This window comes from Malaya genurostris, chromosome 3 (assembly GCF_030247185.1).
Source record: "Malaya genurostris strain Urasoe2022 chromosome 3, Malgen_1.1, whole genome shotgun sequence".
Taxonomy (NCBI): Eukaryota; Metazoa; Arthropoda; class Insecta; order Diptera; family Culicidae; genus Malaya; species Malaya genurostris.
The window spans coordinates 232,577,528-233,483,016 of NC_080572.1; the positions used below are offsets into that span (position 1 = coordinate 232,577,528).

Here is a 905,489-nt window from a genome sequence, read left to right on the forward strand (position 1 = left end):
AGCTCATCCGTAGCTTGAGGAACTTGCTGCTGTTGGCCTTGTTGCTGCAGAAAGGCATGCTGCTGTCCATTCGGGATACTCATCCTTTTGTCTTGTTGCACGTGGGTGATGTGAAAGTGAGGTTAGCTTTTATCACTTTTCCACTGGACTCGTCGCCACTGTTGTATCTTGTGTGTGTGGTTGGACAGCAGAGAACTGTATTTGCGTGTCCTTACAGACAAGTAATAAATAGACACATTTTAAAACTGAACTACTATACTTTAATACTTAATAAAGACATGTTACACAAGACACAATAAAAGAAGTTGTCTGTACTGTAGACAACTGTTCTGAATCTCTCTCTAGCCGAACTGGCGGTAATCTAATGACAGCAACATATGCGTCAACGCAGTGGCAGCATAACTGTCACTCGAGAGCATAATGGCAGTGTAGCCAGTATTGCCGTTTGGTTGGCTGCAACACAGAGAAACCAGTACTTCATTACGTTATTTACGGTCACTGTGTATGCGTCCAGAAATATATTTAAAAGGAGCGTAATTTTCATGTTGTGACACACGCAAGAACTTCTGAATGAAATCAAAATATTGCGAATTTTTCTAACAGCGCTGCATAGCAACAAACTTATCTATAACACACGTCATAAATCTCCAAACATGCGTATCTTTTAATTGACTCTGCCCAACGTCTTCTCTTTGGTCTGAAAAGATAACTATTGATAGTAATTGATAGAGTTACAAATGAAGTGTTTTTTGAAATGTGGTGTGTGACTAAAGAGTACCTAACGTATTTAGTCGTATCAATGAAAACGCAAGGAATTAGTAGCATTTGTAGGAGTATTTGGTATCATTGGATGATCTTCTAACGACTCGGATAAAGATAAGATAACCATCTTGATTTGCAAATTGCTAGTATTGTTCTTCAAGATTCAGTAGAATACCTTACTTCACGTTCATTGTTCATTGAAATGTGATGAACAACTTTTAAACCTTCTATTGATGAAAAGAGAAAAATTATACTTATACTAAACCATAGTAACTAATCATCATAATTATTTTAAAAATGTCAAGGAAGGCTAATAAAATTTATTTTACTTAGATGCTCGGATGCACCACTAAGTTTCCTAAAAATTTCTTGAACTTTTTATCCAGATCCGACTTCCGGTTCCGGAACTAAAGCGTGATAAGTGGAAAATTACCAATTTCTTTTGTATTTTATCACGAACTATGGTCAAAAGTCGGTACGAATCCTATAAAACTGTCTGAAAAATTCTTCTAGTTGGCAGAGCTTGTTAGTTTGTGGGTATAAAAGAATAATTCGGCACTAGTGGGCCCCCCTTTTCCTGTTTCGGAAGCACCGAAAGTGGTGCAGAAAAACTTAGAAAATAGAACTTACTTCGATTTCTCTGCGATGCTTGAACCGATTTTCACATATCTCGATGAGTGTCAAAGTTTTCAAATCGCCATATAGAACGACATTACATACGTACCACACCGAAAGAAGAAAAAAACACAAAAAAAACGATGCGTGCTTTGTTCTATTTCGTACACGCTATGAAGAAAACGAAACGGTTACGGATGTCTGCTGCTAGTGTGTAATATTGGTGAAAGACGGTGCTGCGATTGATAAAAATTATAGCTATTTTATGATCAGTGCGCTTCGTTTGCTAGATTTCGTTTAATTGATTTAATCCAAATAGAGCATGAGATAGTAAGTCTAGGTTTAACTAGGTTCAAAACTGTTTCAATTTTTAGGTCATATTTGTTGCTGGCAAACAAACCAACTTCGGTTATACCGGTCATCTGAATCCGGTTTCGGAAGAATTGGAAATGGTGATTAAAAACTGCAAAAGGGTTTCACTCACTTTCCTTCCAGATGGCCAAACCGATTTCCACAAACTAATAGGTTCAAAGGAATAGTCTTACAGTTTCATACGGAATTCCTATGTTTGTTGTGGATACTACTTCCGGTTCCGAAACTACAGGGTAAACAGGGTTTGCAGAGATTGTCCGAAGTCCGAAGTCCTATTTCTATTCAATGAACAGTTGTTTTTTCGAATTCCACAGTAATATTTTTGCTGTTGTGAGTAATATGAGAAAGGCATGGGTGGGTTAAAACAGGTTTTTCTAAATGGAAACGAGTGAATAGGATTTAGACAAAATAGTTGATTCATTTTTTATAAAATCATTTTAAATCACCAAACAAAGGTCAACAGATTTCACGCCCGTCTTGATTGTGTATTGTTTTCGCTTTATTATTTTAATTATATATTAAAATTATTAATTGGTTATTTTGGTTGATCAGGGCAGCCGACTACCGAGAAGAAATTATTGATTTATCAAACAAACAAGTATATTTTTACTATTTATTCAATATACTGATTTATGTTATCTCTGTTATTAACTTTGTAATATTACCGGATTTGTGCAATAGTTGATTTTTGTCGTTCAATTTATAAGCAGAGCAATTCCAGACATGCTTAGCAGATCATCAGACTCGACCTTCTCCGATTTGGATGAAACTTTGCACATGGCTTCTGCATGGCAAACTATAAGTTTTGAGCCGATGTAGAGATAAATCCGACTCACGACTGATTTTTAAAAAGGGCGTATGTATTTTTGAATTTCACCAAAATTGGAAACCGTTAATTGTACAAAAATGGCGTCCAGGAAGAAGTTGTAGGGAATCGATTGGGCACTCTAAAAAAATATACACTGAAAAAAATTTTTTCTCAATAATTACAAAATAATCCGAAAAAGTTAAATAAAAAAAAGCATGATTTTAATATTTTTTTGATAATTTTTATTTTAAAGCTGTTATTAAAACCTACAGATAATGGCCTTTTGAAAAATGAAGTGCCTTTTGAAAAATGAAGAAGTTACAGCTAAAACAGTTAGTTCTTCTCGTTGTAATTAGGAAACCGTTCTTCGTATAAAAATGGCGTCCAGAAAGAAGTTGTAGGAAATCAATTGGGTACTCTAAAAAAATATACACTGAAAAAAATGTATTTTTATTCTCAATAATTTCAAAATGAACCAAAAAAATAAATTAAAATAGAAAAAATCAGGGTTTCGATTTTTTTTAATAATTTTTATTTTAAAGCTCTTACATTTAGAAGAAAGGATATCATGAACAAATTTATTGCCTTCAACCTGTAGAATAATATTCTACTGTTTAAATGATTATCTTTCAACGAGAACTTGAAATTTCGAATATATCTGTGAATGGTTTTAGCTGTAATTTCTTCATTTTTCAAAAGGCACGGATGGGGTAGCCATCAATCTGTAGGTTTTAATAACAGCTTTAAAATAAAAATTATCAAAAAAATATTAGAACCATGCTTTTTTTTTTTATTTAACTTTTTCGGATTATTTTGTAATTATTGAGAAAAAAAAATCAAAATCTTTTTTCAGTGTATATTTTTTTTAGAGTGTCCGATCGATTCCCTACAACTTCTTGCTGAACGCCATTTTTGTACAATTAACGGTTTCCGAGTTACAACGATTTGAAAAAGGCAGTTTTGGTGAAATGCAAAAATACATACGCCTTTTTTAAAAATCAGTCGTGAGCCGGATTGATCTCTCCATCGGATCAAAACTTAGGGTTTTCCATACTGAAGTCCTGTGCAAAGTTTCATCCAAATCGGAGAAGGTCAAGTCTGATGATCTGCTAAGCATGTCTGGAATTGCTCAGCAATAACACGAAAGGAGGAAACATACCAAATAAAACTTTTCTACAAAGCTATCCGCAAATTGATAAGTTGAATGAAATGATAATTTAGTAGAAAAGGGTAATCAGAAGAGAAACGTTGAAAATATCTGATAACTGAAAGGAAGAAGAAACTCCTGCAATTGTATTCTTGTCTCCTTTTTGCTACCGGATTTCGCACGGCATCTAGGCTGGTACTGTCCGGACAAAGATAATAAGCACTATCAATCTCCTGGTGGACCCCAGCCCCTAACGCCGGCGAGGACATCGTTTGCTTACAGAAACTACTCATTTTGTATTCGTCACATTGTTCCTGACACTATATTTTTTGTAAATGAGTTCAGTACTATAGACAGAGTTAACCGAAAATGTTAGATCCTTCATATATATAGGCGCTAGAATGTTGACTTCTAAAGAAATTTAAATATATCATAGGATAGGATCAGTTTGCTAATGGAATGAAAAAAAAAGGATAGGAAATTTGCGCGTTTCGAACGAGAAAGAGAATTAAATAAAGAAAACTTTTCCAACGCAACATTTTTCTATTTGGCAGTGTCAAAGCAACATAAAGTGTATGCTTTTATGTCTGTTTTTTTCGAAAAGACCTTCAGTCCTGTAAAGAGTGTACCACTCCTGGCTGTGTTTTGAAACACATCTCGTCAGATAAAATCATCATTTTTATCATCAGAGAAAACCGGACCCTCGTCGATACCCATGGTGACGTGACACTGGATTGCTTTTGCCAACAACGCAATCACCAACTGACCTTCGCGTTGCCTTTAGAACTACTTTCCGATACGTGTTCTCGATGAGCCATCCTCATCACAGGATCACCCTGGCGGGCGGTAGGAAGTCAACGCTTCAAGTGTGCTTGTTCTAGAGCCTTTCGCAGTCTGCAGTTTCTCTCCGAATGTTTCTCAATTTTTCCACTTTTCCGAATCACGAAAGGTCTCGCAGTCAATGGTGGGGTGTTTTGGGGAGTGAAGTTTAGCTCGGAGCTTTTCGCACAGTTTTCATTCAATCGACAGTTTGGCACGTTGTTTTGTTGTTGCTGGAGGGGAGTCGTCCGACCACATGGTCTTGAACTTTACGACAATGATGGAAACACCGCTCGTGAGAAGGAAAATACATTCCGGTGCCTCAGAAGAGCCTCTCCGAGCGCATCGCGTGTGTACACACACAGGATCGAGAGCGAGAGAGCCCATCTAACATTCTGGAAGGATAAAAGTGTAATATGAGATTTGGCGTCGTCGTCGAGATGAATTGAATGTTATCTGGTGTGGTCGGTGCCAAGGATTCTGCTGACTGCTACTGGTACGGTTTCCGTAGTATTCTGTGAGCGATTGTCGTTACTAGATGTCTTCCGAAGATGCTACTACGGTCTAGCAATTCGTTTTGCTTGCACTTGGAACGGGAATCTCCCTATTGCTAATCTGCAGAGACGCGTGTGAATGTTACAATTTAATAGCCTGTCTATCAGATAATGTGCTGGGTGGAGTGAGCCTGAGAGAAAGTGAACGCACGAAGTGGTAAAACATTGCCGCAGAACGATCCGAGGGCTATCGGATTTGTAAATCTCCGCCCCTCCAGAAGTACGGCGGCATAACCATGGGGGTGTTGTCCCCAGGGTGGTTTTTGTTTGTGCGCGAGCGACATCAATCAAGATGAATGTGAGAATGAAGGAATTGTTTGTATGAAACGCCGAAAGTTACCGGGACGTCAGCGTCTGGTAGATTAACGGCGTTCTTTGATGTTATGTAATTAGGATTTCGAGAGGTTTGTCTCGTAATCATCCAGTAATAACCAACATATTGCGAAATAGTAATTTTTATGGAAATCAACAAAACAAAAAAAGAGATTTCAATTAAAACACGATTAGTCAGAAGAAATATCGATTTGATCGCAATCCGGCTTCGCCAAACTGCCCAGAAAGCGGTTTCTCGTTACGGCTTGCTAATCCTTTTCATCGATAAAAGTTTTTTTTCTGTTCGTGAATGCGGATACCAACGGTGCAGATGAAATAGCATCCGTTTTTGAAAGGCTCTCCGCAGATATGGCAGCATCCGAAAGCGGCATGAAGAAGAGTCAATTTTGCTCACCGGAATCAACAACAACCGCTGGTTGTGTCACCGTTTGTTTGTGTTAGTGCGAAGGGAAATACTCTCCTGAAATATATAGTAATTTTGCTCATGTGATCAGAAAATTGCATTCGACAGCCAGGCTGGATCTAGCCACTGTCTTGTTCGAGTTGTTTTTTTTTATTGTATACAAGAACTAGTCGTGCTAAATCAAGTGTAAAGGCTTATACGGTATTTGTGTTGTTTGAATGAAAACCCACACACGGGCTGTGGAAAGTACATCAGTGAAAATTTTTCAGGCGAAACACGGATTTTCAAATACGAGAGGGAGAGAGGATTAACCATTGTGGCTATTTAGCATTAACGAAGGTTCGTATTATCATTTATCCGATAGAATTAGGTCAATGACACGCTATTTCACAGACAAAAGGGGAGTTTTTAGTGCTCTCGAGAATAATTTTAGTTCACTGTCTCAAATTGGTACAAAGGTTGTCTGTCGGATGAAGTAACTACATGTGGTTTAGCCTTTAACCAGCCAATGATCAATGATTTTGTGTTCATTGATCGCAAAAAAATAAAGACTCTATGAATATTGTTGTCTATTATTAAACTAATAAAATAAATAAATAAAGAATATTTTATAATGAATGGGTCGTGAAACAAAACACAGCCCCAAGTCGTATAAACCGGAACCAGTAAGAAGAAAGGACTAAGGCGTCATACACAAATTATGTCACACTTCTAGGAGGTTTTATCAATATTGAGACCAAATTATGACAAGGAGGTAAAATTGCATAAATTATAAAGTTCACAGCTTTTTTAAATTTAAAGGATGTAGTCGGGTATGTATATAAAAACTGCCCCCAAACAGAAACTAAATTTATATAAGCTGTTCGAAAAGGTTTAAATTGAAGATGATTTTCTCAAAACTGCCATATTTGTAAAGTTAGGGTGGTTGTTCTGGTTTTCATTTAATTAAAATTTCTCCAAAATCTCTTCAGCAAAAAAAAATGAAAGAACCAGGAATATTTAATGTATTTCATGTAAAAAAATATTCAAAACTTTCGATTTTTTTATTCGCACTTACAATTTTGGTACCGCTCTAGATCTTACATCAAAACTAAAACATTTATTAGAACATTACGCTGTATTATTTTCAGATTTAAAAGAAGCGGACGGGTATAATATCAGACTTTTAAAGAAATAAATCGATCGAAAAACCATGCGTCTCAATTAAATTATCATCAGATGGAGACGTATGGTATTTAGCTATAAAATCACACATGCCCTTAGAACTAAATACCGTGTATCTTCAACAAAGTTGCTCAGAATGATGGGCGCCATTTTTTGAAAATTTTATTTACGTGATTAATCCCCCTAGAAGTGAGAAAAAAATATTATTTTAGCTCAGATCAACGTAGGGGCTAAGTAACTTCCACAAAGTTATGCAGAAAGTCATTTCAAATAATTTTGTAAAAGGTACTATTCGTAACTCAAGCATAATTCATGATATGATGTGTTTTCTGAAAAAAATCTCCTGAAACTAATTTTTGTGAGAAAATTTTTATATTGTCCACCATGTACACAGGGATTTTATATTTAACATTGTCATGATCAACACTATGCACCTCGTTGTAAACCGAAGCGAATACAATTGCATCTCTTTCACGTTTGAACATAATGTACACACAGTTAGACGCCTTGTTCAATTGAATTTCACTTACATTATTAGCATCTAGATGCATTCGTTCTTTAAGTAAGATTTCAATTTCATTTGCTGCAGGTCTAACTTTGCAGCGCTTGAAATCAATACAAATTGAATTTGGTCTTGTAGGCCAAGTTTCAGGCTTTGTTAAATCGTATTTGCTCATTTCGTACGCTCTATTGTTCACTACACTGTATTGTCTTTGTTTTTTGTTGTCTCGACCGTAAACGATTTGCGACTTTGTCGGATGAGATGCGAGCACGAACTGATATTTTCAATTTTTATGAGTTTTATATATTATACACCGTTAGTTATAATTAAAAACTACACAACTTTCTTGAACATGCTATGCCCCTATCATTTGAGTTTAATTAAAGAGAGTCATTTTTCATGTTTTTTTTCTCACAAAATTCTGATATACAATGAACCTTCTCATTGCGAATGTCAAAAACAAGGATAGTTGAAAAGGACGTATCTCTCTTGCAAATGAATAAATCAACCACGGTATGAACGCACTTTTGAAGTAGTTTTATATGTAGGTGGTCTCATCTGCACCTTGCTGCGCCTTTTGATGATAAACAAATTAGGATAATGTGGAAAAAACATGAAAAATTGCTCTCTTTCGTTAAACTGAAATGATTGAGACTTAGTATATTTGAGAGAGCTGTGTAGTTTTTAACGATTAATAACTCTGTATGAAATGAAAAACTTATAGAAGTTAAAAATATATAAGTTTTTTTTTTATATAAAATGGATTTAGGAGACTCTTCACAGAAAACACGTTATACCATGAGTTCTGCTTAAGTTATGGTAATAATAACTTTTGCAAAATTGTCTGAAATGACATTATGCATAATTTTGTCGAAGTTACTTAGTCATTACGTTGACCCCGAGCTAAACAAATATTTTTATATCATTTTTAGGAGGATTAGTCACACAAACAAAATTTTCTAAAGATATCGCCTATCATAAGGATCAATTTTGCTGAAGATACTGCACCTCGAAAACCACGTTCTCAACATGTTATCAATAAAGTGCGTAAAATCGGGCTTTTGGACAACTGTGCGATGTCGCGCAAAGGGATAAATCCAGTGAACTTGGTCTTGCTGGTGGTGCAGAAGTCCGTGTTATTTCTCCCGTATTCAAGATTGTCATATTGAATTTGTCGCAAATATCATCGATCATAGCTGATCTGTTATCATCGTGAAGAAAACCCGACCCCGTCCCATGAGAGTTAACGTCTCCTAAAACTAATGTTGGCTCGATTTTCCGGAGAAAAAGCGTAAAAAATACTCCTCCACAGTAGAATAATGTTAAAATCGAGAAAATTTAAACATATTTCAAAAGTTTGCCAAGTTTCGCATAATGCAAATTCGTTACATCTCAGATTAATGACTAGAAACTTGAAAGGGTCTATTTTTGGGATGATACCTCAACAGTTGCACTGTAAAACAGTGATTGTACCCGTGACCTCGGTGGATAACTTATACCGTTTTCGTTTATTGATCATAGCAGCCCGAAAACTGACCCAGAGTCGCCCAAACAACGTTTGTTATGTTTGTTTTAGCAACCTGAGGTCGCTCTAGATCGGACTCCAATCGCTCTGAAAATTTTCTCGGGTCGCACCACGCATCCAACCGAGTTTGTTTATTTTTTCTTTTTTTCATGAGTTGTTGTTTAGGGCGCGTACCACGTGTTCGTTTTGTTCGGAGTCAGAGTAGCCCGCGTCTAGGTTCAAAAACGAAAACGGTATTATCCATCAAGGGATACGATCGCTGAAAGAAGGGGCCATTGTACAGTCAACTGTTTCAAAATGTTTTGAATGTAGGTATGATAGCCATCAATAGGTTTTTAAGAGGATCAGAAATATTAAAGGTGAACATTAGGGTGGGACAAGGTTGTGTGGGAAAAAGATGAAAAGATTTATTTTCTCGCTCCACCAAATATTTTGTGTTCCTTTTAGATCCCATAAGAACTATGCAAAATTTTAGCTCGATCGGAGAAACTATGTTTTCGCGCCCGAGGTTTAAAGTTTGTATGGAATTTAGTATGGGGAAATCGACTTCACAAAAGTTACTCAGTTCAGTATGGAGATTTTTTAAAGTGATAAGCCATGTTCCAAATCTCACTGTAAATACACAAAAAAGTTTTTCATTTGAAGAAATAGGTTTTTGGAACCTTCTACAGTGGTGCTAGATGTATTGACGAATGAGCCATTGTGTGGACCTTGTGTAGGTTTTCCTTTAATATTTTTTTCTAAAAATGTCAAATTGTTTTGAAGTCTTCAAAGATTTTCCTCCTCGATAAATTTCCTATCAAAATCACGCATGAACTGAGTTTTAGAGTTCATAGGTTGATCTCCAGCCGATTTTTTCTGTAACAAGTGAATTTCTTCATACTAAATTCCATACAAACTTTAAACCTCGGGCGTGAAAATATAGTTTCTCCAATCGAGATAAAACTTTTCTTGGTGCTTATGGGACCCAAAAGGAACACGAAAAGTTTGGTGGAGCTGAAATCAATATTTTGTCCCACCCTAGTGGACATAATCCAGTCTACAATATCAGAGAATCTGGCAAATTTCATGATTAATCTTTAGGGGCTTTCGGGCTGCTCAGAATTTAATAATAATTAATTTAATAAGACCTGGAGCTTTTCTCTCCGGTTTTTTGCCACCACTTCCAGTTGTAAGTTTTTGATACCAACCAGAAGATACCTGCGAAAGATTCAAATAAGAGGTATTATAGTCCCATAGCTAGCTAATGAATTTTATTTGAATCCGAATTCCGGTTCCGGAGTTACACAGTAATATGTAAAAATTAATGAAAACATGTGATAATCGTGTAAAAAAAGGTTTCGTGTAATGAAGGAAACATTAATATATAAATCAATCTAACATACTTCAGTAAACAAAATATTGTGGAATGTATGTTATAGAATCTAATTAGAGAAAGAAAAATTTGGTTTGCCGCCCTCATCATTGATTGAGCTTGAAAGAAAAGTTTCCTCAACTCCATCTCTGGAGAGATCGATTTGCAGCCCTTTAAAAAAAACATTGCTCCTGGGGCGAATTCCAAATAGAGAAAATAAAATCCAAATTGAGTTCTACACTAAAGAAAATCGATTTTAGAAATCTAAAGTCAATTTACATAAAAACACCAATTTTAATTTTGATGAAATTCAGTCCCTATATAGAAAATTATATTTTCTACTAACCGTTCATACATTGCTAGATGAGCACTTTTGAAGAAAGAAGTTTTTTCAAACAGAAAAATTTCTTGTTCAAGCTGATTTTTTCCAGTGCCTTTCTATCGAAAACTAAACAAAATTGAAAGTCTCAATCACCCTAGAATCCAATGAAACTCAATTTGTGAGGAAATTTTACAGAATACCTTTCTACTTGTTGCCCGATATTAGCAAAAAGTATTAGACAGGACGAGAAAAATTTTAGTTTTTCTTATAAGTTTCTAGCTTATAAATGAACGATTGATGGGGAACATAATTTCTTATCTTGGGATAAAGTTTCTTCAAAAATCGTGAAATTTGTTTATTTTTTCTCGATAATTAGACTATTTTTTAATCATAACTAGTACAATAATTTTTAAAGATCCATAATTTTTCGACAATATTCATTTAGGGAAAAATGTTGTTTTTGTTTTTCTCTATAGAAAGGTAATAGAACTGCTGGAAAAACCGACTTTCGAACGGCTCCGAGGCTCCGTTCGAAAGTCGGTTTTCCATATACTATTTGTTTAAGCTCGACGAGATCGGAAAATGTGTGTGTGTATGTGCGTGCATCATTGAACGATTTTTATGAATAAGCACGGGCTGGTTTGGAAGCTACTCAAGTTCGAAGATCAAATGGCTGTGACTCATCGTTCCGGAGATATGATGATTTAAGTGACATAACCGACAAAACGCGTTTGTTCACTGCTCATTCAGATGGCTGAACCGATTTCAACAATCTTAGGCTTGTTTTAAAGCTTATATTGAGCCATTGATTAAATTTGAACATCAAATGACTGTTACTTTCGGTTCCGGAAATATAATGGCATAAGTGACGTAATCGACTAGCTGCACTTTTATCATTGGCTCAAATATCTTGAAGATAATAAACGAATTTCGATAAACTTAGGTTTATTATTTAAAAAGTGCAATGTGATCTCAGATCATGTTTGGAAAATTATGTTAAACATTCCCGGCGCAGAGTACTATTGACTGCGGGTATAATCTCATGTATATAATATCATGCAAAGCAAAGTCTTGGCATTACATTCACTAATACAGTACATTTAGGGGTTTGTACAAAAAGTACATATTTTATTTTGATTTCTTCGCGTGTCGCCTTCGGCTAATCAGTGCTTAAAGTAGTTCAAATTTAACCACCATCTCCGCCTAAGAGTTCAATTTGAATCGCTAAGCAGACGCAAAGTTCACACAAATTGTGATTGTCTATCTGATGACTCGGGGGAAAACGTGTGACGACCGACTACTGGTCGCCACAGAATTTGAACATTAACGGCGGTTTGAGATGGCGATACAATTTAAACTGTTATAAGTACTGCTATAAGGCGAAACGCGAAGAAATCGAAACTAATACTATACATTTTTGTATGATTTGTCATTTTTAGACAATAATTATTTGAAAAAAAAACGTGGTAAAAAATGTTTCACCTTTTTTCAGAGATAATCTAGATCAATTTTTTGGACTTTTCAGTTAGAAGTATTAAAACCTAACACGACACAATTTGAATGAAGTAGAATTAAAACGTAACACGATAAAATTCAAAAGCACTCTCGGTAGCCGGCCACCCAGAGCCATAAACACATGATAATTCTACTAACAAACTGCCCTTGCCTGTGTTGCATGTGTAGATGCAGGAGATTCTTCGGTTACTAGTAAATAAATCTTTATTGTCTTCGATTATAGGTAATTTATCGCATAGGCTATTACTATATAACTTTACAGTCATATGAACCTGAAAAAAAATTAAATTCGAGTATTGATGATATATGCTATTGAAACGGTGACAATAAACTTGTGCCGGAATGTGTGCGATAAAGTAAGCGTCGAAGAAATTCAATTTTTCGGAAAATTTGGTCGGATTTGGGGTATTCGAACCAGAACACCCATATTTTTCTGGGTTAGGGTCGGGTACCAGTAAAGATTTTGATTTTTTATCGAGAACTAGTTGGGTCGGGTTCGGGATTAAGAAATTACTTACCCGACTATCTCTAGTGCATACTTGTTTAACCGTGTTGCCTGGTTTGTCTACATCCACAGATCGCTTGCTGGACAAAACACGTTCTTTGACGAATTAAGTCAGGTTATTTTATATAAACAATTCGATATTTCGATTTGTTCAAAATGTAACCAATTTGGCAGTGTTTTTTAGTAGGATTATTTATCTTACTTACATTTCCGCGGTACAGTCAACACGGACACGAAAGACACGTTCAACTGGAACGTGCTTCGTTCGAATCAATCTTTGCGCTGTGTTGAAACAAATAAACATAAATAAATAGAATTCTTTTCCACTGATGCTGCTAACGTCATGGCGGTTGATGTGGGTTTACCAAACGAGAAGATTCTATCGTAATTTCCAACTTGCGCGTGGTTGTTCTTATTTTTTCTTTTGTTTTTTGGAAACGCAATGAAAAATTGTTTTTCGTATTTTTTTTCATCTCCTCAAGGCCACGAAAGATTGCTAATGTTAATGCCGGCCTTTTGTTGTAGACACTTCAGAAGGTTGCGTAACGATGTTTTCTTTCTCGTTCTCTCAGGAAACAACCAGCAGCACAGCCACGGCCGAGGAAATGCGATGACGTGTTTGATGAGGAAAATGATATGTGCGTTGGGTTTGAAATGAAATGCTCGGCCTTGGGATATCGTGTTCCATAAAGAATTTACGACGGTATGGGTATTACAGTGTGCCCGTCAAGTATGTTGCAAGTGATTTGGCAAGATGATATTTTTATTGTTAGTTCAGATTGCATTAAATAATACAAGTTTTGGAACAGAACCGGAACTTCACAAGAATAGCCGAAATGGCCATAGCACCCAGAATTGGAATTATTTACGCAAACGTTCGTATATTTTTTCGGGTCAATATGTTCATGAACTGTTGGCATTGTTTTGACGATCGCGATGCATTTACTGAATAAATGAAAATCTGTTTTATTTCCGCTTGAAGAAAGGCTTTTGTGTAGCCTTCAATGAATGCCTACCCTTCAACAAATACTGACAAGCTGTCTGTATCGAAATTTTTATTAGCCACCCGCACTGTGAGTAGCATTTTCATTCGCTTATTCGATGTTTCGAAGAATCCAAACGGTCTGGACCCAAAATATAGGGCGCCGAAACCATTGTCATCGCATTTCTAATAACACAAATTTTTGTTCTATAGATTTGACTGATTTAGATCCCAATGATGTTTGACTGCGTGCGTTAATGTGTGCTTCATTCACTCGTATATAAACTGATGAACATGTGGACACAGAAAAGCACAGCAAAGCCAAGTCAGAGGACTAACTATTTTCCGGAGCGGAATTTGAACTTCTGTCTCAACAGACTTTGCAGCCGACTCATGAGTGTCAACTTATCTTCTTAATAATACCATATGGAGGATAGAAGTTGGGTCTCTTCGATAAACTTTTCCTTGAGGATGGGAATTTTTTCACCATCCAACGAGATCTGGGGGCTATTGGTTCACTAATCGCGTATTCGTCCATTGTCGCGTCGCCGCTGTTTTTGTTGATGATGATGTTGTTGTTGGTAGCATCGTATTCCGGCACGATCGTAAACTAACATTATGCAATGAAAAAATCTGGAGGTGGCGTCTTCATATCAATAAATACCGACTTTACTTCACGAAACTAAAACAAATAAACACTAAAAATTTAAACATGTTTGAACCAAAGCAATTATATCTGAAGAAAGTCACACTTTCCACCAAGAAAAGCCAACAAAAACCACTTACGTTCTTTTAAAACGTAGAAAATATTATGTCGAATATTGAACCCGATGATAAGTTTTGACTTTAACCAACGAAACTCTCGCTTCATCGTGGACGAACAAAATGAATTCATTCTGTTCCCAATTGCAGGAGGAAATGAAGCACTGCTAGAGCTTTTTGGCATTTTTTTTTAATCGGCTCAAATGGAATAACAAAAGCAGTGAAAGACAAACAAAATTTATATCTTGATCTTCTTTTTACAAACTGTACCGAAGACTTCTGTGTGAATGCCTCATTAGTCAAAACTTTTTTTCGTTCGGCACGTCAGGAAGGACTCAGAACTTCGGTGCTAATTTTTAGTGTATTGCAAATAGCAGTAAATTTACGTCTGCCTAGCAGTTTATGTTGAACTGCAGGTAGTAATCTAAAAGTACTTATTTGTTTATGCAGACGACATGAACCTAAGTATGAAAATAGGATATGATGAAAATGCTGAAGCAGTCTAACCTCGAATGAACGTTATTCAATATTTGATGCAACACAAGATAAACCGTTAAGGGGCAGGTAGGGTGTAACACTTTTTTATATTTTCTTATAGTAAAACATTTCAACATTTTTTATTCTGTGAAATTTTCAAGCCTATTGGAACGAGACTCTGGAAGTTATGGACCTTCATCTATGGCTATCTCATTCTGCGAAAAAGCAAAAGCTCGGCGCACAGGCCCAAGATTTCTACTTCGATTGACTTCAAAACTTGACAAAACATTTTTGAAATGTTTCATTATAAAAGAAAAAATATGATTTTAAGAAAAGACCCTACGGGCGCCCTGGAGTAATAAATTGTTTCCATTGATTTTATAGACAAAAAATTTAAAACGCGTTTTTCTCGAACGCAGGTTGTGAAAGTGTCCATCATCATTCAAAAACTACTGCACCATTTTTTTTATAAATTTTGCACACACTTCCTACATAAAAAAACAAGACCCCGACGTTTTCCTTTTTATTGTTTGTTACTTTGGGGAGGTTTCACAGCTACAAAATGGCGGATCGTTGTTTTCACTTTGAACAAGCACCAAAAATTAAAAAAAAAATTAAAAGAAAATTTAAAAAAATCAAACAGAATCGTTGGGGCCTAGAAAAACTTCTACTCTAACTATGCTGCGTTCATTTGTTCACTTCTGATTAGTCTGCGCTGAGATACAATGGACACCGCAAATCATGATTTTTAAGAAGCGTCTTCAAAAATACCACCTCACCGACTTATTTCTCAATATCTTTCAACGAAAACATAACAAAATGTTGTTCGAATGGTGCTTTTCAACATGCAAACCATTGGAATTTATTTTGTTGAACGATTCTGGAAAAAATTAGCAAAAATGATAATTTTTTTCATCGTTTAGACCCTACCACTGTAATTTAGTATCATTTAGTAGAAAAATCATGTCTCTTTCTATTGACTAATATTTCGAAAACCAACTAGTAGAAACATGTAAAAAAAGGAAGGGAGAAACATGAATCTATATGTTGATGGTATATAAACAGAAATTCAAAGTAGAAAAATACAAAAAAAACAGTTTTAATCCACCCAGTGGTGTAAAGATGCTTTCTCATCTTCATTTCCTCCTGTATATTACAGCAGAAATTCCACAAAATACAACAATTTAAAAAAAGTTTAGAAAATAGTTGTAAAGATTTCTGTTGCAAAATACTCTGCTACATTGATATACTACATTTGAATTAAAGTTAGCGAAAATCTATTCAATCATGTGTGAGAAAGTGAAGTGAGCTACATTTTATTAAATTTAATTACTATTGTTGGTACTTCCGCAATCAAAAGTGGAAGGATATTGACATTCGGTTCATTCAACCATACACTAATATGACCTACAAATTTATTTACGATTCTCTATGAAGATTCGAATTTGGAAAAAAATGTTCCGGTAGTCGGTTGAGTTGAGTAAAATTCAGCAGATCTTTTATGGGATTATCAATAGATGGTTTATTCTAAGTTTGTGAAAATCGGTTCAGCCATCTCTGAGAAAAGTGAGTGACAGTTTTTCACATTTCTAATGCATTATTTCCACAATTTTGGTGTATATCACCCTGTAGTTCCGGAACCGGAAGTTGGATCCAAATGAAATTAAGAAACTTTGTATGGGATCATAAGATCTTGAATTTGAATCTAAGTTCGTGAAAATCGTTTCGGGAACAAGCGGGCTAATTCGAATCATTAGAATTCAAAAATTGTAGTGAAACAGATCATAAAAATATGGGAGATTTAAGATATGAGTTATAGGGATATGTATTCATATTGCCGAAATATGGAAGGGCATGGCCTCTCCAGTTCAATTTTAGTGGCGAGAGGTTGGAGGTTTAAAGGAACCTTGCGTCCCCCATAGTTGCTGCACCTGGTCTTAGATGAAATTTTAAACAAAAACTTGAGGTTTTTTAAGACCTTGCTGATTTGAAATTTCTCGGGCGTATGGCCGAAATGATTATTTTTCACAAAAATTATTTTTGAGGTCCAATTTTCAACCACTTTTTCAAGCATTTGAGGGCGTGTCTTAACAATGAATCGTTGAATATTTGTATACAAATCATCAATTGTTGCTGGTTTATCCGCATAAACCAATCACTTCAAGTATCCCCACGAACATAATTGAGTCAAATTACACGAAATAATGTTGTCGTTGAAAAGTTCTTTCCATAAGTCGATTGTTTCGTCCGCAGTATGACAAGTGGTACCATCCTGTTGAAACCATATATCGTCCGCATCCATATGTTGAAGATTTGGCAACAAAAATTCATTGATCATGGTTCTGTATCGATTTCCATTCACGGTAACGCGTCTTCCTTCTCATTTTTAAAGAAATAAGGACGGATGACAGACTCATAGACCGCTATTTTTCCTTCTGGACGCACTCTTCTCATTCTTGTCGATGGTTTTACATCTAAAAGAGTGAATGTAGACCGAAATTTGGTATTACGGACGATTATGTGCTCCAGAAAATTCACGAACTGTTGTATAAACAGTTTAAATTGAACACTAATTTGGAAGCGTTGTTCTGGAGTTAACCTACTTTACACTGTCAACACAACTTTTAGAAAATAGAGTAATCCCTATTGAAGAAAAAAATCTTTATTATCTTATTTCATTAAACGCTTAAGGTATTATTTCCAGGATTCTTATATATACTGCAGCATAGTACACTGGGGTCTCTTTTTACGTTGTTTTTTATCCGGTTTCTTTTTACGCGGATTTTCGATTTTGGAAGTCTCAAAATTTCTATGTCCCGAAGACGATTTTCATTACATTACACCAGATCTGGACGTTTCATGCATTTCTAAGATATTTGGAACAAAATATTTTTTTCTTCTTTACTTTGGAAGTTACGCGGTATTTTTTTACGCGGATTTCCGAAGTTACACGGTTTTTTTTACGCGGATTTCCGAAGTTACGCGTTTTTTTGCGCGGTATTTTTTTACGCGGTACGTAACCCCCGCGTAAAAAGAGACCTCAGTGTATGGACATGCCCTATACATCAAATCAGTTCAAAATTAATAAAAAATAAACTGTTTCTGTCGATTTTAAACTTTAAACGCGTTTTGCTCTAAATCATGTTTTAGAAGTCCTTGTCCATCGTCGTTTAAAAACTACTTCACCAATTATGTTTAGTTTTGCAATGACTGAGTGTAAACATATACTGGAGAAGCCAAATGTGTGAGAAACTCACAGAAAAGATGATTTTTTGACACGCTCAGAGGCAGGACATGAACCTGCGTTCTTATGCAATCTGTGGTAGACATGCAATTCTTATGCAATGCTGTGGTAGACAACACAGCTCTACAACAGCATTGAGTTGGTAAACGTACATCTAACAATGATCTAAATCCTAGCCGCCTCACGACCGGCAGCCCATATCCAATCATCCTCTCTGTTCATCCGACAACAAGTACTAGTTCTCTCGCTCTATACCTGTTTTCCCGTGATGCGCTGGGTAGAAGAGTGTTATAAATCAATCGACTATAAATATGATTTAATAAATCGTTAAAAACAACTGGTGTCATCTCGGAAATTTTTTTTTGAAAAAAAAACGACTTTTGAACCAAGAAAAATTTGTGAAATTTTCGAAATAAATTTGTTTTTATGCCAAATATTTTCAAAATCCAGAGAGTCAACCGAAAAAATTTTTTTTCGAAAGTATACATCGCGACAGATCTCGACGTTTCGTGCATTCTAAGACGAAACAAGAAAATCGCATAGCTTTGAAAATTTGCGTTATAAAATTTTTTTCCTAGATGACACTAAATCTGGACATTTCATGTAATTCTAAGACAATCAGCACAAAATGTTCAATTTGGGGAATTTCATGTACTCCTCAGATGGTAATTTTTGGAGATCGAAAATTGTCAAACCTTAACCATCGACCGACATTTTCCGATCTTGTCGAACTGAGTCGAATGGTATATAACACTATATGTCTTCGAGGCTCCGTTCGAAAGTCGGTTTCTAATACCTTTTTATAGAGAAAGGCACAAACCTTCTTAGTCCCTCTAGTGGTGTGATAATGCCTTTCTCTTCCGAATTAAATAGTCATTAAAGCATGTATAAGATTCAGTCCTTGAACCATTAGTATTGTGATCCTATCAAATATTCTAATAGTAGCTTCGAGTCTAGTTTTTTTTCGAAACCGATTCTTTTATCTCCGAGAATTTCCGAGAAAATCCATCCGATGAAAAATGAACGGTTAGTCGGTTGCGTCACTTATGCCATCATTTCTTCGGAATCAGAAGTAAAAACCATTTGATTTTCGAACTGGATCTTCATTTCAATAGTAGCTTCCAAACGAGCGTAGACTTGTTGAAATCGGCTCAGCCAGCATTAAGCATATAATACGGTAAAAATACAACGCGTTTTATTGGTTATGTCACTTATACCATTATATTTCCGAAACTGGAAATGACAGTCATTTGATTTGCCAAAAAACTTGATCAATAATCCAATAGTAACTTTCAAACGAGTCTTAGCTTGTTGAAATCAGGCACCTTCGAGAAAAATGAGCGGGTTAAAATTATCGGAAAGATAAAATAAAACAGAGCTTCCCGAAAAAGTACGCCAATTGTGGACAGACTCAAGCTGCTGCAAACAGGAATCCCGCATTTCAATTGTAATCTAATCAAAGTATAAGTTTCTACGATTCAAACCACTGTTAGTCTCAATATATCATCGTTTCGAGGCAAACGATTCCAGATTGATTTTTAGTTTGGCAGAGTGGCAAAGTTCTACAAGTCCCATAAAAAGTTGGCGCTAGCTAACGGAGAATTTAGATCAAAAGCACCAAAGTTATCGAGTTGCGTAAAATTTTCGCCAAGTTGAAAACTTTTAGCGTAACTGCTGTTATCGAGCAAAAAAGATAGCTGTGAGGAACAGCCATTGTTCAGATTCAGCGGTCAACAATCGATAGAACCATGAATAAATCATTGCCTTCTTTTATCCTCGTCCTCGACTAGTCGGACCGAAGTTGACTATGCACATACACACATATTTTAATATAAATTCCAGATCTACCCGACGAAAAAAAAAGGAATGTGTTTATTTACGCTAGAGAACACCAAAAATTATCCTTTCCAAACACAAAAGGGACGCTCAACCATCCTGTATGAATCTATTCAATCACAGAATTGGAACGGTTGGATTCATAAAGAGATCGAACATTGACACCCTTCTCGTCGGTGCGGTTAGAGTACCAGTTCGTATTTTCAGTCGAAATCCACTCGGAAGTTTGGAAAAAATAGGGAAGTCTGTGCAACATCTATTTACACTGAAAACATTGAATATTGACCCTCACTATTATCGGGGATACCAACATTGTCGAATATGTTTTTTGTCCCGATCGTTCGTATCCAGCATCAGTTGACGTCAATACGTACCGAATTAGGCAAAACATCCGGAATCAATCTGCTTCAAAAATCGCGTTATTGCAGCCATCAAATGGTGCGGAAATTTAATCGACTTTAACCTTTTGATTTCTCGCTTGTGGTGAACACTTTTGAAACCACAAAAGTTCTCTGCGTCAGGATGAGTTGATGTTATTCTCTTTCAATGAATGCGCCTGAAGCGATTTGCGCGATTCTGTTTGAGGAGTGTACACATGATGCCCCTCACCGCTAGTTCCACTGGAAAAAGTGAAGTGTCAGAATTTTTATTCTATAGATGGAATAAACCAGAGCAGCTCCTCCGTGTTTTCTTCTCGTTGAGCTATGATTAAATAATCCGAACGGACACCTCGGGCGCTGCAGATTGAACTGCAAAAATGCACGAATGAACTTTTGTGCTGAGCGTATAAACGTCAGCGTAGATATGAGTGCAAACCGCACAACATACGGATGGAAAAGGATGGATGCTCGGCAGAGGGAAGCAAATTGCATTTTGCTCGGTAAAACTATCGCACGTGATACCAATGATAAACGGCAGGAAAAGTGAAAACGCTGAGGTGATGTATTTGCCGAATGTTAGAAACTCGTTTGTGTAATTTTATTTTGCAGATTTTTGTATCTAGTTTTTAGCTTTGAACCTAGATCAAATGAAATTCCCAGTGGGTTGTCACGTGCTGATTTCATCTCTTTTTCTGCTTAAAGAATGATAGTTTGGATTCAATTCAAATTTCACTTCAAATTAAACATACCAACACCCTTGGCAATCAATTCATCTCTACGCATCGCACAAAACACAAAAGAAAGAAAGCTTGTATACTTCACATGTATAGCTCAATATTCACAAAGCTCGGAACTGATCCACGGTTCTTGAGTGACAGCTTGATAAATTGCCTTCGACTCATCAGAGCATTTATGTTGAACCGTCCGTGCCACCTAGTGCCTCAATATAAACCGCTAAGCAGTTATAATGCTAATTGCAAAATATTTCCTGTGCCGTAAAAAAAGGCTGAGTTAAGGACATTTAGGATGCTGAATCGGATGAGTTAAATTCTTGCGACCTTTGGTTAAAATAACACATGGATCAATAAGTCCCGAGATTAACAATGGAAACAACATTTTTTTTTTATTTCTTCGCGTTTCGCCTTCGGCTCGTCAGTGCTTAAAGCAGTTCAAATTGAACTACCATCTCGTGCCTAGCAGTTCAACTTAAACCGCTAAGCAGACGCAAAGTTTGCACTACTTATGCAACCCTCAAACAGTTTCAGTTCAACTTAAACCGCTAAGCTCAACTCAAACCGACGTCAGAAATAATATAGCACTTGTGCAATATTGTTTGAGGGTTGCATAAGTAGTGCAAACTTTGCGTCTGCTTAGCGGTTTAAGTTGAACTGCTAGGCACGAGATGGCAGTTCATTTTGAACTGCTTTAAGCACTGACGAGCTGAAGGCGAAACGCAAAGAAATAGAAACAAAATATGTGCTTTTTGCACAAACCAACAAAACTTCTAAATGTTAACATTTTTTTTGCAAAATTTTTTTTTATTCATCAACATAATCACCTTTCAGGGTGATACAATGGTTCCAACGATTTTCCAATTTTTCAATACCATGTTTATAAAAAAAATTATCTTTCGCTTCAAAATAAGGTTCAGTTTCAGCGATGACCTTTCTCATTTGAGCCAAATCTTTTTCCCTGGAGCATTTTTTTAAGATCAGCAAAGAGCCAGTAGTCACTGGGGGCTAAATCTGGCGAGTATGGGGGGTGGGGAAGCAGAACAAAGCCCAATTCGAAATCACGCCATGCGTATCCCAAAAAACTGACGCCATGACTTTGCCAGCTGACTGCTGCGTTTTCGGACGCTTCGGACGGCTTTCGCCAGTTTTCGTTTTTGAACCTACACGCGGGCTACTCTGACTCCGAGTAAAACGAACACGTTGTACGCGCCCTAAACAACAACTCATGAAAAAAAGATAAAATAAACAAACTCGGCTGGATGCGTAGTGCGACCCGAGAAAATTTTCAGAGCGAAAATACGCGATTGGAGTCCGATCTAGAGCGACCTCAGGTTGCTAAAACAAACATATAAAACGTTGTTTGGGCGACTCTGGGTCAGCTCTCGGGCTGCTCTGATCAATAAACGAAAACGGTATTAGAATAGCGTGCGAGGTTGCCCCAGACAGAATCTTCTAGTGATGTTTTTGAAAATATGAATATGAAAAAGCTATCATTACATCACTAGGTGGATTGAAAAAGGTTCTTATATGTCATTGTTAAGCCTCAATCATCCTGTTTGTTATTTTACAAAAGGAATTAGTCAAAATGGTTTACCAAAGGCTATAGCAGGATAAGCATGTAAAATCTGCCCCCAAAGGGAATTCATATCGTTATACCACATTCGAAAGGTCATAGACTGTAAACAATTTTCTCAAAGTTTCAACCCTTTAACTGCCATATTGATGGAGCTAGGGTGGTTCTATTGATTTTTATTTTATTTGATTTTTGAAGAAACTACTCCTCCGAAAAATTTGAAAAAAACAGGTATATTTAAGGCATTATGGGGATGCTTTACATTTTTTTTCAAAATTTTTGAAGATGTATTTCTTTCATTAAAAAATACTAGAAAATTTTGAAACATATTTTTTCGCTCTTCCAATTTTTGCACCACCCTGGATTTTTTAGTGATAAATAAAGAATTGTTGAACGTGTTAAAATGGTATGTTTTCATATTTTTTAAAAATGTGGACGACCAAAATATTTAATTTTTTCTAAAAAATAAATAACAGTCGACCATGCGTTCCCATCAAATTCTGAGATAAGGAAACGCATGGTGCTTCATCTTAGCAGTTTCTAGTAGTAGTCGACCATGCGTTCCCATAAAGTTCTCTTAAAAGGGAAACGCATGGTGCTTTGTTCTAGTAGTTTATGATGCAACTCAAGCGCAGGGCTTAGAAATCAAAGTAACGAAAAGAAGGAAATGAGTATCAACCTTTGCATAATACATACACGATCATACTTCGGGTACAACCTAGAAAACTACAAAGCAAGAACTTACTGGTATGTGGTTTATATATGAATGGTAGTAATATATGAACGTTGCGAGTATCACACATATTCAGTTCGGTTACGGCAGTCAAGAACTAGAGCGGGTGACTGTATATAATTCGATGATTCGATAATGTTTCATGAAATGGTCAAATCGTTTTGCACTGTTGGGTCTCGTACAACGCGGTTTTCTTTTTGCCAGCTCTGTACATTTCACTAAATACATAGCGAGTTGAAACAGCTGTGAATTTAATTTTTTCTTTTTTATATTGGTGTCAAACAAAAGTGGCCACTGATGAAGGTTGGAATCGATTTCTTATAATTGTTTTTCCATAAATACGTTTATTTCTTAAGCAATTTACATAAGTTGTTCTTCGCCGTAGCATCACTTTTACATAGAATTCTTATCCTAATATAATACTAATATAGTCACAACAATTTGAGTTTAATAAAGCATATTCCTCTCATTTTTTAAATATCATATTATTTGAACCAAACGATGAACTGCTATAAATTATAAAATAAGCTGAAATGTTTATACATTTTGTTGTTGATTGTTGTTGGAGTTTTTTATCAGCACATCATTTTTAATAAAATTTTGCTATTGGATGAACTAATGGACGCAGTAGGAGTCAGAACTAAGACTCAAAAGGGTCAATTATTAAATTGAAACTTCAATTGTCTTTATGAAATGATTAAGAAGTTCCATGTAAGAAAGGTCACGAAAAAATTTCTGGAAATTATTGACTGTATTATTCATTTAAATAGGAAATGGGATAAAAATGTTATAAAAATACATTGCTGTTTCAATGCACACATTTTCTCTCTGATTCTTTTCGTTTATTCTATAGAATTATCATCGTCACTTGGTAGCTGTTCTGATTTAAGCATTTCTGACAATATTTTCGCCGGTCTCACAATTCTGGATAAAAACCGAGCATAAGGAAAGGTAGTGAATAATGGCGGCCTCATGTGAACAGCAACCAACAGTTCTATTGCCAATAACGCATTCACAGCAACGGCGCTGGATTCCCAAATATCCAGTCGAATTTGTAGTGTACTCGATATAGTACTTGCAAGCTTTTAAAAATGAGACTTATTACCGGCCCGAATAGCTTTTTTGTGATCTGTGTGTCTCAATTGGGTCATCTCGTGATAAAGCTTTAAATCCAAAATTTCTTGGCAGAACATCCTTTTCAAAAGCTTCTATTCCAGAGCTACGATATTCCGATACTTGTTGCTCTCGTTCCAATCCAAGGATTGATAATATTATCTTATTAGAACTTCCCGTTCGCAATTTGAACAGAATTATTAAACCTGTAAAAACCTGGAAGCGTTCCTCTGAGAGTGAAAATCACTTACTGAGTTAATTATGTATTTTCAGATATTTTCTGGAAAATATGGAGCTTTCTACACAATATACCCAAAAATTAAAGAGATCGATTCAGCGAATCAAGTTTTTTAATAGACATGGTCGATAAATGCTTGACTTGAAATTATGCAAAGGTTATAACAAAAACGAAAAATAACGCATCAATATTTTTTATATCTGTTGTTGTTTCAAATTTTAGAATAAATATAAAAATATATAGCGCTATCAGTCTACAAACCATGAAAACCATCATGAAGATATTCGATTGACGTTTTCAAACACAAAATTCCAACTTTATCTTTATCATACATTTTTCCAGAAAACTATAGACATCCCTCGATAACATACCTTTATGATAACTTTTAACACTGTAATGAAATTTTCATTCTTTCTTTCATTATTCTTTCTTTACATACATCAGCAACACGTAAAAAACTGACACCCGCTGTAGTTCTTGACTGCCATAACCGAATTTCATATGTGTAATACTCGCGACGTTCATGTATTACTACCATTCATATATGAATCACATAACAGTAAGTTCTTGCTTTGTAGCTTTCTAGGTTGTACCCGGAGTATGATCGTTTATGTATTATGCAAAGGTTCATACTCATTTCCTCCTTTTCGTTACTTTGATTTCTAAGCCCTGCACTTGAGTTGCATCATAAACTACTAGAACAAAGCACCATGCGTTTCCCTTTTAAGAGAACTTTATGGGAACGCATGGTCGACTACTACTAGAAACTAGATGACTGCCGCTTCGGCTCTGGAGTGTAGTGATGTATCCATGTTTCGTCCATGGTCACGTAACGACGCAAGAAATCTTTTTTGTTGCGAGTAAATAGCGATAAACTGCTTTCTGAATCATCGACTCGTTGCTGTTTTTGTTCCATCGAAAGCAATCGCGGCACCCACTTGGAAAAAACCTTTTTCATGCTCAATTTTTCATGAAGGATAGTAAATACACTTCCATATGATATCTGTGTCATCTCAGCAATCTCACGGAGCTTTACTTTACGATTTTTCATTATAATTTTTGTCACTTCACTCACATTTTCCGGTGTAACGGCTTCCGAGCGTTCCGCGTCATTTCTGTCGGTACGACCACGTTTAAACTCGGCGAACCACCGACAAATCGTTGCTTTTGATGGACAAGAGTCCGGATAACATTTTTCAATCCATTGTTTCGCTTGCACGGTGTTTTTACCCATTAAAAAACAATGTTTTATCAAAACACGAAACTCGTTTTTTTCTTCATTTTTTAAACAAACTACAAAACGACTTTACTCCAACCTCGATAACTCAGCTGTTTCTGGTCGGATCGACTTAAAATTTTGACCCATTTCAAGCAAAGGTTAGTACTCTAGAAAGACGTGGTTACTGGTTTACTACGAGCGCCATCTCTGCTTTAGTCTCGGGACTTATTGATCCATGTGTTATACTGTCATTAATTTTGTTCGAAATTGAAGTACGCCAAACTGTCGATTCATTGATTAATCAATAGATTCAACACAAGCGATCCTTAAATGGAAAAACTCCCGTCCGAACTTCCACAATATGTATGTTTCGAATGCATGCAACCTAAAGCGAAGAATTCCAATAAACAATATAAGTATTTACATCGGAATGAAATCAAATCCGTCCTTATTCCATCACAGAATGTATCGTTGTCTAATACAATTTTATAAGATCTTCCGGATGAGCACCCCACCAAACTTCTGTTATTGTTTCAAGGAAAATGTATTCTTTGTTGGCGTTTCATTATCAGCTACCTAATGTGAATCAAACCAGAGATATTTGAAAGTCAGAATGATCTCCCGATCATTTATTTCATTATCTGAAGCCTAAGTTGTGAGGGATCTTGTTTCCTTGAAAAGAAGATCAGCTTTAAATTCGGTACTTAGTCAGCTCATACTGATAAACCATTTGAATGTATCGTGCAACGGTGATTGGCAAACTGACAGCTGTTACATGGGTAACAAAACAACTGTCAATGTCATTCACGTAAAAAATAGAAAGAAAAGAATAAAGGTATGAGTCTTGCGGAAAACTCGTGTAATTAACACATCACTCAATAAGTCGTGTGAATGCCGCACAGATGGCACTTTCAAAATACTATGTGTGATATATCATGACATTTCGGTAAGTCAGAAAAAAGTGGCAGCCATTCAAGTGATGCTACTTTTGTCATTTTCAAAACGAAAGATTCAAAACAATTTCGAGTGTTAATTTATCATTGCTACTTGATGGAAGAAAAAACTGTTCAAGCTCAGTTATGGCTTCAAAAGTGTTATCTGGACTCTACTTCTCTGGACTCGAATTCTATTTGCTGTTGGTTTACTGAATTTAAACAGGATCGTATAGGTACCGGTTATGGTGAACATTCTGGTCGTCGAATTGCGGTAGCTACTTCAGAAAACATCAAAAAAGCTCACAAGTTGGTTATAACACAATAGTAATTTTTTGCTTTAGTGATTTTTTTGTTTTTTTTCTGGTATTCCACAAGGCAGTCATCTCGGACCACTAATTTTTCTCCTGTATTTCGACGACGTGATTTTTTTACTGAGTGTCTCACGATTATCATTTCCGACGACCTTAAGCTATTTAAAATTATTAAGACAACATAGGATGCCATTTCCCTCCAGAGTCAACTCGAAATTTTTTCGGAGTGGTGCGAGATTAACCGAATGACGTTGAATATCAGTAAATGCTCGATTATTACGTTCACACGGAAAAAAACACCTAACACATGGATCAATAAGTCCCGAGACTAAATCAGAGATGGCGCTCGTAGTAAACCAGTAACCACGTCTTTCTAGAGTACTAACCTTTGCTTGAAACGGGTCAAAATTTTAAGTCGATCCGACCAGAAACAGCTGAGTTATCGAGGTTGGAGTAAAGTCGTTTTGTAGTTTGTTTAAAAAATGGAAAAAAAACCGAGTTTCGTGTTATGATAAAACATTGTTTTTTGATGAGTAAAAACACCGTGCAAGCTAAATAATGGATTGAAAAATGTTATCCGGACTCTTGTCCATCCAACGATTTGTCGGTGGTTCGCCGAGTTTAAACGTGGTCGTACCGACACAAATGACGCGGAACGCTCGGGTAGACCTGTGGAAGCCGTTACACCGGAAAATGTGAGTGAAGTGACAAAAATTATAATGAAAGATCGTAAAGTGAAACTCCGTGTGATTGCTGAGATGACACAGATATCATATGGAAGTGTATTTACTATCCTTCATGAAAAATTGAGCATGAAAAAAGTTTTTTCCAAGTGGGTGCCGCGATTGCTTTCGATGGAACAAAATGCACCCTGCCACAAGTCGATGAAAACAATGGCGAAATTGAACGAATTGGGCTTTGATCTGCTTCCCCACCCCTCATACTCGTCAGATTTAGCCCCCAGTGACTACTGGCTATTTGCTGATCTTAAAAAAATGCTCCAGGGAAAAAGATTTGGCTCAAATGAGGAGGTTATCGCTGAAACTGAAGCTTATTTTGAAGCGAAAGATAAATTTTTTTATAAACATGGTATTGAAAAATTGGAAAAACGTTGGAACCATTGTATCACCCAAAAAGGTGATTATGTTGATGAATAAAAAAAAATTTTGCAAAAAAAATGTTGTTTCCATTGTTAGTCTCGGGACTTATTGATCCATGTGTTATACGTTTCGACTATTGTCTCCGAGGATCTACGATAGATAAAGTCACATGTGCCAAGGAGCTTGGGGTTTTTCTTGACGAACAACTGAACTACAAGCAACATATTGCGTACATTGTTGCAAAGGCTTCACGTTGCCTGGGATTTGTAATTAGAACTGCTAAGCACTTCACAGATATCTACTGTTTGAAGTCTCTCTACTGCTCCCTTGTACGTTCAATGCTCGAATATTGTTCGGCGGTACCCGCTTTACCATAATGGCAATCTCAGAATCGAATCAATACAGCGCAGATTTGTTCGTTCCGCTCTTCACCAGTTACCGTGGAATAACCCTCATCAGTTCCCGAGTTATGAAAACCGCGGACTTCTTGTTGGACTCGATACACTGAAAGTGCGACGTGATCTGTCCCGTGCATTGCTATTCGCCGAATTTTGTTAAACAATGTCGATTGTTCAGCACTTCTTAGTCAAATAAACATAAATGTTCGGGCACGAGCTCTTCGCAACAACAACCTCCTCAGAATGCCTCTACGCCGCACTAATTATGGAATCAACGGCGCCATTATTGGATTGCAACGTTCTTTCAATGCTGTTTCGATGGGATACGATTTCCATGTCCCACGCAGTCGAATTAAAACTAGTTTTTTAAATATACTTAGAAATGATCATTAGAAGCATATTTTGTCTGTTGATTAAGTATATTAGTTAAATAAATAAATAAGTAATAAATCATACTTTTGCACCGATATGTCACAATGGATAAAACATGGATCCATTATTTCACTCCGGAATCAAAACAATTATCTTTTGAATTGACTCATGCCAATGAACCACATCAGTGGGGAAGGTTATGGCAACAGTATTTTTGAATGCACATGGTATTATCTTCATCGACAATCGTGAGAAAGAGAAACCTTTTTTAATCCTCCTAGTGGTGTAACTACCCAGAATTTTACCCTTATTTTGCATCGTAGCATTAAATGACGGTGTGAAATTCAATAGCAACCTATGGGACTACGAGATTTTTTATTTTATGAGTGACATTATTTGACACATACACACACATACATTGCTCAGCTCGATGAATTGTGTCGAATGATATAGAACACTTAGTTCTCTGGGCCAATTTTCACTAGTCAATTTTTCAAGTGAAAAAAGTATCGTTATTATTCAGGGGTAACGGATTTATTTTGTAAATTTGTACATGTTTTATTGTAATTCCGGAACCGGAAGTAGGATCCAAATGAAATTCAAGAAAATTGTATGAGGTCACGAGACCTTTTGTTTGAATTTAAGTTTGTGGAAATCGGTTCGGTCATCTCTGAGAAACGTGTGTGACTATTTTTACCTGTTTTTGGATCATATCACCCTGTAATTCCGGAACCGGAAGTCTGATCCTAATGAAACTCAGGAACTTTGTATGGGGCCTCGAGACCATTTGAATCTAAGTTTGTGAAAATCGGTTCAGCCATCTTTGAGAAAATTGAGTGACATTATTTGTCACACACACACACACACACACACACAATGGTATATGAAACTCGGCCCTCCGGGCCTCGGTTGTGAAGTCAGTTTTCACAGCGACTGTATAACCTTCCTATATGAGAAAGGCAAAAACAATCTGTCCTACATAGCGTTGTTAGATTATTTGAATGCAAAAATCAAGGAAAGACGTATAAGCAAGTGACAGTTTCTCTTTAATCACTCTCTTATTCGATTATTGTGATGTGATTAAAAAGATTTTGTTTAATATCACTATTCTGTTTGAAAGTCGAAAGTTTTGGGTTTCGTTTCATTCAAAGACTTGAGTGATAAACGTGGAAAACGCTTGGTAATTAATAGAAGAGAAAGTAAACAAAGAGAAACTGTCACTTGCTTATACGCCCTTTTGAAAAATTAACCGAGATATGTCGAAGAAAAAACACTGTTTCATCAAGACAATGCACCGATTCATAAGTCGATGCCAACCAGAGCTAAAAAAAGTCATTTTCATTGACTCAAAATATACGAAAATGACGAAAAATAAATGTCACTCTCAGCTGCGCTTGCAAATTATGAGAACGAGATACATGCCTTATCAATGTCAAAAGCGGAACAGTAGTTTCAAAATTATGCTATTTCTTTCATTTACCTTTTCAGTCATTTTCGGTATTCAGTGAAAATCCCATAGTATGCAGTGTCGACATTCAACCGAAGCTTTGAGAATCGATACTGACAGAAAACTATTCACAATGACTTTTACCTGTTGATGTTCGAATTTGTAGTAGTTTTGGTCTCGCACGGCATCACATTCGACACATCATTTCAATTGTGTGGGTGCGCAGTGACGCACGAATTTGACATTTCTGTCCCCTACTTCTATGTACGAGATTCGATGCAGACTCGCCTGAGAGCGCCATGCTTGCAAAAAAGGATGTTGCCAATGATTTGTTCCGGCAATGTGAGAGCCGGGTATCATGTTAATATGATGTCTTGACTTAAATAGTAAAAGTGGAAATGTTTTTCAGTAGTACATTATTAGAAATCAGTTTGAAAGGACCCATACTTTCTCGAACCAATCCACGTTACCAGGACAACCAGAAAACTGCGTGGATATGAAAGCAAAATGTTGAAACGACGGGTAGTGCGACACACTTTACGCACTTCAACTGTAATGAGTGGTGCTAGAGATATTTCACGTTACTAACGCGCAACGCGAAGAAGAAATCGAGAAATAATATGAGAAGAATATTATTCCTAGTATTTAGAACCTAGAATCGTGACCTCTACTATTAATATGATTTCGTTAATGTTTGAATTAATGCATTTCTAGTGTCATCGCAATCGGTCGTGTCTTGTACACAACCCTGTATTTTTTTATTATTTGAAAGCAATTCCAATACGATATTGGGACAATTAAATGATTCGGCGAAATTATCCTTTACACTTTCGGAAACGGTTTTCTGTTACATGATATTTGGTGAAACTTCACTAACCTTGGATTTGCCAAAAATAAAAATCTTCAAACTTTGAAAACTGAATCATATCCAATATGAATTGCATAGAGCCTTTTGTTTAGGTGTTTTTAGGAGAATTTGTGTTTTACCGCTTTAGATATTTGGATATGATACTGATTGGATATTGGATTACAGTAACATATTTATTCTGCACCATCAGTTTATATTTTATTGCAGTTACAGGTGGTCTACATCAGCTCAGCACAATTTAAACACTACAAACTATTACAGGAGTGCTTTTCCATAACGGAACATCACATCACTATACATCACTATTGTGGATTTCAATTCTGCTCTTCATGAGATCATCTAACATTTATGAATATTATATTCAATGCAATGCAGAACATGCACTACAAAACTCATTCTTGAGCTAAACGGAATGCATTTGTCTTATTTCCATGCAGGCCCGTACCCAGGATTTCGTTTCGGGAGGGGCCCACAAATAAGAAATAACGCATCTAACTAAAGATTCTATATGTGTCTAGTTCTAGGTGTGCCTTTAGTATCTTTTAATTTTTTTTGAGAGTAAGTGCAAGTAATTAGCAATTAAAATTAATACTCACATATTTTTGATTGAACAATGAGACTTTGAAGCAAGAGGCTCTATGTGTCAAAGGGAAGGGTTCGATTTTTTATATATCCTTTATCATAACATATAACCCCATAGTTCGGATTCGACTTCTGTTTTTGGAAAAACTGAGTGAAGAGTGTTAAAACCTTCAACTTCAAGGGTGTGCTCTTATAAGTGCGACGCAAAAAGGAACAAATATTTCGGAACTATTTAGCAAGCTCTTCTAGTTTTTTTGTTTAAATTTGTTGATTATTTGTCGAACAGAGGAACAAGCCGATTTTCACAAATTTATATGAAGTGCCTTATAATCTCACATGATCCTATTTAATTTCAGACGTGCAGATTTCTTTGTAAATCAGAAGATTTTTAAAATAAGCTGTAGACATGTTTTAGTTGCCAACTTTTCTGTAGATTTTTGATAATCACTTTTTTCGTAGATGTTCGTAAAAACTTACAGACTTTTGAAATTGCCACGGACTTTTATTTTTGTTTGCTAAACAAATTCCGTGCATCATTCTTTATAGAAAACCTAAAGTTTGCAGACATTTTTTCGAGTTTACAGACTTTTTCAACCCTTCGAGAATATATATGAAATTTTTACCTTACATCTCTGGTTTTGATATACAGGGTGATGAGTATTAAAAATTGAAATTCGTCATTGGGAGTAACGATGCAACAACAGAAAAATCTTCTTAGTAGCGGTCAAAAACTCCAAAACGAAATTCACATAAATTTCTCAGAGACGACTAGGATGATGTGCACAAATGTAGGAATGGATTCAAATGAAAGGTTTTATGGTTTCATAGCCTTCTATACTGTTTTAACCGAATCCGGCTTCCGGTTTCGGAACAGGTTCCGGACGTAGCGCTGATGTTTTTCTTTTTTCGAGGTAGTCCATGAAAATTATACTGTGACAGACCCAAAGAACCGACTTCATAACCGTTCCGCCCAATTTCAGTCTATTGTCGGTTAATCACTCTGTTCTCTGGTGTATAATAATGGGTCCAGGCTTCGGCAACAGTAACCAATTTGAATCAGCATAAGCGAACACGCCTCTGCAGTGTGCTCGCGTTCATCTTTTCAATCTTGAGTATGCAAGTGCGGTGTCCAGCGGCAGAACATCTTTATCATTCGCGGATTCTTGCTGAAACTTATGGAACTTTCTGGTCATCCAGTACCATTTCCTTTAATTTTGACATTGATTTTTGTAATCACAATGCAAGGCCTGCCACTACTGGTTTCTGTCGAAACCTCTATTTCACGGTGTAGTCCTGCAATAGCTCCGAGTTATTTATTCAACTTGTACCTCCCAAAAAAAATTGAATAACGAAAATCGTTTTGCTTTTCTTATGTAGACATAGTATGTAATCACTGTGAAAACCGACTTTTGAACCGAGACTCACTAGCAATTCGAATAAGTTCGTCGAGATAATCCAAACTAAAACTTTTAAAAAACTTAAATTTAGTTAAAGGGTCTTGTGGCCAGCTATGACGTTCCAGAATTTTATCTGGCTCCGACTTCCGGTTCCGAAATTACAAGGTTATTAGCGTTCAAAAAAAAGAATATGTGAACTAACTTTTCTCGGAGATGGCGAAACCGATGTTCACAAACTTATTATCAAACGAAAGGGCTTAAGATCAAACAGAAAAATTCTGAATTTCATTTAGATCTGACCTCCGGGTCTGAAAATACAGAGTGATAAGCACAAAAAATTCGATTGCAAAACTAAGCTGGCTATTTAAAATTATTCTAATTAGCAGATCTTGTTAGTTAATGGCCAAAAAACTCATTTCTGTTCCCGATTCTGGAAATAGTGATTAAAATCCCAAAGAGGAAATTACTTCCGACTTCCGATTTTGGAATTATACAACTTTTCCAATATGTAGGTCTTCTAAGTTGATGGCCGAACTAAGTGGTTTTTACTATACCGGTTCTCAGATTCCGGTTCAAGAAGAACCGGAAGTAGTGGTCAAATGAATGTATAAATAGTATGTATCAAAACAACCGATGAAGGTGTCAGATTTCGGGAGGGGCCAGGGCCCCTTGGGCCCCCCCCTCTGGGTACGTGCCTGTTTCCATGTCCCTCCTTCCAACTAGGAATTGCTGATAACAATATCCACTCAATCGTTTCCTTGTCGATAGCCGGGAAGCACATTAAAATCAATCACAATCATATTGCTTCCGTAGTGCGTTCCAATTATGTTCTACAAAACCAAATTAATTCATGGTAACACAAATGCTCACTAACCAATGAATGGCGTCGAAGCAGGTGTTATTCTGTGTAAGCATACCGTACATGATGCTAATGATGGGAGAATCCATGATCTTGATTCTGATTTCAGGGAATGCTTCTGCAGCCGGTATCAATTTCCCTGCAGCCAGCTATTTTCATAGAAGATTTCACCAAAACTCTTTAATTGGTACATGAGGGGGAGGAGGAAGCGAAAGAAAAGTCTAGCTTTTCACAAAGGACGATTTTTTGCTCAGTCATGTTTTTCACGTCTCACGCTTAATCAAATGATGATCGATTTTTTAATGAAGCTTCGATTTAATTGGAAAGAAAAATAGTTTTCATGATGTTCATATAAGTAACGTTCGTAAGAATAGAAAGGTAAACCGTTACATTGAACTATCTTGTACGGGTTTTCCTAGTCCTTCACCAGAGCCGTTCACTTGAATTCGCCTTTGTACTGTTTTAGGTAATCATCGGAAAGGTGTTAGATACCCTGGTGTTTATTCAAATCAACTTGAAAGCGCTCATATTGCTTGTGGGTGTATTTTAAGAGGAAGATTATGCATATTAGAGCTGGCGTGATCAGAAGTAAAGCGAAGCGGACAAAGGGTGTACCTGAGAATGAATTACACGCTCGAGGACACGATTGCAATGTACTTGTACCCGAAACATGTTAGACTGAGAATGCAAAATATGGGGTTTTCAATAACGTTTACATCCTTTTACATCATCGGATTATCTATGCATAATTTAATTATTTTAAGGTTTCGGGTTTTCGCTATTCTCATATAGAAATGCCATACAATTACTGTGAAAACCGACTTTTGAATCGGGGTTTGGAGGGGCGACTGTCATATATCATTCGATGCTCAACGATTGCTCAACGAACTGAGCAAATGTCTGTGTGGATGTGTAAGTTTTCGAATTTCATATGAATCCGACTTCCGGATCTGGAATTGTCACCCTGTAATTTGCACCAAAAATGTTAAAATAATGTCTCTCAATTTTCTCGAAGATGGCTGAACTTCACTAACTAAATACTACTGAAAAGTAGTATATCTATATAGTAGTATTATGCAACAGAAATCTTCGAAACTCTTCTTAATTTATATTAAATTGTAATATTTGGATGAATTTCTGCTGTAATATATAGGGGAAAACGAATCATATGAGAAAGGCATCATTACACCACTAGATGGATTAAAACAGGTTTTTGTTTTAGAAAAAAAAACATATTTTATATTATTCAATAGAAAGACAGTTAGTTTTGCAGTGCTGTTTTTGACAGTGTGCATAAGAGTGATGGCATTCCTACGGTAATGATCAAATGAATTCAAAAAGATTTTATAAGCCAACAAAGCAAAGTCAGGATACTGCATTCCGTTGCGGCACTTGACCTTCTGTTTCAAAAGACTTCACCGTAGACTGAGAAGTGTAGAGGACTATTGCATGACCGTTTATCCGGATCGGTGTTTTTTGCATGAATATTCTTCGGTGTTTGAGTTCTCATGACATTATTTTAATGACCGTCGTTTTAAGCAGTAGTTAGAGAATTTAATCACTCATTACCCTGTAATGTTGAAACTGCAATTGGTTCGAATTTGAATCTAAGCGTGTGACGATCGGTTGAACTTTCCATGAGATGTCGAAGTAAGCTCCACTTTAGAGTTTTTCGTTATTATTTACGATACTTCCAGAGCCGGTATTTAGGAACCAGCATAATCCAAAACGGTTCGTATGGCCATAAATTAATACGTCGAATAAATTGCAATAGTTTTGAGTCCAACATTGAAGCTTTTTGGTATTGTCATCTTCCATATCGGTTTAAATCTTAAAAACTCATCAACCTGTAATTCCAGAATCGGTAGTCATAATGGGTTAAAATTCACAAATTCTATATGGGACCAATTTTTTAAATTTGAACTTTTATTTATGAAATTTGATTTGGCCTTTTTTTAAGAAAACGATTGAGTTTCGATTCGATACCGGAACCGGAATTCGAAAATCGGTGTAGCCGAAGTCAATTGAGTTCACCTGAGGAGCTGTACAGTTTACATTTGATTCAATATGATTGAAAATCAGTGTAGACATCTTTGAGAAACCGTAGTGCGATTTTAAGCTTTGGGTCAGAATCGAACACCGCTAAAACTGAAATAAGTTTATTTGGTTATTGACTATCAAAATCTGCAAACCCTATAAACCTGATTAATTTATGTGAAATGATCATTTTTATACTCAGCACCCTGTTTGTCCTAAGCCAGAAGACGAATCTGACTAAAAACACGATGTTTTATAGGATCTTAAGACCTTCCGGTTGAATCTTAGATGGTTCTTAGAATTCATTTGAATTTTAGATTGTTTTAGCCATCTACGAGAAAAATGAGTTACATTATTTTAATTTCGTTTCACATATTATCCTGTAGTTCCGAAATCAGAAGTCGGATCCGATCGTAATTCAGGAACCTTGTTTGGGAGCACACGACTTTTCATATGAATCTGAGTTTGTAGAAAACGGTTTAGCCAACTCTTAGAAATTAGAGTGAAATTATTTGTCACACACGCATTTGCTGATCTTGACGTTCTGATTCGAATGGTATATGGCTGTTATGTTTTTTTTTTAAATAACTATTTATTGGAATATGAGTTAAAATTAAATTATTAAGATTTAAATTGGGTGTACAGCCACAAGTGATGACTTTTCAGCCCTATTATATATATGATTTGGTTATTACCATGAGGACATTATTTGCTTCCGCAATTCTGAGATTTTTGTGTAGGGAAAATTCTAAACCTACTTGTATTGTGTAATGGGGAAATGGCTGTTATGTTCTTCCAGCATTTATTGCTGTAAGTAGTTTAAATCAATATAATCATAGAATTGCATTCAACTCGAAAATGCTGCCATCATCTGGTTTACATATGTCATATTCGAACAATTATGTTGCCAAAAACGAACCGTGCTAAAATCTGTGTGCTGCTGTACACAGTCTTCCGAACTAATTGGCTCAAGTGGCACGTTCCCCTAGTTATTTGAAGATTTGTGTCTAAGATTTCTTTTTTTTAAGTTTGAGCGAATTCTATACCTATTTTTTTATATTTCTAAAAAAGGTAAAAGCATTCTTTATCCACCACCATTTATAGCGACGATGAACAAAACGAAAGAAATTTTTCTAAATTTGGTTATTCAAAACTGTTTCAATTTGTAGATTGTGAACAAACTTTTTTGTTTTGACGTAGGACTGCGTCTATCTGCATTTTCCAAATTTCACAACACGAAAGTGTAACGAAATTAGTAAGGTTTGATTTCTTAATTACTTATTCCGTGTTTGAGTATTTTTTCCAATTCTTTCTCGAAACGAATAGAAGAAGGTGTAAGATTGTTGGTAATGCCATGTTACGATAAAATAGATTAAATAGTGAAAAAATAGATCCAAACACGAATCAACCGAATCTATGAATAGACCCTGTTGCACGTTTGCTAGCTTCAGTATATGATAATCCATGAACGGAGACACATCAACTGCGCTTCATCTACGTCAAGACAATGGAACTACACCCGGCATTATTCAACTGGTGTTTTAATCAATGGCGTGTATGAGGTTCCGTTCAAGCCTAAACGCAGAAAAACAACAATTTGATCGATTGCGCCGAAGAAAAATAAAACAAAAAGTGCACAACGATGGGAAACATTATACAAAATCCGCCGTTCTAATTGCTCTAAATGTTATCTAAAGAACTGTTAAGATTACTTTGATTGCAAATCGAAGGTAAAGATCATCTTTAGTGCAAATGTGGAATGATTTGATTCGCACTAAACGAACGCAAATATAGCTTAGCTAGCATTTGGCCTCATCGCGTTCCGAACAGTGTTTAGTATCGTAGAGAATTCCACAATTTGGTCCTTCTTAAAGCCAGAAATCAATCGCGTACAGCATCTTGATAGTTTCCTTAGCTGAAATATGCGTTAGGAAACACTGCCGACCAACTACAGCGAGCCACGAGTACACGCCGTTAGAATCGCATAGTTAGCAGTTTTTACATTATAAAAGGTAGCTGAGCCACGCGCTCATCCTCTTTCTCTGTCGAGTGTTCGTAATAGCTAGTTAGTATCCGCTACTCCGGATTCATTAATAAAGTGTTTAATTTTAGTTTTTAAAAAGTTAACATTGCTGATCCGAACTCTAACTGGCGCAGCCGGTAGGATCTGTGTGATAGTGGTTTAAAACATATAACAGTGTTGTGCAAGTGATCATTTATTAGAAGAACTAACCGGTCACGCTAAGCAACGGTTGATTATCTACAAAAGCAGCGACACCGATTAGGACACAACTGTAAAAAAGATCCACCACGGAAACACGACCTACTCATTACTACGGATGCTAACACCAGTTTTCATATTGTAAGTACTTTATATCTATTTTATCGCACTCACAGTTTAAAATGGTAGAAACTCGGCAAACAACAGAGTTAGAGCAGCTCCGCCAACAAGTGGCCGAGCTTACAAAATTGGTGACCAATAGCACTAGTGTATACCACGTGCCGGATCCCATAAAACAATTATCGGAATTCTCCGGTAATAGAAGAGAACTTCTCATTTGGATCGACGAAATTGATCAAATTTATGAAACATTCGCGATCAAAGGCAGAAATGGTAGCCCAGACACCATGAATGCATATTACATTCAAGCCATTAAAAACAAAGTTAAAGGTGAAGCTCGAATCACCCTTAGCACCAACGGGAATCCAAATACGATTCCAGAAATAAAAAAAGTGTTGATGGAGCACTATGGCGACAAGCGCGATATCGCCACGAATTTGAATCACCTGTTCACGACAAAGAAGGGTGAGCGGTCCCACCAAAAATTCTACAATGACATGAAAGAGCTAGAGTCGAGAATAAAATCAAATTTATTACTTAATCCTATTTCCACCACAGAGCTTCTCGAAAAGATTACCGTGACTAAGTATCTGGATAATATCCAAGAACCACTGGCAAGCATAATCCGAAGTTCTAACCCCAAAAGTGTAGAAGACGTGTATCAGTCCGTTCTATTAAATCAAAACGCTGAAACACGCAAACCAACGACAAAACCGAAATCTTCTTTCCATTATAATAATAGCAATCAAAATGCAAACGGAGCAAAACTCACTTTCAAACCTCCACAGTACGATTCCAGTAAATCCTTTCATAAAAAACCATTCAAACCTAAAGCCACGCGAACAGAACAAAATAATAATGAAGCGCAAAAGGTGCAATAGACGAAAAGAATGACAATGACGATGACGATAACGATGATTACGACAACGACGATGACGACGACGTCGAGGAGTCTAATTGCGCTCATGAAGAATGTGACGTAAATTTTCAACTGGTCAGACTAGACACAAGACCAGTCTAAACTTTATCCCGTACTTGCGGTTCCCGACTACGAAAGGCTATCTCAACTATCTGGTCGACACGGGAGCCAACAAATCATACATTAATCCCGAACACGTGGCTAAAGCGAAAAAAACCACCAACCCTGCAATAGTAACTAATAAGAACGGTAGATTCGTGCTAGACAGCGTAGTAAGTATAAATCTTTTCCACGATTCATTTGAAGAGAAATTGCCGTACCACGTATTTCAGTTCCACAAATTTTTTGACGGCCTCATAGGTTACGAAAACCTAGCAAAAATGAAGGCAGTTATAGACACATCAAATCACTTTGTACAAATTGGCCATAAGAAATACCATTTCTCCAAATATTACCCATCCAATTTCAATTTCCACGAATGTAAAGAAAATTTTTTTGAGATCTCAACCACATCGAACGGTTCATTTTTGATCGAACAGGAGGTTAATCTTAGCTCTCAGGTTACTATAAACCCCGGCTTATACGGGCTTCAGACAACAAAGCGACGGTTTTTCTGTCTAGGAATGGCAAAAAAGAAAACTTCAGCTTTGAGCCATTTAAAAACGATTCTTATTTACTAGAAAGCGAAAGCAATATAAGCAAACTAAATTTTCCAGCCAGTCATTTAAATAATGAGGAGATTCGCCTTCTAGCGAAAACCCTTAAGCCGTATAAAAAGGTATTTTTTAATGATAGGGAGAAGTTATCTTTCACACACGAAGTCAAGCACTCTATCAACACAACCAACAATAAACCTATTCATCAAAGAACGTACAAATATCCTTACCATCTCCGCGAAATCGTATCAGAACAAGTTCAGAAAATGTTGAACACAGGAATAATTCGGGAATCCTCATCCCAGTGGACTTCTCCAATTTGGGTCGTACCCAAAAAAGTCGACAATTCTGGTTTGAAAAAATACCGTATAGTCGTAGACTATCGGAAGTTAAATGAAGTTACACCCGCTGATAGGTATCCGATCCCGGAGATCAGCGAGATTTTAGATCGGCTTGGAAAAGCACAATATTTCACGGTGCTAGACCTTGCCAGTGGCTTCCACCAGATTGAGGTGGAACCAGACGATATCCCTAAGACCGCTTTTAACGTGGACAACGGGAAATATGAATTTATTCGTATGCCGTTCGGGCTGAAAAATGCGCCCGCAACTTTTCAAAGGTTAATGGACTCTGTACTGAGAAAACATCTCGGTATAAGATGCTTCGTTTATATGGATGATATAATCATCTTCTCATCTTCATTAGAACAGCACCTACAAGACATTTCAAAAGTTCTTCAAACCCTTCAAGACGCAAACTTAAAAATCCAATGCGACAAATCCGAATTTTTAAGAAAAGAGGTGGAATTTCTCGGTCACGTTGTAACAACCGAAGGAGTTAAACCCAATCCACGAAAGGTAGAGGCTGTGAAGAATTGGCCTCTTCCCAAAAACCCAAAAGAACTAAAATCATTCTTAGGTACGATAAGCTACTATAGACGATTTATACCACGGTTTGCCCATGTAGCCAAACCTCTCACTTCAAAATTAAGAGGAAACCCAAAATCGTTCGAGATAACGCCCGACTTCGAAGAGGCATTTGAAAAATTGAAAGAAATCATGTCTTCCGATCTCCTTCTAGCATACCCTGATTTCGACTTACCATTTATTTTAACGACCGATGCCTCAAACGTGGCAATCGGTGCCGTTCTAGCCCAAGCTGTCGATGGAAAAGAAAGACCAATCGCCTTCCTCTCCCGCACATTATCAAAAGCCGAGGAAAAATATTCAGCTACTGCAAAGGAGCTCTTAAGCATTTATTTTGCGGCAAAGTCTTTTCGACCATATTTATACGGAAGAGAATTCAAGATCTACACCGATCATGAACCTCTTACGAAGGAGTTGAAATTGACCGACTCCACAGGAAGAGTTACCAGACAGAGACTCTACTTGGAACAATTTGATTTCAAAATAATTTATAAAAAAGGGAAACAAAACGTCGTTGCCGACGGTCTTTCTAGAATTCCTTCCTCAGAATTGAACTTAAACGAGGAACTGTGTAACGAATTGTTCGAAAATGATCCTGTGTATCACTCAGGAATTATTAACAAATATCCAGTTCAAATCATTATACGCAAATTTCATAGCCCTTCCAAAAGTCCGTACTTAAATTGTATGATATTTCCCAATCACTTTAGACATATATTTCACAGACATGACTACACGAAAGACGACCTGACAGACCTACTTAAAAAATGTCTCGATCCAACAAAATCTAATGGAATCTTCGCCGAACCTGGAATTGCAAAAATGTGTGAAGACATAATTCGATCTCATTTTAAAAGAATAAAAATACAATTCTCAAATATTAAACTACCGGATCTAGTTTCATTTCAGGACCAACAGGATTTCATCAAGAGATGCCATAACTTCAACCACCGAAATTACAAGCTAACCTACGAGGAAACTCGCAAATCAGTATACTTTCCTGGAATGCTTGGAAAAATTAAATCCTTCATAAAAAACTGTGAAGATTGTAAATTTTCCAAGTATGAAAGAAAACCATTCAAAATTCCGATCACTCGAAGAGTTTACGAGAAACCTTTCGAAAATGTATTCATAGATGTTTACGTCAAAGAAACTGAAAAAATCCTTACTCTCGTGGACTCTTTTTCAAAATTCGCCCAAATATATAAAATCCGTAACGAAACGGCAGATGAGTTAATTGAAACCCTAGTCGAATATTTCAAAATTTTTGGAATCCCTAAAATGATCACCTGTGATCAAGCCAAAGGTTTTCATAACGCAAAATTTAAAGACTTCTTGGAAAAACAAAATATTTTTCTACATTTTGCCAGCTGCAGCAACAGCAATGGGATTATAGAACGCTTCCATAACACATTGCTCGAAATGTACTTGGCAAATAGAAGAAAGGTCGAAACCATGACATTGTACGAGGGCCTCTCTCTCGTTACAGCATTATATAACGAATCAAAGCACTCCGCTACAAATCTCTCACCACGAGAAATTATATATGGAACATCCACTTCATTAAACATTGACGAGATAAATCTGGCAAAGCAAAAAACAATCCAAACTGCCAAAGATAATATAAAAGTTTCGGCCGATAGTCACAACGCAAAGTTGGAAACTATGCGTTCTGATGAATTCAGAAAAAATCAATAAGCCAACGATCCTCGTTAAAGGCAGAGCGAAGCCCTCTCCTTACGGACATCGCTACAGACTTGTAAAGATTGAGAGTCAGACAGACAAAACTATTACTGACGAAAAACAAATCAAGACTCATAAGAGAAACACAAAAACTCAAGACAGGTCCTTCTTCTAAATTTTCAGACTTTTCGCATGGATAAAGACGGGGACCACCGACATACAAATACACGACTTGACCAAAAACCCTCTGGCAATAATACCCCTAGGACCAGCACGACTTAGCAATAATTTTATAAGAATAATGCACCGGATTGATTTAGGTCTCATTCAGGACGCTATAGAGCGACTAAATTATCAGGTTCAAAAACAGACAGAAACAGAACAGTTAATGAGCTCACTATTAAACTCTAAAATAGAAACGTTAAACTCTTGTTTCCAGAAGTTGCAACCCCAGTCTAGAACTAAAGATGGGAAACATTAGGTAAAATTTGGAAGTATGTGTCCGGCAGCCCGGACGCAGAAGATCTACGAATAATTAATAGAACTTCAAATTTACTAATAGATCAGAACAATAAACAAATCACTACCAATCACATCTTCGAAAATAGAATCAATAATATATCAAACAATATTGTAATGACACTTAGAAATTTTGATGTAACAGCTAAAGAAACACGCACTTATTTCGATTCATTGAACCTTCTGTTCAACATTGACGAGCTCATTAAACATTTAGAATACATAGAAGAAGCTATAGATTTGGCCAGGCAAAGTATTCCTAGCAGTCGGCTCATTAGCTACCAAGAGATGAAGACAGCAAAGCAGATCCTTCTTCGAAGCGGACTAGAAACAACAATCGTAGAAAATGTTCTGGACATCTCGAGCGCCTACGTCATGTACAGTAAAGAAACCATCATATACATACTGAAAATACCCAAAATAAAAAACGCGGAGTACACTATGAACTTCGTGGAGTCAATAATTTCCAACCAAACAAGAATTCATCTAACATCAACCTATTACCTGAACGGTCCAATAGTATATAGTACAAAATCACAATGCCCCAAATACAAACACATTTATATCTGTCCAAGCTCACAACTGGAGCCAGTGGTAGAATGTGTGCAACAAATAATTAAAGGTGAAAACGCACAATGTCCTACAGAACGAGTGTACAACAGTAAAACCATCAGAAAAATCAACGAAGGAAATATACTGGTAAACGATGCGAATGTAGTGTTAACATCCAACTGCTCCAATCATCAACGAGAACTGAAAGGCACATTCCTCATACAATTTTCCAGTTGTATGCTAAAACTAGACGGGGAAGAGTTCTCCAACAGTAATCTAGAAATTTCGGCAAAGTCATTCATACCGACCACTGGAGTGAAGGTAAATTCCACCTTCGTTATAAATCGCATTCCATTAGAATACTTACAGGAACTTCATTTGGAACAACGAAAACATATCAATATTTTAAACCTGACCACAGAAAATCTCCACTGGAACCTCAAAACTTTTGGATGGTTATCATTTGGCGGCATATCATCTATATCTATAAGCCTAATCATATTCATTGCAGTATGGGCCCTCAAAGTAATCATCGCTCGCAGGTCAGCACTAGTAATTCTACAAGATGGGAACAGAGAAGATACGAGTTCAGCACATGCAACAACAGGCGGACATCCCGAGGTGCCATTCATACCACAGGAATAACACAGATTTGGAAACAGAACGCTGAGGACAGCTTTTCTTCAAAAAGGGGAGCCGTTAGGAAACACTGCCGACCAACTACAGCGAGCCACGAGTACACGCCGTTAGAATCGCATAGTTAGCAGTTTTTACATTATAAAAGGTAGCTGAGCCACGCGCTCATCCTCTTTCTCTGCCGAGTGTTCGTAATAGCTAGTTAGTATCCGCTACTCCGGATTCATTAATAAAGTGTTTAATTTTAGTTTTTAAAAAGTTAACATTGCTGATCCGAACTCTAACTATGTAAATCCGAAATGAAATTATCGACACCAAAATTCTATATGTTGCTATTTTTGTGGACGTTGGGACCGTACGTGAAAAAGCTACAAACGAGAACAGGTAAAAAAAATTTCTTAACAAAAATTGATTCAGTTTGGAGTCAACCGGCACTGTGAGCAGTTCGACCGATTGTGTCATACTGCTGGTAGTCGTTTGCATTGGAGAAAAAAAAACGAAAAGTGGACAACGATGGGGAACATTATAACAAATCAGCCGTTCTAATGGCTCTAAATGTTATCTAAAGACCTATTAAAATTAGTTCTTTGCAAATCGAAGGTAAAAATCATCAGTTTAGAGCAAATCTAGAATAATTTGATTAGCTTTGTGCACAAACGAGTGTAAATAAATCCAGCATTTGGCTGCTTCGCATTTGAGAAAAAGGCTCTGAACAGCGTTCAATATCGTAGAAAATAGTGCGAGTAACATTTGAATTGAATTGTAATTTGAAATGAAGTAATCAATCTTGAAATTCAATACATTGTTATTTTTGTAGCTGTTAGAACCGCTTTTTAATATTTTTGTCTACAATGTTCATCGTTCGCTCCGTTAGCATTGTGGATTTCGCTTTAAAAGAGTGTGGAAAGTTCATCAAAGTAAGAACACAACGGAGAGAATATATATACAAATCGACAAAAAACGAGCAAGGGGTGCTTTGTTCTATTTCGTACACGTTGTGTAGTGATGTCAATAATAATAATAATAATAATAAAAATAATAATAATAATAAAAATAATAAAAATAATAAAAATAATAAAAATAATAATAATAATAATAATAATAATAATAATAATAATAATAATAATAATAATAATAATAATAATAATAATAATAATAAAAATAATAAAAATAATAAAAATAATAAAAATAATAAAAATAATAATAATAATAATAATAATAATAATAATAATAATAATAATAATAATAATAATAATAATAATAATAATAATAATAATAATAATAATAATAATAATCATAATAATAATAATAATAATAATGATAATAATAATAATAATACTAATAATAATAATAATAATAATAATAATAATAATAATAATAATAATAATAATAATAATAATAATAATGATAATAATAATAATAATAATAATAATAATAATAATAATAATAATAATAATAATAATAATAATAATAATAATAATAATAATAATAATAATGATAATAATAATAATAATAATAATAATAATAATAATAATAATAATAATAATAATAATAATAATAATAATAATAATACTACTACTACTACTACTACTACTACTACTACTACTACTACTACTACTACTACTACTACTACTACTACTACTACTACTACTACTACTACTACTACTACTACTACTACTACTACTACTACTACTACTACTACTACTACTACTACTACTACTACTACTACTACTACTACTACTACTACTACTACTACTACTACTACTACTACTACTACTACTACTACTACTACTACTACTACTACTACTACTACTACTACTACTACTACTACTACTACTACTACTACTACTACTACTACTACTACTACTACTACTACTACTACTACTACTACTACTACTACTACTACTACTACTACTACTACTACTACTACTACTACTACTACTACTACTACTACTACTACTACTACTACTACTACTACTACTACTACTACTACTACTACTACTACTACTACTACTACTACTACTACTACTACTACTACTACTACTACTACTACTACTACTACTACTACTACTACTACTACTACTACTACTACTACTACTACTACTACTACTACTACTACTACTACTACTACTACTACTACTACTACTACTACTACTACTTACTTATCTGAATCCGGTTTCGGAAGAATTGGAAGTAGAGATTAAAAACTGCAAAAACTCACTTTTTTTTGGAGATGGTCAAATCGATTGTCACAAACTTGTAGGTTCAAAAGAAAAGTCTTACAGTTTCATACGGAATTCCTTAATTTGTTGTGGATACTACTTTTGGTTCCGGAACTACAGGTTAAACAGGATTTATAGAGTTCGTGAGACCAGGTCCGAACAAATTTTCCTATTTCTATTGAATAAACAGTTGTTTTTGCGAATTTCACGGTTATATTTATGATGTAATGAGTAATATGAGAAAGGCATCATTACACCACTATGTGGATTAAAATAGGTTTTTATATGTAGGAAATATGTGTAAAATTTGAAAAAAAATGGTTCAGTAGTTTTTGAATGACGATGGATACGGACTTTCGAAACCTGCTTTAGAGAAAAACGCGTTTAAAATTTTTTGTCTATAAAATCAATGGAAACAATTTACTACTCAAGGAAGACCGTAAGGTATAATATTTAAAAAAAATCATATTTTTCTTTTATAATTTGTTATAATGAAACATTTCAAGAATGTTTTATCGAGTCAATCAAAGCAAAAGTCTTGGACGTATGCGCCGAGTTCTTGTTTCTTCACGAAGATAAAGGCCCATAACTTGCTGAGTTTTGTTCCGATGAGCTTGTAAATTTTACCGAATATTCTTGAAATGTTTTACTATAAGAAAATACAACGAAAAAAAAAGATTTTTCAAAAGTGTTAGACCCTACCCGCTTTTTAGGATTTATTTAAAATTGTTTGCGTGGTCATATATAAAAACTATTTGAATATTTAGGGGTTAGCCAAATTTTGTGCTAGGGCACATAACCGTTTTTATTAGTTTTACGTTTCGTCTTTGACTCATCAGTGCAGAGCAGTTCAAATTGAACTGCTTAGTGCTAAACTCGGCAGTTCAATTTGAACCGCTAAGCAGACGTAAAGTTTCTGCTACTTACAGAACACTTTTTGTTTTGCAACGGAGTGCAATGTCTTTTCTGACGTGCCGAACGAAAACGTGTTTTCGACTATTTCTGGCCGATGCAGGTATGGTCATTTAGGGGTTAGCCAAATTTTGTGCTAGGGCACATAACCGTTTACACATAACTATTTGAATAGTTTTTATATATGACGATCTAGAATTAAATATAGTAATCTCGTTAGTAATTTCAATTATATTAAACTACTTTTCGAATCTGATAATATCAATGATTGGTGTAATTTTTTACACTGTAATGAATTTTGATTCCGAAAAATATTTTTATAGACATATACCATCGAACCTAATTCGTCCAGATAAAAATATTTAATGTTTAATATATATTTATATCATTCTATACAATTAGATTAAAATTAATGGTTCGTCATTCAAAAATCTTTTAGATCTCAAACAACTTGTAGGTTCAATAGTGGGTTGTAGGTTCAATCGCATATGTTTAATTATTACAGCAAACGATTTTGAATCTGTTAAATAAAATACATAACATTCAAAATGTGGAATGAATCCCGCAGTCGAGGGAAACACGCAAAAAGTTTCCATTAAAAAATCAACACATTTGCTCTGAAAGTACCGGCTAAGATTTTATCCGGTAATCCCATTCAAAGTTTTTTCCCCGATTGATGCACCAAAAATCATTTTAAACGTTTTCTGCTCTGGAAAGTTCTAGTACGGTTTTGGCATATAAAGTATTAATTCGGTTTTCGTATTCAAAACTACGTAAAGGGGACGACCCGGCGAACGACCATAATTAGGTTGAATCCGGGTATAAATAAACGAAATAATAAAAACTTGAAGGGTTTCGACGATAAGTTGCACTTATTAGCTATTCATATAACGCTCGATCACTTTTTGAATTATGCTATGTTTCAAACAGTATCACACACAGGGATTTTTGTTAAAAAGCTTTGAGAGTAAATGTTTCATTCATGTTAACTTGAATATGTGTTTTATACCGCAGAAAACTTGTCGCTCATTTGAATCAATGTAAAATTTTAAAGTTATAGTGGCCTACACCTCTAAAATGGAAATGGATTCAAAGTTTAAATGGTACGTTTGAGTTGGCGTAGCAAAATCCTGCACTCCTGTTACTTCTGTGTATGATATTTAAGCTAAATAGGGTAATATTAATCAGCTGCATAGCACGCTCAAAGATTGGACATGTTTTTCTTATTATTATAATTATTATTCATCACAGCATGTGTGTCAATATTATTAGCTGTTTTTATTGATCACGACGGCATTGCTGACCGACGAAAAAAAACTGTCGGATAATCCATATCCGATAAAGTTGAGTGATAATCAGCTTTGACGTTTACGTCACTTATACCATTATATCACCAGAGTGACAGCCATTTGAACTTCAAACCTGTTCAATGAACACAGAGTAGCATTAAAACGAGCCTAACTTTGTTGAAATGTTGATTCCGTATCAGACAGTGATACTGATAACGATGAAGATATTTTTTAATTCTAAGTAAAACCAAAATTTATCTTATCAAAAATAATTTGTTACAAAATTCATTATAATATCTACAATGAATATGTGATATGGAAAGATAATACTGACTATTTTTATTTACTGTGAAAAAGAAGATTTGCTTATTTCCACCCCTTGGTATGAGTAATATGAGCAAGACACCATCACCATCACTAGGTGGATCAGAACAGGTTATTTGAAGAGTAACAGAAACGGGTGAAGTCCGTCGGATCTTTTGTATGTGCAGATAATTCCCATTCGCATACTGACTAAATCACCATCAATAAGTACGGCAACATGTAAATATAGCAGTATGTAAGAATATACGTTACAGCTGGCAAAATTGTTCGACATTTTCCTTTCCCCAACTTTAGCATTTCTCAATCATAACCGTGTTAGACCCGAGAAGTTTGAGGGTGGCTTCTGTTCGCCTTGTAGCACAGTCTTATGCTTTCGCGTTCTCTTGTTCCCAGACGGATCCGTAACGTTACAAAAGACAACGGAAATTAACATTTTTTTCCGTTTCTTTGCATACCCGGTATCCGAGTCAGGTGTATCCATCCAGTGCTTTGTGCACCGAACACACTGCCACGGAAGATTGAATAATTCAATCTCCTGACAGATGGCGCTAGTTCGAGCTTCCACCTAATCGCCCTTTCGGGATGTCATATAACATATAAATGTGTTCGAGCGCTCTCTTCTAATACCAACGGCACCGATAATGGTGCCCTATATAAAAGTCGATTCAGCAAGGGATCGAAACGAAGTGTTTGCCTTGGCATCATATGCAGCGGAAAAGCTCACGTTCGACACTGACGGGAGCCCGTTGCTGGGTGTTAGGAACATTCTTGTTACCCTTGAATGGGACCGCTATTTACTGTCACTCGGAGCCTTCTCTGGGGAGATAATAGTTAGAAATCTGCTGTTCATGGAGCACGAAAAAGGATTGGTTGACTTTTTGAGGAAATGTAGTCAGTTGTCTGGGAAACCGTCTTAGTCCTTTTTCAAGATGAAACTGAACGTTTGGGTAAACAGTTGGTAATAGATTCCGTTGCAAAAAGAAACAAAGCATAATTCAACAGAGAACCGAAGTCAAAGGGTCTGATGATTGCCGATTGTTCAAATTTTTTTTTCACACATTGAGAACACATACTCTCACGTTTATTCCTAGTAATATGTTTTTTTTTTCATTTCGAATAATTTGGCGAATGTAACCAGTCGCGAACTGAGATTCTCCGGTCTTCCAAAATGCTTAGCGCCCCCGGAATCGACTTACATTGTTTCACCGCTAACCGGATCGTATCCGGTTGAGTTTCTTCGAAAAACAGTGTGAATGGGACTCGTTCGGAAGAGTATTGTCCTCCGTGTACTCGCTGCTGAATGGGGTTCCAAACGACGCGAAAACCCTCCAGCTGTCCTTGATTTTTTTTCTCACTTCTTTTCTACAATTTCATGTTTTGTCGAACAGTGGTGTATGAGACTGAAATATTTAGTCTAACAAGCTTAGGGTGGAAACGAAACGAATAAAACATTGCTGTTGTGTAGGTGATTCCGTGTGACAGGAGTGCTTTAGCATCGTTTACGGCAACGTGAAGCGACAACGTTTTTTTTCCTCAAGAAATTTCACTTCTTTTGTGTTTCGAATTGTAAAATAGGATCTTTGGTTTGTATCTGATTTTGGCGATTGTTTTACGCTGGGATTCGACATTGATAAAATTAAGCATTCGCAGCTAAATCGTTTTTGCGACAAGCATTTCACAATTGTGATCTTCATTTCATTTTAAATGCATGCGATTTTCCTAATGAAAATGAATGAGTTTTCATTCCTCGAAGCTCATCTTCACTGGCATCACCACAACATTGTTCCATTCGTTTCTAGGACAATCTGTTATACGTTCGTTGATCATAAACGATCTTAAGAAAGGGGCAATTTAGTAGTTTAGTTTAAGCTCCACAAGCGGCGAGATTTTTATCGACATTCCGGAATATTTAAATCTGCTGGGTCCACTCCCACTCCCTTACTACCAGAGAATGCTTCCTGTCGCGTTGATCTCATTAGCACCGAACGCAAAAGGAGTCCTTGTTTGAAACTGATTTATACCGTGGCACAAAAGCACTTCTTTGACTTCGTAAGAAAATGGGACGAGAACAAGGCGTGCCGCGGAGTGCCTTTTAAATGAGAACAGTTGGGGGGGTGCGGGTAGAGACTGAACATTGTGCTGTATTTATTTGCTCGGATTTATTAAACGACGAAAACGAATGCATTACCCCACTGTGAAGGGGATCCGTAACCCGAGACGGTTGGAATGTTGTTGACGTCTACAGGCAATTTCGGAAAAAAAATGCGGTGATTTTGGTGTCGCTATTTGACTTTTCCTGCTATGCAACGGTTTAGATAGTGGAATGTGAGAAATTTCGGGTCTTTGTTCAGTTGGAATAAAGTGTTTTTTTTTTGCTGGAGATTTTGTTTGATTCGGAAATAATAGAGTCGTTGAGCGAAATGCGAAATTCTTTGTATTCTTTGTAGTTTTGTCTTGATTATGCAGCGGGAACATGATTTTTTTTTTAAATAATTATCCAAATATCACAAGATCATGAATAAGCTATATCTCTTTTAAGTATAACAATTTCAGAATAGGAATAGCCATGTTGGCGTAATGCCTAGCGACAGGAACCCATAAAATGATAGCTATATTCACATTTGGATTTCTTCTCGAATCTCGGAATATCTTTGCCAAAATTTGAACAGCTGAGTGCTCGGTTGTAAACATCAAAACTATAGAAATTCTCGGTGTTCAGTTTTTCACATTAGCATATAATTCACATTCACCAAGAATTTCGATAAGAAACCGATAATAGTTTGTTACACGGAAAAAAAATCCGTTTCTGCTGTCATGATTAGAAAATCACGAAACCAATCATTTCAACTTCTCATGAAACCATGAGCAATAAGTCTTCTCCCATGAATTTTTTTTTTTTTTTTTTTTTGTTTCGATTATAGAGGTTTTAACCTTAAGGTCATTCGCCTCTTCGGATCAGAAAAACTTTCTGACCCTATGTGCGGGGTTGGGAATCGAACCCAGGCGGGCTGCGTGAAAGGCATGGACTTACCCATCACACTATACCCGTCCCCACCCATGAAAATTAATCATGATCCGGAAATGCATTACTTGAAGAATGTATTTCTTTCAAAACTCGTAACTTCAATTTTCTACCCGGATATCACTTTGAACCCTCTATCTCAAGTGATAATCAATAGATTAATGGTAAGGCAAAAGTAGTAATTGAAAAGCAAGAACTACTGAGAATGTTTACTTGATCCTGAGGCATATTCATTTCATAATTGTGTTGTTTTACCCAACGGCTGACAGAGAATTGACAACATAAAGATAATTAAGCGAAAGCTGACATTAGGGTAACAGAGGTATTTTGGCCCACTTTAGGATTGATTTTATTTTGGCCCACTTTGTAAAAATATCCATCAAATGTTGTAATATCTATGAAAAACCCTTCCGCAATAGGTTATTTAATGTGATTAGCTTCAAATGGATGCAACATGGGTTACTTAATATCGATTAAATCCATAAAGTTTGTTAGGTGGGCCAAAATATATGAAGTGGCCAAAATATCTCTGTTACCCTATATGAGACGGTTACGGTTTTTTATTTTGGCAAACATAAATGTTACATTTTGAATGAATATATCTGAATGTATTCCCACAAATTCAATGTGACTATTGTTGTTAGAATAATATTACAAGAGCTAGTGTAAACCGAAAAATAAATTGGACTGTTAATTTGGAACACCATCTAACGAAAATCAGAAAACTTTTTGTTCGACCACTTTGATTATATCTATGAAACAATCATAGATATAACAACATAAGCTGTATTGATTCACCTAAATATTTTAAATAAGACGTTTTTGCAAACGATGTTTTGAAAAGGTACAAGGCAATATCAATCCGCGGCATTTGCAAGAGTTTCGTTTTAGAAGGTTTGATTTACACATGTTTTTCATGTAATTCGTTTAAGTGTTTAAATTCTGAAACAGAAAATTCAAAACTGAAGCATGAAACAAGTAAACACGTTATTTTAGGCGCCGTCGTTTGTCATAAACATAATATTTTAATTGTTAATGATTAGTTAAAATCGCGTTCAAGATACGTTCATCGCACCATTCCATTTAATTCATATTTGAAATCTTCATATTTTAAAACATAACGCCTGAATTTATGCTGCAAAGATTACCTTCGTTGCAGAAACACGCCTAAAGTTATACCCGACAACGTCAAGTGCGTTACGTTTCAATTTCAGCGAAATCAGTCCGAATGGATCATGATCCGAGAACTTTTAATCATGGTGTATTATCATAACATGAAAATACTCGCTTTTCCCCAAATCATGACTCGTTTTGCAAATTTCTAGAATCGGAATTTTGCCCGTGTAAGATTTGCGTCGTTTTTGGAAGAGGAAATGATTAATTTAATCGATCTTCATGCTTAGTTTACGTGCATTTATTTATTAATATCACTTTCAAAATATAACTTTATAAAATTCATTGGTTTTACTAATTTGAATAAAACATTTATTAGGGATAACAGGTTTATACCTGAGCCCAATTAATGCGAATCGCTAACATATCCAATAACCAGAGCTAATAAAAGTCATTTTCATTGACACGAAATAGACGAAAATGCTCCGCTTGTAAATTGTGAAAACTAGATGTCCACTCAACGACATAAGCGGAACAGTAGTTTCTGAATTGTGTGCTTCCTTTTATTTACGCTCTCAGTCATTTTCGGTTGTGAGCGAGAGTCGTATACTGTGCAGTGTCGATATTCAACCGAAACTTCGAGAATCGATAGTGAATTCGGTGGGAAATTTTGTCGTAAACTACTTAATAATCTGTATTTGTATACTACGTCCGTTGGTAGAATCATTTGGTGACTAAGGAAAATACCATAGTAGCTTCCGGGAAGGATGATCGATTACGAACCCAACCTGTGGTTGATTATGCTAGAATATGGCTTTTCGTCAAGCGTCAAAACAGTTGGTGCGACTTTCGATACATTTGTGAGGTTAGGTGGACTGAAACAGAGTGCTTTGAATGAACTTTGAAAATATCAATTCAATACCAATTTTCTTGACAAGATTTTATCTTATTATTTTTTCGATATGTTGTAATTAACAACTGATATTTGTTCTAACGGCGTTTCAGCATTTCTTCACCAATTCTATACCACGATTTCTGCTTAGCCTTGAAAAATGCTTCAGGCAAATCTCTTCCCAGAAAGCTTCTTTTTCAAATCCACGAACAGAAAATAATCACCGAGAGCATAATCTGGCGAATGTGGTGGGTGCGGTAGTAATTCGCATTTACCCTTCGTTACGACCGACTAGTGACATGGTAAGCGGTGAAGAAACGCGGCTCCAACTTTGCAAACAATTTTTGCCTTTCTCTATAGAAAGGTAATAAAATTGATGGAGAAATCGACTTTCGATCGAAGCTTGTGTTATATACCATTCGACTCAGCTCGACTGAATCGGAAAATGCCTGAGTATGTATGCGTGTGTGTCTGGTATTAAGTATGGGGAAATTGATTTTTACAAAAAAAAAAAACAATCGGCTGGAGATCAACCTATAAACCCTAAAAATTAGTACTACTGCTAGTGAAAGTACTATGATGCGACTTCATTTTAATGTACTTTAATGGTTGATCTGAGTTATTCAATGTTTTCACGACAGTTACTCAGCTTAGTATGAAAATTATTTTTAAAGAAACCCGGTGAAAGACCGTAACTAGGTTAAAGCTGGGTATAAATGTACCAATATTAAAAATAATAATAATATTAAGGAATGAGTCATTGTTCGGTTTTCCTTAAATAACATATTCTACAAATATCGAATTGTTTAGCGATCTTCGAAGGTTTTCTTCTTCGTGGAATTTCCTACGAAAATAACACATGTATACTGAAGTCTTTTTTTATGCGACTTTACGTACCGCATAAAAAACTACATAAAAAACCGCATAACACTGAAAATTCGCATAAAAAAACTGCATAACTCTGAAAATTCGCATAAAAAAGTCGCATAAAAAACCGCATAAAAAGACCTTAGCAAGTATTTTTTTATGCGAGATTACGTACCACATTAAAAAAGCCGCATAACTCTGAAAATTCGCATAAAAAAGTCGCTTAAAAAAGCCGCATAAAGGAAGACCGCATGAAAAGACCTTAGCAAGTCTTTTTTATGCGAGTTTACGTACCGCATAAAAAAACCGTATAAATAAAATGCATAATTCTGAAAATTCGCATAAAAAACCGCATAGCTTCGAAAATGCGCATAAAAAAGTAGCATAAAATAAACCGCATAAAAAAAGACTTGCTAAGTTTACGTACCGCTTAAAAAAACCGCTTAAAAAACCGCCTAACTCTGAAAATTCGCATAAAAAATACCGCATGACTCTGAAAATTCGTTTAAAAAAAACCGCATAACTCTGAAGCTTCGCATAAAAAAGTCGCATAAAATAAACCGCATAAAAAAGGCTTTAGCAAATCTTTTTTTATGCGAGTTTACGTACCGCTTAAAAAAACCGCATAACTCTGAAAATTCGCATAAAGAAACCCGCATAGCTCTGAAAATTCGCATAAAAGAAATCGCATAACTCTGAAAATTCGCATAAAATAGTCGCATAAAAAGACCGCATAAAAAAAATACATTAGAAAGTTTTTTTTATGCGAGTTTACGTACCGCATAGAAAACCGCATAACTCTGAAAATTCGCATAAAAAAAACCGCATGACTTTGAAAATTCGTATAAAAAAACCGCATAGCTCTGAAGCTTCGCATAAAAAAGTCGCATAAAATAAACCGCATAAAAAGGCTTTAGCAAGTCTTTTTTATGCGAGTTTGCGTACCGCTTAAAAAACCGCATAACTCTGAAAATTCGCATAAAGAATCTCGCATAGCTCTGAAAATTCGCATAAAAAAACCGCATAACTCTAAAAATTCGTATAAAACAGTCGAATAAAAAACCGCATAAAAAGACCTTAGCAAGTATTTTTTATGCGAGTTTACGTACCGCATAAAAAAAAACCGCATAAAAAACGCATAACTCTGAAAATTTGCATAAAAAAGAAAACCGCATAGCTTCGAAAATGCGCTTAAAAACCGCATAATTGACAGATCTCAACTAATAAATACTTTGCGTACCCAAGGTAGACTATCCAATGTCCCAGTTCGAGACATTCTTGCTTGTCGTGACCTTTCATACATGAAACTTATTTATCATTTCATAAAGAAAATTGGAGTTTCAATTTAATAAAGGCCCCTTTTAAGACTTAGTTCTGATTCCAGCTGCGTCCATGAGTTCAACCAATAGCTAAATTAGAATAGAAATTATGTAATGATACAAACAAACTCGAAACAGTTTATGAAATTACCAACAAAATGTCTGAAAATAACAGCTTATATATAATTTATAGAAGTTAATCGTTTGGTTCAAATAATATTTCCGAGTAGATTTCATAATTAATGACGAGTTTTTTTGATCACGGTAACCCCTATGCCAGGTAAGTATTAATGACGAGTTACCTAATATGATATTTAAGTAATAAGAGGAATATGTTTTAATAAATTCAAATCGTTGTGACTATGTTAGAATTAAATTAGGATAAGAATTTTATGTAAAAGTGATGCTACGGCGAAGAAAAACTTATGTAAACTGCCTTAAGAAATAAACGTATTTATGAAAAAAAAACCGCATAATTCTAAAAATTCGTATAAAAACCACATAGCTCTGAAAATTCGCATAAAAAAGTCGCATAAAATAAACCGCATAAAAAAGACCTTAGCAAGTCTTTTTTATGCGAGTTTACGCACCGCCTAAAAAACCGCTTAAAAAACCGCATAACTTTGAAAATTCGCATAGAGAAACCCGCATAGCTCTGAAAATTCACATAAAAAAATCGCATAACTCTGAATATTCGCATGAAATAGTCGCATAAAAAACCGCATAAAAAAACACATTAGTAAGTCTTTTTTATGCGAGTTTACGTACCGCATAAAAAACCGCATAACTCTGAAAATTCGCATAAAAACAACCGCATAGCTCTAAAAAATTCGAATAATAAAAACCACATGACTCTTAAAATTCGCATAAAAAAACCGCATAACTCTGAAGCTTCGCATAAAATAATCCGCATAAAAAAAACCCTAGCAAGTCTTTTTTTATGCGAGTTTACGTACCACATAAAAAAACCGCATAACTCTGAAAATTCGCATAAAAAAACCGCATAGCTCTGTAAATTCGCATAAAAAAACCGCATAACTCTGAAAATTCGCATAAACAAAACCGCATAACTCTGAAACTTCGCCTAAAAAAAGTCGCATAATATAAACCGCATAAAAAAAGACCTTAGTGTACTGATTTTTTAAATCTAAAGGGTGATCTACGGCCGATTTTTTTTTTTGGTAAAAAGTCAGTTTTCCCATACTAAACCTAGGGTGGGAAAATATAGACTCTCCGATTCAGATAAAATTTTGCATAGTTCTTTGGTGACCTAAAGGAAACATGAAAAGTTTGGTGGAGTTGAATTAAAATTTTGTCCTTCTCTAGTTTGCATCTATCGTAGATTTAACATATAAGCTTAGTTTTCTGGGAGATGGCAGAACCAATTTCTACAAACTTAGGCTTGTTTGAATGTTACTATTAGGTTGTGAATCAAGTTCAAAGCAGGGGTGGAAATAAGCACATTTTTTGATTCACAGTAAATGAAAATAGTCAGTATTATCGTTTCATATCACATATTTATTGTAGATATTATAATGAATTTTGAAACGAATGATTTTTGATAAGATAAATTTTGGTTTTACTCAGAATTCAAAAAACTCTTCAATTTAATTTCCCACAATTTAAAACATAATTGCAGTTTTAGTTTTGTTGCCCAATTTTTTAATTCACGGTGTTCGGTTTTTTGATTCACAATCGGAAATCTTGATACACATTTTCATGCGCAAAATTGGCTTATTTTTACCTCTGGTTCAAAGCTCAAATGGCTGACGCTTCCGGTTCCGGAGATATGATCGTAGAAGTGACGTAATCGAAAAACCGCATTTTTCTTAATACTTTCTCTTTCTCGTGAACCAAGTTCGAAGATCAAGCGGTCTGTTACTTCCGGTTCCGGAGACATAAAGGTATAAGTGATATATTGAGTTGTGGATCAGGTTAGTTCAGGATTAATTGGCATTCACTTTCGGTTGCGAAGATATAATCGTATAAGTGACGTAACTGACAGACCGCATTTTTTCTCTGCTAAATTTCTTCGGAATGGCCAATTCGACTACAAGAAGTTTAGACTCGTTTGAATGCTACTTTTGGGTTGTAAATCATATTCGAAGATCAAGTGTCAGTCACTTTCGGATCGGGAGATATAACAGTATAAGTGACGTAACCGACAAGACGCATTTTTTTCTCTCTGCGAAATTTTTATTCGATATGGGTTAACCGATTATAACAAACTTAGGCTCGTTACTATTAAGTTGTAGATCAGGTTTGAAGATTAATTGACATTCACTTTCGGTTCCAGAGATATAATCGTATGAGTGACCTAACTGACAGACCGCATTTTTTCTCTGCCAAATTTCTCCGGAAAGGCCAATCCGATTACAAGAAGCTTAGGCTCGTTTGGATGCTACTTTTGGGTTGTAAATCATGTTCGAAGATCTAGTAGCTGTCGGAGATGTAAAAATATAAGTGACGTAACTACCAAACGTATTTTTTCTCTTTGCTAAATTTTCTCCGAGATAACTAAACCAATTTCTAGAAGCTCAGGCTCGTTTGGAAGCTACTTTTGGGTTGTGAATTAAGTTCGAAGATCAATCGACTGTTATTGTTCGCTTCCAGAGTTTTAATGGTATAAGTGTCATATTCGACAGAACGTATTTTTTTTTCTCTCCGTTCATTTTTCTCGAAAATAGCTGAACCGATTTCTATAAATGTTTGAAACGTTTGATCGAAGCACTAGCCATGCAGTGGTTCTGTACACTGTACATCAGCTGCGAAGTCTGTCGAAAAAGAAGGTCAAATCCCACAAAAGGAATGTAATGCCAGGACTGTGGTTTCTGGTTGTGGAGATATAATGGCATAAGTGACGAACCGACAAAACTCGTTTTTTTTTTCTATCCGCACTTTTTTTTCAGAAAGTAACCAATGACAAGTTCAAATGAAACTTTTTAAATGACAAGAGAAATGAATGATAACATCATTTTTCTCCATTGTTCCTTATTTCCAAAAGTAGTGTCACACTAATGAGCCGAATGTCATAAAAACTTGACAGATGTCACCTGAAGGATGTCTTTGTTGAGCACGAGAGGGATTTTTAATTAGTGACGCCATCTGTCTCCTAGACCGGGGACCTATTGACCGATTTGGTACAGGTCAACTACATGGCAATGAGTGCAACGATCCTATTGAAACTAACAATCCTTTCTGGACGAGATTCGAACATAAGTTAACTGACTTGCGAGGCTAGGGTGTTATACTCGGAACCATCGACCCGGCAATTTAATTTGAATTTGACATGTATTTATTTATTTCAATTAAATTACGCAAAGATTTCAGAAGCAACCATCAAAGGAACACGTTGTCATGTTTTCGCACAAGCGCCAAATATGTATTTACCAATTTATTTCATCCACTCGATGGAAACACAAAGCATTGGGATCATTACTGATATTATTCGCTGAACGAAAACACTCTTGCACTTTGTTACCCTAATGATCGTATCAAAATGAAAGCATTCGGCTCGCGGAGGAAAAAAATCATATCTTGGTAAGAAGGGCTGAAAACCCGTTTCCTGGCTGCTCAACTGTTTGCTGTGAAGTGCTTGAAAATATTTTCTACTTATTTTCCGAGGCCATCCTTCTACGTTCCACCAGGCAGAGGACGGTTCGTACGCTCGGTGCTCGACGACTTTCCTGATGTCTTTCGAAACAAAGTTGGTAGATTGGTAGGTTGTGCTTCCTCCTAGGTTCTCATCTCTTCGGAAGACTGCAGTTGACATTGGTGGTGCGCGTGAAGAAATGTGCTTTTCCTGGGCATAAACGTGACTATAATTCCTGACGAAGCGGTTGCTTAGAGCCAAGCTTGTACACCTAGGACACGGGAAACGCACCATTACCACACTCGCTATAAATTACAATTTCCCGGATACTGCTTTGAGTGCCAGTTAATTAACTTTCTGCGGGCAGAATTCATTTGCGATATTACGAGAATGTTGATTTGTTGACAAAATTTTATTAATTAAGTTGAATCTACCGAATTAATGTGTTGTGCTTTGTTGTCGGTTAAATAATTGGGTTCGGTTGAGTACAAAATTATGTCTTCACTTCTCGGATGTGTTCGTAGTTTCAGTAATCTGCGATTTCTTAAATCATAATAGAAAGCATTGGGTACTTTTTTTAGTATTACTGTTTTTTTGCTGAATCCTTCTTTAAAACCGTTTCGCTGATCAAACAGAAAGGCATGCGCTCAACCGTGGAACTAGGTTAAGCAACCGGACTAATTTTAATACAACTCATTTTTCACAGACCTCGTTAGCACTATTTGACGAGAACATTTTTTACCGCCACTTCCCGGGTTTTCTACCTATTTTCACTGGAAAGAGAAACGACTAGTTTTGAATAATAGGCGTTTTTTTATCTGCTCTGGATGCATCATCCTTTCAGATGGAATGTGTTCTATCTTGCCGAGATGAATGGCGGCCCAGTGACAGTGAATTTTTTCTCGTGCTTTTGGTTGCTTCGTGAGAAGATTAAATTTTTTTCGGTCATCTTTCAAATAATTTCCATTAGAAACAGTTCCCGGCACACTAACCTCGAACCCATTCAAGCCAATTTTCCTCTGACTGGCGAATCCGTGTTCAGGAAGGTTTGTAGAACCGGTCATAAAAATGTATTCCCATGAGCCTTCTCACTGGTGAAAAACTATGACACCAGGAATCCTGTTGTTTATACATATGACGGCTGCTTTGGATACTGCTGGGGAATAAGTTGAAAGGTCATTTGAGGTGGAAGACTCAGGAAGATGTTTACAGCATAAGCTACATGGGTCTAGGTCGTCTGGGATAAACCGACGCAATTGTTCATGCAAAAAGGTGCTATCTTCATTTCCTTTCTTGTGGCATTATTCAAAACGACCCCATTTCTGCTACGGTGAATTCCTGCCAACTTTCCCATTGTTTTGCCGGGCAGAATTGAGAATGGTTTGAAATTGTTTCGTCAAAGTTGAATATTTCTTTTTCAATAAGTGGAATGGAAGATTGACTAGCCGAGATAGGAAGTTTGTTGAGTGTTCTTTTTCTTTGTCGCTGCTTTTCAATAATGTCTGTACACAAGCGCAAGGAAAAAAGCATTGTTTGATTGTTTCGCACTTGGTGGGGCTTGGATTGTTTTGTCATTTCTTGAAATTGTCTTTGAACCACTAAATAGAGTATGCAAACGACGCTGGATATTTTATTCTAGAAGTTCGAAAATAATATCCTTTCAGATAATGTACGATGATAGAAAGAATTTTCCATTTTTGTGGAATTTTATTATAAATAAAACATCGTTTATTTATACTTGCTTAAAAAATTTCAGGGGTGCTAGGCACCATACAATCTATTTGCTATCTGTTTCATGAGAAAGGAATGATAATACAATACAAAAAAGTGGGTGAGTAATGTCAGAGATATAACTGGATGTCGTGAATACGAATAAAATTTCACACTTCAGAATACCTAAAATCATGCTCGAAGGTCGTGTAAATTGTGCACGGTCTCATTTCTTTACTTCCAGAATTGTAACGGTGCATCTATACTATAGTACAACGAGTCAAAGACACACTGTTTATAACACAAATTAATAATGGAAGAAATTGTTAAAAAGTTCTTCAATAATTAATTTACTGCTATTTAAAAATCAACTGCGCTGGGTAGAATGAATAAAACGATATTTCATACCACAGAAAATCATAAATTTATAAAACACGACAATTCGAATAACTCTACTTTGAACTAGGTTGAAGCAGCTTTTTGGAAGTGGGTTCGAGTAAAGCGTGTCTGTTTGGGAAACAGTATCAATTTCTTTTATGGCACAGCTAAGCAGGGGTGTTTAGGGGTACTTCACAGAGTGAGAATTTGATTGTTGTGGATTTTTTTTTGAATGGGCCCTTATATTTTCAGTGTGTAAATCCTATCGAAAATGTCAGGTCTGTCTTAGAAAAAACTTACACGAAAGCCAGTTCCATTTTGAAAGTGACATTTCGTGGAATTCGTTTTTTTAAATAACCATTTATTGGAATATGAGTTAGAATTAAATTATTAAGATTTAAATTGGGTGTTCAGCCACAAGTGGTGACTTTTCAGCCCTATTATATATATGATTTGGTTGTTACCATGAGGACATCATTTGCTTCCGCAATTCTTAGATTTTTGTGTAGGGAAAATTCCAAACCTACTTGTATTGTGTAATGGGGAAAAGGAACTTATATACTAACTTACTAACTAATACAGAGAGCGAATCGATTCAATTGAAGATTGCATCGATTTTTGTCGGAATTTGCTTATAATATTATGTGACATTACATCTAATGGTTCTATATTTGTGAGTCTGTGTAACTCATTTGTACTAAACCAGGGAGCACGCTTCAAAATCATTTTCAGAATTTTTTTCTGAATGCTTTGAAGCGTTTTCTTCCTGGTGGAACAACAACTTGACCAAATTGGTACTGCATAAAGCATGACTGGTCTGAAAATTTGTTTATAAATTAACAATTTGTTTTTTAGACAGAGCTTAGAATTTCTGTTCATAAGAAGATATAAACATTTAATATATTTATTACACTTTGCCTGGATTCCTTCAATGTGATCCTTGAAAGTGAGTTTTTTGTCAGACCATGTCAATTCCAAGCCAGAGAAAAGAAGCTCTTGGCTTATGAGGAAAGATAAATAATTGCGTTTTTGCTGCATTTGGTTTAATTTTCCATTTTGACAGATAATCACTGAAAATATTTAAACTTCTTTGTAGGCGACTGCAGATCTTGTGTCGTCACAGAATAGCGATTTCTGACAACCAACGGGTAGATTTGGAAGATCAGAAGTGAAAATATTATACAAGATTGGAGCTACGTTCGAACCCTGCGGTACACCTGCTCGTACGGGTAGCAATTCAGATTTACTATTCTGATAGCTAACCTGAAGAGTACGGTCAGTCAGAGATGTCTATCTCCTCTGTGTGACGAAGAGCAAGCAAAATTTCTCCCCTCGCACTGACAACTTCAACGAGAGCTCTTCTCTTTCACATTTATACACCACTGTTGTGTAAAGTGTGCACGCATCATGCGTGCGTTTGTTTATTTCCTTTTACCTCTTCCACTGAATCGCACCAAAGTGCTAGAGCATTAGCTAATAAATTCTCTGAGGTGGATGCAGATACTTTCACAGAGGTGTACACGCTGGTGAGCACTCTGCTGTATGGTTTTCGTAGATGAAGCGTGGACACGCAAAATCAGCAAAATAAAACAATTTATCGTAAAATTTTCGTTTTTCCTTCAAATTTTTCATAGCAAGGCCAGATCTACTCTCTATTAATTGAAGTTCACAGAAGTGTTCGCTCACCATCACCAGTGGTCACTTGGGTGTATTTAGACGAGAGCGCGTGTGAGCGATTCATGCGAAGAGAATGTGTTTCACTCGCGCCAGCTGCTTTAACCACAAGCACACACTCAAATGCTGTCTATTCGACACTGAGAAGAAGTGCGCTTTCCTCTTTGTGCGGTGCTTCGTTTTTTGCATCCTCGGTGTGGCAAAAATCTGACTCTAGCGTGTATCACTCTGGTGAAATGCCATCTCTGCGGTCAGTTAAATAATTTTGAATCATTTTGATCAAATAAATAGGAAACTGGAAATCAGACATTTTCGCTATTAAACCTTTGTGCCACACACTGTCGAATGCTTTTTCTATGTCTAGAAGAGCAACTCCAGTGGATAACCCAGAAGATTTATTTGCTTTTATCATGTTCGTAACTCTGACAAGTTGATGAGTAGTTGAATGTTCATGTCGAAACCCAAACTGCTCTGGGCAGAATTTTCTAAAATAGTTTCATGATCCACATGATTTTCAATGTGAGATCTGTAATCCAACCAATTAGCTCTATGGTAGTTGAATATAGAACTAATTGGATTAATTATAGATTCGTTGTAAAGTCTGAATGTTACTGGAAGATGATCTGAGTCAAAGTCAGCATGTGTAGTTGGTTCACTACAAATGTGACTTTGATCTGTTAGAACCAGATCAATTGTAGACGGGTTTTTCACGGAAGAGAACCAAGTCGGATTACTGGGTTGAAGAACCAACCAACTGTGAAGTAACCAGCTGAGAGTTGATTATGAAGTGTTTTACCATTACTGTTATTTTGCCTACAATTCCACTGGACATGCTTAGCATTTGAGTCCCCTATTACGAAAAATTTCGGTCGATATCTTGTGAGTTTTTGCAAATCGCCTTTAAAGAAATTTAATTGTTCGCCGGTGCATTGGAATGGCAAATATGCTCCAGCGATGAAATATATTCCATGAATGGTTTCAACTTCGATTCCCAAGCTTTCAATAACTTTAGTATTGAAAGAAGGTAAAATTCGATGTTTAATTTGCCGTTGGACAAAAATGGCAACTCCACCACCCATTCCAGTAAACCTGTCAAATCGATGAACCACATAATGTGGATTACTTTTCAATTTGACATTTGGTTTAAGAAAAGTTTCTGTCACAATGGCAATATGAATTTTGTGAACTTTGAGAAAATGATAAAATTCATCTTCACTCGATTTCAAAGATCGAGCATTCCAATTTAAAATATTCAAATGATTATTTAACATCACTGATAAATTTTAAATAAATATATAAATAAATAAATTATTTTCAAATTGCCATCCGATTTGAAATGCTTCAAAAAGTTATGAATTGGAATTCATTCGGATGATCATTTGAAAAAGTTAATCTTGTAGGTAGATCATTTTATTTTCAGTTATATCGCCTAAATCAACTTCATTTAAAGAAACGAATGGCATTGAAGGAATATTTGTAGATAGACTGCCATTAGAAGAAGATGATTTGGCCGATCTACCTATTAATAAATTGTTTTCGTTAGAAGATGAAGTGCAAGGCGGTCCTGTGTTTTGATTATTTACATTAGAAGAATTACGTGGTAGATTTCTACTTGTTACACTAGCGTAACTGGCATTAGAAGAAGATGATGACGAGGTCGATCTACCCGCCAATAAATAGTTTTCATTAGAAGACGAATTGAAAGGCGTACCTGTTTTTTGTTTTAAATTCGAAGAAATAAGTGCCTTAGAAGAATAAGGCGTTGCATTTGTAACGGTTTTTTGATTTTCAGGTATGTTCTGTAAATTTAAGGTCGTTGATTTGACTTGTTGTATAAGCAAACGAGCGTTTATAATTTTTTCCCTGACAGGAAATTTCAAATAATTGGATTTATGATTTCCATCACAATTTGAACATGAAAATTGATCAGTGGTTTCATTCATTGGACAAACGTCTTTCAAATGCGATTTTGCACAAATCAAACACCGTATATCCATATGACAATTTTTGGTTCCATGGCCGAAGCCTTGGCAACGACGACATTGCGTTAAGTTTGCAATACGATTATGCCGTTTATAATGTTCCCAATGAATTTTAATGTGGGAAATGAATCGTATTTTTTTCTAAATTTTTCAAATTGTTTACATCACTTCGATTGAAGTGTATTAGGTAAAGTTCATGGGAAATTCCAGAGCGTGCTTTAGAAGTACCATTCGCTCCTTTTTTTCATAAGTATTACTTGGGAAGGGGCAAAACCAAGCAATTCTTTTAATTCATTTTTAATTTCATCAATACTTTGATCATTTGATAATCCTTTCAAGACAGCCTTGAAGGGTCTGTCTGATTTTATATCATATGAATAAAATTTATGAAGTTTCTCGGACAAATATCGAATAAGACGTTCGTAATCTTCCAATCCATCCACCAAGACTCGACATTCTCCTCTTCGTCCGATTTTAAATGAGACTTTTACTTCCGGGAGAAAAGTAGAAAGCTCAGTACGGAATGCTTTGAAGTCGGAAACCATCACCGTCACTGGTGGCATAGATTGATGTTTCTTCCCAGAACGACAAGCGTCTATTTTGGGAATTTTTGAAGAATTTTCTTCTATGTCGCTTCAATCGGATTCAGGAAGAATCTCGTAAATATTGTTTGACGACATAGAATCAACGGAAGGGAAATCCGTCCGTTATCTTTCATTTTTACATTCAGATTCTATAAGATCGTGAATGTTATTAGAAAAAGGTTGAATAACGGATTGCGACTTATTCCGTATTGAATTATTTTTAGCCTTAGGCTTGTTGCCTTTCCGGTTGGACGCAGGCATTTTTGAAAATTTAAAATAAATTAACTAGGCTAAATTAGTCTTCGATTAGACTCCTAGTTTGGAAAAGTCTTGATAAAGACTGATTTTGTAGTAGTCTTAATAAAGACTGATTAGTTCGAAGAATAGTTCTTTGAATAGCTAGCCTTAAAAAGGCTGATAATTTCTTAGTCTTGAAAAAGACTGATTATTTTAGAATATCACTCTTTGTATAGCCTTGAGAAAGGCTGACTAATTGTTAGTCTTTAAAAAGACTGTTAGTGATTCAGGTAGCTTTAAAAAAGACTGAAGCCTTGAATCAATGAAACTCTAGGTAGCCAGAAAAGATTTCCAGGAGCCAAGAGCTATACGCGTGTGGTGCGAACGACTTTACAACACCGACTGACGTGGAATTCGTTCGTTTTAGCTACGTCTAAAACATGTATATAAGACGTATTCGAAAGGTTTTTCTCCGACTGGAAATGGTTGAAAAATATACGGGCATGTATACGGAGCGTACCAAGCCCAATGTGATATAAACAGGTGGTGCAGACCACATGGCTTGCTTGCGTTGGTAATCAAAACTTTGTAAATAGTTCGGTGTGATGACGTATATGAAAATAAACATGCTTTGATTCAATGACAACTAGACCGAACGGTGTGCCGAAAGCAAAATTAATTTTACTAACACAAAAAAGTTGTGTTTGCCTCACCTGTTTCTACCTCATTATACTAGGCCCACTAAACTTTAAGATGCGTTTTTTTTCTCAAAACAAGAGTTTTATTTTTTTGCATATATATATATTCCATCTTGAGGTTAGGTTCTAACGATTTCCTATTGGTGTGCTAACAATTATTCGATGAACCGATTGAAATAATGAACGGGTCATATCGATGACCACTGCAACTACATGAGTGACGACTGACTACTGGCCGCCGCAGAATGTTTAGAATTTAGAGGTTTTTTGGTTCGTACAAAAAGCACTCGTTTACGCCCGAGACGCCTGACAGATTTTCTCACCTTTTTTGCGGAAATGGCGGTAGCGATTTTAACAAACTTAAGCTCGTTTGAAAGCTACTATTGATTTATCGATTTTTTACTTCAAAGTGGATTGACGCCCATTTTTGGTGAAATGAGAGAAGGAAACTTTTGCACCGTAAATTTTGTGCCAAGATAAGAAGACGCTAAAATCAAACTAAAACAACGAGCAATTGCCCACTCCATCGTTCAGAAAATCTTTTTAATTTTTTCTAACCTTGCTACGACAACGACAAAACTTGTGTACATTATATTGAAGCAAAAAAAAAACGTTTATCGAATAAAACAGAAACGGCATAGCCATCCTAAACATACAGTGTATGTACATATAAATTTAGAGGTTCATTGGGGGACCATCAGATGAAGATGCTTCCTATTGACGGGTATTGTAGGATCGGTTCCATTGTGTTATGAAAATAGCTCTAGGGTAATAACATTTTAAATCACTACGGTAGTGGCTCATGGCTGCTTGGATTGCAAAATGATTTTTTTAGGAAAAAAAACATCGCAGGCCAAAACAAAAAAAAAACAGAACAAAAAACTGAGCTTGCCTTGCCCAGAGCATTCGTAACAATTTAGTTGCCGTCAAAATGTTATGAGATATATATTCAAATTGGCACTTTCCAATACGTTCTTTCTCAATGAAGACCGTTGCTTGGTGTTGAGCACAGTGTGTTTTGACGATTTTTACGAGCCAAAAATTCTTGTATCAATTGACAAAACGATTTATGTTCGATCGATTATGATTGAAATTTGAATTCGTAGCGAGCAACCTACTGTAAATTGAAGACGCAATACTGGCTTATGTGCTATCTTATGCAAAGGTGACGGTTTTGAAGAGGTAAACAATCAAGCACCGCTCTAAGCGGAACAAAGAAAGTATTTTATGTTAGCAATATAAGTAACCATAATATTTCTATTTATTTTATGAAAAATTAAACACTGTCTCAGAAAGTATGGACGCAACCAAAAACCGCTGCCTTTTCGCAATGGTTCAGAATCTGTCAATTTTTATGGATGCGTCCTGTTGTTCACACTCTTCTCTAACCACTTGTGCTGTTGTTTATTCGTTTTCACTAGTTTGTTTCGAAATGCGTGGACTTTCAGCAGAACAACGTCGAAGAAATTGTGTACAAATGGTGCACAGAATGCGGACTGTCACTGAGAAAGATAGCAAAAATGGAAGGAGTAAGTGAAAAAGCCGTGCGAAATGCAATCAGGAAGTTCGGTGAGGATAACACCTTTGAGGATAAACCGAAAACGGGTCGAAAAAAAGGTCCTGCTAACCTTCAGTTGGATAAACGTGTACTGAAGGCGTTCGAGCAAAAGAAGGAGGTTTCAGTTCGTGATGTGGCCAAAAAAGTGGGCACTTCGAAGTGAAATGTTCTTCGTGCTGAAGAACGTTTGAATCTTCGAACCTATAAGAAGCAGAAACAACCAAAACGTAGCCCGAACCAAAAAGCATCGATCAGGCCGAGGGTTCGAAAGCTGTACAATACGTTTCTTGCTGGAAATTAGAACTGCATAATTATGGATGACGAAACCTACGTGAAACTCGATTACAAATCCTTGCCGGGACCACAATATTATACGGTGCGAGACGGGCAAGCGTTAAACCAGTCCGAGACATCGATTGAAGTCGAAAAATTTGGTAAGAAAGCTATCGTCTTTCAAGCAATTTGTAGCTGCGGTAAGATTTCGAAACCCTTCATCACCACTGCTTCAATGAACAGCGAAATATACATCAAGGAAAGTTTACAAAAACGACATCTACCCATGATTCGAAGCCACAAGGATCCTGTTGTCTTCTGGCCAGAACTTGCTTCTTGCCACTACTCGAAATCAACGGTAGAATGGTATACTACCAAAAATGTCACTTTCGTCCCAAAAGACATGAATCCACCAAATTGCCCACAACTTCGACCAATTGAGGAATTTTGGGCATTAACGAAGGCATCTTAGGAAACATGTGTCGGCAGCCGAAACCATTCAACAGTTCGAAAAAGATTGGAAAAAGTGTCAAAACTTGTCGCCAAGAAGTCTGCACGGAATTTAATGTGGAACGTTTGCAAGAAGGTGCGCCAGCTAGTCTACAATGACTAAGTAGTAAATGTTGAGAAAAATGTTCTGTTGTTGTAGTCTAATATTATCAGTATATCGAATAAAATTTAAATATCTAACACTTGTTAATTATTTACAACGAAATCAAAGTGCGTCCATACTTTCTGGGACAGTCTTTATATTTACTCAAATGTACACGGATAAAAATCCATCGTCGGTACCATGATTAAGAAATTATGAAATGTGCCTTCTTATGTTTTTAGGATTTGCTCACAAAATCATCAGTAATTGGCATGATCTCATGAGAAGTAATGTTTCACGATTTTTATGATTTCTTAATCATGGTACCGGTATTGGATTTGTATCCGTGCAGATCAAATGGCAGTCATTTTCGGTTCCGGAGATATAATGGTATAAGTGATGTAACAGACCAAACGCGCCTTAGTTTTTACCATTTAGTTTTCTTGGAGATAGCTGAACCAATGTCAACAAACTTAGGCTTGTTTGCAGGCTATTGGGTCATGGATCAAGTTCAAAGATCAAATGGCTGTGATTTCTGGTTCTCTAGATATAATGGTATAAGTGACGTAACAAACTAAACGCGCTTTTCCTCTCCGCCCAATTTGGGTACCATTGGTTCATTAGACATGTTTGAAGTTCAAATGACGGTTACTTAAGGTTACGATGATATAATGGTATAAGTGACGTAAACGTCAAAATTCATTACCGCTTAATGCCCTTGTAAATGGATTTAACGAAATCAATAATTTTAGACTCGATCGAGACTAAAATTGGGCTGAGGATTGATTTGGAAGATCATATGGCTGACATCTATCTTTACTTGTTTATCTTTCATCTATTATCTTGCACCAATTCGAATATTTACATGAACCTCATTTGAAGGCCGCTCTCTCAAACAATTGGAACAGGTATTTTGTTATTTCATGAGATATACTGATGGTGGTTAAACTGAGCTTTGACTGCAAGAGAAACGAACGAAGAGCTGAATGCTGCCCGTTCGATACGTCAGCGAAGGTTGTGTGTTAGCGGTTGAAGTTTACTGCAGTAGAGAGATCGTCCGTGTGTTCTTAAAATACAACGAATTTAAGTTAACAATTACTGAAAATCTATTACTGTTGGTCGTCTTCGAATCTTTCTCGTTAACTTAGGAGCATTTTTTCTAAAAGAGTAGATAATCACTTACTTCTATGCTTGTAGTAATTCTGTAGTATAGTAATATTAAGTGCTATCTCATAAGTGAGGCTAGAGCTAATATAGAATTGTTCAATTAATTTTAATTAACTCATATGTATAATTCAGTTTGTGAAAATGTAATCCGCCATTTCCGAGAAAATTGGATGTAATTGTTCATCACATACACACACAAATGCATTTTGCGGTCCCGACGAATTGATTCGAATGGTATTCGTTCAAAAATTGGTTTTCACAGTAGCTGCATAGCCTTTACGAGTAAAGCAAAACTGTAGACGTTCTTTCCCTAGAGTCGGAAAAAGCAGATGCAGCATACTTCCAGGACCGATTAACTTTAATCCTGAGCCTTGACGATTAAAACAAAACTATGCGGTAGATGATCAGTTGAAACTTCTATTCGAAACATATAAATTGAAAAATGGGACAAACAGTAGATGGCATGATTGTGTCTGAGCACAACGATTCAGGCACTGCACGGGTAACCGAGGCGTTGCATACAAAACGATGATGCTTCGGGACGGACGTTTTTCTTTGCAACATACGTGGAAATGACAGACAGATGGTTTATCCCATCTTTTACCCACATCGAATCCTATAAATAGTGGATAGGATTTATATCTTTACCGTGCAGTAGTACACCTCTGCTAGGATGATTCTCGTTGGAGTCAAATAATCGCAACTAATCCTTTTAGGGTGATTGAAATTCAGATTCAGTGTATTTGGCGAATGGTTTTGGTATAGCTTGAATTGAAGCATGAATTGTGATTGTTCCTTTAATTTTTAAAAGGAAAAATAGATCAAATCCATTCAAAAATCTTTCTTCCGCATCGCATCTCATTCTAAAATAGTCACCCTATCGGGACAGCTCTGTGCCATTGTAATGTGAATACATCCCCAGCTTACGTGAGCTCCATCCCTTTTTCCCCTTAATTGATAGACGAGCAAAGGATCGACCGACTGGAAACTTCAGTTCGGTTCAGAACGACGGCATTGTTTTCAACTGATAGCCGCACTGTTTCTGAACTAGTTCCGCAGGAGACATATTCATAGTTTGTTGAATGCGGTTGCACATGCCGACAGCCATCCAGACACCCGTTTTCACTACGGAACCGGCATCGATCGGTTGATGGCTTATGGAAATTTCGATTCTTTTGCAGCTTTCTGATAGGTTGCTGATATCATAGAGTTCCGGTCTGAATTAATTCTGGCAAAGTAAGCCACAATTGATGAGGGTTTGGTTTTTTTTCCTGCTGCTACCTACCACCCACTGTGGCCGGAAAGTTTTTAAACCGTGGTTGTTATCGTAGGCATGTAGCATGATATATGTCATCTACCTGTAGTATGCTTCGCAGTCGACTTGTTCAGACTTTATCTTTCAACAGAGATTTAATTAGATTGTTTACAATTCGATTTAGTTAATGGATTACGTTTCGTATGGAATGTGGAGGTGCTGTTATTCGTGGAATCGGAAATTCGTGTGAATACAGAGCTGGAAACATGTGTAACTGGATTTACATGCATTAACATAAATCTGAAACAGTACCACTGCTTTGGTTCCGATGTAAGGTGATTGTATCACTAGTCATCTCATTAGTCCTGACACAATATTGGTTTGCTGATTAAACGGCCAACGAATAGTGATATAATCCGAGACAAACTATGCGGTCACAAGAAGCAATATAACAGGGAAAATGTGAAAAATGTGTAGTTATATTTACGTAAAACTTCAAATCGAGAGTACAAATTTTTATCCTATCCTTTAAACTAATGTATTGATCTGAAATATCTCACACTAGTTCGAGTTGTAATTGTTATCTATCTGGCTGCCCTCTTCCACAACTCATCGATCAACACAGGTAGTATTGATGTCTAATGTAAAGTTCAAAAACATTCTTCATTATGACTTTTATTCATTGTACGTCGAATTTTCATATCGCGTCGGTGACAGCTTGGTTTGATAATAAGTTAGCGAGCGCATCGTTTTGCTTCAATCCATAACTACCGATGCATTGGATGTCATACCTTGAACTGTGATATGAAGCTTCACGCACATTTGAACTAGGGAGAGTTTGAAAAAGCCTTATTGTTATGTGTCATACTGACATACAGTGGGGTCTCGTACAACGCGGATTCGGTTTTGCCGGTATTCATTGTTGCCGGATTCGTTATTGCCGGATAACCGCGATAAACGGGACCCAGAGCATATGGGATTTCGACTGATTGGGGCTGTGAACGATTATCTCGCTTCGGTCGACAGATAAAGCCACACAATATTCGGCAAACTTGTTGTAGATACTTAGACCAACAATTTAGTGTAGTTTGACAGACAATTAGTTAAGAACTGCTCCGCGAGGGGCGCTTTGAAAAATGCATGATATAAATCATTCGCTTAATACAGACAAAACGATTTGAGCTTCAAGTAACTCGCAAATTATAGTATTTTGAAGAATGCGGGAATTCGGGAGTTTGTCAAACAGCAAAAGTATTAACTCGGACTTACTCCATCAGATGTAGCTAGTGTGCTTGAATACAAATATAAATTATCAGAGTTATGTTCCTATGAAAAAAAACTAAAAGATATAGAGGGGTGTTGTTTGTTGGAAAGTTGTTAGAAATGTTATAGTTTACATTATAAAAACTATGTTAGTTGAGAACTTCCTCACGGACTGGCGCTAGTGTTATCACAATCTTACAATATGAAATTTATTATGTAATATCTCTGAACCCTGATGATATAGATTGGCGGTGTTTTCGGAAAGAAAGTAAAGGAGGTAAAAACAGATTATGCTTCTGGGTTGGGAATTCCTGTAATCTTGATTTATGTTGATTTATTAAGATCGTTTTTTCGAGGGTTTACAAACTGGTTAGAAGATTGATAAAAGCTTGTGTGTGAATTTAAGAGCAGTATACCTTCCTCAACATTGCTTGGTTTATCAAAAAATATTCCATAATGGGAACAGTAGTTTAGTATTCGGAAAAAAGGTTGCGCTATTGCGATCATGATGACTTAGAAAGCTATTTTTTGGAAAAATTATATTTGTTTGTTTAGTGATTTATACTAGTTGACGGTAGAGATTTCTTCTGCAATGCTTGTGTAGGAATTAATAGCTGTCTGGTCGTCAGTCGGTGTTGAACAGTCGTTCGCACCGCACGCGTATAGCTCTTGGCTCCTGGAATTTTTTTTTTCTGGCTACCTAGAGTTTCATTGATTCAAGGCTTCAGTCTTTTTCAAGGCTACCTGAATCACTAACTAAGTGACTAAGTGATACAAAGAGTGATATTAGAGTGACTAAGTGATACAAAGAGTGATATTAGAGTGACTAAGAAATTAATCAGCCTTTTTTAAGGCTAGCTAGGAGTCTAATCGAAGACTAATTTAGCCTAGTTAATTTAATTTAAAATTTCATTAATTTCAAAAATGCCTGCGTCCAACCGGAAAGGCAACAAGCCTAAGGCTAAAAATAATTCAATACGGAATAAATCACAATCCGTTATTCAACATTTTTCTAATAACATTCACGATCTTATAGAATCTGAATGTAAAAATAAAAGACAACGGACGGATTTCCCTTCCGTTGATCCTATGCCGTCTAACAATATTTACGAGATTCTTCCTGAATCCGATTGTAGCGACATAGAAGAAAATTCTTCAAAAATTCCCAAAATGGACGCTTGTCGTTCTGGGAAGAAACATCAATCTATGCCACCAGTGACGGTGATGATTTCCGACTTCAAAGCATTCCGTACTGAGCTTTCTACTTTTCTCCCGGAAGTAAAAGTCTCATTTCAAATCGGACGAAGAGGAGAATGTCGAGTCTTGGTGGATGGATTGGAAGATAACGAACGTCTCATTCGATATTTGTCCGAAAAACTTCATAAATTTTATTCATATGATATAAAATCAGACAGACCCTTCAAGGCTGTCTTGAAAGGATTATCAAATGATCAAAGTATTGATGAAATTAAAAATGAACTAAAAGAATTGCTTGGTTTTGCCCCTTCCCAAGTAATACTTATGAAAAAAAGAGCGAATGGTACTTCTAAACCACGCTCTGGAATTTCCCATGAACTTTACCTAATACACTTCAATCGAAGTGATGTAAACAATTTGAAAACTTTAGAAAAAGTACGTTTCATTTCCCACATTAAAATTCATTGGGAACATTATAAACGGCATAATCGTATTGCAAACTTAACGCAATGTCGTCGTTGCCAAGGCTTCGGTCATGGAACCAAAAATTGTCATATGGATATACGGTGTTTGAATTGTGGTAAATCGCATTCGAAAGACGCTTGTCCAATGAATGAAACCACTGATAAATTTTCATGTTCAAATTGCAATGGAAATCATAAATCCAATTATTTGAAATGTCCTGTCAGGGAAAAAATTTTAAACGCTCGTTCGCTTAGACAACAAGTCAAATCAACGACCTTAAATTTACAGAACATACCTGAAAATTCTTCTAAGGCACCTGCCAATTCGTCTTCTAACGAAAACAATTTATTGACAGGTAGATCGACCTCGTCATCATCTTCTTCTAATGTCAGTTATGCTGGTATATTAGGTAGAAATCTATCTCCTATTTCTTCTAATGTAAATAATCAAAACACAGGACCGCCTTGCAGTTCTTCTTCTAACGAAAACAATTTATTAATAGGTAGACCGGCCAAATCATCTTCTTCTAATGGCAGTCTACCTACAAATATTCCTTCAATGCCATTCGCTTCTTTAAATGAAGTCGATTTAGGCGATATAACTGAAAATAAAATGATCTACCTACAAGATCAACTTTTTCAAATGATCATCCAAATGAATTCGACTTCATCACTTTTTGAAGCATTTCAAATCGGATGGAAATTTGCAAATAATATTATAATGAATTTAAAATTTAACAGTGATGTTAAATAATTATTTGAATATTTTAAATTGGAATGCTCGATCTTTGAAATCGAGTGAAGATGAATTTTATAATTTTCTCAAAGTTCACAAAATTCATATTGCCATTGTGACAGAAACTTTTCTTAAACCAAATGTAAAATTGAAAAGTAATCCACATTATGTGGTTCATCGATTTGACAGGTTTACTGGAATTGGTGGTGGAGTTGCCATTTTTGTCCAACGGCAAATTAAACATCGAATTTTACCTTCTTTCAATACTAAAGTTATTGAAAGCTTGGGAATCGAAGTTGAAACCATTCATGGAATTTATTTCATCGCTGGAGCATATTTGCCATTCCAATGCACCGGCGAACAATTAAATTTCTTTAAAGGCGATTTGCAAAAACTTACAAGATATCGATCGAAATTTTTCGTAATAGGGGACTTAAATGCTAAGCATGTCCAGTGGAATTGTAGGCAAAATAACAGTAATGGTAAAATACTTCACAATCAACTCTCAGCTGGTTACTTTACAGTTCTTCATCCCAGTAATCCTACTTGTTTCTCTTCCGTGAAAAACCCGTCTACAATTGATCTGGTTCTAACAGATCAAAGTCACATTTGTAGTGAACCGATTACTCATGCTGATTTTGACTCAGATCATCTTCCTGTAACATTCAGACTTTCCAACGAAGCTATAATTAATCCAATTAGTTCTATTTTCAACTATCATAGAGCAAATTGGTTGGATTACAGATCTCACATTGAAAATCATGTGGATCATGAAACTATTTTAGAAAATTCTGCGGATATCGACACAGCAATTGATAATTTGAATCATTATATTATCGAAGCTAGAAATCTTTCAGTTCCCAAAGCTCAAACTAAATTAAATTCTCCTATCATCGATGACAATCTTCAACTGCTCATTCGGTTGAAGAATGTTCGTCGACGACAATATCAACGTTCTCGTGATCCTGCTATGAAAAACATAGTTAAGGATTTACAAAAAGAAATTAAACATAGATTTACTCTTTTGCGAAATGAAAATTTCGCTAAAGAAGTTGAACAAATTAAACCATATTCTAAACCTTTCTGGAAATTTTCTAAGGTTCTTAAGAAACCTCAGAAACCTATTCCTGCTCTCAAGGAAGGAAATCAAATACTTCTTTCAAATGGCGAAAAAGCTCAAAAACTTGCTCAGCAGTTCGAGAGTGTCCACAATTTTAATTTGAACGTTGTGAGTCCTATTGAAAATGAAGTCTCACTGAAATATGATCATATTTCAACTCAAGTGTTATCACACGATGACATTATTGAGACGAATTTTGATGAAATTAAATCAATTATTAGAAAACTTAAAAACATGAAGGCTCCTGGTAATGATGAAATTTTTAATATTCTTATTAAAAATCTTCCCGATGTTGCCTTGAGACTCCTGGTTAAAATTTTCAACAAGTGTTTTTCATTAGCTTACTTCCCAAAAAGATGGAAAAACGCTAAAGTAATTCCTATCCTAAAATCTGATAAAAACCCAGCAGAAACATCAAGTTATCGCCCAATTAGCTTACTTTCTTCTATCAGTAAACTTTTTGAAAAAATTATCTTGTTAAGAATGATGACTCATATAAATGAGAATTCAATTTTTTTACCAGAGCAGTTTGGATTTCGTCATGAACATTCAACTACTCATCAACTTGTCAGAGTAACGAACATGATAAAATCAAATAAATCTTCTGGGTTATCCACTGGAGTTGCTCTTCTAGACATAGAAAAAGCATTCGACAGTGTTTGGCACAAAGGTTTAATAGCAAAAATGTCTGATTTCCAGTTTCCTATTTATTTGATCAAAATGATTCAAAATTATTTAACTGATCGTACTCTTCAGGTTAGCTATCAGAATTGTAAATCTGAATTGCTACCCGTACGAGCCGGTGTTCCGCAGGGTTCGAGTGTAGCTCCAATCTTGTATAATATTTTCACTTCTGATCTTCCAAATCTACCCGTTGGTTGTCAGAAATCGCTATTCTGTGACGACACAAGTCTGTTAGCCACAGGTAGAAATCTAAGAGTGATCTGCAGTCGCCTACAAAGAAGTTTAAATATTTTCAGTGATTATCTGTCAAAATGGAAAATTAAACCAAATGCAGCAAAAACGCAATTAATTATCTTTCCTCACAAGCCAAGAGCTTCTTTTCTTAAACCAAACAATAATCACATTCTCAAATTGAATGGCTTGGAATTGACATGGTCTGATCAAGCTAAATACTTAGGTTTAACGTATGACAAAAAACTCACTTTCAAGGATCACATTGAAGGAATCCAGGCAAAGTGTAATAAATATATTAAATGTTTATATCCTCTTATAAACAGAAATTCTAAGCTCTGTCTAAAAAACAAATTGTTAATTTATAAACAAATTTTCAGACCAGCCATGCTTTATGCGGTACCAATTTGGTAAAGCTGTTGTTCCACCAGGAAGAAAACGCTTCAAAGGATTCAGAATAAAATTCTGAAAATGATTCTGAAGCGTCCTCCCTGGTTTAGTACAAATGAGTTACACAGACTCACAAATATAGAACCATTAGATGTAATGTCACATAATATTATAAGCAAATTCCGACAAAAATCGATGCAATCTTCAATTGAATCGATTCGCTCTCTGTATTAGTTAGTAAGTTAGTATATAAGTTCCTTTTCCCCATTACACAATACAAGTAGGTTTAGAATTTTCCCTACACAAAAATCTCAGAATTGCGGAAGCAAATGATGTCTTCATGGTAATAACCAAATCATATATATATATATATATATATATATATATATATATATATATATATATATATATATATATATATATATATATATATATATATATATATATATATATATATATATATATATATATATATATATATATATATATATATATATATATATATATATATATATATATAACAGGGCTGAAAAGTCACCACTTGTGGCTGAACACCCAATTTAAATCTTAATAATTTAATTTTAACTCATATTCCAATAAATAGTAATTTAAAAAAAAAAAAAAAAAAAAAAAAAAAAAAAAAAAAAAAAAAAAAAAAAAAAAAAAAAAAAAAAAAAAAAGCTGTCTGGTCGTGGACAAACTTGATAAGAAATATGATTACTTTTATGCAGTGCGGTAAAATTTCATTTTCAATCGAATAATATAAGATGAAAATAAAATTTATGGCCGCTGACCGTCAGCGTATTCCTACTTATTCATTTGACTTTTGCTGCCATTTTCAAGTGAAGCTCCCAGAAATCATCGTCAGTTGAATAATCGTACCTAGTCATTTGAAGTTTTGCTTGTTCAGTTTCAAGAGCCAAGTAGTATAGCTGCTTCATTGTCTTCGCTCTTAGTAGTAAGCAGATTCGAACGAATAGAATTATAAATGGAGTAAAGTAATAAAAATGAAAACTAAAGGAGGAAACAATTAATTTATGTGTATTCTGTGATTGATATTTCAGCTATCTGATTAGTCTTTCATCTATTATCTTGAACCAATTCAAATGTTTACATGAACCTCATTTGAAGGCCGCTCTAACACTATTGAAAGAGATATTTTGTTACTTCAAGAGATCAACTGACGATAATTAAACTGAGCCTCGATTGAAGAGAAACGAGAGATGAACTGAATGCTGCTCGTTCGGGCCGTCAGCAAACATTGTGTGTGTCAGAGAGTGAAGTTTACTGCAGTGGAGAGATCGTCAATTTGTTCCACATTCAGTTTCAATTGAATTGAACGAAGTTTTACTGCATTGATTTTATGGGATTTCTCAAGTTTCAAAATATGCGGTTTCTTTATAGTTTTCTGAATTTTTCGGTTTGCTGAAATTGCTGTTATTTCAGAGGATTCGCAAAATGATGCGAACTCATGTGCTTTCCTCCGTCATAAAATGATTTTGTGTCATGCGATTCTCTAACAAATCTACTAAGCATACATCCTACGCGACGCTATCGTAACTGTGTTAGTGTGTTTCTGAAGAATTACGTTCTCGCATACATACTACTATATATTAATTGAGTCGCGTTGAAAGCTAGAATATAAAAAAGACAACTGCAGTGCAACAGAGAGAACGATCATAGATTCTTTCTTTCGTTTCATTTGGTTGTGTTAGAGACGCGAATATGTAATTTTTTCCTATAAATACGTTGTAGCTAACTTTCTGATCATCCAATAGAAATTAAGCAGATAGGGCATTTTGGGCGCGTGAAAAAAACCTGGAACAGGAAAAATCAAATTTTCATTGGTTTTCCTTTACCAATCGTCTGCTACAAAGTTTTTGAATCAATTGAAGAACTCAACAAAATTCGTGGGTGTAAAATTTATTAAGATTCGTTCAAAAACAGATAAGCTATGACAGCTCGAAGTTACGATTCAAATTTTTTTAGGCTTGGTATTTGGAGTGTTAATAATGTACCAAATCACGTGCTTTAAAAAATTTGCAGCGTTCGAATCTCCCAGTACACTATTGGAGCAATAAAAAGGCTGGATGACTCGAGAAATTTCCCAAGATTGAATGCAAAACTGTTTCATTCCCGAGTTAGAACAATTTTGCTTAAATCGCAACATCGGAATTGTTTTTATTGCATTCAATCAGTTTTAGTTCAAATTAAGTCATCAACGTTGCAAAAGTGCTGGAAAAAACTACTTGCATCTTTTTTTTGAGCCACAAATCATACACAAATCGATGATATTGAGAACGAAAGAATAATTTCTGTAATTAAAGATTTCGGTGAAAAGATGGGTGCTGAACATCTTTCTAGTGAGGAAATTGATGACATCATTGCTGATAAATTGATTACGCAATGGTACTGTCTTTTTGGCTCTTTATTGTTAACTTGACATCCACCGCGTCGAAGCCGTTCAAAATAAACTTCTTCGGTTTGATTTTCGTAGTTTCCCTTGCAGTGATCCCTGATAACTTTTCGATTTTTGATTCTTATCAGTTCACCGGAATATGTCTTGGTCGTTTACGTAGCAGCTTTTGTTACAATCTCGAATTGGTTATCCGCACTTGTTACAAAACTGAATTTATAGATTGACTGCCTGATGAAGAGTGTGACTATGAAATTTTCCCTTCAATCCACTGTTCAATAAAAAAAGTTTAATTCAAATTATAATTGTATAAATAATCAAAACATTAAGTATGAAATTCAAGTTTTCACACTATCAAGTGCCTCAGATTTCAGATGTCGATAGCTTATTCATCTTAATACTTTAGTAACTTACTAACGCCTTCTAGAAAAGCAGTTCACCACCACCACCACCGAAAGTAAAATATTCGCGATATTTCATGTTCAAACTGTTTTTCTATTGTGTACACATGAATAATTTCATGCTTTTTTCAAAGCGCCCTTGGCGAGCAGTTCTCAACAAATTGTCGGTCAAACTATACTAAATTGTTGGTCTAAGTATCTACAACAAGTTTGCTGAAGATTGTATAGCTCTATCTGTCGACCGAAGCGAGATAATCGTTCACAGCCCCAATCAGTCGAAATCCCATATGCTCCGGGTTCCGTTTATCGCGGATTCGCTTTTCACGCCCCCGGTGTACCGCGTTATACGAGACCCCTCTGTACTAGCGTAGTGTGAAAGCATAGGACGCATTGAAAAGGATATTACTTTCTTTAAGAATGGTTAGAAGAGCTATGAGTGATTTGCTAGAGGAGATCGTGTTGCTTGCTGAGAAAAAGAAAATAATACTCTCCGACGAATCAAAATTAAATATGTAAAACAGTGTAGTTATTTATATGAATTTTGAAATTGCTTCCCTACAGTCTGTGTTAGAAGAAAGTGTACCCATTTTTTCATATCTGAGAGATATCTCAGTGTCTCTCTCGGCGTATCATTTGGTAGATCCAAGTGTAATTATTAATCCTGAATGAGTTTTAACATCGCGAAGCAAGCGACTCTTGGACTCTTGAACTCTTGAACTCTTAAACTCTTTAACACTTGAACTCTTGGACTCTTGGACTCTTGGACTCTTGGACTCTTGGACTCTTGGACTCTTGGACTCTTGGACTCTTGGACTCTTGGACTCTTGGACTCTTGGACTCTTGGACTCTTGGACTCTTGGACTCTTGGACTCTTGGACTCTTGGACTCTTGGACTCTTGGACTCTTGGACTCTTGGACTCTTGGACTCTTGGACTCTTGGACTCTTGGACTCTTGGACTCTTGGACTCTTGGACTCTTGGACTCTTGGACTCTTGGACTCTTGGACTCTTGGACTCTTGGACTCTTGGACTCTTGGACTCTTGGACTCTTGGACTCTTGGACTCTTGGACTCTTGGACTCTTGGACTCTTGGACTCTTGGACTCTTGGACTCTTGGACTCTTGGACTCTTGGACTCTTGGACTCTTGGACTCTTGGACTCTTGGACTCTTGGACTCTTGGACTCTTGGACTCTTGGACTCTTGGACTCTTGGACTCTTGGACTCTTGGACTCTTGGACTCTTGGACTCTTGGACTCTTGGACTCTTGGACTCTTGGACTCTTGGACTCTTGGACTCTTGGACTCTTGGACTCTTGGACTCTTGGATTCTTGGACTCTTGGACGCTTGGACTCTTGGACTTTTGGACTTTTGGACTCTTGAACGCGTCTATTTTTTAGAATAATTCCAGATACGAATTAGGGCTGATTTTTAACACATACGAAATCAGATTGTTTTGGTTAGATCAGAAAAGCCTCATTCTTGAAACCAAAAGTATCAGCAATAACACATTTGAACATGATAATTGGTTACTTTCTGAAAAAAGTGTGGATAGAGAAAACGCATTTTGTCGGTTACGTTACTTTTTCCATAATATTTCCGGAACCGGAAATTGTAGCAAATTGATCTTTGAACATGATTCACAACCCAATAGTTGCTTTCAAGCGTGCTTAAGTTTGTAGAAATCGGATCTATTACAGGGTGCTCTATCCTGTATGTCGGTATGTAAACGCTGAATAACTTTCATATTTACCAACCGAGCGATTGCATCGGATATGTTTTGGAAACGTCAATTCAGTACAATTTTAGCCATGGATCGCTTTACACCGAACCATCGCGCTGAAATAGTGACACTTTACGTCGAAAACAGTCGTTCCATTATGTTAATTCAACGTGCATATCGGAAACAATATCCCGGCGACAATGACTGGCCACCCAGATTATCTGATTTAACCCCGCCAGACTTATTTTGTGGGGTTATCTGAAAAACAAGGTTTACGCCAACCAGCCACAAACTATTGACGAGCTCAAGGCAAACATTCGTGCTGAAATCGACGCTGTAACACACGAGATGCTCGAAAAGGTAATGACAAACGTGGAAAAAAGAGTCATTTTGTAATTGCTGATAAAGGTTGCCACTTACTTGATATTGTTTTCTAAAACTGGTTTAAAAAATTGTATGAAACCAAACTGAATTAAATCATAGAAATCGGTTGTTTTTTTCTCAAAGTTTCAATGTTTACATACCGGCATAAAAGACGGAGCATCCTGTATTTCCGAGAGAAATGAGAGGAGAGGAAAATATGCGTTTTGTTGGTTACGCCACTTATACCACTATAGCGGACACACACACATTTTTCGATATCGTCGAGCTGTGTTAAATGGTATATAATACTAGTTGCCTCCAAGGATCCAATCGAAAATCGGGTTTTTTTCAGTAATTCTTTTACTTTTTATATAGTGTGTGTGTATGTACAAAAATATGCATTCAAATGAAAGGTCATATGGTCCCATATCCTATTGAATTTTATCCAGATCCAACTTCCGGTTCCGGAGATACAGGGTAATATGTGAAAATTAGAGGAGAAATGGGCACTCGCAAACGGACAAATCGATTTTCACAAACTAAGATTTAAATGAAAGGTGTTATAGTTTTCTACAAATTTCTAAAACATTTTATCCGGATGCGACTTCCGGTTCCGGAACTAAGACGTGATAATTGGAAAATTACCAATTTAATGAGCATTTTGTCACGAACGATGGTCAAAAATAGGTACAAATCCCGACAAAAACTCTCTGATAAATTATCCCAGTTTTCAGAACTTGTTATTTTGCGGACATATATACTTAATTCGGTACTACTGGTTAAGAAAAGCTTCAAAAACACGTCGATTTCTCAGCGATGCTTGACCGATTTTCACAAAACTCAGTTTAAATTAAAACTGACTTTCCAGATCCGACTTCCGGTTCTGCAGTTACAGGGCGATGAGTGTCAAAGTTTTTAAACCGCCATATAGAATGACAATACCTACAACACTGGTACGTGCAAAGTGGAAGAAGAAAATACGACACAAACGATGCGTGTTTTGTTCCATTTCGTTCACGCTATAAAGAAAACGAAACGGTTACGAATGTCTGCTACTGGTGTGTGATATTGGTAACAGACGTTGCTGCGGTTGATAAAATTTTTAGCAATTTTATGATAAGTGCGACCGAAAGAATAAACGAATGTCAATGAAGTTTCAAGCTTCGCGATGTAAATGCAATTTTCACAGCCGGCAGTGCATTAAAATCGTGTCAGAGGTGTAATGATGTCAATGAAAACAGCAAATAATATTAACATATCAGGTGTACAACTTTGCTTCCACCGTTTTCCGATAGGTGACTGTACCGGCTGAGGCTGGTTAAAATACATAGATGAAATTGCCTTTAAAGTGAGTGTGTACAGTGCCTAACGAATTGTCATCGCCGTTTCAGTGACAGTTGTTTTTGTTTTCGTATTATTCACACTCGAAAATGTTTGTTTATGTGCCCAATTCTCGCCATTTGCGGGAAGTTTTACTTTTCTGTTACAATTCTAAAAAAATGCAGCTGAAGCGCATCGAATGCTCTCAGAAACTTTCGGTGATGCTGCTCTGAGTAAAAGAACGTGTCGGGAGTGGAAGAGAAAAAACCTTCAAACATGAATAACAATTTACTACGAGCTCTTAAAACCGGGTGAAACCATCACAGAAGATCGCTACCGATCGCAACTGATGCGTCTTAGTCGCGCGCTAAAAGAAAAGCGGCCACAGTATCAAGAGCGACATGGCAAAGTCATCCTCCAACACGACAATTCTCGGCCTCACGTCGCAAAAGTGGTCAAAAAGTACCTGGAAACGCTGAAATGGGAAGTCTTGCCCCACCTGCCGTATTCCCCAGATGTCGCTCCTTCTGACTTCCACCTATTCCGTTCGATGGCACACGGCCTGGCAGATCAACATTTTCAATCCTTCGAATAGTTGGAAAAATGGATTGCTTCATGGATAGCGTCAAAAAAGGACTCCTCTTTTTGAGCCGGGATCCGAAAATTTCCGAAAAGATGGAAGAACGTTGTCGCTAGCGATGGACAATTCTTTGAATAATACATCTGTTAGCACTTTTTCGCAATAAAGCTTTAAATTTTGGAAAAAACGGCGGAAGCAAAGTCGTACACCTAATACATACTGTTATGAAAATTATTCTGAATGATAATGATTATAACAATAAAGATAATAATAAACCTGTTACTTGTTTTATGCTGCTGATTAATGCGGCTTAGCTTGACTTAAATATGCAGAAGAAACAGAAACGCAGGCTCGCTTCGTGTGTTAGGTTTCGTTTAATTGGATTAATCGAAATAGAGCATGTGATTGTAGGTCTAGGTTTAGCTAGGTTCCAAACTGTTCCAATTTGTAGGTCATATTTGTTGCTGGTAAACGAACTAACTTCGGCTATTCCGGTAATCTGAATCCGATTTCAGAAGTTTTGGAAATAGTGATCCAAAACTGTAAAAAGGATCTTATTCACTTTGCTTCAAGATGGCCGGTTCCGAAACTACAGGATAAACAGAATTTTTAGATTTTGTTAGATTAAATCCGAACTTACTTTCCTATTTTTATTCAATGAAGTGTTGTTTTTGCGAACTCCACGGTAATATTTTGGGTAAGGGCTCCCTATTTCATCTCATTTGTAAGGACGTTACCTTAAAATCCTGATTTAGCCATCAAAATCACTACGATTTTTTCATATTTCTGCTAAATTCGCCTTGCTACACATTGGTAATTGATTCACATTCCTTGGAAATTAAAATAATAATTGAAAAATCTGCTAAAAACACTTCTGATATGTTCACTACTGTGCTCCTAATTTCATCTCAAAGGTTTTGTATTCATCCTATCGTTGGTCCTTTATTCATCCCATAAATTAGCAATGGCGACAGCAATCAAAACCAAAATATTGCACTATTACACTCTCAGGTTCAAAATGTCAGAATTTTCCTTTAAAAGGGCCTTATGCCAACTATGACACAACACACGATATTAAAAAAAACAGTTTTAAATCATTTCGACGTTTAAAATTTTTTGGATCGTTTTTATTACCTTTCGTTTCAAATTTAAAATTTTACTCTGCAGTTAATTTGGAGAACTTAAAAAAAAAAACAAAAAAAAATTGTTACTATTTAGGCCTTCTAAAAACAAAGTGTAGAACCAGAGATGCCATTCATACAGATTTATCTGTATTGTATAGATTTTTGCGTTCGCGTTCGTTAAATCAGATTACAGATTTTCCAAATTTAATACAGATTTGTAAAGGTTCATAAAAATTGAGAAGTGAAACGTTAGACTTTTCTCTCTGAGTATCTATTAGTATTTGATTGCAGTACTTCTTAAAAAGTTTATTAATCAACGGACAAATCACATGTTAAAATGGAAATCTTTTGTGAAAATGTTTGATGATGAACACTGATAAACATTTCTATTAAAATTTAAAACCAATTTGAATTTGATTCATTTTATTAGTGAAAACAGATAGAGCAGATACATATTTTCTATGAAAACATCTGACATCTCTGTGCACAGCCGATGAAACACACACATTTAACAGTGTTATGGTGACGTATAGCGGAAAGAAACCAGTGCTACTAGATTTGCCACAATGGTTATTTGATTAGTGTTTAACACGCTCTATTTGGTAATATTAGAATCCGAAACAGTTTTATTTATATATTAATATCAATGATATAATTAAACTAATGTCACGGATACCAAAAAAATACTTGTTGATGATAATTTAAAGCAGAAAAAATATGTTTTTGTATTTAACATTATGAGAGGCAACCTTGCGATACGAAATGAGATGAAAACAAAGCGCAATCAAGTGAATTGAGTGCAAATTTTTATCTCATATTTTTCATTGCTTTTATTGCTTATCAGGTAATTTCAGAATACTTTATTCGTAGAATAAACAATTGGAAAATGAACATTACTAACTATAAAGTCATCCAACATTGTTGTAATTAAGTGAAATAGTGATCATGTTTTGAGACGAATCGATTAGTAAATATTCAGAAACATGATGAATTGTAAAACTTCAGACGAAAGTGGTTCCTAAATGAAAAACCTATTTTAATCCACCTAGTGGTGTAATGATGCCTTTCTCATGTACATATAATATTGTGGTATTCTATTCAAAAAAATTCTCTTCGAGTTTTGAAAGAAACCAAGAGATTGTTTATGCATAACATACAGAATAAAAGAGTGCTTTGATTGCGTAAGCCATCCTTAAGAAAACGAAATGGGATCACTGTCATATGCACTTTCCGGAATCCGGAACCGGATACCGGAAACCAGGATAGCCAGAAACAGTTTGTTTAGTTGCCTACTGATAATGACTATCGATTTGTGTAGTTTTGAGACCAGTTTAGAAAATTTTTTACGTTTTTTGTTTCGCCGGTTTAAGTGACGGTGTACAATATTGAACACACTTTACCCTATAACTCCGGAACCGGAAATCGAATCCGGATGAAATTCAGGAATTTCGTATGGGACCGGAAGACCTTTCATTTGAATCTAAGTTTGTGGAAGTCGGTCAAACCATCGCTGAGAAAAGTGAGTGAGATCCATTTTTATATATATGACCACTATTTCCAGTACTTCCGGAACCGGATACCAGGAACCAGGATAGCCGGAATCGGTTTGTTCAGTTGCCTACTGATAATGACTATCGATTTGTGTAGTTTTGAGACCAGTTTAGAAATTTTTTTACGTTTTTTGTTTCGCCGGTTTAAGTGACGGTGTACAATATTGATCACACTTTACCCTATAACTCCGGAACCGGAAGTCGGATCCGGATGAAATTCAGGAATTCCGTATGGGACCGGAAGACCTTTCATTTGAATCTAAGTTTGTGGAAGTCGGTCAAACCATCGCTGAGAAAAGTGAGTGAGATCCATTTTTATATATATGACCACTATTTCCAGTACTTCCGGAACCGGATACCGGGAACCAGGATAGCCGGAATCGGTTTGTTTAGTTGCCTACTGATAATGACTATTGATTTGTGTAGTTTTGAGACCAGTTTAGAAATTTTTTTACGTATTTTGTTTCGCCGGTTTAAGTGACGGTGTACAATATTGATCACACTTTACCCTATAACTCCGGAACCGGAAGTCGGATCCGGATGAAATTCAGGAATTTCGTATGGGACCGGAAGACCTTTCATTTGAATCTAAGTTTGTGGAAATCGGTCAAACCATCGCTGAGAAAAGGGAGTGAGATCCATTTTTATATATATGACCACTATTTCCAGTACTTCCGGAACCGGATACCGGGAACCAGGATAGCCGAAATCGGTTTGTTTAGTTGCCTACTGATAATGACTATTGATTTGTGTAGTTTTGAGACCAGTTTAGAAAATTTTTTACGTGTTTTGTTTCGCCGGTTTAAGTGACGGTGTACAATATTGAACACACTTTACCCTATAATTCCGGAACCGGAAGTCGGATCCGGATGAAATTCAGGAATTCCGTATGGGACCGGAAGACCTTTCATTTGAATCTAAGTTTGTGGAAATCGGTCAAACCATCGCTGAGAAAAGGGAGTGAGATCCATTTTTATATATATGACCACTATTTCCAGTACTTCCGGAACCGGATACCGGGAACCAGGATAGCCGGAATCGGTTTGTTTAGTTGCCTACTGATAATGACTATTGATTTGTGTAGTTTTGAGACCAGTTTAGAAAATTTTTTACGTTTTTTGTTTCGCCGGTTTAAGTGACGGTGTACAATATTGAACACACTTTACCCTATAATTCCGGAACCGGAAGTCGGATCCGGATGAAATTCAGGAATTTCGTATGGGACCGGAAGACCTTTCATTTGAATCTAAGTTTGTGGAAATCGGTCGAACCATCGCTGAGAAAAGTGAGTGAGATCCATTTTTATATATATGACCACTATTTCCAGTACTTCCGGAACCGGATACCGGGAACCAGGATAGCCGGAATTGGTTTGTTTAGTTGCCTACTGATAATGACTATTGATTTGTGTAGTTTTGAGACCAGTTTAGAAAATTTTTTACGTGTTTTGTTTCGCCGGTTTAAGTGACGGTGTACAATATTGAACACACTTTACCCTATAATTCCGGAACCGGAAGTCGGATCCGGATGAAATTCAGGAATTCCGTATGGGACCGGAAGACCTCTCATTTGAATCCTAGTTTGTCAAAATCGGTTCAGCCATCTCCGAGAAAACCTAGTGAGATTATTTGACACATACACACACACACACATATACATACACACACACAGACATTGCTCAGCTCGATGAACTGAGTCGAATGGTATATGACACTTGGCCCTCCGGGCCAATTTTCACTGGTCGGTTTTTCAAGTGATTGCATAACCTTTCTATATGAGAAAGACAAAAAGCGATCGTTGATGGTTTTTTAACTATTTTATTCAATTGGAAAGTGTGGCAAAACCTAGAATAAATGTTTTAAAACGTTCCACAGTTTTGTTCAGGTACGTTTAAAGACATGATTAATGTTCAAAGTTATGAGGTGAAGGAATGAGATGGAAATAGGAGCTGAGATGAAATAGGGAGCACTTACCCTAGAATATCTTTAGAAATCTGAGAAAGGCATCATTACACCACAAGGTGAATTAAAACAGGTTTTATTCGGGATGGCTGAACCGATTTTCACAAACTTAGATTCAAAAGAAAGGTCTTAAGGTTCCATACAAAGTTCCTGAGTATCATTTGGATCTCACTTCCGGTTCCGGTATTACAGGTTGATATGCACCATAAAAAGGAAAAAAAGTAGTCACACTCGAACTCAATTTTTTCGGAAATTTCCTAACCGATTTTCACATATTAGGAAGCAAATAAAAGGTTTTAAAATTCTCCAAAAAGTTCCCGGAAAGTTCAACCAGATCCGACTGCCGATTCCAGTATAACAGTGCGATTAGTGAAAATTTTCAATTTCATGAGTATTTTTTCACAAGCGACAGCGAAACGAGGTGCACATTTTTATTGAATTTACTGCTTAATTCATCCAGTTGGTAGATTTTGTTAGTTAGTGAATATATAAAATTACTTTGAGAATACTAGTTCCCGGTTTCCGCTTCCGGAAGCACCGATAATAGTGAAGAAAACCTCCAAAAACGGAACTCACTTCGATTTCTCAGCAACAGTTAAACCGATTTTCACGAATCATGATTCAAATCAGAGCTCTCATTGTCTTTAAATATGCAGTACAATTTCATCCACATCCGACTCCCAGTTCCGAAATTATAGGTTCATGTTTTCATAGAGTATTGCAAAGTTTTAGAAGAAATATCGTTGTGTTATTCTCCGAAATACGCATAAAAATAGCTCTGAAATTCTTCCTAATATAGAAGCAATTTGATGAGGCTTCTGATGACGTACTTTATACATCGCAGTTCTTTCTTATTACTTCGTTTGATACGCTGTTCAAAATTAAGTTATACACTATAAAAGTTTCGTAAACAGCTTAGAAGGCAACATCTACTGCACAGTGAATCCATTTCGTTTCAAACACGTCAAATACAGTAAATGTACAGTTCGCACCTAAAATTGAATGGTGAATCCTTTTGCAATCAGTAAGAATAAAAAAGTATATTAAATTTCATTATCAAATAATTTATCTTTGTAGAAAATTCCGACCTAATTTTTCGCTCCTCAGTAGCACTGTGTCGTGGCTTCTCCCGCCCCACCAATTCAATTCTGAAGTAGGTTTATCATCATCGTGAAACTTTTACCATATTCCCGGTGACACCCCAATCGGGGAAATAGTGTTGCTCTGCCGGCATCAAAAGTCTTATCAAAAGAGAAAAGTGGGCCTGGCTTTTCCATTCATTCCACGTCGCAAAAGAAGTACCGGTTTGTGTCGACGGGGAACGGTCGAAGGGGGGGGGGGGGGAGGGGTGGGTCAAACTTCACAGTACATAGGCATAAGTTGACAGTCGTCGCCGCCTTTGATAGTGAGGTTGCCGGCGCCACTGGCACTACCGTCGCCGGTACACTCGGTTTGTTGAACCGGCAGGCTCTTAATATTTAAAACATTTCCCAATGAATAGCTTGTTTCAGTGCGGAACATTCCGCGTGTACTGGTTATAGCAACTAATAATAGGAACCCGAACCGGTGCAGGATGGGAAGAGCGCTAGCAGTCGTAGACATCTGTCATTTCATTTACGGTTATTATGCCGATGATTGGGCTACTCTGGACAGAGATTGCGATGGCGGAATATATAATGAACACGGTACGGTGGTTTGTACATTTGATTGGACCTATCTCAGCCAGAAGCTTCTTCGTGTGTTTGCCAGCTTCTCGATAAATGGCTTTTCATTCCAGGTTAGTGTTTGTGGCTTGCGAATTCATCGATGACTTTCACAGTATCAAATACTATTGCCATAAGATCACAAACTTTGTCATTCCCGTCATTCGCTGTGTGTGCGTTTTGAAACCGCAAACTAAAAAATCATTTCGGCTCGGTTAATTCATGAGTATCATGTGAACTGTTACCATTGGTCACTTTTGATATGACTTTACGTGCACGAACATATGAACGGAGACCACATTTTATGGCAGTACTCAAGTGAGCTTAGAAATGATTCCAATTTATTACCTCCATTCTCCACAGGAAGTGTCGGTGCTGCCGTTTTCACCTGTAAAACCGTTCAAAAGCACATCCAAATTATGTTACCAACCGCGCCTTTTTACAGTTTCTCTGACTCGCAGCAGCACCCCCATGCTACCCCTAGCCGACCAAGTGAAACGCAAACAACAGCAAAAAAAAAGCTGGATCCTTGCTTGTCCACTCGAGTGTAGCCTTTTGTTTCTGCTGCTCTAGAAAATGGCTGGGCCATTCAAGCGCCATTCTGCCGTGTATCAGCAGACGAGGTGGAAAACATTTTATTACCAACACACAAATTTCGCCGCCCACTCCGTCCGCTCCGGTCCCGTTCGGTTCAGTCAAACAGCCTGGATTCCAAAGTAGATTGCTCCGGCGCTTTACCGACGTCTTTAAACTGGAATGGAACCGCTGACGGAGGGTCAAACATCATATTGCGGAAAATGAGATCCGTCGTCACCTGACTTCGGCACAAGTCCCCCCCCCCCCACGGAAATGGAGCGGAAAACCTAGAACTTTTCATCGGGACCCGTTTTGGTGCAGTGTCGAAGCAGGTACAAACATCAGACTGTGATTTGTGCCTTTTGAATGTCTGGCGTTTGAGAATTGTTCTGGTTTTAGTAGGTCGTTTTATATCCCAACCTGAACTAAGCCTACGTTTCAACGTAGTGACAGTAAAGATTCTGTCGTTTCCGGAACGTGAGGGAACGGACTGAGATTTCTCGTTCGAACCCGGAAAACAATTCTGTACAACATTGTCATCATTACCACCAACCGTATGAAAAATCTCATTTTCAACCGAATCATTATTTCCAACGACCAGTTTCCGGCATAGCCGTCCAATTTCGGACAGAACGGAACCTGATTCGACAGAAAACATTGTTGTGAACTGTAGGAAACATGATTGCGACGGACAAAGAGGGACTCACAGTGCACCGTAGGTGTTCCTAGCAAAAGCCATCACGGGGACGCATGGTGGTTTGATGTGAAACAATGTGAAACATATGAGCAAGTGTGTGCCACATACAGAGGTGCTGATCGTTTGTTCTGATTTTTGTAGTCGTGTGGGTTTGATCAGCTGGAAGATTGGTGGTAATTGAAGGGTAGTTTCTTCCACTTAAATGACCAAAATCGTATCGAGCGTTCCTTGAACTGAAATGGAAACAAACTGTGAAAAATTTTCTCGTTGCATTTATATTGTGGCACTCCTCGACCATTCTGTTTCAACAGACTTCGCAGTCGATTCGTAGCGTACAGAACCGTTACATTGAAAAAAAGAAAATTAGTTATCAAGCAGCTTTTCAGACTCTCATGTTGCGTGATTCGTTGTGTGAGGAAAAGGCGATGTTCTTACAAGTAGTACGAACGGTACCTTTCAGCTCAGACTGAACTCGAACTCGAAACCACCTGTAAATTTGTTTGACAGAAGAAAACTGATGTATCCTAGCCTATCTCTACTTGAGACACTTCAACTTGTACTGAAGCACAGTGCACAGTGGTCCGAAAAGGGAAATTAGCGTGACAAAAAGATTTTCACTATTAAATATTATTTTTTTTTGTAATTGATGTCTTCACAAAAGTTGTTTGTGATCAAATGGCGCTCCTTTTGATGAAAAATGTTACTAGTGTGGTCCTCATTTAGATTGAAATCTGAAATGTAATTTTCTTAATTGAACTCAAAAATGATTTTGATGTAAAATAAAGTTTTAGGAAATTTTATTTTGAATACTTTGCTGAAAAAAGCACCTCTCTAGCTTTTCATTTGATCGAGTTACATGCATTTTCCCTAGTAAAAGTAGGGTGCCACCTGAAAAATCACTTTTTTTGTTCTAACTTTTTTTGTGAAGCGTTCAGCCGAAAAATTGTCTTTAGAAAAGTTGTTGAACTAATCATTGCGCACAATTTTGCAAAACCAAGCTTTTAAATATGAGCTACCAGGAAAAAGTTATGATTGTTTTTGCATCAAAAACTAGTCAAGCTTGAAATATCAATATTCATTAGATGCCAGATCGATAAAAATGTATCCTATGTGGTTCCTGAAAGGTCATAATATAAATAAAAATTTAAGAGAAAATTGGAAGGGTGTTATTTTTTTAACTTATTTGAATTAGTTTTAAAAATACCTTTAAAAAACTCAAAAACATTGAATAACTCTTAAACGCCTTAACGTATCAACACACTTTCTTCAGCAAAATCATAGTATCAAATTAGTTCTACAAGTCTTCCATACATTGTCCTTTCGAGAAATGAGACACACAAAAACTACAGCCGAAAATAGATTTGTTGTAATTTAAAGCACTTCCTGAAACCCAAGAAAATCATTAGTTTGTTAAAATGAGTAGAATGTATTTATTCGAACCAAAACTCATTGTGCATCGTTTTCCGGTTTTTACAGGCTTTTCGGTACACAAGTGGATGACGTCTCGGTACGACGTGGATAAAAATATTTGCATTTTACTAACTTGCGCCAGCTTGTTGGAATGGTTGTCGAGATCATGAAAATTTCTGTTCATTGATTTTTCATTGCCAACTAGTTCGGAATAACCATATTACACAGTATCTCTAATCCTCAGTTGCTCAAACTCAATTCAAGTAGTTATTTTGGTAATCTATTTTCGGCTGTAGTTTTTGTGTATGTATGTATGTTGATACGTTAAGGCGTTTAAGAGTTATTCAATGTTTTTGAGTTTTTTTGAAGGTATTTTTAAAACTAATTTAAATAAGTTAAAAAAATAGCACTCTTCCAATTTTCTCTTAAATTTTTATTTATATTATGTCCTTTCAGGAACCACATAGGATACATTTTTATCGATCTGGCATCTAATGAATATTAATATTGCAAGCTTGACTAGGTTTTGATGCAAAAACAATCATAACTTTTTACTGGTAGCGCAATGATTAGTTCAACAACTTTTCTAAAGACAACTTTTCGGCAGAACGTTTCACAAAAAAGTTAGAACAAAAAAAGTGATTTTTCAGGTGCCACCCTACTTTTACTAGGGAAAATTGATGTAAATCGATCAAATGAAAAGCTAGAGAGGTGCTTTTTTCAACAAAGTTGTTCAAAATAAAATTTCCTACAACTTTATCTTACAACAAAATCATTTTTGAGTTCAATTAAGAAAGTTACGATTTCAGATTTCAATTTATATGAGGACCACCCTAGTAACATTTTTCATCAAAAGGAGCGCCATTTGATTACAAACAACTTTTGTGAAGACATCAACTACAAAAAACTAATATTTAATAATGAAAATATTTGTGTCACGCTAATTGCTCGTTTCTAACCATAGTGCAGTGTCTTTATTGACGATGTCCCGAAAGTAAGAAAAGTCACAACATAACACATCAGTCAATAAGTCGTGCGACTGACAAACAGATGGCGCTATCGTTGTCAAATCCATATGTCATTTATTTATTTATTTATATCATCAAGCAAATGTAGACTACATATAAATGGTTTGACATAGTAAAGTCTTTCTAAAAATAATTAACTGGAACGTAATTGACGGCATGGTACATAAAAATTTAATTGCGATTATAATGGCGCTGATTGAATGCGTTGAGAAATAATGTCAGTGATAAAATAAAGCATTGCAAAGTCGTGACGTTCTTTAAATGTTTGTATATTGATAAGCATGCAGCGTGCTTCATAGGATGGTAGAGGAAATGCTGTCCAGTTTAATATACAAAGTGTTTATATGAATTGTTTTTGGATCGATTCAATGCGTTCTTTGTGAATAATATTATATGGATTTCATACAGGCCTGCAATATGCCAAAAGGGGTTTAACATATGTACTATATAGCAATTTTATAGTTTATGTATGATGGTTTTAACGACTAGAAGATGAGTTTATATAAGTATTGACGGTTCTTTCAGTCCCAAATCACTAGACAAACGATTTAATTCTTAAATTGCTCTATATTTCCGCCCTTTTTGATGGCCTTTTTTCAAAGGAGACTGTAAAGTTGTGTTTTTATTATTGTTAAAAAGTAGGTACAAAAAGTTACATAAATACGAGAAATACAAACGTATTTTTTATACTATATGGATCTTGAAAACTATGCGTTTAACAAAGCCCAGCATACTATTAGCTTTACTGATTATTGTATTGTAATTTTCCACAAATGTTAGCTTGTAGTCCAAGATTATACCTGAATCTCGTACAATTTTACTTTTTTCCACTATTTGATTTCCTAAAAATATGTCTACAGAATGGGTTTCGTTTTTCCTACTGAAAGTTATTGAGTTACATGTTTGCCTTTCTCATATAGAAAGGTTATATAATGACTGTGAAATTCGACTTTTGAAACGAGTCCCGGAGGGTCGAGTGTCATATACCATTCGATTCAGTTCGTCGAGTACGCAAAATGTTTGTGTGTGTGTAACGTTTTTTTGCACTAATTTTTCTCGGAGTTAGCTGAACCGATTTTCACAATTTTTGATTCAAATGAATGCATAAGATTATTTGGATCCGACTTCCGCTTCCGGAGTTATGGGGTAAAATGTTAAAAGTTATGGGGTAAAATGTAAAAAAATGAAAATATGTGTTTTTTCTCATAGATGGCGCGACCGATTTTCACAAACTTAGGTTCATATGTGGTCCCATACGTAATTCCTGAATTTCATCCGGATCCATTCATTCTGGATCCGGAAATATAGGTTAAAGTGTGTTAAAAATTTTATACCATCACTGAAAAGGGCGAAAAACTGTGAAAAGTTTTTTAAATCGGCCTCAAATCATCTCCAATTTATAGTTTTTATCAGTAGACGGTCAAACAAACCGATTTTGGTTATTCTTTTAGGAATCGAAGAAAATTAGTTTGAAGAATACCACAGTATTTTAAGTGATAATATGATTGATATGAGAAAGGCATCATTACATCACTAGGTGGATTAAAACTGGTTTTTACAGTGCAGTAGACTTTTGCAGCTCCTGCATAAGCACTTTTAGCATTGCTTATATAAGCACATTTAGATTTTGGAGTATGAAGGAAACGTTGTTTATATGTAAAATGAAAAGAAGAGGTACGGTGGATGTTACATTATTTGGTTCAGAGTTTATGTTTTGGAAGCGAACCATTCTAGAAGGCTATGTTCCATGCCATTGGATTCCTTCAATGTTATCCTTGAGAGTGAGTTTTGTCATACGTTAAACCTGAGTATTACCTTTGATTGATCAGACCATATCAATTCCAAGCCATTAAATATGATAATGTAATTATTGTTTGGTGTAAGAAAAGAAGCTTGGCTTGGCTTATTGGGAAAAACGATAATGTTGATATTTCAGAGCAGTATTTGGTTATGGTTACAAGCTGTAAATCAGATTTCTTGCGTCGATATGTGACAATGGATGAACCATGGATCCGTCACTTCACTCCGGAATAAAAGAGATCATCATCTGAGTAAGCTTCATTCGAAACGTCCACCGGCACAACAGGCAGCTGAGAAGGTTATGGCTTCAGTATTTTGTGATGCACATGGTATAGTCTTTATCGACAATCTCGAGAAAGGAGTAACAAATAATAACGAATATTACTTAGCGTTGTTTGATCATTCGAATGCCAAAACCAAGGGACAACGAGCTGTCGAAGAAAAAAAACACTGTTTCATCAAGATTCACAAGTCGATTCATTCCTCTTCCACCGTATAGTTCAGATCTGGCACTTAGTGAGTACCGGATAATTAATGCTAGCCGGTATAAAATTCAACTCAAATTAAGAAGCAATTGCTAAATGTGAAACCGATTTTTAGACAAAATACAAATCCTTCTATAAGCACTGCATCGAGAAGTTGAAGAATCAATGGAATGATTGTATTGCTCTTGAATACTTTTTTTGCTCGATTCTTCCCAAAAAAAGTGCTTTTCTTAGTTAGTCACATGACTTATTGGGTGATGTATTACATTTCGTTTGTAAAATTTGACCTTCTGTTCAGCAGATTTCGTAGCCGATTCTTAGCGTTCAGAAATATTGCATGGCTATATTTTTACGATTCGTCTTCGACTCATCAGTGCATCAGCAGATGCAGGATAGACATCGGCGCAAACAAGTGTTTTGCAAAAAGCATGGACTTTACGTCTGCTGAGCGGATTATGTTGATCCGTGGGTTTGCATCAGCAGCTCAACATAATCTGTTTATGCACAGAAGAGTCGAATACGAAACGTAAAAAAAAATAAACAAAATTTAAAAAAATGGAACAAGTCATGTTCACTTTGCACAAACTGGAAACCCACAAGGACCAAAACCCCTGAATGATTGCATGGCTAGTCCTTCGACCCTACAGTAACCAATAATCACCAAGCTATGAATGTGCGTACCATAAATCAAAAGTAATGGGCCGATGTCATTTCGTTGAAAGCCGCTTCGTCGAAAGCCGTCTCGTCGAAAGCCGTTTCATCGAAAGCCGTTTCATCGAAAGCCGTTTCGTCGAAAGCCGTTTCGTTGCAAGCCGCTTCGTCTGAAGCCGTTTCGTCGAAAGCCGTTTCGTCGAAAGGATCATTTCCCCGAATCGTATAATTGTCTCAATTTCGAAAAGTAATTCACTTTAAATATAGAAATAGGAAAAATGTTATTGTTCACAGATAAAATTTATTTCCCCGTGTTCATGTCAGGAACAACACTCTATTGATAGATTTATGATTTTCAAAATTGAATTTCAAGGAAATCAGTTGAATTTATTACCTTCGAAGGATCAAGCCATTTACTTTGGTATTTTTTTTTGTAATTTTCCGTTTACTGAGCGAAAATGAATAAAATGTCTAATGCGGCTTCGCCGTGTCGATTAAGTTCGTGTGGTTATAATCTAGATTTATTGTTTTCGAGCAATAACCATCCAAAACTGCTCGGTGAAGCATAAGTTACGGTCGAGAATTGCATCTAAATCGTTAACATAAGAAACTTGTTTGACTGGATTCGCCATCATTGAGTATTCAAATAAAGTTAGAGACTGAGCTCGTTGAAATGTTATGGTATTAACATTACACTCGAACCGTTTCTATCATACCAATCTATGACACATTCAATGTCCATTTGTAGCGCACAACAATCTACAAGGCTTGTGATGTCCGGTAAATTTTTAGATCGTTGCCATACATTACTTTAAACGACGACAGTTCATTGCAAAGATCAGAAGTGGTCCGAGATGACTCCCTTGGGCAACACGTGATGTTATGGATCAGAATGTACAGTTCCGACTCGAACTGAGCTACTGCGATCTGTAAGATACGAAAGAATCAAGTTTGTTATCCGGTCAGGAAATCCATTTCGTCTGATGTTTTTAACACAATCGAGTAGAAACGTAGTTCATTAGTTCGTGTGCTGTTCGACTTAACTAAGGTAAAGAAACCCAGTTTTGAGTAGATATCCAATATATACCATTCGATTCAGCTCGGACAGGAAAATGTCTGCGTGTGTGCACTTTTTTTAAAAGATGTTTCTCTCCGCACAATTTTCTCGGAGATGGCTGAACCGATTTGAACAAACTTAGGCTTGTTTGAAAGCTACTATTGGGTTGTAAATCAGGTTCGAATATCAAGTGGCAGTCACTTTCGGTGCCGGAAATATAATAGTATGTTTGACGTAAACGACAAATAGCTTTCTTTTTTCCTTCTATCCGCACTTTTTTCCAGAAAGAATCAAATTATCAAGTTCAAATATATTATTGATGAAACTTTTGATTTTGAGAATGTTGTCGAATATGCGACAAAGCATTCAGCCATGCTTCTAACCGAAACAATCTGAATGGTTTTATGCTAAAAATTAGCCCGAATAGGTGTCAGTAATTATTCTAACGAAATATGTTTTAATGATACTATTTGAATGACAAGAGAAAGACATTCTCACACCGCTAGGTGGGTTAAGAAGAGTTTTTTTTAGATTAACAGTATGTTGTACTCAACTATAAAAATGTGTTTATTTATGCGTTCACATGAATAAACACATTTTTGTAGTCCGACGTTCTGATCACTACACTGCGAAAAATTATGAAATTTACAGGTGACGTAAATCTATATGACTTAATTCATAAAAGTGTAGTTCGTATAGTGACCAAAAATGGCTTCTATCGTATCAAAGAACGCTCATTGGCAACTCTTTTTTCTATTTAAGACATTTTTATTCAGGCCTATTTGCGTACCAGCTTTACGTGGCCGATTGAGCCGATTTTTTGAATAAACAATTTTTTGTATTCGATCTCGTTGTCACCCTTTTTCTAGAGGAAGAAGAGCTTCCATTTCCCTCCTGCAAGGATTGAGGGGCACTTTGTTCGTGGCTCGTCTCGTCACCCATTGACGCATGTGGTATTATTATTTCCGTCTTCTTTTCGTTTTCTTTGTTATTCGCTGTCTTGATCTCGTCGCTAGTTACTGTAGAAGCGCCTTGTTGTACATTGGTTTCAGTTGCTGGTTGGTTAGAGGGTGAAGGTGTTTTTGAAACAGGAGTACTGCATTCACTAGTTTCCGCTGTTGAGCGGTTGTCCTTGTTTTTGTTTGATTTCGCAGTTTCAGTGCAAGGTTTGTCGTAGTGTGCGGGTTGTTCACAAAACTTACATGTAACCAGTTGATTTTCATACGTAATCTGCGTTTTACACGGATGTATTTCATCTTGACCACAAACGATGTAAGATGGAATAGCTTTACGCATTTACATACGTACCACTCGTACGCCATTCCGGATACCGGGGAAAAAATTCTGCCATACTTCCCTTTCGATGGAAAGAACTTCACCGTATTGCGACTTGTTTTCCCGAACGAACCCATCGCTGGGCTGCGGAGGAAGGTCATGCACGCGTACTTCTGTTGCATTGTATCCTCCATGTACACAGGGATTTTATATTTAACATTGTCATGATCAACACTATGCACCTCGTTGTTAACCGAAGCGAATACAATTGCATCTCTTTCACGTTTGAACATAATGTACACACAGTTAGACGCCTTGTTCAATTGAATTTCACTTACATTATTAGCATCTAGATGCATTCGTTCTTTATGTAAGATTTCAATTTCATTTGCTGCTGGTCTAACTTTGCAGTGCTTGAAATCTATACAAATTGAATTTGGTCTCGTAGGTCAAGTTTCAGGCTTTGTTAAATCGTATTTGCCCATTTCGTGCACTCTATTGTTCAATACACTGTATTGTTTTTGTTTCTGTTGTCTCGACCGTAAACGATTTGCGACTGTGTCGGATGAGATACAAGCACGAACTGACTGGCAACTCTTGACACGATTCAATCAGTGCCATCAAAGAGAGACGGATATCATCGCAGCAACAAAAAAACGGGTATGGTTCATTTAACATAAAATAGATACCAGTGCGAGAGCGAAAAAACGTCAAACGTAAATTTCATTTTTCTAACAGTGTAGTTTTAATCGTTATTAATGTCGTTTTCGCTTGATGCCAAACCTAACCCAGTTCCAACCATAACCGCAGTCAAACCGTTTGTTTGAAGCAAGTTTTAAACCCTAGTTTCAACGTTGTTGAACTGAATATCGAGTCAGTTTCGAACCTGTTTTGCCTTTCTCATATAGAAAGGTTATGCAATCACTGTGAAAATCGACTTTTGAACCGAGGCCCGGAGGGCCGAGTGTCATATACCATTCGACTCAGTTCGTCGAGTACGCAAAATGTATGTGTGTGTATGTGTATGTGTATGTGTGTATGTAACGTTTTTTTGCACTAACTTTTCTCGGAGATGGCTGAACCGATTTACACAAATTTAGATTCAAATGAAAGGTCTTGTGGTCCCATATAAAATTCCTGAATATTATTTGAATCCGACTTCCGGAATTATGAGGTAATATGCGCAAAAAAATGTGAAAATAAGTGCACTAACTTTTCTTAGAGATGGTTGAACCGATTTTCACAAATTTGGGTTTAAATGAAAGGTCTTGAGGTCGCATAAAAAAATCCTGAATATTACTTGGATCCGACTTCCGGTTCAAGAGTTGAGGGGTAAAATGTGCAAAAATAAGAAAATATATGTTCTAACTTTTCTCATAGATGGCGTGACCGATTTTCACCAACTTAGGTTCAAATGAAAGGTCCTGTGGTCCCATACGTAATTCCTGAATTTCATCTGGATCCGACTTCCGGATCCGGAAATATAAGGTAAAGTGTGTTAAAATTTGTATACCATCACTGAAAAGGGCGAAAAACCGTAAAAAGTTTTCTAAATCGACCTCAAATCTTCTCCAATTATTATTTTTCATCAGTAGACGGTCAAACGAAACCGATTTCGGTTATTCTTTTTAGGAATCGAAGAAAATTGTTTTGAAGAATACCACAGTATTATATATGATAGTATAATTGACATGAGAAAGGCATCATTACACCAGTAGGTGGATTAAAACAGGTTTTTTAATATCAGGTTTGCTCAACCCCACCCTTGCTAAGTGCGAACACAACACAGTTTCGTGAAAAGTGTTTGTTTGATAAAACTACCCTGGATCAGTTTCAATTTTCTCAAGCAAAAACGACATAAAACGAAATATTTTAACGTTTCTCGTCCGAAAATTATCAAAACTTAAATTCAGTAGTCGACGCGTCGGGCAGTAAAACAGCCATTCATGTGCAAGAGACTACATGACTCGAATCGACCGTAAATTCATGTATCATAAAAAGAAAAAAAATTGGATTTATAGCCGGTACGATGCTTTCGGCGAAATGACTTTCGGCAAAATCACAGTCGGTAAACACGGCTTTCGATGAAATGGCTTTCTATGAAATGGCTTTAGGTGAAATTACCTATTCGGTGAAATGACTTTCAGTGAAATATCTTTCGGTGAAATGACGCGCAAAACCATTTTCGTTCTCATTTTGCTTTGGAAATCGCCTATAATCATATTCTAGGGCGTTGGTGTCAGCCACGACGCTTAAGCTCTAAGATGCCGAAGGCATTTTCTGATTTTAATTACCGAATTATTTAAAACAAGGATAATTTCATTAGATTGCTTGGTGTCGTTGAAATAGTTAGTTGATATTTAATGGTAGAACCTGATCTGCATAAGAGCACTCTTCTAATGCATTGTATTGATTGCAGCTTACAAGGAAAACAGTACGATAGAGTAACTAGAGTTGGAATCACCGAAGCAAGCATGGACAACATGGGCCCTGGTGCTTGAGATTGGACTTTGCTGTCATGCTCATGCCATGTCGGCTGATACTCGAATTCGTTTCGCACCAACACGCACTTGAGCCGCTTGTTTTTAAATGAACATTCGCTGGATGGTCCCGCACCATTGTTGACGTTTTCCCTGCAACTAGAAACGATTGTTGGACATCACCTGGCACAGTGATAAATTGGACGTTCTGAAAGCTTTCAGATTCACTCCTGCTGTCGTCAGTACAAATAGTAACAGTAACAGTCGCTGTCAATGCGAAGCCAAGCTGTACGCTCAGTTGATGATGCTTGCAAAGCCATTAGTGACAGGGGGGTGGCAAACGCCCATCGGGATTGTATGATTTCGTTGTACAGTTAGTGAAGTGCTATTTCGGGACTAATCGGTCTTTTCAAGTTGTAATAATAATTGAATCGATGGGTCGGATGTTGTGGTTAATTAATCAAGTAGAAACCGCAGCCGAAATGCGATTAATCATTGTTTAGTTTGTGTATAGAAATGTGAAGAAATATTATGTTTTCCTTACTCTCGTGACAGGTTGTGGCTTGGACCATTATTATGATTGACGGCTTGTATCGAAATTGTTCTTAAGAACAAAAATGAGCATCTGGATTTGAGCTTATTAGTTTTAGGACACTTTGTTGAATAAATCATTTTTAAAAAAAGCTCACAATTTTTAATCAACGATGTTTCAGAAAAATAATCAAGTCTTTTTAGCACACAGAAAATCGTTTCTAATAATTCCATACTGCGAAGCATAACGAACAGAGCAGCACATCTCCTCTTGAGTAGACCACTCAAGACCTTTTAGCTAAGCTGCCAATATGACCTTTTGGCGGAAGTTACCGGAGAACACGGAGAAAAGTAGTTAAGTGGTTCGCTTGCCCTTTTTTTCTGGCCAAAGATAAATATTAGCATTAATTTATTTCTCGGGCTGTGTTTTCTCAGATGAGTTTTGTTTTCTGTGCGATAAGCCTTGGTCCTGAATAATATTGTGCAGTTGTTCAATTGTGTGCGGGATCTTTGGTCGGTGTTTCGCCCTGGGCCGCACCCCATGCCTGACCTTCTACGGCGGGTGCTGGGTGGGTGTTTAATTATTATTCCAACATCGAATCCACCGCGATAAAACTGGTTCGTTTTAATTAGGATTCCACCCGTCCGATGTCACAAATGCTTTCGTTCGTGTACTTTGTGCTGGAATGTACTACACTCTAATCAAATTTGGGAGAACGACATGTCAGGAGTAAGCGCCGATATCATGTGTTGGAAATCGAGTACAAATTATCAGTAGTAGCTTGCATTTGAGTGTTTGCGAAGACTAAAACAAAAATAATGTTATAACAGGAAACATATTTCAATCAACAAATAACGGTTGCATTTAAAAAAGTAATTGCCAAATTTTCATGCGTTTACCTTCACCCGTCTTGACGAAACTATCAATGCAGCATCAATCATAGTCACCTATGAGTCAGCAGATAAAATTTGACAGTTGAACTCTAACAGTGATTGCAAAAACAGTGAAGCAACTCCGTTTAAATGTGTGCGTGTTCAAAAAAACGGCACCTCGCCGCGTTGAAAAAGGGTAACGTACGCAATTTGTGGACGCTGGATACCCCTGTTCCGGCATCTACAACATCATGGTACTATTAGACAACAATCAGAGCGCCGGAAGAAAGCTCGGTTCCGGACGGCCGTCGACTCTGATGGACAAGAAGCTCCAAAGGAAGCTGAAGAGGAAGATCGAGGGAAAAGTTGCTACATCGCTGCGTGCACTTAGCCGGCCAAACAGTGAAAAAGTATCTTGGGAACATGAACGTACATGTCAGGAAGCGGAAGTTGCATCCACTGGCTATGGAGCTGCAGGCAATGGCGCACTAGCAGCGGCTGAATAAAATGGTCAACTAGATTTTCCCGGCGAATCGTGGCGTGGCGGTGGTGATCGACGAGACCTATGGGATGGTAACGACTGCCAGGAAAGTTCCGTATTTTACTTCCCCCACGAAGGAAGTGAGCTCCGAGGTTAAGTTCATTTCAAACACCAAGTTCCCCAAGAATGTGCTTTATAGTAGGAAATGCCTGCCGGAAGTTGCGTCGTTCATCAAGAAATACCATAAACGGATAAGACGCAGTGTTTTGGCTGGATCTGTCATCGGCCCACTACTCGAAGCGATAGTTGGAGGAGATGGAGCGGCTGGACATCGATGTGGTACCCAACTCGTCAAACCCGTCCAATGTTCGCCAGCTGCGTCCCATCGAGAATTTTAATGAAATTTACTCCAACAATTTTGTCGCGAATACTGAGGAGGAATTGATGAATGAAACGAAGAAAGATCTCAAAAACATTCCTTCACGCATGTTTTCGTCCTCCATGGCGAATAGTCCGGTTAAAGGCCGCTCGCAAGGGCATTGGTCTCTCTCTTTCTATCTGTCCCATGATTTGAGTGTCCATACATTCATAGAAACAAACAAAATACTAATCCTGAACACCTTAGTTTCGGGTATTTCGGGATCTCGGGTATTTCTATCCGAAACTCGCCCCAAACACCGCTCTAGTGCATAACATTATATGTTGAACTGTTCTGTCACAAAACCCATTCTGAAGCTTAAATTTTGTGTGGATGATTCAGGTAATAGTCAATATTATACACACTAAGTTTACGCTATTAGTACCAGCTCTGATGAGAGTAAGAAATTCAATCTTTCATTCAACTCACGAAACTCTACGTTTGTCTACGAGGAGGTTTGTCTATGTTTTTAACTAAAGTCTAAGTAGTCTCACAATTATTTGTAAAATTTTTAAAGACATTTAGCTCAGCTTAGTTAACCGTTCGCGTGTTTCCTTCGGTTCTCAAGAAATTTTGTAGTTTTTTGTAAAATTTTTAAAGACATTTAGCTCAGCTTAGTTAACCGTTCGCGTGTTTCCTTCGGTAACACTCCGAATACCAAGGGGGTAAAAAAAGTGGGAACGCTAATTTTGATTGACTATATCTTAGCCATTTTTGCACCGATTCCGATTTTTACATTTAGAAAGATAAATTCATTCGGAATAAAATCCATTTGAAACGATGGGAAACCTAGTATTTTACTCAAAGTTATTATAAAAAGTTCCATCTAAAGTCTATTGAAAAAAAGTGTGAACGCTCTGTCTAGAGATAAACAAATTTTCAAAATCGGACTTCTAGCAGCTGAGATATGGCCAGCCAAACCATATCTCAGCTGCTAGAAGTCCGATTTTGAAAATTTGTTTATCTCTAGACAGAACCGTCTATCGCAACATGAATGGAACAGAAAATTTTTCAATTACGCGTTGGTCATGAAAGTTATGATCAAAACCGTAACCAAAAGTCCAAGTATAAATTATCGAAAATTTCGTATTTTTGACATATCTTTAAATTTAAAGCGACGACATATGCATTATTTTATACCAATAGATTGCATTTGATACCAGCCATATGTTTTAGAAGAAATCAATTTCAACGTTACTGAAAATGTCTCAAGAAATTCGATATTTTCACAGAAATTTTAGAACATTAGAAGTATTCGACGAATGCTAAATAAAACTAATCATTTTTGTACACCAATTGATTGAATTTGGTACCAGCTAAATCAACTAAAGAAAATCCAAAAATTAGATATATCACAGAAACTTTAAAATTAAAATAAATTAAACCAGGTATTGTTGATCACCAATCCATTGAATATAGCTTAAAATAAAATTTTTAACAGGAAATTCATATTTACTAAAAATCTCAAGAAATTTTGTAGTTTTACAAAACATTTTTAAATCTTAGAGTTTTTTTGTGACTAAGCTAAGCATGCATTCAAGGATGCTCGTGTACCAACCGACTAAATTTACTTTCAGCTAAAATTTCAAGAGTGAAATAGTTGATATATCAGGTGTACAACTTTGCTTCCGCCGTTTTCCGATAGGTGGCTGGTCAATATACATAAAAGATAATGCCTTTAAAGTGAGTGTGTACAGTGCCTAACAAATTGTCATCGCCGTTTCAGCGACAGTTGTTCTTGTTTTCGTATTATTCACGCTCGAAAATGTCTGTTTATGTGCCCAATCCTCGCCATTTGCGGGAAGTAGTACTTTTCTGTTACAATTCGAAAAAAATATCAAGAGCGACATGACAAAGTCATTCTCCAAAACGACAATGCTCGGCCTCACGTCGCAAAAGTGGTCAAAAAGTACCTGGAAACGCTGAAAGGGGAAGTCTTGCCCCACCCGCCGTATTCCCCAGATGTCGCCCCTTCTGACTTCCACCTATTCCGTTCGATTTCACACGGCCTGGCAGATCAACATTTTCAATCCTTCGAAGAGTTGGAAAAATGGATTGCTTCATGGATAGCGTCACAAGAGGACTCCTTTTTTCGAGCCGGGATTCGAAAATTTCCGGAATGATGGGAGAAAGTTATCGCTAGCGACGGACAATACTTTGAATAATACATCTGTAAGCATTTTTTCTCAATAAAGATTTTAATTTTGAAAAAAAAAAGAACGGTGGAAGCAAAGTTGTACACCTGATATTTTATACTAGCTGATTTAAACGACGTTGCTCGGAAATGTTTCGTAAAGGCAAGCCCGAGAAAAATTCTAGAAATTATCCAGCCTATTGCAATACTCTGATTGTAATGGAACACAACTTAAAGTCTATTCGCACTATGCCGAGACGGCCGATCCGGGACTATCCGGGACGTTTTTTTCCCTCATCGGCGATGACCAAGCTGCCGACGTGTGCATGTATTGGAATGCTGGACCCGGCATACAATCCATTTGGTTGCCACCGATATTATCCCGGGTTGGCGGTTTAATGCCTAGGACGCTGGTCTTACAAGCCAATTGTCGTATGTTCGAGCGCTGACCTGGAAGGATTCTTAGTGTCAGTAGGATCCATAGTACTAGCCATGCAATTATTCTGTACGCTAAGAATCGACTGCGAAGTTTGTTTGAAATAGAAAGGCCAAATTTCACAAAAGGAATGTAATGCCAGGACTTTGCTTTGCCACCGATATTCCTCGCCGAGTTTTTCGCACGGTCGGCATGGGAACTAAATTGCAACTGAATTCTGAGCCTATTCTAAGTTCTGAATTTAGTTCTTGAGCTCAGGTTCAGTTACTAAATCGGTTCTTTTTAGAACCACTACTATATTTCCAAATAACTATGCGAAAGTTTACTTCACTATAACATATACGACCATTTTTTCAACCAATTGTAGTTCGTAGTTGTTGTAGGAACTTTCTGTTGATTTGCTCTATATGTTTAGGTGTATCGTTTCAAATTTTCGTAGTGATGAAGGGGAAAGCTAGCACAATTTACACAATCGATCAACTAATTGTTATTCAAAAGTAAGAAAAAAGCGTTTCAATTTCATTCGTATTCACGACATCCAGTTATGTCTCTGAGATTACACACCTGTACTTTTTTTTACAAGAAAACGAAAATACTATACTGCGCGTGCGGGTCGTAGTTGAAAAATTCACTGCTCCGAAACTATTAATCTTTCCCCTCTAAAACTTTTCCAGGTTTGAATCAAACCCGTAAGGCTTCTTATTTAAAAAAAAAACCTTTTTTAATCCACCTAGTGGTGTAATGATGCCTTACGCATATTAATTATATTTTCAAAAATATCACTAGAAGATTCTGTGAAGGCTTTTTTTTAATCTTGAATAAAAAAGAAACTTTCTTTGGTCATAAATAAACATAACCTTTTCAATTTGTAAACAGTTGAGTCAAGTTAATAACAATTTTTCTTTATTTTGCATCGTCACACTAAATAATTAAACACACTTTACTCTATAGTTCTGGAACCGGAAGTCGGATCGGGATGAAATTTAACAGCAACCTATAAGACTATAGGAACTATTATTTGATCCTGTTTGTGGAAATCAATCGAACCATCTCTGAGAAAATTGAGTGAGTCTCGTTTAAATCTTTTTGACCAGTATTTCTGGTACTTCTGGAACCGGTAACTTGGAACTAGTATAGCCGAAGTCGGTTCGTTTAGTAAGTAACTTATATAGCCTACAAATTAAATCAGTTTGGAGCCAAATCTAGAAGAATCTTTTCCTTTTTTTGCATCGTCGCTCTAAATGACGGTATGCTATGGCTTCTTATTTCAACAAAAAATTAAACAAAATTAGGCCAAAGTTGAATTTTTTTCATATGTTTATAAAATTTTAGCTTTTTCCATTGAATAAACAATGAGGTTGTGTTTTTTTGGAATCGCTTATTTGACGCACATTTCATGTCATGGACGAAAATTTGTATCTTTATTAGATTTTCCAGTATAGGCTGTTAAAAAAAACTCTTTTTTTGTGATCGCGGACCTTCAAAAAACTATTTTTCGAAAATTACACGTATCATATTAAATTAAAAAAATACGTATCGAATATTTGTGAGCTCTTAATAGGAAAAAAAAATCATTCGGAAAAAAATTTTGGTGTCTGATTTTGTGTGGAAAGCCCCATATGAAGAATCGAAGCAACTGATCCATTTGAAAATCAATTGGTGATGTTTCAGGCTATGTCAGGAAGATTTGCTTATTTTTTTATATTTTGAAGATGTATTACTTGCATTGAAACATACTGAATCATACTTTCTCATACTTCTGATTTTTATACCACTTTGGATATTTTAGCTATAAATTAATGATTTTTGGCTTTGGTTTCACAGTTTTCCTTTAATTTGAAAAAGCTCAATATTCGAGTTTTTCTGGAAAAAGAAAAACAATCATTCATGTTTCTCCATTAAAGTTTTATTAGAAGGAAACGCATGGTGCATAACTACTAGAACTAATTACCATGCGTTTCCTTCAAATTGAGTTTCAATGGAAACACATGGTCGACTGAAATTTGTTTTAAGACCATTGGAGTTTCAGTTTATTTTTTAATGTACGCCTAGTTTAACCAATAGCTAGCTATTTTGCCCTTTTTAAAGGTGATGTAAGCAGCTAATTGTTTGACAAAAACAGTGTTTTTGAATTGATCAACAAATGAATACCGAAATGCTGATATGTATGATATTTAAGGAAAATAGTAAGTTCCGTCTGAATGAGTGGTCCACCGTATTTATCAAAGGGAACCATTTTTGGCAGAAACCTGGTTTTTTCTTGCAATAATAACAGCTAAAGCAAGACGAAACACATTTTCATACCCTTTGTGGCTGGTGAACCTATCTATCCATTTATCTAATGTGAAAATAATTCGATTTTGATAAGAACATAATCGAATACCTCCGACGGTCTTAAAAATTCAGTCGTAATGTTTCAGTAATTCGATAACCCACTGTCATGCCAGGTGATAAATGGCACCGAAATCGACATTTTCTACTTCGTGGCGCTATCTCCATCACCATCAAATTACTTTTACCACTTTGAAACAAATCGGGCGATCTGGAAATATTCGGTTCCGAGCCGGCCGGCGGTCGATTTTGGATATCCTTTCAGAGCAAAGCAAAGCAAAATAGCGACGTACCTTTGCAGCGAAGGTGGCCAAACGTTCGGGTTGTAGATGTGCTCGGCCTCAACCGTTACTTGGGTAACTTCTTGGGAGGCCTCGAGCGCTTTCTACGATACGACACAATTTGAAAACGGAAACCGTAAAATAGAAAGAAAATGCGACGAAAATTCAAGCAAAATATGATCTCACCCGGTGAATCTATGCTTTCCTCTGCTGGCTGGTTGATTCACCGGAAGGAACATCTTGGGGCGAGCTATAAAGCTCATTCCTCACTCCGTCGCATCATGTTCACGCCTACCGCCAAGGCGTTTTTCGTTTTGGGGAAAAAAGTGAAAAGCTATTTTCTCGGCTTATTTCTGCGCGTATGGCTTCCAGCTGAATTTGATTGACATTTTCATTATTCATACGATTATGTTTTCGTCCTACGTTCGAAAGAAAAAGGAAAATATTCTTCCTACGAAAATATACATACATACACTCTTCAACTATATCTATGCTAGATTCCGGTGATGGAATGGGTGGCTCAACGGATGTCCATCGCAATCCCTATCACCACAGGCAAAGGGTTTCCCAAGCGAACGTAATTGATTTAATCGTATTTTACGAAGCCGCACCGACCAGCAAACAGAATCTCTCTCTATCTCTCTTTCTCCTTCCCCGATTCATTTCGGATTGACGTTGATGTTGCCGTCCTTACCGTGGTTGGTCGGAAGGTGACTGGCGGTTCTGTCAAGCTTTGATTTAAATTCATTAATATCATTTTCTGGAAAGGATCTGATGAAAATATTACGTCGAGTAAATTTAAGTGACGAGCTGAAGAATCGCGCGTTGATTGTCATGACATTAATTTCTGACTGTTGTCTTTAAACATTTCGTGGTTTTGGGTGTTTTGGGAATGCTGACTGCATCGTTGGCCACGAGAAATTGTGTACACTTCGGAACACCCAAATCAACGCAAGATTTTCTTGTATATTAATTGTCTGTCTGTACATTCAAACCCGTAAAGCAGTTAGACTTTGCCCGGATTGAAATATGATGTTGTTTCTCAGGACTTTAGATTAGTGGTTTGTCTTCGGATGTGCACTTGAAGCAGACGAAGATTCGGAAACATCAACAGAAGATTATCACAAGCATTAAAATTGCATTGTGTTTGCTTTGACATAAAAGCTTTTTTTTTATGTATGACGGTGTCTTTGTTTTCGTGCGAATGGAAACCTACATCGGCCAGGAAAAGTCAGCACGTCAGTATAGACATTGCACTTAGATGCAAAACAAAAAAGTGTTCTGCAAATAGTCTGCTTAGCGGTTCAAATTGAACTGCCGAGCTTTGCATTAAGCAGTTCAATTTGAACTGCTATGCACTGATTAGTCAAAGACGAAACGTAAACATATTGAAAACGGTCATGTGTCCTAGCACAAAATTTGGTTAGCCCCTGTATGAAATTTAAGATGTCATTACGCCGAATGATTGAAAAAATTACTACGCATCGATTCGAGTATATAAAATTTTATGTATACTTTTTGATGTTTAATTTTACTGGTCGTTAAATGGTGAGATAACTAAGTCCTCACAAGTTCCTATCTCATGCCTCCCCGAGCGTCTATGATGCCATTTGGTCAATAGAACGGCGTCGACTGGATGCTATCGCCTTCTGCGTTAGTAGCAGAATGAGAGGGTGCGAAATGCCTTGTAGTTTGAAGCTCATCCTAAAGTGCAATATTTATGGTAGTATATTGCCACATGTGATTCTGTTGTTTGTTGCATTATTTGTTATATATTGAACTGAATTATATTACATTGTATTATATATTGTTGTTATTATTACTATTAATATTATTATTATTATTATCATTATTATTATTATTATTATTATTATTATTATTATTATTATTATTATTATTATTATTATTATTATTATTATTATTATTATTATTATTATTATTATTATTATTATTATTATTATTATTATTATTATTATTATTATTATTACTATTATTATAATTATTATTATTATTATTATTATTACTATTATTATAATTATTATTATGATTAACAAAGAAATATTATATTTCCTGCAGTACTGCGACGAAAGAAAAGCATAACTTACACTGCAACATCAATTGTTATACATTGTATCATAGCATATTATTTCATATAGTATCTTCTGTTATGTTATATTATGTATTATGGTATTATACTGCATTGCATTATATCATATTTTATTGTATTATATTATACTAGCGGACCCCTGCACACTTCGTAGCGCAATAATATTAGAACAGATTTAAATAAATCAAAACTACTTTCAATAAATTTTGATGGTTATTGTCAAGAAGCCGGAGCCACAGGTTGAGAATAACTGTTCTGCGATAAAAAAACATTTTTTGTTTCTCCATTTTCGGTATACAACAATTTTCTATGTAAAAACTCAAATTTCATGACACAAACTCCTTACGATTACCCTTGTGCTTTATTGACGGTAACATAAAAGCTAAACGAATTGGAAAATGACGTTTAAATTAAAATGACATATCAGTGGGAGTCATTGAAATTGTTCCCTCGATAACCTTTTAACTTTGAACTTTTTTTTCTTCATTTGCTTCTTACTTTCTGTATTTATTGTTATACTTTCTGAACCTGTTCCTGTACTTTCTGCTCTTCATTCTGAATTGTATGTATCAGTTTCTACATCTGTTTCAGTACTCTGTGTTTGTTCCTGTGCTTTCTCTACAACATGTTCCTGTCCTCTCTGCACTTGTTCTAGTATTTTCAATATTTGTTTCTCTCATGTTTGTACGCGTTCCTGTACTTTCTGCACCTGTTCCTTTACCCTACACATTTGTTTTTGTGCGTTTAGCAGTTGTTCCACTTATTTCTGCATCTACAGCTGTTTAGGAGAACTCACTAAACTCACAAAATCAAAATAATCAAACGACCTATGTGAAAGATGGTTTCAGAAGAATGTGGCCATGATTGTTCGCGATCAATGAAGTTGAATGGTAAAATGAACCAACAATTGGTCTTAATTCGACCGCAGAAACTTTTCAGCTTGTGAGAAAGTTGATGAATCGTTTCAAAGAGGAAAAAATGTCAACGTGATGATTCTCAAATCCCGTTCGATGATGTTCGTAAAAGCGACAGAAGTGTTGGTTAGAGTATGCTGTACGGAACTGTTTATAGCCACATAATAAAATTTCGAAGTTCTCTGCAAAAACCGATGTTTAGAGAAAAATAGACCCAAAGACGTCTCGAACGGGTTGATATAATTTGGATCGTATCTGGATCAAATGAAAACGTTTGGGCTCAAATGAATAGCCGTACTTGAAATTTGAAACAATTTGGAGGTCATTTTGAGAAAAATACGCACAAAACTCCAAAGGTATCAAGTATCTATTATTGATGCTGAATGGATTTGCAATAAATGTATTTGCCTGAAATTACTCGATCCTATGAAGCGATATTTGAAATGAGTTTCGCACACTTGTAACTGCGATTATGATCTTAAACCTTTTGTACAAATAGTCATCTCAATAGTAGAGCCGCCATATTATTTTACCGATTGCTCGATTTTCGTTGAATCAACGAATTGTGATAAAATCGGATACAACATCTTTGTTTCGATTCTAAGAAGCAATACCACAGACAGAATAGTTCGAAAATTGTTCAACACTACTATTATAGCGACGTGAAAACTCGAAGCGAATGCACATATTTTCAACTTACCCTTAAGGACTATTCACACATATCCGGTCCGGTTCAGTGCCGGCACGATACCGTGCACGGATACTGATATTATTTCATTCGTTTTCTATGCGCGCATTCACATCTATTCAGTGCAGCTCGCCGTCAGTGTAGCGTCCGTCCGGCAAATACAAATTCGTCGTCACCGATATTTTTTATTTTCACTGAAGTCGATATGTCATTGCATTGGCTGTGCCGGAACGGAAACAGCACGGAAACGGAACGGAAGGGTTCCGATAAAAAAAGAACACTGACGGCGCACTGAAGGCACTTTCACTGAACCGTCACGGAACTGAAATGTGTGAATAGTCCTTTAAAGTCCATCTATCGAACAGAGATATCGAATCTCACTCTGACAATTAGTTTTTGCATATTGAGATGAACAGGGTTGCCGTTACTCTACCAAATTATATTCGCATTTTACTCCAAATTTATTTCATTTATCAATTGAATGTACTTTTTGTAACAGTTGTGTTTGGGTTCATCTAATGAATTTCAAGAAGTATGACTATACCTGACCCCAACTTGTGATGCAAAATTTTACTTTTCGGGCAGTGGTAATGCTTATGTAAAATTTAGGCCAAAACTAACCAAAAAAACATCCTTCGAATTTAAACGGAATTACTCCATTGAACACTTCAATCTTTTTGTCTCTGGATGACAGTTCAGCGCATTGTGGTAGCAATAATTACATCCATCGTAAAGATAGAGATTCACATTTTTGAAAATTTAAAGAAAACAACGAATCATAAAATAACGTACTCTCGTCAATGACTTTATTTTCTTACAGTCGAAATAAAGAAACACGTGAATCGAGTAGGCTCAGTAAAATTTGAACATAAAACAGCTAGTTTGGCGCCAAACGATTTTACCAATAATCTAGTATTCATATTTTGCTCTCCAGCGGGCAGCAAGATTGCATAACTCGATACGCGCCAAACAATCATTGGAGATCTAGCATGCATTGAATGAAAAATTTCCAATTCTAAACGAACCAATTTTCTAGTTTTTCTCTGTTTTCCCGAAGGATGTTCCTAATAAACTATAGCCTAAAACCTCCGCATAAACGTCACCTTTCGAACAAAAAAAATCATTTGAAGATCGGCCCACGCATACCAGAGAACATTAGCAACACACACTTTTTTCGCTTATTTTATATATATAGAAGAAGAAGATTATAAGTATATGTATTGCGTTATGTTGTATTATGTTATAGTATATTGTTAGAATATATTGTGTAATGTTCTATTATATTGTGCTTTATTATATTATATTATACTGTGTTATATTATGTTATATTTTATTACATTACATTATATTATATTATGTTATATCACAGAGAACAGATATCCAACAGACATTCATACGTGCAAAGTCCTGCCCAACGGTGATTTTTAACGGTTTTCACTTGTATGCCTTACACACCTTTTTAAAAAAGTTTGTACTAACTTGGTAGTATACTGTATTGCATTAAATTATGTTATATTATATTATATTATGATATATTGTATTATGTTTAATGAATTATATCATATTACATTGTTTTGTATTGCATTAGGATGTGATATATTATATTGTATTGTATTCTATTATATTTTTTATATAAATTTATATTATATTATATTATACTAGCTGAATGACCCGGCGTTGCTCGGATATGTTTCGGCAAGAAAAGGCCGAAAAAAATTCCCGAAGTTGTCCTACTTAGTGTAATACTCTGAGCAGTTTTATGTTGCTATTCAATCAATTTTACCTTACACTTCCCATGTTTGGGGCACTTGCTGCACTACCTCTCCCTTAAAATAACCTTTTAATCTACATTGACATGAAAGTAGTAACTGTATTTGTCAAGATGCATCGTTTCTTGTAGAATAAATTTTATATTGAACTCCCCTTTTATTAGTGAACTTACTACAGCTTTCCTCCATGATAACCATTATGACCACCTCTTAGTGGTGTACGAAGTATCTGTGCTCTTCAAAATGTATCGATTAATTCTTTAAAATTAACAATAGCAGTACTATTTAATTCAAATTAACGATAGCAATACTATCTAGCACAATCTTGACATTCTTGCCCCTCTCTTATTTTATAAAAAATTCAAGATGGAAATTGATATTCAAGATCCCCTTTTCCTAGTCTGAATCCGCCCCCCTATTTTGTTTGACGACGAATAAGAAAATGTTACAATAAACTTTTGTCATGAATATATAAGCTTGTCGTGACCACCTCTGAATAGTAAAAAGTACCTGTGCCAAGTTTGGCGATAATTATCTGAGTTGTTATGAAACTCACGCGGGGGAAGCTTTGTGTTTCTCCCTAAAAGATCTGAAATGAGTAAGACGCACCCTTCTAACAAACAAACCATCAGGCGGGTTTAAGCTGGTACAGCGAGATTCTTTATTATATGGCCGGATGTTCTTGCTGGAAGGCGCCGGGTCCTCAAAACCCATTTTGGCCTTCTTAACAGCAATTATATGAAAGCTATCTGATAATCAATTTCGGATCTACTGTAAGTCTACCCGCATACATTGGTAATGCCTTGAACTGATGGTGGCTTCACACATACATATATACATACATACACAAATTTAAGGGTTTTTAAGACATATCGATAAACTGGAGGATGTTATATTGGAATGCGAGACAACTCCAACCATAGTTTTGCGGCATCTGTTTATTGAATACTTTCCAAAAATACTCATATTGTAAAGGTTTTCAAAGAATATCGATAAACCGGGAGTGGCCATCTTTAATTTCAGAACCACCTCAAAGATCGTTTTCCGACATCTACTCTTGAAACCCGTTTCAAAAATACCCATATTGTAGTAGTATCCATGGAATATACATGAGTCGGAAATCGCTTTCGATGTATGCCAAAAACTCTTTTTACAAAGTAGGTTCGTAAAAAAAGTTTACGTTATTTAGGATTTGGTTCGTAAAAAAAGATTACGTTATTTTGGATTTGGTTCGTACAAAGAGTTACGTAAAAAGAGGTAACGTATAAAAAGTGTTCGTAAACGGAGGTTTGGGTGTACTAAAGAGCGAATATTATAGGAAATCGTAAAGGTTATGTGTATTAGGGGTAAAACGAACCGTAACGCGATTCGAGCGGCAATTTTTAAACATTATGTTGAATTCCATGTTCATCTTCCATATGATACGCTCTTGTTTATTAATCTTTTCAAGGATTCTCGTATTTTTTTCTGGTTTTCATAGAGTTTTACTCATTATGCATCGCCTCGCCTTACGTGTCGTCACCGCTTTGACTTCGGTCTGACTTTACTTTAAAGCAAAGCCTTGGTATTACATTCCTGTAGTGAAATTTGACCTTCTGTTTCAACACACTTCGCAGCCGATTCAGAGTGTGCAGAACCATTGCATGGCTGGAGCTACGGTTCTACTGACACTACGAACTGACTGACTTTACTTTAACTGTGTGTATAAAATACAATCATATTAGTAAGCACTGTTAAAAAAATCACTACAAAGAACACACAGGACTTGTCCCAGTTCAACATTTCGAATTGTTGCGAACATTACAGATGAGATGGAGTCGTTCTGCTTGGTACATTCGCTGTGGTTGAATTACATGGATTACATCTCTTTAGAATGTAAGCTTCATGTCATCAAGTTTACGAGGTATCGAGTCGAAAACAGTCATTCACTATTTCTCTGGGACAGGGAGCTCAAACAAACACACTGAACTGAGCATTACAAGTTGAAACATTTTGTTAAAACATCGTAGTTTTAATGTGTCTATTTACGTTTCTCTGGTAAGGTTTTATTCAGACACTTTTATCTATTTTATTTTTCAGAACACTTCCGGCCTGAGAATAGCATTGATTTCACATTCATTGCTCTTCACGTGATTCGACTGGAAAAGTGAGTTCAGTTCAGTTCAGTTCAGTTGGAAGTGATCAACAAAATTCTGAAAAGGTTCAACTCTATCAGCGGAAATGTGAAGACGAAACCGGAAGGTGATTTCCGTGCTTTTACGAGTGTTGAGTGTCTGTGTGTTTGATCCGTTCTGTTATCACCTGTGAGTGCAGTTCATTGTGAAACTCTCCGCTTTTCGGAGGGTTGTGATAAAGTGCTGTTAAGAAGATTTTACAGAATACAGGATTAAAAACCGGTTTTCAGGGATGGCCAGCGGTAGGTGGTATGGCGGCGTGCCCAATCTGACGGTATGGTGCCCCATTCAGCAGTTGGTTTTCCCGTAGAGTTCAGGAGCTTTTCGGATAGTTTGAGCTAAGCTGGCGGCAAACGAAGATGAATCTGCATAAACTGAGTAAACGGCATTCCATACACTCAATGCAGCCGCAGCCGGCATCAAGGTGGCCTTCGGAAAATAAATCGGTTGCCAGGGCAGCGGTGGTGGCTGCGGCGGAAAGTGAATCCACTGCCGGGACCAAGCAGCGTAAAAAGGGAAAATTCAGGGTGAGTTGAATAGAGAGACGCCCGGGTTTCAGGTCGGGCGAGGTAATTCATTCGTACGGGTTCGGATTGGCACTGTGCATTGGATAATTGGTTGATCAAAAGTATTTAAGTTTAATTGGAATCTTGACTGGGTGGGGAAACTCTTTCAATAAATTTATCGTATTTGAGTTTGGTTGGGCAGTAAATTAACCGTAAAACGAATCAGTTTATTTCTTAACAACACTTGATAACGACTGGAGTCATTGAAGTTACTTTCCTAATTGCTATGATGTTATATTTTGGATGCAGGAAAAGCAATTAATTTTTGTGCAGGAGAATTTTCAAAACTCGACTATAAATCGTTATAGAAAAGTTTTTAGATTCAGAGCTCAGTCCATTGGATGAAAAATTGGATGAACTTCGGTTACGTCACATATACGAATACATCTATGGAACCAGAATTGTTAGCCATAACCCATCCAAATTCGATTGAAATTGTTAAATTTCAAATAAACCTAGGTTTATCGACATTCGCTGTCATCTTCGAGCCGATGAAAAAAGGTACGGTTAGTCGGTTACGTAACTTACGCTTTATATCTTCAGAATTGGAAGTGACAGCCATTTAGTTTTCGAACTTCATTCAAAATTCTTTAGTAGTTTTCAAACGAGACTAAGTGTGTTACAATCGGTTCAACCATCTCTGAGAAAATTGAGTGTTAAAAAACCTGTTTTAATCCACGTAGTGGTGTAATGATGCCTTTCTCATATCAATCATACTATCATATATAATACTATGGTATTCTTCAAAATTATTTTTCTTCGATTCTTAAAAGAATAACCGAAATAGATTTGTTTGACCGTCTACTGATAAAAACTATCAATTGGAAAAGATTTGAGGTCGATTTAGAAAATTAAGGTTTTTCCCCATTTTCAGTGATGGTATAAAATTTTTAACACACTTTACCCTGTATTTCCGGATCCGGAAGTCGGATCCTGATGAAATTCATGACTTACGTATGGGACCACAGGACCTTTCATTTGAACCTAAGTTTGTGAAAATCGGTCGCGCCATCTATGAGAAAAGTTAGAAAACATATTTTCTTTTTTTTGCACATTTTACCCCATAACTCCCGAACCGGAAGTCGGATCCAAATAATATTCAGTAATTTCTATGGGACCTCAAGACCTTTCATTTGAATCTAAGTTTGTGAAAATCGGTTCAGCCATCCTCGAGAAAAGTTAGAGCACTTATTTTCACAATATTTTGCGCATTTTGCTCCATAATTCCGGAACCGGATGTCGGATCCAAATAATATTCAAGAATTTTGTATGGGACCACGATACCTTTCATTTGAATCTAAGTTTGTGAAAATCGGTTCAGCCATCTCCGAGAAAAGTTAGTGCAAAAAAACGTTACATACACACATACGCACATACACACACACATACACACACACACACATACACACACAGACATTTTGCGTACTCGACGAACTGAGTCGAATGGTATATGACACTCGGCCCTCCGGGCCTCGGTTCAAAAGTCGGTTTTCACAGTGATTGCATAACCTTTCTATATGAGAAAGGCAAAAATGACGGTTACGTCACTAATACGATTATATCTCCGAAGGATTTGTATCGTTAATAATTACTGAAATACGCATTTAAATTTATATATTTCCAATTTTGTTGGTCGAACAGGAGTAATTTAGTATTTCGTCTATTTCATGGCCTAGCATCAACTGGGCTAAAAAAAATCATTTACATTTGATATCTGAACTCATCAGCTGGTTCACGAGCAGGCACTAACTGAACTAAAAAATTAGACCAAGAATATATTTATAGATTCAGTTTTGTGCGAAAGTTCGTACTGTGCAGAACAGTTCGGTTTTTTCATATATGACCCATAGCCTCCCTGTACCGACCGAAGCAGAACTGCTACTGAATGAAATACGAGATGTAAAGCAACGATCAAAACCGTCGGCCGTGTAAAAAGAATCAAAACGGGGCCAGGATCATTGCGGTATACTGTGACTAGCTCGTGAAACTGGATCAGGGTTATTTCGTCGAAAGTCATTTCGCCGAAAGCCGTTTCGCCGAAAGGGTCATTTCGCCGAATCCTGAAGTCGTCTTAAAATCGTAGTTATAATTGATTTAAAATGAAGACAAATGCAAAGGCGTTAATGACCGTTTTGTTGACCTACAATTGTACTTCTTGAATAAAGATTGATTCATGAACCTCAGAACGGAGTCCCCAAGAAAACTTAATGACTATTAGCTACTAAGCATCAAATCAATTGCATATGTGTATCTACCAGGTAAATGTATGTGGTATTTTTTGAAAATGAAAAAATAGCTTCCGACGGCGGGCCGATCATCTTGGCTTCGGTTATGTGGCTGCGCCACAGCAGTTATATAGGAGAAATAACATACAGGAGACATGACCCTTTCGGTGAAACGACTTTCTGCGAAATGGCATTCGGCGAAACGACTTTCGACGAAATGACCCGCTCCCGTGAAAATATGGGTCAATTCGAACAGGTTTTTCAATGGTGTACTATTGAAATAAAGGGTGTAAATTTAGAATTTGTCAATGCAATAATAAAATAACGGTTTGATAGATTTCAATAATTATACATTTATTAAAAAGGTTAATTTATGAAATTTATTTATGAAAATTGTTTGGTTTCAACAGGACACACAGCCAACTACAATCGATGTTCTGCGAACAATCTTTGAAAATCGAATAATCAGCAGAAATGGTGAATTGCCCTCCAAGATTCTGCGATTTGACGCTGCTGGATTATTGTTTTTAGAGAGCGGTAAAGATAAATATTACACCAACCATCCAGAAACAATTGAAGACCTCAAGCACGAAATTCAAGTAATTGGTCAAAAAACAATTGAAAATGTACTCAAAAATTATGTGGATCGGATTGGCTACTGCCATGGGGATCATTTCAAAGAAATTGTTTTTCATAAAAATTTCATGAATCAACATTTCAAACAAATGTATAACCATTGAAATTTATCAACCGTTTTTTTATAACTGCTTTTTTAAATTCGAATTCTTTCGTGTGGCACAATGTACTAAAACGACCTTGTAATACGTGTTTAAGATAAATGTTTTCGAACTGCTTAGTAGTACAATAAAATAAATCAATCAACACCTGAGTTGAACGTGCTCAAAATTATGAAAGAAAATTATGAAACACAGGCGTCCTGCATTTTCCTCTTTGATGCTCGTTCATATCAAACATTTTTGCAAACTTCAATTTAATGTTATTTGCGGTTATCTATTACTACTTATAATATTACCAGACATTGCTGATCATATTTCCGATGGTAAGAAGCAAAATAAAATAAAGTAAAAATGTTAAAATGATAAAAATGGTAAAGTAAATAGTAAAATAAAACGTATCCACGTTTAAAGTATCTATGATTATGTGCAAAACTCAACTTTAAACTGAAACCATTGGCAAGCCACCGTTTCGATCGTAAATGGAGATTCCACTGTGCACACGACCCCATTTTTAAGCGTACACTACTGAAGTAATGCTTTTGAATCAAGTTAAATGTGGCTAATGCATCAACAAGATACAAGCACTTCAAATATCGCCGACAGCTCTAAACTGGCTTGTTAGTTACAGGAGAATCAAAATCAACAGCTAATTGATGTGCAGCAATTGCGGAAAATTGCATAGAAACACCGCACACAGTGCAATGGATGTAACTTTCAGTTTAATCATCCACTAGCTAGTCGAATTACATGCCTCGCTCACAGGCAGGCGTTGATTGAGTAAAAAATATGAGTGTTTTATGCGGTAGTTCGTACTGTGTAGAACGGTCGATAGGATGAAATCATTAAGGTATGCTTTAATTGGCTCGTGAAAACATATGTCAAACCGAACTTTCAATGGTTTACTATTGAAATATTTAAATGACGTTGACTCCTATGTTTAAGTTGAATGTTTTTGATTGATAGTTAAAATTTATGAATCCATCAACAAATGACTGAGTTATAAGTGTTAAAAACTATGACAGGAAAAGATTACGCGGCTAGTTGTGTGTTTTGACACCTTGCCCCATATAGGGAAGAGTAAGGCATTTTTAATGCTAAAAACCTACTCTCAGGCCCCTTTATACCGTTCTCACTTCCACTTTCACGTTAACTTCACTTACATGTCACTTCACTTGATTTTTCCTATTACCAGTATCACGCTTAGTGAAGTGATCGTTGTGGTGGAAAAAACTATTTTTTTCAACAAAATGTTGGTGACGTGATGTTCATGATAAGGACCTACATTCACTTCACTTGATTTCCACCGTGAAGTGATACCCATAATAAGGGTCACAGTCACTTCACTTTGGTTTCACCGTGTAGTGACACCGGTAATAAGGGCCTTAATCCATCTAGCGGTGTGATAATACCTTTCTCTTTCATCAACACAGTCTCATTGAAATATTTTTTGCTGTTTTTATTGAGATAATTTCTGACACTAATTTGGGGTCATTTTTGGAAATTCAGATTGATTCGATAAGTTCTCAAGATCATGTTTTAGTGTTTATGTCACATACTCGGCAACATTTCTCAGACCAAGCGTATCAGCAATAAAACATTTGAACAAGATCATAGATGATAGTGATCTGAAAAAATTATACGGGTATGAAAAATTATTTTGTCGATTACGTCGCTTATACGATTATATGTCCGAAACTTGAGAATTCAGCCATATGATCTTTGAAATCCAATTTTAGTCTCAAACAAGCCTAAAATAATTAATATCGGTTAATCCAATGTAAGTGACTGAATTTCAACCTGTTTAATGAAGCAAGAGTAGTTCTCAAACGAGCCTAACATTGTTGAAATCTGCTCAGCTATCTCTGATGAAATTGAATTGTATGAAAACAATGCGTTTTGTCTCTAATTTCACTTATACCGTTATATCTCCAGAACTAAAACTCAAAGGCACCTGATCGTCGATCCATGGTCCAATTGTAACTTTCAAACGAGCCTAAGTTTGTTGAAATCCCTTAAGCCGTCGTCGAGAAAATTGAACGCGAAAAATTAACGCGTTTTGTCGGTTACGTCATTTATACCATTATATTTTCAGAACTAGTCACAGCCATTTAATATTGGAACTTGATAAATGGATTAATAGTAGTTTTCCAACGAGCCTAATTTTCAGCGATTTGTTTTAGTCTTGTTAAGACGCGGAGCCGTCTTGATCTAAATTTGATCCGTATCCAACGGAGAAAACATATTAAAAAAAATTAAAAACCGCAAACATGCTACCGCAGCTACGGGATTCGAATCCTTAGCTAGTTTCTAACCGGGGAAATTGTTTTGTCAATTGAACTACTCTGTATATGAGAACACATGAAGAGGAAGTCTCATTACTAGAAGAACCAAGCTTTTTTTTTTACAAAGTGAAATGCATTTACGCACAAAGTGTGGGACTCTCCACAGGACTACCACTGTATAATTGGAACTACCCACTAAAACACCTTGGATCTCCAACCCTACCTCCCCGGAACTACCGTTAGATGTTACTTCGGGGTGGAAGAATCAAGCATGCTTCGCTTTACTTGGCCACCACAGCACCCAATTGTAGTCCTATATCTATAGAAACATAGTCAACAGAAAACAAACACACACCGTGTCACAAATCTATCCTCGCTGTTCTGCTTTGCTGCCAGCCACTGAGCATAAGGTAGCGCGCTTCGCCGTGGTCAGGTGAAGTTCGCTGCCTATCCCGGGGTTTCACGCACTTTACCCAAAACGGAAATTCCAAGAACATACGATTCTAGATAATTAATTTTTCTATCGATTCGTATATAAAATGTGCCTGATTAACGTTTTTATCGAAAGATTTCGTGCGAGTTGTAAAAATAAATGATTTTTCCTTCTTCTTTCGCACGCACACAATGTCAACGCATGCATTGGGGTGTGCAAAATGCCACATGCGGTAGATGCTAACAACGTTTCTTTTGTTTTCGTTTTCCGTTCTCTCTGCGTAAACGTTGAATATAGATGAGTAGAAAATGTAAGTAATTATTACTACTTTGTAAAATAATTTCTATCCATGTTTTAGTAGAATTAGGAATTAGTAACGATTTTTATCGGTACAATTGATGTTTGCATACAATGTGTATCATGAGAAAATGAAGTATCTTTTTATTAGCCAATTCGTAAGTTCAACTCGATTCTATCAAACTGCCATGATGTGGTTATTGTTATGTGTGCTATGGTTGAAGTTTCATAGAAACTGAAAATATTGCTCTAACCAAGAGGTTTATTATGAGACCACATAATGAATCACCACATAATGTTTTTTTGGCGTCAATAAGCTTGTAGTACTAACCATTGTATGACTGTGGGGAAAGCAAGTAATCATAACTTTTATCATCCCCTTAGTTTCGCAGCGTAAAAACATTTCTCGTTATACGCTTTGACGCTTTGCTGAAAACGTAGCACATCCCTACACATGCGAGTTGTTTATAACGAGAAAAAGAAAAGAGAAAACAAAATTTTTAACAAAACTCGCACGAAATCTCGCGAAAGAAATGCTTTCTAACTGATATTTTTCGCCAAATGCATAGAAAAACAATCGTATGTTTTTGATTTTTCGTGAATCGGGTTAGTATCGGAGAAATTTGCAATTTAGGGTGAATTTTCTGCAACAAAGCAGGAGGAAGCATTGAGTTGTCTCGCTTCGACCTGACCACGGCAAAGCGCTACCCTAATACCGTTTTCGTTTTTAAACCCACACGCGGGCGACTCTGACTCCGAGTTAAACGAATACGTGGTACGCGTCCTAAACAACTACTTATAAAACCTGTTTTAATCCACCTAGTGGTGTAATGATGCCTTTCTTATATCTCCCACATATTCTCATATATAAATGTGTGGTATTCATAAAAATAATTTTCTTTTATTCTTCAAAAGCAAAAAGGTTTGTCCATAAACTAGTATAACCTACAGAGTGAAACAGTACTCAGGTCGGTTAGGCCATCTTTGAGGAAACGAAAAGAGGTACTTCCGAAACCGGAATCTGGGAACCGGTACGAGAAAAGTGACTGGGATCCATTTTTGAGTCTATGGCTACAATCTTCGGTCGTTCATCAAAAACCTAAGAACAAGAAAAGCCAAATTTACTGACAATTACTGCCGATTGGAATAGTTTAAAGGCAAATTTAGAAATTATTTTACTTCTTATTTCCGGTGCTTTCGGAATCAGAAAACGAGAGCCAGCATAGCCGGAATCGGGTTATTTGGTTGTCTATTGATAATGGCTACCGATTGGAATAGTTTCGAGGCAAGTTGAGAAATTTGTTTTAAGTGTTGTGTTTCGCCGCTTCAAGTGACAGTATCAAATTTTAAACACACTTCACCATATAATTCCGGAACTGGAAGTCGGATCCATATGAAATTTGGTGATTTTGTATGGACACGTGAGACCTTTCATTTGAATCTAAGTTTCTTGCAACCGGTCACGCCATCACTGAGAAAAGTGAGGAAGTTATTGGAAATTAGAATTTTCTCACTTATCATTCTGTTACTCTGGAACCGGAAGTCGGATCAAAATAAAATCCAGGAACTTTGTATAGGACAGGACATTTCATTTAAATCTAAGTTTGTTAGAATCGGTTCAGGTGTCTCTGAGAAAAGTAAGTGCACTTATTTTCATTTTTTTTGCCCATATCACCCTGTAATTCCGGAACCGGAAGTCGAATCCGAATAAAATTCAGGAACTTTATGTGAGGTTACAGGACCTTTCATATAAATCTAAGCTCATGTGATTCGATTCAGCCATCTCCGAGAAAAGTGAGTGCAAAAAATTGTAACATACACACACATACAGACATTTTGCGTACTCGACGAACTGAGTCGAATGGTATATGACACGCAGCCTTCCGGGCCTTGGTTCAAAAGTCGGTTTTCACAGTGATTGCATTACCTTTTTATATGAGAGAGGCAAAAAAGAAAAAAAATCTGTTTTAATCCACCTAGTGGTGTAATGATGCCTTTCTCATATCAATCATACTATCATATATAATAATGTCGTATTCTTCAAAATGGCGATTCTTGAAAGAATAACCGAAATCGGTTTGTTTGGCCGTATACTGATAAAAACTATCAATTGGAAAAGATTTGAGGTCGATTGAAAAATTTTTTTTAAGGTTTTTCCCCATTTTCAGTGATGGTATACAATTCTTAACACACTTTACCTTATATTTCTGGATCCGGAAGTCGGATCCGCATGAAATTCAGGAATTACGGATGGGACTACAGGACCTTTCATTTGAATTTAAGTTTGTGAAAATCGGTCGCGTCATTTATGAGAAAAGTTAGAACACATATTTTCTTTTTTTCGCACATTTTACCCCATAACTCCCGAACACGAAGTCAGATCCAAATAATATTCAGTAATTTTTTATGGGACCTCTAGACCTTTCATTTGAACCTAAGTTTGTGAAAATCGGTTCAGCCATCTCTGAGAAAAGTTAGTGCACTTATTTTCACAAATTTTTGCACATTTTACCCCATAATTCCGGGACCGGAAGTCGGATCCAAATAATATTCATGAATTTAGTATGGGACCACAAGACCTTTTATTTGGATCTAAGTTTGTGAAAATCGGTTCAGCCATCTCTGAGAAAAGTTAGTGCACTTATTTTCACAAATGTTTGCACATTTTACCCCATAATTCCGGAACCGGAAGTCGGATCCAAATAATATTCATGAATTTAGTATGGGACCACAAGACCTTTTATTTGGATCTAAGTTTGTGAAAATCGGTTCAGCCATCTCCGAGAAAAGGTAGTGCAAAACAACGTTACATACACACATACGCACATACACACACACAGACATTTTGCGTACTCGACGAACTGAGTCGAATGGTATATGACACTCGGCCCTCCGGGCCTCGGTTCAGAAGTCGTTTTCACAGTGATTGCATAACCTTTCTATATGAGAAAGGCGAAAAGTCGCATGGATGTTGTGGTGCGACCGAGAAAATTGTTCAGAGCGAAACTACGCGATTGGAGTCCGATCTAGAGCCACCCCAGGTTGCTGAAATAAACATCTCAAAAGTTGTTTGAGCTACTTGGGTCAGCCTTCGGGCTGCTCTGATCAATAAACGAAAACGGTATGAGTTTGTTGAAATCGGTTCAGCAATCTTAGGGTGAAACCAGAGTGAAACCGTCACGCGACGCGACGCGAAGCGATGCGAAACTTGTAAGATCGCACGGAGTCGCGCGGCAAAGCTTCGTCCGTTCAAGTTTAACAGAAAAATGATATGTATGTCAGAGTGAGTGCGATTGGATAGGTCAGTAGTCGCTTCGCAACGCATCAAGTTCACTCTGACACGCGACTCCGTTCGATCTGTCAAGTTTCGCTTTGCATCGCGTGTCGCTTTCTCTCTGGCTTCAGCCTTAGAGGAAATCGAGGGCGAAAAAATCATTGAAAGGTACTCACACATACACACATTGACATTTTACGATGTCAGGAAGCTGAGTCGAATGGTAAATAAAACTATAGAAACCGTGGCTCCGTTCGAAAGTCGGGTTTTCCAGAATTTTTATTACCTTTCTGTAGAGAAAGGCAAAAAAGAATGACAATAAGTCTTTTATTCTGATTCAAGCTTGCGAAAATCGGTTTGAGAAAATTGTGCGCACTTTTTTCTCGCACGTTTGTCCACGTTACTCTGAAACTGGAAGTTGGATCAGGATAAAATTCAACAGCAGACTATGAGACTATAAGGCTATTTTTTTGAAATTTATGAAAACCAATCCAGTCATTTCTGAGAGAACCGAGCGACAATTTGCGTTACATACACACATACATGCACGTACGTACAGATGTTTACTGATTGTGATAAACTAATGTCGTTTTCGTTTGAGAAAACTTATACTGACCCAGGGTAGTTTCATCAAACAAACACTTGCAACGAAACTGTGTTGATTTCGCACTTAACAACGGGGATCTGAGCAAACCTGATATAAAAACCAGGTTCAAAACTGACTTGATTTTCAGTTCAACAATGTCGAAACTAGTTTCAAACAAACGATTTAACAGCAGTTATGATGGAAACTGGGTTAGATTTGGCAATGAGCGAAAACGACATAAATCGAATCTCGAATGTATAAAAAAGGCAATGAAGGCAGCAAGCGTTATCGCTTGTCAGTTTACAGATGCAAATTGCCTGCCAAACCAAACACTCCTTCAGATTTAAAAATTTTGCCTAAATCGGTTTAAAAGAAATTAAATTTCAATGAATTCCACTGTATTTAAAATAAATTTCACTATTTTGTCACAAATGTCGCGAAATGTTGACAGACTTAGAGCTGAAACACTGCGAATAGTACACTGAAATACTAGTATCTGTGTCTGTTATTTTTTCATGCGCCATTAGTGGCGAAATAATAAAGATAAAATCATTCCCGAAAAAATGCAATTGGCCGTTTTTTCCAATTCCCATCCCATGTTGTCGAATTGAACGTTCTAAAATTGAGTCTCACTAGCAGAAAACCACGTAGAAAAGTTTGCAGTGAATCTGTTTTATTCTATCAAATGTTTGAAATACTTAACGTTGGAACCTTTTCTGCAAACTAATTTCTACTAACTAATTCATGAGCTAACATTCAGACAGATAAGTTTGTATGCGCTATACTAGTCGATTCTTTCATTTGCGAATGCAGTTTGAAATCCCTGAAAGGAGGTGAAAAACTACCAACTCACTTTAACAGCGGACTGAACTAACCTTGCTCCATCATTCAGCTAAAATTATGTAGAATAGCGAGCTAAAGCCCCAAGCATTGAACTACGAATGAATTCATCAGTTCAGCTTACCGAAGTTGCTTTGTCTGTAAACGTAACAATAGCATCACGAACGTACGTCATTATTTCTATCGCTGAGCGATTGAACCTTTTCAACAGCCACATTCAACCTTGTCTCATTAAATTATTATGCAGTTGAAATGTTGCAATTTTCCATTGCTTTCTACTGTGGTGCCTGGTCTGGCACACTGTTTCAGGGACTCCGCTCTCCAAGCAATCATTGTTCAACCCATTATGCACTGCAATAGTTCGAATCTCCCCCCTGGCCGGCTAGAATCTCATTAATTTCCATTTCATTTTTCTCCCATCTCCACACTTCAATTTCAGCTCAAAGAACGCTCATCATCCTCGGTGCGGGAACGGTTTGTCAACGATCCTGCCTACACGGAGGACGTGCGCCATTTGGCACTGCCTATGCGACGAAACAGCGGACCGGAAAATGCGGAATCGTCCCGAAAATTCTACACCATTCCGAAGAAAAAATCCAACTCGGTCGGAAGGGATTACCTACGTGGTGCGGCGGGTTGCGATGAGTTCCAGGCCAAGGCCGGTGGTGACTCATTTGGCAGTCGCGAATTTTACACCATCGATGCTAATGAAATGGCCCGTCAGGTTCGTGGGACGGTTGCAGCTGGAGCGGGACTATCGGGTGCAGTCACCGATCAGTCCTACATGCAGGTAAAAGTAAGAAGGAAAAAATATAACAACCACAATAGTTCGGAAATGCTACGGTTTAACGATGAATCGAGCAGTTCGGATAATTTGCGACAGAGCAAAAGTTCCTCACTCAGTCGGCGTGGTAGGAGTTTGGATCGGAAAACGGGTACCGGAGGAGCCGGAGAGGACGGTGGGGGGTACGAGAAAAAAAGATTCATCGGAGCGGAAGAGGCTCTCCAGACGGAACGAAGTCCTGCGAGAAATCGCAATCTGATGCGGAGGCAGAATGCTGCCGAGTACGGAGGAATGGGGGACGCTTCCGGCACGGCGACTCAACCGGATGAAGCCATTTATCGGCGGGAGGATATTGGGGACGATTCGAAGGAAAGTAAAAGTAGATTTCAGATTGGGAAACGATTTCTGAAAGGGGAGATTGGAATCAAGAGTTTTAATTATTATTTGTTGAAGGAAGGGTTGAAAAACTCCAAGAAAAATTTGTTGAAGCAAAGATCGGCTCCCGTTGAGGGTGGGATGGAAAGTGCACATTCCAAAAGCGAGGAAAATATATACGAGGAGATTTATTTCGACGAGAAATCGGATGATCCCAGCGATGAAAAGATTCAATTTGTTGATTGTGAATTATGTGTTCAGCAGTGCAACAACAGCAGCTGCGATGCCTGTCACAGTCATGTTTCGAAGCATAAACTACAGCAACATCATCACCATCAGCAGCAGCAGCAGCAGCAACAACAACAACAACAACAGCAAAAGCAACTGAATAAACATCAGAACGTATACGAACAACTTAAAATGATACCCCCGCAAGTACCGGACTTCGGACCGCAATACAAAGCCACCAAATCATTAGACCTTGACGAGCTGAACCTCTATCAGTCAGCGTCGTCGACGTACGGCACCGGAACGGGTAACGTGCTTCAGTATCAATCATACAATCCTAATAATCCAAATATTTTCAAAATTGAAACAACCCCAGTAGCGTTCGGTGGCGAGTACAACCCTGCCAAGGCGATCTACTACAAATCACAACACAGCAGCGCATCGCAGAGTGCGGCTCCGCGGCAGCGTTCGGCTTATCAACAGCCGCATAATCTAGCGTCAGGTAACTCGGACAGCTATCAGGAGACAAATAGAAATAAATCATCGTCGTCGTCCGATTCGCTGCAGGCTCGCATGCAGCGCGAACTGTACCAGCAGGCTAGTTTGTACTATTACCAACGGGAGCTAGCCACTGGCCACTCGGGACAAAATCCCGACCCGAACGATTCGTCGCAAATTTACAAAACCAGTTCGAATGCATCTATTTTGAGTGAAATGTCCGCCAAAAGTGAGAGTTCCTTGAAACAACCCCGCACCGGGAATATGTCGGATTCATCCCTGGGTGATTCGTTGTTCTCGTATCCGGCCAACCGCCGTTACTTCGGGAGTTCGGAAAGCTGTCGGTTTGCCTCGGAATGCCGCCGGTGCAGTCTTGACGTGGATAAGTATAGCTTTTCGGACACATGCCGGTACGATTGTCGAAATTGTGATTGCTCGTCCAGCTATTTCTCGTCGGACTTTGATGATACTGGAAACAGCAGGAAAAGTAGTTCCCGACTGTCCGCAAATAACATTGTTGTTCCGGATGGGGGTCCATCGGTGCCGGCCTATGCAGAGGATTTCATGAAACATGTTAGCAATGTCAAACGGAATCAGTTAGGGAATCCGTCCGGTCAGAAGCAGACAACGAGCGGTAAGATTTATGAAACACCCACCACCTATGTGGGCATAACGAAACAAACATCCACGCATCGGGAGCACACCTACGAAAAGCTGAAATCCGGCGGTCCGTATGGGATCGGCAGTCAACCGCAGAAAGCAATGTACAAATACGGTGAAAATGCACGGCTATCCGTTAGTCAAAGTCACGAACTGCTTTTGTCCCCGTCGCGGAACCGGCCTTCGTTCGAGGTACGTGGTAACTCGTACGGGCTAATGGGACGGTATGGGCCCCAATCCTCCAGCACTCTACCGGCATCCATTAGTTGCAAAGCAAGAAGCACCGAATTTGAAAAACTACCATCTTCTACTTTGCCGAAATCGTTTCTCGGTCCACCGAAAGCGACGCTATCTAACCTGAACCATGACTACGCCGAAATAATTCAACTGCCACCACCCCAAACTAATCAGGCGAAAGGTTCTCCAACCGGAAAGCAGACCACCCCTAATCAATCTACAACACGTCGCAAAGCTCCTCCAGTTCCATCGAATCCACCTCTACCGGCAGCAGGCAAATGCTTCGATCCAGATCCGAAAGCAATCGGCTCCGGAGGTCAAATTCAACCACCTCTTCCGACGGCGGCAACCCATCCGGCCGTCGTCAATCCGGGCGACAGAGATAAAATCCTGCCACGCAAGGATCGGGCTGACTTCGAGAAGTGTAAGCGGGGTGCGGCGGCTGCTGCCACTGCAACCATTAAGGAGGTGGCTCCGGCGTCTTCGTCCTCGGTACAGCATCATCATCATCTGGCTACCAGCAGAAAGAAGGACCCGGCACCGAAGAGGGACACCGGCAGGAAAAAACCTCCGACTGCAGCCCTGGAGGAAGGCAACTACACCGATGATGAGGATGATGAGGTGTTCCTCAGTGAGAAAGTGTACGAGCGTCCAAATATCAACAACCGAAAGCAGGTGAGTAATCATGGTGTGGAACTGTTTTTGTATTTAATTTTAGAATGGTTTTGGATCACGAAACAAACGCTGACCATCGCCACTACAAAAAGGTTACGCTGGGCAACTAACGAACCGAGATGAGCAATTTACACTGGCAGGATTCATTTTGATCGCTTGACCGGGTGAGGATAACATGGACGGGTGGGAACTCAGAATATCAAAGCGGATTTTAACGATTCAATTCATTTTTTATTGCTTGCTTAGTTTATAGGTATGGCAGCATCGCATGTATGCTTCGAAATAATCTCATATTATAAGACGGAGAAGGTCTGAAATTTACTCTAACTTTCACATGCATTTCGTTGCATTGAGTCTCATATACCAATCGAATCAACTCGTGAATTTACGGAAAATTTATCTGGGATGCTTGCTGGATAGTTATAAAAATCCCATTTTAATCCACCTAGTTGGGTAATGCTTTTCTCATATTACTCACATTTCCATAACTTTCAGGACTCTTCCAAATAAAAATAATCTGGAACTTGAACATCAACTAGAAAATATATTTGGAAATCAATTAATATAACCTTTTTAATTGATAAATTCAGATGAGATTATGCGTCGTCGCTCTAAGTGATGTTTTGAACACACTTTACTCTCTAGTTCCGGAACCGGAAGTCCGATCTAGACAACATTCAATAGCAGCGTATAAGACCAAAGGGCTTTACATTTCAGTCTCGGTTCAGCTGTCTCTGGAAGAATGAAGTGAGTTCCGTTTTCTGCTGTGTCGCTTTATATGACAGTTTCCAATTTTAAGCATACTTTACCTTATAGTTCCGGAACGGGATGTCGGATCCGGATGAAATTCAAAAGTAATCTATGGAACCAGAAGCTTTTCTTTCGAGATCCTTAGGTTTTCTCGTCTGCCAGAACGTTATTTTTTTTGCCCACCACACTCCCCCACACCAAAGAGCTTCAATTTGTGAAGCACCCTGGTAGTGGACGCAAACTAATCTCACCTAAAAAAAAAATAAATAATCTGGCAAAATATTACTAAAAGAAAGTCTTACGTTACAATACGCTGAGATGTTTGTATTTTCATTATGTGCAATTAAACTTTATTAATAAATATTGCGAAATCCCAGTGGAATTGATTTCCTTTTAAGGGATCCACAATGATACAGGCTAACTAAAAAAAAAATTTAAAGAATGAATTACTGTTGACAGTTTGTAAAACAAGGAATAAATTAAGGAACTACATTAATTAAATATCTCGTTCAGTCTATGCTTAAAATGATACTTCAGTCTAGCCCCGAATAAGGCACGGCTGGATGTTCTTTGAATGTCAAGTGAAAGTGCGTTATATTTTATTGGACCAACAAAAAGAATCCTTCTTTGACCAATGTTTGTGACTGGTCGAACGCGAAGCAGGTTGTTACTACGACGTGTAGTTCGAGAGTGAGTTAAAGTTGGAAACTGTAAATTATGGTGAGTTGAGGGGTTGTGTAGGATATCATGAACGAACAGTAATGTTTGAACATCACATAAGTATGCCAGAGGTAAGATGTTATGGGTATTATCGGAGTATATCAATAAGCTTGAAAACAGTAGGGGTTTATTGAAGATGATTTTGAGACACCTGTTTTGAAGAGTTTGAATTTTTTTAGATGAGAGCTAGCGGCGCGACCCCACACCGATACCAAATAAATGAGCTGTGAATGGATGTAAGCAAAATAAAAGTTTAAAAGAGCACGCTTAGGAACATATGACTTGACCCTCCACAAAATACCGCAGTAGGATGCCACATGTTTTTCAATAGATTTAATATGGTGAATCCAGGTTAACGTGGGGTCAAAATATACACCCAAATATTTGAAACAGTCCACTTTTTCAATAATAAAATGTCCCAATTTTGGATGACGATGGATTGGTATTATTTTCCTTATAGACCGGAAAATCATATATTTAGTTTTTATAAGATTTAAGGATAATAAATTTGTACTAAAATATTGATCTAAAATACTTAAATCGCTCTCCATTGAGTTTATAATAGCATTGATGTCATTGTTAGGATAAAATTGAGCTATGTCGTCGGCAAATAACCGCGCAGTCCCTGTGAGTTGCAGGTTACCTATATCATTAATATACAAAAGAAATAATAGTGGTCCTATATTGCTACCCTGTGGCACTCCAATGTTTATGGCAGCAAGATTGCTACAGTCGCCCTCGATGGGCACGAATTGTTTTCTGTTCGTCAAGTAGCTACTGATAATAGAGTTTGCGATGCCCCTGATGCCGTAGCACTGAAGTTTGTCCAAGAGAATACTGTGATCCAAAGTATCAAAGGCTTTTTTGAGATCTAAAAATAAGGCACCAATCATGGTTTTTTTGGTCAATCTCGCTCATTATATTGTCAACTAATTCTATGATAGCGGTATGTGTGCTAGAATCTTGTCTAAAGCCATACTGAAATTTATAAAGGACACTATGTTTGTTTAAAAATTCGAGGAGTCTATTTACCAATAGTTTTTCAAAGATTTTGTTGAAGACAGACAGAGTCGATATAGGACGATAATTATTACAATCATAACGATCACCAGACTTGTAAACAGGAATAACTTTAGCCACTGTGAGGCAGTCAGGGTAATAGCCAGTCTGAACAATTACATTGAAACATTGAGAGAGAATTCTAGAAAATATAACAGGGTTACTTTTTAGCACACTTGCGGTGATGTTGTCAGGGTCACTGCTCTTCCTATTGTCCAAATGTTGTATCAGTAGAATGACTTCGCTAGAAGATGACGGATGTAGAAATACAGAGTCACTAACACATTATCAGTGGGACAAACAGTTGGGTTTATACGAATATTATCAACTAATTCTTTGCCGACATTAGAGAAAAATTTGTTGAATATCTCACAAACTTCAGAGTTTACATTAATTTTGTTACCATTGTGAATCAAATTTATCTTGTCACTTTTTTTTGTTATTCCGAATGTATTTTTAAGATTTCTCCAGAATTTTGAATGAGGTGTCTTTGTAAGAAGGTTTTCATAATATGTTTTCTTGCTATTCCTTTTCATGATATCGACCTTTTTAGATATATGTAATAGCATTTGCTTAAGGTGTTGGTCCTGTGGGTTTGCTTTAACAGAGATAATTACGTTTTATTTTTACCAGTGTCCATAGACCCAAACTCATCCATGGACAATGAGAGCCTTTCATTTTAACTGTTTTTGAAAATATTCTCGTATGTTTTCAAGTAGGGAGTTATACACATGCACTATATTTTGTAGAACAGTTTCAACGTCGTCTATGACATCAATGCTATTAATGAAATTGAAGAACTCTTGATTCAATTGACGATTGTTAACAATTTTTTTCGTTAGGATCATTGGTTCCCTCTCTACAAATAATTTGAAGGTCGTTAAGATTAGAGAGTGGTCACTTAACTCATTATATATTGTGTCGTTACGAATCCGGTTAGTGTCATCAAGTTTGTATAGAATATGATCAAGTATGTTGTCGCTAATTGGTCTGGTTGTAAAACAATTTGTACACGAAAAGTCATAGGACTCTATCTCGTCACAATGTTGTTATTGACGAGATTTATTGGAACATTGTTTCCGTTTTTAGATCCAATACACAGTGGGGAAAAATAGAGCAAAATCGCGACGTTTTTTTGGAGGCATGATACAGCTGACGACAAACCCCTTTTTGGTGTAAAATAGTCAGTAAATAGAAGTACCGCACGAAATGTTATCATGTTCATTCCACTCCAAGTTCTCTTTTTTGTACTGTATTGCATTCAAGCTTAACTATATAACATAAAACCGAAGTACTTGCAGAAGAGCGAATAGTGTTTCTGATGTAAAAAAGTGTAACAAATCGATCGCAGATAGTTTTAATGACAGCAGCAAACTCGTTGTTCCGTTTTACACCATTTCGTTTCTAGTTATAATATTCAGTTGAAATTTGATCTACACTGCCGTTCAACGCATAATTGTCCCATATGTATAGGAAACCCCATAGAATATGCGACAATTATGTGTAGAACGGCAGTACAATCCAAAAGCAGATCCAATACGATCTATCAATGTTGGTTCATTTTAAATTTGTCAAAAACCTCTTCAGTAATAAAAATTGAAAAAAACCAGGAATATTTTAGGCGTTATGGGAAACCTTTCTGATGTTTTTCAGAATTTTTTAGAATGTATTTCATGTACAAAAAAAAGTTCAACATTTTCGAGTTTTTTTACTTACAATTTTTACCTCAAAAATACATCATTCATGAATACATTACGCTGGATTATTTTTAGATTTTCAGAAAAAGGTTGACGGGTATAATACCAGATTTTTGAAAAAATAATTAAATCAAAAAACCTTGCGTCTCCATCAAATTATCATCAGATGGAGACGCCTGGTATTTAGTTCTAAAATAAAAGAATTCCCAATGTTCTTCACACACGCCCGCACGCCTGGCACGATTTACATGACAATAATGTAGGGAATGCGCTAGTGAACATGTGTGCCAGCGGACGGTTGTAGTTTATATGGAAGGACCAGTGGGAAGACATGGATCACAATTAATAAATTGATAAATATTAAGTTTTTGGTTTACTGTTTATAGCCTTAAATTATGAACTTATAAGTCATTTTTCTTACATCTATTGTATTCAAATCAAAGTAAATACACTGTAGTTAAGTCATTCAGGTTTTGGTACCACATGAGTACCGGTTTGTTCTAGAGTGCACAGGACTGTTTTTAATTGTTTTACGTTTCGCATTCAGCTCATCAGTGCATTAGCAGATTATGTTGGATTGCTAATGTCACCTCGCGGATCAACATAATTCGCTATGCAGACGTAAAGTTATTGCTATTTGCAACGCAATTTTGCACCGAAGTACAATGTCTATCCTGATGTCTCAAACGATGATGAGCTGAATACAAAACGTAAAACAATTAAAAACAGTCATCTGCACTCTAGCACAAACCGGTACCCATGAGGCACCAAAACCTGAATGACTACAATATGTTTGCGACCATAAAGCCTTAAATTTGTTTTCGTTTGAGACGTCAGGATAGACATTGCAGTTTGTTGCAAAATAAGTGTGTTGAGAATACGTCTGCTTAGCGAATTATGTTGATCCGCGAGGTGGCATTAGCAGTCCAACATAATCTGCTAATGCACTGATGAGCTGAATGCGAAACGTAAAACACTGTAGTTAAGTTCAATCACTTAACACGATCCGTTTGACTGTAACTGTTCTGTTGAGCAATTTCAGGCAACTTGGCTATGCATACGATGTGATACAGAACGTCGACGAACAGTTTGCCCTAAAACTGCTAGCTGAAGAGATTTTTGGGTTTCACTTGGTTTCCCGATTTTTTTCTCGATTTTGCTTTTGACATCTTGGAATAATTTTTTTTCTGCAAAAGAACTTTTTTTCAATGTTCTTTAGAGCTTCTACTAAATATAGAAAAATAAGAGATTAAAATTGAATACCACGTATTTGTTGATTTATTGGATTTGAATACAATAAATGTAAAATGACTTTTCAGTTCATAAATGAAAACTCTAAAGCGTATTTCAAAAACTCAAGTTTCTCTCACTGATCCTTCTTTATGAAATACAACCGTCTGCTGGCAACATGTTCACTAATGCTGTCTCAGGCTGAGTTTGTAAATATCGGTCACGCCATCTATGAGAAAATTTAGTACACATGTTTTATTTTTTTCACATTCGATTCGGCGTTTGGAAAGAATATTAGAAATGACATTCTTCTATCATTAATAATTATGTCAATATTCAAGCTTTGAGCTCAAGTTGCAGATGGAAACACAAGGTGTTTAGTTTTAAAGGCATGTGATGTACAATTTCAGAACTAAATGCCATGCGTCTCCATCTGATGATAATTTGATGGAGACGCATGGTTTTTCAACTGATTAATATTTTTAAAAGTCTTAAGTTACCCATCCACATTTCTGAATATTATACAGCGTAATGTGTTCGTGAATGATTTATTTTTGATGTAAAATCTAGAGTGGTACCAAAACTGTAAGTGCGACTAAAATAAATGTTGAATATTTTTTTACATTAAATAAATTTTGAAAAACTCTGGAACAAAATTAGAAACGTTTATCATAATGCCTAAAGTATTCCTGATTTGCAATTGTTTTGTTAATGAGGTTTTTGAAAAAATTAAATAAAATGGAAAAAAATACGAACCACCCTAACTCAACAAATACCGTAGTAAAGGGGTTAAAATTCTGGGGAAATCATCTTTAACACAAACCCTTTCAAATAGCGCATATCAAATTAATTTATGTTTGGTGATAATTTTTGTATGCTTATCTGGTTACACGCTTTATGAATTGAAATTCAAATTCATAAATTCAAATGAAAGGTCTTATAGTATCATACAAAATTCCCTAGACGGGACCCGCCGAGCAAAAAAAAGGTCATTCAGTTAGTAAGGGGCACACAAATAAATCATGCCCCCGGGCCCGTAAACCCGGCTTAATATGTAAAAGCGGTAGCATAACACGGATCCAAGACCTCCTGCAGTAATACATATGGTTGAATACAATATTTTGACAGGACAGATGCTAAAGTAATTGTAATACTGAAGTATTAATAGTCCTAGGTATAAGATGTAAGAACTCCTTCCACTCGATGAATTTAACCTTCTTATTCGATGGGTTTTGGAGGCTCGAGAAGCTACTCAACCCAAAAGTTTTTCTTGTACTTATAACGATATGCCCCTTGGTGCGACAAAAAGTGCTTAAATTCTTAACATGCAAAACCCAATGCGAGTGATGGTATTTCAAACGTCAAAAGGGAATCCTGCAAAACTTCACAATTTTTGGGTATATTATGCCAAATACAAGAGTGTAGTGTAGCTGTGGCCTAGATTTGTCTATAGTAAATCAATTTGATTTTTTTTCATTTAATTAGACTTTTTTTCAGACCTATCAGCGTACAAACTTTAGATGGCTAAATCAGCCATTTCTCGTTTGTTAAAATTATTTTTTTGTTATTGCATCTCGTTGTCAACCTTTTTCTTGGGGGAGAAATGCTTCCATCCAGCGAGGATTGAGGGGCACTTTGTTCGCTGCTCGTCTCATCATCCATTGGTTTATGGTCGGTGTTGTTGTTGTTGTTAAAGTTATTGAGTAGTTTCTGTTTTCTTTTCGTTTTCATTATTGTCTTAATCAGTCTCGAAATCATTGCTAAAGACTGTCCCAGAAAGTGTGGACGCACTTTGATTTCGCTGTAAATAATTCACTAGTGTTAGATATTCAAATTTTATTCGATATACTAATTATATTAGAGTACAACAACAGAATATTATTCTCAACATTTGCTACTTAGCTATTGTAGACGCATCTTCTTCCGAACGTTTCTCATTAAATTCCGTACAGACTTCTTGGCGACAAGTTTTGACACTTTTTTCCAATTTTTTTTCGAACTGTTAAATGGTTTCGGCTGCCGAGACATGTTTCCTAAGATGTGCCTTCGTTAATGCCCAAAATTCCTCAATTGGTCGAAGTTGTGGGTAATTAGGTGGATTCATGTCTTTTGGGACGAAAGTGACATTTTTGCTAGTATACCATTCTACCATTGATTTCGAGTAGTGGCAAGAAGCAAGATCTCGCCAGAAGACAACAGGATCCTTGTGGCTTCGAATCATGGGTAGGAGTCGTTTTTGTAAACTTTCCTTGATGTATATTTCGCTGTTCATTGAAGCAGTGGTGATGAAGGGTTTCGAAATCTTACCGCAGCTACAAATTGCTTGCCAGACCATAGCCTTCTTACCAAAATTTTCGACTTCAATCGATGTCTTGGACTGGTTTAACACTTGCCCTTCTCGCACCGTATAATATTGTGGTCCAGGCAAGGATTTGTAATCGAGTTTCACGTAGGTTTCGTCGTCCAGAATTATGCAGTTCAAATTTCCAGCAAGAATCGTATTGTACAGCTATCGAACCCTCGGCCTGATCGATGCTTTTTGTTTCGGACTAAGTTTTGTTTGTTTCTGCTTCTTATAGGTTCGTTGCGTCCATAATTTCTGGGACAGTCTTTAGTTTCACAGTTTGTACCTTGTTGTACATTAAAGGCAGTTGCTATTTGGTTCGATGATGAAAGTAATTTTGGATCAGGAGTACTGAGATCACTAGCTACCGTTGCTGAACGAGTTCTCTGTGGTTTAAGTTGATGATTTCTCGCAGTTTTAGTGCATATTTTACCGTAATAAGCAGGTTGTTCACAAAACTGACGCAATGAGCGACACTCCAGTGCTCCGTGATGGAAAACTACTAGACGAAAATAAACATTCACTCTTCTACTCGCCGATGCCGTGTTCGATTTCTCCCTCCCTTATTTGGTTTCAGTGTAATCGGAGAACAAAATGTGTCTGGTTTCTTTGCGTGCCATTGTATTTCCATTAAAAAAAATTCGCATTATAAACTGGTAGTGTACCCTAACTTTATTTTTCTTTTACATTAAAATGCAAGTGTCCTTTTAAGAAACTGCCCTCATTTCTCGCTTTCAGGTACGATAAAATCTACCTCTCGGAACAAACATTTGTGGATGGCAAACAGGTTTATTTCGTATAACAGTAAAACTAGAGTGACTATAATCAGAGTGGCGACAGCTGTTCGTTTGGAATGACAGCTAACAGATCCAAACGAGCAAACGACCTGTCAATTCAATGTAAAGCTAATGGAATGTTTTGAATTGTTGCCAACATTACGGATGAGATGTCGTCACTCTGGTTATAGGCACTCTAATGTCGTTTTCGTTTTTAAATTGCACTACACCGGTGTAGCGAAAGCTGCACTGAAACCGTTCGTTTTTGCCAATTGCACTACACCAGTGCTACACTTTTTCTGCACCGATACCACTGGTGTAGCACTCATCAAAAGTTTGGTGTAGCTCTGTGCAATGGAATCGTTTATTGTAGTCAATGGTTACTGTTTATGTTTTCGTCAGTTTTGTTCGTTTATGCATGCCTCAGTGTAGCACTGCACCGGTGTAGTGCAAATTAAAAACGAAAACGCCATAAGTAAAACTATGCTGAGTGATGACGGAGGCCAGGTTCACTAGGGCTGCTTTGATTATTTGTACGATCCCGAAGACTACTGCTGAGTAGACGAGAATCAATCATCACAAAAAAATAAGAAAGGATAATTTTATTTCGATAGCTGACTGTGCCAAGGAGGAAATAGATACGGTATATTCCGTGTCGACAGTGAATGAATAAATAAATTGGAATCAGGAATCAACTTGTAGCTCGTATTGAATCAAAACAAAATAAAAAAACGTAGAGCTAATATATGAGCAACTCTTTGGCAGCCGGTATTTGATCATCACTTTGACTGGTATTACCATTTGAAGTAGAAACTTAATGCGTAAAGTTCATATAGAATTCTATATCTGTAGCAGCAACAAAGTAAGTTCTAAATTATCCCCTTATCGAACTCTACCGGATTATAAAGTTTTATTATAAATTGCATGAGTACATTGAAAAATAAAATGATTAACTAACTTGAATCAGATGATGTTGTGTCAGATTCAGAGTTTTGTTTGCGAGTTTGCCATTTATTCAGTTATTCGAATAGTTGGTCGCAAAAAAATGGTTCATAAACATTTGATATGAGTAAACTACGAGGTATGTTTGAGGTTTGCCTGTGACTACTCAAAGTCAATAATGATTCAGCGGGCACTGGTTATAAAAATCGAGCAGATCGTCGCATCCTTCTTCATCGTTTGGTGTCCAGTCCGGGCAGAACTGAAAATCGAAATGAATTGAAATTGAATACGGTCAAGCTTGAAGTCCAGCTTGAACACCCACCCGAATTGAGTACGCGTGCATGCATGACATCGCGAAGCCGGAAATCGGATGGCAGTTATCCAGTCCCGGTACAACTGGATCTCTTTGCTGAATTTCACCGAAAATCGCACTTCTTTTGTTGGCTTCGTTGACACAATATTCCAGTGATTCATACATGAACGGGTAGCGTTCCGGGTCACTGATTCCCTGAACATGCTGGTCCAATTCGACCTTATTAATTAGTGTACCACGGTGGTTCGTATGCAGTACTCCCAGATGGTTAAACAAACATTCGGCGACACACCCGGCCGGTCCGCCGGCATAACCGCCCCCCGGGATGGGGATTAAAGGATAGCTCAGGTAGTGCTCCCAGCACATTACGTAGATGGTATCGTTGTACGTGGTGCCACCGTCCATCCAGGGGCAGCAAATTTTCGGGCTCTGTGGTTAATACCATCAGTCAGGTTTTATTTATGGACTCCAAACCGCGAACGTTTATTGGTGCAGGATACTTACCGCCGTCGGTGGTGGCCCGGCACAGTCCCACTCGGCTTGGACCGGAACACACGCAAGTATAATGCCGACAAATCCGGTGAAAATGATGTGTGCAAACATTTTCGTGATTTATTTACCTACTGAACGAAATGAACTGAACATGTGAGATTCCGCCGCAAATAGAACTGCTTTTATAGTGTATAAAAGTTCAGATTATTCGGGTGAACTACTAGTGATATAACTTCTGCTGCATGATAAGAAACGGTGGTTCCGGCAACAAAAGCCTTGTCAGATTACGGTAGGACGCCAGCGTATTATCTCGATTGGTTTTCCTTCCACCAGGTTTGGTGGTTGATTAGAACAGCTAATCAACGGGGAATTAGCGATGAGTGCCTCATTGCCACCGTTGTAGCTCGATTGGGAATAACGTCAACTTTCGATCGCTAAGCCGAATCTTCTTATCCCTGATAAGATTTGCATGGCTAATTGAATTAAAAATCACAAAACTAATCCGTGCTGATTATAGATAATGTGTAAAAAAAACTGACAGAATTAGTACTGAAACATTGACGAAGGTATCAAATAGTACACCGAAATACTGGTATCTGTGTCTGTTACTATCTCGTGACATTAGTGGCGAAACAGTAAAGATACTTTTAAATACTACCTTGTTAAAATAGTTCCCGGAAAATACTAGATTATTCATTAACATCGATATTGTTCCCTCGAAAATAGTCCACATCGACTGCAACACACTTATGCCAGCACTTGATCCAATCCTCGAAATATTTTTTATATTCCGTTTTCGATCTGAAAATAAGAGTCATCTGCGATTTTTCCATAATCTTGGGTGCTTGAGTCGACCGAACAAGAAAAAGTCGCAGGGAGCAAAATCAAGTGAATTTGGTGGTTGCTGAATGGTATTAGTTTTGTTTTTAGCCCGTGTTTTTTCGGCGAATTGCTACACGCAAACGTCTCACAACGCCCAAATTGTACTCTTTTTTTTAAATTGTTTTAAATAACTGTTATTGGAATATGAGTTAAAATTAAATTATTAAGATTTAAATTGGGTGTTCAGCCACAAGTGGTGACTTTTCAGCCTTATATACTGAGATGAGACTTCATTTTCAATAGGGCTCACAACGTTCAAATTAAAATTGTGGACACTCTCGAACTGCTGAGCAAGTTTTTGAGCTTTTTCGCCATTTGTAAGAAGTATCTGATTTCCTTCCTTGAGAGCAGGAATTGGTTTATGAGGTTTCTTAAGAACCTTAGAAAGTTTCCAGAAAGGTTTAGAATATGGTTTAATTTGTTCAACTTCTTTAGCGAAATTTTCATTTCGCAAAAGAGTAAATCTATGTTTAATTTCTTTTTGTAAATCCTTAACTATGTTTTTCATAGTAGGATCACGAGAACGTTGATATTGTCGTCGACGAACATTTTTCAACCGAATAAGCAGTTGAAGATTGTCATCGATGATAGGAGAATTTAATTTAGTTTGAGCTTTGGGAACTGAAAGATTTCTAGCTTCGATAATGTAATGATTCAAATTATCAATTGCTGTGTCGATGCCCGCAGAATTTTCTAAAATAGTTTCATGATCCACATGATTTTCAATGTGAGATCTATAATCCAACCAATTAGCTCTATGATAGTTCAATATAGTACTAATTGGATTAATTATAGCTTTGTTGGAAAGTCTGAATGTTACAGGAAGATGATCTGAGTTAAAGTCAGCATGTGTAATCGGTTCACTACAAATGTGACTTTGATCTGTTAGAACCAGATCAATTGTAGACGGGTTTTTCACGGAAGAGAAACAAGTAGGATTACTGGGATGAAGAACTGTGAAGTAACCAGCTGAGAGTTGATTATGAAGTATTTTACCATTACTGTTATTTTGCCTACAATTCCACTGGACATGCTTAGCATTTAAGTCCCCTATTACGAAAAATTTCGATCGATATCTTGTGGGTTTTTTCAAATCGCCTTTAAAGAAATTTAACTGTTAGCCGGTGCATTGGAATGGCAAATATGCTCCAGCGATGAAATGAATTCCATGAATGGTTTCAACTTCGATTCTCAAGCTTTCAATAAAGGTAAAATTTCAAGGTAAAATTCGATGTTTAATTTGCCGTTGGACAAAAATGGCAACTCCATCACCCATTCCAGTAAACCTGTCAAATCGATGAACCACATAATGTGGATTACTTTTCAATTTGACATTTGGTTTAAGAAAAGTTAGGCACAAATCTCCAAATATCAAGGGGAACGTGCCATTTGAGCCAATTTGTTCTGATTCCTGATTCCTGATAGATCATTTTATTTTTTTTCAGTTATATCGCCCAAATCAACATCATTTAAAGGAGCGAATGGGATTGAAGGAATATTTGTAGGTAGATTGCCATTAGAAGAAGATGATATGGCCGATCTACCTATTAAAAAATTGTTATCGTTAGAAGATGAACTGCAAGGCGGTCCTGTGATTTGATTATTTACATTAGAAGAATTAAGTGGTAGATTTCTACCTGTTACACTAGCGTAACTGACACGAAAAGAAGATGATGACGAGGTCGATCTACCTGTCAATAAATTGTTTTCGTTAGAAGACGAATTTAAAGGCGTACCTGTTTTTTGTTTTGAATTCGAAGAAATAAGTGCCTTAGAAGAATTAGGCGTGGCATTTGTAACGGTTTTTTGATTTTCAGGTATGTTCTGTAAATTTAAGGTCGTTGATTTGACTTGTTGTCTAAGCGAACGAGCGTGTAAAATTTTTTCCCTGACAGGACATTTCAAATAATTGGACTTATGATTTCCATCGCAATTTGAACATGAAAATTCATCAGTGGTTATTCCGAATGCGATTTACCACAATTCAAACACCGTATATCCATATGACAATTTTTGGTTCCATGGCCGAAGCCTTGGCAACGACGACATTGCGTTAAGTTTGTAATACGATTATGCCGTTTATAATGTTCCCAATGAATTTTAATGTGGGAAATGAAACGTACTTTTTCTAAAGTTTTCAAATTGTTTACATCACTTCGATTGAAGTGTATTAGTTAAAGTTCATGGGAAATTCCAGAGCGTGGTTTAGGAGTACCATTCGCTCTTTTTTTTTCATAAGTATTACTTGGGAAGGGGCAAAACCAAGCAATTCTTTTAGTTCATTTTTAATTTCATCAGTACTTTGATCATTTGATAGGCCTTTTAAGACAGCCTTGAAGGGTCTGTTTGATTTTATATCATATGAATGAAATTTATGAAGTTTCTCGGACAAATATCGAATAAGACGTTCGTAATCTTCCAATTCATCAACCAAGACTCGACATTCTCCTCTTCGTCCGATTTGAAATGAGACTTTTACTTCCGGGAGAAAAGTAGAAAGCTCAGTACGGAATGCTTTGAAGTCGGAAATCATCACCGTCACTGGTGGCATAGATTGATGTTTCTTCCCAGAACGACAAGCGTCCATTTTGGGAATTTTTGAAGAATTTTCTTCTATGTCGCTAGAATCGGATTCAGGAAGAATCTCGTAAATATTGTTAGACGGCATAGAATCAACGGAAGGGAAATCCGTCCGTTGTGTTTTATTTTTACATTCAGATTCTATAAGATCGTGAATGTTATTAGAAAAATGTTGAATAACGGATTGTGATTTATTCCGTATTGAATTATTTTTAGCCTTAGGCTTGTTGCCTTTCCGGTTGGACGCCGGCATTTTTGAAATGAATGAAATTTTAAATTAAATTAACTAGACGAAATTAGCCTTCGAATAGACTCCTAGTTTTAAAAAGTCTTGATAAAGACTAATTTTGTGGTAGTCTTAATAAAGACTGATTAGTTCGAAGAATAGTTTTTTGAATAGCTAGCCTTAAAAAAGGCTGATTAATTTCTTAGTCACTCTAATATCACTCTTTGTATCACTTAGTCACACTAGTATCACTCTTTGTATAGCCTTGAGAAAGGCTGACTAATTGATAGTCTTTAAAAAGACTGTTAGTGATTCAGGTAGCCTTGAAAAAGACTGAAGTCTTGAATCAATGAAACTCTAGGTAGCCAGGAAAAATTTCCAGGAGCCAAGAGCTAAAGACGTGCGGTACGAGCGACTGCTCAACACCAACTGAAATTGTACTCCTTGTTGACGGTCTGGCCTTGTGGAAAGAATTCATCATACACAACACCCTTGTAATCAATGAAAACTGTGAGCATCGCCTATCGCTTCTCTCATCATCATTCACAGACTCACGGCCACTTCTGAAACGTTCTTGACACTGATAAACGACTATTTTCTTTAGAGTATCGTAGCCGAAACACTCGTCTAACATTTGTAATGTCGTCGCACCATTGAAACCTTTGTTAAAGAAAAATTTAATGTAAACTCGTTATTGCAAATTCAATTCCATTTTGAAAATTGTACAAAATCGAGGACACGCACAATCGTAGCTGTACTCAATACAGCGTAACATTTACACATGTCCAGTTATCAAGCTGAAAATTTGATAGAATATCAATGGCAGATGTAGCAACCTAAAAAAAAAATCTAATGATGTGACTGAGAGCACCGAACGGTGGTGATTCCGGGAACTTTTTGAACAAAGTTATATCGTTGAAATGCATGGAATAGTTTTTCTTTTTAAACCGATTTAGTTTATTCCACTAACCGCTCAAAAACGTAATTTATGACAAAGGCTACCAAGCCTAGCGAGCAGAATAAGTTCAAGTTCAAGCACGAGAAAGAAAATGGCGGAAATATCTGAAGACCGGAAGAAGTATCCACAACGAATTTAGTAATTCCGTGTGAAATTGTAAGACTTTCATTTTGAATCTATAAGTTTTTGAAAATCGATTTGGTCATCTTGAAAAAAAAAACGTAAAGTGCAGTTTTGTACCATTAAATACCAACAATTACCTTGTAATTCCGGGACCAGAAGTTATATGAATTAAAAAATTTCCTATGACATCCTACGACCTTTTATTTAAATCCAAGGTTGTGAAAATCGGTTCAGCCATTTCCGAGAAAAGTGAGTGCACAAAAGTACTACATGCACAGACATTTTGCGTATTCAATGAACTGATTCGAATGGTATTGCTCGGTCTCGGTGCGAAAATCGGGTGTCGTCGTGATTGTATAACCAAAAGAAAACCAAAATTCCGTGAAATAATATTTCATTCTGAATATTGATTATAGAGACAAAGGCTTTGCTTAAATTCCAATTGGTTGACTTATTATTTCATGCTCTATTTCGATTAAACTAATTAAAATAAATCTAAAGCTGCAATCAGACTAACCAGTTTATCTGTCACGGTTTATTTGCTACAGACAAGTAATTTTTTGGCAGTTTATATTTAGTCTGGCAATGTGATCACGCTATTCACAGTTAAATGACTGCAACAGTCAAGTTTGGCTGCCAACAGTCAATATTTTGACATTTGTTATGTTTGGCTGTGACAGACTATTTAAGTTACAGACTAAAATATAAGGAGTTGGAGTGGGCTGTTTATTACAGTTTTACTGCACACACTGGATGGCAGTTTGTGGGGCAGAGAACTTTTAACGGAATATCGCATTATGATAAAATATTGATCAAGGTCGCTTTTAGCGGTGAAGCAAAATATAAACAAAAAATTTGTAAACTAAGCTAAATACTATGTAAACCGATAGTCATTGTCAATAGATTGTTATTTTGTTATTGTTACTGTTATTTTCCAGTGGTCGGGAAACTTTTAAGTCGAAAGAGCCAAAAACGGTATTCACCAAATTGAACGACTTTTTGAACAGCAATAAATAGTACTTCAATGAATAATATTCAAAAAAAAAGTAATTATTCCAAATGGTTCGAAGTGAATGTCTATACTATTTAAATTAACAGGATTCACTATAAATTTAGATCGATTTTTTGAATTTGAATTACTGAAATCTGTTGTCAAATTTATCTTCAATTTTTTCTATGACAAAACTGAAGTAATTCGTTTCGATAAGATGCACTGGTTTTGTCGCAATATTGTCTTAGAAATTGTAAATTAAATAATTTATCTATCGCTCAACATTATTTTTCAGAATAATTGGTTATTTTTCGAAGAAAAGCTATTCTTATTTCAAAACATAGGCTAAGTTTCCTTTTCTTACAGTTTTATTGCGTTTTCTCTTGAAGTAAACCCCTTCCCAGTTTTGAATGCAATTGCTGTCAAATGTATGATACAAATCTACAAGTAACCATGGGAACGCGCTAAAGCAAAGTCTTGACAGTTTGTCTTTCTGTTTCAACAGACTTTGCATCCGTTCTTAATGTAGAGGATAATTGCATGGTTAGTATTACGGTCACTTCCGGTGAAACCCTCAACGAGTGAACACGTCGTATCGTGTTAGTGCGGTGAAAATTCGAGTATTTCGCGAGAAAGAAAGGATTTTCATCCGTACTTCGGTGACTCCACGTTGTCACATAGCGAGGGTTTCACTTGTAGTCCAGTGAAAAGAAAGTCCATTGGACTATAAACGAAAGCTAACTGGCAATATAGCTAAATCGCTGTGCCATCAATCGGCGTCATCTCAAGTGAGGTGACGCCACCAGAAGTGAAGAAGAAGAAGAAGAAGAAGAAGTATTACGGTCCTACTGACACTATGGATCCTTCCAGGTCGGGGTTCGAACATATGACAATTGACTTATAAGACCAGTGAACTATGAATTGAACCACCATCTGGCCGATCGTTCCACTTGAGCCAATTTGTTCCGATTCCACTTTTGGGTTGTAGCTGGGTTGGTTTCTGTTATCTTCAAGCGAAAACGACATTTGGTTCAAATCATTAAATTTCGTCTGACATTTCGCTGTTAGGTAAATTTTTGATGAAAACTTTCAGTAAATATAAGAAAAAAATCATTTTATTTCATAGAAACTGTGTGAGTTTTAGAAATTGATCTGAAGATCACACATTGTTTTGAAGTTTTTATTTAAAAAAATTTGAAGTTGTAAGGTAAATCTGAAGTGTATAATCGAGTTAAAGTAACTGAACTTCTGCAAATTTCGTTAACTTATCAGCGTTTGAGTGTTTGATCAGAATAATTTCACCAGGATACAATTTTTTATTACCATTTAATTCTGCTATATAGCAGAATTAAATGGTAATAATTAAATGGTAATAAATTTTTTTTATCCTTCTGCAAATTTGATATTCATTAAAAATTAACTGTCGAACCGCGACCACTTTGTACTATATTTGAAGTCGCTTGGGATGAAAGAAATTTTCCCAAAATTTTAATTCTTGAACTGTCATTTTGACGTAGCTATGGAGGCTCTATGCATTGTCGAGAAGGTTCACCAATTTTTAAATTTTTTTGAAGGTATAGGTTATCACACTTCCGAATTTGGTACAACGCTTGATTTTTTAGTGTTGAACAAATAAATTTTAAGCACATGAATGTGCTTCGGTTTTTTTATAAGTATAAAAAATAGGCATAGAGTTGATTTAGAAATTTATTTATATTTCAAATTTCCATTTTCCAAGGCCCGGAGGCGCATGGTGGATTGGTTATTGTTTTAGGAAAACTCAAATACTAAACTTTTTCACATTTAAAAATATGAATTATTCATTAACCAATTCAATTAATTATTCATTAACCAAGTATGAAGTGTGCGTGTTATTGTTAAAATGAAACGGTTATTTTGAATGAGAAAATTCTACACATCAGCATTTTTTAATTTAGAGTGGTTAATACTTTTCTCATTAAAATATATTTATTTCATCCGAACATTAAGCAAAACGTTCCCGAACCATACTCCTGGAAAGCCATTGCATTTTATTGGAGGAGCTCGGAAAATTCAGTAGCAATTTATTTTAAGAATTCCATGTGCTTCAAATAAGCTTCATTATTTCGACCCGAAATGACGACGCGGTTCGGTGAGAAGTGAATACACGTGGTTTTTCCCAAGTGGTATGGGTTCGCAATAAATTTTTTTTAATGTGTAGAAACTAATACCAGATAGTAATCAAAAACCTGTTTTAATGCACTTAGTGGTGTATTGATGGCTCTCTCATATTACTCATATTCTCACATTCTCATATATATGGTATTTTTCGTAATAACTTTTATTGCTCCTTGAAAGAAAATAAAAAAATTGTTTGCGCATTTTTTATTACAACCAACAATCAACAAAATGAAATAGTTTTGCTATTGCCCGTACAGTCATCAACTTTTTGTCTGTCGACTATGATCACACTGTAATTACTTTGTCACAGATAATCTGCACACTTTGACTGCATACAGATGGACAGTCAAACCGATTATGACTGTTTGCACAACTGCGAATAGATTACACTATATTACAGTCAGACTGCACAAGTTTGTGCAGATAAACTGGCTAGCTTAACAAACGGAGCAAACCTGTTACTTTTGTATAAGTAAATTAAGCTAAACAACATGAATCAGCAGCACAAAACATGCATTAGGACGATTATTATAATTGTTATATTTTTTTCGATTATAGAGGTTTCAACCTTTAAGTCATTTGTCACTCCGGGCCAGAAAAACTTTCTGACCCTATGTGCGGAGTTGGGAATCGAACCTAGGCGGGATGCGTGAAATGCATCGACTTACCCATCACGCTATACTCGTCCCCCGTCAAAATAATATTCATAACAGTATGTATTAGGGTTGGATAAGGTTGTAAGGAAGAAAAATGAAAAGGTTCTCGTTCCACCAAATTTTTCGTGTTACTTTTGGGTACCATAAAAACTATGCAGAGTTTTAGCTCGATTGGTGGAACTATATTTTCGCGCCCGAGGTTTAAAGTTTGTATGGGATTTAGTATGGGTAAACTGACTTTTTACAAGAAAAAAAAAATCGGTTGGAGATCAACCCATAAACTATAAAAATCAGTGCATGTTTTGTTTTTGTGGGATATTTATAAACGAAGAAAATCTTCGAAGACTGCAAAAGATCAGACATTTGTAGAAAAAGGTCCGAACAATGGCACATTCCTCAATATATCTGGCACCACTGCTGCTAGTGGTCGTAGTATGATTTGGCTTCCTTTTATTGTGTTCTGACGGTTCATCTGAGTTGCTTGATGTCTTCACGATAGTTACTCAGTATAGTATAAAGATTCTTTTGAGATGACAAGCCATCTTCCGAAAGTCATTGTAAAAACACAAAAAACTTTTTAATTTGAAGAAATAGGTTTTTGGGTTCTTGGACAATGTTTTAGATAAACTCAAATCCAATAGCTTTGCCGAAGATGTAAACTCTCTATCTCATATAGTTTAGAAGATGGGGACGATACTATTATGTTATGCAAACAAAAATATAATTTACTTCACTTTCTTGTGGTAATAGAAGTAGGATCGGGATAAGGTTTGTAAAAATTGGCTCAGCCATCTCCGAGAAAAGAGAGTGCATATTTTACTATAATCTTCAATTAAAATTAGCAAAACAATACTCACTCGGTTTTGCTACCTCCCTTAGTAAAGAAAGAGTGTGAGTCCGCTTGGAAACGACTTGAAGTTAATCTATTCATGATGATTTGCCAAACAATACTGAGTAGAGATGTCACTTTACACTGTCAACAAAACTTTCAGACAATACAGTAATCCATATTGAAAAAACAAACCTCCTAAAAAACACCCGTTTCAATCCCAAAATCTCTGCATAGCCATGTGCGGAAACGTTTGAGTTGGCTGGGAAAGTAGAAAGATCGCGATGAGTTGAAAACGATTTGTTCGAATCAGAGCTTAAAATTGTCACGCATTCTCAATGAAAGAATACAATCCAACAGCCTCATTTTCAATATTTTACTGTCTTAAAGTCAAACCGCATTCGGCTGACATTGCCATCGCGCGCATGTATAGGTACGCCGGACCCGACATAAAATTCATATCTTTGACAACGATATTCCGCACCGAGCTTTTCGCACCGTAGCAACTGTGTCGGGTCCGGCTTACCTATACATGCGCACGCCCGAAGCTCAGCCATAGCCGAAGCAGAGAAAAAGTCAACGCCGAAAAGCTCGGATCGGTCGGTTCGGCCGAATGCGGAGAGCCCTTTATTCGTAAATGACCGACAACAGAACAAACTAAGAGAAACGAAGCATTCTCGTTTCTCATTGCAACAAAGAGAGAGAATAATTGCCAACGTCACTCTTTGCTCTATTACAAGACGAATCCAAACTAACAGAATTTCAGTTCTCATTCTTTCATCGATGTATTGAAAATCTGTGACACTTGGCTATAAAAAGTAACTAACATATGACAAATCGAAGTAATTACATCCCAGAACCTCTTTGGAAACCAAAACTACTACAAATTCGAACACCATAAGGCAAACGTTATTGTGAAACCTTTTTCTGTAATTTTCGATTCTCACAGCTTCGGTTGAATATCGACATTGCATACTATGGGATTTTCACTGCAAATTGCAAATGACTGAAAGGGCAAATGAAAGAAAAAACGCTCCCGCTTATGTTATTGACTGGACATGGATTTCGTTCTCATAGTTTGCAAGCGAAGCTGAGAGTGACAGTAATTTCTTGTCATTTTCGTCTATTTTAAGTCAATGAAAATGACTTTTATTAGCTCTGGTTCGAATAGTTGCTTTATCTTAGGCATGGGTTCGAGTGAAGCGTGTCTTTTTGGGAAACAGAACCGATTTCATTCAGGGCCCTGCAAGTTGCTTTTGTCACGCATGAAACAAAGAAAATGGCTTCGCCAACTAGAATTTTTCATACTGATCTCTCGACGCATATGTCTAGGTCATCATGAGAAGCCAAAATAAAACCTAACCCGTATAGTATTAGAATCTTTTCCGGAAACATTGTGTTCTACATATCATTCATATGAACACTTATGCCCTATTATGCTCAGTAATAAGAGGTCATTATCCATTTCCATGCAATCCGAAGCATGCTTCGTCACTCACGATACAATCCGTAAATTCAATCAATGCTCTAGCTCCGATACAACAAACAATCTTCACATTATTCCCAACACGGTTATACAGGTTTTTGCCATAACAGTTGAACTTTTTGACCTGTTCTATGCATGATTTTGCAACTTTGTCGGTAGTTGGTTCCTTTAGGGGCCAGTGCCGGTCCAGTGTATGTTCCTCAAGCTGTATGATTTTCCGACTGTTGATTTGGTATGTTGTCGAACCTTAATAAAATGTAAATCGAAACTTTTTACAGCAGTAACGATTGTGGATTTGTTTCGCAAAAGTTGAACAAACTTTAAGAATCGTTGTTACTTGTTCCGTTTGTTGAAATGGTTGGTGGAAAAAAATTGATTTTTTTTCTCACAATCTGATCTGGTATAATTATTTTAGACTAAAATGGTAATCGATATGTGGACTGAAAATTCATTATCTTGTTTGAATTGCTGTCTAGCTCAATTTCATTGCTCCTAAAGCACCAGTCGATGAGAAACCCACATCAAATGGTCTCCTGTGAACAAGTATCAAATTGTCTTAACTGTGCTGGGGACACATAAAACTGGACCGAAACCAATAAATTTATCCTGTACCCTTTCCGTAGCTGGCAGACTAATATAAATAACGAGAGCCTTGATTTAGATCCTGTTTCGTTCGCATCCGGGCCGGTTTACCGGAGCGATGGAATCGATCGGTTGAAAGTTTATGTTTTATTTTGCTGGTCCGACTAGAGTGCTACTGTTTTACCGTTAAAGATGAGGAAATACCTTGGGGCACACGATAGAAGATTGTTATTGTTTTGTTTGAATCATGAAAAAAATTCCCTTGACAGAAGAAGTCTTCTGGTGCTTTCTCCCGCCCAACCATTTAATTCGGAACCTACGGACCGTAAATTATAAAGCATTTATTGAAATGGCGCACCCATTGAACCGTGTCAAAACTTTTACTTGTGCTTTTCCGATCGTTTCGGTGGGGCCCAAGATTCGATTGAAGCAGTTAGCAGGAGGGAGGTATTTGCTTTTCTCCCAAATGAACCGGGCGAACACCTTTTCACCGGGGTAAACTTTTCAGTTTGCTTTGGACAGTAAAGGGCAAACTTCTTGTGAAAGATTAATAAATTTATCGAAATATTGGTCACAGATTGCGGGTGAAAATCCATAACATCCGACCTCTAGCAATTAATTCTATAGTAGCTTTATTTGGTGCTTTGTTTTAATGCTATGCTCAGGGATGAGAATCGATATCGGAGGTGGGAAACTTTACCCGTTCATAATTGAAAAGACGATTGAGTTCATTTACAAACGCTTCAAGTTGGATAATGAAGATCGAATTTTTTGGACAATATGGAACAATTTGGGTTCATGACCGTTGGTTAATGTGACTTGAAGAATTAAAAAATAAGTTTCCCGAAGTGTCCAAGAACAACACAACAAAAACCGAGCTAAAATTTGAACCAACTTCCAGCACTCTGAAGGGCACTCGCTCCGTATCATAGTCACCGCCTTCTGCGCCCGCCCTTTTCATTCCCGCGGAAAAAGCACTAATCCATGACTAAGGAAACAGCAAGCAGCAAGTAAGAGCAGTAATAGCTTCGGGCCAACCGCACGTATGCCGGTGGTTTCCGCGAATCCTCGTCCGTAAGCTGCTGCTGCTTCCTGGGTGCTGGGCTTCTGGTGGTTTGGCAAATAAGAACCCACTCAACGGGCGCTGTATTTAATCTTCTTACGATGACGGCCAAACTGTCTGGGGACTGACGGCTGGCTTTATTAATTAAAAGTTCTGACAGAATGCGGGCTCTGCTTACCCATAAGTTATATTCCATTATGTACCGAACACGCAATTGTGTACAAACACGGCTTGGAATAGCTAACGACAAGCGAGACAGCATAAGTAGGTAGCGCTTTTCGTCGTTCGGTCCCTTCGGTTCGCCGCCGGCCTGATAATAATCTGATGTGAGTGGAAAAGGAATTTAATTTTGCAAGAAGGATTAACTATTACGATCCTCGGATTCCCAGCATCGGGAGCCGGTGGGTTCGCTGATGGGAACCCAACCGATATGTTTTTTTTTTCTCTCGAGGGATGACTAGATGCTGTGGGTGTGTGTGTGTGTTAATGTTACAACCGCACCGAAAACCTTTGGGATAGAACAAATTGCTGGTTTCGGACAAACTTGAAGTGAGTTTTTCTGATGTAGTACGTTCCATAAATATTAACCAGCTTTCGTCATTTCCTGTGAGCTTTTTTTCTGTTTGCTTCACAAGGCGAAAATGATGAAACGTTCCAGAAGCATTTAACATTCAAGCGATTGTATTGAGATAAAAGTTTTCAACGTTTTCCATCGAACTTTTTGGGCTGCTTTTTATGTTTTTTCTCACGCTCGGTTTGAGAACAAGTAATTTCAAGCTAATGTTTTTTCCATGAACTTTGCTTACCAAAATTAAGCCCGTTTCATAAATGCATGGAAATCGTTCCACATTGAATTTCTAACTCACTTCGAGCAAAGCGAACTTTGATTACCGTACCATAAACCTGGCATTAAATTTATTTCTGTAGCGATTACAAAATCATTAAAGAGAATGCTGTGTTTTGAAATTGCTCCAAAATAGCTAACCCGGGACCTGGTAGCAAGTTGTCAAACTTCATCTACTCGGATTCGGAAAAAAAACTTTGCAAACGTTTCCATACTAGACAAAAAAAAACGTTTAGCAAGGATAGTTCGAAAACTGTAAATTGTACAAAAATGGTGTTCAAGAACAAGTTGTAGAAAATCGATTGAGCACTTGAAAACTTTTTCAAGAATTAGAAAATCAACCGAAAAACTGTAATGAAAATAAACGTATTTTTAAAATAATTTTATTTTAAACCTCAACCTAAAGTCCACGTTCTATGCAAATTTTATTAGTGTAATTTGAAAAAAATGAGAAAGGTTCAGCTAAAACTATTTACAAAGATTTGCGATACTTCAAGTTTTTGATAAAAAAACAGTCATTTAAACCCTAGAATATAATTTTATAAACTAAAATAAATAAAATTGTCTTCTATTAGTAGCCGTTCTCAATTTATCTAGATATGGAAGTAAAATCGTGCTTAATCCACCTAGCAGTAAGATGATACCATTTTTTTATCAATCAGCATGTGTTTTTCGCGTGAATATTCTTCGTTGTATTTAGTTTTCATGAAATTATTGTAATGCCCGTCGATTAAGCATTCCATGAGATGTAGAAGTAAGTTCCTCTTAAATGTTTTTGTCACTATTTATGATACTTTCAAAAACAGTCTTCAGAACGAATTAGTATGATGAATAAATTGAAATAGTTTTGAGCTCAACTTTGAAGATTTTTTGGTATCGTCATCTTCTATGACAGTTTCATTTAGTAAAAAGCGTTCAAGCAGACAGGTTGTTTTACTGGCTTGTGAGTTAACGGGTCAAGACAACTTTAGCTGCAGGTAAACAAAACCCGCCTGCGCCAATTGCAAACGCAGCAAAGGCTGGTGTACAGTCAATAATATTAGTTTATTTTCGGCGTAAAATGAAGGTATTAAATTTATTTCATATATCTAAAGAATTGACATCACGATTTCCCGCTACCAAAGAGATAGTAAGAGTCCATAAAGACAAGATCCGCGTTGTAGTCGATCCCTTAAAGCAGGCTAACGAGATCGTTGTTTGTGAATTATTTACCCGCGAATATCGCCCATATATTCCTTCGAAAGACGTTGAAATAGACGGTGTTATCACCGAAGCGGGTCTTTCGGTTAAAGAGTTGCTTGAGCATGAAGTTGGACGTTTTAAAAACTCTATGCTTGAGAGAGTTAGGATACTCGAGTGCAAGCAATTGTACTCAGCATCTTTCAAAGAAGGAAACAAAACTTATCGACCTTCAGATTCGTATCGAGTAACATTCGCTGGATCTGCCTTGCCTAGCCATGTCCACCTCGATCGAGTTCGCCTTTCTGTTCGGCTTTTCATACCAAATGTTATGAATTGCACGAACTGCAAAAATTTTGGCCGCACAGCTACTTACTGTAGTAATAAGTCGAAATGTATAAAATGTCAAGGGCCTCATAAGGATAATGTTTGCGATAAAGATATTGAAAAATGTGTTTATTGTGGGGAGGGTCCTCATGATGATCTTTCAGTATGCGCTGCATTTAAGTTGCGTATGGACAAAATGAAGCTTTCTTTAAAAGCACGGTCTAAGCGCACATATGCAGAAATGCTCAAAACGATCATTTATGTCCCACCTTTGGAATCCGGAAACGGTTTTTCTAATTTTGCGGAACCAGAGGAATCTGACTCTGACGGAAATAGTGAAGATACCTCGTTTGTCACTCCTCAAGGGTCTGTTAAGAGGAGATTAACAAACCACAAAATACCAAAAAAGACACCTAAAATTACACCTTCAAAAAAGATCCCCGTGTTAAAGCTAAAAAGCCAAATTTAAAACTAGAAAATGTGCCTCCTGTTTTGTCAAATTCACAAACAAATCCAGGAATTAGCTCAAGAAAAGACAATAATCCAGTGGGCTCTTTTTCTCATTTACCAACAGGATTACTGAAGTTTTCAGAAATTGTAGAATGGATTTTCGCAGCATTCAATATTTCTGAACCTCTAAAGACCATCATAACGGCATTCCTTCCAATAGCTAGAACTTTTTTGAAACAGTTATCAGCTCAATGGCCAGTTCTCTCAGGTTTTGTATCATTTGATGGATAATTTATCATCCGCCGCAAATGATTCAATCACTGTCCTGCAGTGGAATTGTCGAAGCATCATGCCAAAACTTGATTCATTTAAAGTTTAGTTGCATAGTCAAAAATGTGATGTATTTGCTTTATGCGAAACATGGCTTACATCAAACATAGCCTTAAATTTTAATGACTTTTACATTATACGTATCGATAGAGACTCCCCGTATGGTGGAGTGCTTTTAGGAATTAAGAAATGTTATTCCTTTTATAGATTAAACATTCCTTCGACTTCTAGTATAGAAGTTGTTGCTTGTCAAATAAACATTAAAGGAAAGGACATTTGCATTGCTTCGGTATATATTCCTCCAAGAGCTCAAGTTGGACAACGACAGCTTAATGAAATTGTCGAAGCCCTTCCTGTTCCACTTTTGATTTTAGGAGATTTCAATTCGCACTGAATGATGTGGGGTTCCGTTTACAATGATAGCAGATCATCTCTAATATATAATATTTGCGACAATTTTAGCATGACGGTACTAAATATGGGTAGCATGACACGGATCCCAAGACCTCCTGCACGTCCAAGTGCATTAGATTTATCTCTTTGCTTGACTTCAATTCGACTAGATTGCATCTGGAAAGTATTTCCTGATTTACACGGTAGCGATCATTTACCGATCATCATCTCAATTAGCAGTAACAAAGGCATTGCTAATTCAGTTAATATTCCAAATGATTTGACAAAAAATATTCACTGGATTAAATACCAAACTTATTTCAAGTGTCTTAACTTCAATGGAAGAGCTCCCCCACTTGAAGAATATGACTTTCTCGTTTGTTTGATTCTGGAGGCCGCTGAACAAGCACAAACCAAACGATTTCTTGGTCCATCGTCTAACAGAAGGCCTCCAAACCCTTGGTGGGACAAAGAGTGCTCAGATGCTAAACACGCGAAACAAAATGCTTTCAAGACGTTTTTAAAACGAGCAGGAGGAACTCCTCAGAATTTTGAAAAATTCTTGACTTTAGAAACCAAGTACAAGAGCATATTTCGGGCCAAGAAATGTAGCTATTGGAGACATTTTGTCGAACGTTTGTCAAGAGAAACCTCAATGAGCACCCCTTTTAATACGGCCAGACGAATGAGGAATCGTAACGTAGGAAATGAGAGTGAGGAGTACTCGACTCGATGGATATTTGATTTTGCGAGGAAAGTTTGTCCAGATTCTGTTCCTACGCATAGCATTATTAGGGAGTCTTCTTCAAATGATGATTCCATTGATAGCCCCTTTTCAATGATGGAATTTTCCATAGCACTCATGTCTTGTAACAATAACGCTCCTGGGTTGGACAGAATTAAATTCAACTTGGTGAAGAATCTGCCCGACCTCGCAAAAAGACGTTTGTTGGAATTGTTCAACAAGTTTCTTGAGCAAAATATTGTTCCACCTGACTGGAGGCAAGTGAAAGTTATCGCCATTCAAAAGCCGGGGAAACCAGCTTCCAATCTCATATAGACCCATTGCGATGTTGTCCTGCATCAGAAAATTGTTCGAAAAAATTATTCTTCGACGTCTCGACACTTGAGTCGAGACGAAAGGTTTGTTGTCAGATACTCAATTTGGCTTCCGAAGAAATAAAGGGACGAATGATTGCCTTGCATTACTTTCGTCTGACATTAAAATTGCCTTCGCTCAAAAACAACAAATGGCCTCTATATTTTTAGACATTAAAATAGCATTTGATTCAGTTTCCATTGATGTTCTTTCAGACAAGCTCCACCAACATGGACTTCCAGCGGTTATAAATAATTATTTGCACAACCTTTTGTCAGAGAAGTGCATGTATTTTTCTCATGTCGATTTGGCAACATTCAGAAATAGCTACATGGGTCTACCACAAGGCTCATGTCTCAGTCCGCTCCTTTATAATATTTACGTGAATGACATTGACAGCTGTCTAGTAACCCCATGTACACTAAGACAATTGACAAATGATGGCGTGGTTTCAGTTACTGGACCCAAAGCTATTGATCTGCAAAAAGCATTGCAAGATACCTTAGATAACTTGTCCGTTTGGGCTGTTCATCTGGGTATCGAATTCTCTGCGGAGAAAACAGAGCTGGTCGTCTTTTCAAGAAAGCATGATCCCGCGCAGCTTCAGCTCCATGTGATGGGAAGAATGATCCAACAGGTTTTAACTTTGAAATACCTCGGGGTGTGGTTCGATTCCAAATGCACGTGGGGAGGACACATTAGGTATCTGATAACGAAATGCCAACAAAAAGTAAATTTTCTTCGAACAATAACAGGATCTTGGTGGGGTGCTCATCCTTGGTGGGGTGATGGAATATGGATGCGTTTGCTTTCGTTCCTCTGCAAACTCTCATATTATCAAATTGGAGCGAATTCAGTACCGTTGTTTGCGAATTGCTTAGGTTGCATGCATTCGACACATACAATGAGTCTTGAAGTTCTGGCGGGGGTTCTTCCATTGAACAATCGTTTTTGCTTTCATCGCGACTGCTAATAAGATGTGAGGTACTGAATCCCCTGGTTATTAATAACTTCGAAAGGCTAGTTGAGCTTCAATCTCAAACAAGATTCATGACAGTATATTTTAACCATATGTCACAGAAAATCAACCCTTCAAGATATATTCCTATCCGTGTCAGCCTTCTAAATGTCCCTGACTCAACTTTATTTTTCGACACATCCATGCAGAGCGAAGTGCGTGGAATCCCGGAGCACCTACGCTCGTTGGAAATCCCAAAAATATTTACATGTAAGTTCAGGCATATTTACATGTAAGTTCATGCATTTTTTTTTTTATTTTACACGGACGGATCACGAATTGAAGAGGTTACTGAGTTTGGTATATTCAACAATAATGTTTCGGTTTCCTTTAGGTTTCAAGAACCTGCATCTGTTTATATAGCAGAGTTGGCAGCAGTTCATTATAGTTTGAGTGTAATCGTCCTGGGTTGGCGGTTCAATGCATAGGACGCTGGTCTTAAAAGCCAGTTGTCGTATGTTCGAGCCCCGACCTGGAAGGATTCGTAGTGTCAGTTGGATCGTAGCACCAGCCATGCAATGGTTCTGTACACTCTGAATCGGCTGCTAAGTCTGTTGAAACAGAACGTCAAATTCCACTACAGGAATGTAATACCAAGTCTTTGTTGTTTTAATTTCATTCGGGTGCGACTTCCGGTTCCAGAACTATAGGGTAGTGTGTTAAATCATTTAGTGCGACTTTCTTTTCAACTTGACATAACTGTTTACAAATTGTTATGGCTATGTAAGTTCATACTCAAAGAAAGTTTCTTATTTTATTCAAGAATGAAAAAATATTCTATACAGCATCTTCTAGTGTAATTTTTGATAATATAAGTAATACAGGAAATGCATTATTCCACCACGAGGTGGATTAAAAAAGATTTTTTAGTATATTTGATTTCTGTGCATTGTATTGGCGGTTTTGTTAGTGCTTTCAAATGTTCATTTCGTGCTGAATCCAGTGATTGCTTTCGATTACGTGAAAATTATTATTGCGTCTCAAAAATGTAAATATAGTCTCATATTTGTAAGAAATCATGAAAGGGAGCACAATAACAGTTAAAGTTTTGATGTCTGCGAGACATACAAGAATTACTTGTTTTCAATCGCTTTCAAATTCAATGTTTTCTCCATCTCGTACAAAACAATCAACTTCAGTCTGTTGGCTCTAAGTTTATATTCGCTTAACTGAACTGTAATTTAATTACCTTGAATGTTCTGGTTTCGTTAGAAATAAAATAGATTTTCTGTGAAAAATGCACCACATCATGTTCATGTGAATCAGTAAATTAAATGCCTGGTACAGTAAGAGCGCAGAACAAAGGAAAATGTATCAAACATTGAAATATATACCACATTTGTTCACTTCTTTCCAAACCTCCTAGCGTCTTAGGAAACGATGTGCAGAAAAATCTCTTCGTCTAATAAGCCCACATTTGTTTTCCACCCAAACAGCATTACCACCCCTCAGAAGCGATAATGAAAAAGCTTTTTCAAGTTTCTCTCTCACGTGACCATAACCTTTCGTCTCACGACATCAGCTCTCGGCGATTTACTGACAAAAAAAAACAACATCGTAATTTCTCTCATCTCTTATTTCACTTCTTCTCTCCTCTACAGAATCCTACTCCGCAAGAGCGAGCTCAAATGACAAACAAAAACGCTGAAGCCGGGACAGCTCCGGAAACCGGTTCACATTCTACCAAACAACAAGCACCACTGCCACCACCACCAGCAGCACCAACGGCGACGGCATCATCATCGTCATTAACGTCATCACTATCGTCGTCGTCGCCTGCTGCCGTCACGGCGGTGGCAGCACCACCACCACCAACAACAGCAGCAGCAGCAGCAGCAACACGGATGACTACAAGCGCGCCGTCGTCGATGTTCGCAGCATCCAAACAACCTGTTCCAAAACACCACAAAGAGCAACAACCCGAACCGGAGCCGTCGCCGTCGTCGTCGTTGTTGTCTTCGGTGGCGGCAGTGAGTTCCTTATCGGTTTCATGCTCCACCGGTCCACGGAAAGGTTCCAACGAAAGCGAGAGTTTGCGCACGCTTCACCATCCAACGACGGCGGCGGCGACGACGACGGCCGCTGTTGGTTCTTCAGCTGCCGCCAATTCAAGTGCTGCCGAGAGCGTGAGTGATTTGCGGAGAAAGAGTGACGAACCTTCGATGGAGCACGTGGACCGACTGGCCAGCGGTGCTGCTGTGATGGCGGGAATGGTACCGCCAGCAAGGATCAAAACAAAATCATCCGTCGAAGAACTCAGTACCGATCTTGCCGTCTCAGGTGAAACAGCGCAGCAGCCAGCGTCGGGTCGTTTGTTGGCAGCTACGGTCGGCGTCCATTCGAACAGGTACGCGTGCAAGTAGTGTGTGTGTTTCGCGTTGGATTTGATTTTTGTTTTCTTTTTTCCTGTTGTTGCAATCTGCACATAATTCCGAATCTCTCGCTCTCATCCTCGAAGGATAACGGACTCTCCGGGTCTGAGCGAGGAAAATTGGGACGTCGTGCTGGTTGGTGGACCCCTCAGTTGCATTTTTCATGCATAATGAATAAGTTCAAGTGCGACGGGACTATATCATGATATTCCGAACGGATTCTAGTTTTTCTGTCTTCATAACGAAGTATATCTCGATGAACAACTGATTAAGTTGTGGTTAGGTTGCATTTATGAAGAAAACAGTGGCCGAATTTTCTGCTATACCTATCCAGTTCTATTGGTGATTGATGTGATAATTACATCGTTTGGAAAGGATTGAATTCATGTGCTTAAGGGTGGACCCGCATACGTTCGCTCAGAAGGAGTAGCCTTCGCCGAACGGTTCGCTGAAATTATTCACTGGCTGGTAAAAGGACTCGCACCCAGAGGGAAGTGATTGTTGCTCCATGTGTGTCTGTGCCTGGAAAATGTTTTGTTGTAGCGGTTTGGTTTTCATCCGCCGTGGGTGTTGTGCTTGAAAGTACTAGCAATAAAGCGGTGTGTTTTGAATGTGAGTACTTTGTGCGGGACCTGTTGAGTCGGTGTGTGGCAAAGGTGTGTTCCCCGGAGACATTTGAGCAAAATTAAACTTCCATACAGTACAGTGCCGCTAGCAGGATGAAGTGGGCTTGTTATGGATGCCTGCCTGACTTTCTCTGCTGGCTGGGAATTTAGGCAATTATGCGCGCTGCTGGATATATAACCTATTCATGGCCCCTGGGGGATACGTGTCGCGAGATAAATCAGGACTAAGTATAGTATTGCAGCGTTTGAACGAAGGTCAAACCGTCTCGTGGATTGTGTGCGGGTAGTTCGAAACGTAAGAATCACGATTTATTTTATTTTCAGCTTTATGCGAGATGAGAGTTCGTAAATTAGAGCAACAAAATCGTCGTACCACTTCTCGGCGTAACGTCGTCTGTAGAGTTTAAATTTTTCAATTTTGTGAGACGGCATGGGCGAAGTATATCTTCTCTCGAGAGCAAAAAAAATATCTTTTTCTTGTTTAACTTTTGGCGCCAAGAAAGAACCGAACTTTTACTTTCATAGTACAATATCAGGGCAGGCTAGAAAAACTGTTTCTTATTTTTCTATGTCAATTCCAAAAATTAGACTTCTAAGATCGGATGCTTAAAGTTAAAAACACACGGTCTTAAAATTCAGTTACCGTATTTTCTTGTCTCGACCAAGAAGACATTTAGTACTAGTTGGATCGCATGAAATTGGAACACAGATAGATATAAATTTAAGTTTATTCTTGGATATGGAAGCTTTGATACTTTACTGGAATAAAACTATTAACTTTTTTTCCACCTTGCTTTTCTCATAAAGAGAGCTCTACAATAACTGTGTCCTTTGAACCGTGTGCCATATGCCATGGCTGGGACGATTTCCACGGACTTTAGCACTTGTGGTCGCACATGAAATTCCTAAATTTTATATCGAGCCGATTTCTGGACACTTTTTGCGTAGATGGCATGGCTGATTTTTGCATACTTAATTTTGAATGAATCAATCAATTAAATTCGGGAATTTTTTTAAAATCTGACTATCGGTTCCAGAGTTGCGGTTGATTATTGTTAAAACTTCTATTTCCAGAGTACTTTCTGTTTTCCTATAAAGGAAGGCCATGCAATCGCTGTGAATCCAGACTTTTGAACCAATGCACAGTGGTTCGAATCAATACAATCGTGGACATAAATCAGTAGCTGCCAAACCGGTCTTTTAATGCAGATAGTGGCTTTTAAGAAATTATTTACAAATATATACCGCGTAATTTGATTCTATCCCTAATTTTTCATGGCCTACTTTACCAAGAAATATAACCATAACTTTTTTTTCTTCTACAAAGTTGAAAATAATTTACTTTGTCAAACATACCAAAAGTCTAGGTCGTACCGTTTCGGATATACAAAGCGTTTTTATTGCCGCCCCCTAAAATCAGTTTTTTATTCATAATTCGTTTCGAGTTATTTTACATGCATACTTTGTTTGGAATAATTGAAAAAAAAATCCCATATTTTTGTTGAAGGTAGTGCATAGGTTTGTTGTTTCCTGGCAAAGTTATACAACATTTTACCTTTTTTTACCTATCATAAAACCTTACACCGAAATGAAACATGCAACTTTATGCAGCTGATTTTTACAAAATTTATAGGAAAAGATATGCCTAATACTATAAAAAAAATCTAAGTGGAACTCGATGGAACAGTTTTTAGGCCTTTTCAAAGTCAGTTGTAGTTATTGAGTTATGACAACCCCCTTAAAACTAGTTTTCTAATCACAACTTGTTTCAAGTTAGTTTTTTATACTTACTTTATTTGGAATAATTGTAGAAAATATAAAATCCCATAATTTTGTAGAAGGTAATGTAAAGGGTTAATCTTTTCTGGAAAAGTTATACATCCTTTTACCTATTTGGACCTAGGAAACCTAGTACCGAAACGAAATATGCAACTTAATGCAGCAAACTTTTACAATACTTATAGGAAAATATTTTCCTAATTCAATTTATTTTCCAATGAGCATATCCTGAGTACTATTCGTGGCTTGATCACAGATTTTTGAAAAAATGACCTGGCATCCCTGCTGATAAGGTGGAAACAAGCTACGAGCTGAACGGATCTTCGGCTCTTGAAGAGCGAGTTATACACGAGAAGAAATCTGTGCATGAGCTTTTGTTCGTTCTTCCAAATGTGCATCTATCCTTCTCTAAGGGCTGAGGACAGTACCGTAAAGTGGTAGGTTTTTTGTTATTTTCCCGTTTCAAATTATATTTTCTTGGAAACGGTGCAGAATATAGAAAAACCCACCTGACAATGTCTTCGAAATTTAGTTGAGAATATTCTGTGAAATTTTGAGAACGATTCATTGAGTTTAGCGGTCGTGCTGTATTTTTTTTCTGACTGAAGAACTGCTGAAAATTGGAACGCTCGGAAATGCATACCTCTACTTGTTCATCGAATATCTCGGCTTTGAAGGCTTGTATCATAAATCTACCGTGACAAAGTCTAGATAATTTAGTTTAGATGCGATTAGTACATAAAAACATATATGCTATCGCGGTAAAAATAGAGTCTTGTATTTTTCTGTGAAACAAAGTCAGTTTCAATGCATCCACCATTTTTTTTCGCGTTGGTTTCCTGATAGCATTCTGAAAAAGGAATGAGAAATAAAATTGGCTCGACAAGCCTGCTAAAAACACAGACGTTTCATTGTATATAAACACATTTTTTGTTTCGCAATATTTTTTCATTGTTCATTGGAATCTATGTAATGTTCAACCCATACGATAAATTTATGTGATAAAATTTCTCATCAAAATTATAATATGTAACAATGCTGGCAACCCGGTAGAGTTTGCTCATATACGAGAGAGTACAAGAGAAATACGATGCGCAAAGAGAATTGAGCGAGCCACGTGGTCGATTTAAAACTCAACACGCGACCCTCTGTCCTCAGACTTTAACAGATTGAGTGAGCCATTGTCAATAAGAAATCTTACCTCTCACTCAGTAGGCTTAGGTACATTTAGGGATGCCACTTTTGCAGATATTCTCAAATATGACAAAATAATAATTCGCAGACAAGTTAGTTCGCATAGCATTGTTCTTTGTGCATCAATGATTTCGATCATGAATGTGAAAGAAAAACGGAGTAAGAAAAACGGCACAAAAAACGGCGCTCATAACAAACCTTCAGTTCAATCTAAATGACCTGATGAGCTGATACATTGAATCGGTTCCCTTCAGTGAGCTGATCGGTTCGGAGCTGCTCACCGGTATGAGCACATTTCTAAGTGAGCGTCGTACGATCAATATATCGTCTTAAACGTGTTACTTCGCGATAACTCAATTTATTTACACTTTAAAAATGGAATCTCTTCATAAAGGTTTGTACTTTTACAATATTCATCATCATATTTTTTTTAGAAAAGATTTTTCCATATTTTTAATATGTGTTGAACTTTTGATAATTTTTCGGATTTGCAATATTTAAAACTAATTTTAAAAATTGCATCGAGTTCCACTTAGTTTTTTTTCTAATACTGTTAATTGTCAAAAAAAAACCAAATAAAAATTCAACAACTTGCTTCCTATTCCTATTTGGCTCGAATTTTGCATATGGAGTTTACTGGAAGTGCTTAAGGTGAAATGTAGCGGAATGCGAAAATCGCGTTTTTGATCAATTATTCAAAAACTTATATTCGAAAAACCAAAAACACTTAAGTTTTCGAAATCAAATTTATCATAACTAAGTATTCTTAGAATTTTGAAATTTTGCTTTGCCGATCCGTAACTTGTTAACTTGTTATACAAACAATGTGATAAACATTGAGGGTCAGCTTCGAGCCAGTCAGCATGGAAAACTTATTGGAATTCATTGGTTTTTCAATTATTATGAATACAATGAATCAACGCTTGATTTTCCTTTCAAAATCGATTGAATAATAATGAACTACGAAATAACTTTATATTTAATTTTGTGTCCCAAATATGTGCTTGAGAAAAGATTCACTAAATAATTTTAACTGCATGGTAAGATGAACTATTAGTTATAATTGGAATGTATTCCAATAATGTAATCTATGAAATTATTAAACTATTGATGATTTCTGGCACCGGAGGCCAGAGGACATTTGATCTTCGGTTCGTTATCGTTGAAATAGACATTCTCAGCCGACTCATAGCAAAGCTTCGATTACATGGCTAGTGCTACGATCCTATTGACACAATAGAAATAATACTTTTTACTTATTCGAAGATGATAATGAAAGTCAATTGGAATGGAATATATTGGCATTGAATGTATTCGATGAGTAAATTCGACCGCGCTCTATCGTGCGAGTCAAGTAAATACTTTTACGTAAATTCTATCTCATCGGCGGGAAGGGCCTGGTTAACGACTGGCAAAAATTTCGAGAATAGTTAAATTTTATCTCGTCTTCAATCGTTCTTTTGAAGAAGAATCCATGCTTGCTACTAAACTCAGGCATATACATGGTTAGCAAGTTGGTCAATACATATACATATAGCCTCATGTTAGTCATTCATAATTACTCATGATTCATAGCTCTAGTGTAAGAGTAATCACTAACAATAACGATTGAATTAGCATATATTCAAAGTGTGAAGGATTCAAAAATCCATTACGCCCAGTCTTTTTTACAAGCCAATATAACGAGAGGTAAACTCACTGCGCTCAATCATTGAAAAAAGTTCTTGTTTCTATGTGTCCGTTTTTCTTGGTATGCTTTGTGCGACGATTCGTTCAACTGAAGCAGATAAAATTTTGCGCGCATTATATGACGCTACATTTCACCTTAAGGTGAAATGTAGCGGAAGGCGAAAATCGCGTTTTTGATCAATTATTCAAAAACTAGACCGATTTTCGAAAAACCAAAAACACTTAAGTTTTCGAAATCTAATTTATCATAACTAAGTATTCTTATAATTTTGAAATTTTGCTTTGCCGAGCCGTAATTGGTTTTTGAAATGTATAAACGGTTACTGTTCCGTCCCACGGGGATGATTTTAGAACTGAAAAGTAGTGTTTGTAGCAGAATTTCACAAAGAATCTGAAAATGCAACTCAAAATTATAAAATATTAGCTAAAACAACCGAAATTTGAAAAAGTTTACATAAACTTTTCCGCATTTTTTTTATTGCTTGCGCGCTGCTGTTTCGTATTGAGGTGGTGTGAGAAATGCACGGTGGGCACGGTGGCATTATATCGTGAGCAAAAATGACATATCAAATAATGACGCGAATTTATGCAGTATTGGGTTTTGTGTTGAAATAACAACGAGTTGAATACAATAAAATGGGTATTGGAAGAAATCGTTTATTTTCTAAGTAACTGTCATTTATAATGCTAATAATGTCCAATTCTGTTGAGTTCAATGCATTGATGTTGCTGAAGCAATAAAGCTTGGCTGTGTAATATCGTATAACAGGTATTTTAGATTGTAGCAATTTTTATAGCAAAACTATAACTTCATCATTGACAAGCTACTGTATGAAATACAAATCAAGTATTATAGTGATACAAAAACAATGTGATAAACATTGAAAAACAACAGGCATATACATGGTTAGCAAGTTGGTCAATACATATACATATAGCCTCATGTTAGTCATTCATAATTACTCATGATTTATAGCTCTAGTGTAAGAGTAATAACTAACAATAACGATTGAATTAGCATATATTCAAAGTGTGAAGGATTCGAAAATCAATTACGTCCAGTCTTTTTTACAAGCCAATATAACGAGAGGTAAGGCCACTGCGCTCAATCATTGAGAAAAGTTCTTGTTTCTACGTGTGCGTTTTTCGTGGTATGCTTTGTGCGACGGTTCGTTCAATTGAAGCGGATAAAATTTTGCGCGCATTTTATGACGCTACATTTCACCTTAAGCTTTCGAGCACTATCGGTTTGCGAGATTGAGATTGATTTCCACAAATCTAGATTCAAATGAAAGATCTTAAGGTACCATAGGCAGCTATTGAATTTTATCAAGCTCCAGTTTCGGAATCACGGAGTAAAATGTGTAATAAAATCAAAATGAAATGATTTATATTGAAATGGAAACGATCGTATTCCCATAGACTGCTGTTGATTTTTTTCTGTATTCGACTTTCGGTTCCGGAGTAACGAAGTGAAATGTGCTGAAATATGAAAATAATAGTGCACTGAGATCACTGGACCGGTTTCCATGAACTAGGTTTAAAATGAATGGTATTTCATCCTGGTTAGACTTTCGGCTCCGTAGTAACGGGGTTAAATGTGCAGAAAATGAGGTAAATACAGATAAATGCAGATTTTCTCATGGACCTCTGAATCGTCCCTCCAAAATTGAATTAATTGTTTTACCTTTGATTTATTCTTTTCGACAAACATTAACTGGGAGAGACGAAAGATATGAAATGAAAAGACGGATAGGTATTATAGATTGAATCAGTTAAAAATTTAGAACGGAAAAACTAGCCTAGGCAGGCTCACGTAAGCATGATCAGAAGAAAGAAATGAATTCTATTTTACCTTCTACTTGAGGGGGTTGAACACTAAATTCGAGTCCTCCAGTGTGGTCGGGTAACAAGTATAGTTCTTCACCACACTATGCAACTGATACATTTTCAAATTTATTTTTGAACGAAACGAATGTTGTTAAAGACAGTTGAAATCGATTTTGTTAGAAAAATGTAAGGAAAATGCCATATTTTCTAAACACTTTTAGAATTGCTGGAAAAACCGAGTTGCGAACAGAGCCTCGGAGACCCATAGTGTTATATACAGTTCGATTCGGCTTGACGAGATCGGAAAAGTCTCTGTGTGTAATTTTTCCAAAGATGGTTCAATTGATTTCAACAAGCTTGAACTCGTTTGAAAGTTTCTTTTGGGACATATATAAAGTTCGTAGATCAAATGACTGTGACTTCTGGTCCCAGAGATATGATGGTATAAGTGAAATAACCGACTAAATGCGATGTTTTTCACCGCTCGATTTCTAAGAGATGGTTAAACCGATTTCAACTTGCCCAGTTCGTTTGAAAGCTACCATTGAACCATTGATCAAGTTCAAAGATCAAATGGCTGGCACTTCCGGTTCTGAAGATATGATAGCATAAGTGACGTAAGCGACAAAACGTGTTGTTTTCTTTACCACTAAATTTTCATCACAGATGGCTGAGCCCGTTTTATTACGCTTAGACTCATTTGAAAGTTACTGTTGAATTTTGGATGACGTTCTAAAATCAAATGGTTGTCACTCCCGGCTCTGAAGATATAATAGTATAAGTGAAGTAACCGACTAACCGCACATTTTTATCGGCTGAATGCTCTCGAAAATGATTCAAAGAATTTCGATAAACTTAGGCTTATTTTGAAGAAAACAATGTCAATCAAATTTGCAAGGGTTCTGACGAACGTTTCCGGTTCGACAGATGTAATGCTACATATGATGTAACCGACAAATCCAGGTGATTTTCAATGTAATGAATTTCTCGGAAATGGAACAATCGATTACGAAAGACTTAGACTCGTTTGATAGCTACTGTTAGAGCAAATTCAGCAGCTGCATGATTCAAATGGGTGGTCTATAATATAACTGAAACAAACGTATCCCCAGCAAGCCGTTTTAGTTTTATTTATTAGTTTATTGGCAGTTCTATTGTCAAATTTAGAACTGGCATACATTGCCGTTCTATTTTGTATGTATTTGAAACAGAGATATAACGCTGCTGGGGCGACCAGTTTATTTTGTTATAATTTCTAGATTTAAATTTGAAAACTGACATAAATTATGCATCTAGAACTAGAACACTCCTGAATATGCCCTTAGGTTATTTGGTTAGCTCACAATACTATTGGCTGAGGATAGAATTTTACAAATGTTTTAATGAAACTATTTAAACGGTAAGAGAAATTCATTGTTACACCACTAGTTTTTTTGTAGATACACATACTCAGTGGAGGAAAAATTTGCATAGTTCTTGGGGAATATTTAAACAGTTCCAAAAAGAGTCAAAATACTGAGTTTATACGATATTTACTACTGTTTAGTTGTTTTTTTTACCATCACTTAAATAAGTCACCAGAACCTAAGTTCTTGACCAGGAAGCTGAGTTCAAGAACTAATTTCGAAACCTAGGTCTGGCTCAGACATTAGTTGCAAAATTCAGGTTCGGAATCAAGATTAAGAATTCAGTTCTAGAATTCCGAATTCCGAACCTGAATTGAGCAACTGCATTCAGTTCCAAAATCTAGTTTCAGAACCTAAGTTCCGAGTTCAATTCTAGCATGCAGGTTTTGAATTCTAAACTTCAAATTTGGAAATTAATTCTGCAACTGAATTCGAGGATCAAATTTTGGTTCAGAAGTCAGTTCCAAAATTCAAGTTCGGAACTCAGATTTAAAATTTTGATTCAGAATCCAGATCATAAATGCCTATCTCGAATTTTGTTCCAGAGTCCTGAAGTTAAATTCCTGAATCAGAACTCGCGATTAACACATGGGCTGAAAAGTTCTGGGCCTAACAAAGAGAACACGATTTTTTTGGCTCAAAATTAATTTTCTTCATCAACGTAATCTCCATAAGGAGCAACGCAATCATTCCAGCGCCGCTCTAACAATTCAGTACCACTTTTGTAAAACGATTTTTCTTTTGCCGCAAAATAGGACTCAGTTTAAGCGATAAACCCTTCATTCGTGTGAACGAAAAATAAATGTTTTGACGAGAAACAAATTGACCAAAAAGCCATCTCTTTATTTGAAACAATATTAACTGGTCGCACCCGCATCAAATAAATGTGAAAATTCTAACCGGCGAGCATTTATTTCAGGTCTGCGATCAGTTAATAGTCGCTGAGGGCCAAATCTGACAAATATGGTGGATGAGGGAGCAATTCGAAGTTCAATTCATGTAGTTTTGCCCTTGTTTTGATTGACTTGTGATAGGGTGCGTTGTCTTGATGAAACAAATAAATTTTTTCTTTGCCATATGCGGTTGTATCTTTGCAATTTCAGCCTTCAAACGCTCCAATAATGCTATAAAATATTCACTGTTAATGGTGTTTCCTTTCTCAACATAGTGGATAAATATTATAGCCGATTGTTGTACTTTCGGGGGCTTTGATTGAGGTTCATCAGTTGCTATCCACTCAGATGACGATCGTTTTGATTCCGGAGTGAAGTGATGAATTCATGTTGCATCCATTGTCACATATCAACGGAAAAATCTCGGTTTGTCACTTTTAAACTTGGCCAAACACTGCTCAGCATCACTCACTTTGAACAGAGCTTTCTCATAGTCAAATGCTCATGCAATATAAAGCCAGCACGTTCTTTTGATATCTTTACGATGTCACGCAACTTCACTTTTCGATTTTTCGTAACGATTTTGTGGATTTTTTTTAAATGTTTCCTGATGTTCCCGCTTCATTTGGACGTCCACTGCGTTCTGCATCGCCGGTGTCTCTACGACCAAGTTTGAAGTTAGCAAACCAACGTTTTATTGTTGTTTTTGATGGAGCGGAGTCTCCATAACACTTTTCAAGCCATTACTTCGTTTGAACGGTATTTTTTTCTTATCAAGAAGCAGTTTCAAATTAAAACACGAAATTGTTGTTGATCCATTGTTCTGAAAATAACAAAATTAGCGTCACTTTTGGCACAGTAATTCACAAACTAATGAATAGAATATCATGAAATTTTAACAGCTGTCGTATGAAAGTTAGTATTAACTGAAAAAAGGTGACTGCAATCGAACTAGCGCCATCTATGTGTTGGGCCCGGGACTTTTCGGCCCATGTGCATCACTTTTCAATTTTATTCTAGAACTGAATTCTGAACTTGAATTCCAAACCTGAATTATCAGAATCAGAACTAATTGGCTCAAGTGGCACGTTCCCCTAGTTATTCGGAGATTTGTGCCTGCATTCAGTTCCAGAACTTAAGTTTCGAATTCAATTCCAGCATGCAGGGTTTGAATTCTAAACGTCAAATCTGGAAATGAATTCTGAAACTGAATTTTTGAATGAAATTTTGTAACTGAATTCGGGAATTAAGTTCTGGTTCAGAAGCCGGTCTTAAAATTCAGGTTCGGAGCTCAGATTTAAAATCATGATCCAGAATCCAAATCTAAATTCCCTATTTTGAATTTTTTCAAAAATTCTAAAGTTGAAGACCTAATTCAGAACTTTGGATTTGAATTCCGACTTTAAATTAATGCACTTAACTCAGTTTCAAAATCTAGTCTAAGAATCAGTACCAAAAATCAAGTTCCAGAATTCAGATTTAGTTCCAGCATCTTTTTAATTTGGAACTAAATTCTGCAACTGAATTCGGAAGCTAAATTCTTAACCTTAAGTAAAGTTCATAACTAAGGTGGACCAGAGTTCAGGTTCTGAACGCAGTTTTAGAATTCAATCCAAATGTGGCTTTTCACCACACAGAAGGTCTGCTCTTGCCAGAGATGCCAGATCTGCAGATTTGTCTGTAAATCTACAGATTTCGTGTACAGTGCAGCAGACATTCGCAGACTTTTGAAAATCGAGTTTTTCGCGGATTTTCGTCCAAATTTGCAAACTTTTGAAATTTTGTTTATTTTGCTCGCCATGTCAGTTTTGCGTATCATACCTTATTGAGAAATTGCTGCCCGCAAGGCATGCTAGCTGACTGCGGATTTTTGTTTCGGATTTACAGACTTTTGCAACCCTGTTTGAAATATTTATCTGGCATCTCTGGCTCTTGCTGCTGTTGACTACATCAAAACCGTCGTCCGAGTGCGGAAAAGGTCTTCAAGCGTGATGAGTTTTTTCATTGTTCCCAAAGGTTTGAGAAAATCCAAAGATTGAGTTATTTATGGTTATCTCACTTTGTTGAAAATTTATTCATAAATTGCTGATCATATTTCTGATGGCATGGAGGAAGAAATATGTTGTTGAGTTCAGCACAACTCGAGATATTCATGATTAAGTTCTACCCATTTTTTCTTAATGCGAATTTTTAAAATATGCCCCGTTGAGTTATAAAGTGGATGATTTCCGGTGGAACCTCGCTGTCATGTAATTGAGTTGTACATTTTTATGCCACTGGTCACAACTGGAAAACAGTGAAAAAACAAAGAAAACGATGCTAGGAGCATTTAAGAGAATTTATTACTTGTTAGTGACACGATTCGAAAGCAGCTTACAGGTTTTTCTTACTAAAGCTAGTACCAGAAGAAGCGATAAATACCGTACTTTACCGCCACAATAAAGCTAATCATCATCAACATCAGCATAGTTTCGTACTTTCGCATTGATTGGTCCGACACTGAGACGCCACCGGGCGATAAGAAAGGCACATCTGCTCGTGTCATTCGAGCACCAGCAAAAATAAAGTATAGAAAAATGAAATATGTACTTGCATAAAGAAAGGTGACAGACTCTACCGTCAACATCCGGGGGCCGTCGGCGATTAAACTCCCCCCCCTACCTTTCGGAGCACTCGGCCGGCGGCATACCACAGTTGTACAATTCCTTCCGACCTGGGTTGCAAATCAACATCCCCCGGACAGTAACAGCAGCCACAGTGATGGCAATCAGTGTGACGGATCACGGTAATATCAAGAAGCGGTGGGTTGGTAGCATATTTGTGACCGCATAATTGAGTGGAAAACAGTTGGGGTCCGAATGTTTATCACAGAAAGATGAGTGACAACTTGTGACGAACTAAGGCGGCGGCAGCGGCTCAATGAAAGTCAACTTTTCCTCTTCGACCGACCCTCGGTCCGCCTCGAGGGGGGAAATGTGATACCCACTGCGTTGGCTGTGGTCCGGTCGAGGCCACTATAGACGGCTGATCTTCATTGTGCAGTTCAGTTCACCGGCCTTGCCCACTGAGATGATGAAGTAATAACGGGTGTGCAGTGCGCAGTAAAAGTGAAAATCATACTCAGCTGGGGCACCGGGCGGGCTGAAGTGGTTGTGCGTTTGTTGATTTTTTTTTTCTCCTCCCTATCCCATGTAGCGAAAACATCGATCGCAGATCGGAGGCTGGTTTCATGTTTTCGGTGATTTCGATGAAGTGTTTGGCTGTGCTCAAGTAGCGAAAACCTGAAAACGTACATCGAGTTACACGAGTGAATTGGTGTTTGTCTATGGTTGATGCTGTTAGGAAATTCGTTCGGACCGGTGGAAGAAATCGGGTGAGGTCTGTGATGTGGTGATGTGGTGAAGGCATAGGTGTATGATAAATACCTGATAATTGTTGGATTATAATGCATACCTGAGTTGGCCAGTAGTAGCAACAGCAAAAACAACAATAATAATAATTTAAAAAAAAGAGTGAAGTTAAGTTACCGAAAAAAGTTTTTTTGTTTTCGAACAACAAGTGCGCTTTCCTGGTGCGAAGTTATTTTAATGAAGTTTTGTGGATTTCGCCTCTCGTAGGAGAGAATAAGATAACAGAAGAAATACCACGGTGCACGACGGTTGAGCTGAGCTGAGCAGCGGGGGAATCGCTGCTGCGAATCTCGCCCGAAATCGATAAAAATCGGATACTGCCCCAAATCAGCCCCAAATCGCTCGGAACTGTGCGGAACCGTTTTCGAACCAGCGGAGTGTGAAGTTGGTTGATTGGAAAAGGTGCGTATGTGCGGGAAACCTTTGGGATGGGGCATAAATCAGTTGATCGGTGGAAGGGTTTTCGACAACGACGACGACGACGAACCGAAACCGTAAAACGTACATCAAGGTTTGATAATTACCCTTTTGCGGTTTTATTGTTAGGCAATGGTTTAGATTAATTTTACGGTGGGATGCGCCTTCCACCGTGTTCTTACGAGACTTTCCGTTGTTTATTACTTTATTTTTAAATTCAATCTGGGTTAAATTTTTAAGTGCCGGAATTAATTAAACCAGTTGATTGATTTTCTTCAAATGTTCACTGGTTTGCTTTGAACTCATTAAAAATCGTATTTTATTACATCTAATTAAATTTACTGTACTCGAACTGGGCCCTACTTTAAGCTGTTAAAACATTTAACTCTGCATTTGGGAATCAATTCGTGAAGCAGCGTTTGGCATGCAAGTATTGCAATTTTGAGAACAACGATTTTGTTTCTGATCTACCGTAAGCCCACGAATAACAAAATGAAAAGTTTTCATTTAATAAATCGAATCCATCGCTCCGGACAGGTCTCACTCGAGAAAGGAATTAAAATCGTTGCGTTTTCTTTCGCTCGTTCAAACTGTTAAGCTTTGTTGGTTTGTTCCGAAAACGTCGACTCTAAGCTTTCGAGACGTGTGTGATTACGACTAAAGTTTGTTTTATTCTGCTCAAGTTATGTGGGATCGTCTGCTTGCCAGAGAGAGAGAGAGAGAGAGAAAAATATGTGTGTTTAATAGTTACGAGTGAGTCCGTGCGAGCTTTCGCAACGTGAATGTAGATTTATCGGGTAGTACGGAAGTATTTGGGAGCACGAAGGTTTAAATATCGAAGAATTGTGCTTAGATCTTCTCAGGTCCGGCCTTCCTGCGATGAAGCGTTGGGAACGGATTCCTGCAGTCGGGTGCAGTCTTTAATGAATTGGGACCGCGGGAAACATCTCCGGTGAACCCACCGGCGTATGGTTGATACACGGAACGACCGAAATTAGCTCTGCGCCTAATTCGTATTACTGTTTTTGAATTAGTTGATTTTAACAACAAAATTTCCAAAATAACTATAAATTAGTTAAAATTGAGAATTTACTTTGCTAAAAAAAACTCTTATTTTTAGAGAATGTATTTAGTTGGCGAATATTTTTGACACAAACCAGCAATATTTCAATCCAACACGAAATTCTCATTGACAACTAATTTTGTTATTAAAATCAGAAAATTTGTTTCTATTTACCTATCACTATCATTACTGAAGGACAGCACAAAGAAGTGTCAAAGCAAAACGATCCATTAAAAAGCTAAAAGGGACAGTCTTGTTGGAACTGCTTGCAAATTATTTAGATGTTTTTCGCATGTGTTACGATATATCCATATACAAATTTCTAAACCGATATGTGAAAATGACGTAAACTGTTAGTGGAAAGTGTATTTATTCAGAATTTGTGCGCATTTGAAGCGATTGTGCGTAATAATGTTTTTACGCGGAACAGTGAAGTGAGTATCGAATGTTGCACTCTAATTGTACACGTCAAATGATGTTTTTTGTATCTTCCGGTGTACTACTTGTATTCGGTTTTTGTTTTTTCGAGTGCTCAAAGTTTTCAGTGAGAAAGTCGATTTCGCGAAGTCGAATGAAGAAAACAGTAAAATTTTCAAAAAGAAGTTTATGTTTCGCTTATGTCTTTTTCTCCAATACAACATCGTATTTATACCTGCCAATATAGAAAAGATAATCGCAACGGAAATTTTTTTCGGTAGTAGTGTGCCATCTAGTGGCTAGTAGTCATTACGGTGTTAAAGTTTTTTCGGTCACAGAGCGCCATATAGCTACAAATTGCAGAAACCAATTGAACCATTGATGTTGGTTGAAAACAACGTTTTATTTCTCTAATTCAACTAAAAAATTAGTTGAATGGATATGAAGTGTGCCTTAGCTAAGAAATGACAGCACGTTGATTTGGTGAATTCAACTAAAAAATAGCCATTGCAACAAATATTTTATTGTTTTTAAGGTAACTAGAATTAGAAAATCTAAATTAGCAAAAGTAAGATTTTTTTAGTTGTCTCAAAAAATAACTAACTAAAATCAGAAATAAACTAATTTTTTCGCCAAAATGCTGATTTCGGTCTTTCCGTGTAGTCTTCCCACACTCGGCCGAGGCTAGACTGGTTGACTGATGTATTGGGCCGCTGAAAAACATCCCCAACGGATTTAAGAAATGTGTCCATGTACATTTAAAGAAAACCAAAAATGACGTACACACAGAGAAAAATATTGAAAAAATAACTAAATTTGGGTTTTATACAACGATTTTTTTTATTGAAACATGATGATTAATTTTTCTCAGTGCACTAGTTTGTTTCAATCAATATTTTGATAGAAATAACAAATATTCTACTTGTGCGTTTCTGTCAATTTCTTGTTCAACAATTTCACAGTAAACTCAATTCGAAAAATTAGTTTTAAATGAACGAACTCTAGTTTAAGTTAATTATTTTCAGCGCTATAAATTTACAAACTTTTTAGTTGAAATAAATGAATTTAAATTTAGCTATTTCTACTAACGCTTTTGTTTGTTATAATCACATATTTTGGTTTTGTTTTTAGAATGAAATGATTTCTTTTAAACTATTTTGCAAGGTAATTTTTGATGTTACTTTATTTCGATTCATGCTCGTATTAAAATTCTTTAAAATTATTCACAGTGAAGTCCGGGTATTTTGATTAGTATCCAATGTTTTGGCGCTTCATCAGTCCGGTCATGATATCTGCATCAAATAATTATTTTTCAAAAAAATGTGTTATTTATTGTTATGCATTTTTGAAGAATATTACATACGCTTGGATTGTTTAAAACCCCCTATGGAATCAAAGAAGTTTATCAGAAATATAAAATAAGATCATAGATAGATTGAACCAATTTTTTTTTCTTGATATAAAGGTATAACAGGATTGAATCAACATAGACATTGCCGATAACATCAACTCAACTTTGGTTGACATGTAATAAATAGTTAGTTTATTTCAACAATAGAATCAGATAAATAACCGTTGATTCTCAGAAATGTCATCGAGAGAAATTCGCTCTCGCACTGGTGTCGATTCTATGTTAAATGAGCCATGCCAGGTTTCTGTTGTTGCGATGATTTCCGTTTCTCTTTGATGGCACGGATTCAATCGTTGAAGAGTTGCCAGTGAACGTTCTTTGATAAGATAAAAGCCATCCTTGTTTGAAATAATTTTTCCCATCAACATCACAGTGTTCTCTGTTTGATTTGAATCAAAATTTTTGTCTAGTCAAATGAAAAAAATATTTGTTTTATCTGATTCTATTGATGAAATAAACTAACTATTTATTACATGTCAACCAAAGTTGAGTTGATGTTATCGGCAATGTCTATGTTGATTCAATCCTGTTTTACACCTGTATATCAAGAAAAAAAAATTGGTTCAATCTATCTATGATCTTATTTGCTGCATTTTTTCTCTCGCAGATAAAGTTTGTGCGCGTTCTGATAAACTTCTTGATGGCACTATACAGGCAGTTAACAATTGCGATAGAATCATTTTACTATTGCCGCTTACTCTAACTATGTGCATATAACCTTTGTATAAGTTGTGTCTATGAAAATGTCTGCAACCTAGTATGAGAATCATCAAGTTAAATCATCGATTCGATTTTCTGCGATAATTGTCAACTTGCGATTCTCGCTTGGGAAATTCCACACAGCAACGATCATTATCAGACTGTAAATTTTTTTAAGGGCGTGAAATACTTTGAGTATGAAATGGAGCGAAGAAATATAGTAAAATTCTTTCACGGTTCATGCATTGAGAGACTCGAGTTCTTGTAGCATCTTCTACCGGATTGAAAATGTTGTATACAATATAGATAGCAATATAGCAGCTTCTGTCAAATTTTCGGCAATCACCAACACTGATTTCAAAGCAATCATATTTTAGTTTGAAATCATCATAATTCAAATTTAAAAATCTACTTACAGTTTTGTTAATTTAAACATGCTGCGAGAAACTGCGTGTAGAATTATAATGTTTCCGTATCACAGCACCTCTTTTTAACAATATTTGATGTTACAACGAATGTATCGATTAATACTTGCTCGGAAGTTTTTTCTACAGAAATTTTCACACTTATAAAGGATTTAAACCTAGAGAAAGTCCGTGTGAGAATACTGGAATTGGTAGGTAAATGCCAACTCTATCTAAAAATATTAGGTCGTTGTCTATTTAAACTTTGACCCGATCGTAAAAAAATAGGTAGCGAATATTGCCGAAGTTTCCATGACAACACTTGCGATCTTACATTTACCTTAATATTGAGGTCATCATTTGTTACCTAAAAATGCGGAGATGCACTTTGGTTGATTTTGGGTAGGTTTCGATCTAATATTAGATAGCGGCTGTTAAGAGTGTATATTGTAAGGGTCTTCAAGGAATATCAATTCACCGAAAATCGCCATTTATGGTTTCCAAAAATACTTTAAACATCATTTTCCGAAATCTACTCTTTAAACCCGTAAAATTGTAGTGGTTTCCACGAAATATAAATGAGCCGGAAATAGTTTCCATTGTATGCCAAAATCTCTTTTTACGAAGTAGGCTCGTAAAAAAAGTTTACGTTATTTGGGATTTGGTTCTTAAAAAGAGTAAAGTAAAAAGAGGTAACGTGAAAAAGTGTTCGTAAACGGAGGTCTGGGTGTAAATACGGCATGTTTTCGAAAAATTCTTTATTCTTTCGGAAAACTATTCTACTCTTGGTTTACATTTGATCCTTAACATATGTTCAGACACATGAGAAGTAAACATGCCAATGCAATGTAAGAATCTAACTTTTTTTTTTCATAAATACGTTTATTTCTTAAGGCAGTTTACATAAGTTTTTCTTCGCCGTAGCATCACTTTTACATAATATTCTTATCCTAATTTAATTCTAACATAGTCACAACGTTTTGCATTTATTAAAACATATTCTCTTATTACTTAAATATCATCTTAGGTAACTCGTCATTAATTATGAAATCTACTCGAAAATATTATTTGAACCAAACGATTAACTTCTATAAATTATAAAATAAGCTGTTATTTTCAGACATTTTGTTAATAATTTCATAAACTGTTTCGAGTTTGTTTGTATCATTACATTATTTTTATTCTAATTTAGCTATTGGTTGAACTCATGGACGCAGCTGGGATCAGAGCTAAGTCTTAAAAGGGGCCTTTATTAAATTGAAACTCCAATTTTCTTTATGAAATGATAAATAAGTTTCATGTATGAAAGGTCACGACAAGCAAGAATGTCTCGAACTGGGATATTGGATAGTCTACCTTGGGTACGCAAAGAATTTATTAGTTGAGATCTGACATCACGATACTCCACGCATGTCCAAACGACATGATCAATATCTCGATAACCTTCGCCACAAGCACAATGATTAGTCTCGGAGAGCCCAATTCGAAGGAGATGTGCATCTAACGTGTAGTGATTGGACATGAGTCTGGACATCACACGAATGAAATCTCTACTCACATCCAGTCCCCTGAACCATGCCTTTGTCGATATTTTCGGAATAATTGAGTGCATCCACCGACCCAGATCATCTTTATCCCAAGAAGCTTGCCAGCTGGCAAGTGTTCTTTGGCGAGACGAGCTATAGAATTCGTTGAAAGCAATTGGTCTCTCATAAATTTCACCCTCAATAGCACCACGTTTGGCTAAAATATCGGCTCTTTCATTGCCAGGAATGGAGCAATGAGCCGGGACCCAGACTATAGTGATTAGATAATTATTGTTCAATATGTCGTTCAGGCACTGTTTTATTTTGCCCAGGAAAAACGGTTCAGTCTTGCCAGTCATGTTAGAGCGAATGGCTTCAATTGCACTCAGACTATCTGTGAAGAGGAAATAATGGTTTGGAGATAATGTGACGATTACACTCAAACTATAATGAACTGCTGCTAGCTCTGCTATATAAACAGATGCAGGTTCTTGAAGCCTAAATGAGGCCGAAACAAAATTGTTGAACATACCAAACCCTGTCGCTTCTTCAATTCGCGATCCGTCCGTGTAAAACATTTTCTCAGAGTCAATATGCCTGAACTTACTTGAAAATATTTTTGGGATTTCCGTCGAACGTAGATGATCCGGGATTCCACGCACTTCGCGCTGCATGGATGTATCGAAAGATAAAGTTGAGTCAGGGACATTTAGGAGGCTGACACGGATAGGAATATATCTTGAAGGGTTGATTTCCTGTGACATATGGTTAAAATATACTGTCATGAATTTTGTTTGAGATCGAAGCTCGACTAGTCGTTCGAAATTATTAATTACCATGGGATTCAGCACCTCACATCTTATTAGCAGGCGTGATGAAAGCTCCCAAAATCGATCTTTTAATGGAAGAACTCCCGCCAGAACTTCAAGACTCATTGTATGTGTCGAATGCATGCACCCTAAAGCAATTCGCAAACAACGATACTGAATTCGCTCCAGTTTGATAATATGAGAGTTTGCAGCGGAACGAAAGCAAACGCATCCATATTCCATCACTGAAAGTATCGTTGTCTGATACAATTTTATTAGATCTTCCGGATGAGCACCCCACCAAGATCCTGTTATTGTTCGAAGAAAATTTACTCTTTGTTGGCATTTTGTTATCAGAAACCTAATGTGTCCTCCCCACGTGCATTTGGAATCGAACCACACCCCGAGGTATTTAAAAGTTAAAACCTGTTGGATCATTCTTCCCATCATATGGAGCTGAAGCTGCGCGGGATCATGCTTTCTTGAAAAGACGACTAACTCTGTTTTCTCCGCAGAGAATTCGATACCAAGATGAACAGCCCAATCGGACAAGTTATCTAAGGTATCTTGCAATGGTTTATGCAGATCAATAGCTTTGGGTCCAGTAACTGAAACCACGCCATCATCTGCCAATTGTCTTAGTGTACATGGGGTTACTAGACAGCTGTCAATGTCATTTACGTAAAAATTATAGAGGAGCGGACTGAGGCATGAGCCTTGCGGGAGACCCATGTAACTATTTCTGAGTGTTGCCAAATCGCCATGTGAAAAATGCATGTGTTTCTCTGACAAAAGGTTGTGCAAATAATTATTTATAACCGCTGGGAGTCCATTTTGGTGAAGCTTTTCTGAAAGAACATCAATGGAAACTGAATCAAATGCTCCTTTAATGTCTAAAAATACAGATGCCATTTGTTGCTTTTGAGCGAAGGCAATTTGGATGTCGGACGAAAGTAATGCAAGGCAATCATTCGTCCCTTTATTTCTACGGAAGCCAAACTGAGTATCTGACAACAAACCGTTCGTCTCGACCCAAGTGTCGAGACGTCGTAGAATAATTTTTTCAAACAATTTTCTGATGCAGGACAACATCGCAATGGGTCTATATGAGTTGTGATTGGAAGCTGGTTTCCCCGGTTTTTGAATGGCGATAACTTTCACTTGTCTCCAGTCAGGTGGAACAATATTTTGCTCAAGAAACTTGTTGAACAATTCCAACAAACGTCTTTTTGCGAGGTTGGGCAGATTCTTCACCAAGTTGAATTTAATTCTGTCCAACCCTGGAGCGTTATTGTTACAAGACAAGAGTGCTATAGAAAATTCCATCATTGAAAATGGGTTATTAATAAAACCATTATTTGGAGGAGATTCCCGTATAATGCTCTGCGTAGGAACAGAATCTGGGCAAACTTTCCTAGCAAAGTCAAATATCCATCGGTTCGAGTATTCATCACTCTCATTGCCCACGGTACGATTCCTCATTCGTCTGGCCGTGTTCCAAAGAGTGCTCATTGAGGTATCTCTTGACAAACCTTCGACAAAATGTCTCCAATAGCTACATTTTTTGGCTCGAAGTATGCTCTTGTACTTGGTTTCTAAAACCATAAGTTTTTCAAAATTCTGAGGAGTTCCTCCTCCCCGTTTTAGAAACGTCTTGCAAGCATTTTGTTTTGCGAGTTTAGCCTCTGAGCACTCTTTGTCCCACCAGGGGTTGGGAGGCCTTCTGTTAGTCGTTGGCCCAGGAAAGCGTTTAGTTTGGGATTGTTCTGCTGCCTCCAGAATCGAACAAATGAGGAAGTCATATTCTTCAAGTGGAGGGAGCTCTTCCATTGAATTCAAAATACTAGAGATACTACTTTGGTATTTAATCCAGTCGATATTTTTTGTCAAATCATATGGAATACTAGCGGAAGTAGCAATGCAATTGCTACTGCTAATTGAGATGATGATTGGTAAATGATCGCTACCGTGTAAATCAGGCAGTATTTTCCAGGTGCAATCTAGTCGAATTGATGTTGAGCAAAGAGATAGATCTAATGCACTTGGGCGTGCCGGAGGTCTTGGGATCCGTGTCATGCTACCCATATTTAATACCGTCATGCTAAAATTGTCACAAATGTTTTGTATTAAAGATGATCTGCTATCATTGTAAACGGAACCCCACATAATACCGTGCGAATTTAAATCCCCCAGAATCAATCGTGGTGCAGGAAGGGCTTCAACCATTTCATTAAGCTGTTGCTGTCCAACTTGTGCTTTTGGAGGAATATAAACCGAAGCTATGCAAATATATTTGCCTTTAATGTTTATTTGGCAAGCAACAACTTCTATACTAGAAGTTGAAGGGATGTTTAATCTATAAAAGGAATAGCATTTCTTAATTCCCAAAAGCACTCCACCATACGGAGAGTCTCTATCGAGACGTATAATGTTAAAATCATTAAAATTTAAAGCTATGTTTGAAGTAAGCCATGTTTCGCATAAAGCAAATACATCACATTTTTGACTATGCAATAATATTTTAAATGAATCAAGTTTTGGCATGATGCTTCGACAATTCCACTGCAGGACAGTGATTGTATCATTTGCGACGGGTGATAAATTATCCATCAAAAGATACAAAACCTGAGACAATTGGCCATTGAGCTGATAACTGCTTCAAAAAGGTTCTAGCTATTGGAAGGAATGCCATTATGAGGGTCTTTAAGGGTTCAGATATATTGAATGCTGAGAAAATCCATTCAACAATTTCCGAAAACTTCAGTAATCCTGTTGGTGGCTGTGAAATGGAGCCCACTGGATTATTATCTTTTTCTGTACTAGATCCTGGATTGGTTTGTGAATTTGACAAACCAGGAGGCACAGTCTTTGGTTTTGACTTTTTTTGTTTAACACGGGGATCTTTTTTTGAAGATGAAATTTTAGGTGTCTTTTTTGGTAATTTGGAAGAAGACTTCTTTCTCTTAACTGACCCTTGGGTAGTGATAAACGAATTACCTTCACTATTTTCGTCAGAGTCAGAGTCCTCTGGTTCCTCTAGATTTGAAAACCCGTTTTCGGTTTCCAAAGGGGGGGACATCAATGACCGTTTTAAGCATTTCTGCATATGTGCGCTTAGACCGTGCTTTTAAAGAAAGCTTAATTTTGTCTTTGTGTACTTTAAATGCAGTGCATACTGAAATATCCTCATGAGGACTTTCTCCACAATAAATACATTTTTCAATTTCCTTGTTGCAATCATTATCTTTATGAGGTCCTTCACACTTAATACATTTTGGTTTATTACTACAGTAAGTAGCTGTGTGGCCGAATTTTTTGCAGTTCGTACAATTCATTACATTTGGAACAAAAAGCCGAACAGGGAGGCGAATTTTATCGACATAGACATGGGACGGCAACGCAGACCCGGCAAATGTCACTCGAAACGAGTCTGATGGGCGATAAACTTTTTTTTCCTCTTCATGAACTACTGAGTACAGTTGTTTGCACTCCAGTATTTTCACACCCTCAAGCATAGAGTTCTTGAAACGACCAACACCATGCTTGAGTGAATCATCTACCGAAAGACTCGCTTCGGTAACAACACCGTCAATTTCGACATCTTTGGAGGGTATGTAAACTTTATACTCTTTATTGAAATGTTCCGAAGAGACAATATCATTCGCGTGTTTCAAATTATTTACCACAACACGAATTTTATCGTTATTTACTTTTATGATCTCTTTGATTGAAGAGTATCGTGATGTCAAACCTTTATTAATTTGAAAAATGTTTAATGGCTTTGATATACGTCTAAAAAAGACTATCCAAGGCCCAGAAGAGCTCTCCTGATATTTTTTCGTTCGTGGGGGTATAGGATTCATGCTAGGATTTACGTCCATGGATTCATCCATTACATTAAAATTTTTAACTAAACTTTAAAATAAAATTTGAAACCAACACTACACAGTACTCAATCAAAAGGAAAAGAAAAAACTTCTACCTTGAAATTGTTGTCTATCTCCGTTGCACTGCCGTGTAGATCCTCGTTGCTCTAGATGTTCTTGTTGGATGTATCTGGACGTTGATACAATGCTGAAGCTCACTGTAGCGATAGAATATGATGTGATGCTACTGCTACCTGACATCCAGCACCACTCGAATTCCGATTTGCTTTCGTCTTCGCCAGCTGTAACCAGCGCAGGTCACCGGTGTATACCTGCGTGTTGTATGGCAGTGGAAAGACCGAGTTGTCTTGTCTCCTTCTTCCTAGTGCTCCGCACCGATATGCTTCTGCACCGAAGTGCCTTCGCACCGGTGTGCCTTTGCACTCTCCTGCTTCTATGTGCCTTTGCACTCTTCTTCTTCAATGTGCCTTTGCACTCTCCTGCTCAGCACTTGTGGCTGTATATTGTGGCCTGGGTAGAGTTTGGGAAACGCCCTTTGTTGTTTCCTACACCAGCTTGGCCCAGCACTAGGGCTCTCTTATGCAGCACGACTATACGTTTTAACGGCTGCTGCCAACAGGTTTCTACCTGTAGTTCAACCGTTGTCGTATTTAACGCGTGTAAACCAACCAGCGTTGTTAAACTGTACGCTTCTATACACAACCTTCTCGGTTGAACGGCTATTACTGAATGAAGAATCTAACTTATCTATTTATTTATTATTATATTTAAAAATAAAATGGTCTTTATGAATATGTATTAGTCAAGTCATAATATTGTAGATCGCTGTACTTTTTGTGCGAATCTCCAAAGATCTCAAAAAAAAAGTTCAACAGCGCCAAATGTCGTTCCAATGAGTCGATTCCGATCAGTCGACAGCGATCGGGATACGATGTAAGCTCAAGCGGGTTCCGCCAGCAAATGTTTCTTAGAGCACGATGAACAAATCGTTTCTGAACGCGCTCAATCCGTAAGTTGGGATGAACCAAAGAGCAATATAACGCCTTCAAGCAATGCGGATCTTTGAAGTCCCGTCCGATCTTTGCAATAAAACCAATTTGCCGTGTCGCTTTTAAAATTATAGATGAACGATGTAGATTGTGAGTGAGCTTGGCATCTAACAAAACACCAAGGTCATTCTGGAGCATTTGTGCATCAATTGCATAGTCGAATCGAATTGGATTAAGTATTTGGTGAAACGTTATGACCTGGCATTTCGAAATGCTGACAATCAACCAGTTACTACGACACCAGGCAACGAATGTTTCAAAAAAGTTTTCAAAGCCAAATGCAGTCGTCGATAGAGCGAACTACAAGATATAATTTCAAATCAGCGGCATATACTAATCTGCAGCCCACTCCGAGCACCGAAACAGCATCGTTGAGGAACAGCAAGAATGAAAGTGGGCCCATATTGCTGCCTTGAGGAACTCTCGATAAATTTGAGAATGGAGATGATACACAGGAGCCGAGCTTAATTCGCAGGACTCTACCACATAAGTAAGAGCAGGTTAGTAAACTTTTGTGTTGCGACTAGGCGCAACATCTTGCACAAGAATATTCGGTGGTCAATTCGGTCGAAAGCTGCTTTTAGATCAGTATATACTGCAACAATTTGTACTCTATTCTCTAAACTCGAAAAACAAGTGTATGTGAAATATAAAACTGGTCCACTACAACCCTGTTTCATGATGTTGGGAGTTTTCCTAGATATTGAAGGTGCCTTTGATAACGTGTCTTTCAATTCAATTCTGGCAGAAAGGAGAAGTTGCGACGGATCAGTCAAAGCTAAATCATCTCCAAAGAATGATCCTACCCAGTGAAATTTGTCGACCCGTATAAGTCCGATCATCGGCCCGATTATCGGACCGATTAAACACGATATGGGGCCGATCGTAGCGCTTCAATCGGCCCGTCATCGGACAATTCTGCACCATTTGCATCAACCGCGTTGACCTAAAAAAGCTTTATGTTTACATTATGTATCGCTAGCGAAACAGAGCAAAGGAATATCAAACAAGGCATTTTCGAGCCGACGTCTTCCCGATAGGGTGTGAAAGAGTGTTAAACATTCTTTTGCTTCGATCATAGAGGCTTTAACCTTAAAGTCATTCGCCTCTTAGGGCCAGAAAGACTCTGGCCCTATGTTCGGGGTTGGAAATCCAACCCTGACATATCCCATCCCCTGAGTATCAGACATCCGCTCTCTGCTTTGGTATATCTTCACTCTTTTGTTCTACCGATACACTATGTAAGCTCGAAACGCAATCAAAAGCTTTCGTGCACGATGCGACCGATGTTCGGATTTACTGGGTAATGGCGATGACAGGAGCATTCACGGCAACTCCTACTGCTGCTCTAGAGGCGCTACTGCGTATTAAACTACTACATGTGTTCCTAAAACAAGAAGCATTATCTTGTGCATACCGTCTTAAGGTTACAGGGCTTTGGAACAGTACCCCTTTAGATTATGCTACTAGCCACACTCGCTTGTGGTCTCAAATGGTTACCTGGTCTCAAATGGTTACCTGGAGCAGTCTCATTCACTTGGTAGATACTGTACTGTGTTCCAAGCAGAAATCTATGCGATTCTGTGTGAAATACAATCGGCACTTCAGCGAAGGATCTGTGGTAGCCGAATTTATTTTTGTTCCGACAGTCAGGCAGCTTTAAAAGCACTCAGTTCGAATGAATGAACTCAAATTGAAGATCTTAGCATCTCAAATACTGTTTACTTCTTATGGGTACCCGGCCATTCTGGTATTACTGGAAATGAATGTGCTGATGAGTGGGCTAGAGCTGGTGCAACGAATGATTTCGTTGGTCCGGAACCAGCTTTACCACTTTCAACTAGTTGGATAAATTTAAAGATAAAGATTCGTTCTTGGGCTGCATCCAAACGTGCCAGCTACTGGTGCAGCTTGCAAACTTGTGCTCAGACAAAAGCATTTCTACCAGATTTAAATCTGCAAATGTCAAAGTGTCTACTGCATTTCTCCAAGCATCATTGCAGAATTCTGGTCAGAGCTCAATTATCACATGGCTACTATTCAACGTGCTGAGTATTATTCGTGCGATTTGAATTCGATTATTGTACTTCATATCATCTGATATGTAACTGTCCCGCATTGACGCAACTACGTATCCGGGTTTTTGGTTCTCCATACATGGTTGAGTCTGTGTATGCGGAGCTAAAATTAAACGATATTCTATCGTTTCTCACCCAATGTGGTAAGGAGCTATAGTCAGAAGGGTTCATCGTTCTTCCTGGAGTGAATGAATCCTTTTTGTATTCACCATAAATAGGTTTTTAGCAGATTGTTTGGCATCCTTAACGGGGTGCCGAATTTACTTCTGCTTATAGTTACTGCGAATCGTTCTGCATTCTTCCGGGAATGCAGAATGGTGTCGCTTTTGTAAAATCTATAAGTCCTCTCGGGGGTTGGAGGTTTTATTAATCGTGCATTTTGGCATGATCAGATCAGTATATACATACTGCAACAATTTGTACTCTACTCTCCAAACTCGAAAAACAAGTGTACGTGAAATCTAAGAGATTCATGCTGACTGAACGACGGAAAAGTACCTCAGTGCTCACAATTATTTCAAATGTCTTGAACGAGAGACTGGAAACACAGAAATCAAGAAAATCTAATGGATTGTTTTCGTTTTTTAATTGCACTACACCGGTGCCTAAGCTAGCAAAAGCGAACGAAATTCAGCTGTTTATCAATAAAGGACGAATCTTATTAAAGTAAACAAATCGATTTTCTCTTTTGCAACCAATGAATGCTTCAAAATCTTACAATTTTGCATAGAATTGGTAATCCTTGGTAATTCAAATTTCAATCTTAGTAATACAAATAACTATAAAGGGCAAAAATGTCTCTCGATTTGATTTCGGAAGTTTCGTCCTCCTTCGTAATGTAATGTAAACAAACAGAGCGACATTTAAATTGCCCGAAAGAAAGGGCAATTTTAGATGGTCTCCGAACTTTTCACTACTGGGCATAATAAATGAGACAATAAATTGTGTCTTAATCCAGAAAAAATCAGCCAATTTCACGAAAAATGCACAAGGCATTCACTTCATTCTTCACACAGTAGAAGAAACTAAATCGAAAAAGGTCGAAACTCTTTTTATTTTGATTAATTCAGTTGATATTGAAGAAAAGCGGAAAATGTCCATATCTTCAAAAATAAACCAACAATTAAAAATAGACTTATCAACAATTGATATGAGAATATACGATAATTTCTAAATAGGAATTGAAACATTCATCGATCATATTCTACATTTGCTGTCAATGTTTCGCCCTTCTTTGAAAAAAAGCTGAAGTGAAGTAATCATGAACAGTATCCCTTGATTCACGAAGGTAAATGAACAGGTGGTGCGATTGTTCTAATTGTGAGTGCGGTTGTCATTTTTTCCTGGAGAAATAGGAAGAAAAATGTGAACATCTGTAGTTGCAAGATCATTACGTTCGGTTGTAGTCACCGAGCACAAAGTTGTATTTTAAAATGCATGATAATACCTTTTTTGTCATTTACACGGTCTCATTAAAAGATTTTTAGTTTATCAAGATAATTCTTAACACGAATCTGGGCTCATTTTTGATACAAATTAATTAAGATTGATTGTGGTAGACAACAAAAATAACTCCTGGTTCCGGAGTCTGATAAAATTGTGCGAATAAAAAATAGTACTATTTGCCGGTTGCGTCACTTACACGACCATATCTCCGGAACCGGAAATGTCAGCCACTTGATCTTCGAATTTGACCCATAATTCATAATAGTGGCTTTCAAAGGAGCCTAAACTTGTTGAAATCGGTTAAGGTTAGAGGTAAAAAAGTAGGAGTCCAGAAAAACAATGACCACAACTATGTTACGTTGATTTTTTTTTACTTCGGACAATTCTGTGCTGAAATTCATAAGAAACCTGTTTGCTGGAGTTGGTCCAAAATTAATTGTATGGACCCGGAATGAAACTGAGATTGTTCAAAACTGATTTTCTATCTCTAAAAAATGTTTATTTTTTCAAGTTAGTAGCTGGTAATGGTTTTACTGAATTTTCTCTTGATTTGAAGATTGAAGGAATGAATTTTTATGAATGAGTTCGTGCTAGAAATTCATTATATCAACTCTAACAATTTTTGTTCAATATTTCACATTTCCTACAAATCGTTGAAAAAAAAAAATGTGACAGCTTCTTGAAATGCCAATTAATTCTGATACTCCCCAAGCAAGCCTCCTGCTCAATCTCGAGTTTGCCATTATCTATGAGAGCGCGGTACGCTTCATTCATTATCACGCGACTGCCGGAAGGTTAATTATTTGCTTCCTGTGAGTAGTGGATGGTAAAGAAAGTACCGCTATCAACTATGGGTACCATGATTAAAAGTGAAGTTTCATTGTTTGGTGCTTTGAAAATTAATTACTTTTATCATTCATCGTTTTATCATTTGGGGACCTAAATCAGCTAGATCAGCAGATCAGATGGAGTAGATTTTCGACATTCGACCATTCAACATAATTGAACTAGCTAACAGGTTAAGAGTGATGAACAGAAGTTTGCCAAAGAATTTTAATTCTGATTTCATACATTTTATACAAGCATTCAGATAAAGCACTCTTTTCGTTTTGGCTTTCAACTTTTCAGTAATTTAGCAGTCATAGTGGAACCACGAATAGAAATGGAGTCCTACTAAGTTTAAAAGCAAATTGTTCAATGCAATAACGTTTTATTTCACTCAAATGGAATCGAATTTACGCATAGCCGAACAGTTCTTCGTATCAAGTTCCGCACTCAACACTCACATCGATCGTCGACGCACCGAATGAACAGCGCCCGGTTCTTCAGGGGGGGTTTCCCGTTTCACTTTCAGCCTGTCATTTGATTTCTTGAATCGAGAAATATGTCTATCAATTGAATGAGACAGCTCCTTGCGGGGCTGGCAAATATTTGAATTGGTTCAAGATAATAGATAAGCGGTAAATACGTTCGGGTAACTGAAATGCCAGATTCACAGAATGTTGTTAAATTTGTTTTCTTCCTAACTTTTACTTTCTACACAATAGAAAATGCTTTTAATTCCCAAGAAGTTGAAAATTATTTCTTTGCTATTACCTTTTGCTTATTGCTTCGACTGAAAAGATCTTTTGTTGTCGAGTTAAAGTTAATATCTTAATGTAAGGAAACAACTCAATTATTTAAATTTGATGGAAAGAAATAGGCAGTTCTATTTTCTATTCTATTTTGTTGTCAATTAAATAATGAATTTCATCTCATTATCATCAATCTATTGACATTTCTTGTTTCGTCTCATTATGACACTATTTATCAATTTCGTCGGCCATTTTGTTCAACCATCTTATCATTTTTTATACATCCGAGTCACAATTCCAGTTGCATCTGCTTAAATTCAAACCAACCGAAGAGATAAGATCACTTTTGATAAAATTGTTGTTGCAGCTTGCCAATTCCGAGCTTTTGTTTTTTTTCTCGAAAACTTGAGTTTTTTCTTGTCCTCAGCAGCAAATTTCTTACGAATACAGAAATTTTATAGTAAAATTAAAATAATTTACATCTGCTGTGGATATCTCCTTCAATCCGGGAAGCTGTCCGAAGCCGAACTTAAAATTGTAATGTATTTTCAATGGAAGAATATAATCCAACTGCTTCATCTTTGTTTTTTTTACTGTCTCATTCGTGAATGATCGCATTTAGAACAAACCAAGAGAGAAAGAGAGGAACCTTTTCCGTCTCTGACTTCAACAAAAGAAAGTATCAATTCCAACGTCACTCGTTTCACTACGATAAGACGGACTAAAGTATCCAGTGCATGGAGATTAAGTCAAATTTTAACTCTCCAATAGATTGAAAATTTGTGAAGTTTGGCTGTGAAGAGAGTTTAAAATATACTGAAAATTCAATTCGTAATACAGATGTAAGTCAAGTAAACCAAAAGAAACAGTCATCTGCTGATACGTTTTTTTCAATTGACCGTATAAATATACTCACAACAATTTCTTAAATATTTAATTCAAAGCCAGATTAAATCAGTTGCAATTTTTTGAAGCCGTTTTGTTCAAAACTTTCCCATTCTAAAAGTGCAAATATATTACGAAAATATGAAACAAATATCGATATACCGGAAGTCGTCATTATGAATTTGAAAACGACGTTAAAATCGCTTTCTGACTTCTACTCATCAAACCTTTTCCGGAATGCTCATTTTTTCATAAATACTTTTATTTCATAGGCAATGTTACATAAGTTTTATTTCATAGGCAATATACATAAGTTTTAAACCTAATACATTTTGAATATCATATTAGTATGTCGGAATTCATTAGTTAATCTAAACACTGTTTTTATCAAGCGATTTGCTGTAATCAATTACATTAAATAAAATACATTTATTTTGTACATGATCTTATAACTATTTCAGGTTTGTTTGTATCAGTTCATCACTTTTATTCAATATAATATACCTAACTATTGGTTGAACTCATGGAAGAGAAAGGTGTCTAACATTAAATAAAATTTAAATTGGAACTCCAATGGACTTAATGAAATGGTAAAGAAGTTTCATGTGAGGAAGGGAAACTGTTGCGAAACTTTTGAGAAATTCATCAAACTTTCTTGCCTTTTCGCACTCGGATAACGGTTTTGAGATAGTCTCAGTCGCGATGTTCAACTGGACGAGTATAAAAGGTTAACTATGGTCGAAAACCGATCATTTCATTTCGTGCGTTAGACAGGACTTGATATCGTGATGAGAATCTTTCACCTTCAGTAGCAAAAAATTTTGCGAGGTGTAAAGCTTCATCTTAATTAGATTCTGAAACTAAAGAATATGGATTCTAAACCACCTAAATTCTGAAGGTTTAGAATTTAGTTTCAAAATTCAGTTTCAGAATTTAGTTCCAGAATACTGGTTCAAAAGTTAAAACTAAGACTCGGGAGGAATTAAATCCTAATTCTGCATTCTGGAACTAGATTTTTAATACTGGCTTCTTAATTAGATTTTGGAACTTTATTTAGTGCCTTAATTCAAGTGCGGAACTCGTTCAAAATAGGGTAACGGCTTCCTATTCCATCTGAGCTCCTATTTCCATCTCATTCCTTCATATCATAACTTTTAACATTAATCATATCTTTAACGTACCTGAACCAAATGCTTCAGCGATTGTTTTATCCATTCAAAAAATAAATTCACGTTCTAATTTAACATTTTACATAATTGCACTGCTATTCACTTGATTGCGCTTTGCTTTCATCTCATTTCGTTTCGCAAGGTTGCCAAGTTTTCTCATAACGTTACGAACAAAACTTTTTTTTCTTTTTTAAGTTACCATCAACAACTTTTTTTTTGGCATCGGTGACCTTAGTTATTGTTATTGATGTTAATATTTCAATAAAACTTTTTCGTCTTCTAATATTACTATAAATACTAAAGAAATAACCATTATGGGAAATCTAGCAGCACTGGTTTCATTCCCACATATGTCAATATAACGCTTTTAAGTGTGTGTGTTTCATCGGCTGTGCATCTGATATTTTCATAACCGCGGGAACGAGAACGACCCAATGATTTTCAAAAGTCGAGTTGATTCCAAACTGGTTCTAAAATATCGTATGTTGCCTCACAGTTAGCATTAGGCCCTTTTAAGAAGAATTCTGACATTTCTAACCTGAGAGTGCAATAGTGCAATATTTTGTTTTGTTTTGGTTACTATCGCAATCGCTAATTAATAGGATGAATATAGGGTCAACGATAGGATGAAAAAAAATTAGTTCTAGATCCTGGATTCTGAGGATTAACTGAGTTCTTGATCTGGATTCCGGACCTGAATTTTGCAACTGAATTCGGAGCCAGTCCCAGATTCCTAGTTCAGTTCTTTAATTCACTTTCAGATTCTGAATGTCTAGAATATCAGTTGTAGATAAACAAATGATGGCAAAAAGTACTCAAAAGTTTTAAGCATCGGATAAATTGCACAAATTGATTCATTTTAAAATCATTAAACAATTCCCAAGAAACTTTGCGAAGCTCTCCTGTGGTAGAATACGTTTGTTGTCAATAAGTCATAATTTAGTATAGATGCATCGTTACAATTCTAAAAGCAAAGCAGTAAAAGTTGTACAATTCATGCAATCAATCAACTAGTACGAACGATTATCTAGACTCGGCGGTGTGAAAAAAGCATGTCAATTTTATTCGTATTCACGTCCTCAAGTCGTGTCTCTGACATTATCAGCCCGCCTTTTTCTAGAAAGATAATGCCAACACTGCCCATATGTTGTGAGAGCATATGTTGAAAGTAACGTGTTGAACACACCGCACGGCTAGCTCACCTCTCATTTTGTCTCAGGGTCGGCCACGTACTCGAGAGGACTCAGAACACCATACTCACCCGGGGTTTTGTCTTTAAGAGATCACGCGCTGAACAATAGTAGACCATCCAAATCAAAGGAATTGACTCTCTTATAAGGAAAAGAAAACTAAATAAATTTTACAATTTTATTGAATGGCCAAATTTGCACGGTTGCGGCGCCGATCGTTGAACGTTGGGGCCCTTGGTGGTCTTCGTGATGGGTTGATCGAGAGAAGGAGAGATAAAGTGACATACCTCGTGGTTCAGCTATATAGGACCGCCGTGGGTCCACGGTTTCTGGCGGGGGGAGCAGCAACACTTAGCCTGGTCGAATACTCGTTGTCTCAGTGTCAGATGTCCAGGATTAACAACTGGTACTGGTAACGTCCTTCACGTGGTACTTCAATGGCTGATGGCGACTTTTTCCGGGACCAGTCTCGTGGGTCCAGAAACGTAGGGTGGAACGTAAAGCGTAACTTCGTCTAGATCGTCAAACGAAACGTCGACACGGGGTAGGAATCTTCGACGTCTCGAAGCTTCACCACCGCGTACTCCGGTTATTCCTCGCGGTCACACGGAATGTTTTTTTTGGATGGTACCCTGTATAGCCGGTTAACAGGTTAAGGTCTCGGTAATTTTTCGTGAAGATAAACTTGTCACTGGCTCTGACGCTCACCAACTGATCACGATCCCTCTAGCTTATCCTTCATATCACCTATCTCTCTCTCTTCTAGATCTCTCTCTCCCTCTCTCTATCCTTAATTCCGGAAACAGTGGTTCTGCTGATAATGTATCCTCTCCATCCTATCGTCGAATCGGTTAGTAGGCTTTATCGGTTGAAAACATTTAGGGTAACCACCTATAACAGTTGCGTATTTATTATCTACCTAGATTGTCACCATTCAGGAAGAAACGACTGCGTCGTTGGGATAGGCTACCGTTCCAGATGGGAACTGGTACTAGGCCCCAACGCCTGGTATGGACGTTCCGGGGTGGGTACTAAAGACCTCTTTTACCTCCAACGTATTCATCTAGCAGGATATTCGAAGCTCTCTGAATGCTGACAAACTAGGCAGATTTCAATAGAACTCATCGTAGTTTATCGGTTTTTGTTTTATGTTAGTTCGGGTTAGTATTGAACTTATTCTATGTTAAACAAAAAATACAAATATAATTGAAGAAAACTTTATAAGCTAACCACAATGAAAGAGAGTCAGAAGAAAAATAGCTAAACTTTACATTATCTTAAAATCTAAAGCTAAATCTTATTGTCTATTTTCATATATACAACTTTGGATGGAATTTTATTGTTACGAAAATTGTTCGGTAACAATGTCATAAATTTTAGTCTCACGATCAAAGCATTCGATGACAAAATGTCCTAGCTTATGATTTAAATGTGACGCCACTTAAATTGATGAATTTGATTGCTTTTCAGTGCAATGAAGCAATTTGATTGTTCCAGGAATGTCTGAAATAATTCTATCAAATTAACATTTTTTGTAATTACTTCGACGACGGTTAAAACTAAAAATAAAATCATTATTGCAATGCTTGTTCGGAATGTTTTCCAATTTCACAAGATTGTTTTGGTAGCCGCTGAAATTATTTGATTATGCTTTCCACGTGTTTCATCTTTTGTCCCACAAATAATCGAATGAAATCAATGTGCCTTTAAAAACAAACAGCTAAAGCGTCGAAAGAACGTTCAAGGCCAAACTGAATTTCGGAATTGACGAGACCTATTCACCACACCGTTATCGACTTACATTGGAAAGAAAAGCTTCTTAAAAAAAATGACAACCGTGAGCCCTGTTGAAAACCGCCATTCAGTTATAATCATTGAGGTGAATAGCAGGTTGATAAACGAAGTGGCACACGAGTGGAGAAGACGCTCAGGCAACCGCCGATTATGTCAATCAACTAACAAAAACAGTAGCGTTTTTAAAATGAAACTGAAGTTCTGGATAATTGACATGCTTTTAGCATTTCATCAGTCTGTGGAACATCCGCTTAGAAGATGCTTGATGGGTGAAATGTTTAGGTGAAGTGTTTGTCTACTTCTTCCGATGATTTATCGCAAAAGGAGCGGAAATTAGGGTAAATTTTAGAGCTGGAGAAATTAGGGTAAAACATTCGGTGAATTTTCATCACCTACTTGCGAATATTACTTTGCATTCAGGGTTTAACCTAATTTTGTGCTAAGGTCACATACCAAAAATACATTTTCTTTCCGTTTCGTCTTCGACACTTCAGTGCATATCAGTTTATGTTGGACTGTTATTCCACTCATCAGTTCAACATAAACCGCTTAACTGACGTAAAGCTTAAAGCTACCAAATATTCATATGATAGATATTACTACTTATTATTGATATAGGTTTTACAATATTCATTACCAGTCAGGTACCCAGAGGGGGGAGGCCCTTCCGAATTAAGAAACAGAAACGAAAAAAAAGTTTGAGAAATATTATGGGGCTGTTGATCCTGTACATAGATTACACCAGGAGCTTGAGATTTTGAGAGTTACGTGATGGTCAAAACTTCACTGCCGATAAAGCACGCAGAACAGAGTCAAAACCACATGAAATAGAGAATGAAACCGGAGTAAAATAAGTGACAATAATACATAAAATAGTAGTTTTGGTTTTGATGCTATATACGTTATGAAGTTTTTTGACGAAGCGTTTAAGTCAAAATTTTCGAGAGATTGGAAGCGTTACGTTAAGTTAAAGAAGCTAGAAAGTGTTGCATATGGTAATTTTCTTAAATGGAGTGTTACAGATCATGTGAGTCATGTTATTTTGTGGAAATTATGAATGTTAAAAACCATTATAAGGATTAGATTCTTACGGTAAACGAGTTACGATGCGTTACTTTTAAGGAAGATATAGGCATTACGAAGCGTTATATACGTCGCTCTTTTGTAAGTTATAGGTGCTACGAAGCGTTACTTTTTTGTAAGTTCTAGGCGTTAAGAAGCGTTATATGCGTTACTTTTTTGTAAGTTCTAGGCGTTACGATGCGTTACTTTTTTATGAGTTGTAAGCTTTACAAGCGTTACTCATTTGTAAGTTATAGGCGTTACGGAGCGTTACATGCGTTACATTTTTATAAGTTGAAGGCGTAACATGCGTAATTTTTTTAAGTTCTATTAAGGCATTACGAAGCCGTACAGGCGTTACTATTTTATGATTTTGAGGCGTTATATGCGATACATTTTTATGAGTTGAAGGTTTTACGAAACGTTACATGTGTTACTTTTTTGTAAGTTATAGGCGTTACGAAGCGTTACTTTTTTATGAGTTGTAAGCGTTACAAGCGTTACTCATTTGTAAGTTCTAGGCGTTACGGAGCATTACATGCGTTACATTTTTATAAGTTGAAGACGTAACATGCGTTTTTTTTTAAGTTCTATGAGTTACGAAGCGTTACTTTTTTGTAACTTATAGGCATTACGAAGGGTTACATGCGTTACGATTTCATGAGTTTTAAGTGTTATATGCGTTACATTTTTATAAGTTGAAGATGTTACAAAGCGTTACATGTGTTACTTTTTGGTAAGTCATAGGCGTTACGAAGCGTTAATTTTTTATGAGTTGTAAGCGTTACAAGCGTTACTCATTTGTAAGTTTTTGGCGTTACAAAGCGTTACATTTTTATACGTTATAGGTGTTACTAGGAGTTATATGCGTTATTTTTTTTTGTAAATGATAGGCGTTACGAAGCGTTACATGCGTTACTATTTCGTGAATTATATCAGTTATAGGCATTACGGAGCGTTACAAGTGTTATATTTTTATAAGTTTGATGCGTTATGAAGCGTTACATGCGTTACATTTTTTTAAGTTATAGGTGTTACGATTTCGTGAATCATACGCGTTACGAAGCGTTATATTTTTGTAAGTTATAGGCAGTACGGAACGTTGCATGCATTACTTTTTATAAATTAAAAGCATTACGAAGCGTTACAAGTGTTACTCATTTGTAAGTTACAAACGCTACATGCCAACTTTTTATAAATTTTGGGCGTTACATGCGTTACTATTTATGAGTTATATAGAGTACGAATCGTGTTAATGTTAATTACAAGCGGTACGATGCGTTACTTAAGCATTACATGCGTTGCCCTTTTGAACGCTATAGACGTTAGAAATCGTTCATGCGCAACTTTTTTTTATAAGTTTTAGGTGTTACATTTTGAAAGGTACAAGTGATACGAGACGTTACATTCGATACTATTTTGTAAGTTTTTAGTGTTACGAAGCGTTATATGTGTCACTTTTTGTAAGTTATAGATTCTAAAATACGTTAAGAAATTTTTGTATCCAATTTTTTTCATATTAAGGAGTCAGTCATTTGAAAAATCTACTGAAAATGTGAAATGAATACACTGATAGAAATTAACACAATGACATATCTTATCGAATCGAAAACTTGAACAAAACGAAATTCTGTAGGAAAATGAGCATTAATATTATTGCAAGAAGATCATTATTTAATAGAACTCCCTCGGCCAGAGTAGCCCATAAAGAGGGGGGGGGGGGAAAGAAGATCATTATTTAATAGATGTTTTCCGTTCTCCAAATGTAATACAATAAGCTCCTTTCGGACACAGTTTAAAGTATCTGTTAAAAACGTCGGTAAAAGACGAGAGCCCCTCTTGAAACCAAATCTTAGATACGGGCCTGTTCATTACACCAAACAGTTTTTGCGAAACGAACTCCTAGCAAAATGAGCTTTTTATACGAACTGATTCGATTTTCGAGCCCCCGCTGTAGTTCGTTAGTGAAGGTTTGGGAGTTGCAACCATAAAGATAAAGAAAACAACGAAGATGCGATTCGTAAGCCATTTTTTCAACTTCCGGGATGAAAAAAGGAGGGTAACGGAGATATTTTGATCACTCTAATATATTTTGGCTCGACGCCTATTTTTCTGGATGGAATCAAAATGAGGTATATCGTGTCAAATAATTTCAAAAATTATACTATTCCTTAACTTATTAGGTATGAGATGATGGAGCGATAGTGAGAACGAGTGTAAAGTGATACTCGATTTATGTCGCCATTCTAATCGCCGAATCTTATACCGAACATCGTAATATATTTTATTTTTTTTTATACAATTCCATTCAACCAACAATTCAAATTGTTGGAATATTGTTATAATCTCGCAATCATAAGTTCCTCACGGCAAGGTTTTTTTTTGCAATTTGCAATCGTTTTTATTAGAACTATCCTATTCCCGTCCTTCAACCAGAATTCTCGTTGACTGGCATTACAAAATATTTAAATCTCAAACCCAAAGGGACAAATTGATTGTTCTCGTTTTTTCTCGCCCTTACGCTTCACTCTTCTCGTTACCGACGAAAACCGACGGAAAATCCGGTTCGATAGTTTGACTACGTCTCGTATTCGGACCGGAGCACATGAATCCTGCTGTTGTTGAACGTGATGTTTACCATCTTGCTAATCGAATTGATTTTATTGATTTTTCCTCACTCTGCCAGTGGTGAAAAAGCGAAAGTTTAGGAAACCTGCCCACTAGAGCCCCAGTCTGGAGTCGAAACTGTTTATCCCTAGTGCTTTTGCCGCAGGGATTCTTTGGAGCAAAAAATATTTTTTATTTATGCTGCTACAGGAACTGGTTGTTTACTTTTGACTGAGCCTCGGATCCAAATAGGTTTGGAGAGAGAGAGGAAGATATAGTGGAAAAAAACCGAAAGGCAAAACAAAGTCTACGTTTCTATTTGGACAGAATACGCAGCCTTTAGGACTTGTGCTACGATTCTTCATGGTCAATCCCTGGCCACTAACGACGATTTTGATGGTTCTCGATTATTATTTCATACTTTTTCACGTTACAGGCAAACCATATCAAAAAGGTCACCAAGTTTTTCTCGTTTTGTTGATCGACCCACCAGAATTTGGTTTTCGTTCGTTCGTAGGATGAAACAAATATCAAATCCATCTACTGATATTGACGGCTATAAGTTACTGCTTTGATGTTTCGAAGCGGCTGAAATGCTAAACAATGAGAACGATGTTAACATTCCAAAGCTCAAGGATGCTCAGGAAAACGGTTTCCGAATCAGATTGATCACTGCAATCAGCCAACATACGCAATGTAAAAGACAAAAAAACTTCCTTTGAATTACTGATGTGTTTCCAGCGGCACCTTCTTAAATAAATCAGTGGACTAAGGATTTTCCGTTCTTCCTTGATGTCTCTATCGTTGAAGGTTCCCCATTTCGGATCCAATATTTCGACGGTGGGTTTTTTTTCTATGATGGGTGGAATCCGTGTAATTCAGCTAATTGCCATTTGATTGAGTCGATCGAACGGACGGTTTCCGAATCGCAAGCAAGCCGACTGGAAATTGTGTCTGATTGCGTAACCTTCAAGTGGGTCCAAATTGTGATTCAATCGTTCGACCGACCAGCGTGGGAAACCGCCTAGTTTCCTTTCAGTTCACGTTTACGTTGAATCCTATTGAAATTTGCCAATGAGCGGAACGGGACTTGTATCGCTGCCACACACCGAGACGAAATGGCTTCTAAGTACAATGTTTAACAGGGAAAATAATCCACGCTTTACTGAATTATTGTCCTTCGTGGTAACGAAAAAAGAGCCACGGGGGCGATGAGTTCTGATGGGTCAAAGGAAATGATTGATGCTACTTCACTCGAAACGAACAAAAAACTTTTTCAGCGTTGGCTTGAAAATTACACAATCGATAAGAAGATTTGCCATACTCTTGGTGGAAATTTGAATATGCTGAAGCTCTAGTAATCGGTTCATTTCTAGGCAGTTGATGAAATCATATACCGTTTTCGTTTATTGATCAGAGCAGCCCGAGAGCTGACCCAGAGTCGTCAAAACAACTTTTGATGAGTTTGTTTTAGCAACCGGGGGTCGCTCTAGATCGGACTCAAATCGCGTAGTTTCGCTCTGAAAATTTTCTCGGTCGCCACCACCGAGTACAATACTAATTTTAATTGTGTGAAGAGGCTCAGTTTAAATAGTCGCGTCCATAACGTGCGAAATGAAAAGAGATTTAATGTAAAGGAAATTGTCGTCTCTGTTAGGGGAAGTTATGAGAACGGCTTGGTAAACAGGAAAAAATGAACATTGTCCTTATTAATTGAAGTTTCGACCACTCACAATTACAAATATATCGTTTTATCTACTCGAATCGATGCGACCTGACCATGGTTTTGTTTTCTGTATTGTGAATTCGCACGCGCGTATAGAAAACAAATACGTAGTCCTACGTCAAAATGGTCGACATCATTTCATTGAATAGTAGTACGGTATTGAAGCGCGCCTTGAACCTTTTCAGATTCTTTGTGAAATTTTACTTCAAGCACTATTTTTCAGTGCTAAATTTATCCCCGTGGAAGAGAACCGTAACCATTTTACATTTCAAAAACAAATTCCGGCTCGGCAAAGTAATATTTCACAATTTTTTAAATATTTAGTTGTGATAAATTTAATTGCGAAAACTTAAGTGTTTTTGGTTTTTCGAAATTCTGTCTAGTTTTCGAATAATTGATCAAGAATGCAACGAACGCATTCCACTACTTTTCATCTTAATATTATTCAATTCATCTGAGCTGGTAGAGTTTGTGCAGCAAACTTTGGGGAAAGCTGGTAACATTAGTAAAATTCACCCTGTAATTTCGGAACGGGAAATCGGATCCAGATGGCATTCAGAAACCTTGTATGAAACCACAAAACCTTTCATTTAAATCAAGTTTTTGAAAATCGGTCAAGCCATCTGCGGTCACCGTTCAATCGTGCAGCCCCGCCTAAATGAAGTGTTTGCATCCAACGGATTCAAATATTAAGGAAAGTCTTTCGATTCCTTGCATTTGGCAAGCCATCGACGTGTATTTAATTTATGTTCTTCAGTTTTGTATGAATAGTTAACATTCTCTAATCTTACCACTACTCAAGTTTGCATTCAATATTTCATTTCTTACCGTATCGAAACTTTTCAAACCTCCAGTCTTCTGAACGAGCCATTTATACTCTAGGAACATAGTAGATTGTACACTTCGGAATATTTTTTCTTCGAACGCTCCTGCATAAAACACTTATTATAAGAATAGAATTATTATTTATATACAATAAGTAATTCTTACGTCTTATTTTGTTTCATGCGTCAAATTATATGAGAATGATATGCAAAATGCTCATTTATAAATTGCTTGATACGGTTTTCATGAGAGCAGGTTGACAATTTAAAGTCACATTAAGGGTTTAAATCCACTTCAGCACTAGGACGACAAGGCGAAACACTAGACCTATTTGAAGGATTTTCAATAATTTTTCGCACCCTCTCATTCTGCTACTAACGCATAAGGCGATCCCACTCGACGCCGTTCTATTGATCAAAAGTCACATAGATCATAGACACACGGGCATGAGGCATGAGATAGGAACTTGTGAGCACTTAGTTATCTCACATAATGACGACCATGAAGGTTCCAGGATCACATGATATACCAAAAATAATTGGATCACTCAGATGACTACTTGTGCGATTATTTGGTTTAGTCTGACATACTCCAAAAAAAAAAATCAGTGCACACATGAAACAATATTTAGCTGGTGACCAGGGCAAGTACATTTCCGATAATAAACCAATCATTTCGATGGTGAATTTGGTTCCACGTTTCCAAGTGTCTGATTATTTATCTGGTTTGGCTCAACCCTAACTCATCCCTAACTCCCTAACTCCTTAACCCTAACTCAATTCAGCCATTTGAAGAAAATTTGCATTTTATATCGCAACTGTGCATTGCGCTAGCTGGTACATAATTATTCACATTATTAATTGTTTCAAGCCAAGTTGGAAAGTGACCTCCACTAGCCAACTGTTGCTTTCCGGGCTCGTATTGCTTCGTGTTTTCCGAGCGTTCTCGTAAAACGTTGAAACGTTTATGTGCCATTTTCCAGAAAACAGAAAGCGAAAAGCCAAACATCAACAACCACTCTCCTTCCAGATGTTGTAGAAGAGGATAATTCACGTTGTTCCATTTTCTTACCGGTAGCGATTCTGAGTGCTCGCCAGGGTTCTACACTGCACTCAAGCAGCAGCGAAAACGAAGAAGGACTCTACATTTTGCTACAGTCACTAGAATAGTGCAATTCGGCCTCAGCGAGAGGTGAATTTACTTCTGAAAAGCGAAAACTTGTTCCACTGGTTCTTAACGGGGGCAATAAAGAAAAAAAAAAACAAGGAGAGAAGTAAATTTGCGGTCGCAATGCACCGCACTGCATGTGACTGTTGTGAGGGTGCTTTCGGTGCAATTCTGAGTCTGAGCCACGAGTGCAATCGGGGCAAAGGCGCAATGAATGCAGCAACCGAGTTGTTTGCTGCTGCGAAATGCACTTGCCGCACCAACTGCTACTGCTACTACTATGCATTACTTTACTAAACCGCCTCTGGCCACTCAGTGTGTTTGTGTGGTTGAATAAAGCGATAGCAGGGTGGAAATTGCATACTTCTCAAGGTAACGGGTAACGGGTAACGGGTTGTCTTGGATTTTTCTTGTGCAATTTGTTGCAACCGCGTCCTTGAAAGTTACCGGGCTCCGGCACCTGGAGCGTTTAACAAAATTTTGCACTGCAAATCTGCTTCCTACCGTTTCCTGCCGTCATTGCTGGTTTCCTGATTGGTTATCTGTTAAACAAAAACTTCCTCCTGGCACAGTTTGTTTTTTTTTAATCGCTAGTCGGTTTAGTCGGTTGAAAGAAGCTGCTGGTTTACTCTTTTTCGCTTAGTCAGTCGAAAATGCTTACCGCTTCCTTAATTACAACTATTTTCACCTTGTCAGGAGTAATGCCAGGGTTTGATTCATTTCCTACACTGTCTGTAATTAATGGATTGCGGATTGCATTCTGACAGTTGTCTTAGTGACTAAAGGATTACAGTCCGAACTCGGTTGAAATGTGAACAAATTTGAGAAGGACTGAAGGTCGAATGTAAAATTCAACTCGATAGAGGAGATATTGTACACTCAAATGATATCTGCATTGAAGTGACTAAATTCTGAAGGACAGTTAATTTCATTTTAAATAAAGAATCTTGTAGAAGCGACTGATTCAATATTGATTCAGTTACTGCTTTTGTGCTACTGAGTTTTCTTCACTGTCATGATTTTTAAGAAACTTCTGCTACCCTCAGAAAAAGAACCTCCCACTGGGAACTTGTATTGTAATCTTTTGATCGTTCGCTTCTTTTGGCGTTTTGTCTTTCTTACAAACCATCGCATTCGGTAATTCGAGCTTTTGACATAGATTTTCTGTGGAAATCCAATGCTCAAAGACAATTTGGCTACGGATTTCCTTTCACGATTGTCGTTCTGAATAAAAAAACGTTCCTTTTGTCTATTCCTAGCTGCATTCAAAGTCTGTTGCTTTGTTAGGTACCGAAATTACTGTGCCGCTTGGTTTGTCGTAAATGACCGATAAAAATTGGTCCAATTTTTTTAACTATTAGAACTACGACAAAGTTGTTCACATGTATTTGATTTAGTTCTGAAACTCTAATTGACAATTGTTTTAGTAAGGAAATTCCGGCATCCAAATCCTCGGGAAACTCTAATAACAACAAAAAAAGTTCCTATGCTACTGGATTAACGTACAGCACTGTATTGTACATTACTTTTTACATTCATGCAAATATGACACTGCTGGAAGTGTGCCATCGCTCAGTTGTAGCAATGACACCTCATTGAAGCGTTTCAATATCCGTTTGTGGTGTTCGTCATTACTCAATTGGTGTGAATATGCCATTACTAATAAAGTATGATGAATATAAAAAACCTGTTTTAATCCACCTAGTGGTGTAATGATGCCTTTCTCATGTACATATAATATTGTGGTATTCTATTCAAAAATTTTCTCTTCGATTTTTGAAAGAAACCAAGTGATTGTTTATGCATAACATACAGAATAAAACAGTGCTTTGATTGCGTAAGCCATCCTTAAGAGAACGAAATGGGTTCACTATTATATGCACTTCCGGCACCGAAACCCGAGAACCGGTATAATCGAAGTCGGTTCGTACGGCCACCAACTAACATGACACACAAACTCTTCTAATACGCACCCTATAACTCCGGATTCGGAATTCGGATCCGGATGAAATTCAGGAATTTCGTATGGGACCGGAAGACCTTTCATTTGAATATAAGTTTGTGGAAGTCGGTCAAACCATCGCTGAGAAAAGTGAGTGAGATCCATTTTGGTATATATGACCACTATTTCCGGTACTTCCGGAACCGGATACCGGGAACCAGGATAGCCGGAATCGGTTTGTTTAGTTGCCTACTGATAATGACTATTGATTTGTGTAGTTTTGAGACCAGTTAAGAAATATTTTCACGTTTTTTGCTTCGCCGGTTTAAGTGACGGTGTACAATATTGAACACACTTTACCCTATAATTCCGGAAACGGAAGTCGGATCTGGATGAAATTCAGGAATTCTGTATGGGACCGGAAGACCTTTCATTTGAATATAAGTTTGTGGAAGTCGGTCAAACCATCGCTGAGAAAAGTGAGTGAGGTCCATTTTGGTATATATGACCACTATTTCCGGTACTTCCGGAACCGGATACCGGGAACCAGGATAGCCGGAATCGGTTTGTTTAGTTGCCTACTGATAATGACTATTGATTTGTGTAGTTTTGAGACCAGTTTAGAAATATTTTCACGTTTTTTGCTTCGCCGGTTTAAGTGACGGTGTACAATATTGAACACACTTTACCCTATAATTCCGGAACCGGAAGTCGGATCCGGATGAAATTCAGGAATTCTGTATGGGACCGGAAGACCTTTCATTTGAATATAAGTTTGTGGAAGTCGGTCAAACCATCGCTGAGAAAAGTGAGTGAGGTCCATTTTGGTATATATGACCACTATTTCCGGTACTTCCGGAACCGGATACCGGGAACCAGGATAGCCGGAATCGGTTTGTTTAGTTGCCTACTGATAATGACTATTGATTTGTGTAGTTTTGAGACCAGTTTAGAAAAATTTTCACGTTTTTTGCTTCGCCGGTTTAAGTGACGGTGTACAATATTGAACACACTTTACCCTATAATTCCGGAACCGGAAGTCGGATCCGGATGAAATTCAGGAATTCTGTATGGGACCGGAAGACCTTTCATTTGAATATAAGTTTGTGGAAGTCGGTCAAACCATCGCTGAGAAAAGTGAGTGAGATCCATTTTGGTATATATGACCACTATTTCCGGTACTTCCGGAATCGGATACCTGGAACCAGGATAGCCGGAATCGGATTGTTTAGTTGCCTACTGATAATCACTATCGATTTGTGTAGTTTTGAGACCAGTTTAAATTTTCACGTTTTTTGCTTCGCCGGTTTAAGTGACGGTGCACAATATTGAACACACTTTACCCTATAATTCCGGAACCGGAAGTCGGATCCGTATGAAATTCAGGAATTCCGTATGGGACCGGAAGACCTTTCATTTGAATTTAAGTTTGTGGAAATCGGTCAAACCATCGCTGAGAAAAGTGAGTGAGATCCATTTTGGTATATATGACCACTATTTCCGGTACTTCCGGAATCGGATACCGGGAACCACGATAGCCGGAATCGGATTGTTTAGTTGCCTACTGATAATCACTATCGATTTGTGTAGTTTTGAGACCAGTTTAGAAAAATTTTCACGTTTTTTGCTTCGCCGGTTTAAGTGACGGTGTACAATATTGAACACACTTTACCCTATAATTCCGGAACCGGAAGTCGGATCCGGATGAAATTCAGGAATTCCGTATGGGACCGGAAGGCCTTTCATTTGAATCTAAGTTTGTGGAAATTGGTCAAACCATCGCTGAGAAAAGTGAGTGAGATTCATTTTGGTGTATATGACCACTATTTCCGGTACTTTCGGAACTGGATACCGGGAACTAGGATAGCCAAAATCGATTTGTTTAGTTGCCTACTGATAATGACTATCGATTTGTGTAGTTTTGAGACCAGTTTAGAAAAATTTTCACGTTTTTTGCTTCGCCGGTTTAAGTGACGGTGTACAATATTGAACACACTTTACCCTATAATTCCGGAACCGGAAGTCGGATCCGGATGAAATTCAGGAATTCCGTATGGGACCGGAAGACCTTTCATTTGAATTTAAGTTTGTGGAAATCGGTCAAACCACCGCTGAGAAAAGTGAGTGAGATTCACTTTGGTATATATGACCACTATTCTTGGTACTTCCGGAACCGGATACCGGGAACCAGGATAGCCGGAATCTGTTTGTTTAGTTGCCTACTGATAATGACTATTGATTTGTGTAGTTTTGAGACCAGTTTAGAAATATTTTCACGTTTTTTGCTTCGCCGGTTTAAGTGACGGTGTACAATATTGAACACACTTTACCCTATAATTCCGGAACCGGAAGATGGATCCGGATGAAATTCAGGAATTCTGTATGGGACCACGAGACCTTTCATTTGAATCTAAGTTTGTGGAAATCGGTCAAACCATCGCTGAGAAAAGTGAGTGAGATCCATTTTGATACATATGACCACTATTTCTGGTACTTCCGGAACCGGATACCGGGAACCAGGATAGCCGGAATCGGTTTGTTTAGTTGCCTACTGATAATGACTATTGATTTGTGTAGTTTTGAGACCAGTTTAGAAATATTTTCACGTTTTTTGCTTCGCCGGTTTAAGTGACGGTGTACAATATTGAACACACTTTACCCTATAATTCCGGAACCGGAAGTCGGATCCGGATGAAATTCAGGAATTCCGTATGGGACCGGAAGACCTTTCATTTGAATTTAAGTTTGTGGAAATCGGTCAAACCACCGCTGAGAAAAGTGAGTGAGATTCACTTTGGTATATATGACCACTATTCTTGGTACTTCCGGAACCGGATACCGGGAACCAGGATAGCCGGAATCTGTTTGTTTAGTTGCCTACTGATAATGACTATTGATTTGTGTAGTTTTGAGACCAGTTTAGAAATATTTTCACGTTTTTTGCTTCGCCGGTTTAAGTGACGGTGTACAATATTGAACACACTTTACCCTATAATTCCGGAACCGGAAGATGGATCCGGATGAAATTCAGGAATTCTGTATGGGACCACGAGACCTTTCATTTGAATCTAAGTTTGTGGAAATCGGTCAAACCATCGCTGAGAAAAGTGAGTGAGATCCATTTTGATACATATGACCACTATTTCTGGTACTTCCGGAACCGGATACCGGGAACCAGGATAGCCGGAATCGGTTTGTTTAGTTGCCTACTGATAATGACTATTGATTTGTGTAGTTTTGAGACCAGTTTAGAAATATTTTCACGTTTTTTGCTTCGCCGGTTTAAGTGACGGTGTACAATATTGAACACACTTTACCCTATAATTCCGGAACCGGAAGTCGGATCCGGATGAAATTCAGGAATTCCGTATGGGACCGGAAGACCTTTCATTTGAATTTAAGTTTGTGGAAATCGGTCAAACCACCGCTGAGAAAAGTGAGTGAGATTCACTTTGGTATATATGACCACTATTCCTGGTACTTCCGGAACCGGATACCGGGAACCAGGATAGCCGGAATCGGTTTGTTTAGTTGCCTACTGATAATGACTATCGATTTGTGTAGTTTTGAGACCAGTTTAGAAAAATTTTCACGTTTTTTGCTTCGCCGGTTTAAGTGACGGCGTACAATATTGAACACACTTTACCCTATAATTCCGGAACCGGAAGTCGGATCCGGATGAAATTCAGGAATTCCGTATGGGACCACGAGACCTTTCATTTGAATCCTAGTTTGTCAAAATCGGTTCAGCCATCTCCGAGAAAACCTAGTGAGATTATTTGACACATACACACACACACACATACACACACACACACACACAGACATTGCTCAGCTCGATGAAGTGAGTCGAATGGTATATGACACTTGGCCCTCCGAGCCAATTTTCACTAGTCGGTTTTTCAAGTGATTGCATAACCTTTCTATATGAGAAAGGCAAAAAATGACAGCTTAGAGAAAACATCAATCAATTAGTTGTACCATATTTCAGTCAATTAAAGGATGTAAAATAATCAATATATTATTTCAGTTTAGACTTATTGTACAAACCAAAACCCCCCTGGATGTTAAATCAATATATCAGTTGTTTTGCGATCGCGGGCTTTTCCATGTATGGAACATTGTAACATTTTTGTTCACTCACTTTTCTCCGAAATTCTTGGAAAATTTGTTTTGAGTATCATTGAGAGACTCATGAGTGCTGAAGGTGACGATGGTTAGAAACCAGGGAAAATTTATGAGAATGTATTGGTGAAGCTACACTTTTCCATATAGTAATAGTATTTGTAAGAAGATAGAAAAGCAGGCGCAAAAACAAAATGTAAGCATTATTCAAATCACTTATCATAACAGAGTCAATTTATCTCATCTCCTTTCCTTTTTTTCGAGCTCCCGATGTGCGATTATTATTCATTGTTCTTTTTTAATGAAATACAACCAACAATTGCTTTGGTGGAAATATAACCTCAACCAGAGAACAGTAAAGGGGCACTTCCGGTATTTGTGCTTGAATAATGTTAACGTCACATTCTATGAGAGGGCTTAAGGTGAAATGTAGCGTCATAGGATGCGCCCAAAATTTTATTCGCTTCAGTTGAACGAACCGTCGCACAAAGCATAACAAGAAAAACCGACTCATAGAAACCAAAACTTTTTTCAGTGATTGAGCGCAGTGGGCTTACCTCTCGTTATGTTGGCTTGTAAAAAAGACTGGACGTAATGGATTGAACTTTGAAATATGCTAATTCGATCGTTATTAACACTCCTAATACCAAGCCTAAAAAAGTTGGAACGGTAACTTTGAGCTAACATAGCTCATTTGTTACTTGACCAATTTCGATAAATTTCACACCCTCGAATTTTGTGAAATTTCTAGATTATTTCAAGTATATCATTATTGACGATCGTTTTAGAAAAAATAATGAAAATCTGGTTTTTACCGTTCCAAGTTTTTTTTTTCAAGCTCGAAATATGCCCTATCTGCATCGCGAATAGGATATTGAGAACTTCAACTTTACCGAGTCATAACTTTGTGGTTAGTCAACCAATTTTCGAAATTTGTTCACCATTGGAAAGGTACTACTTCCAGAAATAAAATGCACTGAAAAATAGGGTTGTCTACCCAAAGTAATAATGAAAACTGTAGATAGATGACCTACGGAAAAGTGAGAGTTTTTACAATGATTGTAAATATCTCGAATTCCAAAGCGCTGACCTATATATTTTTACACATTATTCGATTGCTAGTGATACCAGCTACAATGTTCGACCAACTACCATTCTTGCACTATCAAAAGAAAACCCTAAAAAATCGATAAATTTAAGAATATATATGAATTTTTCATTTTTCTTTCACATGTTTGTATATAACTCAAAAATTAAAGCGATGACATGTACTCCAAAATATTGAACAAAATTTTATACCCGTTCAATGAATCTCAAGAAATTTGGTACAAATACAGAGAATTTCTATTATTGGGAAAATTTTGCCAAACAAAATCAAAACAAAACTTTCAAATTATATGTCATAAATTTTTTTTATTTTAGTTGGAAATTTATTATGAACAAAATTTACAAAAAAACTGGAACTTGGATTTCACTGACAATCTTAAAAATTCTGGTGAATATACCTAAACTCTAAAAATAATTATATTTTTGTTTTGCACAAAAGATCTAAACAATTTTCATGCACAACCCAAACGCTATTGATAACTACTAAAATCCTGATTTTGTTTTGGGTTTGCCGTAGAATCTAAAAAAAATCGGTAGAAGATCGGAAATTTTAGATTTTAATTTTTCTAATAAAATAAAACTTGTGACAATACAAAAAATTTTAAATAAATTCTATGGCTTTATACAATAAGGACTAGAAGGTAAAAATATGAGAGTTTCATATACTAACCCATGGTAAAAAAAAAAACCAACTACAATTTAAAAATAATACATTGCTTGATTTTTGTTTTACAAGCAATTAAGAACAAAATCATATACCTTAAATTTTCCGCTAACCTAAACGACATCAATTATAACCGTAAGAATATTAAAATTTGTACTTCACAAACTTAGAATTATTGTAGAATGTACAGAATGCGAAATTTATTTGAATTTTCTATTAGTAAATTCCTCTCGATATTCTATTATATACATGTTTTACTATTCAGAAAATGTAGGATTACGAATTTAGCACAAAAAATCTTAAGAAATTAAGTAAAACCTGTTTTTTCCACCTAGTGGTGCAATGATGCCTTTCTCATATCTCTGTTTGTTTATGTTTCTGCATTTCTTGACAACGGTAGAAAGAGGAACAGAGCCGCGGAAAACTTAACTTGGAAACAATGTTTAACAGTTATGAAAATGTTTTCATTATTTAAAAAAAAAATATGAAGTTTTAAATTAAACAAAAGTTCCGAAAGTTTCAATAATACCGAAGCGTGTTGAATCGAAAATAAATCCATTTTGGGTACATTTAAAGGTTATGTTTTCTAATTAGCTATGGCACCACTGTCAATTTAAAAGGGTGGCTTCACCAATACTGAAGTAGGCCGCGAAATTTTAAAGAAGAGAAACATTCCAACGTTTTCACGCGGAAATTTTCATAGCAGAAAATAAGTTCATCGGTGAAGAAAAAAAGAATGTTGGAATTTTGAAGTGTATAAAAAATAAGAATATTCCAAGAATAAATTTCAAATAAACGTAAACAATACTCTTGCACGAATCTCTCATTAGAGATGATTTTTTTTACTCAATTGCAGTAGTGATTTCAGTGGAGTGATAATGCCTTTCTCTTGCCACTTGAATAGTCGTATTAAAACATTTGTAAGATTCTATATTCGGCCATTGGTATTGTGAGCTTACCGAATAACCTAATAGTAGCTTTCAAACGGGATCAAGATTTTAGAAATCGATTCTTCATCTCCGAGAAATTTTATTACATTGAAAAACATTGGGATTTGTCGGTTACATCACACATAACATTACATCTTTCGAACCAGAATTGTTTACCAAAACCCTCCCAAATTTGTTTGACATTGTTAGTTTTCAAATAGGGCTAAATTTATCGAAATTCATTGAATTATCTTCGTGTGGTTAGTCGGTTGTGCCACTTATACTATTATATCTTCAGAACCGGAAGTGACAACCGTTTGACTCACGAATTCATTCAAAATTCAATAGTAGCTTTCAAACTATCCTAGAAATCGGCTTAGCCATCTTTGAGAAAGCTGAGCGGTAAAAAATAAGGTTTTTTGTCGGTTACGTCATTTAAACCATTATATCTCCGGAATCGAAAGTACCAGCCATTAGATATACGAACTTCGATAATACGCGCAATTCAATAGTAGCTCTCAAACGTCGTGATAAAATTGGCTCACCCATCTCTGAATAAATTATTCGTTAAAAAAAATGCATTTTGTCGGTTACGTTACTTATATCATTATATCTCCAAAATCAAAAATACCAGCCTTTAGATTCTAAAACTTGATTCACAATTCAACGGTAGCTTTCAAATGAGTCTAAGTTTGCTTATTTTTCCTCAGCCATCGCTGAAAAAATTGGGCGGTAAAAAAACAATGTGTTTTGTCGTTTACGTCACTTATACTATCATATCTCCGGAGCCGGAAGTGATGGGCATTTGATCTTCAAACTTGATATCCAATTCAATAGTTGATTTCAAATGAGCCTAAGCTCATTGAAATTTGTTCAGCCAGCTCTGAGAAAATTGAGCGGTATCTTTGAAAACGCAATCACATACGCATTCAAACACATTTAAATTCGTCGACCTATCGATTCTCAGGCATTACAGTAAAATATTTTCATCCATTCAAGTAAACACTTCGAAAAAATTGTGTGATTCTACATCTTATAAAAAGTACATAAATTAAGTGTCTCAGTTCACACAAATTTACAAATTTAAAATTGATTTTAATAAATAAAAAAGCAAGCAAGCGGCGACTTGAACCGAGAATCATCGGATCACAAAGTAAGGCCGTTAACCGACTGGACCACAGAAGCACACATCTGCTTGGATGGTAGATGGTGCATATAAATTCGAACAGTCGCACTTGCCAGCCGAATACAGTCAGAGCCGGTAGAACTCATACTAATTCCAACATTTTCCGAGATTTGAAAAATTAAGTGCTTATAAAATTTCACGGAACACCGTGGTCGAGCAAAGCTGGACAAAGAAGGTGTCAAAATTCCCGAATAAGTGGTTGATTGGGCAGGCTATATGTAGAGGTGGCCGATAGTTGCCATCTTCTATCAGAAGTCACGACTCTCCGGTTTTGTTTTCGCTTCTCGTCATTATGCGAAATCCGTCCTGGAATGGTATAGAGTTCAAGAGGTCAAATACGTGCCAAAACTATTTAATCCTCAAAACTGTCCAGAACTAGAGAGCCCAATAGAGAAGTACGAAACTAAGAAGAAAGCAAATAACACCGTTAATTTCAAAAGAAGATGTAGAAACGTCACCGCGGGTGTATTTGAGAATAACGCACAGAACCTAATGGCTGGTATACCACAGAAAGTTCGAGAATTTTTCAAAAATGATGGATTGAAATCCTAATCAACTGTTTCTAATGTACATAAAACTCTATCATTACGAAATGAACAACCAGTTTTGTTGAATTATTTGTACATGTTTTCACTGCTCTAATTTTGTTGTCCGAAGTTTATCATGGACAGTCTTTAGGATTTAAGAGTACTTGATTGCATGGTTAATTAAATGGCAATTGTTATTTGTTTCAGTAGAAAGTGCATAGTTCTCAAGTAGCATCCGTTATTTTTGAGACCAGAAAAAAACTCGAAAACAGAAACAATTTCACAGTTCATCAAATTTAAATGATTTCAGAGGCGCCTAATTTCTTGTACAATCAATTGCTTCGCTATCGGACCGAAAAAAGTACCGATTTAGCACTCATTGGATCGAACCGCGGTTGAACATTCCGTGGGTTGCTCGGATTGTTTGGCAAACTGGGTAACACAACCAACCAACCAACTAACCAAGCAAGCAAGCAAACACAACCAACAGTCAGCCGGAGTCCGCGTCCCCGCGGGGCTATTTATTGGATACGCATTACGCATCTGGCGAAGGATGCAAACAACAATCCAATTCACCTTAATTGGCTTTTAATTTCTCCATCGGGAAAGGCGCCAAAACAGGGCAGGCCAAGCCGTACCGGTCCTACTAGAACTCGAACGAAGGTGGCAGTTTTTCAGCTTCCCAGCAGGACACACCCTACCACTTGACTTGAAGCTTGGAAGCAGGCTGGAGCCGGGTTGGAGCAATAATTTAATTTGATTTTTTTCCGTCTTGCTCTAGCTGCTGCTTTTCGTCATCGGATGCTTGTCGTTTCAAAAAATCGTAAAACAATTGTTATTTTATCGGAGGGAGGCTTAAACTCTTGCGGTGTGCTAGCATGTACAATTTTGATGGTCTGTTATTATTCCTGTCTGGTGGTTTTGAATTGATCGATTCAACTGGAATCGGCTGAACTCCGTTCGTATTCGAAGTTGATTTATTTTCCTGAATCTTGAGAAACAATATTGATTTTTGATTTTTAATTCAAGGAAATAATTTCTTATCCTCTTATCGGGTTTTCTACTAAAATCTTCATGCATTATTAAAGGCGAAAAGTTTGAAGGTCAATTATGTGCTAGGGAAGGGGTCCTGATAAAAAATGATACATTTGACCAACGATTCCTCTTGCATCTAATTCTTGATGTGCTTTTAGTACCTCTTGTTTCTAGAAAGCGTGAGTGCAGATTCAAACGTGGATGTCAATTAAAACGCATTATTGACTGCGTAAAAAAATCAATAAATAGTCATATGAAAGATTGACGACGAAGAAAAATTTACGCAAAAATTCTATGCGTTGGAATGGAAGAAATCGATTTTTAACTTTCTCACATCATATAGTTTTAAAATGCGGATTCTGCAAATACAGAGTGGTGAGTGTTAGAAAAAGAAAATGTTATTGGAATTCTGCCGAATTTTTGCATACATTTGTGTGGAGTCAACTTCATTTTGCCTTTCTCATATAGAAAGACTATGCAATTACTGTGAAAACCGACTTTTGAACGGAGGCTCGGAAGGCCGAGCTCAACTCAGTTCGTCGAGATCACAAAATGTCTGTGTGTGTATTTGTGTATGTGACAAATAATGTCACTCGATTCACTCAGAGATGGCTGAACCGATTTTCACAAACTCAGATTCAAATGAATCCAACAAATCCCTATTGAATTTGATTTCGATCCGACTTCCGGTTCCGGAATTACAAGGCAATATATGCAAATATATGAGAAAATGCGCACTCAATTTTCTCGGAAATTTCCTAACCGATTTGCACAAATTAAGATGCAAATAAAAGGTCTCGAAATTCTCTTAAAAGTCCTTGAGAAGTTGATCCAGATCCGACGTTCGGTTCTGGTATTACAGCACAATAAGAGAAAAATTTTCAATTTCATGAGTATTTTTTGAAAAGCGATGGCGAAATGAGGTGCACATTTTTATAAAACTTACTGCTAAATTCAACTAGTTGACAGATCTTAATAGTTAGTGAATATATAAAACAACTTTGGAACTACTAGTCCCCGGTTTCTGCTTTCGATCGCACCGGTAATAGTGAAAAAAAGTTCCAAAAACGGAACTCACTTCGATGTCTCAGCAACGGTTAAACCGATTTTCACGAATCATGATTCAAATTAAAGCTTTCAGTGTCTCAAAAGATACTGTGCAATTTCATACAGATCCTTTATTATAGGGCGATGCGTATCAAAACTTTCGAACTGTCATACAAAATGATGCAAAATCGGTACGCATCGGTATGTACTGGTACGGAAGAAGAAAACACCACCACCTAGCATACAGAGTGCTTTGTTCAATTTTGTATAGCGTGCAGGGTTGCCACATTTAAATCTATATTAACTTGATATAACTGTTTACGAATTAAAAATATTGTGGTAGTTCGTTGAAAATAGCTACAATTATGATTACAATCATGATTATATTTATGATTACATTATTATTGTTCACATTATTATTACATTACTGTTCATTGGGTTTGGTCAACTGTTTAACAATTGCGGTCTAATTTTCCGGAACGATCTGCTTCTGGTAGTGAAAGGGCAGACTATCAAACAGCCTTCACAGGATCTGCCACTAACGATAGCAAGGCAGCGATTAGCACAGTAGAGAAGGCAACAAGCGATTATAAATATACTCTCCTACCCAGTGCTTGAGCCAACGAATAGGTATTGATGCGAGAAATGTCAAATGACCACTGGTGCGTGCTAGTGAGCGAACAGTCCTCACCGGGGTGCACAATTCGGAGAAAATATCTTCATCCACCTCAGAGAATTTCAGAGATCTGCTCTAGCAATTTGGAAAATAAACACTCGCTCTCATGATGCGTGCACACTTTAAAAATAACATATGTGTGAAAGAGAAGAGCTCTCGTTGAAATTGTCAGTGCGAGGGGAGAAATTATACTTGCTCTTCGTCACACAGAAGAGATGGACATCTCTGTTCGTAAATCGAGTTAGTTCGTAAAACAATTTACGTAACGTGGAACTTTCGTGTAATAAATATGGAGAACCCCAATCCTATGGATATTTCCAAAACGGATGTGAAAAGTAGGTTCAAGAAGCTAATGTTTAGGGTCGTTTCACAATCCAAGATGGTCCCTTTCGGTTTATTGATATTCCTTAAAAACCTTAACAATATGAATATTTTCGGAACGTGTTTGATGAGTCGGTGTTGGGAAAGATGGTGTTTTGAGATCCAAGATGGCGACTGCCGGTTTATTGAAATTGTTTAAAAGTCATTACAATTTGGATATTTTAGGAACGGATTTGATAAGCAGATACCGGAAAACGATATTTGAGGTGGTTCTGAAATTCAAGCGTGCGACCTTTGGGTTTTTTTGAATTTCTTAAAAATCATTACAGTATTGATATTTTTGGAATCGATTCAAGCAAATGCTAAACAGCATTGTTTAAAGTGGTTCCGGAATCCAAGATGGCGTTTTCCAGTTTATTGATATTTATTGAAACCCCTTGCAATATGGGTATTTTGGATTTCACAACCATCTCAAACATCATTTTTTGACATCTACTCATCAAATCCAATCCGAAAACATCCATATTGTAAAGGGTTTTGAGAAATATCGATAAACCAGAAATCGCCATCTTGGATATCGAGACAACCTCAAATATTGTTTTCTTGCATCTGATCATCAAATCCGTTTCGAAAGTAACCCAATTTTAAGAGTTTTCAATGAATATTTATAAACCGCAAGTCGCCATCTTGGATTTTGGAACTAACCCAACCATAATTTTCCGACTTCTACTTTTCAAATCCGTTCTGAGAATGCACATATTATAAGGGTTTTCAAGGAATTTCAATAAATCGGAAGTCGTCACATTGGATTTCGGAAGAAACTCAAACATCGTAGTGGTTGTAGTGGTTTCCAAAAATATCACTGAGCATCGTTTTTATTTCATGCAAAACCTTCTTTTAACGAATGAAGTTCGTAAAAAAAGTTTACATTATCTGAGATTTGATTCGTAAATAAGATTAAGTTATTTGGGATTTGATTCGTAGAAAGAATTACATAAAACGAGGTAGCGTTAGAAAAGTGTACGTAGACGAAGGTTTGGGTGTACTATGGCTTCGACTTGTTTCGTGAATTTGTTTTATACAAGTTACTGTCATTGAAATGTAATAATGTGTGCTATTTTGGTAATATCGGTCAAAAACAACAAAACAGAGCTCACATAGATTTCTCGGAGATGACTAGAACGATTTCCACAAGAATGGATTCTCATGTTTTCATCGTTTAGTTCCATCCAGGACCGACTTCTGGAAAATAAAGATGGTTGGGTAAGCATTTTTTTTAAACCCGATCGGTACCCGATCGAAAACTGAAAACTATTGCCCGTACCCGACCAGAATCTGACGTACATTTTTCTCCCAAACCAGAACATGATCCGTACTCAATAAAAAAAAATAATCTTGACCCGTATCCTAGTCGAAATCCGACCAAATTCTTTAACCCGAATTCGACTCGTACCCGTTGAAATTAAAGAAAAAAATCGGCACCCGTAACCGACCCGATTCGAACAAACATATTTTTTTTCTATACCCGAACCCGACCATCACTACTGGAAATTAGGACTAATGACTGGTCATTTTAGAGTTAACCAATTTTTATGCTTAGGGCTCATAACCATTTCATAAACTTTATTATAATTATTTTCGAATACTTTAAGTATTATGAAAGTACCAGAAACTAATGCTTGCTAAGCGGTTTATGTTGAACTGCCAAGTGGTAAAACAATTCAACATAAGCTGTGTTGCACTGACAAGTCGGAGACAAAACATAAAGTATAGAAGGACAATCAATGCTCTAAATTTTAAACCGTCATACATGATAATGTTTCCTCATTGTCTTCGATTAGAGTTAGCCTATCGTACAGACAGTGTCTATGAAATTACACACAAGTGTTAACTTAATAATACTCTTCGTTTTAACGACGATGTATTACCGCACTGTATGCGTTAAATAAGGCTTCTTAGAATGTTTACTTTCCTCTAGGATCTACCCCGAACGTCAAAATTAATTATTTTTAATAGCAAGGGTGAATCGATGTTATCAGTCAATGAATCGAGAACAGTTAAAAACAAATTGCCACTGAAGCCATAATCATCCATTTTCTGCTTCCTGCGTGTGTTGGTTGTTAAGAGCTCAATGATTATCGCAACGTGGTAATTGAAGACCAAGGTAGCCTTCGAAGAGCAAACAGGACGAAGCACTTTCGATTCAATCGATGTGAACATTACCCAAATTGTAACTCCGTATTCCGCAAGTTACAACGTTTGATGAATCACAAAACTGCATTAGCTTACGCAGTCACAAAAGCAAACTGGCTGCCGTGCCTCGAAATCATTCCAATTTGTAGATTGTATTACTTGATGGCCATATAAACTAACTTTGACGGTTCCCGATTTTAGGTACCGAAGTAGCTGTTGAAAACTCTGAAATGAAATTAACGTCTATTTTTTCGAGATGGCTTATGGTTTTAGAACAGGTAAGCACAAAGAGATTGTGATAGTTCCGAATTGCCGAAGCCAAATCAGGTGAACAAGATAGTGGAGAAGCAGCTGAAACCCTAAATCGTCGATGTTAGCTTAAGTAGCGATACTCTTCTGTACCCGCGCAGTTTCTCGAGAAAACGTTTGTCTCGGAATTCAATCGCTCCAGTTTTTGTCAACCAGGTTACCAACCGATACCAAAAGTGCGTCCGAATCTACATCAGAAAAGCCAAACATGCTTGCGGAGTGCGCTCGCGTTCGTTTTTTAATCTCTAGTAAACATGCGTGGCACCCAGAAGCAGAATATCTTTTTTCATATGCAGAATTTTGCTTAAACTATGTTACAAGCACTGAGTACTAATTCTTGAGGCATTTGTTAGCTCGCGCACAGCAAGACTGCAAAATTCACAAAATTCACTCTAACATTGTGAACAATAATTTAGACGAAAAAGGTCAAAAACCATCACTATGATGGATTAAATAACATTAACCCTCAAATTTGCGATGTGTTGTTTAAAAACAACATACCGGAAATGCCTCAAATTTCGGACTTATGAGTTTCAGGCAAAATTTTATCGATACTAGTGTGTGCATAAGAGCCTTGTGTGTTGGTCGAATGTCTCGCTCTATATAAGATATAGGTTTCGTCAAACTGAAAAATCCAATTCCATTTTCAACTGTAAGAGATTATTATTAATCTTATTTATTTTACTCCGGTTCGTATCTTTTGGTCATCGACCGAGGAAGTAAGAAATTCCAATGTTTCGAAATATACTTGATTTCCATTCTCTGAAAACTGTTCTTTATAACACTCGAATTCCCATAGAACTGAACTGTCTTAGCTTGACCCACAGTCAGTGTGAAACAACAACATTCTGACAAGTGGAAGCAAAACCCACCCCATTTATCTGATCTCTGAACAAACTCACCCACAAATAAACAGAAAAATATTCGGCTTCATACCTTTTTCCACTCCACAAACTTGAAACCGCGCTACGCGAGCACAATCATCAGGATAAGGAGACAACTTAGCAAAATCCGGATACGATATTCCGGTGCGGAATTTGATCTTCTCTTTCGACAGACCTCGCCTTTGCTTCTTACCGCACAGGACAATTTCGTGATTTGTGTAAGTGAGTCCAACTGTTCTTCCTGCACAAATTGTGTGTTCAAACGAATAGAGCGCCATACGTCCTTAGCTGTCAACCAGCGCTTTCGAAGTTTTGAGTGATGTGAAAAGGAAGACAAACCATTCTTTGTTGCCCTTTGCTCGATTTGATATGGCAGTGAATATTCCAGTCTAGTGCGTTTCTACAGTTGATGACGAGGGTATCAGTCTCGTAGTTCGCTTACTTGACCTTTTCCTGAGGAGTGTATCACTTGACGCGTGAACTTTACCCCATTCCATCAGATCCTGTTTACATGTTTCAATAAAAATAAATCCGAGTATCGAAATCAGATAACAATTTCAGTATATCCTTACTTTGTGCAGTAAATTTAAATTTTCATTTTCTTCACGTTTCGTCTTCGACTGATCCGTGCATTACCATACTAAAAGAAAACAATATTTGCACGAGATGTAAATCAATAGCAATAGTCGACATCTTTTATGCAAAACTGAATTGAAATGTAGTTCTTCACTAATGAATTAGACTGTAGTTTTAAATTTATGTTTATTTGAGTCGTTCAGTTTCCGTTTAAAGGCCCCAATCACGCGTTTGTGATTGTTCTCATTGACCTGACCAGAGTCACGTGTTTTATAAGAAAGAATTGAATCCAACAGCCATATCTTTGTTTTATTTCACTGTCTCATTCGTAAACAAACGTATTTGCATCGGAAGCATTTTCGTCTCTCACTCCAACAAAAGAGATTATCAACGCCAACGTCATTCGTTCTCTTACGACAAGAAGAAACCAAAATATTATTTGCATGGAAATTTAGTCGAATTTTAATTCTCATTCATTTAATTCCACGAAGCGTGAGTTGAATATCGATACTGCACAGCATACGATTTTCACTGAGATCCGAAAATGTCGGAAAGGTTAAATGAATAAAAGAACTCAATTTGAAAACTTCTATTCCGCTTTTGTCGTTGACTGGACATGGATCTCGTTTTTTTACCAAATACCTTGAAATTCACAGATCTGATAATTTTCGGCGCGGCTGTTTTCTTCCTATTGAAATAATGAAGACTTTATTCGCCTCAAAACTAGAAATATTCATCGTGAAAAAAGTTGTTTACGCTTCTGCTAAATAACTCGTACTGATTCTTAAACTGTATGACGCATTGTAGAAAAGGTGAATCATTGGAATAAAAATCAAGTTATGCCCGCTGTTGGGAAACATCACGAACTTATTTATACAACTACTAGCTGACCCGTCGAGCTTCGTCTCGCCCAAAAATTATTTGTTCGAAATTATGTTTGGAGAGCAGAATTGTCAAACGACTAAGTGATTAACATTTCTTTCCAATATTTTTTGGATTACTTAACCTACAGTCAACGGAATTCGACACACATTCGCAGTCCAAAAAAAGAAACATCACCAAAAATTAATGTGAAAATGTGAAACACTTCTGTTAAGTAAAAATAGTGCAAATGTACAGGCTGTCATCTCATCCTTTGAATCAATGCACTGAACAGAGATCCCTCTCTAATGACTTCGACATAATAAGGATATAAGGTGCCACGTTTTCTCTTCCAGATGTGGTTCTTGCTTCCGGTAATCGATTAAAAAGTCCTCAATTGCCACTTATTATGTGCGCTTAGTGTAATCTAATTTATTCGAAAATGAAAGAAAAATCTCTTAGTTTGACTTTAGAGCTTCTACAGCTCAATCTTTTTATTGATTCATTAAAAAATTCTGTTTTGTTAAACTCACGCTCACAATGGCCAATATTAATCCTTTAACTGGTAAACGATATCAGAACTTTTTCTTTTGCCTATACTGCCCATACTCGCATATCAGTCCCATATCGATTTTCGCCAATTTTGAGTTAGCTTTAGGAATGCAATCTATCCTCAATATACTCTCAGAAATTGCAATAAAAGTTGAGGTTTTGTTCAGTAAAATGTGAAAAAATATCAACTCACATCAGTCCCGTTCAGTGCAAATTTCAATAATTTTATTTGTTGCAATATTGGAATAGCAAAGGTGTATTACCGATATTTCATGTAATAATACCATGATTTAGCATTAGGGAGCACAATGATCAAGAAAATTGAAAATAAAATTTTGATCGTCTTTTTTTCGACATGTCGATTTTTTAGATGATACTAATATGCAAGTATGGGCAGTACAGCGGTCATACAGCCGTATGCATTCCGCCATTAATTCATTTATGTCGTATCCACTTGATTCTAAACCTAACCCAGCTTCCACCCCAACTTTTGTCAAACCGTTTGTTTAAAGTCAGTTTCGAACCTAGTTTCAACGTTGTTGAACTGAAAATCTAGTCAGTTTCGAACCTGGTTTTTATATCAGGTTTGCTCAAACCCCTGTTGCTAAGTGTGGACCCAACACAGTTTCGTGAAAAGTGTCTGTTTGATGAAACTACTCAGGGTCAGTTGAAACAGTCATGTGCATTCCGCCATCCGGTAATTTTTCAAGCAATAATTTCGATACCTTATTAAACACGTGGCTCGAAATGACAAATCACATGGATCAAGTATGCATGTGAAATCTTCACACAAAACATCTCGTTGCGCGCCAATCAAAATTTTCAACGATCTAGTATTCTTTCCTTCGACGGCCAAGCACTTATGCCACTCGTTGCGCGCCAAACATCAATCGTAGATCTAGCAATCATTGACGACTTTTTCAACGGAAAATTCCATTGTCCATACAAAACAACTTTATAAATTTTTCCCACTTTTTCTAATTTTTTTTGATGTACCTAGTGGGAGTAAAAACTGATCAAATAAAAAAAAATATCATGTAAATCCATCCATCTGTTCTTACGTGATGCGATTACAAAAAATGACCTTTGCATTTTTATATATATAGATTAGAAATTTTGATCATGTTTACTTTTAGTTTCTTTTTCATACATTTTTGTAAAAAAGTGATGAAACCCTCTACAAACTTACAGGGTTATTACGAAAAATTTCAAAATCAGTAGCGAAACGAGCGATATTCGAGCCTTACATCACTATTTTTATACAGGTAATACTTACCACTGAACTTTAAAATCCACTTGAATATAATCTAAAAATTTGCAACACGTTACTCCTTATGCAACACGTCACTGCGAAACCACATGAAAATTAATTCGGGTTTAATCATCTTTTTCGATGGTCTTAGTTAAAATATAATCTCTGATGTACGGAAAATGTTAAAGTAAATATATAATTGCTTAGAATTTTTATTTTGAAAGAAGTTAAACAGATTTCAGCGAAGACATTTTTTTTTGCTTCAACATCTTTTTGCTCGACAAGCTTTACCTTCTCGGTATGAAGAATTTTAAGGTACACCACATCGGGATGATTTGATTTATTATTTTTAATTTCAGTTTCAGTTATTTATCGGCTCCAGTTTAGCTTTTGTTTTCTAAGACAGCGCCTCCTCTTGTTGTCGAATTTTACTCTGAATGTCTTTCTTTTCCTCCTCATCTCTTTTATTCTTTTATTTGGAGCAGGGAAAAGCCCACTGGATTTAATTTCTGTTAAACTTGCTCTCCAGCAGGCATAAAACTACCTCATCTTCTGCATCAACAGATTACAATCATCCAAATGATACATTTCCTTAAATCTAGTGCTTCTATAGTAACTAAATCTAGTGAGACAATAATATGAGAAACGATTTCTTGATAACATTACCTGATAAATGAATGCCGAAAGAACTGAAATATTTGTTAAATATGCAGCACATACTAGTAACGGGCACGCTATATTCATAATTATTTCTAGCTAAGAGATATCCGAAGAAAAAAGTAGGATCGAAGATTACGACGCCGAATGTCTAATTGTAACAATTGCAATAGCTCGGAGCAATCGATTCGCGACTGAAGTAGGTCTGCCACAAAACTAGTCTTTATTTATTTATTTATTTAACTAATATACATAATCAATAGACAAAATATGGTCTTAATGATTATTTCAAAGTATTTTTAAAAAGCTAGTTTTAATTCGACTGCGCGGGACATGGAAATCGAATTCCGTCGAAACAGCATTGAAAGAACGTTGCAATCCAATGATGGCGCCATTGATTCCATAATTAGTGCGGTGTAAAGGCATTCTGAGGAGGTTGTTGTTGCGAAGAGCTCGTGCGCGAACATTTATGTTTTTTTGACAAAGAAGTGCTGAACAATCGACATTGTTCAACAAAACGTCGGCGATTAGCAATGCACGGGACAGATCACGTCGCACCTTCAGTGTATCGAATCCGATAAGCAGTCCGCGACTTTCATAACTCGGCAACTGATGAGGGTTATTTCATGGTAACTGGCGAAGAGCGAAACGAACAAATCTGCGCTGTATTGATTCGATTCTGATATTTCCATTATGGTAAAGCGGGTTCCATACCGCCGAACAATATTCGAGCGTTGAACGTACAAGCGAGCAGTAGAGAGACTTCAAACAGTAGATATCTGTGAAGTGCTTAGCAATTCTCATTACAAATCCCAGGCAACGTGAAGCTTTTGCAACAATGTACGAAATATGTTGCTTGTAGTTCAGTTGTTTGTCAAGAAAAACCCCAAGATCCTTGGCACATGTGACTCGTTCTCGGTTGTCTTAATAATTTTGAATAACCTAAGGTCGTCGGCAAATGATAATCGTGGGACACTCAGTAAAAAGTACACGTCATTGAAGTACAGGAGGAAAATCAGTGGTCCGAGGTGACTGCCTTGTGGAATCCCAGAAAAAGCAAAAAAATCATTAGATACATTATCACCGATCTTAACCGCCAATCGTCGATTGCAGAGGTACGATTCAGTCCACTGAAGAATACAGGAACCGAAACCCAGTCGGTCCAGTTTGGCGATAGTAATAGCGTGATTTATTTTGTCAAAAGCAGCGGAGAGGTCCGTATATAAAACATCTGTTTGAAGACCGTTTGACATAGTATCTGTTATTCTTACAAACATCACGACGGACAGATAATAAATCGAGAGCAATATGTTGGCAGCGGTCATGGTAATTCGTTAGGTTTGAAAGATACCTCCATGGAAAACGTCGGAGAGTGAATTGGACAAATTTGCGTTGAATCACCTCAACGCGTTGGATATCGTTTTGGTAATAAGGTGATCAGATAACAGCAGAATCTTCGAGAGTTGAGCGAACTTAAGTGCAATACAGCGCCTTCAAGCAATGTACATCAGAATATTTTTTTGTAACACGAAAAATAAGCCCTAATAGCTTAGAGACTTTGGAGATAGTTAACTCTATGTGCTCCTTAAAATTATACTTGGAATCCGAAAGAACACCCAGGTCCTTAACAGACGATGCGCGTTTGAGAACAGTTTGTGAAATATTGTAGTCGAACTTGAATACAGACATTTTGCTACTAAAAGAAATGACGGAGCATTTAGTGACATTTAAAACCATTTTTTTGATGTTACACCAATTAGTTAAATTGTCCAACTGTTATTGTACGAACTCTGAGTCTGCTGTAGAACTGATTATATGAAATATTTTGAAGTCATCGGCGAACAATAGCTTCATACACTTGATCGAAAAAATGAGATCGTTGAGACACTGTTGGGGAGCGGCCAATTACCTCCTATCCGTTGATAGGTCAAGCAGTGGTAGCGTAGAGGTATTCCAATCCCCAGCATCGAAGGGGTACTGTAGCAGCCTAGCCACAGCACAACCAAAAATTGTTCTTCCCAGGTACAAATAGGGTAAATTGATTCGGTGCACACGACACTAATTATTAATTAAACACGAACTTATTAAGAGTACACACATCATGCAACAATTACTGTATTTTTCCTTAAACAATAAACGGTTTGACTTAAACTATTTTAATTATCATGCGGTCCACCGCACATGCCTTCCGGTGAGTTGGCTTAAAAACTACTAACTGCTACTCCGAAATCTGGTTATCATCATCCTTTGCCGCCTTGGTGCGATGTTTTTTATCGGCCAAAAGAGCAGGATGCTGCTAGACGTTCATCTCTTTTATATACGGAATCGATGATCATCCTTATCACACGTACGTTCGGATACAATAATCGATTTGCTACCTATAGTTGCTATGGTAAAGATGATCAGGTTATCTCTGTTGTAGTGATCTCACGGTGCTGCACTAGATGATGTCTTCATTTGTGGTTCCATCGACATTGATATGGAGCATAATCAGTAGACCTCAGGGTTGTAGTTGAAGGTGGTTGATCATGTTAGCAAACATCCTCACCCACCCAGAAATTGGTCAATTTCTGAAAAATAAAGCAGATCCTCTTCGACGGGATAGGATTGGGAAGGAGGGATTTTAGGTTGACGCTGACCTTTCGTTGATTTTCGTTTCTTCATTTGCGATCGGCAAGAAACAAATTTTTTCTACGGGTCGGGTAAGTAGTCCGGTGGCTGTCCTTAAGGTAACCACCCTTACAACTCCGTCTTTTCCGGGATGAGTATCACATATTCTTCCCATCTTCCACTTCAGAGGGGGCTGATTATCGTCCTTAATCACAACCAGCTTTCCCACTTCAATTTGAACCGCTGGTTTCCATCGTCTCGTCCTCGCTTGCAGCTGACAGAGATACTCCCTACGCCATCTGGTCCAAAAATCTTGCAACCTACGTTGAGTTAGTTGCCAGTGCTGAAGTCGATTAATAGGTATCGTAGTAAGATACGGTTCAGGTAAGGCATGTATTGATGAACCGATTAAGAAATGTGCTGGTGTTAATGGTTCCAGATCGTTAGGATCATCGGACATTGGTGTTAGGGGGCGAGAATTGAGGCAGCCTTCCACCTGTACTAACAGGGTGTTAAAGTCCTCTGACGACATCGGCGTTTCACCAACAACCTTGAGCAGATGATTTTTGGCGGATCGAACTGCTGCCTCCCAAAGGCCACCGAAATGTGGTGCGCTTGGTGGGTTAAAGTGCCATTGAATTCCTTCCTTGACGCATTCTCTTGACACTACCTCGTGGTGATTGCGATTCTTCAGCAGTCTAAGGAATTCTTCCATCTTGTTTCGAGCACCCACAAAATTAGTTCCGTTGTCGGAATACATATCCACACATCTGCCTCTTCTAGCTATAAATCGTCGAAGAGCTTGAAGAAATCGGTCCGTTGAAAGATCTGTAACAAGCTCTAAATGAACCGCCTTAGTACAGAGGCATATGAAAATCGATACATAGGCCTTGACAGCCACTCGCCGTGGCGCGGTTCTGACATAAACGGGGCCAAAATAGTCAACTCCTGAACGGGTAAACGGGCGAGATGCTGTAACTCTCGAAGGTGGCAAATCCCCCATGAACTGCTGAATCGGTGTTGGTTTTAAACGGTAGCATTTCAAGCATTTCCGCACAATGTGTCTCGCTACATTCCTTCCTCCTAGTGGCCAAAAGTGCAGTCGTACTGCAGCTAATAATAACTGCGGTCCAGCGTGCAGCAGTCGTTCGTGGTATTGTAGCAGAATCAAGTAAGTAAATTGATGCCGTGCGGGTAAAACAATTGGGTGTTTGATGCTTTTAGGCCAATCATCTTGCCCTTTTTCCAACCAGTCCGGTCCTTGCCACCAGAAAGCGTTTTGGATAATATCCTTGGGATTAATGCCTCTGGATATCAGGTCGGCAGGATTTTGAATTCCTGGTACATGCCGCCACTGACAACCCTCCGTAATCGTTTGAATTTTTGCTGTACTATTAGCAACGAATGGACTCCACGTGGTAGGGATGGCCTGAATCCAACGTAAAACACACGTCGAATCTGTCCAGAAGAAAGCCTCCGCGTTGATTCCAATAGAACCTTTCACCTTCCCGTAAAGCTGAGCTGCTAAAAGTGTCCCGCAGAGCTCCAGTCTTGGTATGGTTTGACACTTTAATGGAGCAACCTTGGATTTGGATGAAAGTAATCGCACCTTGAATTTTCCTTCCGCATTCTGACTTTGTAAGTACAAACATGCACCATATGCCTTCTCTGAAGCGTCCGAAAAGCAGTGAATCACAATCTTTACTGCTTTTGGCATTATCACACAACGATCAATCCTCAATTGGTTGAACACCGGAAGCTGTTCATGATACCGTATCCACGACTCACCCACCGTTGAGGGTAGTGGTTGATCCCAACCTACTCTGCTGTTCGATTCGTCTCGCAATGCCCATAATTGTTGCATAAAAATCTTCGCGGAAGTAATAGCTGCTCCCAGCAGCCCCAATGGGTCGAACAGTGTGGCAATAGTAGATAATATATAGCGTTTTGTGAGTGCCTTTCCAGTTTCTAACGCGGGAACCGTGAATTGGAACTTGAGCGTGTCTGTCACTGGCATCCATGTTAATCCTAAGGTTTTTATCGACGAGTCTGGATCTAAATCGATTCCTTCCGATATTCGAATCGCGCGATCTTCCTCGGGAACACCGTTTAAAATTAACGAACAGTTCGATGCCCACTTTCTTAATCGAAATCCTCCCTTGGCCATCATAGCTTCTAGCTGTGCTTGCAGTTTGATTGCAATGTCTATATCGTCTGCACCCGTGATCACATCATCCATATATGTATCATAGATTACCGCTCTTGCTGCGAGTGGATACCTTTCCTCTTCATCCAATGCTAACTGGTGAAGTATCCTGGTAGCTAGAAATGGCGCGGATTTGGTACCATATGTCACTGTGCCTAGTTCATACGTGTCAACCTTATCCGTAGGCCTCTCCCGCCAAAGAATGCATTGGAATGCACGATCTTCCTGGCAAACATTGATCTGACGAAACATTTTCTCCACGTCAGACACGAGCATAATCTGTTTGGTCCGACTCCGTAATATGATTGAGCGTAGGTCATCCTGTATCACTGGTCCCACCAGCAACACATCGTTGAGTGAGGTTCCCGAAGACGTTTTACAGGAGGCATCGAATACTACACGAACCTTAGTAGTCGTGCTGGACTCTTTGATCACTGGGTGATGTGGTAAATAGCACCGTTTAACCGAACCGGATGAAGCATCATCGACCTTGCGCATATGTCCCAATGATACATATTCCTCCATGAATGCCGAGTATTGATCACGTAGTCCTAAGTTCTTCGCCAGCCTACGTTCAGTTCCCTGTAAACGTCGATAAGATATATCTCTAGACTCGCCTAACCTAGAGAATATGTCTTCTCGCTTTGGCAAAGCCACAGTATATCGACCGTTAGCATTCCTATGAACAGATTGCAAAAATAGTTCCTCACAGCGTTTTTCCTCTGGTGAAAGTGGGTTGCTTAATTCGACCTCCTCACATGACCAAAATCGAGACAACATTTCGTCGAGACCTTCCAATGTGGACACATTGCAGCTAATATGTGAGGATTGGCTCGGATTCGCGATACCACCGCATATCACCCATCCGAATGCAGATTTGTTCAATGTTGGTAATCCTTCACCAATTGAAATTCTTCGACCGGTTTCGAAAATTTCGAAAAATGGTTCAATTCCAAGTACGAGGTCCACTACCTGCGACTCGAAAAACGCTGGGTCGGCCAGTTGAATTCCTGTCGGAATCGACCATCTATCCGTGTTGATGGTGGTGCTTGGAAGGTTTACCGTAACCTTAGGAAGAACCAAAAATCCTAGCTCTCGAGAAAATGCAGATGTTCGTGACCGTATCACCGCACGTATCCTGTGCTTTACCTTGGTCTTCGTTTGACCGATTCCTAGTATCGAAATATCTACACGATCGCGAGAAAATTGCATCCGCTGTGCTAGCCGCTCTGTTATAAAGTTGCTTTCTGAACCAGAATCCAGTAGAGCCCGAGCTGGTAATCTATTACCGGTGTTATCCTCTATTAAGACGACCGCTGTTGCTAGAATAACTTGCGTAGCATACTGGTGCGCCGCAACTGTTACCAACATATCACTGGCTGCCAAGTTAGCCACTTGAGTGGGAGAGGGATTTAATGGTGATTCGGCTGCAGGTGCTCCATTGTCCTCAGCAACTACTGCAGCCTTTGGATTCTTATTCCTTTCCGGCTTAAAGCAAACTAAGGTATGATGACGGCCTTTGCAATTGCGACAAGAATATTTGGATTGACATTCCCTTGCCTGATGTCCTGTCCTAAAGCAATTTCTGCAAAGTACATGAGTTTTCAAAAGTGCATCTCTATCCGTCACTACCATTCGTTGAAACGCGTTACACTGATGAAGAAGATGATCCGATGAACAGGCTACGCATCGTTCTCCTGACGATTGCGACGAGCTATGGCTAATCCTCATAATTTGTTTCTGCCTTAACAACTGAGATGACCTTTGTGAATCTTTATTAGCAACAGCTCTCAGCGGCAAACAATCCAAAACCTGCATTCGCCGTCGCAAGAAATCTGACATATCCGACAATGTATCATTCTCCTTCGTGGCTGAAACCTCCTCCCACCCCCTTCGCGTGACTGGATCCAGTCTAGTAGTCAGAATGTTAACTAGCAACAAATCCTTATAATCCGTCGGTTGAATAATCTGATCAAGAGTTTGTACGATTCTCTCGAAACCCTCCACTAGGGTATGCAAATCGGCTACTGATTCCTTGGGAAGCGTAGGTAAATTGAAGAGCGACTGGATCTGCCGCTTTTTCAATTGTTTGCTGTTGTTATATCGCCTCAACAGCATTTCCCATGCCACTTGATAATTTGCCTTCGTAATTTGAAGAGGGTCGATTAAGGATTTAGGTTCACCTTGGAGACAACCCTTTAAGTAATGGAATTTTTCCACCTCTGGCAAGTCTACCTTCCAGTGAATCAGGGAAGTGAATAGGTCTCGAAAACTCAACCATTCGTCCACATTCCCATTGAATGTTTGAAGCTTAATCTGTGGTAGGCGAACATGATCTGTGACCAACTGCATCGCTTCACCTGATCGCATAGACTGTTCTAACGCTTGTGGTTCTTGAAGCATTTTGACCTTTTCCATTAGGAATGCCTTGACCTCATAATAGTTGTCACTAAATTCCATACGCTCCTTCTCATAGGCCGATCCTTCCGGATTATAGTCGTCATGGGATAGGATTTCGACAAAGGTTTCACTAAAACTTTCCCATATTTCTTCCAACTTACCAAGGCGTACCTCCACCTCAGTAACCTTGCAGGATTCCTTGAATGACTGAACAAACCGCCAAATATCGCTGAAGGATAGCTGAATTTCCTTCAGTTTTGCCGCCAACGCCCGCATTGACGGTGGTTTCCTGGTTGTGGATGTTCCAGCAGCAGGCATTGTGTATGTTACGATGTAACGATGAACAGAGAGAGGGATAATCGGTGTAGTTAACTGAGAAGAGACCTAGCTTCGCTAGGCATATACTGCATGAAGTTACTGACCCGACAAAAATATATTGGCGCTGTAGATTAATTATCTTTACAGGTTCCGTGTTAACATAAATAACCGTCCGTGAGTAGTTAGACTCGATTACATACACATGAGTGAAGAGGAAAGTATGTGGTGTAGTATTTGAATAACTCCGGCTTCGGCCGAACATATACCATGGCAACTCACCACCAAAACAGTAAACGGCACCAGTTGCCAATAAATTCCAACTAAGCCAAATTAAAACTCCACCAACAAACCGCAGGCTTGTTTTTGCCCAAATGGCAACCAGGGCTCCAAAATAATGATAAAAAACGAAGAGGATCGATGCAAGATTAAAATTGTGTATTTCTGTACGCCTAGCTTCGGCAGTATACTAAATGTAAGTTTACCTTTGAAAAAATACTGCGATGCCACCTCTTCGTAACACGAATGTCCTCGTGATAGTGGTATGATGAGTGATAGCTCCTGTGATATTTCAGTTGTACCGATGCCTTCCGATTATTGTATGATCGAAACGCGAGGCAAATTGCCAACCTCAGACAATTCGTATTCAATCCAACGGTGAATACAACCACTCCAGTAAGCAGTTTAGATCACATTAGCAGATGAAAAAACATGTGTTAGCTTGTGGAATTATCGAAGCTTGGCTGGACATATAGCATGCAAGGGTTCACTAACCTGGACAAAAATCCACTCCACAAAGTCCAAGCTACGTGGAAATAACCAGAAAAAATGGCGTTCCAACCGAGGTAACGCCAACTCTGCAGCGCGGTGTTCAATAGACCAATTGTGAACAATGTTGAATATAACAATAGCGGTGTCCAATAGACCAATGGCGCGGATTCAATTATCCAATGGCGGTTTGAGCGTCGGTGTGGTACCAGCGTCGACCATGTGTCGAATCAAGTCCGTTTCCAAGGTTCCGATCCGGTTCGAAGGACCAAAATGTTGGGGAGCGGCCAATTACCTCCTATCCGTTGATAGGTCAAGCAGTGGTAGCGTAGAGGTATTCCAATCCCCAGCATCGAAGGGGTACTGTAGCAGCCTAGCCACAGCACAACCAAAAATTGTTCTTCCCAGGTACAAATAGGGTAAATTGATTCGGTGCACACGACACTAATTATTAATTAAACACGAACTTATTAAGAGTACACACATCATGCAACAATTACTGTATTTTTCCTTAAACAATAAACGGTTTGACTTAAACTATTTTAATTATCATGCGGTCCACCGCACATGCCTTCCGGTGAGTTGGCTTAAAAACTACTAACTGCTACTCCGAAATCTGGTTATCATCATCCTTCGCCGCCTTGGTGCGATGTTTTTTATCGGCCAAAAGAGCAGGATGCTGCTAGACGTTCATCTCTTTTATATACGGAATCGATGATCATCCTTATCACACGTACGTTCGGATACAATAATCGATTTGCTACCTATAGTTGCTATGGTAAAGATGATCAGGTTATCTCTGTTGTAGTGATCTCACGGTGCTGCACTAGATGATGTCTTCATTTGTGGTTCCATCGACATTGATATGGAGCATAATCAGTAGACCTCAGGGTTGTAGTTGAAGGTGGTTGATCATGTTAGCAAACAGACACAATAAAAATATAAACGGTCCAAGGTGATTTCTTTGAAGAACTCCAGAGGTAACAGTAAATGGTAATATTGTACAGTCTCCTATTTTCACTATCATTTCACGATTATATGATCGAAGCCGATTCAAAAATTATCCGTTAAATCTCAATCTACTTAACTTGGAGATCGTTATGTAATGATTGATTTTGTAGAACGCAGCAGAGAAATCGGTGTGTATAGAATCTACTTGTAGTCATGCTTGTGAAAAAGATATACGCCCTTATTCTGAATAACGGCGTATTGGATTTTCGATCGAATATGGTTCGGTCGAATCCTAGCTACCTTTGATTTTGCTTGCGTTATTGGGAATACGAATTAAATACGATCGAAAAAACGATACGTCGTTATTCAGAATAAGGGTGATAATGAAGGAAGGGTAGGTGACTAAATTTGTGGAAGTTGAATGCTTTGGTATGAATCCATGCTGAGTTTGAGATATGTAGTCAGAGCAACTATGTGTTATAAAAATGCTACAACTGGGATGCCAAAACTCTTGTAACGGCTTTAGCACCTATAACTTACAAAAATGACGCATATTACTCTTCACAACACACACACACACACAACTTACAAAAGAGTAACGGATGTAACGCCTCATAATGCTTGTACCATTAAAAAAATGTACAACAAGTAACGTTTTTTAACACCTAAAAAAAGCAAAGCCTTGGTATTACATTCCTGTAGTGGAATTTGACCTTCTGTTTCAACAGACTTCGCAGCCGATTCAGAGTGTACAGAACCATTGCATGACTAGTGCTACGATTCTACTGACACTACGAATCCTTCCAGGTCGGGGCTCGAACATACGACAACTGGTTTTGTTTTTTTGGTTTTTTAACACCTAGAATTTACAAAAAAGTTACGCATGTAACGGCTATAACTAACAAAAGGTAACGCTTCGTAACGCCTGAACCTTACTAAAAAGTAACGCATGTAATGCATCGTAGTGATTGTAGCTTATAAATGAGTAACGCTTGTAACGCTTTGTAACATCATAATTCACTTAAAAGTAACGCATGTAACGCTTCGTAATATTTATAACTTACAAAAAAGTAACACACATAACGCTTCGTAACGCCTTTAAATTTCCAAAAAGTAACATATGTAACGCTTCGTAACGCCTATAAATTACATAAAAGTAACGCATGTGACGCTTCGTAACGCCTATGTTTCACAAAAAAGTGATGCATGTAACGCTTCGCAACACTATAACTTATTAAAAAGTAATGCATGTAACACTTCGTAACGCCTACAACTTACAAAAAACTAACGCATATAACACTTCGTAGCAGCTATAACTTACAAAAATGCGACGTATATCACACTTCGTAACACCTATAACTTCCGCAAGAATCTAATCCTTATAACTGTATCTAACATTCTTAATTTCCACAAAATAAATCATATGATCATATTTTAAGAAAATTATCGTATGCAACGCTTTCTAGCTTCTTTAAATTAACGTAATGCTTCCCCTCTCACGATAATATCGAGTGAAACGCTTCGTCAAATGGAACATGGGTTCGATTCCCAACCCCGCACATAAGATCAGAAAGTTTTTCTAGCCAAAAGAGGCGAATGACATTGAGGTTACAACCTCTATAATTGGAACAAAAAACAAATTTTCATAATACCTTTACTCAGGTGTTGACTCAGATAGGTCTCAAAAAAACTTATCTATTTTATTATTATTGTCATTTTTGTTTACCACGATTTCATCCTTCATTTTATGTCAATTTGACTCTGTTCTACTTCGTAGGACTTGCCACTGCGTGCTTGATCGGCAGTAGAGTTTTAACCATCACGTAACTCTCGAAATCTCTATCTGACGATGTAATCTACATCTCGGGAGAGGCTAGGGCCCCTTTGTGTACGTGACTGTTGTTGTTTAATAGTACCAAGATGTTGTAGATGACGGAGCGAGCATATCCGGCGTCCACAAAGTGCCGCACGATGTCCGTTTTCGACACGGTGGGGTACCGTTCTTACAACGCGCACATTTTTGAACGGAGTTGCTCTATTGTACCATCACGATTAGAGTTCAACTGATAGAGCTGTCAAATTTTGTCTGCTGTCTCATGGGTTACTGTGATTGATGCTGCATCGGTGCGGATGAAGGTAAACTCATGAAAAATTGGTAATTTTTGTCCGTTTTGTTATAAGCTAGCGTTAACGATAATTCAATTCTCATACAGATAATAATACCAATTTTCTATTTTTGTGTTTGATGGCAAAGAGTTGAACCAACCGACCCGCCCGCAATAGATTTTTCATTATAGATGTTGAGCAGGATTGGATTTGGATATTTTCGATTTAAAAAAAAAAGTTGGCAGCTCTGGCTTGAACTTCCATCAAGTGTAAGTTTTATTTTTTCTTAGAGTGCATATACGTTATACTACCCACCTTTTAGCATTCAGAGTTTAGCTAGCGCCCAGTGGAGGACTGTAGGGACCAGTTTGGAATTCACTGCTTTAAATTTATCCTTCCTTTTCATAGAATCATGCATTATTTGTGTCATTACAAAACATTGTTATAAATAATGCAAACAAAAATGTCTTTCATCTTTACCGAGATTATCTTCGTCAAAGAACCATCCAATTGCATTTTTTTTTGCCTGGTAGCGCCTTCTAACTACTAGGAAAAGATAATCTCTTGGTAGTTGGTACGCAATCAACTTGGGTTCGATAGCACAACACATTCCGACTACAGCTTAGCTCTTCGTGATTTTCCAGCACATCGTTTCGTAGTCGCACTTCAAATGCTTCCAGTTCATTTTGTTTCGCAGTTCAATTCTGCATATTCAAATCACACTTTCTTTTCAACTCCCAGTGCGCCCTTTGTCCAAGAAAAACCGGCACGATCTTATTTCTGATTCCTTCCATCCTGCAAAACACTACAGGATTCATTCACCGATGGAAGCGAAAGTACATTGACCAGTAGGAGAACGCGCCCGAGTGGCATCGAGTGGGTGTTCTACATTTTCTTCCTTTTGACTGGAATATAGTAGTAGAGCAAACAAAATGTTCGCGGAATCTACCAAGCTCTTTAAAATGTAATCGGCACGGAAAGACCGAAATTAGCATTTTGGCGAAAAAATTAGTTGATTTTCTGATTTTGGTTAGTTATTTTTTGAGACAACTAAAAAAATCTTACTTTTGCTAATTTAGATTTTTTAATTCTAATTCTCTTAATAATAATAAAATATTTGTTGAAATGGCTATTTTTTTTAGTTGAATTCACCAATTAAACGTGCTGTCATTTCTTAGCTAAGGCACGCTTTATATCCATTCAACTAATTTTTTAGTTGAGTTAGAGAAATAAAACGTTGTTTTCAACCAACATAAATGGTTGAATTGGTTTTTGCAATTAGCAGCTATATGGCGCTCGTTAACACCGTAATGACTACTAGCCACTAGATGGCACACTACTAGCGAAAAAAATTTCAGTCGCGGTTATCTTTTCTATATTTGCAGGTATAAATACGATGTTGTATTGGAGAAAAAGACATAAGCGAAACATAAACTTCTTTTTGAAAAATTTTACTTCTAAATCGCTGTTTTCTTCATTCGACTTCGCGAAATCGACTCTCTCACTGAAAACTTTGAGCACTCGGAAAACAAAAACCGAATACAAGTAGTACACCGGACGGCGTAGCCCGGAATGAAAAGATACAAAAAAACATCATTTGACGTGTACAATTAGAGTGCAACATTCGAAACTCACTTCACTGTTTCGCGTAAAAACATTATTACCCACAATCGCTTCAACTGCGCACAAATTCTGAATAAATACACTTTCCACTAACAGTTTACGTAATTTTTACATATCGGTTTAGAAATTTATATAGGGATATATCGTAACACATGCGAAAAACTTCTAAACAATTTGCGAGCAGTTTCAACAAGACTGTCCCTTTTAGCTTTTTATTGGATTGTTTTGTTTTGACACTACTGCCCTTCAGTAATGACGGTGATAGATAAATAGAATCAAAGTTTCTGATTTTAATAACGAAATTAGTTGTCAATGAGAATTTCGTGTTGGATTGAAATATTGCTGGTTTGTGTCCAGAATATTCGCCAACTAAACACATTCTCTAAAAATAAGAGTTTTTTTCAGCACAGTAAATTCTAAATTTTAATAATTTTATAGTTATTTTGGAAATTTCGTTGTTAAAATCAACTAATTCAAAAACAGTAATACGAATTAGGCGTAGAGCTAATTTCGGTCGTTCCGTGGGTGAGCAACAGCCAGAAGCAAGGATCCAACCAGACGCGAAAAGTATCTGATAAAAATGTACACTTGGACGGTGGATTGGAAAACTTTCAGTTCATGAACGTTGTCGTAGGAAATCGCGAACGACGGACCGTCACGGAATGCGGAATGGATTCCTCGTCCTTGTGAAACTTAATGGTTAAATGGGCAGTAGAATACAGCCAACACACGACCTAGCCGACCAATACCATACCAAACGGAACCAAACAACCGGAAATGGCACATCACGCCGAAATACATCCTTTGCCATCACCAGACCGAACCGATGACTGGAATGGGAAAAAATAATTGTATTGGTGAAATAAACAACTCGAAATTTCCTACTCGCCGGAACTTGCACCAGTTTGCAGTGCTGCAAGCGGTAATTTTCAGTCATATTTCAGGAACAGCTGGGATTCTGCAGTTCCGGCCGCGTTCCGCTTGTGTGACCTGGAAAACTTTACATTTTGCTTGCTCATGTTCAATGTATAATGTGGATGAGGGGGGAGGGGTTGTATTGGAATGGGCTGCTAAGGAGGACATCATCGACAACAAGAAGGCAAGTAAACTTTCGAACACAACGGCAGCAAAGATGATGGCGATGATGATGATGAACATGGTTCTATGAAAGGAAAACTTGTAATTTTTGGTTTCACCGTTCGTTTGATGTGTTTGCTATAAAATTTGTTGTCTTTGTGGAGGTTTTGTACCGGAATTTGGAAGCTTATTTTCGAGTCTTGGGAATTGAATTGTTTTGAAGGAGAAGTTTGAGCAACGAAAATATTATTTAGAAAATATGTTTGAAAAATGATTTTGAACGATCTGGTAGAATTAAAGACAGTATGCAACGAAAATAGGAATCTGCCATTTCTTTGACTCTTTCGACAAACGGTGAAACACGAAACCTCCATATCTGCCATTATTTCCAACTAGTCATAGATTGAGGGGAACCATCAGAACACATCGGAGCTTAGCTCAATTGTGAAATAACACCTTAATGCGTAGAAAATTAACGGAAATTTAAGACACTGTAGTTGAAACTATCAATAAAAGTGATGCAAGACAATTCCAAATTTTACATCCTAACCAAACTTTTTAAATACCAAATACCTGTTCCTTGCCGATAAACGAAGAAAATATGCGAAACGACAGGAGAACGTCCAAATTCACGCCACTGCGCGGTATTGAGTTTCCTGTCTTTAATTCTCTCGGAATTTGTTATAAAGCAGAACATTATGCAAGCTTCTCACTCATTTAATTCATTCTTAGGTCCGTTTGGTTCTGACACACTCAGACTGAATAATGCGTATTTGCCCCTATTTATACAATATCCTACTGGGGCAGTTGTTAGGTCATATTCACGCTTAGTAAATCAACAATACAGTTTTTTTGGTAAGAATATAAAGTGATCGTTTTTATCACAAACAATACCAAATGTACAATTATTTCACACAATTTAAATTGACAAAAGGACAAAATGTAAAAAATAGGGTTGGTTTTTTGCCCTTAGCACAAAGTAAAGATTGACAAAAGAAGTTTACAACTTCTACAAAATTTCACACATTTCTCCTATGCAAGATTTTCAATCCTTCCACAGCAGAAAAATGGCTTTCGGGGACGCGGGCGAATAGAGCTCATCATTACTATAACAAGTTGACTCCATTAATGGAAATAAAAATGTGTACGCTAAGGTGTGAAGAAGAGACACAGTATAGTGATTATGTTGAGAAATGATTGTAACGTTGCAGTTCATCCCATGAATGATCGAAAAAAGAATTGAGTTTGAGCACAATTTAAGGCGACAATTTTGATGTGGAAGTTTTTGCATGTGCAATGTTTATAAAATGGAACGATTTCGATATTTTTCGGAACACTGCTAAGTCGTACTAGAAGACTGCTGATGCGTCGAAGAAAAACCCTTAATAAAATATTGTTGTGAATGCATTTTTGTTTTTTTTTAATCACTTTTACAGAATGTACGAGCAGCTTCTAGATGCTCGGGCGACCACAGATTTCGCATTTTACCAATATTTCTGTTCAATTTTATTTGATTTTGAATGCTGTGAATAGGATACAAAACATTCTTCGATCAATTTTTTGAGTTTTAGACGCATTTTACGATACGCGTTTCATATTAAAAAGGAGGAATCTCTCGCATAGTTTTAGTGCGGCGTCTGTATTGATTTGTAGGGATAGACATCGCTTAATTCGGCTTAATTCCAAATGATGATAAAAAAGTAACAGTGCATGTGATTGTAAAAATATCTTCGACAGCATTCCAACTGTCACGAAGATAGGTTATGTTATTGTTTTGGGATGAATTTCGAATAAAATTACAACTTTCAGCGACTCGAAATAGATATTTCGATGTCTGCAACGGAAATAGCAATATACTATCGGTTATAAATATTTAACAGATAAAATAAAGGGTGATTTTTTAGTCAGTATCTTTTTGGCAACACTGTTTCTGATAGATCGCGAGTGAATCGTGTCTTGTGTCATTGGCAAACTTGTTCAGTTTGGTCTATAATTTGATCATAAATCATTTGATCTATAATTTAATCATGAATGGCAAAGTTGGAGGAAGATCCACTTTTGTGTCGAAAAATTGTGTTCAGCTACGAAGCTCATTTCTGGTTGAATGGATACGTCAAGAAGCAAAAATGCCGCATCAGGAGTGAAGGTCAGCTAGGAGCATTGCAAGAGTTACCAGTGCATCCCAAAAAAGTCACTGTTTGGTGTGGATTATGGGCCGGTGGTATTATTCGTTAAATATCTGAAGATATCTATTGATTCCTATAATGATTTAATCAATTTTCTCTATTTTTTGTGTTGTTTTTGAAAATCAAATTCTATACCTTTTATAAAATCACTTTTTCTAATATCAGGTGTACAACTTTGCTTCCGTCGTTTTCCGATAGGTGACTGTACCGGCTGAGGCTGATCAAAATACATAGATGATAATGCCTTTAAATTGAGTGTGTACAGTGCCTAACGAATTGTTTTCGTATTATTCACGCTTGAAAATGTCTGTTTATGTGCCCATTTCTCGCCATTTGCGGGAAGTTTCACTTTTCTGTTACAATTCGAAAAAAATGCAGCTGAAGCGCATCGAATGCCTTCAGAAACTTACGGTGATGCTGCTCTGAGTAAAAGAACGTGTCGGGAGTAGTTTCAACATTTTAAAAATGGTGATTTCGATGTCGAAGACAAACACGGTGGTGGAAGAAAAAAAACCTCCAAAGATGAACAACTAGAAGCATTGCTTGATGAAGATTCGTGCCAAACCCAAGAAGAGCTTGCCGAATCGTTGGGAGTAAGTCAGCAAGCTATTTCAAAACGTCTCAAGGCCCTGGGCATGATTCAGAAAGAAAGAAACTGGGTGCCGTACGAGTTGAAACCGAGGGACATCGAGCGCCGTCTATTTGTATGTGAGCAACTGCTTTAAAGACAAAATCGTAAGGGGTTTTTACATCGAATCGTAACCGGTGATGAAACGAGGGTTCGATACGATAATCCCAAACGCAGAAAGACATGGGGAAAGCCCGGGCATGATACTTCGTCGAAGTCAAAACCGAATATTCACGGTACTTGGTGGGATCAGCTCGGTGTGATTTACTACGAGCTCTTAAAACCGGGTGAAACCATCACAGGAGATAGCTACCGAACGCAACTGATGCCCCTTAGTCGCGCGCTAAAAGAAAAGCGGCCACAATATCAAGAGCGACATGACAAAGTCATCCTTCAACACGACAATGCTCGGCCTCACGTCGCAAAAGTGGTCAAAAAGTACCTGGAAACGCTGAAATGGGAAGTCTTGCCCACCCGCCGTATTCCCCAGATGTTGCCCCTTCTGACTTCCACCTATTCTGTTCGATGGCACATGGCCTGGCAGATCAACATTTTCAATCCTTCGAAGAGTTGGAAAAATGGATTGCTTCATGGATAGCGTCAAAAGAGGACTCCTTTTTACGAGCCGGGATCCGAAAATTGCCGGAAAGATGGGAGAAAGTTTTCGCTAGCGACGGACAATACTTTGAATAATACAACTGTAAGCACTTTTTCGCAATAAAGTTTTTAATTTTGGAAAAAACGGCGGAAGCAAAGTTGTACACCTGATACACTAATTTTACTTACCTTTTTGGCCGTAGTCTCATGAGGAAAATTCACACTGACGTACTCAACTCTAGAATATTTCGGTACAGAGCGATAGAATTTCACTATCAAATGATATTCTTTTCACTGTCAGTATATTCCAATTCATTAAATTGAATTTAGTTTTCATACTCGAATGAAACCCACTTGATTGATCGTCAATTGAATAACCGTGCGTAATCATTTGAACAAGTTCGAGCGAAGAGTCAGGAACATCAGTTTGATGAAAGAACATTAAACAGTAATTAATTTAAGTACATTCTGTGTTTGACATTTCAGCTTTAAAGACTGATTTGTCACTTGAGACTGGTTTACTGTTCATCTATTATCTTGAACGTACTGAATGTTCTTTACACTGATAGAAATAGGCATGTTGGGCTAAAGTCTTTCACACTTAATTGATACTTCAATTGCAAGTGTTAATCACTGAATTCATTCAAAAGAAATCACTTGATTTATGTGTAAACAGTAAATTAATTCCAAATATATTATACATTGTTGAATCGACACTTGCAGTCTAATTGCCAGATAATTGCTTAAAACCTGATACAAATAAGTTATATTTCATCAGTTTCTACACTTCACTATCATTCTCAATATTTTTCCAGAATTAAATGCATGGAACTGCTGCTTGATATTACACCCCTGAACGAAATGAAACGATTTTGCTTTATGATTCACCATGCACTGATAAAAATCGACACATTGGACAGATGTGTTTTACACCTAATTTCGATACATTTGACTCGACACTTAAAATGCAAGTGTATACAACTTCAAATCTTATTTAAGTGGAATCATATCAAAACCTTTAGATATAAAACTTTTATTACATCTATCAAACAGTGGATATATTAAAAATGTAATACTTTTGTTATTCAATTGGCTTCACACTAGAAATTTAGTTTTTAGTAGAATGCATTGAAACTGCTGCAAACGCTTATATTTTAACAGGTTTTAGACTTAAGTATCATGTACAATATGATACATTTTCACATTGAATGCATGGTAATTTGTCATCAATTAGATATTATGTTCAAATAACATGATAAATACGCAATTAATTTATACAGATTAGTTTTGTTTTCGAGTACTGACAAAAAATCTTTGTCGTTCATGATCAGCATGAAGTTATTTGACGATCCACAATTTAACTGCCTGGAAACACAAACTTTACTTTCTTTTCCTATTGTTTTGACTCGATCACGAACATTTTCATTGTTTTTACAGTAATAACCAGTATTCGGTAATTTCAGGTTTCGTTCCATTTACAAAGAATTGTGAGGAAAACGTGGGTAATGTTTAGTAATTAATAGAAAAGAAAATAAACAACGAAACAGTCATTTGCTAATATGGGTTTTAGAAACATTCATCGAGAATTTATTTGAATATACTTTATGTCCACAACGTATAAAACATATACATAGTTCAAAATTAGATTAAATCAACAATCAGTTTAACGAAGATTCTTGCAATTATTTTGATCAATACTTTTTATTCAAATTTTTGACACATAATATTGCCGCAATTGTCAAATAATATCAATATTTGTGATAAAATATATGAACATCAATAAGGCGACACTTCCAACTGACATGTTACAACATTGATCTAAGTCTCTAAGGTTATGCAATCACTGTGACAACCGACTTATGAATCGAGTGTCATATACCATTCGACTGAACCGATTTTCATGAACTTAAATTTAAATGAAAGGTCTTGTAACCCCAAACAAAATTCCGATTCGGATTTTATTCGAATCCGACTTCCGGCTCCGGAATTACAGAGTGATATGTGCGAAAAAAGTGAAAATAAGTGCACTTGCTTTTCTTAGTGACGACTGAACCGATTCTCACAAACTTAGATTTAAATGAAAGATACAATTGTCCTATACAAAGTTCCTGAATTTAATTTAAATTTGTTTCCTCACTTTTCTCAGAGATGGCGTGACCGATTTCAAAAAAACTTAGATCCAAATGAAAGGTCTCATGGTCTCATACAAAACATCTGAATTTCTTCCGGTTCCGACTTCCGGTTATATGGTGAAGTGCGTTAAAAATTGGATACCTTGAAGTGGCGAAACTAAACAAGTAAAAAAAAATGTCACTTGCCTCAAAACTATTCTTATAGGTAGTCATTGTCAGTAGACGACCAAACATTAATTTGAAGATTCCGGTTTTGGAAGTACCTCTTTTTGTTTTTCAGAGATGGTTCAACCGAAATGAGTACTGCTTCACTCTGTAAGTTATACTAGTTTATGGATAAACATTTTTGTTTTTCAAGAATTGAAGAAAAATATTTTGAAGAATACCACACATTTATATATGAGAATATGTGAGATATGATAAAGGTATCATTACACCACTAGGTGGATTAAAACAGGTTTTAGCAGTGGACCTCTAAGAAAAAAATGTCCAGCAGAAGCTCTACGTTGGTCCGATGAATGCCCAATAAATCGTCCAACAGGAGGTCAATTCGGGACCTTCGTTTGTCGATTTTGTAACAGACCATTGAACCGAGCGTCATTTTTTTTAGTTCAACAAATCCGGCAGGCAGAGAGGTTCATTTGTTGAGCCATTTTCAATATAAGGAGTTGGAGCCCCGTTGGACTAGTTTTACTGGAGATTTTTGGAAGGTTCTAATTATCTTTATCTTTTTTAACAAACACTACATACCTGCAGAAAACTTCTACTTCGTGTAGAATAACAACACATTTTCTTTTTAAGTGAGGAAAACACCCGATTTTCACACTATTTATGTAGTGAAAAATACAACAAACTAAATGAGTATTTCGTTCAGTACGTTGTTCAACAAAAGCTGAACGTCCAACACGATCTAACCGCTTTCTTAGTGGGGATTCAAACATTTTATGTAACTTACAAATAAGAATAAATTATATCCTGGTGAATTTATCTAGGCAGGTTGCTTTTGTTTTTTTTAATTCGCCGAAATGAATATACTTGCTCAATTCAAAAGGTTTCACAAAGTTTGTTTGCAGCCGTTTTGATCAAAACTTTTGTATTATATGCTTGACAATTAGTATTGCCCCAATCGCCAGGAAACATAATGATTATCGAGAAAAGACATATAAAATTTAAAAGATTTAAAATATTGAGAAAATTCAGAAGGTTTAGAAGATTTAGAAGATTTAGAAGATTTAGAAGATTTAGAAGATTTAGAAGATTTAGAAGATTTAGAAGATTTAGAAGATTTAGAAGATTTAGAAGATTTAGAAGATTTAGAAGATTTAGAAGATTTAGAAGATTTAGAAGATTTAGAAGATTTAGAAGATTTAGAAGATTTAGAAGATTTAGAAGATTTAGAAGATTTAGAAGATTTAGAAGATTTAGAAGATTTAGAAGATTTAGAAGATTTAGAAAATTTAGAAGATTTAGAAGATTTAGAAGATTTAGAAGATTTAGAAGATTTAGAAGATTTAGAAGATTTAGAAGATTTAGAAGATTTAGAAGATTTAGAAGATTTAGAAGGTTTAGAAGATTTAGAAGATTTAGAAGATTTAGAAGATTTAGAAGATTTAGAAGATTTAGAAGATTTAGAAGATTTAGAAGATTTAGAAGATTTAGAAGATTTAGAAGATTTAGAAGATTTAGAAGATTTAGAAGATTTAGAAGATTTAGAAGATTTAGAAGATTTAGAAGATTTAGAAGATTTAGAAGATTTAGAAGATTTAGAAGATTTAGAATATGCAGAAGATTAGATTTTCAAGATTTTCAATATATTTTTCACAACTCATTGTCATCGGTGTAGTTTTCCGGTTGAGTTAGTGTAATTTTCCCAAAGAATCGGAATGTGTTGATCGATCCAATGTCTCAATCGGTCATAAATTTGTGACGATCATCATTATTTATAGCACCGTTCTGACAAACAGCTGTAAATTAAACATTTTTATTATCGCACTCGTTTAAATCAATCAAATTTGCCATGTTTTTCGTCACGGTTCAGTATGATGCGGATTTTTTTTTTTTTTTCATAAATACGTTTATTTCATAGGCAATATACATAAGTTTTTCTTCGCCGTGGCATCCACAATACATAGTAGTTTAAACCTAATACATTTCGAATATCATATTAGTATGTTGGTACTCATTAGTTAATCTAAACACTGTTTTTATCAAGCGAGTTGCTATTTTAAATTACATTAAATAAAATACATTTATTTTGTACATGATCTTATAACTATTTCAGGATTGTTTGTATCAGTTCACCACTTATATTCAATATCCTATAGTTGGCTATTGGTTGAACTCATGGAAGAGAAAACAGTTTAACATAAAATAAAATTTAAATTGGAACTCCAATGGATTTAATGAAATGATAAAGAAGTTTCATGTATGGAAGGTCACGACAAGCAAGAATGTCGCGAACTGGGACATTGGATAGTCTACCTTGGGTACGCAAGGAATTTATTAGTTGAGATCTGACATCACGAAACTCCACGCATGTCCAAACAACATGGTCAATATCGCGGTAACCTTCGCCGCAAGCACAATGATTAGTCTCGGAAAGTCCAATTCGAAGGAGATGTGCATCTAACGTGTAGTGATTGGACATGAGTCTGGACATCACACGAATGAAATCTCTACTCACATCCAGTCCCCTGAACCATGCCTTTGTCGATATTTTAGGAATAATTGAGTGCATCCACCGACCCAGATCATCTTTATCCCAAGAAGCTTGCCAGCTGGCAAGTGTTCTTTGGCGAGACGCGCTATAGAATTCGTTGAAAGCAATCGGTCTCTCATAAATTTCACCCTCAATAGCACCACGTTTGGCTAAAATATCGGCTCTTTCATTGCCTGGAATGGAGCAATGAGCCGGAACCCAAACTATTGTGATTAGATAATTATTATTCAATATGTCGTTCAGACACTGTTTTATTTTACCCAAGAAAAACGGTTCATTTTTGCCAGCAGCGTTTGAGCGAATGGCTTCAATTGCACTCAGACTATCTGTGAAGAGGAAATAATGGTTTGGAGATAACGTGACGATTACATTCAAGCTATAATGAACTGCTGCTAACTCTGCTATATAAACAGATGCAGGTTCTTGAAGCTTGAATGAGGCCGAAACATTATTGTTGAACATACCAAACCCTGTCGCTTCTTCCATTCGCGATCCGTCCGTGTAAAACATTTTCTCAGAGTTAATATGCCTGAACTTACTTGAAAATATTTTTGGGATTTCCATAGAGCGTAGGTGGTCCGGGATTCCACGCACTTCGCGCTGCATGGATGTGTCGAAAAATAAAGTTGAGTCAGGTACATTTAGGAGGCTGACACGGATAGGAATATATCTTGAAGGGTTGATTTCCTGTGACATATGGTTAAAATATACTGTCATGAATTTTGTTTGAGATCGAAGCTCGACTAGTCGTTCGAAATTATTAATTACCATGGGATTCAGCACATCACATCTTATTAGCAGGCGTGATGAAAGCTCCCAAAATCGATCTTTTAATGGAAGAACTCCCGCCAGAACTTCAAGACTCATTGTATGTGTCGAATGCATGCAGCCTAAAGCAATTCGCAAACAACGGTACTGAATTCGCTCAAGTTTGATAATATGAGAATTTGCAGCGGAACGAAAACAAACGCATCCATATTCCATCACTGAAAGTATCGTTGTCTGATACAATTTTATTAGATCTTGCGGATGAGCACCCCACCAAGACCCTGTTATTGTTCGAAGAAAATTTACTCTTTGTTGGCATTTCGTTATCAGATACCTAATGTGTCCTCCCCACGTGCATTTGGAATCAAACCACACCCCGAGGTATTTGAAAGTCAAAACCTGTTCGATTATTCTTCCCATCATATGAAGCTGAAGTTGCGCGGGATCATGCTTTTTTGAAAAGACGACCAGCTCTGTTTTCTCCGCAGAGAATTCGATACCAAGATGAACAGCCCAAACGGACAATTTATCTAAGGTATCTTGCAATGGTTTTTGCAGATCAATAGCTTTGGATCCAGTAACTGAAACCACGCCATCATCTGCCAATTGTCTTAGTGTACATGGGGTTACTAGACAGCTGTCAATGTCATTCACGTAAAAATTATAGAGGAGCGGACTGAGGCATGAGCCTTGCGGGAGACCCATGTAGCTAATTCTGATTGTTGCCAAATCGCCATGTGAAAAATGCATGCGTTTCTCTGACAAAAGGTTGTGCAAATAATTATTTATAACCGCTGGGAGTCCATGTTGGTGGAGCTTGTCTGAAAGAACATCAATGGAAACTGAATCAAATGCTCCTTTAATGTCTAAAAATACAGATGCCATTTGTTGCTTTTGAGCGAAGGCAATTTGGATGTCAGACGAAAGTAATGCAAGGCAATCATTCGTCCCTTTATTTCTACGGAAGCCAAACTGAGTATCTGACAACAAACCGTTCGTCTCGACCCAAGTGTCGAGACGTCGTAGAATAATTTTTTCGAACAATTTTCTGATGCAGGACAACATCGCAATGGGTCTATATGAGTTGTGATTGGAAGCTGGTTTCCCCGGCTTTTGAATGGCGATAACTTTCACTTGTCTCCAGTCAGGTGGAACAATATTTTGCTCAAGAAACTTGTTGAACAATTCCAACAAACGTCTTTTTGCGAGGTCGGGCAGATTCTTCACCAAGTTGAATTTAATTCTGTCCAATCCAGGAGCGTTATTGTTACAAGACATGAGTGCTATGGAAAATTCCATCATTGAAAAGGGGCTATCAATGGAATCATCATTTGAAGAAGACTCCCTAACAATGCTATGCGTAGGAACGGAATCTGGACAAACTTTCCTCGCAAAATCAAATATCCATCGATTCGAGTACTCCTCACTCTCATTTCCTACGTTACGATTCCTCATTCGTCTGGCCGTATTCCAAAGAGTGCTCATTGAGGTTTCTCTTGACAAACCTTCCACAAAATGTCTCCAATAGCTGCATTTCTTAACCCGAAGTATGTTCTTGTACTTGGTTTCTAAAACCAAGAATTTTTCAAAATTCTGAGGAGTTCCTCCTCCTCGTTTTAAAAACGTCTTGAAAGCATTTTGTTTCGCGTGTTTAGCATCTGAGCACTCTTTGTCCCACCAAGGATTTGGAGGTCTTCTGTTAGACGATGGACCAAGAAATCGTTTGGTTTGGGCTTGTTCTGCGGCCTCCAGAATCGAACAAACGAGGAAGTCATATTCTTCAAGTGGGGGAAGCTCTTCCATTGAAGTTAAGACACTTGAAATATTACTTTGGTATTTAATCCAGTCAATATTTTTTGTCAAATCATATGGAATATTAACTGAATTAGCAATGCCTTTGTTACTGCTAATTGAGATGATGATTGGTAAATGATCGCTACCATGTAAATCAGGAAATACTTTCCAGGTGCAATCTAGTCGAATTGAAGTCGAACAAAGAGATAAATCTAATGCACTTGGACGTGCAGGAGGTCTTGGGATCCGTGTCATGCTACCCATATTTAGTACCGTCATGCTAAAATTGTCGCAAATATTATATATTAGAGATGATCTGCTATCATTGTAAACGGAACCCCACATCATTCCGTGCGAATTGAAATCTCCTAAAATCAAACGTGGAGCAGGAAGGGCTTCGACAATTTCATTAAGCTGTCGTTGTCCAACTTGAGCTCTTGGAGGAATATATACCGAAGCAATGCAAATGTCCTTTCCTTTAATGTTTATTTGACAAGCAACAACTTCTATACTAGAAGTCGAAGGAATGTTTAATCTATAAAAGGAATAACATTTCTTAATTCCTAAAAGCACTCCACCATACGGGGAGTCTCTGTCGAGACGTATAATGTTAAAGTCATTAAAATTTAAGGCTATGTTTGATGTAAGCCATGTTTCGCACAAAGCAAATACATCACATTTTTGACTATGCAACAAAACTTTAAATGAATCAAGTTTTGGCATGATGCTTCGACAATTCCACTGCAGGACAGTGATTGAATCATTTGCGGCGGATGATAAATTATCCATCAAATGATACAAAACCTGAAAGAGCTGGCCATTGAGCTGATAACTGTTTCAAAAAAGTTCTAGCTATTGGAAGGAATGCTGTTATGATGGTCTTTAGAGGTTCAGAAATATTGAATGCAGCGAAAATCCATTCTACAATTTCCGAAAATTTCAGTAATCCTGTTGGTGAATGTGAAATGGAGCCCACTGGATTATTGTCTTTTCTTGAGCTAGTTCCTGGATTGGTTTGTGAATTTAACAAACCAGGAGGCACAGTTTTTGGTTTTAAATTTGGCTTTTTAGCTTTAACACGGGGATCTTTTTTTGAAGGTATAATTTTAGGTGTCTTTTTTGGTATTTTGTGGTTTGTTAATCTCCTCTTAACAGACCCTTGAGGAGTGACAAACGAGGTATCTTCACTATTTCCGTCAGAGTCAGATTCCTCTGGCTCCGCAAGATTTGAAAAACCGTTTTCGGTTTCCAAAGGGGAGACATGTATGACCGTTTTGAGCATTTCTGCATATGTGCGCTTAGACCGTGCTTTTAAAGAAAGCTTCATTTTGTCTTTACGCAGCTTAAATGCAGCGCACACTGAAAGATCATCATGAGGGCTTTCCCCACAATAAACACATTTTTCAACATCTTTATCGCAAAGATTATCCTTATGAGGCCCTTGACATTTGATACATTTGGACTTATTACTACAGTAAGTAGCTGTATGTCCGAATTTTTTACAGTTCGTGCAATTCATAACATGCGGTACGAAAAGCCGAACAGGAAGACGAATTTTATCGATATAGACATGGCTAGGCAATGCAGATCCGGCAAATGTTACGCGAAACGAATCTGAGGGACGATAAGACTTTTTTCCATCGACAATAGATGCTGAGTACAATTGTTTGCACTCGAGTATCTTAACTCCCTCAAGCATGGAGTTTTTAAAACGGCCAACTCCATTTTTAAGTAAATCATCTGCTGTCAGACTTGCTTCAGTCACAACACCGTCAATTTCTACCTCCTTCGATGGAATGTAAACTCGATATTCAATAGCAAATAATTTACAGGTTACAATATCGTTTGCCTGTTTCAAGTCGTTAACTACAACTCGAATTTTATCTCTATTAACCTTACAGATTTCTTTAACTTCAGAGAAATGTGATGTCAAATCCTTTGTAATTTGCATCAAGTTTAAAATCTTTTCTTTTTTTCGAAGATAGACTATCCATGGCCCAGTGGTACCCTGTGGATAATGTTTAGCCCTCGGAGTATTTAAACTTTTACTAGTATCCGGAATCGGATTCGGATGATCTTCCATGAGATCATCCATTACATTAAATTTTTTTTGTAAATTAATAATACCAAAATAAAAACTTATGTTTAGTAAAATTTCAGATATAAGAAATAAAAAATAAATTAAATTAAATCTACCTTGTAGCTGATGTCTCTGTTCCTTTATCGTGAAGAACGACGTGAAGCTCTTCCAACGATTTCCAATTGGCAGTCTTTTGCTGTTTCCAATTGGCAGTCTTCTGTCGTTTACTGCTATCTCAGTTGCTCTGCCGTCGTTGTGAACACCACTGCACTTGCTGTACCTGACCCCAGGTACAGTGCTTTTGCTCTTGGTGGCGATCAAATGCGATGCTTGCAGTGTAGCACCTCGCGATATATGCCGTCTCTTTTGATCCTACGCAGCGTACAAATTCTGGTACCTGGTAGATCAGCACTGGGTTGCTTTAGCACCTCTGTGCCTTTGCACCCCTTCGTCTTCGCACCTTTATGCGATGGCACCTCTGTGACTCGTCACTTCTATGCTCTCGCACCTCTGTGTCTCTACACCTCTGTGCGTATGAACGGGATGGCCTTCGTTGCTAGCTTTCCAGTCGGGAAACGCCCCGAATATTGCGTTTGCTATGGGCAGTTTAACTACCTGAAGCTTAGAATTGTCTCGGTAGCAGCCGTTAACTCACGAGCCAGTACAATCGAAACACAACCTCTTCGCTTGAATGGTTTTTACTGAGTATGATGCGGATGTTGATTGCGGAATGAAGATTGGTTCGACGCTGAAACGTTCCAATCTGACGGACCAAGGTCGTCGTCGTCGCCTGTCGGAGACGGTGCTTTGTTTTGGTTTGTTTATTTTTTTTTGAAGGTAAATCAAATGTCTTAGTGCCACCGGCTAAGGCTAAGGCATTTTCATTTCCATTCTACTGACCTCCTGACGGGTGGTGGAGATGGTGGAAATTACGAACCGATGCCGCGGACGAAAACTTATTTCCTCATTATTTCTGCTTCAATTCCGTCATTACAGATTCAGCAGCCGGCGGGCGGCCGCCAAGACTGAGAGCAGAGCACAGAAGTGTGCAAAATTACTGCACATCAAGGTTTGCAACTTTGTTTCGTCGGCAAATTTCCGTACATGCTGTGCTGAATGTTTTAGTTTCGACGGGTGGTTTTGCATTTCGCCGTAAAGTTTCAGGTACAGCGGCCGGTTTTGATTATTGAGCTCAGCTTTATTAGACGGATTTAAAATTTTACTCAAGGAAGTTGGTTGCTAGTGGGTGGAAAGTAGTTTCGTTTGCTTTCAGTTTTCGCCGGGTTCATTTCGTGACGAACAATTTTACTAGTTCATTTAGAGTGAAGCTGCCTGGTTTTACAAATTAAGCTTTAGAGGATTTTCTCTTCATCTAACTTTCTCGCATAGTAGTTTTGAAACTCTGCATCCTTGAGGCACCTGGTCTGCTGTTTCGGCACTGTTACGAGTGTACTGTCAATAAGAATCTCAGTTTTCTGAAGTCATTCCTTCGGTTCGAATTGACCTAGAAAAGCTGCCACTAAAAGACAGGAAAACACTTTCAGAGTGCGAATTCAAAACCATTCGCTCCTACGCAACCACTTAACAATCCGGTGCCGAGGCCGATCACCCGTGATCCATTCCTGATGGTTTCGGTTTACACCCACATGCAGTGTCCGAGAGTATCCAAGTTTCGCACTAGTGCCTCTACAGTGTATCTGAAAGAATAACAAAAAAAAAACAGTCCATCATTGGGTGGAAGTATTTGGCAACCATTTTCGACGGTCAGTTCTTTTGGTTCTTTTATCGATTAGTTAGTCAGATTTTGTTTTTCTACTGCATGGGCGTCGGATGATTCCCCAACTGGTTTTGATTTCAGGCCCCGGTGCGGTATGCAGTGGCGACGATTCATTCCACACTGTGGCACCGAAAATGGAAAGACCAGTTCGGTGTTCTTTGAGTGGTTCGAGTGTCTATACAAAAAAAAAGCAGAAACTGTTTGTCTGATTTGAATTTTATGACTTTCGAAGAGATTTGCTTGGTTCATGGCAAGTGTGGAAGTTGTAGAAAGGAGCGATGACCTGACAAAAAATTGTTAGTGAACAGTTGGACTAATTTTATTTTCGAACTAGATTGTTTTGAATAGAAAATCATTCGAAGCTACCGATGGAAAATGCTCTGCATGAGACACAATCCCACAAAACGAACAATTTCCATCCAATTGCAAATCAATTCCATTTCTCTTGTATGCTACCGGCAAATCTCGCCATCACCGCAGAAACCACAAACAAACATGCACTCTTCAAGCTTAAGCCGAGATTAACTTCGACCGGGGAAGGTTTCAAAGGAAAACGCTCCATACTATTGTTATTTTATTAGTACTGAAATATCGAATACATTTCTAGGCGAAATTGTATTCGTTGGAAGCCTTTTGAAATTGAATACTGCCGAATGAGAAAAAGTCGTTAAAGAAATGACTCTGGCAGCTGCCGTTTGCAGAAGTGGATAGCACAGCCGGTGCCTACGGAGACCATTCCGGGCTCTGGTGTTAATGGGATGTGAAAAGATTACCTTTTTCCCGTTGGTTCAGGTCACGTAATATTTACTCGGAGCTTTTATTGCTTGTTACGAGCTGTGCTAGCAAAGTGTCCAAATACTCGTTAAAATATAAAACTGTCAATGCGAAACAAGGACACATATACAATTCTTAGTGAACTGTTTTGTTCTAGCTGCGTTGAAGATTTTTGCAAGAAATTACCCGGTACACTACTGTTAGATCTTTTACTTTGAAAAGTTTATAAAAATGGAATGAAAACAGAATTAATCACTAGTTATTACACGTTTACTTTGCTTCGAATACAGAGCGGTTTTATCAGGAATCACTATTTTTAAAAAAAATGTATTTTTGACGTGAATTCGTCTTACTTTGTTATGATTAATATTCACCATGTGAAGGAATGTGGATATATGGAGTTGTACTTAACACTACACCATAATTTTTTCTCATGACATCAGCAATATGATCACCAATTTATGATAATATTTTCAACAGTGTGAGATAATCATAAATAACGTGTTTTTTGTTTTTGTGTTTTTGTTTTTGTGTTTGTACAGTTCATCCTTCCATCATCTACTCATTCATTCACTCATCCATTCATTCATTCATTCACTCGTTCATACACTGATTCACTCAATCATTACTTCCCTCACTCATAAACTCTTTTATTCATTCATTCATTCATTGATTAATTCATTTATTAATTCGTAACATCATGTACCCATTCATTCATACATTTATCAACTTATAGATTCGAGTAATTGTTCAAATGTTGCAATCTTAAAAGTAGAGGAGGTTTTTGTGCCCTTTTGAGCAAGTGCTGGTACCACAGTCTACTCTAGAGGGCTTTTTTCCTGCTCAAGTGTTGAAATGAATAGATTACTGTTAGTTAATTAGTTAATAAATAATTACTGTTAGTTTTTGTAAGCTTTGAAATATTAGTAAGAGCCCCTTAAAAGGAATCCTACATTCCACTGGGAGTTCTTGCATAGTGTAAATAGTTAAATGTCTCTTCGCTAGTATATAACGTTAGTAGTAATAACCTCAGCTTGTTATCATCGCGGTTTTGTTTCCTTTTTATTTTGCTATAGTTTTGCTTTTCTAAGCTGAGGTATGTATGTGTCCGTGGCCAGGGAGCTCCAGTTGTGAGCTTTTTGGTGCGGGGGAGTGCGGAGGGCTATTTAAAAAAAAAAAAAAAAAAACTCAAAATTATAGTTTCTTCTAATTCTTGGAAGTAATGAGGAAAACTCATAACGCTTGCTTACCTTTTTCGCACTCGGACGATGGTTTTTGGGTAGTCTCAGTTCCGATGTTCAATTGGATGTGTTTGGATGGTAAACAATGGGTGAAAATCGATCATTTCTTCTTGTGTGTTAGACGATACTGGGATCAGGCAGAGAATCTTCAAACAACATCAGCAGAACAAACCTTCTGCAGAGTGTAAAGCCTCATTTGGATTGTATTTTGGAACTGAATATGAAACTGAACTTAGAACTTGAATTCTCGACCACCTGATTTTTTAACTTAAGGTTTGAGGCCAGTGTATTTTAGGGTGATAGCCTTCTAACTATTTGCACTCTTCAAATCCGATTTTCTCAGAAACGGTGACGAATATAAAAAAAACCCAACTGACAATCTCTTAGAAAATTAGTTAAGATTATTCTGTGAAAATTTCAGAATGATTCATTGACTTTAGCGGTCGGGGAAGTCTTTTTTCTGAAGGAAGAATTGTACAGTGGAAAACGCCATCTTTTAACTTGTTCATTGAATATCTCGCCTTCAAAAGCATGGATAAAAAATCTATGCTGACAATGTCTAGATAATTTAATTTAGATACGATTAGTGCATAAAAACATATACAGGGTCCGGCACTCGAAGTGTAACCAAATAAAAAGGCCATAAATTCAGTTTGGAAAATTACTTTTACTTAATTCAAAGTACAAAATGTGTAAAAATAATACAAAATTCAGAATCAATTCACTTTTGCTCGATATGACCACCTTTTGCCTTGACTATGGCCTTGAGACGGTCAAAAAACGAATCGCAAGCTGCCCGAATGTGACTTGCAGGTGTATTTTGGCCCACTCGCGGACAATAACTTTTTTCAGCGCCTCGAGACTGGTGTATCTTTTAGTTCGGACTTTGCTCTCCAAAATGGCCCAAAGAGAATAATCCATTGGATTCGCATCTGGTGAATTCGAGAGCCATTGTGTGGACGTGATGAAGTTCGGAACGTTGTTTTTCAGCCATTCTTGGTTCACTCGAGCTTTGTGAGACGGTGCCGAGTCCTGCTGAAACGTCCATGGTCTACCACCGAAATGTTTGTCTGCCCACGTCTTCAAAGCAACCTCCAGAATACTTTCCCGATAATATGTCGCATTTACCTTGACGCCAGGCTCGAAGGTCTGAAGTTGGTTACACTTCTAGTGCCGGACCCTGTATGTTGTCGCGGTAAAAATGAAGTGAATATTATTTTTGTGAAGGTAAGTCGATTTCTATAGACGCGCTATTTTTTCTGCTCTTGTTTCCTGGTAACGTAACGAAATATGAAAGAGAAATAAAATCGGCTCAGAAAGGCTGCCAAACAAACGGTAGCTTTATTGGATTTTATGTGATGTAGTCAAACTTGTAACCGAAAATATCAAAACTTTCTTGGCCACCCGGGGTTCAATATTTGTCATATATACACAGAAAACTTTTAAACTCGGCCTAGTTTTCTGTAAACGTTGCAAAATTCACATAATCAATCGATTATCGAGGTTCGGAACTAACGAATAATTATTGATACTCGGTAGTGTGAAAGAAGCATGTCAGTTTTATTCGTATTCACGTCCTCCAGTAATATCTCTGACATTACCCACCCGCCTTTTTTATCTGATTCTTATTTTGAATCAGTTTTCTTCGTGACCAAAAAGGATAATTTGCATAATCCGTTCACCATTTTTACTCTAGCTTCACTATTGATATGAGCTTAAGTGAAAATTCTTTGGGAATTAAAAATAAACTGTTTTAATCCACCTAGTGGTGTAGTGATGCCTTTCTCATATCTATCATATTCTCATATATGAATGTGTGGTATTCTTCAAAATAAATTTCTTTTATTCTTGGAAAACAAGAAGGTTTGTCCATAAACTAGTATAACCTACAGAGTGAAACAGTACTCAAGTCGGTTAGGTCATCTCTGAGGACTTCCGAAATGAGAATCCCGGAATTGGTATAATCGAAGTCGGTTCGAGAAAAGTGACTGTGATCCATTTTTGAGTCTATGGCTACAATCTCCGGTCGTTAATCGAAAACCGGGAACAAGGAAAACCGAAATTAAGTTTTTGGCCGTCTACTGACAATGATTACCGATTGAAATAGTTTTGAGGCAAGTTTTTTACATGGTTTTTGTTTCGCCGCTTTAAGTGACGGTATCAAACTATGAGATCTTTTTGGTTTTTAACGACATCAAACTAACTAGAGATTATAAGAGGAGGAAGAACATGAAAATTTTAGAGCCATAGTACTGTATATAATGCTGTTAGATCTCAAAGCCTGAACTTCAGGCACTTATATACTTCGCTATTTGTCATAGGTTGCACTGGTGGATCTTTAGGCCTAAACTACAGGTAGTTTTTGGATAAACCAGCACTTCTTCAATATTCATCACAATGATGACACTAATTGAATGTGGACCACAAACAAGAAATTCGCTAATGTCATCGGTAGCCCTGAAGGCATATGCTCCAAAGATGTCTTGGATGAGTACTTCTACTGATCTTATCACAGTATGTTAATTTTCTGTATGTGGTACTACGAGTGCACACCGCACCCAAAAGTCATGCAAAAGTGACCAGTTACGCGTTTAAATACCGATTCCTTTTTTATTTTCTGGATACCCACGATCTTAACTATTGGGAGTACAAATTAGTTCGGTCCGTTTTCAAAGGATGGCTCTAGCTGTTATGAATATTGAACAGTAACTGCTGATGTCGATAATTTCAAGAGGTTAGGCATCTGTTATTAATAATCAGTTCATATTACTTCGAGTTGAAAAAAAAAGTTTTTCACTGTGTTAATTACTAGCAATTTTGTGTTAACTAAGCAGCATTTGTGGGAAGTTTTAGTTTTCTGTTTTAATTGGAACAAAAGTGCAGCTGAAGTGCATCAAATGCTTGTGGATGTTTATGGTCATAATGCTCTAACTGATCAATCATGAAGGGATTAGCTTCGACGTTTCAAGAACGGAGATTTCAGCGTTGAAGACAGGCATCGCTCTGGACAACCAAAAAAATCGAGGACAAACAGTTGGTGGCATTACTCGATGAAGATTCGAGTCAAATAGGGCCGCTTACATCGAATTGGTACTTGGGACGAAAAATGGATATTCTCAAGTAGGAATAATACTATGCATTACCTGGTCAATAGTTGCCATCGACTTCAAAATCAACACCAAAGCATTTGGTGGGACCAAAAGACCACCTAGAAGCTGCTACCACCAGGCAATGCTAAAACGACCGATAGGTATACACTGCAATTGATTCGTATGAGCCGTGCATTATGAGAAGAATGGCCGGAATACAAAAGAAAGGCCGGAATACATAAAAAAGTTATTCTCCTGCATGACAACGCTCGGCTTCGTATTGAAAAAATCGGAAAAAAACTGCGCACCCGCGGTATTCTCCTGACATTGATCCTTCTGATTGCTGGTTGTTCCGACGAATGCAATACGATCTCGCAGGTCATCGATTTACTTCTTTTGCAGAAATCGAAAATTGGCTTCAAATTTGGATCACCTCAAAAGACGATACTTTTTACCTTTCTCACCGACTTGGGAACCGAGGCACGGAGGGCCGAATGTCATATACCGTTCGACTCAGCTCGACGAACTGACCAAATGTCTGTGTGTGTGTGTTTGTATGTATGTATGTGACAAATAATGTCACTCGATTTTCTGAGAGATGACTGAACCGAGTTTCACCACGCTATTGAATTTTATCTCGATCCTACTTCCGGTTCCGGAATGCTCCAAAAAAATGAAAAAAATTGTCACTCACTTTGCTCAGAGATGGCTAAGCCGATTTTCACCAACTTAGATTCAAACAAAAGGTCTTATGGTTCCCTAGCTTGCTATTGAATTTTATCTTTATCCGACCTCCGGTTCCGGAATTACAAGGCAATATGTGCAAACTTATGAGATAATGCGCACTCAATTTACTTGTAAGTTTCTTTTCCGATTTGTACAAACTAAGATGCAAATGACTTGAGGTCTTGAAATTTTTCAAAAAATTTCCGAAAAATTGACCCAGATCCGACATTTGGTCCCAGTGTTACAGCACGATAAGTGAATAATTTTCAATTTCATGAGTATTTTTTCTAAAGTGGTGGCGAAACGAGGTGCAAATTTTTATAAAACTCACTGGTAAAATCATCTAGTTGGCAGACCTTTTTAGTTAGTGGATACATCAATCTACTTTGGGACTACTAGTCCGCGGTTTCCGCTTCCAAACGCATTGGTAATAGTTAGGAAAAGCTCCAAAAACGGAACTTCGATTTCTCAACAACGGTTGAACCAATTTTCACAAATTATGATTCAAACTAAAGCTCGCAGTATCTCAAAAGATACTGCGCAATTATATCCAGATCCGACTTTTGGATCCGAAATTATAGGGCAATGAGTGTCGAAAATTCCAAACCGTCATACAAAATGACGATGCAAAACCGGTGCGGCTGGTACGGAAGCAGAAAACACAACCGCGTAGCACACAGCATGCTTTGATAAATTTTGTATAGCGTGCATGGTTGCCACATTTAAATCTATATTAACTTGACATAACTGATTACAAATTGATGAGGCTATGCTAGTTTATACCCAATGAAAGTTTTTGATTTTATTCAAATTTGAAAGACAGAATCTTCTAGTGATGTTTCTGAAAGTATGAGTAATATGAGAAAGGCATCATTGCACCACTAGGTGGATTTAAAAAGGTTGTTATGAATTGCTTCATAAGTGGATTTGTCTCACTTGACAATTTTTGCAAAATTCAGAATCCTCACAAGTAAAATGATTACCCTTGAAGAAATCATGACCCGAATCCCGTTCCATGCATCGTTTGATGATTGTTTGGGAATAATTTAGTACATTCATCGTCCTAAAACATTTGTTCCAAAATGTTGCTGAATAAATCGCAGCTTTTAGTCAGTTTGATTGCATAATTAAGTAGCACGATAATTGTTCTGAATTGTGAACGATTGTAAATGAATTCGAAATTATTTTGACACTTCAGAGCTAAAGAGTATAGTATAAAAGAATGTGTTGAATAAAATATGGAAATGTCGCTCCATGATGCTTGTCGGACTGGCAAAGTATGTGCTTATTTGAAACTTGCGGATTTCGAATGAGTGTGACGGGCAGTGCGGATCGATTTTTATAATTTCCGTGAGGACATTCGACCAAGCTGTGGTTTTGATTTGATGATTTGAATGTGCAGCAAACAATACTCTAGGCGCTGCAACTACTTTGCGTGAATCTGTGCTTGTTATTAGCATCTCACCTTTGTTTCAAGTTTCGAGAAGAATATATCCTTGCTTTTACGTTTGTTTAAAATGAATTCGACCAGACTCAGTCATGTGAAGCATTTATTTGGTTCACTTATTAGTTCAAATATCATTTATGATAATGGGATAGCCGAAACCTATCCGGGGTAAACACGATGGTTGTCATTTTGATTTATGCAAAACAATGCAAATAGTATTTCTAACCAACCTGAGTTCTAAACAGGGTAATCACCCGACATAAAATGAATCAATTCGAAAGTGTCTTTCGAATCCTTCACCTTACACTTTCAAACGCCGTGTTAAACGTACGAATTCCGTTTCACTTTCATACCGGCTGCTGATCTTGAAGTGCGTCAAAACAAAAATGCGACTAATGAACACACAGCAGCACTTGGAGCATCTTCAGCCGCGCTTTCATTGACGAATGAGGCGATAAAACTGATCTATAATAAATGGCTTCAATGCCGCACGGTGCGGCCGCTCGTTTATTTCGGGAACGTCTCACTTACCGATTTTAATTGCTAATGGCGGTTGGCATTGATAAATGGCGCCATCTGTTTGGATGAAAATTACACCTCGTATCGGTAGCTTACTCGGAAAATTTTAAACGAAGTTCACAAAACAAATGTAGCTTTAATGTCTTAATTTCGTTGACTGGAACTGTCAAGTATCATTACTCTTCGGTGAGCTGTGATTGGGTGATTCGGGTCACTGCCGTGGGCTCAATTGGTGAAGGTTGGTTGTGGGGAAGATAATTGCTTCATACGTTTGACAACTACAACAACTTGTGTCTTACCCGAGCGGGCTCATCCCATTCATCATCGACGAAGATGTACCACGAATGGGTGTTACCTTGGTAACTTGGAAGATGGATTTCGATCCCGTTAGCTATTGTGTTACACTTATAACAACCAGTGCCGAAAAGTGGTTGTTTTGCTCGCTGGCAATGGCGACGAGAGGTGAGCCCTGCTTTGGGAAGGTTGACTTGACAGATTTTTTTAATGACTGTGCACATCCACAAGGTGCGTGTGAGTGCTACGAATTGCGCTAACAATTTGTTTGACACGATTTGTACATCAATCAGGTGTAGTAAATCAAACGATTTTGTGCGTCTACCGCAGCACGACGAATGACGAAAAGAAAGAAAATAATTGATGGTGAATAATGGACCTGTCGAACGATCGTTTCAGTACAGGTGTGTCATTATTTATTTAATTCTTCTTCCAAAATGAGAGGCTTTTATGCGCCGATATCAATTAATTTACTCATTTCAGTTCCACACTTACTGATGAAAAAAATTGAGAGTATGCGCCATGAAATCATTGTAATAATTTTTGCTTCAAGATAAATTAACAAAGATGGATTATGGATAATTATTTCATTTACTCTAAACTGTTCGTATTCAATCGATTCTTATAGCTCTACATAATTTGCTTGCACTTTTTTGCCTTTCTCTTTATGTAATCACTGCATCGAAAATTGTCCAGATCAAAAATTTAGGGGGACAAAATTTGTTGTGCCCTAACCTTATACTTTAGAGCTGTGATATCTTCAGGACAAATTATCAGTGACGAACAAGGGGAGAGTCGTTTAACACAAACTATGTTGTGCTTCTAAAAAACACGTGATATACTGTGAGTCTAAGTGTGCTACTCTGTGACCCATGAACCAACTACTTGTCAAAACTGAGCACATTGTGTGCCGCAACTGTGCAACTGTCTGAAAACAAAAGTTCCAATATTGATAAATGTACCAACGCTTTTTATTATTATGGTGATCTGAAAATTATCCGGATGTGTTGAGATAGAGGTTTGGTTTCTTATGAAAAATTGAAGAACATCTTATATCAAACAGCTTTGCTGAAGACGCCGTTTTGGTATGTCAAGTGGTTCTAGTAGTAAAGTAGTAGTAATCAAGCAATTTAGGGTGTTACTGACAAAATCAGTCTTTTCGCGCTATCATTTTTATTTTTCGCTTCTCGAGTTTGATGTATTTGAACATTTTTAGAGCTAATTAGAGTAATTGTTTTTCGTGACTGATGCATTCAGATAGCGCCTTTTGAACTGAAGTTATTGGAAAAATTGGTTCAGAAACAGGTCATTTTGAAACTGTTATATTTGAAGTTGAGCCAAAACGAAACATTTTTCTATTTGCTCCATTTTTTAGAAAATGCTTTCAAGAACGCACAGTCAGTTCGCTTTCACATCTGATCCAAGTCAGTCGATAAAATAAAACAGCTTACGTTGGGGACAGAAGAAACCAAGTACAGTATTGTGTAGTGAACAATAGACCTCGAAAAGGAGTGAACCAAACGAACAAAAGCTACCGCCGACACGAAAAAATACAATTCACGCGTTTTTTTTTTTGATAACGGCCAATAAGACATCCATCAACATTCACTTTGAAGAGTAATTTCGAATGACTTGGCACTCGCTGAGAGTAAGTCATAATAGTAAACGGCAGGAAAAAGTTTTGTCTTTCGTCTGGTCTTGAATTTAATGCTCTATCTTTCATAGCTCGCTTGCAATTTCTTTCGTAAGTGGAAGTTGACAGGTTGGTTATTGGCCGTTCTGAACAAAAACGCGTGAATTATTGTTGACTTCAAGCAGTGCAAAATTCGACCTTTGATACGAGAGTTTGAAGGATGGCTTAAGAAGCAAATGCATCTTGACATTAAACGTGTGCATTTACTTAATGCAATAAGACAAATAATGTTGTTTACATCCAGTTTTATAAAGAGTTGGATGCAATTCAATTCGCAAAAGACAATAACAATGTGCACTATGTGGAGCACGAGAACATCAAGTACAACATTCCAGTATATATGGAAGATAGTGCTATAGAAGTGCGTGTGCATGATCTTCCCTCAAGCGTAATCGATCCTTATATTCGTAAAACTATGTCCCAATACGGAGAGATTCTCTCTATCGAAAAAGAAAAGTGGAAGAATTTTTCCCCGGTATTCTAAATTCTTATGTAACTTTCGGTCAGGATACAGGAATCCCGTACAAATCACTTGTTACCTATGACAATCAGATGGCCACATGTCAATATTGCCAAAAAGCTGTTCACTATGGTAAGCCATGTGATAAACTGGACAAAGAGACAACTACACACAAAGACAACGGTGCTTCCTTCACACCAACCCCAAGCAACCCCAGTACACAGCCACCAACGACAATGAAGCATCCCCTTCAACGAAACAATCAGTATCCCCTATAGAACAAAGTACACCAGCTGCAGTTAACAACTTACCCTCCAACCAGCCGGCAACTGCAAACAATGTACAACAAGGTGCATCTACAGCAACTAGCAACGAAAAGAAGACGGAAATCGACAACAATACCATCGATGCGGAAATGGATAACGAGACGAACCACGAACGAAGTGCCCCTCAATCCTCGCAGGAGGAAAATGGAAGCTCCTCTCCCCCTAGAAAAAGGGTGACAACGAGATCCAACTCAAAAAAAAATATTTAAAAAATCGGCTCAATCGGGCACGTAAAGCTTGTACGCAAATTGGTCTGAATAAAAATATCTTTTAAATAAAAAAAAAGAACGCACAGTGGTCCAGGAAGCAATTGTTTCCTGCTAATTGTTTACGCTTTTATTATTGGCCTTAGAGATTTGAAGTCTTCGGCACATTAGTTGCACTTAATAAACTGCGTTTTTCGGTCACAGTGGTTTTAGGGTGATCCGAAAACAAACCATAAATTACAAAATTAGTTCCAAATCTGGATGAGATAGAACAATGCATCCTTCCACAATAATTTAGAATAATCAATTTTTAGCAACTTTGTCGAAGATATTGGATGTATATCTCTAACCGCTTTTATATTAGAACGTTTAAGGTTGCTTCTGGAAAAAAACAGTATTTTTACGATAACTTTTTCATTTGAATTTACTCAAAAAAGTAATGTTCAAAGAAATCCAGGAGCCTGAAAAGGCGCAGCTTTCAGTGAAACAAGATTTTTTATACTGCCTGGCTCAATAGCTAAGAAATATTTTAATAATAAAAAAAGCCTTTTTTTAAATAACGGTATATAAAAATGGGGCAATCCGAAAAAAAATATTTTGATTGCATTTAATAGCTTGTACTTTTTCATATAATATGAGAAAAAAATCTTGGGTGCTGCAGAAATAACAGAGGTAAAAACCTGTTTTAATCCACCTAGTGGTGTAATCATGCTTTTCTCATATCAATCATACTATCACATATAATACTGTGGTATTCTGCAAAATAATTTTCTTCGATTCTTAAAAGAATAACCGAAATCCGTTTGTTTGACCTTTTACTGATAAAAACTATCAATTGGAATACATTTGAGGTCAATTTAGAAGCTTTTTTTTAGGTTTTCCCCCTTTTTCAGTGATGGTATACAATTTTTAACCCACTTTACCCTATATTTCCGGATCCGGAAGTCGGATTCGCATGAAATTCGGGAATTACGTATGGGACCACAGTACCTTTCATTTGTTCATTTCATTTCAAAAGTTAGAACATATATTTTATCTTTTTTGCACATTTTACCCCATAACTCCTGAACTGGAAGTTGAATCCAAATAATATTCAGGATTTTTTTATGGGACCTCAAGACCTATCATTTGAATCTAAGTTTGTGAAGATCGGTTAAGCCATCTCTGAGAAAAGTTAGTGCCCTTATTTTCACAATTTTTTGCACATTTTACCCCATAATTCCGGAACCGGAAGTCGGATCCAAATGATATTCAGGAATTTTGTATGGGACCATAAGACCTTTCATTTGAATCTAAGTTTGAGAAAATCGGTTCAGCCATCTCCGAGAAAAGTTAGTGCAAAAAAACGTTACATCCACACATACGCACATACACACACACATGCACACACACATACACACACATACACACATACATACACACAGACATTTTGCGTACTCGACGAACTGAGTCGAATGGCCTCCCTCCGGGCCTCGGTTCAAAAGTCGGTTTTCACAGTGATTGCATAACCTTTCTATATGAGAAAGGCAAAAATAATTTTTCTCGCACGAAAAATAACGTTTCTCATAAGTAAATAACGTTGTAAATAATGTAAAAATGATTTTATAAGTGGAAATTTGTTTTCCCTTGCGTTTTGAAAGATAAACATCATAATCATCGCACACATACATTTCTAGTTCTGAAACACAACGTTAGATCGTCCACCAACGTTACCAGGTATACCGATTTCTTCGAGGGGGACGACACTCCTGAAGACACTTGTAAGAAACACTAGGAAATTGATTTGTTGGCGCTTTTCATCATTAAATTTAATTTCTTAAATTAAATTTAAGAGACGGGATCCCCTTTTATATTGAGTTTGAAAACATTGGTTAAACCATCTACAAAAAAAAAGTGCACAAAAATGTACACACACACTCTTTTTGATTGAAATATGATATTCAACTCTCCGGACCTCGGTTCAGTTCGGTTTTCACATTGATTGTATAACCTTTTGGAAGAAAAAAAGTTTAAAAGGTATATCTTACTATACGTAAAACAAACGACACTGACGTTCCGGTGATGAAAGGTGACGGACCCTTAAGGGCTGAGGCCAGTAGGTCGCGTATAACTACGTGGTTCGCTCTGCGTATTACATATCCCTCCATGCTCTCTCGCAAATGTGCAAAATGACTTTCGATGTGGCCGGGTGGCCAAGAAAGTTTTAATATTTTCGGTTACAAGTTTGACTACATTACATACAATCCAAGAAAGCTATCACTTGTTTGGCAGCCTTGCTAAGCCGATTTTATTTCTCTCTCATGTTTCGTTACGTTACCAGGAAACAGGAACAGAAAAAATGGGTCTATAGAAATCGACTTACCTTCACAAAAATAACATTCACTTCATTTTTTCGCGACAACATGTGGGGCATTCCATGCAAAATCTGCCGCCCAAAAAAAATTTTTTTTCATTCAACTATTTTCTTTCAGTAAAGAATTCGAAAATATTCGACAAGTATTTTTTATTTTGATATGGTACTAGGAATTTTCGAGATATGATTTTTTGAACTTTCGCGTTTACAAAAAAGAGCCTTTTTTCAACAGCCTATACTGTAAAGTCTAATAAAGATACGAAAATTCGTCCAAGGCATGAACATGTCTTTTCCTTAGCTTACAAATAAGCGATTCCATAAAATAACATTTGAAGTAAATTTATTGAAAAAAGATAAAAAGTAATAAACAAATAAAATAAATTCAAACTATTGCCTAATTTTTTTCTTTTTTTTTGTTGAAAAGTTTCATAGTGGACAGATTAATACTTTCGGAGCAGTGAATTTTTCTATTACGACCCGCACGCGCGAACCGTACCGCAGCGCAACTCGATCGAATATGGGCTTAACTTGTCGACACATGTCACGCCACTGATCCAATCCTAACTTGGACAGTTAATTGTTAGCAACGTTTCAGTTAAGATCGCGGTGTAAAAACGAGTTCAAGAATCAAAAACATTCGTTGCTTCCAATTTCTTCTTCTCTTCTTGAGAAACCAGATTGTTTGCAAGAAAATGATGTTTTGTGTGCACCGTGTAAAATTGTTTGACTTTAATTTTTATTTCAGGAGAAAATTTTTTTCTGTAAAATATGAGTATGAATCCTTTTTTTCCACGAGATTCCCTACTTTCGTAACATAATATTTCGATGTGTTCATCGTATGCGCTGTCTTACGAATACTCCAGTTTTTTGGCAAAACAGTTGATATTCTCATTCTCTCGGATGAATCTTTTGCATGAAACTTTTATTTCAATTTGGTAACATAACCATGCAGAATCTGTGATCATTTGCATCAGCAGAATTTTTCCTCATAGCTGAATAGTGAAAGTTACATCATTTCGCCATTTGTCCAAAACTGTATGTTATCACTATTTTAATAATCACGTAAATCCATTTTCCCAATTATACTCGCTTTCTGCCTACACAGTGAACACAAAACATGAAAATAGCCCTCTAGAAACCCTGAAACACACTGGCCTCACCCCTAATCGTACATAAAAAGCTAACCTGTTCGGAAAATCTGTACAGCCTACTTTTCCAAACTTTATTATTAAAAAACATCATCAATCTTTTAAGGAAAGGGCAGGCTCATATCATCGATTGATTGCCTTCAAGATGTCAATCAACGAACACGTATACAACCATAAGTTGATAGGTCTCGAGCGCATTGTTATTTGTTTATGTGCAAGTATAAAAAAAGTTTAATGGCATAATTTAAAACCTTTAGGAAGGTTGGAAGGATGTACTTCCGACTTTCTATCTTGGTGATACTAAAGTTGTCTTTCATTTTCCAGCGAAAAACATCTTAAGCAAGGGCAAAGAAAGAGAGGAGTTATTATTATTACATTATGAATTTTACCATGCAATAGCAAAACGTTTCAATAAGACCACATCATGAATGTGCTGAATAATCGGATCCAGTATACAACTTGGCGAGCTGCTTTAATTACTCTCCCCAACTACGCCGGAAGGTCATGCATGTAAAATCAATATTGCATTAGCTCCAGCTCAAAACTGTACCATGATTCATTATTAATCAACAGATGATGGCATCGAAACCGGTGAGATCAGCACCATGAACGACAGAAACACCGGTATGACTAGTAAATAATTGATTACGGCTGCTCCGATAAAGCAACGGATTTAGCCGTACTCCACTGTGTCATTAGAAAACCATTTAGCTTCCCACGTCCAATTCCGAGCGAAGTGGTGTGAGAAATGAGCACCTGTTCGGGAAAAACTTACTTTCCTTTCGCGTCGATGACTGATGATTCCACGCGGACGCTGTGAAGAGAATTTATGAAATTCAACTTGAAATTGCTGTCTTCGTTCGACTTCCGAGAAATTCAACTGAAATTGGCTGCTGGCTAGATATTTCCTGGACATGGAAAGGCATAGCTCCGGTAGTGGTGACAGAAATGGTGATGGTTTCTGCCAACTGTCGATATCTATATGGACAAGTTCGTAGCAAAATGTAGGCTCTCCGGGTCTACGTGATACTATGATAAAGAGCTCACTGTCGGATCCAGACATATGTACGAGTCACGGCCCTGTCGACAGGCTGACAGTTCAAACAACAAATTTAAAACTCGTGTTCCCGATTCAAATTGAAATGATCCGGTGGAGATTGATTGCGTAACTAAGAAACTCCTGCAGTGCGAAATAAAATTTATTGGCATCACTTCGTTTTCACTCTGTGTTCCGTTGATAATTTAAATCTAGAAAAACATATTTACTAATAACTGTGATGCTATTTTTAACTCTCAGTTATGGGATTTGAAGAGCCGCCTAAATTGAACAACTAGTTAAAACGTGAATAAAAGTCATATTACTTCATCTCACTAATCAGCAAACTGGACGTCTTCTTTTGAAGTACGAAAGCATGCAGATCGCATCGTAATAAATCATCCAGCACGCGCTCACATTTACCTGTTATGAAATCAAGTTGCATGTTTATGTAAGATTAGTTTACCGGCTAAAAAAGAGCAAGCATATTAAATCTAACTTACGAGCGCATATCATCTGCTTGATAGCCAACGATGGCAAGTGGCAGTAATTTAAGCATACCGCAAAAGGTAGGGTTGTCGTGACTCGAAACCGCCATTTTCCTCCAGTAGCAGAAACGGCAAGCATAGCTTTTAACGGTGACCCTAACGCATCGAGTTGGGGCTCCTCTCACACACACGAGGGGCAAAAGCATGCAACATTAAATCTCTAATCATTTCACGGGCGCAGCGCTCACAAAACATCATCAAAGCGCATCAGCAGAAAGAAGAGCAAAATATTAAACTTTCAACACCCGCTTTTTTGTTATGCGCGTACGATTGTGGTAATCAAAAAGTATGTCTGAACAACCTGAACCGTCGGGATTCTTTTCCCAGGAGATGAAGGTGCGGGTTTTCACATCGAGCTGTACTGTAGTCGAGAAGTGGTGGGTTTTATTTTTGCTCTACTTTTTGAAAAAAAGGCCCCGACCGTGTCATATTGCGATAATGACTGTTCGAATTAGAAAATTTACTCCGGTGAGAAGTTCTACGAGTTTGTTTGTTTCGTTACTGTTCGTATTATTTAACGTTGAAAAAGTTGAACCAAACATCCATCACTCCACCTTAGATCGCATCATTCGTACCAGAATTATTGTTACAAATGCTTACACGAAACGACCGAAATTAGCTGTACGCCTAATTCGTATTACTGTATTTGAATTAGATGATTTTAACAATAAATGCTAAATTCAGAATTTACTTGGCTGAAAAAACATTCTCTAAAAGTTTTTACTTGGACACAAACCAGGAAAATTTCAATCCGACACGAAATTCTCATTGGCAACTAGTTTTGTGATAAAAATCAGAAAATTTGACTCTATCTATCTGTCACCATCACTGCTGAAAAACAGCACAAAGAAAACAAAAATGGAATTGGTTTTATCAACAAGTTTATTACCCAAAAATTCATGAGAAGTGTTAAGGCAAAACAATTAATAAAAACCTGTTTTAATCCACCTAGTGGTGTAATGATGCCTTTCTCATATCTCACATATTCTCATATATAAATGTATGATATTCTTCAAAATATTTTTTTTATTGTTAACGTCGAGAAAAGTGACTACCATTTTTGAGTCCATGGCTACAATCTTCGGTCGTTCATCAAAAACAGAAAGAACCAGGAAAGCCAAATTAATGTTTGGCCGTCTACTGACAATGACTACCGATTGTAATAGTCTCGAGGCAAGTTAAGAAATCATTTTACTTTTTATTTCCGCTGCTTTTGGAATCAGAAAACGAGAACCAGCATAGCCAAAATTGGGTTGTTTGGTTGTCTATTGACAATGGCTACCAATTGTATCAGGTGTACAGCTTTGCTTCCGCCGTTTTCCGATAGGTGGCTGTACCGGCTGAGGCTGGTCAAAATACATAGATGATAATGCCTTTAAAGTGATTGTGTACTTGTTTTCGTATTATTCACGCTCGAAAATGTCTGTTTATGTGCCTCATTCTCGTCATTTGCGGGAAGTTTTACTTTTCTGTTACAATTCGAAAAAAATGCAGCTGAAGCGCATCAAACGCTCTCAGAAACTTACGGTGATGCTGCTCTGAGTGAAAGAACGTGTCGGGAGTGGTTTCAACGTTTTTAAAAAGGTGATTTCGATGTCGAAGACAAACATGGTGGTGAAAGAGAAAAAACCTTCAAAGATGAACAACTAGAAGCATTGCTTGATGAAGATTCGTGCCAAACCCAAGAATAGCTTGTCGAATCGTTGGGAGTGAGTCAGCAAGCCATTTCAGAACGTCTCAAGGCGCTGGGCATGATTCAGAAAGAAGGAAACTGGGTGCCGTACGAGTTGAAACCGAGGGACATCGAGCGCCGTCTATTTGTATGTGAGCAACTGCTTCAAAGACAAAATCGTAAGGGGTTTTTACATCGAATCGTAACCGGTGATTATAAGTGTGTTCGAAACGATAATCCTAAACGCAGAAAATCATGGGGAAAGCCCGGGCATGCTACTTCGTCAAAGACAAAACCGAATATTCACGGCGCCAAGGTTATGATTTGTATTTGGTGGGATCAGCTCGGTGTGATTTACTACGAGCTCTTAAAACCGAGTGAAACCATCACAGGTGATCGCTACCGAACGCAACTGATGCGCCTTATTCGCGCACTAAAAGAAAAGCGGCCACAATATCAAGAGCGACATGACAAAGTCATCCTCCAGTACGACAATGTTCGACCTCACGTCGCAAAAGTGATCAAAAAGTACCTGGAAACGCTGAAATCCAATTTTTAACACACTTCACCATATAATTTCAGAACCGGAAGGGACCATGAGACTTTTCACTTGAATCTACGTTAAGTAACTCCGGAACCGGAAGTCGGATCAAAATAAAATTCATTAACTTTGTATAGGACAATTGCACCTTTCATTTGAATCCAAGTTTGTGAAAATCGGTTCGGCCATCTCTAAGAAAAGTAAGTGCACTTATTTTCATATCACCCTGTAATTCCGGTACCGGAAGTCGGATTCGAATAAAATTCAGGAACTTTGTGTGGTGTTACAAGGTCTTTTATTTGAATCTACTGATTTGATACCGTTTGACCGTTTAAGATTTTGAAGTCCTGAAAAGGACCATTCGGTTTCGGAAACTTGCATTTTTATCCTAGGAAATAGAGCGGCAATTTAAGACAGCTTACTAAACTAGTTTTTTACGTGGCTTTGGAGTATTGGAAATTATTATTTGGATCCGTAACCGAATAATAATTTCCAAAACTCCAAAGCGATTGTATTCCCGGAAGTAGGGCACCATTCCAAGTCATGCGTAAGTTTGAGCCTTGACCTAGAAGAATTCATTACATAAACATAATCGTAACACAAGTCCTCCAATCGCTCATATATTTCAATATTTCATCTCAATATTTGAATCTGTCATAATGCCGTACGGAAATCATTCGCAGCTTTCTGAAGGGTCAAACTGTAGTAATCTATACGATATTAAACACTTTTCGAACATTTTTCTCGAACACAAAGCAGCCAAATTCTGGTTTAAGTTGCGCTTGTTTGGTGCGAATTTCGTACTGCGAAAAGTGCACAAATCTAATCAAATTGTTCTAGATTTGCACTAAACTGATGATTTCTACCGATTTGCAAAAAAGTAATCCTAATAGTTCGTTTTAATTTTCTCCAATGCAAACGACCAGCAGCTGGATGACGCAATCTCTCTTGTTTGAAGCGAAACTTACGCTGCGAACGTCCAACAGCAGATATGCTCATAGGAGACTGCGTGCTGGCTTGAGGCCCGGCTCATTTTTGCCACTGACTGAAGCACCACTCTTTAAATAATGGTTACGTAATAAACGTAATAACCTTCTTCCATTCGTTTCGTGAAATAATTAGAGAATATAGTGAAACAGGGGAAAAATTATTAAGAAATCAAATCTGGAGTAATTTCGTTACACGTTCGTGTAGTGAAATTTTGAAAATGCATCCAGGTGAGCATATTAAAGAAAGACGTAGTCCTACGTCAAAAAATTGTCTGTTGAACAAAGAAAAATATTTTCTTCTCTTGCAATAATGCATAGTCCGAAGGAGATTCTAAGCAAAAAATTTAAGTCTGCTGATCGATTTTGGACCGATCACATTCTGGTAAGTCCGCAGTTCTGCTAGGTTTTCTATTTGATGTAAGTCTTGCTTGCGACATCTTGGATGAAGAAGTTGCAGCTCGGGAAACTTTTTTCTCTGACCTTGCGAAATCCAGCGTTCAATTTCCGCGCCGATTCTTTTTATTCTCCAAACACTTTTATTACATTAGTAACAGCTAGTTTAGCCACATCAATTAATTTCGACCGCTGTGCATGCGAGTAGCTTGGATTTTTGAGATGCACGAGCAACATTTTGAAGGCGGCATGACGTCAATTCTAAATACGTAAGTGTGGCAGGTTTCTTTCATTAACGAAGAAGTCCAGTTCCCGTCTTGGTTACTGAATGAATGTCTCATTTATTTTCTGCATTTTGGTTTTTATAATATGTACAAATTTTCTCTGTGTACGTGTAAGTTTGACGAGAAGTCTTGAGACTTGACAATTACATATATCGAACAAGTTTTGGTAATGATTATATGGAGAAGGCTAGTGTTTAATAAACAATTGAAGTTATTTATTTTCCTTCGCGCGAGGCGGAAAATCCACGCCAGCGGCGCAATGGTTTAAAGTGTTTATATTCTTTGCTTTACTTTGCTTGTGCGCTGTAAGCAGTTCAAGTGTTTAAGATAGGAGGACCGTTTTTGGTACCGAGCATAATTTCGGCTGTATCGGTCCAACTCATAAAATATTTAAAGTTTATGATTTGTAAAGTGCCGATTCATCAAATCATAAAGCTGTATGTGCTACGATGTATGGCTGATTTCCGTACAAAGTATTCCCAAGAAGACGTTTACAATGTAACTACATTGTGTCGAAATGAAATGAAATGAAATGTACTATTGCAATTGTTCTGAGTGTTTAACGTGGAAAACGTGGTGGTTTTGTAATTCCGCCACACCTTCCCCGTAAAAAAATGATGAAGTTTACGGAGTCATTTTCGGTTGATAAAAATTAAGGTCTGGTCTCAAGAAATCTCTTACAATATTGTGTGAAGTGTAATGTGTTTTACAATGTTTTAATTTTTCTTCTGTGTTATAATTCCTGAATTTTGATATTATTATGTTATTGTATAATGTCAATAGTGTAATTTGTGTGATATAATGGTATGTAAAGAAATGACAATAAGGTAGTTTTGAATGTAACAGGGATATAGTAATAAAATAATGTTTTGGAATTAATAATTGTATAGTTGTATAATCGTATGTGTATAATTATATGGTATATAATATGATATAAAATATAATAGTTTTAAAAATTTGTTCTTGAGTGAAATTTCGTGTTTTCCATAGATTTGTAATTTATTTTTGTATAACATGTGGTAATATTATTGTATATGATTACAATTTAACAATTTGATTTTTGTGGACTGTATGAGTTGGCTTTGTTTCTAGGTTTTCTACTATTGCATTTGGGTGGTCTATATTTTTTACTATGTAAGGGCCTTTGTAAATTTTGTCTAATTTTGTTCTATTGTGATTTTCTAACATTACCTTATCGTTTATCTGAATGGAAGAGGGTTTCGATTTATTTTCTTGATTTGAGTTTCGTTTAGTTTTGATTTTGTCTATGAGTTGGTTTGCTTTCAAGGCTGCAGTTTTTAATTTGTATTTCAATTCCGAGTAGTATTCGTCATAATTATATGTCGGTTCTATGAATTCTGGATTTTTCAATTCGTTTGGTACTGATGCTGTTTTACCAAAGATCAGTTCAAAAGGTGTGTATGGGAAATCGGTGTGAGGAGTCGTATTGTAGCAAAATGCGTAGTAAGGCAGCCAGTCATCCCAATCAGTATGTGATTCGTTGACGAACTGTCTTACGTACTCATTCAGACATCGATGGTTTCTCTCTAGACTTCCAATAGTTTGAGGGTGATACGGTGTTGAAAATTTTTGAGTGAACTTGAGTAATTCGCTAATTTTGTGGAAGACTTCATTTTTATATTCGGTTCCTTGATCTGTTCGTATAATAGACGGGGTTCCGTATATTAGAATGCAGTGTTCGACAAAAGTTTTTGCTATTGTTTCTGCTTGCTTGTCTGGAATTGGTTGCACGATGATATATTTAGATAAGTCGCATTGAATTGTTAGCGCGTATCTATTTCCTGAATTTGATTTTGTAAATGGTCCTATTGTGTCCATAGCTATTGTAGAAAAGGCTTTTTGTGGTGTTGGTGTTTGAATAAAGTTTTCTGTTGTTCTAAAGGTGTGTTTATTTTCTTTGCATTTTATACAATTATGTATATAATTTGCAATGGATTTTTTCATATCTGGCCATATATAATGACACTTTAGTTTCCGATAGAGTCTGTTAATTCCGATGTGTCCACCAATTGCAGAGTCGTGGTTTTCTTGGATAATTCTGTTAGTTAGGTTTTTATCATCTATCTCGCGTTGCGGTTGATAGAGTATGATTTGGAGTGATTTCAGATGTTTATTACATGCTGACTTAAAATTATTAATACTAATAAAATTGAAAATTGTATTCGAAAGCGCTAGAGCAATTTTTCCAATATTCAATTTATTAGCTTTTTCTTCGATAATATTTAAAATTCTCTCGAGAGATTCATTCATATTTGTTATTATACATCGGGTAAATGACGCTTGAGTCAAGTCCTTTTTGTAATTTTTATTTTGAATTTTAATTTTTAGGCCATTTATATTATTTGTCGACGATTTTTCAATGCTTAATTTTTGCATGTTGTGTACTTCATTTATATTGATTGATTCAAATACTTTGAGTTGATCAGGCTCAGTATCTAACGAATCATTAGAGTTTTTCTCTTTCTGAATAATATTTTCGTCATTTTGTTTCCTTTTGTCGGCTCTAGTTTGAACCTTTAAAATAGACATATTACTTAACATGTCTGTGTTAATTTTAATCCTAGAGAGCGCGTCCGCTCCTACATTTAATTTACCTTGTACGTATTCTACTTCGAAGTCGAATTCTTCGAGGTCTAAACGCATTCTTGTTAATTTTGAAGAAGGATTTTTCATCGAAAACAGATAAACCAATGGTCTGTGGTCTGTTTTGACAAGAAATTTTCTTCCGTATAAATATGGTCTAAAATGCGTGATGGCCCAAAGGATTGTTCGCATTCGAGCGACCAGTCAAATTTTGTATTCTTTCTAAGTAATTTGTTTAATGGGTGTGCTATTTTGGCAAAATTTTCGATAAAACGACGATAGTAGTTACAAAAGGCTACAAATCGCCTAACTTCATCTGCATTTGTTGGGATGGGGTAGTTTTTTATTGTTGAGAATTTTGATGGATCTGGCAAAATTCCTTTTTCCGAAATGTGATGACCCAAGTATGTGACGTCATTTCCGAAGAAATTACATTTTGCTGGATTGAGTTTTAAATTATATTTCCTGAGTTGTTGGAAAACCATCTCTAGATTTTTCAAATGGTGGTTGATTGAACAACCCACCACGATGATGTCATCAATGTACAAGAACGCACACTCTGGTGGTAAACCACTCAGAGCGATTGTCATCATACGTTGGAAGCTATTGGGTGAAATGTTTAGTCCGAAAGGTAATCTATTAAATTCATAGTGGCCTGTTGAACTCGAGAATGCTGTGTATTTTTTTGAGTTTTCTTCTAATTCGATCTGATGAAATCCTGACATCAGGTCGAGTGTCGTAAAATACTTTGCTCGACCTAAATTATCAAGTATCTCATCGATTCTTGGTAATGGAAATTTATCCGCAATAATTTTTTTGTTTAATTGGCGAAAATCAATGACTAATCGCCATTTTTTATTTTCAGTAGTTGATTTTTTCGGTACTAGTAAAAGAGGTGAGTTATACGGGGATACGGAAGGTTGGATAATATTTTCATCAAGCATCTTATTAATTTGATTATTTATTTCTCCTTTGTGGATTTCGGGTGTTCGGTAATTTTTTATGTAAACTGGTGATTTATTTTCTAGATTAATTTCTTGTTTGTAGAAATTGTTTGCACTTAACGGATCATCCTTGAGTGCGAAAATGTCGTTATATCTATAGCATAGGTCTATTAATTTACCTTTAGCATTGATTGGTATATTTTTAATATTAATCTGATTTTGTAAATCTAGTATTCGTTGATTAATTTTTCGTTTAGAGTTTTTATTTTCGTTTCCGGCTGCTTCGTAGTTGCTAGCTGGGATTATTTTGATTTTTTCTATTAAATCATTAAAAGGAATCTGTACGAAACTATCGCTAGTATTCATAATATTTACATATTGGGCACCAGGAGTGATAAGCGCGTTTGAGTAGTTCACTCCTGGCTTTATTTCACCGGATAGGATAACACTATCCTCAGTGATATTTCTTAATTTTATTTCTTTAATTACTTGGCATCTAGGTGGTATAATAAATTTTTCCTTGAATTTATCTCTAATGGGTATTTCGAAGATTTCATTATTAATTTCGAAAGTAATTAGCCATGTTTTCAGGCATATGTTGCATTCGTAGTTTATTAGAAAGTCTCTACCGAGAATTCCGTCTGTAAAGATAGGTAGCTTATCGTTAACTATTTGGAATTTATGTGTTATTAAATTATTATTTAGTTTAATATTAGCATATGTGCTACCTTCGGTTTCCATTTTACCTTCGGTAACACCATTTATAATACAGTTCTCATTCATGTGAATAAGTATATTTGGCTTTAGTGCGCTTTCTTTTAATATAGAGATGTCTGCACCTGTGTCTACGATTAGTGTGACCGGTTTGTTACAGACATCTAATTTTAAAATTACAAAATTTGTATAACTTATCTCGCAATTGAATATTTTCATTGCTGACTTGCTTGATTCGTTAACCGAGCTTGAATGTGACCCACATTCTGGTTCACATCCATTCTCATGTTCTGATTTGTCTTGGTTGTCCCATTTGCACTTCGTTGCTGGCCGACGTCTTGGGGACCAGACGTCAGCTCCGATGTGTTTTCCGCAACCATCACATTTCTGTTTGGATGTGCGTTGCTGAGATTGGTGTTGGAATTATTTCTCCAGTTATTTTGGTATTGATATGGGTTTTGTTGATAAAACTGCTGATACGGAGTATAAGGAAACTGTCCGTAACTGAACATTTGTTTAGGCAGGTTATGCCACTGGTTAAAATTTGGTCTCATTTGGCGCCCTTGACTTTGATTTGCTTGGTTAGGCATTTGTTGGTTGTTTTGATTATTCCAGCCACGCTGTGCTTGGAACCGTGGCTGAAAAGGCATATTGAAGAATGGTATCGGTTGTTGTTTAAACTGACGACCTTCACCGTTACTTTTTTGCTGTATATTCGTTTTATTCGTTTGCATTTTTGCAAATAGTATCTTTTCTTCGCAGGCCGGGTTTACCTCTAGCACTTTATTTATCGCTGAAGGTAGGTCCGTGAATGTTCCTGCTCGAAGAATAATTTATTTTTTTTCATTTTTTCAACCTTCCGCCATGTGTTTAATTGCTTCTTGGGTAGCCATTTCTTTTGCTACCTCGGCATGAATTTTTTTCGCTACGTACGCAGCTTCAAGCTGTGTAGCGAGAGTTTCGATTTCATTTGTAAAGGTAATTATGTCAGACTTTTGTTTGCATAATTTTAGTTTAGATTGCACTGCTCCTACGGAGGCGGGTGCAATTGTTTTTAATTTGTCCACTATGGACTTGACGTTTTCGGGCTTGGCGGCAAATGCGTTTCGTGCTTTGCCTCTTAGTTTTGATAATATGATGCTGATAACTAATTGTTTGTTATCATTTGTGACTATTGTCTTTATAATATCTAGTGCATCAATGACACTGGTGAGGTTTGTTGGATTTCCATCAAATTCCGGCATCAAAGCCGTCACTGTTTTTATTGTATTTTCCTGATTAGTCATTTTGGTTTTTGCCTCACGATTTAGCTTAATTAATTTCTTTGTCGCCCGTTTAAATTTAGGCAATAACGACGGTTTGGCGTATGGGAGTTTAGTGTCTATGATATTGTAAATTTTTCCTGAGAGCAATTTTGCTTCTCGGTTGATTAAATTGAAAAGGTCTGAATCTAGATTGTTTTCTAGTTCGGCAAGTTTTTCGTTAATTACGTTTTGAGCGAAGCTGGCTTCACTTCTTTTCAATAGTAAAATTTGGCTCGAATAGGTTCTATTCGGAGCTTTCCTAAAATTACTTTCGATTGCCTTTAATGTATTCAGGCTTTCTTCAATTTCGTCCATTCATATTCAATGGTTTGTTTGTTGTTAGTAAAACTGTAGAATTTACATCATATAATATGGTTGTTTAAAATTTATTTTTTTTTTTTCAGAGGTTATATTGTGCAGGATCCAGGTAAATTCCTTTCCGTGCAAAATAAGCCTTGTTTTTTCGAGTTGCTTCTTTTTTGTCGAAGTACGGCCCCTGCGATACTTCTATTTTAACTATTTCTGTTTTCTCAGGCTGTTCAGGAAAAATTTTAATTTCTAAATTTAATGTGTGATTTTCTGCTTCGGCAAAGGCTTTTATGTTTTCTTTGGTTTTAAAAATTTTTGCCGCTTGCCGGTCGATTTCATTAAAATATTCGGCGGCTGCCTCTATTTATTCAAAAAATTCTTTGATATTTTCCATATTTAACTGTGTACTTTCAAATTTCTTTTTGAAGAAAAAAAAATTTTCTACTGTACTCTATAGATATATAAATGAATAAAAATCAAAATCAGTACTTAACTTAGACCTGATTGGCGATGATCCTTCTTGTTGTCCGCTCGGCTGTCCTCTCCGTGTATATGTGGTGTAGCTTGGTGATGAATCTTCCAGCTGTGTAAATCATCAGGCAGGCTGCTATGATGATTCCTGTCCAGGTTTGGGCGTCGTTTCCAAGTTGGACGTACGTGGTGTTGGTATCGGTCGAGTCGAACCAGCCCATGTTGTTTTTTTTTTTTTTTTATTTTTTGTATTTTATAACTGGTTTAGCACTTTTTAGTTTTGATTTGTTTAGTTTCATCTATTTCGATATTCTTTCAGTTCGTAAAGTAACACACATATTTGTTGCACTTGATTGTTTCTTCCGTTTCGGGGTTAAATCACTGTTTTGGTGTCATTTATTTCGATATTCTTTCAGTTCGGAAAGTAACACACATATTTGTTGCACTTGATTGTTTTTTCCAAGTTCACTATTTTTTAGCTAAGTCCCTTCTTAACTGGGACTTAGCTTGACGCGCGGTGAACAGTGTCACGGTCGCCATGTGGCAGGTTTCTTTCATTAACGAAGAAGTCCAGTTCCCGTCTTGGTTACTGAATGAATGTCTCATTTATTTTCTGCATTTTGGTTTTTATAATATGTACAAATTTTCTCTGTGTACGTGTAAGTTTGACGAGAAGTCTTGAGACTTGACAATTACATATATCGAACAAGTTTTGGTAATGATTATATGGAGAAGGCTAGTGTTTAATAAACAATTGAAGTTATTTATTTTCCTTCGCGCGAGGCGGAAAATCCACGCCAGCGGCGCAATGGTTTAAAGTGTTTATATTCATTGCGTTACTTTGCTTGTGCGCTGTTAGCAGTTCAAGTGTTTAAGATAGGAGGACCGTTTTTGGTACCGAGCATAATTTCGGTATGTATCGTATCGTCCAACTCATAAAATATTTAAAGTTTATGATTTGTAAAGTGCCGATGCATCAAATCATAAAGCTGTATGTGCTACGATGTATGGCTGATTTCCGTACAAAGTATTCCCAAGAAGACGTTTACAATGTAACTACATTGTGTCGAAATGAAATGAAATGAAATGTACTATTGCAATTGTTCTGAGTGTTTAACGTGGAAAACGTGATGGTTTTGTAATTCCGCCACATAAGTCAGCTTGCAATTGCGAAGCGACTAGCTTAAACATTGGAATTTCACATGCAAATTTTCAAAGTTGCAAACGTAATATAGATGTCAGAGGTTTTCAGAACCGTCTCGTACTTCGCTCAACGACAGGAGCTGCATGAATGCTGCGCACATTTAAAATTTGCTCTGGAGGAATTCAGGTTTTTTTTTTGTTTTTCGATGTGTGGAGATAATTATCAGTAAACATTTTCAGCTTTCCGTACATTTAAAAAGTCTAAGTTATTCAAAGTTTGCATCGATGAATATGCAAAAGTAGTAATTTAAATCTTCATCTAAATTACTGGCGGTTAGCTATTTTTGCGGATGATGTGGAATTAGATGCGAAAACTTATAAGTTATATGTAACTCTCCGCTAATTTTGTCTGGAGCTTCTGATATCCAGGGACAGAACTCAGATCCAAAATTAGATTTATTCCCAGAATTATAAAGTAAAGTTCTAAACTGCATTCCAGAGTCTAGGTTCAGAATTGTCGAGCAGAAGTCAGGTCTAAAATTTGATTCCAAAACTCAGTTCCACAACTCTAGAAGTGTAACTGAATTCACGAGCTAGCTTCTAAAGATTTTATACCAAATTAAGGATCTGAATTCTAGAACTGAATCTGTGAGCTAAATTCTGGAAATAGAACACAATATTGTGTCATTAAAATGACAAAAAAAATATGAAGACAGCCGACCGCCGTGACTTGAACCGAGAATCATTGGATCACAAAGTACGTCCGTTACTGAGCCACAGAAGCAGAAGAACGGTGCATTCAAATTTATTCAGTCACACCCGCTGACCGAATGCACATTACAATCGATACTAATCCAACATAAGGTCATTACAAATGACATTTTCCCGTCATTTGACAAATTGTGTCTTTATGAATTTTACATCGTATGAGAAAATCACCTGTAAAATGTAAAAAAAAATTGGTGTCAGAATTCAGAATCCTGGTCTCGTGTTCATCTCGAAAATACAGGTTCAGTGATCAGTTCAACAATCCAACAATTTCAGGTTTTAGTTTTAGAATTCAGTTTGACAACGCCTGGAGTTGCCGAGTTCAGAATCAGAATTCAATTTTATTCGTATTCACGTCATCCGGTTAAGTCTCTGGCATTACCTACCCGTACAGAATCCAGGTCCAAAACCGATGTTCAGGTCTAGTTCTGTAATCTCATTCCAGAATACAGGTCCGGAATTAAGGTTCAACATCAAGGTCCAGAATCCAGGTGACGAACTCAGGTCAGGACCAGAATCCAACTCTAAAAGTCAACAGTTTTCATATTTTAGTCTAGTTTTAAATTTAGCAGCAAAATAAACAAAAACAAAATCTCAAATCAGTGTCAGCGGCAAAGCAGAATAGGAAAACGCATAGACTTGAAATGCAGTTGTTTTCTGTTGAATTTGTTTCCATAGATACAGGTCTGCAAGTGAATGCTGTGGTGGCCAAATACAGCGAAGCATGCTTGGTTCTTCCAGTCAATTGGAAATTCTCTTCATGTGTTTTCGCATGCAGGGCAGTTTAATTAGCAAACCAATTTTCCCGGTAAGTAGTTAGCTACGGGTTCGAGTCCCAACTCTGCAGTAACATTTTCGCGGTTTTCATTACATAGTTGCATTTGCATGTCGTTTTTCCGATCTGTTTTCCGATCTGTTCGATACTGATCAAATTTAAATCTAGAAATCAGTTCGAAAATCGTGGTCCAAAATCGAGATACAGGACCAGAATCCAGCTCCTGAAACCAGGTTCAGAATGCTGTTCCAGAATCCGGTTCCAAAACCGAGGTCCATAGGCCAGAATCCGGAATTCTGATTAAACATCAAATTCCAGATTCCAGGTTCGAAATCCAGGTTCAGAAATCTGGCCTAAATCTAAAATCAAGATTCAGTTATACGTCGAAAATTAAGGCTCAGAACTAAAGTTCTGAACCCATGTTCTAAAACCAGGTTCAGGTCCAAAATCGAGAATCTATTCTAGGCCTAGAATCCAGTTTGGGGTCTAGGATCTTTTTCAATTGCAGAAATTCAGATTCAGAGTTCAGATCCAGAGATTCATTTCTGGATTCAAGTCCAGAATCCAAACCCAGAATTCAGTTCTAGAATTTTTGTCTGGAATCCAGGTTTAGGTCCAAAAGCTATAACCAGTGGTCCAGAATCAAGATCCAGAAATTAGAACCAGAATACATGTTCAGAATCTAGTCCTCGTTCAGGTGCTAGAAAGTAGCAATATTTGCTATATCAAATCAGATTTTCACTACTTCAATAAAAAAACCCCTATGAGAAAACCCAAATTTGGTTATGTTTTACAATTTTTTCTCTCTTATTCTGGACTGATTAATAAAAGAAAATAATAGAACTCACATAACGCTGTCATGTTTTCCCATGATTAACCAGATGACGGTAATCTAAACGATCTGAACTTGACAGAACCTCCAGTACACTCGAGATGCCAACCGATGTTTCTCCAGGAAGTCACTTACGACCGTTCATATTCGTTTTATTCATCAACGATCGTGGAACTCGCATGAAATCTCATGAAAATTACTGATATATAGCTAGTATTGGGAAATGGTGTTTTCTGAATGGTATGCTGTAAGAAGATAAGTTTCTGACGATCACTAACTCTGTGTTGTTTCGAAAGTTCAAAGGTGACGGCTGGTGTAGTACTAGAATGCTTCTTTCGGTCCCATTCCACTGTTAAGCCTCACTACCACATCAGTGGAGCATCAGAGCGGACAAGGATTTTCGAATGAAGCAAGCAGCAATCTTCAAAAGAAAAATTAACTTCGTTTTAGAACTGCCACCCTTTGCACACCAGAATGAGGTTAGTCCTTTAGTGCTCCGTAAGCAGTAGTTATTCCAAGCAAATTCAATGTTTATGTTCCCCACCTACCGGTGGTGGCGGTGGGTGTGGGAGTAAATTGAAACCAAGCTCTCTCTCGTTTTGCATCTCATCCTTTGGCGAATCGGATTTTTGGCTTCTTTCACTTGTCAGTCAGTCAGGCAGGCAGAGTATAATTGAGGTCACGGGGACAATAGACGGAGAATGCGCTCGTTCGTGGAGGGCAATATTCTTGCTGGTTGTTGGCTCTTTTGGTTGTTTGTCAAGTAGTTACAGACTGAAAACGACAGTAGTTTTATAGCTTAAGGTAAAAATTGAAACAAAATCTTGTTCGTTGGCTTTATATCGTATTTTGCTGGAGTTTTGAACTACTTATTTGATTTCTTTTTTTTTCTTATCAGTGCACGAAGTTGTACACGAGCTGATTCCTTCTGAAATATCACACAATATCACATCACCTTCTGCGTTTTGACACGAATGTTAAAAACCCTTCTTTATCCACCTAGTGGTGTGATAATGCCTTTCTCTTCTTTCATAACAGTCTCATGAAAATATGTTTCATACATTTATTAAATAATTTTAGACGCCAATTGATTCAGATTGATTCGAGTAGTTCACAAAAGCATGCTTCAGTGTTTATGTCACACAGTCAGCATCATTTTTCCAAACTAGTGCTTGACATTTGCGTTGTCTATTTGTAATCAGTGATGCTAATCTAAAAAAGCCTTCTTAGTCCACTTAGTGGAATTTTCATATATCTTTAAAATCACCATAGGGGGGAGTACATGAAATTTTCGAAATCGAAAAAAAAATTTTGATGCCAAAAGGCTTAGAATTGCATGAAACGTCGAGATTTAGTGTCATCTCTAAAAAAAATTTTTTTTGAAAAAATCGACTTTTTGGGACTTAGAAAAAATATGAAAATTTTCCCAGAAAGTCCCAGAAAGTCCCAGAAAGTTGATTTTTTCAAAAAAAAATTTTTTTGAGATGACACTAAATTTCGATGTTTTATGCAGTTTTAAGAGTTTTGGCATCAAAAAAAATTTTCGATTTTGGAAATTTCATGTACCATGTAATGGTGCTTTTTCAAGATCGAAAATTGTCAAACCTTTACCACCGGGCAGCACCCCTTAAGCATGTCCGATTTAGGTCAAATTTTGCATGAAGGCTTTTTTCGAGGTGCTTAAACTTTTGAGCACTAGAACTTTACGAAAATAGAGTTGATCCCAAAATTTTGGCACCCTTATATATATAAGAGCGGTAAAAATCAACGTGTTTTGTCGGTTACGTCACTTATACCATCATATATCTGGAACCAAAAGTCACAACCATTTGATCTTCGAACTTGATCAACGGCCCGACAGTAGCTTTCAAACGAGCCCAAGTTTGTTAAAATCGGATCAGCCATCTCTGAGAAAATTGAGCGCGTTCAAATACAACGCTTTTTGTCGGTTACGTCACGTATACGATCATATCTCCGGAACCAAAACTCACAACCATTTTATCTTCGAACTTGATCAATAGCCCGACAGTAGCTTTCAAACGAGCCCAAGTTTGTTAAAATCGGTTCAGCCATCTCTGAGAAAATTGAGCGCGTTCAAATAGCACGATTTTTGTCGGTTACGTCACTTATACAATCATATCTCCGGAACCAAAAGTCACAGCCATTTGATCTTCGAACTTGATCAATGGCTCGACAGTAGCTTTCAAACGAGCCCGAGTTTGTTCAAATCGGTTCAGCCATCTCTGAGAAAATTGAGCGCGTTCAAATATCTTCGAAAAGTGCACATACATACACACACACACACACACACACACATACACACACACACACACACACACACACACACACACACACACACACACACACACACACACACACACACACACACACACACAGACATTTTCCGATCTCGACGAACTGAGTCGAATGGTATATAACACTATGGGTCTCCGAGGCTCCGTTCGAAAGTCGGTTTTTCCAGCAATTCTAATACCTTTCTATAGAGAAAGGCAAAAAGCCTTCTTAGTCCACTTAGTGAAATTTTCATATATCTTGAAAAATCACCATAGGGGGGAGTACATGAAATTTTCGAAATCGAAAAAAAATTTTTGATGCCAAAAGACTTAGAATTGCATGAAACGTCGAGATTTAGTGTCATCTCGAAAAAAAAAATTTTTTGAAAAAATCGACTTTGGGACTTAGAAAAAATATGAAAATTTTTCTAAGTCCCAGAAAGTTGATTTTTTCAAAAAAAAATTTTTTTGAGATGACACTAAATTTCGATGTTTCATGCAGTTTTAAGAGTTTTGGCATCAAAAAAAATTTTCGATTTTGGAAATTTCATGTACTCCCCCCTATGGTGCTTTTTCAAGATCGAAAATTGTCAAACCTTTACCACCGGGCAGCACCCCTTAAGCATGTCCGATTTAGGTCAAATTTTGCATGAAGGCTTTTTTCGAGGTGCTTGAACTTTTGAGCACTAGAACTTAACGAAAATAGAGGTGATCCCAAAATTTTGGCACCCATATATATATATATATAAGAGCGGTAAAAATCAACGTGTTTTGTCGGTTACGTCACTTATACAATTATATATCTGGAACCAAAAGTCACAACCATTTGATCTTCGAACTTGATCAACGGCCCGACAGTAGCTTTCAAACGAGCCCAAGTTTGTTAAAATCGGATCAGCCATCTCTGAGAAAATTGAGCGCGTTCAAATACAACGCTTTTTGTCGGTTACGTCACTTATACAATCATATCTCCGGGACCAAAAGTCACAGCCATTTGATCTTCGAACTTGATCAATGGCCCGCCAGTAGCTTTCAAACGAGTCCAAGTTTGTTCAAATCGGTTCAGCCATCTCTGAGAAAATTGAGCGCGTTCAAATACAACGCTTTTTGTCGGTTACGTCACTTATACAATCATATCTCCGGAACCAAAAGTCACAGCCATTTTATCTTCGAACTTGATCAATGCCCCGATAGTAGCTTTCAAACGAGCCCAAGTTTGTTAAAATCGGTTGAGCCATCTCTGAGAAAATTGAGCGCGTTCAAATATCTTCGAAAAGTGCACACACATACACACACACATACACACACACACACATACACACACACACACACACACAGACATTTTCCGATCTCGTCGAACTGAGTCGAATGGTATATAACACTATGGGTCTCCGAGGCTCCGTTCGAAAGTCGGTTTTTCCAGCAATTCTAATACCTTTCTATAGAGAAAGGCAAAACCCTTCTTAGTCCACTTAGTGGAATTTTCATATATCTTGAAAAATCACCATAGGGGGGAGTACATGAAATTTTCGAAATCGAAAAAAAATTTTTGATGCCAAAAGGCTTAGAATTGCATGAAACGTCGAGATTTAGTGTCATCTCGAAAAAAAAATTTTTTGAAAAAGTCGACTTTTTGGGACTTAGAAAAAATATGAAGTCCCAGAAAGTTGATTTTTTCAAAAAAAAATTTTTTCGGGATAACACTAAATTTCGATGTTTTATGCAGTTTTAAGAGTTTTGGCATCAAAAAAAATTTTTTATTTTGGAAATTTCATGTACTCCCCCCTATGGTGCTTTTTCAAGATCGATAATTGTCAAACCTTTACCACCGGGCAGCACCCCTTAAGCATGTCCAATTTAGGTCAAATTTTGCATGAAGGCTTTTTTCGAGGTGCTTAAACTTTTGAGCACTAGAACTTTACGAAAATAGAGTTGATCCCAAAATTTTGGCACCCTTATATATACAAGAGCGGTAAAAATCAACGTGTTTTGTCGGTTACGTCACTTATACAATCATATTTCTGGAACCAAAAGTCACAACCATTTGATCTTCGAACTTGATCAATGGCACGACAGTAGCTTTCAAACGAGCCCAAGTTTGTTGAAATCGGATCAGCCATCTCTGAGAAAATTGAGCGCGTTCAAATACAACGCTTTTTGTCGGTTACGTCACTTATAGAATCATATCTCCGGAACCAAAAATCACAGCCATTTGATCTTCGAACTTGATCAATGGCCCGACAGTAGCTTTCAAACGAGCCCAAGTTTGTTCAAATCGGTTCAGCCATCTCTGAGAAAATTGAGCGCGTTCAAATACAACGCTTTTTGTCGGTTACGTCACTTATAGAATCATATCTCCTGAACCAAAAATCACAGCCATTTGATCTTCGAACTTGATCAATGGCCCGACAGTAGCTTTCAAACGAGCCCAAGTTTGTTCAAATCGGTTCAGCCATCTCTGAGAAAATTGAGCGCGTTCAAATATCTTCGAAAAGTGCACACACATACACACACACACACACACATACACACACACACACATACACACACACACACACACACACACAGACATTTTCCGATCTCGACGAACTGAGTCGAATGGTATATAACACTATGGGTCTCCGAGGCTCCGTTCGAAAGTCGGTTTTTCCAGCAATTCTAATACCTTTCTATAGAGAAAGGCAAAAAGCTAAACTATTTGTATTCGGTTTTTGCTGTCCGAGTGCTCAAAGTTTCCAGTGAGAGAGTCGATTTCGCTGAGTCGAATAAAGAAAACAGTGATTTAGAAGAAAATTTTTCAGAAAAAGAAGTTAGAGATTCGTTTATATCTTTTTCCGTGAATACAACACGGGAAGTCGCTATCGTATTTATGCCTGCCAATATAACAAATAACGCCATTAATGGCGAATAGGCGAAAAAACTCTACCATAGCTTGACACTGTTACCATATATGTTCACGCTGAATAAAATAGTCAAAAACCTGTTTTAATACAACAAAGTGGTGTAATGATCCTTCTCTGACATCATTCATATTCTCATATATAATACTGTGGTATAGTATTAAAAATATTTCTCTTCGATTCTTAAAATAAACCAAAGATATTGTTTGTGCATCAACTAGTATAACCTACAGAATGCAACAGTTCTCTAACATCGATGAGAAAACGAAGTGAGTTCCACTATTGTAGGTATTTCGGGCACTAGAACCCGAGAACGTATAATCGAAGTTGGTTCGTATGGCCATCAACTAACATGATTTTAATTGCATCCGAAAAATATGCTTTATTTTCGGTAGGAACATAAGATCTTTAATTTAAACCTAAGATTAGGAATACCGGACTAAGTGTAAAAGTAGGTGAGATCCTTTTTTGAGTGTATGACTATTATCTGCCGTCGTTATTCGAAAACCGGGAATACTTTCGAGACCAATTTAGAAAACTTAGCAAGATATTTTTCAGTGTTTCTAGTCAAGTCGATTAAAAAATCATTTAATGTGCTGAGAATATCGTTCGAGTGTTTGAGTTTGTGTGAATATGATAAATATTATACACAAATCCAAGAGCAATGACAGAAAATGACGTGGCCGTATTTAGATTCCGAATGAATATTTCGACTCGAAATTTAATAGTCAGTCGATGTTGAACAATCGTTCGCACAACACGTGAATAGTTTCTGGGTTCGGAAAAAAATCCGCAGAGAAAGTACGCTAGAAAGTATTTTCAAACTCAATTTACAAGTGTTGCTATGGTAGCATTATTTTTTCCACTCGCCGCCTCGTGCGCTGTCGTCACCGGGCCACTAAACAACGCCCTCGTACACGGTCCCTATAGCTGCAGATTGCAGATGCCTGATAAACCATTCATGGTCATCGGAAATAACATTTAATTTTTTACTTTTTTATTCACGACTTCTGGTCAGTCAGTAATTTTTTAAGTAAGCAGTACAAGTTTAGATACGAGAAGCCTTCTGCTTACTTAAATGAGCCTTGTCACGTCTCAATTTTCCGCACTTTATTCTTCACATCCTTGTTCTTCCTTGAGTACTATGGCTCTATAATTTCATATTCTTTCTCTTCTTATAATCTCTAGTTAGTTTGATATCGTTAAAAACCGAAAAAAAACGAAAAAAATAACGGGAACTTGGAACCAGTTAAACCAAATCTAGAAGAATTTTACCCTTCGTCACTCTAAATGACGGTGTGAAATTCAATAGCAACCTATGGGACTACGAGATATTTTATTTTATGAGTGACATTATTTGACACATACTCACACACATACACATACATTGCTCAGCTCGATGAACTGTGTCGAATGATATAGAACACTTAGCCCTTCGGGCCAATTTCCACTAGTCAATTTTCAAGTGATTGCATAAACTTTCTATATGAGAAAGGCAATAAGTGTACTTTTATAAAACATCGTTATCATGATCCTGTAATAACACTAGCAAGTTGGTACAAATTGAATAAAAGGATTAGAAATTTATATACTTTTCACCTGAAAAATATAAATTCTATCGTGGAAATCCTGTATGCTATACGAAATTGAAAACCCTTCTTAATCCACCTAGTGGTGTGATAATGCCTTTCTCTTCTTTCATAACAGTCTCATGAAAATATGTTTCATACTTTTATTAAATAATTTTGGACAATAATTTTGACAACAAGTGATGCAGATTGATTCGAGTAGTTCACAAAAGCATGCTTCAGTGTTTATGTCACATAGTCAGTATCATTTTTCCAAATTAGTGCTTGACATTTGCGTTGCCTATTTGTAATCAGTGATGCTAATCTAAAACAAACACACACACATACACACACACACACACACATACACACAGACATTCTCCGATCTCGTCGAACTGAGTCGAATGGTATATAACACTATGGGTCTCCGAGGCTCCGTTCGAAAGTCGGTTTTCCAGCAATTCTAATACCTTTCTATAGAGAAAGGCAAAAAGCCTTCTTAGTCCACTTAGTGGAATTTTCATATATCTTGAAAAATCATTACAGGGGGGAGTACATGAAATTTTCGAAATCGAAAAAAAATTTTTGATCCCAAAAGGCTTAGAATTGCATGAAACGTCGAGATTTAGTGTCATCTCGAAAAAAATTTTTTTTGAAAAAGTCGACTTTTTGGGACAGAAAAAATATGAAAATTGATTTTTTCAAAAAAATTTTTTTTTGAGATGACACTAAATTTCGATGTTTCATGCAGTTTTAAGAGTTTCGGCATCAAAAAAAATTTTCGATTTTGGAAATTTCATGTACTCCCCCCTATGGAGCTTTTTCAAGATCGAAAATTGTCAAACCTTTACCACCGGGCAGCACCCCTTAAGCATGTCTGATTTAAGTCAAATTTTGCATGAAGGCTTTTTTCGAGGTGCTTAAACTTTTGAGCACTAGAACTTAACGAAAATAGAGGTGATCCCAAAATTTTGGCACCCTTATATATATAAGAGCGGTAAAAATCATCGTGTTTTGTCGGTTACGTCACTTATGCCATCATATATCTGGAACCAAAAGTCACAACCATTTGATCTTCGAACTTGATCAATGGCCCGATAGTAGCTTTCAAACGAGCCCAAGTTTGTTAAAATCGGATCAACCATCTCTGAGAAAATTGAGCGCGTTCAAATACAACGCTTTTTGTCGGTTACGTCACTTATACAATCATATCTCCGGAACCAAAAATCACAGCCATTTGATCTTCGAACTTGATCAATGGTACAACAGTAGCTTTCAAACGAGCCCAAGTTTGTTAAAATCGGTTCAACCATCTCTGAGAAAATTGAGCGCGTTCAAATACAACGCTTTTTGTCGGTTACGTCACTTATACAATCATATCTCCGGAACCAAAAGTCACAGCCATTTGATCTTCGAACTTGATCAATGGCCCGACAGTCGCTTTCAAACGAGCCCAAGTTTGTTAAAATCGGTTCAGCCATCTCTGAGAAAATTGAGCGCGTTCAAATATCTTCGGAAAGTGCACACACACACACACACACACACACACACACACACACACACACACACACACACACACACACACACACACACACACACACACACACACACACACACACACACACACACATACACACACACACACAGACATTTTCCGATCTCGTCGAACTGAGTCGAATGGTATATAACACTATGGGTCTCCGAGGCTCCGTTCGAAAGTCGGTTTTTCCAGCAATTCTAATACCTTTCTATAGAGAAAGGCAAAAAGCACGCTGCTAACGGAGCAAAGCTGCACGTACCGACGCGTACTAGTTTTGCATCGTCATTTCGAATGACGATTTGAATGGTTTGACACTCATCGCTGTATAATTTCGGAACCGAAAGTCGGATCAGGATGAAATTGCACAAGTTAAAGACAATGAGAGCTTCAATTTGAATCATGAATCGTGAAAAACGGCTTAACCGTTGCTGAGAAATCGAAGGGAGTTCCGTTTTTTGGAGATTTTTTTCACTATTATCGGTGCTTTCGGAAGCGGAAACCGTGGACTAGTAGTCCCAATGTACACGGAACGACCGAAATTAGCTCTGCGCCTAATTCGTATTACTGTTTTTAAATTAGTTGATTTTAACAACAAAATTTCCAAAATAACTATAAAATTAGTTAAAATTGAGAATTTACTTTGCTGAAAAAACTCTTAGTTTTAGAGAATGTGTTTAGTTGGTGAATATCCTGGACTCAAACCAGCAATATTTCAATCCAACACGAAATTCTCATTGACAACTAATTTTGTTATTAAAATCAGAAAATTTGTTTTTATTTATCTATCACCATCATTACTGAAGGACAGCACAAAAAAACCAAAACTGAAATGGGTATTATTAACAAGTTTATTAGCCAAAAACTCATGAGAAGTGTCAAAGCAAAACAATCCATTAAAAAGCTAAAAAGGACAGTCTTATTGAAACTGCTTGAACATTGTTTTGATGTTTTTCGCATGTGTTCGATATATCTTTATTTAAATTTCTAAACCGATATGTAAAAATGTCGTAAACTGTTAGTGGAAATCGTATTTATTCAGAATTTGTGCGCACTTGAAGCGATTGTGCGTAATAATGTTTTTACGCGGAACAGTGAAGTGAATTTCGAATGTTTCACTCTAATTGTGATGAAGTTTTTTTGTATCTTCAAACCTTCCGAGCTGCGCCGTCCGGTGTACTATTTGTATTCGGTTTTTGTTTTCCGAGTGCTCAAAGTTTTCAGTGAGAATGAAGAAAACAGTGATTTAGAAGAAAAAAAAATTCAAAAAGATGTTTACGTTTCGTTTATGTCTTTTTCTCCAACACAACATCGTATTTATACCTGCCAATATAGAAAAGACAACCGCGTCTGAATTTTTTTCGGCAGTAGTGTGCCATCTAGTGGCTAGTAGTCATTAAGGTGTTACCGTTTCGGTGACAGGGCGCCATATAGCTGCAGATTGCAGAAGCCAATTCAACCATTCATATTGGTTGAAAACAACATTATATTTCTTTAATTCAACTAAAAAATTAGTTGACTGGATATGAAGTGTGCCTTAGCTAAGAAATGACAGTACGTTTAATTTGTGAATTCAACTAAAAAAACCCTTCTTAATCCACCTAGTGGTGTGATAATGCCTTTCTCTTCTTTCATAACAGTCTCATGAAAATATGTTTCATACTTTTATTAAATAAATTTGGATACTAATTTTGACACCAATTGATTCAGATAGATTCGTAGTTCACAAAAGCATGCTTATGTCACACAGTCAGCATCATTTTTCCAAACTAGTGCTTGACATTTGCGTTGCCTATTTGTAATCAGTGATGCTAATCTAAAAAAGCCTTCTTAGTCCACTTAATGGAATTTTCATATATCTTGAAAAATCACCATAGGGAAGAGTACATGAAATTTTCGAAATCGAAATAAAATTTTTGATGCCAAAAGGCTTAGAATTGCATGAAACGTCGAGATTTAGTGTCATCTCGAAAAAAAATTTTTTTGAAAAAGTCGACTTTTTGGGACTTAGAAAAAATATGAAAATTTTTCTAAGTCCCAGAAAGTTGATTTTTTCAAAATAAATTTTTTTTGAGGGGACACTAAATTTCGATGTTTTATGCAGTTTTAAAAGTTTCGGCATCAAAAAAAATTTTCGATTATGGAAATTTCATGTACTCCCCCCTATGGTGCTTTTTCAAGATCGATAATTGTCAAACCTTTACCACCGGGCAGCACCCCTTAAGCATGTCCGATTTAGGTCAAATTTTGCATGAAGGCTTTTTTCGAGGTGCTTAAACTTTTGAGCACTAGAACTTTACGAAAATAGAGTTGATCCCAAAATTTTGGCACCCTTATATGTATATACAAGAGCGGTAAAAATCAACGTGTTTTGTCGGTTACGTCACTTATACCATCATATATCTGGAACCAAAAGTCACAACCATTTGATCTTCGAACTTGATCAACGGCCCGACAGTAGCTTTCAAACGAGCCCAAGTTTGTTATAATCGGATCAGCCATCTCTGAGAAAATTGAGCGCGTTCAAATACAACGCTTTTTGTCGGTTACGTCACTTATACAATCATATCTCCGGAACCAAAAGTCACAGCCATTTGATCTTCGAACTTGATCAATGAACCGATAGTAGCTTTCAAACGAGCCCAAGTTTGTTGAAATCGGATCAGCCATCTCTGAGAAAATTGAGCGCGTTCAAATACAACGCTTTTTGTCGGTTACGTCACTTATACAATCATATCTCCGGAACCAAAAGTCACAGCCATTTGATCTTCGAACTTGATCAATGGCCCGCCAGTAGCTTTCAAACGAGTCCAAGTTTGTTCAAATCGGTTCAGCCATCTCTGAGAAAATTGAGCGCGTTCAAATACAACGCTTTTTGTCGGTTACGTCACTTATACAATCATATCTCCGGAACCAAAAGTCACAGCCATTTTATCTTCGAATTTGATCAATGCCCCGATAGTAGCTTTCAAACGAGCCCAAGTTTGTTAAAATCGGTTGAGCCATCTCTGAGAAAATTGAGCGCGTTCAAATATCTTCGAAAAGTGCACACACATACACACACACACACACATACACACACACACACACACAGACATTTTCCGATCTCGTCGAGCTGAGTCGAATGGTATATAACACTATGGGTCTCCGAGGCTCCGTTCGAAAGTCGGTTTTTTCCAGCAATTCTAATACCTTTCTATAGAGAAAGGCAAAAATAGTTATTTCAACAAATATTTTATTATTATTAAGGGAATGAGAATAAAAAATCTAAATCAGCAAAAGTAAGATTTTTTTAGTTGTCTCAAAAAATAACTAACTAAAATCAGCAAATCAACTAAATTTTTCGCGAAAATGCTGATTTCGGTCGTTCCGTGTATATATTCACTTACTAACAAGGTCTGTCAACTAGAGCAGCAGTGAGTTTTATAACAATGTGCTCCTCGTTTCGCCATCGTTTCGTTACGCACGAAATTGAAAATTTTCACTAATCGCACTGTAATACCGGAACCGGTAGACGGATCTGGATCAACTCTTCGTGGGATTTAAAAAAATTTTAGGACCTTTTATTTGCTTCTTAGTTCGTGAAAATCGGCTAAGAAATTTCCGAGAAAATTTATTGCGCATTTTTTCATAAATTTTCACATATATGTAGGTAATTCCGCAACCGGAAGTGGGATCCAAATAAAACTCAGGAAAATTGTAGTAGATCATAAAACCTCTCAGTTGAATCTAAGTTTGTGAAAATAGGTTCAGCCATCTCTGAGAAACGTGTGTGACTATTTTTTTCCTCTTTTTGGTGCATATCACCCTGTAATTCCGGAACCGAAAGTCGGATCCATATGAAACTCAGGAAGTTTGTATGGGACCTTAAGACCTTCCATTTATTTATGTATTCATACATACACACACAGACAGACATTTTGTGATCTCGACGAACTGAGTCGAATGGTATATGACACTCGGCCTCGGTTGTAAAGTCGGTTTTCACAGCGATTTCATAACCTTTCTATATGAGAAAGGCAAAACTAGGAATAAGAAATTTAAAAAAAATAGGAAATGTAAGATTTTCTTAGTTGTCTTAAAAATAATTAACTAAAGTCAGAAAATGAACAAAATTTTTCTCAATATGCTGATTTCGCTCTTTAAGTATCGGACTTTCCACCAAACCTGAACCCGAGACGCTTCTGTATGTAAATGAACAAGGTATAGGAACGAGTAATTCACAAAAGTTTAACATAAAAAATCAAGTTCGACTTGCTTCGATTTGAAAGAAACTTCGCACACATCTTCAAAATGACAAACCATCTGTATTTGCATGGATGAAGAGCGTGATTCCACTCAAAACCGATTTGAAAAAACGACGAATGTATTTTGCATGAAAATTACTTCAAATCCTTATAACTCAAAAATTGTGATAATATCGACGAATAAAATTCAGAATATCGATGGGAAACTTAAAAAAATTATACGCTGGAAAAAATGTTAGGAGTTTTTAAAAAATTAGAAAATAGTCGGCTAGTATAAGCGGAAACTCGTTTACGTTCGGCACGACAGGACGTCTGTTTTAGTGATGGGAGAACCGTTCATTTGAAAAAAACCGTCCGGCCACTGTAGCACTTCTTCTATACAGAGACAGCCTGCCAAACAGCCCAAAACCTGACAGGATCATTGTAAGGGTTAATGTAGTGATGAGCAAAACCGTTCATTTTGAAAGAACCGTTCAGAACTAGAAAGTTCAATCAAAAGAACTAGTTATTTCGTTCTTTGTATGTTTCTGCAAAGACTACACGAGAGCTTAGGTTTAGAGAGCAAAAACACAAAGGAAAAGGTCACTCGAATGAGGTTTCGTTATGTCGCACTTTAATTAGGGAAATACAGTTCTTCAACAAAGAACTATTGATCACTCATTTGAACCGTTCGCGAACGGAATGCCCATCTCTAGTTTGCTTAGCGGTTTATGTTGAACTGCTGGATGACATAGCAGATCAACATAAACTGTTATGTACTGACGAGTCGAAGACGAAACTTGAAGTATATTTAGAGAATTACATCAAATAAAATTGCATATCAATTTATAATTTGCAATTTATATTTTAACCAAAACTATTCACTAACCAGGTAATTTTTTTTTCAATTTCAGGTAACTTCAAGCCCAATCAGGTCATCTTTTTGTAAGTACATTTTGTTGTCTGATTCTACAAATAAACAAAATTACTCATTACGCACATTACTTTGGTAAATTCAAATTCAGGGCTATTTCTGTTATTGCAGTATGAATGAAAGCATTAAAAAAACACTCCATTATCCACCTAATGGTGTGAAAATGTCTTTCTCTTGTCATTCAAACATTCAAACAGGTTAATACATCAAAACAAAGGTACTGTACTTTAAGGATAGAAATATCAATTCAAAATAATTCTCTTCGTTAGTAATGAAAATTCGCTTTTTTTCTCGATTTCTCCGATCAAACGCCGCACATCTCCGGAGTCAACTTCTTTGGCACATTTGTTCCACTTTTTGATCATCAGAGTTGCGTTTCGAGCCATTTTTCCATCTCTCAAGCTTCCGCTTCCGCTATTGCTCAAAATCTCTCGGTAGACCGGAACTACGGGCAGTTGGGTGGATATATGTGTTTATCGAAAAAATCTACCTTTTTACCGCGGTACCACTGGACAACATCCCGGCTGTAGTGGCCACTCGCTGAATCTACCCAAAACTTCACGGGATCTTCATGGGCTTCAATAAAAGATAGTACGCATTCTTCCTTGGACAGCTTCAAGTCCATTGTCTTATTCGTCACGAACACTTTGGTCTTTGCTCCGCAGCTGCATATCTCATGCCAAATCTTCAGTTTTTTGGCATATTTGTCAATAAAAGCAAACCTAAATTTCACACGAACATCTCCTCGTGCCGTCGCCATCTAGAATTTTTGGTCAGGAAGCTTATCAAGTGGATGTGCAGAATGTTTAAGCTTTTCTCGGCTTCCCTCTGGAATAACTGTTGGCTCACTGCATGGAACCCCGTGAAATTTATACCACAGAAAGTCGGTGCTTAGGTAAACCAACCGCTGTAGAAGAATTCTTGCAGCGGTCACTTTCCGTACCGCTGCAACACAATAAGTGATTCCAGATTCTAATTGGACTGAGCCTTAAACATCGAATAAATTCCGCAAATCGGACCTTTTTTGACACATTAAAATATTTCCAAAGGATTATGCAAAGTTTTCCTCAACGGAGGATGTTAATCCTTAGAAAAACTGTTAGGGCATATTCAGTAGTGTTCTAGTTCTAGATTCATGATTTATGTCAGTTTTAAAATTAAAATCTGGATATTAAAGGGTGATTTTTTAAGAGCTTGAGAACTTTTTTAAACAATAAAACGCATAAAATTTGCAAAATCTCATCGGTTCTTTATTTTAAACGTTAGATTGGTACATGACATTTACTTTTTGAAGATAATTTCATTTAAATGTTGACCGCGGCTGCGTCTTAGGTGGTCCATTCGGAAAGTCCAATTTTGGGCAACTTTTTCGAGCATTTCGGCCGGAATAGCCCGAATTTCTTCGGAAATGTTGTCTTCCAAAGCTGGAATAGTTACTGGCTTATTTCTGTAGACTTTAGACTTGACGTAGCCCCACAAAAAATAGTCTAAAGGCGTCAAATCGCATGATCTTGGTGGCCAACTTACCGGTCCATTTCTTGAGATGAATTGTTCTCCGAAGTTTTCCCTCAAAATGGCCATAGAATCGCGAGCTGTGTGGCATGTAGCGCCATCTTGTTGAAACCACATGTCAACCAAGTTCAGTTCTTCCATTTTTGGCAACAAAAAGTTTGTTAGCATCGAACGATAGCGATCGCCATTCACTGTAACGTTGCGTCCAACAGCATCCTTGAAAAAATACGGTCCAATGATTCCACCAGCGTACAAACCACACCAAACAGTGCATTTTTCGGGATGCATGGGCAGTTCTTGAACGGCTTCTGGTTGCTCTTCACTCCAAATGCGGCAATTTTGCTTATTTACGTAGCCATTCAACCAGAAATGAGCCTCATCGCTGAACAAAATTTGTCGATAAAAAAGCGGATTTTCCGAATGGACCACCTAAGACGCAGCCGCGGTCAACATTTAAATGAAATTATCTTCAAAAAGTAAATGTCATGTACCAATCTAACGTTTAAAATAAAGAACCGATGAGATTTTGCAAATTTTATGCGTTTTATTGTTTAAAAAAGTTCTCAAGCTCTTAAAAAATCACCCTTTATAACAAAAAAAACTGGCAGCCCCAGCAGTCTTTTACTCGTGTTTCATATATAGAAAAAAAAAGAACGGCAGCGTATGCCAATTTTAAATTTGACAGGAGAGCTGTTCGAATACATTAAACTAAAAAGGCTTGCTGGGGATACGTTTGTTTCAGTTCCAGTTATATTAGAGACCACCCATACGAAACTGCTGAATTCGATCTTATTCGATTGTTTGTCGTATATTATTACTCTCATTTGTTTCGTATTAATTAATTATATGGTAGACTATGTTTATCGTCGATAAGTTAATGCACCGTTACAATTCTGAAAGTGAAATATTAAAAGTTGCAAAGGTCACACAATTATCTATATGCGGCAGTGTGGAACAAGCATGTCAATTTTATTCGTATTCACGTCCTTCAGTTATGTCCGTGACATTACCCACCCGCTTTTTTACGAACCAAATCCCAAATAATGTAATCTTCTTTCACGAGCCTAATTTGTAAAAAGAGGTTTTTGCGTAAAATGAAAACGATTTCCGGGAAATCGATATTCCATGGAAATAACAACAATATGGATATTTTTGGCATGGGTTTTAAGAAAAGATTCCGGAAAACGATGTTTGAGGTAGTTTGTAAATCCAAGATGGCAACTTTCGGTTTATTGATATACCTGGAAATACCTTACAACAGATTTTCGGAACGGATTTGATGTGTTGGTACCAAAAGACTATATTTAAAAGATATTTTTATTCAGGCCTATTTGCGTACAAGCTTTACGTGGCCGATCGAGCCGATTTTTTAAATAATTTTTTTTTGAGTTGGATCTCGTTGTCACCCTTTTTCTAGGGGTAGAGGAGCTTTCATTTCCCTCCTGCGAGAATTGAGGGGCACTTCGTTCGTGGTTCGTCTCGTCATCCATTTCCGCATCGATGGTATTGTTGTCGATTTCCGTCTTCTTTTCGTTGCTAGTTGCTGTAGATGCACTTTGTTGTACATTGGTTGCAGTTGCCGGTTGGTTGGAGGGTAAGTTGTTAACTGCAGCTGGTGTACTTTGTTCTATAAAGGATACGTTGGATGGTTTCGTTGAAGGGGATGCTTTACTGTTGTTGGTGGCTGTCACAGGTGTACTGGGGTTGCTTGGGGTTGGTGTGAAGGACGCACCGTTGTCTTTGGGTGTAGTTGTCTCCTTGTCCAGTTTATCACATGGCTTACCGTAGTGAACAGCTTTTTGGCAATGTTGACATGTGGCCATCTGATTGTCATAGGTAACAAGTGATTTGCACGGTATTCTTGTATCCTGACCGAATGTCACATAAGAAGGTATAGGCCTCCTCAAGCGCATGCGTAACAAACGTACGCCATTTAGAACACCGGGGAAAAAATTCATCCACTTTTCTTTTTCGGTAGAGAGAATCTCTTCGTATTGGGACATAGTTTTGCGAATATATGAATCGGTGACGCTTGAGGGAAGATCATGCACACGTACTTCTATAACATTCTTCCATATATACAGGAATGTTGTACTTAATGTTCTCAAGCTCCACATAGTGCATATTGTGATTGTCTTTTGCGAATTTAATTGCATCCAACTCTTTATTAAACTGGATGTAAACAACATTATTTGTCTTATTGCATTGAAGTAAATGCACACGTTTAATGTCAAGATGCATTTGCTCCTTCAGCAAACCATCAAGTTCTCGTATCGAAGGTCGAATTTTGCACTGCCTGAAGTCAACAACAATTGTATTCTTTCGTGTCGGCGGTAGTTTTTGTTCGTTTGGTTTCACTCATTTCGAGGTCGTTCTATTGTTCAATACACAATACTGTACTTGGTATCTTCTGTCCCGAACGTAAGCGGTTTTGTTTTATCGACTGACTTGGATGAGGTGTGAAAGCGAACTTGACCAAAAAACTATGCTTGAGGTCGTTTACAATTCTCGTAATGGATATGATGATAAGATATCAGAAAGCGATATTGGTGTTCTATCCGAAATCCAATATGGCGATTTCCGGTATATCGGAATCGAAAAAATTATGTTTGGAGTCATTTCGAATTCCAAGAAATCCATTCCGATAATATTCATACGATTAAGTTTTGAAAACCTTTCCGGTACAATATTTTTTCACGAAGTAAATTCCAATCAACGTAATCTTGTTTTTGTACGATTTACGAACCAGTTCAGTTAGTAAATGGAGGCTTCTGTGTAGTAATAATGTATGCAAGTAAGCATATTTTTCGGCCAGGGTTGGTGGTTCAATGCATAGGGCGCTGGTCTTACAAGCCAGTTGTCGTATGTTCGAGCCCCGACCTGGAAGGATTCTGAGTGTCAGTAGGATTCATAGTACTAGCCATGCAATGATTCTGTACGCTAAGAATCGGCTGCGAAGTCTGTTGAAACGGAAAGGCCAAATTCCACAATAGGAATGTAATGCCAGGACTTTGCTTTTTAGGTAAGCTGTCAACAACAAGTTGAGCGCACCTTGATAGCGATAGCACCGTGAAGAGAATGACAGTTTGATAAAATAGATTAAGAAGGAATAAAACAAAATGGTTTGAGAGTTAGGCAAACGCGCGTGAACTGAACGCCGCTTAGTTAATAAATACTTATTTACGTAATTACAGTTACATTCTGTTCCAAAAAGTTACTTTGATTGAACTTGAACTATAAGTAATAGTGTTTGTCACTGAATTGAATTAATATTTATCGCTTAACCTAACTTATTCTAGGATTGTACTGTTCGATAAATATCTACAGTTCTCTAAATCCATCTAACGTAACGAATCATTGAAGCAGCAGTAGATCCATGAGCTACATCTGAACTAAAACAGTAGCAATTTACTAAACGTGAGTTTTGTATGGAATAACAGCTAAATGAACTAATGTGAACTTATATTAAATTTACTACAGAGATTTAAAATCTTCCCTGTGGAAATAAAGGGACTATTACAAATCCGGAAAGGCTTCTTAATTGTCAGAGAAACAACATCTTTTAAATCTGTTTATGGCCATGTCTGAGGCTGCTGCTGCTGCCAACCTTGCCTATGGTAAAAACAATGCCGGTGCGGTTGACACTACTACTGGTGCTATTGTTAATTCCGAGAATCAAAACGTTACTGGTCACAGCTGTCGAACGTGTAAGCAAGCTGATAATAGCAGGATGGTGCAATGTGACGATTGTGATGGCTGGCACCATTTCACTTGTGTTGGTGTTTCTGACGAAGTGGAATATAACGATTGGTATTGCAACAAATGCGCATCCGTTAGACTACTGAAGGAAAAACAGAAGTACACTGGCACTAAATCGAAGAAATTCAGTGCCAAACCCGCGGAGGAAGAAGACAAGAAGAAGGTTATACCTAGGAAACTTAAAGAAAAGCCTAAGAAGCAGATTGAAAACGTTCAAACACGAAATGTCCAAGTTTCAGTATCGATGCCAGATGGAAGACTGAGTAAAGCCAGTTCTGTAAAATCAACAGCGTCTAGAAAATCCACAAAGGCCGTGTTAGAACTAAAACTTCGAAAACTCCAAGCCGAGCAAACGCTTCTGGATGAAAGGCGAAAATTGTTGGACAAACAGTATAGTGTCATGAAGGAACTGTCAGAGTTACAAATTGAGCAAGAAGATGAAAATAATGATGTTTACCATAACTCCAAAGTAAACGATTGGTTGAGTGAAAATCCTACACAGCAAGTTTCCGTGCATACCGATTCGGAAGAAAGCGGTGATAGTTTCTTGGAAGAAGACAGTGATAGAAATTCAGAAACATTCGAAAATAGCACAGATGATGCTGGATCCGATGAAGCTTCCGTCTCAAAACGAAGTTTCAAGCCAGAATTTCTTTCGACACCGAAAAAAGGGAAGTCCCGACACAAGAGTAATAAGCATTTTACAGTTACAGGCAGCAACCAGATTTCCTGTCGTCTGACTCGTAACCAACTAGCCGCTCGCCAGGTTATCTCTAAAGAGCTTCCGATTTTCGCTGGAAACCCAGAAGAATGGCCAATGTTTTTCTCTACATTTGAGAGTACAACGGAAATGTGTGGCTTCCGAAATGAAGAAAACATGATACGCCTGAGAAATTGCTTAAAAGGTAATGCACTCACAGCCGTAAGAAGTTTTCTTCTTCGTCCTTCAACAGTCCACAGAGCGATCGAAGCACTCAAACTTCGATTCGGTCAGCCACACACCATCATAAACTGTTTAAAGGAAAAAATCCTGTGTATGGCGCCCTTGAAATCAGATTCGATGGATAAATTAATAGATTTCGCGTTAGCTGTACAAAATTTGTATACCACTATTGAAGCATGCGGGCGCAAGGAATATAACTGTGACGTTTCATTATTGCATGAACTCGTGAAAAAACTCCCCCCGTCTCTTAGATTGGACTGGGCCAGGCAGACTAGATCACTTCGTAAAGTTAATTTGGCCAAATTCGCTCATTGGATTTATGACCTAGCCGAAGATGCTAGTCTCATTATCGAACCACAAGCATTATATGATAAACAAACACCGCGAGGAAGGGCCGCGTTGAATATGCACGCGGAAATGACATCAACAGAAGATGAATTATCGAACCATGAGCCATCAGCCGGGAAACATAATTTCAACGCTTGTATCGTATGTAAAGGAAACTGCAAGTCTCTAGAAAGCTGTAAAGGATTCGTTGCCTTACCTTATGACGCAAAATGGGCCGTTGTTCGGGAAAATAGGCTGTGCCGAAGGTGTTTACTACCTCATAAGGGTAATTGCGATTCTAAACCATGCGGCAGGGAGGGTTGTGTTTATAAACACAATTCACTGCTTCACAAAGTCTTAAATGGAGGAACCGCAAATGTTTATCCATCAGCAAATTCTCCATCATGTAATACACACAGAATCTCTGACAGCTCAACTCTTTTTCGTTACGTACCAGTTGTCTTATATGGTAAAAATAAAAATATCAAATGTTATGCGTTTTTAGATGACGGTTCTGAGCTTACACTCATAGACCAAGACATAGCAAATGAAATTGGTCTCGATGGAATTCGTCGTCCGCTTTGTTTGAAGTGGACCGGCGGCACCGAAAGATATGAAGCTAATTCTTGTAGTGTAAATCTTCAAATATCGGGTCAGAATGGGAGACGGTTTAATCTTGACGATGTACGCACTGTCCATGAGCTCCAGCTGCCACAGCAGTCATTGGATGTAGATCAACTACAAGTTAAGTATCCATATCTTCGAGGAATACCAATAGAATCGTACACAAATGTTCGTCCAAAGATTCTAATTGGGGTGAAACATGCTAGCGTGTCACTCGTGCGTAAGAGTCGAGAAGGAACTGCAACACAACCGATTGCTATTAAAACAAATATTGGTTGGATTGTTTATGGAGGCTCCCCCACACACACGTCGTTCAACATGGTGCACTATACTAATCATGTATGTGTATGCGATCATGAGTACGACGATAATTTAAACCAGACAGTCAAAGATTTTCTGTTTATAGACAATCTTGGAATTACGAATTCTGTAAATGATATTAGACCTAAAGATGATGAGCGGGCTCTTTCTCTTCTTCAAACACTTACGCAGTTTAATGGAGAACGATTTGAAACTGCCTTATTGTTTCGCGAAGGAAATATACGACTGCCAGATAGCAAACCAATGGCACTTCAACGGTTAGGGAATCTCGAAAAACGGATGAGCAGAGATCGAGAATTGGGAAAGACATTGAACGATAAGATTGCCGATTATCTCGCAAAGGGTTACATTCGTAAATTGACAGCTGCTGAAATTGAACAGAAGTTCGAACGCATCTGGTACCTCCCAGTATTTCCTGTCATGAATCCCAATAAACCAGGAAAAGTAAGGATTGTTTGGGATGCTGCTGCGTCTACTAGAGGTGTTTCATTGAACTCAGTACTTGTTCCCGGTCCCGATCAATTAGTCTCGCTTGCCTCTATTCTTTATAAGTTTCGAGAACGCAGATATGCCGTATGCGGTGATATTCGTGAGATGTTTCACCAAATACGTATTCGTTCAGTGGATCAACAGTGTCAAAGATTTCTTTGGAGAACAGACGAGAACGAACGGGAGCCAAGTGTATTCGTCATGCAAGTAATGACCTTTGGCGCGTGTTGTTCGCCTAGCACTGCTCATTTCATTAAAAACCTTAATGCCAATCGTTTTGTTCACGAATACCCAGCAGCTGTCGATGCAATCGTTAACAATACTTACGTAGACGATATGTTGTGCAGTGTCGACACAGAACAGGATGCGATCATGTTAGCAAAGGACGTTTCATACGTTTATGATCAAGGTGGTTTCGAAATTAGAAACTGGATATCTAACTCTGAACACGTATTGTCTGTTCTCAACAACAAACAGACCGCAGAAAAAAGCATGGATCTTATCTCAAAACTGGCTATAGAAAAGGTCCTTGGGATGTGGTGGTGCACAGCATCGGACTGTTTTACATTTAAAATAAATTGGTCACGGTTTGATAGAAAATTAATGAACGGATGTAGACACCCTACAAAACGCGAGGTATTACGAGTATTGATGACTATCTACGATCCTCTCGGACTCATCTCTCACTATTTGATGGTACTAAAGGTGCTATTGCAGGAAATTTGGCGTTCGGGTGTGGAATGGGATGAAGCAATTACGGCATCATGCTTCACTAAATGGCAAATGTGGTTGAAGCTTCTGCCACAAGTCGAGTACTTGAAAATTCCGAGATGTTACAAATCGCAGTGGGCTGATGAATCATCGGAGATGCAGTTGCATACTTTCGTCGATGCGAGTGAAAAGGGTATGGCAGCCGTAGTTTATCTTCGTTTCGATTCTAATGGAAGTATAGAATGTAGATTGGTGGGAGCAAAAACACGAGTAGCACCTATTAAGTATCTAACAATCCCAAGACTCGAACTTCAATCTGCAGTTATTGGTGCAAGACTAGCAGATGCAATCGTCCGTAGTCTGACTATCAAACCCTCACGTTGTGTATTCTGGTCTGATTCGCGGAATGTCCTTTCCTGGCTGAGATCTGATCATCGCAAATACAGTCAGTACGTGGCAGCACGAGTTAGCGAAATTTTGGATCTAACGGAGGTGAAAGATTGGCGATGGGTTGCCTCGAAATGTAATGTTGCCGATGAAGGAACCAAATGGGAACGCCTACCGGATTTGAGAAACAACAGCCGATGGAATAGGGCTCCAGAGTATATTCATTTGCCTGAAATGAATTGGCCAACGATGCCTTTCGAATCTGCTACAAATGAAGAACTTCGGGTCCCTGTTAACGTTCATGTTGAAGGATATACACCGTTGATTCTTGCAAACGACTATTCGAATTGGAAACGTTTGATTCGGGTTACAGCATATATATTTCGGTTTACAAATAATATTAGATGCGAGCAGTCAACGCGACAACTTGGAAATCTTTCGGGTATTGAAATGCAACGAGCCGAAGAATACCACTTCCGTCAGGCACAGCACGATACATACTCTAGGGAGATTTCTCTTATCAAAGGTCAACGAAATATGCCAGTTTCTGCAAAGAATATTCCAAAAAAAAGTTCACTCTACAAACTCAACGCATTTATAGATAAGAATGGACTTATAAGAATGAAAGGCAGAGCAACTGGTTGTCAGTACTTAAGCTGGGAAAATTTAAATCCAATAATACTACCGTGGACGCATCCGGTCACTCGACTGCTTGTTACGGATTTTCACGTAAAGTATCATCACCAAAATCACGAAACTGTGGTGAATGAAGTAAAGCAACTTTATTGCATTACTAGAGTAAGAAAATTGTATCGTAGCATTCGATCGAACTGTCCACAGTGCAAGCTACGTGACACCGTTCCTCGCCCCCCAGCAATGGCAGATCTTCCACCGTGTAGGCTCGCCGCATATACTAGACCGTTTACACACACCGGGGTAGATTATTTTGGTCCAATGGAGGTGTGCGTGGGTCGCAGAGTCGAAAAGCGTTGGGGTGTTCTTCTAACGTGCCTTACAATCAGAGCGGTACATTTAGAGGTTGTTAGTTCTCTCAATACAAGTTCATGTATAATGGCACTGAGAAATTTTGTCGCTCGACGGGGAACGCCAACAAATTTTTATAGCGATCGAGGAACAAATTTTATCGGAGCAGATCGTGAACTTAAAGAAGCATTGTGTGTCGTGAATCAAATGAGCTTAGCAGAAGAGTTTGTATCTTCACATACAAATTGGCACTTCAATCCGCCGGCGGCTCCCCATATGGGGGGGAGTTGGGAGCGTTTAATCCAATCTGTGAAACGTAATCTTTCATCTCTCAAAATATCTCGTCGACCAACAGATGAAGAGCTTCGAAATGCGCTGATAGAAATCGAAGGCACGTTGAACGCTCGTCCATTAACGTATGTACCAGTAGAAAATGAGTCAGCCCCAGCACTTACACCAAATCATTTTCTGCTTGGATCTTCCGACGGATCGAAACCACTGACGTTACTGAACGATAGCTCGATTGCTCTTCGTAGAGGTTGGAAGATTTCACAGGTAATAGCCAATCAGTTTTGGAAACGTTGGCTTCGTGACTATCTACCAGAAATCACAAGACGCTCGAAATGGTTTGAAAAGGTTAAACCGATTGAAGTTGGTGACATTGTTCTGATCGTGGATCCGTATCAACCGCGGAATTGTTGGCCAAAAGGTAGAGTCATAGAAACTGTGAATAAAGACGGGCAAGTGCGTAAAGCAACGGTACAAACTGCACGAGGCGTATACGAGAGACCAGCCGTTAAACTTGCGGTGCTGGACTTAAGGCGCGTTGAAGAGTAAGCTTGACCGATAGGATGTGCACAGCATACTCGGGGGGGAGTGTCAACAACAAGTTGAGCGCACCTTGATAGCGATAGCACCGTGAAGAGAATGACAGTTTGATAAAATAGATTAAGAAGGAATAAAACAAAATGGTTTGAGAGTTAGGCAAACGGGCGTGAACTGAACGCCGCTTAGTTAATAAATACTTATTTACGTAATTACAGTTACATTCTGTTCCAAAAAGTTACTTTGATTGAACTTGAACTATAAGTAATAGTGTTTGTCACTGAATTGAATTAATATTTATCGCTTAACCTAACTTATTCTAGGATTGTACTGTTCGATAAATATCTACAGTTCTCTAAATCCATCTAACGTAACGAATCATTGAAGCAGCAGTAGATCCATGAGCTACATCTGAACTAAAACAGTAGCAATTTACTAAACGTGAGTTTTGTATGGAATAACAGCTAAATGAACTAATGTGAACTTATATTAAATTTACTGCAGAGATTTAAAATCTTCCCTGTGGAAATAAAGGGACTATTACAAATCCGGAAAGGCTTCTTAATTGTCAGAGAAACAACATAAGCATATTTGGTTATCGTCGCAAATTAATAACGTTGCTTGAGTACATTTAACTAAGGCCGATTCGTGTTTTGACTAACTGAATTTTGTTTCAATAACAACGCCAGTTGTTCCAGCTAAAAAATTCGTTGGAAATGAAAGGTATGTGTCCTGACCAGAGATACCAGGTAAAAATTTCAAATATCTCATACAGGGTTGCTATTGATTAGAATTGATTAGTTTTACTAAAAATTGGTACCAACCGAATTCTGAAAAAAAAAAACTAAAATTCTGGTTGGATTGAGGTCGCGGGTGGTTTCATTTTCATGTGAATTTTTAACAGTATCATTCCAACCTGTATAACACTCATTACACTGCTCGGTAGATTAAATTTTAATCCCCTAAACTTCTAAAGGAAAAGAATAAAAATTTTGATGAACAATAAGAGTAAAGCTATCATATCTCCGGAAAGCCCCCAGCTGCGCCAATTCGTTGATCCGCCACTGTGCAATAGAATTAAATACGTAATCCCTTGCGCTAGACTGCGTGTTGTCACACCGATTCGGCAACCGGCGTGTTTATGACCGCAGCTGCCCGCGAAAGTGGCATCGTTGTTGTAAAATCTCCTCGATTCGTCACTTGTATGCCCAGTTGGCTGGACTGAACTGGAAGGTTATTCGTCCCGAGAGACATAAAAAACTTCCGCCGTGAATAAGCATTAAAATAATGGACCCAGACAGCAGTGGAGGCGGGTCACTTCTGGCTCTCTCTCTGTGAATGCGAGCTCCAGTTTCGGTCATTAGCTTTGACAAATTTGATGATAACAGCATCGTGTATCTAATCGTGGCGCTGATGGCATTTTGAATGTTTCGTCGCCCCGTCGCTGATCCTTGCCGAAACGAGAGCTAGATTTCCGAGCGAGTTTGTTGTTGTTATTGTTGTGTTTTTATTACAAATTGAAATAAAGGATCGTTTCTATACTTTTTGTTTGCAAATGACTTTTTTATTAGTTGTAGAACTTGATTGAATTACACGACAATTTGATTTCCCAAGTTGTGCCCGTTGAGTGCTGTTGTATGATGATACTCGCGTAACATTTCGATCATAAATGTCGCCCATGTAACATGTTCACCTCCAGCTGTGATGATTGTTCAACAACTCCATTCCATGTTGTCGAGTCATTTCATCATTCAGTGAGATTGAATGGCCGGTTTGGGGAATGGCCGGGTACGAAGGGCAACATAATTAAAGGGTGATCCGTACTGTTCGTAGTCGCTGGCAACAACATTTTATTTTCATGTTTTTATACCTCTCCTCAAGTACTCACGACACCGGACGGAATCGGAGCGGTAAATCATTAAGTGAGAAAAAGCTGACCCTGTTGAATGTCCCACTGCAGTTGTGGGACTAATTGCCGGCAATAATAAGCCCGCAGGGTGCTTTGATTTGATGGAGCATTCGTGTGAAATTTAAACTTTCAACTTGAAAAAAAAGAGGAATATCATGTGAGGAAGCTGAAGCTGTGAGAAAGCCGTATGAAAGAAATTCCTCAAAATCAATCTATTACTAATCAGAGCACATCTTTGGGTATGCAGTTTATTATGCCAATTTGTGTGGAAATAATCAACAACGATAATCAATTTCATATCACCGGTGAAAATCAAGGCTAGGCACCCCAAAAACCGGTCTCGCTTATGCATGGAAAGTATACCCGAAACCTTTTTATTTCGCTTTTACCGTCACGGAAATACCTGCGTTAGAGGCTCAGGTGCACAGCCTCACGTTATCAACATCAGCATCAGTCCTATCATCATCCTCATCCTCATCATCATCATCACCGTCGTCTAATCCGAACCACGGCAACATCTGTGACCGCTGCATGCCCATAACCATAAACCTGCTATTCGCATAGGTTAGGACCACTCTCCTTTTCGTATGACGCTTTCTGTCTCGCTACCTTTTCCTCAGGCACACAGGAAGAACCGAAGCATAACACGGGCCCCGGACATTGGCGGTGGCGGCGGCGACTAGCTTCGATTATAAAATACGTGAACTGCCTACGGCAAGGCTTCCTCCTGCGATGGACAACAACAGCACGTGATCAAATCATTTATTTTATAACCGCACATGCTCTGGCGCCGATTCGAGGTGACTATTGGAAGGGATCAGTAGGGCCAGAATGGTTTGCTAAGGCATTGTCCGCCGTGATTGTGGCCAAAACTGCACGTTGTTACGTCGTACGTTTTAGGGCTGTCGTTGTCCATAATAAACTGCTGAATTTATGGGAGTGTTTTACCTTTTCCGATAGATACAAACCGAAGTCGAACTTGACCTTATGTATCTATAGACGACGCTTTATTTGTGCTATGACCCTATTGATAGTTTCATGTTGGGTCTCGCTTCACACGAAATAAGTAGGCGAACATTTCTTGTTATAATTTGGTAAGGGGTAAGGAATTTTGGTGTGTATCTTCCAGATTTCTATTTTGGTGTTCGGGAATTATTTTTGCGGTTACGATCTTCCCAATAAAGATCACTTCTGATCTGATCTTTTCATGGTCAGTTGATCAGTGATCTTTAAATCACATCGATCAAAATCGGTACGGATTTTCCGTCACACAAAATCGGTAGTGATTTTGATCTAAAATGATTCTTGATTCATGTAAGTTGAATCATTGGATGATTCGATCAGCTTTGATATTGGTTGAGGAAAATCACATATGATCAAGATAAGACATGACATGATCTACGTCTGAAATCGTTGATCCCCCGCTGAGAGGTGTGAAAATTAGTAATAACAGCAATCCTACAGGAATTTATAACTAAGGTTCACGCGTGTCAATGCGACTTTTCCAAAATCATGGAACATTGTCAATTTTGTATCTTTGGGAAATGCTCTTTTAACAGAGTTGGGGAAAATACCGGTTTCGTTACGTTACGGTTTACGTAGTTTCAACATATGTTCTAGTTTGATGCATCCCGTGTTCGATTTCGGAACCGTTGTTTCATTCGCAATAAAATGTATACTAGATTAAGAGAAATAGATGCTTGATGAAAATTTCATGAAAACAATAAGTTTGGATCGTAATCACATTGATATTGTTAATTTGACAGCATTCTCTACGCAATAGCAATGCTCCATGAAAAATTAGTTTAGAAAAATATTTCTCACCACATAGTGATTAGAACGACAAAAGACTTTGTTTTACTTCCAGTTGGTTGATGATGTTTATGAAGATGCACTATTTTGATTAAACTCAATAAAACGCTTTTTGACACGACATTGACATTGACATTTATGGAAGTAACAGGAGCACAGGGTTTGAGCATACAGCAGGCGCTGCGTTTGAAAAGCACGTTTGAATTGCCGTAGCAAAACTTGCACTCCTCCCGGATAGATGTGAATAGTAAACAAAAATCAAAATAATAACAAATATTACCATCATATCTTGTCTTGATGTTCCTGTGCTGTCATAGCAATACCTCATATTTTCTTGATATTTAATCGAACGATAGAAGGATATGATTGATAGATTAGGCAAAACCTATTTAGCCTCAAGATTTGTTATTAAATCTTATTTCGTTATTGATGAGGCATACAAATTTCATTAGGAACAATTGATCCAGTGGTTCCATTTTCAAATGAAATACAATAAAATATACTGCATCATAATAAGATAAGAGAAATTCTTATGATATACTATTCTCAATGAACTTTCTAAACATTCCGTGCGAAAAACTAACTAAAAAGAATCAATATTGCAGCTATGTATATACTAGAGATCTGCAATTCGTCCCTGAGCTGTTCCAGTGAATCGAATCTTTAAAGTGAGCTAACAGCTCACAGCTCGTTTTTAAAGGAACCGCAGCTCACCAGTTCACCGCACTGGTAAGGTGGAAACAAGCTACCAGCAGAACGTATCTGCGGCTCTTGAAGAGTTCTAACTAAATGAGAAGAAATGTGTGCATGAACTTTCGTTCGTTCTTCCAAATGTGCATCTATCCTTTTTGAACAAATTCAATGAGCCATACGAAATCTTACCTCTCACTCAGTAGGCTAAGGTACATTCAGGGATGCCACTTTTGCAGATATTCTACAAATGTAACATAATAATGATTCGCAGACAAGTTAGTTCGCATAGCATGATTCTTTGTGTATCAATCATGCATATGAACGAAAAATGGAATAAGAAAAACGGCTCTCAAAACGAACCTTCAGTTCAATCTTAATGACCTGATGAGCTGATACATTTTTTTTTAAAGATATTTTTCATTCAGGCCATTTGCGAACAAGCTTTACGTGGCCGATTGAGCCGATTTTTTAAATAAATTATTTTTTGAGTTGGATTTCGTTGTCACCCTTTTTCTAACAGGAGAGGAGCTTCCATTTCCTTCCTGAGATGATTGAGGGGCACTTCGTTCGTGGTTCGTCTCGTCATCCATTGCCGCATCGATGGTATTGTTGTCGATTTCCGTCTTCTTTTCGTTGCTAGTTGCTGTAGATGCACCTTGTTGTACATTGGTTGCAGTTGCCGGTTGATTGGAGGGTAAGTTGTTAACTGTAGCTCGTGTACTTTGTTCTACAGGGGATACTGATGGTTTGGTTGAAGGGGATGCTTCATTGTTGTTGGCGGCTGTCACAGGTGTACTGGGGTTGCTTTGGGTTGGTGTGACGGAAGCACTGTTGTCCTTTGGTGTAGTTGTCTCCTTGTCCAGTTTATCACATGGCTTACCGTAGTGAACAGCTTTTTGACAATATTGACATGTGGCCATCTGATTATCATAGGTTACAAGTGATTTGTACGGAATTCTTGTATCTTGACCGAAAATCACATGAAAAGGTATAGGCTTCTTCAAGTGTATGCGTAATACACGTACGCCATTTAGAATACCGGGGAAAAAATTCTTCCACTTTTCTTTTTCGATAGAGAGAATCTCTCCGTTTATAAGAATCGGTGACGCTTGAGTGAAGATCATGCACACGCACTTCTATAGCACTATCACCCATATATACTGGAATGTTGTAGTTAATGTTCTCGTGCTCCACATAGTGCACTTTGTTATTGTCTTTTGCGAATTGAATTGCATCCAACTCTTTATAAAACTGGATGTAAACAACATTATTCGTCTTATTGCATTGAAGTAAATGCACACGTTTAATGTCCAGCTGCATTTGCTCCTTTAGCTAACCTTCAAGTTCTCGTATCGAAGGTCGAATTTTGCACTGCCTGAATTCAACAACAATTGTATTCTTTCGTGTTGGTGGTAGCTTTTTTTCGTTTGGTTCACTCATTTCGAGGTCTATTGTTCACTACACAATACTGTACTTGGTTTCTTCTGTTTCCAACGTAAGCGGTTTTGTTTATCGACTGACTTGGATGAGATATAAAACCGAACTGAGCTGATACATTGAATCGATTCTCTTTAGGTTCGAAGCTGCTCACCGGTTTGATTTCTTTCGCACATCTCTAGTATATACCACAAACCAATAATCGATTTCACGTACCTGAGAAGTCATTTTTTGAAACAACGTTGAGAAAAATGAATTGTTGGCCTTCAACATTGCTGAAAAAGTTGAATATATTATCAACATAATTCCATAATTTATTTCGACTATGAAAGTCTGAGGAAGCCTTGCAAGCAGCGGATAGTAAATAGTTCGCACAGTTCAATATAGGTGGTGCCCTACGAAAATTTATTTCTAGAATTATTTACTCTATGATATAAACTATGACTACACTGAGGTTTCTTTTTACGCGGGAGATACAATCGTGCAAAAAAACAGCGTAACTTCTAAAATCCGCTTCAAAAAACGTATAACTTCGGAAATCCGCGTATAAACCGTATTCCTTCGGAAATCCGCGTAAAAAACCGCAAAAGTAAAGAAATTATTTTTTCCATGCCAAACATCTTAAAAATGCATGAAATGTCGAAATCTGGTGTAATCTAAAAAAAGTCTAAATAATTTAGTACATAAAACCATATAGGGGTTGATGGGGTAAAACGTACCCCCTAAGGAAATGTTGCTATATCTTAACTATAGAGAATAACACGAAAGAGTTTCATGCATGACTATCTTCCGTAATCTTTATTTTTAAAATTACGCATAAATACTCGCTGAATGCATTGAAAAATACATGAAATATCTTATTTTGCAAAACCCTTAAAAATTTTCTATTGAAATATATGCGGGGCATGTCGCCCGATCGTGAAAAACATGAAAAATATACAATTTAAATTACGCGAAGTGCGATTATCTGAACATAGAGGCAGGATGATCTTAAACAACGGGTAAACATTCATCAAAACAACCGATTAAAGCTCATGACAACCACGGGACAATATGCACCCTCATAAAGCTTCTTCTTCTTCTTTGAAGAAAGCTTTAGACATTTCGTTGACGAAATATTTGCCAGGTGGATGATTGTTCACTATTATTCATTAAATTGATAACTTACGGAAAATTTTTGTAAGCGACTACTTGAGCATTTTTCCTCACACAATTCGGGCCATTTTACCCCCAGAAATATGAGACGATAAATTTGACGATTTTTCGATAAAATTGCGAATAAATCGTCTGTATTACAACTAATTTTAGAATCCCGAATGATTGGCAAAAAAGTTCACTGGTTACTATGGAATGAACATCAAAAATTACTTATAACAGAGACATAATTGGGTTTTTATATTTTTTCAGATATGATTGAACCATCGCTACCAAAGTTTTATAGTAATCTGTTGTTATGGCGGACTTTCAGTTTCATAAAAATTTCAGTGAAAAAAATTGGTAACTTTTGAGAAAAGGAAAAGGTGCATTATGATTTGGGGGTGCGTTTTACCCCATCTTCCCCTAAGTGGTCGCGATTATAATAAAGTTTTATATTTTTCTTTGAAACACAGTCAGTTTCGATGCGTGCGCCATTTTTTCTGTTTTAATTTCCTGGAAGCATTCGCAGAAAGGAGAGGAGAGAAATAAAATCTACTCAACAAGGTTTTAACAACAACTTTTAGGAAATTCTGAGAGATATGCATCATGATTTTCATGATTTTTAACCATGATACTGGCAACGGATTTTTATCTGTGTACAAATGATTTCAGTCTGTCATGAGAATAATCAATTCAATTCAAGAATTTGTCGCGAGCGATCATCGATAATACCATGACGGTGGTAATCGTCCTTACCACAACTTTATTTCATTCAGTAATAGCCGTTCAACCGAGAAGGTTGTGTATAGAAGCGTACAGTTTAATAACGCTGGTTAGTTTACACGCGTTAAATACGACAACGGTTGAACTACAGGTAGAGACCTGTTGGCAGCAGCCGTTAAAACGTAAAATCGTGCTGCATAAGAGAGCCCTAGTGCTGGGCCAAGCTGGTGAAGGAAACAACAAAGGGCGTTTCCCAAGCTCTACCCAGGCCACAATATACAGCCACAAGTGCTGAGCAGGAGAGTGCAAAGGCACATCGAAGAGGAAGAGTGCAAAGGCACATAGAAGCAGGAGAGTGCAAAGGCACACCGGTGCGAAGGCACTTCGGTGCAGAAGCATATCGGTGCGGAGCACAAGGAAGAAGGAGACAAGACAACTCGGTCTTTCCACTGCCATACAACACGCAGGTATACACCGGTGACCTGCGCTGGTTGCAGCTGGCGAAGACAAAAGTAAATCGGAAATCGAGTGGTGCTGGATGTCAGGTAGCAGTAGCATCACATCCAACAATCAGCATCCAACAAGAACATCTAGAGCAACGAGGATCTACACGGCAGTGCAACGGAGATAGACAACAATTTCAAGGTAGAAGTTTTTTCTTTTCCTTTTGATTGAGTACTGTGTAGTGTTGGTTTCATTTTTTATTTTAAAGTTTGATTAAAAATTTTAATGTGATGGATGAATCCATGGACGTAAATCCTAGCATGAATCCTATACCCCCACAAACGAAAAAATATCAGGAGAGCTCTTCTGGGCCTTAGATAGTCTTTTTTAGACGTATATCAAAGCCATTAAACATTTACCAAATTTCTAAAGGTTTGACATCACGATACTCTTCAATCAAAGAGATCATAAAAGTAAATAACGATAAAATTCGTGTTGTGGTAAATAATTTGAAACACGCGAATGATATTGTCTCTTCGGAACATTTCATTAAAGAGTATAAAGTTTACATACCCTCCAAAGATGTCGAAATTGACGGTGTTGTTACCGAAGCGAGTCTTTCGGTAGATGATTTACTCAAGCATGGTGTTGGTCGTTTCAAGAACTCTATGCTTGAGGGTGTGAAAATACTGGAGTGCAAACAACTGTACTCAGTAGTTTATGAAGAGGGAAAAAAAGTTTATCGCCCATCAGACTCGTTTCGAGTGACATTTGCCGGATCTGCGTTGCCGTCCCATGTCTATGTCGATAAAATTCGCCTCCCTGTTCGGCTTTTTGTTCCAAATGTAATGAATTGTACGAACTGCAAAAAATTCGGACACACAGCTACTTACTGTAGCAATAAACCAAAATGTATTAAGTGTGAAGGACCTCATAAAGATAATGATTGCAACAAGGAAATTGAAAAATGTATTTATTGTGGGGAAAGTCCTCATGAGGATATTTCAGTATGCACTGCATTTAAAGTGCACAAAGACAAAATTAAGCTTTCTTTAAAAGCACGGTCTAAGCGCACATATGCAGAAATGCTTAAAACGGTCATTGATGTCCCCCCTTTGGAAACCGAAAACGGGTTTTCAAATCTAGAGGAAACAGAGGACTCTGACTCTGACGAAAATAGTGAAGGTAATTCGTTTATCACTACCCAAGGGTCAGTTAAGAGAAAGAAGTCTTCTTCCAAATTACCAAAAAAGACACCTAAAGTTTCATCTTCAAAAAAAGATCCCCGTGTTAAACAAAAAAAGTCAAAACCAAAGACTGTGCCTCCTGGTTTGTCAAATTCACAAACCAATCCAGGATCTAGCACAGAAAAAGGTAATAATCCTGTGGGCTCCATTTCACAGCCACCAACAGGATTACTGAAGTTTTCGGAAATTGTTGAATGGATTTTCTCAGCATTCAATATATCTGAACCCTTAAAGACCCTCATAATGGCATTCCTTCCAATAGCTAGAAATTTTTTGAAGCAGTTATCAGCTCAATGGCCAATTGTCTCAGGTTTTGTATCTTTTGATGGATAATTTATCACCCGCCGCAAATGATACAATCACTGTCCTGCAGTGGAATTGTCGAAGCATCATGCCAAAACTTGATTCATTTAAAATTTTATTGCATAGTCAAAAATGTGATGTATTTGCTTTATGCGAAACATGGCTTACTTCAAACATAGCTTTAAATTTTAATGATTTTAACATTATACGTCTCGATAGAGACTCTCCGTATGGTGGAGTGCTTTTGGGAATTAAGAAATGCTATTCCTTTTATAGATTAAACATCCCTTCAACTTCTAGTATAGAAGTTGTTGCTTGCCAAATAAACATTAAAGGCAAAGATATTTGCATAGCTTCGGTTTATATTCCTCCAAAAGCACAAGTTGGACAGCGACAGCTTAATGAAATGGTTGAAGCCCTTCCTGCTCCACGATTGATTCTGGGGGATTTAAATTCGCACGGAATGATGTGGGGTTCCGTTTACAATGATAGCAGATCATCTTTAATACAAAACATTTGTGACAATTTTAGCATGACGGTATTAAATATGGGTAGCATGACACGGATCCCAAGACCTCCTGCACGCCCAAGTGCATTAGATCTATCTCTTTGCTCAACATCAATTCGACTAGATTGCACCTGGAAAATATTGCCTGATTTACACGGTAGCGATCATTTACCAATCATCATCTCAATTAGCTGTAACAAATGTATTGCTACTTCCGCTAGTATTCCATATGATTTGACAAAAAATATCGACTGGATTAAATACCAAAGTAGTTTCTCTAGTATTTTGAATTCAATGGAAGAGCTCCCTCCACTTGAAGAATATGACTTCCTCATTTGTTCGATTCTGGAGGCAGCAGAACAATCCCAAACTAAACGCTTTCCTGGGCCAACGACTAACAGAAGGCCTCCCAACCCCTGGTGGGACAAAGAGTGCTCAGAGGCTAAACTCGCAAAACAAAATGCTTGCAAGACGTTTCTAAAACGGGGAGGAGGAACTCCTCAGAATTTTGAAAAACTTATGGTTTTAGAAACCAAGTACAAGAGCATACTTCGAGCCAAAAAATGTAGCTATTGGAGACATTTTGTCGAAGGTTTGTCAAGAGAAACCTCAATGAGCACTCTTTGGAATACGGCCAGACGAATGAGGAATCGTAACGTGGGCAATGAGAGTGATGAATACTCGAACCGATGGATATTTGACTTTGCTAGGAAAGTTTGCCCAGATTCTGTTCCTACGCAGAGCATTATACGGGAATCTCCTCCAAATAATGGTTTTATTAATAACCCATTTTCAATGATGGAATTTTCTATAGCACTCTTGTCTTGTAACAATAACGCCCCTGGGTTGGACAGAATTAAATTCAACTTGGTGAAGAATCTGCCCGACCTCGCAAAAAGACGTTTGTTGGAATTGTTCAACAAGTTTCTTGAACAAAATATTGTTCCACCTGACTGGAGACAAGTGAAAGTTATCGCCGTTCAAAAACCGGGGAAACCAGCTTCCAATCACAACTCATATAGACCCATTGCGATGTTGTCCTGCATCAGAAAATTGTTCGAAAAAATTATTCTACGACGTCTCGACACTTGGGTCGAGACGAACGGTTTGTTGTCAGATACTCAGTTTGGCTTCCGTAGAAATAAAGGGACGAATGATTGCCTTGCATTACTTTCGTCTGACATCCAAATTGCCTTCGCTCAAAAGCAACAAATGGCATCTGTATTTTTAGACATTAAAGGAGCATTTGATTCAGTTTCCATTGATGTTCTTTCAGACAAGCTCCACCAACATGGACTTCCAGCGGTTATAAATAATTATTTGCACAACCTTTTGGCAGAGAAGTGCATGTATTTTTCACATGGCGATTTGGCAACATTCAGAATTAGCTACATGGGTCTCCCGCAAGGCTCATGCCTCAGTCCGCTCCTCTATAATTTTTACGTGAATGACATTGACAGCTGTCTAGTAACCCCATGTACACTAAGACAATTGGCAGATGATGGCGTGGTTTCAGTTACTGGGCCCAAAGCTATTGATCTGCATAAACCATTGCAAGATACCTTAGATAACTTGTCCGTTTGGGCTGTTCATCTTGGTATCGAATTCTCTGCGGAGAAAACAGAGTTAGTCGTCTTTTCAAGAAAGCATGATCTTGCGCAGCTTCAGCTCCATATGATGGGAAGAATGATCCAACAGGTTTTAACTTTTAAATACCTCGGGGTGTGGTTCGATTCCAAATGCACGTGGGGAGGACACATTAGGTATCTGATAACGAAATGCCAACAAAGAGTAAATTTTCTTCGAACAATAACAGGATCTTGGTGGGGTTCTCATCCACAAGATCTAATAAAATTGTATCAAACAACGATACTTTCAGTGATGGAATATGGATGCGTTTGTTTTCGTTCCGCTGCAAACTCTCATATTATCAAACTTGAGCGAATTCAGTACCGTTGTTTGCGAATTGCCTTAGGCTGCATGCACTCGACACATACAATGAGTCTTGAAGTTCTGGCGGGAGTTCTTCCATTAAAAGATCGATTTTGGGAGCTTTCATCACGCCTGCTAATAAGATGTGAGGTGCTGAATCCCATGGTAATTAATAATTTCGAACGACTAGTCGAGCTTCGATCTCAAACAAAATTTATGACAGTATATTTTAACCATATGTCACAGGAAATCAACCCTTCAAGATATATTCCTATCCGTGTCAGCATCCTAAGTGCCCCTGACTCAACTTTATTTTTCGATACATCCATGCAGCGTGAAGTGCGTGGAATCCCGGATCATCTACGCTCGACGGAAATCCCAAAAATATTTTCAAGTAAGTTCAGGCATATTGACTCTGAGAAAATGTTTTACACAGACGGATCGCGAATTGAAGAAGCGACAGGGTTTGGTATGTTCAACAATAATGTTTCGGCCTCATTTAGGCTTCAAGAACCTGCATCTGTTTATATAGCAGAGCTAGCAGCAGTTCATTATAGTTTGAGTGTAATCGTCACATTATCTCCAAACCATTATTTCCTCTTCACAGATAGTCTGAGTGCAATTGAAGCCATTCGCTCAATCGCTGCTGGCAAAAATGAACCGTTTTTCTTGGGTAAAATAAAACAGTGTCTGAACGACATATTGAATAATAATTATCTAATCACTATAGTCTGGGTCCCGGCTCATTGCTCCATTCCAGGCAATGAAAGAGCCGATAATTTAGCCAAACGTGGTGCTATTGAGGGTGAAATTTATGAGCGACCGATTGCTTTCAACGAATTCTATAGTTCGTCTCGCCAAAGAACACTTGCCAGCTGGCAAGCATCTTGGGATAGAGATGATCTGGGTCGGTGGATGCACTCAATTATTCCGAAAATATCGACAAAAGCATGGTTCAGGGGACTGGATGTGAGTAGGGATTTCATTCGTGTGATGTCCAGACTCATGTCCAATCACTACACGTTAGATGCACATCTCCTTCGAATTGGGCTCTCCGAGACTAATCATTGTTCTTGCGGAGAAGGTTATCGGGATATTGATCATGTCGTTTGGACATGCGTGGAGTATCGTGATGTCAGATCTCAACTAATAAATTCTTTGCGTACCCAAGGTAAACTATCCAATATCCCAGTTCGAGACATTCTTGCTTGTCGTGACCTTTCATACATGAAACTTATTTATCATTTCATAAAGAAAATTGGAGTTTCAATTTAATAAAGGCCCCTTTTAAGGCTTAGTTCTGATCCCAGCTGCGTCCATGAGTTCAACCAATAGCTAAATTAGAATAAAAATTATGTAATGATACAAACAAACTCGAAACAGTTTATGAAATTATCAACAAAATGTCTGAAAATAACAGCTTATTTTATAATTTATAGAAGTTAATCGTTTGGTTCAAATAATATTTCCGAGTAGATTTCATAATTAATGACGAGTTACCTAAGATGATATTTAAGCTATAAGAGAATATGTTTTAATAAATTCAAAACGTTGTGACTATGTTAGAATTAAATTAGGATAAGAATATTATGTAAAAGTGATGCTACGGCGAAGAAAAACTTATGTAAACTGCCTTAAGAAATAAACGTATTTATGGAAAAAAAAAAACAACTTTATTGCTCAAATTACCTTCCATGTCTTGCTCCAATCAGCAACCAAAGGAAAAAAAATGGAAACAAGAATAATAATAGCGTCTCAATTTTGTCGCTTTAGCACAAATCAGATCGTTTAATGGCTATTTCCGTTCGCTGCCAATCACATTCACACCGTCTGTCGGCTCATCGCTGGGGCTCCGATTTGTCGTCGGAATGTCGGTCTGATCCACTGGAATGAACAGCCTAGCCACAGTGAGAATATGTTTTGGGGTGGGGCAAAAATAACTAAATGGAATCATTCCGAGACTCCTCCCGTGACTGCCTACCTAAACGATCCAAAAACAGTGTCAATAAACGCGCCGGACGCCTCGAACCGTCCCCGTTTAGGCTCATTAGAGCTGACCCGGGGGCTGTCCCGATTTTGCTGACCATCGCCATTTCGCACCGAGCCGTCTGTTGGCTTTTATTTTTGGATCATCATAAACGCCGGGTAAGAATATCGCCACCCCCAGCCGATGTCTCCCCGCACAATAGCTTTAAAGCTGTACAGTGAAGCGAGACGGCGGACATGACTGCACTAGTGCATGAAATCTCTATTTTATTCTAGTGAATCGGTATCAGGACGAACGATTGATAATAATTGTTCTCTATGTTCATAGTTTTTTTTCCAGAACACAATATACAAATTCTATTTTATCCGGACAATTTAAAAACTCCTCTGAAGGTAAAACATTTCCATTGCATCTGCATAAAAGCTATCATTTGATCATACATGGATAACAATAGCGATAGTAAAATGATGGGGATTTACCAGACGAGTGTGTTCTATTGAAGGCACTCATGCACAAAATTGACCTTTTCACGGTTTTAAACCACTGTGCACTGGTAAAGCGAGGTCTTTTTGTTTGTGAGAAGATATAATAAAAAAAAGCATGACACGTTTGCTTTAATGGGATCCTGTACTCATCATTCACGTTTGGATCAGTGATTTAATAGAGGTCACTTAGTAAGCTGAAAGCAGGAAATGATACTTAAATTGTGCTATATCGTAATAACAGTAATTTATTTTGCAAACTGCCATAACACAATCATCTCGTTAATCGATTGTCTTTCTCTAACCACTAAGCAGCATAGATAAATTACTAGAACCAACCCACAATCAAGCTTAACACACAATTAAGCGAGAAAAACAAACAATCCCACTGAGATATGAGCAAGATCTAAATCTACTGGCTGGTCACGGTTGGCTGTAGAAAAAGTGAAATTAGTTGGTATTAGCGCAAATTAATTGCTGCCAATTATTTGTGCGTTATTGGGAAAATTTTTTCGGCGTTCTGTTTGGTTTTCGTGCGTCTGTAGAAAGTGTACTCTGGCTAATTTGCTCCATTTCGTTGTTGATAATGGAGTATTGAACTAAAAAAAAAGAATAAATCAACCAGGGCTGTTGTACTAACAATAGTCATCTCATTAGCACAGTCGAAATATTATTTTGCCTATTATAGCAGTTTACAGAGGAAAAAAAATGTAGCCATGAATTTTGTTTAACATGCAAATAACTTGATCGAATACTGATTACACATTTCATACACAGAGCAAATCGTGTTCCGAGGTCACCGTTTCATCGACCAGCCCCGCCTTAATGCAATGTTTGCATCAAATGGATTTTAACAGAAAAACTTTCTATCTCTTGCAAATGGCAAGCAATCGACGCGTGTTTATTTCTCTGATCTTACCAGATAGTCCAGTTTGCGTCCAGTGTCCAATTTCTTATCAATCGTATCCAAATATTCAGTCTTCGGAACCAACCAATTACATTGTTGGGACATAGTATGATATTGCACACATCTAAATATTTTTCCTATAGACGCTCCAACATAAAACACTAATAATAATGCTTGTGTCTGTATCGATGTAAACTACAGCTGAAGTAACTGTGAAGTTGCTAATACGACTTGTCTTTACATGCTTTGAATTGTAAATTGAAGGAACTACGACGCTTCTTTTAAGTGCATCTATGAAGTAATAAATTCAAACGATTTTTTCTAAGTGTGTACTCATAAAACATATTTTGCTTTATATGTCGCATTATTCAAGGATGAGATGAAAAATACTAATCTATGAATAATGAATGATACAAGTCTGGATAAATTAAAGACAATTTAAAATCACGAACACACTTCAGCAATAGGACTTTGAGTAGAAGTACTTGACCTATTTGAAGAGTTTTTAATATTTTTACGTATCAAATGAGTGATAACATTCAAAACAATTCTTACCCTCATATTCTGCTACTAACGCAGAATGCCATAGAACACAGTCGACGCCGTTGTGAGCACTTAGAGAGCTATCTCACCTTTTGACGACCGAATGCACCTGTTTTCATCTTACCTTAGAATAAATTCTTCAAACAGAGACAGCAGGTCTAACTCTGATGATGTTCGTATATGAGATGTCTACTAGAGTAGCTACCCTGCTTTATTTCTGGGAATTTGGACGTTGTTTTTGACGTCATGATATCTGAACCAATTGTTACTATTCTATCACAGATAGCAGTAGACATTTAAGTTCCACTTGTGTTAGCTTATTTTGATCAGAAAATTTATTTGGAATATTGACTAAAAAATGCCTAAAAGAAGAAAACCTTAACCGGCTTGTACCTTGGACCATTTCTTATAAATCGGGTTGTTGATGTTTTGCTACTTCGATAATGGTATTCTAATTTTTGGTAACCTTGTGCAAAGTGGAGCAGAAGCCTTTGAAAAATGACATCCAGTTTGCACAACTGTTTGGTATTTGCTGTCACTAACTTTTTTGCTTCTCCTCCCCCGTCTCTTCACCATGTCGATGTCAACTCATTAGATCTTTCTAATTAGTTCTTAGTCATTTCGTTTCCATACTCCCTTGTTCTACTCCGTTTCCACAACATTTATGTTTATATATTTCGTTAATTCTCTTCGGCAACATCACGATCATCGCCCACAGAAAGTCGCTCCAGTCGATGGCCAATATGCGGGCCACCCGCCGGATCTTCGGAGCCTGCACACCTAGAAAAAATCGTGTGAATTCACGTCTTCTGAGACCGACGTATATAAGCGTCAAAAATAACTCAATTTTACAGTAAATGTAACTTATATTTAATTCATCCTGACACGACTTCGCAGTCGATTCTTAGTGTACAGAATCATTGCATGGCTAGTACTATGGATCCTACTGACACTAAGAATCCTTCTAGGTCGGGGCTCAAACATACGACAACTGGCTTGTGAGACCAGCGTCCTATGCATTAAACCGCCAACCCGGGACAAAAAGACGTTGATGTAGAAAAACGTTTTTAATCAGCAAAGGGCCCGGAGGGGCGAGTAAATCAGCGAAATTATTAAATTTACCTTAAATGAGTATTGAAAGATGATGCCTTCAAACGGTTGAACTAAAGTTATGCACTGATAATTTTAGTCAATTTATATGAGCTTGGGTACATCAACCGCTGGGAATTGAAATTTTGCGACGGCAATTCAAACGCGCCATTCAATCCCAGCGCGTTCTGTGTGTTTGAAACCCTTCGCTCCTGTTACTTTTATAAATTAAATTCATGTCAAAGAGTGTTTTTTGTTAATGCATGAACATCATCATCGGTATCAAACAGCTGGGAGTAAAACAGTCTGCTGGAAGTAAATCAATGATCGAAATTGAAGTATAAAATTTTTGCGCATGTCTGAAAAATTACGATATGATCATTCATTAACATTTTCTAATTTGTCACCCAATCTTTTTCATCTTAAACAAGGTTAACTTTATCACAACACCGCTGTTAGATAAGCAATTGTTATGGAATCATAAATTTCTCAAATCAAATGAACACAATCTCACCAAACGCTTTAACCATCGATGTTTTTTTCATTGACATTTTGAAGCGACGCAAACAGATTTCAACTAAAACAGTTGTTGATTTTGCATTGAGATTATTATTTTTTTTTTTTATTTAAAAGATGTTTTTTATTCAGGCCTATTTGCGTACAAGCTTTACGTGGCCGAATTAGCCGATTTTTTAAATATACAATTTTTCGAAGTGGATCTCGTTGTCACTCTTTTTCTAGGAGGAGAAGAGCTTCCATTTCCCTCCTGCGAGGGTTGAGGGGCACTTTGTTCGTAGCTCGTCTCGTTCTCCATTGCCGCATCGGTGGTTTTGTTGTTGATTACCGTCTTCTTTTCGTTTTCCTTGTTGTTCACAGTCTTGAGCTCGTTGCTAGTTGCTGTAGGAGCGCCTTGTTGTACATTGGTTGCAGTTGTTGGTTAGTTTGATGGTGAAACAGGAGTACTACGTTCACTAGTTTTCGTTGTTGAACGGTTGACCTTGTCTTTTGTTGAAGATGTTCTTTTCGCAGTTTCAGTGCAAGGTTTACCGTAGTGTGCAGGTTATTCACAAAACTGACATGTTACCAGTTGATTTTCATACGTAATCAGCGTTTTACACGGATGTTTCCCGTCTTGATTACAAATGATGTAAGATGGAATTGCTTTACGTAGTTGCATACGTACCACTCGCACGCCATTCCGGATACCCGAAAAAAAATTCCGCCATACTTCCCTTTCGATGGAAAGAACTTCACCGTACTGCGACATACTTTCCCGAACATACTCATCGCTGGACTGCGGGGGAAGGTCATGCACGCGTACTTGTATGGCATTGTCCGCCATGTGCACAGGAATTTTGTATTTAATGTTGTCACACTCAATGCTGTGCACCTCGTTGTTAACCGAAGCGAATGCAATTGCATCGCTTTCACGTTTAAACATAATGTACACACAGTTAGACGCCTTGTTGAATTGAATCTCAGTTACATTATTAGCGTCTAGATGCATTCGTTCTTTATGTAAGATTTCAATTTCATTTGCTGCTGGTCTAACTTTGCAACGCTTGAAATCTATACAAATTGAATTTGGCCTTGTTGGCCAAGTTTCAGGCTTTGGTAAATCGTATTTGACCATTCCGTACACTCTATTGTTCACTGTACTGTATTGTCTTTGTTTCTTTTGCTTCGACCGCAAACGATTTTTGACTGTGTTGGCTGAGATGCGAGCTCGAACTGATTGAGATTATTGTTTTGCTTTCAACTGTCTCCGACATTTGACAGCATTCAAAACAACATATTTTTCAACTACTTGAATATATGCAAATTAAAAACCATATTGGTTGAATCAATAAGAAATTTTAGTTAAATCAACTATCGCAAAAATCAAAAACTGCGATATCGCAATTTTATGATCGAAGGGTTCTCCGTGAACAGAGATGTCCATCTCCTCTGTGTGACGAAGAGCAAGCAAAATTTCTCCCCTCGCACTGACAACTTCAACGAGAGCTCTTCTCTTTCACATACAATACACCATTGTTGTATAAAGTGTGCACGCATCATGAGTGCGTTTGTTTATTTCCTTTTACGTCTCCAACTGAATCGCACCAAAGTGCTAGAGCAGTAGCTAATAAATTTTCTGAGGTGGATGCAGATACTTTCACAGAGGTGTACACGCCGGTGAGCACTCTGGTGTATGGTTTGCGTAGAAGAAGCGTGGGGCACGCAAAATCAGCAAAATAGAACAATTTATCGTTAAATTTTCAGTTTTCATTGCAAATTTTTCATAGCAAGGTCAGATCTACTGTCTATCAATTGAAGTTCACAGAAGTGTTCGCTCACCATCACGCGCCAGTGGTCACTTGGGTGTATTTAGACGAGAGCGCGTGAGAGCGATTCATGCGAAGAGAAGGTGTTTCACTCACGCCAGCTGCTTTAACCACAAGCACACACTCAAATGCTGTCTATTCGACACTGAGAAGGAGTGCGCTTTCCTCTTTGTGCGATGCTTCGTTTTTTGCATCCTCGGTGTGGACAAGAATCTGACGCCAGCGTGTATCACTCTGGTGAAATGCCATCTCTGTCCGTGAATATAGTATAGTAGAGAAACCAGGTTTTCAGATTTGTCTGTAAATCTGGAGGTTTCTTATGGGTGCTGCAAATATTTTGTTCGTCCGCAGAGTTTTACAGATTCTCGTGTTTTTGCAAATCTTCTGCAGATTTACGGAATGTTTGACAGACATGTATCCCTCATAGTAATTTAATATAAACAAAAAAATCCTACAATAGAGAAGAGTATTTTTCCTCTACTTTTCTTGTTATACAACAAATGTCATGAAATCTACACATCACTACTAATGAGCAACAGACAAAGAGAAAAATTGAAACACTGAAAATTGATTTTTTGGCGATAAGTATCGCCCAGAGGAACGACTCAAACCTTCTTCGTTCTCCTTTCCGGGGAGAAGCTCTCACTTTTTGGCACTTTATCTTCACATCCTTGCTCTTAGTTACAATCTCTAGTTAGTTTGATATCGTTAAAAATAAATTAAATAGCACGAATAGTGTTACAATCTGCTTCGAAAATTTCATACTTTTTTGTATTGTCAACTGTATGAGATTAGACTTTTTTTTATCCTTCATTATTCTGGAAGTCGAACTTTGATTAGGTTTCAAAGTTATAAATTGTGCCATTTTAAATTTTAGAATGAGATTCCATTGAAATGTACCATTCTTTAGCGATCTTAACGAATTCTCATTTTCAGTTTTTCGAGTGTTCCAAGGAAATCCGGTATTTGTGTTTTTAATATCTTGATCCGGGAAAAATCACATGAATCAGTTGGTCTTACTGTAGCCCGGCAGCACTGCTCGATACTGCAAAGCTAAATCTTCAAAGTGGAACACTTTCTTAAGGTACGATCACATTAGCCAGTTTATCTGCACAAACTTGTGCAGTTTTACTGTATCAGAGTGTAATCGGTTCGCAGTTGTCTGCAAGCAGTCAAAATCGGCTTGACTGTCCATCTGTATGCAGTCAAAGTGTGCAAATTATCTGTGACAATGTAATCACAGTGTGATCATAGTCGACAGACAAACAGTTGATGACTGTACAGACAAATTTGACTGTTTCTGAAACTGTTGTGCAGAAGTTGTCTGCCACAGATTCTATGACAACCAAAAACTTGTTTATTTCATCCAAACACAAAGCAAAACGTTCCAGCACCAGTGTGAGAAGTGAGTACACGTGGTTTTCCCCAAGAGGGTTGGTTTCGTGATATATTTGTTTTCTGATGTGTAGAAACCAGATAGTAATAAAAATACCTGTTTTAATCCCCCTAGTGGTGTATTGATGGCTTTCTCGTATTACTCATATTCTCACATTCTCATATATGTGGTATTATCCGAAATAATTTTTATTGCTTCTTGAAAGAAAACAAAAAAAATCAATTAACACAACCAACAACCAACAAAATGAAACAGTTTTGCTATTGCAGGTACTTCTGCAACCGGTGTAAATGAAGTCGGTTCGAATGACCATCTGTTAACATGACTTACAAACTGTATTGATTTTAGTCAATTTTATAAATTTTTATATGATTCGGCCATCGTACTTTAAACAGTCAAGCGACCTCTACGAAACGTGAGTGAGTTTCATTTTTGAGTATATGACCACTATTTCAGAAACAGAAACCCGGGAATAGCCCAAGGCTTTTTATATATGATGCTGTGGCTCTTTAGTTCTATACACAAATATTGTTTATTTTACAAAAAAGTACTTAAAATCGAAATCGATTAACGAGTATTGGACCCCAATTCCTTCTATTAACCACGTGTACTAACTTCTCACCGAACCGCGTTGTCAATGTCGTCATTTCCGGTCGAAATAATGAAGCTTATCGCATATTTCGTAGAATTCTTAATAGATATTACTACTGAATTTTCCGAGCTCCTCCTTCACGATAAAGTGCAATGGATCTCCAGAAGCATAGTACTGGAACGTTTTGCTTTGTACTTGGATGAAATAATTATGAAAAATTAAATAATGCATTAATGAAAAAAAAGTATTAACTACTCCAAATTAAAAAATGCTGAACGGTAACAGGAAATGTACTTATTTGAAATTTTTTTCTAGATTTTGTAAATATTTACCGAATTTACAATAGCTTATCGTTCGTTCATTAGTTCGATAATTGAATTGATTACAAAGCTTTTGGTAATAAAATTGTGGATCTGTCAAAATCTGAACTCTGCCCCAAAGCGAATTCATACCGTTATACCATATTTGAAAGAGCTTGGACTGGAGACAACCTTCCCAAAATTTCAACTCTTTAATTGTCATATTTACGGAGGTAGGATGCTTCTATGGATTTTCATTGCATTTGATTTTTGAATCTACCACTCCATTTACAATTTATTGAAAATGTATTTGTTGCGTGAAAAATACTTATCAATTGCGAAACATATTTTTTCACGCTTTCGAGCTCGGTGCCACTCTGGATTTTTTAGTAATAGAAGATATACCCGTATGATGTGCGCGTTAAAACATAAACGTGTAGATAATGAACATATGATGTGAAAGAATCTCAATGTTCATGTTGTTATGACATCTGATAAACATATCAAATATACATCATAGTCATAGAACAAACAACATCGTATATTTTTATCATTTAAAAATTGTCGAATTTTGTATTAGAAAGAGATGATTTGGGGAAAGCATTGGAATTATGCTTGCATTTGAAAAAAAATACTGCAGAGTCAAATCAAAATCAGTTTCAAAGTTCAGGAAGGATACAATCAAAGCACTTGACTGGGAGCTTCTCCATCACCGTCGTATTCTTTAATTTCCGAATACTATTTGTATCAAATGACACTAAATCAGTGAACACCAAGATACAGATAGGAAATAAGAAACAGAACAACCAAAGTACTGTAACAAAGATGAAATATTTTATTAATGAATCACTTGAAATGTAAATCATTCAGAGGTAAAAAAAGTAAGGAAAACAAATATGAATTTAAATGAAATGACTACCATTTGTCTTCATCGAATAGCCACGCATTGACTTTGCACCATTTCAATTCCTACGAGGAAGTCGAAAATGGGATGTCTGATTCTCGAGGTATCCACAAATTGCCAGAAAGATGGTCACTATTTCGACTATTTTTTTTCTCATTCAAAATAAACGATTCATTTTAACAAAACCACGCTCACTAAATGATTTTAAGATACATCGAAGAGCTTCGGTTTCATATTTTTAAGAACTGTGGAAAAGTTCAGTATTTGAAATTGTCTAGAATAATAACCAATTTACCATGCGTCTCCTGGCCTCGGAAAAATTTAATGAAGTTTGAGCGATTTCTATACCTATTTTTGATATTTATAAATAAGGTAAAAAAAATGGATCACATTTATATTCCTTCTCTAATTGCTTCGAAACGCAACACACCAAGTAGCAACGCAACGAACCTCCGTTTGTGAGACCAGATCGATATTTTATCATAATGCAATATTCCGTGAAAAGTTCTCTGCCCACAAACTTTCTTCCAATGTGATCACATTGTGCAGAAAAACTGCAATAAACAGCCCACTCCCTATATTTAAGTCTGTAACCAGTTTGATTTGTCTGATCAATGTAATCACAATACAGACATGTTCAAAAACTCTGTCACAGTCAAACATAACAACTGTCAAAGTATTGACTGTCGGCAGTCAAATTTGACTGTTGCAGTCATTTAACTGTGAATAGTGTGATCACATTGCCAGACCAAATTTAAACTGCCGAAAAATTACTTGTCTGTGGCAGATAAACTGTGACAGATAAACTGGCTAGTCTGATCGTAGCTTTAGGAGCATTTTGAAGACATTTAATAATTTGACCTGAAATCTCAGGATTCTATCGAAAATCTATATACACACACACACACACATATATATATATATATATTAAGTATTGTTGCTAATGTTCTCTGGTATGCGTGGGCCAATCTTCAAATGTTTTTTTTTGTTCGAAAGGTACGTTTATGCGGAGGTTTTAGGCTATAGTACATAAGGAAAATCCTTCGGGAAAGTAGAGAAAAACTAGAAAATTGGTTCGTTTAGAATTGGAAATTTTCCATTCAATGCATGCTCCAATGATTGTTTGGCGCGTATCGAGTTATGCTGCTGCCCGCTGGAGAGCAAAATATGAATACTAGATTACTAATAAAACCGTTTGGCGCCAAACGAGCTGATTGGTGCAAAAATTTCGCTGAGCCTACTTGATTCACGTGTTTCTTTATTTCGAATCACATTTTCAATTAAGTAAGGGCGCCAAATGAACAGCATACAGGTTCCCATTTTCCGATATATAAATTTGGGTTCAATACCCCGCATAGGCTACCAAAATTGATGCAGTGACGGTTGTCAAACCCAATTTGACAAAACAAAGTCGCCTGTATCTAAGTTAGCCGAGCGTTTTCATCCTCTCACCTTCGCTGAAAATGTCAAAGATTTTAATGTGGAAAAATCCTGGTGGATACGGTTGTATCGTTTTAGTTGTATACCTGGCAGCGGTGAGGCAGTCGGTCACCAGAATGTCTGCCAGCCATGTTTTTCCAGCTGGCAGCGTTTATTCAGCCATCTGGCAGCCATGCGTATGCGGGACCGTGAAGTCAAATTATAAAACGACTCTAAGAAAAGAAAGTGATTAACGTGTTTCTATGATTCGTTGTTTTCCTAAAATTACAGAAATGTGAATTATATCTTCTTGATAGATATAATTATTGCTTTCACAATGCACTGAGACAACAGGATCAGCACACCTCAGCTGCCACTTCAAATTAAGACCGTTAACTCAAACACCAAAACTGTTCGGCTATCTACTTTTTGGAACGATTCCATAAGCATTTCCCGTGCTATACCTCTGAAGGATTTTTTGGACGGGATTTTGTGTAATTTTTTCTTGAAATGACCTCCAAATTTTGTCAATTGCTTCAAATTGCTAGTTCGGTTATTTATTTGAGTCCAAACGTCTTCAATTGGCCCAAACGCGATTCGAATTATATCAATCCAGAGTGTTCCGAAATTTCAAATTATTTGCATTTGTGTAACTATGAACAGTTTCGTCCAATGTACTCGAACCATCCCGTTTGCTTTCTGTTTATAAATTACATCGATTGAACCGAGATTTGGGAACTCATCGACATGTTTTACCTATTCGAATGATTCACTCTCTTGCTCATAAACCGTCAAACTGATTTTGTTGTATTTTGCTTGAATCATTTGGGACTTTTAAGAGCAGGTAAAAACTGCTGTGTACGTGTGTACCTGAATTTGGGAAAAATGTTGAGATCGAATCAAAAACAATTGTCAGATGATTCATTTTTACAGAACACTCTACCATTCTACTTCACTGATCTCGAGCAATCATGAGGGTCGTTCGATTATTCTAATTTAAGAGTATTCGAAATAATTTCCATCCAAAGATAATTTTTGAGCTGTGAGAATTTCACAAGGACAGCTACAGGTACAGAAATAAAAGGAACAAGTACAGAAGCTTAGTTCAGGAAAAAATAAAGAAGGTACAGGAACAAGTGCAGAATGTACAAGACCACACTCTAGAAAAATTTGAATTTTACAGGTGACTTAATTCCTCATACGATGTAATTCAAAAAGACCTAATTTAAATGACGGAAAATTTTATTTGTAATGACTTAATGTTACAATAGCTTGAATTTTACTGGTTTCGACTGTAACTTGCATTCTGCTAGCAGGTGCGACTGAATGAATTTAAATGCACCTTTTACCAGCCAAGCAGGAGCATGCTTCTGTGGCTCAGTCGATTAACAGACGTATGTGCGATCCAATGATTCTCGGTTCAAGTCGCGGCGGTTGCTATCAGTATTGTTTTTTTTATTTCAACAAATTTCATGCATGGAGTTTTAGACACAATATTAAATGTTCTTCGACGTAAATTTGCGTGAACTGCGACGCTCCATTTATGTGCATCTAATAAGATGTAAAATCACATGGTTTTTTTCAAGTGTGCAAGTACAGAAATGAGGGAAACAAGTAAAGGAAGTACTGGCACAATTGAGTGCAGGAAAAGGTACAGAATGAGCAGATGGTACAGATATAAGTACAAAAGTTACAGGACCAAATGCAGAAAATACTGGAGAAGGTCTAGAACGTACAGGAACAAATTCTGAAACAAGCACAGAAAGTACAGGAAAAAAACACACAAATTACAAATTAAAAGTTCAAAAGTTAATCGCAAATGTTGTCGAGACAACAATTTTGAATGGCAAATTAGAAGAAAAAAAAATTTCATTCCATACATTCCAATGATGCCCACTGCTATGCCATTTCAATTTGAACGTCATTTTCTCATCCGTTTAACTTTTCTATTACCGTCAATAATCGTTATGAGTCTGTAGCGTGAATTTAAAGGTTTTTTTTTCGGATGGTAAATTGTACGCTGCCTGTTTGCGTTTCGGTAAACCATCGGTTTTATATATTTTGTTCTGTTGTCCGCGATATAAAAAGGTTGGGCCACTATCATAGAGCATTATAATGATATTTTTCTTCAATAATCATTAAAATTGATAAGTAGTTTTGATTTTCTACATCTAATCTAATATTATTGCGTTACGAAGTGTGCAGGGGTCCGCTAGTTCATCATAAAAAATAACAAAAGTTATACCAAATTAAATTACGAATGAATTGATTAAATATGCTCTCACAGATTTAAACTTTTTCCTCAACCACCCGCCCATGAACAAATAAAAACAAGATTCTAAATGAATTTTAATATCTAACAACAAAGTAGCAAGTGTTTCTTCAGATCAGAACATTCTTCATAGAGTTTTGACAAAATGTAACTATCCATCAACATTCAGAAAATATTATGATTCGAACAGTTTCAGCTGTTGTTTAACCATTGAAATAATAGTGAACAATTATTACCTTGCCTTTATTGTTTTATTTTATCAAATTCAATTTTCCTGAACCGCAAGCTTATTAGCAACGGAACAAACTCAATTTCCTCCGCAATTTTGTGTGCCGTTACGTCAAGGCGTTTGTGAACGAACTTTTTGTTTGGTGTTTTTTTTTTGTTCATCTAAACAATTGATCGAAACAATTATCGACGTAACCAGCTGCGAACCCAAAAATTGCATACTCTCTGTTTAACTAACGAATGCAAGTAACAAACCAAATAATAGGTATCCAATTACGGCTGAAATAGTCCGAGCAATCCGATCGCGCTTGTTTCGCAGCATCCGTGGAGGCTACCCCGGATCGTTTCGAAGCTCCAGCTCGTGAAAGTTTTTCCCGCATTGATTATCAAGACACGGTGCCTGTGCTCATCGATTGCCGGTACGCCAAGTACGTGCATTGACTGAACGGAACTTATTTGTCGACTGGTCGGTAGCGGCAGGTTCATCTACCGGTTTCTTTGTGTGAAAACTTGCAGGCTAATTTTGTTACTTTAGTGTATAGATTTCAGTAAATCCGTAAATAATTCGTGAATATTTAGCTGATTTGCTGTTTAATTGAATTAGAAAAAATCTACTTGGACCGTTCTTCGATATGAAATGAATATGTTCGGAGATAAAAAAAATGGGTGGAAAGAGATGTGAGACTTAATATTTTTGATTTTGTCTTGTCAGTTTTAGTTCTTTAGCATTCTGGTGTTATCTAAGCTATTAAAATAAAGCACAATTAAATTCAATATTAATATTGTTGCACTGATTTAAATTCGCACGTCGATGTCATGTGCAAAGCCTATAATCTATCACCACATGTGAAACACATGGAATTCATGGAAATTTCACTTATATAATTAAATGAGTTCGAAAACTATGAATATTTAATGCAACTAATGCTGAAATGCATATCCAAACGATAAGGTTTATCGATGCTGCCAGAGTTTGTATGAATCATATATGAATGTCATAGTTTGCCATTTACCAAATCAAGTTTTTCTATGAGTTCGTGATGTACTCATTTTCACTTGAATATTATGTTTCTAACAACGGATGTTTTAATTGCATTTAATTGCAAGTTTACGTAAAATGCAAAAGCACCGAAGTGAATTTTCACATGAAATCTGGAAACAAATCCCTTTGGTTGTGGTTTGAATTGAAGTGCTGTTGGCACACGAATCGTTGGTTACGTCACTTATACCATTATATAATCGGAATCAGAAATGACTGCCATTTTATCTTTAAACTTGATCAATGGCCCAATAGTAGTCAATTTTTTTTAAAATGATAATTGTAACTGTTTTGACTTCTTTTCAATTGAAATTTGAAAAACATTATGTAGGGTAACAGAGTCCACTTTGTAAAAATTTCCACCAAATGTTGTTATATCTTTGAAAAACCCTTTCGCAATAGGTAATTTAATGTGATTAGTTTCAAATTGACGCAACATGGGTTACTTAACATCGGTTAAAACCATGAAATTTGTTAGGTGGGCCAAAATAAATGAAGTGGCCAAAATACCTCTGTTACCCTATACAACGACTCAATCTCTTTCAGTTTTGCGACTTTTTGTAAAACAGAACAAGTTATAACTGTCAATAGAACAGAAAGTACAAAAATTGTTCTTAAACAACCTTTCTTGCCCATTAGTTGTTCTTTCACACTTTTTGTCGTGAATACGTCTTACTTTTATAAGGGGCGCCTTTTCAAAATTTATTCTTCACAAGAATGGGTAGAACTTAATCGTAAATACCTCTTGTTGTATTTAACGCAGCAAACACATTTTTTTCTGCATATAATCGAAAATATGTTTAGCAGTTTATGATAAAATTTTCAGCATTAAAAGATAGCCAGAAATATCTCAAAATAGAAGTTTTCTAAAATGTTTGTTATGAACGTGTATCAAGGTGAAATTTAGTGCCAAAATAAAGCACGCAAAGTTTCAACCACATGAATTGATCGATTCATCGCACGAAGCGTATCGCGTAAACCCGACACATAGAAAAATGGAATATTTCCAGTGGTTGAGTGCAGTGGGCGTACGATATGTTTTGTTCACTAATAAAACAGACACTTACTATGGATGGTTATAAAGTATTTCTGTATTACTGTATTTCGAGACGGGTTTGTCGTATTAATTCTCAACTTAGGTTCAGAAATCCTAGATGGCCACAAACGATAAATTATGAATTTTTCAATTTAAGAATGAATTTAAGCATTGCATTTTGGATTTAATCGATCTTGTCCCCTATACAACCCTGACATTTTTTACTCTCGTACTTATGCAAGTAACGCATTGAAACTCTGCAAAATTCACACAATCAATCAACTGGTACTTGCGATAATCGATATTCAGGTGTGTGGAGAAAGCATGTCAATTATATTCGTATTCACGTCATCCGGTATGTCTCTGACATTGTCATCCCGCCTTTTTTTCAGTCATTTTGGCTGATTTTTTTGGGAATGCGTATATAAATAGAGTTTTAGTCTTTCTGATGTTGAAAAGTCAGTAATTATATGTACTTCGAATGTTGGTTTTCATATTTAGCATAAAATAAAAGTTCTAGGTGAGGAGTTTTATAATTTCATTTTTCGGTTAATCTCATGAAAAATCAATCAACTTTTTTTTCTGTGTATACTGTTTTAGAGTATCCATTATTTTTCCGCTACTTTTTTTTGGATACCATTTTAGCGGCATCTGATAGTTTTTAAATTATCACGATTAAACGAAGAATTATTTATCTTCTTCGTGAAAATTTTTGTACAAGTAACAATTTTCGTGTAACTGCGATTGAAAGAAAACCCATGCAAAAACATTCGGGTTGGTGGTTCAATGCATAAGGCACTGGTCTCACAAGCCAGTTGTCGTATGTTTGAGCCCCGATCTGGAAGGTGTTCTAGCCATGCAATGATTCTGTAGGCTATTAATCGGCTGCAAAGTCTGCTAAAAAAAAAACGGCCTTTGCATGCAGGAAAATGAAGTCGCTCTTTTTAAAAATTAGTCCTGAATCGAGTTGGTCTTTCTATTCGTAAAACGATTTTCTTTACTGAAGACGTATACAAATTTTTGTTCAAATCGGAGAAAGTTGGTACTGATTTCGACACCTTCTGTGCTGGATATTTATTAAATGGCTCATTGTGCAACTAAATAAATTGTTCCTCAAACACAAAATCAACCGTGTCCTCGATAACTCGTTATGTAGCACCAAATTTGTCATATTACATACTGGTCTGTTACATACCGAAATTGGAATGATTCCTAAACTTACACATTAGTCCTGAACAGGTTAGTGACGTTCAAAAAGGATGCTCAAAATTACCAGGAATAAGTGTAAATTGATATCCCAAGAACTCTAATTCATCTCTAACACAAGAACTAAAATTTTCAGAGTCCAAATAATCGAACACTGCACACCTAGTCAGGAATCAGAACAAATTGGCTCAAATGGCACGTTCCCCTTGATATTTGGAGATTTTTTTTTGTGCTTTGTGCCTTGCCATCAATATGTTTTTAGCATCATTTTCCCGATATATAGGAGGGAAGGATTGAAAGGAAATGGTAAGGGTTGGACTGGGAGGATGGGAAAAATTGACGACACAAAAACACATAAAAGCAGAAGTAAATTCTGCACCCCTAAGGGATGCTGAAAAATCTGCTGAGGATCACATTTAGTGGAAGCAGAAGTAAATTCTGAACCTCTACGAGGTCCCGAACAGTCTGCTATTAATAAAACCTCCAACCCCCGAGAGGATTTAGAGATCTTACAAAAGCGACACCATTCTGCACTCCCGGAAGAATGCAGAACGACTCGCAGTATGTACGAGCAGAACTAAATTCGGTACCCCTTAAAGGATGCCAAACAATCTGCTAAACCCTATTTAAGATGAATACAGAAGGGATTCATTCACTCCAGGAAGAACGATGAACCCTTCTGACTATAGCTCCTTACCACATGGGGTGGAAACGAGAAAATATCCTTCAATTTTAGCTCCGCATACACAGACTCAACCATGTATGGAGAACCAAAACCCCGGATACGAAGCTGCGTCAATGCGGGACAGTTACATATCAGATGATATGAAGTACCATAATCGCATTCACACAAATCACACGAATAATACTCAGCACGTTGAATAGTAGTCATGTGATAATTGAGTTTGCAATGTCCAGTCAGAGCTCTGACCAGAATACTGCAATGATGCTTGGAGAAATGCAGTAGACACTTTGACATTTTCAGATTTAAATCTGGTAGAAATGCTTTTGTCTGAGCGCAAGTTTGCAAGCTGCGCCAGTAGCTGGCACGTTTGGATGCAGCCCAAGAACGAATCTTGTGATTCATCCAACTAGTTGAAAGTGGTAAAGCTGGTTCAGGACCAACGAAATCATTCGTTGCACCAGCTCTAGCCAACTCATAAGCCCATTCATTTCCAGTAATACCAGAATGGCCGGGTACCCATAAGAAGTAAACAGCATTTGAAATGCTGAGGTCTTCAATTTGAGTTCGACATGCGATCACTAGATTCGACCGTGAGTCATTCGAACTGAGTGCTTTTAAGGCTGCCTGACTGTCGGAACAAAAAAAAATTCGTTTACCACAGATCCTCTGCTGAAGCGCCGATTGTACTCCATGCTCATTTTCCCGATATATAGGAGGGAAGGATTGAAAGGAAATGGTAAGGGTTGGACTGGGAGGATGGGAAAAATTGACGACACAAAAACACATAAAAGCAGAAGTAAATTCTGCACCCCTAAGGGATGCTGAAAAATCTGCTGAGGATCACATTTAGTGGAAGCAGAAGTAAATTCTGAACCTCTACGAGGTCCCGAACAGTCTGCTATTAATAAAACCTCCAACCCCCGAGAGGATTTAGAGATCTTACAAAAGCGACACCATTCTGCACTCCCGGAAGAATGCAGAACGACTCGCAGTATGTACGAGCAGAACTAAATTCGGTACCCCTTAAAGGATGCCAAACAATCTGCTAAACCCTATTTAAGATGAATACAGAAGGGATTTATTCACTCCAGGAAGAACGATGAACCCTTCTGACTATAGCTCCTTACCACATGGGGTGGAAACGAGAAAATATCCTTCAATTTTAGCTCCGCATACACAGACTCAACCATGTATGGAGAACCAAAAACCCGGATACGAAGCTGCGTCAATGCGGGACAGTTACATATCAGATGATAAGGTAGATTTCTGCTTGGAACACAGTACAGTATCTACCAAGTGAAAGAGACTGCTCCAGCCTCATTTCACGACAGTAGACACCAGCACGACCATTCAACAGAGAACCGTCCGTATAATAAACTATATGTTCATCAAGTTGTCGTTCCAGACAACCACACAACCATTCCTCACGAAGAGGATAGCTCACATTGAATGTTTTGAAAGGAAAAATGCATGTGAGAATTAGGTCACTAGGTGAGAGTAAATACTCATCCCATGAAACCATTTGAGACCACAAGCGAGTGTGGCTGGTAGCATTATCTAATGGGTTACTGTTCCAAAGCCCTGTAACCTTAAGACCTGAGTGAAAAGCACCATTGATGTTTTGCCCGGATTTACAGATAATCCAACCTGCCAACACCATTGTTCAACAGATCGCAGGGCTTGCTGCATTAAATCAAAGAGAGTGTTAATGCTTATACCGGTCATCAATATATGATAATCGTCGGCAAAACCATAAGTCGGAAATTCAAGGTTATTAAGTTTCCTTAACAAATAATCAGCGACTAGGTTCCATAAAAGTGGGGATAGTACACCACCTTGAGGACACCCACAGACACTCAGCTTTCTAATCTCTGCTTGCCGAAGCGATGAACAAAGAAGTCGATTGCTAAGCATTGCGTGTATCCAATTTGTGATACTTGAAGGTATGCCATGACCACGGGCTGCTTCCAGAATTGAATTGAAAGACACGTTATCAAAGGCACCTTCAATATCCAGGAAAACTCCCAAGCAAGATTGCTTTTGTGAGAAAGCTTTTTCAATGTTGTACACAACATCATGTAACAGGGTTGTAGTGGACTTTCCACGCTGGTAAGCATGTTGCATTCCATGTAGCGGATGCACGCCCAAACTAACATTCCTGATATAGTGATCTACTATGCGTTCCACTGTTTTAAGAAGAAATGAGCTAAGACTGATAGGCCTGAAACTCTTCGCTTCCTCATAAGTGTCGCGACCGCCTTTGGGAATAAATTTGACAATTATTTCCTGCCAGGCTCTTGGAATATATCCAGTCGCAAGACTAAAAGTAAGTATTTTCTTCAAAACATGTTTGAAATGTTCATACCCTTTCTGCAGTAACACTGGGAAAACTCCATCCTTTCCAGGAGACTTGTACGGAGCAAAACTCTCAACTGCCCATTTGACCGATTCAATCGTCCCAACGCTTCGAGCAAGGGCCCAAGAATCGTAACTACTTGAAAAAGTCTCGGGAAGAGCTGTCGGTGATGGATCCATACATCCTGGAAAGTGAGTGTTAAAAGGATAGTGAAGTACATCACCTTCTTCAGACAAGTGTTTACCATCTGAAGTTCTTAAGAAACTGACATTAAAGTTCTCAGACTTCGAAAGTAACTTATTTAATCTGCTAGCCTCGTTGAGACTAGAGACATTTGTGCAGAGGCTTTTCCAACCACTTCGCTCAGACGATCGAAGAGCATTTTTGTAAGCCCTTCGAGCCGACACGAATGCCTCCGATCCATCTCTGCGTCGGTGGTTCCAAGCTCTTCTGCATAGTTTCCTTAGTCTAGCAAGTTCAGCATTCCACCAGCTCTAGTAGCTCGCACAATCCGAAGTGGACAAGCCTCTTAATATGCTGCAACTATGAGTGAGTTTGTCTCGTCGACGAGCAGCCGAGCGAAGAACTAAAATTCCCAGAGTCCAAATAATCGAACACTGCACACCTAGTACTTTATGTGAATGATAAAACACGATTTCTGCATGATGAAAATAAAATCTTAAGCGGTATTCAAAGTGTCCGTTTTTACGTTATAGCCGACATCCAAAAGAGTAAACTGTTCTTGTCTTTTATTAGATATCACAACGGAAAATACACTTTATTCAGTTTTGGTCTAGATTGTGTAAATAAATTTTAGTTATGCTCTACTACTACGGTTTTATATTTTGTTCTAATGGTGTTTTTTTTATTTAAAAGATATTTTATTCAGGCCTATTTGCGTACAAGCTTTACGTGGCCGATTTAGCTGAGTTTTTAAAAAAAAGATTTTTTTTGTATTGGATCTCATTGTTACCCTTTTTCTAGGGGGAGAGGAGCTTCCATTTTCCTCCTGCGAGGATAGAGGGGCACTTCGTTCGTGGTTCGTCTCGTCATCCATTGCCGCATCGGTGGTATTGTTGTTGATTTCGTTGCTGGTTGCTGTAGATGCGCTTTGTTGTACATTGTTTGCAGTTGCTGGTTGGTTGGATGGTAAGCTGTTAACTGCAACTGGTGTACTTTGTTCTATAGGGGATACGTTGGATGGTTTCGTTGAAGAGGATGCTTCACTGTTGTTGGTGACTGTCACAGGTGTACTGGGGTTGCTTGGGGTTGATGTGAAGGAAGCACCGTTGTCCTTTGGTATAGTTGTCTTCTTGTCCGGTTTATCACATGGCTTACCGTAGTGAACAGCTTTTTGGCAATATTGACATGTGGCCATCTGATTGTCATAGGTAACAAGTGATTTGCACGGTATTCTTGTATCCTGACCGAATGTCACATAAGAAGGTATAGGCCTCCTCAAGCGCATGCGTAACAAACGTACGCCATTTAGAATACCGGGGAAAAAATTCCTCCACTTTTCATCTTCGATAGAGAGAATCTCTCCGTATTGGGACATAGTTTTGCGAATATAAGAACCGTTGACGCTTGAGGGAAGATCATGCACACGCACTTCTATAGCACTATCTTCCATATATACTGGAATGTTGTACTTGATATTTTCATGCTCCACATAGTGCACATTATTATTGTCTTTAGCGAATTGAATTGCATCCAACTCTTTATAGAACTGGATATAAACAACATTATTGGTCTTATTGCATTGGAGTAAATGCACACGTTTAATGTCAAGATTCATTTGCTCCTTAAGCAAACCTTCAAGTTCTCGTATCGAAGGTCGAATTTTGCACTGTCTGAAGTCAACAATAATTGTATTCTTTCGTACCGACGGTAGCTTCTGTTCGTTTGGTTCACTCATTTTCGAGGTCGTTCTATTGTTCACTACACAATACTGTACTTGGTTTCTTTCGTCCCCAACGTAAGCGGTTTTGTTTGCCGACTGACTTGGATGAGATGTAAACCCGAACTGTTCTAATGGTGTTACAAGATCTTGGTCGTGGGTTGATTCGAATTGAATTTTTTTATTCCATCAAAAAGTAATAGACTCGTGAGTCACATGTGGCTTTTTGGATGTGAGGCTATGACAAGAGACAGTTCCTGATGAAAATTTTAATGTGTTTCTTGCTGGTGTCAGTAGTATAGTGTGGTGAAGAACTACACTTGTTACACGACCATACTTGGGGACTCGAATTTAGTGTTCGACCCCCTCAAGTAGAAGGTAAAATAGAATTCATTTCTTTCTTCTGATCATGCCTATATGAGCCTGCCTGGTCTAGCTTTTCCGTTCTAAATTTATAACTTCATATCTTTCGTCTCTCTCAGTTAATGCTTGCCGAAAAGAACCAATTAAAATCGATATAGCAAATAAAATATCGCCTGGGAAAAATGATAAGAATAAAACCATGCCCATTGTGATTTGTTGCCTAACAATGGAATACTCACAACATAATCACGAAGCGATAATTTATCGCCACAATTCATTTTCAAATATGTTATGCAGCTTGATGGAAACAACGGCATCCTTGCTAACAGTTGTTGTGAGCTAACAGCCAGGAGGGGAAACAACTTGGAACAAATTTTACATGCTACAAGGGGTGCACTGATAGTGAACGAAAGGCACAGTGAACTATAGGTAGAGATAGAACTAGGAACGCTATAAAACTTCGGGAACGCTATAAAACTTCGGGAATTCGATTAAATAGTTATAGAAAAAACTAAATAAAACACTTCCGCACAATTGCTAATTGTGCTGCAGCTAAATTCTCGAAATACTTCCACAAAACGGGTGGAAAATTCCGAGTTTCATTAACCGCAAACTGTGACTACGCCATTCGCATTCCTAAAACAAAAAGAGATTAGCATAAATCAGAGTCCGTGTTCTGATTACGAACTAATTAACCGGAACCGTCGATGGTAGTGTTGCAGTCGAACCATAAATTTTAAATCCGTTTGTTTTGTTATCCAATTTCAGTTTTTGTTTTGTCAGATCGAATAAAATTAATGACACGTATTTAAATTGTCCGATTAGATTTTCGATAAATGCATGCGAGAGTAAAAATAGCATTTGATTATCATTTAGTGCGGTTTTCGTTAATATAAATCTACGATATGAATAGGATATCCGCTGGAAATGTGCTATCAATCGCATTAGTTTGACCCATCAATCTTACTCTTCGGATTTAATCTTACGCCAATATAGTAACTGTCAAGTGGCTAGGCAAAAACTATAATTATTTTTAGTCTCCTTTTCCTTCCCGGCATCTGCTGTCGGGAGCAAGAAAAATGCGAACAAAAAAGTTCCTTCATTTAAACTTTCCCATTAATCCCTTTCGCTTATCCGCTTGGTGGACGACTTGGAGCACGAGCGAAAAGAGCGGAAGGATTCAACTTTATGCTTTTCTTCATAACAATCCCTAATCCCTAAATTAACACAATCAGTCAATGATAGGAGCGTTTGTAGATGGCTTGTGGTTTCTGGCCATCGGATTTGCGCCTACTTTTGTGCGGTCCTTGCCCGAAGTTGATTTTCATAATCCAATTTACGACTTCAAGACATTGATCAACTTGCTAATTTACTTTGTGTTAAAATTTAAACTGATCCAACCGGTGAAGGCTCTAGCCGGGAAGTTTTGCCGCTGCGTTTCTTGGCACTGTACATGGTAGTAAATCTTAATCAAAAGTTACAGTTACACAATTCGGTTACTGAATTCATTTTACCACCGAAATCTTGTTTCCTTTCCAAGGATGCAAGTTTTTCACTTTATTGTAGATTCAAATATCACATAAATACTGCTCGACAGGTGGAGTATGTATTTTATTGCAAATCCTTTATGCTTGAAAACATCAGGTGAGCATCCACGTACAAAGTGGTAGAAATTTTCTCAGAATTTTACTTCTATATTATTCACGAACGCAGGTCAAAAGTAAGGAGAACGGAATCCATTCAACTGATTCAACCGAATGATTTCTATTCGAACCGGGACTTAGTTGTCATTTTCGATTGATTGATCACTTGCTTCTTTAATTCTGCGTGAGTATTTCATTGTTAGTTTGACACGATTGAAGATACGAGACTTACACAGACAATTTGGTTTTTCTTTGTATGTTAATAAAATCGATGAAACAACAGTGGCTTTGGTGTGGTGATATGAAGCTAAAAGACACAAAAATAAGAGAAAAAAGAGTAAACGAGCGAAAGTTTGAGATTTTCAGTGAATTTTATTTTTAAAATTGCTGTATCTCGAAAACGGTGACATTCTGCAAAATTATGCTGTGGATCTATTTTATTTAGAAATTTTACGTTCTTTTATAATATTTGAAACTACAATGGAGAGCCACATGAAGTTGTTCGAACTGTTCACAGAGCTATTATGAAAATCATTGTTAATTTTTGTTTTGAGTATTTGGGCAGCACTTCTTCCGTGTTCCCCATGTACTTGTATACATCATATACTTTGAAATATAGTGTACGAGAATTTTTGATACCCTGAAGTTTATTGGTGTTGGTGGTGAAAGTACTGATCACGATCATCCGGCACTTCATAATGGAGGTCATCCTGCGTTTTCCTCGAATGCGAATAAACAACGGAGTTGTGTGACTAATTAAAAAAAATACAGGCTTAAGGAAAAAAAACGAAGTCACGAAGTTCCTTCAAGAACGATACAATCATTCAAACACTTCTCTAACTTCTCGATGCCGTGTTTGTAGGAGAATTTATTATTTGCCTCAAAAATAGGCTTCACATTCAGTAATCGCTCTCTTCATTTGAGTTGAATTTTTTTTCCCCCGGAGAGAGCTTTCGTGAGATCAGTGAATAGCCAGTAGTCACTGGGGGTCAGATCTGAACTATACGGAGGATGAGGAAGCAATTCAAAGTGTAATTCGTTCAATTTATCCATCGTTGCCATCGACTTGTGAACCGGTGCTTTTTCTTGGAGAAACAGTGTTTTGACATTAATAATGCTTTACTTTTTACTATACGGGGCCCGGTGTCAATTAATAAATGCAAAACTAATTATTTTCTGTCATAATTTTAAACACTTATAACTAAGTAATTTATTAACGAATTTATATAATTTAACTACCAGTAGACTCAGGAACATTTTACTGAAACATATGGGCAACGTGTTCCAATAGTATACCATTGAAAAATTGGTTTGAATTGACCTATATTTTCATGAGCCAATCACAGCCATTTAACTTGATTCAAATGTATTACTTCAATATTGTACGCTTAAAAATGGATTGATTTGTCGATTTGAATGATTAAAAATTAATATAGTCTTATGAAGCATAATATTTTTTTCGTACCTTGCCTTTTAAGAATCAAATAGAAGGAATCCAGACTAAGTGTAACAAAAACAATGCAATGCGAATCGTTATGTAGTTGATACATAAGTAGTTTGATCAACTTTTGTCCCACCACGAGCAGGCCCGTGCGCAGGGGGGGGTTTTGGGAGTTTTAACCCCCCCCCCATGAAGAATTTTTTTTTAAATTAAGTTTCATGAACAATGGAGTACTTATTATATTAAAGTGCAAATAACTTGACAATTCATATTTTTTTATCAATTTTTTATCAATTTATAAACTGACATAATTTGAACCCCCCCAATGGAAGTAACAAAACATTGTAAGCGTTTCACATATTCTTTTCCATTTTTTGTTGCAATAGTATTTTCTGACACTTCCCAACGATTATCGACGCTTTTTTATGAAAAATCAATAAAATTAGACTTTTGTTGAGTTTGCTGGTTCACGGTTAATGATTCAATATTTTCGATAAAAATATATGAAATCTTTTCTTGAATCGATTCACTGTTTGTACATTCTCTTTCTTGAATCGTTTCATTTATATCTAAAATTGATCTTTTTAGTAACTTTGAAATCATCATAATTGATTTCTGGTTAACGGATATTTTTCAAAATCTATACAATGTAAAAATATGTGGGAAGAGATCAAAATACAATAGAATCAATTATCATGAAACAATCAGTGATGGATCCATAATTCGTCCATTGTCAGATATCGACACAAAACAATCTGATTCATTGTTTGTAAACATGGCCAAAAACTCAGTTCGGTTTTACATCTCATCCAAGTCAGTCGATAAAACAAAACCGCTTACGTTCGGGACGGAAGAAACCAAGTACAGTATTGTGTAGTGAACAATAGAACGATCTCGAAATGAGTGAACCAAACGAACAAAAGCTACCGCCGACAAGAATACAATTGTTGTTGACTCCAGGCAGTGCAAAATTCGACCTTCGATACGAGAACTTGAAGGTTTGCTTAAGGAGCAAATGCATCTTGACAATAAACGTGTGTATTTACTTCCATGCAATAAGACGAAAAATGTTGTTTACATCCTGTTTTATAAAGAGGTGGATGCAATTCAATTCGCAAAAGACAATAACAATGTGCACTATGTGGAGCACGAGAACATTAAGTACAACATTTTAGTATGTATGGATGATAGTGCTATAGAAGTGCGTGTGCATGATCTTCACTTAAGCGATTCTTATATTCGCAAAACTATGTGCCAATACGGAGAGATTCTCTCTATCGAAAAAGAAAAGTGGAAGATTTTTTTCCCCGATATTCTAAATGGCGTACGTTTATTACGCATACACTTGAAGAGGCCTATACCTTTTTATGTGATTTTCGGTCAAGATACAAGAATTCTGTGCAAATCACTTGTAACCTATGACAATCAGATGGCCACATGTCAATATTGCCAAAAAGCTGTTCACTACGGTAAGCCATGTGATAAACTAGACAAGGAGACAATTACACCAAAGGACAACGATGCTTCCTCTACACAAACCCCAAGCAACCCCAGTACACCTGTGACAACTGCCAACAACAATGAAGCATCCCCTTCAACGAAACCATCAGTATCCTGTATAGAACAAAGTACACCGGCTGCAGTGAACAACTTGACCTCCAACCAACCAGCAATTGCAACCAATATGCAACAAGGTGCATCTACACCCAAGTAGCAACTAGTTCTGATACAACAAAGTCCAAGCTTTGTTGCAACAAGAGCACGAATATGTTTTTTATGTTATACTGGTTAAAACATGGTGACAGCAATGTTTCATCATAACATAACTAGTTACGAAATAGTTATTTAGGTTTCCAATCATAACATCTTTGGGTCATATTGAATTAAATATAACTTATAAGCTATCGTTACTTAATCAAAACATATATTTAATCACAACAATGCTTCTAGCTACTAGTTGAAAATAAGTTTATTTGACTTCAATATTAGCAACTCGTAACTAGTTTTGATACCACTTAACCCAACTGTGTTGCAACAAGAGCACGAACATGTTTTTTTATGTTATACTGGTAAAAACAAGGTGACAGCAGTATTTCTTTATAACGTAAACATTGAACTAACTATCATTTGTAAGTTATCGTTACTTAATTCTAACATATCTTTAATCACAGCTATGCTTCTAGCTACTAGTTGAAAAAAGGTTTATTTTCCTTTGCGAAACCACTATAAATATGTTAACGTATATGGGAATCGTTACTGTGAATTGGTATAGCAATAACTTAGATATTATAAGATTATAACATATAATTTCTTCGTTGATTCAGATAGTTATCGGTAGGTTTTCCCAACGTTATGATAACGAAAATGCAAACAAAACAACCTTTGTTGGCTTGAATATGGCGAACACAATATGGAGTCTCAAGAAGTGTATGAAACATAAATAAAACCAGGAATTTACTTTATTCAAAACTACTTTTTGCCGAAAATGATGAAAGGCAGAATAGTCATTTTTGTTATAAGCACTATAATATTATAATTCTCATGATATATGAATTTAAAATGATGAGAAATCTACTTGGAATAATTTTGAGCATTCTGAACATAGGTTAATTTTTTTGTTTATTTTTTATATCTTTATAAACAGATTTTGATTGAAGGCGCATAAAAAACAGCTAAGTAAAATTGAATTCCGCTCGACAGTTTTAAAATCGTTGTGAAATTTGTACCTTGTATCAAGTTTGTGATTTAAAGTACTCTTCTGCTTTTTATTGGTGATAGAAAAGTATTCTGGATTCATTCAATGTTTATAATGTCGATGGTGACTAAGTTTCAACTAGTTCACTTGAAAATAAGTTATTTCTAAGTTATGAAAGGATGAGTTATTTCAGTATGGCCTTACAGCGTAACAACTTCTTTTTAGCCGACTTAACAACTAGTAGGAAATGCGCTTTTTGAGTCATGCAAGTGGTTAGATGTTAGTAACAATCACTCAAATATCTGGTTGCAAACTAGTCACAAACAAGCTAACGTAACAAAAATTGTTACTTGGGCAGCAACTAGCAACGGAAAAAGACGGAAATCGACAACAATACCATCGATGCGGCAATGGATGACGAGACGAACCACGAACGAAGTGTCCCTCAATCCTCTCAGGAGAGAAATGGAAGCTCCTTTTCTCCTAGAAAAAGGGTGACAACGAGATCCAACTCAAAAAAAAATTATTTAAAAAATCGGCTCAATAGATCTGAATAAAAAAGATCTTTTGAATAAAAAAAAATGGCCAAAAACTGTTCTTAATCATCAACACGTTGTTGTTTTTGATTGACTCTGAGTAAACGCTTTACCCACTTTGAAAAGAGCATTCTGATGGTCACGTATTTTTTACTAATCGAAATGACATGAAATTGTACACTCATTATTTTGCAAGTTGATACTTCATTAACGTCATATGGATTTGATAATGACAGCGCCATCTGTGTGTCAGTCGCACAACTTATTCAGTGATGTGTTATAGTTTCACTAATAGCAAACTGATAATTTTAAAGCTGTTTTGTTGTCGAGCTACATGATTTGCCACAACTTTAATTGAGAACCATTATTCATAAGAACAAAACTATAACCGCCATTATCATAACCTTCTGTATCTTTTGATGAAATATATTTCAAACTTTTTACTTAAAGCGAGGAAATGACTGAAATTCAAACTTGTTTCAGTATTCAAAATTCAATTTAACAAAGTTGATTCATACAAAAATAGTGATACATTTTTTTAGATTTTTGCTGAAATTTCGAACTTTTGATAGCGGTCACGCCAAATTCTGTTTTTTTTACTTTCACTAACGCTTTTTATTCTGTATGTTTGGTATTTTCACTATGACAGTTCCATTATTCTGGAATTTCAATAATATCCTGGAATATCCGAATCTGTTTATTGTTAATCTTAAACTTAAACTAAGCTCCCTGTCTAAAAACTTTCCTAGTATTTTTAAATTACTGTTTAAAAGATTTAATACAGACGTACACTTTGCTGAAACATGCAAAAACTGCTGACAAGTATTTTGATGTTTGCCTTCTTTCAGAATTACTCTGAGGTCTTTTTTAAGCGATTTTTATGCGGATTTTTACGCGGATTTCCGAAGTTACGCGGTTTTCTAGTTTTGTCTTCAAAATGCATGAAATGCCGATTATTCCGAAAAATTTTTTTAGTCAACTCTTTTCCACAAATTTTTTAAAAATATTTTTTTCAGATTACACCATATCTCGACGTTTCATGCATTGCTAAGACATTTGGCACCAGAACAAAACGTTTCGAATTCGGAAATCTCAATTTTTTTGTTCCAAAGTCGATTTAAAAACATTTTTTTTGGGATAACACCCGATCTGGACGTTTCATGCGTTTATAAGATACTTGACATCAGAAATCAAAAAATCTTTAGTTTTGCGGTTATTTTACGCGATTTTCTGAAGTTACGCGGTTTTTTACACGGACTCCCGTAGTTGCACAATTTTTTTTACCGCGTTATGTTTTCCCCGTGTAAAAGCAGGACTACAGTGTAATAATTATGTATACGTCAAATATGTACTTCTTAAAGCGAACGTTATAAAACATTCAAATACACATTATAACTATGTCGCTGGAACTAAATCCTGATTCCGGATTCTGGATCCGACTTTTTATTCATATCGGAATTTGAATCCGCCATTCTGAATGAGAATTTCAACCTCGTAATCCTGGAGAAAAAAAATCAGGATATAAATTTTAGATCTGAATTTTGGAACTAAAAGTTAGATTCGAACTACGAAGCTGAATTTTGGAACTGACTTCTGAACCTAAATTTAAGGTGAAATGTAGTGAAATGCGCTTTTCGCGTTTTCGATCAATTATTCAAAAACTAGACCGATTTTCGAAAAACTAAAAACACTTAAGTTTTCGCAATTAAATTTATCACAACTAAGTATTCTTAGAATTTTGAAATTTTGCTTTGCCGATCCGTAATTGGTTTTTGAAATGTATAAACGGTTACTGTTCCGTTCCACGGGGATGGTTTTAGAACTGAAAAGTAGTGTTTGTAGCAGATTTTCACAAAGAATCTGAAAATGCAATTAAAAATTATATAACTTTAGCCAAAACAACCGAGATTTGAAAAAGTTTATATAATTTTTTTTTATTGCTTGCGCGCTACTGTTTCGTATTGACATGGTGTGAGAAAAGCACGGTGGGCACGGTGGCATTTTATCGTAAGCGAAAATTATTACGATTACGCTAACATGGCTAGTGACACGAAGAAGAATAACAATATAACCACTTTCTACTTATTCGAAGATGACAATGAAAGTCAATTAGAATTGAATATATTGACAGTAATTCCAGTCCAGTAATTTATTTTAACAGTGTTTTATTCGATAAAGAAATTCGACCGCGCTCTATCATGCGCGTCAAGTGAATACTTTTACACAACTTTCCTCTCAACGGCGTGAAGAGTTAAGTGTACTACTGTCAAAAATACCGAAAATATTTGAATATTTTCTTGTCTTCAATCGTTCTTTTGAAGGGATTAAACTCAGGCATATACATGGAAAGCGAATTAGTCAATACATATGCATATAACCTCATGTTAGTCAATCATAATTACTCATGATTCATAGTTCTAGTGTAATAGTAATCACTAACAATAACGATTGAATTAGGATATATTTCAAGTATGAAAGATTCAAAAATCCATTACGAATCAATGAGTCATTTTTACAAGCCAACAAAGCGAGTGATAAGCCCGCTGCGCTCAATGACTGAAAATATTGCTGGTTCCTATGTGTAGGTTTTTCTTGTTATGCTTTGTGCGACGATTCGGTCAACTCAAGCGGTTAAAATTTTGCGCGCCTTTTTTTCAGACTACATTTCACCTTAATTAATGAATTCAGTTTCAGAATGTAACTCGAAAATTCAGTTTCAGATTTCATTTCCAGAATTCAGAACCTTTTTTTTAAATAACTTTTCAATGGAATATGAGTTAAAATTAAATTATTATGATTTAAATTGGGTGTTCAGCCACAAGTGGTGACTTTTCAGCCCTATTATATATATATATATATATATATATATATATATATATATATATATATATATATATATATATATATATATATATATATATATATATATATATATATATATATATATATATATATATATATATATATATATATATATATATATATATATATATATATATATATATATATATATATATATATATATATATATATATATATATATATATATATATATATATATATATATATATGATTTGGTTATTACCATGAGGACATCATTTGCTTCTGCAATTCTGAGATTTTTGTGTAGGGAAAATTCTCAACCTACTTGTATTGTGTAAAGAATTCAGAACCTGCATACTGGAACTAAATGCGTAACTTGGACTCTAGAACTAGAGTTTGGAACTCTAGTACTTTTAAATTACGAAAATGACTTCAGTTTCATAATTCTAGAACCAAATTCATGAACTGAATCCTTGATCTGGATACCGAACTAACATCCGCAACCAAATTCTGAGTCTGTTGCATATTTCGAATTTAGTTCTTGAATTTTGTTCCAATTCTTGAATTCTAGTCCAGAACCACACTCTTTACATCTACTTAGCGGCTAATTTTGAACCGTGTTTGATGGCGTCTGCAGTTCAACATAAACTGCTAATGTACTGATGAGTCGAAGACAAAACGTAAAACCAAAATAGCTATGCGTACTTATAGAGATAAAAATATATTGTGAGTTTTCATCATTTTTCATGCACAAACAAGTATTTAGAGCAGAACATAAAATTACTTCACAGTTCTTTATTTTTCAGTATACTTCAGAAGTGATATTAACACTCAAACGCTCGGGTAGGGATTTTTATCGAATTTATTTTTTCAAAAAATCATAACTCCTGATACCGTTGATCAACTTCGATGCGTCCAGTGTAAAAAAACAGATTTTCTTCTAGTCCATACTGACTCATACGGAACCGCAGCGGTCCAAAAACACCGGAGTTATTCCAGATCGCGTTGGGGTATGTCTGTTCTGCCGTTAGAATTATGTTATGAAGGTGGTAAAAAGTAGTTGATCAAACAGCTCTAAGTGGAAAGTACTTTGAATTTACATCAAAATTTCGAAAACATGCAGATCTAAACTTGAGGTCCCAAATTAGTTTTGAAAGTCTTTTAACAACTTGAAAAGTCCTGAGATGAAATGCCATGTCAAATTTCAAGGACAATTCTATGGGATCACAATCCGGATTTACCGGAATTGGACATTGCATTTTATGAGCTCTAGTAAGTCCTTCACATTTTATACACTTTCCGTATTATTCTCATACTTATATGAAATTTTATGTATCAAAAACTTCTAACGGCAGAACAGACATACCCCAACGCGATATGGAATAACTCCGGTGTTTTTGGACCGCTGCGGTTCCGTATGAGTTAGCATGGACTAGAAGAAAATTTGGTTTTTTTGACACTGGCCGCATGAAAATTGGTCAACGGTATCGAGCGTTATGATTTTTTGAAAAAATAAATTCGATGAAAATCCCTACCCGAGCGTTTGAGTGTTAGGCGTTAAATAAAAAATGCAGTCTTGTTCGTTGAAATATCAATGCGTTCCAATCGTATGTAATACGTAATACATAATTTTTGGTTTACATGTCGTGTTAATTTCATTCATTATTTTTTCTGTATAGCAGAAAAGCAAAACTCCTAAACAACTAAAGGGTGATTTTTTCCTGGGATCTTTTTGGCAACACTGTTCTAGACAGATCACGCGTGAATTGTGTATTGTGTCAAATTTGTTCAGTTTGGTGTTTAATTTAATCCTTTTGTATCGAAAAATTGTGTTAAGCGACGAAGCTCATTTCTGGTTGATTGGATACGTCAACAAGAAAAATTGCCGCATCTGGAATGAAGACCAGTCAGAAGCATTGCAAAACGCTACCAATGCATCCCAAAATAGCCACTGTTTGATGTGGTGTGGTGTTTGGTGTTACTATGAATGGTGAAAAATTTCCCGTGCGGTGATTGACGATTTTGTGTTGGTCCCATAATGGGAGAATTTGACATGCTTGGCATGTGGTTTCAACAAGACGGTGCCACATCCCACACGGCACGTGAAACATTGATCAAATTGAGAGCCGCCTAAATCATGTGTTTCAACACTTTTGGACTATTTCTTGTGGGAACAAGTAAAGCCTCACATCTACAAGGATGAACCAGCAACTTTCGACGCACTGGAAGCCAATATCGATGCATTTATTCGTGAAATACCGACCGATATGTTGGTGAGAGTGTGCCAAAATTAGACCTTGCTCAAGGGCCATCTAAAGCGGAGCCACGATCAACATTTGCATGAAATCATTTTTAAATATTAAACTATACTAGCTGACCCGTCGAACTTCGTTTCGCCCAAAAATTATTTGTTCGAATTTGTTTTCGGACAGCAAAGTTGTCAAACGACTAAATGGTTAACGTTTATCTCCATTATTTTTCTGATTACTTAACCTACAATCAATAGAATTCGATACACATTCGCTTTAGCCTAACAAAAAAATATCACCAAAAATTAATGTGAGAATGTGAAATACATCTGTTAAGCAGAAATTAAGTATATGCACAGATTGTCATCTCATCCTTTGACTCAATGCACTGAACAGAGATCTCTCTCTAACCGCGTCGACATAATGGATATAAAGTGAAAACGTGGCTCTCTTCCAAATATGATTCTTGCTACCAGTAATGGATAAAAAGGTTCACTAACCAAACTTTTGTATTGATAAATTTAACTCAATGTTGACGAGTTTTTCTTCTAGAGCTATTGGTTATTTACAAATTGTATTTAGCCCAACTGCCTTAGATCTGACGTAAGCACCATTCTGAACAATCCGTTTTTTTAGGAATAATGTTCACCCGACGCAACAGAAACAGTTCTTGTACAGCTTTTGAGCAAGGAAGTTTTCTCAGAACTTGTTCTGTACGTTCAAGTTGCCAAAAAGTGCCACGCGAACTTTAGAGCTCTAATAAAGTGGATATTTTTCAAGTAATGTGGAGCTTTTGGTTGCTTAGAGAGACGACGCTTAAATTTTAATTTGATATTGAACTAATCAATTTGAAAATTCTTCACAGAATAAGTAATATGGTAATCATTTTGAACACTGATATCTGATTGCCACTTATTATGTGCGCTTAGTATAATCCAAATCAGTAGAAAACAAAATGCGAGGGTTTGACCTTAGCGCTTCTACAGCACAATCTTTGCATTTTGATTCATTCAAAAATTTTCTGATTTGTTAAACTCGCGCCTTCGATGACCAATATTTTTCATTGAACACAATTCATCAACTGGTAAATGTAGAGTGCCTATAACCAGAGTGACGACTCCTCATCATTAATGTTGGCAACAATTCAAAACATTCAATCCGAAAAGTTGGCAGTTGTGTTATCTTTACATTGTGATTGACAGGTCGTTTGCTCGTTGGAACAAAACTGTCATTCCAAACAAACAGCTCTGGTTATAGGCACTCAAGGTAAATGATATCAGAACTTTTTTGCCTGCCTACAGCGGTTTTCTAGGAGAGTCATATCCGTCATTGATTCATTTGGTAAGCAATAATTTTAAAACCCAATTAAGCTCGTGGCTCGAAATGATGCATGTGAAATCTACACTACTAATCGCTGCGCGCCAAACTATTTTTTGAACGATCTAGTATTCTTTTCTTCGACGGCCAAACACTTATGCAACTCGTTTCGCTCCAAACACCTATCGATGATCTAGCAAGCATAGACGACTTTTTCAATGGAAAATTCCATTGTCCATAAAAAATAATATTATTGATTTTTCCCACTTTTCCGGCAAGTTTTCCAAATTTTTTTGATGTACGAACCCGGTGGGGGTAAAAACTAATCAAACAAAAAAAGAATCATGTAAACCCGTCCATCCGTTCTTACGTGATGCGATTACAAAGAATGATCTCTGCATTTTTATATATAGAGATTGGTCGTTCTATCGATTCCATAAAGATTTAATTAATTTTCCCAATATTTTTGTATTTTTTTGGAAAATCAAATCCTATACATCCTAAAAATTCACCATTTAGTAGCATTAGTTTTATAAAATACTGCAATCTTTCTTCTAATTGTGCGAAAAATTTACTTAGATCTTTTTCAAAAATGTGGTTTGGTTTTTATTTATTTTGCTCAAAAACGTTCCCCAGTAGAATGAAACATCTCACAGAAATGTTCAAATCAAAAGCAAATTCGAAGCTTGCAAACAAAAAAAATATCAGTTTCAGAAGCAATGAACGCCTTTCTTTCATTGAAGCACTGTTTAAATTCATCATCATATAGCGGCATCAGTTTATCATCCAGGGACCAAAATCAGAAATGCTCTTCAATTTCGGGTGTGAGGCAGCTGTGAGTTGTTTACACTTATCCTTTTATTGCTCGTAAGTTAAATTCAAGTACAGCATTCAAATTTTCCCCCAGTGTTTGAACGGCTGTCCAGCATCGCGTCGCCGTAGCAAGAGAGACAAACAAACCATTTCAGGACAATTTTGAAGCGACTGCCGGAGTCGCGAAACTGCGTTGAGATGTGTCGCTTTTTTTGCTAGTCAACTCGGGAAGGCTCAGCAGCCCTCAATGAACGTGATTAAATACTGGGTCAAATAATACGTGATAACTTCACGCAACTTCACTTTTGTTGGCCTAGATGACAAAGGAGGGAAAATAGTCAAGGATGCTAAGCTTTTGTTAGGGCAAGATGGTACTGGTTTGCATTTTTTTTTCTAGTTTGACTACACTTTATATCCGTAACCTTGCACTATCCCCAGCGCTTCACAATCTTCTTTGTCGAGTAATCCCTAGAATATTAAACGTTGTTGTGGAATAAAAAATGAGAATGGAAATTGATCTCATCCATGAAGGGAAGCAGCAATTCTTTTTAATAAAAGCGAAAGTGCTGGGAGTCAAGTCGCTTATAAAATTTTCAATCGAATAAATAAGCAGCTCGCATCACAGACTGAATCTTACGGAAACAACAAGAAAATTTTTATGCCTTACTCATCATAGTCATTTTAAAGATCACTTTGTGACTGATGATTTAAACCAAAAACGAAAGAAAAAATCAAACGACATAAGTTGATTTAACACTTTTTTAACTGTCGCTTTTTCCATCGCTAAGCACGCATTCAAGACGATGATAATGCTGAAAATAATTACACCGCAGTCATGAAGTAACGCTTCTCGGCGTTTAATACTTTAACCCCTGTCATCAAGAAAGCTGCTTTTTTCCCTCCGTTTTATTTATGTCCGTCCACCCGTCAAAAACGGAACCGGGGCGTGTTTTTTCAATGATAAAGCCTCTGATATGGTGTTGGGTGTTGTACATCCCCAAACGGGTGATGTTTAGTTTAGGATTATGTCGCTCAAAGTTGCCAAAAACCACGTTTGGTCAGTGACCAATCGGTTCTGCGGAAGGGAAACTTTTCACCGAGCACTGCCCGGGCATGAGAGTGCCAAAATATTCCAATCGGATAACGTAGTTTATTTGTCACCACGTTCAGGTGCCGGTGTTGTTTTTTCCCCCCCTCAACCCCCCAAAGATTAACACCATGATCACTACCAACGATGTCGGGCATGTGTAGTGGCATTCGATGTGGTGACCGTGAATCTCATTTTTGCTATCCTGCAGTATAACTGATTACTTAATCGGATCTCGCGAGCGCCGAGCACGATTTGGGAGGGAGTGAAAACCCCCTGACTCTGCTGGTGGCTTCGTGGTTGATAGCGATAACGAGACAGCGGATATTTTTTTTTTGCTTATTATTACACGTAGGTATATGGGTTTTGCTTCTATGGTGAATGGTTGAAAATCGAATTACGTACCCTCATCAAAGTTTACGATGCCCGAGGGAGATTCGATTTGCCTGTGTTCGCTGAGATGTGGATTTCATGAAATTTGAATCTAGCCTGCTGTCGATGGATACTGGCATTTGCCAGCTGTTTCTTACATGATCTATTACTAGAAGTCATGTCGTACCTTGATTTAGTCTTGAATTGATGGTTTGATAAAGGTATAGGATGTATTTATTATCTGATGATTAATTCATTCTTAGTTTATTTCGGATACGTCTGACGATTAATTAACAGTCTATGATTTGTGCATCTGAAGAATTTGTATGGTTGATTCTACGATAAACGACTACGACTGAAAACAAAATGACTTTATTTTCACCTGACTAAATTTGAGAACCATTGTTGAGGATGTAAACTGTAAATAGTATGAGTATTTCTTGACATTGAAAAACAATATGCTCCACTAGCCCTTGACGAAAGACCTACTGGTTAAAACCGAGATGAAACAAAGGTGCACTGAGGATACTTCACTTAAGAATATCATAAGTCAAATCTTATGATTGTGTCAATTTTTGACAACTTCATTGCTGTCGCATGGGATTCATTACAATGAAATAGATTTCATTTAACAGCTTTATGATCTGTATACGATACACGTGTACATTTCATACGTCAGTGCAATGAAATTCAAAGTTGCATCTTGTGTGGAAAAATTCATAGTTGGCGCGTATGATACACGATCAAATATAGTGCAAAGTGGCGTCCGCTGATGATTTACTTCAGGATCTTCCGATTTCGGCTAGTGCGTTGCCAGTATTCGAAGGTAATTTTAACTAATCCATTTAATGCGCTGTGCACTTGATTAATTTTTTTATGTTTAGAGTGCGGAGTGGATATACCCGTCCTAATTTGTTGAACGAGAACAGAAATTATTGATGCTATTTCTTCTACCCAAGTAATTTGAAATACCAGTTTAATTTGGGAATGGATTTCAAATTGGCGGAGCCGTAATGTAAACTTTTTTATTTTGTTTCGTACTAAGCTTTATTTTCTTGCGTTTTTATTTTGAAATCTCGATGGAGCTATTAGTCTTCAATCTACCGAACGATAAAAAGTGAAGAAAAACTTGAAGTTTACTCAGACTTTGGAGGAGCCATAATTTCTGATCATAATACAAGCGAGCATCCGGAAGAAGAAAAAAAAACAAAAAGAGGAGGAAGTAAATGCCCACATCGATCAAAAAACAGATTTTTTATTTACAAATGATCAAGAAATTCGGCCGCAAGACAACCCATATTCATTGACAGAAATATATATAGATAAACATAGTAACATGAATAGGTAAGAAAGCCATTACTACGAAAAATCTGCTGCTGAAATAGTACAAAAAAGTTTAAATTAAATATTGTAACTGGAACCAAGTTCCTTAAAACAGCAATTAAGCTTAGACCATACTGGGAAAACAATTAAACATGGCCTTTTTGTAACAAGATACCGTTAGTTTGGCATCTTCTTATAAAGGGTGTAGCCGGGTTTTCACATAAAAACTGCCCCCAAACAGAACAAAAATTGATATAGCTGTTTGAAAGGGTAACTCGTTAACTGCCATATTGGTGAAGTTAGGGTGGTTCTTCTGATTTTCATTTTATTTAATTTTTTCAAAAACCGCTTTAGCAAAAAAATTGAAAAAAAATCAGGAATATTTTAGGAACTATGGGGAGTTTTTCTGATTTTTTCAGAAATCGATTTTAACAGATTTCACACTTAATTGTCATATGAATTACATTAAAAAAACTTGTTTTCATGATGATGCCTTTCTAATAATACACATAACATCGAAAATATTACTGTTGAAATCGCTAAAACAACTGTTCATTGAATAGAAATAGGAAAGTTTGTTCGGACTTAATCTAACAAACTCTACAAATTCTGTTTACCCTGTAGTTCCGAAACCGGAAGTAGTATCCTCAACAAATTTAGGAATTCCATATGAAACTGTAAGACTTTCCCTTTGAACCTATTAGTTTGTGGAAATCAATTTGGCCATGAAAAGAGAGTGAGGTCCTTTTTACAGTTTTTGATCACTATTTTCAATACTTCCGAAACCGGATTCAGATGATCGGAATAGCAGAAGTTGGTTCGTTTGCCACCAACAAATATGATCTACAAATTAGAACAGTTATGACCCTAGTTAAACCTAGACTTACTATTTCATGCTATATTACGATTAAACCAATTAAACAAAATCTAACAAAAAAGGAGTGAACCTACGTTTCTGTTACTTCTGCATATGTAAGTTAAGCTAAACAGCATAAATCAGCAGCATAAAACATGTACAGTGGCGTACCGAGGAAACATGGCGTCCGGAGCAAAATAAGAATTGCCGCCCCTATCGTTGGTTTAGTGATCAGAGTTTAGTTGCGCCCGGGGCGAGTGCCCTTTTCGCCCCACTTCTAGATACGCTACTGAACATGTTGTAGGATTATTATTTTTATTATTATTACTTTTATTATCATTATTATTGACATCATTACACCAACGGCACGGTATTACTGCACTACCGGATGTGAAGATTTTATATTTTTTTCAAATAAATTTGAATTCATTGACATTCGTTTATTCTTTCGGTCGTACTGATTATAAAATAGCTATAATCTTTATAATTCGCAGCACCGTCTTTTATTAATATTACACACCAGTAGCAGACATTCGTAGCCGTTTCGTTTTCTTTATAGCGTGTTCGAATTATAACAAAGCACGCATAGTTTGTTTTATGTTTTCTTCTCCCACGTTGCGCGTACCAGTATTGTACATATTGTCATTCTATAAGGCGATTTGAAAACTTTGACACTCATCGCCCTGTAACTGCGGAACCGGATGTCGAATATGGATGAAGATTCACAGTAGCTTTAAAGATAATTAGAGCTTTAATTCAAATCAAGATATGTGAAAATCGGTTCAAGCATCGCAGAGAAATCGAAGTGAGTTCTATTTTTTAAGTTTTTCTGCACCACTTTCGGTGCTTCCGCAACAGGAAAAGGGGGGGACCAGTAGTTCCGAATTATTCTTTTATGCCCACAAACTAACAAGCTCTGCAAACTAGAAGAATTTGTCAGACAGTTTTATGGGATTTGTACCTGTTTTTAACCATCGTTCGTAAAAAAAGACTAATGAAATTGGTAATTTTCCACTTATCACGCTTTAGTTCCAGAACCGGAAGTCGGATTTGGATAAAACGTTCTAGAAATTTTTAGGAAACTATAAGACCTTTCATTTGAACCTCAGTTTCTGCAAATCGGTTGAACTGTTTCAGATAAAATTGAATGCACACTTTTCCTCTAATTTTCACATATTACTCCGTAACTCCGGAACTAGAAGTCAGATCCAAATGAAAAAAGTGAGTGCATATTTTGTTTCCATTTTTTGGTGCATATCATCCTATATCTCCGGAATCGGAAGTCGGATCGGGATGAAATTTAATAGCAGGCTATGGGACTATGAGACCTTTCATTTGAATCTTAGTTTGTGAAAATCGGTTCAGCCATTTCCGAGAAAAGTGACTGCATATTTTTGTTACATACATACAGACAAACATACACACACACACAAACGTTTGCTCAAACGTCGTCGAGCTGAGTTGAATGGTATATGACGGTTAAAAAGTCGGTTTTCACAGTGATTCCATAGCCTTTCTATGTGAGAAAGGCAGAACGGATGTTGTTTCTCTGACAATTAAGAAGCCTTTCCGGATTTGTAATAGTCCCTTTATTTCCACAGGGAAGATTTTAAATCTCTGTAGTAAATTCAATATAAGTTCACATTAGTTCATTTAGCTGTTATTCCATACAAAACTCACGTTTAGTAAATTGCTACTGTTTTAGTTCAGATGTAGCTCATGGATCTTCTGCTGCTTCAATGATTCGTTACGTTAGATGGATTTAGAGAACTGTAGATATTTATCGAACAGTACAATCCTAGAATAAGTTAGGTTAAGCGATAAGTATTAATTCAATTCAGTGACAAACACTATTACTTATAGTTCAAGTTCAATCAAAGTAACTTTTTGGAACAGAATGTAACTGTAATTACGTAAATAAGTATTTATTAACTAAGCGGCGTTCAGTTCACACACGTTTTCCTAACTCTCAAACCATTTTGTTTTATTCCTTCTTAATCTTTTTTATCAAACTGTCATTCTCTTCACGGTGCTATCGCTATCAAGGTGCGCTCTAAGACAAGACCTGACATCTGGGGGGGCTGCTTTTGTTCCAAAATGGACCAGTTTCTGATTGGCTGATTTTGATGTTGCTACCTGCACATTGTGAAAAGAAAAAACTTTTGCAGGGTACGCGAGCAATGATGTCAGGTATAAAGATAATCAGAAAACAAGTTTATTAAAATGTATAATTTTAGCTCACCAATGAAAATGAAAATTTTCGGAGAATGTTTCACTTTTTTTCAATCTCATTGGTAATAAATGTTTATAGTGGCAGCACTGTGTAATTAAAATAAGCATCAAGCCGTTCTTCTTTTTAGTGAATTAAATTGTAACCAAAAAAGATTGGTTAAATTAGTGTAAATTCGAAAGTGTGTTTACTTTTACGAGAAGAATGAACTGTTGTGTTCCACACTGTGGTCGCACTAAGCATTTCTATCCAAGCCTGACTTTTTCCGGTTTCCAAAAGATCCGGTAATACGTCAACAATGGATTCGATTTTGCGTTCAACATGAGATAGTTCGTGTTTTGTCATCAAAGCTTAATTAATTGTTTTTAAGCATTAATATATAATAGAGAAATGCATTCACCAAAACAATTTTCATGTTTATTTCAAATCAAAACCCGAGTCTATAAATAAATATTTTTTTCCTAGCAGAGTTGTTAAAAAATCTGTGAATATGGCTACACTGTAGCCGATACGTTGGTATTTATTCCACAGGGCGAAAATGACGAGAAGGATGATTCGGAAGGAAGAATAAGAAGCCAGTTGTCAGGTCTTGTCTTAGGGTGCGCTCAACTTGTTGTTGACTACGGATATGAATGTATTTTTGTTTTTCGTTAATCATTTTTACAGAGTTAGGAAAAGAATTGGGGAAAGAATTGGGAATAAAATTAAATATTTCTACTGTTTTTTTAGTCACATTTCATTGCGGTTTCTAATTTTCGGATGAATGCAAACTTTGCATTACATTAGCCTTCCTTTTATATTGGTTAGGCATTCTGCAAGCTGTAAAAAAGAAACAGAACAGTATTCGATAAATAATAAGCACATTTTCCGTCACACGTAAACAAAACATGATGGCTGCGAGATGACACACCACTACTGAAAAAATAAAATAGAATAAACACTATCGGATGGGTTTGCTCCAGATTAATGTCAGATTTCCACCCAGAATCACAGTATTGACTTATAAATTTTCATACTTTCTATACAAACTTTATATTAAATCTCCTTCAGATTTTACTATCTTGACACAACGACCACAGTCTATTTTCGTAGTGCTTCAATCTGATAACACCGACAATGATATGCAGATGGTGCTTCGATTGGTTAACACAATTTAATTTTGGGCGGTAAATTCTCAGTTTCCACCGCTTGAATATTTTTTAGTTTCGCGATTCAGCATTATTCAATAAATAATACTTTTCACTAATCAAAACATACAGTTTCCACAGCTGCAATATCACTCAAAATAACTGTTTCGACCAGTTACTATTCTATAAGTTTTTTTTTTCCCATAAATACGTTTATTTCTTAAGGCAGTTTACATAAGTTTTTCTTCGCCGTAGCATCACTTTTACATAATATTCTTATCCTAATTTAATTCTAACATAGTCACAACGTTTTGCATTTATTAAAACATATTCTCTTATTACTTAAATATCATCTTAGGTAACTCGTCATTAATTATGAAATCTACTCGGAAATATTATTTGAACCAAACGATTAACTTCTATAAATTATAAAATAAGCTGTTATTTTCAGACATTTTGTTAATAATTTCATAAACTGTTTCGAGTTTGTTTGTATCATTACATTATTTTTATTCTAATTTAGCTATTGGTTAAACTCATGGACGCAGCTGGGATCAGAACTAAGTCTTGAAAGGGGCCTTTATTAAATTGAAACTCCAGTTTTCTTTATGAAATGATAAATAAGTTTCATGTATGAAAGGTCACGACAAGCAAGAATGTCTCGAACTGGGATATTGGATAGTCTACCTTGGGTACGCAAAGAATTTATTAGTTGAGATCTGACATCACGATACTCCACGCATGTCCAAACGACATGATCAATATCTCGATAACCTTCGCCACAAGCACAATGATTAGTCTCGGAGAGCCCAATTCGAAGGAGATGTGCATCTAACGTGTAGTGATTGGACATGAGTCTAGACATCACACGAATGAAATCTCTACTCACATCCAGTCCCCTGAACCATGCCTTTGTCGATATTTTCGGAATAATTGAGTGCATCCACCGACCCAGATCATCTCTATCCCAAGAAGCTTGCCAGCTGGCAAGTGTTCTTTGGCGAGACGAGCTATAGAATTCGTTGAAAGCAATTGGTCTCTCATAAATTTCACCCTCAATAGCACCACGTTTGGCTAAAATATCGGCTCTTTCATTGCCAGGAATGGAGCAATGAGCCGGGACCCAGACTATAGTGATTAGATAATTATTGTTCAATATGTCGTTCAGGCACTGTTTTATTTTGCCCAGGAAAAACGGTTCAGTCTTGCCAGTCATGTTTGAGCGAATGGCTTCAATTGCACTCAGACTATCTGTGAAGAGGAAATAATGGTTTGGAATTAATGTGACGATTACACTCAAACTATATTGAACTGCTGCTAGCTCTGCTATATAAACAGATGCAGGTTCTTGAAGCCTAAATGAGGCCGAAACATTATTGTTGAACATACCAAACCCTGTCGCTTCTTCAATTCGCGATCCGTCCGTGTAAAACATTTTCTCAGAGTCAATATGCCTGAACTTACTTGAAAATATTTTTGGGATTTCCGTCGAACGTAGATGATCCGGGATTTGACGCACTTCGCGCTGCATGGATGTATCGAAAAATAAAGTTGAGTCAGGGACATTTAGGAGGCTGACACGGATAGGAATATATCTTGAAGGGTTGATTTCCTGTGACATATGGTTAAAATATACTGTCATGAATTTTGTTTGAGATCGAAGCTCGACTAGTCGTTCGAAATTATTAATTACCATGGGATTCAGCACCTCACATCTTATTAGCAGGCGTGATGAAAGCTCCCAAAATCGATCTTTTAATGGAAGAACTCCCGCCAGAACTTCAAGACTCATTGTATGTGTCGAATGCATGCACCCTAAAGCAATTCGCAAACAACGATACTGAATTCGCTCCAGTTTGATAATATGAGAGTTTGCAGCGGAACGAAAGCAAACGCATCCATATTCCATCACTGAAAGTATCGTTGTCTGATACAATTTTATTAGATCTTCCGGATGAGCACCCCACCAAGATCCTGTTATTGTTCGAAGAAAATTTACTCTTTGTTGGCATTTTGTTATCAGAAACCTAATGTGTCCTCCCCACGTGCATTTGGAATCGAACCACACCCCGAGGTATTTAAAAGTTAAAACCTGTTGGATCATTCTTCCCATCATATGGAGCTGAAGCTGCGCGGGATCATGCTTTCTTGAAAAGACGACTAACTCTGTTTTCTCCGCAGAGAATTCGATACCAAGATGAACAGCCCAAACGGACAAGTTATCTAAGGTATCTTGCAATGGTTTATGCAGATCAATAGCTTTGGGCCCAGTAACTGAAACCACGCCATCATCTGCCAATTGTCTTAGTGTACATGGGGTTACTAGACAGCTGTCAATGTCATTTACGTAAAAATTATAGAGGAGCGGACTGAGGCATGAGCCTTGCGGGAGACCCATGTAACTATTTCTGAGTGTTGCCAAATCGCCATGTGAAAAATGCATGTGTTTCTCTGACAAAAGGTTGTGCAAATAATTATTTATAACCGCTGGGAGTCCATTTTGGTGAAGCTTGTCTGAAAGAACATCAATGGAAACTGAATCAAATGCTCCTTTAATGTCTAAAAATACAGATGCCATTTGTTGCTTTTGAGCGAAGGCAATTTGGATGTCAGACGAAAGTAATGCAAGGCAATCATTCGTCCCTTTATTTCTACGGAAGCCAAACTGAGTATCTGACAACAAACCGTTCGTCTCGACCCAAGTGTCGAGACGTCGTAGAATAATTTTTTCGAACAATTTTCTGATGCAGGACAACATCGCAATGGGTCTATATGAGTTGTGATTGGAAGCTGGTTTCCCCGGTTTTTGAATGGCGATAACTTTCACTTGTCTCCAGTCAGGTGGAACAATATTTTGCTCAAGAAACTTGTTGAACAATTCCAACAAACGTCTTTTTGCGAGGTTGGGCAGATTCTTCACCAAGTTGAATTTAATTCTGTCCAACCCTGGAGCGTTATTGTTACAAGACAAGAGTGCTATAGAAAATTCCATCATTGAAAATGGGTTATTAATAAAACCATTATTTGGAGGAGATTCCCGTATAATGCTCTGCGTAGGAACAGAATCTGGGCAAACTTTCCTAGCAAAGTCAAATATCCATCGGTTCGAGTATTCATCACTCTCATTGCCCACGGTACGATTCCTCATTCGTCTGGCCGTGTTCCAAAGAGTGCTCATTGAGGTATCTCTTGACAAACCTTCCACAAAATGTCTCCAATAGCTACATTTTTTGGCTCGAAGTATGCTCTTGTACTTGGTTTCTAAAACCATAAGTTTTTCAAAATTCTGAGGAGTTCCTCCTCCCCGTTTTAGAAACGTCTTGCAAGCATTTTGTTTTGCGAGTTTAGCCTCTGAGCACTCTTTGTCCCACCAGGGGTTGAGAGGCCTTCTGTTAGTCGTTGGCCCAGGAAAGCGTTTAGTTTGGGATTGTTCTGCTGCCTCCAGAATCGAACAAATGAGGAAGTCATATTCTTCAAGTGGAGGGAGCTCTTCCATTGAATTCAAAATACTAGAGATACTACTTTGGTATTCAATCCAGTCGATATTTTTTGTCAAATCATATGGAATACTAGCGGAAGTAGCAATGCAATTGCTACTGCTAATTGAGATGATGATTGGTAAATGATCGCTACCGTGTAAATCAGGCAGTATTTTCCAGGTGCAATCTAGTCGAATTGATGTTGAGCAAAGAGATAGATCTAATGCACTTGGGCGTGCCGGAGGTCTTGGGATCCGTGTAATGCTACCCATATTTAATACCGTCATGCTAAAATTGTCACAAATGTTTTGTATTAAAGATGATCTGCTATCATTGTAAACGGAACCCCACATAATACCGTGCGAATTTAAATCCCCCAGAATCAATCGTGGTGCAGGAAGGGCTTCAACCATTTCATTAAGCTGTTGCTGTCCAACTTGTGCTTTTGGAGGAATATAAACCGAAGCTATGCAAATATCTTTGCCTTTAATGTTTATTTGGCAAGCAACAACTTCTATACTAGAAGTTGAAGGGATGTTTAATCTATAAAAGGAATAGCATTTCTTAATTCCCAAAAGCACTCCACCATACGGAGAGTCTCTATCGAGACGTATAATGTTAAAATCATTAAAATTTAAAGCTATGTTTGAAGTAAGCCATGTTTCGCATAAAGCAAATACATCACATTTTTGACTATGCAATAATATTTTAAATGAATCAAGTTTTGGCATGATGCTTCGACAATTCCACTGCAGGACATTGATTGTATCATTTGCGACGGGTGATAAATTATCCATCAAAAGATACAAAACCTGAGACAATTGGCCATTGAGCTAATAACTGCTTCAAAAAGGTTCTAGCTATTGGAAGGAATGCCATTATGAGGGTCTTTAAGGGTTCAGATATATTGAATGCTGAGAAAATCCATTCAACAATTTCCGAAAACTTCAGTAATCCTGTTGGTGGCTGTGAAATGGAGCCCACTGGATTATTATCTTTTTCTGTACTAGATCCTGGATTGGTTTGTGAATTTGACAAACCAGGAGGCACAGTCTTTGGTTTTGACTTTTTTTGTTTAACACGGGGATCTTTTTTTGAAGATGAAATTTTAGGTGTCTTTTTTGGTAATTTGGAGGAAGACTTCTTTCTCTTAACTGACCCTTGGGTAGTGATAAACGAATTACCTTCACTATTTTCGTCAGAGTCAGAGTCCTCTGGTTCCCCTAGATTTGAAAACCCGTTTTCGGTTTCCAAAGGGGGGACATCAATGACCGTTTTAAGCATTTCTGCATATGTGCGCTTAGACCGTGCTTTTAAAGAAAGCTTAATTTTGTCTTTGTGCACTTTAAATGCAGTGCATACTGAAATATCATCATGAGGACTATTCCCACAATAAATACATTTTTCAATTTCCTTGTTGCAATCATTATCTTTATGAGGCCCTTCACACTTAATACATTTTGGTTTATTACTACAGTAAGTAGCTGTGTGGCCGAATTTTTTGCAGTTCGTACAATTCATTACATTTGGAACAAAAAGCCGAACAGGGAGGCGAATTTTATCGACATAGACATGGGACGGCAACGCAGATCCGGCAAATGTCACTCGAAACGAGTCTGATGGGCGATAAACTTTTTTTCCCTCTTCATAAACTACTGAGTACAGTTGTTTGCACTCCAGTATTTTCACACCCTCAAGCATAGAGTTCTTGAAACGACCAACACCATGCTTGAGTAAATCATCTACCGAAAGACTCGCTTCGGTAACAACACCGTCAATTTCGACATCTTTGGAGGGTATGTAAACTTTATACTCTTTAATGAAATGTTCCGAAGAGACAATATCATTCGCGTGTTTCAAATTATTTATCACAACACGAATTTTATCGTTATTTACTTTTATGATCTCTTTGATTGAAGAGTATCGTGATGTCAAACCTTTAGAAATTTGGTAAATGTTTAATGGCTTTGATATACGTCTAAAAAAGACTATCCAAGGCCCAGAAGAGCTCTCCTGATATTTTTTCGTTCGTGGGGGTATAGGATTCATGCTAGGATTTACGTCCATGGATTCATCCATTACATTAAAATTTTTAACTAAACTTTAAAATAAAATTTGAAACCAACACTACACAGTACTCAATCAAAAGGAAAAGAAAAAACTTCTACCTTGAAATTGTTGTCTATCTCCGTTGCACTGCCGTGTAGATCCTCGTTGCTCTAGATGTTCTTGTTGGATGTATCTGGACGTTGATACAATGCTGAAGCTCACTGTAGCGATAGAATATGATGTGATGCTACTGCTACCTGACATCCAGCACCACTCGAATTCCGATTTGCTTTCGTCTTCGCCAGCTGTAACCAGCGCAGGTCACCGGTGTATACCTGCGTGTTGTATGGCAGTGGAAAGACCGAGTTGTCTTGTCTCCTTCTTCCTAGTGCTCCGCACCGATATGCTTCTGCACCGAAGTGCCTTCGCACCGGTGTGCTTTTGCACTCTCCTGCTTCTGTGTGCCTTTGCACTCTTCTTCTTCAATGTGCCTTTGCACTCTCCTGCTCAGCACTTGTGGCTGTATATTGCGGCCTGGGTAGAGTTTGGGAAACGCCCTTTGTTGTTTCCTTCACCAGCTTGGCCCAGCACTAGGGCTCTCTTATGCAGCACGACTATACGTTTTAACGGCTGCTGCCAACAGGTTTCTACCTGTAGTTCAACCGTTGTCGTATTTAACGCGTGTAAACCAACCAGCGTTATTAAACTGTACGCTTCTATACACAACCTTCTCGGTTGAACGGCTATTACTGATTCTATAAGTTGTTTGATACACATTGAGATTAGAGTTTTTTGAGAGCAACACTTGGGCATCGCATCGTACTCCCATTGATGCCAACTCTCCTGTTTCAAACAAAAACATTTTTTCATATTATCCAAAAACCACTAGATTTGAAGTAGGTTCGTAGAAAAAAGTTTTTGTTATTCTTGGAATTTGGAATTTACTTCGTGAAAAAGGTTACCAATTTTGTTAATTGGCTCGTGGAAAGAGTTACGTAAATTTATTACTGCGTAAAAAACTAAAATGTAAATTCGGGTGTATATCCGAAGTGAATTTGTATGGTCATCAGGCGCGTATACAGGGGGGTGTTTTAGGGGTTCAAACCCCCTCCGAAACTCAAAAAAGTATGATATAATGTAAACTCTTTTTTTCAAATAAGTAGAAAATAAAATGAATAATTTTCAACAAACGACTCCACAATAAAAAAATTTCAAATAATTATATAAAAAGTTCCATTTGTATGGAAATTGATCAACATGTTCTGAAACACCTCCCGAAATTTTTTTCTGGGTACGCGCCTGATGGTCATCAACTAACCAGAATAAAAGGAATGTGCTGAATATTTTTGAAAAATAAAATAATCCTCACATGTTCTTTAACAAAAGTAAACTCTTGAATTTACAGTTCTCTTACCAATTAATTCCGGAATCGAAAGTCAGGTTCAGTTGAAATTGAAATTTTTTTATTAAGGTGGAATTGAATGGTCAAAATCGGTTCAGCACTCTCGAAACAAAATAAGTAAAAATTCTGGTTGACAATCATTGAATGTCGAATCCAGATGAAATTTAGAATCATTTAAAAGAGCCATTTATTTGTACTGGAGTTGGTAAAAATCGGTTCTATTTTCTCGAAGAAAAGTGGGAGCATATTTTTCTTACACAAACACAGACATTCTGCGATCTCGCCAAATTGATTTCAATGGTATATGACAGTCGGACCTCGATCTAAAAGTCGGTTTTTCACAGTTATTGCTTAATCTTGCTTTATGGGAAAGGTAAAAACGACAAAAGAAATAACCGAAGAATCGAAGACTCTTGCGTCGCACCTGGAAGGAGGAAAATCCCAATCTCCCAACTTGAATCCTGTCGCAAATGTCTGGACCACCATGAAGAGTAGACTTGCTGGAAACTCTATTCACTATTTCATATTTGGCTTTCTATTCTAACAAGATACGTAGAAAACCATGTCAAAATCATGCCTCGGAGGTGTCAAGCCATTCTCGATTGTGGTGGTCGGGGTATAAGGAATTGAGGGTATAGTAAGAAACTGAAATAAAAATTTTCGGTACATTTTAGAGTGTAATCTTCATTGTTAAATTATGCATCTGGTACTAGAAGCCAACACGTTCGACAGTACACTCGTCATGCATCAACATTTATGTTGTACTTCGTGTGACATTTGTCCGACACTCACTTAACCTTCGTGCAAGCTAAATGAAGCTGTTACTTTGTAGGGAATAGTGCTGACTTACCTGACGTAAAGAAACACCACCACCACTACTCATTACGGTGGCTTCACCCCTAGCGTGCTTATGGTGTCAACAAAAAGTTCAAGATCACAAATAACACGCTTGTGAAAGTCGTAATGAGGTGCCGAGGGGGTTGTTTTGCTTCCGAGCGTCCCTCCACTCCTTCCCCATCTTGTACGTGAATGTAGAAGAAGACATTATCCTCATGTTGTCATTTGCTGCTAAGGCAAATGCTGCCAAATGCCGCCGCAATCACCCGGACACGACAATGATTATCACTTTGCGACCGGAAGTTGACAGGATGAACATGGGGTTACAAACAGGCCGTCTAAGCGGTACATTTGTGGAGTAGGTCGGTGTGTTGTCTGAGAAGGGTCGAGTTGGGTTGGTCTTGTGAAAATACAAAAAAAAACCGTCGAGTCGCTCATTTTAAAGTCGCAAATGATGACACTATCACTGTTTTGTTAGTGAAAGTGGTCCATTGATGCGAATGGAACTAAACGCGTATTCAGTTTTGTTTATACCCATTGAATATTGGTTGTTATCGGGCTTCATTTTTGATTTGAAAATCTTTCAATACAAACTTTAGCATCGATGCTAGCTTCTGTCGCCTGGTGGCTGTCTGCACGTTGGTATGGGTTAATAATTTTTCTAGCAACTAAACTATGATTTTCTGGTTATTAACGGTAAAGAGTTTCTCGTTGGTAAACACGATGTTCTCCCACCTTCCTTCGGTGGCTCTCTTCAGCAGAGTCTTCTCTTTTTACCTGTTGTTATTACAGCCTACAGGTTTAGAGATTTTGTGCTCTCATGGGACTTGGTCTGAAGTTTATTTTCCAGGATCCGACGGTGACATCGACCAAATACGTTGTAATTCTCAGCCTACTAAGTGGCACTACGTCAAAGATTTCTTTTAATGCGCCTCTCGACAATCTTCACCATGTCAAGTATCAACACAACAGCTTCATCAAATACAAATAATAATACGGAGTGCTTCGACAAATTATCGAGGACACTTTTTACGATACGTGGTACACTGTCTAGGTAAAATGCCAGAGTGACAGTGTACTTAATTTTTTTTTATTCAACTGGCAACGCCTAATAAAAAATACCTGAAAGCAGTACACTGTTGATTGTTTTGTGATAATGCCAAAAAAGATTCTGCGGTAGGTGTACATCATTGTATATTATGAATCAATAATCTGTTTTCAGGCATTCAGGAGCTGTGGACAAAAGACAGAAAAATGCGTTATTAGAATCCATGTTAAAAGTTTTGTGATGCCGCACGGGTTAACCCTAAACCGCATCTATAGTCTGCGTTAGCTCAAATTCCCCGTATAGGATTCGCTGAAGGGAGTAATGCCATTAGCATTTTCCAGGATCACTAGAACTGGCCAGTAAACAGGAAAATGTACTACAAGTTTTCAGAATGCTATCACTAAATATTGAACCGATCACAAATAATTAAGAGATTGGATATGCTTAAAACAGTTGAGGACTCGATTCAAAAGATGGTTTTCACAGCAATTGCATTGATCTATATCAGAAAGGGAAACATACATTCAATTATTGGGAACGAATTGTTGACATCCTATTATACAAAATTTGAGTGTTAACAGTATCTTCTATATAGAATTTGCAAAACGTGTAATAGATACTCTACGTCGACTTAAGGTCTATCAGGACTAGGCCGATCCGAGCTCTCCGGCATCACCTTCTTTCTTGCTTCGACTATGGTTGAACTGCACATACAGCTGTGTGAATGTGTTGCTCGGCTATAGCCGAGACAGAAAAAAGTCGGTACCGGAGAGCTTGGATCGGTTGAATCGGCCTAGTGCGAGTCGGCCTCAAGTCTCCGAAATCCGTGCGTAGCTTTATCATAAAAATGTTTCGTTGCAATAATTGTGGATATGGATTGCCAACACAAAGTATAAAACTTCTTTTATTGTGTGAAAAAAGTCTAAAAACGCTATTCCATCTGAAAACAAATTCAAATAGAAACGTTCATTCATATCAGCAATTTTAATTATTTATTCCTTACCAAAACCTATGTAGCAAATTTCATACGACAGTTGAAATTTTATACAGCAACAATACACATAAATAAACAAACTTGTTTTACTCCGTAGCAAGTAGTTAGCAGCGTTGCCAAAATTTTTCTATCGCAATGAAACGGAAATATGGGCTAGGCTTACTAGTTCATTCTATGAACCAAACATTGACGATTCGTTTATATGAGACCTAAGGGTATTATTATTTGTATTTGGCTTCATCGACGACACGGCCTGCCACTCGTCTATTAAAACTGTATCGTAAATTTGACTACCCCTCAGTAACTGGTAATGCCAAAACGTAATCCCTTAAAAAATGTTGAAACTGGCAACACATGTTGATAAATTATTGATTTTAATTAACAGTTACCGTAACCTTGGTTACTGCATTTTGAAGACATGAGAAATGTAAACAAAACAAACTGCAAATCGGATATTTTAAAACGAATAATTAAAATTGATTTTCCGAGTGGGAAAATCTTTTCCCGTGGAAACTGCTTCAACATCAGAGCAGTGGATCGACTAGTCATTCGGATTTGCTAAAGGAATTCTTCTGTTGTGAAAATCGAAAAGGATCCACTTGCAATTGAACAACGAAGTTTTCTACGGATTTAAAATCCTACATTCAAGTCGGAGTTATGGATTTTTTTCATGAATTGTATTGATATACTAACATTTACAGTCAGCCCATCGATAAAATAATTGGATTAAAAATAATATGAGCTGTGAGTGTACTTTCTATTTGCAAGCGATAATCAGTGATCGTAAGACGACGCAATACACTTTAGAAAGCTTGAAAGTCGAACAATTGCTGATGGAGAAGCGAAAAGAATTTCTTAATTATACTTATAAGAATTCTTCATTATTATTATAAAATCCGTGTATTGCACTTATTGTCAGAAGAAACCAAGTGAGGGAGAATCATTTTCTTCAAGTAATAATATACATAAAACAAAAAAATATCTGGTAACTTAACCGAACTACTTTTCGAATTTTATTAATTTTACTATTTTCTTGCATAACTCTTATCTTGTGATTGAAAGTGCTATCAAAAGTATTGGTTTTGTTTTTTAGCCATGCATCGATTGTGGCACAACGAATTAGATAATGATTAGTACAGTTGCTTTGAATACGAAAGATTTTTATAGAAAAAAAACGTAACGTGGAATTTAAAAGTTGCTTTTTCATAAAAATATTGATATTATAAATCCGTCTCCTGAGTCCTTGGACTCTTGGACTCTTGGACTCTTGGACTCTTGGACTCTTGGACTCTTGGACTCTTGGACTCTTGGACTCTTGGACTCTTGGACTCTTGGACTCTTGGACTCTTGGACTCTTGGACTCTTGGACTCTTGGACTCTTGGACTCTTGGACTCTTGGACTCTTGGACTCTTGGACTCTTGGACTCTTGGACTCTTGGACTCTTGGACTCTTGGACTCTTGGACTCTTGGACTCTTGGACTCTTGGACTCTTGGACTCTTGGACTCTTGGACTCTTGGACTCTTGGACTCTTGGACTCTTGGACTCTTGGACTCTTGGACTCTTGGACTCTTGGACTCTTGGACTCTTGGACTCTTGGACTCTTGGACTCTTGGACTCTTGGACTCTTGGACTCTTGGACTCTTGGACTCTTGGACTCTTGGACTCTTGGACTCTTGGACTCTTGGACTCTTGGACTCTTGGACTCTTGGACTCTTGGACTCTTGGGCTTCAGGACTATTTTTGGTCTCTAGGACTATTCTTGGAATCTTGGACGCATCTATTTTTAGGATAATTCCAGGCACGAAACACTTAACGCCTATCGCGCGAACCTGATCATTGGTTACGTCACTTATAAAGACTGCCCCAGAAAGTATGGATACACTTTGATTTTGCTGTAAATAATTCACAAGAGTTGGATATTCAAATTTTATTCGATATACTGATAATATTAGACTACAACAACAGAATATTATTCTCAACATTTGCTACTTAGCCATTGTAGACTAGCTGGCGCACCTTCTTGCGAACGTTCCTCATTAAATTCCATACAGACTTCTTAGCGACAAGTTTTAACACTTTTTTCCAATCTTTTTCGAACTGTTGAATGGTTTCGGCTGCCGAGACATGTTTCCTAAGATGTGACTTCGTTAATGCCCAAAACTCCTCAATTGTTCGAAGTTGTGAGTAATTTGGTGGATTCATGTCTTTTGGGACGAAAGTGACATTTTTGGTAGTATACCATTCTACCGTTGATTTCGAGTAGTGGCAAGAAGCAAGATCTGGCCTGAAGACAACAGGATCTTTGTGGATTTGTATCATGGGTAGAAGTCGTTCTTGTAAACGTTCTTTGATGTATATTTCGCTGTTCATTGAAGCAGTGGTGTTGAAGGGTTTCGAAATCTTACCTCAGCTACAAATTGCTTGTCGACTTCAATCGATGTCTCGGACTGGTTTAACACTTGCCCTTCTCGCACCGTTAAATATTGTGGTCCCGGCAAGGATTTGTAATCGAGTTTCACGTAGGTTCCGTCGTCCATGATTATGCAGTTTAAATTTCCAACAAGAATCGTATTGTACAGCTTTCGAACCCTCGGCCTGATCGATGCTTCTTGTTTCGGACTACGTTTTGATTGTTTCTGCTTCTTATAGGTTCGAAGATTCAAACGTTCTTTAGCACGAAGAACATTTGACTTCGAAGTGCCTACTTTTTTGGCCTCATCCCGAACTGAAACCTCCTTCTTTTGTTCGAACGCCTTCAGTATACGTTCATCCAACTGAGGGTTAGAAGGACCTTTCTTTCGACCCGTTTTCGGTTTATCCTCAAAGGTGTTATCCTCACCGAACTTCCTGATTGCATTTCGCACGACTTTTTCACGTACTCCTTCCATTTTTGCTATCTTTCTCAGTGACAGTCCGCGTTCTGTGTACCATTTGTACACAAATTTTCGACATTATTCTGCTGAAAGTCCACGCATTTCGAAACAAACTAATGAAAACGAATAAACAACTGCACAAGTGGTTAGAGAAGAGTGTGAACAACAGGACGCAGCCATAAAAATTGACAGATTCTGAACCATTGCGAAATGGCAACGGTTTTTGGTTGCGTCCATACTTTCTGGGACAGTCTTTATCGTTATATGTCCGGAACCGGAAGTTGCAGCAAATTGATCTTCGAACTGGATTCACATTCCAATAGAAGGGTTAAAACGAGCGTAAGTTTGTAGAAATCGGATCAACTACAGGGTGCTCCATCTTTTATGTCGGTATGTAAACGCTGAATAACTTTCACAGTTACCAACCGAGCGATTGGAAACGTTAATTCAGTACAATTTTTGCCATGAATCGCTTCACACCGAACCAACGCACCAAAATGGTGACACAATTTACATTGAAAACAGTCGTTCCATTGTGTTCGCTAAACGTACATATCGGAAAAAATATCGCGACGACATTGACAGGCCACCCAGATTAACTGATTTATCTCCCCCGGACTTTTTATGTGTTTTGTGGGGCTATCTGAAAAATAAGGTTTGCGCCAACCAGCCTCAAACTATTGACGAGCTCAAGGCAAACATTTGTGCTAAAAACGACGCCATAACACCCGAGATGCTCGAAAAGGTAATGGAAAACTCAGAAAAAAATTCATTTTGTAATTGCTAATCAAGTTGGCTACTTAATTGATATTGTTTTCAAATACTAATCCAGAAAATTGTAAGAAACCAAACTGAATAAAAATACATCACTTATAGAAATCGGTTGGTTTTACCTTTCTCGTATAGGTTTTTCCCAAAGTTATTTTGTGGTAACTACACATCGAGGTAATGTAGACAGACGCACAAGAAACACTAGACGCGACAACGACTCGAATACGACTGACTTTCTACGCTAGTGAGAGCGTAGCGTTAACCCCCTTAGAAAGTATACATACCTATACATAGCCACGGTATCACATCCCCTTTTCTTTCAAATGATTAATGCCTTGTATTTTCATTTCGTGATATATTTTACAGTAGGGACTTATCATTAGGGACTATACCTTTCCTTTGGTTTGTGTGTTCTCTGCGATCGTCGAGGCAATTCGGTAAATTCTGAACTTATCTCTGAAACTGAAACGACAATTCCGCGTTTTCATTTGAATCAGTCGACGTTACAGGTACTGAGTTGCTATCTGATTCCCGATTACTGTTCTCGGCATGTACCGGGTTGACACTAGCTATCAAGTGCGATGAGGTACGAATGTATGCCTTTTCTGCTTCCTGAGATTGAACAGTTATGTCTGAACCCCGTCTGTCCACCACAGTGAACCTCTCCCTATGGAAACCTGTAGATAGTCTGTCAATTGGATGGAGACTCCTAATGAGAATCGCGTCACCGATCGATATAGTACTGAGTGTTGCTCTACGCTTCGCATCTTCCCGCTGTTTTCCAAAAAAAACCCTCCTCTCATAGTCCCGATCTCCAAAATCGGTACTTGAATGGATCGTTTGGAGATCATCTATGCAAGCAACTTGGAACGTAGTTTTCGGTTTTGTAAAAGCTCGTTAGGTGCCTTGCCAGTGGTTGGATGTGGAGTGTTGCTATATAGATCTAGATAACTATCAAGTTCCGCTTTCCAATTGTCATACATAGCATTCGCAATTTAGAGCCTCTTCAGTAATGACCTATCTTGCCGTTTCACTTCCCCATTTGCTTGGGCCAGTAAGGTGACGTATGATGAAGGTGGATACCGTTCATTTTACAAAATTCTTCGAATTCGCATGATAGGAATAGTTTATCGTTGTCCAGCGTAATCGTTCTTGGTGGACTTCAGACTCAAAAAAATCGTTTTAAGCGTTTAATTGTCTCTTGAGCAGTTATATTGCCCATCACTTATAACTCCATGTATCGACTGTAATAGTTGACAACTACCAATACATATTCAGCGGTTGGCATCGGTCCAAAAAAATCTATTGGTACATCAATCCATGGACGATCAGGTAGTTGTCGTCGTATCATTGGGTCCGGAGGCTTAGGAATCTGTACAAGGCGGCACCCTTCGCAAGCTGCGCATGTATCTTCCGCCGTCCGATCTATACTAAGCCACCAACACCTCTCACGCAGATGTCGCTTCATTAAAGATTGGCCCGAATGACCCTCATGGGCTAATTGAAGCATTCTTGTCCATAAACTCCTTGGTATCACGAGTTTGAAGCCCCGCAGGATGAGCGATTTAACGTAAGTGTATTGATAACGAAACAGAATACATCCTCATCCTTCCAAATGTCGTTCACTATGCAAACTCTCAGTTTTTGCATTTCCCGGTCCGAAACGGTAGCTTGTATAACTTCCTCAATATCAATTGCAGCGGACTCTTGAATAGTTCTAATAACAATCTCGGTTTCAGGGTCGTAATCCTTCTGACAATTTTACTTGGTGAAAAGCGTTTTTGATGTCCAATGTCGTGAACATTTGAGCATTTCTAAACTTTGGTAGCATATCTACGAACACTGGAAGGGGATGATTGAGCCTTTGGATGGCCAGATTCGCACTACGCATCTCTATGCACAATCAAAGTTCGCCATTATCTCTCAAAATCGAAACTAATGGTGATACCCACGATGCGGGCTGAACCGGTGCGACGGACCGGTTGGATGACGGGCGGGACCGGTCGATCAATCGGCAAACTCAATGATATCCCTTTCATTTTTGGAAATGGACTCTTAATCGTATTGATCCTATTGACTGAATAATTCTGAGTACTAGGTAAACCGACCTGCAGTACTCCCATTTGCTGGGCGGTTATTTTTCCAAGCAAAGGCTACTGCCCTTTTTCGATCACATGAAACGAGGCGCTAGTTCTCAGAAGTTTTCCAGGATCGTTGATTTCCAGATCGCTGTCGAAAACCGTGATTTATTTCAGCGGGATACAACAATATGCTAGAAATCGTTTTTTTTTTTCATTAGATCAATGATTTCGAATCTTTACATCTTGAAGTTTCATAATCTCCCATGTCTTGTCGTCGATTAAATTATGCTTATGTCCTGAGTCGATTAGCTTATTAATGTCAACCCCACCAATGCAACATGTTATCAACTCATCTGACACATTGTACACTTGTTTTGCAAACCAATTGAAAATGACCAACGTTTTTTTTTTTGCAACGCAGAAGGTTCAAGACTGGACAATGGTCAGCCTCCCGGTGTCGGCTGTATCCACAGCGTAAACACCGAGGGTTCGGTTATTTTATCTATCACCACAATCTGTCTACTCTCTATCTGTGCCCTCTGTTGAATTCTAAGAGCAAATTTTTCCAATCGCTTCGCTATTATTAGGCGTCATAGACCAAAACAAGAATCTTTCGAAGCTGTCGTGTTGCTGTGTTAATTTGTTTCTCATGGTCATCTAACGGAACTTCTTCCTCATCACCCCCAGGGATTCCGTAGAACCATAGAATCCATGATCCCCACGCATTCCGTATTTCCGATTGTCGCAGATGCTTGTATTTGAAATGATGGAGATTGTACGACGCTGGACTGAATAAAGATACATGATGTTGGAATATTGGTGCCTCCCCTCTGTGGCACCATTCGGATTATCCATGCTGTTAATAGTTTATAATAAAATAGAAGCTACCGGAATATATTTAAAAACATATCCTCTTGCAATTTCGTGTCTCATGTCAGAATCTTATGTAATTGTTTCAAACACCACATCTAAATAAATAATATCTATTATGATTAAAATTCTTCCCTCTTCAGCTTAAGAATTACATCTCGTATTCATACGAACTTGCGCGATCAATTTTTCACCCTTCATGAACGGGTCACCATTTTTGTTTTTCTGATATTGCTATTCAGTTCAGTGTTATTCAAAATTTACCTTTAACGCATCATCCAAAAGCGTTTCCGATTTCTTTGTTCATACTGCTATTATACGCATCATCCAAGAGCGCACAACTTTTTTTTTTCTTTTGCCGCATCGCAACATCAAAGAGCGATGTCATTCACGATGTTTAAAATTTTATCTTACGTTTGGTCATTATACGCATCATCCAACAGAACACAATTTTTTTTTGCCGTATCGCAACATCCAAGAGCGATACACAACTTTTAATTTTCTCATTTTCGTTTTCATAGTCCTATTACATAACAATACTTAGCCGTTCTGTATTACTTCATGGAAAAACCTATCTATTCCGATCAATCGATATAGAATAAAAAATGTCACCTCTCTTCCTATCGTTATTCCGCTGAGTCAATGTAAATAAAACACGCTATTTTTTTTCTAAAACCTTTCCATCTCCACTCCAGCACTCGTTCTCTGTTTTCTCTTTTATTCGCTTTTAGTTACCAGTTTCTTTGCACTCACACCATATGTATAATAGTTTCCATAGAACATCAAACACAAATTTGTTTGTATTTGTTTGTCTGCAACCGGTATAATTTAACAAGCATTTAATCGTTGGTGTGAACGATTTCGTTATATATGTTTAAGCGTATTTTTTTTTCACGAAAATAATTGCTCTTATATGGAATACTGATTCTGACATGATCACACTTATCACTTTTGATTAATTTTTATTTGTTGATATCTTTTTCGAACTACGCCACGCACAAGAACATTACCGAAATTTGATGTTCAATAAAGCACTACGAAAGGTTCTCCATCCTCGTCGCCATTTTGTGGTAACTACACATCGAGGTAATGTAGACAGACGCACAAGAAACACTAGACGCGACAACGACTCGAATACGACTGACCTTCTACGCTAGTGAGAGCGTAGCGTTAACCCCCTTAGAAAGTATACATACCTATACATAGCCACGGTATCACATATTTAATGTTTACATACCGACATAAAAGATCGAGCATCCTGTGTATAAAGTGCTAACCAGTAGTCGTTTACTACCTCAAAACCATAATGAATTTTCCTCTTTGATATATGTTACAAAAACTTACTACACTTACTACTCTCACAGAAGGAAATTTTTAGAAGGCATTCCATAGTAAAGCAAGACGAATTCACGTCAAAACAGGCAGTCTCCCTGGCTGTCAAAAAAAATTTATCGCGTTAATTACAGTTTCGCCAGTTTGGAATGCGAGTAGTTCGAATTTTCGCGACGTGCGAGCAAAACTTTGCCGAGCACTTGTCGTGATTCGATGTCATTTTCACTATGTAAAGAGCAAATATCAAAAATAAACAGTAGGAATGATGCTACATATACACATCTTCAAATTGATGAGGTTATGTTTTTTCTTTAAATGCACGATGAACTAAAATGCGTCAAGTTGGAATCGTCACACCCATTATGATGAACCATCAAACCGAAGCAGCATATCTGCTTTTATTTTATTATCGGTACCATCTGGGTTAAGCTCATGAATTGATCCGTGTCAAATAAATGTGTTACCGAACAGAGCCAATGATTTATGTTCAACATTAAAAGGTCGCATATCTTTCCTCGAGCAAGCTTACCTCTTTCGGCCCGCATCGTTCCATCCGGCGTCGGAGTGATTCGTCCTTAATCAGGTCAGTTTTTCTTCCAACTGGTGCTCTTTACAATTCGCACCTGTCGAAATCTACAAACGGTAGTAATGTCGATCAATCTCTGTCACATTTTCTTTTGACACTGTATCTTCAGCCCCACACACACTAAATCAAGTGGCACAGCTTTTTCTGTGACGCCACAAGCTCTCAGAGTAACTCATTCAACTTTGTCATGTATTCCCCGTTCCACCGTTGGCTGCTTCGAATCGAAACAAGACAGTTTATTTAACCCATTTGCCCTCCCAATCGGTTCTAATTCCAGTCCCTGGATTTATTTATGAATCACAAGCTACCGTAGAAATTTGGAAAGTTAGCACTAAGTAAGAGAAACTTTGGTACTTTTCTTTTGTGGTTGGCAATGAAAATGCGCAATCTGACTGAATCGAGACTTTTTTTTTATATGACATAGAACATCACCCGGTTCCGGGATCAATCTTGTCTTCCGCGTAACAGTTTATCGATCGATCGGCCCGCGATGGCCCGGTTTCGGTCTGACGTTATCGAAACGAAACTACTGTGACTGCAGGCGGCAAGATTCGGTTTCGTCAATGTTATTCGGGGTGCATGTTTCGGTTTGTTGTACTATGTAGGTTGTGGGGGTGTATCGAGAGGAAGTCAAAAGTTTCGAATTTCCCATAAGATTGCGGGGTTGCCATTCTGTTTACTTCTTCGATGGTGAGTGAAACGTGATTCGATGAACCTGGAATAACTTCGAGGTGAAATGCTGCCATCGAAAAGGTGTTTGTTTGATATGATATAGGATTACGGTGTTCAAGATAATTACATAATTACGGCCTAATTGATGTTTTGATGTTCGGTCGGAGCAGCTGGGGACTGTCAGGTTGATGGAATTTTCGATTTTAGCTATTTTAGGGAATCTATCGATTATAGATTATTATCAAAATATCAAAATATATTAACTAATCGATTAGTATTTAATTACAAGGGAGTATTTATCTGGAAAACACTACGCTCAGGGGAAGACTCATCTGGAAAACCCTTTCGCGAATGAACTAAAATTAGTTTCCTCGCGTAGCCGCGGCAAGGGAAATGAGCTTCTCTAAATTAGACTGCAAGGGCTGCAAGGTCCGCATCGATTTGTACGTGTTAAAACCGGTTTTCATTGCACTGTGATACACCGATAATCTTTATCCTTACTTGACGAGCAACATTTTACTAACGCAATCAAACACCGTGTAGTAGCCGATAGTGCGATCATAACACAGGATGATTAATGACCACGGTTTCACTTACATTAGCTAAACCGGGATGTTGATGGCGGTGGTGGCGGTGGTGGTTGTGTTGGGTGTCGTGCCTTTCAGGCGTAAGCCTACTCTGATGCAACACCAAGTCCGGAATGACCGGACGGTAGTTACACTGCGGTCGACTGACGGAAAGCAGGCCACTGCCGCATGGTGATGGCCAGCACCGTTGATTGTGGTTTCGCGATTGGACGATCGGCCGTGATTCGACGTTGGCCGGTTTTCGAGCGGAACCACAATTATACTGCCTCGTTGGTAAAGCCGCGTTCAGGCGTTCCGTTCGCCTCAAGGTTCGCTCCCGAGCGTTGCTTTACCGGACTTAGTTCCATGCATGACGGGTGTTTAAGGAAGGATAACAGGGTTTGAAAATTTTCAAACGACTGTTAACAAGCGATAATGTAGAGTATTTAGGCTTCATACAAACTGGTGGGGAAATTAATAATACCGGAAGAGAATTTTTCACGTTACCTGGTTGAAAATGAAAGTTCCGAATAGTCTCTGAAAATTGAATCTCGAATTAGTTACCGTGTAATTCAAAATTTTAGACAATGGGATTGCTCTCTATTGTTTCAAAAGTTCTATTTTGTTTCTGAACTAATTAAATAGCCATTTGTTTATTTTTTAACTAGATGCCGAAATTAATTGCTTTTGGAATCCTCATTATGAATGATGAAACTAAATTTCCGGCAATTTGTTCCTGTCAAAAACAGTAATCAATAACTAATAACTAATAACTAATAACTAATAACTAATAACTAATAACTAATAACTAATAACTAATAACTAATAACTAATAACTAATAACTAATAACTAATAACTAATAACTAATAACTAATAACTAATAACTAATAACTAATAACTAATAACTAATAACTAATAACTAATAACTAATAACTAATAACTAATAACTAATAACTAATAACTAATAACTAATAACTAATAACTAATAACTAATAACTAATAACTAATAACTAATAACTAATAACTAATAACTAATAACTAATAACTAATAACTAATAACAAATAACTAATAACTAACAACTAATAACTAATAACTAATAACTAATAACTAATAACTAATAACTAATAACTAATAACTAATAACTAATAACTAATAACTAATAACTAATAACTAATAACTAATAACTAATAACTAATAACTAATAACTAATAACTAATAACTAATAACTAATAACTAATAACTAATAACTAATAACTAATAACTAATAACTAATAACTAATAACTAATAACTAATAACTAATAACTAATAACTAATAACTAATAACTAATAACTAATAACTAATAACTAATAACTAATAACTAATAACTAATAACTAATAACTAATAACTAATAACTAATAACTAATAACTAATAACTAATAACTAATAACTAATAACTAATAACTAATAACTAATAACTAATAACTAATAACTAATAACTAATAACTAATAACTAATAACTAATAACTAATAACTAATAACTAATAACTAATAACTAATAACTAATAACTAATAACTAATAACTAATAACTAATAACTAATAACTAATAACTAATAACTAATAACTAATAACTAATAACTAATAACTAATAACTAATAACTAATAACTAATAACTAATAACTAATAACTAATAACTAATAACTAATAACTAATAACTAATAACTAATAACTAATAACTAATAACTAATAACTAATAACTAATAACTAATAACTAATAACTAATAACTAATAACTAATAACTAATAACTAATAACTAATAACTAATAACTAATAACTAATAACTAATAACTAATAACTAATAACTAATAACTAATAACTAATAACTAATAACTAATAACTAATAACTAATAACTAATAACTAATAACTAATAACTAATAACTAATAACTAATAACTAATAACTAATAACTAATAACTAATAACTAATAACTAATAACTAATAACTAATAACTAATAACTAATAACTAATAACTAATAACTAATAACTAATAACTAATAACTAATAACTAATAACTAATAACTAATAACTAATAACTAATAACTAATAACTAATAACTAATAACTAATAACTAATAACTAATAACTAATAACTAATAACTAATAACTAATAACTAATAACTAATAACTAATAACTAATAACTAATAACTAATAACTAATAACTAATAACTAATAACTAATAACTAATAACTAATAACTAATAACTAATAACTAATAACTAATAACTAATAACTAATAACTAATAACTAATAACTAATAACTAATAACTAATAACTAATAACTAATAACTAATAACTAATAACTAATAACTAATAACTAATAACTAATAACTAATAACTAATAACTAATAACTAATAACTAATAACTAATAACTAATAACTAATAACTAATAACTAATAACTAATAACTAATAACTAATAACTAATAACTAATAACTAATAACTAATAACTAATAACTAATAACTAATAACTAATAACTAATAACTAATAACTAATAACTAATAACTAATAACTAATAACTAATAACTAATAACTAATAACTAATAACTAATAACTAATAACTAATAACTAATAACTAATAACTAATAACTAATAACTAATAACTAATAACTAATAACTAATAACTAATAACTAATAACTAATAACTAATAACTAATAACTAATAACTAATAACTAATAACTAATAACTAATAACTAATAACTAATAACTAATAACTAATAACTAATAACTAATAACTAATAACTAATAACTAATAACTAATAACTAATAACTAATAACTAATAACTAATAACTAATAACTAATAACTAATAACTAATAACTAATAACTAATAACTAATAACTAATAACTAATAACTAATAACTAATAACTAATAACTAATAACTAATAACTAATAACTAATAACTAATAACTAATAACTAATAACTAATAACTAATAACTAATAACTAATAACTAATAACTAATAACAAATTACTAATAACTAACAACTAATAACTAATAACTAATAACTAATAACTAATAACTAATAACTAATAACTAATAACTAATAACTAATAACTAATAACTAATAACTAATAACTAATAACTAATAACTAATAACTAATAACTAATAACTAATAACTAATAACTAATAACTAATAACTATTCTTCCCTCTTCAGCTTAAGAATTACATCTCGTATTCATACGAACTTGCGCGATCAATTTTTCACCCTTCATGAACGGGTCACCATTTTTGTTTTTCTGATATTGCTATTCAGTTCAGTGTTATTCAAAATTTACCTTTAACGCATCATCCAAAAGCGTTTCCGATTTCTTTGTTCATACTGCTATTATACGCATCATCCAAGAGCGCACAACTTTTTTTTTTCTTTTGCCGCATCGCAACATCAAAGAGCGATGTCATTCACGATGTTTAAAATTTTATCTTACGTTTGGTCATTATACGCATCATCCAACAGAACACAATTTTTTTTTGCCGTATCGCAACATCCAAGAGCGATACACAACTTTTAATTTTCTCATTTTCGTTTTCATAGTCCTATTACATAACAATACTTAGCCGTTCTGTATTACTTCATGGAAAAACCTATCTATTCCGATCAATCGATATAGAATAAAAAATGTCACCTCTCTTCCTATCGTTATTCCGCTGAGTCAATGTAAATAAAACACGCTATTTTTTTTCTAAAACCTTTCCATCTCCACTCCAGCACTCGTTCTCTGTTTTCTCTTTTATTCGCTTTTAGTTACCAGTTTCTTTGCACTCACACCATATGTATAATAGTTTCCATAGAACATCAAACACAAATTTGTTTGTATTTGTTTGTCTGCAACCGGTATAATTTAACAAGCATTTAATCGTTGGTGTGAACGATTTCGTTATATATGTTTAAGCGTATTTTTTTTTCACGAAAATAATTGCTCTTATATGGAATACTGATTCTGACATGATCACACTTATCACTTTTGATTAATTTTTATTTGTTGATATCTTTTTCGAACTACGCCACGCACAAGAACATTACCGAAATTTGATGTTCAATAAAGCACTACGAAAGGTTCTCCATCCTCGTCGCCATTTTGTGGTAACTACACATCGAGGTAATGTAGACAGACGCACAAGAAACACTAGACGCGACAACGACTCGAATACGACTGACCTTCTACGCTAGTGAGAGCGTAGCGTTAACCCCCTTAGAAAGTATACATACCTATACATAGCCACGGTATCACATATTTAATGTTTACATACCGACATAAAAGATCGAGCATCCTGTGTATAAAGTGCTAACCAGTAGTCGTTTACTACCTCAAAACCATAATGAATTTTCCTCTTTGATATATGTTACAAAAACTTACTACACTTACTACTCTCACAGAAGGAAATTTTTAGAAGGCATTCCATAGTAAAGCAAGACGAATTCACGTCAAAACAGGCAGTCTCCCTGGCTGTCAAAAAAAATTTATCGCGTTAATTACAGTTTCGCCAGTTTGGAATGCGAGTAGTTCGAATTTTCGCGACGTGCGAGCAAAACTTTGCCGAGCACTTGTCGTGATTCGATGTCATTTTCACTATGTAAAGAGCAAATATCAAAAATAAACAGTAGGAATGATGCTACATATACACATCTTCAAATTGATGAGGTTATGTTTTTTCTTTAAATGCACGATGAACTAAAATGCGTCAAGTTGGAATCGTCACACCCATTATGATGAACCATCAAACCGAAGCAGCATATCTGCTTTTATTTTATTATCGGTACCATCTGGGTTAAGCTCATGAATTGATCCGTGTCAAATAAATGTGTTACCGAACAGAGCCAATGATTTATGTTCAACATTAAAAGGTCGCATATCTTTCCTCGAGCAAGCTTACCTCTTTCGGCCCGCATCGTTCCATCCGGCGTCGGAGTGATTCGTCCTTAATCAGGTCAGTTTTTCTTCCAACTGGTGCTCTTTACAATTCGCACCTGTCGAAATCTACAAACGGTAGTAATGTCGATCAATCTCTGTCACATTTTCTTTTGACACTGTATCTTCAGCCCCACACACACTAAATCAAGTGGCACAGCTTTTTCTGTGACGCCACAAGCTCTCAGAGTAACTCATTCAACTTTGTCATGTATTCCCCGTTCCACCGTTGGCTGCTTCGAATCGAAACAAGACAGTTTATTTAACCCATTTGCCCTCCCAATCGGTTCTAATTCCAGTCCCTGGATTTATTTATGAATCACAAGCTACCGTAGAAATTTGGAAAGTTAGCACTAAGTAAGAGAAACTTTGGTACTTTTCTTTTGTGGTTGGCAATGAAAATGCGCAATCTGACTGAATCGAGACTTTTTTTTTATATGACATAGAACATCACCCGGTTCCGGGATCAATCTTGTCTTCCGCGTAACAGTTTATCGATCGATCGGCCCGCGATGGCCCGGTTTCGGTCTGACGTTATCGAAACGAAACTACTGTGACTGCAGGCGGCAAGATTCGGTTTCGTCAATGTTATTCGGGGTGCATGTTTCGGTTTGTTGTACTATGTAGGTTGTGGGGGTGTATCGAGAGGAAGTCAAAAGTTTCGAATTTCCCATAAGATTGCGGGGTTGCCATTCTGTTTACTTCTTCGATGGTGAGTGAAACGTGATTCGATGAACCTGGAATAACTTCGAGGTGAAATGCTGCCATCGAAAAGGTGTTTGTTTGATATGATATAGGATTACGGTGTTCAAGATAATTACATAATTACGGCCTAATTGATGTTTTGATGTTCGGTCGGAGCAGCTGGGGACTGTCAGGTTGATGGAATTTTCGATTTTAGCTATTTTAGGGAATCTATCGATTATAGATTATTATCAAAATATCAAAATATATTAACTAATCGATTAGTATTTAATTACAAGGGAGTATTTATCTGGAAAACACTACGCTCAGGGGAAGACTCATCTGGAAAACCCTTTCGCGAATGAACTAAAATTAGTTTCCTCGCGTAGCCGCGGCAAGGGAAATGAGCTTCTCTAAATTAGACTGCAAGGGCTGCAAGGTCCGCATCGATTTGTACGTGTTAAAACCGGTTTTCATTGCACTGTGATACACCGATAATCTTTATCCTTACTTGACGAGCAACATTTTACTAACGCAATCAAACACCGTGTAGTAGCCGATAGTGCGATCATAACACAGGATGATTAATGACCACGGTTTCACTTACATTAGCTAAACCGGGATGTTGATGGCGGTGGTGGCGGTGGTGGTTGTGTTGGGTGTCGTGCCTTTCAGGCGTAAGCCTACTCTGATGCAACACCAAGTCCGGAATGACCGGACGGTAGTTACACTGCGGTCGACTGACGGAAAGCAGGCCACTGCCGCATGGTGATGGCCAGCACCGTTGATTGTGGTTTCGCGATTGGACGATCGGCCGTGATTCGACGTTGGCCGGTTTTCGAGCGGAACCACAATTATACTGCCTCGTTGGTAAAGCCGCGTTCAGGCGTTCCGTTCGCCTCAAGGTTCGCTCCCGAGCGTTGCTTTACCGGACTTAGTTCCATGCATGACGGGTGTTTAAGGAAGGATAACAGGGTTTGAAAATTTTCAAACGACTGTTAACAAGCGATAATGTAGAGTATTTAGGCTTCATACAAACTGGTGGGGAAATTAATAATACCGGAAGAGAATTTTTCACGTTACCTGGTTGAAAATGAAAGTTCCGAATAGTCTCTGAAAATTGAATCTCGAATTAGTTACCGTGTAATTCAAAATTTTAGACAATGGGATTGCTCTCTATTGTTTCAAAAGTTCTATTTTGTTTCTGAACTAATTAAATAGCCATTTGTTTATTTTTTAACTAGATGCCGAAATTAATTGCTTTTGGAATCCTCATTATGAATGATGAAACTAAATTTCCGGCAATTTGTTCCTGTCAAAAACAGTAATCAATAACTAATAACTAATAACTAATAACTAATAACTAATAACTAATAACTAATAACTAATAACTAATAACTAATAACTAATAACTAATAACTAATAACTAATAACTAATAACTAATAACTAATAACTAATAACTAATAACTAATAACTAATAACTAATAACTAATAACTAATAACTAATAACTAATAACTAATAACTAATAACTAATAACTAATAACTAATAACTAATAACTAATAACTAATAACTAATAACTAATAACTAATAACTAATAACTAATAACTAATAACTAATAACTAATAACAAATAACTAATAACTAACAACTAATAACTAATAACTAATAACTAATAACTAATAACTAATAACTAATAACTAATAACTAATAACTAATAACTAATAACTAATAACTAATAACTAATAACTAATAACTAATAACTAATAACTAATAACTAATAACTAATAACTAATAACTAATAACTAATAACTAATAACTAATAACTAATAACTAATAACTAATAACTAATAACTAATAACTAATAACTAATAACTAATAACTAATAACTAATAACTAATAACTAATAACTAATAACTAATAACTAATAACTAATAACTAATAACTAATAACTAATAACTAATAACTAATAACTAATAACTAATAACTAATAACTAATAACTAATAACTAATAACTAATAACTAATAACTAATAACTAATAACTAATAACTAATAACTAATAACTAATAACTAATAACTAATAACTAATAACTAATAACTAATAACTAATAACTAATAACTAATAACTAATAACTAATAACTAATAACTAATAACTAATAACTAATAACTAATAACTAATAACTAATAACTAATAACTAATAACTAATAACTAATAACTAATAACTAATAACTAATAACTAATAACTAATAACTAATAACTAATAACTAATAACTAATAACTAATAACTAATAACTAATAACTAATAACTAATAACTAATAACTAATAACTAATAACTAATAACTAATAACTAATAACTAATAACTAATAACTAATAACTAATAACTAATAACTAATAACTAATAACTAATAACTAATAACTAATAACTAATAACTAATAACTAATAACTAATAACTAATAACTAATAACTAATAACTAATAACTAATAACTAATAACTAATAACTAATAACTAATAACTAATAACTAATAACTAATAACTAATAACTAATAACTAATAACTAATAACTAATAACTAATAACTAATAACTAATAACTAATAACTAATAACTAATAACTAATAACTAATAACTAATAACTAATAACTAATAACTAATAACTAATAACTAATAACTAATAACTAATAACTAATAACTAATAACTAATAACTAATAACTAATAACTAATAACTAATAACTAATAACTAATAACTAATAACTAATAACTAATAACTAATAACTAATAACTAATAACTAATAACTAAATAACTAATAACTAATAACTAATAACTAATAACTAATAACTAATAACTAATAACTAATAACTAATAACTAATAACTAATAACTAATAACTAATAACTAATAACTAATAACTAATAACTAATAACTAATAACTAATAACTAATAACTAATAACTAATAACTAATAACTAATAACTAATAACTAATAACTAATAACTAATAACTAATAACTAATAACTAATAACTAATAACTAATAACTAATAACTAATAACTAATAACTAATAACTAATAACTAATAACTAATAACTAATAACTAATAACTAATAACTAATAACTAATAACTAATAACTAATAACTAATAACTAATAACTAATAACTAATAACTAATAACTAATAACTAATAACTAATAACTAATAACTAATAACTAATAACTAATAACTAATAACTAATAACTAATAACTAATAACTAATAACTAATAACTAATAACTAATAACTAATAACTAATAACTAATAACTAATAACTAATAACTAATAACTAATAACTAATAACTAATAACTAATAACTAATAACTAATAACTAATAACTAATAACTAATAACTAATAACTAATAACTAATAACTAATAACTAATAACTAATAACTAATAACTAATAACTAATAACTAATAACTAATAACTAATAACTAATAACTAATAACTAATAACTAATAACTAATAACTAATAACTAATAACTAATAACTAATAACTAATAACTAATAACTAATAACTAATAACTAATAACTAATAACTAATAACTAATAACTAATAACTAATAACTAATAACTAATAACTAATAACTAATAACTAATAACTAATAACTAATAACTAATAACTAATAACTAATAACTAATAACTAATAACTAATAACTAATAACTAATAACTAATAACTAATAACTAATAACTAATAACTAATAACTAATAACTAATAACTAATAACTAATAACTAATAACTAATAACTAATAACTAATAACTAATAACTAATAACTAATAACTAATAACTAATAACTAATAACTAATAACTAATAACTAATAACTAATAACTAATAACTAATAACTAATAACTAATAACTAATAACTAATAACTAATAACTAATAACTAATAACTAATAACTAATAACTAATAACTAATAACTAATAACTAATAACTAATAACTAATAACTAATAACTAATAACTAATAACTAATAACTAATAACTAATAACTAATAACTAATAACTAATAACTAATAACTAATAACTAATAACTAATAACTAATAACTAATAACTAATAACTAATAACTAATAACTAATAACTAATAACTAATAACTAATAACTAATAACTAATAACTAATAACTAATAACTAATAACTAATAACTAATAACTAATAACTAATAACTAATAACTAATAACTAATAACTAATAACTAATAACTAATAACTAATAACTAATAACTAATAACTAATAACTAATAACTAATAACTAATAACTAATAACTAATAACTAATAACTAATAACTAATAACTAATAACTAATAACTAATAACTAATAACTAATAACTAATAACTAATAACTAATAACTAATAACTAATAACTAATAACTAATAACTAATAACTAATAACTAATAACTAATAACTAATAACTAATAACTAATAACTAATAACTAATAACTAATAACTAATAACTAATAACTAATAACTAATAACTAATAACTAATAACTAATAACTAATAACTAATAACTAATAACTAATAACTAATAACTAATAACTAATAACTAATAACAAATTACTAATAACTAACAACTAATAACTAATAACTAATAACTAATAACTAATAACTAATAACTAATAACTAATAACTAATAACTAATAACTAATAACTAATAACTAATAACTAATAACTAATAACTAATAACTAATAACTAATAACTAATAACTAATAACTAATAACTAATAACTAATAACTAATAACTAATAACTAATAACTAATAACTAATAACTAATAACTAATAACTAATAACTAATAACTAATAACTAATAACTAATAACTAATAACTAATAACTAATAACTAATAACTAATAACTAATAACTAATAACTAATAACTAATAACTAATAACTAATAACTAATAACTAATAACTAATAACTAATAACTAATAACTAATAACTAATAACTAATAACTAATAACTAATAACTAATAACTAATAACTAATAACTAATAACTAATAACTAATAACTAATAACTAATAACTAATAACTAATAACTAACAACTAATAACTAATAACTAATAACTAATAACTAATAACTAATAACTAATAACTAATAACTAATAACTAATAACTAATAACTAATAACTAATAACTAATAACTAATAACTAATAACTAATAACTAATAACTAATAACTAATAACTAATAACTAATAACTAATAACTAATAACTAATAACTAATAACTAATAACTAATAACTAATAACTAATAACTAATAACTAATAACTAATAACTAATAACTAATAACTAATAACTAATAACTAATAACTAATAACTAATAACTAATAACTAATAACTAATAACTAATAACTAATAACTAATAACTAATAACTAATAACTAATAACTAATAACTAATAACTAATAACTAATAACTAATAACTAATAACTAATAACTAATAACTAATAACTAATAACTAATAACTAATAACTAATAACTAATAACTAATAACTAATAACTAATAACTAATAACTAATAACTAATAACTAATAACTAATAACTAATAACTAATAACTAATAACTAATAACTAATAACTAATAACTAATAACTAATAACTAATAACTAATAACTAATAACTAATAACTAATAACTAATAACTAATAACTAATAACTAATAACTAATAACTAATAACTAATAACTAATAACTAATAACTAATAACTAATAACTAATAACTAATAACTAATAACTAATAACTAATAACTAATAACTAATAACTAATAACTAATAACTAATAACTAATAACTAATAACTAATAACTAATAACTAATAACTAATAACTAATAACTAATAACTAATAACTAATAACTAATAACTAATAACTAATAACTAATAACTAATAACTAATAACTAATAACTAATAACTAATAACTAATAACTAATAACTAATAACTAATAACTAACTAATAACACAAACCTGTTTCAATCCACCTAGTGGTCAGTGGTGATAATGTTCGCACCGAACGCCGGTGATTTTACATAACACTTGGGCTGAAAAATCCTGGGCCTAACATATACATGGCGCTAATTTTATTACAGTCACCTTTTTTCAGTTGCCGATGATGTAGAATGCAGTGAACGTCTAAATGAGGTGGTAACATCAGAAAAAAATACAAAATCGTTTTAAATGAGCAAAAAGTGAAGTTGCTGACATCGTAAAAATTTCATTAGAACGTGTTGGCTTTATATTGCATGAGCATTTGACTATGAGAAAGCTCTGTTCAAAGTGGGTGTCGCATTTGCTCACGGTTGACCAAAAACGAGAATGTGTAGATGATTCTGAGCAGCGTTTGGCCATGTTTGAACGTAACAAACCAGAATTTTTGCGTCAATATGTGATAATGGATGAAACATGGTTTCATCACTCCACTTCGGAATATAAACGATCGTCATCTGAGTTGACAGCAACTGGTGATCCTCTTCCAAAGCGCCTATTTTTAATCAAAAGATAATTCGCTATACAAAAGTGGTATTGAAATGTTAGAGCGGCGCTGAAATGATTGCGTTGCTCTTGATGGAGATTACATTGATGAATAAAGTTAATTTTGAACCAAAACAATCGTGTTCTCTTTGTTAGGCCCGGGACTTTTCAGCCCAGGTATGATTTGTTCGAAAACTGTTTCCTCGGTTCATGTGTACCCGATGTCCGGCGAAGGAATTTGTTCCGAACCATTCGGTTGTCGGACCATCGGCGTGGGTCGAGTAAACTCCATTCGATAATTCGCCTCTTCGGGTCAGAAAAACTTTCTGATCCCATGTGCGGGGCGGACAATTGAACTCAGGCAGGCTGCGTGAAAGGTTTCGACTTACCTATCACTCTATACCCGTCCCCTAAAAAACCTAATAATTTTAGACATTTTCAGCGACCGTAGGGTGGCTCTATATGGAAATTTGAACAATTTTTGTCTAATTGGTATTCGTAGCTTTACTGATTGGTGAATCAATAGCAGTTCGAATTAGATAATTTTGAACATTTTTAGTTGGCGTAGCTTTTAATGATGCCTTAATGTTGAATGATTCTCATGTTGGAGATTTTGATAATTCCCAAAGGCTGTCATAGTCGTAACATGCTTTGGAAGCCATCACGAAACCACAGACCTACAAGTTAAAATAATTTCAAAATCTGCTTTGAAAATTTCGAACTTATCTATGTCGTAAATTATATGATGGTTAAACATGTTTACCAACATATAATAAGTTCAGGGAAATATATATTCCATTTAAATGTTGATTATAGCGACAAAGACTTTGCTTGAATTAAAGCTGGTTGATTCGTCTCTCATGCACTCGATTGAGTTAATTAATCGAAAATGAAACCAAACGAAAACCTGTGCTCCTGTTGCTGCTGTATATGAAATTCTAATTATATCGTTAGTAACACTTTTCGAGCAGCACAATAAAACGTCCTGGGTGATTGGATTTTTATTTTTGATATTATTATCAATAAAATCATTTGTAATCACAGCATATACACCTCAATTGAACAAAACTCAAAATTTAGTTTCATTTCATAAAAAGTGCACCTAGACTAAATTGGAGTCAACTCCTATCTAGCTGTCCAAATATGAGTATATTTTTTCGAAATTCGAGTGATTTCATGTTTATATAGTACATGAAAGGTTTAATCAAAGTCATTCTTCTTTCATTACCCTTATGTTGTTGAGGCAAAATGGAAACAACAAAATTTCTATTGAAAACTCCTATGATTGTAGATGCATGATTTCAAAAACCGGATCTTGAAACGGCAATGTAAAACGATGTGTTCTTGCGTTCTTAAATTCGATAAACATATTCCGAAAATAAGAACGCACTGAGCTGCAAGAGGTTTTTTTTCACTCAAATGTTTGAAAATTCGTATGATTAAACGCGAGAGCTGTGATCGGTAACTGACGACGGTGCGATTGGAAACAGGTGCTCATATGTGCTCGGTGCCAATGGACTCGGTTGTGTCTTCATAACGCTGTAGACTTCTTAATGAAGTCTACGAAATCGGCCAAAACACGCTGTGTGCATCGTTCGTAAAGGGGGTGTTGTGTTTTCCTTTTCCGTACTAATAAGTACCGGTGCGTACAGCTTTTACATCGACATTTTATATGACGGTTTGAAAGTTGCGACACTCATCGCCCTAAAATTACGGAACCGGAAGTCGAATCTGGATGAAATTGCACAATAGCTTTTGAAAAAATGACAGCTTTTAATTTAATCAAGATTTGAGAAAATCGGTTAAACTATTGTTAAGACAACGAAGTGAGTTTTGTTTTTGTTCACAACTATCGGAGCTTTCGGAACCGAAATCCGGGGACTAGTAGTGATCAAGTAGGTTGATATATCAAGCAACTAACAAGAACTGCAAACTAGAAGAATTTATTGTTTAGTTTTTAAGAAATATTAATCTCTTTTCACCATTATTTGTGAAAAAGTGCTATTGAAATTTGAAATTTTCCACTTATCGCGCTATAATTCTGGAACCGGAAATCGGATTCGGATTGAATTTAGGAGCTTTTTGAAAAATTAAAACATTTTCATTAGCTTCATAATTTGTGAAAATTGTTTATAAAATATCCTAGATTATTGAGTGTGCAATTTCTTATATTACTCTGTATATCTGGAACTGAAAATCGGATCGGAATAATAGTCAATAGCAGCCTGTGAGACAAATAAAACTTTCATTTGAATCTAAGTTTGTGAAAAGCTGTTCAGCTATCTCTGATAATATTGATTGACTTTATTTATCGAATACGCCGTAAATCAAAATCTCTACCGATTTTGTGTGACGGAAGATCAGTGCCTGTGTTTCGTATATGCGAATTCGAACAGCTTAACAAAGTTTGAGTATGAATTACTTTCCGGAACCTGTCAATGGAATGAGGTGTGCTGTATAGTATACCTTTTTTTGTCGACAGCAAAGCCTATCTCTTCGTATTCACTCCAAAGCCACATTCCGTTGTCACCCGCTTCAGCATCCTTGTTCAGATTATCTCGGCCACTCGAATATCATCCACTAAATAAACCGAACAATAGGCCTCAATATATTATCGTTAATTACTTTATGAGTTCTATCACCGAGCACGATCTGTCGGCTTCTTCCTATTGCAAATAATGGACATACTTTTCTTGGCTTCTGGAACAAAATGTCGTATTCAACTGTTCAAGATCTGTCGTTTAGTAGCGTTATCTAAAATCGTGCTGCGTCCCCTACAAATCACACTCACTGGACTGTGGTAAACCCACGGAAAATTTATTGGTCCAGGACACTGTGAGTTTCGGGGAGACAACCACAAAACCGAACGCCTACACACTGCGGAACGGAAAAAAACCTCGCCTGTTGATGGAAAATTCGCCTTTTCTTGTGTTGGCTATTACATAATGATTATACTTCTGCTTTATCCGAGGTGAAATACGGCTGTGAATTACTCTTAAGTAAGAAACGAAGATGACAACGGGTGAAAGGTATAGAACGATAAAATAAATAAAGCATCGTTTGGTCGTTTAACCTGTTGCACTCGGGTGAAGGTGGTATGCCATGGTTTACCGGAATGGTTTTATAGACGTTCATTAACTATAAATCGGTAATAATGTTCGAATTTCGGCGCGAAAGACGCCCGCAAGTCGTAGACAAAATACGTATTCGGAACATGAACGAACGAATTGCAAATGTCGAGCTTGAACCGACGTCCATAGAAGAAAAAAATGAATTGAAGGTTTATGCGAACTTTTGGATAGTAGCTCGATATAACGAACAAGAAGATTAATCTTGCTTTACACAAAAAAAAAAATAAAATAAAAGCTGGAGAAGCTTATATATTACGATGATGTAAATTTAAAACGTCTTTGGCTTAACATTAATCCTGAGAAGAAAAAAAAATACCGAAGAGCAATTCCATGAAGAAACCGAAGAAAAAATTGTGAAATCAGAATCGATGTGCTCCCTTTTTTTGGAGATGATTCATGTATTTCTGAAACATTTGACATTAAAACATTTTCCGTATCTGTCATTTCGGTAATTTTATTTATTTATTTCTTGTTATGTCCATCGGACAAACGAATCTCAACAGACAGATAGGGTGGGAAAAAGCTCATTTGCTTTGAATCATTCTCATACGGGCGTAAAAACCACCATATTTTAAAACAGTTACAAGAACTAAGCAACTACAATAATTTGAATCTTAAAACGGCTAAATGCATACTAAATAAATAGCTATCTCTACGTTAATCAATTTTGCGACGAACAAAGCTTGCTGAATTATTCGGCGACGTTGCAAGGTATCGATCCGATCCAATTAGTTTCCATCTATAAGGATAAGGTTTCAGATTTGCTAGATCTCTCCACGGCGATCGAACGAAGCGTGTTTGAATACGTTCAATTTGCATGCACCACAAATTATGCTAAGGAAACCAAAAAAACTGACGCGGTCGCGGTCTCAAGGTTTAGCCGAACCAGTAAACAGTACAAACTCTTCAGACAGTGTGAGTCTTTGAATTCCTTAAAAATTTTAGAAATGAATCCCAATTGACGTAACGCTTTTGTGATTATTAATGAATGATTTGGGTCAAATTTGGCATAGAAGCACTTCTATTTTACGAAATTAGAGATGACCTTTTTTATTGGCGCCCTTATGGTAATGACAGAAGGTTGCCATGTAGATCATTGGTTACCTAGGAAAACTAGCGTGTCACGTGTCAATACCGTTCACTAAACGTAAGCCTTGCTTTAATATCGGTAAATAGGCACTTCGTCTCATGGACAATTGAACTTTTTTTTTATTTACGCCACGTACGTTGCCGATTGAGCCGATTTATTAAATAAAAAATTTTGTATTGTATCGCGTTGTCACCCTTTTTCTAGGGGGAGAGGAGCTTCCATTTCCCTCCTTCGAGGATAGAGGGGCACTTTGTTCGCGGCTCGTCTCGTCATCCGCATAGGTGGTATTGTTGTTGATTTCCGTCTTGAGTTCGTTGCTAGTTGCTGTAGATGCGCCTTGTTGTAAACACGGAACGACCGAAATTAGCTCTGCGCCTAATTCGTATTACTGTTTATGAATTAGTTGATTTTAACAACAAAATTTCCAAAATAACTATAAAATTAGTTAAAATTGAGATTTTAATTTGCTGAAAAAACTCTTATTTTTAGAGAATGTGTTTAGTTGGTGAATATCCTGGACACAAACCAGCAATATTTCAATCCAACACGAAATTCTCATTGACAACTAATTTTGTTATTAAAATCAGAAAACTTGTTTCTATTTATCTATCACCATCATTACTGAAGGACAGCACAAAGAATACAAAACTGAAATGGGTATTATTAACAAGTTTATTAACCAAAAACTCATGAGAAGTGTCAAAGCAAAACAATCCATTAAAAAGCTGAAAGGACAGTCTTATTGAAACTGCTTGAAAATTGTTTTGATGTTTTTCGCATGTGTTCGATATATCTTTATTTAAATTTCTAAACCGATATGTAAAAATGTCGTAAACTATTAGTGGAAATCGTATTTATTCAGAATTTGTGCACACTTGAAGCGATTGTGCGTAATAATGTTCTTACGCGGAACAGTAAAGTGAATTTCGAATGTTTCACTCTAATTGTGATGAAGTTTTTTTGTATCTTCAAACCTTCCGAGCTGCGCCGTCCAGTGTACTACTTGTATTCGGTTTTTGTTTTCCGAGTGCTCAAAGTTTTCAGTGAGAATGAAGAAAACAGCGATTTAGAAGAAAAAAATTCAAAAAGATGTTTATGTTTCGTTTATGTCTTTTTCTCTAATACAACATCGTATTTATACCTGCCAATATAGAAAAGACAACCGCGTCTGAAATTTTGTCGGCAGTAGTGTGCCATCTAGTGGCTAGTAGTCATTACGGTGTTACCGTTTCGGTAACAGGGCGCCATATAGCTGCAGATTGCCGAAGCCAATTCAACCATTCATATTGGTTGAAAATAACATTTTATTTCTTTAATTCAACTAAAAAATTAGTTGAATGGAAATGAAATGTGGCTTAGCTAAGAAATGACAGCACGTTTAATTTGTGAATTCAACTAAAAAAAATAGTCATTTCAACAAATATTTTATTATTATTAAGAGAATGAGAATAAAAAATCCAAATTAGCAAAAGTAAGATTTTTTTAGTTGTCTCAAAAAATAACTAACTAAAATCAGCAAATCAACTGATGCTGATTTCGGTCGTTCCGTGCATTGGTTGCAGTCAAGGATGGCTTTTATCATATCAAAGAACGCTCACTGGCAACTCTTTACACGATTGAATTAGTGCCATCAAAGAGAAACGGATATCATCGCAACAACAAAAACCCGGCATGGCTCATTTTACATAGAATCAACACCAGTGCGAGAGCGAATTTCTCTCGATGACATTTCTGAGAATCAAAGGTTAGCACGCTGCTGTGGGGATCCTCTCTGAAGCAACAAACGGTCGCTTATTCTCGTTTCGCGATCCGATAGATCCGATAGGCAGTGGATATTTGCGATAGAATCATTTAACTATTGCCGCTTATTCTAACTATGTGCCTATAACCTTTGTAAAAGTTGTGTCTATGAAAATGTCTGTGAATGCTCCACACAAGGGTTTTGAAATATTGCAACTTAGTATGGAAACCATCAAGTTGAATCATCGATTCGATTTTCTGTGATAATTGTCAACTTGTGATTCTCTCTTGGGAAATTCCACACAGCAACGATCATTATCAGACTGTAATTTTTTTTAAGAGCGTGAAATACTCAGAGTATGAAGTGGAGCAAAGAAATGAAGCAAAAATCTCTCACGGTTCATGCATTGAGAGACTCGAGTTCAAGTAGCATCTTCTACCGGATTGAAAATGTTGTATATAATATGGATACCAATATAGCAGCTTCTGTCAAATTTTCGGCAATCACCAACACAGGTTGCAGTTGCTGGTTGGTTGGAGAGTAAGTTGTTAACTGCAGCTGGTGTACTTTGTTCTATAGAGGACACTGATGGATTTGTTGAAGGAGATGCTTCATTGTTGTTGGTGACTGTCACTGTCACAGCTGTACTGGGGTTGTTTGGGGTTGGTGTGAAGGAAACACCGTTGTCCCTTGGTGTAGTTGTCTCCTTGTCCAGTTTATCACATGGCTTACCGTAGTGAACAGCTTTTTGGCAATATTGACATGTGGCCATCTGATAGTCATAGGTAACAAGTGATTTGCATGGGATTCTTGCATCCTGACCGAAAATCACATAAGAAGGTATAGGCCTCTTCAAGCGCATGCGTAATAAACGTACGCCATTTAGAATACCGGGGAAAAAGTTCTTCCACTCTTCTTTTTCGATGGAAAGAATCTCTCCATACTGGGACATAGTTTAGCGAATATAAGGATCACAGATGCGGGTAGATCATGCACTAGAACCGTCTTCCATATATACTGGTATGTCATACTTGATGTTTTCGTGCTCCACATAGTGCACATTGTTATTGTCTTTTGCGAATTGAATTGCATCAAACTCTTTATAAAACTGGATGTAAACAACATTATTTGTCTTATTGCATTGAGGTAAATTCACACGTTTAATGTCAAGATGCATTTGCTCCTTAAGCAAACAATCAACAATATGTAATTGTATTCTTTCGTATCGGCGGTGGTTTTTGTTCGTTTGGTTCACTCATTTCGAGGTCGTTCTATTGTTCACTACACAATAATGTACTTGGTTTCTCCTGTCCCGAACGTAAGCGGTTTTGTTTTATCGACTGACTTGGATGAGATGTGAAAGCGAACTGTTCAAAGATAATGATTTTGATGTAAAAAACAAAGAACCTGGATGTCCATCAGAAATGTTTGAAATCGGATTGCAAGTAATATTGGATGAGGGTGATTCTTCTTTTTTAAAGCGAATGACTGTTAAATATCATACAACAAAAAATCTATAGTCGTTCAGAAGCTATAGGAAAAAACTGAAAGTGTGGAAAATGGGTGCCACATGAATTGAATGAAAGACAGATGGAAAACCGAAAAATACTTGTGAAATTTTTCTTCAAAGACTCGAAAGAAAATCGCACTCTACCCGCCATATTCACACGACTTGGCCAGTTCAGATTGCCATTTATTTTCATTGCCGGGCCACGCATTGGCTGAGCAGCACTTTGACTCCTATTCCTCTCATTCCTCAATTAGTGTTTCATTTTAACAAAAAAAAATCGCTCGCTTCCTTGGTAGTTCGGCCTGGGTTGGCAGTTCAATACATAAGACGCTGATCTTACAAGCCATTTGACGTATGATCGAGCCCCGATCTGTCAGTAGGATCGTAGCCATGCAACGAAGTCTGTTGAAGCAGAAAGGCAAAATTCAACAGAAGGAATGTAATGCCAAGACTTTGGTAGTTCGAAAAATCAAGTTAAGCTGTCTCCAAGGTCCCGAGCCGTGTTAAAAAAAAAACGAAATAAAAATATATGACATAATCCAGAACTCTATCGCATGTTTGAAAGCTTTTCAACAACTTTGTTTAAACCGATTCAAATTAGCAAGTAGCATTTGTAAATATACAGTAAAATAGCCTCTTATGAGCACCAATTACGTTAGTTTTAAGTCAGTAATCTGAAGCTGAACGCACAGGTTAGCGATTAATTTTGCTAAATTATGCATTAAGGGCAACCGAAATGTCAATTAACGGTTTAATATACTGCCATGATGTGGCATTTAATCGTTAAGGTTGTACCTTCATTCTAAAATCGTGGTTTCGAAATAGTTTCAAATACCTTTACAATACTTTGCTGGCCAAATAGAGAACCTTAAAAACCAACAGCCGCCAACTAGCGGGACACAATCCGTGAATGAAGCTCCCAAATAACAAATGCGATTCTCGTATTATCCTGTGAGAGTTTTCCCGGTAAGGCAAAGTTCAACCAATTCAATTTCCTTTGGCAATAAAGCAATCATTAGCAGTTCACAGGGCGGTTGCTGTTTCCCAGGAAATCCAACGCATTTAACTGTCGACTGATTGTGTTTGTGAGGCTGTGTGAATGCCCATAGCAAGGACAAAAGCATCTAAGAACTTACCGAGAACCTTGAGCCCAGATGCCTTTAAACGATTAGAGCGCAGTAAACATTGTCGCTTCAGTTCACTTTCTTGATTCAGGAACCCTTGGCTGAGTGCTGCCCCGTGGGTAGAAAAAAGGATGGAAGGCCGGTTTCAGTCGTAACGAGCGAGCTCCGTCAAGCCATTACGCTCCCTTCGTCGCCATCCTGGCAAAGGTGTAGATTTCCAACCTTGAAATGGTTTTGCTTTTGGGTACGGGAGTTTAAGCCGGAGCGGGAATATTTTAGTAAGCGAAAGACGTATAGAAGGTGGTCGATTCTTCCACCATCGAGAGTTTTGATGAATGGGACAGAAAAGCGCAACCTACGTGAAGTGTCCAGTGGCTTCGGGGAAGGGACCATGAATTATGAATTGTCTTCAGATGAAGCGAGTAATACAAATAACCGAGCTTACTGATGGAATTCATTTGAATTTATTTTGAATATTTTTTTTCAATTTTATATGAAGGTGTTTTGTTTTATTATCAGCATCACTACATACTATCACCGAGAAGAGTTAATCTAACGTGAACAAAAATATAACATATCCAAAACATACTATTTATTGATTAATTGATTGTTTCACTAGTCATTTTTAATGTGAATGTCCGACTCGAACCTGCAGAAAGACCAAATTTCACAAAAAGAATGTAATGCCAAGACTTTGCTTGGTGGTTCGAGAAATCAAGATAAGCTGGCTCAAAGATCTGTTCCATTGTTGAGCTAGTCGAGAGCTTTGAAAAATCTTTTATCGAAGCTACCCGACAGTACTAACGGCATGGTTGCCAAATTTCCATTTTTTTTTCTATCACCGTCTTTTTTTATACCGTACACTCAAACTTTCAGTTTTTGGATGTTGTTTTTGGATAAAATTGTTCCAGGTAAATTAGGCAAAAAGAGTTTTACACTACTCACAAATCTATACTATTGTATTTTTGAAATATCATCCATTTATATCAATTTGCAATTATTCATATTATTTTGATATTTTATCCTACCGAATAAGTTTTAATTGAATTGTCCTTTTAACACCATCGAATTTAACTGATTACGATATTGCCTTCCATCAATATTCATAAATTGAAACAAAAATAACCGGAAATATCCAGTGAGTAGACCATTCCTTTCGAGAGACAAGGAGTCCTTTCGAGAGTCTGACTGGCGTTTTAGAGTGACTAAAACGCCAGTTCAGAGTGGCAAAATGGTAGCTCGTATGCACGGAATGCATAAGAACGCAGGTTCGATTCCTGTCTTTGAGCGTATCTTTTTCCAATAAATCATCTTTTCTGTTAGTTTTTCATTCATTTGGCTTCTCCAATATATGTTTCCGTTCAGTCATTACAAAACTGAACTTAGTTATGGCGGCTTTACGTCTAACCAACTAAAAAATAATATATCATATTTTTGATAGTACGCAGATTCTTTGCGTTCGAGCAAAATTCCATAAACATTTTAGTGAACGGAGAATACATTTAATTAATCGGCACTTTTCAAGGTTAATAGCTCAGTTCCAAAAACCTGTCTACGAAATTGAAATAAGTTCATGTACAATAAGAATCTGTTGTAATCCACCTAATGGTTCACTGATGTCTATTCATTATCGCTGAAAAGGAAAATGATTCACGTTCCATTTTTGGCTTTTGTTTCAGGTAATAGAGCTGTACTGAGTTAAGATCTAACAAGACGTTATTTTGCATCATCAGTTAAAATTCTCATTTGAATATAAATTTGAAGAAATCGAAGAATTTCGGAAATTTCGGAATTCGAGGTAAATTTGGTAAATTTGGTAAATTTGGTAAATTTGTTAAATTTGGTAAATTTGGTAAGTTTGGTAAATTTGGTAAATTTGGTAAATTTGGTAAATTTGGTAAATTTGGTAAAATTGGTAAAATTGGTAAAATTGGTAAATTTGGTAAATTTGGTAAATTTGGTAAATTTGGTAAATTTGGTAAATTTGGTAAATTTGGTAAATTTGGTAAATTTGGTAAATTTGGTAAATTTGGTAAATTTGGTAAATTTGGTAAATTTGGTAAATTTGGTAAATTTGGTAAATTTGGTAAATTTGGTAAATTTGGTAAATTTGGTAAATTTGGTAAATTTGGTAAATTTGGTAAATTTGGTAAATTTGGTAAATTTGGTAAATTTGGTAAATTTGGTAAATTTGGTAAATTTGGTAAAGTTGGTAAAGTTGGTAAATTTGGTAAATTTGGTAAAGTTGGTAAAGTTGGTAAATTTGGCAAATTTGGTAAATTTGGTAAATTTGGTAAATTTGGTAAATTTGGTAAATTTGGTAAATTTGGTAAATTTTGTCAACTTTGTCAATTTTGTCAATTTTGTCAATTTTGTCAATTTTGTCAATTTTGTCAATTTTGTCAATTTTGTCAATTTTGTCAATTTTGTCAATTTTGTCAATTTTGTCAATTTTGTCAATTTTGTCAATTTTGTCAATTTTGTCAATTTTGTCAATTTTGTCAATTTTGTCAATTTTGTCAATTTTGTCAATTTTGTCAATTTTGTCAATTTTGTCAATTTTGTCAATTTTGTCAATTTTGTCAATTTTGTCAATTTTGTCAATTTTGTCAATTTTGTCAATTTTGTCAATTTTGTCAATTTTGTCAATTTTGTCAATTTTGTCAATTTTGTCAATTTTGTCAATTTTGTCAATTTTGTCAATTTTGTCAATTTTGTCAATTTTGTCAATTTTGTCAATTTTGTCAATTTTGTCAATTTTGTCAATTTTGTCAATTTTGTCAATTTTGTCAATTTTGTCAATTTTGTCAATTTTGTCAATTTTGTCAATTTTGTCAATTTTGTCAATTTTGTCAATTTTGTCAATTTTGTCAATTTTGTCAATTTTGTCAATTTTGTCAATTTTGTCAATTTTGTCAATTTTGTCAATTTTGTCAATTTTGTCAATTTTGTCAATTTTGTCAATTTTGTCAATTTTGTCAATTTTGTCAATTTTGTCAATTTTGTCAATTTTGTCAATTTTGTCAATTTTGTCAATTTTGTCAATTTTGTCAATTTTGTCAATTTTGTCAATTTTGTCAATTTTGTCAATTTTGTCAATTTTGTCAATTTTGTCAATTTTGTCAATTTTGTCAATTTTGTCAATTTTGTCAATTTTGTCAATTTTGTCAATTTTGTCAATTTTGTCAATTTTGTCAATTTTGTCAATTTTGTCAATTTTGTCAATTTTGTCAATTTTGTCAATTTTGTCAATTTTGTCAATTTTGTCAATTTTGTCAATTTTGTCAATTTTGTCAATTTTGTCAATTTTGTCAATTTTGTCAATTTTGTCAATTTTGTCAATTTTGTCAATTTTGTCAATTTTGTCAATTTTGTCAATTTTGTGAATTTTATCAATTTTATCAATTTTGTCGTCGACAATCTTCACAATATTTTTTCTTCAAACTTCAAACTTCAAACTTCAAACTTCAAACTTCAAACTTCAAACTTCAAACTTCAAACTTCAAACTTCAAACTTCAAACTTCAAACTTCAAACTTCAAACTTCAAACTTCAAACTTCAAACTTCAAACTTCAAACTTCAAACTTCAAACTTCCAACTTCCAACTTCCAACTTCAAACTTCAAACTTCAAACTTCAAACTTCAAACTTCAAACTTCAAACTTCAAACTTCAAACTTCAAACTTCAAACTTCAAACTTCAAACTTCAAACTTCAAACTTCAAACTTCAAACTTCAAACTTCAAACTTCAAACTTCAAACTTCAAACTTCAAACTTCAAACTTCAAACTTCAAACTTCAAACTTCAAACTTCAAACTTCAAACTTCAAACTTCAAACTTCAAACTTCAAACTTCAAACTTCAAACTTCAAACTTCAAACTTCAAACTTCAAACTTCAAACTTCAAACTTCAAACTTCAAACTTCAAACTTCAAACTTCAAACTTCAAACTTCAAACTTCAAACTTCAAACTTCAAACTTCAAACTTCAAACTTCAAACTTCAAACTTCAAACTTCAAACTTCAAACTTCAAACTTCAAACTTCAAACTTCAAACTTCAAACTTCAAACTTCAAACTTCAAACTTCAAACTTCAAACTTCAAACTTCAAACTTCAAACTTCAAACTTCAAACTTCAAACTTCAAACTTCAAACTTCAAACTTCAAACTTCAAACTTCAAACTTCAAACTTCAAACTTCAAACTTCAAACTTCAAACTTCAACTTCAAACTTCAAACTTCAAACTTCAAACTTCAAACTTCAAACTTCAAACTTCAAACTTCAAACTTCAAACTTCAAACTTCAAACTTCAAACTTCAAACTTCAAACTTCAAACTTCAAACTTCAAACTTCAAACTTCAAACTTCAAACTTCAAACTTCAAACTTCAAACTTCAAACTTCAAACTTCAAACTTCAAACTTCAAACTTCAAACTTCAAACTTCAAACTTCAAACTTCAAACTTCAAACTTCAAACTTCAAACTTCAAACTTCAAACTTCAAACTTCAAACTTCAAACTTCAAACTTCAAACTTCAAACTTCAAACTTCAACAACTCAAACTTCAACTTCAAACTTCAAACTTCAAACTTCAAACTTCAACTTCAAACTTCAAACTTCAAACTTCAAACTTCAAACTCAACCAAACTTCAAACTCAAACTTCAAACTTCAAACTTCAACCACTCAAACTTCAAACTTCAAACTTCAAACTTCAAACTTCAAACTTCAAACTTCAAACTTCAAACTTCAAACTTCAACACTTCAAACTTCAAACTTCAAACTTCAAACCAACTCAACTTCAAACTTCAAACTTCAACTCAAACTTCAAACTTCAAACTTCAAACCTCAAACTTCAAACTTCAAACTTCAAACTTCAAACTTCAAACTTCAAACTTCAAACATCAAACTTCAAACTTCAAACTTCAAACTTCAAACTTCAACTTCAAACTTCAAACTCAAACTTCAACCACTTCAACTTCAAACTTCAAACTTCAAACTTCAAACTTCAAACTTCAAACTTCAAACTTCAACTTCAAACCAACTCAAACTTCAAACTCAACTTCAAACCAACTCAACCAAACTTCAAACTTCAAACTCAAACTTCAAACTTCAAACTTCAAACTTCAAACTTCAAACTTCAAACTTCAAACTTCAAACTTCAAACTTCAAACTTCAAACTTCAAACTTCAAACTTCAAACTTCAAACTTCAAACTCAAACTTCAAACTTCAAACTTCAAACTTCAAACTTCAAACATCAACTCAAACATCAAACTTCAAACTTCAAACTTCAAACTTCAACCTTCAACACTTCAAACTTCAAACTTCAAACTTCAAACTTCAAACTTTCAAACTTCAAACTTCAAACTTCAAACTACAACAACTTCAAACTTCAAACTTCAAACTTCAAACTTCAAACTTCAAACTTCAAACTTCAACCTCAACCAAACTTCAAACTTCAAACTTCAAACTTCAACCAAACTTCAAACTTCAAACTTCAAACTTCAAACTTCAAACTTCAAACTTCAAACTTCAAACTTCAAACTCAAACTTCAAACTTCAAACTTCAAACTTCAAACTTCAAACTTCAAACTTCAAACTTCAAACTTCAAACTTCAACAACTTCAAACTTCAAACTTCAAACTTCAAACTTCAAACTTCAAACTTCAAACTTCAAACTTCAAACTTCAAACTTCAAACAACTTCAACAACTTCAAACTTCAAACTTCAAACTTCAAACTTCAAACTTCAAACTTCAAACTTCAAACTTCAAACTCAACTTCAAACTTCAAACTTCAAACTTCAAACTTCAAACTTCAAACTTCAAACTTCAAACTTCAAACTTCAAACTTCAAACTTCAAACTTCAAACTTCAAACTTCAACTTCAAACTTCAAACTTCAAACTTCAAACTTCAAACTTCAAACTTCAAACTTCAAACTTCAAACTTCAAACTTCAAACTTCAACTTCAAACTTCAAACTTCAAACTTCAACTTCAAACTTCAAACTTCAAACTTCAAACTTCAAACTTCAAACTTTCAAACTTCAAACTTCAAACTTCAAACTTCAAACTTCAAACTTCAAACTTCAAACTTCAAACTTCAAACTTCAAACTTCAAACTTCAAACTTCAAACTTCAAACTTCAAACTTCAAACTTCAAACTTCAAACTTCAAACTTCAAACTTCAAACTTCAAACTTCAAACTTCAAACTTCAAACTTCAAACTTCAAACTTCAAACTTCAAACTTCAAACTTCAAACTTCAAACTTCAAACTTCAAACTTCAAACTTCAAACTTCAAACTTCAAACTTCAAACTTCAAACTTCAAACTTCAAACTTCAAACTTCAAACTTCAAACTTCAAACTTCAAACTTCAAACTTCAAACTTCAAACTTCAAACTTCAAACTTCAAACTTCAAACTTCAAACTTCAAACTTCAAACTTCAAACTTCAAACTTCAAACTTCAAACTTCAAACTTCAAACTTCAAACTTCAAACTTCAAACTTCAAACTTCAAACTTCAAACTTCAAACTTCAAACTTCAAACTTCAAACTTCAAACTTCAAACTTCAAACTTCAAACTTCAAACTTCAAACTTCAAACTTCAAACTTCAAACTTCAAACTTCAAACTTCAAACTTCAAACTTCAAACTTCAAACTTCAAACTTCAAACTTCAAACTTCAAACTTCAAACTTCAAACTTCAAACTTCAAACTTCAAACTTCAAACTTCAAACTTCAAACTTCAAACTTCAAACTTCAAACTTCAAACTTCAAACTTCAAACTTCAAACTTCAAACTTCAAACTTCAAACTTCAAACTTCAAACTTCAAACTTCAAACTTCAAACTTCAAACTTCAAACTTCAAACTTCAAACTTCAAACTTCAAACTTCAAACTTCAAACTCTAATCTGCAAATCTGCGTATTGCTCACGAAGAAAGGAATATATATTCTGATGGCGCACTCTTTCAAAAATTACTTCTAGGCCCTGGATATTAAACATGAGTTACTCAAGTGTGTACTTGTGTACTTGGATAGTTTGCACTAGTGAATTTCATTATCTTGCTAATGACTTTGTTATTGCATTTACAGCTTTGCTTTTCAACAAATTATTGCGTCGACTTCCAAGTGAAAATTCCAGTAATTGCAGAAGAAAGATAAATCGGTGAACTTTGCTTTGTGCGAGAAAACGATATCTTCTCTTCCGCCATTTAAATGCTTCCTTACGAATTCCGGAAAACAAATTCATAAATATTCCTGTTGACGACAATTCAATGATAACTGCCAATCCGGTAGAAATTAAATTTGCCTCACATACAGCCGTAATCGCAAGCTCATTTCCCTTTTGTCCACATCCAGCCATTTACTTTCCGCGGGCGCAGCGCACTTCCGAGAACCGTTCCAAACTCAATGACCTCCCTACCCATGAATGGTATTTTTCCACGGCGGCGGAAATATTTTTCTGTGGCGCTTTCGATTGAAGAAACTTTCCCACTTGGCAACCAGCTCAAATATGCGAATAAAAAATGATGTTTATTTATACGAGCGAATCTGGAGAAGACGGAAGCAATTTTCTTCTGCACTCGCAACGAGCAGTGATGTGACATCCAGCGTGGGAGAAAACAGGACAGTAGAGCTCAGTTGCAACATTGAACTATGCACCATCCATTCTTTATCAAAGCACTGCCGGGATCAGCCGGTTGGAACCAGTCAATTTGAAATGTACTTACAGTCTGTAATCCATCCGGCGTTGCTGTGATAAAAGGAAATATCTAGCAGTGTAGACTTCAAAACGATATCAGAATTGGAAAAACTGAACGGGGTTGGCATCCATGGAAAGTTTTGTCCGGATGTTCAACATGTATTTTAAATAAAGCTCGAAAACATCATATTCAAAAATCTGTATCGATTTCGTCTACTGCACAAATATGAAGTGCTTTTACTGAGATTTGGTAATTGAAAATACCAAAATTCTCTTGAATCACATCATTCTAAGCGTGCATTTGCTTCTGTATCGGAAACTACGTCAATCACTGCTAATTGCGGGGACGAGTTGAACGTCGTGTGAATGCCTCCTAGCAACAAGTTCGACACGCCACCCAGCCAACTGCGAGTGGTATTGTTATTGACAAACATCATCATACCAGATCCGCATACGTCGTTGCAAACGTTCAAACATCGGAACGTCAAAATGTTCGAATTGTAATTACCGCCCTTATTCTGAATAACGACGTATCGTTTTTTTGATCGTATTTCATTCGTATTCTTAATAACGCTAGCAAAATCAAAGGTAGCTAGGATTCGACCGAACCATATTCGATCGGAAAACCAATACGACGTTATTCAGAATAAGGGCGTACATTGCAGCCCGCCTTCATCGTTCCGCTCCATCAGGCAGCCAGACTTTCCAGTAAGCAAGTCTAGGATGTGTTTGCTTTAATTGTGCCGTTCATCAAGTGATGATGCTGCGGAACAGGAAGCTATCAACACATCTTCGGTTGGAATTAGGCTTCCGGAGGTTCGAGATGGTGTGGAAGGATGTGGTTTTCCTAAAGCAGATTGTAGCCGGTAAATCGTTTGCTTTGTTTAATCCGATTGTGTTTTCGGTTTGGATATCATTCACACATTCATTGGTGCAACGTTCATTGGTAGTTTATCAACATTAGGAAGTATACTACTGCACTTGCTGGATTTTTTGGAAATCTACATACAAACAAAACCAATCCATTTCCAACTCGAACTCGAAACACTGCTCATAATAAAACCATCCCAGTTTTCCCTTCCAAGAGACGACGATGTATTTGTTTGCAGAAAAAGCAACTAAACAACAAACAATCTCCGAATAGAAATGCCAGTTCTAGTGAATTTAATTCGAAACCAAAATGTGAAAATTTTCCTCAAGCACAATCCGTTGTTTGAAGGTTTTCGATACAACATGGTTTGTGGTTAGCCATAATACTGGAATATATATTTCACGGTAATTAAACTTGTTGAAATAACATTAAAATTTACAGGAATTTAAGTCCTAGTTTACATTTGATCCGTTTGGTTTTACCTTTTTGCCTTTCTCTATAGGAAGGTATTAGAATTGCTGGAAAAACCGACTTTTGAACGGAGCCTCGGAGACGCATAGTGTTATATACCATTCGACTCAGTTCGACGAGATCGGAAAATGTCTGTGTGTGTATGTGTGTGCACTTTTCGAAGATATTTGAACGCGCTCAATTTTCTCATAGATGGCTGAACCGATTTTAATAAACTTGGGCTCGTTTGAAAGCTACTGTCGGACCATTGATCAAATTCGAAGATCAAATGGTTGTGTCTTTTGGTTACAGATATATGATGGTATATGTGACGTAACCGACAAAGCACGTTGATTTTTACCGCTCTTACATATATAAGGGTGCCAATATTTTGGGATCATTTAATCATTTGGGAGTTTAAGCATCTCGAAAAATGTCCTCATGCAAAATTTGAGCTGAATCGGACATGCGTACGGGGTGCTGCCCGGCGTTTAAGGTTTGAAAATTTCCGATCTTGTGAAGCACCATAGGGGGGAGTACATGAAATTACCAAAATGATGCCGAAACTCTTAAAACTGCATGAAACATCTCAAAAAAATTTTCACAGAAATTTTAGAATATTAGAAGCATTTGAAGAATGCTAAATACAGTTAAGCATTTTTGTACACTAATTGATTGAATTTGATACCAGTTATAATGTACGGAAAGAAATAGTTTTGAATTTACTAAAGAAAATTAAAAAATCTGTTTTAATCCACCTAGTGGTGTAATGATGCCTTTCTCATATCAATCATACTATCACTTAAAATACTGCGGTATTCTTCAAAATAATTTTCTTCGATTCTTAAAAGAATAACCGAAATCGGTTTGTTTGCCCGTCTACTGATAAAAATTCTCAATTGGAAAAGATTTGAGGTCGATTTAGAAAACTTTTTAAGGTTTTTCCTTAATTTCAATGATGGTATACAATTTTTAACCCACTTTACCCTTATATTTCCGGATCCGAATTATATACTTGATATATTGGTGTTAAGTCTGATCCGCTCCTGTTTATGTTGTCAAGCTGCTACGCGTATAATTGAGCAACACCACCATCCCGAACCTTTTTTTGTGAATGTATACATACCTTATGATAAAAAAAGAACCGGAATTTTCATTTTAAAATTCCCGCGCTTGTCCAATCGGTAAACTTTTATTCTCTCAACGTTGGCAACACTTTTATACACATTCTGTCAAATTTTGACGCATATCGTACGATTAGTTTTTGTTTGGCGTCTATACAAAGAAGTTGAAAAATTTTCGTATGGCGATTTTTATAATGGATGAAAATTTAGAACAACGTGCGTGCATCAATGCTGAATTTCTTTCAAAACCAGCGTCGTGTTGATGTGGCCAAATAGATGATTTCCAACGCAGATAGTGACCCCACATTCATCGAATGCATCATAACTGGTGATGAGGTGTGGATCTATGAATATGACGTCGAAACCGCACAACAATCGACCGAATGGCGCTTCGAAGGTGAGCCGTTGTTCTAAATTTTCATCCATTATAAAAATCGCCACAAGAAAATTCTTCAACTTCTTTGTATAGACGCCAAACAAAAACTAATCGTACGATATGCGTCAAAATTTGACAGAATGTGTATAAAAGTGTTGTCAACGTTGAGAGAATAATTTTGAATTTTGATCATAAGGTATTGCAACCGAACTTCCCAAGTAGCAAACATTGTTTTAATACTGAATTTATTAACTCTTCTCGCAACGTTCATGCGATTGGAAAAGTGCTCTTTTCTCGTATGATGTGCAACAAGTTTCTTGTTTCATATGTTTCACAACCGTAATAACAAGCCAGTTGTCGTATGTTCGAGCCCCGACCTGGAAGAATTCTTAGTGTCAGTAGGATCCATAGTACTAGCCATGCAATGATTCTGTACACTAAGAATCGGCTGCGAAGTCTGTTGAAACAGAAAGTCCAAACTCCACAAAAGGAATGTAACGTCAAGACTTTGCGTTGCTTTGCTACAACAGTAATATTTGTTAAGTGGAAACCGGAATTGAAACTGCTCAAATAATCTTGTCGTACAGTCAGTTAAAAAACCGAATGTGGAACTTTATCCATTCAGGTTTTTGAGTTGATTTCACAGCAGTAATATAAATGAATTTTACAAAAAACGTGTTGAAGCAATTGTCTAACATATGATTTAATATAATTTAATACCTCATTCAGTAAAAACCATTCAAGCGAAGAGGTTGTGTTTCGATTGTACTGGCTCGTGAGTTAACGGCTGCTACCGAGACAATTCTAAGCTTCAGGTAGTTAAACTGCCCATAGCAAACGCAATATTCGGGGCGTTTCCCGACTGGAAAGCTAGCAACGAAGGCCATCCCGTTCATACGCACAGAGGTGTAGAGACACAGAGGTGCGAGAGCATAGAAGTGACGAGTCACAGAGGTGCCATCGCATAAAGGTGCGAAGACGAAGGGGTGCAAAGGCACAGAGGTGCTAAAGCAACCCAGTGCTGATCTACCAGGTACCAGAATTTGTACGCTGCGTAGGATCAAAAGAGACGGCATATATCGCGAGGTGCTACACTGCAAGCATCGCATTTGATCGCCACCAAGAGCAAAAGCACTGTACCTGGGGTCAGGTACAGCAAGTGCAGTGGTGTTCACAACGACGGCAGAGCAACTGAGATAGCAGTAAACGACAGAAGACTGCCAATTGGAAACAGCAAAAGACTGCCAATTGGAAATCGTTGGAAGAGCTTCACGTCGTTCTTCACGATAAAGGAACAGAGACATCAGCTACAAGGTAGATTTAATTTAATTTATTTTTTATTTCTTATATCTGAAATTTTACTAAACATAAGTTTTTATTTTGGTATTATTAATTTACAAAAAAAATTTAATGTAATGGATGATCTCATGGAAGATCATCCGAATCCGATTCCGGATACTAGTAAAAGTTTAAATACTCCGAGGGCTAAACATTATCCACAGGGTACCACTGGGCCATGGATAGTCTATCTTCGAAAAAAAGAAAAGATTTTAAACTTGATGCAAATTACAAAGGATTTGACATCACATTTCTCTGAAGTTAAAGAAATCTGTAAGGTTAATAGAGATAAAATTCGAGTTGTAGTTAACGACTTGAAACAGGCAAACGATATTGTAACCTGTAAATTATTTGCTATTGAATATCGAGTTTACATTCCATCGAAGGAGGTAGAAATTGACGGTGTTGTGACTGAAGCAAGTCTGACAGCAGATGATTTACTTAAAAATGGAGTTGGCCGTTTTAAAAACTCCATGCTTGAGGGAGTTAAGATACTCGAGTGCAAACAATTGTACTCAGCATCTATTGTCGATGGAAAAAAGTCTTATCGTCCCTCAGATTCGTTTCGCGTAACATTTGCCGGATCTGCATTGCCTAGCCATGTCTATATCGATAAAATTCGTCTTCCTGTTCGGCTTTTCGTACCGCATGTTATGAATTGCACGAACTGTAAAAAATTCGGACATACAGCTACTTACTGTAGTAATAAGTCCAAATGTATCAAATGTCAAGGGCCTCATAAGGATAATCTTTGCGATAAAGATGTTGAAAAATGTGTTTATTGTGGGGAAAGCCCTCATGATGATCTTTCAGTGTGCGCTGCATTTAAGCTGCGTAAAGACAAAATGAAGCTTTCTTTAAAAGCACGGTCTAAGCGCACATATGTAGAAATGCTCAAAACGGTCATGCATGTCTCCCCTTTGGAAACCGAAAACGGTTTTTCAAATCTTGCGGAGCCAGAGGAATCTGACTCTGACGGAAATAGTGAAGATACCTCGTTTGTCACTCCTCAAGGGTCTGTTAAGAGGAGATTAACAAACCACAAAATACCAAAAAAGACACCTAAAATTATACCTTCAAAAAAAGATCCCCGTGTTAAAGCTAAAAAGCCAAATTTAAAACCAAAAACTGTGCCTCCTGGTTTGTCAAATTCACAAACCAATCCAGAAACTAGCTCAAGAAAAGACAATAATCCAGTGGGCTCCGTTTCACATTCACCAACAGGATTACTTAAGTTTTCGGAAATTGTAGAATGGATTTTCGCTGCATTCAATATTTCTGAACCTCTAAAGACCATCATAACAGCATTCCTTCCAATAGCTAGAACTTTTTTGAAACAGTTATCAGCTCAATGGCCAGCTCTTTCAGGTTTTGTATCATTTGATGGATAATTTATCATCCGCCGCAAATGATTCAATCACTGTCCTGCAGTGGAATTGTCGAAGCATCATGCCAAAACTTGATTCATTTAAAGTTTTGTTGCATAGTCAAAAATGTGATGTATTTGCTTTGTGCGAAACATGGCTTACATCAAACATAGCCTTAAATTTTAATGACTTTAACATTATACGTCTCGACAGAGACTCCCCGTATGGTGGAGTGCTTTTAGGAATTAAGAAATGTTATTCCTTTTATAGATTAAACATTCCTTCGACTTCTAGTATAGAAGTTGTTGCTTGTCAAATAAACATTAAAGGAAAGGACATTTGCATTGCTTCGGTATATATTCCTCCAAGAGCTCAAGTTGGACAACGACAGCTTAATGAAATTGTAGAAGCCCTTCCTGCTCCACGTTTGATTTTAGGAGATTTCAATTCGCACGGAATGATGTGGGGTTCCGTTTACAATGATAGCAGATCATCTCTAATATATAATATTTGCGACAATTTTAGCATGACGGTACTAAATATGGGTAGCATGACACGGATCCCAAGACCTCCTGCACGTCCAAGTGCATTAGATTTATCTCTTTGTTCGACTTCAATTCGACTAGATTGCACCTGGAAAGTATTTCCTGATTTACATGGTAGCGATCATTTACCAATCATCATCTCAATTAGCAGTAACAAAGGCATTGCTAATTCAGTTAATATTCCATATGATTTGACAAAAAATATTGACTGGATTAAATACCAAAGTAATATTTCAAGTGTCTTAACTTCAATGGAAGAGCTTCCCCCACTTGAAGAATATGACTTCCTCGTTTGTTCGATTCTGGAGGCCGCAGAACAAGCCCAAACCAAACGATTTCTTGGTCCATCGTCTAACAGAAGACCTCCAAATCCTTGGTGGGACAAAGAGTGCTCAGATGCTAAACACGCGAAACAAAATGCTTTCAAGACGTTTTTAAAACGAGGAGGAGGAACTCCTCAGAATTTTGAAAAATTCTTGGTTTTAGAAACCAAGTACAAGAACATACTTCGGGTTAAGAAATGCAGCTATTGGAGACATTTTGTGGAAGGTTTGTCAAGAGAAACCTCAATGAGCACTCTTTGGAATACGGCCAGACGAATGAGGAATCGTAACGTAGGAAATGAGAGTGAGGAGTACTCGAATCGATGGATATTTGATTTTGCGAGGAAAGTTTGTCCAGATTCCGTTCCTACGCATAGCATTGTTAGGGAGTCTTCTTCAAATGATGATTCCATTGATAGCCCCTTTTCAATGATGGAATTTTCCATAGCACTCATGTCTTGTAACAATAACGCTCCTGGATTGGACAGAATTAAATTCAACTTGGTGAAGAATCTGCCCGACCTCGCAAAAAGACGTTTGTTGGAATTGTTCAACAAGTTTCTTGAGCAAAATATTGTTCCACCTGACTGGAGACAAGTGAAAGTTATCGCCATTCAAAAGCCGGGGAAACCAGCTTCCAATCACAACTCATATAGACCCATTGCGATGTTGTCCTGCATCAGAAAATTGTTCGAAAAAATTATTCTACGACGTCTCGACACTTGGGTCGAGACGAACGGTTTGTTGTTAGATACTCAGTTTGGCTTCCGTAGAAATAAAGGGACGAATGATTGCCTTGCATTACTTTCGTCTGACATCCAAATTGCCTTCGCTCAAAAGCAACAAATGGCATCTGTATTTTTAGACATTAAAGGAGCATTTGATTCAGTTTCCATTGATGTTCTTTCAGACAAGCTCCACCAACATGGACTCCCAGCGGTTATAAATAATTATTTGCACAACCTTTTGTCAGAGAAACGCATGCATTTTTCACATGGCGATTTGGCAACAATCAGAATTAGCTACATGGGTCTCCCGCAAGGCTCATGCCTCAGTCCGCTCCTCTATAATTTTTACGTGAATGACATTGACAGCTGTCTAGTAACTCCATGTACACTAAGACAATTGGCAGATGATGGCGTGGTTTCAGTTACTGGATCCAAAGCTATTGATCTGCAAAAACCATTGCAAGATACCTTAGATAAATTGTCCGTTTGGGCTGTTCATCTTGGTATCGAATTCTCTGCGGAGAAAACAGAGCTGGTCGTCTTTTCAAAAAAGCATGATCCCGCGCAACTTCAGCTTCATATGATGGGAAGAATAATCGAACAGGTTTTGACTTTCAAATACCTCGGGGTGTGGTTTGATTCCAAATGCACGTGGGGAGGACACATTAGGTATCTGATAACGAAATGCCAACAAAGAGTAAATTTTCTTCGAACAATAACAGGGTCTTGGTGGGGTGCTCATCCGCAAGATCTAATAAAATTGTATCAGACAACGATACTTTCAGTGATGGAATATGGATGCGTTTGTTTTCGTTCCGCTGCAAACTCTCATATTATCAAACTTGAGCGAATTCAGTACCGTTGTTTGCGAATTGCTTTAGGCTGCATGCATTCGACACATACAATGAGTCTTGAAGTTCTGGCGGGAGTTCTTCCATTAAAAGATCGATTTTGGGAGCTTTCATCACGCCTGCTAATAAGATGTGATGTGCTGAATCCCATGGTAATTAATAATTTCGAACGACTAGTCGAGCTTCGATCTCAAACAAAATTCATGACAGTATATTTTAACCATATGTCACAGGAAATCAACCCTTCAAGATATATTCCTATCCGTGTCAGCCTCCTAAATGTACCTGACTCAACTTTATTTTTCGACACATCCATGCAGCGCGAAGTGCGTGGAATCCCGGACCACCTACGCTCTATGGAAATCCCAAAAATATTTTCAAGTAAGTTCAGGCATATTAACTCTGAGAAAATGTTTTACACGGACGGATCGCGAATGGAAGAAGCGACAGGGTTTGGTATGTTCAACAATAATGTTTCGGCCTCATTCAAGCTTCAAGAACCTGCATCTGTTTATATAGCAGAGTTAGCAGCAGTTCATTATAGCTTGAATGTAATCGTCACATTATCTCCAAACCATTATTTCCTCTTCACAGATAGTCTGAGTGCAATTGAAGCCATTCGCTCAAACGCTGCTGGCAAAAATGAACCGTTTTTCTTGGGTAAAATAAAACAGTGTCTGAACGACATATTGAATAATAATTATCTAATCACAATAGTTTGGGTTCCGGCTCATTGCTCCATTCCAGGCAATGAAAGAGCCGATATTTTAGCCAAACGTGGTGCTATTGAGGGTGAAATTTATGAGAGACCGATTGCTTTCAACGAATTCTATAGCGCGTCTCGCCAAAGAACACTTGCCAGCTGGCAAGCTTCTTGGGATAAAGATGATCTGGGTCGGTGGATGCACTCAATTATTCCTAAAATATCGACAAAGGCATGGTTCAGGGGACTGGATGTGAGTAGAGATTTCATTCGTGTGATGTCCAGACTCATGTCCAATCACTACACGTTAGATGCACATCTCCTTCGAATTGGACTTTCCGAGACTAATCATTGTGCTTGCGGCGAAGGTTACCGCGATATTGACCATGTTGTTTGGACATGCGTGGAGTTTCGTGATGTCAGATCTCAACTAATAAATTCCTTGCGTACCCAAGGTAGACTATCCAATGTCCCAGTTCGCGACATTCTTGCTTGTCGTGACCTTCCATACATGAAACTTCTTTATCATTTCATTAAATCCATTGGAGTTCCAATTTAAATTTTATTTTATGTTAGACTGTTTTCTCTTCCATGAGTTCAACCAATAGCCAACTATAGGATATTGAATATAAGTGGTGAACTGATACAAACAATCCTGAAATAGTTATAAGATCATGTACAAAATAAATGTATTTTATTTAATGTAATCTAAAATAGCAACTCGCTTGATAAAAACAGTGTTTAGATTAACTAATGAGTACCAACATACTAATATGATATTCGAAATGTATTAGGTTTAAACTACTATGTATTGTGGATGCCACGGCGAAGAAAAACTTATGTATATTGCCTATGAAATAAACGTATTTATGAAAAAAAAAAAAAATAATTTAATACTTCTCGGGTTAATGCTTATGCTAATAGCGGTGAAAATATGGGGTTTTGTAATTTTATTTACAAGAAAACGAAATTATTTCACTCTACAGATTTTACCAGTTTCTGAGGTTAATGAAATTTCAGCTAATTTCCTGTTAAAAATTGTAATTGAAGCAATATTCAATCGATTGGTGATCAACAATGCCTAAATGTTCGATATGAATTTCATGCTAAGTGTCAAACAGGGTGAATTTTATTTTAATTTTAAAATATCTGTAGAATATCAAATTTTTGGATTTTCTTTAGTAAATTTGAAACTATTTCTTCCCGTACATTATCAAATTCAATGGATTGATGTACAAAAATGCTTAGTTTTATTTAGCATTCTTCGAATACTTCTAATATTCTAAAACTTTTGTGAAAATATCCAGTTTTTTGAGTAAAGTTGAAATTGATTTCTTCTAAAACATATAGCTGATGTTAAATGCAATCTACTGGTATATAACAATGCATATGTCGTCGCTTTGTATTTAATGATATGTCGAAAATAGGAAGTTTTCGATAATGTATGCTTGGACTTTTGGTTAGGTTTTTGATCATAACTTTCATTAACAAAGTGAAATTGAAACATTTGCTGTTCCATTTATGTTGTGATAGACTTTAGTTAGAACTTTTTATAATAACTTTGAATAGAATATTCGGTTTTCCATAGTTTAAAATGGATTTTATTCCGAATGAATTTATCTTTCCAATGGTAGAAAAAATTTGAAATCGGTCCAAAAATGGCTAAAATATAGTTAGTCAAAATTAGCGTTCCCACTTTTTTTACCCCCTTGGTATTCGGAGTGTTAAAGCGGATGGTAAAATACTTTAATTGCGTTCTACGATTGATGCATTAGAAGGAAATTAGTATTTTGAAGTGCTTCCAAATACTCATAATAGTTCAGTGTGTGCATTAATTTCAGTTTTGTGAATGACACCCCCACTCAGAGCATGTACGTTTGTTAGGATCCCGATCACGTGGTCGATAGCGATAGCCACAGATCAGTCGAGTCGATTTCAAAAACTCGATTCGAGTTGCATATTGTCAGCCCTGGATCTTTTGGTTCTCGAAATGTTGTATAATAAAGTACATTTTCGGTTTAGTTTAACGTTTTGTAACAGACTCAGTTTCCCTTTTTTAAATGCATTGAACTCGCATAAGAAATAATATGTGCATTTTCTTATTTTTACAGGTAATTTCAACTGAGCTAGTTGCTATCGATGTTTCAGGTAATTACTAGAAAAAAAGTATTTACTCATCCAATCATAAGCAACTGCTAAACTTGTGGCAACAACAGGCAGTTAACATCTCCAATTCTGTTCTCTCAAACCACAAACGTATTTCACACCAGTCAATCTTGACCCTTCTGTTCGTGTCTATTCCAAGCAGCATCAAATCAAGTTGACTGAACCCTATATATGAAAAAATGTCGACAAAACAATTCCCAGTAGCCCTCGCGGCACTGAAAGCGCAGCTTCTGCTATTGGAGGCCATCTGGTTGCCCAGCAGTAAATAGCAAATGGTTACTGCACTCGTAAGTACAAACGACCAAATCGGTACAAGATCGAGTTCGTGCGCTTCAAGTCAGTAATTGCCAGATGCCAGCCAGCCAGTTGCAAAGTTACGGTGCAAAATTTTTTCAACGTTGTTGGTCCTAAAGCGGAATTGCTAACTGTGAGTTCCGAAATGAGACGCACAGTTAGTAGAGGTTGTAAAACCGATTCCCTATACTGAAAGATTAGCTACTGCGTATCATTCGAGCTTCAGCCAGCAAAAAAAAAATTAAATCAAGTCGAGATATCGCACGATCCGACGCTGATGGTCGATGGAATTTCATTGCGGTGGCTCAAACTCAAATCAGGGGAGCTAAGCTGCGCCATATGCAGCCACTGAAAGCTGCCTCCAAACGCAATAGTCGTCATCTTACCATTTATGGGAGCTTGTTTGTAGTCCGTTTGCCATCAACCATTCCACTCGGTTCGGTTTTACTACCTTTGGCGAGAAACTTGAATGCTCATAGCCCACTTCATCAACCGATCCCGTCCGGATTGAATGAATGGATCTCGACTGCAGACAGTGGATGCCTTCGGATAAGAAGGTACAATTTTGCAATCATCAATGTTGCAGCCGGCCGAAATGATCACGTTCATTCATGGCAAAATGTGTAAACCAAACAATGGTTGGGCTGAAGAAAAACAATCATCCGCTGCTTAATTGCCTCGGGCTGCCGCCAATTGCTAGCGCCAAGCCGAGTGATATTTTTCTCAGCTCGCAATAGACCATCTTCAAAGTTGTAGGTTGGACTGTTGTAGGCCACAGTCGAAAATTGTTGCTTTTTAAAAAAATTCATTCGCGCCAGCACTGCTCAGCAGCGTGAGATTCGGTAGCTAGCCAATTAATTTGCATGAAATGTGCATAGATCCGTCAAGTCCATGGTCGGAATCGAATGCGGAATGGCCTTGGAAAATCATTAGCCCTATGGCTGAAATTGAAATACAACTCAGCTGCCAACGTGACGAACTTTCATCATCGTCTGACTCTTTGAGATAGATTTTTCTTCCATACGGCCATTGAGATCCGGACGCAGAAAGTGGACCATGGACGGTCCGAGTGTTATAATAGTTTCAATACATTGATCTTGCAATTTGAAGCGGGTGTAGATTCGGTTAGACCCTGCTAGACCAGACTTTGGCGGACTAGTGTTGTTCGTGCACGATTTCTGCGTGAAGAAAAATCCAGTGGATAGTTCAACGACAATCGAGACAAAAGGAATGTGTGTAATGCCAAGACTTTGACATTTTACAGCACTCGGATGAAATGCGACGGACAACAATGGTCACGAAAATCAAACGATTCGATAATTAAATTGATTACAAAGCGTTTGGTAATACACTTTTCGTCGATCTGTCAAAATCTTTCTAGCAGTTCTGTAAACGCTGTAAGCGCTAGCGGATCATTTGTTGAATTCAACGACCATTTCGGTTATTTGTTTGATCGAAAACTCAGAGTTTCCCGTTTTTGCCTTTCTAATGTAGAAAGATTATGCAATCACTATAAAAACCGAGTCCCGGAAGGCCGAATGTCAAATACTATTAGACTCAGCTTGACGAACTGAGCAAGTGTCTGTCCGTGTGTGTATGTACGTGTGTATGTATGTAACAAAAATATGCACTCATTTTTCTCAAAGGTAGCTGAACCGATTTTCACAAAGTAAGATTCAAATGAAAGGTCTCATAGTCCCATAGTCTGCTATTAAATTTTTCCCATTTTCTGCATAAATGTAAAAATGTAAAAAATAAACACATGTCTGCTATTGAATTTCATTTCAATCCGACTTCCGATTCCGGAGTTATATGGTAATATGTGAAAAATTGAGCAAAAGTTTGCATTCAATTATCTCTGAAACAGCTCAACCGATTTTCGCAAACTATGATTCAAGTGAAAGGTCTTATAGTTTCCTAAAAATTTGTAAAACATTTTATCTGGATCCGACTTCCGGTTCCGGAACTAAAGCATGATAAGTGGAAAATTACAAATTTCATTAGTATTTTTCCACGCCAGATGGTCAAAAAGAGGTCTAAATCCCATAAAAATTGTCTGATAATTTAATAATAGCTTGCTAGTTTGTGGGCATAAAAATCTAATCCGGCACTACTAGTCCTCCCTTTTCCAGTTCCGGAAGCACCGAAGGTGGTGATGAAAAACTCCAAAAATAGAATTCACTTAGATTTCTCTGCGATGCTTGCGCCAATTTTCACAAATATGGATTTTAATTAAAGCTCATATTATCTTTAAAGCTATTGTGAAATTTCATCCGGATCCTACTTCCGGTTCCGCAGTTACAGGGCGATGAGTGTCAAAGTTTTCAAACTGGGATATAGAACAACAAAACAATACCGTGTAACGTGGAAGAAGAAAACACAAAACGAACGATGCGTGCTTTGTTCTATTTTGTACACGCTATAAAGAAAACGAAACGGGTACGGATGTCTGCTACTAGTGAGTGATATTGGTGAAAGACGGTGCTGCGGTTGATACAAATTTTAATAATGCAAATTTTATGATAATAATAATAATAATAATAATAATAATAATAATAATAATAATAATAATAATAATAATAATAATAATAATAATAGTAATAATAATAATAATAATAATAATAATAATAATAATAATAATAATAATAATAATAATAATAATAATAATAATAATAATAATAATAATAATAATAATAATAATAATCCTACTACATGATTTATGCTTCTGATTCATGCTGTTTAGCTTGACTTACATATGCAGAAGTAACAGAAACGCAGGTTCGTTTCGTTTGTTAGATTTCGTTTAATTGGTTTAATCGAAATAGAGCATGAGATAGTAAGTCTAGGTTTAACGAGGTTCAAGACTGTTCCAATTTGGAGGTCATATTGGTTGCTAGCAAACGAATCTGAATCCGATTTCGAAAGAATTTGAAATGGTGATTGAAAACTGCAAATCACCAAACTTTCTTCAAGATGGCCAAACTTATATGAAAAATCTTACAGTTTCATACGGAATTTCTAAACTTTTTGGGGATACTATTTCCGGAACTACAGAGTAAACAGGATTCGTAGAGTTAGTGAGATTAGGTCCAAACAAATTTCTGTATTCCTATTCAATGAACGTTATTTTTGTGAATTTCACAGTAATATTTATGATGTAATGAGTAATATGAGAAAGGCATCATTACACCACAAGGTGGATTAAAATAGGTTTTTTTAAATACCATTTTACTAACAAAAAATTGCAATTAAAATATTTGAAATTATCAAGATACTACTGTGGGCAAAAAATAGTAGGACTTTGTTCCTAATTTCTGAATTCTTCATTTATTCTTCCAAATCTTGTCGTATTTTGTGCCAACGTTTTTCTTTCTCGATCCTCGAAACAGTTATTAAAGTCAGTTTCCGGAACAGCCTTCAATGCGAGTAGCGATTCACGTTTGATATCTTCAAGTGATTAAAAACGATTTCCCCGGAGCGGTCGTTTGAGTTTGCTGCATAGTCTCACGGGGCTAAATCTGGCGAATGCGGTGGTGTCGGAACGATATTGGTTGAATTTTTGGCGAAAACATCATGAACAATCAATGAGTGCTTTTGGAACCAATCGTGCTTTCACTTTTCTTAGGTACAAACGATCTTCCAAAACGATTTTTCTGATCCTTCCGATTATCCAACGATCCCAGTAAGGTCTCTGGAAGTTACCCGATCAGATGGTAATAACAGAATTATAACAACTTATTTATTTATTTCATAAATATTTTGTAACGAATTTTGAAATATTTTTGGCTGGTAAGCTGTTAAAATAACAAAAATCATAACAAAAAAGACTCTAGCGGGAACCAAATCGTAACAGATTTTGAAACGTTCGTATTACAAATATTATTGAATTTGATATAACTACAGAAGTCCTAAAGCAGAAATTTATATCAATAGTTGTAATAAATTAGATAGTAAATTTAAAACAGAAAAACTATATCACAGCCAACTTTTAGCATAGTTTCAATCCAAAATTGTTGAATGATTTTATTTTATTAAATGAATAATTTATTTAGTGATCTGGTTTTTTGTTTTAGTTTTTTGAATTTCTGATCATTACCTTATGATCAAAAGAGAACCGGAATTTTATTAAAAAACCTGTTTTAATCCACCTAGTGGTGTAATGATGCCTTTCTCATGTACATATAATATTGTGGTATTCTATTCAAAAAAATTCTCTTCGAGTTTTGAAAGAAACCAAGAGATTGTTTATGCATAACATACAGAATAAAAGAGTGCTTTGATTGCGTAAGCCATCCTTAAGAAAACGAAATGGGATCACTATTATATGCACTTTCCGGAATCCGGAACCGGATACCGGAAACCAGGATAGCCGGAAACAGTTTGTTTAGTTGCCTACTGATAATGACTATCGATTTGTGTAGTTTTGAGACCAGTTCAGAATTTTTTTTACGTTTTTTGTTTCGCCGGTTTGAGTGACGGTGTACAATATTGAACACACTTTACCTTATAACTCCGGAACCGGAAGTCGGATCCGGATGAAATGCAGGAATTCCGTAGACCAGTTTAGAAATTTTTTTACGTATTTTATTTCGCCGGTTTAAGTGACGGTGTACAATATTGAACACACTTTACCCTATAACTCCGGAACCGGAAGTCGGATCCGGATGAAATTCAGGAATCTCGTATGGGACCGGAAGACCTTTCATTTGAATCTAAGTTTGTGGAAATCGGTCAAACCATCGCTGAGAAAAGTGAGTGAGATCCATTTTTATATATATGACCACTATTTCCGGTACTTCCGGAACCGGATACCGGGAACCAGGATAGCCGGAATCGGTTTGTTTAGTTGCCTACTGATAATGACTATCGATTTGTGTAGTTTTGAGACCAGTGTAGAAATTTTTTTACGTATTTTGTTTCGTCGGTTTAAGTGACGGTGTACAATATTGAACACACTTTACCCTATAATTCCGGAACCGGAAGTCGGATCCGGATGAAATTCAGGAATTCCGTATGGGACCACGAGAACTTTCATTTGAATCTTAGTTTGTCAAAATCGGTTCAGCCATCTCCGAGAAAACCTAGTGAGATTATTTGACACATACACACACACACACACACACACACACACACACACACACACACACACACACACACACACACACACACACACACACACACACACATACATACACACACACAGACATTGCTCAGCTCGATGAACTGAGTCGAATGGTATATGACACTTGGCCCTCCGGGCCAATTTTCACTGGTCGGTTTTTCAAGTGATTGCATAACCTTTCTATATGAGAAAGGCAAAACGCGAAATTTCATTTTTAATAAATTTCTTTATTATCGCCTTCAAAGTACTCTCCTCCTGCGACAATACATGCATGCCAACGCTTGATCCAATTTTCCATACAAGTTTTATAGGCCGCCGAAGGTATGGCCTTTAGTTCACGCAGTGAATTCTCTTTTATGGTCTCTATGGTATCAGAACGCGTTCCCCGCAATGGCAATTTGAGTCTGGGGAAGAGGAAAAAGTCACACGGGGCCATATTTATAGAGTACGGCGCTTGCTCGTTAATATTTATTGAGTTTTTGGCCAAAAACTGCGACACAACCAACGCTGAAATTCAGCTTTTTTGGCACCAGCCGAGAAGCGACGCGTTTCAAACCCAAAACATCAGTTAAAATGTGTTCGGCTGATCCATAAGAGATGCCAAACAACACAGCAATCTCTCTAATCGGTACAGAACGATTTTGCAACACGATTTGCTTCACCGATTCAATGTTTTCTTCAGTAACAGATGTTTTTGGGCGGCCAGGGATCTCATCATGATCCAAGCTTGTACGACCACCTTTGAAGCGTTTATACCACTCGTATACCTGTGTTTTCCTAGACACGATTCACCAAAGGCCTTTTTTAACATTTTCAACGTTTCGGAACACTTAAATCCATTTGCAACACAAAATTTGATGCACGCATGTTGTTCTAAATTTTCATCCATTATAAAAATCGCCAAACGAAAATATTTCAACTTCTTTGTATAGACGCCAAACAGAAACTAATCTTACGATATGCGTCAAAATTTGACAGAATGTGTATAAAATGTTGCCAACGTTGAGAGAATAAAAGTTTACCAATTGGACAAGCGTGGGAATTTTAAAATGAAAATTCTGGTCCTTATTCGATCATAAGGTATATTTCGATACAAAGCAACAGAAGAACTCATTTTTTAATTAATGAACTTTAGTCTTGCAAATGAAAATAAAGCATCATAACTGATTTTGTTATTATAGTGTTATCATAAGTTTTAACTTTCAACTATTTTCATTTGTTTGTTTTCATAACACAAATTGTTTTTAGAACTCAACTGTTGATATACTTGTGTTATGATTTTGTTGTGTGCATCTGATCGGGTAATTGTCGATTCTCGAGCACCAATATCTTGATTTTATTGACGTGCTCATCATCAGTTGATGTTGATGGCCGTCCCGAACATGGTTTGTCGTCAATGCGTTCTCAACCCACTTTGAACAACTTGTACCAATCAAAAACACTTGCTCGCGACATACAATTATCATCAAAGGCCTTTTGCAACCTTTCGGCATCAGAAATTTGATTCCGCTCACGAAATTTAATGGAACTTCTTTGTTGAATAATTTCACTCATCGTTAAAATCGCCGATTGCACTTTGAATACTTCAGAAAGACAGACGTATACTAAACACTAATAAATATTTTGACGTGGCACTGATACCACTGACAGTCATTCCAACTTAGAAAAAAAAATGTTTCGAAGAATAAGGTTTCCGCGCGAAATAGAATTCAAAAGTCTTACCAATTTTTTGCCCCCAGTAGTATATACCAGGAATATGCTTCTGACATTGAATATTTTTCAACAAGCTTTCACCACGGAAAGACCGAAATCAGCATTTTGGTTAAAAAAATAGTTGATTTTCTGATTTTAGTTAGTTATTTTTTGAGACAAATATAAAATCTTTCTTTTGATAATTCTGATTTTCTAATTCTCATTCCATTTATAATGATAAAATATTAGCTGAAATGGCTATTTATTCACCAGTTCAACGGGCTGTCATTTCTTAGCTAAGGCACACTTCATTTCCATTCAACTCTGATTTTTTAGTTGAATTAGGAAAATGAAATGTTGTTTTCATCCAACATAAATGGTTGAATTGGCAATCTGCAGCTATCTGGCGAACTACCTTTCTTTTGGTTTCGATGTAACTTTCAGCTGAAAAAACTACAACCAGTAGCAACATTGGTTGGAAGATACACTGAACGTCGTTTGCCAGATACAATTCGAAACTCACTTCAATGTTTCACGAAAAAACATTCAATACTAAGAAATCCAGTGTGGTACAAAAACCGAAAGTGTGAGAAAGTATGTTTCAAAATTTCTTAAGTATTTTTAATGCAATTTTATACAATTTTGAAAACAATTTTAAACCTTCCCGACAATACGTAAAAAAAAGTTGAATCTGTTATAAATTTTTATATTTTTCGGCAAACGGTTGCTTCAAAAATCATATTAATTGAAAATTAATAAAATCACATTAGCACCACCTATAAGTGGTAGTTAAAATGTTGAAATTGTAGGATAATTGCCTCCAGCTTTTTTAAATGTGGCATACCGATATGAATTATCTTTGGAGGCAGATTTCACGTTGCTATAGCCCTTGAAAAATGGTCGAAGCTCGACAGTTAATTGTCATTGATTATTGAATTTGGTTCGGTAAATGTAATTTGATTATAGATTGTATGCTGTATTTTACCGTACTCGCTGATTGTCTAGATTTACAGTACCACTTGAATATTATTCGATAAATTCTTCGAAACAACGTGTGATCAACTGTAATCGATCTGTAAAACTCGTATAATAAAGCGGATCAGGGTCATTTCACCGAAAGCCATTTCGACGAAAGGGTAATTTCGCCGATTCCTGCAATTGTCTCAATATTATGATTGGAATTGATTTAAAATAAACACAAATGAATGATAATACGTTAACGCCCGTTTTGTTGATCTACACTTGTACTTCTTGAATAAAGATTGATTCATGAACCTCATAGCCACTTAGCATTAAAGCAATGTATGTGGTATTTTCCATTTACTAAGTCGGAAAATATCTAATGCGGCTTCGCCACATTGATTTGATTCGTGTGCTGTCCGACCTCGCTACCGCTCGTTCGGACCTAACTAAAGTAAAGAAACCTAGCTTTGAGTAGACCGGGCAAACGAGGCGGTTACAGGGTTGTATGCAAGAGGCCACCGATTCCGACGGCGGGTCGGTGGCCAACTCAGCCAGCGTTGCCTTGGTGGCTTTATGCCGCCGAGCCATCTTGGCTTCGGTTATGTGGCTGCGTCACATCTGTTATACAGGAGGCATAATAACACAATCATAATAATAATATGATGTATTCGAAATTACCCTTTCGACAAAACGACTTTCGGCGAAATGGCTTCTATGTACAAAAAGCTTTCGTCATAAGAAATTTCATTACAATTCGTCTTTGACTCGTCAGTGCAGAGCAGTTCAAACTGAATTTCGTAATGCAAAACTCGGCAGTTCAATTTGAACCGCTAAGCAGGCGTAAAGTTTCTGCTTTTTACAGAACACTCTGGATTATACCAATCAACTGTGTTTACAAACACAGCGTTTTAGTAACATGTCCTCCAATTAATCAATTCAATTATCGTTAGGAATATGCAGCCCGATTAGTGAAATTCCTCCCTGTTTGATTATAAACATTTCAAACAAATGGGAATGTTTTGATAGAATTTATTATGTACCTGAACGAATAACAAAAACACTTCTGAATCGAAACCACAAAATTGGCCATCTTTCCCATACATCAGTTTGATAAAATAAACCTAATTTGCAAATTCCAGTTCCAATGGTGATGAATTTTCGATCGAAACGCTTTGTTTGCAGTGCTGTTATCGATTGCCATATACAAATTATTATACAATTATCCCATGCTTGCCGGTGTTGTTAGCAAACCGATTCACTCTGACCCCTCGCACCCACACGGCCCGAAATAACTGGTCCGACAACCAGATGGAGAACTGTGATTACTGGACACCGCGGCAATCGCATCAGGAACAAAACCGCGTGGGCTTTCGTTTCAATGTTGCGTACTGCATATTATTTATGTGCATGTTTGTTTCGCTTGTCGTTCCACTCGAAGTATGTTGCTTCACGGTGTTTCTTCGAAGCCGTAACTGGTTGGACTGCCGTCTCTGTGTGTGGGCAGATTACGCTAAACGCGTGTACGAAAGATACTCACTACTATCATGCTCCCCCATAACTACCGAGCCCGTCTGGCGACCTTGATAACGCATCGGAATTCCACTGTATCGAACGGAGAAAATAAATGCAACTCGTCAACTCGTCTACTATTACTACTACTTATAACGTAGTCTATGTCTCGTGACATGTTTGGAGCTAGCGGCTTTTTATTCGAGGATTAAATATAAACCATTTGTTTTACAGATGTTGAATTGTGCAACATTACTTGGTATATTAGAAACAAAGACTAATTGAACCTTTTTGATTTCAAAATGCAAATATGATAATCCTGAAAACTATGCTCAAAATACATTGAATTTGATAATTAACCTTCAATACATAGAGACAATAATGTGATAGATGCTGGTCCGCATCAATCACAAACGACATCATGCTTGAAGGATGGAGGAGTGGTGGCGGTAGGTGGGTTTAAATATTGTGACAAAGGAGAAGAGAGGATTGGCCAAAACTTTGATTCGATTTTTTATTTGGTTTTACATGTGACAACCAGCTTTCGAGAAAAATGGGAACGCAACGCAACGTTGTCTCTCACAGAAATGAATTGAAAAAACATTCCTTTTGCTACTATTATCCAATAACAGTTTTGATTGAAATAACTGTTACTAATTCTCGGTGTGCCTTTTACCGGCGTTTTGAACAGACGCTTTAAACTTTTCCACTGGAACTGTCATTATGGAGTACTCCGAGACAGAGCCGTAGTGAACATTTCTGGCGCCCGAGGCAAACTCAAAAATAATTACTCCCTCCAAGTTTTTAACAAACACCATAAAGACGAACACACTGTGGAGGATGTAATATACGTAGAATAAAATATATAAATATTTGAATATAAATCTTAAGACAGCTTTATCAAAAAAAAAAGGCGGGTGGGTAATATCAGTGACATAACTAGATGTCGTGAATACGAAAACAACTGGCATGTTCCTTAACACTTCCGCATATCAATTAGTTGATCAATTGTATGAATTTAGGAAGCATTCCCTTTTTTCTCTACTAAAATTTGAAACGAGTCACCTAATCTAAAGTTCCGATTAGTTACATTCAAGGATGGCTTTTATCGTTTCAAAGAACGTTCTTTAGCAACTCTTCAACGATTGAATCAGTGCCATAAAAGAGAGTTCGAAATCATCGCAACAACAAAAACCCGGCATGGCTCATTTAACATAGAATCGACACCAGTGCGAGAGCGAATTTCTCTCGATGACATTTCTGAGAATCAAAGGTTTGCACGCCGCTGTGGGGATCTTCTCTGAAGCAACAAACGGTCACTTATTCTCGTTTCACGATCCGATTTTATACAGGCAGTAGATAATTGCGATAGAATCATTTTACTATTGCCGCTTATTCTAACTATGTGCATATAATCTTTGTATAAGTTGTGTCTATGAAAATGTATGTGAATGCTCCACACAAGGGTTTTGAAATATTGCAACCTAGTATGAGAATCATCAAGTTGAATCATAGATTCGATTTTCTGCGATAATTGTCAACTTGCGATTGTCTCTTGGGAAATTCCACACAGCAACGATCATTATCAGACTGTGATTTTTTTTAAGGGCCGAGAAATACTCAGAGTATGAAGTGGAGCGAAGGAATGTAGAAAAATTCTCTCGCGGTTCATGCATTGAGAGACTCGAGTTCTTGTAGCATCTTCTACCGGATTGAAAATGTTGTATACAATATAGATAGCAATATAGCAGCTTCTGTGAAATTTTCGGCAATCACCAACACTGGTTACATTAAACATTCTGAAACACAATTAAATATTATGAAATAACCAGTATAGTTCTTCACAATAAAAATACAGATTAATCTGTATACGTGGCAACCCTGTTTCGTACGGCAACCATACTAGTCCAAAGGACACCCATACAAGTATAAAGTTGTGTTCTACATCAATACTTTCAATTTCACATCACGTGAGCCGTAATTGAATGCGTTAGTGACGGTGCAAACTTTGTCTACACCCATTTTGATAAATCTGATGCTTCTGGTACGAAAGTGATAATTCAACTAATTCTTTATGATGATCTGTAGCATTGAAAAGTGCTTTGAATTGTCACGGATCACCTACAGGATCTGCATTTAGATCCGAGATGGTTCTTTGCATGTACACTGATGACTTCAACTGACAGGCTTCTGGTGTGGTTTTGCTGTGTGACCGCGGCCCGGATGCGACTACCATTCGCTGCATTTCAGCGTGAAGTCTTCGATGTTGCTCCCACAATCTAACATGACAGCTCTCCCTTGACGACTGATGACTTCAGCTGGCAGGCTTCTGGTGTAGTAACGCTGTGTGCTCGGCCCGATGTTACGCTCGTGTGTGTCTTGCTTTTACAATCGTAGCTCGCAAAATGATAGAAAAAGCATAAATATCTGTTTATTAATCCTATTTTTTGTGTATTACATCAACATTTTACAGTACAAGTGTTTTGACCCTTTGGCCTTTCATCTTTGTTGTTCATACGATTCGTTATTAATAATAGGTGTTTTACCCAAGTAACATTTTTAATTTTAATAAATACTTGTAACTGTCTTCAACGCTACATAATAAATCTTGCATTAAAACTTTAAACTCCACGAAAGCCTACTGAAAACCTCTATAAGAGCATGTTCCTGCCAAGTGGACCATTCTTCATAAGGTTTATAAAGCAAAGTGAAGAATCAGCAAAAACCTGCGTTAAAACTCCAAATTCAAGAAAATTTTGAAACCAGCTTTACGATAAACATTAAATTTATTCGCACGGAGAACCCTTCGATCACAAAATTGCGATATCGCAGTTTTTGGTTTTTGCGATAGCTGATTTAACTAATTTCTTTTTGATTCAACCAATATGGTTTTTGATTTGCATATATTCAAGTAGTTGAAAAATGTGTTGTTTAGAATGCTGTCAAATGCCGGAGACAGTTGAAAGCAAAACAATAATCGCAATGCAAAATCAACAACTTTTTTAGTTGAAATCTGTTCTCGTCGCTTCAAAATGTCAATGAAAACAACATCGATGATTAAAGCATTTGGTGAAATTGTGTTCCTTCGATTTGAGAAATTTATGATAACAAGTGTTTATCTAACAGCGGTGTTGTGATAAAGTTAACCTTGTTTAAGATGAAAAAGATTTGGTGACAAACTAGAAAATGTTAATGAATGATCATCTCGTAATCTTTCAGGTATGCGCAAAAATTTTATGCTTCAAATTCGATCATTGATTTACTTCCAGCAGACTGCGGTTTACTTCCAGCTGTTTGATACCGATGATGATGTTCATGCATTAGCAATAAAACGCTTTTTGACATGAATTTAAATTATAAAAGTAACAGGAGAGAAGGGTTTCAAACACACAGAACGCGCTGCGATTGAATGGCGCGGTTGAATTGCCGTCGCAAAATTCCAATTTCCACCAGTTGATGCACCCAAGCTCATATAAATTGACTAAAATTATCAGTGCATACTTTAGTTCAACCGTTTGAAGGCATCATCTTTCGATACTCATTTTAGGTAAATTTAATAATTTCGCTAATTTACTCGCCCCTTCGATCAGATCAGATCAGATCAGTTCTGATTTCGTAATGATAATTTATTCCTTGGTTAAGATCACTTGAAATCAGTAGTGATCGGTGGTTTACCCAGCCCTAATGATATTACATGTCAATATAAAATACTGTTTATATTTTAACAACGATATTTATTTCATTAATCTCAACATACCGAACTTTTTTTCAAATAGATTATGACGTATATCAGTAAGTATTATTTTCGCAAATCAATAACATTGTTCGAGTTGATTCAAATATTTGCAATAAAACAAATAAAATCGATCTATTTTTCAACTAACAGAATTTTGTTTCAATAACAACACCAGTCATTTCAACTAAAATATTTGTTGAAATTGAAAGGTATGTGTACTCACTAATTGACAGCATTTTTTTTTTCAAACAGTTAAATTAGTTGTTTCAACCATCGTTTCTGCTAATCGAAAAACAAAAATGACAGTTTAGTTAAAACAACAATCGATTAGTTGTACCAAATTTTAACCAATCGAATTCAGAAAATCAACTAAAATTTTGGTTGAAATGGGATCGCGGGTGGTTCCGTGCGGATGGAATGAATTCCGCTATGAATAAACTTTCGTTTTGATCATATTTGTCTTGATTATGTGTTTGTCATGTCTGCTTTGAATGCAATCAGTAAGAATTTATTAGATTTAATTTACGAGCTTGAGGCTTTTTCCGAACGTAGAAACGCTTTTATTTTTATCGTGAATGTATGAATAAAAATATGAATTATAACTAATCGCCTTGAAATAAATGCGGTTTTTTCGAAAGTTTCCATAATTTATGAACATTATTTTCTGTGATGCATCGTCATTTTTGTATAAATCTGGCGTTAAAACTTGTGCATACGTCCTGAAAATGAATCATGAAAGTCCATCATATTTCCTTCTTTTTTGCATTTCGAAGTTTATTTGATGTCAATAAAAGCTACGGCAAAAAACATCATAATGGCGGCCATGAAATTTCCTTTAAAGCAAATTACACTTAATGTAAGATGCAATAAATCAAATAGGCCACAACAAATATGTCATAAATGTACTTTAGAACCCTCAAAATTGCTCTGAGTGAAACTGTCACCCAATGAACACGCACACACAAGACTAGATTTATGAAAGAATTTAACTGATAATAATGTTTTAAAGAAAATGTTTGAAAGCAATATTAAGAGGGTTTGCATGGTTCTATTCTAGTGCAAATTGTTTTATTTTCAGCCAAGTTGTTAGTTTAGGTAAAGGGTTTTAAAGAAGCTTTAAAAACAATGATATTACTTCTCGAAAGAGACACTTACTATAGTTGTCATAAAACAGGTAGTGATTGAAAAAGCAATAACAAAACTCCTATAAATTATAATCAAAACCATAAGGCATTCGAATTGTTACTTGGGTTAGTTACTCTTGTTTTACATACTAATGTTTAATCATAATATTTATTTTAATTATTTATAAAATATCTACCTACTTATAACTATCCCTAACCTAATAAGTACAAATTTTGAATTATTTGTATTTCAGAGATTGATCACCTCTCTTCAAATTTCGTGCAGTATTGTTCCAAGTTTTGTTCTAGTATATCCAGGGAGGCCATCTCATGTACTTCACTAGTCCTTGTCCAAGGGGGTAGATTTAGAATCATCTTTAAGATCTTACTTTGAATGCGCTGAAGCCTAAGTTTGTGTGTTCGTGCACAGCCCCGCCAAACAGGGACTGCGTATTCAATTGCGGGGTATATGATTTGTTTATAGACAGCCATCTGATTTTTCAGGCATAGTTTAGATGTTCTACAAATCAGCGGATACAGAGACCTAATGAGTATGCTGCATTTTTGAATGATTTTGTCAACATGTGACCTGAATATCAGATGTCTGTCAAATGTGAGTCCTAGATAGATAACTTCATCGGACCATTGAATGACCTCATCACCGAATCGTATTCTGCATTCGTCTGATGGAACAAGTTTTGGAGATCTTGAATGTGGAAACAAGATGACCTGAGTTTTTGCTGCATTGATCACAATTTTCCAGCTTGTAAAATATTCCGTTAAAGCGTCCAGACCTGTCTGTAGTTTATTCTTCAGAGCATTGATGACACGACCTTTGTAAAGAATGGCAGTATCATCAGCAAATTGTGACAGAACACCACCATCTGGAAGAGGTGGGATGTCTGATGTGAAAATGTTGTATAGAATGGGACCTAGGATACTTCCCTGGGGTACACCAGCAGGAATAGTAAATCTTTCTGAAAGTGCATTATTCAGAGAAACCTGGAAGGCTCTATCTGCAAGATAATTTTTGATAATTTTAATAAGATACATGGGAAAATTATACCGATGCAGTTTGAACACCAGTCCATCGTGCCACACATTATCGAATGCCTTTTCAATATCCAATATTGCCATGGCAGTCGTTTTGGACACTGATTTGTTTTGCTGGATGACGTTGTTAACCCTTGTGAGCTGGATGGTGGATCTTCCTTTCCGGAACCCAAACTGTTCTTCCAGAAATATATCCTGTTCATCTGCGAAAGCAAGAATTCGCCTTTGTATTGACTTTTCAAACAGCTTGGATAGGGCAGAGAGTAAGCTGATGGGCCGATAGCTCTTGGAAAGGGAAGGATCTTTTCCCGGTTTCAAAACTGGGATAACTTTAGCTAACTTCCACTTTAACGGGAAGTAACCAAGCTCCCAGCACCTGTTAAAAAGTTTAGCTAAGAAGACAAATGAGCGAATACTCAAATGTTTCAGGTCAATGTTGAAAGTGTTGTCGGAACCGGGGGTCTTCATATTTTTGGATTTTTTCACAATAGCCATCAGTTCATTCGCAGTGACTACTTTCCTCAGGAACCAAGCTGTATGATTGGTCAACCTCAGCTACGCTATCAGCAACGGCTCTTTCATATGGACTAACAATGTTGAGTCCTAAATTGTGAGAACACACAAACTGCTGGCCTAGCGCATTTGCCTTCTCTACTGGTGTGATTAAAGGTATTCCTTCAGCTGCGTCCTGGGGTGACATCAGAGGAGGAATAGGCTTCGGTTTTTTCTTAAGCACCTTCGTTAAGGACCAGAAGGGCTTTGAATGTGAGAGAATTTCTCGAAGCTTTTGCTGGAAGTTCCTGTTGCGAAGCTCAGATAACCTTTCCTGGATTATCCTAGTTAAGTTGTTATAAGAAGTCTTCCTATCTAGGATGCCAGTTCGTTGATACTGCCTCCGGAAGATATTTCGAAGTCGGATGAGTTTCTTGGTGACACTGTCAATTTGAAGAGAGGAACTCGGCATAAATTGGTCGGCGATTTGTTGAAATTGGACCCAGTCGGTGCGATAATAGTTCCTCCGAGGTTGAATAGGCACTGTTTCTGGTGAAGATCCCAACGTCAATATTACTGGAAAGTGGTCAGAAGAGAGCTCGTAGAAGACAACCGGAGAGCTGTCTATGGCGATGTTGCTGATAAATATATCCAAAATGGAATGAACTCCCGATCTGGAAAGTCGTGTTGGTTGATCCGGAGCGAGGATGTTGTACTGTCCAGCTTCGTAATCTTCGGCAAGTACGAATCCGATTCGATTATGTCTCTTGTTTCCCCACAGCTCATGCCGTGCGTTCAGGTCCCCAGCAATGATGAATTTGTTCTGTCGTCGAGTGAGGATAGCCAGATCTCGCTTCAATGATGCACACGTACCATCTCGAAGATTGGTTTGTTTGGGGCAGTACGCTGGAATGATGATGATGGGTCTCAATTCCGATGGCTTCTATGAGTTGCAATTTAATGCTGACAGAAGCCTGTGCTGAATGGATCGTTTAATGGCAATGGCAACTCCCCCTCCTCTGGTAGATGTCCTGTCGAGCCTGTGAATCCTGTAATTAGAAATAAAAATAGAAATTTCAGGTTTAAGATGAGTTTCAGTTAAAATAGCAATATCGGCATTCTTCTCTTGAAGAAAGTCGGATAACTCAGCAGTTTTGCTCCTGAGTGAGCAAGCATTCCAATTTACTATAACCAACTCATTATATTGCATATTCGATGATGAATTTGCCTAAGGCGTTGATTTGATCTAACCGCGTTCTGCAGTTTCGTAGTTTTGTTGTCATTGTTTCAAAAATGACGATCAGTTGTTCAGCAGAAAATAAATCACCAGAGTCATCCTTTGCTTGTGGTTGATTATTGCCCCATCCAGGAGGGATTTTTGAGGAAGATTCTTTTTGTGATCCAGCGGCTGAATCTTTTGGATTGCTGCGAGGAAGTGGCGGCAAATTTGGAATATCCCTCTTCGGTGGGAGCCGTGGGAAATTAACTTCATCCTTCTGTGGAACATTCTTGCGCGTTGATTGTTTGCGGGACGCCTGTTGTCGAATTTTTGTGAACTCAGCACGTTTGGGACACGATTTGCTAGTAGATGGATGGTCGCCATCACAGTTCACACATTTTACAGCGATGTCATCTAGTAGGCAATCGTTGGTATTGTGTGGTTCGGCACATTTCCCGCACCGACTTTTCATGTGGCAATTCCTCGCTCCATGGCCGTAGTTCAAACAGTTCGTGCACTGTGTGACATCCCGATGTACCGGTTTATACTTTTGCCATTCGATGATTATGTGAAATAACGATTTAATCGTTTTTAGTTGACTCATGGTGATGGAGGCCTTCTTCAGATGAATCAGGTACAGTTGATCTCTAAACTTTTTGTCCGTATTATGTCGTTTCATTTTAAACACCATCACAGGCTTTAGTCCAGCCTCCGACAGTGCCTGCTTTAGTTCGGCTTCCAACATGTCAAGTAGTCCTCGAAGTACAACCTTCATAGGTTTGTTGGCGGCAATATCGTGTGTGAAGTATTCCGCTTTTATCTGCTTCAGATAACATTCCACTCCTTTGTAGTGGTTCAAAGCCGGAACAGTTATTTTGTAGCCTTCAGTACATAAACGGATTGTTGCCTGTAGTCCTTTGCTGATCAGTGTGTTGAAATCCGAGCGTAGAGTTGGTGGGAAGCCCTTCAGGTAGAAAGGCGGCATTTTTTCCTTCTTCTGCAGTTCCTCTTCGACATCAACTGGCAGATCAGCATATTGGTTTTTACTCAGCAAACGGTCGTTTACCTGTACATCACTTGGTTTCAGACGCTTAGCATCCTTTGGATCCTTCTCGGATCTATGGCGCGTTTTACCCATAGCTTGGGTAGGTAGACAATTGCGAATAAAAAATAAAACAAAATCGAAATTAGTCGTACTAGGTTATTCGTCTATCCACATCGAGTGATAGAAAAAGTGAAAAAGTCGGCTTTTATATCGCTGGAGAAGCACATATTTTGTTCTCTTCCTCAGGACGCATTCTGATTGGCTGGTGCTGAAATGAATCAACACAGACAAGTTTTTCAATAGTGTACTATTGAAAAACTTCAATGTTGTTGCAATATACGTTCAAGTTGAAAAATTTCGATTCTATTGATAGTTAGATTGTATAAATTCTTCCACAGATCAATGAGCTATGAGCTTTCAAAAACGTCATGTGTTTTTTCTTCTTTGATACTCGTTGATACCAAACATTTCAGAAAAGTTTAATTTTGATTTGTTTGAGATTACGTCACACAACTGAAAATTAAGTGTCGGAGGCTGGACTAAAGCCTGTGATGGTGTTTAAAATGAAACGACATAAGACGGACAAAAAGTTTAGAGATCAACTGTACCTGATTCATCTGAAGAAGGCCTCCATCACCATGAGTCAACTAAAAACGATTAAATCGTTATTTCACATAATCATCGAATGGCAAAAGTATAAACCGGTACATCGGGATGTCACACAGTGCACGAACTGTTTGAACTACGGCCATGGAGCGAGGAATTGCCACATGAAAAGTCGGTGCGGGAAATGTGCCGAACCACACAATACCAACGATTGCCTACTAGATGACATCGCTGTAAAATGTGTGAACTGTGATGGCGACCATCCATCTACTAGCAAATCGTGTCCCAAACGTGCTGAATTCACAAAAATTCGACAACAGGCGTCCCGTAAACAATCAACGCGCAAGAATGTTCCACAGAAGGATGAAATTAATTTCCCACGGCTCCCACCGAAGAGGGATATTCCGAATTTGCCGCCACTTCCTCGCAGCAATCCAAAAGATGCAGCCGCTGGATCACAAAAAGAATCTTCTTCAAAAATCCCTCCTGGATGGGGCAATAATCGACCACAAGCAAAGGATGACTCTGGTGACTTATTCTCTGCTGAACAACTGATCGTCATTTTTGAAACAATGACAACAAAACTACGAAACTGCAGAACGCGGTTAGAAGTTAGGAAGTGGCCAGGCCCCTCAGAAAACCCGACTGCTTGAAATATAGGGAATAGGGATTTCACTTACATTCTAATCGCATTTCTGTCTCTGCTATGCAATGCTGTAATAAAAAATTAGAGATTTGATACGAAGTATAGGGTGATTTTTTAAGAGCTTGAGAACTTTTTTAAACAATAAAACGCATAAAATTTGCAAAATCTCATCGGTTCTTTATTTTAAACGTTAGATTGGTACATGACATTTACTTTTTGAAGATAATTTCATTTAAATGTTGACCGCGGCTGCGTCTTAGGTGGTCCATTCGGAAAGTCCAATTTTGGGCAACTTTTTCGAGCATTTCGGCCGGAATAGCCCGAATTTCTTCGGAAATGTTGTCTTCCAAAGCTGGAATAGTTACTGGTTTATTTCTGTAGACTTTAGACTTGACGTAGCCCCACAAAAAATAGTCTAAAGGCGTCAAATCGCATGATCTTGGTGGCCAACTTACCGGTCCATTTCTTGAGATGAATTGTTCTCCGAAGTTTTCCCTCAAAATGGCCATAGAATCGCGAGCTGTGTGGCATGTAGCGCCATCTTGTTGAAACCACATGTCAACCAAGTTCAGTTCTTCCATTTTTGGCAACAAAAAGTTTGTTAGCATCGAACGATAGCGATCGCCATTCACTGTAACGTTGCGTCCAACAGCATCTTTGAAAAAATACGGTCCAATGATTCCACCAGCGTACAAACCACACCAAACAGTGCATTTTTCGGGATGCATGGGCAGTTCTTTAACGGCTTCTGGTTGCTCTTCACTCCAAATGCGGCAATTTTGCTTATTTACGTAGCCATTCAACCAGAAATGAGCCTCATCGCTGAACAAAATTTGTCGATAAAAAAGCGGATTTTCCGAATGGACCACCTAAGACGCAGCCGCGGTCAACATTTAAATGAAATTATCTTCAAAAAGTAAATGTCATGTACCAATCTAACGTTTAAAATAAAGAACCGATGAGATTTTGCAAATTTTATGCGTTTTATTGTTTAAAAAAGTTCTCAAGCTCTTAAAAAATCACCCTGTACTAAAATTTAATTTTCATTAACCAAATGCAAAGCATCAATTGTTTGTTTTTGTTTTTGTCTGAATAGGATTTTTTTTGAAATGCTGTTTTCACACACTCGAATACACTAACAATTATCTTTTCATAATTGTCACAGTTTTTGCAACTGCTGAAAATGCGCATCATTAGGAAATGTACGTTAGTTGGAATCTGAAATATTAAAATTCAATATTTATGCACAATTCGTAGAGGACACATACACAATATGCAAACTAGTTTAATTTCTGTAGGGCTAAAAACTTCGACAGACTGTGGATTGAAGGTTAGCACATTTTCTAAGCGAACAAGTTCAAGTGTGCTTACTGACACCCACTTTCGAGGCACATAAACTCAATTTTTCTGCCGTTGAGTGAATCTGAATGTAGCAGCAAACTGGAATTCATGTCGTTCGACGGGGGTGTACCGGTAAACCGCCCGTGACCATTTTCGGCAGTTGGCAGTTGAATGGCAAAGTTTTAAAATGACTGCCCATTGAATAACGGGAATTTGGCATCCAATCGGGCATGAGGAACGGTGCACTGCTGTAGTTCAATAATCAACCTACATGAAATTCTGGACGACAAATGTTGTTCTCGTTTCAGCTCAGGATTATTTCAAATAGAGTTTTTTGTTTGTCGTTTTGTAGCTTCGAATTACCTGCATCAAAGAAATATTTCTGGATGGCTGTGATATAAAATAATGCGTCATTTTTAAATCCAACAACTACAATTTATTCACTACTTCGTTGGTATTTAGTAAAGTAGAGAAATACTTGTTCCAGCGAGGTCTGTCCAAGTGCGTAGTCTTCGATTTGCAATCGCTCCCGGTTAGATTCCATCAAACCGAACATCCCGGACCACCGAAGGTCCGTTTGAGGTATGTGAAAACTAAGAGAGTCTTGGTATTCCTCCCTAGAAAACAAACATTTGTTAATTATTTCCGAACCTAAACAATCCGACAGGTAACACTTGCTTCAATACTGCTCCAGCGAATTGTTGCTCTACGAACAGTTTCAAATCCTTCACTACCCGTTGTAGTTCATCGGAAGCACTTCTTCTAACTTTGGTTGTCAGTAAGAATCCTTTCGAAAATTTGTTCTTCAAATGCTGCGTAGATCCCATGCATTTGAACTTCCCGTTCACCATAATGGCCAACCGCGAACACAGTGCTTCGCATTCTTCCATGCTGTGCGAAGTCAAAACGATTGCCTTTCCCGCTTCTCGGACCTTACAGATTACATTCCACAGCTGTCGTTTGGCCCCAGGATCCATCCCCGTCGTGGGTTCATCCAAATACACAACCGTTGGATTCCCTATCAGAGCTAACGCCGTACTTAGCTTACGTTTGTTGCCTCCACTGTAGGCCTTCGTCCTTTTGTCGATGTGTTTTAGAAAATTCAACTCTTCAGCCAGCGTTATCGATACGCTGTTCAATTCTACACTTTGTACACCACGCAGCATAGCAAAGATCTTCAACGTTTCTCGTCCGGTAAGATCGTCCAGCAGTGCATCGAATTGCGGGCAATAGCCAATCTGCTGATGGACACGATCCATTTCGGTTAGTAAACTGATCCCGCTAACCCATGCCTGACCCGAGGAAATGTTTTCATCGCCCGTCATCATCTTGAAGGTGGAAGTCTTCCCTGCTCCATTGATACCTAGCAGACCGAAACACTCCGAATGGCGTATTCCTACTGAAAGTTTGTCAACCGCCAAAAATTTCCGGTAGTACTTTGAAACATCCTTCAGAACCAAATTGTAACTATTCACTTCTGCTTGTGCCATACTAGAGATCTTTATCTTCTCAGCTAGCACATCTGAATCAATGTCATCTTCCGCTTCGGTGTATTCCTTTGGTGTCCTTATTCGCCAGTTGATGAAATGGTTGAACACTCTATACTCAATTAGCATTATAAAGCCAAAAGCTCCAATTCCAATTCCAGCAAAAAAAAGCAAATTTCTATTGATTCCGTCCGTTCCGAAAATGAATATCTCTTGCTGGCAACACTCCTCCCGAAGCGAACACATTAGCTGCTTCGTACAAAACGGTATCAATGCGCACATTCGATCGCAGATTGCCTCGGTACTAGCAACTCGATTTAAATTGTTCAAAGCATGACTCAGCACAAAGTTCGGGAAAAACATAAACACCCACTCCAGCGTATACGCGACATCCATCAAGTCAATTCCGTCGAACTTCAGTAGGGTCACAGCAGTGAAAAACACCGTTCCGGACAGTACATTCAGTAGCATCATCTTCACGAATCCCGTCGCCGGTACGTCAAATAGATAGGAAAATAGATAGGTCGTCGGAATCACAGCGAACCCGAACAACAGTAGCACTAGGAAGACCTTCACCAACTGTTGAAACGTAGACCAACCATCCTGCTGGATTGCTGCTACAGTTGCCAGATAAAACAAACTGACTACGACAAACACCAGATAATCCCAAATGAAGGACACAGCCCAGAATAAACAAACATTTACGCCACTGACGAACTGAAGCAATTTGGCACGGGTGGTCCTTTCACGAATGTAGAACATTATGAATAGTGCTGCTACGAAGGCCATGGCGAAACCCGTATTGAAGGCCAGCTGAAAGCCAGAGTTCGCACCGGTATTCAACTGTTCGAAACGCGTGTCCAACTGATACGGAAGCGGTTTGTTGGTAACACGAATCTCACAGTTTTCACAAAACGACTGAAGGAATGCGTTGTACAGAAGATTGATGGCTAGAGGCGCACTGTGATATGCTTTGTTGTTGAACCAGGCCGTGGAATTGGTTTCGGTGATACTGGCGGCAACCCAGTACCGGGTGTTTACCGTCGAAATCGATTCATGTGACTTTTGGAGAATGAAGCTGTTCATATCTTCACTGGTGGTTAGCAACTGATGCTCGGGGCCATGTTTGTTGAGCTGGTTCTGGTAAGCTTGAACTATCAGGCTGTTTGCTGTAGTGTGCTCCAACACGGTGACAGATGCTGTGTATGAGTCTAGTGCGATTTCCAGTGGTGGCAGGTCCCGTCCGGCAGTTGAATTTAGAATTATTATGTAGGTCATTAGGACGAACACCACCGGGATCAGGATCTGCATGGATAGTGTGATGAGACTACGCATGGTTACCAGCAGTTTTTTCATAAACTGCGCCTTGGTCTGGCTGAGAAGAAGGTTGACTCCCCGTAGCAGTTGAAGATTTTCAAGAGTATCTGAAACATTGTGAATTTGTTTAATGATAGTGGAAGGAGGAACCAGTATAAACTTACATTCACCGGAAGATGCGTTAATGGAAAAATCTTGGGTTGCTCCATTCTTGGAGTGGAATTTTCTTGCCGATCTGAAATGATTGGAAGTTATAGTGATTCAAAACATTAAATTGTACTCGGACGTAGACGTGGAGTTGGATTTGAACGTGGACGTGGACGTGGACGTGGACGTGGACGTGGACGTGGACGTGGACGTGGACGTGGACGTGGACGTGGACGTGGACGTGGACGTGGACGTGGACGTGGACGTGGACGTGGACGTGGACGTGGACGTGGACGTGGACGTGGACGTGGACGTGGACGTGGACGTGGACGTGGACGTGGACGTGGACGTGGACGTGGACGTGGACGTGGACGTGGACGTGGACGTGGACGTGGACGTGGACGTGGACGTGGACGTGGACGTGGACGTGGACGTGGACGTGGACGTGGACGTGGACGTGGACGTGGACGTGGACGTGGACGTGGACGTGGACGTGGACGTGGACGTGGACGTGGACGTGGACGTGGACGTGGACGTGGACGTGGACGTGGACGTGGACGTGGACGTGGACGTGGACGTGGACGTGGACGTGGACGTGGACGTGGACGTGGACGTGGACGTGGACGTGGACGTGGACGTGGACGTGGACGTGGACGTGGACGTGGACGTGGACGTGGACGTGGACGTGGACGTGGACCTAGATCTTGACGTTAAATAAAGCTTATAAAATGTTCACCTACCTCAAAAAGACTTCTTCCATTGTCGTGAGAGAGATCCCATAGCTTGATACACCACAAGATTCCATATCATTTTCCAAATCCTCCAACATGGATTGAAATTGTGCAATGTATTCCTCACGCAAAACAACCGACATCTCGGTTCCGATATCAGTTTCCAGTGCAACATCAGGCATATATCGTCGCAGTACACCCAACAGTCGATCCTTATCACAGTTGGCATCTTTCACACAAACCAATCGATAACCGGCGCCGAATGCTTTCTTCAGAAAAAATGGTGACCCAACTGCTCTCAGAGATCCATCAGCCATTATGGCAATTCTATCGCCTAAAACATCTGCTTCATCCATAAAATGCGTGGAAAGTAGTACTGTTCTTCCAGCCTTTTCTTTCTGTAACAATTCCCACAGGGATCTCCGAGCGGATGGATCCATTCCTGAGCTAGGCTCATCTAACAACACCACACTGGATCCTCCACAGAGAGCAACTCCAACCGCCAGTTTCCTTTTCATGCCACCCGAAAGGGTGTGCGACTGGGCGTTTCTTTTATCGGTCAGCTCCAGTAAGTTAACATATTTGTCTATCTCCGCAGACACTTGATCTTCAACCAGACCTTTAAGTTTAGCAAAAAACCGGATGTGCTCTGCTACTGTCAATTCATTGAACAGAACATTATGCTGTGGACAAAGCCCGAGCGATCGACGAACTCCTTCTATATCCGTTCGAATGTCATGATCGTTAACGAATGCTGTTCCGGAACTCGGTGAAAACATTCCCGTCAACATCGACATCGTAGTTGTCTTTCCGGCACCATTGTGTCCCAACAAAACGGTGATCTGATCTTCGTACAGATTCAAATCCAACCCTTCTACGGCCACTTTTCGATCGTAAACTTTTCGAAGATGCTTTATTCGGATCCCGGCATGTTTCATCGGTGGATCCGGTTCGATGTAGTCCGATTCAATAGATTTGCTAACACCATTTTGATACACATCACTCACTTTGTTGCGTACCCAAAACTCTCTTGAAAACAGAAAACTCCATGGCCTCGTTACACCGAATTCCCCTGGCATAATTTGCTCAAAGTACAAAGCTATCGCAAGATAAATCAGTGCATCCACCAGCAGCATGATGATAACAACACCCACGCTCAATCCGTCGTTCATCGTACTTGGTTGAAAAAGATTTTCCCATTGGAGTCCTGCTTGATTTCCTTCCAGTCGAACAATGTTCAACACTCCCATCGACATTGCCGTATTGGACAGTAAACAGAGAGCTATCTTCGATCCGGTTCCCATTTCATCATATTCCTGTACGGTGATATTGAACGGCATCATCAGCAGAAACCACATGAGACCAGCGATCCCGGCTGCTGTGTTGGCTGCAATTGGGAGTTGAAGCTTGGTTAGTTTAGACTTTACTAATGACATGAACTTGAGTTTAACCTGTGTTGAAGAATACACTCATCATGAAACAGAAACAGATGGTTGTTATCGCAAAAGCCAACAGAAATATCCACAAAACTATCCAATTGCTGTATTCCAGAACGGACAAGTCTGTGTTGGTCGTAAGGTTGACCTGTAAATGATACGGTTTAGAAAATCAAGTCAATGTTCGCAAATCAAACAAAACTAACCGTCATCAGGGCAGTAACCAACGAGATGGTTATCAACAGAAGAACCAAACACCGCACAAACCAAGCGGTCCAGTGAAGCCAATTCGACAGACCCATAATCTTCATGGATTCCTTCAGTTGGCGTTCTTTTTCGATTGTGATGTACTTTACTGTGTTGATACACGTGTAGAAAAACGAAATGAGGATGATCAGCGGCAGCAGTTGTTCCATTGCCGGAAGCAGTTTGTCTTCGTAGTAGGGAGGATAGGGAATGCGCTGAAATGTAATTTTGAGTGATATTGAGGAAATATAAATGTTTATAATTGTTTGAGATTTGGATCACTTGAAGGTCTGTATTTTTGAAACCAGATGCCGGATTCGGTTGAAACCTTTCATTTGAATCCATTCTACATTTGTGAAAATCGGCCTAATCACCTCAAGTTCCGCTATATCCGGAACCTAAAACCGGAAACTGGTGAAGCAAAGTTTGTATTAAAACCTCTAACAAGACCTTGAAATTGAAACAGTTTTGATGATTTTTCTGTTCCTGTTGCATAGTTACTTCTTATTATGATTTGAAACTTTCAAATAGGCCTCTTTTTCTGGTGCTTCTGGAACAGGTAAAGTCAAAGTAAATTTATTCGGCCAATAACTAACCAAATTTGCAAAGTAATGGTTTTCTGAATAGTTTTAAAGTATTTGTTTCTTTCTAGATCGTCACTTATAGAAAAGATTCTTGAAACTGATGGTTTTAACAAACAGCACTCTGCAATTCCGGAACCGACAACCGAACTCAAAAATTTGATAGCAATCTTTGGGCTATAAAGAAAAACGATCACTTAGAATATTTTCCATTCATTTTCTTCAGGTCCAGACGGCATTTCATCTTATCTTGAAGAAATGCTCAACCGGATTAATCGCCCCCCTATGCCGTTTACTTAGTATGTCACTAGCTACGGGAGTATTCCTATTCATTTATGTTTCCGGTCTACAGGAAGCGTGACAAACATTACTTGTATAAGCGCTATCTCCAAGGTGTTCGAAAAAGTGATACCAACTCCAATTTTCAACCGTTGCGAGCAGTCCCAAGTAACAAATTTTGTTACGCTAGCTTATTTCTGACTAGTTTGCAACCAGAAATTTAAGTTATTTTTACTAATATCTAACCACTTGCGTGACACAAAAAGCGCAGTTTCTACTAGTTGTTAAGTCGGTTAAAAATAAGTTGTCGTTACGTTGTTATGCCATACTGAAATAACTTATCATTCCATAACTTGAAAATAACTTAGTCACCATCGACATTATAAACAATGAATGGATCCAGAGAACTTTTATATCAACAATAAAAAGTTAGTTAAGTACTTGAAATCACAAATTTGATACAAGGTAAAAATTTCACAACGATTTTAAAACTGTCGAACGGAATTCAATTTTAATTTACTGTTTTTATGCGCCTTCAATATAAATTTGTTTATGAAGGTATGAACAATAAACAACGGAAGAATTTTTTGTTCAGATTGCTCAAAATTAATCCTAGTAAAGTGATTTCTCATTATTTCAAATTCATATATTGTAATATAACAATCGATGTTTAATCCATATATTGTCCTCTTCGAGTTTATGATAGTGCATAGAATAAAAATGACTATTCTGCCTTTCATTATTTTCCCCAAAAAGTAGTTTTGAAAAAAGTAATATCCTGGTTTTATTAATGTTTCATACACTTCCTGCGACTCCATAGTGGTTGGAATTACGTTGGAAAAACCTATCGATAGCTATCTGAATCTTACGTGTTTTTAATGGTTTCGCAACCTTTTTTCAACTAGTAGCTAAAACCATAGCTGTGATAGAAAATATGTTAGAAACAAGTAACGATAACTTACAAATGATAGTTAGTTCAATGTTCATTTTATAAAGAAATACTACCGTCACCTTGTTTTAACCAGTATACCATAAAACACATGTTCGTGCTCTTGTTGCAACATAGTTTGGGCTTAGTCGTATCAGAACTAGTTGCGCATTGCTACTTGGGGTATATCGATGATTTACAACACATGTTCCCCATGCCTAAGCGTTCCACAGCCACCAATCTCTTATCCTCTACATTTTGCGTGACCAACGTCGTGTCAAATGGTTTTCAGACGGATTGTATCGATTTGATTTTGGTACAAACGTCTTTCGATGGATGCAATCATATCTCAGGAATCGCCATCTTGTGGTTAAAATTGACGATTGTGTTTCGGAAGAATTTTTTTGCAACATCTGGAATTCCGCAGGGGAGCCATCTCGGCCCTTTGATTTGGCCCTGTACTTTAATGACGTAAATTTTTTATTCGCAGTTCAAAAGATGCGACACTCCTTCAGCGATCAAAGCGTATCTTTGCGGATTAGTGCAAATTGAATCACATGGCCAGACAAATGCTCGATCATTACGTTTACGAGAAAAAAAGTGCCTTGAAAATATAGTATTCGAATTGAGGGATTCATGATTGGCAGATCGACGTATATCAAAGATCCTGGCGTTTGGCTTAACGAACAGTTAATATTCAAGCAACACACCAACTACTACATGGAATGAAAAGTTCCGGGCCTCTCACAGAAATTATGTGAATAGTCTCGAACCTTGTATATTTTTGTGAGAACAAGCCTCTAGATGGTTCAATACCAAATTTTATGACAATCTATCCACTAGTGTTTGAATAACAGCTAATCCTGTCAGACGAGTTCTTGTTTCCATCAAGCAGCGCATTATTGCATAAGAGCAACGGTGAAATTGAATGATTAGCGGTACGGATTGCTGCACCATCCCCGTATTCTCCAGACCTGGCCCCCAGCGACTATTATCTGTTTCCAAACTAGAAAGGTTTCTCCAGGGAAAGAAATTTTCTTCGAATGCTGAGGTCATTGCAGAAACGGAAGCCTATTTTAAAAGCCTTGACAAATTTTTTTTATGGGGTACCAAATTGACGTGTGAAAAAAAGTTTTCACGGTAAAAAATCGACTTTTACTTTGTTAGGCCCGGGACTTCTCATTCTATATAGTACATTGTTGCTAAAGCTTCTCGCTGCCTTGGATTCGTGATGAGGATGCAAGCATTTTACGGATATTTACTCACTAATAGTACTGTTGTTGTACCGTTAAATTCTACTCTGTCACGTCATTGCACTCTAAAATAGTCACTATTTTCACAGTCACTATTTCCACAAAAGTGTATTTAAAGTTATAATACAGATTTATAATGTATTATGACTGTGAAAATAATGACTATTTTCAAAATAGTGACTTTTTCAGAGTGTAATGACGTGACATAGTAGAATTAAACGGCACAACAACTTCAATCTTCAATCTTTCACTTAATAAAACAAAGACCAACTTCTTACTTAGTATTCGAAATTATCATTCAGTGTACTGAATTTAGCGTGTCTTAGCGTGTTTTACAATAAACAAATAAATGAATAAATATAGCCCATTTCGCTTCAATCCTTCAAAGCCCCATCCAAAATATATGACTGTTTACTTCACTTATTTATTGTGTATGCGAGTTCAGAAATTCATATAAATTGGTATGTGCTTTAGAATCTGCTCATACGCATCCATGAAAAAGAAGATACAAAAGGCGAACCGAGAATTAGGCACATAAACATTTTTCAGTAACATGGTTTTCATTATCTGAGGGCCCCTCCCGAAATAAAAATCCTGGGTCGGGGGCTTGGCCAACATGGAATCTAAATCACAGATGGATATCGTTTACACGGGTCTAGAAACTGCTTTTGACGTATATTTTCCACCTGGATAAGCTCATATCTTACCGAATATGTTCCACAAGGCAATAATCTGGCACCTATGCTTTTCAGGTTGTTCTACAATAATGCATAATTTGCTTTGGGAAATGATTTCGAACTGTTCTTCGCTAAATTCAGTACACTTACTACGGTGATATGTAATATATAACGAGTTCTGGTTCAACATAATTTTTTAAACGGACCTGCGTCGTTTCCTACTAAATCGGTCTGAAAATTCGATTCGCAAAACATTACCTCGTGATCCAGTCTTAGTGAGGTTGAATGAAAGTGTACTTAGAACGAGTTACAGTATATCTCTTATTCTTTTTTATTAAATAACTATTTATTGGAATATGAGTTAAAATTAAATTATTAAGATTTAAATTGGGTGTTCAGCCACAAGTGGTGACTTTTCAGCCCTATTATATATATGATTTGGTTATTACCATGAGGATATTATTTGCTTCCGCAATTCTGAGATTTTTTGTGTAGGGAAAATTCTAAACCTACTTGTATTGTGTAATGGGGAAAAGGAACTTATATACTAATACAGAGAGCGAATCGATTCAATTGAAGATTGCATCGATTTTTGTCGGATTTTGCTTATAATATTATGTGACATTACATCTAATGGTTCTATATTTGTGAGTCTGTGTAACTCATTTGTACTAAACCAGGGAGGACGCTTCAAAATCATTTTCAGAATTTTATTCTGAATCCTTTGAAGCGTTTTCTTCCTCGTGGAACAACAACTTGACCAAATTGGTACTGCATAAAGCATGGCTGGTCTGAAAATTTGTTTATAAATTAACAATTTGTTTTTTAGACAGAGCTTAGAATTTCTGTTTATAAGAGGATATAAACATTTAATATATTTATTACACTTTGCCTGGATTCCTTCAATGTGATCCTTGAAAGTGAGTTTTTTGTCATACGTTAAACCTAAGTATTTAGCTTGATCAGACCATGTCAATTCCAAGCCATTCAATTTGAGAATGTGATTATTGTTTGGTTTAAGAAAAGAAGCTCTTGGCTTATGAGGAAAGATAATATCTCTTATTCTGATTCTGCAGTATACAACGTTATATTATTGCAATTTAGTTAATCTACATTTATCCACTCTGTGTCGTTTCTTATTATTCTTATTACCTTCCATCAGTGAGATTCACGAAAAAAATATATCATGCGAAAATAAGAGTTAAACTTCAGCAATTGTTTTCTAATGATTTATCGAAAATAAATTTTAGGAGTGGATGACGAAGCGAAATGAACAATTCACCGATTCAAAGTTGACTCTAGGAGAATCTTAAGAGCGAAGCTGTAGAAATAATCTTAAAACACCTTAGTAAATATTTGATCACTTCATTCTTATCATCTACTAGAAAATGAGATATCGATATCAAGTTCAATGGCTTGTTTAGATCATATCATTCCAAATAGAAGCGTCTACTTATTATTGCAAGTTTCATTATCAGCGCAAAATCGTGGTAAGATATTGGTTCCCTATTTCATCTCATTTGTAAGGACGTTTTGGAAATGAGTTTAGCTCCTCAATCTGTTTTCGGAATTCGATTTAGAATTTCAACTTCAGAATTCAAAACACAAAACGAAACAAAATTCAGGATCATTCGTAACCGAATGTTCGAAGTGAGCACACGCGTTTTTTAACAATCGACATCGGTAAGACGAAGGTGCCTATCACAGCAGAGGCTGTAGTATAGGCATTAAATAAAAGTGATAAAAAGTAGCATCCCCGCAAGTGAGTTCTGTCTGTGCACCGGTTTTGTATCGGTATCGACAGTAGACGCTATTGTGCTATCCTCGGGCAGCAGTTATTTCTATTGTTTGCTACCCGCATCGCAGCAGCTAAATCCTGAGTCAAGGTCACGCTGAAGCACAACGAAGGAGTGAAGGAGCAACTCACCTAACAGCTTACCGTGACATACTGTTAAGTATTTTCTCAAACTTTTTCTTTCAACTTTTACTATCCATACATTTTCTTTTCATTTTATTTCTTTCTTTCTCATTTCAAGTGCGGGAGACTTCTTTACTCCCGCACTTTAAATATGAATATTGATGACAGTGGGGGTGTCTCGGAGGAGGGCGAAGCTGAACGAATGAACGAAGAACATTTAGAGGCTGAGTTTGCTTCCGAGATGCCATCTACCCCTCCGATACCATCTCCCCCTCCGATACCATCTCCCCCTCCGATACCATCTCCCTCTCCGATGCCATCTCCCTCTCCGATGCCTCCATTTCCCTCTAAGATATTGCCTGCTCGCCAAAAAGTTTACCAAGACGATGGCTCGGGGGGTCCGTGGGTGGTATACTTCCGGCCCAAATTAAAGTCTCTCAGAGTTTTAAATATTGCTCGGGACCTGGAAAAACATTACTCGGCAATAAAAACAATAGATAAGGTTTCGCCAAACAAGTTACGCGTTGTTGTGTCCGACCTGAAGCAAGCAAACGGGATTGCTACCAACGAGTTGTTCACGAAGGAGTACCGCGTGTACGTCCCGTCTCATGTGGTGGAGATCGACGGTGTGGTCCGTGACGAAAGTCTGACAATCGAAGATCTGATGAAGGACGGGGTAGGCCGTTTCAAAAACCCCGACCTTCAACCAGTGAAAATTTTGGAGTGCAAGCTATTGCACTCCAAATCGATAGATGGTAAATTTTACCAATCGGACTCATTTCGCGTGACTTTTGCCGGATCTGCACTTCCAAATTATTTGGTAGTGAGTGGAGTTCGTCTACCTGTTCGGCTGTATGTACCGCGGGTAATGCATTGTACAAGCTGCAAACAGCTAGGTCATACGGCAACCTATTGTTGCAACAAACTGCGATGCGGCAAATGCGGAGAGGCCCATGAGGACGATCTCTGCAGAAGAGCAGTGGAAAAGTGTTGCTACTGCGGGGAGAATCCTCATGATCTCTCGGTGTGCCCTACGTACATACAGCGTGCGGAGAAATTGAAGCGATCCGTGAAAGAACGTTCCAAACGTTCTTATGCGGAAATCTTAAAAAGAACCACTCCATCGACCCCTGAGAACCCGTTTGCAATCTTGCCAGTTGAAGAGGATACCTCTGACGACCCAGGCGAAGGACCTTCCTACACACAGGTTGAAGGAAGCAGGAAAAGACAAAATCTGGCTTCTCCCAAGCTTCCTCGTAAAGGCCTCAGACTGTCCTCTTCGTCACAAAAGAACCAAACGGAAACAAAAAGTGCTGACTCAAAACCGAAGCAAACACCTCCTGGGTTCAAAAAACTTAGGGATGATAAGGAGTACCCAGCACTTCCTGGGGCATCAAAAACCCCGAATGACCCCAAAGCACAACCAGAAAATCCAACAAACGCTGGATTATTGAAATTTTCTGATATCGTGGACTGGATATTAACAGCCTTCAATATTACTGATCCTCTGAAAAGCTTCCTAACTGCTCTACTGCCAACAGTAAGGACATTTTTAAAACAGTTGACTGAACAATGGCCCCTCCTTGCAGCGATCGTATCTTTTGATGGATAATTTACCACTGAGAATCGAAGATATGATCATTGTGCTTCAGTGGAATTGCAGAAGTATCATCCCAAAACTTGATTCTTTCAAACACTTAATACATACTCATAATTGCGATGTATTCTCCTTGAGTGAAACTTGGCTTACTTCTAACATCAACCTCGACTTCCATAATTTTAACATAATCCGCCTGGACCGAGAAGACTCTTATGGAGGGGTACTTTTAGGGATTAAAAAGTGCTATTCATTTTATCGTATTAACCCTTATGCACTCGAATGGGTACCCGGGTACCTTTTCGAATTTCAAAATAAGAAATTTCTGAGTTAGGTTTAAACTAAGATTCTGCAATTCGGTCAATTCCAAGAACTAGTTGGACCATAACTTCTCATGCTTTGACTTTTCATTTTACAGTAAGGGGGGTCGAATGGGGGGGCTCAAATTTTTTTTATTACGTAAACACCCGAATGGGTACCCGGGTACCCACAAATAAAAATGCTTGTAACTAAGGCAAATTCCATCCGATTTGAATTTTTTCAGTACGGGTAAATTCAGAAATTTATCCACTTTTCGATGGCCGTGTATATTGCTGTAGTAGGTTCTTCTGGTTCCCGTTAATCCGGATTTCCGTAGAATGTTCCGACACTTGTGTTTTCCACCATAAATGTCATTTACTAATTTGAAACTTTTCCAAACCAGCTATTTGAGAAAGGCCGTACCAAAATGAACCTTTTGTAGAAAAATGACGTCATCTAAAGGGTAGTTGGCCTATTCTGGACTTACTCTCATAGAACGAAAAAAAGGAAATATAAATGAGAACGAAACTGTTTGGGAAGTAACTTCGTGATGTTTCGAAATGTTTGTTGCCAGAATTAAAAATTGTATTGCGTGCTCCTCGCAATAGGCCTGAAGTACATAATAATTTTCAAACTGAAGATAAGAAAGTGAAGTATATAAGGGAACATACATAAAGTACGTCACGCGTTTAGGGGGGAGAGGTTTCAAAAATACGTGACAATACATGGTGAAAAGATTGAGAAATGCTCGACAAAGGGGGAAAGGAGTGGTAGAAAAATTCAAAATTTTATGTTACGTACATAACGGATGCCCCCTGAAATATATAAACATAACAACTCAGCATAGCACTTGATTTCATATAGCAATTCTTAGATAAGATTACAAAAATACGTGAAATCCGTGTATAAATGCCTCGATGTCGGAACTCATTTAGGATATCCGGGTTCCTGGGAACCAGGAGCACCATGTCCATCTTTATGGGTACCAATCCCAAAGAGCTTAAGTTCCTGAATCCAACAGTGCTAAAATTACTTCAATCGGTTGAAAAATGCTCAACTTACAGCGATTTAAAAAAATGGGTACCCGGGTACCCATTCGGGTGGTTAAAGGTGTTTTTTTTTCGAGTGCACAACGGTTAACCTCCCCTCGACACCGGGAATTGAAGTTGTTGCTTGCCAAATTAATATTAAAGGCAAAGATCTATGTATAGCTTCTATCTACATTCCTCCCAGAGTCTCGATAGGACATCGTCGGCTTGCAGACATCATAGAACTTCTTCCTTCACCGCGGCTGGTTTTAGGGGACTTTAACTCGCATGGTACAGGATGGGGCTGCTTATATGATGATAATCGTTCTTCGTTAATTCAAGATCTGTGTGACAACTTCAATTTGACAATTCTGAACACGGGAGAAATGACACGGAACCCTAGACCACCAGCACAACCAAGTGCGCTGGATTTATCCCTTTGCTCGACTTCGCTACAGTTAGATTGCAAGTGGAAGGTAATCTGTGATCCTCACGGTAGCGATCACTTGCCGATCATAGTTTCTATCACCAACCGTGGAAGACCATCGGAAACAATCAATGTTTCGTACGATTTCACACGGAACATTGATTGGAAACGTTACGCGAGCTCGATGTCTGAGAAACTGGAAACATCACAGGAGCTTCCTCCGGAGGAAGAGTATACATTTTTGGCTGGCTTGATTCTTGACACCGCAATTCAAGCTCAGACGAAACGAGTACCTAGCGCGCAAACTAGTATGCGTTCTCCCAACCCATGGTGGGACAAAGAGTGCTCAGAGCTGAAAACGAAAAAAGCTTCAGCCTTCATCTCGTTTAGAAGGAACGGAACTCCAGATAATTATCGGAAATTAGCGGCGTTAGAATTTCAAATGAAAAGTCTGATTAAAGCTAAGAAACGCGGTTACTGGCGAAGGTTTGTTGACGGATTAACGAGAGAAACAGCAATGAGCACTCTTTGGAATACGGCCCGTCGCATGCGCAATCGAAATCACGCGAACGAAAGCGAGGAATATTCTAACCGCTGGATATTTGATTTCGCTAAGAAAGTATGTCCTGATTCTGTTCCGGAACAGAAGATATCCCGCGTCGCGACATTGAATACAAACGAAACACCGTTTTCGATGGTAGAGTTCTCACTTGCGCTCTTGTCGTGTAACAATAGAGCCCCGGGGTTAGACAGAATTAAATTCAACTTGTTGAAAAATCTGCCCGACTCTGCCAAAAGGCGCTTGTTGAATTTATTCAACAAGTTCCTCGAGGGTAATATTGTCCCACACGAATGGAGAGAAGTGAGAGTTATTACTATTCAAAAACCTGGAAAACCAGCCTCCGATCACAATTCGTATCGGCCGATTGCTATGCTTTCCTGTATTCGGAAATTGTTGGAGAAAATGATTCTCTTCCGTCTAGACAATTGGGTCGAAACAAATGGATTGCTTTCAGGTACACAATTTGGGTTCCGCAGGGGCAAAGGAACGAACGATTGTCTTGCGTTGCTCTCAACCGAAATTCAAATGGCATTTGCTCGTAAAGAACAAATGGCGTCAGTTTTCCTAGACATCAAGGGGGCTTTTGATTCAGTTTCCATAAACATCCTATCTGAGAAGCTGCATCAGCAAGGTCTTTCACCAATTTTGAATAACTTTTTGTATAATCTGTTGTCCGAGAAATACATGTATTTCGCGCATGGTGATTTGTCGACAATACGATTCAGTTACATGGGTCTTCCTCAGGGCTCATGCTTAAGCCCCCTTTTATACAATTTTTACGTGAACAACATTGATGAATGTATCAACACATCTTGCACGCTAAGACAACTTGCCGACGACAGTGTTGTGTCTATTATAGGACCCAAAGCTGCCGATCTCCAAGGACCATTGCAAGATACCCTCGACAACTTGTCGACATGGGCTTTTCAAATGGGTATCGAGTTCTCTACGGAGAAAACTGAGCTGGTTGTATTTTCAAGGAAGCGAGAACCTGCGCAATTACAGCTTCAACTAGGGGGTGAAACCATAGCTCAGGTTTTCACATTTAAATATCTCGGGGTCTGGTTCGATTCCAAAGGTACCTGGGGATGTCACATTAGGTATTTGAAACGAAAATGCCTACAGAGAATCAATTTCCTTCGTACAATAACCGGAACTTGGTGGGGCTCTCACCCAGGAGACCTGATCAGGTTGTACAAAACGACGATATTGTCAGTAATGGAATATGGATGTTTCTGTTTCCGCTCCGCTACGAATATTCATTTCATTAAACTGGAAAGAATTCAGTATCGTTGTTTACGTATTGCCTTGGGTTGCATGCAATCAACCCATACGATGAGTCTTGAAGTGCTGGCGGGCGTCTTACCGTTGAAAAACAGGTTCTGGGATCTCTCATATCGACTGCTAATCCGATGCGACATTTTGAATCCGATGGTGATAGAAAACTTTGAAAAGCTCGTCGAGCTTAATTCACAAACCCGTTTTATGTCCTTGTATTTTGACTACATGGCTCAGAATATAAATCCTTCTTCGTTTGTTCCCAATCGTGTTCATTTTGTGGATACTTCTAATTCTACTGTGTTTTTCGACACATCCATGAAAGAAGAAATTCGTGGAATCCCGGATCCTGTACGCCCTCAAGAGATCCCAAAAATTTTTAATAATAAATTTAAAGAAGTCGACTGTAATAAAATGTTTTACACTGACGGATCATATCTAGACGGGTCCACTGGCTTCGGTATATTCAATGTAAATTTCACCGCTTCCTATAAACTCAGTGATCCAGCTTCAGTTTACGTCGCAGAACTAGCTGCAATTCAGTATACCCTTGAGATCATTGACACTCTGCCCACAGATCACTACTTCATTGTATCGGACAGTCTCAGTTCCATTGAGGCTCTCCGTTCAGTGAAGCCTGGAAAGCACTCACCGTATTTCCTGGGGAAAATACGGGAACAATTGAGTGCTTTATCTGCAAAATCATACCAGATTACCTTGGTTTGGGTCCCCTCACATTGTTCCATACGGGGCAATGAGAAGGCGGACTCGTTAGCCAAGGTGGGCGCACTAGAAGGTGATATCTATGAAAGACCAATCTACTTCAATGAATTTTTCAGTTGCTGTCGTCAGAAAACTCTAGCTAGCTGGCAGAATACATGGAATAGTGGAACTCTGGGACGATGGTTACACTCAATAATCCCACAGGTATCGACGAAAGCTTGGTTCCGGGGGTTAGACGTGAGCCGAGACTTTATTCGTGTAATGTCAAGGCTCATGTCTAATCATTATATGTTCAGCGCGCATCTCCGTCGTGTGGGGCTCGCTGAGAGTGGTGTCTGCGTTTGCGGTGAAGGTTATCATGACATCGAACATGTTGTTTGGACATGTGTCGAGTATTGTGATGCCAGGTCCCAACTCATAGGTTCCCTTCGGGCCCGAGGTATACCACCCTTCGTACCAGTCCGCGACGTCTTGGCAACTCGAAATCTTCCTTATATGACTCTCATCTATAACTTCTTGAAAACTATCAATGCTCAAATTTAGTGCTCTCCCTATCTCTTTATCGTCTACAGCTCTACCGCACTCTTCTTTACGTTGCTGGAAGTATGGCCTGTGTAAACGATGCTTCGGAGCATGCACCTGCCTTGAACTGACTGAGTTGCTGGAAGCTACCCAAAAACGTCACATCAACGTCAGAACACACCAACGAAGCATCCCAATCCAGAATAATCTCTTCATTGCTACAAGCTGAAAAACATGAAGATTCATTGAACGCAAAATGTGTCTAAAAGATGTATGCCACAAACCAATGATGTATTCAAATTTCAATTCAATACTGTGTAGGTCCCACCCTCCCTATGTCCCCTTACTAACTGGGGAGTATGCCGCCCCGTAATACGGCATCCCTTTCTCTCTCCCTAACAACAAGAAAATCGGCCACGTTAAGCTAAAGCAAATGAGCCTAATAAAAATTTTATTTGAAGAAAAAAAAAAAAAATTCAGGATGGTAATTTAAGATCCGGATTTGGTAAATAGTTATTAATCTTAGATTGTAGAACTGACCTCTGGACAAGAATTTATTTCCTGAATTCAGTCTTCTAATTTAAGTCCAGAATTCAGTTTGTAAAACCAGAATTTATATCCAATTTTAGAATTTCGGAACCAGAATTTTGTAGCTAAACTTTGAGCCTGTTCCATATTTCGAATTTCCTGAATCCTGGTCCTGAATTTTGGTTCTGGTGAAGATAAATAAATGATTGTTTTTTAATACCCTAAAAATATTCGCTAAGGATTATGCGAAATTTTTCTCTACTGAGTATATAAATCCGCAAAAAAATCTATTATATCCATTGTATGTTGTATGTTTTCATTCTCATTTGTTCCGTATTATTTTATTTTGGTAAGTTTGTCGGAAACTAGTCCTACTTTAGTATTAATGTACCGTGACAATTCTAGAAGCGAAGCAGTAAAAGTAGTAAAATTGTCACAATCAACTAACCTACTGCGTCGAGACGAATTTTGAATTATCTCTCCTTCCATCCACTTTCGCAAAAACTAAACACGGCCACTGGTTTCATTGGGAGAGTGTTTCGGTTGTCAACGTGCAAATCTGTAGCTGAGAAAAAGAAAACAGTGCGTGATTATTTAATCCGTAACAACTATCCAAGTTCACTCATCAATAGACTCATAAATAGATTTGTGAACAAACTGAGCGATGACAACCGAAACAAAAGCGACAGTGAAAAAATGGTGTACCGGTCGCTTCATCATGTGGATGCACTTACCCCAGCTCTGGCTAAGATTATTCAGAGGAACCACAAGAATGTGCGTATGGGGTTTAAGTGCATAAAGACTAACGCATCACTTTTTTCGATGCTCAAGGATTCCACTTGGAAGTTTCTAAGGCGCAATGTAATCTATCGCATTCCGTGTACAGAGTGCGATAGCTCATACATTGGCTTAACCACACAGCAACTGAAACAGCGGTTGTCTGGACACCGTTCTTTGATACAGCGGTACCAAAAATTCGTCTCGTCGGGCACCGATCAGAGTGAGAGCAAAGCGGATGAATATAAAAAGACAGCGTTAATGGTTCATATGATTTAATCTGAACACAGTTTTGATTTGGACAGTGCAAAGATTCTAGATCAAGATAATAGGATCAATGCACTGCAAATTTTAGAATTGTGTCATATTTTCACAGATGGTTCCACCAATAACTTTAGAACCGATACACATAATTTAAACGCAGCATACTCTGGTTTGTTGTACTCTCTCACATTAACAACAGTCTCTTTCTTTTTCTACGTGTACATCTCCTCATTTTCGCTATCTATTGCTGCTCATCTATCTCTTTCTGATTTTTGCTCTATTATCAGCCATGACTGAGAAATATTTCAATGTTTAATCTGGTTTGATGTGCGGGGGAAGTGGCTGTGTAAGTTAAAACAAGCATACAATTTCAAATCGCAGTTCGTTCTAAATTAATGTTTTCACAGCGTTTGTGCTTTTAGTGTAGAGTAGCCGTTCCCGTTTTCGATCATTTTCAATGTTTCAATCCACTTGACGAAAAATATTTGTTGTCGTTTGTGAGTAAACAATTTGTTATGAAATTGTATAATGTGAAAACTGTAACTATGTAATCATGTATGTTAACCTGATAGTTGCCCTGAAGATGAAGGGATATTCCTTCGAAACGTCGGCTTTTAACGCAAAATAAATATTTTGTAAAGCAACACTTGAATAAAAAAGCCATCTTTCAATAAACTAATACGAACGATTATTTATATTCGAAAATGTGAAGCATGTCAGTTGTGTTTGTATTCACGTCCTCCCGCCTAGCGTTTTGGCTACCTGGGCAGCCATGGCCACCAGACGGCTACCAAAATTGATTCAGTGACTGTTGTCAAATCCAATTTGACAAAACAAAGTCTCCTGTATCTAATTTAGCCGAGCGTTTTCATCTTTCCACCTTCGCTGAAAATGTCAAAGATTTCAATGTGGAAAAATTTTCTAGTGGATACTAGTTGTATCGTTTGAGTTGTATATCTGGCAGCGGTGAGGCAGTCGGTCACCAGAATGTCTGCCAGCCATATTAATTCTTAGACTTAGGCAGCCGTCCGCGGGGAAATCTGCCCGTCCCGCACATATACATCAGAATGCTTGGATATATCATAATGGATGTATCAGAATGAAACCGGTGCTACTAGATTTGCCAATATGGGTATTTCATTAGTATTTAACATGCCCTTTCTAGTTACATTCACAACCAAAACAGTCTTTGAAACATAAATATCACTAATATAATTAAGCTAATGTCATGGATACAAAAAAAAACAAATTTGTTGATTGTAATTTAAACAAGTAGAATAAATTTTGAGAAAACTTGGCAACCTTGTGATACGACATGAGATGAAAATGAAGCGCAATCAAGTGAATTAAGTGCAAATTTTCATATCATATTTTTTTGTTTGGCGGGTAATTTTTGAAGATTTCAAACGTTCACATATTTACGTTTCGTCTTCGACTCATCAGTGCGTCAGCAGATTATGTTAAGGGCTGAGGCCAGTAGGTCGCATGTAACCACGTGTCTCGCTCTGCGTATTACATTTCTCTCCATGCTCTCTCGCATATGTACAAAATGACTTTCGATTGGCCGGGTGACCAGAAAAGTTTCGATATTTTCGGTTACAAGTTTGCATAAAATGTGTCTGCATCCAATAAAGCTACCGCTTGTTTGGCAGCCTTGCTGAGCCGATTTTATTTCTCTCTCATGCTTCGTTACGTTACCAGGAAACTGGAGCAGAAACAATGGCGCGTGTTTAGAACCCGTGTCTACTTACCTTCACAAAAATAACATTCACTTAATTTTTATCGCGACAACATAGGGTAAGGGCTCCCTATTTCATCTCATTTGTAAGGACGTCGCCTTCAAACCCCGATTTAGCCACTAAAATCACTGTAACTATTTCATATTACTGCTTCATTCGCCTTGCTCCACGTTGAAAATTGATTCACATTTCTTGAAAATTGAACTAATATTTATAAAACAGCTAAAAACGCTAATGATGTTTTCACTACTCTGCTCCTAATTTCATCTCAATGGATTTTTATCCATCCTATCGTTGATCTTTTATTCATCCTATAAATTAGCAATGGCGACAGCCATCAAAACAAAATATTCCACTATTACACTCTCACCCGCATTCGCATGGCTGCCAGATGGCTGACTAAACGCTGCCAGCTGGAAAAATATGGCTTGCAGACATTCTGGTGACCGACTGCCTTACCGCTGCCAGATATACAACTCAAACGATACAACCGTATGCACCAGGATTTTTCCACATTATTATTGGTAAAAAATTTACTCGTTGAATTATCTAATTAATAGGGCAATGACTTACGGAGATCTAAAAAACTATCTTTTAACATAATCTTATTAGTGAAAACAGATAGAACAGATATAGACTTTCTATGCAAAGTAATACATATTTTCTATGAAAATACCTGGCATCTCTGTGCACAGCCGATGAAACACACACACACTTCACAGCGTTATGTTGGCGTATAGCGGAATGAAACCAGTGCTACTAGATTTGCCACAATGGTTATTTCATTAGTATTTAACACGCTCTTTCTGGTTATATTCGAAGCCAAAACAGTTTTATTTAAATATTAATATCAATAATATGATTAAACTAATGTCACGGATACCAAAAACATACTTTTTGATAATAATTTGAAGAAGAAAAACAATTTATTTTTTGTAACAATATGAGATAACTTGGCAACTTTGCGAAACCAAATGAGATGAAAACAAAGCGCAATCAAGTGAACTAAGTGAAAAACTTTCATCTCATATTTTTAAAGACTTTTATTGTTTGTCGGGTAATTTTTGAAGTTTTACATCGTTAATTAAACAAGTGGCAAGTGAACATTACTAATTATGAAGTCATCCAGCATTAAATGGTAGTGTAATTGTGCGAAAAAGTGATCATGTTTTGAGACGAATCGGTTAGTAGATAATCAGAAACATGACGAACTGTAAATCTTGAGACGAAAATGTGTCCTAAATTCAACAGTGAGTTTATTTTAAATGAAAAAAACGATACACGAAGATCTTAAAACCATTTCTTTCAATAGGAAAGTGTGACAATAGCTTTTATAATCATTTTAAAACATTTCACAGTTTGGTTTAGGTAGGTTGTAGAATATTATTCATGTTCAAAGTAATGAGGTGAAGGGATGAGATGGAAATAGGAGCTCAGATGAAATAGGGAGCCGTTGCCCTATATGTTTTCATGCACTAATCACATCTAAATTAAATTATCAAGACATTGTCAGGATAGATTTTTTGATTCATGCTTTTGAAGGCGAGATATTCAATGAACAAGTTGAAAGACGGTGTTTTCAGCTATGTAACTCTTCCTTCAGAAAAAAGACTTTCCCAAACGCTAGAGTCAATGAATCATTCTGAAATTTTCACAGAATAATCTAAACTAATATTCTAAGAGATTGTCAGATTTGAAGCGTGAAAATAGCCCTCTAAAACACACTGCACTATGGTCCGAATCGGGAAATTAGCGTGACAAAAATATTTTCATACATTTTTTTAAAAAATTAGTTTTTTTTTGTAGTTGATGTCTTCACAAAAGTTGTTTGTAATCAAATGGCGCTCCTTTTCATGATAAAAGTTACTAGGGTGATCCTCATTTAGATTGAAATCTGAAATCTAACTTTCTTAATTGAACTCAAACATGATTTTGTTGTACAATAATGTACAGTAAAGTACAGAAAGAGTTGTTGAACTAATCATTGCGCACAATTTTGCTCAACCAAGCTTTTTCATATGAGATACCAGTAAAAAGTTATGATTGTTTTTCATCGAAAACTAGTCAAGCTTCAAATATCAATATTCATTAGATGCCAGATCGATAAAAATGTATCCTATGCGGTTCCTGAAAGGTCATAATATACGTAAAAATTTAAAAGAAAATTGGAAGGGGTTTTTTTTTACTTTTTGAAATTAGTTTTAAAAACACCTTCAAAAAAACTCATAAACATTGCATAACTGTGTGTTTTTGTGTGTCTCATTTCTCGAAAGGACAATGTATGGAACACTTGTAGAACTAATTTGATACTATTATTCTGCTGAAGGAAGTATGTTGATACGTTAAGGCGTTTAAGAGTTATGCAATGTTTTTGAGTTTTTTGAAGGTATTTTAGAGCTAGTTTTAAAAAAGTTAAAAAAAATAACACTCTTCCAATTTTCTTTCAAATTTTTACGTATATTATGACCTTTCAGGAACCGCATAGGATACATTTTTATCGATCTGGCATCTAATGAATATTGATATTTGAAGCTTGACTAGTTTTTGATTAAAAACCAACCATAACTTTTTACTGGTATCTCATATGAAAAAGCTTGGTTGAGCAAAATTATGCGCAATGATTAGTTCAACAACTCTTTTGTAGACAGCTTTTCCGTACAACGTTTCACAAAAAAGTTAGAACAAAAAAAAGTAAATTTTCAGGAGCCACCCTACTTTTACTCGGGAAAATTGATGTAACTCTATCAAATGAAGAGCTAGAGATGTGCTTAGTTCAACAAAGTTGCTCAAAATAAAATTTCCTACAACTTTATTGTACAACAAAATCATTTTTGAGTTCAATTAGGAAAGTTAGATTTCAGATTGCAATCTAAATGAGGATCACCCTAGTAGTTTTTTTCATCAAAAGGAGCGTCATTTGATTACAAACAACTTTTGTGAAGACAACAAACAACAAAAAACTAATATTTAATAGTGAAAATGATTTTGTCACGCTGATTTCCCGTTTCGGACCACTGTGCCTTGGCCTCAGCCATGTGAACATGGTTTTGTTCGCCTAGCATAAATTTGGGGGTAAAAGCTAACTTTTCCCCTTCAAATTATCTTTCAAACGTTGTTTAAACAAGTGAAAAGCCAGAGCACTTGAGACAAAAATGTTCCCTAAATCGGAGAATGAATTTATTTTTAAAATTTAAAATGGATTTAAAACCATTTTTTATTGGGAAAGTGTCACAAAAACATAAATGAACATTTTGAAACATTTCACAGTTTTGTTCAGGTTCGTTGAAAGATATGATTCACATTCAAAGTTATGCGATGAAAGGATGAGTTGGAAATAGGAGCTATGATGAAATAGGGAGCGTTATCCTATTACATTCCTATGAGGGAATTTAACTATTCAGATTTGACAGATGACAGATGCAACCGACTCTAAAAGCACAAATCCACTGCATGGCTAGTACTACGATCCAATTGACCCCGTATCGGGACTCAAACTCACGACAGCCCGGGACGCAAAATTCATTAACCATATAACTTTTTATAACCAAACAAATGTTTCACATACCCTCAACGCCACTTGCTGCGTTTTGAACTCAGGATTCTTTGCGACCGCAATGGCACTGGACAGAGCGGTCTGGATAGCCACAAAACCTTCGAAGTAATAGTTCGGTGATCCTCCATCCGATAGGTTCCGATTTCTGGCTCCGGGCGAAAAGGGCACAACCAGAAGATTGGATCTCCAGTTGGAAAATGTCCACCGTCCTATGCGGGTTTCGCCCGGATATCGAAGAGCGAAATGTATCCGATCCGGAAGGGCTGTTATGTTCTGAAATGCTATAACTATGAAATGCTACTTGTTGACGGCTGCAAAGCAACGTAATTTACCGCCAATGCATCATCGAATTCGACTCCAACTAAATAGTTTTTCTGTAGCAGCACACTTTCCAGACTTCGAGCATCCGGGTATCCTTCGTGATTGAATGTGGTAGTACTTCTGATATGGTTTTCGTAGGCATCTTGAACCAAACCGCCCAGAATGGTGTTATTTGGAGAGTAAGCGATTGTAGGAATAACCAGATTTGGAATTTGAAACGTGTCGACTTCAAGCGGGATGAAAATAGTTGGTTCGTTGACCATTTCCGGATCTACAAGTCCACGAACCAAAATCAGCATCGAGCAGCATAGCGCCGGTATGAGTATTTCGAATATCGTTTGTATGTAATGTCGCTTCTGTATAGTCCAATTTTTCCACAACAATAAACAAAACTTATCCCAGCTGTTGGCAGCCATTTTCGACGTTCTTGCGTCAAACACAGTCCTGTTTTCTGTGGATTCCCTGAAAAGACTCGGAGCACTGCATGCGTACGGAACATTCACTACAATACTGGTATAATTTTTGCTCTGAATTATTCATCGGCAACAACTGGAACGCCACTACTATTCTAGTGCCACTTGAAGCGTAAATTGAATGATAAGAGCAATCATTACTGAGTCGACGCAACAATTTTCCATACTCTAAGTAGGCTTTGCTGTTTGCTGAATCACTGACCTACGATGCTATCGCCAAAAAAAATGGTGCAACAATCGATGCCGAAACTTATCAATTTCCGCTCAAACCGATTATCGAAACGCTATCTGTCACGTCACTCATTTAGTAGAGTTGCCACACACAATTATCACAGCAAAACAAACACCATTGAACTGGCTAATGCGGATATCCTCGCATAACCTTTGTCCTCTTCGACTCTTCCGAGACGGGTAAAACACTTTTATCGATCGACGTCGGAAAAACGAACGTTCGGACGGCCCACCAGCTAACTAGTATGTAATTACCGTCGTCACCGCCGTCACGATGGGGAAGGTTGAGGTCAGTGTCGACCCGTTCGCCAACCGTGCCACCCACAACGACCAGAGCGCGTTGAGTTCTGCCGTCGGACTGAAACTAAACGGCTGGCCGCGCGTATCGACAGCCGCCATTTGTTATCACGCATGGAGGATCGCAGCAGCGGCGAGGCTCCTTCAAATACCTAATCGAGGTTTGGCTGCATTGGACACACTGAAACGAAACCGAGCGCCCCATCGTTCATTGTTTCCGATTAAACGTGATCCATTGAACAGTAGATTAGATTCTCCGGTATCAGCTAGTACCATCGACATATCAGTCATTCGTTGGCGAACCGACAACTACTGGTCGAATGTGGCATATTGCGTTCTCCGGCCGGTTTTTACATCCGATGCGATCTAGTTTAATTACTCACTGCTTTGTGATGCGGAAAATCTGTTCAAACATTTTAATGCACACTGCGTTTTACATGTCCGTTTATTTGCACTCAATGCTGTTACGATTTGAGTTTTTTTTTAATTGTTGAGATTTAAGCAGGGTAGTCATAAGTGGTGACTTCTCAGTCCTATTATGTAAATGATGTGGTTATTATCATTGAGACATCATTTGCTTCCGCAATTCTGTGATTTCTTGTAGAATAAATTGTAACTGTAATGTATAATGGAACTTACTAATTAATACAGAGAGCGAATCGATTCAATTGAAGATTGTATCGATTTTTGTCGGAATTTGCCTTTAATATTATGTGATATTACATCTAATGGTTCTATATTTGTGACTCTGTTTAACTCATTTGTACTAAACCAGGGAGGAGGCTTCAAAATCATGTTCAGAATTTTATTCTGAATCCTTTGAAGCGTTTTCTTTCTGGTGGAACACCCACTCGACCAAATTGGTACTGCATAAAGCATGGCTGGATGGAAAATTTGTTTATAAATTAATAATTTGTTTTTTAGAAAGAGCTTAGAATTTCTGTTTATGAAAGGATATAAACTTTTAATATATTTATTACACTTTCCCTGGATTCCTTCAATGTGATCCTTGAAGGTGAGTTTTTTGTCATACGTTAAACCTAAGTATTTAGATTGATCAGACCATGTCAATTCCAAGCCATTTAATTTGAGAATGTGATTAATGTTTGGTTTAAGAAAAGAAACTCTTGGCTTTTGAGGAAAAATAATTAATTGCGTTTTTGCTGCATTTGGTTTAATTTTCCATTTTGACAGATAATCACTGAAAATATTTAAACTTCTTTGTAGGCGACTGCAGATCACTCTTAGATTTCTACCTGTGGCTAACAGACTTGTGTCGTCACAGAATAGCGATTTCTGACAGCCAACGGGTAGATTTGGAAGATCAGAAGTGAAAATATTATACAAAATTGGAGCTACGTTTGAACCCTGCGGATCACCGGCTCGTACGGGTAGCAATTCAGATTTAGAATTCTGATAGCTAACCTGAAGAGTACGATCAGTTAAATAATTTTGAATCATTTTGATCAAATAAATAGGAAACTGGAAATCAGACATTTTTGCTATTAAACCTTTGTGCCAAACACTGTCGAATGCTTTTTCTATGTCTAGAAGAGCAACTTCAGTGGATAACCCAGATGATTTATTTGCTTTTATCATGTTCGTTACTCTGACAAGTTGATGAGTAGTTGAAAGTTCATGACGAAATCCAAACTGTTCTGGTAAAAAAATTGAATTCTCATTTATATGAGACATCATTCTCAACAAGATAATTTTTTCAAAAAGTTTACTGATAGAAGAAAGTAAGCTAATTGGTCGATAACTTGATGTTTCAGCTGGGTTTTTATCAGGTTTGAGGATAGGAATTACTTTAGCGTTTTTCCATCTTTTTTGGAAGTAAGCTAATGAAAAACACTAGCTGAAAATTTTAACCAGGAGTCTCAAGGCAACATCGGGATGATTTTTAATAAGAATATAAAAGATTCCATCATTACCAGGAGCCTTCATGTTTTTAAGTTTCCTAATAATTGATTTAATTTAATCAAAATTCGTTTCAATAATGTCATCTTGTAATAACACTTGAGTTGAAATATGATCATATTTCAGTGAGACTTCATTTTCAATAGGATTCACAACGTTCAAATTAAAATTGTGGACACTCTCGAACTGCTGAGCAAATTTTGGAGCTTTTTCGTTGTTTGCCTTCCTTGAGAACTGGAATTGATTTCTGAGGTTTGTTAAGAACTTTCGAAAGTTTTCAAGAACGGTTTAAAATGGTTAAACTCTTTAACTTCTTTAGCAAAATTTTCATTTCGCAAAAGAGTAAACCTTTGTTTAATTTATGTTTGTAAATCCTTCACTATGGTTTTCACAGCAGGATCACGGGAACGTTGATACGAGTAGTATTCCGTAGTTGAAATTTGGGAAGTACCAGAAGTTATGTCTCCTCTGAAAATCCCACAGGAATAAGGATTGGAAAGCATATAGTGTTGAATGCGAAACACACGGAAATTCGATGTGGCACAAAAGCGCACCTATTTTCATGGCTGGATTTAGTTTCGAGCCACTATTCTATAAGCATGCTGGAATAAGACTGATCCAGTATAGTTTTTCTTCAAAAATTCGTATCCACCGAACTGCTCTGAGCTACATTCGAAACCTATTCATCCATGATTACGTGGGAATTTTCGATAGCTAAGAGTAAAAAGTAGACGACACAAATAAAATGTTTGGCAAAGGTATAACTATCGTTAAGCAGCATTGTGCCAATCAATCTCTAGCAAGTGATCCATTGTTTTTAAACTTACTTCAATACCTGTGTAAAACTGTCTTACGATTTCGGGTCTTCTGCCGGTTTATTTCGATTTGGTAAGGTTCAAGCACTGATGTCGTTACAATCTTAGTAGAACAGCCATAGTTGAAAATCGCAATAGTAGATTTCTTCGCTACTGCTTGATGAATCGTCAATAAAAAAAAACATCAGTAAATTAAAAAAATGAACAGAACAAACGAATATTACTGTTTAAACTTTCGTTCATCGATAGCGAAGAAAACTACTTTTGTTTTGTGCAACAATGGCCGTTTTCCTAAAAATGCAAATTGCTCCTTGATTTTAGCACTCTATTCCAACTGCTTCATTACTTCCATTTCATAACTTTACTTAACGTGAGGCGACGATCTGCATACGAAGAATATAATACGATTTTTGAACAAGTAAATTTTTATTTACAATCCCAATCCTAGTGATCTACAAAAAATATTTGAATGCACCAGTTTAAGCTTCACTGACGAACATATTTTCAATTCACACTATTTTTTGGTATTTAGTGAAGAACAAAAACACCTGTTCTAGCGTAGTTTGTCCCAAAGCGTAATCTTCAATACCCAAACGCTGCTTCTGGGATTCCATCAAACCAAACATCTGCGACCATTTCAGATCCGTCTGTGGTACGTGGAAGCTTAAGGAATCCTGATATTGTTCCCTGCAAAAACAAAATAATTGTAACTTCTGATCAGACACAAATTCGAAACTTACTTCAACACCGCTCCATTAAAAGTCGTCATAACAAACGATTTTGTGGCTTCCACCTGCTGTGGTTGTAGCGTTCCGTCTACCGACTTCCCGATTTTAACTGTCAGCAGGAAGCCTTTGGAAAATTTATTCTTCAAATGTTGCGTTGATCCCAGACACTTGAACTCTCCGTTCACCATAATTGCCAAACGGGTGCACAAAGCCTCGCATTCTTCCATGCTGTGTGATGTCAGTACGATCGACTTTCCTGCGCTTCGAACCTTGCAGATCATATCCCAGAATTGCCGCTTGGCTCCGGGATCCATTCCCGTTGTCGGTTCATCCAAATAAATCACCGACGGATTACCCATCAATGCCAAAGCCGTACTTAACTTTCGTTTGTTACCGCCGCTGTATTCCTTGGCTTTTTTGTCGATGTGTTTCATAAAGTTCAAATCCTCTGCCAGTGTAACCGAGACTTTCGAAATGTCTACCTTGCGGACCCCTCGTAGCAAGGCATAGATTTTCAGAGTTTCTCTACCGGTAAGATTCTCAAGAAGTGCGTCGAACTGCGGACAGTAACCAATGTTTCGATAGACAGTACTCATGTTTGACTTTATACTAACTCCTTTAACCCAAGCCATTCCGGATGAGAAACTTTCATCGCCAGTCAACATTTTAAACGTGGTGGATTTTCCAGCTCCATTTATTCCGACTAGTCCAAAGCACTCGGCACGTTGAACTGCTAGCGATAGATTGTTGACTGCTAGAAATTTTTTGTAGTATTTGGTAAGATCCTTCATTACCAGATTGTAGTTACTGATATCTGCCATTGACATCATTTGAACTCGCTTCTTTTCCGCTAAAACGTCTGAGTCCTCTCCGGTATTCGAAGACGCCGATGTTTGTCTGTTAGGTCTCAGGAATGTCTGCATCAATCTCGCAACGAATCTACACTCGACTGCGAGAATCAAAACAAACGCAGAAATGCCAACGATAGTCAGCGTTAAGAGATGTCGAATAATGCCAAGTTCATCGAAGGAATACAGATCCGGTATGCAGCAATCTGGCCTTCTACCGCACATCTCTTCTATCCTGCATCCCAATGTCAAATCGCATAGTTTTTGACAGTTTAACTTTGCGTTTACAATTTGATTGATGTTGTACAATCCGTGTGTCAAGGTAAAATTCGGAAACAACATAAAGAACCACTCCAACTGACTTGCTACATCCTGCAGATTGATACCAGGGAACTTGAGTAACACAATTACCACAAAGAAAATCGATCCTGAGGCGATGTTCAGTAACATAACTATGACGAATCCAGTTGCAGGTGTTTTGAACAAAAACGAACTTAGATAGGTTGTAGGTAGGAAAGCAATTCCAAAAAAGATTAAAAGAAGGAAGATGTTGCCCAGCTCACTGAATGAAGACCATCCTTCTTCCTGGAATGCCGCCAGAGTTCCGATGTAGATAAGGCTTGTGACGATGAACATAGCGAAATCCCACACAAAGGCAACTCCCCAAAACAGCAAAATATTCGTTCCACTCACGTACTGGAGCAACTTTGCTCGTGAAGTCCGCTCTCGAATGTAGAACAGTATGTACATAGCAGCTACGAAGGCCATGGCAAATCCCGTATTGAAAACTAACTGGAAGCCTTTGTTCATTCCAGTGTTCACGGTTTCGAACTTATTTGAGATATTAAAGGGAAGCGGTTTGTTGACCACGGTGAGTTCGCAGGTCGGACAACTCGAACTCAAGACAGCGTTGTACAGCAGAGATAGTGCCAATGGGGCAGTATGATATCCTTTGTTGTTGAACCATGCAGTGTAGTTCTCCGCGAAGGTCGCTCCAACCATGTAACGGATGTTGACTTCCGAAATTGACTCTACAGACTAAGTTGATTGTGTGAGAAAGACGTTGTGGTTAAGAGATTCTTTCATTGCTACTTACCCGGTTGAGGATGTAATCAACCATCGGTTCCGTAATTGTGTCCAATCGATGTGAACCTCCAATGCTTCTAAACTGTTGTTGATAAGATTTAACGTTTGGATCTTCGGACTTGCCTTCCAATACGGTAACTGTTTGTTTGTAGGATGCCATCGTAATTGTCAGTGGAGGCAAATCCTTATCGACAGCACTAGATCGTGCCAGAACGAATGTCACAAAAAGTACCGGTATTAGGTTTCGAATGACCAGCTGAACCCAAGAACGAATCGTGGATAGGGCTTTCTTCAGAATTTGTGCTTTTACTTGATTCATCATAAGCTGTTTACCTCTCAGAAGCTGGATGTTGTTTAACGTGTCTAAAGATAGAGTAATGTTCAAAATTAATTACACGTGAATCGTAATTATGGCGCTTGCAGCTCTGACCGACAGTATCAATAGTTGTTCCATTGGGGTTAACAGTATCCTGTAAAGTATCACTTCCTGCTCTGTAAAGAAAAATGTTAATATTTTAAACAGTATCATCGTGTTGAAACCTACTTCAAAAACACTTCTTCCATGGTGGTCAACGAAATGCCATAGCTAGTGATTCCGCATTGCTCCATTTTGGTCTCCAGCTCTTCCAACATTGATTGATACAGTTTTATATAGTCTTCCTTCAAAATAAATGATATTTCCGAGCCAATATCTGTCTCAATTCGAACATCTGGGATATATCGTCTCAAAATATTGCAAATCAAATCTTTGTTGCAGTTTGGTCCTTTCACGCAGATAAGTCTGTAGCCAACGCCAAACGTTTTCTTGAGGAAGAAGGGCGATCCTACAGTTTTGAGAATCCCTTCTGCCATGATTGCAATGCGATCTCCTAGAACATCAGCTTCATCCATGAAATGTGTTGAAAGAAGCATCGTTCTGCCCTTCTTTTCACGCTGCAGTAAATCCCAAAGAGCCCGTCTCGCCGATGGATCCATTCCCGAAGTCGGTTCATCCAGTAAGACTACTTTCGATCCACCACAAAGAGCAATCCCAACTGCAAGTCTTCGTTTCATACCTCCGGACAATGTCTGCGACTGTGCGTTTCGTTTGACCACTAAATCTAATGATTCCAGGTACCTCTCGATTTCCATTCTTAGGTTTTTCTTAGCAATTCCTTTCAGTCTACCAAAAAAGTTCAAATGCTCTGCAACAGTCATCTCATTGAACAGTACATTGTGTTGCGGACATAATCCCAATGATTGTCGTACTCCCTCAATATCTGTTCGAATGTCATGCCCGTTCAGGTAGGCCGTTCCCGACGAAGGAGAAAACATACCGGTCAACATGGATATTGTCGTCGTCTTACCAGCTCCGTTGTGTCCAAGAATAACTGTTATTTGATCTTCATACAGCTTCAGATTCAGTCCTTCAACGGCAACCCTCCCACCGCTGAACACCTTCCTTAGATTCCTAATCTCAACACCAGCATGTGCCGAAGTTGGTTCCTCCTCGAAATACTTGGACACTTGTCGCCGGATTCTTCCGGAAGGTTGGTCAATTACTTTCTGTTTCCACCAGCATTCCCCTTTGAACAGGAAATACCAAGGCTTTGCTACACCAAACGCTCCAGGCATAACTTGCTCGACATACAGCGCAATCAAAAGGTAGATCAATGCATCGACCAGGAGCATAACCAGCACTAAACCGACGCTCAACCCATCGTCGACGGTGGCCGGTGTGAACAAGCTGGACCACCGCAGCCCCTGTTGATTCGCTTCCATACGCATCGTTTCCAAGAAACCGTACGACATCGCCGTGTTGTGGAGCAAGCACCAGCCGAGTTTGGAATCGGTGCTCATTACGTCGTAATTGCTCACAGTCATATTAAATGGCATCCGAACCACGAACCACATCAGACCGGCGATTCCGGCAGCCATGTTTGCTAGCCATCAAAATATTATAGTTAAAAGTTGCAGAATCAAGCATAGTGTTCGAATGTTGCTCACCTCTACTAAAGAAGACGCTCATCATGAAGCAGAAACAGATTGTGGCAGTGCTGTAAATAAACAGAAAGAACCAAACGGCCGTCCAATCGGAGTACTCCAAGATGGCAGCATTGTTTACGGAGACCTGGTGAAAGCGTGATGCGGAAAATATTTAGAACAATAACATTATTGTATTAGTCCTGGCTGCATTTAACACAGTGATAATTCTTATAGTTTGTTCCTAAGCTGAATGAATTCCATTTAACGAATCTTTCCCTATAGCTAGGCAATTGTAATCACGAATTAAATAACGCAAAAAAACTTTCTCAAAAGTTTCTTACAAGGAACCGGATACTCGGGCATTTGTTCAATCTAATTGCTTCCGAGATGTGGTTTCCACACATTCTCCTGAGTAGGTCAACGGAAAGTGCAAAAATTTTAGCGTAGGAATCTTGAAATTCACAATATATGTATATATAAGAGGTCATTCTTTGTAATCGTATCACTTAAGAACGGATGGACGGATTTACACGATTACTTTTTTGTTTGATCAGTTTTTACTCCCACCGGGTTCGTACAGCAAAAAAAAATAGGAATTTGCCGGAAAAGTGGAAAAAATCCATAAAATTGTTTTGCATGGCAATGGAATTTTCCGTTGAAAAAGTTGTCTATGCTTGCTAGATCATCGATAGGTGTTTGGCGCATAACGAGTTGCATAAGTGTTGGGCCGCTGAAGAGAAGAATACTAGATCGTTGAAAAAATTGTTTGGCGCGCTACGAGTTGTTCAAGTTCAATGACGGAATGCATATGACTGTACTAGAAAATGAATTGAGACTGCCATTTCATATTTCACATTCTGTGAAGAATGTTCAAACTGGTAAGATCAATATCAAATTAAAATTTAAGCATTGTCTCTTTAGGCAATTAAAAATTCTGAAGTTCCTGAAAATATCCGCTTTATTAGAACTCTGAAGTACGCGTGGTACTTTTTGGCAACTTGAACGTACAGAACAAGTTCTGAGAAAACTTTCTCGCTGCTTGAAAGCTGTATAAGTAACTGCTTCAAAGTTTGTTCAGTCGGATGAACATTCACGTATGAGTAATTCCTTAAAAACGGACTGTTCAGAATGCAAATCTTTTTTTTACGAACTTTTGGTTACTGGGGCTATATACAAATTGTAAATATATCCTACTCTATCAAATGAACAACTCTAGAAGAGAAACTCTTCAACATTGTTGATAAACTAACAAAAAAATCAGGTTATTGAGCTTTTTCATCGATTACCGAAAGCAAGAGTCACATCTGGAAGAGAAAACCTGGCACTTTATATCGAAGCCATTAGAGAGAAATCTCTGTTCAGTGTATCTACTCAAAGGATGAGATGACAATTTGTGCATTTGCTTAATTTTCGCTTAACAGAAGAATTTCACATTTTCACATAAATCTTTGGTGATATTTTTTTTAGGTAAAGCGAATATTGTCGAATTCCGTTGATTGTAGGTTAAGTAATCAGGAAAATAATGGAGAGAAACGTTAACCACTTAGTCGTTTGACAACCCTCTTAGCAAAAAACGTTCAACGGTGGTTTTTCGTTGGTCCAATATACGTCAAATTAATCGTTTAACACGAAACCTTCGTTTGCCGATTTTGAAACAGACCGTTGAACCGAGTGCCGTTTTTTTTCGTTCAACACACAGACAGAGGTCCATTGTTGAGCCATTTTTGATATGATGAGTTGGAGCCTCTTTAGATTACTTTTACTGGAAAATTTCCGAAGTTTTTTCCACCTATTGTTTTAAAACTAAAACCACATACCTCTACAATACTTCCACGTAGAATAACAACAAATTTTCTTTCTATATTAAGGTAACAAATAATTTTTCACACTTTTTTGTAGGAGTGAACACAACAACAAACCGTTTCAGCAAACTGAACGAATATTTCGTGCAGTATGCCGTTCAACACACGCTTATCGACCAACAAAATATAATTGCGTGTTGAGTGGGGATTCTTCTGTCTGAAAACATAAGTTCGAACAAAAAAATTTTTGGCGAGACGAAGTTCGACGGGTCAGCTAGCTCGCAATGTAATCGAAAATCAGATCGTTCAATCAAATAAAAGCATGATTCGAAAGCTACGCTTAACATGGTATATCAATACTTACGCAAAGTAGAAACGTTATTAGCGAAATGGAAATGATCAGCAGCAAAATGTTTTTCACGAACCACGCGCTCCAGTGCAGCCAACCGGACAGTCCCATAATCTTCATAGCTTCCTTCAGCTGCAGTTCCTTTTCGATTGTTATGTGCTTCACCATGACGATACATGAGTAGAAAAACGACAACAGCACGATAAGGGCTAGCATCCGTTCCAGTGCTTGCGGAATGGGATCATCGTAGTACGGAGGGTACGGAATTCGCTGACAGGATATTCGAAAGTTAAAAATATTTTTATTTAAGGTTTTTTTTTTAAATTCACGAAATAAGCCGGATGAACAACGTTCGACAGTTATCAGTGATTTGTTTAGATCAGGGGTTCCCAAACTATGTTGGTCATGGACCCCTTTACTAAAATTAACTTAGGCCTCAGACCCCCATTAAAAAATTTCTTTGAAAATTCAATTTCTTGCTTTTTTAATATTGATGCAAATACCAATTTCTGCGGATGGTCAAATAAACACAACTTTTTCAGCATGAATATTTCAAATAACAACATATTTCAAACAATAGGGAGCCGATTTCTATACCTCGTCGATCCCCATAGTCAGTTTTCGTTTACGTCGACCCCCGCAAAAAGGATATCGACCCCAAGGGGTCTATATCGACCACTTTGAGAACCCCTGGTCTAGATGTTTATTCCGATTTGAATGCGTGTGATTGAGTCTGTAAACATAAAACTGATAGTTGTCAAACTTGAACTTAATTCATCCCGAGCACATTTTGACCGGCATTTTGTGGAACCAAATAGCGCTTAAATGAAATTTTAGTGGCTCCTTCTGTTGCAATCAAATTATAAAACTGTCTCCGTAATCGTAAAAGAAACTCCAACATTATTGAGAATATGCAAAAACAGTCAGTATTTTCAGTGAAAATAATACACAAATTATTAATGTGTAATCCAAACGACGCAGCTGTTCAAATTTACATATTGCGCAAAAATTGGTTAACTTCAAATCGATGTATTTCTGTTAAAAATGAAGTAAAAACACCCTGAAATGCTGCATTTGAGTGTATATACAATAATGTGATAAATTTTCACCAATTGTTCTCCAATGTTTAAAATAGTGTCCAAGCAAGAGGAGCAGCGTGTCAAAATTTTGCTCGCGCAGCAAAAGAATTCGACGTTCACGCAAGGCAAGTTTGCTGGATGTGGCCAAATCGACTGTGACCAACGTTTTAAAAGTGTTTGGGGAGCGTCTGTCGACCGCCAGGAAGCTTGGAGGCGGCGACAATCGTAATCCGGACGTGGCAGCGACGACGAAGAAGGTAGCGGCGAAATATAAGCGGACTCCTAACCTGTCCATCCGGGACGTCGCTGGCAGCTTCAAAGCCTCCCATACTATTGTGCAGCAAGCCAAGAAACGAGCCGGGTTATTGATTTTTAAGAAGGTGGAGGTGCCAAACCGAGGTTATAAGCAAAACACATTAGCAAAGCAGCAGTCCCGACAGTTGTATACGACTATACTCACAAAGTTCGACTGTGTCGTCATGGACGACGAAACTTATGTGATTTCAAGCAGCTTCCAGAACAGGAGTTTTATACCCCATCAGGGAAACGGAAGGTGTCCGAAATTTTCAAAACCTTCAAACTATCGAAGTTCCCGAAAAAATACCTCGTCTGGCAAGCCATATGCACAACGGGAACCATCAACCAAGAGATATACGTCCAGGAGTACCTGAAAAGGCTGAAGGCTGCTACCAATCCTGAAGAAACATAATAGACCTCTGCTGTTCTGACCGGACTTGGCGAGCTGCCACTATGGGGAAAAGGCAATCGAGTGGAACGATGCGAACAACGTGGTTGTGGTACCCAAAGACCATAACCCTACCAACAGCCCAGAACTCCGCCCTATCGAACGGTATTGGATCTTGGTCAAACGGATTCTCAAAAAAACTAAAATCTAACTGGCGTTCGGCGGCGAATAAGGTCGATTAAACCACTGTACAAAATATAGTGGAAGGAGTTAAACGGAAGGCACGGCAGTTCGGATTTAACAAACCAAATTAATAAAGGAACATTTTTTCCTTTAACGGCTGAGGACAGTACCGTAAAGTGGTAGGTTTTTTGCTATTTTCCCGTTTCTAATTAAATTTTCGTGGAAACGGTGCAGAATATAGAAAAACTCACCTGACAATGTCTTCGAAACTTAGTTGAGAATATTCTGTGAAATTTTCAGAATGATTCCCTGAGTTTAGCGGTCGTGTTGTATTTTTTTCTGACTGAAGAACTGCTGAAAATTGGAACGCTCGGAAATGCATACCTCTACTTGTTCATCGAATATCTCGGCTTTGAAGGCTTGTATCATAAATCTACCGCGACAAAGTTTAGATAATTTAGTTTAGATGCGATTAGTACATAAAAACATATATGTTATCGCGATAAAATTAATGTCTTGTATTTTTATGTGAAACAAAGTCAGTTTCAATGCATCCGCCTTTTTTTTCGCTTTGGATAAAACTTCTCATCAAAATAATAAAATGTATGCTGGCAACCCGGTACAGTTTGCTCATATACGAGAGAGTACAAGAGAAATACGATGCGCAAAGGGAATTGAGCGAGCCACGTGGTCGATTTAAAACTCAACACGTGACCCTCTGTCCTCAGACCTTAAATACATAAACTGAACTACCAGAAAAAAAAAAAGATTTTATTTTTTATGAATTGTGGCTGAAAAAAAAAAGATTTTTTTGTCGATCAATTTTTGCGTGTTCCAGTCTTTGTTGTGAAATGGCAGTGCTTTTCGACTGAGCCTATACTTTCTGTCTTCCGATCGTCAAATTAATCAGTTTTTCTAAAGTCGAAACATTCGGTCTATAGTTTTCATTATGTAACGATTTCGGTACAATATTCTGACATTCGTTGAACATAAAGTTTTCCGGTAGCACAGGCGCTGTCTGACAATCAACTGGGCTGCCGGACTTGTGGAAATTTTGCTCTGCCGAAGATTGATTGACAACTTTCCTATATATTTTTAAATGCTATCATTTGGAAATATTTGGCATTGGTTCGGCGAAATCCCATATGGAATCGATTCACGTTGTTTTGGATAAACATACGGACTGAATAGAAACTTTAACATTGACCGTATGTTTTAAGGAATCATTTGTTTTTCTCTAACTTGCACATTACTCCATCGCAGAGAATTATCTAGTCTTAAATCGGTAATAATTTTTCAGATAAAGTCATGCGCATATCCAAAGCACCTTTGGATAATTAATATGTCTCTTATATGTCTTATTATGAATATATTGGAAGTACAATTTTTTTTTCATAAATACGTTTATTTCTTACATAAGTTTTTCTTCACCGTAGCATCACTTTTACATAAAATTCTTATTCTAATATAATTCTAAAATAGTCACAACGATTTAAATTTATTAAAACATATTCCTCTTATTACTTAAATGTCATCTTAGGTAATTCGTCATTAATTATGAAATCTATTCGGAAATATTATTTGAACCAAACGATTAACTTCTATAAATTATAAAATATGCTGTTATTTTCAGACATTTTGTTAATAATTTCGAGTTTGTTTGTATCATTACATAATTTCTATTCTAATTTAGCTATTTTTGAACTCATGGTCGCAGCTGGAATCAGAACTAAGTCTTAAAAGGGTCCTTCATTAAATTGAAACTCCAATTTTCTTTATGAAATGATAAAGAACTTTCATGTATGGAAGGTCACGACAAGCAAGAATGTCTCGAACTAAGGCATTGGATAGTCTACCTTGAATACGCAAAGAATTTATTAGTTGAGATCTGACAACACGATACTCCACGCATGTCCAAACGATAACCTTCTCCACAAGCACAATGACTAGTCTCGGAAAGCCCAATTCAAAGGAGATGTGCGTCTAACGTGTAGTGATTAAACATGAGTCTGGACATCATACGAATGAAATCCCTACTCACATCCAGTCCCCTGAACCATGCCTTTGTCGATATTTTCGAAATAATTGAGTGCATCAAGAAGCTTGCCAGCTGGAAAGTGTTCTTTGGCAAGATGCGCTATATAATTCGTTGAAAGCAGTCGGTCGCTTATAAATTTCACCCTCAATAGCACCACATTTAGCTAATATATCGGCTCTTTCATTGCCAGGAATGAAAGTACAAATTAGTTCGATACGTTTTCAAGAGATGACCAGTAACAGCTGATGTCGATAGTTTCAAGAGGCTAAACATCTGTCATTAATCTTAGCTTCATATTGCTTCGAGTTTTTTGAAAAACCTTCTTTTTCACTGTGTTAATTTATTTCAATTTTATGTTAACTGAGCGACATTGGCGGGAAGTTTTAGTTTCTATTTTAATTGTAAGAAAAGTGCAGCGGAAGCCCATTAAATGCTTGTGGATGTTTATGGTGATAATAGTCCAACTGATTAATCATAAATCAGGTTTCGACGTTTCGATAATGGAGATTTCAGCGTTGAAGGGAGGCCTCGCTCAGCACAACCAAAAAAATCGAAGACTAACAGTTGGAGGCTATGAAGATCCAAGTCAAACGCAATAGAAGCTTTAATAATCATTAGAAATGACTCAACAAGTCACGATTAAAACCCATGGGAGTGATTCGAAAGCAAGGCAGTTGGGTGCCTTATGAACTGAAACCGAAAGACATTGAAAAGCTATTTTTTGCTTGCGAGCAGCTGATTGAAATGCAACAAAGAACGGGGTTTTCACATTGACTGGCTGAATATTGTATTATAACCCTTAAAAAACAAATATTCATTTGTTGCAATCGACGTCAACATAAAACCAGGTGATACTATAACCGGCAATCGCTATAGACAGCATTTGAGCCGTGCATTACGAGTAGAACGGCCGGAATACAGTCCGGAAGTTATTCTGCTGCATGACGACGCTCGGTATGTCGCAAAAGTCGTGAAAAAATATTTGGGAACGCTCAAGTGGGACATTTTTTTTTAGTATTCTAATGATATTGCTCCTTTTGATGGATGCAGCACGATCTGGCAGGTCATCGGTTTACGTCTTTCGCAGAAATCGTAAATTGGCTTTAAACTTGGATCACCTCATAAGACGAGACAATTTTTCGAGATGGAATTCAAAAATTGCCTGAGAAGTGGGAACCAAATAATTTGTACTCCCAATATTACGAAGACACAGAAGTTGTAATTGGAACGATAAACAATTGCAATTGATTGATGGATTCATAAACTGTGACACCCATTCAAGTTTTTGTTACGACAAAAGTACCAAGTAATATTAGCGGAGATTTTTGTCGAAGACACGAAGTGTTTACGGTTTTTGGAATTATTTGTATCTTCGACAAAGAACTGAAATGCAATGTACTTACACTAACAAACACCGGTGGCAGATCGATCTTCGACGAGCGTTGCTTGATAATAGCCTTCGAGAGGGCACTCTGAACCGAAATAAATCCCTCAGCTGCATAACTTGGAGGCCCTCCGTCGTTTTCGTCAGGGTTCCGTACTCGAGGAGAAAATGGAACCATCAAAAGCATTGTTTGCCAGTTTGATACGCTCGAATGTGACCATCGTAGTTCCGCGGGAAATCTCAGAGCGATGGTAAGTTCCTTCGGGAGCTCTGTGGATATGAACTGAACAAATCCTTACATTGGAAAAGTATTACAAACACTGAACGTAAATCGTATGCCGCACCGCCAGCGAATCATCGAACTCAATTCCAACCAGCGTATTTTGGATCATCAGAGCGGATTCCATTGCTCGTGCATTGGCGAATCCCTTATGTGTAAAATGTTTATTTGGTGTGTTCATGAATTGAGCCGCTTCCGCCACTATTGCATCCAACAAAGGGTTTTGCGGGGAGTACGCTAACTCTAGTTTTGCACCACCTAAATAGCTTAAAAATAAAATTTAATCTTGTTCAAAAATTCAGATATAACAGGTTAATATTCTTACTTCGAAAAACGATTCGTTGGTATCGGTCTAAAAACTATGCTTTGTTTCGCCATTTTCGGTTCAACCAACACTCGGAGCAGCAGCAGAATCGAACAGCAGAGCACCGGTATGAGAATTTCGAACAAAGTTTGACAGTAGTGTCGTTTCTGGATGATCCAGTTTTTCCAAAGCAGCAATAGGAATTTATCCCAGGTGGTTGTAGTCATGGTTAACTTTTGTTTAGCAGGACGCTAAGTTACTGCAAAACAAACTGAAATGGTTGTCACCAATATCAAATGTTTTCATCACTTTCATATGCTACTCAAGCATTTTCAACTACCTAAAAAGCAGAGTCTGCTATGATTTGGAATAGTTAAAGAATAAGTTAAGATTACTGGTACAATCAAAGTTTAGCAGATAGTTTTGTATTGTCGCTGCAGCACTAATCTGCAATTCGCTGGACAGTCCAGCGCAGCGACGTTGCCGAGCGACGTCAGTTGAACTGCCGTTTCCTATACATCAACTGATAGAATCATGTTACTTTATACATATTTTGTTGTCTTGTTTATGAACCACGTGCTTCAACATAAATAAATACATTGTCTTGCCTCCACTATCGAAGCACATAACGATGGAATATTACTTTCTGAATGCGCTTAAAGTTGATAATGTATGTTTGAGAACCAATGGGTTTGACACTGAACGTTACAAGGGAGTGAATTTTCGTACAATTATGAATGATTAATATATCGCATGACAGTCTACATACCATTGGTGCACAGTGAACTTCGCTGGAGCAGCATAATCAGGCGAGAGAGACGTCGCTTCCGATTTTTATCTGCATGCACAATAACATCGTGCGACGACGAGCTCTGTTCGATCAAAGCGTCCAGTGTAAGCACGGTTTTCTGACAACACGCGTCTCTGAATTTCCCACGGCCGTCAGCAGTGAGTTCCAACACACGAGCTCATCGACGAATTTCGATATCAAATCTACCAAAATTATCAAACTTTAATGAACTTTGTTTCTGACATCAATTATGTCAAGTTAAATCCACCTTTTGTCTGCCTGGGCAGCCATGGTCACCAAACGGCTACCAAAATTGATTCAGTGACGGCTGTCAATTCCAATTTGGCAAAACATAGTCGCCTGTATCTTAGTTACCCGAGCTTTTCATCTGTTCACCTTCGCTGAAAATGTAAAAAAATTCTATGTGGAAAAATCCTGGTGGATACAGTTGTATCGTTTGAGGTGTATGTCTGGCAGCGGTGAGGCCGTCGGTCACCAGAATGGCTGCCAGCCATATTTTGTCCGCTGGCAGCGTTTAGTCAGCCGTCTTGCAGCCATGCTCATGCGGGTGGCTTCAGTTTTCAGCTATATGGCGCCCTGTTACTGAAACGGTAACACCGTAATGACTACTAGCCACTAGATGGCACACTACTGCCGACAAAATTTCAGACGCGGTTGTCTTTTCTATATTGGCAGGTATAAATACGATGTTGTATTAGAGAAAAAGACATAAACGAAACATAAACATCTTTTTGAATTTTTTTCTTCTAAATCGCTGTTTTCTTCATTCTCACTGAAAACTTTGAGCACTCGGAAAACAAAAACCGAATACAAGTAGTACACTGGACGGCGCAGCTCGGAAGGTTTGAAGATACAAAAAAACTTCATCACAATTAAAGTGAAACATTCGAAATTCACTTTACTGTTCCGCGTAAGAACATTATTACGCACAATCGCTTCAAGTGTGCACAAATTCTGAATAAATACGATTTCCACTAATAGTTTACGACATTTTTACATATCGGTTTAGAAATTTAAATAAAGATATATCGAACACATGCGAAAAACATCAAAACAATTTTCAAGCAGTTTCAATAAGACTGTCCTTTCAGCTTTTTAATGGATTGTTTTGCTTTGACACTTCTCATGAGTTTTTGGTTAATAAACTTGTTAATAATACCCATTTCAGTTTTGTATTCTTTGTGCTGTCCTTCAGTAATGATGGTGATAGATAAATAGAAACAAGTTTTCTGATTTTAATAACAAAATTAATTGTCAATGAGAATTTCGTGTTGGATTGAAATATTGCTGGTTTGTGTCCAGGATATTCACCAACTAAACACATTCTCTAAAAATAAGAGTTTTTTCAGCAAATTAAATTCTCAATTTTAACTAATTTTATAGTTATTTTGGAAATTTTGTTGTTAAAATCAACTAATTCAAAAACAGTAATACGAATTAGGCGCAGAGCTAATTTCGGTCGTTCCGTGCAACATTTTCTCAAAGCTGCGTGCTATAATTCCCGTGTCATCAGTGAAACCAAGTAGCTTAGAAATCTTTCTGAAAATCGTACCCCACGTTTCAATTTCCACTTTTCTTATTAAAGACTGTACTCGAATAAAATGTAACACTTTCCTCTATGTATAACTTTTTTTACGTGAATACGTCTTACTCTACAATTCGAAATTCGCCTTGGGAAGGAATGGGTAGTAGGACTTAAGATTAAATTTTTAACAGAGTAACATCACTATCAATAACTCAAAAATTCAGTTTTCTCATTTTTTGAAAACAATTAGGAAAATTCTCATTTGCATTTCTGGTACAAAATCCTAAAACTGAGGCTTTTATCAAATACAAATAATAATACCCCTTGGTCCCATACAAACGAATCACCAATGTTTGGTTCACAAAATGATCAATTTAGCCTAGCCTTTCCTCCTATGATTCCTTGACAAGTCAGAGTTACCAGAAATGTATCTTACTGGCAACTTTGTTTTATGTTGCCATGGTTTAGTTTAGCTTGTTTATCAAACCATAAGAAACGAAAAATTACCAATAAAAATATCGCGGAAGCAAATTCAGCTAGAAAATATTGCTAGGCATGTTATAGTATAAATAACATAACTGTTTAATAAACTAATTAAAATACCTATTCATTTGATTGATTTATGTTCGCTGTTTCCAGATCACGTTTAAAAGTAGCGAATTTCAAAAAAAATTTCACGTTAGTTTGGAGTCTGAACTGAAATAAGCAAATGAGTAAAAATCGACCATGTTGTTTTTTATTTTACTTTGATGAGCTCACGAAACATATTCAGTGGTTTCACTGAATGGCGGAAAAAGTCAGGCATGAAAATTAAATTGTTTTTCTTGGAATATCAGAGACAAATAAAAATTGTTACCATCGGATTTGCACAATTATATTTATTTTTTTTTTTAAATTTTACCTTATTTTTTTTTTTTATTCAATATTATAATATAATTTTAAGGCACACTGCTTAAGCTCTAAGATGCCAAGGATATTTACTAATCTTAATTACGACTATATTAAAACTAGAATAGTATCATTATGTAATGCCGGTGAATTGGATATTGCATGAGGGTCTTCCATATGGCGTTTGCAAATATCCATGTTGGCCGCATCCTTCGGTCCGTGTGGGTCCGCGGGAAACACCCCCAGGCTACGAAGGCCTGGCGGGTGGCCCGCATGCTGGTTTTCGACTGGAGCGGTCTTCCCTGGACGATGATGGTGATGTTACGGAAGAGATGAAGAAAAAAAAAGTAAATATTGTGGAAACGGGGTAAAACAGGGGATGTGGGGACAAAATGTCTGAAAACGATAGAGATCTAATTAGTTGCCATCGAGATGGTGAAGAGACAGGGAAGGGGGAACGAAAAAGTTAGTGACAAAAAAAAGATCTTGTTAGTTCCAATGAAGATGGTGGACAGGGACGGGGATCGAGAGAATCGGGCGGATGTTAGTGTCGAACCTGTAGGTGGAGTTTATACTTTCTGAACGAGGATAAACACATTACACTTGTATATCAATGTGTTTAAGGTACTGGTATATGAGAAGCATATATGAACTATCCCGACTCGCCAACACATCCCGAACCGGAACCTCAGGCGGTCTACCTCGAGCCCTAAGGGATTCCAGTAGCTTCGACCTGGCGTCATGATACTCTACGCACGACCACACGACATGCTCGATGTCCTGATAACCGTCGCCACAGGTGCAGAGACCGCTCTCCGCAAGCCCAACACGCCGGAGATGTGCGTTGAAGGTGTAGTGATTTGACATGAGCCGCGACATAACACGAATGAAATCGCGACTCACGTTCATCCCCCTGAACCAAGGTTTCGTCGATACCCTAGGGATAATGGAATGTAGCCATCGTCCCAGTTCGCCATTGCTCCATGAAGTTTGCCAACTTTCGAGAGTTTTCTGACGAGAGATACTGAAAAATTCATTGAAGCAGATTGGTCTTTCATAAATATCACCTTCCAATGCGCCCACTTTAGCCAATGAGTCTGCCTTTTCATTGCCCGGAATGGAACAATGCGAAGGGACCCAGACTAACGATATTAAATAAGACCGTTCAGATAAAGTTCTCAAATGTTCCCGTATTTTCCCCAGGAAATATGGGGGATACTTTCCTGGCTTCATTGCCCGGAGAGCTTCTATTGAGCTTAGACTGTCCGTAACAATGAAATAATGGTCTTTGGGCAAGGTTTCAATGATCTCGAGGGTGTACTGAATAGCAGCTAATTCTGCGACGTAAACTGAAGCCGGATCACTGAGTTTGTAAGAAGCGGTGATGTTTTGATTGAAGATGCCGAAGCCTGTGGACCTGTCGATGTTTGATCCGTCAGTGTAAAACACCTTTTCACAGTTGACTGTTCTAAATTTATTATAGAAAATATTTGGGGCCACTTGAGGGCGCACGTGATCCGGAATTCCATGAATTTCTTCTCTCATGGATGTGTCGAAAAACACAGTAGAATCAGAAGTATCCAAGAAATGAGCACGGTTGGAAACAAACGAAGAAGGATTAATATTCTGAGCCATGTAATCAAAATACAAGGACATAAAACGGGTCTGAGAATTGAGCTCGACAAGCCTTTCGAAGTTTTCAATCACCATCGGATTCAAGATATCGCATCGGATAAGCAATCGATATGAGAGATCCCAGAATCGATTTTTCAACGGTAATACGCCCGCGAGCACTTCGAGACTCATCGTATGAGTCGACTGCATGCAACCTAAGGCAATACGCAAACAACGATACTGAATTCTTTCCAGTTTAATGAAATGGGTGTTCGCGGCGGATCGGAAGCAGAAGCATCCATATTCCATTACGGACAATATCGTTGTTTGGTAAAGCCTGATCAGGTCTCCTGGGTGGGCACCCCACCAAGTTCCGGTTATTGTGCGAAGAAAATTGATTCTCTGCTGGCATTTTTGTTTCAGATACCTAATGTGACATCCCCAGTTGCCTTTGGAATCGAACCAGACCCCGAGATATTTAAATGTGAAGACCTGAGCTATGGTTTCACCCCCTAGTTGAAGCTGTAGTTGTGCTGGTTCTCGCTTCCTTGAAAATACAACCAGCTCAGTTTTCTCCGTAGAGAACTCGATACCCATTTGAAGAGCCCATGTCGACAAGTTGTCGAGGGTATCTTGCAATGGTCCTTGGAGATCGGCAGCTTTGGGTCCTATAATAGACACAACGCTGTCGTCGGCAAGTTGTCTTAGCGTGCAAGATGTGTTGATACATTCATCAATGTTGTTTACGTAAAAGTTGTATAAAAGGGGGCTTAAGCATGAGCCCTGAGGAAGACCCATGTAACTGAATCGTATTGTCGACAAATCACCATGCGCGAAATACATGTATTTCTCGGACAACAGATTATACAAAAAGTTATTCAAAATTGGTGAAAGACCTTGCTGATGCAGCTTCTCAGATAGGATGTTTATGGAAACTGAATCAAAAGCCCCCTTGATGTCTAGGAAAACTGACGCCATTTGTTCTTTACGAGCAAATGCCATTTGAATTTCGGTTGAGAGCAACGCAAGACAATCGTTCGTTCCTTTGCCCCTGCGGAAGCCGAATTGTGTATCTGAAAGTAAGCCATTAGTCTCGACCCAATTGTCTAGACGAAACAGAATCATTTTTTCGAACAATTTCCGGATACAGGAAAGCATAGCAATCGGCCGATACGAATTGTGATCGGAGGCTGGTTTCCCTGGTTTTTGAATGGCGATAACTCTTACTTGTCTCCAGTCATGTGGGACAATATTATCCTCAAGAAGCCTATTGAATAAATTCAATAAGCGCCTTTTGGCAGAGTCAGGCAAATTTTTCAACAAGTTGAATTTGATTTTGTCTAACCCCGGAGCTTTATTGTTACACGATAAAAGCGCAAGTGAGAACTCGACCATCGAAAAAGGTGTTTCGTTTCTGTTAGATGAGGCGACGCGCATGATCGTCTGTTCCGGAGCAGAGTCAGGACATACTTTTTTAGCGAAATCGAATATCCAGCGGTTAGAATATTCCTCGCTTTCGTTCGTGGTGTTTTTGTTGCGCATTCGTCGGGCTGTGTTCCAAAGAGTACTCATTGATGTTTCTCTCGATAATCCGTCTACGAATCGACGCCAATAACCGCTTTTCTTCGCTTTAATCAAGCTTTTCATCTTAGCGTCTAATGCCGCGTAGTTTCTAAAATTATCAGGTGTTCCGTTTTTCCTAAACTCGATAAATGATGAAGTTCTCTCCGCGTTTAATTCCGAGCACTCTTTGTCCCACCACGGGTTGGGAGGACGGATGTTAGTTTTCGCGCCGGGTACACGTTTCGTCTGAGCTTGAATCGCGGTGTCGAGAATCAAGCCAGCCAAAAACGTGTACTCTTCCTCCGGAGGAAGTTCTTGTGTTGTTTCTAGTTTCTCAGATATCGAATTTGTGTAGCATTTCCAATCAATATTTCGTGTGAGGTCATACGAAACATTGATTGTCTCCGATGGTCTTAATCCGGTGGCGATTGAAATTACGATAGGCAGATGATCGCTACCGTGGGGATCAGGGATTACCTTCCACGTGCAATCCAACCGTAGCGATGTCGAGCAAAGGGATAAGTCTAGCGCACTTGGTCTTGCTGGTGGTGCAGGAATTCGTGTCATTTCTCCCGTATTCAAGATTGTCATATTGAAGTTGTCGCAGATATCATGGATCATAGTTGATCTGTTATCATCGTGAAGACAGCCCCATCCCGTACCGTGTGAGTTAAAGTCTCCTAAAACCAACGTCGGTGCAGGAAGGAGCTCTACGATATCACTGAGCCACCGATGCCCAACCGAGGCTCTTGGGGGAATGTAGATGGAAGCAATGCAAAGGTCCTTACCTTTGATTGTAACATGACATGCGACAACTTCAATACCTGGTATCGAGGGGAGCTTAATGCGATAGAAAGAATAGCACTTTTTGATCCCTAAAAGTACTCCTCCATAGGGATCATCTCGATCCAGACGAATAATGTTAAAATCGTGGAAGTTTAAGGGTATTTCAGAAGTTAGCCAAGTTTCGCACAATGCAAATGCGTCACATTTCAGATTATTTACTAGAAATTTGAAAGGATCTATTTTTGGGATGATACTTCTACAATTCCACTGTATAACAGTGATTGTATCCGTGACCTCGGTGGGTGACTTAGCCATCGAAGGATACGATCGCTGAAAGAAGGGGCCATTTTGCAGTCAACTGCTTCAAGAATGTTTTAACTGTAGGAATAAAAGCCATTATCAGGCTTTTAAGAGGTTCAGAAATATTGAAAGTAGACATGATCCAGTCCACAATATCAGAGAATTTAACAAACCCAGTATTTGGTAAATTCTCTGACTGATCTTTAGGGACTTTCGGGGGTTTTGAAGTCCCAGGAAGTGATGGAAATTCTTGCTCGGAATTTAATTTTCCAAGGCCTGGAGCTTTTTTCTCTGGTTTTTTGCCATCACTACCAGTTGTTGTAATTTTTCGAGACCCATCAGAGGACATCTTCGAACCCTTACTAGGGAGCTTTTGAGAGGATTTATTTCTTCTCTTTCTAATTGATGAGCTATGAGGGACAGCCGAAGATGTACCTTCGAGGGGGTCATCATATTCGCTCTCGTCAGTTGACAAGTAAGCGTAAGGATTTTCGGTAGGTGGCGTAGCACATTTCAACATTTCCGCAAATGAGCGTTTGGAATGTTGCTTGAGTGAACGCTTCATTTTATCCTTACGCAATTTATACACGGGACAATCAGAGAGGTCATGCGGCCCCTCCTTACAGTAGAGACACTTTTCATTGTCTCCACTGCAGGAGTTATCCGCATGACTCCCTCCACACTTTATACACCGGGATTTATTGCAACAATGGGATGCTGTATGTCCCAATTGTTTGCAATTGGTGCAGTTCATGACCCGCGGTACATAAAGACGAACAGGTAAACGAACTCGGTCCAGGAGGACGTAATTAGGCAAAGCCGAGCCAGCGAAAGTCACCCGATACGAGTCTGATGGGATATAGGACTTAGTCCCATCCTCAGCGGTCGATACTGAACGCAATTGCTTGCAGTCCAGTATCTTAACGTTCTTGAGTAGGGGGTTTTTAAATCCGCCTGCCCCATGCTTAAGAACGTCCTCGCAAGTCAGACTCGGATCGGTGATCACGCCGTCTATCTCGACTTCGCGAGCTGGTACGTATACGCGATACTCCCGCGTGAAATTCTCACTTTGAACGATCTCATTAGCCTGTTTTGCACTGGCTAACAAGACCCTAAGCTTGTCCGGGCGTACTTTTTCAATTTTTTGTACAGTATTGTATCGCGAGGACAGGTCATTAGAAAGTTTTAGAAGGTTCAATTTTTTACCATTCGCTTTGGTCCGGATGTAAACCGCATACGGTCCGGCCGAGAGTGCAAGCCCATCGGGATAGCTTCTAATGCGCGATTTATTGCCATCTGAAGCATCCATCTGATCATCAAGGGGAAGGTCAGGCAATTTGATATCGCCTGTCATGTCACGGACTTGTGTCCGTGCGGTCAGATTCGGGGTGCAATTGAAGTGGTATTAAACAACAGAGAAAATAAAGTTTTACTTAGCTTAAGCTCCAAAACGGTGAACGGCTGCCAATACCCAGTCCGAGGCAATGGGTAAATATTCCTTCCAGTAGAGTGCAAAAAACCTCTTTCAGGAAAAAGCACTTTTTTTTGTCTCTCACTACACTGTCCAATGAAACGTTTCTCTTTTTATCACTATATATATTTATCACTGTTTCTAATGTACAACGATATATACGCGGCGCCCAGCGCTGGCGCTGGCTAACGGTACCGCACGCAGTGCTGCTTCACACAAGCTCACAGTCGGCCTTGAGAACGGATTAATTCGAATTATCACTGATGCAAACAATAGAATACGGAATGACCTTGATAACGGAATAAAACAATTCACCACGCGATTGGAGAAAGCCGAATTTACGTCCGATCGATCCGATAGTCACGGCACGAATGATGCACAATTATATGATCGAATTCATACGAATTCGTGTCTTACATATTTTAGTTGCCAAAAGCATAGATTGACTAACAGCAAACCCGATATAAGAATAAGGTTCGAAACAGAGTCGATTTTCAATTCAATGACATTAGGTTTGACATCAAGTGAAAACGACTTTAGAAAGACTTGACATTGAAGATACTAAATTCGACGAAATTTTGCTCCGATTATATTTTTTACTCAACGTATTATTTGAATTACTCATACAACAAGAATTAAATCCAAAAGCCATATTACTTCTCACTTACATCAGTTTTTCTTCAGCATTTCGAATTAATAAACATAATCCATGTAATCGCTGTTCATTATTTATTTCGGTCTTCAGTGGTGCTAGTTGTTTGGAAAATTCATCAAAGTTCGTTGTCAGGGTGACAGTGTATCGCGACAACGTACCGCATAGTGCAAAATGTGTCCACCGAAATTCGTCCAAGCATTCCGTATTATTATTTGTATTTGCTTTTATTACCGTTCTCACATCCACTTTCACTTCACTCACATGTCACTTTACTTGATTTTACCTATTATTAGAATCATTTTTTAAACAAAACAATTTTGGTAACTTTATATTCATAATAACAACAAACTCATCTAAGCAATTACTTTTTTCTCTGAAGCGCCATTCGTGATAGAAACCAACATTCACCTAACTTGATTTACACCGTGAAGTGATACCGATAATAAGTGTTACAATCACTTAACTTATTTTCACCGTGTAGCGATACCCGTAATAAGGGCCTGATTTTCGAAACTGAATTGAGAACCTGGATTCAGGTCCGCCTGAGTTCTGAACTAAATTTCAGGTTTATAAGATTCAGAAATTAAAACTATGACTCCGGAACTGAAGCCAAATTCCGGTTTCTGGAACTGGTTTCTTGATTAGATTTTGGAACTTACTATATATTCGTAAATTGAATCCTAGAACAAAACTCAGGATATAAATTTTAAATCTAAATGTTAGATCCGAACCTAAATATTGGAACTAACTTTAGAACCAACATTTAATTTTAAGTTTCATATTTTAATTGTTGAATTCAGTTTCAGAATTCAATTCCCAAATTCAGTTTCAGAATTCATTTCCATCAGAATTCAGAGTCTGCATGCTGGAACTAAATTCGGCACATAAATTCAGGCACTAGATTTTGGAAATGAATTTATTCAGGTCCGGAACTCAAGTTCAGAGTTCAGTTTTTTAACTGGAAATGAGTTCAGTTTCATAATTATAGAAATTAAGTTAATGAGCTGAATTCTTGATCTGACTTCCGAACTTGACTTTTGCAACTGCGTTTTGAGCCTCGAATCTAGTTCTTGAATTCAGTTTCAGCTCCTGAATCTTGGTCTAGAATTTTTATTCTGGCTTAGATAAATAAATGATGGCAAAAAGTACACAACAGTTGTCAACTTCGGATAAATTCCGCAAACCGGTTCTTTTTAGACCTATTAAAATTTTAGCAAAGGAGTATGCGAGGTTTTTCTATGTTGAGTATGTAAATCCACAGAAAACTACTATAGTATTGTTTGTTGTATTCCTTTACTCTCATTTGTTTCCGTGAAATTATGAAAGCGAAGCGATAAAAGTCGCAAAATTCAAATAATCAACTAGTACGAACGCTTATCTATATTCGGGAATGTGGAGGAAGTATGTCAATTTTATTCATATTCACGTCCTCCAGTTATGTCTGCAACATTAGTCGCCCACGTTTTTGAGTTTATTTATTTCCTGGGAGTTTCAAAAATATCAAAATCATAATGAATTTCTGCTGAAAATTTCGTCTTTTGCATTTTGTTCGAGTATGGTCTTTAATATAACTTTTTTTTGGTTTTACAGGTAACTTCAGCTGAGCTAATAGATTTCGATGTTCAAGGTAATTAGTTTAGTCCGGAGGAACAATTTGCAGTTTGAGAAAAAAAATCTTTAGCGTTTTTCAAAAAAAAAAATTACAGATTACCATCATAGCCTATAACCAAGTTGACGACAGCTATTCGTTTGAAATGACAGCTTCTAGTTCCCAACGAGTAAACGACCTGTCAATTACAATGTGATGATAACGACACTACCAACATTATGGAACAAATGTTTTGAATTGTTGCCAACAATATGGATAAGAAGTCGTCACTCTGGTTATAGGCATTCTAACCATATTTTTATTGGAATCGCAGTGGGCGTCAAAAAATGAAATATTTGCATCTAAAAAATTTCTTATTTTTAAATTCGAGTATTTCGCGAGAAACAAAGAATTTTTATCCGCGCTTTTTGATTCGATGTTGCAACACAGCGAGCTTCCGCTGGTAGTCCCGTGAAAAGAAAGTCCATTGGACTATTACCTAAAACTATCTGACTAGGGTAAAGTGTTATAATATGCCCCTCTTAAGAAAACATTGTGATATTTGTAAATGTACTGATATATTTTCTTCGAGAATGTAGGTATTTCTTTGCAATACACCAGAGAAACCTAACTTTCAATGATTTCGGTAGAAGTGATGAGAATTGATTGATACAAAAACATTTTCCAAAACGACCACATTCTCAGTTTTTCCGCTTGCCGTAAGCATAATGCCCCAGCAACCGTATAATACGCCTCACAACAAATCAGTGGTATGATGCAATATGCCCCTTGGAATGTCGATATAGAAGAAAAGTAGATAAAGAAAATTTTCTTCGCTTCAGAAATCAATTGCATAATCAACTTATTACAAGTGGAAACCAATATTTTTGATCCCCACAAAGTTAAATTTTGTGTTAACAATCGTTATGAATCTTTAAAACAATATTTTATCTCGGTGCATACTGTTGAATCGAAGGTGGGTCATAATGTCCATTGAGTGTCTGTTACGAGAAAATTCGTTTATCAGATAAATGGCTTTGTTTCTCTGGATTTTTATACTGTAATGCACAGCTAAAATTTAATTACTAAGTAGCAATCGACCATTAGATGTTTTAAACGGGTAAAATACTTGTTTAGTTGAAGCAAAACCATACATCGAAAAGCTACCTCATTATATTTTCAGTATTTTCATATTTTCCAGTAAAATTATTTTTATTTAGGAGCTTCCAAAAAGTACACTTTTGGAGTACACTTATTGTCCTCTATTTCTCTCTGAGTGTGACGAATATCTTTAACGATTTTCTTTAGCTTCCACTTGACTCGAAAAATCATTTTGAGTGTCCCAGCCCAAGTGTACTCTGTGTCTTACCATACGTTTAAGAACAGACCAGAAATATTCGATTGGACGTGAATATTTGAAGTAGGGGAGACCGGAGCGAAAGCTACTACTTTTTGTCTTCAGGGAAAAATAGTACGGAAAATAATATATATTCTACATAAAAAATATTATTTCATCCAAGTATTACTGATTTTGTCAAAGAAATATGAAAAATGACGAGAAAAAAATACGTAAGTTTAAATAAATAAAAAAAAAAACACAATTCACTCACAATCTGGTTCACCTTCTGGCTCAGGGAAGCTTGAGCGCACAATACGGGTGAGCTCTGTGGTAACATTTGTACCGCTGATTAATAAGTAATTAGTCCCAGTAAACGCAGAATTTGTCCAAACCATTCGATGCCGATGCCGAATGTTCATCAGAAACGTACACGTAAACGTAAACGTATTACATTGTACTTTATTTCGAAAGAATAATTTAAAACCAATAAGCTTTTCTGACAATATTCAGAATATCGTATTCATTTCTCTTAGCATGAACCATCATAAAATAATTACCAAAATCTCTATAATTTCTAAATTTTGCCAAATCTGCAGATGTAGTAAAATGTAATTTTATTTTTTCCGCTGATGTTGTCATATTTCCAAGCTCCTTTGGGACTGAACTATAACAGCAATCGAAAATGGTATTGCTTTTATGCGAAACTTGATAGCATTTCAACACAAGGATGGCTTCCATCGTATCAAAGAACGCTCTCTAGCAACTCTTCACACGATTCAATCAGTGCCATCAAAGAGAGACGGATATCATCTCAGCAACAAAAAACCGGCATGGTTCATTTGACATAGAATGGACACCAGTGCGAGAGCGAATTTCTCTCGATGACCCGTCTGAGCATCACGGGTTAGTACGCTGCTGTGGAGATTCGCTCTGAAGCAACATACGGTCGCTCATTCTCGTTTTGCGATCCGATTCTATACGGGCAGTGGATAATTGCGATAGAATCATTTTACTATTGCCAATTATTCTAACTATGTGCATATAACTTTTGTATTAGTTTTGTCTATGAAAATGTATGTGAATGTTCCACACAAGGGTTTTGAAATATTGCAACCTAGTATGAGAATCATCAAGTCGAATAATCGATTCGATTTTCTGCGATAATTGTCAACTTGCGATTCTCTCTTGGTAAATTCCACACAGCACCGATTATTACCAGACTGTAAATTTTTTAAAGGCCGTGAAATACTTAGAGTATGAAATGGAGCGAAGAAATATAGAAATAAAGACTATCCCAGAAAGTATGGACGCACTTTGATTTCGCTGTAAATAATTCACAAGTGTTAGATATTCAAATTTTATTCGATATACTGATAATATTAGACTACAACAACAGAATATTATTCTCAACATTTGCTACTTAGCCATTGTAGACTAGCTGGCGCACCTTCTTGCGAACGTTCCTCGTTAAATTCCGTACAGACTTCTTGGCGACAAGTTTTGACACTTTTGAGACATGTTTCCTAAGATGTGCCTTCGTTAATGCCCAAAATTCCTTAATTGGTCGAAGTTGGGGGCAATTTGGTGGATTCACGTCTTTTGGGACGAAAGTGACATTTTTGGTAGTATGCCATTCTCCCGTTGATTTCGAGAAGTGGCAAGAAGCAACATCTTGCCAGAAGACAACAGGATCCTTGTGGCTTCGAATCATGGGTAGAAATCGTTTTTGTAAACATTCCTTGATGTATATTTCGCTGTTCATTGAAGCAGTCGTGATGAAGGCTTACGAAATCTTACCGCAGCTACAAATTGCTTGCCAGACCATAGCTTTCTTACCAAATTTTTCGACTTCAATCGATGTCTCGGACTGGTTTAACATTTGTCCTTCTCGCACCGTATAATATTGTGGTCCCAGCAAGGATTTGTAATCGAGTTTCACGTAGGTTTCGTCATCCATGATTATGCAGTTCAAACTTCCAGCAAGAATCGTATTGTACAGCTTTCGAACCCTCGGCCTGATCGATGCTTCTTGTTTCGGACTACGTTTTGGTTGTTTCTGATTCTTTTAGGTTCGAAGATTCAAACGTTCTTTAGCACGAAGAACATTTGACTTCGAAGTGCCCACTTTTTGGCCACATCCCGAACTGAAACCTCCTTCTTTTGCTCGAACGCCTTCAGTGTACGTTCATCCAACTGAGGGTTAGCAGGACCTTTTTTTCGACCCGTTTTCGGTTTATCCTCAAAGGTGTTATCCTCACTGAACTTCCTGATTGCATTTCGCACGGCTTTTTCTCTTACTCCTTCCATTTTTACTGTCTTTCTCAGTGACAGTCCGCGTTCTGTGCATCATTTGTACACAATTTTTTGACGTTGTTCTGCTGAAAGTCCACGCATTTCGAAACAAACGAAAACGAATAAACAACTGCACAAGTGGTTAGAGAAGAGTGTAAACAACAGGACGCAGCCATAAAAATTGACAGATTCTGAACCATTGCGAAATGACAGCGGTTTTTGGTTGCGTCCATACTTTCTGGGACAGTCTTTATTCTCTCTCGGTTCATGCATTGAGAGGCAGTGAGTTCTTGTAGCATCATCTACCAGATTGACGATGTTGTATACAATGTAGAGAAATATCGAGCCACTTCCTGCCAAATTATTGACAATCACCAACACTGTTTCTATCTTCAGCTCTTATATTTTTGGCCTTTGCTGAAAATTTAGAAGCTTCTGATTGAAAGCCAGCGAAAAATCTTCCACGATTTATGTCCAAACATACCTGCTATTGAAATTATAGACAGAAAAGAAACCATTCTTCCAGACTCAGGACATAATTCATTACTGACTTATAACAGCAAATAAAGAGCTCCGGCGTAACAACACACAATGTTGACATGACATATAATATTTTATATGGAATTGAATTGGGATGCTAAGGGCATATTCAGGAGTGTTGTAGTTCTAGATGTGTAATTTATGTCAGTTACAAAACTTAAATCTGGATTTTAAAACAAGAAAAACTGGCAGTCCCAGCAGTGTTTTACTCGTGTTTCAAATAGACAAAAAATATAACGGCATCGTAGACCAGTTTTAAATTTGACAGAAGAACTGGTCGAATAAATAAAACTAGAACGGCTTGCTGGGGAAACGTTTGTTCCAGTTTCTGTTCTATTATAGATCTTCCATATAGAACTTCTAGCTGTTGAATTTGCTCTAATGTTGAACGTCAGAATTTTCTGCGTAAAAAAACCATAATCTTGTTTCTGCACCCGAGTAGAATGGTATACCAAAATAAATACTACATTTTAAAGCAAGTTATAACGTAGAGTATTACGAAATAATTCCTATATTTTAATTTGAAAAGTAATTTATATGGAAGAATTTTTTTTCCGTTTATTATTCTTTTATTGAACAGTTTTCAAAGATGATTCTTACAATTCATTTTAAGAACCACCGCTGCATCAGTAACTGGCCGTCAGTTATTTATTTAGTTGAAAAAAAAATTAACAAATAATAACTTTCGTAGCTTCGCAGTTCGTAGCTCTCAGTTTCGGGACGTTTCGAAGAAATTCGAGTCGCAAAGTCTTGATTCATTTCTCATATTGTAGGTTTTCGGTAGTAAACCACACCGTGCAATAATATACAAATTACTAATACTCTTTACCCTCGTTCATATAAATATGCTCCCGAAACTCAAACATAAAATAAACAACGAATCTTATTCCATGATCGCATCGCCTACTTAGAGCGAATCCTAGACCGCGTACACGCAGAGAAAAAAATTGCAAATATAACCAAAGTTGGGTTCCACGAAACGATTTTTTTGTTAAAATAGTGACAAAAGAAAATCTGTTTTGATATAGAAAATATTGCTGCTTGAAACTACAAACATGATAATCAATTTTACTCAGTGTGTCAAACGACATTTTGATAAAAGCAACAAATATTTCACTTGTGCGTTCCTGTCAATTTCTTGATAACCAATTTCACAGTGAATTCAATTTGAAAAATTTGTTGTGAATGAACGAACTTTAGATAAAGTTAGGAATTGTTGCGCTTTGAATTCAAAAACTTTTTAGTTGAAATAAATTACCTTAAATTTAGCTATTTCAACTAACGCTTTTCTTTGTAGAAATAATACATTTTTGTTTGTTTTTAAAAATAAAATGATTTCTTTCAAACTAATTTACATGGCTATATTTTATACTACTTGCATTTTGATTTATATTGGTTTAAAAATTTCTAGAAAACAATTTTCTTTAATTTTGAATTTTTCCAAGACATTTGATCGTTTCGTCATTTCCGTTGCTACACGATCAAATTATTGACATACCGCAGTAAAGCCCTGTTTTTTTATTTTTATAGCATCCAAACAATTCGGTGCTCCATCAGTCCGGCCAAAACAGAGAGACATTTCATCTCCTTTATTCTTTCTCGCACAGAAAAATATGAATGATCTTAAAATCTTTATCGAAGTAATCATAATATCAGAGAGTTTCTTGAAAGTGATATCAGGTAACATATTCCCAAAAAGTTGCAAATACTCATTAATTGAAAACGAATACGTTTAACTCTGTCAACTATATGCGAGCTGATGATCTAGAAATGTAAAGAAAAAAAACTTTCAAATTTTGCAAGAATATTTTATTCAATAGAACTTGTCAATCATATTAGTATTTCACGTACAAAAATATCTAATAGAACTGAATGTACTTCACAAATAAACGTATTTTCAAATCACACTATTCTTTGGTATTTAGTGAAGAACAAAAACACCTGTTCTAGCGTAGTTTGTCCTAAAGCGTAATCTTCAATACCCAAACGCTGCTTCTGGGATTCCATCAAACCAAACATCTGCGACCATTTCAGATCCGTCTGTGGTACGTGGAAGCTTAAGGAATCCTGATATTGTTCCCTGCAACAACAAAATAATTGCAACTTTTGATCAGACACAAATTCGAAACTTACTTCAACACCGCTCCATTAAAAGTCGTCATAACAAACGATTTTGTGGCTTCCACCTGCTGTGGTTGTAGCGTTCCGTCTACCGACTTCCCGATTTTAACAGTCAACAGGAAGCCTTTGGAAAATTTATTCTTCAAATGTTGCGTTGATCCCAGACACTTGAACTCTCCGTTCACCATAATTGCCAAACGGGTGCACAAAGCCTCGCATTCTTCCATGCTGTGTGATGTCAGTACGATCGACTTTCCTGCGCTTCGAACCTTGCAGATCATATCCCAGAATTGCCGCTTGGCTCCGGGATCCATTCCCGTTGTCGGTTCATCCAAATAAATCACCGACGGATTACCCATCAATGCCAAAGCCGTACTTAACTTTCGTTTGTTACCGCCACTGTATTCCTTAGTCTTCTTGTCGATGTGTTTCATAAAGTTCAAATCTTCTGCCAGTGTAACCGAGACTTTCGAAATGTCTACCTTGCGGACCCCTCGTAGCAAGGCATAGATTTTCAGAGTTTCTCTACCGGTAAGATTCTCAAGCAGTGCGTCGAACTGAGGACAGTAGCCAATGTTTTGGTGAACGGCACTCATGTTCGATTTTAAACTGATTCCTTTAACCCAAGAACCTCCGGATGAGAAACTTTCATCGCCAGTCATCATTTTAAAGGTGGTGGTTTTTCCAGCCCCATTTATTCCAAGCAGTCCAAAGCACTCGGCACGTTGAACTGCTAGCGATATATTGTTTACTGCTAGAAAATTCTTGTAGTATTTGGTAAGATCCTTCATTACCAGATTGTAATTACTTATATCTGCCATTGACATCATTTGAACTCGCTTCTTTTCCGCTAAAACGTCTGAGTCCTCTCCGGTATTCGAAGGCGCTGACGTTTGTCTGTTGTGTCTCTGGAATTTCTGCATCAATCTCGCAACGAATCGATACTCGAATGCGAGAATCAAAACAAACGCAGAAATGCCAACGATAGTCAGCGTTAGGAGATGTCGAATAATGCCAAGTTCGTCCAAAGAATAGAGATCCGGAATGCAGCAATCTGGCTTTTCACCGCACATATCTTCTATCCTGCATCCTAATTTCAAATCACAAAGTTTTTGGCAGTATGATTTAGTGTTTACTATTTGATTCATATTGTTCAATCCATGTGTCAAGGCAAAATTCGGAAACAACATAAACAACCACTCCAACCCCCTTGCCACATCCTGCAGATTGATACCAGGGAACTTGAGCAAAACAATTGCCGTAAAGAAAATTGATCCTGAGGCGATGTTCAGTAACATAACTATGACGAATCCAGTTGCAGGGGTTTTGAACAAAAACGAACTTAGATAGGTTGTAGGTAGGAAAGCAATTCCAAAAAAGATTAAAAGAAGGAAGATGTTGCCCAGCTCACTGAACGAAGACCATCCTTCTTCCTGGAATGCCGCCAGAGTTCCGATGTAGATAAGGCTTGTGACGATGAACATAGCGAAATCCCACGCAAAGGCAACTCCCCAAAATAGCAAAATATTCGTTCCACTCACGTACTGGAGCAACTTTGCTCGTGAAGTCCGCTCTCGAATGTAGAACAGTATGTACATAGCAGCTACGAAGGCCATGGCAAATCCCGTATTGAAAACTAACTGGAAGCCTTTGTTCATTCCAGTGTTCACGGTTTCGAACTTATTTGAGATATTAAAGGGAAGCGGTTTGTTGACCACGGTGAGTTCGCAGGTCGGACAACTCGAACTCAAGACAGCGTTGTACAGCAGAGATAGTGCCAATGGGGCAGTATGATATCCTTTGTTGTTGAACCATGCAGTGTAGTTCTCGGCGAAAGTCGCCCCAACCATGTAACGGATGTTGACTTCCGAAATTGACTCTACAGACTAAGTTGATTGTGTGATAAAGACGTTGTGGTTAAGAGATTCTTTCATTGCTACTTACCCGGTTGAGGATGTAATCAACCATCGGTTCCGTAATTGTGTCCAATCGATGTGAACCTCCAATGCTTCTAAACTGTTGTTGGTAAGATTTAACGTTTGGATCTTTGGAATTGCCTTCCAATACGGTAACTGTTCTCTTGTAAGAGTCCATAGTCATTGTCAGTGGAGGTAGGTCTTCATCGGCGGCAATAGATCGGGTTATAATAAATGTTAGAACCACGAAAAGTACCGGTATTAGGTTCCGAATGATCAGTTGAATCCAGGAACGAATGGTAGATAGGACTTTCTTCAGAATTTGTGCTTTTACTTGATTCACCATAAGCTGGACACCTCTCAGAAGCTGAATGTTGTTTAACGAGTCTGAAATTTGAGTAATGTTCAAAATTAATCAAACGAAAATCATAATTATGGCACTTACAGCTCTGACCGACAGTATCAATAGTTGTTCCATTTGGGTTAACAGTATCCTGTAAAGTATCACTTCCTGCTCTGTAAAGTAAAATGGTAATATTTTAAACAGTATCATCGTGTTGAAACCTACTTCAAAAACACTTCTTCCATGGTGGTCAACGAAATGCCATAGCTAGTGATTCCGCATCGCTCCATTTGTGTCTCCAATTCTTCCAACATAGCTTGGAACAGTTTTATGTAATCTTCCTTCAACACAAATGACAATTCCGAGCCAATATCTGTCTTAATTCGAACATCCGGGATATATCGTCTCAAAATTTTGCATAGCAATTCTCTGTTGCAGTTTGGTCCTTTCACGCAGATTAGTCTGTAGCCAACGCCAAATGTTTTCTTGAGGAAGAAGGGCGATCCTACAGTTTTGAGAATCCCATCTGCCATGATTGCAATGCGATCTCCTAGAACATCAGCCTCATCCATGAAATGTGTTGACAGAAGCATCGTTCTGCCCTTTTTTTCACGCTGCAACAAATCCCAAAGAGCCCGTCTCGCCGATGGATCCATTCCCGAAGTTGGTTCATCCAGCAAGACTACTTTCGATCCACCACAAAGAGCAATCCCAACTGCAAGTCTTCGTTTCATACCTCCGGACAATGTCTGCGACTGTGCGTTTCGTTTGTCTACCAATTCCAATCGTTCCAGGTACTGGTCTGTCTCCGATGCTAAGTTTGCCTTGGAGATTCCTTTCAGTCTACCAAAAAAGTTCAAATGCTCTGCGACAGTCATCTCATTGAACAGCACATTGTGTTGCGGACATAATCCCAATGATTGTCGTACTCCCTCAATATCCGTTCGAATGTCATGTCCGTTTAGGTAAGCCGTTCCCGACGAAGGAGAAAACATACCGGTCATCATGGACATGGTCGTTGTCTTGCCAGCTCCGTTGTGTCCAAGCAGAACTGTTATCTGATCTTCAAACATCTTTAGATTCAGTCCTTCGACGGCAACCCTCCCACCGCTGAACACCTTCCTTAGATTCCTAATCTCAACACCAGCATGTGCCGAAGTTGGTTCCTCCTCGAAATACTTGGACACTTGTCGCCGGATTCTTCCGGAAGGTTGGTCAATTACTTTCTGTTTCCACCAGCATTCCCCTTTGAACAGGAAATACCAAGGCTTTGCTACACCAAACGCTCCAGGCATAACTTGCTCGACATACAGCGCAATCAAAAGGTAGATCAATGCATCGACCAGGAGCATAACCAGCACTAAACCGACGCTCAACCCATCGTCTACGGTGGCCGGTGTGAACAAGCTGGACCACCGCAGCCCCAGTTGATTCGCTTCCATACGCATTGTGTCCAGGATGCCGAACGACATGGCCGAGTTGTGGAACAAACACCAGCCGAGCTTGGAACCGGTGCTCATCTCGTCGTAATTACTTGACGTAATATTGAATGGCATCTGAAACACGAACCACATCAGACCGGCGATTCCGGCAGCCATGTTTGCTGTTCATCAAGGATTATAGTTAAAAGATGCAGAATTACGCTTAGTGTTTGAATGTTACTCACCTCTACTAAAGAAGACGCTCATCATGAAGCAGAAACAGATTGTGGCAGTGCTGTAAGTAAACAGAAAGAACCAAACGGCCGTCCAGTCGGAGTACTCCAAGATGGAAGCATTGTTTACTGAGACCTGGTGGAAAGGTGTTGGTGCAGAAAATAAATGTAACACTTTAGGTATGTCTCAGAAAGGATCTATTCTGTTGAACAGATATTTTATAGTTTTGAATTGAATTGTATCAATTGATGAATGAAACAACTAAAATAATTGTGCTTGATGTTCTTGATAGAATCAAGATCAATACTTACGCAAAGTAGGATCGTTATAAGCGAAATAGAAATTATCAGCAGCAAGATGTTTTTCACGAACCACGCGCTCCAGTGCAGCCAACCGGACAGTCCCATAATCTTCATAGCTTCCTTCAGCTGCAGTTCCTTTTCGATTGTTATGTGCTTCACCATGACGATGCATGGGTAGAAAAATGACAGCAGGATGATTAGGGCTAGCAGCTGTTCCAGTGCTTGCAAAATGGGGTCATCGTAGTACGGAGGGTACGGAATACGCTGCCAAGGTTTGATATTGGAGAGATAAATATAACAAGGATCACAAATTTAGCCATCTGATTGTAAAATGTGATCACATCATAAACATTAGAAATGTTTTTCGTTACAACAAAAGAGAACAATCCCAACGAAGAAGTAGACAATGTAGAAGAACGTATTGTACTTACACTGACAAACACAGGTGGCAGATCGACCTCCGGAGAGCGCTGCTTGATGATGGCCTTTGAGAGGGCACTCTGAACCGAAAGAAATCCTTCAGCAGCATAATTTGGATCACCACCAGTGTTATCAAAAGATTCACGTAATCGGGGAGAAAATGGCACCATTAGGAGCCTCGTTTTCCAGTTGGATCCCAATGATCCAAATGATCCTCGAAGCTCACCAGGAAATCTCAGAGCAAAGTTCAATTTATCCGGCAGGCCTGTGGATATGGACTGAAAAATCCTAACATAAGAAAAGAATTACAAACACTGAACGTAAATCGTATGTCGCACCGCCAGCGAATCATCGAACTCTATTCCAACCAGCGTATTTTGGATCATCAGAGCAGATTCCATTGCTCGTGCATTGACGAATCCCTTATGTGTAAAGTTTCTATTCGGTGTGTTCATGAATTCAGCCGCTTCCGCCACTATTGCATCCAACAAAGGGTTTTTCGGGGAGTACGCTAACTCTAGTGTTGTACCACCTAGAAAGCTGAAGTAAGAGACCAAACGCTAATAATGAATCAAACAGCTCAACGAGTCAATCATCTTACTTTATAAAATATCCCGTTGATATCGGTCTAAAAATTGTACTCTTCTCTACTAAATTTGGTTCAACCAACACTCGGACCATCAGCAGAACCGAACAGCAAAGCACTGGTATGAGAATTTCGAACAAAGTTTGCAAATAGTGCCGCTTCTGGATGATCCAGTTTTTCCCCAGCAGCAATAAGAACTTATCCCAGATGGTGGTAGTCATGGTTGAATTTTGCTAAACAGGACGCGCGGAAGTAGCTGCAAAAACAACTGAGACGGTTGTAACTACATAAAGTGTTATCAATTTATATGCAATTTCTTTAGAATTTAAAAGCACAACTTTTCATTAGTACTCAACGACAACAGACTGTAAAATAAACTGTTTTAATCCACTTGGTGGCGAAATGATGCCTTTCTCATATTATTCGATATCACCTATATATTAGAGCGGGATTCATTAGAAAATACTACAAATTAAAACAGCTTGGCAAACAGTCTTGATGATTTCTTTTGTATAATACTACCAAGGATGGCTTTTATCGTATCAAAGAACGCTCACTGGCAACTCTTCAAGGATTGAATCAGTGCCATCAAAGAGAGACGGATATCATCACAACAACAAAAATCCGGCATGGCTCATTTAACCTAGATTCGATTTTCTGCGATAATTGTCAACTTGCGATTCTCTCTTGGGAAATTCCACACAGCAACGATCATTATCAGACTGTAAATTTTTTTAAAGGCGTGAAATACTCAGAGTATGAAGTGGAGCGAAGAAATGTAGCAAAATTCTCTCACGATTCATGCATTGAGAGACTCGAGTTCAAGTAGCATCTTCTACCGGATTAAAAATGTTGTATACAATATAGATAGCAATATAGCAGCTTCTGTCAAATCACCAACACTGAATACTACTACATTTATATCACTATTCGAGAAAATGAAGTGAACTCCATTTTAAAGGTTTTGGCTACTATTTCCGGTATTTCCGAAACAGAAGACTATATACTGTCGTAGTGAAATTCGGTTCATCCAACCATCAAATAATATGAACTTTGAACTGAAAAAGTTCTAAGTCCAGTTTAAAAGAATCTCTGCTTCTTTGATTTAGATAAAGGTTTGAAATAAAGGACAGATTCAGTATAACCAAAACCAGTTCAGTATTCCTTAAACTAGTCCAACTTAGAAGATTTTTTCACGATTTTCTACGACGGTTTGAAATTTTAACTTGTAACTCTAGAACCGCAAGTCGGACTTGGATAAAGGTCAGCATATAGTTCATGGGACTTTTATTCAAATCTGCTTATGTGTTTATTGGGTCATAGACTATCATGACCGACAAACTAAAGAAAATATTTAGCCAATTTAGAAAATTCACTACTCAACACATGGTAACTAATGAGAAAAATACTTTTGAAATAGACATATCTACCCTGAGCACCCTTTATCTGTGGTTCCGGAAGTTGGATCTGAATGGAAATCTATTTTTATGGCATCTTTAGACGTTTCAGTTGAATCTGAGAAAAATCGTTTAAGTTTCGGAAAAAGTGAGTGACACTATTTCCTTTTTTAAACATATGCCAGCCTGTAACTGCGGAACTGGTAATCGAATTAGGTTGGAATTCAGGAACCTTGTATGAAACTATAATAACCGAGACGTTTGAATTTGCATTTGTGGAAATTGGTTCAACATACTTTGACTAAAACTAGTTAGTGACAATAATTTCATATCTTTTGATGCATATCACCCTGTGATTCTGAAACTAGAATTCGGACCCAGATGATATTCATCAATTTTGTACTGGACCTTTCAATTTGAATCTAAGTTTCTGAGAATCGGTTCAATCAGCTGCCATTAATTTGTCTTTTCTGGGTTATTTAATTCCGGAACCACAAGACCTTCCATTTGAATCTTGGTTTGTGAAAATCGGTTCAGCCATCTCCGAGAAAATTCAGTGACAATATTTATCACACACACACACCTGCTTATTGATGATCTCGACGAACTGATTCGAATGGCATATGAAACTTCAATAATAATTCTTTGAGAATTATGGATGCATCAGAAACAACCGTGTAGTTCGTTGGTGTCCATGATCGAAAGCAACAGCAGAATTTTGACACAAAACATAATCACAAAAAGCAGTGTGCCTTAATTTTATATTATATTATTGAATAAAAAAAAATAATCACAAAAAGTTCAGAACCTGCTCTATGGCATTATTAATCCGTTATTAAATTTTTGCAAATCGACTTTAAACTTTGAAATTTTTTTCAGTATAACATTTAAATAGACGAACTTCGCGCCAAATCGCGTTTGGATTTAGCAGCATTCTCTCAGATTTGAATGAAACTTTCTCGACATATAGACTATCACAAAAAGCCACTTTTCTTACTTTGTTTTTTCCAAAATTGATCTTGAATTCTTTTGTACCATTTTGTTTTGCACAAAAAATAGTGCACAAGTCGAAAAATGAAAAATCCTACAAAAAATTGTTGTGGTAGTGATATTCAAAAAATCAGTTAAATTTTCGAATAAAAATATTGAAAATAAATACTCGATTTTAAATATTGTAAGCTAAATTAAAGAAACACCATTCATCATTTGAATGAAATTGTCCCAACATAGATAATTATCTATGTTCCCTATCAACGTTACATATGTAGCAAAATTGGCAAAGGGAAAAAGTTTTTCTAACAAAAACTTTTTCTCGTTCAGCACTGATATTTTTTGGTAATATCTAACTAGCAATATGGTATTCAGTGTGAATTTTTCACAAATTGAGATTCATTGGAAGCATGGATGGTAATGACTTTCAGTTGAGTTTAGTTTGCGATAAAAAGACACTGGATAAAAGAAAAGTTTGGACAAGAAACAGTTCTTGTTAGAAAATTTTTTTTTCCTTAAAAGTGTCAATTTTGCAATATATGGACCGTCATATATTTTGGAACAAAAAATTGTCAAAATTAAAAATAAGGATTTTATTTGTAAATCGATTTTAAATTTTTTGGAATCAGTTTGTTCCAGTGTAGGACTTGACTGATTTTGATAATTCACTAGTAAAACCACTTTTCGTAGAATTTGTCGTTTTTCCATCATAACTATTTGAAAAAAAAAATAGTTCAAAAAAGTTTTGCCCTTTTCAAAAGACAGTCTAGATAAATTTTGGAAAAACAAAGTATGCAAAGTGGGGTCTAACAGAAGACGAAAATGACTATTTTTGTGAATTTTCTTAACGCTGTCGTTCATTATTATTCGAACAATATTTCGTATTTTTTTCGTGGAAAAATTTTCAGTAATATGTCTAAGAGGAAGTATTTTTTAAGTACGCTTCTTATAAATTAATGATTTGCGGTGTCCATTGTATCTCAGTGCAGACTAATCAGTCGGTCAACCACACGGAGAACCCGCAGATCACAAAATTACAATATTGCAATTGTTGTTTCACGCCCTGGTTGTTTCAATTAAAATGCTGTTGATTTAATTAACATATCTGTTGATTTTGTCATAACCATTCAGGTAACCGAAATTGCTGTCACTATATCCTTTGTGAGTTTAGTGACAAAGATATAAGCAGTTAATTAGGTAAAATTTCGTTGTTCAAGCAGTGAACGATTAACTGCCAACCAAGAGGCTAACAGTAAAAAATATTTATTGCAATTGGCGTCTTAAGTTCAAATAACTGAATAATTGGTTGAAACAACTGAGACATTTTTTTGCTTTCATGCATACAAGTAACTTTGCTGGGATTGTTCGCTCAGGCTGTTTGGCATTGCTTAACTGAAACGTTCCATTACTTGTTTGTGGTGCGTGTCTTTGTTGGGTGTCGTTGCTAAGCTGCCAGCACGATCAATCAAAAATGACAGATTAGTTAAAACAACAGTCGATTAGTTGTACCAAATTTTAACCAATCAAAATCAGAAAAACAACTAATATTTTAGTTGTTTTGCGATGACTGGCTTTTCCGTGCATGTTTGATTTTTTTAAATTTTTGGATTTTTTGGTGGTTGTATATAGTCAAAACTACGATCCTTCACAAAAAAAAACCTGCCATTTTGTAGCTTCCCAAAGTAACAAAAATAGAAAAGGAAAACCTTGAGCTCTGGTATTTTTCATTTCGAAAGTGTGTGCAAAATTTAATTATTGAATTACGACGGACTCGAAGCTTCGAGAAAAACGCGTTTAAAGTTTTAAATCGAAGGAAATTATTTATTTTTCTATGAGGTGCATAAGGTCCAACACTTTTCTTTCTATTTTGTCATAATAAAACATTTCAAGAATGTTTTGTCAAATTTTCAATTCAATCGAAATAGAGCACTTGGGCCTGTGCGCCGAGTTCTTGCCTCTTCGCAGTATGAGATAAACAAAGATAAAGTGCCATAACCAGTGCGGGAAACGAAACCAAAAGTTTGTTTAAAATGAAACTCCTAAGTTGGTTCCTAAGACTGCAGATGTTTGCTGTGAATGTCGTGTGGATGAAAACCTTCACGTTGCCTGCTAGCCGGGCAGTCATATGTGAAAAAAACCCTTCTTAATCCATCTAGTGGTGTGATAATGCCTTTCTCTTTCTTGAAAACAGTCTCCAAAAAATATTTTTTTTCTTTTTAGCAAATAATATGTGACACTAACTTAGGCTCATTTTTGACACCAATTGATTCAGGTTTAATAAAGTAATTCACAAAAGCATGCTTCAGTGTTTATGTCACATAGTAGGCATCATTTTTCCAACCAAGCGCTTGACATTTGCGTTGCCTATTTCTATGAGAAAAGTGATCTCTGAATCTAAAAAAAAACCATCTTAGTCCACTTAGTGGAATTTTCTTATGTCGTTTTCGTTTTTAAATTGCACTACACCGGTGTAGCGAAAGCTGCACTGAAACCGTTCGTTTTTACCAATTGCACTACACCAGTACTACACTTTTTCTGCACCGATACCACTGGTGTAGCACTCATCAAAAGTTTGGTGTAGCTTTGTGCAATGGAATCGTTTATTGTCGACAAGGGTTACTGTTTATGTTTTCATCATTTTTGTTCGTTTATTCATGCCATGGTGTAGCACTGCACCGGTGTAGTGCAGTTTAAAAACGAAAACGACATTAGATCTTGAAAAATCACCAAAAAGGATGGGCAAATTTCCGAAAGCGAAAAAAAATGGTTGATGCCAAAAGTCTTATAATTGCATGAAACGTCGAGATTTTGTGTCATCTCGAAAAAATTTTCAATAACGCTAAATCTCGACGTTTCATGCAATTTTTGCATCAAAAAAACTTTTTCAACTTTAACCACTGGGCAGCACCTCTAACTCATGTTCGATTTAGCTCAAATTTTGCATGAGTACTTTTTTCGAGGTGCTCAAACTTTTGAGCAATTGCGGTTTACGAAGTTAGAGGTGATCCCAAAATATGAGCACCTTATATATAAGAGCGCGAAATAACAACGTGTTTTGTCGGTTACGTCACATATACCATTATATCTCCGGAACCAGAAGTCACTGCCATTTGATATTCGAACTTGATCAATGGCCTAACAATAGCTTTCAAACGGGCCTTGACTTCGAAAAGTGCACACACAAACACATACATAACACTATGGGTCTCCGAGGCTCCGTTCGAAAGTCGGTTTTTCCAGCAATTCTAATACCTTTCTATAGAGAAAGGCAAAAAGATAGATGTAAAACAATTGAATCTACAGAGAGAGAGAGAGAGAGAGAGAGAGAGAGAGAAAGAGAGAAAGAGAGAAAGGCATATACTCATCAAATCCGTGCCGAAAATACTTTAATCTAGTAAATTTTGGATCACTATTGACTACCCTTTTCATTTAGTAAATATTTCAACGTTTCTTCAAAAATTCCATTTTTGCGTTCGTAAGCATCCCTACTCATACTCACTGATAAAGCTAAAATTACGATTTTTGATTGGCTTCACAGCAGCAGTTTGAATTAAACCATGTCATGGATTGGTATCGAGATGAAAACCGTCACTAATGACGACGTTATGAATTTCTTCATGAAAGTTTATTGTAGCCGATTCTATTGATGACTATCATTCTTTTGTTACATTCATCGCCCAATATGAGCAAGACTGTCGCCAGCACATTCACGTAGCGCTCGCTCATGACTGTCACATGCGACTTTCATCTGTGCGATTCGCGCGACATTCATATATGACTGCCCGGATAGCAGACAATGCTAAAGTTTCCAGCTCAGGATATTTAAAAGAAATGTGAGAAGTTTCCAACACTGACCATAATTTCCACAGTTTTGTTCCGATAGGCTTGAAAATTTCACAAAATATCCTTGAAATGTTTTACTATAAGAAAATACAAAGAAAAAAGCAAATAATTTTTAAAAGTTTTAGACTTTACCCGACCCTCAATATATATCATTTTATCCACTCGAATCGATGCGTAGAAATGTTTCCTAGCAGCAGATGTAATGAAATTTGGTTAAGCAGTAAATGTTCAAAATCTGACCACTGTTTGTAGTGTCTTGTTTTCCATTTCTCGAATTCGAACCGCTATATAGAAAACAAAGACGTAGTCCTACGTCAAAAACTTTTTTTTTTGGTCTTTGGTGAAATATGGTTTTAGCGAACTGATACCCTTCTAACATTCAATACATCAGCCATTGTTATGTTCAAACTTTCACACAGGGTCAAATTAGTTAGTTTTCCCCTAACTAATTTGACAGAAAACTGATGATCCGGCAAGGCGATCTCCGCTGTGGATTTTAAATCCAACACGTCATAAAAAAACGGAAATTTCGAAGCCTTATAACAAATGGTAAAATAAATGTACAATAATTAAAGATGTAGCAGATTTAGGTTTAGTGAAGATCTCGTCAGATTTGGCAGTAATATAATTTTGAATAAATCATAGGGAGAAATGAATCATGTATGGCTACAGTTTAGAATGAGTTTCCGACAATGGTTTTTGCGAAGTAGATAGAGATAACAGGTCACGAAAAGTTTCGCCATCGGAAGTGCAACCATAGTTGACTAGGTTTATTTATGCAATACGGTTTACTCATCAATGCAGGCCACTATTGAAGAACCGAACAGCGAAATAGACATTACTCACCGATAGCCATCGATTTCCTAACACTCTAACACCAATGCTGGTATTCAGTTTGAGAAATTCCCCCAAACGATGTTGATACCAGCTGAAGTTGGTTGGTTTTAATAAAAACTGTGATCAAATTTATTTCCCCTTCTCTTTCTAAGTTTAAAAGGTTGAATTTTGAATCCAAGTTCATGAGTCTATTTCGGTTATAATTTTTTGATCCTGAGTTTCAAGATTGTTAACTTGATCATATATTTGAGTCCAACCATTTTTAAGATCTAGTTTTGAGCTTCTTCTGTTCACTAATAATCGAATGAATTAAATTTACCCAACCGTTTACCAACCAATTTAATTTACTAACCAAAACCAATGTCTTAGTCAAATTTTATGCTTTTTTCTTCTTCCACAACTGCTTGTGAACTGCTTCTGAACTTCACTTTTCGCAACTCTCACTTGATTTTTCTCATCTACGCTCGACTCTTGGCTGCACAAGTCGTTTCTTTTTTGCTACTTGTCAGTAGCAGAAAGAAGTAGAAAGTAAAATATTTTCCCGTTCAAATGATTCAATGTTTACGCGCAGTGAAGGCATCTTTCTTCGTTTTCAGAGCAGGCATGTTCACATTAGAGATGAGAGAAACAGTTAATATCGGTAAGTTGCTCCGGATCGTTCAGCTCACCAAAGTGAATTGAATCGATGTGGCAACTCATCAGCTCATGTAGATGGAATGAAAAATAGCTTACCGAGTAAAAGGTAAGAAAGCTAATTCTCTTTTTGAACTTGCTCTCTGTGAGCCAAAGATCCGTTCAGTTCGTGGCCAGTTTTTCTCGTTTCTTCATAATCCAGTGACAAATAAGTGAGCTGATGAGCTGCAGTTTTTTTTGTCGTTTCATTAGCATTTCTCTGGAACTAAAACGAGTCATGATGCCTCAGCTTTCGATTCATGATTCATGTATCGATTCACTGGAACAGTTTGGAAACGGTATGCCAATCTCTAGAACAAATAGTTCATGTGTTCGCACAAATACGTGTGTAATGATTTTTTTTATTTTTCTAGCGTACGATAACCGGATACAGAAAATTCATTTTTTGTTAGACAAGATCAGATCATGTTCTCATTCTCTGTGATTTCAAAGTGAAACTCAAAAAGTATGATATTTTTCAACAATGCCGGTTCCCTTTTAGGATTTATTAGTTTTTGGTTTAAGTTCATATTCGATGATGAAAGTTGTGAAAGGAATAAAAATAGATTCGTGTTTTATTCGAGTCAAACCAGTTGTCGTTTGCTAGAACCCCGATCTAAAGGTATTTTCAGTGACAGTAGCATCATTACACTAGCTATGCATTTTGAATCGGCTTTCTAAATATAGTGGTCCTGAATTTCTTGCTACATCCGAGGTAGACTTCCGCATTTAGATAAGAAATTATTGCTTGTCATAATCAGATTAATTTCCACAACATTTTTTTATCACCAGCTCCATTGAATAGAGCTACATCTGGCAATTCTAGATATTATACGAACTACAGTAACTTCTCCATCATTGTTAAAAAAAATACTTTTTAAAATTGCATCAGTTGCTAGTATCATTCAGTGCTGGATAAAATATCAATGCGGTACACTCTCTTTTGACACTAGATCCGACACAAGCGCATTTTTGCACATATGGCATGTTGTTACATAACATGCTCGATCATTTCATCGTCACGCACAAACATTGTAAAATCGCACCACTTGTCTGACGTAGTACAACTATCAGAATATGTTCCTGTTTCGAATGCAACATTACACCTACCGAGATAAGCACAGGCTCTGGAACTAGTTAACCCGCGCGGAATGGCCGTTTTGTATCGCACCGGGACCCGTTTCGTTAGGTACTGAGCACTTCGCATGTGCATCCAATTGATTTATTATATTGATACTAGAGACAAACATCGCATGAATAGCTCATCTTATCAGTTGGAGTACACGTCGTTAAAATCATATCCAATATCGGATATTTGAGCCAGGGATGGCAGGTAATATTTTTTCCATAGATCCAATAGTGCGGTGTTTTAAGTATTTTTACTTTTCATCACTGCCAAAGAGACACAGACCTAAAAGGAAAGTAGATCAATAAAACAATAAAAAATCACGGAAGAAGGACTCGACTCTACACTGTCCTTCTTTCCGTGTAGTAAGTGGGAACACGTTCCAGAAGTAGACCTTCAATGGTAACTTCTCTTTCTGAGCAGCCTACATAGCCGTGTAGTGTCGGCAGTAGTTTTCAACTGACTAAGAATAACGCCACGTTTCTGTCCTGGTGATATAAGTCCACCAAATAGGTGAGCCGTAAGAATTGATCCACTGGTTTTCTGTGCCATGTCGTAAAAGGCCACTAAAACGGGAGCTCGCAAGTCAATCCGGTGACTCAACGACGGCTACAAGAGCTTAAATAATGCAATCGCAAACGAAATATTTGTGGGATTTAACCAAATTTTAATCTAAAAATGTAAAAGAATCTACTGCATCGGTAGATTTTTTACATTTTCAGATTCAAATCTGGTTAAAGCAAGCTTCGTCAGTAGCTGGTGTGCTTGGATGCAACCAAAGCATCATTGCAGTATTCTGATCAGATCTCTGACTGGACATTGGAAACATTCAGCGTGTAGAGTATTATTGTTGTAATTTAAGTGAATGCGATTGCGGTACTTCATATAATCTGATAAGTAGCTGTCCCATATTAACGCAGTTAATAATCCGAGCTTTTGGTTCTCCATACATGGTTGAGTCTTTGTATGGAGAGTAAAAATTGAAAGATACTCTATCGTTTCTCACCCAAAGTGGTAAATAGCTGTAGTCGGAGGGGTTCGTAGTTCTTCCTGGAGTGAATTAATTCCTACTGTATTGACTCTGAAAGTTTTGGCAGATTTTTTGACATCCTTATGGAGTATCTCTAAATCCTCTCGGGGGTTGAAGGTTTTATACAATGTGAATTTTGGGACCCTGACGATCGTTTGGCATCCTTTCGGGAACGGAAAACGATTTGTTTCTGTTTTGTGCTGTTTTCACACATCACAAACTCCACAATTTTTTTTTTCCTTCTTTTCTACGATTGCACCCTTCACCGGCCTCGCCAGGCATTGTCGGGCCCAGAAGATGCTGCCGGACTGCCGGACTGTAGTGCGATTAATTGATCAATCGAGTGATTCGAAAAATCCGAACTGATTGATGATTGAAACTCTTGAAGATTCATATGATTTTATCCGTTATAACGTAAAGAATCAATTACTTAGTTTAACTTATAATTAATACCCAACAAAAGATAGAATGAAAATCGCTAGATGATAAGATGAGATTGAAAACAAAATTCTCTTCAGTGTCAACAACCAGTATGCAAATCTTCTCTAATCTTTGGAATAGTTCTATTATTTCAACTGTCTTGGGATGCAATTTAATATATCTCCGAAAACAATCCGATTAAACAGTGTGTTGTTTATTTATGTTTCTCATAGTTGCACTTCTAATCTTACCCGTATGTCTATATATCACAAGCAAGCATCCACAAAGCGGAGCAAAAACTTGGTATTACATTCCTTTTGTGGAATTCGACCTTTCGTTTCAACAGACATCGCAGCCGATGTACAGAACCATTGATTGCTACGGTCCTACAGACACTAGGAATCCTTTCAGGGCTCGAACATACGATAACTAGCTTATAAGATATATCTTCGTTCCTATCGTTCGCCCGATAAAGATTAATGATAAAATATAAAATTTTCATTTTATACATTGCTCTTGTAGCTAAGTCACGGAGGGACGAATATGAAAACCGCAGTGGATTTCCAATATTGAAATTTCATATGATGGAAAATGTGATTCATTCAGTAATTTTTAGTTTATTACAGCTTGTCGCTTCTAATAACGAGACGATGATTTACAGTGTATATACACGAAAGTCTTTATTAAAATGAAGAACTGCATACTTAGTTCACTTTTGGGTTATTCCTTCTCGAATGGATTCGAATATTCGGCCAATGTTATAATGAGTAACAATTTATATAAAACTACCGATCAGATGAGAAATCAGAACTCATAATTCGAGAGCCAAATGTGTTCACTAACTATTAGAATATAGAGCGGAAAATTGGTGCCAAAATCATAATTAGCCCGCTCATACAAAATCATGCGCGTCTCCTACGCATCGTAAATCTTCCGGTAATTAGATCCCTAGTGAAAAACGTACACCCCTGTTAAAGTGCGAATAATATGGTGCAAGTACGTATCCAGCATCAGGTATTATACTACAACGTTTTAATATTTGCAGCATAACAAGAAAAGTTGAATAAAGCAACTCTCTTCAATTGCTTGATTTTCTCCAAAAATACTGCCGGGCGAGAAATGCGTCCCAGGTGGTAACCCTATTCTCTTCCGATTCGGAAAATATTGTTTTTTCTCGTATATGTTACTGTAAGATATAATAAATGCTCATTCAATTTTTCCTACTTTATCATAATGTGTTGGAGTAACATTGCAATTCTTATCACATAATTGAGTTTTTAGAGAATACAGATAAGTACAATTTTGCTATATAGAGTAATTCAAATTTTCCATGAAAATATCTGGTATCTCTGTCTACTCGTGAAGAAAAGCTACTTTCATAAAGAACTGTCAAAATGAAAGGAGAATTTTAAATAAGTTCATGTTTTCAACAGTATCTAATACAAACGTGTAAATTTATTTTTAAAAATCATTACAGAAGGGAAATAAAAAAATTTTGTGGTAATGTCGAATTAAATCAATAAGCTAAAACTAAAGTTTATTTAGAATGGATCATTATACAGGGTGCCCCACGAAAAATTTCGAATTTAAAAATAAAGGTTGATATATGAAATTTATTTAGGAAAAATGTTTGGTTTCAACGCGGACGGCGCTACGTGCCACACAGCCAACGAAACAATCGATGTTTTGCGAACAATCTTTGAAAATCAAATACGCAGCAGAAATGATGATGTGAATTGGCCCCCGAGAAGCTGCGATTTGACACCGCTTGATTGTTTTCTTTGGAAAGCGGTTAAAGATAAATGTTAGGTTGGCGTAACATTTATCTTTAACCGCTCCAGAAACAATTGAAGACGGTATTCAAGATGATATTGATGACATCAGGTCAGAAACAATTGAAAATATACTCAACCATTTAGTGGATCGGATTGGCTATGGCCAAGTCAGCCGTTGGGGTCATTTGAACGAAATTCGAAATTTTTCGTGAGACACCCTGTGCTTTGATCAATAAAATTTTTCAAATGCCTAAGAACAGCTAGTAAAGATTTTTTAAAAATAAATGGTACTCAATTGTTTAACGTTCGTAGCCAAGTTAGTAGAGCATCAAGTTTCCATCTTTTTGCTCGGTCTGGTTCGCGGTAGTGTACGGAAAGACCAATATCAGCATTTTGGCGGAAAAATTAGTAATTTTTCTGATTTTAGCTAGATATTTTTTGAAACAACTAAAAAGATCTTACTTTTGCTAATTCGGATTTTTTAATTCACATTCCCACATAATGATTAAATATTAGTTGAAATGGCTAATTTTTCAGTTGAATTTACCAATTAAACGTGCGGCGTGTTTTTAGCTAAAACACACTGCATTTCCATTGAACTAATTTTCTAGTTTAATTAGATAAATGAAATGTTTTTTTCAATCAACATGAATGATTGAACTCAACAGAAGGTGTTCATAAATTCAAGAATTTTTTGTCGATTTCGATTGATATCAATAGTAGATTTTAGAAATAATAATTGTTGATTCCGGTATTAGTTTTTAATGATTACAACTAAATAGGAATATTGTGACTTAGGTCTTTATTGGTACCAACAATTTTTTTTATTTGAACTGATGTTGATAGTTGATTTTAGCAATAATCATTCTGCGGTTTAGTAATATTTCTTCTGATTTTAGCTAAATTCACCTATTGACCTTGACCACCACTTATAATAATTCATGTAATTTTACTTTATTTCAACAAATGTTAGAAATCAATTGAAAATTTCGCAGTATATATCTGAAATACAAAAAAAAAACTCATGTTGAAATTAACGCACTGATCCAATGCGACACACAACGAACCGAACTTCGGTAAATACGATAATCAATGATTTTGTAAATTTGAAACGTGTGAAATAAAAATCGACAAATTTAAAAATTGACATTTCGAATGTAATGAGCATGCACCGGTAATCAATCCGGTTTATAGGCGGGAGACGAATACCAAAAAACAAACAAAAAGGAAAATATATTAAAATTGGCTACCACCGGCAGAGAAAACATATTATTCCTCCTATAAAGTATAAAAGAGTGATTACCGGAGCATGTTGACCAACATTCAAAATATCAATTTCTCAATTTGTTGATTTGAATTTTACGTGTTATAAATTCTGTAAAAAATACTAGCGAGTAACTGAAGGTGAAAATTTTCGCAATTTTGTATAAAATAAAATTCATATACCGAACAATGAGGTTTTTCTGATGTTTATACTAAGTTAAATAGTTAATAAAAATAGCGCTGTTCGCTCGGCGAAGTAAATCTGTGTGTGTGTGTGTGCTGGACCGATTTTGACAAACTTAAATTCAATTGAAAGGTCTCTTGGTCCCATAGGTTGCTATTGAATTTTACCCGTATCGGACTTCCGGTTCTGGAGTAACGGGGGAAAATGTGTAAAAAAATGAAGAAAATGTGCACTCGATTTTCTAAAGAACCGCTCAACCTATCCTCTTCAACAAAGATTTAAATTAAAGATCTTTTCCACAGGTTGCTATTGTATTTTATCTAGATCCAACTTCCGATTCTGGAGTTACGGGGTAAAATGCGCAAAATGAACTAAAAACGTTTCATCGATTTTTTCAGAGACTGCTCATCCAGTTTTCCCTAGCGTATATTCAAATAAAAAGTCATACAACCCCATGTAATCCTACCAAATTCTGGATCCGGATACGACTTCCGGTTCCGGAATTGCAAACTAATAGGTAAAAATATCATATTCCGGGGCGTGTTTTTATACATGACACGGAAAAATTCAATCAAATGCATTCAAATAACCGTATAATTCTTGAATTGGACAGATTTGGTTAGTTGATGACCAAACACATTGATTGTTGGTATATCTGATCTTTGTTTCAGATTCCAAAGTATCGCAAAAAAGGGATCGTGTAATCCAAACCGGAAATCACTTCAATTTCTTAGAAGCGGATGAACCGATTTTTAAGAACTAAGATTCGAATGAAAGGTCTTATAGCAAAGCCTTGGCATTACATTCCTTTTGTGGAATTTGGCCTTTCTGTTTCAACAGACTTCGCAGCCGATTTTTAGTATACAGAATTATTGAATGGCTAGTACTATGGATCCTACTGACACTACGAATTCTTCCAGGTCGGGGCTCGAACATACGACAACTGGCTTGTAAGACCAGTGTCCTTTGCATTGAACCGCCAACCCGGAAAAAGGTCTTATAGTCCCATAGTAAATTTCAGAATATTATTTATATCCGACATCTGGTTCCGGAAATATGGGGTAAAATGTGCAAAAAATGTTAAAATAAGTGGACCTCTAAGAGTTAGGTGCACTTCTAAGAGTTAGCTAAACCGATTTTCACAAGCTTAGATTCAAATGAAAGGTCTTGTGATCCCATACAATTTTTTTTGATAGGACTTCCGACTTCGGAGTTATGGGGTAAAATGTGCAAAAAAAATTGAAATGTATGAACTAATTTGTCTCAAATATGGAGTCATTACCAGTAGACGGTAAAAAAACTGATTTCGGCAATCATGGTTCCCGGTTTCCGATTCCGCAGGCACTGGAAATAGTGGTCATATTATCCCAAATGGATCTTACCCACTTTTCTCAGCAATGGTTTGACCGATTTTCTTAAACTTAGATTCAAATGAATCTTATCCGGATATGACTTCCGGTTCCGGAATTATAGGGTGCTGTGGGTTTAAAATTGTATACTATCCCTTAAATGGGCGAAACAAAAAATCCAAAAAAAATCTAAATCAACATCAAAACTGCCCCAATCGGTAGTCATTACCAGTAGATGGCCAAACAAAGCGATTCCGGTTATTCATTCAAGAATCGAAGATAATTATTGGGAAGAATACCACAGTATTATATATGATAGTATGATTGATGTGAGAAAGGCATCATTGCACCGCTAGGAAGTATAAAACAGGTTTTTTACTTACCGACAAACCCAACAAATTACTATGTCAAACTTATAATGATGCGCTTTACTCAAATATTAGAGAAATAGATTAAAGAACGGCGATTACGGAACAACCGTTCTGATCAGAGTTGCCAATGTTCCAGATTTTTAGACACTCTAACAAACGAGACATTTTGTCAGATTTTACCAATTTCTCCTGATTTTCAAATTTTCTGCATATAAAGTACCAGTTTCATCAGTTCTATTGCACTTATCTCGAAATAAATGGTTTAAAATCGTCAAATAGGTAGAAAAAAAAATGAAAATAAGGCTTGCAAAGGAGTTGCGTCACAGTACAATTATAAAGTTTCGCTGAAGAAGAGTTAAACTTTACGTCTTTATTTATTTATTTATTTATATATTTTAATCAACAGACAAACTAAAGTCCTAATGATTATTTCTAAGAATATTCAAAAAATTCGCTTTTATTCTGCTACGAGGAAAATGGAAATCGAATCCCATAGATACGCCATTGAAGGTTCGCTGCAATCCAATAACGGCACCGTTGATTCCGTAGTTAGTACGACGTAGAGGCATTCTGAGGAGGTTGTTGTTGCGAAGAGCTCTAGAACGAACGTTGATGTTGATTTCACTAAGTAGTGCAGGGCAATCAATATTGTTCGTCAAAATATCGGCAATCAGCATTGCACGGAACAGATCTCGGCGTACTTGTAGAGTATCGAGTCCGATGAGCATCGCACGGCTTTCATAACTAGGCAGCTGGTGAGGGTTATTCCAGGGCAAACGACGAAGAGTGAAACGAACGAATCTGCGCTGTATTGATTCAAGTCTTAAAGCTCCATTATGAAAGTGAGGGTTCCATACTGACGAACAATATTCGAGTGTTGACCGTACAAGCGAGCAATAGAGCGATTTCAAACAATATATATCTGTGAATTGCTTGGCGGTTCTCATGACAAATCCTAGACAACGAGAAGCTTTTGCCACGATGTACAAAATATGCTGCTTGTAATTCAATTGTTCGTCGAGAAGAACGCCAAGATCTTTGACACAATTGACTCTATCAATCACTGATCCTCGAAGACAATAATTGAAACGAATTGGTGTTTTTTTTCGTGTGAAGGTGATAATCGAGCATTTGCTGATATTTAGCGTCATTTTATTAATTTCACACCACTCTGAGAAAATTTCAAGCTCACTTTGAAGGAGACAGGCATCTTCAAGAGTCTTGATAATTTGGAATAACTTAGGTCGTCCGCGAAAGATAATCCTGAACCTTTCAATGAAAAGTTCACGTCGTTGAAATACAGTAGAAATATCAGTGGTCCGAGATGACTGCCTTGTGGAATACCAGAAAAAGCAAAAAACTCCTTGGAAACATTTTCATTGATCTTAACCGCCAGCCGTCGATTGCAAAGATACGATTGAATCCACCGAAGAATGTTGGAACCGAAGCCCAGTCTGTTCAATTTGGCAATTGTGATAGCGTGATTAATTTTATCAAACGCAGCAGAGAGATCCGTGTAGACAACGTCCGTTTGATGACCTTTAGACATAGCATCCGTTATAAACGTCGTGAAAGTTAGTAAGTTAGTGGCCGTTGAGCGTTTCGGCATGAACCCGTGTTGAGTTTCAACGATGTACTGCTTGCAGTGATTAAAAATAGGTTCCAATACGACAAGCTCAAACAATTTAGGAATAGCGCTAAGAGCGGTGATACCACGGTAATTGTCGATGTTCTTCTTGTCTCCTTTTTTGTACACAGGAAACATATAAGCAGATTTCCAGATATCAGGAAATACTCCAGTCATGAGTGACAGTCGGAACAGAAGACATAGAGGTACTATAATACCACTAGAGCATCGCTTCAAAATAACTGCCGGGATACCGTCGGGTCCAGCAGAGTATGAAGACTTCATTTTTGCGACTGCTGTTTTTACGGAACTTGCGCTTATGTTAATTGAATTCATTGACTGTCCCAAAACGGGAACGTTAAGTGCCGCCTGGGTGATTTGGGAAGGTGCTAAGATTTCTCTAGAAAATATCTCAGAGAATTTTTTTCTGAACATTTCGCAAATTTCCTGCATGTTAGAACTTGTCTGTTCATTGTAAAACATAGATGAAGGAAGATCTGACTCCTTCCTTTGCTCGTTAACGTGCTTCCAGAATGATTTTGGATTAGACTTTAATCTCCTCTGTACACTGCGTAAATAGTTGGCATAGCAACGTTCAGCTGTCTTTTTGTAAACTTTGTTTATTTCTACGTAGTTTCGCCGGAGCAACAAACCTCCGTTCTTAGAATATTTCTTTAGTGCTGTCCTTTTTAAACTTTTCAGTCGTCGTAGTTCTACGGTTTGCCACGGTACTTGTTCGGGTGGCTTACTAATTTGTTTAGGGACATATTGGTCAATAGCATACATCAGAACGTTGGAAAATGTTTGAGCTGCAAGATTAACATCGCCATTGTCAAGAATTTCACTCCAGTCAATGCTTGTAAGAAATGCAATAATACTATTGTGGTCAGCTCTTTTAAAATTATATATGACGATGTGAGATATCTTGCAACTGTTCAACGATCGATTCCATTCAAGCTCAATGTGCAGAGGAGGATGATGCCTAACGGACTTCACCAGAGGAGAGGGTGCTGCGCTGATTTTAGGTGCACAGTCCGAGTTGCTTGAAAAACATAGATCGAGGATTCTGTTGTGCTCATTTTTAACGTGATTTACTTGACGCAGTAAATTAAAACTGTACCGGTCAAGCAAGTTGATAATACCAGCGTGAAACGAGGAATGCATTGGATCTGCAAACAGAAAACCATCGGAAGCTGTGAGCCATTTCAGGCATAACGTCTGTGTAGATCCTGAAGCTGCTATGCACGAGATCGTAATTTACTAACGAGTCAAATACGTGATGTAAAGAAGCAAATGGAACTTTAAGATTTAATTTTTTAGCACCTGGCATCCTTAGATCTGATTGAACACTTCGTTATGCCGGACTCGAGAAGCGGTTTCAAGTGTGTAGGAATTCTACACATGCGATTGGAAAAGCTCTAGGTCTAGGGCGAATTGTACTGCACCGAACAAAAGCTCTACCACATACCCGAACTCAATTGGTTTAGATAGTAGAGGATAATAGATAATAGAGGAAAACATCGCACGAATGTAGTTTCTCTTATCAGCAAGCGGCTTTATCGTTAACATCAGCGTATATGAGATACGGTTCGATAAGTTCAATTGCTAATGAAAGACTGCCTGGCGACTAGAGTGCCTAGAACCAGCGTGACGACTTCTCATTTGTAATCCGAAATGTTGGCAGTGTCGTCAGCTTTTCATTGTAATTGACAGGTCGTTTGCTCGTTTGGAACTGGAAGCTGTCATTCCAAACGAACAGCTGTCGTCACTCTGGTTATAGGCACTCTACTGGCGACGATAGTGGAACGCGGAAGACATAAACTGCAAGTGGCAGCAGGGTTGCCATCAACTTTATTATAAAATAAAATGTTATAAACCCGGATTAAACAAAATGGATTTGAGAACACGAAATAAACACAATTACGAATTTACTGAGGTCTTTTTTACGCGGTTTTTCACGTGGTTTTCCGAAGTTACGCGGATTTTTTCACGCGAATTTACAAAGTTATCCGGTTTTCTTGTTTTGTCTTAGAAATGCATGAAACGTCAAAATCCGATGGTATCCCGGAACGTTTTTAATTCAACTCTCTAAAAGAAAATTTAATTTTTAATTCAACTCTCTGACAGAAAATTGTCGATTCTATAATTTTTTAGACAACAGCAGATCCCGACGTTTTATGCATTTCTAAGACATTTGGTATCAAAACAAAAAAATTATTTATTTTTGCGGTTACCGTATCTCCCGCGTAAAAAAAGACCTAATTCTAATTTAATTCTCAATGATTTTTGTTTTAGAGTGTCACAGCTTTAGTAGAAACGCACCAATAAGTAAATTTTGTTTCCCAAAATTTGGTTTTATTTGAAAAATCTATTCATGACGATTAGTTTTTGAATATGACGGGACCGATGATGCCACCAGCGTAAACTTCGCACCAAACAGTGCACTATTCTGGATTCGGTGGTGTTTCGAGAACTTCGTGAAGGTTGAACTTTGTTTGTTCTTAAAACCCTTGAGCCAAAAAATGTGGCTCGTCAGTGAACACAATTTTGCGATAAAAAAGTGGTCTGCTTATCCAATGCCCCAGACCAGTGCGAGTGTCAAGCGGTCTAGAAAACCTCAATGGGTCGGTGAGTTTATGACTTAGGTTTTCTGGAATTGTCATGGTATACTTTAGATGGAATATTTCGAAAAAAGAAAAATTACGGACAGCAAGCATTAGTGCGACAGAAGGCTTAAAGCTCAGCGAAATGGCCTCACTTGAAACTGAAAAAAAAAGTTTTCTTGAACAATACGCCAGTACACAAGATCATCGCTATTATACCAATTGCTTCCTCATTAATCTCACTCATCCGATTTGGCTTCCTCGAACTATTTATTTACTTTTTCACTTACTATTATTGTGTCCATCGGATACAAGATTTAAATTGACAATTAGAGTGGGAAAAACCCCATTTGAGTTGAACTGAACCAAAACCACTATCTTTTCAAAAACATAAACGAAAATAATAATTACAATGAAACCTAATGCCAGTGTCACAAGTGTCACTAATGAAATTGATATAATAAAAATTCAAATCACAGTAGATCGTTTAAGTTTTTTTGCAAAATAACAAGATGATTCACCAAACACGAAAAGATCATCAACAACGGTGAAAGTTCGAAGGGAAGCAGTAATCGGTTCCTATTCGATATCCGAAAATTTACTTCAGAGTGTAATTCAGGAGCATCCATATCCCCATTGATCAGTTTTGCAATTAATAATGCTTGTTGGATTTTTCGGTGCCGATGAAGCGTATCGATTCCTAATAGTTGACATCTGTCCAGAAATGGTGGCAAATTTACAGGTTTTTGTAAAGATACACGGAACGACCGAAATTAGCTCTGCGCCTAATTCGTATTACTGTTTTTGAATTAGTTGATTCTAACAACAAAATTTCCAAAATAACTATAAAATTAGTTAAAATGTAGAATTTACTGTGCTGAAAAAAACTCTTATTTTTAGAGAATGTGTTTAGTTGGCGAATATTCTGGACACAAACCAGCAATATTTCAATCCAACACGAAATTCTCATTGACAACTAATTTCGTTATTAAAATCAGAAACTTTGATTCTATTTATCTATCACCGTCATTACTGAAGGACAGCAGTGTCAAAGCAAAACAATCCATTCAAAAGCTAAAAGGGACAGTCTTGTTGAAACTGCTCGCAAATTGTTTAGATGTTTTTCGCATGTGTTACGTAAACTGTTAGTGGAAAGTGTATTTATTCAGAATTTGTGCGCACTTGAAGCGATTGTGCGTAATAATGTTTTTACGCGGAACAGTGATGTGAATTTCGAATGTTTCACTCTAATTGTGATGAAGGTTTTTTGTATCTTCAAACCTTCCGAGCTGCGCCGTCCGGTGTACTATTTGTATTCGGTTTTTGTTTTCCGAGTGCTCAAAGTTTTCAGTGAGAATGAAGAAACAGTGATTTAGAAGAAAAAAAATTCAAAAAGATGTTTACGTTTCGTTTATGTCTTTTTCTCCAACACAACATCGTATTTATACCTGCCAATATAGAAAAGACAACCGCGTCTGAATTTTTTTCGGCAGTAGTGTGCCATCTAGTGGCTAGTAGTCATTAAGGTGTTACCGTTTCGGTGACAGGGCGCCATATAGCTGCAGATTGCAGAAGCCAATTCAACCATTCATATTGGTTGAAAACAACATTATATTTCTTTAATTCAACTAAAAAATTAGTTGACTGGATATGAAGTGTACCTTAGCTAAGAAATGACAGTACGTTTAATTTGTGAATTCAACTAAAAAAAATAGTCATTTCAACAAATATTTTATTATTATTAAGGGAATGAGAATAAAAAATCTAAATCAGCAAAAGTAAGATTTTTTTAGTTGTCTCAAAAAATAACTAACTAAAATCAGCAAATCAACTAAATTTTTCGCGAAAATGCTGATTTCGGTCGTTCCGTGTAAGTTTCGTAATGCCAGACGAACAAATCGTTTTTCAACTCTCTCAATATCAGGGTGCACGCTATACGAAATTGAACAAAGCACGTTGCGAACGGAGCAAAGCCGCACGTACCGTCGCGTACTAGTTTTGCATCGTCATTTTTAATGACGATTTGAATGTTTTGACACTCATCGTTCTACAATTTCGGAACCGGAAGTCGGATTTGGATGAAATTGCACAGCATCTTTTAGGACAATAAGAGCTTTAATTTGAATCATGATTTGTAATCATCGGTTCAACTTTTTCAGGACTTTTAAAAAATTTCAAGACCTTCTATTTGCTTCTTAGTTTGTGAAAATCGGTTAAGAAATTTCCGAGAAAATTGAGTGCGCATATTTTAATATATACATATTTCCTTGTAATTTCGGAACCGGAAGTCGGATCCAAATGAAATTCAAGATGAAGTCATAAGATCTTTCATTTGAATCTAAGTTTGTGAAAATCGGCTTAGTCATCTCTGAGAAAATTGAGTGACATTATTTGTCACATACACACATACATTCATACATACAAACACACACATACACACAGACATTTTGTGATCTCGACGAACTGAGTCGAATGATATATGACACACGGCCCTGCGTGCCTCGATTGTAAAGTCGGTTTTCATAGTGGTTACTTAGCCTTTCCATATAAGAAAGGCAAAGAAAAATTATTAATTATATTAAAACACACTTTTACAAAAGCATATCCTATCATTCCTCAATATATATGTAGCACCCTAACATACAATATTCATTATACTTGCACCTTAAATTTAATATTGATCAAAGTAAGCGAGAAAATAGGAGTAGACAAAAACAAAATGATCTAGTTTCCACAAAGTACTGAAATAGAAAACACGGAGAGGTCTTCTGAAACAGTGTTCCTTCCAATCAACAATGATATAAAATCCGCTAAACAGATTAACAATATTTAATTGAAGAAAACATTGAAAACTTCGTGCGAAATTTGAAAAAAATGTGTGCAGTAGTTTTTGAATGACGATGGACACAAGGGTGGGACAAAATATTGATTTCAGCTCCACTAAACTTTTCGTGTTCCTTTTGGGTCCCATAAGCACCATGCAAAATTTTATCCCGATAGGAGAAACTATATTTTCGCGCCCGCGGTTCAAAGTTTGTATGGGATTTAGTATGGAAAAACCAACTTTTAACAAAAAAATCATCTGGAGGTCACCCTATATACTCAAAAAATCAGCGGGCATGTAATTTTTATAGGAAATTTAATGAGGAAGAAAACCTTCGAAGACTGTAACATAATCCGACATCTGTAAAAAATGTTATTAAAGAAAAACCGACACAAGGTCCGAACGATGGCTCATTCCATAATGTATCTAGCACCACTGCTGTTAGTGGTGGTAATATGAGTTTGCTTTCTTTTATTATGCTACAACGGTTGATCTGAGTTGTTTGATGTCTTCACAATAGTTGCTCGGTGTAGTTTGAAGATTTTTTTAAACTTAAAAACCATGTTCCAAAACTCACTGTAAAGACACACAAAAAACTAACTTTTTTATTTGAAGAAATACAATTTTGAAGTCTTCCACAATATTGTTGATGAACTCAAATACTATAACTTCGTCGAAGATATAAACCATCTGTCTCATAAGGTGTAGAAGATATGGACGATAGAAAAATAAGAAAAAGAATAACTTATAATCAATGTTTTTTCATAGTATTAAATGAAATCATCCATATCTTTTAAACCATATGAGGCTGATGGTTTATGTCTTCGACAAAATTATAGTGTTTGAGTTTATCTACAATATTGTTGAAGACTTCAAAATTGTATTTCTTCAAATAAAAAAGTTAGTTTTTTGTGTGTCTTTACAGTGAGTTTTGGAACATGGTTTTTAAGTTTAAAAAAATCTTCAAACTACACCGAGCAACTATTGTGAAGACATCAAACAACTCAGATCAACCGTTGTAGCATAATAAAAGAAAGCAAACTCATATTACCACCACTAACAGCAGTGGTGCTAGATACATTATGGAATGAGCCATCGTTCGGACCTTGTGTCGGTTTTTCTTTAATAACGTTTTTTACAGATGTCGGATTATGTTACAGTCTTCGAAGGTTTTCTTCCTCATTAAATTTCCTATAAAAATTACATGCCCGCTGATTTTTTGAGTATATAGGGTGACCTCCAGATGATTTTTTTGTTAAAAGTTGGTTTTTCCATACAAAATCCCATACAAACTTTGAACCGCGGGCGAGAAAATATAGTTTCTCCTATCGAGATAAAATTTTGCATGGTGCTTATGGGACCCAAAAGGAACACGAAAAGTTTGGTGGAGCGAGAAAATAATTTTTCCCATACAACCTTGTCCCACCCTAATGGACACCGACTTTCAAAACCTGCTTTCGAGAAAAACGCGTTTAAAGTTTATGTTATTGTCTATAAAATCGAAGGAAACAATTTATTACTCAAAGGAGCACGTAACAATCGGCTGACAAGTTCGTATCGTTTCTATGAGAAGGCGCCACTAGAATTAAATCCATACCATTTTCAGTTAGTATCAACCTTCAAAAGATACGTGTATAAATTTGACAGCTGTCTGATTATTATTTTGTGAGATATTGCATTTTGAGTGAAGCTACTTTTGTTATTGTGAAAAAAATGGAAAAAAAGGAATTTCGTGTGTTGATGAAACACTACTTTTTGATGAAAAAAAGTGCCGCCGATACCAAAAAATGGCTTGATGAGTGTTATCCAGACTCTGCACCGGGCGAAGCAACAATTCGTAAGTGTTTTGCAAAATTGCGTACTGGTCATATGAGCACCGAAGACGATGAACGCAGTGGACGTCCAAAAGAGGCTGTTACCGATGAAAACGTGAAAAAAATCCACAAAATGATTTTCAATGACCGTAAAGTGAAGTTGATCGAGATAGCTGACACCCTAAAGATATCAAAGGAACATGTTGGACATATTATTCACGAATATTTGGCTATGAGAACAAAAACAACAACGAATTGATGATTCTGAGCAGTGTTTGAAGCTGTTATATCGAAATAAAACCGATATTTTTCGTCGATATATAACAATGGACGAAACATAGCTCCATCACTTCACTCCGGAGTCCAATCGACAGTCAGCTGAGTGGACTGCACGCGATGAACCGAACCCAAAGTGTGACTCAACAATCGGCCGGTAAGGTTATGGCGTCTGTATTTTGGGATTCGCATGGTATAATTTTCATCGACTACCTTGAAAAGGGAAAAACCATCAACAATGACTATTATATAGCGTTATTAGAGCGTTTGAAGGACGAAATTTCACAAAACGGCCTCATTTGAAGAAGGAAAAAATTTGTTTCATCAAGACAATGCACCGTGTCACAAGTCGATGAAAACCATGTTGAAATTGAACGAATTGGGCTTTGAATTGCTCCCTCATCCACCGTATTCTCCAGATTTGGCCCCCAGTGAATTTTTCCTGTTCTCAGACCTCAAGAGAATGCTCGCTGGTAAAAAATTTAGAAGCAATCAATGGCCTATTTTGAGGCAAAGGACAAATCGTACTTCAAAAATGGTATCGAAAAGTTGGAAGATCGCTATAATCGCTGTATCGCCTCTGATGGCAATTATGTTGAATAATAAAAACGAATTTTGGCAAAAAAATGTGTGTTTCTATTAAACGATACGAACTTTTCAGCCGAACTGTTAGGCTCTAACATTCTCAAAAAGCCATATTTTTTCTTTTGTAGTTTGTTATAATGAAACATTTCGAGAATGTTTTGTCAAGTTTTTAGGTCAATCGAAGCAGAAATCTTGGGCCTGTGTGCGCAGCTCTTATTTCTTCGTAGTATGAGATCGGCAAAGATAAAGGCCCATAACTTTCTGAGTTTTGTTCCGATAGGCTTCAAAATTTCACAGAATATTCTTGAAATGTTTTACTATCAGAAAATAGAAAGAAAATTATAAATGATTTTTCAAAAGTGTTAGACCCTACCCCCCCCCCCCCCTTAATTTAATATGGAATTTAAGGTGCAGGGTTAATAAATACACCTCTCGACTCAGTTCGAAGAACTGAGCAAATGTCTGTGTGTGTGTGTGTGTGTGTAACAAAAATATGCACTAACTTTTCTCAGAGATGGCTGAACCGATTTCCACAAACGAAGATTTGAATAAAAGGTCTTACGATCTCATAGCCTGCTCTTGAATTGCATTTTGATCCGACTTTCCGTTCCGAAGTTACATATGTGAAAATTTGAGGAAAAGTGTGCACTCAATTTTCTCTGAAACTGCTCAACAGATTTACACTTACTAAGATTCAAATGAAAGGTCTTAAAGTTTCCTAACACATTCTATCCGGATCCGACTTCCGGTTTCGGGACTAAAGCTTGATAAGTGGAAATTTACCAATTTCATTAGTATTTTCTCACGAACAATGGTCAAAAACAGTTACAAATCCCATTACACTGCCTGATAAATTCTTCTAGTTTGCAAAACTTGTTCGTTTGTGGACATAAAAACTTAATTGGGCACTACCTCCCCCCCTCCCCACTACTGGTCCTCCCTAGAATTGATTTTGAAATTTGTTTTGTTTTGATTATAGAGGTATTAGCCTTAAGGTCATTCGCCTCTTCGGGTCAGAAAAACGTTCTGGCCCAATGTGCGGGGTTGGGAATCGAACCCGGATGGGCTGCGTGAAAGGTATCGACTTACCCATCACGCTATACCCGTCCCCATAACTTCGATTTCTCTGCGATGCGTAATTTGAATTAAAGCTTCTATTATCTTTAAAGCTATTGTGAAATTTCATCCGGATCCGACCTCCGGTTCCGCAGTTACAGGGCGATGAGTGTCTAAGCTTTCAAACTGGCATATAGAATGACAATACAATACCGTGAAACGTGGAAGAAGAAAACGAACGATGCGTGCATTGTTCTATTTCGTACACGCGGTATAGAAAACAAAACGGTTACGGATGTCTGCTACTAGTGTGTGATATTGGAGAAAGACGGTGCTGCGATTGATAAAAATTTGCGCTATTTCATGATAAGTGCGACCGAAGAAATAAAAGAATGTAAAGCCGGAGTAAAAAAAAATAAATTAATAAAAATGAATTTCAATGAATTGAAGTTTATTTGAAAAAATATGCAATGCAATTTTTTAGTAATACCGTGCAGGTGGTGTAGTGATGTCCATAATAATAATAATAATAATCCAACTACATGTTTTATGCTACTGATTCATGCTGTTTAGCTTCACTTACGTATGCAGAAGTAACAGGTTCGTTACGTTTGTTAAATTTCGTTTAATTGGTTCAATCGAAAAAATACATGATATAGTAATGTCGTTTTGCATTGAGAACACTCGTGGAGTGTTTTACTTGATTCGTGCACTTTTCGTGCAGTCGGACAATCAAAACAGGCGCACTGTGTTTCATTGATTTGCACCGCACGAAAAAATGCACTTTCGGGGCAATTCGTGGTCAACTATTTTGCACCCGTTCTCTTTTCAGAGCAGCAAGCGTGCAAACCAAACTTTACAAAACCGTTTCATTGATCAACTGTCAGGGCAAAACACTGGCACCGAGCGAGTGGAATCAATGAAAAACGACATAAGTCTAGTACCGTTTTCGTTTATTGATCAGAGCAGCCCGAGAGCTGACCCAGAGTCGCCCAAACAACTTTTGATATGTTTGTTTTAGCAACCTGGGGTCGCTCTAGATCGGACTCCAATCGCATAGTTTCTCGGGTCGCACCACAACATCCATGCGAGTTTGTTTATTTTTTATTTTTTCTATGAGTTGTTGTTTAGGGCGTGTACCAAGTGTTCGTCTTATGCGGAGTCAGAGTCGTCCGCGTGTAGGTTCAAAAACGAAAACGGTATAGGTTTGACTAGGTTCAAAACTGTTCCAATTTGAAGGTAATATTTGTTACTGGCAAACGAACCAACCTCGATTATTTCAGTCATCTGAATCCGTTTTCGGAAGAGCTGGAAATGATGATTGGAAACTGCAAAAATGATCTCACTCACTTTTCTTCAAGATGGCCAAATCGATTTTCACAAACTTATAGGTTCAACGTCTTACAGTTTCATACGGAATTCCTAAATTTATTGTGGATACTACTCCCGGCTCCGGAGCTGCAGGGTAAACAGGATTTGTAGAGTGTGTTAGATTAAGTTCGAACAAACTTTCCTATTTCTATTCAATGAACAGTTATTTTTTTCGAATTCCACAATAATATTAATGATTTTATGAGTAACATGAGAAAGGCATCATTACACCACTAGGTGGATTAAAACAGTTCTTTAAAAGAATGTGTTCATGTCAATTTTAGCGAATTTAAGTTGTGACTATTGATTTTTCGAATGATGTTTTGATCATACTTTCAAACTTTATTCAAATTGGTTCCACATATTTCCACCTTTTCGAGAAATTGATACTTGAAAATGTAGTATTTCGTAATAAATCTGTTCAAAAACCTTTGAGTTTGTGAAGTTTAAAATATGCAACCTTGGACAAAAATATGTTTTTTTATAATTAAAATATAATTGTAGAACATTCGAAAATTCGGAAAATCATTGAAAAAAAGTTATGATGAAAAACTTGATTTTGGGGGTCTCAAATAAACAATGCATCATATCTCGACACCAATGCATTTCCAAGCGATCATGATTTCGGCATGTTTTCTTGTTTAAATATGATCTACAACTTTTTTAAAGAAATAAATACCCTATCTCGTATTGTATGCAAAATATTTTTTAACACAATTGTGGATGGATTAATGACAACTTTCATTATATTAAAAGCAGCGGACTATATCAAACAGAAATTTTTCTGAAGACATGAGAGCTCAGAAATCAAGCCCGGAAATGTAAATGAATTAACGTTGTTTTGACATGATTGGGACCACTGTGCAACGGTATAAATGATTCCTCATGATCAAACGATGATAATGAGAACAATTTGACTACTTTATTTTAGGGTTTTATTAATATGTTCCCGATCATCATAACTAAATTGATAAAAGTTGTCAAACAAGAATTGAAATTACCCGACAAGCACTTTTCATACTATTCTTTGGTATTTAGTGAAGAACAAAAACACCTGCTCCAGTGAGGTTTGTCCCAAAGCGTAATCTTCAATACCCAAACGCTGCTTCTGGGATTCCATCAAACCGAACATTTGCGACCACTTAAGATTCGTCTGTGGTACGTGGAAGCTTAAGGAATCCTGATATTGTTCCCTGCAAAAACAAAATAAATAATCAATCTTCCCGTATCTTGCCAATAGCCATGAATCAGAAACTTACTTCAACACGGCTCCATTAAACGTTAACAGTACAAACGCTTTCACGGCTTCCACCGCCTGCTGTTGCAGTGTTCCATCTACCGACTTCCTAATCTTAACTGTCAACAGGAAGCCTTTGGAAAACTTATTCTTCAAATGTTGCGTTGACCCCAAACACTTGAACTCTCCGTTCACCATAATTGCCAAACGGGTGCACAAAGCCTCGCATTCTTCCATGCTGTGTGACGTCAGTACGATCGACTTTCCTGCGCTTCGAACCTTGCTGATCATATCCCAGAATTGTCGCTTGGCCCCGGGATCCATTCCCGTTGTCGGTTCATCCAAATAAATCACCGACGGATTACCCATCAATGCCAAAGCCGTACTTAACTTTCGTTTGTTACCACCGCTGTATTCCTTGGCTTTTTTGTCGATGTGTTTCATGAAGTTCAAATCTTCTGCCAATGTAACCGAAACATTCGAAACATCTTCAATGCGGACACCTCGTAGCAGAGCATAGATTTTCAGAGTTTCTCTACCGGTAAGATCCTCGAGAAGGGCATCAAACTGCGGACAGTAACCAATGTTTTGATAAACAGTACTCATGTTAGACTTTATACTAATTCCTATAACCCATGCCCCTCCGGATGTAAAGCTCTCATCGCCCGTCATCATCTTAAAGGTGGTCGTTTTCCCGGCTCCATTAATTCCTAGAAGTCCAAAGCACTCGGCACGATCAATTGCTACCGACAGTTGATTCACTGCCAATAAACTCTTATAGTATTTGGTAAGATCCTTCATTACCAAGTTGTGATTGCTCAACTCTGCCACTGACATCATCTGAACTCGTTTCTTCTCCGCTAAAACATCCGAGTCTACCCCGGTATCCGATTGCATCAAAAGTTGATTTCTGGGTTTCCGGAATTTCTGCATCAATCTCGCAACGAATCTGTATTCGAACGCTAGAATCAACATAAACGCCAACAAACCAACGATAGTCAGCGTTAGTAGATGTCGAATAATGCCAAGCTCGTCAAAAGAATACAGTTCTTGTATGCAACATTGCCCATTCATTTTGCACATCATTTCTAATGTGCAGTCTGGTAGCAAATCGCATTGCTTCTCGCAGAATAATTTGGAGCTAGCTACTTGATTCATATTATTCAGTCCATGAGTGAGCGCAAAATTTGGGAACAACATAAAGAACCACTCCAATCCTTTTGCCAAGTCTTGCAGATCAAAACCATCAAATTTAAGCAGAACAACTGCCGTGAAGAAAATCGACCCGGAAGCAATGTTTATCAACATGAGTATCACGAATCCTGTTGCAGGGGTTTTGAACAAAAACGAAATAAGGTAGGTCATGGGTAGGAAAGCAATTCCAAAAAAGATCAAAAGAAGAAATACGTTGCCCAGATCACTGAACGAGGACCATCCTTCTTCCTGGAATGCCGCCAGAGTTCCGATGTAGATAAGGCTTGTGACGATGAACATTGCTAGATCCCACACGAAGGCAACTCCCCAAAACAGCAAAATATTCGTTCCACTCACGTACTGGAGCAACTTTGCTCGTGAAGTCCGCTCACGAATGTAGAACAGTATGTACATAGCAGCCACGAACGCCATGGCAAATCCCGTGTTGAAAACCAACTGAAAGCCACTGTTGATTCCGGTGTTCAAGGTCTCGAACATAGTTGAAATATTGAAAGGAAGCGGTTTGTTGACTACGGTGAGTTCGCAAGTTGAACAATATGAGTTTAGTGCAGCATTGTACAGCAGAGACAGTGCCAATGGGGCAGTATGATATCCTTTGTTGTTGAACCATGCAGTGTAGTTCTCGGCGAAGGTCGCTCCAACCATGTAACGGGTGTTGACTTCCGAGATTGATTCTACGGACTAATTTGATAGCATGAAAAAGGTGTAGGATTATTATAAGGTTTTATCCCAGTCTCTTACTCGTTTGAGGATGTAATCAACCATCGGTTCCGTGATTGTGTCCAATCGATGTGAACCTCCAATGCTTCTAAACTGTTGTTGATAAGATTTAACTTTTGGGTCTTGGGGATTGCCTTCCAATACGGTAACTGTTTTCTTGTAGGAGTCCATCGTCATTGTCAGTGGAGGTAGATCTTCATCGGCGGCAATAGATCGGGTTATAATAAATGTTAGAACCACGAAAAGTACCGGTATTAGGTTCCGAATGATCAGTTGAATCCAGGAACGAATCGTAGATAGGGCCTTCTTCAGGATTTGTGCTTTTACTTGATTCACCATAAGTTGGACACCTCTCAGAAGCTGAATGTTGTTTAACGTGTCTGAAGTTTGAGTAATGTTCAAAATTAATCAAACGAGAATCATAATTATGGCACTTACAGCTCTGACCGACAGTATCAATAGTTGTTCCATTGGGGTTAACAGTATCCTGTAAAGTATCACTTCCTGCTCTGTAAAGAAAAATGTTAATATTTAAAACAGTATCATTGTGTTGAAACCTACTTCAAAAACACTTCTTCCATGGTGGTCAACGAAATTCCATAGCTAGTGATTCCGCATTGCTCCATATTGGTCTCCAGCTCTTCCAACATTGATTGAAACAGTTTTATGTAATCTTCCTTCAACACAAATGACAATTCCGAGCCAATATCTGTCTCAATTCGAACATCCGGGATATATCGTCTCAAAATATTGCAGAGCAATTCTCTGTTGCAGTTTGGTCCTTTCACACAGATAAGTCTGTAACCAACGCCAAACGTTTTCTTGAGGAAGAAGGGCGATCCTACAGTTTTCAGAATCCCTTCTGCCATGATTGCAATGCGATCTCCTAGAACATCAGCTTCATCCATGAAATGTGTTGACAGAAGCATCGTTCTGCCCTTCTTTTCACGCTGCAGTAAATCCCAAAGAGCCCGTCTCGCTGATGGATCCATTCCCGAAGTCGGTTCATCCAGCAAGACTACTTTCGATCCACCACAAAGAGCAATTCCAACTGCAAGTCTTCGTTTCATACCTCCGGACAATGTCTGCGACTGTGCGTTTCGTTTGTCTACCAATTCCAATCTTTCCAGGTACTGGTCTGTCTCCGATGCTAAGTTTGCCTTGGAGATTCCTTTCAGTCTACCAAAAAAGTTCAAATGCTCTGCGACAGTCATCTCATTAAACAGTACATTGTGCTGTGGACATAACCCCAATGATTGTCGTACTCCTTCAATATCCGTTCGAATGTCATGTCCGTTCAGGTAAGCCGTTCCCGACGAAGGGGAAAACATACCGGTCAACATGGACATGGTCGTTGTCTTGCCAGCTCCGTTGTGTCCAAGCAGAACTGTTATCTGATCTTCAAACATCTTTAGATTCAAACCTTCAACGGCAGCTTTCCCACCACTGAACACTTTCCTTAGATTCTTGATTTCTACACCGGCTCGTGCCGAAGTTGGATCCTCTTCGAAATACCTGGAAACTTGTCGCTGAATTTTCGTTGGTCGTACTGATTCCTGCTCAGTTACTTTCGCTGACCTCCAGTATTCCCTTTTGAACAGAAAATTCCAAGGTTTTGCCACGCCAAATTCACCTGGCATAACCTGTTCGACGTACAACGCTATCAAAAGGTAAATCAACGCATCGACCAGAAGCATAACCAACACTAAACCGACGCTCAACCCATCGTCGATGGTGGCCGGTGTGAACAAGCTGGACCACCGCAGTCCCTGTTGATTCGCTTCCATACGCACCGTACCCAGGATGCCGTATGACATCCCCGAGTTGAAGAATAAGCTCCAGCCGAGTTTGGCCCCGGTGCTCATGTCATCGTAATTCGACGCTGTCACATTGAATGGCATCTGGAACACGAACCACATCAGTCCGGCGATTCCGGCTGCCATGTTGGCTGTCGAGCAAGAAGAATTATGTGAGTAGAAGAAAACGGAGTTTGTCCAGTTTTCCGAGTATGGCGTTACGAAAATCACTCACCTTTGTTGAAGAAAACACTCATCATAAAACAGAAACAGATGGTTGCAATGCTGTAGATGAACAGGAATAACCAGACGGCTGACCAGTCAGAGTATTCCAAAATGGATGCATTGTTGATAGGAACCTGAAGAGAAGTAATAACATCTTTAAGTTGATGTTAACATAAACTAATAGTTTCATTGTGTTTTTTTTCTCACTATCTAAATTGTTATTATTCTACCAAAAACAAACTCAAGATAGAGTCAAAGATAAACTCAAGATTACGAAGCCCCATATAAATTAAAGAAAAACTACAAGGATCAGCCCTATGGGGTTGTTCGAGTCATTAATATGGAACAAGGCAACCAAAATTTCTAATGATATACAATCAAACAGTTTAATCACACTTTTGAATCCGCAATTGCACAAAAGTCTGCTTAGATTGATCTTGTTTAGGAACCAACACCGAACATTGTTTGGCTTGATTTGTTTTTATTTTACAGCTGACGAAATTACGCCAATATCCCAAATGTATGCAATTATATGTTTGCACATACTTGCGATACGGATTTCGATATTTAAGCTTCTCTTCGTCAAGTTTGGGTTCAAGTTTTGTATGCGAGCAGTTATTTTTATAGCGTTAAGTTGCTCTACCATTCTACGATTTCCGTTGAAGCGATAAACTTTTTCTTATCATCAATCGAGTTCATCTTATATAAATTAGAAATTTATCTTAAGCACTCAAAATTTACCCTAAGTAGTTTTTTTGTGCCCGGGTTGGTGGTTCAATGCATAGGGCGCTGGTCTTACAAGCCAGTTGTCGTATGTTCGAGCCCCGACCAGGAAGGATTCTTAGTGTCAGTAGGATCCATAGTGTACTAGCCATGCAATGATTCTGTACACTAATAATCGGCTGCGAAGTCTGTTGAAACAGAAAGGCCAAATTCCACTAAAGGAATGTAATGCCAGGACTTTGCTTTTAGTTGTCAATTTCTCAGGCGAAACGGCAAAACATGGAATTTCATCCGAGCTTGCGTAACACAAGATCAGAGCATACCAATTAAAGCTTCAAATCGTTTTATGGCACTTTTTGTCTTGCTGTCTAGCAACAACCTACCTACAGCATGCATGCAAAATTTCAATCATATATAATTGAAAATACGTGGCTTGATACATTCTAATCGAAACTTAGAAATATTTCCAATCAAATGATGAAATAATATTAATAACTGATACAAAATAGAGCGAGCTGTAAGTGTTTCAAACCTGACCACATTTCTACATGTAGTTTTCCTTGAGTTTTCTATGATAAACATAGAAAAGCGTCGCAAAAATACCATGGTTACGCTACAAAACCAAACGAAAATAAACAAAAGTTTGCAAGTTTTGCGTAAAAATTTTTTGGATCTGATTGCTTCTAAGTCTTAATCGAATTAAATATTACGCTAGTAGAATATAATAAATTACTTCTACATTTAAATACAAAGAACCGCAGAAAGTGTTGTGAGATTGTTCGATATTATGCATATTTGAACACGATTTGTTACTAATATGAAAACAAACATCATCATAGTTACACGACGCACGGAGCGACTGAGCGTTTGATGTTTCGGTTCAACTAAGGGACCGTTCATAAACCACGTAGACTCACTGTGGGAAGGGGGGGTCTGACAAAATGCTACGTAGTCTCTTTTTTTTTTTTAATTTTTCAAACAATTTACTTAGTTTGATGGCCGGCTAATTTCCTTCGATTGATCAAAAAGACAGTTGAAATTGCGTATTCAACCAAATGCATGATGCTTGAGAGCAGAATTGCAATTTGTCACGTCGAATAACCTTGACAGACTGACTAAAAACATCGTCGACTGTAATCTGTACTGTGAAAGTGATTATCAAATGAGATACTCCGTAGTTCTACGACCAAGTAGAAGTATACTCAAAGACAGGCGACTCTATTGTTTTTTCTTCATTCTTCGTGAAAAAATAAAAGAAAGTACTAACATAAACACAAATTGAAAAAGCTCATTATTCTTTGCAAAAAGTCATCGGATGAATAAATGTCTTGTTATGCTTTCCGATTATTATTTAGTCACATCGTAATCAAGCAGTGAAACGAAAAATGAAGATAATGTCGATTGCTTCTGCAATCCATGAGCGTCCTGACGAGTGAAATGTCCAGAGAATTTTAGAAATCGGTAAAGGACCGATGTTAGTAGGGTGACAAAATGATCAAAATTGATCACTCATCTATAGCCGATCACGAATAAGAGCAAAAAAATTAATTAGGAAAATACCAAATCGCGAGGAAGTATAAAAAGTTATTCATATTTTTGTTCTGACGTGAAGTAGTCAGTGTGGTTTCTTCCAATCAAAAAACGGATTTGAAAAATCATAATGATTGGAATTGCGAAAGTAAACATTTGCCTAAAAATACATCACAGAGCTTGAAATCGAACCAACCAATTATTTCCACCCGTAAAATTGTTTATTTTAATTTGCAATAATTATGGTTTCGGCTTTATCGATCTGTTGAATAAGAACGGCTGTTATATACTTCCTGACGTTACGACCACTAGTTATGGTCTTTTTCAAGGGAAACTGTAACTCACTATCTTATCGTTCCTCGTCTAAAAATCGTAGGCCCACGAACGGTTGTTTAAATAATATGTGATTTTAATCACATTTACTTTCTCAACGTTCATCCAGAGAAGCTGGTTGAGATTAATTGTATATCTTTACCTCTTGAATATCTTGAATAAGACTTTATGACAACGGTACTGGATCAGATTTTATTTATTCTTATTACAGAATGTGAACTATAAAAATCTAGCAGTGATTGAAGACTTAGTAACCTTTCACTGAAAAATTATTAAAAAAATTGTTTTGTGACAAAGAAATGTCAACGTAGATTTTTTAGAAAGATGAATAGAGGGGGGGGGGGGGAGTTAATTGGAAAGTCTACGAAAGTCTACGAAGGGGGAAGGGGGTTTAAAAATACCAGATTTTGGTCCAAGTGCTTTATGAACGGTCCCTAATCATTGAACTGCGACTGACGGTGACCTGATTTTATCGAGGGGTCATATTTAAAATGGTGTATGAAAAATCGTAGACTATTCCATCTTGAGTTTATCTTTGATAAAGTGGGCTGCGTCTTCTTATGTATCTTTTGAAAAGGACCTCTAGATGAGCTCGGTTCACTGTCAGTTGCAGTCTTTTGAAGCAAAACAACAAGCGTCTGATCGCTGGATGCGTCGTAAATATGACAATGTTTTGTTTATGTTTGAAACAATATCAAGTTACAGTATGAATGATATTGAGCAATTTTGCTCCATATCTAGTGATTCCTAAAATATGAAAGTAAAAACTACTTAGAACTATTGCTTTGAATTTATTTAGTTTGTTATTGCCTCATCAAACGAAGCATTAAAGTCAGTTCAAGCAAGAAACCATTATGTGCTGAAGGTAAACATATGTTTGCTTCCTTCCTAACTTGTATTGTTTCCATGACATTTTGTCGGAACTAGTCGACGCTTATGACCGAAGGGTCAATAAAATTACATTATTACTTACCCAACTGATTCACGATTACAGACCCCCCAATGGATCGGATAATTTTGAGTTTATCTTTTTGATTATACTATTCAAGAGTGTAATGTAAACTTATGTCGTTTTCGACATACCCAGTGCAGGCTCTAACTACTGTCAAGTCATTGGTTTGAAGCCAATTTCGAACCTAGTTCCAGCAACAATGAACTGAAATTCGGGTCAGTTTCGAACGTGATTCTTACATCGGGTTTGCTACCAGTACGTTATTTGTTAAGTGTGAGCCCAACTCAATTTCGAGGAAATTATTTCTTTAACCCGGGCCAGTTTCACGTTTCTCAAGCGAAAACGACAATAATGACGAATTTCGCGTCTAAATCGTGTTCAGAGTTGGCTGCACCCTCTCAGATTTTAATAATACTTGCTGCACATTAAGACTTTGGACCGTATGAATAAAATGTAGTAAAGTCTGTTGTTTGTAGTATTTTCTCAAAAACAAAGTCCACAGAGTATAACGTGGGTTGGTATGAATAATAAAACAACTTCGAACATGTAGTTATGCTGCATTTGATGAGCATTTACTGCATGCCGTATCGCCACGGAGTCGGAAAACCTGCATGAGTATGCACAAAGCAAGAAACGTACTTTCTGTTGCAAAAATGTCACTTTGTTTAATTTTTCTACTTCATTTCATCAGTAAACACACGAGTAGCAACCTCTGGAGATATCTGTCGTGACCACCAGCCAATTTCGATTGCCGTCTCTCCATTTTTGAACCGTCTCGCGCAAGTGTCGTCGAACGAATGACGAAATTTTAATAGCTGCAATATTTCCAGCAAATTCTTGCACAATCATTAACTCAAGACCAAGCAAACACCAGGACTGCCATGGCAACATTGTCAAGGAAACGGAGGGGAAATAAACAACGTTTTATTTCCTTCTTTCTGTTTTTTTTTTAGAATGCTTTCGAAGCTTCCGTTTTGGTGAATTTTCATAGACCACTAGACCAAGAACGCAAGGAATACGGTTGATGATACAAATATACATACCTATTTATCACAGGGCAGAATGTTAAGACAATGAACAGAAGCATTCGAACATTTATTTATTCATTTATTCATCTATTTTTTTATTTATTATATATTTTATTCTACTTACATTACATCCTCCACAATATCTACCGAAAACTTTTAGTGAATACTACATGTTTGAATGTTGTTGTGTAATGAAGTCTCTGATTTTGACAGGAACGTGATCCACATGTAGCATTTACTACCGAAATTCAAGCATGCTACGTTTCATTCATACGGCCCTTTTGTCACAAAAAAAAACCACACTGAAAATCATTTCTACTTATTTTTCAGGAGAAATCTCTCATAATCTAGCTCTTCTATAAGCTACCCAAAATTAGATCGTTATCTAGTCAAACTTTGAGTTGATCGATAAAAATGGGTAGCGTGCTTTGTTATGATGTAACACTTGTACTAAACTTACATTTATCAAAATTTTTAGGTCATCACTCGTTACCCAAAATTGGGGAGATGCATTTTAGTTGATTCTCGGTAGGTTTTGTCCGAAAATTAGGTAGTGGCTGGTAAGAGTGCACTTTGCATACTTTGGGTTTTCCGAAAATGATTTAGACTGTCTTTTGAAAAGGACCAAACTTTTTATCATTCTTTTTTTTCAAATGGCTGCATTCGAAAACTGACAAAACCTACAAAAAAGTGTTGTATGATTGATTTTTACAAAATTAGTCAAGTTTTTAATGAAAATATTGAAAATATTGAAATACACTGAAAAAAAAATCGATCTTGAAAATTAAAAGTCGATTTGCAAAATAACCCCCTTACTTTACTATGGGGTGTCTTTTCAAAATTTACTCCGTACAAGAATGGGTAGAACTTAATCGTGAATATCTCTTCTTGTACTTAACCCAACAACATATTTTTGTCTACAAGCTATCGTGAATATGATCAGGAATCTGTAATTACATTTTCAACAGTCTGAGATAACCATAAATAACCCAAAAACAAAGTTTCCTAAAACTTTTGAAAACACTGAGGAAAACTCATCACGCTTGTTGGTTTTTTTCGCACCCGAGCGGGGTAGTCTCAGACGCAACCTTCAACAGCAACAGTCAAAACAGATCTTCTGTGTGGTTAAAATCATCAAACGCTCAGGTTGCGCTATCATTCGTTAGTAAAGCCTCATTTGGATCAAATCTTGGAACTGAATTTTAATTTTTGATTCTGGAGCTAGATTTTTGGAACTGGTTCCTTGACTAGATTTTGAACTAAATTTAGTGCCTTAATTTGAGTTCAGAATTCGTATCCAAAATTTTTATTCTGGAACAAAAATTCAGAACTCCGTAACAAAATTCATGATATGAGTTCTAGATCTGGATTTTGGAACTGACTTCAGAACCTGAATTGAACTCCTGATCCCAGTGTGATGTTCATACACTTATTCAGATTATGCATGCTGGAATTTAATTCATAAGCTTGGTTTCTAGAACAAGATTTTGGATTCAGTGCCTCAAGTTAGGTTCGGAATTGAAGTTCAATACTCAGTTCGAGAATTAAATTTGGATCCTGAATTGTGAAAATGAGTTCAGTTCCAGAATTCGAAAACTAAATGAATGAACTGAATTCTTGATCTGGACTCCGAACCTGAAATTTGCAATAAAATTTGGAACTAGTCCTATGTTCCGAATTAAATTGTAGTCATACTTCAATATAAAAAGCGTAAAATTTACACAATTCAAACAATCAATCAACTAATACGAACGATTATTGATATTCAGAGGCGTGAAAGAGACATGTTTGTTTTGTTCGTATTTACGTCTTTCAGTTACGTTTCAGACATTACTCACCCGCCTTTTTGATTTGGATGAAATTTTGTTACAAGAGAGCTGATTATGTTCTCAACGTACAGTCAAAAAATTGATCAAGTTGATCACTTTTAAGAAAAAAAAAGATATTTGAAAAAAAAAACTGATTTTTTTCGGAAACGGAGAATCAGGATAACCGGAATCGGTTTGCATACCTGCCTACTGATAATGACTATCGATTTGTGTAGTTTTGAGTCCAGTTTAGACATTTCTAGACGGTTTTTGTATCGCCGCTTCAAGTGACGATATTCAATATTTAACACATTTTACCCTATAACTCCGGAACCGGTAGTCGGATACGGATGAAATTTGTGCGCTATGTAATTTTATATTTTTCTCTGAAAGTTTAAACTATTTACGTAACATATTTAAAAATTAACGATGAATTATTTTTTGTGTTCAAGAAAAATTTTTTTGAAACATTCAGGTTTTAATTGTTTGCGACCATGCGCCTCCATTTATTTATGATGATTATACAGGGTCCGGCACTCGAAGTGTAACCAATTAAAAAGGCCATAAATTCAGTTTGGAAAATTACTTTTACTTAATTCAAAGTACAAAATGTGTAAAAATAATACAAAATTCAGAATCAATTCACTTTTGCTCGATATGACCACCTTTTGCCTTGACTATGGCCTTGAGACGGTCAAAAAACGAATCGCAAGCTGCCCTAATGTGACTTGCAGGTATTTTGGCCCACTCGCGGACAATAACTTTTTTCAGCGCCTCTAGACTGGTGTATCTTTTAGTTCTGACTTTGCTCTCCAAAATGGCCCAAAGAGAATAATCCATTGGATTCGCATCTGGTGAATTCGAGAGCCATTGTGTGGACGTGATGAAGTTCGGAACGTTGTTTTTCAGCCATTCTTGGTTCACTCGAGCTTTGTTAGACAGTGCCGAGTCCTGCTGAAACGTCCATGGTCTGCCACCGAAATGTTTGTCTGACCACGGCTTCAAAGCAACCTCCAGAATACTTTCCCGATAATATGTCGCATTTACCTTGACGCCAGGCTCGATGAAAACGATTGGAGAGCGCCCATCTGCGGTTACAGCGGCCCAAACCATTATCTGTTGCGAGTGCTGCCTCCTGGTGGCCAATCGATGACTCAAATTCTCGTATGAACGGTCGGTCAAGTAAACCCTATCGTTTTGAGAGTTTACGAATTGCTCAATTGGAAAAATTTTCTCGTCAGAAAATACAATGTTCGGAAATTGACCGCTTTCGGCCAAACGAAGCAACTCCTTCGCTCTCTCAAGTCTAACTTGTTGCTGCTTCGGTGTGAGATCATGCGCCTTTTGGATCTTGTAAGGCTTGACCTTCAGATCATTTTTCAGTATGCGGCGGATGCTACGGTCGGATATTTTCAGTTCTTTTGCCATTTGATTGGCACTTCGTCGAGGATTTCGTTCAAGTCGCTTCTTCACTTTTTGAACCATCTCACGTGACGTTGCAGTCTTTTGATGACCACCTCCATGACGTTTTGCGATGCTACCAGTATTATTGTAACGAGTTATGGTGCGATAAACAAAAACTTTATTCACTTTAAGGTGTTTGAGCTCACGAACAATCGCTGGTTGTGATTTTCCATCTAAATATAAAGCAATCACACTATTACGTTTTAAATCCATCACTGATTTTTTTTTCGCGTTCACTTTTGGCAAAACGCTTTCTTGCGCTTGTAAACAATACAACTCCGAACTGTCATTTAGCAAATTTCTAGAAAGCTGGAGCCCGTGCGTCAGCTGCGCGAGCGGTCTGAAGTTGGTAACACTCTGAGTGCCGGACCCTGTAATATAAACAGCTTCCTACCTCTTTTAGATTGTAAAACAGGATCATTGGTCTACCTACCATGAAAACCGTTAAAAAGCGTATACAAAGGACGTTCTAAAACACAAAATTTCTACTTTGTAATATTTACATGTTTTTGCGAAATGCCGCAAACGTTTCTTGACAAATTATCCACAAATTAGCGGAATCGGTCGAGTGGTTCAAAAGTTATAAATTAATCAACAACATCTTCCTCAAAGAAAATCGAAAAAAAAAACATACGGAGACTACAAAAACGAAATTTTCAACAAATTATATCTCAAAAACAAAAAAATACATGTCGCTAATATTTTGAAATGTTATGTAAAATTGTTTCAGCTTTCAGAAAAAATAATAAAATGATTTAATGCCCATTGGTCACAAACCATGGAAACCATTAAAAATCGACTTCTTCAAACACAAAACTATAACTTTACAATATTCGCATATTGTTCCTAAAAACTATAAACATTTATTGACAACATATCCGAAAATTAGCAGAATAGGCGGAATGGTTCGAAAGTTATTTATATTTTTGAGAAAATCGAAAATAATCGAATTTTTTATCCAAATTTAATTAACAAGGAAATAACAAGGAAATGGTCACCCTAATGACAGAATAAAAAAAATACGGGTCCAATATTTTTCGATGGAGAACGATTCTTCCAAATATTATGAAATTCTGAGAGATCGTATATCAGTTTCTCATGAAATTGCTGTATATGGCAAAAAAGGCTCAATCGGATGGAAATTGGTGACTGTGTTACTACACCATTCATCGTGAGTTCCGGAGTTCCTCAGGGAAGCCATCTGGGATCGCTTATATTTTTACTACATTTAAACGATATAAGTTTTCCGCACGGAACGACCGAAATTAGCTCTGCGCCTAATTCGTATTACTGTTTTTGAATTAGTTGATTCTAACAACAAAATTTCCAAAATAACTATAAAATTAGTTAAAATGTAGAATTTACTGTGCTGAAAAAAACTCTTATTTTTAGAGAATGTGTTTAGTTGGCGAATATTCTGGACACAAACTAGCAATATTTCAATCCAACACGAAATTCTCATTGACAACTAATTTCGTTATTAAAATCAGAAACTTTGATTCTATTTATCTATCACCGTCATTACTGAAGGACAGCAGTGTCAAAGCAAAACAATCCATTAAAAAGCTAAAAGGGACAGTCTTGTTGAAACTGCTCGCAAATTGTTTAGATGTTTTTCGTATGTGTTACGATATATCCCTATATAATTTTCTAAACCGATATGTAAAAATGACGTAAACTGTTAGTGGAAAGTGTATTTATTCAGAATTTGTGCGCACTTGAAGCGATTGTGCGTAATAATGTTTTTACGCGGAGCAGTGATGTGAATTTCGAATGTTTCACTCTAATTGTGATGAAGTTTTTTTGTATCTTCAAACCTTCCGAGCTGCGCCGTCCGGTGTACTATTTGTATTCGGTTTTTGTTTTCCGAGTGCTCAAAGTTTTCAGTGAGAATGAAGAAACAGTGATTTAGAAGAAAAAAAATTCAAAAAGATGTTTACGTTTCGTTTATGTCTTTTTCTCCAACACAACATCGCATTTATACCTGCCAATATAGAAAAGACAACCGCGTCTGAATTTTTTTCGGCAGTAGTGTGCCATCTAGTGGCTAGTAGTCATTAAGGTGTTACCGTTTCGGTGACAGGGCGCCATATAGCTGCAGATTGCAGAAGCCAATTCAACCATTCATATTGGTTGAAAACAACATTATATTTCTTTAATTCAACTAAAAAATTAGTTGACTGGATATGAAGTGTGCCTTAGCTAAGAAATGACAGTACGTTTAATTTGTGAATTCAACTAAAAAAAATAGTCATTTCAACAAATATTTTATTATTATTAAGGGAATGAGAATAAAAAATCTAAATCAGCAAAAGTAAGATTTTTTAAGTTGTCTCAAAAAATAACTAACTAAAATCAGCAAATCAACTAAATTTTTCGCGAAAATGCTGATTTCGGTCGTTCCGTGCGTTGCAATATTATTTGCCGATGATTTTAAGCTTTTTCCTAAATGTAAAAGACTTAGATTTCTATTACCAGGATGGCTCTGAATCTCCCAAAATGCTCTGTCATCAAGCACAATCACTTCGGATTGCACTATGTGGTAAGCGGTACTAAATCAGGAGATATTACAAATTTATAGATTATATATAATACACTCTCTCCAAAATATCTAAAATGTTAGGGCTAATGTAACTACTTAAAATCGTTATATTGCTTTTCTGTCCTCTCAACCTTGGAGAAATGTTCACGGAACGACCGAAATTAGCTCTGCGCCTAATTCGTATTACTGTTTTTGAATTAGTTGATTCTAACAACAAAATTTCCAAAATAACTATAAAATTAGTTAAAATGTAGAATTTACTGTGCTGAAAAAAACTCTTATTTTTAGAGAATGTGTTTAGTTGGCGAATATTCTGGACACAAACCAGCAATATTTCAATCCAACACGAAATTCTCATTGACAACTAATTTCGTTATTAAAATCAGAAACTTTGATTCTATTTATCTATCACCGTCATTACTGAAGGACAGCAGTGTCAAAGCAAAACAATCCATTAAAAAGCTAAAAGGGACAGTCTTGTTGAAACTGCTCGCAAATTGTTTAGATGTTTTTCGCATGTGTTACGTAAACTGTTAGTGGAAAGTGTATTTATTCAGAATTTGTGCGCACTTGAAGCGATTGTGCGTAATAATGTTTTTACGCGGAACAGTGAAGTGAATTTCGAATGTTTCACTCTAATTGTGATGAAGTTTTTTTGTATCTTCAAACCTTCCGAGCTGCGCCGTCCGGTGTACTATTTGTATTCGGTTTTTGTTTTCCGAGTGCTCAAAGTTTTCAGTGAGAATGAAGAAAACAGTGATTTAGAAGAAAAAAAAATTCAAAAAGATGTTTACGTTTCGTTTATGTCTTTTTCTCCAACACAACATCGTATTTATACCTGCCAATATAGAAAAGACAACCGCGTCTGAATTTTTTTCGGCAGTAGTGTGCCATCTAGTGGCTAGTAGTCATTAAGGTGTTACCGTTTCGGTGACAGGGCGCCATATAGCTGCAGATTGCAGAAGCCAATTCAACCATTCATATTGGTTGAAAACAACATTATATTTCTTTAATTCAACTAAAAAATTAGTTGACTGGATATGAAGTGTGCCTTAGCTAAGAAATGACAGTACGTTTAATTTGTGAATTCAACTAAAAAAAATAGTCATTTCAACAAATATTTTATTATTATTATTAAGGGAATGAGAATAAAAAATCTAAATCAGCAAAAGTAAGATTTTTTTAGTTGTCTCAAAAAATAACTAACTAAAATCAGCAAATCAACTAAATTTTTCGCGAAAATGCTGATTTCGGTCGTTCCGTGTTTAGACACCGTATTACAAAACTGATAAGATGCTTATTAGAGCATCGAGTCGCTCTCCAAGCTACGAATACCACTTCGATTTGCTGTATGTTCATCGAGATATCGAGAACTACCGATGGATTCAATCATCCTTTTTCCAGCATTTGTCGCTTATTCAATGCTTGCTCTAATGAATTTTATTTTCATTTATCTCGTTAAATTCTTTAACGCTGTTTTCTCCTAATCTTTTCCTGCTAGTTTTATTAGGGTGTTTAGTCTGAACAACCAGTTGATAGATAGTATGGTAGCTTATATTAAGTTAATGACAAGATGTGCGATATAACAGTTGATACAAAAGATGAGAAGGTTTTATGCCTGTCGGAGAAGGAGAATGATGAATCTTAGCTCAAGCGGGCTTTTCTTGTTGCTCCAAACAAAATAATGATAATATAATTCAAAGTGTACAACAAATGATCATCAATACTCACACAAAATAGTATCGTTATTATCGAAATCGAGATGATAAGCAGCAGGATGTTTTTCACGAACCACGCACTCCAGTGCAGCCAACCGGATAGTCCCATAATCTTCATAGCTTCCTTCAGCTGCAGTTCCTTTTCGATTGTTATGTGCTTCACCATGACGATGCATGGGTAGAAAAACGACAGCAGAATGAACAGGGCCAGCAGCTGTTCCAGTGCTTCCAAAATTATGTCATCGTAGTACGGAGGGTAGGGAATACGCTGTCATAATTTGGTGTTATAATGTTAAATACAACTCATTTCCAAGATGTAATATACTAGGTTACTTACGCTAATAAACACCGGTGGCAGCTCGGCTGTCGGATAGTGCTGCTTAATGATTACCTTCGAGATAGCACTTTGAACCGACAGAAATCCTTCAGTAAAGTAACTTGGAGCGCCTCCATCGCTGTCATAGGGACTTCGCAAACGGGGTGAAAATGGCACCATTAAAAGCCTCGTTTGCCAGTTGACGGTCAACCCAGAAGAAAATCGTAACTCGCCGGGAAACCTCAGAGCAAAAGTCAACTTCTCCGGAAGGTCCGTGGTTAAGGACACCAACGCATCGTCAAATTCTATTCCAACAAAAATATTCTGATTCATTAGAGCAGACTCCATTGCTCGGGCATTGGGAAATCCCACATACGTAAAATTGTCCCATTCACTGCTTAGTGACACGGCAGTTTCCGCCACTATTGCATCCAACAGAGGATTTTGCGGCGAATATGCCAATACTAAATCTGATTTAATGTATAGCCTGGAAAAGTAAAACATTTACCACACGTGCAGGTTATGTACAAACATTACAATTTCTTACAACGAATCATCCAATGGCTTAGGATTATAAACTGTGCTGTTTCCCACCAGAGTCGGTTGAACCAGGCCTCGAACAAGCAGTAGAATCGAACAGCATAACACCGGAATAAGAATTTCGAACAATGTTTGTAAATAGTGTCGCTTCTGGATGATCCAGTTTTTCCACAGCAACAGCAAGAATTTGTCCCAGCGGGTAGTCGTCATTGTTTACGGGTTCGAAATGCTGACACAAGGCAACTGCAATGAATTTATCTTTTAAAAATTATACACGATTTTTATGTTTACTCATTCTATCTGGAATAAGTTGTTATTGTAATGGCACTGATGATTTAATCTGCAGTTTAGTACTCATCAATACTCCAATTTTAGGATGAAGTTTTAAGATTTTAGGATTATTTTTTTTAAGCAGTGATACTGGATCATTGGTAGATCAATATGAACTAGTGTCAGTTTCGTTTTTTTTATTCGTCGTCTTCAGAGTCGAATTTGAAAAGCAAATCGGAAAATTATTCAAGAGCGCAGATTCCTCATAAATTCTATCGAGTCTCAGAAATCAGTAAAATAAACATAACTTTCGTAGCCATTCCAAAAATGACTGGCAAGTCATTTGACTTAACATGATCAGATCAGAATGACACGTTTTCCGTATGATGTATGTTTGTACGCACTTTCTTCAAATAAAGTCTGTCCCAGAAAGTATGGACGCAACCAAAAACCGCTGCCATTTCGCAATGGTTCAGAATCTGTCAATTTTTATGACTGCGTTCTGTTGTTTACACTCTTCTCTAACCACTTGTGCAGCTGTTTATTCGTTTTCATTAGTTTGTTTCGAAATGCGTGGACTTTCAGCAAAACAACGTCGAAAAATTGTGTACAAATGGTGCACAGAACACGGACTGTCACTGAGAAAGATAGCAAAAATGGAAGGAGTAAGTGAAAAAGTCGTGCGAAATGCAATCAGGATAGCACCTTTGAGGATAAACCGAAAACGGATCGATAAAAAGGTCCTGCTAACCCTTAGTTGGATAAACGTATACTGAAGGCGTTCGAGCAAAAAAAAGGGGTTTCAGTTCGGTATGTGGCCAAAAAAGTGGGCACTTCGAAGTCAAATGTTCTTCGTGCTAAAGAACGATTGAATCTTCGAACCTATAAGAAGCAGAAACAACCAAAACGTAGTCCGAAACAAGAAGCATCGATCAGGCCGAGGGTTCGAAAGCTGTACAATACGATTCTTGCTGGAAATTTAAACTGCATAATAATGGACGACGAAACCTACGTGAAACTCGAATACAAATCCTTGCCGGGACCACAATATTATACGGTGCGAGAAGGGCAGTCCGAGACATCGATTGAAGTCGAAAAATTTGGTAAGAAAGCTATGGTCTGGCAAGTAATTTGTAGCTGCGGTAAGATTTCGAAACCCTTCATCACCACTGCTTCAGCGAAATATACATCACGGAATGTTTAAAAAAACGACTTCTACCCATCATTCGAAGCCACAAGGATCCTGTTGACTTCTGGCCAGATCTTGCTTCTTGCCACTACTCGAAATCAACGGTAGAATGGTATACTACCAAAAATGTCACTTTCGTCCCAAAAGACATGAATCCACCAAATTGCCCACAACTTCGACCAATTGAGGAATTTTGGGCATTAACGAAGGCACATCTTAGGAAACATGTCTCGGCAGCCGAAACCATTCAACAGTTTGAAAAAAATTGGAAAAAAATGTCAAATCTTGTCGCCAAGAAGTCTGTACGGAATTTAATGAGGAACGTTCACAAAAAAGTACGCCAGCTAGTCTACAATAGCTAAATAGCAAATGTTGAGAATAATATTATGTTGTTGTAGTCTAATATTATCAGTATAACGAATAAAATTTGAATATCTAACACTTGTGAATTATTTACAGCGAAATCAAAATGCGTTCATACTTTCTGGGACAGTCTTTAGCTTTTGTTCAAAAACTGTAAATTTTCTCGAAAATGGTGTTCAAGACAAAGTTGTCGAAAATCGCACTCCAAAAAAATTAACCCAGCCAAAAAAAATTTAAAAGTTAGAAAATTAACCGCAAAAATTATATTCAAACTAAGCGCATGTCGTGCGGTTTCAAAACTGAATAAGTTTGGCTTCTAGTGACCTTTCTGCTTGCGTTCTCTCTATTTTTAGACATGAAATTCGCAGAACTAAAATTCTCGTGGAATCGCGCCATTTTAACAAGTCTACTCATGCAAGAACAATTATTCTGTGAAATCATAATCTAGTGTTTGATTGGATCTAGTCTTGAATTTTCATCAAGAACTTGGAATTTCACAAATACCATTCGAATCAGCTCGTCGAGATAGGAAAATGTGTACACTGAGGTCTTTTTTTACGCCGATTTCCGAAGCTACACGAATTTTCAAAGTTATTTGGTTTTCTCGTTTTGTCTTTGGAATTATCCCGAATTTTTTCTCTACTCCTATAGAAAGGCTACGCAATCGCTGTGAAAACCGACTTTGCAACCGAGGCCCGGAGGGCCGAGTGTCATATACCATTGGACTCAGTTCGTCGAGTCGATTTTCTCAGAGAAGGCTGAGCCGATTTTCAAAAATTCAGATTCAAATGAAAAGTCTTATGGTCCCATAGACTGCTATTAAATTTTATCCCGATCCGACTTTCGGTTCCGGAATTACAGGGTGATAGGCACCAAAGTAAGGAAAAAATTAGTCACACACGTTTATGAGAGATGACTGAACCGATTTTCATAAACTTAGATTCAAATGTGAGGTCTTATAGCCATATATAATTTTCCTGAATTTCATTTAGTTCTGACTTCCGGTTCTAGAATCACAAAGAAATATGCGCAAATTTATGAAATAATGCGCACTCTATTTTCTCGGAAATTTTCTAACCGATTTTCTCAAACTAAGAAGCAAATAAAAGGTTGTCAATTTTTTTTAAAGTCCCCGAAAAGTTGATCCAGATCCGACTTCCGGTTCCGGTGTTACAGTGCGATTAGTGAAAATTTTCAATTTCATGAGTATTTTTCCACAAGCGATGGCGAAACGAGGTGCACATTTTCATAAAACATACTGTTAAATTCATCTAGTGTGCAGATCTTGTTAGTTAGTGAATTCACAAAACTACTTTGGGACTCCTACTCCCCGGTTTTCGCTTCCGAAAGCACCGATAATAATAAAGGAAAGTTCCAAAAACGGAACTCAATTCGATTCCTCAGCAACGGTTAAACCGATTTTCCCAAATAATGATTCAAATTAAAACACTCAGTGTCTTAAAAATTCACAATTTCATCCGGATCTGACTTCCGATTCCGAAGTTATAGGGCAATGGGTATCAAAACTTTCAAACTGTGATATAAAATTATTCAAAACCGGTACGGAAGAAGAAAACGCCACCGCCTAGCACACAGCATGCTTTGTTCAATTCTGTGTAGCGTGCAGGGTTGCCACATTTGAATCTATATTAACTCGACACACAACTGTTTATAAATTAAAAAGGTGATGTTAGTTTATACCACAGAAAGTGTTTCATTTTATTCAAGTTTGATAAAAAATCTAGTGATGTCTTTGAAAACATAAGAAATATGAGAATTATCATTACACAACTAGGTGGATTGCGGAAGTTCAAAAAACGTTTCCTATCTTTTGTTAATTTCACCGTATCTCAACGTTTCATGCAGTTTTAACACGGAAAGACCGAAATTAGCATTTTGGCGAAAAAATTAGTTGATTTTCTGATTTTAGTTAGTTATTTTTTGAGACAACTAAAAAAATCTTACTTTTGCTAATTTAGATTTTTTAATTCTAATTCTCTTAATAATAATAAAATATTTGTTGAAATGGCTATTTTTTTTAGTTGAATTCACCAATTAAACGTGCTGTCATTTCTTAGCTAAGGCACGCTTCATATCCATTCAACTAATTTTTTAGTTGAATTAGAGAAATAAAACGTTGTTTTCAACCAACATAAATGGTTGAATTGGTTTCTGCAATTAGCAGCTATATGGCGCTATATGGCACCGTAATGACTACTAGCCACTAGATGGCACACTACTACTTTCTGTCGCGGTTATCTTTTCTAAATTGGCAGGTATAAATACGATGTTGTATTGGAGAAAAAGACATAAGCGAAACATAAACTTCTTTTTGAAAATTTTACTTCTAAATCACTGTTTTCTTCATTCGACTTCGCGAAATCGACTCTCTCACTGAAAACTTTGAGCACTCGGAAAACAAAAACCGAATACAAGTAGTACACCGGAAGGCGTAACCCGGAATGAGAAGATACAAAAAAACATCATTTGACGTGTACAATTAGAGTGCAACATTCGAAACTCACTTCACTGTTTCGCGTAAAAACATTATTACCCACAATCGCTTCAACTGCGCACAAATTCTGAATAAATACACTTTCCACTAACAGTTTACGTCATTTTTACATATCGGTTTAGAAATTTATATAGGGATATATCGTAACACATGCGAAAAACATCTAAACAATTTGCGAGCAGTTTCAACAAGACTGCCCCTTTTAGCTTTTTAATGGATTGTTTTGCTTTGACACTGCTGTCCTTCAGTAATGACGGTGATAGATAAATAGAATCAAAGTTTCTGATTTTAATAACGAAATTAGTTGTCAATGAGAATTTCGTGTTGGATTGAAATATTGCTGGTTTGTGTCCAGAATATTCGCCAACTAAACACATTCTCTAAAAATAAGAGTTTTTTTCAGCACAGTAAATTCTAAATTTTAACTAATTTTATAGTTATTTTGGAAATTTCGTTGTTAAAATCAACTAATTCGAAAACAGTAATACGAATTAGGCGCAGAGCTAATTTCGGTCGTTCCGTGAAGATATTCGGCATAAAAAAATTCAACTTTGGAAATCTCAAAATTCCCAAAGTCTATTCTTTCATTACAATTTTTTTTGAAATTACACCAGATCTGGACGTTTCATGCATTTCTAAGGTAGTTGGCATCAAAAACAATTTTTTTTATTTTGAAGTTTTTTTTACGCGGATTTCCATAACCATTTACATTATATCACTACACATTTACAACTCTATTTTGACATTGTAAATACACTGAGGTCTTTTATATGTAGTTTTTATGCGGGTTACAGGTGGCTTTTTACACGTATTTCCGTAGGTACGCGGTTTTCATGCGAATTTCCAAGTTATGTGGTTTTCTTGTTTTGTCTTACAAATGCACGAAGCGTCAAGATCTAGTGTTATCCCGATTTTTTTGAATCAACTCTGTGACACTGAAAACGTTCAATTTGTTCCTAAAAAAACTGTTTTAATCCTTCTAGTGGTGGAATATTGCCTTTCTCATATCAATCATATTTTCATAGATAAAACTGTGGTATTCTATTCGAAATATTTCTCATCGAATCATGAAAGAAACCAATAGATTGTTTGTGCATTAACCTACAGAAAACGATAAACGATTACTGATAAAGGAAACCGATTGAAGTAGTTCTGAGAAAAAATTTTTGATGAAATTAAGAATTTTTTTCGTATTTTGTTTCGCCGCTTTAAGGGGAAGGTAGGGTCTAAATGATGAAAAAACCTTCATATTTTCGATTTTTTTTCAGAACTATCGTTAAACAAAATAAATTCAAACGTTTTGCATGAAACAACGCATCATTCGAGCAACATTTTGTAATTTTTTCGTGGAAAATATTGAGAAATGAGTCAGCGAAGAGGTATTTTTGAGAACGCTTCTCAATAATCATGATTTGCGGTGTCCACTCTCTCTCAGCGCTCTTAAACTAATCAGAAGTGAACAAATCAAAGCAGCAAAGGAGTTTTTCTAGACCCCAACGTTTCTGTGATTTTTTTTTAATTTTTGGTGATTGTTCAAAGTCAAAACTACGATTTTCACGAAAAAATTCGCCATTTTGTAGCTGTAAAACCTTCCCAAAGTAACAAACAACGAAAAGGAAAACGTTGGGGTCTGTTTTTTATATGTAAATAGTTTGTGTAAAATTTGAAAAAAATTGGTTCAGTGGGTTTTAATGACGATGGACACGGTCTCTCAAAACCTGCTTTGTAGAAAAACACGATTCTAGTTTTTTAGTTTTAAAATCTAAGGATACAATTTATTAGTCTAGGGAGCCCGTAGCTTCTAACATTTTCAAAAAATCATGTGTTTTCTTTTCTATTTTGTTATAATGAAACTTTTCAAAAATAATTTGTCAACTTTTAAGTCAATCGAAGCAGATATCTTTGGCGTGTGCGCCGAGCTCTCACTTCTTCGCTGTATGAGATTAGCAAAAATAAAGGCCCACAACTTGCTGAGTTTTGTTTCGATAGACTTGAAAATTTCACAGAATATTCTTTTTTTTTTTTTATTCAATAATAATATATTTAAAGGCACACTGCTAAAGCTCTAAGATGCCAAGGGTATTTTCTAATCTTGATTAACGACTAACTTAAAACTATGGTATTATCATTAGGGTAGTGACGTATTCCGGTCGCAATGGTCGATTCTGGCAGATTCAGTTGCAGTTGCAGTTGGCGATCAGCAATGGTCGATGGATTGAATATAATACGAGTGTCTTCCAGATGACGATTCTACGTGGGTCGCGAGAAACACCCCCAGGCCACGGATACCCGGCGGGTGGTCCGCATGTTGGTCATCGATTGGAGCAGACAGAATATTCTTGAAAGTTTTACTATAAGAAAATACAACGAAAAAAATGAATAATTTTTCAAAAATGTTAGACCCTACTCGCCCCTTAAGTGACGGTATTAAATTTTTAACACACTTCACCGTATAACTCCGGAACCGGAAATCGGATCCGGATGAAATTTAGGAATTCCGTGTGGGATCATGAGACCTTTCTTGTGAACTTAAGTTAGTGGAAATTGATCAAGCCATCGCTGAGAAAAAAGAGTGAGATCCATTTTGGAATATATGACCACCGGTAACCAGAATAGCCGGAATCGGTTTGCTTAGCTGTCTACTGATAATGGTTTTTTACTGTTTCTGTTTCACAGCATTAAGTGACGATGAATAATATTTAACACACTTTACCCTATAACTGCGGCATCGGTAGTCGGATCCGGATAAAATTCAGCAATTCCGCAAGACCTTTCAAGAAGTTTGTCAAAATTCGGTTCAACCATCTCCGAGAAAACCTAGTGAGATTATTTGAAATTACAGAAATTGCTCAGCTCAATGAACTGAGTCGAATGATATATTACACTATATACCATATAGGTATATGACCATTTTTACTAGTGGATTTTTCGAGCAATTGCATAACCTTTCTATATTAGAAAGGTAAAAACATATTTTGAGAATAGACCAGATCACAACGTTTCATGCATTTTTAAGACATTTGGCATTAATAAAATTCTTTCTTTTGATTTTGGAAATATCGAAATATTTTAAATAATTTTAAGTTATTTTATTGAAACAAATGTTTCTCAATATGACACCAGATCTCGATGTTTCGTGACTTTTTGATATTATTTGGCAACAGCATTTTTTTTCTATAGTTTTTTTAGTTACGCGGTTTTTTGCGCGTTTTTTGTGAGGTAGGTATCCCGCGTGTATGTAATTACCCTAAACCTACAGACTTCTGTGTATGTAATTACCCTAAACCTACATACATTAAAGCAATGTGCAATAAATGTGCAATTAAAATGTGATGAAGCAGTATCATACAACATCTTTATATCGCGGCATTTAATGCTGTACTTTGAAGCAACCAGTGCAATGAAATTGAATTGTTACAATAAATCAATGTCTTAATGTTGATAAAAAGTAGATTAGTTCTTTAATTCAAAGCTAGTGTAAACATAACTTTATTTGCTGGTAGAAGAGAAGTAAACTGGATCACTGACGCAAATTTGAATGTTTAAAAAAAGAATAATTAGGTAAAATAATATATTATGACACAATAAAGTTTGAAAATGTTCAATTTCATTTTCAAAAACTTGTCTTCTCCAGTGTTTCACTGAAATGATGAAATCTCTAATAATATAAATCAGAACATAGCAAGAATCATTGTCTCATTCAAAAGATTTTCTGCAAAAATATTATAATGATCTTTGTCAGTGACAACATCCAGCTTTTATCTTTTTAAAGTTTCGAAAATAAATATTAACACGCTGCAGGGTTTTCCAGATTTTTAAAATGATTTTTCTCTCAGTGGTAACAATTTATAAAGTTATGCATTGGTAACATCTTATATTTATGTGAAGTGTGAAAACAGTATAACGCTATTAAAGGGCAAACGTAAAATTCTTATTCACGAATGCCGAGAATCAAGTTTATTTACAGTTCTAGATGAAAGGTACGTGTTACGTAGCTAGCGAGCTACGGTGTAGTCAAGGGTTCGAATCCAATCAAAGAAAAAAAAAGAATGTTATTGGAGTGATAAAAACATACAACATAAATTTTCATAATTTCCTGTAAAGTTAATTCGGTGTTGTAGTTACTTGGGTAGGATCATTTGGAAGTTTTTCTTGAGTTCGAAGATCAAATGGTTATAACTTCCGATTCCCGATATAGAATTAATTTTGCATCATATATGAATTAGATTACCTCTAAAAATCCTTTTTTTGTGTGTGCAATTAAGAACCTGTTCTAACCTATTTATCGTAGTGATGATGCCTTTAACATAAAAGTAGAAGTCATAAATCAAGTAATTTTCAATTCAATCACTATTATATAAGACTATAAATTAGTATCCCACTATCCCACGGGGTTCACCTCCATTCGGTGATAAAGAAACACATTATCATATTTTCCTTATCACACCGTCATGTTATTGGCATTTTATTGTTCCGGTCATGAGATATTTTGCGTCAAATTGGCAGATTGAGATTAAACACAACTGAGTGCTGTAGCTCAAAAACTCAGCGTTTGGAAATGTTTTGCATTTTCGTAGTTTATCTTATTATTAGGTAACTTCAATAACACAAAGTAAAAAGTGTTGACTAAACAGGAAACAACGATTGTAGACAATACTTCCTTGACAGGTAAAAGCTTGGTCAAATTACGAAATCCTAATACTACCATATTTTCACCTCATGGTATGTGTTATTCGTAGGTTTTCATGGATTAAAGGGGCACATCTGAGTGAGAGCCTAAGCTCAGTCATTTTCATTACTGTGGACAAAAAGTAGTAAGACTTTTCAACTACGATTCTCGCGGAAACCTTATTCATCGAAATATTTTTTCCTAGGATGGTATGACTGTCAGTGACATCTGTGCAATCGGCGATTTTTACAATGAGTGAAATTATTCAACAAAGATGAAGAAGAAACGTTCAGAATGTTCCAGGATGGCCTTCGGTGATAATTGAATCTATAGTATTTTCCTGATGGTTCTGAACAGGTTCTGGATAAACACCTCTTTTTGTTTCGATAATAGAGGTTTTAAACTCAAGGTCATTCGCCTCCCTGGGCCAGTAAAACATTCTGACGCTATATGCGGGATTGGGAATCGAACCCAGGCGAGTTGTGTGAAAGGCATCGGCTTACCCAACACGCTACACCAGTCTCCTATTTTAAACATCTGTTGTAACCAAACGTCACAGATTTTCATTACAGTAAAGAAATAATAAGAATTGAAATTTGACTGAATTTATCTTCAGACAATATTTTGGTTTTGTTATGTCATAGGGAAACAAGTGACGTTAGCATTGATACTCTCTTTTGTTGAAGTAAAAAACGAAAATGCTTCTTCTCTCTTCGTTTGTTTTGAATGCCATCATTTACGAATGAGACCAAACGAAGATTAAATTATTGGATTGGATTCTTTCATTGATAATACGTGAAAATTTTCGGCTCTGGCGAGAACGGCGTTTCAATGGCTTTTTCGAACATTTCCGTTAAAAAAACTAACTCTAACTTAGAATAAGTACAAGGTTATTTTGAAGGTGTTTTTATAACAATAGTACGTATTTTTTCCAATAGAGTAATCTAAAGGTTTGTATTCATTAAGTGCATTGGGTTGAAATACCACTTCAAAATGCAATACCTAAATTGTGGGAAAGATTCCGCTCGAACTAGTTATTTAAATAGGGTAGCAAATTTCTCTATTTTGCAGCTATTTGTAATCGATGATCAAATAAGCTTATTTCAGCCATGCCGATACTTAGTTTTCGGTCCCGAAAGCACCAGAAAAATTGATCGAAAACTTCAAACTGGAACGCACTTCGATTTTTAAATTACATTATTTTCCAAATTTTTGAATCAAATGAAAGGTATTACAATTCGGTTTTGTGACTGTCAAATTATAACCGCCTTTGGCTACACCGTTTTCCGTATTCCGGATTCAAAAGTAACGGATACAGTGGTGGAAAACTCCAAAATGGACTTCTCTTCGTTTTCTCCGAGGCGGATAAACCCTATGTATAATTTTCATAATTTCTTAATCATGGTACCAGCAATAGACCGTGTAGTAAACTAAAATTCAAATTAAAGGACTCATTATCTTATACGAAATTTCAGAATTTTATCCGATTGCGACTTCCCGAATTACAAGGTGATAAGTTTTTAAAATTTTAAACTGTCATTGAAAAAGGAGATAACAAAAACTGTTGTCAAAGTTGGGCTGGCAACTAGTCCAGTTTGGAGCTCATGTTAGTTGATGGCCTTATCAACCATTTTCGGTTACATTGGTCCTTGGAAGCATCGTCAATAATTCGGAAGCATCGTCAATAATTCTCAAAAATTCCTAAGCTAAACTCACATCGACATTTAAAAAAATGCCTAATGAAAATTGATTAAAAATTGATTAAATTAAATTGACATACATAACTTCAAATGGCGATGGGTGCTCGAAATTTTCAACAGGTGCAAAAAAACATTAAAAGATTGTCTACATTGAGCTCAAAACTTGTTCGATTTAAAAATTTTGTTTGTATTAGTTGATAGTTAAACGAACAGGATTTTTTATTTTGCCGGTCCCAAGTTTCTGGCTTTGGAAGCACCGGGAACAGTGGTCAAAATTTTTTAAAATTGAGCTTTCTGTTATGGTTCTGTAGAATAAATCTTAAAATCTCGTTCGTAAAACTTTTTAATTTGCGCTTTAATTTTAATAGCTTTCAGCACGGAACGTTCTTGTCGTTCGGCTTTGACGTTATGTCCATGTATTTAGGAAGTGTGATATTATTTATACATTTTTATTACTAAACCGATTTCAACTGTATTTAACTACAACTACTGAACAAACGCATTTTCTTTTTACCTTTTTTTATATATATAAAAAATAGATATAGAATTCGCTCCAACCCTAGAAAATTTTTCCGAGGCCCGGAGGGTCGAATGACATATACCAATCGATTCAGCTCGACGAACTGAGCAAATGTCCGTGTGTGTATGAGTCTGTATGTGTGTTGTCAACTAAGAGGTCGAGATCTCAGAGATGGCTGGACCGATTTTGATCAAACTAGTCGCAAATGAAAGGTCTCCCCGTCACCCAAAACGCTATTGAATGGTTTTGATATCGGATGTTTACTTTTTGTGTTATACGAAGTTTTATGTCAAAATTTTCAGTTTTTTGACAGTATCTGTCACAATTGACCTTGAAAACAGAATATGTTTTCAGACTTTGATTCCGCACAGTAATAGCTATACAACAAGTCATAGATTATTAAAATACGTCCATTTTTAACGGAGATATCGAAATTTTTGCGTAAACGACTTTTCCCCCTATTCCAGTAGTAGAAGTTTTGAGCGCTGTATGACAAAGAAATGCTTGGGAGCAACGGAAAACACGATTTTTTATACTGTTACATACAATTGTTTCTACACGGGACGACCGAAATTAGCTCTGCGCCTAATTCGTATTACTGTTTTTGAATTAGTTGATTTTAACAACAAAATTTCCAAAATAACTATAAAATTAGTTAAAATTTAAAATTTATTGTGCTGAAAAAAACTCTTATTTTTAGAGAATGTGTTTAGTTGGCGAATATTCTGGACACAAACCAGCAATATTTCGATCCAACACGAAATTCTCATTGACAACTAATTTCGTTATTAAAATCAGAAACTTTGATTCTATTTATCTATCACCGTCATTACTGAAGGACAGTAGTGTCAAAGCAAAACAATCCATTAAAAAGCTAAAAGGGACAGTCTTGTTGAAACTGCTCGCAAATTGTTTAGATGTTTTTCGCATGTGTTACGATATATCCCTATATAAATTTCTAAACCGATATGTAAAAATGACGTAAACTGTTAGTGGAAAGTGTATTTATTCAGAATTTGTGCGCAGTTGAAGCGATTGTGGGTAATAATGTTTTTACGGGAAACAGTGAAGTGAGTTTCGAATGTTGCACTCTAATTGTATACATCAAATGATGTTTTTTGTATCTTCTCATTCCGGGCTACGCCGTCCGGTGTACTACTTGTATTCGGTTTTTGTTTTCCGAGTGCTCAAAATTTTCAGTGAGAGAGTCGATTTCGCGAAGTCGAATGAAGAAAACAGCGATTTAGAAGTAAAATTTTTCAAAAAGAAGTTTATGTTTCGCTTATGTCTTTTTCTCCAATACAACATCGTATTTATACCTGCAAATATAGAAAAGATAACCGCGACTGAAATTTTTTTCGGTAGTAGTGTGCCATCTAGTGGCTAGTAGTCATTACGGTGTTAACGAGCGCCATATAGCTGCTAATTGCAAAAACCAATTCAACCATTTATGTTGGTTGAAAACAACGTTTTATTTCTCTAATTCAACTAAAAAATTAGTTGAATGGATATGAAGCGTGCCTTAGCTAAGAAATGACAGCACGTTTAATTGGTGAATTCAACTAAAAAAATAGCCATTTTAACAAATATTTTATTATTATTAAGAGAACCAGAATTAAAAAAATCTAAATTAGCAAAAGTAAGATTTTTTTAGTTGTCTCAAAAAATAACTAACTAAAATCAGAAAATCAACTAATTTTTTCGCCAAAATGCTAATTTCGGTCTTTCCGTGTAAGTACCAAAAAGACTGTGTACAGCATCCTTTTTCATGACATTCAGCCTCGGACCGATTTTAACACGGCTCGTTTTTGGCAACGTAATCGTTCGAATATGACATATATAAACCAGATGATGGCAGAAATTTTATAATTATATTGTTTTAAACTACCTACAGCACTAAATGCTGGAAGAACATAACATCCATATACCATTCGAATTAGTTCGTCGAGATCAGCAAATGCGTGTGTAACAAATAATTTCGCTCAATTTTCTCGGAAAATTTCTTTTCTACAAATTCAGATTCATATGAAAAGTCGTATGCTCCCAAACAAAGTTCCTGAATTATGTTTGTTATGTTTGGTTCGACCTCTGGTTCCGGAACTACAGGATGATATGTGAAACGAAATCAAAATTGTGTAACTTATTTTGCTCGTAGATGGCTGAACCGATCTAAGATTCAAATGAAAAGTTTCAAGATTCTATAAAACAATTTCCTTCTCAGTCAGATCCAACTTCCGGTTTCAGCGATACAGGGTGATTAGTATAAAAATGTCTATTCCACATAAATTAATCAGGTTTATCGGGTTAGCAGATTTGAATAGTCGATAACCAAAAAAACTTTTTTTCAGTTTTAGTGGTATTCAGTTTTCGATTCAGAAGGCACCTAAAAATTTAATTCGTGTTATGATTTCTCGAAGATGTCTACACTGATTTTCAAACATTTTGAAACAAATGTAAACTATACAGCTACTCCGGCCATATAAATTTTAGAATTCCAATTCCAGTATCAAATCGTTTCTCAAAGCTCAATCGTTTTCTCAAAAAAAGCCTAATCAAATTTAAGATACAAAAATTCAAATTAAAATAAACTTATATACAAAATTAATTAATTTTATACATACATAAAAAAATTAATTAATTTTATCTAATTATGACTTCCGGTTCTCGAATAACATGATGATGAATTTTTAAAATTCAAACCGATATTGAAGATGACAATCCCGAAAAGCTTCAAAGTTGAACTCAAAACTGTTGTAATTTATTCGTCATATGGCCATACGAATCGGTTTGGGTTATGCTGGTTCCTGAATACCGGCTCTGGAAGTACCTTAAATTACCGTAAACTCTAAAGTGGAACTTACTTCGACATATCAAGGCATCCTGTCTCTGAGCGTATCTTTTTCCAAAAATTCATCTTTTCTGTTAGTTTTTCTTTCACTTGGCTTCTCCAATATATATTTCCGCTCAGTCATTGCAAAAACTGATATCAAGGCATGTTTAATCGATTATCACACTTTTAGATTCAAATTCGATCCGATTTGCAGTTTCGACATTACAGAGTAATGAGTGATTAAAATCTCAAATTGTCGCTTAAAACTACGGTCATTAAAATAATGTCATGAAAACTTAAATACCGAAGAATATTCATGAAAAAAACACATGCGGATTGATAAGAAAAAGGTATCATCTCACTGCTAGGTGGATTAAACACGTTTTTTATTCAAATACGTTTTAAATTTTTGTAATTTCTATGTCTATAATTTTTGGACATATACATTGCAATTCTTTTTAACAACAACCTTTGAGGGACGGAGTTTTAATATACTGAGAAGTTTTCAAAAATGTTAAGAGAAACGTAAATGTTTAGTAATTATTATTCAAACTGAATGCTTTTAAAAATCATTGTAACAATTTCATGAAAACTTAGAACACCGAAGAATATTCATGCAAACACTTACAAGCATCAGCCCCATGGGGTTTTTCGAGCAATTGATGTGGAACAAGAAAACCAACAATTTTAATGTTCGATGTGTTCAATCAATCGTCATACTACTTCATTTTGAATGCGCGTTGCACGAGAGTCTCCTTATATTGATCGTAATAAGGAACCAACATTGAACACCCTACAATATTCACGTTTTTGTTTGATTTTTTTTTTAAATTTTAAATTTTTGGTGATTGTTGAAAGTCAGAACTACGATTTTTCACGAAAAACTCGCAATTTTGTAGCTCTTAAGCCATGAAATCGATTGGAACAATTTATTTTCCTGGGGGGCGCTTAGGTTAGTACACTTTTGGGAAATCAATGTACTTTGTCATAGTAAGAAAATTGGAGGATTTTTAGTCAAGTTTTCAAGTCAATCGAAACAGAACTCTTGCACGGAACGACCGAAATTAGCTCTACGTTTAATTCGTATTACTGTTTTTGAATTAGTTGATTTTAATACAAAATTCTCAAAATAACTATAAAATAAGTTGAAATTTAGAATTAAATTAAAATTTAGAATTAATTAGGCTGAAAAAACTTTTGTTTTTCAGAGAATGTGTTTAGTTGGCGAATATCCTGGACATAAACCAGCAATATTTCAATCCAACACGAAATTCTCCTTGACAACTAATTTTGTGATTAAAATCAGAAAATTGGACTCTATTAATTCGCCACTCTCACTGCTGATAAACAGCACAAGAAAACAAAAATAAAATTGGTTTTATTAACAAATTTTTTAACCAAAAATTCAAAAAAAATCTAAAAAGGACAGTCTTATTGAAACTGCTTTCAAATTGTTTTGACGTTTTTCGCATTTGTTACGATGTATCCATATTTAAATTTCTAAACCGGTATGTAAAAATGTCGTAAACTCTTAGTAGAAAGTGTATTTATTCAGAATTTGAGCGCATTTGAAGCGATTGTGCGTGATAACTTTTTAACGTGGAACAGTGAAGTGAGATTCGAATGTTGCACTCTAATTTTATAAAAATGCGACTGAAAAATTCTTTTCGGTAGTAGTGTACCATTTAGTGGCTAGTAGTCGTTACGGTGTTTACGTATTTTCGGTGACAATGCACCATATAGCTGCAGATTGCAGAAGCCAATTCAACCATTCATGTTGGTTGAAAACAACATTTTATTTTTCTAATTCAACTAAAAAGTTAGTTGAATGGAAATGGAGTGTGCCTGACAGCACGTTTAATTGGTGAATTCAACTAAAAAATAGATATTTAAACTAATATTTTATTATTATTAAGGGAATGAGAATTTAATTTAGCAGAAGTAAAAAAAAAAAACCTGTTTTAATCCACCTAGTGGTATAATGATACCTTTCTCATATCAATCATACTATCATACCTTATGATCAAAAAAGAACTGGAATTTTATTAAAAAACGCATAATTCAAATTTTTAATAAATTATCGCCTTCAAAGTACTCTCCTCCTGCGGCAATACATGCATGGCAACGCTTGATCCAGTTTTATAGGCCGCCGAAGGTATGGCCTTTAGTCCGCGCAGCGAATTCTCTTTTATGGTCTCTATGGTCTCAAAACGCATTCTCCGCAATGGCAATTTGAGTCTGGGGAAGAGGAAAAAGTCACACGGGACCATATCTGGAGAGTACGGTGCTTGGTTGATGATATTGGTTGAGTTTTTGGCCAAAAACTGCGACACAACCAACGCTGTGTTTTTGAATGAAATTCAGCTTTTTTGGCACCAGCCGAGAAGCGACGCGTTTTAAACTCAAAACATCAGTTAAAATGTGTTCGGCTGATCCATAAGAGATACCCAACGACACAGCAATCTCTATAATCGGTACAGAACGATTTTGCAACACGATTTGCTTCGCCGAATCAATGTTTTCTTCAGTAACAGATGTTTTTGGGCGGCCAGGGATCTCATCATGATCCAAGCTTGTACGACCACCTTTGAAGCGTTTATACCACTCGTATGTCTGTGTTTTTCCTAGACACGATTCACCAAAGGCCTTTTCTAACATTTTCAACGTTTCGGAACACTTAAATCCATTTGCAACACAAAATTTGATGCCCGCACGTTGTTCTAAATTTTCATCCATTATAAAAATCGACACACGAAAATTTTTCAACTTCTTTGTATAGACTCCAAACAAAAACTAATCGTACGATATGCGTCAAAACATGACAGAATGTGTATAAAATGTTGCCAACGTTGAGAGAATAAAAGTTTATCGATTGGACAAGCGAGGGAATTTTAAAATGAAAATTCCGGTTCTTTTTTTATCATAAGGTATATAATACTATGGTATTCTTCAAAATAGTTTTCATCGATTCTTAAAAGAATAACCGCAATCGGTTTGTTTGACCGTCTACTGATGAAAACTATCAATTGGAAAAGATTTGAGGTCGATTTAGAATTTTTTTTAAGGTTTTTCCCCATTTTCAGTGATGGTATACAATTTTTAACCCACTCTACCCTATATTTCCGGATCCGGAAGTCGGGTCCGCATGAAATTCAGGAATTACGCATGGGACCACAGGACCTTTCATTTGAATCTAAGTTTGTGGAAATTGGTCGCGCCATCTATGCGAAAAGTCGGAGCACATATTTTCTTTTTTTTTGCACATTTTACCCCATAACTCCCGAACCGGTAGTCGAATCCAAAGAATATTCAGGAATTTTTTATGGGACCTCAAGACCTTTCATTGGAGTCTAAGTTTGTGAAAATCGGTTCAGCCATCTCCGAGAAAAGTTAGTGCAAAAAAACGTTACATAAACACATACACACACACAGACATTTTGCGTACTCGACGAACTGAGTCGAATGGTATATGACACTCGACCCTCCGGGCCTCGGTTCAAAAGTCGGTTTTCACAGTGATTGCATAACCTTTCTATATGAGAAAGGCAAAACGAACTATAATCACTTTTTTCAGTGTGGACCTGTGAGCCAAGCTCTTGCCCGCAGTATGAGACAAGAAATATACAGGCCGATAATTTCCAAAGCTTTGTTCCGATAGGCTTAAAAGTTCGACAAAATATTTTTAAAATGTTTTACTATAAAAAAAAAGATTTTTCAAAAGTGTTAGACCCTACCCGCCCCTTTGAGTAGATTTTTTTTCAATCCTGCAACAAATTAAAAAAATAACACGTGTTTATGGTTTGGAAACACAACATAACTTTGTACCGTAGACTCACATTCAATCTACAATACATGCATTCAAGGAAATCGTTTAATGATCATTAGTCATTTTTTTAAGACGCGAGAAAAGTTACTAAAAATCAATTTTTCGACAATTTTATAAATATGGACCACCTTAATGACACGTAAAACTTTTATGTTTTTCAAAAGAATGCGAAATTCATAATTGAAGCGACAATATTCGGAACAATTTTTGTGGATGGAAATCGATCATGCGATGATTGACCTCAGCGGCATGTCTTACCTTACGAATAGTTCTGCGATTGTGAACACAACAAAAGAAAAGTCAGTTCTCTCGTTTGAACCCGAATCAATTCATATTGACGCACTACACTTTTTGACACCTTTATTCTGCACTGATATCGATTATCCGATCACAAACTCACTGTGCTCTTAGCATGAAATGTCGACAGAATACATTCGATATTTCCAGAATAACCTCCGTAACCTCGACACCTACCTTCGCGGAAACTATGGAACTGGCTAAAAATTTGTTCCGCATCCGAACCCGACCAGTCACTATACCGAAATGCTCGCCATCGCACGAAATGGATTCATGCAATTGATACTACGAGGTACGACCCACCTGTAAAAGGTCCATCTTATCAGTCAAATAACTTATCACCAAAATTATTGCCATCGTCAAATCGCCGATGAATCGTACTGAACTGCGGCGATACGATGACTAATCAACCGAAATTTGCCAAACAGCAGGAATGTGACTTGTTGCGATTCAATACTAGATACATACACATTGTTGAGAAAGGTCGGGGACAGAAAGACGCTTACTTTTGAAAATGATATTTTAACATTGTCCAGAGTGTATTTCTTCATCTGCGAACGATTCATGAAATTAACGAATTTCTGGGTAAAACTAGATTAGAGTGTTGTGTTTACATGTGCAACATTTCATCACAATCTGTTAAATGATTTTCAAGATTGCTTCAAAGCCAGAAATGCTTCGATAGAAAAATTAAGGGCGCGGTCGTGTAAAATCCAAGCTAATCTCACATCCGGATCGCGAAACAGAAACCGACAGTTCGATCGTATTCCAAAAGGCAGAATCATTCTAGGAGATCCATACCATACGAGCTAGCGGCGAGCTAATGAAGACACCGTTGTCTAACCTTTGTTTTTGTAATGACTAAATTACAGTAATTTCATAAAATTGGGCACGCAAACATTTTATTACAGTGCAAACTTTACAGCTGGCGGGATCAACGGTTATCGCGGACATTGTTTACTGTACGCACAAATAAGCAAACGACAACTGAATCAAAGTAGTATTGGATTTACTACACGAGCAGTGCACATACAGATTAAACGTTTTTTGACTAATATGTTATTACAAATAACGCAAATTATCCAAATTATTCATAATAATCTTATGCTTCAAGTTACTGATTAACGAATACGTTGAAACTAGTTTAAAAACAAATTCAATCCACTCACACCTTTTACTTGATAAATAGAATCCTAGTTATTCTTAGTTCAAGCTCCATTATTGGCGATTGTATTACAGATTATAAAGGGTGATTTTTTAAGAGCTTGAGAACTTTTTTAAACAATAAAACGCATAAAATTTGCAAAATCTCATCGGTTCTTTATTTTAAACGTTAGATTGGTACATGACATTTACTTTTTGAAGATAATTTCATTTGAATGTTGACCGCGGCTGCGTCTTAGGTGGTCCATTCGGAAAGTCCAATTTTGGGCAACTTTTTCGAGCATTTCGGCCGGAATAGCCCGAATTTCTTCGGAAATGTTGTCTTCCAAAGCTGGAATAGTTACTGGCTTATTTCTGTAGACTTTAGACTTGACGTAGCCCCACAAAAAATAGTCTAAAGGCGTCAAATCGCATGATCTTGGTGGCCAACTTACCGGTCCATTTCTTGAGATGAATTGTTCTCCGAAGTTTTCCCTCAAAATGGCCATAGAATCGCGAGCTGTGTGGCATGTAGCGCCATCTTGTTGAAACCACATGTCAACCAAGTTCAGTTCTTCCATTTTTGGCAACAAAAAGTTTGTTAGCATCGAACGATAGCGATCGCCATTCACTGTAACGTTGCGTCCAACAGCATCTTTGAAAAAATACGGTCCAATGATTCCACCAGCGTACAAACCACACCAAACAGTGCATTTTTCGGGATGCATGGGCAGTTCTTGAACGGCTTCTGGTTGCTCTTCACTCCAAATGCGGCAATTTTGCTTATTTACGTAGCCATTCAACCAGAAATGAGCCTCATCGCTGAACAAAATTTGTCGATAAAAAAGCGGACTTTCCGAATGGACCACCTAAGACGCAGCCGCGGTCAACATTTAAATGAAATTATCTTCAAAAAGTAAATGTCATGTACCAATCTAACGTTTAAAATAAAGAACCGATGAGATTTTGCAAATTTTATGCGTTTTATTGTTTAAAAAAGTTCTCAAGCTCTTAAAAAATCACCCTGTATAATAGGAGTGATTTATTATTAATCTTACAGTAAACATAATGCAATTGTGCAACTACAACGTTATCAAAATAATGTTCGAGTTATGTTTACTCATTCTGGAAAACGATAAATGTTTGCTAATATGAATTAGATTATCTTCTGTTCGAGGGCTAGATTCCAACTACCGGCTAACCGGCTTTACTTTTCACCATACCATATTAATGCTCCATTCAACTTGATCTAGATTAGAACATCATTTTGCTTCATCCTTGGAAAAGCATCGTTACACCTTTGTGGGCTATCGCCTCTAAAATTTATGATCCAGTTTTTGCAACCCCTTTCGGGTTACTCTATCCATACAGTTTGAGGCTGCCGGTTTTTTAGTTTATGCTTTTTCTCCCGAATGAAGTTTCATTCGAGTTTCTGTTCGTTTCATCCACCCGGAAAAGTTTACACCGGAAGTATTAAAGAAATGGATAGCAAACTGGAACGTACTGAAAGTAATCATGGATATTGGATCCTGGTAGATAACTCTTTCTCAACACTTCTCACATACAAACCGAGCACCTCAAGGCCGTGTGGTATCCGGTAAGGATAGTGTTTCTGCCCAGAATTGATCATTTGGATTACTTATTCTCATGTCATGAGCGGTAACTGGAAACAGAATTTAGAATGCTTCCAACCAAAAATAAATAGTCTGATAGGGGAATGGGGGTAATATGATCTTCAATTAAGTGCCCAACTGTCAAATTACTTTTGTCAACAATTTTCCAACGAGAATGTAAAAACCACATTATCAATTTCTTTCTTAGGCCATGGCATGGAATCAAATATAAAGCTGGTACCGAGTTCATCAATTACGGTTATATAGCGTCAAACATTTTTTCGTCTTCCGAATACGTTAGCTCATGCCATAAAACAAGTTGCAATTCTATAAAAATATTGAAGATCTGTTGACGAAATTTTACTGATTGTTCAGTTATCTACATACGAAATTCGTTAATCTAAAGTAGTAGCCGTAGTTTGGCATAATATGTTGCTGAACTTGAACTTGAATATTCGAATTGGGTGAAAGGAGAAGATTTCAGTATTGTGTGAAAAACCAGGAATCATAATGTTTGCCATATAAAAAAATGTTTTTATCTGTGATATTTGACTATTGCGATAAGTTTAGGTTAAGATTAAAACAAAATCCTCTCTATGCTCTAAGCTCTCAATGCTCGATGGCTCGGCATAATTCGACCCCGATCACTTTTGCCAAGCTAACAGCAAAATGGCTGCTGGCAAGGTCGGCACTAATTGACAGTTACCAAATTCAGGATTAGCAGTAATTATACATTTTGCCGAGACGGTTACCCAGCACTCGGCTGTGAAAATCTCGGCAATTATTTCGCCGAGATTAAGTGATAAAATTTATGTGTGAAGGCTACCGAACTATCGATAATTGTATATCGATTTGTTCAAGCGTCCCAACGCAAACCCTCAGTTGTTGTGTGAAGGTTCGAAAAACACAGTACACGCGAACCAAGAAAATATACGGTTGGCCATAATTCGTGTTTGTATTGTATACGAAGAAATCATATCAGCAATCTCATTTATACATAGTCCCTGCTTTAAGTGCACTAATTTGGGTATTTAATCATTTCACACCAAATTTGTATTTTAGTTTTGCTGGCATGCAATTATTTTTAATGCGTTAAGTTTCACTTGTTAATGCGTTATGCAGTGATCCAACTCCGCACTATGATCTAAGTCTGCAATTTTGATGAAAACTATAAAAATATTTTTCTCATAAAAATTGGAAATTAATATTGAGCATTCAAAGGCTATTTTTTATTCTTTCAATTCCTAAGCTTATCAAAGTTAACCAGCGAAAGCGAGAAAATTATATTTGATCAAAGCAGGCCTATCAGAGCACGCAATTGTTTTGTATCGCTTCTCGTAGCGTATGCTTTCCGGTAGCAATTATCACCTGGGACGTTTCGTGTGAGACTGAAACAATAGCTATTATTTCGCTTATATTTGTAGATTCGTGCGCTTTCGCAGTTTCGCGTTTACTTTGAATAACCAATCAGAGCGATGCTTCCCCAAATGTTATGTCGCTTACACCTTCCAATCCATCGTCTCCGTTAGGGAAAGCCAGTAAGCCACCATAGTTTTGTTAAATGCTAAAATTTTACCCGAAATCATATTTGAAATTTGGCCATTTTATAATTTAGCATATGTTTTATTTAAACTTCAAATCAGAAAGCTCCTAAAACTCCCTTTATTAAGTACGAACTATAATTGATATTCGGAAGTGTGACAGAAGCATGTCAGTTCTATTCGTATTCACGTCCTCCAGTTGAGCAATTCCAGAAATTAGTGGACGAAAAAGTGACAAAATCAGAATCAACCTTCTCCGATTCGGATGAAACTTTACATATGGCTTCAGTATGGCAAACCATAAGTTTTGAAAGGATTGAGAGGTCAATCCGACTCACGACTGATTTTTAAAAAGGGCGTATGTATTTTTGCATTTTACAAAAATTACCTTTCTCAAATCGTTGTAACTCGGAAACCGTTAATTGTACAAAAATGGCGTTCAGGAAGAAGTTGTAGGGAATCGATTGGGCACTCTAATAAAATATACACTGAAAAAAAATTTTCTTCTCAATAATTACAAAATAATCCGAAAAAGTTAAATAAAACAAAAGCATGGATTTAATTTTTGTTTGATAATTTTTATTTCAAAACTGTTATTACAACCTACAGATTGATGGCTATCCCATCCGTGCCTTTTGAAAAATGAAGAAGTTACAGCTAAAACAATTTACAGATATATTCGAAATTTCAAGTTCTCGCTGAAAGATAATCTTTTAAACAGTAGAATATTATTCTACAGGTTAAAGGCAATACATTTGTTCATGATATCCTTTCTTCTAAAAGTAGCTGTTCTTCAGATACTTGGATATTTAATTATAACACCATTTTGTATATTTCCATGAATTGTTTATTTGCTTACTATATCTGCAATTATTACATGTACATGAATAATTCTTAATCATTTCTTCTAAGATGCCAAGAGCATTTTCTTACAGTTACTTGAGACTAGGATAATTTCATTGATTTTTAGAAACAGAAATTTTAGCGGGACATACATATTAATTGTGGTTTTCGCGGTCAGTTAACAATATTACAATGTTAATAACAGAGACAACGTATATATCGAATAATTAATTGTTTGTTTGCTCACCTATAAATGTTCCATCACCTAACTCCTGATAACCGATAGGAAAGGTTTCGTATCACACCCCAGATTTAAAGATAATAAATGAATAAAGGGTGTAGCCGGGTTTGCATATAAAAACTGACCCACACAGAAAAAAAATTGATATACGCTGTTTGAAACGATTGGAGATGATTTTCCCAAAATTTTAACCCTTCAACTACCATATTGGTGAAGTTAGGGTGGTTCTTTTGATTTTCTTTTTTTTTAATTTTTCAAAAATTTTCGTATTGTTTTCGTTCGCGCTTACAATTTTGTTACCACTCTAGATTTTACATCAAAAATGAATCATTTATGAGTACATTACGCTGTATTTTTTCACATTTCCAAAAAATGTGAACGGATATAACATCAGACTTTAAAAAAATATATCATTCGAAAAACCATCAAATTATCATCAACCAATGGAAACGCACGGTATTTCGTTCTAACACATGGATCAATAAGTCCCGAGACTAACAATGGAAACAACATTTTTTTTGCAAATTTTTTTTTATTCATCAACATAATCAACTTTTAGGGTGATACAATGGCTCCAACGTTTTTCCAAGTTTTCAATACCATGTTTATAAAAAAAATTATCTTTCGCTTCAAAATAAGCTTCAGTTTCAGCGATGACCTCCTCATTTGAGCCAAATCTTTTTCCCTGGAGCATTTTTTTAAGATCAGAAAGAGCCAGTAGTCACCGTTGGCTAAATTTGGCGAGTATGGGGGTGGGGAGACAGATCAAAGCCCATTTCGTTCAATTTCGCCATTGTTTTCATTGACTTGTGGCAGGGTGCATTGTCTTGATGAAAAAGGATTTTTTTTCTCTGCATGTGCGATCGTTTTCTTTTGCGATTTACTCCTTCAACCGCACCAGTAAGTCAATATAATAATCACTGTTGATCGATTTACCTTTTTCGAGGTAGTCAATGGAAATCACGCCATGCGTATCCCAAAAAAAACTGACGCCATGACTTTGCCAGCTGACTGCTGCGTTTTCGGACGCTTCGGACGGCCACTCAGATGACTGCCGATTCGACTCTGGAGTGTAGTGATGTATCCATGTTTCGTCCATGGTCACGTAACGACGCAAGAAATCTTTTTTGTTGCGAGTAAATAGCGATAAACTGCTTTCTGAATCATCGACTCGTTGCTGTTTTTGTTCCATCGAAAGCAATCGCGGCATGATATCTGTGTCATCTCAGCAATATCACGGAGCTTCACTTTACGATTTTTCATTATAATTTTTGACACTTCACTCACATTTTCCGGTGTAACGGCTTCCACAGGTCTACCCGAGCGTTCCGTGTCATTTGTGTCGGTACGACCACGTTTAAACTCGGCGAACCACCGACAAATCGTTGCTTTTGATGGACAAGAGTCCGGATAACATTTTTCAATCCATTGTTTCGCTTGCACGGTGTTTTTACCCATTAAAAAACAATGTTTTATCAAAACACGAAACTCGGAAAAAACCGAGTTTTTTTTAAACAAACTACAAAACGACTTTACTCCAACCTCGATAACTCAGCTGTTTCTGGTCGGATCAACTTAAAATTTTGATCCGTTTCAAGCAAAGGTTAGTACTCCAGAAAGACGTGGTTACTGGTTTACTACGAGCGCCATCTCTGCTTTAGTCTCGGGACTTATTGATCCATGTGTTAAAATCATATATCACATGTCATTAGAACAAAATACCATGCGTTTCCATCTACAACTTGAGTTCAGGGCTTAAGAAAGAATTTTCATAAGGAATCAACCCCATTGTTCACCGGTAAACCAAAATTAATTGCGAATTCTAGTGCAGTAAACACAAGCGAACACATAATTCGCATACCCGCATACGCACTGTACACCGACCAAATGGCCAATAAGGAGTGTTAGTTAGCAACATTCAAACAGTTATTACTCTGAAATGGCATAATTTTTTGCAGCGTGTTTTGCGGTGACATGTTTGTTTACCTGTCAATAACAGCTGCGCAATCGATTGGTTTCGGTACGGTTTATCGTTTCAATGATGAGTCGAATTGATCCGGAAACGCGAAAGGAAATTCTGCACACTTGGTGCTCAGAAAGTGGTGTCACGTACAACGAAATTGCAAAACGGGTGAAAGTGCACCACACCAGTGTCAAAAATATTATCGAGAAGTTCGGTAAGACCCTTTCCACGAAGGATTTGCCCCGATCCGGTAGGAAAACGGGTCCCAGCCAGCCCGGCCGGGACTTAAAAGTGGTTGAGTACATCAGGAAAAACCCATCGGCGTCGACGCGGGATTTGGCCAAGCAGCTCAACACCAGCATCGGGATGACTCAACGGATCAAAGTTCGGAACTCCCTGAAAACGTACAAGAAACAGAAGGTGCCGAAAAAGTCCCTAATACAGCAAGTTCAGGCCAAAACAAGAGCGCGAAAACTGTATAACCGGATTCTACAGAATAAAGACGGATGCATCCTGATCGACGACGAAACCTACGCCAAGGAAGACTCTCGAGTGCTGCCCGGACGGTGTACCTGGACGACGCTGACACCACGGTGGCGATGGAAAAGTTTGGGCAGAAGGTGTAGGTCTGGCAAGCAATGTGTACCTGTGGTTTGCGGTCGTTGATTTTCTTCACGAAGGGCACAATTAACGCCAAGGTGTACGAGGAAGAATGTTTGAAGAAGAGAATGCTACCACTGTACAGAAAGCATAAAGCTCCTCCTCTCTTCTGGCTGGATTTGGCTTCAGCTCACTACGTCAACTCCGTTTTACAGTGGTTGTCAAAAAATAATGTACAATTCGTGGTAAAGGACATCAACCCACCGAACTGCCCGAATCTTCGACCAATTGAAAGGTATTGTTAAGCAATTGTCAAGCGGCACTTTCGGAAGGAAGGTACAGTGTCATAAAACATGCAGGAGTTAAAAAAAACTGGACAGCTGCCACCAGGAAAGTCACAAAAGTAACTGTGCAGAATTTAATGAAGAATGTAAGTCCAAAGTGCGAGCGTTTCACAGAACCTAGGATTTTCTTCAATATAATCAGTAAAATGCATAAAAATGTAATTTTTCTACAATATATCGAAAACTTATGTCAAATTTTTTTTTCGCTTTTTTATTCAATAATCAATGCTGCTAACTACTTTTCGATACACTCCTTAGTTCTGAATTGGCCTGCTAATTCTCGTAGAATCATCCGCTGATCGGTATTCAATATACTCATGCACGGTCTGCAGAAAACTTCAGTCATCCAAACAAAGCACAGAAGCGTAACTCAATTTTGTCATCCACTCAATACCCAACCTACGTATTTCCTTCACAGGCAACCAGCAACGACTGAAGTGAAATTTCTAAAATGGAATATAACAGTTCGGCTGAAAAGTTCGTATCGTTTAATAGAAACACACATTTTTTTGCCAAAATTCGTTTTTATTATTCAACATAATTGCCATCAGAGGCGATACAGCGATTATGGCGATCGTCCAACTTTTCTATACAATTTTTGTAGTACGATTTGTCCTTTGCCTCAAACTGCTTTGCTTTCAAACTGCTCAGAATCATCAATTCGTTGTTGTTTTTGTTCTCATAGCCAAATATTCGTGAATAATATGTCCAACATGTTCCTTTGATATCTTTAGGGTGTCAGCTATCTCGATCAACTTCACTTTACGGTCATTGAAAATCATTTTGTGGATTTTTTTCACGTTTTCATCGGTAACAGCCTCTTTTGGACGTCCACTGCGTTCATCGTCTTCGGTGCTCATATGACCAGTACGCAATTTTGCAAAACACTTACGAATTGTTGCTTCGCCCGGTGCAGAGTCTGGATAACACTCATCAAGCCATTTTTTGGTATCGGCGGCACTTTTTTTCATCAAAAAGTAGTGTTTCATCAACACACGAAATTCCTTTTTTTACATTTTTTCACAATAACAAAAGTAGCTTCACTCAAAATGCAATATTTCACAAACTAATAATCAGACAGCTGTCAAATTTATACACGTATCTTTTGAAGGTTGGTACTAACTGAAAATGGTATGGATTTAATTCTAGTGGTGCCCTCTCATAGAAACGATACGAACTTTTCAGCCGATCTGTTATTTATAGATTCCTTTTTGTGTCAAACTTCATGCTACGCGGAATGATGCGCTATTTTTTATGCATGACGCAAAGCCTTCTTATCCCGAATGAAGCAGAACTGTTACTAAATGAAATTCGAGGTGTAAAGCAATGATCGAAACCGTCAGCCGTGTACGAAAAATCCAAAGGATGACATCATTTGCCCTGCTGTGATTGGTTAGTGAAAAAATAGGTCGTTTCTAGCCAATTTTCTAATAGTATGCTATTGAAATAATGAAACGAATCGATTGGTTGTTAAATTATATCAAACCATCAACAAATTACTGTGTTAGTAATGTTCAAAATTATGACAGAAAAAGGTTACGTAGCATCCGACCCCATATAGTAAAGAGTAAGGCATTTTAATGTCAAAAAATTTCCGTTTAAAATCAAACGTGTTAAAAAGTGGCGTAAATTGAGTATCACGATGTGCGAGACACATTGTTGGTTGGCCATTTCCGTAATAACGTTTGAATGCATTCATATTAACACAGTTCAGATACAAAATACAATTTCGCACGTCACCAAAATCAATTTTGATGAAAAATATTCATCCAAGAGAGCTGCTAAACATAAGCATTGTTAGCTATATGACAGAAACCTGAAAATAATTCAGTTATTTGGAAACCTCTCCTTTTTCCCCCATCACCAAAAATTTGAATCAATTTCCATTCCATTCGAGCAATCCTTCTGAAACCAACAGACTAAGTTAATTTTATTGTATTAGTCAAACCTCCCGCAGCAATGGTCGAAAACTGTTTCCAAATTGGTTACCGAACCGGTTGTCGGGAGCCGGGAGCAGATTATCGTTAGCTTTTTCATTAGTTTTGACTGCGCCCCTGCTGGATGTGAATAAAACAATCGCACTCGCTCACCACTGACTGCACTCCGCTTGCTTGGTCGGTCGGTCACTCCGCGTTCGTCGTCCAGTAGCTCCGCTCGGAACCGGAACCCAGCACCAACCGATACAGGGAGAGAGTGAATACAGTGTGATTGGAGCTGTGCAAACTGCTGTGACTTATCATTCATCACGTGGCCCCGGTGGGTTTTATAGCTTATTTCAGCAGATCACATTCTGTGGAGACGGACGGTGGTTGATGAAAAAGAGAAACTGGAAAAGCATCTGATTAAATAAATACCGTGCGTCTCCACCGGCTGATATGCTGAACGACAAAACCCCGAAGCCAGAATTATACCGAAACACAAAAGTACGATTAAATTTTGCACATCATTGCAAAGTAAAACCACTAATGGTTCGTAGTTGTCAAGATTTCCAGTCCTGAAAACGTGACAAACCTCGCTCTGATTGGGCGACAATAAACATTCATAATGAATACATAACGTGCAGTCATGTTCCGTGTCCGTTGGTTTTCCATTCTCATCAGCCCTAGGACGTAACCAAGGCGAAATGGACCACATACAAACTTGGAAGCAACTTTTCCCCGTAATGAATATGTTTGTGAGAATACTATCTGACTTTGACTTTGACGGTCTGTTTGTTTTATTTATAATATGCGGAATGCAAAATGTTTTCACTACGGCTTACCGGTGGAACTGGCACCGGAGCCTGCTGCTGGTTGGTATTGGATATGGAGTATTGTTAGTCTTCGTCAACCCACAGCGGAGAGAAAATTATAAGCCCCTTTTTGCGCGACTGCTAGCATCGTGTGACGTCAAGTCGGGAAAGGTATTAGCGACGGAGCACATCAGGAATAATTTAAAATCAATTTATCATGTTAAAGGAAACCCATTTCCGAAAAGGCTGCTGCTCTTTCTAGGTTTATTTTCGGAAATTTATGAGCTTGGGAAATTGCTCTAAATGATGGATCAGTTATTTATGGAAAAGTCGCTTTGCTGCTTTGTCATTTACTTTCGACATTACCGAAATGGTTGCCGTCAGTCTTCTTCGGCTGTCATGTATTTTATTCGATTACTAATCTCATGTCAGGAAACTTGATAAGAACACAGAAATATTCGCTCTTCTGTACATGCAAAGATACTTTGTTAGAAACGAATGATCTCTTTCGCCTATTGATTATAGAATACTTTAATTTACACGCATCATTACTTTAACAAATTCGTTCAATGAATTATCGATTTCTAATTCCATTTCTTTTTCTTTTCGTTTCAGGTAAATGCCACTTCAAGCTCCTGTCGCCCCCGTCAAGTATAAATGTGACATTTTATCTTTCTGTTCACATGTGCTTATGTTTATCGATCTGTGATAAATTGTAAAATGAAAATGTCAAAGCGAAACACTGTCAATCTACTCATTATCGTGGTATTCAACACACAACCAAACAAAAAGCACCCACATAAAGGGCACAGTTGGAGTTCGCTTTGTTGAAACAGTCGGCAATTTTGAATACGACTTACTTTACTATGAGGCGCCTTTTTTTAAATTCACCCTGTACACTAGAACCTTAATTTACGCGCTGACTCGGGGGTGCGTAAATTAATATTGTTTTCGCTTGATACCAAACCTAACTGCCGTTTGTTTAAAACCAGTTTTTGCCTTTCTCTATAGAAAGGTATTAGAATTGCTGGAAAAACCGACTTTCGAACGGAGCCTCGGAGACCCATAGTGTTATATACCATTCGACTCAGTTCCACGAGATCGGAAAATGTCTGTGTATATGTGTGTGTATATGTGTGTGTATGTGTGTGTGTGTATGTGTGTGTGCACTTTTAGAAGATATTTGAACGCGCTCAGTTTTCTCAGAGATGGCTGAACCGATTTTAACAAACTTGAGCTCGTTTAAAAGCTACTGTCAGGCCATTGATCAAGTTCAAAGATCAAATGGCTGTGACTTTTGGTTCCAGATATATGATGGTATAAGTGACGTAACCGACAAAACACGTTGATTTTTACCGCTCTTTTTTGATCACCTTTATTTTCGGTAAGTTCTAGTGCTCAAAAGTTTAAGCACCTCGAAAAATGCCTTCATGCAAAATTCTACCTAAATCGGACATGCTTAAGGGGTGCTGCCCGGTGATAAAGGTTTGACAATTTTCGATCTTGAAAGAGCACCATAGGGGGGAGTACATGAAATTTCCAAAATCGAAATTTTTTTTTGATGCCGAAACTCTTAAAACTACATAAAACATCGAAATTTAGTGTCATCTCAAAAAAAATTTTTTTTTTTGAAAATATCAACTTTCTGGGGCTTTTGATATTTTTTTGTAAGTCCCAAAAAGTCGATTTTTTCAAAAAAAATTTTTTTCGAGATGACACTAAATCTCGACGTTTCATGCAATTCTAAGCCTTTTGGCATCAAAATTTTTTTTTCGATTTCGAAAATTTCATGTTACAAACCCCCCCCCCCTCCTCCACCCCTATGGTGATTTATCAAGATATTTGAAAATTCCACTAAGTGGGCTAAGAAGGGTTTTTGCCTTTCTCATAGAGAAAGGTTATGCAATCACTTGAAAAACCGACTAGTTAAAATTGGCCAAGTGTCATATACCATTCGACTCAGTTCATCGAGCTGAGCAATGTCTGTGTGTGTGTATGTGTCAAATAATCTCACTAAGTTTTCTCGGAGATGGCTGAACCGATTTTAACAAACTTAGATTTAAATGAAAGGCCTCGTGGTCTCATACGGAATTCCTGAATTTCATTCGGATCCGACTTCCGGTTCCGGAGTTATAGGGAAAAGTGTGAAATCTGAATCAATTGGTGTCAAAATTAGTATCTGAAATTATATAATAAAAGTATGAAATATATTTTCATGAGACTGTTATGAAAGAAGAGAAAGGCATTATCATACCACTAGATGGATTAAGAAGGGTTTTTTTTATTTTAATAAGGTGCGTGCAATTTTCGAGATATGTTTTTTGAAGTTTCGCGTTTACACAAATGTGCCTTTTTTCTAGGGGCTGGGGTCCACTAGGAGATTGATAGTACATATTATCTTCCTCCGGACTGTACCAGCCTAGAAGTCGTGTGGAATCCGGTGAAAAAAAAAGAAGCAATAATAGATCCACTGGGTTCCTGCTTCCATGTCGTAAAAGGCGACAACTGCAGGAGTTTCTTTTTCCTTTCAGTTATCATCGGAGACCCATAGTGTTATATGCCATTCGACTCAGTTAGACGAGATCGGAAAATGTCTGTATGTATGCGTGTGTGTGTGTATGTGTGTGCACTTATCGAAGATATTTGAACGCGCTCAATTTTCTCAGAGATGGCTGAACCGATTTTAACAAACTTGGGCTCGTTTGAAAGCTACTGTCGGGCCATTGATCAAGTTCAAAGAGCAAATGTCTTTTATTTTTTTTTTCGGAGATATGATTGTATAAGTGACGTAACCGACAAAACACGTTGATATTTACCGCTCTCATATATAAAAGGGTGCCAATCAGTTCGTGCTCGCATCTCATCAGACGCAGTCGACAATTGCTTACGGTCGAGACGATAGAAACAAAGACAATACAGTGTAGTGAACAATAGAGTGTACGCAATGGGCAAATACGATTTAATAAAGCCTGAAACTTCAATTTGTATTGATTTCAAGCGCTGCAAAGTTAGACCAGCAGCAACCGAAATTGAAATCTTGCTTAAGGAACGAATGCATCTAAACGTTACTGATGTAAGTGAGATTCAATTCAACAAGGCGTCTAACTGTGTGTACATTTTGTTCAAACGTTGCTTCGGTTAATAACGGTGTGCACAGTGTTGATCATGATAATGTTAAATATACAATCCCTGTGTACATGGTGGACAATGCCATAGAAGTACGCGTGCATGACCTTCCCCCGCAGACCAGCGATGGGTATGTTCGGGAAAGTATGTCGCAGTACGGTGAAGTTCTTTCCATCGAAAGGGAACAACCTGCACACTACGGCAAATCTTGCACTGAAACTGCAAAAAGGACATCTTCAAACAAAAATAAGGACCACCTCCCAACAACGGAAACCAGTACTCCTGTTGTACCATCAAACCCACCAGCAACTGCAATTAATGCACAACAAGGCGCGTCTACAGCAACTAACAACTAACCCGAGAATGCGAATTACAAGGAAAACGAGGAAAAAACGGAAACTAACAACGATACCACCGATGCGGCAATGGAGGACGAGACGAGCCACGAACAAAGTGCCCCTCCACTCATCGCAAGATGAAAATGGAAGCTCCTCTCCCCCTAGAAAAAGGGTGACAACGAGATCCAACGGTAAAAAAATTATTTTATCTAATAAAAACATGGCTCATTCGGCCACGTAAAGCTTGTAGGCAAATTGGCCTGAATAAAAAAAAATTTATAAAAAAATAAGGGTGCCAATATTATGGGATCACCTTTAATTTCGTTAAGTTCTAGTGCTCAAAAGTTTAAGCACCTCGAAAAATGCCTTCATGCAAAATTTTACCTAAATCGGACATGCTTAAGGGGTGTTGCCCGGTGATAAAGGTTTGACAATTTTCGATCTTGAAAAAGCACCATAGGGGGGAGTACATGAAATTTCCAAAATCGAAATTTTTTTTGATGCCGAAACTCTTAAAACTGCATGAACCGTCGAGATTTAGTGTCATCTCAAAAAAAATTTTTTGAAAAAATCAACTTTCTCGATGTTTTATGCAATTCTAAGCCTTTTGGCATCAAAAATTTTTTTTCGATTTCGGAAATATCATGCACTTAAACACCCCTCCCCCCTCTCGGAATCCTGGAACAAAATGTTTTTCGGGAGCCTCCGAAAGTATTCATCTCCTAGGATTTTTGAGAGCAAATGACAATAAATTCCATACTACATGGTTGAAACATAGCTGGAAGAGGTGAAGAAAAGTTAAAACAAGGATATCATCACCATCCACTATGGCGCGAGTCATGAATATTTCGGATGTTCGTGCCAAACGGTATGCTCCCGTGTCGTTTTTTATTACCATGGCTCTAAACCCCATGCATATATTTTGATTTTTAATTTGCATATCCGTTCTGGTACTAGAAACGCTGACAAAAAGCTACCGATAGTTTTGCTTATCTTGGTAATCTCTAACCTTCTGTCATCGGCATCAACAATTTCCATTGGCAATTATTCGCCTTAATTGGAATCTCGTTGTTCGCCAAAGCAATCGAATCTATGTTTTTTTGTTCTATTCCAAGCAAGACTGGTTCCGGCATCTAAATATTCATTTTACTGAGCGACGCCGAAAATCCAATTTTCGGCGAAACGGACTAAATAGCAAACAAAATTATTCCATATGAAATTTGTGATTGAGGGATGAAAACGCTGATTGCAACTGTGCATTTTGTGTGTGCACTAGAATTTATCTATTCATCTGTCATTCATTTTGGCGTTGTCAGTAGTGCTGAGAGTACAGAATGTGAAAAATGCTGATTTGTTTTCTCAGACAATATGTCTGCCCACAAATGATGGCATTCTTTGTGTGTGTGTACGACTGTAGGAGACGGACAAGGAACAAACAATGGCAGACTACTCGTATGACTAGTTCATGAGCTTTTTTCGTCATTTGTATCTGTCGACAAGCAAATATGACAATCGTTGGAGAATGATTTCCAGCTAACTCTTTCTATCACATGAAGTACTATTACACAGGGTAGATGGCGATAAACTCTGATCCCGGAGGGGCTATTTTTTATTTCTGTCAGTAATTTTCATGAGAGTCCCATTTCCATCGGAGATCCGTAGGCAAATTACATTAAATTCTGTTATAAAATGATTTTTGCAATCGATATGAACTTCCATAACTGATACACTTCCCCTAGAGCAATAAAACTCCTATGTCATCCTTCCATACATCCGTTTCGCTTTCGGATTATGTACCCTCTGTGGTTGCTGTGAAGGAAGACAAGGCAATCAATCACCAGGGAACAAAGTTTGACTATCACAGGTCGCTTGCGGTATGGAAAACAAAGATCCGCAACGAAATGTGTCACCTATGAACGATCTGGAAAATGAAACTATAATAGCCCTGTAGCGTTCTATAGTAGGCTATCCAACTAGGAAGACATCCCAGGATAAGAAAAAAAAGTGCGCATCCCATAAGCCTCATGTCAAGATTACTGTAACATGAATTATTAGGCAACACCACTTCTCGAAAATGCCACTTGTCTGACACCGGGAAAAAGCATCGGCCGTTGTCCTCGATCGAGATTTTTCCGGCATCCGTTTTTTGTTGCTCCCTTCCACCGGCCAAGTCGAATTATGCTGATGTTCATTCTATCTCTAGAGAATAAAAAAGTTTTTTTTCTCCTATAGAACGCATAGATGAGCAAAAATGTCGGGAACCCACAACGATGAAGCGATAACGTCGAAAGTTATAAACGACCTCCGGGGAACGAGCGGGGACGGCGCATCAGTATTCTTCGATGTTGCTTCTTTTGGTATCAAACAGGGTAATAACACAATTCCATGCAGAGGCTACCGAAAGCGGTGGCAGAAATTGTTTTACTCTTGAATCTCTTTAAAGAAAGGGAAATACTGGCGTGTGTAAATCTTTAGATAGACGCAAAAACTCATGCTTCTATAAACAATTGCCTACAGAAAAAAGTACGGGTGTGTAATGTCCGAGACATAACTGGATGTCGTGAATACGAATAAAACTGACACAATTTCTTTACACTTCCGAATTCGAATTGATAGTAGATCGATTGTATGAATTGCGAAACTTTCCCCCTTTTCACTACTAAAATTTTCAACGATTTTTGACATCGATTATCTCATTTCGGATTTGCATATTTCATTGAAAGCAACTATCAAGATGCTGTACAGGATTCATTTCTGCTTTTTAGAAGGACTAAATTGTGGAATTCTCTACGATATTTAGCACAGTTCGGAACATTTTTCTCGAACGATTTTCGCACAGCGAAAAGTGAACGAAGCAAATCAAATTATTTTGGATTTTCACTAAACTGATGATTTCTACCTTCGATTTGCAAAGAAGTAATCGTAATAGTTCTTTAGATAACATTAAGAGCCATTAGAACGGCTGATTTTATATAATGTTGTCCACTCTTCGTTTCTTGTTTTCTTTCTCTCCAATGCAAACCATCAGCAGTTGATGCAGTCGTTCTTGCTTGTATTGAAACTAGCTTTGCGAACAAACCGACACATCCGCTCGCAGTGCCAAATGATGCGAAATTGGTTTAATGCGGCTTCTTGCCGTGACGACCTGAAGGCAAATGAGAACTACGACCTGAGCGTTTGAGGTTTTTAATCACGCAGAAGGGCGCTCTCCGATGCCGCTGTTTGAATACGTATTCTCGCCCGACGTCTGCTTCCATCCAACGCACAAGAAGAAATGATCGATTTTCGACCACGGTTCCCCTTTAATAACGTTCAGTTGAAGATATGTGCCTGACTACCCTAAAAATCGTCGTCCTTGCGCGAAAACCCCAAGCGAAAATAAAGAGTTTTCCGCGTTGTTTTCAAATTTTCAGAAAACTTATTTTTTGAGTTGTTTGTGGTTATCTCACACTGTTCAAAATATTATCCTAAATTCCTGATCATATTTTTGATGAAATAGTGAAAGAATTATGTTGCTGCCATTAATACAAGTCGAGATATTCACGATTAAGTTCTGCCCATTTTTCCATATGGCTAATTTTGAAAAGGCACCCCATAGTAAAGTAAGTCGTATTCACGACAAAAAAGTTCTTCATGAATGTGATTGGCGGCTCCCAAAAAATATTTCACGGACCCCCAGGAGTCCGCGCATCATGAACAGTGTTAGCATTATCATTCTCAAAAAGTCGTAAATCAGTTATCATCACCGATAACTATCGTCGGTGATTATATGTTTATAAAATCATCACCGAACATGAAAACCAAAAATTCGATTGATTTTCTGAGATTGATATTAGGGCAGCATTATCACTTCTGATCGGCGTTGCACAATTATCACCTAGTCAAATATCGCCATTGCGTATGGGTAAAATATCATTAGTTTCAATATCAGAACAGTGATATTCTTCTAACTCACACATGAATATGAATGATCATTTCACGATTATCAGCCATGCAGCGGTTTTCACTATTCAGATGTCAGAAGCCCAACACGCAAAAGCAATATTCAGCGCAAAAAAACGTCCTGAAAATTGATTATAGAGACAAAAGACTAATTCCAAAGATGAATAAATCTTATAGTCTAATTAAATTAGGAGTGCAGAGTATTGCGCAGCGTTTGAACCATTCCTCTGCTGAGAAGCCATGTTGACTACAATAGCACTTGGTATAGCGGCTTTCCACCGGGCTGGTTAGAACACTTTTTTGTTTTCGTTCTAGTAAAGTCCTGCGCTCCTGTTACTTCTTTGTATTAAATTCAAGTAAATAGTGTTAATCTTTTCTTTTTTTTTGAAACTATTGCATGAAACATGCTTTGTGATTGGATTTGTATTATTGTCCTTATAACTATTTCACCTTATATATATATATATATATATATATATATATATATATATATATATATATATATATATATATATATATATATATATATATATATATATATATATATATATATATATATATATATATATATATATATATATATATATATATATATATATATATATAATATATATTGGTATATCATTTGCTCAAACTTTAAAAACATTTTCCGAGGCCGAATGTCATATACCAATCGATTCATCGACGAACTGAGCAAATGTCCGTGTGTGTGTATGTGTGTGTGTATGTGTGTTGTCAACAAAGAGGTCGAGATCTCAGAGATGGCTGAACCGATTTTGATCAAATTAGTCGCAAATGAAAGGTTTCCTCGTCACCCAGAACGCTAATGAATGGTTTTGAGATCGGATGTTTACTTTTTAAGTTATACGAAGTTTTATGACAAAATTTTTATTTTTTTGGCAGTGTCTGTCACAATTGGCCTTAAAAACAGAATATGTTTTCAAACTTAGATTCCGCACAGTAATACCTATCGAACAAGTCATAGATTGTTGAGTTCCGTCCATTTTTAACGAAGATATCGAAACTTTTGTGTAAGCGACTTTTTCCCCTATTCCAGCAGTAGAAGTTTTGAGCGCTATCTGGCAAAGAAATGGTAGGGAGCAACATAAAACACGATTTTTATACTGTTACATACATTTGTTTCTAAGTACCCAAGAGACTGTGTATAGCATGATATTTTGTCTCGGACCGATTTTAGCACGGTTCGTTTTTTGGTAACATAATCGTTCGAATATGCCATATGTAAACCAGATGATGGCAGAATTTTCGAGTTGAAAGCAATTCCATAATTATATTGATTTAAACTACTTACAGCCAGAGCTGCAATTTGTCAGTCATGTCAAATGACCTTGACAGACTGACTAAAATCATCGTCAACTGTAATCGGTACGGTCAAAGTGTCTGTCAAATGAGATACTCGATAGTTCAATAACCAAGTAGAAGTATACTCAGTCAAAGACAGGTGACGCATTTTGTTCTCACTCTCATTCTCCTATTTCCTGTTGAAGTAAAAAAAATCCATGAGAGTAAAATTGATAAAGTTCATTGTTCTTCGTAAAAAGTCATCGGTTTTCGGAGTCGCTTAAAACGACAGTCATTAAAATAATGTCATGAAAACTGAAACACCGAAGAGTATTCATGCAAAAAAACACATGCGGATTGATAAAAAAGGTATCATCTCACTGCTAGGTGGATCACGCACGTTTTTGGAAAAAGATACGCTCAGAGACAGGACTCGAACATTTTTTGGTGTACATGAATTTATTTCAGTGTTCATGCTGCTTGATTAATATTTAGTCACATCGCAATCAAGGAGTGACAGGAGAAATGAACATAATATCAATCGCATCGGCAATCAATGAGCGTCCTGGTGAGCATAATATCAAGAGAATTTAAGTTATGACAGATCGGCTCTCAGACACTCAATGTATGATAATTGGTAAAGCCTGGTTGGCAGCAGTCCAGTGACATAAACTTTCCAATCTTCGTCTTGCAAAGTTGCTAGTTGATAGTGACATTTAGCAGCTCTGCTTACAGCAATAAATGCTGTAAGAACATAACACCCATATACCATTCGAATCAGTTCGTCGAGATCAGCAAATGCGTGTGTGACAAATAATTTCACTCAATTTTTTTCGAAGATGACTTATCCGTTTTCTACTAACTCAGATTCATATGGAAAGTCGTATACTCCCAAACACAATTGTAATTATGTTTGGTTCCGACCTCTGGTTCCGGAACTACAGGATAATATGTGTAACGAAATTAAAACTGTGTAACTCATTTTTCTCGTAGATGGCTGAACCGATCTAAGATTCAAATGAAATCTAAGAATCATCTAAAATTCAAACGAAAAGTTTTAAGATTCTATAAAACATCTTGTTTTTCAGTCAGATCCAACTTCCGGTTTCGGAGATACAGGTTGATTTGTATAAAAATGTCTATTCACATAAATTAATCAGGTTTAGCGGGTTAGCAGATTTGGATAGTCGATAACCAACTAAACTTATTTCATGTTTGGTAGTATTCAGTTTTCGTTTCGGAAGGCATCCAAAAATTTAATACGCACTAGGATTTCTCAAAGATGTCTACATTGATTTTCAAACATTTTGAATCAAATGTAAACTATACAGCTACTCAGGTGAATTTGTCTGACTTCGGCTACACCGAATTTCGAATTTCGGTTCCAGTATCGAATCTTTTCTCAAACCTCAATCGTTTTCTCAAAAAAAGCCAAATCGAATTTTAGAAAAAAAGTTCAAATTAAAATAAATCCAATTTTATCCAATTCTGACTTCTTTAATTGTAGGATGATAAACTTTTAAAATTCAAACCGATATAGAAGATGACAATCCCGAAAAGCTGGACTCAAAAATATTGCAATTTATTCGTCATATGGCCATATCGGATCTGGAAGTACCTTAAATTACCCTAAACTCTAAAGTGGAAATTACTTCGACATATCGAATGTTTAATCGATTGTTACACTTTTAGATTCAAATTCGATCCGATTGGCAGTTTCGACATTATAGAGTAATGAGTGATTAAAATCTCAAATTGCCACTTAAAACGACGGACATTAGAATAATATCATGAAAACTGAAACCCCGAAGAATATTCACGCAAAAAACACATGCGGGTTGATAAAAAAAAGGTATCATCTCACTGCTAGGTGGTTTAAGCACGTTTTTTAAGATGATTCAACCGTTTTCTACAAAATCAATTTCATTTGAACAGTCGTATGCTCCCAAACAAGGTTCCTGAATTATGTTTGGTTCCGACCTCTGGTTCCGGAACTACAGGATGATATGTGAAACGAAATTACAATTGTGTAACTCATTTTTCTCGTAGATGGCTGAACCGATCTAAGATTCAAATGAAATCTAAGAATCATCTAAGATTCAAATGAAAAATTTCAAGATTTTACAAAACATCTTGCTTTTCAGTCAGATCCAACTTCCGGTTTAGGGGATACATGGTGATTAGTATAAAAATGTCTATTTCACATAATTAATCAGGTTTATCGGGTTGTCAGATTTGGATAATCTATAACCAAATAAACTTATTTCAGTTTTAGTGGCATTCAGTTTTCGATTCGGAAGGCTCCCAAAAATGTCATTCGTACTACGATTTCTCAAAGATGTCTACACTGATTTTCAGTTTTTTTAATTAATTCGTTCCAATTCCGACTACCGATTCTGGAATTATAGGATTATTAATTTTTAAAATACAAACCGATATAGAAGATGACAATCCCGAAAAGCTTTAAAGTTAGACTTAAAACGATTGCAATTTATTCGTCATATGGCCATACGAATCGGTTTGGGTTATGCTGATTCCTGAATACCGGATCTGGAATTACCATAAATAATTACGAAAAACTCTAAAGTGGAACTTACTTCGACATATCATGGAATGTTTAATCGATTGTCCCATTTTTGGATTCAAATTCGATCCGATTTACAGTTTCGACATCATAGAGTAATGAGTGATGGAAATCTCAAATTGTCGCTTAAAGCGACAGTCATTAAAATAATGTCATGAAAACTGAAACACCGAAGAGTATTCATGCAAAAAAACACATGCGGATTGATAAAAAAGGTATCATCTCACTGCTAGGTGGATTACGCACGTTTTTGGAAAAAGATACGCTCAGAGACAGGACTCGAACCTGCGTTCTTATGCAATCCGTGCATACGCGTTACCATTTCGCCACCCTAAGCCTTGTGATAGGCACGGCTCTACCACACCACTGGGTTTGGTAAAGCGTACATCGAACATGGTCTAAATCCTAGCCATCTCACGAGCGGTATCATATATCCAAACATCCTTTCTGTTCATCAGAAAACAAACACTAGTCTTCTCGCTCTATACCTATTCTTCCGCTCAAGCACTGGGTAGGAGAGTATGTTTTTAACCAATTGCTGCCTTCCCTACTGTGCCAGTCGCTGCCTGGCTATCGTCAGCGACAAACTCTATGAAAGCTGTCGTGAGGTGGCCAGGATTTAGACTATTTTCGATGTACGCTTACCAGACCCAGTGGTATGGTAGAGTCGTGTCTATCATAGCTTAGGGTGACGAAATGATAACGCGTATGCACGGATTGCATAAGAACGCAGGTTCGAGGTCTGTCTCTGAGCGTATCTTTTTCCCAAAAATCATCTTTCCACTCTGTCATTGCAAAAACTGAACTTAATTATGGCGACTTTACATTAATAAATCGATAATTTTTGAGTTATTTATGGTTATCTCACACTGTTGAGAATTTTATGATAAACTAGCTGAATTAACCGGCGTTGCTGGAAAATGTTTCGAGAAGGTAAGGCCGCAAAAAAATTTCGAAATAGTCCTGCCCAATGAAATACTCTGACTGTAGTGAAACGCAACTTAGACGGTTCATAGGCAGATACAGAATAAGTTTTTTTAATAGTTCATTGAGTTTTTCGGCAATGAGATCTTTAGAAAATTATTTTAAAAATTTTGCGTTCCATTCATTCTAACAATAGTAATATTATGAAGCATAACTTCGAAATTCTTGCCCCTCTCTTGTTTTACAAAAACCTAATTGTAAAAAAGTATCTGTGCCAAGTTTGGAGATAATTTAATGAATTGTTGTGTAGCTCTGCCGATATATACAAACAATTTGACTTCTAGCTTCTTTATTAGCGGCACTTGCTATCCTTTCACGCGTATGAATATACTTAAAAGCAAAGTCTTGGCATTACATTCCTGTGGTGGAATTTGGCCTTTCTGTTTCAACAGACTTCGCAGCCGATTCTTAGTGTACAGAATCATTGCATGGCTAGTATTATGGATCCTACTGACACTAAGAATCCTTCCAGGTCGGGGCTCGAACATACGACAACTGGCTTGTATGACCAGCGTCCTTTGCATTGAACCGCCAACCCGGGACAATACTATATACTTACGACCATCTTATAGTTATTATAAATATCTGTGCCTATCGAATAATGTCAATTTCCGCAAAATTCGAGCCGCCCCCCTCCCTTTCCCTTTAAAAAGGCTCTTAGGATCATCTAAAGTGCAAACAATTTCTGTACTTAGAAAGATTACTTACATTACATTAAATATATTTGAGTTAATATAAAAGTATGTATGGCTTTTTTTGTATCGATTTTCGTCAAAATAGATAAATTTTTCCATGACCCCTCCCTATTAAAAACACTCGCTACGCTCCTTCTCCCATAAAAATGCCCTTATGATCATCTCTGAAAAGCAAGAAGTACCTCTCCAAGTTTGGTGGCAATTCGTTCGGTGGTTCCGGAGTTATGCCGTTATAAACATTACACCCCTCTTTTTAAAGGCACTTCCTAAATCCACCCCCCCCCCTCTTTCCCATATAATCATATCTAAGATATGCAAAATGTTTCTATGGTTTTCAAAACGTATCGATTCGCGTCAAGTTAAATGATTTTTTAATTCCTTTTCCCTTGTTTATGACACTTTGCTACACGCCCTCCCCTTTCAAAATACCTCTACGACCATCTCTGAAGAGCAAAAACTGCTTGTGTTAAGTTTAGTGGCAATTCGTTCAGCAGATCCGAAGTAATGCCCTTACAAACATTAAAACATACATCCTTTTTATTCACAGGAAAAAAATATGAATTTTACAGGTGAAAAAATTCTACAAACAATATTCCATTCGCACAGAATTTTACACGCTCCGGGTGTAATTTGCACTCGGCTACCAAGTGCCGCTGCGTATGGAATAATATGTATCAATTAATCAATGAGCAGATATAGTCAGTCTATAGTAACCGATGTGCTTGTGATTTAGTGTTTCTCGGTTCAAGTTGCGCTGCTGCTACCGATCTTTTGTTTTTTATTCCGTTCGAATTTAAGCCATGTAATTTTCAAATCATACTATTTTACATGTTCTTGAATAAAACTGTGTGTGAAATATTACGCTCCATTTATGTGCATCTTATAAGATGTAAATTCACAAGATTTTTTCGAACTGAGTATATATATATAGAAAACTGCTGATCATATTTCTGATGACATGGAGAAAGAATTATGTTGACGCGTTAAGTACAACAAGAGATATTCACGATTAAGTTCTACCTATTATTTCGAGGGACGAATTTTAAATAGGCGCCCCATAGTAAAGAAAGACATGTTCACGTCAAAATACGTGAAGTTCAACGCTCAGCGGTTTCTGTGTCATCATTGGTGGATTAATATTCATATGCTGAGTTAAGTGAATCTTCTCCGAAGGTTACAATTAAAACACTGTTTGCTAAACACTTTTCAAGTGTTTTTGAGACTGTGCCATCTACATCAGCACAGGTGGAGTCCGGCCTAAGAGATGTTCCTAGTGATGTACTTAGCCTTAATAACACCCAGTTCACCAACGCTGATATACTCACTGCATTGAATAAGTTGAAGTCATCATCATCGTCTGGTCCATATGGCATTCCTGCTATTATATTAAAAAAAGATGTGCAAATGCTTTGTGCTCTCCCTTAAAACTTAGCCATCAATCAGTGGCTCTCGCAAAGAATATTTCCGCAATGCTGGAAAAAATCATACATGTTTCCCGTATTTAAAAAAGGAAATAAGCAAAATGTAGAAAACTATCGTGGAATTACATCACTCTGCGCCGGATCTAGATTATTCGAGATTCTCGTGAGCAATGTTCTGTTCAGTGAAATTGAAACATACATATCGACAGATCAACAAGGATTTTTCCCAGGCAGATCTACAGCTACAAATCTAGCTTAGTTTACATCGCATTGCATTCGAATTATGGAAGATGGGGCACAGGTGGACACGATTTATACTGATCTGAAAGCAGCATTCGATCGCGTGGATCACGCTATTTTACTTGCGAAAATTCGAAAACTGGGTGCTTCCAAAACGTTCACTGAATGGATCAGATCGTATCTCGTTGGTAGAACTCTCTCTGTCAAACTTGGAAATAACGAGTCAGATAAATTCTCCAACTTGTCAGGCGTACCTCAGGGTAGCAACCTAGGACCTTTGCTGTTTTCTTTATTTTTCTTTATTTGCTTTATCCTGCCACCAGGATGTAAGCTTATTTATGCAGATGATCTAAAACTCTTCCTCATCATTCGATCCGAAGAGGACTGCATTGTTTTACAAAAACAGCTTGATGTTTTCTGTGATTGGTGTACGCGTAACCGATTGACGCTAAGTGTATCCAAATGTTCTGTAGTTACCTTCACACGCAAGAAAAAGCCTGTTATTTGGAGCTACACTGTTTCCGGAGAATGTCTCGAGAGAGTATCAGTTGTCAGAGATCTTGGTGTACTACTGGATACATAGCTGTCCTTCAGAGACCACGACTGTCATATTATTGCAACAAGGGATTCATATTCAAAATAGCAAAAGAGTTCAAAGATCCATATTGTCTTCGATCACTGTACTTCACCCTTGTGCGATCAATCCTTGAAACTTCTGTAGTTTGGATCCTTACATAGATGTCTGGATTAACCGAATTGAATCAGTTCAAGCTAGGTTCATTCGTTATGCTCTAAGATCTCTGCCATGGCGTAACCCTACAGAATTACCATCCTATACAGATCGCTGCAGATAGCTTGGTATGGACACGCTTGCCGCTTTTATTGGAAGCCGCTTTTATTGGAAAACTTATTAATCGGTCAAATTGACGCTCCATATATACTTTCTCGAGTTAATATTAACGTACCACCTAGAACTTTAATATCGAGGAACTTTTTAAGACCTGCCCATCAACGTTCTGATTATGGACAGAACGAACCCATAAGGGGGATGTGTTGTATTTTTAACAATGTCTATGATGTTTTCGACTTTTCCAATCCATTTGATAATTTCAAAGATAGACTTAAGAGATTTACTTAGTGTATGAGAATTTATGTAAAAACAATATGTCAATTTACCTATGTAATATGAAACTGTTTGTGATGTTATTATACTGTCAATTCAGTCAACCATAGAAATTAGAAAAGAAGTAGGGGTTTTTATGCCAAATTGAAAATAGTTTCTGCTTGGATATTCAATTGGGCTTTTCCCCTTCCAATGCTTCATGTAGACTATATCTGGTCAGATGAAGGAATAATAATAAATAAATAAATAAATAAATAAATAAATAAATAAAATGTAGCAAAACGGTACAATGAGTTTCTTGGAACTATATGCAAACGATTTGTTAGACTTTTTCACATCAGAAATATTCTATCCGGTTTTTTGCAAGTACTTCGGTTAAATGTTATATAGTCAAACTTGAACACAATCCAGTAGTTAAAAGGAACTTGGGGTAGAATGAACATGATGGTATTTCATGCGGTCCTTCTAAATACGTGGAATCGATTTTACTGATAATTTTACACAAAAAAAATGGTCCAGAAAAGCCGTCGCGTATTCGATCCCTTTTTCACCCATTGTGAACTGTTTAAGCGGTCATTAAATTTTAACTGATTTTTTATTGAATAACTGATCGCGTGATGTTATAACTCTTCCAAAAAAAATTCAATTCCTATTCAACTTAAACTACATTCAGATTAGTTAGAGATGTCATTCCAAAACTAATCAAAATTTCTGTTCGACAGAATAAACCACTGAAGATCTATTTTTGGTTTTCACGAATAACATAAAGAGCAAACTATCTTCTATCAGTCGAGCAACGTGATACACTAACAAACTTCCTCATAATCTGATTTGAAAACTATGATTTCCGACTATCTCAAAACGCTAAACATATAGGGAAACAAACCGCACTCTGTATGATTGCAAAGTCAGGACACAAATCATCCTTATTCGAACGAACGGCAATGTACAGGATCTAAGAACCAAATGGCCTGTCGGAGTTGATTGTGCAAAATGAAAATGGGATAAGTTTATCAATCTGGAATTGTATTCAACCGCACAGCATCATCCAATCAACCTAAGAGGAAATGGCTTTTCAAGCATCCTGGAGAGAGTTACAGTTGGACGATCGAACATAAGTTGCATCATTGGGGAATTAGTTTTCGTCCCCCTACATCAGTGGACACCTGTATATGAATTCATTTCAAATTTGCGAACACCAAGAAACGAATACAGGCATATGATTTTCGCTGTGTTGAAGCAAATTTTATTATTGCAAATTGGAAAATAATCTCTTCTACCATAAGAACTATAAACAAGCAAAACCCCATTTCCAAATCCGATTAGAGCACCGCCATATTTTCTGGTACATATATAAAGATACTCCACCAAAGAACAAACGATAAAACAACCACCCATGAATCAAAATATTGTCTAACGCTTCTCCTGTTGTTTGCTCTCATCCTCTTTTCAGATCAGTGGAACAAAGCTCCCCAACGGCAGGCACTTCACCGTCACGTTCAACCCAACTTCGGTTACCGTCAGCGAACGACGAGCAGGCTCACACTAAGCAGCTCAAACCCCCCCAGGCGGAGTCGCTTCAGGAACGACGGAAAAGTTCCGATCCCCTGAGCAGTAATGACGACACCGTGGATAACAATAATGAGATTAATTTAATCGCCAACGATGACTGCGATATCGTCGACTTTCCGTTGCCCGAAATTCCCGTGAAGCAAGATCCGACTTCATCGGACAATAGTTTTCTGACGGCCACCGACGGTAACGACACGGGCGGGAGTTATGCTAAATCACCAGTGTTGACAAGAAAGGATACCGCCGGTAACGAACTAAAGGATAAACGGGCCCAGGAAGAACAAACGAGAGAAATGCACTACCGAAATTCGAACGATAAGCCGACCTATTTGTTCGGTGAAAATTTGAAAAAGAATGAAATTTTCCTCAACAAATCCGGATGGGTGCAGGTCAGCCAACCGCCGATGTATCCATCGGAACGTAGCATGCGTGCCAGGTCCTACCAACCGGACGTGGCGGGACAGAAAGTGTCCCGGAAATATATCGAGTATGATGAAACCCGTTACGGCCGTGGAAACAAACTGGAAGATTTAATCAATCGAAACGAAGCACGAAGAAATCAAATCCAAAAGATACACAGACAAGACAATGTGACAATCCTGAAAATAGATCCGCAACTGTCGGGCAGTAGTCGACCGGCTTGCCTTCCAATCAAACGAAACCTAGCGGACAATTCACCACCGCCGGTTACGCCGATACTTTCGCCGCCGCCGGCCTTCCAAGATTCTAAATACAAAACTCGCCTTAGTGAAATCAAACCGGGCACGCACATTTTCCTCTCGGTCGCCGATAATGAGAATCGAAACCCCAAAGGAATGGTGTTCTCCCGTAGCTTTGAGTACGACAACCGACGCTACACCACACCCGGCGTTACCGCTCAGCAATACAAACCGAAACAATCCTACTCGGATACGTTCTCCAAAAGCTTCGACTTCGAATCTACCTTGGCAGCACCGATGCCCAAAACGACGGACCAACCATTCGTCAGACGGAATAAATCCCCTACCTTTTCCACACTGACCGGAAATTCACCTAATTATCTTACCAAAAAAGAAAAACCCACAAATACACAACTATCCAAGGACCACTCTCCTATCTTCCCGAAAACAATCCCCGGCAGTAGCGTCACCAGTTCCGGGTACGAATCACTGAAGCGTTTCGGCGACAAAAACAAATCGCTTGATTCTCAGTTGAAGTCTTCCAACGCGACGGTGGCGGCGGCAGCAGCGGCGGCAAGTAGCGGTAACCGATCTCGGCGTTCACAGTTCTCTACCAAATCCAACACAACCATTGGACTACCCACGTACGGCTTTCGGTCAGATTCAGTTGGCAACACTCGACTTAACTCCTGTGATAGTGGTGCCAGATCGGGTAAGATGGGGCCAATCTTCTCCACCAGTCATATGCTCTAACAATGTTTTTATTTTAGACTACTCCAACGATGGCGTCGAAGACGACGAAGAGGATGTAAGCGAAGATCAATCTTCCTCGTTGGCCCTAAGCTACAAATCATCCACTTCCTATATCAATCAAATGAAGGGCAGGTCCCTGTTTGGAATGTCCGGATCGGGTAGCACCTTAGCCGCGCATAGTCCACTGAAACCTCAGCGCTCGTTAACTCCGGAACGGCTGTACGACAACGAAGACTACGGCAGTATGCGAAACTTGAAAAAGCAACGATCGCTTACTCCGGAGAAGCGATCCCGAACACCGGATGATCGCAGTAAGGGTCGCAAGGGGGAAACAAACAGTTCGCAGTCATCGCTGGTCTCCCGGCAAAGCTCCGGATCAAGAAGCAGTACGTTGGAGAAGCGCTACGAAGAAGGTTATCTGCGCAGTTCAAGTCGGAGTTCGTCCAGTTCCAGCTACAGCGGGGATGATGCCCATTCGTCTTCGCATCGTAGAAATCAAATGCGTGGAGGGAATATGAGACCGACAAATGTCACTGGCGACTACAAAATTCGACGGTCCAGGTGAGTTCGAACCGAGCGAGGGTCACCTGAGCAATCTAGATGCTTTAGTAATTGCTTGCTATTTCGCTGTCATACACATACTGCATACAACCATTCACCATTAGAACGCATTGTGCATCATTCTCACGCATTTCGTGTCGCATCCTCACGATCTCACTAGCATTGTTGTATGCCGAAGCCGAAGCTCGATAACTATTGAAGTGATCCATTATCCAGCTGAGTCTTCGGTGTACGTTTCACATCTATTCTTAAAATGTAACCAAAAGTCAAAAACAGCTAATTCTCTTTTTCAGCAAACAATATTTTGCAGATTGTGTGTAAGTGATCAGAAAACAACCGAGCCTAGTGACTCGAATGTGGCACGCATGACGATCCACCTACGCAAGTAGAACACGGAGAAAAAAACACGTATCTACTCACTAGCACATGACACCTTGCACACCTTGTTCACCAATTCACCGGTTCTGCACTTCTATTTGGGTGTATCCTCAAACCCCTTTTTAAGTCTTCTTTATCTGTTGAATGGCATACTATTTCCGAGTACATTGTTTTATTAGTTTGTGTTTTAGTGAAAGGTGAACTAAAGCTTGGGGAGCTTTTCTCCTGTAAACGGCGTTTTTCGTTCTTGTATTTCGAGTGTGGATTAAAAACAACTATGGGCTGCCTAATCTTCAATTTTATATAGTTATTATTCTTCATCAAAAAAGACCATAGTGCAAAATTTATATAAAAATATCCAGTTGTTCCTGAGATATAATTGCTCAAAGTTTAACAAACTGTCAAACTTGTGTGCACGATAACTAATGAACAGCTTCCTCTTGCTTTGTCGCCGGAATTTCATCCTAAATTGCCAATTTCTCCAATATTTATCCGATTCACGAAAAATCAAAAACATACGATTGTAGATAAATCATTTTACTATGCATTTGGCGAAAAATATCAGTTAGAAAGCTTTTCTTTCGCGAGATTTCGTGCGAGTTTTGTTAAACATTTTGTTTTCTTTTTTTCTTTTCTCGCTATAAACAACTCGCATATGTAGGGATGCGCTACGTTTTCAACAAAGCGTCAAAGCTAGTAGCGATGAAAATCATTACTGATTTCTGGTGGTACTAAAACATGAATAGAAATTATTTTACAAAGTAGTAACACTTACTTACATTTTCTACTCATCTATATTCAACGTTTACGCAGAGAGAACGGACATCGAAAACAAAAGAAATGTTTTTAGCGTCTACCGCTTGTGGCATTTTGCACACCCCAATGCATGCGTTGACATTGTGTGCGTGCGAAAGAATAAGGAAAAACTCATTTATTTTTATAACTCGCACGAAATCTTTCGATAAAAACGTTAATCAGGCACAATTTGTATACGAATCGATAGAAAAATAAATTATCTAGAATCGTATGTTCTTGGAATTTCCGTTTTCTTCCCTGTTTTCTCAAAATTTTGGGTAAAGTGCGTGAAACCCCGAGATAGGCAGCGAACTCCCGTGACCACGGCGAAGCGCTACCTGAAGATCAGTGGTTGCTTCTTCTTCTCATAGTTGAGTTGTTACAGCTTAGTGATGGGCGAGCGCTTACGAGCCGTTCATTTGAACCGACTCGTAGCAATGAGTGAACGAACCACGGCTCTTCAAAATTGAACCGCGGCTCCCAAGCAGAATTGCCATTTTAAAATCTGCGCTTCAACTTGGAAAATCTGTGTGCCTGTGTACGACCAAATTTGTTTACGTTGTGGTTAAACGATGATGTTTTCTAATGAAGCTGTCAAAAATACATAGGAACATTTATTCAGCAGTGAATTTTCAAAGAATTCTGTCGTAATAGGAGTAGAAAAATAGGTATTTTTCCAAATGGAATTTCAACTTATTTATTTCAATAACCCGCTTCCTCGCACATGGACACCTCTAGTTGTGAAACCCAAATTTAGATCGCCCATACCGCTCATGCATTTTCGTGGCTCTCACACTCACTCTCTCGAACCGTTTCTCCACATTGACGTTTATTGAAAAAGAGCCAATGAGCCGTTCAATTGAACCGGCTCTTACGAAAGTGCGTTCGGTTCAGAGCCGCTCATTGAAATGAGCCGTATTGCCCATCACTATTGCAGCTCAATGGTAAGGGTCAGTCATTTTGACTATATGCCCTGTTGTGATTTCTAGAAAGCCGACAATATGGTCTACCTTCACCCTCATTGTACATAACTCAAAATTGAGTGACACACCTCTCAAATTCATAAAAAGTGCAGGTACTCTAAACTTGAGTTACCACCTATCTACTCATTTTAAAATTAAGAGACGAAGCTGACAAAATTTGAGTATTTTTTATATATTATATCTGCAATCCGAGTCTGTTCTTTATACCCAATGCACAGTGGGGAAAAAACGATCAAACACGCGACTTTGCTCAATAATTATATAAAAACAAAGGAAAATATTTTCAAAGTTAGTATTTCTTATGCAAATTTTTCCTTAAAATCGATTTATGATAGTTAGAAGATCCGCAAAATTCACTATCATGGCCGATTTGCTCCAATTCCTCTTTTTTTCTGACTTTACTTCGAAAACTAACTGTGAAACTCAGGAAAAAATTCAATTCGACCAATCGGAAGGTACTCCTGATATGCTCATAAGTTATATTAATGGATTGATTTTAATAAGATTGACCACAAATTACTATATTCTGTTTTACCCCCAGTCATCTTCTTCCATGAATTTACAAAAAAAAGTTCTACTGATCGGTGTTTGGACCAATATTGGTTGAACAAGACAGTTCTATGTTTCGCATATAACCTCAAATAATACTAAATTTTTGTTTGAGCTGTTAGTAGAATGTTGTCACTAATAGTACTGTTGTTGTACCGTTGAATTCCACTATGTTATATCACGTCATTACACTCTCACAAAGTCACTATTTTCACAGTCACTATTTTTCCGAAAGTGTATAAAACGTTATAATACAGATACGTATTTCGGAGTGCTATTTGCATCCTTCTTCAGTGTATCGGTTTTATAAGTTTATTCATTAATTATTCAAATTTCAAATTATTCAAATAATAATTAACAGATGATCGCATGCGTCGTGCTACCCCAATTTTCCCATAAATATAATTTTAAGTTGAATTCAAATTTACAATCCCGAAGCAGATCCAATATAACTTACCAATATTGGTTCATATCACGTACAAAACATCTGTAATCCAATCAAACACAATGGGAATGACAGTACTAGCCTATTTAACCCGTTTTACCCCAATTTATTTCATAAGTCGATTTTCTGTTTAAACGTTCGTCTGCATACCGTAAGCACACTGATTGCGGTTGATGAAAACCGATTGATATTACGAAGAAAGCCCTAAAAATAAGATTACAGATGGATTCAATGGCCGCATGAATCTTGTTATACTGTTTTACGCCAATTTATCCTTTAACTGAGTCTTATGATTTTGCTCCACATTTGGAAAATAGTTCGTAATATAAATCGATTTTCATCAACCGCAATCATCCTGCTTTCGGTATGCGACAGAAAGTTTAACCAGAAATACGACTTTTGATATCAATTGGAGTAAAACGGGTTAAACAGGCTAGTACTGTCATTCTCATTGTGTTTAATTGGATCACAGATGTTTTGCACGTCTTATGAACCAATATTGATAGATCGCATTGGATCTGCTTTTGGATTGTAGATCATATTTCAACTGAATATTATAACGAGAAAAGAATGGGGGTAAAACGGTACAATGTGTTTTCTGCTGTCAATAAAACTATATGCAATCGATTTGTTAGACTTTTTTACATAGGAAACACTCTATTGGCTCTTCTGCAAGTTCTTCGGTTTCATGTTATATAGTTAAGCTTGAATACAATGCAGTATAAAAAGGGAACTTGGGGTAAAATGAATATGATAGCGTTTCGTGCGGTCCTTCTAAATACATGGAATCGATTTTACTAACCATTTAACACCAAAAAAGTGCTTTGTGGTCATGCTGTAAAATCGTTCGTCGAGATCGGCAAAGTATGTATGTGTGTGTACAACAAATTGAATGCACTTTTTCTCAGAGTTGGCTGAACCGATTTTCATAAACTTAAATTCATATGAAAGGTCTTGCATTCAAATTAACAATAGAAATACTGTCTAGCAAGACCTTAAAATTCTTGCCCCTCTCTTATTTTACAAAAAATAGGAGATGAAAATTGATTTTTAGGACCCGCTACTCCTAGTCTGAATCCTTCCCCTCTCTTGTTTGTCGATAAATAAGAAAATTTTACAATAAACACCCCCTTTTTGGAGGCAATTGATACGAACTACACCCTCTCGAGAAAAATAAAAAAAATACCCTTACGATCCCCACTAAATTGTAAAAAATACCTGTTCCAAGTTTGGTGATAATTTACTAAGTTGTTATGGAACTTTGCTGATAAATACAAACAATTAGACTTCCAGCTTCTTTATTAGCGACACTTTTTTTTTTAATTTTTTTTTAATTTTTTTTTTTAATTTTTTTTTTTATTTTTTTTTTATTTTTTTTTTTATTTTTTATTTTTTTTTTTTTTTTATTTTTTTTTTTAAATAACTATTTATTGGAATATGAGTTAAAATTAAATTATTAAGATTTAAATTGGATGTTCAGCCACAAGTGGTGACTTTTCAGCCCTGTTATATATATATGATTTGGTTATTACCATGAAGACATCATTTGCTTCCGCAATTCTGAGATTTTTGTGTAGGGAAAATTCTAAACCTACTTGTATTGTGTAATGGGGAAAAGGAACTTATATACTAACTTACTAACTAATACAGAGAGCGAATCAATTCAATTGAAGATTGCATCGATTTTTGTCGGAATTTGCTTATAATATTATGTGACATTACATCTAATGGTTCTATATTTGTGAGTCTGTGTAACTCATTTGTACTAAACCAGGGAGGACGCTTCAGAATCATTTTCAGAATTTTATTCTGAATCCTTTGAAGCGTTTTCTTCCTGGTGGAACAACAGCTTGACCAAATTGGTACCGCATAAAGCATGGCTGGTCTGAAAATTTGTTTATAAATTAACAATTTGTTTTTTAGACAGAGCTTAGAATTTCTGTTTATAAGACGATATAAACATTTAATATATTTATTACACTTTGCCTGGATTCCTTCAATGTGATCCTTGAAAGTGAGCTTTTTGTCATACGTTAAACCTAAGTATTTAGCTTGATCAGACCATGTCAATTCCAAGCCATTCAATTTGAGAATGTGATTATTGTTTGGTTTAAGAAAAGAAGCTCTTGGCTTGTGAGGAAAGATAATTAATTGCGTTTTTGCTGCATTTGGTTTAATTTTCCATTTTGACAGATAATCACTGAAAATATTTAAACTTCTTTGTAGGCGACTGCAGATCACTCTTAGATTTCTACCTGTGGCTAACAGACTTGTGTCGTCACAGAATAGCGATTTCTGACAACCAACGGGTAGATTTGGAAGATCAGAAGTGAAAATATTATACAAGATTGGAGCTACACTCGAACCCTGCGGAACACCGGCTCGTACGGGTAGCAATTCAGATTTACAATTCTGATAGCTAACCTGAAGAGTACGATCAGTTAAGTAATTTTGAATCATTTTGATCAAATATATAGGAAACTGGAAATCAGACATTTTTGCTATTAAACCTTTGTGCCAAACACTGTCGAATGCTTTTTCTATGTCTAGACGAGCAACTCCAGTGGATAATCCAGAAGATTTATTTGCTTTTATCATGTTCGTTACTCTGACAAGTTGATGAGTAGTTGAATGTTCATGACGAAATCCAAACTGCTCTGGTAAAAAAATTGAATTCTCATTTATATGAGTCATCATTCTTAACAAGATAATTTTTTCAAAAAGTTTACTGATAGAAGAAAGTAAGCTAATTGGGCGATAACTTGATGTTTCTGCTGGGTTTTTATCAGGTTTTAGGATAGGAATTACTTTAGCGTTTTTCCATCTTTTTGGGAAGTAAGCTAATGAAAAACACTTGTTGAAAATTTTAACCAGGAGTCTCAAGGCAACATCGGGAAGATTTTTAATAAGAATATTAAAAATTCCATCATTACCAGGAGCCTTCATGTTTTTGAGTTTCCTAATAATTGATTTAATTTCATCAAAATTCGTCTCAATAATGTCATCGTGTGATAACACTTGGGTTGAAATATGATCATACTTCAGTGAGACTTCATTTTCAATAGGACTCACAACGTTCAAAATTGTGGACACTCTCGATCTGCTGAGCTAGCTTTTGAGCTTTTTCACCATTTGTAAGAAGTATTTGATTTCCTTCCTTGAGAGCAGGAATTGGTTTCTGAGGTTTCTTAAGAACCTTAGAAAGTTTCCAGAAAGGTTTAGAATATGGTTTAATTTGTTCAACTTCTTTAGCGAAATTTTCATTTCGCAAAAGAGTAAATCTATGTTTAATTTCTTTTTGTAAATCCTTAACTATGTTTTTCATAGCAGGATCACGAGAACGTTGATATTGTCGTCGACGAACATTCTTCAACCGAATGAGCAGTTGAAGATTGTCATCGATGATAGGAGAATTTAATTTAGTTTGAGCTTTGGGAACTGAAAGATTTCTAGCTTCGATAATATAATGATTCAAATTATCAATTGCTGTGTCGATGTCCGCAGAATTTTCTAAAATAGTTTCATGATCCACATGATTTTCAATGTGAGATCTGTAATCCAACCAATTAGCTCTATGATAGTTGAAAATAGAACTAATTGGATTAATTATAGCTTCGTTGGAAAGTCTGAATGTTACAGGAAGATGATCTGAGTCAAAATCAGCATGAGTAATCGGTTCACTACAAATGTGACTTTGATCTGTTAGAACCAGATCAATTGTAGACGGGTTTTTCACGGAAGAGAAACAAGTAGGATTACTGGGATGAAGAACTGTAAAGTAACCAGCTGAGAGTTGATTATGAAGTATTTTACCATTACTGTTATTTTGCCTACAATTCCACTGGACATGCTTAGCATTTAAGTCCCCTATTACGAAAAATTTCGATCGATATCTTGTAAGTTTTTGCAAATCGCCTTTAAAGAAATTTAATTGTTCGCCGGTGCATTGGAATGGCAAATATGCTCCAGCGATGAAATAAATTCCATGAATGGTTTCAACTTCGATTCCCAAGCTTTCAATAACTTTAGTATTGAAAGAAGGTAAAATTCGATGTTTAATTTGCCGTTGGACAAAAATGGCAACTCCACCACCAATTCCAGTAAACCTGTCAAATCGATGAACCACATAATGTGGATTAATTTTCAATTTTACATTTGGTTTAAGAAAAGTTTCTGTCACAATGGCAATATGAATTTTGTGAACTTTGAGAAAATTATAAAATTCATCTTCACTCGATTTCAAAGATCGAGCATTCCAATTTAAAATATTCAAATAATTATTTAACATCACTGTTAAATTTTAAATTCATTATAATATTATTTGCAAATTTCCATCCGATTTGAAATGCTTCAAAAAGTGATGAAGTCGAATTCATTTGGATGATCATTTGAAAAAGTTGATCTTGTAGGTAGATCATTTTATTTTCAGTTATATCGCCTAAATCGACTTCATTTAAAGAAGCGAATGGCATTGAAGGAATATTGGTAGGTAGACTGCCATTAGAAGAAGGTGATTTGGCCGGTCTACCTATTAATAAATTGTTTTCGTTAGGATTATTTACATTAGAAGAAATAGGAGGTAGTTTTCTACCTAATATACCAGCATAACTGACATTAGAAGAAGATGATGACGAGGTCGATCTACCTGTCAATAAATTGTTTTCGTTAGAAGACGAATTGGCAGGTGCCTTAGAAGAATTTTCAGGTATGTTCTGTAAATTTAAGGTCGTTGATTTGACTTGTTGTCTAAGCGAACGAGCGTTTAAAATTTTTTCCCTGACAGGACATTTCAAATAATTGGATTTATGATTTCCATTGCAATTTGAACATGAAAATTTATCAGTGGTTTCATTCATTGGACAAACGTCTTTCGAATGCGATTTACCACAATTCAAACACCGTATATCCATATGACAATTTTTGGTTCCATGACCGAAGCCTTGGCAACGACGACATTGCGTTAAGTTTGCAATACGATTATGCCGTTTATAATGTTCCCAATGAATTTTAATGTGGGAAATGAAACGTACTTTTTCTAAAGTTTTCAAATTGTTTACATCACTTCGATTGAAGTGTATTAGGTAAAGTTCATGGGAAATTCCAGAGCGTGGTTTAGAAGTACCATTCGCTCTTTTTTTCATAAGTATTACTTGGGAAGGGGCAAAACCAAGCAATTCTTTTATTTCATTTTTAATTTCATCAATACTTTGATCATTTGATAATCCTTTCAAGACAGCCTTGAAGGGTCTGTCTGATTTTATATCATATGAATAAAATTTATGAAGTTTTTCGGACAAATATCGAATAAGACGTTCGTAATCTTCCAATCCATCCACCAAGACTCGACATTCTCCTCTTCGTCCGATTTGAAATGAGACTTTTACTTCCGGGAGAAAAGTAGAAAGCTCAGTACGGAATGCTTTGAAGTCGGAAATCATCACCGTCACTGGTGGCATAGATTGATGTTTCTTCCCAGAACGACAAGCGTCCATTTTGGGAATTTTTGAAGAATTTTCTTCTATGTCGCTACAATCGGATTCAGGAAGAATCTCGTAAATATTGTTAGACGGCATAGGATCAACGGAAGGGAAATCCGTCCGTTGTCTTTTATTTTTACATTCAGATTCTATAAGATCGTGAATGTTATTAGAAAAATGTTGAATAACGGATTTATTCCGTATTGAATTATTTTTAGCCTTAGGCTTGTTGCCTTTCCGGTTGGACGCAGGCATTTTTGAAATTAATGAAATTTTAAATTAAATTAACTAGGCTAAATTAGTCTTCGATTAGACTCCTAGCTAGCCTTAAAAAAGGCTGATTAATTTCTTAGTCACTCTAATATCACTCTTTGTATCACTTAGTCACTCTAATATCACTCTTTGTATCACTTAGTAAGTGATTCAGGTAGCCTTGAAAAAGACTGAAGCCTTGAATCAATGAAACTCTAGGTAGCCAGAAAAAAATTCCAGGAGCCAAGAGCTATACGCGTGCGGTGCGAACGACTGTTCAACACCGACTGATTAGCGACACTTGCTATCCTTTACGCATATAAATATACTTACGACCATCCTTTAGTTGTTATAATTATCTGTGTCTGTTGAAAAATGTCGATTGTTCACAAACACTAACCCTTTAAGATATCTAACCTATGAACTGAAATAATAACTTGTGTTATGTTGGGTGTGGTAATCTTTTGAGTTGTTTTGGAGTTATGGTCGATTCTATTACCAATTTGAACTTTACTCCCTTGGATGAGACTCTTACTTTATCCAGCCACCCCTCCTCCCACTTAAAATGCTCATAGGATCATCTGGAGTGCAAACAATATCTGTACTTAGCAAGAAGTATCGTGTTTTGGAAAGTTCTATCAACTCTTCCTTTTTTAGAGGCACTCATTATATCCACCTTCCACAAATATCCTTAAGACCATATTGAAGTTTTTGAAAATGTTTGTATAGTCTTCAAAAAGTATCGATTTTCTTTAAAATAAATAAATTTCGTCATTACCCCATATTAAGGACACTTGCTACACACTCTCTCCCCTGAAAATGTCCTAATGATCACCTCTAAAGAAAAAAGTATCTATGCCAAGTTTTATAACAATCCCTTGAGTAGTTCCGGAGTTATGCCGTTACAAACAACACACCTCCCTTTTTAGAGGCCCTCACTACATTAACCCCCCTTATAATTGTATCTAATTTGTGCAAATAGTATCTATGATCTTTAAAAATTATAGATTCTCGTCAAATTAATGTTAAAGACTCTTACTACACACTCTCCCCCTCAAGAAAATCTTTATGACTATCTCTGAACAGCAAGAAGTACCTGTGCCCAGTTTGATAGCAATCCGTTCAGTGGTTTCCGAGTTATGCCGTTACAAACATTACACCCCCCATATTGAAGGCCCTTGCTACTTTCGCCCCCTACCCCCCCCCCCCCATATTATCATATCTTTGGTATGCAAAATTTTTCTATGGTCTTCAAAACGTATCAATTGTCGTCAAATTATATGAAGTTTTTCATGACCAGACCCCCCCCTTCGGTTAATGACAATTGCTATGCTCCATCCCCTATAAAAATATACCTATGACCATCTCTGAAATACAAGAAGTACCTGTGCCAAGTTCGGTGGCAATCCGTTCAATAATTCCAGAGTTATGGCGCTACAAACATATAAACTTTCATCCATTTAAATATAGATTATACTTCGAATAAATTTATCAATCCTCAAAATCATTTAAACAGTATTTACAATCTTCAATCCATTATTCTGGTAGTTATCTCTTCTGGAGACACTCAGATCGATAGATTTCTGCATTTATAGTTCCGGTAGTGTAAAAAACGGTTGACTTCAAACCACAGGAACATACTGCTTGCCATACCAGTACATTTCGACCGAATTTCTCCTTTTGAATCGACCTGTCCGCATTGCTCACATCCTCCCCAGCGACGACAGTGAAGTATTGTGGACCTGGAAGGGTTTTTGAGTCCTCCTTTACATAAGTCTCATCGTGCATCAAAACGCACGCATCCGGACACTGCAAAAGACGCGAATACAATTTCCGGGCTCTTGTTGCTGCTCGCTTTTTCTGTTCTACATTTTGTTTCGAGATTTTTTGCTTCTTGTAGGTCTTCAGGTGATTTCTTCTTTTGATACGTTGGATCATTCCGACACTAGTTCCTGCTTTTTTGGCCAAATCACGTATTGACATTGATTTGTTCTTCATGATTAGAGATAACACTTTCTGGTCCAGTTTCGGGTTGAAAGAACCGGGTTTTCTGCCTCTTCCTGGTAGTTCATCCAAATAATAGTGTTCCACAAACTTATTAATGACCCTTGTCACGTCTCACTTTTCCGCACTTTATTCTTTACATCCTTGCTCTTCCTTGAGTACTATGGCTCTATGATTTCATATTATTTCTCCTCTTATAATCTCCAGTTAGTTTGATATCGTTAAAAAACCGAAAAAAGTTATTAATTATGGTTTTAGCACTGGCATGATGAATTCCAAATCGCTTCGCCAATTTGCGCATAGTAATATTCTTCTCACTTAGCCATGTGTCCAGAACCTTAGTTTTACTTCCCTTTGCAATACGCAACATTTTGAGAACGCAGAATTTCAACCGCACAAACAAGTAAACAAACGAAAGCTGACAGCCAAACGCATAGCATGCTGTGAACTGAGCATAAAAAACCATCATAAATACATGCGTACAACACAAATGTATGTGGATAGCTTATTTTCCATACACTCCTTAGTTACGGTAATTCTGAATGTGTTGCTCAATTTGTTTTTATTTTTTTGAGTACTTCGCTAAGTTCATATGAAGTTAGCGATGCCAGTCTCCCAAATATGCTTCAAAACAAATCGAAGCGCAGTGAGTAATTTGTTTGCTAAATCGTTGCAAATTGGTTACGGTAATTTCATATGAGAAAAAAAATAAAAAAACCAGCAGCAAATTCAAAATAACCGTAACTAATTAGCAACAAATTATTCACCTATTTGCGTTATCATCGACGAGAGGTGCCTTGCTAAGTTCATGCTCATCTTTTTGCAGTCCACTAAGATGATGAACGTTTTATTTCAAAAGTGTTGCGATGGATCCATGTTCCATCAATTGTCACATAATGACGCTAGAAAATTGATTTATTACTTGTAAACATGGGCAAACACTGCTCTGAATCACTAGCTCGTGGTTGTTTTGGATCGATTATAAGTAAACGTCGAATGGTGGTCAAATGTTAATGCATAATTGTAAACATACTGCCGTGTGATAACCAATTTGTGAACTTTTTTGAAGTAACCACTTCAATTGGACGACCAGAACACTCCCCATCATCGGTGTCTGTATGACCACGTTTAAATTCAGCAAACCAATAACGAATGGCTCTTTTCGACTGACTCCGGATAACAGTTTTGCAGTCATTGTCTGTACTTTTTTTGCATAAAGAGGAAAAGAAAAATTAACTCACGTAATTGTTTGAAATTAATTGGTTTTAAAATGACAAAAGTAACTTCACTTAAATGACTGCCACTGTTTTCTTATTAATCGAAATGTCATAAGATTTCTCCCATAGTCTTAAAAAAACGTCGTATAATATATAAAAGCCTTGGTATTACATTCATGTAGTGGAATTTGACCTTCTGTTTCAACAGACTTCGCAACCGATTCAGAGTGTACAGAACCATTGCATGGCTAGTGCTACGATTCTACTGACACTACGAATCCTTCCAGGTCGGGGCTCGAACATACGACAACTGGTTTGTAAGACCAGCGCCCTTTGCATTGAACCGCCAACCCGGGACTCGTATAATATTATATATGACAGTGGATCGAAAAAAAACTTCTATTTCACTATGACAATATATCGTATAATATATTGTCATAGTGAAATAGAAGTTTTTTTCGATCCACTGTCATGTCAAGATTATGTATGAACCAATTTTGGAATGAATCCAGCAATTCTGTAATTCAAAGCATTGATTGCTTTGAAATGCAAGAAATGATGTATTTGAAATACATTCTACAAATTAAACAAAACATAACATAGAATGCTATCGTTCGAGTTTCTGGCATGCCGAAAATTATAGATAAATATGTTTGAAATTCACTATTAGAAGCACCTAATTGTTCAAATTTCTTCAAGAGAATTCCGTGATCTGCCAGTCCATCCAGCAACGATTATATCCAAAATAGTTTTTGAAAAGTGTATTTCCATTCAATCTTAAACATTATCCACACACACACATACAGTAAATTTACCTTATCACATAAAACTGAAAACGATAAACCTTTCTCTACCTTTAAAAAATCTATTCCTCACATTAGAGCTAGCACGAACACAGTAATCTAGTTTCATCCGTTCTATTCACGTTTGCAGCGCCACATGCAAAAAAAACTCGCAACAGCCGTAGTAAAGCCGTAGAATCCTGCACCTAAGCTTGGACCCTACAAAAAAAAAATAGACTCATTCTATACACACCACTCTCAAGAAGCTTTTCACATTGCACTAAGCACCATTTCAATTTTGTTTCCATAGATCCCTTCAGCTGTCGGAGCGCTCACCGAACCGACAGCCGATCACACCGGCAACGCAACCCCACAAGGTGGTCGTACGCTTGGGGAACGTCCCGAAGGAGCGTCCTACCTACACCACCACCACCACAACTTCCCGGAAAATGACCGGCAGTCAATTACTTTCGCAGGACTCGTTTCATTCCGCCTTTCAGATATCGCCGTCCAGCACCCTGGATAGGCTACGGCGGGAAACGGCTTCGCACGCACTGGACGTGGACAAAAGCAAATCGTTCGATAACAACAACTACGGTTTGTACGAACACGATTTCGACAAAAGTCGTTCGTTCGATGAGAACTACGGGATGGGCGGTGAGAAACGGGCGTACGTCAACGCGGAAGGCAGATCGTACAGTCACGATCGTGTGTTCGGATCAACAGGGACCTCGTCAAGTAACGAGTACAGCCAACCATCGACGACGAGAAATCGAAGTCCGCAGACCACCTACGGTAGTCGACTTTATGAGCATGACCTACAGTATGACGTAAGCCGGAACGCCATGAGCAGATCGCCGATTATCAACTACGGCCAGAGGAGAGTTTTGTCACGGTCGCCGGTACCTGGAGCCAGTGAGTCCATAATGGGACACTATCAGAAAACTCCCAGTATGTATCTGATGCGAAATCTAACGCCCGACTCCGAGTACGACGAACGGATAACATCGGACTTTGTTGACGATCAACCACCGACGGTTGTTCCGAAGAAGACCTCGGCTTCAGCGGCAGCAGCCTTCAAGGAAGCCGAACTGGTGAAAAAGTTTTTGCACGCTACCAAAAACAAACTGTTGCAAAGAGAGTCGCGTAACGTTGTTGTACCTGGGGCAGGAACACCATCTACTGGAAGGTATTGAACTGCTTAATTCCTTCTCCTAGCAAACAGAACTAATTCTCTCAAGTAGTGATGACTGTGCTTGCACCTTAACCATGTTTGGTAATCACGTACACTCCTAAACATACTAACCCGATTCTCTGCGACGTGCTGCGAGAGGGTCCCAAAACAAAAGCCTATGCGTAAAACTAACAAGACTACTAACAAGGAATTTGAAACCGTACGAAAAGCATGATTTTAAAATACTGAAAATGGTAGTTTAAAAAAAATAAACCAACTGAAAGCACTTATTAACGATAATAACTAAAACGATACTGTTAAACTAGAAACTTTTTGAACTGTTAAACCAATCGAGTGATTCCGAAGTGTTCTAAGCTCTTTGCCGATGCACGTAGATCCAAAAGAGAAAATCAAACAATTTAGTAAAAATGAAATCAAACAAACAGACAAACAATAAAAAAAACAAAAACTAGTAACGAAATTGGGCAACCATTTTTTTGAACATGTTTTCTCCCCCTTTTGTATCCATTTCAGTTGTACCGCGAGTTCCTGTGATTTTTGGCCACACTGTGGCGTGTCGTCAACGCTAACGGTCGAACAGAATCAGTTAACAAAATCGGGTAGTGAGAACTGTTTGAACAGAAAGAGTTTCGGTGGTGACTTTGCTAGTGGTGCAGGTGCAGACGGTGAAGTGATAATAATCGGTGACATTGGTCCGACCGGCCCCGGTGGAGGGGCCCCGTTGGTTCCGGTCAAGGCCAACAGCTACGGTGGCGTGGGGCATCATCCATTGAAGAAACAGAAAAATATCGAAATTAGCGACGGCGATCTGCCGTCGACATTCGGCGCAAGTGGCAATCGTTATTATTATCCGGGACACGGAACGGCCCCGTCGCCGGTAATTGTGAAAGCAAATTCGATCACATTTCTCGGTGAACACGAGATGCCAATCACACGTGACCGTGTTTCGAAATCATCTTCCCACGGGCTGGGGCCATCTTCGTCGGCCTCAATGACGACAATAGCGACGTCGGTCAAGCAACTCCCAACCGCAACGGTGACGGCACCTTGTTCGGCGTCGTCATCCTTCAAAAGCAATTATCAATCCATCCCATCCGATCAGCTGAACCAGAAGGCTAAATCCAACCACTCGGTATCCGCCGGTAGTACAGTAGTAACGGGTGGGTGTGCCAGTGGGGGAGGAAGTAGCAATAGCAGTGTTAAAAGCAATAGTAGCAATTATAAAGTCAATCGTAGTCCGAACAGAAGAAAACATCCTGGCTACAACAATCACCGTCAGGCTTCGTCGTGTGTCCAGGGGGGTGCGGCGGTAGCTGCGGATAAAGCTGGCTCCGGGAGCGATGCACGTGACAGGAAAACGAGGTAAGTCCGTTAAGCCTTGAATCGTATCGGATGCACAGGTTTCTGTTTTTTTTGTGCCGTCACTGCACTAGCCCAGTTGTCGACTGCAGATCCATAATAGAATTAGCTTCCATTTGTGCGCGGATTGCGAGATTGGTCGTGTGGCGTTTCGCTCCATCCGAAATAGTTCTGATTTGGTAGTTGCACTGGTCAACATTGTTTTGTACCTACCGTCAATCGAGTTTGGATTCCAAACTTACTAATGTCAGATTAATGTTCAGTAGCGACACCTGCAAATGAAAAATGGAAAAGTAAGATTGTAAGTAAGGTCTGACAAAAATCTACGCTTGTCTACAAGGGGGGAGGGGGCGACTCTATTGTTTTCTCTTTCATTGTTCTATTTCCTATAGAAGTGGAAATCGGCAAAGGACCGATGTTAGTAGGGTGACAAAAAAATTATCAGAATTTAAAGCTTGCTTCATTTAGAATTGGAACAAACTTCTGCTCATATTGTGATTTGGCCAGAAAATTCGGTGCTGCCCATAGTACCGTGAGGAGAACTCGACTCCGAGAAGGAATCAAGTCGTATCGAGCTAGCAAACAGCCAAATTGGACCATAAAACAGAATAGTTTGGTCAAAATTCGTGCTCGGAAGCTATATGACCAGGTGCTGACCTGGGTTGGCGGTTCATTGCATAGGATGCTGGTCTTACAAGCCAGTTGTCGTATGTGCGAGCCCCGACCTGGAAGGATTCATAGTGTCAGTAGGATCCATAGTACTAGCCATGCAATGATTCTGTACACTAAGAATCGGCTGCGAAGTCTGTTGAAACAGAAAGGCCAAATTCCACCAAAGGAATGTAATGCCAAGACTTTGCTTTTAGGTGCTGACCAAGTTCGACGGGTGTCTTCTGATGGACGATGAAACCTTTGTCAAGGCTGACTTCGGTCAAATCCCAGATCAAAAATTTTACTTGGCAACGGCTCGGGGGTATGTTCCAACCAAATTTAAATTTGTTTTTGCCGACAAATTTGCAAGAAAATTTATGATTTGGCAGGGCATTTGCAGCTATGGTAAAAAAAACGAAAGTTTTCGTTACAAATAAGACAAAGACATCAGAACTATACCAAAAACAGTGTCTCCAAAAACGAATTTTGCTGTTCATTCGATCCCACGACCATCCCGTAATGTTTTGGCCAGATTTGGCAAGCTGTCATTACAGCAAAGTCGTTCAAGAATGGTATGCAGAGAAAGGGGTCCAGTTTGTTCCGAAAAACCTTAACCTACCCAACTGCCCCCAGTTCCGCCCTATTGAGAAATACTGGACAACCATGAAGAGGAGACCCAAGGCAAAGGAAAAGGTTGTCAAAAACATCAATCAGATGACGACCTGGTGGAATAAGATAGCTAAAACGATGGACGAAGAAGGTGTGCGCCGCCTAATGAGCCGTGTCACAGGAAAAATTCGAGAATTCCTTTGAAACCGTGACGAATAATTTTATCCGTATTTTTGCTTAAAAGTATGAAGAAAACGCTACATTTGTATAAATAAAAGATCTTGAATTCAATAATAAATAACTGAAATACAGGCAATTGTCTTTGTTCCAATTCTATCTGAAGCAAACTTTATCACTCATCTATAGCCGATCACGAATAAGAAAAAGATATTAAACTCTATAGGGAAACACATTTTCTTTCTTATCGTTTATCCAGTGAAGCCGTTGGAGATTTATTGTATATCTTTACCTCTTGAATATCTTGAATTACTAAGACCTTATGACAACGGCACTGGATCAGATTTTATTTAATCTTATTACAGAATGTAAACTATAAAAATATCATGTTGAGCTATCAGTGACTGAAGACTTACTGATACAACTTTTCACCGAAAAATGATTAAAAAAATGTTTTGCAACAAAGAAAGGTAGATTTTCATGGAGGGGGGAGGGGTGGTTAAAAAAACAGATTTTGATCTACGTGGTTTATGGACGGTACCTAATGTTGATATTTCAAGTCCTAGAATGTTTAGCGATCAAGTACCATTTATTTTGAATGCTTTTTTGCATTTCTCATATAGAAAGGTTATGCAATCACAGTGAAAACCGACTTCTCAATGTCATATACCATTCGGCTCAGCTCGACGAACTGAAAAAATGTGTGTGTGTGTCTCAACTAGGAAAACTCAATCAAATACATTCAAAATAGCCGTTTACTTCTTGAAATGGACAGATTTGGTTAGTTGATGACCAAATACATTTTTTTTATAAAAGATATTTTTATTCAAGCCTATTTGCGTACAAGCTTTACGTGGCCGATTGAGCTGCGTTTTTAGCTAAAAAATTGTTTGTATTGGATCTCGTTGTCACCCTTTTTCTAGGGGGAGAGTAGCTTCCATTAACCTCCTGCGAGGATTGAGGGGCAGTTTGTTCGTGGTTCGTCTCGTCATCCATTGTCGTGGTATTGTTGTTGATTTCGTTGCTAGTTGCTGTAGATGCGCCTTGTTGTACATTGTTTGCAGTTGCTAGTTGGTTGGATGGTAAGCTGTTAACTGCAGCTGGTGTACTTTGTTCTATAGGGGTTACGTTGGATGGTTTCGTTGGAGGGGATACTTCACTGTTGTTGGTGACTGTCAAAGGTGAACTGGGGTTGCTTGGGGTTGGTGTGAAGGAAGCACCGTTGTCCTTTGGTGTGATTGTCTCCTTGTCCAGTTTATCACATGGCTTACCGTAATGAACAGCTTTTTGGCAATATTGACACGTGGCCATCTGATTGTCATAGGTAACAAGTGATTTGCACGGGATTATTGTATCCTGACCGAAAGTTACCTAAGAAGGTATAGGCATGCGCATGCGTAACAAACGTACGCCATTTAGATTACCGGGGAAAAAGTTCTTCCACTTTTCTTTTTCGATAGAGAGAATCTCTCCGTATTGGGACATAGTTTTACGAATATAAGGATCGATGACGCTTGAGGGAAGATCATGCACACGCGGTTCTATAGCACTATATTCAATATATACTGGAATGTTGTACTTAATGTTCTCGTGCTCCACATAATGCACATTATTATTGTCTTTTGCGAATTGAATTGCATCTAACTCTTTATAAAACTGGATGTAAACAATATTATTTGTCTTATTGCATTGAAGTAAATGCACATGTTCAATGTCAAGATGCATTTGCTCCTTAAGAAAACCTTCAAGTTCTCGTATCGAAGGTCGAATTTTGCACTGCCTGAAGTCAACAATAATTGTATTCTTTCATACCGGCGGTAGCTTTTGTTCGTTTGGTTCACTCATTTTCGAGGTCGTTCTATTGTTCACTACACAATACTGTACTTGGTTTCTTCCGTCCCGAACGTAAGCGGTTGTGTTTTATCGACTGACTAAGTTATCGTGTACTCCAAACCGGAAATAAATCAATTTTTCCCAGAAACGGCTGAACCGGTTTTCATAACCTTAGATTCGAATGAAAAGTCTCTTGGTCCCATAGCCAGTTATTGAATATTATTCAAATAGAGCTTTCGGCTCGGGAGTAACAGGGTAAAATGTGCAAAAATATGAAAAAAGTACACTCGAATTTCTAGGAGACCGGTCAAACGATTTTGTCGTGAATGACCATGAGGCGCCGTTTTCAATATTTACCCTCTGAGAGAGTGTTAAATATTCGATCGTGAATATCTCTTGTTATATATAACGTATGAACATCATTTGAATCACGAGTAAAACGCCACTGGGGCTGCCAGTTTTTCGTGTTATGAAATTCCGATTTTAATTTTGAAACTGACCTAAATTATGCATCTAGAACTAGAACACTCCTGAACAAGCCCTCAAGTTAGGATCATTTTTCTGACCCCTGAAGCAAGCCTTACATGTTTCCTGTTTTTAATAAACGCAACAAATCTGATATTACAAACTACCGTGGAATAGCTTCACTATGGGCTGTTTCCAAATGAGTTGAAATAATAGTTCTCGACTTCATTACTCATAAGAGCAACGACTATGTAGCTGAAAATCAACATGGCTTCATGCTAAAACGCTCAACATCTACTAACCTAGCATTTTACACATCTTTCATGATCCGATGTCTGCAATCGCGTCTACAGCAGAGCCACTTTTACAGAGGGGCAGTGGGGACACGTGTCCCCGGGCCCACAGAAGTATCTGTAGGAAGTCATTTAGGACCGTTTATATTTTTTCTCTATCTCAAGGAACAAAACATGTTAGTACAATTTTTAAACTATCGTTAGCGGATGACTGAAAATAATATTATTTGATAAAAGAAATCTTTTTCAGGTCAAAATTTCATACATTTGTGGAATGGTGTCACTCCAACATGATGGTACTAAACGTGTCTAATTTTTTTTCATATCATTTTCCCATAGGCGCTCAATAATTAGATATGACTACAACTACCATTTCTTTACTTACCTTACCTAGCAGCTATAGTCCTGGGGTGTCCTTTGCTGTATCAAGCATACGTCTCGATATAATACGGTACATGGCTGCTTGTCGCCAGCCACTAATGGCACGAATGTTTCGTAGATCACTCTCCACTTGATCGATCCACCTTGCTCGCTGCGCTGCTCTTTTTCTTGTCCTAGCCGGATTAGACTCAAGAAACATTTTCACTGCACTGTCATCCGACATCCTAATGACATGCCCGGCCCATTCCAGTCGATTTCAGCTGTTGTGATGGCCAGTCCGATACGCCTAGCGTCGGCTTTCGGTCCGAAGTATGTTTCCATCATCTTCGCAAAGCTACGGACACAATATCAACGTCGTCAGCGAAACAGAAAAGCTGTACGGACTTTCGAAAGATCTATCTATTGTTACTTTGACCAATCGTGTCAGTTTATTCGGAAAACCGTATTCATGCATAATCTGCCATAGCTATTCTCGACCAATTTTATCGTATACCGCTTTCATGAGTCAATTATCAACCAACCCCGGCGGGACCATGGTCGTATACTGATACGAAAGGGGGGATTGTCTTCTCTTTTTAGAGAGCGAGTCTATCCGAGCGTCGTTCCGCATGCTAAGGGCGTCTGATTGTCGTCCTTGTGCCAGTGTGGGACTCTAAACAGGGCTGATACGATGGTCCAATAATAAGATAATAAGGATTTTACAATGCAGAACAAAGTCTTCTTTCTCAACACAAATCTTCGAAATTGTATGCTCTTCATTTGAATCCGTGTACTTATTTTTTAGTTGATTTTACCATGAAACTTGACCCCGGAATTATATTCGTTACATGTAGTTAGAACAAAAATTTTCCAGACTATTTTCAAGCATTTCCGATAACACAAAGAGCGCCAACTTTGCTTGTCTCACCAAGTCAAAAAAGAGGCTATTTATCATCGTGGCCAACTTTTTATCATGGTAAAAGTTTTTTTTTTGTTGACCGGTCACAAAAAATGCACACCGCTGCTCCGCACGTAATGCAACAACTGCAGATTCTATTATGTTGACGTCGATGTTTGTTTTCTGTTGGCATAACTCGGTCAGGAATTTTAGCAAACAGCCGGGTCGAATTGTATTGAACAGCTCAATCTGCCAAAATTGTTTCCCATCTTCCATACTGGAAACGAGTTCTGCATCGTAGCTATGTATGAGCATAGTCGTCGGTTCTACGGCATGCGAATGAATAGAAAACCATGGTGATTTCTCATCATTTCTGATGCCAGAGTGCGATAAAGTTTAACCGAAAAAAACTCTAATTCACTATTGAGTCGTGACGCTTGCATGCAAAGCAAATGGCTTCTGTTTCACTGGAATTCACAATATCATGTGTCAAAACTAAGTGAGTTGTGATTAATGTTCTATTTCATTCTATAATAATTTATTGCTCATAGAGAATTTGATTTAACGGAACACTGATCAAAGCACATCATTCTTGCAATGGAAGGAATGTTATTATTTAATCAAATTCCACAATTTTTAGAAACAATCTCTCATCAAGGGGATGTTAACAAAAACAGTTACAGACTACAGATAAAATTGATCCTTCTATAATGTTGTTACACATCAGTGGCAACATTTTTCTACATGTTTTTCACAGTATCTTTTAAAAAGAAAAGGAAGAAATGTGTTTTATTACTCCGATAAATATGGTTGTGGAACAATTGGTTGACCGATCCCATTTTTGTGTATATTTTTATCGTTACTGTTATCAGTGCGGGTAAAACTGCATTTCAATCGTATATTATTAGATGAAAATCAATTCATCGTCAATTGAATAACCGTACCTAGTCACTTGAAATTTTACTTGTTCAGTTTGTAGTGTCAAGTAGTCTACCTGTTTTATTGTCCTCTTTATCTTCACTGTGGGTAGTGAGCAAGTGCGAATGGATAGGCATAAACATCAACTCGATAACACAAAACTCTCTCCGCCCATAATGATAAATAGAGGGTGGCGGTTCTTATTTGAGTTTTCAATCATCACCAGCAAGTTTAAATCGATAATTTCGACTATTTGAAATGTATTGAGATATGTTTCCAAACATTAATAATGAAAACTGAAAGAGAGAACAATTAATTCATGTTTATTTTGTAATTGATATTTCAGTTATCAAGACTGGTTTACCTTCATTCATTATCTTGAACCAATTCGAATGTTTACATGAACCTCTCACATTGAATTGTAAGAGATATTTTGTTACTTTAAAGAAATAAACTGATGATGGTTAAACTGAGCTTCGGGGGAAAGAGAAACGAATGAAGGACGGGATGATGCTCATTCGGTGCGACTGCGAAAGTTGTGTTTAAGAATGTGAAGTTTACTGCAGTAGAGTGCTCGTCAGTCTAGGCACACATTCGATTTCAATTGAATTGAATGAAGTTCTACAGCACTGACTATTATTGCTTTCATTTTGGCCGTCGTAGTGAGCTTTAGCCCGCTTGATAAAAGTTCTGTCAACTGGCAGAAACATGGTTGGATTCAGGTAGATGTCAAAATAGTTTTTTTTTCCTTTTCGTCATAGATATTTTATCAATTATATTTACGTGTATACCAAAAAGAATCTTGAAAACACATACTTTTAGCTTTTCCTAGAAACTCGGAACGATTTTGCCGATATTTGAACAGCTGAGGGATCCGTATTGATTTTGGCACGACTTCCCATATTATCAGCTCAGAATATATTCCGAATCAAATTGTTTATTGTTTATTGGAGCAGGGAAAAACCCTCTTGAGTTGACCAACTATTAGTTCTTACTCAAAAGGGCGCAAAACCTCCTCATCTTTTAGTACCAAGAGATAATACAAAATCCAAATGATACACTTTTACTTAAAACTAATACATGCTATACTTTACATACAAACATTAACTGTGTTATGTAGTATTTGTAGCAAAATTAAATTACATACGAAGGTTCTAAAATACATTCAATAATATGTCAAGTTTTAAAAAAAGCTATAAATAAACGTTTGAGAATGACACGAGATAGATTAAAATCGAATATTGTATAACACCAATTAAATATGCGAGCTATACTAGACAGGTGTTCATTCTTCGTGTAATTCCTTCTAGCAAACTGCATGACGAGGAAAGAGTTGCTCCGGAGAGTTCTGCGTCGGATGTTTATATCCATTTGTCCGAGAAGATCAGGACAGTCTATATGACCAAGTATGAAATCGGAAATAAACATTGCTTTAGAGACGTTGCGTCGATCGCTAAGTAACTCAAGTCCAATTAGGTTACATCTGTGTTCATATCTAGGAAGATTATAATGGTCTCTTCAAGGCAGCTGACGTAGAGCAAATCGGACAAATTTATGCTGCACAGCTTCGAGACGTTGCACTCCATTACGGTAATAAGGTGACCAGACTACTGCCGAGAACTCGAATACAGAGCGAACAAGGGCAATATATAATGCTTTTAAGCAGTGGATGTTTTTAAACGACTTCGTCATTCGGAAAATAAAACCGAATTGCTTGGATGCCTTTGAGAAGATGTACGATATGTGCTCAAAAAAAGTTAATTTGCTATCAAGTATGACATAAAGATCTTTGATGCAGCTTACTCTATGTAGCTCAACACCTAGAGGCGAATAGTTGAACATTATTGGATTTCGTTTACAATTAAAGCTTATTATGGAACACTTATAGGCGTTCAGTACCATTCATTTGACCTGACATCAGTTTCCGAAAATGTCAAGTTGTTCCTGAAGGAACTTAGCATCGTTTTAGCAGCACACGTTGAAGAATAATTTGAAGTCGTCTGCGTATGAGAGCTTAGAGCACCTCAACGAGAGATTGACGTCATTAATGTAAATTAGAAACAGAAGAGGTCCTAGGTGACTTCCTTGTGGTACGCCAGATGTAATAGCAAAGGATTAAGAAGTGATGTCTCCGATTTTACCGACATTTCGCGGCCAATAAGGTACGACTTTATTCAGTTCACACCGAGTGAGTTAAAAATTTTCATTCAGAATTCCATGTGGAATTCAGCATGAAATCTGAATCAATGCGAACTGCAGTGGAAACCCCGTTTCCGAATTAGATTTGGCTTCAACCGAGCCATGGTCTCATCTGCATCTTTCTGTGCCTTTTGATGAGAGACAAGTTAGAATCATGTAAAAAAAAACATGAAAAATGGCTCTATTTCATTAATCTGATATGATAGCGGCATAATATTTTCGAGAAAGTGTTGTAGTTTTGAAATATATTTCAAATAAATTTAAAATAAATAAGTTTTCTTACATAAATTGGTTTTAGAAAAAAATTTGTATCAAGAATTCTTCTTAAGTTACGAAAATAGTATCTTTTGAAATTTGAAATTGCCTCGGCAATGACTTTCTGCACAAGTTTATTAGAGTTATTTGGCCCCTATATTCATTCTGAGCTAAAATACTAATTTTATCTCACTTTTAGGGGGATTAATCACGTAAATATTTGCTGCAGATACTGTACCTCGAAAACCACGGGCTATCGATTAAGAGCGTAAAATTGGGCGTAAAATCTTCAAGTTTTTTCGGATATATAAATGACCCGTTCTTCCTAGAATTCCAGTATAAACTGTAAGGCCCGTACGCAGGGAGGGGGGACGTTTGGTAGTTTTAGAAACTCCCCTCACCCCCCCCCCCCTCAATGTAAGATTTTTCAACATTGAGTTCCATGAACAATAGAGTACTTATTAAATAAAAGTTCAAATAACATAACAATTCATACTTTGTTCTCATAAATTGTTTTGCAGTGTCAATATTGTAGATGACGAACTTTTCTTTTCCCTTGAATTCCCTCCCCCCTTTTTACGATCCCTTGAACCCCTCCCCCTCCTCTAAAGTTTTCTGACAAGAAACAAAAAAAAGACCTACCTTAGCCAGCAACGTCCATTCCTCTAACTGAAAAGTAATAAAATGACGTAAGAGCAATTCCAGCACATCATCAGACTCGACCTCCTCCGATTTGGATGACACTTTGCACATGGCTTCAGTATGGCAAACCATAAGTTTTGAACCGATGGAGAGGTCAATCCAACTCACGACTTATTTTTAAAAAGGGCGTATGTATTTTTGCATGTCTCGGAAATTGCCTTTTTCAAAATCTAATTTTCTTCCCTACAACTTCGACAGAAAGGATATCATTTTTTTTCAGTGTATATTTTTTTTAGAGTGCCCTATTGATTCCCTACAAGTTCTTCCTGGACGCCATTTTTGTACGATGAACGGTTTCCGAATTACAACGATTCCCATAAACTGTTTTAGCTATAACTTCTTCATTTTTCAAAAGGCACAGATTGGATAGCCATCAATCTGTAGGTTTTAATAACAGCTTTAAAACAAAAATTATCAAAAAAAATTGAAGCCATGCTTTTTTTTTATTCAACTTTTTCGGATTATTTTGTAATTATCGAAAAAAAAATCAAAAAATTTTTTCAGTGTATATTTTTTTAAAGTGCCCAATCGATTCCCTACAACTTCTTCCTAAACGCCATGTTTGTACAATTAACGGTTTCCGAGTTACAACGATTTGAAAAAGGCAATTTTTGTGAAATGCTAAAATACATACGCCCTTTTTAAAAATCAGTCGTGAGTCGGATTGACCTTTCAATTGGTTCAAAACTTATGGTTTGCCATACTGAAGCCATATGCAAAGTTTCATCCAAATCGGAGAAGGTTGATTCTGATTTAGTCACTTTTTCGTCAACTCATCCCTGGAATTGCTCGTAAGTAGCGTGACTTTTATCCAAATACTTTCATAAGGTGAGCGAAAATCCATTGACATTTGAAATGTCACTGTCAATCGGATTGATGGAGCACTCAGAAACGAGCAGTCGAGTAAGAATTCATTACACAGTCCGCCTTTGAGACAAAGTGGGATCGCACGATTCGGCTCACTTTGTGTTTCCCTAGAATTTCCGTTTTCGTGCAAATATTAATTTGTTTATTTGTTTATTTGTTAAAATAATCCATCTGACAATTAAAAGTCTTAATGAATAACACGAAGTACAACGAACAAACTTATAACAAGGATACACTTAATAATTTCTGTGAGAACTTGTGCGTCGGCTCACCAAATTCAAAGAGATGCTCAACTCTGGAAAATGCACGTATACATGCTGTCAATGGTTCATGTTGTCCGAAAGTAGTACGATGAAATCTTGGTTGAAGTAGACTCGTCGAGCGTAGAGATCGCTGAGAAGCGAAGAATTCAAGAAAAGATAACAATTTGATTACTTTAGCAACAAGTAACGCTTGCTGCATCTTTCTTCGTCGCTCTAAAGATTCCAGGCCAATCAGACGACAGCGGTCAGGGTACGGTGGTAAATCCAGAGGGTTTTGCCAAGGGAGGTGCTGCAGAGCCAACCAACCAACAAAGAAAATCTGAGTTTTTATAATACCTTATGATCAAAAAAGAACCGGAATTTTCATTTTAAAATTCCCGCGCTTGTTGTGTTCTTTTTTTATCATAAGGTATAGTTAGATATTGAAAGGGGCACTCTTTGGAACGCTTGAATAATACTGCTCAGGAAAACTTTTTTCGAAACTATATTCAGATCCCGAAAGTTCGACAGTAAGAGAGAACAAAAAGTTATGTTGAATATGAAATTTAAATGACTACCAGATGTATGCATGTTGAAATTTATAATTTTAGAATTATTTAGTTTTATGTATATCAGATAGAAAATATTAATAACAAAATATAATCGATTGCAAAGTCTATTCTATGGTGAAACTCAGGCCATTCTGTATCGGCCTTTTTCATGGAAAATATAGCGTATCATTCATAGTCCAAATATCGATGTTTGATCAATGTTGCATGTTCCAAAAACTGTCCAGACAACGTAATGTCAGACATCAACATTTTTTTTCTTGAAAAAGAAACGTCGAATACTACAGCTCTAATTGTACAGAAGTAGGAGAAGGTAGAAAAGTTTTTCCTAGAGTCAGGCCCGTACCCAGGATTTGGTTTCGGGAGGGGCCCAGAATGAAAAAAATAATGTTACTGAAGGTTGCTTAGATAGATAAATTCCGGCGCGCCATTTACTGGCGTTTTTACACAGACACCCTAAACTTCTACACTGAAACTATCATTATTAGATATTTATATAAAATTTGTGACTATAACCGAGAGAAAGTTATTATATTACATTTCTTAACGTTTAATGTCATGCCATTTCAATCCCACATGTTTAAGACCTTCTAAGGCTGTGAACCATTTCGCGGTTAATTTTAACTTTTGATTAAAATCTGACACTTGTGTGGTTATTTTGTGTCTAGTAGTTAAGTTTAATATAAAACTGCGTCCCATTTCAAAGTTTGACGGATGGAAAGTTATTTGGGTTTATTTTGCACTGTAAATAATTTTGACTAAAGAATTGATATAAGATTTTTTTCAGTGTCGGAAAATAACCATCGATCTGTCAAAAACAACCATGCTTTCGAGCAGATTTATTTTTGACAACATCAAAATAACCACTCGAGTGTCAGATTTCAACCGAAAGTTAAAATTAATCACGAAATGGTTCACAGCCTAAATGTCCATTTCTAGAGCACAAAATCCACAAGACTTGTGATGAATTTTGAGAAGTGGTCCAAGATAGATCCCTTACTTCGATTCGTGGAGAACGGAAAACATCTTCTAAATTTGTAGGTTATATTGGTTGATGGCCATACAAACTTACTTTAGCTATACAGGTTTCGGTATCAGGTTCCGGAAGTAGCGGTCTAAAATTCCAAAACGAAAATTAACATCGTTTTCTCAGAGATGACTTTTGGTTTGGGAATAGATAACAGTTCTAGTAGGACAGAACAGAACCGGAATTTTCATTTTAAAATTCCCGCGCTTGTCCAATCGGTAAAGTTTTATTCTCTTTACGTTGGCAACACTTTTATACACATTCTGTCAAATTTTGACGCATATCGTACGATTAGTTTTTGTTTGGCGTCTATACAAAGAAGTTGAAAAATTTTCGTGTGGCGATTTTTATAATGGATGAAAATTTAGAACAACGGCTCGCCTTCGAAGCGCCATTCGGTCGATTGTTGTGCGGTTTCGACGTCATATTCATAGCTCTACACCTCATCACCAGTTATGATGCATTCGATGAATGGGGGGTCACTATCTGCGTTAGAAATCATCCCTTTGGCCACATCAACACGACGCTGTTTTTGAATGAAATTCAGCTTTTTCGGCACCAGCCGAGAAGCGACGCGTTTCAAACCCAAAACATCAGTTAAAATGCGTTCGGCTGATCCATAAGAGATGCCCAACAACACAACAATCTCTCTAATCGGTACAGAACGATTTTGCAACACGATTTGCTTCGCCAATTCAATGTTTTCTTCAGTAACAAATGTTGTTGGGCGGCCAGGGATCTCATTATGATCCAAGCTTGTACGACCACCTTTGAAGCGTTTATACCACTCGTATGCCTGTGTTTTTCCTAGACACGATTCACCAAAGGCCTTTTCTAACATTTTTAACGTTTCGGAACACTTAAATCCATTTGCAACACCAAATTTGATGCACGCACGTTGTTCTAAATTTTCAACCATTATAAAAATCGCCACACGAAAAATTTTCAACTTCTTTGTACAAACGCCAAACAAAAACCAATCGTACGATATGCGTCAAAATTTGACAGAATGTGTATAAAAGTGTTGTCAACGTTGGGAGAATAAAAGTTTACCGATTGGACAAGCGCGGGAATTTTAAAATGAAAATTCCGGTTCTTTTTTGATCATAAGGTACTATGACAATCCCAGAAAACAGGCATCATGATCTTTCCGACCCATTGAGCCTCCCTTTCAGGCACTCAAGCCGGACTTCAGTCCATTAGCGTTTAATCATTTATTTCTCTGTCGTATAATAATGGATCCAGCCAAACTTGTTCTCGAACTGCACTTGCACTCGTCTTTTTAGTCCTAAGTAAGTATGTGCGAGATCCAGCGACAGGATATCTTTCTAATTCGCAGATTTTTTTTTTTCAACCTTATGGAAGAGACGAATCTTCGGGGTAGAAAAAGTTTCTGATCCTATGTTCGGGGTTGGGAATCGAACCTAGGCGGGCTGCGTGAAAGACATCGACCTACCCGTCCCCTTGCAGAACCTTGCTCAACTATGGTAAGCTCGCGCACTTTTATATTCCAGTCATCCAGAATAATTAAGTGTCTTTTTATTATTGTCGTTTATTTTGCCCCGTATTTAATTTTCATTTTATTTAGTTTTGACACTGTTCACTTCGAATTAAACATTTTTTTTATTTCTGTTTCTGATTTCGGGAGGGGCCAGGGCCCCTCGGGCCTCCCTTCTGGGTACGTGCCTGTCTAGAGTGTGTATTTGTGAGCAAATACCACATTAATCATAGTTTTCTTTACAATGAACAGTATTGTTCAGTTTTGTCAACTGAAACAATTATAAATTTAATTCTGATAGTTGTGAGCCAAGGGCCATATGTCAATAAATTTTCAAGTTTTATGGTTAAATTACAAAAGAATCTTTTCAAAACAAAATCACAATGAAGGTAAGGTGGTATACTGAAATGTCAGAGCGTGAGATTTTTGAATACCTTTAATTTCCAACAAACTTGAGCGGTTAGTGGAATGAAAATAAACCGTGTTTGAAAACACAAACAGACTTCTAAACTGATACACTGATGATGAATGCAAATAGCATTAGAATTACTTGTATCTTTTTGTCGTTAGTTTTATAATGAAATAGTTGAAATTCTTCATAGTGGAACTTAAGGGAACTTTTATTTTTTTTTTCAAAAACGGTTTACCTTTGATTAGCGTTTTCAAAAAAATGTCAAGTGAAAAATGACGCAAGGCTGCCGACCCCTATCTGTAGATGTGAGTTTGGATAGGGATAAGAAAAAGTATGTTTTAGTTATTCAAAATTTAATTCGAAGTATTGAGCATCTACCAATACTGACTATAAAAAGACTATCATCTACACTACAATGCTTTGACACTTACACTCTATTGGCTATGTAACGATCACTGTGTGTGCAAGTGTGTGATCTGAACGCTCTATCCGCCATCAAATCCAAAGACGGACTTACGTTTTCCGTTGGGTTAGTATTCAATTTACTGAAAATGTCAAATTGGAAGCGTATATTTCGATTTCATCCAATCTTAGATAAAAACATGTCCCAAAATCCAAGGGTGAGTGTGTAGGAATCTATTGAAGTCGACACTAAGAAACAACAAAAATTCTTTAACGCTATTCATTCTAGTGCCAGAAATTTATTTCATCAATTTTTGTTATCCTTTACTTTCTGCTCTTCTCGCCGTTACTGCTTTCATTGATGAATGGATCCATCGAACTGGAAACGGAAACACCAACGCACACACACACCCAAAATACGGGACCGACTCTCAACCGTACACACCGGAAAACGATTGCGGTTGCCATCCATGCGGTGTAGAACTTTCTCCCAGACACGACCCCGTTCGGCGTCGATCAAAAGAAAGTTCGAAATGAAACTGAAAAGTCGCTCGCTGCCGAAGTCCTTCATGCGCAACAGGTAAGTGAATTTGGTTTGCTAATTTCGAGAACGCCGGTGGTTGTCATTCCTGGGCATTATGGGACTACCACAATAATAGCGTATCGCGTAAAGAGGAATTTGACGTGATACGTGACGACCGTTACTTTGAGTTAAATGATTAAAGGGATTAAAGATGAGATGGCCCGTAAGCTGTATTCGCCGTACATGTAACGACCTTAGACAAGACCTGACAACTGGCTTTTTATTCTTCCTACACGGTGAACTATGATAGATGTACCATCAAATAAATACTACTGTAGTACTCAGAAAGCTAGAGCAAATGACTTTCTTGTTAATCTCTTCTACCCATATCTGGTTAAGAAAGTATCTCAAGAATTTACTTACATTCTGAGTTTGTGCATTTTTGAAGGATGCTTAGTAGAACGCGCCCAAAATAAAATAAAAGTGCACAATTTCAGAATCTGAAATACTTTTTAACCAGTTATGGGTTAAATAAGATCGACAAGATGGTGATTTGTTCGTGTTTGCCAGTAAAGTAACCATATTTTAGATTATTTTGGTGATAACTTTCGTAGTACCACATTAAAATTTAGATCTAGGTGCATCAAGCTTAAATTGTACATTGATTTTCTTTTCGACACCTTAGCATACTGAAAATATTTCAAAAATTATTCAACTGATTTTTTTTATGTAAATATATTCATATGGTGGTATTGCATTCATTTAAGACAAGAAAATTCAGTACCACGACAGTTGTTATAAAGGATGATTTTTATGCTGGTATCTTTTTGGCAACACTGTATTTGACAGATCACGCGTGAATCGTATCTTGTATCGTTATCAAACTTGTTCAGTTTGGTCTATAATTTAATCATGAATCGTCGTTTGGTCTATAACTTAATCTTGAATGGACGCTGGCAAAATTCCAGCAAAATTAAGTTCAGCGAAGAAACTCATTTCTGGTTGAATAGATTGTCGCATCTGGAGTGAAGTCCAGCTTGAACCAATGCATACAAAAAAGTCACTGTTTGGTGTGGATTATGGGCTGGTGGCATTATTCGCCAAATCCCGGTCGATATGTTGGGGAGAGTGAGACCATTTTAAGCGGATCCGCGGCCAACATTTGCATGAAATCATTTTCAAACATGAAATTATTGATCGTTCTATCGATTCCAATAAAGATTTCATCAATTTTCTCAATTTTTGTGTTATATTTTTTTTTGAAAATCATCCCACACCTATTAAAAATTATCCTTTATATGAACGAACTCCGTTCTAAGGTAGATGACCGAATTATAACTAATAACTCTACCCAACCACTTCATGATAAATATGCAATCTTTACATTGAAAATCTTTGACCTATTCTTTTGTTTTAATCAACGTAACATGAGATAGTAATGTAACAAAATAGCTGCTTACTACGATTTGTTTATTTTTTCCAGGCTGTGATTTTTTAAAGCATCGATTTATTAATCATACTCTTGCATTGAAAATAAATAAATTTAATCTGGGTTTCTAAGATCAAGTATAAGTAGTAAGAATGTAAAAGTGAATTTATTCCATGTGGGGATACTTCAATATGTAGTAATAGTAGTTCAAATAAAATTACAAAATATTATTTTCAATATTATTTTCAATTTTTGTTTTTTTTTTCAGTCCGCTCCTCTATAATTTTTACGTAAATGACATTGACAGCTGTCTAGTAACCCCATGTACACTAAGACAATTGGCAGATGATGGCGTGGTTTCAGTTACTGGACCCAAAGCTATTGATCTGCATAAACCATTGCAAGATACCTTAGATAACTTGTCCGATTGGGCTGTTCATCTTGGTATCGAATTCTCTGCGGAGAAAACAGAGTTAGTCGTCTTTTCAAGAAAGCATGATCCCGCGCAGCTTCAGCTCCATATGATGGGAAGAATGATCCAACAGGTTTTAACTTTTAAATACCTCGGGGTGTGGTTCGATTCCAAATGCACGTGGGGAGGACACATTAGGTTTCTGATAACAAAATGCCAACAAAGAGTAAATTTTCTTCGAACAATAACAGGATCTTGGTGGGGTGCTCATCCGGAAGATCTAATAAAATTGTATCAGACAACGATACTTTCAGTGATGGAATATGGATGCGTTTGCTTTCGTTCCGCTGCAAACTCTCATATTATCAAACTGGAGCGAATTCAGTATCATTGTTTGCGAATTGCTTTAGGGTGCATGCATTCGACACATACAATGAGTCTTGAAGTTCTGGCGGGAGTTCTTCCATTAAAAGATCGATTTTGGGAGCTTTCATCACGCCTGCTAATAAGATGTGAGGTGCTGAATCCCATGGTAATTAATAATTTCGAACGACTAGTCGAGCTTCGATCTCAAACAAAATTCATGACAGTATATTTTAACCATATGTCACAGGAAATCAACCCTTCAAGATATATTCCTATCCGTGTCAGCATCCTAAGTGCCCCTGACTCAACTTTATTTTTCGATACATCCATGCAGCGCGAAGTGCGTGGAATCCCGGATCATCTACGCTCGACGGAAATCCCAAAAATATTTTCAAGTAAGTTCAGGCATATTGACTCTGAGAAAATGTTTTACACGGACGGATCGCGAATTGAAGAAGCGACAGGGTTTGGTATGTTCAACAATAATGTTTCGGCCTCATTTAGGCTTCAAGAACCTGCATCTGTTTATATAGCAGAGTTAGCAGCAGTTCATTATAGTTTGAGTGTAATCGTCACATTATCTCCAAACCATTATTTCCTCTTCACAGATAGTCTGAGTGCAATTGAAGCCATTCGCTCAAACATGACTGGCAAGACTGAACCGTTTTTCCTGGGCAAAATAAAACAGTGCCTGAACGACATATTGAACAATAATTATCTAATCACTATAGTCTGGGTCCCGGCTCATTGCTCCATTCCTGGCAATGAAAGAGCCGATATTTTAGCCAAACGTGGTGCTATTGAGGGTGAAATTTATGAGAGACCAATTGCTTTCAACGAATTCTATAGCTCGTCTCGCCAAAGAACACTTGCCAGCTGGCAAGCTTCTTGGGATAAAGATGATCTGGGTCGGTGGATGCACTCAATTATTCCGAAAATATCGACAAAGGCATGGTTCAGGGGATTGGATGTGAGTAGAGATTTCATTCGTGTGATGTCCAGACTCATGTCCAATCACTACACGTTAGATGCACATCTCCTTCGAATTGGGCTCTCCGAGACTAATCATTGTGCTTGTGGCGAAGGTTATCGAGATATTGATCATGTCGTTTGGACATGCGTGGAGTATCGTGATGTCAGATCTCAACTAATAAATTCTTTGCGTACCCAAGGTAGACTATCCAATATCCCAGTTCGAGACATTCTTGCTTGTCGTGACCTTTCATACATGAAACTTATTTATCATTTCATAAAGAAAACTGGAGTTTCAATTTAATAAAGGCCCCTTTCAAGACTTAGTTCTGATCCCAGCTGCGTCCATGAGTTCAACCAATAGCTAAATTAGAATAAAAATAATGTAATGATACAAACAAACTCGAAACAGTTTATGAAATTATTAACAAAATGTCTGAAAATAACAGCTTATTTTATAATTTATAGAAGTTAATCGTTTGGTTCAAATAATATTTCCGAGTAGATTTCATAATTAATGACGAGTTACCTAAGATGATATTTAAGTAATAAGAGAATATGTTTTAATAAATGCAAAACGTTGTGACTATATTAGAATTAAATGAGGATAAGAATATTATGTAAAAGTGATGCTACGGCGAAGAAAAACTTATGTAAACTGCCTTAAGAAATAAACGTATTTATGAAAAAAAAAATTTTTGTTTTACCTTGTAACGCAAGCACCTTATAACGAATTGAAACTATATATTTCATTCAACACGGCTTTGATTTTTCTTACACATAGTAACTGGCAACCCTGCACGCTATACAAAATTGAACAAAGCACGCTGCGAACGGAGCAAAGCCGCACGTATCGACGCATACCAGTTTTTCATCGTCATTTTGAATGACGATTTAAATGCTTTGACACTCATCGCCGTATAATTTCGAAACCGTAAGTCGGATCTGGATGAAATTGCACAGTATATTTTAAGACAATGAAAGCTTTAATTTGAATCATGATTCGAGAAAATCGGTTTAACCGTTGCTGAGAAATCGAAGTGAGTTCTGTTTTTTAAGCTTCTCTTCACTATTATGGGTGCTTTAGGAAGCGTAAACCGGGGAGTAGTAGTCCCAAAGTAGTTTTATATATTCACTATTTAATAAGATCTGCCAACTTGATGAGTTTAACAGTAAATTTTATTAAAATTTGCACCTCGTTTCACCATCGCTTGTGAAAAAATTGTCTTAAAATATACTGTGCAATTTCATCCAGATCCGACTTACGGTTTCGAATTTATAAGACGATAAGTGTCAAAACATTTAAATCGTCAGGGAGCGGGTCATTTCGCGAAAGCCATTTCGCCAAAAGTCGTTTCGCCGAATGCCATTTCGCCGAAAGTCGTTTCACCGAATGCCATTTCGCCGGAAGTCGTTTCGCCGAATAGGTCATTTCGCCGAAAGTCGTTTCGCCGAAAGGGTAATTTCGCCGAAATGGTAATGTCTCCTGTATGTTATGTCTTCTGTATAACTGATGGGAACTCCGTTCTAAGGTTCATGAATCAATCTTTAATTAAGAGTACAAGAATCAATCTTCATTCAAGAAGTAAAATTGTAGGTCAACAAAACGGGCGTTAACGCTATCATCTTTCGTTTGTCGTTATTTAAAATTAATTCTAATTACGATTTTAAAACGATTTCAGGTTTCGGCGAAATAACCCTTTCGGCGAAATGGCTTTCGGTGAAATGACCCTAATCCAATCGTCATTCAAAACGACGATGCAAAACTGGTACGCGTCGAAACGTGCGGCTCCGTTCGCAGTGTGCTTTGTTCAATTTCGTATTGCGTGCAGGGTTGCCACATTGAAATATATATTTTTCAGATGAAAAATATGTAAATTTGTAAATTTTCAAAAGTTGCAATATAAAACCGGAACCGAAAGTCGAATCTAGATCAACTTTTAGGAGATTTTTTAAAGAATTTTAAGACCTGTTATGTGCTTCTTAGTTTGTGAAAATCGGTTAAGAAGTTTCCGAGCGCATTTTTTTCATAATCATTTCATTCATATTTCCTTGTAATTCCGGAACCGAAAGTCGGATCCAAATGAACCTAAGACCTTTCATTTGAATCTGATTTTGTGAAAATCGGTTCAGTAATCTCTGCGAAAATTGAGTAGCATTATTTGTCACATACACACACACACACACACAGAAATTTTATGATCTCAACTAACTGAGTCGAATGGTAAATTACAATCGGTCCTTCGGGCCTCGGTTGTAAAGTCGATTTCTACAGCGATTACATAGCCTTTCTATATGAAAAAGGCAATAAAACCCTTCTCAATCTACCTGGCAGTGAGATGATACCTTGTTTATCGATCTACATGTTTTCCGTCCCAATATTCCTATGTCTCTGAAAATGATGACAAGAAATAGTGGTAATCGATTGCTCTATTAAAATAAACAATACAGTTTCAATAAATAACCATATTTTTTTGAAAATGTTTGAGTAATATGAAAATTTCGTTGTTAAGAATTTACAACATAGAAATTAACACATCACAATCGAACAATTATACTGCCAAAAAAATAGCCGTGTATAAACCGAATCCAGCCAAAAATACTACGCTGAAGAGTGCTGTATTTAACCATTCAATCACACAGAAATGAATTAATTGAAAATTGCATCCAATTTTGAATCCAAGTGTCATTTCATCGTGCTTTGTTAAAAACGCATACTGTTGGAAAATGGCGGAAAAAGCGACTACACAAAAATATCAACATCTCCATAACGGATTCTCATATTATATGGCTTGTTTAATTGATTGATTGAAACCATATTCTGTTTTCAAGCTTAATTGTGGCAGATATTGTGGCCTTTAATTTGGTTAAAATTGGTCCAGCAATCTCTTAGATCCACGTCTTTTTTTATTTTGCAGGTCATTTAATATAGGGTAACGGCTCCCTATCACATCTGAGTTCCTATTTCCATCTCATTCCGTCACCGCATTACTTTGAACATGAAGAATATTTTACAACCTACCTGAACCACACTGTGAAATGTTTTAAAATGATTATAAAAGCTATTGTCACTCTTTCCTATTGAAAGAAATGGTTTTAAATTTTTCGGTGATCGTTTTTTTCATTTAAAATAAACTCACTTTTCAATTTATGACACATTCTCGTCTCAAGATTTACAGTTCGTCATGTTTCTGATTATCTACTAATCGATTCGTCTCAGAACATTTTCACTATTTCGCACAATTACACTACCATTGAATGCTGGATGACTTCAGAATTAGTAATGTTCACTTGCCACTTGTTTAGTTAACGATTAAAAACTTCAAACATTAAGCGACAAGCAATAAGAGTCTTCAAAAATATGAGATGAAAGTTTTTCACTTAGTTCACTTGATTGTAAAATTGATAGGATGAATAACGATAGGATGGATAAAAATCCATTGAGATGAAATTAGGAGCAGAGTAGTGAACACATCATAAGTGTTTCTAGCTGTTTCATGAATATTAGTTAAATTTTCAAGGAATGTGTATCTATTCTCAACGTGGAGCAAGGCGAATGAAGCAATAATATGAAAAAGTACGGGTGTGTAATGTCAGAGACATAACTGGATGTCGTGAATACGAATATGACACGCTTTATTTATACTTCCGAATTCGAATTGATAGTTGATCGATTGTTTGAATTGTGCAACTTCCCCCTCTTTCATTACTAGAATTTTAAACGATGCGCCTAGACTAGATTACAGATTAGTTACATTAATCATTCTGAAACGCAATTAAATATTATGAAATAAGCAGTATAGTGCTTTATAATAAAATAATCGATACGTTGACAACGACAGCCAAATTCGAAATGAATGGCTTCCGAGTCGGTGCTGTGCATTTTATATAGCAAATCAAAAGGAAGTTCTACAAACTGCAACTAATTTAAAAATGGACTGTATAGAGTACAGAAAAGTAAAATTTCGCTTAATTCTTTGGGAGTATTATTATGGTTCTAAAAAGAACCGATTTGAAGAATTCTGAAATTAATAACTGGAACTGAGTTCAAGAATTAAATTTAGAACATAGAACAGACTCAGAACTCAATTGGATTTTAGTTCTAGAACTACAATCATTTTCCAGAATCCAATTCAGCACGCAGACTCTGAATTCTAAACTCATATTCCGGAACTAAGCTCTGAAATTTGAAGACGATTTTTCGCCATGAATAAAAATGGGTTGTATAGAGGTACAGTAAAGTAAATTCCGCATAATCCTTTAAGAGTATTATTATGGTTTTAAGAAGAACCGAATAGAAGTCTGGAATAGAGAACTGGACCCTGAGTTCAAGACCTAAATTTAGATCCAATAACAGACTCAGAATCCAGTTTCAGTCGCTGCTGGTTCTCGCTAGAGATGGGCAATTCGCTCCTGAGCTGTTCCAGTGAATCGAATCATTGAAGTGAGCTGACAGCTCACAGCTCTTTTCAAAAGAACCGCAGCTCACCAGCTCACTCATTTGCTACCCAGTTCACTGCATTATGACGCAGGGAACACGCTACGAGCTGATCGGATCTTCGGCTCTTTAAGAGATTCAATTTAGTCGACATCAATTAAAGATAAATTATTTCGCATTGCATTCATTGCATCATTGCAAATCAATTTCGATCATGCATTTGAAAGAAAACCGGTGATAAGAAAAACGGACCACAAAATGAACCTTAAGTTCAAAATAAAAGAGCTGATGAGCTGATACATCGACCTGAGCGTTTGAGGTTTTTACTAACCACGCAGAAGGTGCATTCTCCGTCGCTGCTGGTTAAGGTCCTCTCGCCTCGATGGCCAGCAAGCGAATGAGAGATGCGACCTGAGCGTTTGAGGTTTTTATTAACCACGCAGAAGGTGCATTCTCTCTCGCTGCTGGTGGAAAGTTTAACTCCCGCTGCTGCTGCTGGCTGGTCCTCTCGCCTCGATGGCCAGCAAGCGAATGAGAGATGCGACCTTTTTTTTTTTTTTTTTTTGCATAAATATCTGTTTATTAATCTTATTTTTGTGTATTACATCAACATTTTCAGTACAAGTGTTTTGACCCTTTGGCCTTTCATCTTTGTTGTTCACACGATTCGTTAATAATATTAGGTGTTTTAGTTACTCTTGTTTTACATACTAATGTTTAATCATAATATTTATTTTAATTATTAATAAAATATCTACCTACTTATAACTATCCCTAACCTAATACGTACAAATTTTTAATTATTTGTATTTCAGAGATTGAGCACCTCTCTTCAAATTTCGTGCAGTATTGTTCGAATTTTTTTTCTAGTATATCCAGGGAGGCCATCTCATGTACTTCACTAGTCCTTGTCCAAGGGGGTAGATTTAGAATCATCTTTAAGATCTTACTTTGAATGCGCTGGAGCCTAAGTTTGTGTGTTCGTGCACAGCCCCGCCAAACAGGGACTGCGTATTCAATTGCGGGGTAGATGATTTGTTTATAGACAGCCATCTGATTCTTCAGGCATAGTTTAGATGTTCTACAAATCAGCGGATACAGAGACCTAATGAGTATGCTGCATTTTTGAACGATTTTGTCAACATGTGACCTGAATATCAGATGTCTGTCAAAGGTGAGTCCTAGATAGATAACTTCATCGGACCATTGAATGACCTCATCACCGAATCGTATTCTGCATTCGTCTGATGGAACAAGTTTTGGAGATCTTGAATGTGGAAACAAGATGACCTGAGTTTTTGCTGCATTGATCACAATTTTCCAGCTTGTAAAATATCCGTTAAAGCGTCCAGACCTGTCTGTAGTTTATTCTTCAGAGCATTAATGACACGACCTTTGTAAAGAATGGCAGTATCATCAGCAAATTGTGACAGAACACCACCATCTGGAAGAGGTGGGATGTCTGATGTGAAAATGTTGTATAGAATGGGACCTAGGATACTTCCCTGGGGTACACCAGCAGGAATAGTAAATCTTTCTGAAAGTGCATTATTCAGAGAAACCTGGAAGGCTCTATCTGCAAGATAATTTTTGATAATTTTAATAAGATACATGGGAAAATTATACCGATGCAGTTTAAATACCAGTCCATCGTGCCACACATTATCGAATGCCTTTTCAATATCCAATATTGCCATGGCAGTCGTTTTGGACACTGATTTGTTATGCTGGATGACGTTGTTAACCCTTGTGAGTTGGTGGATGGTGGATCTTCCTTTCCGGAACCCAAATTGTTCTTCCAGAAATATATCCTGTTCATCTGCGAAAGCAAGAATTCGCCTTTGTATTGACTTTTCAAACAGCTTGGATAGGGCAGAGAGTAAGCTGATGGGCCGATAGCTCTTGGAAAAGGAAGGATCTTTCCCCGGTTTCAAAACTGGGATAACTTTAGCTAACTTCCACATTGAAGGGAAGTAACCAAGCTCCCAGCACCTGTTAAAAATTTTAGCTAAAAAGACAAATGAGCGAATACTCAAATGTTTCAGCTCAATGTTGAATGTGTTGTCGAAACCGGGGGCCTTCATATTTTTGGATTTTTTCACAAAAGCCATCAGCTCATTCGCATTGACTCTACTTTCCTCAGGAATCAAGCTGTCTGATTGGTCAACCTCAGCTACGCTATCAGCAACGGCTCTTTCATGTGGACTAACAATGTTGAGTCCTAAATTGTGAGAACACACAAACTGCTGGCCTAGCGCATTTGCCTTCTCTACTGGTGTGATTAAAGGTATTCCTTCAGCTGCGTCCTGGGGTGACATCAGAGGAGGAATAGGCTTCGGTTTTTTCTTAAGCACCTTCGTTAAGGACCAGAAGGGCTTTGAATGTGGGAGAACTTCTCGAAGCTTTTGCTGGAAGTTCCTGTTGCGAAGCTCAGATATCCGTTCCTGGATTATCCTAGTTAAGTTGTTATAAGTAGTCTTCCTATCTAGGATGCCAGTTCGTTGATACTGCCTCCGGTAAATATTCCGAAGTCGGATGAGTTTCTTGGTGACACTGTCGATTTGAAGAGAGGAACTCGGCATATGTTGTACTAGAACCGTCCTATCACGAGCGACTGTGATTGAATGCTGGAAGGAAGATAGGGCTGCATCGATTTCCATCGGGGAATCAAGTGGCAGATCGATATTAATAAGTTGGTCGGCGATTTGTTGAAATTGGACCCAATCGGTGCGATAATAGTTCCTCCGAGGTTGAATAGGCACTGTTTCTGGTGAAGATCCCAACGTCAATATTACTGGAAAGTGATCAGAAGAGAGCTCGTTGAAGACAGCCGGAGAGCTGTCTATGGCGATGTTGCTGATGAATATATCCAAAATGGAATGAACTCCCGATCTGGAAAGTCGTGTTGGTTGATCCGGAGCGAGGATGTTGTACTGTCCAGCTTCGTAATCTTCGGCAAGTACGAATCCGATTCGATTATGTCTCTTGTTTCCCCACAGCTCATGCCGTGCGTTCAGGTCCCCAGCAATGATGAATTTGTTCTGTCGTCGAGTGAGCATAGCCAGATCTCGCTTCAATGATGCACACGTACCATCTCGAAGATTGGTTTGTTTGGGGCAGTACGCTGCAATGATGATGATGGGTCCCATCGTCGTTGTAATCTCAATTCCGATGGCTTCTATGAGTTGCAATTTAAAGGCTGACAGAAGCCTGTGCTGAATGGATCGTTTAACGGCAATGGCAACTCCCCCTCCTCTGGTAGTTGTCCTGTCGAGCCTGTGAATCCTGTAATTTGAAATAAAAATAGAAATTTCAGGTTTAAGATGAGTTTCAGTTAAAATAGCAATATCGGCATTCTTCTCTTGAAGAAAGTCGGACAATTCAGCAGTTTTGCTCCTGAGTAAGCAAGCATTCCAATTTACTATAACCAACTCAATATATTGCATATTCGATGATGAATTTGCCTAAGGCGTTGATTTGATCTAACCGCGTTCTGCAGTTTCGTAGTTTTGTTGTCATTGTTTCAAAAATGACGATCAGTTGTTCAGCAGAGAATAAATCACCAGAGTCATCCTTTGCTTGTGGTTGATTATTGCCCCATCCAGGAGGGATTCTTGAGGAAGATTCTTTTTGAGATCCAGCGGCTGAAGTCTTTGGATTGCTGCGAGGAAGTGGCGGCAAATTCGGAATATCCCTCTTCGGTGGGAGCCGTGGGAAATTAATTTTATCCTTCTGTGGAACATTCTTGCGCGTTGATTGTTTACGGGATGCCTGTTGTCGAATTTTTGTGAACTCAGCACGTTTGGGACACGATTTGCTAGTAGATGGATGGTCGCCATCACAGTTCACACATTTTACAGCGATGTCATCTAGTAGGCAATCGTTGGTATTGTGTGGTTCGGCACATTTCCCGCACCGACTTTTCATGTGGCAATTCCTCGCTCCATGGCCGTAGTTCAAACAGTTCGTGCACTGTGTGACATCCCGATGTACCGGTTTATACTTTTGCCATTCGATGATTATGTGAAATAACGATTTAATCGTTTTCAGTTGACTCATGGTGATGGAGGCCTTCTTCAGATGAATCAGGTACAGTTGATCTCTAAACTTTTTGTCCGTATTATGTCGCTTCATTTTGAACTCCATCAAAGGCTTTAGTCCTGCCTCCGACAGTGCCTGCTTTAGTTCGGCTTCCATCATGTCGGGTAGTCCTCGAAGTACAACCTTCATAGGTTTGTTGGCGGCAATATCGTGTGTAAAGTATTCCGCTTTTGTCTGCTTCAGATAACATTCCACTCCTTTGTAGTGGTTCAAAGCCGGAACAGTTATTTTGTAGCCTTCAGTACATAAACGGATTGTTGCCTGTAGTCCTTTGCTGATCAGTGTGTTGAAATCCGAGCGTAGAGTTGGTGGGAAGCCCTTCAGGTAGAAAGGCGGCATTTTTTCCTTCTTCTGCAGTTCCTCTTCGACATCTACTGGCAGATCAGCATATTGGTTTTTACTCAGCAAACGGTCGTTTACCTGTACATCACTTGGCTTCAGACGCTTAGCATCCTTTGGATCCTTCTCGGATCTATGGCGGTTTTTACCCATAGCTTGGGTAGGTAGACAACTGCGAATAAAAAATAAAACAAAATCGAAATTAGTCGTAGTAGGTTATTCGTCTATCCACATCGAGTGTTAGATGACGAATGAGAGATGCGACCTGAGCGTTTGAGGTTTTTATTAACCACGCAGAAGGTGCATTCTCTGTCGCTGCTGGTTGATGATTCCACTCCCACGACGTCTGCTTCCATCGAACGCACGAAAAGAAATGATCGATTTTCGACCACGGTTCCCCTTTTATACGCATTCAGTTGAAGATATGTGCCTGACTACCTCAAAATCGTCGTCCTTGCGCGAAAAACCCAAGCGAAAGTAAAAAGTTTTCCGCGTTGTTTTCAATTTTAAGAAAACTTAATTTTTGAGTTGTTTGTGGTTATCGCACACTGTTCAAAATATTATCCTGAATTCCTGATCATATTTTTGATGAAATGGTGAAAGAATTATGTTGCTACCATTAATACAAGTCGAGATATTCGCGATTAAGTTCTGCCCATTCTTCCATATGGCTAATTTTGAAAAGGCGCCCCATAGTAAAGTAAGTCGTATTCACGACAAAAGTTATAGTGATTTTAGTGGCTAAATCGGGGACTTGAGGTGACGTTCTTACAAATGAGATGAAATAAGGAGCCCTTACCCTACTTGAAAAAAGTTGAAACCCACCAAAAATTATTTCTATTGTTAGTAAATCGCATGTAGGAAACTGGCTGTCGAAGTTTAACCCAACAGTAAGCATTAAAAACTTGAAAGCTCATTTTTTCCAAATACAATTTCAAACATACAACTTCAGTTTCCTTTCAAAGCTCAATCCTACATTCATATCTAATAATCTGAGTTGGTTCCAATCAATTACATGATCTACTCGAATTTGAATATTGGGAAAAATGTTTTCGAATCATATGTGGAATGTCACATTCAAATGAATATGATAATCCGGAAGCAACCAATTCCCGATTAGAAGCCTTACATGTAACGACAACTAGAGGTCTCTGCTGAACGGCTAAGCTTTCAGGCTACATCTTCCAGCTCGTAGTGGTCGGTTTGTGCACTATTTCTCACACGGTTCTCACACTGCTTCCATCTCACTTGATTCCGAAAGGTATAACCATCCTCCTCACGCTAGTATGTAATCCACGGCGAACAGCTGAAACCTCTCAAGGCAACTCAGAAGCGGGCCGTAGGTTCGTCAACCACCGCTCAATTGATGCTCACCGTTTTCTCACACCATACCGTCCGTCTTGTGAGAACACCGCACATGCGAAGAGAAAGAGAGCGCATTCGTGAAGGCAGTAGTAAGACGCGCCGGAGAGAACCAGAAGCAAAACAAAACAAAACATCCCATCAGGCAGAAAAGGCCACACACTTTTGAACGCCAACTACGAGCGCTGCTTCAATCGGAGATCGCGGTTAGTTTGAATTTTGAATTAAATCCGCAAACAGTCTTTGTCTTTGGCTCTTGAAATTAGCGGTTTTCTACTCGCGAGTTCGTTTTCCCAGGATTTTTACTATGAATAGTAAGGTGCAGGTTGTAATGCGAAGAAATGCTGCAGTGTATGGTAATGTGGAAGGATCACACACAGTGAGTGCTCATGTGTTGGTGTAAGGTGGTAGAAAAGAAGTTGAAAAAGGAAGACAAGAAGCCGGCTGCAGATGTGTAATTGAGAACGAGGACTGGCGTTGAATTTCGGTTCGCTTGCATCTGTGTTCTTCTGTCATCCTGCGAGACGACGTGTTTTCTGCTGTGGATTTGTGAAAAAATTGTGTAGAAATTTGAAAAAGTGCAGTGAATTATCACATGAAATCAAACATTGTGTCTAAATTATATGCAGCAAAAGTGCCATCCCGTGCAAATATCAACCACTGAAAAAATCAAATGTGAAGTGTACGTCAGGCTGCAATTACGGATCGTAATTTATACATTCTCCGATGCAACAAATGTGTGTAGCGGGAAAACGAGTTCATTATTTATTTTTTCTGCGAAGAGCACCCGGGCTCGAGTCTGGATACAAACGCGTACAGCACCCGCCTGGATCCTGTTTCACTCTGTTGCAAAATTACTAGGGGACAAATACCGGCTCGGTTGACACTTCGGACGGACGGAACGACAACGACGACTACACTGCGTTGCATTTCAGGGGACGACAACTTAACTAGAAGTGCCTAGAGTGGCAAAAACAACAGCCTTCGAATCACGTAGGATTGTCCCGAAGCATCTGTGGTGTGCGAAGAAAGAATGGTGGACACGAGGCTAACAGAATCATCACGTTCTGCCACCGTTTGTTGTTATTGTTGTTGGCCAGCTGCCAAGGCACAATCCTAGGAAGAAAAAAAAACAGCAGCACCAGGATGAGGTAGGACGATAAATTTTTCATGACATTCGGACGTTTCAGTCGAAATGTGAGGCAGTTCAGTACATGGGTCAATCTGTGGTAAACTGACACTTTGGGTGGGGGAACCCAAACGACCGATAATTGTTACTCTACTTGTCCTCTTATTTTAATTAGAAAGAATACTGAAATGTTAAAATTGATGGTTTCGCTGCTCCTTCAAAATATCATCCAGGTCCAAATTGCCACCGGAATTCGAGGCATACTAATTATTGAATCACGCAGTTCTGTACTAATCACGGGATAATTGGGAGCATTCACACAACACACAGAAGAAATGCCAAAATTCGCAAATCCACACCATCCGCGTATGCAAACCGTTTCACCTTCATTTGTCCATCTTAAGTTAACCCAAAAACCAGTTTTTGCACAAAAGCGTTCCCAGCGCGCGCCACGTGACCGCGAGTTTCCCCGGTGAATCGAGTTTTGGATCAAGCCGATTTTTATCTTGTTCTTTTCTGCCAACGGCAGCTGCCGCCGATTGGCAAGTACACGGCTGAAGTTTCTCGAAATTGATAATGTTTATACACCTGCTTCCGTTTTTTGTCCTCCGATTGGTCCCAAAAATTTTTTTATCGTGTTCAAAGGACTGGATAACCTGCTGTAGTGGACTCCGAACAAAGCTGTAAACATTCTAGTGATACCATCTTTTGGTGCATGTTCGATAACAGTACAATGAAGGGGACTCTTTCAATTTGTTCTGTACGGCAGTACATTGATCGATAAGGTAAAATTACGTAATACATTTGGGATTGAATGAAATTTCGAATGAATTGGTATTGAACAGTTAGCAATCAGACTTTCTATCAATTCGGTATACTTCCTTATTGGTGCATTGATTCTACAGGTTTCCAGATAATTTGTCACCTTAATTAAATTTAATACTGTATTATGTTATACAGGATAAAACGCGTCCTCGGGTCAAAACGCAACTTTTCCTTTTCTCAGAAGTTATTTCGTAATTGAAAACCCGTCATGATAAGTGATTAAATTTCTGTTCTAATAAAGATGGAGTATTTGCAATTAAATTGAATAAATAAATGAATAGAGATGGAAGTGGGAAGGTAAGTTACAGTTTATCTCACAATTAATCTTTATCAGAGGTTCTAGAGTTCTGATGACCGAATGGCAAAATGATTGAAGTTAGTCACATAAAACTTTCACGTTTTATTTTCTGTAGGTCACATATAGTAACATTTCCTTAGAGGATGCGCTTTACTCCTCCCCTCCAACTATAAGTTTTCAGTCAGTTGATCGAGGAATTCATGAAGTTTTAGTTAAACAGGAATTGTCAAAGCCCTTTTCTTAAAAATAACAAAGTTAAATGCACGACATGAATCCGCACTACAACACAATGCGTATTTCCTTCGTATAAATTAACTGGGCTTAGCAAAAAACAGGAATATAATCCATATCTTCATGAAAACATTAAAAGCGCAAGTATTTCAAATACAATGAAGATGACATTAGAACTTTGTAAAATATCTTTTTTATTCCACCTATTGATATGATGATGCCTTTATTTTATGACCTGTATTCTCAGCAATATTATAGTGGTATTCTTGGAAAATTGCTCATAGAATAGCAATAGAGAAATTTATTCGAGCATAATAGTTTCGAGCCAAAATTAGATACAATTATTTTAGTTTTTTCTGCAGCAACGGTCTAAATGAACGTTTGAAATTTATAACATTTGAATGATCAATATAAACACTCGGGTTCATATAAAAACAACAATAGCATTTTCGGAAAAGTACTCCCATAAGGCAGGATACTCCATTCCGTAGAAGTGTTCTGCCATTGAGCTACTCATGGCATATGCATTACTCATATCTTAGTAGCAAACATATTAAGTATTAAGCGTCCACACTAAAGTACCGTGTAAGATTAGTTAGGATGTGAAATATTGTCTGTTATGACACCATTTTGCAAGCCACTATCTCAACTCGTATTTCGAAACATCGTTAGGAGATCGTCTACGTTGCTCAATAAAGTAGAATTCTATGCTGCCGGAGACGATGCATTGTATAGGAATCATTCAGTTTCGAGAAAGCGTGTGGCTCATTGTGCAGAAGTTGCATCTAAGTTAGATTCCCTTTCCCTTTTTATATCAGAGATCATTAAAATTTATATTTTCAGTGAAATCCATCGGCTTTTCGTTGATGGTATAACACTACTTTAGCAAAAACGCAAATTTTCCATTCACCATCATCTAAATAGTATTCGGCCGGATCCAGCGTTGCCGTGATGGAAAATTACGGACTCACAACTGGTATCATATTCCAGTCATTTTTCCATTAACGATCACTGCAAACGAACTAATTGGGTTCGACACAACGGTTCTTTGGTGGTTCAGAACATATTGGCTCAAATGGAACATTCTCCTTGATTGAACTTCTTGGAGTTATTCATAATCCTTAGAACAGAAGTTCCCTGAAAACAAGTTGACTGTATAAGGAATGTATCGAAAAGTAGTTAGCAACATTGATTATTGAATAAAAAAGCGAAAAAAAACATTTTTTGACATTAGTTTTCGATATATTGTAGAAAAATTACATTTTTATGCATTTCACTGATTATATTGAAGAAAATCCTAGTTTCTGTGAAACGCTCGCACTTTTTACTTGACATTCTTCATTGAATTCTGCACAGTTACTTTTGTGACTTTCCTGGTGGCAGCTGTCCAGTTTTTTTTAACTCCTGCATGTTTTGGGACACTGTACCTTCCTTCCGAAAGTGCCGCTTGACAACTGCCCAATACCTTTCAATTGGCCGAAGATCCGGGCAGTTCGGTGAGTTGATGTCCTTTTGCACGAATTGTACATTATTTTTTGACAACCACTGTAGAACGGAGTTGGCGTAGTGGGCTGAAGCCAAATCCGGCCAGTAGAGAGGAGGAGCCTTATGCTTTCTGTACAGTGGCCGCATTCTCTTCTTCAAACATTCTTCCTCGTACACCTTGGCGTTAATTGTGCCCTTCGTGAAGAAAATCGACAACCGCAAACCACAGGTACAAATTGCTTGCCAGACCAACACCTTCTGCCCAAACTTTTCCATCGCCACCGTGGTGTCAGCGTCGTCCAGGTACACCGATTTCGTATAATTTGGCGGTCTGGGCAGCGCTCGAGATTCTTCCTTGGCGTAGGTTTCGCCGTCGATCAGGATGCATCCGTCTTTATTCTGTAGAATCCGGTTATACAGTTTTCGCGCTCTTGTTTTGGCCTGAACTTACTGTACCAGGAACTTTTTCGGCACCTTTTGGTTCTTGTACGTTTTCAGGGAGTTCCGAACTTTGATCCGTTGAATCATCCCGATGTTGGTGTTGAACTGCTTGGCCAAATCCCGCGTCGATGCCGATGGGTTTTTCCTGATGTACTCAACCACTTTTAAGTCCCGGCCGGGCTGGCTGAGACCCGTTTTCCTACCGGATCGGGGCAAATCCTTCATGGAAAGCGTCTTACCGAACTTCTCGATAATATTTTTGACACTGGTGTGGTGCACTTTCATCCGTTTTGCAATTTCGTTGTACGTGACACCACTTTCTGAGCACCAAGTGTGCAGAATTTTCTTTCGCGTTTCCGGATCAATTCGACTCATCATTGAAACGATAAACCGTACCGAAACCAATCGATTGCGCAGCTGTTATTGACATGTAAACAAACATGTCACCGCAAAAAACGCTGCAAAAAATTAAGCAATTTCATAGTAATAACTGTTTGAATGTTGCTAACTACTTATCGATACACTCCTTAATTTACACAAAATCAAAGCGTTTCCAAAATTTGTCGGTCCTATTCCGATCAATTGAATACAATAACACAGGACCTATAACATAACAGGACCCCCCCTCTCTATAACAGGACCCTACTGAAAATACGAGAACTGATATTGAATATATAGTAACAAGCACACAAAGTACAAGAACAAGTACAAGAATGAGTGCAGAAATACAAGAACAAGTGTAAACCTAACAAGAACTAGTGAGTACAGGAACAAATATAACAGGTACAAGTACATATACAGTTGCATGCAGAAAGTACAGAAACAAGAAATGTACAGTGCATGAACCTGTACAGATAGTACAGGAACAAGTACAGAAAGCAAAATAACAAGCTCAGAGTGTACGAGGGCAAGTGCATTAAGTGCAGAAACGAGTGTCAAAGGTACATGAACATGCACAGAAAGTGCAGAGAGCACAGGAACAGGTAAAAGAAGGTCAGTAACAAGTGCATAAAGTACGGTAACAGGTACAGAGAGTACAAAAACAAATACAGGAACATTTACATAAATAATGGGAGCAAGTTCATAAAATACAGGAACACGAACGATGACAGGAACAAGTACATAAAGCATAGGAACTGAAACATATACAGAAAGTATAGGAACTAGTGCAGAAAATATTGGAACAAATATACAAAGTACAGGAAGATGTACAGAAAGTACTCGAATAGATGCAGAAAGTTCAGGAACAGGTGCAGATACTAGAGAAACAGATACAAAAGGTTTAGGAACAAGCTCAAAAAGTACAAAAACATGTATTGAAACAATTACAAAATGTAAAAGAACAAGTGCAGAGAGTACACTGGTAGAAAAAGTGCATATAGTAGCAGAAAGTACAGATATAGAAAGTATAGAAATAGATCCAGAAAGTTCTGGAACAAGTACAGAAACAAGCACCGCAAACAGGTATCAAGCAAAGTACTGCAATAAATACAGAAGCAATAGCAGAATTCACTGAAACAAGTACAGAAAAAAAAAGTTAATGGAAAATGTTCTTGAGACAACAATTTTGACTGGCAAATTCAAAAGTGGATTATCAATAAAGCTCAAGGGTAATCGTTAGTGGTATAAAAATGGAGAATCCAGTTTTCACACATGAACAATTGTTTTTAACCTGTTCGCGTGTCAGTAAACCATCGTATTTTGTTAGTGCGCTGACAGCACTAGGTGTCAGTGGGCGCAACTTTATTTTAAACCGGCAGTTGGTCATATTGTGTGGGTGCTAGTTATTTTTTAAATGAGAAAATAGAATGTATGGAAAGGGATTTTGTTTAAATTGATGTAGTTTAAGTATGATACCAGTTTAGATAGCCATAGCTATGGACATATATTTCCTAGCGATTCAGCTTAGAGAATCATTGCATGGAAAGTACTGCAATCCTCATGACACTCAGAATCCTTTCTGATCGGGGCACGAACATACGACAATTGCTTATAAAACCCAGGGCGCTTGAATTGAATAGTGAACCCAGGACAAGCAAATATGCTCGATTAAATTTTTAGTCTTGAAAAATCTATAAGGTTATAGTGGTTCGAGATTTTGGAGTTAGTGAAATTTTCTGATTTTATTCAGCGCCTAAGTTGAGATTCGAACCCAGTAGTGTAAGTAAAAAGCGATCGTTTTGTCCGCTAACGAAGAGTTTTCACCGCGAACACTACTGAACACATTTTTGAATAATAAGTATTCTAATTTGCAAGGTTCAACATGGTATGATATAAAATATAAGAAATTTTTTTTTGTAAGATACTCAAACAACAAAAAAAAACTATGTAACCGATAACCGATGAGTTTGTATAGTACTGCGTGTTGCTCGGGGTATGGAACCATACAATAAGAGGAATAAAAATAGAATGGACTAACCGTGTACAGTATGAACATGAACTTAGAGATGCTCCTGTCGCCGATGGAAACGTAAATAGGTGAAAAATTTATTGCTAACTAGTTACGGTAATTTCGAATTTGTTGCTAAATTTATTTCTTCTATTTTTCTGAGTATTTCGCTAAGTTCATATGAAGTGAACGAAGCACCCCTCCTAAATAGCTTGAAAGCAAATAGACACCGAGTGGATAATTTGTTGCTAATTAGTTGCGGACATTTTGAATTTTTTGTTAATATTTTTAGTACTTCGTTAAGCTCATGTTAACGAAACATTATGTTATTAATTTCTCTTAAATTACGGAATTGAAATGCAAAAAAAGATAAAACAGTCAGTACTCAGCTACAAAAATATCGATATGGTTAAAACTTGTTCAACAGATGCCTCGTTAACTTCATATAAACTTAGCGAAAAATAAAACAAATTGGGCAACAAACTCAAATTTTACGGCTGAAGTTTTTGTGTGTCTAATTTCTCGAAAGGACTATGTATGGAACTTTTGTAGAACTAATTTGATACTATTATTTTGCTGAAAAAATGCGGGTGGGTAATGTCAGGGACATAACTGGATGTCGTGAATACGAAAACAACTGATATGCTCCTAAACACTTCCGAATATCAATGATTTGATCAATTGTATGAATTATGCAAGCATTCTCCTTTTTCACATTTTTCGCAAAAACAAAGAAGGCTTCACTTGATCTCGATTACTGTGAATTTCACACAGTGAAAAGTGCACAAATCGAATCAAACAGTTCTAGATTTGCACTAAACTGAGAATATTTACATTCGATTTGCGAGCAAGAAATATTAATAGCTTTTTAGCAAACTTTCAGAGCCATTAGAACGGCTGATTTTGTGTGATGCTCCCCACCGTTGTCCGCTTTTCGTTGTTTTTTCACCAATGCAAACAACTGGCAGCTGTGACGTGATCGCTCTTGTCGGAAGCGAAGCTAGCTTTGCAAACGACACAAAATACATCTGCTCGCAGTAGCGACAGAATCCAAACTGATCCAATTTTTGTTAAGAGGTTTCTTTTTACGTGATTTCGTTTGTAGCTTTTTCACTAATAGGCGGTACTAACGGCTATAAAAATAGCAGCATATAGAATTTTAATGTCGTTTATTTCATTTCGTATTTGCATAATTTATTGAAAGAAACAATCAATATGCTGTAGGGATTCATTCCTGCCTTTCAGAAGGACCAAATTCCGGAACTCACTACGATATTAAGCACTGTTCGGAACATTTTTCTCGAACACTTGTTGTACAGCACCAGATATTTAGTTCTCCTCCTCAGAACGCGTTCTGATTGGCTGGTGTTGATATGGGTCAAATGAGACAGGTTTTTCAATAGTGTACTAATAAAATGCTTCAATGCTTTTGCCATACAAGTTTAGGTTGAAAAATTTTTTGGCTGTTAGATTATATAAATCCTTTCACAGATCACTGAGCTATGAGCTTTCAAAATACGGGTACGGCAAACGCGCCTTTTGAATTATCCTCTTTGATACTAGTTTATACCAAACATTTCAAAAAAGTTTAATTTTGAATTATTTGAGATTATGTCACACAACTGAAAATTTTATCATAAAATTGTGATCATATTTCCGATGACATGAAGCAAAAATTATGTTGATTCGTTAAATACAAGAAGAGATATTCACGATCAAAAACTTATCACTCTCTCAGAGAGCAAATTTTGAAAAGGCATCCCATAGTAAAGTAAGTCGTATTCACGACAAAAGTATGTTGATACGTTAAGGCGTTTAAGAGTTATGCAATGTTTTTGAGTTTTTTGAAGGTATTTTTGAAACTAATTTAAATAAGTTAAAAAAATAACACCCTTTCAATTTTCTCTTAATTTATTACTTATATTATGACCTTTCAAGAACCGCATAGGATACATTTTTATCGATCTGGCATCTAATGAATATTGATATTTGGAGCTTGACTAGTTTTTGATGAAAAAACAATCATGACTTTTTACTGGTAGCTCATATGAGAAGCTTGGTTGAGCAAAATTGTGCGCAATGATTAGTTCAATAACTTTTCTAAAAACAACTTTTCGATGGAATGTTTCACAAAAAAGTTAGAATATAAAAAGTTTTTTTTTCATGAGCCACCCTACTTTTACTTGGGAATTTTTCATATTTTTTTTAAATAATATTCTAACTTGTCTATTATCAAAAGGCGCAGGAAGGTGCAGATGAGACTACTTACATATTAAACTACTTCAAAAGAGCTTTCATACCGTGGTTGAATTACTCGTCTGCGATCGTCTGCAGGCGAGATAAGTTCTTTTCAAATATCCTTGTCCTTGACATTTTCAATGATAAGGTTAATTGTATTTCAGATCAGATTTCAGTATATATTCATTACTATGGTACTTGCCACAAATTATTTTTTTTTGTGCACATTGAAATCTATAAATTGAATAGTTTAGTAACTGTTTTGTCACGACTTTTAAAAAAGTCATCATCAAATCGAATTAAGTTATGTCATCTTTTGGTAGAGAAAAGTATGATCAAAATTCATTTTTTAGTTATTTGTATTTATTTTATGATAGCTGACAATGTTTTTAACCAGCTAAAAGACTCTTAGCATCGTTCGACAGATTCTTATTGGACTGTTTTGGCCATTTATGAATATTTGTAACCAAAGGATCCAATGAAACTAATTACCAATTCATGGGATCCCGATTCGTAAGTGATCTGGATTGCTCGCGTGTATAATACTCCCGACATCTGTATAAAAGAAACTTCTTAATCATTATGAACAGTTCAATATAGCAGGCGTTTATCGATCTCCACTTTAATTGATGAATAGAGGATATTTATCCGCAGAGCTTTTCTATAAAAAAAAACGCAATTAGACATAATGATTGCCTTTTTTCAAAGTCGTGTCTTCTTATCTCACTTTTAAAAAACGTCGGACAGTTATTTTCAAAAAACCGTCTGTAATTATTACTAAACTTTTCTATTTGTTGACTTCGATGTCCATAAAAACCTTTTATTGTGAGAGTTTCCATGGTAACGAATATATACTGAAATCTGATCTGATATACAATAAACCTTATCATTGAATATGTCAAGGACAAGGATATTTGAAAAGAACATGTCTCGCCTGCAGACGAGTAATTCAACCACGGTATGAAAGCTCTTTTGAAGTAGTTTAATATGTATGTAGTCTCATCTGCACCTTCCTGCGCCTTTTGATAATAGACAAGTTAGAATTTTATTTAAAAAAATATGAAAAATTGCTCTATTTCATTAAACTGAAATGATAGCAGCATAGTATGTTCGAGAAAGTTGTGTAGTTTTCAAAGATGAAAAACTTTGTAGAACATGAAAAACTCATATAAATTGAAAATATGTATGTTTTCTTACAAAAACTGGTTTTTGGACACCCTTTTCAGAAAATACATTATATCTTGAATTAAACTCAAGTTATGGGAATAGTACCTTCAGCAAACTTAAAATAAAATGTTTATCTCACTTTTAGGGGGATTAATCACATAAACAAAATTTGCCAAAAGATGGCGTCTATCATTCTGAGCAACTTTGCTGAAGATACTGTACCTCAAAAACCATGATCCTATGAGTTATCAATTAAGAGCGTGAAATTGCGCTTTTGAACCACTGTGCACTGTGCAGTGGTTACTTGGCGAGAGCGCTTGAGAGTGATTCATGCTAAGAGAATGTGGTTCACTCGCACCAGCTTGTTTTACCCCAAGCACATAATCATAGTCGACACTGAGAAGAAGTGCGTTTTCCTTTTTGTGCGAGGTTCGCCGGTTGCATCCCCAATTTAGGCGTGACACTTACACGCTGGTGTGTCACTATAGTGAAATGCCATCACTGATGGAGATGAGGTTATTTCGGATCCCCAGTGTAGCTTAATGATAGACTAGTTGCGTGGATTGAATAAGGTTTGGAGTTTCATATCATGTTTCGGGAGCATATTTTTCTAGAAATTTTATAAACGGCCTGAATCAAAAGAATCAAACAATTACTTGATAAGAGATACTTTCAGAAACGACATTCAACATGTCAAATTGTACCCGAGTCCATATTCATTAGAGCTTTGAGATCAGGGTGAGATTCTCTGTATCCATTGGTTTGGATCCAGTGTTTTAATATAGATTTGGTTAAGATATTCATATTTTATGTTTCGTATTCGGCCCATCGGCGAAACGCTGAGCGCACGTCAAGTTAATGGTATTTGTCTCTTATGCATTTTTTTTTGATACTGTCCGATAAGGCTTTCAGTCCGATGTATATTACCATCATCATCTCAAAACTACGTGAACGGACTATCGAAAGACCCAATCACTCGTATCAATCCTCGTTCTTCTTGTCCTACTTTTACAAAGCATTACTAATCAATTGACTAATCTACGAGACTCGATAGCGTTCCAGATTTTCATACGTGACCAACCGTGTCTTGTTGTTAGGAACCCGTATTCGTCGCAACACTTCTGGAGCACCTCGTGTGAATCTCGTGTCTTCAATTTTATCAAATTTTAATCAAATTGTTTTTGTAACAAAACACTTGGATTCGGTTCCTTCGGTTTTAATCGAATTATTGTGTAGCATTTTTAGGCTCTCTGTTTATACTTTAAGGCGATAGTTGCGAAAATGAAATGCCACTATGATATAATTCAAAGTTGTCAATTCTCGTAACAACCAAACATTTTGTTGAATACGTTGAAAACATTACCACATGGCGTTTGTTCATCGACATTTCCATCGGTTTACGTAGAGTTATATGTACAAAACAACAGAAGCTTACACAGGCGGTAACAGAACATAATCCTATTAACAAATGTGCCGATTGGCACATATTTAAACAGATTACGTCAGTTTATTCACTCCAAACTAACCTACTTTCAATTGTCGCATATCCATTTCCACTCGGTTGCATCACGAAACATTGGGACAGACTTAGCCTAATACCGTCGTTGATCGAAAACTATCTCCCCGTTTTCCCCCGCGTACACAGACTGCGTCACATTTCGATGTATTTTCCCCGTGTGAGAGCCTTTCAAGTACCAATTTATCTGTTATTCATCCACATTTCATTGACAGCCTGTAGCGTAGCATCACAAATCAGAAACGGCTCAAAGTGACTAATTTGCACCGTTGTTGAATGTATGTCACTGAACGTTGGCAATCGCCAGACTAGATTATCAAGATGGAAACGGCAACGAGGATCGGCCATTGCGACGACGACGACGTTCCCGAAACGGTTGCTTCCGACAGCAACGACAACAGCGGTGACACAATTTGCTCGGAAGCGCGGGACGAAGTTGACCACGCCGCCGTAAATAGTAATTCCCTTCAGACAGTAGTTGGCATCGGTGCCGCCGCCGCCCATGAGTGTGGGAACCGGATTGACGAGGAGGAAGCCCACTCATTATCATGCGAGGGGAAGATTGGGGCTTGTGTAAATACTAATAATGGTAGTGATAAGTGCGCTGGTGAGGTAAACGGTGATGGTTTGGCTGGTGGTACTAATGATGATTTAGGTGATGTGAAAAGTTGTGATAACAGTGGGGAACAACAGGAGCAGCTGTTGGTGGTGGCGGAACACAACAAAGGCGAAAGTGTGGCACAGACTTCGCTCCAGTTGCCGGTGATTGACGTTGTGGAAGCCGAAGACGCAGACACCGACGGAAATATGCTTCGAGCTGAAGGAACTTCCGACGGTAGACATAGCTGGCATCTGGACAGGAGTGTGGAAAAGTAAGTTTGTTTAATTGATGGCTTGTTCTAAAATTGGGATTGCATGGGAGGGGTTTGAATGAATTTCAGCTAAACTAATACTATGAAAAAAAAAATGCGTTAACCGTTAAACTAGGTCTCAGATCTCAGAACAATTTCAGAGAAAAAATAGCTTGTAAACACATCATTTTCCCTCTTAACAGTACTTAACAGTGTCTCAGCCTAAAGTGGGCAGATTTCCAAGCGTTGGCTTTGTGTCTCCGTGTTCTAGTTGACTTCCGTTCCTAACGCCCCGCGTTAAACAACATACGCATCAAATCTAGCCTACATAAATATACATCATCGCAGACAAAGGTTTGAATTACTTTTACTGGAACGCATCTCGTCCCGTGGTGAAACAATCATCAGTCCGACGTCTTGTACAACGGGAACCCCCCATCACAGCTCTATGCATGAAAACATAGGCCCCCGGCCAAGGCACAGAACTTGATTTCATCGCTATCACATCGCACAACAAGGGGGATCATTAGTTTTGATTAAGACATAGATCTGCTCGTCGTTTCGATGGAACTGATTTCAAAGATTGCCCTTCGTGCTTCGTCGGTTAAGTGCTTGTGGCTTCGGTCGGTCGAGCAGAGATGCTGAGCTAGCTGGTGATCAAGATTTATACGATTTTAATTTAGTTTTATGACACCCACGAATCAAATTGGTTCTGAGTCACTTCGGTCAAGGGACCGCATTTTACTTACCTGGGAAAAAAAACTTTTCGCATATCGTTGTACCGATTATTAATAATAAATTTTCTTCATTCGATTTTCTAAAAGTCAACCGTAAATAAACCAGTCTGGATTTAAGAAACTATCTCACTCAAATACCATCATGGTTTTTATGTCTAAAAATGCAAATTTTCTCCCAATTCCAACCGAATTCGATAAGTGTCTATGCTTGTTAGGGCGGCCGGTTGTTTCATTTGTTTCTGATAGATAAATTACGAACTCTAATGGACGGTCCCGTTTTTTTTTTCTAATTAGCATAAACAAAGACATCGTGCTTAACCGGAACAATAACAATACGGTTCGGCATTACGGCATGCTCAATCAGAGTGAACGTGCTATCATTCAAAATATTCACGGTTGCAGTGAGGAATTTGCGCTTTTCGGCAAGTCAGGAACATTTGATACCGAAATAGGATGAGCGAACTATGGACAACATAAACAAATTACACGATATACGACGAACCCTTGCTTTGTCAGCAGCAATTTCTGAAATAGAAAGAAGATATAATTTGTCTTAGTGAAGTCTTGTAAACTACTGAATGAAATAACGATAAGAAATTTTTTTCTGAACTTCTCAAACCGTGATTGATGGATTTCGCATGTGCCTGGAACGGCTTTGGACGATCTCGTTTAAAATATGTGCTTCGTTAGGGAATCCGATGATATTTCAGAGTTCCCTCTCACACAAGTAATATGTTTGGAAATGCTTTCGTTCGTTTTCATTATGAAAAAAACCTGGTTTAATCCACCTAGTGGTGTAATGATGCCTTTCGCATGTTACTCATACCATCATAACACATGGATCAATAAGTCCCGATACTAACAATAGAAACAACATTTTTTTTGCAAAATTTTTTTTTATTCATCAACATAATCATCTTTTAGGGTGATACAATGGTTCCAACGTTTTTCCAATTTTTCAATACCATATTTATAAAAAAAATTATCTTTCGCTTCAAAATAAGCTTCAGTTTCAGCGATGACCTCCTCATTTGAGCCAAGTTTTTTCCCTGGAGCATTTTTTTAAGATCAACAAAGAGCCAGTAGTCACTGGGAGCTAAATCTGGCGAGTATGGGGGGTGGGGAAGCAGATCAAAGCCCAATTCGTTCAATTTCGCCATTGTTTTCATCGACTGGTGGCAGGGTGACTCGTTGCTGTTTTTGTTCCATCGAAAGCAATCGCGGCACCTACTTGGAAAAAACCTTTTTCATGCTCAATTTTTCATGAAGGATAGTAAATAAACTTTCATATGATATCTGTGTCATCTCAGCAATCTCACGGAGCTTCACTTTATGATCTTTCATTATAATTTCTGTCACTTCACTCACATTTTCCGGTGTAACGGCTTCCACAGGTTTTGACCCGAAGCGTTCCGCGTTCGGCTATTCGAGCGTTCCGCGTCATTTGTGTCAGTACGACCACGTTTAAACTCGGCGAACCACTGACAAATCGTTGCTTTTGATGGACAAGAGTCCGGATAACATTTTTCAATCTATTGTTTCGCTTGCACGGTGTTTTTACCCATTAAAAAACAAAGTTTTATCAAAACACGAAACTCGGTTTTTTCCATTTTTTAAACAAACTACAAAACGATTTTACTCCAACCTCGATAACTCAGCTGTTTCTGGTCGGATCGACTTAAAATTTTGACCCGATTCAAGCAAAGCGTAGTACTCTAGAAATACGTGGTTACTGGTTTACTACGAGCGCCACCTCTGCTTTAGTCTCGGGACTTATTGATCCATGTGTTTAATACGTATATTACTTAAGTTCTTAAGTGGAGTTCTTAAGGGGCGGGTAGGGTCTTACACTTTTGAAAAATCATTTGTTTTTTTCTTTATATTTTCTTATAGAAGAAAAACAAAGCAAAGCCTTGGTATAACATTCCTGATGCTTCTACTGACACTACGAATCCATCCAGGCCTCGAACATACATATTGCAACAAAACTCTAGAAGTTATGGGCCTTCACTTTTGTTTATCTCATACTGCGCAAAAGCAAGAGCTGTGCTTCGATTGATTTGAAAATGTGACAATACATTCTTGAAATGTTTTATTACGACAAAATACAAAGAAAAAATTATGATTTTTCGAAAGTGTTAGACCCTACAGCGCGTTGGAGCGCCCTCAGAAAAATAAATGGTTTCCATAGATTTTATAGACAACAAACTTTGAACGCGTTTTTCTCAAAAGCAGGTTTGGAAAGTCCGTGTCCATCGTCATTCGAAAACTACTCTACCAATAATTTTTTTTTGAACCGGAAGTCCGGAGATCCGGATAAATTTTCACAGTAGCATTTGAGACAATGTGAGCTTTAATTTAAATCAAGATTTGTGAAAATCGGCGCAAGCATCGCTGAAAAATCGAAGTAAGTTCTACTTCACTACTTTCGGTGCTTCCGGAACAGGAAATGGGGGACCAAAAATTCCGAACTGAGTGTATGTGCCCACAAACTAACAAGCTCTGCAAACTATAAGAATTCATCAGTCAGTTTTCTGAAATTTGTACCTGTGTTTGTCATCGTTTATGAGAAAATACTCATGAAATTGAACATTTTCCACTTATCGCGTTCTCGTTCCGAAGCCGGATGGAAAGTTCTAGCAATATTTAAATAACTTCAAGATCTTTCGTTTGAATCTAAGTGAAAATTGGTGAGAATCGGTTAAACCATTTCAGAGAAAATTGAGTGCATATTTTTTTACATACATACACACATACACACACAAATTTTCTCAGTTCGTCGAACTGAACCGAATGGTATATAACATAACCGGAGGACGTGAATACGAATGAAACTGACAAGCTACTTTCACACTTCCGAATATAGATAATCGTTCGTATTAGTTGATTGTGTGAATTTTGCAAGTTTTACTGCTTCGCTTCCAGAATCGTAACGGTGCATCTGGACTAAAGTGCGACAAACATATTTCACCAAAAAATTGAATAAGGCGGAACAAATGATAGTTAGAAAATACTACAAACAATGTTATAGTAGTTTTTTTTTTTTGTAGATTCACATATTCAGTAGAACAGAACTTCTTATAATGCTTTGGGAATATTTTAATCGTTCCAAAACGAACCGATTTGCGGAATTCACCTGGTGTTTACAACTGTTAAATACTTCTGGCCATCATTTATTTATCTACACCATAACCAAAATTCTGGACCAGGATTCCAGAACTGGAACTGTGTTCAAAAACTATATTCGAAATCTGGGCCAGACTCAGAACTCAGTTCGGAGCCTGAACTTTGAAAATGATCTCGATTCTATAAGTCTAGAACAAAACTAATGAACTAAATTCTTGATCTGCATTCCGAATATCCAAATTCATATTCGGAATCCAGATCGAGAATTCAGTTCATTAGTTTTGTTCTAGACTTATAGAATCGAGCTCATTTTCAGAGTCCAGGCTCCGAACTCAGTCCTAGAATTGAATTCGGAACTGAAACTGAGTTCAATACCAAAATCTAGCTCCAAAATCAATTGAATTAATTGAAGGTTTGGAGTTCAGATCCAATATTTAGTTCCAGAAAGCAAATCTAAAATTCATACCTGATTTTTTTCCAGAATTCAGAAGCTGAAATCCTAAATCAGTATTCTGGATTCGAATTCCGAACAAAATTGAAGGATCTAAATTCTATTCCTAAGTCTAGTCAAGAGACCAGTTGTAGAATCCAGAGATAGGATTCATTTCCAGATTCATAGTTTTAAATTCTGGACCTGTAATCTAGAATAAAACTCTAAACCTGCAATAAAGTTCAGATTCCAGGTTCTGAATTTAGTTAAAATATTTTCGGTTTTTGCTGAATTCAGGTTTTAGAATTAGGTTTCTAAATCCAATCAAGAATCCAGATCCAATATTGAAAAGCAGAATGCGATTACTGACAATCTGTTGTTGCTGCTGCTGTTTGAGTAGTCAATTGTACGCCACTTCCGGAAAGCGAATGAAAGCGCGATCTAAGCGTTTGAGGCTTTATACCTCGCAGAAGGTCTGTTTTTGCTGCTGCGTCGTCCAGTTTCTTCTAATGCGTTCGAGTGTGAAAAAGGCAAGGTGTGATTGGTTTTCCTCATTGTATCCAATAGCATAAGGAAACTTAATTTTAGGGTTATTTATGGCTGTCTCACATTGTAAAAAATTGTATCGTCTATTGCTGATCATAGTTCTATGGTGCGAAGAAAGGACTATGTTGATGTGTTAAGTACAATAAGAGATATTCACGATTAAGTTCTTCCACAGGGCGAATTTTGAAATTGCGCTCCATACACAGAAAAAAATGTAATTTACACGATGTGTAAATCAGTAGCACTATGAAATTGAAATCAGTTGAATCGAAAATCTAATTTAAAACCATGATCGATGTAAAATTAAATTTGATTTCATTGATTCTTCAATGAAACAGACTGTATATTTCAGAAAAAAGTATTTTTTTTTCTTGAAAAATGAGGAACTGTAAAGTAACTTTCTATTCAATTACCTGCTCCAAATATGTGCATGAAAATTTATGTAAATTCACAAAATATTTTTATTTGTGTAGTAAAGTAAGACGCTTTCGGGTCAAGCACATGTTTAAAGACTAATTAGCAATTTATAAGCAACAAATTATTCATTGGATTTCGATTTGTTTTCAAGTTTATTTAGATGGGGTACTTCATTAACTTAATAAGAACTTTGTTCATAACTTCATATGAACATAGCAAAATACTCAAAATAATAAAAAAAAAAATGACGACAAATTCAAAATTACCGTAACTAATTAAAAAATTTGCAACAAATTGTTCACTGGGTTTCGATTTGTTTTCAAACTTATTTAGGAGGGGTGCTTTGTTAAAATAACAAAAGCTGAGCAACAAATTCAAAATTCCGTAACTAATTGGCAACAAACGTTAAGTCCATGTTCATATTATTAGGTTATTTGATAAGTTAACAATGTTCATGGCAAACGCTTTATGTTCCGAAGATATAATCGTATAAGTGGTGTTAGCGACTAGTCGCAATTATCTATCCGCAGTCTATTTTTCTGAAATTAATTTTCCTAAGTTGGTATCATAAAGTTATTCGAACCGTAAGAGAAAGGCATTATTACACGCCGTTCAGAATAGGGTCAGAATTCGTAAAATCGCCCAGAAAAAAATGACTATTTTTATTTTTTGTTCAAATGTTGATAATTTGGTTATAAAAGGTGATTTTTTTGAGGTTAGGATTTTCATGCATTAGTATTTGCTCAGATTTTTTGAGGTTATGATTTTCATGCATTATTATTTGCTCAGTATGCTCTGACATTTCATCATGAATAGACTTACTAACGAGCAACGCTTGCAAATCAGTGAATGGGCCCTAGAAAAGTTGGCAGAAAATCCGCTTTTTTATCGACAAATTTTGTTCAGCGATGAGGCTCATTTCTGGTTGAATGGCTACGTAAATAAGCAAAATTGCCGCATTTGGAGTGAAGAGCAACCAGAAGCCGTTCAAGAACTGCCCATGCATCCCGAAAAATGCACTGTTTGGTGTGGTTTGTACGCTGGTGGAATCATTGGACCGTATTTTTTCAAAGATGCTGTTGGACGCAACGTTACAGTGAATGGCGATCGCTATCGTTCGATGCTAACAAACTTTTTGTTGCCAAAAATGGAAGAACTGAACTTGGTTGACATGTGGTTTCAACAAGATGGCGCTACATGCCACACAGCTCACGATTCTATGGCCATTTTGAGGGAAAACTTCGGAGAACAATTCATCTCAAGAAATGGACCGGTAAGTTGGCCACCAAGATCATGCGATTTGACGCCTTTAGACTATTTTTTGTGGGGCTACGTCAAGTCTAAAGTCTACAGAAATAAGCCAGTAACTATTCCAGCTTTGGAAGACAACATTTCCGAAGAAATTCGGGCTATTCCGGCCGAAATGCTCGAAAAAGTTGCCCAAAATTGGACTTTCCGAATGGATCACCTAAGACGCAGCCGCGGTCAACATTTAAATGAAATTATCTTCAAAAAGTAAATGTCATGTACCAATCTAACGTTTAAAATAAAGAACCGATGAGATTTTGCAAATTTTATGCGTTTTATTGTTTAAAAAAGTTCTCAAGCTCTTAAAAAATCACCCTGTATTTGATCATTAAAATGACTTTCCAAAAGAAATGACGAGAAAAAAATTTTCCTAAAAGTTATTGTAAAATAAATTCAAATTTCAAAGGTCCATAACATTGGAAATTCAATTGTTTCCAAAAATTGTATAAAAAAAATAAAAATACGTAATTTTTATACAAAAAGTTTCAGTTTATTGTATTATCTGCTATCTGTAAAAATTTCATTCAAATCACTATATTTGCTATATAATGGAATGATTTTGTTGAAAATTTGACAAAAAGAAATCATTTTACAGTAACTTTTCGGAAAAAAATTACTCTCGTTATATATTGTACTTTCATGATCAAATAGAATCAATTATAAATACTTGAACGAAAAATAAAAATATTCATTTTTTTCTATATGATTTTCCTAAAATTTTTGCAAAATTTGAACCAATTCATAACATTCAAAATTTGAAACAAAAAATACAGTAGAATCGCTCACAAATAACTATTTTATTTGCTTACGAGAAAGCTAGACTCACAATTTCTAGTTCCGAGCAATATTGATTTTGAGAATATTCTTGTTTTAGACTTTCTAGTATATCTCCGCATTGCAAACTCTCATTGCAAACAATAAATGCAAATTTATGCATTGAAACATTTTTGAAAATGTGGTATGTAATCATATTTTGTCATGAAGTGCAAACCTTGTGTTCAAAAATTATAAAAAACACCGTAAACACTGGGGCTGTATGGTCTTGCTAAGCGATTAGGTATATGATATAATTCTGTTTCTATTCGTCGTTCAATCAGGATTGTTCTTGATGATAAGAAAATTAAAAACCAAGACTTGCTGTTTGGCACGCAATCTGTTGCCGTGGATATATAACAAACGATTTCGATTTACACTGTAAAAATATTCCTTACGCTTTCTTGACGTTCAATCTCTAGAAGATCATCAACAATTACGTATTCTTTTTTTATGCCTTTTTTAAAAATTATTCAGATTCTTGCACTAGTATTTGGAGCCTCGGTCGAGCCTACAGATTCTGAAATAAAAACCTCGTTTGGCAAACAAGAACTGTAGAAGTGGACTGATAAGTTACGATTTCGTTTGACACGGACAGAACTTTCCTCCTAATTTACTTTGTGTTCCATCTTTTGACGCTTTCGTTTGCTTGTGTATTTGAAGTTCGGATCACATTTTAATACACCTAATGAAGTTATGATTCAGCTCTCTTATACCCGTTTAGGTAATTGGATAAATATGGCTTATCTGTTAATAATCTTGAAAGAGGACATAAAGAAATTATATATATATATATATATATATATATATATATATATATATATATATATATATATATATATATATATATATATATATATATATATATATATATATATATATATATATATATATATATATATATATTGTAATATCAAACCGTGCACTACGTTATGATCCAATGGAGAAGTAGTATCCTTTAATGTTAATCTTTGTTAGACATATCCGAGAAACAATTGACATGTTTTATTATCATGGTGGCATACATTCCCAAAGGCCTTGATACAATAGATATCAGATTGCAGCTTCTGAATAATCTCAAATCTTGGTAATTGTGCTAACTTAGTCAGTGCTAAATAGTAACAAAGCATTGATGAGATGAGTCAATTAACCGGTATTCAATAACGATAGCATGCTCCGGTACGTTTGTTGAACGGGAGCAACGTACGTGATTTCTTGTAGTTATGCCACAAATCAAAATCATTATTTTTTTCTACCAGACAATTTGGGTATCACAAACAAGATCCGAGTAAATCTTTATCTGCTTAAATAGCTGCAATCAAGAAAATTTAAGCACTGAATGAATGAATGAAAAGTTATCGATTATTTACTGGTGGCGTAGTTTTCTTATACACAGCATTCAACCGGCAGCTTCCAATTTATTCAGTGCCATTTAAACATAACCCGACCACGCATACGCCCTACACATTCACTCGATTTGAATCAATTATGTATGCCTTTCCCAATGTTTCGTAGCATAGCATGAGCCGGTAAATAATATGCCATAACCCCCAATGCAGCTATGTAGCACCACAGCTCTCTAGTTTCACCAATGGAAGAGCAATGTTCTCATTCTTCGTCCGTTTCGGGGTCAAAATCTTGCCACATCTCGTTTCCTCGGAAAGTTTCTCGGTGTTCGCCCACCCGCGCGCTTTCAGTTCCAATTTGGTTATATAGAATGAAACAGAAGCACGTACCCAAACTGATTGCTAGCAAGTTCTCCGCCGTGGCACGGTTCCGGAAGGAAGTAAGGTATTTAGCCAATGTTTCCTTGTTACTCGTGCCAGACAGTGAGTCTATTACGATTGTAATCTCGCTTGATGAGTAGAGTGATGTAGATTACATGTGATTTTCCGTTATCCCTTCTATGTGCCAATTTTTGGTACATTTTTCGATTTGACATTTGCGAAAGTGTAGAACTGTTAAGGTTGATAAATCTTTCAATCATTCATTTAAAGGTTTTTGTACCACAGAGGTACCGATTTGTGCCAAGCGCACAACAACTATTTTCATTTGTTTTGCGATTCGTTTTCGACTCATCAGTACTTTAGCAGATTATGTTGGACTGCTGGTGCCACCTCGCGGTTCAACATAATGCGCTGAGCAGATGTACAGTAAATGCTTTTTGTAAATCACTTTCAATTATGTTTTCGAAGCATTTACAAAACTTTTAAGCGAAATAAAATCGTTCCATATAAAATATGGCTTTTCTGCCTTTTTGCTTCAGTAACACTTTTAGGGTCTTGAGTCGCAATCTTCCAGTTTCTTCTCATTCCTTCCATTGAAAAAAATGATCCACTTTGAAATTGAATTTTTTTTTGTAAAAAAAATTATCTACTGATGAGAATTTTGGCCAAATAAAGTTAATTTAAACGGTTACAGGATTCGTTTAAAACCCCACAAATTAGATTGCCGGTAGTTCCAATGACCGCATGAATCACGTTATATATTTTAACCCCAATTTTTCCTTAAGTTTAGTACATCAAAAAATTGTTAAATTAACAACTGCCGCGAATCCACATATGAAACAATTCATAAGTACGTAATCCGTACAATGATTGATTTTTACAAGATTGACCTTGATATGTTACAAATATTCAGCTCTTTACAAGTTCATTTGTGAAAAAAACATCCTTATATGCCAAGTTATTACACTAACCTAACTGTCATATCGGATTCGGAAGCCGTTTCACGATGAAAATGAGGAATTTTATAGGCACTTTATTACATTTCATTTGCGTCTGAGTTCTTATCGATTTAGCTATCTCTGAGAAAAGTTGTGCACAAATTTTCACTTTTTTGCACCTGTAATTTCATATCCGGAAGTTGGAATTGAATAAAATCCAAGAACTTTGTATTGACCTTAAGACCGTTCATTTGAATTTCAGTTTGTAAAAAAGAAATTTAGCCATCATTGAAAAAATTGCGTGCACTTACTTTAATTTTTCTTTGTACATATCACCCCGTTATTCTGGAATCAGAAGTCGAATTTGAATAAAATTCAGGAACTTTGTTTGGGACCTCGAAATCTTCCATTTAAATTTAAGTTTGAGGAAATTGGTCGAGCCATCTCAAGAAAGATATTTATTAAAAGTGTTTCCTAATACACACTGACATTTGCGTTTCTCTACAGAAAGGTAAAAGAATTACTGGAGAAACCGATTGTCTCGTTTCATCCAAGCTAATATTAGGCTGTGAATCAAGTTTGACGACTACACAGCTGACACTTCCGGTTCCGGAGAAATGATCGTATAAGTGACGTAACCGACGAACCGCACTTTTTTCTATACGCTCAATTTTCTCGCCGGAAAGGAAGACGTGTCACACATCTATTTCAACAATTCTAGACATTTGAACGCTTCTATTAGATCATTGATCAAGTTAGTAGATCATATGACTAACACTTCCGGTTCTGGAGATATAATCGTATAAGTGACGTATAAGACAAACAGCGTTTTTTTTTTCATTCGCAAATTTTTTTTCAGAAAGTTACCAATGATCTAGTATAAATGTTTCATTGTTGAACGGGAGCTTATACAGGAGAAGTGGGAGAGCCCCCCCCCCTCTCTCCTCTCCGACTCCCTGCGGTACTCAAGAAATTATTAGATGACACCGGGGCTTAACCGGACTGCTTAAATATCTTATAAACCTGCATTTATTTGGATCCATGGATTGACTTTGTAAACGCTCTTTCATGTGATAGACAGACATCAGTTAGTTGTAGGTTGAGACGTCAGTCTCACAATAGGTTGAAATTAAGATATTTTGAGATTTAGCACCCCATTCATATTCGTTCTTAATTTTTGTGTAAAGTGTAAGTGTAAAGCTTAGAAAAAAAACCAGTTGTGATGGAAAATTTTCACGAATTTACAAAAAATGTTCGGTTTAGCCCCGGTTTCTCCTATATCATGAAAACTCTTTCGATTAAATCCAATTAAACGCTATTAATTGGATTTATAGAGGTAACAATAGCGCAGGATTTTGTTTGTCTCGACCACCCAGCAGACGCAGCGCTTGAGTGCTTATTTTAATAAAATGATTTACAACATGAAGGGATTTATTTCCCTTAAAATGATTTACAACATGAAGGGATTTTATTTATGTAAATGATCAATTGGGCTAGTAATCAAATTGATGTTATTTTTACAACTCTCAATACGCAAAATTCAATGAAGAAATATTCCATGCTAAATATTGAACTATAACGCTCACATTTCGATTAAATCCAATGAAACGCTATTAATTGGATTTATAGAGGTAACAATAGCGTAGGATTTTGTTTGTCTCGAACACCCAGCAGACGCAGCGCTTGGGTACTTATTTTAATAAAATGATTTACTACATGAAGGGAACTAAATGCTAGATGAGGGTATGAAAATGATCAATTTGGTTAATAATCAAATTGATATTATTTTCAACTCTCGATACGTAGAATTTAATGAAGAAATATTCCATGCTAAATATTGACTAAAACACATTTCGATTAAATCCAATTAAATGCTATTAATTGGATTTATAGAAGTAACATTAGCGCAGGATTTTGATTGTCTCGAACACCCAGCAGACGCAGCGCCTTCACTTTTTCAACACTTCCGATTATCAATAATCGTACGAACTACACTGAAATCTCTTTTTTCGCGGGGGATCGCATAGCTAAAAAATTTTTATTTTGATGCCAAATACCCTAAAAATGCACGAAACGTCCAGATTTGGTGTAATCTCAGAAAAATTTGTTTTGATAAAAATGACCTTGGGAATAAAAAAAAATTTTAGATTTTCGAAATCGAAAATTTTTTTCGATGCCAAATATCAGAGAATTGACTTAAATAAAAATTCGGAATAACACCAGATCTCGATTTCGAAATAAGACCTTAACATTTCTAAGATAAAACATGAAAACTGTGTAACTTCGGAAATTTGCGTAAGAAACCGCGTAACTTCTTAAATTCGCGTAACTTTGGAAATCCGTTTAAAAAACTGCTTAAAAATCGCGTAAAAAACACCTCAGTTTAGTTGGTTTATTGTGTGGATTTTGCAAACTTTCAATGCTTAACTTGATGAATTCTACCAGTATAAGGCTGAATACATAAGCGAAAAAATTTACACATGAGAGAAAAAATTTTACAGGGTTGGGTAGGGGACAAAACCGATCACGATGACATAAAAAATGCAATGTTCAAATTCCTTCGGAAATTCATTTTAATTAGAAAAATCTACAATGAGTATTTAGTGACTATCTAAGATTTCTAAATTCAAGTTAGAAATGATTATGACATTAATTTCAGTAACTTACTTGTCTCGAAAATACAAATTATACTGCGAAGAATATCCATAAACCGAAAGCCGCCATCTTGGATTTTAAGAATTCGAAAACTATAAAGTCAAGCCAAACGGGTACAAAATCCATCTATAATTCCTTGAAAAATTCATGAGAAATGGTAAAATTGGTACTAACATGTGATAAGGGCATATCGTGCGATATGCCCTTTTGAAAGTTAGGAAAAATAATGCTCATTACTCAAGTTTTAAACATGAAATTCAAGCATATTGCGCACAGTTTCGTTGATTGGGCTTCTATCTACGAGATTATATCGATTATTGTGTTAATGAAGGTTGTAGAGCCGAGCAATGCGCATTATATTTTGTAACATTCGCAAGGGCCTATCGTGCGATATGCCCTAATCACATGTTACTACCGAAATGTGATTCACTCATAACCAAGTGTTCTTACGTAAGCTCGGAAATTCGCATAACAAAGGCAAAGCTCAAGAAAGGTTTTTTTTATGCCAAATAACTTTGAAATGCTTGAAACGTCCAGATCTGGCGTAACCTCAAACAATTTTTTTTTGAAAAAAAAAACCACTTGGACTTCAAAAAATTTAGATATTTCCGAAATCGAAATGTTTTTTCATGTGTTTTCTCAAAAAAAAAATTGGAAAAAAACGTTTTTCGGACATAGAATTTGACATCGCATGAAATGCATGAAACGTCCAGATCTGGTGCAATCTAAAAAAAAATTTTTTTTGAGAAAAATCCTAAATTTTTAAAGTGTCAGAGAGTTGACATAAAAATTTCGGGAAAACACTAGATTTCGACGATGGATTTCTAAAGCAAAACAAGAAATCTGGATACCTTTGAAAATTCGCGTAAATAACCGCGTAATTTGGGAAATTCGCGTAAAAAAAGCGGTGTGAAAAACTGCATAAAAAATCGTGTAAAAAAAGACGTCGTGCTTTGCGAGCTACAACTCTGCCTCAAAACGGTATATGTGAGTAGAAGATAGACAAATGGAACAAATAAAAAGGATTATAATATTACTTAATTCTTTTATAAAGTGATACATATCGAGAATCAGCTAGGTGAAGTATTTGTCATCATGCCAAAGATTTTGGTCTATAACAAACAATGAACAATTTCGCTATAGTGCCTGTTTTACTAGCGAACGAAATGTGTCGTAAGCCCACTGCGCTCAATCACTGAAAATATTCCGTATTTGTATGTGTTGGTTTTGCACGATACGCTTTGTGCGATGATTCGTTCAATTCATGTGGATGAAATTTTGTTCTCCTTATTTTGGCACTGAATTTCACCGCGATGCTTGTTCATACCAAACATTTTAGAAAACCGTGATTATTTTGACCTACTTTTACCTAGTACTGTAAATAAGAGCGAACCAGAGAAATTGCGATTAGCGAACAGTGATTTCCACTTTTAATTAGCAAAATCAAATAAACTCAGCTAATGGCATTTCAAGAGCAAATAACGCTACGTTTCGACGTGGAGCTTGAAATTCTATTTCGATAGTGCATTCGTTTCGAAGCACACCTGTTGGCAAAATACTGTCCTCCTGTCTCGTATTTGAAACCGTTTTTGAGCTATGTATGATACGAAAAATCAAAAAACCACTTGAGTCAACGAATCTAATTACGATAATTACGTTGCGAGCTTATTCTTGCCAAAGACAAGGTACGTGCAAAAATCTCGATTTCCTGTCGCATCCCACATGTGATCGGTGCATGACCGACGAAGCGGATGCAGTTAGTAAAAAAACGATACCGGTGATGTCCCATTCTGAGTAAACGTAAGCCCGCATTCAAAGAGGATCTTTTACAGATGAACTCATCCGACGTCTGTGAGTAGTGCAACCATCCCTTCGAGAAAATCTTTCCGCAATATACTGTCAAACAGTGTGCGATAGAAATGCACATGTACAGGAATCAAACATGCCGCCGGTTTCTCGAATTCTGTTTTTGCTACTATACTTCGTTAGCTTCGAAAAAGATAAATATTTCATCACTTTCATGAAATTCATACCGCCTTGTGACGGAAGATGGAGACGGAGAAAGAGAAAAATCACTTCCGGGTGTAAAGAATTTCAAGTAGGAAGTCGGAGGTGTTTTTTTTTGCTCAACCGTTCATCGATGTTGAGAAAGAAAATTGAGTTAAAAGGATATTGGTTCTCGAAGCAAATTTGATGGCTATTGAATTATGCATGTGATCCGGATGACAAAATTTTTACGCAAGGACCCACTCATTGATAGACAGTTAGCAATGCTTTAATAGTTTAACGAGAAGAGTGCCTGTAATGCATATTGAATCGAAGCTTTTAGTCCTCGATTTATGATTAGCAAGTGAAAAAAAAACAGCACACGACTTTTATTTTGTTATTTTCGACATCTGCTATCTGGTGACGAAGCTAAAGAAAAACAAACCGAAAAGTAAATTAAATTATCAAATTTATGTTTTGAATCGAACATTTTCCACCTCCCCAAATGCGAGTGGACGTGAGAAAAGCGATAACCACGTCCTGGGATCGCAAACGAAATTGTTTTTCATTTCATTTTCCACGTACCGATAAAATCACAATTCTATGCGACAGTCAGTAGTCAGTCCGTCGGTTCGGTTGTTATTCTGGCGAAAGCTTCATTAAGTGAAAAGTTGTTGCATGGTGGTGTCAAGAATTGACTGAAATTTACATCCAGAACGGTGGAACCGGGAGAGTTAGAGACGGTATACGTGAACAGAGTTTCGGAAAATTCAGAAATCATGCAACAAAGGAGCTGTTTTGGTTTCGTATCTGTTTGATTATATTTGTAGCAATAAAATTAAAACTTTCTTATTCTATCGCAGCCAACGCCTTTGCAATTAGGACTACAGCGCCAGGAACGAGGACTAACGTGGGCGACTCTCGTCTTCTCAACCGAGCGAATAATTCGTTCGTTTGTTGGTTTAACAATAAGTTTATCCCATCTTGGTGTTCGACAAATACTTTGCCGCAAATTAAATTTCGCTATCAAAAGCAAACAGTAAATAAGACAATGAATAAATCTCGAATGCTTCCACCGGGCAATCAATAGATAGCTTAATCGATGGATTATGGTTTGTATATTAAACCACTGGAGGTATTATAAAATAACACCACCACACCGCACCGATCGTGCATGAGCGATCGATAGCATTCCGCATATTCTGGCTAGCTCAATTGATAGAGCAGTTCCGCGAACTCTAAATGTTGTGTAAGTTCGAGTTTCGCTACTAATGAATACTTTTGCGAATGTTTTTTTTCGCTATCAGTCACGATTGCGATAATGACCTACGATTTTTTTGCATTGAATTCAAATTACATTCAAATGATTTATAACATGTGGATCAATAATGTCCGGGGCTAACTAAAAAAACACTTAGTTTGAACTTCATGCATCAACATAGTCTTCTTAAAGAGTAACACAATTAATCCAGCGCTTTTCTAACATCACGAAATAATCGTTTGTTCCATCGAAGACTTCCCCGTTGCATTTTTTGACACCAGCAAACAGGTAGAAGTTGCTGCGGGCCATATGCGGTAAATATGGTTTGTGCGGCAGCAATTCGAAACCCAATACATGCAATTTCGCCATGTCAGCGAGCGACTTATGACACGGTGCATTGTTTTTTTTTTCAGTACTTTTTTCGCCTTTATTTGAAGTCGATTTTCACATATTTCGGCCTTCAAACGCATCAACGTAACGTTGGCTATTAACAGTAATAACTATTTTTTTCAAGATATGAACAATATTTCATCTCAAAATACTGAGGCCATAACCTTATCGATCCATAATTGTGTTTTTAAGGCCGCTTTTGACGATTCACATCGACTGCAGTCCACGATCGCTTGGACGGGGTGTAGTGATTGGATCCGGATTTCATCCATTGTCACCACCACTTCGGCATCTGATTCCTCATAGCCGTATGATATCTTCGAAACGTCAGTTATTTCATGCAATTTGATTTAAGGTTTTCTTAAACGAGGCGCTGCAATTTTTTTTCGCAGTTTTTTCAGTGTAACTACCTAACTTGGCTGGCATTCAGCATCTTCAGTGTCAGTACGAGCACGTTTAAACTCAGCATATCACCGACTAATGGTTGTTTTTGCTGAAGCAGAGTCCCCGTAGCCTTTTTCAAGCTATTGCAGAGCTTTCACTGTGTTTTTGATGTAAATACGTACTATGATGCACCCATAGCTTATCATGTGGTGGATAAGAGTGATAATTTTTTGATCGCGAATTTCTCGTGTTTTTCTTTATTTAACGTGCCAACACAATATTTTCTCCATGTCATCAAAGATATGATCAGCAATCTGTAATATAATTGTCAGTAGTTTTCGTAGTTTTGATTCATTCCAGGTCCAGAATCCAATTGTAGAGTTCAGTTCTGAAATTCAGTTTCACAATCCAAGACCAGATTTTTTTTTCACTTCCTAAATACAGCTCTAAATTTTGATCCAAAAATTAAGTACAACAATTTTAAAAAGTGCACCTGAATTCAGATTTCCGGAACTGGATTCTAGAACTGAATTTTGGAGCTAAATTCTAGAATTTGAAAACTGAATCCGAGTCCGGAATTCAGTAAGCTGCAGACCAGAGTTCAATACTAGGATTAAGTATCGAACTATAATCCTGACCTAGAATTTAGTTCCAGGACACAGGCTCAGTGAACCAAAATTCAGCTTTCGAATTCAGCTCCACAATCAAGATGTTGAATTCTTTTCTAGCATTCGGCTACAAAATGCAGTTCCAGAATTCACATTCGTTAACATCAAAGAAACTGAACCATCCATTTTATTTGTATTAACGTCATCCGGATATGTCTATGACATTACCCGTTCGCCATGTTTAATCAACATACAAAATTGTTTTGAATATCAGGACTCATCACCCAAATAACTGTAACTGTAATTATCAAAATAAAAAAAATACGGAAATTTGATTAGGAACGCCGTCTATGAATCAGTCCCGGGACTTATTATTCCTCATGTTACACAGTAGTTACAAATCATCTGATTCGGAATTAAGATAATGTACGAAAAGTTTTCCTTATTCAACCTATACTAATAATAATGAGAGTGGGTTATTTCACCGCACGCTATTTTGCCAAATGTATCAGCTGCAAAACTGTTCAGAGTATAATATCCGTAAAATAAAATTTACAAAATTTTATTTAATTTAAAAAAAACTAGGAGTTCTCACATGAATCAAGGAAGAATCGATGATTTAAGGGCTGAGGTCAGTGTGTTTAAGGGTGATTTATAGGGCTATTTCCACGCTTCAAATCTGATTTTCTCAGAAACGGTGACGAATATCAAAAAACCCAACAGACAATCTCTTAGAAAATTAGTTTAGATTATTCTGTGAAAATTTCAGAATGATTCATTGACTTTAGCGGTCGGGAAATTCTTTTTTCTGAAGGAAGAATCGCGTAGCTGAAAACGCCGTCTTTCAACTTGTTCATTGAACATCTCGCCTTCAAAAGCATGGATCAAAAATCTATCCTGACAATATCTAGATAATTAAATTAAGATGCGATTAGTGCATCAAAACATATATGTTGTCGCGATAAAAATGAAGTGAATGTTATTTTTGTAAAGGTAAGTTTATTTCTATGACGGCGTAATTGTTTTCCGCTCTAGTTCCCTGTTAACGTAACGAAACATGAGAGAGAAATAAAATCGGCTCAAAAAGGCTGTTGAACAAGCGGTAGCTTTATTGGATTTTATGTGATGTAGTCAAACTTGTAACCGAAAATATCAAAACTTTCTTGGCCACCCGGCCACATCGAGAGTCATTTTGCACATTTGCGAGAGAAATGTAATACGCACAGCGAGCCACGTGGTTTTACGCGACCTACTGGCTTCAGCCCTTAATTTACTAAGATTGTATTTTTCTATGCACAAATTGATTGAAGCTTTTATGAACTGTTACAAAGCATGCTAACGAATACGATTTGAAGGTTTCGCTATTGTCGGAAAACATACCAATTTTGACGGAACGGGGCCATTTTGCCGAATGTCGTTTCACCGAATAGACATTTTGTCGAAAGGATCATTAATGGTAATTTCATCGAAAGGATTTTCTACTGAAAATGTCGTACAGAGTATAAATATCACCTAGTTTTTTAAAATGATCAAACGACTGTAAATGCAATGCAATACTGGCAATCGAGTGCCACTGTCTCTTGAATAAGTACTGCTGTTTTACTGTCCGACGTTAAAATTTACCTGTTTGGTACACCTAAGCAAATGCTTTGATGCTTAATAGTTAGTAAAGTCAACTAGATTTCCGGGAAATTCCATTCTGATGATCATAAATCAATCTGAAAAATTCAATCAAGGGAATATTTATTCTGAATTAGGCAAGGGAAATGAATTTATCCGTTTATTTAAACAAGAAATATTTGAGATTAGTTCAACATAACGGGCATGCAAACGTCAAAGACACACAATGTTCATGGATAAACTTTGATTTGTGGACATTAATAAAAATGAAAAACAAAACTACCTAAAACGATGTCATCGAGAGCCCAACAATGTTCGCTCAGCGAATTTGTTGAAGCATTTTATGAAAAAAACTGGACTTAGCTAAAAAACAAACAATAGTTATTTTGAAGGGCTATTGAACAGCTCGTCACACCTAAAAAGCAATTTGGAAAACAGAACTCAAGTTCTTCAAAAGTGGTAAGCATTGGAGTTCCACAGAGAAGTAATATCGGGCCATTGCTGTTCTTGCTATATATTAACGGTATTGTTTTATCCTAATGCCAATACAAATTCTACTATTACAAACTTCAGGGTGACAAGTGATCGGGAAAAATATTACTAGTTCAAATATGAGTCACAATGTTTTTAATTCAATAAGTGAAAAGTAGGAGACAATTTTTCGTTTGAGCGAGAAGTTCGGCAAAAGTGTTGACACAACTTACTGTCCCACAAGGGTTCTATGTTGAACAAACCGTTGGAAATTGGGCCAACACTCCATGTCTCGTCTAACGATTTTTATGGGTGTAACAGCAGTTTCCAATCAATCAGAGAGCATCGGATCTTTCTTAGTTGTTATCAATAACAGCACAATGAAAGCTTATAATTAAAAAATACGAATAATTTAGATGCTTCTGCTGGATGTTTGAGAATAAGTATACAAAACACTTGCAAATTGTAGGCAAAGTGTCAAACTTTAATCAAAGTGTCAAACTTTAATTAAAATTATTAACAATTCTTAGGATCCTTTATATTTTTCAGTTGGCTGATGATTGATCAACTTGAGACCTTTTTTTAAGGTTCATAGTCCAATAATGTTGATATTGATGTTAGCGAAGGAGCAGTTGATGATAGGAAACTTAAATTTAGTTCGAGCTTTGGAAACTGATATATTTCTAACTTCAATCATCTAATTAATTAACTATTCTTTTGTTGTATATATCAGCCGAATTTTCCAAAACAATTTTAAGGTTCACATTGTTTTCGTTATAAGATCCTGTATCCGAGCCGATTAGTTATACGGTGGTAGAATATAGAACTAACTAAATTAATCATTGCTTTATTTGAAATCCTGATTGATATTGGTAAACGGATAAAAACCTATTGGCGGTACCATGATTTTTTAATCATGAAATCATGAACCATGTCTGTTCATGAAATTTCATGAGTAAGATGATTGATATCATGAACATTTTCATGGAAGATGTGTTATTGTTCATAGTATTAATCATTTTACTCATGAAATCATGACTTATTATTCATATTCATTATTTTATGATTTATAATCATGGTACCGGCAATGGATTTTTATCCGTGTAGATCAGGGATTCCCAAAGTGGTCGATATAGACCCCTTGGGGTCGATATCTTTTTGCGGGGGTCGACGTAAACGAAAACTGACTATGGGGATCGACGAGGTTTAGAAATCGACCCCCTATTGTTTGATATAAGTTGTAATTTGAAATATTTACGCTAGAAAAGTTGTGTTTATTTGACCATCCACAGAAATTGGTAAGTATTTTACATCAATATTAAAAAAGCAAGAAATTGAATTTTCAAAGAAATTTGTTGATGGGGGTCTGAGGCCTAAGTAAATTTTAATAAAGGGATCCATGACCCAAAACAGTTTGGGAACCCCTAGTGTAGATGATCAAAGTCTGTTCGATTAATCAGTTCACCACAAATGTTTCATTGATCTGCTAAAACCAGATCAATTGTAGAAGGATTTCTCATAGAAGATAGGCTAAAAACCAGCGGAGAGTTAATTACGAACTCATAATTTCTGATTATTTTTCCTGTTATTTCACGAGAAAAGCTTAGCATTTAGAACCCTATTAGGAAAAAAAATCGATTTCCTGTGCATTTTTGCAAATCTCATTAAATTTATTTACTCAATAACGCATTAAAAATGGGTTGACATGACGGATGTACCTATCACTTATTGACTAACAGGAGCATTAGTAAAAAGTTTGTGTTTCAAAAGAGCCAGCCGTGGCGGCGGAATGGTTTTCCTAATTTTAGGTATATGTCGTCTAATGATTTCAAATTGGATTTTATAGGATGAGAAAATTTTGTTGTCTAACATGACATTTTCAATAAGTTAATTTAAGGTATCCATCACAATTAGAGCATGCAAACTCTTCTGAGAGTTTCAGACAGACGTATTTGCAAGTGAATTGCCACAATTTAAACAGCGTTTGTTCATATGACAATTGGTTCTAACCGAAACGGAAACCCTGTCAATGGCGGAATTGTGTTAGGTTCGCAGTGCCATCATGCCGTTTACAATTTCCCATCGAACTGAAATTTCAACTTTCACTTCCGAAAGAATTGAAAATTTCTTAGCCATTACGACTAGTACTTTATAACAACCAGATTTGATTTCAAATGTTCAAATAATCAAATATAGATTTGAAATGTTCAACAGTTAGATTGGTCACCAAACAAACATCCTTCGGATAGAACGAAATGCTCGAAACCCAAACATCAGCAACTGTTTATACATTTGCGCCGAAAGAAAGTTACGGGAGCGGAAAACCGTCCAATAAATTCGGTGGGACCGGAAAGCCATTTCGATTTTCGCCGAATGGTGGCTTTCAATGGCACCAAAGCAAAAGGTTTCAGCGTGTCAAAGCCGCTCGGTCGGCCTCGCGGACCAAAACAAAACAAGAAAATTACATTCAGTGAACGAACCATCTTTTGTTGTGGTGGAGAGGGTTTGCGAAAAAAAAGAAAAAAAACAAAAGCAGTGCAGCGCACAAATGGTGATCATTTGAGCTGGCGATTAAGGTAACCACTTTGGGGGCAGTAATGCAATGGTTTCGGCGACATGTCGCAAAACCGGACTCAATTTGGCGATTCACACGAACACGTTACATGCAGTTACGCTGAGTATTCTTGAGCAAAAACAAAACAAAGCGGCAAGGTTCGTGGTTTGATGCTGTAATAAATTGCCAAATTGGTGTCTGCATTTCAAAAGATTCGAAAGGTTTGGAAGACAAAAGAATGTTTGGGTTTCGAAAAGAAGAGTCCAATTCTTTGTGTTCCTCATTGACACCGATCACGCGAAGGTATAGTTACTCGTGCATTCGAAAAAGTAACATTTTTATTCAACAATCACGTTATTAGTTTAGTCATGTAATGATAGACTAAGACTGGAGATAGAAAAACTAGTGTATGTTTTAGTAGTAAGTATCTGGAAAAATTGTTCCTTAGTGAATGAATCGAAATAATACAAAGACTTCGAGAGTTATGAAAAATTTATTATTCATTATTCCCATTATGTCTCATAATATTTTTTCTTTATTCGTATTGTATTCAATGTATTCACCAACATGTAAAATATGCTTGGAGCCAGTAAAATTGGCCAACGGTTTTCAAGGTAATTCCTTCATCTTCAGAGCAGAAAGATTGAACATATTTTTCGTCAAGCAAGGAACTGTTTCATAACACTATCATCCCACACATATCAGATCAGATTGAGCGTAAAATCCGATTCGATGTGCGTAGGAAGTGTTTGTTTTCGAATAGCCGAAAAAAAAGAAATTTATGAGATAGCGAATGCAAAACTTACAAAAGTTTTCAAGTATGATTGATCCTCCAGTTACAGGGTGCCGGCTAATGTCCACAAGTAAATATTTCCCGATTTAACATCGTTTTGCTTTTGGCATTCTCCGGAGGAAGTAGATTATTTCGGCAAAACGGGTGATTTTATCGAAAGCCGTTTCGCCGAATAGAAACTTCATCGAAAACCAATCCTACAAATTTATTTTGCTAAATCATTCACAGTATTCAATTTTTTCAATTATCTTTTTCTTGCTCCCACTATTTATTGTTTCTTGCTAGTTTCATGAAACAGCAGTAATGTAAAATTGCAAAAAAAAGCACAGAAACGGGACTCGAAACAGCAGCTTTTCCTATTCGGAGAAATCGTTCTAGCAACTAAACTGTTCTACATATGAAACGCAACTCAGAAATAAACCTAATCGAGCATAATATTCGAACATGTTAAACTTTGTACAGTCGCTACCTAGTTCAATTTTCAAGTTCATCCAAGTTGCAAGCATAAACTCAATTGATGGAATTGGAATTCGATAGGGGAAATGAAAAAAAATCGAAAAAATTTCACAAAGTTTGAGACAAGACTGATATCTGTAGCCTCGTTCTATCCGAGGAAGCAGGGTGACAAGTGACCGGGAAAACCGGAAAAAGTCGGGAATTCGGTTTCACAGGGGAAAACCATAAGTTTTAGAGCCAAACCTGGAACAATATTACTAGCCCAAATACAACTAACAGTTTTAAGTATCATGATTTTCATATTTAACAATTGAGAAGTAGGAGGCATAATTCAATTGTTGCGTTAGAGTGAGAAGTTCAATAAAAGCGTTGAACAATCCATTGGAAATTCAACACGCCATGTTTCCTCCAACGATTTTTTAAGGGTTTAACAACAGTTTTAAATTAATCAGGAAGCATAAGAGCTTTCTTCGTTGTTATCAATAATAGCACAATGAAAGCTCATAATGAAAAATAAGGTCAATAGGGATGCTTCTGCAGGATTTTTATTAAGATTAAGGTGACATGGGGAAAGTTAATTATATTCAAAATTCTGAAATGAAGGCTCCATATTTCCAAGTTGTGAGCTTAAATTTTATCATAATGTGTCTCAGTATTCTTATCTCGAACCAATGCTTGCGTTATGCTCATATTTGTATGAGATATTGATTTCATCAGGACTAACAAAATTTCCTTTTTCTTCCTGAGGACTTGTGATGAACCTTAGAAAGGTTTATAATATGGTTTGATTTGTTCAGTGATTCCATAGTAAGATCACAAGAATGTTGATATGGATGTCGACGAAGGAGCAGCTGAAGATTGTTGACGATAGGAGAAATAAAATTTCGTTTGAGCTATTGAAACTGATCATGTTAAAATTTAGATAATATATTTCTGCATCGATATTTTCTTAAAACAATTTCAGGGTTCACATTGCTTTCGCTGTGTGATCTGTATTCTAGCCGATTAGTTCTAAAGTGGTAGCATATAGAACTAATTGAATTAATCATTGCTCTATTTGAAATCCTGAATGATATTGGTAGATTATCTGAATCAAAGTCTTTTCGAGTAATTAGTACACTAGAAATGTAAAATTGATTTGCTAGAACCAGACAAATTGTAGAAGGATTTCTCATAGAACATAAACTAGCTGGGCTATTTGGAAATAAAACTGATTAGGAAACGGGGGAGAGAAGAATTTATGAAGGATTTTCCTTGACTTTTTATAATTATTCCACGAGAGATGCTTGGCATTAAGGCAACTCTATTAAGGCAAATGCGGGTGTGTAATGTAAGAAACGTAACCGGATTGCGTGAATTCAGTTTCAGTTTCTTTGATAATGAATAATATGAATTCTAGATCTAAAATTATAAAACCGAATTTTGGAGCCGAATAAATGAATGAATGAATGAACTGAAATTTTGACATGAATTCTGAAACTTAATATTGATTTCTAGAATTGAATCCTGGATCTGGATTGTTGAACTGATCACTGAACCTGTGTTTTGCAACTGCGTTCGACACCAGGATTCTAGTTCGGCACAGAATTATGAACTTTAGTCCAAGCACCGTCTTCTGGACCAGAATACTGATCTGCAGCTAAGTCTTAGTAACGAAATTCCTGTCAAGGATTCAATTTTAAATTTTGAATCCAAAATTCAGCTCCGAAATACTGTTCTAGAATTGAGATCCGGAATTGAGTTAAAAAAATTTCAGGATCTAGTTCCTGAATTCAGCTTTTGGATCCAGACTCTAAACCTGAACCAGGATTCCGGAATTCATTTTAGAACTGAATTTCGAAAATACAACTAAATTTCGGAACAGAAGTCTAATCTGAACCTCATTTTCAGGAGCAGAATTTAGTTTCATAATTCCGTTCGTATTTCCGAACTCATTTTCAAAATTTTGTTCCAAAACTCAGGTCTATAATCAACTACATGGAATGAATGAAGTCCCGGACCTTACAAAGGAAATGTCGATTTTTTACCGTGAAATATTTTATATCCTTCAGTATAATCTCCATCTGGAGCGATACACTTAACTCAACGGTCTTCCAACATCTCGATGCCCTTTGAATAGAAAAATATTTGTCAAGGCGTTCAAAATAGGCTTCCATGTCTGCAATAACCTCAGCATTCGACGAAAATTTCTTTCCCTAAGAGAAACCCTTTCAGGTTTGGAAATAATAGTCTCTGGGGGCCAGGTCTGGAGAGTACGGGGGATGATGGACCAATCCGTACCCCAAATCATTCAATTTCACCGTTGCTGGATTATCAGGACATGCAACTCGTATTTTTCCATAGTTTGATGGAAACTAGAACTCATCTGACACGATCAGCTGTTATTCAAACACTAGTGGGTAGATTGGCATGAAATTTGGTATTGGGCCATCTTGAGGCTTGTTCTCAACAAAAATAACTACTAATAACGAAACTATTCACATCTTTTCTGTGAGACCCCCGGGACTTTTCATTCCATGTAGTAGATTCTGATCTCTGTTTCAGATTTCGGTTCCAATTCCAGAATTCTGGAACTCGACTCTAGCCTTGGATTCTAGACGGGAAAATAAGTTTTAGATCTGGATTCTGGACCTGAAATCTGGTCTAAACTGAACGGATCAACTACGCAGGCCAGAATATGATATATTTTGAAAAGGTGTCCCATAGTGAAGAAAGACGTATACACGTAAAGAAAAAGAGATCAATATTTTGTGCGTTTTTGTAAATCTCATTTGATTTATTTATGATTCATCCACGCATTGAACTTGTTAACATGTAAAAATGGGATGACATGACGGATGTCCCTATTGTTTATTAACTAGCAAGTACGTCAGAAAAAATTGGTGTTTTAGAAAAGTCAAGCGTGGCAGTAGAACAGAATTCAGTTTTTCTTTTTCTGGCATTACATAGTCAATGAGTGAATTTATGGTTCCCATCAAAATCATAATATGATAGTTTTTCTGAGGGTTTCGTTCATTGAACAGACGTGTTTGCAAACGAATTAACGCAATTTAAACAGCGTATGTTCAAATGACTATTTGTTGTCCCGTGGCCAAAGCCCTGGCAATAACGGTATTGTGTTAGGTTCACAGTGCCGTCATGTCGTTTATAATTTTCCCATCGAACTGAAATTGCCACTTTCACTTCCGTAAAGAATGAAGAACGAAATTTTTTTCGCTAACCGGGAAAACCCGAGAAATTCCAATCGGCAATCGATTTGCCACCCTAAGGAAGTCGCATTGCAAATTAAACTACTCTGAATGCGGAACACATCGCAAAAAAAAACAACCTTATTCAATAGAACTTTCGCACATGTTCAACTTTGTACGGCTGCTACGTAATCAGATTCTCGGTATTGATCTGGGAGAACGTTGCGCGACCTTGTGGTATTTAGTTTCGCAAATATGTATTCTTGTTCCAGTTAGTTTTCTGGATAAATAATGATAGAAGTTAAGTGAATCGAATTTTTTAAATTTTAGCCCTACTATTTGATTTGGTGGTGAAAAATTATAAAAATGATATAATCATAATACTCAAGTTAGAGTAAGAATAAAAGATATGAGCACGTAAAGCGAGTAAGTAAAAACTTCTTGTACTTCAACAAAACATCTTATCAATGTGAATCGTTCGAGTAAAGGTACATGGTTTACTATCCGAGCCATGAAAATGTATCGACTGCTAGTTGCACTGCCAGATCAAAACCTATGCTAATAAATACAAACACCTTCTTTGGAATATTATGGTTCGCTGCCCGAGCAATCTGGCTGCAGCCAAACAATAATTCAGTAATAGCTGGTTTTTTTCGAAGTAATTTTACCTGCTCATAACCACAGCTCCCATAAACCCCCATCGAGTACCTGATCCAGACAATGAAAATCTGTATCGATAAAGCTCAATAACATTCGATCGTAAACATTCAAAAAATCGTTGACCCATCCCACTAGTTCATACTTTCTGTGTGTGACTACCTAAAAGCAACATAAGCATCCGGTCGTATTAACGAAATCCCTAGTCATTACGAAACACTTTTAAAACGGGGGAAATTCCCGGCCGCCGCTGCTGTAGCAAGAAAACATGTTTTATGTTTTTCTCAGGTCTCCGGTTTTGGTTGCGCCTGACTATGCTGAAGGCATTTTCAATGTCACTCAGCGCGATGAATTGAGTACCGAGCAGTGAAATGGGTGTAACCTTGGATAAGCACGTGTGTGTAACCTTTATGCTGTACCTAGCCGAGCTGCCCGAACAACGGAAGGGAGAAAGGGAAATCCCATAAACTTTGCTTGTTCGGTGGCAAATGAAGTTTGGATTTTCAGTCGTTTTCAAATTAGTTTTCACTCAGTTTCATTTTTTTTCACACGAATTCCCAGTCCACCTTCCGACAATGAATCTGCATCACCTAACTATACACATAATATTTGTGTTCTGGAATGTGTAAGGAGTTGGTAGGAAACCGGGTGATATAATTACTTTCGTGTCGGATCGTAAAATCCCGAACTTTTCCTACTGTGAATCAGCGTACTCTTTCGAACAGCAGATACTTGCTTTCGTCTGACAGCGTCGTTCATGAACGAGGAATTCAAATTACAACCATAAGTTGTAAGCGTGTTTCAAATTAATTCTGTTTCAGCTAACAAAGCTATTAAATATCATGGTCAACTGTTTCCAATGTAACGATGATACTTGTTTCTTGTTTGTTTTTGTTTTCTCTGCTTCAACTGAACGAAACCATTTGCGATTTTAGATGCCAGTGGTTTCTGTTCGGCGATTCATAGTGCCCTATCAAAAACACTTTGGGTTATTGCCGTTACGGTTCAGTGAGATTTTCGTGTTGATCCTGCTCTGTAAGCTTGTAAACCTTAACAAGAAAAAGCAGTTGCCTTCTTATTTTAATGTTGCTGATAAGTTGGTGGCAAACTGAAATGATTCATTGAAAATAATCGACATGGGAATGAAATTGTCCAATAATTTAACAATAAACGAACGATTTCAGTACCATAATTTCTTATCGTTTGGTGAAGGCTTATGTAAATAAAGACGAAAAAAGAAGTAAGTAAACTTTACGTCTACTTAGTGGTTTATGTTGAACTACTAGGTGGTATAATAGTTAGACATAAACTGACATGCACTGGCTAGTAAATGGCGAAACGTAAAGATAATTAAAATCGGTTGTACCCTCAGAGCTAGGCAATTTGGTACTTTTTTTGTGTCGTCAACATAATGAAGGTTAGACATTTTTAACTTTCATTTCAGTCGAATCCGGAGAAAATTCTACCTCATTCAATAGGATAATAAAACTATTATTTGAATCAAAGTTCGACCGGTTCAAGCACGGTTAGTTTGTTTGGTTATAACCTAATAAGACCTGCATCTTAGAAGAATATGTTGGCTAGTTTTAGGGAATTATTCGAAAATACACGAACCCAGGAAAATTCTGCATTTATGTTACTTTTGTATGTGAAACTCGAACTTAAAAGGAAATTATTTTTGAATCAGTTGCATAAAACCTGCTTCGTGATTAGATGTTTAATCAATTTTGGGCACAGCATGTATAAAAATATTATTTACTCGTGAACGAAATCGAATACCGCATATTGCGTGTTTCGTTCGCCAAGGCGGTGTAGTGTTTTCTTCTTCCGTACCACCGCATGTAAGTACCGGTGCACTTTATAAGACGGTGAAATTTTCGACACTCATCGTCTTGTAATTTCGGAACCGATAGTCAGATCTTGTAAAAATCGGCCAAGCCGTTGCTGAGAAAGTTTGTTCACTTTTAGAGTTTGTAACCACTATTTCCGGTGTTTCCGAAACCAGAAGTCGCGAACCTGGGCCCCAGAAAATCCATTTTCCCGTATTTTCCATCAATGTTCAACACTCTTTATCTTGTAATTCCGAAACCATAAGTCGACCCTAACACCATTGTTTTGAAACTAAGTATGTAAAAATCAGTCAGAAAAGAAAGTAAGTCATTTGAAATTGGAATTTTTACACTAACTGGCCTGTAATTCCGGAACAGTAAATCGGATCAAGATGAAACTCAGGAATTTTCTAAAAGACTATGAATCATAGTTTGTGAATACCGGTTCTGCCATCTACGAAAAAAGTTAGTGCAAAAAACCATTTCATACATACATACGCACACACATATATATTTTGCGTACCCGACGAACTGAGTCGAAAGGTATATATCACTTGGCCCTCCGGGCCTCGGTTCAAAAGTCGCTTTTCACGGTGATTGCATAACCTTTCTATATGAGAAAGGCAAAAAGGGTTCTTTGAGAAAAATAAATACTCCTACTTGACTGTAGTAAATCGCTTCCGAAGGCACAAAGTTAGAATAATTTGTGAACAGCTATGTTCCGGTGCCATCGTTCTGTCGACCAACCCCGCCTTCATGCAATGTTTGCATCAAATAGATACGAATGTTACAGGAAAACTTTCGGTCTCTTGCGTATTAGATGAAATCGACTCATAATTAGTTCAATTTTTCAACATTCATGTATATTAAACCAAAAGATCCAAAAATACTCTTACAACAATTAGTTTCCAACGCTGTTCATACTAATTGCATACAAACTTCCCAAACTTTCGAATAATCTAATCTATATTATCTATCTAATTCCGAAACTGGAAGTCGGATCCAGACATAATTCAATAGCAGCTTATAAGACCATAAGACTTTCCATTTTAGTCTCGGTTTAACCGTCTCTGAGAAAATGAAGTGAGCCCCGGTTTTTATTTTTGGACTACTATTTCCGTTATATCCAGTATGTACAATTCGAATCTCTTTTAAATTAAATTGAGAAAAAAAAATCGTTATTTGCAACGTCCGTCTGAATGACAATTTTCAATTTCAAACACACTTCACTCTGTAGCTCCTGAGCCGGAAGTCGGATCCGGATAAAATTCAATTGCAACCTGTGGGACCATACGACCTTTCATTTAAGCTCAAGTTTGTGAAAATCGGTTTTGTCTTCTTTCAGAATGTCGAGTGAATTATGTTTCGGAGTTTTTTACCATCAGTTTCGGTACTTCTGAACACTGGAAACTGGTTGCTTAAAGTATTCCGATTCATTTTTAGTGTAATTCGTTGCGACTCATAAAGCCGTCATGAACTCATTTTCTACCATGAAGATTAACTTAGCGAGACCTCTCTCGCCGATGATAACGCAAATAGGTGAATAATGTATTGCTAATTTGTTACGGTAATTTTGAATTTGTTGCTTGATTTTTTATGAGTACTTCGCTAAGTTGATATGAAGTTGACGGAGCACTTCTTCCAAACAAGCTTGAAAACAAATCGAAACCCAGTGGATAGTTTGTTGTTTATTGGTTAATTGGTTTTTAATTTGTTGCTCATTTATTTTTATTTGTTTGAGTACTTCACTAAGTTCATATTAAGGTAATGAAGTATCATTCCAAAATAAGCTTGAACTAAATCGAAACCCATCGATTTTTCACCTATTAGCGTCTTTATCGACAAGAGGTGTCTCGCTAAGTTCAGGGTCATCTTTTTACCAGTAGCCATAGCAAAAAAGGCTGAAATAAAAACTGATGAATGATAGCAGAAATGAAAATTTGCGTAAAAAAATCGAACTTTCCAGACCGGATTCGAATCCGCAACTTTCTCCTATCCGGGGGAAATTGTTTCACCAACTGTACTAGTCTGAGTAAGATGAAACACAACTTAGTGCGCCATAAAAGACACAATAAAAATCTTTATTAACATTTGAACTTAAACTAGAACACAGTAAATTAGGACGCGATGTCCCTTCGATCGTAGGTAGTCATGCACTGATCTCTGCCTATCATCGATGGTGATAATAACCCTTCAAGAAGGCGCACTTGATCAATTGTTTGATCATCGCTCGTATAACGGTAAGATACGGGTGAATTAATTCGATGTATGAGTTGTATCTCGGGATACACGAAACAGTGGGATTATAGAAGCGAACATATTGCCCCCGCAGAAATAACAATTTCTGAACCGATTATTGACGTTGTATGGATCCATCTTCGTTATGGTAAATTTATCGTGGACTATGGCCTTCCTGTAGCTCATCCCGCGTGGACTCTATATTTGGAGGGCCTTGAACATTTAGTCGATTTCCGTTGAAAGACGTGTGGTTGTAGGTTGACGCTATGTTGATCCGTTCCTCGGAAACATCGAAGTGTTGATCTGCCTCGCAGAAACCGTCGTAGTTGACTATGATGAATTAGCTTGAACGTTAGCATGATGTCTTCATTGATGATGTTGATTCAGTTGTCTCGATCGGGAGAATGCAAATCTTTGCAGCGGGACGTGTGATGATGCCATTTGCAGTCTGGAGTGTCACAACGCGAACAACGCCGTCTTTACCAGGATGCAGTTCACGGACACGCGCCATTGGCCAACGCATCGGTGGAAGGTTCTCTTCTAGAATAATGACAAGTTGATCGATTTGTAGTTTCACAGGTGGTTTGTACCATTTTGTGCGTGGTTGGAGTGTTGCAAGATACTCAACGTGCCATCGCTTCCAGATGTCTTGCAGAATTTTTTGAATTTGCTGCCATTGATGTAGCCTATTAAACGGAATTGAGTCGTAGTTGTTGTCAGGAACAGAATTGAGCGCAGTTCCGATTAAAAATGCCCAGGTGTTAGAGCCTGCAGATCTGATGGATCTTCGTAAAGTTTTGTAAGAGGACGTGAATTAAGGCAACATTCAATCTGCGTTAAAAGTGTCTCCATATCGTCAAAGTCGAGTTTCCTGTCACCCAGCACTCGGACAAAATGTTTTTGAGCCGAGTTTATGGCTGCCTCCCAGAGGCCGCCAAAGTGAGAGCCTCTTGGAGGGTTGAAATGCCAACGTATTCCGCAGTCAGAACATTCTCGGGCCATACTATGTTTAAATTCCTTCGCACGAATCAACCGTCGGATGTCGTTGGCTGCACCGACGAAATTCCTTCCGTTATCAGTCCAAACATCAGAACATAACCCTCTTCTTGAAACGAAGCGACGAAAGGCTTGCAGAAACTTGACTGTAGTAAGGTCAACGACTAGCTCTAAATGAGCGGCTTTCGTGGAGAAGCAGACAAACACTGCAACATATGCCTTCGGTGGTGCATCACGTCGGTGTCTAGGTTTGAGATGTATAGGTCCCCAAAAATCAATTCCAACTGTGGAGAACGGTCTTGATGCGGTTACTCTTGAAGACGGAAGCTCGGACATAAATTGCTCGACTAACTTCGGCTTGGCTCGAAAACAGGTTACACATGCGTGTATAATACGACGCACTACACTACGACCTCCTAGAATCCAGAATCGAAGCCTAATGGTGTTTGTCAAGAGCTGCGCAGCTGCGTGCAGCAAACGTTGATGGTAGCAACAAATTAATAGCTTGGAGAATTGGTGAGATCCTGGCAGCAGGATATGATGTTTGAAATCGAACGAAACGGTGGCGCGATCCAGCCGCCCACCGATACGAATAACGTTATCTGTTCCTATTATCGGATGAAACCAACGGAGACGAGAATTTGAAGCTACTGTCTGTGTTTCCTGCAATGACTTCCATTCTGCAGGGAAACTATCCCGTTGAACCAGCCGAACGAGTGTTAGCTCTGCGTCTCTGATTTCCGATGTCGTGAGGGTTGAAAACATTCGTTCCTTCTTTTCCGATCGAAGATTTTTAGCGAAACGCTGACAATAAGCTGTTGTACGAAGAAGACGCTGATAATCCGAAAATCGAGAGGTATACTCTTCAATGAATGAAACTGACAGAGAAGTTGCTGCCAACATGGATCTTCGCGCCTCGTTCATAGTATCTGAACTGTCTACTCTTTCAAAGATTTGAACAGGCCAGAATTCCTTATGCTTCTTAAGCCACGGCGATCCTTGCCACCAAAGTTCACACTTCAAGATATCATCTGCCGGAAGCCCTCTGGAAACGATATCCGCTGGATTTTCCGCTCCTGCTACGTGATTCCATTCGCAGTTCTGTGTGGCATGCTGAATCTTCGACACTCGGTTAGCGACAAAGGTTGACCACGTCGATGGAGGAGATTTCAACCAACTTAGGACTGTTGTTGAGTCTACCCAGAAATATGTTCTCACTGTAGTACGCAACGACTTCGAAATCTTCTCGTACAATTCTGCAGATAGCAGAGCCCCACAGAGCTCAAGACGTGGGATGGACTGCTGTTTAATAGGTGCTACTCGAGATCGCGATGTTAGAAGTGCTATTTTTATCTCTCCTGCTGCATTCATCGAACGAATGTAGGCACAAGAGCCATATGCGAGCTCGGAAGCGTCTGAAAAAATATGAAGTTCGAAGATAGTTGTGTTGGGAAGTACAATCAGCCTTTCGATGCGTAGTTCTAGTAATAGGGGTAACTGAGAGCAATATGAGACTTATTTTTCATATTTTCTGGAAGTTCTTGATCCCAATCGATCGATTTACTGTTTTCGTTCTTCAAGCTCCACAGTGCCTGCATGAAGATTTTTGCAATTACTATTACCGGACTCACTAAACCTAGTGGGTCGAACAATTTCGCTATGCAGGAGAGTGTAGTACGTTTGGTAATAGCTGTAGAAGAATCAAAGCAAGGCGTTTCAAAATAATATTTCAGACAATCTGCTTGTGGTTCCCAATGTAATCCAAGTGATTTAATGGTCTGATCCTGGCTAAACTCGACAGTCTGTTTCAGCGCTCGATTATCTTCTGGTATACCTTCTAGTGCGCCCAAAGAATTACTGGCCCACTTTCGAAGCTGTAATCCAGCTGAACCAAACATTGCTTCCATTTGAGTACGCAGTTCAATGGCCTCTTCGACGTTTTTTCCACCTGAGAGAAAGTCGTCCACATAAAAATCCTCACACGTGGCTTTGGCTGCGATAGGATACTTCAGTTGTTCATCCTTCGCCAGCTGTTGAAGGACTCGTGTTGCTAGGTACGGAGCAGCAGCGGTTCCGTAGGTTACCGTTTTCAACTCATAAATTTCGATTGATTCAGCCGGTGACGAACGCCAGAAAATTCTTTGTAACGGCGTATCTTCCTCATGCAGTCGAACTTGCCGAAACATTTTTGCAACATCTGCAACCAGCATTATCGGATGTATACGAGATCGCATGATAATGGAACGCAAATCTTCTTGAATAATTGGTCCTACTAGCATGACGTCGTTAAGTGATAGTCCTGTTTCACTCTTGCATGATGCATCAAACACGACCCGAAGCTTGGTCGTGCTGCTTGCTTCTCGAATTACAGGATGGTGTGGTAAGAAGAATGATGGTTTTGTTTCTGCTTGTACTGGACTAATGCGCTTCATATGCCCGAGCCGTATGTACTCCTCCATAAATTCGCGATATTGACTAGCAAGCCTAGCATCGCGACCTAATCGACGCTCGATGAGACGAAATCGATGAAATGCTGTTTGTTTATTATCTCCCAATTTGCTCAGTTTTTCGCATTTCAGTGGAAGACGAACGCAATATCGACCATCGATGTCGCGGGAAACAGTGTCTCGAAAGTGATTTTCGCAAAGCGTTTCATGTATTGAGTATGCTGGCGATGCGTCATCTTCAATGATCCAAAATTTTTCCATTGCACGATGTATATCTGACAGAGTAGCAACGTTACAAGCTACGGGGGAATGATTGACGACAATTTCCATCCTTCCGGTGACGACCCAGCCAAAGACTGAATTTATAAGGCATGGCAAAGTCTCACCCAATGGAATTCGACCTGCCACAGTGAAGAGATCGAAGAATACTTCTGCACCTAACACAACGTCAACTGTCCCTGGTTCATAAAAGGAAGGATCCGCCAGTTGAATTCCAGACGGAATGACCCATTTAGAGGCATCAATAGCTAGAGACGGTAGATCGACTGTCACCTTGGGAAGCACGAACAAATCTATCACATCGCAATATGTTGAAATTCGGGACTTTATCGTCGATCTAAATTTTAACTGTACTGATGTAGATGATTGTCCTATACCTGCAATAGGGAGATCAACCCTACTTCGACGAACGCTCATTCGCTGACAAATGCTTTCGCTAGCAAAGCAGCATTCACTTCCCGAATCTAGTAGTGCTCTAACTGGATACTCGCTTCCCTTGTCGTCAACAAGGATGATTATAGCTGTTGCTAACAGAATCCTGTTTCGTAAATTACTACTTGCATTGCAGCTAACCACACCTGTATGAGTAGCTGGTGTTGATGAAACTCCAATAGGATGGTTTGGAAGTTTTGATGCATCCGACTGGTTGAGCTGTGGTGTGATAGTTGCTGTTTGGCTACTGCCTTCCATTCCTTGGGATGGGCATAATTGGGTATGATGACGTCCGCGGCATTTGCGGCAGCTACCTTCAGAGGAACAAGCCCTCGCCATATGTCCACGGCGTAAACAGTTTCTGCATAATTGGTTGCGACGAACGAACTGCTCCCTTTCATGTGCTGTATACTGCGAAAACGTCTCACATTGATAGATGGAATGCGATCCACTACAAACTGGACAATTACGCATGTTTCCTTGTATAGTTCCATGGTAACCAGTGCGTTGTGAAGTTAGTTTTTTTGTGACTATTTGTGACAGCGTGTCTCCAGATTTGTGAACCACCGTTTGCAGAACATTGACTCGACGTTGAAGAAATTCTATCAACTGACTGAATTTCGTCGTTTGATTCATCTCGGCATATTCCTCCCAATCTCGCCTTGTAATTGTATCCAAACGAGTGCTCAGAAAATGAATGAGCAACACATCCCAATGTTCCGTACGTTCGCCCAGCTGCTTCAGAATTTTTACGTTCGCCTCGAATTTTTCAATTAAGGAATGCAACTCCAATGATGCTTCTCGTTTCATGCAGGGAAAGTCAAATAAAGACTGCACGTAAGTACGCTTCAGACGACGAGGATTGGAAAAGTGCTCCTCAAGCATTTTCCACGCAACTGGGTATTGTTCATTGCATATGGGAATTGTTTGTATTAGTTTGAGCGCCTCACCAGTTAATGAAGAGCGCAAATAGTAAAACTTCTGTATTGTAGATAAGTGTGTAGAGGAATGAACAAGTGATATGAACAGATCATGAAAATTCAACCATGTTTCAAAGTCTCCACTAAACACGGGTAATCTTACGTCGGGCAATTTAACATGGGGTATTTGATGGGTTGGTTCTGGCATCGATCGTTGAGGGTTTTGAGAGTTCATGCTGGGTTTGCTGTACAGTAGAAGCTTGCCTTTAACGCGATAGTACGCCTTTTCAAATTCTGTACGTTCCTTCAAGTAGGCTTCTAGGATTTCCTCGTTTTCTTCCGTGCCTTCTAACTCGCCCTGTACCTGGTTGAATTCATTCCACAATGCAACAAAATTTTCTAGCCGGACCGATACCTCTACAGTGTCTCGCTCTTCTTGATAATTTGTGACGAAAGAAGTGATTTCCGTAAATGATGTGATTATGCTGCGTTTTCGATTTTTCAGTGAACGCAGTTTGCGTTCTATCGCCGACATTTCGTTGCACAGTCACCTACAAGCGAAAGACCGCGTAGACCGAAACAATGAATAGTTAAAATGGAACCTCAATTACCTGATTGAGGCCAATGGATGTCTTGAATAAACTGTTGTTTTTTAAGAATTAGATCCGTCTTCCGAAACGCCCAGAACCTTCAAAATGGCCGACAAATGGTGTGCTCGATCGAAAGGAATGGTGAGCCCAAATTAATGTAAATTGCTCTTAGTGCGACTCGTGATGAAGAAGAAGTTTAGTCCTATTACGGCAAATGATGCTTATCCGTCACATAGAAATTTAAGATTCGGTAGACCAATTAACTTAAATAGAAGTATTGGAACCGCACTCACCTTAGTGAGGCATTATGAATGCCTTGTACTTGTTATTCTACAATGGCGCGTCCGCCATACTATTTTGAGTTATGCGAAAAGCATATGCCGGGTAGACGGATGATTCCTATCGACGTCTATCCGGCTCGAAGGACCATGTCGATAGCCGAGGAGAGATATGGACAAATTGTCCGGCAGGCAACCAACAAATGCTTCGCGCCGTACCTATTGTTTGCTCGATCGCAGCGATGACACCCAGCTGCCGCTGCACGCGAGCGATGCTGTACTCACAGTTCGCAATTTAATACAACATGCTTGTATTAACACACATTTATTTCATGCAGACCGTAAACTTATTTATTGTAAATTTATATTAAACTTTCAACTTATATTAAAACATTTGAACTTAAACTAGAACACAGTAAATTAGGACGCGATGTCCCTTCGATCGTAGGTAGTCATGCACTGATCTCTGCCTATCATCGATGGTGATAATAACCCTTCAAGAAGGCGCACTTGATCAATTGTTTGATCATCGCTCGTATAACGGTAAGATACGGGTGAATTAATTCGATGTATGAGTTGTATCTCGGGATACACGAAACAGTGGGATTATAGAAGCGAACAATCTTACATAACAGTATCCGGTGCGAGAAGTAGGTAAATTAGGACAAGGTGAAGACTGAAAACTGAACCACAAAACGACAATATGTGAACAATTGAAAAACAATTTTCCCGGCTACGAGGAATATACGGGTCTGTGTCTTAGTTTTTTTTCGCAAGTTTTCATGTTTACTATTTCATTCATCAGTTTCTTTCCAGTCTGTTTCGTCGATGGGTACTTATTTATAAAGTGAACCATTCTTCATAAGGTTTATAAAGCAAAATGAACAGTCGGTATAAAGCTGCGTTAAATAATTCAAGAAAGTTTCAAAACCAGATGATCAACATTAAATTTATTCGGAAGAAATGAATTCCGTAATGAATGTATTTTGCTTTCTGTGTGTCATGTCGGTTTTGGAAGATCGCATAATAAAAATAATTTAGATTTTATGTAAGGCTGTGAAAAAAATATGAATTATAACTGATCATCTCGAAATAAATGCGTTTTTTTCAGAAGTCTGCATGTTTTTCACAAATTAATTACTTCGATTTTGATAAAGGGTGATTTTTTTGCTGGTACCTTTTGGGCAACACTATGTTTGACCGATCACGCGTGAATCGTGTCTTGTGTCATTGTCAAACTTGTTCAGTTTGGTCTTTAATTTAATCATGAATCGTCGTTTGGTCTATAATATTTTACTCTTGCCGCAAAGATACCAGCACAAAACCACCCTTTCTTTGTTAAACTATTTCTTATCGAGATTTATTTCTGACTGATAGAGTTTTTGCTACTGGAAAAATCTATACAAAGAATGAATTGGTTTATTCAGCGAGCTGACCCCTAACGAATTGACCCATTCGGTGAAACGAACTTCGATTATATGAACTAGACTCGCCAATAATATCTATTTTTTCTAATTCAATCTCCAATATTTGTGAAACATCTTTTGTATTTATTCAGTTGATTGTACTAATCATTGTTTTTTTTTTCATTTTCATTCCAGGTAAGTTGAAGAATCAACTCCAAACGTAAAAATATTTGCATCAATCGTGAGTACTATTGACAGAGCAAAAATATTTATAGACCAACTTTTGCGGTATCCTGTACTCCTAATTATCTCAGCTAAACCATCTGTCACATACCAGTATAGGAAAACCATTAATCATAGTGAGATCTACTATTTCTTCTAAATACATTGGCTCAGAGAATTCGATGAAAATCTTAGCATCTCGGGCGAGGCGAACAGCGCACAAAATAAATCCACAAATGGCCCCTTTGCTATAGTGAGCACAGCAACCTTCTTTATGGCCTTATCGAACCGCACAGAGTTCAAGTCGGCTCAATCCTACTTCTGGTTACGTAACATCTGTGGTTTTTGCAAATGTTCTTGTTAAAATTCATTGTCGTTTAAAAATGGTATTATTTTAAGAGCTTGCTGATTTGAAATTTAAATAAAACACATCCCAAATTTTTTATTTGGTAGATAATTTCTTGGCATTCAACGTTTAAATAAAATTTCGGGCATTTTGGCCGCCACGACTATTTTCCATAAAGGTCATTCTGGAGGTCCAATTTTCAACAACTTTTTCCAGCATTTGAGGGCGTATTTCAACAATAGCACATTGAATATTGGTATCTAAAGCATCAATTGTTGCTGGTTTATCCACATAAACCAATGACGTCACGTATCCCCACAAAAAATAATCGAGTGATATCAAATCACACGAATGCGGAGCCAATTCACCGGTCCACATCTCAAAATAATGTTGTCGTTGAAATGTTCTTTCCATAAGTCGATAGTTTCGGCCGTAGTACGACAAGTGGCTCCATCCTGTTGAAACCACATTTCGTCCACATCCGTATCTTGAAAAAATGGCAACAAAATATTATTGATCATAGTTCTGAATTTAAGTTTCAAACATATTTGAGAAAATTAAGTGAGCTCTTTTTTGAAGATTTTGACCGCTATTTATGGAATTTCCGGTACCGAAAACCGAAATTTTGGAGCATTAAACCATCAGAAAATATATACTATGAACTGTAACAGTTTAAGGCCCAATTGAAATGAATTAAAAAAAAAATTCTGCATCTTTTGATTTCAATGACAATTTGAAATAAATGATAAATCTAGTATAACCAATAACACTTCGTATCGCCATTAAAAAATTCAAACCGTCATAGAAAATCGTAAAATATTTTCTATGACGGCTTGAAATTTTGATAACTTTCCTTTTTGTAATGCTAGAACCGGAAGTTGGGCTTGGATATTTTCATGGACCTGTTAAATTGAGTTTGAAAATCTGAAATGAGTTTTATTTGGCACTAGACTATCTTGATCTGCAATATAGAGAAATTTATTAGCCAATTTAAAAAAAACTCTCCGGAACAGTAAGTTAGAAATCGTGACATTCTCATGGTATCTGAGGACCTCTCAAATGAATCTAAGATGGTAAAAATCGGTTAAGCCATCTTCGAAAAAAGTCACTGACATTATTTTCTCCTTTCTGGAATTTTGTATGGGATCATCATTTGAATCTAAGTTTGTGAAAATCGGTCCAGCCATCTCCGAGAAAAGTGAATGACAATATTTGTCACACACACAGACATTTGCTCAGTTCGTCGGTTCAAAGGTCGGTTGGCACAGTGATTGCATAGCCTTTCTACAGGGCTAGGCCATTTAATGTTTTTATTTATTTTGATTTCGATTATAATTTATTTTGGTTCGAGAAGATATGTTACAGCTATTTTCTGAATTTGATACGCGTAAATGTTCACCCTTGGCCTTAAGTACAAAATGTGCCCTTTTTCGGCGTTTCCTATCGTTTTGGCCAATGTATCGTTAGATATAGCGGCGATTTCACGTCGTATGTATTGCATTGAGTTGAACTATGGTTCTTGGCTTAGCAGCGTAAACCTTGGATTTCAAATACCCCCCAAAAAAAGTCTTGTGACGTCAAATCGCGTGATCTCGGAGGCTAGTCAAAAACGCCGTTTTTCGATATGACTCGTTCGGGGAACAATGGTCGTAACAAATCGATTGTTAATCGAGCTGGATGGCATGTTGCACCGTCCTGTTGAAACCAGTAGCCATTCACGGTATCACAAAATCATTTATCATGGCTCGATAACGATCGCCATTAACAATTTTCGTTTCTCTATCATCGTTTGGAAAAAAAAATAGGGACCAATCCCCATATCCGCATAAATACCACATCAAACTGTCAATTAATTTTTGGGTTGATTAGTTTTCACAATTGAGAATTTATTTTCAATGTAAAACTGAACAATTTCAGTGTGCTCTTTTGGTGTGTACTGTTCCATGGTAAAATTATCTTGGAATCACGTTTCTAACGCAGTATGTCATTAGTCGACCTGACAATTATGTCAAAAGTTATTGGGTTGCCCGATGCTTCCACTTTAAATGGCCCACACTGTACATGAGAAAAGAAAAAAATGGCACAAATCTATATAACAACGGTGGCTAATTGACCTATTTTTATCTATACTCAACAGTAGAAGGATAAATGAATAAATCCAAAAGAATTATATGATAGTTTCTTCCATCGAAATAATCGAATCAGAATTACTTCGATTAGCATTATGTAGTTTTCGGAAGCACCGGAAGTAATGGTTAGTAAAAAATATACATTAACGTCAATGAGAAAATTATCATTACACTACTGGGGGTTTAGGACAGGCTATTTTAATAACGGTTTACCCAAAAAAAATCACATGGAATACATGAAAGGCGACTTCAGCTTTGCTTCAACGATGTGCCCGAGTAACATTGAAATTTCTGTTTAGTAAAAAAAACTGTCTTCAGGAGCAAAAGTTTTCGATTGCACTTTGGAAAATTTTCTTCATATATATTTCGTAGCCGAACTTACGGGAAAGTTGAATAATTGATAATACGCTTCGTCGAGTGGCTTATGAGACTAGTCTCTTGCTTGCGGATTGGGCCTACCTGTGCTACAATCGCTGGGCACAAAAAATCTCTACTCTTATAGAAAGTCAAAATCCCTGACAAAAAAGAAAGGCCATCAGAATCTGGAAACATACTTCGGTATATACATATTCCACGAATATTCTGAGGAAAACCAACTACCGTCGTGAAACTTTTAACGCAGGATCGTATACCGGAAGAAGGCGGAATGTCTTCTCTGGAGTGACTTGTTATAAAAGCAATTTCGCCACAATTGAACAACTATTTTGGTGGATGCTTTATTCGTCGGTTTGAAATATGAAAGAGTAATCACATCATCTCAAAATTGTTTAGTAAAGCTTTTGACAGGGGAATGTTTCTTAATTCGCTCAAAACGGGGGTGTAGCTTTCGGAATATTCTGCTGAAATATTCAGTTCTACTATTTCTCGAAATACTACTTTGAACTATATACGTTTGGTTTCCAATCAAACTGAATTGTATTCAGTAGATATTTCGGCGTTCCCGCAAACATCTAAATCATTTTAAAAAACATCTCCCACGAGAGACACCCTAGCGAACGGAAGTGAAAACTTGTTCCAATCCCCATCAGACGACAGTTCTGTATGTAGAGCAATTTTCCCTGATCTTTTCGGTAAACTTCGACCCAGACTAGACGCTATCAAGAGAACTACCGAAAAGACAACGTTATAAAATATACATTCACAACGATGACAAGCAACAGACCGCGACTGGTTGCTTCGTCTCTTCCTCCGACATCATACTAGTTTTATAGTTTCCTTCTCACTCTATCTCTTTTCAACCCGAAACATTCCTGTACATCAATCATTCTCGGAGGGAACAAGTTTGAATTATCTTTCGCTACTTCGCTACCTCTCTAGAACTGAACTGTCTTCCTTCACCACGGGCCGATCGTTGTCTATGGGAGTTTATGGCGCGTTTTCAGGTGAATTCCAGCCGGATTGAACGTGCATTCGAGATATGATATAAAGTGTTGAATGATAAATCATGTGCCGTAAATTTAGACCCACACGACAGAGTCGTATTTCTGTGGCTTTATTGGTAGATGATTCCAACGGCGACCCGTTCTGAGCAGAACTCGGAGAACTGACTAATTTTGATGCATTATGACACCATTCCGTCGAGGAGTCGGATTCGAATAACATATTATGAAATGTTTTTCCACGTTCCCCTTTACCGCTGGGCTAACGGGGTCTTTGCCCTAAACAGGCAACATAGGCAACAGTCCCGTGGAACTATTTTCCCGTTAGTAGTTATGTGACGAAGGATGCTGTTTGATACCGTTTCATTTTTTCCGGCGTCGTCATCCGTCGTATTATTGCGGTGCTCATCGGAAAGACATAGTCCTATCTTGAAGCTGACTATCCAAAAGACCGCTGTCGGAGTAATGCCGTTTTTCCACTGAGTGTGATCGTTATTTCATTCATGATGAGAAAGTTGAGATGCGTCGCACGTCAACCGCACATCTGTTGCTGGGAAACGTGATGTTTATTCGGGTCGTCGGTTTTCTTGGAAAAACTACCGACGCACAGGGAATTCCGACCGATCGAACGGCAACTGCATCACATCACATCACACACATTACATAATTGAATCGAACCGACGGAGTGACATTTTCAAAATTGTTTTTACTACCCGCGATGCCACTCATTTCCTCTTTGCTGTGTCGCTGTTATGCCGATGATGACAGTTTAAATGTCATCCGGCGGGGAGGATTAGTAGTAAAATTTGTGGTTCAGTAGACACCAATCAAGCGATTATCACTGTTTTTGATCGAAATGTAAAATTTTAATTTCCAGCGCTTGGTTGGCTGGAAATGGAATGACAGTTGCGATAGCGAGCGAGATCATTGCGTCAAAAATTAATAGCAAATGAATTACATCATAGATTTGTGGTTCCATGCATCATATAAAACGTGTTTCACAAGGCAGTTGTTTCGTCTGCTCGAGTCCTGATGAAGAAGGATTCTCATTTCTAGTTGATGCTAGTGTTCTGCACACTCGATGTAAATAATCTACGAAGTCTACTCACATGGAAAGCTAAGTTGCGCATTGGAATGTAACTCCAAAGCTATATTTTTAGAACGAAAGAATAGTTCATCAGAACTAGATCTTTTGGGAGAACTATCAATATTCTTTGCCCATTTCTATTTTCACTGAGCTAAATTTTGGTCTCTTCTTTTTCTTTGAGAATTCTTTTGTCGGGGGACGGATATAGTGTGATGGGTAAGTCCATGCCTTTCACGCAGCCCACCTGGGTTCGTTTCCCAACCCCGCACATAGAGTCAGAAAGTTTTTCTGATCCGAAGAGACGAATGACCTTAAGGTTCAAATCTCTATAATCGAAACAAAAAAAAAATTCTTTTGTCGAAAAACTGGTCTTGGTGATTTACAATCCGGAAACCTATCTCCGTCTTTCTCATATAGAAATTCTGTGCAATCGCTGTAAATACCGAGGAGCAGAGGGCCGAGTGTCGTATACCACTCGACTTAGTCCGTCGTGTACACAAAATGTCTGAGTGTGCATGTAACAAAAATATTCACTTGATTTTCTCGGCGATGACTGAACCGATGTTAACAAACTTAGATTCAAAAGAAATCTCTTTTGGTCCCATAGTCTGCTATTGAATTTTATCCGGATCTATCTTTCAGTTTGCGAGTAACGGGGTACATTGAGCAAAACAAAATGAAAAAAATGCACTCGATATTCTCAGGGTCCGTTTAACTGATTTTCTCAAACTTGAAAGGGCCTATAGTCCCACGGCCTGCTAGTAAATTTTATCCGCATTCGACTTCCGGTTCCGGAGTAACAGGGTAAAATGTTAAAAAAAATGAAAAAATCCGCATTTAATTTCTCAGAGACCTCTCGACCAATAGAACCATAACATAGAACCCTACCAAATTTTATTCAGACTCGACTTCCGGTTCCAAAATTACAGGTTGATAAGTAGAAAAATTGCAATACATGAGACTGGAAGCGGGTAATTTCGCCGAAAACCGAGTACAACAGAAAATATTCACAAACATATTCTACTTCCTCTACGTTCGAAAAAGCGGCCGTCTGTCCGAAACATCCATCCTAACTCTTCCGAATCTCACATAATCTTCTTCAAATTCTCGTTCCTCGTGCCCGATTCTACTCCAAAAGCTCTCATTTGTAGCCGTGCAATTTTTGAAGGAAAAACTATATGGAACGTTAGTATAGCTAAATTTGCCAAGCACTTGTTCATGAATCTTTACACGGCGACAGCTTGCGTTTTTTTCATTCTTGCTTTCCCAATACTATCCGTCGCATCTCAAATTAACATAAATCAACATTTCTCTCCGTGCCACGACGAAGCACGATGACTTTGGCTGAAAGAGAATTTGACACTTCATCTTATCTGGTACTCATCGGTGTCATCATAATTGTCACGATCCTCGATATAACAGAAGCGGCCGAGTGCTCTCATAAAGGCAACTAGTTAACACTGGGTTCCAGGATGACTCCAGTAGGCGTTTATACGTGCAGGGATGGAACATCTCCTTCTCGAAAGTGCATCTATCAGCATATACTACTTGGAGTTTACAATGAAACCGAAGCTGACGGCCGCTAAGCATTTGGTACGGATGGGAGCAGAGGAGTAATTAAAACAGTGCATCTATACGACAAATGATGCGAAATGGCACTTGCTGCGGTCGGTGGTTGGAATTATTTGCGTTTTATCGAGCACTAAGATAACCGCCAAAGCCATTTGACCATTGTGAATATTCAAAACTAGAGTTGTAAATCTCATGTTTAATGTTAAATGTTGTTTAAATATTGGCGATTGTATGATGTAATGCAAATGGAAATTACAGTGCATATTGCGTTCAAATGTTTTATTTCAAAGAATCGCTCATGTCATCAAGTGACAGGGGCAAAAAAAAACAGAATAATGAAAATTCGTGCACAAACAACATTCATCAAAAGCATTAATGATTATATGCATTGAGATCGAAAACAATGCACGCGTTGCACCGGTTGTTAATTGCATGAGATATGACCGACACAAAAACAAACTACTTTTCACAAATATGCTGCACGATGAGTCACTCGAACAGATATTGAATTTTATAATTTTTTTTCTTCAAAGGCTAAAAACATGCGAATGTAGGTGATCGAAACTTCATGTGCGAATTGATATTGTTTTAACCCTGATTGAATAACGGGTTTCCAGAGGCCAGACGTACCACCACCTAAACACCATCAATCAAACAGTGCTGATTATTTGCGTTCATTCAGTATCTATTACCCAACCACTTTAACCACACGAACTAACCGCCAAAACAGTTAACACAACCAAACAGAATAGTGCCAATTCATCAACGGATGCATCAACATATCTCACGCCCATTCTGTCTGCTCAGTTTTACCCGTCTCAAGCTAAAATATGACGACGAAACCAACCAACAACAGCCTAAACACCAATTTTAAAACAGACACACAGAACGAACGGTGCTGGGTTCGATTTGAACAATTTTTCCGGCTTACCGGTTACTTCACTATTGGCAAGCAGAAGTTGGCTGCAGTTGGTGAAATGTCAATCGACAGAGTTGGGTGCCATTCAACGTTGTAAATCCAAAGAAAATTGAAAAATAAACCACCGCCTCGACGAAACCGTTCAGCGTCGAACTAGAAAAAAGAGGCATCAAACCATGAACGTAAGCACAAGCAACTCGAAGCATAACGTGATAAGTGTGCTACATTACTTCATTATATCGACTATCTCGTATTTCATATAGTTCTACATCGTCTGACGGCTGATTATGGTGATGAAAGAGTTTCCGCAGCGTGCCTTTTCTTCTGCCAAGTTCAAGCTTTGATTTAGGTTGAGGCAGATGCTTGTTTTAGCGTGCAGGTTTGTTAGTTCGTGATGTGGTTGAAGAGGTATATTTAGTTGAATTAATGTGATTTGCGTTGGTGAAAAGGTTAACAAAAAGACCGTTACTTCACACGGTACCACACCATACCCAACAGCTTTTTAACATTATTGACATGTGGCCAGCTGATTGCCGTAGGTAACCAGCGATTTACATATGTACATTTTGTTGTGAGCTAAAATCATTTAAGACCATTTAGAAAACCGGAGAATTATTTCTTCCACACAATAGGATATGATTCTTCGAATGCTTTCATCGTGAGTTTCTATAGGAATCATTTAAGGATTAGGAAATGTGTGGGACACCTTACCATTTCTATACTAATTATATTTTGTTTTCGATTCGTCAGTGGATAGCAGTTTGTGATATACTGTTATGCCACTTAGTAGTTCGAAATAAACCACTAAGCAAACGTAAATTTTCTGCTACTTGCAGAACATTTTGTTTAGGTGTGCACCAAAGTGCAGTGCCTTAACTGGAAACTTGTTGCGACATATGTTCTAATCAAAATGTACCCGAACTGGTCCATTTAAACCGGACGAGTTAAGTTTGACCGGAATATGTCAATTAGTGCGTGTTTAGCAGCTGTTTGTTTACGACACAAAGAATTTGTTTGACTTTTTTACTATGAAAAAACGAACTTGAAATTTTGTGTTTTAAATGTAATTTCGGCTATAGAATCAATAAAAATGTTGCAAAAGTATTGTTTCTGTCCCAGAAAGTATGGACGCACTTTGATTTCGTTGTAAATAATTCACAAGTGTTAGATATTCAAATTTTATTCGATATACTGATAATATTAGACTACAACAACAGAATATTATTCTCAACATTTGCTACTTAGCCATTGTAGACTAGCTGGCGGACCTTCTTGCGAACGTTCCTCATTAAATTCCGTACAGACGTCGCGGCGACAAGTTTTGACACTTTTTTCCAATCTTTTTCGAACTGTTGAATGGTTTCTGCTGCCGAGACATGTTTCCTAAGATGTGTCTTCGTTAATGCCCAAAATTCCTCAATTGGTCAACGTTGTGGGCAATTTGGTGCATTCATGTCTTGGGACGAAAGTGACATTTTTGGTAGTATACCATTCTACCGTTGATTTCGAGTAGTGACAAGAAGCAAGATCTTGCCAGAAGACAACAGGATCCTTGTGGCTTCGAATCATGGGTAAAAGTCGTTTTTGTGAACATTTCTTTATGTATATTTCGCTGTTCATTGAAGCAGTCGTGATGAAGGATTTCGAAATCATACCGCAGCTACAAATTGCTTGCCAGACCATAGCTTTCTTACACAATTTTTCGATTTCAATCGATGTCTCGGACTGGTTTAACACTTGCCCTTCTCGCACCGTATAATATTGTGGTCCTGGCAAGGATTTGTAATCTAGTTTCACGTAAGTTTCGTCGTCCATGATTGTGCAGTTCAAATTTCCAGCAAGAATCGTATTGTACAGCTTTCGAACCCTCGTCCTGATCGATGCTTCTTGTTTCGGACTACGTTTTGGTTGTTTCTGCTTCTTATAGGTTCGAAGATTCAAACGTTATTTAGCACGAAGAACATTTGACTTCGAAGTGCCCACTTTTTTGGCCACATCCCGAACTGAAACCTCCTTCTTTTGCTCGAACGCCTTCAGTATACGTTCATCCAACTGAGGGTTAGCAGGACCTTTTTTTCGACCCGTTTTCGGTTTATCCTCAAAGGTGTTATGCTCACCGAACTTCCTGATTGCATTTCGCACGGCTTTTTCACTTACTCCTTCCATTTTTGATATCTTCCTTAGTGACAGTCCGCGTTCTGTGCACAATTTGTACACAATTTTTCGACGTTGTTCTGCTGAAGGTCCGCGCATTTCGAAACAAACTGATGAAAGCGAATAAACAACTGCACAAGTGGTTAGAGAAGAGTGTAAACAACAGGACGCAGCCACAAAAATTGACAGATTCTGAACCATTGCGAAATGGCAGCGGTTTTTGGTTGCGTCTATACTTTCTGGGACAGTCTTTATCGATAACCCAAATATTTGAGTGGCATAAAGCATTCAGTGAGAGTCGTGAGGTAATAGGAAATTTGTCTCATGCTGATCACCCGTCCACTTCTGTTAACGACGATAACGTAAATAAAATTGAAGGAAATTGTGCTTTAAAATCCATCACCTTGATTCCAAGTTATCCAAGTATCTCAAGAACAGCTAATTTTAGAAGAAAGGATATCAAGAACATATTTATTACCTTTAACCTGTAGAATAATACTCTACTGTTTAAATGATTATCTTTCAACGAGAACTTGAAATTTCGAATATCTGTAAATTGTTTTAGCTGTAACTTCTTCATTTTTCAAAAGGCACGGATGAGATAGCCATCAATCTGTAGGTTTTAATAAGAGCTTTAAAATAAAAATTATCAAAAAAAAATCGAAACCCTGATTTTTTTTAATTTAATTTTTTTAGTTCATTTTGAAATTGTTGAGAAAAAAATTTATATTTTTTTAAGAATGCCCTATTGATTCCCTACAACTTCTTCCTGAAAGCCATTTTTGTACACTTAACAGTTTCCGAGTTGCAACGATTTGAAAAAGGCAATTTTCGTGATATGCAAAAATACATACGCCCTTTTTAAAAATCAGTCGTGAGTCGGATTGACCTCTCCATCGGTTCAAAACTTATGGTTTGCCATACTGAAGCCATGTGCAAAGTTTCATCCAAATCGGAGCTGGTCGAGTCTGATGATCTGCTAAGCATTTCTGGAATTGCTCCGCTTCAAGTGACGGTATCCCATTGTTAACTCACTTCACCATATAATTTCAGAACCGGAAGTCGGACCCAGATGAAATTTGGAAATTTTGTATAAGACCATGAAACCTTTCATTTGAATCTAAGTTTGTAAAAAACAGTCACGCCATCTCTGAGAAATATGAGGAAGTAATTTGAAATAAGAATATTTTAACTAATCACCTTATAACTCCGGAACCGGAAGTCGGATCATACACCCTTACAGGCATTTTGCGTACTCGACGAACTGAGACGAATGGTATATGAAACTCGGCCCTCCGGGCCGGGGTTTAAAGGTCGGTTTTCACAATGATTGCATAACCTTTCTATATGAGAAAGGCAAAAATAGGAAAATTTTCATTCGTTCCGCGATAGCATTTGAAATTTTCCTTCAGATTCACGAATAAGCATGCCGCACAAAATCAAACATGTTTTAGTATTGTTTTTTTTTCATACCTTCAAACTATGAGATAATAGATTTAATTCGATGAATCTCTAAACTCTGAACTCTGCATTCAGTTACCTTCACAGAAACCTACCACAGCGTCTGTTATTATGTCGAATTCCGCACCTCAATAAGCCCGCACAAAATCAATCACACCGCATTTTCCCGGGAAGAATGTTTGATCAGGCCCATTCTTGGGCCTTTGGTGAAAATAGAGCCAATCTGCCAAACAATATAATTTACCGTGAAATGCCGGTGCCGCCTAGCAAAGAGTGTGCGTGTCTGTGTGACAAATGATGTGCCTACCAAAATACTGGATACTGGGATGGCAACGAGGAAACGAGCAGAGACGACGGGGTTGACGTCACGCCGAGATGGGCAGATTGCGCAGAAAGACCACCCGCACCGACCATTGGCACCGTTGGTGTTGGGATTATTCGTCTTTGTGCACACAAGTTCATCCCGTCCATCATCGGCATAGAGATGTTACCGTTGCGTCGCCGGCCCGGGGATGGGAAAACTGGAATCAGATTGTCAGACAAAGTCCCTTGGCCTTATTTCTGCTGAACGAACAGAGAGCCACACATGCTGCCAGCAACGAGCAACGGGCTATTAGTTCCCGGCAGTCGTCCCTCCACGCGGTCCTTTATTTTTTCCCGGATAAATGGACATTTTCGAGCCGATATGTGTGTTTTGCTTTGCCCGAAGCCGCAGTAAGCTTTATGCGGTCATAAAGCTAGACATTCTTTATGTAGTTACCATAGGTTCGTTTTCGTTTCACTCGACGGTGGACGACGATTCTGTGAAGGCGAAGGCTTATTAATGATGGTGCATTAACTTTATCCTTCTGTCATCCCAGATCCATACGATTTGTTTTCAATGTTTTCAATGCAATGTTACGGAATGTGCCGGCCAAGGGTACAAACAAGGGTCGTTAGATAATATCCTCACTGGGTGCATTTGTTGTGAGTGGCATTTTCTCTTGTGTTACTTTTAATGATGGATCTAATCGGTAAACCGATAGGAGTGATCAAAAGACCAGAAGGATTTTAACTTGCTACATCGTAGAAACAATACTCGAAATGTAATATCCAATTTACTGTTTCGTATTTGTGAGCATCACTTTTTATATCAACCGCACGTGTTTGTCATTTTACATAACAAGAACGGATAGACGGTGTTAGTTTCAATAAATAATTACCCTTCAGTTTGAAAACAATTGGCAAATTATTAAACTTGAATCAATCTTGATAGTTTCGCTTGAATCGAACAGGTTAGTTCGCTTTTACCATTTTACCCTTCAAGAGAAACCAACAATAGTAAGTAACAATAAACGCACGAAAAACACGCATCACGAACGAATAAAATGTTGTTGATTTTTACCTACATGGAAATTCACATTTACCGATAGGAGTAGTACTACAACACTTGCTTTGCTGCAATAAATGCAAGACAATGGAAGCGTCTGTTGAAGTTTCGTTTCTCGTTTGTTTTCCATCGATCCATCAGCGGCTCCCGAAGCGAACCACAGAAGTAGTGGTTGGATTTTCTTTCACAACATAGGATCTCTTTAGCATGCTGATAGCCTTCAGGTTCAATTTTTATGGTTTAGCATCAATTAGCAGCCTATTTGTAGTTAGCGCTGGGAGATCCGCCGTTTGAAGTGAGCTCGTGATTGATGCTGTTTGTCGACTAACGGGTTTGGCACACAAAGGGGAAAGTAGCCAGTGTGCTACGTGATCCAAACAATAAATAATGATTAACGTAGGATAAAGGAGCCGGTGGTCGAGCCAAGAAAGAAGTAAGATGCGGTCAGTGCATCGCTTACTCATCATTCCCGGTTAAGAAGCTGTTGATGAAAAGATCTGCTTCACTATGACATGAATAGTAAGACATCATCATTGAACAGGGAGGATGTTTACATTGAATGGCAAAATTTGACAGTAATTTCAATATCATGTACATTATACTACCAGGTTTATCGGTATGAAGCAAGTTTTTTTTAAATAGGGAAATTTAAATAAAATAAAGTATTGACCATTGCTTTTAACACATTTTGACAACCATTATGGCAATTAATGAATACCACGCCAATATAAATGTTCGTCTTTTGATGCAAACCATTCCGACACCTGATGCGTGGCCCTTCGATGAAATTCAAATTGACCATTTGTTGCCTGTAGCGATTAGTTTCACAAGGTTTAAGAAGCTACATTACACCTTTCCCAAGTAGAAGTGATTTGCAAAACAATAACAAATTCTATTATTAAAACCAAACATCTTAATGATTAAAAAGTACCATTTTTTAGTTTGAAATAAGAGCTAAAATATCAAAAACCATATCGAAGCCTGCAGGAGAAATTAGCGACAAAACATCAAATTCTGTCATTGTAATATCAAAGCAAGAACAAAATGTTTCATTTCGAATTTTTCAGTTATTTTATATTGTAGCATTAATAATAGAGTGATATCATATGTATTTCTCTTATCTGTTTCTGATGCAGTTTATTCAACAGTATTTTATTTGAAGATAGAAGAAGATAGATACTGGAACAATTTACTTAATTAAATTGGAATAACTTATCAATAACGAAATAACGAAATAAGATATAATAATAAATTTTGATGCTAAACATATATTGTACAATTTTATGATTTCTTAGATGAAATATCAAGAAATGGCGATGACAGCACAGAAACGTCAAGACAAGATATGATGGAAAAATTTGTTATTATCTTGATCTTTGTTGGCTATGTACATCTACCGGGGTACACTTACCCGGGTTCTGATCCCTCCTAATACAAAAAGCTACCTTCTTTCCATCTGTCATTCAATTCATGTGGCCCCACTTTCCACATTTTTCATTTTTCTCGTAACTTTTGAACTGGCAGAATTTGTTTGTTGTGCAACATAGACATAAAATAGGATTTCATAGTGTTTCAGTGTCCCAGTATATATTAGCTAAGCTTCATCGGTCGCCCGTGATTGATCAATAACCAGTTGAAATTGCATGTTGAACCAAAAACATAGATACTTGGGAGTAGTAAATCATGCTCAGCGTGAAACCTAAATTGACAAAAAATGATCAATAACGTTGATGGCCACCAAACTTTACGTGTTCCTTTTGGGTCCCATAAGAACTATGCAAAATTCTAGCTAGATCGGTAAAACTATATTTTTGAGTCTAGAGATCACCCTATAGACTAAATATATTGTTCCCTTAAAAGTACTCCCCATCGACTGCAACACACTTATGCCAGCGCTTGATCCAATCCTCGAAACATTTTTTGTATTCAGTTTTCGGTGTGGCCATCAAAGCCATCTGCGATTTTTCTATAATCTCATGTCGGGTGCTGAAACTCGTTCCACGGAGCGGTTTCTTGAGTCAACCGTATAGGAAAAAGTTGCAGGGACCCAAATCAGGTGAATTTAGTGGTTACCCAATGGTATTCGTTTCGTTTTTAGCAAAATGTTCACGGAAAGGGATAGTATTGTGTGACGGTGCGTTATCGTGGACTTCTGGCTATCATTATCTGGTCTTTTTCGGCGAATTGCTTCATGCAAACGTCTCATGACGCCCAAATAATACGACTTGTTGACTGTCTGGCCTTGTGGAAGGAATTCATGATACACAACACCTTTGTAATCAGTGAAAACTGTGAGCATCGCCTACCGCATCTCTCATCATCATTCACAGACTCACGGCTACTTCTGAAATGTTCGTACCACTGATTAAGGACTATTTGCTTCAGAGTATCGTTGCCTCTCTTCAACATTTGCAATGTCATCGCTCGATTGAAACCGTTTTTAACGGCAAATCTAATGCACACTCGTTGTTGCAAATACAATTCCATTTTGAAAATTGTACAAAATCAAGGACACGCACAATCGCAGATGTACTCAATACAGCGTAACTTTTACAAAATTGTACAAAATCAAGGACACGCACAATCGCAGATGTACTCAATACAGCGTAACTTTTACAAATGTCCAGGTATCAAGCTGCAAATATAAAATCTCACTATGACGGTAACACTATTTCGTGACATTAGTAAAGAAAATTTGATACAGTAAAATGGAATCGATTTTATTTTCTTTTAAAGCATTTTAGTTCAATCCTCCAATCGCTCTGAAAAGTAACTTTTCTCCGGAACATTTCTGCACTCAGTAATTTTGTGTATAAAGACTGTCCCAGAAAGTATGGACGCAACCAAAAACCGCAGGCCGAGGGTTCGAAAGCTGTACAATACGATTCTTGCTGAAAATTTGAACTGCATAATCATGGACGACGAAACCTACGTGAAACTCGATTACAAATCCTTGCCGGGACCACAATATTATACGGTGCGAGAAGAGCAAGTGTTAAACCAGTCCGAGACACCGATTGAAGTCGAAAAATTTGGTAAGAAAGCTATGGTCTGGCAAGCAATTTGTAGCTGCGGTAAGATTTCGAAACCCTTCATCACCTCTGCTTCAATGACCAGCGAAATATACATCAAGGAATGTTTACAAAAACGACTTCTACCCATGATTCAAAACCACAAGGATCCTGTTGTCTTCTGGCCAGATCTTGCTTCTTGCCACTACTCGAAATCAACGGTAGAATGGTATACTACCAAAAATGTCACATTCGTCACAAAAGACATGAATCCACCAAATTGCCCACAACGTTGATTAATTGAGGAATTTTGGGCATTAACGAAGACACATCTTAGGAAACATGTCTCGGCAGCAGAAACCATTCAACAGTTCGAAAAAGATTGGAAAAAAGTGTCAAAACTTGTCGCCACGAAGTCTGTACGGGATTTAATGAGGAATGTTCGCAAGAAGGTGCGCCAGCTAGTCTACAATGGCTAAGTAGCAAATGTTGAGAATAATATTCTGTTGTTGTAGTCTAATATTATCAGTATATCGAATAAAATTTGAATATCTAACACTTGTGAATTATTTACAGCGAAATCAAAGTGCGCCCATACTTTCTGGAACAGTCTTTATAATCGGAGGTATTCCTAATAGGCTTTTTAATGCCATTATTAGTGCTTACTGGTTACCTGATAAATTGTGATCTAAACGCCGATGCTTTGGCATGCTTGCTAGAAAATGTTCTCCGAGCGTAAACCGGCGGAAGGCTCAAAAGATGTTCCCTCGGTTCATGCGAAGGTGTTCTGCATATTTTGTTCATTTCAGTTTTCGCAAGGTGATTAATATTGATTTATATTTATTTAACAATTGGTAAATCGATTAATAGTAGTCCGAATTTGGACCCATGTCACATTTACATTATAGAGCGTAGGATGGCTAAATATGAAATACTGTACATATATAGACTATTGCCAATTCAATGCTCTAGTGCGTTTTTGAGCCGAAAGTGGATTGGGACGAGTAAAACGTGATGGCTCAATATGAATGTTTTTATTGTTTCTACTATTTCGAAATTGGAAGACTTTTGGGAATTTTTCACGAGTATTTCAACTCTTTCGAATTCGATGCTCTACTGATCAGTGAATCGATAACAGATTGAACGGAATAATTTTGGAAATTTTCACCGTGTGTAAGTAGATCAAAATTCTTCCATTCAATCTGCTAATGATTCACTAATCACTGAAACATCAAATTTTCAATAGTCAGTTGCGTCTCGTCACAAAATTTACGGGTTATGCACTGCTAATATGATATGATATCAGATGTAACAGTTCGTTGTAAGTGAAAACTAAAGATTTAGGAATGGATATTTGCTTGTGTTTTCCAATAGAATTAAATAACGATATACTTCTGGATGAGAATTTTTTTATTAAAATTATTTCGTATCATGATATAATATAACGATTCGGCCTTCTACACGTCGAGCAAACCTGTCAATAACATCATCAATGAAACCGCTTTGATGTTGCGACTGAGACAGCAATTTGTTTTCAACTGCCATAAGCCACTGAAGCCTCTCCTTAAGGTGTGCATACAAGTTCTCTCAGAGCCAACAGAGAGAATAACAAATCTCAGAGCTGAGCTGAGATTGCTCCCTCTCTGCTTGAATTTGTGCAGTAACTCATGTGCACGGAAAAGACACTAACACAGCGACAAGAAGTACTTGAAATGTTAAGTTGGATGTATATGAAATGTGTGTAAATATTTCGGTGCCCAAAATAAAGTGCTGGAGCTCAGAGCGCCACGTATTGGTCACGACAATGCGATATGAAATGATCGTTTGACTGTTATTGACCTGCAAGCGCAGGTAGTTTAGGATGAATTTATGCATATTGTGTTGTGTACAAAATCGCTTATCATTTTATGTTGGTACCATACAACATGCTATCATCGAATCGATGCAGTCAATAGTCACTTAGTTAATTTCACGTTTTAGCCACGTTCGTCGAAAATAACCAAAATTATCCAATTGAAAGTGCTATTGATCCACTAATCAATAAAACATCGGATTTGGAACAGTTAAAAAAAAATAAATCTTTATAATGAACCACCCTACTACTAAATTAGGCTCGATGCTCAATAGTTTGAAATTTAACCGTTTTCCTTATTGAGTGACCCCGCACTCGTTGAAGATGTCCAAAATTAGCCTATTACTAACTGCGAAGCTTTTCAAATACTGTAACGGTCAGCTACAACAGACAAAGTCAATCCATTTTACTCTATTCGGATGTTCATGAACATACTAGTAAAAATAGGTCCGAGAAGTAGAGTATCGGTTTCATGCATTTCCAATACCCAAGTAACAATTTTTGTTACGCTAGCTTGTTTGTAACTAGTTTGCAACCAGATATTTGAGTGATTATTACTAACATCTAACCACTTTCATGACTCAAAAAGCGCAGTTTCTACTAGTTGTTAAGTCGGCTAAAAATATGTTGTCGTTACGTTGTAATGCCATACTGAAATAACCTATCTTTTCATAACTTGAAAATAACTTGTTTCCAAGTAAACTAGTTGAAACATAGTCACCATCGACATTATAAACATTGAATGAATCCAGAATACTTTTCTATCATCAATAAAAAAGCAGAAGAGTACTTTAAATCACAAACTTGATACAAGGTACAAATTTCACAACGATTCAAAAACTGTCGAGCGGAATTCAATTTTACTTAACTGTTTTTTATGCGCCTTCAATCAAAATCTGTTTATAAAGATATAAAAAATAAACAACAAAATAACCCTATGTTCAGAATGCTCAAAATTATTCCAAGTAGAGTAATTTCTCATTATTTTAATTTCATATATCATGAGAACTATAATATTATCACAATCGTTGTTCAATCCCTATATTATTTTCTTCGTGTTTATGACAGTGCATGGAACAAAAATGACTATTCTGCCTTTCACTATGTTCGGCAAAAAGTAGTTTTGAAAAAAGTAATATCCTGGTTTTATTTACGTTTCATACACTTCTTGAGACTCCATATTGTGTTCGCCATATTCAAGCCAACAAAGGTTGTTTTGTTTGCATTTTAGTTATTATAACGTTGGGAAAACTTACCGATAACTATCTGAATCAATGAAGAAATTATATGTTATAATCTTATAAAATCTAAGTTATTGCTATATTAATTTACAGTAACGATTCACATATACGTTAACGTATTTATAATGGTTTCGCAACGGAAAATAAACCCTTTTTCAACTAGTAGCTAAAAACATAGCTATGATTAAAGATATGTTAGAACCAAGTAACGATAACTTACAGATGATAGTTAGTTTAATGTTTACGTTATAAAGAAACACTGCTGTCACCTTGTATTAACCAGTATAACATAAAAAACATGTTCGTGCTCTTGTTGCAACACAGTTGGGTTAAGTGGTGTCAAATCTAGTTATGGGTTGCTATTATTGAAGTCAAATAAACTTATTTTCAACTAGTGGCTAGAAGCATTGTTGGTATGAAAAATATGTTTGGATTAAGTAACGATAGCTTATAAATTATATTTAATTCAATATGACACAAAGATGTTATGATTGGAAACCTAAATAACTATTTCGTAACTAGTTATGTTATGATAAAACATTGCTGTAACCATGTTTTAACCAGTATAACATAAAACACATATTCGTGCTCTTGTTGCAACATAGTTTGGACTTTGTCGTATCAGAACTAGTTGCGGATTGCTACTTGGGTAAGCATCGGTTCTATGCTTGGTGAAGTTTGCTTGAACGAATCTACTGGCAAATCTACACTCACAATTGTGGAGCCGATGCTTTTCCACCACTGGTAATTAATGTCTGAATTTGCATTTTCCTGGTGGTTGAAAATGTTGAAAGTGCTAATGTTTTGATGAGTCGAAGGCGAAACGCAAACGAAAATTTTATTATTTATATTTCACTTAGCACAAACCGGTACCCTTGAGTAATCTAAACCTCATAAGGACAACTATATGCTTGAGGTCATAATGTCGTAACAATGTTTTCGCCTGAGACGTCAGTAAAGATATTGCACTTAAGTGCAAAATAAGTCAGATACAAGCAACATGTACTTTAAGTCTGCTTAGCGGCTCATGACGAACGGCGAGGTGGCACTAGCAGTGGCAACATAAACTGCTAATACACCTCTGAGTCGAAGACACAACGTAAAAACAAATGAAAATGTTCGCCTTTTTTGAATTTTTCCTCTCGAGAAGGAAACAACCTATGGTATGTACTGATTTCCTAATTGACAGTCCCACTAATCACGAATAAAACAACCCGAGCGAAAAATAAACACGAATTCCACGGACAAGAATTTACATTTTACTACCATTTGTGTCTTACGTGACCAAGTTCAGCACCTTGCTGTCGTTAAAAGCCGCAACCAATCCAATACCACCCGTAGAACCCTTCGCCTTAGTTATTTATTGCACGGATACCAAAACCAAATAATTATCAATCCCCGTCAAAAAATTGGTGGGCCAAATGGTTCAACTAGACAGCACCGTCATGTGCAAACAAAATTGAATAATTATTCGCCACAATACCGAAACAGTGCCCGCCTAGGCGAGGGAGTTTCGATCGCGGCACCGGAAAGGCTTTTTTTTAATTTATTGAATGCGGAGAGGTCTTATTTATCGCATGGTTCGTTTTCCACCATCCGTCCACCGACCGACGACGACGTTCCATTGACCAAAGCCTGGCTGGGTTGATCTGTTTTCCGTCTAGCGCCGAGCTATTGACCGATGTTTGATTATTAGATGTGGTTTTGATCCGGATCGATGATTATGTGTGTATGCTTCCCTAATCGAAAACTCGTTGGACTGAATTTTGAAGGTTCAGCGGAAAAAGAAAACGTCGATGCCGCCCGCCCGGCACTGCGCCAGCCTGCAGCCTGTAGGTCGCGCACGGCCGTTCGGGGAATATTTTCTATGGCGGATTTCATGTTTTCTTGCTTCACAATGCAATCGCACTCGAGAAGAGTGGCGAAATTGGCTGGTTGGAAATTTCTTCTCTTCGGCAAACTCCAATTGGCCCAGATGAGTTTAATCGGCAAATTGGATGTTATTCAACGGTTGGTGGACGCCGGCTGGTTGCGGTTTCTGCTGCGATCGATGCAAAACCGAAATCATGCATGGTTTATAATTTATTTAATTTAGAGCCAACCACCAGCCTGCCAACCAACCAGCCAGCCAACCAACCAACCCAGACACGATTCGTTTGGAAGCGAAGGTCGGTGGGTGCAATTTTTGCATCATTTCTTTCACGGTCGATGCATTTTTGCTGCAATCTGTGTATGGGTTTGTTTTCGATTAGACAGACCAGAATAAAAATGTAGCATCAATCAGTGTGCGACTGCTAGGAGTACATCAGAAACTTGATAGACTGTGCAATTTCTACTATGGATTGATGGTTTGAGCTTATTGCAGTCTAACATGAACATTTGCAACTAACGTTCTGGAACAGCTTTTCGACTGAGAATCACCCTGCATCGTTCCATCAGGAACAGCGTTTTGACTTTGTTTTTTTTTATGGTCTGATCTCCGTCTTTATCTTTTCTAATGGCTGGATTTAAAAAAATTACTTGCAGGATTGTTTCCAACCGGTTCTGTTGTGTGGAATTTTATAAAATTTCGAATCATTTGAGTTTTGGTGTAAATTTCGGTATTTTATTTCGCTCATTTTTAGACCTTCATATTATATCCGGGAACTCGTTTTTTTGCGGGAAAAACGTTCGTCTCTTGATTAGTTCCAAAATCAAACTTGCTTCTGACAGATGACAGAGAATTAGTATTAGCATTAGAAACAGCCCATGTGTTGCTTCTGCGTTATTGATCAGAATTTAGTTTGCAAAATGCTTTTTTGAAACAACTGTGTAAATTGCATTGATCCATGCCGATCCGACGCCGACCTCGTCCGAATACAGATCTACTTGAGAAACAAGGATTGTTAGTTCAATGCATGTTGCTGCTAGAAACCGAAGAATTCTCTGCATTTCAACATGCATCACAGGAAGGGGTGTTTTTGTTAGTATAATTTCGAATAATATTATCATGTGTTTATTGATCTGGGTAGCCGGCTACCGAGAGTATGTTGCAATTTTATAGTGTTTTGTATTAATATTTGCTGGCTACTTTAATACAAAATTCCTTCCGAAACTCGTGAAACTCCGTATAGCCAGCCGTCGGGAAGTTCGCTATTAATTCATACATTTAATTCATTGTGTTCTGTTCTTCATTCAATTTAATTGAAACCGAATGTGAAACACACTGACGATCTCTCTACTGCAGTAAACTTCACACTCTGACACACCCTCGTTCGCTGACGTACCGAACCGGCAGCATTCAGTTCTTCAATCGATTCTCTTCAAATCAAAGCTCAGTTTAATCACCGTCAGTTGATCTCTTGAAGTAACAAAATATCTCTTCCAATAGTGTGAGAGCGGCCTTCAAATGAGCTTTATGTAAACATTCTAATTGGTTCAATATAATAGATGAAAGACAAACCAGGTAGCAGAAATATCATTTACAGCATACACATGAATTAATAGTTCCCTCCTTCATTTTTCATGTTTAATACTTTACTCCATTTATCTCCTATTATTATTCTATTCATTCAAACTTGCTCACTTCCAACAGCGAAGATAGTGAAGCAGCTAGACTACTTGGCACTTGAAACTGAGCAAGCAAAACTTCAAATGACTAGGTACGATTATTCAACTGACGATGAATTCTGGGAGCTTCACTTGAAAATGGCAACAAAAGTGATATGAATTTGTATCGATATGCTGACGGTCAGTGGCCATAAATTTCATTTTCATCTGATATCATTCGATTGACAATGAAATTTTACACTTCCCACAGCTGCACTATCACTCAAAGGAACAGTTGCAACCAGTTATTTTACTATAACCGCAATTCCATGAGAAACTGATGTATGATCTCTTAGAATTTAGTAATATTTAGAAGAATCGTTCTCCATCGAAAAGTATTAGACCCGTATTTTTTTTATGTTGTCATTAGGGTGACCATTTCCTAGTTGATTTTCTTCAAAAAATACACTTTTTTAAATCATAACTTTTGAACTCGACCGATTCTGCTAATTTTTAGATATGTTGTCAAAAATTGCCTATAGTTTTCAGGAAACATATACGAATATTGTAAAGTTGAAGTTTTGTGTTTGAAAATGTCAATTGTATAACTTTCTAAGGGTTTTCTTGATTTGTGACCTAAGCAAGTTATGTCATTTTATATTTTTTTCTGAAAGCTGAACAATTTTACATAACTTTTCCAAAAGTTGACGATGCAATTTTTTTTGTTTTCGGGTTATAATTTTTTGAAAATTTCAAGCATTCGTAGTTTCCGTGTTTTTTTTCGATTAAAAAAGATGTTGTTGATTGATTTATAACTTTTGAACCACTCGACCGATTCCGATAATTTGTGGATATTTTGTTAAGAAATGTTTGCAGTTTTCGAGAAAAATATGTGAATATTACAAAGTTGAGGAAAATCGATAAAAAAAAGAAACAAACGTGAAATTTTCATAAAATTATAACTTAAAAACAAAAAAAAAACCATACATTTTTGGAAATGTTACGTAAAATTGTCTCAGCTTCCAGAAAAAAATATAAAATGCATTGGTCGCAAATTATAAAAAACCGTTAAACCGAATTTTAGTAAAGCTTTCGACCTTACTGACACACCATTACTTATATACAAACTACAAAAATATTGCAGAGAACATAGCCTTCTGGAGTGCTTTGAATCATACTTAACGAATCGTGTACAAGTAGTTTGCTTCCAAAACATATAAACTCTGAACCAATATTAATGTAATATCTGGTGTACCTCAAGGCTCTCACCTAGGGCCTCTTCTTTTCATTTTACATATAAACGACATTTCCTTCATACTCAAAAATCTGAAAGTGCTTATATATGTAGACGACATGAAACTCTTCAAAGAAATTGAAAATATCAACGACGCTGTAATATTCCAGAACGAAATCAATCTATTTCACATTAGGTGCTGCAAAAGTCTACTTCAACTCAATGTAAAAAAAATGCAACTCAATAACTTTCAGTAGAAAAAACGCAACCGATTCTGTAGACATATTTTTAGAACATCAAAAAGTAGAAAAAGTAAAGTTGTGCAATATTTAGGTGTAGTCTTGGACTCCAACCTCACATTTGTGGAACATTACAATACAATAATCAATAAAGCTAATAGTATGCTGGGCTTTATCAAACACTTCAGTCATAATTTTCAAGACCCATATACTACACAGAAAAAAAAAATATGAATTTAACAGGTGACATAATTCTACAAACGATACAATTCATAACTCAAATGACGTAATATTCCATTCGTACAGAAATTTACTGGTTCCGAGAGAAAATTGAATGTACACTTTTTCTCTAATATTCAATAATGTGCATAAAATATTACCATGTAACTCCGGAACCGGAAGTCAGATCCAAATGAAATTCAATAGCAGGCTATGGGACAATAAGACTTTTTATTTGAATCTTAGTTTTTTGAAAATCGATTGAGCTGTTTCAGAGAAAACTGAATGCACATTTTTTTCTCTAATATTCACATATTACCATGTGACTCCGGAACCGGAAGTCAGATCTGAATGAAATTCAATAGCAGGCTATGGGACCATAAGACCTTTTATTTGAATTTTATTTTTTTTGAAAATCGATTGAGCTGTTTCAGAGAAAATTGAATGTACACTTTTTCTCTAATATTCAATAATGTGCATAAAATATTACCATGTAACTCCGGAACCGGAAGTCAGATCCAAATGAAATTCAATAGCAGGCTATGGGACCATAAGACCTTTTATTTGAATCTTAGTTTGTGAAAATAGGTTCAACTTTTTCTGAAAAAAGTGAGTGCATATTTTTTCCATTTTTTTGGCGCATATCATCTCATATCCGGAACCGGAAGTCGGATCGGGATGAAATTGAATAGCAGGCATGGGACTATGAAACCTTTCATTTGAATCTTAGTTTGTGAAAATCGGTTCAGCCATCTCCGAGAAAAGTGAGTGCATTTTTTTTGTCACACACACATGCACACACACTCACGGATACACACGGACACGGACACATACACACACAGACATTTGCTCAGTTCGTCAAGCTGAGTCGTATGGTATATGACATTCGGCCTCGGTTAAAAAGTCGGTTTTCACAGTGATTGCATAACCTTTCTATATGAGAAAGGCAAAAAATACGGGTCTAATATTTTTCGATGGAGAATGATTCTTCCAAATATTACACAATTCTGAGAGATCGTATATCAGTTTCTCATGGAATTGCCGAAACATTGTTTGATACACACTAAAACTTTTTCGACAGCAATACTTGGGCATTGCATCGTACTCCCAGTGATGCCAACTCATGTAAGTCTTAACACAAACCGTTATACATGAGGTAAGATGAGTAAGACCCCACTCATCTACAGAAAAAGTGGAACAACTCCAATTTAGAGTAACTCAAATTTGAGTTCTTCCACTGGAAACGATATTTGGGTAAAATCTACTCATTTACTGAGTAATGCTTCATTTGTACATGAGCCAAAAATTGATTAATTAGCACTAAAATTTTGAGTGAAATTTTATTTCACATATATCAAATTTGCGTCAGAATTGTTCCTTTCTAAGTATATTGTATTAAAATATTAAGTAATTGACACTCAATACTTTAAATAACCCTACTGTGTTTATTTATTATTCCGTTTACAATTGATTTCTAACTTCAAGACATCATATCAAGTGGCGGTCGCTTCACTCAGGCAAATTGAGTAGTAAAAATCATAAAGTAAATCTTATGATGAATAAAAAATCACCATTTCATAAGATTAATATGAAAAATATAAGTCTGCAATATACTTCTCATCTATCACTATTATAGTTTTCATACGAACAACTTATGAATTCCACAGGATATGAGAATATTTGTCCCGGGTTGGCTATTCAATGCATAGGGCGCTGATCTTACAAACCAGTTGTCGTATGTTCGAGCCCCGACCTGGAAGGATTCGTAGTGTCAGTAGAATCGTAGCACTAGCCATGCAATGGTTCTGTACACTCTGAATCGGCTGCAAAGTCTGTTGAAACAGAAGGTCAAATTCCACTACAGGAATGTAATACCAAGGCATATAGGATATGAGAAAAATTATGTTTGTCATAGAAATTTTGCATAATGTTTCTAAAAATTTCGTATGAATTTCATAAGGCTTTTTATTGGGATTCCAATTTCCGTGACTTCATAAGACGGTCTTATGATTTGCATACGATATTCTTTGCCAGAGTGTTGGCGTAGTGTGTCAATACGCTACGGAGCACTCCTGGACACAATATCTGCGTCGATGGCGCAAACAAGAGTATAGTTTATCATTCCGGTTTTCGCAGACACGAAACCGTTTGTATTAAGCAACTCACCCTTGAAATACGCGATCTCACTAACAAAAAATAGCACCTGTTGCTACAAATGGATATTACGATTGTTAAACTGATCTATAATAAAAAAAAGTTGTTATATTAACTTAAATTTAGAATAAGAGTTACTCATGGTAATTGATGGTAACCAGTCAATTTTTGATATTTCTATGTATCATTTGAAAATGTGTAACTAGTACTCAAACTCTGTGTAACTTTTTCTAAGCGTGTATTTTCGGCACGTCAGGATAAACATTGCGCTTCGGTGCAAATAAGTGATTTGCAAATAGCAAATACTTTACGTCTGCGTAGCAGATTATGTTGATACGTGAGGTGGCATTAGCAGTTCAACATAATCTGCTAATACATTTGACATAAAACTTCGTATAACTCAAAAAGTAAACATCCTATCTCAAAAACATTCAAAGCGTACCGGCTGATGAGTAGACTTTCCATTTGAAATCCTATGGCCGCTCAGATCAGAAAAATGAGCTTCGAAAACAGGATGTTCGAAGGAAAGTTAAAGATTTCATCAAAACCAAATCGGAAAATCTTTACCATCATTTTTCCTTTCACATACATTAAATCACCTTCATGGTTAATTTATTTACATGGAGTTTCGCGATAAAACAGTTTTTTGCATCCTAATTGTTTGTGATTCAAGCTCTAATCTCAGTACATTTTTTTTTTTTCAAAGTATCAACCAAAGAATGGGTTTTTCCAAGTGCTACTTAGAAACAGATTGTAAATCACCACTCGCAGATTGATATTTTTTTTTTTCATTAGAAAAGATTACCTAGCCATTCGTCAAAGAAATTAACTATCCAGCAGAGAAAACAACGCCATTCGTTGTTTTCCATATTGAGTCACAATTTTTACCGCGAGCGATCGATCAACGGATCGTTGCGCGGCGGTAATCCATCCGGCTGTATAGCGCAACTGTCAATTTGCCAACCATGCAAATGTCACCGTGCACACGTGGTGGTGGTAATGACGCTGACGCTGACGAGAAAAGGGCTGAGTAAGTAGCTCTAAAAATAATTTTCCAATCAACTGGTCGGTCCGTAAAGCCGGCAAAAATTTTGTGGCACAGGAAGCACAGTTATTTTCGGTGCACGAATCTGCAGTTTGCGTCCGAAAGACGCAGACGGTTCCGTTAGGTTTAACGTCGTCAGGCGAGAGTTTTTTTTATTGAAAATCTATCCAAAACATGGTTTCGTATTTATTTTATGACGCTGACCTACCTAGACCTAGAAGATATCGAATTTTAGCTTAGTTTTTATTTCCATATTGGAATATCAAATTCGAAAAATAAAAACATCTGTCACTTTCAAGCTCCGGGGAAACCCCGCACCAGAAGACATGTTCGGAACAAAGTGATCCATTCTTTTCGTGTTATTTTTTGTTACAGTACATAGGATGTTCGCATGTGTGTGTGTGAGTGCAGATATCAAATTGAATTCTATTCCCGGAGGTTGGAAACGACCTGGACTTGGGCGAGACATGCGGTTATCTTGTCGGCAGGAACAAACCGTAATGGAATGGAAACTGCTACTGGCATTTTAATTTCCACTGGGTCGCCTAACTTCTGTGTGTTTCTAGGAGTGGGATAATAAAACGGAAACTTGATAACCCATAAAAACTCGTCCGATTCCCGTATCGGTTACGGTCAACAGGTTTTGGTTTTTAATTGCGAAATGTTGAAACAGTCGAGATGTGCATAAATCAAATTTATCGATATTCAATCTTTCTACACACACAAAAAAAATAATTCACGGTGAGAGAACACACACACACAGTTGACTGAAGCCGGCACCCAACCGAATGAACTAACCGTCGCGGTAATTTATTTCCGTACTGTAGAGCGCATGGCCCGGAATGTCATGAAGTTCAAACTATAATTAAACCACTAGACGCGTACTGAACTACCGCAATGTGTGGGTTGTTTGTTTTTCCTCTTCTCTGCCTCCCATAGCGTCCCACAGGGCCGGGAGGAACATTAACGTCAAATTCGCGTACCGTCTTCACTCGCCGCCTCAGGCTCCAATCCCGGTATCCAAATGAGGTGACTTTCTCTGGTGCTCTGGGTCTTGTAGTTCTACAGACGAACCATCGCGTCGTCGTCATTCGGTAGTGGAAAAATATCAATTAAATTATCGCCGGCCGACGTCGATAGCCGGGCACCGTAGGTAATATTTACGTTGTTGCGCCCCACACAGTCACGGACTTGATAATGGCAATCGACACGAATTAATCGGAAATTAAATTTTACGATTAACCGATTAATAAAGAGATAAATTTCGACGAACACCAATCGACAACGGCTGCCCAGCCTGCATCGGCACGGCTGCTGTACATAATGAGAGATAATTAAATTAAGCTCGCGATCCCTATTCCTCGGTCTGAGACTTTCCGACGAATTCGTTCCGGATGGACTGACAGCAAAAACACAAGCCATCTGGTTTGTATTTGTTATACGAGTGATATAAGATATCAGTTGTTTCAGAATAGCATGATAGATTCCACGCTATTGATTACTGCGGTCTTCAAATGATGATGATGATGACTCTTGACAAGAGGTTCGACTAATCATTCACAGTAAGAAACACGGAAAGTTGACATGGCACGTAAAAAAAAAAAATTCATTTGATAGGATTAAGTTTACGATGTCAGTTTGTAAAACACAAGAAAGGAGACGCAAGTATTCTGAAAGTAATGAGAGTAGTTTTTACTAGTCAATATAAATTATTAATCATTGTAGTCACCATTGAGAATTGTCAGGAGTCTTTGAAGTATGCTTTCGAAAAGGTTTTCAGTGTAAAGTGAACACCAATCCTTTCGCAATCCCCATGATAGCTGGTTTACATTATAGACATGCTTCCCTACAAATTTGCTTCTCACCATGACCTAGATATTTTCGATAGGATCTGTACAGGGACATTGGTTGAGTCAGTCCTAGATCTAGATGCTATTTTAATCCATCCCGACGGGACATTCTCGGACTGTCCTGGTTTGATGAGCAGATGTCGGAAATCGATGTTTGAGATGGTTTTATATTCCACGATGTCGACTTCCGGTTTATTGATATTCCATGAAAACCCTCATAATATGGGTATTTTTGGAACGGGTTTGATGAGTACATGTCAGAAAATGATGTTTGAGGGGTAATTCAAAATTCCAAGATAGCGACTTCTGGTTTATTGAGATTCCTTGAAAACCCTGACAGTATAGGTATTTTCGAAACGGGTTTGATGAATGAATGTTGCAAAACGATGTTTGAGGTTGTCCTGAATTCCCAGATGGCATAGCCATCTGCTCTAGTTTTTATATCCAGAATTTCACTTTATTATGGTACCTGTTCAGCAGTTTCAACAGTCTTGATAATCTTAAACTTATTTGTCTGGTATTTTAATTTTTTTCTACTTAATCGGACTATAATTTAGATCTCCCGCAGACATTAGGCTACTACTTCAAAAATGTAAGCTCTTACTAATGAAAACCGTTCCGAAAATATGCGTATTGTGAAAGTATTCAAGTAATTCGAGAAATATGGATACAAATTGTAAGGGTTTTCAAGGAATAACCAAAAGCCACCATTTTGCATTTCAGAACGACCTCAAACATGGTGTTCCGACATCTACTCATCAAACCCGTCCCAAAAATACCCATATTGTAAAGGTTCTCAAGGAACATCAATAAACCGGAAGTCGCCATCTTGGAATTCAGAACCACCTTAAACATCGTTTTCTGACATGCACTCATCTAACCCGTTCCAAAAATACCCATATTGTAAAGGTTTTCATGGAATATCAATAAACCGGAGGTCGCCATCTTGGAATTCTGAACCCCCTCAAACATCGGTTACCGAATTGTACTCATCAAACCCGTTCCGAAAATACCCATATTTTGATGGTTTGTCACGTATATCGATGAACCGGAAGCCGCCATCTTGAAAATTGATGCGACCTAGAACATCCTTTCCCTGCAAATACTAATAATTTTTGTTCCATAGTTATCCATTATATTATACATATCGAATAATATACATACATAGGAAAAACTTTTTTACGTTGAAAATTCTAAAAAACGTAAATTTTTTTTACGTTGAAAATTCCAAATAACGTAAACTTTATTTTCGTCATAACTTGATTTACGAAGTCCCGATTATTACGTAAATGGAGGTTTGGGTGTACCATAAGCTCGGTACTTTTGCATAAGGTTATAGAAAGATAGCGGCGCTTCGTGTGCGCAGAACTTATTTTAAATACTAACAACAAATTTGGAACAGAGTGAATCCATTTCCGGGGTCATTAATCCATCAAGAAGCCCCGCCCTGAAGCAATGTTTGCATCATCTGGATTCAATTTCAAACCTGGTTGAAAGACGAGCGATTAATAGCGAAATGCCAGAATCCGGCACGTATATTGTTATCACTTTAAAATATATATATTTAATACAGTTTTGTAGTTCTCTTAACGATTTAACATAAACTGCTGACGCACTGAAGAACCGAATGCGAATCGTAAAAACAGATAATAGTTATGTGCCATTACCACGAAACCGGTACCCATGCGGTACCAAAAACGCCTAAATAACTCATTAAAATATTTTTTTGCCTTTATATTTAGATAATTTCCGACACTAATTTGGCTTCGTTTTTGACACCAAAAATTTCAGGTAGTTCCCAAAAACATGCTTCAGCGTTCATGTCACATTTTCGGCAACATTTCTCAGATCAAGCGTTTTAACAATAATACATTTGAACACGGCCATAAGACACTATCTGAAATAATTATGCGGACAAAAAAAACTATTTTGTCGATTACGTCACTTGTACGATTATATCTACGAAGCTTGAAATATCAGTGACGTGATCTTCGAAATCGACCCACAACCAAATTTTAGTCTCGATTGAGTCTGAAATTATTTAAATCGGTAATTTGATAATTTGAAGGGGAAAAAAGTTTACTTTTACCCCCAAATTTATGCTAGGTGCACATAACCATTTTCACTTAAGTTTACGTTTCGTCTTCGACTCATCAGTGCGTCAGCAGATTATGTTGAACTGCTGACGCAAACCCCCGGATCAACATAATCCGCTGAGCAGACGTAAAGTTAATGCTATTTGCAAGACACTTTTTTGGTACACATGAAGTGTAACGTCTAACCTGACGTCTCGAACGAAACAAGTTTCGGCTTACTGGCCGTACAGATTGTGGTAATTTGAAGGGGAAAAAAGTTTACTTTTACCCCCAAATTTATGCTAGGTGCACATAACCATTTTCACTTAAGTTTACGTTTCGTCTTCGACTCATCAGTGCGTCAGCAGATTATGTTGAACTGCTGCTATGAAAATGGTTATGTGCACCTAGCATAAATTTGGGGGTAAAAGTAAACTTTTTGCCTTTCTCTATAGAAAGGTATTAGAATTGCTGGAAAAACCGACTTTCGAACGGAGCCTCGGAGACCCATAGTGTTATATACCATTCGACTCAGTTCGACGAGATCGGAAAATGTCTGTGTGTATGTGTGTGTGTGTGTGTGTGTGTGTGTATGTGTGTGTGCACTTTTAGAAGATATTTGAACGCGCTCAATTTTCTCAGAGATGGCTGAACCGATTTTAACAAACTTGGGCTCGTTTGAAAGCTACTGTCGGGCCATTGATCAAGTTCGAAGATCAAATGGCTGTGACTTTTGGTTTCGGAGATATGATTGTATAAGTGACGTAACCGACAAAAAGCGTTGTATTTGAACGCGCTCAATTTTCTCAGAGATGGCTGATCCGATTTGAACAAACTTGGGCTCGTTTGAAAGCTACTGTCGGGCCATTGATCAAGTTCGAAGATCAAATGGCTGTGACTTTTGGTTCCGGAGATATGATTGTATAAGTGACGTAACCGACAAAAAGCGTTGTATTTGAACGCGCTCAATTTTCTCAGAGATGGCTGAACCGATTTTAACAAACTTGGGCTCGTTTGAAAGCTACTGTCGGGCCGTTGATCAAATTCGAAGATCAAATGGCTGTGACTTTTGGTTCCGGAGATATGATTGTATAAGTGACGTAACCGACAAAAAGCGTTGTATTTGAACGCGCTCAATTTTCTCAGAGATGGCTGAACCGATTTTAACAAACTTGGGCTCGTTTGAAAGCTACTGTCGGACCATTGATCAAGTTCGAAGATCAAATAGCTGTGACTTTTGGTTCCGGAGATATGATTGTATAAGTGACGTAACCGACAAAAAGCGTTGTATTTGAACGCGCTCAATTTTCTCAGAGATGGTTGATCCGATTTTAACAAACTTGGGCTCGTTTGAAAGCTACTGTCGGGCCGTTGATCAAGTTCGAAGATCAAATGGTTGTGATTTTTGGTTCCAGATATATGATGGTATAAGTGACGTAACCGACAAAACACGTTGATTTTTACCGCTCTTATATATATAAGGGTGCCAAAATTTTGGGATCAACTCTATTTTCGTTAAGTTCTAGTGCTTAAAAGTTTAAGCACCTCGAAAAAAGCCTTCATGCAAAATTTGACCTAAATCGGACATGCTTAAGGGGTGCTGCCCGGTGGTAAAGGTTTGACAATTTTCGATCTTGAAAACGCACCATAGGGGAGAGTACATGAATTTTTTTTTTGATGCCGAAACTCTTAAAACTGCATGAAACATCGAAATTTAGTGTCCCAAAAGTCCCAAAAAGCCGACTTTTTCAAAAAATTTTTTTCCGAGATGACACTAAATCTCGACGTTTCATGCAATTCTAAGCCTTTTGGCATCAAAAATTTTTTTTCGATTTCGAAAATTTCATGTACTCCCCCTATGGTGATTTTTCAAGATAAATGAAAATTCCACTAAGTGGACTAAGAAGGCTATTTAGATGCTGACTGTGTGACATAAACACTGAAGCATGCTTTTGTGAACTATTCGAATCAATCTGCATCAATTGTTGTCAAAATTAGTGTCCAAAATTATTTAATAAAAGTATGAAACATATTTTCATGATACTGTTATGAAAGAAGAGAAAGGCATTATCACACCACTAGGTGGATTAAGAAGGGTTTTTTCCCTTCAAATTACCACAATCTGTACGGCTAGTAAGCCGAAACTTGTTTCGTTCGAGACGTCAGGTTAGACGTTACACTTCATGTGTACCAAAAAAGTGTCTTGCAAATAGCATTAACTTTACGTCTGCTCAGCGGATTATGTTGATCCGGGGGTTTGCGTCAGCAGCTCAACATAATCTGCTGACGCACTGATGAGTCGAAGACGAAACGTAAACTTAAGTAAACTTAAGTATTTAAATCGGTTCATCCATATCCGAGAAAATCGAGCGGTAATGAGTTTTGGCGTTTACGTCACCTTTGACATTATATCACCGGAACCGTAAGACGTTGGCATCAAAATTTTTTTTTCGATTTCGAAAATTTCAGAGATACGGAGATACGACAAACGCGTTGTTGTTTTCGCGCTCAAATTTCTCGAAGATTGATTCCATCAAACTTAGAGTCGCTTGAAAGCTACTAGTGGTTCATTACACAGGTTTGAATTTACGGTTCCGGTGATATAATGGCAAAGGTGCCTTGCGAAATTAGGGGGGATCCCAAAATATTCGCACCCTTATATATATTAGAGCGGTAAAACAGAACTTTTTTTGTCGGTTACGTCACTTACACCATCATATCTCCGGAACCAGAAGTCGCAGTCATTTGATCTTCGATTTTGATTTAGTAACTTTCAAACGAGCCTAAGTTTGTTAAAATCGGTTTAGTCATATCTGAGAATCATCACTTATACAATCATATCTCCGAAACCAAAAGTCAGGCCCGACAGTAGCTTTCAAACGAGCATAAGGTCGTAAAAATCGATTCAGCCATCTCTTATAAAAATTGAGCGCGTTTAAATATCTTCGAAAAGTGCACACACACAGACATTTTCCGATCTCGTCGAACCTTTCTATAGAGAAAGGCAAGCATAATCCTGCTCGTAACATGAGCCCTACGTGGCCGATTGTAAAGTTAAAGAATAACAAAAGTATGTATTTTTATCACTGGATCTCATTATTATTCTTTTTCTTTGGGGATAGGCACTCTCATAATATTGAGGGAGAATGGAGGGTTGTTGTTGGAGTAATCGTAGCAGAGTTTCCAAGTCAAATTGTTGTTATTTGCCGTGGCGGTGGGTTCGTTTACAGCTGAGGCAGACGTACCGTGTTGTGCATTGTCCACTTTCTTACAGAGCTTACCGTAGCTAGCATCTTTCAATATTGGCATGTAGTCAGTTGATGGTCGTAAGTGACAAGTGATTTACATGGAATTCATGTATTCTAATCGACGGTCACATAAGAAGGTATAGCCTTCTTTAAGCATATGCTTAACAAACGTACGCCATTGGGTAAATGCACCTAGTTTAGTCCGAGGTGCATTTGGTCCTGCAAATCTACGCATTTATTGAACGTCATTGAATTCTGAGATAGTTATGACCTTCACTGATTTGGTTTTTGATTGGAGGACACAGACAAAATTTAATTTGGGATGGGTACGAAAAAAAATTCAAAAACAACTTTTTTTGCGACAAAATTTCTTTCAAATCAAAAATGGTTTTCATTTTGTAAATCGGTTTAAAATTTTATTTTAAACCATTTATTTTTCAGTGTTTTGTTCGGATTCTTTGTTTCAATATTTTTATCCGAAAATAACACTTTTGAACATTGTTTTGAGCGCAAACGAATAAAATATTGAATTTTAAAATACTTTTTCTTCTCTTTTGCAGTAACCTCTCGTCAGATGATTTGGAACTGTCCGCTATATTTTCATCAAGTTCGGTAAGTTTGCTTGTGTTAATATTTTTATAATTTGCTATCTGCCAAATGTTAAATGTTTAATAAGTTCGAATAGGAAAACTAATCGTTTCTATGTTGGAATATTTCAATCTAGTGCAACTGTTCAACGATCGTTTGACAGTAACCTTTGCTTTTCACATTATTTTGAATTTGAAGAGTGCAGAATTCTGAAATTATACAGCGTTATGTTTTTAACTGTACCTGATTTCCTGTCCTTTTTTCAACTGCATGAGAATTGAAAATGGTTTCCCGTATAATTTAAAAAAACGGATTTTCCATTGCAGGAAAAAAATTACGGAATAGGTAATCGATCCGACCACAGTTACATAAAATGAAAAGCATTGCCTTCCACGCTGTGCCCACCCGAAGTTTTTTTATTAATTTTTTTTTATTCAGTTCTATTCGCGTACAAAGTGAGCCATGTTGTTATTGGATCTTGTTGTAACCATTTTTCTTAGGGAGAGGAGCTACCATTTCCATCCAACGAGGGGCACTTTGTTCGCGACTCCTGTCATCATTCATTGGTTCATCATCGGTGTTGTTGTCAAATGTACTGTTGTGGGTGGTTTCCCTTTTCTTCTCGTGTATCTTATAAGATGTAAAATCACAAGAATTTCTCGAACAGTGTACTGAAGAGAACAAAATAAAAATATTAAATACCTTTTTCCGCCGCACGTTAGTTGGTTGAAAACGAAGGATGGACTTATATGGTTGTGTATGTTAGCTGCGATATGAGGTGGTCACAATAAACTAATGGGGCTTCGATTGTCAATTCTAGACTTAAAATGCGGGTAATTTATTGTCACTTTTACAATGAATGTCATTGTGACATTGTTAAGTATGTTTCTGTTGCTTTCAATCGTCTTTGTTAACTTGTAACTAAGAAGTCAATAAAATTTGCACGACTGCATTTCATCGAAATTGTGTAAACATTAGCCGTTATTTCGGAAACAAATCAAATTGTGAATCTTTCCGATATCATGAAGTAGATAAAATTAATTCGTTATTTAATTTTATTGAGTGTATAAATGAGTTTGGACCGTTTTTTTCTAAATTTGACATTTGATATTGACAAAAATGGTTACAAATTCAATATTCAAAGTATTGTTCATCGCCAATCATTACTTTTTCTCATCTTTCTGGCAACTCACGGATACCTTTTTTGAAAAATTCGACCAATTCGGCCGCAATCAACGAATTGATCATTTATTTTTACAAATGGTAATCGGAAGGAGCAATGTCTGGATTATACGGTAACTGGGATAGGACTTCCCATTTGAGCGTTTCTAAGTACGTTTTTACTGACTGTGCAAAATTACTTTATCGTGTCTATCGGCCGTTTTTCTTGCAAAGCTCAGCTGAAATGCATCAATTCTCATCGGTAGACCTCCCCTATGACCCTTTCAATCGGTTGCAGTAGATCATAATACACCACACTCAGTTGGACCCACAATATACAGAGCATAACCTTCAGACCATGAATATTCTGTACGGCCATCGATGATGATGCATGGCCAGCGTATCCATACGTTACCCGACGTTTTGTATTATCGTAATGGACCCACTTTTTATAGCCAGTAACAATTCGATGCATGAAAAGCTGTTTCTTTGGTGCCGTTGGAGCAGTTGCCAGCATGTGAAGAAACGGCGTTCGACGTCCCTTAGCTTCAATTCACACGACACCCAATTTCCTACTTTTCGAACCATTTCAATTGCTTTTTAGCGATGGCAAATGGCTGTAATGTCGAGTAATTTTACAGGTTCTTCGTACATTTGTTTTTCAAAAAAACTATTCGCTTAAAAATTCAACATTTTCATAGCAATGTCTACGCTTCAGCTAAATGGCACATACTGACGGTAGCTTTCCAACGAATATTTGAGAAGGTAAGTTACTGGAAAAGACATTTTATAATCCACCTAGTGGTGTAATTAAGGCTTTCTCATATTACTTATATTTTCAAAAACATCACTAGAAGATTCTGTCAAGATTTTATTTTCAAATTGCAATAAAATCAAAAATTTTCTTTGGATATAAATTACCCTAACATTTTCAATTTGTGAGCAGTTATGACCAAAGTGATTTTCAATTCTTTGAACAGTTATAAATATACACACCAAAAAAATTTGAATTTTACAGGTGACTTAATCCCTCATACGATGTTATTTATGAAGACCTAATTTGTCGAATGACGGAAAATCTCATTTGTAATTACTTAATGTTAGATGAGCTTGAATTTTACTGGTTTCGACTGTAACTTGCGTTTTGCTGACAGGTGCGACTGTATGAATTTAAATGCACCTTTTACCAGCCAAGCAGATGCATGCTTCTGTGGCACAGTCGATTAACATACGTACTTGCGATCCAATGATTCTCGGTTCAAGTCGCGACGGTTGCTCTCAGTATTCTTTTTTTTAGTTCAATGAATTTCATGTACGGAGTTTTAGACACAATATTAAATATTAAATATATATTGGCACTGATTGAATCCTGTAGTTGAAAGAGTTGGTAGAGAGCGTTCTTTGATACGATAAAAGCCATCCTTGGATATAAATGTGGCAACCCTGCACGCTATACAAAATTGACCAAAGCACACTGTATGCTAGACGGTGGTGTTTTCTTCTTCCGTATCAGCACGTACCGATGCGCATCGGTTTTGCATCATTTTGTATGACAGTTTGGAAGTTTTGACACTCATCGCCTTATAATTTTGGAACCGGATGTTGGATCTGAACGAGAAAGCACAGTAGCTTTTAAAACACTGAGAGCTTTAATTTGAATTATAATTTGTGATAATCGGTTGGAACTTTCCTTCACTATTACCGGTGGTTTCGGAAGCGGAAATCGGGGACTAGTAGTCCCAAAGTATTAGGTGTACAACTTTGCTTCCGCCGTTTTTTCCAAATTTAAAAGCTTTGTTGCGAAGAAGTGCTTACAGATGTATAATTCAAAGTATCGTCCGTCCGTTTCTCCCATATTTCCGGTAATTTTCGGATCCCGGCTCGAAAAAAGGTGTCTCTTTTGACGCTATTCATGAAACGATCCATTTTTCCAACTCTTCGAAGGATTGAAAATGTTGATCTGCCGGGCCGTGTGCCATCGAATGGAATAGGTGGAAGTCAGAAGGGGCGACATCTGGGGAATACGGCGGGTGGGGCAAGACTTCCCATTTCTGCGTTTCCATGTACTTTTTGACCACTTTTGCGACGTGAGGCCGAGCATTGTCGTGTTGGAGGATGACTTTGTCATGTCGCTCTTGATATTGTGGCCGCTTTCCTTTTAGCGCGCGACTAAGGCCCATCAGTTGCGTTCGGTAGCGATCTCCTCCCGGTTTTGAGAGCTCGCAGTAAATTACACCGAGCTGATCCCAACAAATACAAATCATAACCTTGGCGCCGTGAATATTCGGTTTTGCCTTTGATTTTCTGCGCCCGGGCTTTCCCCATGATTTTCTGCGTTTAGGATTATCGTATCGAACCCACTTTTCATCACCGGTAACGATTCGATGTTAAACCCAATACGATTTTGTCTTTGAAGCAGTTGTTCACATACAAATAGACGGCGCTCGATGTCCCTCGGTTTCAACTCGTACGGCACCCAATTTCCTTTTTCCTGAATCATGCCCAGGGCCTTGAGGCGTTTGGAAATGGCTTGCTGACTCACTCCCAACGATTCGGCAAGCTCTTCTTGGGTTTGGCACGAATCTTCATCAAGCAATGCTTCTAGTTGTTCATCTTTGAAGGTTTTTTCTCTTCCACCACCATGTTTGTCTTCGACATCGAAATCGCCTTTTTCAAAACGTTGAAACCATTCCCGACACGTTCTTTTACTCAGAGCAGCATCACCGTAAGTTTCTGAGAGCATTCGATGCGCTTCAGCTGCATTTTTTTCGAATTGTAACAGAAAAGTAAAACTTCCCGCAAATGGCGAGAATTGGGCACATAAACAGACATTTTCGAGGGTGAATAATACGAAAACAAGAACAACTGTCACTGAAACGGTGATGACAATTCGTTAGGCACTGTACACACTCACTTTCTATCTGTCTAGGTCTGCCAACTAAATGAATTTACCGGTAAGTTTCATGAAAATATGCACCTCGTTTCGCCATCACTTATGGAAATATACTTATGAAAAAGGAAAATTTTCATTTTTCGCGCTGTAATACCGGAACCGGAATTCGGATAAAGATAAAATTCAATAGCGAGCTATGAGACTATAAGACCTTTCGTTTGAATTTAAATTTGTGAGTTCAGTCACGCCAGCTCTGAGCGAAGTGAGTGACATTTTTTTTTTCTTTATTTATACATTCGTTGACTTAGAATTACTGTATGTTGCATGATGTTGAAGCATTCTACTCTCGTGTTCGGCACTAAGAGAGCTATGAAACTAGCCAATCACTGTTATCAAATAATACGGCAAACATTCCAGCATCCATGATTGGAATCAGTAATCAACGGAATCTAAATTTATTTCTCAAATAAATTGACACTGATCCAGAATAATTTGTCATGTCCACTGTTAAATTTGTAATCATTCGCTTGCGATATGCCATGGATCACGAAGTAAACTTAATTATCATCATTTCTGTCAGAGCCCGTGGGATCAGGTTTGTGCTCCAATGAAACTAAGTGTGATCCCGGGCCCCAATTGCTGTAGGATGCGAATTGTAGGAACGGCGTTAACGAAGCACGATGACACTTTACATCGGATGCCCATCAGCATGTTCAACATCCGGATTGTGCGCGAGAAAAAAAACGCTCTTTTTTCCCGATTAGGGACCATTCGTAAGTTACGTAATTTATCATTTTCAATATTTCTGAAAAAATAATTTAGTTATCAGGATAATTTAAACAGGATCTTTAAACAGACAGATTAAAGTTTGATTTTCATGGAAGGTGCGAAGTGAATGACTTGTGGGAATAACGTCGATCTGGCACCTATCACAGTCCTCCGAAAACAGCGTTATTTATGAACGACCACCTATGTCGAACGGTTCTAGTACCGGAATACCGAGTGTCACTGTTCTAGGTGGGACAAAAACAATCGTCACTATAGTGCCCTGATGAATAGTTGCCAAAGCTGACACAATTTTTAACAGCACTCCAGCACTGCATCCGCGAACGTGTCAAGTGTCATTCGCCGGTCGGATCCAAGCATCATTGAATTGAAAATACTCTTCTTTGAAGTTGGAATGGGTTGACTTGTGGCGAAGCCGTGGGGGCGGGTTTGTTTTTTTTATTGACCGAGTTGAAAAACACCAGAATGCAAAAGCTAGCACACGCAGTCAGGTAATTCCCTTCTGTCAACGTTATTCTCTACATCCAAAGCACGTAAGGACAATCTTTCGGAGAACCTTTCATCCTCGTTCCCGGCAGGCTAATATATGAGCCTTATCCCGTGGGAAAAAAAGGTTTCCTTCGTTGGTGTTACAGTGCACACTTCTACCTGCTAGTCTTAGACCATTAAAATGCGACTAAAATTCAATTACTGTTCCGTTCTGTATCCTTCACCTGCCATAAAATTGCCGGCAAATCACGAAATCTATGTCCAACATTGTTCTCTTCTCTTCCGGATGAAATGTACGGCAAACATTTTGCGCACTTTATGATACCCGCTGGTGCCGGAAGTGGTCACTGTTTCATTACAGAATGGATAAGTCTGTGTCTTTTTTTATTCAATATTATAGTATAATTTTAAGGCACACTGCTTAAGCTCTAAGATGCCAAGGGTATTTACTAATCTTAATTACGACTAACTTAAAACTAGAAAAGTATCATTATGTAATGTAGCGGTAGCGGATTCTTGAGAAGCTATCGGTAGTGGCCGGTGAATTGAATATCGCATGAGGGTCTTCCATATGCCGTTGGCGAAGATCCATGTTGGCCGCATCCTTCGGTCCGTGTGGGTCCGCGGGAAACACCCCCAGGCTACGAAGGCCCGTCGGGTGGCCCGCATGCTGGTTTTCGACTGGGGCGGCCTTCCGTGGACGATAATGATTATGTTACGGAAGAGAATGAAAAAAAAAGTAAATATTGTGGAAACGGGGTAAAAAGGGGATGTGGGAACAAAATGTTTGAAAACGATAAAGATCTAATTAGTTGCCATCGAGATGGTGAAGAGACAGGGAAGGGGTAACGAAAAAGTTAGTGACAAAAAAAGATCTTGTTAGTTCCAATGAAGATGGTGGACAGGGACGGGGATCGAGAGAATCGGGCGGATGTTAGTGTCGAACCTGTAGGTGGAGTTTATACTTTCTGAGCGAGGGATAACACATTACACTTGTATATCAATGTGTTTAAGGTACTGGTATATGAGAAGCATATATAAACTATCCCGACTCGCCAACACATCACGAACCGGAACCTCAGGCGGTCTATCCCGGGCCCTAAGGGATTCCAGTAGCTTCGACCTGGCGTCACGATACTCTACGCACGACCACACGACATGCTCGATGTCCTGATAACCGTCGCCCCAGGTGCAGAGATTGCTCTCCACGAACCTAATACGCCGGAGATGTGCGATGAAAGTGTTGTGATTTGACATGAGCCGTGACATAACACGAATGAATCGGCGACTCACGTTCATCCCCCTGAACCAAGGTTTCGTCGATACCCTAGGGATAATGGAGTGTAGCCGTCGTCCCAGTTCGCCATTGCTCCATGAAGTTTGCCAACTTTCGAGAGTTTTCTGACGAGAGATACTGAAAAATTCATTGAAGCAGATTGGTCTTTCATAAATATCACCTTTTAATGCGCCCACCTTAGCCAATGAGTCTGCCTTTTCATTGCCCGGAATGGAACAATGCGAAGGGACCCAGACTAACGATATTAAATAAGACCGTTCAGATAAAGTTCGCAAGTGTTCCCGTATTTTCCCCAGGAAATATGGGGGATACTTTCCTGGCTTCATTGCCCGGAGAGCTTCTATTGAGCTTAGACTGTCCGTGACAATGAAGTAATGGTCTTTGGGCAAGGTTTCAATGATCTCAAGGGTGTACTGAATAGCAGCTAATTCTGCGACGTAAACTGAAGCCGGATCATTGAGTTTGTGAGAAGCGGTGATGTTTTGATTGAAGATGCCGAAGCCTGTGGACCTGTTGATGTTTGAACCGTCAGTGTAAAACACCTTTTCACAGTTGACTGTTCTAAATTTATTATAAAAAATATTTGGGGCCACTTGAGGGCGCACGTGATCCGGGATTCCACGAATTTCTTCTCTCATGGATGTGTCGAAAAACACAGTAGAATCAGAAGTATCCAAGAAATGAGCACGATTGGAAACAAACGAAGAAGGATTAATATTCTGAGCCATGTAATCAAAATACAAGGACATAAAACGGGTCTGAGAATTGAGCTCGACAAGCCTTTCGAAGTTTTCAAGATGTCGCATCGGATTAGCAATCGATATGAGAGATCCCAGAATCGGTTTTTCAACGGTAAGACGCCCGCGAGCACTTCGAGACTCATCGTATGAGTCGACTGCATGCAACCTAAGGCAATACGCAAACAACGATACTGAATTCTTTCCAGCTTGATGAAATGAGTGTTCGCCGCGGATCGGAAGCAAAAGCATCCGTATTCCATCACGGACAATATCGTTGTTTGGTATAACCTGATCAGGTCTCCTGGGTGGGCACCCCACCATGATCCGGTTATTGTACGAAGAAAATTGATTCTCTGTTGGCATTTTTGTTTCAGATACCTAATGTGACATCCCCAGGTGCCTTTGGAGTCGAACCAGACCCCGAGATATTTGAATGTGAAGACCTGAGCTATGGTTTCACCCCCTAGTTGAAGCTGTAATTGTGCTGGTTCTCGCTTCCTTGAAAATACAACCAGCTCAGTTTTCTCCGTAGAGAACTCGATACCCATTTGAAGAGCCCATGTCGACAAGTTGTCGAGGGTATCTTGCAATGGTCCTTGGAGATCGGCAGCTTTGGGTCCTATAATGGACACAACGCTGTCGTCGGCAAGTTGTCTTAGCGTGCAAGATGTGTTGATACATTCATCAATGTTGTTCACGTAAAAGTTGTATAAAAGGGGGCTTAAGCATGAGCCCTGAGGAAGACCCATGTAACTGAATCGTATTGTCGACAAATCACCATGCGCGAAATACATGTATTTCTCGGACAACAGATTATACAAAAAGTTATTCAAAATTGGTGAAAGACCATGCTGATGCAACTTCTCAGATAGGATGTTTATGGAAACTGAATCAAAAGCCCCCTTGATGTCTAGGAAAACTGACGCCATTTGTTCTTTACGAGCAAATGCCATTTGAATTTCGGTTGAAAGCAACGCAAGACAATCGTTCGTTCCTTTGCCCCTGCGGAAGCCGAATTGTGTATCTGAAAGTAAGCCATTAGTCTCGACCCAATTGTCTAGACGAAACAGAATCATTTTTTCGAACAATTTCCGGATACAGGAAAGCATAGCAATCGGCCGATACGAATTGTGATCGGAGGCTGGTTTCCCTGGTTTTTGAATGGCGATAACTCTTACTTGTCTCCAGTCATGTGGGACAATATTATCCTCAAGAAGCCTATTGAATAAATTCAATAAGCGCCTTTTGGCAGAGTCAGGCAAATTTTTCAACAAGTTGAATTTGATTTTGTCTAACCCCGGAGATTTATTGTTACACGATAAAAGCGCAAGTGAGAACTCGACCATCGAAAAAGGTGTTTCGTTTCTGTTTGATGAAGCGACGCGCATGATTGTCTGTTCCGGAACAGAGTCAGGACATACTTTTTTAGCGAAATCGAATATCCAGCGGTTAGAATATTCCTCGCTTTCGTTTGTGGTGTTTTTGTTGCGCATTCGTCGGGCTGTGTTCCAAAGAGTGCTCATTGATGTTTCTCTCGATAATCCGTCTACGAATCGACGCCAATAACCGCTTTTCTTCGCTTTAATCAAGCTTTTCATTTTAGCGTCTAATGCCGCGTAGTTTCTGAAATTATCAGGTGTTCCGTTTTTCCTAAACTCGACAAATGATGCAGTTCTCTCCGCGTTTAATTCTGAGCACTCTTTGTCCCACCACGGGTTGGGGGGACGGATGTTAGTTTTCGCGCCGGGTACACGTTTCGTCTGAGCTTGAGTCGCGGTGTCGAGAATCAAGCCAGCCAAAAACGTGTACTCTTCCTCCGGAGGAAGTTCTTGTGTTGTTTCTAGATTCTCAGATATCAAATTTGCGTAGCATTTCCAATCAATGTTTCGTGTGAGGTCATACGAAACATTGATTGTTTCCGATGGTCCTAATCCGGTGGCGATTGAAATTACGATAGGCAGATGATCGCTACCGTGGGGATCAGGGATTACCTTCCACGTGCAACCCAACCGTAGCGATGTCGAGCAAAGGGATAAGTCTAGCGCACTTGGTCTTGCTGGTGGTGCAGGAATTCGTGTCATTTCTCCCGTATTCAAGATTGTCATATTGAAGTTGTCGCAGATATCATGGATCATAGTTGATCTGTTATCGTCGTGAAAACAGCCCCATCCCGTACCGTGTGAGTTAAAGTCTCCTAAAACCAACGTCGGTGCGGGAAGAAGCTCTATGATATCATTGAGCCGCCGATGCCCAACCGAGGCTCTTGGAGGAATGTAGATGGAAGCAATGCAAAGGTCCTTGCCTTTGATTGTAACATGACATGCGACAACTTCAATACCTGGTATCAAGGGGAGGTTAATGCGATAGAAAGAATAGCACTTTTTGATCCCCAAAAGTACTCCTCCATAGGAATCATCTCGATCCAGACGAATAATGTTAAAATCGTGGAAGTTTAAGGGTATTTCAGAAGTTAGCCAAGTTTCGCACAATGCAAATGCGTCACATTTCAGATTATTTACTAGAAATTTGAAAGGATCTATTTTTGGGATGATACTTCTACAATTCCACTGTATAACAGTGATTGTATCCGTGACCTCGGTGGGTGTCTTAGCCATCGAAGGATACGATCGCTGAAAGAAGGGGCCATTTTGCAGTCAACTGCTTCAAGAATGTTTTAACTGTAGGAATAAAAGCCATTATCAGGCTTTTAAGAGGTTCAGAAATATTGAAAGTAGACATGATCCAGTCCACAATATCAGAGAATTTAACAAACCCAGAATTTGGTAAATTTTCTGACTGATCTTTAGGGACTTTCGGGGGTTTTGAAGTCCCAGGAAGTGATGGAAATTCTTTCTCGGAATTTAATTTTCCAAGGCCTGGAGCTTTTTTCTCTGGTTTTTTGCCATCACTACCAGTTGTTGTAATTTTTCGGAACCCATCAGAGGACATCTTCGAACCCTTACTAGGGAGCTTTTGAGAAGATTTATTTCTTCTCTTTCTAATTGATGAGCTATGAGGGACAGCCGAAGATGTACCTTCGAGGGGGTCATCATATTCGCTCTCGTCAGTTGACAAGTAAGCGTAAGGATTTTCGGTAGGTGGCGTAGCACATTTCAACATTTCTGCAAAAGAGCGTTTGGAATGTTGCTTGAGTGAACGCTTCATTTTATCCTTACGCAATTTGTACACGGGACAATCAGAGAGGTCATGCGGCCCCTCCTTACAGTAGAAACACTTTTCATTGTCTCCACTGCAGGAGTTATCCGCATGACTCCCTCCACACTTTATACACCGGGATTTATTGCAACAATGGGATGCTGTATGTCCCAATTGTTTGCAATTGGTGCAGTTCATGACCCGCGGCACAAAAAGACGAACAGGTAAACGGACTCGGTCCAGGAGGACGTAATTAGGCAAAGCCGAGCCAGCGAAAGTCACCCGATACGAGTCTGATGGGATATAGGACTTAGTCCCATCCTCAGCGGTCGATACTGAACGCAATTGCTTGCAGTCCAGTATCTTAACGTTCTTGAGTAGGGGGTTTTTAAAACCACCTGCCCCATGCTTAAGAACGTCCTCGCAAGTCAGACTCGGATCGGTGATCACGCCGTCTATCTCGACTTCGCGAGCTGGTACGTATACGCGATACTCCCGCGTGAAATGCTCACTTCGAACGATCTCATTAGCCTGTTTTGCACTGGCTAACAAGACCCTAAGCTTGTCCGGGCGTACTTTCTCAATTTTTTGTACAGTATTGTATCGCGAGGACAGGTCATTAGAAAGTCTTAGAAGGTTCAATTTTTTACCGTTGGCTTTGGTCCGGATGTAAACCGCATACGGTCCGGCCGGGAGTGCAAGCCCATCGGGATAGCTTCTAATGCGAGATTTATTGCCATCAGAAGCATCCATTTGATCATCTAGGGGAAGGTCAGGCAATTCTGTGCCTTTTGTCATGGCACGGAAATGTGTCCGTGCGGGTAAATATTAGGGGGCAATAAAAATCTAATGGTACTGAACAACAGGGAAAAAGAAAAAAATACTTAGCTTTAGCTCTCGAAGGGTGATCGGCCGACAAGGCCCGGTCCTAGGCAACCGGTGAATATTCCAGTTCAATAAAGTGCAAAAAACCTCTTTGAGGAAAAAGCACTTTGTTTTTAGTCTCTCACTACACTGTCCAATGAAACCAATCTTTTTATCACTATATATATTTATCACTGTTTCTAATGTACAACGATATATACGCAGCGCCCAGCGCTGGCGCTGGCTAACGGTACCACACGCAGTGCTGCTTTACCCAAGCTCACAGTCGGCCTTGAGAACGGATTAATTAGAACTATCACTCGACCGCACTGATGCACACAAAAGAATACGGAATGACCTTGATAACGGAATAAAACAATTCACCACGCGATTGGAGAAAGCAGAATTTACGTCCGATCGATCCGATAGTCACGGCACGAATGAGTCTGTGTCTTTGTAGAACATCCTAGACTAGTTGTAAGCCCAACGCTTCCATTCGTGATGTTTAGTTTACTGTACTGATTTTCCTGTTGGGAATAATCGAGTCATTTGTCTGGCAAAGCAGTTTTGTTTCGGAAAAGTTTTTCCTTCGCTGTTTTACAGTTTAAACAGATGACTTTAACAAATTCCAAATTTTAGTATATCACCGATTTCAGTTCGAGGTAAAATAAAATGCTTCCCAAGGAACTGTTCGCGCCTATAAGTAAAATCTCATTCGGATGATGCATTCAAAGCAACTGTAAATAATTAAATATTCCATTAACTTCCTTTATAACTCGAGATGTTACATTTCAGTATTCATGTTTCGTCTATCCAATAGGATGTCCGCTACCCTGTTTCTATGTTTTCTCAGTAGAAGATAATCTTCACGTTTCAGAGAGGGTGTCTGCTCGGCTGCACAGGGAATACGCTTAAAAAATGTAATTCCCTGCACCTACTTTGGTCAGACTAGCCGAACCAGACAAACTACTCAACAGATGAGAACTTTCACCTCCCTCCTTTGAACTTGTATACTAGCCAAGGTAGGAACGACGTAGCATACATTCGCCCTAGGCTAAGCCTGTCTCTCTCTCTCACTCACTCACTGTGACTGAGGTCAGGTTTTTCTTTGCCCCCGACCAACTTGAGTCAAACAAAATTTATGTCAACACAGATGAAAAACAAAAACCAACGAGAGCAAAAACAAAACCGACCGTGTGTGTGAGTTGAATATTTTATTGTGCTGCACTCATTTTTTTCCGATGGTAGGGAAAGCCACACAGTTTTTGGATCTGTTCGTCGTCTATCTTCCTTGTTGCAGAGGGAGAGAGAGAGAGTTAAGCCTGAAAAAGGATACATATGCTTGTCCGAGTCTGATCTTCAGCAAATGATCATCCTGTGCCAGACAGTGGCACTTGCATTCGTATGTGTGCCAGAACTGGACGCAAACATCTGCTTCCGTAACACAACCAAGCCAAGTTTAATGGCTGGAAAATGTGGTTTGTGGTTAATAATTTGGCATGCGCCACAAGTGTTTCGCCCTGACAGCGAGTTTTGCAGTCGTGCATGTCGGTTTTGATCCTACTGTACGGCTGTAATGCTTCAGAAAAGAGCTTAGGTTCAAGCCCTCTAGAAGACAACAAAAATGCTTCCATTATGGAGATTCGGAATTCGCAACTTTACATATATTTTAGGATTTGTCTCTTCGTAAGGAGATTGCTTCACGTGGATACGATTTAGGGGCAAACTGGTCAAAATAATTTTGTTTCCTAATTTTGTATAAACTTTGGTGGTGTTGCATTTTCTGTTCCAGGAACGTAAAATGTCACTCTCACTCTCACGAAAAAGATCCAAATAACAATTGTAAAAACAGATTGAATGAAAAACATTGGAGGATTTTGGTCTGGTGTTATCTTTTCTAGTATAATAGTTCGATTGTAGAGTAGCGATGGTATACACCATTCGAAGTATATAGAAGCTGTACACTGTTGAAATAATATTCAAAAATGTTTTCCTAATCCACCTAGTGGTGGACTAATGCCTTTCTTTTGTCATTGAAGTAGTCTAAGCAGTTTAATCGCGTATGCAAATATTATTTATTTTATAAGACACTCATTTGGCAAATTTTGCAGAATTTTGTAATTTTTCATAGCACTTTCAATAACATAACCATTCAATAAATAGTATAGTAACTGAATTAACATTAGATTTAGCAATTAAGCCCAATTAAGCTTGCGAAATGTTTTTCTGAAACAACTTTCTTGAGAATAGCAAATAGTTTTACATTGTGTAAAATGCATTGATCTCTACATGCTGATCAATATCGACGCCGGCCAGGTCCAAATGCAGATATACTTGGAAAGGAAGGACTCTTAGATCAACGCATGTTGCTACTAAAAACAGAGAAATCCATATGTATCACAGGAAGGTTGTTTGTTAGTACATTTTCGAATAATATTATCATGTGATTATTGCTCTGGGTGGCCGGCTACCGAGAATACGATGCAATTTTATCGTGTTTTGTATTAATATGTGTTTCCTACTGAAATACGAAATTCCTTTCGAAACTCGTAAAACTTCGAACAGCCGGCTGTCGGGAGATTCGTTATCAAGTCATACATTTAATTCATTTTTTTTCAACGATATATTCAATAAGGCACAATGCTTTAGCTCTACGATATACATTTATTTTTTATTGCGTTCTGTTTTTTTAATAGACAGCCATATTACTAGCAAGCTATCAATCGATCACCATCAATCGAACAAAAACGACTAACGCGATACGAAACAAGGTCGATATCTACTCCCTAAGCAAAATAATAAAACCTAATGGATCCTCCTCGCAGTCTAAACTATATTTACATACGTCCTAGTTAATGATGGTCGCAAAAAACTATCTGCACGGTTATAAACTTCACGTGCCCTTTTCAAACCTTGCGTCCAACCCGAAGAAAAATTAGATCCATTCATCAAACGTTCCCCAAAAAATCGATGGAGCTTAGTCTAGTCTTAGCAGTATTTGAGCGGAAAATAGGTATAGAGCGAGAAAAGTTTGTTGTCTGAAAAAAAGAGAAGATGTTTGGATATGTGAAACCGGTCGTGAGGCGGCTAGGATTCAGACCGTTGTTCGATATACCTTATGATCAAAAAAAGAACCGGAATTTTCATTTTAAAGTTCCTGCGCTTGACCAATCGGTAAACTTTTATTCTCTCAACGTTGGCAACACATATCGTACGATTGGTTTTTGTTTGGCGTCTATACAAAAAAGTTGAAAAATTTTCGTGTGGCGATTTTTATAATGGATGAAAATTTAGAACAACGTGCGTGCATCAAATTTTGTGTTGCAAATGGATTTAAGTGTTCCGAAACGTTGAAAATGTTAGAATAGGCCTTTGGTGAATCGTGTCTAGGAAAAACACAGGCATACGAGTGGTATAAACGCTTCAAAGGTGGTCGTACAAGCTTGGATCATGATGAGATCCCTGGCCGCCCAACAACATCTGTTACTGAAGAAAACATTGAATCGGCGAAGCAAATCGTGTTGCAAAATCGTTCTGTACCGATTAGAGAGATTGCTGTGTTGTTGGGCATCTCTTATGGATCAGCCGAACACATTTTAACTGATGTTTTGCGTTTGAAACGCGTCGCTTCTCGGCTAGTGCCAGAAAAGCTGATTTTCATTCAAAAACACCGGCTCACACAGCGTTGGTTGTGTCGCAGTTTTTGGCCAAAAACTCAAACAATATCATCAACCAAGCACCGTACTCTCCAGATATCCCCAGACTCAAATCGCCATTGCGGAGAACGCGTTTTGAGACCATAGAGACCATAAAAGAGAATTCGCTGCGTGAACTAAAGGCCATACCTTCGGCGGCCTATAAAACTTGTATGGAAAATTGGATCAAGCGTTGGCATGCATGTATTGCCGCAGGAGGAGAGTACTTTGAAGGCGATAATAAAGAAATTTATTAAAAATTGAAATTTTGCGTTTTTTAATAAAATTTCAGTTCTTTTTTGATCATAAGGTATACACTTACCAAACCAGTTTTGCGGTAGAACTGTGTCTACCACAGCTTAGGGTGGCGGAAATGGTAAACGCGTATGCACTGATTGCAAAAGAACGCAGGTTCGAGTCCTGTCTCTGAGCATATCTATTTCCAAAAAATCATATTTTCTGTGAGTTTATCATTCATTTGGTTTCTCCACTATATGTTTCTATTCAGTCATTGCAAACTGAACTTAGTTATGGCGACTTTACGTCAAACCAACTAAAAATTAATGAATTACTATTGGACCACTTTTTCAGTAATACGAGGTTTTATGTTAAAATATTCAGGTTTTTGCTGTCCCAAATATTTTTGTGGTTTGAGAATTAGATTTCACACGGTAATAGTCATCCAACAAGCGATAGATAGTTAAAACCTGTCCATTTTTAACGGAGATATCGATATTTTTGTCTAAGTGATTTTTCACGGTATTCCAGCAGTAGGACTTTTTTGCTTGGGATCAAATTGAAACATGATTTTCAATACTGTTATATGCAATTGTTTTTATGCATCTAAAAAACTGTACACAGCATATTTTTTCATGACATTTAACCTGGTTTTGATTTTAGCACGATTCGTTTTTGGCAACGTAATCGTTCGAATATGACATATGTATTAGAAGGATGGCAGTATTTTCTTATTCAAAACAATTTCAGATTTATATTGATTTAAACTGCTTACAACAATAATTACTGGAAGAACATATCATTTTACACCCATGTATCATTCAAATCAGTTCGTCGAGATCAGCAAATGTGACAAATAATTTCATTCACTTTCCTCGGAGATGACTCCTACAAATCTAGATTTATATGAAAAGTCCTGTGGCCCCAGTCATGGTTCCTAAATTTCTTTGGGATTTCTAATTCCAAACGAAAATTCAAATTAGAAGAATCGTGGTCCCATAAAAAATTGATGAATTTTATTAGATTCCGACTGCCGATTCTGGAATTACCGAATGAAGCTTTTTTTAAATTAACACCATCATAGATGGTGATGATACCAAAAAATCTTCAAAGTTGACTTCAAGAAACCTATTCGAATTTATTCGTCATAATAATTCATCGCCATACGAACCACTCTGGGTTATGCTGGTTCCTAAATGCCGATTTCGGAAGTACCGTAAATAATCACCAACAAAACTCTAAAATGAAACTCACTTCGACATCTCATGGAATGACTTATCGATTGTCACACGTTTAGTTTCAAAGGATTAATGTTATGGTTTCAGGCAATTTTTCTTTGCGTTTCGACTTGCAGTGCCGGTATTACATAATAATAAGTGATTGAAATATTAAACTGTAATTTGAGACGACGGTCATTAAAATAACTTCATGAAACCTAAAAACACCGATGAATATTCAAGCAAAATCACATGCGGATTGATGAAAAAAGTATCATCTCACTAATTGGCCATCAAATAAAATAACTCCATATTTCTCTCTCGGTAATCGGCTGTCCAGAGATCGGGGATAAAGAACTAAAAGTTTAAGAACCAACATTTCGTACGAGATTAACCAATGAATTTCGGCTATTATCAATCAGACGGCTATTTTGAGTAAGTTGTCATTTCCAAGTTGATGAGGCTTATTCATTGCTGTTGATTTCAATCTCACAAGTACTGAAGTAAATTGTAACCGGTTTAAAAAAGTTATCATTTGGATCAAGTTGCCTTTTTTGCTAATTGTTTATGAAAGATTATCGTGATAATATTGGCCGGGAGTGCCGAGTTTCTTATACCATTCGATTCAGCTCGTCGAGATCGCAAAATGCCTGTGTGTGTATGTGTATGTACAAAAAAATGCACTTGATATTCTCCAAAATGGCTGGACCGATTTTCACGAATTTAAAGTCATATAGAAAGTCTTATGGTACCATAGAACGCTGTTGAGTTTCATCCTGGTAGGACATCAGGTTCCGGGGTTACAGGGTGATACTTGCTAAAATTGTCTCAAAATATCTTAATTTTCACTTAAATTTCTCGAAGATGGCTGAACTGATTTTCACAGTCTAAGATTCATAGTAAAAGCCATACTTTCCCATAGAAAACTTTTAATTTTTATCCGAATCCGACTCCCGGTTCCAGAGTTATAGGGTGATATGTGCAAAAATAGCAAAAAAATAAGCACTCCATGTTCTTGTTGATGGCTGAACCTATTTTTACAAAATTAGACTCAATTGAAAAGTTTCACATACTCGTAAAACAATGATAACTTTAATGGAAAGTTTTTTGAAAAATGCTATAGCAATATTTAGGGGAGTATGAGTAGCATGAGAAAGGAACCATGACACCATGACATTTTTAATCGGATACTGGTCGGGCACGGAAATTTGCACACGTGATCTCCTAGCCAACTGATTGTCCAATACAACCAGAGATTTGCATTGATATAGTCACCTGAGCAAAAATTGGTATCTTTCGCGCAACACACACCATTTACGATACCGGCTTCCACACTTCTCATCTGATAGAAAAAAAAATCACCAGACTCCCTACTGCGACTTACCGTTTCGAAGATGTTGATATTAGGCGCGTTCTGGAAGATCATGCAAACGCTCTTCTATTGCATAATTCTCCACTTGGTATGACATTGTTTTTTTTTTGTTTCAATTATAGAGGCTTTAACATTAATGTCATTCACCTATTCGGGCCAGAAAAACTTTCTGACCCTATGTGCGGGGTTGGGAATCGAACCCAGGCGGGCGGCGTGGAAGGCATCGACTCATCACGCTATACCCGTCCCCAGAGTATGACATTGCCATGCTAGATATAGTGCACATTACTGTTATCGGCTGCGAATTTAACTCCATTGCACATGAAAGGAAAGTGAAGTTTGTATTGCGCTGTTAATTTTATTCAATTTATGGTTAGGAGAATATCGCAAAAAGAAAAAAGAAATATTGACTACTAAACTTAGTCGTTAAAAAAAGAAAAAGAGTAAAAATTAACATGATGGGTTTCCATCGGGGTAGCGATGAATGGAGCGCTACTGAACGCCGCTTACAACCTAGGCTAAACAGTCAACACGCTGTGACTCTGGGCACATAAGCAATAGTTCGCACAAACCTTCCATTCCGATATTCAACTAGCCGTATAGAGATAAAGAAAAAACATCCATGCAGTGAAGAACTCATTGTGTGTGAGAATGCCGTCGCAAGTAGAAAGTGACAACTTCTGGTAACTTTTCTTTTGCCGGTTCGGATAGTAAATGGTAAAAGACCTTTATCACTACTTTCCGACATACCAGACTTGGGTGATTCGCATTGTTCAGATGCCTAAGCCCAACTCTTCTGGTAGAAGGTAAAAGTTAAGTTACTAGAAGATTTCTGCTTGCTTAAATGACCCTCTGTCACGTCTCACTTTTCCGTTCTATATTTTCACATCCTTGCTCTCCCTTGAGTACTATCATTCTATAATTTTTATTGTCTGTTTCTACAAAAAAATGATCTCTGGTTAGGAGAATATCGCAAAAAGAAAAAAGAAATATTGACTACTAAACTTAGTCATTAAAAAAAGAAAAAGAATTCAATTTAGTCTTTTGTAATTTCTTTTTTTTTCCGTCATCAAAGTTTCTATCTCTCGTACAAAAGCCGAATACGACTTTCTGTATGGGACGAAATTCGAAGCAAAGCCTTAGAATTGCATTACTTTTTTTGAAATTTGACCTTTCGTTTCAATAGACTGTATTTGGAAATTTATACTTGATCATTACAGAAATAGTTAAAATTGTAATATTCAAAATTCTTGAATAGTTTATAAATAGAACTTAATTCTATTTATTTAACCTTTTTCTTTAGAAAGCTAATATAATTACTGGGAAAACCGACTTTCGAACGCACATAGTTTTGTATACCATTCGACTCAGCTCGATGAAATCGAAAATGTCTGTGTGTATGTGTGTGCGCCTTTCAACAATTTTATTTTCACGCTTAATTTACTCAGAGATGGCTGAACTTATTTCAACAAACATAAACTTGCTATTATTTAGTCATTGATCAAGTTCAAAGATCAAATCACTGTGATTGTTGGTTCCAGAGATATAACGCTATAAGCGACGTACTAACTGAACGCGTTTTTTTACTCTTCTCAATTTTCTCGAAGGTGGAAACATTTTTAACAAACTTAGGCTCGCTTGGAAGCTACTACTGTTTCTTTAAACAAGTTTGAAGTTCGAATGGCTTACGGTTCCGGTTGTATAATTGCATAAGTGACGTAAACGTCAAAACTCATTACCGCGTTAACACTCACTTCTTGTATATGAGCAATTCCAGAAATGCTTAGCAGATCATCAGACTCGACCTTCTCCGATTTGGATGAAACTTTGCACATTGCTTCAGTATGGCAAACCATATGTTTTGAACCGATGGAGAGGTCAATCTGACTCACGACTGATTTTTATAAAGGGCGTATGTATTTTTGCATTTCACCAAAACTGCCTTTTTCAAATCGTTGTAACTCGGAAACCATTATTTGTACACAAAACTCGCTCAGGAAGGAGTTGTAGGGAATCGATTGGCCACTTTAAAAAAAATATACACTGAAAAAAATTTTTGATTTTTTTTCTCAATTACAAAAATAAATTTCTCAATTACAAAAATAAAATAATCCGAAAAAGTTAAATTAAAAAAATAGCATGGTTTAAATTTTTTTTGATAATCTTGATCTTTATTTTAAAGCTGTTATTATAACCTACAGATTGATGGCTATCCAATCCGTGCCTTTTGAAAAATGAAGAAGTTACAGCTAAAACAGTTTACGGGCCGTTCATAGTAAAAAATGACGTCCAGGAAGAAGTTGTAGGGAATCAATAGGGCACTCTAAAAAATATACACTTTGTTCATGATATCCTTTCTTCTAAAAGTAGCTGTTCTTGAGATACTTGGATATTTAATTATAACACCATTTTTTATGTTTCCATGAATTGTTTATTTGCTGTTTATTTGCTTGTTATATCTACAATTATTACATGTACACACGGAACGACCGAAATCAGCATTTTCGCGAAAAATTTAGTTGATTTGCTGATTTTAGTTAGTTATTTTTTGAGACAACTAAAAAAATCTTACTTTTGCTAATTTAGATTTTTTATTCTCATTCCCTTAATAATAATAAAATATTTGTTGAAATGACTATTTTTTTTAGTTGAATTCACAAATTAAACGTGCTGTCATTTCTTAGCTAAGGCACGCTTTATATCCATTCAACTAATTTTTTAGTTGAATTAAAGAAATAAAATGTTGTTTTCAACCAATATGAATGGTTGAATTGGCTTCTGCAATCTGCAGCTATATGGCGCCCTGTCACCGAAACGGTAACACCGTAGCCACTAGATGGCACACTACAGCCGAAAAAATTTCAGACGCGGTTGTCTTTTCTATATTGGCAGGTATAAATACGATGTTGTATTTAAGAAAAAGACATAAACGAAACATAAACATCTTTTTGAATTTTTTTCTTCTAAATCACTGTTTTCTTCATTCTCACTGAAAACTTTTAGCACTCGGAAAACAAAAACCGAATACAAGTAGTACACCGGACGGCGCAGCTCGGAAGGTTTGAAGATACAAAAAAACTTCATCACAATTAGAGTGAAACATTCGAAATTCACTTCACTGTTCCGCGTAAAAACATTATTACGCACAATCGCTTCAAGTGTGCACAAATTCTGAATAAATACGATTTCCTCTAACAGTTTACGACATTTTTACATATCGGTTTAGAAATTTAAATAAAGATATATCGAACACATGCGAAAAACATCAAAACAATTTTCAAGCAGTTTCAATAAGACTCTCCTTTTTAGCTTTTTAATGGATTGTTTTGCTTTGCCACTTCTCATGAATTTTTGGCTAATAAACTTGTTAATAATACCCATTTCAGTATTGTTTTCTTTGTGCTGTCCTTCAGTAATGATGGTGATAGATAAATAGAAACAAATTTTCTGATTTTAATAACAAAATTAGTTGTCAATGAGAATTTCGTGTTGGATTGAAATATTGCTGGTATGTGTCCAGGATATTCACCAACTAAACACATTCTCTAAAAATAAGAGTTTTTTCAGCAAAGTAAATTCTCAATTTTAACTAATTTTATAGTTATTTTGGAAATTTTGTTGTTAAAATCAACTAATTCAAAAACAGTAATACGAATTAGGCGCAGAGCTAATTTCGGTCGTTCCGTGCATCAATAATTTTTAATTATATTTAAGGTTTTATTTATGTCTGACGGAGCTACCTCGCAGTATAAAAACAGAAAAAATTTTGCAATCTCTGTAAAACTTAATCAATGTATAACATTGATGCTGAGTGACATTTTTTTGTAACTTCTCATGGTAAAGGACCATGTGATGCACTCGGGGGTAATTTAAAGCGAATGGCACGACGTGAAAGCTTGGCTAAACTACATGAACACCCAATCACAACTGCAAAACAATTATATGAATGAGCAGAGCAGAGACGTCGAGATGCATTCACGATCATGTCTTTTTGTTATGCGTCACAAGAAGAATATGAACGGGGTGTGACCGAGTGGAGTAGTGTTTATAAGAATACCAAAATGATTCCAGGCACACAGAAATACCATTCTTTCGTTCCGATTTCAGAAACCACAATCGTCACAAGACTGTATTCGAATGACGATGCACGTAATACTCATACAATTTTCAAAAACTTAAAACCTTCAATATAATTAAGAATTATTCATGTACATGTAATAATTGTAGATATTTGGTAAAATGCAAAAATACATACGCCTTTTTAAAAATCAGTCGTGAGTCGGATTGACCTCTCAATCGATTCAAAACTTATGGTTTGCCATACTGATGCCATGTGCAAAGTTTCATCCAAATCGGAGAAGGTCGATTCTGATTTTGTCATTTTTTCGTCTACTCATTCCTGGAATTGCTCATACGGATTAACCGATATCAATATTTTTAGGCTCGTTCGAGACTTCGAATATTATATCGCAAACATTTCAAGTTTTGGAGATATAATCGTTAAAGTGACGTAATCTATAAATTTTTTTCTTTATTCGTATAAATATTTTAGACCTATGATCACGTCAAATGTATTATTGCTGATAGTTTTGGTCTGTTGAATGTTTCAAAATACATGACATAAGCTCTGACACATGCTTTTGTGAATTGCCCGAATCAATCGGAAAAAAATCGTGCCAAAAATGAACCCCAATTAGTGTCAGAAATTATCTTAATAAAAAGACTAAACATATTTTAAGGAGATTGTTTCGATGAAAGAGAAAAGCATGATCACACAACTAGATGGATTAAAAAAAGGGGTTCGATAAAAGAATCGGCATAACTGAAAGTTTGTAAGGGTTTTTAAAAACACATTTTTCTTCACATCTTAAACTTTAAAATATAGTAAGCTAAAACTAATTTAATATTTTCTCAACTGGTGAGCAAAAAACATTCATATTTGTGTCTAAAAAATTTATATCTATCTCGGCCGTTTCTCTTGTACCTGAGAGTTCATAAATTGCAGCGGTACCTGCCGAAAATGTTTGTTAATTCACGCACCCGAAACGGTGAATACCGTCCCCTCTGCAAAGGATCCTTCGCTCTCTCCTATTCGTAAAGTGCTCTCAAAATCCCATACCAAGTCCCTCTTCTGCCGTTACCCCGGGATGAGGAACTTTTGCTCTTCGCCTTCTCTCCGATGGCCATCCGGTGCTAAGGCCAAAGTGGAACGAACTCTCCTGCACTGACAGAGCAAACACAGCGAACGGATGCCCTGGCAGATGGGAATGCTACTATGGCAGTGTCAGCTAGTCAGCCAGTCAGTACCCGAGACGCACTCAAAGGATATAGGTTGTGTGTGGGATGTGTCGCTCTGAGAACGAGAGTTGAATAAGTTCACCCCTGCAAGCGACGGAATTCAGTGCGTGGTTTTTGAATTGCAATTGTCGAATAAAAAAGTGAGTGTTTTATATCTGGAAGTGTGTTTATTAACAAGTTTTATGGGAAAGTGAAAATTTTACCAGTCTCGTTTAAATCGAAAAAAGTGCTTCACCTTTTCACGTTGGTATTGAGCAATCATGGGATAATTACCTGAATAAATGATCGCACCCCATTGGCTTTACCTAATGAATTTGTGTGGAAATGTGAGAAGGATGCAACAGAAAGGGTCTGTTTTTGCGCTGGAATAATATTTTTCATTTATTCTGACTTATCACGAGAGCGGAGAAAGCTAGTGCTGGACAAAGGTGGGTGCACCTTATCGTGACACCAACGCAAGAAAGTGGATTATTCGGTGAATCGTGCGGAACGCAGGACTCAGGAACCCTCGCAGGTACAAATTGTTCAGCCTCTATATATACTGATGTTTCTATCTTCGTATTCTTTGGCTAGAGCCGCATGCTCGACCTAACTCAACGGTGTATCTGCAAATTTGTGGAGTATAATTTTCGAAGCAACCAATTTCCCGAAGTATAGAAAATGCACGAAAGAGGAGAGAGCGAGTTCAGATCACGTTTCAGTTGTTCATATTTCTCGGAAAAAGTTCAACAATTTTCCAAATTACTGTATGTAGGAAGGACCTCACATCCTCGCGGGCGCCAATTCAAACTTTCCAACAAACTCAAAACAAGTCACTTCCGAATACTTCATCTTCTGTACTGTCCCATCCATCAAGCTAATGGGCCGTCACGAAGGAATGTATAGGAAAAAAACATTCCCCAATCCCATTAAACCCAACATGCTCAGGCATTTTTCTTCCGGCATCATTCTTCTTCTTCTTCTTGCTGTCAAAATCTCAGACGGCTCAAGGAAGAAGTAACTCGTAAACGGATCCTGGCAGCAGGTGTTTTCAGCGAAATATGCCAAGGCGACAGCCGAGGATATCATTCAAATGCCCACGCCCACGTGCGCCAGGTGCGTTCATCAGTCGGATGGATGGATGGACGAGTGAATAAGATTAAATCTTGAACGCAGCACTGAAATAAAACACCCTCGCAAAGCTATCACGAATTAGTTTCTGTTAAAGGCGGGACTTTTTTCATGTTGATGAAACACCCGTCCGCTCAATCCAAGTGCTACCATATGTTGTTCTGGTTTCTTCTATGAGCTGCTGATCCGCAGGATTACTTGAGCGATGAACTGAAAGGGATCCCGTTGAAAAGCTTGTGTTTTATTTACTAGTCGAAGAACATTGCCGGGATCAGGTTTTCGCTATTGAATAAAACATTCATTTGATGATATTGCTCGGTCCTGGGTTTTATTTTGTTTCTGAAAATCTGGACCTTCATCTATGTTACTTAGCTTAAAATTTTGCACCGTTTCTTGCTAACATAATTCTGTTTCGAGATGGAATAAAATAATGAGCTGTCTAAATAAGAAAAAATACCAACAGTCTTATTCCGCTTCGATTTCGATGAGATGATGAATTTTTCTTGAAGCGTTTAGGTTTCATCTTTCAGACAAGTTAGCGGCTATTTTATTCCATCATCTGTTCATCTATACAGTCACTTACTTGACCTTTTCAACTTCACGGAGGACCCATAAATCCCATAATTGCAATGATGTAATTGTTTATTTTGGCCCTAGCTGTTTCAACTAAAACGTTATTGATTCAACTAACATATATGTTAATGTTCTTTTAATCAGGTAGCTAAAAAAGTTATTGTTTTCAATGCTGTCAATTGTGCCAGAATGAAAACAGCAAAACAGTTACCGTTGCTGAACGGTTGTCGTTGTCTTCAGATTGAAGATGTCCTTTTCGCAGTTTCAGTGCAGGGTTTACCGTAGTGAGCAGATTGTTCAAAAAATTAACATGTAATCAGCTGATTCTCGTAGGCAACCAGCGATTTACAAGGATCCACTTCTATGGCACCGTCCACTACGTACACAGGGATTTTGTATTCAACGTTGTCATCCTCGACACTGTGCACCTCTTTGTTAACCGAAGCGAATGTAATTCCATCTCATTCACGTTTAAGCATAATGTATACTTAATTAGAAGCCTTGTTGAATTGAATCTCACTAACATCATTAACGTCTAGATGCATTCGTTCTTTTAGCTGGGTTTCAATTTCGTTGGCTGTTAGTCTAACTTTGCAGCCTTTGAAATCAATACAAATAGAATTTGGCCTTGAATGCCATGTTTCAGGCTTTTGTAGATCGTATTTGCCCATTTCGTATACTCTATTGTTCACTACAACGTATTGTCTTTGTTTCTGTCGCGTCGACCGTAAGAAGTTTTCGACTGTTTCGGATGAGATGCGAACACGAACTGATTATTGATTTGATTGACGTGTGCCTTTGCCAAACTGCCTGCTTGAAAAAATCAACTACTGTTATTTGTTTTGTCTGTCATTTTTGTAGCTTCGAAAGTAAAAAAAGGAATTGTAGAAAAATCACCAATCGATTAGTTGTACCAAATTTTAACCAATCGAATTGAGAAAAATATCTAATATTCTAGTTGCATTGGGATCGCAGCTGGCTGGATCGAGAAATCCTGTGAATGTATTAGATATTAAATTAAATCAACCCAGTTCTCACGGCACCACTAATGTCTTTCTTGATTCAACTGACAGCTAACCAAATGTTCTCAAAGCTTTACGGTGTTGTAGAGCTTTGATTTCATATACTTTTTCTTAACGGAAACATGAGTTTTTTTCTGTCCGTAACAGCAAATACTGCGAAATTAACAACGAAAATGATGGATCAACATAATCCGCTGAGTAGACGTAAAGTTAATGCTTTCTACAAAATATGTATTTGCATTGAAGTGCAATATTTTTTCTTGACGTGTCGAAAGAACGAAGCGATTTGACGGCATACTAGCTGCTAATAAATTGTAGTTGTCACTTAGGAGTTTTGGCACCTCGTAGATAACCAGTGCCCTGGACTTATTTCATATATTTTATGTTGCGATTCTCGTGAATCGCAAGAGTGATCCATATTGCTATGTAATATATTTAGAGCCGCTCTAGACAAATCCCGTACACACAATTAGGTTAAAATCAAGGTTGCATAAACGACATAATAATAATAATAATAATAATAAAAATAATATTTATCGGGTTCATTTGCTAGCACGATAAAATCAATATTGAACTTGTGTTTAAGGCCGACAGTTCTGGTTTAACTGTTCGGTTGCCCTCAATGCACTTTGCTGATCGCAAGTTTTACTACGACGATCACACTGTTAAACAAATTTTACTAAACGAATTTGAATTACGAGAGACCTACGGGTATTTAATTTCAAAAATTTTCAAGAGAGCTGAAATGAATTTTAAACATTTTACAATCTTAAAAAACTGTTTCACTTTTTTTATGTTTTGTCTTTGACCGATAAAAAACCTAATGATAAGGCTTCTCGCTTAGTTCAGCAATAAATTCTAAGATTATCTAGAATAGTAAGAAATCGATAGTTCTTGCACGTTAGTTTACGTGAACTGCGACACTGACTTTATGTGCATCTTATGAGATGTTAAATCAAAAGGTTTTTTCGAAGTGCGAAGATTACTCGCATCAAACACTCATTCGTAAAAACGTTGGTTTTGCAACCATCAGGCTCTCCTCCTAAGGAGTGTATCAAAATTGAGCTATCCACAAATTTTTCTTTCAAATTATGGTAAATAACGATATTTTATTCAAACTAAAAACTGATCCTTTATTGTACGAGGTTAAACTTGAGCATAATGAAAACCAGATGAAACTTAAGTTATTCCTTCACGAATTTTCGAACTTTTGATCGAACGCTCTTCATCAAGTTCCGGACAAGTGTTGCATCGCATTTTTTGGAAAATGCCAAATTTTTTTGAACTCCTCCATGTTCCCAGCCGCCTAACAAGTCTTCTTGATAGCCCACGATTGCTCAGTAACGTTCAATGGGTCGAAGCTGAGGGCAATTTGGTGGATTGATATTTTTCTCAACGAAATTTATACCCTTTTCCACAAGCCAATTGAGAGTGGTTTTGGCATAGTGAGCCGACGCTAAATCCAGCCAAAACAGTGGAGGTGTACTGAAGACTGTCCCAGAAAGTATGGACGCACTTTGATTTCGCTGTAAACAATTCACAAGAGTTAGATATTCAAATTTTATTCGATATACTGATAATATTAGACTACAACAACAGAATATTATTCTCAACATTTGCTACTTAGCCATTGTAGACTAGCTGGCGCACCTTCTTGCGAACGTACCTCATTAAATTCCGTACAGACTTCTTGGCAACAAGTTTTGACACTTTTTTTCAATCTTTTTCGAACTGTTGAATGGTTTCGGCTGCCGAGATATGTTTCCTAAGATGTGCCTTTGTTAATGCCCAAAATTCCTCAATTGGTCGAAGTTGTGGGCAATTTGGTGGATTCATGTCTTTTGGGACGAAAGTGACATTTTTGGTAGTGTACCATTCTACCGTTGATTTCGAGTAGTGGCAGATCTGACCAAAAGACAACAGGATCCTTGTGGCTTCGAATCATAGATAGAAGTCATTTTTGTAAACATTCCTTGATGTATATTTCGCTGTTCATTGAAGCTGTGGTGATGAAGGGTTTCGAAATCTTACCGCAGCTACAAATTGCTTGCCAGAGCTTTCTTACCAAATTTTTCGACTTCAATCGATATCTCGGACTGGTTTAACACTTGCCCTTCTCGCACCGTATAATATTGTATTTCCGGCAAGGATTTGTAATCGAGTTGCACGTAGGTTTCGTCGTCCATGATTATGCAGTTCAAATTTCCAGCAAGAATCGTATTGTACAGCTTTCGAACCCTCGGCCTGATCGATGCTTCTTGTTTCGGACTACGTTTTGGTTGTTTCTGCTTCTTATAGGTTCGAAGATTCAAACATTTTTTAGCACGAAGAACATTTGACTTCGAAGTGCCCACTCTTTTGGCCACATCCCGAACTGATACCTCCTTCTTTTGCTCGAACGCCTTCAGTATACGTTTATCCAACTGAGGGTTAGCAGGACCTTTTTTCGGTTTATCCTCAAAGGTGTTATCCTCGCCGAACTTCCTGATTGCATTTCGCACGACTTTTTCACTTACTCCTTCCATTTTTGCTTTCTTTCTCAGTGACAGTCCGCATTCTGTGCACCATTTGTAGACAATTTTTCGACGTTGTTTTGCTGAAAGTTCACGCATTTCAAAACAAACTAATAAAAACGAATAAACAACTGCACAAGTGGTTAGAGAAGAGTGTAAAAAAACAGGACGCAGCCATAAAAAATTGATAGATTCTGAACCATTGCGAAATGGCAGCGGTTTTTGATTGCGTTCATACTTTCTAGGACAGTCTTTAGTGTTATCTCGAAAAATTTTCGAAACAGATTCCGAAAATCAAACTTATTTCATGCCAAAAGTTTTATAAATGTATGAAACGTCAAGATTTAGTGTTGTCTTGAGAGGAAATTTTTTTTTAAATAAATTTTCTCAGTCCCATAGAGTCAACTTAAATTTTTTTTTGTTTTCGATATAACACTAGATCTTGACGTTTATTGCATTTCTAAGTCGTCTTGTTCCGAATAACTCTGAAAAATTGCATATACTTTATCCATAACTTTGTAAATTTGCATAAAAAACGGCTTAACTGTAAAATTTTACATGTAAAATCGCATAAATAGAGACTAGAGATGGATTTTTGAAAATTGTTGAAATAAACTTTTTCGATGATTTTCAACCAAATGTCATGAAAGTACACAAAATTCCAATTGATAATTTTGCTAATCGAGATTTTGCTAAATGCTACCGAAATACATCGGATTTAGAAAGGTTTTTGAAATCTTCCAAGGAGTTTTTGCCTATACTTTTCTCAGAAGTGAGATTAGAGTCAAAACTGTGAACTAAGAATGCAATCCTTTGTGATCACGAAACTCAATAATTTGAGCCAAATACATATAATACATTTAAGAATAGATCGTGAGTTTTGGTGGAAGCACTGTATTATTTGCAGTTACGGAATCACAACGATTTGAAGATTTGATGTGCATGCCATAAAAATTCGTGGGTTTGCCATACTGAAGATTCACCATATCATTTTGGAAATTTCAAACATAATGACACTTTTACTACATTAAATGTTTTGGAAATGATTTGCTGTATTCAAATGCTTTCTATGTAACCAACAAAAGATTTTAATCTCCAAAACTCAATTTAAAAAAAAACATAGTTCTCAGTTCTTGAAAGCTTCACACGTGCAAATTGCTGCAAATGATTACGCATCAATCCAAGCGTGCATAGAAAATTTTGCACTCATTAAGCAGTCCTTCGAAGCGTAATTCATTTCACAGATCAACTAAAACACCCTCATTCCAGTTGAACAAGTCCTCACTTTTAATGGGACCGAAATGCAGTCCTTCGTGGCGGGTAAATTAGAAACCCCTGCACCGCCGCACTGACCCAGTTACGGTGCGGTGGTAATTAACGAATACACTTTGGGAGTCCGTTGGTAATGTTCCAATGTGTTAATGGATGTAAACGTACCACGTGGAGCAACACAGTACCAACCGACATGGTTACTGTAAACTTAAAGCCATCATCAAGTCAACAACCAGTGGATTATTTGCATAGTGAAAAGCATCTCTACTTCCTGTTCTCCCATATCATCCAACAGATAAACTACGGATAGATAACACAATCTCTCGACTCGATCGTTGCTCCCAAAACGATCCTCCCAACCGCGGCCCCTACCCCCATTAGCACTTTAATGTGTTTGCTAATATTTACACCGGCACCACCCAGCAGAGAATCACCCGGGAACACTCGACAGATGATGAGATATGAATAGATAAAGTTATTTGTTTAATTTATTAAAATGATTCACCCCGACGCCCCCCGGAAAACATCATCCTGTGGCTGGATGGCGGCGCACGTGCTTTCTAAGCTTTCAATCTACCACAAAACAAACATCGGTTAGGTAATTAAGCTCGAACCGGGTGTGTGTTGTTCGCTAGCACCATACCACAGAACATAATCGTACCCTTTGTCAAGGTATGCTCAGAATAAATGTCTCGTAGTCAGCAGAATCAGAATACCGACTAAACAGATTAGGAAACGAGTCAACAAAACAGCAAATGATAAAAAAGCAGAAGGCTCATGCGTGGCTTATCTGGGATATCCCGTTATGTCTTGAGTTCCTTTACCTTTATCAGAAGCGCCAAATCCATCGGGGGGTGATTATCTCAAAAGTTCTTTTATCAACTTACACGTGTGACATTTGTAAACCGCTTAATTCAACGATGCTATCTTGTCAGACACGGCCTGTGGGTATTTAAAGCTGTTTTATAATAGACCGACTAATTAGTAAGGAATCCCTATCTTTTGATTGTCAGAGGCTTATCGAAAAGAACAAGCACAATTTGGCCGATTCAGTGAAGATCAAGTTATATTGCCATGATTATTTTTTGGCCTTGCTCTAAAAACAGATTCTATTGCCGTAGATCTAAAAACTATCACATAAATCAGATAAATTCTGTTCTTGTGACAGAACTCATTTAAAAACATTAGATTTTGAACGTATCTATTTACTATAGGTAATTTGTAATTTATTTAACCACTACTGACTCTGGTTGGAAATTGTTCTGATACCGACCGATAACAGCCAGGAATGCCATCTCCCGTATCAGTCTAACGATGCTGATTAGACAAGAAAATCGCTCGGCACAGTTGAACAAAACTGTTCTCTCACTGGACAAGCAAATTGCTGCAACATGGTTGCGATTGAAGCAAAACTATGTGAAACGAAAAATTGTTCCCCAGCTCGGGTTTCGGTGTAAATTTAAAAACAACATCCATTTAGATCAGTGCTTCCTGGAGCACTTCGAAATCGGTCATTTCATGCTCCGTTAAAACCACGAATGTCGATGTCGATCAACTGAAACTGTGCACCCACTAGTCAGGATCCGAGTAGAGGCACCTAAACGAGACCTAAACAAAACGATGGTGTTTAGCGTGTCGGTTGGTAAATTATTCGGAAACGCTTCATTTTGGCCACTGATTACCAATGGAAAACACAGGTTCAATTATAAAAGCACTGCTTCGACTTGTTAGAACAGTGTAGTTAGCATAATGAAGAAACAATGTTCGATGGAAATTCGTTAATTGATTCTGAAATCAAAACAAGCCTGTTGAATTAATGAGATCTTATATAAGACGTAGACATTTTTTTCATAGCAAGGTTATCCATCTTCTAAATAGATAGAACTGAGAGAGTTTTTTTTACATGACCGTAAAATGCGCGTAAGTGTTTCAGCTCACTGGTTCTACAAACTCCTTTTTTAGTTACTTTAATCGATAGATATATTATCAGAGAACGCAATAGCAAAATTTCAAAGTCCTACTTCAAATACATTCGGAGTGTTATAGTTCGCGTGAATTTGTGTCGTGTTATGCCATTCCTTCGAAGCGCCTAAACTTTGAAGCGGGTAAACTCGAAACCGCCCGTTCGCACAATAGAAAAATAAACTTGAGAACCAACATCCCGATCAACATAACATAACAGATTTACATCCAAACTGTTTCTGCCCAAGCATCCAGAAGTTCCACAATTACTTAAAACATCCACTTTCTTGCTGTTTAAAAGTACGAGTGGAACTTTTAGCACCTTGAAAGTGCAGAACAAGTTCCGTGTGAACTTTTTCGCTGCATAGAAGCTGAGCTATGTATTCTAGAAGCACTCTAGAAGTTCGCTCGGTTGCGTCACAGGAACTTTCAAGTGTGGATAATTACTTAAAAAATTGGCGGCTTAGTTTGCTATTGATGGACTTTGAGAGCTGCTTAAGTCAAATCAGTCCCTTTTGTCCGAACTTTTGGTTAGTTGGGTGCTTTTGATATATCCTTAGAATATTTTGTTTTTTTTTGCTACTAACGAGACCAGACTTATATCTGCATTCGATAGGAAAATTGCTTTTCTGTTATAAACTTGGTACTGATTTCTGTTCGGGAATTGACACGAATCATGTTTTATATTCAGAGATGTTAGACAGAAAAGTGCGTGAACCTCTAATACACATTAGAATCATTTCATTTCGATTATTTTTTTCTTTCAATGAAAACAACAGGAAAAACCTATTCTTAGTTTACCTAGTGATGTGATAATGCCTTTCTCTTGTCATTCACACATTCTCATTAAAACATTTTTAATAAGATAAATTCTAACACGATTTTGGGCTTATTTTTGATACAAATTCATTCAGATTGATTCGGGTAGATATCAAAAGTATGCTTCAGCACTTACGTCACATATTCGGCAATATTCCCCAAACCAAACGTATTGAGTTCTGAAATTTTCATTCATGAAGCAAACATCTACAGAACTCTGAACCTCTAAGTTTACAAGTGTTTTTTTTGTGTCCGCGAAACTTGATAACGAATTTTCACCCACAGATATATCGCCGAAGAGTGATAATCGAAAAGTAGAAGAGTCTCCGATGATGTTTCCATGCTGAATTTCCACTACGCTTCAGTTCGACACCGCAATGATTCGTACAAGATTTAATTATCATATTCTTATCAATGAAAAAGTCTCTACTGAATGAATTCGCAACTGAGGTATAATGACTGCGATATTTCTGAACTATTTTCAACGGCATTTACCCTTTCGGCGAAATGGCCTTCGGCTTACGGCGAAATGACCCTGATCCATTTTCTACGTTCCAAATAGTGATTATAGCGATTCGATTAAACTGCGTGTATTTGATTAATAGAAGTGACAGGAGCGCAGCATTTTGTATGTCTCGAACACACAGCAGGCATGTCATGTTTGAATTGGGATAGCGATAGCCTGAAGTCCTATCACTTCTGCGTATGATATTCATTTAGAATTGCTGAATAAATTTCGAATACATCACCACTATTGACCGAACTTTGTTTTTAAATACCATCGAGGAGAATGTTCGCTAGTGAACTTTCCCCAACTCATTTTGTTGCCTAGTGAAATCAGTTTTAGTGAGAATCGCGTTTGCAAAAAAATCAGTAGTGAACTTTTCTTCAGTGAGTTTTCTGATCCATGATTTTTGTCCGAAAATTACTTGCGAAAAAGTTGCAATTTGCGAAAAATTGCACAAGAATATATAATTCGTCCCGGGTTGGTGGTTCAATACATAGGACGCTGGTCTTACAAGTCAGTTGTCGTATGTTCGAGCCCCGAATTCTTAGTGTCAGTAGGATCCATAGTACTAGCCATGCAATGATTATGTACGCTAAGAATCGGCTGCGAAGTCTGTTGAAACAGAAAGGCCAAATTCCACAAATGGAATATAATGCTAAGACTCTACTTTTGCACAAGAATATCAATGAGAATAATGAAAAATGAAATCATGAAAATCGATTGAAAAGTTTTTAAGATGTCACGTTCACCGCAAAGGTATTTTTCAAGAAATCTCTATTTTGACATAATCGCGATTAAAGTTTTGCTTGTCATATGCCTATGGATGGAACCAGCGAACAGCTGTCATTTAAAACCTAGCGCTCGGAACTGGATGAAATATCACCAAGATATTTTCAAAATTACAGCAATAATACGAAGATTGTCTGATGAATGATGTATAACGCTCGTATATTTTTTATGACAAAAAGCAGTACATTTGGCGTAAAAATCATGAAAACATCAAACTTTGAAAAAAAACAGTACATTTCACAGTACGCAATTTTCTAAAAATAGTAAATAAAAAACAAAAGCAAATAAATTTAATGAGCATTCTATGAGGAAAAAAAATATTTAATGAAAACCACGACAAAACCACCGCAGAGACAATGAAACACATGAAGAAACAGTCAAACAACAAAAAAAGAACAAAAGAACCGAGTATGTTTAGCTGTGTTCGGGCGCCACGGCGTTCATTTGTAGTAATTTCTCTATAGCAATCTCTCCGCTAGTTGTTTCAGCTCTCAAAAAGTCTGTTTTTTTTTTCGTGTGTTTCACATGCAGGGTAGTTTAATAGGCAAAACCGATTTCCCCGGATAGGAGCTTGCTACGGGTTCGAGTCCCATCTCTGCGGTAGCGTTTTTGCGGTTTTCATCACATGCGGTATCCGAATATCATTTTTTGAGTCTGGTTTCCTCGTTAGATACTGATCAAATACGGCTCTACGCATTAACAAGACAAATCGTTAAAAGCAAATAATTATCAAAAGATTTATTTTCATTATCAAAATCTTGTTTTTCCCCTTTTAGGGAATTTTTAAGTTCGACAAAAACTAAAATAAAATGCACGAATTATTCATCAAACATTTTTTGAGGAACGTATGATTCTTCTTGGTTGAGACATTATGTTTTTGTTTGACATTGTAATCATCAAAATTTCGCTAAATTGTTGTGACGCGCTCTGAACAAGAACGATTATTGAAAAAAATATTGCTTGCATGTACTTACATTCACATTCATATTCACTACGTGTTGTCACTTCCCTTTCTGACGTTTTGTACTACCACAAATCGAAATTCGATGCGCTAAAGATTTAAAATTCTGTGTGTGAAAATACAGTACATTTCAGTGTAGAAATACAGTACAAATTAAAATACAGTACATTTGAGGGTAAAAACCTTTTTTAATCCACCTAGTGGTGTAATGATGCCTTTCTCATATTACTCATTACATCATAAATATAACCGTGAAATTCGCAAAAACAACTGTTTATTGAATAGAAATAGGAAAGTTTGTTCGAACCTAATCTAACAAACTCTATAATACCTGTTTACCCTGTAGTTCCGGAACCGAAAGTAGTATCCACAACAAATTAAGAAATTCTGTATGAAACTGTAAGACTTTTCTTTTGAACCTATAAGTTTGTGAAAATCGCTTTGGCCATCTCCAAGAAAAGTAAGTGAGATTCTTTTTGCAGTTTTTGATCACTATTTCCAATTCTTCCGAGACCGGATTCAGATAAACGGAATAGCCGAAGTTGGTTCGTTTACTACCAACAAATATGACCTACAAATTGGAACAGTTTTGAACGCAGTTAAACCTATACTTACTATCTCATACTCTATTTCGATTAAACCAATTAAACGAAATCTAACAAACGAAACAAACCTGCGTTTTTGTTACTTCTGCATATGTAAGTCAAGCTAAACTGCATAAAACATGTAATAGGATTATTTTTATTATTATTATTATTATTATTATTATTATTATTATTATTATTATTATTATTATTATTATTATTATTATTATTATTATTATTATTATTATTATTATTATTATTATTATTATTATTATTATTATTATTATTATTATGATTATTATTATTATTATTATTTTTATTATTAATAATTATATTGACATCACTACACAACGTGCACGAAAGAGAACAAAGCACGCCTTGTTCGTTTTGTGTTTTCTTCTTCTTTCGGTGTTGTACATATTGTCACTCTATATGGCGATTTGAAAACTTTGACACTCATCGCCCTGCAACTGCGGAACCGGAAGTCGGATCCGAATGAAATTTTACAGTAGGTTTAAAAACAGTATGAACTTTAATTCAAATCAAGATTTGTCAAAATCGGTTCAAGCATCGCAGAGAAATCGAAGTGAATTTACTTTTAGGAGTTTTTCTTCTTCACTTTCGGCGCTCTCGGAACAGGAAAAGAGGGGACCAGTAGTGCCGAATTAAGTTTTTATGCCCACAAACTGACAAGCTCTGCAAACTAGAAGAATTTATCAGACAGTTTTATGGGATTTGTACCTGTTTTTAACCATCGTTCGTGGAAAAATACTAATAAAATTGGAAATTTCCACTTATCACGCTATAGTTCCGAAACCGGAAGTCGGACCCTGATAAAATGTTCCACAAATTTCTAGGATATTATAAGACCTTTCATTTGAATCTTAGTTTGCAAAAATCGGTTTAGTTGTTCCAGAGATAATTGAGTGTAAACTTTTTCTCAAATTTTCACATATCACCATATAACTCCGGAACCGGAAGTTACATTCAAATGAAATTCAATAGCAAGCTATAAGATCATTATACCTTTTATTTGAATCTTAGTTTGTGAAAATCGGTTCAGCCATCTCTGAAAAAAGTGAGTGCATATTTTTTCCACTTTTTTGGTACATATCATCCTATATCTGCGGAACCGGAAGTCGGATCGGAATGAAATTCAATAGCAGGCTATGGGACTATGAGACCTTTCATTTGAATCTTTGTTTGTGAAAATCGGTTCAGCCATCTCTGAGAAAAGTGAGTGCATATTTTTGTTACATACACACACACATACACACACACACACACACACACACACACACACACACACACACACACACACACACACACACACACACACACACAGACATTTGCTCAGTTCGTCGAGCTGAGTCGAATGGTATATAACATTCGCGCCTCCGGCCCTCGGTTGAAAAGTCGATTTTCACAGTGATTGCATAGCCTTTCTATATGAGAAAGGCAAAAAACAGTACGCAGTATTTGGGTCGAAAATACAGTACGGATACGAGCGTAAATGATGTACGATTAGCGGTCACCTAGAAATGATTCAGAAAAAATCGAGATTTCATATTTCGAAAAAAATATATTTTGGTACATTGAAAAAAATATTTCATATACTTCAATACATTAAGTTGTAGCGAATTCAATATACAGAACATTAACATTTTCAATTAATTTTTTTTCTTTCATTTCGATTCATTAGTGCATTAGCAGTTCGAATTGAGCCGCTGAGGCCAATTAGCAGTGCAACTTGAAACGCTAAGCACACGCTCAGGTTATTCTACTTCAGTGACCACTTTCAGACTATTGTGCCGTAGCAGACGTAGATTCAGTTTTTTTCGCTTGCCGTTTTATTTTGACGTAGGACTACGACTTTCTCTATTAAACTTACTCGGGGGTCATTTCTCAAATTTCACACATCGAGAACGTTTCAAACTTACTCCAGATTTGATTGCTTTATAAATTTTCTTTTTATACGATTATTTGCTATAAATGTTACACTTTACAAACGTGAAGTGTAGTAAGATTGTTATCAAAATCACGACTATTGTGTAAATACTGTTTTTTCAGTGAAAGATTAAGCGAATTTTTAAATATGCTTTGCTGGTCATTATTTGAAGATAAACAGCGAAGATTTGATTAATTAAATTTATCAGTTCTCCAATCAACGGGTTTGAGCTTTTTAATACACTGTCTCTTGTAATTTAGGAACTGAAAGTCGATTCCTGATAAAATTCAACAGTTATGTTTCACGAATTAAGACCTATTTTTTTTTTTAAATCTGTTCACTCCTCTCTGAGTATATGAAGTGTGTTCCATTTTTGATTTTTTAACCCTTATTTTCGGTACTTCCGGAAATGGAATCCGGAGACCGGTCTAGCCGAAGTTGTTTCATTTAGCCATCAACTAATATTACTCACAAACTGGAGCTCTTTTGAGTCTACTTTAGAAGTTTTTTTTTGGTGTTTGCTCTGAATGACGGTTTGAAGTTTGAAGCATTCATCTCCGAATAATTCGAGAACCGGTACTTGGATCCAGAGAAATTTCAAAATTCCGTATGATACCGTAAGACCTTTCTTTTGATTCTAAATTTGTGAAAACCGGCTTGGACATCTTTGAAAAAATGGGGTGAGTTCACTTTTGGAGTTTTTGACCACTACTTTCGGTACTTCTGGAACCGGTATATCCAAAGTGAGTTTATGTGGTAGAACTGTGATTTGGAAGAATTTACTAACTAGTTTTGAGAAATTTTTTTATTTTTTTTTTTCACTCATCTGTCTTTAATGCCGGAATCGAAAGCCAGATTCACACACCTAGAAAAATTCATGTAAATTCACGTCATTTGAGACCAACATATTCACAATGTATTTGACATACGTTTCATGCACTCTGACATATATTTAAGTGCTAAAACATGTAAGTTTACACACCTGATTAAAAGGCGAGGTATGTATAATACATATTTAATTTATTCTTGTAGAATTCAACCATTGTACGAATTGATTTCATATTAATCAAGTCAAATGTGGCTTTGCGTCCGCTGTTAATTTCACAATGTTCTTCTGTGCAGATGACACTTGAAAATTTTCTTTGGGACAAGCGAAACTTTCATTTGTACCATTGCATATTAAACAAAAATGTCACATTTCTACACACTTAAAAAAACCCTGTGATTTTACATTTTATTAGATGGACATAAATGTACGTGGAAGAACATTCAATATTGTGTCTAAAACTCCATACATGAAATTCATCGGAATAAAAAAAAAAGAATACTGAGAGCAACCGTCGCGACTTGAACCGAGAATCATTGGATCGCAAGTACGTCTGTTAATCGAATGAGCCACAGAAGCATACATCTGCTTGGCTGGTAAAAGGTGCATTTAAATTCATACAGTCGCAGAACGCAAGTTACATCTAACATTAAGTCATTACAAATGAGATTTTCCGTCATTTGACAACTTAGGTCTTTATGAATTACATCGTATGAGGGATTAAGTCACCTGTAAAATTCATATTTTTTTGGTGTGTAGAGTTGATTCAACTCCAAATTCAAGGGTTTCGATATATTTTTACGGGTATGATCATGTAATTTTACGTACCTGCGTAAGTGTTGAGTATGTTTGTTACAGATTTAAGTAATCCTAGTAAAATTCAGTCATTTACCAAATTGCGTTTTTATGAATCTTTTCCAGAGCACTGACTTTTTAGTTATATGAAAAGCGACTCGCATTTTTTTAAAGTAACAATACTCTTCATCGGGAAACCCTAATTGCTACTAGAATATGTTTTATAGAAGTTGTGTGATTGATCCTTTATTTTTGCATCATTTGACAAATTGTGCTGCGCCTTTTCCCACCATGCTCGTCTAATCGAGCAAAATAAACCGTTCCGTGCAATCGAAAACTGATTGTACGCGTATCGGAAGGCGGCATCGAAGCGTCCCAAGTCCAGTCCGGCTTGAGTTCTTGAGCCGATAAGTCGCATGCAAGCGCAATTTGAAGCAATTGAATCGATTTCATCGGACGTTGCGATATCACTTTTCAAACCTCACAACCAACGCGTCGAGGTCAAGCCCGGCGATCCTTGTCCACGGTCACTAACTGGCGGTAAGGCCACCCCATCGAAGGTGCGCGATGTTGATTCACCCAAGTGTGAATATCGAGACTTGAAATCGATAGCTTCCAAACGATCGATCGTGGTTTAGTGCGAACGGTTCGTTTTGTTCTGGAAAAAAACAACACAAAAAGTAGTGCGGATTACAACCGGATTTTTCGGCAGTGTTCGATTTCCCAGTGTACGAATCGTGTCGTAGGTGGGTGGTAGTGGAAATATAATCGGTGTGATTGTGGTTTGAAAACGCCACCATAGATTTTTACGGCTTTCCGCACCGTCAAGTCTTCGCTTAACGGGCAGAGGTGACGAAACAACCACAAGTAGGCGGAGCGATGGACCTGTACTTTATTGGCCCGCGCCCGCGGTGGGTGAAGAAACGCTCGAGGAATTAGATGCGAATGGTTGGCGATGAGTGCAAAAACAACTGACGGAAGTGTGAAGATTTATGACTTGGTCATTTCGATTAATTAGACAACCCAATGGGCCGATGGAACGATTCCGATCCGTGCAGTTGAAAGCCGATTAATTATTACCGGCAGTGAAATGTGGAACCTTTCACTTGAAATTTCTTCCCAGTAGACGCGAGGCTCATCCATCCAAGTGGCGGAATGTCACTTTCCATGCAAGCTTCCTGGATGCTGAGTCAGTCGATTTGGTTCGAAACATCGTAAATAATCACGCTCACCGGGAATGATAATTGTTTAATAGCTACAAAGACGCCTGTCGTTATCAAACTGCCATAAATTATGCCCAGGTTCACAATTTAGAACAGGTCTTCCGAAGGAGCCACTGGCTGCTTTCGATACAATCAATTCTCAGTTCACCTCCACCTGTTATCAGCTGGCAGGTTGGCATTGTTTTCGCTTTTAGTCACGAGAATTTGAGTCGTATTTCTTTTTTTCCCCCTTTCGACTATTTCGAAACCCATCCGACTGCGATGGGCTCTGATAATTGCTTCCAGAGTGCCAATAAACGAAATACAATTCACACAATTATCAACATCGAAAAATTTGCATATTCGATAGGGATAGAAATGCCATATTGTCAGATTTGGACAGATAGCAGACATCCGGTGGAATTGTTCGATCAATCTCTTTCGTAAAAGTAAGAGATAAGAAAGTAAATGCTTCGGTTGAGAATAGACAGCATGAAGTTCTTCAACGAGAAGTACGGAATCATAGAAGCAAAAACGTGGTTCTACACGGAAAACATTCGAAAAATCCTCCTGACCATTGTGCTATCGATTATTGTTCAGGCGTAACCTGACAAGTTCACAGTACAATGATTAATGGGGCTGTGCGGGGTGTTTTTGGGGGAGCCCATACACTTCAAAACAACCCTGTGATTTTACTTCTTAATAAATGCACATAAGTGGTGCGTCGCAGTTAAAATTTACTGAAATAAAAAAAAGAATCCTGAAGCGACCGCCGCGACTTGAACCGAGAATCATTGAATCATAAAGTACGTCTGTTAATCGACTGAGCCACAGAAGCACACATATCTGCTTGTCTGGTAAAAGGTACATTTAAATGTCTACAGTCGCACCTGCTATCAGAATCCAAAATACAGTCGAAACCAATAAAATTTATGCTAATCCAACATTAAGTCATTACAAGTGGTATTTTCCGTCATTTGACAAATTTGGTCTTTATGAATTACATCGTATGAGGGACTAAGTCACCTGTAAAATTCAATTCTTTTTGTGTGTACATTAAAAAAACATTGAATTTTACAGGTTTCCTAATCCCTCATGCGATGCAATTCATAAAGACTTAATTTGTCAAACGACGGAAAATTTCATGTGTGATGACATGATGTTGGTTTGTCATGGGTTTTACTGGTTTCAACTCACTAATACACACCAAAAAAATTTGAATTTTACAGGTGACTTAATTCCTCATACGATGTAATTCATAAAGACCTAATTTGTCAAATGACGGAAAATTTCATTTGTAATGACTTAATGTTGGATTAGCATGAATTTTACTGGTTTCGACTGTAACTTGCATTCTGCTAGCAGGTGCGACTATATGAATTTAAATGCACATTTTACCATCCAAACAGATATATGCTTCTATGGCTCAATCGATTAACAGAAGTACTCGCGATCCAATAATTCCTCGGTTCAGCGGTTGCAATCAGTATTCATTCTTTGCGTGAACTTCGTCGCTCGGTTTATGTGCATCTAATAAGATGTAAAATAACAGGGTTTTTTTTAAGTGTGTAGTATTATTGTTGTACCTTTAAATTCTACTATGTCACGTCATTACACTCTCACAAAGTCACTATTTTCACAAAAGTGTATCGTACGTTATAATACAGATACGTATTTCGGAATGTTATTTACATCCTTCCTCAGTGTATCGGTATTATAACGTTTGATGCACTTTTGTGAAAGTAGTGACTGTGAAAATAGGAAGTGAGTGAGAGTGTAATGACGTGACATAGTAGAATTAAACGGTACAACAACAGTACTATTAGTGATAATATTCTACTAACAGCTCCAACGGAAATCTAGTGGTTTCAACTGTAATTTTAATTCGGCTAGCAAGTACGACAGTACGATTTTATACGCACACCATTTACCAGCTTAGCAGATGTGTGCTTCTGTGGTACAGTCGATTAACGGACGTACTTTGTGATCCAATCATTCTCTGTTCAAGTCGCGGCGGTCGCTAGTTTTTTTTTCTTTTTATTTCAATGAATTTTTTGTCATGGATTATTATTTTAATATTACATTAATGGTATGTAGGTTCGTTGAAAGCAGTGACAACAATTCTAACGTAAGTTTATCGCTTTCTAAAATCAAATAATTGTTTATTATTATCCATTGAAAAACAGACTGGGAAAAGATTGATAAACTATCTGAAATTAAACTCTGTGAAAGAATCTGCTCGGAACTCGAAACCGGAAGCTTTCTCTTGTTCGGGAAAATTAATTTACCAATTGAGCTACCCTTAAACCTCAATTTACGCGAACTTAATTTACGATACTTTGATTACGCGGTCTATGTGAATTAACGCGATTTTCGAATTCGAGTTTTTGCATAATGAAGGGAGTTTTTATTTATACGTATAGGAAACAATCCAACGTGCTTGAGCGAAATAAATACAATGAAAAGTACATTACTGAGTTGTTTGGTTTCGTAGAATCTAGCTAAGATCATGGGTATCAAAGAATTTTGTGTGAAAAAGGAGATCCGTATTTTAACGCACCACTGATGACTTTTGCACGAATTTTTGGAACTCGTGCTCGTAGTACACTAAGGTCTTTTTTACGAGGATTTTTTTATGCGGTTTTACGCGGAATTCTCGAGGTTTCATGCATTTATAAGACATTTGGCATCGAATAAAAAATTTTTTAGTTTGTTGTTTTCTTCACGCGGATTTCCGAAGGTTTTATTCGTGGTTTTTTTAAGCGGTATGTATCCCCCGCGTAACAAAGACCTCAGTGTACTATATTCAGCAAATTAACATACTGTGATGTCCATCCAAAACCTCCTTGGATATAGCCCTTAAGGTCTACCAACGTAACCGATTTCATTAGTGAGTTTCTACTGTGTGGTCCAAACTCGTGGTATCACATTCAATAAACGGGTTCTTTGTGATTAATTATGAGCAAGTGCTTGTTCATCCAAAAACTACCTGGGCTAAGATCTAGCAGCGTAATCAAGTGAACTAACAAGATCCTGGCCCATGGTCTATGCTCGTGATATCACATGCAAATCATTGACTTTGTGTGAATGTCATAGATCATCCAAAAACTACCTGTAGCCCAGGCCGTAAGATCTACCAGCATAAGAACCTGCATTAATGAACTCATTGTCCTCGGTCTATACTCGTGATACTGGTGTCTTTTGCACGACTTTTGAATGCGGTATATGCTCGTAGTACTATATTCAGCGAATTGACATAATTCGATAATGTCTGTGGAAGTTCTTCTCCATCCAAAACCTCCTTGAAATATAAGCCTTAAGATCTACCAACTTAACCGATGGCATTAGCGAGTTTCTTTTTTTGTGGCCATACCCATGATATCACATTCAATAAACGGGATCATTTTGATGAATTATGAGCAAGTACTTGTTCACCCGAAAACTACCTGGAGTTCAAGCTCTAAGATCTACCAGCGTAACCAAGTGAACTAACAAGATCCTTGTCCATGGTCCATGCTCGTGATATCTCATGCAAAACATTGACTTGGTGTAAATGTCCTGGATCACCCAAAAACTACCTGGAGTTCAGACCTTATCTACCAGCATAAGAAACTGCATTAATAAACTTATTGTCCTCGGGCTATACTCGTGATGCCATATGCAATTAATAGGTTTATGGTGAATGATCTATGCCAACCGAAAACTACCTTGAGTTTAGGCCTTAAGATCTACCAAAATAACAAAGTGCATTAACAAAGTTTCATCTTCACGGTCGATACTAGTGATTCACTGAAGTTCTTGGATGAATTAAAATAATCCTGAAGCAGATCAGAATAGACAAGTGCACAATATGTATGACTATGAGCAGCATTGAAAAATTATACATAAGCTGTTGATTGCTCGTATAGATCTCAAGAATTATTTTCACTGAAATTCTTTGGTGTCTGGGAACTCTCCTGGATCAGAAAAAATTAGACAAATAAGCAGTATGTAGCTTCACGAATATGAACAGCGTTGAAAAGTTATACATAAGCTGCTGATTGCTCATCTAGATCTTAGGATCTATTTTCACTGAAGTCCTTGGATGACTGGGCACGTTCTTGAAACAGATAAGAATAGACAAGTATGCATTATGCACTTCCATGACTATGACTAGTAGCATTGAAAAATTATACATAAGCTGCTGATTTTTCATGTAGATCTTAAGACCTGTATTCACTGAAGTCCTTGGATGACTGGGAACGCTCAGGAGCAGATCAAATTAGACAAATAAGTAGTATGAAGCTCCATCACTATGAGCAGCATTGAAAAACTATACATAAGCTGACGATTGCTCGTGCTGAACTTAAGAACTGTTTTCACTGAAGTTCTTGAACGACTGGAAACGTTCCAGAAACAGATCAGAATAGACAAGCAAGCAATATCTGCTTCCATGACTATGAGTAGCAACTAACCAGTATGTATCTCCACGATTCTGAACAGTGTTGAAATGTTATACATAAGCTGCTGATTGTTCGTGTAGATCTCAAGACCTATTTTCACTGAAGTTCTTGGATGACTGAGAACATACCTGAAACAGCTATAAATAGACAAGTAAGCAATGTGTAGCTCTAAAAATTATGAACAGCCGTAAAAAATAAACAATAGCCGTTGTAGTTCTTGCTATGGCTCAGTGTAATCTCTAAGGACAATATTCCAAGTAGTGCTTGGATCGTGGAATATCTCTTACAGATTTCCGTAGTCTCAGAATATACTCAAGTGGTCCTAGATTCGTTTGCGATAACGCAATATTCTATTTAATTTACGCGAAATTGAGGTTACAGTGTACCTTGAATGTAATTCAATACATTTCAGAAAGCGACCTCTTTTTTATAAAACTCCGTACCTGTCAGACTTTGCACTGCCGATGTGTGACTCAATTTCTAATTTCGACCCTGTGTCATCGTTCCGCAAGAGAACACTCCACATGCAGGCACCAATCTAACATGTCCGTCTTCACTCCAATCTAACATGTCCGTCGGTCACTGATACTACATGGAATTATAAGTCTCGGGCCTTTCACAGAAAAGACGTTAATAGTTTGGAATCGGGTATATTTTTGTTGAGAACAAGCCTCTATACCAAATTTCATGACAATCTTTCGTGTCAGACCAGTTCTAGTTTTCATCAAGCTATGGAAAAAGACGCAACAGCGCATTGATGCATAAAAACAACGGTGAAACTAAATGATTTGCGGTACGGATTGGCCCACAATCCCCCGTATTCTCCAGATCTGGCCCCCATCGACTATTATTTATTTCCAAACCAGAAAAGGTTTCTCCAGGGAGAGAAATTTTCGTCGAATGCTGAAGTCGTTGCAGAAACGGAAGACTATTTTGAAGGCCTTGACAAATATTTTTTTAAACGGCATCCAAATGTTGGAAGATGGAGATTATACTGAAGACTATAAAAGTTTTTACCTTAAAAATCTACTTTTTCTTTGTTAGGCCCGGGACTTTTCATTCCATGTAGTATATTGGAATTTCATTGTGTCTCTTTTGCTGCTTGGGTACATAATACTTCTGGTAAAACATTCTATTCGTTGAATTAAAATTTGATAACGTTCACATTTTTGTGCATCTCGCCGAAAAATATTAGCTTTGAAATCATAAGCTTTTCTAATCAGTAAATATTTAGAATGTACACCTTTGATTGACTTGACAAAAATCTTCTGTTATTTTTTTTTTTTTCAAACCAACTGGAATACAGTTTCACTCGAATGAGTTATAAAACTGATCATTTATCACGAATCGTATGACAACGCCTTAATTCTAAATTACAACCTGCCATTTATTTTGCAGAAATCGAATCCATCATGTTTAAATTACTTTCCCACAATTCACTGCACCGCTGTACCGTACATCGTTTCGATTTCTGGAAATACAAATTCTTTGAATTTCAGCACGAAACCACACGCAACAAACACACAATCGTTCCGATAAAAGCCCAATCGATCCATCAATCAGTAATACAGACCGATTTTTAAAATCATGTGTTCACACGGTCATTTGTTTGTCATCGACCACCATTCAAACTACGCGTGTTTTTTTTTTTTCTTAACAAGGATTAACAGTGAAGTGAATCTAACTCGACAGAATAATTGAAAAACATGAGAACAGTTTCAGTGGATGATGGCAACTAGTGATATGATTGCACCGACCCCGGAATTTTTTTCGCGACATTGTCGTAGGACACCGGAAAATTGTTGCACCTGGAATGCCGGTGCTATGCAATCCGAAGTGCCACTCGAGTATCGCAGCCGGTGCCGGATAGGCCGAATGTTGAGAAAAGGTCAGATCTATCATATTAGCCCAAGCAGTCAGTCGGTGTGCAACCGACGGGAGAAACTTCGCCTACGGAATCGGGTGCTCGGTGCGGCCCCGGCGATCTACCGAAACCTGCCGGATGGGTACGGTAGCTTGGATGCGCTCAGCATTTCCTGCCAACCGAGACGAATTATGGTAAATTTGAAGTGTTTAAACTTTGGTGGAGGCGTGACTCACTTTCTTATATTTGCATATCCATGGTCCAACATGGAAACTCATATCATCATTTCCGTTCAATCAATTTAATTTGACAAACATTTGAATTTACTTCCAAACAGGTGTAAACAATTTTTCGTGAACAATCAACCAGACCCCCGTCCGTTATCATCGTTATCGATAGCTACTTCCTGTGCGACGATTGCGAAAAAATATTGCTACTTAATTGATCAAAAGCAAAATTGTCTTTTGATGCGAATTTTATTTATGCGAATAATAAAAGCTTTGTGTAGTGGAAAACAATTAATTGACTTCAATACAAGTTGATTACACCTTCCAATCCACCGAAAAGAAGTCTCTTAATCAGTAATTCCCAAAGTGGTCCCTACAGCCCCCCAGTGGGCACTAGCTTATTTTAAGTGGGCAAAGAACTCAAAACTGTCAATAGGCAATGGCAATAAGTCGCGAATAGTGTGCTTTGTCACTTCAAAACATTTAGCAGGCTAGCAGCAAATATATTCATAACAAGTTTGTATAGACAAACTTTTCAATAAATCATTTAAATTTGATCAGTATCTAACGGTGAAATTACATGTTAAAACAACTATGTAATGAAAACCACGAAAATGTTACCACACAGAAAGGGACTCGAACCCGTAGCTAACTCCTAACCATAGAAACTGGTTTGTCAATTAATCTACCCTGCATATGAAAACACATGAATTTAACCTACCCTTCATATGAAAACATATGAGACTAATTGTCTAGAAGAACCAAGCATGCTTCGCTTTACTTGGCCACTGCAGCATTCAATTATAGTCCTATATCTATGGAAACACAGTCAACAGAAAAAAACACACACATCACAGGTATATTCTTGCTATTCTGCTTTGCCGCCAGCCTGAGAGCCGTAAAGTCGCGGTCTTTATTACATAGTTGCATTCACATGTCATTTTTCCAATCTATTTTCGCCATTAGATACTGATCAAATAAAAAATTAATTTCCCCGGTTTGGAGTTAGCAACGGGTTCGAGTCCCCTTCTCTGTAGTAACATTTTCACGATATTAATTACATAATTGCATTCGCAATCAATTTGCATTACATTAAAAACTGGATCAAAACGACTCTACGTCTTAACAAGACTAGAACAAATCGTTGAATAAATCTTTGCTAAACCCAACCCAGGATCAAGCCAATCTATCAGTTACAAGAATCATGAAAATAGTGAATCATTAAATTAATGTGAGATAATAAAAAAAAAAAGTGAACAGATAAAATCATACAAAACATACAATCAGAAAATGGTCAAATAGTTTAAATGTGTTATCAAAAATTTAAATCATATCTATATTTCAAGTTCAAAATTTGTATCGTTTGAGATTCCAGTCGCGATTTAAATACCACTCTTTAAGTCGTTGTAAAAGATGCGAACTATTAGAATATTCCAGTTCAGGAACCTGCTTAAAATCAGAAAGTATTGATGTATATTTCATCGCCCTATACCCGATACTCAAACTGTATCAGTTTCTATTGAAAAAGATCAACTTGATTAACTTATAGCACGACTCAGAGTCAACACATTCTTGAAAGTTAACAGACTTGCTAGATTTTTAGTTCGATACACGGTTGTAGACGACATTTCCTGGTTGCTGAAGTTGGGATTGCGCTTGTAACAGATGTCCACTCTTCTCGACGTTTTTGCGACATCCGGTTTTCGGTTCCCTTCCTGTACTTACTAGCTGCCGACAAAAGATCTCCGAATACTTCTATTACAATTCATTACATTAGTAAATTTGGCCACATTCATTAATTTTGCAATTGCAACGCGATCAATTTAATTAAGACAAAAACTTTTGAGTTTCGTATGCAAACTGTTGAAGTCAAAAGTTTACACATATGTTTACTTACATACCAGATTAAACATTCCAACACCAATGATAATATGTTTTGATGTACGGGGGAAGAGTGACTGTTGTAAAGCTGCCGTTCCCGTTTTCGATCATTTTCAATGTTTCAACTTTACGAAAAATATTTTTGTCGTTTTTACCATGAAGATGAAGGGATATTCCTTTGCAACGTCGGCTTTTAACGCAAAATAAATATTTTGTAAAGCAACACTTGACCAAAAAGCCTTAAAGATGGCTAACTAATATTAACGAAACAGTTCGACAAAACCTGGAAGAATCCCTTGAATTGAGTGTTACAAAAAGCATTAATCATACATTGCAAAATTTTACGCGGGATTCGAAAACTGCATGACTTTGAATTCAACGAAATAACATAATTTTACGTGCAATTTGAAAATTACATGTCTGAAACATCAATGAAATAAAAAACAAAAATGATAGGTAACAAATGGGATTTGAACTGAGAATCATTATATAACAAAGAGGGTCCGTGTATTGATTGATCCAGATGTACATATCTGCTGGTCAGGTAAATTGTACATATAAATTGATAACTCGTACAGTTAGCCGTGTGAAACCGGCAAATAAAAATTACGCGTTAAGTTTGTAAATCTTAATCAATCATGACGTAAATTTCAGTTCATAGACAGCAAAATGAATTTTATCTATCCTAAAGTTTTGGCTGCATAGAAAAGTGGTTTGACACAACTTAATAATCATATGTGACTTTTTTTGGAAATTTAATGGAAAGATCCTGTTACATTTAATTTTCAGATATTTTTACTGTGTAGCATAATATTGGTATGAAAACAATAATTCGTAAATTTACGTTACATCGAATGAGAAAATAATGTCTAATACAAAAATTTCGTCTTCACTATTTAAGTCAGTATAGAAATGTGTCATTATTAAATGTCAAATACTTCTTCTATACTGTCTTTTCACGTATTAATACTGATATCATTACACAATGAAGGAAATAAATAAATTGATAATTAGCATAGCATGCTGGTGAAGACGGACCATTAACGCAGTCATTTTCAAAGTAATTCAATTTGCAGAATATTTTCCCCTGACAAGGCTGTAGGTTCGAGTTCGGTCTCTATATCAGTTACGCACATTTTGTTTTACGCTTCGCCTTCGATTTATCATTGGATATTGTAATCGGTTGGTAGAAAAGATGAAGAGGTTTTATGCCTTTTGGAGAAACAGATTTTCCCTGTTCCCAAATAAATAAATGAATAAATCTCTAAAACATTAAAAAAATCTCGGTTTTGGAAATCTCAAGGCAAGTCCCAAATCGTTAAAAAAGATGTGTTCAAGATAACACTAGATCTTGACGTTAATAAAGAATTATTAATTAATATTACCTTAATTTTTTAATTTTAGTAGAAATTCGAACCAAGAATGTTTCATGATTTTTTTCAGAAATTCTAATTATTTTGAAAATCATTTGGTGTGTATGCGTGTGTGTGTGTGTATGTGTGTGTGTATGTGTGTGTGTGTGTGTGTGTGTGTGTGTGTTTAACCTATCCCAAGCCCCGCCGTCTAGCCGCGGTTTACAGAAAAAAGATGTTATACATGCAAATAACTTCAGTCCAGGACTCAGGGAGGTGTTGACTCAAATCGAGTTCCGATAACCTATTTCGTATACAGATCCATTCGTGTTCCGAGGTCGCCGTTGCAACCACTAGCCCCGCCTAAATGAAATGTTTGCACCAAATTGACTCAAACATTACAGAAAGACTTTCGATCTCTTGCAATTGGCAAGCAGTCGACGCGTATTTAGTTTATTTTCTTCAGTTATATATGAATAATTAACATTTTCTAATCTTACCCATACTCGAGCTTGCATTCAATGTTTAATTTTATACCGTATCTAAACCTTCCAAATCTTCAGTATTCATTCAATTACACCCTTGGAGCGTAGTAATGCACACTTCTGAATATTTTTTCTATAAACGCTCCTACATAAAAACTTATAATAAGAATTGAATTATTATTTATACACAATTTGTGCTTAGTCAATTTATATAAGGATAAAATGCAAAATGCTGAATGGTTTTCATGAAACCAAGTTGACAATTTAAAGTCACATTAAGGATTTAAATACACTTCAGCAATAGGTCGTCAAGGCGAAATACTTGACTTATTTGAAGAAGTTCAATAATTTTCGCGTTTCAAATGAATTATCACATACAAACCAAATCGCACCCTCTCATTCTGCTACTAACGCAGAAGGCTATGGCACCCAGTCGATGCCGCTCTATTGACCAAATGTCATCATAGACGTACCGGGAGGCAGGAGATAGGAACTAGTGAGCACTTAGTTATCTCACCTTTTGACGACCTCTAATTTATTTTTGACGACCTCTAATTATTTTGGATTATTTTTATTTATTTTTTTTATTTCAGGTAATTAGTATATTACATAAACCAGACTAACGAGTGATGAACTCAATATTTAGGTAAATAGAAGACTACCCAAAGTGTTGCCATGACAACTTTTTCGATTTTTCCGATCAAGTTAAAGTTTGAGTAGATGATTATTTAGTTACTCCCTATTATGGACTCAAAAAAAGTAGTCGGTTATTTACCTAGAATTTGGGTGGTAACCTCATTTTTTCATCCTCATTTTGGGTAGCCTATAGAAAATCTCGACCAGTAAACTCGTTTTTCATTGTACACATTAGTTGATGAATGACTGGTTCGAAGTTACGACCTGAATCGTGTGAGAGTTTTGAAGTACGAAATAATCATTAAGAATAGTAAACAAAAATTATAGCCTGCTGCTTGTCAATCCGGGTGACAAGCAAAACTAACGTGCGACTGAATCACAGCATGTATCATAAACAAAAGTCTACCGGAAAGTTAAACAAGGAAACACATAGTTTTCCTCGTTTCCCCCTCGGTTTGCCGACTTTCGTCACTGGTTACTATGTCAACACTATGACACTACATTCCACGATAAGCAATCGTAGTTTTGAATGGACGATGATATCATTGCAAAGAAGCGCATGTTCGCTGGTGGCGTTATGGATCAGCTGAAAAAAACGGCTAGCTTGTTGCATGTTCGTGTGGTACAAAAATAGGAAGTGTGAAATTTTGTAAATTTCTTTTGGGATATATAAGATTTGATTTTTGACAAAAAACAAACCTTAAAGTGAGAACAGAAAGAACGACCAAAATTTACAACCGAAGCTCTGTGAATGGTCGGCACTTTTTTCAGCGCAGTTGCAAGTTGCATCGCTGAAATCGAGTTGCATTAGCTTTTCAATTTGAACTGCTAATGCACTGATGGGGCGAAGACGATGCTTAAATAAACCAAAAACAGTTATTAATATGTATCACTGTTTATCGATAATTCAAGTAGCTTTACATGATTCTTTTTGATGTTATAAATTTATATTTCACACCCGGATCATGTCTCTATCATTCCTCGATAATCCAAGCGCTGTGCGCTATTTGCGACAATAGAAGCAGTTATACATCAGATAGTGTACTTCCATAGGCTTAAGAAGTCCATTGTTATCATCTTGTCGAAAATTATTAAAAAGTGATAAAACTCCAATCAATCCATCAAACTGTCATACGACCATCGACCAACGACGGCATTGTGTGTTCTTTCCTCCGGGACGAAACCTACATTTCCCAGCAGAGGGTGTGTGTGATTGTGCACAATAGAAATATTTGTTTATCAGCAAATTTGTTCCAGAAGCGTGGTGATTCTCAAATTTCTATCGACATTGTGATCGAAGCTGATTTCCCATCAGCAGCAACACTCGCAACATCAATCAACCGTCGAACGTGGCTAAAAGTAGACACTTGCCAGCTTTCATTCTCTAACATTTCCTTCTTTTTTCTCCGTCTCATTCAATTGCAGCCCCTACAGCTGAGAGCCGTCTCTAGTCCTTCGTTGACGGAACCGACACCGCCATCGCAATCCACCACAGTGGCCACCGCCGCAGATATCAACGGAATCAGTGGAAGTGCTTGCCATGTTTCGAAGGTAGATTCTCGGACTGCAACGACGCTTCACACGCAGCAATCGAAGGCATCTCTGGTCAAAGCGAACCAACATCAACAGCAAGGTAGGTGGCTCATTTATGTGGCTATCCAATCAAAGGCCCTTTCCAAGGTCCAATACAGTTCGATAAGGAATCTGAGAGAGTCTAAAAGTTGCTTTGAAATTAATTCAATTTCTGCTAGTAATGTGATAAACGCAACCAAAAAGTCTAAGTTGATACTTAATGTCAATTGGGAGTCCATCTTTTGAATAAATTGAGCTTGGAAAGTTGTAAAGCTGGAAAGTTCAACAAGCTCTGACAATCAGAAGAATATTTCCTATACCTATTGTGAAAGTCATGCAAAATTTTGTGCTGATTATAGAGTCTTAGTAAAAAGTAAAAGTGAAGTAAATTACATTAAATCGGTATCATATTTATGTATTTGCGGAAATCTAATATTCAGCTACAGTCCCGAAAGTCGCAAACAAACCAACAGGAGATTCGTAAAGCACCTGAAACTGCATTTATATAATTCTTTTGCGAACAATACTTGGATTGATTTAAAGTAAAAACAGTAGGATTGAGTACTCAAAATTAAGAGTGTACAATCATTTCGCTTTCGTGACTCGTTTGATACAGCCCTGCACCACTTGCCGTTCCTTACCGACAATAGCACAAAGCGGTGTTCAGACAATTCAAACAATAACACGATGCAGCAACTTTGGCTGCTGACCATAATGAAGCCCAGCGCATGTAAAATATTGGGCATAAGTAGTTCGAATTCGATTCTTAAAAAACAAAAAGGTTAGTCCATAAACTAGCAAACCTACAGAGTGAACCAGTACTCAGGTCGGTTAGGCCTTCTCTGAGGAAAACGAAAAGAGGTACTTCCGGAACCGGAATCTGTGAACCTATATAATCGGAGTTGGTTCGAGAAAAGTGACCGGGATCCATTTTTGAGTCTATGGCTACAATCTACGGTCATTCATCAAAAACCCAAGAACAAGGAAAGCCAAAGTAATGTTTGGCCATCTACTGACAATGACTACCGATTGGAATAGTTTTGAGGCAAGTTTAGAAATTATTTTTCTTTTTTTTCGGTGCTACCGGAATCAAAAACCGAGAACCAGCATAGCCGGAATCGGGTTGTTTGGTTGTCTATTGATAATGGCTACCGATTGGAAAAGTTTCGAGGCAAGTTAAGAAATATTTTTACGTGCTTTGTTTCGCCGCTGGAAGTAATTTGAAATTAGAATTTTTTCACTAATCACACTGTAACTCCGAAACCGGATGCCGGATCAAAATAAAATTCAGGAACTTTGTAAAGGACAATTCTGTATAAAATGTTCATTACGACTTAAGTAACAAAAGTAAACAAACCGAGATTTTTATTGCATTTTGTTAGGAATGTCCTAATACACGCACTACCCGAACACCGTTTCTCAATTCACTATAGATTCACTAAAAAATCTGTCAACACATTTGACGTATGTCGAAATCAATGAAAAATAATCATTAATGCTACTTACGTCAATTGGCAATGTTTTGACCAATGCACCAAAGCATAAACAAAAGTGTATGCGCGGACATACGACGAAATAGCTTTCCACGAAAAAGCCGATCTAGTGTGATATTATGAAAGTGCGACTTACTGTAGAGTTGGAGATATTTAATGGGATCGAGTTGCTACTAAGCTTGTTGAAAAATACGCTGATTAATTTGGAAAGAAACTGATTTGTTTCCAATCGTAGAAACCGTTATGAATCTTCATCAAACAAAAGCGAAAACGAGTCGACTGTCATTTCTTCCACTTGATATGCAAAACTAGCTCTTACTAATGTTTTCGAGCAAAACTGGCTTTCACACAAGTGCGAGTAACAAAACGACGAATGAACACTGTGACTTTCGCAAAACGACGTAACTAACAGAAGCAAAACGACTTATGTGTCAAGTCAACCAGGAAAAAACGACCTATATACTGTCCAATGTACATGATCAAATTACAAAACGACGTAAGTGTCGTTTTTGCCTAAAAGTTATCTATGTAGTTGAAAATTGAGAATTAGTCACTATGATACGTTGCACGCATACAAATTGGACGAATTAGTAAAGAGATGAAGTTGTTTCAATTTCTCATTTTTAAATAGGATTTAAAATTGTGCGATTATTTTTCAACATCGCTTTTCTCGGTTCAGCTGAAATGTTACATACGTCGTTATGAACATTTTATGCAGAATTGTACCTTTTATTTGAATCTAAGTAAGTTCAGCCGTCTCTGAGAAAAGTAAGTGCACTTATTTTCATTTATTATGCACATATCATCCGGTAATTCCGGAACCGTAAGTCGGATTCGAATAAAATTCAGGAACTTTGTGTAGGGTTACATCTAAGTTCATGAAAAACAGTTCAGCCATATCCAAGAAAAATGAGTTCAAAAAAACGTTACATACGTACATACACACACATACAGACATTTTGTGTACTCGACGAACTGAGTCGAATGGTATATGACTCACAGCGATTGCATAACCTTTCTATATGAGAAAGACAAAAACGATTTGATTTGTTTGTAGCTTGTCGCCAGGCCCGTACCAAGGATTTAACTTCGGGAGGGGTTCTCAGATAATTTTTTTTTAATCCACCTAGTGGTGTAATGATGCCTTTCTCATATTACTTTAATTTTCCAAAACATCATTAGAAGATTCTGTCAAGATTCAAACTTGAATAACTACCATCATCTTTGCCATTTGTAAACATTAAAGTCAAGTTAATATAACATAGCTTTAAATGTGGCAATCCTGCACGCTATACGAAATTGAACAAAGCATGCTGCGAACGGGGCAAAGTCGCACGTACCGACGCGTACCAGTTTTGCATCTTCATTTTGAATGACGATTTGAATGTTTTGACACTCATCGCCTTATAATATCGGAACCGGAAGTCGGATCTGGATGAAATTGCACAGTAATTTTCAAGACACTGGGAGCTTAAATTTGAATCATGATCATGATTGTATCGGTTTAACCGTTGCTGTGAAATCGAAGTGAGTTCCGGTGCGATCGGTAGGGGAAATCGGGGACTAATAGTCCCAAAGTAGATTTATATATTTACTAACTAACAAAAGCTGCTAACTAGATGAATTAAACAGTAAATATTATAAAAATGTGCATCTCGTTTCGCCATCACTTTTGAAATAATCCTCATGAAATTGAAAAGTTTTCATATATCGCACTGTAATACCGGAAGCAAAAGTTGGATCTGGGTCAACATTTCGGAGACATTTTAATAAATTTCAAGACCTTTCGTTTGCATAGATTTGCACATATTGCCTTGTAATTCCGGAACCGGAAGTCGGATAAAGATTAAATTCAATAGCGATCCATGGGACCATAAGACCTTTCGTTTGAATCTAAGTTTGTGAAAATCGATTCAGCCCTCTCTTTGGGAAAATCAATTTTTAGAGCACAAAAATTCACAAGATTTCCTTTGGCTATACAGGTTTCGATATCAGGTTCTGGAAGTCCCCGGTCTAAAATTCCGAAACAAAACTCACTTCGATTTCTCTAAGATAACATAAAATTGGGGAACAGATAATAATTCGAGGAGACCAAATCAGGTGAACAAGAAATCCTAAACCGTTGATTTTAACCTTAGTAGCGATGCCCACGTGCTTCATGAAGGACCCTTTCTAAGCGATTTAAATCGCTCCATTAATTCACACTAATACTTGCATTAAAGTAGTCTTCAAAAATTATACTATGACAATCACAGAAAACCAGCTTCTTGATCTTTCCGACCCATTGAACCTACGATTCGCAGTACGATTTCAGTTCATTGTCGGGTAATCATTTTGATCTCTGACGTATAATAATGGATTCAGCCAAACATGTACTCCAAGTGCACTTGCGTTCGATTTTTTAGTCCCAGATAAGTATGTGCGGGATCCAGTGGCAGACTATTTTCCACACCTGCAGAATCTTGCCCGAATATGGTAAACTAGAGCACTGTCTCTTTCCGGTCATTAAATTTATGGCACAGCTATGAAATGAAGGGTTACTCTCGTTAGTACTGTAAGGAGTGTATCGAAAATAAGCTATCCACAAATTTTTCTTTCAAATTATGATAAAAACGATATTTTATACAATCTAAAAATTGATCCTTTATTGTACGAGGGTAAACTTGAGCATAATGAAAACCAGATGAAATTTAGGTTATTCCATTCATTCACGAATTTTCGAACTTTTGATCCAACGCTCTTCATCAAGTTCCGGACAAGTGTTGCATCGCATTTTTTGGACGCTCGAACCCAAATTTTTTTGAATTTCTGCATGTTCCCAGCTGCCTCACGAGTCTTCTTGAAGACCCTCTTCACGATTGCCCAGTAACGTGCGATGGGTCGAAGCTGAGGGTAATTTAGCGATATTTTTCTCAACGAAATTTATACCCTTTCCCGCAGGCCAATTGAGAGTGGTTTTGGCATAGTGAGTCGACGCTAAATCCAACCAAAACAATGGAGGTGATCTATGCTTCTTATATAAAGGCAGCAATCTCTTCTGGAGACACTCAGATCGATAGATTTCTGCATTTATAGTTCCGGTAGTGTAAAAAATGGTTGACTTCAAACCACAGGAACATATTACTTGCCGCCATACCAGTACCTTTCGACCAAATTTCTCCACTTGAATCGACCTGTCCGCATCGCTCACATCCTCCTCAACGACGACAGTAAAGTATTGTGGACCTGGAAGGGTTTTTGAGTCCTTCTTTACATAAGTCTCATCGTCCATCAAGACGCATAAATTTTGTATTTTAACCCGTTTTCGAAACGTTTTTTAAGAGTTTGCACTGTGCATATATGTAACACATGGATCAATTAGTCCCGAGACTAAAGAAGAAATGGCGCTCGTAGTAAACCAGTAACCACGTCTTTCTAGAGTACTAACCTTTGCTTGAAACGGGTCAAAATTTTAAGTCGATCCGACCAAAAACTGAGTTATCGAGGTTGGAGTAAAGTCTTTTTGTAGTTTGTTTAAAAAATGAAAAAAAACGAGTTTCGTGTTTTGATAAAACATTGTTTTTTTAATGGGTAAAAACACCGTGCAAGCGAAACAATGGATTGAAAAAGGTTATCCAGATTCTTGTCCATCAAAAGCAACGATTTGTCGGTGGTTCGCCTAGTTTGAACGTGGTCGTACCGACACAAATGACGCGGAACGCTCGGGTAGACCTGTGGAAGCCGGAAAATGTGAGTGAAGTGACAAAAATTATAAAGAAAGATCGTCAAGTAAAGCTCCGTGAGATTGCTGAGATGACACAGATATCATATGGAAGTATATTTATTATCCTTCATGAAAAATTGAACAAGAAAAAGGTTTTTTCCAAGTAAGTGCCGCAATTGCTTTCGATGGAAGACAATGCACCCTGCCACAAGTCGATGAGACAATGGCGAAATTGAACGAATTGGGCTTTGGGTATCGTCTTGTTGAAATCACATGTCAGGCATGTCTTCCTTCAATTCTTCCATTTTGAGCTGAAAAAATCATCAATAATCACACGGTAGCACTCGTCATTCACAGTAACGTTCCGCCCATCGTCGCCTTTGAAGAAGTACGGTCCGAAGATGCCACCGGCCCATAATCCACACCAAACAATGACTTTTTGGGATGCATTGGTAGCTCTTGCAATGCTTATCGCTGGTCTTAACTCCTGATGCGGCAAGTTTGCTTGTTGACGTCTCCATTCAACCAGGAATAAGCTTCGTCGCTAAACACAGTTTTTCGATAAGAAAGTGGATCTTCGACCAACTTTGTCAGTGCTCATTTGCAAGCGTTGTTCGTTTGTGAGTCAATTTACGATTAAATTATAGACCAAACTGAACAAATTTGACAACAACACAAGACACAATTCACGCGTGATCTGTCAAAAACAGTGTTGCCAAAAAGATACCAACAAAAAATCCGAAAAATAACGTTCTCAAAATTAATATTCATCAGTACTTGAAGTTATGAATATAGTTTTCTCAAGGACATCTTCAAGCCATTTAGCAAATGCTAAACCTTATGAAGTATAGTCATCAGTTGGCACACAGGTTCGCGTACTAATGAACGAACGAAGCAACTCTCGTTGCTTTGGTTGCGCTATGAAATTTACCCGACATATGAATGTGTGTGAATAGCACAGAGGGTGAAACTCTTTTATTCCTATTCGTCGCCAGATTTTCATAGAAATTCCGCTCTTCAATGTGTGTGTTTGCCTTCAAATGAAGCCTGTAGAGAAGGTTGCTGTGCACATCAGTAAGTGGATCTTCTACACATTCACATTATGCGCCGTCCGCACGAACATTTTCATTAAAATTCTGCTATTTCTTGAGAAAAACGCAGAATGACTTCATGGAATGCTGGGTGATCGTGATCAGCACCCAATCTTCCTTAAAGCAAAGACATCATATTAACAAGATATCCAGCTCTTACATTTTCCGAACAAATCCTTGGCAACATCCTTTTTTGCGAGCATGGCGCCCTCAGACGAGTCCGCATCGAATCTCATACATAGAAGTAGAAGAGAGAAATGTCAAGTTCGTGTGCGCCAAAATAGCAGCACTGCGTACCCATACAATTGACATGATATGTTGAATGTGGTGCCGTGCGATGGCGTTGCTGAACTGAAAATTGATTTCGCTCCAAGCTGACGGGGTCTGCTTGAAGGCTCCGTAATCACTCTAAGTTTCAAATCAGAGAAAAATTTAGCTGCGCTCAAATCCATTACTCGAAAAAAAAATGTACTGTTTCGCACCTATGATGCATTTATTAACACCTATAATATTCTGTTCTGACATTGTTTTGCAGCTGCCGAAAGTGTGCTTCAAAAATTCCGGAAAACCTTCTCACAATTTAAACCAACGAAAGCAGGGGGTCCTATCCCGCCAGGCGCAATCCACAATTCTTCGACGGCGGTCGGATTGAATGTCAACAATAATAGTCAAACGAATCCGCACTTTCTTACACCCACGATGAGCGTCGACGGCACGGCGAACCACGAAAAGGTGCAAAATCCGACACAACAGCAGCAGCATCACCATCGGTTTGGTCCTCTGATATGGCGATCGAGTAAGGAGCGTCGGAAAACCAAATCCCACCGGAGAGATAAATGCAACAGTGGCGATTCCGGTATCCAGGTAGAGTTGGAAACCGATGAGCCACTGTTGGCCGATGGAATTGAAGGCACGGTAAGTGATTTTGCTGCTTTGAACTCAAACTCATCATTTAATTGTTGATTATCTATCCCCCCGACAGGACCCAATCGTGTCCCCACGCTCGGCCATCGCTGTCCGGCGAGCCAACTCAGCGAAAGCCACAACGGCATGCGGAACGACGGTTCTGAAGCACAAATTATCTGTGAAAAGCAACAACAAAGAAAATGTGGCCAACATATCACGGCTCAGTGGTAAATCGCTAAGTCAACCTTCCGGCCTGGATCGTGTCGCCGGTGATGAACTTGCGGGGGCAGATCTGAGCGAAACGGACAGCGACGAGGACACGGCGGCACACAACAAACGAACACCGGAAGAGGCGGTTTTTGCAGAAGTTCTGTTTTCGTTTCGACCCGCCGGTCCCCAGGAACTGGCCCTGGAAAAGGGAGCACTGGTGGAGGTTTTGAAAAGGGAGCGAGGTCCTTGGTGGTGGGGTCGAGTTAAATCCGACGCCATTTTATCCGTTGATTGTGATGACGAGGTTCGGATGGAAAGTTCCGAGTGTGGTTGGTTCCCGATGGACTTTGTTAAAGTGTTACCGACCTACAACAAGCCCAAACAGATTATCATCATCAACAATAACAACAACATCAACAACGGCACTGACCGACCAGTTGATGGTGCCGCAAGTGGATTGAAGGAAGGTGAAATGAAAAACTGTGATATGCTACAGGACACGGCGAGGGCTGAAATTGAAGTGGACTCGGTTCCCGGTCCGTTGGGTGGTTCTAGTCAGGAACAAACCAAGGAGAACGTGATTAAGGAACTGCTTGAGACTGAGATAAACTTTGTCAAACTGCTCAATTCACTTTGTTTAGGGTAATGGTCAAATTTATTGCTTTTGAAATCCCGAGATTCTAATTTTCCATTTGTACCACAGATTTCTAAAACCTCTGCGGGAACGGGAAGATGTGTTCCCAGCGGAGAGTGTTAATATAATATTCGCTAATTTGGAGAAAATCTGGCGGTTTCAACAGACTTTCCTGGATGCGCTCCGGATAGCGGTGCCCAACAATAGGATCGGCGAAGTGTTCCTTGAATATGTAAGAGCCCTGTTTGAAAACTACACTAGAACCCTTGTCACTCGAGGTCACTTATTATTATTATTATTATTATCATTTCTATTTACAGCAATCAGCTTTTATGATCTACTCATCGTACTGCAATTCCTACCCGCGCGCCTTGATGGAGCTCGAAAACTACGCTAGCAATAAGGAAGCTTGTACCATTTTAGAAACGTAAGTATTTAGTTTTGTTCTGTCTAACCCGAAGTTTTCATCAATTTTACCTACTTTCTTCCTATTGTAGCTGTCGTGTAGCACAAAACCTCCCCGAATTGCCACTGTCCGCACATTTGCTGGCACCGATCCAAAGAATCTGCCGATATCCGTTGCATTTGAGCGAGCTAGTCAAGCATTCTCCTACCCGGAAGGAACTGATCCCGCTGCTTAATCTACGCAAATGCACCAAATCCGAATTGGAAACGATGGACTGCCGGGAGGTTTTCGAGCTGGCGTTAAGTGCGATGCGGCGCGTCACGGAGATGGTGAATGAAGGTATGCATTTTATTTTTAACTAGTTTATTGGAAAATGTTGTAAACGGGAATTTTGTGTTCTAATCAATGACGATACAAACGAGAAGCGGTTTGTTTAATTTTTTCCACTGTAGTTTTTTCCTCCTTCCCATCAACACTTCGAAACACGGTACTAACTGTCATAATTTTGATTTTGCTATATTGGGACGCTATCGGGATGAAGCGAAGTTTGGTATTCTGTGTAGAGAAATTTAAACCGTCGGGCTTGAACAATTTTAAAATTAGTAAACAGAGCATACATTACTACTTTCTCCAGTGCGACCACCGTTATCAGGCTTGACAGTAGACTTCTGTACCTTACCCCCATTGGTTCTATTTCCATTATTTTTATTTTCTGATGTCCTATTCTGACATTTGTCAAACTTCGTCATTATTTAAAATGTACCTGAAATTTATAATAATGAGCACAGCCTACTAATAAATAAACGACTATATATTATTATGTCGTTTCCGCTTGATGCCAAACCTAACCAAGTTTCCACCCTAACTGCTGTCAAACCGTTTGTTTGAAGCTAGTTTCAACGTTATGAAACTGAAAATGGAGTCAATTTTGAACCTGGTTTTTATATCAGGTTTGCTCAAATCCCCTTTGCAAACCCCATGTGTTTGTTTGATGAAACTACCCTGGGTCAGTTTCAGTTTTCTCAAGCGAAAAAGACATTAGTAACAAAAAAATTGACAGCAGGTCGGTTCTATCAAAAATTTCCCTTAAAGTACAAAAAGCCCATCCCGATAAACCGTCTCACCAACAGTTTTTTAAACTTCAACCAATTTTCGTATGGAGATATTTTTTAATACTCAACCCAACTTCATATTTCCGTGTACTTCCAGGTAAACGACACAGCGAGTATCTCTCCCGCATTCAGTCCCGCTTCGAAAACTTCCAAGGCCCGTCGATAAACGTGCACAGCACCCGGCTCTTCCTGCAAACCGATGCCATCCGAATGTCACCGAATCTGTGGAACAACACCTACACGCTGTTCCTGTTCGATCGACAGTTGGTCTATTGCAAAAAGGACCTGCTGAAGCGTACCAACTACATCTACAAGGGTCGAATCTTTCTCGATAACTGTCGGATATTGAATCTACCGGATGGGAAAATGTTTGGGGTGACGTTGAAAAATGCTCTTCGGCTGTATTGCGATACTCGCAATAAGTGGTTCGATTTTTGCTTCCGTAGCAGTAGCAGTAAACTGCGATTCCTCAATACACTGTCCGCCGAACGACAGTTTAGCGGGGAAAGTTTGTTTGTGTCCGAGCTCGACGGAGCTTGCGTTGATGATGATAACCTATCGGATCGGGAGTATTTCCCGTTCACGGATGAAAAAGACGGTTGCAGCAATACGGACACAGAAACGAGTAACGAGCGGACAGCGGACCTAGTAGACAGCTTGCAGTTCTCGTTAGGAATCATGACACAGAGTGCGAGAAGCAGTAATTGTAGTGTCCTTAAAGAATCTCCAACGAACATAGGTGGCAAGCAGTCGGGAAACACACTTCCTAAAAAGTCTCGAAAATTGACCAAAGAACAACAGCAGCAGCAGCAGCAATCCGAGTACAGTTCCCATTCGTTGGGCCGGCGAAAACTAGGTAATTGGTTCCGGAAAGCAAAGAGCACCAATAGTACCCCGTCTCAAAGCCCTACCCACAACCCAATGGCACTTTCACTAGCTGCCATCAACAGTCATCCATCGGACAGTTCGTCCGCTAGCAGCCCCGGGCTTGGCTACCAACAGCGAACACTATCTGCCCTGTCTGCCAGTAGCGGAACGGTGACAACCAAAGGTAAACTCAAAGATACCCTCATGACCCAATCGGCCACATCCTGAGGGTACGAGAGCACGCTGCTCTAGTTTTAAACCTTCATCGAGAACCCATATCAGTCACAAAACCCACACACTCACACGCACATACCAATGGACATTAGTAAAAAAAAACAAACTGCAACGCCAACTCGATTCGGATTGTGGTTCTACCCCTTCTTCTTCCAATGCTCATAATGAAGGCCATTAGTCAATAGAGAAACTTGTAATCTCCTGGATACCGTTTGATTGTTTTAACACTAGTTAGTAGGTGGGGTGGTAGATGAAAGTCCTGTTTAAAAATGAAATGAATTGTTCTAAGTCTGTAAGCCAAGTCTGTTTGCTTCAAGACGATTTCCCAAATTAAGAAGCAAAATATGGATAGCTACCGAACAGTCGTATTATCGCATTAATGTTATGTTTATACTTATTTAACATACAGTTTATGGAAAATTGTAAGTGCTTTTATACCATTGTCTAATTTCTACGTATATCAGTTAAAAATATACCATGTATAGTTTTCTCACGCCTACTCTTTAATACCTAAGTTATTAATTCAAAAACTGTCAATTACATCTAGATGAAATTGCGTCTAATCTGAGAAATAAAGTTTTATTGTCAGTAGAAAAGCTGTTTTGTTTGAATTTGGTTACTGTCTTTTTTTTTCATTATTTCATTTATTACTGTTTCGAGTACCTTCTCATCATATCAGGTTTATTTGCTTGCCAATCAATCGAACGGTTCACCCGAATTGGATGCAATGACATGTAGGATTCAAATTTTGAGTAGAAAGGAAATTGCAGCTTTTAATGGTAATGGGAGAATCCCTCTCAGAAAGCTATGGTAATGCTCCTACTCGCGTTTCCCTTTACTTAAGGATATGTTTAGAAAAGCCGTCTCCGGTCTGACAAAGGAAACAGATTTATTTTCAAATATCATCAATGTCTTTTATACCAAGATTTTTCCTAAGTCTCAAAATCTGCTTTAGCCTAGTTTGATGTAAATCTCTTTCCAACAAGTTTCCTTTTTACATATTAGAACAGGAAATTGTCGCTGAGGGCAAAATCTGACGAATATGGTGGATGCGATAACAATTCGAAATTGAAATTTAGCCATCGAAACGATATGTTGTTTTTGATACCCATTTCAAAAACTTTCTTTCATATTCAAGCGCACATACAAAATTGTGAACATCTATATATCTCTTGCAACCTCACTTTACGATTTTCCATAACGATTGACTGGACGTTTTGAATTTTCGGAACAACAACCTCTTTTGGACGGCCAGAGCACTGTGCTACAAGAAAGTCAATACACTTTTAAAGTGACATAGTAGAGATTGTTCGATCAGATCGAACAACAACAAAATCGTGTTCGAAATGCTTGTAAGACTTTCAAAGTCTGTATTTATTGTTTGATCTCGGTCAATTCAACGACGAACAAGGTGGAACTATTCCTCCAAGAAAATCGACCATTGAAACACGATTTACAGGAAAGAATCAAGTTAGGATGATAATGCTGCTGGTGCTGGTCACTGAAACGTGAAACCGATGACTCATCTTATAAACGCAGAAGATCATGCAAACATTTGCAACTGATGTCTTGTGTTTTGATATTCCGCTGATATCCGAATATTCATTGTCTTTCTGCTTTGAGTGCCAAATTTTGAAAAGATGAGATTAGGAAAAATAGGAGAAACAGTGTATAAACTGCTATAAACATATAATCCAGAATATCAATTTTTCACTTAAGACTTGTTTGCGACAAAATCTGGACATACTAAAGTTGGAATTAAACAAAATGGCCTCTTTATTCATTCAATTGTGCATTATTAGTCATCTAATTACAGTTACTCAATTAGGTTGCAAGAAGAAACTACGAGCTTTTGAATTAACTTCCGCCATTAAGGTCTGTTTGATTTGGCTGCTTTTATCCAAGATTTTCGAAATGTTCAATAGTTGTAGCTTGTTGCTTATATTGAGCGAGTTGACTCTGCACAAGAGCTCAATAGGTCGCAACTCCATGCAGTTAGGTGGATTTACCTCTTTCGATACAACATGCACTCTATTCGCTTTATACCATTCCAGAGCATCTTTGGTGTAGTGATAAGATGACAAATCAGGCCAGAATAGCGATGGAGCGTCATGGTTGCGTAGGAATGGTAACAATAACTTATTTTGGCATTCTTAACGATATATTTCCTTGTTTACTGTTTCGGTAGTGATGAAGTTTTCTCTTTCTCGACTACAGCTGCATATTGCCTTCCAAATCAAATATTTCTTTTTAGGAAACTGATCATATTTTTGATAACTTGTAGAAAAAAAAATGTAGTTGGGTTCAGTACATCAAGAGATATTCGCGATAAAGTTCTGCCCATTCTAGTACAGGGTAAATTTTGAAAAGGCGTTCAATAGTAAAGTAAGTCGTATTCACGACAAAAATGTCCAAAGGAAGTTGGACCAATACGTTGAACCGTTGCCGTTCTAATGGTTCTGTGTGTTATCTAAAGAACTATTGAGATTACTTCTTTGCAAATCGAAGGTAGAAATCATCAGTTTAGTGAAAATCCAAAATAATTTCCGAACTGTGCTAAATATCGGAAAGGAATCCGTTACTGCTGATCTGATTAGCAAATCATGAAACCAATCATTTTAACTTATCATGAGCAATAAATCTTCTCCCATGAAAATTAATCATGGTTCGAAAATGCGTTACTTGAAGAATGCATTTCTTTCAAAGCTCGTAACTCTAATTTTTTACCCGGATATCACTTTGAACCCTCTGCCTCAAGTGATGTTAATGATAGATTAATAGATTAATGGTAAAGCAAAAAGCAGACATTGAAAAGCAAGACCTGCTGAAAATGTTTACTTGAACCTGAAGCATGTTATTTAGTAATCGTGTTGTTTTACCCAGCGGCTGATAGAGAATTAAACATAACATGAAAGTAAAGATAATGAACCGAAAATTGACATCATAAGAGACTAAGCACGGCTACGCTTTTCATTTGACAAACATCAATGTTACATTTTGTTCGAATGTATTCTTACATATTTGATGTGATCGTTGTTGCTAGAATAATATTCCGAGAGCTAGCGTTTAATTCGATTGTGAATTTGGAACACCATCTAACGAAAATCAGAAAAATATTTTGTTCAACCACTTTGATTAATTTGTTTCATAGATATAACAACACAAGCTGTATTGATGCGCCTTAATATTATAAATAAGACGATTTTTTTTGCAAGAATTTGACATAGAGTTTCTTTTTAAGAGGTTTGATTCACTCGTGTTTTTTCATGCAGTTCGTTTAAGTGTTTAAATTCTGAAACACAAAATCAAAACTGAAGTAATGAACGCAAGTAAACACGTTATCTCTTGCGTCGTCGTTTTTTAAAAACAGAATATTTTCAATTTAAATGAAGTTCGTCGTGCTTTTCACTGAATTTATATTGCAAAAATCACACATAGCGCCTGAATTTATGTTGCAAAAATTACCATCGTAGCAGAAACACGCCTGAAGTTATACCCACTTTAAGTGCGTTACGTTTAAATTTCATATTTTTTTCCATAACATTTTCTTTATCCAAATTTTTGTTTTCTCTTACATGATTTTTATAGTTTTAGGGATCCAACTTCAAGTTTTTCAGCTATGGTTATATTTTTCAACTTTTGTTTGCAGTTATTCAAATATTATTTTAGAAAAATTATTTACAGATTAGCAATTAAGTATTTTGATGTTGTTTATAATTATTAATATATCCTACCTATCTAACCTACATGAAAAGTTCACGAACTAGCAGAGCATCTGACTGTGACGCACTTGTTTCAAATTTCTCCGCGCTTTGGGTGATTTTGGTGAAAACATGTTCAATGTTTGCTAACCGATGGACCTCAAATGTGCTGGTTCTGGTTAATAGATTTAAAAACATTTTGAGGAAGCGATTTTGGACTCTGTAATTTTAGTTGATGTGTTCGTGCGCATGTTCTCCACACAGGAGCAGCGTATAACAACATTGGTGATATTATTTGCTTGTAGATAGCAAGTTTGTTAATAATGTATAGCTTAGAACGACAATTTACTACGGGTTTTTAAAATTTCATAGAAATCAGTCCGAATGGATCATGATCCGAGAAATTTTAATCATGGTGTGTTATCATAACATGAAAATATATTATTTTCCCCAAATCATGACTCGTTTTGCTTATTTCAAGAATCGGAATTTCGCCGTGTAGAGAATTCCACAATTTGGTCCTTCTAAAAGGTAGAAATGAATCCTGTACAGCATCTTGATAGTTTCTTTCAATGAAATATGAAAATCCGAAATGAGATAATCGACGTCAAAAATCGTTTAAAATTTTAGTAGTGAAAAGGGTGAATTCGAAAGTGTAAAGAAATCGTGTCAGTTTTATTCGTATTCACGACAACCAGTTATGTCTCTGACATTACACACCCGTACTTTTTTTTAACTAACATTAAATACCTGTACAATACTTCTACCTCACGGAGAATAACAACACATTTTCTTTCTATATGAAGGCAACACCTAATTTTCACACTATTTTTGCAAGAGAATAAACAACAACAAACCGATTCCAGAAGTTTCAACGATCATTTCGTGCAGTATATCGTTCAACGACCAACAAAATATAACCGATTGCTGAGTGGGTGGATTCGAAAACGTTATGGGCAGTGCTTGCAGACAAACCTTTGTAAGTTTGTTTACTGATAGATCCAGATTTTCATTGCGACCGCACACAATTGTTTTTCGCACTTGCCCTGCAAAAAAATTAGACTCACGTAATTTTCAAAACAAAGTTCCTTTTTTTTCGGAATGCTACTGTACTAAACTATTCCAAATCGGTTGAATAATTCTCGTGTAGGTATTTATAACCTCAAAAAAGTACCGGAAAATGGTTTTTAAATAACGAATATTTGCAATATAGAGAGCATGAGATAAACCTCGAGAACAAATTACTCCGATTGAAAATATATTCTCATTTTTGTGAAGGTGTTTCCCTTGACGAAAATAGGCCTATTCAAACCTTTCTGGTCCAGTTCAGTTCCGACACAGTTCCATTTCATGTCGGAACCGAACCTGACAAATGTGAATACACGCATCGAAACATGTGGGAGAATATTATCGTCCTTAAACTGAGCGGTGCCAGAACTGAATCGGATCGGAGATGTTTGAATAGATCTTAATATGAAATCAAATAAAACAGAAGTGAAATTATCAAATTGGAGCTTGACCTTTTGTCAAAAACAATCGTATTACTCTCGAGCTGGGTTATTCGTGACAACGGACAAAATAAAAGCTGAACTGTGCAATTTTGCTGAAAGTTCAATTAAATGGTAAAAAGGTTCACAGCCTAAATCAAATTTAACTGCTTGTCAGAAGATAACTAAATCACTAAATCTCAAAATTTACATTATGTAGCCTTTCGTGAGATATCGACAGTCACACTGCAAATGACAGTTTCTCTTTGTTTACTTGTTCTTCCACGATGTACCGGATTGATTTCATATTTGACGCTTTACTCTTCGCAAAACTTTCAAGTTGAAACTACATGCTTTCGATTTATATTGGAAACTTTCAAGAAGTCAAAAATTAATCAAAAGAGAAAGTAAACAAAGGGAGGCTTACATTTGCAGCTAAACCCTTTTGTCATGGGACTGTCGTTAAGGTAATCACTCTAAATTATACGGAAAGGTTTATATTTATTGAAAATAATTAAACGAAATTAAATTCCTCGTTTCTGTTTCAGGAATATCTGTAACGTAGAATACTTACATAGATCAATTCTATCATACAACTAGCATTACATTCAAAACACACGACACCATCATCTGTCAGTTAGCATTAGATAGATGCATTTGATATACGCCAACATCCCGAAAATCTAGCATAAACCCTTTCTATCTTGCAGAAGACGAGGATGGATGGTTGTTCTAATCTGTACCATTGACAGGAACCATCCAACCGAACAGGCATGCAGGTTTCCGAAAGAACGCACAACAATTGGCCGTTAAGGGCCAGGCAGGTTGAACCGATATCAAAGTTTCAAGTGTAATAACTATTTGTCCCAAGTTGGTAGATATTCTAGGAATGAGGTGCAATCTAATGCTAAACCCATTGAGATTATATGTAAGGTATAATAATTAGTACCACATGTCGAACACACGAAGTCTTATAGTTTCCCCTTCAACTAATAAGTTGAATAAGAAATATGGACGCCCGGATTCGTATAAAGTACGAAATATATATTTGGAATGTTGGTTACAATTGAACCACAATTTATCAAATCAATTGATTTTCAATTAGAAACATTTCATAAATTTTCGTCTAACTTGACTTGGTGGGTAAATCACTCTAAACTTGGTACGAACTCAATCAAACAAGATTAAACGGGTTTAAAAAAGTTTAGAAAGAATTACGTGAGATTAGCAAGACACTTTAGGAAAGATTGCGTGGGATAAATAAAGTTCAGGAGGGATTGAGTGGATTTAAAAAAGCTTAGGAGCGGTCACGAGTCAGTCCAGATCGTAGAGTGATTTTCCCATTAGTTTATTCCAACTAAACTTGTTCACACGCTTCGTTTGTTTGATTTTTTTATTCATTAGGTGCACAACTAAATTCTCGCTGTTAGTTAGTACATGCATTCAGTAGAAGAGCAGGAATATTTTGATATACCCCACTTGTCATGAGCGCTGGCAAATTATCGCCAATATTAATCTTTTATTATGGAATTATGCTTTTGGTTTAGTGATGATGTCGACTTTCTTTTGCCAAACAACAAGTGTACGGCTTGATTTGTGTATAACCTCAAAATAGGAACACTGCTTCCGTCACGGAATTAGAGTCATGGTTGTGGAAAAAGTTGGACAATACCAATTTAGCTATTGTCCATCATTGGTTATTATTTATCTAGAACAAAAGAGTTCCATACTAAACAGCGATAACTTAGTTGCCGACTATTCTAAATTAGTTCCGGTATTGTTTGGTGATGAAAACTAAAGACTGTCCCAGAAAGTATGAAAGCAAAGTCCTGGCGTTACATTCCTTTGGTGGAATTTGGCCTTTCTGTTTCAACAGACTTCGCAGCCGATTCTTAGTGTACAGAATCATTGCATGGCTAGTACTATGGATCCTACTGACACTAAGAATCTTTCCAGGTCGGGGCTCGAACATACGACAACTGGCTTGTAAGACCTGCGCCCTATGCATTGAACCACCAACCCAGGACTATGAACGCACTTTAATTTCGCTACAAATAATTCACAAGTGTTAGATATTCAAATTTTATTCGATATACTGATAATATTTGACTACAACAACAGAATATTATTCTCAACATTTGCTACTTAGCCATTGTAGACTAGCTGGCGCACCTTCTTGCGAACGTTCCTCATTAAATTCCGTACAGAATTCTTGGCGATTTTTGATACTTTTTCCCAATCTTTTTCGAACTGTTGAATGGTTTCGGCTGCCAAGACATGTTTCCTAAGATGTGCCTTCGTTAATGCCCAAAATTCCTCAATTGGTCGAAGTTGTGGGTAATTTGGTGGATTCATGTCTTTTGGGACGAAAGTGACATTTTTGGTAGTATACCATTCTACCGTTGATTTCGAGTAGTGGCAAGAAGCAAGATCTGGCCAGAAGACAACAGAATCCTTGTGGCTTCGAATCATGGGTAGATGTCGTTTTTTGTAAACATTCCTTGATGTATTTATCGCTGTTCATTGAAGCAGTGGTGATGAAGGGTTTCGAAACCTTACCGCAGCTACAAATTGCTTGCCAGACCATAGCTTTCTTACCAATTTTTTCGACTTCATTCGATGTCTCGGACTGGTTTAACACTTGCCCTTCTCGCACCGTATAATATTGTGGTCCCGGCAAGGATTTGTAATCGAGTTTCACGTAGGTTTCGTCGTCCATGATTATGCAGCTGATTATCCAGCAAGAATCGTATTGTACAGCTTTCGAACCCTCGGCCTGATCGATGCTTCTTGTTTCGGACTACGTTTTGGTTGTTTCTGGTCCTTATGGGTTCGAAGATTCAAACGTTCTTTAGCTCGAAGAACATTTGACTTCGAAGTGCCCAAATTTTTGGCCACATCCCGAACTGAAACCTCCTTTTTTTGCTCGAACGCCTTCAGTATACGTTTATCCAACTGTGGGTTAGCAGGACCTTTTTTTCGACCCGTTTTCGGTTTATCCTCAAAGGTCCTCACCGAACTTCCTGATTGCATTTCGCACGGCTTTTTCACTTACTCCTTCCATTTTTGCTATCTTTCTCAGTGACAGTCCGCGTTCTGTGCACTAATTGTACACAATTTTCCGACGATGTTCTGCTGAAAGTCCACGCATTTTGAAACAAACTAATGCAAACGAATAAACAACTGCACAAGTGGTTAGAGAAGAGTGTAAACAACAGGACGCAGCCATAAAAATTGACAGATTCTGAACCATTGCGAAATGGCGGCGGTTTTTGGTTGCGTCCATACTTTCCGGAACAGTCTTTAAGTATATCAGGGTCGTTTAATGGTGGTCTCCAAACAAAATTGAAACATATAATATGCTTCATTAAAAAAAAACTTTTTCATTTACCCTTTTTAACATGAATACATCGTACTAAAAAAATGAAGCCACCGTAGAGCTGTTTTGACAGATCAGATTTGTTTTTCAACCAGCTGCCAATTAATTTGCTTGTAGTGTCTTCTAGTTTAGAAAAGAAACTACCGCACCGTTTCATGAAACGAAATCTATAAATTTAAAACAAAGCGAAGTCTGTCCAAATTGAAATTTATAGTATCAATTACAATCATTTTTAGTGTAACAATACTGTATCAGGTATCAGAACAGCAGAGTCACTTTACAATAACTTACAGTAAAGCCTAATGTTATGAAGAACTATAAAACAATGAACTTCCATTTATCTGTCGAAAAATTTAATATTAAATCATGTTTCGTAGTGACCAGAGGAATGGTTTTGTATTTCAGCAATAATGAATAATTCAACAATTTTGAGAATTATAATAAATATATTATTTCTAAATATGAACATTACATTCAAATGCGAAATTAGATCTTATTTTTCAAGAAATTTCGCAGGGTTATTCTCAATGAATGTTAGAAAAGCTCCTGTTTTCAAATAATTTCTTTAGTGCAGCTCGAAATATGATTTAGTCATTATTTTATGCAAATAGTTAGCGAGAAGGATTGCCGATAGTACTCTAATAAACGAAACAGAGAATTAACAAAGATTAATTGTCACATGTACTCAAGACATTTCCAAAAATTCGTCTCCAATTATATAGTTAGCACAGACTAACAGACAGAACACTCAAATTAGATTCTTCAATCATTTTAACGGTCATTTCGAATATTTCTTTATATGGGACAATACTCACATGTGTCATGATGGCGCCACGTTACCCTATCAAAAACATCCTGTCTGTCATCTAGACTGTGTTTATTTTTTTCATTTACCAACAGAGTTGCTATTCATACAGAATTACCTGTAATGTATTGATTTGTATACGTCCATGCGAATTTCATGCAGGATACAGATTTAATACATATTGCCAAAACTATATACATAATTGTGTCTCAACTTCTCATCCTCCAACGCAATACAAAATCGAACCCGTTTCGTTACAATATTTACTTGCTTCTGGTCTGCCACCACTTAATTTCGGGTGAAAACTACCAACACAATAAAAAATAGTCTAGATAAACAACGTTGAGTCAAGTAAACCTTCCAACATCGCGAAAAAGTTAAATATATTATCAACGTAATCCAATAATTTATTGTGACCATTCATTTTCAAATATTTTGATGAAATCAGGCATCCCTGCAAGCAGCTGATCGGTGTTGATAAACGAGGGGAAACCAACTAGTAAAAAAACTTTTACATAACACAAGGGGTGTACAGATAGTAAATAGTTCGCGCAGTACAATATAGGTGGAACTAGTGCATCACGAAATATTATTTTTATAAGAATTTACTCATACTGTCATGTCTGCTAGTCTGTGTAGTTAGTTCAGCTTTTTTTCTGAAGATGGGCGAATCTAACATTGACATCAAAAGGAGAAAAACATCGATGAAAGTTTCGACTTTGGTTTCAAATCCTATGTATAAATTATCGTTTATTCTCAGATTAATTTTTGATTAGTCGATGAATTGTTGGTTTATCTTAAAAAGCATGCAAATTTTATCACTTTCATTTAATCGATCCTTTCCACAGAATAAATCAACATAAAAAGAGTTTCGATTTGTTTATTTTTATGCTTCCTGTCGGAATTATGAAGTTACGACCTTGCGTATTTTTCGTGAAATAGGCTGGTTTTCGCGACTAGGCCAAATTTGCGGGTAATTTTATCGTCTCATTTACTATTTCCAGCAGTAAAAGGTTCGGAAACCATCTAAAGTAAAGAAAATAAATAGTTTCGCCCTTCATTACTATCAATCGAAGTAGTTCTTTGCAGTCGCTAAACCAACGATGGGGGCAGCAAATCTTTGCCAAATTTCCTCAGTACGCCACTGGTTCTTTGTATTATTAAGATTGCGATTTTTGTCGAATCCGATTTTTCAGGCAAAATTGTAGAATTTTGAAGCATTTATTGGTAGGAGAAAAAAACTCGAGATGTTTTCTTTTGTAAGATTCGCTCTTCTTTGAAAAACAGCTTAGTTTAGTGATCCTACAACCACAGAGATCAGCGGAGAAAAAATCGTACATCCGAAAACGAGATAAACATAACTAAAATTCTCACACCGCTTGCTTTTGTATTTGGGTGCGAGTGACTTTTTGAATGTTAAATTGTATCTATCAGATTTACTCGAATGCAGTTGGAAAACAGTGTAAGGCAATTGTAAACTATTTCATTCACCATTTGGTATCAATACTTCCCACTGGTGGTGAACAACGAGCGACAAGGTAATTTGTTTGCCTAGCGAAAAAAAGGCCTTACTATAAATGAGAGCCTCTCTTTGTTCACTTTCTCTCTTGATTATCACGGAGCCATTATTGCAATTTCTTGAAAGTTTCCTGTAAAAATCGAAAGCTTGTGGCTTTGAATGAAAAGTTTTGCGAAAAGTATGGTGTCAAATATTTAATCAATCCAGTTAATCGTGGAAGATAAAGTAAATAAAGAGAAACTGCAGTTAGACCCTTCTGTCGTGGGACTATTGAATTGTAAGTAAGCAGATGGTACTGTAATCGCTTTTGACAGTTTAATTAGAATCATAACAATGTCTCCGCTAATCTCTGGTTATAGGATCACTAGTTGCTTTCCAACGTGTTATTGTTGTTATCGTTGAACAAGGCAACTTTGAAACAGTTATTTTTACTGGGATTCAAAAGTAAAACAACGCCAGGAAATTAAATATGTTCTGACATTTGCCAAAGATATCACATCTCTCACATTCTACGAACAAATCGCCCTCAGGCTAGTCCGCATTGAGTCTCGTACATACAAGCAGGTGAGAGAAACGTCAAATTTATGCGCGCCAAAATAGCAACACCCATACAATTGACATAATATGTTCAATGTGATACTGTGCGATGGAGTAGCTGAACTGCAGACTGATTTATCTCAAAGCTGACAGGATCTGCATCTACACAATGTGAGACGTATAAGTGTATTGGGCATGTGGCAGCAGTTTCAAAAAGTTGAACTCTCTCACACTGCTTAGAATTTTATTTGATTCGAAAACTATCGGTCCATTTCTAAATTTGATCATTCAACATGGAAGACAATCTGGCTTTAGTCTGTCGAATCGATATCAATGAAAATCATAGAACATATTTAGTTTTGACGTGTAGTAAGCACAACTTTGTGTCCCTCGAATAGAAACATACTCTTTGAATTACAAGTAAAAACTCAATAATTAAAAGCATTTATGCTTCCTCTAGGAATAAACAAAATTATACAGAACATATCCACAAAACTGCCGGAATTTCGATATATTGGTATTATAATGATTAGGTTGTAAATAAAAACCAGTTTGGTTCAGCTGTCATGTAGTCATTAGAGAGTAAACAACATGTCAATCGTAATTGAAAAGCTTGAAAAGTGAATACGACGGAAGACTTTCAATTATACAAAAAATTAACCAATTTTCGCACGATTTGGAGTGAACATTTGGAAAACAACTTGTTTCGTTGAAGTTATTTAACATATTCCCAAATAAAAAAAATAATAGAAAACGTGAATTTTAAAACTGAAGTATTTCCTTCAATATACCAACACAGTAGAAGGTAATAATCTCGATTAGCAAAACCAAACCTGAAATTAGTGGAACCGAAATTGATCTGTAATCACTTGTTTCTCACACACCGTAATCTAAATCAAACGGGCGGCAACGACTTTTGACTCGTGGTACATACTTTCAATGTGGTTCGATTATACTAATTAAATAAAAATCAACTAAACTCTTTTAGCTGGCATTTGCTGTTGTTGAAAAAATATTTAAAGAATCACACTTGTTCACGTGAAAAATCGCACAACTACGAAAGAAAATTACAGGGTTATTAGGAAGCAAATAACTACTATTCGCGTTGATTAATATTTGTGAGAAAAGCAAACTAACTGTAAAAACGCTTAGCTCTGTAGTACGGCTTGGATAAAATTCAATTGGTATAGAATTGCTGTAAATAGGGAAAATATGATGTAATATTTACATAAACATTATTTGAATTTATTTCAGTATATGAGTAAGAAGAAAGAGATACAAGTAAATGTGTTTCGCTAAGACCAACAGATGATTCTAAATACATAAAAAAAAACTGTGCTGTTCAAGGAAAAGTAAATTAAAATTTAACTTGTATATGCGATCTTCGTAGACTTCGACATCAAACGAATCGAAAAAGGCTTCTAATATGAAGTTTTATCACATACGAGTGTTTGATTTTATTGGGTGATAGGATAATGCTTATATTGGCAAAAGACTTAACTAACTACAAAACTATAATTATGCGAACTAAATTATTATTTTGAAAACTGAGTTGTAAAGTTTACATGCAAATGGACTTTTTTCTATAAAGTGAAGGAGTCATAGATATCTTTGCATATAGAGTGACATATATATTGACAAACAGTATAACTATCTATTTTATTTACTGGTAAGTATGATTCAACGCATTGATTGTAGAGTTACCAATGTTTTAAAAACACGGTTAGAAATGAAAAAAATCATGAAACGATAAGCAAATATTGAGGTAACGATTGAAAGGACAGATTGTCAGTCCTGATAAATGTAAATGTGAAATGAAAAACGCAATTAATAAAAAATGGACACGAGTACTAAAAGTTTGTTTTCTTTTGGTATATGAATTAATCGTTTTTTTCTTCAATGTGCCCTCAAGTTTTTTTTATGCCGCGGATACGTACCGCATTAAATAAAATCTGAGTTTGCATACAGAGTGGCATAAAAACCATATTTATTCCTCGTGAATATAACGTTATTAAGCGCAGTTGTTTCTCTTCCCTGACATCAATAGTAAGAACAAGTCACGCTTTTTTCTGAAAGCGGTCAATAAACCATTTGTAACAATTCACTTTGAGAAACGACTCCTGATAGCTCTGCATCCGATTAGAGTCTGTCATAACGGTAAGCAAAAGAAATTTTTTCTCTTTAGCCCCACGTTGCATAAGTAATGGTCGAATGGTCATTGTTCACCAGATATTTCCCTTCAGAGTGGAAAATGGCTTATTGGTCGTTCTCAGAATTAAACGCGAAAAAAATCTTATATCCGTGGACAATCTCATGATCCATGGTTATTAGCGGCTTTAACCGCATGTGGTTCGTTCGCAGCACTCTCATAATCATTGATTATTTCATATTCTTTTGGTAGCGTGTATTGCTTCCCAAGTAACTGTCAAAATCTTTGGGTTTTTTTTCTACACCGCTTGTATTTCGGTGTAGTTAGGAATTTTATGTTGCTGGTGCGGTGTAGCAGTAGTACATATAAACAACCGTTTGGATTTTTTAGACGTTTCCTTGCACACCGATTGTAAATTTGAAAATATCTAATAATGAACTACTCGCAAGCCACGGAACAAGTGAAAGAACTTCAGGATACTGTTATAACCCTACGACAAGATGCTGCTAAACTATACAAAGGACTGTTGATGAAGGAATGTCAAGTTAAAGCAAATAGTTTGGTGAGATTTTAAACATTTTCTTCTCTTCAGTGTATTTTATTTGCTTCTCATGTTTCAGGCGGAAGCCAAGTTTATTATTTCTTGCCAGAATCTGGATATTTTAAATAATCATTGTGAAGTAGACCTAGAAGGAGCCCGACTGCGTGAAACGCCGACACAAATGAGAGAACTTCACAGTCGCGCTCATCAGCTCTTGCAGCTTCGCAAGCAAAACGCACAGAAACACTGATGAAAAACCGATTTTATGTTTATGTGAATTTTAATCGTTCTCTATATCCAAAATAGTATGTAACTCGTTGTAAATCATCTCGAGACATTCCACACGTGGATTCAAATGCTAAAATATGTTGATGGTTTCAATTATAATTCTCGAATTAAATTCAAAAACCACTTACATTCAGCAAAGAAATAATGGGTTTGTTTTTAAATAGAGTTCCTTTGGTGAGAACTGATATCGTGAAGACAACTTTAAGCTAAAATGTTATAGAATGATTTGATTTTTAGTTGTTCTACCGAAAATTCTACTAGCCTTACATTAAGGAATACTTCGTTGATCACTACGTCATGAATATGCTTAATCGGAATCAATACGTTCTTGGTCCCTCCACCGATAAAATGGGTCGAATATTGTAAAGCAAAATCTTTCACTAAGACTAGATTCTCTGTAATGAAAGTTTATATTTTGAGTAATATCCTAGTAGGGTTGATTGAATCGTACCGTTCTTGACTATCCTTGAATAACTATAAATAATGGTCACGAAGAACAGAGCAAATACCCCGTGAAACCAAAGGATTGACGAGCTGTTTCCGGCCGCAAGAAGAATGAATGCATAAAGAAAAAGTGCAACTGCAGCCACCTTCAATCGTAGCAATCGTTCGAAGTGTAGTTCAGTGTTTTCGATAGATAAGCTTAAAACATTGGGAGATTTTTGCACTATTCTGGCGTTGATCTTTTTTCCGCTATTTGTCCAGTAGGTACCCATAATGAAGGTACGGCCTGTTTACTTTGTGTAAAACTGATGCAGTTGTTTAAAAAGCTTCTGAGAGTGTTGGTGCGTTGACAGTTACAAAGCTTGCGTATTACACCGAAAAAAAAACTAAAGTTAAATTATTCTAAATCTAGACCAATATTTGAATTAGGCGGAATTTCGAACTTGTGCATTTTTCGTTCTGAAGGTTGAATATAACACTAAAAAAGATGCACAGTTTCATATCAGAATCCTATACAGTATTCAGTTGAGGTGATGTAATGTACTCAATACGTTTCTTCGATGTAATAAAATGTGCAGTATTTCTCGCAGTATTTGCAGTATTTCTCGCAAACAGAAAATTATTGCATTTGATGTTCAGTACGTCTAATGCGACGACACGACCAGGTCGACGACACGACCAGGCACTCCGAAGAAAAATCAGCATTAAAACTGTTCGCTAACGATTCACCGTCAGTTACCACAAATCTAGCGACCCCCTGTAAATGATAAAAATAATCTTCTCGAGCAACACTGTTTAAGTTGCTATGGACTAGTTACCAAGGAACCCCAAAACAAATAAACATGTTTTGAAAGCGGTGGAATAGTTCTATTAGTGTTAAACTTTGTCCAAATTAAGCAGAAATGCATTTAAATGGACTCGATTTTCGGAACTTATTCGAAACTATGGATGAAACCAACGAACGAGGACAATGATCTGCTTCCAGCGATTCATCCGTACACTTCAACTGCTAGCTTTTCTGGGCAGTAGGATTCGGTGTAATATGCCGGTGTCAAAATTGTTTTGTGTCGGTTGATTGCGCAGCAGTGGAAACAGTTTTTCACTTTGTTGGCCACTATTCGAGGATTACTAGTGGAATTCCACGAAGAAATTATTTTACCGTACGTTATGCAGGTACCGCAGAGCACTAGCTTCGCTCAGCTCGTTGTCGGTCATTTCCATGTCTTCCTTCTCACACAACGGTTCCAAGTCAAGACCTGAATTTTTAACTTGGCTTTATAAAAGACATAACTCATACTCCTCAATTTTTATATTCCGCTCGAGTCAGGTAAATCCATTAAAATGTTCCGTAATATAATAACCGATCTGAAATTTATTTTGTTTACATTCATCTTGCCTTCGATATGCAGTAACCAAGGTTATGGTGACTGTTATTCAAAATCAATAAATATATCAACTTGTGCTGCCAGTTTAAAAAAATTCACTAGCGTTTTCGATTTGACATTTCCAGTTACTGAGGGGTAGTTAAATTTACGATACAGTTTTGATAGACGAGTGGCAGGTCGTGTCGTCGACCAGGTACTCCGAAGAAAAATCTGAACAAAAAGTGTTCGTGAGTGATTTACCGCCAGTTACCATAAATATAGCAACCCCTCGATAGTCATGAAAATAATCTTCTTGAGCAACACTGTTTAAGTTGCTATAAACTTGTTACCAAGAAGCACTATAATAAATAAACAAATCATTTGAGAAAGTTGTGAAACTTTTACATAAATTTAAATTTCGTTACAACGTTCTTTTTAGATTTGCGTCGACTTTCTTTTTAGAAATATCCAGTCGAGTTTCCGAAACATATTACTTTTGCTTAATGTCTGTCAACCAACCCAGAAGTTAGTACCAGTCTTCACGAAATGAAAATGAGACTTCATTGAAAAATTGTATCCGACACTCTTCACATTCGACTACTTCAACAAGTTCCAGCCGCCTTAAGGTAGACCGTAATTACAGTCTGTTTGAGACACAAATAATCAAATTATTTGAAGGAGACCTGTTTTCACTGGAGGCTTTCGATGTGCACTTCAAAACCTATAATTTCGATCAGATCTAATATCCTGAGAAATTTGATTCCCGTGCTGTTCAAGTGTCTTTCATATTCATCAACACGCACTTTGCGAAGACCTCAAATCACTGAGAGTAGAAGTAGAGAAGTTTCCTAAATATAACAGCGCATTGTTTCACAGCATGTATGCTGATTAGAAACGAGGGTTGAACGATTTGGAACAAGTGGCGAATTGGAATGGTTTTACTGCTTTACTTTAGAAAGTCATTCGAAAATAATAAACTGACAAAAAGTTTCGCAATGACGAATTGAGAGACTGCAAAACTTAACACCACTTAAAAACTCATTTACATAGCAGATAGTCATTATAGATCTAAGTATGGTAACGTTAAACTATTTAACAAGCATCCATGAATATTGAATTGTCTGGAATTCATTTTTAATTTGTTCGAGCACCAGCAAGCCTTAACGAAGACCTCTATCCGATTAAACTAAAAGATAATTCCACTCGAGGCAGTTTTTGTTTACATTTTCAAAGTCTTTAATCCCCAGTAACCAAGGTAATGGTAATTGTTATTTAAAAAAAATAATCTATCAACTTGTGTTGCCAGTTCCAATAGTTTTTCATGCGATTTCGTTTTGACATTACCAGTTACTGAGGGGTAGTTAAATTCGCGATACAGTTTCGATTAGAGATGGGCAAAACAGTTCATTTCAAAAAACCGTTCAGTGATGCAGAGTTATGTTGAAAGAACTAGTTCTCCAGAGCCGTTCGTTCGTTCTGTTCATAGTTGGTTTGTTTGTTCAAATGTCCCGGGTTAGCGGTTCAATGCATAGGACGCTGGTTGTATGTTCGTATGTTCGAACCCCGACCTGGAAGGAATCTTAGTGTCAGTGGGATCCATAGTACTAGCCATGCAATGATTCAGCATTGTTTGTTCAAAGACTAAACGAGAACTTACTTTTGTAAACTTAAACGAGGAAAAAAGGTCCCCCGAATTTGAACTGAGGTTTCGTAACGAAACTTTCTTATTAGTACCGTTCTTGAAAAAAGGTTGAGCGAGCTCAAAAAACAAAATAAAAGATCCCTCGCCTTTGAACTGAGGAACTCCCGTTCTCGAAAAAACAACTATAGCTCGTTCATTCTTTCAAAAGAACTAGTTCTTTTGAACCGTTCGCGAACGAATTGCCCATCTCTAGTTTCGATAGACGAGTGGCAGGTCGTGTCGTCGTCTAATGTTTTTCATATAGTTTGAGAATCACATCGGGGTTGATACAATTACTTTTTTGCTGCGTAGCTAAGCTGAAGAGTGATTTGTTCCTAGGCTGACAGGGTTTGATAACAATTATTTTTCTGTTGGTATAGTCACAATAACAATTCTGGTTTGATTGAACCAATGTTTATAGAAACAACCAACATTTGTTTTGAACAACCATATTCTAGTTTGAAGCAAGCATATTTTGTTTGGATCTGCGGCATCTCGATTTGAAACAACCATACTTTTGGTTTGTTGAGCAATTTATCTAATTGTTAGTCATCTGCTTACATCGACGTTGGTCCTTGTGAACGAAATCCGTTTGTGTGTTAGTTTCAACCCTTTGTTTTTGATTACTGTTATGATTCTGATATCCAGCCTCAACAATACCATAAACTAACAATACTAGATATCGTCAAACGTTCAAGAGCATGGTTTGGATTATACATGAAATAGTTTATTACGCTGTTTAAATGATGCTTCTACATACCATGCCAGGGTTGCCAATGTTTCAGATTAATCTGACATATGCTAGACTTTTCTCATTTCGGAAGACACGCAAACAAACCAACTCTTTTGTCTGATTGTACAGATTTGTCCATATTTATAAAATTTCGGCGTATATTGAGTAAATCGTATAACAAATCAAAAATATTATCGTTATATTCGTTTAAACCCTAATGTAGCCTATCTTGATCAGAGCTTAAAATTGTCACGCTTTTTCAATGAAAGAAATCATTCCAACAACTTCATTTATAATATTCACTGTCCCATAGGGCCGCTTTACACGAGACAATATTATTGTCAATACAAGGAGTATTGACAATACTTTTGATCGTGTAATGGAAACTTCATAGGATTGACGAAAATATTGTCAAAAAATCAAAACTGCTTTTCAATCCGACAATACTTTCTCTTCAGAAAGAAACTGTTAAATATATGCAATGATCTCTTCTCTCAATATTTTAATATTCATTTGCAATACTTAAAGCGCCAAACGCTTAAATTTTTCGAGAAACTCGGACTCAAGTTATCAAGGTAATTGGATTGATGGTATTGACAATACTTTGGATTGTTAATAATATTGTCCCGTGTAAGGGCCGTTATTTGTAAATGACCGACACCAGAACGAATGAAGAGAGCCGAAGCATTTACGTTTCTCATTGAAAAAATGAGAGAGTATAATTGCCAACGTCACTCTTTTCTCTGTGACAATACGAAACCAAACTAACGTCTGCAGAGAGCATCAGCAGAATTTAAATTCTTATTCTTTCATCAATGTATTGAAAATCTGTAACGCTTGGCTATAAAGTGTGACTAAAATATAACAAATTGAAGTAATTACATGCTACTGTTCCACTTATGTCATTGACTAGACATAGATTTCGTTCTCATAGTTTGCAATCGAAGCTGGAAATGACATTAATTTCTTGTCATTTTCGTCTATTTTGGGTCAATGAAAATGACTTTTATCAGTTCTGATACTGATAATCCAGCAATTTGAAAAAGAAAAATCGTTGTCGGTAGGATTGCGCAACAATGTCATTACTAAAGCTAAACTTTACGTCTGTGTAGGGCTGCAAGTTTGCACGAGCTATTAATGTACTACTGAATCGAAGAAACGTAAAGAAACAATTAAAAGATTCAAATATGATCAGTATCTAACGGGGTTGGAAAATTGACATACGAATGCAATCATGTAATGAAAATCGCGAAAATGTTACCGCATAGATGGGACTCGAACCTTGAACTGCCGTAGTAACCAGGTGCAGCGAAGCATGCCTGTTTTCCGTCTAGTCGATTGGATTTTCTCTTCATGTGATTTCATATGCAGGGTAGTTTAATTGGTAAAACAATTTCCCCGGTTAGAAGTTGCTACGAGTTCGAGTCCCGTCTCTGTGGTAACATTGTTTTGGTTTTCATTACATGATTGCATTCGCATGTCAATTTTCCAATCTGCTTCTCCGTTAGATACTGATTATATTTGAAACTAGCTCAAGTCGTCTTAACAAAGACTAACGTCTAACTCTACGTCTTAACGGACTAAAAAACAAATTGCTGTAAGCATCTAGTTTTGATATCACGAATTGTTGAAATTTGGCTCTGGAAAGCTTCGTGACCAGCGGTGGTGTACTAAAAAAGCTCCGACGGTACGCGATACGAAAATCAGTTTACCGCATTGCTCAACAAACCTTGCTGCCAGACTGAATCAGTGAACGCGACACTGCAGCATCGCTGTCAAAATATTCCCCGTCAGTTTCAATCCAAAATAAAAGTCTTCAATGAACGCCAAAATTGAGAAGTCCGCAGTAAATCGCTTTATTATTGGTAAATATCGTTCGGAATCGGTTCAAACCAAAACAAACGTGTGAATGGAAAGTCGGTGCATTACTTCCCGATAGTGATGGGTTGGTAACCGAACCGGACAGTGCCAAATTTACGTTGAAACCCACTTCCGTTTCGTGCTTGAACGGAAGCGGAATGTCCCAGTGGCTGTGTGTGTACGACAAACGAGTGTTCAAGATGGAGAAATTATTCCGAAGGAATTTCGTTGCTTTTTGTTCGCTAGTGGATGTGACTGTGTGCTCCGTTGGCAAAGCGTTGATCGCAATTGTGTCATGGTAAACTGTTTGTGAAGGAAGCCCCGACGGTGACCATTGAAAATGTGAAGTCCGGAAGTGGAATATCCTTGAAGAAAAAAGCACCTGAAATAGGTTATAATCGGTGGTGTTCGCCTTCGGGAAAAGAGGTTTCCAATGTCACTGAACCGTTTAATAAGAATATTGAACCGAATATGATTCTTAGTTTTCGTGTTTGGGATGTGCAATGTATTTTTTAGAATTATTCTGAACAGGAAACCGTGAGTCTGTTTTAGGTAGCATATTTCAACGCTATCTAAAATGATTTGAGGATCTGGACGCTATTGGCTGTCTATGGTATCAGTTCTAGACGGTAGAATGAAGAGAGGTCAAAAACTTTCCAAAATACAAAAACCAATACTTTTGAATTCCTATTCTAGAACGGTTTATACGGAGGAAGTTATTTAAATGGATGTATTGTCTAGTAGAATCTTATTAGATCTCCCGGGTGAGCACCCCACCAAGACATTGTCATTGTTTGGTGAAAGTTTATTATTGGTTGTCACTTTGTTATCAGATACCTAATAAATGCTCCTCATGAGCATTTAGAATTGAATCAGATCACAAAGTATTTTCGAATCATGATTTGTGCGATTGTTTTGTTTTCTGACAACCAAAGCTGAAATTGAGCAGAAGCTTGTTTCCTTTAAAACTCAGCTATTTTGAGAGTTTCTCATAGATCAACGACACATTGTCCTGTCCTATCCTATACAGCGGGATTGGATTTTTTTTCCTTTGTAGTGTCACTATAAGGACGGCTGAGTCCGCTCACGGTCCATCTTGCCAGGGGATTGGATACTTACTGCATCCTTCGGCACGACAAATACAAAAAAAACCTCTACTTAATTCAGCTAATGGTGTGATACAGCATTTCTCTTGTCATCCAAACAGTTTTATTAAAAGATGTTTGTTTCATTAGGGTAATTTCTGACACGAATTTGGGCTGATTTTTGAAACAAATTTGCTCAGATTGTTTCAGTTAGTTAAAAAACAGCATGACAACATTCTCGAAACCAAAAGTTTGATAATATATTTGAAATTAATCATTGTTTATTTTCCGAATTGAGCGCGGATAAAAAAATGCGTTGTGTCGGTTATCTGTAAACCTGAAGAAAAAAATTCGTTCACTTTCTTCTGACACAAATTGTACCTTACGAACTGTTCTCGAGACCGCCGTAGGGCCATTATATCGACCCTATTGATTCGTTAAATGCGGGAAACTGTACTTTTCAATCACGACAACGGTCGGTCGCACGCAACTACTGTTACAAACTAGTTTTAAATTTTGAAAGTGAAATAAAAACATTTGAAGGAAGTTCAGTTTTACATCCAATAATAAAACATGTTCATATTTTTCAGTTTTAAAAATATGATTTTTTGAAAGTGTTAGACCCTACGGGCTCTCTGGAGCAATAAATTTTTTCAATTGATTTTATAGACAAAATACTTTAAACGCTTTTTTCTCGAAAGCAGGTTTTGAAAGTCCTTGTCCATCGTCATTCAAAAACTACTGCACAATTTTTTTTCAAATTTTGCACACACTTTCTAAATAGAAAAAAAAATATAGGTTTAACAGCTACAAAATGGCGAATTTTTTCGTGAAAAATCGTAGTTTTCACTTTGAACAATAACCAAAAATTTAAAAAATTATAAAAAAAAATCAAACTGAAACGTTGGGGTCTAGAAAAATTTCTATTCTAACTATGCTGCGTTCATTTGTTCATTTCTGATTTGTCTGCGCTGAGATACAGTGGACACCGCAAATCATGATTTTTAAGAAGTGTCCTCAAAAATACCTCTTTACCGACTTATTTCTCAATATTTTTCCACGGAATAATCAGCAAATGTTGTTCGAATAATGCTTGAAAAATGATGATTTTTTTCAGGTCTGGTCGAAATTGAATCATTGATTTGCCCAAAAAAACAATGCACTGTGAAATTATTTATCATTGAATTTTTTTCACGTTTCGTCTTAGACTCATCGGTGCATAGCAGTGCACAGTGCACACTTTTTGTTTAGCACCGAAGTGACATGTCTAAACTGACGTGTCGAACGAAAGCGGATTTTCGGAAACATATCGCCTAAATAGGGCTTCAAAACATTTGTTAACGATTTGATACGGTTCGTTTCAGAGATTTATTAAATTGGGTAACAGAGGTGTTTTAGCCACTTCATATATTTTGGCCCACCTAACAAACTTTATGGATTTAACCAATGTTAAGTAACCCATGTTGCATCAATTTGAAGTTAATTACATTAACTTACCGGCTACAGAAGGATTTTTCAAATATATTACAGCATTCGGTGGATATTTTTACAAGGTGGGCCAAAATAAAATAAATCCTAAAGTGGGCCAAAAAACCCTAAAAGTGGCTAGTTGTGAAGTGAAAGATGATTGTTTGATATGTGTTCCTCGATTTTGTTTAAGCTTGTTTGTAAACAGTACCGCTGAACGGTCAAAGATGAATTTTTGTTCATTTGTGACGTCACGATAAAAAATATAATGCACACATTTCTTCTCGTTTAGAACTAGCTCTTCAAGAGCCGAAGATCCAGGTCAGCTAGTGTGACGTATGGTTTTTAAGCTTATTTTCGGGACTTGTTTTTTCAAAACCCGTTGAAGCAAAATATTTGTTGTATTTATTACTTTTGATGTGGAACACATCTTTATTTTCTATATAGGGGTGCAAACCAGAAACTCAAGGAAAAATACTCGTAGAAATGTGGTCAGGTTTAAAACACTTACAGATCAGTATATGTTGTATCAATTATTAATATTATTTCATTATTTGATTGGAAATATTTCTAAGATTCTATTTGAATGTATCAAGCCACGTATTTTCAATTATAAATGATTGAACTTTTGATTAGTAGCGAGCAATGTCCTATTTTGTCTGCTAAAAATCTCCGGCATACCGGATTTCCCTACCATAGACGACGGTTTTGAAGGAGTAAGCAATGTACCAAAGGAAAAGCATCGCTCTGATTGGTCAATCGATGCAAAAGCAAAGCTGTTGGAAGCACGCGAATCTATAAATAGAAGCGAAATTATTGCTAACGTTTCAGTCCTACGCGTTGCATGCTAGAGGTAGGTTGTTGCTAGACAGCAAGACAAAAAGTGCCATAAAACGATTTGAAGCTTTAATTGGTATGCTCTGATCTTGTGTCATGCAAGCTCGGATGAAATTCTATGTTATGTCGTTTCGCCTGTGAAATGTGCAACTTTCCCAGGATAAATTTTAGTGCTTAAGATTATTTTTCTAATTTATATAAGATGAACTCGATTGATAATGAGAAAAAGTTTATCGCTTCAACCGTAATCGCAGAATGGTAGAAACTAGATGCTATTAAAATTACTGTTTGCATACAAAACTTGAACATAAGCTTAAATATCAAAATCGTATCGCAAGTATGTACAAAGATATAATTGCATAATTTATAATTTTGGTTGTCCACATCCATGGCTCGAACAACCCCATGGGGCTGATCCTTGTAGTTTTTTAAATACATTTGAAATTTTCGAAGTGATTACACAAAATGTTTTCGGAGATACACCGATTAATAGAAATACGTATAAAAAGAGGTGCTCCACTGCTGCCATGATTAAGGTTATTTTGTTCATCTGAAACCAAAAAACCATACATAATTTTATTCGTAGTACCTGAGGCTCTGTTCTGAACTAAAATAAAGAAAAAAAACCTGGTTTAATCCACCTAGTGATGTAATGATGCCTTTCTCATATATAATACTGTGGTGTTCTATTCAAAATGTTTCTTTTCGATTTTTGAAAGAAATCAAGAGATTGTTTGTGCATTAACTAGCATAACATGGATAATGAAAAAGTTCTCTGATCGATTAGGCCATCCATACGAAAACGAAGAACCCGAGAACCGATATAATCACAGTCGGTTCGTACGCCAACCAACTAACATGACGTATAAACTCTACTTTTCAAATTTTGAAGATTTTATACAATTTTGCCATCGTATTTTAAACGACGATTTAAATTTTTGTTGCATCCTAAAATTTGCAGTAATTTTTGGTAGAACCATAAGACCTTTCATTTGACCCTAAGATCGGGAATATCGGTTTTGAGTCCAGTTTAGAAAATGTTTTTATGGTTTTTGTTTCGCCGGTTCAAGTGACGGTGCTTAATATTTAACACCCTATAACTCCGGAACCGGAAGTCGGATCGGGATGAAAAATCAGGAATTTCGTATGGGACCGTGAGACCTTTCATTTGAATCTAAGTTTGTCTAAATCGATGCAGCCATCTCCGAGAAAACCTAGTGAGATTATTTGACACACACAGACATTGCTCAGCTCGATGAACTGAGTCGAATCGAATGGTATATGACTATTTTACTAGTCGGTTTTTCAAGTGATTACATAACCTTTCTATATTAAAAAGGCAAATATAAAAGGTTTTTTTAAAGCTTCACAGACAAGAATCCAATTTTTTCTCCCATTTAGGGGTCTGTAGGAGTCCTAAAACTCCCTTTAAGGAGGGCTGGTCGTTTGCATTGGAGCAAAATACACCAACGTAGCGAACAACGATGGAGGAAATTTGACAAATCAACCCTTCTAAAGGCTATAAATGTTTACAAAGGAGCTATAAGAATTATTCTACTGTTAAAATGTGCAAATTGGAAGTGAAAATATTCAGTTTGATGCACATTTAGAAAATTTCGCAGAACTCGGTAATTTTTTACCGAATTTTCAACAGCTAAATCAGTTCGGTAATTGCCTAATTCCCCAAACAACTTCCGTAAACTGTAAACCAAATGGATCTAACCAACGGCTCGGTATTTTTTTTGTGTTTGTTTTCCTTAGGTTAAAATACTGGATTTGAATGGATTTTCGGATTTAAAAAAAAATAGCATAAATTGAAGAAAATTTGAATCAGTCGTGGCTATGGTTTAGAAACAAAATGTCCCGGTTGACTGGAATTATGAGCGCCTTCCAGAACACCCTCGAACGATATGTGTTGGCAGCAAGTGGACAATTAATATGAAATTATTTTCTGCCATTCGAATTCATTCGAAGAATCCAAGATTTTTTTTCGTTTGGTCAATGAAAAGGCACTTATTGATAGTTTTAGTAACTTTTGTAAAATGATTTGATTACCGAAAGTTTGCGTCAAAAAAATTACCGAACCAAGGAATTAAATGTTAGTTTGTGAATCGTTTGCAGTGTGAACTTCGCACCAAACGAGCGCAAATAAAGCCAACATACAGCTGCTTTGCGTTCGAGAAGAATGCATTGTATGCATTAATTCGAATGCGTTTTGGTGACTTCATGATATGCAAATGGTGTCGGATATTTTATTGTTCGTTACATCTGCAATAAATTAGAGGAAACTATTCGTATTTACGTCAATCCGGTTTTGTCTCTGACAATACCCACTCGCCTTTTTCCATTTTTCAATTGCTAAAATTATTTTTTTTCATTTTTTAAACCATAGGCTAGAATTTTTCACACTAAGGATTGATCTAAGTGGTGTGCAATTTGAACAAAATCATCTCTTGTTTTTAGGCGATTGTGTTGAAGTGAGCAAAAAAAAAACAGAAAGGATGATTTTTTAAGAGGTATAAGATTTGATTTTCAAAAAAATAAAAATTATTGGCATCGATAGAACGATCAATATAATATAATGTTTGACGATGATTTCATGTATATGCGCTAGACCCAATTTTGGCAAACTCCAACATATTGACCGATATTTCACGAATCCCGGTACTTCACGGCCCATAATTTATACCGAACAGTGACTTTTTTGGAATGCATTGGTAGCTCTTGTAATGCTTCTGGCTGATCTTCACTTCAGATGCGTCAATTTTGCTTGTTGACGTATCCATTCAACCAGAAATAAGCTTCGTCGCTTAACACAATTTTTCTATAAAAAAGTAGATCTTCCTTTAACTTTGCCAGCGTCCATTCGTGATAAATTATAGACCAAACGACGATTCATGAATTATTTTTAAAGCAAATTGAACAAGTTTGACGACAATGGCACAAGACACGATTCATGCGTGATCTGTCAAAAACAGTGATGCCAGCAAAAAAATCAACCTTTGAATGGTTTCCAATCGCAATCCGTTAGTATAATTTGAAAATGTCTCTAAATTAATGTTCAGTTCTGCTTCTAATTAAAATTAAATCGATTTCCTATAGCAACTACGTAGAACTAAGCTAAAAACTTTCTTTAATCCACCTAGTGGTGTAATGATGCCTTTCTCATGTTTCTTATATTTTCAAAAATATTACTAGAAGATTCTGTGAAGAATTTTTCTTTCAACCTAGAATAAAATAAACTTTCTTTGGGTATAAATCAACATTAACCTTTTCAATTGGTAAACTGTTATGCCAAGTTAATAAGAATTTTGCATCGTCGCACTTAATGATTAAACACATTTTACCCTATAGTTCTGGAACCGGAAGTCGGACCCGGATGAAATTAAACAGCAACCTATGAATATAAGAATTTTTATTTGAGCCTGTTTGTGGAAATCGATCAAATCATCTCTGAGAAAATTGAGTGAGTATCGTTTTAAACTATTTTCGGTACGTCTGGAACCGGGAACTTGGAACCAGTATAGCCTAGGTCGGTTCATTTAGTAAGTAACGAATATAGCCTACAAATTGGATCAGTTTTAAGCCAAATCTAAACGAATTTTACCCATGTTTGCATCGTCACTCCAAATGACTGTGTGGAATTTTGAACACACTTTACCCTATGAAAGCTTGATGAAATTCAATAGCAACCTATGGGACTACAAGATTTGTTATTTTATGATTGACATTATTTGTCACATACTCACACACATACACGCACAGACACATACATTGCGCAGCTCGATGAACTGTTGCGAATGATATAGAACACTTACCCCTCGGGGCCAATTTTCATTTGTCAATTTTCCAAGTGATTGCATAAACTTTCTATATGAGAAAGGCAATAAGTGTACGTTTATAGAAAAACATCGTTATCATGATCCTGTAATAACGCTAACAAGTAGGTATAAATTGAATAAAAAAAATGGAAATTTACATTTTTTGTCGTGAATACGACTTACTTTACTATGGGGTGCCTTTTCAAAATTAGCCATATGGAAGAATGGGCAGAACTTAATCGTGAATATCTCGACTTGCATTAATGGTAGCAACATAATTCTTTCACCATTTCATCAAAAATATGATCAGGAATTTAGGGTAATATTTTGAACAGTGTGAGATAACCACAAACAACTCAAAAATTAAGTTTTCTCAAAATTTGACAACAATGCGGAAAACTCTTTACTTTCGCTTGGGTTTTTTGTGCAAGGACGATGATTTTGTGGTAGTCAGGCACATATCTTCAAATGAATGCGTATAAAAGGGGAACCGTGGTGCAAATCGATCATTTCTTTTCGTGCGTTCGATGGAAGCAGACGTCGTGAGAGTTAAACCATCAACCAGCAGCGACGGAGAGAGCACCTTCTGCGTATTTAAAACCTCAAATGCTCAGGTCGCGAATCATTTGCTTTTCGGTAGTCGTAACGATAAGTTCAAGTTTCAGATTTCAGTTCCGCAATACAGGTTTAGAATTCAGAGCCTGCGTTCTGAAACTGGATTCTGGAACTGTATTCCGGAACTGATTCGAGTTTCGAAATTGCAGTTCTAGAATTAAAACTGGATTCTGAGCCTGTTATTGGTTCTAAATTTAATTTTTACTTTTTTATTTACGACTTCTGGTCAGTCTGAAATTTTTACTTTTTTCGGTTTTTTAACGATATCAAACTAACTGGAGATTATAAGAGGAGAAAGAATATGAAATCATAGAGCCATAGTACTCAAGGAAGAGCAAGGATGTGAAGAATAAAGTGCGGAAAAGTGAGACGTGACAAGGGTCATTTAAGTAAGCAGAAGGCTTCTCGTATCTAAACTTTTACCTTCTACCAGAGGAGTCGAACTTAGGCATCTTAGCGATACGAGTTGTCCGAGTCTCTGATATGTCAGAAAGTAAAGGCAAAGGTTGTTTGCCATTTACCGGTTCGGATAGTAAATGGCAAACAACCTTTGCCTTTACTTTCTGACATATCAGAGACTCGGACAACTCGTATCGCTAAGATGCCTAAGTTCGACTCCTCTGGTAGAAGGTAAAAGTTTAGATACGAGAAGCCTTCTGCTTACTTAAATGACCCTTGTCACGTCTCACTTTTCCGCACTTTATTCTTCACATCCTTGCTCTTCCTTGAGTACTATGGCTCTATGATTTCATATTCTTTCTCCTCTTATAATCTCCAGTTAGTTTGATATCGTTAAAAAACCGAAAAAATCTAAATTTAATTGAACTCAGGGTCCAGCTCTTTATTCCAGACTTCTTCTATTCGGTTCTTTTTAGAACCATAATAATACTCCTAAAGAATTATGCGGAATTTTACTTTACTGTACTCTATGCAACCCATTTTGGTAGTCATGGCGAAAAATCGTCTTCAAGTTTCAGAGCTTAGTTCTGGAATATGGGTTTAGAATTCAGAGTCTGCGTGCTGAACTAACTCAACTCGTCACTCTCCATCACGAACGCATTCATAAAAAGTTCTTTTCAGAGCCACCATTATTTTATTATAAAGAACCATACTGCGTATTTCATAATATTTAATTGCGATTCAGAATGTTTTAAACTAATCTGTAATTTAGTCTAGACGCATCGTTTAAAATTCTAGTAATGAAAGAAGGAAAAGTTGCACAATTCAAACAATCGATCAACTACCAATTCGAATTCGGAAGCATAAATAAAGCGTGCCATATTCGTATTCACGACATTCAGTTATGTCTCTGACATTACATACCCGTACTTTTTCACCTGAAAAATATAAATTTTCATGTGGCAACCCTGCACGCTACAAGAAATTGAACAAAGCACGTTGCGAACGGAGCAAAGTCGCACGTACAGCCGCGTACTAATTTTGCATCGTCATTTTGAATTACGGTTTGAATGTTTTGACACTCATCACCCTATAATTTCGGAACCGGAAGTCAGATCTGGATGAAATTGCACAGTATATTTGAAGACAATGAGAGCTTGAATTTGAATCATGATTCAAGAAAATTGATTCATCCTGTGCTAAGAAATCGAAATGAGTTCCGTTTTCGGAGCTTTTCTTCTCTATTATCGGTGCTTTCGGAAGCGGAAACCGGGTACTAGTAGTCCCAAAGTAGTTTTATATATTCACTAACTAACAAGATCTGTCAACTAGATGAATTTAACAGCAATTTTTATACGAATGTGCACCTCGTTTCGTCATCGCTTGTGAAAAAATACTCATGAAATTGAAAATTTTCACTAATCGCACTGTAATACCGGAACCGGAAGTTAGATCTGGATCAACTTTTCGGAGACTTTTTAAAGAATTTTAAGACCTTTTATTTGCATTTTAGTTTGTGAAAATCGGTTAAGAAATTCCCGAGAAAATTGAGTGCGCATTTTTTGATAAATTTACACATATTTCCTTGTAATTCCGGAACCGGAAGTCGGAACCCACTGAAATTCATTCAAGAAGATTGTATGAGGCTATAAGACCTTTCATTTGAATCTGAGTTTGTGAAAATCGGTTCAGCCATCTCTGAGAAAATTGAGTGACATTTTTTTTGTTGCATACACACACATATATACACAGACAGACAAACATTTTGTCATCTCGACGAACTGAGTCGAATGGTATATGAAACTTGGCCCTCCGGGCCTTGGTTGTAAGATCGGTTTTCACAGCGATTGCATAGCCTTTCTATATGAGAAAGGCAAAAATGCAGTCATGTTTATACTCGCTGCTTATTTTTTGCCGATAAACAACATAGGGATTGAGCAATTCCAGAAATGGGTCAAAAAGTCATCGGCTTCACTTACCTCGATTTAGATTAAACTTTGCTCACGTCTTCAGTATGGCAAACCGTTTATTACTTTTCTTTGCGTTTCGTCTTAGACTCGTCAGTGCAGAGCAGTTCAAATTGAACTGTTTTGTGCCAACTTAAACAGTTCAACTTGAATTGCTAAGCAAACGTAAGGTTATGCTATTTGCAAAAAAACTTCCAATTGGCATCGTCTTTGCTGACATGCCGAGCGAAAACGTATTTTCGGGTGATACTGGCCGATTCAGGTATGGTCATTTAGGGGTTAACTACTTTTGTTTACGTTTGTTAGCCGAAACTAACGTTTTCGTTCGGCACGTCAGCAAAGACATGGCACTTCGGTGTCAATTTAAAAAGTGTTTGGCAAATAGCATTAACTTTTCGTCTGCTTAGCGCTTCCAGTTGAACTGTTTAAGTTTGCACTAAGCAGTTAAATTTTAATTGCTCTGCGCCGACGAGTCTAAGACGAAACGTAACGAAAAGTAAAAACGGTTATGTGTCCTAAGCAAAACACTTAGGTTAACCCCTAAAAACCGTTTATTGTTTATTTTGCACGGATGAAAATACCAATTCCACTCAAGACTGCACTTTTGCATGCTTGATTCCCAAATCGGTTGAGCACTCCAAGAAAGTATACACAGAAAACAAAAGTTGAATGCTTTTTCAAGATTAGAAAACTAGATAATTTTTGGGATATTTTCAATGTAAAACTTTTTACTCAGTAACCAGTATGTTGTAAGTCGATATTTCTTCATTTTCCTTGAACAACAAACCATCATTAAGAGTTAGAAAATGAAATTCATCGTAGATGTGTCTCTGACATTATCAACTCTCGGTGATCGATAGTTATTTTTTAGAACTCGTTGATTTATATACCCAGACAAAAATTTACCACTTTCGTATTCTATTGCCTTAGGAGACTACAAAAAAAAAACAAAATTTGAATAAACCTTTGAAAATTTGGCGAATGTATCGCTTATTTTAAATGCACCACTGTGTAATAAAAATAAAAAAAATCTGTCAAAATGTGAACGATTTTGCAATTATGGACAGCAATTGAACGAACAAATGCCCTCAAATCCGTTTGACCTGGGTCACAGCCGGTCTCTGTCTCGATCGACGTTAGGAAACTACATCCAACACCAGACACCGGCGAGCAATCAGCAACCAATCCGATCGCATTCGGATTCATTCCCTCGAGCCGCGCTCATCGATTCGATTTTCCATTTTGCATCGCATTTCAATAATTTCCCTTTATTTCATTTCTTTCCGCTGTACTGCTGCATATTTTTGCACTGTGCGGCGTTTTAATTTCATTTTTGTTTTTCTTACTTCTTTCTCTCACTCTCTGTGTCTCGTTTCAGACTACTTGAGTTGTTTTGTTTCGCGAATTCCATCTTGGCCACCGGTGAAAGTAGCAACCGAGTCAGCAGCCGCAGCAGCACCGCAACCGACAACGAAAACGAAGATCAACAGGCGAAGGCGGAAATCGTCAACGGCAGCAGAGGAAACGAAGGAGGAGAACGAGGAGGAGAAGGCGGAGGAGGAGGAAGGTGAGCATCAGCAGCAACAGAGTCGGGACGGGATCGACGCGATCTACCTTGAAGGGACGCCGCAACATCAGCAGCGAGAAACTGAACTTCTTCGACCGCAGCGGAGGCAGTGCGGAGAAGAGGAAAGATGTTTGCCGAGAAGCTGCTCGCCAGCGTCGTCAAAGCGGATGTGATAGCGAACAGCAGCGACGCGGAGGAAATGCTGGATATGAAGTTCGTTCCAGTTGGGATGGTGAGTTGTTTTTTTTAGCTGCTTGCATGTTTTCGGTTGGCGCGTATGTATGTGTGTGTGCGTGCGTTTGTGCGCGCGAGCGGGTATCTGTGGTTTCATTTCCGTCGAGTTGAGCTTGATTTTTTTTACTCCGCTATACTGTTTCCTCTTGGTTGGAGTCAACGGCTTTGAGCAGTATGAGTAATCTGTCGAGTCAGCCAAAAGTTGCTTGACATAGGATTTCTTACAAACAGTTTGCTGTTCAAGATTCGGGTTAGTGGGTTTTCAAGAAGCAGCTTTTTTGCTAGATGACTGTACTTTCATAGCAAATCCATAGAGCGCATTAATTGATCGAACTGACAACATTTAAATTTTACACTTGAGCACTGCCAAAAATGTTTAGAAAGTCACCATACTTCACCTGCTTCGATTCGGAAAAAACTTTACACACTTTTTCAGTATTACCAAACATTCGTTTTGCACGGATGCAGACACCAATTTGACTCAAGACTGATTTCTAGAAAGAACGCTCATATGTTTGCATGCTCTTTCTTGAGATAAATTCGGAAATGGTGTCCAAAAAGAATTTGTAAAAAAAAGTTCGAGAAAAGGGAATGGGATCCATTCTGCCTTTCTCGTGCCAACCCGGAGGGCCGAGTGTCATATGCCATTCGACTCAGTTCGTCGAGTACGCAAAATCGCTCTCTCTCTCTCTCTCTCTCTCTCTCTCTGTCTGTCTGTCTGTCTGTCTGTCTGTCTGTCTGTCTGTCTGTCTGTCTGTCTGTCTGTCTGTCTGTCTGTCTGTCTGTCTGTCTGTCTGTCTGTCTGTCTGTCTGTCTGTCTGTCTGTCTGTCTGTCTGTCTGTCTGTCTGTCTGTCTGTCTGTCTGTCTGTCTGTCTGTCTGTCTGTCTGTCTGTCTGTCTGTCTGTCTGTCTGTCTGTCTGTCTGTCTGTCTGTCTGTCTGTCTGTCTGTCTGTCTGTCTGTCTGTCTGTCTGTCTGTCTGTCTGTCTGTCTGTCTGTCTGTCTGTCTGTCTGTCTGTCTGTCTGTCTGTCTGTCTGTCTGTCTGTCTGTCTGTCTGTCTGTCTGTCTGTCTGTCTGTCTGTCTGTCTGTCTGTCTGTCTGTCTGTCTGTCTGTCTGTCTGTCTGTCTGTCTGTCTGTCTGTCTGTCTGTCTGTCTGTCTGTCTGTCTGTCTGTCTGTCTGTCTGTCTGTCTGTCTGTCTGTCTGTCTGTCTGTCTGTCTGTCTGTCTGTCTGTCTGTCTGTCTGTCTGTCTGTCTGTCTGTCTGTCTGTCTGTCTGTCTGTCTGTCTGTCTGTCTGTCTGTCTGTCTGTCTGTCTGTCTGTCTGTCTGTCTGTCTGTCTGTCTGTCTGTCTGTCTGTCTGTCTGTCTGTCTGTCTGTCTGTCTGTCTGTCTGTCTGTCTGTCTGTCTGTCTGTCTGTCTGTCTGTCTGTCTGTCTGTCTGTCTGTCTGTCTGTCTGTCTGTCTGTCTGTCTGTCTGTCTGTCTGTCTGTCTATCTGTCTGTCTGTCTGTCTGTCTGTCTCTGTGTGTGTGTGTGTGTGTGTGTGTGTGTGTGTGTGTGTGTGTGTGTGTGTGTGTGTGTGTGTGTGTGTGTGTGTGTGTGTGTGTGTGTGTGTGTGTGTGTGTGTGTGTGTGTGTGTGTGTGTGTGTGTGTGTGTGTGTGTGTGTGTGTGTGTGTGTGTGTGTGTGTGTGTGTGTGCGTATGTATGTATGTAACGTTTTTTTTTTTGCACTAACTTTTCACGGCGATGGCTGAACCGAATTTAACAAACTTAGATTCAAATGAAAAGTCTTGTGGTCCCATACAAAATTCCTGAATAATATTAAAATCCGACTTCCGGTTCCGGAATTATGGGGTAAAATGTGAAAATAAGTGCACTAAGTTTTCTCAGATATGGCTGAACCGATTTTCACAACCTTGGGTTCAAATGAAAGGTCTTGTAGTCCCATACAAAATTCCTGAATATTGTTTGGATCCGACTTCCAGAGGAAAGATTTCTCATAGATGGCGCGACCGATTTTCATAAACTTAGGTGTTTTCTAAATCGACCTCAAATCTTCTCCAATTAATAGTTTTTATCAATAGACGGTCAAACAAACCGATTTCGGTTATTCTTTTTAGGAATCGAAGAAAATTGTTTGAAGAATACCACACTATTATATATGATAGTATGATTGATATGAGAAAGGCATCATTACACTACTAGGTGGATTAAAACAGGTTTTTTAATCTATGGTTGCAATTTTCTGTTCGTTGATCAAAAACCGGAAACTAGGAAGGCCGAAATTAATTTGTTTGGCCGTCTACTGACCATAACTACCGAATGGAATAGTTTTGGGGCGAGCTTAGAAATTATTTTACGTTTTTTACTTCGCCGCTTTTAGTGGCGGTATAAATATTTTAACAATCTTCACCCTGTAATTCCGGAACCGGATGACGGATCCGGATGAAATTCAGGAATTCAATATGGGACTATAAGACCTTTCATTTTAACTTTTTTTGTGCAAATCGGTCAAGCCATCGCTGAGAAAAGTGAGTGAGTCTATTTTCGAATATATGACCACTATTTCCGGTGCTTCCGGAATCGGAAAACAGAAACCAGCAAAGCCGAAATCGATTTATTTTGTTGTCTACTGATAATAGCTACCAATTGGAGTTGTTTCGAGGCCAGATTAGAAATGAATTTACGTTTTTTGTTTCGCCGCTTTAAGTGACGGTATAAAATTTTTAATACATTTCACCCTTTAATTCCGGAGCCGGAAGTCAGATCCTGATGAAATTTGAGAGTTTTGTTTGAGACTATGAGACACGGATGGAGAGACCGATTCAACTCAAGACCCTTTTTTAAAAAGGGCATATGTATTTTTGCATGCACTTTCTTGAAATCATGACAACTCGGCAACTATAAATTGTACAAAAATGGTGTCCAAGAAGTTGTAGGAAATCGATTAAACACTACACTGTAAAAAAAGTTAAACATTTTTTCAATCAAAAAACCAAAATGGAAAAAACTTCTCTTCAATATTTTTTAAGTAATTTTATTTCAAACCTTAACTCAAAACGCACATTTTGGTGCAATTTTTTTTACTTTAAATTGAAAAAAGACGAAATCGCAGCTAAAACAATTTACCGACATTTGCAAAACTTCTAGTTTTTGATAAAAAAAATAGTCATTTAGACACTAGAATATAACAACATGACTAAAACAAATCTATGAAGGTCAATCGGATGTTTTATTTATCCTTCAATATAATGTGTTCGAGATCACAACCATCAGAGATTTTTTTGAGGTGCTTAAACTTCCGAGCATTACCGCTTTGCGAAATCAAAAATCAAATGACCCAAAAATTTGGGCAGTCTAATAATATATGAATAAGCTACTCCGGTACTTCCGAAAACGGGACCGATGATCCAGTATTCCCAGAAGTCAATGTATTTGGCCATCAACTAGCCAGACCTATCCAGTTTGGGAATAATACGGCTAGTTGAAAGTTTTTTGTTCGAGTTTTCTAAATCATGTACAGAAATAAGCTCTTGAAATTTTTTATACTCATTAGCCTGTAATTCCGGAACAGGAAATCATATGTGGATGAAATGCGACAAGGTTCTAGGGAATTGTATTGTACCCGTTATTCTGGAACCGGGAAACGGATGCGGATGAAATTCAATAACATACTATGGGACTACAGGGCCTTTCATTTGAATCTAAGTTGAAGAAAATCGGTGAGCGTTCCCTGAGAAAATCGATTGAATTTTTTTCATTTTCTTGACACATTTTACTTTGTTACTCCCAAACCGGAAGTTCGATTCGGATAAAAATAACAGCTGATCGTGTCAGACGAATTCTAGTTTTCATCCAGCTATGTAAGAAGACGCACCAGCATATTCATGCATAAAATCAATGGTAAAATTGAATGATTTGTGGGTACGCATTAGCTCACCATCCCACGCATACTCCAGACCTGTTCCCCAGCGACTATTATTTATCTCCAAACCTGAAAAGGTTTCTGGAGGGAAAGAAATTGTCGTCAAATACTGAGGTCATTGCCGAAACGGAGCCCTGTTTTGAAGGCCTGGACAAATCTTTTTCTTCAAAGGGCATCAAAATGTTGGAGGACGCATGGGTCAAGTGTATGGCTGTATATGTAGATTATACTCAAGAATAAAAAAGTTATCGCGGTAAAAAAATCGACTTTTTCTTTGTTAGGCCCGGGACAGTTTGCGTACTGGACAACTGAGTCGAATGGTATATGACACTTGGTTCAAAACTCGGTTAAGGATAATTTTATTGAATTTTCAACATCTCAACACGTAATGTTGCTAAAAAGGTCGACGTTTCATGATGTTTCGTCATGACAAAAGCTAGAGAGTAAGTCGAAATTTTCGCCACAACATGAACCATCAATGATGAAATTTTCAAGATTGAATACCTCCAGAGATTTAGGCTTCACACCATAAATTCTAAAATCGTGTTGAAATGGCATGAGGCTGTATTTTGTCCCCAAAGACAAGGAGGATTCATGCTCACTGTCCTGCCCTGCACGACATCTAATCCAAACCTTTTGGAATCACGATAAATTGGGAACTTGTAAAGACCAGGTATACAGTAAAAGATGCAAATGAAACACCTAGTGAGTCTTATAATCGAGAAAATTGTAGCAAATTCGACTGTACCAAGGTTTTATGGATGGCGTGAAAGTCGAGACTTTTACCAAATAATCTTCAATAATTAATTTAATGTATGTAAATTGTACCTAATACAATACTACTTTATTGTGTTGCAAAAATGCCGTGATCGCTCTTAAGATTGGTTATTCTCTATGCTATTGAGATCAGGTCTAAGTTGGTAGAGGACCTACGTGACCTCGATTTGAATTATGAGTGGCAAAAGCCTTTCTGAAGCAGGGGAGACCGGGGCTAGTTGGCCGAGTATCGCTTTCGGAATTTCTTTGCGCTTTCTGGTTAGACATTTTGATAAACGCCATGCTCTGTCATGAAGATACACCTTTTGAGCACATGTGTGATTTTTTTCCATTTCTGTATGAAAATCAGGAAAATAGTTATTTACAATCAAATGCGCAGAAAAAAATCGGCTAACCAACCCGGGGTAGGTTGACCGAGTTTAAAAAAATATGTGAAACACATCAATTGTAACAATAAACGTTTTCATTAGTTAAAAAAGTCTGTATGCATCATTTTTATTATGTAAGTACGTGAAAAAACTCCCCTTTTTGGTTTTTGAGACATTTAACTGTTCTGGAGTTAGTTTCGACCGCATTAGTGAACTTTTTCAGTTTCCTTTCTACCTTTTCCTCCACCAGTGTTCGCGCTTATGGCTTTTGATGCATACAATATTTTGGATCAGGGTCATTTCGCCGAAAGCCATTTCGTCGAAAGCCGTTTCGCCGAAAGTCATTTCGCAATCGTCTTGAAATCGTAATTAGAATTGATTTAAATTAGAGATAAACGAAAGATGATAGCGTTAACGCCCGTTTTGTAAACTTACCATTGTACTTCTTGAATAATTAATTGCCTTTCTCATGTACATATAATATTGTGGTATTGTATTCAAAAATTTTCTCTTCGATTTTTGAAAGAAACCAAGAGATTGTTTATGCATAACATACAGAATAAAACAGTGCTTTGATTGCGTAAGTCATCCTTAAAAAAACGAAATGGGTTCACTATTATATGCACTTCCGGCGCCGGAACCCGAGAACCGGTGTAATCAAAGTCGTTTCGTACGACCACCAACTAACATGACACACAAACTCTTCTCGAAAAGTGAGCGAGATCCATTTTGGTATATATGACCACTATTTCCGGTACTTCCGGAACCGGATACCGGGAACCAGGATAGCCGGAATCGGTTTGTTTAGTTGCCTACTGATAATGACTATCGATTTGTGTAGTTTTGAGACCAGTTTAAAAAAATTTTTACGTTTTTTGTTTCGCCGGTTTAACTGACGGTGTACAATATTGAACACACTTTACCCTATAATTCCGGAAGTCGGATCCGGATGAAATTCAGGAATTCCGTATGGGACCGGAAGACCTTTCATTTGAATCTAAGTTTGTCAAAATCGGTTCAGCCATCTCCGAGAAAACCTAGTGAGATTATTTGACACACACACACATTGCTCAGTTCGATGAACTGAGTAGAATGGTATAAGACACTTGGCCAATTTTCACTAGTCGGTTTTTGAAGTGATTGCATAACCTTTCTATATGAGAAAGGCAAAACGTGCTCCTGCACAAACGACAACACAGAAACACCTAAAATTACGTCGGTACATGGTACATGACCTAATGCTCCGCAAAAATCATTATAGATGTCGCCACTGCGCACAATAGCCTTTTCAGAAGAACTGCTCTTCCAAACGGTCGTTCGGTAACTGGCCCCGCTGTCCCCTACATGCGAACAGCAGAAGTTGATCGGTTGCATTCGACCTTATATGGTATGAAACCCCGTGTAAATTATTGTCCCAAACTTCTCACGGTATAAGATCCAAAACCATACTACAAGGTACATTCGGAAAGTATGGGTCATTTTGTCATGCCGTAAATTATATTGATATGAAATAGGTTTGAGTAGTGCATTTATTTTCCTACAAATTTATGAACATCGCAGAAATTGTTTACTGTGCGCACAGATAGGCAAATGACTACTGAATCAAAACAGGACATGAAATAACTGAACAATGCACGAGTTAAAACTCATTTCGATTTGTCGATTTTGAATTATAAGCGAACGTCGTTTACTTTTTGAATACGCTAGTATTTGGAAAAGTATGCTTGATGTAAGCAAAGGATTTGATGTTCGCTTCGATTTCTTTCTCTACTCATATACTAATCTTGTATCAATTGATTATCATACTTCTTTTCCTTCCCAGATGAACGGTTCCGTAAGCATCCAAAAGCCTCAAACAGTCATCACCGATCTAGGGAAAGCACTGCTACAAGCAGCCAAGACCGGTAACACGGAAAAGGTTCACGAACTGATGAGCCGAGGTGCACCGTTCACGGCCGATTGGGTAAATTTTGGTTTTTAAATATGACATTGCGATTCGTTAATTTATGAGCGTTTTTTTTTGTTTAAAATTTAGCTGGGAACCTCTCCACTGCACCTGGCAGCACGATACAATCACGTGGACACCTGTAAGGTTCTACTGCGGGCTGGCATCAGTAAGGATAGCAAAACGAAGGTGGACCGAACACCGTTGCACTTTGCTGTGTACCAGGGCAATATAGAAATAGTGGAGTTACTGCTGAACAGCAAGTGTGAAGTTGACGCAAAAGATATGGTAGAGTTATGAGAATTCTTAGAAGCTTTGTACGTTGTTATATATGGAAACTTATTTACAGCTTAAAATGTCTGCCCTGCACTGGGCCGTAGAAAAACGACATGACGAAATCGTCGAAATGTTGCTACAGCATGGAGCCGATCCCAATGCGATGTCCAAATTTGGTAAATCGCCCATCAGTATTGCCACCGAAGCGGGACAGGTGGAATTGGTTAGGATATTATTGCTAGCGAATCAGATGCGTGCCGCTAGTAGGGAACAGGTAAACTATCTTGCATGAGGATTGCCTGGTGGGTTTTTCAACGGTGAATCGATATTTTCAGGTACAGGAAGCTACCGACAACCTGATGTATGAACTTCAACAGCATAAAGAACGTAGCGTCAATCAGCCAGACGACAGTGAAGACAACATTACAATGGACCTGAGCAATGATGAAAGTGTATCAAACATGTCATCCTCCCAGAAGGGTGGAGTGGAACATCATGACACCAATACCAACGACACCGACAATCTCATCGAGAAAGAAGATAGCCTTAGTGATGCAATAATCAACCTGGAACAGAACACAGAACAGGATCCCAAAAATCTTGACAGCAATACACTTCAGATGCTGAAGGAACACGGAATAGCGATGATTCCATCGGATGACTCGGGAAGCAGTTTGATCACATCGGCTATTCAAAGTGGGCGAAAGATTGTGCTATCGGAGGCGGGCAAGTTTGCGCTGAATGAAACTAGAGTGCAAGCACCGGTAAACTCGACATCCGTGCCGACTACTAAGAAAACAATCAAAATTATCAAAAAGACAACGACGCCCTATGGTGTTTCGGGACAGCATCATCAGTACCATGGCCATCAAAGACAAACCGTCGGTCACGGGCATGCGGCAGGCGGCGGAACTATCAAAACTAACAAAGTGATTAAGATACTGTCCGCGGAAGAATTTAAACAGATTTGCGGTGGAGAGGTTGGTGGTCTGAAAAAGCTGCCCTCAGGGGAGTACAGGAAATCAGTGCATTCTACAGCCACGATGAGGTGAGTGTTTAATGTTTCGATTGTTAACAGAAAATAAATTGAATTTTTTTTTCCTGATACTAGAGTACCACATGCAATGCATCGACAAGCGGGAAACCTTTCGTCGTATGGTTCGAAAACAATAAAAAAAATTGTCATGGCCAAGAACAGACTGTCAACTGGTGGCAGCGGGTCTTTCTCCACCGAGAATGCCATCTCGAAGTTTAGCTCGGCTAATAATATTGGTAGCAGCAATTGCAACAATAGCAATAACAACAACAGACACATAATCACTTCGGCCGACGGCGTAAAACGGCTGCGAACAGCAACCGGTATGGAGATAATCTCAAAGCTTCCCACTAAAATACCCCAGGATACGGTGGTATCGGTGGAAGGAGCGGTCGCCACCAGTGGTGTGGTGGCCTCCAGACAGACCAGTGGCATTGTTCCGATTTCAACGGTAAGTGGTGGCCATCAACGGCAGCAGCAGCCGCAGACGCAGGTGGTAAGTAACATTGTTTCGAATTCCGCACTAAGCGGTAGCAGTGGTTCCTCAATGAGCTTAAGTGAACTGGAACGGCATTTTCTCGAGTTGAAAAAGCAAACCGACGACCTGCGAAAACAGTTCGAACTGTCCCAGAATCAGAACGAGGAGTACCGAGCTCGAGTGGAAAAGCTCGAGAAAGAGGTGAAGACATTGAAGCAGAGTAGTAGTAACAATGCCAACAATTTTATAGAGATAATTTAACAGTAAAGTGAACAGGTTTAGAGATTATTTATTAATTAGCGCGTCATTCTTCGATAGTTTACAGTGCGCCAGTTAAGTGTATTGGTTATATATTTTACGTTGTCGATTAAGGTATACTCCTAGGTTGCTCTTGAGAAGAAAATATACACCGATATTACCCAAGCGCGGTCCTGTTTGTGACTGCGCAGAGACAGAAAAAAATATTTAATATCATCCTAATTCCACTAATAAGCAACTGATGGGTTGCCATAGTTAGTTATGTCAGTTTGCGATTTTTTGTTTCAACTGGTGAAACTAGGATCTAGAAAATTTGGCTACTGAACAGTTTGGGTTTTGTTTTGTCTGGTAAAATAAGTTGTGACCTTTCAAAAGGAATGCGAATACCATCCAAGAACATTTATAATGCTGGAATCTTTTTTAATGTCTTCCAAAACATTTGTAAATCATACATCAGTGGCAACCCCATATTTAACTCCTCGGTCCATTGACTGATTAATGTTATTCGCGAATGGTGATACAGTGAAGTCTTTTTTATCTTTTACATAAATTTCTTGTGCAAATTTTCAAAGTTGTACGGGTTTTAAGGCAAATTTTCAAAGTTATGCGAAGTTGTTTTGTTCGAATTTTTTTAAATTTAGTTCATACAATTGGCTTGAAGTCGAAATTTTTGGTTCTTTGATTCGATTTCTCTGTGTTTAAGCAGTGTTGATCAGGGCTTAAAATTGTCACGGATTCTCAATGAAAGAAACCATTCCAGCAGTCTCATTTTCAATGTTTTACTGTCTCATTCGTAAATGACCGACACCAGAACAAACGAAGAGACACGAAGCATTTTCGTTTCTCATCGTAAAAATGAGAGAGCATAATTGCCAACGTCACTCTTTCCTCTGTAACAAGACGAAACCAAACTAACGTCTTCAGGTAGCAACGGCAGAATTTCAATTTTCATTCTTTCATCGATGTATTGAAAATATGTGACGCTTGGCTATAAAAAGTGACTAAAATATGGCAAATCAAATTAATTACATCCCAGAACTTCTTTGGAAACCAAAACTACTACAAATTCGAGCACCAACAGTTAAAACTTATTGTGAAACCTTTTTCTGTCGTTTTCAATTCTCACAGCTTTGGTTGAATATCGACACTGCATACTATGGGATTTTCACTGAAAACTGCAAATGACTGAAAGGACAAATGAAAGAAAAAACACAATTTTGAAACTACTGTCCAGCTTATGTGATTGACTGGACATGGATTTCGTTCTCATAGTTTGCAAACGAAGCTGAGAGTGACAGTAATTTCTTGTCATTTTCGTCTTTTTTTCAGTCATTGAAAATGACTTTTATTAGCTCTGGTGGTGATACGGTTGTTCATGCGGTAGTACCAACATAAGCAAAATGATTCGTAATAATTTAATCAAACTTATCTTATTCGAAGGAAAGTCAAATTAACGGTTGTATAGAGAACACCAAGCTAGAATTCAACGAAATTCAAAAGGGTTTTGATTACACGTTTACGTTTCGAACTTAATATGAAAAATTCATTGACTTTTGACACCTCTATTCCGGATTCCCAATTGGATGATTTCCAGTATCTGATATTCATTTTCATTATCATATGCGGTTCATTTCAAAACAATATGAACGTAACACATCTCTCAAAAAGTCGTGTGACTAACTAAGAAAAACATTTGTTTTGCAAAAAGTCAATTTTATTCATCAATACAATCTCCTTCAAGAGCAATACAATCATTCCAACGCTCCTCATAGCGTGCTTGTAGAAAGATTTGGCTTTTTCCTCTGAATAGGCTTCAAATTCAGCAGTTGCTTCTTCATTTAAGTTGAATTTCTTTCCGGCGAGCATTTTATTTTAGATCAGTGAATAACCAGTAATCATTGGGAGACAGATCTGGACTATACGGTGGATGAGGAAACAATTCGAAGTATAATTCGTTCTTTTTAACCATCGTTAATTTGTTTAAGTCATGTTGAGACGTAGAGCCGCCTGAGCTAGTTTTGAATTTGATCGAGGAAAAACATCATACAGCTACCGCAGGGACGGGACTGGAACCCGTAGCTAGCTTTTATCTAAGGAAATAGTTTTGCCATTTGAACTACCCTGCATGTGAAACACATGACGAAAAAACCTAATCGACGGAAGAGCGTTGCCATCGACTTGTGAATCGGTGTCTTGGTGAAAAAGTGGTTTTTTCTTCGACATTTAAAGTCGATTTTCTTTGCTTTTTGCACTCCAACAATCTAACAACGCTATGGCTATGGATAGTTGAGGAAGATTATACCATGTGCATCCCAAAATACTAAAACCATAACCTTCCCAGTTGATTGTAGTGCTTTTGGACGCTTCGGATGGGATTCAAGGGCTGCAGACAACTTAGACGATAATCATTTTTATTCGGGTTTGAAGTGATGGATCCATGTTTCATCCATTGTTACATATCGACGCGAGAAATTATTGTTTGTAAACATGACCAAACACTGTTCTAAATTATCTACACGTTGTTGTATTTGATCGTCTGTGAGTAAACGTGGCACCTTGATAAAGGCTTTTTCGTGATCAAATGTTCCAAACAAACTGTTTTCTGACATCTTTACGGCCTCAGTTATCTCACGCAATTTCAATTTACGATTAGATATAACATATCGTGAATAAACTAACACACGAAACTATGCTGAATCGATTGTTTTGAATAAGAAAAAAGTAACTTCACATAAATTATTGCCACTTTTTTCTGACTCTGGAAGTTGGTATTTTATAAACATCACATGGAGTTGGGAAACACAGCGCCATCTGTGTGTCTGTCATACGACTTATTGAGTGATATGTTATTTGTGAGTAACATATTGTAGAAAACAACGCCTCCGATACAAAAAGCTTGGACTTCAGGAGTCTGCATTCATAGAAGGGAGTTGGTGTACGCAAAGTTCATAGCTAGATCAAGATTGTGTTAAAGCCCAATTCTATGCGCCTTAGTAATAACACCATAAAAACTAATATCTTGGAAATAGCATCTTCGGAAAAGTATAATGAGAATAATTGAACGCCATATTCAAAAGATTTGCATTATGTGATTAATCTCTCTCGAAGTGAGATATAAAAATATTTTCTCACAGATTCAATATAAAGGTTAGATATCTTCTATAAAATTTTGTAGAAAGTTATTTCAAACAAATTTGCATAGAACTTCATAACCGTAACTCAAATAGAATACAAGATAGAAGGCATTCTCTGAAAAGAGTCTCCCAAAACCTGTTTGTATGAGAAAACTTCTTACTTTTCTCATATAAAAAAGGTTAACTGTGCAATCACTGTTTTATGTGAATAGAGTAAATTCGGATGATTCTTCAAAACTATTCACTAAAACAGAACAGAACCCAGGGGACGGGTGTAGCGCGATGGGTAAGTCGATGCCTTTCACGCAGCCCGCCTGGGTTCGATTCCCAACCCCGCACATAGGGTCAGAAAGTTTTTCTGGCCCGAAGAGGTGAATGACCTTAAGGTTAAAACCTCTATAATCGAAACAAAAAAAAAACAGAACTGAGCGTATCTTTTTCCAAAAGCTCATCTTTTCTGTGAGTTTCTCATTTATGTGGTTTCTTCAATATATGTTTTCACTCAGTCATTACAAAACTATTAATAACACTTTTTAGACTGTTAGAAAAGAGCAACTGTAATTCACGTTCTCTTTTGTGTGACGAAATACACACTCACACATAAAATCACGCCAATTCCTGACTATTTTCTTGATCCGACTTTCGGTTTCGAAATTACAGGATGGTTGGTGTAAAAAATTCAATTTCATGTATTTTTTTTCGGAATAGAACACCTAAAAAGCAGCCATTTCCTGAAAATTGATTATGAAATTGCTTTAAGGGACTGTTTCCGCTAGAGTTTCGCTGACATTTTCGACCTCCTATGAAAGTCTACGTAGACTTTTCGACAACACATGAAGGAATATTTTTATTATCGTTAAGTAATTTCGAAACCGTGCTAATTTTTTATTTTTTTTCAATTTATGAAAATATCTTTATCTTGAAATGTTGCCAAAAAACTTTCATCTGGGCAGAATACACAAGTCGAAAAGGAATAAAAAAAAATCTCAAACATTTTTACCGGGTGATAGAATAGGAAACAAAATATGTTTTTTCCAAGAGTGGTTCGAATGACTCGTTTTCCGTTATTATAAGGTGATGAATGTTGTAAATTTCAAACCGTCATTCAAAGTGACTAAGCTTACTCTTACTCTTACTCTTTCAGTCGTAGACCACGTGGGTCTCTGCTGTATACAGGAGGCGTCTCCATTCAACTCGGTTCATGGCTGTTCGCCGCCAGCCTCGGTAGCTGCGAAGGATCCGTAGGTCGTCCTCAATTTGATCGATCCATCTTGCCCGCTGCGCGCCTCTTCTTCTTATACCGGTCGGATCATTATCGAGAATCATTTTAACCGGGTTGTTCTCCGACATTCTAACAACATGTCCGGCCCACCGTAACCGCCCGACGTTGGCCGTTTGGACGAGGGATGGTCCTCCCAGCAACTGGTGCAGTTCATGGTTCATTCGCCTTCTCCACGTACCGTCTTCCATCCGCACTCCGCCGAAGATGGTTCGCCACACCTTCCGTTCAAAAACACCTAGTGCGCGTTGATCCTCCGCAAGCATTGTCCAGGACTCGTGCCCGTAGAGGATAACCGGTACAATCTGCGTTTTGTAGATAGTTAACTTCGTACGACGGCGAATTTTGCTCGATCGATAATCCTGCGCAGTCCAAAGTAAGCACGATTTCCTGAAAATATGCGTCTCTGAATTTCTCTGCTAGTGTCATTATCGGCAGTACCAGTGAGCCCAAGTACACGAACTCGTCGAACACTTGGTCCGTGGTAGCGCGTTCGCCCATAAATCCTGCCTGATATTGTCCCACGAATTCGTTTGCAATCGGTGAAAGTCGACGGCATAAGATTTGGGAGAGTACCTTGTAGGCGGCGTTCAGCAGAGTTATCGCGCGGTAATTGCAGCAATCCAGCTTATCGCCCTTTTTGTAGATGGCACGCACGATTCCTTCCATCCATTCCTCCGTTAAAATCTCGTCCTCCCAGATCTTGGTAACGACCCAGTGCAGTGCTTTCACTAGTGCATTACCACCGTGTTTTAGTAGCTCGCTTGACTAAGCAAAGAACATAAAAACTCTTCGGAACAGTACTGAAAACTATTCCAATGTGTAGGTCTTTTTGGTCGATGGCCAATCGAACCGTCTTCGACTGTTTTTTTTTTATTCAGGAGCAAGGGAGAAGCCCGCTAGAGCTTAGATTTTTGTTCTCCTTCTCCAGCAGGCATAAAACCTTCTCATCTTTTGTATTAACAGATAACATTTGTCCAAATGATACATAACGAAATCTTAAATTACCCTTATTCAAACTACAAAGCTAACTAACAACTATTGATATCGTTTAATTATCCAAATAAAACTAGCGGGAAAAGATTCGGAGAAAACGGGTTTTAATGGTGTTACGAGATAAATTGAAATCAAATTCATCAGAGCAAGTATTGAATACGCGACACATACTCGAAAACGGTTCATTAAAGCCATAGTTAGCTCTAGCACGAGGAATTCTGAGAAATGGAATAAACCGCAAATTACGCCGATGAATGTCAAAACTTAGCTGTTGTAGGAGATCTGCACAATCAATTCGAGATTGGATGAGGTCTGCGACGAAAACAGCTTTCAGTGTATTACGGCGGACAGATAGCAAGCGGAGGGCAGGCGACGCAAAGCAAAACGAATGAACTTGCGCTGGACAGTTTCAATGCGCAGATTATCAGTTTGGTAATATGATGCCCAAACAACAACTGCATACTTCAGTGTAGAGCGAACTAGAGCACAATATAACGATTTCAGGCAGTGTATGTTATTGAAATTTTTTGAGATGCGAAAGATGAAACCTAGCATCTTGAATGCCTTATGGCGTTTTCGTTTTTAATTTGCACTACACCGGTGCAGTGCTACACTGAGGCATGAATAAACGAACAAAACTGACGAAAACATAAACAGTAACCATTGACTACAATAAACGATTCCATTGCACAGAGCTACACCAAACTTTTGATGAGTGCTACACCAGTGGTATCGGTGCAGAAAAAGTGTAGCACTGGTGTAGTGCAATTGGCAAAAACGAACGGATTCAGTGCACCTTTCGCTACACCGGTGTAGTGCAATTTAAAAACGAAAACGACATTAGAGAGGGTATATTCTATGCGATCTTTGAAACTAAGTTTTGAATCCAATAACTCTCCTAGATCCCTCATTGATGTCTACCGTTTCAGTACAGCTTGCGAAATAGTGTAATCATACGTGATCGTGGTTCGTTTATCGTGGAGAAGGAGATAACGGAGCATTTAGAGGCGTTCAGAACATATTCTCTTGACGTTGCACCAGTTAGAAAATACATCCAACTGTGACTGCAAGAAATTTGAGTCTTTCAGATCTTTGATAAGATGAAACAGCTTGAAATCGTCGGCAAATGATACCTTCATACATTGCAATGCGAAATTCAGATCATTTAGATATAGCAGAAATATGAATGGTCCTAGATAGCTTCCCTGAGGAACGCCAGAGCTCACGATGAATGGTGGAGTAACGCAGTCGCCAATTTTCACGGTCTTCACCGGTTAATTTGCAGTGACCTTGCTGAATATACTAAACCTTAAAAATCCACGTTTTTATGGTGTTCATTATTCAGCGCGTATGATTTGACATTTAAACAACTTTGAATCAGTTTGGTTTTTCAGCTTAGATCAAACATTATGCTAATTCTCAGATCCAAGTGTATTCAGTAGACCGTTCATCTAGCCTAGTTCATCATCGCGTTATACTTGCACGCTTTTACAGTTCATCTACTTTTTTCTCGCCGCACTGTGTTTTTCATGAAAGAAAAGCTCATGCCATTTTGACGATGTTACGAATTTATTTTCCAGATGTTACATGTTTCGGTTTATGGAATGCCAGTCGCGTTCGTTAAGTTCAGATAGAAGATATGAGAAATTTTACACTACCTCGGACGCAAATCTAAATTGTTCAAGTTTGTTGAAAATAATTGATTTTATATCGGTTGCTGCAATGGAATGTTTGAAGATAAAATCAACCGGACATCTAGAATTTCCGATAAAAATTAGAAACAAACGCTTAACAAACTTACATTTTTATTAAATGATAAAATATCATCATAACATCTTTCGCTCTCCATGTTTTCCTATAAGGGGTGTAAATATAGATAAAAAGATACTGTGTATAGCCTTTAAGATGATTATATATTATATACTTTTAAAGAGATCACCTATAAAATTGACAAACAAAAAGTCTAACCGTAGATTAGATGCAGCAGTTTTAGTAATAGAAAACATGAGAAATGGGCCATGTAAACATTATTCTGTAATGCCAGTTACTTGTCTGATAAAATCGACGTATTCGGTCAGTCTGGCGAATCCTACCGGTATCATCCGTTCACAACTGATCCTACTTCCAAAACTAACCACACCAATCTGTGTCCGGTTCATGTTGTACAGAACCAATGGTCCTCCGGAGTCTCCGTTGCACGTTGACTGTCGATTTTCACCACGACAGCAGAGTGTCGTTGACCGTATCGTGCCGGGTCCGTAGAATAATGAACATTCGCTGTTGCGAATAACGGTCAGGGTGGTATATTGCAATCTTTGAGCGGGTGCGCCGTTATCCCTGGTCAACCCCCATCCACTGACCAAGGCCAACTGTCGATTGTAGCTACTGTTACCTGCCGGAAGATTTACCGGTTCAATTCGATCACTGAAAATTACACTCTCTGGAAGTTTAACTACGGCGACATCGTTAGCAAGCGTACTCGGATTGTAATCCGGATGACGAACATATTCCGTCGAGTTGAGAACAGTTCGTCCATCGTTTCCTTGGTCATTTAAATCCACCGCACCAAGCGTAACCTCAATTGATCGAGCATTTTCCACACAATGTCCTGCAGTCAAAACCCATACGTCACTAAGCAGACTTCCACCGCACAGCGCTCTACCTTGATCCGTTTCTATTATGAGTTTGGCTTGATAAGGAAATTGACCGAGTTCAGCATTCTTTCCATTTATGATTCGAGATTCTTCTGCTTGTACTTGGATAGTTAACCCTATTAGGAGGAATACCACCCACGAGTTTACGGTTGGTATTTTCCTAGCAACCGCACCTTTCAACATTTTGAATAGTACTGATTTCCTAAAACATTGGCATCTGAACTAATATTAACGACGGTAGCTTCAAAAATACCGTTGCAATCCACTGGTTGATTGATTAATTATCAATTACACCGTAGGTAAATTACGTTAAAACCGGTTTAGTGACTATGTTTCAATTAAAATGATTGCAAGTTTGAAATGCAAATTAATTTCGCCAGTTTTTTTTATTGTGATTAATAATTTAATAAGCACGATTACAATAACATTAAAAATGAAGTCTTCAAATTCATTCACAAATAGGCGAGACCGGGGCTGGTTGGCCGAGGTTTGCTTTCGGGACTTTTGTACTCATTCTGCTTAGACTTTTTGATAAACAGTTTGCGCTGTCTTGAAGATACAACTTATGAGCATTAATGTGATATTTTTCATTACTAAGGCCCTTTCTACCATTCTCACTTCCACTTTCACATTCACTTCACTTACATGTCACTTCACGATCCGATTTGCAGTTTCAACATTACAGAGTCATGAGTGATTAAAATCTGAAATTGCCACTTGAAACGACGGACATTAGAATAATGTCATGAAATTGAAACACCGAAGAATATTCATGCAAAACACATATGCGGATTGATAAAAAAGGTATCATCTCACTGCTAGGTGGATTAAGCACGTTTTTTCCACTACAGTGATCACTTCACTATGCGTGATACTGGTAATAGGATCACGCATAGTGAAGTGATCACTGTAGTGGAAAAAACGTGCTTAATCCACCTAGCAGTGAGATGATACCTTTTTTATCAATCCGCATATGTGTTTTGCATGAATATTCTTCGGTGTTTCAATTTCATGACATTATTCTAATGTCCGTCGTTTCAAGTGGCAATTTCAGATTTTAATCACTCATGACTCTGTAATGTTGAAACTGCAAATCGGATCGAATTTGAATCTTAAAGTGTAACAATCGATTAAACATTCCATGATATGTCGAAGTAATTTCCACTTTAGAGTTTAGGGTACTTTAAGGTACTTCCAGAGCCGGTATTCAGGAACCAGCATAACCCAAACCGTTTCGTATGGCCATATGACGAATAAATTGCAATATTTTTGAGTCCAACTTTAAAGCTTTTTGAGATTGTCATCTTCTATATCGCTTTGAATTTTAAAAATTCATCATCCTATAATTCCAGAATCGGAAGTCAGAATTGGATAAAATTGGATTTATTTTAATTTGAACTTTTGTTACGATTTGGCTTTTTTTTTGAGAAAACGATTCAGCTTTGAGAAACGATTCGATACTGGAACCGGAATTCGAAATTCGGTGTAGCCGAAGTCAGACAAATTCACCTGAGTAGCTGTATAGTTTACATTTGTTTCAAAATGTTTGAAAATCAATGTAGACATCTTTGAGAAATCGTAGTGCGAATTAAATTTTTGGGTGCCATCCGAAACGAAAACTGAAATTTTTATACTAATCACACTGTATCTCCTAAACCGGAAGTTGGATCTGACTAAAAGCGAGATGTTTTCTAGGATCTTAACATCTTTCATTTTAATCTTGTATGGTTCCTAGATTTCATTTGAATCTTAGATCGGTTTAGCCATCTACGAGAAAAATGAGTAACACTATTTCAATTTCGTTTCACATGTCATCCTGTATAGTTCCGGAACCAGAAGTCGACTTTTCATATGAATCTGAGTTTGTAGAACATTGTTGGTTCATCTCCGAGAAAATCGTGTGAAATTATTTAGCATTGGCTGATCTCGACGAACTGATTCGAATGGTATATGCGTGTTATGTTCTTCCAGCATTTAATGCTATAAGTAGTTTAAATCAATATAATTATGGAATTGCTTTTAACTCGGAAATTCTGCCATTATCTGGTTTACATATGGCATATTCGAACGATTATGTTGCCAAAAAGGTCCGAGGTAAAATATCATGCTGTACACAGTCTTTTGGGTACTTAGAAACAAATGTATGTAACAGTATAAAAAATCGGGTTTTTTTTGTTGCTCCCAAGCATTTCTGTGCCAAACAGCGCTCAAAACTTCTACTGCTGGGATAGGGGAAAAAGTCGCTTACACACAAATTTCGATATCTCCGTTAAAAATGGACAGATTTCAACAATCTATAGCTTGTTGGATAGGTATTACCGTGCGGAATCTAAGTCTGAAAAAATATTCTGTTTTCAAGGTCAATTGTGACAGATACTGTCAAAAAACTGAAAATTTTGACATAAAACTTCGTATAACTCAAAAAGTAAACATCCGATCCTAAAACCATTCAATAGCGTTGAGGGTGACGGGGAGACCTTTAATTTGGGACTAGTTTGATCAAAATCGGTTCAGCCATCTCTGAGATCTGAGACTTCTTAGTTGACAACACACATACAAACCCACACACACACACCCACACCCACACACACACACACACACACACACACACACACACACACACACACACACACACACACACACACACACACACACAGAAATTTGCTCAGTTCGTCGAGCTGAATCGATTGGTATTTGACATTCGGCCCTCCTCCGGCCTTATATTTATAAAAAAAGGTAAAACTCATTTTTTCAACGAAATGTTGGTGGCGTGATGTTCATAATGACATCAAGTTCATCCAAATAATTACTTTTGCCTTTGAAGCGACTTCCGTACTGAGGACCTAAACTCGATTTTCACCGTGAAGTGATACCGATAATAAGGGTCACAATCACTTCACTTGGTTTTCACCATGTGCTGATAACTGTAATAAGGGCCCAAATAAAAATCAGAGAAAAAAGTTTAAAAAATCAAATGCAGAGGAAAAATTCGAACCCAGTGCCGGGGTAGGTTGGTCGAGTTTGATAAAATATGAAAACCTAGTGTACTAGTGAAAAAAGTTAGCGTGCACAAAAAAAAACTTTTTCACTAGTTTAACTTTCAGACTTAATTTCATTAGCATAAGTAAACTTTTTACAGCTCTTGTTGCTATATTTTCCTCCACCAGCGTACACGCTTACGTTTGTTTTATTTCTTCTCCTCCTTTAAGGGCTGAGGACACTACCGTAAAATGGTAGGTTTTTTGCTATTTTCCCGTTTCAAATTAAATTTTCTTGGAAACGGTGCAGAATATAGAAAAACCCACCTGACAATGTCTTCGAAATTTAGTTGAGAATATTCTGTGAAATTTTCAGAATGATTCATTGAGTTTAGCGGTCGTGTCGTATTTTTTTCTGACTGGAGAACTGCTGAAAATTGGAACGCTCGGAAATGCATACTTCTACTTGTTCATCGAATATCTCGGCTTTGAAGGCTTGTATCATAAATCTACCGTGACAAAGTCTAGATAATTTAGTTTAGATGCGATTAGTACATAAAAACATATATGTTATCGCGATAAAAATAAAGTCTTGTATTTTTCTGTGAAACAAAGTCAGTTTCAATGCATCCACCATTTTTTTTTTTTGCTTTGGTTTCCTGATAGTATTCTGAAAAAGGAGAGAGAAATAAAATTGGGTCGACAAGGCTGCCAAACACACAGACATTCAATCTTTGTGAAAGTTGAATATTTTTTCATTGTTCATTGGAATCATGTAATGTCCAACCCATATGATAGATTAATGTGATAAAACTTCTCATCAAAATAATAAAATGTATGCTGGCAACCCGGTACAGTTTGCTCATATACGAGAGAATACAAGAGAAATACGTTGCGGAAAGGGAATTGAGCGAGCCACGTGGTCGATTTAAAACTCAACACGTGGCCCTGTGTCCTCAGACCTTAATGCTTCTTTTATTGGGAAATCGATCGAAATATACGACGGCGATTATGACGTTCACGCTCCTTCGGATCAGTTTGTGCGCTCGTCTTGAGAAGAGGTTTGACGTCTCCAAAGAGGCCAAAATCTGCAGAAGAATCCAAGCTGATGGGCGACTTTTGATCTGTGACAAATCCTGACAGGAACTTGAAATCCTATCAGAGTTTTGATGGTATTTGGTACATAAGATATTGGAATCATCTCTAATTGAGCTTGAGTTTAAGGGGTAACCCTTGGTTGCTACCAGGCATGTCCAAACACTGCACTGCACTGCGTGCTTCATATAACCACCGCCACCGTGTGTTTTGAGAATGCCATTGCGTGCCAGTGCACAAAGAGAAACACGAAACACAATATCCGAAGCCACGGTGCTCGTGGCGCTGTTTTATTTTCGGCACTGGTGTTTCAAGCTTCGGCATACACCGAAACCGCGTATTTTCAGTTTAGTTAAACACCGGAGCCGAGTGTTTTCAATTTCGTGAAGGCACCGAAGAGCACCCATGCGTTGGTTATACTGTCAATCAATTGAATTCAATCAGACGCGTATTGATGAAAAAAGAATTAATCATTCAAACGCATTTTTCGTCATACCGTGGCGCTATAGGTGCTTCTAGTACAAGCAACGTATGTGGCAAAATCGGAAACACTCGGCTTCGGTGTTTGCCGAAGTCAGGAACACTCGACTTCAGTGCTGCCCGAAAATCCAAGCACCGGTGTTTGACAATTACACGACCACCGCTACGAGTGCTTTTTCTACTGCGTTCGGTGTGTGTTTTTCAACACGGGCACGAAGCGTAGCATTCAATACTCCTGGTGGTGTGCTCACGAGTGAAGGTGAGTACCGTGCAGAACGGATCCGTGTTTTTGCCATGCCTGGTTGCTACTAGAGATGGGCAATTCGTTCGCGAACGATTCAAAAAAACTAGTTCTTTTGAAAAAAATGAACGAGCTATAGTTCTTTTTTCGAGAACGGCAGTTCCTCAGTTCAAAGTCGAGGGATCTTCTTTATGTTTTTTGAGCTCGCTCAACCTTTTTTCAAGAACGGTACTAATAAGAAAGTTCCGTGACGAAACCTCAGTTCTACTTCGAGGGACCTTTTTTATCGTTTAAGCTTGCAAAATTCGTTCTCGTTCTCGTTTAGTCTGAACAAATAGAACGAACGAACGGCTCTGAAGAACTAGTTCTTTCAACAGAACTCTGCATCACTGAACGGTTCTTTGAAATGAACTGTTTTGCCCATCTCTAGTTGCTACTTCGTTACTAATCGGGATCAGCTAATATTGTACAGAGCAATTCTGGAAGATCAGACCTGGAATGGCAGATCAACCTTCAATGTGTAACTTCTAGTAACCCCGAAGTTTATTGATCAGTACCGGCGCCGGCCAGGTCCGGTTGTAGGTCCGCTTAGGAATAGGAAGGTATGTTAGTCCAACACTTGTTGTTACTAGAGGCCGTATATACTACTGCGCACTCCACAAGTGTCACGGGAGAAGGATATTTGTTAGTAAAAATTTCAGTAATTGTAGTATTCGCGCGCGACTCAGTGGGCCGTATGAATAAAATGTAGTAAAGTCTGTTGTTTGTAGTATCTTCTCAAAAACATAGTCCACAGAGTAAAACACGTTTGGTTTGGTTTTAATTTTTCTACTTCACTTTATCAGCAAACACACGAGTAGCAACCTCTGGAGCTACCTACCGAAAAATTGTAGTAAATACTACATGTTCGAACGTTGTTGTGTAGTAAAGTCTCTGCTTTTGACAGGAACGTGATCCACATGTAGCATTCACTACCGAAATTCAAGCATGCTACGTTTTATTCATACGGCCCAGTATGTTCCGGTTTCAAGATGCTCGGGTGCACCACTATTCGATACTGAAGTCCAGGAAAGTCTTGATTCCTTCTTCTTATTCGTGAAAACTGAAAAAAATTAAAAATATTATCGCGTAACGAACAGAAACTTCCTATTTTTTTTCTAAATGGAATGACCCACGACAAAATAAGCGAGTGAATAGGATCCAGACAAAATAGTCGATTCACTGTAGTGACATATTCTAAAAATTATATCAAATCATTTTAAATCACCAAACAAAGGTCTACAGATTTCACGCGCTTCTTGATTGGCATATTGTCGCAAAACTGAAATGTAGAGGCGCTGCTTGTTTAGAGATGATACTTTCAGCAAGAGCTGTCAAATCGGTAGGGAAATTTTTAAAATACTCCACCTTTCCAACGATTTTTTTTTATAACGGGCAAATTCATTTGAAAAATCATAGTAGAAGTTGAAGAAAAAGTTTTTTCTCTGAGGTGGTAATGTTGATCTTAGTTCATTGTGCGAAATCTACCGTTCATTCAGAATAGAGCATTAAACTTGGTTTGATACCATTTTTCAAATGCCTGGAACAAATAAAGTATCCAAAATAAATAGTACTCGATCGCTATACATTCTAGTACTCGAGAAATGAACATTACACTGGTTTCTGATCAAAAAAATGTTGATCCGAAAAAACCTAACCTTACCCAATTTCACACATTTCTGAAGATTTTTATGTTCAATCGTAGTTTACACCAAAAAAAAAGTAGTCACTTTGAAATCGATTTTCTTCTACTCCGAGTGTACTTTTATTGCTGGTATCTATTTGTACTATTGAATAAACGATAAAAATGTTGCAAATCACTACTGCCGATAGGAAAATTTCCGAAAGAATCCTCCTTTTCTTGGTTCCATTTTTCATTGGCAGGTATCGTTACCGGTAAATCAGCTATGCGACAATGTGCCAATTGTGTTTAAATATATATTAAATTTAATAATAGGTTGGGCAATCGACGATGTTGCCCATTGCGATGTTGCCCTGCATCAGAAAATTGTTCGAAAACATTATTCTACGACGTCTCGACACTTGGGTCGAGACGAACGGTTTGTTGAACGGTGTTAATCAAGGGGAACGTGCCATTTGAGCCAATTTGTTCTGATTCCAGATACTCAGTTTGGCTTCCGTAGAAATAAAGGGACGAATGATTGCCTTGCATTACTTTTGTCTGACATCCAAATTGCCTTCGCTCAAAAAAAAAAACAAGTGGCATCTGTATTTTTAGACATTAAAGGAGCATTTGATTCAGTTTCCATTGATGTTCTTTCAGACGAGCTCCACCAACATGGACTTCCACCGGTTATAAATAATTATTTGCACAACCTTTTGTCAGAGAAACGCATGCATTTTTCACATGGCGATTTGGCAACATTCAGAATTAGCTACATGGGTCTACCGCAAGGGTCATGCCTCAGTCCGCTCATTTATAATACTTACGTGAATGACATTGACACCTGTCTAGTAACCCCATGTACACTAAGACAACTGGCATATGATGGCGTAGTTTCAGTTACTGGACCCAAAGCTATTGATCTGCAAAAACCATTGCAAGATACCTTAGATAACTTGTCCGTTTGGGCTGTTCATCTGGGTATCGAATTCTCTGCGGAGAAAACAGAGCTGGACGTCTTTTCAAGAAAGCATGATCCCGCGCAATCCAACAGGTTTTGACTTTCAAATACCTTGGGGTGTGGTTTGATTAAAAATGCACGTGGGGCGGACACATTAGGTTTCTGATAATAAAATGCCAACAAAGAGTAAATTTTCTTCGAACAATAACAGGATCTTGGTGGGGTGCTCATCCGGAAGATCTAATAAAATTGTATCAGACAACGATACTTTCAGTGATGGAATATGGATGCGTTTGTTTTCGTTCCGCTGCAAACTCTCATATTATCAAACTTGAGCGAATTCAGTATCGTTGTTTGCGAATTGCCTTAGGCTGCATGCATTCGACACATACAATGAGCCTTGAAGTTCTGGCGGGAGTTCTTCCATTGAAAGATCGTTTTTGGGGGCTTTCATCGCGACTGCTAATAAGATGTATGGTACTGAATCCCTTGGTTATTAATAACTTTGAAAGGCTAGTTGAGCTTCAATCTCAAACAAGATTCATGACAGTATATTTTAACCATATGTCACAGGAAATCAACCCTTCAAGATATATTCCTATCCGTGTCAGCCTCCTAAATGTCCCTGACTCAACATTATTTTTCGACACATCTGTGCAGCGCGAAGTGCGTGGAATCCCGGAACACCTACGCTCGTTGGAAATCCCAAAAATATTTACAGTAAGTTCAGGCATATTGACTCTGAGAAAATATTTTACACGGACGGATCACGAATTGAAGAGGCTACTGGGTTTGGTATATTCAACAATAATGTTTCGGTCTCATTTCGGCTTCAAGAACCTGCATCTGTTTATATAGCAGAGTTAGCAGCAGTTCATTATAGTTTGAGTGTAATCGTCACATTATCTCCAAACCATTATTTTCTTTTCACAGATAGTCTGAGTGCAATTGAAGCCATTCGCTCAAACGCTGCTGGCAAAAATGAACCTTTTTTCTTGGGCAAAATAAAACAGTGCCTGAACGTCATATTGAATAATAATTATCAAATCACAATAGTTTGGGTCCCGGCTCATTGTTCCATTCCAGGCAATGAAAGAGGCGATATTTTAGCCAAACGTGGTGCTATTTACCGGCTGCTCGGCCATCCATGGAAGTTGACCATCAATGTTAACTTCCCTCTCTGAGCAGCCTAGATAGCCGTGTAGTGTCGGTAGCGGTTTCCCAACTGCTAAGAATAACGCTACGGTCCACCTGTACCGGTGGTATAAGTCCACCAAACAGGTAAGCCGTGTGGCATCCGGCGGAATTATTTTTTACCAAGAATTGATCCACTGGTTTCCTATTCCATGTCGTAAAAGGCCACAAAAATAGGAACTCCTAAGTCAAGGTGTATTTCCGTGCCGATGGCTGAATGGCTGCAGGAGGTTAAACATTGCAGTCGTGAACGGAATATCTTGGGTTTTTCCCTTACTGGATACACGCAATGCTTAGCAATCAACTTCTTTGATCATCGCTTCGGCAGGCCAGAGATTAGAAAGCTGAGTGTCTGTGGGTGTCCTCAAGGTGGTGTACTATCCCCACTTTTATGGAACCTAGTCGCTGATAGTTTGTTAAGGAAACTTAATAACCTTGGATTTCCGACTTATGGTTTTGCCGACGATTATCATATATTGATGACCGGTATAAGCATTAACACTCTCTTTGATTTAATGCAGCAAGCCCTGCGATCTGTTGAACAATGGTGTTGTCAGGTTTGGATTATCTGTAAATCCGGGCAAAACATCAATGGTGCTTTTCACTCATCGTAGGATAATTACAGGAGCTCGTCCGTTGCAGTTCTTTGGTTCAGGGGTCACTGTGGTCGATCAAGTTAAATACGTCGGGGTTATTCTTGACTCAAAACTGAATTGCTCTGCTCACATTGATTTCAGGATTAAAAGAGCTTGCATGGTTTTCGGCCAATGCAGACGAGCTTTTGGAAAATCATGGGGACTCAAACCCAGATATATTCATTGGATCTACACAACTATCGTTAGACCAATTTTAGCATATGGATGTCTTGTATGGTGGCAGAAAGGAGAAGTCGCGACAGTTCAGTCAAAGCTAAATCATCTCCAAAGGATGGTCCTAATGGCGATGACAGGAGCATTCACGACAACTCCTACTGCTGCTCTAGAGGCGCTACTGTGCATTAAACCACTACATGTGTTCCTAAAACAAGAAGCATTATCTTGTGCATACCGTCTTAAGGTTACAGGGCTTTGGAACAGTAACCCATTAGATTATGCTACCAGCCACACTCGCTTGTGGTCTCAAATGGTTACATGGGATGAGTATTTACTCGCTCCTAGTGACCTAACTCTCACATGCAGTTTTCCTTTCAAAACATTCCATGTGAGCTATCCTCTTCGTTAGGAATGATTGTCTGGTTGTCTGGAACGACAACTTGATGAACACATAGTTTGTTTTACGGACGGTTCTCTGTTGAATGGTCGTGCTGGTGCTGGTATCTACTGTCGTGAAATAGGCTGGAGCAGTCTCATTCACTTGGTAGATACTGTACTGTGTTCCAAGCAGAAATCTACGCAATTCTGTGTGGAGTACAATCGGCACTTCAGCAGAGGATCTGTGGTAAACGTATTTATTTTTGTTCCGATAGTCAGGCAGCCTTAAAAGCACTCAGTTCGAATGACTCACGGTCGAATCTAGTGATCGCATGTCGAACTCAAATTGAAGACCTCAGCATTTCAAATGCTGTTTACTTCATATGGGTACCCGGCCATTCTGGTATTACTGGAAATGAATGGGCTGATGAGTTGGCTAGAGCTGGTGCAACGAATGTTTTCGTTGGTCCTGAACCAGCTTTACCACTTTCAACTAGTTGGATTAAGCACAAGATTCGTTCTTGGGCCGCATCCAAACATGCCAGCTACTGGCGCAGCTTGCAAACTTGCTCTCGGACAAAAGCATTTTTACCAGATTTAAATCTGAAAATGTCAAAGTGTCCACTGCATTTTTCCAAGCATCATTGCAGTTTTCTGGTCAGAGCTCTGACTGGGCATTGCAAACTCAATTATCACATGACTACTATTCAACGTGCTGAGTATTATTCGTGTGATTTGTGTGAATGCGATTATGGTACTTCATATCATCTGATATGTAACTGTCCCGCATTGACGCAGCTACGTATCCGGGTTTTTGGTTCTCCATACATGGTTGAGTCTGTGTATGCGGAGCTAAAATTGAAGGATATTCTCTCGTTTCTCACCCAATGTGGTAAGGAGCTATAGTCAGAAGGGTTCATCGTTCTTCCTGGAGTGAATGAATCCCTTCTGTATTCACCTTAAATAGGGTTTGGCAGATTGTTTGGCATCCTCTGGGGGGTACCGCATTTACTTCTGCTCGTACATACTGCGAGTCGTTCTGCATTCTTCCGGGAGTGCAGAATGGTGTCGCTTTTGTAAGATCTCTAAATCCTCTCGGGGGTTGGAGGTTTTATTAACAGCAGACTGTTCGGGACCTCGTAGAGGTTCAGAATTTCCTTCTGCTTCCACTAAATCTGATCCTCAGCAGATTGTTCAGCATCCCTTAGGGGCGCAGAATTTACTTCTGCTTTTATGTGTTTTTGTGTCGTCAATTTTTCCCATCCTCCTAGTCCAACCCTTACCATTTCCTTTCAATCCTTCCCTCTTATATATCGGGAAAATGATGCTAAAAACAAATTGATGGCAAGGCACAAATCTCCAAATATCAAGGGGAACGTGCCATTTGAGCCAATTTGTTCTGATTCCTGATTCCTATTGAGGGGGAAATTTATGAGAGACCGATTGCTTTTAACGAATTCTATAGCGCGTCTCGCCAAAGAACACTTGCCAGCTGGCAAGCTTCTTGGGATAAAGATGATCTGGGTCGGTGGATGCACTCAATTATTCCTAAAATATCGATAAAGGCATGGTTCAGGGGACTGGATGTGAGTACGGATTTCATTCGTGTGATGTCCAGACTCATGTCCAATCACTACACGTTAGATGCGCATCTCCTTCGAATTGGACATTCCGAGACTAATCATTGTGCTTGTGGCGAAGGTTACCGCGATATTGACCATGTCGTTTGGACATGCGTGGAGTATCGTGATGTCAGATCTCAACTAATAAATTCCTTGCGTACCCAAGGTAGACTATCCAATGTCCCAGTTCGCGACATTCTTGCTTGTCGTGACGTCCCTTACGTGAAACTTCTTTATTTGTTCCATTAAGTCCATTGGAGTTCCAATTTTAATTTTTTTTTGTTAGACTGTTTTCTCTTCCATGAGTTCAACCAATAGCCAGCTATCTTACATTGAATAAAAGTGATGAACTGATACAAACAAACCTGAAAAAGTTATAAGATCATGTACAAAATAAATGTTTTTTTTTCAATGTAATTTAAAATAGCAACTCGCTTGATAAAAACAGTGTTAAGATTAACTAATGAATACCATCATACTAATATGATATTCGAAATGTATTAGGTTTAAAGTACTATGTATTGTGGCGAAGAAAAACTTATGTATATTGCCTATGAAATAAACATATTTATGGAAAAAAAAGAATAATTGATTCTATTCTATTTTATGCCTTCAACAAATTTTTACCTTTGAAAGTTTTTGGAAAATATCCTTTAAATGAAAGTCAATTATGATGATTTCAAAGTTACTTAAAAGATCAATTTTGGATACGAACAACCTCAAGATATCAATCTGGACAAATGAAACGATTTTATATCATAATAATTTTCAAGACAGAGAACGTACAAACTTAATCATTTTATAAACAGTGATTAGAGAAGAGTTTAGATATTTTGATCGAAAAATGTGAATGTGAAAAATTTGAAGAACCGTCCACCAATAAACTCAGTAGTAGTGTAATTTTAATGATCCTTCGTTAAAAAGCGTCGATAATCTTCGGAAAGTGTCTGAAAATTGAATGGCAGCAATACAAGGAAGAAAATATGTGACACAGTCCGCAGAACATATTTTGTTACATTAATTAATTTTCACTTTTGCATATTAAGGAACCAATGCATACGCAACCCAATTCCTTAATTTTGTTCATATTGTAACTTGATTTTATTAATACTTAAACGAACATTATCATTGTTACAACGCATGTAGTGATATGACACTTGTTTTTTTGTTGTAAATGATAATTTAACTGAACCCGGCGGTAACCCGAGTTTAGTGAGGATTTAAATGATACATGTAAAATCGCAGATCAGCTTGTCTTGAGTTTATCTCTAATACTGTACTAAATCAATTTCTAACTATTCAATTAGGTTACACGAGTATTGTTTGGTTTAATAATAGGGTCTAAGGGATTAAGCTGAGAGATAGTTCTTTGTATTTAGCCATTCAGTATGCAAACTACCCGTTGACAAATTAAAATATTTTTAAACTTTTTCGAATCAAGCTAAATAAGGAAAATTTATCAATGAATCACATAGATACAAGCGCTTCAAATTAGGTTCGAAAAATCTATCGTACCGCCGATAATTCTACGTTGGCCTGTTAGTTACCTAAGAATCAAGATAAGCCATGGGTAAACTAAAGCAGAAATGTATTCGGGCATATCATTATAGATTCCCTTTTGAGCTATAGTTCATACTGCGCAAATCGGACAAGAGTTTGACATCACTCACTGAGATTGTCATTGGCTCGTGAAAACATAGGTCAATTCAATCCAATTTTTCACTGGTATGCAATTGAAATACTTAAATCACGTTACCGCATAAGTATAAGTTAAATGTTTTCGAATCGATTGGTAGTCAAATTATATAAATTCATCAACAAATGACTGAGTTCTAAGCGTTCAAAATTATGATAGAAAAAGGTTATGCGGTTATTTTTGCATTTTTTTAAACTGACACCCAGCCTCGTACAGTGAAGAGTTAGCAGAAGCGACAATCCAACGAGCGAAAGCATATACAATCACCTCACTGGAAATAAGCAGAATGATGCGGTGTTTTTATGCATGACGCAAAGCCTCCTATGCCGAACAAGAAAATGATGTCAATTTGGTCAGCTGAGATTGGTGGATGAATATATAGATTAATTCTAACCATTTTTTCAATAGTATGCTAAACGACGTTGCCATACATGTTTGAGTTAAAAGTTTCCGAATCGATTGGTTTGAATTGTATCAATCCATCAACAAATGACTGAGTCATTAACGTTCAAAATTATGACGAAAAAAGGTTACGCGGCTATTTTTGAAACTTTTAATTGACCCCCGGCTTTGTATAGTGAAGAGTAAGGCATTTTTAATGCCAAAATAATAATTTATCAAACAAACAAGTATTTTTTTACTACTTATCAAATATACCGATGTATGTTATCTCTGTTATTAACCTTGTAATATTAAAGGATTTGCGCAATAGTTGACTTTTATCATTCAATTAAAAATAGGTACTATCAATCTCTTAGTGGACCCCAGCCCCCGATATTGGAATCATCTCTTTAATCAACAACAAACTTTCAATGATTGGAGTATATTATTTTTATTTTTTAATCATTTTAATTTACTTTTAATACGTATTTCTCATGTATATTGCTCCTTATAGTCATCAATATTAGCATGACATCCAATTTCGTCCAAAAAATGTTAATATTTTATGTATATTAAAGCGCACATTGAATATACAACTCGGCCAACCAACTCCACACAAAATCCGGCCAACCTACTACTCCAATAACTGTCTCGAGAACATTCAAGTTTTACAAAAAAAAAACTAAGTAAGGTTACACTGGAAATTGTTATATCATTTTGTAGAGTTTGGAGTTCCCTTTTCAGCGGCATCATGGTTTTGAGAATAGGATGTAAATATATTCGCGTTACACTTATTAGTTTACAAAAATAAAAATTACTCATCAGCGCCACAAAAAAAAAGAACAAACTTGTTACTGTCCAAACGACAACACAAAAACACCTGAAAATACGTCGGTACAAGGGCGACCCAACACTTCACCAAAATCGCTATAGATTTAGACTATAGATAACTGCGCAAAACATCCTGTTTGTAAAAGGCACTCGGCCAACCTTCCGCTTCTGTCAACCAGCCCCGGTCTCACCTACATTTAAATTTGAAAAATATGCAACAACTCGCTTGTCATCAACGTGGATTTATAAATTGAAGTTAGAAATGAACATGACAATAATATCAATAACTTATTTGACAAATGTGACATGAAAACACCAATGATTTAGAAGCATGCCAACCGAAAGCTGCCATTTTGGATTCCAAACGTCAAAAAGTATAACAATACTCATAACAAAATCTACTAATTTCGTAGTATTCCTTCAGAGAATTGTGAGAAATAGTAACATATTCAGTTATAAGCAAAGATTTTCATACATAATTAAAACGGAATGAAACAAATCAATAATATATTCCACCTTGGTTTTGCCTAACCATAGACCTTTTTTTTAAATAACTGTTTATTGGAATATGAGTTAAAATAAAATGATAAATATATATAGTGGTTATTATGAGGACATCATTTGCTTCCGCAATTCGGAGATTTTTGCGTAGGGACAATTCTAAACCTACTTGTATTGTTTAATGGGGAAAAGGAACTTATATTCTAACTTACTAACTAATACAGAGAGCGAATCGATTCAATTGAAGATTGCATCGATTTTTGTCGGAATTTGCTCATAATATTATGTGACATTACATCTAATGGTTCTATATTGGTGAGTCTGTGTAACTCATTTGTACTAAACCAGGGAGGACGCTTCAAAATCATTTTCAGAATTTTATTCTGAATCCTTTGAAGCGTTTTCTTCCTGGTGGAACAACAACTTGACCAAATTGGTACTGCATAAAGCATGGCTGGATGGAAAATTTGTTTATAAATTAACAATTTGTTTTTTAGACAGAGCTTAGAATTTCTGTTTATAAGAGGATATCAACATTTAATATATTTATTACACTTTGCCTGGATTCCTTCAATGTGATCCTTGAAAGTGAGTTTTTTGTCATACGTTAAACCTAAGTATTTAGCTTGATCAGACCATGTCAATTCCAAGCCATTCAATTTGAGAATGTGATTATTGTTTGGTTTAAGAAAAGAAGCTCTTGGCTTATGAGGAAAGATAATTAATTGGGTTTTTGCTGCACTTGGTTTAATTTTCCATTTTGACAGATAATCACTGGAAGTATTTAAACTTCTTTGTAGGCGACTGCAGATCACTCTTAGATTTCTACCTGTGGCTAACAGACTTGTGTCGTCACAGAATAGCGATTTCTGACAACCAACGGGTAGATTTGGAAGATCAGAAGTGAAAATATTATACAAGATTGGAGCTACGCTCGAACCCTGCGGAACACCAGCTCGTACGGGTAGCAATTCAGATTTACAATTCTGATAGCTAACCTGAAGAGTACGATCAGGTAAATAATTTTGAATCATTTTGATCAAACACATAGGAAACTGGAAATCAGATATTTTTGCTATTAAACCTTTGTGCCAAACACTGTCGAATGCTTTTTCTATGTCTAAAAGAGCAACTCCAGTGGAAAACCCAGAAGATTTATTTGCTTTTATCATGTTCGTAACTCTTACAAGTTGATGAGTAGTTGAATGTTCATGACGAAATCCAAACTGCTCTGGTAAAAAAAATGAATTCTCATTTATATGAGACATCATTCTCAACGAGATATTTTTTTCAAAAAGTTTACTGATAGAAGAGAGTAAGCTAATTGGTCGATAACTTGATGTTTCTGCTGGGTTTTTATCAGGTTTGAGGATAGGAATTACTTTAGCGTTTTTCCATCTTTTTGTGAAGTAAGCTAATGAAAAACACTTGTTGAAAATTTTAACCAGGAATCTCAAGGCAACATCGGGAAGATTTTTAATAAGAAAATTAGAAATTCCATCATTACCAGGAGCCTTCATGTTTTTAAGTTTCCTAATAATTGATTTAATTTCATTAAAATTCGTCTCAATAATGTCATCGTGTGATAACACTTGGGTTGAAATATGCTCATATTTCAGTGAGACTTCATTTTCAATAGGACTCACAACGTTCAAATTAAAATTGTGGACACTCTCGAACTGCTGAGCAAGTTTTTGAGCTTTTTCGCCATTTGTAAGAAGTATTTGAGTTCCTTCATTGAGAGCAGGAATTGGTTTCTGAGGTTTCTTAAGAACCTTAGAAAGTTTCCAGAAAGGTTTAGAATATGGTTTAATTTGTTCAACTTCTTTAGCGAAATTTTCATTTCGCAAAAGAGTAAATCTATGTTTAATTTCTTTTTGTAAATCCTTAACTATGTTTTTCATAGCAGGATCACGAGAACGTTGATATTGTCGTCGACGAACATTCTTCAACCGAATGAGCAGTTGAAGATTGTCATCGATGATAGGAGAATTTAATTTAGTTTAAGCTTTGGGAACTGAAAGATTTCTAGCTTCGATAATGTAATGATTCAAATTATAAATTGCTGTGTCGATTTCCGCAGAATTTACTAAAATAGTTTCATGATCCACATGATTTTCAATGTGAGATCTGTAATCCAACCAATTAGCTCTATGATAGTTGAATATAGAACTAATTGGATTATTTAAAGCTTCGTTGGAAAGTCTGAACGGATTACTGGGATGAAGAACTGTGAAGTAACCAGCTGAGAGTTGATTATGAAGTATTTTACCATCACTGTTATTTTGCCTACAATTCTACTGGACATGCTTAGCATTTAAGTCCCCTAGTACGAAAAATTTCGGTCGATATCTTGTGAGTTTTTGCAAATCACCTTTAAAGAAATTTAATTGTTTGCCGGTGCATTGGAATGGCAAACATGCTCCAGCATGAAATAAATTCCATCAATGGTTTCAACTTCGATTCCCAAGCTTTCAATAACTTTAGTATTGAAAGAAAGTAAAATTCGATGTTTAATTTGCCGTTGGACAAAAATGAAGAAGATGATGACGAGGTCGATCTATCTGTCAATAAATTGTTTTCGTTAGAAGACGAATTGGTAGGCGTACCTGTTTTTTGTTTTGAATTCGAAGAAATAAGTGCCTTAGAAGAATTAGGCGTGGCATTTGTAACGGTTTTTTGATTTTTAGGTATGTTCTGCAAATTTAAGGTCGTTGATTTGACTTGTTGTTTAAGCGAACGAGCGTTTAAATTTTTTTCCCCGACAGGACATTTCAAATAATTGGATTTGTGATTTCCATCGCAATTTGAACATGAAAATTTATCAGTGGTTTCATTCATTGGACAAACGTCTTTCGAATGCGATTTATGTCAATTTTTGGTTCCATGGCCGAAGCCTTGGCAACGACGACATTGCGTTAAGTTTGCAATACGATTATGCCGTTTATAATGTTCGCAATGAATTTTAATGTGGGAAATGAAACCTACTTTTTCTAAAGTTTTCAAATTGTTTACGTCACTTCGATTGAAGTGTATTAGGTAAAGTCCATGGGAAATTCCAGAGCGTGGTTTAGAAGTACCATTCGCTCTTTTTTCATAAGTATTACTTGGGAAGGGGCAAAACCATGCAATTCTTTTAGTTCATTTTTAATTTCATCAGTACTTTGATCATTTGATAAGCCTTTCAAGACAGCCTTGAAGGATCTGTCTGATTTTATATCATATGAATAAAATTTATGAAGTTTCTCGGACAAATATCGAATAAGACGTTCGTAATCTTCCAATCCATCAACCAAGACTCGACATTCTCCACTTCGTCCGATTTGAAATGAGACTTTTACTTCCGGGAGAAAAGTAGAAAGCTCAGTACGGAATGCTTTGAAGTCGGAAATCATCACCGTCACTGGTGGCATAGATTGTTGTTTCTTCCCAGAACGACAAGCGTCCATTTTGGGAATTTTTGAAGAATTTTCTTCTATGTCGCTACAATCGGATTCAGGAAGAATCTCGTAAATATTGTTAGACGACATAGAATCAACGGAAGGGAATTCCGTCCATTGTCTTTTATTTTTACATTCAGATTGTATAAGATCGTGAATGTTAGTCGAAAAATGTTGAATAACGGATTGTGATTTATTCCGTATTGAATTATTTTTAGCCTCAGGCTTGTTGCCTTTCCGGTTGGACGCAGGCGTATTTGAAATGAATGAAATTTTAAATTAAATTAACTAGGCTAAATTAGTCTTCGATTAGACTCCTAGTTTGGAAAAGTCTTGATAAAGACTGATTAGTTCGAAGAATAGTTCTTTGAATAGCTATCCTTAAAAAAGGCTGATTAATTTCTTAGTCACTCTAATATCACTCTTTGTATCACTTAGTCACTCTAATATCACTCTTTTTATAGCCTTGAGAAAGGCTGACTAATTGTTAGTCTTTAAAAAGACTGTTAGTGATTCAGGTAGCCTTGAAAAAGACTGAAGCCTTGAATCAATTAAACTCTAGGTAGCCAGAAAAAATTTCCAGGAGCCAAGAGCTATACGCGTGCGGTGCGAACGACTGTTCAACACCTACTGTAACCATAGATCTAATCGGTTCTAATCACTTCTCTCGCGGAACCTGCATTTACCGATGCTTCGCGAGTGACATTTTTAAATATGGGTCTCTTCAAACAGATTTTCAAATAGTGCGGTATTGAAATACTAAAACGACGTGGCAATATGTGTTCGAATTGAATGTTTCCGAATCGAATGGTAGTTAATTTAAATAAATCCATCAATCCATCTCTGGGACAGAGAATTATGACAATAAACAAACACAGCCGTAATGAGTTTTTCTCTTTTCTGATGCTCCTTTATACCAAACATTTAGAAAACTTAAGTTTTGAATTATTTGTGATTATCTCATACTACTGAAAAATTTATCATAAATTGCTGATCATATTTTCGATGGTATGAGGAAAAAATTATGTTGCTGCGATAAGTATAACAAGAGATATTCACTATCAAGTTCTACCCATTCTTGTACAGAGTACATTTTGGAATGGCGCCCCATAACAATGTTGCACATATTCTTCGTGTAATTAATACCGCTGACAGCATGTGATTTCCGTAAAATGATTTCTGTACAACGCTGTACGCGTACAACGATGCGGTGACAGACATGTTTTACGAACAGAATGAATATACAGTGAAACGAAACCACTCAAAACTTAGCTTGATTTCCCAACTCCGATAATCGATAATATAGAAGCCAAACAATTTTGCGGTTTGAAGTGTATTCCTAGTAACTGATTTATGACAGATATATTCAATACCTCTATGAATTATTAAACTAACAGTTCGGCTGAAAAGTTCGTATCGTTTAATAGAAACACACATTTTTTTGCCAAAATTCGTTTTTATTATTCAACATAATTGCCATCAGAGGCGATACAGCGATTATAGCGATCTTCTAACTTTTCGATACCATTTTTGTAGTACGATTTGTCCTTTGCCTCAGAATAGGCCTCAGTTTCAGCGATTATCTCTTCATTGCTTCTAAATTTTTTACCAGCGAGCATTCTCTTGAGGTCTGAGAACAGGAAAAAGTCACTGGGGGCCAAATCTGGAGAATACGGTGGATGAGGGAGCAATTCGAAGCCCAATTCGTTCAATTTTTAGCATGGTTTTCATCGGATTGTGACACGGTGCATTGTCTTGATGAAACAAAACTTTTTTCTTCTTCAAATGAGGCCGTTTTTTTGAAATTTCATCCTTCAAACGCTCTAATAACGCTATATAATAGTCACTGTTGATGGTTTTTCCCTTTTCAAGGTAGTCGATGAAAATTATACCATGCGAATCCCAAAATACAGACGCCATAACCTTACCGGCCGATTGTTGAGTATTCCACGCTTTGGGTTCGGTTCATCGCGTGCAGTCCACTCAGCTGACTGTCGATTGGACTCCGGAGTGAAGTGATGGAGCCATGTTTCGTCCATTGTTATATATCGACGAAAAAAATCGGTTTTATTTCGATATAACAGCTCCAAACACTGCTCAGAATCATCAATTCGTTGTTGTTTTTGATCGATTGTGAGCTCACGCGGCACCCATTTTGCACAAAGCTTTCTCATATCCAAATATTCGTGAATAATATGTCCAACACGTTCCTTTGATATCTTTAGGATGTCAGCTATCTCGATCAACTTCACTGTACGGTCATTGAAAATCATTTTGTGGATTTTTTTCACGTTTTCATCGGTAACAGCCTCTTCTGGACGTCCACTGCGTTCATCGTCTTCGGTGCTCATATGACCAGGACGAAATTTTGCAAACCACTTACGAATTGTTGCTTCGCCCGGTGCAGAGTCTGGATAACACTCATCAAGCCATTTTTTGGTATCGGCGGCACTTTTTTTCATCAAAAAGTAGTGTTTCATCAACACACGAAATTCCTTTTTTTCCTTTTTTTTTTCACAATAACAAAAGTAGCTTCACTCAAAATTCAATATCTCATAAACTAATAATCAGACAGCTGTCAAATTTATACACGTATCTTTTGAAGGCTGGTACTAACTGAAAATGGTATGGATTTAATTCTAGTGGCGCTCTCTCATAGAAACGATACGAACATTTCAGCCGATCTGTTAGTTTTGTGTGTGAGTGTTCATCGGATGACAGTTTAAGGTAGATTTATGACACGTTTGTTCTGGCATACAGGATTGTTTTCATCATTGTTTAAATGTAATTAGCATTAGGGAAAATTTGATGTTCTACCGTAACATTCACTGACATAAAAAAATAAGAAAATGAAGGAAATATGAAAGGTTTTTAGAACTAGTTTTCGGAACACTAGCACTATCTTTTATGCTATTTTTTTATATTTTCTACCAAAAAGGTGATTTATCACCAAATTTTGTTTGTAAATGATGCCGACTTTTGCAAAACCCGCATAACTTCAAGGTGTTCAGTCATAATTCCTTTATCAGCCGCATATTCACGATAAAAATAAGAGCGCATAAACTTTCAACATTGAGCCTCAAAATAGTAAATAAATCTAAGATCAAAAACGGCATATCCCCGAAAAATGTTATCAACGTAACAGTTTATTCATTACGAAATTTTTATCAAAAGGATTATATTTACCATAAAGCTGATTTGAAAACCTTCTTGAATTTTAAATCATTCCGAAGATTTGACATAGGTTTCATGTTTCATAAATCCTATGAAAAATGCTCTACTTGGCTGGAATATAATCTCATAATGATTTTCAGTAGAATTTGAACGAGTTTAAAGTTGTTATGCTATATTTAAAGAAGTAACACTGAAAACTACTACAAATATTTATTGAATTGAATATATTATTTGGTATGTGTTCTGCTTCAATCTGTGTGGAAACTGAAAGACATGATTCGCTGTTCTCTATTCATACCCAAAATAATACTCTTTCTAAACAATTTAAAAACAAGTTTTCTTTCTATCGAACGGCGGGTTACCTAACAATAGCTTTTGTTTTACAACATTGCTGCGCTGACTAATGCCCGGAACTGTCTATTTTTTTATAACAAAATTTCTTAAACATCGTTGCGATGACTAATGCTCGAAAATGTGCACGCTTCAATAACAAATTTTATACTTGAAGGTCGCAGCTACGCTGATATGAGAGTTTCCTTCACAATTTCCTACTTTTTCTACAATATTAGCAAATTCGAAGGAAAATTTGCTAAGGGCGCTGCACCTGATGATATAAGATGGCGTAATTAGAAGATTTAGAGTTTCCAGAAGTTAATATAGGGGTCCAATGTGATAAATGGAATTTCGATTGGTCATCAATAAATAGGATGATTACACAATTGATTTATGGATGTATAAGATATTTATCGTTTATTATTACCACCTGTGCATTTAGAATTAGAACCATTATATTCTTGAATCCATTTCAACAATAAAATTATTTGTTATTGAATAGAAAAACAATCGCTCAATAGTGTTGATTTATGTACAAATTGGAATATATTGTTTTCCTTATACGTATTTCAAAACTTATGCTACGATAAAGTATCTAAGTTTTATACTGCTTGTTAGCATTTTACCGAGATTTTTTTTCAAAATAAAACGATATTTGTTTATTATTTGATGCTCAGAAGAATGAAGTATTGTGTCATGAGTTCCCCATCGCTCACCAATGGCGCTGGTAGCAGTAAACAGTGATGTGATTTTGCACAGTACACCGATAAATGACCGTAGTACGGAAATCACCGTTGTATCATGATGCTCGCGTGATACCATGATTCAGGGTGACAGCCATGTGATTTCATGGTGTACAGTGATTCCGATATCACATGTCTGTCATAAGCATAATTCATTCGTCCATCTTCAGTGCGCATAATATTCTATTACTTCCGCCCGTCGCGAACAACGTTGAACTATTCACGAAAGAGAAAAGGGTGAAAAGGAATAAGCAATAATCGTAGAGAACCCGAATCTACTAATACATTCTTCGCTGCTGGTATACATCGTGCATGTTCGTTTTATACATTCGTTCATTTACTTCGAAGTGGTTCGAATAATGTCACTGCGATGATCGTTGGATTCCATTCTTCGCGAAGCATTTTCCATCTTAAAAATTCATCATATCTCGTGACAATGGGGGAGTGCTGGGATATGGTTCATCACACACACCCACACCTAAGACTATGGTACTAATACACAGGAAAACCTCTCAATTTGCTTGTTTCAAAGACAGCATGAACGATCATCGCAAATTAGGTCCCGGGTTGGCGGTTGAATGCATAGGGCACTGGTCTTACAAACCAGCTGTATGTTCGAACCCCGACCTGGAAAAATTCGTAGTGTCAGTAGGATCGTAGCACCAGCCATGCAATGGTTCAGTACACTCTGAATCGGCTGCGAAGTCTGTTGAAACAGTAGGTCAAATTCCACTAAATGATGATGTAATAAAGCTTGTTTCAGATAGAATTGGAACAAAAACAATTGTCTGTATTTCAGTTATTTATTATTGAATTCAATATCATTTTTATACAAATGTAGCGTTTTCTTCATACTTTTAAGCAAAAATACGGATAAAATTATTCGTCACGGTTTCGAAGGAATTCTCGTATTTTTCCTGTAACACGGCTCATTAGGCGGCGCACAGCTTCTTCGTCCATCGTTTTAGCTATCTTATTCCACCAGGTCGTCATCTGATTGATGTATTTGACAACCTTTCCCTTTGCCTTGAGTCTCCTCTTCATGATTGCCCAGTATTTCTCAATAGGGCCAAGTCAAATTTTTGACCAGGGATTTGCCCGAAGTCAGCCTTGACATAGGTTTCATCGTCCATCAGAAGACACCCGTCGAACTTGGTCAGCACCTGGTCATATAGTTTCCGAACACGAGTTTTGACCATACTATTCTGTTTTATGGTCCGATTTGGCTGTTTGCTAGCTCGATACGACTAGATTCCTTCCCGGAGTCGAGTTCTCCTCACGGTACTATGGGCAGCACCGGCCAAATCACGATCCGACAGATTAGGATTCCTCTTAATCGTCTTCAAAATCTTACCACGCAGTTTCCGGTCGACAGTTCCACTCCGACGATTGGCTTGAGGCTTCCGAATCGTCGTCAATGTTTCCTTATACCGTTTGATAATGCGCCATACGGTATTTCAGCTGTTTAGCTAGCCTAGATGCAGATCACAATCGATTTTCCAAATAACTGTGCACTAATTTTTCCCTTCTTTCGGCTTCCATGTTGATTGTTTACAAAGTGCAGTCGATTTGCGGAATGTCAAAAATCATACGTGAAGCTGACAAAATTCCCAACACGTGGGCGCCAAGAACTTCCAAATCCGTCCAACAGGAGCGCCATAATATGAGCAAAAGTTTGTTCCAATTCTAAATGAAGCAAGTTTTACCAAGGCTTTGCTTTCGAGGATCGCTGCATGGATATTCGATCCACATTTGCGTTAAGTTACTCGGTGGTATACTGCCCATACTCGCATATCTGTCCCATATCGATTGTCACCAATTTTGAGTTAACTTGAGGAATGAAATCTATCCTCAAAATACTCTCAGAAATTGCAACAAAAGTTGAGGGTTTAATCAGTAAAATGTGAAAAAAAATATCAATTCATGTCTGTCCCATATGCAAAGTACCCATTCAGTACCATTGTCAGACCCATTCAGTGCAAATTTTAATCATTTCATTTGTTGCAATATTGGAATAGCAAAGGTGTGTTAACGATATTTCATCAAATCAATAATACCATGATTTAGCATTAGGTAGCACAATAAATCAAAAAATTCGAAATTAAAATTTTAATCGTCTTTTTCTCGACATGCTGATTTTCCATATGGGACTGATATGCAAGTATGGGCAAACCACAAACGCTCAGGTCGCAGACAGTGTTGGTGATTGCCGATAATTTGACAGAAGCTGCTCGATATTTATCTATATTGTATACAAGATTTTCAATCCGGTAGAAGATGCTATAAGAACTCGTGTCTCTCAATGCATGAACCGTGAGAGAATTTTTCTACATTTCCTCTCTCCACTTCATACTCTGAGTATTTCACGGCCCTTAAAAAAATTTACAGTCTGGTAATGAACGGTTCAGTGTGGAATTCACCAAGAGAGAATCTCAAGTTGACAATTATCGCAGAAAATCGAATAGATTTTTTTTATTTAAAAGCTATTTTATTCAGGCCTATTTGCGTACAAGCTTTACGTGGCCGATTTAGCTGAGTTTTTAGATAATTTTTTTTTGTATTGGATCTCGTTGTCACCCTTTTTCTAGGGGGAGAGGATCTTTCATTTTCCTCCTGCGTGGATTGAGGGGCAGTGTGTTCGTGGTTCGTCTCGTCATTCATTGCCGCATCGGTGGTATTGTTGTTGATTTCGTTGCTGGTTGCTGTAGATGCGTCTTGTTGTACATTGTTTGCAGTTGCTGGTTGGTTGGATGGTAAGTTGTTAACTGCAGCTGGTGAACTTTGTTCTATAGGGGATACGTTGGGTGGTTCCGTTGAAGGGGATGCTTCACTGTTGTTGGTGACTGTCACAGGTGTACTGGGGTTGCTTGGGGTTGGTGTGAAGGAAGCACCGTTGTCCTTTGGTGTAGTTGTCTCCTTGTCCAGTTTATCACAGGGCCATCTGATTGCCATAGGTAACAAGTGATTTGCACGGGATTCTTGTATCCTGACCGATTGTCACATAAGAAGGTATAGGCCTCCTCAAACGCATGCGTAACAAATGTACGCCATTTAGAATACCGGGGAAAAAAATCTTCCACTTTTCTTTTTCGATAGAGAGAATCTCTCCGTATTGGGACATAATTTTGCGAATATAAGGATCGGTGACGCTTGAGGGAAGATCATGCACACGCACTTCTATAGCACTATCTTCCATATATACTGGAATGTTGTACTTGATATTTTTAGGCTCCACATTGTGCACATTATTATTGTCTTTAGCGAATTGAATTGCATCCAACTCTTTATAGAACTGGATATAAACAGCATTATTGGTAAATGCATTAAAGTAAATGCACACGTTTAATGTCAAGATGCATTTGTTCCTTAAGCAAACCTTCAAGTTCTCGTATCGAAGGTCGAATTTCGCACTGTCTGAAGTCAACAACAATTGTATTCTTTCGTGTCGGCGGTAGCTTTTGTTCGTTTGGTTCACTTTACTGTACTTGGTTTCTTCTGTCCTGAACGTAAGCGGTTTTGTTTTATCGACTGACTTGGATGAGATGTGAATGCGAACTGAAAATCGAATCGATGATTCGACTTGATGATTCTCAATTGATTGTTTATATTTATGTTTGATTCGACTTGATGATTCTCAATTTAATTAGATATTTATGTTCAATATCTTACAAAATTATACAATTTGGTCCTTCTGGGATGCCAGAAATTAATTCCGTAAAGCATTTTGATAGTTTCATTTACTGAAATATTGAAAACCGAAATAAAATAATCGACATCAAAATTCTCTAAGGTGCCATTTAGAACCATAATGAAAAGCTCAATTTTACTTCACTTTTTTTACTGTATACGGCCCATTTATCAACTAGTTGTAGTTTGTAGTAAACTTTCTGCTGATTTGCTATACAAAATGCGTAGCACCGACTCAGAAGCCATTCATTTCGAATTTGGCTGTCGTTGTCATCGTGTTGATTATGGTGCGATCGAGGAATCTCCAAGCGAAATACAAATTTTGTTACCGCAGGCGGGAGAAGCAGGAGACTCCAACAGAACATATATCAGTATCGCTTTCACGGACAACAGGTCAGCCTGGAAATAGATGACGGAAGTCAGCGGTATCCATCGGAATTTGAACTCAACTTGTCACTCTCCATCACGAACGCCTTCATAAAAGGTTCCTTCTAAAACCACCATTATTTTATCATAAAGAACTATACTGGTTATATCGTAATATTTGTGTGTCAGAATGTTTAATGTTGTTAATCTGTACTGTAGTTTAGGTGTATCGTTTCAAATTCTAGTAGTGTAAACGGGCAAAACTAACACAATTCACACAATCGATCAACTAATTGATATTCGGAAGTATAAAGAAAGAGTGTCTGTTTTATTCGTATTCACGACGTACAGTTATGTCTCTGACATTACACACCTGTACTTTTTTCTCTTCGGCTTTGACTGAGCGTGCTGTTTATGCATGTATTGGTATGATGGATACGCCACACCACCATACTGATCAGCACTTCTACAATTATGCTGCAGGCAAATGCGGTCGAATTTGGAGTAATTTTCAATTTTGAACAACGGTTTGAAATTTTAAACACACATCAAAGTGTAATTCTGGAACCGAAAATCGGATCTGAACAAATTTCAGGAGTTTTGTATCCAAGATATCGAGGTGCAAAGCCGGTTCATTTATCGTCAACTAACGCAACTTTATAAATGGACTAGTTATGAGCCCAATTCAGACATTTTGGTAATCCACGCCACCAGTGTTTCTCAATGAAAAACGCCATAAGTTTGTGCGTTCTTGCGCTGCCCCACCAAACAGGGACTGCGTATTCAATTGCGGGGTAGATGATTTGTTTATAGACAGTCATCTGATTCTCCTGGCACAGTTTAGATGTTCTACAAATCAGCGAATACAGAGACCTGATGAGTATGCTGCATTTTGAAACGATTTTGTCAACATGTGACCTGAATATCAGATGTCTGTCAAAGGTGAGTCCTAGATAGATAACTTCGTTGGACCATTGGATGACCTCATCACCGAATCGTATTCGGCATTCGTCTGATGGAACAAATTTTGGAGATCTTGAATGTGGAAACAAGATGACCTGAGTTTTTGCTGCATTGATCACAATTTTCCAGCTTGTAAAATATTCAGTTAGAGCGTCCAGACCTGCCTGTAGTTTATTCTTCAGAGCATTAATGACACGACCTTTGTAAAGAATGGCAGTATCATCAGCAAATTGTGACAGAACACCAACACCCGGAAGATGTGGGGTGTCTGATGCAAAAATGTTGTATAGAATGGGACGGAAAATTATACCGATGCAGTTTAAACACCAGGCCATCGTGCCACACATTATCGAAAGCCTTTTCAATTACCAATATTGTCAAGGATCTTTCCCCGGTTTCAAAAATGGGATAACTTTAGCTAACTTCTACATTGACGGGAAGTAGCCAAGCTCCCAGAACCTGTTAAAAATTTTAGCTAAGAAAACAAATGAGCGAATACTCAAATGTTTCAGCTCAATGTTGATAGCCATCAGCTCATTCGCAGTGACTCTACTTTCCTCAGGAACCAAGCTGTCTGATTGGTCAACCTCAGCTACGCTATCAGTAACGGCTCTTTCATGTGGACTAACAATGCTGAGTCCTAAATTTCGAGAACACACAAACTGCGGGCTTCTCTACTGGTGTGATTAAAGGTATTCCTTCAGCTGCGCCCTGGGGTGACATCAGAGGAGGAATAGGCTTCGGTTTTTTTCCTAAGCACCTTCGTTAAGGACCAGAAAGGGCTTTGAATGTGGGAGTTAAATTGTTATAAAAGGTCTTCTTATCTAGGATGCCAGTTCGTTGATACTGCCTCCGGTAGATATTTCGAAGCCGGATGAGTTTCTTGGTGACACTGTCAATTTGATGAGAGGAACTCGGCATATGTTGTACTGGAACCGTCCTATCACGAGCGACTGTGATTGAATGCTGGAAGGAAGATAGGGCCGCATCGATTTGAATCGGGGAATCAAGTGGCAAATCGGTATTAATCGCCCTTATTCTGAATAACGTCGTATCGTTTTTTCCCTCGTATTTCATTTGTATTCCCCATAACGCTAGCAAAATCAAAGGTAGCTATGATTCGATCGAACCACATTCGATCGAAAAATCAATACGTCGTTATTCAGAATAAGGGCGAATAATTTGGTCGGCGATTTGTTGGAATTGGACCCAGTCGTTGCGATAATAGTTCCGTGCACCCAGAAGTAAAATATCAAAAAAAAAAATTGAGCATGATGCCCACATAGAGGTGTGAACATTTTCATATTTAAATGTGTTTTTTTCTAACGAAATTGAATATCGGCTATAAATAAGGTAGAATTACATTTTTTTAATTTAACCGTTAATAATTGCAACCCTGAACAGCAGACCTCATCAGTCCCCAAAGGATTTTCGTCACCGCAGAACCACAGTATCCGGCTTAGACTTTAGAGAGAGAGAAAGAGAAAATGTACGAAAGGTGGAGGGAAATTGATAAAGGAGATAGACGGGACAGTTGATAAAAGATAGTCGTGGCGAACGGATTGAAAAGTTAAAAGTTTGAACGGATTGAAAAGTTGAAAGTGAAGCGTGTTGAACACGAAGTCAGCCAGAGTCCAGTATTATACATTTAGAGCTAAAAGGGGTCCTCCGTCATCCTTTTTAGCCAGTTTATTTGGAGCATTGGTTTCCCGGGGCAGCGCACTGCGATATAGCGCCAGCCTGTCGGACTAAAATTTACAGGGTCCGGCACTCGAAGTGTAACCAATTAAAAAGGCCATAAATTCAGTTTGGAAAATTACTTTTACTTAATTCAAAGTACAAAATGTGTAAAAATAATACAAAAATCAGAATCAATTCACTTTTGCTCGATATGACCACCTTTTGCCTTGACTATGGCCTTGAGACGGTCAAAAAACGAATCGCAAGCTGCCCGAATGTGACTTGCAGGTGTATTTTGGCCCACTCGCGGACAATAACTTTTTTCAGCGCCTCGAGACTGGTGTATCTTTTAGTTCGGACTTTGCTCTCCAAAATGGCCCAAAGAGAATAATCCATTGGATTCGCATCTGGTGAATTCGAGAGCCATTGTGTGGACGTGATGAAGATCGGAACGTTGTTTTTCAGCCATTCTTGGTTCACTCGAGCTTTGTGAGACGGTGCCGAGTCCTGCTGAAACGTCCATGGTCTGCCACCGAAATGTTTGTCTGCCCACGGCTTCAAAGCAACCTCCAGAATACTTTCCCGATAATATGTCGCATTTACCTTGACGCCAGGCTCAAAGGTCTGAAGTTGGTTACACTTCGAGTGCCGGACCCTGTACATCGTGAGCGAAGGCCGTACCGGGTGAGCGTGCATCGAGTTACGGATTACACCACTGTTTTCGACCAAGAAGTGCCACACTCGATTATACGGTCAAACGGCTTACATCCTCGGACCGAAATTAGACTCCTCGGACCGAAATTAGACGTAGTTTCAACCACCGTTCAGCGCCATCTAACGGTCAACATAGCTCCTGATCACCGTTACACCACGTGTACCGCAGGTATGTCTCCAACTCTGTCTTTCTCTCGCCCATCTTACGCGACGATCATCGAAGGGCCCCACCGAACGACGATTAGCGTCGCCACAATTCAGGGATTAGAATTTAATAAGTTTTGTTAAACTGATATTTGATTTTCTTTCACAAACAAGAGCCAGGTTCCCTTTAAGGGGAGCGGGTCATATCGCCGAAAGTCGTTTCGCCGAATGCCATTTCGCCGAAAGTTGTTTCACCGAATAGGTCATTTCGCCGAAAGTCGTTTCGCCGAAAGGGTAATTTCGCCGAAAGGGTCATATATCCTGCATGTTATGTCTTCTGTATAACTGATATGGCGCAGCCACGTAACCGAAGCCAAGATGGCTCGGCGGCACAAAGCCGCCGAGCCGACGCCAGCTGAGTCGGCCGCCGACCCGCCGTCGGAAGCGGCGGCCTCTTGCATACAAACCTGTAACCGCCTCGTTTGCCCGGTCTACTCAAAGCTAGGTTTCTTTGCTTTAGTTAGGTCCGAACGAGCGGTAGCGAGGTCGGACAGCTCATGAACCAAAACGATGTGGCGTAGCCGCATTAGATATTTTTTCATTTTCACTTAATAAACGGAAAATACCACCTACATTTGTCTGGTAGATACACCTATGAAATTGCTTTAATGCTTACTAGTCAACAAGTTTTCTTGGGAACTACTTTCTGAGGTTCATGAATCAATCTTTATTCAAGAGTACAACAATCAATCATTATTCAAGAAGTACAATGGTAGGTCAACAAAACGGGCGTTAACGCTATCGCTAATTTAAATCAATTCTAATTACGATTTCAAGACGATTTCAGGATTCTGCGAAATGACCCTTTCGGCGAAATGGCTTTCGGCGAAATGGCATTCGGGAAAATGACCCTGATCCCCCTTGAAGATATCTCAACTTTGTGAAGACATCAACTACAAAAAACTAATATTTAATAGTGAAAATATTTTTGTCCTGTTTCGGACCACTGTGCATTGTCACCATCATAATACGACTTGTTTCGTCATGTTTGTCATACGACCATTATGCAGCATCTGTTTTATTTTATTTTTTTTATGAACAAGTTACATGTGCAACTTGGGAATTAAGCGCGTAAGATTTGACATTTAAACCACTTTGAATCAGTTAGTTTTTGAACTTAGATCAAACATTATACTATTTCCCAGATCCAAGTGTATTCAGTAGACTGTTCATCTAGCCTAGTTCATCATCGCGTTATTTTTGCAAGCTTTTACAGTTCATCTACTTTTTTTTTCGCCGCACTGTGTTTTTCATGAAAGAAAAGCTCATGCCATTTTTACGATGTTACGAATTTATTTTCCAGATGTTACATGTTTCGGTTTATGGAATGCCAGATACTGTGTATAGCCTTTAAGATGATTATATATTATATACTTTTAAAGAGACCACCTATAAAATTGACAAACAAAAAGTCTAACCGTAGATTAGATGCAGCAGTTTTAGTAATAGAAAACATGAGAAATGGGCCATGTAAACATTATTCCGTAATGCCAGTTACTTGTCTGATAAAATCGACGTATTCGGTCAGTCTGGCGAATCCTACCGGCATCATCCGTTCACAATTGGGTCTTGTAAAACTACGCACACCAATCTGTGTCCGGTTCATGTTGTACAGAACCAATGGTCCTCCGGGATCGCCAGTGCACATTGAATCTCGATAATCATCCATACAGCAGAGTGTCGTTGACTGTACCCCGTTTGGGTAGAAAAGTTCGCATTGGTTGTTGCGAATAACGGTCAGGGTGGTATATTGCAATCTTTGAGCGGGTGCGCCGTTATCCCTGGTTAACCCCCATCCACTGATCAAGGCCGACTGTCGATTGTAGCTACTGTGGCCTGCCGGAAGATTTACCGGTTGAATCCGATCACTGAAAGTCACACTCTCTGGAAGTTTAACTACGGCGACATCGTTAGCAAGCGTACTCGGGTTGTAATCCGGATGACGAACATATTCCGTCGAGTTGAGAACAGTTCGTCCATCGTCTCCTTGATCATTGAAATCCACTGCACCAAGCGTAACCTCAATTGATCGAGCATTTTCCACACAATGTCCTGCAGTCAAAACCCATACGTCACTAAGCAGACTTCCACCGCACAGCGCTCTATCTTGATCCGTTTCTATTATGAGTTTGGCTTGATAAGGAAATTGACCGAGTTCAGCATTCTTCCCATTTATGATTCGAGATTCTTGAATAACTAACCCTATTAGGAGGAATACCACCCACGAGTTTACGGTTGGTATTTTCCTAGCAACCGCACCTTTCAACATTTTGAATAGTACTGATTTCCTGAAACATTGGCATCTGAACTAATATTAACGACGGTAGCTTCAAAAATATCGTTGCAATCCACTGGTTGATTGATTAATTATCAATTACACCGTAGGTAAATTACGTTAAAATCGGTTTATGATTATGTTTCAATTAAAATGATTGCAAGTTCGAAATGAAAATTAATTTCGCCAGTTTTTGCCTTTCTCTATAGAAAGGTATTAGAATTACTGGAAAAACCGACTTTCGAACGGAGCATCGGAGACCCATAGTGTTATATACCATTCGACTCAGTTCGGCGAGATCGGAAAATGTCTCTCTCTCTCTCTCTCTCTCTCTCTCTCTCTCTCTTCTCTCTCTCTCTCTCTCTCTCTCTCTCTCTCTCTCTCTTCTCTCTCTCTCTCTCATTCTCTCTCTCTCTCTCTCTCCTCTCTCTCTCTCTCTTCTCTCTCTCTCTCTCTCTCTCTCTCTCTCTCTCTCTCTCTCTCTCTCTCTCTCTCTCTCTCTCTCTCTCTCTCTCTCTCTCTCTCTCTCTCTCTCTCTCTCTCTCTCTCTCTCTCTCTCTCTCTCTCTCTCTGTGTGTGTGTGTGTGTGTGTGTGTGTGTGTGTGTGTGTGTGTGTGTGTGTGTGTGTGTGTGTGTGTGTGTGTGTGTGTGTGTGTGTGTGTGTGTGTGTGTGTGTGTGTTTGTGCGTGTGTATGTGTGTGCACTTTTCGAAGATATTTTTAACGCTCAATTTTCTCTGAGATGGCTGAACCGATTTTAACAAACTTAGGCTCGTTTGAAAGCTACTTTCGGCCCATTGATCAAGTTCGAAGATCAAATGGCTGTGACTTTTGGTTCTGGAGATATGATTGTATAAGTGACGTAACCGACATAACACGTTGATATTTACCGCTTATATATATATATATATATATATATATATATATATATATATATATATATATATATATATATATATATATATATAGATATATATATATATATATATATATATATATATATTATATATATATATATATATATATATATATATATATATATATATATATATATATATATATATCACCTCTATTTTCGTAAAGCTCTAGAGCTCAAAAGTTTAAGCACCTCGTAAAAAGCCTTCATGCAAAATTTGAGCTAAATCGGACATGCGTAAGGAGTGCAGCCCGGTGATGAAGGTTTGACTATTTCGATCTTGAAAAAGCACCATAGGGGGGAGTACATGAAATTTCCAAAATCGAACATTTTTTTGATGCCAAATCTCACAAAACTGCATGAAACGTCGAGATTTAGTATCATCTCAGAAAAAATCTCGACGTTTCATGCAATTCTAAGCCTTTTGGCATCAAATTTTTTTTTCGATTTCGGAAATTTCATGTACCTCCCCCCCTATGGTGATTTTTCAAGATCTATGAAAATTCCACTAAGTGGACTAAGAAGGGTTTTTTTTAGATTAGCATCACTCCTCTCATATAAATAGGCAACGTAAATGCCAAGCGCTTGATTGGAAAAACGATACCGAGTATGTGACATAAACTCTGAAGCATGCTTTTGTGAACTACTCGAATCAATCTGAATCAATTGGTGTCAAAATTGTTATCCGAAATTATTTTTATCCGAAATTATTTATTATTTAAGTATTTTATTATTTATTATTATTTGAAATATATTTTCATGAGACTGTTATGAAAACTTCGAAAGGCTTGTTGAGCTCAATTCTCAGACCCGTTTTGTGTCCTTGTATTTTGATTACATGGCTCAGAATATTAATCCTTCTTCGTTTGCTTTCAACCGTGCTCATTTCTTGGATACTTCTGATTCTACTGTGTTTTTCGACACATCCATGAGAGAAGAGATTCGTGGAATTCCGGATTACATGCGCCCTCAAGTGACCCCTAATATTTTTTACAATAAGTTTAGAGCAGTCGACTGTAAAAAGATGTTTTACACTGACGGATCAAATCTCAACGGGTCCACAGGCTTCGGTATCTTCAATCAGAACCACCGCTTCATACAAACTCAGTGATCGGGCTTCAGTTTACGTCGCAGAATTAGCTGCTATTCAGTATACCCTTGGGATCATTGAAACCTCGCCCGAAGACAATTACTTCATTGTCACGGATAGTCTAAGTTCAATAGAGGCTCTCCGGTCAATGAAGCCAGAAAAGCATCCCCCTTATTTCCTAGGGAAAATACGGGAACACTTGAGAGCTTTGTCTCGACGGTCTTATTAAATTTCCTTAGTCTGGGTCCCTTCGCATTGTTCTATTCCGGGCAACGATAATGCAGATTTATTGGCCAAGGCGGGCGCATTAAATGGTGAAATTTACGAAAGACGACCAATTTGCTTCAACGAATTTTTCAGTATATCTCGTCGAAGGACTCTCGAAAGTTGGCAAACTTCATGGAGAAATGGGGAGCTGGGACGATGGTTACACTCCATTATCCCGAAGGTATCGACGAAAAGATAAAGGCATTATCCCACCACTAGGTGGATTAAGAAGGGTTTTTTTTAATTGTGATTAATAATTTAATAAGCACGATATTAGTCCAATGTTGACTAATATCGTGCTTATTAGGCTGAAAAAAAAGAACAGAGCAAAGTCAGAAAAAGATAGATACATTTTCAACCAAAAAAAAATAAAAAAATAAAAAAGTGTTTGGATCCATTGTATACCTCATAAAACATATAAATTATACAAAGGCACGATTTCTCTTCGCAATAAGTTCAACGGTTTATTTAGGGATAACTTAACTAAAAGCAACATGCCTAAAACTAAGGCTGGAGTTTTTCTAAGAGTTCATCGACAGCAGAGTTTCAGTATCAATTTTTGGCCAACTTCAACTCAGGAGACTGTTGAAAATGATCGATTTTGTATATGTCCTACCATTGAACGTCTGAAAATTAATCGAAAGGATGTTTAGTATTTTTTGATAAAAATGCTGCTGAATACACAAAATTAGAATCACACTTCAACCTTTAATCAAACATCCTTTGAATAATATACCAATATACCAAGAAGGGATGAATAACAGTGAAATAAATAGAAGAAATAGTAGTCAAAATGAATCAATTATAACATGAGAAAGGAAAAGTGCAAACAAAAGAATTTTAAAACGGCCCTCTTAGGCAATACACATACATTTTACATTATTAGACAACATAAAAGGACGAGAGTCAATTAGGAAGAAATTTATTATACTTTTGCGATGAAAAATACAAATACAAAAATAAGGTGAAATTGATCTGCTAATAGACAAGATCGGGAACATGATAAAGACACATCAGAGTCAAAATAGTGCAATAGGCTATATTGTCAGAGAAGATATACGAGGTCAGTTCAAAAAGTTCCCGGATTTTTTTAATTGCGCGCGTCTGGAGAGTCCGGTGGTCAAATTTTTTTTTTATTGTGTTGGTACATATGTCCCTAATGTATGGTGAAATTTTTAGCCGTATTCATTGTTTACATTCTGTCTTGTAGCGGCTGGTGTAGACGTGTTTTTTTGAGCTCGGCGACAATTTAAACAATGGAAGAATAGAAAAGTCAAAGAATTTGTATTAAAATTTGCGTGAAAAATGAAATAAAGTGTAACCAAGTGTGCGAAATGTTACAGAGAGCCTATGAAAAAAACAAGTGTTTACGAGTGGTATAAGCGTTTCCAAGATGGCCGCGAAGACGTTGAAGACGACGAACGCTCCGGTCGACCCAGCACGTCAATAATCGATGAAAATGTGGGAAAAGTGGAAAAATGATTATGGATGATCGCCGAATCACTATTAGAGAAGTTGCTGATGAAGTTGGCATATCAGTTGGCTCATGCCATCATATTTTTTCAAATGTTTTGGGCATGAAACGAGTGGCAGCAAAATTCGTTCCAAAACTGCTGAATTTTGATCAAAAAAACAAACGCATTACCATCGCTCAGGAGCTGTTAAACCTCTTTATTCACCAGATATCGCTCCGTGTGATTTTTTCCTGTTCCCAAAGTTGAAGAGACCCATGAAAGGACAGCGTTTTTCATCGATTGAAGAGATAAAGGCAGAATCGCTGAGAGTGCTACAGAGCATTACAAAAAGTGACTATCAGGGGTGTTTCGAAGACTGGAAAAAAACGCTGGCATAAGTGTATTTTATCTAGGGAGGATTACTTTGAAGGGGACCATATAGATGTAGACGAATAAATAAATATGGAGGAGAAAAAGGGAATATACTTAAAGAAATTCAAATATATAGTTGAAAAAAAAGTTGGGAAAAAAATAGGGGAAACGTGACGATTCTAATGATGATGAGATGTGATGAGTTCACAAATCAAGAAAAAAAAGAAAAATTCAAATATATTATAAGCATGAGAATCATACCCTACACAGCAATACCGGGCTGGTCAGAAGGATAAAAATGTAACATTGAAGAGGAAGATTATAGATGTGAGGAAAATGAGTTCTTAGGAGGAAGTCCTAATGCTACAAATTAAAATGAAGTGGAGAAAAGTTACAATGAGTTTAGAAAAAATAGAAGAGTACATTACAAAAGGGAGGTAAACAAAATGGCATAGCACACGGAAATAATGTTATAAACAAGGTGAATTTCTATGGTGAATGAGATGTTTAATCATAAAATAACATAAAAACCCTTCTTAATCCACCTAGTGGTGGGATAATGCCTTTCTCTTTCTTTAAAGCAGTCTCATGAATTTTTTATCATTTTATGAAATAATTTCTGACACTAATTATGGATCATTTTTGACACCAATTAATTCAGATTTAATCGAGCGGTTCACAAAAGCATGCTTCAGAGTTTATGTCACACAGTCAGGATAATTTTTCAAAAATAGTGCTTGACATTTGCGTTGCCTATTTGTATGAGAACAGTGATGCTAATCTAAAAACCCTTCTTAATCCACCTAGTGATGTGATAATGCCTTTCTCTTCTTTCATAACAGTCTCATGAAAATATATTTCATACTTTTATTAAATAATTTCGGATACTAATTTTTACACAAATTGATTCAGATTGATTCGAGTAGTTCACAAAAGCATGCTTCAGTGTTTATGTCACACAGTCAGCATCATTTTTCCAAACTAGTGCTTGACATTTGCGTTGCCTATTTGTATGAGAACAGTGATGCTAATCTAAAAAAAGCCTTCTTAGTCTACTTAGTGGAATGTTTATATATCTTGAAAAATCACCATAGGGGGGGAGGTACATGCAATTTCCGAAATCGAAAAAAAAATTTGATGCCAAAAGGCTTAGAATTGCATGAAACGTCGAGATTAATGTCATCTCGAAAAAAAATTTGTTTGAAAAAGTCGACTTTTTGGGACTTTTTTTGAGATGACACTAAATTTTGATATTTCATGCAGTTTTAAGAGTTTCGGCATCAGAAAAAATGTTCGATTTTGGAATTTTCATGCCCCCTATGGTGCTTTTTCAAGATCGAAAATTGTCAAACCTTTACCACCGGGCAGCACCCCTTACGTATGTCCGATTTAGCTCAAATTTTGCATGAAGGCTTTTTTCGAGGTGCTTAAACTTTTGAGCTCTAGAGCTTTACGAAAATAGAGGTGATCCCAAAATTTGGGCACCCTTATATATATATATATATATATATATATATATATATATATATATATATATATATATATATATATATATATATATATATATATATATATATATATATATATATATATATATATATATAAGAGCGGTAAAAATCAATGTGTTTTGTCGGTTACGTCACTTATACCATCATATATCTGGAACCAAAAGTCACAGCCATTTGGTCTTCGAACTTGATCAATGGTCTAATAGTAGCCTAAGTTTGTTAAAATCGGTTCAGCCATCTCTGAGAAAATTGAGCGCGTTCAAATATCTTTGAAAAGTGCACACACATACACACACAGACATTTTCCGACCTCATCGAACTGAGTCGAATGGTATATAACACTATGGGTCTCCGAGGCTCCGTTCGAAAGTCGGTTTTTCCAGCAATTCTAATACCTTTCTATAGAGAAAGGCCAAAAACTAAAAGAATACTTCGATAAACAGGGAAATTAGGGTTGAGATATGATTCTTAAAGGAAGAACGGATAGACAAAAATAGGATAAGACACATAAGTGGACAGAGTAACGACTATCAAAACGACGCTGGCCAGCAAATGATTTCTGCGTAATGTATGCATTTATAGAATGATCTTAGTATGAGTGATTAAGTGTGTGTGGACAAGGGGATCGCGACCCAGGAATGAGAAAAAAAGCGTACTATATGAATGATGTGATGATTTCAGAAGTGCAAATAACGCATTCATATTAAGATGTTAACAATATACAGATACGATAATATGGAAATTTACGACAACACAATGAAAGAGAGATACAACAAATAATTAAAATATTATATACCAAAGCATTCATGGGGTATTAAAAATAACATATATATGAAAACTCTGTTATTAAAGAACTACTAATATTGGAATCCTTAAGAAACAGAGAGATAGTAATTGGCAGCATAAAGGAGAATAGTTCGGAAACAAAACGCGCACCAAAAAGTAGCACGTGGGTAATCTATACTTAACAGGACGATTTTTTTTTATTTAAGACAACACATTTAACACGGAATTAAAATCGAAGTTACTTTATGGGTTACTGTTATTATTGGAAAGGTATCAAAATCCAGATTTAAGTCTATTTTTAGAATGGAAAACAGAAGTACACGCCGGGAAAACCAGCTATAGGACCAGGATACGGGACGACCGACCGGTTATTACTCGAAAAATAGGAGGAACAAACGGAACGGTTCCAGTAATAGAACGGAAGGACGATTTCTGAAGCTATGGAGGTGTGGTACGGCATCGTTAAGATATGAATACGGCATAGAAGCTACAAACTTCTACTAATAGAAAGAACAAATATTGTTGATGATACCTATCTTGTACATATTTAAAACCTAAACTTACATTTAAGTTAATTAAGCCTGAATCTAAATTAATTAAACCTATAATTGAATGAACTTAATTCCAGTTTACTATCCTTGAATTTATAACTAATCTACATACTGCAAATTATCATATCTTAAATACTAAATAATATAATCCAAACTTAAAAAATGCAAACAATCATAAATTAAACGAATTCGATATCCGAACCAACAAAAGCAAGTGATCGCGCTAACGATCGTACATCGAAGTAACTACTACACAGATAAAATAGACTGCCTGCCGTGTGAGGAAGATTGTGCAATTCACATCCTTCGGCAATAGTAAACCAAGTGCCGTACAGTGAGCATATCCTCTGTTGAGTGATATTTTCGGTAGTAATTATAACATGCAGTAATCCAAACCACCCCAAAGTGCAGTGAAAAAGATCATTGCTAGTAGTGCTGATTAGACTAGTGAAGAAAAAGGGCCCTTAAAAGTGCATCTAACCCTACTGAAAAAGGGCATAAAAGAGGTATAACTAATACCGTTTCCGTTTTTGAACCTACATGCGGGTGACTCTGACTCCGAGTAAAACGAACACGTGGTACGCGCTCTACAACAACTCATAAAAAAAGAGAAAAATTGCATGGATGCGTGGTGCGACCCGAGGTTGCTCTCGGGTTGCTCTGATCAATAAACGAAAACAGTATAGGTGTGGTGCAAAGCCGGGTAAACTAATACGGTATTCAATCGACGGTGATTGTCGGTGCATGCCATCTGGGCCGTCAACGGAAGACGGACGAAACCCCTTCGGATGTTACTGAAAAAAATATGATGCACAAAGACATTATCATGAAAAAAAAAATGTTGCACAATGCAATATTGTAAATAAAACATACATATATAATAATAATTATAATAACAATCGAAGAATAGAAAAAAGATTACGTTGCAGGCACAGAATCATACAAAGTTACTTGGACTATTTTTTGACAATTTGGAGTCCTGAACTACGTGTGTGCCCAAAACAGTCGTCGCGGAAGAAGGAAGGATGTTGGTACAAATTACTACATCGCTAAGTACAACTGATAATAAGACAAGAAGAAGGTAAACGCAGTCGATACAGTTTCAAAGGACTTGCGTGGGTATGCCACAACATTCAAATTGGTACCTCCTCCACTGAGTGCAGGACTCAGTATCTCAAACAAACGTATGAAAATTAAAGTTATTGGTTAATCCGTCACGAAATAAGACATTACGAAAAAAAAAGCAATCACGAAATCAAATGAAATACATGAAGAACGATAGAAACTTCAACGCATCTTGCGGAACGATGATGCCCAAAACTCAAATGAGACAACGATGAATTCTAATTTATACCCAATGAACTGAATGATTAGCCAACGAGAAGCCTTAATGAGAAGCACCAATACAGAAGAACGAGCTACTAGGAATGAAAACGACACGGTGCCCACCCGATCAGATGATAATAATAGAATTATAACAACTGGAGTAATTTATTTCAGAAATATTTTGTAACAAATCTTGAAATATTTTTGGCTGGTAAGCTGTTAAAATAACAAAAATCATAACAAAAACGACTCTGGCGGAAACAAAATCGTAACAGATTTTGAAACGTTCGTATCACAATTATTATTGAATTTGATATAACTACAGAAGTCCGAAAGCAGAAAGTTATAACAATAGTTGTAATAAATTAAATAGCATATTTAACACAGAAAAACTATATCAGAGCCAACTTTTAGCATCGTTTCAATCCAAAATTGTTGAATGATTTTTTTTTAATAAATGAATAATTTATTTAGTGATCTGATTTCTTGTTTAAGTTTTTTGAAATTCTGATCATTATATTTCGATATAAAACAACAGAAAAACTTTTTTTTTCAATTAATGAACTTTTTCATGAGTCTTGCCAATGAAAATAAAATATCATAGCTGATTTTGTTATTATACTGTTATCATAAGTTTTACCTTCAACTGTTTTCATTTGTTAAATATCTCAAAATAACACAAGTTGTTATACATATCCACTGTTGATATATTTGTGTTATGATTTTGTTATGTGCATCTGATCGGGCAGAGTCCGAGACTAGCAACCGTTCGATCGGGGTGATAAAGCAACGATAGAAGAAGTCCATGGGATAGGATGGCGTCAAAGGAGAACACATACGAGGGCCACAGTAATCATAAACACTGAAATTATAAACACAAAAAATTGTGAACCAGCTACAAACTTTATTGTTATAAGACGATGCATTCGAATTGATGTTCCCATTAAGCTCAGTAAGTAAGGGGGCATGCAGCGCCCTCACTAAATTTTCCATGGAATTTGCCAGTATTGTAGAAAAGAAAAAAGTTGTGAAGGAAACTCGTCAAGCGAACCCTCACATCAACATATCAGCATAACCGTAACCTTGTTGTAGAAACTTTGTTGTAGAAGCATGGACATTTCCGAGCATTAGTCAGCGCAACGATGTTGTAGAAACAAAGCCATTTTCGCGGACACTGAACACTACCACTGGAACAGTGACAGTGGTCTCGGCTTTTTTGCAAAAACTTCGGTGAAAGTCGAATGAGCTTTCGACTGAAAAGCGCGAGCTCAGCATGTACTAACTTCGTAAGTAAAAGCTAGGAGGTTAAAAACCCGTAGTTGGGAAGAGTTGGGCGTTAGTAGTTTCAGATAGTTCGCGGAAAATAGCTGTAAGTCTCGGGTGTCGACCCGTGGACAGCTCAGGTTCCGAGAGTTCAGATAAAACCGTTCGCCGTCAAATAGAAATGGCTGAAATAATTCAACAGTGCAACACAGTCGATGTATTTATCGTGAAGTTGGCGTTTTAGAATTGTTCTAAGAAATATTTTCATGCAGTAGTGCAGAATATACTATACCGAATAAAAATAACGAAGAATAGTTAGATTCCCAGTTTCGTCTACATGAAAAATATATACACCCTCATTCTTGTTTACGTCCGTATCCGCAATACGACGAACGGGTACTTTCGAACGAATACGAATAAGCCATTCTTGTTTTCACTCGAATGAATTCGAACGCGACTCGTTTGCCACAAAATATTCAAATATCAGTAAACTTTTCAAAATAAATGCTAAGCCTTGATGTAATCAGTCCAATTCATGTGACTAATCATATGCGAAACGCTAGAATGTATGCCATTTTAGTTTCAAACGAAACGTATATTCGAACATCATTCGTACGAACGAAATGTCCCATTCCCGTTTACGGACGAATAGACGAAATGCCGTGGTTTCGATTCGTCAGTTTAATGTTGCGAATCAACCGTTCGAACACATTGAAAAAAGTTTAACCGATCTCTAACAAAATTATTTTCGAATCTAAAGGTGATTTTTAATCAAATCATAAATTTGTGTTTTGCATAAATCATTTAGAAAGCAAAGCAGTATAGTAAAATGCTGTTTTTTTTTCTGGGGAGCCTTTGAATATATGCGAGGTTCAAAGTTTTTACGCATCAATTTTGCATCTATCAAGTACTTTATGGAAAATACGCCATGGGTAAACATGCTTTATTTTATATTAAATGCATGATTTTACCAATGAAATAAATATGTAGGCTATCGAAAACATGACAAAATTGCAAGAAAAATGCAACATATTTTTCGCAGATACTACTGATCGGACTGCTATTTCAAATGCTTTTTTTTTTACTTTGCACGAAGTTTAATTTGAAAATTTCATTTACCGACTTGAATAAAATTGGTCCTGAGTACGATATTTATTTATTATGTAGCATTCGTCTCTTCCTTGATGCTTGCAATCTTCCTTAAAAAACTACCTGCGCTACCGATCCTTCTTTTGCACAGGAATCGCGTACGTACACGTTCGAGTGAAAACAAGAATGGCTTGTTCGCATTCGTTCGAAAGCATGTGTTCGTCGTATGGTCGATACGGACGTAAGCAAACATGATGATACAAAATCAGTGAAAAAAACAAGTCAAATAACAAATCATATCAAAGATTTTTATTTACAACTCAAATCTGTACCAGAACTGATAGTTTAAAGTTGGATGGGCGTTGTTTTTATGCATGTACGATGTTTAAAAGTGTGATTGATTCGAACGTAAACGGGAATACGAATTTGCTATACTTTCGAACGTATCGCATACGGCCGTAAACAAGAATGAGGGTGATAACCTCCAGTAAACTGGTGTACAGAAAGTGTAAAAAACCAGAGACGTCTAAATCTAGTAACCATAAAGCTGTGTAATCAAAGTAAAATAATATGCAAAGCAAATGAAGTCTATTTGAGTGTGCAATCACGTTTGCTACCATAGTGTCAAAGGAAAGAATAGCTTGAACTAGAACCAAAGGTAAACTCAAGATGGGATACTCTATGATTTTTCATATACCATTCAAATAGGACCCCTCGATAAAATCGGTTCACCATCAGTTGCAGTACAATTCTTATTTAAAACAAAACAACAAGCGTCGAATCGCTACATGCGTCGTAACTATGACAATGTTTGTTTATGTAGAATTAATCTTAATTTGCAATATGATAGAAATCGTGGTATTTTGCTGCATATCGAACAGATTTTTAAACAGGAAAACAAAAATCAATTAGAATTATTGCTAAGAATCTGTTCAATTTGCAATATTCTTATCTTACGAAGCAATAAAGTGAATAAATGTTACAACATATTTTGTGCGGTATGTTTACTTCCTTCCAAACTTGTATTGTTGCTATGGAGTTTTACTGTCATTTTCAAATGTCTAACGACTCTTATTTACGAAGGGTCAACAAAATTACACTATTACTGGTCACGATTACTGGTCCGATATTTTTTTATGGATCGTATGGGACATTGTAATATTGAGTTTATCTTTGCTAGAACAGTGTAATCACGTTTGCTACTGTACAGGGTCCGCCGTGTAATTTTTTTTAAACATGCAATAAAACACAAACGGTTCATCCGATTTCAAAATTTATTTTCTCATATTAAATAACAACCCTTCCGGTTAATTGTGGAATATAATTTCATTCAAATGGCTGCCTCGGATGGCCTTGCAGTACGCCATACGGTCGGTCCAGTTTTTTAGTACATTTTCGATTGTATGCAGCTTCATTTAACCTATGGCTGCACGAATGTTGTCCTTCAAGGCTTGAATTGTCTTTGGTTTGTCCACATAACACTTATCTTTGACAGCCCCCCAAAGATAATAGTCTAACGGCATCAAATCACAGCTCCGAGGCGGCCAAACGACATCCGAATTTCGACTGATAATTCGATCTTCGAAGACTGTGCGCAGAAGATCGATCGCAGCATTGGCTGTGTGGCTGAAGATGCATCGGCTTCTCCATGATAACGTGCGGGTTTTCCGTCCCCCAGATGCGACAATTTTGCTTATTAACATACCCGCCGAAATCAAAATGTGCCTCATCCGAGAAGATGATTTTTTGGCAAAAATCGGCATCTACTTCAAGCTGATCGCAAGCCCAGACGGAGCGTTTCTCAAGCATATACACAACCATTTTCGTTCCTGCAGGTTCGACACTAACTTCCGCCGATTATCCCGATTCCTCATCTGTCCACCATCTTCATCGGAACTAACAAGATCTTTTTGCTGTCACTAACCTTTTCGCTTCCCCCCTCAGCGTCTCTTCTCCATCTCGATGTCAACTAATTAGATCTCTGTAGTTCTTAGTCATTTCGTTCCTAATCCCCATTTTACTTCGTTTTCCGCAATATTTACTTCTCTATATTTTTTCGTTATATTTACATCACCATCATCGCCCACGGAAGGTCGCTCTAGTCATGCGGGCCACCCGCCGGGTATTCGTAGCCGGGGGTGTTTCCCGCGGACCCACACGGACCGAGGGATGCGGCCAACGTCATCTGGAAGACTCATGATATATTCCATCCACCGGCCGGTGCCGGTCGCCAGCTGAAGGTTGGATCTGCCAAAGTCGACCACTGCGACCCCAATACAACATTATCCAATCATACTATCCTAGTTTTAAGTTAGTCGTTAATAAAATTAGAAAAAGTCCTTGGCACCTTAGAACTTAAGCAGTGTGCCTTAAAAATAATTATATTATTGAATAAAAAAAACCATTTTCGTTCAGCGGAAGGATAAAACTAAGTTTCTGTCAAATCAGAAGTGACTTTAAGGTTACCAATGTCGAAATAACCGCTAGTTAAAAAAAATGTTAGATGGCGGACCATGTAGTTTTACCATACGGACAGTATGGTTTTTACCGTACTCGACGACTATTTTAGATTCCATTTACAGAATTCTGTTATAAAAATTTACGTAAAACTGATCGTCCGGTAAAAATTGCATAATTGTAAAACAAAACTCATGTACCGAAATATCGGTTATTTTTAATGATTACCAAAAGTTCCCGTCAAGAATATTACCGAACAAAGGAATATATCATAGTGTTCTCCCTGATATAGTTAACAATAATGGCCATGGTAAGCCTTACCGGTTGAATCCGTTCTTTGAAGGAAGTCACTTTATGGAAGTCTACTTAGGTAACATCATAACAACATAATCCGTATGAGCATCATACTTCGTGGAATTGCAAATTGTCCATGCACCGTTTCTCTGATCAACCAAATTCAGTGCATCGAAAGTAAACCCGACGTTGATCCGTATGAATTGGCAAGTTCAGCTTCTTCTCCGTTGACGATTCTAGAATTCTATGCTAGTACTTGTAAATCCTATGCCAGTACAATGAGGTTGAAGTGGATGGAGCAAACATAGAACTTGAGCTAGCTTCAGCAAATCAATTGAACTAATGCTAATTTATTTATTGTGAATGTCGCTATACAGAAACAATGCTGAAATGTTTACAAAAGTTTTGGTTCCACGGTTGGTATTTTTCCAGTAACAGCACCATTTAACACTTTGAATAGTATTGACTACTAAAACCATTTGCCACTGAGCTAATATCTGCGACGATATTGTCAATAATATGTCTTTGAAAAGTCTTATCAATGCAACTCATACAAGTTTTCACTCGTTATCAATCACCTCGCGGGTAGTTTACGATGAAACCGGTTCGCAAATTATTTTTCTATTAAAATATGTGCCATGTATCTTCCAACCTCGAGTTACCAATACCAGTTTTTACTTTTGATGAATAATTTAATAAACCGCCAAGTTGCAATTGAATGGAACACTGCGCCAAAACCTCCAATTGGTTTTACATGAAAAATCACATACTTATTGGAAAAAGTCCACCACATTATATTCATATGCATCATGTAACATTTATATGTTAATTTATTATTTTTAATTGAAATCTCGATAACTTTTAAGTGTACAGCACTTACACCTTATGTGCGAAACACGTAAACAGATGTCATGTGTGAAGCATATATAAATTACGTGATTGTGAAAAAAGACGGGTGGGTAATGTCAGAGACATAACTGGATGTCGTGAATACGAAAACAACTGCCATGTTCCTTAACACTTCCGAATATCAATTAGTTGATCAATTGTATGAATTATGCAAGCATTCCCCTTTTTCACATTTTTCGCAAAACCAAAGAAGGCTTCTCTTGATCTCGATTACTGTGAATTTCACACAGTGAAAAGTGCACAAATCTAATCAAACTGTTCTAGATTTGCACTAAACTGAGGATATTTACCTTCGATTTGCGAGCAAGAAATCCTAATAGTTCTTTAGAAAACTTTTAGAGCCATTTGAACGGCTGATTTTGTTTGATGCTCTCCACCGTTGTCCTATTTTCGTTTTTTTTCACCAATACGTTGTTTGCTAGCTTAGCTGTGTTAGCTGTGACGTAATCGCTCTTGTCGGAAGCGAAACTAGCTTTGCAAACGACCAGAGATGGCATTTCACCAGAGTGATAAGCGGCCCTTACACGTGACAATATTATTGTCAATCCAAAGTATTGTCAATACCGTCAATCCAATTGACTTGGTAAATTGAGTCCGCATTTTTCGAACAAAACAAGCGTTTGAAGCTTCAAATATTGCAACTGAACATTGAAACATTGAGAGAAGAGTTCATTGCACATATTTGACAGTTTCTTCTCTGGAGAGAAAGTATTGTCGGATTGATGAGAAGTTTTGATTTTTTGAAAATATTTTCGTTAATCCAATGAAGTTTCCATTACACGATCAAAAGTATTGTCAATACTCCTTGTATTGACAATAATATTGTCTCGTGTAAGGGCAGCTATACACGCTGGAGTCAGATTCTTGTCTACACCGAGGATGCAAAAAACGAAGCACCGCACAAAGAGGAAAGCGCACTTCTTCTCAGTGTCGAATAGACAGCATTTGAGTGTGTGCTTGTGGTTAAAGCAGCTGGCGCGAGTGAAACACATTCTCTTCGCATGAATCGCTCACACGCGCTCTCGTCTAAATACACCCAAGTGACCACTGGCGCGTGATGGTGAGCGAACACTTCTGTGAACTTCAATTAATAGAGAGTAGATCTGGCCTTGCTATGAAAAATTTGCAAGGAAAACCGAAAATTTAACGATAAATTGTTTTATTTTGCTGATTATGCGTGCCCCGCGCTTCATCTACGAAAACCATACAGCAGAGTGCTCACCGGCGTGTACACCTCTGTGAAAGTATCTGCATCCACCTCAGAGAATTTATTAGCTAATGCTCTAGCACTTTGGTGCGATTCAGTGGAAGAGGTAAAAGGAAATAAACAAACGCACTCATGATGCGTGCACACTTTATACAACAGTGGTGTATAAATGTGAAAGAGAAGAGCTCTCGTTGAAGTTGTCAGTGCGAGGGGAGAAATTTTGCTTGCTCTTCGTCACACAGAGGAGATAGACATCTCTGCAAACGACACACAATACATCTGCTAGCAGTGGCGAAAGAATCCAAACTGATTTTTGTTAAGAGGTGTCTTTTTACGTGATTTCGTTTGTAGCTTTTCCACTAATGGGCGATCCTAACGACTATAAAAATAGCAGCATATAGAATTTTAATTTCGATTATTTCAATTCGGATTTGCATTTCATTGAAAGAAACTATCAGGATGCTGTACGGGATTCATTCCTGCCTTTCAGAAGGACCAAATTGTGGAACTCACTACGATATTCACCACTTTCCGGAACATTTTTCTCGAACGATTTGTTGTACAGCAGCAGATATTTTGTTCTCTTCCTCAGAACGCGTTCTGATTGGCTGGTGTTGACATGAGTCAAATGAGACAGGTTTTTCAATAGTGTACTATTGAAATACTTTAATGCTTTTGCTATACACGTTTAAGTTGGAAAATTTCGATTTTATTGGTAGTTAGATTGTATAAATCACTGATCACTGAGCTTTAAATATACGAGAAAGGCTAACGTGCCTTACGAATTATCCTCTTTAATACTCGTTTATACTAAACATTTCTGAAAAGTTTAATTTTGAATTATGTGAGATTATGTCACAGAACTGGAAATTTTATCATAAAATTGTGATCATATTTCCGATGGCATGTAGCATAAATTATGTTCATTCGTTAGATACAACAAGAGATATTCACGATCAAAAACTTATAACTCTCTTAGAGGGTAAATAAAGTAAGTCGTATTCACGACAAAAAAGGTATCATCTCACTGCTAGATGGATTAAGCACGTTTTTTTTAGAAGGTTTGTATTTTCAATAGGGATTATTTATCGTCTGAAAGTTGTTTTGACAGTGTAAAGTGACATCTCTACTCAGTATTGTTTGGCATATCATCATGAACAGATCCGGAATAACGCTTCCAAATCGTGGAAATTTATTTTCAAAATCAGTGTTCAATTAAAACTGTTTATAGCGCATAGTTCTATTCAGTGATGGTTTTGGTTCAATGGATACGCGAATGCACACCAAAGGTGTCATGAGTGATGTCTGTCATGAAGAGACAACATTACACAGAAGGGGAACAATAAAATGGATATTTTCCTTATTCTGAATATGCTAAATTTAACAGACATTGTCGACGATAGAACAAAAAGTACGCTTTATTCTATTGAAGAGAAGCGATCTACTAATCTAATCTTATCTCTTTTGCAGTAATTTGAAAATATGTTGGCCGAATCCTGTCCTCTTTGCTGCCTTTGGTATAGATGCAAACGGCGTTGAAAATACCGCCCAAAATATGCACACCTAGTACTTTGGTTGCATGTTAAATGTAGCTCTCTATTAGATTGCCTTGTAGAATATTTAGTGCTTTCTCAGACATTCGTTACTTTCACTCAGTTCCACACTCACTCATCAATCATCATTCATACTCTTCAATGCGGATACAAAAAAAACATTTATTTCCACTTTCAAGATTATAGATTGAGTGCATTTTAATCAACCCCCCATAGTCAGAGTGACGACAGCTGTTCGTTTGGAAAGACAGCCTCGTTCCAAACGAGCAAACGACCTGTCAGATACAATGTAAAACTAGCGAAACTGCCATTGCGGATTGAATGTTTCGAATTGTTGCCAACATTACGGATGCGATGTCATCACTCTGGTTATAGGCACTCTAATTCTCATGCGTAACATCGACAAAGAGGGAAACAATTAGAGCAGATTAGAAAAGCTAGTGTTACATTTCGATATCATTTCAAGATAATTGAAGCAATAATCGTTTTTACTGGTTCAGACATCGAAGACTATATAGAAAAGCAACGCTAAAACCGAAGCGGATACAATACCAAATTATTCGAAGTTTGATTAATACAATTGGATTATAAGCTATCCTATCATCTGGATAGAGGGGAACCTATCAATTCGATGCTTCCTACAGCGTTACTAGTGTTCATTTGGGCACCTAGCCTAGTTCGTCCGGTATGGAAAGTTTAGAGTAACCTCCACCATCGGCAAGAGTTGCTCAGAAAGGAAAATATTTTCAATTTTTCATTAGGTTCAACTCAATTGGAATCTGAATCCTGAACAGGAGTTCTTTGCTGCAACTCGAGCTGGAGTTCTATGTCTCATAGAATCAACCAATAGAGAGGTATTTTCTTCGTCATTTTTCTATGTAATTAAATCGTTAAAAAAGATAAAAACGTATTGTGTATAGTTTGAAGATGATTATGAATTGCATTATTATATATTGTAAAGAGATCATGTAAAAATTTACAAAGTCTTTTTATCCGTTTATTACTTGCCGCAGTTTTCGTAATGGGCAATGTGAACATTATTCCGTAACACCGGTTGTATTTCTGATAAAATCCGTGAACTCGGTCAGCCTGGCGAAACCAACCGGTATCATCCGTTCGCAGCCAATAACATTTCCAAAACTAACCACACCGATTTGTGTTTTATCGCTCTCCAAAACCAGCGGTCCTCCGGAATCTCCGTTGCATGTTGACTGTCGATTTTCACCACGACAGCAGAGTGTTGTTGGCTGTATCGTACCGGGTCCGTAGAATAGTGAGCACTCGCTGTTACGAATAACGGTCAGGGTAGTGTATTGTAATTTTTGAGCGGCTCCACCATAATCCCTCGTTTTACCCCATCCACTGACCAAGGTCAACCGCCGGTTGTAGTCATCGTGACCGGTCGGAAGCTTTACCGGTTGAATCCGATCACTGAAAGCCACACTTTCTGGAAGTCTAACTACGGCGACATCATTGGAAGCTGTGTTCGGGTTATAATCCGGATGACGAACATATTCCGTGGAGTTGAGAACAGTTCGTCCATCGTTTCCTTGATCATTTAAATCCACCGCACCAAGCGTAACCTCAATTGATCGAGCATTTTCCACACAATGTCCTGCAGTCAAAACCCATGAGTCACTAAGCAGACTTCCACCACACAGGGCACGACCTTGATCCGTTTGTATTATTAATTTGGCTTGGTAAGGAAATTGGCCGAGTTCAGCGTCTTTTCCATTTATGATTCGAGATTCTTCCGCTTTTGTTTGGATAACTAGCCCTATCAGTAGTGATACCACCAATGAATTTATGGTTGGTGCTTTTCCGGTAACCGCACCATTCAACATTTTGAATATTACTGACTTCCTAAAACTTTGGTCTACGAAGTAATATCAGCGTCGACAGTGGAAAAACTACGATGCATTCAAGAATGCATTTTTATTCAACCCACAAAAGTTGATTACTTTAATATCATACACCTCGGGAGTAATTTATGGTGAAACCGGTTATGAGACTATTTTTCAATTAAAATGATTGATATGTGAAACTTTCTTTCGTGAGTTTCTATTTACAGAAAATGAAAAGTACGATTTGATTCACTGTACGCAGTTGTCATCATATCAAGTGGTAGAGGTGAATAGTTTTACTTCGAATTTATGGAAAGAAGGCTTTTGGGCCAGGTTTTGTTTTATGAAATATTTATGTTGTGTTAAAACCCGTACCTTCGAAGGAATATCACTTCATATTAAGGGCTACATTAAAATTTTTATATAGATTTTAGTAAAAATTTCAAATGACACAATTGCATAAAGAAATGTTCACCTGCTACCACAAGTTGGTTGGTTTCTTGCCTAAATAATTTCTAGGCCGTCGTTTTGTGTGTTGTGAAACACAGACACTTTTCAGTTCTGATATCGATCAAAAGTTTCAGCATGACTGTCCACACCCTATTCCTACGGGTACGGAAGGGTTTGGGCTCATTTTTACAGACACGTCAGCACACATAAGTAAAAATTCGGTCAATTCTAAGTATTGCTAAAAAACTAACCTTTTTCTGTCATAATTTTGAACGTTAATAATTCAGTCACTTGTTGATGGATTCATATAATTTAACAACCAATTGATTCGGAAACTTTTAACTTAAGCATGTATAGCAACGTCGTTTCAGTATTTCAATAACATTCTTTTAAAAAAATTATTAGAATTGATCTATGTTTTTATCCACCAATTCCAGTTATCCAAAATGATGTCATTTTCTTGTTCGACATAGTAGACTTTGCCTCATGCGTAAAAACACCACATCGTTCTGCGTAGTATGAAGAGAAATCTATAAATATTTGCTGCAAAACTTTGCTTTGCCTAGTTGATACTTACCTTACCTAACAGCTATAGTCCTGGGGTGTTCTTTGCTGTATCAAAAATACGTCTCCACATGACTCGATCCATGGCTGCTCGTCGCCAGCTACTCAAGACACGGATGCTTCGGAGATCATCCTTCACTTGATCGATCCATCTTGCTCGCTGCGCTCCTCTTTCTTCTTGTACTAGTCGGATTGGATTCAAGAACCATTTTCACTGTGCTGTCGTCCGACATTCTTATCACATGGCTAGCCCATCGTATATGTCCGATTTTAGCTGTCCGCACGATAGGTGGTTCTCCTAATAGCTGTTGCAATCCGTGATTCATACACCGTCTTCACGTTCCGTCTTCCATCTGCACTCCGACATAGATGGTCCTCAGTACCTTTCTTTCGAAAACACTGAGGGCGCGTTGGTCCTGTGCCAACATAGTCCAGGTCTCGTGGCTATAGAGAACAACCGGTCTAATGACCGTTTTGTAGATGATCAATTTTGTGCGGTGGCGTACTTTTCTCGATCGAAGGGTTTTTCTGAGTCCAAAGAACGCATGATTTCTTGCGAAAATACGTCTCTCAATTTCTTTACTCTCCTCCTCCCAAATCTTGGGAACCATCCAGTTTTGTTAAAGCATTTTGCTAAGTATCTTATATATCATAGAGCTACTGAAGAACCAAATCAGCGTGTTTACTGGTTCCTTTGAAATATCCCATGTATTTAGCAAATTTTTGGTTTAAAAACTCTTTACTCTTTACTATACGAGGCTGGGTGTCAATTTAGAAAATGCAGAACTAACTGCGTAACCTTTTTCTGTCATAATTTTGAACGCTTATAACACAGTCATTTGTTGATGGACTTATAAAGGGTGATTTTTTAAGAGCTTGAGAACTTTTTTAAACAATAAAACGCATAAAATTTGCAAAATCTCATCGGTTCTTTATTTTAAACGTTAGATTGGTACATGACATTTACTTTTTGAAGATAATTTCATTTAAATGTTGACCGCGGCTGCGTCTTAGGTGGTCCATTCGGAAAATCCGCTTTTTTATCGACAAATTTTGTTCAGCGATGAGGCTCATTTCTGGTTGAATGGCTACGTAAATAAGCAAAATTGCCGCATTTGGAGTGAAGAGCAACCAGAAGCCGTTCAAGAACTGCCCATGCATCCCGAAAAATGCACTGTTTGGTGTGGTTTGTACGCTGGTGGAATCATTGGACCGTATTTTTTCAAAGATGCTGTTGGACGCAACGTTACAGTGAATGGCGATCGCTATCGTTCGATGCTAACAAACTTTTTGTTGCCAAAAATGGAAGAACTGAACTTGGTTGACATGTGGTTTCAACAAGATGGCGCTACATGCCACACAGCTCGCGATTCTATGGCCATTTTGAGGGAAAACTTCGGAGAACAATTCATCTCAAGAAATGGACCGGTAAGTTGGCCACCAAGATCATGCGATTTGACGCCTTTAGACTATTTTTTGTGGGGCTACGTCAAGTCTAAAGTCTACAGAAATAAGCCAGTAACTATTCCAGCTTTGGAAGACAACATTTCCGAAGAAATTCGGGCTATTCCGGCCGAAATGCTCGAAAAAGTTGCCCAAAATTGGACTTTCCGAATGGACCACCTAAGACGCAGCCGCGGTCAACATTTAAATGAAATTATCTTCAAAAAGTAAATGTCATGTACCAATCTAACGTTTAAAATAAAGAACCGATGAGATTTTGCAAATTTTATGCGTTTTATTGTTTAAAAAAGTTCTCAAGCTCTTAAAAAATCACCCTTTATAATTTAATTACCAATCGATTTGGAAATATTTAACGCATACTTATGAGGTAACGTCGTAAGTATTTCAATTGCATACCATTGAAAAGTTGGTTTGAATTGACCTGTATTTTCACGAACCAATGACGGTCGCAGTCAATGATGTCATACTCTCGTCCTATTTATGCAGCATGAACTATAGCACAAAAGAGAATCTATAAATATATGCCCGAATATATTTCTGCTTTAGTTTATTCCTGGTTGCTAGCGAGGAAGTATGAATGGACAACAAAAGCTGAAAGTTACATTCATTCGCTCGCTGGATTTGCTTTTGTATGTGTGCAGTATGTTGATACCGTATTAACTGGCAGTGCGGTAAAATTTCATTTTCAATCGAGTAAAATAAGATGAAAATGAAATTTTTGGCCGCTGACAGTCAGCATATCCCTACTAATTCATTTAACTTTTGCTGCCATTTTCAAGTGAAGCTCCCGGAATTCATCGTCAGTTGAATAATCGTACCTAGTCATTCGAAGTTTTGCTTGCTCAGTTTCAAGTGCCAAGTAGTCTAGCTGCTTCATTGTCTTCGCTCTTGGTAGTAAGCAATTTCGAACGAATAGAATTATAAATGGAGTAAAGTGTTAAAAATGAAAACTTAGAGAGGAAACAATTAATTTATGTGTATTCTGTGATTGATATTTCAGCTATCTGGTTTGTCTTTCATCTATTTTCTTGAACCAATTCGAATGTTTACATGAACCTCATTTGAAGGCCGCTCTCACACTATTGAAAGAGATATTTTGTCATTTCAAGAGATCAACTGACGGTGGTTAAACTGAGCCTCGATTGAAGAGAAACGAGTGATGAATTGAATGCTGCCGTTCGGGCTGTCAGCAAACATGGTGTGTGTCAGAGAGTGAGTATTAGAGAGATCGTCAATGTGTTCCACATTCAGTTTCAATTGAATTGAATGAAGTTTTAAAGCACTGTTAACTGGTATTGAATATAAATAAGCTGTTTATTTTGATTCTGAGTAACTAGCAGGCCTATTTAGAACTATCGGCGATAGATTTTTTGAACCTAATTTGAAGCGCTTGTATATCGATTAAATGGACTGAACACAATGAACTATCTCTCAGCATAATCCTCCAGACCCTATTATTGAACCAAACAATAATCGTGTAACTTAATTGAATAGTTAGAAATTGTTTTAGTCTAATAAAGCATAATATTGTTATCTAGTCTTGCTTCCAAGAATTTTATAGAAGGGATCCAGACTAAGTGTAGCAAAAACAATACAATGCAAAAAGATTCGGAACTTAGTACAAATAAGTAGCGCAGACTCACATAACACATGGATCAATAAGTCCGAGACTAAAGCAGAAATGGCGCTCGTAGTAAACCAGTAACCACGTCTTTCTAGAGTACTAACCTTTGCTTGAAACGGGTCAAATTTTTAAGTCGATCCGACCAGAAACAGCTGAGTTATCGAGGTTGGAGTAAAGTCGTTTTGTAGTTTGTTTAAAAAAATGGAAAAAACCGAGTTTCGTGTTTTGATAAAACATTGTCTTTTAATGGGTAAAAACACCGTGTAAGCGAAACAATGGATTGAAAAATGTTATCCGGACTCTTGTCCATCAAAATCAACGATTTGTCGGTGGTTCGCCTAGTTTAAACGTGGTCGTACCGACACAAATGACGCGGAACGCTCGGGTAGACCTGTGGAAGCCGTTGCACCGGAAAATGTGAGTGAAGTGACAAAAATTATAACGAAAGATCGTAAAGTGAAGCTCCGTGACATTGCTGAGATGACACAGTGGAAGTGTATTTACTATCCTTCATGAAAAAGGTTTTTTCCAAGTGGGTGCCGCGATTGCTATCGATGGAACAAAATGCACCCTGCCACAAGTCGATGAAAACAAAGGCGAAATTGAACGAATTGGGCTTTGATCTGCTTCCCCACCCCCCATACTCGCCAGATTTAGCCCCCAGTGACAGGAGGTCATCGCTGAAACTGAAGCTTATTTTGAAGCGAAAGATAATTTTTTTTATAAACATGGTATTGAAAAATTGGAAAAACGTTGGAACCATTGTATCACCCTAAAAGGTGATTATGTTGAATAATAAAAAAAAAATTTGCAAAAAAAATGTTGTTTCCATTGTTAGTCTCGGGACTTATTGATCCATGTGTTATATAGAATCATTAGATGATGATTAGATTTTACATGTATCATTTGAATAGGACCCCTCACTGAACTCGGATCACCGCCAGTTTCAGTTAAATTATCATTTACATCAAAACAACAAGCGTCTTATCACTACATACATTGTAACTATGACAATGTTCGTTCATGTATTAATAAAATCAAGTTACAATATGAACAAAATTAAGGAATTTGGTTGCCAATGTATTGGTTTTTAATATGCAAAAGTAAAAATCAATGAAAGTAACAAAATATGGTCTGCGGACTGTGTCACATGTTTTCTTCCTTGTATTGCTGCCATAGTATTTTCAGACACTTTCCGAAGATTAGCGATGCTTTTTTATCGACGAAGGATCAATAAAATTACACTATTACTGAGTTTATGGGTTGACACATTTTTCACAGTTCTCTGTCTTGAAAATTATTATGATATAAAATCGTTTCATTAGTCCAGATTTATATCTCGAGTTTGTTCGTATCCGAAATTGATCTTTTAAGTAACTTTGAAATCATCATAATTGACTTTCATTTAAAGGACATTTTTCAAAAAAATTAAAACGCAAAAATATGTGGAAGGTATCAAAATAGAGTATAATCAATTGTTCTAAAAGAATCTAATTGTCAATTTGATCATTCGTAAAAAATCTAAACACTGAAAGTAGAGAAAGTTTGTAATTTGTCACTGTTTAGTGCATCCATCATCATCTTTATTTTTGTATTTATTATGGGTACCTTATTTCATTTTTAATGTAATCGTGTTAGGTCTTGCATACAACCCTTAATTAGGTTGTAACTCAAGTTTAGAGTACGTGCACTTTTTATGAAGTCGAAAACTGAAAATACGGTCAAAAGTCTGTACTGACTTTCACTGATTTTTTAGAGCGAAGAAGTTTTACAAGATTATATAACGCTTCTTTTGAAAATGGGACCTTAATTTTTGTTATTTTCCACATGTTTTTTAATTGCGTGTGACGCCCTCCTTTTCTTAACCATTCATGGTTTCAGCATGGCCATACTGAATTTGAGTCACACGAATAGTACTCAAGATATTCTCATTGGAAAATAAATTGGATTAGGAATATATTCTCCTATAAGTATTGTAAAAGTTTGCTGCATTAAGTTGCGTATTTCGCTTCGGCACAAGGTTTCCTAGGTAAAAAGGTTAAGGTATATGATGTATAACTTTTACCGAAGAGAATAAACCTATGCATTACCTTCTACAAAACTATGGGTTTGTATATTTTCTACAAGCATTCCCAACAACGTATGCATAAAAAATAACTGGAAACAAGTTATGAATAAAACAACTAAGGGGATTGCCATAAAAACGCTTTGTATTTCCGAAACTGTGCGACCTAGGCTTGTGGTATATTTGACAAAGTATATTATTTTCAATAGTTCTAAAACTTTGTAGAAGAAAAAAATTTCTTTCAGAAAAAAAGTCACGGTTTTATTTTTTGTCTAAGTAGGCCATGAACAAATAGAGATAGAATCAAATTACGCGGTATGTATTCGTAAATAATTTCTTAAAAGCAAATGTATGCATGAAAAGAACGGTTTGGTAGCTACTGATTTATGTCCACGTTTTTATTGATTCGAACCACTGTGCGACCGTGGAAAGTGTAAATGGCGGATTGTCTTATGAGATAAATTTGATCACATTTCAGAGTAGCTCTATTAACAAAATAGAATCATGGATTGGAAATGGTGTGCAGGTTCTCAAATTTAATACCTATTATGATAACTGACTAACTGAACTAACTCTGAATAATAAACTCGTTTCATTCAGTTCTCATCCGACACAGTCGAAATTTTTTACGGTCGAGACGATAGAAACAAATACAATACAGTGCAGTGAACAATAGAGTGTACGAAATGGTCAAATGCGGTTCAACAAAGCCTGAAACTTTGCCTACAAGACCAAATTCAATTTGTATTGATTTCAAGCGTTGCAAAGTTAGACCAACAGCAACCGAAATTGAAATTTTGCTTAAGGAACGAATGCATCTAAACGTTAATGATGTAAGTGAAATTCAATTCAACAAGGCGTCTAACTGTGTGTACATTATGTTCAAACGTGAAAGAGATGCAATTGCATTTGCTTCGGTTAATAACGGGAGGCACAGTGTTTATCATGACAATGTTAAAAATAAAATCCCTGTGTACAGGGAAAGTATGTTGCAGTACGGTAAAGTTCTTTCCATCGGAAGGGAAGTATGGCGGAATTTTTCTCCAGATATCCGGAATGGCGTGCGAGTGGTACGTATGCAACTACGTAAGGAAATTCCATCTTACATCATTTGTGATCAATACGGGATATATCCGTGTAAAACGTTGATTACGTATGAAAATCAACTGGTTACATGTCAGTTTTGTGAACAACCTGTACACTACGGTAAACCTTGCACTGAAACTGTGAAAAGGACATCTTCAAACAAAAACAAGGACAGCCGCTCAACATCGGAAACTAGTAAATGCAGTGCTCTTGTTTCAAAAACACTTTCACCATCAAACCAACTATCAACTGCAATCAATGTACAAAGCGCATCTACAGCAAACAAGCAATGAACCCAAGACTGCGATCAACAATGAAAACAAGGAAACGGAAACCACTCACAACTCCAACGTTGTAGCAATGGAAGATATGAGTCACGGACCTCCAATCTTCGCTAGAAGGAAATGGAAGCTCCTCTCCCCCTAGAAGAAGAGTGACAACGAGATCCAACAATAAACAAATAATATTACCTAGCAAAAACATGGGTCAATCGGCCATGTTAAGCTTATATATATGAAAATTGGCCTGAAATTTTTATAAAAAAACTCGTTTCATTTCGAAATGTTCTCATCAATTGCTAGTGAACTTTTACAAACCGAACTGACAACTGGCAATAGACAGAGGTAACTGGTGTATCAACAAAACTACTCGGAAAATAGATATATAGTAATAACCATTTATTTTCGATTCTAATATTATGGTCTAATCGACTTTGGGATCGATCAATGCCTCAAACACCAGTATGCGCCCTGATCCAATCTCTGAACTTGGTAACACGAGAGTAAGCCACCGGTAGCCGTTTCTCACAGCCCAGTACATTGCCGAAGCTTACGACACCAACTAAGGTGTGATCGGATGCGAGCACAAGTGGGCCCCCCGAGTCTCCATGGCATGCAGATGCACCGTTCCGATCCCAGGCGCAAATATTGGTCGACTTGATGGCAAACGGTCCATACACCAGCATGCATTCTGCGTTTAGGATGACGACCAGCTTAGCGTACTGAAGCTTCTGAGTCACAGATCCATTGTCCTTTTGCTGCCCGAATCCGCTAACAATAACCTCCTGTTCATAATAGCTGTCATTTCCGTCTGGTAGTTTCGCTGGTTGGATGAAGTCAGTTAGTGTAATCTTCGAGGGAAGTTTTATCACAGCGACATCATTGGTAGCGGATCCGGCTTGATAATTTTCATGTCGAATGTACACTGATGAGCTTACTACTACACGTCCATCGGGGGATTGTTGTTTCAGGTCAATCGCTCCCAGAGTTATGTTGAAAGATTTGGCATCTTGTACGCAATGGCCAGCGGTGAGAACCCATTCGTCGCTAATTAAAGTACCTCCACAAAGAGCACCTTTGCCATCGTTTAGCCGTATAATAAGCAGAACCTGATACGGAAATTGTCCAAGTAGAGCATTTTCACCTTTAACGACCCGTGTTTCGTCTTCCGGTTGGTTGGAAGAAGTACCCGAATGCACCCATAACAAAACCAATAAAAACCATGACTGAATGGAAATCATTTCAGAACATCTAGAGAACTGTTCGCTGGTTTGACATTCCATACCTTTATATCGTTAAGCTGTCGAAATAAAGTGCATTATTGTTATCATTCGACCACACGGTTCAGCAATTTTCGGTTAACGACCGGAATAGTTGAATTAGTACTGCGTTGCTATCATGACAGTTGCCAAAATAGCGCCCAACTGGTGAGTAAAATATTTTTCTGCTCTACTCGGTTTGATTGGGGTAAACACAGTAAGAAGATTTGCAACATATTTAAAGTATTGGCTCTCGATTCCAACACATGTTTTACATCTCGTTTTTTATTTAATATATTAAATAATGCACACTGTCTTAGCCCAAAGATACCGAGGGCATTTCTTAACAGTACTTAAGACTAAATGGTACAACTCTTTGGCAATTTAGAGGATACCATCTCAGAAGAAATCTTCACCTCTCATTGACATCCATTCATCGAGCTATTTTCGTACATCATTTGGAAACGTTTGAAAGTGTTACTCAGCCAGCGCGTGTCCCATCGATGGAAAAAGGTAATAATTG

At 37.3% G+C, this 905,489-nt stretch overlaps 13 protein-coding genes across 20 annotated transcripts in view; 3 read left to right on the forward strand and 10 right to left on the reverse strand.

Moving 5' to 3' along the window:
• The window catches only part of LOC131434236 (uncharacterized protein K02A2.6-like), a 2,354-nt gene extending 2,271 nt beyond the window's left edge, over positions 1-83 (reverse strand). The window contains exon 1 of the mRNA XM_058600889.1: positions 1-83. This exon is cut by the window's left edge and continues 309 nt beyond it. Within this exon, the coding sequence (XP_058456872.1) occupies positions 1-83 (83 nt within the window).
• Positions 84-5,035: 4,952 nt separating this feature from the next.
• LOC131439010 (uncharacterized) lies at positions 5,036-808,557 on the forward strand. 4 transcript variants are annotated; one of them, XM_058609483.1, is made up of 19 exons: positions 5,036-6,152; positions 117,914-118,535; positions 129,688-132,705; positions 162,806-163,551; positions 600,251-601,740; positions 601,799-602,342; positions 602,636-602,659; positions 615,535-616,413; positions 616,933-617,781; positions 632,637-632,735; positions 732,042-732,093; positions 784,471-784,678; positions 791,440-791,819; positions 791,887-792,662; positions 792,724-792,886; positions 792,975-793,081; positions 793,152-793,399; positions 794,270-795,223; positions 801,172-808,557. In XM_058609483.1, the coding sequence occupies exons 2-19, from the start codon at positions 118,368-118,370 to the stop codon at positions 801,195-801,197; spliced, it is 10,731 nt and encodes a 3,576-aa protein (XP_058465466.1). In that variant the 5' UTR covers positions 5,036-6,152; positions 117,914-118,367; the 3' UTR covers positions 801,198-808,557. The 4 variants fall into 4 exon arrangements, with proteins under 4 accessions (XP_058465466.1, XP_058465465.1, XP_058465464.1 ...); XM_058609482.1 differs by lacking the exon at positions 801,172-808,557 and having other exon boundaries at positions 117,914-118,137; positions 118,239-118,535; positions 794,270-795,869; XM_058609481.1 differs by lacking the exon at positions 801,172-808,557 and having other exon boundaries at positions 794,270-795,869.
• LOC131439016 (uncharacterized) lies at positions 43,355-44,528 on the forward strand. Its single transcript, XM_058609493.1, has 2 exons — positions 43,355-44,214; positions 44,315-44,528. The coding sequence occupies exons 1-2, from the start codon at positions 43,459-43,461 to the stop codon at positions 44,381-44,383; spliced, it is 825 nt and encodes a 274-aa protein (XP_058465476.1). The 5' UTR covers positions 43,355-43,458; the 3' UTR covers positions 44,384-44,528.
• On the reverse strand, positions 444,912-470,334 carry LOC131439011 (phospholipid-transporting ATPase ABCA3-like). Its single transcript, XM_058609485.1, has 8 exons — positions 469,114-470,334; positions 468,794-469,054; positions 449,808-450,062; positions 449,617-449,749; positions 448,175-449,552; positions 447,452-447,522; positions 445,162-447,394; positions 444,912-445,100 (listed from the first exon to the last, which is right to left on the reverse strand). Exons 1-8 carry the CDS (start codon positions 469,516-469,518, stop codon positions 444,920-444,922), a joined length of 4,917 nt encoding a protein of 1,638 aa, XP_058465468.1. The 5' UTR covers positions 469,519-470,334; the 3' UTR covers positions 444,912-444,919.
• Positions 473,281-485,911, reverse strand: LOC131439015 (phospholipid-transporting ATPase ABCA3-like). 2 transcript variants are annotated; one of them, XM_058609492.1, is made up of 11 exons: positions 485,591-485,911; positions 485,330-485,531; positions 485,005-485,268; positions 479,632-479,886; positions 477,487-477,610; positions 476,045-477,422; positions 475,931-475,992; positions 475,511-475,863; positions 474,181-475,452; positions 473,579-474,123; positions 473,281-473,525 (listed from the first exon to the last, which is right to left on the reverse strand). In XM_058609492.1, the coding sequence occupies exons 1-11, from the start codon at positions 485,794-485,796 to the stop codon at positions 473,348-473,350; spliced, it is 4,839 nt and encodes a 1,612-aa protein (XP_058465475.1). In that variant the 5' UTR covers positions 485,797-485,911; the 3' UTR covers positions 473,281-473,347. The 2 variants fall into 2 exon arrangements, with proteins under 2 accessions (XP_058465475.1, XP_058465474.1); XM_058609491.1 differs by having other exon boundaries at positions 473,579-475,452.
• LOC131439013 (phospholipid-transporting ATPase ABCA3-like) lies at positions 502,749-517,449 on the reverse strand. 4 transcript variants are annotated; one of them, XM_058609490.1, is made up of 12 exons: positions 517,134-517,449; positions 513,749-513,968; positions 508,300-508,540; positions 508,037-508,238; positions 507,710-507,976; positions 507,288-507,542; positions 506,988-507,111; positions 505,547-506,924; positions 505,424-505,494; positions 505,007-505,365; positions 503,075-504,948; positions 502,749-503,021 (listed from the first exon to the last, which is right to left on the reverse strand). In XM_058609490.1, the coding sequence occupies exons 3-12, from the start codon at positions 508,503-508,505 to the stop codon at positions 502,844-502,846; spliced, it is 4,914 nt and encodes a 1,637-aa protein (XP_058465473.1). In that variant the 5' UTR covers positions 508,506-508,540; positions 513,749-513,968; positions 517,134-517,449; the 3' UTR covers positions 502,749-502,843. The 4 variants fall into 4 exon arrangements, with proteins under 4 accessions (XP_058465473.1, XP_058465472.1, XP_058465470.1 ...); XM_058609489.1 differs by lacking the exon at positions 513,749-513,968 and having other exon boundaries at positions 508,300-508,567; XM_058609487.1 differs by lacking the exon at positions 513,749-513,968 and having other exon boundaries at positions 502,750-503,021.
• LOC131439012 (phospholipid-transporting ATPase ABCA3-like) lies at positions 536,384-572,309 on the reverse strand. Its single transcript, XM_058609486.1, has 10 exons — positions 571,985-572,309; positions 553,852-554,087; positions 553,326-553,791; positions 553,002-553,256; positions 540,901-541,024; positions 539,431-540,817; positions 539,308-539,378; positions 538,891-539,249; positions 536,957-538,830; positions 536,384-536,890 (listed from the first exon to the last, which is right to left on the reverse strand). Exons 2-10 carry the CDS (start codon positions 554,052-554,054, stop codon positions 536,713-536,715), a joined length of 4,917 nt encoding a protein of 1,638 aa, XP_058465469.1. The 5' UTR covers positions 554,055-554,087; positions 571,985-572,309; the 3' UTR covers positions 536,384-536,712.
• An 851-nt stretch (positions 808,558-809,408) lies between the features above and the next one.
• LOC131436115 (uncharacterized) lies at positions 809,409-810,463 on the reverse strand. Its single transcript, XM_058604611.1, has 4 exons — positions 810,131-810,463; positions 809,947-810,074; positions 809,808-809,885; positions 809,409-809,749 (listed from the first exon to the last, which is right to left on the reverse strand). Exons 1-4 carry the CDS (start codon positions 810,393-810,395, stop codon positions 809,672-809,674), a joined length of 549 nt encoding a protein of 182 aa, XP_058460594.1. The 5' UTR covers positions 810,396-810,463; the 3' UTR covers positions 809,409-809,671.
• Positions 810,464-815,665: 5,202 nt separating this feature from the next.
• Positions 815,666-839,496, forward strand: LOC131434790 (uncharacterized). Its single transcript, XM_058601935.1, has 7 exons — positions 815,666-815,766; positions 827,331-827,751; positions 834,646-834,786; positions 834,859-835,056; positions 835,118-835,318; positions 835,380-836,092; positions 836,156-839,496. The coding sequence occupies exons 2-7, from the start codon at positions 827,647-827,649 to the stop codon at positions 836,817-836,819; spliced, it is 2,022 nt and encodes a 673-aa protein (XP_058457918.1). The 5' UTR covers positions 815,666-815,766; positions 827,331-827,646; the 3' UTR covers positions 836,820-839,496.
• A 4,542-nt stretch (positions 839,497-844,038) lies between these two features.
• On the reverse strand, positions 844,039-845,062 carry LOC131434237 (collagenase-like). The gene has a single exon (XM_058600890.1). It carries the CDS (start codon positions 845,060-845,062, stop codon positions 844,253-844,255), a length of 810 nt encoding a protein of 269 aa, XP_058456873.1. The 3' UTR covers positions 844,039-844,252.
• A 31,431-nt stretch (positions 845,063-876,493) lies between these two features.
• LOC131434238 (collagenase-like) lies at positions 876,494-879,734 on the reverse strand. The gene is made up of 2 exons (XM_058600891.1): positions 879,632-879,734; positions 876,494-877,203 (listed from the first exon to the last, which is right to left on the reverse strand). Exons 1-2 carry the CDS (start codon positions 879,732-879,734, stop codon positions 876,494-876,496), a joined length of 813 nt encoding a protein of 270 aa, XP_058456874.1.
• A 15,611-nt stretch (positions 879,735-895,345) lies between these two features.
• LOC131434240 (collagenase-like) lies at positions 895,346-896,176 on the reverse strand. Its single transcript, XM_058600893.1, has one exon. The coding sequence runs from the start codon at positions 896,174-896,176 to the stop codon at positions 895,370-895,372; it is 807 nt and encodes a 268-aa protein (XP_058456876.1). The 3' UTR covers positions 895,346-895,369.
• Positions 896,177-904,134: 7,958 nt separating this feature from the next.
• Positions 904,135-904,948, reverse strand: LOC131436537 (collagenase-like). Its single transcript, XM_058605292.1, has one exon. The coding sequence runs from the start codon at positions 904,946-904,948 to the stop codon at positions 904,160-904,162; it is 789 nt and encodes a 262-aa protein (XP_058461275.1). The 3' UTR covers positions 904,135-904,159.
• Positions 904,949-905,489: the final 541 nt, after the last annotated feature.

What these genes read in the sequence shown, in the direction of transcription:
- LOC131434238 (XM_058600891.1), bottom strand. Translation starts at nt 879,734, where the DNA reads ATGGAGTGTAACCATCGTCCCAGCTCCCCATTTCTCCATGAAGTTTGC. An exon ending in AAATTCGTTGAAGCAAATTG is followed by an intron (nt 877,204 to 879,631) that starts GTCGTCTTTCGT and finishes TAGTTATTCAAG; the next exon opens with AATCTCGAATCATAAATGGG.
- LOC131436537 (XM_058605292.1), bottom strand. Translation starts at nt 904,948, where the DNA reads ATGATTTCCATTCAGTCATGGTTTTTATTGGTTTTGTTATGGGTGCAT.
- LOC131439010 (XM_058609481.1), top strand. Translation starts at nt 118,368, where the DNA reads ATGAATCTGCATAAACTGAGTAAACGGCATTCCATACACTCAATGCAG. An exon ending in ATATCAACAACCGAAAGCAG is followed by an intron (nt 132,706 to 162,805) that starts GTGAGTAATCAT and finishes TCTCCTCTACAG; the next exon opens with AATCCTACTCCGCAAGAGCG. An exon ending in GAACCAACATCAACAGCAAG is followed by an intron (nt 784,679 to 791,439) that starts GTAGGTGGCTCA and finishes ATTGTTTTGCAG; the next exon opens with CTGCCGAAAGTGTGCTTCAA.
- LOC131439011 (XM_058609485.1), bottom strand. Translation starts at nt 469,518, where the DNA reads ATGGCTGCCAACAGCTGGGATAAGTTTTGTTTATTGTTGTGGAAAAAT. An exon ending in AATTCGATGATGCATTGGCG is followed by an intron (nt 469,055 to 469,113) that starts GTAAATTACGTT and finishes ATAGCATTTCAG; the next exon opens with AACATAACAGCCCTTCCGGA. An exon ending in TGGTTACTGCCCTGATGACG is followed by an intron (nt 449,750 to 449,807) that starts GTTAGTTTTGTT and finishes TATCATTTACAG; the next exon opens with GTCAACCTTACGACCAACAC.
- LOC131439012 (XM_058609486.1), bottom strand. Translation starts at nt 554,054, where the DNA reads ATGACGACTACCCGCTGGGACAAATTCTTGCTGTTGCTGTGGAAAAAC. An exon ending in TAATAACGATACTATTTTGT is followed by an intron (nt 541,025 to 553,001) that starts GTGAGTATTGAT and finishes ACTTCTCTTCAG; the next exon opens with GTTCCTATCAACAATGCATC. An exon ending in TTGATTACATCCTCAAACGA is followed by an intron (nt 538,831 to 538,890) that starts GTAAGAGACTGG and finishes CTATCAAATTAG; the next exon opens with TCCGTAGAATCAATCTCGGA.
- LOC131436115 (XM_058604611.1), bottom strand. Translation starts at nt 810,395, where the DNA reads ATGGGTACCTACTGGACAAATAGCGGAAAAAAGATCAACGCCAGAATA. An exon ending in TTCAAGGATAGTCAAGAACG is followed by an intron (nt 810,075 to 810,130) that starts GTACGATTCAAT and finishes CTTTCATTACAG; the next exon opens with AGAATCTAGTCTTAGTGAAA. An exon ending in TCAACGAAGTATTCCTTAAT is followed by an intron (nt 809,886 to 809,946) that starts GTAAGGCTAGTA and finishes ATAACATTTTAG; the next exon opens with CTTAAAGTTGTCTTCACGAT.
- LOC131439016 (XM_058609493.1), top strand. Translation starts at nt 43,459, where the DNA reads ATGACACTTAGAAATTTTGATGTAACAGCTAAAGAAACACGCACTTAT. An exon ending in TACCGACCACTGGAGTGAAG is followed by an intron (nt 44,215 to 44,314) that starts GTAAATTCCACC and finishes ACCTGACCACAG; the next exon opens with AAAATCTCCACTGGAACCTC.
- LOC131434237 (XM_058600890.1), bottom strand. Translation starts at nt 845,062, where the DNA reads ATGTTGAAAGGTGCGGTTGCTAGGAAAATACCAACCGTAAACTCGTGG.
- LOC131439015 (XM_058609491.1), bottom strand. Translation starts at nt 485,796, where the DNA reads ATGACTACAACCACCTGGGATAAATTCCTATTGCTGCTTTGGAAAAAC. An exon ending in TAATAACGTTTCTACTTTGC is followed by an intron (nt 477,611 to 479,631) that starts GTAAGTATTGAT and finishes CGCTTTCACCAG; the next exon opens with GTCTCCGTAAACAATGCTGC. An exon ending in AACAACTATTGATACTGTCG is followed by an intron (nt 475,864 to 475,930) that starts GTCAGAGCTGCA and finishes CTCTATCTTTAG; the next exon opens with ACACGTTAAACAACATCCAG.
- LOC131439013 (XM_058609489.1), bottom strand. Translation starts at nt 508,505, where the DNA reads ATGACTACCACCATCTGGGATAAGTTCTTATTGCTGCTGGGGAAAAAC. An exon ending in AGTTCGATGATTCGCTGGCG is followed by an intron (nt 507,977 to 508,036) that starts GTGCGACATACG and finishes AGGATTTTTCAG; the next exon opens with TCCATATCCACAGGCCTGCC. An exon ending in GAGCGTCTTCTTTAGTAGAG is followed by an intron (nt 506,925 to 506,987) that starts GTGAGTAACATT and finishes CTTGATGAACAG; the next exon opens with CAAACATGGCTGCCGGAATC.
- LOC131434790 (XM_058601935.1), top strand. Translation starts at nt 827,647, where the DNA reads ATGTTTGCCGAGAAGCTGCTCGCCAGCGTCGTCAAAGCGGATGTGATA. An exon ending in AAGTTGACGCAAAAGATATG is followed by an intron (nt 835,057 to 835,117) that starts GTAGAGTTATGA and finishes ACTTATTTACAG; the next exon opens with CTTAAAATGTCTGCCCTGCA. An exon ending in CATTCTACAGCCACGATGAG is followed by an intron (nt 836,093 to 836,155) that starts GTGAGTGTTTAA and finishes TCCTGATACTAG; the next exon opens with AGTACCACATGCAATGCATC.
- LOC131434240 (XM_058600893.1), bottom strand. Translation starts at nt 896,176, where the DNA reads ATGTTGAATGGTGCGGTTACCGGAAAAGCACCAACCATAAATTCATTG.